The sequence below is a fragment of the Siniperca chuatsi genome, linkage group LG11 (genome assembly GCF_020085105.1).
Source record: "Siniperca chuatsi isolate FFG_IHB_CAS linkage group LG11, ASM2008510v1, whole genome shotgun sequence".
Taxonomy (NCBI): Eukaryota; Metazoa; Chordata; class Actinopteri; order Centrarchiformes; family Sinipercidae; genus Siniperca; species Siniperca chuatsi.
In genome coordinates this window covers 23,126,975-24,280,407 of record NC_058052.1, presented here as the reverse complement: position 1 = coordinate 24,280,407, position 1,153,433 = coordinate 23,126,975, and the positions used below count along the sequence as shown (strand labels likewise).

The window sequence follows — 1,153,433 nt, the reverse complement described above, 5'->3', positions numbered from 1 at the left end:
GTTAATAATTAGTTGACAGTGAGCTTACAGCCAATGACAGACTTACAATAAATGTTTCATCTAATAGGAACTTGAGTGTTAAGTTCCCTAAAACATGACTTGAAACATGAAAACCCTTTTTTACAATACATCACACATGTAATGTGCAGAGCAGGAAAGATGCTGGGTTTCTGTTCTGTTTTAATGCCACTAGGAAGTGGTGCTTTTGTTATACTTGTTAAAGCTGCACTCAGCAAAATGTTTATGTAAAAATACTCTGGACTTATTCAAAGAACTTACAATGAAGGGCCACAACAGAAAAGAATGTCCCATCCTACTTCTGTTCCCGTAGATTTATCTTGTTTGCAATAATTATTACCATTCTCATTAGTATTTTTGGTGCCACTGCCATGAAACTAATAGTGACAAGGAAAGAAATCAGTCTGATAAGAGTACAGTTTGTTGGTTGTTGTTATTACATTACTTTTTGGTGCTCAAGCTCAAAATCTACTTTCAAAACTGAGTGCGGCTTTACTGGCACATTCTATCAACCAGCCGACACAAGCCAGGAATACATTTCAGACAAGCTTAAAGAGTAACAGAACACAGCTGCATGAAAACTTCGACCCACAGAGAGCAATGCAGCAGCTGTTTTCTCATCAGATTATTTCTGTGTAGAATTTTAAACCAATATCTCATTCATCTTCTAATTGTATGAATGGCATTTGTTATTTGTTACAATATACAGCATGATTTTACATTGCTGTAAAACAGATTTTTCAAAGTGCAACTTAAGTTAAGCAACAAATGAGCTGGCAATACTGAAAAAGGATGTAGAAGAGAAACTTTTCAGGGTCTCTCCTGCAGACCAGCACTGCCGGCAGAAAATATAGCCAAATTATCTGCATACAAAAACCATCGATTATAAATAGTAAAAACGCAACCTGCATTTAACAGCCAAAAAACTTCATCACAACTTTACACAACTTAACCAGTCTGCCAAACTCCACTGACATGAGAACAGTCAGATACAGCACTTTCCCATCTAAACTGTATGGTCTGGTACACACAGCAAAACACAAGAATTCAGAGTGGATATTTAGGTACTTCTCTATAGGCTCTGACAGTCCAAACCGATGTCAAAGAACTAGCGGAAGCAAAAGCTGACTGTTGCGCCGCCTCACGTCACCTGTGTCTTGGCCAAAAAGTGACACTAGAACACACCACACTACAGCGAACGGCTAAGTAGTAATAGTAGTATCACCCATTTAGGTCCAAAGCTTTGACGACATCTAAGAAATACATGAACATGGTGGAATTGTGACTACTGTAACTGGCAAAGATGCATATATCATATCAACGATGCCATGCTTACTGTTAAAAAAATCTAAATCTTGATTCTCACCTTGGAAAGGACACTAGCTACAACTATAGGCCCATAGTCTCAGTTCTATAGCATTAATTAATTTAACCTGTTTCATCTTAAGTGACAAAAACTAAGAGCGCCGATTACAGACTCTCACTCCCACACATACACACATTCAAATTCACACCGAAATAAGCCTGCTTCCCCTCACACAAATACTCACACAGCTTGGCCTCTCACTTAATTTTAAGTCACACACACACACACACAGTCAAACCATCCTCGAGGGGCCTCTTGCTTCCTGTATGCTGCTGACAAACAGGAAGTCACCATGCGGCTCCAGCACCACAGCCATCCGGTTGCCAGGATGATACCTCTACATCTCAGCTACGCATCATTGACATTCTCCTCCTCCCTCTCACTTTCTCTCTCTCAACTGTGCATCACTCCCACACTGCATTTGTTTATCACCTTTCTTTCCCTTTTTCCTCCTTTTGCTTGCTCTCTCTCTGTTTGCACCATCTTGCCGTTCATCCTTGCATCTCCTATCAGCCTTCTTTTCTCAGTTACTGCCAGTTCCTGCATGGTTTGTCACCCTCAACGTCTTACACTGAAAACTGACTCAAACACAAGTAAGTTTCCACTGCTCACATCATGCTGCCGTCACCTCTTCTGGGGTACTCTGATTAAAGTGTATGCTGTACAAGAACGATAGAAAAAAGTGAACAGAAGAAACCTTGAATGTCTGGTAGCTTAAAGCAAGCACATGGATCCGATGAGCTCTGTTCTTCTTGCATGACCCCAAGGTGTGAGCAGTTAACGCAGGCCTGAACTTCAAAATCTAACACATTCCTTTGGTGGTGAAACACTGAACATTGATTACCTAAAAAGTATAATTCTAACAACAATATTACTAAAAGGGAACATGCAAATAGTGATTTTGAGGAATATTTCTGAGCGTTTTCTTGCAACATGTGTGTGAAAGCTGAAAATTTGTACAAATATTCATTGTGCCTTGAAGATGAATCATTATGACTTTGGTGATCCCCTGACTTTTCCTCTTGCGCACTATGAAGTTGACATTTGTGGTTCAGGATCAAATATCTTGAGAACTATTGGATGGATTGCCATGAAATTTGGTACAGATATTCATGTCCCCCTCAATAACTTTGGTGATCCCTTAACGTTTAATCTAGTGCCATCATCAGGTCAAATTTTTAATTTGTTCAATACTTTTATAACACCTGGGAGAATTATGGCATCCCCATCAGCCTCGACTGTACTGTTTGTTTATTGCTAATAAGCAAATGTTAGAACACTAACACACTAAACTAAGATGGTGAACATGGCAAACATTACACCTGCTAAACATCAGCATGTTAGCATTCTTATTGCAAGCATGGAAACATGCTTGCATTAGCATTTAGCTTAAAGCACCGCTGTGACCAAGTACAGCCTCACAGAGCCAGTAGCATACAGTAACAGCAGAGTCTGAGGTTGAAGAGCAAAGACAGGCTTCATTCTGACTACAAAAATCTTGATGTATAATATAATCTGCCCTAACTGGTAGAAATAAAATAAAAACAAAGACCCTCTGATTAAAAGCCTGACAGTAGTGAGAGACTTTACATCTGATATTATAATTTAAGTAAACATAAACACACTTTACTAATGTTGATTTTTGGTGTCTTTTTCATGATATACTGTTGAATTTCTACAGACTGTTAACATCTGAGGCTCTCAAAATATATGCTGAAAATATACTGTATGTGGAACGGCCACTGATACAAACCATTCATACTAATCTTGAATTCAAGCAAAGAAAAGTCACAACTTGCCAGGTAGTGCCACACACATTCTCACATCAAGATGTCCTATACATGTTAACAACATCTGTCACACATTGTAGATTACCTATTTAATCAAAACATCTCTTATCATGAATACAGAGCAGTAGAAGAGGTCTGGAGGTGACAGCCTGGAGCTACATACGGAGAGGAAAGAAAGAAAAGACTGTGCCACACAGTAAAATGTTGTGAAATCAGCACAAAATCTAAAACATAGACTTAGTGTTTTGAATATGAATGTGAGGATTACATTTCTCTACCATGAAATGATGTGCTCATAGCTTGTGATGGACACGCTATTTTTAACAGTTTGTCATGGTGATTACGCTCATTATCTTTTTTTTTTTGAGTAATCACTTATGTTAAATATCAAAATCAAGGTAAAAGCTCATCACAAGTCAACAGAACTTAAAATTTGTCTTTACGTATTGTGACCAACAGCCCAAAGTAATCATTTTATGATGATATAAACAGAGAAAAGTGTGAAACAGCAAATATTTGGCTTTTTAACTTAAGTAATAACAATGACTAAGACACAATAAATCAATATATGTTCATTTATATTTCAGTTAAGACAAATAAAACAACCATGGTTACGGTAAGGTTTTGACTAAATAAGAAACTTTAGCTAACAGGAAAATGTCAGTCACAGGAGCAAACTACTCCACAAGAGCTGGCTGTTGAAGCTGCACTAGCAGATTTAAAGATTTAAAGCCAAATGCACATGTGCATGTTTTCACTGTGTCAACAATTACAGATGCTTCTATTTGGCCTCCACCATGACTGAGATTTATTTTGATCAATTTGTGCTGAGGGCACTTCATTGCATTTTAAAATATGCTGATTTATCAAATTTAAGCAGACCACACTGAACTTACAGGGTAGGCTGGTCATCAGGAGAGGGCTGAAAGTGAACACTCTTACTTTGAGTCTATGACAACTTTCACAGTTTTGATCATGATATAGAGACTAATACATCGACTCATTTCCTGCAGCAGTGATGAAATGACACTGACACAACTGCAGATGTAAGAACAGCAGATGAAATCAGGCAGGAAGATTGAAGTCAATGAGACCGAGTTTCTTAGGTGATGCAAGGGAACGGAACTGTAATGGAAAACCCCTTCTTGGTTGCATGGCTGACAGTTGTTATTTTAACCCTAGTCACCCTTTGAAATGCAATTTGTACAATGTTCTTCAAAATACACCAAAAATATAAAGACAAGCAAACTAAGTCCATTCATGAGCTGACTGTCACTTGGTGCAAGATGTGCTGATGATACTGAAGCAGCTCTGAGTGACTGCAGAAAGACAACTTCTGCCACAGGAAACAGGCCTGTGTGTTGAAATTAAAAATGCACTACACACCTCTCTCTCTCTCACACTCACACTCACAGCCTAATATTAGCTAAGCATTTACAATGGTTTCTTTGAGAGAGAGAGAGAGAGAGAGAGAGAGAGAGAGAGAGAGAGAGAGAGAGAGAGAGAGAGAGAGAGAGAGAGAGAGACATATTGTGGATTCCAGGGTGTGATCCTTTGAAGAGACTCTGTCAAAAACACACACACACACACACACACACACACACACAGAATAAAGCTCACATATGTTTCAGTTTACAAATGTCCATAAAAAGGCTTCTTCATCCTGCCACTGAACCTCCTGTGATCCTGGACTTCATTACAGTTACTACAGACAAACACATACAGAGTATTAAACCTGTTCTTTTCCAAACATTACACATGGATACATTCAGATGTTGAATGTATTCTGATACTTGAGTACTTAGATATATGATTTATCTCTTTAAAATCAAATATCACATTTTTGATAGCTTGTTTAGTGATAACAACATAGACACTGTCCGTGTGTCTCCAGGTCATTGTTGGCTTATTGGAGGAAGGCAGATAGTAAATCAAAATAGGTGTGTTCACACTAGCAAAATGCTCAATTTATGACCAAAACCATATTTCACATTGGCTTCAACCGCTGCAGCGTGCACTGAATGTGGGCAAAAAAGAAGAGATTTTGGCAAAGCCTTGTTCACTCCCTCCACCAGGTTAGAGAACAGCTGGTTTACATTACTGTGCAAATTGGGGTAAAGAGATTTTTAAGACTGTCTGACTTTCACTCACAGGTAAAATAATGATAATGAAAAAAGAAAATCAGCAGCTGAAGCTTAACTGTTAAGCTTACTACAAGTAGTTTAAGTAATTCTTTTACAATAACTAAAAAAGATTGCGGTTCAATGTAGAAACCTGTAGTTTTCACAGGGGTGATGGTGGGTGGGAGGGGGTATATCATTGAGTGGAAACCTCCCATCACTTTTGACTCTACTCCGCCCAAGCTCTCAACAGCTCAAAAGTAAACGTTAAGGTTCCAGAAACAATGAGACAAATCAAACACACTTTGTGTAATTTAAAATATATGAATATATGTATGTGTCTGTCTTCACAGGAGATCATCGAGAAAACTTCAGCGTGCTGCTGGTCAGTAAAAAGTTCAAAATCGGAGTTGATTTTGAAAATGAGCTAGGGGAAAAGGTAATTCTAGACATTTTGAATGTAGCCCAGGGTAGTAATAAATGTGTCGGCTGTGCAGGAACAGTGCTGAGTGGCTTAGCTAACATCCTGTGGTGTGTTCACATGCACTTGCTCACACACACAAACACACACAGCAGCTGTATCTAGCAACAGATGTGGTTCTATTGCTGTTGTTTTAGACTTTGACTCAGCAGGTTAATTTTACCTCTTGAAGATTCATCAAATAAAGAAATTAATGCTGAATACATTTTGTGACAGAAAGGTTCACAGATGAACATCTTCTGTAGAAAGGCCCTTGTGTATTTGTCTTTTGGCTTCTGTGGGTGAGTGCGTTTCCTCTCTTGATATATGTGCTGTGTAACCAGATGTGACTTAAATACGTTTAAATATGGACACAGTTTTAAGAGACTAGAAGAGGTTCCTGCACACATTTATTATACAGATGCTATTTCTATATAAGTATTCTAAATGCCTGTCACCGGGTCCGATTCCCCGCAAAATCAAATGAAACGGGGCAGGATCAGCAAAGAGAAAAAGAATTGACCGAAGAACAAAAAAAAGCTAAAAAGGGACAGTGATAGAGCACAAGCGAAAACATGAGTCAACCATGGTCGGTTATTCAACAGATGAAGAGAATTGACCTCTCGCTAAACCCCTCCTCAGCAACAGCAACTGTGCAATCATGGCTTAATAACTGTAACAATGCACTGCAGGCCGGTCAGGCTGTGGATTTCTCTACATGTTTAAGCAGTGTGCATGGGGCTCTAAGAAGAGCGATACTCGGGTGGCGTCTTTTTTGCAGTCTTTCAAAAACCTCAAAAACACAACAGCAAACGTGTGAGGAATTGATTAAACTTTGTCGTAAACTGCAAATGTTAGCATGTCCGGCTAACTAGCTTACTGTCTACAGTACCTCCAGCCAAACTTGTGTTAGATATCACTGCATTTGCCAAACTCATGGCTTATTCCCAGGGGGTTAAATTGGGATTTGTTATGTGGGGGGTTTGAGGAGGAGAATGTGGGCTGGTGCATAATCAAAGTGAGCCGACAAGGCATCTCTCTCGCTTACTCTCTTAGGTCCAAGCTGGGTTAGCTTAGCTCTTATCCTGGCTCTCTTCCTGGGGCGAGCGCACCGCTTGCGGTGGCGTTTGGTCTGGCTGGATGGTTGGAAGACGCCATGGGTGGTGATCTTCTCAAGGTCCGCAGCACTTAATCTAATCCCTGCGCTTCCTTGAGTGTATTTCTGTCGTAGACCTATGAGCCTGGGATAGCCCCGGCCCAATTTAAACCCCCTTATTCCTCATATAATTTTCTCTTGTAAAAGTGAAGCAAACACTGTTTGAAAATACAAACAATAAAGCATAGCCCAAATTTAACCCCTGTATTGCTTGTCCAAGTACGTTTTTCTGTATCCCAACAATCCAAGGGTTATGTTAGAACAAATAACATTTTAATTCCATTTTATTATTTGTACATTTTATCTTTAATACCATTCTATGGGGTAACTAGCTCTACACAGAAATACACAAACAATGCTGTTCCCTTGTAACGTTATACAAGTCCTTTAAATGGATCAACAACTGGTGAGGATGCTGATGTTATGCCTGGGACATGTAGCTTACATTAGCTAGCTATACTTAAAAAAATCTGCTAGCGAGTGTCATCATTTTAGCTGACAAAATCCATGGTCGTTAGCTAGGAAGGAGAAGCCTGCTTTTGTTTACTTCTCTGTTGGAATCAAAGACCTAGTGTTCATAAATTACTGTGAATTTTAATGTTAAATCTGCCACCGTTATCACTGTAAATTGCATATGTGCAGTGTAAGAATGGAAAGCTTGGCAGGCATAGCAACAGTAACTAAGGACGGGCAGGACTATTGACAAAGGGTCAATAGTGGGATTTAAAAGGATTCAAAACCGATCCCAAAGGTGTATAATATGTCTATTTTATTTGGCTGTGTACAGTCCATGGAGGTATAGGTCATGGAGGACATTACTGTAATACAACTGGTTTATAACGTAACATTTGATGTTGGCCTTGCTACTGAGCGCTATCTTGCTGTTATATTTCTAGGGAATGTTGATAACTTTAGCTTTGTCAACAAAATGACTATTACCGAGCAACAGAATCTGTTAGTCGTTGGCTTACATGTAACCTAGGTGTATGAATGGTCCTAAAACAAAGTTTTCTTTCTCGTCATATTACAGTTATTACTCTTACACAGCCACAAACCGATACATTACCTTATCGCTATGCATCCTGCAAACAGCTGCTTAAAAAAGAAAAATGGTTTTAAAGATAAGTTGCTACGTTTCTTTCACTCGCTTCCAAAACAAATGCACACGCTAGCCAGATCAAGATCTTTACGACACGAGGCAGTGGAAACATTACCACTTTTATCCACAGGGGCCGCTAAAATCAACACAAAATGAAAGTTCCTTCTGGTTGCTTTAAGTCTGTGATTTTCCTGGTGATACTTTCAGCAATTCTGGGTAATCAAAATGCAATTAAAAAAGTCCAGTGTGTAGTATTTAGTGGCAGTCAGCGGTGAAACTGCACTTTGCAACCATCTGAATACCGCTCGCCTCACCCTCCCCTTCCAAGCGTGTAGGAGAAACTTCGGTGGCCGCGAAAAACGCTAATGGCCCTATCTAGAGCCAGTGTTTGATTTGTCCGTTCTGGGCTACTGTAGAAACATGGCGGTGCAACATGGCGACCTCCGTGGAAGGGGACCCCTCCCTCTATAGATAAAAAAGGTAATGAAAACACAACGATTCTTACTTTCAAGTGATTATACCCTAATTAAAAAATACTTATAAATATTCCATTCCATTTCTGCCAACAGCTCCTTCTAAATGTTACATACCTTTAATCCACAGACCTTGTTGTGAGCAGTTTCATGCAGGAACTATCAGTAGAAAGAAAATAGTTCTTACATGAAACTGCTCACAACAAATCTGTGGATCATCTTGAGTAACCGGGTCATGATTTCTGGAAAGACACATTGCTGTGGAGTTTTTCAAAAAGTATTTTTTTGGCGCTTTGAGCACCACAAGCCAAGTGCCATATAGTTCCATTATAGTCAAAAAATGCAGACGTCTCTAGGCCCGATTTCTCTAAAACTCTGCAACTCAAACCAAAACAATCTAGATGGATAAATAACACTACAGGTAAGAGGAAAAATATGTATTTTTGATTTTGGGGTGAATTGTCCCTTTAAATATCTCTGATGTATAAAGATGCAGTATATTTGTATTATTTTCTCTTAAGGCCCTTTCAGACACAACATGACAACGGCACCACTGCGCTCTGAAACCCATTTTTTCCAATAGCGCAAATCACGTTGTATCTGAAAGGGCCTTTACACAGTATATATCAACAGACTATTAAAGGCATCATAGATACAATAAAGAACATTCTAGTCTCTGTGTCTACTCTTACTGCTACCACAAACAATACTGGACAAATATACTGATGACAAAATGAAAGCTAAACTTTGATTTTGGAACTAAACAGTAGAATAGGCTACATTATTTTCTCAAGAGCGATACTTATCAGTCAGCTGCCCTGGACCGCTGACCTACCTGTGAAGTGAACTGTCCCCTTAAGGACTGATAATATATGATGTTATCATAATCACACTTACGAACAAGGAAACCCCGCTCTGTAATGAAAAGTAGATAGGCTTGACTCCCACTCCATACTCAAAATCAAACTTTTGTCATGTGGGTTAGCATTTACAAATACTGAATGCATTTTCGATGGAAAAATTACTTAAACAATTAACCGATCATCAAAATAGTTGCAGATTAATTTTTTGTCAATTGACTAAATGAGTAATCACCTAATCGTGTCAGCTTTACACACAGGAAACCAATTCACTTGGTTTTAAAACAGGACTGGGCTGGAGTCCTCTAATAAACGGCAGCAATATATATCAGCAGTCTTTTTAAAGATCAATTCTTCACAACTAAATCATAAAAGGCAAGAAATAACTGCAAAAAGTGGTCAGTAGACTAGACACAGGTTACAGGTTTTAGTTGTCACCTTTACTTTTGACTTTTGTAACCAAAAGAATAAAATAAATATTTTCTACTTCTACGACATGGTGAAAATCTACTTACTCAATCTGTGTCCATAGAAGAATCAGCAGTATGTTCAGAAGACAGTAGAAGAAACACCTTAGCTCATTCCTATAGCAAAAGTGCAAAATGTAACCTGCATCAACATACAGCCGAAATCAGAAAAAGCGGAAGATTAGCGGCATCTAAAATCTTAAAAAAAACATTGTGCACCAAGTAGAACTTCTTGATTCCTCTTCCTCTAAACTCACACATCACATTCAGAGAAGTCCCACTACAACACACACAAAGCTTATATACAGCACACACCACTTCCTCTTTTTCAGTTCCCCACCTGGGGGGGGGGGTTCCCACAGTGGCTTGGGATAAAAATGAAGTCTGCAACAAAGTTTTAAAAGCTGGCGAAATATAAATTCCCCACATTTCAGATATATGTGGAGATCATTCAGGTAACAGTCCAACAAAATATAAAACTAGAATGCATTCTAAGAGTGCATTAATCCACCAAGGCTGCACGATCCTCTAAATTATATCTGATAATAGAAAATCTTTACATTAATAAAAAATGCATTAGTTTAAAGAATTGCACTTAAACACAGTAATGCACCAGCATTTCCATGCCAATGCATGTTTTCATGTCAAATATATAATGACATTCTTCTCAAGTAAACATGTTATTTGTTTCAAAAGTCACAGACATCAACTGTACCAAACAGCAAAAAGATCCATGGTCGGTGTCTTCACCATTTCATTTTAATTTAAATCAGTTAGCAGTTTGGGGGAAAATTTGACATTTAATTACTGTACCACATTAGATAAATCAGTGTATTTCTTGTATCAGAGGACCACAATGTGAAAATACATCATCTACTCAAAACTCAGTGGTGTCTGGCTTCGTGACTTATAATTGATTACACAATGTAATTCCTCTGTATATCCTGGGAGGAGGAAACAAAAGGGGAGCCCACGATGTCAAAAGGATGAGACATCAGAGCAGAGGAGTGATTGCTCACTTGTTTTACACACAATTAGCATGAGAAACAGTGACCAGACTGCACACTGATGACCACAACGGAGAAGTAAAAGATACGAAGACGTAACTGCAACTATTGAAGGAGTGGAGAGAACAAATAAGGTGAGAAGATGGGGAGGAAATGAGGGGATAGATTAGAGGGATATCAGGCAAATCACAGAAGCAAATGGGTGTATGCTACTGGGCCTCCTTTACTTGGCATTCATTCACCTCAGGTAGTTTCTTTAAAATGCATTCTGAAATATATTAGACATGAGAAGGCTGTTACACATCACATGTATGAAAAACACAACTTTAAAAAGAAAGCCATCTTCTATGTTTTATTGTTAGAAAATGAAGAGCAGTTCTATTTAACTGAAAGTGAATTGATCCCAGCCCTTAGAGCTGCTGGACGAAAGGGTTAGCATAGCTCCACAGCAGACACTTCCTGTGCTCTCAGTGTCACACTTCCTGCCTCGAAACAGAGTCAGCGGCGGTCTGCCAACCCACCATTGGCTGCACTTCAATACTAGGACTCTTGTCTCCTCTTTTCAGCCAACTACAGCACCAGAGCTGCGTCTTAAAAGTCTTAAGTCTGCGTCTTAAGAGACACCTTGGCTTTCTCCCCCCGGTACTCAGCTGTTTTTCTTTACCAGGCTCCAGTCTCCAGTGAGGGGAAAAACGTGTCTGAGCTGGTAGTTCAGTTAACCATAAAAAATGCCAGTGTTCCCCACAGAGGCCACTGCAATTGGCTAATGCATCAAGAAAAGTTGATCACTCTGTCAAATCAGCACCTAGACGTTACACAAAACAAATGTGTGGTAACTTAATGTGACTCCACATGTAAAACTACACAAGCCCTTTCAATCATTGCAGGGACTGGAAATGATACTGTTAAAAATGACTGAAAATGAAACAAACATACACATCCCCCTAAAAGGAAGGAGGTTAAAATATTTCTCAGAAATCCTTAAATCACTTCATTAATGTGAAAAAGAGAACAAGACAGCCCAAATGTCAAAATCTTCAGATATTTTTCTAATCCTGTTTATTTTGTTGGTTGGAAAAAGTAAAAGGAAACTACAATACACTATATACAATATTACAATATTACAATACAATGCCATTCACTAAGTAGCAATTTAGTGAAATCAGAATGTTCTGTTTTTGTTGATTGAAGTTTTGAGATTGTGGATGCAGAGATGTGAAGCAATTATCCTATTCAGTGTCTGACTATTTTTCCTTTTTGCTGAAAGGCAGTTTTCATGTCTGAGATCCCCTTACCACATTACATCATATTGCAGTGTTTTGTAACTGCTGAATCAGCAATTCAGGCTGCAACTATATTATTAATCCCAAAAACATTTGAATGAACACTTATACACTTTGCTGAATACCAATTAATAAGTCAGCTTTAAAGGAATAGTGGGACATTTTGGGAAATACACATATTCACTTTCAGTTAGATGAGAAGATCAATTTTTACACTTTGGTTTTTGTATGGAGGTTTAGAGGTGCTGACCGTCGGCTTTTGTTACCTTTTGGCAGTCAGGCTACCTGTTACCCCGTTTCCAGTCTTTGTGCTAAGCTAAGCTAACCGGCTGCTGGCTGTAGCTTCATATTTAACTGACAAATATGAGCGTGGTATCGATCTTCTCATCTAATTCTATGCCACAAAGCGGAGAAGTGAATTTCCCAAAATGTCAAACTCTTTCTTTAACAAGAGTCTAACATCACAATGTATATTTTCAGGGCAACAAAAGGAAACTTGCAGAGGCACAAAGCGGCCAGAAGGTTGCTGCCCAAAATGCTAATGCATCAGTTGCAAACACTGAATCATTACGTATTGTGGCAAGGGGAAAAAGCAATCACGACAACATACACTAAATGCACAATCTACAGCTCTGACAATTTCAACTAAAAAGCTTCACCAAATTGGTATTTCAGGGCTGTTGTATTGTAGTGTGTCTGTAATGTTACACCTGCACATTCCTCAGAACCATATTATCATTGCATCTCAGGCCTCTTAATGTTTTACACAGTTTCATATCAAAACTACATCCTGGTGTGGCAACAGGAACCGGGTTGTGTCTCAATATTTTCAATATTTCCTCTTTGTTACCCATTGACATCAGCACCAGCCCTGTAGAGTCCCTGTGTTTCAACAGACTCTATGAAGTAATTTCATCAGGTTCAAGTGTTTCTTGATGTTTTCTCAACTCACCACAGAACCTGGAATGTGGTAGTCCACATTATTAACACAGATCTACAATAAAGGGCAAAGAGGCATTGCATTCATTAGCCTAAACTACGAAAGGAGACAGGAGAAGAGAATTGATATGCCTCCCATCCTGTATGTCACAGTCACATGAACATTAGTGCAGCTCGCCTGCAGGCTAGTCAGTCACTTCAGATGCTTTGTGATCACACATCACACCACATATGACTCATATACTTTAGGCCAGGCAGAGAAGCCACAAAATGTCATTCAAATGCTTCTACTGTGTAAAATCAAACTCCGAAGTGTACAACAAAGTTTGATTTAAATGCCAAGACACACAGTCATTTTACTGTCTTAATATTTGACAATTTCCTCTGGCTGCACTTGAAGCTTTTTAACTGATTCATTATACTATATTCATAATACTATATTTATTATACTCATTCTACTTGTATTCAAATCATATTTTTAGCTTAGCCTTTTTTCTTCTTTTGCAGAAACCCACATTTACCCATAGGGTTTCAAAATGTAGTGGTGGTAGAGGGAATAAAAATGTGTGGGAATAATTTGTGTTTAAATTATGGCTGTGGCTGTTGATGACTTTTGACCTGTTGCAATCAAAACACATGAGGCGCATGGTCATGAGTTTCAGTGGCGAGTAGACAGAGAGATGCCAGGATCACATGCTTAACACAGGAAACAGAGGTGAGCACAAAGAGACAGCACGATATTGCATTATGTTTCTACTACTAAACACACATAAATGCACATGCTATCCTCTGACTGCAGAACATGCTTAACAGTGTTGCAGTTGTTTGCACATCATATTTGGTCATCTCTGAATGCATAGTAGGAAATGATGAGAGGCTCTTTAGAAAATCTCTGAATTCATTTCAAGAGACATTTTAATAAATGGAAGACATGGCTGAGATTCACCCAGCCCCTCACTTCCTAACCAACGCTGGGTTCGTCCCACTGCGCTTCTGAGGAATGCCAAGAATTCAGAGCTACAATGAACTAAAACTAGTTCTGTGACAAAGCACATGAATGAGGACACAACCAGAGGCAACATGTAAACAAGGCTCTTCTCTGCTGTCCAATGATCAAAACACATTTTATTATGAAACCTGAACATAAACTGATGGGATCCAAGAGTTACTGAACAGCCTCTGCACAGAGCTGCTGGGTGACAGCCAGCACAGGAACCAGCTTAGTCCAAAATATTAAGAAACACATGCAGACCACAGGTCCATAGATGGGTTCCTTATTATTCCTCTAAAATAGCTTAATGAGGTCAACTCACAGTGTGTCATAGACCCATAGACTGTAGAGAAACACTAACATAGCATTAGTGATGTCACCCTTGTACTTTCTACAGGGACTTTGTTGTGGCCTGATATAAGGTTTAGGTTAATACCATCTTTGTTAGTGGAAAGTGGCAACCAGCATTTCTGTGTATGAGCTGAGACACCTATCTATCAAGGCAAACACACCCCAAAAGATGCCCATCTTTAGCTTTTAGATCCTCTTACAATAAGTTTCAAAATCGTCACAAAGAAATACATAAGATGAAGTGAAATTAGTTGATATGTCTGACTTCTTATGGAGAAAATAATGAAAATGCTGTTTTTAAATAGTAGTAGTTGGGGGTGGCAGTATCCCCCTCCTGGTTGCTCCAGTCCACATGGCAAAGTGACCTTGAGCAAGACACTGAACCCCAGGCCAGAGCCTAACATAGCAGTGTGTGTGTGTGTGTGTGTGTGTGTGTGTGTGTGTGTGTGTGTGTGGCATTGTGAAGTGCTTTGAACTGCTCTCAGGTAAAAGGCACAAGAAGCAATAAAACCTGAATCTTATAGTGGTCGTTGCTTGAACAACTCAGTGAGACCCTCTGAGGTTTTATGGCAGTGAGTCCAGTTTTGGCAGCATCTTTGTTCATTTTAAATGGATACATCTTTTTAATCAAAGAACCAAAATAGCATGTGTGAAACTGATCCAGAAACAAACACTGACTGTTGCTGGAACACATCACACAAAAGTCAATATAGTCACACCCTTGAGAGTCAGTATTCCACTTAAGTCCATACGCCTGTCAAACACTCAGAATTAACTTGTGTAAATCCATCTTAGTCATCATGATTACAGCTACTCCAGTTGCTCCAAATTTCTCTTGTTCGGGATAATCCTACTGTTCTATGGCCAAACTGCACTGCAGCTTGCTTCAAAATAAGTCTACTTTACTTAGATGAGATGTTTAAAGAAATTGGGGGACATTTTCTGGTTAGTAGATTCATTAATTTAGCAGATTTAATGAACACATTAATACAAATCTAACTTAATCTTGTGCACACAGGCACATGAAGACCCCAACTTCATATTCCTACATGTACTGTATATCTACACTTACACATGTAGCATTCAGTTACTGTGCAATAAGCAGTGTGATGCAGAGAACATCTTAGTACTGTGCTTCTTTGGGGAAAACTAGATTCAATTCAAGTTGCCTTCCCACCACTCTTAACAAAGTAGTGCTTAGTGAGTGTGTAAATTAATGACAATCAAACTATGCAATAATTCAGTACAACAGTTTATTTACTTTCAGTGTAATCTTGATGATATGATCACACCGCAAATCAAAGCAAACTGTAATAAAAACTAACACAATTAGTTCTTTTTGTGTTTTACATGTGTAATAATTTTCATCTGATGTAATGCATGCATGTATAGAAAATAATGTTAGGCACCCAACAATAGCTAGATTAAATATGGGATTTGCTTATGTTTGCCATATTGTGAAGTACAGGATATTGCTATCAAAACATTTTTTCTTATTTATACATGTGATTCTTATTTCAACCATATTGCCCAGCACTAGACTAGCATGTTGCATGATTGCATCTCCCCATCAGGCACCTACACAGCACCCATTCTGCAAAAAGACAACTATTCAAAACAAGTAAGAAATGTACTCTGGCACAATATCAACTAAAGTCACTCCGGCCACACAGGGACGCAGCAAGTTCTAACTTTAACAGTCCAACCAGGGCTAAGACAAGCCAGCTGCAGTATCTGCTCAACTGCTACGTAAGAAGGTAAGCTGACAGGCCCCTGAGCAGTGGAGACATATCGGCATGTGTTAACTCTGAATTCCTCCATTCAAAGCAAGCAGTTCTCTGTAAACTAAATGTTTACAGAACTAGCTCAGCCTTAGAGTATGTGTCTATGTAAGTGCATGTCAAACAGGTTGAGAACAAACACACACACACACACACACACAAATTCCTTTTCCTTAGCTTTCAGACTTCATGCCACTTAAATGTTGTGGATGATATGTCCAGCTGAAGTCAACAGCATTTCTTTGTGTGTGTGCATGTGTGTGTATGTGTGTGTGTGTGTGTGTTTGTACCCACCAGTGGTCCCTACTCCCTACAAAGCTCTTTGAAAATAAAACCCAAATATGTGAAAACACTGTGAACTCCATTCCCCCAGCTCTTTATCTCCTCTCTCTGCAGCTCTCTTGGCAAAAACATACGCCTTATGTTCAGCTTGACTACATGTGACAAGCTGCATCCTCACAGCAGACTAGCCTATGAAAACACAGGGAGTTTGAAAAGAAAAAACAGTCAATACAAGACTTACACCGACCATCATTTGTGGGTGGAAGAAAGGACAAACCTTGGCCTGTTGCCAAAACCCCTGCCAGAGCCCTGTACCAGTTTGCAAATTTGTGACCGAAAGGCTTCTTTAGACGGTGAAGTAAACAGTTCGTCTCAATTCATTCGCCATCCCTGCTGGAATCAGTCCCAGCTGCTTTCTGGAAGATGCCAACTTCTTTTGGCTTGTAAAACGAACTCGGGTCTCACGGTTTCCGCTTCACTGAAGCTATTTTCCACACACGCACACAAACACAAAACTTAAACCAGACTTAAGATAATGTTTCCTTAACCTACCTCCGTACGTATGAAATGCTGTGCACGGCTAATTATCTTCCATCGACCGTCAGTGTTGGTGTTTAGGACCTCTGCGCAGCCAATCCTGAAGTCTGCAGCGGACTGGCAGGCAGGCAGGCAGGCAGGCCAGCTAAACTGGCCTCATCCAGAGCCGTACATACACTGGGTTGAGCAAAGTCTCTCCTACGGAACACCATATGAGGAAATAATGTTACTTTCAGGAGGAAGAGGAGATGCACGATCATACTGACACAATGGGATATAGTGCTAAGCTAAATGAGACTATAAATAATACAAAGCTCACAGAAAAACTTTATTTTTTCATACAACAGACAACGTTAGCTAAAGTGGTTATGGTGTTAGTTGGGTAGCTAACAGAACATGCTAACAATTAGCTAGTTAAAAAGTAGGTAGTCTCCAAGCTTTGGTACTGTGGCTAACTTTATATAATATTATAACAAATGTACCAAATTAGTTTGGGTTTACTGTTTACAATAAATATATCTTTTTCTTCGCTAATGTTATATCCTAGTTTTTAGACTTAGGTTCTGATTGGCCTTGCTAAACTCATAACTCCTAATTTTACTAAGCGAAAATCGAAATTTTTATACATGTTGCTAAGCAACACTGTCATCTACTGTCATTGGCCCCCCGAAAGCAACTCAACGGGGGGCCTATACATTGTGCAGGTTCCTTGGCCCCCTGCAGCCCTGAATCATAAGTATCCTGTATTTTGTGTTTGTTTGTCAGCGGGCTAGGTTACAGATCTTTTTCTGTCCTGAGCTGCTGGCTCTTTGTTCCTCTTAATCCTCTGCAGAGCGTTTTGGTTGCCTAAACTCTGTGTATGCACGGCTCTGGCTTCGGCTAATGCAGCTGTGCCGGCTGAGTTTCTTATCCGGGGTTTTAGAGCAGTGATGCAATGTTTCCAGATGTGGAACAAGAGAAAAAAAAACTTTATTTGTCCAGCCTGAGGAACAACATTTATTTGTCTGTAATACTAATGTAGAGGCTCAGTGGTGTTTATATAGGCCTACTTATTATACCATTGTATGTTGAATATGTTTTATAATCCCCTCCGGTGTTACAGTAATCTTAAAATGTCTATTTGATCGGATTTACTGTTTTATACTTAAATATGATTTTACAATTTAACTTATAATTAATTAATGTATTTTATGTCAGTGCCTGCCCAGAATCACTAAATTGGTGTAATTGGATAAGAGTGCACCAAATAGCACACTGTTTGTCAACATAGGATTACATAACCATCCTTGCCAACGTTTGCATTTTATTTCCTACAATAAAGGTTACACAATAAATGTGTCAGTGTGTTTACTGTGAGCTTATCATACTGTATGAACTCCTGAAATGACATTAATTTGGCACTTTGACACTTTTGTCCAAAGATTACAATAAGTTAATTTAACCTCCATAGGAACAAGAGCTAGATATCAAAAATGTTTATCAATATAGTTTTTCTGTTATTTGTTTAGCGTACTAGGCTTCTGTGAGTCAACCATCTATCTGAATAAACTGTATGAAAGTGACAGATTAATCATTTTTACTCTCTCCTTATATTTGTATAACTTACATCAATTTGACAACATGCCATGCTATTCAGTTAAGAAATGTTTGTGGCAGTATTACTTTCCTTATTTGTTTAGATCTTAGCTTGTCTGGCTGAATAAGACTTAAAGGAAAGCCTAGCTGTTAAGTGAGCTCAGTGAGGTGGGAGTGGGTGGACGAGCATGTTGGGGCGACTCTGTGCTATGGTTTGTTCTGCCAGATATCCTCCTTAGATCTGATGGACAGATTTATCATTAGCCTCCACCACTGAATTTGCACAGATAAGATAAGGGCACCTCCTGCTGGATTAACACGGACATAAACATAAACCGTTTTACTCTGTGGATGGTGCAGACAGTCAGTCTTGCTTTCGCAATATTCACTTGTGCACTGAACCACTTAAATTGTTTTCATGTCTAAATGATTAAAATGATCTTTGGTGGGAATGTGGGTAGAATCATTTAACAAGGATCTGTGATTTGTGATTCCCCAGAGAAAAACTGTTTCCCTAAAAACAGCTCTGGGCCAGTGCATAGATTTAAAAAAAATATATATTACATTTATTTTGCCTGCATTTCAGATTTTCAAGTGTCATTCATAAATTGTTTCAATAACATACAGTCAAGACCAATTTTTTTGTATCCCTGAAGAAATAAATCTTGGGGGAAAAAACAACAACACACAAATATCTTTTTAATTACTGAGCTGTACATCTTTAATAAAATGTCAAAAGCATTAATATTATATACAGGTTAGGACTGTTGCTGCAGACTTAATATACTTAACAGATTTAATAATATAAAACAGGAATTGCAATGAATGGGTTCTCAACTTCTTCACACTGATGACCCTAAAATTCATAGATGGATGTATAATTTCTCTGCTTTGTCCAAACTATTCTGCATGATGAGTAAAAGTTTCTATTACTCTCTTTAGGTGGACGCATTCAAGGGTTCATTGGGTTTTCCTGTCCTTTACTCCAGGAAACACGAACAGGCTGTATGAACTCTGCATGATCTTGACTTTGCTGCATAATGTCCACCAGTTGCAGCTATTCACACAAAGATTGGTGATGAGTGGATAGAGAGCTTGGCAGACACATCTCAGCTGTCAAACAGTTCTGCTGTCAACCTGTAGCTGAAAGCAGGAAATGACAAAGCTGATTGGCTGCTCAGATGCTCCTGGTGGACAGGCACTGGTTGACCACCTCCAGCAGCGAGGAGTTCTCCAGAGCTGCAGCCACTCTCTCTTTGTCTGCCAGCTGTTTGTTCACTGCACATACAACAACATGAACATCATTTTTAAGAAAAAAACATTTACATAACAGACAATCATAACATTTTGAAAACAAAAGTCCTAACATTCAACAATAACTACAGTATTTTGACTAGCGGGAAATATGATCTAATATCCCATCACACCTGCTGTCTCTGTTTGATATGTTTTTACCTGCTTCCTCTGAGGCGTGAGTCCCAGGAGTGATGTGGACATCAATCTGAGTAGAAACAGAAAAACACACAGCGTTTAGACTGGAATTGAACAATGAAACACTATCACACAGAAATCCCATATTATATGACATATTGTTCATACTAGCTTACGCTCAATCTAAGGAGGCGATGTTAAATGTGCACCAACACCAACACACTTACTTTGAACCTGTCTGGCAGGGAGCGTAGCAGCTTGACTTTGATTGACAGACCAATGAGTGTTGCCATGCTGCAGTGAGGGATGGTGGGTGTGAACTCAACACCCACAATGCTCTCTGCATCATTAACCTGAGAAAAAGACAAACAGATAGCAAGGGACAACATATTGAATGCAATTAATGTCTGCAATTAAAAATGTTCTTTACTTGTTAAGCATGAAGAGTGTTTTTGCAGTGAGATAAATGTTTTCAGGACCACATCATTCATAAAGTACAATGAGATCAAGTAAATAATGCTTACTTTGCTAAAGAAGGCTGAAGTGTGAAAGTTAGTTTACTTGTTAAATGTGATTTTTTTTAAAGACAAATATCTTATTGTGTAAATGCAGTAAAAACTGTGAAATCAGGTCAATGAGAATCAGAATGATGGAGTAAAGCGATGAATGGTGGTCAAGTTCAACCCTGCTTTAACTTCTTCTTCACTAAATTAGAATATTACGGGGTATCTTGCTTTTCCCCATTCACCCAGTAGTAAACCTAAAATAACCCCACCAAAACTCACAATTAAAAAGGTACGTACCTTGACTCGGACTTGCTCCACGACATTAAGTTCCTCCAGAGACAGAGGATGCTCTGGGTCGTTGATGGATCTGATCAGATGTAACTTTAGTTAAAGAATTTAAGCCAAGATAATAAAAACAACACAGGTTCTGCCTCTGTGCTGCACTCTAATGCAGTCAGTGTGTTATTATTATTATGGGAAACACACATAATATTACAGTGCTTTTTTGTTAAAACCTAAGTTATGTAGTTGTACATTTACTGTATATAACCTAAAAACACAAAGTAATAAAGGGCACATGTGAATTAAGAAATGTTTGTCAGTTATATTACTGTAAACTATATTTGTTTAATAACTGATCTGTCTGCATATTTGTTACACATGTAGGCGATACAGTCTAGCACCTGCCTTTAATCAAGCACTAATTAAACATCCCATCAGGCAGGGCATTAAATGTCAGCATAAAACAAAGATAGGGCCAGGATGAAAGAAAGAATGTCTTACAGAAAAAATGCCAAACATCACTTAAATATTCTTAAGCAATGTGGCTTATCAACACACATGCTGACCAAAGAATGTAGTCTAGTACAAGGCACATACTTGTTTGGAGGCCATTTCCAGTTAAGTTTGACATTGCCAAAAGGATTGATGATTATTTTCATTGTCGATTAATCTGTAGATCATCTTCTCAATTACTCGAAGGTCATTTAGTCAATTAATTGTCACAAAATAGTAAAACATGCCCATCACAACTTCCCAGAGCCCAAGGTGATATCTTCAAACTGTTAACTTTGTCTGACAGTCCAAACCTCAAAGATGTTCAAATTACAAAAGATATGAAAACCAGAACATTTAAAGAGCTGGGACCAGTGAATGTTTGTGATTTTTGCTTGAATAACTTAAATGATTAACCATTTTCAAAATTGTTGATTAATTTTCTCATGGTCAACTAATCAATTAATCAACTACTCGTTTCAAATTGGTCCAACAAATTATATTTACAAGACATTTACAAAGATATTGCTTGAGAGATTAATAAAATATGCTGGAAAATATGGCTCTTATAAACTGGTAGTAATAATAACGTTACATATCCTGCAATATTTAATTAGCTATATTTTTACTCTCTATGTAAGTTGATCTCATTAGCCTGACATGCCTGCCTGTCAGGTATACAGTAACAGTGTTTTTCCAGATAATGTGCAGTGCAAAAAATGACCCCAAATTTAACAAAAACAAAAAAATGTACCGTAATCTGTACCTAAGTTAGTTAACGTCAACCGTTAACGTCACCTTAGAAATGATGCAACAACTAACGTTAGCTTAGCAATGTTATGTTATAGGTAGTACAAGAAACGTGGCTTGTGTAGTATCAGTTAAAATGCAGTTTAAGAAACACACATGTATCTGTCAGGTGTAAAACCAGTCTGTACTAACTTAGAAAAGTTAAAAACAGGATATCGAATATTTCTCTGTCGTCGATGGGGTCATGGACGTCTTCATCCTCTTCGTTCGCTGTCAGCAGCCTCTCCCCCGACCGCTGGAAAATCACAGGGTTTGCGTTCTCCAAACGGGTTCCCCCAGACATTTTTAGACCTTAATTTAATCCACGTTAAAGAATAAATATCTTTATGTGAACCAGTGGTGCTGCACTACTGCGCAATTGGTACCAACAGCACAAACACTTCCTGAAATAACGGAAAGCGATAGAGTCCAAAAGGGCAAATGAGGAAAGTCTTAAAGGGACAGTCCACCCAACAAGTACATCCTCTAAATAGATAATAAGTTTCAATGTATTGTAGCTTCCCGTTCTGGACCGCTGCGTTGAATAATCAGGAGAGATGGTTGTCTTGCAATACAGTGTATTTATTTGGCTAAAATTTTGGTTAGTGTCGGCCGTAACCACGCCGTTCAAGTTCTTCACACAAACTTGCTCGTCTTGTGTGTTTTGGGGTGAAATGGCCCTTTACTGGCTAGTTGTGACTCCCTGTTTGTCCTGCAGGTGGCAGAAGTTGCCCATTTTAGCCCTAAACAGCAACACCATTTAGTTTGTCAAGTCTAGCCTGCAATATACTAACAATATACGTGACAAAATTAGTTCTAGTTCAAAATCATCTGTCTATTCACAGGTAAAGGACACGCTGTAATTAATATAGCTGCATCAACATAATGGCAGTTTGCGATGAAAATGTTCAGTAAAAAAAGAGATCAAGAACTTAACCTGGAATAACTCTCTAATTGAAACCGTGCAAGTAGAAAATGATGACTTACTGTATGTGCCATTTATTCATTCAGCCATTCAATAGTTTGTTTAATTTTGTGCACACCAGCCATAATCAGACCTCTCAGATCTAACTTACAACTCCTTCTTTTGAACACATTCCCATTGTATATGCCTTAAGGGAAAGGGACCGTTTCTTCCACTTAAAGTATGATAGATGAAAACAGAGGAAAATTTATGCCGATGAAATTAGGGCCGGGCAACATATCGGGGCATCAGTAAGCAAAGACATAATCCACTATCACCTTGTAACAAAGAAACCAAGATACGGTTGCAATCAGAGCCTTCTGAGCAAGTCAACAGAGTAAAATAGAAATTGGGATAATACCTCTTGGCAAGAAAAGCATTACATTCTTATACGCTCTTTACTTGTGTATTACAGTGACGAGGTCATCACCAGCAGAGCCTGATTTCATCAAGACAGAATCTTATTGAGCTGCTGCAGTCAGTGGACTTGCAGGAGACCGGTTGGTATGAAATATTTAATTTCACCATGTTCACCTTTAGAAAAATACGCATACAATATAATGAGGCTGCGTGTGGCTGCTGACACCTACATCACACGTAATGTGTAATATAACTGACATGCAGAAAGGCAGCAGCTGAGGAAAAGGGCAGAAAATTTTCCTAATAATGACAATTTAGACTAACAACTTTAAGATTTTCAATTACAGCTTTTAGATGGCTGTTTTATGAAAGATGGCTTCTAGGAAATAAGATAACATTCTCTATAACAATTAATTTTGCTAACCATAGAAAAAATTCTGTGAGGAATAATGGTGCATGGTTCTTCTTTCTCTTGGTTACTTGACGGATTACAGTTATTAATAAAAATGTGTAGCTATTGGCAGCATTAAAATAACATTCTACTCCTGACAATCTCCTTACAGGGGTTCTTATCACCAAAAGCACAGGTGACCACCTTCATAGAAATTGTTATTTGACAAAGACAGAATCTTGATGAGCTGCTGAAGTCAGTGAAAAACCAGACAACTGATCAATAAAAAATCCAAACCACATCACATACATCTTTGAAACATCTTCAAGACCTTCATTTCTAAAGAAATCTATAAATCCACATAATGTGGTACTACAGAAATTATACTTGATCCTAAAACCTTAAGCATTCTGGGATGAAAACGTTTTCAAGCAATATGCCCCCATAATGCAGAAATGAGACACAAACAGGAGAGTTATGGATTATTGCTGATCAGATTAATGCTGTGCACAGCCAGAATGACAAATAAGAGTTTGCTGCTGCAGGCTGTCAAGATTCCTGGTGAGCTTTTCATAGTTTGACATTGCGTCTTGTGGAAAAACAATACTATATCCTGTTTGAAGTCAAATCATTTGTGGAAAATGAACAATGTTTGTGCCTAGTTACCAGTCAGAGTGGCATTACTTCTGTATTTAAACCAGTCTCTTTAAAATTCTTAATGGTAGCGATAAGTCAGTGGGGCTGACTACATTTGTCCTGCAGCTGTGCACTGTGTGTATTAGATGATTCATTCTGGTTTATTCTAAATGTTTCAGTACACAGTGGGTTCCATATTTATATAGAACCAGATCTTAATCTTCAACTAGCAGTGCTGCTGATGGGCCCAGAGCAGCACACCTGATGTGCATTTAATGAGACTGTGAAGCTGTTGACCAGAACACATCTTGTAATATAAATAGCATGCAAAAGGGCAGCAAAATACAGAAATAAGGGCAGAATATTTTCCTAACTGTGACAATTTGAATTAACATTATAAAAGATCTGAGTGGTCTATGGATTTAAACCAGTCTTAGATTTATTCTTAAGAGATCAGTATGCTTCAAATGAAAGTGCTTGTCGAATTGTTGAATGGCTATTAGAATTTTTGCCTTTAGATGTGGTCAGACACATTGGACAAAATAGTCCGTTTCAAACGTACCCTGGCCTTCAGACTTTTCTAATCCAAGTTGAAGATGTACATTCTCTTATAACTGCATGAATATAAAGACTGATTCAAAGCCAAACCCCTGGGGCTATTTCAAAAGGCTGCAGTCACACCAGAGCCCAAGCACTGGTGCTCAACATAGGCAGTGTATGTGGAGTTAGCTGCTAAAATAAAGTACAAAGAGCAACACACACTCAGGATTTGTTCCCCAAGTGTCCTCTGAATGCCCCTCGGATCAGTAAAAGGGCCTTTCTGGTTGGCCCAAATTCCCCTCTGGTCATTCCAGCTGACCTGGTCTTCAGAAGTACAGTCTGTAGTGAGGTGTTTTGGCCTCTTTAGCACATGTTTGCCTCTTCCTGTGCTGTGTAATGGGTAAAGCAAATAATTAATAGAACACACCATTGATTTTGTTGCCTGTCATAGCTCTGTAATATACATGTTCATAATCATGGTCCTTGAGAACTGCAGATTTTTGGACCTGGTGTAAAATATTTCCTGTTTAGACTATCAGAATGAAAGGCCTCTGGGTCCGCAGAAAACCACTGCTGCAATCTTCTACACACGTTTGAATCCTTGAAGGTCATTCAAGTCTGATGGTGCTTTAATGTAAGGAGGAGAGTCTTCAAGCTTTTTGTACATTTGAACAGAAACAAGACAAAGATAAAAACACACGCACATGCAGGAGTGTGTGCGTGTGTTTTTATCTGTATATACAGTATATCTTAGGCCATAAATTGGCAATAATGATTTTAGTAAAAATGCACCTTTACAGATTTTCAATGTTCTTATAAACCTGCAGGCTGACAGCTGTCTAATAATTTATGAAGTCACATATTTCAAACTAACAGGTTTGGATTGTTCAAGATTTGCTACCAGGTGTATAATTAAGTCCACAGAGACCACAACCTTTTATTCTATATAGTTTATGGCCAGTGGAGAAGTAGACTGAATGTATTATACATACTGTATTGTGTTAGATGGTTTGCTGTTCCATGGAGAGCTTCTTTGTTTTCTCAGAAAATGAGATGCTCTCCATCATTTATGATTTACTGAATTAAATACACAATTGCAAGGTCAGAGTGAAACTGATGGATGCGAAATACAGACTAGACCTTTTCTTTTCAAAGCAAGGAATACCAGCTGAACAATGACAATGAAGTTTAGAATATGTTGAATATAAACCAGTGTGGTCTGCATTCACTCACAGGAAGAGCTACTGTCCATCATTTGTGGTTCACTAAGTAAAACACGCATATTCAACTGCAAGGTCAGGTCAAATTCTGTCTCAGAAAACACAAAGAAAACTCCTCTCTTGAAAATACACAGGGACAGGTCACATGCTTCCCACTTGAATAGGAATGTATTAAAATATTAATTGCAGCAAACTTGCTGACTACGCATCATTCAGTCAGTAAAGATAATGTATTGTTGCAGTTTAAAAAGGTAATAATTGCAGCTTGTCAACCTTACATTTGAGGAATTTGTTCATTGTTTCATATAAATGTGCACATTCAGAAACACTGCAACAACCAAGAAGAGACAGCGGAGGATGACTTTCTTTTACAAACAGATTAGCTAGAGGAAGAGTTTCTAGTTCATCCAAATTTGAGAAGGAACACCAAATACTTTATTTGTCATGAAAACAGTAATGTTATGTTGCCAAATTTGACGGTAATGTTATGGTAGACATATTATCTCACTTGTGTCTAAGATGTCTATTTGGCAGTTGGTATGGCCTTGTGTAAACCTGATTTAAGTGTATCCATGTATGGGTTTGCTCAAAGAAACAAAACTATATATTTATATTAAATTATATGTGGAACAGTCCATGCGTGAAACTGTTGTGGAAGCATTCTCACATTTGTAATGTTGGTTTTAATTGGAATAACCTCAGGCATGTTTTCTCAAAAGAAATAATCAGTTGAATGATTATTCCTAACCATTAGTTGCCTAAAAATCTTTCAAGGGTATAAATTAGCTCCCAATTTGTAACTGCATTGTATCCAGCATTTTGAGTGCCTCATTTAACTTCATCCAGCGTTCATTTTGCTCAGAGACAAAATGCTTAAATGTTGCTGAGCTCTGCAGTGTGGGTTCAATGGGACTCTGCAGTGGGATGGGGTTTTTTTCCAGGAGAGGAGCAGCAGTGTCTGCAGGGAGACACAGAGTGAGAGAGAGAGTGGTGAGAACAGAGGGAGATGAAACAGGTTGTTCATTTGGGCTCTCCTCTCCTAATGGTTGGGGTTGTCATCACTCACTCTCCTGAGTGAGGCAGAGCTGAATGTCAAGAGAGCTGATGAGATCCACTTTAGTTCAGTCACTGAGAAAATCCGCTTCAATTCAGAAACACAGAGAAACACAGAGAAGAAGTAAACTCCTGTTCAGAAACACGGGAAGGAAATCACAATTTGGAAAGGAAGTCACATTTAGCTCAGTTTCACATAGAGGGGATTTATATTAGTTTAGCTCTGCAGTGTCCAGAAATACAATTGTAAATTCACTGAATGTCCTGGAATACATTCCCCGGACCTTGGTGAATGCAGGTCTTCCAGCTGATTGGTGGTCTCTCTCCTTACAGCTTCACTCTCAGTTTATTTAATGACACTCACATAGACTCTGGCCCCCAGCTACCTCCACGTCTGAGTTCCTATCGAGAAGAGTGTTTTCTGGCTATTTGTCGGCTCCTGGATGATGCTGAAGGGGAAATGAGCCTTCACAAATTGGTGAGCAACATGACAGCTTCCTGATAGCAACATGTAATAGTTTATTACCACAGATCTCCAGCTCTGACACAAGTCCCCATGGATAAGTGTGCATTCAAGTTAAAGTCCCCACCAGAATATAATATGAAAACACACACACACACACACACACACTTGTACTTCTATCTTTGTGAGGACCGTCATTGACATAATACATTCCTAGCCATTTACCCTAACCATCACAACTAACCCTAACCCTGACCCTAACTATAACCTAATTCTAACCTAACCCTTAAAACCAAGTCTTAATCTTCAAACAGCCCATTGAAGTTGTGAGGACCGACCAAAATGTCCTCTCTGAAGGTAAAAAACATACACACACACACACACACACACAAACTATTTTAAGTTTTGTAAAAATAGTATTTTTGCATCAAAACTCTACACACAAATATCAAATGAATGGCTCTTTCTACACACCAACTACACACTGATGTGATAAATGGAAAACACTACTAGTTTGTGTCTTTTGTATTTTCAGTGTGCAGGGCAAAGCAGTCTGCTGTAAACGTTTGTCATAGAACTCACACATACATGTATTTTCACAACTATGATATGCAAAATATATGCAAATTCAGTATATATACACACACACAATAAAACATAAATACAAGGGGAATGTACGTAAAACATGCTGTACACAGTAGTGGTACTATACAGTAGTACAGTAGTACAGTGCACAGTACAGTTCTGTGAGTTCAGTAGGATGGTATAGTTGATAGGTGTACTTACCTATTCTCATTCTCATCTCAGAAAAGTAATCAACAATTTTATCTGGGAAAAAAAGCCAAATATTCTGTGTTTCCAGCTCCTCAGATGTGAGGATTAGCTGCTTTTCTTTGTATTATACCGTATCATTGTAGACTGAATATCTTGTTATCTCTCTTGGTTGAACAAAACAAGACATTTTAAGATGTTACCTTCGAGATTTCACTATTCTCTGACATTTTATGGACTAAACGATTGAGAAATTGATTGAAAACTAAACAGACTGCTGATGAAAATATTCATTAGATGCAGCCCCTTAATCTATATCAGTACATCACATTTAATAAGCGTATTTAATGTAGTATGTGCTGTATGTAAAATCTGACTCTGCAAAATATCTAGTAACCACAGCTGGCAGTTGAATGTAGTGGAGTAAATAAGTAGATTTCCCGCTGAAATGTAATGGTTCGGAAGTTCAAAGTAACATCAAATGGAAATACTTAAGTAAAGAAAAACCGTCATGAAGAACAGTAGTTGTAAATTTATTTATTTATTTAAATTTATTTAAACAGGTCAGCAGAACAACCTTAAGAGAGGAGGAAATCTTTTTTTTTCTAACTATGTGTGGTCTGCCCAACAAAGTCCAGAATCTATGATAGCTCATTAAATTCCCAACACAAGTTGCAAAGCTTAGCTTGATCACAGTTTTGTAGTTTAGTGTGGGCTGAAGCCTTAGAGGTCATACATTTCCAGACAGCCGTATGAGTTAATGCCCAAATTCACGCTGGCAAGAGGAGGAGTTGGGTTTTTTTTTCCTGTGGAAATATTTCAGATGTTGGAGAGACATATCGATGCCTTGACTTTCCCCAGTTACTTTGTTCCCTTGTGTTTTCTGAGACTGACTGCTAAACATTCTGGCTGCTCTTGTGTGTGGGATTCACAAAACAGAAAATATCTTCTTTTGGAAGACTGCCAAAGGACGCTTTTTGATGTCTGTTATTCTTTCTACAGTAACATTTCAGAGCCTTTTGCTTTGACTGGACTTTTGATTTCCCCCTGCAGGGCATTTTGGTAAGTTTTATATTGCAAAACCTCTTAGAAAAGACCTCTAACACAGCCTTGGCCCTGAGGAATTATCTTTTAAAAGCCATAACTGTCGAACCTTTGAAAAGTCACCTCCTGTCAGATCTCCCTGTGTGAGGGCAGCGTGAAAAAAAAACAGATCGCATGGTGGTGAAAGAGACACATATTGAATTGTGAAGACATCAGTTCAAACCCTGATTCGAACAAACATTCAGACTGTGTAAAATTTGTGTGTGATTACAACATCTTTTAAATATCATCTTTCAAGTTCTTGTTTGTAGAAAAGGTAGACTGAAGAAAATCATTTACTTGTTTAAAGAAAAAAAACTAACAGCATGTGTATGTTGCCAGAAGTCTATTTTCTAAAAGCAGAAAAACAACAGAGACAGATAATAAAAACAGGCTGACAGGCAACCAGACAGACATGCCCGCTCACTCTGCACCCAGCCAGTGAACCTCAGGACAGCTTGATATGAGGGTTGTGGTTGTTTTTATCTCTTTTAATCAAATTTATGTAAGAAAGACTATGATGAATATACCTACTGTCTGTGGAGAGATGAGGGAGAAACAGAGAGAGAGGGTTTCAGAGGCAGAGCTCAGTATCAAAGGATCACAAGTCTGTGGTAGAGTAGGTGCAGACAGTGACACATGAGGGTGTAGAGGTAGAAAGGATTTATATTGATTCAACAACGTGCACAAACACAAAAATGGACACAAGCTCACCAAAATCAAACCTTGATGCGATTATTGTAAATCCACATTTGGGATTTTGTCATCTAATAGTGATTAACTCAGTTTTATAGTGACCTCACATCTGCATGAAAAAGTCACAGCCAAACAACCAACCTCTATTTTTATCCAATGTTAAGCTTTTTGACAAATGTCAGACAGGATTTTTATCTCTCCATTCCACACTGGCTGGTGTGACAAATGATCTTTTGGTTATTGATGACTCAGACCACTCCTCTGCCCTCCTACTGCTCCATCAATACTGTTGATCACAGCTTGTTATTACACTGTCTCCAGAACAATCCAGGGTTTGGCTTTAGCATGATTATACTTACAGGGAACTTCACAATACCAATTTTGAGACTGTCCTTTTATTAACAATCATCCTCCTGTGGCCGTGCAAATAATGCAGACATGAGTGTGGTATTAATCTTCTCATGTGACTCTCCAAGGCAAATAAGCGGATTTCCTAAAATGAACCAAAAAACAAATGATCCTAGAATTCACGCTTTTTAGTGGTTCATAGTATATCTCAATTTAGAGCAGAGCTCTTTGGAATGAAATGGTGTATTTCCTTTAAGGTTAAGTACTCTGTACTACCTCGTCTGTCTTATTAGGCATGTCAAGAAATACAAAAGCACACAAGCATTGTTCAAATGAATTTATTATGACAGCCTTACACCGAGACACAGCATCACTTTGTTGTTTAGAATCTGCCGGCTGTGTCATGGTACGGCTGTACCACTTCTGGTGTCTGTTTGTCCCCTGTTGGTTCCCCTCCTGTGTTTGTCTGTGTGTGTGTGTGTGTGTGTGTGTGTGTGTGTGTGTGTGCTGGTGGGGCATGGCCTCCTGAGAACCTCCATGCTGAATCTGTTGCTCACCTGATCTCCATCCACCAATGAAGACCATGCAGTATATCTACCCACTCTTTGCCCGATTGTCTTTTATTTATTTTTTTTAAACACTAGTGGTGCAACGGCTTGGCCGCTGAGCTTGCGTTATAGAAAGTTTTCCTGCATGTTTCCTGAATCCTTAACTAATCCTTTGATTCCTTGTGTTCAGGTTCACTCCTCAAACCGACACCTGCCTCCGATCTACTCACCATGGGGTTCACTTCTGCTCCACTTCAGCCTGCTGTCCTCGCTCCACCTGCCTGATCTCACCAGCTACACTCCAGCCAGCCGTCCTCGCCCAGTCTACCTGCTCACGGACTGTCTGCCTCAGCCTGGGAATCATCCTCGCTTCACGGAGCTTCCCTCCACACACCTGGTTACTCTTTCGACTTGTTCATACAATAAAGAGACTAACCAATCAAAGACTAACTCTGTTTGAGTTGTGCTTTTGGGTCCAGAATCTGTGCATTATAACAAGCTGAGGTTGGATTTCAACACGAGAAAACAACAGATGTGGCAAATAAAACATTGACACTGCATTGCACGTGTGTGTTTTTTGATGTGTATTGTGTGTACTGCATGTTTGTGCACATGTGCAGGTAGGCATCATGGTGTTAGCTCATGTATATATTATTATACCACCTTCACGGCCTAAAGCAGTGGTATCTCTGTCACATATTTTCATGAAGATGTTTTTATTGCTTATTCTCAGTTCTCATCAAAGTAATAATCATTAGTGTGTTCTCGGGATGTGATTTAACACAACAGGGATTCCACCTTTACCCAACTCATAAAAGTTTCACAAATACAGTTTCAAACCTCCCATTGTGTCTTCCCAGAGAAAAAGTGAATGCATTTTACTTTTCCTGCAGTAACAGTTTGGCATAAACAAGATGATTTAGATAGTTAGACAATAGAATGAACTGAAAGTGTGACATCTATGCAAAATGCAATAGAGTTACTATTCACAGTTGCAATAAATTACAAAATGGTGACAAGACATCTCCAGAAAAAAATAATTGGAAAATCATTTTGCATGTGTTTATTTTAATTGTGCCATTTCAAAGCCACAGTTTGATTTTGCGTCCTTTGGTGCACGTATTGCATCATTTCCTGTTAGTACACAACAGTAAAATACTTTAAAACCAGCATACCAAAAATTAGTATAGCGCATATTGTTTACTATTGGATTGTAGTGTGGAACTGGGACACAGCTGAGGAAAAGAGCTCTGCCAACAGAATCTCATTCATCAAAACAACCCATGTAGCACCAAAAATGATCAGCCAATAAAAAATGAAATTAAATCTACTTTAACAGTAGAGTATCAGTAGTGTTTGTAGTGCATCAACAGTGGTGTATTACAGCAACACAGGTTCAGCTGCTCTTCTGTAAAACAGGTTCTTAAGTGTAAACGTTCTGGTTTAAGCACCTTGGTCAACGATCTGCAGCTGCGTCTCTGTCTCTGCCAGTGTCTAACAGCTCGGCCAACATTTCCCATCCTGTCATCAGAGCAGATTGGGTCTCTGTTGACCTTTTACTGTAATTATGTTCTGTCACTGTGGCCTGTCTGCTGCTCTGAGTCTAATTCATATTTGGCTCTACAGAAGGAGCGGACTGACCGCTGAATTAAGTCTGCAGTGATGGGCGTTTTAATCAAGACAGCGAGAGCAATGATAGATGGCAAAGAACTCAGACAGTTATAAAAGTAACTTCACAAAGTAAGTAAAATCTATCTATCTATCTCATGGTTTTGATGTCAAACAAAAAGTACCTTTCTCGTGGCCCTCCAGTTTTCCAGGGCAGTGGAAACTTCTAGCTGAGCACTGACCTATTTTACTCTGAAATGAGACACTGTTAGGGAGAGGCTGTTTTTAAGGATAGCAGTGATGTCACTGTATGATCTATGAGGGTTTCAGGGTTTGGTGCCCTGATGCCTGGTAGAGGAGAGAAGTAACAGGGCAGCACACAAGGTTTTAGAGCAAAATAATCTGTTTGAAACATTACTTTGCTATTTCTCTAGCGGTAACTGAAGATTGTGCCTCTGAAATAAAATATCTGGCATTTCTCAGAATAAAAGCAAATCAAGTGATGAAAATTTTAAAAGATTAGTAGCTAGTTGGAAAGTAGTAGGAAAAAGGCCCAATGTATTTTAGATCAGCTTCTATATTTTAGTCATAGATATATTGTAGTGTAGAGTGAACTGTTCACTTCCAATGATTTTCTGATTTTCAGTCAGTTTACAGCCTGCCAGCATTTCAAAAAAGAGGAGACCTAAGCTGAAATATGTGATAGATTAAATATCACATTAATATTTCATGAACAGTGATCTGGGGAGTTTTTAGCTCAGATCCATCACTGTTAAAAATTACTAGTCATGTACAGGTCCTTGCACTTCTGGATCCCTTAATGGCTACAGGTAGGCTATTTGCTGTAATCAAGCAAAGGAACAGACCTTATACATTTTATAGCTGTGAGTGACATTATCAAGAATCAGCCATTAACACAGTGCACTGCAATCACATTATAGTAAACATTTTTTTATCTTAATTTAAATTCTCATAAAATTATATTAAAGTGAAAAACATGCTGCTATTGTTTGAACATTTTCCATATCATTGTCAATATATTAAAATATAGTCTAAACTAAAGTTTTCTGATTTACATACTGTAGATCAGAAAATATCTGACCAAAGAATCAAAGAAAGGATTGATGCCTCTGATGCCAACTCTGGATACTGGACACTTCTCAGTACTCGATACTACATAAAAAGGTATTAAGTTAGACACCCAGTCTTACTCAACATACATGAAAGTTGTAAGGTTTGGGTGTTGCTAGTACTGGCTGATGTTGCACAGACACACACACATGTTTGTACTTGATGTATGGTGCCTTCTCTTTTCCTTGCCCTCAAAGGTTGGGTATGCACTTTTAATCCAATACACGTCTTTTTGTCAAACTCCGCGAATATCTCCTCATGGTCCGCTAGCTGTCCATTCAGTGTGTGCGCTGAAAAAAAAAATCCAGTGTTTGTACACAGCCCTGCCTCTGTAAATGGGAAACAAAGTGGTTCAGACCAAGCCACACAACACTATTCCAGCCATGATTTGTGTGTCTCGTCCTATACTATACTATAGCGACAGTTTGCTAACCCACAACCTAGCTAATGTTAGTTACATTACTTGCTGTGTTGTTGTTCACTCTGTATCATGGTGTTTGTCATGGTATTGGATTTCTCCAGTATCGCATACCTCACCTTTAACTTTAGCCTACTCTAAAACAGTTGTTTGAAGAAGTGAGGAGCAGACAAAATGTACCCACTTTCCAAAAATGTCCTCAAGGTCTATTGGTCCTTACAAAGATAGAAGTACAATCTATCACTTAACCTCTTTGATGGATTGGATATTGAGGCTACACTGACCCAGACTGACTTTGACTATTTTGTATTGAAAATATTTAAATGTTGATGTGAATTAAAAAATAATGAAAATTGTAATGTAAATTCATTTGACTGAGGTTTCCAACTGACATCTCTGCTCTCCCTCACACACCAAATCTCTACAAATCATGATTATAAGGATTAGCCCCCCCCCCAATTTCACTCAGTGCTCTGTGTCCAATCAAGTTAATCTGATTAACTGTTCCAAAAGTCATTAATTCCTCAATTTAGTAAGAGCCTTGTTGGAGGACTGCAATACACCTGTGCCATTAATTTACTTTCAAATTACACTTGATGATACATCTGTTCTAGTCAATGACACTGAAAATCTGAGAGATGTTTGGAGTTTCACTTTCATTCTCATGAGCTTGATTCTCATATTTGAACTTTTAAACATAAATTGTCCAGGGAAATTTAAATAATCAAAAATCTTGAATTTCCTAGTTCAAATAATGAGTTTAAGAAAAACTTGATTCAAATGCAGCATGAAATCTATGAACCTTCAGTGTTGTAAAATGTAATCTTTATTTGTGCGTCAAACACTACATGACGTCCACCCTGATACTACAGGTATTAACGCTTAACCATCTTTTGTTTTCAGTGATGAGATTCAATAGACTGTTCAGTCTGAGAGGGAGATCTCTATTAAGATAGGCCTGAGTGACTGCAGGCTTTAAGAGCTGAGCAGCCTCGCTCCAGCCAGCAGTGGGAAACAATTCAAACCAGGCTGAAACAGGACTGGGAGGAAGACGAGCACCAGCTGAATAAAACCCCTGGGAAGCTGTTCTGCTTCACAGAGCACTGTTCTGTAGTTATGGACTCTTTTGTCCTATTTAGGGACTCCATTAGAACAAAGGGCCAAACATTTTGTTTTATATATTTCACCTGTGTTTACAGGGAAGGTTTGCTGTGCGTGCATCCCTCTCTTCAGCACCGCCTTGCTCCGCAGGCAGCTCAGCAGTTGGGAATCCCACAGCACAGATAAGGTAATGAGAAAGTAATAATCTTTTCTCATGTACATTTCCTGTGATTTTCATAAAAAACGTCTTGCACACAGGAAGTGATGCCTTGTATGTTTCAGGCAGCAGCAACAAAAGGCTGTTTGGAATAAGCAGACATAAACCTGGGTGTTTAGTGTGAACAGCAGCGGTAATCATCATGATTGTGAACAATCTGTGTTTCAAATCAACTTCAACACTACTTTTTTTTACTCCAGCTTAAGGTTAGTTTAGAACAAATAATACCTCTGTAGTGTATATAAATTCTGACACGGCTGAACATTATTCTTCCATTGGTTAAAAAAAAAGGGTTGGTTGAATTTGTTAATCGTCATCATCAGTTGCCTGAACAGTAATTAGCTTACCACTTCTCTCGCTAAATTTTATAATTGGCATTACTTTTCCAAATGGCTAAACCCAACCAGCCTGCAGGCATGCATTAACATAGCAAAAGTTCAATTTTTGTTACAGAATATCGAAGTGGAGTGCCGAAGGAAGCGGAATGCAACAGCAGGATTATAGCAGCAAAACACATCCAATGAGTCAGACATGCTTCGTCCTAGGTTCCTTCTCAGTTTCCTGAGCCATAAACTCATCGCAAATTTGTGCACAACTTGCATTTATTTCAGTACACTATGAGAAAACCTGACACAGAAAGAAAATGTCCTTTCTGTGATCTGAGTTTGCAATCACAGCCTTAATCAAACAGTGAAGAACTAGAAGATGATGATCATCTTTTCAACAGCCCGCCTGTAACACTTGTGATCCTAGCATATGGGGAACAAAATAGCTCTAAATGACTGATCAGGTCAGATTCATGGCCGCTGCAGTGAAAAAAGGGCTTTGCAGTTTATTCAGTATAGTACAAATCTTAGGCTTATTATTTAGAGCTGGCAATAAAACACGTTAAACCCGAGTATCTATTCATAATCCAGTCAGGGTAAAGGTATGGGAGGAAAACGAGGAAAAAGCTCTTAGTCGACAGTATCAATCCCAGGGCCTAGGAGTATATTTTCTCCCATTTCAGCTATTCCAAAATACTTTAAATTCCATAAACAGCTTGTAAAGAGTTTTCTTTCCATACATTTACTCATTGTGGGAGATGTCACAGGAGTCACATCATAGATTGTAGGGAATTAAATGGTCAATATTTCTCTGTGTGAGCTAAGTGTAACATGTGGTCAGTAATTATGTCAATGATTTCATTTGAACCACCTTCTGTTGATGCTGTTGGCAGTCAAGCTTTCTGATACTGGGATGCATCAAGAGAGCAAATCTAGTATAGGCCATAGAAATGACAATGTTGGAATTGTCATTTCTGTTTGAGCTGCCATATTTGCAGACCAAATAAAGCACAGCATCCAACTGTCTCTCTAATAATTCCCTGTTTTGAAGAAGACTCGTTTTCAAGCTTAAAAGCAAAAACACCCAGAGGAGCAACACAAAGCATCCTTACGCTCACTGTGTGTCAGCCAGTTATGCTTGCTTTTTTCTATTAAGTTTTTTTTTCCAAATATTGAATACAACAAACTGCAAAATAACCTACTGTCCTTTTTAGCCTCTACATTTTCTTCTGAAAGTGTTCTCAGCTGAGTTTCATCACTATCGGCATCTGTCAGATTATCAGGATGTGACCCCAGGTTATGAGTACACGTGCGAGACATGTTTGAGTATCATGGGTTGCCTTCTCCTTGGCACAGATATCTGGCTCTGTGGTTGGAGATTAAGGGATGCGGATCTGCTTTGGCTCTTCTAAATTTGCTTGAACACCTTTCAGCTGAACATGAAATCAGATCTGCTGCAATATTTTTTTGTATATAGCTTTAGGCAATATCCCACATATCTCCAATGTGTAACCCATTTTGTAGCTGTTAAGATGGAAAACATCAATGAAAAGTGTGTTTATTTGGAGGTTGCAACTTTTGTCAGCAGTTCACAACACAGAGCCAATTCACAAAGTTTGCTTGTGGTCAAGCAAGCTAGGCCAACAGTAATTTACTCAAGACACATTTCTGGCAGAGGCTGGACAGATGATTGATAAGTGCTTTCCTTCACTCACAAATCAGCCCGAACCCTTCTTACATCTGACTGGACAAACTCACAACTCATTTATTAAATTCAGACTCTGGATGAATTTGAGATGTGGATGGGTAACATTACATAGTAGCACTGTGTGTTGTTATTCACATATCTTGCACTGACACACATACTTTTGTCCTCACCAGTCACATAGAGAGGTATTAAGATTTTATGAAATATGTAGTTAAATAGCTGACCACAGACCTTTTGCATGACCTTGCTGCCTCCCACTGCAGCCAAACGTCTCTTCTTGAAAGATGAATGTCTTCCTCAAGTTTATCACAATACCTGTTGAGGAAAGTAAGCATTATGGATTCATCTTTCTCTGCTCAGATTCAGTCACTACTCCTTTATTGCAGCTCAAGGTTTAAATTAAGATAATTCAGAGTGTGCAATGCTAAAGATCATTTCTTATTTTTTTTCTTTTGCAGCAGTGTGTTATGGATTAAAGCCTTTCTGTAGTACTTGACCTCTCATCATGTGAAATGTGAGTTTACACACACACACACACACACACACACACAGTTATGGTATACCAGGGTTGGGCCCAAAACCAGGACAGCGAGTGTGCAGTAGTAGGTTTCATTTATTTAGAAGAACACACAATGAGGAACTAAGAGTGTAGAGGTAAGGCTGGAAGCCGGTAGACTGGAAGCAGACAGCAGACCGCCACGAGGCAGGAATGCGGTCCGAGACAAGGCAGGTGAAAGCTGTGGTGAAGTCCTCCTGGAAAGCCGGTGGGCAACGGGGAGGGAGGTGACACGAGCGAACCTGGGCACAGGGAGTTTAATAGGTTAATCAGTCGTTTTGATATCACGCAGGTAATTTCTTAGCAGGTTCACAAAGCACCAGTGCATTATACCACTGAGGTAAACAGACTATCTGGCAAAGACTAGTGAGAAGAGCCGGGTAGATATACTGTCAGGTGTGATTGTGGATGGAGAACAGGTGAGCAGCAGTAGATAGTTTGCAGGTGTGTCAGTTGCTGATTGGCAGTACCTCGGAGGCTCACAGCATACACACACACACACACACACACACATAAGGAGACCAACAGGGGACAGACAGACAGGAACACTAGGAATGGTACAGCCGTACCATGACACACACAACACATTTAATAGCTTAAATTTCTGTATTTTCACGTTCGCACTTTCATTAATGCATTTTCTCAAATACTCACAATGTACAAATTCTTTTATACCCTTCTTGTTCCAAGCTCTACCTGTTCTGTTCGTTAGGACCATGATGTGATATATTACGAGCTACCTCTCCTCTAGTGTTCAGATGAGAAAGTCATCCAGACCATCTTGCAGGACTAGATAAAGCTGAAATGAATGCAATGAAAATCAGATGTCCCAGCCATTTAAGGTGGTGAACAGGAGGTTTCTGGGTGCTGAACATTTCATAGGCTCATATGAATTCTCTCTGCACCCAGAGCAAAGGTGTCAATTTTCTGTGACCTTTTGGCTTGATGAGTGTCGGGGGAATGGCATGTTCCTGAGTTAATGAGATTTATCCAGAAAGGCCAATCTGCTGATCGAATGGCATTTCTTCCCCTTTTAGATTGATCATTTAGTGGCCAGAACAGCAGACTTTCCCCACAGGCTAAACAAGAGGACAAGACTCCAACTTCACACCATTAAATCCATTACTGGAACCCTTTAGGAACGAGGGTTATTCATTTCATAGCTACAGTAAAGAGATGGTTCCCTGCTGCAAACATGAGAGCTGACAACATGACAAGCTGCAAAGAGGCACATATGCATCCCATTACCTTAAGTGAGCACGACAAATGACACAGAAAACATCAGATAAAAGCAGGATTACTAATTATAGAGATCCAACATGTCTAAAAACCATCTGAAGAGGAAAACCAGGAAAAATCCACCAACTTCATGTTCTCTTTTGTCTTCAGAACGAGGTGTTTTGATTTGTAGGCAACTTGAAGGAACAAATAGGATGTTTGGCAGTAAATGTTTGTTTTAAAACAGTCCAGTAAGCATGGATTGATAGACATGCAGGTCAAATTCTATCTAGGATTAAAACCTGGCTAAATTTGGTTGACAAGTTAAAGTTTTGAAGACGTCTCCTGTTACATTGAACCACAATTTCAACAGTTTAAATAGCTATATTTCAATATGAAACAGATCCTTATACAGTCATTGAAGTCATGTTAAAATAACTGTGATATGTAACCTAGATGTCTAAAATCATTTCTCTTTTAAGCCATATTTAGCCTGGTTGTAACTTTGGTGTCAACACATCTTTTCACCTGTAATGAGACAAGGCAAAGTAGAAGTTACGTGGATGTAACATTAATAGCAGTATGTGCAAAATCCACTGTTGCTCAATATCACAGAGTAAATGAAAGTATGCAAACACATTTACAGTGGGGAATATAAATAAAACACAATCGTGTACGATACATCTATCTAGCTTTGCGGTGGTAATATCAGTGGGTGAAATCTGGCGCCAAACTATAAATCAAAACCTATGCCAAAGGTATCTACGACAGAACTGCAGTTAACCCCTTGCATCAAGTATAAATCACTGCTTTAGGAGTGTGGCTTCCATTGTTAAGGGGCTAGGGAATGGTTTACATAAATGAGGGTCCTCACAAGTATAGTATAGAAGTTCATCTGTGTGTGAGAGTGATTGTATGTGTGTATGAGATTTTGTGTGTGAGCTGTATTTGTGTGTTTTCTCTCTCTCTCTGTGGCAGACACTAATCCTTTCACTCTATAACCAACAGGCTTGAGGGTTCACTGGTCTCCACCAAGGACAAATGCTAATCAGATATTGGAGCAGATTAGCATACAAGCGTCTTCACACATTTTATATTTTCCAAAAAATAACACTGCTGGCTATATATTTATTTGGAATCCCTGAGCCTCACTACTTGTAGAAAGTCAGCAACTGAAGTTGCAGTGACTGTGGTCAGTTTTTCTTTCTTGCGGTTGTTGCCCCTAAAGGTGATTTAATTTAGGAAAGAAAACAAAAGCGAAAACAAGCTGCTAAACACAATCCATTACAAATACATTTATTGCATGAGATTTGACAAAAAATGTATCTACAGCACATCCTCATGATGAATTTCTTTAAAGTGTTGTTTTGCTTCCCAAGAAACTGGAGTTGTGATTTATTGTGTAGTAAAACCTGTTAAACCTACAACGCATGGGGCTGAATTAATATCACAAATCTCCAAAGCGTCTGCCATCTGTTACAGTGTGTGTGTGTGTCTAAGGTTGAGGATGCGTTGTGATTTTACACCCTCACAGAAGCTTGTTCCCATGTCAGCGCTAAGGTGATTATTTCGACAAGTTCCTCACCTCCAGTCATCGGTCTCAACAAAGTTCCACAGGAAGGAGCAGACATGTTTTCTCCATAATCATCTGCACGATCACCCCTCTCTCTCACTTTCCCTTTAAGTGTGTGTGTGTGCTCATAAGTACTGTATGTGTATGGTCCTGTAAAAATGTTGATTCTGAAGGTATCAGTAAAATGTTCACTGACAACATATTTCATTTGTTTCCCACCAAAATATCTGATATTGCAATACAATACAGTCAGTTTCAGGTGAAACTAGCTAATCAACAGATACTCAGGTAGACTCCTTCCTGAGGGCGGGGCTTATGTAACACAGAGTGGCTTATATTTCTGAGTTCCCGTTCCATTTTTTCACAATTGAGAATGACTTCCAGATGGGAGCCGAAACGTCTTGATTCTGTAAACAGTGTCCAGATGACTACGACTGAAACCTTTTCTACGATAATACAATATATTTATATATATCTGCCCGTAGTGACTACCATATTATTAAACCTTTATGGTTATGTTTAAAGCACTTGGTTAAAGTTAACGAAAGATGGTCTGGTTTAATACAAAGTCTGCAGTGACTTGAGACATAGCGTGTCCAGCTAGCGATTATGTTTGTGACCAAAATGTAATTGGGAAAACAATTTAGTAACACATAAATGGACTTTCTAGGAGACAGGCTTGGGAAGTTTATATACAGTGTGGAAGTCACGTACAGTTTTATTCTACATGTGTTTTTTTCTGTCAGTCCAATAGTCCAATCTTCCACCAGCCTCAGGCGGTTCACAGTCTTTTTGCTTTATAGAAAACTCCCCCCACAACAAACAAATGGAGGAGGGTTGTCTGTAGAGGAGAGTTTTCTGTAAATTGGAATTCAATCTGTTTTCTTTTCTTTGGAAGTAAAGACATGTATTATCCATGCTCCCCTTTACTAATCTAACACAACAGGCCCTGGCAATCACATCCACCAGAATCAGTCTGGGAAATCACTGAGCAGTCAATCAACAGCACCAATCACAGGCAAGGTGAGTTTAATCAGGCCGGAAAAATCAATTTGCTCCATGTAAGGCATGTTAACGGCTTCGAGGACAGGCAGCACCGCTTAAGTGAAGCTATTTTAGAGCAGATTAGTTTAGGACTGATTAGCTGGTTCTGCTTTACCACACTGCTGCTGCCAAGCATGAAGCTCCTGGCAGCCTGTGATGATTTAAATGCTGTATTTTAGGTAAAGCTCATTTCATTTTTGTTTTAGAATAATAAAATGGATGAAAATGGATTTTAAAAATTTGTAATGCAAAAATATGGGGGAAAGGCAAGTTATAAAAAAACGTTTGCAGTGCATGCTTTGACCATTTAGTCTTTTTACACTGATGAGCAGCATATTCTGCAAATCTTATTATTCTCATTCTCATCATTCTTTTATATTTCTCGATGCATGTTCTGAGTTGTTCCCACCATGAGAGGACCCCATTGTAAACAGAGTGGAACAGTGTCTTCTATCAGCAGGAACAACAGCAACAAAGCAACTTTTTGATGTGTGGGAACATAAAATACAACAAAATTCATAGAAAGCTGAATTCAGCTGAATTTTATCTGCCCCTTTTAACAATATTAGGGTATTTTTCCTTGAAAATAAGTAAAAAAAATGAAAAGCATGAGCCTCAGTTTCAGATTATGTTGTACTATGTATTATGTATGTACATTCAGTGAAGCTGAATGCTGATGAAACAATGCCAACAATATCCAAATCTAGAACTACTGTCAGTCCACCACTTTGATCCTGACTAAATATCTCAACAACTACTGGATGGATTGCCATTAAATTTTAAAACATTTGTGGCTCCCAGATGGCGTATCCTACTTTAGTGATCCCCTGACTTTTCCTCTAACAACACCATGAGGTTACATTTGTAGTTTGGAGTGAAATGTCAACTATTGGATGGATTGCTGTAAAATTTGTATCAGATGGTTTTTGTAAACATGTTGATCCCCTGACCTTTCATTTAGCACCATTATCAGGTCAAATTTTTAATTTGACCAAATTGTCATGGTTTTGAGTTTGTGTCTAATTGATTTCCTGTTTTTTGTTTAAATACTCTCCTTCCCTCATGTGTTTGGTAGTTTTGCTTCCTGTTGTTGATTGCTTTGATTGTTTTCACCAGTGTCAATTAGTTTCACCTGTGTCTCGTTGTCTCCCCTACCTGAGCGTATGTGTTCTTCCTTTGTTCTCTATCAGATTGTCGTTGTATTTATGTGGCAAGCTTTATAGCCTTTACCCTGTGTGCTCTTTGTTTTTCGTCAAGCATCCCGACCTTGGGTTCCTGTGTATTCTTTTGGACTTATATGCGGTTTCTTATGGACCTTGCATGGATGTTGGACTGAATCTGTATAAGCCTTCATTGATCTGCACCTACCCTGCCTACATGTCTGCATTTTGGGTTTTACTCCTGTTTTCCTGGTTCCCCTGCTTGACAAACTACAAAACAAAACCCCCAAAACTAGTTACATTCCCATCAGCTGTTCTGTGTGTTTAGTGCTAATTAGCATGCTAATATGCCAAACTAAGACATTAAACATGCTAATATCAGAGACTGGGCATGAGATGAGCACAGTGAAATAGGCATAAGACAGAGTCTAGAAGTGGACTCCTTGCTCATGACACATTTCAGAAGCACTTAAATGCATCATCTCTAGTATAACCTGGAGTTTCATCCTCATCCATCCTGTTCTGGGGCTTCGTCAGGTCAATATAGATTCTGATAAAGGAGATTGTAGTTTGTCCTGAGTCACCTACATTTGACCGCATGACGTTGATGTTATTTCAAATATTAACAATAAACTGAGTAATCTGAGTACTTTTTTGCTTTTCTCTCTAGTGAGTAGGAGTTGCAAAAACATCAATACAAATTAACTCCCAACAACAAAATAATTAAGCTTGTTAATGATAGTAAAGGAGCTAATGTATCACCTTACTAGATACTCTAATACAAACAGATTTTTCATTAGCCCTTTAATCCTGAGAACAAGTGCTGTCAGTCTTCTTCCTAAAATGGCTTAGAGCACTGGTTGTTCACAGCACCTCCATTAACCTAGTGAACCCCGCTCAGCCCACTGGCCAATCCATTATACAAAATCATGCTGTGCAGTCATCACTGTTCAAACCCAGAGAAATTCATTTTAAATTCTAGTGGAGATCCAAAATTTTCTAAATAGAATACATATGTCTATTTACAGGGATAACTGCCTAAAATGATGCACAAGACATCTACAATATATTTAAATATTTCTTGTCATATAGCCTTAATGAAAAGCTGGAAGAAGCTAAATCAGAATCACGGTCCGCTAGCTGTCTGTTCAGTGTGTGCCCTGAAAAAAACCTCTGGTGTTCGTACACAGCCCTAGCTCTGTAACTGGGAAATAAGCAAAGTGGCTCGGACCAAGCCACACAACACTATTCCAGGCATGATTTGTGTGTCAGGTAACGTTAAATGACTTGCCCACAGACATTCAGCTTACTTTCTAGTTTGCCAAGATATGCTGTTGTTGTGATGTTAGCTATAGTAGCAGGAGAGTTGTGAGTATTGCTGTTTGCTGATTTGCTGGCTCTGGGAAACGTCTCGTCCTCTCTGCCTGTTAGCTTCACATCCAGCAACTGTAGCGACAGTTTGCTAACCCACAACCTAGCTAACGTTAGTTACATTACTTGCTGTGTCGTTGGTATCATGGTATTTGTCATGGTAGTGGATTTCTCCAGAATCACATACCCCACCTTTTTAAAGAGTAACCTAAAGGGTAATTCCGGTATTTTTAAACCTATTTTACATATTTTAGGGTCTAAATGACTAATAGGTACAAAAAGTATTGGAAAAGTTCCAGTAGATCGCCTCAGCTGGCAGCCGTGAAATGGGCTGCAATGGCTGCAATGTAATCCTTGAGGGCAACTGCGCCCGTCAAAAGTATGTCCACTAAAAGTGCTTGTATTTGCCACTAACAGGCTCAGATTGTTATTCTAAGTGTCTGACAACATTATGGAAAGGATCCCTACAGAGACCGACCTTTTTGTTAAAGAGTAAGATCATTTTTGATTAACCAGAAACAGAAGTCTCGCTCTGAAATCTTGTGAGAGGTGAGTTGTTGCAGGAAGATGACGGTGGAAACGTGAGTCATTAAGTCATCTTACTCTTTAACAAATGTTTATGTTGAAGAAAGTAAGCCCCCGTTGTCACGTCATAAAAGGGATTTATTTTTCAACAGTAATTTGCAATGGCTTTGGAAGGCACAGACAAGTTATGTCATTCTGCTTATAGGGGCGTCAGATCAGAAAACACTTGTGTGTTGTTCTAAAGGTCAGTTAAAAACACCTTATTTTGTCCTTTAATTTGGAGGACATGTTCAGATTTCAAAAGCTGTCCACCTGTAGGCTCTGAGTCTACCTTCCCCTAGGTGAGGAGTTAGTATCATCGCTCCCCACTCCCTGCTGTACTGAGTTTGGTGTTTCCTTGGTGTGTGACGATGAGGTCAAAGTCTAGACAACAAACTTTAATGTTGTACATATTAACATTAATCTCTTCCAGGACTTGGCTGACTGAACTCTTTTGAAATCAAAGAATTTAAAATTATTCAACTGTCACACATTATGTGCCTTTTTAAAGTTGTTTCTTTCATTCTTTCATTTCTTTCAGATTTTTGGGTCATTTCTGGATAGATCAAAGTACTGTAGAGGTACAGACAGAAAACATAGGGAGATGAAGAGGTATAACATACAATATTGTGGTCATACAATATGCATCTTGAACCACTTGGCCACCAGTATGCCCCTACATGTTACCTTTTTTTTTTTCATAAAATGAATACCTTATTTTGAAATCGACATCCTTATTTCATAAACAGTCACTGAAAAACAATTCTCAAACACTTTACCACACAGAACCACAGTCTGAGTCCTCATGACCGCCTCTTCTGCTCCTTGTAGGCTTTAAATCCTTTTTTAATAAAATGCACTTTCATCAGTAGGATTTGAACGGAAACTGAATAGCTCTCATTCAGATTGTTCAGGCTTAGTGCAGAGGACAGAGCTGCGTCATGCCTTTGTGACTTTAAGCTGCTCAGAATAAAGAATTTGTGATTACTTCTAAGGGCCTTGTGAAAGGTTTTCAATGACCCGAAGCACAATAACCTTTTATAGAGTAACTGTTCAGGGTGAGGGCGAGATGATTAGATAAAACCTGGCAGTTCTGCAAAATACAGGGTGCAATAATGGAGGGCCTGTTATAACTATAATTAGGGAAATTAATGGCAGCTAATGAAGCCACAGTGGCACTTAAATGCTGAATAATATATACAGTGTTTTAAAGGTTCAGCGAACAGGAATTTGTGGAGTTCCCAGTGTGCTAGGTCCTCCATTAAATTTTAGCACCTTAGACAGCAACAGCTTCCTCAGAACAAAAATCCAACCGTTTATATTTAAGATTCAATAAAATGCATCTAAAATTCAGGTGGAGATGAATTATTTGAAGGTTATGTTGCTTCAGCCTGAAGTAGATAATATTGATTGTACACGCGGTCTTCCTCTTCCCATGAGTATCAGGTTGGGCAACATTTAGATTTTGATTCTGCTCACTGACGCCACTTCTTATCAAATTCTGATAAAAACTTTAAATTAAAAAATCTATATATTCTCTGTCTTGGCATGCACAAGTTGAACGTTTTCTGTTTTAAACTTGCTTTTACTTGTGTTGGATATTCTAGCATTAACTGGTTCTAGGACATCAAAAACAGCTTTTTTTTTCTCTAGAAACCTTCAAAAACTTTGTGGTCAGTTTACTTTGATCATGACAGTCTGTCACCGTCTGTATATAAGATGAAATATCAACATATGACACATTATGTTAGTAATTTACTTTTAAGTTGATGTGCTTTCACACCACCGTAATGCAAGCTTTTATTTATGGTGACTACTTGACAGCAGAGGATGCCAAAATGGGCTCATGCAGTACACGGCAGGCGGAGTGCTGTCATGCTGATATTTCTGTAAACAAACTCAGCACTGCTGCTCCATCCAGGTCAACTTTCCCTCAGTAACTTTATGCACACATTTTAAAAACTTCATTAAATAATGAGAAGATTTAGCAGAAATCAAGGTGTGCAGGGTCTTTATACACCAATCGTGACCTTATACTGGTTTTGACAGCGCATCATCATAATGAGGTAAGACTGGATAATTATTTTGCATATAAGCACCCTAATTCCTTCCTGAGCCTCAGAGATGGAGACTCTCCTGAGGAAAAAAATGGGGAAAATATTGGATATTGAACATCAAATTATTGCTAAATGTACCATTTTTAACACCAATATACAGACACATTGTCAAGTGAGTTATGATACATTGGTTTAATTATTGTAAACAAATAAATCTGTGGTTGGCACATTTGCATAAACATCACTTTTCCCTCCTGAGAAGAGGGTGTCACCTTTGGTTCGCTACTGCAGCTCTCTTTGTTGTTATGTGCTGTAAAACAGTACAACTGATTTTATGTGAATGAAGCAGGACACAGTGTACAGAAGCAGGATGCAGAGTAGAGGTCAATAGAAGCTCCTGTCTTGTTGTGGGTGGTCATATTTGTTATTGGTGTTTATTACAATGTCTTCAAGCAATAGTTTGACATTTTGGGAAATACACTTATTCGCTTTCTTGCTGAGAGTTAGAAGATTGATACCACTTTCACGTCTGTATGGTAACAGTATGTAGCTAGAGCCAGCAGCAGATTAGCTTAGCTTAGCATAAAGACTGAAAACAGAGGGAAACAGCGAGCCTGGCCGTATCCAAAGGTAACAAAATCCACCTACCAGCACCTCTAAAGCTAACCAATTAACACATCATATTTCATTTATTTAATCCGTACAAAAAACAAAGCGTAAAAATTATGATTTACTTTTTTTTTTTTTTTTTTTCCTTGGCTGGGAGCAGTTGCCAGGCAACTGGCAGAGACTGTAGGAAGTTACTGGTCCTGTGAGTCCAACTTTCATAGGAGACTGGACTTTGTGTCCAGTCATAGTGCAATTAATGTTTGCATTATTAACCATAACCACCTTCTTCCTCTAATCTTAACCACATTTAGTTGCCTTACCCTAACCATACCTTAACCATAGTTTATTTTCCAAAAACATGAATGAAATTAATTGTGGGTTTTGCATAATTTTCCAATATTTATGTTCCTGTCTGGTGATATTGTGCTTTCTTTACTTTCTTAGTAAATTGTTCATGTTATAATACAAGATAACCAACAAGAATGTCTCCAGATATCGTTAATGCCCCTAGTCAGGAGTTCTTAAATAAAAGCTCTGACCACATTATCTAGCCTGAACTCAAAACAGGAGCAATCAAAGGGGGCTGGGAATGCTATATTTCTAACAGCAAAGAGCCAGCCAAAGGATGAGCTCTCCTCCCAAACAGATGGCTGCTCTTCACTCACTGCCAGCCAAACACACAGAGGCAGGCCAAAGTGTCCAGCAACCAGGCTGACACTAGTGGGATTAGGATGTTTATGGTTTCAGGTTTATATGTGTGTGGAAGATTCTACAAGCGTGACATGTGTCTTCTTTTTGGTGACTAAACCTAACCAAGTAGTTTTGGTGCCTAAACCAAACCAAACTACGACCATTTCATAACGTTAACCATGTGTTTATTGTTACCATGACGGCAGAGGTCCTGTACGCCTGTTGCTGCTTATGTACGAAAAATGGTGCATTACTTTTCTTAAGATATCTACGAACCGTTGTATGAGGATACATTGTCTTAATCCATACTGTCTGAAATGTAAACTCAACACCTGGCTCAAAGCCACTGAAAAATGCTAATATGAATATGAAAATATTGAATATAATAAAGAAACCAAGCCAGCACTAAAAAGAGATGCTCTCTGTTGCTTAATTCAGGGATGAAGGGTGCAACTGTACAAGACGCAAATTCAAGAATTTAAATAACTTATAATTCTGCTTGTTAATTGAGCTCCAAAGTTATGTAGCTATATGTTAGTAATTTTGTCATCTAAAGTTTGCGAAGATCAACTTAAACGAACTATGTGTGGTGTTAGGCACAACATCTTCATGCTTCGGCCTCACACTATTAACACCTCCAACAGTGAATGCTACACATTCCTCCTCTTTAACAATCCACATCTGATAAGAGCCGATACACCAGATTCAGCCCCACAGTTGGTAATCATCTCTTACTCTGACTGTGCAGTGCTGTTTATTCATCCAAGTTGAATCACAGATAGTATCGCTGACACACTGTTGACACTGTGCTGATACAAGTAGAACCACTGCTGGTTTTTAATGAGACAAAATAACACACTCTTCTCCCCACATCCTTTTAACTCCTATGATAAAGTGTCTGCAAAGCTCTTAACACATTTCCTACGCATTTTCATGCTTCTTGGTGTGTGTGTGTGTGTGTGTGTGTGTGTGTGTGTGTGTGTGTGAGACAAAGCAAGGGAGCATGCGGTACACAGATGGAAAACAGAGAAAGCAGGACACAGACAGAGAGGGAAAACACAACAAGACACAGAACATATGGAGAACCAGGTGGAAAGAAATACTGCATACCTCTGCTTCAACTATTTCATGCCTGCGCTCCTCTTAACACCTCAACAGTTATCAAATCATTAATTAAACTGCATCAGATCTCCAGGGCTCTGTGAGGGAGAGAGGCAGTAGGCATCAAACACAGTCAGCCAGCTGCTGCCAACGTGCTCACACGTAAGGAAAATAATAATGCAGATACTGATATTCATGATAATACTGCTGCTAAAATACAAGTTATCCTAAAAGTCTTTAGCTTTCTTTTTAATCTTGTGTTATGTTCAACCCAATCACCAGAATAAAATGTATCAGTTGTATGTTTCTGCACAGATAGGTGCAATTTGCACGTTTCAAACGTTTAATCTGTCTTTAATCTCAAATGCTGTGGTTAGGTTTAGGCACAAAAACAACTTGGTTAGGATTACGAAAAGATCATGATTTGGGTTAAAATACACACTTTTGCCATAAAAATGGCTGGCTGAAAATGTCCCGACGCCTCGCTAAAAACACCCAGTTTTCTCACCATTAAAAAAACTGACTACTGATCTAGCCACCATCCAACCCCTCCTCCTCCAAGGAAGAAAATCAGCTCTTAAAGACGTCATCTTAACTACGTCTCTATGTACTGTACAAATGTTGATATGAAACATATCTGTGGTTTGCATGAACGTACAACTGATTAAAAAAAAAAAATTCAGGCGACTGGGCTGGTTATGTTGTTTTTTGTTGTTGTTTTGTTTAATGCCTTCTTGTAAAGTAATTTGTTTATTCTGTTTCTTACATAAGTGTCCTTAAATTATCATTTTATAACAGTAGCCAAACCACCAATCATTGCAGGTCTCTAGTGTTAAATACATGTACCAGTCAATTTAACTCTTCACACTTTATCTGTGAGCTAATGTGGCACATGAGAACAGGTGTGTGGGGAAAATGTACAGATTTCAGAGTTTTTAGCACAGTTATATATATACAGTGTCTTTACATTACAAATATATGTGGAAAAAAAGATTAACCTTAAAATGTGGAGATGAAGAGAAAAACATGTCAAAACAAACAAGACTTGACTGATTGCGAGGCCATATTGAGCTACCCTACAAACTGTATTAAAATTACTGTGATTTAACAAAGGTTAAATAAAAAACCCCCAAAGATGATCAAAGTATAATTGAATTGATAAGTTTGGAGCAGATCTCTCAGGTTGCTAAGAGATTTGCTCCACTCTGGAAGTGTGATTTTGACAGTTGCTTCTAAACATGACAAAAAAGTGTAGAACAATACTTATTGAGGTTAGCAACAGAGAAATATTTTGGTGATTAGACTCCATGGATGTGAAGCATCTTCATTAAACATAGGTCCATATGTAGATAAAAGAAAGGACAGGATCCCTCCGGAGTCCAGATGCTGGTGGTGGAGTTGCTGGTGGTTGATGGAAACTATGAGTCGAGTCTGCCTGCAGGTCATGGTGATAGATTTAAAAAGACAGAATGACAGAATTGCAATGATACTGCATTTAAAGAACAGCATCTAGGGACTGATTGACTTGAAGAATGGGGCAGAAGATGTAGGGATTTTGACAGCGTGGGAAAGCAAAAGTATTGGATAACAGGATGAAATAGCAGACATTCACCCATAGAGGAATAAAGGCAGAACATGAGGGAAAAGATCTTCCTTATTGAACTTTCACTAAAGTTTCATTACTAGTGGACCAACAATCAATCAAATCTCTGAAAAAAAGCTACGTTTCTGAGGGTTGAATGTACTTACTTCTGTCTTATTACTTAGCTGCCATGTCGCAGTTGAAACGTACTTACCAGCCAATGCTAACAAAATGACTCTGTGCTGGTTAAAATCCGTGTCACTCCGTGAGCCTTATTATTGACACACTGGCCACTGAATGTTAAATAATCACACCAGTGCAAACTTGAATATTAAAATGGCCAACAGAGTTGGCAGAGATGAATGATAAAGAGGTTTATCAAATCAAGCCTGTTTTTATTAAATGGGGGGTCGTTCTATCAACTCTGTCTCACTTTCATTCATGTCCTTATCAAATCAAGTTCAAGTTTGACAAATCTGTCACTTCAATTACACTTTGTGTCTATCACTTAATGTGCATGATTTCCACCACTCATGATGTAAACCTATTATGATAAAATGCATTTGCATTACAGTCCTAGAAGATGATGCAGATGTGCTAGTAAGCTTTAACACCTTTTTATCTTTATTCTGCACTCGATCTATGTGAAAGAGCTTTGAATATAGATCTAAAGGATGATGAAAGTTCTGCAATATGCACTGGAGGAAATCCAGTTATTTATTCAGCAGCAAGGAATCCAACCTTAAAGTCAGCCAGATTCGGCTGGAGTCCAGCAGAGGACTGTCGGGCAGCGCAGAGGTTTGGTGAGCAGGGTCTCTCGAGCTTTATACTTTTAAAAGTATACACACTACTGTAGTGTCTTTGAGCAAGAAACTAAATCTCTCGCAACTCCAGTGGTGCTGTTCTGCTGCTGACCATGACCTTTGAACATCCTGGAGGAGGACAAGTGTAAAGGAGAAGGAATAAAGTACATTATTATGATTAAAGCCACTTTATGCAACTCTTTGCCTTGAACCACTGAATGCTTTATTGCAGTCATACTTGACCTCAGTAGCTCACATCCCTCCTGTCACTCATGTTGATGAGCTGTCTGCCTTGAAACAGCATCAGGCCTGGAGCTGAAGTGACACACATCTGTTAAAGCACCAGAGGAGCTGAAGAAAGCAGGCAGCAAACACAGACTCTATAGTTTTAATAGAGGAGATATGACGCTAACAGCGTTTTTGAACAGCTCGTGACTCTAATGAACATATGCCAAATTATTTAAAACAGTTCCCCAGTCTGGCTTGACGGCCCTGCTGCTGCTGGTTCGTGATTCTGCTACTATTAAGTTATTCTTATTTCTATCACTGATTAAAATATGCACAACAGAAACGAGCAAATCATTGCAGATACAGAGCACATATGGGAGCCAGTCAGGTAAAGTTTTGACATAGTTCAGTTTGACTGAGTAGTTTTAGCAGCATTGTGATTCAGCACAGTCTTATCATAGTTGGCCTTTGCTAGCCATATTTCATGGTACGAATCTGTTAACTTCCATTTCATAGTCCACTAATGGAGCAGTGCAGGCGGCTGCTCCGACTACTGATTGGTTTGAAGTGTGTGTGTGTGTGTGTCAGAAGCTGATGACAGGTAAACTACCCAATCACAGATTCCTTTGAACAAACAAAAGAAGCTAAATCACGACGAGGCAGGCCAACTCCTCCGCCGGGTTGACAAAAACTGTTATTTTTGTTTTTAAAATGCAATCAAAGCTCTTGGATCTGCTTTGATTGTGCAGCGAAGCCAAAATGACACAGTTTCTGTTTCCACAGTCATAAACAGAATACCAAATGGCAGCGTGGAGCAGCTGCACTCTGAAAGTAACAAGGCTTTGAAGAACGTTTAGAGATTTCTTTTTTTCTGACTGCAAACCAGACGAAATCCCAAAAACATCCTCCAGATGCTTCACTCTCTGTGATGGTATGATAATACAAGAGTTCTGTAAGGAAACCTTCAAGAATACTTGAGCTTTGCTCCCTTTGAATAATTAAGGATCAGTTGTATGGTGGTTTGCTATTTTGCATTACTGCTGGTCATTTTCAAAATCGACCTGCACTTGAAGCTTGCTTGTCATGTAGGCAATCGAACAGAGTAAATATTTTCATTCTACTTTATATTTTGGACAAAGTTTGTTTTTTGTGACCTTTTGGGGAAATCTCCTTATAGTAGAAATAGTGTAAACCTAAATTCCTTTCATGACTTTCATGCATGTATATTAATTATCTTCTGAGTTTCAGTCACAGATGTGCCTTTCAAATTTCAAAGCAGGCCCCACTCAGAACTAACTAACTTTGCCAATAAAGTCAGGTGGCTAAATGGTCACTATGATGGATTAAAAATATTGTGTCAGGTTTCTGTAAAATAAATCTTATACTGAACCAAAATGAACAAAAACCAACAGCTGCCTGTGTAATTATCCAAAACACCAGTATGGTCCCTTTAAGAACCTCTGATGAAGCTCCACATTTTTAGAGTGTGTGAGACCTTCCAAAATGAAGGACGACAAGAGGGAAAAATCATTTTTAAAAACTTGGATGAGGTCCAAGCCTCCCTTTTCCATTTCCCTTATCAGTGTTTGCAAGCAACAAACTGAAATGCAATAAATGACAAATTTACAAAGGGACAGAATACATTAGACAGGCTGCTTGCTGCGTGGCCAGCCCGGACTGAATGCAGTCCTTTCATCTGCCCGCGCTTTGTCACAACTTCTTGATTATCATTAATTAGACATAAAGGACCCAATTTTAGATGTTTGCTGATAATTTCATATTTTCGATATTTAGATTTGAATGTCGACAATGTTTCGAGCCAATTTCCAGTTGTTTGTGCTTGTGTTTCAAGTACATGTTGGTTTTTGGCAGATCTGTTGAGAGATGGAATTAGTGTAAAGTCCTACTGCAGGAAAAAAATTGAAGGACATGGCTACACACACACACACACACACAAACTTAAAACCATTCATTCCTTGCTTCCAGGTGCAAAAGCAATAAGACTGGGAATAGACTGGGATAGGCTAATCCATTTTGAAGTATTCTGATCTAAAAAAGCTTCTCTGAGCGTTTATTCTATTTTTATAATGTGAAAATGACTTTAACATCTGAATCAAAATAAATAAACACATCAAAACATAGATTTAGCTTAAATATTTCACACAAATAGGATTCAGAGCCTCTCTGGAAAGTTTCTGGACTGAACATGGCCTCTACTAAGACTTCCTAAGTTTTAAAACCATAGACAGGATCCTGACACCAAAACCAATTAACAGAACAATCCAACAACTCAAACTCTTCCACAACACTTCAGTGTAGAGGTCACTGACGGTGGCACTGCAATAAAATGTATCACTGTCTCACTTCAGCAAAAATTAAGTGTTTATTCTGACTTCTTTTCTACAGACCTCTTTGCCCCCGAAGACAAAACGAAAAGTTAAGTTATCTGATTTATCGTCCTCTTCCTCCAAACAGACAGAGAGAGACAGAGATAGAGGCAGGCAGCTAAAATTAATTTCAGCACAGATGAAAAATTACCCATGCGACGACCTTCGGTGTAACTGTGAGCAGAAACACAACAGAAAGACAATGAGAAGTACAACACTGCCATACATGTGTATAAATTCAAGCCAAAGAACAAAAATATTGAGGATCACCTCTAATGAGAGGGAAGAGGTAGCTGAAGGTTTGAACACTGTGGAATTTTACGCAAATCTCATTAGAAATAAAATCTCATTAGTTAAGTTTGGCATGTGTTCACACACAAAAAAATGTGTGGAAAAAGCACTGCCTGGATGGCTTCAGTTCAAATTAACATCCATATATTTTTGTTGGGACTGGACAAAGGAACCACAGAACAGGTGTGAAATCAGTCTTGTGTGGCCTGTGACCTTCAGAACATATTAACCTGCCACTGCTAGTCTCAGTTTTTATTGTCACAGATGATATTTGCCAGTTAGCTAATCTCAGTTTGTCTGATTTATTTACGCACTTTGAAAAACTCTTATCCTTTAGCTGGTGTGTACTTTCCAACAAGTCCTCCAAATTAAAACGACAAAATACGTTGTTGGTCCATGCCCTCCAGAACAACACATTTAAGCATTTTCTGATCTGACACCAATATGGATAGATTTTGCGACTATAATTAGACCAAAACAAAGCTAAAAGGAGAATGAATATTAGACACATACTCGTCGTGTGAGCAGACCACGACTATGAATGCTAATATTGCTGCTGAACATGTAAATATGTAACTGTTTGCTAACACATTTACCATAAAAACTTAATGAGGTATTTGTCATGCTGCCCACATGTGGCTTACAAACTCTTTGTGTGGTTTACACACACAAAGAGTTTGTCTGATGTTATCTATAACAGCAGAACTCATTTTATTGCACTGGACACCAATTAGATTTTTTACTGTAATATCTGATTTAGGATGGATTTGTCACATCATATAGGATACATACCAGTATTGCTATCAGAAAAATATTGACCATAATTTAATAATTTAAGCCATATCACCTAGAACCTACTCCAGAACTTGGAGATGCTTGTGTAACTATAACAACAAGCTGCAATTTATGTAATAAGAGAGAGAGAGAGGGAGATCAACATATCATCATTCAACTATCTCCGAATTTGTTTTACAGTGGAGTTCTGTAAGTATTTTTATAATCTGACCAATGCAAACGCATAATTACCTCATCACCTTCAAGTACAGCAACAAAGCATCAACAGAATTAACAATAAGCAGTCAATGGCAATTAAACCCAAACATCAATGCTGCTAACAGCTCTGCCGATAGAGTCAGTGACGATTGGGATTATACACAAACTGTAATGCGTTCCTCCATGTGGCAGTGACAATATCATGAACCCAGTGTGACGCTGTCTGTGTGAAGCTCTCTGAGCAGTCAGCGGGAAAGCATAAGTGTATAACCAGTATATTAAAAATATTATTTACTTTTGGAATAATATATTTGACCCTAGTAAAATAGCACTTTTGTGTGTCATGTGTTTCAACTGATCCATTACCCCAATTAAGTAAGCCTACCAAATAAATATATAGTTTTGTAAAGTAGATGGGGAATAATAGCAGTCAAGAGAGAGATGGACAGAAGGAAGACGAAAAAGAGCGAAAAAGAGGAACAATAAAGACAAATATTGATGTCAGACCGTCTTGCTCCCTTCCTGTCTGGTTTGTGGTACATCCTCTCCTCTCCTCTCCTCCCCTAACCTCCATGCTCCACTCTTTCCTCTCTACATTGATCTCAGTCTTCTATAGCAGAGTACTTGCCATCACGGTTTTAGACGAGTAATACCCCATTAACCCTGTGAACCTGAAGCCACTGATGCACAAAGAGCCCCATTACCATCCTGTACAGTCGTTAGGCTCTCCATTAATTCGTCACCTCCATACTCTACTGGTTTACCACAATAAACTGCCAGCAGTAGGCATTTCAAACAGCCGAGTGATTAAATGTGCACATCTTCAGTGATTGAGATGGATCTCGTTGCAGAGGACAGGTTCAGAGTCCCATAAAGCTGGGCTCGGAGGCAGAGACGTGCTTCAAAAGCTGTGCAGCTTTTACAGGATCAAAAAGCTAAATTAACCACTGAGCTTGAAATTTGTTGACTGAGAGGAAGCAATTTGAAGTGTTTAATCTAATTTTGTGCTTCATTCAAAGAGTAGATAGCTGAGCATCAGTTTGACATGGGATTCATCTTAATTCATCTTACACGGGATTTACATTTTCAATGGGAATGTGATGAGAAAGAATGGGGAAAAAAATGTTTTGAATGGCCTGTTGTTCTTTTGCCAGGGGGTTTGAATACACCAGATTATAATTAGCTTCTTTATAGAGCTATTTGTGTTTTTGCTGACATGTTGATGCCGCTGTAAGTGATCGTTACTCATTCAAGGTTTTAATTTGTTAATAAAGTCTGAATTTCTCTTTTACAACCCATTTGGTTATTAACCAAATGACATTTACAAGATTTTATTAGATTTTAGGGCTGAAACAATTAGTCAATTAATCAACAGGTCAATTGACAAACAGCAATTTTGCTATTTAATTAATTGTTGAGGTCATACAGATTATCATGGAAAAATGCCATATATCTTCTGGTTCCAGCTTCTCAAATGTGATGTGCTGCTTTGCTCAGTTTTTTTCTCAGTAAGATGATTCTCTTTTTAATAAAGTTATTCAACGCATTAATCAAACGGTTGCAGGCTTACTAATTTTGTGTGTGTGTTTGTACTGGGTCTGGTCATTCCTGCAATTTTAACTAAAATTAACTATGAAATCAAAGAGAAAACAAATCAATGTCTTGTTAGTTGACTTGTGAGTTTAGTAGATAACTAGTACTGACCTTGAATATTCACTTTGTGCGCCACAAGACCCAGTTTATTCACACTTACCAGGGAATTACAGTTAATCATCACAACCTGAGAATTACAAAAAGAAAGCCCTGCTGTATTTTCTCTTTCATTCAAGAAGATAACAGTTTGCTGAGATTAACGCTGCTATTGTCAGCAGGAGATTGGATAAGAGGAAACAGATTTTAGCAGTGACAGACAAGAAGGACGTCAAGGAAACAACCAAGACACAGAGAGACACAGAGAGAGCAACAACAAGTGATAGAGGAAGACACAGAGAGAGAATCGCTAGCCTGGATATGGATGGTGAGTGGGTTGGAGAGTAGAGGTCTCTGTCTCAGTTATAAATTTGCCTGTTCCTGATCACAGCATCCTGTGCTGGGCAGCAGAGATATGTGCTGTGTGGAGAAATCTGCAGAGCAACAGCAGAGAGATTTTTACCACCTTCATAAATTTAGTGCAGCACTCACAGAGAAATGAAATAACAGCCAGAGATGTGGGATATTTATAGTGCTGCTGTATCAGACAATGAGAAAGAAAGGAAACGAAATCTGTGGGGTCAGATTCACCAAATGATTACACAGGACAAACCCACTGCAGAGGTCAAAGGTCACCACTGTGACTGATTTACTGACTGAATGTAATGCTGTTAACAGAGATACAGGTCAGACAGAGCGATATCAATCTTTAAACCAATTTCACTGAGCAGCATGGGGTTTGTGTTGGTGGGAAATTATCACATCGGTTTGACATGTATAGTGTAAAATGTTAACAAGAGCAGTTTGTTATTGTTCTTATTCTGAGCTGGACTGTTTGGTACAGCCATAGAAAGCAGTATATATTGATGTGAAGGAAGTTATATTATGAGTAAGGAGCATGAGAATAAGAGTGTTTGAAACTGCTGAAGGCAATCTGGGTTCCCCTGGCTCAAAAGCAGACTTCAGAATTGTTTTAAAATGCAAAGTAAATCCATCACTGCGCTTGTAAAACTGCCCTTTGATTACATTTTGTTTGCCTATTTTTCTCTAGGTTCTAATTTGTGAAAAAACAAAACAATAAAAAAATATATGAAAAGTAAAAGTAACACCAGTCTTGTTTTAACATCCTGTTCAGGCTTGAACGCAGAATGACAAATGGAACAATTGAAAAACGAATGCATTAAATTATAACTTTCTAACACACAAACATACAAACGAGTGTATCGAGTGGAAAATATTACTCTAAGAACTGACTGACTGTATTTTATGCAAGCTTGTGTGGTAGATTTTTAATCATGTTTTGTATATTTATATCATGTGCTGTGTGTATTTTTGTTCATGTCTGGGTGCATTTTATGTTTTGCCTGTCTGTAAATTTACCTTAAGAAATGGTAAAGGTAAAATTGAAGTTAGTACAAATGATATATTGTCAAAGTTATCTTTCATTCTCTTCCAGGAGGTTTGGACCTCAAAAACAATAAACCACTTAAACATTAAACCAAAGTGTTTCCTACCACCAAATTTTCTCAACCAACTCCTCATTATCTCAGCAGCAGATTTGGCTGTAAGACCCTCATCTGTCTGCATATCAACAGGTTAAATCAAAAGATGAATCTCGTTTAATTATTGAAACATACATGAAAGAAAATCTACAGGAGACAACCCAGATTAATCATATACTCAACAAAGCTTGAAACAGCATTTAAATCATCATGTGACACTAAATCTGTTAGGCAGGGTGACCCATGTCACTGTATTATTTAACAATAAGGGACACTGAGTTCTGTGTGTATGGTTGTGTATGTACTGAATGTCCCATGTTGTTCAGTAATCTGTGTTCTGACAGCAGTTTTACCCTCTGACTCTCCCCCTGTTGTCTAACTGAAAGTCCTGGCTCAAAGCGACGTTTTCTTCCAGCTGAGTGACTTCTGTCAGTCACTGCCAGGAGGTCATCGATGCTTCCAGATTGTTAAGGCTCTGAGGCGTCCCGGCGCGAAGACCTGCACCTAATATCACGCTTCACAACCCTGTCAATACCCTGCAGCACCGCGAAAAAGCCAGCTCAGCCTAAATGCTCCCAGAACACAAAAGGACACACATTCATTCACCCCACTGCTCACTGAGGTCAAAGCCACAGAGAAGAAGTCAGCTGTTGTCTGTCTGGAGGAAAATGTAAGAGCAGCATTCAGTCAGTAAGATAGCCTGTTAGCTAGACATGCAGCCAGTTAGTCAAAGAGTCAGAGCTTGTAGAATCAAGCCAAGAGTTTTAATTAAATTGATGTCACAAACTGTCACAATTCACTGTTGTTTATGACATTAGATAGTAGTGGTTAGCTGGTTCTACTTCTAGTTTCACCCAACTGAAAATCATGTTAAATGATATCTACATTTTAAGTGGCCACTGCATGAACCTACTTGCAAAAAGCTCATTTCAAACATAATGAAACTATACTGCACACAATACTTTTCTGTTAATCATGAAGGTAAGAGTGGTGTAATTAATCATAAACAACAAAAAATTACATTATTATATATATTATACATTACATTATCATATATATACAACACTATTCAAGTCAAGATTCAAATGTTTTTATATATAAAAAAACTTTTTTTTTTTTATATATAAAAAAAAATATATATAAAAAAATATATATATATATATATATATATATATATATATATATATATATATATATATATATATATATATATATGCAGACAATGAAATAAAAACACTGATAAAAGTTTAAATTTAACAATCACCACAAGAAACAAAATATTCACAAAATCTTTATTATAAAATAATGTTTTAAGTGATTTCAAAGAAGTTAAAGATGTTGCTGTCTGATTTCAATGACAGTTACAGAGTTTGTGAACTTAAATTGTAAAGGTCTGGTCACCTTCTGTCACCAGCTGAAACCAAGAACTAACCAGCAGAGCTCCATCCAAGGAGAAGCACATGGGGGAGTCAATAAATCAGTGATGTTTTTTGAGCAAAGCCATTTAATGTTTGAAAGCTATAGAGGTACAGAGATAGCAGCTTCTCCACTTGCAGCAGCTGAAAAAGACTTGAATGCAATGCAGCCACAGCCTCCATCTCTAGGGAACTCTTGTTGGCAAGAAATCCATCACCTGCTTCTACAACTTCATTGTGTTTTGATCAACTTGTTGTGGCCCAACCCACAACACTGCTACTGTCTGTTCTTGTAACCTAAATGCTTACATGCTATCCCTCTTTCAAGACAGGTAGAGGGGAAACTCCAACACATCATCATACACTAACTCCTGCAATACACTGAAATTCACAAATCGATGATTCTTACAGTAACAATTTGCAGAGTTTCCAGGCATGGATTTGTGTGTGGGAGACTGAATCACTCCCTTTCATTGATGTTTCTTAACATTATTCATGAGGAGATAGTATCCAAGGTAGCTGTTTGGAGGTCAGCTGTGGCATAAAGAAAACAAACATTTCTTGTGGTCAATAATGGAAAACAAACTGGAGTCGATAATGGAAACGAAGCAACTTCTGTGAAATAAGCAGCACCAGGCAAAGCTGCACATAAACTCAAAGTCCTTATGTTGAGGAGCTCTGTTGTTTGTCACACTGTTTCGGACAGAGTTGTGCAATTAATTGGAAAAGACAGTCCCGCAAACTGCAAGAGGATGCAGTTTTCTAGGTGGCCCAATAAACAAGACATGCCTGTGCTGTGCAAAGACAAGCCAGTCTGCATTCTGCAGGATAATCTTTCATTCATATTCAAGGTGACCAAGGACTGAGTATTAGCATCTCATTTTTTGTAACAGGGTGACAAAGAAATGTTGAAAAGTTTGTGTATCACCATTAAAAAAAGTAGTGGAAGAATGAAAAAAAAAAATAATGACACAAATTCAAATATAGTTTTTTTGCAAAAGCTAATGTCTTTTTTTTAGTATAACAATACTTTAAATTTCCCTTTAAATGTTTTTAACACTCTAAATTCCCATTTGAAAGTTGTTGACTTTGAAAGTCATGCCTCAAAAAAAAAAAAAAAAAATCCCACTGGAGTCTCCCAGATAATGTAACAATATCATAGGTTTATGTTATGACCATCACTTTTCATTATCTCAACTTTGTGTCTGAAAATTCATGGTTACATATTGTTTGGTATAAAGAATGGCTCTAAATAATTTGCTAATGCGACTCAGCTGTGGTGGCTATGGAGAAGAAGCTAATCAGACCTGTAGCAAATTCAGAACACTTCACCGTTATAAATGGGAACAAAAACGTGAAAATAGATGATGAATTCAGCTTCAGCTCAGTATTAGAGGTACATGCAGCATATTTTAATTGCAGTGGATGTTATTTTTATGGAAATTGTCATGTCTGCCTCAGTCCCGTTCTTGCTTCTTCTTGCTCTCTGCCCCTCCATTCAGTCACCTCTCTCTTCCCCAATGCAGATGCATTTCATTGCCATTCTCCTTCCATCCACTAGATGCCCTCAGACTTTTCATCCTTCATTCCAGTTCCTGCTACTCCCATCACCCCTGCAATCACCTCATTCTCCTCACCTGAGCTTCCACGCCCATTTCCCCACCTGCACCTCATTTCCTCATCAGCCACTCATATATATACTGGCCCAGGTCCATTGTTCTTCTGCCAGTTTGTTAAAGTTGTCATGTGTTCCATGCCTTTTCTGTCTAGCCTTTGTAAGGCTGTTATTGGCCTGTTGTTGTTTTTTTTAAACATTGCCTGATGTTTTTTACATGAGGTTTTTTTTTACGTTCTTTTTTTCTGCCTGTCCTCTTGGAATTGTTTGCCTGTTTAGACTGCCTTCTCTGGTTTTGATCCTTGCCTGTAAGCCATCACTTTTAAATAAATCATTGAACTGCTCCTGTCTTTCTGCTTCTGTTTGCATTTGGGTCCTAATGTACATTTCCTAATGTAATGCTCATCTTGTGTACTGATGATTAAATTAGGAGACTTTCATGTTTGTCTGGAAGAGCTCCAACTGTCATTCACCTAACATTGTCGATGCAAAACATAATAAATAACTCCTACTCAGCCCGTTCTCAATCTGCATACAAATAATGACTTTGCACTGTCAAACTGCATGCAGTGTGTACACCAAAGTCCAATTTTGCGTGCAGGTGATACGCCAATACCAGGCTGGACTTCTATTGTGCAGAGATGATGTGTAATTTTTTAAAATGTCGGGTGACATGGTAAAGAGTGACAAAGTCCGTATAAGGAGGTGGATGGAAGGGTCAAACAAACACAGGACTTTTGCCCAGGAGACTGCTGTTTGAGTGTGAAACCAAAAGTCAACGTATTTTAACTTAGGTTATGTAACCCTAACCAAGTACTTTTGGTACCTAAACCTAATTAACCTGAGACTCGCTGGCGACATCATGACTGTTTAAGGTGATGCGTGGTATTTGGAGACATCTGCTCTCCACAGAAGTTAATAGAAAGGAATGGCGTATCACCTGCATGCAAAATTGGCGTATGCACTGTACGCAAGTTTGACTGTGAAGTCGTTTTAGTTGTACGCAGATTGAAGAGACTGGGTGCTTTCACTACTCAGTTACCAGTACACCCATTTCATATTGGAGACCTGTGTTATGCCGAGCTCTATCAAAAGCGAAAAACCTGACCCCATAAATATGAGACTGCTGTCAGAGGTTGTCACTGATCAGAGACTATAGTTCCATACACATTTCTGCTAAAGTACAAATTTACATAGAATTAAATTACATGAAAGAAATACCCAGTAGTTTTTTTGAATAGTGAGGCAAATGTTTATAATTTTAATGTAATTCATTAAAAATTAATGAAATCAGTAAAATCTGATCTTCATTTGCTCTGACGAGAGATGTGTCTGTAGTCCAGATTGTGAGCTGATGTTAAAGGCAATTAACATCACTATCAGTATCACCTTTTCTCAAAAAATTAAGGACTAAGGATTTGTTCAAGCCCTCATCACCCACAAAATGCTGCTACATTTACTGTGGATAGAGGGCAAATTCTCTATATTTATTTGTTTCCCCTTTCATCAAGTTTAAAACATCCCTGCTCACCTCTTAAGCAAACTAAGTCTTCTCTGTTTTGGCTGACCAGCTTGCTGGCGAAAGCCAAAATCTGCATACAGCCTGCAGCAGGTGTTGTGAATATAAAGTACAGTGGGAGTGCATCAGTCATTGGCCGGCTTCATTTGGTATGCAAAATAAAAATGAGTTATACAAAACAAGGCCTGGCAGGAGGCTGCGGAGGGGCTCAAATACAGCTGCAAAGTCACAAAGTCGAAGCAAAGTAAGCAATTTACAAAAAAAAATACACAATGTCAAGTCAGTTATTAGACTTAAAACAAGCCAAACGAGCAGCTGTTTCAGTTGTCAGTCTAAGTCAATTCAAAATGAACACAATACAACCAAAGCAAGTTGTTCATTTACAATAAAAGTCAAATTATTAATGACATATCCAACTCTTGCAGAATTCTGTTGTGTACTTTTCTTTTGATTGTGACCATGACTGAATTTGCAGTGAATTTGAGCTAAAAGTTGTGTTTAATGCGGGATTGGTAGAAAGTGATATGTGTTATAGCAAAATTGGGAATTACAGGGGGATTTGTTATATACACTGTAGTTATTAGCCATTAGTCTGTCACTTGCTCTACATAAGAGCACCAGGCATAACTCCATCAAATGCATTTTTGAACAAGACTACCAGTCTACAGCCATGCTAGCGTCTCTGTGAGGCTGTACTTACGCACAGTGGTGCTTTGAACTAAATGCTAACATCAGCATGCTAATATGCTCACAATGACAATGCTAGCATACTGATGTTAATCAGGTATAATGTTTACCATGTTCAATGTCTTAGTTTAGTGTGTTAGAATGCAACATTTGCTAATTGGTACTAAACACGAAGTACAGCTGAGGCTCGTGTGAATGTCATTAGTTTTGCAGGTATTTGGTAATAAACCAAAGTATTGGAAAATCTGAAACTTTTACCTGATGATGGCACTAGAAGAGGGTCAGGGGTATTATAATTTATCCTCTGGGGACAATGAATGTTGGTACCACATTTTATGTCAATCCATCCAATAGTTGTTGAGATATTTTAATTAAAACCACAAATGAAAACCTCATGGTGGCGCTTGAGGAAAAGTCAGGATCAGCAACATCCTTAGTATTCATCCCCTGGAGACCATGAAAATAACCAAGTTATTTGCAAATGCTGAGTAAATGTTTTCACTCAGCATGGGAATTAATCTACAGTAGCACTGACAATCTTCTTATCACTAAACAAAGTTTTTCTGAGTAGAAATCTTTTTGAAATGTTAACAATCCATCCAAATGTAGGCACAAAATCCAGAAATAAAAGACATGATTAGCATACTGTATGCTTAGTGTCACTTTTTCTCTGTTTTGTCTCCACCTTCCAGACACACAAATGCACAAAACACACATTTTTCTATCTGCTTCTCTCTTTCTCGCTATCTAAAATATTTAAAAGAAAAACTCCTGTTCGACGCAGGCAGCATTAGTCGGTATCTCTGCTCCCTCTCCACACACAAGCCTGCCTCATTCCCATGCCGCCACCTCACCGCTCCTGAAAAGCCTCTCTAACATCCCTGTGTGGCTGCATGGTAAGTCATCGTGGCAGATAAAACAAGCACAGTGGTATGATCCAGGAATAGTAATATTAACTGTGATAATACTGATAAAGACTGCAGCATAATCTCTTTCTTCACTCCGCAGAACTGAGATATTTACACACTGTTGTGTGTGAAAACCCAATTTAGACAGTGAAATTACATCTCTCACCTTCCCATTGTGTGGTGGTTTTCAAATGACTGTGGAGTGATTGTGTAACATGTAAAAAAAAAAAGCATCTATATGTCGTATATGTCGTTTTAGGAATAACTGACAATAACCCTATTCTGCCGTTTAGGTATGAGGATGTGTTGATTCTTTCAACAGGAGACATATCATCAGTGCTCTTTTCCATGTCTTTGTGTTTAATCACAAAGGCTCAAAGATGGTGAAAAAAAACTTTCTGGAAGTTTCTCTAAAAATACAGGCTTCTGTTGATTTCTCAGTGATTTATATCATTTCAGTGTCATTAATAATTGGTTCTAGGCTTTTATTTTATATTTCTTACCATGTTTCTTATTTCATGCATTATTAAACTGTTAAATATTTGTATCCGTTTATATCCGATTGGGGGTTTAGATGTATGCTCCCATATACGACTATACCCATATCAATAAGAAATAACTGAAACTTTTAGACTTAAATGTCCATAAATGTTGAATTTAATCTAATTTCTTTAGTTATAATGACAATGCACATCAATTAATATTTCTGTAAATGTGCCAGTGCTAGCCATCAAGCTAAATTTCAAGACAATAAGCCGCCCACATGACCACAAAAGCAACAAAATCAGCATGCACAGGTCAGTGCACAAATCATGCAAAACAACAGGAAGAAGCAGTATAGAGCAACAGAACACAAATGAGCAATACTGTTACTAACCACACATTAGCCATGCAAAGCAATAAGACAAAGTAAAATATTAACAAGTAATAGTATTAATCCAAATAAGTTGTCACTAGAAATTGTTTAAATGGTCATGCAAAGCAGATCATCTGGCAACATGAGACAATGGGACAAGTTATCGGCAAGTCAGCAAAATAATCAGTAAGTAATGGATACCAAAGAATTTTGCATATTCTGTATTATCCTTTTTTTCTTTCCTATGAATGTTTTGAATAAACAAAAATTTTATGACAATATTCATAGAGTGGTATGGCAAAAACTATTCTATGCTATAAAGCCACTCAAAAAAGGAAGAAGCTGGGGTGCACCACTAAACACAAGATAAGAAAGTGTTCTTAAAAAGTCAGACTCAGCAAGCAAAGTTGCTCTTTAGAGTCAAGGTCCAATTATGAAGAAGGAAACAGTCCTGAGAATAATAAAAAGCCTTTCATATGGCATAACTGATACCAACTTGTTTCATTTGAAAGCCTTCATTAGGGTGTTGAAGTAAAATGCAAACACAGACACTTAAAGGCCACAGGGTGATGTCACAGATAAGTTAAAGGTGTGTGTATGGACTTAAAGAGGAAGGTGAGGCTACAGGAATCACACAGGAGATTAATTAGGAGGTATTTTGAAACCCAATACATTAAATCGCTATTCATTACAGACATCTCTTCCTGATCGTGTATAGATCAAATCATAAAAATAAGTCTTTTTGTGTTTTACTTTTACACCCTGACGAAGGCTTTTAGTCGAAACACGTTGGTGTCAGCCATGCAATATTAAAGGCTTCTTCAACATCCCACTTAATAACTTTAGTTATAAAGTTTGGTTGGACAGATGTATTGCTGTGTCCTTCCTCACCTGTGCACATTTATGTTTTGAAACCAAAACCAGAGAGAGTGCCTGCACTCTCATGATGTTCAGATGTTGGTAAGGATGGAGTTAAGTTACTTAACACCAGTGTTTCACTGCCCTTGAAAGTTCTCCAGATTAAATGACAAAATCTGTGGTTTGTTTGAGTGCTGGTTGGAAACGGGAAACAAACAACAGTCTCCCGTGTTAAAGTCTGACGTTTTGTTGGCCCGTCCATCCACGCCGGCTGCTAGAGAGCTTTGTCTCTTGAACATAAACATATGTCGTTTCAGGGCACTGGCTGAAATGACTGATGTTGTTGTTCATCATGAGAGGAAGAGAGTCTCTGAAAGTTTCAAATCCGTTTGACCTCTTAGAAGGGTGTAACCACCTGTAACCACACCCGACATCATATCTGATATAACAGGGTCCCGGAGTACACCTGTACATCACAGCAGCAATGTGAGACGATAAAGCACTGGATGTCAACAAAAATAAGAAATTTCAGGGGGTGTTAAGTTACTCTTTAAATACACTGCACTTTACACTTGGAACAAAGTGCAGAAGAAACTGTTAGGGGTTATTATTGAAGTCAATTTTAAAGTACTTGGAAAATAGCACTCTTGTGAATTTGGATGGTTTTTGAAAATTGAAATACTTGTATGCTCATCTTAACTGCACATTGTTTTTGTGCTTTGACTGTGTCTTAGCCTGTTTATGTTTTCTGTATTGTATTTAATGTCACAACAATGTTTCATTCTGCTTTTTGGCCAGGTCTTGGAAAAGAGATTGTAATCTCAGTTTTTCTTGTTTAAATAAAGGAAACAAAAAGGAAGACACATTTCAACAAGATAACAGCCAATTTCAATAGATTTATTTCCCAGGGTGGGTTTAAAATGTTGTTAATTTTGTTCTAAATTAATTCCTGTATCCTCTCTCAGTGGGATATTTTCAATTGATTTTACAGTGACTGAGTCACTGTGCTGGGGATCCCTTCCGTGACCACTGGACCTGAACTGCTACATTACATGATGACAAACAGACTGTGAACAGTAGCCCGGAGCCTAATGGGACCTGAGATGGATCTTTCTCAAACATTGTTGGAGCAGAATAGTGTAGCCTGCAGTGGGTTTTCTGCTGAAGGATTTTGGCAGAGCAAAGGGTCTTCAAGTCCTTTTAATGACTACCTTTCACTGGAGCAGTGACTGTAGTGCAAGCTCTCTCTCTCTCTCTCTCTCTCTCTCTCTCTCTCTCTCTCTCTCTCTCTCTCTCTCTGTCTCTCTCCCTGTGTTTCTCTCCCTCTCTCTCTTCCTTCCCTTCACTTCGCAGAGTGCAGCCGAACAGAAAGTAGCCTCTTGCCTCTCCTGTCTTCACTGTGGAGCCAGGCGGATGTTGGTGAGTGCTGTGGACGCAGAAGTGCGACGCAGAAGTGAGATCTGGAAAGTGTGAGAGTGTAGAGGAGGAGGAGAGGAGTGGAGTAAAGAGGAGAGGAGAGGAAGGCTATCTCCCTCCTTCACCCGGTGGGCTTTTCTGCAGCATCTTTCCTCTTCATCATGAATCTCTGGAGTAAAAAAGTCCAGGGAATTATTACACTGGTCGCCCTGATACTTTTCAGTTTGTACGGGGCAACAAGAGGAGGTGAGTAAAGTGAGATTTTTATTTTGGGTGACAATGGAGATGACATGTGGGGTTGTGGATCTATTGAGTTCTGATCAGTTTACACTCATCAAAAGTGTAGCTCTTTTGCCTTCTGCAGCAAGAAAGAGTGTAGGAGTTACTGAGCTCATACAGGTATTTTATCTCTTTGTTAAGAGAGGCATCTGAATTTTGAGATTTTTAACATGCACAGCAATGTATTTTCATTCATTTCTTTTCATACATTTTATGCCCAGATTTCCAGTCAGTGTAGGAAACATGTGGGAGGGGAAAGTGAATGAGAAACACTTTCCTCTCACTCAGACTATTAAACCGTTGCCCTTAAGCAAGGCACTCAAGCCTCACCTGCTCCAGTGGAGCTAAACAGAAAGTCTTTGGTTGCACTGAAGTAAGAATGCATGAATGTGAAGCAGGGCATCATTTTGTTTTCACGTTATCTTTTTGTCTGTCAACTTGATTTTTCTCCAAATTCTCTTTTGTGGTGGGATGTTTCAAAATCTCCCAGGAACTTTTTTTTGTCCTTTTTAAAAACATTTAATTTCTCTCTCCTTTTCCAGTGTTAAATTATTTCATATTTGTGTTCAATTTTTCTGCATATTAAACTTTACAGAGGGTTGGTGGGGATTTGGCATGGCATAGAATACAGGCTGTATCTGTAAAATCTGAGTTACCGGTTCATTGGTAAACTGCAATTTTAAAAAAAGAAAAGCATTACCAAAAGGCCTGAGTCACAAAATCCGATAACATAATTTATGCTCCATCTGGGATCCTGATCTGTGTTTATGGAAATGTCAACAGAAAGATCATTTTATGTAGGAGCTGTTTGCATGTGCCAAACGCTGGTATACCAGAGACAATACTGCTAACACAGCCTAATAAAGTGGCTGTCAGGGGGTAAATGTTTATCTATCATGAGGCTGATGTTGTATTAAAATGCATTCTGAGTCAACATGCCTGGACAAATAAGATTTATTAAACATTCGAGGAAATCAAATACCACTAAGGAAATCAGTGTGGGCAGAGTGGGGACGGACAGATAAATGGTAGATATTACCTAGTCAAGTTTATATTCTTCTTGACAGACAACAGCTGCTGGAGAGAGACACACTGACATTATGGGCTTTGAAAGAGTAAAATAAAGGAGATAAAGAGATTCATTTGCCCTGAAGGAAATGGTTTGGACTCAGTAACCATAACCAAAAAAAAACAAAAAAAAAATGCAGCTGTCTGTCTCAAATCAATAAGTAGTGCTTGAAACCTTTTTTTTGCCCTCTATAGAGAGCAAACATAAAGTACATCATCCACTTAATAATCTCTTATGCGCAGACCTGTCTCTACATTTTATTTGACTTTGTGTTAGTGCTGAGCCAGTGCCACAGGCGAGGTCTGACTCAAGCTATTTGTCAGAGTGAACAAAGAAGGTAAAACTGTCGTGAGAGGGCAGATGTTTGTGTTTCTGCAGCCGGTCACAGTGACCCTGCTCAGCACTGAAGCAGGAGGGCACTTATTTAGGGGAAGCAGTTGGGGGAGTGGATGGAGAGACCATTCTGTGACATGATGTTTGAGCCCTCTGATGGCTGACAAGTCTATCATGAGCATCCACAAGAAAGGAAAAGAAATAATAGGTACAACACTAATGAGCATGTAGCGCGTCTGCCATTTCATGCAGGAGCCTGGAGTTTGTGTCCCGTCACAGACATGCAATAAACTTTAGCCTTTTTATTAATCGTAACCACCGATCTTTCCCTAACCTTGTGTACCATTCTCAATTGGCCATGCAGAGATTTTGTAGGACGCAATAATTTGGAAAACATATCCATGCATAAAATGTATGAAAATAAATCAACGAAAATATATTGCTGGTCATTGAAAGTAAAAAACAACATTATGATTGAATGTATTCTCGAGTTTTCTGTCTTCGAGTTTTTTGTCCAATACTGATATTCTTGTTTGGGATCAATAGAGTTTGGGTATATTAGGACTTAGTGACTTAGAATCATGACCATTGCATTAAAGGTTGGGTATGCGATTCTAATCCAATACACGTCTTTTTGTAAAATTCAGCGAACATCTCCTCACGGTCCGCTAGCTGTCCTTTCTGTGTGTGCACTGAAAAAAACTCTGGTGTTTGTACACAGCCCTGGCTCTGTAAATAAATAAACAAAATGGCTTGGACCAACACCATTCCAGCCACGATTTGTGTGTCAGATAACGTCAAATCATGCCCACGGACATTCAGCTTACTTTCTAGTTTACAAAGATATGCTGTTGTTGTGATGTTAGCTACAGTAGCAGGAAAGTTGTGAGTATCGCTGTCTGGAGCTGGTTTGCTGGCTCTGGGAAACGTCTCGTCCTCTCTGCATCTTAACTTCGCAGCAGCAACTGTGGCGACAGTTTGCTAACCCACAACCTAGCTAACGTTAAATGACTTGTCGTTGTTTGCTCTATATCATGGTATTTGTCACGGTATTGGATTTCTCCAGAATCGCATACCCCACCTTCAAGGCCATTATAATTCATCGTGTTGCTACAGCTACACCTATAGCCGGAATGGCATCAAATTTTATAGGATGATGCAGAAAATGTGCAGGATTTGTCAACCAACTATATGTATTATGACAAATTTTTTTGACAAGGGTTTATCCATATAAGTACCAAGTTTGATGAAAATTAGATGGAGTGGTAAAACAATACATATATAAAATATAAAAATATACAAATATATATAGCAATAAAAATAAAAATCTATTTGCAAAATGGGCTGAGCCTTTGCTGATAACCTCATTATGAACCAAGGAATCACATTAGAGACACCTACACTAGATAATTAGAGCTGATATTCAACAGAAACATCTGGAGAGGAGGCAATATATCACAAAGCAAGTCATGTATTATTAATAATGAAGGTGTGGGGAGGGGCTGGGGATTGGGAGCATCCTGAAATCTCAAAAGGTGGGGAATTAGTCTTTCAAGCCAGAACTTTCAGCACTTGGCAACAGAAAAGCCTTACATATATTCTATGTTTAGAAAGTGTTTATGTTTGCACTAGATGCAGACCTGGAGAGTGGTAGAGTCAGAAAGCTAAGAGGCTAATTGGATGTGGATGCGAATGTCTGTAACCTTTCACTGCAGGTGTGAAGTAGAAACAGTTACTGCAACTCATTTTTTGAAACCTTTTCCTACAGATATAGTCTGCCTAGCACTTCGTTACTGAACTAAATGACACATTTCAGGAATTAATCCTCCTTATTCGATTATCAACAACAGCAGAACTATGTTGCATCTGTTGTATCTGTAAGATTGTCACCATTGCTTTTGTCATTTTTCATTCCTTCTCCATAAATTTCAAAAACCATTATGCTCATTTAGTTGTACATTAGTTAGTCAGGGCAGGTCTCTAAGTTAAATGCATGACTTGGACAGTAAATAACGTGTGCTTGGGTGTGTGCATATTTGTGTGTGAGTGTGTGTATCCTGAGATAAGGAGGAGCCACATGTGAACATGATGTGAGGAGAGCAAGGGAATGCTAAGCAGCACCACATTAGTGTGTGTGTGCGTGTGCGTGTGTGTGTGTGTGTGTGTGCACATAATGCCTACAAATGTGGTTAGTGTGCCTGTGTGTGCACATGTTGTGTTCAGATAACAAATGACTCACCACTCACAGTCACCAGTCTCCAAGGAATAAGGTTCTCAAGTTAAAACTAATGTGTCAGTGGGTGCTGCATCCAGAGAGAGAAGAGACAGAGGAAGTGTTGTTCAGTTTAGAGTCAGCTGGTTTGTCCCAAAGCTGTCTAAAGGTGGGAATTGTAGGCTTATGATGGATGTTGAGCTGTAGATTCTGGTGTGTTTGATTATTCAGCATATTTTTACTACATTTTTAAATGGCATAATATTGAAAAGCTGCCCATTATAAACACATTGTTGTGTGGTTAAAGTTATGATTATGGTTGGAGTCCTTCTATGGCAGCTAACACTTAAAATAAGATACACATTGATCGCATGCAGGGAAATTGAAGTGCCAGAGCAGCAGAAGTATGAGAATAGAAGCATAGTATAGATAAGTAACTTAAAGAAAATAGGATACTATATACATAATGTTTGCCAACTAAGCCAATTTCAGTGACAATAAAGGTTTTTGTCACATTAACAAAAGAAAAACTTTTGCTCTTTTTGTTCTTTTCATGAGATGAACATTGGTTGCAGGAGCTGAAGACAACGTAAAACTGCTGTCTGTCTCTGTTATCCTTTCATGAAGGGGGAGCGTATTTCACTCACTTTTCATGAATGGAGCACAGTGCATTTCAAGACATCAAGCTCTCATTTTATAAAATTTCATGACCAGCATTTTTGTGGCCTGGTCAGGAGCACCTTGGCAGAAATCACAGAGTGAGAAGAGATCTTATCTACGAGTAAGTGAGCAGAGAAATCCAGGCTCAAGCTTTTACCTGCTGAAGTGTTCTTGAACTCTGATTCCCCACCAGCTCCAGCTGCACTGTCCTGCAGCTGTGTGGTCTGTGCCCCTTGTAGGAAGGGACGAATCAATGATAATAATGGTATGATGGTAATGATGTGATGAGTTTAACTTGAACCTGCAGTCTTGCAGAAATCAGCCTGCATCAGATTTGGGAGACTCTGAGGGAATATTGGGAGTGTGTAATTATTAAATGCCAATAATCTAGATTCTATCTTTCTCTGGTGGTGTCTGCACACAGAAAGCAGAGCTCCAAATATCAGGGCTTGTTTCACTCCCTTCAGATTTGATGTCATTTATACTTGTCTAGTTTGTTCAGCCACAAAGAAAAATCCATCCCCATAATCATGAAGCTTTAATTTGGTTTAGTTGAAACTTTATTATGACATCTGAGTCTTCTTCTATAGGGCTTCAGGTTAATTTCAAGTTGGGCTTGACTTCACAGAATATGTATGTTTAAAATGCTGCCTGCGTTGTGCAATGAATAAGAGATGTAAAATAGATACAGACAGAATTGGTTTATTAATGACAGGATGTTCCTGCTGAACATGTGATAATCATGATGCAGGTTAATGTTTGGCTCATCAGACTGTGTTGGCTGTTTGTTGATGTGAAAGGTCAGTAAATGTGTCCTGTTTTTCCTCCAGACTCCAGATTTATTTAAATCACCATTACTAATTTTGGAAATGGAGCTGAAAGAAAATTTCTCTGTGCTGCCCCTTTCAACCAGAATGTCAGCATTTAAGCATTTAAGATTTTTCAAGGAGGATGTCTTGACAGGAACATAAACCTGTGAATCTAATCTAATTAGTGTGAATGTTATGTGCATTTCCCTGCAAGACCTCACTGTCCTTTATGATTCATGAGACACTGGAGTTTGTGAGAGTGGAGCTGAGAAAAGTGAGAGGAAGCTGAGGAGAAAGCCTGTCTCGTATTTCTTCTTTACTGTCATTTATGAAAATGTGTGTTCAGAGAAGGGGAGCCATGAATGCGATCTGATGAAGTCAAGGCTACATTATGGCAGTAGCAGCCGTCGGGGTAAACTTGTAACCGTCAGTCAGGAATCTAGATTTATTAACCCAGGTACAAGTAGCTAAGTGATAAAACTCAGGCCTGCAGTCCATCCATCTGAGTTTGTGACACATTGATATTTGCTGAAGGCCAGTCCCACTGGAGCTCTGACTCCCTAAACACTCACTCATTCATCACATGGCCCTGTCATCATCTCAGATGACTTGTAGTTGGTCCAAGAATCTGTCAGACTCTGCTAAGGTCATGGTACTCTGTCACTCTGCATCACAGTGGGTCCTGGTTTGGACTGAATAAAAGCAACACTGGCTGTAGGTGCAGTAGTGAGTAGAGAAACAGCACTTCAGCTTTAAGGATTCAAACCGTCATGGCGGAAAGCATCCTCCATGTTGAAGTTTTCTTGAGCACAGCATGAGAATCCCTACGAGCTACAGGAATGCTTATCTGATATTGGATCCAACCTCTGATCTCCCAAAGAATTGAAATGACATGATTCATTCAGTGATATCAAAGTGACATTAAAATGCTTAAAGTTATAGATAAATCATTACTGTAACTTCACCGACTGGCCTCTATTGGAAGGAGATGATGACAGTAATGATGAAGATGATGAAGACAAAGAAGAAGAGAAGAAGATGAAGATGATGTTAATGATGATAAAAAAGAAGTATAAGAAGAAGATGACAGTGATGATGAAGACGATGTTAATGATGATGATAAAGAAGTAGAAAAAGATGATGATGATGACAATGAAGATGAAGAAGAGGAAGTAGATGATTAAGAAGAATAGGATGAAAATGATGATGTTGATAAAGAAGATGATGAAGACGATGGAAAAGAGAATAAAGAGGAAGCAGATAAAGAATATGATGATGATGACAAAGAAGAAGTAGATGGAGTAGATGATAAAGAACAATATGATGATGAAGTTGATGATGAAGAAGAAAGAGGCGATGCAAATGAAGATTAACATGATGATTATGCGGATGAAGGCAATGAAGACGAGGATGATCAAGATGAAGAAAAAAGAGAAAAAAGAGGAAGATGAAGATTTTAATGATGATAAACATGATGATGATGAAGCACAACTGTTCCGTTGATGATGACATTAAGATGATGAAGAAAAAAGAAAAAGAAGATTAATATGGTGATGATGATGATTATGAAGAAGAAAAAAGAACATTAATATGATGATGATGATGATGATGGTAAAGAAGGAGACGATGATAAACAAAATGATGAAGAAAATAAGTTTATGATGATGATAATAAAGAAGATAATGTGATGGTAAAGAAGTAGAAGAAGATGATGACAGTGATGATGAAGAAGAAGACGAAGAGAAGAAGATGAAGATGATGTAACTTAGTGACGATGATAAAGAAAAAGAACAAGATGATGATGACGATGATGAGGAAGAGGAAGTAGATGATTAAGAAGAATAGGATGATAATGATGATGTTGATAAAGAAGATGTTGAAGATGATGGAAAAGAGGATAAAGAGAAAGCAGAAAAAGAATATGATGATGATGATGATGATAGTAATGATAACGATGAAAAAGAAGTAGATGGAGTAGATAATGAAGAAGAATATGATGATGATTATGAGCTGTGGCAAAGCCAAAACTTTAAGATGCAACAGAGATCAATTTAATGACTCAGTTAATGAAGAGAGAGCGCAGAATGAGGAGAGCACACCTGCAGTTCCTCCAGTAGTAGAGTATTTCTGAAACGTTCACCTCATCTTTACAGTACTTCAGGTCAGGGTCACTTACAGAACAGAAGCCCTGCAGCTGGCAGGGATTCAATGACAAATCTACAGGTCACAGTTGAGAAAACTTGTACCTGCTGTGGCCCCAATAGATTGATAATATTGGTTTTGTTAATCATGACTCATATCATTTAAATAGTTTTTTGTTGTGATTCTCATCCTTCTCTGTATCATAGGAGAAAACACCAGAGTTTGTAATGATCATAAAATCTGTTAAAGCACTGACAGCCATGGCTGCACATGCACTCGCTGAGATGATTACGCTTCAAAGGTTCCCCTCCCAGAATGCAATATTAAGAAATACAGTATACATGTAATTCTTCACATCATGCATGTCAGAAAAACCATGAAAACTATGATGACGAACCATACACAGTCTCAACTCATTCACAGTCTGATCGTCTGGGTTGTGTGGGACTATGGAACCTAATTTAGTTCATGTTAAATGCTTAAAGGATTTTTCAACAACTTCATACTGTAATACTTCTCCAAAAACTGAACTGTACTTCATAATTATTTCAAGAAAAGTGTCACTGCATCCATGTACATTTCTCTCTGCTCCACAGAGGGAGGTGTTGTTAAATATGCATAAGCAAAGCTTTGCATATTTACAAAAATGTTATGCTGAGCTCAAACAAACTGTAACACTAACTACAGCCAGAGTCTTACATAATAGCTTATACAGTAATTCAGATATAGGCTGTTTCTTGGAGTAGTGGCATGATTTCTAATAAATCACAAACTATGTGGTCATTGGTTTACTTTTTACATGCTGATCCACCAAAGAAAACATCCACATTCAGGGAATGTACCAGTTGTACAGTATTTTATTTAAAGTTGGACATCGGTGAAGCAGATTTTAATTTTTATTTATATTTATGTTCCCATGTTGGTGCAGGGGACGTTGAACCAAAAGACCAGCTCTGGGTGTAAATTAGAGGCAGCAGTGTGAAGTTTAGGAATCTGTACTTCAAACAGAAACTCTGGGTTCAGTCGCCTGTTTCAGCAGGTCTCTTCTGAAATGTGCTTGTGTGTGATGCTGAACGCCAGCCAACTCCAGAGGTGCTGATCAGTAGCTTAGTCTGCGCGCTGATCTAACTGTGAATTACTGCCTGGGGAATCAATCGAGTAACAGAAGAAGGAGGTGTTGATTATCAGTGCAGAACTGTTCAACAGGTGATTTTGTTGTAACGTTTCCTCGGGACAAAGGCTGTAACACGAAGCCATAATGTAGTATGACTGCAGCACCAGTGTGTGGCAGTGAAATGAGGTGGTCACGTGTCACTGACCTGCACCACAGACACACACACACACCTTCTGTCTTTGATGTTTATGTATAATTTAAGCCACTGCAGTGCCGGTGAAGGCTAAATGAGTGCTTGTGGCATGTTTTGTACAAAACCTGGATGGTACAAAGGCCAGCTGGCCTCAACAGCATGGGTAAAGAGGTGCAGTCCTCATCGTACTGTTGTTTTCACTTAAATATTGTGTAGTTCTAATGTTGGTGCAATGCAGTGTTGCAGTGTTTTTGAAATGTCTTTGCCTCCATGTGCCTGTTCAACTCTCACTTTTAAAATGCGATTTTTTTTCTCACTGATGGGTGAACATTAGTTTTTCCTGTGATTTGGCTAAATGGAAGAGCCTGAAGACTTTTTCTGTCGTTGCCCAAATGACAAAAAGTAATGAGAATAAGTCACCTGCTGTGACAAAAAATCATGTTCTTCATCATGTTCATATCATTAACTAGTAGCCACCAGCTACTAGTTAATGACATTCTAACTGGTAAGGCATTGGATTCAGTGTTTTAATTGTTTTCAATTATGAATATTGAACAGGGACCAACAACAAGTTCTTCCACCAATGCACTAATCCTGAAAATCCCTTGTTCAAGGGCACAATGTCATTAGTATTTTTCCTGCCAGGTCGGCGATTAGAGTCTGTAATTTTTTCTTCACGAGCCAGATTCTCTAACCTCTCCAACACTGCTGTGGGGCTTTCAGTTTTCTGCCTGTATAGATGGGATGAGAGTTAAACCTGGCAAATTCAGAGCAAAAAGGACTTGCAGCACTGCTCTTTTGGTAATCAAAAGAGTATAATCTGTAAAGTGTATGGGTTAATGTCGGAAAACAGCAGGAAAAAGTGTTTTTGAAGTGGCTTCAAGTATAATCTTGACATGCTGCCACAAACTTAGTGATTCTATAAACTAGTAAGGTGGTTAAACAGAAATCCCTCACTGCTTGTGCTTCCCAAGGTGCTACTTATGTTTTTCAATGTCCTTGTCCTAAATGATATGTGGGTGAGGCAGTGAGTACACTTAGGACATGCATCAGTGAACATAAGAGCAGCACCAACAGGAAAGACTTCTCACTCCGCTGTTGCTTACAATTTCCTGCATGAAACGCAGAGACTTTTACAGTGTTAAAATTCTCCCCCATACAGAGGGTCAGGCCACCCACCAGGGGAGGAAACTACAAACAGTTTCTGCTCAAGAGTAGAAACCTAGTGGATTTTTAATCTGTGTAGCACAGATCGAGGGGGAGATAATGAGGAATTTGAGCTTGTAATGTTTTTTTACTCTTGCTCTTGAGTGTTATTAGCTTTGCAATGTGTTCTTTTTGTGTGTTTGGATCCAGGGAAAGGAAATTGTCTCAAATCTGCATGTCAGATTATGGAAATTTTTAGATTTGTCTAATGTTCTCGATGCACTGTTGTTAAATAATGCAGTTTTAACTCAATAGTATTGTTTGTTTTTTTTAGCCGGATTAGCCGGTATTGTACATGTGTTCACCAACACTTATGTTCCACTGTTGCCATGCCTACACATTCACAATTTCTAGAAAAATACCAAATTGTATAATTAGCTTTTATATATATACCTTAATATACTTCCCAGTGTGTAAGTACTGTATACACACTGCTTATTTTACACAAACAGTATATTGAACTACTGACTGGCATTTTCTGACTGGATATGCTTCAGAAGGCTAGAGTCACAAAAAATACCAGCATGCCAGGCGTGTGGAAGATGAAGGGCTAGGAGCATTGTTTTTCAGCATCCAGGCCTTGGATGTGCTGATCCTCACAGCTCAGTAGCTGTTTGACAGACAGGCTCCTTTTTCCAGCCAGAAAGGCGTGCTGGGAGGAAGGCGGACAGGCCAGAGCAGAAAACTCACACCAGTCTGACGAAATACAACTCCACAGATCACACCAAGTCAAATTAGTGAACCCATCATTGTCAGCCAACTGATGTCTCAAGAATCAAGGTGGTGCAGAAAAGGTTTCTCTGACTAACAAGTTTTCAGTATTCTCTTCATCAATTCCAAATTAAATAATAATTAGTACTGTAATGTCAGGCTAAACAAGTCACTGCTCCTCTACCCTTCTATTTTCAAAAAAATGTGAAGAAATGAAATTTAACTGAACACAACACATCACAGCACAAGATGTGCATATTCTCCTGGGATTACAAAGGTCTTGAGGAGTGGGAGGAAATATTCACTGCTTAATTATATCAGTTATTGTTTTTCCACCCATGGCAATGCTTATACAGCTTTCATAATCTTAATTAAAGATCCTTGTATAATTATTACTATTATTTCTACAATAGATGACTGCAATATCTGGAAATTCTCCAGTATTTGTCTTTGAGCAAGGGAGGAGGGCTTTGTTCAGAGTGCTTTCAGGCACTCAGAATGTCACTCTGGATAAAAAAAGACATATAAATACCAAATATGTAAATTTAATGTAAATGTACATTGCATGCACTATTCATTCAGCTCCCTCGCTCTCTTTCTCATTTTATCCTTAAACTTTAATGCATTAGTGGCAGAGAAAAGGGCATAAGTTCGATTACTGTTTACATTTCTTCAGATTTAAAAGTTGAAACAGATTCAGAAGAAGTCCATTACTCACATTTTTAGACAAATATACAAATTTAAATAGAAGGAAAAGCAGCCTTGGCTCTTCTTGGTCAAACTGTAGATTGAGGTTGTGCAGGTTTGCAAAAAGAGGGCACAAGTAGGCCTTGGTGAGATTACTGTGCTCAGAGATGCAATGGCTTAATATAACATCAATGTGAGATATGCACACAGAGCAGCACTGACCTATGAGTGTCCAGGACCTTTAAAAACCTCTGAACCTGTAAATCTCCTGATTGCTGTTATTATTATTGAAGTAGAGGAAGATGCTCAACAGCTTGATTTAGTCATGAATGTTGTGGATACTGTGCTATTTCAGTGTGATGGTAAATAATGATGAAACACATGTCATAGATGTGCAGAGCACTGAGTGTCCTGAGAGGTTTCCAGTTTATAGTGCTCCCAAACTCACAGAGCTGTGAATGTGAGAGCTGACAGGGTGGGAAAGAATAATGATTCACAATATCTATGTTTAGGCCAAGGTCTGTCGCGCTAACAGTCCTTTAGCAGCCTTAACACTGAGTCCTCTGAAATGCTTCTACAGTGTGTTAAAAGTGTGCTAAAACTGTCCAACTGTGAATGTGAAAAACTGCTATGTTAGATGTACTTAAAAATAGCCTACCTAAAGTCAGAGCTAAATGGAGCCAACAGCTCTAACCAACAGCACAATGAATTTCACAACAGACTGTGTGGTTTGTTTTGGATTCTGTTTTGGGTGGAAGCAACAACAAGACCAGCAGCTATCGTTAAAGACAAACTATGAGACACAAGAGCAGAGCTACAGCAGTTGGCTACCTACTGAGTAAGTGTTTGTGTAACCAAACATGATTATAGGTTTAGGTGCCAAAGGTACTTGGTTAGGATTAGGAAAAGCTCACAGTTTCAGTTAAAATAAGTAAGTTAAATTAGTAACTCACAGTAAGTCACGTGACGTAAACATGTAAGTCACGTGAAGTCACTTACGTAGGTTACGTAACTTATGTACGTAACTTAAATTAAGTAAGAATAACTTAAAACGTTGACTTTTGGTTTCACGGGACACAAACCCTGGTCTTCCGGGTGAAAGTCCTGTGTCTGTGTCTCCCTTAATTTGCCATGGCCCTTCGAGCTGGTCATAACAAAGCAAATTTGCTTTTTGTGTTCCCGTGCTACAGGCAAAGATTAGTAAATTGCTTAAAATTCAAACCAAATGTTTCAGGTTTACTAGAACAAATTCTGTTTGTTTTTCAAAAATATACTGTATGTTCAAACCCTTTCAAGATCTCACACTGTGACAGATTTTGGTAAAAGTGTACTTTAATAAGCCACTATGAAAATGTTTACAAGAAGAGATGCTACTTGTGTTATGTTAAAACTTTTTTCAGTTCATTGGGTCCTTACTGTATGTGTTCTTGCATTCAGTGTCTGTGATGTCTAATATACAATTCTACAACCAAAGAATGCAAAGGATAGGAGGTGAATAAAAACCTGGATGTTTAGAGGCTGATGTATCAGATGGCACATTGGCTAATGAAAAAATGGGGACACCCAAAGATTTATTGTAAAACAACAGTTATAACAGGCACAGAGGCAGTAAATTGATCAGGTCTGAATCAAGCACACGCCTAAGCTTCAAACTTTAAAAGATGTTTTTCTGCATTCACTCGCTTTCATATTCTGTAGACAGCTATAGGGAAAACCTTTCAAGTATGGACTTGGCATTTTATAATCAAATATTCTCTTTAGTAGCCAGAGTTGTTCCCTTGCACCAACTGCCAACAATATGCATTTTTATTTGGAGATGAAGTGCACAGATGTTGACTTGGAGCTTTCAGAGCCATAGACTCAGAACTACATCTGTGTACTCAAGCTTTTACTAATTTTGGTTACTATGTCAGGTTTTCATAGACTCAATGAATAATGCTTTGACCATCTTAATGTTAGCATGCAAGTTATTGTAGCACTACCCAATTATATCATTGTGCAAACAACACACAACAATGAATAAAAAAGCCAGATAAAATCAAAGTCACATGAAAGAGAGAGCAAAGTCAAACTTTCTGGGTAAGTTCCCTTTACAGGCAGAAATTCAATATCAAAGCAGCGAGGCCAAGTCAGATTAAATCTCAACTAAACAAAGTTAAGACAGCTCAAGATCCTTCATTAATATAATCTCACCAAGAGATATCTCAGCTCTTGGAGATATTTGGCTCTCAGCGATAGAAGAAACATCCATTAACAAAGGGAGCTGATCCACTTCAGTGGCCAGTTTGTCTAATTAATGTGTCTGCTCCATCAGGCAGTGACACAATTAATTTTTTATCGAGCAGGGTGTCATTATAGTCAAAAAGCTATTTACAAAAGGCTGATATAAGGACTCATAATTAAGGATTAGGTTCTATAAATGTTAGACATTTAAATTTTCCGCGCTGAAATCGAAGAGGGCATTCTTATTGTGAGACGACTGAGGGTGAAAGGAAGAACCACAACAGTCCGCGGTCAGCGGTATCTTGTTTCCTGAGAATTATGTTGTGATTCTAAATTGTCTGTTCCTTCTGTTCTGTGATTCACAGAGGTTTGTCACAGTCCACTGGTATCCAATCTACTGCCATTGTCCTTCAGAAGCTCCTCACAGTTGTCTGGCAGCCATGGGCCAGGCTTTGCTAAGCTGAATCGGAGAGAAGGTGAGTACCAGTAACTGTTGCAAACCATCGTCGTGGCTGATATATGTTTTTTGGTTAAAAAATCTGTGTGATGGGGTATTGTACAACACAAACCAGCACATTCACTATGGTGGAGGACTCTCCCCGTACTGTTCAACTCAGAAATGTTGATCAGTTTGTTTGGTTGCAACTGTCCAAAGTCCACTAGGTAAAACTTACTCGTGTGGTGTGGCCAAAAGCAGGAGGGGGCAGGAAATAGCAAGGGCAGGATTGTAAACATAAACTGCAGGATCTAGCATGGCTAGCGGGCTAACAACAGCAGGCCACAAAGTTGTTAATTATACAACTTCTTATCCAACATTTTACTGTCATAAACGTCTGTCACTATCCTTGCACTAACTGCAGCCAAGCAGCATCTCCTCCTCTCTGCTGGTTTTATGACAACAAAAATGTTATAAAACAAAAATATAAACAAACAATATTTCTTGAATGAAAAGTCTTTCAAACTGGCAGGACATCGGAGAGCCTTGTGATGCAGCATGTCAAAGTTAAATCAGATTAAACTGCCCACACACACTCACTGCTCTCACCAACTTGTAACTGATGTAATGCTGTAGACTGTCGTTTCCAGCACAGGTGATAATCCAAATGAATATCAGGGTTGTGTTTCTCAAAAAGATCTGGGTGTTGATTTTTTTCATTTGCCTAACTTCGAGACTTTTCCAGTTTTACCCTAACCCTCTCCATATTTATAGAATATAGATGCACACATTCATACCTGCGCGCTACCCAAAACAACTATGGCCTTCCTCTGTAGACACTGGTGCAGATTGGAGTTGTGCACATGCATTGCCCAAACACACTTCAGTGGTAGCTGTTCTTCAATCAGGTTTTTCTGTTTCTAAACCCAGGATGCTGCCATGGCACACTGTGTTTAAAGAGAATATACTGAAGTTAAGGTTTTCTAGATTAAGGTAAATAAAAGATTATCATAATATTCTTGACTGATCATCAAGGGACTGGATGTTACTGTTCAAAAGTAGCATCCATTCCCTTAGGCCTGTGACATGTCAGCTAGGCTATTCCATCTCTCCCTCAGCTATACCCCCCAGTATTCATATATAAAATTTAGCAGTTTAACATCAATAATTTATCGCTGCGTTCGTATCCTCTTTTCTTCTCGCTCTTTTTATTTTAACCCCCAGTGTTTTAGCCAGTTGTGCAGATAAAATAAGCTGTGAAAGGAAGCTCCCCTTTGTTTCTGTTCTGATGTGTTGCAGCACCACTGCTCACCTCATGATTCACTTCCCTGCAGGACACACAGAACACAACATCAAAGACTAGTCTCAGTTGGATTCACACAAACTGACAGACACCTCAGGGTGAATAACGGATAAACAGACAGACAGAAGAGTACAGTGGTTATTGTCTCTTTTCTGCTCTGTTTTTAGGTACATATGTTGCAGGTGTTTTAGTTAAGTGCATCACACACTTCGCCAAAGGTTGGCTTGTCACCAGAAGAATTGACAAGTACGTTAGGAAAAAAAACATATGTGCTGATACAGGGGCTTTAAGAAAACATACCTCTGTTTTTGGCACATTCTGGCAGGAAGGGTTGGCTGGTTTACACTCGTACCTGAGACAACAATCAGATGGAAGCGCTGTGATGTCTTTATCTTCGACACAACAGAGGATCTGAATGATTTTCACCACCTGGGAGACTGTAGGAAGCACAGCCTGCAGGTTGCTGTTTCCTTGGTGTGTTTGACGGCAAAAGCTGTGAGCAAACACACCTGCTGTGTTCTTTCACTTCAGTCAACCTGCTCTGTCTGTTTACCAATCTGAGTTTGATCTGCGTTAAGGAGGATCAGATGCTTCTAAAGTACGTCCAGATGCATCTGAATGGCAAAACATGTTACTTATCTGCATGGAAGAAATAGACAGAAGCAAATAGTAGAAGAAGTAATGAAACAAGACGGAAACTAAAGGGAAGGGCAGTGAAGATGTGTTCTGGTTTTTGTACATTTCTTATCTGGCCCAAACAAAGAAAATAAAATGCTGTCAAATGGAAACACACATTTAATACTCTGCGAGCATCATTTCAGCATTAACCAGGTAGTTAGAAAAGTGTTATTGATTCATGCATATACAAGCCACTGTGTACACACCAGGAGCAGAAGAAGTGCTCAGATCTATTACTTAAGTAAAAGTAGCAGTATCACAGTGAAGAAATACTCACTTTTACATGTAAAAGTCCTGCATTTAAGATTTTACTTAAGTAAAAGTACAAAAGTATAGCATCAAAATATACTCAAAGTACTCATTAAGCAGAATGGCCCATTTTAGATTAATTTCTGTTATTTAATTGGATTATAACTATGGATGCATTCATATGTAATTGTAACTACTTTTTATACTGCTGGGTAGATCCATCTATAATAATACATCATAATTTACTGGTAGATTATATTTTGTATTAATAATTTGAATCGACAAAGTAACTAGTAACTTATGTTGTCAGATAAATGTAGTTGAGTGAAAAGTACAATATTTGCCTCCAAAGTAGTAGCTTTAGGGGCTTTGGGTGTTCCCTGATACAAAATTACAATATTGGTGAGGGTTTAGCTCATTAGCTTTTGTAATTCCTTGTCAGATTTCTTACTAACAATAATACCTCACAGGTTACTATGCCTTATTAATTCTCAACTCAAAATTTTAATTGAATTAGTTTAGAATTGAATTAGATGACCAATAAATCAAATTCATACACCTCAGAAGGAATCCACAATTTAACAAAATGAAGTGATGTAAAAAACTAAAACCGGTTTAATTCTCAAATCCCCAGCTATTCTCTGTGGAAATCACTGAATCAATTAAAAAACCCTGGTCGTTTTCGTCTCCTCCAGCTGCTGCTAAAGCTCCTCATCCTCTGTAGTCATTCTCTGAGGAGCCGCCTCATTCAGAGTTAATTTACCAGCAAAATGAGCAGGGACTCTCGGAAGCAACACATATCTGTTTAAGGGAAATACAGAGCTATTTTTGCTTCCTTCAAACACTCTGCAGTAGTCTTGTTGCACTATTAACCTGTGTTTTAATCCAGGAGAGACCATTGTTAAGGATGCAAATTTTACTAAAATTCCTTAACTGTTCGTCAGGCACATTCTTGATCAATTACTGATCACTGAAATACAAGATGCATGTTTTTCCCATTATGAAGGCTTTATTTAAACAATTGGTCTGCTATTTTTACAACTTGAGTAAATTATTTGAATCACAAATTAAAGCCCCTATGTGTAGGATTTAAAAATTTCTGACTTTTGTGCCTCCTAGTGAAAGTATGTGGAAGAAACTGTGGCACGGATCTCAGCAGACCCGGATTGGCCATCAGGAGCACCGGGAGAATTCCAATATTGTGCAGAAAAAAATGCGTGTGTGAAAAAGTGAGCAGAAAAAATGGACAGCACGGGAGAAAGCGAGAACGAGAGAAAGAGAAAAGGTAGAGCTGAGAAGGAGTTCATTAAAAGGAAAAAAAACACCTGGGAGGAAAGTGCCACTAAATGCTGTAAAATTACAGATATTTTCAGCCTGGGACACTGAGGGGCAAATTCACAAAAGGATTGCGGCCGCTAAACCTGCATAAATACAACAAAAAGGATCCGGATAATTCTCAAAGCACTCGCAAAGGGTGAACTGCACCCCTAACTGCGCTGCCAGGCAAATAGCGTCTCAGTGCTCTGGTGCTATTTGCAGGTATGTAAATTTGGTAATATGCATACATTTGGCGCAAAATTTGCACCGTAAAAGTCCAGCATTGCTGAGTAGGAGTGAAAACAGCTCTCATGCGCCCAGAGGCATGAGGGAGATCGCACAGTTGCGGCACCTCAGCTGCAAAACTTTATGAGCATATTTGCGCAATATCTTTTGTGAATCGGCCCTTGAGACGGCGCAGATAGTGGTTGCAAATGATGCACAATTCATGGTGCTATCAGCGGCCGCAATTCATTCTTTGTGAATGGGCTGAATGCAACACATAGACTGCACCAGGATTGCCTCGTTTTTTCCACAAAACCTACTGCCATCAGAATAATTTAAAAAATGCTGCAATCATGTATAAATTGTGAACATATATAGTGCCTTTGATGAAATTCCATTTGATCAAAATTGCTGCTTTTGCTCCAGCACTCCTGGCCATTATTTAATAAATGGCCAAACATTCAAAATATTAAATCTAGCAATTCTGTGCAAATTGCAGGCTTTTCAGTAGGACACACCCTAAATTAGATGAGACTAACTATTTAGAACACTGAAGCAAAGCCCAATCCTTTCTTGTACCAATGAAAAGTGTCACATGCCATGGACTACAAATGTCTACAAAGTAATTGAGTAGTCACATATATTGTCAAGTTTACTGTTGTGAATGTTGTTCTTATTGTCTGTGAATATATACATGATCAATCAAATCCTTAATGATTAACATTTGTACGCAAAATTACTCCATTTGTCCATTTTCTTGCCCTGTACAGTTTATAATGTGATACTGCACGGCTCTGTCTGTCTTTTGTCATCCATCCTGACTGTTTCAGTCTGTTTCTCTTCCTGTCTATCTGTCAGAATAACAGTGCATTATTGATGGCCAAAGGGACTTTTTGTTAGTTATCTGTTGCCTGTGGTGAAGCTGTCAGCTTGACCAGCACTGTGTAACAATATGGCTTTGTTCTGCCTCTCCTGCAACAGTTCCAGACATGATATCCAAGACATCTCAACTACCAGTTTCTATCTGTTAAAAAGTTGCAGTGGGCATTTCATCACATTTTATTCTGGGCAGACAGATATTTGGGTACAGTTTTGGCATTGGGTTCAAAACACTCATCTCTGGCAGTGCTGTAAGTTTGGAACCAAAGCTACACTCTCTGCCTTGGGAGGGGTGACTCCTCTAGTGACTATGAGATGCTCGTTTCATGAAATTTAGGCTGTGTGTAATAAGTACGAAAAAACACAGACATCTCTGCAAATGCAAAGTCAATCAAGTTTTTCCATGTGAAATTGTAGTCTGATTCCTCTAATGTGCTTCTTGGAGGAAATGTTGAAACTTCTTGCTCCTATGAGAAGATTCAAAGGCGTTCAAGTGATTTTCCTTTCATTTTCCCTGAAGGCTCTTGCTCAACCTCTAACTCTACTGATTCCAAGTGGCTCAACTGGCAGAGAGCCCAGACTCAAAACTTCTCTCTAAAAGAACTTTGTAACAGACATCAATATATTTCGACAATCTATGGCTGTCACTACAAGAGGAATTGTAGTGACAAAAGGGTGACACTGATATAGTCTGTGGTTGTCATTATAATTAGAGACTTGTCTTCAAAGTCACCCACAAGTTAGGAGTCATCTTTTTCAAATAAGGAGAAAAGTTTTGTTAAAACACATCTCAGCTTCTCTAATATCAGTGTGAATTATGGCCTGTTATACCTTAATGGTATTGTAACAATACAGAAATTTTATGGTGGACTTTTTCTTGTATGTCTATCTTTATGAGGACCATTTCTGGAAAGTGGGGTCATTTTGTCCAGCCCTTAAGACTGTTTGAGGGTTAAGACTTGGTTTTAGGGTTAGTTTATTGTTTCCCCCTGGCTATACCCTTGCTTTGCCCAAGGCTCTCTCCTCCATTTCAAACACAATGGAAAGGGGAGAATAATGGCAGCCCCAATGTTACACACCCAGGAAGAAATGGTGGAGGTGAGGGAAAATGGTTGTTATGGGGATAATATTCAGGGATAAGATGGTGGAGGTTAGGCATTCTAGTAGAAATGGTCAACAAAAGGGGAAAGGCTAATGATGAGCAAACTATTGGTCAATGGCATACAATGCTCAGAAGATGCTGCAGGGCTTGTTGAATCTTCAAAAAAGAGATTGTTAAAGGTGCCCTGTGGAGGTTTCTTAAAAAAACAAAAGTTATGTTTGCATTCAGTGTTTTTCACCAAAACAACTTGCTTGTATCCTTGAGGTCTAACAAACGTGTTGGGTGCATTTCTTCCCTCATAAAATATTTCAAATCCTGCGTTGTTTACATCCATGTTTACTTGCTAGAAGTCTTCTCCTTAACTGCCTTTAGTGGCGCCTTGCTAAGTTTGTTGGCGTCACCAACTGTCGATCAGCAAAATAGTGTGAAACCAAGTTTTTTGTGCACATGCATGTGTGTCCTTGTGTATGACACAAACAAAATGGCTACCCACTCGTAAAAACTTAGTCCCCAATCATGGTTGAAGTTAGGCACAGCCAATGATAAAAGAGACCAGGTAAAAGAATTAATGAAGAGAGACAAAAATACTGATCACCCTCAGGGAAAGGATTAGGGTTTAGGGTCTAGAGAATGCTTTACATTGTGAATGTCCTCACAAAAGTAGAAGTACAAATGCATGCATATAGTAAAATCTGTCCATATGATGTTCTCGCAGCAAAATGTCACTTTGATATAATTCAGCACTTTCACTTGTGCACACAAACACACACAGCTTTTGGCATTTGAATTATTCAATGTGTCTTCATATTATGGTCCTCTGCTATGAACTGGCCATTTAAATATTGTATAAGGCTTGCTGTGTTGACCATAAATGCCTCAGCTGCAGCTTGTATTATGCACAGAACAGTCCTTAAGCTACAGATTAAACTCTTTTGACTGTTCCAAATTAAACATCAAAGAAACAAGTTGATAAAGCATTTGCACTCAGGGCTTTTAAACTATGGAAAAGTTTGTGTCTGATGAAATAAGTTTAGTAAGATTTGTCTTCTTTTAAGAAACAACTGAAAAGTCTGCATGGATTTGCATTTTTCTGAAAACTTTTTTTTTCTTGTTAATGCAGAGATAGTATTTAAAGGATTCAGCAGTGTAGATCTTTCCACATAGCATGGTATTTGTTATGTTTTTATTCATTTTATTACCCTTTGATTTCCCAGCACTCTTAACTAACTTTCTTGAGAAAAGTGTCCTACAACAAATGTTATTATCAGTGTTTGTTCATTCTGTGTTTTTTAAAAGCTCCCAAATATGATTTTTATGTCGACAAATAAAAGTCAGCGCGTCTTTTATGAACTGGCGCTATATAAATAAAATTAAATTGAATTCTTTAGATGATACAAAGGTATTTCTCTCTTCCTCCTCTTTCTCTGTCCAGGAGCTGGAGGTTGGTCTCCTCTGAGCTCAGACAGATATCAGTGGTTGGAGGTCGACCTGGGTGGGCGGACACAAATCACTGCTGTTGCTACACAAGGCCGCTATGGCAGCTCTGATTGGCTGACAGCCTACCTGCTGATGTTCAGCGACACAGGACACAACTGGAAACAGCATCGACAGGAAGACAGTATAGGGGTGAGTGCATTGTACTAAAATTATTCCAACAGCTATAAATGTAATGTAATAAAATGTAGAAGTGACTTATCAGTGTTAGGAGGAAAGTGAGTCTGCAACTGTTAGGTCAAAACAGAACAGACACAATAAGCCTTTTTCACTGCAGACATTTTGACATGTGACAGTAGGAGAAGCACAGGTGTTACTAATAACATTAACAATGGCTGCCAGGTGTCCCAGTGAGCCATGACAGTGTGACAGCGATGCACAACACGAGGACCTTGAAACCGAAGCAGCTAAATGGAATTCAGACATCAGTGATTTTATGATTTACACCTGTTTTTCCTACTGTAACACGTGAAAATGCATAAAATGCCCCTATTACAACAATAATGTTCCTTTAAAAGTTGACATGAATCATTCTGCATGTAATTTGCTGATAATTTATGTTATATGCTGATGTTCAGCATCCTCAACCAATGCGTTGATCAATGTGTTTACAGTGAAAAAGCCTTTGAAACTGCATTTATTTCATCTTCAAAATACATTTGTTGGCACAACAATTTAAAGTGTCCAGGATAAAATGTCTTTGATGGACAATTTTTAATTAAAAGGCCAATACTGGCACACAACAGCAAGCAGAACAATACCAATGGGGAAAATATTCTGCTATAACAGTTGTTAAACTAACACTGATATAAACAGTACAAAAATGTTATTACCCATTACTGTAATTATCACTGTAAACTGTGATACCCATTAATGTAATTGCTGTTTCTTTACCTTTTCACTTACCTTAAAAAGTATAAGCTGACATTATAAAGTTACTTTATATTAAAATGTAGTCAGTGCTTTTTTCTGTCTGAAGTCGGTCTACCTAAATGTCAGACTGTCACAAAATGTCAAAAATGTATACTATAACACACCAACCAAAAAGAAAACCATTTGAAACGATACTGTTAGATGGACAGTACTGAGCAGTATTATTAGAGTGTAGTAAGTTGTAAGGCACGGCAAAGATTAAACCAGCTCCATTAAAAGGCCTGAAGAATCATCCTGCAGACAGCTTAACACCTTTTGCAGAGAACGAACAGCAAGAAAACTATACCAGCGCTGAACACCACCTTTCCAAGACTCTGCTGTTCTTTACCAGCCATCATTACTCTTTCAACCTTTATTGATGATGAGTTAGGTTTATCAGATGGGCTAACTAAACCCCATGAACTATGAAAAGATCATGGGCACAGCACGGCACTAGAGCAGCACGATTATTTGAAAAATCAGCTTTCACTTAGCATTCCAGACTAGCTCTGCCACAGTGCAGAGTGCCTGACCAAACATTCAAGCTGTATCTCAAGGAAAACCCTCCAATTTATTCAAAAATGTGTTTTCACCTAAGGGCTCTCTCACTCGCTGTGTTACCCACATTACACTTAGATAGTAGGTAGAGGCAGTCAAGCATTAACCTCACAGCTCCTGGTATAGACAGAAAATTCTCCTCCGATTACAGTGATGTTGTGGTGAACAGCTTCAATTGAAAGTTGATGAGAGGTAAGACTCTCACAGCGAGGGTAAAACTAATGTCAGAGAGAACAGAAAAGGGCTTCTCACAGCTTAAAAGCTTGTTGATTTCACACTTAGCATAAATCAGGATAAATCCACAGTGTGTCTCAAAAGTCCTTCTAAAGCGCCACACATTAGTCAGCCTAGTTTATTATGGCTTTCGGGGAACAGAGTTGACTGCTGAGTTGCTTCATCAGTCACAATTCCTCCAGGACCTCTCTTTCTTTTAAGCTTAGAGGCCAGAGTTTGCGAGGCTGAATAATGCGCTCTTGTTCTCTAATTTTCTCTCATCTTCTCTCCATGTTCTCTCTTCACATCCACTGTAAAAGTGTGAAAGAGCAGATGGTATTGGGAATGTATACTCTCCTAGTCAGGGAATATAGCATCCTTAAGTGTTAATGGAGGTAAAGGGATTGGAAGTACAATGTAATTTCCCTGTAGGACAAGTGAAGACACAGATTCTGTTAATGAGTGTCATCCTGAAATGCAAATATGGGCTCTCTGTGCCAAAAGTGAGAAAAGCTAGAAACGTGCAGTAGAACGTGAAGGTGTGGAGGCTGAGGTAGTGGATGTCGGATACATGTACCTGTATTGATTTAGTTGCATGAACCTTCACTGACTGATAAAAATGGATCATTTGTTTTCATTCCCTTTTTTTTTTCTCGTGGAAATGAGGGGTAAATGTTAACAGCACTGTCATTTTAATCATTTGACATTGGTTCAACTTAAAAAAGTTCCTTTGCTGCCTTAAAAATGTGAATTAACTTAGTTGAATTTACATTTTCAAAACTCATAAGATGACTTTGAAATGATTATTCATCCTGAACTTGAGAAAACAAGTTCAATAAAGCTATCAAGTCGAATCAACAACTGTCAGATCTGCTTTTCATTTATATTTTCTCTTCTAAGAGTCAATTCTTCCTTTTGATATGAGTAACTTCACAGCTGTTGCTCCTGTTAGATAGTTAGTCACTTGGTACAAGAGTTAGTACAAATACAACATGCAATGCCAAGTCCTGTGACTTTGTTCAATTGTAAGTGTACAGGGGGCTGAATTCAATACTAACCTTTATTTATCGTTGTTAGCATTGTTTTCATTCATCATGAGAAGAAACAACTAAGACTTATCATGTATTAAAGACACACAGCAAGTGTCTATCATGTCTTTTCTTCAAACTACAAAACAGAATGGTCCCTGGAGAGTTTTAACTCTCAAACAATGCATGCTGGGAATTCTGCTAAGTATGCTGATGATGTTTATTTAGAAACTTAATTTTATGAGTTGAGTGAAGTCTCAGCAACACCATGTTGAAGCTTCAAAGGCTTCAAGATTGAACAACTCATGTTCTAGAAGTCACTAGAAGTCATGTCACTAGAAGTTCTGACGTGAAGTTCTGAAAATAAAAACTAGAAATGATTTGTTTAATTAACTTGAAATTAATAAAACATATATATTTACATTGATTAGAGAAATGATTTGTTTATTCCACAAAATTTTTGTATGATATTTTACAGTGAAGAGAGATTTCTGTATTTCTGTTTTATCTGTCTGTTCTTTTTAATGGTTTGAAGTAGGCGGGGCTCAGATGGAACGTATTTCTGTGCACCAATCAGTTTAGCAACATTTAAATCAATGACATAGGCTTATGTTGCTAGTCCTGCCAATCAAATCTGACCAAGCCACACCCTGATAAAGAGTCCTGATAAAGCAGAGTAGCAGAGTAGCTTTGATTGATGCATATTCATTCAAGAATATTTAATGTCATGGATCTTTAATGTTCAAGAGACATATTAAAGATTTGAAATAAATATTCAGTGCCTTTAAATTTGAGTTGTTGCCACACATGGCAATTTTTCCATTAACAATCTTTAAAATGCATTTCCGTTTTTCTTATTTAACCACGACAAATCCATACAGTAACCAAATCATTTTACAAAAATTAAGTATTAACTAATACATTTGTAGCTAAAAAATAACACATGCTGCTTTAGTTGATGCTTGGAGGTTGAACAGCCATCAACAATGCATCTGAGGTTGTAGATGGTAGGGTGGATGAAGTACAGTTAGGTTAAAAATTATATTTGTCCTATTTTGGTGCTAGTTAATGAAAACTTCGTCATGTTAACTTTTGCTGTGATTCCCAGCTTTTTGTGGGAAATTCTCTCACTTCGCTCTCCCTTTCCCTAAAACCTGTTCCCTCTGTTTTACTTTCCTTCCCTCCGTCTGTAATCAGACACCCTTTGGAGGGGTTTTTTCCCCCTACTCGGGTCATATTTCAAAAGCCAATGCCTCAACTAAATGAGCTGCTGTTCTCCTCGGTCTCCTCAGCAGGAAACAGTCATTTGTGGAGGTTAGGACTCTGTTTTCTGACAGGCTCCACTGTTCAAAGTCGTGAGATCAGTGTAACACACACCTCCAGTATCTGGATCAGATGATGAGAATTTACTCAGACAGGTCAAGGAAATCAAATCTCATATGTTAAGTTTCAGCCTCATTTAAGATCTCAATATCACATAGAAATTTTAATGTCATAAGTATTGATTCAGAAATTCCCTTATCTTGCCCATCTCCATAGGGAGGTCAGAGGTCAGGATAAGCTACAGACCAGAAGCCTGGAGCTAGTAGGTATTCAATGGTTTCTTCAAGGACATTTCACCTCAGTAGATGTCCTCCATTTGAAGAAGGACATCTCTCACTAAGCCATCCTGCAGCCCCTTTACTTCCTATTACTGTTGAAATTTTGTAGGTTGAGTTAACAGGATTAGCATATAAATAAAAAACGAATAATGTCATCAGAGCTGGTATACAGAATGAAGTTTTTAGGTGAAACACTGAAATGAGAAGAACAGAGAAGAAAATCAAGACAAAAATCAGAAGCAGAGGTAATTTAAGAGGAACAGACACTTAGTCACAGGGGCACGATCTAAAAAAAAGTGTTTACTTACTTACTTCTATGTCATTTTAAAAAGACACAGACTTACCTGAAAAGAGAAAGGAAAGTAGACTAAAGGGAGACAAAATGTATATATTATAAGAAAGGTTGATAAAAGGGCTTAAGATCAAGTCAACTTGAAGCTTAAAGGTAAAAATAATCCAAAAAAGAATGTGCTCGGATTGCAGAGGTTAATAAATGTTATTCTCCATGGACCAAGTGTTTACCAAAGCGTCTAAAACATATAAAACTACAACTAGTGCTTCACAAATCTAATTTTCTACCTGATTGAGAAACCATTCACCAAGAACGTGGCTCTATCTCCACAATATTCCCTTCATTAAGAGGAAAATCAAACAAATCACTTCTCACATAAAGCCTTGGGGATTGCACTTCAACGTCAATAAAAAGATGGAAGAACATGTTTACTTATTTAGTAGCAAGTTTGACTACAATAAAGATCCAGGGGGAGCAATTTCACAGTCATCTTTGTGGATGGTTGGAAAGCCAGAAAACTAGCTAACTTGCTGCTTGTGTTTTTCCAGGCCTTTCCGGGTAACAGCAACGCAGACAGCGTGGTCCAGCACAGGCTCCAGCACCCAGTGATTGCTCGCTACATCCGCCTGATCCCCCTGGACTGGAATCCCAATGGTCGGATTGGACTCAGACTGGAGACCTATGGATGTCCTTACAGTCAGTTTGGGCTTTTTTTTAATCCTCCACCTAACAGGCATAAACTGAAAAGATGACAGTAGAGTGGACACCTGCACCAACACGTTTTACATCATTGCATGGGACATAAGATTCTCTATGTTTGTTCAAATTTTTGCCACTTTGTAGCATTTTTATCCAGTACCAATCAGCATTTTAGAAAAGCAACTATGTTTTTTTTTTCAGTGGCTGTTATGTATGAGCCTCTATAACTGAACCGTCAGACTACACAATATTTTTGTCTGTTAAGATGGTCACTGTGAAAGAGTCATAAATTCTTGCTGTGTCTTGGCTGAGAGACATGACAGACTACACCTTGGTCCCTGACCAGTCATAACTTGCCGTGATGTCATTGGGAAGGAGGTGCTAGAGACTGACCGAGCAAGAAAGTAAACAAACAATAGCATCTGAAGCGGCGTATATGATGCTGGTTGTCTTGTCTTCGGAAAAGCCTAAAAAAAGAAAGAAAGAAAAAATTACTTTGAGTTTTCCTCTGTTTCACAGTTCCTCTTCGCAGTACCAACATCATTCCTCTTTCACTTCGCCATGTTTACATTTATGTGCAACAGAGTGCTCTGTGCTCCTATTGGTCAACGTCTCAGTCGAGGAATTTGTCGTGGAAGGCAAAACAATTCTGACACGCTAGTCTTTTTGTCGGGACGCTGTGAGGTGTCAGAGATGCGGCGTTGGTTGTTGTCTACCATGATACACTACACAGGATAAAACAGTTGTCACGTTGTCATGCAAATTAAAAATGTGCACGTATAGATAAATGAAAACACACCTTATATGTATAGAATACACACACACACACACACACAAAACTTATTGAGGAGCAGATGGGAAGGAGGCAGCAGATCTGGGTTGATTAGGAATGAACCACAGGTATGACAAACAGCGGGGGCCCACCTGGCAGCTGCTGGACAGGTGAGGAATGGGCAGAAAAACCAGAAACAGCATGGGAAAAGAAGAAGTGAGGGCAGAGGAGGCAGGAGAGGACACAACAGTTGTGGCCATGACAGCAATAGAAGGTCTCTTATGTCTGCTCCTTGGCAGAGAAAGTTTCATTATGAATGCAGGAAGAAGTCATTTGTCAAGCCAGTGTGAAAAGTTAATCGGTTCTTCTTTGGCCCCGAACAGTATTTCCACAGACTTGTCATGCAAATCTATCTATGCAGTTAGATTTAAAATGAATAAACCAGGTCTACCTCTGTAGACAAACACAGTAAAAAATGAGAAAACTACACACTGCACAGGTAAAATGATGAAATTGTCTCAATAAAAGACATGAGTTATGACATTTCTAAACCAAGCAACAAAAATAAAATGACAGTGCCACATAAAAACACGAGAGACTAAAACAACTCGATGCATGAACCATTGTTGTGAAAATAAAAATTTTTTGTAACCCTGTTGCAAAAATGAATTATCTGTGAAAGAGTGTGGTTAAAAAAATAAAAAAAAAGCAAGTGTGTGAGCTTGTCTGTTGGTTCAGTTTGATTAAACGTTTGCTCTCAGCTGGAAGAAGTCAGCTTTAATTAGACTCTGAGGATGCTGGCAACACTTCCTCATTTCATCAAAAAGGTACAGAGGAAGTGAAAAAAAACTTCTAGGCTTTTACTTTTCAATAATTTAAATTTTGGGTTTGTACTTGCTGAATAAAAATTGTGCTTTCAGGTCAGCCTCTATTTTGGTGAATAAAAATACTCTCATTAGTCTCCTTTGTCTTAAAGTAGTAGGAGTAGGTAAAAGGCCAGGGTCAGTTAACTATTGACAATACAGAAATACATACATTGTATACTTAAAAATATTTTTTCTACCACAGTACTGTTTCCAGGATCACTGTCAGCAGTAAAGGCTCAAATGCACTGGATGCAATAACTGATGCATCTCAGCTGACATTTCTAATTTGATGCTTCAATAGCGACACTGTGGGCGTGAGATTTGTACCACAGCAGCACTCAGCACCGTGATAGGCAATGTTGGTGAATCCTTTTCTTTACAGTGACATGAAAGATGCTTCGTGGTCTATATTTTGCTTCACATATTCAGACACCAGCTAAAATTCTAGGTTCTACATTTTGTTTATACTTAATCGCTCACTTGGCCTACTTTCTTATGAGAAATCCTGCATTTGGTTCATGGCTCTGAGCAGAAATGAGATAAAAATCCAAACTGCACAGATGTTTTGCCATTCTTGATCCATAAGCTGAATAATAACATAGATGTGGACAAATCGAGGTAATAACATGAAAAAATATTTGTGAGACATTCAGTATATTAGATTACATGCTTTTAAAAAGGTTTTTACTTTGTTAAAAATGTGTTTATGTTGATTGTTATTATTGAATCATATATGTATTAAAACAGCATCATTTCACAGAGTAAAGCAAAGCAAAAATCCATGATCCACGAGTAAGAGTAGTCCCACCACCAAAAACCAAAATACAGGATTCTTGTTTTCTGTCACTGTAAAACTTTAGTTTACATCACTAATCTTCTTACACACAATAGAAAGACAGGCCTATATTGTTAATGATCACAAAAAAGGTTTTTCATATATCGGTCCATATAGTGGTATCCAGTATGTTTTCAGAATTTTTGTTTGTTTATCATCAGTTTATCAACAGTTGAAGGTGCAGAGAAATAATTTATGATGAAATCAGTTTGTTGGATCCCAGTCCTCTACGAACAATATGCTGTCAACTCCTCTAGAAAGAGACAGATGAGGAGAGAGATTTAAATAGATGTGTTTTGAGAAACAGCACTGCAGATCTTCAAGGACACAGGAGAATCTAAACTTTGGTGAAATACCTTTGCCACACCCTGCATGATGGTTGGCCTTCTGGTTTTAGCATTTCCATTATTCACATTTATCTTGTTTATCTAGTTTATGTAAATATGCACAGCAATTACAGTGAAGCAGTTGTTGGCAATGAAATTCTTGTTCTCAGGTTCCCTCCAACAATGCTCATACAAGGTAAAGTGTGGTGCAAGTAAAGTGACAGTAATGAGCTTGTGGGCTCAAAAGTTCAACAGTCTTATGACCTGAGGAATGAAGCTGTCCCTGAGCCTGGTGGCGCGGGACCGGATGCTGCGATACCGTCCGCCAGACGCCAGCAGGCAGAACAGTTTCTGGCTGGGGGGATTGGGGACTTTGATGATCCAGTTAGCCTTCTTACTGCACCGCTGAGTGTAGAGGTCCTCCATGGATGCCAGCTTTCTCCTGGTGATGTGCTGAGCAGTTTCCACCACCCTTTGTAATGCCTTACGGTTGAGGGCAGTATACCAGGCGGTGATGCAGCCAGTCAGGATACTCTCAATGGTGGACCTGTAGAAGTTGCACAGTATCCTGGAGTCCATGTTGAGCCTCCTCAGCCTGAGGAGGAAGAAGAGCCATTGTCTTGCTGTTTTTGTGATGGTGTCAGTGTGGTGGGTCCAGGTCAGGTCCTCACTGATGTGAACCCTGAGAAACCCTAAGCTGATGACTCTCTCCACTGTAGTCCTATTGATGGTGTTGGGGGCGTGTCCTTCTCCCTGTCACTTCCTGTAGTCCACAATCAGCTCCTTTGTTTTGCTGACATTGAGATGGTGGTTGCTGTCCTGGCACCAAGATATCAGGGCTCTGACCTCTTCTATGTAGGCTGTCTCATTGTTGCCAGTGATCAGGTCGGGTCGTCAGCACAAATTAATGTATATATGTGTTGGTAAAAATTCTGCCAAAGGCTAATATTGTACATATAAATCGGCGCTATTGGTACAGGTGGAAATTCTAAATGTGTATTATTCACAACAAAAATTTGACTGATGACTGTTTTAGGAGTCTCTATATCTTTAGTGCTGCAGTTTCTCAAAATCAAGACATTTCCCTTAGTCCCTGCTCAACTCTGTGTGTATGCACGCTTGCACCATTCTTTCCTCTGTGCCATAAAACCAATCTACCAACAATCTCGCATATTTCAAAATATATCCTGAAGGCACATAACATGAAATATAGTAAAGACAGACACCTGAGTAATGTGTGGTTTTGTTGTCTTTCAGACTCTGACGTGGTGAGCTTCGATGGCCGCAGCAGCCTTCTCTACAGGTTGAGTCCCAGGCTGAGGGAAATGACCAGAGAAAGCATCTCTCTGAAATTTAAAACCCTGAGGAATTCTGGGATACTGCTTCACATAGTGGGAAAGAGCGAGCACAGCCTCACCCTAGAGTTAGAGAAAGGAAAGCTTCTCCTGCTCCTCCGAAAAGGTACAGCTCTGAAATCCTCATGCACACAATGTCATGATGAGTTGAATTATAAAACAGGTACTTGTAGCCAGTTGGTTTCTTATCGTTCAGACACCAATGCTGCTATCTATTTATTAAATAGGTTAAGTGAACTTTATTTACTTTCAAATATTGTCAAGTGTGTTCTGCTTTAAAGAAAATTTTCCAGATGATGCAAATATCTTGGTAACTGTTGTATTGGAAGCCATAATACTTGTTCCCACAGACTAACTAACTCTTTAATGGTTTATTCTCCACTGAGATGCAAGGGATTATGTCACCACGCCAAGCATCTACTGCTTGTGATAACATGCATATCATGAATTTCTTTGCTCTGGTTAGTCTGTGGTTGTGTGTTTAGCAATATCAGTAAGCTATACCAAACTTCACTGGCTGTTTTTTTGCTCTCCCACAGATCTATTGGTTTGTTGACCACTAGTTTCTGTTCTTTTGCTGGTGGCATCTACTTATGTGCAGTATATGCTTTGGTATTGTGAATTAAAGGGGTGCTCCGCTGATTTTATATATGAAGTTCAGTTTACTCGTCATGAGCAGTACTACTCAGCCTGTGAAAACAGTAGTATAATGTCTTATTTAGCTTTGGAGGGAGTTTTCTAAAGCCTGAAAAAATAATAGCTTTGGGCTTCAGACTTTTTTAACAATAAGCCTCCATTACAAACTGAAGGTGAGGTGTAAGGTTTGAAAGAGAATAGCATTTAGGATTGTTGAATGAAAGACACTATGCAGGGAAAAGTAGGATCCAGGAAGTGTGTGCTTGACCTATACTAGATACTTAAAGCAAGATATCTCGGTATCTGCTGACCATTCTTTTTTTTATCTGTTTAAGTTCTCCAACTTTATGGAAGTGCAATATTAAATTGCTGGAGTGTTCATTTTTGTGGCTGAGCTCATCTTCTGTTGGTTGTTGTGTGACATGTATATTTTTTCACGCTCCTGATTTACGTAGTGGTGAAATACTTATTATTCAAACAAGCATTAGAGAAATATTTCCACTCACATGCATTCAATTCATGTGTCAACTTGCTTTACTATTCTTCATTTCAGTTGCATCTAAACTGCTGAGCTCATGTCCTATAGTTTATGCTGCTTCTACGCTCAGCTGCACGAAGTTCATATCATCAATCATCAAAGTCATCTGCTTAACAACGCCACAAACAATCACATTTCATAAGAGATTGTCCTCCTACCAGACTACTATATTACTTTTGTGATTTTAATATGCATAATTAATTAAAGGTCTTAGCCTGCTGCTGCTGTTGTTGGATTAGATTTATCCATCTCAATTCATCTCAAACAGTGTAGTCTCTTTGTGTGTAGCAGGAGAACACTGGTTTTGGCCTCTGCATCCTATGTGGTTTTAGGGGGGAAAGTTATTATTGTTGCTCCCCAATCTCTGCTATGCTTACTTGGTGTTCCTGGTTGTGAGGAATGATGAGGTGAGAGCCTAAACACCAAATATCAACACTGTACATATTCTGTTGGCTGACTGAATTGTATTTGACATCTACCTTTCTGGGGGGGTTTGCCATCCCAGTCCACCCAGTATGATGTATCACTTTACTTGAGAGGACAATAAAAGGTAGGTTATGGTCAGTTCATCTTGAAGTAATGAGGAGCTACTTAGTAACTACTCAATATGATGTATAACTTTACATGGGAGTGAACAAAAAAACAACCACTAATGATTAAGTAATTCATCAGAAATGAGTAGCTTGTTCAGAGCGTTAATCAGGAATGACTTATGAAGAAATTGGTTGTTATTCCGATTCATAGGTATTTATGAACTAATCATGATTTATTAATACCGTATTTCCCATCCTGTTCTCCAGTAACTCATCATTATCTAGTGTATATAGTCCTCGATTCTGAGTTATTGAGGAACAACTCATTAACAATTCATTAACTACAACAAAGTTAATTGTGTAGCATCATCATCTCTTTCTTCTTTGCTGCTACAGAAATTAGGCTATGTCATGGGTTTCTCAGGTCGGGGGAGTTGTTGTCAGAAGCAGCCGTCTGTGATTTTTTTCTGAACTGTGGCCAGAAGCAGACTTTGTTGATGCACATGTTTTCTCTCAGCCTGTAACTTGTTCTTTGCACACTGATAGATTTGGGGGTTTGTAAGTGCCAAGTTTATTTATTCAGATTTATCTGCCATATAGAGCATGCATGAATAAACATCAGAGTCCGTCCTACATTTGTAGGCTTGGTCCAAGATAACAATGTTAAATAGTGAATTTTGAAAAAAAAAATAGAGCAGGACTGTTTTTCATCAAGCTCTCTGAGAGGAGATGAACCATGAAACAGTCAACTATGATGAAGTTAGAAATGCTGACAAATACATGTTTTAAGGAACTAAGAGAAACTGTCATGCTCAAAACTGAACATGGATTTCACAGGTAAAGAGACGAAAGGACAACATAACTTTATTTTCAACATGCACAGATAATTGAAACGTGTTGTTTTTGGCTGTGCCTTCCTTCTTACACATACTCACAGCCTGACATACATTTCTTTAGAAGGGTCAACCACAGTGTAGCGTCCCATGAGCATTTTTGTCGGTTCAGTTCCTTGACCTGTGGCACTAGAGATGTAATACCAGCCTCTCTACTTCCAGGCCATTGCGTACCCATTTAAAACTTTAAAAATGTTTTACTTTGAAAACAGAGGTAATTAACTAATTTGCACCTATACCTGCATTACATTCTCATTAGTTTGTGCTGGTCTGGCCCCCGCTTTAACACCCCATTATGAGTGTTTTGTTCCCCTGTGTACCCTTAGCAGCCTTTAGCAGCACTTAACAGAAGACATTTAGTTCCACTCTGTTTGCCTGGAACCGTCCAAACTGTTTGAATAAATACACTGGCTTATTAAATTGTATGTGCTCTCTCCAAAAGCATCCCATTTCCTCGCTGCTATACATTCATCAAAATGTCAGTTTATAGTTCTATAGCTCACTGGCTCATAATTAAGCATATTAAGTAAATATACCAGGGACCAGTGTTCACTGATCTTCTGTCTTCTGGCTGAGCTTTTGTTAGGTAAAGACTGTTTGAGAAAGGAAGAAAAATAAGAAAAAACTTGCCACATAAAAATTATGTAGAATGAAATGAAGTCCCTGCACTGCAATTTGCTGAAGTACATGGTTGCATTGCTGACATTCATGCTTATGTTTCACTCTATTTAAGCTGAATTTCAAGATCAAGAACTAATTTGCTCTCAATTGGGAAAATTGTTTGCCCGAAGGCACAGAGTAGAGTTAATATACTGTATGTGTACTGTACCTGTATGCATACAAGACACATCGAAATGACAGAAAGAGCAGAGAAAACAGACCAAATAAGTGAGCTATTGGGATGGAGAGGTCATCGCTTTCATTTTGTTTGAGTTTGTGGCAGGCAGAGTAAATGTGAAAGTTGGATCTGTTGAGTTTATCCATGTGGTTAACTTATTACCTGAAGGAAAAGGCTCAAATTCTTACCAAAGGAGTTGACAGGAGATGCCTGTGAAGCTCAGAGTGTCAGGTAGAAGCTGTTGAAATAGAAAAGATTGATTTGTGGTCGTATTAAAACTGCTTGGGCTGGAGGTTCAATTGTTGTTGGAGCCTCTATCATAATAAGGGACTGATGGGACTGTAAAACAGAGCACCAGATATGTGTCAAAAGCGCTGTACTGGTCTTGCTCTATTTTATTTTATTTGGTTTTTGATTTATTCTTAATACAAAATTGAGAATCTTATATACATAATCAAATGTTACCTATGAAAATTATCAAATTTTTTTCACGTCATGTAGTTGTTGTCCCACTCTACAGTAGATAAAAAAAATGAGTGGATGCAGATGATGACTCATTCTGGATACAGTCTGTCAACTCAGCTGTCTCAGTGAATGGTGGTCTGTGTGTCGTGTTCAATACTGCAGTATTGATTTACCATGTTATTCTACTCTATCCATCGTGATTTATAGGAAGGTATCTCAGTTGTGTTCAGTCTTACAGTGTTGTAAATAAGCACCTTAGTATTCACCTGAGAAGCAATACACTCATGCCAGCTGTGCTTAATTTTACAGCCCACAGCTGACTCGTTCCAGCAACACAGAGGCGATGTTTGACTCATAATGACAAGCTGATTAGCTGCATAGTCTAAGAGGCTCAAATGGTCTCGTGTTTAGTCGCTTGTTCCATGTCTCAAACAAGTACAAGTGTTTGGAAACACGGCTTCTTCAAACACTTCTTTCTGGAGTTATTGCTGTGGATATGTTTAGAGATTGCTGATTGTTGCTGACGTTTAAAAATTGCTGATTGTGTTGATTGTGCCACATTGAAAAGAGAAAAAATGAAAGGAAAGAAACAATTATGATGTCTGCTTGATTCTAGCAGCACATAGGCAGTTTTTTTTTTAATGTACAACAATAGAAAGTTTAAACTTTGATATTTTTTATGCATCTTAAAAAGACATGTGAAATGAAGGACTAAAACAGCAGTGGAATATTAATGTATATTAACTTTTTTTCTTTATTTTAGCTTGGCCCCTTTAAAAGATTTCCAAAAATGTCTCCAGGAACACTTGTTGTGAGCAGGTTCAGAGGTTGCACATTATGCTTGTGCTGACAGATTGTGTGCACCGTCTCAGTCATTTAAGCTGAACAGAATAAAATTAAAATGCTGAAACAATTACAGCAGGCTGTCATCTGATGAGACCTGTCAGTGTCCTCCAACAAAATGAAATTTAGAGTTGCAGCGAAGAGCCTTAATGCAGAAGCAGACAGCAGATGATTAGGTGATATTGCCTTGGGGAGCTGTCTGGGATCATCTAACACAGAAACCTACACTGTAAAAAGTAAAAAGGCTTTGAGGAACTTTTAGCAGCTTCTCAGGTCATAAAAACAGGTGAAGTTCAGAGAGTTCCCTTTACAAATCCCTTAAAGAAGGCTACATGAATCCTGAGGAATACTCATTGAAAATTAAGATGACCTCAGTGAAGTGTTGGTGATTCTGGAGGGTCACACAGGGGAACTCCGGAAAGTTTCTTGAAGTACTGCAGGCATGGAGGACACTAGAACAAACATTATCGTTGTGAAGGATCTTCTACGCTGGTATGGCTAATTGGAATTTAAAACAAAAATATGCTTTCAACTTTTTCTATCTGTTGGGTATAAAAGAATGTCCTGCAATTATTTTTATAACCTTGTCCTTCCCTGTGGAGTTTCCTGGTAAACATATATGTATTCCTTGCAGAATTGGTGTTACTAGAGGTTTGGTGACATAGTGACGCCTTGAGTTTCATGCTGTGGCTAACCTTGGTTGTGATTAGTTTCATTAATGGCAAAATGGATATGAGTAGGAAAGATTGAATAAATTGTATGGCGAGACAAAGCTAATATGGTAGCTTTCTCCATTTTGGACTCTCTGGTTTTCTTGTTCCCTTAAACGTCAGCACTGTCAAAATGGTTTGCAAATTGGTCAACAGCGTGTCAAAGTTCATCAAAGTTGAATTAACGTCACCTCAGCAAGCAAATTCACTTCAATTCTATGTGATTCTGAAAAAGACTGTGGTTTTATGGTTTAAATGTTGATAAAGTAAACACATCCTTCAAGTAACTGTTGACTTTTTCAGTATTAACCAAGACCAAGATCTTTCCTGAACCTTAACCAAATGCTGTGAGTGCCTAAACATAAGCATAAGACAGTTTAATGATGCTTTAGTTGTTATGAGCAGATATGGAATTGCAAGAGCTGATATTGTATGAAAACAAATGAAATACAGTTGTACATTGTCAGAAAACAATTTGTATCAACATTTCGCGACTTGCAAATGCATTCATCAAAAACTTCTCCTCATTATGTTGATAAACAACGTAATCGGACCAGCATCACGTTTCTTTCAAAATGTATTTGCTGCTGCAAATTTATAGTATACAAGCATGATTTATAGGAGACAGGGTTGCAATGAAAGATCAGTATGTGTATCAGTAATGACTAAATACTCTTGACTTTGCCTTCATTTCACCGTCTCTCTCTCGCTCTCTCTCTGGCATGTGCCAACATCAGTCTTCTGATGATTAAGTACACTTCACTCTTTCCTTCTCTATCTCTGTCTGTCTCCTTCCCTCTCTCTAGTCTCTCTCTCTGCTATGCCAAGTATCTGTCTGACAGATCAATGATGATTGATGACTGTACACATTTGACTCTGTCAGCCTCTGTCTGTCTCCCTTTCTCTTTATTTCTTTTCCCACACAGACAACGATGTTTCCTTTCAAACAATATCTAATTCATATTTAATGACTGAGTGCATTTAGCTCCGTCTTCACCTCCTTCTCTCAGCAGAAACTCTGCGCTGTGCCAACACTTTATGGAGTGCAGAGAACCAGCCCCATGTCCTTTATTTCATTTATTTATGCCTTTCTAACTCTTTCTCTATTCCCTTTAGTGTTAGTGTTAGTGCTAATTATGTCGTATTACCTACCTTTTCTGGTTCTTTCTCAGTTGTAAATGTAGATTTGGTTCTGGTTCTTAGATATGATCCCCAAGAGAAAACTGTGACACTACCGTGCCAGTTAAGAGACATAGAAAACTGCTAGTTACTGCCAGTTCATGAGGAGTAAACTGGGATATGGTGCGCACTTTGTTCCCAGAGAGAGAAGGAAAGAAGAGAACGCTGAATGTCCTACTATGCTGCTGAAAATAAAAAGATATCATGATTATTTCCCTGAATAAAACATTAGGGGGGAAACATTTAAGAATTAACAAAAGACACAATTTCTAAACTTCATGAAATTCAGCAACATCAAATATTTGATATCAGTATCAGTTTTTAAGCATCTGCTCTAACTTATTTTATTTAAAAAGCAAATTCAAGATGAATATTTCTCCTTCAGATTCTCCTCATCCTCTCCTTTATCTACCATCACCACATGTTCATCTCACTCTTTGTCTTCCTCCTGCACTCCAGGCAGGAGTTTTTCTCCTGACAGCCAGCATCTTGTGTCTCTGGGCAGCCTGTTAGACGACCAACACTGGCACCACGTCACAGTGGAGCATCACAGCACTCACCTCAACCTCACCGTGGACAAAAGCACACTGTGGGTGCAGATCCCACCAAAATTCACCCACTGGGACCATGACCAGGTGTGTTTGTGTCTGTGTAGGTGTGGGATGCACACAGGAAAACACCTATTTACAGTCACACCTGCTTAAATTGTATTTTTTTATATTTATTTTTTTGTATGTGTTTGTCTGTATGCTCATGTTTTTCTCTGTGCAGATGAGTGTTGGAGCAGACCAGGGCCTCGGCTCTATGAGCTCAGTAGGCTCACACAGAAATTTCCACGGCTGTTTGGAAAACCTTCTTTACAACGCTGTGAACCTGGTAGACCTCGCTAAACAGAAAGACCAGCTGGTCACTGTGAAGGTATTCTGGCTCACAATGTGCTAATGAGTATTTGTGTGTTTGTATATTACCACATGTGCACTGTAGACACACTAGACATAATATACGCTATGTCATTTGGTGGATGCCACAGTATATCTGATCTATTTGAGGGACATAAATAATAAGTTAGTCTAAAGTTTAAAGTAGCAAAAAAATGGAATTACTCAAGTAAAGTACAAGTACTTCAAAATTGTAACTACAGTCCTCGAGTTAATGTACTTTGTTACTTTCCACAGCTGGAAAATACTCCATTTTTATTGGCTGGCAGGTGTCCATTAAAATCATATAACAAGACACCATCCAGTCAGCAGTTAAACCATAATTGCTGGTATGGTAACCATAGCAACAATACTTCTGCTTGATGCTGAATTACAAGATGAAAGATAATAATACAGCTGACCTAACCGTGTGTTAAACTGACGACAAACATACTTTGAAATGAATCATAAATGATTTATGATTTAAACACAGCCTGCCTTGTTTTACTTTGGTAAGTGGCCAGGGCAAAAGCACAGTGATACTTGTGAGGTGTCCTGATGTAGAGACTCCACTTTGTTTTGTGGTGTTCTTTGCCTCCTCCATGTCTGTTATTTTCATATATCAGGACACCTTAGAGAGTATTATTGCTTACACACCAGATATTTACTAAATTTATATTGTCCATTATGTATCAGTCACTGTCACTGTCATGCTCTCAAAAATTACTGTTGTTAAAATATACTCTGCACGTGTGTGTTTCGCTGAAAAGCTGTTGTTGAGCAGCATCATTATCAAAAGAAATAAAATTACAATAAAGGTGGAAATGCAAAAGATTACGATAAGTACGCAACATACATTTCTGAATCTTATTCTCTGAAAAAGTAAAAATGTTATCTTAAAGTGCATTTATTAAAAGTAAGAAAAAAATATCTCTTCAGCTTTCACTGTAAATGCATGTTCGTGAATCTCTGTGTTTGTGTGTATGATGCATGTGTGTGTGCTTGTGGATTGTGTCATGCAAATGCGCTGAACGCCGCTGAATCTCTACGGCATTCTCCTCTTCAGTCTGCATTACTGTATATCGCTTTAACTACCCCACAAAGAGCTTTTAGATTTGATCAGTTTTCTGTGTGTTGCATACCCCACTGAAAATAGAAACCCACCAGGGAACCTGGGAAGTAACATATTCCTGTTTGTGCCCTGGCAGCATACTTACTGCAATTGCCACTTCTCATAACTATGAGCCTGCATATAGAGATGACCAACTGCTCTCAATCCCTTAATCACAGTTTTATTTCTCGCTCTCTCTTCCTGTTTTTTTCTGTCTCTCACCCCTTCTGCTCCTCCATACTTCCTCTATGACCTTAGAAAGCTGTTGAGTGACATTGGCGTCTTCAGTTTGGTCTGCTGGTGCTTATTCTAAGCCTGGCTATTATCATTATGGTAATACGCTCATGCTCTTTAAGGAGACTTGCTGATGAGATCTCTGTGCATCAGGGCGCTGCCACGCAACCTCGGAAATTAATTCATATGCATGCATTAGTGTGTTTTCCCTCTTTTGCTGTAATAATTTCTCTCTCTCCATATATTTCCCCCTCTCCTCTTCTCCATCTATCTCAGGGTAATGTGACCTTTTCTTGTGCTGAACCCGTTTTTGTTGCCATGACGTTCACCAGCCCCCAGAGTTTTCTCTGGTTGCCAGGGGTGACAGAACCATCATCAATGGGCACATCAGTGGGGCTTCAGTTTCGGACGTGGAACAAGGCGGGGCTGCTGCTGACCTTTGATCTCCCAAAGCAAGGGGGTGCAGTCTGGCTGTACCTGAGCAAAGCCAGGCTCCATCTACAGATCCACAAGTCTGGCAGGGCGCCGCTGGAGCTCAATGCAGGTCAGTCTGACCGCAAACCTCCATCTTAATCCTTAATTTCCTCAAGTGTCTCTATTTGTGTGCAGTTAAATATCATCAAGGTGCAGATAACATTCAAAATTTCACAGCACAGATGCAACAGAGCAGGAACTGACTTATATTTTTAGTAATGTAACCCAACATGAGCAGACAAAGGTTACTTTATACATCCATTAAAAGACAGAGCTGACAGGACAGACAAAAACTAATTTGCACCAATTTCTAGTAACAGAAACTATGAAATAAAATGCCTCAATGTCAGTGCCAGCAAACCTGAAGACCAGAAAAATCCATCCATCCATTTTGCTGTAGAGTGTTTGAGCCAGATATTGAATCATTACTAGTTTCAACAGCATTCTTTTGTAGCTGAGCCTGACCTCTGACCTCCCTGTGTCACAAAGCAATCACAGAGAATTTCCCCACAGAGATCAATTAGTGAATGACTGAAATTCAAATCTTAACCTTCATGAAATTAAAATCAAGACAGTCAGTATCTTTGTGTACAGTATACTTTATCTTTTTGTATGTGTATGTGTGTGTCCTCAGGTTCAGCTCTGAATGACGGTCAGTGGCACTCTGTAGAGCTGATTTCCAGACGAGGACATCTGACTGTCTCCGTAGACGGAGAAGAAGGAGCCTCTGCTCACGCCAGTCCCTCATTTCTTGTTCCCACAGGAACACAACTTTTCTTTGGTGGTAAGAGAGGGATAAACAAAAGAACACATGCATAAACAAGCATTAGTCTGACAGGTTCAGGATGGACATCATGGTTTCCTCTGTGTTGTTTGATTGGCTGTCTGATGTTGTTTCCTCGCCTGTGCAGGTTGCCCTACTGAAGGGAGCAGCCAGGAGTGTATGAACCCCTTCACAGCTTTCCAGGGCTGCATGCGTCTGTTGACTATGGACAACCAACCGGTGGACTTGATCATGGTGCAGCAGAGGCTGATGGGAAACTACAATCACCTGCAGATTGACATGTGTGGCATCATCGACAGGTCAGACCTAAAAGCACCATTTGTTTGATAATATTTATCCAGGAGAGATTGACCTAAGCAAATGCTATGCTAAATGCTAAATTTGTTTGGCACATATTCTTCTATGTAATACCAAATTTAGAAGGCATTGTCAGAAAAAAGGAATGCAATAGTGTTCAAATATTTGATTTTGTTGTCACTACTCTTTTGTAACCCCTGTTAATCTCCCTCTGAAGACTCTGTGACTGGTTTCCTGTGAAATGGGGTTACACATGGATTATTAGACAGCAGTAGATTGGCTACAGAGGGAATTATGGCAACAGTGTTCCAGTCTCAATGTTTCCCAAAATATTTCCTCACTAAGAAAACAATCTAGTTATTGTTGTATCTATCTAGCATCATATGAGGTGCCGCTTCCTTTCTCTGAGCTGAAATGTGGTTTTGTTTTCTTTGTTTCTTCAAAATGTGATTTCTTTATGAGAAGCAGTGGTACAGTACTGTATGGACTGGTACAGAGAGAATACACTATCCAGGAGACACACACACACACACAACATTTAGAGTTGGTTGGCTCTGTGCCTCAGTGTGTGATTGAGTTTGGAAAAATTCAGGGATATTTTGTTCCAAAGTTGTGTCAGTGGACAGAGAGTATTGGAAGTTTTTCTTATTTGCCTGGTTTGCTTTCTGCTTCTGCTGTTCAAATCATCATTATTAACATCTTGCTTATGTTGATTGTTTTGTATGTTCTGGACTCCAATGCTCTTTTCAAGAGAGACAGACCATTCCCATTGGAAAAAACAAGTGTTATGAATAAAAGTTGTAGCACAATTTAAAGAGTATCTCCTGAACTCAAGTCAGAAACACCAAATGTCCTAATGTGGAAATTTAGATTAAAAACACCTCAACCTCAACTGAAGCTGCTGGTGATTAACTCGTACATTTTAGATGTACATAGCAATAAAAGGCAGTTCGATGGCAGTTGCAGCTCAAAGTAAAGTTAAACACAATTTACAAAAATCCTGGTGCCTTGTTTTTGATGGACAATATTACATTTTATAAGGATATTAGAGCCATATATACATACATGCTGGGGACTATGTTGAATCAGCATAGATATTGTACACTGAAAAATCCATTACCACTGTTGGAATCAATATTCTAGACATTTCCGTATCATTAAATACTGGATAAACTGTGGCATCTAACATGTCTCTTTTCTCTGTCTGTATTGTAGAAAATGTCAAGTCAAGCTCCACTGTGTCAGCTTAATGTTGGGTTGTGTGTGAGAAATAACACATTGCTCTCAGAACATGACCTTTTTCCAAATCATTACAGCTCACTGGTATATGACATACATATTATCCTCTGAGCAGCTTTTGTTTCAATAAAATGTCAACTTGAAAAATTGATTTGCACTTCTCCAACCCCTCATCGCCAACCTGCAGTGTATTTTCTTGAAATAAGTGCTGCTTGACTGGTCATATGTATACTGAATTTATCAGTGGACTCAGACACATGTTTTGCAAGATATGCACATTTGCAGATAAGCGAGGCAACAATGGAGTGACAGTTTATAATGCATATATTTAAAAGCACAAAGTAGTGGAGTAAATACAAAGTAGCACCTGCCTCCATCCCAACTTACTTTTAGATAAAAGGAAAGCAAAGAATTTGGTGCTAAAAAGCTAACTTTACCGTCTGACGAGCCTGCTGAGTAAGGCTTTTTCCAACAGTGAATTTCCCACTGAATGGAAGATTAAAAATACATGCTACGCTCCCTCTCTTTCCCTTTCAGTCTCTCTGCAGTCACAATTCGCTGACCTCATTTCCCCTTCCAAATATGTTTACCCAGTCGCCGCTGAGCTCCATTCATCCAACCTTCATCCCCTTTGTTGCTCCCTCCCTCCTTCCCCTCCTTCAATCTGTCTCTTAATTCCCCTTCCTGGATTTCTCTCTACCTCTTTCTCGACAGTATCTCCATCATTTTGTCGCTTTTTTCTCACAGTATCCCATGTCCTAATCCTTTTTTAATTTCCCACCTCCTCTCTTCCTTATTTTGCCTCCCACCCCCAGCTCAGTCCTGACACAGGGTTGACAATGAGAAGGAAAAAGTCTAAGTTAACAGCAGCAGAGTTTGCTCAAACGTGTTTTACTATGTACTGTGGATGCCACAGTCCATGATAAAAGTCATATGAAGTTGGATGACAAAATAATAACACCAGGATTATTTTCCAATCAGAGAAATCATTGCAGAGTTCCCACAAACACACTGCTGATCAACAGGAAAACAACTACAGTCATGTCCACAGAAGACAAGAAACAAGCATTTCTTACAGAACTTTGTTCTATTCAGTGTTGTCAGAAAGATGCTTCAGATGACAGGAACATGCCTTTGCCTGAGCTGTTATTGGTGTGGGGATACTTTTGTGAGCTCATACACACTGCTTCAAACACGTTGTTACACAAATTCACTCTTGGGGACTGCCTTGCTCCACCGCACCATGACTGCTGTTGTGAAAGGAAGGAATAGAATAACGAAAGGAAGAGTATTTCTGATTTACTCCTCCTGCATTTCAATCCTATATTCATGCAGTAAAATGTACCAAACATTTAGAAGTGTGAAGTGTTTAGGAGAGAGGCCTAAGAAGCCCTCAAAATTATGAAGACGCTGTTTAAAGTTTCATTATGACTACCCATCACGATTAACCATAAGAATTCTGTTATTTTATAATTTTATTATTATTAACAAAAAAAGTATAGTATAAATAAATTCCTTTGATCAAAGATCAAACCAATAATGAAAGAAAAGTTTGTCTAGCCAAAGCCTGATATTGCTTATGCCTTTGTGTCATATACTGTAACTCTGTCATCCAAAAACTATTAAAAACATATAAAAGAGCCATACCGTTGCAATGGGTGACATTACTTTTATTACGGTGATAAATGAGGCGGTACAACCAGAAACAAGCAGTAGTTAGATATTGAATGCAGTGAAAAATGAAGGTGTTTAGGTCAGGGCTGTGAATGAACAAGTACATTTACTTTTATCTTCAGTGATCTGGGTTCAGGTCCAAGTTAAAGCAGGAAACCTTTAGTGGAAGTTTTTGTTATTATATCATCAGGAAAACCTTACCCTTACTTTAATATTCAATTGTTTCACCTTACATTTCAATCTAAGTCTAACCTGAACCCTAATTTTAATCAGGTTAACCTTGGCATATACTTGACGATGGTGTGTCTAATTCGCAGTCTTTTCAACTAATTATATTTTTGTGATACTATTGTGAGAATTGTTGGGGTGTCTTGATCTCTGATTAACCCTAATGCTACATGCTGTTTTTTGTTCACCCTCCACATTCAAATTGTATGTGTTCAGTCCTCCCCCAAAACAGAAATTTGTCACCACCATACTTGCCAACAAGAGCCACAACACCTTTCGAATATCTCAAGAGGATGAACATTTTCTAGCATTAAACTATAAGCAATGCATATACAAGAAATATTAGAAAATTCAAGAAGATAATCATTCACAGTGCTGGAAGAAGTACTCAGATCTTTTACTAAAATAAAAGTAGCAATACCACACTGTACAAATACTCAAGTAAAAGTCATGCATTTGAAATTTTACCTAAGTAAAAGTACAGTATACAGTACAAGTATAAGCATGAAAATATATTTAAAGTACCAAAAGTAGAAGTTCACATTATGCAGAATGGCCCATTTCAGAATATTCCATATTATATTATTGGGTTATAATTATTGATGCATTAATGTGTACATCACTTTAACGTTGTTAATTAACATATATCATGCTGGATCGCTTTTGAATTTCCCCCCCAGGGATCAATAAAGTCTTATCTTAACCTATAATAATACATCATAATTTATTTGTTGATTACATTTTGTATTATCACTCTGAATCTGCATGTAGTGGAGTAGAAGTACAAAGTAGCAGAAAATGGACATTTCTGTTCCGTTGGCTTGTGAGAAAGTGTATAAGTCATGAGTAACACAGTGTAACTGAGGGTGTCTCTATAACAAGGCAAAAGATTGAGGGGATTATTGGTATAAAGTATAAATGTGTGCTTTTTTTCTGTGTCTTAGGTGTTCTCCGAGTCACTGTGAACATGGAGGCAGCTGCAGTCAATCATGGAACACCTTCCACTGTAACTGCTCCAGCACCGGCTACAGCGGAGCAACCTGTCAAAGCTGTAAGGGCATGAAGCTTTGCTGGTTATTGTTGTTTTCAGGTCGCACACACTGTACGGACTGTGTGTGTGTGTGTGTGTGTGTGTGTGTGTGTGTGTGTGTGTACACATGTATGTTTGCACTCGTGTTCACATCTTTCCTGTAATGAGACAACCTGCTGCTTTTAACTTGAGGTCCCTGCAGACATTGTTGTGGCAGAAGGTCAGGCTGAGATCAAACCTCTTTGCGGCAATCATCATAGTGTGAGCGTTGAGAGGTCTCAATCCAGAGGAAACCAGTCGACACAAGAGGGAGAGGAGAAGTAGAAACAAGGGAGGAAGATAAAGAGAGCTAGAAAGGTTAAAAAAGAGGGACAAATAAGAAAGAATGTTATACGGCTTATACGTCTTCATTAATAGTCCAATTTCACCCATGAAGCAGATTCTTTAGCGAAAGATGTTGTTAGTTTGTTGCCTCTTCACCATCCAATCCTTTTGAGCAAAATATGTGTGTTTGTTTGTGTACATGTTCTTTGGGAAAAAATTAAGGATTTTACTTTGCAAAAACAGTGCTCAAATAAAGTGATATTATTTTGTTATAAACACCCAGTAAAGTGCTTATTTAGTAATCATCTGCCAAAAGTAAAAATTACAGCCAAGATAGCAATAGCACACAAAAGGATAACATAAACATAAATGTGATGTTGTTATGACTATGATGATAAATCTGTGTCTCTCTCTCTCTCTCTTCAGCGATATACGAGCAGTCCTGTGAGGCATACAAACACAAAGGCAACACGTCAGGGTATTATTACATTGATGTGGATGGCAGCGGACCCATCAGACCACAGCTAATATACTGCAACATGACAGGTAGCTGACACACACATCAAAACACAACATGCATGTGTCTCCCTCTCTCTTTCATCCTGTCTCTATTTCTGTCCGTCAGTCCTGCTGAGTAAAACATCTTGAAAGGAGAAGTTCCCATACACATACAACAGAAATGAAAAATAAAAATACATGGTTTGTATTTTTCTCCTTATTTCTTCTGTTTCTCTGTCCACCAGAGGACAAAACGTGGATGGTGATCCAGCACAATAATACAGAACTGACCAGAGTCAGACCCTCACCGGGAAAGAATCAGCACTCAGCTCACTTTGAATACACATCTGAGGAGGAGCAGCTGGCAGCCATCATTAGCCAATCAGAGCACTGCGAACAGGAACTGACCTACCACTGCAGGAAGTCACGCCTCCTCAACACACCGGGTAAGACTTGTTGATATTCTGTGACACCACATCGAGATTATTTAAAACTTTCAACATGAAAAAGGACTTGTTGACTGTTTAGGCTGCATTAGTTTAAGCTGGATGTACCTAATATACTGCCGTATAAGTGTAAGTGTATATTGTGATTAGAAAGTCTGGTAACACAGTGCACAGTTAAAATGTTAAATTATTTTATTGTGGTTTTACATTTTACATTTAATAATAACAGAATTTGTCAAATGAACAATATTTGCATATTTGTAGATTCTACATTTTTCAAATAGACAGAACGAGTAGATGTGCTTTTAAGAATTGAAAAGGTAACTGAACTTTCCTGTGGAAAACCCATATTTTTATATTTCTTAAAACATGTCTGGTGGGGATCTTTAACTTAGATTAGGGTTTGTGAGATTAGGCATGTTGCAGTTATGGTTGAAGTTGGGGAAAGCCTTTAATGTAAGTCAATACAGTGTCCTGACAAGTGACAAAATGAGTGTATTTGTGTGTTGCAGACGGCCCTCCACTCAGCTGGTGGGTAGGGGGTCCAGGTGTAGGACAGGTGCAGGCTTATTGGGGCGGGGCTCCACCAGGCAGCCAGCAGTGTGCCTGCGGCCTGCGGGAGGACTGTGTGGACCCCAAACATCACTGCAACTGTGATGCTGACCGCACTGAATGGTATTGTATATTTACTTATGTCAACGAAAAACAAGATAACAAGACAAGTGAATTATGCTGCTTTAAAAAATGTCTTTATAAGAATTCTGTAGGCTACTAAATCAACTGGACTGGTAAGCAGGTAATGTATACTAATGGTCATGCTCAGTACCTTCAGTAAACATTTAAAATATTAGTTATCTTATGTTAGTTCATCATAATTGATCCCTCTGCTCTGTGTTTCACTTCCACTGCTCACTTCCACTGCTGGTGGAAATAGTGATGATGAATTTTTCTTTTTGCTCCCTGATCATCTCTCGTCTTCTTCCTGTTTTTTTTCTCTCCTGCCGATTTTCCGATGAAAATAACTTCTTATGCTCTGTCTTCTCTTCCTTATCTGTCTTCTTTGCTAGTTATATCTTTTCCCCCTCTAGTCTGTGTCTAGTTTCTACTTTCAATTCAGCTTCTTCCTCTTCTTCTTCTGTTTCGATCTCCCTAACTTCCAGGGCGAATGACTCAGGCCTGCTGACCCATAAAGAGACCCTCCCTGTCAGATCTCTGGTGCTGGGTGATATCCAAAGGCCTGGCTCAGAAAGCGCCTACAGGGTGGGGCATCTCCGTTGCCATGGAGACAGTAAGTCCAGTCCAGAGCCCTCAATGTCACCTTGTACATGTTTTTGAAATGACGCTTGTGTGTCATGTCTCAGTACAATACTGACCAAGCGTTAGCAACATTCGAACGGTAAAGAATTGTGATGTTGTAAAAGCTGAATTGCACACTACAATTGTAATTTTAAGACCATGATTAATGGGTTCTCATTTATTTGCAGAAAATGTCTGGAACGCTGCATTTTTTGACAAGGAGACGTCGTACCTCCACTTTCCCACATTCCACGGAGAGCTGAGCGCAGACATCTCCTTCCTATTTAAAACCACTTCATCCTCTGGTGTCTTCCTGGAAAACTTGGGCATCAAAGACTTCATTCGGATCGAACTCAGCTGTAAGTAAAACCTTTCAGGTTAGATGTCTAATCCGGACTTCACTTAGATGTGGGTACAATCTGAGCAAGAAGGATCATCCTGGGAATTAAAGTTTCCTCAGGATTGAACTCAGCTGGAGGTGACAATCCTGCCGGGAACTCCACGTCAGTCCTTCTCCACCCTAAAAAATACCAGCATTTGTTTTTCCTTCACTGGGAAATCACTGCAGTGGCATTGTTCTAGCCTGCTGCAATACATTTCCTTTATAACCACCAGAGTTTATAGTTCTCTGTATCATTGAAGTGTATAGGTGTTAGCATTACACTATAACACTATTTGGTAGTTGACATAGTGTGTGCTGTTGTAGCTGTCCTTTATGCACAGCCCTTGATAAAGTGTTGTCCTTGCCAAAGAAAACTAAACTACCATTGTAGTTGGTCTTGACAGAAGTACAGGTAACTCTTTATGATTACTATTTAATACTATATGATACATCCACAAAATAAGATAAATAGAAGAAGTTATGCAAGAAATCAGGTTTAAGGCTGCAGCTTATCTCTCCCCTTGAATCGTGAATCTTAAACAGTGCAACTGCAGTGAGAAAGTACAGTTTTCCCATATTCCATGGATATATCTGAATTTTTGACTTATTTATTGAAGTATCAGTTTCAGTTTCAGTCAGACTTTGGATGTAAATATACAAAGACACACAGCTAGGAGTAATAATCTTTCCTTTCATCCTGTCACACTGCTGAAACAGCAATACTTTCCCTTTCTCAAGTCTTTTTCTTGCATATGCACACATGGAAGAACCCAGTCAGAATCCCAATTAAATATATACATTGCAAAACAAATATTCTTCTTCATTTGGAGAGAAATAAATAAAACAAGATTTACAAATGCAATTTATAGTATGCATTGTCCAATCCACAAACAAATACCAGACAATTTGAACAAATGTAAGGCAATTTAACAAATTAATACAACTCAACTTGATTAATGTCAGTTTTATACATATACATATATATATGTGTGTGTCCAACTTCAAGTTCATTAATCTAATAACATTTGCTTTTGAAAGAAAAGCTTGCTGTGCATATTAAAGACTAAAAATATTTGTGAAGGTTTTTTTTGCATTTACACGTGTGGATTGAGTTACCTTTTTGTGTGGAGTTTTGAGACTCTTTTCCCAGCCTCTGATCCACAAATGCATGTTGTGTTTAAGTGCTGGTGGAAAACTCGGCTGACTTTTCAGTGCATTCATGTGGAATTTCAAAGCTGGAAAAGCGTCCTATTTGTGGATCATGAAACATGCATTTGTCACCAGAACTGAGACTAATTTCTCTCCATATAGCTAGCAGAAATGTAGCTATGAGAATTAAGAAGTCACGTTCCTGCAGGAAACCAACAGCATGTAAACACACCGAATGTAACTGGTCATTTTATCAAAGAGCTTTGCGTCCTTGTAGCTGGTTGTTGAAAAAACTAAAAGTAGTGCATTATCTTTGTAGCTGGTTGTCACAACTACAGCTGTTTAGTTTTCCTTGTCACTGTTATGACAACTTCTCTTTAGTGTGACATCCTTGTGAGCTGGTAGGTGTCAGTTTGTGTTTGCTCACTTTAGTGATACATTACTTCAGTCTGTACATATTTCTTATCAAAGTTTCAGTAGTGCTCATGTGTCAATGTGTCAACTGGCTCTGAAAAAATCACTTCATATTCTTACCTCCACAGATGGTGTAACTGTTGCAGGGAATAAGGGCTTCAGAGTGAGCCTGGTCCTTGGTAAAAGGGTAACAAGAGAAAACAAGTAACAAGAGAGGGTTTGAGAAGATAAAAGGGCCTTTATAGTCTTGCAATCAATGAGTAAACCACACAGGTTCAACGCTTTGTTGGTAACTATGTCTGACATGCAAATAGGGCAACATTGTCAATGATTTGACTTGGCTAGAAGGTACTTTATGTTGCATGTTTTTTCTTTCGTTCTTTTACTGTTTGAAAAATAAATACTGTAGGTTTTGCTTTACAAATATAGATGCACAAGATCAGCAATTAGGGGATGAAAAGAACAACAGCTACAACAATTGAACCATACCCTCAAAGAAATGGGACAGGAGCTTGTGCATACTGTATTTATGCCTTAGCACACCTGTGTGTGTGTGTGTTGATAGCAGAGCACTGGCCAACACCTGACCTGTTTACAGGTGGAACAAGTGAAGAACAAGCTGCAGGGAGATACAGAAGACTAGATGAATGGGTGCTCAGAAGGGACTTGAATGTGTACAGTAAGATTTTCTTCCTTCCCTGACACAGCCTCCACTGAGGTCCTCTTCTCCTTTGACGTGGGTAACGGTCCGTTGGAAGTTCGTGTGAAGGCTGGCTTCCCGCTGAACGACAACAGGTGGCATCGCATTCGAGCCGAGCGTAACGTTAAAGAGGCATCACTTCGCCTCGACGAGCTCCCTGCTGCCACGCAGGAGGCTCCTGCTGATGGGCACATCCACCTACAGCTGAACAGCCAGTTATTTATAGTGTGTCTCTGTGTGTGTGTGTGTGTGTGTGTGTGTGTGGCTGTGTGTTCCTATGACAGGGCTGCTGCACACACTTAAAATGCAATTAAAAGCCTTTTTAAGACCTCGACAAAGAAAAAACAATACAATATATATTAATTATATTAAATACAACCTCTTTGTCCATATATATGCCATGTGATATCTCTCATTATCACACAGTGTTGTTGTTAGTGGCTGTCAGGCTTTTTCTTCTTGTATACCTCAGGACCTCTTGAATTGTTACAATATTCTCTGTCTCATCCCTCTTCTCCCTTTCTTTCTTTTTCTCACTCTGTAGCCTTCTCCCTTTCACCCACATACCACACAAAAAATGACTCGTACGGTACATTTTCATTGACCCCAGGGAGGCTGGCGGTTTTACATCTTTGTCTCTTCTGCTCCTCCTGAAGAAAGCAGATAGTAACAGAAACTAAACCCTTCAGCAAAACTCCACACTAAAGCTCTGCTTCCCATCCTAGTTCACACTGCACAGGGAACATATTGCAGTGCTGTTCCTGGTTATTGATCCATGTTGAAACTGACAGATTTAAGCGAAATCAATCAGCCTATAACAATCCTTGTTCCTAAACCATATCAATGTAAGGTATACAGGCCGAGTTTATAGAAGTACCTTTATATACACTTAATGAACTGAGAAAATCCTCACAAATTGAATTGAATATCCTCAGGACGATGCAGTGAAAAGCTGCGTTTGTAGTGGTCAGTTTCCTTGCAGTAACCTTGGTACAGTGTTTGAACTCAGTCCCTTAGTTAAGGTAGTCCTTTCCTGACAGCTCGTGATAAAACTCTGCGCCCTGATATGAACCTCATCATCTCTGCAGTCCTGGAAAGTTGTTTATCTCATCATAACAGTCTTGAGGTTGCCAGTTTGGCACTCTATGACAATTATAATGTTGCAGAGCCTGAACTCTGAGGACAGTTGGAAGTTGTAATGCGAGAAGTCGGAAAACAATAACTTTTGGAGTTTAAATTCTGCCCTAGAAAGGGAAAAAATGTTTTCCTGTCACAGTCAGCCAGCCAGGCAGGACAAGCAGACTGTCAGACAGATTGACAGCTCGCCAACTTTCCAGATATCAACAATCAGCATGGTTCTGGCAAACAGACAGCCAGTAAAAAGTCAACTCCTTGAATTTCTCACCTGCCAGTTTGTGTTTCACTGTGTTTCATCACCTCGTCATTTAAAAAAAATCAGTATGAGGTTAGTGACAAATCTTTGTCTCTGGAGGTGCAGAGTATATTCGGCTGTTAATATTAAAATCAGGTATCAGTCAGTTTCGCTCCTCAACTTGATCATGGAGATGATATGATTTGCTTTCCATTCATTTCTGTATGGTATAAAAAGACTTTTAAAACATGCTTGGGTAGCATAATCCATTACAGAGAACATCATGTCTGCATTTTATTTGATAAAGTTATATCACTGTTATGAGGTTCAGCAGTGCAGACCTTTCAAATCAATCTGCACTTAAATTGCATTACCATGCAACATTAAAGGAACTTGGAAATAGAAAATAATAAAGACTTGATGTTCACTGTGGTGGATTACACAAGATGAGGAAGTTCTAAGATTGATTGTCATACTGTTCAGAAATGAATGGAAACGAATGGCTGCCAGGAAAGCAGGAAAATACATTTAAAAGCATGAAACCCTACACTATGATTTCTGCTATAAACCACACCATAAAGAACATTAGAATGGGTTTCACAATTATATTCAAATATCAAAATGTTTTTCCACAAGTTCATCAATTAAATTCTTGGGGGAACATAAAGTAATATCACTGAAAGTGGCCGTAAATTGTCAGAGTTAGACTGTTGAATAGAAATATTTGCTCAAAATATCAATTATTTGCACTAGCCTTGGTATCAGCCTTGAAAAACTGCACCTTTGTGCATGAGCAATGTGTGAGATCCTCTGCAGTCAAAACTGGGAAAAAGGGTCATTCAGACATACAGTACAGAATGTGTACTGCTGACATGATAGTCAATGAATCGATTAGTTTATCGAGAGAAAATTAATCTGCAAAAATTCCGATAATAGATTAATTGGTTCCAGCTTCTCAAATGTGTTTTATATCTTTGTCACTTGAATATCTTTGTGTTTTGGATTGTTGGTCAGACAAAACAAGCTATTTAATATATCCCCTTGGGCTTTGGGAAACTGTGAGGTGCATTTTTTATAGACTAAATGATTAACCAGGTAATCAAAAACCTATAGAGATTATATTTGTAGTCTACACAGAAATATAAGAGAAGAGAAAAAGAATAGGAGAAAATGAAAGGGAGAACAGACAAGATGCCTTCCAGCATGCTGAAGCTTATCCTTCGTGTGTGTCTTCAGGAGGCACGGCATCCAGACAGAAGGGCTTTCGGGGTTGTATTCGCTCTCTGCAGCTGAATGGCGTCACCCTGGACCTGGAGGAGAGAGCGAAGATCACCCCCGGGGTTCAGGCGGGATGTCCAGGCCACTGCAGCAGCTATGGCTCGCTCTGCCAGAACCAAGGTCACTGTGTGGAGAGATCCAACAGCTTTTCCTGCGACTGTGGTCCATCTGCTTACACTGGAGCCTTCTGCGACAGAGGTACACAGGCTTTGTCACCGATTTCGCAGCAGCACCTGGTGCCATCATGGAGATGCACTTCAGAATTAGCTATGTGCAAATAATTACTAAATAATAAGACAAGACAACTTAAGAAACAGCCTATGTGAAAAGATATGGTATTTGTGTAGGTAAAGAAGATTTGTCTTCAGCTCTTACCTGTCTTTGTATAGTCTAATAAAATTATAAAATATCATTTTAGAGCTCAGTTAACTCGGCCATATTTAGTTTTGTTAGTTAGCTAACAAACAAAGTGATATAGGTAAGCAATGTTGAAATGGAGCTATAGCTAAAATTTATCCTAGCTTCAGTTAGATTTTTGTCGTACACCTAAAACCTCCCAAAATCTGCACAGCTGAGTTTCAAAACTTCAACAGTAAGCTGGTGGGAAACGTTTTTACCAAATTCAAGGTACCTATGGGTAGGTAAATTGTTAATATCCAATATAGGAGAAACTATTTTCCCCTTAAGTAATTTAAGGTAAAAAAAAATCATCTTGTACCACCCTGTCTGACAGTATCATACAGTTTATGTACTGCATCAGTTCCAACTCTTCCAATTCTTGTGTATCATTTTATGAACATTTCTCCATCTTTGGAAAATCTTTGGAAACTTGAGGGTCTTCACTAAAATTAAAAATAAGGTTCTATGAGTTTGAACCCCGAGTGAGGCTTAGGCGATTAAGCTGATACCATGGTTAGCTACCTAACAAACTGGCATTATCTGAATGCAAATTCATTTACAGAAGGAGAGGTGGAGAGGTTAATAATCAGTTGATCAATAATCAACCATGAAGACTCACCTCCAACATGGCTGCCTGAATATGTGTTACAGTGCAGCACCTGAAAGTGGTTTATAAATAAAACACACACACACTTTGAGATACAAGAAAAGACTATACACACTGAAGAGGTCACACACACACACTGTGTACTGTGTATTCAACACATCACATCCTTATTATACACAGCTACTAATCATCTTGATCCTGTGTAAACTTGACATACAGAATATCTTGAGGCCATTTATAAAGTCTGTGGTTGGCTGATAATTTCTCTTCTACGTTTGGAGCATTCCTTGAATGTTTCAAAATCTTTCTAATTTATAATGTAGATACAAAATATTAGTCTGTACAATTACTTATTGAAATGTTTTCCAATACTGATGGCTAAGGTTAATATACAGCAATACAATTTTCTGAAATCCTCAGTACTTAAGTGACATCAGTGTCTGTTTAGTGCAGAAAACAACAGAGAATTTCTTCAATAATATTTTGGCCTTTTTAAATCATATCATCCTAAAACGGAAAGCAAGATTTTTGACTCAACATTTCCAACAAATGTTTCTCGTCTTGACTTAAAAAAAACGTCTGTAAAGTACCTCTGGTTGGGCATCCTGATGGAGACATTCTGTTAGATTGTTGCCTTCTAATGCATTGCATAAAGCTGTTTTAAGACTACACACCTAGACTTCCTGTTACTTAAGTTATCACAGGAACATTGAGTCATCACGTCAGCACAGTAACACAGCCTCATATGTATTCAATAATTAACAAGCCCAGCTGTGTTGCCCGGTGCTCTTCCACAGGTATATCTGTGATGGAAATCACAACTCTGATACACGACTGTGTTATAATTAGCAGCAAAAGTTTGTATTTCACCTGTCAGCTGGTTTTCTTTGGCTGCTTTTTCACAAGCTCACTAATTAGATGTTATCAGTGCTGCTCAGGCGCCGTACATACATTATATGAATCACTGATCTGGTCCCCCTGCAAGATTAGTTGTTACTTAGATTCAGTGTGATGTTTCCCCCGTTAAAGGGTTTTTTATGGGCGGGGAGTTTTTCCATATCTGAATCAAGGGTATAAGGATAGAGGGTGTTGTGTACTGTACAGACTGTAAAGCCCCTTAAGGCAAATTTGTGATACTGGGCTATATAAATAAAACTGACTTGATGTGAAGACATACAATATATACTCATTCAAATTTAAACACTAGACACACTGTCTCTTGGACTCAGTGTTGATGTAGCAAAGTGAAATGTTTGTGAGTGTATGCACAGGATAAAAAGTTATTGGGCCTAATCACCAAGCAAAATAAAGCTGGAAACCAAACTTTCACTTTAGTTAAACTCAGCTTTTAACAGCCAAATTCAAAAATGCACATCCCACATGTACAACATAACGGCTTACCATACAGCTACAAATGAGGTAACTGCTGTAACTCCAGTTTCTAATTTAACTTTCTGACATTATCTCCATCCATGCAGAGGTTTCAGCCAGTTTCAAGTCGGGAATTTCCGTCAGCTACACCTTTAAGGAGCCAGTGTTGAACGAACTGAACAGGAGCAGCAGTGCGCTGCCCTCATCCACCCACTCTGACATGACCCTGAGAGCAGAAAACATCTCCCTGAGCTTCAGGACCAGCCAGAGTCCAGCTCTGCTCCTCTTCGTCGGCTCCTACCACAGAGAGTACCTGGCTCTGCTTCTCAACAAGCATGGTGAGCACTCAGACCCCCTTACCTGTATTTTTTTTCTCTCTGTTCATGGTTACTTTGATGCATCTAATCATTTGGCTTGGCCTTTAGCATCATCACGAGGTTAATCTTCTCTGGTCTCTCCAATGAATGAAGGAAGCTTTTGTTTTTTCCTCTATTTTACCCTGTAAACAAGCTCCACAACCTTTGTAACTTGCCCTGTTATTTTTGCTCTTGTCTACTTCACTGGATTTCACTGGATGGCCCTGAATGCTCCAGTATAGCATCAGTATTGATGGGGCATGGTGCTGTCACACTTTCAATAATTTAATGTGTTAGTGGCTCTATAGATCCTTTGAATTAACATGAAAGAAGCATATTTTTGACATTTGAAAACAACCCAATTTGTTTTTATTTGAGTTTGTGTTGATTAGTTGTGATGCTTTGTAGAAAGGGATCATGTTAGTCCTCTTAACTGTTGGATAATGAAATTACATCAACACAAACATATGTAACAAAACATGCTAATGTAAAAAAAAAAAAAAAAGGTTAATAACTAATGTCACATGGAAGATTAACCAACAGTTCTGGCTTCATAAGGTGTTTGACACATTTTTAACATATTAATAACTTGACAACATAAAAACCAGAATGTAATAACTCCAGTTACCTCATTGTCAACATAATAACATAAGTTAAATGTACAGTATATGCACACTCCGTTGCCAGTTTACACCTAGATAAAATTATTGCTGTTTAATACTGACAGGTGTTTCTATTATTTTGTCCACCTCATTTATATCAATGAGAGTAGGCTAAATAACAGAAACAACTCTTTGTATAATGAAATACAGTTCAACAGCACCACAAACTACATCTACCACTACATCTTCCAAAATGATCCTATAAACACCTCTCTAAAACAGTTTCAACAAAAACTGAACATTATAACCTTCATGAAGGTTGGATTTACTGCAGGACTGTTGTATTAGACTGCAATATTTTGGTTGTACCTATTAAACTGGCAACTGAGTGTATACTTAATCACTAATTAATTAAATAACCTGACATCTTGTTATTCAGCACTTTGTTAAAATAGCAGGTTTTATTGTATTTTCAACGCAGTTAGAGGAATATTTTATTGCATTTTAATTGTATTATGCATCAGCTAGTACATTACATCCTAACTGATCAACAATACACTGAAGGCACTGCTATGTGCCGAGAGCCAAGACATTGTGGCTGTTTGAATCATCCATAACTCCCTCGTCTTCTCCCGAAGCAAACTTCCTGTCATCCTTCTCCTCTTCTGCTCCACCTTCTTTTTGCTCTCCTTATTATTCCTTTCATTTGGTTCTCCTTTTCTGTGCTGCCATTCACTTCAGTGTTTAATCAGCCAGAAGAGTGGCAAGCGGGGTCATTTGAATTGGAAAGGACAAAGAAGGCTGATGAACCTATTAAAAGCGGGATTCCACCTAGATTAACTGTAAATAGATTGTCAATAGGCTGTTTAAATAACCCAGACTGGAGGAAGCTGATGGCCAGCAGGTGACCATGATGATCAGGTAGTCAGCAGGTAGCTGCATTAAAACTGAAGCATCTCATCAAGACTCAGAAGCAGGTTTGTTTTGGTGAAAAAACTCTGTGCTAACACTGTGAGCAGCTTCGTTGATGTGCTGCTGAAAGAAGGTGTAACTGCACCTGTGTAGAAGTTTTAAATGGGCAAATTGTCATATAATATTTTCTTTCATAACTTTAAAGGATAAGTCTGGTGAATTCTATATTTGTCTTATTGTCAACAAATCCCATGAAAAGGCCAAAATTATCTTCCTAACAATTTTTGTCTGTGTATCCAAAGCCTGATATATCTTATTCCTCTGTGCAACACACTGTTGCACTGGATGAATCAATCCCACATACACCAGTAAAAAATATTGCCTGCCTTATCCTTTAAAGAGTCATTCTGATGGTTTTAGACCATCTGAATGTGGGTGAGACATGAAACTTGATTTACTAATCCATCATGGTGAACGATAACTTTTGTCCCTCTTATTCTTTTTTTAAAGTTGCATTACTGTTGTGTTGTAAAGGCAAGGCAAGTTTATTTGTATAGCACATTTCAACAGCAAGGCAAGTCAAAGAGCTTTGCATAAAACATAAAAGCAACATAGGGCAATATAAAAAGACATTTAAAAACACTTAAAAAGAGTTAAATAGAAAATAAAAACAGTAAAAGTAAAGCAGCTGTGAGCTGTTGTTGCCTTCCTCTGACATAAAAGATTACAGAGCTGAAAGCGATGCATTCAGAAGCTATGTTATTGAAAATCAAATCTAAAAGACAAACAAAACAATATAGGCAATATAAATAGATATCATAAAATATATTATTGTAACTACATTGTTTCTTGTATTAGCCGTGTGTATGCACAGTTTTGTGCTTCAACCATGCATAGGATCATTGCAAGGCATAGAATCGGAAATGTATCAATTTCTTCTTGTTCTTGAAAATGTGCTTGAATTTAGAACCACTCCTGACCAGGCACACCAACAATTCCAAGTGGAAGACAGATATAATCGCCGACAAATCAATTCCTAAATTACAGATACACAAACTCTACTGCCTACCATGTAATAATGGCATGCATTTCTGTTTTCTGGCTTAAACTGTTAAAAAGTGCAACAATTGAAAAACAAATTTGTAATCTGTGAAATGTATTGAAGTGGTTTGTGTCCAATGTCTATTTTGTGTACATTTTTATTCAATTGAAGTCAATCACCTGTCCTATAAATTATCCTATAAATCCTATAAACTTGATTCTGTATACCATTAGTGGCAGTACTTGGCCTAATTTTCTAAATATTTAATTCTTTCTGGTTTATAATTCAGCTGCTGTTACCCTGGAACATCCAGGTTTCTCTTGATACATTGATACATATTAGTACTTTCTAATATAAATTCTGTTTGTTAAAGTGGATGATGGGTACGAGGACAGATTTAGCAAAAAAAAATTGGTAATTGAAGTGGTTCTGTTTTTGCTTATGGCTTTTAGCAATTTATCAAACTGAAATGTTTATTTTAGAAGTAAAAATGTTGAATATTCAAAGTGATTGAATAAATTACCGTAGAACTGTAAATGGCTAGTGATATTCTGTTCATCATTGTTAGTACTGCTGTGTATCCAAAACCCTATAAAGCCCAAGAAGAACTTCCGATTTCTATATTCTTTATTATTTACCATAGAAACATTGTTTCTTCGTTTATGTATAGGCCATAGTACATTAGGTTTGTATTAGAAAGATTTAATTTTAAAGGCTTTATTTGTTCATTGGGAACTTTTTCTGTGTTTGAGTCACACAGAAATATACCAGTGTGTTGTTTTGTTGATTTGTGTGTGCAGACAAGCTGGAGGTGAGATACAGACTGGACAGCAGCAAAGATGCTGAGATCCTGAGGAGCAAAGTGAGGAACCTCGCCAACGGACAGCTACATGCAGTTACCATCAGCAGACTGGCAGACGCTGTCTCTGTGCAGGTAACACATACACAACAGACAATATTCCTCTCAGTCAGTACTAAACTCTGGTTTTCTCAGCATCCTCTCTGTCTGTCGACTTCAGCAACCAGCAGGAGAAGCTACCAGAAGACAGCAAGGAACACTCACTGATAATAAAGGCTGAGCTGCGGTGAAATAGTGGAAACAAACATGGGGTTGGCAGCTCTGAAACACCTCACAAAGTGCTTTTTCTCATACCTTCAAAATAAGACACTCTGCTAGCTTTGGGTACTAGATCCTCCTGCTTAAAATGCTCAGTTGGGTAACTTTGGCAGGTCCCTGTTTAATACATTATACTAACCTTGGGGCACCGGATTCAAAAACATAATCTTTGCTTAATTATAATGTTGCATGCCCTATGCTGATACACAGCTGTACCTTCAACTTTGTTTCCATGTATAAAAATCACAGATGGACCACTCCTTAACTGTTTTCATTGCCTTTGAATTCAAATATCAGTGCTCACTGTAACAACTAACTAATTCCAACAAGTTCAAATGACAATATATGTTGTTCATGCCCTCTAGAATGACACATAGAAGCATTTTCGGATGGGACGTGGGAACAGCAGTCTCCTGTATTAAAGTATGACATGTTGTTGACCCATCCATCCACCCACGACTGTCACTATAACAAAGTCCATTGAGTTCCTCATTTGCTCCCATCATAATGTCTACGGCCGCTAGAGGAATTTGTCACTTGAATTTAAACATATGCCGTTTTGGTGCACTGGCTGAAACCACCGATGACGTCGTTCTTCTTGGGGGGGGACAGTCTCACTAATGCTCATCTTAGGTCCTGGAAGTACAATAAGCAGAATTTCTACCCGTCTTGGTATATTGCATCCTTTTGCTTTGTGTCTTGGGCTCTACCAAGTTGTGTAATCATGAGGAAAATCACAAAAGCTAAAGCATTTTGATCTGCTAAAACATGTAAAGTTCTTTGCAACATTTTCAGTTGCATAATCAGTATTTACCTTCTAGTGATATTGAGGTGAATTTGAAGGGAAATCTTTCATTTTCTTTCAGATTGACCAGAACAACAAAGAGGACTTCAACCTGACATTTGATGTAGAATTTAATGCCATCAGGTCGTTGGTTCTTGGCAGAGTGCATGGTAAGTGAGACGACTACAGAAACCCAGACAATGCTTTTCAGGCTGCAGAGCACTGAGACAGACTAATTTCAAAGATGTTCTGCCTTATCAGACAATGAGGTATTGGAAACTTTCACCATGACAGTTGGATCCCCAGAACAGCTGTTGTCTAGAGGGTATAGCAGGTAAAGAACAAACATAGAAATAAATGTCGGGCACTCTCAATACTAAGATGGGACATTGTTCAAATCACCAAAATTTAAGAGGTGGTTGGTTAGACATGAGAGAAGTTAATCTAAATAGATATAACAAACAAAACATATAAATATATAACACACTCATTATGAAATTCACATGACTTTTCCTGGTATAAGACAAGGGTGGACCAGAAAGAAAGGTCATTATATATATGACTTTACATGAGAAAGATTGATAATTCAGATGCCAGCTACTCAGCAACAAGCCAAACTCACAATGTCAATACTAACATATTGATGTTCAGCGCGTTAGCATGCTAACATTTGCAAATTAGCACTAATTACAGCTGAGGCTGATGGGAATGTCATTAGTTTTGCAGTTATTTGGTCATAAACCAGAGTATTGGACAAATTGAATGATGAAAAATCAGGGGATGGGATTACAATTTATCCTGATGGGGACATGAATGTGTGCACCAAATTTCATGGCAACACATCCAATAGTTGTTGAGACATTTCACTCAAAACCCCAAATGTGATGGAAAGGCTCAAGAGGAAAAATCAGTAGGATGCATCCTGCGGGAACCATAGATATCTGCGGAAAGTTTCATATCAATCTATTTGATAATTGTTGAGATATTTAAGTCGGGACCAAAGTGGTGGTACCAACCAACAGGCCGACATTGCCGCCACAGAGCCATGCCACTAGCGTGGCAAAAGAAATGTGACAGAGATCACAATAATTTGTGAATGTTGTTTACGATATAATTGTCCATCTGGCTTACATCTTTCTGGCTTCAGTTTGCCCTCCAGTGTGGCTTTTAGAAGAATTCCTGTTGTGACCGTGTGACTCTTGTTGTGACGCCTTTTCACTTTGCGTCACTTTGTAACTCCAGCTAATGCAGGATTTAATGGTAAATGAATGGTAAGTGGACTGTATTTATATAGTGCTTTTCTACTCTACCAACCACTCAAAACGCTTTGCAACACATGCTAACGTTCACCCATTCACACAGACATTCATGATGGCAGAGATTTCAAGCTGTCATATCAAAAACAAATAGCTTAACAGAGCCCCTAACCTGCTCATCAGGAGCGGTTAGGGGTTCAGTGTCTTGTTCAAGGACACTTCGACACTCAATGGAGGAGCTGGGGATCAAACCAGGAACTTTCCGATTACTAGACGACCGCTTTACCTCCTGAGCCATGCAATAAAAGTGCTTTTGTTGCAAGTAGAGAAAACAGATTTTCTTTATTGCCAAAATGTATTGCCACATTACTCTGTATATGTCACAATTATGCCACCAGTGCCGAGCACAGAGCAATTTTAAGGCCAGTGCTCATTACGTACAGCATGTACTGTAGTTTTTACCAGATAATCTATTGGTCAACGATGCATTCAAAATGTGCTGATAATTCCCCTGCTGGTAACTCTGCAACTCAGATCAGCAAAAAGGCTTTTTCTTTCTTTTTTACTCCTGTGCTTGTATACAGTGTGTACACAACAACTTTTCAAATTGTCCAGACAGAGCATTCATACTGCTAGACGTATAAAAGCCATAACACCTTTGAAGATGTTCTCTTGTGAGGTTATGGGTGCTTCGATGATGCCATTGGGTCTTTCACATCATACATATTGCATCTTCTTTGGACCAATAATCTGGTACCTCTTGAGTATAAGTACAATGTACAATGTATGAGACGAGTACATTGCAGTATTATTTGTTCTTGAAAGCTGTAGCAGTACAGTGCTTTCATACTTCTATATACAGTAGGTTTATCGCAGTGTTAAACAATAAAGCTTTTGCCTCTGACTCTCACCGGTCAGACATGGACAAAAATACACATCAGGCTGTTCTGATAAAATGTTTGAAGACTGTTTGGAGGAGAAAAAAGCAGATACTGATGCTTTGGCCACTGCATTAACTGAAATCCAACTAAACCAGGGAGTCTGGAGCCTGAACAGTTTAACCTTTCTCAGCATGAAAGACTATTCTACCAAAATACCTCTGCTCTTGTTTTCTTTCTGCCTGTTGTGCCTGTTAAATAGATCTGACATGTAACAGACATAGCACCACTATAATTTACTTTGTCATGACCTAGTTCTGTTCTTTTTGAACAGCACCTTCAGAGACAGACTAAGAAATAGGTTGTTAATAAGATAAGAGGCTATGGGACTTCCCTGATCCAGGTGTAGTACTGCTACTGCAAACCCACTAATAAAAAGTAATACTTGTCTTTATCAACATGCTTTGATTCAGCCACTGTATTATAGCTGTTATATAGGTTAGGGTTTTTAGGTTAAATCAGACTTGTACAAAATGTTTCATGTGATACATGTTATATCCAGGGAAAGTCTATGTGATTGTTTCTCCATTGAAAATGTTTAAACGTACTAATAAACATCATACTCTGTCTCTCTCGCTCTTTCTCTCCAGACTCTGGTGAGTTGGACCCGGAGCTGTCTCGGCTTGCCTCTCTGGGTTTCACAGGCTGTCTGTCTGCTGTCCTCTTTAACTCCATCAGCCCTCTGAAAGCTGCTCTGCTCCACCCAGACACCAGCCCTGTTATCATTACTGGTCCGCTGATCCAGTCCATTTGTGGCTCCACTTCCGCCAATCCCCACGCAGCAGAAACAACGCATCACCTATCAGGTCGGAGAAAATTGTTGTTATTTTCTTTATTGGCATTGTCACCACCTTAGGCTCCATTTACACTTGTTATTTCAAGTGTTTCATATCTGGAAAAAATCCAGATGTGCCCAGAGGACAGTGGTAATTCACCTGAAGCTGTTTGGTTAGCTTTAGTAACAGCTAGCTGTTTACCTTTTTCTGAATGGATTGCAAACTTAACCGTATGGTGGGTATTCTGAATGTTGTAAAAGGACAGATGGCTTGAATTGCTAACGGTACATAACCAATGGTATGTTTGCTTGTTGGGAAAAAATTAGGCTACTTGTGTCAAAGTTCATAGTCTATATTACATGACGTGCTCCAGTTGCGCACCATGGAAGCAACGCCAGCTCACAAATGGCAGTCTGCTTTGGGAAAAGGTTTTATCCTCTTTTTTAAAGATGGGGAAATGATCGCACAGTAGCTGCAGTATCATCATAGGTTTATTTTTCCTTACACAAAAAAAGAGGAGGATTCGAACTTCAGTTCACCTTTAACACTAGTAAGACAAAAGTTTAAAGTTTTGCCTGTACAATGAATCGTTTAGGGCATCTCACACTCACCGTGTCAGCTTGTTAGAAGGACCATACTGGCCCATCAGCTAAATTGTTTTGATTTTCAATATCATCATGCATGCTGCGCTCACTTTTCCACTGCAGACTTCTACTGTGGCATACACAAAAAAAACTGTGGATGAATGAATGACACAGAAATCATGAATATCAATAACTCATTGCAAGATTGGAAATCAATCTAAAACGTGTCCATTGGAGAATGTTAATGTAATGAGACAATAATGTAAACATGCAGATTTGTAGTTTAAGAAGGGGTGTGTTTGGAGGTATGTTTCCAAAGGTCTCTATCAGCTGTGGTGGGTGCAGTTGCAAACATTTGGATTTTCTGATTTAATAAGGTAGAGGATAGTGGCCAGCAAGTAGCAAACCCAAACTCCAGGCTTTATAATGTTTCTTCAACATCCTGTGGGTGATCTCACAGACACTAAAGCCACATAATGAAGGTGTATGCCTACAATTAGAGCACCCACTTTCTCAAGGGGCTCAAATTAATAAATATTATTGAGGTTATCGTAGGCGGTACTATCCAGCTTTCTGTGTGGGTGCTGCCTCTCAAACTTTACAATGGGACCTTTGGGTCTCTAATAATGTAATGACTTTGGGTTAAAGGCCACTAGATGAGGCAATTAATTCAGACCAGGGAAGAGAGTTTCCTTTGCCATATCTTTCCCCTGTGGTCACTCATACAGAGAATTATATGGAGATGTGGCATCCAATATGCCTTATCTGTACTGATGGTGGGCATTTTCAAGTCATAAATGACCTCTTTGCTCCTTTCCTTTTTCTTCTATTCTCTTCTGTTCATCATCATTTCTTCTTGTTCTTTCTCATAACTCTTTTTATTCCCCTGTGATCCTTCCTCTGCATGTGTCCTCCCTTCTCTTTCCTTTCTCCCTTCACTTCTGCATCTCTGTCTCTTCTTTCTATTTCTTCTGTCTCTCTGTGCTGCAGGTCAGTCTGGATCAGTGGGAACAGGTCAGCCTTTAGTGAATGCCATCAGGAGTGACTCAGCTCTAATTGGAGGTACTGTAGCGGCAACGGTTTTCACTGTCACACGACACACCATTATCATCAAGCATGAGTCAGAAACTGTCTGCAGAGCATGCAGGGATGATGTGATGTACAAGTCAGCCCAGTTACAGTTTAAAACTTCTGCTCCTGCTCCTTCCAGATATTTTTACACCTCAGTACAGAAGAACTGAGAAGAACTTGAAATGATGTTTAAAATTGAAGAGTTATATTACAAAATGCAATGTATATATTTGAGTTTTGTGGAGACCCTTCCTTTGTGTTGAAATATTTATTGGTTGTCAGGCAGGAGCATTTTCATCAAATTTGCATGCTGTATAGCAGTTTAAATGAAAGCCCCGAGTTGTCATGGTACACAAAGGAACCCAAGTACAATGACTGTACATTTTTTTTATTGCCAACATCGGTGCAGAGATCTTCTAATAGCTTAAATTGCCTGGGGAGCCTGGAGAAAATGACCTGACTAATTATGACCTAATTATGGAGCGAAAGCAATCTAATGTTTTCTCGCTGCCTGTTGGTCCACTGACCAGTTGCTTTTATGTAGGAGTTTTATTTCCCAATGTAATGTTTCATCTCCAGTTTGGTTGTTCTGTTCAAATCTGTCCCATTTGAAAACAGGGTTTGTAAAGACACAGAGCATTCAATTATAATCAAGATTCAAAATTTAAAATCTGATTGTTTTCACAACTTTACAAACTCTCAGACACAGATATATTTCACACTGTTGCCTGACACTCCAATGGACATGTTTTTAAACTTACATCACACTAAGACTAAGGTATACAGTATGTTAGTATAAATGTCATTATGTGACTTCAGATAGACCTAATAGTAATCAAATGAGCCAGCTACTGAATGAAACACATTGCAAGTGTTTCATTTTAGCAGGGAATTTACAGCTACTATCTGGCTACTTTGTAAGGAAAGGTCTGTTTTTAAAATAAACACTACTTTTTATTCTTGCTTAAAATAGTTACGTTTCAATCAAACAGCATATGCTATCGTATTACAACTTCGACATAACCTTCATTGTATGAGGAGGCTTTTAAATTGAAGACATTGTCCTTTTACAGTTCACCTCACCATAATCATTAACTGCAGTAGTTACACTGATTTTCAACAAAGCTCTCTCTTTTTTTTACTTCTGTCTCTGTAAAACAATGAAGTGAAGTCATACAATTTAGGTTAACCACAAAATGTCAACAACTGATAACAATCGATATGGTGGGAATCTCAAAAATTTGCTCCATGACGTCATGTGAATTTGTGGTTGAAACCTTTTTAATCAGGGGGTATAAGGAATGCAGCAAAACAACAGTTAATGTCCTAGAAAGGACAAAACAGGAACAGACCTCAATCCAATCCAGGATTGCGAATTGCTGTTCATTCATGATCCTCAGGAAACTTGCCAGACCTTGAGCAGTTTTAAAAAGAAGAATTGGGGAAAACTTACAGATGTACAGATGTGTAAAGATGATATATAACTACCCACACAGGCCCATACAGAGTGATTCTACTAGATATTGACTTGAAGGGATAAATCCTTATGCAATCAGTTGTTTTGTATTTGTACCAGTTTTGTAGATTCGTTTTTCATTATGAGTTAAAGATGGAAAAAAATAAAACATGAAAAAGTCCAAATAAAAGTCACTACTTCTGTAGCGATAAATTTGAGTTGTGATATTTGTTTACTGGCCTGTGCTTGCTCTTTCAAATAGAGTTCCCTAAGTACAAAATGTGAGTAAAGAAGGCCCACATTCCCACTGCTGAGCCACTGTAACTTTAGCCATTTCTCTGCTTTGCAGGTGTGATAGCGGTGGTGATCTTTGTGATCGTGTCTGCATTAGCCATAATGGTCCGAGTCCTCTACAGGAGGAAAGGGATGTGTCAGAGCCAGGAAGTAAAAACAGTAAAACCTGAAGGCAGCCCGGAGCTGCCGTTCAGCAGCTCTCAGAACGGTCTGAGTGAGAACCAGAAAGAATATTTTATTTAGGTGAAGGTTCGGCCTGCTGCTGACCTGGCAGTGTTGGAGCTGAGGAGACGCACGGAGACAGAGATGCCTTGTCAAGCCTCAGTGCTTTACACTTCAAACTGAGCCCAGGCAGTGGCTCAACAAGACAGGAAGACACAAACAGAACTCTACACTCATGTTCTGTCATATTTTGTTTTGTTTCGTTTCGTTTTTGTTTCTGTGGTTGTATTTTTGTAAAGACTGTATATAAATACACAAGAACAAAGTGTTGAATTTATAATCTGTCAATACTGTCAGTAGAACAATTGTAAATATTTAATGATGTAAATCTTAAAATTATGACTTTATATCAATCAGTCCTTTCCCTGTCATATTGAAATGTTTGAAATGATTAAATGAGGAACTGTATTATTCATGGAATTGTTGGTATGAAAAATTACAACAGCTTCGTTGGGTTTGGGGTGATTTAAATACATTTTCCGACATGGTTAATGAATGTTTGCTGTTTTGAGTGAGTGAGCCTAGTTAATTCAATTTCCAGTTGTTTTCATGGTTTTAGTTTTTTGTTGATGTTTTATTTTTTTTGTACCTACTGCATGACGTGGGAAAGCAAAATGTATCCGTTCACATTGAACATTTCTCATTTTGTCAGAAAGTCTTTGCGTTTTATTCACCATGATTTTCTTTCATTACGTTACAGCTTGAAGCAAAGCTTAGCTCATATTTATTTTCCTTTTATATCCCTTTGCTTGATTTCTTCTTTCTGTGCCTTTCCTGCCTGTAGCTCTCAGTGTAGTTCTGAATAGTAAAGGGATAAAGACAGACACAGTTACTGTGGACTACAAAATATTCCAGCCTTTCTGTTCCCAACATCATTTCAACGAAAACGTTTTATTTCTATTCTTTTAAACACAAATGTCCATTTTTGAAAGGCAGATTCAGAGAAGCAAAACAAGTATGAAAGTGTGAAAATAAAAATCATGTTGGTGGAGAGCAAAGGATTTCATGGAAAGTGACTCATTGAGGTGTTATTCAGGTCTAACCAGTCGAGCAACAAAACCGACACAAAGTAAGAATAAAGTGTAAATGTATTTGATGTTTTTTTCCGTTCAACACTGCTGTGACCAGGCTGTAGTATGTTGTCATAATATGACCACTAATTCATCACACATTTCTGTGTCTGCAGAAACACTTTCATATTGAGTTAAAAAGCCTTCATAAAAATGCCCCCAAACAGCCAACGAACTGCCACTTGGACAAACCTGACTACTAAAAGTTAAAAGAAATAAGTTATGTGATAAATATCTATCTCATAATAGCATGGCATGCTTGGAAGGGAGACAGGGCATGCTGGGAAACAGGTGTAGCTTTCTACTACTCCACAACAGAAACATTCACTGAACATAAAAACCAGTAATATGATCAGCTTCAGCCTGGCGGTACAGCATGTTGTATGACAAAGCTACATTATCTGTAAAACTAATGAATACACAGACTGAGGACACTGGAGCTTTATACAGTGTCAACTGTTTACTGAATGTCACTTTAAATTGTTTAGAAGAATCAGTTTCTAGTTTGGATGTCAGAAGTTTGGTTTCTCTCCTGGCAGTACATCACTTTTGAACTATAACAACATAATGATCTTGACAGTATGGAGGATAATTGTAATTGAGTGACTTGCTGTAAGATTTGAATTTGTATAGACATTTTAGTAAGAAACACAATTCTGTTCAGTGAAAATAAAACGTTTGATCTTTTTCTGAGGCGGGCTTTTTCTTTCCTTTCAGCTGAATTACAATCCTACACTTGTATTGCTCCATTAACCTTTTTGTTCTATTTTGATCTTTTTCCATTAGCATCTATTGTAAATGCAGAGTCTTTGTGAAATGATACATCAATCAATGAACACAAACGTTTGAGATCGATCAATGAACACCTTTGAAACTCTTGCAAAAAGCAATATCATTTAAGGTTTAGAGACCTAATGTCTGAATCAGTTATTTCTCAGTTAAATGAAACTGAGACACAGAAAATTTCATTTACATCCGTGCATGTTTGGCCCTTTAAAAGTTGCTATTGGATGAATCTTTTCTTCACCATGTGACATTTCTGATGGATATTAATATTCATCTGTCTGTAGAGAGGAGATAACTTCACCGTCTGCGGCTTTGTGAAGCATTCAGGTGCTGGAGATGTCAGGCTAATTCTTGTCACAGGCCCACCTCGCCTCTCTCCATGCTGAAACAATAACACACGGACACACAGCTTTGAGATGTGATGGGGCCTCCCATCGCCTGCTGTGCTGCCCCTTTACACACACACACACACACACACACACACACACACACACACACACACACACACACACACACACACACAGGACTCTGATGATCCAGATGACTGGGTGGTTGTCAGCGGATATTATTTACAGAGAGGGATGCATCCATGCCTCCAATAACACCTCATTAGGGAGAACAAGAGGACGTGTTGTAATGACACATGCTGCAGCACCAAGAGGGGAAATAAAGTCAGATCAAATTCATCACCTCAGTTATTTGAAGTGAAGACAATTATATGAGTATTGTGTTCATAAAACAAAATCTGAATTATGTGACAATGTGCTGCCATAAATGTTGATTACTGAAATTAGATTACATTAGGAAAACTGACACCAAAAATGTTCATTTGTTATGAGAAACTGTCATGAAACAGACAGGAACAGATTCTCGGTTAGTCAGTTATGTTTAGGTTTAAGTTCTGCAACAAATTCAAGCTGAGTTAGGTTTGGGGATAAAATTAAATGATTAATATTACTATTAAACATTAAAACTGCAATGATACATTGATTACAATCCATACTATAATTTTGTCCTTGTCTCGCTTCATCACACATGCACCATTCTGCATCCTCTGCCCAACCCCAAGCCCTACATACAAACATATGTAAGTGTATTCATAGAATCAGATTGTGAAATTTCTGTTCGGGATTTTGCCTTTTGTCAAAGACTTTGAGAAGGTTTGATGCTTTTTGGCATCACAATAAACCAAAACTGGCATGCCACTTTGCCATGAAGTGAGTCAGTTATGTTTCTTTAAGCTGTGCTTGTTGTTGTTATGAGAAACTGTTTGCTGTATTATCGTAGAAGAGGTTTCAGTCGTAGTCATCTGGACACTGTTTTCAGAATCAAGACGTTTCGGCTCCCATCCGGAAGTCAATCTCAATTGGGAATGACTTCCGGATGGGAGCCGAAACATCTTGATTCTGAAAACAGTGTCCAGATGACTACGACTGAAACTTTTTCTACGATAGAACACTCCTGGACGAATGAGGGACTACACCGTCTTGTTTGCTGTATTGTTACGATTGTTTTGGGTTTTGCTGTATCAGTGGAGTGACGTATAAAGCCTTTGTTTGTGTGTGTGTGATGGTTGTTAAAGCAGCACTCACCAGAAATGTTGCTAATGGTCAGGCTCAGGCCTGAATGAATCGGGCTGCGGTGGAAATTTCAGGACTGTGTAGAACTCCAGGTTTAGGCTTAATTTTGTCCTAATGTCACAACAGAGAGGGACCTGAGCTAACCATAGGTACAGCTAGGGAGCACTTGAACTGATTAATGAAAGAGTCTTGTAAGTGTACAGGGATAACACTTAACACTTGGAAATATGCATTACATAGCCATCTACCAAACCACGACTGAATTTTACATTCTGTAATGCAGCTGCTAAATCACTTTTGAAGACTTATTTTTGTCGAAAGGCCTTCTTATAATTTTTTTTTTTTGGGGGGGGGTTGTTTTGATTCTTTGCGGTTGAGTTGCATTGTACTTTGTTCTTGATGCTTTAAGTCTTGCACTGCTTTATTTTAAGGTTTAATTCACCCATTTATTGTCCTTACATTTTATCCTTGGTATTTGTTTTAAATCATCCATTATTGCCTATGCCTGCTTGTTTATTCATACATTACTGTGTATTTTATTGTTGTGTTTTATGTGTAAAGCACTTTGTAACGCTTGTTTTAATAAGTGCTATACAAATAAACTTTATTATTAACTTTATTAAGCTTCGAAAATAAACAAAACTTGTGCATTTAATAAAGAAGTGATAACAGAAAAGAATAGAGCTTTTGTGATGGCATGTTCTCCCACAAACATCAGGTGGTCTGGATAATTAACAGCCACCTGCGATCTGATTAGCGATCCCATGGGACTCCAGCACAACAAACAGAAACAGCTCCAAAAACCACCTGATTATAAAAGATAGCACAGACCTCTGGCTCTGTTTTACCCGTGCATCCATCATAATCATGCAGGAAAATGCGTTGAGAATTTGAATGTGACATTTATTGATGTTAAAAGACTTCTCAGCTGTGTGCTGCTGCTGGCTGTGTCACAGTCAAGAGCCTGCTGTCCCTCGTGTCAGCTGGTCAGTGCTATTAAAAAGCCCTGCTGACAGCATGTAGACCGCCTCTGTGTGCACACTGACAGTGCAGTCGTCAGGGTTCAGCAGCACGCAGGCCACAGGTTGGACTGCTCAAGTGAAACTCCCACTGAGTCAAATTTGGCTCATGACAACTTAGTTTTTTTGGCGGGGGGGCTGCAATGTCAGTTGGGAAAGACACAGTCGCAGTTCGACTCACCACATGACACCAGAATCACAGGAACAGTTGCTCCTTTTCACAGTTTTAGCTGTCATCACTGGGGGCTTTGTTTTTATACAACTTGGTTCAAAGCAAGAGAGTGACACGGTGATAGTTACCCACCTACACCACATAGCATGGCTGTCAACCCTCTCTTCTTCCTCTTTCTTCTCATCTCGCTTCTCCCATGTTGTGATTGCAGCACACTAGCAGTGGGAGAAATCATATTTGGCACACATATTAACCTCATGTTGTGTTCATATTAATAATGGCAACAATAACGCCACCATGTGCCAGTTTAAAGGTGCTTTGCATTTTGGCGAATAGCGAAACATCAGTACAAGCCATGCCCATTTTCACCCGGCTACATTTTTCACCAAGTGATATCTTTTCACCAACTTTTAGCACAATAATTGGAGTTTCAGGAGCAGTACAGCACCTCAATCACGCCACTTCTGGCATTCCCATAAATACCCACCTAACCCATCTCCTCCTCTTTTTCCTCTTTTACGCTCGTATTCTGCACCAGAACCGACATCATGCAACATCGCCCCGAGCACATTCAGAAAAATGAGCTAAAGTTACGACTTGATCTTCTGTCTCCTGCAGCTCTCGTCAACTGGAGCCTTCTGCCCCAGGATGCCGGCACCCAGCGTTCCTACACAGCCCTCGCAGCACCATGTTCCTTCCATACTTAACTCTGGTCTTCCCTCTCAACCTATTCCAGCCCAGCTCTCCTTATCATGCCTTCCCTTTGTCAACCACCTACTGAGAGATTCCTCGAAGGACACCCGTTCCAGAGAACACCCACAGAGTTTGCTTATGCTTTTTATTTCTTCATAGACATATTTGGTTCACAATTTTGCAACCACTGGCAGGAAATGGATGATTACATGGCCATCATCCTTAATCTGGCCCTCCATTTTGGAGGCAATGGTTTCTACCATATCACATCCACTCTGCCTCCGAAGCCAGCCCGTCTTCAGCAGGCCAATGAGGACACATGACGGGGCACACTTGACAATTTAGCGCCGCATCCTCGCCACCTGTGCAGCTCTACCATGCTCCACATGTGGTGCTCCGTCGCACCCAGCCTCTTCCTGCTCTGTTCCCGCCCACACTAAGTCAATTTCCTCCTCGCCCAATGTTGCACCAAATGCAAATTTCTCTCCCTCCTAGGTCACCTCAACTTCACTTGTGTATCATTCTCCAAGGGCGAGCCTTTATCTCTCACTTACTATCTTGTACGTGTGGTCTATTTTAGAAAAAAATGCATTGTGTATTTCGAACCGAATTTAGCGAACACATGCACATAAACGCAATCCAACATGATTACAGCAACATGATGAATTGACGTTAATGGTAAAGAGTCTGAAATTGATGAGGGGCTGAAATTGTGCACAATTCATCCATAAAAATATTCTCCAAAAAAGGGGAAATATGTATTTTGATGCAAATCTAGATGCAGATTAAAAACTTAATGTATGTAACTAGTATGTAGGATTTAATGGGATCTAGCGGTGAAATTGCAGTTTGCAACCATTTGAATATCGCTCGTCTCACCTTCCTGTGGCCTTGTCTAAATGGTAACCCTGGATTTGAGAAACTACGGTGGCCGCGAAACTTGCAAAAGGCCCTATGTAGAGCCAATCATTGGTTTGTCTGGGCTACTGTACAAACATGGTGGTGCAACATGACAGCCTACGTAGTGGGGGACCCACTCCCTCTGTAGATAAAAATGTCTTATTCTAATGTAACAAAAACACAATTGTTATTTTTAGGTGATTATATACTAATGAAAACATACATGAATATTATATTATATTTCTGCCAATAGCTCGTCCTAAATGTTACATACTGGACCTTTAGCATGTTAACGTCCATATGACAAAAATATGACTATTACCTCTATATTCTTTGCAGTGTTCAGCAGATAATATACTTAAGTTAACAGAACTTGGTATATCTTGCAAGTTTAACATGTAGATTAGAAAATGTCTAGAAAACCACATGCACAAGCAGCTAAAAAAAAGTTTCTCAACAGAAATCCTGCATTTAGAAGCTGTTGGTTGGGACTCTGTGTCCTGTCTCACTTGGCTTTCTCATAATTATTTTCTCAAACCATGATGATTTTAAAATGAGAGCTCTTATTCAGGGTTAATTTAACAGGCCCCTCTGAAAGACCAACTATCTACTGTGAATTAAATGATCCCAAACTGCCACTGGTCTGTTGGGAATATTTATGAGATTATTGCAGTTTCACTCACAACATTGGGTGCTTAGTTTCCTATAACTGGGAAATTGAGATAATACTGAGTATGATGATGAAGAATGAACACACCCAGAGGATGTTGGGCTAATCTGCGATGCCATAATAACAATTCTAGAGGACAGCTTTTAATCACAGACTCTCTGAAGACAAAATGGAATTCATCTCTTCGTGTTTAAAAGGCCTCTTTTCTGTTTTCATCCAAAAAGTGGATTTAGAGTCTCTCATCTGTGCATACAAATATTAGTTTCTTACATTTAGTTTCACATTATTTCTCTTTTCTCTCTCTACTAAATTAGCATTATTAGTCTGGGGTCATAAAAATACTTTTGAAGTGTCATATCAGCTAGAGGACTCATTACTTTCCATCTACTGTTCATTATAAGCAAGTATATAACAGGATATTTGAGTTTTATTAAAATATTTCTCAAACGTAGAGCTGCTCTGGAAGCAGAAATAAATTCAGTGTTAGTGAGTTAAAATTCATTAGATTTTACTGGCATAATGTTAGAATAAAATGTTCAATTAAACAGTCAAGAGGTAGTTTTTATTTTGAACCCTAACCCTGAGGTAGCCTTACAAACTAGCCATAATTAAATTCTTCATTCAGGGAGGCCATCACCTCACCTGCCTCAGCTGACACACCTGACTTCCATCACCTAATTATCTAAATCCTAGAAATATACCTCTCTGTCAACATGGTCCTTCTTTCACAGTACCTCACTGCTTTGTGAAAGCTTTGAGAAAAATAGTAAAAGAGCTATTTTGATTTGTAAGAACACACAAAGCAGTTGCTCCTGACCCATGTTAACTTTTTAATTTGTAGTTGTTTAACAAAGCAGTGACAGTGTACCTTGAATTTTTGGTGTGGAATTAATTCCCTCTCGTGTGGACATATTTACTGTCACTGCAGTTTGTTGCTGTTCGATCCTCCTCCTTTCCACTATCATTTGTGTCAGTCCAAGCAGCCCTCAGCTTCAGCACCAAACCCAATGAGGCTACTCCCTACGCATGTCAGTCCTCAAGTGTTTTTCTTTTCCAATTGAACTGGCCCTGAGTAATATGTCCCAGCTAACTAGTCTGTCCTTCAAACCTCATGAATATTATGGAGCACTGGAAGTGTCAAAATAAATGACTCAAATAAATTTATATGCCATTAAATGCACCAAAAATAATATTAATTAATTAATTTATCCATTAAATAATTTATAAATTGATTGATTGATATTTCAATCAATATAACAATATAATATTTGACATTGATATTTCTGTTTTAATTTGCTTCTGTATTTTACATTTGTATTAATTCCCCTATTTATTTACTTTCCCATTTAAATTTCTATTTTATTTATTTATTTATTTATGTATGTCTTTTCTTTTTACATTTCATTATGCATTTCTGCTTCACCATGCAAATGAGGGGGGCTGTGTGTCATGGGGTTATGGGGTTGGAAAAACGATGCACGCCCCCCTGAGCGGAGTGTATCTAGGGACAGGGCCTCAATGAATACTGTACAGAAGCACAAAACTCTTATAACTTTATTAACTTTATAACTTTCTCATAACTTTATTCACTCATTTTGGTGAAACTGGATCATATCCAGCATTTTAACTGTGCTGCTAGCTGTCCCATTAGCTGGAGGGAATATTTTCTGGTCTTCCCTCTGATGTCCTCCAGCTGCTCTGCTTTAACTTTCAGTGATTTACGGAGTATGCTGATGGATGATTGCTTTAACTACTTGTTGTTAGCAGTTAGCTACTTTAGCTGTGCAGCTAGCTGTCCCATTAGCTGACTGCCCCGCCCGGAAGCTCGGAGCCGGGAGCACCGGGGAAGTATCATTTTTTACTCCTGTGGTGCGGGTGCTTTGAACTGCCGTTGCTCCAAGCTCCCACTCCGGGTAGAGTCAAGTAATCGGACCGCAGCTGCACAGCTAAATAGCTGAGGGCAGCTAACGTTACAGTTAGCAGCAAGTGAAGCTGTCTGTTCATCAGTAAACTCCGTAAATCACAGAGAGTTGAAGCAGAGAGGCCGGAGGACATCAGAGGGAAAACCAGAAAATATTTTCTCCATAAAATATGACATTGTGGCAGCAAGGCATGTATAGTCAATCTATACACGCTGATGTCGCTCAACCAATAGGTGAAAAACAAAGTCTGTGACACACAGCTCCCCTCATTTACATAATGAAGCAGAAATGCATACATAAATATAAAAAGAAATGACAGAAATAAATAAAGTTTGGGGAAATAAATGGGGAAAAATACAAAACAAAATGAATACATACATAAAGGCATTAAAAAATTTTAATGAATTAATAAATGGAAAAATAAATGGGAAAGTAAATAAATTAATACAAATGTAAATAAAAACAGAAGCAAATTAAAACAGAAATATCAATTTGTGTCACATTTTAATTTAATGGAATATTCATTTATTTGAGTAATTTATGATGAGTGATGAGTGAATTACAATAGAGGTCATCCATTGTCTTTGCATTTTTATTTCGATAGAGCCAGTAAAACGATGCCACTGATCAGATTTTTACCATCAGATGAAACTTTGATTACACATATTGATGCTTTCTTCTATTTTGTTTGACTGGCTCTACATATTATATTACTACCCATTTCCTCCTCATTCATCACAATCTGGTCAGGTTATCACACAACATAAGGGAATGACATTTCATTGCTCTGCTGTTTTAATTCAATGTATACAGCTTTATATAATTTGATCTGTAATACTCCATAGCACAAACTGACCATTAGTTTGTTGATCGAATGTATTGACTTACAGTTCTTTGCCAGGTTTCTCATTTTCCAAAGCCAGTACCAGAGGCAGTGTGGGAGGAGATCAGTTCTGACAATGCTGTTGTAAAGTCATAGTTTGCTTGGATTTACCAGAGTTCAGCTACATATGGTAAAATATGACCCCCGTTATGTAATATCTAATTTTAAAGCTTGGCATGCAAAGATCAAGAACTAAAACTTTTTAAACTAAACTTTTTAAACTAAAAAGATTTGTTGCATAATGTGTGATGTTTTACACAACAGCATCAGTCTGACATTTAAAACAGCCATATTTTCTCCTATATTGTTCAACCCTGAAAATGTATTTAAAGATGCAAAATCACTTCTTTAAATGACAGAGCGATATGTAAAGTGTCTATTACTGCTGACCTGCACTGCAGAACAACTGAGTACTCTGCAAAAGGACGATGTGTGCACCCAGTAAGAAGTATTTTCAAATAATGAATTAAAGATGGAGCTAGGTTTTTTTTTTTTTTTTTTTAATGTTTGTGGTTACCTGGGGAATATGAATAATGCAATTGCAAATGGATTTATTTAAGCCCAGATGAGTTTTCTACATGAACTTTTTTCGCTGCAGCCGAGCCAACTAAAAGGTTTGATAGCTGCAGTTTGATTTTCCCACCAGGCAGATTTAGTCATTTGGACATGTTGTAGTAATCACTACTGTCCCTGCAGGATACTGTGTGTGGGTGTTTACACTGCACACCACCACAGGTAAATCACATTTAGCTGATCAAACCAAAGCATTCTGATTATAATTCCTGTAACTTAAACATCATGCAAATTTCTGAGTTGTGACTGACCTTCTGCTGTGATTTATACTATAGTGATGTAACACATGAAGGAGCTAAACATTATACCTAACTGACTTCTCAGAGACTAAGTAGAAATATTTAAAACTGAAGACAAAAACACAAACTTATAATGTTGTTAAATTACTGTAGCCAGGAAAAATACTTCTGGAACCTTTATCTGTATTAATGTCCTCCAAATTAAACATGAAAATACTTTATGACCTTTAGAACAATACACAGAAAGCTTTTCTGATCTGATGCCTCTATCGACGACATTTGTCTGCCTTCTAACAGTTACAAATCACTGTTGAAAAATAAATCTGTTTTATGATGTGACAGTGCAATGATTAAGGTTTGGTTAGGTTTAGGGAAACATCATGGTTTGGGTTAGAATTACTACTTCATTATGGTTAGGGGAGCTTTGTCATCATGGTCACAATAATAAACATGTGGTTAAGGAATGATTGTGGTCATATTTTAGCAAAACCAACGTTGACTAGCCATTTAAACGATAAACTGACAGCTGTCTTATGTGTCACACTGTCACCTTCACATTGCTGCAAAGTTCTGCTGGAAGAAGCTTATTTAGCAATTTATTAGCAAATCAAGGATTGCTAAAGGAAGCTTTTCAGTGGTGTTTTCCTTTTAATGCACTCCTGAGTGATCAGGTGTTACTTTTCCAATCCTGTATTGTTGCTTAATGACATGAATTTCTTACCTCTTCACATTTAAAACTGTGAAAAACTACATGTTATGTCCATAAGACTTAACCCAGGTGAAACACCTCTGCCCAAGCCTAATTTACACATCTCAAAACGACTTTGCACATTGTTATATTGTAACACCATCATCACTATTTTTTTACATGACATTTGCAGCCATGTTCATATTCATTAAGCACAGATGGGGGGTTCAGTGTGACAGCTCTGCTTGGAAGCCACCTGAGTTGGTGGTCCAGCTCAATCACAATCACCACCCACACGGTGCGCTTCACTCCGCAAATAAGCTTTGCAGTGTTCAAATCACACCTCTCTATCCATATTTATAGTCATCCACGAGTGAGCCAGGCTGTGTGCTAAAGGTCCTCTCTTCTGTGTAATTATTCTGTCTCAGTTGCTGTAATACATCAGTAATGTTGTTTATGGCTCAAGGTCAGAGCCAAGTGTCCAAAGAACCAAGGCAGTGATGGATTACTGTTTTCCAGATCCTTGAACTCTGCAGGACAGTGACAGATTTCAGAAAATCAAGAAAAAGACCTTTTTTTCCCTCTGAGTCCTTATTGACACCTCAGAGCGCCTGAAGGATAAATAGCTTCAGAGTTTTCCTGCATGTGATGTTCTGATGTGGACCCTCATCATCATGTAGGATAAATGGAGTGTCTCCCTCTGAGGAAACTGTAATCTCCTCGCTGTTAAAAGGAAAACTTCGCCCTCCATGCCACAGTCAACCTCCCTCATCTTCCTCCTCCTCCGCTTCATCTAATGCGTTGTTGCTTTGCTGTAAACACATCTGCCTGTACTCAGCACTAATGTCTTTCCCTAGTGCTTCTCTATATTAACATATGACTAAATCGTTTGCTCTCATCCTTGATCTTCTTACTATAGATCTACACAGAGAGAAGCTGGTGTAAAGCATCGACTGTCATGCTATTACCAAAATTGTTGACCACAATGAGAGGGTTACACATAATCAGGAAATTCTAAGAGTAGCCTATGTGTAATATAAAACATGTCACTTACAGCTCTACAGAGGTTTTAGCCTCTTTTTATTCATTGTTTTGGTTCTGCAGCCCACAAATGTGGCTCTCATCAACCCAACCGCAGGCAGCTGCTTTTGGAAAACAAGTTGTGATAAACCCATCGTAGCTACCTGTCAGCACCAAACAGCAGACAGGCAAACAAAGTTTGATGTTTTTATCAGGAGTTGGTGGAGAGTAAAACAGAGCTGAAAGAATGAATGAAGAGTGAATATTGGACTGTGAATATTAACATTTGTCAGGTGGACAGATACACAACTCCCAATGAATGACAATGTTGCTATGTATAGCGATAATGTTTTTCAGGTTGTTCTGGTGTTCCTTTGCCCCCAAGTGGTAAAAAGAATTATGAATGCAGCTTGATAAGGTGAATAAAGTTTGTCAGTCATTAGAACACACTGAATGTGTTACTTCAACAACCACCATCCCACACAACCAGCCATGCTGTGGCTTGATTGTCTTTTTTTTTTTTTTTTTTTTTTTTTTTTTTTTTTTTACTCCAACCTCCAGGGGTTTTAACCAAGCACAGCTCAGAACTCCACAGGGCTTCAAAGACTGGTGGGCTTCCACAGAGGCAGCTTTTTTTAAATCAGCAAACAGGTTAGTTTTAAAATAACTCAGATACGATGCAGAAAAGTTGCACTCAGCAAATATTGTATAAGTCTGCTGCATCAGAAGAATTCTTACATTTTATTGGCTTCTTTGGAGAGGAAGTTCATTGTCCTTTCAGGGTGACAGATATTGTGCAACCATACCAGCACTGTCCTCTTTTTGATAAGTACCATATGGACATATTTCATATGCATGTATCATGTATTTCCCACTGAAATCACACCAACATCCTAATTAGAGAGAACATATTCACTCTCTGCTGAAAGATGGAACCTGCAGCTACAACAACATCTGAATCAGTTAAGCTGAGCATCATTTGGTTGTTTACGCCCATCCATCTCAGCCTGAGACTAGTGGGGATTTTCATTATGGTGAAAAAGTTATTTCATTACTTTGCTACATTGGAAAGGAAATGCACCAGTTTCATTTTTAGTCAGAAAGGAGTTTTTATGTTTGTTTATCAGTGTGTTAGGACACAGCAGGATAAAGGATAAACAATAACCTCCATTGGCTCAGTCAGCAAATCAACACATTTTCAGATATCCGCTGCTATTAGCTAGAAAGACAAAAAAAGAACAAATCCCATAAAGCCATTTTCTCAGTTTCACACAGAACACTTATTACTTTCTCCAAGGAGGTCATGTTTTCGGTCCCAAGCTCAGTCCCAATTGTTTCTGTTTGTTGGTTAGCAGGATATCTCTAAAGTGTGAACAGATTTTAATTAGATTTGTTGGAAAGTTCCTCTGTGGGTCAAACCAGTGAATTTCGCTTTTTCACTCTTTCATTTTTTAACAAGCTGTAACAAAGATAAAAGAGTACAGAAAGGAAAACCTGAATGTGACAAAGTCTGTAAGGTGATATGAGGCTAATTTCCTGGCAGAGACTCGTGTTGGTGTCAGGTGACAGACAGTAAGCAGAGTGTAACATCGCACATACTGATTTGAAAACTAATTATGGCCTCATGTTAGCTGTGATGGATTATTTTGCTCTGTGGAAGTTCACACTAAACAAAATGAATGGCAAGAAGCAAATGGCTTGTGTACAGACACCAGCTGGAGGAATGAAGGGTAGAGAGGCAAACTAGAGGATTAGCACAAATGTAAAGAAATTGTAAACCTTAAATGCACCATTTCTATTCAAAGGCTTATTTTCTATAGCTCAACAAAGTATGGATAGACAATCAGTTGTGTGTGTAAGTGGAGTAATGTACTGAATCACTACACTATGCATGCAGTCATCAGTGTGATGTGATGCTAACACACAAGCAGCTGTTCAGTCATCAGTGTTTGAAGTGTTGAGGTGTGTCTCAGTCATTGAAACCCGCTCAGCGTTCAGTCCTTCGAGGCATCCTGCTCCCTGCAGGAGGGCTTCCTACTTTGTCAAATCCACAAACACTGCATGCCATGGCCCAGTCCCAGAGTCTCATGGGTAATCTCCCATCCATTGACTCCATGCAAACAGAAGTGTCATGATCTGAATTTTGATTTGTCAGCCTCAGCAGCCAGCATCCCAAACTTTGTTCCTCTCCTGTCTCTGTAACACACCACCTCTATCACCGACATTAAGCAAAATATCTCCATCATAGCATATGATGACTGCTAAGATCGTAACTATATCAAGAACTACATGCCAAGCCTGAAGCATTCTAGGAATGTTCTGGGAGGAAATGATTTACCTAATTTTAAACTGCTAAATAGTAAAAAAAAATATCTATATACAAAAAAAAAACTCCACTGAAAATCACTTTCAAAGCGAAGAGAGTTGCTGAACATTAACAGCAGAGAAATGCATTATGGTCACATATATAATACGTAAATCAGTTATTTTAAAAGGCCAGTAGATTCGGTTCATGTGGTGCTTTCACATAGAGTTCAGCTTTGGTGAACCATGACTCACAAATTCAAGCTGTTTATACATTGTTTCCTGTGACTGCTTCACAATAAAAGCTGCCCAGTGTTTCACCAGTAGAATGCTTTTAGTGTGAAGCATTGGCAGTAGGAAATGTAACATTTCTGTTCGCTGTGTCGCATCATCCAAATACTACCCGAGCCTGCTGTGCTGTGTGAGAGGTAACATTAATAAAGCTTTGTTTCTATTTTGTCACAAATGAAAGTAGCCACAGCCAACAGCAGTAACTACATGAAGCTTCCAGCACCACCTATTTCACAAGGATGTGTGACTGAATATTGCGGTGCCACTTTCTGGTGTGAGCAGGCACTTAGGCTGTTGTTACACTTGGCATCTCCTGAGTATTAATGTGTGGAAATTAATCAGTGCAAAGTCATACTTTTCTGAAAAGATGCACATGGTCCCAATTAGATGATCTCAGAGGCTGGGACAGGACAACCACATAGCATATGGTGCTATAAGAGCCACGGTTTTGTTTTGGCATAACAATCTCCGTCCACATCTCTCACATATTAAAACTCGCATTCACAATTAGTGGGAGGATCGAATCAGCACTTTACATTTTCCCGAGCTTGTCTACGCCAGCTGCAGCAGCAGGGACTGTGACACTTTGCTGTCCTGATTGCAAATTAATCTGAGCAGCCTAACATGAACTAGTATTTTGGAGCAGAGTGCCGTTCATACAGAATTCTGCAATTAGCAACAGTTTAAAGCAGGTATGAGCAGATTTGAGCATAGTTAACTCCCTGAGTCAATGGCAATTAACTTGACAACACTAAAAAGCCCAGAGGAACTATAGCTGAAGAGTCACGGCTGATACGTTTGATAGTTTCTACAAAAGCTCCAGTGAGAGCCAATTAGTATTTTTAACATGCGGGGAGTAGAGTTTCTCAAGACATACTCAGAAGGATCCTCTAAAGGCTGCTGTTAGAGATGGTGTAAAGCCTGTGTGGCTCAGATCCGACTCTCAGAACTGATACATCGATTTGATCAATAGATTTGGCAGCTGAGGCCGTCTGTCAAAAGCGGGCAGTGCTTGAGCTGTTATCCTTTCCACACGCCTCGCTTCCCTCTGAGAGAACAGGGATCAAACACATTATGAATCCCTGATGGGAACACAAGCTTAGATCCACACACACACACACGCTCAGCAACACAGACACACACTTTTGAATGGTGCACTCAACGTGGGTACATGTACACACACTTGCACACACAGACTTTGGAAAAGCTCCTTAATTCTGCACAGCTGTTGTCACTTTGATATTTTTACGTGTGTGTGTGTGTGTGTGTGTGTGTGTGTGTGTGTGTGTGTACACGCTACATAGTGAGGACTGAAACACGTTTGAGGACATTTTTGGAAAGTGAGGACATTTTGGCCGGTCCTCACAACTTCAAAGGCCTGTTTGAAGGTTTAGACTTGGTTTTAAGGGTTAGGTTAGAATTAGACTATTGTTAGGGTGAGGGTTAGGCATTTAGTTGTGATGGTTAAGGTTAGGGTAGGGGGTTAGGGAAATTGCATTATATCAATAATCAGTCCTCACAAAGAAATAAATACAAGGGTTTTTGTGTGTGTCATGTTCTTATATCCCAGTGGGGACTTTAACATGAATGCATACTAACCAAAAAAACTAGTCAGAAATTGAGGTCCCCACAGGTAGAGACTGCTTTTTGAGGGTTAAGACTTGGTTTTAGGGTACAGGTTACAATTAGGTTAGGGTAAGGGTCAAGGTTAGGCATTTAGTGGTGATGGTTAAGGTTAGGGTAAGGGCCTAGGGAAAGCATTGTCAATGACTGTCCCCCTCATGAGAAAGAGAGACTCTTACTTTTTTTCCTGGGATCCAAAAGTTTTTCTCTCAAAGATTACAGAAGGATATCTTGTTTCATCCCATCTGAAACAAAAATTAAACACCCTTTTCCCTTCTTTAGTCTCTCTCATTCTTAAAATTAATATAGGGAGGTATGTTAATTTACATTGATGCTTGGGAGTGAAGGAAAACTAATATAAATGCTGGATTCCATAGATGTGTTACACAGCTGATTGCTCTGATCCCCTTTTTAATTACCTTTTAATTACCATGGTAAACTTCACTAAGCAGTAAAATTAACTTTAAGCAGGTGCATGTCTATTTATTTATCCAGTTTTGTGTGTGTGTGTGTGTGTGTGTGTGTGTGTCTCTGTCAGGAATTTCCAGCTGTGGTGGGTGAAAGAACAAAGAAAAGAAACCATGTTTCAACTTCTAACATCAGTCTAGTGGCTCATGAAGCTGCTGCTTAAATTACAGGTGGTGATTTTAAGAAGAAAGTGACTGAGTTGCTCTGAAAGCCTGGGAACATAATGTAGGTTTGTCAGTGCCATCCACAACTACATAGGCTATATTTGTCAAGTAGGCTAAATTCCATCTGGTGTCCCTGATTTGATTGTTTGAGAATCACAGTGTGTATAACACACAAAATATGAAAACAAGCATCTGTGATTTATAGCCACGATAGTAGCGTCAGTCTGTCGGTTGGTCAGTCCACCGCTTTGGTCTGGACTGAACTATCTCCCAACTACTAGACGTATTGTCATTCATGTCCCCCTCAGGATGAATTGTAATAACTTTGGTGAACTCTTTTCATATAGCACCACCACAAGGTCAAAATTAAAATGTCTCATTCTTTTGTTAATGACCAAACATCTCCAAAATTGATGACATGGTAAGGAAACCTGCTAAACATCAGCATGTTAGCATTGTCATTGTGAGCATGTTAGCATGCTGATATTAGCATTTAGCTCAAAGAAAGCTGTGCCTGAGCATAGTCTCACAGAGCTGCTGGCATGGCTATAGATTCTTTTTTGTTGCTTCAATTTCCTTCGCCAATCTTGAATGCATGTGGTCCTTGTCATTGCTAAAGGGGGATTTATAGTTATGTGGTAAGGGGCCATATGCTATGTCAATATGGGCTGCTTGTGTTTCTGATGCTGGCGGAGACTGTTGAAGACAACACTGAGGACCCTGAAACTCATCTAGTAAAGCCATTTCCACAAACCCTCTGCTTGCTGTGATTGCTGCTCTGTCACAATCGATAAAAGACAAACAGCGATTTCAGGACAGTAGTCTCTGTGACAAAGTGGTTGTGACCGCACATCATTTGTCCCATTCATGTATTTCTAACTTATTTGTTTCTTTAGCCAGCGTACCATCTTTAATCTGTAGCTTTGCAAACACTTACTATCCCAGGTTTGTTCCTCTTTAGCATTATGATTTATTGCAGTTACCGTCAACATTTTCTGGTTAAATCACAACTCAGAAGTTTTGATTAACTCTGTTATTGATTTTAATCTTTGAGTTTCTTGAGTTTTGTATTAGCTTTCTTTGTTCTCACTAACCCATACTCACCATGCTTTCTAGAAGTTAAAAGGTGGCGATAACACTGCTTTTATGCTTTTGCTGATGTAATTAATGTCATTGGATACACCCAGTTTGGGGGGATTATAGTGGGTTGAATGTTATGTTGATTCAAATTTGCTCATGAATATAGAGGGGTTTTTAGCAGTGTGGTGAGGAATATTGATGTTTGTACTGATGTTTACTGATACAAGTAACATTTTGTGATTTACCTGCTTTGGGTGAGGGAGACTGAGACAATCCTGAAGTATGGTTCTGCCTAAGATCATTGATCAGTAGAGTGACAGGCCTATATAATTAGTTGTTGGTTGTCAGTCAGCATTGAAGGATGTGCATGTAACTGTGTGCACGTGAGGGTACCTTAAATTGAACAAGCTGGATGTTCTGCTGCCAGGGATCACACCTATGTCTTTAATGTGTGTACAGATGTACATTTATAGTATTTATCTTCTCAAATTATTATTACAGATCTGATATTTTCACTACACAATTCCTGTCCTTCTCGGCTGAAGGTGAGCTGTTGGTCTCGCCTCCATAAATACTTTTTAACCTTCTCTCTATTATGAATTCTTGGCACTATAGGTGTTGGTTCCCATCAGTAAGTTATCGTGTTGATACACTGCTTCTATTTGGAAAGGAGGAGAATGGTTTTACTGACAAAAGAAGAAGAAAGAACACTGGCTGTGTCACTGTTATAGATAGTCAAGCCGGGAAACAGGGAATAGTACCCAAACGCAGACTAGTAGGCAGAGCTAGTGCAGATAACTTAACAAAAAAAGGCTTACACTGAATAAGGCAGGCAACAGTAGCTCACAGCAGGTAAGCAGTCTCAAACAGAGGAAACAAATCCAACGTTGGACAGGCAAAATCCAAAAAAAAAAAATCCACAAACAGGCAAGTCCAGGGGAACAAAGAATCCATGGGCGCTTGACAGAGGTACAACAACCTGACACTGAACAAAGGAAGAACACAGACTAAATACACTCTGGTAGGGGAGACAACGAGACATAGGTGCAACTAATTAGGGTGGGGCAAACAATCAAAACTGGAGGGAAAAGCAAACAAAGACAGGAAGTAAAACAACAAGACACACGAGGAGAGGAGAACACTTCAAAATAAAATAGGAAATAACAGGACAAAAACCCCAAACCATGACATTCACAGGTTCAAATAAAACAGCAGCCTTCATACTCCTCCTCCTTCTCCTCTCTGTGTTTATCATGAGACTCCTGCTGTTGTGTCTTGATTGTTGCCTGGTTTTATTTTTCCATCTCAGTGTGAAACCTGTTTCCATCTACCTTTTTCATATTCTGCTACCATTCAGATTATACTTATAGCTCAGCTTCTCATTTTAATTTACATCTGCAGCTAGAATGTGTCACACGGTTGTTCAGTCCAAAAATATCTTCTGCATGTAATGCATAGAGTCATGAGATATGGAGAAATAGTAGGCCTGTCCTACATTTTTTGCAGGCAAACAGAAACTGCACCTGTAGAAGATGAAAATTATGTGCTTTTTTGTTGCCTTTCTTGCTTAATTGCATTTAAGCAAGAATTAAGCATTTATTTTGTATGTTACAGTTTTTTCCAATTGCTAACACACAATTTTTCAAACTAGTCTGGTTTTATCAAAACACTTAACACAATTCACACAACCACACACCCAAACTGCAAAATACCTCATATATCCTGCAAAATGAAGCACTGCAACCAAAACTACACATAGCATTGTCAAAATCAAACTTTTGCATGAAATGACACACACTTCATTCATATTACCAGATTTTTGCCTAACCACCTACACACTGTTGGGCATAATGCAAAGCCCCCCCCATCTTTAGTATGCTTTGCCATAATACTAAAATATGTATCAGATTGTTCACATGCACAGAAATATTTGCAGATACACACACATGCTGTTGCAACGTTTTTATTTTTTTTCCTTCACTACAGTAAACAAGTCAGTGCAACATATACACAGCAGATATATTCACATGGGACTGAACAAAAATATTCTTACAAAAAACTCTGAAAAAAAATATTACAGTAAAAAAAAAGAGGCAAGAAAAATAATTAGGCAGCATCATGCCGCACAGCCGGGTCTGGCCACAACGCCTTGTCAACATCACAGGCAATATCTTCCCTTGCCAGACATCGAGGGAAGAAGCGCCTTGAGTGCCTTATCCATCCCTGAATTGCACACACATCAATCTCATCACATGCCTCTTCCATGGCCTGCACAAGAGGCATGCGCACAAAGGGCTGCCGGTCGTATACCTTCCACCGCCATGCCGAAAAGAATTCTTCTATGGGGTTCAGAAATGGTGAGTATGGTGGGAGGTATTGCACGAGAAATGTTGGGTGGTCAGCAAACCAGTTTTGGACTGGGGCTGCACGATGAAAGCTCACGTTGTCCCATACTACAACGTACCGGTTTCTTTGATGGTCTGCATCATTCATACGCTCTGGTGGTATGAGAATGTTGTGAAGTCTGTCCAGAAATGTGAGAATATGGGCTGTGTTGTAAGGTCCAAGGTTGGCATGACGGTGGAGGACACCATGCATATTGGAGATGGCAGCGCACATTGTGATGTTCCCACCACGTTGGCCAGGAACATCTATAATGGCTCTGTGGCCAATGAGGTTTCTCCCCCTTCTTCTGGTCTTTGCTAGGTTGAACCCAGCCTCATCTATCTAAGATGAACTCATGTGGGATTGCATGAGCATCCATTTCCAGTACTCCCTGAAAACAAAGAACAAAAATCAGTCAATATGGTGTTATCCAGTACACTGGGAAACAATGTTGCGTGTAGTGTACTGCAGTCAATATAGTACTTACATCCACATATGCTCGTCTGAACTCTTTGTTTCTTTGAGAGTTTCTCTCTAACGGCACCTTATAAAGTTGTTTCATTCTGATTTGGTTTCGCTTGAGAATGCGAGCCAATGTGAACAGACTAACTCGTTGAATGTTGTTGAATAAGGTGTTGTCTTGGATGATGTGGCTTTGAATTTCTCGTAATCTGATTTCATTATTTTCCAAAACCAAGTTTACAATGGCAGCTTCCTGTACACCGGTGAACATTTGGCCCCTTCCTCCACCATGGTGTCGTCTCTCAGTCCTTTAGAAAAAGTAAAATAAAAATATATATAGGGCTTGGACAATGCAGCCTAAATATTTTCCCCCACAGTAGAGTACATTGTACAGGAAACTTGTACAGTTCATGAATGGCTGATGTCATACACTAAGTAAACAGGTGTCACCCAACTGATACACTATGACATGGGGTATACTACATGTGTACTACATGAAATTTTGGTTACATACCTGTTCTCCAGTCTAAAGGTCCAGATGACAGAGGCGACAGTAAAACGGCTCAAGTTTGGCTGCACTCTCTGTCCAGCCTCACGCATTGTCAGCCCATGGTTGATGACATGATCTACTAAGGTTGCTCTGATTTCATTTGAAAGTGTTTGTCTTCTTTGGCCATGAACTCCTCTACCTGCTCTACCCCTACCTCTCACTCTTCCTCCCCCCCTTATTCTCAACATCCATCTTCCTCTTCCTCTCTCTGCAATGTCTTCCATTGTTGTTGTAAAAAAAAAAGGTTCTCACCTGTGGTCTTTTCATAGTGCTTACATCCTGATTGAAGTGTTAACAATTAACCATTGAGGTGTTTGGCCAGGTGGCACATGTAATTGGCCAATTACCTCATGTAGTGTCATTTTGAATGGCAGTGTTTTGAAATGGCAAACATGTGACTTTATGTCAGATTGTTGTGTCTTATGCAGAGAACTGTGTTCAGTGCATTTAAAAAGTGCCATTTTGAAATGCAAAATGTGTGTAAAGCAGAAAAGGGTTTTAGACTTTTGGAGACTTGAGAAGAAGTTTTGCTCTCTGTGTGTCAGTTTAAATAATTGTGCTGTGCATGTCATTTTAGTGTGTTAGCAATTGGAAAAAACTGTAATGTATTTCAATGTACACATTTTGCTCTAATTGTTTGTACCAGTGGTAATGAACTAAACACAGGCAGGTATGAAAGGCAAACTGAAAATAAATCAGTGTAATTGATGGTGATAAATCGATCCCTGGTCCCTTTTTCTCTTTGACTGATTTCCATCTGTTTCCATGTCGTCCTTTGTAAAGACATCACCAAGTTAAAACAGCAGCATCCCATTAATCCCATGAATCAGTTGAGCGCTGTTCCTCCAGTGGGAATATAAGTAAGGGAACAGTTGATTAGTTTTAAGTTAAGTGGTTTTAGGGAGGCTCTGGGGAAACAGATTGTTTCATCTCTTTGCTCGCAGCTATCATTAAGGCTTATGTCAGTTTGGACTGCACACACTGATGTACACAACTCAGACAAACATGTGATATGAACACACACAAGTAAAATTCTAAATAGACACAAACACATACAGATAACACTTAATTGTATCCTTTTATTAGGGTGTCTTTGAATATTTGGACATGGACAATGGATAAAAATAGCCTTCTAACAAATTTCCTGTTATTTTATGTATAAACAGTTACATAATCAGATTAAAAAAAAATACTGTATATACACACTCATGCCAATTTAAGATGGATAATAAGATTAAACTAATCCTCTTGAACAGAGTTCTAGTTATATAGCACACCAGAACATATGGATATTTCCTGGAAGCAGTACAGTGTGGACCCAGTACGACACAAAATACTATCCAGTGTAGCACAACATAACCATAAATGCACACAAAGGGGAAACAATTTCGGTCATGTAGATATAAGAGAGAGACAGTTACATTTACACACATAATTAAAGTCCTAGCTGATCAGAATAATGCAACACATATATAGCATGAAATGTATTTCCATTTATAGAGTCAAGGTCGCAGTTGTTGCTGAAGGAGTGATTTGGGATTAAACCTGGTGCTGTTTTAATTATAAACTTGATGCTCAAGGGTCAAGACAACTATCATCCTGCAGGCTAAAGAATGAATGAAAGTGTGAAGACAGACAGAGCTGCCAGAAGGGAGGAGAGCCAGTGGAAAAGAAGAACAAGAGAGGAGAAATGTGCTCATATCCCACTGACATGTGTTACAAACGAATCAAAACAAGGAAAATAAAATGATCCCACATAAAAATGTTTCATATTCTGACCCTTTTAGTCCTTTAGACATCAGACACTTAATGAAGCGCTCAGGTTGGAACGTAGAATAGCTGAATACATTTCTGGCACCTTTGAAGTTGGCGTTCTTCTTTTTCATGATTTCAGAAGAAAGGGAGCTGTGATGAGAAGGACAGAGACAGACAGTAAAGGTGAAAGAAGAAAAGTTTGTTTGTTCTTACTTCCCTTTGTCTACTGTGACAACTCTGATCTCCCTCTCTCTCTCTGTCGCCGTCTGTCTGCTTCTTTCTCTCTTCATCGTTACTTTCTCTTTGTTTTCATTTCACCACAGAGATATTCCCTGGTGGTGATTAAGCCTTCCGATTCTCTTTAAATTAACTGCCTTCTGTTTCACATGCTGCAAATTCTCGTTCACTTTGTCCTGTCCATTTACATTTGTGTGTGTGTGTGTGGTGTTTTTTGTCATGCAGTTTCCTTCTCATCATCTCTCTTTTCTACTACAAAATTCAATCTGTAATCTCATATAGCATTAAGCCTGTTTCCTTTTCTATCTTTCTTGGCTTCAGGCTGCTTTACTTTTGCATGATATAATTTGAACACAAAACAATGCAGAACACGGTTTACTGCATGATACACCAGAGGGGTGTTTCCTCGAGGTGGCTCAGAAAATTAGGGCCAACTGCTGGTTCATGACTTTGAAACATTGCCCTGAGACACTGAGCACAGATCACATTATTTTACAATAAAGAAAACATGTAAAGATGAAACTGTGATGTTCAGGGCCACAGAGCAGCATATATTACACATATAATATGGACAAATAAACAAAAATGAACAAAACCACAGCAGTTAACAAAAACCCTACATGTTGTAGACCAGCAGTGAGCTCAGACTTTGACACAAGTAGAGATGAACTCAGCTCCACTGAACTCTGTTAGCTCAGTTTGTTGCACCGTCATTGTTGGTTCAAGTCCCGATAATGTGAATTTTCTTTCTATCGTAAGTGCTGAAAATGTTTGATGATGGGGTCTGAGTTCATATTCAAAGTTGACGCCCAGAGTGGAGATTCAAAAGCTCTGTTTCCCAGTGTGAAGGGGACTTGGTGGCGGCTTCGTTCCTGACAAGTAATTGTGGCCTCCAGAGGTGCAGCAAGGCTGAAATTCCTATTCATTTAACAAGAATGCATGAAAAATAATCAATCTCAAGTAAAAGTTTTATGCTCATTGAATCAATTCAGGATAGTCTTCATTCTAACTTCATTTAGCCAAGTATTTACTTGCAAAAGCAGAAAACACTAGACACTCCTCCCAGACACAGGGTGGCACCATTAGATTATATAATTTGAAACCCCTCAAAACTTCATTGTACAGTGATAAGATTATCTGTAAAACAGGTATGTTATGGAGTGCATTGATTATACTGATTATTATGTATGATTCTATGTGACATAGCTACACCTTGTTAAGGTGCAAAATGCCTCTAGAGCTGTGTATTTAATGCAGCCATGGAACAGTTCAACCACAGACAAAAAGGCAGACAAAAGCAATTGAATCATGTTAGTGAGACTACTGGCAAATGTAGAACAGACACAATAATTAACATCCCACAATAATTAACATCCCTCTTACAGAGGGATGTTAATTATTGCAAACTATCTCATAAGTGTAGAGCGACAGTAGCAACTATGTAGCCAGCTGGTGATCCAAACTTGGTCTCTGTGTGTTGTTAAGGATTGTATTTTCTTCGGCACTGACACAAACAGCTTTCAATCAGTCTAATTAATACAGCGGCATAAGTTGAAATAGCCTTTTATCAAAAGTTGTCTCTTGTCATGTTCCAGTGGCTGCCAGACATTTCCTTGCAGAGATGATAACCCATAAACCGTGACAGGGCTTCCTTCGCCTTATGCAAGTCCTAAACCATCTTTAGGTCATTGTACTCTTCTCTGAAGGGAAACATAAAGAACCTGGCATATTTTCAGACACATACGTATGAGGTTCCGATTGTGGATTTGTCACAGCCTGAAAGAGTCATACATTTTGTTTATCTTTTCACCACATGCACAACTTGCTCTGCTATTTTGTCTGACCACTTCTGTTGACATCCCCGAGACAGCGCAGTGGAGCTCTTTGCTTGACGGAATTCAAACTGAACTGCCAAAACAACATGGAGGAAACGCTAGTCCTTGCTGTATCCAAGTATCCCTGCTTTTATGACCCAACAGCAGACAGTTACTATGACCAAAATGTGAAGCTTGTCATGATTAGTGAAATGGTGCAATAATGTCAAGTATTTATGTGATCATAAGCGGCAAAGCCGAGGGTCATTCAGTCACAAGTATAAACCATAATTAATTGAAGTTAAAATTGTTTTCTTTTGTCAAAATTTGTTTACAGCAGAGCTCCCATCATCCACTTCCTACTTCCGGTTGTACTGATGGTCCAGTTTCAACAGAGTTTAGGAAAATCCAACAGCTGCTGGGGAGCACTAGTTCGTTACTGTCTGTCATGGTCACCTGGAAATGTCTCCCTGTCCTTAGGTTTGTTTACAAACCTTCTGATTTATCCTTCAACCTGTTCAGAGCAGATGTTGGTGAACCAACACAAGTATCTGACCCGGGTTACAGTGTCATACAGTATGATATTGAATCGATTCAACTGCAGGGTCGCTGCTTGGTACCGAGCCTAACCTCTCACCTGCCTCACTAAATGATCACGACATTATCACAAACTATAACCATGAACCTTTCCTTACCACTCACAACCATGGAGCTGTCAAAACGATATAGATATCACAGAGTGTCCAAGCTGATATCATTTATTTACAGACACTCGGAATGACCTCCTTATCTCAGGGCAATGGCCGTCTATCTTCTCCTGAAGCCACTCAGCTGTGCAGTCTGTCAGTCAAATAGAAAGCGACGCAGAGGGAGTAAAAACAAAGTTACTGATGCAGGTGAAGAAAACTCCCACTTGGTTTTTTGAAATTGAAATGTTCCCACAAAACACTGAGATAGATTGGCCTTAATTACCAGCTTCTCTAACAATAAGAGGAGCATGAACTTTTGATGAGATGATTCAGACCTTAGAGACATTAGAGGATGATTTTGTTACTAACTATGTTGGGTTTTGTCCAATGGAAACAATGGCAGCAGCAGCTAATCTTGTTCTGTCAGCCATATGCAAAAACATACAGTGACTCATCGGGAAACAATGACATTGTTTCCCACACATTTTGAATGCAAATAAATGCTGATAAAGCAAGCAAACAGATTCACAAGGGCCATTATTATTTGGTTTCATCTCTATTTAGAGGGCTGGCAAAGTGTTTGTTATGTTAATATGTCCACGCCTGGAAAATGTAGTCAGTAAATATATGAAAATATTTCAATGTTAATTGCACAGAGGAATACAAACAGCATTTTAAAAACACGAACAAGGGCAGGCAGTTTATCTTTCACTTTCCATGAACAGTGAAGCCCAAAAACAATTATTGTATCTCAGAAAATCTCTCCACTTGACCTGCGACGCTGGGGGTCAATGGTGGAGATTGTTTTGTGGTCACAGAGAGAAGGAAATAAAAACAGAGCTCAGAAGTTTAGGGAGCGGGTCTCTGCTTTACTATCAGACACTAATTCGTTTTGCTGCCTGAGGCGAGGCGATGGGTAAACTGAGGCAGCATAGGGCCAGACAGCTGGAGCTGTGACCGAAGCTGGAGGTGATTGACAGGTAGAAGAGAGAAGATGGTGCAACGGGCGAGAGGTCTGCAGGACAGGACTGTGTCCAGGCGAGATGAGCAACGCTTTAAAGATGTACAGAGCAACAATGTGACTGCCAATCAGCAGCCATGTAGCACTGTTTATTACACTAATCTTCTCCTGTGCTGCCTGCTCTCTAGCACACAAACTCTTACAAAGGGGAAAGTACACAGGAAAATCCAGAGTTTGGATTTATCGCCTTTCTAGTCTTCCGACTACTCAAAGTGCTTCACACTACATATCACATTCACCCCATTCACACTCATTCATACACTGATGGCAGGTGCCAACTTCTCATCAGTTCAAACACACACTCACACACCGACATGTGGGCTGGGGGAAGCCGGGATCGAACCGGTGACCTTCCAGTTGGTGGACAACCCACTCTGTTGATAAAACACTCATCATGTGTAATGTCAGTGTGAAGAAAGATGAAGCTTTGCTGACATCTTGTGGCAGGTAAAATGTATGTTTTTTGATTTTTCAAATTGTCCCATCCCCCTACTGTTCTGTTTTTCTTTTGAGCTTTCAGTTGTTCTTATGCCAGTTAACTTTGTTTGTGTAGTGGTAGTTAACTGGTAACAGATGTATCAGTTTCACTACCATACTATGCAGTTAATAGGCAGTTTTGAGTTGCTGTGAACTGTAAAAGACTGTGAAGAATGTGAGGAGGCTACTTAAACAGGAGATAATTTAAGGAAACTTTGACCTGACTTGGTCCTGTAAAGGACAGGTTGTGTGTAGATATGAACGAGTCTCACACAGTGAAGGTTTGAATCAGTTGCTCTAGATTTCTAAAACTATTCTTTGCAGCACACTGATTGTTACTCACCATATCGTGGAACCTTCATGGCCTTAGTCAATGAATGAGCACAATCACAGTGTGAAATACAGCACCAGAAAAATAAGATAACATTTTATTGATCTGCAAGGGGGAATATTCAAATGTTACTAGAGCACAAGAAACAGACCATAGGGGGTAGTATAAAGTAACCTGTGATGAAATCGAAACTAAAAAGATTTATATAATACTTTAATACTTATGTACATAAATGTAATTATGTGTAGTTAAAGCAACTTTTGGATCAAAACTGTAGTTACACTTATCTGAGCATAGTGACTTGTGATTTAGTACACATGCAGCAGCGCCTTTCTAATACAGTACAGTCATTTAATAATCTTTTAAATGTGGAAATATAAAAATCTAAATATCATAGATACCATCCAAAATATAGGATATGAAATGTTATATGAAATATACAGCAGAAAACAATAAAATAGGCAGCAATCTTTATTTGACTTCTTATTTTCCAGGTCATATAGTGGCTGTTACTCAGGGTAGTTCTCATAACAGCTACTTCAGTGCTTTATTTGAGTTATTTTCAACACAAGCAATCTTATATCAACTTCAGTATTATTAAAGTCAAACCCGTACTTATACTTAAGCAGAAAATTTTAGCACTTTTTCTACCCCTGCAGGATTTAGGTGAGACATTGCTTGTCCTGAAGCCTTCCTTCTGAGACTCCACCTCCACCCATAATAAATTGTGTAAAGAACTACACAGCATGATGTCACCACTAGGTTCCAAGCCCTTGTGCTTTGCACACTAAATAATTATATTTTTGCTGTAGTGAATAGTTTTAGAAATCTAGAGTAACTGCTTCAAACCTTCACTGTGTGGAACTGATTCATAACTACACACAATCTGTCCATTGCAGGTCCAATTCAGGTCAAAGTTTCCTTGAATTGAGATTTCTCCTCTTTAAACAGCTTTGTCACATTCTTCATACATTCCTTTATCGTTTCCTCTTCCAAATAACAGGCCACACATAATCAACCAATCATCACACAGACTCATCATCAAACTCCAGATGAGTCATGTCACACTTCTATGCTGTGTGTTCAACAAAAAAGTCAGCAACATCAGTGACCGTACATTATGTTGTCACTAACATAACTTACAGGAACCCTAACAGAGAGACTTTTCATATGAAAGGACACCTCATTTTAGAAGTTTCTAAGTAAGAAAAAAAGAGTCTTTGACCACAACTGTTCTTAAAATCCCACTACCATGAAGAGTGTTTGTGAGGTGACATGTAACTGTGTCTTGGCAATAGATTATGAAACAGAGATAAGAACGTGTTTTGTCTGAAACACGTTGGTGGGAAGGAGATCACTTTACAGTGAAGTAAAAGAATAAGTGGAAAACATGTTCTTTGTGCAATTGCTGTTTACACAAATAGTGAGGCGCACATGACTGAAATGTCTTTGCTAATCCCACAATGAATACTGGTGACTTCAGCAACTTTTCCATCATGAGGATCACATTTCAGTTTTGAGTGAAATGTTTCAACAACTATCGGTTCTATTGTCTTGAAATTTGATATAGACATTCATTTGTCCCTCAGGATGAATCGCTTCATGATCCCCTGACTTTTAGGTAAAGAAATTATTCTATTTTTACTTAATTTATTTGTCCTTTTCTTTGGTTTGTGACCAAATACCTGCAAAACTAATGGCATTCCCTACTTTCTGTTTAGTGCAGCATTTAGCTCAAAACACCATTGTGCCTAAGGACACCATATTTCTTCTGTTTGTTTGTTTTTTGCGATGAAAGAGAAAATATCTGCCGCCATGATAACTTTCCAAAGTTTTAGAATCCTGTCAGTATTATAAATAGTGTAGTGTTGTGGCATCTGATAAGCCCTCAAACACACTAATCTGTTACTCAAACTGTGCTTCCTGGATCATATTTCATGCCTCACCAGCACCTGAAGCACCTGCATTGTTTTCATAGGGTTTTTTTTTTTTCAGTCTGAACATGCGCATATTGTTAATCGATTTGATTATAACAAAATCACTGCGACATTCACTGCAGCTGTATAGCTTTATCAAAACCCTTTTAAGTTCTTTGAAAACTCTTATCTTTGTCAATACAAAATGTGCAGTCACGGCCAGTTTCTGCTTATAATCTGGATAGCATTGTAATGTTTATGTTGTGTCTTTATAGTCAATTAAATACATGGATTATTATTTTATTAAACTTAATTTACAGACATTTTAGGTATTTTAAAGCTCTCCACTTTTTATCAGTATGGTGTTAAAGATAGGGCACAGGTGTCATGGTTATATTACAGTTTGTAGAGGAGCTGTAATGGGATAAGCAATTTCAGTTTTCTGCTTTATTATTTTTCAACACTTTCTATGCTGACATGCCAGAAATATGTCTATGTACAGTACTATCCTGTAAACATATGCAGTGCTTTGTCTCAAGTGCATGAGATACAGAGAGCTGCTCAACATAAATACCTCTGCATGACTCACTTCCTCCTCACGAGTATATCTGCTTTCACTGACTGAAAGAAATCATCAGCTAACAGAACATTGTTCTACAGCAATAAAAATAAAAACAGTTTAATCTTTCTTTGGCAACAAAAGCAAATCACAACAAAAGAGCTGAAACAGAGTCCTAATACAGTGACTGTTGGTGAAGTGTTATAAAATACAAATTTCACAAGGCAGTTAGAGAGATAATAATAATAAAATTAAAACTTTATTTATAGAGCACTTATCAAAACAAAGTACAACGTGCTTCACAACAAGAGAAATAAAATATCACAGTGAATGACAAAATATAAAGAAATAAAACACATAAAATACACAAAAGCAATAAAATAAACAGTAAAATAAACAACCAGTTCAGGTGAAATCAGGATATGCTTTCAGATAAAAATGTGTTTTGAGACGAGACTTAAACGAAGACACTGACTCAGACAACCTAATTTCTTCGGGCAAGTTGTTCCAGAGCCTCGGGGCCCCTTAGTTTTCATCCTGGACTCAGGAACAGACAGGAGACCCCTGCCCGAAGATCTCAAACTACGTGAAGGTTCATAAGGGATTACAAGGTCTAAAATATAATCTGGGGCCAGGCCATGAAGAGCCTTAAAAGTAATCAACAAGATCTTAAAATCAATCCTAAAACAAACAGGGAGCCAATGTAAAGAGACTAAAACAGGCGTTATGTGGTCATACTTCTTGGTCCTGGTTAACAGCCTAGCAGCTGAGTTCTGTACAGTCTGCAGTCGTGTCAAAGTTTTTTGATTAAGACAAGTGAACAGGCTGTTACAATAATCAAGGCGTGAGATAAAAGCATGCACAACAGTTTCTGCATCACTAAGATTTAAAATAGATTGTATTTTTGCAATATTTCTGAGTTGATAAAAACATGATTGGACAAGCTTAGTGATGTGTTGCTCAAAACATAAATTGCTATCAAACAGGACACCAAGAGTTCTTGCAACAGGCTTGATTTGTTGTGACATGGTTACCAGTGGATGGCAGTATTTGTTTAGTGATGTGTTGGAGCACAATAACAAGTATTTTAGTTTTATTTGAGTTGAGCTGAAGAAAATTTATCGACATCCAATTTTTTATGTCAGACAGGCAGTCCTGCAGAGAACTCAGCGTACTAAGGTCAGTGGGCTTGACAGGGAGATACCACTGTGTGTCATCCGCATAACAATGAAAAGAAATACCATGTCTGCGGATTACATTACCCAAGGGAAGCATGTATAAGGAGAACAATATTGGTCCCAGAATTGAACCTTGAGGCACACCATACTTGATATGGGAAAAGGATGACATGAAGTTATTAATGCTAACACAGAATTTCCAATTGGACAGATAAGATGCAAACCAGTCTAGTGCAGTGCCAGATATGCCCACCCAGTGCCTCAGTCTATCTAAAAGAATGCCATGATCAATTGTATCAAAGGCAGCACTTATGTCCAACAGCACAAGAATTGAACACATGCCTGTGTTTGCATTCATTAAAAGGTCATTAGTGACTTTGAGAAGGACTGTCTCAGTGCTGTGGTGTTGATGAAAGCCAGATTGGAACTTTTCAAAGGTATTATTGTTTTCCACAGCAGCAAGAATCTGCTTAGATACAAGTTTTTCGAGAATCTTCGAAATAAAAGGCAATTTGGATATTGGGCGGTAGTTATCCAGGAGGGTGGGATCAAGCCCAGGTTTTTTTTAGGACTGGCTGGACACAAGCTGTCTTAAAGAAATCAGGGACACAGCCAGTAGACAGCGAGCGGTTAAAAATAATTTGTAAATGGGGTGCAATACAATCCATAACTTCCAATAGAAACCTAGTTGGGATTTTGTCCAGAGGGCTGGAGGATACTCTCATAAGAGACATGATGTCTGCGAGTTCAGGCAGAGTAACAGCAGAAAAATTGCTCAAAGAATCCCTGAGCGGGTGATCCACATCTAAAAAGGCAAGGTTGGGGGTGATACCAAACCTTATTAATTCCACCTTTCCAGCAAAGTGCAAAAAAAACTTTTCACAATCAGCATCACAATCAGCAGAGACACAAGGAGAGGCTGGGTTAACTAACTGATCCACAGTCTTAAACAGGAATCTGGGGTTGTGCTGATGGGCAGAAATAAGTGCAGAGAAATGACATGTTCTTGCATCCTTCACCATCTTATTATAAAGGCGTAATAACTCTTTCATGGCAGAGATGTAATGATCAATGTCCAGTTTAGTGACCTAGGGTCATACAGACTAACCTTTAGAGGGAGGAGTTAAAGAGTTTGATGGCCACAGGCAGGAATGACTTCCTGTGGCGCTCTGTGGTGCTTTTTGGTGGGATGAGTCTTCCACTGAAGGTGCTCCTTTGCTTGACCAGCACGTCACGGAGCGGGTGGGAGACACTGTCCAAGATGGCGTGTAGTTTTGCGAGCATCCTCCTCTCTGACACCACCGCCAGAGAGTCCAGCTCCACCCCCACAATGTCACTGGCCTTACGGATCAGTTTATTGAGTCTGTTAGCGTCCGCTACCCTCAGCCTGCTGCCCCAGCATGCAACAGCATACAGGATAGCACTGGCCACCACAGACTCATAAAACATCTTCAGCATTGTCCGGCAGATGTTGAAGGACCTCAGCCTCCTCAGAAAATAGAGGCGTACTGCCCTTCCTGTAAACAGCTTGAGTGTTCTTGGTCCAGTCCAGTTTGTTATCCAAGTGTACTCCCAGGTACTTGTAGTCCTCTACAATGTCCACACTGACCCCCTGGATGGAAACCGGGGTCAGTGTGGACATTGATTGTAGGAACCTAATTAAAAACTAATTAGCTATGTTAATAGTTATTTTGCCACCTAAAACCCAATCCTTCATCACAGTAACATAACGTTAACTAACATGATTGTATAAGGCAAATCGGATAGGGATAATGTAGTAATGAATGTGCACTGCTACTAATAAAATGGGGGGGAACACTGTAAAAACACTCATTTTCAGCATGAATATACAATCATACAGAAGTTGCTTTGAGGGTCCTTCAGTTGTGTCTTGTGTCATGTTATATAATAGCATAATTAAAAAATATCTGCAAATATTATTTCTGAACTTTCAGAACAGGAAAAGCCCCACCAGGAGCAGGATGATGACAACAGGAACAGCAATCCAGTGGTTGTGGAAAATCCCTGTCAAGAGAACAGATTGTTTAGTTAATCCATCGACAGACAACTTTTTATTTTACCTCAAAAATCCAATAGTTCATTCAAATAATGTGATTAGGCATGTTTAGCTCACTGTAGTGAGTATTCTAGTCTAGTATTTATGAATGGAAAGTTATTTGATGTAAATGATCTGTGAGTCATAGTCACATTATGTCAACAGGAAGTAGACACTCACAGACTCACAGTCTCAGGTTTGATTGCCAAAATGAAAAAAAGTGAGACTGACAATTTCATTCACACTTTCATGTTTGTCCCTACCTCCTCCACTCTGAGGCCCAACATTTCCAATGCAGCTGGCTGTAAAAAGAAGATATTCTTTCATCAGAACACTGGGTAAATGAAAATAAACATTTCACTTCAAAATAGATGAAGGGGAAAAAATGCATTTTTACAATGTTAGTGGAAATATATATAATATAAAATACCCCTCACATATGAAGTAAAATCTGTAAAGTCTGACAGGTAATGATACTCACTGGTGCAGTTCGCCTCGCGTAGTGTCCCCTAAGCAGAAAGAACAGAGGAGGAAGGCAGTAAGATTATAATTGTCTGGAGCTCAGCAGAACAATAGTATTTTCAATGGATTTTCATTAGCTCTAAGTTTCAGTACTTAAAACTTCTAATCACACATAAGAATTATTATGACTGGAACAGTTTATCTCACATTATTCAGAGTATCTATCTCTATTTTGTATCTCGGCATAAAATCTTACATGTGTTGGTCATTGTGCAGTTAGTTTTTTCACATGTCAACAGTGTAATACCTCAGAGATGCAGTTTCGCTTGTAGCGGATCAGCTCGAAACACTCATTGGTAAGAAGAGTCCTGTTGCTCTTCATCACAACCAGCTCATCCTTTTTCCCGTTCTGATTTGCCAGCACATAGTCCTTAAGTCAACATATAAAAGACAATAAAATGATAACAGCTTTAGAAACTACTTCAAGATTGATGATTTATATAAACAGGCACATATCTCTACCAGCATCTTCATCAAAACAAGCTCATGTATCACAAGTGAAATCGTGTTTGCAAACCACATGACTATACTGCTGAAGATGTGCGTGATATTTTGTAATGCTTTAACAGTTCAGAGGCCCACCATTTTTTTCATGTCAAACACAGGTATAACTAATAACATTAATAATGGCTGCATTCCATTCAGGTGGGTCTGTGCCTGGGCCCTGCTATTGTGCATGCTGACCCACTGACATAGCTCACTGACACATTAAAATTGAACAGAGCCATTATCGTTACTTATTAGTTACACCTGTGCTTTTCAGGTCAGAATGTCTATCTTGAGAAAGGTCTATATAGGTGTCATAACGTCTGACTGAGTTTGATTTATTTTTCCTCTGTCCCTCCTTTCAGCCACCTCCTACTTCCCCCAGGCAGCAGAGGTGCTGCTCCTGGCCAGACCATCAATGTCGCTGTGTCCCTTTGCTTTCCAGCCACCTGAACCTGCCTGCACCTCTTCCCTGCCCCATTCCTGTTCACTTGTGGATTATCAGTTACTCCAGTAAGCTTATGTATCTTCACTTTTATATTAAATCATTTAGGCCTAACAGTTCCTGTCTGCCTCGTACTCACCTGCCTGACAATAGCATAGAGTTGTGCTCTACTTTTTTGTCTCTTTTTTTTACATAAAGAACAGGTGTCATGTCAGAAAAAAAGTTTGAAAACATTGAGCAGTTCTAGCTTGTCTAACTTACAGTGCTGTTGGTCCATTGGTAATCGCAGTTGGTTGCACTGATTTTTGGGATGCTGTAATTGTAAAGTGTCTGTGAAGCAACCTGAGTGACATTGCACGGAAGGTCCTGTCCAATGCAAAGCTGTAGAAATCCCACTAGAGAAAAAAAGACAGACATTACCAGAAGCATGATTTGGTCTTAGCCTTTATTCTAGATATAATATTACAATTATTTCAAGGACTGCGTTACTCCTAACACTGATTAAAACCATGTAAGCATTATTATACTACCGACACACCCTCTAGGTATCCCGGCTGCACGCACACAGACAGACAGACAGACACACACACACACACACACACACACACACGAGGAAACGGAGAATAGAGAGTAACAACCCCACATTGTTTGGAAACAACTGTCGAGGAAATCTAGGCTATAGTGAGGCTCAAAGAAACAACATGGCTCAACAATAAAAACATCCACTTTTCCAAATATTTATTTTATGAATGAACAACGGCTCGTTCTTTATTTCTGGTGGATACAATCCACCGTTATGTTTTTCCTCTAGACTAAACATGGACGTATCATTACACGTATCATGTATGTATCATTACAAAAGATAACTTATCGTTGTAAGTACTCAAAGAGTGTGTCATGCTAAAAAGTTTTGTCGCTTTGATATTTTAAATACCTTCCTGAAATTGCCATCCTATAAATTATCCCTCTGCGGGAAGGAAAGCCCTTGAGTAAAAATGTGTGTTGTGGTGGATTTCCCTGTGATGAGCAAGTTTAAGTCATCCGGGTGACGCAACAAACTCTAATGCAAGTTAGTGAAACTATTGTAGACATAATTTGACTCTAAATCCTAGGCAGCCTGCGGTATAGCCTTCACTGTTTCAGTTATTCAATAAAAGGTTACATTACTTACAGTAAACCACCTGCCAAACCAAACGCAGCATTCTTCCATGCGCCTCACAACTCCCAGCTGCCCTTTACAATAAACTGCAGGTTATCAGGCTAAGACACAAAGCTGTTCCTAAATCACGTTGACATGCTGACGTCAAAGTATTGTCTAATTTCCGGTCCTGGTTGTTTGTGTTTTACTAGTAGCGTATTTTTGCTGCTCTAGCTCATCACAGTTAATTTTGTTTCATTTCTTCATTATAGTGACAGACTATCTGCTATACATTTAAACGTACACTAGTTCTGCTCAAGCACTCATAGCTCTCTCCTTCTTTTAACGACTTTCTCGCTATTCATTTTTGCTAGCTACCGTTCTTTAGCTTAGCAGCTAGCAATGGCTTCTCTCTCTCTCTTGCTCGGTGTGTCAAATGTTTAGCTATTCTTCTGCCTCCTTTAGTGATAATGGTACGTGTAATAAATTTAGTTTATTTGTAGCATTGGAGGCGAGGCTTAGTGAATTGGAAACGCAGCTCCGCACCATGGGAACTCAATCATTAGCTGCTGTAGGTAGCCAGCCCCCAGTAGCCGGAGGTAGCTCCTGTTAGCCGCCCCCCTGCAGTCGGTGTATACATATGCAAAGACAATGTCGGACTCTGTAGTTTTTCTCTGTACCTCTGCCAAATAAATCGAAATGGTGTCCAGGAAATGATGTGGGCTTTGTAGATACTTGGCGGACTGTTGGGGGGAAACCTGGTCTAATTAGGAGTGACGGCATTCATCCCACTTTGGATGGAGCAGCTCTCATAGCCAGAAATCTGGCAGATTTTATTAGTGGACCTAAATCATGACACCTCAGAGTTGAGACCAGGAGCCACCCAAAACTCCTTAGAAACGGTGTCTGGCCCCCTGACCTCTTAAATTAATAAAACCAAAAGTTAACAGAAGAGGAGTTATACATAAAAATGCTGAAATAGCACAACAAAATAGGAGAATTAAATGTAGACTCTCAAACATCAGATCTTAGCCTTAGTACTGCGTTTATCTCATTATTAGATTCTACTGGCTTTTGTCAGAGTGTACATAAACCCACTCACTGTTTTAACCACACCCTCGACCTTGTTCTTGTATATGGCATTGAAATTGAACATTTGATAGTCTTTCCACAGAAGCCTTCTCTATCTTACTGGACTACACGCCATTAGGCAGAAACTCTTACTCTAGATGTCTATCTGATATTGCTCTAGCTAAATTTAAGGAAGCTATCCCATCTGCATTTAATTCAATGTTATGTCTCAATATAACAGAGGACTCCTATGCAAATCGCAGCCCCTCCCAAATTGACCATCTAGTTGATAGTGCTGCAGGCTCACTGCGAACCACACTCAATTCTATCGCTCCTCTAAAAAAGAAGATAATAAAACAAAGAAGGTTAGCTCCATTGTATAACCCCCAAACCCACAAATTAAAGCAAACATGGAAGAATCTCGTTTAGTCTGGCACGATAGTCTTAAAACATCCGTAATGCCAGAGCACCTTACTACTCATGATTAATAGAGGAAAATAAAAACAACCCCAGGTTTCTGTAGCACTGTAGCCAGGCTGACAGAGAGTCACAGCTCTATTGATCCATGTATTCCTATAACCCTCAGTAGTAACAACTTCATGAGTTTCTTCAATAATAAAATTTTAACTATTAGAGAAAAAATTCATCAAGTCCTGCCCTCAACCGGTACCAACTTATCTTCAAACACAGGAACCTTAGAAACAACTGTAAAACCTGATATAGGGATACAAGGGTTTTAGCCAACTATAGACCAATATCTAACCTTCGCTTTCTCTCTAAGACCCTTGAGAAAGCAGTCGCCAATCAGTTCTGTGACTTTCTAAATAACAATAGTTTATTTGAGGATTTTTAGTCAGGGTTTAGACTGCTAGCAACCAAACATAGATATAAACAATGTAGGTTTCCTTTACAAATGTTTTATGATGAAGGAAACACTTTAATTAGATACACACAAAATGTTTTGGTGAGAAGTAATCATTTTGTTTACAGAAATCTCCATTTAGCTGTGGCTAATTGTAGGGTTGGTGGTTCAATCCCCAGCTCCTCCTGTCCACATATTGAAGAGTCCTCCTTGGGCAAGACACTGAACCCCAAATTGCTCCCGATGGTAATGCATGGTAACTCGATGCCATCGGTGTGTGAATGGGTGAGTGAGAGTCAATTGTAAAGCACTTTGGATAAAAGTGTTATATAAATGCTGTCTGTTTACATTTAAGAGCTTGAAAAATAACCCAACAAATGAATTATGAAAACAACACATACCTTGCTACAGGATACACAATACCTAAACCATGTGTTATAAACCATGTTGGCCTACTGCTGTTTGATAAAGAATTACAAAATATCTGTTCGGGTGCAGAATTAAACTAATCTACAACAAAAGCAGTTTAGATGCAGCTAATGGATTCCTCCACTTTTTCCTGTCTTTCTTTGATTTATGAACACTGTCTCTCACACACTGACGTAGTCAGTCTTGTTAGAGAGCAGAGGCTCTGGGCCACCTGGCTGCAGAGGTGAGTAGATGTTGCAGGTGGTGGCTTTAAGCGGGTCAGTGTTGGACCACTGCCTCTCCTTCACCATCTCAATAGACAGCTCTATCTGCTTCTTGACTGGCTTGGAGGATGGACATCTCTGAGGCATACGAGAGGCAGGAGAGGTGTCTGACTTGGACTGGATCACGTCCGGCTCCAGGTCGGAGTTTGGATCACTTTGGCCCTCTGTGGCCTCCCTCTCCAGCAACCAGGTTAGAGACTGGGGCTGGCAGCATGTGATCTTGGTGTCTGCCCTGTGTCTGGTGCCGTACACCAAGCTGGGCATGGGCCTGGCCTTGAAGGTCTGTCGTTCCTCTTTGGGTCCCAGCTTCCCCAGCTCAGTCACAATCTTCGCCTCCCTCTTCCTCCTCTCTCTCTCCAGGAAATGGAAAGGCTGTGGTGAAGCAGCAGCAGAGGCCTGGTTACTTTTGGTGTCACGGTTACTGTTATTACTGCGACTTCTGTTTCGGTTGGATCGCTGACTGGAGCGACGGCTGATAATTTCGTAGAGAGGCAGGTGTATGTGCGCCGGTGCAGGTGATGCCCGGAACTTTTTCTGACATTCTTGGAGCTCTTCCAGCTCCCGTCTCAGCAACGTGTTCTCCAGCTCGATCTCCGAGCGAGTCCGCACCTTGTGCCTCTTCCTCTCCTCCTCTCTCAGCATCATCTGAAAGGGTTTGGGCACAGTGACCTTGGAGTTTGACCTGACCCTGACCCCAATTTGACGGGACAGTTTTCCCTGCGGTTTCGGACAGGAGGCCCTGGGCTGGAATCGAAACTGCTTCTGAGTTGCCATTTCTTTCAGGATGTCTCTGGGAGAAAATAGAGGAGAGTGAAATGTGACAGTACAGTGCAATTAATCTGAAGTGACAACATAGGATTGACCTCTGTCTCTTCTGAGCTTCCACTCCAAGAGTAGCTAGATTTAAGAACTTGTCTGATGCTACTTTACCAACCTCCCAAAGGTTCGGTCCTGGCAGGAAGACTTTCTTGGATTGTCCAGCTGCAGTTCCCCCATGCGGTCTGCTCCACAGAGCTCTGACTGGTCAGAACCACTTGATGTCTCATGGAAGTCCAGCTCCTCCTGGGAATTGATCCTCTGGAGTTTCTTGGCAGGGCCGCTACTGCAGGATGCCGAAATTAGATATCAGGGAGGAAAAATGTCCTGGCAAAATGAGCTAGATACATTACAACGTTTATTTATTTTGTACCAAATATAGCCTGTTTTTGACTTTGATGCAAATTTGTTGTCTTACTGAAAAATCACTAAAACAGTGGTTACTGGGGTAAGGGTAAAGCAGCTTGATATGAAAGTCTAAACATCTTGCATTTTGAGCATGTATGGCCCTTTCCCTGTTTATTAATGGATCATAGGACATATCCAACCTGATTGACAGTCTGGCCTCTCTGTTCTGTCCTCTTCCCAAACCTCCGTCATCATCCTCTCCGTGCCTCTCTCTGCCCTGGCTGATGTACATCATCTCCAGCTCGGCCATGTTCCTCAGGTGAGCGCTCTTCAGCTCCTCCAATCTCCTGTAGTACTCCTGGTTGGAGAAGTAAACATGCTGCTCCCTCTGCAGGCCGTAGATTTCCAGGGACAGAGACCTGCGAACGCTCCTGCCACATTTTCCCTCCTCGCTACACTCTGAATCCAGATCATACTCCTGAAAGGTTGGAAGTTGTAAACATTGTGCCGTTTGGCACTTGGTGCCATTTGGTGGATGCATCCAGTGTTATCAACATAGTAAACAATAATGTCAAAAAACACTTTTCTGTTTGTGATTGTTAGCAGTGTAATCATCCTGTGAGGGTAAATGTGCCTCATAATGTTTCTTTTTACTGTGGTAGAAATTTCATAGAGATTGTCAAGTTTAAAAAATGAATGATAATGATCTACAGTCTCACTGTATTTTAACTTTTCTCAAATTAGGTGTTGTAAAAAATGTCTAACATTTAAAAATATCAACCTATAATTAAATCTAACAATGTAATTCATACTTACCAGGGAATGATATAGCTTTACAATTAGGAAACCTTTTTCTTCAACAGGATTATTACACACCATACTTCTAAAATGTGTTCATACCTGAATGTTTTCTTACATTTATTTAAAGTCATTGTGTGGTTTTTACAACACCAACACTAGGTACAGAATGCACTGCATGCATTGCATCTACGTCATGTAACAACTGTGGCTGCATTTCAAACCTTGGCTACGGAGCTCAGGTGAGGATGTGGTATAACAGAATGAACTCATAGGGGATTTTCATCTTATTTCAAATACAATGTGGCAGACAAATCTTTTCTGTCTGTTTTTTTTTTAATAACTGTATCTATGACATGTGTGGTGTCTAGATAATAAATATAAAGATACTGATCTCTTTCAACCATTTACAATGTTAAAAAAGATACTGCAACTTATTTAAGTATAGTTCCAACTATAAAACTGTTTTGATTTGTGTAAATATATTGTAGCTCACTTATATATTAATTCTATCTCCTACTTTGCATGAAACTAATAAGCCCTCAATAACATACAAGACTCATTGAAGAATTTTGAAGATGTCTCACTTGCTTGGATTAATAGTTACAATCAAAGCGATCACCTACATTAACTTGAAATATGTACAAATCTTGCTAATATCTTGTAGAATTTTTCCATGAGGGATAGTAGGCTTTCCATATTTTAGCGGGCACTTGTAGTTTATTATCTGTAAAGCTTGAACTAAGGAATCTTGCATCTTTAAAGCCTCACCTCACTGGTACAGTCCTCATCTACAAAATAATGGTCTCTTTCCCCTCCATACAGAGCCATTAATTCCTCGTTTTCCAGAGAGGGTGATCGGTAGATCGTTGCCATCTTCCTCCTTATTCTCCAAAAAACGGGAACTTCTCAATCAGTCTGCAGCAGAGCAGAGCTTCTGAGGGGTTCTCTGTCGCCTCAGTCTGCACACTGACCTGCTAAGCAAATAGTATGTTAGAGCAAGGACACCAGCAAAGATTAACACACACCTTACTGACACACACAGACTGAAAGCTTTATCCTCTTATCATCAGGAGGAGTTGTGATTTTACAGTCGTCAGAGGTTGCCATTGGCCAGATGGTCCATATGGTCCAGTGGCTTTTCACTTGAAGACTATCAAAGTCAGATAGATGTCTGTGTGGATGCTCCCAATCTGATTTACAGATCAACGTACTTAAATACAACGCAAGTGCTGATTTACAGGACCCTGCACCTGTTGCAGTTTGCAAACGGGCTGCAGGAGTGAAGATGAAGACAAGAAAAGACAATATAGGGGTGACTTACAGTATCTGTGACATTATATGAATACCTACATAGCTTTATTGGTAGTTGGTCATGTAATATCAACTATTGCATTATATGAAATGTCTGGTACAAGTAAACTCACAGGAATCAGCATTCCTAAGAGAGAAATTGGATATTTTCATAGTTAGGGTTAGATATGTTGTTTTAAATCACATAGATGAATGTACCTTTGTATGTTCCTCCTCCTTTTGTAATTGATTTTATTTGTCAGAGTTGATGTACACAAACACTTATCTCAGGCAAAGGGAAGAGATGTGCTGTACCAGAAACAGCTACTAGTTTCCACACTATACAAGAAGCACCCTTCCCAATCCAACTCAAACCCACCTCCACCTATTAACAAAGTACAACACACCCACAAACAATTAGTGTCATAGTCACAGAGGAAAACATAGATGTTAAAGAGTCTCCTACAGAGGTACAAAATTGATACCTGAAATTCATTTTTAACATCAATAACTCCCACTAAGATGTATAGGATGTAAACAATAAAATGCTTTTTATGTTCTGTGGCTGAGTTTGAAGGGATCCAATCTAAAAGATGAGAGCTAAAAATTCTTTGTGAGTCTGACGCCACGTGGAAAAAGAGAATAACTACCCTAAAAGTTTGTAATGCTTTCTGTGAATACTGATGCATCCATTTTTCCAGAAAGCCTATAAATGGGGCTCAAAACCCAAATACACTAGCTCCTGTATGGGCTGTGGTAATATTATTATTATTTCTGGCATTAAGGGAAAGTTCCCAAACTTTTGCTTCTAATTTGCTTTGTCCGAGATAAAGTGAAGTGAAGGCTGGCCTCAATTCAGCTGCGAGATTTGGGAGATTAGACAGATGAAGCTGGAGATGGACGACACATACCAGAGCCAAATGTGTTAATCTGTTTACTTGGGTTTCTCATCACTGTCACTACAAGTCTTCAGGTCTTCACCTTGTGCTACAACACCTCTCCCCATCTGTCTCCTGTCTCCCTCTATTTCATCTCCTGTCCATCTACCTAAGAGCCTGAGTCGGCAGGAGACGGAGAGATGTGAAGAAGAGACAGGGTGATATTTCAGTGTCATTAAAGCAAAAAGTGATCTTTCCTTGTCAGATTGTTTGTTTGATTTGAAGGATTTTTAGTGACCCAAAAAGGGTGAAAGTATCCGGTAAGTGAAAATTAAAAAAAAATAAATAAATTCTCATTTTGCATTTTCTCTTTCTTATAAATGTTGTGACCCCTCCGATTTATCTTGGGATCCCATGGTAGGGCTTGATCCCCAAGTTGGGAACCACTGCTTTAAGGGAATCCTGTACAAATATTAGTATAATATATAATATGAGATCACTATAAAGTCACTACAGTATATAGTTATGTAGGAATGTTATGGGATACCACAGTAGAAGGAGGGGAAAGCTGCACACATAACTCAAGTAATCTCATTATTTATAACACACATATCACAATGTTTCTCTACTTTGAGATTTTTTTCCCTGTGTTTCTTTAGTTTTTTCTAGTTTGTATTTGCTGATTCCTGCAATGTCAATATTGGAGGCCTTTCTTCACTATTAATGACGTTTTATGGACTCTATTTCCATGTTAACACATTATGAAACATGTCCTTTATGTACAGTACGCCTGTCGTGCACATGCGCCCAACGTGCATGCTGCCTGTTGCGGTTGCTCCGTCTCGTCGTCTTGTTTCAGTTTAATATTCCCGTTTATTGATATTTATTAATACTTATATTACTGCTGTGCAATATCCACCGTCTATTAATCTGGTTAATCTGCTACACTTAACTTGACAGTACTCATTGTTGCACTATTACTCATTACTTTGTATTATACCGTACTATATTTATCAACCTGTAAATCCACTTTTGTACTTAATTTATCTTAGCTGTATTATAGTGTATTATATTTTGATTTGCACAGCTCTTATTTCTTACTAGAAATAATTGTCTCGTTGCAGACTTATTTTATTATTATTTCTATTTCTGTTCTATTAGTACTTCTATTGCTGTGTGCATTGACGTAATAGTGAGCAGCTTTAACGAAAGAGTTTCCCCTCGGGGATCAATAAAGTATTTCTGATTCTGATTCTGACATTATTACAGGCTTTTATCCTGAGGAAGATGTGTCAAAACTTAAAACTGAATACTTTCATTGTTTTTATTCTATGTGCTCCTGCTTGCTTGCTTTTATTATTGTTAGCATTTGTTTTTTGTGCTTTTGCTTGTGTTTTCTGTAAAGCACTTTAAGTTACCTTTAGGTATGAAATGTGCTATATAACTACATTTGCCTTGCCTTGCCTAAAAAGTAATGGATCAGAGTTATGAGTGTGCGGCTTTCCCTTCCTTTCTGTGATGAGAATAAAAATGCTTTTCTTCCTTCAGTTCTTCATTAAGAACGTAAAATTCACCATTTTGACCTGATATTTTTGGAATCTTGGTGCCACTAAGAATGATAAAATCATACAAATGTTAATATTTCAATCCCATAGAATTATTCTAGAAGGACCACCGACTTACTATCAGTCCCTACAGGAATAATAACATTGGATATGACCACTGGTCAGTTCTTCCTACAGCAGAAGAAGAATATTCTTCTGTGTTCGCAATCTGCATTGGCATCAAGGCCATGAGTTCAAAAAGATGCAGTTCAGACAAGACAACATTAGTCCACACGGTGGAGCTGTTGTACTTTTTGTGAAGAAGCTTTCAGTTTTTCTATTAAGTACACTTCCTTTACTTTCAAATGTAATATTATATGCACTTGCCTTACAGTCATCATGATCACATGCATGGAGTGTAATCGTCAGTTTTTAAATGAATATCGTCATTCAGAGCCATGATCATGAAGATTGATTTTAACTTCAAGTTAAGATATTTTAAAGTTGTGGTTTAGTGGTTTAGTGGTTTTACAGTAGTTTTTTTTTCTCGCGTTGTAGTTTCTGGTATTATAGTATTTTGTTTGTACTCCTGTAGTTCTCAGAACACCTTGCTCTGAAATTTCACAGAACTTTTCCTCCACACCGCCCAGGTACAGACTCCCCTGTGTGTGTGTGTGTGTGTGTGTGTGTGTGTGTGTGTGTGTGTGTGTGTGTGTGTGTGTGTGTGTGTGTGTGTGTGTGTGTGTTTCAGTGAGAAAAGAGAGAGAGACTAAAAGTCATTCCGTTCATTCTCTGCAACAAATTATACCTGTTGAGGGTCACTGGTAGGATGGAGCATATCCCAGCATGCATTGGGCAAAGAAGGGTAACACCTACCAGTCTATTGGAGGATTTAGTTAAGAATAGCCTATATGTTTAATACACACAAGTCAGTGACTCAAATCATATTCTGTACAATGGTAATAAAAAAGGTGTTTTTCTGGAAAAACAATGCTTGGTTTTTATGTATAAATATATTTCCACTGTGCATCAAGAGTCTGGTTGTTCAGTTGTTTGATGAACAAATATTAATATGATCTTCCTTTTTCCTTAAAAAGACCATATACACTACCATATACTGTGAACTTCATTTAGTATTTCTGTACGTCTGCTGTACGTGTGTGTCCAACTTTCCACTGGGCTCCTCAGTGTGTTGGCGTGTGATGAATAGTGGCAGTGTTCAGTCAGAGTGGGGCTGAGTAAACAGTCATCACAAGCTTGGCCGTCCTCCGCCACACAGAGCAGTGCGGCTGCACAAAGCCACAGTTCTGCTCTGCTGTTTGTGGGACAAACGGTGGTTTACTAAACTATCAAATATAGAATAGAATAGATTAAAAAATAAAATATACATACACATGCATACGCATGCATACGCATACACATACGCACGCATACGCATGCATACGCATACGCATACACATATGCATGCATACGCATACACATATGCATGCATACGCATACACATACGCATGCATATGCATACGCATGCATACACATATACATACATACATATATATATATCTATATATACACACACATATGTACATATATACATATATACACACACATGCACATATATATACATACATATACAAATACAGTAAATATATCCAACGAACTTTCAATAAACAACATAAATAAATATCTTAATGGTTATCATGAATATGTCATGGTACAGCTGTACCATTCCTAGTGTCTTTGTCTGTTTGTGCCCTGTTGGTTCACGTCCTGTGTATCTGTGTGTGTGTGTGTGTGTGTGTGTGTGTGTGTGTGTGTGTGTGTGTGTGTGTGTGTGTGTGTGCGTGTGTGCGTGTGTTGTAGGGCGCAGTCAGAGACTGACACACCTGCTACCCATCTGCTGCTGCTCACCTGCTCTCCATCCACAAGCAACACCTGGCAGTGTATCTACCCGGCTCCCTTCACCAGTCTTCGCCAGATCGTCTGTTTACCCAAGTGGTATTATGCCTCGGCCTCACCTTTTCTAGAAAATTACCTTCATGTTATCTGAAAGTCAGATTAACTCTCTGACTCCCTGTGTTCAGGTTTGTTCATTTCACCTGCCTCCAAGTTACTCATTGGCTTTGCTGGAGGACTTCACCTCGGATCTCCACTGCTCCACCTCAGCCCACTGTCCTCGCTCCACCTGCCTGCTCTCCCCAGACTCTTGTCAGCCCGCTGTCTTCACCCAGTCCACCGGCTCACAACGATTACCTCCAGACTCCTGGTTACTCATTGTATTTCCTAATAAACTGAAACTAACTACTTCAACTCCCTCTGTGCTAGTCGTGCTTTTGGGTCCAGCCATGGTGTACCACAACAGAATAGTCTAACTATCCACCCCAGTGTCCATCATACATAATTTAAATAACTGCCTTTATGTTCATCCTGTTTATACATAATCTCTTTGTTCATTCTCTTTATACATATATCTATATTCATACTCTTTATGTATACATAATCAATGTTTAGGTGCCCATCCGGTAAGTCCCAACACTCACAATTATCGGATATTTGTGATTTTCATTCTGAAACACGCTTTAAAGATCCCATAAGTTAAAATTTCGGTTTCTTGCTCAGTGGCATTTCAGAGCAAATGCATACTAATCTCTACAGCCAAACAGCTACTGTATCACTGTTCTTAGGACATCCAAAAAAACTCTCTTATTCATAATATATCTGCAAATCTGCTATAACAACATAGTTAAGCTTATGGTAAGCAATTCTGGTCAAGGTTAGAGTTAGTTAACATCAAAATATTGCCTGTTTGAGGTCATAAAGGGGTTTGTTTCAAAGTCAAGGAGATACAACATCAAATGCACAACCAGAAAACTTGAGAGGCCACATTTTTTAAAAAGCTTCTTAATAATACTTGTTTTCTTTGGCTTTTTCTATATCTATATCTTCTAACTTAATATTTTGCAGTTTTCTACTTAGTAGCAATATTTTTATACATTGTCTTTCTCTTCTATCTTCTGTAATACCCTTTGTAACTTCTGTTTTGAAAATGCTGAATATAGTATACTTACTTACTATTTACTCACTTTAGTACACATTTGATTTGTGCAATTTCATCCAGCTTAAGGTACCACAGACGGGCAATCAAGTTGGTGACTCATACTCAAGTACTGAAAAATAAAGCAACTTTAGACTTGACTTTCAACTAATCTTTACTTGAGTCGAACTTGACTTTGACTTGTTAATAATGTCTTTCACAGATTGTAAAGGCACTCTACACGATTCTACTGAAGTTTTGTTTTTTTAAAATCTCTATCTAATCTTCTAACATATTACATTGTGTTTACCTACAGTACAGTCTTTGTCAAGAGGCAGGTTTACTGAGTTATCTGGACAAAACTTGTGTGTGATGCACAAGACTCAAGACACAATAGCATCATCAAAAGTCTAGGTGTTGCCGCTTTAAAAAGGTTTGCTCTTTACTGTAAAGTGTCTCATGTAGCAAGATGAGTTCATACCCAAAGAAATAGCTGACATACAGTCAGCATGAGCAATGATATTTCATTTATACAGATTGTCATCTGTTTAAATGTGAATCCTTTCTCTTGCTAGATTATTGCCTTTTCACAACAGTTACCAATAACTGTAGACTGTAAACACTCTTGAATGTTTTTTTCAAAGTAATAAACGAATAAAAGACAAACAGAAAAAGCAGGAAAAAAAAGCAATACAATTTTGTGACTTCCCCCTTGGCTGCCTTGTTGCTGCTGTTGTGAACATTACATTAAGTAAGGCCTTCAACAAAAATTGCATTATCTTTCCTCAGAAAAGGCAGAGATGAGAATAAACTTGTGATCAGATTAGCCAACTTCATACACGCAATACTCCCATTAGTCTGTCTTCTTTTGATTAAACTATTTGTGAAATTCAAACTACTGATTTTATTGGGGCTCTTCTGAAAGAGCTCTAGAGGTCCTTCAGGAGTCATTTTTCTGTGCAAACTAAACTAGACTTTTTATCTGTCAGGACAGCCACATCGCGTTTACAGAGAAACACCACAACCTTTTCCGGGAGATCCCCCTTACCTCATCTCATCTAACCTCACATCCCATACACACATCATGGTATACCAAAGTGCATTTGATTACACAGAAACATACATAGGTGCACACACTCACTCGTAAAGTACCTGCCCTCAAAAACCATGTGGGCGCAGACAGACACATTTAGCCCTCCACAGGAACAAACACTGACGTGGACGTGGAGTGGAGTGGCTGCTAACCTCCCACTTCACAGTAGCATTTCACAACCTGTTTGTTTTTGAGAGGGATACTCCACCCTCTCGTCGACAAGCCCTGCTCATTAAGTTCCTCAAACCACCTCTGTTACACAGCCTGGGCTCTGAATGGGAGGCTGATTGCAGCCTAAATATAAGACACAGACAAACATTGCTACTGCCCTAAAGATACAATGGGATGCAATGATAGATAAAGTTAAATGAAGTTGGTGTTCTCTACTTGCTTTTTTAAAATATTATATTTCTGTGGACATACAAGGAATAAATAATTCAGTGTAGCATTTCAGACAAGGTACAAAACCCTTGAACATCTATATCTTTTACTCTTTAACTCATTAATAATGACTTGTAAAAATGTTTTTAACATTTGTAAAGTGTTAATGCTCTGCTCCAAAAAACAAATAAGTCAGAAACAGAGCACATTAACACTAATTTAGGCAGCAAGTAAATCAGAAGAAACATTTTCATTTGTGTAATGTGATCATGTTTATTTATAACATTTGTCTGTGTATTTTGAACAGGAAACAGAAATGCAGACTACAGAGTGATTTTTTTAAGGTGTTTGAGGGTAACTGATCATATGGTACACCCATTATCTGTCTTCTTAGCTATGATGGTAAATGCATTCCAGGAATTCTTTTTGACACAAAGTGTTTATAATTTATGGTTTATCTGCTTAATCTCTGCTTCGATGGCTGTTTCTGACATTTCCCAGAATGCCTTCAGATAGCTTTCTTAGAACAAATATAACCCTGTTGGAATGTTGGTTGGTGGTTACACATGACAGAGAGAGACAATGATAACAAAAGCAAAAAAAAAAGAGAGAGAGAGTTTCTGTTTGCACTGCGGCATGTCCTGTAGCTGCAGTGCATTCTGGTCTATTGAGGTTACTGTAACTGCAGTCTTTTGGAACTGCAGTGCTCCCTTTTCTGCAAAGGACTCCTACCTAAATAGTTCTTTCACACATACTGTACATTTCCTAACTTTAATGGGGGAAAACTGCACAAACGGTTACAGCCTTTTGGTCTACTTTATCCCAATTTTAGTCTTTTGTTTAGTTTTCTACTTCTTTATATCTTTTTTTCTTTCTCATTCTGATTCACGAAAGACTCAGTGGCACTAATACTGCAGGCCAGGAAACAGATTAATGCTACTGTGACATCAGCTCCCCAGTCACTCATCACCCCGCTTAGTGTTAAAATTGCATCATCGTAACGGTTAAAGCTGCATGTGTGAGAGCGCTTTCTGTTTAATATGTGTTTTTCCTCCTACAGGTCTCACAAAGTCAGACAGGGTTTATGCAAGTTTTACAGGCTGATTTGCTTTTTATTTGGGGGCCTATATTGGACATAATACTGTATCAGCAAAGATAGAGGTGTTAAATGTTATGTACATATATGAACAAATCTTCAAACTGAACTGACTATACTGAATCACCATTGTCACTGACTGGAGACTGAATGAACAGTTATCAGTTCAGCCATTATTACCTCCTGGTTCAAAGCTTACTGAAAGACTAACAGAGCTAAAATAATCATAAAGTGCTAACTCTGTTGCAAATAGTTGGCTGCTGAGCTATTAACCTTATAAACAGAGCGTGTACAGGCATTAGTTTTGTACTGAACTGAACTAACAGCTTGAACCAGCAACACACACTTTCGCTGAAAAGTCAGAATCAGCGTTGAACATCACAGCATTATGAATTATTGCTGTACGCACTGAAGTGCATTTGAACAGAGATGCAATCGCTTAGCTTAGATAAAAAGTGAACAAACTACAAAGTCAGTTTGGAAATGTTAAGAATGCACTGTAGCCGGCATGTAGCTGCACTCTGCAAAAGTTTTTTCTTTCCTGTTTGTGGGTTACCCGTTAACCTACATTTACAGCTTGACTTTGACCATTTCCAACACCAACATAAAATAAAATAAAAACCCAATCTAAAAGATTCAGTACAAAGGAAAGTAGACTGCTGTCTCTATGCAGTTTGTCATTGTGTGAAAGTCTTAAATTCAGCATGAAGCAGCTTCTTCAGATGACTTAAACATCGAATTTATGTCACGTGGGTTTATTTTCAGCTTTAAGCATGTGTGCTTCGGTTTATTTCTATATCTTGCTCTTAAACTTTTCTCACAGATCAAAAAAGGGGAAGCTATCTGATTATTTTTGAAAGTCAGACTGACAGAGCTCCATTCCCGGTGTTAAATTACTGTACATTTTAGCCCTGGCAGGAAAAGACAGAGGCAACACATTCACAGACCATTAGAGGGTAAACAAGGTGAAAATAGGGAAGTGAAAGAACAGTATAGCGACAGGCGTACCAGACCTTTGTCATCATGGTAACAGTAAGAAACACGTGGTTAATGTTGTGAAACGGTCACAGTTTGCTTAAGTTTAGGCACCAAAACCACTTGGTTAGGTTTAGGAAAAGATCTGGTTTGGGATCAAATAAGTACGTTAGTTACGTAAATTACATCACGTGACTTACTAACATAACTTTACTTACGTACGTAACTTAACTTAGGGGTTCAGCTAATGTCAAACCCAGAGCACTGAAGTGCATTTGAACAGAGATGCAATCGCTTAGCTTAGATAAAAAGTGAACAAACTACAAAGTCAGTTTGGAAATGTTAAGAATGCACTGTAGCCGGCATGTAGCTGCACTCTGCAAAAGTTTTTTCTTTCCTGTTTGTGGGTTACCCGTTAACCTACATTTACAGCTTGACTTTGACCATTTCCAACACCAACATAAAATAAAATAAAACCCAATCTAAAAGATTCAGTACAAAGGAAAGTAGACTGCTGGCTCTATGCAGTTTGTCATTGTGTGAAAGTCTTAAATTCAGCATGAAGCAGCTTCTTCAGATGACTTAAACATCGAATTTATGTCACGTGGGTTTATTTTCAGCTTTAAGCATGTGTGCTTCGGTTTATTTCTATATCTTGCTCTTAAACTTTTCTCACAGATCAAAAAAGGGGAAGCTATCTGATTATTTTTGAAAGTCAGACTGACAGAGCTCCATTCCCGGTGTTAAATTACTGTACATTTTAGCCCTGGCAGGAAAAGACAGAGGCAACACATTCACAGACCATTAGAGGGTAAACAAGGTGAAAATAGGGAAGTGAAAGAACAGTATAGCGACAGGCGTACCACACCTTTGTCTTCATGGTAACAGTAAGAAACACGTGGTTAATGTTGTGAAACGGTCACAGTTTGCTTAAGTTTAGGCACCAAAACCACTTGGTTAGGTTTAGGAAAAGATCTGGTTTGGGATCAAATAAGTACGTTAGTTACGTAAATTACATCACGTGACTTACTAACATAACTTTACTTACGTACGTAACTTAACTTAGGGGTTCAGCTAATGTCAAACCCAGAGCTGTTGAGACATGCAGACAGGCGGAGGAAAAGCATATATGTTGCGCAGGTGATTTTCTATCATATTTTACACATATTACTGGGTGCACTACATATTTCAAACACACAAATATTGACAATTTGTTTAATTTATTAGTAGTAGTAGTAGTAGTAGTAATGGGTTTTTGTGTGGCTCAAGGGCTCAAGGAGGGCAGCGCCCTCGCGCCCTCTATTGGCCAGCCGCCCCTGCAGGAAGGTTCACTTAATCTTAATCTTCATAGTTGCAAAGTAAACCAAGAAGCTTCCTTTGAGTTTGTATCTTATACTGTTAATAACACTTATAACACGTATTGCTCGTACTCTCAGCTCTGCAGTCTTCCCTTCTCTTTGGAGCTTTACAGCCTCTCTCAGCTCATTGTTTTGACTTTCAGCCCACAACTTTACTGTTTCGATTAACTCTCACCGCTCTAAACCAGCTGTTTTCACCGAAGCTCCTAAAACCCACTACCTGCCCAGCACCAAACAAAGATGGTGACAAGCTGATGAACACAGTAGCTGCATAGTAGCTACAGCTAGCTGATAAAGAGAAGGATTTTTCCCTCAGGCAGTGGTAGAGACCAAAAACAGACCATAAAAAGACTGAATATTGGAGTTTCATTCGCCATGTGAACACAAACATGACTCCAAATGAATTATGTTGCTCTGTAACTGCTGGATGTGTAAAGAAGCAGCTGTTTGCTAATAAGTTCGCCATATCAACTTAAAAGGTGAAGATATGTCAATGTTGTGTTCAAAACTTGTTTCTGCTGCCCCCAAGTGGCCAACAAATATTTTTGTTATTGCAGCTTTAAAGAGGCAGATCAGTTTGAACCGACTTACACCCCATACAGTTTATGTCCCCATATATCCAAAAACTTTAGTTTACAATTAATGAGGTCCTCGGTGTGAAAGCACAATTTTGGTAGTAGAAAATATAAATTAAAATTCAGAGAAAGCACAAATAAGTTGCTGATCATGTGTTAAGTTATTAAAAAACAGGAAATAGCTAAAGGGTATTTTGAGCTACAAATGGTATTTTCAAAATCTGATTTTCACCAAGCTTCGATTTACTGAATCAAAAAAAATTTTTAAAGAATGAGTCCTAAATGTTATTCAGCTAAATCAGAAGAAAAGCTGCCACTGCTCAGTGCTGTGTATTCAGCTGATGGGTCATTGTGATGTTGGTGAAGTGATTTTAGGGTCACACAAATTCATCAGTCAGAGTTTACCAGACCTGAAAGTCTGGTGTGGAGCAAAGAGATGAAGACAGATGCAGATGTTTTCGGCTGTTCTCCACATGTTTGAATCAAAGCAAATAGAATACAATACATGTAAAGTGACCGTGTCTTTGCGGTTTGTTCATTTTGAGCTATGAATGTGTTTACTTACACCACCATCAGTTTTAGATCTCTGTTTAGCCACTATCTCAAACAAATGAAAGAGTGTGACAAAGGCTTCTCTGTCACTGTAGTTGGTCTGTAGAGAGAGAGAGAGAGAGAGAGACTCTTTTTATCAGTGTTTGGCCTTTATAGAGAAGAAAGAGAGTGATTCCTGTTCCCTTTTATAGGCATCGCAGTAGCTCGTTCAAACAAGTGAGGGTCAGATATAAACGTATCAGGCAGCAGTACGGTTTATCCTCTGTTTGTGCTCATTCTCCTCTCCATATTTCATAAGAATGTTTGCTCTGCACAGCTTTTGTTTATATATCTTGAATTCGCCTCTATCCTCAAATGGCCCTCACAATGCAACGACAGAGAGCAGCAAAAGTTCAAAGGTGTACAGTATTCACCCTTTTCTTCCCCCTAGCCCAAAACCAGATCATGTGAAAGTTATGATGGTTCTTTTTAGTACTAATTATTCAGAAAACATTGATAATAATAACTCTGCAATAGAAATGATTTCTTCTGTTTACTCAAATACTTAAGAGGCTAAGTGCCGTGATACATATATATTTTACTTATTGTCAGCAAATCCCATGAAAAGACTAAAACCAGCAATGAATTGATGATACTGACAAGTAATGTCTGTGTATCCAAAGCCCGATAAAACTAATTTCTCTGTGCCATAGAGCTCCATTGTTGTCGAAAAACAAAAAAAATTTAAAACGCATCTATTATTCTCCAACAAATGTACTATTTACTCTTGTTTGAGTAACATTTGCTAAGAACTTGAGTGCCCTACTGTTGAAACTAAGCATTTGTGACCTGGCTCTGTCCAAAGGTAACAACAACATCCACCTATCAGCACCTCTAAATCTCACTAATTAACATGACATGTGTCTCTTTAATCCATACAGAAAATGCTGTGTAAAAATGACAAGTTGCAGTTTTACAAAGGATTGTGTCTGGCACTATTTCTTGGCCTGCAGCAGTGGCTTGCTGAGTCTCAGCTGACCAAGAAATAGTCCGGAATATACGAGAGTGATATCAACCTTCTCATCTGTCAGCAAAAAAGCAAATAAGCGAATTTCCCAAAAAGTCGAACTACTTCTTTAAAGCTAGGCTAGGTAATCGTAGAAAAGGTTTCAGTCGTAGTCATCTGGACACTGTTTTCAGAATCAAGACGTTTTGGCTCCTATCCGGAAGTCGTTCTCAATTGCCCTAGACTCCTCCCTGAGGACAGGGCCTGAGCAACACAGAGTAGCTTAAATTTCTGAGTTCTCAGACCATTTTCACAATTGAGAATGACTTCCGGATGGGAGCCGAAACTCCTGATTCTGAAAACAGTGTCCAAAGGACTACGACTGAAACCTTTTCTACGATAGAACACTCCTGGACGAATGACTGACCTGGACTACACCGTCAGTGTAGGTATTGTATTTCAGAAGCATTTTTGTTATATTTGTTGAAATTCTCTTTACATTACCATTTGTTTTTTAATCACTTTGATAAATATTTATTAAGTGTCATGAATGGAGAATGACTATTCTTGTGGTACTACCACCTTATAAGCCCCATATTGAGCAAAGCATATTAAGATCGTAATTCATGCACAACAACTTCCTTACTTACTATCAATAAGAAATAATTAGGAGGTTAGGAGGAAAACTCTTAGTTAATGGCCTAGTAGTTGTAGAATATGGTCATGCAGAATAAGGCATTAATAAGTGCTATATAATGACTAATAAAGAGCCAATATGCTACCAATATGCATGCTAATAAGCCACTTGTTAATGGTGAATATGTGTACCTTAATATAAAGTGTTACCAGAAATGGAAAAAAAATCCGATATCTGTTGTAGGCCTGTTATAAAGCCATCCAGTCGTTTCATTCGGCCCAAATGAAAGGATTGGCTGGCCTACCTCCCTTTCTATCTACGTACCTACCTGCCTACCTGAGTGCACTTATTGCACATGAAAATGTGTTTTGGGGGAGTGGCTTTGGAGGGAGACCTGAAGGGAGGGGGTGGGATTTTTTCGTTTGGATACTTTCTAGTTCTAGCTGTCTCTTGTTAGTTTCTCCAATGTTATCTACCCCAGCTTTAAGGTGTCCTGATACAATTTTTGAGGGCACCAATAGCCATTAAAAAATAAATGTTTTATGTGGCCAAGGTATACATTCTTTACCTTTTAAACTCAATTATTTTTGTAAAACATAAATAAAATTGAGCCATAGCTTCTTTGAAAAAAAGAAAACAATTGAATGGGTCTGTTTCAGCTATCATCTGCAATGACAGAAACATCTTCTCTTGATACTGAGCGTGATGTTCTGTGAGCTCTGATACTGTGAACATGAAGTTCTACAGTGTATCTCCCATAGACTGTATAAAACATGGAGATGGTGTCCCTGACGTCACCCATAGGTTTCTGAAGAGCCTTGTGAAGCTCACCCCCCTCATAGTTGTCCTGAAGGGGAAAATTAGCTATCGAGACCAAAACAGTTTTTTGTACCAGGCTGTAAACATGTTTATTTCTGCTGTAAAGTTGGGCATTTTAACATGGGACTCTATGGGGATTGACTCGCTTTTGGAGCCAGCCTCAAGTGGACATTTGAGGAACTGCAGTTTTGGCACTTCCGCGTTGGCTTCATTTTTCAGCCCCGGAGGTTGTCGCTTGGTATCTCCTCCTTTGATGTCCCTCCATAGATACTCACTCTGTTCAGAAACACCCACAAAAATGTTGATAACAGTCTGAGAGCAAGAGTGAGAGGGAGAGAGAGTGTCTTTGGTTTTACTGCAGAGGTAGTGGCCCATTAGAGGTGGTGGTTTGATTTGAAATGTACACAAATGTTTGGGAATGTGCGTGTGCACAGTTTTGTGTGTCTGTGTTGAAAATGTCAGAATGTTTGTGGCTCTTGTAAAAAAGGACCTTGATGTTGTTCCAGCGGTGTTTCACGCTGTGGTCCAGTCGTGCTGCTCCTCTCATCTCTACCTCTAATCTCTAAAACACAATCTGACTGCTCTGTTCCTGCTCTGGTTAGACTGCCTGGCTCCTTGCTGTGTGTTGCTGGCAGAGCCACAAAGTCTGGGCCGACGCACGACCCAACGGCACGCATATTAATCTGTTACATACAGTACGTCTATGTTGCCTGGCTTGTGTCATCTTGTGTTTACTGACTATCAGGAAGAACATTGGTGCTGTAGATGTATTAGACAAGCTGTGCAGTTGTTGCTCTGATTTTTTCCTGTCTGCTTATAAATGTTTTTTTTAATAGATTTATCCTTAATCATGTAGGTCCCATTAAAGGGTCAGTTCACCCAAATAACTGAAAACCATATTTTCTTACTCACAATTAGTGGTATTTAGCCATACAGATAGTTTTGATTCAAACGACAAAAAATATGTTTTCCCTATTGGCAGGACAACATTTGTTTTTCAACAGTGATTTGGAAGCACAGAGAAATTATGTTTTATGATGTGACAACGCTATGGTTAAGGTTTGGTTAGGTTTAGGCACAAAAGACTTGGTTAGGTTTAGGGAAAGATCATGGTGGTTGGGTGAAAATAAGTACATTGTTATGGTACCTTTGTTGTCACGGTTACAATAATAAACACATGGTTATGTTTCAGGAACGATCGTGATCGTGCTTAAAAGAAACCAACCCTGACTAGCGGTTTGAAATGAGATACGAACAACGTTTAGCTGAAACAGCTGACGCTGTCGTTCTTATGGGGTGGACAGTGTCTTTTGGTTTTATCTACTGGAGTTTGAGATGTACAGCTCTGAAAGTTGTCCCACCCAAACACAATGAAGGTGTATAGAATTAAATTTGTGCAACTAAAAGCTTTTGAGAGGTGTGCCCTACTGCAAAGTATTTTTGATCAACATTAGGTAGCAAACAAATATAATAACTGGAAAAGTAGGTGCAGATTTTATTCTATGAAATGATGTTTCAGCAACAGTGTGCCTGCCGCCTTCAGCTCATTTGTGTGGTTGTTTCAACCTAAGATTTGTGATTTTAATGTCACAATTGAGAGAAAGAAAAGGGACAAGAAAGAATTGAGGCAAAAATGAGTCAGTACCACCATTTGTGAAACCAAACCACAGTAAAAGGAAGTGAGCAAACAGTCTCAAGGCAACACACTCACAGATTTACTGTAACTTAAATTTCGTTTCTGAGTAAAAACAAGACTTAAGAAAAGGACAAGTTTCAAAAGTGAAAAGGGTTTTACTTTACTGCATCTCTTCCTGTGGTGTATAAACCTGTTGAATCAGAAATACTTTATTGATCCCCGAGGGGAAACTCTTTTCAACTCTTACTCCAGCATACAGTGGGGTTAATTGAGAAAATGCAAAATACTTATTATAGTGTTTGTTCCACTCAAGCAATTTAATCAAGAAAAGTTCAGGTCACTGTAATTGTATTCATAACGGACTGAAATAAATAGGAACCAGTGAGCTGCTGTTACGGACAGAGTAGGCCGTGGACACCAAGATGGAGACACAGATGGATTTATTTCAAATGATGCAAACAGACAGTGAGTAGATGAATGCATACTGGTCACTGATACCGCTAGCGAGGTTGGAGATCCAAGGTAGAAGACACACACACCGGAGACAGAAGAAACACAGGACAGGAGTCAGGAAAACACTCTTTTTCGTTGGGGAGGAGTCCGAGACGTTGCAGCACAGGATACAGCAAACTGTCCGTATTACAAACGAGACCACACACTGACTGAGATGAGTGGTGTGCTTTTGTACTGGGGCTGGAGTGTTGCAGATGGATATCAGGTGTGTGATTAGTGACAGGTGTTTCTGATTAGTATTCTGGTGAGGGGGGGCTTTGTGTTTGTGGGGTTGTGGAGCCTGGTGTGTCTGTGACAGTTGCATCTACTGAGACAGACAAAACCACATGACCAACGAAACTGAAGGTGCAGTGCAGTTTCTTAGTAATACAACCAAAACCATTTTATTATTTTTTTATGTGGGTTTTTTTTAGCTGCCAATCGAAGTAGTTGCTGCTCAAAAAGAACTTGCCCACGGCGTGTGATGCTTTTTTCTTTGATTGTTTATTCCCCTTAAAAAAAATCATTTCAGAACAATATACATCCCTGAAATACTGACAGTTCTCTCACATCTGAGGAATTTAGCAAAAACAACATTCATGCCATGCCAGCAGCTTGGTGAGGCAGGAACTTTGAGCTAAATCCGAACTTTGGCATGCTAAGATCCGTACAATGACAATGCTAGCATACTGATGCTAAGCAGGTATAATGTTTACCATGTTCATTTTAGCGTGTTAGCATGCTAATATTTGCTAATAAGCACTAAACACAAAGTAAATCTGAGGCTGATGGGGATGTCATTAATCCATCCAATAGTTGTTGAGACATCAACATTCATTCAAAAACACAAATGTGAACCTCGTTGTGGCACTAGAGGAAAAGTCGGGGACCACCAAAGTCATTATGATAAATTGTCTGGGAACCATGAATGTCTGTATCAATTTTGTGCCAATCTATTAGATGAGTTGAGATATTTCATAGAATAAGTGAAATTTTTGATCAGCTAATGGCACTAGAGGAAAAGACAGGGGATCTGGATTCAATCCTAAACACCAAGGATATCAGTCCCCAATTTCATTACAATCCATCCAATAGTTGTCAAGACATTTCACTAAAAGCAAAAAATGTCAACCTGCTGGTGGTGCTAGAGGAAAAGTCAGGAGATCACAAGTCAGTAGGATTTGTCCAAAATTTCATGGCAATCCATCCAATAGTTGTTGAGATATTTCAGTCTGGAGCAAAGTAGTGGACCGACCCACCAGTGGACTGCAACACCACTGCTATTATGACCTTTATCATGATGGTAACTGCTAATGTTACTCATTCACTCTCCTCCAGCCTTTCTTGGGATTCAACTGTCAACTTTCCAGGTACCTGGCCACCTGTCTGCCCTGCAGGCTACAGCCACTTCAGCCTCCATGACCTCCATGCCAGCATACCAGAGAAGATGGATTACAGTCGAGGATAGGCAGCACCTAACCAGCAGGATACATTAGCAAGTGAGTGTTTTACTACACCACATTATGGCAGGCAATGTCTCTAGCATTACCCATGTTCCCCAGAGTCAGCATTTCCTTGAAAAGCATGCAGCGCCTTTCTGCACCGTTATGCTTGGGTCGGATTCACATTTCTGATTTGGAGTCAGGCAGATATAGTTGCAAAAGATCACCAAGAGGGCATGTGGACAAGGTGATAACTACATGTGCCTTTGCTTTAATACTCATCTGTTTATTTCTTACTCTTTCCTTTGTCTTTTCCTTTTAAATAACGCATTCCTGTCTGGTAACCAAACTTTCCTCTCCCTCACTTTTTTTTCTGTTGCTCTTTCCATAAGTGTCTCTGCTTGACATCACATCTCTACCAACAGTAGTTTTACCATCTCTCTCACCTGTTCTGTATTTTATAAGCAGTATGTTGTCATGATTGCTATTTTTCATTAAAGCCAATGTTTGTCAGCACACATTTCTCTTTACCATTTGGAGCATCATGGCTTTTCCACTAATTAGCAGCATTAATCACATAACAGGAATATGCTGCCAGGAAATATATTACTAGGAAATATTTTAAAAGACTTTTGATCATGTTTCCATTGGTGACAATGTCAATTATCTACATTCCCCAAAAGAGTTTCCAAAAGTTGGGTCTTCCTGGGTTTGATGGCAGTTTCAGTAAGTCTTATGCAGAATAAGGAATAGTTCACCTTAGGAAAACAACTCTTTCCTTACTGACTGTGGCTGATTAGACAACAACGGTGATGTCATCACTGATTTCATCAGGATGATTATTTTGATGAAAAGTTATTCTTGTTTTATCACCCTGCAAATAAAAATAACAGCCTAGAAATCACATTCAAAACCTAATACGGCAGCGGCGGATGGCCGCCCACCATTGAGTCTGGTTCAGTCCAAGGTTTCTGCCTCTTAAAGGAAGTTTTTTGAAAGCCAAAGCTTGCTCACGGTGGAATTTGTTGGGTCTCTGTAAATAATATTAGAAAGAGTACGGTCTAGACCTGCTCTATAGGAAAAGTGCAATAAGATAACATCTGTTATGAATTGGCGCTATATAAATAAAATTGAATTAAATTGAATTTAAGAACAAAACTCTCTCTGATTGTGTTTTCCCAAGTAGCAAATGTACATGATGTGTATCTTTTAGTGGTTAAAATCAGATTAATTCAGCACTGATTTTAAGGTTTCACAGTATCTGGATATGAATACCCATCAGACCTGTAAAGAAAACACAGATACATGGCAGGTAGTAAATCACAGAATGGTTGGTCTGGTCCTCTCATTCAAACTTCTCAATGTGTATTCAAACCAGATTTATGTACAGAGCTACTGTGTGTGTTTCCCTGACAGCTTAAAGTACACAGATGATGCAGTATGATGTAATATGACCATAGATCTATACATGAGCTGTGTTGCATTACAATAACTCCGCTGTGTGCTTTGAGCTGTCAGGCAAACATACAGTCATACATGCATCAGATGAAATGGTAAATCAACTCTCTTTTTGCACTTTTTGAGTTGATGCACCCAAGTCTCACTAAAGATAGCCTTTATCTGAGTGCAGGAAGTTACTATAATGATTTTAGTACACAGAAGAGTACAGCAGCGGAAATGTTTGTTCTTGTGTTTCTGAAAGAGTGAAAGCAAAATTGCAAAATGAAACTGAATGACATTGGATGATTTATATTTTTGAGTCTTACACGTTTTCTACCCTGAGAGAGAAAAAAGACGTCTCTTCATGTTTGTGTTCTTGCATTTCTGCAAGAACACAAACATTGCATTGCAGTACTAGGCCCATAATATGAGGACCAAATGTTCTCACAAGGAAAGAAAGAATCCACCAAATGAAGAACATTTTATAGTTATTTATGGGGTTATTTTGGAGTTACAGTTGAATTTAGTTGAGGAATACTGGTGAGGAAAATGTTATCATAACCAATACAAGTGAAGGCCAGAACTACAAAAATAAGATCCAGGTTATAAAAAAATGAAACTGAATTGTGTTGGGTGTAAATGTGGTTTCAGTGGAACCCAGTCTCCCTCACCACCCACACACTCTTGTATTGAGATTTTATGCTGAAGTTAACTCCTCTCACACATACAGAGTCATCTTTCTCACACACTCACACGCATACACACACACAGGGGACACAGAGCAGTTGTGTGATGGGACGGCAGAGTCTCTAGTAGTTGCACCTGAGCTCAGGTGCCTTCGTAGCAGGGGGCGGAGCTGATTTGCTTTGTTATTCCCGTGTCAGTCTGTATCACAGACAACAGCAGGAACAAAGACACACATGAATACACTCTGTGCAACGTACCAGCCACTGGTACAAAACTGTCTCTTTATCTTCAAATAAAATATCCTGTTTTTGTTTGTGTGTATTAAATTCAGTCTTGATTCTCAAGGACCTGTTGACATTTTCTAACAAATCTGTTTAATCTTCCTGGAGCTTTTTTATTGACTGTGGATATATATTTGTGGTTATTAATCACAAGAGAAAATGAATGGAGATAGGACACACACAAACTAACACATAAAGCACACCCGAGCAACATAAATATGCTGCCTTAGGCACGATTACTCAGAGGCTATAAGCTTTATTAGTATTATAACTATAAGTATTATTCTTTTCATATGGAACCTCAAAGTATTCAATATTAAATAGATAAAGAAGACGTTATGACATGGATAATCATATGAATATAGTGTGTCAAATATATGCATGATGCAATAAATTGTGAAATAATTTAAGTAGTCATTAAAAAGCTTCATAATAGTGAAATGTTATTTCATCATTTTAATTTTCATATTGACAGAGTTTTATTTTCATTTAATTGTAGAAATTTTCACTTAAAAATGCCCATTTTCACAACTATATTTTAATTATGATACATTTATTTCTTGTTACATTTCACAATGTCCCTTTTTATTTCACAATGTCACTTTTTTATTTCACAATGTCACTTTTCATAATGTCACTTTTTATTTCATAATGTCATCTTTTACAGAGGTGTTGTCACCAGTTAGTTAGTTAGTTACTTAGACTCTATTTTTCTCTATTCTTTTTCACAGCACTGTACATTACAAGTAGCTAGAGCAACAACAATATAGGCCGGTTTGTGAGGTTGGATTATTACTCAGAATCAAAGTGAAGAGCCAGTGTTAGCATTGTTAGCTAGCTCCTTTTGATTAGAGTGACAGAGAAAGACTGTTGCCCCTCCTTGAACCGCCACGCCCCTCCTTGAACCGCCACCTTAACGTGGTGGAGGGGTTTGAGTACCCGAATGACCCTGGGAGCTATGTTGCCTGGGGCTGTATGCCCCTGGTAGGGTCACCCATGGCAAACAGGTCCAGGGTGACGGGTCAGACCAAGAGCGGTTCAGAAGACCCTTATGGATTATTTAAAATCAAGGCCAGTTACGTCGCCCGGATTGGCGCTACCGGGGCCCCACCCTGGAGCCAGGCCTGGGGTGGGTGCCCGACGGGCGGCAGCGCCTGGTGGCGGGCCTTTCCCACGGGCCCGGCCGGGCACAGCCCGAAGGAGCGGCGTGGGGCCGTCCTCCCGTGGACCCACCACCCGCGGGAGGATCCGTAAGGGGCGGTGCAGAGAGATCTGGGCGGCAGTCGAAGGCAGGGGCCGGCGACCAGATCTCCGGACACAGAAACTGGCTCTAGGGACATGGAATGTCACTTCGGCTGGGGGAAGGAGCCTGAGCATGCGGGAGGTTGAGCGTTACCGGCTAGATATAGTCGGCCTCGCCTCCACGCACAGCCTGGGCTCTGGAACCCGTCTCCTCGAGAGGGCTGGACGCTCCATTTCTCTGGCGTTGCCCGGCGGGGAGAGGCGGCGGGCTGGTGTGGGCCTGCTCATAGCCCCACAGCTCAGCCGTCACGTGTTGGAGTTTACCCCAGTGAGCGAGAGGGTCGCGTCCCTCCGCCTCCGGGTGGGGACAGGTCTCTCACTGTTGTGGCGGCCTCACGGGCCGAACAGCAGTGCAGAGTACCAGGCCTTCTTGGAGTCCCTGGGAGGGGTACTAGACAGTGCACCACCCGGGGACTCCGTTGTTCTACTGGGGACTTCAACGCCCACGTGGGCAACGACAGTGACACCTGGAGAGGGGTAATCGGAAGGAACGGCCCCTGATCTGAACCCGAGCGGTGTTCAGTTGTTGGACTTCTGTGCTAGTTACAGTTTGTCCATAACTAACACCATGTTCAAGCACAAGGGTGTCCATCAGTGCACGTGGCACCAGGACACCCTAGGCGGAGGTCGATGATCGACTTTGTTGTCGTATCATCTGACCTCCTCCGCCGCGTGTCTTGGACACTCGGGTGAAGAGAGGGGCGGAGCTGTCAACCGATCACCACCTGGTGGTGAGTTGGATCCGCTGGCGGGGAGGAAGCCGGACAGACTTGGCAGGCCCAAGCGTATCGTGAGGGTCTGCTGGGAGCGTCTGGCGGAGCCCTCTGTCAGCAGGGTCTACAACTCACACCTCCGGGAGAGCTTCTCCCAGATCCCGGGAGGTTGGGGACATTGAGTCCGAGTGGACCATGTTTTCCACCTCCATTGTTGTCGATCGCGGCTCGTAGCTGTGGTCGCAAGGTTTCTGGTGCCTGTCGCGGCGGCAATCCCCGAACACGGTGGTGGGCGCCGGAAGTAAGGGATGCCGTCAGGCTGAAGAAGGAGTCCTATCGGGCCTTGTTGGCTCGTGGGACTCCCGAGGCAGCTGACAGGTACCGGCAGGCTAAGCGTGCTGCAGCCCGTCGCGGTCACAGAGGCAAAAACTCAGGACTGGGAGAGGTTCGAGAGGCCATGGAGGAGGACTATCGGTCGGCCTCAAAGAAATTCTGGCAAACCGTCCGGACGGCTCAGGAGGGGGAAGCAGTGCTTCACCAACACCTTGTGCGGTGCGGGTGGAGAGCTGTTGACCTCGACTGGGGATGTTGTCGGACGGTGGAAGGAATACTTTGAGGATCTCCTCAATCCCGCTGTCACGTCTTCCGAAGAGGAAGCGGAGGCTGGGGACCGGAGGCGGACTCATCCATCACCCTGGCCGAAGTCACTGAGGTTGTTGGCAAGCTCCTTGGTGGCAAGGCTTGGGGGTGGATGAGATCCGTCCTGAGTATCTTAAGTCTCTGGATGTTGTGGGACTGTCTTGGCTGACACGTCTCTGCAACATCGCATGGCGGTCTGGGACAGTGCCTCTGGACTGGCAGACCGGGGTGGTGGTCCCTCTGTATAAGAAGGGGACCGGAGGGTGTGTTCAATCACAGAGGATCACACTTCTCAGCCTCCCGGTAAGGTCTATTCCAGGGTACTGGAGAGGAGAATTCGTCCGATAGTCGAACCTCGGATTCAGGAGGAGCAGAGTGGTTTTCGTCCCGGTCGTGGAACACTGGACCAGCTCTATACTCTCCATCGGGTGCTCGAGGGTTCATGGAGTTTGCCCAACCAGTCCACATGTGCTTTGTGGATCTGGAGAAGGCATTCGACCGTGTGCCCCGGGGCGCTTTGTGGGGAGTGCTCTGGGAGTATGGGGTCCGGGGCCCTTTGCTATGTGCTGTCTGGTCCCTGTATAACCGGAGCAGGAGCTGTGTTCGCATTGCCGGAAGTATGTCAGACCTGTTCCCGGTGCATGTTGGACTCCGCCAGGGCTGCCCTTTGTCACCGGTTCTGTTCATAATTTATATGGACAGAATTTCTAGGCGCAGTCAGGGGCCGGAGGGTGTCCGGTTTGGGAACCACAGGATCTCATCTCTGCTGTTTGCAGATGATGTCGTTCTGATGGCTTCTTCAAACCAGGACCTGCAGCATGCACTGGGACGGTTTGCAGCCGAGTGTGAAGCAGCTGGGATGAGAATCAGCTCTTCCAAATCTGAGGCCATGGTTCTTGACCGGAAAAGGTGGTTTGCTCTCTTCGGCGTGGGTGGGAGTCCTTGCCCCAAGTGGAGGAGTTTAAGTATCTCGGGGTCTTGTTCACGAGTGAGGGACGGATGGAGCGTGAGATTGACAGGCGGATCGGTGCAGCGTCTGCAGTGATGCGGGCGCTGTATCGGACCGTTGTGGTAAAGAAGGAGCTGAGTCGAAAGACAAAGCTCTCGATTTACCGGTCAATCTCACGCTCCTGCCCTCACCTATGGTCATGAGCTTTGGGTAGTGACCGAAAGGACAAGATCGCGGATACAAGCGGCCGAAATGGGCTTCCTCCGCCCGAGTGGCTGGGCGCTCCCTTAGAGATAGGGTGAGGAGCTCAGTCACACACGGGGAGCTCGGAGTAGAGCCGCTGCTCCTCCACGTCGAGAGGAGCCAGCTGAGGTGGCTAGGGCATCTGATCCGGATGCCTCCTGGACGCCCCTCGGGAGGTGTTCTGGGCATGTCCCACGGGAGGCGGCCCGGGAAGACCCAGGACACGCTGGAGGGACTATGTCTCTCGGCTGGCCTGGGAACGCCTCGGGATCCCCCCGGAGGAGCTGGAGGAAGTGTCTGGGGCGAAGGAAGTCTGGGAGTCCCTGCTTAGACTGCTGCCCCCGCGACCCGGCCCCGGATAAGCGGAAGAAGATGGATGGATGGATGGATGGATGGAGAAAGACTGTTGTTTTACTCTTTACACAGTTGTGTGTCTTTCTCTGAGAAACTTTAGAATCAAAATGCTGCAGACATGACAAGCTAACGTTAGCTGTCGCCATTAACAGCGACTCTTCACCAAGCTCACAACCCTGCCTAGCTAGTTAGCCAGCTAGGTAGGTAACATGAGAAGCCGTTTTCAGCCAAATAAAAGGAGAGGTTATTCATCTCTGTACTGTGTTTCTTTATTTACAGCAGCAGCCTCTAGTTTGTAGTTTCAGAATAACATTAATATTATTGGAACTCTAGCTAACATGAGCTAACAGGCTAAAATGTTGAGCTTGCTTAAGGGAAACGTGATTGGCTGAAAGGTGAGGGGACAGTGACTGCACTCCACTGTCTTGAAAACTGACATTAAATACATGAACATGAAATAAAATGTCACATGAAATAAGTGTCATTGGGGGGAAAAATAAATGTGAAAAAAAGAATGATGAAACAACATTTTACAATAATGAGTTTTAATCATTTCAGAAATTATTGGTTCATTTATATATTTTACACAATCAATTCATGTGATTCTTTATTTCATAATTACTTATACTGACCCTGACCTACCAGTGGGACAAGGATTAGAAACTTGTGTTAGTAACTAAGTTAAATTTTTAGTCCAGACCGCAACATATCGGTCCACCAATGGTGAGGTTGGCGGTTCAATCCTGGCTTCCCCCAGCCCACACGTCGAAGTGTCCTTGGGCAAGACACTGAACCCCAAATTGCTCTCGAGGGCTGTGCCTTCGGTGTGTGAGTGTGTGTGAATGATTAATTAGTTTCTTTGTACTGATGAGCAATTCTGCCATCAGTGTATGAATGGGGTGAATGCGATATGTACTGCATAAAGCACTTTGAGTGGTCGGAAGACTAGAAAGGCACTTTACAAGTACAGTCCATTTACTTTACTTCTGACTTTTTCACTAAATAAATGTGATAAATCAAGTCAAGTTTAAAATGGTTGATTGTTACCAAACACATTGATACACACTTAAAACTTCACATTTCTTAGGTCTAAGATATGAAAATCATCTGTCTCCATTTCCCTCCCTCTCCGTCTCCAAATTACATTCCAAAAACATATGCGATAACCACTGTGGAAGGCCCATCATGGATAATTGCATAGCTTTCAGGAGAGTGGGAAGACTGCAGATGCAAACAGTGATGTTCAGCGCAGTGGTTACAGTAGGTGGTGTCTGAGGCATTTCCTCCATGGGGAGGAATTCTAATGGCAGCAAAGGTTGAAATGTATGTGTTTGTTTACTTGTTTCTTTAAAGAAACAGTCAATACTTTTTAAAAAAAAACAGCTAGTGAGGATGTTTTTAGGCCCCCTATATCATGGATCCATGTTTAACCAAAGGGACAAGCATATTGAATCAGCTCCATTGTGATACTTTAATCCTATGCGAGTGCTGTGTTTAAATGTAATGTAGAAACAATAATTTGTATTTGCTTTCCCTTTTGTTACATGATTTTAATCTGAAAAGGGTACCTTTGTGATACCTGTAATATCAGTTGATGTGTTGTTGACATAGATCCTTTTAGACTAGAGTATATAATTACTGCATGTAATCATTGCCTTCAGCTGTAACAGTGGCTTCAGTCATATATTGTCTAATCCTTACAGAGAACTCATACTCATAAAGAAGGTCTGCAGGGACCGAAATGCTAGTTTGATGCACTGATTCAAAAATTGTAAGTCAGGTGTGCAAATGTTGTCATTCATGTTCATGTGCGTGACTGGATTAACCTGCTTGGGCAAAAACAAGCCACTGGGCCCCTCTTAACCCCAGTTCCTCCACTTCTCTGTGCATTGTGTACAATCATCCAGTGTTGAAATATCATACAGATCCAGGTTTCCTGTGGTAATTTGATTAAACACAAATTATTGTAGGAGTATGCAAAATGTATGCACTCCTTTGTGTTCCATTATTCCCTTGCAAAACTTACCACTGTCTTCTTTTTGTGGATGCATTTTTTGGTGAACAATCACAGTCAGCGCCAACTGCTGTGACCAACACATTGCCTTTCTTGTGGCTGGTTCACAAGAAAAGCCACTCTGTGTTTTGCCAGTTAAACGCTTTTAATGTGAAGGAGCGGCAGTAGGACATTTTCAGTTTGCATTGGCAGTAACTTAATAAAGGTCTGACACTGTGTAAAGAGGGTGAACAGTATGGGACGCCCCAGTAGCTCACCTGGTAGAGCATGTACCAAGGCTGAGTCCTTACTGCAGCTCCCCGGTTTCGAATCCAGCCTATCAGTGGATATAGTTAATCAAACCAATTGGCATAGAGGGGCCCTGGGGCAGTTGCTGGCTTTGCTCGGTAGGTAATCCAGCCTTGTCCATGACGAATAAAAAAACGAATAGGAGATTTTAGTGTGCTGGTACTTTTTTGTAATTTTTTTATGCTTTGTGGGGGGAATGTCTATTTTTATAGATAATGAGTTCCTCTTCAATACACCTGTAATACACGTCACAAGTCTTTTTTTCTAACTTACCAGATACACGCACCAAAATTTCATTTAGGCAAATAGAAAGAATCTACAGGGTCTTGGAAGGAAACTGTTCCTGTGTTTCTGTGTTTGATCGCTGTTACCGGCATGACTAAGATAAAGTGTAACTAATGTCTGTCTGCTGAGTGACAACAATTTGTCACCTGACACAGACACAGTAACACACACACACACACCCGCCGGCCCCCCTCGACGAATGACTAAATCACTATGGAAATTGTTTACTCTTCCCTACCAGTACACAAAACAGAAGGCATTGCAAACATGTAAACAGTCAAACCTACTAAAAAAAGAAGAAGCTGAAAGTGTTTGCATCTAATATGCATAATAATGTACTGTACACTCCTGGTTCAGATAGCTTTTGCAAATAAGTCATGGTGTTTATTTAACGTTCTTGATGTACCAGATGGGTGTTCTGTTAAAGGGACAGTTTACCCCAAAATCAAAAATACGTATTTTTCCTCTTACCTGTAGTGCTATTTATCCATCTAGATTGTTTTGGTGTGAGTTGCCGCGTTTTGGAGATATTGACCGTAGAGATGACTGCATTTCTCTTGGCTTGTGGTGCTCAAAGCACCAAAAAATACATTTGAAAAACTCCACAGCAATGTCTCTTTCCAGTGTCTCTATCAAATTCAAATTCTTTCAAATATTTAAGTTGCAAATATTTTGCTTTATTGTTTGCATATATCACAGTTTCATCCGGACTAATGCTTGTATATTATTTGCAATTTAAGTAAATACAGCTCTTATACAGTAAGTTGAAAGACTGATATCACAGCAGGCTAAAACAAACTGTAAAAGTATGAGCTGTTCAATGAGGCATTACGCATTGTGTTGTCTCCTCTAATCTCTCCATCTTTGTCTGTCTCTGTAATATGAGAACAGCCATCAATCACAGCATCAGATTCACTGAAGAATCTAATTTCAATGTTTCTCCCATATAGCCAGGATTAAACAGGATCTGAAAGGATGAGTCACTAATGACTGCAAGTTAAATTAGTGTTTTTGTCTTGGTTTTTCTTGTTTGTTTAGGGGGTTTTGTCAGCTGTATGGACAGACGCCTCAGTATTGAAACATACAGTGAGTCAGAGAGCATGTGTGCTGCATTAGAAATAGTACTTTTACATTTTCAATTTTCAGTTTTTTTTAACCCTTAACACAAGTATTTGTCAGTACCCATCCCTGTCTCCTCCTATGACTTGAATTTTACATTTTTAGTGTTAAGCATGAAAGAGTCCAACAGGAAGAAAACCTCCATTTAATTTAAATCTCTTTTTTTATCAGGGGTTTTACGAACATTATTTTAATTGTGATTTTATTTATATTTCAGTGCTGTTTTACTTTATTGATTTGTTTTATTAATGTTTGTTTTGTTTTCACCTCTTAATTATAATGAGCACTTGACCTTATTTTGAAATGTGCTGCATAAATATAAGGTTAATATCATAATAACTACAAAGCTAACATGATTAATGCCTTGCCCTTTTTTTTGGACAACACAAATACACACTGTATGAATACTATACTCTGTGGCTACATTTATATAATACATTATATAACTTTTATCCAAAGTGCTTTACAAGGTTTTTGCCACTCATTCACCCATTTACGTACACACTCACACACCAATGGCAGCAAGGTACTATGCAGGGTAACCAACCAGGGCAACCATCGGGAGCAATTTGGGGTTCAGTGTCTTGCCCAAGGACACTTCAAACCGCCAACCCTGTGATCAGCCGACCCGCTCTACCTCCTAACCAAAGCCGCCCCCAATGTATAATACATTCAAACACATCTCTGTTTCTTTAGGGGAAAATTTAACTCTTCAAACATTGTTAATTGCAAAATAGAGTTTACTAACTTGTGAAATGAACAGAAATGTAGAGTCATATCTTTTTTTTTTTAATTTAATAAATGATCTAATTTTGGAATAAAACTCATCTAATATCATATGTGCAGTATCATTATTATTTGAAAACTTAATGCCAGTGTTGCTCAAAGTTTTTCATCCATGTTTCATGTAAAAGTTATCCTCTCTGACATCATGAGCCACTGTTGTGCACTGCGTGTCACTGTGTTCCTCAGGTCAACCAAATTACTCGTTGCAGTCACACTGTTTGGCAGAGTCCATGTTACAGCAAAGTTAATCAGAGCTTTTAACCCTATATAACAGAGCAAGATAAGAGATGACTGACTGTACACAGTCAAATAAATATTTTCCCTAAGATAGTACTCAATTTACCCAATTTAGCATTGCACTTCTATAAGATTGTCAGACTCACAATGAACTTAATCAAAATCAATGCAGATACAGATATTGTCTTTTTTATTCCATGCATTCTTCTTCCTTGTCAAAATTTGGCACCTACATTACCCACAATACAACTCAACCACCGACAGTTCAGTCGGAAATTCAGGTGTGTTATGCTAGTAGCAGCTAATGTAGCCTCAAGTTGCTGGCCTCAAACAGAGATGAGGAGTGGGCTACAGAGGTCTGGTAAGCTCACTTCTTTCAATTTCCATACCCTCAGTTTTTCTTCATTTTCAAACTTAGTCTTCAGTCCCAACTGACATTTATCAGATTTTGCGCTGCTCCCTCAGAGCCACAGTTGCCCTTTTCTTAATACATTTGTTTAAAACTAATACAGTGGGTCAGATGTTGGGACAGACATCTGCATGTTGTGAGGTGTTCACGTGATTCGTCAATCGGTCTGAATGAAAATAAAAACTCCTCGGCATGAGGACTTGACTTTCATTTCTGCCTTCTCTGTGCTGCATCCTGCCTGACAAAATCCTGTGGTTTCCACAAAGAGGATGCACGCAACAATCTGGGGGAAGACAGATACACACACTTAGACATGCACTTGAAAACTAAAGTCATGAGAAGTTCCACACATCGTGGCATCTGATCGTGTCCCATGACCCTTTGGGTCAAATGTTAAAATCAGAGTTTTTCACTCTCAGGGTTATATTATTCTCAGCGTTTAAAGAGATCTGAAACTAGCATCAAAAACTATTTGGGCACAGCTTTGTTCTCTCTTGGTCTGTGGTGAAAACACATGATGATAAAAATATCAACAATCAACAGAGGAAACCAAACATCCCCATGAGATGTTCTGGATGAGATTGTGTATTAAATATGATACTGATGTGATAGCTTCTATATTCTTTAACCAGCAAGGCAGAACAACCTGTGCAGACCCACAGTGCTGTAACTAGCTACTGTAGCTGCTGTCATAGCCAATGATTAACAATTTAACCAGCTCTGAGAACTTGCTTTTGCTGCACATATTAGCCTTGGGTAATAATCTCCTCATACACAGTCCAGCTGAGCAACATGTTTTTATATATATAACAGCATGTCGATTGATAGATACTGAATTCCTATCTGTTCAGTTACTGAATAGGCCATCATCCAAATGCTTAAATTATTACATTATTACTATGATGCACGTTAGATGTTGTCCTGACACAGACATGATTCACTGAGGTAAGAAATGATGAAACAGCAATTTTGTCATCATTATTTAAACTTGACTTGTCATAGTAGGAAAAGCACAGGTGTTGTTAATAACATTAATGATGTCTCTGTTCTATTCAAGTGTGTGAGTAAGCCATGACAGTGTGACAGTGAGCCAACACACACAATACCAGGACCTTGAAACTGAAGCAGTTAAATGGAATTCAGCAACCATTAATTTATCCACCTGTGCTTTTCCCACAGTGACGTCAAAATGTCTTCCATGAAAAAGGCCTATAGCTCCACCCATCTTCAACCTAAGTGGAGTTCTTTTTAGCCAGAATAATTGAAAACCTGTATGTGCATAGAGCTTTTACAGGTATCGGCCCATATTGAAAGACTTTATGGTGTATTATCAGACAGCCGATGCAGTTCATGTTTACATTTACTTTCCAATTGACCAGTCTGATCAGTGATATGTTTTATCAGAAGTCTATGGTCAGACAGCCTTCTGATCTGCCCGCACCAATCGTAGCGAAAGAGGGCTTGGATTGTGTAAGAGCAACGAACAGAAGGCAACCCGGGACCCAAAGTCACAGGACCCAAGGACATCGCTGCCAGGATCTGGGCAAAGAGCTACAAAGCTGCTATTGTTGCTCCAAGAGGAACCTCGAGCAGACAAATGACAAAGAATTTCAACCACCCTTCCCCTTACATCCAACTGGAGTTACTGTAGAAGAAAAATAAAACAAGGATTGGCTTTTTAAGGTTTAGCATGTTTATCATTTAAACCATAACTTTTCCCTTGGAGGGTTTAATTAGTTTGCATGTGTTCTTTTTCTGCAACACTATGTTTCACGTGTACAATCCCAGCAACATTTTTAGGTTGTTGATGCAGCAGCCAGAGATGTTAACAGTTTATTTTTATGCAGTTTGTTTTAATGTATTCCAATTTAATAGCCCTGCAATAAATCCTATATTTGACACAGTCTCAAAAATCTAGAAATTACAAGCTTCACAGAGAGGTGTCAACTGGGACAGTTTAAAGCTTTACATGGTGACTGAGTTGCAGCACCTCTTCTAGAGTCCAAAACTCACTTGTCTCAGCTTAAAAACTTCAGTAATAATCTACACATCTTCACAGATAAATCAATTAGGGATACTGGTTTCTTAACTGGACTGCAGAAATGTTTCAGGCTTTGGATGTTACAGAATCTGAGTAGGTCGGGTCTGCCTATTTAATTTTTCTTAAGGATGGTTTTGTGTTAATTGTGTCTGAGTTTTACTGTGTTGTATGTCTGACTGTTGTTACTGTTTCTGTTTGTCACTGTTGATTTTAACTGATGTGTCTGATATGACTGAAATTTCCTGGAACTGACTTGCCTGGAATCACCTCATCAGTGCAATTATTTGTCAAGACCAGAGTCTGGCATCAGAATAAAAACATCTGGTGGCCCATACTCAGTTGGCCGTAGCTGCATTGTTTTCTGAAAGTGAGACCTGCATGTCACATAAGATATCACTTGAAAAACTGTCTAAACCAGTTCTATAGGGCAACAGCAGTGACTTTGTGCTCATCTTGTTGAACCTGTATGGCATCAAGGCCAGCGCCACTATCTAGCCAGGATTTTAGAAATACTGAAGATTTTAACCAGACACCACAAATAGTCAGTAAAGGCGCCAGCGGTTCCAACAGAGCCCCAGTCTCCCAGCAAGCTTCAGAAATATCATCCTGACTTTCTGTAATATGGATTTACATGCATAGCCAAAAACAACGTGGAATATCCACAGTGTTTTATTTGTTCAGAAGTGCTTGCACATGAAAGCTTAAAACCAGTTCAACTTAAGAGACATTTGGAAACGAAACACACCTCTCGCATCAACAAACACTTAAAGTAAGAAGACAGTGGTGAGTGAGTATGCTACAGTCCCTGCTAAGGCCCTGGCAGCTTCATGTGTAGTGGCATATCTAGTGGCTCAGTCAAAAAGCCCCACACTATTCGCCTAGCAACCATTGCAAAAGAGACAGAGCGCAATTAAGTCCTTCCCCCACCGGAGTGGAAAACAATTCATCACTCTCCATTGACTTTGTATTGCATGAAGGTGCCTCCTTGTCACTTAGGTCTGCAAGCAAACAACAGAAAAATGCCTAAAATGAAAGGAGTCATTGCCACTCCCCTCAGAAGCCTGCTTGACAGTTTCAATCAATCAATCAATCAATCAAACTTTATTTCTATAGCACCTTCCAACAACTGAAACTGAACCAAGTGCTGTTTCAACAGATACTTCCCAAACAATGACACACCCGAGAGATACGATGAATACACCAGCCTTTCAGCACCTCCAGTGCACACCTGTCGTCAGAACTGGAGGATGCTGTTGGACCTCTCTTCTTACTGCAGATTACAGACTGCTTTCGCATCATGCACACTGGAAGAATTCTGGCAGTCAGTGGCTGCAGAACCACCTTGCAAAACCAAGAATACAGTTGCTTTGTTCAAACAAGCAGGCCCAGCCATCCCACTAAAATGTGTGAGAGTAAGTGAATGATGTCCCTGCTACATAACGAAAAGAAAAGAATGAACTGATTGATATTAGGCAACAAGACTGTAAATGGAAGTCTGTCAAAAACTGAGTGGACAGAATCTCTATTATTACAGGAAAATGTACTGAATGAACTGATACCACCAGCACAACAGGCGTAAACAGATATAAAAACAGTTCTTAAACTAAGGCCTGTAAGACCATAAGGCTATATCAAATTAAATAAGCTTTATTGCCGTGACAGATCAGAAACCTATATTGCCATGCAGTACAGAAAAGTATTAACATTGACTGGTGATCAGCAATAAATATACAATATACTATATATACTCTGTTTTTATACATGTTAACAGACCCAGTTACCTCAGTAATATGAGAACATATTTATTATTGTTCTTTTAGGCCTAAAGCAGATATGTTGCAGTTATTTCCATAAATCTAAAAACACAAATTAAAGCCAAAATCAAATTAGTTGTTCTGTCTGTGAGCAAAGCAATGGTCTTCCTGTGTGATTTTGGTAGCTTTCATGTGTTATATATACTATATTACTGAACAGTCTTGGGCAGACAGTTTATGAGCAATCAGTGTGTTTGCATCAGGGTGTTGTGAGTTAAATGTCCCAGCACTACTGGGGGGTCACAAACACCAACCTGATTATTCCGGGGGGTCGCAACTGGAAAAGGTTGAGAACCACTGGTTTAGATGACCTCTGTCGCCCTGTGCAATGCATTGGCTTCTTGTGTTTACAGATCATATTTAGGCTTCCTTGTTAACAATAAAACCCAGGCACATATCTATGGAATCCCAAAGTATTTAATATTAGAGTGGCTATAATGTATATACTTATAACAGTGTTTCAAATGGAAAACAATGTGAAAATGTGAAAGGGGTCGCTCGTAGTGATGAACCTACACAGAATTATCACCTGAATCTGCAGCTCCCCTCAGCTTTCTGGAGCTTTATAACGAGTTTCAGTTCAGTGTTTAGCTGTCCGGCTGCAACTTTACTATTTTGGTTCACTTTCACTGATCTCATAGTGTCATTTTCGGACGCAGCAGGCAGCTGTTTTTAAATTTAAAAAAAGCTCTAAAACACCCACAGTACACTACCTGCTTAGAACCAAAAGGCTGACCAACACAGTTAGCTGGTGAACATAGTGGAGCATTTAGCAGCTAAAGAGCCAGATATTTCCCTCAGGAGTTGGTAGAGACCAAAAACAAAGCTAAAAGGAGAGTGAATATTAGACTTGCATTCATCAGGTGGCCAGAAACACAACTCCAAATGAATGATAATGTTGCTCTGTAACTGCTGGATGTGTAAATATGCATCTGTTTGCTAACAAGTTTTCCATATCAACTTAAAAGGTGATGATATGTCAATGTTGTGTTCACAACTTGCTCCCGCTGCCCCCTACTGGGAAAATGTTAATATTGAACACTTTGGGCTCCGTATGTATCTTCTAAAGATGAAAAAACTTCATTTAATCACCAGAGGGAATTTAATGCAATAGAACTTCTATGTGGGACGAGATATGTTTCAAGTATCTTTGTTGTGCTATTTGAGTTTAGGACACAGTTTACAAAGATTAGCTTATGCTTAGCATGTATCTGTGCAGCCTAAAATAGCTACATGTTTGTAAGAGTTTCATTTCTTAACAACTGCATCTTGGTTTCCTCCTCAGGAAGTGCATACATACTGTTGATAACTGTTAATAACTGCTGATATATTATTACCATATATTTATTACCCTATAGACACTGATACAGAACAGGTACACATGTCCTCAGACAGAGCAGGTAGACACACAGTGTGTCTAGTTCAAGGCAGTTCAACACGGCCAAACTCACAGTGACGGTAAAAGTTAAACTCATCATATTCCATAAATTGTGTTCATATTTCATATATATATTTGAACATGGGTCTGTTTCAACCGTTAAAGCACAATAAAAATTACAACATGTAGTAGTTGTAATTAGTAGTTGAGTGTTATAACAGTTAATCTTTCATAACTTCCACTTACAAAATCAGTGTGTGTGTGTGTGTGTGTGTGTGTGTGTACTTGTACTTGCTACATAGTGAGGACTGAAGCACTACTTTTATCTACAAGGTGAGGACATTTTGGCCGGTATTTAGTTTTGATGGTTAAGGTTAGGGTAAGGGGCTAGGGAATGCATTATGTCAATGGCCGTCCTAACAAAGATAGAAGTACATGGATGCGTGCATGTGGAGGGATGCACCCCTGGCTGCTAGCTGGACTGTGGAAACATGCATTGTGTTGGGTCTTGGCTCAGTTACCCTGGAGGCTGTAATCACCGACACCATCTAGAACTGAGCAGCATCATTCTCATTAAATATAGCAAAAGTCGATACACCTTAAAGATGAAGGCAGTTTAGTCTGACAAAACATTTCTTGTTTGAATCAGCTGTTTCATCAGGGCTTCTTGTGTGCAGCGATTCTTTTATTCCTCACTCTCTTCTCCTGCGCCTCATTAATAGCAGAGTGTGTTGGTCCTACTTTGATTAAACCTGATACACGAGCAGCTGGGTGGCAGCAGTGGCAGTAGTGCCAGCATGTGCTCTGCAGACACCCTTGGGTGATCACATGCACAGCAAACAACACCTCACTGACCACCTGAGACTCTGGGAGGTGGACAGAAGAGACACCTGAGTCCTGGCTGTCTGTTGGCTCCTTCACACTAGCTGCTCCGTGGTCATCCTATCCTATTCAAGTTCATGTACTTAGCCGGGATTAGCACCCTGCCCTCTGTTCTGATGACACAGTGATTGGTGGAGAGCTCTAATGTACGTGAAGCAATTCACCCTAGCCCACAGCAGGGTGTGGACCATATGCATGCATGTATTCACGTGTATGACAGTAATCTGTGAGAAAAATTAGGCAATTACCTCTCAGAGGTAATTACATTCAGGACAACTGTGAGTTAATGCTGGTAACTGGAATCATTTTCCATTGAGGAGAACGTCATTTGATGTAATGGTAATCCATCATATCATTATTAATCCTTAAAATATTAATACAGTATATAGTGATTAATTTTGCCAGCAGATAAGCATATAGGAGGAAATGTATGATATATAAATGGGACAAATACATTAACCTGCTTCTTTAGGCATTAAAGAATAAGCCTACCGTTATTTTATATTTTTATTGTTTTTAAAACATTAAATGAGAAGACCAAAACTAACCATGCATTAGTCCTTCTCACAATACTTTCTGACTTAACTATTCTGTGGCACGCAGCCCAAAGCCCGTTGGTTCTTGCTGACGACTAGTTTAAGTTTTTAAAAAGCATTTGTTAGGGACTATTTTCAACCGCAAATTGCTACACATTTGGTGCGCTGGAGAGCATTTACAGCAGCAGGACAGTGTATGTGGGATAAAGTCAAAAGAAAGTTTGACTTTAGTGTCTGTGTTCCTTGTAATAAAAGAACATGTCACCGAGTGACACATCAATAAGCCATAACAGTGTGGCTTATTGATATGGTTTTAATAGATTTCAGACTACAAAGGAGCTCTGTGGCACAGAGCAACAAGCTACTCTATATCAGACTTTGGCTACACAGGCAATACTAGGGTCAATTAATTGTTGGTTTGCATCTTTTCATGGAATTTGTTGACAATAAGAAAAATGTATAATGTCACCAGCCTTACCCTTCAGTAAACTCCAAATGAAACCAATTGTTTTTTACAGTACTGTTAGATACAGCACTTTGTGCAAATGGCTGTATTTGTACTTATTGCAGCTGGAGGATTAATGAAGAGGAGATGCCCGAAGAAGCCTGTGAGGCAAAATGGGAACAGACTGTGTGTTTCCATCTTGGCTCAACTTCATTTCAGCTATATCTATATAGTTCTTGAAAACTCTCATCTGCTCCTTTACACAAGAACTGTAGTCAATTAAGGAGCAGATGTAAGAAGTTAGTGTAAAAACACAACCAAGGTATACCAATCTCCAATTGTAGGCAAGGATGTATTGTGTAACAGTTAATAACCTGGCTTTATGAAGATTTCAATAAGTTGCTTTGTCTTGGCCGCAATTTCAGATCATTTTGGCTGCAAAGAAGCCCTACTTTTGGCTTCCCTCGCCACAGTTTGCACAGGTTAACTAGCAGTCCTTTTATTTCACTTTACTTCCATAGAGATTGTATAACTCTATTTGTTGTTTTGGGAAACTTTTTTGTCATATTTGTACCATCAAGAGAACAGGAGTCTGAAAAGGAGTCTCCTCTGTTTTGTTGAGCAGTTTGGGGAGAACAGAGAAAGTAAATGGCCTCACAGAGAGAGACAAAATATCACAACAATGAAAACATAAGTTTGTGCATGCACGGTATAATCATATGTGAACCTCAAGATTATTATTTATGAGCACAGGCTGGGTGTCCATTGTTTCCATGGGGTGACCAGCTGTGGGTCTGTTACACAGAAGGATGTAGAGCCTCCAGCCTCCTTCACACAGCAGACCCCCTTTGTCCTGGCCTGGGTCATTAAGAGAGGACAGCCTTGGGACTGGCCCCCTGCTGTTTGGAGACCCCCACACCCAACACACATACACAACCACACACACAACACATACCTCCAGCTTCCAACTGCCATCTGGGTGCCTCTTGTTTGGACCCTTCAGCAATGATCAACGCAAACTCTGCTGTTGACGTTTCAAAGTGTGAATGAAGTCAAACCAGAAAAACCAGAGAAAACGAATAGGCATATTAGTCGGGGTGGAGTGTGATCTGGGTTTACATATTAAGCAATTCTCAGTTTATGGATTAAACAAGCTTAACCAGTAATTTGGTAAACAAAGAGATAATGGGCATGTCAGCCTGATCACTGTTATGACAAATAATCTGAGATGACTGGAAGGAAACTCCTTTCCTGTCTTAATTGCCTCCCAGCTATTAGCTCCATAGTTAATGCACAGACATGAGAGTGCTATCGATTTTCTCATCTAACTCTTGGCAGGCAAAGTGCTTTAAGTATATTTCCTAAAATGTCAAACTATTCCTCCAAGAGAACATAGTTCATGTTTGCCCAAGAAGTCACTAGATTTGTGGCCGGTCTAAAAAGCACAACCAGCATAACATGCTCTTCCCTAAAATCTCTCTCTTGCAGTCATGCACAAATACACACAAACATGTCATTTTAACACGCACCAAAAAGACACACATACTGTTCTGTATTGGGCTACTTGTATCACAAGCTACTAAACAGTCTCAGAGAAATTAAGCTGCCAAAGGGGTATTAAAAATTGCCAAATTTAGTTACACAGTTGCTAATGTTTCCTTCAAAGGGAACTTGTGAGGTTGCATTTTTGACATAAGAGGTCAAAATGATTTAGTGGTATATTGCCATGTTCATGTCATATGAGATGGGTGGTAGAGATGGGAAAGATTACCTTGTTTACGACTGCTGAGCGTTCACGTCACTCAATGTTTATTTGGGTTTCAGGCACTTCCATGTTTAGTTTGGCATTTTGAGAAATATGCTTACTCCCTTTATTAGCTGGAGTTAGATAAGAAGATTACTCTCGTGTCTGTATGCGGCTCGACCCAGCAGTGGTTTAGCTTAGTTTAGCATTAAGACTAGAAGACTAGACTGCAGCCTTAGCTCTGTCCAAAGGTAACACACGTTGTCTAAACCAGCACCTCTAAAGCTCAAGAGTTAACGTGTTATATTATGTTTGTTTAATCCGTACAAAAAGCAAAGTGTAAAAACAGCAATCGGTTTCTCAGGGGGTTATGGCCCTATTGACTAGACATGCTAAAGCCTTATAGGGTCACCTTGACACTGTTGTAGGCTACATGTAAGGTGTGTCAGTCAGTCAGTTAATTAGAGACAGTTGCACTGGAATCAGACAAATTAGTCCAGTCATTAAGGAAATGTTTTAATCAAACTAGTTTAGTAATCTGGTTATTCCATAGACTGTATAAAATAGGGGTTATTCACAATGACAGACTCACCTTTAGGAAGTGAGGCCACCTGAACCGGTTTCTGCTCAGGTGACTGTGAAAGGGAGCACCTGGGAGATGTTTGCCCTCAGGGATTTCTGCCAGAAAGACTTTTCTGCTAGAAAGTCGCACTAGTTGGTTAGGTTCAGGCACCAAAAGTACTTGGTTAGTTTTAAGAAAAAACAAAGGCTTTCTGCCTTTCTGCTAGAAAGCCCACAAGGCAAACTTCTCCCACGTGCTAAAAGGGAGGATAGGCATACAGGAGTCACCCAAACAAACGCACATTGACAAAATATAATATTTCAATGGCGCACTAGTATTTATAAATGTGTGTGTGTGTGTGTGTGTGTGTGGGGGGAGCGTGCGAGCGCCTTGCTCCGCCCAGGGTAACAGCGCGCAGCGTCACCAGTGTTGAAATCACTGAAACAAGTCGGTGCTCTTAGCCAGGAGTCTCCAGTCGTCTGCGAAGTGAGTCCAGTCACGGCGAAAAAGACGACTTTTAGCCACCGAAAAGGACGCATGGATTTATTAACTTCTCCGCGGCTGTTGGGGGTGACTTTGGGCTGACGAGGACGGCTGGAAACAAGTGAGTTCACTGTCAGGACGTCACAGGAGTAAACAGCTCACATCAAGTGCGACCATCTAAATTAACCGTTCACGCAGACGTAAGCTAACCTACCCAGTGAGATAGCTACCTTATAGTTGACTTACTGCGTGGATGTGCGTGAGACTACATTAAGTAATAGGCTACATATCGTATATGTTTAAGGGATATGTGGCCATAACGTACTCGCTTGGGTAGCGTTACTCTCATTAGGAAGATTACAAAGAGAAGTGAATAAGAAGTAACGTTAACAACATGAAACGCCTATGGGGAAAACACATATGCTATAGCAATATAAATGTAGTAACATTGAAGATACATCATTGTCCTAACCTATGGCGAGGCCTGAAACGAGTGGTGGAAATTGATTAGTGGATCGATGGAAAGTTAATCAACAATTCTGATTGAATAATCCTTTTTAAAGGCATCCATCAAGCCAAAATAGCAAACATTCACTGCTTCTTATTTGAAGGTTGGCTAGTCAAATTAAAAGTAAATTGAATATTTGGGACAAAACAGGGAGTTTGAAGTCATCACCTCGGGCATTTTCCACAGTTATCAGATATTTGTTTAGGCAATTGATCAATTTATGGTAAAAGAAAATAACCAAAAGATGAATCTGTAATGAAAATAATCATTAGTCGCTGCCCTGGTCAGTGTAACACACAAAGTTGACCACACTATCTGCCAAGTGTCCCCGAAACCTTAAAGAGACAAAAACAAATAAATGTTTGTGTCAGGAAAGCAGGTTAAGGTTAATCCAATATTTGAAGGAGATAACGGAGAGAATAAATTCTGAATGGCTCTTTTGTCTGCCTTTTTATTTCTGGTAACCTGCATTTTTAACCTGAACAGACCTGGATAACTTCCTAGTCTAGATCTAGTAGTCTGCTCTCCTCTTCCTCTGCCTGTCCTCTCTCTCTGGTGCCATATGTGCTCTCCAAGATATAAGTTTTTAATCACATGAGCAACATTTTCCACAGCTGCACAGATGTGTGTGTCAGCTCTGTAGCCCTGCTATGTTTAGATGGGAAAAGTCCAAACCACACTTTGGATGAGTAGCCCTCATCCAGTAAAGGGCGAATTTCTGTATCTGCTGGTAAATAAAATTTGGGCTAAATTATGACCAGACAGTGGACATTATTAAATAAATGGCAATAAAATTAAGAAATGAATAAGCTTTACTTTCAGAAAGCAGTCACATAAGCTGTTTTTCTCTTATGCCAAATCTTTTCCTGATTGATCATGATCTAACTAGAGAGTTTATTTAGAAAATACCAATTTTTGGAACAAAATTATTCACTTGCTTGGTAGTTTGGCTGTATTTTTCCATCACAAATCTCAAACCATGTATATATTATCTTGGATTCATATGTTGTTGCCTTTTATAGCTTTCTGTTCTGTACTCCAGGTTGTAGTCATGATAATGACTACAACCTGGAGTACTGGAGTACAGAAATGATTTTCTCTACCCACTCATGTTTTCATCTCTAGTTGTGATACAACTAGCCCAATACAGAACAGTATGCGTGTCTTTTTGGTGCGTGTTAAAATGACATGTTTGTGTGTATTTGTGCGTGACTGCAAGAGAGAGATTTTAGGGAAGAGCATGTTATGCTGGTTGTGCTTTTTAGAAATCCAATTTGGTGCTCATTTGCAGTATCAAGTAGCTATGATAAATATTGAGGTGTTGGTAGAAAGGTTTTTCTTCCATTTTAAATACAGAAAAGGTTTCTTTACGTTGGTCAAATGGTTTAACACTCTCTTTGGTCATCTCAAAGCCATTCTGCAATTCAGATACAGCCAGCACTCACACAGCATAAATAGTCAATCATTTCTCCACACCATGTGTAGAGTTGTTATTGTAAGACATTTGCTGCTGATTTCTTCCAGCTCAGCAACACTCAGTGAGCAGGCACGAGCTCCAGATTTCTGCTCAGACACTTTCACGGGACGTGCATTCACCTGTTGATTGAATCAAACATGTGACCTTTTTTTACATAACAGGGTATTTTCTCTACCCACTCATGTTTTCATCTCGCCTAATCTGTGCCACCTAATGCACCCCTAACTGAGTTACTAACAGTTTCTGGGGTTGTGGAGATGAACAGGGATGAGTAATAAGTTTCTTCCTAGAACATGTGTTCAAAAACACAAATGCCAAAGGCAGATTGACTATTCATTGTTGGATGGACTTTGTTGAATAGCAGAAAACAGGCTGCTTTAGTTGCAGACTGTTTGTTTTAAGCTAAAGGGCTAAATAATTTCTGGTGTACCACACTGTAGAGAGACTTCAAAGTCAGTACAGTTTCAAAAAACATAATTTTTGGGGAGCATTCAAAGGCGTTACTTGTAAATAAATGTGGCTTGTTGAATGAAGTACTGAATTTTGGCTAGAAGGGTGCAGCGATTCCCTCTGATTTAAAGATCTGGCCCTTCACCAGTCTTCCTCTCATTTCAAGGTCAGTAATTTTAGCACATCCCAAATGGGAGACCTGGAAATAGCCAGGGGTGCTGCTAATTATGGGGACATCCAATCAGGTCTGTACTATAACCACATTGTCGTCATTCATGTTGACACAGAAATCTGCACTGTCCTGTTTAGAGAGACAGTCCCTAATAGTACTAGTTTGCAATGCATCCAATGTTTTCTCCGGTGACACCTCAGACCAGACCAGAGTGAATGTGTTCACTGGCTGTTAGCCTGAGCTTCTTATCACATCCAACTTTAAGTAAGCTCACCTAAACAATCTGCAAACAAGCAGGCATTGTCTATATGTTTAGTTGATCAAATGGAAGTGCTACAATAAAGTAATGATCCCCTTATTAACTCCCCTCTGCAGATATTTTGTTACATTTAGCTATAACACGAGTGAATAGTGCAAAAACACTGTTGTCAACCAGCTCCCGTGTCCCTCTTGGTATTGGCTGTTTCCTTTTGGTTAATCTTTGAAGGAGTTTTCATGTCCTGTGTTGCCACCAACACGGTCACTATCTGTCTGTTGATGAAACAATAAAACTCAGCATAACAACAGAGTTTCTGCTAACTTCAGCTGGCCGCTAACCAGGAGGTAACACAACCAACGGCATTCTGAGCCCCTGATTTTCTTTTTGTAATTTTTTAGCAGTGGGTTCTGGCTCACCAAACGTCCCTTTTGACTTACATGACTGTTTTAAAAAAAGTGAAGTAAAACATTTCAGGAAATTCTCTTTTAGGTGTCTTACTCATAGTAAGCCAGATGAGTGTAGCCTAGCTTAGCACAGACTGAAATCAGACAAAAACAACTAACCTCCTTCAACGATTAAAAAAACATTCCCCCCCAATAAATGAAAATATTTGTCATTTAGATATATCACATTAAGCCGCAAATTAGTCACCAATTTGCCCAAGAGTCACCTGACTTTTGTTAAGGAACAACAGAGTACGAACCGGCTGCTTGACTATGAAGAGAGCACTACTAGTGCATGCAGTCTCTGAGCGCAGCTTTCGTTTGTAAACCACAATGACCAATTTTAGTTTCTACACGTGGTCAATACAGGATGTAACTTAAGATCCCTTTGGATGCACATTTGACAGAACTAGGCTCAAAGTTTTCCCCTTGCTCAAAGCTTTTGTGCTCCTGGACATATCACCGGATGCACAAAAAAGAAACTGATATGGATCTCTTCTTCTGAATACATTTAAGACAACAAACAAGCATACAGTATTTCCCAGAATTTCAGAGTTTTAATATAGCATGTGGCCCTAATTGTCACTTTCCAAGCATCAATGTTTGAGATTACACATAGGCCTGCAGTTTACATGACATGTGGCTTATTTATAATTTCACTCACACTCTCCTCTTCTTAACCCATCCATTAACTTCTCTTCTGGCTTAAGTGTTTTTTTTTTGTTTTTTTGTTGTTGTTGTTGTTGTTTTTACCCATGAAGGATAGAGAAGTCAGGCGTGTGTACTCTGATAGATGTCAATTTGGCCACTGTGTTGCAACTTACTGCATCAGTTCTCTGATGAGACACTCTAGTTAAACCACAGAAGCAAAGTTACAAAGTTCTTTAGTGACTTATACATCCACATTTCACCTTTTTTATTTTTTTATTTTTAATCACTAATAATGCCTATAAGGAGTCTAAACCCAAACTTTATTATCCTAAGTCAGCAGCAGCTGCTGCTATTAAAGTGCTTGGCTGCCAGTGTTTTCTGAGATCCATTAAAACCAACTTAGGGATATACTGCTGCATGGATGCAATTAGTCCATAATGTTAGTCATTTTGCTGACAGCAAATGGCAAATACATCATTGGGTTTAAATTCTTTTATAGGCATTAATGGCAAGCGGGAAAAATAACCTGACACCAGTTTTGCTTATAATGGCCAACGCACTCACAGAGCCTTTATGTAAGTGGTACTTTGCATATCTTCAGCAAAGTCTTAAATAATTGTAAGTAGGTGCATTCGGACAGTATTAGGACAGTGACACATATTTGTTGTGTTGGCTCTGTAGTCCAGCACACTATGAGGATAAAGTGGTGACTCTCTGCTTTAAATTTAAAGTGTAACACTGTCTGTTGGTAGACATCTTCGCTTCATTGCCTGTTTCGGTTTTCAGTTTCGTCCAAAACAATTTGGCCATTTAAAAAAAACTAATTGGTTGCCTTGATTATATGTTTGAGATCATTGTCCTGCTACATTCTCATAAATCATCAATCATCATTTGGGCACTGTGTAAGAAACTGGCTAAAAGTCCTTCACTATTAACTCAATTTGTATGTGAACACCATTAAAGTTAAAGGTCAGCGCTTAAACCTCATAGTCATTAAATTACAATGCCAGTGTGTTGAAAGAGACTCAAAACGCTGCTCCAACTCATATTTTTTGCGTCACGAGTATGTAGCTGTTATGTTCCCTCTAACTTGGAGTGTCAGTGATTTATCGATTAGTTGATCGAAAGAAAATTAATTTGCAGCCATTTTGATAGTAGATTAATTGTCTTTTTTTTTTTTTTTTTAAGCATAAATGCCAAAAACACTGTTTTTTGCGTTGTCGTATGTGAATATTTGCTGGTTTTCTTAGTCTTCTATGATTTTAAACTAAATATTTTGGGCTCCAGGTTTTGGGTCGTTAAATTCCCGTAGTGGAAACAACCAAAATTTGGCACCTGTTTGTTTGGAGGCTGGTGGTTTTGTCCCTCCTGTCTGTTAACTGTTTGGCAGAGATAACAACGTTGCGTTAATGAGGCAACCTTCAGTTCTTGGGCTGTTTGAAGTTAGGCTACGCACAAGGATACAATACAGTCACAGAGTAATTAGTTTGCCACCGAACAATTTCACAAGCACCGTACCTCACTGAAACTTTGCAATGAAATAACGCATCAAAGACCTGTTGAGCCTTTTATAGTGAAATTGCTGATAGTTAGTAGAAATCAAGGTTAAACTGTTACACTATTATCTTTTGCCACACAGAAATAAGCTCTTATTGCTTATGTCAGAAAGTAGGACACATCAGTTCTGTTAGTAGACTGAAACCTTTTTTGCACCATTGCCTGTGCTCTTCGTCTCTCTCTGGCCCATACCCTCTTCCTGCCCTCAGTTCCTGAGGATGTGTAGCATACTAATCTGTTTATAGTTCAGAAACCAGATATACCTTCTCTGATGTTTGCACAGGAACTACATCCTTAACTTGTTCCCAAATGACTCTTCATTTATAGCATTTGCAGGCTGTTTGAAGTCATTATCTTTTATTTCTAATAAGAGTTGTACAAAAGAGGCTTGAATATTGTAAGGTTATCCAAGGCTGCAGCTTCATTGTATGTGAATTATGGTGACTCTCTCCTTTACTTAATTACACATGCATGCACGCACGCACGCACTCACTTAAAGCACATGAAAAATTAGAATCTAATTATTTTAATGTGATTTTGATCTTAGCTGAGATTAAGTACAGTTGCACAATGGGACCATAGATTGTATATAAAGGACGACATGACAGCTCCCCAAAAGAGAAGCCAAAACGTCTCAATCGCCCCCTGGTGGCTGGCTGCAGTGTAGGTCATAAACCACTCCTCCATGTTAGCAGATGGAACATGGGCCAAACTATAAACTCCAATTACACGTAAAATACATTTTTCCCAAAGATGGTTTCTGTCATTTTAGGTAGTTCTTATCACACTCATGTATGTTCAAGTGTTCGTTTTTCTGATATATTTTGGTTGTAATTAGTTATTTGATGTTATAAAAAGGGGGTTTCGTGTCATGTTTGACAGCCGAGGCCGCCTCGCGATTGATTCGACTAGGTGTATGGGCGGAACCTCAATACCGCGGCTCCAACCCCGATCACTACTGCGCAGACTCTGGCTCCAATTGACGTCACCAGTGCAAGATGGCAGCTCGCGTATCTGGGATATTTTGGCTTAATTTTTGTACAGTGAGTGGGAGGAAGTGGGACGTCATCCATCTTTATATTCAGTCTATGAATGGGACAGACACTAGCTGCACCATGTAGACATTTCAGTATCCTCTTTTTGAAAAGCAGTCATGTGTACAGCTCATTGTTTCATGGAAGAAGAAGGGAAGTGTACTGGGTGAGGTGGGTGTGGCTGAGTCACACCCACCTCACCCCTACACTTTGCTTTTCAGCCCTGCAGTACATGTTGTGTATGCAGGGCTGAAAAGCAAAACTCAACCAGGGGTCTTAACCTCACTTTGACTTTCAAAATAAAATAATTTTATGCAACTGTGAAATGATACATTTTTATCTTACTCTCTGTTCACTTGTAGTAAGTGCTTCATTTATGTTTATGTGGTTTAACTGTCAAAATACTCCATCACTTAAACAGTTTAATAAGTCTGTTGCCATCCTCACTACATTAGCATTAGTTGCATTATTGCTGTCATTAGTTGCAATTTGCCATTTTACACTGAAAGGCTCAACAATTAAATCCACCAGAGCTGCAGTGAGGCTTTTTGTCAGTCCATCTTTAATGCAGAAATTCAGCATCAGCCAGATATCTTTCTTTTTCACTCTTGGTAGTTGCTTTATCATCCCGAAAAGCACACAGTAAGGCCGCATATACTTTAAACGTTAGAATTTTGACTTCAGATTAGATTGCTTTTTTTTTTTTTTTAACCACAATTGCGCCTTTTATCAAATTAGTTTCATCAGTAAATGTCTTAAAGCAGCACTAATCAATATTTTTATAATATCAGTGTGCCACCATAATCTGCATCTCCCTTCAGCTCTCCAGACCATTTATACCGTCATTCAGCTTGTTATTTTGGTTTCTGGCCTACAAGTTTACTGTTTTGGTTCGTTCTCACCACTCTCATCAACCCCATCTCCAGCCACATCAAGCTTCTTTTGTCAGCAAAAAAGCTCTGATATACCCAATATACACTACCTGCCCAGCACCAGACGGCAGGTAGACAAAGTTAGCTACCAGCTGGTGAATATAATGGCGCATTTAGCAGCTAAATAGCCAAATATTTTTCACATGAGCTGTTGGAGGTCAGAGCAGAGCTAGAAGAAGAGTGAATATTGGACTGACTTACATTCGCCAGGTGACCAGAAACACGACTCCAAATGATTTCTAATGTTGCTCCATATTTGCTGGATGTGTAAGTAGGCAACTGCTTGCTAACAAGTTTTAAAAGGTGATTATATGTCAGTGATGTGTTCACAACTTGTTGCTCTGCCCCCAAATGGCTAAAATGTCATCAGTATATGCAGGTTTAAAAGTAACTTCACCCAAAAATTACAAAAAAATCTACCCAACACACTGGAGGTGAGTAGAGTTTGGTTGTTAGTGACGTTGCCTATTGAAACGATCACTGTTGTTTTTACCTGGGCCGTACTTGTAAAATATCCACCATCTCTCTCTGTTTCTCTGCAGATTGTGTGCGATTGTCAGTAGACCGCACGGGAGGAGGTAGAGCGAGGGGAGATCATCCACTAGTTAGTCGCGGATGGCGTCGTTCTCTCTGACAGATTAAAAAAATGTAAAATTCTAAAATGGGTCGCCAATTATACCTGGGCGGCCCACCAAAGTAAAGTGGGGAACACTGAGCTTTCTGTGGACACTTTTTCACTATTTTCAACAATCACTGGAAAATAGTTCCTAATGAGGTGGCGCCTGATGGCCGTAAGGGCTGTTGATTATTCTAAGCAGCTACATTGGGACAACCTGTTATATCATGACCCATAGAAGTTGGTTGTACATGATAAACTGATGGGATTGTGCTGTAGGTTATTTAATACTGTCAAAAGCTGGATATTTAATTTTTTATGGGGGGGGAAAAAGAGATTTTTACTCAATAATGCCACTGCATTCATGGACGCTGCTTTTTAATCTTGGAAACTATAATCATGACAGTATATAGTACAAGATTATTTTTGCAGCCGGAGAAATGTATGCACTTTTGCTCATCAGGTCAAACTGTGAGTCATGTGTCAGAATTAAACTTGGCATGTTTGTGCAATGCATTAACTGAGTATTGACATAAACAGACACATACACGCGCATCTTTAAATTTAGATTACGTTGAGTGTGAGTGAATGAGTCACACCATAGAGAGAGGTGACCTTTAACATGCAGAGTCGGAGTGACAAGTATTTGTTGATAATTAGAAATTCCATTCTCTTTTTAAGTGTGTGTGTGGCAGGAATATTGTCATCTGATACAAGTTTCTCGTTATTCCACCACCTTTTTGTGAAACATCCTTTTATGCTTTAAAGGCCCGCAGATTATTTAGATTAGATTAGCACTTTAACAAGATATTGAGAGAGAGAAAAGAACAATTCAGCAGTCTGGCCCGGGTTGTTTTGGCTATACCATCCTTCAGCCGGTTCAAGCGATCATGTCGTTATTTATTTATTAAAGTGCTGAATGCTGCTGAAGTATCACTGAGCAAGACACAATCAGCTGCACACACACTGAGTCATCGCTAACCTGACCTCCACAATCAGTCAATGCGCTGTCAAAGCAACTGAATATTTTATTTTTCAAAGAGACATATCCATCGTACAGAAAAAAGAGACCATTGTGGTAATGTTTAGAAGGTTATTGAACAAATTATCTTGATAAAAGATACTGTACACTCAGACCCTCTGCCACACCCTGTTGTGTGCATGTGTAGTAGCTCGCTGGTAAAACCACCAGAACCAGTTTTAAAAGCCAAAGAACTCATCAGTCAAGCCCACGTGTCTGTGACTAACTGTAAAGTGGGACCTTTAGCCCTTTGTGAATACTGGTGTCGACTGTCGATATTTAGTGGGCAGACTCCAGCTCAGACAGCACCTCTCTCGGTTGCAGCCCTCAGACTATTTATGACTCTCTCTCTTCTTGGTGCGAATAAGACGTACAGCAATTTAAAAAGTTACAACAGAGATAAATATAATTGACTTCTAGATGTAACATGCTCTTCGAAACAAAGTGTTGGTGAACCAGAATAGTAAAACGTCTCATGTATTCCTGATCGGGGTGACAGGCAATAATCGTCTTTCATGAAAAATATGAATAATGATTCTGCTTTGTTTGTGTAACCAAAGATTCCTTTGTATATATTCATAGGCCATTTGTAGGACATATTTATGCTGACAGTATTTTAAGCCGATGCATTTTTAGCATGGCATGGGTGGCTGGTGGTGTTTCTTTCTTTCTATTTCTCCCTGAGGACGTCACATCGAACTCCACTGTGGAATTTAAGAAGTGGAACATGAGAGAAGCAGATCAAATAAAATATGGCTGAAAAATACCTTCCCTCATTTTATTATAGTGTCCAATAGCTGAGAGGAAAATGAAATTGGAACATGTTACAATTCAGAGCCAGGTCTTGATACCCAAACTGTACTTAAGACTTTTTGTCAGATAGAAGCGCCCACAGAAAAATGCTTTTTCCTTTTTATGTTAAGCACTCAACTGAAATATTTCATTTGAACCGTGGACTTGACTTTTAGCATTTGTCCCTCTTTTCTTGTGCTCGTCTGGTTAGTCTGAGACTTGATACGGCAGTATCAGTATATCAGTGGTGGACATTTGTCTGCTGTGTTGTATCTTGCTGTCTTATCTGCTATCTCACACACACACACACACACACACACACACACACACACACACACACACACACACACACACACACACACACACACACACACACACACACACATACTGTACATACATACATACAGAGCACTCAGCTACATGAGCCTGTGTTGGCTTGCTCTGTCCTGGTGACCTCTTTCACACTAGTTACTTTGGGAAGGTTTATTGCAGCAGTGAGTGTGTGTGCTCATGAGCTAACCTGAGCTCTCACATATTAATTGGTTAGTGCAGATAATACACCTCTATACTCTTATAGCTTCTTTGCATACAGTGTTTGGAAATGACTGAAACACTAATTCTGGAGTTGTGGCTAACAGAAAAGCAGGTTGTACTAATTTGTGCAGCTTCATTAGTTAGCAGTTAACATGACCTTGAACCTGAATGTTAATTCCAGTTAAGAATTGCTGTGTGCACCTGTTGCTTTTATGCACAGCAGTTCTAAATGCCCTGTGGCAGTGAGACAACCCAGAAATCATGTGAGATGTCAGGAAACCTCACACTCCTTTGACATTTCTTTTTAATTGTTTGTGGCAGGTAGTGATGGATGTGGTGGAGAAAGATTGCAGCATGTTTAGTCGTTATTAGTGAGTTTTAGAGAGAATTACAGGCCAACCGATGCTGGATTTTTGAGGCTGATATCAATATTTGGGAGTTTAAAAAATCTGATACATATAAGCAGTCATTTTATAACAAACAATAATCTTTATGGATCACTTGGATGAATGAAGTGAATACAAGTTAGCAGTAGCAATCCGGCAGTGTGCAGGATTATTTGGTCTCTTTGAACACTAACGTTAAAAGGTATTAAAAGGCGGGGTTAGTGCTACAACAGCTAGCCTATGTAAGAAAGATCCCTGTGACATTTAATTGTCATTTAAAATTCAGAAATGGAAGCCAGGAATTGAAGGTGGAAAGTTTCTGAACAAGTCAAACAGACTGAGTTAAGTCTGAGAAGTACTTTTCTTTTGTAAAGAAAGAAGCACAGAGTGAAATCTAGAGTACACAGGTCATATTTGGATTAGAGTGAGTGCATTCAGAAACTATAGAGACATTCCATTGTTGATTAGGCTAACCTTCTGCTCATACTTTCTTTAACAGTTTGGCTTTTGGATAATCTTTAAGTGAATATTTCAGGCAGTTTGTATATTAATGCTGCGCAGTGAAAGGTGATATGTCCTCTTTACCTGCTGACCCCTCATATCTAACCAGCAGAACCAGTGGTTTAATGATTAGCAAATCCCAGTTGTGTGTGTATAAAGGCAGCTTTCCACATCAGTGTCTCTGGCAAAAGCTAAAGATTATAGTTGTTATTTTTTAATTTATCAGTGTGTTGCCAGTGTTTCACCCTCACTGATTTATCCACCAAAGACAAATTGTACAGTTATTTGGTGATTGTCTGGTGTTGATTTTAGATCCTGCTTGTTTCACAAACCTCCTGTTGGTGTTATTAATCAATACTGTTTTACAGTCTGTTAGCAGCAGTCAGTAGTGTGGCCAAATATACAAAAGGGATATTTATACTTGGTTTTCAGTCATGCATAAAAAACATGCTTTACATCAGAGTTTACCAGCATGGTGTGTACCCTGCTAATGTTTTTTTTTTCTGTCTGCATTTGGCTTCAACCTGTTTACACTGAGCATTAAAATACATCTTGTTTTTATTTGATCAGAAGTGGGCAGTTTAGAAAAATAGTTGGCTTTCCAAACAACTCGAACAAGGTGTCCAAGTCTGTACTCGAGTAGAGCCGCCAAAAAGCCCCTGGAGTCCTCCTGTCTAGCAGTGTGGCTGAGTGGAAATGTCTTAATTTTCTGTTTTCCCCACCCATTAAATTAAATGTGAGAAAATGAGAAATGTTCCCACAAATGGCCATTTGAATTTGAGAGATATTTTTGCTGTGCAAACAACTCCTACGTGGATATAGACAGATAGATCTGGATACCAGATAAAATGTCTGAACGGGAACTTCATAACTTCAGAATTACCCTGTCTTTCAAAGGGAATTTTGGAGTTATCAGCTATTCACACACTTTAAAGTAATAGGGGAGGTGTTCTGGACATGCTTCACAGAAAATGGCAGAGGACCATGATGCCCTGTCGAACATTGAGACCCCTCAACTCCCTGATACATGTGGAGCACAGCAGAGGTGTATGCAGCAGCATGCCTACATGAGTAAGAGAAGCTCAAACATGAAAAAACTCTAAGCCTGAGGAGGGAAAATGGCATATGCAAGTACAAATGTCTGTAAACTATTGAAAATCCCTGAAAATTACTATTGGTATCTGTGGTGGGAAGAACATCTGTGACTCTGTCTGGCTCTTCTGGTAAATACAGCAATTCCTCATGTTTTTCCACTAGTGAGGCAGTGAGTGACTGAACTGTATACTGTATGTAGGGTCAGTGTCTGTTTCATATCTTAAATGTTACCCTTGTGCAAAACATGAGGTCTTGTTGTCTTTATTCCACCTTTCCCTGTATATGCTTAGCTGTCAGTCAGGATATTTACAAGCACTTAACCAGGCTCCAGTCAGGTTTCTGCAGTAATCTTGATTTATTTGACATCATATAAATGAGAAACCCGGTTTTCTGCAATTGGGATGGGGGATTAGAGAAACCCTGATTTCCCCAGCCACAATCCCCTTCATTTATTTATTTTATTTATTTATTTATTGGGCAGTGTGCCAAAATGTATTTATACATATTTTTTAAGTGTGTAAAAATCAGTCTGCTGTGGTAATCCATTAATAAATTCCTAAATATGCCTATATGTGTTTTACATTTTGTACTTGAGTATGATATGAAACACTCAGCTCTGCTTCCTCCACTGTATTTTCGGTACCTTTGGACATCTGACATCTGCTCGCTTCTCTACAAAGTGTAGTGAAGTCATGTTTCGGGAGGTGGATGGCTAACCAGCACTGTTAATCAGTGCGCGCTGCTCCACTTGTTGATTTTGTTTTAATTCCGGTGGAGACAAATGCGTTAAATGTGATCTGATATAAACAGACTTTTTATTTCCTGACTTGCACTTCCTCTCTGTTCTTCAGTGCTACTTTCTTTCTCTATTTGTTCACATTTGTCAGCTTTAAAAAGAAAAGGTAATGGAGCAGCAGCTTTTCAGCATGTGTTTAATAACAGACAGTTTTTTGGATTTTTCTAGTTATTTTCTTCAGGCTAAACTCCTCACAGCTGTTGACACACCGGTTCTTTCATATGTTTTCAGGTTCAACGCTCCCCTCCTTCTCACCTTCCTCCCTTCCTGATCCTTTTCCACCATTGGCTGCTGTTCCTCAGAAGGTGGAGCTAAGTATGGGGTAAGAGAGCTGAGAGGAGACACAAAGACGACACAAGCTGAGGAGGCTCCCTAACCTGCACAAGTAAGATAACACAATGTGCACTCACATCTTCAGAAACATATGGGCATATGATTAGGTGGCACATTCCTTTTTCAAAGAGTGAGTTGAAGTGACACACACACACACACACAGGCTATATACATAGAGGTCACATTATATTTAAAAACACCTTTTTAGTTTTTGGAATTAATATCAATAAGTTTTGCATTTTAACTGAAATTCAATTTATGTGAAGATGATTACATTTGGAACAGTGTATTCAAAGAAATGTCCAAATTTCAAACAATGCCTGACTCCACAATGGGGTATTTAAATTTGTCCAGACAGAACCTTGAAACTCATTTAGATCGGCTTAATCTCAGCAACACACACACCATTTTAACCTGCTCCTGCCATTGTTTTCTGCAGTCTCACACCCATCCCCCATACAGGTGAAACTCCTCACCTCACTGAACCTTTTTATCAGGTGGAAACCTCAATGGTCAAACATAGCCTGGCATTGTCCAGTAGATTAGTGCCGGGTATAAGCAGTGTGCCACAGACCTGCTTTCTGTGCTGATAATGAAACTGAAAACAGCATCAAAGTCCATCTGGCCTACTGTTGTTGCCAGGATCTAACCTGCACTGTCCATAAATTGTAAAAATTGTTAATCATGTTTTAAGGGCCCAAACAGATAGCTACAAACACCAGCCAGGTTAGGGGTTAAGGGTTTATTATTATTTTAGTACTGTTCGATATTAACGTCAAAATATCATCTCCAGGTTAATTTTTAAGATCAGTTTATTGGTTGTAAAAAATAAGACATCCACAGTTGAAATTGGTAATTGGTTTGTTGCTCTATGCTTCTTCTTTTTTTTTTTTTTCCCCTTTGCGATTTGCCACAAAATGTTGAGTATTAACTCATGATGCAAAGACACAACCCCAACCAAAAGATTCACTTTAAATTACTACAGAAACCTACTTTACACAGAACTGTACCGATGCTTTTTATTCCTACAGCTTCCATCTACATGGTCAACATCAACTGTTGCTGTAGCTGAAGTTACAGTCCTGGAATAATCAGGATAATCACACTAAATGTGTGCTTATTGTAGCCTAGCCCATATTAGACTGACTAACAGTTAAATCATCTAATGGTTAAGCCCATTCCTTTATTTTCTTATATCTGATCCCCTTTCTCATACATTATCATTATCATGCATTACCAAATACGTATCAAACGATTAGAGTCTCCATATAGTCAAAAGTCAGTAATCCAGCCTAAGATGTTCCCCTGACCAGACGCACCACTCTCTCCCTCTTCCACTGTTTTGTCATTTACGAGCGTCTGTGCTATTATTAAGTACAACCATGTTTCCTGTGGGGCCGCTTTTTGACTCTTTTTTTTATTCTCTGCATCTTAATCTGTTCTTATGTATATTCGTATAAAGAACGTCTTGATGTAACGTTTTGGTTTTTGCAGAATTTGCACAAAGGCAACCAAAGACAAGTGTAAACCACAGCAGCAACAAAATGGAAAGATGGATTTGCATTTGAATATTGGAGTGAAAACACTACAGGCTAATGCAGGTAGGTGTGTGTTTAGTCTCACACTACCTATGGTGAATTAGATGTCCGGAAGCTGTGGTCTTGTCAACATGTTGTTTAACTTCCTTCTTTAGATTCCCCCCCTTCCCCCACCCACTCATTTCCCAGAGGTGTCCTTGTTTGTATGGAGATGGCAGAGGACAGGAAAACTTAATTATCCATGAGAAAAAGAGAAAGAAAGGAGGGGGTCTGAAGCGAAAAGGCTATGTCTGTGTTTGTCTTTGTTAGTAATATAAAACTGATATATCTTCAGGATTATGTATCGTCATCCTTTGGTAATATGACTTCTATCTCTCTGTTTTCCCATAAATATGAGCAAAAGTCAAGAAAAAGGAGGAAAGAGAACAAGAAGGAGGACAGAAGAAGACAGGCAGAGGAGGCGAGGGGGGGAAAGGGGGTAAACAAGGGATAGGGAGTAGGAAAGAGAGCAAACAGGGGCGCAGCAGTGCAGAGTTGTTGCTAGGAGGCAGAGAGAGCAACATGATACAGAGACAGGAAGGATACAGGCAGTGGTGCAGAGGAAGAGAAACCCACCGAAGTTACTACCAGTTATCCATTTTAACCTGTCGGGTAGAGTTCGCTCACCGTTTAAACTGTTTAAGTTACCAATTTAGCGTTATTCATATTTATAACAAGTATCAGTTGGTCCACCTCCATAACGTTTTGTCGATTTTTATTTGATTGAAAGATAATTAATCAACCAACTATTTTCATAATGGATTAATCATTTGCCATTTTTCAAGCAAAAATGCCAAAAATATAAATAAATCAAATAGGAGGATTTGCTGCTTGTTTTTATTATATATGATAATAAATGAAATATTTTTTGGTTTTAAACTGTTGGTTTGATAAAACAAGCCATTTAAGGACTCGCTTTGAGCTCTGGGAAGTTGTGATGGTCGTTTTTTCAGTACTTTTTTGATGTATTATATTAGACGATTAATTGATTAACCAAGAAAATAATTGGCAGACTAATCGATAATGAAAATAATCGTTAGTTGCAGCCCTATACCAAACTGAAATAAATAAGGTATTGGATGGATTGACGTGAAATTTTGTACAGACATTCAAGGTTGACATTTGTGGTTTTAAGTGAAATTTGGTTCACACATGTCCCCTTCAGGATGAATTGTAAAAACCTTTTGATCTGACACCATCATCACCTGCAAAACTAATGACATTTCCATCAGCCTCAGTTGTTCTTTGTGTTTAGTGCTAATTAGCAAATGCTGAGAACTGTAAGAACTTTTATGATCCTGAAATTCTTGAAATACCAGCAAAACCAAAGAAATTCCCATTTGTCTCAGCTGTGCTTTGTCTTTAGTGCCAATTGTGAAAGTGTTGGTATGTTAACACGCTAAACTAAGATCGCTAAGGTGGTAAACATTATACCTGCTAAACATCAGCATGTTAGCATTGTCATTGTGAGTATGTTAGCATGGCTGTAGTTTTTTTCCTTATTCAGAATTTGACTGAAGGGGTCAAGAAGTAAAACTTTTTCTTTTTCTTTTTTTTTAAATGTACTGTCCTCAAATGACCATAATATCTCCCAGATGCTGAGACTCAGAGCTCACCCTTTGGCCTGTTGGCTCAGTTTTTGGAGCTGCACGCAGTTTTTGGAGCTGCCATTTATTATATATTTATCGCCATCCATTCATCAGTTTGTTTTATTGGTTTCAGCGTGCTGTTTATATAGGATACGTGTAGTCTGAAGTTTACAGCCTCAGAATTAAGATTTAAGTTCAAATGGGGTGTCCTGGTAGCCTACGGGTTTAAGATGTTGACCATGTAGTCACCAGTTTGGCTAGGGATCTTTGTTGCATGTCATCCCTCCTCTCTCTCCCCTCATTTCCTGTCACCTCTCTACTGCCAGCTATCTAAATAAAGGCAAAAAATGTAATTAATTTTATTAATTGTCGATAATTTTGGTCATTCAGTGTATTCTGATCATCTGGCCTATAAAAGTTAGTACCACAATAATTTCATCATCCATAACTTAATGAAAACCCTACAGTGGCTCAATCAGATGTACAGTGCATGTGGCTGCCTGGCTGGCAAGTATAAACAGGAGGAAGTTACAGGGAATGAGAGGCCCAGAAAGTGAGGGGAAGAAGGCAGAATACAGACATTTTCAGTAAGAAGGGAAAAGAAAGCGAGACATGGCAGCGAGAATGTTATCAGCGAGGCTGTGTGAGCCTGCAAGAGCAGAAACCTGAGGCAGACTCAAACCTCCTGAAAGGCTGCATTGTCTGTTCGAACCCACTACTCCCATGTTGTCCTCATTTCTTTTCTTTTTTTTTTTTTTTTTTTTTGTTTAATTGACGCTGGCCAAACAGGCCCAAATCCAAAAGGGGGAAATACATCCTCAGTTATCTATTAAATTATCCTCTGCCATTATATTGCTTAAACTAAGTAAACAACATGTTATCATCAGGAAACAATAGACACATAGCAGTATGCTGCAGTTGTAGTGCAAATGACTACCATAATGGCTGTGATTCCAGGTTAACTGGCTTTGTTCCAGGATAATCTTACAGTATGAACTCAGGTGAACCTTTTTTATGGTGGATAATTGTCTAATTGTTTTATTATATATAGTTTGGCCCTGTAGCCCAAACTCCCAGGTTATGTGCGCATGCAGCTTAATGATTGCGATAACTGCCTGACTTGTCAGTGCACACACGCCTGTGTGTGAACACACACACCCTGCAGGGTAACCTATGACATCTGTTGGTTGCTCATTTGCAGAATGATTTTCTGTTACACAATGCGTGAAAACAATCACAGGGCCATAAGATGTGATTTCTATCAGCAATAGCTGATAGAAACGGATTAGTGATTTTGACGTGTAGTTAACGGGTTAGAGCCCTGTTGGCAAGCACCACCCTTCTGAAGTGTATTTGAGAGAGATACTAGTTCTTGTTTTACGTAATATCTGAGTGCTAACCACCGATACGATTGCAGAACAAACGTACACATGGATGGATGACAGACATCCTAAAGGCAAACATCAGATAGGGACTTAACTAATTACAGTTAATAGAAAGACCCAAGAATCATAACGAGGATGAGGCATTACATCCAAACATAGTGTCATGTTGGCATTCTTGGTTTTGATCACTACCCACTGAATCACTTTCAGTTCCTGGGATGCAGTTTGGTAGCCGAGTCTCTGACTTCTCTGTTCAGAAAATGCATGCACCCTGTACATCCATTAAACGTCTACGGCAGAAAGCTACTACACGGTTAACTATGGTGGAAATGTGGAATTTGGATTTCCAGATATTTTATCTCTTCTGAAGTTTTCCCCCAGCAGCTTCAAATGAAATGTTTGGGCATCTTCATGTGACTTTGTTTCACCGTAATCTTGTGGTTCCGTAATCTTCTCTTCCTTTTCCACCAGTTCCTTCTTTGACAAGGAGAGAAGTGGTAAAACTACACACTTCACCATTGTGCCACCCATAACTGGCCATTACAAACAGTGATTACGATCTTTTTTCCCGTGAAATGGAAAGCGCATGATCATTACCCTGAAAGATCAATAGGTTTTTCCATCAGGACTTCCTGTCGAGACTGACCAAGCTTTTAAAAGGCTTAGTTGCATGAAAGATCCTACAGTTTTCTACAGTAGTTAATTTAATTGTAATCCATTACTGTGGCTGACAGGGTTGATGTCCCAATACATAATCACCAGACTTTGAATACAGTATTAACACCTTCTGTCCAATATATATAGTCCATATTGTCCACCAGAAACTAGATATAAGTCCTTCCAGGTTATCAGTCTGCTCTGATATGGTATTCAAATGCAGCTAGTGAACAAAAGTGTTTTTCTATCCCAAACATCTTGATTTTTTTTTTTTTTTTTCTCTGTGTGTGTCTGATCAGGTGGTGACGGGTGCAGGACGCTGTCATGGCCCTGCTGCGGAGGAAGCTGAAGGTTTTGGTGACAGTGATGATAGTCAACCTCTTCATCTTCCTCCTCATCTCCCTAAACAGTAGCCAAGACAAAGACGGGAGTCACAAGATCCACATCCCCTCCAAAATCTTCTGGAAGAAACTGGTTCCCAGCTCACCTTACTGGAACCGCCAGCAGCAGATTTTGGACCTTCAGAACAATCCCGTTCTGATGGCTAACTACAGCGCCACAGACATGCCTGATTGGCTCAACAACACCAGTTTGACCTCTGACCCTTGCCAGCCTAACTTGAAGGTTACCACTCAGGTGAAAGACTACAACTCCCTACCACAACGCTTCAAGGACTTCCTGCTTTACATGCACTGCCGCTCCTACCCGATCATGGTGGACCAGCCTGATATCTGTAAAAAGCCTCCGTTCCTGCTCCTGGCTGTCAAATCCCTGGCATCGCACTTCGACCGCCGCCAGGCCATCCGTCAGTCCTGGGGACGGGCGGGTGTTATAGCCAATCAGACGGTGGTTACTGTCTTCCTTCTCGGTAACACCATAGCTGGGGACCACCAACCGGATCTGTCCAGGATGCTGCACTATGAGAACGACTTCCATAAAGACATCATCCAGTGGGATTACCGGGATTCATTCTTCAACTTGACTGTCAAGGAAGTTCTGTTCCTGGAATGGATCCAGACTCGTTGCCCCGGTGCTCACTTCATCTTCAAAGGCGACGACGACGTCTTTGTCAACACCCACCGCATCCTGGACTTCCTCGAGGGCCTCTCGGAGCCCAAAGCCAGGGACCTGTTTGTGGGTGACGTGATCACCAATGCGGGGCCACACCGTGACAAGAAGGTCAAATACTTCATCCCAGAGAGCATGTACATTGGGATGTACCCTAAATATGCAGGAGGGGGTGGGTATCTTTACTCTGGTGATATTGCTGCTCGTCTGCACAGTGTGTCACAATATGTAGCGCTCTACCCGATAGATGACGTCTACACGGGTATGTGTCTTAAGAAGCTAGGGCTGGCCCCTGAGAAGCACAAAGGCTTCAGGACCTTTAACATAGAGGAGAAGTACAGGTCAAACCCCTGCGCCTACAAGAGTTTAATGCTTGTTCACCCGAGGACCCCGCAGGAGATGATCGAGATCTGGAACTGGCTCAGCAGTCCTGACCTGAACTGCCAGTGACTGTTCCCAGCAGGCAGTTTGGGACTGACTGAAACGGCCACAGAGAAGAAGACATTTTGAGGTTGTTCCCAAAAGGTCAAAGTGACAAATATTTTATTTTGAACAGGGTCATGACTTATAAGTTGGCAGCTTTAAGTTAAGATATTATGATATTATGGTCAATTGGAGCCTCAGCTTGGAACAATTGATGCATTGTACCATTTTAAAATGAGGAAGGATGCGTTGTTAACGCTGTTTTTCAAAATGGCCACCATAGTATTTTGACTGGATGTCAGACTTCCATAGACAAAGCTAACTCTGCTTTACTGTTGAATGAGTTTTATCCAAAGTGTCATATCTTTCTTTGTGTGCACATATTTATATCACAACTATTTATATATGGCCTTTGTAATGCTTTAACACTGTGTGTCAGCTCCATGATGGAGCAATGCTGTATTTAATTTATTCAAGGGAAAAGATGAAAAAACGATCATGTTTTTGAGCACTCTTGGGTGTCTAAACATTTCAAACGTAAATAAGAGTGAAGCTCTTGAACTTCACTTCTTAGTAACAACCAGTGGTTCCCACATGCAGCAGTTTGTTAGCTTTAAAAGTGCTTCCTGGTGAACACTTCCTAGTAATTGTTGCTGGAGGCTTAGATTGTGCTGCTATTCCCATCCACGCTCCCTTTAGCTTGTATTTACTTGTGATTCGCTCCAACTCAACCAGTCTCTCCTCATAAAGACTCGGGGGAACTCGTGTTTTGTTTGTTTTTCCATTTGTGTTTGTTAATTTATGAACCATCTTGAAAAGGACTTTGTTTTACTAATGATAGTTTCTCTGTTTCCCATCATTTGTGCTGTGTATCATTTCTTTAACTGGTAGATATATCATGTTACAACAAAACTTCAAATCATTGTAGAGCTTTGAAATGGGTTGTTTGGTTGAGTGAAAACACTTTGATTTCAGGAAACAGGAGGAATGTGAGTCTAGCTCTGTACAGCTCAGCAGGTTTTGACATGGATGGAGAAATCCAAATGCTGTCTGATTGTCCTTCAGGTTCTCACTTTACACAAAATGAAAAACTGCTCATATAAACCCTAAGTGCTTTTTCAGAGATATTTGTAATGTCAAGTGGCCAAAGTAGAGCTTCTGTCTGAAATACTCGCTATAACTTGCCTCATGAGTGTCTGCAGCTGTTGTGTTGAATGCTGTTAAATATTGCTTTACTGTGATGTCAGTGAATCAGAGTCAAAAATGTTTTTAAACACAGGTGGAACATGGTGGAACATCATGTCTAAGCTACCTAAGTGTTCGTTACTTGACGAATTGGCTCTGCAATGTTCACTGATCCATTTGAAGGCTTAATTTCAAAATGTTACAAATCCATGGAGGAAATTATTAATTATTGACATGTTTAACTCGCTGTTTTAGGATGATTCAGCGGCTTAAAATGGTGGATAACTTTGGAATGAAAGTCTTTAGCACAAATGCTGTGTCTTTTACTCGCTATGAAAGTACCACACATATTTACTTTGCATCTATGTTACATAAAGTTACATAATGTTTCTTTTCAGCTGTACGTGAGACACAGTCAGACACTTGAAACATATTGAGAGTTTTCAAATGCACCTTTGTGATATTATATGACTCATGACTACAGAGAAGGAGATGTTCTTTGTTACTCTCACACCCCGATAGAAAAGGTCAGAGAAGTGTGTTACATGAATGTATATGTGTACCTGGGGTTTCATTGATTTCAGTTCAAGAAGTGGATTTTTCTTAAGTATTCATATTCAGAATGTCACTGGACCCAGTCCATGAAGTCAACACTGAAAATAAGTTGCTTGAATGTTGGTTTCAGTCAGATTGACCCTGAACCAGGTCGTTACACGTTTTGATCTGAGAGAAGAGCAATGTTCCTACGTCTCTGTTAGAGCTCCCCCTGCTGGTCAGGATGGTGATGTTTTAACCATCTGTTTATTATCTTGATTTTTGACTCTTTAGATACTTCAAATCATAATTTTTGGCAACTTTTCTCTCCGTTTTACTGTTTGTGTCACTGTAATGTGACATTTATACGTACTTTTTCTGGTTACTGTTAGCCTACATTGGTGTCAGGTAGTTGGGATTCGCCACACAGTTTAGACAATCAGTGACGTTCTTGAGGGTTAATTTAGTAATTTTTTGTTCTGGGATTACCAATTTACTGGACACTATTTTAATTACCCTCATGCGGTAGAATCTGTTTATCTCCATGTAGGATAAAACAAACACTAAAAAAGAGAGAAAGTAGGGGCCATGGACCGAGTGGAGGGTATTTCATCCTTCTGAAATATTTAAGTCGAAGACTCACCTATTCTCTTTTTGTTCTTTGGGTCATGCATCCTCAACATTTGCTCACATACCATAATAGGTTACATTCTGTCCTTGCTGCACACCGTTTGTAGCAACTTGAAATGTTTACACACTTTAAAAAGTCATCACTTATTTTTATCATTGTTACTTCTGTCTGATGACAGGCTGATAAGCAACTTTGTCTTTCTTTGTTTTACTGTCTGAAGTTTCTGTCCTCTTGCCTTGTATGTTGGAATTTAACCTTTAGCCATCACAGAGCTTTATTTTATAATTTTGCTTCACAGTTTTCCTTTGAAGGACTTTTCCTGTTTCTTTTAGATGCACAACTTAGCTGTGTGTTTGGGCAGTCACTGTTTAACTGGTCTCAGTAGCCAAGATGTCATTGTCTGAGCTTCTGTAGATGCTGGTGTTGTTTTTCAAGGCAAAACAGTAAGCCAGTGGGTATAGAAAAACATCATATTACTTTCCATATGCAGTGAAATGTCACTGTAGCTCCAGGATTGTAATACACAGATCAATGTATTGGTCAGCATGACTGGGAAACATTTCTAGAAAAATTAATCGACATGATTGCCAACCAGGGGGAAAATATCCAATGAAATCAAGAGCAAGTAGTTATCATGTGATAAATGCACACGTGTTTGGGGCAAACAAAATATTCTTATATCCTCAAGTTGCCCAACAAACAACCGAGTGTTGTTTCATCATTATTGTGTCTTGTGCATATACTCAATCAGGATTTTAGATCAAATATCAGTGTTTTGTTACCCAGAGAGAGAATTTTAGATGTTTTTACTGTACCTTGCTGCATTAACTCCTTGTTAACATGTATTTCAGAAACCTGTCATTACTGTGTTATACAACACCTGCACTAGTCAGATGATTTCCAAATCTGTGCCTAATGAAGATTATCCTTCAACCACGTTAAAGGTGATCGCTTTTTTAATACCAAGAATGTTTTGATTCTTTCAATAAAGTTATATTTTGCTGTTTTTGTATATCTGTTCTATGCATTTTTGTTGTAATAAAAACAAATAAATTATGTGATGTAAATATAAAGTAAATTTGTTCATCTTTTTGCATCAGGAGTAGTCATTTGTTTTTATCAGAAAGCTATTTCTAAACATGTCCGAAATCTGAATGCTGGTGACTTTTTTTCAGTTTTTCTTATTATACTTTTTTATAATAGTCATCTACCAAGTTGTAATTTCTGTGCTGAAATGCAGCTTCGAACTGTCCACTTACTCTGCTGTCGCATGTATTTTATAAGGAAAAGCTTCAGGCAGGTGAGAGCGTTCTTTTTAAGATGAACATCATTTTAAAAACAACCAACTAAAATTGAAGCACGCACATCATGTTGGACTAATAGGATAGGGTACTTTGTTGGTACAGTTAGTTAGTGTCAAACATTGCCATCAAGTCACTCAGTAGCTACTGAACCAGTTATTTTCCAACCTTTTTGGCTTGTGACCCCTTAAAATAAATGAATTGCTACTTGTGATCCCACATCACAGATTATGGCCTTCATGTGAACATGAATTGTGAGCAGTCCAACCAAAAAGGGGATTTTTTGTTTCCTATTGTTTACTTTGAAGGATTTTTTAGAGAAATTTAGTTTTTTACAAGAACAAAAGTGTAAATATTGTGTATCTGGTGACCCCTCAAATTTTTCTCTATGGAAACCATTGTACTAAACCAGTCCAGCAAACGTAAACCTAGAGATTAATTGCTGGGGAGGAATCGGATTGTTACTGCAGTACATAGAACAGGTTACAGATGTAATTCAGAAAAAAATAATTTAAAAACAATGTATTTGATACACAATCCCAAGTAAAGTGAGCTCTCTAAAATCTCAATCATATTGGCTCATGCAGTGGAAGTACCTCACCAGCAGAGGGCAGCGGTGTATAAACTGCTTTGGGACTGATGCACACGTTGTGTCCCAATTCAATATACTGATTCTAAGCATGTTCACGCTAGAAGTGACCAAATAAAGTATATGCAAAGCAGACAGCATGCATACTAAACATGATCGATTGTGTGTGTGCTATTGATGCACACTGTTCTCCCACAATGCAATGCACAAAGGAAATGAAGGAGCTGCTCACACCTGGAAAAAAGTTAAAGAAAAATTGTGGGCGGTGGTGAGAAGTATAAAATCTTAGGAAAAACATTTTGACTTCTCTTAGTGAAGTTTAATTGGCAGCAGCTTTCCAAAGTCGCAGTTTGACTGACAGCCAATGTCACATACAGTATTGTATTATTTAAAGCTTGAAGCCAAGATTGCGTGTTAACCACTTTATTTTGAAAATATAATAATTCTTTCAGTTTTCCATAACAGGCTGCAGAACTATTGGATTATTAGTTTCTATTGAACAAGTAAAAAATGTGACTCATTCCTGGGTCTATTCAGCTGTTAAACTAGAATATGAGCTCACACTGGGCCAAAGACAATGTGCACTTAGCCAGGAAATGCAGTGTAATAGTACATTTGGGACTGCAGTGATGGGCAGCTCTGTATATAAGACAATGAACTGTTAGCAATGAATCTGTATATATCAGTGTGTATCTATTTGAAAGTCTGATTTAGTGCTTTATATGATTTAGTATGTTTTATTTTGTATTGAACATTCGTGTTTGATATAATTAAAGCCCTTAATTATTCTCAGACTTCCAATCACACATACAGTAACACGTACCATGTTGGTACCCGGAGTCCATTGTCATAATGTGTTCTTTAATCATCTTTGACCTCCACAGGGAGGTTGGAGCTACAGAGCCGCTTTGTTGAGATTCAGTGCATTACTCAACGTCACTTCCGCAGAGCAGATACTGGAGTTTGAACCAGCCCCCCTTCCCTTCACCTTCAACAACACTTGGCTCTATGAGGCTGTATTTAGACACAGCGGTGCTTTGAGCTAAATAAGTCTGAAATGCTAACATGTTCACAATGGCAATGCTACATACATAGTGATGTTTACACACTTGTATGCATGCACGTGCTTAAAATGGCATACTTTTTAACTTGTGTTTAACATTTGTTTTTGCACTATTCTTTGTAGATGTGGTTCGTTTGTGTGAATAAAGTATCTATCTATCTATCTGTCTATATAATGTTTACCATGTTCACCATCTTAATTTAGCATGTTAGCATGCTAACATTTGCTAATTAGCACTAAACACAAAGTGAGGCTGATGGGAATTAGTTGTACAGGAAGTCATAAACCAAATGTTAAGTGATCACCAAAGCTATTACAATTCATCCTGAGTGGGACATGAATGTCTGCACTAAATTTCATAGCAATTCATCCGGTAGTTGTTGAGACATTTCACATAAAACCACAAAAGTCAGCAAGCTGGTGGCGCCAGAGGAAAAGTCAGGAGATCCTCAAAGTCATTAGGATACATCGTCTGGGGACCAACAATGTCTGTAAAAAACTGCATGCTGATCCATCCAACAGTTGTTGAGATATTTCAGTCTGACCAAAGTGGTGGACCGACTGAGATTGCCATCCATAGAGCCACAAAGCTTGTGTGGATAAAAAAATTAGGCAATCCCGATGTAGATGGACAGTTTATGTGTTGCTTTCAACCCACTCATATCACCGTGTCTTTTTTGTTACTGCCACTGGCGTTTAAATATTCTACATATGGTGGCTTTAAAGAAATGTTGGCATTAGTACGCACACACAGCTCACAATCTACTACAGGAAACTACTGACACACACACACAGAAGTTAAAATGTTTTTAATAAGGTGAGACTGAGCCAAAGAAATACGAGATCAGAAACAAACGGGATGTCAGGTGTCGAGCAGCTTAATTTTTCCAGAGACAAACTCATTGCCCTTTCCTCTCCAGGGTGTTTACTCTCCACTTCTTCACAAGGGGATAAGGGAAAGATGGGACACGGTTGTCATGACGACCGTATTCCTAAGGCGGTGGCAGTCGTCATCTGGTGCAGATGTGGGAGAGCAAAAGGGGACAAGAGGGATATACTGTGTGTGTGTTTTCAATGCGTACTATTATCTTATACTGATAATGATCCAAAGACCTTTTAAGGAAAAGACCATTTTAAATGACAAATGGTTTTTGTTTTAACAGATCCTGTTCTTTGCCAGAAGAGATACAGAGTCCACTTTGTCAAACTGTCTCGGCCAAAAGAAACATAGTTTCTGTACCTTCGGAGACACTGCGTTTCACAGAAGCAAGATAACATCAAGCCAGTGTTTTCTAAAGTCAATTTATTTTATAACTGTAGAACTATTTAACAATAAATAACAAAATCCTGTTAGCATATTTTACTGATTATTTCACGATGAGCCAGTAGGTGAACATACAACTGAAACATCTGTGCCTCGATCTGCTTAAGTGTTTTAAAACATAATGAGGTGACTGCATGTTAGTCATCTCTGAGTGCACATCATCTCTTTAGCCTCACACTGAAGTGTGCACAGTAAAGCATCCATGTCCTAGATATTACATAGAAATTACAACCAGTAACACCACCACAGAAACCTAAAAACCTGAATCTTCACAGCTATCACAGTGACTCGAGTGACATCATGGTATTTTTGTGTATTTTTAGGTCTCCACCCTTGAAAACTGCTTCCTTTTCCTTTTAGACACCAGTGTTGCATCCTTGTGTCATGTCCTGCCATGATATCCTGTTTCAACTCAGAAATACATTGAATTACAGAAAAGCAGAAATCCTTTGAGATTTTGAATCAAGCATCAGGAATCAAACAGAGTCATCAGCTTGTTTGTGGCAGGTGACAATAAGTGCTGCGTTTTTAATCTATAAATAATAATTAAGAAGTTGTTACTCTGATTACGATGAAAGTGATACAAAAAGAACACCAAAAGGATAAGTCTGGGGATGTTTCATGTTTTTCATAACAAATTCCATGAAAAGACCAAAACCAACAATGCATTGATTAAAAAGTATTGTCTGTGTAGCCAGACCCTGATAGATCTTATACCTGTGGATAGACCATTGTTGTCCAAAAACTATTAAAAACACATAAATGAGCCACACCTTTGCACTGGGTGGTATCCTTCATTATCATGAACATGTAGCACTGTAGTTTAATTTGAGTCAATTCCACTGCTGGAAATACTCACTAGAGCACCAAATGTGGATTCATCTGCCTCTGAAAATAGTCCCCAACAAATGTGCTACTTACTTCTGATTGAGTAATGTTTGCTAAAAGCTACAGTGCCCAGCGAATTTAGGAAATAATTTAGTTTTTATTAAAAATGAAACTATAATAATAAATATATTTGTCACCCATTTTTAAAAACGTTTCCGGTACGGATGAATGGAGCCACAGACAGGGTGGGGGCGTCGGAGAATATTGAGAGATGGACTAATGCATTGTTAGATTTGGTCTTTTCAGTAACAAAAATATAGAATATCAGTAGCCTTCCTTTAAACATCACAGTAATGGCCTCTGCATCATAGTTTTTTGTTTGTTTTTTACAGCAGCAACCAATGAATATGCAGTTAGGAAAATTGTATTTGAAAAAGTGTGCAAGAGAGAAAGATAAGAACAGGACAAACCCAGTGATTGCTAACTATAAGTTACAATAAGAGTTTGGACAAGCTGTCTTTTGGTGTGATCCAAGTCAAGCCACATATCTTTCAGGTCTCTGATCATTAAAATGACACAACATTGGAGCATATTTTTTTTTGAAGCTGCATTAATAGGGTTTTTGAGACCACATTCTTTCAATGCTTAGGCCTGATGATTATATTTTGAAGTTGTGTGGCCATGCGGCATCTGTCTCTGTCAGTGTTCTGGGATTTTAACAGGTCAAAACAGGAGGGTTTAATGCTTTCAAGTCCTCATTTTTGTGACTTAAGCCTAACTTGAGGGGGGGTCTGCAGTGCTATGAGCATTATCATCATGGTTCAAATACATATTTGCTAAATCAGACTCCTTGTATGAAACTTCAGGTTGTATTTCGATTGGATCACAAGCAGAGACCAAAGTAGTAGTAATGAAAATTTAGACACCCTTGAAAAAATAATTCACACTGTGGTGAAGTAAAACATACAGTAAGTGCAGATTTACTTTCACTGCTGACGATGATATTCAGACGTCCTGATGTGCTTAAATCGGCCAAGAAGGTCCATTCTTGTTCTTCATATCCTTGCTGGAAACAGCAGGAGTGTTGGATGTTCCAGATGAGACCAGAGCTGGAAAAAAACACCACACAGGACACGTATACGACACACAGCCTCTGCCAGAAAGCTCTGATTGTCAAAAGAAAGCAGACGAAGGTTTATTGATTCTCTGCCTCTGATACTGATAGCACCTGAAGCTTTTGGATGCAGAACAAACCCCACCCACCTGGTTCTCTCTGCAGGATAAAAACAAACGCCAGGAATCATTTGTAACTGCTTTCTGATCCAGGTCTGGGTGAGACTGAATCAGAGAGCGACAAGTGAGTCATTCTGACCACTGAGCTGTTTTCCACTTTCTTTTCCAACGTTTAACTTTGGCACTTTTTACTAGAAGCTTGGAATTTAATGTTGAGATCAGTCCAGTTACACTTTGTCAAGGACTTGAAAGACTTCTCTCTCTGTTCTTGTTTAGTTTTCTCTCTTCTCTCTTTATTTTTTTTGCCTTAATTTGATTTACTCATCAGTTTAAACTGTACTCTTATACTTAATGTGAAATAATCACTTATTTCATCGAAAAAAAGAATTGATCTGTATTAAATTTGTTGTTGCTGATTGATTAATGCAGACAACATAATATAAACTTCACAATCAGTGTTTCATTTTAAGAGATTATTTGCATCTCACTTCATCAGCCTGAGTAATTAGTGTACTCATTGTTCAAAAAAGGGATACAGGGAAGCAGCAAGATTGCAAGCCAAAATTTTGGACCAGCTGAGCATAGACAGCGTATCTGATCAGGGACAAAATCTGAGTCCAAAATCTAACATAATTGCAATCTTTATTTTATTGAGGTAAAGAAAAGAAAATTATAAATATAAAATCCTCGAAAGTATAATAAACCAGATTCGATTGGATAACAATCTGAAGGTGATTAACAAGTCTAGATGGAGGACAGCTGACCACATCCTGACTCACGGGGGACATCATCAGCACACTGCCAGGAAGCCAGGATGATAAACCAGAGCTTAAGTTCTTGGAAATTGATGGGAGCAGCGATTCTCCCTCACACACACTGATGAGCTGATCTGTAATTCAGGGTCCCAGGAGGCTTCACTTCCTCATCTGTCACCGAAATGAATGTAATCTCTCTGGGACTAAAGAAGCAGCACCTATCGCTTATTGTTGAACACACACACAGACACCTTTTCTCCCTCTCTTTCTCACCTACTTTCTGACACACACACGCAAACACACGCAAACACAGCATACATTTTTAAAGCTTGTAGAGGCTATAGAAAGCCTCTGGCAACAACTGGTGCCTGCAGATAAAAAGAAGAAGAAAAGTTATCAGACATCTCACTGAATCCTTCAGGCTGAATGGTTCTGTAGCACGTTGTTGAAGGAAGTGGAGCCGACATTTATCACACTTCAGACTCCTGGATCAGTCCAGCAGCACTTAGAAGAAATAAAAGGAGAAGAAAAGCACAGAAAAGCACATTTTCATGCCTGACTTTACATACTTTGTGAAACCAAAATAGGAGTGTGAAATTATATTACCAGTGCACACATTTTTCTGTCTTGCATCTTTATATACTTGCATATATCATGTACTGTATGTCACATTTAGTAGCAACGCTTTAAAGCAAAAGTTTGACATTTTGGGAATACACTTTTATTTAAGAAACTTCCTCTAATGGACAAACTGAGCCTCATTACTGGATTCCTACGACCAAAGACTTTGCAACATTTTTTTTCTTTTTCCAAACTGGACAAGCAAAGTGGAGGAAACAGTCGGTCACAGTGAGTGTGGAGGTTTGCTTGGTGAAGAAATGTGACATGGAGGGAGTGAGTCACCCCTCTTATCCAAATCTCCACTTTCTAGCTAAATCACCAAAATGCGGGAAATGTCTCCTTGTTGATGTTAAAATGCCACCATACGACAGGTAGTGGCTCAGCCAAGAGATACTGTGTTTGAGATTAGTTATCTGAGATTTCTTCCATCATCTCAACACAATTGTAAATGGAATTTCGTCTGTGGTGCTCACAGCAATGAAAAATAGCATTTAAAAAATCCAACAGCAACTTGGTTCAGTGTCCCCGTGACTCTGGATTAACCGAAGACCTCACTGTGAAAAGTTTTCATTGGAACTACTTTTTAACAAAGAAATATGAAAACGTTAGTTTTCCTATGAGGTCTGTTACATTTTTTGTTCATGCAATGGAAATTTTAGCTTTCTTATATTCCTGTATTTAGTTTGTTTATATATACAAACTGTCAGGTTACAATCAAACCAGGCCTTGTAAACAAAAGTGACATGGACTCAAAATGCTGTTGCTGTTTTGCAATTTTAAATTGCAGACACATGCACAAGAGATTCACAGGAAACAATGCATGCACATACCTGACATGATGCCGGAGAACATTACATTCCCCCACATTACATTCCCCCACAGGTGAATGTGTTACTGATGAAATGTGTTAAAATAGGCTGTGTTGCTCTGTGGCCATCAGCTCTAGTTCCTCCTCCTCCCTTGTGCTATTGGCCGGTGAATCTGGGGACCTGCAGCCAATCATGGTTCATCTGGTGGTATAAAAAGGCTGAGAAGTTGCTCTTCTAGGACTCTTGGCCACTTGTGCTGTCTGCTTAGGCCTGTATGTTGTTGTCAGGTTGATGTCAGAAAGGTAGTGATTTTGCTGTTAGATTTCAGTTAATCAGTTCATTATTTTTGCTGTTACCTGTTTCTTTTTGTATCTTAACAACTACCTTTAACTCCAGGAAGCCCCGTAGGGAAAAGCTGCCATTTTTGTTACATTCCCTTTTCTCCTGGGAGTTTAGAATTATACCTTTTCTTTTTGGGTAGTTTATTTAGTATTGTGACTTTATTTCTACTCAGGGCTGGTTGGTTTATTGTTTTGGCTGAGGCTCTACAGTAATAAAAATAATGATCCTGCTTAAACACAAACCCTTGAGATGCAGTGTTTACCCAAATGGTACCTGGCTCTGAACATCAACATGAAGCACTCTGCTCACAGGAGGGCACAGAGGGAAAGCAGGGCAATTTACTGCATCACAATGCTGAAACAGTGTCCTGAAGGTGGAGGGAGTTATGATGGATGATCCACCTCCTGGTTTTAATGAATATAATATAGCTTACAGCTCTTCCAGTCTGTGTTTCTGAGGGAGGAAGTCATGCTCTAATTCTGTGCATCCTTTTGAGAGAAGAGAAATGATGAGGGAAGGAAATAACAAGGGAGGCAATACAGAAGAAACAGAAGCAGCAGTGAAGAAGAAGAAATGATGGAGCCTTGGAAATATGGTGTGAGAAAGAAAGAAAGGCAGAGGAGAGAAAAGAGTAAAAGGCTGGAGAAAAAAAGGACATGGAGACAAAAACGAAGAAAAGGAAAGGGAGTAACAATCAGAAATGTCATTACAGGGAGACAGAGAGTGGAGGAAAAGTAAGAGAAGGTGAGAAGTGTGAGGAGGGAAATGAGGGTACAAGCAGAGCACCCCTGGAGAGTTGTAGCTGAGCATATCATTACCCTGATTCATGGAAGAAAAGAATATCAAAATTCGAAGATTGCAATTCAGAGTGTCGCTGCAACAATGTGCTTTTGACACGACTCCACCCTGCTGCTGCACACAGGAGGGTAAAATCTTTACCTACATTTAAACACTGCAGAAGATTGGTGTTTACTATACTATACTGCATGTCAGACCCGTTTCTTTCATTAATACCAAAGTTAATAACGCAAGAACTCTGGGATCATGCACTCATGATCCAGGATCTATGATGTTCTCTAGAGACAAAACACAGGTGACATGTTAAAGTGTCTGTGACCTCTAAAGGACCTCAACAGCATGATGAAGTGCCTGGTGCAGCTGCCCCCACTCCTCCCGTCCTCTTGAATAATGGTGGCTTAAGACTCAAATACCACAAATTCTGCTTCATTATTTTTTTCCTGGCAAGGTTGAGCTAGCCTTTGTATGTTCGGGAATTGTCCACTTTCTCCTAAAGTATCGACCAGAATTGGTTTCTGAATAAATTAGAGGTGTGAAATGGGTAATCCAGTGTTTAGCAAAGTCATGCTTTGGCACAACATAAATAGACACAAATCTGGACAAGAATCAGCAGCTTTCCAGGCTCATTTGATTTTCAGTGGATGTTTTCCAAACCAAAACCTTGCAGGGAAAATTCTAGAAATCTCTGCTGGCTTTGCTTGGTGAAGGTGTTTTTTGTTGAAATATTTCTTGTTGTTACTATAGTACTAATTTGTTTCCCCTCAGTGGTAAGAAACACAATAGCTGTCTGGATTATGTTCACAGGCAACATTTTTTTTACATGAAGGAATTGCTACATTAATGTGTCACAGATTGCACAGTTGTGTCTCATGCTTCAAGTCACTGCAGACTTTCTCTGTATTAAACCATGATCATTCCCTAACCATAACAGTGTGAGTGCCTAAACATAACCATAAGTTTAACAATGCTGTGTGAGCAGATGTTGTATAGCAATAGTGGATATTGTCGGAAAACAAATTAAATATGTTGTCAGTGAACATTTTACTGATACATTCAGTGTCAACATTTTGCGACTTGCCAGATACATTCAACATTAGCAATGTCTCCTCATTATTTTGGTATATAACGTCATCAGGGCAGCATTACTTTTCCTCCAAAATGCAAATTAGTAGTATATAAACATAATTTCTAGGAGACAGAGTTGACTCAAAGCACCATTTTTCATCAACGAGCAGCTGAAAATTCCAGATTGATGCAAATGTGAAAGACATTTCTGCACCTGGCTGATCAGTGGTTGATTAACTGGCACAGATCAACACCTATCAATATCCTTACGTGCAATATTTCGGTCCCTTTGTTGTTTGGCAAAACAAAAAAAAATATCATTTATTCCCTTTCAATGATTTTGGGGGAAGTTGAGAAAACTTTTCATGAACTCGGATCTGAAGTGTTTGCTTATCACAGCGTCTTTAATTTCCTTTCTACACTGTCATAATTCTTGATGATTAGACACACGTCAGTGAGAAAAATACCTTTAAAAATACAATTTCATCTTAATTCATCTCTCACTATCAGTACAGCTTCCTCCATCTCTCTGTCTTGTTTTCTGCCAACGTGACCCCTCTCCTCCTCTTTGTTTTCCTCTTCTAACCTCTTATCTCGTGCGCTCCTTCGCTTTTAAATCAAGTGAAGTTCTTTAAACCACTTAAACCATCCTCTGTTTATTTTCACCCTGAGCTTCTCCCTTCTTCCCTTTCCTCTCTTTCCCTCAGATGATCTGACATGTGTGTGAGGACTGTTTGTCATACCATTGCTCTCTCACCAGCCTTCTCACTATAGCAAACCAAACAAACACAGTAAAGTGAACTGTATCTTAATCTCCCTCAGTAAAAACAGATGTGGTTTTTAGCCTGTCATGAAGGAAAGTGGTGGTACAGTATCCCAAATGGAAAAACTGATTTCAACCCGAACCTTCACTGCTGTGTCTCTTCTTCTTCCACTCCCTGCTCATCCTCGAGGATCCTCTCCGAGGATCATGTTTGGCCTACCTGAGGTGTTGCATTTCAGTTTTAAACACTCAAAACTGGTCCTCTGAGCTCCTAACATTAGCTAGCTACAGAGTTGTGAGAGAACAGATTATATCTGGCTAACGTTAGCTAACATCAGCCCTCACAGACACCGATCTGAATGCATCTTCAAATGACAAACAAAGTTTAATGTTGTAGTGTGGCTGTCCGAAATCTTTGATGAATCCGAAAGTGAGGACTCTTGGCACAGGCATGATGATGATGATCTGATCTGATCCACAGATCATCAGGTAGGTCATCCAATCATGACAATGCTGTTCCCAGTGTGCGTGCACATACCAAGTATCGTTACACAGACACTTGTAATGTCGACATTGACAACGTTGGACATTTTTTATATTTAATATTTAAACTGAAAACATAAAAGGAACACAGACAAGTCATTCAAGTCCTCATGTCTGTGTGCTTCCCTTGTCTCTTTGTCAGATCGTCATTGTCTCCTTGTCGGCCTTTGTTTCCCCCGGTGTATTGTATTATTGTTTCTCTTATGAAACTCTCTCTTATGATGTCGCTTTTGACATTTTTGATGTTTGATTTTCGCTTACCCTCCTTGGACTTATTTGCTTCTGTTGGACTACCTCCCTGATTTTGACCACTGCCTGCATGACAATCCGTGTAAGCCACAACATAATCAAAAACAAATGAGCTTCACCACGAGCCCACAGCCTGTTTATTTATTTTAATTTTTTTTAACATTCAATATTCAGTTTGTTGTATTTCTATTTCTTTTGTGTAATATTACCTGCTGCTGAGTGACACTGAGACAGCTTTGTCTAACTTGTGTCAGCTGTCTGTTAGGTATGCTGCATAAACTGTCTAAATTAATTTAGAGTAGTCTGTTTGGAGAAGTAATGAATTGAATTATTCTGACTGAGTTACCCAGGAGGCCTCTGTTTGCTGAACATAATTGTGTTAGTTTGTTGTTTGCAGCACTTCAAATGCTTGATTCTCAAAGCAACACAAGGTGAGTTGGTGAGGTCAGCAGCTCACTAAGTGCTGGTTTAAAGGATTTATGTCTGTTACGGACAGAAGGGCAGGAGACACAGAGGTGGAGACAGATGTAGATTTACTGAACACAGCAATGAGTACCAGAATGCAGGTAGGTGAGGGGTGATGGAGCAGTATGGAGAACCGAGTGGAATACTGATGCCGTCTCTGTAGATTGGGGTTGGAGATTGGGAGCTGAAGCAACACTCTCTGGAGACAGGACAACTCACGACAGGTAGAAGGAACACTGGAGTGGAAGTACAAGCTGGTGTAAGGAACGGGAAGGAAACCAAAAGGCGTTTTTCATTGACAGGCCGAGTCCTTTGCATTAACGAGACCAGACAACTGGCTGAGCTGAGTAGGGTGCCTTTATACTGGTGGTGATGACGTGCTGATGGGGAGCATGTGTATGGTTAGTACTCTGGTGAGGGAGTGCGCTGTGATTGGGTGATCGTGGAGCCTGGCGTGTCCATGACAATGTCGTAGGACAATGTTAACAATACTACCTACAAACATACACATACAAACACACACACAAGGGAAAGAAGAGAAGCACTGTGTCATCGCTCCTTAGCCTCACTTTGGAGTCTCTTTGTTGAAACCAAAGCCTGGAGCAATTCAGCCACCCTGAACTAATGATCCATGACAGAGTGACCATCTTTCCCAAATAGAAAGTCCTATCATTTTTGTGATGATATTTGCTCAATATCTGTAGTAAATCTGTTAAACTCTCTGAAACTTGTGTTTAGCCATCATCTTGTAGCAAGAATAAGTGTGAATTATACTGTGATTATGGATCATTGCACACAATCCCTGCAGTCCTGCTGGGCTGCACAGTGTGCTGTGTGACTCTGTGGGCACATTATGCTGCATAATGAGCCAAACAAGTCAAATAAATATTTTTACCAGATAGTAGTAGAAACTAATTTTACATCATAGAACCATGTGCCTTATTGTACAGAAGTAGGTTGATCATGGAGCTTATTTGCCAAAAACATCACTATAGCACTATATTAACTCATAACATCTGTCCTTCTTTGGCCTGGGAACCCAGATGTGAAGTGAGTGCCACAGTGACCCAGAGTCAACCACCATCTGGTTTCAATCTCTACAGTTCAGTTTACACCAGTTATCTGATTATTTTTATTCCCCGTGCCTGACTAACTTTGACTACACAGTATTTAAATCTGAGATTTTCAGAAATTATGCTACACATTTTTACCTCTTTGCTAACTGTAGATTTCGTCTTGTGTTGTTGTTACTGTAGATAATAATTGACTGGGGAAGGTACACAGAGTACTGAACCTCACATGCAGTGAAAGACAGTGGGGAACATTGTAGCTGCAATTCATTACTGGACATATTACTCAACAAATTGGGATTCAAATGGGAAAGCATTTATGCAGCTGAAATGTTTCAAAACAAGACACCGAACCCCTAAAGCTGACCTGAGAATTCCCCTCCAGACCTCAAAATATTATCAATAATGTCCTCGTATCTGCAGCTTGAACACAATAACTGTGGATCTAAAACTTCCACTCTACTAATATTAGATTCTGAAATGTTTTTTTAAAAGATGGCCCATCATCGTGCCTCAATAGATCATGTACTTGCAATTTTGTGGCTTCAGGACACTGAACATAATTTAATTCAGCAGAAAAGCCATAAAAGCGATAATAAAACAGGCCTGGAATGGAGGCTGTATATCGGCTCCTAATGGCTGATGTCTGTGTCTTTATAGTGGCAGAAAGACATAGAGATATGAGACATTTTACTAGCTGAACTGCCTGGAATGACTTACATATACTGCAGACCACAGCTGAGCTGCTGTTATCCAGAGGAGAGGGGTGTAGAAATATCTCCTCTGTGAGCTGCTGAACCCCCCCAACCCCGCACTGGATCAGTCTGTGTTATTACACCTGCAAGCAATGAGTGGGCCAGCAAGCTCTGCTGCACACTGGAGATCAACCAAGGAGCATATTATGCTATTAGGCTTCCCAATGCTGCACTTTCTCTCTTTATCCTCCTCTTTTTTTCCCTTCTCATGCAGCTACTTTTCTTCCTGCCTGTTTCATTCTTCTACTTTTTTTTTTTTAGTTTCAACCTCATCAAAGGAAGTTTGAGCATGGATTCTCTGTTTCTGGGTTGAGTGGCTCGCTCGAGGGCAGTTTGACAGCAAATGGGACCCCACACTCAGTGCTCCCCGATCCATTTTTTTTCTGCTTTTATTTTTGCCCTTCATTTCCGTAATGAAAAGCTTTTTTTCTCAAACACGATCTCAGGTTTGATATTTGTTGCATCCTGCTTTTTTCCTCTCAATCTCTCTATTCTTCCCCATCGTTAAGTTATTTGCTTTTAGTCCATGTGGAAAAGCTACCAAGACTATTAAGTCTTCCACCCCTCGCTCCTGCCTTCAATATGTTTGGACAGCCAGGAAGAAAAACTCCCAATAATAAACGCCAGAACAAATCAATTATCCTTGTGCCAATCTCAGTGTGTGAGAGGGAAAAGAATGAGCTTTCCACAGAAGATCAGCAACTTTTCAGATTTTGCAGACCTGTGCATAACAGAAGCAGTGTTTCATGAGCTGCATTAGCGAGTCAGCCAGGTGTGATGAAATATCTTCTGAAAGTTTATTTACTATCAGCAATCATCAGCATGACTGCTGAATCATTGTATCTTTAAACTCAGTATTTGAGCTTTGTTTTACGGGTTGAAGCCTGTGTCAGTAATTATGTCTTTTATACAACAAGGAGTTTATGTATGACTAAAACATTAAACATGAATTAACACAAGTGCTCAAACTAGAAAATCAGCAACTATTTTGATAATAAATTCATTGTTTCAGTAATTTTTCAAGTAAAAATGCAAAACCTTCTCCAGTTCAAGCTTCTCAACTGTGAGGATTTGCTACTTTTCTTTGTCTTATGAGATATTTAATTAGGAATTCGTAATGCATTTTTCTTTATTTTCTCACATTTTATAGATCAAATGGTTGATCAATTAATCAAGAAAATAATCAGCAACTTGTTCAATAATGAGAATAAACCTAAATTGCAGCCAACATAATAATAAAAAAAGAAACAAAAAGACTAAAACTAATTAACTTTGACACCTAAAAACTCTTGGTTGACATTAGAGTTTCCATAGCAACCAATATGGGAGTAATCAGCACAGTTTCCTCACAGACTGATTTTTCCCAGATTATACTTTTATAACAATATAAACAAAGGCAAACTGCACCGGCTAAATCAGAATCAGCTTTATTGGCCAACTATGTGTACACATACAAGGAATTTGACAAGGAGTTTTTTTTCATTGCTGTCAATGTACTTACAAAGAAATAGACTTCATAGCTAAGAACAAGGACAACACAGCAGAACAAATAAAAGGTAAAGAATAGACAGGACTATTATGTACACGTGTGTATGACACACAATGTCATAAATTGTTATTTGTTATCATCATATTTAGATGAGTTGACATGAGGAAAAATGTGAATACAATGTTTTAATATCTATACTGAGGTATGAAATGAAACTGTCAGATGTATTTTTCATAGTGAACTTATGACCTTACAAAGACCCTGCACCACCTGAAGCTGACATATTTCAGGACGGTTGTGAAATGAGGGAACAGGGGATTTGCTCAGATCTGTTGGTTCATATCATTTTGCTTTGATTTGACTTGTATTTGCAGCTCAAACACAATTTGGTTTCCTCACTCCCTCAGCTAAACATTATAAATCACTGTCTCCTGGAATAATGCTTTACAGCTAGTACTATACAGACAGGAACTGCTCTTTATCTCCTTGTTGACAACGGGGAGAAAATGTCTTCTCTGACAAACCAGCCAGGGGGAGAAGAAACATTAAACAAGAGTCTAATATTCAGCTTGATTCAAGAAGAGAAACGGGAATTCGCAGCCACATGCTCCGAGCCTGACATCCAAGCAAGCACAATCGACATCTGATTCTTGTGTTTCTCACCTCTGTTGCTCTGTTTTGAACTGAAGAGACTCTCACTGGGTATTTAACGAAAACTCTGTTTCACCTCCAGCAGCACTTGACTTCTGTGTCGGCAAGCTGCTGCTGCAAACTCTCACTTCGCAGTGTTGGAGCTAAATGATAAATGGACACAAGAGGATAATTACATGACTACTGCTGACTCGAGGTGTTGAGCCTTTGTATACATTGAGGGGAAAAAAGAGAAGTGGCCTCGTGACTGGAAACAGGCCAGTTCAAATCAGCAGAATATCTGCAGAAATCATGGAAGTGAGATGGGCAACACTTCCTCTTGAATAACACACTCTCCCTCCCAAAACAATTACTATCAAGGGCCCCCAGGTGCTGGTATATAAATGCATGTGACCGCCCATCCTCCTCCAACAGAAGAATGTGTTCTCAGTCAGTATTTAAGACAAAAAGCCATTAACAAGCATTGAAAGCCTTGTAGTGTCAACCAAAGTCTTCACATCTGGATGCATTTTCAGATTAGCCCATAATAGCTGATGTTAATGCAAGATATTTGTCAAAGTGTCAAGTGTTTCCGCCCTAAAATGTCATTTTATTTTCTGCTTTAAAAGGTTGACCTGACCTGCCACAAGGGAACAGGCTCATTAAAGTGGAAGAGGACTAGAACAAACTGCCCTCACTGTGAAAACATGACTTTAAATAAGGAAGAATGATGAGTGAAGAACCACAAAGACACAGACCCTCACATGACCACATGTGTTGTTATGTAGCATCTCACATTAGCATGAACAACAATTTGTCTGACCAACTTTGGACACATGTTCTGTGAATGTATTGTGATTCAAGTTTAGTTCACTCCAACACACCTTTGGACACTATTACTGAATGTAGAGTAATTGTCATATCAGTCAATTTTCAAAACCTTATATTATTAAATATTCTGCTTCTTTGGATCGTGCTCGTCTTCTGTTTATTCTAAACAAACTGCTGTTCCTGCTGCTGCAAAGATATCAAATTTTTCCATGTTCGTACCAGCTCTGATAGCTTTCATCAAAATCCATATAACAGTTGGCTTAATAAGTCCTAGGGACCATGAATGTCTGTACAAAATTTAATGGCAATCCATCCAATTATTGAGATATTTCAGTCTGGACCAAAGTGGTGGACTGCCACACTGCTAGTGTGGCTGAAAAAACACTGAAAATGATCACTAAACAACACAGTCCTGGATCCTGAACGTGCGCCTCAAATACTGTAGCAGATCACCTCCTGTTCAACAAGAAGCAAAACCAATGAGGAACACCAAAGAGAAGCAAAGGCTATATTGATTTCAGCATATTAAACAAGCTCTGTGGTGTTGATTAATTACTTACCGCACTGAACCCTTTAATGACTTCATCCAGCCACCCTGCGGCTAATTAACAAGCTATTTAAAAAGGCAGGCGGAAGTGTCTAATCTAGGTTGGTGGTGGTAGAGCTCACAAGGAAGTCATTCTGCACTCAACTCGCCTGACTGGGTACCCAAAAAGCCCCAAGACAGCCATCCAGAGACTAATTTAGCCTTTGTTCGGGTTGTATGAATGGAAGTGGAGAGCTCTCTCTTGGGGAGAGTAACTGGAGAGTGACTTGTCTTCTGGACTTCACTGTTCATTCAGTGATTTGATACTGGCTGACGCTTGTTCGCTAATGATCTCGCAGTAGTGTGCTTATCTAGTGACATCTCTCTGGGTTGTTCACTTTCTGTCTCTTTCTTCTTTTTGAACCAGGGGAGGTTAACAGGCCATGCATGTTCTTTTCCACCATCATACTGCTGTGCATCCACACATTTACATTTACATTTTAGGCATTTCTCTCTCCTTCACTTCCATGATTCCCAGAGGAAAGTGTGGATGGCTTTCACTTCATTTAATGCCAGAAACACCTCTGGCTGGTTTGTAATTTTTCAGTCTGAAAATTGAGAATAACTTTATTTTCAAAATTGTGAACGCTTCAACCCAAATAATCTCAATATACCTCTGTATGCTGTATATCTTCAAGCTAGATGAAACATGTTTTTACCCTGTTTGAGCCCACAAGTTTATCCTGTATTTTGCATTGTGCTTCTACATTAAATATCCTGATTAATGTTGATGAAAACAAATGCATGATGCTTTAAACTTTTTTGAAGACTCATTGCACAGAATGTGTTGCCCCTTAATAGATTTTTGTCAGTTCTAGTTTAAAAGAAAAATAAACACCTTGAACTCCTCACTACAGGTCAGTCAAATAATTCAGATCCACTGCACTCAGCAGATGATGGGATTTCAAACCATGACAGCTTGAGTAAACATTTATTTTGTAATCATTGTGAAGCAATACTGGCCACTGCATATCTGTACCGCTCTCACAGTCAGCATAAAATGGGAATGTGATGTATTGGCTTTCACTATCAGCAGCTAGCAGGCCATATGTAATCACCACCATGTTTCTCCAGAGGAAAAGTGATTCTTCAAACTAGGGATCATTGCGCAGTTTGTGCACAGTCCAGGCTCTCCCTGGTTGAATGTGGGTTTAATTTCACACAGACGTGGATCTGATAACTGCCCAGATGAGTGTAAATGGGTAATTTGCTCTCCCTGAAAAGGCATTGTCTAAACATCTTTATAGACATTCTAAACATGAAAATGTTACGTCCACCCTCTGATCCCCTTTTACACTGTTTAATATCCATTTCAAATGTTCATTGCAGGAGTTACTTAGTTATGAAGTGGTTTGTAATAATTAACATTTTGTTGTACTCTATTTCCCTCCACCTGACTTGTCTAACTCTGCTTCAGTTGAGAAATTACCTTTGTTTCCCAGAACGCATTTTTGGCAGCCCCTGGAGAGCAGGTGTGAGCTTGTTACGTTTCGTAAACGGTGGGCGTATTGGCATATTTTTGTGATTGCACCTGTGTCCCTTACTCAAATGTAACATGTCTTGTGGCTGCATTGCATTCTGGTCTGTTGTTGATAGAGAAATTCATCTCTCTGCCTCATCTCTGATGGATTTCTGAATTTATTCATGTTTGTCAATGTGAAAGGACTAGAAAGAACCATTTGCTCTTTGATTCTAAGAGACTGACACCAAAAATATCTGATGTTTGGATCTCTGAAACATTTTCTTTACTGTTTGGCCATGTATACCACCAAAGACCAAAATGGACCCCCGAAATTCAAAGTACATTGCTGAGCTGGGTTTTTTTTTTTTTTGCTTGTTATTTTCTTTTCAGTACCAACAATGAATATTATTTTAGCACAGGAGGCCTTAACTGGAATTAGGGCTGCAACTAACAATTCTTTTCATCCTCAATTAACCTGCTGATAATTTTCTCAATTAATCAATTAATAATTTGGTATATAAAAAGAAAACAATGAAAAATGCCCAGAACAATTTCATAAAGCCCAGCGAAACATCTTCAAGTGTCTTGTTTTGCCCAACTAACAGTCCAAAACCCAAAAATATGCAATTTACTATAAGACCAAGAAATGTATTCTTGGTCTTACATTAAAAAATAATTCTTACATTTAAGAACGTGGAACCATCAAACATTTGGCATTTTTGCTTGAAACATTAACATTAACATCCACTTAAAGAATTAAAGGTGGGGTATGCGATTCTGACAAACACCATGATACAGAGCGAACAACGACACAGTAAGTCATGTAACTAACGTTAGCTAGGTTGTGGGTTAGCAAACTGTCGCTACAGTTGCTGCTGCGAAGCTAACAGGCAGAGAGGACGAGACGTTTCCCAAAGCCAGCAAATCAGCAAACAGCGATACTCACAGCTCTCCTGCTGCTGTAGCTAACATCACAACAACAGCGTATCTTGGTAAGCTGAATGTCCGTGGGCAAGTCATTTAATGTTACCTGACACACAAATCATGGCTGAAATGGCTGGAATAGTGATGTGCGGCTCGGTCCGAGCCACTATGTTTGTTTCCCATTCACAGAGGCAGGGCTGAGTTTTTTTTCAGCGCACACACTGAACAAACAGCTAGCGGACGGCAAGGAGATATTTGCTGAATTTGACAAAAAGACACGTATTGGATTAGAATCGCATACCCCACCTTTAAAATAGTCAAAATCAATATAGTTGTTGATTGATTTTCTATCATTTGACTAATCGAATAATTGACTAATCATTGCAGCTCTAACTGGAATCAAATCTAAATCTAAATATGGATGGGCAACAGATCATAAAAGGCCAACCTAGCAAACAGGTGATGGAGGAGGGAGGAAATAGCTGCTGTGACTACATTTGTATAGTGAAATTTGGAACGCAGTTGTGGCTTTTATGGCAGGGCTACAAGAGGAAATTACCACGCCCTTTATTCATCTGTAAATCCACTCATCCACTCGGAAACACAGAGGCTTCCTGTAACTGAGCAGTGAGCAACAGATACCACCAGACACTCTGCCATGAGTCAGGATGGTACAATTCAAAGCAGAAGATGCTTATCTGGCACTGCAAGCATGGCATTCACATTTCCACAGGGAGACAAGCACAAATAGGAATCTGGCATCATGTCCAGCTATCAGAGACTGGCAGTCCTTGAGACAGTATGTGTTAAAGGACAAGGCTAAGGAGTTATTCTAGATTTTTCTTATTGCCAACAAATCCCATAAATCAGACCAAAACCAACAGTGTGTTAGTCTGTCTGTCAATACTTTCTGATTTCCCTACTATACCTTCATTTAAAAAAAAGGCAAAATAATTTCCAAATATAGCTGGGCACTCTAGTTTTAGTAAAACGCTTCTTTGTTGGGGACTATTTTCAGCTGGATGAATATACATTTAGTGCTCTAGTAAACTACAGTGCACCTGTTCATCCTAAAGTAGGAACATGTCACCCAGTGCAACAGCGTGGCTAATAGTTTTTGGACAACAATGAAGCTCTATGGCACAGAGGAATAAGATAAAGATATATCAGGCTTTGGCCCCACAGATGATACAGTAGGATCAATTCTTTGTTTTTGGTCTTTTCAAGGGATTTGTTGACAGTAAAATACAGGATGTCACCACACTTATCCTTTAAGCAATTTGCCATAAAGCAATAAGTTTGGCCAAGTAGCTTTTTCATTTACCTGCATGGATTTTTTACTTGGTCTGTTAAACTCTCTGTTTAATAGCCAACTAGCTTTGTTTGACCTCTTAAACAGCAACACACACTAAATATTGTACATAAGCCGATCTTCTGTGCAACTGCACATGTATTAAACATTAAGGTGTATTTCTTGAGATCAATAACTGTATTGAATGTAAGCCAGTGACACACTGGGACAGCTAAAGGAGGTACAAAGATGTTCTTAAAGAGTGTGTTGATCACAACACAAGAAGACTGAAAGTGGTAAAGTTAGAAGGCTTTTGTTTTTCTGTTCGTCCCAAAACATTGTCAGCAGTGATACTTTTGGCTATCTGTGCGCCACTGAAGTGGTTCAGACTCACTTGGCTTATATCTAAAGGAGTCTGCTTTGTTAACAGGTCTTATCAAGTGGTTTAACACCAAATGCCAGAGTCTCTGTGCTGGCTTAGATCCTAGAGGACGTGTTTTTGTTGGCTCTCCACAGAGCGAAACAGAGAGAGAAGTTAGGTGTGAAACTTCCACTCTCCATTCGCAGTGAGTTGGAGACAATATCACGATCAATATAAAGCCCTCAATAAAAACCACTGTGCTACTAATGATAAATTCCATCTGTGCAATAGGCCTACAAAGGCAAAGCTGCAATGTGCTTCATAGACTTTGGGAATTAAAAAGCATTTTGTGTTGAGAAGTGTAGTAGCAGGAGAAGTGGCTCTCATCACATGGATTGGGACCTCTGGGGAGGAATGAAATTGTGTAACCAGACAAAACATGCAAAACAAACACAAATAAAGAGTCAACATTTTAGCAGACAAGCAGCAGAGATTACCTGTTCTTATCTCTAATAAATCAGGTAATCATTAATCGTGTTTGTGATCCTGACGTTCTTTGGACAGAGTGTTCATTTACTGCTGACCGTCTGTATGTTTAGTTTGGATTCATCATTTCCTCTGGCTGGAGAAGTGACAGTATCTAGAAACAGGATATATTTTGGCCAAATAGGGCAAATCTCAGTTGGGGGGATGGCACTCTTCTCTATTGATGCCCCACTTTGTGTTTTAGGCTGAGAAGAATGTATTTGCACATTAAACGATTCCCTTGTGTAGCATTAAAGTTGTTATAGTGATTAAAGGATGAAATGGCTTTTGCTGTGAGATTATGAATATCTGCTTTCTCTGGGGTTTTTTTCCCCAATAATCAAGCCATTAAAGCAGCATAAAAATGGAAAATAAAAATTATCATTTGGCAACAAGAGATGCAAACTATCGTTCCTTTGTTTTCAGGAATCAGGCACGAAAAAGGAAGGTGGTGTCTGGAGTTGGGAGGGTTACGCATACAGGACTCCACTTGACCTTTGCCACTCTCTCTCACTGTCTTTATATAATACACTCTTTCTTTCACACAGAAACACACCGGCAGGCCCGTCCTTCCCCTATGTTATGTATGAAATGAGGCCTTTGCTGACATGTGGGCAGACACACAAAGCGTCATTTAGCAGCGGCTCATTTGTCACATCAAAGCATTCCTTGACGCATGGAGGGAGGCTCCCTGTAATCTGTCAGAGTAAAATGTAAACAGGCGATATAGCAGGATCAGCAGGCCCCCCTGCTGTCAAATCGGCTCTGACCCTAAACCCCGAAATGTTCTCAGTTAACAAATACGTATCTGAATGAAAGCTGATCTGAAATACTGCTTTGTGTTGCGATGGTAAGACAGACATGAAGAGTTCAATCTCAAATCACCCAATCTGTAATTTATCTATGATACATTTTAAGAAGACATTACTCTGCAACCCGATTTAGAGGTGAATATATTTCCACTTTTGTGAAGTTGCTAAATTTTTCAAGCATGCAATTTATGATATAATCAGAAATATTACTGTTTTGTAAACAAATGTCTGAAGGTGACCAGCAACTTCTGTGGAAGTCCTTATAGCGTTTCATTAACAGCAGCATTATGTTGTCAAAGTAGATGTTATTTGACATCAGAGCTAAAAAAAAAAAAATGTAATACTTTTACTGTGATTTTTAGGTCGACCCAAATTCTGATTTTGCATCGTTCAGTGTTCTCGGGTGAATGTTTAAAACTATCAAAATTTCTCAACAGAAACACTGGCACTGTGTTATTTTATATTCTGCTGGATCTCTCTGATGATTTGAATTTGACTGGGCTTTTACGGTATATATAAATATATAAAAAGAGAAAAGAAAAATAAATCCACCATCCCTCTTGCAGCATATAACCCTGAACAACATATAAAAGGATAAAATATCAATTTCCTGTTATTACATCCATATCTTTTTTGAGATTAAATTAATCTGCCTCATATTGTCTTTCCCTCTGCAGTGTTGGCCTCCTTCCTCCTGCTTCCCCTGCTATGCATTTACAAGACTGTGGTTACAATGAGGGAGTGTGAAAGATGTGTGACGGTGTGTGTGTGTGTGTGTGTGTGTGTATATGTGTGTGAGGAGGGGGTATTGATTTCTGATGGGTGGTAGGTGTTTTATTTCCTCTCAACATGTGAAAAAGACCCCCCTGGCATGCGGGGCTACAAGGTTAACACTCACTTATTAATGTGACAGGACCAGGAAATGGAAGTCTCATCCTCATTAGCACTAACCTGAGGGATGAGCTTTGATACTATAGTGTCCTGGATGAACTAAATGTATTGTTTTCATCCCAAATCTTTGAATGAGTTTGCTTGTTAGGCTGCTGTTTGATTTAAGTAAGTCGTTCCTTACCCAAACACTTTTACACGCAGGGCTATATTAAGAATATTTAGCTTAAAACGTTGTGCTTTGGGGACTTCATACACAACCAATAGATATTTGAATCATTAGACCCTGTACAGTTGGCTAGTGAATATGGAGTGTTTAGGACAACAGCAATCAATCCAAGGAAAAACTAGAGACAAAAAGTATCTTATCTACACTCAAAGTCAAGGAATAAATGTCTTTGGTGGATGTTGGACTTGACCAATTTGATAACAACTACCCAGAAATGCCTCATCAACCAGTAAACAATCTGTAAATGGCACAAGAATCCCACCAATGGCTGAAGCCCGGGGGCGAAATGATGGAGAGGCGCTGCTGAGTCAAGCTCGCCAGGTAAACCTAGAACAAGACCGGAAGTAAGACGATTAGCCTTCAAAATAAAACCAACTTGTCACATAACGAAAGAGGCATATGGAAACGTTTCGAATATGTCGTTTTAGAAAAGAAAACAAAAAACTGCAATTAGATCTCCAAAAGATTTATGATAAAATAGCCCACATGTGTCCACATTTCTATTAGCCAGTTTAGTTCAGCTATTCAGTAACGATTTTATTTTAAATACCCCGGACGGGAATATTTTTAAATGTAAGCTAACTTTACGCAATCCAGAGGAACTGAGCGGTCAAACTATCAGTAACAATTGGACTACTTTACTGTGGGAATTCCTGCCTGGGGTTGGAAATACTTTTTTTGTTTAAGTTACTTTTGGGACAAGCTCAAATAACTGTCCTTTCGGACTCAGCCGTGAGTCCCGGAGCTTGCGCTTACCTGTGGAGCAAATGTGTCAAGTGCCAAAAGCAACGGTTTCCGCTCGTGCCGTGTTGTGATCATGGATGTATGGTTGTGATGGCTAGCCGTCGTCGCTAGCAGGGTAGCTAGCTGTATGGCTGGTGTCGGTACTGCTGCAAAGAAGGGGATAATTAGCTTGCAAGCGGGCTACGCTCACTCGGCTGCTAGTTTGTTATAGACAGTTTGCCATCTCTTAACACTGCTGACAAGGCCGTTTAACGGATAACGCGTTGGATATTACAGTGAGGTGAGTGTCATACAGGCACAGTTAACCTAGTTTCACATGTTAAGTCGTTAGCCTAGCAGCTGAATCATTCCGGTTAGCGGAGCGCAACGGCTCAGACTATTCCCTGGATTCAGGATATTCCACCAAATATCCTATGTTTACAAAATGTTTATTTGAGTCTCAGTTTCGGGTGGTGTCTCGCCGTGCAGTTTTTGTAGATTGGGTGGCTAACGACTTGTTTTAATGTAATGCCATTGCTGTTCTGTCACTGTTTCAATACATACATTCACATTTTTATTATCAAACATCCCAAGTTAGCTTGCCACACCAGTAAATAGCCCCCCGGCACGCCGTGCTGGCAGCAGAAGTGCTGGTACGGGAGTCCTCAACACATTCTTACACATTAACAAAGTGTTACGTTGGCGATGTAGATAAACTGGGCTGCTTTAACATCTACGGTGCTACAGCCGACGATAACGGAAAAGCTGTTAAACGGTCAAAGCATCCCTGTGTCGGGGAGCTTTAATGTTTAGTGGAGTTACTTGGCGTTTAACGTTAGAAATCAGCGAGGATACTCCTGAATGCCGGTGCTTTGCAGTCTGGCTGTTGCTCTACTGACTGTCTTTTTTTCTTTCTTTTGCAGGACGATCACCAGATGGAAATATGATGTTTATACCCAGTGGATTACTTATTATTCCCTTCGATATAATGGAGTAATTTTCTTCACAACATCATGCGCGCCGTCAAATCAGACCTCCACCACTGCTGCAGAGATTCCTTACATTTTGATTTATCAAGCGGTTTTTAAAGACCAGCAGCCACGACTGGGTGTGCAGTTTTATCTTCTTTTCTTTTGTCAATGTGCTTCCGGTAAAACATTAACTATGTATCTACGTGGGTTGGATGTGCTCAGATACCTATAAACATTAGCGTGAATTCGTGCGAAGGAAGCCCAAAGAAGGAAGTCCAGGGCGGGATAGGTACACAGAAACTACCCGTTCCCAAAGAAACATGGCCTCGGTTTGGAAGAGACTGCAACGTGTGGGGAAGCATGCGTCCAAATTTCAGTTCGTGGCTTCCTATCAGGAACTGATGGTGGAATGCACTAAGAAATGGTGAGTTTTTGGGAATAACAGTCGACCACAGTGCTGTCATTTAAGTCCCATGAAAACTGTGTGTCTCTGTCTGTGCTGGAATGCTGAGCTCGTTCCTGGTGGCCATAAGTCACACACACACACTTACACACTCAGTCTCCTTGGTGTGCAGGCATGTCTGCATGCTGGGAGGGGCCGGCTGCCTTGTAAAATTACTATGTTTCTTTTTTTTTCTTGTGCACCAATGTTTAATTTGTTTGGTTTGAGTCTTGGGTAAAGAGGGTGGCAGGCAGAAAGATTTCCCTTCAACCTGAAGGGCTGGGTCCAAGCTGTCCTCGCTAGACTGATATGTCCTTGAGCAAACCACTAAACACCTACCATCTCTAGGGATGCTGTTGGGAATCTGATCTGACCTCTGGCCTCACTGGAAGAGGGAGACTGTGACAGAATTGTGGAACTATTATTCTTTTAAATTAGGATCTTGCCGTACTATATCAGCAAACAGATAATGTGTAGAAAGTAAAAATGTTAAAGGAGCTTAGTTGCATAGACATTCATAGTATATCCATTGAAAATACGAGCTGCTGACTGGGAAAAGTCACTCTTGTCAGCTTTCTTGTAGCACAATTTTATCTGTCTTTCTCCCATTTGTCATATTTTTTTGTCCAATGCTATTTGCAAAATATCCAGTTCTGGGCTGTCTAAAGTAAAAAGAATTGAAGGGATGATTTTATTGACACTAAGCCAATGGCCCTGACTTATAAGTTAAAAGCTGTAAACAGCCAATGTCGTTCCATTCCTTCCACTTATAATAAGATGTGAGCGCTGTGTTAGGAATAATGAGAGATAATGTCTGCACACTGACATAATCTATAATAATAGCATACCTGTTATGTTTTAAATAGTTACTTTATTTTGCTTTAGTGTAGCAGCTTTTCCCATGGCTTCAACCTCTACAGTATGTATAAAAGTACAACCCAAAGATATTCCTGTTGTAAAGAATGAATGAATGATATACACTGCAAGGAGATGGACGAGCTATTTGGTGTGTTTTCAGAGATGAAGATGAAGCGGAGAGATAGGTGGAGATAGCCTAATGCTACACTTGAGCCTGCAGGTATGTGTCCTGTAATGAGTGAAAAGCGGGGGAGGCAAAGATGTACCCTGCAGATATGGATTCTCTAGCGGCTTGCCGTAGGCGTGCCTAACCCAGCCCCACAGAGCTTAGACCAGGGACAGATGTTAACGTGTTGGAGAATGGAATGAGAAAAATGTACATCTCTTCCCAGAGCAAAGGGTGGGTGGGCTCAGTATGCGTTGTTTTGCAATCTGAGCAGGGCTCTTTTATGTTATTCAATGGAAGAAATACTGTATGTATACACTGCCATTTGTTGTTACAAAATTTAGTTCTATAGTAGTTTGTGAAAACAGTGATTAGACATCAAATCTAAATTTAGCAACCCTTGGCTGGATTACAAAGTGCTCAGATTTTGTTCAAATACTACTTGGCTGTAGACTGCTTCATGTACAAAGTCTGTCATGTCAGTTAGATCATGCCCATTTCATGTTGCTATTTGTGAGCCACTAGTCAGTGTGTGATGCCACCACTCATCTTAAATGTCAGCTTTACCTCATAAAATACTATTTAAATAACTTCTGTACATCCTATGTGTGGCTGAGAGTGTTGTTTCAGGGTCTCTGCTTGTTTTCGAGTGAATGTTTGTGTGTATGTGTGCACGCCTGGCTCAAAGTGTGCGAGAAATTGGCGCACAGTTTCTGCCTTCCTTGGACTTCATCAGTACGGTATGTTATTGTTGCAGTGGAAACTTTCCATCTACGCAGACTGGAAACAGTCCCCAGAGCTCAAATGGATCTCAAATCCTGAAGCCTTTTAGAAGTGATTTTTGAAAACCTGCAGCCCTGTCATTTCTGGAATCAGTAGCAGGAAGAAAGGCTGAACTATATATTTTTTCAGTGTTCTAATGCATGTGTGCCCATACATAAAGATGTGGGTGTTTTGAATGTACATTGTGTGTAAAAGTATTTTGCACACTTTGCTGACACTCAAACTATCAGTAGGTATGAAGTTCAAGGGTCTGTTCTGCTCTGTGTGATTCTTCTTGTGTGAAGGGCGAGATGCAATATTGTTTAAATAAGGGGATAAAGGCGCACATTTTCAGACAGTCTCTCCTGAAGGACATTCATAGTGTTGGACTCGGTTGTTCACATGAAAAGTGACAGGAGTAGCTGTATAACGAATGAAAAAAGACAGCTAGAGAGAGTTTGGCTATGTCAGAGTATGTAAATTAGGTGCTCAATGCAACATACTAACAGAGCTACAGATTCATGAGAGGCCAGAGACTGCTTACTAATGCATTTTATTTATTTATTTTTTTTTTTTTACATCTTAACCGTAGCTAAGATGCCAATGGCAAACACCAACACAAGACAGAGCACTGACCTGCAAGATTACATGATGCATAATAGTAGATATGGTTTTTTTGTGCCCCCAAAAAAAAAAAAAAAGCACAATATGTTGTAGATGTGCCTTTTTGAAGAAGAGTCAAAAGGTAGGGAATCTTGTAGTTTTTTTTTTTTTTTTTTTATATATATATTACTGGTAGCATTTGCACTGACTAGTCAGCCTTCAATGGTGGCTATTCAGCTAAAAGAGCTTGTTGAATTGGTGACAGAAGCACCAGCTTATTTTTCCCCTCTACATTTTCATATTCTACAATCTTTTTTTCTTTGGGCAGTTGGCTCAACATTATTATTTTCCTCCTTGCGATGGAAGGAAAGTGGTGACAGACGAGGAGCCTAGGATTGGAGGAGGTTGTAAAGTCATTTTTGGACTTTATCTGTTGCCCTAGTTGCTGTAACGTTAGTCGACTCCTCTGTGGAGCAGAGGGAGTTGGCATTCCACTCACACACCCATTTCAGACCCCAGAATCAATTCAGACTAACCATTAAAACATTAATGAGTTCAGTGTTTGTTTGCCAGTGAAATGAAGCACCACTCACACAGTGTTGCAGCACTGCCCCTTTGAAACTTGATGTTTAACATCTTTGATGAAAAAATGAACAGTATTTTCTGTTGCCTTTCATCTGTAGCAGGTAATTATGATCACTCAGGTCAGGGTTGGATATCAAACCTCCTTGGCACACGATAAGAAGCAATTTATAAACTTATAGTTTGACCTCTATATAAATTGACTATTTATAATTTTAGTGTTTATAATATTGCTTTTCTTACACACATGCATGTTTCTGTACTGTATTTCACTGCTTTTGTGATTGTATGTCTGTATAATTAACTAATCTGGTAACTTTCTGGTGTTTACGCCTCAATTAGATGCTGATGCTTGCATCACATGTTTCTCTGATATTTGTGAATCTGTAATTCTGTTATCTTGTAACATCACTGTCTGGCTCTACTTATGCCATCTGGCTGGCTGTGCAGGTGATTGGTTGACTGACTCCATTAATCTAATTATCTAATCAAACATTTAGATTTGACAATCAATCAATGAGAGGAAAGTTCAGTATCATACTACAACAAATGATTGAAAGGTCAAGTTGTTAAGTCATAATGTCACATATATGTCACATATAGCCTACAAGTTGTAATATATATATATATATATATATATATATATATATATATATATATATATATATATATATATATATATATATATATATATATATATATATATATATATATATATATATATATATATATAGATATATATATAGATATATATATAGATATATATATATATATATATATATATATATAGATAGATAGATAGATAGATAGATAGATATAGGTAGGTTCATTACACTCTTATCCTGCTTGTCTTACATTAAGTCTGTTTTATCATAAACGTAGGTGAGTGGACTAGTCTAAACAACCCAAATATACGGTGAGCATTATTTTTTTCCACTCATAACTGCTGTCCAGGCTCAGAGACACACATCATTTGTTTTTTTTATTAAGGCTTAAGCAAATATTTTACATACATACTGGTGTGATGGAGTAGTGCAAGGTCCGCCTGCTTTAATTGTTTAATATCTTACTCCTCCTGCTGCTGCTAAGCACTTGGCTACAGAGTGGACAATTCATTGTTCCCCTCATTCTCTCTTGCATCTTTTATAATGGTGTCCAAGGATCATATCTGTTTTGTTTTTTTAGCCTGTTTAACCCATTTGTTACTTGATTTGAGTTTTCCTAGACATTGTTGTGTGGAAACTATTTTATTTTGTTTTTCTTGTTTGTCTTGCTGGGGTTTTTTCTAAAAACATAGCTTGGCAACGCATAATGTCAAGCAAAGTTCATTAGCAGCCAAGTTTCACCAGTGAGCGTGTGAGTGCTGGTGTCAAACCCTGCACATTGTTATATCATACCCCCTGTGCATCAACTTGTCAGCGGAAAGGATTGTATCCTGTGTGAAACCTTCTCTGTTCTGTGCTGGTTCATGTTTTTATTTAGTTGGTGTGTCCTCAAACAATTTTGATGCGCTTATACATGACTGTGTTAGGTAATTATTGTGCAGTGCTTTGCTATATTATGTTTACTATGTTTTAGACTGGGCTGTATCATAATGTCTACAAATATAAGCTTGAGCGGACCAGAGAGTTGTTGGTTCAAACCCTCAGATACATAGCAATACTTGGAGGAGTGCAGTAAGTGAAGCACACTTTTCTGTCCCTTATTCAAGAGGGTGCAATCCCAACAGCTAAAGGCAACTCATTGTGAACTTTAAGCATGAATGCAACCCTCACTCACTCTTAGTATTTCCCTGGGGCTGGTGCTTTTGAGCAAGAATGTGTTTTTAGCCAGCCTGTCCTGTAAAATATAATTTGAAAACGTCAAAAGCCAAGAGTGGCATTGCCGCTGACAGACGTGTTGACACGTGCGGCAAGGATATAAGAGTTATACACTGGAAATAACACAGAGACGCTATTGATTACATGGTAATTCTATCTGGCTACATGCAACTGTGGCTAATCAAGACTGCTTCCCTCACTGCCACATGACAAGACAGGGAAGGTTCAAGAGTTCTGAGGAAGAAGTCTTTATATCAGTCAAGGGCTGTGGAGAAACCCTGAAGAGACACACACACACACACACACACACACACACACACACACACACACACACACACACACACACACACACACCAGTCATTTCATAGGGATTTAGAAACTCTGAACACAAACACTTACTGTCACCAGACTGAAGTGGATTTACACTTCTCCTTTGGGGTGTTCGGTGGTCCCGCTGTGGATTCCTGTGGCGCAGGAATTGATTTATTTTTCAGCATTTAACCTGTGGATTTTCATAGCACCACTGCTTAATAGATGTGTTGTACATTTTCAGCCCAAGTTGTTTATTCATTATACATCCAAAGTAACCATGCTTTCATTCTTTTAATTTTCCACTTGCACTGGAAATGGCATTGCTAGATAGAGCTCCAAATATAAATGTCTCGCTGCTGAAATTATTATTTCTGAGATGTGTAATTATTATATACTTAGTTATTATGTTTACATTCCTTGTTTATTCACAGTGCATTACCTTGAAAGGTAAACCCCTGAAGGGTTTGATTAACTGCCAGTAGTTGTGCATTAACCAGCATGATCCCATCAATGTGTTCTTGAGCAAAACCCTGATTCTCTACTTGCTCACTCATTGTATTATCACTGCATAAAAGTGTTGCTGAATGCCAAAAGTGCAAAAGTGTGTAAATGAATGTCAATCCTGGACACCGCAGTCCAAGCATCAGACTGTCAGTTGAGTAATGGCTCACTCTCAGTGGAAGTGACCAGTGTGTGTCAGGCTGTGACATGTAGTCTTCTGTTGAACATGTGTGCTTTATGGCAAGCGTCCACCATGTCTCTGCCAGAGAAACATCTTCCTGCCAACTTGTCTGACGTGGCTCTCCATTCTATTCAAATTCGAAGGCCATGACACATTCACACAATATAACTTTGGCACCAGGAGATAGTTTCATTGCTAGGTGATATTATGGTGCAGTTGTTTCTGTTGTGCAAAAATTCTGGATGAAACCATACAATTTGGGTTATCATTGGTTATGTGGTTTTAGAGAAAATAATGCTCTTCCTCTGAGATTAATAATTTAATTGTTTACATCTTCTTTGGTCTCTCAAAGTGTTTCAGTGTAGTCTGAATTTAAGACTTCAGTCACTAATTTGCCTTGATATGCTTGATCATGTGTCTTTTTTTTTAATGTATTTGGGAATTTGAACTGAACTGGTGCCAGTAAAATGCCAAAACTGCAGTGAACACAAACCAGTGTTTTTATAGTTGATACTTGAGTTGTTCTAATTTGTGTGCTTGCTTATCACTTCCTTAATTATAGTATTTGGTGTTGATTTAACTCTGCCGATTGTTTTGTCCTCTCAGTACAGCTTGCAGCTCTTCATCTCTTCCTCCCGTGAGTCTGTAATTGTTTTCATGCACCAAACCCACTGCTGCATCTGGGGCAGCTCTCACACTATCATTAATGCCCCTCTTTCCATTTTCTTCTTTCCCTATACCCCTCTTATCTCCTCTCCTTCTCTTCCTTTGTTACTTGATCTCTCGTATCTCTGCCTCCCCTTCTTTCTCTCTTTCTGCTTTCCGATAATGTCATTTTAACAGCTTTGCAGTGAAATCCACCCAAGTGTAGTTGTTCTGTGCTGCAATTATGGACACAAACAGCAATTTACACACCCCCTCCCACACACACACACCAAGAGACATGAAACATTGCAGGGTTGTGAAGCAGTCAATGGGGTGTTAAATGTGATGAAAACTCTGCTGGTGTGTCTGTCTCTGCTGCTGTCAGGCAGAAAAACACATGGCCTTGGAGACTGCTCATCATTTATCAGCCTGCAGAGCGGTGCTGCAGCATCTGCAGGCTGATAAATGCGTACTGTATGTGTGTCAGGATGGCAAAGCAAAACACCACAAGCCACGAGTGTACTGGAGTTACATTTTGGAAACCCTGTTCTTAAAAAATATAGTTGGTGCAGGTGGAATGTAGGATGTGCAACCTGCTGCAGCTAATGGCTAAAAATGTTGTTTCCTTCTCCATTAGTAAAAAAGGTTTTCTCCCGTACTCTCCTAGCCTGGGAACGAGATAAACGCATCTGCCAGAACAAATAAAACATGAGCTTGCAGATTTGTCTGGCCCTCGTCCCATTTCAGACAGATTTCCACCTGTCCCGGATCTGATCGGGCCAATCACAATCATTTATCTAATAAAGGGCTGGTTTGATGCGGTGACTGTTCAGAGGAGCGCAACCTTATTGGCTGTTAAGGCATTTTCGTAAACAACCAAGATGGCTGCCGCTGATGTGGAACTGTTTCTGTTGAATCCGCTATCACGTCATTATTAAAAAATGAACTGGACGGTATATTTTCTCTAAAAGAAGAACAGACAGAAGAACTGCACTTAAAGCTTTTGTTGATAAGAAAGATGTGTTTGCCGTACTTCAGACAGGATTTGGTAAGTTTAATTTACCAACTACGCTACATCACACGTTTCGTTCCTCTGTAGGTCTATCCAATTGCGTCCAGAGGCATTTTGGTCTGCGCCTGTTGATAATGCCCCTTGGAAATTGAAAATGAACTGAGAGGTTCCAGACTAATACCCATTTGCAAATTAGTCTGGCAATGCCAGACTAGTACTCTCCTAATCTGTGAAGCAAATATATGGTCTCTGCAGGCCAGTAAATTCCCTGTCTTTAATGTACTCACCCTTTTGTTAGGAGCTCCTCGTTCATCACTTTGTGGTCATGGTGGTAATTTATCACACCCACTTTGGTAGAACAGTAGTATAATCCTTCTGCAGACCAATCTATACCCTAGATTCTTTACCCCAGTTAGATGTTGCTGCTGACTCAATGATAAAATTAAAGAAACAAACACAGGAAAAGAAATAACATAACCTAATGAAGAAAGCAGTTTCATTTACCAGCAACCATGACCAGCATTCAGAACTGTTTTTCCATTCAGTTTGTCAGGCAAAATAACTTAAGTAAGTAATATCACTACTGAATCTATGGCCGCCTGACTGCTCATGTATCATTGCCTTAAGAAATGGACGTTGCTGTCGTCACCAGGGCTCCTTGTTCCTGTGCTTTTGGTGCTCTTAGGCACATGATAGTTGTGATTCCTACTGTCAGTCCCTCCCTAGGGCTGTTAGCAAGCTGGCATGAGGAGGAGAGATTTGTATTATCTAATTTACCCTACTGAAAAGCAGCTTCCTATCATTCCCTTCTTTGTTTTGGAGATGCTCCCAAACACATGATCTAAGTGAGTCCTGATCTCTCCCTGAGGCTTTCATTGTGCTATCATGTTGTGTGGAAGTAAGGTGTATGTTGACTACTGTTTGTACTCATTTTGCTGTCCTGTATCAAATTGCTTTCTGAATCCCTCTTTTCTTCTGTTCCTTCTAATTTGTATTTTTACATTATTTTAGTCAGGGATGCTTCGTTGAGTAAACGTTCATTATTGTCTTGCTTCATACTTGATGTTGATGGATGTTCATCACCCCGTGTTTGCCTGCCTATATAGAAGCCAAAGTTTGCATGAGAGTTTCACTTGTGATTAGCTGCCTTGTTTATTTCTCATGAGAGTTAGAACAGTCGAAAGACTCAGTTAGTTTGCATAGAAAATATGTTGCTTTGAGCTTGCCCTCTCAGAGACTTTTTTTCTGACATGTTAATGGGGACTCCACCGCCACTACAGAAATCTAGTGATAAGGGAGGAATGACAGCGCATTGGTGATGGGCCAGTAAACTAAAGCAACAAGGCGAAAAGATGCATAACGTTCCCAATGTGTACACTTCTCTTGTAGCATCTAACACATGGACTAAATTGTGGGGTCTATCAGTTATTTTTGTCACAAACTGTAGACAAGTCCCATTAGTTTCATTTGATATCATTTCATAATTTGGTCAACTTCACACTATCAGCACAGACCTTTTTCACATTGTATTTCCCAAAATCTTTCTGTGGAGAGAGTTTTACCCTTCACCAGTCATGTCAGCAAAGAAACATTTCATTTTCCTCTCCTGCCTGTCATTCATCTTTTTTTGACAGTTCCCTCTTCTCTGCTTCCCATATGGTTTCTCAGTGAGTAAGATTTATATAACTCTTACCTGACCTCCATCCCTCAGGGCAGGTGGAGCTTCTGATCTTCACTTTCATCCATCCAACCTACCTGCTTTATTGCTTGTAACTTGCTCTTACCAGATCTCTCTCTCCTCAGCCATGACAGATCCGTAATTGGCCACGCTTGACCTCCACTTGGTTTATCCTTGCAGTTAAGCTCTCAGCTACGATTGTCTCAATGCAACTATCCTTTTAAGCAGACTTTGTAAATTTCTCAAAAATAACATGCAGCCGACTTGAGACAAACCAGGCTGCTTACTGAATGTGAAATGCAGCTGCTTCAAAAAGACTCTTCATGCTTGATGTCTTCAGGCTCTCACTGGGAATAATGAAGGCTGTAAATGTCTGGAAAGATATTGTGCAGTCCCAATTCACACCACACTGTGTAGCTTTTGTAGTTGTAGCTCATTTGTCGCCTCAGATACTGTTTTGATGTTAACAATAGTCTTCATATGTGTCATATCACATCAAAAGAGTGATATGACACCGCTAAATCCAGCTGGACAATGGGATTGGTGCAATGTGTTAATCAGCAGTGCAAATCTGGTCATAAAGCATAGAAGAAATGTAAATGGTCAAATTTTGAAAAATAATGGTAGATCTCTTTTTCAGACTCTCATCTAATAAAGGTCATGTTTGTGACATGCTTGGTGCTAGTCTTAATCAAGTCTAAATCTTAAATGATGTTGTTTACAATGAATTCCAAAGGTGAGAAGTTTTTAATGGCAGACAAAAAGTTTCGAAATGCCCATTGAAACTTCTCAAACTACTTCCACAGCATAATCCACTTCTTCTTTATGCTTAGTGCACAGTGTTGCAATAAAATATGGCTAAAGACAAAGCTTCCACCAGAGTTTTGGAGCTTAAACGAGAGTGAAAAATATTAAAAGCGATGAAACAGAGACAAAACAATAGATGAGATTTTTGCTGGTGAGATGGATAGGAACTCCAGAACCTCATTTAAAAAGAAAAAACCCAGAAGCTGACAAATATTAAGACAGATGCAAATCTATTGAACAAATAAACTAAAACAAAGTCAGTTTCCTTGGAGGAAAAATGATAAAATGCGAGGCAGCATGCAAAGAGGAAGTTCAGTTGCAGAAAAAGAATTCATGGGTATAGTGGATAGGATCGTTTCTTTCTGCATTTTTGGTAAAAAGCGATGGCTGTGGTCTTCTAGCACTGCAGATCTCAGATTTTTGCTGGCGAAGTTAAAATTTCTGTAGGTGGCACTCTTTTTCTTCCATTCAGTTCTGGTAAATATTAAAGCTTATGCAGATCTTTTAAGTGTATTTTAATGTATATAGTCCTTTTTAAACAGCCCTATATCACAAGCAAGTCTAGAAAGGATTTTTGACATGAAAAAAACAGAGCACAGCAATGACAGAACAATATGAAACAGCGTTTTGTAAAGACATACACACAACATAGTGAAGTTTACCTGACGCTATCAATCTTAGACCCTCTATCTATACAAGAAACAGAAAACATCTCTAGCAGTACTTACTGGGGGAACCCCAGGCTATCCAAGAGAGATCCCCCAACTTGACAGCAGAGTTTGCAGTATATGCAGGGGTTGTGTCCTGCTGTTTAATTTAATTTAAGCTTTTGCCATTGCTGGTGTTGGTAACATAAAACTCACTATTTTCTGTATGCGAGACAGAATACATGTGGTGTTTAGAACAGCAAATGTAAAAGCTTTCATAACACTTGATATAACAAAATAGTGACTAAGCTAATGTCAGTTTAGGGTAGAGAGAAGCAACACAGGCCTTTTTTATACACACATGTATAGATTGTTACATCCCTGTTGCATAAAGACAGTATTAAGATAAATATTCATGGTAAAGTATGAAGTGAGGGAGCAGTATTGGAGTGAATGGATAATGTATTGCAACTAAATAAATCATAATACATTACATTGACTATTTATTTATTTCACCTCTTATAGCCCAGCAGTCTACATTCGACAACCTGTTTGTGTGTATTACACTGCAGTCTTTAGTCCCATTGTATACTGCAAGATAATAACCTTTCATGCATTACAGTGACGCAGTCTGGTATTAGTCTGAGAGATTACATATCAGTGTGCTTGTGTGTATTGGAGTGTCTGTTTTAGTATGCAGCGCTGTAGTCTGATGTTTCATCTTTTGCAACTGCTGTATTACAGCATGAACAAATTTACATTTTCCTCTCCTAATGTCTGTGATTGACAGGCAGACAGGGAGTCTGTCGGCAGACGTCAAAGCTCTTCCTCCTCTGAGTAATGTCAACATTTAATTGATGATACAGTATCCGCCTTTAGTTGCCTGTCTCTCTAAAGCACACACATTCACTAATCACGCCTCTTCCCTTCCCTCTTACTCTGACTGTCCTCCTAATTTCTTTAGACCATTATGATCACTCTTTACAACTCATATCTCTCCCTCAGACAAACACACAGACCCCTCATACATAGAAAGTTGAGTAGTGAGACTGACAATTCTTATTAGAGTGAGATCATACGCCCCACACGACCTTGAGTGCTATGTAACTAAAAGGGAAGGAGTCTCTGTCTGTATGTATGGATTTATGTATGACTGTCTGTCCTATGATTTTCTCAACAACCGTTCGTCCGACTGACTTTTTGGCGGGTGTGTTGCTGACGACCCAAGGAGCCAGGACCCAATGTCAAGTGCAAGCTCTACATGGACATATTTATTAGTATTGCGTTACTACCAGAAGTACACACTGTGTAGTTTATAGAGAGGGGACCCCTTTAACCTGTTACACCACCAAAAGGCATGCTGGGTACAGCTCGTTCTCTGTTACATTCAAGAACAGATGAAGAAAGAGAGATCAGAGATGTAGGTAGATAGGTAGGTTTGCAGGCAGGTGGGCAGGTAGGTAGGTAGGTAGGTAGTCTTGACAACCGATCATCCGATCAACTTCACACTTGGGTGGATTGCTGAAGACCCAAGGAAGCGCAGTGTGAAGTTGTTTGGACGAGTGATTCCCAAGAAAGCTGCAAGCAGCAATACCAGAGAGACAGAGCACCAATTGGGCCGAAATTTGAATACTGACTCCTGCTACTTGAAACCTACCAAAGCCTGCTTTTTAATACACCTATGACAGTTGTTTTCCCTTTCTGTTGGAGAAATACTGGCGTGTATTCTCTCATTGTTTTTTCGAAGTGCCTAAACTCAATATTACGTTACCATCCAGATACATTTTTTTTTTTTTTTGTGTGTCACAAGCCTGTTTTGTGCTAAGGGACTCTACACAGTATGAACACAGACATGAAGCAATAGAAGACTGGATGTGCAGGGCAGCTGCTAGGTGGAATAATGGTAGAAATATGACGGCTATGTAGAGTTATTTTCTTTCAGCTGACTCAGGGATAAAAATGAAAATCAATGTTGACAAGTGGACAACTTTTCCTCTTGGAATTTGGAAGTTGCCAAAGTCGCTATTGTGTTTTTTAAAAATACATCATAGTTTATCACTGTGTTCATCACTTGGCTATGTTTTATCGCTGTGCCACTGAGTTAACTGAGCCCTTCCCTGCTATGTGTTTGGGTTTGTAACACTCTATGTGTATGTGTGTAGTTGGTGTGTGTGGGGGGGCTGCCATATCAAATGTGAAGTGGTTCCTTCCTCCTGCCTACAGGAAAGATAGGGCAGCCGCAACATCCTGACACGCCCTTCACTTCCAACAATGCAGGCAGACAGACTTGCGGACGGAGCCTTGAGTGTTTTACCACAAGCCCATTTAAGCTGATAAACTATTTTCTTGATGAGCAAGCTTTACTTTTATGTCTGTGTTTTAAGTGGCAGATATTGTCCTAAGAACTAAAAATCACAGTACGATTTAATTTTTGTGAATCCACCCATCTGTTCCCTTGAGCTCTGTAAAGACTAAATAGTTAACTGTGCAGACACATTTCAGCCGAGTCCTTCTGTCTTCCATCTCATGGAACAGATTTGCTTTGTTTATATCCAGAGCAGCTCTGCTGTCCATACCTGAGCTTTGTGCATTGCTGCAGCCCAAAGTGTCTTTTTTTATACTTGTGCCCATAAGCACATTCATTTGTATTGAGATGTGAGTGCTGTCATAATGCTTCAGAATGCTTAGCAGTACTGTAGCTGAGCTGATACAGTGTAGACACTGATGAAGAACTGTAGCCGCTGCTGAGATACTGCCTCCACTGCACAGCTAGAGTAGACGAGGTGAAATACACACTCTCAAAAATACATTCAAGTGCTATGGAGCAGACTGTAGAATTTATATTGTAGAAAATAATTCTTTAGAAAGTAAATTGTCTCTATAAAATGGCACAAAAGCCAAAGTGTGGGGTTATTAATAAGACAATCACATTCAAAAGAATATGCAGCCAGTTGCCAATTTAAAAAGATCTGCCTGGAAAAGAGTCTGTAACTGGTAATGTAGCTGGCAGGTTGTTTATGAAAATGAATGAACATAAAACATGTCCTCTACAGTAACTGCAGGGTGATGTCTTCTTGTAACAGTTATTTCTTACCTGCTGTGATGCTAAAGTGTCTTTGAGGAAAACATTGAATACCTACATCCTCACTAATTGCAGGTTTCTCTGGATGAGAGCTGCGGCTAAATGCCTTAAATGTAAATATAAGAGGGTTTATCTGTGTTTCGTGTCAATGTCGGAGTGCTCTCATCTCAGCTCCTGCTGAGCTGGCTGACCCATTTTCACTCTTATCTGCCCTGTCTCTCCAGCCCCCCCCCACACACTATCACAAATTATTTGTTCATCTTTCTATCTCTTTTTCTTCTTCTGAAAACCTTGTGTTGATCATTTTTATCGTACTGTATTTTTAATTTTAATCATACAGCTGTAAACCAAAGGCTGTTTTTTGGCAAGTCAGACTCTTGTAGGACTGCAGAGAGTCAAATAAGTTTCTTTTGTGCAGACATCAGCATCATACAGAGGTAGCCGGGTATTCATGACGTTTGATAAATGCAAGAGGAGCTCATACTCATTAGTGGAAGACTGAAATACAAAAAGACTTTTGTGTTATCTACATCCAGTAAAATGATGGGAAACACTCAGAGCCTTTCAGGGTACTCAACAGTGCAAAAAAATTATCACAAATTATCACAGTATTACAAACAAACACGTGTATAGCCATACAGTATGGTAAATAAACCTCCATTACCTCTTTTCCTAATATCCTTATAGCCAACCCTTACCCAAACTAAATCTCAAATCCAGTGTAAACTGAAGGCATTAATGTTAAAATAGCTTTTTGTTTGAGTGGGGGCTGCTGAACACACGTCATGATGAAAGCATCTTCAGGGCTCTCTGTGGCCATCTTCATCACATTTGTTTCTTCAGTTGTGGTATTCCTCTCTGGCTCCTGTTAAACACAGAAGGAACATGCAGCCCTGAGGTTGAAGCTGAACATGAGAGAGAACGACACCAAAAAGTGTGAAGAAGTCACTTAGCCTGCAGGCGAATGGTTTAAATTTTTGTCATAGCACAGCGAGTACTGTACAGTGAAAAAAACAAGGGGATGGTATTTTCTGTGTGTCTGCATGCTCTCTGATATGGCCTGTGTTGTTGGACAATAGCTTCTCTATGTAAGGCCTCTCTCCAAAGTTGGAATTGTTGCCTGTCATTCTCCCTCTCTTTTCCCTTTCACTCCTCCTCTTTCCTTCCCTCTCGGCCCCTCTGTTTTATTCTTCTTTTCCTCCTCTGTGTCTTCTCTCTCTCTGTCACACAGTCAGTCATTCTTATCCTAGAATGGCTGCTTTGCTGTTGTTCTTCAAGAGTCTTTGACATAAGAGCTCATGCACACACAAACCCAGTGTTATGCTTGCGTTGCTTAACTCTGGTGTATGTGCACACAAGCCACAAACCGCTAAATCACAAACCCATTGATACAGGAATATTGCCACAGATATAGAGGTTCAACATCACCTCCTACATGTTGACTTTTACAGTAGTAAAACTTGGCAAAAACAGTATTGTCTGACCAATACTGGATTTTTGAGGCAGACACCAATATTTATGTTTGAGAGCTTGATAACAATATCTGCCAATATTCTTTTTTTTTTTTCATCAATTATTTATTATATTTTTCACACAACAGGCAAAACAGTAAGACTATAAGGAGGCAGTACAAGGGGGAGCCTCAATGTATACAAATATGTACAGCACTTAAATTTGGTTATTGAAGAACTGTTACCAAGATACTCAGCGGTTCATTTCACTGTTGAAAAATAAATGTGTCAGTGATCTCTGGTGCACAATCTATGTGATGGATAGAGACACGTTCTAAATTACCTGAATCATATCTTTGGCATTTCTGTATTTCAGTTTCTTGTAACTATGCTGATAACGATATATCTGTGATAAGCTAATATCGACCTGGACGATTTATCAGTCAGGCTTTAACAGAGCCTGATAGAATAGAATAAAGTGATTTTAATTGATCCCATTGAGGTCAGGTTCAGTTAGAGAGCATCAGCTTGGGAGCTGGAGCTGGAGAGCTTCAGAGCATGGGGTGGATACTTGCCAATACAGGGACTTAAACCTGGACCCTCCTATTGACAGACAATCTTGTTGATTGGCATCTGCTAACTGCGCCACTCTGTTGTCTTTGACCAAAAGCCAAAGCATGGTTTGACCTATATACTAGGATTTGCACTTTATTAAAGTAAGTCGGGGTCTGGTCCTGACAGTCTGGTTCAGGTTTGGCCTAACATATAGGGCTGCACTTATCCAGCTTTTTCTTTCCAGATACTGATTCCAATATCTCTTCTCAGGGTATCTGCCGAGTACCAATATGGGTGCTCTCTTTTCCCAAATCTGTATGCCTTTTTCAACTCTCTGAAATACTTTTTTTTTTTTTTAAAGGTAACATGAGCCCAGGGATTGCTGTGGCGGAAACACGGAGTTGGTGGCCCGAAGTGAATGGCAATATTGTCTTTATTTCACTCATGCCAATAACTTAATCGGAATGCTGCTTTGTCACTTTGTCAGGACCCACCAGTTGTGGGTCGACCCACGCATCACTACCGGTTACACTGTGTCTCCTGTCAGTTGTCAGTGCAGTGTGACTCTGACCTGGATTGGGTCAGGTTGTCGATGTGTGTGTCCTGTTGTGTATGTTGCAGTCCACATGAGGCCAGGGATTGCTGTGGCGCTAAAAACGGAGTTGGTGGCCCGAAGTGAATGAATTAATGTAATATATGGCGGAAATACAGGATTTGTCTGACATTGACAAAGAAAACCATATTTAATGTGGATCGGTCATGTCCTGGCCGATGCCCGATCCACTTAATAAGGTCAGTATCGGGCTGATACTGATTCAGGGCATCCCTACTAAAATATAAATATTAGTATTAAAGATGATTAAATGTTACTATTAAGTGGTACTTTTAATATGAAAATTAAACATTTCAGCTTCTGAACTGTTCTGTCCTCCTCAACCACACACGCTCTTTTATAATATACACATGCACCAGGAGTGACAGGCAAGCAGGTCCAGACTTGCCAACTTGCCAGCTAGCTAATTATAGTAGCACAATTGTTAGGACTGATCGCTGCGGTGCTCTCTAAGGTGCTGATCCTGCTGCTGGGATCAGCTGGGAGCTGTCCAGAATGCCCTCTTTCTCCCCCGCCCTCAGGAGTGTGAAGGTCTAGGCTAAATAAACAGACAAATTGTTCCAAACGGTGTTCTTTAGCAGCAAAACAAGTAGCTAACCCTTCAGTAAAGACATGACTGTCTTTACACATGCGCACACACACACACAAACAAACGATGTATCCTTCACATCTTAACAGTGAATCTCAAAACAGTAGCCTCCATGTGTAGGTCTATAGCCTACTGTTTTTTTTTTTTTTTTTAGCCTAGTGTTTGGCTGCACTGTGCAAAAAAAGAATGGTTAGCCACGTTTTATATATATATATTATAATTCTGTAAATACTTTTAATTATTTGATAATTTTAAATAATTCCTTGGGAATTATGACTGATGACTGACTGATACTGACTCTGATACTCACTATGTGATGGAGTGTCTAATGTAGGCGCTAAATACACAACCACCCAGACCCTCCACTGTCCAGATACTGACACACACACACACTCCCTAACAACATCAACACACACTTCCACAGTCTTTCACAAGCACAGACACAGCAAGTGTTCATTGTTTTGTTTTGTTTTTGCTTTGTTTCTGCTATTTTCCTGATTTTATGAATTGTACTTTTTTTCTTTGTCTTTCAATCTCATTGTTACTTGACGCTTTGGCAATATTGTCTTTGTTTCACTCATGCCAATAACTTACTCGGAATGCTGCTTTGTCACTTTTTGTCAGGACCCACACAAAGTCAGGCTTTAGCTGTGTCTCATGATTTATTCATACCAGTGGCTGTGCAGGTGTGTGTATGCGTGGTTGGTTTGTGTGTGTGTGTGTGTGTGTACAGCAGCAGCCTTATCAGGGTTTTGAAACTTCAGGCATTAAGATACAAGCTCTGATCATTTGGGCTGACGGTCTTAACATGTTGACATGTAGGTAGATGGAGGAACAGAGATAGGTGGATTGGTGAACAAATACCTTTTGCCTTTCTCATTCATTTGTCTTTTCTTTCCTTCCTCACAGGCAACCAGACAAATTGGTGGTGGTTTGGACACGCAGGAGTCGGCGGAAATCCTCCAAGGTTTGTATTTGATGAGTGGAAATTGAAACAAAATAAAGAAACAATAAAACAAAAAAAGGTTCTCACTTGCAAATATAATGTTTTGTTCTTTTGTCCCTCTGTCCTGCAGTCCCACAGCTGGCAGCCTGGCATCAAAAATCCCTACAGAGGAGTGGTGGTGTGGCCTGTACCAGAGAACGTTGAGATCACTGTCACTCTTTTTAAGGTAGGCTGGTTAATTAGCACTGAGACAAGCATTTCTATGTTTAAGGTGGACTAGGGTTGTTAATGAACATGAGGGTCTTTATTCTAGTGAATAGCAGTAACCGTAACCTACAAAAGTGATTCCCACTCTTTCCTCACCTCAAAATCGGGAGATGTAGCCCCAAATGTTGATTTTTATTTTCAAGATTTGTTTAATTTCAGCAAATAGGCGACACCCAAAAGCAGCACAATGTCTTTTTTTACTACATGAAAGGCATTTATCATAAGTATTAGATGAATGATATTATGTGTGTTGATTAGAATTTTTGGAGAGGAGAAATTATATTAATAACAGCAAATGACTTGTGTTGAGCAGTTTCACTGATTGAAAATGTATGTTATGACCAGAAGGTCTGTATGCATATAGTAATACAGTTGTGTCTGTAAATGACAGACTTGTGCAGACAGTATCTGTCGCCGTACCTGGCTTACTTAAACATGCTTAGGCCTCTGTGCTGACAGACTAGCTCAGAGCTCAGTGTCTTGTTACCCTCCTGCCACAAATACCTACGTACCTGCCTCTGCTTTGTGAGGGCATTAGTAGCTTTTTACTTTTCAGTCATGGGTATATACATTACCAACTGCATAACAACACTGTAGTGAATCCCAATAAGGCACTTGACAAAGAAGGTCCATACAATGCTTCATGTGGACTCACACACAATGAAAGACAGGAGTCATAGTAACAAAAATTGGAGACTTTATCTCCATACCTTTGTAAAAACATATAAGGCACACTGTGATGTCTGCCAGTTATAAGTGGACTTTCATGTGTACTGGCTCAGTTTTCTAGGTCTATGCTTGTTTAGCTTTGCTGTACATGTCAGTGTCTCTGTATTCTGGGCCCACTTCCACTTCCTGTCCCAGAGGAAATAATAAAGCTGTTTTTCTAATGAGACACAAAGCAACGCCACTGAAGGCACAGTTCACCAACATTTGCAGGATATAGCCACAAATCAAATTCCTCTGCAATCTAAAAGCTTGTTGTTTTTGTTAGAACAGTTTTCTTCCACTATAGCCGTTACAGTGAAAATTAAGTAATTTTTGACTGCTAGGAGACAAACACAGCCCTGATAAACCACCAGCTTATCAAGTTGTTATACCTAAGGTGTTACTACTTACATAAACACAAAACAACAAGAGCATGCCATAGCAATGGTATATTAGGCCACCTGACGAATATAAGTCTAATATCCACGGCCTTTCACCTCTGGTTTGGGTTCCGCAAACTCTCTCAAAAACATGTGGGTGCTTAGCTTACTAGATGCTTGACCTTTTTCACCAATCACTATTTTTTGTCTCTTTGCCGTTTTGTGCTGGCCGGGTAGCGTAGAGTCAGCTTGCCTGAGCTTGTTTACTGGAAAAGGCAGTCTACAGTTTTATATGGTGGGGTTGAGAGCGGTGAGACTCAACCATGCAGGCTATGAGCGGGGGGGGTATAGAATTGCAAAGTCATTTTTCAGTGGGTTTGGTACTAAAGAGACTCTTCACATTACTTTGAGTCATACGATTCATTTTTAAAGGGAAACTCCACCAGTTTTACAAATAGACCTACTAAAATAGCTGTATAATGGTATACTACAAACTTTTGACAAAAGGCCTACACGACAAACTGAGGACATGGATTTTGAAAAATGTGGACATTTACCAGACAGGGATGGTCTAACAAAAAGATTCTGTTGGTTGCATTATGGTAAAGGTAGGATCCAGAGTTTTCGGAGCTTGAGCCATATTAGAGACTAAAGGTGAGGATATCGCAAACTCTGCTGCAATGATTTTGACTATCTGTCTCTCAAGTCCCTCAACTTAATGGACGTGTAATACTAAATTGCTGCAGTACCCCTTTAATATCAAAATATTACTTAATGCCAGTCTAAATCTGTAAAAATACCTAATAACTTACAATTTAGATATTTCTACAGTGTGTTGAATGAAGGTTACAGTGCTTTGGAGATGCTCTCATACCCCTTTCTGGCCTGAAGCTCTGCAGTGAAATCAGCTGAGCTCAGCAGTATTGCAGCCTGTACTTCAGGGACATGTACACCTGCAGGCAACCTTAGCTGAACTTTGTAGACGGCAAGAAAATACTGAAATTAATAAGTAATTTAACTGGGCAGCGTTCTGACTATTCATTCTGTAGACAGAATCAATCTTAACAGAGACAATGTGCTGAAAGCAGAGTGGGTACCAGCCAGTCCTTAGTGAAACATTTGGCACTTGGCTTGTGAATTTTTATAGCACATCTGCATTTTCCAAACCTGTAGAAGAGCTAAATGTTTGCTTGCACAGGGACAGATGTTTTAAATATTTTATCCATGAAGATCCTTGTTAATGTTAAAACATGTTAACAACAAAAAAAGGTTGTATACTATCACTGACCTGCAGTTGATGTTTACCAGCAGCTCTAAAACACTGCAGACAACACCATAAACTGAGAATAAACTGAGATGGCTTATAATGTCTCTGTTGGCATTTAGAAGCAGTTTATGTAATAATGAAGGATTTAAAATTTAGAGGGATGAGGCATCTGTATGACTTGCTGTGTCACATGGGCAACAACCACATGGGCACAAGCCCATGTGGGTGTTGTGTTTGACTGTTGTGCCAGACTGCAGGAATATTGATTTCCTAGGGTGTGTCACAGGCGCAGTCAGACAGAAAGGCCATCAGTGCACGTGTTTACTTATGTGTTCATGTAGTACTGGGGCTGCAACAATCGCTTCTACTCTATTGATTTAATAATTTTGTCCGTAAAAGGCAAAAAGTAATAGCAACAGTATGAGCAATAATAACAGCAATGCCCATCTTATATTGCCAGAGTCCAAAGTGATGTATTAAAATAGCTCATTTTGATTATTAACCCCGAGGTATTTAATTTCTGATTAATGAGTCAGAGAAATGCAGTGTGTATGTGTTAGCGGGTGTGTGTGAAAGGAGGGGTTGATTAGGTTAGATTAGCATGTCTTTGTGTGTCCAGCAGTGATTTGTGGTTGTGTGTATGTGCTTCTGCATGTACTCCTGGAGGGCAGTGAAGATCATCTTTGCCAGCACAGTAAGACAGGGCTGCATGTTGTCTTGCTGCCTCCATTACTGTCTCCTCTCATCACCTCACAGCTAAACAGGCAGGAAGAGAGACAAGACAGAGACAGTATATCAGAGAGGCAAACTGGAGTAGAAAGACAGAGAGAAAAACATCTATAGTTTTGTATTTTTCTGTGTTCTCATGTCATGATTCATGGATGTTTGGTGTTCTAGTGCTCTGTTTTTCCTTTCTGTTCAGTTTAAAGGTTGTTTTGTTCATTAAGAGAAGTCTACTTTACAATTAAAACACATGGTTAAAACACAGATGCACACACAAAATTCATTTCAGATCAGCCCAGCATATACAGAAATACACTCAGTTGCCAGTTTATTAGGTACACCTAGCTAAAAGTAATGCAGTCTAATACAACAGTCCTGCAATAAATCCAACCTTCATGAAGGTTATGAAGTTCAGTTTTTGTTGAAACCGTTTTAGAGTGGTGTTGATTCAACTGTAGGATCATTTTGAAGGATGTAATTGTAGATGTAGTTTGTGGTGCTGTTGAACTGTGTTGCATTATACAGAGAGGTGTTTCTGTTATTTAGCCTACCCTCATTGATTAAAAAAAATGGGGACAAAATAATAGGAACACCTGTCAGTATAACGCTATACAATTATTGCATTTATCATGTGATTAAAAGTTACCTCATTATTTCAAAACGTTCTACACATGTATGAGAAAGGAAGGAGGACAGACAAACCAGGTCAGTGGGTGAATACAGCGAGAATAGAGAGTGTGTTGGCCGAGCAGATGAGCTGTCACTCATAAACTGAGTTTTCTGTGTCGCAGGTTTTCATAAATCTACTGGCAGTTATTATGACCAAGATGAAAATCTTCAGTTAATGAAATGACTTGTTTCAAGGTTGCTATCGGAATTATTGAGTGTCGCTTAAGATGGGTTAGCGTGATAATTCATAATTACTTCTGAAGTGTAGTTTTGATTCTGTGTCAAATGACCATACTGTGATTGCAGTCTGCTCTAATGTACTGTATATTGTGTACTTAAGCATTTCTTTTCACATTGCCCTTGCAGGACCCCCATGCAGAGGAGTTTGAAGACAAAGAGTGGACGTTTGTCATTGAAAATGTGAGTATTAAATTATGTCTTTGTCCTTATGTCCCTTCAATCTTTTTATCTTTGTGAGCTTTGACACTCTCTTATTGTGTGTGTTGGTGCACTGAATATTTATTTTTTTAACCTTATGGGGGAGAAAGGGTATCGTATGATTGGATGCCTTGCTCAAAGGCACAAGGACTGTCATTTACAATGACTGGTGATTACAACTTTTAAGTAAAACAAGAAATAAAATCCTTATTCTCAGCTATTTTCTAAGTCAGAGGTTTTCAAAGTGGGAGGTGGGCCTCCCCAGGGGGGCTCCAAACAGTTTCAGGGGAGGCTCAGTGAATGGAAGTGAAAAAATAATAATACATTAGTTATCAAAAGGAGATCACATAGAATAGCCTAAATGTGTGTGATTTGGTTAAAGAGATAGTTCAGAGATTCATTAGTTTTGGGGAATTTTGCTGTTTTCCCACCTGTTTACAATTTCTGATAAAGTATTTCTGATTCCCAGAGTCAGAAACTATTAAATGCCTTAGGATAGACCTTTTGTTTATGTATTTGGTGTAGCCTGAAGTTATTTCAACTAATTAAAATGAGGGGAACCCTTGTTCTAGGTAAATCATCTTTGCATTACATATGCAAGTTCTGCCACCATGTGGTTAGGCTGTGCTATTACATGCTTCTGGGAAGAATGACTGTTTGCAAGGCAAGGACTATTGCATGCCATGCAGATGAAAACTAAGGCTCACGGTGAATAACCAAACACAGGGAAGGTGGAGAAGAGAGAGGAATTGATTAGGCAATTTGGAAAAGTGGGAGGGATGGATTGAGGGAAGAGGAAGGGGAATAGAGGAAAAGAGAGATAAAAGGGGAGACTATTTTGACATGTACCAGTGGTCTGCCAGGAAATTGGAAACTTGTTGTTCAAAAGTGATTTGCCGTGTTCCATACATCTGCTGGAGCCAGTTCTGTGACATGGTGTACCTAAGTAATACAGACATGCTGGACAAATGGGGCCTTTGTACTTACACATTGGCCTTTCTTGATTTAGCCTATGACTAATGCTTCTGTGGCAGTGCTGTGATGTTACGTCTCTTAAACTCTTAAAGAAATATTGTCTGTGTTAAAATTAGTTTATAGTCCGTGACATTGGAAAAGAATATAACAGCACATCTCAGTATCATTCTAACAATTGTCATGGTGATAAAATTGATCATTTCTTTTGCTATATGATTCTGTAAGATCAGATCTGGTAGGGAAGGGATTCACTTCAACAGCGTAAAGGAGGAACCACCCTGCTGGATATACACCAGCACATATCACAGGGACGGCCTGACCTCCCTTTCAGTGCAAGCTCTTGAAGTGTTCAAGTATCTCTGTCTGGTGCTCACATTTGTTTATGTTGGTGGTTTTGAGGTGCTCAGTTTTAAAGATCATTAATGAAGGCTCCAGGGAGTTTCATTCGAAGGAACTGTCGCACACTATGCCAGTTTCGAGTTTCTGATAAATGCAAGCCTTGACACGTGTTGCCAAAACTGCTGTAATAGTAAGAAGTGAAGAATGTCATTCACCATTTGATACTTGCTCTGACATTGTTTTTTGCTGGCATAGAAGCTTTTTACAGAGTGCTTATAAAGTTATAGCTGTCTTACACATTTTAGTAACAGATTTACTGAATTTTAAGGAGCTGTTATGTCAAAGAGATAGCATTTTGGCAGGAATTCATCTTTAAACTTTAGCAATGTCTAAGAGATTCTGAAGTTACATTTCTGAGAGTGACCAAGATGAGCAAATAAATCTTTAATGAATACTTAGTCAAAGCTGATGCCAACTTCCAAAGGCTTTGATGTGTAAACTTTTTGACTGTCAAGAGAGGGGGGCATCACTAGTAATCAACAAGGATAGACCTCAGAGACTCCTCAACCCTCTTTTTTTTTTTTTTTAAGAGAGGGCTGGCTGGGTGCTTTGCAACTGTCACTTGCTGTACACGTCAAGCTCAAAGGAACGACAGCAGAAACTGCTCTACCTTTCTCTCTTTGATAGAGAGCTGAGAAGACAAGCAGGTCAGCCGGTGTTCTCTGGCCAGAGCGTGGGAGAGAGCAGAAAGAGAGCAAGAAAGGGAGAGAAAAAGACAAGTTTGTGGGTTTGCCTGTGTTTCTGCATACCTGACTAATGACAGAAAGATCAAAGCCACACCAGTCCCCTGACAGCAGGAATGGAGAGCATAGAGAAGAGAGGAAAGAAGGGAGGGAGGAGAAGGAGAAGGCAACCTTATACCCTCACACACTCAGATGTAGGGGGGGACAATGATGAAATGATGGCAAAAGCAAAATGAGAGAAAGACTAATGGTGTGATTTTTTTTTTTATGGTTGAAGGTTTGTTATGTATTTGTTTATTTAGAAAATTGTTTTTAGGGTGTTGTAAAATTATAGTGCTATGTGTGGCTCCTTTTATTTATATATAAATATATATTAGTTTCCTTTTTACCCTGTTTGATACGTTTTTATAAATAATAAACAGGAAGCAAACAGGTGTACATTATGCCTGGTTTGGGAGTTTTTTGTCTTTGTTTTGTTTTTTTAACGAATGTCACTCTGTAAAATTAAAAGACTTAAATTTGTCCTTCCCAGCCCTGTGGATCTTAATAAAAATCCACATATCTCTAGCTTTTTTAACTTAACATTCTAGTGTCACAGTTATCGGGACTGTGGTTCAGTCTTGACCATGATTTTATGTTGAAATCTAGTGGTTTAAGCTCAAAGTTTGTTTGATTACAGTCTACAGAAGTTTCTCTGTGTATGCTAAATTCCTAAAAAATGTAGAGTAATAACAAAACCCTTGTAAGCATGAGACAGATAACTAATGGAAGATAGCAGCTTGTGAAAAAAAGTTAGACTCTATTTTTCTTTAACACATCATTACACTTCAAGACAATATGTACTGTAGCTTCATTCTCGTGGACTAATTCATCTGGGACACGTCCTGATATTGCTGTAGTGTGTCGGTTTTTAGTGTTGTATTTGCATGCTACTTTAAATCTTCACAGGAAGTACACATGCATTGGCAGTTCTTACATAAAAGCCACAAAACGTTTGAGACATTTGTTTCCTTGTTTATTTGGTACTTAAATGCTATTGATTGGTGCTCTGCTGTGACTTACACCTGTTCAATCTCACTCTACTATCACCGTTACTTCTAATGTCTGACTCTGAGTGACAGAGATGGACAGAGAGAAATACATATGAAGGTAGGTTTGCAAAGGAACAGCATCCTGCTCAAGTAATCATTCTTAACTTCACATATAGTGATGTAATCTATAACAGTAAAGCTACTATTCATATTATTTACTAAACTGAATAAGTTATGTTTCGAAACTTGCAGTAAGCCTCAACAGAGTCCAATCTGCCTTTTATTTAAAATATTTATATTATATTTGAATTGCGCTGCTGTTTCCTGGTTTCTCACCATTAACAGAGCAAATGAGCAGAAATTAAAGAACTATATATATTGACCACAAGAGGGCAGTCTACCCAAAGATCAGTGAAAACCCTTTTTCAAACACTCAACATAAATTCTGTGGGCTCCCCCCTCATATCACCTGTGTGTTTGTCTGTGTATGTGTGTTAATAGGAAATGTATCTCTGCAGCTGCACTTGCCTGCATGTCTGTGTTGATGTATGTGTGACAAAAGGTATAACGTTATCCAAACATACTAAATGTTTGTATATGTCTGATCATATTTTCTACTGACTTTGCATGTGTGTGCATGAGTGTATAGAGAGCTCAGATCCCCTTGCTCACACACCACCCCCACCTTTTAGGTAAATAAGCTAATATAAAGTCAGGAGGGATGAATGAATGCGTCAGTGAGTGCTGCTCTGAGGAGAAGGAACAGAGGAAGAGGAGAGGTGAGTTCTCCTGACCCCTCATCAGGCGGCAGAGGAGAAAGGGGAAGAATACGCCATTGTGCCCGAGCGCCGGAGATGATGAAATTCAAGATCCCTGCGCTGTGGCTTCGTCTTAATCTGGGGGCCCAACCTCGCACTAGGCTAATCCCTCCCCGTCGAATTACTGGCCCTGGTTAGATTGTATTTTGTCATTGAAAATGGCAGTGTCAAACACTACCTTTTTCTCTCCTCTATTTGTTCGTCTGCCTAGGCGAATCGCATAATCAAAAGCTAGAGAGAGAGAAGAAGAGAAAGCGATGGAGAGAGAGAGTTGGCAGGCTGAAAATGGCTACATAGTAGTATCTCTAAATTGCATGCTACCCTTGCCTTTCACCCTTTTTCAAATAGGTGCGTATTATCAAAAAGGTGGGCAAATTGAGAGTCAAAAGATTGGACGGCTATATTTGAAGGCATTGTGCTGACAGGCTCTTTTGTGTGTGCATGTGCATGAGGGGGGTTAATGTGTATATGTATGTCTGTGTGTATTCTCTCTGCGTTTGCATATCAACCAAAGCTGGAGATGACCAACTTCCCTCATCTTCAAAGCTTTGTGAGAGGATTTAAATAACACACACACACACACACACACACAGGGCTGTTGTATTTAAAGCAAGAAGCTATCATGTCTGAATACATTGAATATACAGTGATACACACTCCAAGGCCCACTCTCCCTCCTCCTCCCCCATCTCGCTTCCTCCAAGTCATACTTCACCTCTTTCCCTCACATTACATCAATGTCACTCAGAAAAGAAGGAATTTCCAAATCTATTGCTGCTCTGCCAAATCACCGCTTACACTGTTTGACAGCCTGTCTGCTGCATGTTTCCACATTTTAAATATCGATTTTGAAATTGCCACTCGCAGCTTTTAACCGCCTCTTTTAATACTTTAAACCTACACAATCACTGCATTAAGGGTGACTGTGTTTTTCTGCTGCATAAAGGGAAAAAGGTTTGTCCCACACCCATACAAAAATGTTTAAAAAAACCTGGTGAATACTGATCCTTTCTAGAACGTTTGCTTAGTTTTACTTACATGTAATGTTTTGACATCCAAAGGAAGGGTCTTTGGAGAATTTTTAATTCATTACACTTGTAAAAGCAACTGTCAGCTTTAATGCAGCGTATATACACTAATATTTGACTATGTACTGTATATTGAGCGATTTTTCATCATGGATTATGATAATGTTTCTGCCACCCCTTCGGCCATGTTGTTACTGCTCTCTTCTCCCTTCTATCTCTTTTCCTCTCTGTCTCTTTCTCTCTTTCAGTCCTCTCTCTGAGGTGATGTCCTGTCTATTGTGGACCACATCCAACTCCATTAAGGCCATTTCCACGCCACATACCTCCCACTTACGCACACTCATACAGTCACACACTGTCACATACTGACACACACTCATCTCACTGCGCACACAGTGAAAAACCATGACACCCAACCACTCACACACATACACACACACAGGCCCACCTACCTCCATCACCTTTACACACACTCCCTCTCTCTGTATTGTACCCATAGCCATGGTGCGTATACTGCCCCCCCCCCGTCTGGAACACATTACGTAGGCCAGTGGTTTGTGAGCACTGACTGGGCCTCGGGGAAGAAAAACACAATTATTTCAGCCCTCGGCTATTCACGCAAAGGTGACAAAAGCTGGTATGAAGTATGAAATCCCAAAAGTTTCTCCCGTGCCGAGGCCGACAAATTGGGATTAATTTGCGCTCGTGTGCACGCGTGTGTCTCCAAAGTTTTCACCTTTGCTTGTTTCCCATTTCTTAAATAGTTTGAGAACTCAAAAGGCCTAATTTATTGTGTCAGAAGAAATAAGAGCATGTGTGTTCGCTTGTATTGTTTGTGTGTGCTAACAGTACTAATTTTAAATATTTGCTTTATAGTTAAAAGCTGGAAGGATGTAAATTTGTGTGTGTGTGTGTATCTGTGTCACTGTAGGGGGGGGGGGGTGTGATCACACATTCACACACGCTTTCCAAATTAATTTAATCTAATTAATCGCCCTGAGGAGAGGCAACAGATGCTGGTGATTACCCCCAATGCCTGGACCCCTCCCTATGCGGGCACATACACACAACCACTAACACACAGTGAGTTCGCACTAAAGGCGCACACACATAACTATTACAACTCTAAATGCTGCCGTTTTCTGCCACTATGCAGCTAACGTATTATTTTTGTTCACTGAAGCACATACAGTATTGCAGGCTGAATAAGAAAATGAAGACACACGCACATTTTGCAACAATATAAAGCAAATTACTCCTCACAGTTAAGCTCAGAAAAAAAACAACAAAAATGTGAATGGTGTGTGTATCTGTATCTTGCTGTGTGTGTATGTGTGTTGGTATCTTTGGTGCCCCTGTGTCTGGAGAACTATGTATTTGGGTGTCAGTTATGTGTGAGTGTGTGTGTGTTAGTGGGTTGTAGGTGGCTGTGGAGGCCGGGTGGTCCCTTCTGTCGCCCTAATAGGCTTACTGGCCCCTAATCCACACCACACCACCCCATCACATGGCTGGTCTGCTGACTAACTGCTACCACCACCACCACTACCATGAGGTGTGTGTGTGTGTGTCTAACTACGTCTCTGTGTGGGTGTCGTATTTGTGCGTGACCGTATCTGTGTCTGAATGTGTGTGGGATGGTGGCCATTTGGGAGTTTGTGTATTTGTATAATTTAACAGACTCGATTAATCTATTAGTTGATAATCCAGCTTCTCAAATGTGAGAATCTGCTGATTTTCTCTGTTTTATATCATTGTAAATTAAATATCTTTGGGATTTGGACTATTGTCCAGACAAAACAAAAAACATAGGACGTTACCTGAGCTCTAGAAACTTGTGTTGGGGCTTTTTAATTATTTACTAATGTTTTATAGATTGAAAGATTAATTGGCTAAATGAAAAAATAATCTACATATATATCGATATTGAAAAGCATCCCCTTTTCGCAGCTGTACCTTTTTTAATAAATCTATTCATATGTCTCTTCAAGCACACACATGCATACACTCATATACACGCAGGTACACCTGCCCTGTACACCTTTTGGCACACTATCGCTTGGCACACACCTTATCTTCTATCTGTGTGTGTGTGTTTTTGCTTACATGCATGTGTTTATTAATTAAACTGATTAAACTGTTGCCCCTGATGATGTGGGGCTTTGCTTCTGTGCTTGCGTCATCTTTTTTTTTTTACTGTTTTTTCTGTTTCTCTCTCTTTGTGTAGCTTTGTATTTAGTCTCTTTTCGTATTGTTTTGTCTGCTTAACTATTTTATCTTTGCCCTGTTTATTCTTTAGTCTCTCGTCCTTGTGTTCTTGTATCCCCCCCACATGCTGTGTGTGTGAGAGACATATGTTTGCAGTGTGTGTGCCATGTGCATGCAGTCTGTGTGTATGTCCTTATGTTTGCATGTGTGACTTTGTATTTGTGTGTTGTGTGAGCGAGTGTGTCTTGTCCCACTGGTCCAGGTTGTGACCTCGGCTTTCATCTCCTTAGTCTGAGGCTCCTGCAGCCCACTGTGCTCCGCTCCCAGCCAACAACGCAGCAGATGTCACCAGACACTGCAGCAAGCACACACACACACACACACACACACACATGCATACACACAGTGATATGTACACTATCTCATACACACGGTGTCTCTCTTTCATATATACATGCACACACACATACACACACAGACATATAGATACATCTCTAGCCCATACACACCCATGCAGAGTCTAAGCTGGCCCAAACAGGTTTTTGTTTAGCCTTATACAGTGTGAAGTTTGGCCCCAAAATAAACATCAAAACATAAGTGTCACCTGGGAAACATCCGTATTCCCAGCTGTGCGGCCTTCCAACGACAGACCTAACAGCCTAAGTCAGTTTGTTTTGACTTGAGATGTTGATGTTACAAACTGCGGATCATACCATGTGTTTAAATATTATGGCAAAACTTAAATGGATGATGATGCATCTCACCACTGTGAAACTCTTGACGCACAAAAGGGGAGTGCTACTGCAAGAGGCCAAAATGAGGTGAGATATTGCGATTGGTTGGTCAAAAGAGGGGATGCACCATGCTTAAGTGGAGCTAAAGCCCTTTTAGGCTGTCAACTGCTCACTTAATATGATTTGTTGTGTTATTAGCTTGCAGAGCAGTATTCAACAACATAGACTGCTCTGCAAGCTAATACCGATATACTCACTGTACATCCAGATCTGTTTGTGTAATTGCATCCCTGCCAGTGAAGGAACTTGAGAACCACAGTCTAAGCAGACACGACTTACATGTTCCTCAAAATAAGAGGCAAATAAAGTTATATAAAACTAACCATGGTACTGTTTTAATGAAGTTTGTCTGTAGGTGTCCCCCTTTTCATTGTCTGTTTAGCTGTGGGTGTTGTCGCTACTCATGCTAACCGACGAGTTGTTTTGCGTACCAAATGGGGAAAACAAATCACCATCTGCGTGCCATAGCATTTTGTTTTTCAGGTAAGACCTACCTGATACTGGGTGTTTAAAACAGCAAATCTTGGACATCCTGGTATCCAAGAGGTTTATGACACATGCCACATAATCTCAATGTCTGTGGTTCGAGTCTAGCTGGCAACCTTTGTTGCAAGCAATCCCCCTCAATTTCCTGAAGTATACTGTCTGTCACTATGGTCAACTATCAGTAGAATGACAAAAAAGAAATGTATTTCAATGATAATGTCAGGGAAGCTCATTTCTGTTACAGTAGGATGGTGGCTGTTGTCCCAGGCCAAGCCTGTCCGGGCCCTGCAGGGGCTGCCAGCTCACTGTGTACAGGCTTGTGAGAGTCTAGAAAACAGGCTGTACCTCCTCCTCCTGTTACTGCCTCCTGTCCCCAAGCTGACCCATAAGACACACACTGACTCACACACACACACACCTAAGCGCTCAAAAACCCACACACATTCATCTACAAAATACATGCTGGCAAGGTTCAGCAGAGGTGTCTGCTGTATCAGGTTTTTTTAAGGGTTCAGTGAAGTTGATAGGTTTTCAATGTAGTTAGTCCCCAGGACCCACAGGTGGTCATTTGAGTGGGTCCCAGGGACATTGAGTGGGTCCCTAATAATAAAATGTGTGTCTTTTGACAAATTTTAGTTTTAAACTTGTGTTTAATGTTATATGGTTATTAATATGGTTATTCATGTATGTTAAAAATGTATCTTAAAATTATACAAATCAAATCCCAAATCTGTAAATACACTGCAGACACACAGCAGCTGACAGAAAGAGGTCATATTATACAGAGAAATATTAGCTTTTTCTGGGTGAATAAATGTTAAAAGGGGGAAGCTAAAGGGCAACGAGAATGCTGAGCTTTCAAATTTCATCAGGAGTCATAACACCATCAAGCACATCATGTTTAATTAGTAAAGTATTTTAAAAACACGCACACAAAGGGCAACCATTTACTGCATACTGCCGTTAGTACAATTAGCTAATTAGTCTGATCTGCCCGCGTCAGTAATCAATACAAACACACATTATTAGACTGCAAACCATCAAATTAATAACTAACTGCAGTCAACGTCAGACAACCTTATCATACTTTTGCAGTTATCTAGTGTTTCTGAAGTGGTGACAAAACATTCAAAAATATAGGCTACATACAGTATTAGCAGTTTGAATTAAACTGAAGCTCCCTGCGCGCTCCAGGGAAAATATTACGCCAAACTCCCTTTAAGAAATATGACAAATTAACAATTCCTTACGTGTCAGCAAAAACACAAAACTCTAGAAACACAAGATAAAAGGTGTCACATGTCAGCAGTAGTGTTGTCAATTTGGCATCAATATAATCCATAAAGATAAACTGTATTTCCGTGCTTACATACTTTCTGTACTTCACATTTTGGACATTTTGACGCCTCAACTCAGTACCAGCCTCCGTTGTTTAGCTGCGCTATTTTAGTGGGAGAAGACCGTGGGAATGAGAGGTGAACATTTCAAAAATTAAGATGTGTGTGTGTGTGTGTGATAGTATTTGAGGAGTTTTTTTTGGTCATTACCAAAGTAACCACCCGGTTTGCCGCTTCCCGTTTGGTGCTGGAGAGATACAGTATATGTGCAGACGGTAAGAAACAGATTTTTTGACAGCAAGGTTTCTTTTGTTTATTTGATGATTTCAACATGAATTTGTTGTTCTCAGTGTAGCATTATCAGGGAAAAAATATGGTGCGTACCCTGGACACGTCAACAGTGAGTTGACTGCGTCCTTTCAGATTTTAAGGTGTCAGAGACGCAGGACGTGTGTCTAGCAATATCACTGAGGGTTGGTGTAAAATGAGCCTTGAACCAGCAACAGTGAAGTGAACGGGGGAGGAGAGGCTAGGAGATAGGAAGTGAGGGAGACTGAGATGCTATTTGTTCAAGGGGTGTTACTTGTTGACTTGTCTTTGTAAACGCCGTGACACTCATTGACTCTCTCTTCTTTAAATTGCTCTGTGTGTTCAACACCTGATGTGCAACTACACATCCTGCAGCCTCTCAAGTTGCAGAACATTAATAATAAAAAATGAGGTCTTGAGCTTAAATTATTTGTGGAATTTGTTTAAATTTTGACGAATGTTGACATAAAAGCTCCAGTTGTCATCATTAAATCATTTATTTAACCATTGTTTCTTTCCTATTAGACTGCCATTTTCCACTGTCCATGTCTCTCTGTCTTCCATTTTTTTTTAATAATTTCTGAGAAGTGCAGTCCTGATAGCTCATAGGAGGCTCTTAGTCATACGCTATTGGTTGCCACACCCTCTGTTATCAGTCATCTCTGAGGTCGTCCTCTATCACTTCATGGCTTCACATTCTGTCACCTGCCCTCCTCCTCGGTCGACTCTAAACAGACTCTTCCTCACAGTCTTCATCCTCATCTCACCTTGTTTTTGGTGTCATGTCTTACATGGCGATGATGGGTATTCAGACAGTTCTGATGCAATGTGAGATGCGATTGGACAACAACAGTGGAACAGTTATAATCTCCATCTCTCGGTTATTTATTTTTCCTCTGTACGACTTAAGATGGCTGCTTGCGATGGAGACAGGCCCTGTGTGGCCCGCAAAACACTGCCCTCTGCAAATCCCCCTGTTTATCCACAAGCTTGACCCGCTGGGCCTGTGTGGGCGGGTCGTTCGCTCGGTAGACATGTGTGATGTGTGTGTGCACGCACAGAGAGGTTTATGATGAACTTAGGTTAAACTTGTGTGTAGGGTGACTCGTTTGACATTATCTCCTTAAAATCCGCTCACAGTGAATATGTGTGAGTGTGTGTTTGTGTATGAGCATTTTAGGGAGTGAACACGCACGCACGCACACACACACACACACACACACACACACGCACACACACACACGCACAGTTACTGGCAAACTGAGGCAACTGTTCTGCTAAGTGGCAATGAATAGGGTCTTGTGATATGCTCTGATGCCAGTGCTAAGCCAGCCACTGACAGTTAGACTGATCCCCAAACATGACTCTGTCTCTGTTTGGGATATAAATCTGTACTTGGAGTACCGCACCCAGAGAGGAATGGGTCAGGAATTCGAGGTGACTTGCGGTAAAGGCGTAGTACACCCATGGCTGTTGAGGACATGGCAAAGGACACATTCTCGCCATGTGAGAGGTGTGTCACTTGTCATAATTTACTAAGAAATTTTCTTTAAGCAAAGGTGAAACGATAAAGTTATTACAGAGAAACACAAAATCTTTACATTGTATTTAGCTTCTGTTTTTTTAAATGTCTTAAGCAACTCTGTTATCAGTTGACAGGAATACAATGCCTGTGGAGGCAGCATGGCGACCCTTGCCCCCCTTTAATGCTTATTGGTTATGAGTCATCTATGAACCTGAAAATTAAAAGTTATTCTCTGTTTCACCATTTAAAAGATCATAGACTTAATGGCTCATCCACAATGTACACATTATATTTGAGAGGGAGCTGTCTGTTTTTATGAGTGTGTCTCACATGTATATGCACATAAACAGAATTGGGGAACCCTATTGTTCTTTCGTGGAAAAGGAATTTCAAAGAACAAGCGCTCATCCATGCACACACACATGCACACACACTAAGGCACACCAGCTCCTTATCCAATCCCTCCACTAATTCCCCCTTGGTAGAAGGTGTTCATTGTTTCTCTTTCATTCTAATCTCTCCCTCCTCTTTTTAAAATCCATATTAGATTCTCTTTGAGTTGGCCACAATCAGAGGCACTGAAGCAGAGCATCACCCTGCTAATGCTCTTTGTCTCCCCAGATTTGTCACTTAGCATGGAGAGTACACCTTTTGTCATGGAGTAGGGTGGGAGAGAGGCAGACTCTCACTTGGGGCAATTGTTTCTTGTCACAGGCCATCTTAACCCCCCTCCCCCTTACGCAAATCAGCTTTGCTCTGGATTAGGGCACTATCATAGCTCTGTCAGATCTCAGCAGCCTGCCTAAAACTGCTAAAACAAACAGATTCTTAAAGTGAGAATTGAGTGGCTGTGGAGATTCTGATTCCCAATAAAATCCTTGTGTTGTCTTAACCTGGAAATCATATTTTGATATCTCTGAAATATAGAGGTTCCAGTCTGAGATCTTGCTGGGAGTTTTATCAACCAAACCCTTGAGCTTCTTAGCATCCTCTTCTCTGTTATCTGGTAGTGATGCTAAAACAAGATGGGAGGAGTATCACCATACAGTCAGTTAGGAATGGGATAATATTGCAATTTCATAGAAATGTATCATTATTTTAGTTGTATGTCATAGTGTCTAGAGGTTTTATCCTACCTTGAAATGAAAACAGATGCTTAAATAAGAGTTTAGTGGGTAAAGTGAGTGTAAATGGTCAGAAGAGAGGACTCAGTTATTGTTTTCCCCGCTATTTAGCACATAAAGCACTTTCAAACACTGTTTCATAACAGTCCTATGACTAAAAGCCAGTGTTGTTATTAGTTTGTACCTGCCAGAGGTTATTTTCTTGCTTTCAGCATTGTATTAGTTCTGCCTTATTCGTTAAGTTTTCTGCTATAGATGTGTGTCTTTTGTGTCAGTGTGTGTACTGTAAAATGAAGTAAAAGCTCACAAGAACTGTGAACCGGTGGTCGACCATCATCGTTCATTCTGTCACACACACACGGCCTCTCCAACTTCTTTCATGCACTCAAATCTGTCCCAACTTTATATGTACACACATGGACAGATTTAGCTGGACACACCTCCACCGATGTCCGCCACCGTGGTGAATCTGCCGTGCTGATATCTGAACGGCTGCTTCATGCAGGAGGAGTAATCAATCCCAGATACAGTAGCTGTGGGTATTGGCTCAGTGGCTGTGTGTGTGTGTGTGATTATGTTATTGTCATTTTAGGCCTCTACGATGGCAAGAGATGGTGAAATGGTGGGAAAAGTGATGAGCAGGCACTTCATAGACCAGGGATGAACTCCTACTATAATCCTGTCGACCTATCTCTCTTTCTCCCTCCCTCCCCCTGTTGGCTCTGTCTTTCTTTCTCCATCACCCCCTCTCCGTCATTTTCTCCATCTTTTCCCTTCTCTCTACTTTTCTTTCCACCTCTCTGTCTTTCATTTTCATCTTCTCTACCCTTCTCTCTTTCCATTTCTTGACCACCCCCCTTCTTTCTAACCCCCCCGTGTCCCTTTCTCTCTCTCCACGAGAAGTGCAGAGCCAGGGCTTTTGCCTGCTGGTAATTTATTTTCCCATTAGCCCCCTGTCTGAAGTGCATGCTCTGGGTCTGAGTGTGTGTGTGGGGGGCACTGAGGGCCACCCAAAAGAAAGACCCGGAGAGCGGAAGAGAGGAGGGCACCCTGGACACACTGATAAGACGAGAGGGGGGGTTGAGGCAGTCTGGGAGGGACGGAAGTGAAGGGAGAAAGAGACGGTATGAGATACTGGCTTGGTGTCCATCTAAGCATTTTTGCTGGCTATGAATTATGATGCAGACTAATTAGAAAAGCTAAATCAAAGTGGCAGATTTAAGTGGAACGATTACTGTTGTTGAAATGATTAGCTGTTTAGTCGAACCACAGGACATTAACTGACAACACTTGTGATAATCAACGATTATTGTGATAACAACATTTGCTCATTCCAGCTTCTCGATATTGAGATTTTGCAGCTTTTCTCATTTTTATATAACTGTAAATTTAATATTTTTGGGTTTTGGACTGCCGGTCGAACAAAACAAGACATCACCTTGGGCTCTTCATTTTCACCATTTTCTGACATTTTATTCACTAAATGACTAATCCAAAAATAAACCAACAAATTAATAAAATTGTTAGCTGCAGTGATTACACAGGTTACTGTTCTCATCATAGCTTAGATCTCATCCTAAAGAGGTTTTATAATGTAAATTTGCTTCATGTCCATGCTGCAAAATTGCTTTTAAGGGTCTCCTGTTAATATATTAATTTAATGTGTCCCGTTAAATCTGTCTTGCTTTTCCTACACTCCCTGTCCCAGTCTTAACATTGCTTGTGTGTGGATTTAATGTAAATGTCCAGCGTAGCTGCAGCGGTGCAGTCAGTATCAAGTGTGTGTCAGGTGCGTCTCTACACAAATATATGCTAAAACAGAGCGCATAGTAATTGATATAAACATACACTCAAGTGTGACCTCGTTGGGAAGGTCAGGGAGTATGAAGGAAGCCAGGTGATTTTTTTGTGTGTGGTTAGAGCTAATATCCTTCAGCCTGCTGACTTGTGCTCAGGCTGTTTGGTGATAGCTTTTATATCTGGAGGTTTCATTAATGTTTTTAACAGTCTGGAATATTGCTGTTGTTTAGTGTATTTCTGTGGGCGCTTGGCTTGGTGTTACAAGCTAGCAAGAGATTAGTCCCTAATAAAACAGTCTCCTCTCCCAGTTAGGATTAGACCTTTTAAGGGATGGTTGGTTTGTGACTCTCCTCCTTTCATCTGCTGCCATCAGAGGCAACCCTGCATTAAAGGCATTCCTCTCTCTCTCTCTCTCTCTCTCTCTCTCTCTCTCTCTCTCTCTCTCTCTCTCTCTCTCTCTCTCTCTCTCTCTCTCTCTCTGTCTTTCCCTTCCTCTCTCTCTTTAAACCCCATCTCTCTCTTTTACTCACAAACACTCACTTGGTTATGTTTTTTCCAGTGACTGATTATCAATATGTGTGATAACATGAGTCTCCTACCTGGCAAACACCGAATATTGGTTTAAGAAGCAAGAGATATCATCTGTTACTGTAAGAAATGAGTTGAAATGAATTAAATTAACGTGTTTTACAATGTAATGCCATTAAGCATAATAGCAGGGATTGTCATTGCCCACTTGCTTTTTTCAGGTGTTTATGAATGCATTTTAGGAAATAACTATCCTCCCTGTTGCAAGGTGGCAATGTTACAGTGTTCATTTAGTACAAAACATGTATTATTATATCCAGCAAAAAATTAAGGAGACATACTGGTTTCAGGTGTAAATGTACCTTTTTAATGAAAGTATACAACTCCCTTGGATCAAAGAAAAACTCAATGTTTTTATGTGGCCTTCTCCACATTTAGGTCAGAGGTCAGGCTCAGCTACAAAATGGTTACTCTTTAGCTAGTATACTGGTAGTTCTTTTTCAAGGACACCAAGCATGACAAATCCTGTCTTTAGATCTTCATTAAGCCTTCATTAGATTTGGAGTCTGCACCCAGTTGTGAGTTTTTGTTTTCAGCTGTTGGTGCACAGTGGTTGTTTGTGACAGTGTATGTTTACCCCACTATCACCAATTAGTCTGCTTCTCTTGTTTCGTGAGTGTAGTCCTGGACTGAGTGTTCCTGTACCTGGCAGTCTGTCCCATATCCAGTTTCTTAGTGTTATACAAAAAGGACTTCATGTCTGGAGCTCAGTGTCATTCTAAACTATATTCAGCCAAAAATGGCACACACTGTGCTGTAATCTGCTGTCTTTTCCTTTAAAACAAACTTATCCTACTGTTGTTGTGACTAATCGCTCTTCACTTGCTCTCTTCACTCACTTCCCTCTCCCACGTTGCCTCGACTGTTTGTCAACCTTGTCGTTTTTTGTTGTTCACTCCCCCCGGGGACGAGGTGGTGGTCAACGAAAGATGTTTCCAATTTGGGGGGTTTAAGTTAAATCTGATCCACAAGGTGGTTCTAGTGAAGAGAAATCCTGTGGTCTATTTGTGTGTCAGTGTGTGAGAGTGACTGTGTGTGTATGTGTGTCCATGTGACAATACATATGAAAGCCATTTGCACAGTTCATTCCATTATTAAGACCATTGTTATTGTAATTCACATAACTGCAGTGATAGTATTGCATGCCTTTTATGTCCATTGTTGCCTTTAAAAATACACACACACACACACACTGCTTAGGGAAAAAAATAAATCCTCACATATAATAGTAGCAGATGAATAAATTGGTCTTAATCTGAGTGTGTGTGTGTGTGTGTGTGTGTGTGTCTATAACGCCTATAGTGCGGTATTCATAGGTGGTATGTAAAAAGGCCTGCTTTATCAGTTATCAGGGGAGGCCAAATTGACACAGAGGAATCACTCCATTGTGTGCGGATTCAAAGAGAGATGTGAGCACATTGGATGTCTCCATTTCCAATAACTGTGACCTTGAGGCGAGAGGAATAGCACTGCCCCACCCCCACCCCCCACCCCACCTCCAATCTGCTGACTGCTGAATTCAACCAGAGCCAGCTGATTTTGGGTGTTGGGGCGGAGGGCTAATCGGTGCTACCTCAGGGTTATTCTATAGGGTAAATTGAGTTTGGGTTTTATTTTTTCTGAATCGTGCTAATACAAATTACAAAGGCCTGTGTACAGTTTTATGTGGGGTGGAATATCTGGAGCTGCTTTGTCCATTTTAACCGCTTTGAGGTTGAGGTTTTGTTTCACATAAATTTACAATAAACACATTTTATAACTTGAGTGGGAGAAGAGAGAGAGGGAAAGAAAAACAGTGGAATGTGGCTTGATCCAGAAACTCAAGAACAAACATTGTTTCTGATCCATTTTCCGTAGTCCTACTGATTACCATAAACCATGCCATGGTGTAACAATAATTTGCAAAACACAACATCTTGTGCAGTGTTAATGTAGTCTGTAGTCTGAGTGTAAGTGACCTCAGGTTGTGCCTTTCCTTCAGTTTAGTATTGTTTAGTTTTGTGGCAACAGGCTTAAGTCAGATAATCATCTGCTTGATGTGGAACCAGTGATTCATCACTTATCGTCATCGTTGTGATACCAGAGCCATGTTTTTATCTTCTGTCTTCCTCAACAACATACTAAACATTGCCACACTCACTTCAGGTATTGACAAATCGCCATATGGCCAACAATGGTAGGAGCATAACAGAACAAGAAAGTTGTCACAAACTGTCAAAATTAAAAGGAATATATTATAATTTGGTCTCTCCAATTACACTAGAAGTTTGGGAACATGGTCAGTCTAAGAATACAGTAGATAATGGTGATATGCAGTAGTTAGTTAGTCAAAGTGGTAGTATATGGATCAATATGGAACATCGACCATGTTCGTTAAAATTAGAAACCAATTGACTGGTGACCTGTGTTAAAAAGCCATTAGCTGATTGGTGTGTGTGTGTTTTGTGCACTTTTTCTTTTTGTTCATCATGTGCTAACACTGCCTAACTGTCAGTGTGTGTGTGTGTGTGTGTGTGTGTGTGTGTGTGTGTGTGTGTGTGTGTGTGTGTGTGTGTGTCAGAGTCAGACCAGGTCTATACAAAGAAGCCAGGTTCTTTTAGCACTCAGCCTAATTAATCCATCTCTCAGTGACAAAAGGATCCCTACCCCTCCTTCCTCCGGCCCGTCCCATTGGCATTTTGGGGCAGAGGGATTCAGCAGGACCCCCGGGCACCCCTCCTGCCCTGACCCCTGCCCCCCCACCAGGGGAGCATCTGTGGATCGATCCAGGGCCAGCTGGCACCAGGGGAGAGGGGCAGGACTGGTACTCTAACACACGCTTTACCACAAACACACCCTTCTTGGAGAAAGTCATTCATCAGTTATGAAATTAATAAGGCAGTGCAGAGTAACTGTAGGCAGGTCTCAGGCTTGATCGCTCTTATTTTTTATTGCTTTCCATGTGTTTTGTCACATGTGGCCTGGTTTGTGTGGGTGTAACACAAAGCTGTAAGTCAGAGCTAACTGTTGGTCTTAAATAATACTTTGCAGTTGTGCAGAGATGCAGCTAGGGGGCAGCAAACAGCCATCACCCCTCCCTCCTTCTTTCTATCCTCTCTCTTTCCCTGTCCGTCTTTCTCTCTCCCCCGCTGTGCCACCTCTATACACGCACGCACACACACACGCGCGCGCGTATTTAGCCATTCCCTGGGCTCAGAAAGAGAGAGCTTATTGATAATCGTATACTCTTTGTAATAAATTAAACTTCTGTATTGTCCTTCCATTTCATTTTACACAATGTCACAACCTCCCAGTTGCCCTAATCCCAACTTCTCTGAAACACACACACACACTCACATGCGCACACATTGATTGACAAGCAGCATCCGGGGAATTGGGGCAGATTTCCATTGTTTGCTGTCCCTACTCAAATCTGTTGAAACGGTTATTCCATTCTTGTGCTGCGGTATTTGCATATCCTTAAGTATTTCCTATTTTTCAAGATCCCTCTCCCCCTTTTCCTCCTCATCTTCCCTTTTGCTAAATCCCTTCTTCTTAAGTGTTTGGTGCATTTGGCAAATTCATTCATAACACATCTACATGCGCTATTAGCTTAGTATAATAGCCAGGGTGTAATCTGCAGAGAGATAAGAGGTGGAGAGGGAGAGTTCTTTTCCCCATCTTCCTCTTCTCCTGATGGGCTGTTCTTTGGACAAGCTGGAGTTGGTGGTGGGGCGATGATATGTCATTATGTTCCCCAGCCAAAGCGACAAGGCTCAAATGTCAGCACGAAATGTCAAGTGGCCTCGCTAGTCAGTCGGTTGGTTTTCTTCTGTAGTTTTTTTTATTTAATTATTGGTCTGAGCACGGAGTGAGGAGGCAAAGATGGAGGAGAGATGGAAGGATAGGAGGGTCAGATGAGATGTATGGTGGGAAATCTGAAGGAGATAGAAGGATGGAGAGGCAGGACAGAAACAGAGAGATAGAGGTTAGAGAAGCAGATTCTGATCATTTGTGCCAGAGCAATTTTAGGTTTTATGCCTTGTCCAAATGCACTTGGAAAGTAGCTCTTTAGTAAGGGAAGACATGTGTTGCCTAACAGAAGTTTCCTCAGTGGGCCTGGGATTCACATTATCAGCCTTTCATTGAAAAGACTGCTTTTGACCCTATTTCTCCCACAGGCCAACTGCTTGAGCTCTTCAGTCTGTGACGCTCATTAAAAAGAATAAAAGTCAGCACTGAATAGATACTTTGAATGAGTTATAAATCATATTTCAATCAGTTAATCTACTGGTTGTTTCATATTGAAAGTGTGGTGCTAACTGCTGTCATTTTTTACTCCTTACTTGATTTGATTATTATGGTGGAGAAAACAGCCCAACAAGTAAGCAAGTTAAGAAAAAATATTCTGCAATACATATGCAGTATTTAAAAAAGACAAAAACAGAAAACATTAGCAAACATAGACATGCTGCTATATGTGTTCAACACAACAAAACTCAGCTATGGGAGGTAATGGGAAATGGGAGTTTTGGGTTCTGTCAGATTCTGGCTTTTTGTTTTGCACTGAGACGTAACTATGAATACACATTGATTGGCAATCAATAATCCAAATTTGTTATGTTTTGATCATGATACATGTCGTGGTCTCAGTTATTTAAGGAACAGAACTGGCTACTTGCACTGTTCGTTGTGTCCCATCTTGACTATTTTCAACCACAGTAAGTTAAATGTATTCTTAGTTTGAATTTAGCACACATGCCAGTAATGTTTAATGGTTATGAATAGTGAGAACTGAAGTCACTATACACATTTACATGCTATGTTGGTCTGTGTTGGCTGGCCCACAGATTACTAGTCCCTATTTGAAGCTTACATAGTTTCTCACTATATTACCAAGCTTTAACACTCTGTACTGATACCAACTGTGTGTGTGTGTGTGTGTGTGTGTGTGAATGAATACCCTGTGGTCCTCGACGATAAGGCTGAGATTGAGTTTTCCCCACAGAGCCAAAGCCTCTGAGATGTGTGTGTGTGTATGTGTGTGTGTTTTTTGTGTGTGAAGACATCAGGAAACAGGCAATGTAAAGAGCTTGTATCGCTTTATCTGCCGTACATGCCAGAGTGTATGTGTATATGTATATGTGCTCTCAAACTGGTGTTGTGTGAAAGAGAGCTAGCTGCTCTGCTTTGTTGGGCATTGTGCGCATGAGAGGATGAATCCTCGGGGCTCGATTCACAGCTGAGACAAGAAGGTATTTTTCTGTGGTATAATAACACGTGTGTGTGTGTGTGTGTGCGTGTAGGTGTGTGTACAGTTATATGTGCTGTTTTTAGACATCCATGCAGTGAAATAGAGATGAAAAAAGGAGAGCACCCGAAATCAGACAGATTTAAAGAGAGAGCATATGTGTTACCACTGCCTGCTGCTTTCATTCCTCATGTGTGCACCAGTGTCCAATGTTAGAACCAAATCCAATGCAAGGATCAGTCTCTCATCATGCAAATGAACACATATCAGTTAACCAGGAAAATATAGCAGTGAAAAAAGAGGAGGCAAAACAGAAAAGAGGGACACGGTATGTCAGTGGTATCAACACAGCAAGGAGGTGAACCTGTCTGCTGTTCACTGACAGCGTGATGCTTCCATAGCCCGACTTGCAGCAGACAAAACCCATCAGTTTTTGTTGTAGGGAGGGGGGCAGACAAAAGGATAGAACGTCCCCAACTGTTAAGTTTCCATATCTAGCAGTCAGTGACAAGGCTTTCCGGCAGTTCTTATTTTTCACACACTGTCCTCTGGTGAGCGGCTTGCATGCGTGTACACACACACACACACACATAGGCCCCTGTCACTGATTCTATAACTCTTATCACCTGGTCTGTGGCATATTCCCAAATTCCAATTTCACTGCTAGCCCCTGGCCCAGAGCACATCTCTGAAAAGAAGTACAGCATGGACCTTTGATAGGAAATACCAGGAAGGATTTCACAACCGAATTCACAATAAGGAACGCAGGAGGGCACAGATTTGAGCTTGTTCTGGATTTTACCAACCAACAGTAACCAAATACACCTTTATTTATCTGGATGTTGCAATCACCAGTCATTAGTAATGATAAAAAGAATTGTTCTGCTTCACCTTTTGTGTACCTTGTGTTAAAATTAATTGTACAACCTGCTCTTAACTGAACCTTAAATACTTGTTCCCCAAAGGAGGATGTAAAACAGTCAACAAAAATGCCTCTTTCCTGCCTTTTCTCTTCATTTTCCATTTGATCCCTGCAGTGTCAATGCTATGCACTGTCAGTTGAGTAATATTGGTCTATATACACCTGAAAGTTACATTTTTCTCTCCCTCTCCAGGAATCTCCATCAGGGCGGAGGAAGGCCTTGGCCACCAGCAGTATAAACATGAAACAGTACGCGAGTCCAATGCCCACACAGACAGATGTCAAACTCAAGTTTAAGCCCCTGTCAAAGAAAGTGGTGTCGGCCACGCTGCAGTTCTCCCTCTCCTGTATCTTCCTCCGTGAGGGAAAGGCCACGTAAGTCTTGGTTTTCTCTTTCCTAAGTCGAGTTGGGGTATAGTTTAGATTTTAACAATATGAATTCTGAATCCTACCCTGTTTATTGATTAAGGTTCTTAAAGGGAATATTCGGCATCTTTTTATGTGGATGTCCACTAAGTGTTGATGGTAAATGTAGTCAATTGAAGCAATAAATTCCTCAGTGCGTGCTATACTGACTGAGAAAGCAGAGTTCTCCTGCTCGCGGAGCCATGCCGGCAGTGCCTACATGCCCAGGATGCATTGAGCACGAGCTCCTGATGCCCACGCCCACCCAACATTGCCAAGCAAATGAATTCCTGCATTTCTTTTTCACACGTAGCTATATTGTTACCTTCAGGGCATGTCTATAAAGTAATTTTACATGGCATCAGCAACACACATACTGGCTGAATGGGCTTACATATAACAACAAAGCTAACCCTAGCTGAGCTAACGCTGCAGTATAAAGTTCCACAAAAAGCAACATGAAAATACAGTTACCAGACAGCAGCCCTTTGCTGCATGTCATCCCCTCACTGTCTTCCTATCAAATAAAGGCAAAAGCCCCCCAAAAGTAAGGAAATACCGGCATCCAACCTACTACTCTCGTTATTTAGTTGGCTTCAAATAAGGCTTAAAGGGACAGTTAACCCCATCTAGATTGTTTTGGTGTGAGTTGCCGAGTTTTGGAGATATCAGCTGTAGAGATGTCTGCCTTCTCTCGAATATAATGGAACTATATGGAACTCGGCTTGGGGTGCTCAAAGCACCAAAAAAAAAAAAAAAAAGCCATTTGCAAAACTCAACAACAATGTCTCTTTCCAGAAATCATGACCCGGTTACTCCGTTACATGTAGGAACTGTTTTCTTTCTACCGAACTACACCTGCCGACCATATCACCGCGCAGAAGGAAGCGTGCAACAACAGCAAATAGCAACAATAATATTCTAACTAATAATTCGATACTGCTAGACAATACATACAAAATATATCAAGTAATATATAGAAGTTGAAGCTTGTCTAGATGGCCTTTTTTTGATCACTACTCTTTTATGTCATTTAGTGTTCTTTAGTCGGTGTTGGTGAGAGTCTACTTGTAACCAGTCTTTTTCTTTGCTAATGCAGTTAATCTGTTTTTGGAATTTTTTGGATTTGAAAGTTCGGTTCAGCCAAATTCTCTCACCAAATAGGCAAGACTCTGAGGTCTGTTTCATACGTTGACCCCCTAACTGTGGTAGCAGCTGCTGCGGCAAGTCTAAATAGCAGAACACTGGATAACCGTAGCCCCAGTTTTTTGCCCCTTACTCATAGCTGATGGTAGCATTTGCAAGCCTGATAAGTGCCGAAAAACGACGTTGTACATGGAAGAGATTTATTCCCCTGCAGTGGCAGTGAACAGAACACATAGGCCCACCGATAACTGCTATATCAGCGTGTAACAAGATATTTAGGACTGACTAACAGTAACATTAATCGCAGCAAACTATGTACTGACACGCTCTACAGACACACACACTGGAGAGCCCCTCGTAGTAGCAGAGGCTCTCAGAAGAGTCTGACAGAAACTGCTCACAGCTGGTTAGCTTTGACTACCAGCTCTACGTCGCTGTCCATGCTACACTGTGCGGTGGTCAGTCAGTCTCCCCCGTGTCTCCCAACCCACCACTTCACACACTACGTAGCCACGAGGCCACGCCCCCTACAGTCGTTGCTTCCTCACTTCTCTTGGAGTTTTTAAACATGTTGGGAGGGAGGGTTCTGGCAGAGTTTGAGAGTGTAGTTACCCTTTAAAGATCTAACAGTTCTAACCAGTGACATTTTAAAAATACTAGTATTGAAGTTTTGATTGCAAGTCATTTAGAATTATACCAGACATGTCCTCAGCTCTGTAAGGGATCGCATCAAGCTAATATGTTTTTGTATTTGTATTGTTCTACTGAATGTGTACCCTTTATAATAAAAATGTATAAGAATATACACACACAATGTATGTACACAAAAATGTACACACATTTGTTATGCAGTCTTACAGTCTTTGATTGCACAAAGTTTAATTTACAGACACACACACTCACTGCCACTCAGTCTTTGCAGCTTCTCATTCATTCTCACATATTCCTCTTTGATACCACCAACTTTCATCACACACTCAACTACGGTGTTTGCCGTTTGTTATTCATTCTAATTTGATAGCAGCAACTTTCATTTAAAGACGGGCGCACACACACACATAGTGAGCGAGAGCAGAGCAACGAGGCCTTTGTTGTGGCGCGGACGGCGGGTCGATGGTGCGTAACCCTTGTTAACCCTTCGGGGAATGATGTCAACCACACAAACAAACTCAATCACACCAGTTCAAATGAGCCTCTGGGCCTGGGAAACACCAAACACAAAGAACAGAGAGGAGAATACATTGATTATGATGGAGCGGTGGTATCGAGGGACTAACTGGGGATACGCAAGACTACATAAAATACAAGGAATACTGTAGAAGTTGATGCATCTGTGAATAAAGTGGTGGTGGGGGAAAATAAGAGACAATGGGTGGATGGGACAGAGTGAGAGAGGAGTGGTTGAGTAAGGATGTGAGACAAAAGCTTAAAATGTGAGGAGTGAAATTGAAGTCTTAGGTGATTATGACAGTAAAGTGTAGAGATGGAGGTCTGAAGTGAAGAAATAAATGAGTGGTGAAAGAGGTAGAGATGAAGAAAGAGAAGGATGCAGAGCTATGATAATCCCTATGTGTGATCTAGCTATTGGCAGCTGTGTTGGTGAGAGCTGTGGGTAGAATTGTTGTAGAAGTGTTCTTCCGTCTTCTAGCAGGCACATTGAAAATACAATGCTGATGCATTTTCATTTATTCATTCATCCATTTACGCATTATGTCTTTTCTCTCTCCTTTTTATGTCTGGTAGTTGTAAATCTATTTAGGATGTGTCATCATCATAAAAATGTACAGGCCTGTGTGCTTTATTCTTTTAAGAGTGGTCTTGTTTTTTAACCATTATATATATGTCTATCATGTGTATGTTCTATCTGTTTTTAGTGCTGTTTCTACCTATGAACATGAGTTTCTGTCTGTGTTGGCTGTGTGTGAATTGTGTGTGTTTTTTATGGTCCAGTGATGAGGACATGCAAAGCCTGGCCAGCCTGATGAGCATGAAGCAAGCTGACATCGGCAACCTGGACGACTTTGAGGAGGAGAATGAGGAGGACGAGGAGAACAGGGTTAACCAGGAGGAGAAGGCTGCCAAGATCACAGGTGAAAACTGGCACAAAGCATTTTTTATTTCTTTGACAGGCGACAAATGTATGGTTTTGTAAGTCAAAAAACAGTCACCCTGATTACTGCTTTGCTGGAATCTGTCATTAGACCAGGGCTCGACAGTAACAGTTCTGAGGAATTGGCAACCAATTCTTGGCCCTTGGTTGCCATCAATGGCAACCACTTTTCGATTTTGAAATCAAAAGCAGGATAGGCAATTTTCCCAGTATTTTTTTTTCTCTCTCGACCGCTGCCTACTTGTGTGCGTGTCCAAAGAAAAAACACTTCAAAGAGACATAGCGTAGCTTACCGGTAGCCTGCTGCTGCACTTTTCGAGACACCCAGGGACACACACAGGGAAGTGGTCAGACCGTCTGAGAGTGTCCGTCACTAGCTTGCCAACGCCTGGAAGCGCATCACACCATTTACCCACTAACCATCCGTTCATCATCCAGGCCGTCCATTCTCGGCCTGCCACCTCGTCTGGACCGGAGTACAGGAGGTAACGCCGGACTTTCTGGGGCAAATTACAAAGCTGCAACTCTGAAGAGAGGTTTCACTCTATAAATTATGGGAACTCCAATTCTAATTAAGTAATTGTGGAAACCATGAAAGTCTCGACTAAGCAGAGATATTTTGTACATACTGACAATGGCATAGCTGTCAAATCATGAATTTGCAGAATTGACACCCTTACTTTTTAACATATATAAAAATAGGGACGGCAAAACGTACACCCCAAAATAAATCAATTTTTAATATTTATTGCATTAGTGATATTAAAATATGGGAACCAGACAACGCTGCACTGCACTGGTGTGTTTACTCGTGTGCGTGCACAGGCATCTGTTTTAGAGACAATGGCGAGGCAAATTGTTGTTTGACTGTGGGGTGAAAAGTTCGACTAACTCGTCAACATAACAAATGAATGCTGGTATTTTGTATACCAGGAATTGAGGGTGGACACGTTAACTGATAACAATTCAAATTCTATAAAGTATCAGATAAAACACAAACTACAAAGAATTTTGTTCAGTTCCAGCTTTTAAACATTCTTTTATGTCACATTTTCATTATTATGCTGACGTGCTGTAGTATCTTAATTACTCAAAATAAAGGTGACTAAAAATGGCAACCATATTTTCAGTTTATGCAACCAAAAGCTGATGCCAATCTTTTAAAAGTTAGTGTTGAGCCCTGCATTAGACATTGGCACAGTAATATGCTTACTGCTGGTCAGCAGCCACACTTTTCAGTGATCACTTTTTCCTGTGCTGTCAGTCAAAGCTCCATTAATGGTAAGTCGGCCTGTTATAGCAGCTATTTTGGCAGCTAGCAAATCAACTTGGCCAGTAAAATGCTCAAAAAGTTTGCCAACTTACTACTTCTCCAACCCTGCTGAATAATCATCCAGACCAGAATCTAACCAGGACCAAGGCTTCAGTGGGGCATCAACTTTGCTTCTTTCTTGATTTCTTTTGTTTTTCTAAGTTTATGCTTCTGTGAATATGGGCGTGTGTGCATGCTTGCAAACATAAGAAGTGAGAATTTGTAAATTCACAAGTTTCATTTACAGTGTTTTGTCGGCTATCTTCTATTGCTTAGGCTTTATCTACCCCCTTTCTCCATTACCCCTTATTCTTAGCTTTCTTCATGTGTTGTTGGACTAGTCGGCTGATGGTGGCTTGCCTCCTTCCATATATACATGTTGAGGATTCATTCTATGGTCTAATGTATGGGCCCTGCTGCTTCCTGCTTTGCTTAATCCAACTTTTCAAAGCGCCATCTCTGCTTCATGCTTTCTCTCCTTTCTTTTCCCTTCCTTGCTCTTTGTCTCATTTATATGTATATGCATTGAGCGCCTACAGCGATTCTTCACTAGCCTGTGTCTCTGAATGAAAGGCCTGGCGAAGCTGCCAAAACTCCCCACTATCATACTCCTCCCTTGGATGCTACCTATCCAACAAACCAGCATAATAACACTAGGCTAACCAGCGCATACCCTGCAAAACATATCTTCTCTTTTTACCTTTTACATACAGTATGTAAATAATGAAAAGAGAATATATTACACCTAAAAAGGATGTATTGTACATCTTTATGAATATATATTTTGTGTGTGTAATTTATGTGTATTTGAGTATGTATGTGTTTGTCAGTTGTGTGTTAGGTTTAGATGTTCTACCTACCAAGGTGACTAGCTAGAAACCTCAGCTATGAAAGCTTAGCAAAATGGCGCCCCCCTGTGTGCGACATCGCAGAGCTCTCCGAGTCTAAAGTTGACTTTGAAAGATGTGCACAAGAATTCCAGTGTAACTGTACTGTCCTGTACCTGTGCAAATGGCAACACATGTCTATTATTAAAAAAAAAATGTAAAAGTAAAGATATACTTTTTAGTTAGTGTGTACACACCATCAAGTTAGTACAGCTTTTTAAGAGAGCAGGATAGCTGTTCTGTCAGTGCTATTACACAGTTAACCAAAGCATGCAGTTTGAAATACAGCATTACAGCATTTACATACTTGTCGCTGTAACTACTGTACTACCTTGCAAGCTAGTTGGCTAGCTAGTTTAACAATCGCAATAACACCACATAAACCAAGGTCTACACAAATATATGCACTCTATACATGTTTATCTATATGTTATTAAATGGAGTTTGTGTGTGTGAGCATGTGTGGATACTCTCGATGGGTTGTTGTTTTGCTTTGTTCACTGCTATTCTTCCTTACTCCCTTCCTGTATGGCCCTGTCGTTTACAGAGATAGTAAACCAGTTGAATGCCCTCAGCTGCTTACATGGGGATGATGATGATGATGGTGGTGTCCTTAAGCGAGCAAGCAAAGCAACCGCTAAGCCTGCCGCTTCCTCCCAAGGTCTTTTTTCACCTTTCTTTCACCTCTCTCACCCTGTGTTCCTGACTCTTCTTTCATCGTCTTGTGAACATTGTGTCACCTCTACACTACCATTCCTTATCACAGTTTCTTTCCGTATATTTATATTTATTAATCCTTCCTTTTCCAGCTTTCCTCTCTTTTTGTTTCTCTCTCTCTCTGACTCTACCCCCGCCCCCCAATCCTTCTTTAGATTGGTATTGTAATCATGTAATAGTCATGTGGTCTTATAATTTATCTTGGTCCATGTAGTGATGTGCTGTACAAGGTGTTGTGAACACATCAGTTGGTGTTCATCCTTTTGGTTTCTATCCTTTGTTTTTTGACAGTGTGGCCTTCCCTATTCTTTTACTGCAATTGGCAGTGAACCAAACTAGATAAATGGTATCCAAACAAACTCTTCTTACACAAAACAACATCTTTTCAGGAAGACAAAGGTTTTATTGTTTTGTTTTCAAATTGGAATTAAGTGTATTTGTTTTCAATTGAACTTTGTATTGGATCTGTGTGTGATTTTCATGGGACCTCAAGCTGGTGAGATGCTTCAGAGATGCAGGCAGGTTGGGGTAATGTAATATCAGCATTACATTAGGGGTCTCAAACTATGTGCTTTGAAAGGCCTAGAGTAAAAGTTCCTTATCAGTAGTTAAAGGGACAGTTCACCCCAAAAAATATATTTTTTTCCTCTTACCTGTAGTGCTGTTTATCATCTAAAATTGTTTTGGTGTGAGTTGCCAAGTTTTGGAGATACTGGCCGTAGAGATGTCTGCCTTTTTTGAATATAATCAGATTACATGGCACTCGGCTTGTGGTGCTCAAAACAGCAAAAACATACATTTGAAAAACTCAAAAGCAATGTCTCTTTCCAGAATTCATGACCCGGTTACTCCACTAAGATAATCCACAGATTTGTTGTGAGCTGTTTCATGTAGGAACTTTCTTTCTACTGATAGTTCCTACATGAAACGGCTCATAACAAGGTCTTTAATAATCTTGAGTGATCTGGAAAGAGACATTTCTGTTGAGTTTTTCAAATGTATTTTTTTTTTTGCTGCTTTGAGCACCACAAGCCAAGTGCCATATAGTTCTATTATAGTCAAAAAACGCAGACGTCTCTACGGCCAACATCTCCAAAACTTGGCAAATCACACTAAAACAATCTAAATGGATAAATAGCACTACAGGTAAGAGGGAAAATGTGCATTTTTGATTTTGGGGTGAACTGTCCCTTTAAGGGTTAAGTCTTAAGTGAATAAATAACTAATCATTGCTTATAATAAAATCTGAATTATCTTGGCTTTCTGTAATACATGATAAACCTAAAACTTAATTTAGGTCCCTCACATTTTACACAAAGGTTTTCCACAAACACAAGTGAGCTTATTTGGGTTTCTTGGATTCTCAAGTTACTATACTTGTAACCCCCCTGGTTCTTCTGCTTGGTCACAAACCATGATACACACTGGCGCACACACACACAGATGTAAATACACACCGATGCAGATGTGCACTTGCCATGGCCTAAAAATGGGCCATGAATGTTGTCAGTAAGAGGCAAGGAAAAGTGCTGCACCTCTTAACAGCTACCACCACTTCACATAGCCACCCTACATACAGACCAAGGGACTCACACTCACATATACACAGCACTTTTTCTCTTTGCTCCGTTTCTCTCACAGCGCTCAGCAGCACTTCTTGGCATCTACTTCACACACATTTACACTCTTTTCAAACTGACCCACATCCTGGCAGCATGTGATTGAGCTACAGTGAGGATGATGAAGATAAAGTGGACAATTCTCAGCCTTTCCAGCTAGGATCTCCATAGCAACTCTATACTGCCTTCACTGTCTCCCACAGTAACCCTCTATACCACACAAAGTTTCCCAGAATGCCACTGTTGCACATACATAGAAGTGGGCTGAGGTGGCAGAGGAGCACAGAGAAGTTTAGGCAGCGCTCTCCAGCAAGAGGGATTACTTATACAAGACTGAATGGTCTTTATGCGCATGGTTCACTCCAAAGTGCAGATATTGGTATATTTGGGTTTGTGAATGTTTGTATTCATTTTATTTTGGGAAATGTATTGTTCTGTAGCTGTTATTTTTGACCCTGTAGTTGTCACTCTTCTTCATCATTGTTGTTCGTGTAAATGACTTTGTGTTGGACTGTGTGGCAACAGAGCTGATCAGCAAGCTGAACTTCCTGGAAGACGAGGATCAGGAAGCGCCTCCTGCCATGAGCAACAATCCCTTTGATGACCCTGATGATGACCTTCATCCTAACCACCTCAACCCATTTGATGATCCTGACGAGGAAGGTATGTTCAACTCTGTCAGCATGTGACAAAAACACATTCAATCAGATTTTATTGCGGTGGATGGATATTGTCCGTAATTTTGGCTGGTTATAGGCTTTGATCTTATTATTAAATAATACAAGTTAAGGTGTTTATTTTGGGGAGAGTCAGTAGAATGAAAGGTGATGCAAGTTGAAGGTTTGGATGTGCACATACCTTGAATGTGTGGAGTCATGTGTAACTATAGCAGGTAGGCTTCATTGCTTTCAGTCAGACAGCTAAACCAAAATTTTTGTCTGACCACCTGAGTAGCCAGGTATATTAGTATGGATTATTTGTTTTTGAGTGGTATGCTCCCACACACATAAAGCTTAATCTTGTTTGCTTGTTTAAGTTGTCTTTAATCTGAACCTTATTGTCTGTATGAGTCTGCTTTCTTGTGCGCATGTTTTGTATATATTCATACGGATCTTTTGTGTGACATCCTAATCGTATTAAACCAGTATTGAAACTTAACATAGGTTTACTGTTTTTATTTGTTTTGGGCATGGTACTGTTACTATTTTTTATTAAGTAGCAGCTGTGTGCATGTGTGTCTGATACTGTCGATTCCTGAGGATCTGAGCACACATAAAGCATGTTTGAATTGTTAAATTAAGCAAAATTGTTTTTTTTTCTTTTTTTGTCCACTTGAAAACTATAATAGAACTATTGTATTAAAACGGAGGCTCCAACAAATAACCATTCTGCATGTGCCTGAAAATGCAAGTCTTTGTTGTCTTCCAGGTGAACTAATGTAAACCAAATATGTCTAAACAAACAGCAAAATGCAAAAGTTAATGGATATAAGGAGATACAGTATGAGAAAACCTACTTACATTAGCATAATAAAACAATCCAGGGGGAATCCACTGATTGACTTATGGCTCAGCCATTTATTTATATGGTATTTTAACACAATATGAGAAGGCACAGAGGCAGGTATGTCTATAATTACTGGTAACTAGTTACCAGGACTACAGTCACATTTATTTGGACACCCCTCTGCTGCCCGGCTCTCTAACCCAGTGGGGTGATAAGCTACCAAAGCTCTTGTCAAATAAAGAACATACTATTGAGTCACTATGACTATGTTTTACAAGTCTAGTCTAGTATGTATTGCATATGTAGTCAGAGCTTTCTCCTCTCTGTCAAACAGAGCCCCCTGCCCAGCCGGTCTTAAGGCAGCGGGTTGATGATGATTCCTTTTATGACCACGACTCCTCGAATCCGTTCGATGAGCCAGATGAACCCGAGATACAAACATCCCCAGGGAACCCCTTCGATGAGCCCGACCAGGACACGGACCTCCAGCCAGACCCAGAACCCCCCAAGCCCAGACAGAGAAAAGGAGTACGGCCTGTTGACATGAGCAAGTACTTGTATGCCGACACCTCTCACAATGAGGAGGAGGAGCTTGACGAGTAAGACTTTATTTCTTCATCATGTCCTATTTCTTAATCTTCTAATCTTTCCAATCAGCTGACACAGGTGACAACTGGTGAAATATGTGAACCCTGACATGGCAAATATCAAGACTATTTAGTCCTTGGTTACTGCTAGGTTGACATTTTGGAGGTGCAATATTTTCAGATGACAATAGCAGACTTGTATTTGAAATTATGAGGTTTGGATGACAGTGTGCCTTTAAGCAAAGGGTGTGCATCTTGCATGTTTTGTCCTGTTCTGTTCTGTTCTGTTTAATTTACATTACTTACACTTTCACTTGCATTAGTACAATATAGGGAGACCTGAAGCCCCTTTCTTTATGTATGCAGCGCATTTAACCTTACGTGTCAGAGTAGAGGAGTCTGTTATATTGTTTGCTAGAGGGATTTTTGTAAGCACACATTCCTAAACTCTCGGCAAAATAGCCTACTGACATGGTTTCTGTGAGTAGCTCATACTAGAAGCAGTCTGGGAGGATCCCGGCTGCCCAGCTTGGTTACTGTTGGCAGGCCAAGTCGTGTAAGACCCCTCCTTATAGAGTGGTACTTGTATCCCCCCCCCCCAAATCAGGGCAGAGTGACGAGGCACCTCTTTCAACGGGAACAAGGGCCCTGTTGTTTCACTGCATTCTTTAACCTTGTCTCCCTCCTTTCCCTCCTCCGTCGTTCCTTCCCTCCCCCCCTCAACTTGTTGCCCCATACTTTCCCTCCTTGCCATCCTCCTTAACTTCCTTCCCAGACTCTGCTCATTTTTATTTCACCTTCCTGCTCTTTCATCCTGGCTTCCTTCTTCCTCCTCTCTTTCCTTTTCTCATTTTACATCATTTCAGTGTATGAACACTGCCAGTTAGGTTCAGTGACACATTCTCAGTTACTTCATAAGCAAGAACATTTTAAGTCATTAAATAATCCATTAGTACACGACAATATGCATCTCCTATCCAAAAAACAAAACAGGTGTGTGAATGTTTTACTCCTATAAAGGTACTATAATTTTTATATACTTTCTTTTACTTTTTATAAGGATGTATGTATGTTGAATATTAATTACTATTTCTATTTTTTGCACATTTGAGCCCATTCACAACCCATCCTCACCTTCTCACCCGGTCTTTCTTTACTTTTCCTCCCTATAGCCTGTTTTTGTAAGAGTAGCATGGCTCCTTTAAGCAATAAGGCAGTGCGTAGTGAGTGTGTGGTTGAGCGAGCGAGCGAGAGAGAGTGAAGGTGGCTGCACTCAGAGTAGACAGGTGTTGGCAATCAGAGCAGAGGGAAAGGCAGTGAAGTTGTCTAGTGGCAGTAAATGTACAGTGTAGGTTACAGTTTACCTTGCGAGGCAGCTGATCACGCAAGAATCCATGCGCTTGTGGCCGAACCACAGTGGTTTGGACCAATCGGCGTCATATGAAGAACTACTGACAGCTACGGGTGTGGTTTAGGTGTGACGACAGCGAGAAGCAACTGTTTGTTCGAAAACAACAATGGCATCTCCTAAAGAGGTTAGCGAGGATGCTGCATCAGGTTAGGTTACAGTTTGCACATGAATAAACGCTGCAGCTCCTCAATACCCAAGAAATTCCCATGATTTGCCTCCCATCTGCTGGGTAAAAGTGAAGAGGGTTAGCCCCGAAGTCTGCATCAACTTCGGCCCTGAAGGAAAACAAAGTCTACCCTGTGCTTCCCGACCACTGTCTGAAAGCTGCAGTAGGAACGGTTAACGTGATATACTACTCTTATTAGCTTTTTTACTCGCAACGCTTTTATTGGACTTTCAGTATCAAGATTTTACTCACCAAAGGGGGGGTAAATCACGATGTTACGATGGTAGAGGGCTCAACCCTGTCTGTCAATGACTAAGAGCTAGAACAAAAATTCATTCTGTGGGATCCTTCTGTCATACTCTGCACAGTCGAATGTCTCACTGATTGTGTGTGACCTCTGCAGACGAGCTAGCCGTGCCTAAATTGTAAATGTAAACTTTGGCTGTTGTAACAGGTTTTGGCTGTTGAACGAAGCTGTCACACAGATAGCCATATGTTTTAGTCCTCTCGGCTGTCTAAAGACGGACAGGTTATTGACTGGCATGTTTCTTTTGCTCTGTCTCTTACACCGGGAGCAGTTCTTTGCAGAATAGAAAGTTCAAGAGGGCAGCGCAGTGTTTTGACTGGAGCCCTTTCACATGTCTTTTAGCCAGTGCTGGTCTGTTAAAGCTGCTCTATAGGCCTGCCTGCTTTTCTTTTCTTCAGTTCCCTTCTTTTTTTCCCCCTCTCTGTATCGCTCTGCAGTTAGATAGACACCGAGTAGCTCTAACCTTCTCTTTCAAACAGATACCCAGTCAATCAGCTTTTTTCTTTCTCACTCTCGCTCTCACCCCCACCCTCTCCATCCAATTCACTTGTTTGTTTAGGATTGCTTGTTGCATGTTGAGTGAATGTCTCAAGGCCGTGCCCCTGCTTTCAGTGCCACAAGCATGCCTGTATATTGATAACACTCTGGTATGTGTGTAAGAGTGCCTGTGTGTGTGTTTCAGTGCATGCTTGCATGTGTGTGTGTGTGTATGCCTTCGTGCTCCTGCCTGTCTGTCTGTCAGTAGTCCACCTTGGGCAGTAAGGATATGAGGTCACGCAGATCTGACCTCAGTGCACCTGCATCTTCTATTACCTTACCACTTGTGTGTGTTGTTCATTGTGTTGCACCAAACTCTCATTTCCATGTAGCAATTTCCTTATATTTAACTAAACAATGAGCAGTTGGAGCCAAAGATGGGTTTAAATAGTGCTAATAATCTCAATAATTCATGTCTAGATTTTTAAATGTTCGGTACGCAGACATTTCACCAAATAGGGATCTATCTTGTGTGCTCTTATATATATACTGCCACTGAATCACATTGCTGTAATATCCATAGCCATATAAAATAATGTCTAATTATGTGTTGTACTTATTGTTTTTTTTTTTATGTAACTTGTTTTTTGTAAATCCACGACAGTTTTTGTTATTTCTTGCAATGTTGACAGTTTTAGTTTGGTGACTTGTTAACAAACACAGTTGAAAAAAAATTGGACGGTTTCACCTGGAACTAGCTATTAACAGATACTCAGGCAGATTCCCTGAGGGCAGGGCTTATGTAACTCAGATTAGCTTAAATTTCCAGTTCCCGTCCAATTTTTTCACAATTGAGAATGACTTCCGGATGGGAGCCGAAACGTCTTGATTCTGAAAACAGTGTCCAGATGATTACGACTGAAACCTTTTCTACGTTCACACTCCTCTATCTGTGCACATTACTATAACTTATTTAAAAGAAAAATTGCAGTCTGTGTAAGATCCATGCACTTTCTAAAAGATGTCATATCTTTTTGTCTTGCTCTCGTCTGTCACCTCTCTTTTCTCTTCATTCTCAGATCCAACCCGTTCTACGAGCCAAGGACATCGAGCCCTACGCGGCCCCCGGTTGGCGACCCCTCCCTCGATGTGGGCAACAGCCAGAAGAGGAGGGCTCCCCCGGCCCCAAGTTCCAGCCCTGGCCTCGGCCCTAGTCCGCCAGCTCCTAAACCAAGCTCTGGCCCAGACAGGGAGAAAGCCCAGCCAGTCGGGCCCAGCCCAGTTGCAGCGGTGATGGGGAGAGAGCTGGCCTCCTCATCCCCCAAGGTAACCAGGCTTCACTTGACCGATATTATACAGTATATAAATAACAGTCAGAGTTTAATGCCTTAAACGTAAAATGTATGGAATGGGCACATCAGAAATAATTAATTATGAGAATGTAACATGTTGCTTCTTGGCAGTTTTTAGATTGTGGGGGGATCCAGGGGGGCTTAGCTTCTCTAAAAGAGATCCCCCAAAATCCACAGTCGAATTTGAACCCTGCTTCTTAGTGAATCCACTATCACATAGACATACAATGAAGGATTTATAAAAAAAATATATAAAAAATGATTGATTTCATTAACTCCTCAGGAATGTTTGTCTGAAGACCAAAGTTTCAATTAGTTTGGCAAATACAATAAATGTAATGTAATTTTATTTAGATACTAACACAGACAGAACATCTTTAACATAAACTGAACCCTAAAATCCCAGAACTCCACAGCTCTAGGCAACAGTCTACTTACTATTCTTCATTCTGACTGATTCTTTGTAGCATGTGTTATTATAAGTGAGTGACTTATTTTGTGTGTGTGTGTGTGTGTGTGTGTGTGTGTGTGTGTGTGTGTGTGTGTGTGTGTGTGTGTGTTCGCGCTTGTGTCCACATCCAGTGGTCCTTACATTAGCTTTTTTTCCGCCTGCACAATCCCATCTTCTGGCCCATTCTTTATGCTCATGAAACTCCCTAGCTCCTCATTTGAATATAGGTATTTGTTTATTGGGGTGTTTTCGTATGTTTATTTATTTATTTAAATTAGGTAAATCGTGGCTGGGTCTAATTAAATGGCTGATGGTCACACACACTCACGGCAGGAGTCAGACCACTGGTGGGGAATGATTGGCTGGGGGGTGGGGGTTAAAAATGTGTGTGTGTGTGTGTGTGTAGGGGGGGCTCAATGAGCCTATGTGGGGCTTAAACACAGGGGGCTTAACTACAGCAGAGCGATCACAAGGGGGTGTTGACCCCCTGTGCATACACACACACACACACACACACATGCACACACTCTATACAGTTACTTATACACACAGAGACACACACAGGTCCCTCCTCCCCATGCAGCTGGCTAGCTGACTGTTTTAGTGTAGCTGGGCGGTGATGCTGGCTGTCCATGTAATTATGGCACAGTGCCTTTATCACCCAGCTGCAGTTGCCTGTGACCATGGGTGAGGGGGCCTAAACCACTTTAATTACCCAAAGCCAGTGGCCTGTGGTGGGCCACACTTCGCCAAGAGATGCCCCTGCTTCTGGAGCTTGTGACGGAAGGAGGGAGGGAGGGAGGGATGCAAAGAATGAATTGTGGGTGAGGAGTGAAGAGGAGGGGGTGCAATGAAGGAGAATAGGTGGAAGATAGTGAAGGGTAGGGGAAAGGAGAACAGTGGGAGGAAGAGAAGGAAGATGGCCAGGGAATAGTAGAAAGAGAGATAGGATGTTCACAGTAAACAAGGATAGGCCTACAGGGTTTGTTGATATATACAGCTAGTGTGAATAGGTTTCTCTTTCTTACTCACACCAAGCACTATGACACACACACACACACACATGCCTCCGCCATGTGTAGGCTGTGAGATGACCTTTGAATGTATGAAGTCAGAGAGGATTAAGAGGAGACATTCCCACTATGAGAGGCCAAGACGAAACCAACACATCATCACACTATGAACGTGTACAGAGTATAGATATGTGCTTGTGCTCGCATGCTGTATGTATCTGTTCTTATAGTTTCCTGTATGCCTTAGGTTCAGTTCAGTGAGTATGTACTGGGGCAGTTATAACCATCCCCCAAAACACAGTTAACCTCTACCTCTCTCATATAAGAGGTTTCAAGGTGTGTATTCTCCATTTATATTTATTTCTACCAACTATTCATTTGGGCAATTGGTGTGTCAGACCAAGATAAACACACACATACATGCAGACAACATGCAGGTATAATCTCAGAATGTGAATAGAAACTGATACATTGAAAGCTGCCATACTCAGTTATTCATTTACAGTCTGCCCTGAAGGGTATGAAATGTCTCATACGCATTTTGTTAAACGGAATCTTGTCTTTGCTAACCAAAAGGGATTAGCATGTCTCGTATCCCATTTACATTTTACACATTTATTCAGTGCAAAGGTAACATAAGTGCAACCATTGAACAAGCTTTAACTGCTTGATCACCATAGTTATACCCAACAAATAGTTAAGAGTGTAAGGGTCAGAGAGTTAGTGCTCAAATAATATTCCTGTGATCATGGACTGATATTTAAAAGATAGGATTTTTTTTTTTTAAATGGCTCAAGCAAGAAAGGTGCCAAGAGTTTTCTCTTAAGAAAAGACAAGGTACAGCAGTGGAGAAGAACGTTGTGGGAAAGGGAATATCATGGAGAATCATTGAGAAATTATGATGTGAGCCACTAAAATACCTATTTATTATAAACTAAAAATGAATAGCATCATATTTTGGTTTAGCTAATCTCTCTTGTCCTTGTCATGCATTAATTCATGTGGGAAGATTTAGCATTAAACTTTGTTGTAGTTTTATCCTCCTTGTCATTGCATTAAAACCACCCACTTCAATGCCAGCCTGTGAAAAATCGGGACATCTACAGGACATATGGTGTGCACCCACTTACTCTATACACAGGTATTACACATATGGATTGGATTTACATTAAGCTCTAACATGAGCTCAAAGCTCTGGATTTTTGCCAGTGGAACACATGTTCAGCACTGGCAATTTACAGACAGCATAAGACAACTCAAATGCATGTATTGAAACATGTGGGTTACCAGTTGTTGGGTTTTTTCCATCTTGAGACCATCCATGGGGACCTGTGAAAGCAGTGCTTAGCAAATTTACATTTAACATGCAGGGACAGTGGATAGATATGTAAATGTAGACAAATAACCAACATCATCGATGGACGTTTCAAAAGCATTTTGTTGTCTTCTCCATGATGCCTAGCAGACTGTAGGTCCTTGCAAAACCCAGCCAATGTTGTAGAGCACATACAATTAATGTAATCTCTGCCTGAAATGTTTGTGTACCTGTTTCTTCTATTTGGGTTCTCTCCTTGTTGGCTTCCATGTGACAATACTAAGTGACAGTCAATCCCAGCATGAGCTCATATCCTCATGTTTCACACAGCAGTGTCTGGCTTAAATGAGGGCTTTTGCAATGAATAAGGCTGAGCATCTGTACTCCTTTTTTTATTATTGCCATAAAACACACTCAAAATACTAGGCTCAGGGTTCCCCCGTAAAACTGCAACATTTCACAGTTGACCAGTTAGCAACTCGACCAAAGGAAGTGAAGGTTAAGTGTTTACCTTGACTCACAAGCGCGCTTCTTTAACTATTGTCAGCATTGAGCATTCACAAATGCGACTTTCATCTTTGAATATACAAACAGTATGCTAGCTACTTTAGTTATTTATGTTAGTATCTGAAATCTGTCTTCAGGTTGGGGAAAGTGGCACTAGGTCTCTCATTAGATGCTTCATTTCTCTCACACCAATGTATCTGTCCAGTGTCCTGTCAGGGAGATATAGATCCTCAAAGGCGTCGAGTTTTAAGTTTAGCATCTGTGAAGGAGCTGGAAGGATGGAAACGTCTGTGGGATTAATGTAAATGAACAGAGGGAGTTCCTGTTGGGCGGGTTGTGAGCTCTGTCTGGTCTGATTCAGTCCATCTCTTTTCCTTGGGGCTGATTTCACCCCTCCCTGTAATTCAGTGATCCCCTGCTCCTCCTTTTTGTTTTATCTCCATCTCTATTCCATAGTCAGACCGCTCTACACTTAGATGCTCTGATCTTTGGATTTTCATCAAGTTTCCGCTTCATGAATTATTTGCCTTATTTTCATATAAAGAAAAGTTTGAAGCTGGCATATATCTGTGGGCAAAAGTTTGAACAAAAAACTTCTATATTATCTTAATATTTACTCAAAGAATCTTGGATTAAGTGTAAGACGTCTTCAACTTTAAGTTGCTGGAACTTACTGGATCTGACAATACATGCACATCCTAGAACTGTTGATTACTATATAAAATAAAGGTTACTACAAAATAGCTAAATATATTTTGGGTTTGCAAGACTTTATTACATATTTTGGTGTCCTGCCCCATGGGTTTTGCAAGCTTTTCTTTGGCTACTACTTTACTGTACCCTTTGTTAATATCACCTAATTCCATGTGTGTCTTATAGTACAAACTATAATAATAAGGTAAAAAATTACAGTCTTAACTATAATCTAACATGGTGTCTGTACCGCTTTTCCCTCTATTTCCCTTTCCTTTTTACACACACTCATTCTTTCCAGAGGTGAGAAAGTGAACCAACACTAGAGGTATGTTTTCTTTCTCCCCTTCAGTTGAAGGGCTTGTGTGATTACTTATGTTAATCAAAGGGTTCAAATTAAATAGAGTTTTGTAGGTTGTGAGAGCTCCTGTGCCGGGGGGAGGCAGAGGCCAGAGCTCTCTTTCCTCTCCCAGACTTTGTTTTCACAGCCCCTCCTTCAGTTCAGACTACCTCCAAATTGAAATTAGAATAAATTAACATTATTTAATTGAGTTCGCAGAAGGCTGCGATATTTCTTAATTAGCTTTCACCGGGGTTCGCGGCAGGAGAGGACCACATCCGCACAGTGAAGTGTTACTGAGGTTGACGTGACGACTGAGATGTTTTTGGAGGACAGAGTGGAGCCCAAGAGACAAGGACAGTCATCTCTGGTCTTCTGATCTTTGCCCCTTCCAAGGTCTCTCGTCTTGTTATCATTATATCCGTTCCAAAGTTATTCTATCGTCTCTGATAACTTTGACATACCTTTTAACAAAGAGTTTCAGATGTAGGATGTAAAGAAAGTATAGCTTATGGCATAATGTTTTTAAATAATGGTTAAATACAGTTTATATGTAACTTTCTGATACTAAATATTTTTCAGTATCTGAAATTTGAAAATGATGCGTCCAGGACTTCTCAGTTTTCACCAACACTGCAAGCCTTATTTGCTTGCATTAAAAGAAAGAATGTAGCATTAATTCATCTTATATTCTCCTGTATTTGCCATCACTTTTGTCAAGGCACTATGGGCTTTACCAAGAGCGTTAGTATTTGATTTGTTGCTTGAGATGATGTTTTTATAAAGTAAATTCAAATTTAAAATAGGGCCTGTATTACTAAATTTACTTGATTATCGTTGCTTTTTCCTCATAGTTCAGTGGAGTTGAGAAAACACTCAGCATCTTTCTTGATCAAGGTTAAATGTTCTGGATAAAAGGTTTAAGTTTAAAGTAAATATAAAATTTCGCCATTTTCAGTGCAGACATGTCTTAATCATGTTGTGCAATTTGTATAGTACTGTAGTTACTTAGAAGAGAGCTGTCTCTCAAATTTCAGAACCTGGAATTAATATTAGCAGGGAAACAGTCATAGCGGTCCATTTCTAAGACCGAGGCATTGAAGACTGAGTAGCTCCCCTTGGTCACATTGGGCTTTCCATAAGCTGTGTAATATTAGAATAATCCTTAAGAGGAGTAAGGCTAAGTCAGTACCTCTCAATGTCTGCCTTTTCCCAGTGTGGACCCCTCCCCAACTCTTGAGTGGTCTGTCATTGGATCTTGTGGGAGAGAGGAGACCCAGTTTCTTCTGTCATGCAGTTTAGGTCCGATCATTTGGCTTCCTGTTGTCGTTTCGTGCTGCAGGGCATCGCTGTCATCAAGTTAGGTAGAAAGGTATAAGACACTACAGACTTCTGAACAATCTCAGCTGTTTAATCTCTTCTCAAAAGTTGAAAAAGTTTAAGGGAATGTTTAGATAAGGTATTGTTCTGCGTCAAGTTGTGTAAGGGTCAGTTTTAGGTTTGCCTGTTTTGTGGATACCTAAGTCTTTGAATAAACTAACTAAAATTTAGAGCCATGTTTAAAAGACTTTTCAAGAATTTGTGCCTGCTCAAGGAGGAGCTGATCTCCTCACAAGACTAATATAGGAAGTCTGACTTGATACACAATAATGATCCTGAAGTCTCACAGGGCTGACGTTGGTATGTTTAATCATCTTAAGTGAATAGATAAAAATCTAATGTTAATATGTATTCAGTGACTATTCTATTCAATTAACAGAACGGTTGCCATGAAAGAACAAGCATGTGTGTTGTGTGTACTAATGTGCGATCTTGTGTGTGTTGTGAGGGATATATTTTGATGCAGTTACTGTAATGCAGCTATCATTTTTCCACCTCTTCCTCTGTTGGGTGCATGTCGAGTTCACAAGTTAAGCACTGCGAAGAGCTCACTCTCCTCAATACCCGCGCCGACTGGTGTAAAAGGGCCTTCCGCAAAGCGCCGCTTGTAATCTGCCTTTGGTAAGTCCTCCTTAGTTTTATCTGCCAAGGATTACCTCACAAGCTGCAAGCAGGAGAGAACGGGGGAGACGCAGAGCAAGAGAGAGAGAAATGAAAAGCAAGTCAAACAGAAAACGATGAAGATGGAACAAAATGAAAACAAATCGCTGTGTAATCTCTGAAAGAGAGAGACATGCTTTAGAGTTGAAGGGAAGTTTCCCTCGCCACTCATTTAGAGAGGGAATTGACTAATCCCTCCATGATTGATGTCTGCTATGAGAGGCTCTATGGCAGACTAATAGGGCTTATGAGGATGACCAGAAAGTCCTTTGTGTGTGCATGCCTGTGTGTGTGTGTGTGTGTGTGTGTATGTGAATGAACCAAACCTTTTTGTCTTGTGTGTGCTTCTATCCAGTGGTCATAGAGGCCAGGGGTTTGAATGACATAGCGGCCGAAGAAGGGGTAACTTTATCTTAATCTGGTTTTAATCTGCCCCAGTCCTCCAGGTGTGTGTGGGCTTAAACCCAAAAGGATCCAGGGTTTTGGGGTGAGGTTTAAGGGGGCTTCGGGTGAGGAGATAGAAGTCCATGCACTTGAAAACTCCTTCAACCCCCAGAAAGTCTAGGACCTCCTGCACATTCTTGAAAACCATGCTCACTTAGTCATGCCATATCTTACTCCCGTCATCCTTAAGTGGCCCCTGCTACATTTTAATTGAATTAAACCAACCGTTCGCCATAATTTAAAAAGGACCGTAGAAGTACCTTATGAATTAGTCTGAGTGATTTGTCTTTCAAATCGTGTGTGCGCATGTGTTCGTGCACACACATGTGCACTCGTGTCTGTGTTTGAGGAAAGGAGAGCGAGTGTGGAAATGATAAGGCTTTAATTGCCTCTGTATAAAGCCCTCCAGTACCCCCTCTTTTGGACTGTTACGGTATGCAGGTGTGTGCTCTTATGTGCTATAGGAAATACTAAGTGGCATTTTCAGTGGGATCATTCCCTTAGCTTTTAATTTAGCACTCGAGTGGGAGCTCAGTTGACCTCAACAAGATTTGATCATGCAGTTCTGTCTTGATCATAATGCAATCGGAACAAACATACTTACATACATACAGTGGGTTTGCACACTCAAAAATGTCTTTATCGTCTTTGTTGGAATGCAGCAAATTTGACCACAGGTAATTGCTACTACTTGGAGTTGAAGGCTATTTTGCTGTAACACCCATTTCTATTCATCTTAACAGCAAAAAAACAGACCCAAACAAATACATTCATAAGTATGTTTTGGTGTTTAAATGTTTAGCTAAGATTGTGGATTGGTTGACTAAAATCTGATGACTGAATTAACCTTAGCTAACTGCCAGCTAATGTTAGCATGATAACATGGCAAAAAAGAGAAATTGCTTGAAGCAACATGGTGTAGCAATGGCTTTAGATGACTTGCAAATTAGGATTTGTTGGTACATGCGCCAGTAATTCCAGCAGCACCCACAATGTATCAAAAGTGGTAAACCCATCATACATGTTAACGACAGTGTGAACACCTGGGTACCCTTTTCTGCTAAATGTTAGAACCTACTTTAATGTCAGTGATGTACCATAAACTGCTGCCTCACTGTTGTTCACATGTTCTTTTCCCTCTCTTTGTCTCTTTACTTTCTTGATCCTTTCTATACCTCCTCCTACCCATTCTGGATGTTCTTCTCATACTCTTCCCTCTTTTTCTCTGCCTGTGTGTAGCATTTCCCCCACCACACCCTTCCTCCATCAGTATGTGTGTGTTGATGCATGTGTATTCTGATCAGGAGTCAAAGGGGTGACTTTGTAATTATGTTCATTTTAATTGGCTGTGCTATCACCCCTCTCATCACTTTGGAGCCCATACTGCGCTGGACAATGGCAGTCTGTAGTGGGGGGGGGGTTGCACAACTTCTGTGTCAAGACACCCCCACACACACAGTCAGCCTCTTTACCTGCAGAACTTAATTCCTAAAGTGGCCTCCTTAATGAGTTTTCCCTGCCCAGGCTTAGATTAATTGATAAATGGCGGTGTTATCAGCAGAGCTGATCTCTGAATCCGTTGCACCACTAATTTGTTTGTTGAACATGGCAGTTAAAGGAGATTAATACGTTATAGATTTATAAGAGACCCCCCCTTCCTCCTTCTCTTCTGTCTCCTAAAGCTTATTTATTAATCTGAGGAAGATGAGGAGGTGGAGGAAGAACGAAGAGATGTGTGGCCTTTGGATTCTTTTTCTGGATTCTTTAAAATCTGGGTTTTAAAATATACATATTAAACATGCATATTCATTATTTCAAAGGAAGTTCTTTCGCCAGGCCAATAGTATATAACATTACAACATACAGCAGATTCATTAGTTAACGCCATCTGTCACTCTGGTCAGTCTATTAATGACCAGCACAGTCGATATTTTTAGAAGGTATCGTGCTTTACCGACAGACACAGATATTGATATTTGAAAGTTTAAATCATCCGATAATGATATACCAGCTGATTGTGACCATAATATATACTGAGTGGGACATTTTCCAGTTGAAACATAAACTTGTCAGTGCTCTCTGTCAGTGCTCTCTGGTGTAATAGTGACTGGTTTCTAAATTACTTCAAACATATCTTTATCTGCATTATTGTACAGCAATCTCTTCTTATTTATTGGTTTGTACTTTACACTTATTTTAGCTTTATACTTTCTATCCACTTTTGTACTTAATTTATCTTAGCTGTATTATAGTGTATTATATTTTGATTTGCACATCTCTTATATCTTACTAGAAACAATTGTCTCGTTGCGGACTTATTTATTCTTATTTCTTTTCTATTAGTACTTCTATTCCTGTGTGCATCGACGTGACAGTGAGCAGCTGAAACGAAAGTTTCCCTTCGGGGATCAATAAAGTATTTCTGATTCTGATTCTGATCTGATGTAAACACCTATAACAATATGTGCGTAAAAGCCCATATTAGCTGATTTATTGGTCTAGCTCTAAGCACAATCACTGACAAATACGCTGCATTCAAGTCACATCAGATTTACTATGGATCGAAGCTGCCAACATGGGTGGCAAACATGGCAGCAAGTTCTCCAGTGTTTGAAGTGTGAAGTATCAATTGGACCTCATGACAACACCAAAGAGCACCACAACAGTTGACCTGACAGTCACTGTTTTTCATGTGTGTAACATAAAGTAAATGCATACAAACTTCATAGTTGGAGCAGCACTGAATTTTGGTTATTTCTGCATGTCATGAATGCAAGTTAGTTAGAGTGTGACACAACAACAAAGACTGACTGGTGGTGTTGCCATAAAAACGAGGGTACAGGAAGAGGCAAGAGGACAAAACAGGCTTTGAACTCTCACTCTGAAATGGTGATAAGAGGTGGTTGAGACCTCATGTTGTGAGTAGTGGATGAGGAGGAGAAGGGATGTACTCAAAAGGAGTTTGTAATCTATTCTGCTGTATCTGTGTAACCCATAGGAGGGAAAAGACTCACCATTAGTGATGTTGTCTTTTTTTGTCCCTAACTGGATCTTAGCTTCCATACCATCGACCCTCACCACCCCACCCCCCCTACCGCACACACAGATACACACACTCAATCCCAAACCTACCCACCCTGCGTGTCTTTTTTTTCCCCAGCCAAAGCTAATTTGCAGAGGCGTGAGTGTGGGTAATGCTACTGCCGTTTCCATGACAAGCTAAAGCCAGCGCTTACACCACATTATGCCCCTGTGTTACACGTTAGGCGAACACGCGGGCGGGTGGGCACACTGCAAGCTGGCACAGTCACTCGTTTGTCTGCCTGCCTCTTCCAAACTGTTATTTCATGATGGGTTTTTTATTTTTTTCAGTGAATGGTTTTTATTTCAATTTCAAAGCATTGCCTGTCCTCTCCTGTTCTGCTTCCCTTTTTTTTTTTTTTTTTTTTTGCTGCTTTGCATGGTTATGCCTTTGGAGCAGAATAGGCCTTGGAAGCAAAATGGTCCTGGAAAAGGAAACCGCTTTTCCTGTTTTTTGCATTTTACATCTCAGTAGCCAACTGCCGAAAGGCCCTCTGTCTTAGCCTGCAGGTTCACTGCTAGATGGGAAGCATATCTGCTTCTGAGCGAATCACTAGCAACCCCCCATCACCATCATGATTAAAGTATTTACATATTTTCCTGGTTTGTGATATTACACAAAGCCGAGGCATAAAGATTTGTTTAAAAAATTGTGGAACAAACAGTCCAATATTGTCTGGCATAGCAGCTTGAGTGCCTTGCCCAAAAGTAGCAGGTTCAGGTTCATATATTCAACCTCCCTGCGAGCTCTCTGGTGCAAAGGGTTGTTATTCTCTCTCCACCCGTTCACACACACAAAATGAAGCCTGACTTAACTAAACAGTGTCTACATGCACTGTCACACATACGTGCACACACACTTTCTCTCACGGCTCTCTTTGCAAGGAGCCCCTCCTCGGTGTGATTACAACAGTAATGTGATATTTCCTTTGTATGTTAATGTGTATTATTTTTCACGCTACATTCGCTCCCCTCTCCTGCCCCAGCCTTTTGTCCTCCCCCCCTTTCCCTATTGTTCCATCCACTCCACATCTCCATTTACATAATTGAACTTTTGATTGGACTTTGCTCCTTCCACTCTGTTCTCATGCAGGCAACGTTTGAAATCCGAAGCATAATTTCATGGGTAAGATGACGCGAGGCGATCATTCTTTTTTTCGCTCTGCCTTTTCCTAATGTGAAGACGTCGGACATAGAAAGCCCAGATTAAACAAATTGCTTGTTTTGATTGAATGTGCAATTAAATAATTGAGCATGTTGGTAGTTGGAGCCCAGCCAATCAGATGGGCGCTTTCAGTAGCAGGATGGACAGGCCACTTAAGTGCACTAACCTTTATCCTCTTAAAAGTGAACAGGTATTAATGTTTTTCAAGTGTGTGTGTACATCTTGGATAAGAGCTGTGTTACTGTGTGTTTGCCTACCTTTTCTAAACTGTCTATCCATACTGTATGTCTATAAGTTTTTGCCTGTCTTGTATGCTTTCAATTAGAATTTGATTGTGTATGCATATACAGTATGTGTGCCTTTATACTGTAGAGCCTGCTGTCATTTGAAGTGAGTCTGTGAGTTTATGTGTGCTTCGCAATGTGTGTGTATGTGCATGGACTTTTTTTTTTTTTGCCGTTGGCTCCTTGAGCGGATTACAAGTTTTAAAGAGTATGAGATTCAACACCTCCTCAAATCTGACACTCTCTGACACTGCTTTGAAGCCATGAAAGTGAGATTGGAAAGACACGGAAGCTCTTTTCTTTCGACAGAGTCGTGGGTTTATGTCATTGGGTTGAGGCCAGTTAAGTTTTCATTGAAGCGTTATGCCCCAGAGGGGGAGACAAAGCTGCCACTTAAAGCGTTTCACTTGTATCTTTTTTATGATGCTGAAAGGCCAGTTTTTAATGGCCTCCATACTCTTTTAGAGTCATTTAATTGTGTATAATGCAATGTGACTTTGTTTACATTTGTCCGTCTTCATTTAGGCCAACAGGGTGACCCAGTAGTAGACCACGTAGTAGTAGCAAGTAGTAGCGTCTATCTTACAACTCCAGGAGTACTGTTGCAATGATCAATATCACGTCATTAGTTTTTAATAACTTTGGGATTAAAAATAATCAAGAGTTTTGATATGAGATATACAAAAAACAAGCACCGAAACTTTTTTCCAGGAAATCATTAAGATAATAATTGCTAGTATTGTAATTGGTAAAGTAATTTTAGCCAGGAGTGTGAAACCATCTTTAAATGTTTTCAACTTAACCTATGTCCCCTTCCCCATCCTCGCCATGTATACCATTGGTGAAAAGGGGTTTACTGTTAGTATAGTACTGTTCAGCTAACAGAAAGTCAGTGGATGTTTGCAAAGTTGCTCTAAAAGGTATTTTTAAATTACTTCTGCAGTTGATATTGGCATATTGCCCAAATCTAAACCAACAGTTTCCAACCTCGCTACAAAATTGTTCTTTTGCTTAAGACCTAAGATCAACCTGGGACAATTTTCTAATTTTCCCATATCATGGTTCATCTGCTTTACCCATGATTCCAGATCTCGAATCACATCGCACCCACGCAAAAAAAAAAACAAAACAAACATTGCTGACACCAAAAATCCTCCTCCTGACACCAGCCCCAACAGGAACCTGGATGCTTCCCTTCCAATTTTTCTCCTATCTTGTCATTCAGGCATTGTAATGAGCTTAACCCCCCTTCTTTCTCTCTCACATCCTTTTCCCTTCTTCCATTTTTTTTTTCTTTTTTGCCCCGTCGGATGCATGTTGTTGACACTGAGGCATCAGTAATAATGGAATCTCTTTGTCAGTGGCTTGTATTTTTCGCCCGGGCTGTTAGGGCTGTGTATAATAGTAGCAGAGGAGGAGGAAGAGGGGAGGTTATGTGCCACTGATAGTAATGAAGGTTGCCTTTTCATTTTTTAATATGGAATGTTTGTGGGCCGAGGCAGTGCTCTCTGCTAATCCTACCCTCGAGCCGAGCTAGCTACATGGCTGTGTCAGTGTTGCACACACACATCCAGTGACATTCGCAGAGACAGATAAAAGACAAACACACACACAATACATATATGTGCACACCTTCCTTTAGGCAAGACAGCAAACTGTTTGATAAGTCAGGGTGCATTTCTGCTCCTCATAAAAATTTCACTCCGTCCGTGTTTGTGTCTTAAGGAAATGCAGCCAGTTCCTGTAGAAGAAGATATGGTATTTGTTCAATATTTGTTGGATATGAAAGCTTGAGTGCGTAGATACATTTGTAAACCTTTATCTGGAGAAGGCGTAATGGAACAGTCTGGGCTGCCGATTGAGAAAATTACATCCGTGTGGGTTGTGATGAACGTGGGGTCACCGCTAGTCACATGCCGCTGTCGTTGGATGAACACCATGTCGCTTCTAAAAACTGGTTTGCCAGGAATAAAGAAAAGAATCACTCTCATTGATGCACATGTATTTTTGAATTGACTCATTCGATTGGTTTAACAGGTTTTTAAAGCACCCAAAGTTGAGTAAATTGACTATTCAGATTTCAGTAACGCCCTATCCTCGACTTCTCTTCCATATGTTATTAATTGAAGTTAGTAATGTGTGTGTGAGAGAGAGTTTTGTTTTTCCTTTTTAAAGAGCAAAATATGGTGCATGTTTGTTTGTTTTCTGTTGGCGCAGACACCTGTATGCCGATAGGTGGGTGAGTGTGTGTGTATAAGTGAGCCTGAAAGCCTGTGTCCCACTGGCTAATGTATGTTTTTTTCCTGGCAATGTTACACAGGTGTGTATTTTTCTGTGTGTGTGTCTGTGTGTGTGTGTGTTTTCCGTCGGCAAGGGTGCAGGGTCTGCGGCACTGGAGTGTGCTGTGTGTCTAATTGCTTTAATAGCACCTGGTCTCTAATCCAGGGTAATTAGAGCGCTGAAATTAGACAGCTACTTTCAACCATCACTTGAAAAAGCAGAGAGGGAAGGCCTGGAGGAAGACCTCTCCGCACTGAAACTCTACAAACACACACACACACACTCTTTTACTGACACACACAAAAAAACGGTGGCAAAAGCAGAGGACAACTGGAGAAACAAATTTAGTTCAAACGGCCAAGAGGAGTATGTGCTTGTGTACAGAAAATGTAGAGAAATGTATATCTTACCCACATTACGTGATGATTAGTCAGTGATATGTTAAGTATATTAAAATGATTTGATGGGGTTGGTTATAAAACAATTTCTTGTTTACATTGACCTCTGTCCTTATCCACGTACAGTAATTGCGGCCGTGTTATAATCGGTATTGACTTTCTGACTTTTTAATCTCTTTCTCTTCTCTTTTTTTTCTTCCATTTGTTTGAGTGGCACGCAGGCATTGTCGAGGCCGCCTAAAACGTGTCTAGAGAAGCTGTGGGGAAAGGTTAAGGCCCTCTTTTAAACCTGGAAATGTCAAGTGTCCGCCCCTCAGGCTCCCGCTACCGTCTCCCTGTACTGAGACTGCCTTAGGGGCCTGCATGACTCTCTCTCTCACACACATGCATGCATGCACGTACGCACGCACACACACAAAGGTTAGGAGTTGCTATTAGAGATGTCCTCCAGTCTCTTTCATCTGATTTGGCCCTTGTGGCATCTCAGCAGGCTCCAGGCTCGCGGTCACAGGTTAAACTACAACAATAGAAGAGTAAGAGACATCCAGGCGCTTATAAACTACTGCTAATGGACTAATATTGCTGTGGTATCACTCTTTTGTTTATTCCTGTTGACATTACAAACCAGTTATTTTTTTGTGTCTTAAAATCTATCAACAGCAAGGACAAAGAAATATCTCAAAGGGTGACAGGCTTAATCTTGTCACAGGCTTAAAAGCATTCAAAGTCGATGTTGAGTTTTGGTTCAGACAATCTTAAAATTAAATTAGGATGGGAATTTAAAAGTGTGGTTGTACACTTCTAGGTCTTAGCATTAAGCTTAGGCACATCTCTGTCTTTGGATCAACGTCATCAAGCCAATCTTTTCCATAACTTTTTAACTTCTAAATGAAACAATCTCTTTTTCTTTTCTTTCCTACACCCCTGAATAACCTTCTGCAAGTTGTCATGGGTTCTGCAAGAGGCTTAAACATGCTCAAGTCAGCACACCATCACCCAATAATACTGCTTCTCAAAATTTGTAATGACAAATTTATCTTGGCACTAATCAGTTCTGTGGCTGTCCTGTTCTTGCAGTAGCAGAAAGGCACCAACAGAGGGGGTTGGTTGGCCACCACAAGTCTGTTACAGGGCTGAGACTCGGGCAGTCATGTTGTAGTGAGCTCTGTTTTCTCCAGACCTTCACTGTCTGTCTTTTAAAAACTGGGTTAACTCATTATGATCAATATCAGGTTGTGTAAAACTCTTTTCTTTTCATTCACTTTTCACTACTAAAGGTTAAGTAAAGGTTTGACTTGTGTAACCATCTTGTGAATTGAGATTAAACATCACCTGGCTCTGAGAGCAGCATCATGGCGAAATTTGCATATTGCTGTTGCCATCGAAGCCAGTGTTGTACAAGAAAGTATACCATATAGTAGACATGACGAATTTATTCGTCTGGAGTCTGGTAGTGTCGTATTAACTAAACAGAAAGCCTTAAAACTCTTTTTAGTATGAAAAGAATAGAAAGCAGATTATGTCTTAGATGCTTTTTAACAAATTACACTATTTTCCTACATTTTCACATTTACTAGTATTGAAAATGTAATCTTATTTTGTGTCTTGATATTAAGGCCTTTAAAAGTCAAATTAAGCTTAATGAAACATCCTGCTTAAACATGTTGTGTCATGTAATTAAGGAAATCTGTCTTACTAGCCCTATGTTAATGTCATTGTCTTGCATACAATAGTAATATGCACATGGATTTTGAACACATTTCATAGTCTATTTGATCACTGGCCTCTAATGAATTTAATCAAATCTCATTGACATTTTTGCCATTTCTCTCCAAAATGATCTGAGAGAATTAGCCCATATCTGTCGCTCCATAACTAGATTAGTGAATAGCCAGCTGAATAATCAGAATAGCATTGGTTCTGCTGGCTGTCAGAGGAAGACCAGTGTCTCCACGCCACCAAGGATTTGTGGGATTTGGAGTCTGGGAGAGGAAAGGCTCCTAATGGTGAAAGCTTTCGACCCAGATAAGACTTCAAAGGCGCAGCTAATTAATAAGATGTTTACATTATCCACGGTCATACACTGCTTTGTGCATGACTCTTCATTATGGTGTGTCTGCGTGTGTGTGTCTGCACGTACGTGCATTTGTGGGCTCATTGTATGTCAGTAAAGCAAGCTAATTGGATGGGTGGAGGTTGCTAAGTAAAACATTTCATTGAGAAATAAATAATGAAAGGAGCTCAGATGTGGAGGAAAGGGAGGTGGCAATGTGGGCAATGTTAAAATATAACCATTACTAAAAACCCAGATGTTAAGTGCAAATTACCTAGGGTTTGGAGAATAGGTGTAGTATTCTCTGATACCAGTTGAAAAACACAATAAAGTCATTTATGTTTTATGTTAGATTGCCTCAGGAAATGAAGTACCTTTCCAATGTGCATTATTCATTTTTAACATTTAGTATTAATGTTCATTGTCCTTCATAAAATCTGCAGTGATTGAACTTGTGTGACCCAAAAACAGCCCTAATATATGAAATGGATATCAAAATAGTGCATTGATGCACTTCAAATTGTGAAAGTGTAATATTTCAAAAGATTAAATTCAAAATCTTTTTCTCTTTCTTCCTCCTCTCTGCCTGCAGCCCAGCCCCATCCCGAGCCCAGTTCTGGGAGGGAAGCCCAACGCCAGCCAGTCTCTCTTGGCCTGGTGCCGCGAGGTCACCAAAAACTACCGCGGGGTGAAGATCACCAACTTCACCACCTCCTGGAGGAATGGGCTGGCCTTCTGCGCCCTGCTGCACCACTTCAGACCTGACACAATGTATGAAACACACACACTCACACTAATAGAATGTGTCTTTCACAATATTAGGGCTAGAATTCGCAAATTTGGGTGGAAACCAGAGTGTTGACCTCTTGAGAAAAGAACAAAATAATGAAGACATAAAAGTTTTAGATCACAGAAGGTCCTTTGCCTCTTTTAGTAACTTGGTATCATATTTTTACAGTTAACCTGTCATCACGCTGTGTCCTCGTATCCATCATTCCCGTCAGTGCATTTGATTAAGACGGCAGTTGTGTACATACTAATGCACACAGACTCCACCATCACTTATCTCGTTGTTCTTGTGTGTGAGATTCCTTAAGTGTTTAGTATTTAACATGAATACTTACCACTCAAAAGTACAACATACGGAAAACCTGCAGCCCCATCAAGAGAGCAGACGTGAAGATAATTTATCAAAACCGTGCTCTGTGTACACGTCTGTATGTGTGTGTGTGTGTTTATGCTTGTGTGCCTTTGCACTCCAGCGTGTTATTTTTACATATTTTCCACTCTATTAGTTCTGTTGATTGCACTGCTATGAAATTGCATGTTACAGTTCTAATGCCATTACATGTGATGCATATTTAAACAACTCTTTCTCCTCTATCTCTCTCTGTCTCTCATTCTCTCTCTCTCTCTCTCTCTCTTTTTTCTCTTCCTGCCTCCTCTCCGACCCTCCCCACTGTTCTTCCAGAGACTACAAGTCGCTCAATCCTCAGGATATTAAAGAAAACAACAAAAAGGTAAGAGGCAGCCACCGCTGGGCCCTTCACACCACTTAGCTCCCTCCCATCCACATCTCCATTTGGCCTTATTTAGAGATCTGCCATTAATCCCTGGATATAGTGTGTGTGTGTGTGTGTTTTTCATAGTTTGATGGGGGAGGGTGGAAACACATGAAGGCAGGCAAATGCATGTACTCACAATCACACATATACACTACAGCCACAATGACAGTGTTCCCCCCTGCTGTGGTGTGTGTATGTGGCCATGTGTGCCCAAAGCATAACTTAGTCACCTGGCAGAGGTGAGATTTTATCTTAACTCAGCTGCCTGCTGGGAGCTTACTAAACTGCCTCTGCTGTGTGTGTGTTGATGCCGGTGTGTATATAATAAGAACATATTCTGTTTTGTGTGTGTGTGTGAGAGAGAATGAGTGTAAAAGAGTGTCCAGGAAAGGAAGTATGCATGTATTTATTGGTGTGTACCAACAGATATCCATGTTTGCTTGAGTATTACTCTTTGGTTTCATTCCTCTCCTGTCCTAACAAATTACAACCCACACATATGCACTCACTCCTAAAGCTCAACTGAATAACCCATTCACACCTATTTTCCTCCTTGCCCTATGTCATCATATCTGCACATATCACCATTTTCCTTCTGTCCCTCTGGCTCTTGGCGTGCACATTTACTTTTTCCATCCACACTTGCAAAACACACAAATACACACTGCTGTTATTCCCCTTTCACTCTGTTACTACACACTCACACACGTATATACACACAGACGCCCTGTTCCCTCTTTGGCCCCTGAGGGCTACACAGAACGATATGTGTCGGGTTCCTCCAGCTTGATTTCCTCTTCTCATACACACTCTGGCTCAGCGATAACCTCTGGTGGCCCTGTTAGGCATGACTGCTACCCTATTGACAATAACCACAGTGGAGGGAGAGACCCAATCCCATATCTGCTAACTGCCCCTCACCCCCCTCCAGGTGCTCAAGTAGCCCTGAAGAAATTGGTTAGATATAAGTAATATGGGAATATGCTGTAGAAGGTGATACCTGGTGAATAGCTGCAGCACTGTACCCAGTGCGCTGCGACCAGCTTCTCTTTAAAGATCTACAGCTGCTGATGTACATGTGGCCAAGCAAGCTGTTCCTTTGCAGTGCACAGAGGTGACACAGGTAAATATCAGCTAACTGCCACCTCCTGCCAAAACGCTCACGGTAGCCCTCAAGAATCTGGGTATATAGGTATATTAGCAACATTGGGGATATGCCAAACAAGGTATTAGCTAGTAAATGTCTAGTCTAATTCTTGTTAAATGTGGCCAAGTTGAATTGTGGAGTGCCAGATTTTTTTTCCTTTTTCCAGTTGAATGTAAATTTTTCAGTGTGTAAAATGTGTCTTTGTACTACATTTACAATAGCTTTAATGCATTACAAAAATAATGAAATATATCTTTGTTGACCAACGAACACAATTCATAGAAACATTTGATCCTACCACTTTTCAATGTTTCATCAATCGAACAATACATTTTGTGAAATGATAAATACGGAGAACATCAAAAAGCTGCTCATGTCATGTGTCCTTTTTATTGATCTAACACCTGAAATGAATGTGCGCTGTATTGGCCAATCCGGGTCCTGTTTCATGTCTGCTCTTTTCCTTAATTGGCTTACAGAGCGTGTACAGCAGGGTCGACATTTGAGAACAGGTAAAGAACAAGGACTTGAGATAAGCAAATCTTATAGGTTTGTAAAGTTAGCAACCAGTGAAGTGGCTGATTATTATTCATTTATCAACCAAAAACAAAAATTTCCAGCATTTTGTGCTAGACAAGTGTGTGTTTTTCCAGGTTGTAATGAGTCAGACATTTACAGTGTGTGCCACTTTATGTTGGTTCTTAGACTAATTTCCATGTACAGTGAGTTCAGGGGAAAAGATGCATTGTGTGGTTTCATGTAGCACCCTGAAGGCGTTGAACAAGAGAAGGGTGCTTGTGATATTGCCTGCAAGAAAAGAGAAACCACTCACACCAGGCAGAGGCTAGGACAGCAGCACTTTTTAGCAATTTAAGGACCCCAAAAAGCAAGCAAGAAAAAAGGACTGAAGAAAGAAAAATGAGAGAAAGAGGAGTAAAGAAAGAAATTGAATGTTTTAAGAGGAAATCAAAATGTGTGAAGAACAGAATGAAAGACGGTGATGAAAAGAGACTTCTTCCCCATCCACAATGTTGCTTCATAAGGAGTTATTAGAATGTATAGAATTTATTGAATGGACAGCAGAAATGGAAATGTGTAGAAACGACAACTATCTCTGCTTTTCATGGCTAGTTGATAGACATGCCCCCTCCTCCGTTCACAGTCTATCTGTGAAGAGTGATTGCAATGAGCTCAGACTGTGCTGAATTATGACAGATAAGGACAATCAATATTGGGGCTGGGTAGAAAAAAAGAGAGAGAAGTGAATATTTAGAACATTTACAGCCTTTGAAATGATCCATTATCAGTGTGTATGTGTGCTAGTCTGTGAATGATCGTGTTTGTGTCCACATGTTCTGTCCATTTGAGGAGTTTGCATGTTGGGATCACCCGTGTGTTTGAACCGCTTGCTCCTCCGTCTTGTCTGTTTTGTCAGCGTGCTTTTGGGTGTGTGTGTGTGTGTGTGTGTGTGTGTGTGTGTGTGTGTGTGTGTGTGTGTGTGTGTGTGTGTGTGTGTGTGTGTGTGTGTGTGTGTGTGTGTGTGTGTGTGTGTGTAATGAGGCCAAGGAGAAGTCATTTGTCATGCCATCTGATAGTGTAGCACCAAGCACCAGGCTAAAGCTCCTGAGCACAACCGTGAGGGGTTGAACTGAGGGGAGGGGGTGTTGATGATTGACAACGATAGATAGCTGTCAGTCACTAAGGGGAGGGGGGGGGGGGGGGGGGGGGGGGGAGCAGCGGCCTGGGGCAGGCGACCGTGACATTTAGTCCAGACCAAAAGCTTTGTCAGTTGGATGATGGAAAGTGAGAAAACTAGATATTTTCTAGAATACATGATATTTGTATTGGACAAAAATGGTGCAGTCCATGTTGAGAAATACAGAAGATTAATTCTATTGACAGGCTCGTTTCAAATGTTATTAACCAAGCATTAGGGCTGGCTGATATGATTGAAATCATGGAATGTTTGCAAAATCACAAGTAAAACAACAAATAGATTGCAATAAGCTGTGCTACACTCTAATGCATTACAACAGACAAAACTACATACATGTAAAACAAAACTTCAAAAACCCATATAATACTGTTTGAATATAATTTGCATGGAATCATTAATTTATGTAACAAACTTGAAGAAGAAACTAAATTATGACATGACTCCATGAAAATGCCATAAACAATAATACTGAATTTTTGCCCAGCTGAACAGTGTATGCTTTCCTCTTTTCTTTTTTTTTTAGATAACTTTTTTTGATACCATAGGAAAAGTGCAATGAGATAACTTGAATTCAATTGAATAACATTTCAAGTGATAAAGTAAATTTTCCTGTTAATGGGGGAAAAATGGCTAATTAGCCCTTGTGTTTTACTTGATGAAAATAGATACAAGAATTTCAATAACTTGAGCTTAAAGGCATAAATCTGATGATATTCTATATTTGTCTTTTTGTCATCAAATCCCACTAAAAGACCAAAACCAACAATGAATTTATCCTACTAAAAAGTATTGTCTGTGTAGCCAAAGCCTTATTATATCGTTCCAGAGCTCCATAGTTGTTCTTTTTAATGATTTACATTTTTAGTCAGAGCCACGGGCATGGGGCCACAGAGTGCCACAGACAGGGTACGGAAGTGAGATATTGCCAGCCTGATCCTTTAACTGCAGTAGGCACATACTGTAGGCTACCACCACAGAAAACAATTCACCAAAAAGCAACCGGTCTTCCCTCAGTGTAGTCATCAGTGTCTCAGTATGACATGATCCGCGCTCGTCAAGCTATAAGAGAAGATATAGGAAGAATAAATCATGACACTGAGGTCAAAAAGACTGTAGCGTATGTCAAGACTAACATCGACCCCGAAACAAAACCCAGCTCGAGAGCCTCCCTCCCTTCTTCCTCCTCATACAGCTCTCACGTTCTCCCACTCTCGCTCTTTTCTCTTTCATTCTTTCATTCTGTCCCTATTGAGCAGCAAAGTTGTCGCTCTCTTTCACAGCCTACCCTGGGCGAGAGGGGAACAATGTAAGCACACTTTGCTCCCCTGAATACTTGTTAGAAACCCAATCAGGCCCTCTTATTCCCCATATTCTTTTTCTTTCTTTTCTCTCTTTCTTTTTTCTTTCACACTCCCTTTCTGCCAGGAGAAGGAGGGGGGAACTTAAACAGGCTCGCTGTAAAGGCAAACTCCTCTCTGTTCTCCCCTTTTCTTTTTTCCCGCCGTCAGTTCTTTCTTCCTGCCTTGTCTCTGCAAGCACAAACACATACTTTGCATCAATAGAAAGGGACAAAAGAGGTGAGATTGAAAGAGACTCCTCCCAACAAAAGACATCATAATTGATTGTAAATTGAGAAACATCTCTGAGTTAAACCACCTTCTTATACTCCATTTATCTCCTTCTATTCTCGCGTCACCAGTTCTCTCTGTTTGTCACAGAAACAAATACAGTTGGAGAAATAAGATTTACTACATTAAAAAGGTTTTTCTGAGCTGTGTCCAAAATCACTTCCTTGTTCACTTTCCACAGGTCAATAGATAACTCTGTATTGAGTGGTAAGTTGAGATTGATGATCATGATTTTGTGCCATCACTAGCAGGTGTAATGTTGCATAAAGCTTGATTTATCAAGGGGTTGTGTCAATCCTGCCATAGATGCATACGGTGTAGGTTTTGACTAAGAACAATGGCCATGTTTACTTTCTTTCATTCACTGTGATAGAGAGCGGCCTTCGTGGTAAGCAGACGGTTTGCAGTGGAAGTGGCCTTGTGTAAATGTATGTTACTGAAAAGCAGAAGACTACTGAGTCTTCATCTAACTAATATTGTCTTCACTCTTGTATCAGGAACTTGTAGAAACAAACACAAGCAACCCATGCTGACCAGTCAGTTATTGTGGTTCCCACGTGGTATCTCTGTAGCTGCTGTGCCCCGAGTTACATTTTCGAGGAGGCGCATGTCAGCTATCGCAGTAATGTGCGTAGGCACTATAGCTATGCTGCAACCCCTTAACGCAGAACTATCAATCCATCTTAACTGTAATTTTCACATACATCAGAGGCAAAGCATTGCATTGTGGGATTTTTATCAAAAGATTGTCTACATGCTGCGGACATTACAGTGTTTGTTCCATTGTGGGAACTTTTAGGGCACTATTTAGTGCATACATTTTGCACTTAGAGTTCAGACACTCAAATAAAATGGCGGCGCGGGGGGGGGAAGAGGACTTAAATTGAGGCAGGACAGGGCTGAAAAAGAGTAAGCATGCTCTTCAAACCAATCCCTGGGGTAAATAAAGGTTAAAAAAACACTGAGAATGGTTTGGAAGTGAGGGAGATGGAGAGAACGAGGGAGAGATTGATAGACTGGGGAGATCTACGGAGGCAGTGAAACAAACGAGCGCTGCAACAGGTTGGAATTAGATCAACACTATCAAGCAGGCCAGATACAAGCTGTGATACCTGGGAGAGATGGATATGAGGATATGTGTGTGCGCACAGGAATGGAGGTGGTGTCTGTGTGTGTGCTGTTAATCTATTTATTTACCTGTCATTGGCTGCGATAATGGTTTTCATCCCGTCTCTTTCTCTGTCTCAGTCTATCTAGTGATGGGGGATTGGGTTTCGTGTGTCGCTTGATAATCAAACCTGTATTTTCTCATCAGACTCTAATCAGACCAATTACACGCGTGACGGAGAGCGTGGGCAGGTTGATGTAGGGAAGCGATACGGACACACACGCACGCACACACACACACACACACACCTTAGGATTAAGCGCTCTGTCTTGGGGTATCTTCGTCTCTTATCGGGGACAACCATCCCTGACATGACCTGTCAGCAGTCATGCCAAAGGTGTCCCTCACGCACAAACACACATTAGCACATACACACATGGATCATGCATGCAATGCACCATGCACCAAATACCAATTTTGCTGGCAGACACTACTGTAGTTGTAACATGACAAGTGGTTCTGTGGTGCTGTATGAATCTAACTGAAAGTTTGTTCACTTATGTGTCTTTTTTTGGCAGGCATATGATGGCTTTGCGAGCCTGGGTATCTCCCGTCTCCTGGAACCATCAGACATGGTGCTGCTGGCCATTCCTGACAAGCTAACAGTAATGACCTACCTGTACCAGATCCGGGCCCACTTCTCCGGTGAGGAACTGAACGTGGTGCAGATAGAGGCCAACAGCAATCGCAGCACCTACAAGGTGGGTGACTTTGAAACCGATACAAACGCCTCCATAGACCAGGACAAGTTCTATGCTGAACTCAACGACGTGCAGCACCACCAGGCTAACTCTGAGCCTGTTGCATCTGCTGATGGTGAATCTAATGGCACTAAAGCCGTTGAGGAAGAGGCGATGGAGCCGGGTTGGAAGGCTGATGTAGGAGCGGTCAGCTTGCCAGCAGCAGGGCCTTTACAGTCCTCCCCTCCTGTCCCATCACCACGCACAGCATTAGCCGCCTCAACAACAGACTCGACTCATTTGACACCATCAACCTCTGAGGACAGGGGGAGTCTGCTCAAAGCCAACACTTTAGACCTTAGCGAGTTACCACAGAGAGTGGAGAGAGAGATGGAGAAGGAAAGACAGCAGAAGGATGAGGTGGAAGAGGAAAGAAGGGAGGGAAGTACAGAACCAGGGTCCCCCACCAGGAGAGGGGCCTCCTCCTCCCCACCCCACCAGAAACTGGGCTTCTCCTATAACAGGGATGCTGACCTCATCAAGAAGAAGAGGGCCAACCTGCGTCACTCGGAGTCTGAGCCCGGCTCAGACACCAGCTCCCCTCCAGTCAACCACACAGACACGCCTCCCAAACAGGTAAACACCCAGACGAATAACGGCATTAAGGTAAACACACACTGAGCATGTAAATATGCATGAGAAGAATCCAGAGTGCTATATAAAGAGCTACAATATTTAAATTTAAAAATATATTTTTATGGATATTCCTAAAATAGAGAATTTCCTCTCTGTCAAAGTGCAATGATTTTGTCAAAGAGGAACTCAGATTTCCTACTGTCTCTGTGCCACAATTTTTTTCACTTTGTACTATACATTTGTAAGAGCTGACATCACTTTTTTAACATGCTGAATAATGTTTATTTCTTATGTTTGATGAAACACAAAGCGCCACAGCCCCACTAATTGCAGGAATGCAGAAACAGGAATATTTTCAGTGTTCATCCAGTGTTAAACATGTCCTTTAAGGGTCAGTAAGAGATACATTAAACTATCTCACAGCTAATTATAAATCATGCACCTTAAACAACCTCTGGATCAGTCTGCATGATGTAGATTAATTCATTTTGCTACTTAAGTCAGGTATTAAGATTCTGACAGCGTTTACCTGCAGGTACCTGCCTGGCCCCTAAATGGATTGTTCAGGTTTTTATCCTTGCACCCTGGCTTTGATTGAAACTTTCACAGCTACATCAGTCGTAAGACAGAGGATGCGGTGAACATTCATTCCCTCCTGGCACTCGCTAAGCTTCAAATCCCGACCTCATTGATGCCATTGCAGAGATGACCGTACCGAAATTCTCCTGTTCTGCATTAGATGTTGTCGTCGGCTGTCTCGTTGCTGAGAGCCAGACACATCGAGGCCGGGCCCTTAACATGTGGCAACTATAGAAGGCACCCAGGAGAACCCCCTGCTTTGACATTTCATTATATTTTTCATTATATTTCTCATCCCTTCAGTTGATGGCTGTTGGCACCGTGACTGCTCAGGCGTGGCAACGCTTTGCGCAGAGCACACCTCATCTCGTCTCACACACGCAGTGTCACGCACCTGTATGCGTGTGCGCACACATTCACACACAAACACGCACTGAATACATTGCTGCCTGCATTGGTTAACCCCAGATTACCGCTTCCTGTTTACAAGTCGAAAGGTCACGGGGCAGGCGGGGGGCAGCAGGGGGGTTATGACAGCTATGACACCCCATTTTGATCTGCTGTTATCTAGTTAGCGGGATGCATCCTCGCCTGCACCCAGGCCAGATTTGACTTGTTGAAAGGATAAACATTTCAGTGTTATAAACAGCTTGGTTGTAATGTTCTCTGTCTAAGCCAAATGCAAAGGCTCTGTTTGCCCTGTTTGCACCCCCTTATAATACAGCCAGGATTACCTTGCAGATAAAATTCTAAGGTAGGTGTGTGTTTTGCTTTCTTGTCAAAGCCGTCATGCTCTCTACACCACTGGACCCAGACAGGGCTGTGAGCCCAGCTTGTAGGCTGGCCCCATAATGCCAAAGTCCAGGCCCTGTATATATATCGTGGGGGATATACCCTGCTCCTTCTGTTGGGTCTGCTTGTCTTAATTCTTTTCTACCTCCACCTGCTTACTGTACAAGGCAAGCTGCTTCTGTGAAACCTTGCTACTCTAGGTAAAAAAAATGTCACTTATTCAGGCATTAGGGCTGCCCAATTAATTGAAATATTATCAAAATTGCAATATGGCTAAGTGCAATATCCAAATCACAGAAGATGCAATTTTTTGATAAAGGTAAAATGTGACAAAACAGAATTATAAGTAATTATAAGTACTGTAGTGCTGCAGAGATGTCCAAATCTTGTCATCCAGATGTAAGAAAACATGTTTGTTTGGAACAGACCCCAACAAATGTCATGTAATCATGATATTCAGTGAAAATGAAAATTGTGATACAAAAATGGTCATTCCCACTAATCATGAATTATATCTGAATCAAAATATCTGTCAATATAATCGCAATATGATTGTTTTACCATATCATGCCAGCCTATTAGGCATCATATTTTAACTAAATTGCACAAAGTCAGTTAATTAATTTGTTAAGAATCATATTTTAGGGAAAACATTACCAGTCCAAATAATATTATTTGTTACGTTGTGTTGACAAAATACTTTTAGAACCTGTATAACTGCAAATCCAGAGGTATTTTTGGTATGTGGCTACACACCTGTAGCTAATGTTGTGTTGTGTTCTCTTTCAAAGGAGCCAACACCTGCCCCTGTATCAAGTCCCCCTGCTGAGAAGGTGAGTAAAACTTTGAAGAGAGTATAAGACTACACATGTGAAAAAAATATACTTGTATTCTCATATTTGTACAGTCCAACAGCCATTTCCCACCAAGAGTGTCTGAGAGTCTACAGACACTAATTTCTGATATCCAACATGTGTGCTTGCAGGATATGGTTAACTGAGGAAAAGGACACCTTATTTATGACACAGTTTTATTGGAAATGAACTGTACCCTGTCCTTGTTATAGTCATAAGCATTGTTTTAGGTCATCACACTCACTCTCTGTTGTTGCACACACAGAGGGTGCTGTCTCGTCAGGAGGAGCTGAAAGAGAGAGCCAGACTCCTCCTGGAGCAGGCCCGCAGAGATGCTGCAATGAAGGCCGGCAACAAGAATGTCCCCAACTCAGCCGCCACTGCACCAAACAGGGCCACAAACGTCTGCGATGTAAGTCAAAAAAGTGTGTGTGTGTAGACTTTTCTGAGACTGAAACTGTTGACATTGCTCCCTCTGATACTGTCAGGGCAGTCAATTCTGTGGTAATTTTAAGACAAGACGTGGAAATAGAATCAGACCGGAATCACAGTTGAGGAAGACTTAAATGTCTCTTCCCTAGGCTCACTTCTGGTCAGCCTGGGTCTTCAGGTTTCTGAACAGGGGGCAGGTCTATCTGACCTCTTCTGTGTGTAGTAAGTAAAGGCTGTCCTGAGTTTGAGTTGTCTGTCCCTGCCTCCAGTGCTCTGTGCACTGGAGTGTTGTACAGCATCACTTCAGGATGCCGGAACAGCTAATAGAGTGTCCACCAGCCTCTTCAACACCCTCATGTCACTTCCACAGTTCTCTATTCGCCGCTCACTACACTTGCAACATGCTGGAAAAGCCTGTCCAAACTGTCTCATCCTCTGGCAGTCCACTTTGTTGAACACTTTATGAAAAGGCTTTGAGAAGGAGAGAAGACTTTTCCTTATTAACTTCTGCTCAGACTCTCTTATGGACTGCTGAACGTCACAACCTGAACGTGTCAGTAAGAAAAACCGAAATGTGGATGGACTCCCTTGCTCCCTCTTCTCTCTTTAAACATTTCTCCCTCTCTTTCAGTCTCTCCCCTTGGTCATCTTGACTCTGCACAATTTTTATGACATCCCGACCAAATTTGCTGCCCCCTCAATTTCCCCCGAGCACTGAGTAAATGTAGTACACAAACACCTGTCAGCAAAAGTACATTTGTGGTAAAGGGGGGTGAGAATTGCTGTACCGAAGCAAACTAGACTAAAGAAGACGTGAGAGAAATTGCCGGCTCTGAAACGAACACGCTCCACTGAACATAATATACTGGGGGGGGGCACGCACACACGCTCGCTGATGGACCAGGAGTTACCCCGGGAAAGCACTGTGGTCAAATCCTCAGTGACGTTTCCAAATGTTTCAGAGAAAGGAAAGGGGGGGATTGGTCTTGTGAGAATTGTGACAACGGATGTGAGGGTAAAATGAAATCAATACCCTTTGGTAATGAAATATCTAAAAGGCAGCAGCCGCATGCCCCTGCAATTGCTGCCTGAATCCTTAAAGAGATATATGCCCTTGAATTAGATGGTTTTTAAAGAGTGTGTTTGTGTGTGTGCATATACAAGTGTGTTGTCAGTATTTGTCTGTGTGGAGGCATGCAAATGTGTGTGTTCATGTCTGTGTGCAGGTCACAGGAATAACCATTTCGGCATAATCTGAGAAAATAAATGAGGAACTTCCAAGGACTGGTGGCGTTAAAAGTCTTCAGAGGAAGAAAGCAAATTAAAAGAGTTTTTCAAAGCTGTTTCAGTGCCGATATATTTCCTTAGCGACAAAAAAAAGTCCTCTTCTGTCCCTTGTTGTGCGGCAAGATGGCTGACTTCACTTAGATTAGCTCCTTAAAGTAGCCAGACCCAACCTTCTGCTCTTTCTCTCTCCTCCTGATTTCCTTACTCATTTCCAAGGACAATTGGTTAATAACCTCCTCACACTCACACAAGCACACACACTGCTCCTATGAAGGAGGGAAAGGAGGAGGGGCGAGAGGGAGATATTGAATTGTTTACACTTTTTTAAATAGAAAACATTGATCAAAGGAATACGACTGGCCTTGAGGCCAATGTGCTGATAATTGTTAGTGATTCAGATTAGATTACTGATGTCTTGTTTTGATTAGCGTGTGTGTGTGTGTGTGTGTGTCCATGTTATCAGCTGGAGAGGCCCAAGCCTTTCCCATTTAACTCTCCATCCCTTGCGGTTTAGCATGCATAAGGTATAATTTAATTCAATTAAAGCAGGCTTCATTCTTCCAGGGAAGTGGCTAATGTGAGGGCAACAGAATGATTTGGGCAGAGGAAGAGGAGGGGGCTACATTAGCTGTTTTGGGGGTTAAGCATTCAAAGCACAAATGGCAAATCAGTTAGTTTGAGATACTTATATCTGTTAACTAAAATCATGTCTTACACAAAGCTGTCAAAGTCATGATTTTTAGGCGACAGTACAATTCTCTGTAGTGCTGAAATGATTCATCGATAAGTCAAAAAAATATCAAAATATTCATTTATAATCAACAGAATGAGAGCATATTTTCTAATTGAGATGAGTTAGGTTGGGACTGTATCACTTTTTGGGTCAGGTATGATCACGGGTGGGAAATCTTTGCCCACAGGGCAAAACGTGAATCAGAAGCCCAAATCAAATACAAAACTTTTCCAAACTCTTCTGAAAACTCTCCTCATATAGCAGTAAGTGAGCAATCTGTCCAGAGGAAGCTGGACTCACCAACAAAGTCTGGTCCTGGATTATTTTCATCCTCGTTTCCCCCGTCACTAAAAATAAGAAACTTAGTTCAGAGCAGTGAGTTCGTAAGTACTTCATATAACTGTCACCAATCAAACAATATGCCCTATCTCACATCATACACTTGTGCTAGTTCTCATCAGTAGCAGCTCCCTCAAATCGTTTTCCATAGCATATACTATATCTCGTAATATAAACTCTCTTGTCATTCATCTATAGTGTGCCATATCTAAGGAAATAATACACTTTGCAGTTGTGTTTCAGCTTAAAGCATCTTCATAGTTACAGGAATAACATCAGGTTTTTGTGTAATATTGGCGATTCAAGAAGTGAAGCTTTTTTCTACTGTTGCAGTCATTGCAGCTCACTCTAAATGCTCACGCTAAATGTGATAAATAAACATAAACAAATTGACGTATGACTATATTAGTAGTACCACACTATACTGACATCAGTTCTAGGTCTGTACAAGGTGAGTGACAATGAAATGTAAATGTGAACGAGTAAATTTACTATGCATAAATACCTACACATCCACAGCTACAGTGACTGCCATCAACATGGATGTAGCTCGATGCAGAACAATATGTTGGATACTTGTTTGGTGTGTGTGTCTGTAGCCCTGTTCTCTTGACCTATGCTCTCCCTCCTGCCATCCCTAATTGTAGCCCACAGTGACTAGTTCTTTCATCTAAGGTCACAGGTTCAGTTTTCTCTTTTTCTCTCCCTCCCTGTCTTCTCAGTCACTTTCTCTCTCTCACTCTGTCCCTCTTTTTGTGTTAGTCTATTTCCCCCCCATTTTTCTTTTTTCACCCACTGTCTTTTTCTGCGTGTCATTCTTTCTGCATGTCCTTTGTGTTTCTCTGCCACATCTCTTCTTCCTGTTCTCTCCATCTTGTCTTGCTGTCTGTCTAGTCTGTCCTATTCTCTGTGATCTTTGAGGGACAAGCAGTACTGCTAATAGTTTTGAGCCCACCACCTCCTCCTCATAGGTGGCCTTCACAACATATCAGTAGTCACAGTGCAGATGTCTTCTAATGTTGTAATGCCACCACCCCCTACTAACACATCAGCCACATGGGTAATTAATGAGCTTTCCTAAAAATATCTAGGGCAAGGGCTTTATTCTGTCATTTTATCCTTATTGCAGACATCCCAATTTTTGTTTGTATTTCTTTTTCTCTTTTAGTCTTTCCCACTATTGTTATTTTAATGGAGAAGTGCTTGTGTGTCTGTGTCTATTCGCTTCAGGTCTTCTCATCCATTAGCAGATGAGAACAGTAATTTCACACTGGCCTGGCCAGGCTAATTATCAGGATCCACACTAGGTTTAGGAGAAGTGTATGTATGTGTGTTTATGTGCATGTGGTCACAGAAGCATATGCTCCTGTGTGTGTGTTTTTGCAAAACTGTAAAGCAAAAATATGTGTGTGCAATTATACAGCACCTATGCACTTTTGCATTCTTTTGAGAGTGTGTGTGTGTGTGTGTGTGTGTGTGTGTGTGTGTGTGTGTGTGTGTGTGTGTGTGCGCACGCGCTTGTGGTATGCGTTCAAGAGTGCACGCAAATGCCTTGGTGTTTTCCAGGTAAGAGAGTTCCCCTGCTCACTGACTCGTTGTGATTCCTATAATTGGGTCCCGTTTGATTTTTGCCGACCAGCACCCCAACCACCTCCTCCTTCCCCTTCTCCGCCTCTCCCTCTCCTCCTCTCAGGACTGGAGGGGACTCCTGGGTCTCTGCTGTTGTGACCTGTGGGTGTTGTCATCTACTCCCATCTGCTGTCTGCCCTCTGATCCTGACTTGACTGTATTCATGTCCTCATTTTCTCCTCTATGCTCCCTCTTTTTCTTTCTTTTTTTCTTTAATTTGTGTCACTGGTGGCCAAAACAAAGCCCTCTGGCTGAACCTTGGCATTCCTAAAGGTTCCAAAAAATGAGAGAGACATTGTGTCTGAGTTACTCTGATTGTACTGTATTTCATCCAAGTGATTATAAAAAATATGTTTGGCTACCTGTTACCTGGTTGTTGGCCCTAATTGCCAAACACTGGACAAGTGGAACTTTGTGAACTTTTAAAAGGTCTGGCACATTTAGGCAGCCAACTTATCACACAAATCCAAAAGCTCACATTATTAGCTCAAATTGCAACTGAGAAGGCATTTTGTCTTCAACAAATACCAGAACATTGGGAGTATACTTACTCCCCTATCCGTATACTTACAATAGATGCATCTAATCCTACATAACCCTGTATTAATTTGATAATCTTACAACTCTAGAATACAAATACTCTAATTGCAGAATATTTGTGTATAAAATATATTTTACTCTCTGAGGTTTTGCATTGAAAAGGCCACCAGTAAAGGGCTGTCTTTGCAGCAAATGTAGAAAAAAATTCTATTTTGAAAATGTAAATATGGCCTTGTGCACTCTCCTTTTTTGTCCACACTTTGTCCTTTACTCCCCTCCTCCCCCTCCGTCTGTCCTCTCTCCTTTTCAACTTTCTCCCAGCAGTAATAGTTTTTCTCCAGGTCTAATTTTAATGTGGCTGCTGTTCCTTTCTTCTCCCAGCTCTCCCTTTTTTCCCTTTTTTCTCCTCTCTTCTTCCTCTTCCTTCAAACCTCAACCCCCCCGCTCTCGCTCTTCTTTTTGAAGAATCTGCCCCTAATGAAACTAAATAGTTTTGTGGGCAGTTTCTTTGGACTGTGTGTGTGTGCTTGTGTTGGAGTGTGAGGGTATGTGTCGTGGCTGAATTGGCTGGAGTGGAGATCAAAGGCAGTCTCTAAATTGAGTGTGTGTGTGTGTGTGTGTGTGTGTGTGTGTGTGTGTGTTAACGAGCAAGAGAAAGACAGCTTTCTCAATTGCATCACAAGAGCTGATCAAGCCATCAGAGAGGAAAGCTGTAATACACACACACTTACATACCTCTTCTGAACACATGTACCTCTCTTTCTTTCTTTCTTTGTCAAGTTATCACATGCCCCATGTTCACGTTTGACCAAGTGGAAGTGCCAAATGTTTTTCACATCCACTCTGTAGTCCTGATCTCTCTCTCTTTTTCTTAAAGCCGCTTTGTGCAGATAAATTATGAAGGATGAAGTCAAACGAGAGAATATTTAATGTTCATTGCATATGAAATTACTGTAATCCCACCACTTTATTAAGTGCCTAAAGAATTTGTTTTAGCTTGAATGGAGAGTCTAAATTACTCTATCCATGTGTGTGCCTTTTATGATATAAAATAGTCACCGAACTTCCAGGAAGTCAGAAACTAAATGTCCCTGTTGTGCGTTTATATTTGCGTTCCTACTGCATCTGAAGAACTGTGAACATCAGGAAAATTAGACAAATAGCAAATAAAAGAGACACCGTTTTTGTGCTTTAATACATAACCATATTTATACAATAAGCAAATGGAGTTAAAGTTCCCATGAAATCAAAATGGATGTATAAGTGTTTTTATCATGTATGTCTTGAGCTATATGGCACTTATACGCCAGTATCTGGCCCAACATTGACAAAAAAGTCATTTTGGATATTCTTAATGGTATTTTAGAGTTTGTTATTAACTGGAAAACGATAAAAACAATGTTGACATCCTGCACTCGGGGGCGTATACAAATTTTGCGTCCAATGAAACGCTTTTTTGCTTTCTGTCTCATGTCTGAAATGAGTGTTTCTGGCAGCCAGCCCTCATGGATTACTGTACAAAAACACAACTTTATAACTTTATTCACTGATTTAGGTGAAACTGGATCATATTATATGGAAAAAGTATTTTATTGTTTTCCCTCTTATGTCCTCCAGCTGTTTAGCTTCAACAGGTGTTTTACAGAGCTTCCTTTTACTGTTGCTCAAGTAGCTAACCGCTAATTTTTGTTAACTGTATCTGCCGTTAGCGGGCAACAGAACTGGGCTCAGCAGCCTCCCAGTTAACATGGCCTGACCGGGATTGAACACAGCCTCTGAGACCAACAAGGAATACAGTACCGATGTCATTTACGGAGTTTCCTGATGGAAGGATATCTTTACTTGTTTCCAAAGCAGCTAACCCCTAACTTTTGTTAGCTCAGTTTACCCCTGCGGCTAGCTGACTCAGCTCCGGGGTGCCAGGAGCCAAACCCGGCAAGAAAACCACCTCGGTACTGCATTCCCTGTCGTCAAATTGGCCTCCATCAATTTCGGAGGGTGTGTTCGGTCCTGGTCTGGCTGTGTTCAGTAGGAGCTCCCAATCCAGGAATAGTCAGCTATTGACCGCTATTGCTGTATGGCGGGGGAGTAGGTGTAACGCACATTCAGCGCTATTGGCTACTGTAAACGCCAGTCAACATCCGCTACAAGTCCCTCCCTAGCTGCCTGTTTTTACAGGAAACACGTAAATATGCAGAAGCAAATATCACTCCGCTAGCCATTTCATGGGGACATTAAGTTTCTCTTGCTTTCTCATTCTCATTTTGAGTTTCCCCTCGGGGATCAATAAAGTATTTCTGATTCTATCTCTTATCGGCCATTTAAACGTCAATATTGTTAAAAGAGTTTTCAATCCCGAGTCCTGTTGACACTTGTGACTACCACAACTTGCCTGCAGTCTGAATGAATGCTATTCACACATTGTAGTGGTCTTGAGGTTTGTGTTTGACCAGTCAACACTGTTGAGTGCTGCAAACTCCACCCTGATAATTCCTGGGCCATCAGAAAGTTGGGGGCAGGAACTTTTTCCCATGAACCACAACTGGTACTAGGTTCTTGCGGCTGAGATGTGAAGTTCCTGATTTCTTGAAAAGGTTCCTGGAAAACTTCCTGTGGTCAAAAGTCTGGAAATTTGTTTCATCTTCAATGAAAGGTTAAATTACACTCTGCAAATACATGAACAAATTCAAAATGACACAAATGCCCAAACATATGGAAATGTTACCTATGAATCATATTTACTTTAAATTCATCTGTTACTACTTTCAAAACAGGTGGATCTGTCTTCAAAAGTAGCGAGTCTTGTGTGAGAAAGTTCTCTGGATTGTTCTGATCTAGCTATCAACAATGCTAGAATCTGCTTTTTCAAAAGGGGGCAAACTTACTTTGGAGTGAAGCCCTTCAAACACACTGACTGCCCCTTTTTGCTTGTAAAGGATCTTGTGCAGTTACAGGTTACATGTGTTTTTCTGTCACCCACCGTCACAGAGTTCAGCTCATGTGCTCCGTCTCTTTATTTCTACCCATCTCCTTTTCACTCTCCCTCTCTTCCTCTCTCTGTCTTTCTCTCACCAGTAATTATCCTGTCTCTTTAAAGGGCAAAACCTTCCCATGTTACTCGCCTGTCAAAGTGACAAGCTCCTCTGAGTTTTGTGTGTTTGTGTTGAGTAGTCTCCATGCAACACTCTACCTGTTCTACCTGTCCTACTGTACAAGTGCCTTTGTTAAGCATACACACTCACACACACCTCTGTTTTGAGAATTTGTGACACACATCAGTATTTGTTTTATTCTTACAAATAATACAAACAATATTCTCTGTAAAATACACACTATTTAAAGTGTTTTGCACTGTGCTTTTTTATATGTGCACCCATGTGCTGCAGCAGCAGTGTCAAAATATTATTTTTTCATGTTTATTTTTATCAGTACATACCTATAAATAGCACATTTATAGCCATAGCTAGTTTGATGGGCCTTTATTCAAATACACACAGAATACTAAACAGGAAAACACATACAATACATTACAAAACAATGACAAAATAAAAATACAATAAAACAACTTAATGAAAACCAACTAATTATTTATGACCATATGACTGATACTGATATGACCTTTTTTAAAATTTTGAATAATCCCAGTCATTTAACACATAGACATCACAAACATATACAGGCACACAAACACACAGTCATAAAAATGTACACATATAGTGTATAAACTACAAAAACCACAAACCACAGCAACCTCTGCCCGAAAAACACACACACAGTCGACCATTCAGGCACACTAACACACACACATATATACACTAATATTTAAACCCTCACACTTACACACACACACATGCATACATGTATACACTGACTCACAGGTACACAGCCCACACTTCCACACCACTTCCATGTTGACATCTCACAGATTTATATTTATGTACATATAACACAAAAACACACACACACACAGACCCCTATCATGGGCACGCACCCGTCGAATCATAATTAGGCCGTGTCCTGGTTCTTTGATAGCCATGTACAGTGGCTCTTCTTTAATTCTTTATCAAATGCATTGATCGCTGTGGGCCTCGCATGCTCATTGATCCGTGCACTCCGTCTGGAGCCAGCCGATAAGCTCTCTCTCTCTGTCTCTCTCTCTCTCTCTCTGTCTCTCTCTCTAACCAAATTTGAGCAGTAGAGGGTTTTGAAAGTAATAGATTTCTAAATTTGGTACATGTAATATTTTTAAATATGTTTATATTGTTATTGAATTAATTAATTAATACTTTGTGGTGTAATTACAGTGCACAAATAATCAAGCCAATTGGAAACATGCAGTGGTTTTCACACTGAAGACCACATTTCCCATAAACCCCATTGCTTCCTGAAGCAGAAGAATATGTTGCTGTTTGTTCATCTCCCCAACCTTGCCATCAATCCTTTACAATGATAACTGTAACAATGATCTTCCAAAGATAATCTTTCATAATTAATGTTGTTAATGTTCAACTCACCTGTTGACTTATTTAGAATATAAATAGTAGGGATTATTTGGCCTAAATACTAAAAATTGCTTGTTCACTGCTTTGACTCTCACATGTGGTACCCACCTCAACACCTGAACAACTGATAATCAGTACAGTGCAGTGTAATGGAAATGCGGTCAGCTACAACATCCATTTGAAGTCCTATAGCAATAGAAACTTTTTAATTGGCCAAAAATGTCTAAATGTAGTTATAAGCCTCTGTGCTAACTGCTATGGTAACCAGGAAGCTAGTTTGGGATTTTAGTCTTATATATTTATAAGATTTATTTATAGAGCACAATTTAAAAATAAGAAATACGCATAAAGCAGGTAGTGTAGCTGTTTACTGTGTTTGTTGTTGTGTTAGGATTGCTTTGAATGAAGTAACAACAGTTTAACTGACTGAGTTCTACCTGCATCTGCATCGTGTCTGGATCATCATTCTGGCATTTGAAACAATGTTTTCGAGTGTGTGATTACACAGCTATGTGACTGGTTTTGTGTGTGGGTTCTGTAGCTCTTTAGCGTGTGTGTGTGTGTGTGTGTGTGTGTGTGTGTGTGTGTGTGTGTGTGCGCTTGCGTGCCTGGACAAGATAGAGACCTAAAGCACCTCTTGACTGTGAATTAGCCTGTCATGACAAATGTCTGGAACTGCATGACTGGCTGCCAGACTGGCTGGCTATCTGGGCGGTTGGCAAACCCTTTTAGATAGTGATTGTGTGTGCATCCCTGTGTGTATGTGTTTGTGTGGCATCACTCTGTGCCCACGCCAGGTCTCTGTACATGACCAGTGGTGTGTGTCCTCCCTCCCTCTTTCTCCTTGCCCAGAAAAGAGCAACCAAGGCGACAACCTGCTCCCCCTGCTCAAAAAGAGCTTCCAGAGCGGAGAGGGGTCCTCACCCCGACGCCAAGCCCACAGAGGAGCCTTCTGTCTCAGCCTTGCACTCAACCGTTTAGCCTCTCTTCCCCTGGAGGTTCCCAGCAGTCTATGGAAAACACAGTACATGATTGTTCTTGCTGTCGCCATTTAAAAAAGAAAAGTCTCTTCACCTCCTGAGTCTCCATTCTTGAAGCTGTGCTACCCACCGACCACCAGTTGACATGCTTTCTCTCCTCCTTTTTTCTACTTCTTTTTTCATCCCGGCTTTGATCATGTAACGACGTGACTGGTTGGGATTGTGCGTTCTGCTTTTTCTTTTAGAGTTGCGTCCCCATGGCTTTTACATTCACTGGTTGTTAGTGCCCTGTGTTGCCAAATAAAATGGCTGTGTGTGTTTATTTTCCCTGTTACTCATGATATCCAGCGCCACTTTCCAAGTTGGAATTAGCAAGTGTGATCATCACTTTGCTTTAGCATAATGTCCACTAGATGGCATTTCATCACCACTTGGTTAACAAGTCTCCCCTATGAATGAAAAAAGTTCTGGCATATCGTGTTCCTATAGAATAATCAGTTGTAATTGGGATGTCATTGTTGGTAACAGTTGGGTGACAGACTTCAAATCTCAATAGGTCCAACAAAGAGGTGGAATTTTAAAGTACCCAAAATGACGTATGGAAGTAATGCCCTTGTGGGCGCTGTCTCTGCATTGTGTCCAACTCCTTTTATACATGATTTTTCTAAATAGCTGTTTGAGTTTCTTGTGCACTTGAAAAGTGTATAAGAAGCTTTTCTTGCACACTTTAATCATGGATGTGTTTTTTGCTTGATAATGAAAACCAAAACATTTGTTCTGCCTCAAGTTGTCGTTTCAGTTCCTATAGTTGAATCTTGGATTCCTTAGTGATACATGTAGATCATCTAGATAATGTCACACATTGTCCTTCACACAAAAAACATCTCCTCTTCTCGTCTCTCTTCTCCTCTCCATCTAAACACATTCTCATATTTTCTAATCATTGGCTCTGTAGCTGACCGAGCTAGGCTCTAGTCCGATGCATTTTTCTATAGCGTTAATCCTAGCCTCTGGATAGGCAAAGTCAATTTCCCATTTCCTGTCCCCAAAATGGCCGACAACAATAATGCAGTGGGATGTTTTGGAGTGTGTTGGGGCCGAGCCGTGTATGTGTGTATATTTATGTGTGTGTATATGTATATATATATATATATATAATATACAACACATACACACACTTAAATTGGTAGTTGTATCCATATCTGTAAAGGCCAGATGGGCTATCAGAACCAGTCCATAGCCAGAAGGCCATCAATGACATTACTGGTTATCATATTACATTTATAAAAGCAGGAAGACACCTGCATAGAAAACACAGTAAGAAAGAAGGAAGTGTGGATGGAAAGAAGAAAATATTGGACGAAAACAACATATGTCATGACAAATTGCAGCCATCCAGCGATACTATTGCAGGCATTTGACTGATTGACTTGATTATTACCCCACCCTGGTCAGCTTTTAGAAACCTGAACAGAAAGTTCAAAACTAGTATTCATTTAATAGAAGAAACAAATTGACCCCAGAGACCTCAGCACCTATTTTTGTTTAACACTGGCCTTTATCCTAACCCATTTTGAGATTGTCTTACAATTGACCACGGAATCCACTGTCTCCCAAATGAAATGCTCCACCTACTCATTTGAGATCATTCCTACGAGGTTCTTCAAAGAGGTATTTCAGGCAGTCCTTCCTAGCATGCTTTTTGTCGTGAACTGCCTCCCGTTCTCTTGCTCATTTCTCTCAACTTTAAAACATGCAATAGTTGCTGAAGAAACCCACTCTGATCCTGTTGTTTCTATCAAATTTTGACCTAATTCTAAGCTTCCATTTATATTTAAGATTTCAGAAAATACTGTTTTTATCCCCTTCAATTCTTTTATGAATTGAATAGTATTACAAGAAGTGTCTCAGTCTATTGTTTTCCATTTACATCATGTTCTCAGGTCACATAAATGTAAACACAAGTTGAATTTCCACTGTTCCACTGATAATAATTAGCTATATTATTGGTTGTAACCTTGTAATCCTGGTTTCATATTTTAGCCTGTTTATTGGAAGTGATGGATGTCACAGAATGTCCCACAGTGAAATTAATCAAAGTTCTGTCAGCCGCCTAAAATTTACCCTTGGAGCTGTCTCTGTCGCGGTCAAACATGCTACATGTAATCTAGTTGTGATGCTTGACCTTACCTTTGAGTGTCAGTCAGTGTCTGTTTGTGTAAGCTTGTTTTCAACAATTGAAAAAATAGCCAAGATTTAGTTATCAGATGTCTTTTTTTCTTTTTTACTGGTGTATTTTGTTTTGTCTTGTAAATCGCTTTGTAACTTGGTTTTTGAAAAGTGCTTAACAACTAAAGTTTCCAGGTTTAAGGATACCAACTCCCATTTTCTTTCAAATTAGAAATCATAATTCCCAGCCTTGTTGCCTGGAACTGTGCTGAATGAGAACTGGTAAAGAAGTGTTGTTATGCTTGACACTCAGTACTTTTCTACAAGCATTATCAACACCTGTTTCTTCTCTCGCTCCCCTCCTCTCTCTTTATCTGTCTCTCTCTCTCTGTCTTTCCCTCTGCCACTGTCTCTCTCTTTCTCTTTATCAGTCTCTGTCTAAGGTGTGTTCCCTTCTCCCTGTGGGCATCCCCTTGGGCTCTCTCTCTCTCACACACACACATACACAGAGTGCATTAGGGTTGCTGTCATTTACAATACAGCCCCATTGTCCCAACATAACAATGGCTACAAACAAACAATTGACATGGAAATGGGGAGATGTAGCTCATTAGCGGGCGCTGCTTGTTTTGTTAATGGTTAAATGGGCGGCTTCAATAGGCCAGCCCTAAAACCCCTGCCTCAATATGGAGAAGCCTGATTAACAGGAAACCACAGGGAGGGAGAACAGTGACAGAGAAATGCAGCTTCACTCTCCCTTGGGTCATATGTGGTTGTGTATGTTTGGGAGAGGGGAGGTGCAAGGTGGAGTTTTAGAGTGTGTAGATGTTGTGTGTGTTTGTGCTTAGGTTGAGTTGTGTAAGACGAGTTTGTGCGCGTGAGTGCAAGGTGGAGTTTGTGTTAGTGTGCCTCTTCTGTTTTTTTTGTCACAGAGGCTTAAATCATGCAGGCAGGATTCAAAACATTTTTCACCGTAGTCTCATCCAGAATTGACTTCAGCAGTGAATTACTCTTCGGCTGCCACGACTCCAGTCTTAAACATATCACGACTCAACAGCCTCAACACCTTTTGAATCAGTATGCTCTCTCATAACTTTGCCCCATCTGTTTTCAGAGCAGCTTTGAATTACTTATACGTTTCTTTCTGTTGCTTTTATCTTTTTTGTGACTTATTTTCTGGAAATCACATTGTGACAGTCTGTAAACTTCATTTTGGATATTTGTGTATTTCTTCCTGGTTACCGTATGTAATTACGACCTGTGCGTTGAGTGTGTGCTTGGTTAGGTTGTCAGTTGACATCATCAAGGTTTTCCTGTTTGCTCTGTAAGTGTGTGTGTGTGTGTGTGTGTGTGTGTGTGTGTGTGTGTGTGTGTGTGTGTGTGTGTGTGTATGTGTGGTGGCCTGTGCTATCAGTAGGATCAGATTGGATCGGCCTGAAAATGGCAATTCTGCTATTACTCTGATGGTGACGGCTCAATACTGTATGTCTAGTGCCAAGACGATGTCTGTGTGTCTGTCTGTACTCTCCTAACTCCATAATGCACTAAGATGTATACATCCATTCTGATAACAAACCTTCTTATTATGTATTTTGTAGTAGTTGGTGTGTCTGTGAAGGTTTTATTGTGTTGTATGTGAGTAAATTAATGAATATAGTGTCTTATCTATCTGCAGTGTGCATTTTTTAAGTAGTCATAATGTAATACTATGAAATTGTATAATCGTTAGAGATGTTCCGAGTCGATCCAAATTATCTGGGACGATCTGGGCATATTTTAATGGATCGGTATCAGCTAAAATAAAGCCAGTCAAAATCAGATCCTTTTTTTAACTGAACTTAACTGTGTTTTGTCCACCTCAGCCTGCTAGTGTTGCAGCACTGCTCTCCTTTACACTGCGAGCATTTCACTCCATATGCGAATGAAAATTACAGTGTCTGAATGAGAAAAATGATTTGGTCACACTGGTGAGTGACTCTGTTCTGACACTTGCGTTGGCAAAATACGGTGATTCTGTACTCTTTGTACTCTGCACGATTGTTTATGAGGACATCTTCTCTGTATCGGATCACGTCAGTTTCAAGAGTCACAGTCTTCCAGTTAAATTCATATAATATCAATAATTTAAGCTTATCAACTTTGTAGTTTTGGTTCAGGACCTTCAGTATTTGTATCAAATAGCTTGTGAAAAATAAGGTGGGTGGAATTTAGAAGGCTACATCTGTTATTTCAAATATTTTTTTGTAACACTTCATCTAAGCTTTCATTCTTCATGATTTTTTTTCTCTGGATCTCATAATATTTACCTGTACACTGAAATTGTTTTTGTGCATATTTGTGTGTGCAGGAGCGGGATGCAGAGCGGCGGAGACAGCTGAGAGAGCGAGCCAGGCAGCTGATAGCTGAGGCTCGATCCGGAGTCAAGATGTCTGACATGAGCCTGCTGGACGCATCCGGCACTGAGAGAGGCAAGGGCAGCAAGGCTAGCCCTGCTGGAGGTCAGCATACACCTAAACACACACACGCATCAGCAGAAGCAAACATACCACGTACCATTTATGGATAGACAGTGTTTTATTGACACAATTTATTTATCCTCATGAACATACTTTCAGAGTTTTATTAAAAGGCCTTATATTAACACACACACACTTGCTAATACTCATTAACTATAATACAAAAGAAAAGTCACACTAGCATGCTTTTGACATACACTCACTTTCTTTATCCACACATGCTATGACTCACACATTTCCATTATGCTCTCTAAAGGGGTTCTGCCTAATCCTCAGAGAAAAACAAAATGCCATTTGACAACGGCCGCGGGTCTAAAATGCACCACCCTCATATTCAGAACAGCAATTTACCCTGCGACTCCTCCCTCCTCTCATTCACCCAGTAATTGTTAATCAACACAACACATAGTGCGGCCAAATTATGCTCAAAATACCAAACACTTCTAATAATGGCTTGCAGGGGAAGCAAATGCTGCCATGCGCATTTCCCACTGCTTTCCATTTCCTTGAAATTGGGGTTATTATGATAATGACCATTATTAGGCCTCTCTAGTCATTTGTTTCAGATTCCTCCACATTTCACCCCTCTTTTGGTTGTACTGTTCAGGTAGATCGGGTGCATTGCATGCAAATGAAAGGTGAGAGTGTAGACAGGTGAGGATGAAGAATGTGAGAAGTTGAGAAAGCAATATGAGTATTGTAATTGTGATCAAGGAGAAGGAGCGAACAAGCTTTTGATATTTTAAAAGTAGGGATGAAGGAAGGGATGACTGAATGAATGTGGGTTCAACTAATAAATACAAAGAAAAGGAGAGACTGCCGAACATTGAGACATGGCCTCTTTTTGGCTGAGAGAGGAGAGAAAGAGGTGATGAGAGTAGGGCTGCATCAATTACTTTTCATTATTAAATTTTAGGGCTGGCCTATTGAAGCCACCCATTTAACCATCAAATTCAAATCAATTTTTCTCGATTAATCGTTTGGTCTATTAAAATGTTAAAAGAAAAAAGTGAAAAATGCCCCCCCCCCAAAAAAAATCTCAATTTGCTGAAGCCCAGGGTGACATCTTACAATGTCTTGTTTTGTTCAACCAACACTCTAAAAACCCAAAATACTCAGTTTATTATGATATAAAACAGAGAAAAGCAGAAAATCCTCACAATTCAGAAGCTAGACGCAGAGAATGTTTGGCATTTTTGCTTGAAAAATGACTCAAAGGATTAAGTGTTGCCAATTATTTTTCTGTCAATCAACTAATTGATTAATCAACTAATCGTTGCAGCTCTGGTGACAAGATTACATGTAGAAAGAAAGGAAGGTAAGTCAGAAGAAACAGTAGCCGAGGAGTGGTGGTGGGTTGAGGGATGAGCAAACAAATCGAAAACTAATAAACCCTAAACAAGAAGTGAGATCAGCGACTTGTTAGGTAAAACGACAGAAGAAAGACAGTGAGGCAGAGGGAGGATAGCACTTGATTTATTTGCTCTTTCAGCTTTTCTGAATTGGACTAATTGTTGATCTCATTAAAAATGGAGTTGTGAGGAAAGAACGGAACAAGAGAGGAGGAGGAGGAGGTGAGGAGAAGAGAGAAAAGCTGTTGGCTGTGAGACACAAGGCCTGCCGAGCAGAACGGCTAATCCTAGCCCCCACACTCTCTTCCTCTCTCTCTCTGTCTTTCTCCCTCTCTCCCCTCAACACCATTCACGGTCCTTAAATGCAGCTCGGGCTGCCCCCTCCAAGTGTCTGCCCGCAAAGAAACTTTCCAAACTCCATCACCATGGCCTCCCATTAATTAGGCCCTAGCCAGCCACACAGGAACGGCGCTTGCGAGCACCCTCCGCATCGTAGCTAGCAAATTAGGGGGGGAAAAAACAGGAAATGCTGTTATTTTGATTTTCTCTCCTTCTCTCTTTGTTCTCAGTCTCTCTACCCACCAAGTTGTAAATAGCAGAGGAGGGAGCTTGCAATGTCAGACACTGCTGACTGATTGTTTTGTTTTAATCCATGGTGGGTTATCCATGCAGCTAGAGCTGCTCAGGTCTCCATTTGAGTTTCTTCTAACATGCTTTTTCTTTTGTTCCTAATGTGGAGACACTGTTGTTTCTATTGAGCTCCTTAGTAGACTTAATGGAATATGTGCTTTCATGTTTTTGTGTTTTTTGTTTGTCCCTACCTCTTTTCTCTGGAACAAGAAAGGCAGGGAGCAGATCTTTCAATGAGGGGAAATAAACAGAGTTCTCAGTTTCACTTTGTGTGTCAGATATTTGTGTGTCGATGCGCATGAACCCAAACAGATATACAGACACCAATCAATCAAAGTCCCTCCTTGTCACTCAGGTGGAGTCTGCTGCCTTTTCATACCATGAATTTGGTTAGATATTAGATTTATTAAGTAGTTGCACACACTCAAATGCAACAATCCTCTAGTCCCCTAGTTCTAGTGAGTGCACTAAATATTAGGGTGACTATCTGTTTGCATAGAGAAAGTGTGTCATAAGGGGAGATGCAGACAGAGGGGAGAAGACATGTTATGGTGGATTATATGTTTTGAGACGTTTAAAACACAGATTATTTATCTTATGAAGCTCTTACCACAGACTACTGTTAACACAAACTAACCAAGATTTTTTTTTCTGCACTCCTCCCTGTGTCGTCATTTTATTCCTTTAACACCTGCCCTTTTACTTCCCTTAAATTCACCCTTCTCTCCTTACATCCTCATTTCCTCTCTTTCCTCTCCTTTCTTCTTCCTTGCCTCCCTGACTTACTCCCTTTCATATTTCCTTCCCTCTGTCCCACTCTGTACCCACAGATGTTTTGGATGGAGTGAGAGGTCATCATGAGTATGATGCTGTTGATGGTGAAAGGGGTGAGGATGAGGAAGAGGGGAGGGCTGAGGAAGAGCAGCTCCATTTTGGTGGTGGTGATGATGATACTGTTGCTGCTGCCACATCTGCATCTGTGATGGTTACTAACCCACTGCCACTGGAGGCCCCACTTCCAGCCACCTTCAGCACCCAGGGGCCCCTGGAGCTTACTAACCCCAGCTCTGAGCTAACTTCTCTGGGTAAAATCACTGGCTGAGGCTGTGTGGTGCTACATGATTCACTGTCTTGTTTGCCTTTTACTAACAAACTCATTTATCTGCTTGGACCTTTTTTCATGCAAATTCTCTGATTCTCTTTCTCAATCACTCACTCATTTACTCAAATGTGAATGTTCGAAATCACTCACACACTCACTCATGGTCTCCTTTTAATGACAAAATATCTAATGGACAAAAAAACATCAAGCATTATACCAGATAGCAATAAAGCAAACTTGAACTAAAAGGAATCCTGAAGACATGTTGTGATAATGATATATCACATCTAAGTGATAATGTTTTTGGGAGTTTTTTCCCTTGTGTCTTTGTGATACCCCACCTCATCTACTCGACCCAGTAAGCACACCTTTTCAAAGCAGTGCATGCATTTACTCAAGACCAATCATGTAGTCTAAACTGCCCTCATCAAAATCTGATCAGGCTGGCAGTCTGATCTAAGCTTTACTCGCTGACTTATTCACTTTCTTACTCACTTACACTCACATTCTGCCTTGTTTCGCCATTCAGTCACTCACCTAAGTGCATGCTGTCAATCTTTCACATCATCATCATGAGCGATCCTCTATTTACTTGCCCCTCTGACCACTGCATCCTATTGGCTCCGTACTCATTGGAGGAACTAATTTACAGTATACATTTGTTGAGTGCTGCCATATTGTTGTTGGTGGGTTTTTTTTTTCTATTTTCTTTTATTAGAAACTTCTTTGAGTAGAAATTAATAAACTCTGAAAAGTGCTCCTCAGACAAATAAAAAGTAATATCTTCAGGAAAGCATTTGCTCAAATCTTCAGAGGTAAACTAATTATTTTGTTTTTTATTTTATTTATTTTATTTGTTTCCTCAATTTCCTGCCAATGTGAGATAGGTGAGAGTACAGTGAGGTACCAGAGAAAAAAAACATGAAAAAAGGACAAATGCTTCCTCCGGCTTTGAAGTGCAGTATCTCTGCATTATTTTTTATTTTTTAACCGTTTGTGTGTTTCTCTTTTTTGTTCTTTGTTGGTGGTAATTTTTATGTAGTCTTGAAAAGAATTGGATAGTGGTGATTGTAACACTGAAGTAGCTGATACCACATTTCATTCTGTAAATATTTTCTCCCTAAATGTTCAGTTTTTGCCATCACTTTCATGCAGCCCAGTTCATTCAACCCACCACCTCCACTCTATATATGGTGCATTTTGGCGTATCTTGTATATGAGTCTGTTCATGTGTTTCTTTGTATGTCCTAGTGTGTGTGTGTGTTTGTAACAAAGTTCAAGAGAGTGTGTCTATGTTTGGCATCTGTATGTATGCATCATGGGATGTGTGTGTGTGTGTGTGTGTCACACAGAGGGAGGTGACACATGAAACGGTTGCCCTCCTGTTCTTTCATCTTCTTCAGTGCATTGGTCTGTCCTGGCAGGGGAGCTGTGGTTACCAGTCCCTGGAAAATAAAGCTGTACGCAGCTACTGGAAGGCAGCGAGAGAGAGACTGAGGGGAGCAGTGAGGAAAGGACATGGTAGAAGAAAGAATAGAACAAACAAATTAGGGATGGATGAAGGTAAAGGGAGGGAGGAGGTTAGGTTTGACAGATGGAATGAGAAGAGAAAGTTAGCAAGTGAATTGCAAGATAGTTTTAGAGAAATGAATGTGAAAGATGCTAAAAGCAGTAAAGGTTTTAGTAAGGAGAACAGACCATTAATTCAGCATGAATTTGAAAATATTTTGGCTCCTAAAAATGGATCATCAGCTGTCATTTGGAGATACTTAAGTTTTCAACCCAAAAACAACAACAAAAAATAAAGATTTTGTGCAAAGTTAGTTACGGTTCTCACACAAAAAGGTAAAGACGTAGTAAATGATGATGATTTGAATACAGAAAATAAAGACATCAGTAAGAGCAAGATTTAGTGATTTTGTTTTTTTAATCTGTGTGTCGGTGTAACTTAAAAAGTGAAAATACACTCACGTGCCAGTTTATTAGGTACACCTAAAACTAACTCAGTCTCATATAACCTCCCTGCAATAAATTCTACTTTAATGAAGGTTGTAACGTTCAAGGTCATTTCGGAGACTGTAGTTTTTGGGGCTGTCGAACTGTGTTTTCACCCAATTTTTATCAATGGGGATAGACTAAATATTGTAAAAGAAATGAGCCATTTTCTCTTTCCCTCCATCTTGCCCAGTGGTTACCATGGTGATAGTCCCTGCAATGTGCACTCACCTCAGCAGCTCTCTGCCGTACAAACAGGACTTAAGGCTTCCTAGTCTGTCCAGATCTCTATCTGTCTCACACATCATATATATACAGTATACTTTATATCTCTTCCCACTCATGTGTTTGTGTGTATATGTTCCTTATCAATGGCTTTGCTCGAGTGTGTGTTTACATGAATGCAAACTAAGTTGTCTCCCCTTTCTCGTCTTTTTAACTTTCTAAGTGTGTCGTTCTGTGTGTGTGTGTGTGTGTGTGTGTGTGTGTGTGTGTGTGTGTGTGTGTACTGTATTTGGTGCTTTTGTTCAATTCAAATGTCTGTAATTTCGTTCAACACTTTTATGTTTTGTTTATGGTTCATTGTATTTTTGATATACGTGAATATACACTGTACTCATTATCCTCTTATTCTCTCTCTCCAGGTACAAACAGTAAGAATGTGGATCTGAAGCTGAAGAAGCTGGTGGAGGTCAGCCCAAGAAGAGTCCCCTCCCCTTCATCTCCATCCTCCACCTCGTCTTCATCATCACCCACTACCTCCTCCACCTCCCCACTCAGCCCTGCAGAAGGATTGGAGGTACGCACATACTCACCTCAAAACATCCCCTGGGTATCTTTATTTTCTTTCTATCTTTTTTCTCTCGACCTCTCTTTCCTTTTATCTCCGTCTCTCTTTGTCTTTTACTGTCGTCCCCCCCTCTCCCCACACCATCAAAGGGTCAGTCCAATCAATCAGCTCCGATTGACCCTGGTTGTCAGCCGGTTGACCCTGAGTACACATCAGTCAGTTGGAGCACTTCATGTAAGACCGTAGTTTATCCCTCTTCTGTCCATATGAGTCCGTCTAAAGCCATAAGACACACACGCTGACATCATAATGCTCTACATAACATGTAGCAGTCCCCCTCTATTGACTATGACCTTTTCAGACAGATGTTGTGTGTGTGGCTAGGTGGGGAAGGGGGGTTGTCGCTGCTGCATGTGCCTATATCTTCTGATGTGAATATTGAATCAACAACAAGTAGTTGGCCATTCTTAACATATGTTTAATTGATTTTGAATGTCAAGTGGAATAAGGTGAGTGTGTGTGTGTGGCTGTCAGTATAAGTGAAACCCTCTGTGCTTAAGGCGACACAGGGTGTCTTTGATCATCGATTCACATAAACACCCTCTTGTGTTCAAAGCCTAAAAGGCTTAGTCCTTTATGGCCAAAGGAGTGCGTATGTGTGCATGTGTTACCACTTAACCCTCACAGAAGTAGAATCACCGTTTGGTTGACACCTGACCCTATCCAAAACACCTCACCCGAAAGTGCGTGCATTCAGTGCCTCGCTCTGCCTGATATTTGATTTTTGATTCCCAACAGTGAAATACAAACTTCTCCTGAGTCAGCGGTCAGCACCTTTGCCATCACAGTATGAATGTGTGTGGGTATGTCTGGGTGAACATGAGTTATTATATGCTCTCAAAATAAAGGCCCTTTATAAATGCATTACATTTAATATTTTTGAACACACTACCTGGCCATCCCAACAGAATTTAATATAATTTCTAAACAATTCTCAAATACAATTCTCGAATAAGTAGAGATTTTGTTACTGGTGTGTTCATTTTGGTCTCTGTTTAGAATAATATCAAAATATTAGCTGATTGAACTACAGTGTCATCTAATCAACAAATTATCACCGTCTTGTTATGAATATGTATGTTTTGCACAGGAGCTAAAAATCATGATTAGCCGTTGCATTTTAGGATTGAAGGCGCAACAGGAAAGATTTGATGTCATGTAGTAATAGTGTAATAGTCATAATATATGTGCAGGTGTTTGATTGGGTTGTTGAACAATACCAACAACTCAAAGATGACTTGATCAGGTGCAGAGATTTCTGGCATTCACAAAGTTCTGTTAAACTATATCTTGTGTAACTTGCTTTGAAATTGAAGATATCATGAAAAGGTAAAAAGGTACTGTTTGCTGTCACAGTAGCCTGAACTACACTTCTTCTACTGTAGACTTTAATTTTAGGTATAACTCTATTGCAGCATCCACACAAGGACTACTTTTTCTCAGAAGTATTTTTAATTTTGTCACTCTTTTGTTATATGCAATATTTAGCCATTATTTGTTCTCAACTGCTTCTCTAATGTACCTCCATTTTGGTGCCATTTATTGTCACCAATAGGATATAAACGTGAAGCTGCGCAAAATGTATTTACTAAACACAAAACTACTAAAACAAATCAGTTATGTCTTCATCAAAGCTTTTTACAATTATTGTGTGCACGTGCAGTTGTAAGAGTTTACTTCTTCTGTCCTTTTAAAAAGGATAAACTGACTTGTCCCAAGAGGATTGAGCGTCCCAAAAGTCCTTCAGGCGGGTGGAACGACCTGCAGGAACATCACACACACACACACTCATTAGTGATTGTGTATATGCGCAGCCTTGGTAGTGCACGATAAGGGCATGCGACGCTCAGCAGACTGCAGCGTTAGTCACGCAGCCCCCTGCATGCACATTCACAGAATCACACACACCAAAAGCACTGACTCACCGCTGCCACAGCGATGATAGCAGCGATAAGAGGGAGAGTGAAAGAAAGAGAGTAAAAAGAAGGGAGGGAGGGGACACCCCAATATCTGCTTGTCCCAGAGTGTAAAAGGGAGACAGAGGGGTAGCCAAGTGGGCAGGTGATCTCTGTGTGTGTGTGTGTGTGTGTGTGTGTGTGTGTGATTGAGAGAGAAAGACATTGTATAGTTAGTTTTTAAGCAGGTGTTGTCTTTGGTCATTATCATATTGGTGTGCCCATGTGTGGTATTCATAGAGGTGTGGTTGTAATTTTTTTTTTATAAAATTTTTTTCACAACAGTTAAACAATAAGTAATAATTGGACTGACAGTCTCAGTGTCCTAATCAGTCTCCCTAGGGATTTACTCTTTTGCTAAATCTACAGTTCCCTGTAGATATTGCAGGGGCTTGCAGTTTTTACCAGTCGATTCACTAAAATGTGGGCGGGGGGTCCTTCTCCTGAAAATATGACAAGGATAGCAACATTAACCCAATAAATCCTTTGACATCCAGTTATCAGTGATTGTTACATTTTTCGTGCAAACATATGAAATATTCATAAAATCAGTCACTTAATGGACTCCTGACCATAGCAACGTATGGGACCGTGAGTACTTTGTTGAGTGTGGGTTGCTGAAATGGGAATAAAACCCAAACAGTGTTTTTGTTGCTCTACCTTTGTGACTTACAGTACACACCCTACACTCCAGATGGTACTTTTGTATTCCTTTAATGAAAGGTGTCTATGTATATGATTTGTCATTTTGAATTAATACAATGCCAGTTACCTGTGAATCATTAGTCACTATTAAAGGAGGATTAAACAATCCTTGTGGTTCTCTGATAAAGGCTTGTTTGCTTAAGCCCATCAGCCTAAGAATTAAAATGGCAAACTGAGGACAGAGAGATTTTTTGTGCTTTTTGAGTTCTGCTATCCCAGTTTAAATCCTGTAACAAGTTAAGTTGAATATCACAATTCCTTAGAAGAGACATTTAAGTGTAAGAAGTGTTTCTTTTTTGCCACCTCTGCCCCAGCAATCTCTGAGAGGCTTGGGCGTAAAACAGTGCGCTGAGAAGCCCGTGGTTGAGGAAATGTAGTGCCAAAGGAAAGGGCTGTCTGACAGGACGGTAATGCGCTGACATTTATAGCGTACAATTAGACTGATATTGATTTATTTTAAAAAAAAATTTAGGTGGAACTTTTTTTGGTGGTTAAAATACGTATTACTGTTGATCCCCATTCACAACAATACAGCAGCTGTCTGCTTCTCCAAACCAGCTGTGCGCAGACCCCCATCTACTGTAGATAATACACTGACCATCGATAAGTACCTCATACAACCCCACTTCAAAAAAACAAAAAAAAACTATCCCTTTCAGGTTTACATGCACACATGCAAACAGTAGCGCTTTCACACAGCCAAGCTCTGGCCTTTAAAATGTTTAATTGGGCATTTTGTATATAGCAACTTGACAGAGGCTGGTAGAAGCTGACAGACTAATTGACAAAACAAAGTGAGAACAGACTAATTGCTGACATTGTTTTAGAAAGTCAATAATCTGAAGCTAAACTAACAACTCCCCATCTATAGCTTGTTCCCCGCCCACACTGTCTCTATTAGCTTTCCTCGCTCTGCACACCCTGCTTGACTATCTCCCTCCGTCTCAAGCAGTGGAACATGTTTACCCTAATTGTCGACTTTATTACACGTTTCGCCATCTTATTAACGTTGCCACAACATCAGTCTTAGCCCAAGTCAGTTTCTTTTCCACTCGGCTTGGCCTATTTGGAGGCCTGGTAATAAAGCATTTCTGCATGCTGTTTTTAATAGTGGGAGAAGCGAGCGTGTAGCTTTTTAACACATGTTCACTTTGAAAACAATAGCGTTTTTTCATTTTGCATAATCTGAATATATTTTCTGGCTCGGGGTTTTGTTGAAAGTCAAGTTAATTGCCTCCTTTTTGTCTCTCTCATGAGTGAGGGGGAGAATGAGTGTGTGTGTGTGTGTGTGTGTGTGTGTGTGTGTGTGTGTTCACGAAAACAAGCAAACCACAAAGTAGCTAACATATCAACATCTACCAGATTCATCTCATGGCCTGTCAGTAGGTGTGTTTGCGTGCACATGTTTGCATGTGGTGTGTGTGTGTGTGTGTTTGTATGTGTGTTTTTGATCACAATAATCACAGAGCAGCTGTGAAATCCTGAACCAGCTGCCTAATAAAAGCCAGAGAGCAGATCTAAGTGGCTGGTAGAGGCTGACAGAATAATACACGAGATGTGTGAGAAGCAGCAGACTAATCGCTGACATTGTTTTTTAAAGTCAATAATTTGAAGTTTAACTAAATACTCAATTTGTGTGTGTAGGTTCACTTATACCTTTTTTTCAACACCCATTGTAGGCATTGAATTCTCTCCGTGTATGTGTTCATCAGTTGCTTTCACACTTCTCTCCATATCCATAAGTTTTACATGTTGAGAAAAAACACATCAGCTGTGGCAGGAGAACTGAAATGTCATGGCAGATTTATTTATGGCACAATTTGTGATTTGACTTCATTATTTGATGGTGTGCTGTGGTTGGTTAAGACTCAGAATATTTACCATTTTCCACACCTAACCATCTTATGTGTTCCAAGGTATTAGCGCAACACCAGAAATACTGTTGCCTCTTCTTCTTGGTCAATATAATTGCAAATAACCACTGTTGAATGCACTCTATTATATTCCTGTGACATATAGCAGCAACAGTAAGCAATACTTGTCCAAGCTGAATGCACATTTTCTCTGCGTTTGACAGAATAACGCTGAGGAGTTGCGAGCAGAGCGGCTGCGCAGAGCGACAGAGAGGTTGCGTAGCCCGGTGGTCTTCAGCAAGGATTCTGCAGTCAGGAAAACACAGCTGAAGTCCTTCAGCCAGTATGTGGAGAGCAGACCAGGTGGGGGACAAGGCAACACAAACACACACACACAATGCATACCGTATTTACCCAGGGAGGTATGTTTGCATGCAGCAACACTTGACACACATACATCCAATTCACACCTGAGAACAGGTATCTAGTAGGACGTGCACAGACATTGGCTCAATTCTAAACAAATGTCATATTGATTCACCTGTTCACTGTCTGCTGTTTAAAACCAGCTTTGTGAAGGCAGTCTTCCTTTGTGTCTGTTTCTTCTAACCAAAGTCAATAATTCAACTCCAATATATCAAGCGTCACATAAAACATACTGTGAAATTTTCCTCAGTTTTTAATACATATTTCAAGATTTCAAGCCAAACATGTAAACCATCTATAACTGCTGAATAAATCACCAATAAATAAAGAACACTGTACATCCATAAAGAAAGTAGGAAAAGTTTTATATGGAAAAAGTGTAGCTACCCCTCAGCTCAAGTCACTGAAAGAACTCAAGGCTGGCACTAAAAATGATGACGTCATTGCTTTTTTAACAGGAGAATATCAGGCTTTTCTCAATAATAGTCACAAGAGTAATAGCAGCAGTTTTAACAACAATAATAAAACTAGTAATACTTCTTGTGATAACAATTCTTCATGTTTTTGGTTTAGAAGAGCACTTCAGCCTCACCAACTCCACTAACCACTTGACACTCTAAGCATGTTGAACAACATTTATATGCTATGATAGATCAATAATACAACTGTAATAAATCTCTCAACTTCTATGTGTGTCTCACTGTGAATGTCTGCACATCATTTCTTTTCCCCCTTCCTGGTCTTCATCCCACCAGAGGTGAAGAGACAGAAGTCTGTTCCTGAGGATCTGAGGAGGGCTGAGGAGGATAGCGGTTCACCGACAGAGCTCGATATTCGCAGACCATTTGAAGAGGAGGTTTGTCATTTTCTTTCTCCTAAATCATACTTCTGTTTGCAGAGGGGTTTCAGTGCATACCTTAAACTTAATCCCACCTGCAACAACTAACAGGAAAAAAATACAAACAGCCTAAAAAGCAAGATATGAGTTAGTACTGTGATAGCTCTGAGTAACAACTCTTGACTCTTGTTTCTGCTCGGCCGTGGTCACCACTTTCCTTTTGGTGTACTTTGCCTGCAGCTTTAGCTTTATGAAGCCTTTGTGGTGAGCTTGGCAAGGTGAAATGGGGGAGTTAGGGATTGGGAGTGAGGTCGGAGGTCGTATCCCTTAATTACTCCTACTTGGCCTTATTTTTTATTTCCTGTTAGCTTTCCTTCTGTCTCTCCTGACCTATCTTAGATAAATTTATCACTGAGCTCTTCTCTATGCTTAAATTTCCCCCCTCCTCTTCACCTTGTCCATCTCTCATCCTCTCACACACACACACTCTCACACTTTCCCTCTCTCTCTACTGTCCTCTCCTCTCCACAGAGACACAAGTATTGATCTAACAGACTGCCATTTTAATTATAACAATGGTAGAAATCAGCTGCTCTGCCATTTAGAGATGTGTGTGTGTGTCTGTGCAAATAAGTTGTGTGCCTACGTGTCTTTCAAGTGTATACACACACTCACACTCTCTTCTCAGCCTGTGTTTGAACTTGTGCATACAAGAGTGTGTCCATAAGAATGCTATTATTTCAGTGAGTGTGTATGCGAGTGTGTGTGCCACTGGAGACCATGGGGTGAATCTCTCTTCGCAAGAAAACGTCTCCTACTCTCGACCCTGCACCCTCCACCCCAGTCCCATGCACGCGTGTGCGCGCGCACACACACACACACACACACGTACACACCCTCCTCCTCCTAGTGCCTGGGCCCCAGGGTTAATGGGTGTTCAACCTTTCCATTATCCCGATCAGCCAAGAATTACCTGCTGAATGATGTTTGCATTAATATAATATATATGGTAATTTCCCTCCTCTTAATTACGGCTGGGCCGAGCGCGGCAAGGGGAGTGGGCTGATCATGTGTAAAATTGATTTGCCAAGGAAAAATATGGTGATAGAGCGAGAGCGCGCAAGGAGGAGGAGGGAGAGGGGAAGAGAGGCTGCTGGGAATCAACACACACAAACACAAATCACACGTGCACAGAGCCACACAGAGGCACACACTCACATGCTGGAAAGAGTACAGGGAAAAGTGCTGGCCTTGGTGGAATGAAAAAAACTTTCTCTCTCTCTCTCTGCTGCTCACTAGTTCTCCTTCCCATTAAGAAAAATGAAGTGCATCAGCAATAAAATGGAGATATTTTTTCGGATGCATCCTCAGTTGTGAATTTGAATAAACATTTTCCTCACTCAGAGGAGTTTCTCTGGAGAATAGCAAGCAGTCAGGAGACAGAGGTGAAGAGGGGTCAGAAATGCAGTGTGTATTAAGTGCATATGGTTATAGAGTGATGTGTGTGTGTGTGTGTGTGTCTAAGTATGTATAGTTGTGGAGTGGCTGGTGTTTGTGTGTATGAGAAGTTGGAAGAAAGACTTATCTAAAATGGCAGTGTATGTATGTGTGGGTAAGGAGAGCTGAATGTAAGGTTTAGTTTATTAGTTTAATAATATATATATATATATATAATTAAAGCTTCTCCTACTGATGTTGATGTCTCTCTAAATCTCTCTCTCTCCCTTAATGTTTTCCTCTACCTCTCTTCATTTAAATATTCAGAACAGGAAACCATTTAATGCGAGTCCGACCCAGAGGTTTTAAATATTTGATTTTAATTTATTTTAAATACATTTTGTGTTTCTAATTAAAGTGCACAGGGACACTAGGTAATTACCAAATTATGTATGTCCACTGTTGAAAAGTTAACAGTTAAGCATGAAAGGCCAAAGCTCAGTGAGTGATGACTACTGCGTCACTCACTGAGCTGCGTCACCATGAATATTAGTATTGATTGTGGATTGAGCATTGGATGTCAACAGTTTGAGATATATAACTGGACATTATACTCCAGTTTAAAGTGCTATTAGGGATGTGAATGAATAATCGATCATCTATTAATCAACATAGTCGGATTATCTGCATCAGTGTAGTGTTTAAACAACCATGATCATCCTTTAATGCAGCACCAGCAGGAGTGGTTTTCTATACAACAGTAACAAAACAGTGAAGGTGATGCTTACCTTTAATGTAGGAGGTTTGAGTCAACGCCTGTAGCCAGCAGCTTTTCATCTAACCTGTTCATTGTGGCTACAGCTTCTTTTACCAATCCTACCTTTGATTATGATCTTTTCATTCACCATATTTCTATCAGCGAGGAGTTCAAATGAACAGATCACACATACGACTAATGCCTAAACACATAGACACTACTATCCGTAAATAAAAACCAGTAATATTTAAGGAGATGCGGCCCATTCACTTGATTTAGCCATTTGCAGGCTACACTACAACCCTTTAAGTTTTGTCCCATCTAATTAATGCTGAATTGTTATGTTTAATCTTTTTCGGTTCTGTTTGACCATTTGTTGTGCAGCGAGTGACAACATTTCGTGCTATTTACTTTGTGATTTGAATAATTTGCATGTGTGCATTTTATTTATGATTCAGATATCTACTTGGGTTGAGCTGTGAAAAGAGCAAGTCATTATTTGGAAAACAACTACTTTGTATTTTATTTGATTTACTTCAATGTGTCTTCATTCACAGTACTCTGATTAGGTATTTAAAGCTCTTTTTGCTATAAAGTGGTTCTGAAGATGTGAGAGGAATTCAGAAATGCCAAACAAAGCTCAGACGAAACAAGAGGCAGCAACAGTTAGTCATTAGCTCTTATTGTGAAACAAAACTCTTCTCTGGCGAAATTCTTTGTTTTGTTTTATATGTGGAAGATTTGTGGACACACTGCACATCTATTCATACATTTTCACTCTCCTCTTCCCTCTGCTTTATATCTTCTCTTTTCATTCTTCTCCTTTCTTTATTTTCTCTCCCTGTTACCTTTTTGCTTCATTCCATCTCTGTATTTCTCTATTCTCCCTCATTCTGTCTCATCTCTCTATCCCTTTTTTCTCTGTCTCTGTTTAATGCTATATCGCACTACTCTTCCTTTTCTCTCATAACCATTCTCTCTCTTTCTCTCTCTCACTCTCTCTCTCTGGTTGACAGAAGGCGTTCAAAGACACCAGTCAGTATGTGGTTGGGGAGCTGTCTGCACTGGAGAGCGAGCAGAGGCACATAGACGCCCGAGCAGCTCGCGTGGAGAAGAGGCTGCGCTATCTCATGGACACAGGTACCCCAAGCCCAATTACACTGGAAAAACTGTTTTGGCAAATTGAGCATACGCACACACATACACATGCATGTACACTCAGGGAGTTTGTGTGTGTGCGTATTTATGTGTGCGTTTGTGTGAGAGAGAATCTTTGAAGCCCCCCCTCTCCCTCCCTCTCGGTTGAATGTTGCACGACGGAGCGCTGGGTGGATATGAAAGGAGGGGATGGGGGTGTGAGGGAGGAGGAGGTGGAGAAGGGAGGGGAAGGGTGGGTGGGGAGGGAGAGAGAGGGGGAGTGTGTCTCGGGGATGGGAGAAGAAGGGAGACCTCTCTGGGCTGGGGTGATAAGGGAGCCCTTCATGGGGGAAACGATAACTGGGTGCGATAGCGGAGCCCCAGCCGAAGTCTCCGCTGCAGCCGTTTGCCAGCCGCGGCCCCAGCCAGCCAGCCTCCACACTATTGAACAGTGCGCTCAGCCATGCACGGCTACACACACATACACCCTCCTTCCCCTAGTACATATCTGGCCTTCATTGATATGCTGTATAAGGAAAGACGGGGGTGAGTTAAAGGGAGGAGAGAGGGAGAGGCAAAGAAATGTTTGTTTGTTTTTTTTTAAAACTTGGAGAAAAAAAAAGAGGCAACACAACATGAGCACTGACACAGTTCACAAATCCACGACAGACACACACAAATGCTTACACACCCGTGCATAAAAAGTGCAGTCTGGTTTGGCGTATGGAGCCAGATTCGGAAGGTTTTTATTTAAGATTTGGCCGGGGGTAAAGCCTTGTTAAGACATGAGACAGTGTGCCGAGCCAAAAGAGGGGCCTTGGCTCCGTTAAGTCCCTAACTGAAATTGGAGAATAGCATCCCATTTGTGATACTAAACCATCCCATTCCTCACCCAAGAATGCTGTTGGTAGGGAAAAAAACATGGTTCCAGAAAGTGTAAATTTTTAATGTTTGCAAATGTTCTGAAAGTGTAGCTACAGTATTTGCTGTAGTAATTTAGTAACAGCTCTCGCGCCTTTTCTGATATGTCAGAGCACACCTTGGTGGATTTAGCCCCCAAAGTCCTAAAAAAGGAACACAGGGAAGGATAGAAGAGGTTTTTAGAAAAGCAAACTGGGGTGGTGGGATTTGCGCTCACCTTCCCCATGCCATTTGGGTCCTGATATCGAGACTATCTCTCCTCTGTGTGTTGTGTTTGCTTTCCTCCTTTTTCGCCTCTCTCCCTGCCTCTGTGCCCTCTTCCCCTGTCAGAGCGCATGCCATTGTGTCAATCTGAAGGGCTGTTTTTCCTTCTTCTTCTTCACCCACTGATAAACCAGCCGCTAGCCAGCAAGACGCCAGGTTATTTACTTCCAAACACCTTCAGCCATAAAGATTTCTCTTTATATAGTTATATAAATATATATATATACCTGCGGTCCCCTCCTGAAAAATATGATTCACTAGAAAAGGAAGAGGGTGACAACAGGGAAGGCGAGGACAAAATAATAAAAGGATATCACGAACAGAAATTCACCTTGGTTGCTTTTCACCCCCTTATAACATCAGTGGGAATGAGAGAAAATGTGGTTTCCACAAGTCAACACATGGACTACTGGGGGGTAGAGTACTATATATATGAGTGATACAGCATGTATGATACTATAAACCTCCTACATTTTTCAAATGCCACATTTGTTCATTGCTGTTTCTAGTTATCATCAACAACAATGAAACATGTACAGTTAGCCTATTAAGTCCTAACATGTTTATGCAGGAAGGCCATGCTTAACTGTGAGGCATCTGCCAATTTTTATGGCTCATTACAAAATAAGAAAAGCATGCACCCTCAAATTGGTGCTGATTCCACACTGGCATTGCGTTGCACACATGATGTCGAGCACCTTGCTCACTTCCTGAAAGTGCATTTCTGTTTCCATATCTCATTTTGCAGCACTTATCCCAGAGACTCATCCAATAGGTTATGGATTGTGCCTTTAGGCCAAGGTCTGGAGGCATCAGAGCGAGATGCGCCAGTGACAGGTGGTAACTAAAGTAACCTTTATCACCTCAGCAACTGAGGTCACCTTTCTATAGGCTGTCATAGATGATAGATATTTTTCTCTGGACCCAGAATGTCCGATTGAAGTTGCGGCTGATTAGCTGTAAGCAAAACATCCGGTATTGATCCATCACATCTGACTGGTGCCTACCACCACAGAAAATGTTTATATTTTTTGCTCTGCCAACCACACTTTTGAAGGCAAGCCAATGTCCAGAGGTCCTTTTAATTTCCCCAATATCTAATTAATATCTAATATCCAAGTGCCTGGTTAAATTTTGGGACTTACAAAGTCACATTGCAATTAAAGTAATTTCACAGAATTTTACTTTCTTCAAATCTTGATCAGCTCTGTCCTTGAATGCCAATAAAAGTTGTGAAACAGTCTCCCTATCATGATGAATTGGCTATAAATCAGCCAGATTAAAGTTCAACAGAGCCAATCACCAATTTGCCATAAAAGCCTGCTGTTGGGTCCTTTTTGGCACAGTTCACAGGCTTATTCATTGCAAGTTATTGGCAGGATAAGTGCACACAACATGTGCATTAGTATGCATGTTGGACAAAACATTTTGTCTCCTACCATTCGCCAATTATTCACCTGTGTGAACTGATACCTGGTTGTGTAATTCTCCAACAGTCTTTATCAACTGCCTCCGCTAGTCTTGTTTCTCTGCCCAAAGTAAACCAGGACTAAAACCTCAATATTATTACCTCTTAATAATGCAATCCCCACGTGCTTAACCACAGGTCCAGCACAAACTGAAGCCCCTTCTCTCTCTGCTTGCCTGTACTGGCATTGACATTGCAAGTTGACTGACAATGAAGGCTTAATTTTAATGACACCCTGCCTCACACATAAGCACACAATTTGGCATCCATTAGCACATGGTTGCAGCCCTAATGTATCCTCTTAGAAACACAAAGATCAACCTCTCACTCATTCTACTGTCATCTTTAATTTTAATCTCTCTTATCCAAATTAACCACGTGTTTATGAAACACCAAACATCTACAACCTTGAGACAGCAGTTGAGTTTTTGAGAGCAGGCCTTTTCTGGAGAAAATCTTGGACAGAAATATAATTTGACACCACTTTCCACTATTTTAATTGAGCTGGAGTCCAGATGTGATTTCAACAAAAGATTAGATAATGAGGAAATCAATCAAAATTTGAGACTTAAAGGGAACGTGGGTCAACACTAAGAAGTAGAGCTGCAATGAAAAAAAGTGGAGAGGAAGTCATAGCTACTATTCATGTGTTGAGAGATTCTTCTTAAAACAGTTTCTACTTGGTTAGCAGTGCTTTTGAATTCTGAAGAATTGTATAAATGTGCTTCATTGACTATTCCCATATTAACAGTTTCACATTTAGCCATCTGTTTAATAATGTGTGTACGTGTAGATTTATACCCACAACTATGTGCAGTTTGTTCATAGACCCAGAGCAGACTTTCTGAGCAGGGTGGATGTCATAGCAGTGCATATGATCATATGATTCAGACCTCTTGAGGTAAGTTTGGGTGAGCTCAGTGTGCAGTGGTGCTGTGGTAGCGCACAGCGCTGCAGGACTGATGGGCAGATGTGAACAGACAGACCGACTGACCCATGACTGATTGTTCATCTCTCTGCTCCACCAGCAGAAAGCCTGGGAAGATCCACTGTGCTCTGCTGCTCCTCAATATTCCCTCCTTTGATATCACATGCTTTTGCTTTGTCATTCCCTCATCCTTTTTCCCCTCTCTTCTCTAAGTAAAGAGTTTGTCGTTCTGCTTATATATGCATGTATAATATAAATATATATTCATAATCTTAATTTTTTTATTTTTCCTGTTTTAAGTAACTTATCCTGTTACTTCCTCAACCCTCTCCACTTCTCTACATCACTTTTTTATTTGCTTCTGTTCTTTTTTATCCCTGCAAATCTTTATTTCTCTCTCCTTTCTCTCACCCCTGCTCTCCCTCCTTTTCCACACATCTCCTCCCCCCCTCTCTCCCCTGGTTTGGGCACAATGCAGCTTTCTGCTGCATTTTCTATTACGCAGCGGCCCTCCCCAGATGAATCCCAAGTAATTGGGGTGGTTAATTTATTTACTCAGAGGCAGTTCACAGCACATTAAATAATAGAGATAATTGAACAAGAATTGTCAAGTGTCTTCTGATATCAGACACATTACAGGAGGGAGTGTGCATAAAACTCCATTTCTATGCCCCCATTGTTTATGGTAATTAAGTACACAGATTTATTCCTTGGTTGCCTTCCAAGCTTATGGCAAGCACCATTGTTGTCTTCTATTAATATGTAATCAGTAAATAGTTTAATTTTCTAATCTGCGGTTGGAGAATTCACTTTCTAACAACTCTTAATTACTGCTGGGCTCTAATGAGTCTCGCCATGCCGACGTAGTCAGCCAATCAGAGGCCAGGCCCGGGCCGGGGGGGAATTTGAATTCCTGCGGCGCCCCCCCTCAACTAATGAACTTGTTATTCTTGCACCACTGGGAGCACTGTCCTTCACACATGCAACATTAGGAGAACGTTCACCTCCTGCAACAGACCAAATATTTAGAAGAGTTTATTGATTATACGAGAAGTGCGTTTCAACAGAAGCTGTGTCTTCATTACATATACAGTATTCATTTTGACTAGAATATTATGATTGTCTTTAAAGTATATTATAAAACTTTTGTGTAAATATCATACAACCTTTATACATAGTGCTCTACGGGAAAAAAATCATTAATATGTGTTCTATTATGTTCACTTTCATCAGAATTAAGACACCATTCATTGTTAGTGTGTTTCTACCGATTCATGTAATGCTTCTGACCTTGGCATTGTTAGTTTTCTGAAGGTATTGTTACACAGAAAAATAGACAGACCTTATTGAAAATTCAGCTTGAGGTATGAAGAAGCATTCAAATGCGTCATGTAGCCTTTGCAGAAAATTCCCTGGCTCCTGTTTGAATATATCTCAACCACCCCCTACCTGGCCCCTGCTCCTATTTACACACACCTCACATTTCAAATAGCTATATAACCTGCAACAATGGACGCAATTATTCAAATAATGGCACTTAGCCGCACCGCAAATCTGCCTCTCACCTACTGCGCATTTGATGAGAGATAAACAAGCAGAGAGAAGAGAGAATGAGTTTTAGCTCTCCCAGATTAACATATGTTTAAAATTTGCACTCGAAGCCGATAAGATTGACACAGGGTTTTTATGGCGCGCGCTCCTTTAATCTGCCTTTATGTCTGCGAATCGACGAGAGGAGAATGGCACAAGGAGGGATCCAGCAAGAGCTTAGTACTTTACACATGCAGCCTATCCCCCTCAGTATCTGAGAAAGGGACAGACCGGACTGTCAATGCCTTCCCGTTGGAAAGGGCTTGACTTTGTGTGATTGCGTGGAGGATTGCAGAATGTGAACGGCTTAAACGTCAACCTGTGGCTCTAAATCCCAGCCATCCAAACTAAGGCCTTCAGGCAAATTTTGATTCATCTAGTTGTATTGTTTTTGTTTCTGTTTTATTTGCCATTAACAGGGATTAAGTGATTTAAGATCACTACTGTACGCACACATGCACACTGAAGAAATATTACTCTCATATTTTGAAATTTGAATCTACAGACGTTTGCTTTTGAATTTCTTTTCCTTCTTTTAAAGCTATATTCCAGGCTGGTAATGTGTTCGCGTTTCACCCAGATCCTCTACTTGTAGTCCTAACACTAATAGCAATGGGGTGCAGGCTTCACCTAGAGTGCGTGTGTTACATTTAGATTTCCTTAGCATCAAGTGAGCTGGCCTCTCACTCTTTTTCCCATGCCTGTCGTCTAATCCAGCATTGTGGCAGCTTCAGCTTATAGTTTGACTAAAGATTTAAGCTGGGCTACGTGAGTGGCATAGGGACTCACATGCACACACACACTCACATATACGCATGCACATCAAGCCCTGCCTTGTCTTGTTGCGGCAACACAAACAGCGTGTGCAGCTTTAAGTATATTATCAGGGCTGGTTCTTTTACAAACGTATTGCTGAAGAAGCTTAACATTAATTATTGTAACTTTGGGCAGATTACATCCGTGCACGCCTTGTAAGAGCAGGCAGACTCATCTTGACCTCCTATACGAGAGCTTAAAGACACAAGAATGGCATTTTACCAACATTAATGGGATAACCAGTCTAATCTTTCAGGACTGACAGAAGAAAAAGTGTTTGGACTATAATACTCTCCCCAGATCACAGACTGAAAGATGGAGGGAGAAAGGTTTTGGTGTTGGCTTTAATCAGTGTACGCTTTGTTTTTCAGGTGCTACATTGTACAACTCCCCGTTTCCTCTGTTGTGTTTTGTTGGTGTAAAAAAAATGTTCTCCAGTAAACTTTTGAAAACAAATCAAGTAACATTAAGCTTCAAATACGGCTCTCCTCCTGAATCTTCCAATAAAGGTAGACTTGAAAATAAACACAGGCTATGCCGAGGGCTTGTCCGGTGTGTGAATTGTGATTGAAATTGTTGAGCAGAGAGATTGTGACTCTGGCTTATCCATAATCACAGACCCAATTTGTAAGCTAAGCTCATGGCAACTGAGATAGACACAGCCAAGAGAAGATGCCTTCCTTTTTGAAGCCTTTGGTCATTTTCTTGTTGTTGTTGTTGTCAGGGTTACGAAAAGAGCACTCACTTTCAATCGAATGGTTTTGTATCAGACCCCAGTGGAATGTGTTTGTGGTCATCTTGAATTCACTTCAGGAGCAAATGCACCGTTCTTCCCTATGGGGAAGAAAAGAAATCTAGGGATCACTCCTTTAAAACCCATTGCCTTTTTCTTGCCTTTGAGGGGACAAAACAAAGGATTTGAGGTTTTTGTTTTGTGTGAAAATGTGTGTGTGACTTCAAGGTTCAACTGGGTCAGAACACAGATTAACACCCCCACACACACACATACACTATATACACTCCCATTCCCACTCATGTCCTTAATCTCCTCGGCCATTTGAATGTTTGAGCAGCAAAACAATTTAATTAGTCAACTTGCAAGGACTCTGCACAAGCAACCAATGGCGAGCCCCCCCCCCGTCCAGCACAGTGACACCACCCTCTTTCCCAGATGTGCACTGCTTCTTTTTTTTTTTTCCTCTCCCCTTCTTTTCTCCAGCTCAGTGTCAGCCTTTCATACATTCTTTAACAGTGGGGATGAAAGGGGGATTTTTAGGAAGATTAGGGAACGGGATCCTCTAGGCATTGTCTGAGAATCTTCAGATAAAACGAGCTGGGTGTATGGAGTCAACTGGAGGGAGAGAGGGAGGGATGGAGTTTGTTGGGATGGAGCGGAAGGGGGTGTAGCTACTCAGCACGTCCCAGAGATGCACAAGTTATATTTGTTTGTAAACTAGAGCAGGAATTATTACGGGCTACTACTCATTTTCCTTTATTTTTGTCCCATATATTTCTGTCTTTCTTTCACTTTCTCCCTGATGATTTTGACACTGCTTTTATTTTTAGTTACTCTTAATGTTTTTCTAAATCAGTTAAAGTTGTACTGACTGTGCCAGACACTCCTCCCTTCCTCAGCCTGCCAGTGATAGGGCCGATTAACATTTTCAGCAGAGGGGTGAGTAAGAGGAGGTGGGGGGGGGCGACAATGGCCGCTTATGATAATCTGCTCTTTATTGGAGCATCCTGCCAATGCTTTCATCAGCCGCCTCTCTGCCTGAGACCCCATGCAGCAGCCAGTCCAACAAAACATGCTGCAAGCTGCCAAACACATCGTCACAGACACACACATACAAACACAGAATATACACAAGCACTGAATACACAAGTTACACATTACAAAAACACTGAATATGTTCATACACACACCCATAGAGGGCATGTACTGCACACTCAGCTACACACACTCTTAAGCAGCACAGTGATGCACACAATCAAATAAACCACAGCCACAGTGTTTTATTTTTGTTTGATTGTCTTGTTTTTGTGCTGTAGCTGAAAACCGTCTTTCATTTTAATTCATCAAGAGGGTTAATTTATTGGTTTGAAGTGAAGCTGTCACATTTTAATCCTCCTATTTTGCTGCTTATATTTTCTTGTTTGTTGGTTAATGTAAACTCTATCTTTCTTCCATCTCTTAGGAGTTAAAATGAAAAAGAAAAATATTCGTACGTAGCTCAGATTCACTAGAGATATTTCTTTTTTTTGTTGTTTTTTCTTTTTTATGTGGTTAATTATTATTTAGTTAACAAACTGTGGCCCAACGATATAATTGCATTTCAACTTTGCAGTCAATTAATCAAGGCTTTCTTATGGTAACGGATGTGGTGGCACTCGACAATGCAGGTTAATGACAGAGGTTTGGCCAGTAATTACACCATTCACTTGCTAACACAGCTGCTCGCCATGCTACCGTTGTCGTCACCCCCCCATACACACTCCTCCCCATTTCCCATTGTAATGAGCACTCCAGGCTACAAATACCAACAGCTGTCTTTCCCAATACATTTCCATTTAAATATCTATTTAAACACAGCAATTTTGCATTTGTGTATTGAATCAAAGCTTGAGCCAGTGGCAGTAACAGCCTGGTGTTGGTGTCAGTTGTAATGTAACGCTGTGGGGGGATTTATTTGACACATTTACAAACACATTAGGGACAATGTAAATTAGGGAGTATATTAAACAAGCCAAAGACTCCATTCTTCTTTACCTTTAAAGATTTGAACACTGCAGAATGTTTTTTACCAAAATATATATTTTTTTATTGATATAGTAAAGAGAGAGGACTGAGCTGTTGCCCTTAAGCAAAGAAGGAGAGACAGACAGGGAGTAAAGATGAAGAAGGAAAGGATGCAATGATTGTATAACAGAGAGAGACGAGGAAAGAAACTGCTGAATCGCAGCACAGACATGTAAGAAGGATGACTAATTTTGTTAGCAGAGCCATTACTGGTCCACAGATTAATTCATCAGGTAAATTCATCGTTCATTTCCCCTCTGCCTCTTGTCACAGGGCGTGTAATATGACACCCCTCAAATTTGTTCAAACATCTACCCCAGGGGGGGTCGAGCTCTCCCCTCCACACACACACACACACACACACACCCTCCTCCTTCTCTTTGCTAATGGAGCAGGCGGAGCCATTTATGCTAAAAAGATTGCAGCTGTCTGTCAGCAGTTTGGGGGGTTATCACCGCTCTCTCACTCACATACTCACACTTTTTCATTCAGAAATTTCTCTACCCCTTTCTCTCTAACTCCTTTACAAATAAATATAACTGCCTTAAAAGTGCCGTGACCTGTGTGTGGGCCTGTGTGTTTAAAAAAATCTCATTTATAAACCGTTGTAAACTAAGGCTTAGTATCGTTTTGAGGGGTTTTTTATATTAGTGCTGACACAATACCTGAGTTTCTGTACCAATGCCAAAGAAATATAAACTGATTTTTCTACAAAAGCCTTTTTTCATTTAACAAAGTAAACCAGAGTTCTCAAATGTTAAACGTTGTCTAAACAGAAGAAGCCATACAAGATGTATGCCTACTTAGAATAAGCTAAAATCAACATTGTGATTTAAATCGTGAAATATCTTATTAAAGAATAAGTTAACAAGACTAGGAATCTGACTAGACATTTGATGCCTGCTCTCGGTACTTGACAGTTTTCAGTAAATATTGGTCTTTACCAAAAAAAAGTATTGCGATTTGATAAAGCATGTTAAATTTGACTCTCGCCTGCATCAGAAACCCTATAGGTGTATGCTGATGTTTGTTAAACTGTCCCAATTAACACCATCTACAGGTACTGAGGTTTACACTAGCACTAAATCAACTCATGTTTCTCCGCCCCACTAAGCTCCCCAAATGGTTCACACCTCAGTGTGTGTGTAAACACATACTCAGGGAGCTAAACCACCTGGCTTAACCTTAGCTTAGCCTCACAGAGCCCCGGCTTATCTGCACATTTCAACAGTGATTCCATAACACTGCTTTTAGCTCTGTAGCTGCATGTGGCAGTAAGGAAGATCTTAGTGTTTAGCTTGTTTTTTATAGATATTAGTTGATAGTAGAAGACACAATCTGGAAATAAAGAAAGGCAAAATGTTTTCTTTTTAAGACAGACTTTTTTCTCTCTTTGTCTATACCAGATGCTTGCTTTCGGGTTAGAACTGGGCTAGTATGTGACATTTTCTTTAATGTGCTGACTTTCTTTGCTTGTTTGTCTGAATTAATTACAGTATGTCCAGGGCTGATTTTTTTTTTCTCAGTTCATTGATTGTAGCTATTCTCAGTTTAATTGCGTGGTATTAACACTCTTTTTATTGATAACGGTGATGAGATTAAATTTAGGTCAGTAAGAGATTCACAATGTCGATACCTCTGTAAATTCAGTGTATCGTCCAGCCCTGTTTCAGGTTGTTTTATTTCAAGTAGTTTTATACATTTCATTTGACTTATGGTGCATGAAAATATCAAGAAACAAGTCATGTTGTTTTTCCTGGTCTGTATGTACGACTGCATTCACTATTGTAGTACTAATTCAAACAGTTATAAATAAATGCGATATATTTTTGTTGAGTTTGGCTAAATTAATCAGAGCAAGTAAAATGTATTGTGTTGCAGCTTTTCAGAATCAGAAATACTTTATTGATCCCCGAGGGGAAACTCTTTGTTACAGCAGCTCGCCTTTACGTCAGTGCACACAGGAGAAAGTACTAGCAAAAAATATAATACAATACACTATAAAAACAGGTCAGAAAATAAATTAAGTACCAGGTGGGTATAAGATAAAATAAGTGTGAAGTACCAAACTTTTAACTTCTGTAAAGACTTGTCTTGTTTTTGCAGCAATCAAAACAAACGAGGTTACACATTTCAGCCCAGTCTTTAAGATATTTAACGTTCTGAGCAGAATCCAGCTAGATGGCATTGTAGGACTCCCTCTTCATGTGTCTCCTACTAGCTGTACTGATTATGTAAAAAAAAAAAAAAAATACTCCCCCCAGCCTGGCCACACTCAAGCAGAGCAGTCAGAAGAGAAAACGAACCCAGGGCCTAACAAATACATGAAGGTTTGGTTTAACTAAATCCCACAGATAATGGCTACTGTGTCAAAGACTAAAGATTGCGGGAGGGGTGGTGGCGGTAGTGGTGGATGGAGGGGGGGATTACTCTGTCGTTTTGCATCAGTTGCTTTCTGCTGGGTGGCCCTGCTTGTCAAAAAAAAGAAGGGAGAGACGGAGGGAAAGAGAGAAGGAGAGAAAAGCATTTAACGCGGCACATTGAGAAGAAGAGGGCTCTTAATGCCATCAAAGCAAGGGGAGAAATCAGCCATTAATTTATTCTGGCCCTCACATACACACACGCACACACACATGCACACAGGCAGCCACACACATGAACACACGCACACGAACCACGTACACCCCTTCTGTTGTTTCCTCCAATTGTTGATAATTTCAGTAACATCTGGTCCACGCCAGCCTTGGAAACCCAGCAGGACCAAGGTTGACAAAATGTTACTACTGATCCCCTTTCCTCTGTGTGTGTGTGTGTGTGTGTGTGTGTGTGCGTGTGTGCGTGCGCACACCTTTTAAATGATTTGTGTGTGGATTGAATTATAGCCCTGACGTGAGGAGAAATTTTTCACCCTTAGATTCAGGAGGAGGGGCAGATGACTGGGCTATTCATTGGCTGATAAGAACTGATGGGGAGGTTAATAAGCTACACACCCAGGTCATCACAGGCTTTTTACTGGGCTACAGAGGAGAATGGAGGACGATGATGATGATGAGAGGAGGTGTGTGTGTGTGTGTGTGTGTGTGTGTGTGTGTGTGTGTGTGTAGCAGGTTGTAAGCCGGTGGACTTGGAAGGAGTGCATCTCCTCAGTATCTGTACTTTGACATACCTATAAAGTTCCCTCAAAGTTCTCTCTATCACACAAAATTAGCTAAATTCTGACTTTTATGCAGGTGAGTGAGTGTGTGTGCTTTGCAGTTTCTTTTATCCATAAATGTCCTAAAAGCATCTTGAATCTCTGAAGCATGTGACATCAATGTTTAATTGTTAATTAAAGTGTACACCTGTAGGAGCAGTGGGTGTGTTTGCAGGGCAGACCTGTGCACACATATACTGTATAAACATACTCCAGTTGGATTCAGAAACTGAACTTTAAAAGAGAGGAAAATGGAAAATTATCTTTAGTATTACGTTTAAACAGAGTAAGGAAGAAAGTCTACTGTGGTATAGTTATAGTAGTAGTATAGTACTGTATAGTGGTTGGTCAGTCCACTAGTTGAACTCTGTTGGTTGCTATGTTACCTTTTGTGGTAACCAGGATGCTACTTAGCCATCTCTTTTGTTGTCCTGGTTTTTATTGTTAATTCCTAGTGTATGATATGAAGAAACCTTTCACATGTTACATATGCATTGATAAATATTACAGAAAGACCACCTCACTTCTTAGCTTTGCCCAGTACCTCTTACCTGACAAACACACTCATAATCACAGTAATGGACGTCTTCGGTTTTGTTCAAGAATACTGTATTACTGTATTTTAATGTTTTTTTTTAGTATTTAAATGATTTACATTAGTATGTCTGTTTAAATGTTTGGGAAGGCAAAGCCCAAACTATTTTACACTGTATGTAAATAATATCAAGAAAGGAGTTTTTTAGTTTGACCGGATAGCTGATTTGACCATCCCAAACTAGTTTTCAGAATCTGCACATTGGTAGCATCACTATGAAGACTTGTTGCTCCTCCTGCTGTATGCCTTAATTTAATTTCCCTCCTTCTGAGACGTCCCGATCATTAGCAGACTTGCTTGAAATTTCATCAGTGGTAAATTGTAATTTGGTGATTTGGTCTTGCACTCAAAACTGAGCAGGATATCTATGTATACGTGTTTGTATATTTACTGATAAAGCACTTAAAATAAGTGCAACTGTAGCATAAGCTTCAATCTCTGTTACCAACATCACACATTTCTAAATCAGCTACAGGCAACCAGTCAAAGGACAAATTCATCCAACAATTTTCCAGTGACTATAAAAATATTGTGTAAGATACTGTACACTAACAAAAGAAGCAAAACGTGTGGGAGTTTCTGTTTTCTCACAGAAGAAGCAATTTTAGTTATTTCTGAATGAGGTGGAATTCAGTGTGAGGAGGAAATATTTTCTATCATATGTGTGTATTTGAAGTCAGCAGCTTCACCTCTTCAGCACATTTTAACACCAAGCCTCCTGGCATTGCTGTCATTCACCAACACAGCCCAGACTCCTTTTTTTCCCACAATTCTCCTGTGTAACCTGAGGCTAGAAGCAAGCACCCCCACTGAGCAGAAGACAAAACACTCAAACAGAAAAACAGACTAATCTCTCTTCCTCTCACTAGTCTCTGTCCCCCCTCTCTCTCTCTCTCACACACATACTGACTATTTTAGCAATGCTGCTGTTGGATACCCGGCTTAATACAAAAATTCCTCTTCACCCCACCCTTTTAAATACTTCACTTTAACGCTTGTTGAAGAGATGCAAATACTGACACATGTAATCGCTTCTGTAAAATTTCATTTAACGTCCTGGTAGCACAGAGACAACATGTTGTGGTATCTTCACAGATTCAGCAGAGAAATGTAAGTGAATTTATCAACATGCATATTCAGTATATTTATGTGATCATACAGCTGAGATCAAACAAACTACAGTACTGCCAGGAACTTGTGCTGTATACAGAGCTGTATATGCTTTTTGGAGCATCAGTCAAAATGTACAGGACTTTATAAGTTGATACACCAGAAATCAACAAATATCAACTTAATTGCTCATTCCTTAAGAACACAACATAATTATTAATGTGCACACCCGCCATCGAGAATTGAATCTCGACTATTTTTGCGCTTGAATTGAGCAGGTAATGCTGCAGCTCTCACAACATTTAAAGTCATTCCCTTGGTGACCGATCTCTGACATGTTAATGGCTGTAGTGCTGCTGAGGAGTAATGTGAATCGGCTCAAAATTTGTTATAACAGTTGGAGCTGAAGATGTTTTCCCAGTGAGCATCACCACTGGTGTTGAGCTGGTTGCTAGAAGAATCTCTCCCACTTTGTGTTGTATCACTGGAGCCTAATAGAAGCCAGCCCCCAAAGGTCCAAGCAAAGGCTCTCATTCTGAAGAATAGAAAAAGGCACCAAGCAGGACCTTAGAATGGGGTCTCTCCTCTCTTCTCTCCCCCTCCATACCTACTCTGGTCCCAGGGCTAATAGGGAGGTGCCGGGTGCCTTTCGTGTTCCCTATCACCCACTCACCTTAATAATAAAAGAGAGCCCCCTGTGGAAAGGAGCTAGCATGAGCTGGTGAAGATCACGCTGTTAATAGGATGATGCCTTTTTGCCTTTTGTCATGAGATTATGAACGGGTATAGCCTCTCCTCGCCTCTCCTCTCTGCTCCTCCACTCTTCTTTACTCTTCCCACACGCAGCTACAGGCGTCCTGGAGGGCCCTGTTGAGTTGGAGGGGAGACAGGCGTAACCGAGGCTTTGTTCCTCTGCTTGTATGGTAAAAGGCTCGCTAATGAAATACCTTTTAGGGGGTATCGGCAGGTGAGCTCCCCAATCAGGCATTTCAGCAAAAACACACACAGGCATACATACACTCACATATTCTCCGTCTCCTCTCATCTGCCCCCTCTTGCTATATTAATTACCTGAAGTGCTCTGGCCTTACAAAAAGCTCTCGATTCTGCCGCTCTCCTCCTTCTCTTCATCCAACATGACACCCACAACGGCCTAAGCTAGCCTAAAGTGGGGGTGTGCAACAGAAAAGGGAGGATGATAATAGTAGTAACGAACACAGGTGACAATAATGAGAAAGGTAATTGCGAAATGGTGTATGGCAGGCCCCCTGATTTTCCTTTTCCAGCCCCAAGCTAAGTGGGGACAGGTTGAAAATCATCTTATTTAGAGCTCAGTTAAATGGTTCTTGTAGAGCGTTGAAGAGAGCTGGGATTTCTGACGCTAAAGCTAAAGCGAGCTGACAAGCATAGAGTGGTGATACAGCGGCCTAATGGGTTAGGGAGTGTTTAAAGTCATTTTTTTCTTTTAATTTCTCATTGATGTTGAGTGGCATGGTCAAAACAGCCTGTGCTGTACTGTTAGGATTATTGTTAAACACCGTAATGCTTCACTGCTGTTCTTTTCTTTTCCACTCTGCCCGCTTTGATTGTTTTCCACTGTCTGCTTCTGTATGTATGGACTGTACATGCATCAAAGACTTGCTGTTTGATCATCGACCATAAATATGTGTATTTGTGGTTCTGTCTGTATGTATTCTGCTTCCATCTTGTGTTTACTATAAGTCCCTGTTACATGTATTTTTGTGTTTGTGTGTGTGTTTTTGGACTCATGTTGTCTAGCTTTCTTGTATATGTGTGTGTCTTTCTGTTTCCTTCTGGCCTTCTTGCCCAGGTTGTGATAGAGACAGGTCTGGGCTTTAACAGACAGAGGCTGCCTCCACCAGCCCATAGTCTGCCACTCTCTGATAATGTTTATTGATTTGTAGCAAAAACACAATTTGATGGAGTGGGGTGAGGGAGGGAGGGAGGAGATGTGGGGGTTGATTTGAGGAGGGGGAGGATTGTATTTGTGTGATTGTCACAGCTTGGCTGGTTCTGCTGGAAAAATAGAAAAATAGTCCAGAAATTGCCTTTGTTTTGTTCTAATCTGACTTTATTTTAGTCCCTTTTATTTAATAGTCAATTAAAGAATCGAATACTTAAGTTTAACTCATCAACACACATTTAACTTAAATAGTTAAAATGCAGAGAAAGTTGAAAGAGGAGAAGAGCTAAAGAGAGGGAGAGAAAGCTGCATAAATGATTTCTGTTACGCAAATACACTCTTCACTCCTCTGTACAAGCAACAGAAAGTGTGTGTGTGTGTGTGTGTGTGTGTGTACAAAGTGAAGACCCCAAATATGAACATTTCATCTTCAGAGTGAGTCTATTATGTGAACTCTGTTTGCCCGAGCCCCCACCTCTTCTTAACCTCTAAGGTGGAGGAATGAGAGGTGTCTGGAGGTTGGTCTACTGTTAGCTCTGAGGTCAATCATGTTTGCCCAAGGGTGTGTGGGTGTGTGTGTTTCTGTATACATAGGAGGGTTGGCAGAGGAGAGCAAGGAGGCGTGTGTGTTTAAGAGAGAGGAGGATGAGAGGAGGAAACATATTAGCAGGACAAACCTATCGTCTGTGTTTAACATGGTCTCTGAGCACAAATGTTCAAACAGGGACTTGATAGGCGCTGCATATGTACACTCTCCTCCTCATTAAAAAAGGCTTTTTGGCAAACCTACTTACTACCTTCCATAGTTCATCTCCCCATGAAACAGAGCTGATTATCAGGGCTGCATGATAACAGCAAAAATTGTAAAGGAACTTACATTTGCAAGATATTACAAGCACCAATAATACGTGTAGTCCCTCATTCATCCAGGAGTGTTCTATCGTAGAATCAAGACTTGATTCTGAAAACAGTGTCCAGATGACTACGACTGAAACCTTTTCTACGAAAGCACCAATAATGATCATGATTATCGGTCACTGTCTGAAATTAACTTTTGGCTGAACTAAAAAGAAGAAAATACAGGTCTTTTGTCCAACCCTGTCTCTTAGAAAATAAGTCTATATGCTACTTATGTACAATAGCCAATACCTTTTGAGAGAAACGCGTAATGCTGCCCCAATTACGATTTTATTAACATAACGAGGAAACGTTTTTAATGAATGTATCTGCAAAGTCGCAAATATTCATACTGACCATATCTGCAAAACATTCAGTAACGTTTCATTGGTTTTCCTACAATACCTGCTCGTAGCAATTAAAGCTTTAGCTTGTTTACGGTTAGGGACAGATTGTGGTCTTGGTTAAATATGAAAAGTCAACAATGACTAGAACCACAAGACAGGACATGTTTGGGGTTGTTTAAAATGTAACCAAAACCACAGTCTTTCCCTTCCCTTAACCAAAGTGCGTTTGATGCCTAAACCTAACCAGAAGCAGGACTCAGAATGTGAACCTCAGTCTTAGGTGGCTACACGTTTTGACAAATAAACACAGGTCTCAATTACACTCCGGGTCTGGTTTTTATAGAAGTTCTTTGGATGTATATAACCTCTTAAAGCCCACCGGGTCGCCCACTTGAGCTAGTTCTAAGCTGCTTAGATCGCGCATATAAACTTTTGTCAATATGGAGATGCTTCACATCATTAGATCGGTTAGATTCTCCACAATTCAATCGTTCAGTTCATTTTACGGAAACCATGAGCACCAGTTTAATTCATTCAGATTTACTGGCATGGTAAAGAAGACAAGACAAGAAAAATAAAAGTGGTGACTCCCTACCTTTTGAAGTGGTCATAAAGTCCGAATATGTGTCCAATCCTCGATTATTTACTGTATTTCCCATCTTTGCTGAGCAAGAGTTTTGTGCAAAAGGAATTAAAGGCCTGTCCCAAATATAGGCAGGTTGAGTTCAGTGATTGAAGCAAATTAAAAGCCCACGCTATTAATTGAAGTTTTACGGTAGTAATGTTTATGTTGTATCGTCCGTACCAGCATTAGGCTAGACAGAAGGACAACAGATATTGAGGCTCAGCAGTGCTTTGCTTTTACTGACTCATGATCAATTTACAGTAGCCAGCCTTGACTGAATTTTAGAACAAGCAACAGCCTAACTGGTACCAAGTCATAGTTAATTACCATTGTGGCAGCTGAGCCTTTTTTATCCCAGGACAAATGTTACACTTATTTGATTAACCAGTTACACCTTATCAGGTGTTAATTTCAAACCATTATCGGTCTCTGATTTTGGACTTTATTTTATATCAGCATTCTACTTGAATATTTTAACATTCGACACATGCTGATTTCCTGTGATTATTGATTATGGAAACCAGAATCATTGCACATAATTAATTCAGCAGCTCTGCATGTTGGACATGTTTCTTTTCCAACATCGCCATACTGACTGAAAGATGGACCTCCACCGTTAATACACTTTATAATTAGAAACAAATAATTATGCACCCGCTCTTATGATTATGGAAAAGACCCAATTCATCCCTCTGCCCCCAAAACTCTGTCACATCCCACTCCTGCTTCTGTTGCTCTCTCCCCGACCTCTGCCTCTTTTGTAAGTTGTAAAGCAAGCAGTGGTTGACAAATGACACCGGTGGAAAAGGCAGTCATTGTGCCTCAGTGTGAGAGGAGGGGTCTTTTTCTCTTTTCTCTTTCTTTTTTTTTTCTTATTTTACTTTTCTCCTTTTTCTATCCGGGGTGGGGGGTGAGCGTGAATCGGTTAATGTGTTCCATTCACCAGACATTATACACAGGTTCAATAAAGCAGGAATCTGCTCTATATGCTGGGACCCATTGAGCCATTGAGGGTGGCTAAAAAGGCCTCGTACAAGCCTCCCTGGAAAAAATAGCCCTCAGCACCACTCCAGAAGAGAATAGGAGAGAGCAGGAGAAATCATGTGCAATGTAGAGAAGATTGGGGGGGGGTTGATTCTTACACATATCACAAGTGCTGTAATGTTGCTGATTTGGGAATTGCAGCAACTGTTGCACTCACTGTACATTTATGATTATGTTTACTTAAAATTGGTTACGCCATAACTGAAAATCACCTCCAGCATGAAAGAAACACCACTACTGCAGGCTTTCTTGCTTACAAGCTACACTCTCAGTCTCTCTGTGTCTCATTCCTAACAAGACACTCCTCTACTCACATTAATTAAATCAAGCCTTCAGTAGGCTACTTACCACAATCCCCCCCCTCCGGTTCTCGCCACAGACCTCTCTGATTAGGCCGTCCCCTGTCATGCATATTCACATCGCTGCAGTGACAGCCTTTTAACAAGCTCTTACCTAATCACAGGAAACAATGTTCATCCTGTTCTTTTTATTCCTTCTCTTCTCATTTCCTTTCTTGTGTCTTTGGCTTTCATCTTTCCTGATCCCCGCTGATATCAGACGGGCTTGACGGTCGGATGGAGAGAACGATGGGAGAGGCACAAGTGCAGCTCGTCCCTAAATAAACCGCAATTCAGAAAGTGACTTGGACAGAGAAGAGAAGTTCGGCTCTATCTCCTCCCTTTCCCTCCTCCTCCTCCTCTCCTTCTTTCTCCTCCTCCCGGCCTTTTTACATGTCCAATAGACAAATTGGATTAGCAGCTATTGGATTAAATGGCAAAATGGTGGGATAAGAAATGAGATGAACGTGCTGTGATCACAGCTTTTAATGTTTTTCTCTTTCTGTCTCATTCATTTTCCCCTTCTCATCCAAGCTCCCTCCTTCAAGGCACAGAGAGAAGACTTTTCTCTAGAGAAGACGAATGTAGGATTTCCTGCTTATCCAGTTACTGTATTTCATAATGTTTAACAAATACATGTAGTTAGTAAGGGGCCTGATGGTCTAATGGTTGAAAGGCTGTCCCGTAACTGCAAGGTCAAAGTATTGACCCCTGAAACTTGGCGCTGAAGCAATTTGTCAATTTATTGATTAGTTGAGCGACAGAAAATGAATTCACAACTATTTTGGTAATCAGTTAAATTGATTACCTTTGGGCTTTGGACTGTTGCTCGGACAAAACAACCAATTTGAAGATATCACGTTCGCCTCTGGGAAATGTCACCACTTTCTGACATTTCATAGATGAAAAGATTAATTAAACAAATAATTGTCAGCAAATTGCTAATGAAAATAATCATTACTACACTGCACCTTTTGGTGGCTGCTTTAGTCAGCAAGTGACAATGAGGTGTGTACGCTTTGAGGACAGATGAACCAAGAGACAGTTGTAGGTTTGGGATCAAACTTTGTCTATAAACAGAGGCTCTCTACCTGCTCTATAGATTCCCAAGTACCTTACACGCTCTTGTGAAATATGACAAATGAATTCTACCAAATTATACAAATAAAACTATCTTATTGCTGGTTGTATGCCTGGCAGCTTTGGGCATCTTAGCAAATTAAAACAGTTCATTGAAAATACAGTCAAATCAATCAGTAATTTACTCACTAAAACTACTCATTGCATGCATTTAGTGAGACCTAGCATAGTAGCATTACACACTTAATTAAAAACCAGCGCAGGCCACCAGCAGCAGCAGCAGTTTGACCACCTCGGGGTGGGTTTCATTATTCCTATCTACACTGAATGGAACAGTGGCCAAGATAGCTATCTTAATCTTATTTGGCTATAGAGGCTCACTCTGTCTTTTCACCCCCTCTTTCCCTCTCTCGCTTTCTTTTATTTCTCTCTCTCTGTCTCTCATATGGATGCATACAAACACACAAAGACACCTGTCTAGCCAGACTTTCTTCATACCTGAAGGTCTTCCTCCACACACGGCAGTTTGTGTCATTGTATCCCCGTTTGTGTTTGTATGTGTGTGAGACAGAGAGAGTGAAACAAGAGAGGAGGGAGATAGGCAATCAGATAGAGGGGTTGTCGGGATGTGTGTATCAGTTGTATCTTGGCTGTGTGTGTATATGTGTGTCTGAGTTGATTGTATCTTGTGTGTTTCTCACAATCACAGCCACATTGATAGCTGAGGTAACACCAGACATGATATTAATGACGATAAAGTTTACTGTAGGTAGGGAAACCCTGTGTATCTCCATCAGACATATTTCACTAATCCTTTGATGTCCTGATCAAACATTGTACCGATGCCAAATTTACTGCTTCAGTCTCAGTAGATTTTGGCCTGTTTCTGCTCTGCCCTGCTCTGTGTTGAGCACTGAGAAATGGTGTGTAAGGCAAGCAGCAAGACCCAGAATGCAACTCTGCCAAACCGCCAGATGCTTTGATCCAAGATGGCCCCCTGAGAGCCAGCATGGATCCACAGCTTGTCAGAGCCAAGGCTGGATTCACAGACACAGTGTCAGTGGTGCTTGCCAGGGATATTTACACCATTTGTCTTCATACAACACAACGTTCACTATTTTTTTTCTCTGTTGTTGTCACTCTTAACATATGCCATTTGGTGGGCGCGCTCATTACAGTACAGCTAGTGGATACATTTTTAGAAAAAAGGGTTGTCCCAATGCGAATCAAACCCCCAACCCTGCAGCAGAGCCTTAATTTATGCACTGAGCAACAGAGTACAGCGCTTCAGTAATCTTCTACATCTGTAAAACTGAAACAGCCATTGCTTTTAACTAATTTTACTGTATGTTGCCTAATTTTTGTGGTCACTTTCAGTAACATAATGCAGTTAAGCTAATGAGCTGATTAAATGATGTAAACATTAGTGCTAAAATGATTAGTCCATTGATGGATTAGTTAAGACAGAAAACAACTGTGATAATCTACAAATCGTTTAAACAATTTATCAAACAAAAATGACAAACGTTCTCTGGTTCCAGCCTCACAATTGTGAGGATTTTCTGCTTGTAATTTGAATATCTTTGGGTTTTGGTCAAAAACAAGCTATTTGATAATGCACCCTTGTACTCTGGGAAATTGAGATGGCCATTTCTCACTATGTTCTTACATTTTACAGACTAAATAAAAAACAAATAAGCAATTAATCAAAACAATAAATGACATTATAATCAATTATGAAAATAATTGTTTGTTGCAGTCCTAGTAAACATAGCAGTCAGTCTCATGATTAAATACAACAGGGACTAACTTAAATTCTTTTTTACTATACCAATATGTATTTTGTTATGTCACTTCCCCAATAAAGCACAATAAAAAATGAATTGTGAAGTTCTCCACCATCTAATGAGCAGGTTCTCATCTTTGCAGTTGTCCACTGTTAAATGTGTCTTATATTTAGAGTAGACCCAGTAAATGTGAGACGATTTAGTCGTAAAAAAAAAAAAAAAAAACTGCAGACACACCTCCCTCTCTTTTAGAGTCAGGTAGTATCTGGAGGTCAGAGTTCAACTCTGGAGAGGTTAAGTGAAGGGAGGAGGATTCTGAGCAGCTGTCAAGCCTCCTGCGCCACTCGTCCTCCCTCTATCCCCTCCTTTCTTTCTCTGCTTAGAAATCGCTCACCTGCTTGCCCTTATTCCCTCCTTCACTCCCTCCCTCCTCCAGTCTTCCCATTTCGCTTCCACATTCATCATTTTCCCCTCTGTCCATCCCTCTCTCATCTCTCCCTTTCTCCTTCCTTTTACCTTTTCTTCCATCCTTTTCTCCTCCCTCCTCTCCTTTATCCTACATCCCCTACCTTTCCTCTGACCTCCCTGCCTTTCTCGCTTTCCTCTCCTCCTTTCCTTTCTCTCCCTTCCTTCTCCTCCCCTCCCTCCTTTTATAAAATGCGGCTGGTGGTTGGCTGTTAGCTGCTGGCTGGGTAGCGGTGGGGGATATAGCTTTATAATCCCTCCTCGTCTTCCAGCCCGCCTTGCCACAATGTCACAGGAGCTTAATATTTGCCATTATTATTTGCTTGTTTTATTTGACTTCGAGGCAGCACAATGACCTGTCAGCGCCGGCTTTATCCTCCCTCCGAGTGTCGTCCGTTTCAAAGTTGACTACAGTAATCCACGAGCCCCCGATTCCGCTAAATCCTGAAGCTTTCTTTCATTCGCTCGTTCTTTTTTTCTGTCTCTCGCTCCCCCCTCCCCGCTCCAACCTCCTAAATGAAATTACATACATCTGCTGGCTCAGAGTATCACAAATGTCCACACACTCACCGGTGTCCGCGCACACATCCATGCGCCTGCCTTTTGTTGTCAATGACGCAGCGGCCCAATACTCCCTCTCCTCTGCAATGAGCGGTGGTGTGTGTGTTTGACTGAAGACGACACATGTCTTCTTCTATCCTGAGCAGCTGTCATCTATGCACAGATTGGGATCATATTCAGGTGCCCATAAAGTGCCAAACCTATTATTTTTAAGTTTATATTGTATTGAAGGTGTTTGGCTGAAACTCTTATCCAGGAAGTCTTACAATAAAAGCATGAGTATAATGAGCTTAAAGCACTATATCACTGATGTTTGAATCCATCAAAAAGAAGGGACGCAAAGCCACATTTTCCAGACAAAAAATGAAATAAATTTTCTCTCGGGAATGCGTTCTATATAGAAAAGCATGAAAAAATCAAAAACCTCAAAACTTGGCACACGTTTTTCTTCCACTGTACAGTGCTCCAATGCCTTTCTTATTATTCAGAGGGCCCCCAATTAATGAATAAGTGGTATGAAATGTCTTCTTAGTGTTAATTCTGTTATGATGCCTGTCGTAGCTTCCCAGCTATTAAACCTCCCACTTGAAAAAGGGAGAAAAAAACAGCGAGAGATAATAACATAAGCCCTAAGACGATCTTTCATCTCGCGTCCTCTGTTTTCATCCATTTCTTCTCTTCACAGACGTACTAAGTGTCAGATTAATGCTGCTGTCACTGTTTAAATGGCTTCCAGTGCAGTCCAAAGCTTATATCCCAATTCCAGACATAAACGGCGCTGAGTGAACTGACCACAGCAGAGTTTATTTACACAGAAAGAAAGAAAAACTCAGTCATAAAAAATAAATACCAAAGCAAAAGCAAGCTGAATTTGAATTTGATCGTATTTTATAACAATCTACATGTCAACTTTAACACACATTTAACCGTACTGAACCCAAAACACTGACATGTGTAATCCTGTAATTTCCTCCACCAATTACGTACAATCACATATGTCAGGTTTAGATTATATAATTTGTTGTAGAAAATATTGGTCTTTGGGCAATAATGAAGCATGTTAATATATTTAAAGGCCCAATCCTGTCACTTTGATGTAAATTCATATATGTAATTGAAGGTTTTGTCTTAATGATACCAAACCAGCATTTTTGTGTTTGTCAACGCATCATAATTGATAATAAGCCTATTTTATACCTATTTTACTGCTTTTGAACAAGCTTATTAATGTAAACATTTTGGTGGGGAATCACTGAAACTACAATTTAAATTATTATTTTGAATCATCTGAATGATCGTCTGATTTCAGTAGACTAAGGCAGCCAACAGATGCCCAGTTGAACACACAGGTCCTCCTTCAGTCTTTATTCCAGGTCAAACATGTCCAATGGAGGCTGTTCTTGTTGCTGTTATGTGGCTAACATTTGAAGGTTTCCATTCAATGTGCTTTGTCCGTATCAGTTGTGCGCATCCCCATTGTACCCTGTAAGTAAGTTACAGCATAGAGCTTTAGCCCCAGGCGTGGGCGAAGCTTACATTAGCCATGCATCTGAGCCTTGCTAGCTCTCCGTGTGTTGAACAGGTATTACACTAAGCGTCAGTTTTTTTTGAAGGCCCACTGAGTGATTGGTGGGATATGTATTGCCCTACAGTGAGAGGCTCCACTCTGTAAAGGCGCTCGACGGTAATCACTGAGTTAATCCCGCCCCGGTTGAAGCCGTATTGACGTTGTGAAGACATGGTGTGAAGTATGTGAATGTTTACACACGGAACATAAGCAAGCAATGGTATTTACACACACACACACATAAATATCAGGTGGACATACTGACTCTGCAGTGGCAAAAAGACTTAACTGAGTCGTTTATCTGCATCATCTCTTTCATGTATGTATGCCGGTATGCTTGTATACACTATATGCTCTAATTTTGTTATTTACAGACACAGACAATATTAGAAAATGACTTTTATCTATCAGGCTCACTCTACTGTAACTAATGTTTTTATACTCTATTTTAGCTTTGTAACACCTGTCTTTATGGCTTTAAAAGGGTGCGAGGAAACTATTTAGGAATACATATTAACAGCTTGTGATATTATTGAAATGGTGTCATGTGTGTAACTCTGTTTGTGTGTTCATTTTCCAGGCAACAACAAGGAGGAGGAGGAGGCCATGATGCAGGAGTGGTTCATGTTGGTCAACAAGAAGAACGCACTTATCAGAAGACAGAACCAGCTCTCTCTGCTGTATGTATCTTAGAGACTAACTGTTTCTCATCTTTTTGTTTAGTGACCAGGTCATTATTTCATTTTATGCAAAATTAACACTACATCCACAATATTCCTTGAATTTTTTTACAGGATTTTTGTTAGATTTTTTTAAATTTAAATGGCTACCTCCTATGTAGACGCCATTAGCATTAGCACGTGTTTGTTTTCCTATATTTTTTTCGTGCGCTGCGAAACATTAAAAACCTGGAAACATCACACTTCTATTCAAGCATTAGATCAAACCCGTTGAAGTCACACGCGGTGGGAGTGTACTTTCCACTCCATTCACCCCTTCTGTCTATCCGCTCATTGATTTACATGTGGATGGGATATGAAATCAATAGAAATACGGCGATCATCACTCTATCGCTAGTCTCTTTGTATGTGGTCAGCTGCGACAGGTGGAGACACACACATATACATGCTGCCTTTTTTCTTCATTTGCGGCTGTTGGGATTTCAAAGTGTGCAAGTGGCGGAGAGATTGAAGTATTCATAATCACATTATATCGTGGGAAAGGGGAGGCTTTTAAAGTGGCCAATTGACAGAAGGGCTGATTATTAGCCCTTTCTGTTCTCTCTTTGTGGAGGCGAAGAGAAAAGGCGCCTGTGAAGGACAAATTCTATTAGGGACTGAATAAGCTCATTTTTTAATATGGCTGAAAGAGGAAAGAATTCAATTTGTGCTGCACACACACACACCACATATACCCATACATACACACATGAAGACCACACAAATTCATGGCATGTCCGCACATTTATTTCTTTGTCTTTTTCATTTTCCTTCTCCTTTATCCGTCACGTTATTCTGTTTTCTATGCATTTTCACCACCTCTCTTCTCTCTTTATGTTTTCCCTTTTCTTTCCTCACACACAAACACACACATTCACCCAGGGCTGTGTGAGCGCAGTATGTGTATCAGTTATGTGCAGTAGATTAATGCGAAGCCGGAGAAGGTTCAGGCGAGTAGCTGAATCGATGTTTATTGCAGGTTTCTTTAAGTGCTTAATGATTAGTCATTAACATATTGATGAACTTTGTTGTGTGGGTGTGTGGTTTTTTTTCTCTCTTTCTAACTTGCCACAGGGAGAAAGAGCACGATCTGGAGAGACGCTTCGAACTGCTGAACAGAGAGCTGAGAGCCATGCTGGCCATCGAGGGTAAGACACACACACTCACAAATACACACTCGTGAGGTCCTGGCATTTAATATGGTGTCTGCAGGTATCAGGCAGTAGAGATGTGTCATTAAAAGCATTTTGACAACCAAGTAGTTCCACTTAAATGAATCAATAATCGCTACTGAGTTAGAATAATCTACTAGATTATGCTTCTGATTACAAATCTGAAGCAAAATAACCAACAATCTGTCAAGGAGTCACTTTTCATAATGTAGTTGGATTTTGCTCTATCAGTGCCTGGCTGATACCTAAATCTTCCCCAATATTTTCACTTATTTACCAGTCAGATCTAATTTTTCAGAGTAGAACCTGACAAAATGGCTACTGGAGAAGACAAACGGCAGCAGTTGAAGTTTTGTTTTTCCATTTCCTGGTGATAAAGAGAAGGTAAAGCTACTGTCAGGGTTGTTTGAGTTCCAGTAAAGTGATTCATCTTTCTGTTTTCATGAGTCTTTCTTGCGTTTTGTTCATCTGTTGACCAGCCTTCGAGAGAATAAAGCAGGATGATTTGAATTCTGCGTCGGTTTCTTGATGAGGATTAAGATGCGAGCTTGCGAGGGATTTCGCTCCCTGATACTTGATCAATGCTATCTGTTTCCTAGCTGGACCCCGACTACCTGATGCCTGATTTGAAATCTAGTTATATTATTGAAAGCTTGTTAACTATACCACAGCCAGAAAAGCAGCCATTGTGTCGTATCAAAGTTGTCAGGGGGCCAGGGAAGTTTAATCCCCTTCGACTGCGTCCTCTTTGGCAAAATGAACCTTTTGCCAATCAATGCTAATTGATTTTGCCATTCGACATTGACCACCACCACCCCTTCCCCAACCCCCCTCTTTCTCCTCACAGCCTTCGGACACCCATTGTAATTTCACCGGGCACCTGATAAGCTACCTGGTCCATAATAAATCAATTGTAATTAGCACGACAGGAGGGGGCTGAGGGGCAAGCAGACATGCGTAGCCAAGCAGGAGCTGCAGACGGTGTCACGCTGCCTCCGTCCAGGTTGATTTCCTCTGTGTTCGCCCGGCCATTTTATTTATTTATATTTATCGAGCTGCAGCGTGTCCCCTTTTCTGGTTCATATGCTATATGTGTGTTTGTATCAGTGAGTTTGCTGTGACTTTGTGTGTGTTTTATTTGTTTGTATGTTTATTGTGCAAGTCTGCTTTTGTCTTTTTTTCACATGTGTTGGCGCCTGTGTGTGTGTTTCCCACGTGTTTCTTTGAGTGCATATTTCTTTATATATTGGATGTGTATCGTGTGTCTGCCTGCTCGCCTGTTTGTGTGTGTGTGTGTGGAAGTGAGAGAGCAGAGATAGTGTGTGAGACGAGGTGGAGAGGTGGTGTGTGTCGTGTCGCCGCGCTCCTCTCTGCCTTCATGTGGACTTGTTGGATTTGCAGCTGACTAACTTATCAGCCGGCCTTATTTTCCTCCCTAAGGGAGGCACTTAACATTCACAGGCTCTACCTTTCTGTAGCAGCCACAGATAGTTCTGAGCTGCTGGGAAGAGAGCTGCGTGTGTGTGTGTGTGTGTTTGTGTGTTTACATCTCACAGGTGTGTTTGAGTATCCACCTGTGTGTCTTTCTTTTTCTATGTGTATATTTGTGTGTGTGTGTGTGTGTGTGTGTGTGTGTGTGTGTGTGTGTGTGTGTGTGTGTGTGTGCGTGTTTGGCGGCCATCTCCCCAGCTCTTATTTGGTGCTTGGGCAGGTCCATTGAGCGATGGTCGGGCGTCCGAGTAATTGCTGATTTGGTTGGCCAGTCGATGACACAGAGAGAGAGAGAGATGCACTGTGAGTCCGAGCAGAGAGAAAAAAACACACATCACTAAGATACACCTTCCCTCACACACATACACAGACACACACACACATCCTGCTGAGAAAAATATATACCTGCAATGATACACGCACACACGCCACTCTCCCTCTATCTCTTCCTCTCAGTCGGCCCACATAGTTACATATTGGACCTCGGTCTTCATCATGTACACACCCACAGTCTGTCCAGGTCAGTGTGTGCCACTGCTAACTGGCTAACAATGCTAACAGATCCTATTTATGCCTATTAGCATAAAACGTTATTAAAATATTGGTTGTCCAGTTGCGGCAGGCATAGATAATTTTGTTAACACTGACATAGATATAAATCTTAAGAATAGCCTGTATAATAATGTAAACATTTTAGATTTTGATGCGAGTCAAAAGCAGGAGGTAATAAGTTAACTGCTTGCTGGCTTTAGCTGCTTGGCCCAGTCTCTGTTGATGCTGCAGACCAGAGCAGAGAGAGAAAAACATGTGACTCATGACGTTTTATTCTACGTTTGTATTGCTGACTTGAGCTGCATGACACTCAGACACAAGAGAGGGAGGATGTGAGGAAGAAAGAGGAAAGTGTTTTGAGCTGGAGTCAGTATTCTGCTAAAGAACACATTCTTCTAAACTTTTCGTAGATTTTCTTTTTTTATGTGCTAGAAGATCTTAGCAGTCATTTTGGTGTAGTGATAAAACACACATTTCAAACACATGTAGACGTCACAGAGAAGGAGAGGAAATCTAAATACTTCAGAGGTGGAGATACTGGAGCAGAGAGGAAGTGTGAGCCTGCATGTTTACAGCTGCAGTTATAATCTTAATTTTATTGCTGTATCATGATTATTAAATGACAGTAATACTCTTTATAATTTGGGGAACTAAGTTATTTTGCTGTATACAGAGATGCATTGACTACAGAGGCCCGTGTAGTCAGCAAGATCAAAAAATAAGAGTACAGGCCCAGAAATAGGTACAATCCCACTAATAGAGAACAAATAATAATAGAAATACACTAATGGGCAACATATCACATTAACACCAGAGAGGTCACGACTCCAGGTGGCCCTATTTCCTGTCCTACATAATTACACAGGATAAAAGGAAAACAAGTATATATGACCTACATTTAATAATTGTGTAACCTCAAATCTTGATACAGTGTTTAGCCGATGTTTCTCCAACTTCACGATGCTTAAAAAAGTTTTTGATTAAATGTGCAGCTGAATAAAACAGTTGTGGGACGGGTGGGGGCTGTCAGGCCCAGCGTTGATGTTGTTTATGAGCATGCTCAGTGATAACCACCTCTATGGACCTTCTTGGTGTGATGCCAGGCCGGAAAATGCCATCTGTATGCCACACTCTCATCTCCCTGCCACAAAATTGATCCACTATGCCCTCTTTATCTGCTTACCGATTCACACCTATGTATGCACACACGCAAAACTGTGTCTTGGCTCCCTTCAAGAGCCTGTGTGTGTGCGTGTGTGCATGTTTTATAGTGGACGCCCTCTCGCCATCTAAAAGGGATTTATGCATAGCCGGGTCCCAGAGTTTTTCCTGTTACGGTTTGATATGATAAGCTTTTTTATATGTTTAAAATCAATATGTAATCCTATGCAGGAGCTTATCCCTCTCCACACCCCCGATACACACACAAACACACACACACACACTTCCCATTTGTAAATCTATTTGGGCTTTGTAACACATCGGGGCGGCGTGCCACAGACCCTGATTGATTAGGTGCACTGTGGAATCCTATCACATGGGCGACTTTTGATGATGTCGCCAACTCTTTCAGGGTTGCTAGTTGACTGGAACCGCCGATAACAAGTAGCTTCGTTCCACGAGTTGTCGAGCTTGAGTTTTGGGGAATTTAGGAACATTATTTATTAGCTTGTGCTTTTTAGGCTGTTTTTTTAATTCAGGTTACACAAAGACTGAAGATAAAGTGTGTCCTTACTTTAAATATACATATTCTCATCACTACCCAGACGATGTGACTTTATGTGTTTTCCAGGATGTTGGAACAGGATGTAGTGTAGCTAACATGATGTTATATGCTGGTTATTGTAACATATGGTGGAACAGGTGTTAAAAATTTTTGTATTTGAGTTTAGATTCATGCTTCAGTTTCCGTTCAGATCGTTGATCTGCCCGTTTTAAAAAGTTAGAAGTCGGTTTTCTTGCTCACTCAGTGTCCCATAAACTAACTTTCATGGCTGTCTCATAAAAGTTCTCATATGAATCAGTTTGTGAGTCAGGAGGGTGGATAACCAAGATTCCTGCATTTTCCAAAAAATTAAAGTTTTGACTGTAAACTTTATTAAACGATAAAGCTGGCGATATTCTATATTTTTCTTATTGTCAACAAATCCCAAGACAAACAATGCCTTAGTGCGTCTCTGTTTCTAAGCCTGTCTGTGGCTCTCAGCACCAAGCTCATTGGTTCCTACTGAAGACGTAAATCTTTAAAATCACACGTGTGTGTGTGTGTGTGTGTGTGTGTGTGTGTGTATATATATATATATATATATATACATACACACACAGATATATTATTTCATGTTTTAAAAATGGTCAGTAATTTCCTAAAACAGTGGGGCACTGTAGTTGGTAGCAAACATTACTCAAACTCAAAATAAACTACTGTGTGTGTGTGTGTGTGTGTGTGTGTGTGTGTGTGTGTGTGTGTTCACCCAGTGCAACAGCATGATTGTTTTTGGACAATAATGGAGGTCAGTGGCACAGAGGAATAAGATATATCAAGCTTTGGCTACACAGACACTTGTTAAAAGGATCAATAAATTGTTGGTTTTGGTATTTTCCCACGATTTGTGGGCAATAAGAAAAATATAGAATATCACCAGACGTATCCTTTAAATGTTAGCTGTTGAAACATACTCAGTCTTATTTGGAGGGAAATAATAATTTGGTCAGTATGGGGTTAAATTTGCTGTTTTTTTCAGTTTTGAACACTTTTGCCTTAAGTCAAGAATTAAATCACCAAACCTTTGTGTTTCAGTTTCAACTTTTCCAAGAATCTCCTGGTTGCTGTTGAGCTTTGAGAGTTTGTATTTATCAGCCATTGGTGACACTTTTTGTCTCTTGACTCCACTTGGATCTCGGCCAAAACCAGCTTTTGGAGGCCTTTTACACAAGAACAAGAGGTAGAGAGAGCAGAGCAGAGAGGACGAGAAAAACAAAACAAAGAAATGAAGGGGAATAAGTTTATAGATCGTGTTTGTTGACGTAAATGTCTGAAGACTCTGGAGAACGTCGTCTCACAACATATGAAGCTGTGGATCAAATCCTTTTCACGTCGTCGTGTTGTGTCTGTGAGAGACAGAAAACGAGAGAGAGACAGATAGGTAGATGCATGTAGGACAGTCTCTCTTTGCTTTGAGAGAACGGGGCTTTGGACCAGTTTGCTCTCTTGAATAAATTTAGCGTCGGAGAGACCGGGCGGGGAGGGGTTCATGGGGATTTGAACCAGCGCATTCTTGTGTGCCTTGTGCAGACTCACATGGTTACCGTTGGCGTGCACGGCGAGGGTTATCTGAATACGTACCCACCATGTGAGTTGTTCACACTCCTTCAAGTCTTTAACCTCTCTCTCTCTCTCTCTCTCATGGGGGAGGCGGGGCTTACGGGGGAGGGGGGGGGGATTTTGCTGAGTGGCTGCAGGGTGTTTTGTTTGTTCCTGGGTGTCTGGTTACCCAGCCTGCCCTGCTCTGGTGTTGCCTGGTCACGTCTCTCATCGACTCTCTTTATTGTTTACCTTCCTAATGAGGGGGGCGGGACTCTGCGACATGTGATTGACAGCAGTGTGCTTGCCCCCCCGTAACCCCCCACCCCTCCCCGGGTCAACCAGGACTTTGGCTTTTTGGCTGAGATGTGCTCTGAAGGAGAAGAAGGATCGAAAGATGTCTTATTATTTTTTTATTTTTTTTTACATACCTCTGTGTTTTTGTGGGAAGTTTTTTTTTTTGGTTTTTTTTTGCCTCTTGTTTGCCGGCCTCGTTGAGAGAGGATTGTGGGAGTTATGGCGCATGTGAATACACACATTCCTGTCTCATAATTATCTAAAGATGATGATTCACATGATGACTCATCTGCTTTGCTTTTTCTACACTTGACACAATTTGTCTTGATTCGTCAGTATCCTGAACTACCTCCTGTTAAAAGAAAAGGAAACAAAAACACTCTTCAGATAAAGGTTTGAACATATTTGGCAGTTGTGAAGTATTTGTCGACGCCCCTACAAAGCCTGAGGAGAGTATATTTGCTTCCCTGAGAAGAAGAAAAAAGAACGAAGGAGGTAAAGAGAGAGAAAGGAAGACGAGAACGTAGAGAGCCAAATATTGGGACTGTGTTCATTTCGCTCTGTGGTCGACTTCAAAGGGACGAGCGGGGCCAATGAAGAGAGCGCAGACCTTTCAGGACAAACACACTGGGCCCAGCGTGACTCACACACTCACACACACACACACACACAGCCGCAATTTGACTCAATGAGGGGTGGGGGGGGAATATTTATTTTTAATAAAGCCACACTTATTTTGGGATTGACATTTTACAACATTCCTTTTATTCTCGAATCAATAGGCGGTTAAATATTGATAGAGGGGTGAAGTTGCCTACGCGCACAGAAGTTGCACACGTCTCAGCTGTGTTTGAATTCTGTCTGAGATGGAGCGGATTTCTTTTTTTTTTTAATATGAAATGATGGAGGGTTTTTGAGGGGGACACGTTCCCACACTGAGCTGAGGAGTAGCTGCAGATTTCCTGCCTGCCTTTAGCTGTTGGACAGCGTGGAAAATCTGCAGAGATGTTTCTGTGTCTGAACATGTTTCAGTGCAGATGGATTGAACATGATGCTAAACTCTGTGCAGTAACGATAAAGTTAAATCTAATTTATGTACAGCACAAGTTGTCCTGTGTTTACATGATAAGTAGATGCTGGATTGTTTAAAATGTACAAAAAGGAGGTTAAAAAGACAAATAGTTGTAATAAAATCATTCTTTAAGCACTGTTCAGGGTTTGGGGGTGAGTTTTGAGGGTGAGGGAGGGAGGAGTGCTGCCCCGGTGTTGGGTGAATGTGGAGCCAAGGGCGCCAGGCGGATATTTGAGCCCCAGGGGGAGTGAGAGCTCTCCTGTGGGCATTCCCCCTCCCCTCCAGGGAGAGGCTGAGGGGATTTGGATCAGGGTCCCACCTGGACCCTGTGGGGCCCTGTGGGGCCCCTTCCTGCAAAGACCCTGGAGAACTGAGAGACGAGAGTCAGGGGCTCACCTGTTTTGTTTGTTTATTTAGCTGAGGTGACTTTTTCATGTTTGTATTTATTGGACCATGAAGACTCAACCAGGACGTTTTTTAATCTTAAACTAAGTGGAAACACTTCACTCTTCATAATTTCACACTTTACCCTCAAAAATACACCCAGAACTTTAATAGTTTCACACTTTTTTGGTGAAAATACAAAATAATAGAAATGCTACGTAGAACAGGGCTGTCACTTTTAACAGGTGATGAAATTGTGTGCTTTTTTTAGGAAATCATATCAACCATCAAGACAAAACTTACATACGGAGTTCTACTTTTCAAAATGAGATTTACTCCCTTTCCTAAGAAATGATTTCCAGTGCTACAGGAATTACCTTCAAGTTATGAGTCCCAGAAATTCTTTTTAAACATACAACACAATCATCTGTGTTTTTGAAGTTATGATTGAGGACTTTATATGAGCAGCATGTTCCTGTGGGAGTGGGATTCTTCACAGATCTCTGTGTGCATCATAAGGCTGCAGATTAACATGACAGTATCCTTCAAGTGTGTTTACACATATCTACACACTCGTCCATACATGGAACTGGTCTGGTGTCCATCGCTTCACAGTCCAGCAGGTTAATAGAACTTTTACCAAACTGAGACAACCTGTCCGCCATGTTGAAGCTCTGTGGTCCTCAGAGGACCTGATCGTCCTTTAATGTGACGCAGTTACCTGATAAAGAGCTGAAAACAAGTGAAGCCGTGTCCAAAGTGTTTGAAAAGCAGTTTTTAAAAAACATTTCATTGGAAGTTTCTTTTCCAGGAGGATCCGAGTTAACTCTTTGTAGAAATGTTGTTTTACATTCATCTTGACGTGACTGTGAGGTAGTTCATCAGTGTGTCGTATCCTGCAGCCACAAGTTCCTGGCAGGACAAAAGAAATAAAACTTTTCATCCATGGGACCAAGTGTCTCGAGGTTTTTAGAATAAAAATAGATTGTCCTCAGTGTCTCCTGCCCTGAAGGAGTGTGTTCCTCTGGTGTCGTTGCAGACTGGCAGAAGACGGAGGCCCAGAAGAGACGAGAGCAGCTGCTGCTGGATGAGTTGGTCATACTGGTCAACAAACGCGACGCGCTGGTCAGGGACCTGGATGCCCAGGAGAAACAGTAAGTTACCCACAATCCTCCAACACCAGACACAGAGCAAGTCACAGTCTAGAACGTAAATGTAAAATAAAAAGTTCTGTTGGAGTTCGTCAGTCAGGGAATATCCAACGCGCTTTGGTGAGTTTGTGCGCGAGCATCTGCGGCGTTGCTTTAAATTTCCAGAGGTCCCCCAGAAACCGTAGACGTAGTGAAAACACATCGCAGGGCATGTTGCGTTCCAGCCAGCCTGCAGTCATCCTGCATGCAGCAGCAGTAGCACACCTGCGCGGGCGGGATCCCGTCCAGATTGGCGGCGCCGTCCGCCAACAGGGTGCCAGGCGGGTGAAAGGTCGGAGCTCGGCCCCTGGCGCTTGGCCCCACTCCACAGGCGGCATGGCGACGGTTGCCGTGGCACCAACTGTGTGTTACCTGTGTGTGTACCTCCACCTTCCCCACCCCCACCCCACCCATCACATCTGACCTTTTGACCTTTGCCCTCCGCAGGGCCGAGGAGGAGGACGAGCACCTGGAGAGGACGCTGGAGCAGAACAAAGGAAAGATGGCCAAGAAAGAGGAGAAGTGTGTGCTTCAATGATGGTCATTTCAGAAAAACACAACCAACAAATGTAGCCGATAAAAGAAATGTATCATTATTATTATTAATATTATTATTATTATTTGATAGTGGCTTTCCTAGACATTTCTATCAGTTATTGGAATCCTGATGTGGTTGTTGATGTACAGGGCCTCGGCTGAATTAAGAGGCCTTTGCACCAACTTTATACTGACTCAAACTGTCCCACTTATATACAATGTTTGTTATTTTAATTCTCCTTTGCTTTACCAAGACCGGTACATGTATGTAATTTAAATGTGTATGAGACAAGAGACCCTGTCAGCCGGTGTGATATTTGCAGCCTTCTCTGTCTGAATGTGGAGACCAGTCGGTTTGAGGTACAGCACAACTGGGTTTGATGGGGGGGATTTTGTTTTTTTGTTTTTTTATTTTTTATTTTTTGCATCTTGTCGAGAAGATGTTGATGTTTCAGTTGGACTTTTAAAAGAAAAAAAAAAGAGTCGTTATAATATCAGTCTTTTCAAGCTACTTCATTACTTGACTGTGTGTCTTTTAATTATTTCACTTTAAAGTTTGTACTTGTAAAATATCTTAAAGGGGGGAACGCATTACCGTTCATAAATCTTGCATAAATCTTAACTTTCCTATTGCTTTTTTTTATTGTCTTGGCTTGAAAGCAGTTTACCAAAAGAAAAGATCGTGTTTAAGAAAAAAATAAATCTCATGTTGTATATTTTCATCACTGCTCTGACTATAGCTTCCAAAATCCTCTTTTTTTTTTGTCAGGATTCATGCAGTCAAAAACAAAATATATATATATATATATTATTTATTGCCGTTTGTCCGTTTAAGCTGCTTGTAAGTGAATCTACCATCACAGTTCATGTGCATTTTGCTCAACAACTTTTGGTTTCTATTTATTGTATTCTGAAGAAGAGAAATATGCTTCCACGTGCAACACTTAGAGCTCCACACCTGGTGCAGTTGTCCTTTACGTGTTGAACATTTATCTGTTTATTTATTCCAGTGTCATAACCCAAGTCTTCAATAATAAAGTCCTTATGATTTCATACTCCACAAAGGCAGCGTGTGGCGTATTTTTAACCCTCTAGAAAATAACGCAGATTTTTAAAGCTGCAGGTTTTTAAGCTTTTAAACACGGTTTTGTAATTGTTTTAATATTCTAATGATGAATTTGAATGCAATCGGTGGTTTTAAAGTCTGTATTTTTAAATATTGCCTATTTTTAGAATTGCTAAAACTTGTAATCCCAATACTTTCCTTCTTTTCTCTATCAGTTCGTCAATTTTACCTCCAATCCTACATGATCCAGACCATATTCCTGATTTTTCTTTTCACATAAAAAGTTATTGAAATGCATGCACGCCTTTGGCTGCAGCGCTGCACGTAAGTGGCCCCTATCACTGCATTCACCAGCAAGCATTGCGTTTAGCAATGCTTATTATTCTGCGCTCTGTTCAAATCCCCTGCGACTTGTGCGTGTTTATAAATTAAAATCGGCGTTCGGGGTTTTTTGTTTGAGGTCGGTGCTGAGCAGGTTCCTCCGAGGAAGATTAGAGAAATCTCTTTGTACCGAGCAGATGCTTTTTTTCCTCTCTCTCTCTCTCCCTCTCTCTCTCTGGGCCGCTTCTGTGCGCGCTGGAGACGGGGGGCAGAGCTGGAGAGGCTCGGTCACCCGCAGCCAGGGATGGAGACGGAAATGAAAACTGGAAGGTCTGAAAAACTATTTAACAATATTAATTTTCAGATCTAGAAAAAATTATTTCACCACCTTAAATTGCCCTTTTTGTTAACTTTAACTTCAAGTTTTCTGAATGCAGACTGATGTCAAACTAAAATAAAGAGAGAAAAATGTCCCTGCAATAAAGATGAGAATGAACAGAGTGTCTGTGGTTCAAACCTCCACACCAGCCCTGCAGGCAGCCTCCCATCCCCGATTAAAGCAGGAAAATAGGTTGTGACAGCAGACGTCCTCCCCGGCCTTTCTAATACTTTCAAATTAATTTGCTGATTCGTTTCTTCTCTGCTTGGGACAGACTGTACGCGCACATTACGCGCTTTACGTCCCCCGAGGCGCTTTGTTTTAGTATTATTATCGCGTTTATCACGGCTGTCTGTAATCTGGAGAATAAAGCAAAGAGCCAAAGCGGTGAAGGACGTCTCTCTCGCTGCCGTCAGAGGGCTGCATGTGGCTGTGAGTGTGTGTACACAACCTTAAAAAATATTCACAAAACCTGTCACTTCCACATAGATTTGTTATATAAATAGTTAAAATATTTTCTGTGTTCTTGTAAAAGCTGGTTGATGTTATTCGGACAGAAATGTTCATGCACAAAACTTAACTTTTACTCATGAATTTGACTAAAAGTTTAGATGTTTCTTCCTGTTGATAGCAGTTTTAAATTATTTCCCTCATCTTAAATCAGTCCAGGTTCAGTGAAAATTACTAATGAAAGAAATAATTTCAGGTGATGCATCTAATATTTTAACATTTTTTCGGCATGTTTTTTAGAATAAAGAAAGAATAAAATGACAGAAACAGTCCTGCCTTACCTCTGCAGCGTCACTCGGGTTTCCTTCAGGTTCCTGTTGAAGCAGAAGGAGTGAAAAACATTTGGAGACAGTTTCCTATTTTTCTGTGAATAAGAGCGACGCGCTGCGTAAAAGGCGGCGGTGCCTCGACGCTGCTGTGCAGCTGAGGATCCTTCAGCTGAATGGATTATCTCCTGAGCTTTGATGTCTCCTGGCCTCACCTCACAGGTGCTGAGCGCCGCTCGGCCTCTGCAATGCTTCTTTTCCCCGCCGCCGTCCAAAAACCGGCACCTGAGGGAGCCTGGGTCTCTGCGTGCAGCGCCGGGGCTCCAACAGCACTGTGTTTTATGCATCATCGTTTTAATAAGCACCGACAACATCCCCGCAGATCCCCGCTTCCAATCCTGCCGGCTGAAGGGACAAAACTTTTCCCCCTCCTCTCCTCGCCGCCTAATCCCAGGCTTTACCAGCTCAGCATTAAGAAAATTCAACTGCAATTTGGGATTAGACAAAATACTCTTATTACAAAAGGTTGGTGCAACTTGATAACTTGATACTTGTTCAGGGGTTTATCTCGGGGTCTTACTCACATCTAGAGAGGAGGGAAAAAACAAGAAATGTAGGGGAAATGTCAGAATAACCCGACTCTTTTGTGTTGTGAGGGCCATATTTGTTGAATGGCCTTTTTGCATAATTTAACAGAGCCTCTGTGTGTGTGTGTGTGTGTGTGTGTGTGTGTGCGTGTGTGCGTGTGCGCGCGTGCAGAGAGGAGAGGAGGAGAGGAGAGGAGAGGAGAGGAGGGGTGATGGTATTTCGGTCAGACCCTCCACGAGCCCTCTGACTGCTCGGACTTCGGATGTGGTGGAAATAAAAAAGGTGCGTAAAAGTGTTTGACCTCCAGTCAGCAGCCAGGCAACACAAACAGAAATCAGTTAACCCAAAAAGTGGTCAGATGAGCGTCACTTTACGACGCATCTCTCTACACCACCTCTCTTCATTCATATATTTAGCCACACTCGCTGTCACCATCAGTCTCATTTGTACGTTTGATTTTGGCCTCTGTGCGTAAAAACATGGATAGACTTCATATTAAGGTGCGTTCAGGTGCCCTTATCCGCCACTGTGTTCCTGCCTGTAACAAGCAGCATCACTAAAGGCCTCCAACATTACTTTGTTCCCTTTTTTTTTTTTTGTCCGCTGACTATTGATGTCTAAGTTTCTCTGTCAAAGTGCTCTCGTGGATGACTTTTAAGTCCCATCAGCCTCCACTTTGATACTCCCCCTCCTCACACACACACACGTAAAAATGTAATTTCCATCCCTGCAGCTTCTCTCTCTGAACATTAGCTCGCTTTCAGCTCAGGCCTCATTTAAAGAGGTTGATGTTTTTGCAGAGATCCACAATGGAGAGCCGAGCCGAGCCGGGCCGAGCTGCATCTCCGCGACCCTCACTGACACACTGGCCAAACAAAAAGAAAAGAAAATACAGTTTGTTTTGTGTGTGATGGGTTAAAAACACATTAAAAACATCGACATATAAAGTGCAGGATTTGATTCAGTGACCGCAGCTTCTGCTGCTGCTTTTTCTTCTTCTGTGGATTCTTTTTCATCCGCAGTGAGTTTGAGGTCTATCCCTATTAAACTTTACGTCAGCCATCCTCAAATGTAATTCTAAATGGGGATTAGACCTCATTAATATTCATGAGACTGGTGTGTGTGTGTGTGTGTGTGTGTGTGGAGAGAGAGAGGAGGGGTGTATCACAATAAAATCAAAATGGATGAATTTAACTTCACTTTAACTCCTTTTTTTTAATTTCTCACGTTCACTTTTTTTGGGGGGGGCGACACATATAATAACAGAGGAATTAACAGCAATAATGAGAGTATTAATAAAAAGCTGGCGAGGCTTCCCGGCCTTTCACAAAATGTGTTATTGTGGTGTTGATGAACTAATATGCAGCTTTCTCACAAACTAAACACCCTTTGAAACATTTTAAGCCTCAAAGGAACCATTTTCCTTCATTTTCTGCATTTTATTTCTCTGCAAACATCCTGATTTTTATTTCGCTGAACAACTGATTTGATGTTTTTGAGAAAAGAAGACGACTCTTTTAGGCGTTCAGCGAGAAAATAAGTTTTAGAAGGAAGAAAAGTCCGCAGATTTAGGTTTTTTGACAAGACTCGTTCTCTTGTTGGTCGCTCCAAAGATGCTTCCAGGACCTCGTCTTCTTGTGAGCTGCATACAAATAATAAAATGAGAAACTCATCCTACAAAATGTGAATATCTTCTAAATGCAGTTTCTTCTTTTACGCACTTTGGCGCACAGCAGAGCCTGATACTCTGCACTTCCTCCTGCAGGCCTGTGAAACATTTCCATCTTTTTTAAAACCCCTCTTTGGTTCGTCCGGTCTCGGGACCGGGACCGAGAGGAGGGGGCAAGTGGGAGTGGGCGCTCCCCCGGCTGCCTCCGCGCGCCTATAGGCCGCCCCCGCCGTCCGTCAGCCCGGAGACGCGCGCCGATTGGCTGCAGGAGGCGGATCCGCAGGTGTCCTCCGCTCATAGAGGCGCGGGGCGGAGAGAAGGTGATCAATCTCCATCCGTCTCCATTAGAAATCACCTTAACACTCTGACAGACAACGACAAGCCCCCTGAAAGCAAATGAGTTTGATTTATTTGGCTGTAAAAACTCCCGGAACCGCACCGAGGACGCGGTGACGCCCGTGTGCTGATAGCTGCGTGTTTCTCCGTGATGCCGCTCGGTTTGCACACCGGTGTTTGTTTTTGAACAAGTCTGCTGCTGTTTGAGTTTTGTGCCCTGCAGACTTCCTACTGCTGGATAATTTTACTGCTGCTCGGCTCTTGTGGCCCGAGAGCTCGGGAGAAGGGACGGAGAAAAACAAGGTAACGTCTCTTCGGTTTTTCCTTCTCACTAATTTAATATCGATTTGCGAGCGTTTTTACTCCGAGCGTCAAAATGTTTAACATGAGCAGCTGAAGTGTAAAAGCGACAGAAAAGTCACTTTTTTCAGACGTTTAGAGTCTGACGTGCGGTCTTGTGCGTGGTTTCAATTTGCACCGCTGCACGTTTGTGGGAAGTTTTTGAGGAGATATCAATTAATCGGCACCGTGGAGGACTCCGACTTGAACTGGATAAAGTGAGTCAACTTCCTCCAGAGTAGATAATTTTCATATTTCTATTCCAATTCATTCCTGCGAGTTTTTTATTTTTATTTTTATTTTTTTTTAGAGCAACTGGCCATTAAAACGTTTGAACCACTTAGTAGATAATTGGAGCGGCGTGTTTTTGGTTTTTGTTAATTTATTTTGCTGATAAGAGCCCTTCTGAAACGCTCTCTCTCCCCGGAGGTCTAATCTAAATTCTAATTGAGTTCATTTGCACCGAGATCTCGCCTCTTCAGCCCGGCCTGGCTCACAGGGCTGGAGCTGCGGTTTAAAAAGCCGCTGGAATACACGTTTGGTTAGCTGAGGTTTGGTTTGGTCAGTTAGGGGCTCATTGTTAAAATAATCTCCCCCCTTCAGAGACACTAATTTAATTCACACGCTTTAAACTCCAGGGTTGTATTTATTTTATTTTATTTTTTAAATTTAGATAATTCTTCACTTTCAGGGGGAAGAATCAAACTTCATGATCAGTTTATAAAATAAAGATTTCACGGTGTCAGACCTCCATCAGTGTTTTCTGAATGTAAATGCAGGTTAGTTTCATGAAAAGTAAAGTAGGCTAGTTGATTGTTGAATTAGTGGTTTAAGATAAACTTGTTTTATTTTCTGCTTTAAGTGGGGTTTTTTTATTTTTTTAGAGGAGATGTGTCTTCATTTCCCCCCAAATTGAATCTTTAATTCAGTCGTGTTTACTGAGAGAAACAAACAAAAAAAAGTGTATGATCTATCCAATAATTTAACAGGCTGCATAGCATGTTTAAACCCACGGAAATGCATGAAAATTATAGTTGTGCTTTACAGAAAATATATGTTTAACATTCGTCTTTTTAATCAGGTGAAAATCAGTGAACTGAAGAAATAATTTGACTTTTTTTTCAATGAAGTTTGGTTCTTTCCCCCTGAAAGTAAAAGAAAACTGGTGCTAAGATGATACGTTCTTGAAAAATAAGTTAATGTATCTTTAGAAACGAGTAAAATTGATTGTCTTAAGAGAATAATATCAGTTGAGTTTCAGGCAAAATGGTTTATTTAGTGGATTTTTCTTCTATTGTGGATTCAGTTCATTTCAGCCGAGGACTGAGGCTCCACAGGAGTCTGGCTGTGGTCAAAATACACACAAAGTCTGACGACCCGAAACAAACAGAATGACCGAGTTACAGAAAGACTTCAGACAACCACAACTGTGATTTTTATAGATTATCAAACCACATCCATAATCCATCTTTTTATGTGTGTGCGTGTGTGTGTGTGTGTGTGTGTGTAGGCCTGGCCACACACACACACACACACACACACACACACACATTTTACTCAGGAGGCTACGAGTTTCAGCTTATTTATTTTTTACCATGAAATAAAATCAACACAATTGCAGGAAAACATTAACAGTAAACAGCAAAAATCCTGCGTTTTTTAATAGAAAAATAGAAATGTAAATTAGATTTCTCAGTTAAACACGTCTTGCAGCTTTTTGACTTTAAAAGTGAACAAAGTTTGAGATAAAAAATATATAATTTTACAAGCAGCACACTGAATATTTAGATCTTTAAAATGTTGCATTAGCCCACATAATAGTGGTCAAAAGATACGTTTGATTGAATTATTAATTACTGTTTGAGAAAACAAGTTATTCTGATCTAAAAATAGTAAAGTTGCCTAGTGTTTCAGTTTATAGCATGGGGGGAAAATGGATGTTTTTAAAGAAAAATGCTGTAAATATTCTGCAGGTGGGGAGTGATGAAGGCTACAAAAAATAAGTGTAGATCAGCATCCAGTGTGTGCTCAGACCAATACACACCAGTGCAAACAAACACATAAAGAAAAGCAACGATTTATTGGAAATAAAAAGATTACAAATAACTTGTAACTGTCAGTTTCATTAGTTGTGGAGATCTGTCAGCTTGAAATAAAATCTGGTTAGTAAATGAAAAGCTGTCGTTTCGAGTTGGAGCCGTTTGACCCCGTTTATCTCACCAAAAACAATATTCCTGAAGGGATTTAATGTGCGTCTCTGCTTCTGAATTATGAGTTTATATTCTACTGCCACTAAATAATTACAGCATGATTCCTTAGGAACTCCATGTAATGATGCTCATTTATTATTAGTGTTTTCCTGCGTAAAGTCCCAGTTTGAATAAATCTGTAGAAATTGGCTGGGAAGCGAGATTTCCACCCGTTGAATATATATATATTTAAAAAAAAAAGAGACACAAGCTCATTATTTTTACACACTGAAGAGTTTCTTAAACTTTTTATGACAAAAGTCTAAAGATCCCCAGGTGTAGGCCTGTTTCTGGTGACACTTCTAAAACGCAAACTTTGATTTTATTTCTTAAATGTTTATAATATTTTTCTCCTCCGTGTGCGCGCGCAGTAACTTGGATCGGCCCCCTGTCCCGTCAAGCTGCAGCATCGGGGGAAACCGAACCACTGGCCTGAGCTGGGTGGAGCAGTGACCGCCTGTAGCATGATGTCCTACCTCAAACAGCCCCCCTACGGCGTCAACGGCCTGGGGCTCAGCGGCGCTGCCATGGACCTGCTGCACCCTTCAGTGGGCTACCCAGGTATGAGCCCGACACACACACACACACACACACACACACACACACACACACCTTTTCATGCACCAGGGAAGAGCCAGCTGCACCCAGTTTGGACCAGTAAACTCTAAGAGCCCCAGTCATCATTAAGAAAATTAGGCTTTTAAGATGTTTTGGCTGATAGTTAATTAAGTGTGTTTTGGGCCTTCGTGGGGGGAAAAGTAGGCCTGAGAGTTTACAACAAGACGACAAACAAAATTATATATCATGTAAAAATAAAATAGTAGGCAATAATAGGCATTTTTGTAGCCTAAAATGTACCATGAATTGGCATTAGAAAGTAAATAATATACATGACAGATGGTATAAAGTGGGTTTACTCTGTCAGCAAGGAGCAGCACGTTTTTTAGTCTGATTTAAAATAAATAAATACATTTAAAAAAAGGAAAAGGCCTTTTTAGTTAATTTACATTGATAAAGAACACCAGTGTTTAAGTCAACAGTTCGGCGTTTTTATAAACAGTGAAAGTATTTTTTTACATAACTTTCAACAATATGTGTGTGAGCTAATTTAGATTAGCCTAAAGATCATCAGTGAGGTCGTTTAATTGGTCCGTTATTTTCCACCTGTGTGACATTTCACCAGACTTGTCTGAGCAGAAACGTGTCAGTGAAAACAATGGCTGAATTATAAGCATTATTATCTCTTTTTAATACATTAATGTGGTGAACGGTTTTACTAACGGTCCTCCGGTGTTGTCTCTTCTGCAGCGACTCCCAGGAAGCAGCGGCGGGAGCGGACAACCTTCACCCGCTCTCAGCTCGACGTCCTGGAGTCTCTGTTCGCCAAAACCCGGTACCCGGATATTTTCATGCGGGAGGAGGTCGCACTGAAAATCAACCTGCCGGAGTCCAGAGTCCAGGTGAAAAATGAAGCATTTAACTCTGGACCTCCGTGTGTTCAATAAAGTACAAACCTGCCTGGGCCAACGGTCAACTCGGGTTAGATGTGAACTTACGGCGATAAATTATGCTATTAGCTAACATTAAAGAGGTCGTATATTTACACGTAAACACTTTCAAAAGGCATGATTTCCCTGCTCAATTTTGGCTGCCATTTTAATACTAAAAACTTTAATATCAGCTACTTAAAGGCCTGAAAATGTCACAAATGGTCAAACGATAAATTGCTCAACTCACATTAAGCTAGCGTTTTTTTGTTTGTTTTTTTGCTAACAGCCTGCGTTGCACTCCTTTCTCAAAAGTAGCCTAATTACATAATATTTATTTTAAAAGTAGTACGTTTGTTACTTGTTAATCTTTTGAGAGGTGGAATTTGATTTTAAATAATGATTTTCATTTAACAATTATCGAAATTGACAGTTGACGTATTAATTTGTGTTTGTTTTTTTTAATAAAATTAACGGCTAGTTAGCTAGCTGGCTATAGGCCTAAATGACTTCGATGTCCAATACAATCGACAAATCCGCTTAGGTTCAGTATTTTTGTAGTATTTATACCAGTAAATATTACTAAAACCCCACTTTATCATGTACTCTAACAGGAGGGTCATAATTAACCTGTAAGGAAAATAATAGTGGTAGGGTGGGGGGCATTTTACACCTTGTAGCTCGGTGATTTCAGTGTTTTTAAGCCATTTAGAGGATAAGAACGAACGTGTGTGGATCGATTTTGAATCGATAGTTGTGAGATTATGACTGGAATTAAAATTATACAGGCTGGTTTGTTAATTAGTAACTGGGAAAGTAACTAAACCTGCGAGAAGGCAGCTGAAGGTGGATGGTTGAGTTCAAGTGTTGTGGTTATTTGTATTATCTCCTCTTTCCCACCTCTGATTTCTGCTTTAGCTCACTTCACTGGTTAATTTGGCCTTCTTCCATCACTCAGACCTCACTGGTTCACCACTTTTATTTCCTGCAGGGATGCAACAGACAAAACAGTTTTGTACATGTTTATGTAAACAAAACTACATCTCAGATTAGAAGATCTTATTTCTCAGCTGAATCAGTTGGCTATTTCATTATTATTTGACGCAACCTAACTGAAGGCTGTGTAATTTGATCTGAAATATGGGATCTATAATGGAAGAGGCCAGCAAATACTCCACAAACAACTCACTAATGCACCACAATGTTGAACAAATAACTACTCTTAAAGGCATTCGGGGGGGAAAAACCAAGGTTGGTCTCTCACACACAATTTGAGTTATTCTCAGAATGTGTGTGAGGGAAAGAAAATGCTCTACATGATCCTACCCTCTCTGTGCTCTAGAGTTACCCTACTGTGTGGTGAAACCCAATAGCCTGTTATCTTAGAGCCGTCTACCAGGTATGAAATTAGACCCCTGGCTGGTCCGAGCCAAGGGGCCGGGGTAGAAATGAACCTTGATGGCTAATAACCCCCAATTTTCCTCCATAATGTACTCCCAGCATGGCCTGGGAGTATTTTTTTTGTTTGTTTTTTTTGAATGACGTGCTGAGGTTTGTGTGCACGGTTGCTAACTCCTGGCTGGTGTTCTCGGTTGTAGGTGTGGTTCAAGAACCGGAGGGCCAAGTGTCGCCAGCAGCAGCAGAGCGGCAGCAGTGCCAAAGCCAGGCCGCCCAAGAAGAAGTCCTCTCCGGCCCGGGAGAGCACCGGCTCCGAGAGCAGCGGCCAGTTCACGCCTCCTGCCGTCTCCAGCACGGGCTCGTCCTCGTCTTCATCCTCCTCCACCAATCACACGGGCCCGGCGGCGCTCAGCAGCACCTCTACCTCCATCAGCACCGTATCCTCCATCTGGAGCCCCGCTATCTCTCCCGGAAATGCTCCTGCTCCCGCCGTGGCCCCGCTCCCTGAGCCCGGACCCCCTTCTAACGCCTCCTGTATGCAGCGTTCAATGTCAGGCTCCGCCGCCACCGCCACCTCCTACCCCATGTCCTACAACCAGACGCCGGGCTACGGCCAGGGCTACCCCGCCCCGTCCAGCTCTTACTTCAGCGGCGTGGACTGCGGCTCCTACCTGGCCCCCATGCACTCCCACCACCACCCCCACCAGCTCAGCCCCATGACGGCCTCCTCCATGTCCGGCCACCCGCACCACCACATCAGCCAGTCGTCAGGCCACCACCACCATCACCACCACCACCAGGCCTACGGCGGCTCCAGCCTGGCCTTCAACTCCTCCGACTGCCTGGATTACAAAGAGCAGACTGCAGCCTCCTCGTGGAAGCTCAACTTTAACACCACAGACTGCTTGGACTACAAAGACCAGGCCTCCTGGAGGTTCCAAGTCTTGTGATCAGGCTTCTTCCTCCTCCTTCCCTCCCCGCTCGTCTGCTCCCTCTTCTTCTTTTTATTTTCCAGATTAGCATATTGCTTGTTTTTAAAGACAAAAAAAGAGTTTATGAACAGTAAGATAACAAGATAGCAGCAGGAACGCTCAGCAATCGGACTTTGTTTTTCCTCCCTCTCGTCCTCCACGTCTTTTAAAAATTAAAAAATTAAAAAAAAGAAGAGTCCCCTCAAGTCCTGTGAAGAGAAAACATCAAGGGTGGTTTCCTGACGATGAAGAGTGGGTTTATAAGACGCCCCTTCTTGGATGACCTTAATAAAATCAAACTGTTTTTCAAAATAAAACAAAAAAAAAAGTCATTTCAACCAAACTCCTTTGACCACCAGCTCTCTGGATGGGAGGAATATTTTCCCCTCTGGTGCACCGACAGGAACTGCCTGCAGTGCCCCTCTTTACCTCCGACCCAATCAAATCCTGTATAGTTTTTATTTCTGAAAATTTGTTATTTTAGGATGACAGAGATTTTTAGTCAGCTACGTCGAGGAGCTGAAATATGTAAATATGTATTTGGGTCAGTTGCAGTGACCATGTTTTAGTTGGTGGGGTTGTTTTTTTTTGTTTTTTTTCGAATTTTAAATTGTTTATTACCACTTTGGGAGGAAAAAAAAAAAGATAAAACCTGTATGTAAATCTTTCCAAATATTCCAAAGAGAACAAATTGGCCATAAAGTTCAGCTTTTATATACATTGTTTTACTCCAGGAAAAAAAAATGTTTTGGCAATTTGAAATGGTAAATCTAAAATATAGATGCAGAACTATTCTGGGCGTTTGTCCAGCTTACAGTTTGTTTTTCGGATATTATTATTATTATTAATTATTATAATTATTATTCTAGCCTCTACATTTTAAAAGCAGAGCTCCTCTCTTGGGCATTGTCGTGATATTGGACATGTTTGAACCGCAGCACTTGGCTTGATATTGGAGTCAGAGCATTTTTATTTTTGGAGAGGAAATGTGGATTTATAGCTCCAAAATGACAGTAAGATGTTGAATGTATCTTTAAGGCGACCACCCTTACATACATGTTCATCCAATAAAGATCCGTAAAGTCATATACTTATTTTCCACAGTGGATTCTGTCTCAGTTTGATTCCCAACAGGGAGTCACGTTGTTGTTGTTTGTTTGTTTTTTTTAGATGCATGTACACCAGGAAATTACAAACTCGTTTTCTCATTTGAATTAGTCATAGTTTTATTCAAAAGCTTGTTGAGTTTGTTTTTTCCTAATTATAACGGGGTAAATGCAAATGAGTCCCATAATTAATACCAGCCGTGTAGGCCCGCATTTCCATTTTAGAGAGCAGCCAGTTTTAATCCTCTCTGTCCCCGTCTTTAAATTGAAACACTAACATCTCCCCTCGCTTTAGGGAGACCAAGTGTCTTTTTAAACTGCGGCGTTAAAAAGCCCTAAATATTGAGCCTGGAGACATTTGATCGAGGCGTAATTGAATGCAGCGCTGTAATGGCGTGATAATTACTCGTGCGCCCTGAGTTGGTTTCTCCAAAATAACCTGCAGGAATTTCGCTGCCTCTGATGCGGTAATTACGTAGGTGGGGCCAGGTTAGGGGGTCAGATCTAAGTGTGTGTGTGTGTGTGTTATGCCTGCGAGCATAAACGCATTATAAAAAAGGAGGGGGGAGAAAAAAAAAAAAAAAAATATATATATATATATATATATCGCGTCAGTTCTCTGGCAAGGTTGTTTTGGACGAGCATGTTTTTACCAGTGAAGGCCGCACTGAGAGGAGAGGAGGCGATGAAACAGATTTCATGCAAATTAATTGCCCCAATAAAACAACCGTCCTTGTGCAAAGAAATTACCCCCCAAAGGAGCAGGTTGTGCGCCCTTTCCTGCCTTTTTATTTACGAGGTTCTTCAAATAATTTCCGATAAGAAAATAAAGCAGAAACTAACAGTTTTTCTTGAGGCTTTTGCAGTGTCCAGCCATTGAATGTGCTCTAATGAGAGCTGCAACTAACGATTATTTTCATTAAGTGAATCTGCTGATTATTTTCTCGATTAATAGATTGCTTGTTTTGTCTATAAAATGTGCCCAATGTGACCTCTTCGTATTGTTGTTTTATTTTTTTAGTCCAAAACCCAAAAGATATTCAGTGTTATCACATAAGACAAAGGCAATCCTTACATTTGAGAAGCAAAAACCAGAAAATACGTGGCATTTTTGATTGAAAAAAAGTAATTATTTAAAAAATGCTTTGGTTGCAATAGTTTCAACTAAGTCATAAGATGACTAACAAGAAGAAAAACACATTTCTGCTACATAAAACTATATTTCTCATATCTTTGCGTTTGACTTGTCAAATATTAGGTCGTTTTACATCTCAATATTGAGATGAATAATCTGACGGTAAAGATCACTCTCTACAGCTCATCATACAAATATGTAAACTTTTGACGAGGGGTCGCGGGTTTAAAGGGTCACACGAGCCAAAAAGTTTTGGAGGCGCAGGCGTCACAGGACGATCAGCAAGAAATCAAGTTTATTTTTGTCTGATTTTTGCTATTTTTCCAGTGATATTGTAGTTTTACCTCCTCAGTCCTCTAAAAATCATCCCTTGTGAAGTCTTTCTACAGCCTGTGATGAGGGGTCACAGCTGGCTTTGTTTCTTTTTAAAGCCTTAAATGTTGAGAACCGCTGTCCTAGAAAGCCATCGATAATCCCTCCCAGCAGCCTGATCATATTATCAACCTGATCGATACATATTGCCTGTGCAGAGCATGTTTCAGCTGCAGCCAGCCGTGTGTTGTCTCTCTCTCCCTCTTTATGTAAATGAAGCTCGCAGCAGCTGAATAAATATCTGCCGACCGGGACATTAAACATGTTTGCGCCAAGACGCACAAACAGCGCAGCGAGTGTCCACGAACAGCGGCGGATTTGTTCGGATTTGCATCAAACAAACATTTGCGACCAATCTTGTGGGATTGTTTAAGGAGTCTGAGCGAGACCAACAGGTCTCACACGGGACAGCTGCTCACCTTCAAACACCCGCAGAAATGAAAAGAGCTGCGTAAAAGGGGGGATCCGCTATTTAATGTTTCCTCTGAGGATGTGAAGCTGCAGCCAACATGACACACATGCAGGAGACATATCAGGACACAAGTTGACTAATTAAACAGCTGCACAATGTGAATAAAAGTAGAAAACACGAGGAAACTTACATCCTTTGGAATAAAATAAAGAGAACGAATAAAACAGGGAGGAAAATCTGGGGATGAGAGAAGTTGTGGGCTTCATATTAACGAAACTTAAAGGCTAAAATACTGAAAATATACTTCATCCTGCACACTGAGATCTAATGTGAGAGGTTTGGTTGGAGGTTTTGTTTCCCAGCATGCAGAAAGAATCAAAATGGCAAACGTGTTATTGTGGAAAACAATAGGACAAAATATAACATTTACGATCCGTAGATTGTTATATAAACTTCTGGGTTTGTTTACAGCTGCAGAATTAAGCCGCAGGTGAAACAACATCACGTTTTGTTTAAAAGCGAAGAAAAGATCCTGTGATGCAAATAGTTTGAACCGCCAGAGCAACTTATTTAACAGGCAAGTTAGCATCGCACTTTGTGGAGCAAACATCTTGTTAGTCATATTCAAATATTTTCAAACATTGTCTAAAGAATATTTAATATATTTCTCTGTGTTTTGGAGCCTCACTCTAATTTGCTTTTGTTACAGCCTTCAGCTGCTGGTAGTTTTATTTTCGTGGTTAAATTTAGGAATCTACCGTTTTAGGACAAAATACAAGAATAATTAAGAGAATATTTCCCCCAAAACTCCCACTGAGATGCCATAAACATGCAGAAATGTTTGGTAAACAATGTCATTTGATTAGATTGATTTGAGTTTGATGAAGGAGATGAAGCATATAATATTTAAATTAAGCAAACAAAAAAAAAAAAAAAAATCTGAAATTCATGTTACAATAAAGAATAACATCTAAACTATTAAAATTGATTATTCACATAATACTTGATGTATTTTGTTCATTTCCGTTGTGATTTATGCCAATATGTAGATATCAGACTGACTTAGAGACGATGGTTTTTAAATCATTTTCAAGACATTCACAATCAAACACAAACATCAGCTTAATTTACTTTTAGGAACTTCTTTTAAAGCACCATCAAGTCGCTCTACACTATTTAAACACACCATGAATCAACAGGTATTTTAAAATGATATCTGAAACAAATCCGGACAGATAAACCCTCATGAACATACTGTATAGAAATAATTATCAACCTTCTGTCAAGATGGAAATGATTAGAAAAACAAGGACAGAGTTAATGGATGCAATGCACTAAACATTTTATAACGTACAAAAGCACAAATCCAAACTAGTTCCTCAGACTCTCCTTCTAACCTTCATTTAAATCTATGGACTGAATATTCATCAGGTTTTTTGTTTTTCCTCATCAGAACAACAACATGTTGAGAACAAAAGTAAATATGTTGATGCCAAAGCGTTTGGCCTCGTCTGAACTGCAGCGAGAGGTTTGGCTTCTTCAGCGAGGGAGGAACCAAAAAAGTCCACCTTTACCTTAGAAAAGGTTTATGAGTGATTAAGTTGATGATATAATCTAACAGTCAAACAGTTAATCTCTTTGTTTAACACACCTTTCTTTTAAAGATCCAAATACTTGGAGTGCTTTGAGAAGATGTTTCGGGTTAACAAAGGGTTCAATGGTTCGAGCAGCACAAGGTTTTTAAAGCAGAGTGACTGATAACCAATATTGAAAATCTTCCAATTTGACCATTTTCTTACCAAAAACTACAAGTAATCAGTTCTTTCATCAGCATTTCATTATTTCCAGGGTGAAGAAGCCTCTAAAATGTTGTTAGAGCCTTAAAATTAGGAGCCAAGGTTGGAAAATGAAACAGATAAATATAAAATCTAAGAAAATAAATGTCAAAGGATTTACGACAGTTTTCCATTCAAGGAAAATCCGTCACGACTGACTGATATCTGATGCTTCATAAAAAAAAATGTTATTGGACCAGTTCATCACTTTAACGCTTGTGTGTGTGTGTGTTGAGTGTTGTTTTAACCTGAGCTGAGGGTCTGACGCCTTCATACTCTGTTCAATAGGACGATCGATTGCACCACGTCGCCTGTTGTCATCCGTCGACCTTTTGGCCTCTCGCCCGCTCCAGTGAAGGTGTCTGAATGTGGGTGGACTGGAAACTGTTGACATTTTGTTCACACTTGTCCAGGAGCTGAACTGGAACCGAGCTGGACAGTTTTTGCATGAGTGGTTGTGATTTGTATCTATGAAAGAGACACAACAGAGACAGACAGAAAGATAAAGACAGCGCGAGACAGAAACTGGACTGTATTTTTAGATTTGTGAGACCTTACAGGCCTCAAAATAAATCAAAGTGTGTGTGTGTGTGTGTGTGTGTGTGAGAGAGAGAAAGCGAGTCGAAGGACCAGGAGATGCACTGATAGCAGCCTGCATGCTGGGACTGTTTTCTTCCATTTCCATGCAGGACAGGAAAAAAAAAAAAAACAACACTCACACTTGTCTTTCATTGGCTGTTGACTGTCGCCAGACGTTGGCATCCCGATGTGTTCATAGGCCGGTATGAGGAGTGAGAGGTGATACAGAGGAGGATTATATTTACCTGGGAGGTTAATCTAGGGTCAGCTGTACACAGACATGGGTGGAGTCCAGGCCACCGTCTCCGGTTTCTCTGCTTTGTCAGATAAGGCCTTCGTTGTTTTTTTTCTCCTGTTTTTCTTGCATCTTGTTTAATATCAAGTCCGGGCACATAAAACTGGTAGTTGCAGTGGATTTGAATGTCTTTTTTTTGTAATTTCCTTGTGTGAAATATACAGGTTTGTCTTAAAAGAAACCAAATAAAGGCACCAACAACCTCTTGACTCCGTCATCCAAACTCAAATAAGGTGAGAGTACCGTTGGTTCCTATGAGGGGATTTCACAGTTGAGTCCAGGCGGCCAACACAGCAGAGCTGGTGGAGTGAAAGCAGCTTAGTCTCCCCTCTGACACAAGGCACAGAGAGCATTCATGAAATTCCTCATGGGTTTATATACTGTAGATTTAAGTTGAGCAGAGGACACAGTCAGGACGACACACCGACTTCTCTGTTGGGTTGAGTTTCTTTCTTTCATTTTCTTCTGATTGATTCCAGCTGTGACAGGAATTAAAGGAGAACACTGACTTTATGGGAATTTGGCCCTTTGGTCACCTGACCTGAGGTGTATTGGGCGGTTCGGTCGCCTCTCTACATGTCAAACACACAGATCTGGTCAGATCTGTGTTGTGTCCGTATGGCTGTGATCGTAGATGATTAACATTTTCCTAAAAGTGAGACAATAAGACTTCCATGGGCAGAAAACAATACATTTTAATGGAAAATTTGAGGCAGCAACATAGCAGATGTTTTTACTTACTACTGATTTATAAATTACTTTAATTGAAGGCTGAGGTTCACTTGTTACAACTAATGAAGCTACATGTAGAAATAAAACAGACTAAGAGTCTGCAGCCATGCTAGCCGCTCTTTGAGGAAGGTAAATGCAAACGTAAATGCTAACATTAGCAGCTAAAGTGCTTACATAACAGAAAAAACCTGCAACTAATCAATTAGTTGAGCTACAAAAAAATGAATCAGCAACTATTTTGATAATTTAATCATTTAAGTTATTTTTAAAGTAAAAAAATCTCAACATTCTCTCGTTTAAGCTTCTGAAAATATGCTGCTTTTCCTCGTCTTAACTTTATAGTAAATTTAATATTTTTGGGTTTTGGCCTTTCTGTCGGACAAACAAAGATATTTGATGACATCACGATGGGCATTTTAAACTGTTTTGTGATGTTATAAATGCCTATTGATTAATTAAGAAAATAATCGGTAGTTGCGACCCTAATGACAACGTTAAAATGCTGATGTTTAGCTCGTGCGTCGATCACCATGTTCGCCATCTTAGTTTAGCGTGTTAGCATGCTAACATTCACTGATTAGCACTAAACACAAAGTACAGGTGAGGCTGATGAGAATATTATTAGTGTCGCAGGTATTTGGTCATAAATCGTAGTATTGGACAAATTAAAATTGTGACCTGATGGTGGCGCTAGAGGAAAAGTTATTCTGTGAATCTTCTTCATGAATATCTGAACCAAATTCCACGGCAATCCATGCAATAGTTGTCGTGACATTTCACTCAAAACCACAAATGTGAACCTCATGGTGTCGCTAGAGGAAAAGTCAGGCGATCACCAAAATCATTAGGATTCATCCTCCGGGGATCATGAATGTCTCTACAAACTTTGTGGTGATCTATCCAATAGAGATGAGATATTTCAGTCTGAACCAAAGTGGTGAACCGACAGACCAACGTCCCTGGAGACGTGCCGCTAGCATGGCTAAAAAATAATACAAACATAAGAATACTAAAATGTTTGTGTCCATATTTTGTGTTATGCTAATCACTAACATTACATGCTGAAGTGTAAGCGTGCACACTAAACAGAGCCATCTACCGGAGACGGTTTTGGCATCAATCCTCTCATGAGATACTGAACAAAATGTGGGCCAAACTCCCAAAGCTTAATGACGTTCTTTAACAGCATATCGGTAAATTAAAGGATGTGAGCAGCAGAGAAAGCTGTTCTGAGGTCAGTGGAGCAGTCAAACACTTCCTTCCTTCTTTGAAGTAGCTGATGGGAAATCTGACAAGCCTGGACTGGTGAAAGCAGCTCAGGGTTTTTCTGGACAGAACAACTCCCCTCATATCTGACTGTAGATGCTTTTTTTGTCGGCCTTCCTGAAGACGTCCTCACTTCCCCGTTCTTTGTGAATCAGTGGTTAGGAGGGATGGAGCAGAAAGATATTTGAAGAGGGCTTGTATTATCTCATCTGGAAAGGATGCAGCAGACCCTCGTCCCAAGTCACAACTTGTCTTTTCCCTTAAGCCCTGCAGACATGGGAAAGCTTAATGGAGGCTTGTTGGCCTGCAGGCTTTAGTGTTTCCCACCGAGGATGTCGTCTCTGTGTTCCGACAGATTGCCGTCTGACGCGTTGACCACATTTCCTCGATCGTTTAGTTTGTTCTTCACTGACCAATTTCTCTCCGCATACGGAGGGCAGCAACTCTAAGTCTGCATCTGTCCTCTGAGAAGTTGACTGATGTGTAACATGTTAGGAGAATATGCAGTGTGGTTGGTCTAAAACCTTACTCGTGACCTTTGACCTCTCTCTTAACAAAAGGTAATTTAAAAATATTATTTTTGGTAAATTAGTTTTACAGAAGATAAATCATTATGTATTATGTTTAACTGCTGTATGTGTAAAAATAATTAAAATAAATGCAAACTGAACTTTTTTCCCCCTTTAGGTACTTGTTTTGCTTTTCTTATAACCTTATTAAAACCCAAGATGTAAAAAAGTATTAAAGTGGTGACCCTTACCTTAACGGGGCTTACATATTTGCTGAAGGTGACAAAACACGGAAATGACCGTAAAGCATCTCTAAATAAGGAAAAATGTCATGTTTTATAAGTTTTATGGGCTACGCACGAACAAATATAAATTTCTATTGTTTGTTTAAGTTATTTAAAGACAAAGAAATGTACAGTGTGTTATCCTACGTAGTGATGTTACTTATTTTGGGGGTCAGTTTGTTATAAAAATCCAATAACAGAAGTCCTCATAGACTTTTTGGGGTGAAAAGTATTGTCAACACCAATCACAGACATGAAAATCCATTGTATTTAACCATGTTTTACAGCCGGGGTCTCAGTTCAAAATCACGTTCATAACAAATTCTCATAAAATTAGTCAAAGTCAGGAAGCATCAGTCTGATAAAACAATGTTAAGTGTGTTTTTTAAGCTGTTAAAATGGGTCCCGGGGTCTCCTGGACTCCCAACAGAACATTAGTGTTGAGGATATTTGACAAAAAAAGTTGACCACGAATAAAACGTTTATCTTAACTTTAGTCTCAGCAGAGTCCTTATGTTTCTCTCTGACCTCAATTTGAGGCTGTTTTAATCATAGAGTATTAAATTCTAATACATTTTGGTCTTTGAGGCTTTTTCAGAAAGCAAAAACAGATATTTAATACAGATATGTTGCACCGTAATTAAGTACTTGTAGTATGATCCTTATGCAAAGTACGTCTCATTCACTGACTTGAGATCATTCCAATTACCCTCAGTTGTAAGTAATTTAGCCTCTTTGATGTCTTTAATGGTCCTGACATATTTGTCTATAATATTTTGGGGATCTGGCTTGTGGAGATCAGTGAAACAAACCTATAAAACATACAACATGCCCCTGAGGGGAAACAGTATCAGTCCAATCACAGCCATCATTAGATGTGATAAGGCCTCTGCAGAAACACTGCACAGCTGTTGCACAGAGGAGAGAAAGGAAAAAAAAAAAAAGATAACCTGGATAATAGCAAGTGCCGGAGGCTTGATTCATTTCCAAATGTTAACAAGGCCGCTTCACAGCTCCAGCATGCTGCACAGTATGTTAATACCACTAATAAGCCTATCTCTGCGAGTCATCTCGGATGGCAAAGATTTGAGCGTCAGGCTGTTTTATACAATAAAGCTGCTGGCCACATTTTAAATGAAGCATAACTATTTATGATTTTACAAAGCTGACATAATTGCTTAAAGGGTAACTAAGGAGAGCATTTGGCCTCATACTTTGTTTTCTGTATCATGAAAGAAGAGATTTCACTGTTTGCATGTCAAAAAGGCTACTGTGTAGGCCATCAGAGAGATGGGAGGAACTCCTGCTTGCCTGTTAAGCAATTTTGCAGCTTTTATTCAAGCTGTCAAGTCAAACAATCAGGAGATAATGCAGCCTTGGTTTGTAAATTATAAACGTGTCAAGAGATGCACTAAAGGCATCGACAGATGTCACTTATCTCCAACAGCCTCTGCAGTGTGACTGTATCATCAGAAGGGAAATATAACATTTTGATGTTTACATAAGAGAAGTATTAGTATCAGTCAGAGATGTAATTCCTTTCACCCATCCCTCTCGCAGGGGATTGACTCCCCAAAAAACATACAATGATTTTTTTTTAAAGCTAACAAAACAAAACAAAAAAAGGAGCAGAAAAGCATCCTCGCTGATCTTCTGTCCATTTCCAACATCGCTTCTTGTATATTTTTTGGTGGAAATCCTCTTAGAATGCAAAGTAAATAGATTACGATACAGTGAGGGATTAGGGCTCGCGCGGCGCTGTCAGATTAGTCGGTGAGCGCAGCGCGTCGACAGCTCTGACACGGCTATGGCTGCTGTTCAGGAAAGGGGCTCCGCGCGATGCTTTAAAGACGCTGGTTGGCTCCTATTCATGAATAAAACTGTGGCCCGTAATCTCGGCCAACACACACACACACACACACACACACACACACACACACACACACACAGAGAGGAAACCTGGAACATTCAATATCAGTGGTGATGGAAGTATAATAGAAGTCTTTATTTTTTCAGGCTGATTAATGGCAAGGTTTAAAACAGTTTCTGTCGTGTTTTTAAAGGCAGAACTCGGTGTAACTGTTTTCTTTTAAGGTTAATTTAGTTTAGACAGAAAATAACCTGAATTCACATCCATGGAGCTGCTCAGTGTTTTTGATTTGGCTGAAATTTCACAGATATACTATGACAGGGTTAGCAAACACTGTTTTTCTGTTTAAAATGTACAACTTACTAACAAAACTGGTAATGTATTTATGTATAATACACGTATTATTCCGCTTTTATCAGACATCTATATAGTCATCTACAGTTCTGTACAATGATAAGCATTTGCGTCCCTATCCAGGTAATATTGCAGGTATTTTGCATATACAAATAGACAAAGAGAGCCTGTTATTGGTGAGATGTTGTTGTGTCTCTCCAATTTCCCACTGGGATTAATAAAGTGCTCTTATCGTATCTTAGTTTGTTTTTTCAAACCATTCCTAAATGGACCACGTGAAGCATCCCGAGGTCGTCATCGTCCTGAGAGAGAAAAAAACAGAAATGTTACATTTTATAAACCTGACCAGTGTGTAAATATAAAGACAGCTGGTTAATAGCACATGGAGCTTTTAGAGGCTTCCTATTCAGAATGTGAACTACGCTGCACTGCGCCACATCCTTTTTATCCTGCATTCACGCCTGAAAGCTGCACTGAACAACACAGGAAAGACAAAATGTTAACTTAGATTTATACTGATTTGATATCTGAAAAAAGACAAATATATATCAGTTAATTGTAAAGTCTTGAAGCCTTCAGCTCCATTTATTTTTTTTTTACATAACATGAGGCTGAGGACAGTAAACTGCATTAGGGCTGCAATAATGATTGTTTTCATTATCGATTAATTTGACGATTATTTTCTCGCTTAATCGTTTAGTCTATAAAACATCAAAAAGTAGTGAAAAACACCTGTTACAAGTTCCCAGAGCCAAAACTGATGTCTTTATACTGCTCGTTTTATCCATCAAAACCAAAAAATATTTCATTTATTATCATATATAATAAAAAGAAGCAGCTCATCTTCATATTTGAGAAGCAAATATTTTGGCATTTTTGCTTGAAAAATGGCTGAAACGATGAATCCATTATCAAAATAGTGGTGATAATTTTCTTTCGATCAACTAATTGATTGACTGACTGACTAATCGTTGCATCTCTAAACTGCAAACTGTAGTACACTATTATATCCTAACATTGTCTAACTATAGTAGAGTGTAGCAGTGGTTCCCAAGCAATGTCTACTTATTATCCCTTCATCCCAGTTTGAGCTGTGAGCAGTTCAGCGTCAGTTAATTTAAAAGGTAAAATAAGAGGTAAAAATATACAGCTGTAAGAAAAACAACACTATTAGAGTCAGCACTTTACTTTAACCCCACAATTTAGCGTTTATAAGCAGTATATAAACATTTAATAAATGTTTATAACACACTATAATGTAATTGTAAGCAGAAATAAGTGTTTATTAACGTATTTGTCAACTACTATAATTCCTCCTGTGGGCACTCATAAGTGGAGGCTGGTGATTAAACAGATAATGAATGACAATATACACTCAGTGTCCCCTTTATTAGGTACACATGTACAATCTAATACAATCCAATACAACAGTTCTGCCATAAAGTCGACTTTTACGATGCCTCTAATGTTCAGGTGTTGTTGACACTGTCATGGAGGTGTTACTTAAATTGTATGTTTTAGCACAGTTAGTGGTGGTGTTGTACTGCATTATACTGAGAGGTGTTTCTAATATTCTGCCCCGCTCATGCATGTAAATAGGGAGGACAAAAAATTAGAAACACCTCTCAGCACAACACCACCTTTAACTAGGACCTCAATAATAAACATATAACTGAATTGACGCATTTCTGACTATGTCAACAAAAACTGAACATTATAAACTTTGTGAAGGTAATATTTATGGCAGAGCTGCTGTAGATCGTACAGGCGTACCTAATAAAGTGGCCACTGAGAATAGTAAAACACAGCTTTTGTTGACAAATACTGTATTAAGATATAAGTACATTGTAGTGTGTTTTTAACCATTAATACATGTTTATAAAGTGATTATAAACACTAAATAGGGAGGTGGGGCTGTTAAAGTAAAGTGTTACCATATAAACATAACTTTGTGTAGCAGAAATGTGTTTCCTCAGGTTGGAAACCACTGTACTGCAGTATACTGCTCTAACTACACTACTACAATATTACATAACATTACTGTATACACTATGGCTAGTAATTTATAATATGATTTTAGTCAGTCAACTTACATCCCCGTTGTCTCTGCCACCGTCACTGCTTCCTGCAGAACAAAATGAAACGACATGTTGAAGATGTTGGAAGATGTTAGACGTTCCTGCAAACCGGCCGTGACACTTTAAACAAGTACAACAACCAAACATTAGACATGCATAATCACACACGGCAGCCCTACAGCACATAAACACACACACACACACACACACACACACACACACAGCTGAATGCCTGAACAGGTTACATGCTCACTCAGTGGGTCGGACATGTCGCCTTTTCTGGCTTTTAACGAATGTAAACCGGTGTCACTCATGGCGATCTCTCTCGCTCTGAGCTCTGTGTTAATAAGGTTATGATTGACATTAAAACCCCGGCGTGCCTTATACTGATATTTAAAAAGCTGATGCAAATTCCCTCCAATAGCCTACAGTCCGGATTATCAAATGACAGAGCGATTTGATAGCGAGACAATTGCTAATCACCCGAAAAATGGAATTATTAAAATGGAGAGAGCAGGAAGGAGGAGAGGAGGAAGTGAAGAAGAAGAAGTGATGTTTTCTTAATGGGTGTTTTTCCTAAATGACCAGTTAGTCATCTCAGACATCTGAGACTGGGAGAGGAGAGCACTCAGGCTACGTTTAGAGAATAAAACTGAATGTCGCCAGAGAATTGTTGCAGGGCTTAAAACGTGACCTGAAACCGACATGTTGAACATGGTGAGGTTTAATATAAGGGGCTGATTCTCTCTCTCTCTGTCAGCTGTTGCTGATAAATAGGCTTGTTGTAGGTAGTTTGGGGAGAAATAAGAGCAACATGTAGGGTGATTTTTGTCAAGTCAAAAGGAAACAAAGTATAGATGTTTCCGTAATTAAATCTTCCAGTTGGGGTGAGTATGACTGTTAAAAGTTGGGTTGGATGCAGCATTTTGGTCCTAAATTCTGGATTTTTGAAAGGAAATTAACTCCAGTCAGAACGAAGAACCATTGATTTAGTTAATCAAAAATCTGCAAGGATATGATTGGTCAGAAATGTTCGTCTATTGGTACGCTGTGAGGTTACCACCAAAGATACATTATTTCTCACCAAGTCTTAGTGTATAAATACATTAAGACTGTAATGCTCTATAACACTTGAATACACAATGACAATAATCATGTAACAAGGTGGAAAAGACATTTTTTCATGTCAAAGTGACACACACATTTTTAACTCATCCACTTTAGCATCGCACTTCTATAACATTGTGACTCATGATGGACAGTTTTAAAAAAAGGACTCGATGCAGCAGAACCACAGATATCGTCTTTTTTATTTCATTATTAATGTAGCCACGAGCCTGAAGCAGAGATGAGGAGCGAACTACAGAGGTCTGTTAAACTCACTTCTTTCTAATTCCGCACCCCCAGATTTTTTAGTTTACTAACTTTCAAACTTCTTCAGACCCAAGAGACGCTGACTCAAGTGACATCACTTGAGGACATTTATCAGATTTTACACAGCTCCCTTTGGAGCCACGAATGGATTTATACAACTTTTTTCACATATGCGGTAGTACTCCCTAACACCTGTGAACAGACTTTGAGCTGTAAAATCGGTGGAGTTCCCCTTTCATCATCTGCAGCTCAAAAATCAGCATGACAGCTGAAAAAACACCTGATGTTTTGGCTCGTTTTTTTTTTACTTCAAGGATACATGAAGCTTCACGAACAAACCTCTACATTTCTCTTTTTTTATCAGATTGCTCTAAAGATCTGTCTGAAGCAGCGGCCATTAATCTTCAGGTTAAATGCCGCTTATCTATATTCTTGTGATTCTTTAACCTAGAAAGGTTAAACTCCAGCATTAGAACTCTTCACAGGTACAGAGATACAGGTGCTTAAAGTATGACAGACAGACAGACACACACACCTGTTTGTCTCAGTGTCCTGAACACATCTGGGCTCACGGTCACACGTATGCTCTCTGCCTGTGGTCTCTTCTGATTGGCTCTTCCACCAGCACTGAGGAACAACAAAAAAAAACATCTGTTGCATTTTGCTTAAAGATTAAAATACAGCCAAGAAACACAGCACAGAATATAATATATATACTTTGCAGAGGGGCAACTGCACATGAACCAACTTCTCTAACAAAGAATAAAGACTTTACAGTTTTATATATCATCAGAATCAGAAATACTTTATTGATCCCAGAGGGGAAACTCTTTCGTTACAGCTGCTCACTGTCACGTCAATGCACACTTGAGAATAGAAGGAATATAGTACTAAGCAAATCAAAATATAATACACTATAATACAGCTAAGATAAATTAAGTACAAAGTGGATATAAGTATAAAAGCTAAAATAAGTAAGTACCAAAGTGGATTTAGAGTGGATCGATTTGTATATCCAGTGCCATCCAGGAGTAATTTTGTTTGGAAATGTTGTAATCTACCTTTTTGATGTACTAACAATCTACCTTGTCTAGTTTCTACTTTGATTTTCTGTTTTGACAAACCTGAGATAACGTGGGTGTGAATTTCTTGAATTTAGCTGAGCTATACACTGTACGCTGTGACAAAGAGAAACAGGAATAACAAATTACTTTCAATTTAAATAAAAGTGAGCGGTAAACCTGTCAGTCAAACCTCAAAATGCATCACCTTCTGGTTTACTGGAGCTGCTGTGAGTGGAGAATTTGGTATGGCTAACTCTTCTTCTTCTATCACCGATTTAGACGGATACAGTTTATGTTTGTACACTGTATAATATATGTATGGTCCACTGTCTATGGTGCATCCTGTACTGCCCTTTTCTAATGAACAAATGCTAAACTGTTGCCTCTCCGTACCAGTATCATGAACACAAATGTGTGGATGTTTGTTTTACATTGTTTCTGGTCCGTCAGATTCAAAAGCGCTGGGCTGCAGGATTAGATTCTTCTCTCTTCACCTCCTCCCAAAAAGATAAAACTGCTTCCATTACAATTGTGTTTTTGACAGGATGCAGAAGCTACAGAAACTAAACACTTCAGAGAACCCATTCAGGCCAATCTTTGGGACACCAAGGACTGTGTTCAACAAGGCACTAATTAACCGGGTCGATACCTGAGCCACATGAGCGTGTATCAGGTGAAACACAAGTTGCTGAAAGCCAAAGATCACACTGATAGTGATCTATCAGTGTGATCTTTATTTTATCAAGCAGTCATACATATCATCATTCTGATTAATAATATATCCAGTGGTGGAAGAAGTATTCAGATCCTTTACTGAAGTAAAAGTATCAATACCACACTGTGAAAATACTAGTAAAAGTCCTGCATTCAAACCCTTAAGTATTATCAGCTAAATTTACTATCAAAAGTAAAAGTACTCATTCTGCAGTAAAATGGTCCCTGTCAGTGTTTTACTATATATGATGTTTCTGGATTGATATTACTGCTGCATTAATGTGTATGTTGCATTTTACTGCTGTAAATGTTAAGGTTAAGTTAATTTTAACTACTTTATATGCTGTTGGGTAGTTTAATCTACAGCAATGCATCATGGTCTATAAAGATCATCTTGTGTTTGTAGCATTGCTGTCCTGTGAGAACCACGTATCTCTAAAAAGTCAACTTTTCATGAGCTCAGAAAAACAGCCTGTTTTCAGCTTTGTGACGATGTATTTTCCAGCTAATCCAAGGAGGTTTAAATAGTTTATTTAGCTTAAGAAGAAGTTAAGAAGAAGGAGAATTTCCTCAACCCATAAAGGAACATTAAATCAGAATCACCAAATTTGGAGATACATGGTTTTCACTGGATACGTTATGAAAAACTGTAATCTGAAAAGTAACTAAAGCTGTCAGACGAATGTAGTGGAGTAAAAAGTACAATATTTGCCTCTGAGATGTCGTAGAGTAGAAGTATAAAGATGCATAAAATAGAAATACTTCGAATTTGTACCGTACTTGAGTAAATGTACTTCGTTACATTCCACCACTGAATACATATGACTAAATGCATTAGTGTTATTCTCTGCCACTTGAAAGAGAGTAATTCTCAAATGGACAACTCTCTTGAAGTCTTCATCTTCTGTTTCTCATGTCTTTGAACAACAGAACAATAATCTCTCCGGCCAGAATCTGCCACTACATACACTTAACAGACAACTCGATTAAAAACGATACCATGAAACTCAATACTCATTACTTATTAGGTTATTCTTGGTCGTGTGAGGCAGATTTCTTTGGCACATTCTCACCTCCATCATATGGCAGTGGACATCACACTGACAGGCATATATCTGATTTTAATTGATCGGAACTCATGACTTTGATATACTGGCAAACCGGTACAGAGGTGTAACCTTAGTTTGGGGCTCTGTCGTCTCACCAGCAAATGCAGCAAGATACTGAACTTCCTGGACATGAATATCAAATAAATATATAAACATTTTAAATTAATTTGTCAAATATAATGGCTCGGGTCTCTGTCGGTCTTTAGCATCACATTAACACTCGCCTCCACTAAGCAAAACTAAAAATAACCTTCATTCTCCTTACTCCACTGACAGAGGAGTACGTGATGAGTGAGAGGCCAGCAGCCATCAAAGGAACGTTGGGATGCTTCCCAGATTCCCGTCTCGTTCTCTCTCTCACTTCTCCGAGCACAGAGTCGGATTTGGGGAATGCGGGAATCGGCAAAGAGCCCCCAAACTGCCATTGTGCTCGCCTCCCTCTCTTTCTCTGCTCTTTTCTCAGCGAGCCAAACGGGAGAACGCCCGCGCTACAATGCCTCCCCTACTCCATCTCAGCTAAGCTGTCATTGGCTTCACATGAGAAACAATGAAACTTCATCGGAGACCAGATTACAAAAAAGGGGGGGTTCAATATAAAAAAATTGTTTTAAAGGAGGGGGGAATTGTGGAATAAAAAAGGCAGAGGCTTTTGTCTCTTTCTCTCTGTGGCCACTATCTTTTGGGAGGTTTGGGGATCTGCTTTCTTAGCCTCTGTCAGTGGTGCAGGGGAAGACCTGGGGTAGTACAACCGGGCTTTTGGCTGCCAAATTGCCCTAACCCTCTTTACCACTCTTTTTTCTCCTCTTGTTCCTTTTACTGTTTTTAAAAAGAGCTTAGGACAGAGAATCTCGCTCTGTCTCTTCCCCCTCTCTCTCTCTCTGGACCCAGCTTGTTTAAATTGGCTGATAGGAAGGGATTTGGGATGGATGGAGGGGGCTTAGAGAAACGCAGAGTGGATGGGGTTGGAGGTGGGTGGGGAGGGGGTGCAGAGAGTCATCAGTGTTACAGTCAAACAGCCATGAAAAGCCTATGAGGATGAAAAGAACAAGAGCGCTTTTTTATCTAATGCACACAAATCCCATATAAATACTCCAATATGTTAGTTGGGGTATGACAAGGAATGCCCCTCCATCACTTCCCCCCACCACCACCCATCCCACAATAATAGAGACGTGGATGGGTATATTTGTATGTATCTGTTTGTGCGTGTGTGAGACACGCAGAGACAAAGAGAGGGATGCTTTCAGTGTGTCTTTAGTCACACTGTTTCAACATGTCATTCATGTAGACGAGTGTATTAAACAATCACTCTGAAACAGGGACTTTCGTCTGCACTCCGGAGACTGAACCATGGTGAAAATGGACTCCGGTGGAGTTTTAAATGTGGCTCCGGGTTCAGCGTTGGGATCGCTAAGCGTAAGACCCGGAACTGATGTGGCTTTGACATTTGAAATGTCACTGAGAGTGAAGGCTTTTAGGCTGCAGCTGGGTCATTTGGCCACTGACGCTCTCATGCAATTCATATATAGACAATGGCAAATCACTGTGGGAGAGGAGATGACATGTATGACTAAAAGTAAAACAGCGAATTCACTGCACACAAAATCTGTCTGGGGATAGCAAGTTGAACTAAATACTTAGTTTTTATTGAATGCGGCTATAATCAATACTTTTATAAAGACAATGTACCAAACGACAATGTGAAAACAATGTGAAAGGGGCCTTATTGTGAGTTTCAGCTCATTGTTTGGCTGTCTGGCCCGCAACTTTACTGTTTTGATTCACTCTCACCACTCTCATAGCGTCGTTTTTGCCCACAGCAGGCAGCTGTTTTTAGCAAAAAAGCTCTAAAAACCCACTGTACACTACCTGCTCAGCACCAAACAGCCGGCCGACACAGTTAGAGGCTAGCTGGCGAACTTAGTGGAGCATTTAGCAGCTAAAGTGCCAGATAGTTCCCTCAGGAGTTGGTGGAGACCAAAAACAGAGCTAAAAGAGAGTTAATATTCAACAAAACAAATGAATGATAATGTTGCTCCGTAACTGCTGGATGTGTAAATAAAAAGCTGATGACTAACAAGTTCACCATATCAACTTAAAAAGTGATGATATGTCAATGTTAGTGGCCAAAAATCAGAGCCTGCAGGTTTAAAGAAATAGAAGTAACACAATTACATAAATAGTAATAATAAAAACATGAAAACAGAGACACTGATCTGTCGCAAACTTAAACACACACACGGACAGTCAAACCACTTGATGAATGTGCAGTCACATGCATGTACACACACAAACAGTACACATAACTCACTGTGTTATGGGAGTGCCTGGGTATGAAGGTCCTGTTGCACTCTGGTTCCTCTCTGTCTGTCTGTCCCCGAGGCTGGAACCACACAACACACTGCTTCTCAGGGGATCTGACACACACACACACACACACACACACACACACACACACACACACACACACACAGACACACACAGACACACACACACACACACACACAGAGAGGGGGATAAGGATGAGCAACAGTTTTCATTTACCTGAGAATGGAATAAAAGGACGACCCAGTTTGTATTATTATCACTAGTTCCATCTTTTTCTTATCCATCATTTTCCTTTACGGTGCCGATAAAAGTATTCATCCCCCTCTCTTGGAAGTATTCACGTTTTAATGTTTTACAACACCAGCCAGGTGATCTCCATTTGACTAACTATGTGACTTCTAAAACTAATCGGCTGCACATGATGATTTAGGTGTGTCCTATTAAAGAGATATATAATTCTTAAGTCAAATGGGTGTGTTTCCCCCCTACTTGTACATGACTGGTACGACAGACCAGTACCACTTGCAAATTTTGTTCGTGTCTAAGAGAAAATTCTAAGTACGAGAAAGTTGGTGCCACAAATTCTTTGCATTTGCATTCGTTATGTTTCATAACTCATTTATTCAGGTTTTTCCTTTAATCTGTCATCTGTCATTGCATTTTCTACTTTGTTTACCAGACAAAGCCTGAAGATCTCTGTGAGATCAAAACGTTGGCCTATTTATCATTTATTGGCACTAATTTGCACCTTGTGCGGATATTTTGTCGGATTTCTGTCCATAGTATGTTTTCCAGCCCTGTAATCTACCATCTCTACATGGTTTGTGTAAACGGCTACATGTACGTGAGTGTAGGCTTTTGCTAATTTGGATGTCACGCCTTGGCAGCCTTGTTTCTGACAAACACGTCATGCCAGTAAAGTTTCTGAATTGAGACGAGAAGTCAAACAGTGATGGAGGTTGCGTGAACAGAGCAACCGACAGAGCTGAGAGGGGAAAAGAAACGCTGCTTTCCTTCAACATACACACCGGAGCTAACAGGCTTTCACCATAACGACCAAGAAAGGAGAGGAGGTGGAGAAGTGGATCTTCAGATAAAGCTCTTGTCTCTTTGCTCATTGAAAGGCCCTGCAGTCACATCAGCCTTTGTGAGGGAGGGAGACAGAATGATCAGGCAACCAACTTGGCTTCTCCTCTTGGCAAAACGCTACTCCAAAGAAAAAGAGATAGAGAGGAAGAGAAAGAGGCCTTCCCTCGCACTTGTTCGCTACTCTGCCTCTAACAATGCCGTATCTATCCAAATCAACACACTTGTCAGCCAGACAGCTATAAGCGATTTCCAATGCTGTTATAAAAGGGACCATTTCTAAGCTGAGATGTGTGTCCTCTATTGTGTGTTTATGTGTACGGCAGAATCTCTGTTCACCAGCGTTTACAATGGATGCACATAAATATGAAAAGAGGTGCATAGAAATATGGTGTCTGCCCAATCTGATTCCAAGTCCAAGACTGATGCTGGTGCATCGCAAAAGACATCCACCTTAAAGGAACCATTAGATCTGGTATTGAGTCATTTTTTAGAAAACAAGTGAAAAATCATCCAAACAATGGCATAAGATACGCTCTTCTTTCCAATGTTTCTTCTTTCCACTGCAAATCAACTCGTTTCTATGATTTTCTTGAATTGAAATTAAATAATCCAGGGTGGCGATGGCCTAGATCAGCTGATTGCACTCCTGCTCCTCAAGAAATGCACAGCTGGTTGGTTTTCTGTGCTACCAGGCAGTTAACTGCAGTTAATTCCAGGTGTAAAACAGCATCAGATTAAAAGGCTCACATGAAAACCAGCAGAACTCGGAGTTCTGAGGACCAGAACTAAAACCCACTGACCTTGAGTTAAAGGAAAAATTCTTAACTCTACTACGCTTATTCGCTTTCTTGGTGAGAGAAGATTGATACCACTCTCATATCTGTCTGTACGCTAAATATAAAGCTACAGCCAGCAGCCGGCTTACTTAGCTTAGCATAAAGACTGGGAACAGGGGGAGACAGCTAGCCTGGCTCTGTCCAAAGGTAGCAAAATCCACCTACCAGCATCTCTAAAGCACACTAATTAACACGTTATATCCCGTTTGTTTATTCTGTGCAAGTGTAAAAACAATTTGCCATTTGTGGTCGCTGCCTCACTTTGCTGACTGACTGGTAAACTGTAGGTTGGGTAAATCTTCTTCTTCTTTTCCTTTCGGCTGTTCCCTTTCAGGGGTCGCCACAGCGAGTAATGTGCCTCCATCTAACCCTGTCCTCTGCATCTTCTTCACTCACACCAATTAACTTCATGTCCTCTCTCACTACATCCATAAATCTCCTCTTTGGTCTTCCTCTAGACCTCCTGCCCTGCAGCTCCAACCTCAGCATCCTTCTACCAATATATTCACAGTCTCTCCTCTGAACATGTCCAAACCACCTCAATCTGGCCTCTCTGACTTTATCTCCGAAACATCTAACATGAGCTGTCCCTCTGATGTACTCATTCCTGATCTTGTCCGTCCTCGTCACTCCCAAAGAGAACCTCAACATCTTAAGCTCTGCTACCTCCAGCTCAGGTGAGGAATGCTTTCCTCTCTGGCAACTACTACTGTCAAGTTGCTCTTGAGCAAGGCATTAAACCCCATACTGCTTCACTTGGGGCTACATTGGGCTGAGTGCTGGCGAATAACCAAATGCGACATGAACAAAGACAGCTCATTCCACAATGACTGTCTGAGAAAGATCTGTTGTATATTCTGGCCCAATAAGACATCAAATAAGGAACTCTACATAAATACTGGCTGTCAAAGCGTGATATCAGAAATTAAACACTGTCATCTAAGATGGCTTGGACAGATACTATGAATACCCCCAGAGCGGATCTCCAAAGTGGCTCTCAAATGGACACCACCAGGAAAAAGGAAACAAGGCCGACCAAAGATCATCTGGCGGAGAACAGTGGAAGCTAAGCTGCTGGAGATAAGTCTCTCATGGAGCGAGGCACAACTAGCTGCTAAAAGACAGATAGATAGGTGGAGGAACATTATTGATGCTTTATGCCCAAAAGGGAGTGAAGAGCATACATAAGTAAGTAATGGAGTAGCATGATCCCCACTGGCAGAATTATAAGACTAATTATAAAACTAAACACTCTTAGAAACAACAATTTCTCCTGTTTTTTTTTACTGTTTGTATAAAACAAAAGAAAGGTTTTCAGTAATTACACAAGGGTTGTTTAAAAAAAACACCTAATACCCTAGAGGACATTCCTGTCTGTGATTATGGGATATTCACTTAAGTGTAGTACCTGTTGCCTCACCTTTGCACCCACGAAATAAAACACAATATTAAACTAAACCGCAAAACAGGATTATTATGTACTTAGAATGATTTTCTGGTATAAATGCAGGTTTAAAAGGAGTTAGGTTAAATTCCAATGTCTTAAAGTTGGATCTGTAAGGATACAGCTGTTATGTGGCAGTGTGGATGAGAGATTAACTAATCAGATCAGCAAGATCAAACAAGTATCAATATTATTGTCATTTTTAGGTAATTACTATGCATTCTAAATAAGCTCTGGTGCTGTTGAGGTCTTGTAGTACGAAGCTGCAAACAAATCCAGCTTAATGCAGTGGTGAAATACATCTTTACATCTATTTTTTATCTATTTTATAAAACATGTGGGAGAGTAAAAACATGTAAAAAAAAAAACAAACAACAACAACAAAAACCCCCCAGCATGTTTGAGTTTGTGTGTGTGCAAGAAGTTGACCTGGTACAGGTCATTCACTGTTTGTTCAGAAAAATAGCAGGATGTGTCGGATCTCTGAGTTCACCGTAGGGAACACCTGCTTTACACGAACAAAACAGGCTGCTTTCAAATTTCTGTTGGTTGGTTCATGCAGGATTCAGTATGACCTGCCTCCCATGTCACACCCAACTGCACACATACAGTACACATATTTACACAAACACATATGTCTCCGAGGGCAATTCTGAATTTGATCTGTTGTGTGTGACTACGGCTGAGAACAAACAAATTTCAGTCTCGTGTGTGTTTAACAGAAAATTTGTCAGTGCGGGCCAAAGGTTACTGTAGCTGCACCGTGGGAACTTGTGTTTGAAATACTATGTTCAGTCAGTTTGGAAAGACTCTGACTTTGTGTTATAGATGTGATATAACTAAATAGGGGCTGCCATTTCTCAAAATACAGTTATGAGTTGTAAATACATTTTAAAATGCATCATGTGATGATATGACAACAAAACATGCCTATAGATGAGGTAACATCCTGATTAATTTGCAAAGCATGCAGTAATAACTGTAGGTTAGGACTGAATTCTCTACTGAGTAATGCTGATACTTACTTTGCTAGATACACGTTCAAAAAAAAAGAGAACAAATATTTATCAGAGAACAAATATTAGTTTTTTTAAAAATATCATAATTTTATCATTGTGGAACAAAACCTACCTTATCAAAACACAACTAAACTAAACTTCACATTAGTGAACAGAGGTGGAAGAAATATTCACATCCTTTACTTAAGGATTTTGAATGCAAGAGTTTTACTTTTTACCCTGTAGTATTGGTACTTTTACTTAAGATCAAAATCCTCCTGCTTAAGTAAAAGTACAATCGTACTTTCAGCAAAATGTACGTAAAGTATCCAAAGTACTGGTTCTGCAGTAAAATGTCACCTGTAAGTGATGTATTATTATATATGACATTAATAGATTGTTCATACTGATGCATGGTGGAGCTTATTTTAAAAACTTTATATACAGTTTGGTAGTTTAGTCCAGTGGTTCCCAAACTAGGGGTCTGTATATACAAGTTTGTAATTTTTTTGACTTTTCTCTAATCTTTGCTTTTATGTTACATTTTGGATAATTTTACCTCTTTGGACCTCAAACTGTTATTTACATGAAACCATGTGAGAAGCTAAGAGGGGAAATGTCTCTTTGGTGGAACTGCTGATAACTCATCTGAAACCTGACAAGAGCCCTCAACTGCTTTTTTATTAGGGGTCACAAGCCAAAGAGGTTAAATCCTGAACCATGAATTTTATAACCTTATCATCTGTGTTTTTATGTAAATTCGTAATCTGAAAAGTAACAAGTAACTACTGCTGGTAGATAAGTAAAAAGCACAATATTTCCATCTAAAATACAGTAAAGTAGAAGTAGTGTGTTCTTGGGAAGCTGAGCCTGGTGGTGTGTAACGGCCATGCCAGAGGCTGTGTATACGTGTGTGTGTGTGTGCGGGTGTGTGTACGTGTAAAGACACCTGTTTACTGGAGCCCTCTGCTTGAAGCGAGTCACTCATTATTGATGACTTGGCTTTTCTGCTCTGTTAATATGCTCTGTCTGCTTGTCTGCTCTGTCTAACGTTGACACACAATTGTACAGCATGCGCGAACACACACACACACACACACACACACACATACACACACACACACACACACACACACACTCTTAGAGAGGCATCAGTTTAACCATCATCTATACTGACTGTGACAGTGTCAGTATCCTCCTCTTGAGTGTATTCGTGTTTCCAAACACACTTTCAGACAAATCATCTATGTAACATGCTGATGGCTAATGTGCACGTGTGTGTGTGTGAGAAAGGGAGCTACCTACATATCTTGTCATTTTTCTTTTTTTTCCCTTCAAGCTTTTTATTAATTAGTTTTTTCTTACTTTATGTTAGACATGTTAGCATCTCAGCAACAAGGATGTGCAGTTGTTTTGTCTTTTGACTTCCTGTCTACACCAGAAGTGGGAATGTGTTGCGTTGAGTAGGTGGACATCTGCTGCTTGTGATCACCTTGCACCTACATTTTAGCAAATATCTGACCAGTTTTATAATATATAATATCAGCGTTAAAGACTGCCAGAGCCAGAAGAAAACACTTTCTTCTGTATTCTTCTTTCATTTTTCCTTTTCTTCATTTATTTATTTTTCTTTCCTTCACCTTCTTCCTTTACAAATTGTAATTTTATCCTTTTCTTTCTTCCCTCTTCCTTCCTTTATTTCTTATTTGCTATTCTTCCTGCTGTAATCCCTCCTTCTTTCTCGCTTCTGTCCCTTCCTCCCTCAAAGTCTTTTCTCTGCAGTGCTGTTGTCCAAGGATAGGACATGCTGCAGGTGATGGAGGTAAATCATCGAGGACATAATTAAGAGGCTTATGAGGAGGAGTGTGTGTGTTATGAATCACATTAGAAAAAAGAAAGAAAAAGAAACTGCATGCAAACAGGCCTCATAGTTACACAAACGCTCATTTTCATTCACCGACAAACACGCAGACACTCAGCCTTAGGGGTTTGACCTTATACAGCGGAGTTAAATACCTCTCTCGCCTCATTTGGTTGTGAGTACACATAAACACACACACACACACACACACAAACACATACACTCAAGCGCATTGCCTTCTGGTGTGTTTTAAGCACCAATGAAGGACTCATCAGACATGTTCATCTAGTTCCCTCACAAATTTGAATGTTTTCTGCTCATCTGTTGGCCCTTGAAGCCTCTGTGAGGAATTGCATGTGTGCGTGCGCGTGTGTGTAATCAGGAACTCGGCTTGATCCCCTCTGGTATGTGCTTTCGGGAGTGTTTGTCAAAGGGCAGCAGCACAGCCTGAAGTAACGACAAAAAAATGGGCCTTCGCTGGTTTTCCTCCCCCTTGCTGATTACTCCAAAAAACTTGTGTGTAATGTATTTTATTTTGTTTTTCAACACTTTACATTTTATTCAATTTGAGGGCAAAAAATCTTTATCTAGAACCACCTACATCCAAAAACATAAGGAACCATATGGTAGAACCGCAAGTTACCACCAATCTTGAAAAATAAGTATCGATTTTGTTCTGGTGGTGACTATTTAAAGCTTTCTTTTTACGCTTTCTATTTAATTTTACAAACATGCAATAAAACTTTTTTCAGTATCTCACTTTTAATCATTACTATAGATATCGTCTTTAAAAAAAAAAGCCAACAGGTTGTGTAAATTTTACATGAATATCACTGTCAAACATGATCTGATTTAATTCTGCTTTGTGCTATTAAACGAGGGTGAGAGCCTGAGAAAATACCTGGTGTTAGATGTCAGAAAAGTGTGTCGGAGTGGGTGAGTTACTGAGGTTATCAGGAGTCCACCTCAGATGTAAGGAGAAATAACGAGTCACATTTGGCGTCTTTTTGGTTAGACATTATGATTATTTTCTTACCATTGCCTGTGATGGCCTGGGCCTCGATTTCATTAGCTTTCCTCTTGGCCACATCTGCTAGCACCACCTCGCCCTTATCGCTGGCAACATAATGGAGGTCCTTTGAAGGTAATGCAAGAAAGAAAGAAACCTGAACGTTAATCTAAAATGAATCTCCGCTCCGATGACAATAGAGAGGTTTTTTTTTTCCTGGGGGGGGGGGGGATGTGGCGGGAGAAGGAAGAAACAGATGAAATGACAGAAAAAAATGAGGTGTTTGAAGCACAACATCAGAAAGAGCACCGGTTGGATGAAATGCCGGTTCCTCCAAAAAACTTTGAAATCAGCCCCCCCCCTCACATACACACACCCTCGTCTCTCTGGTTTTGAACTAGGGAGGATGTTATCTGTCACATTTCAAAAGTGGGAAAGGAGGCGAGGGACTGTTCACCTTTCAGAAACGCTGGTATTCTCTCTTTGCGGAGAAACATATCCAGCCGAGCACATTACTATATCAGCCTGCGACAATATTGGAAACAGCATGTATCCTCTGTATCTCTCTGTTTGAGTCTTGCAGGGCCATAAAGAGAGATAATATTGCTAAATGATGTCTGAGGGTGGCTGATGTAAAGCTCAACGCTACCATACTATTCATTAATAACCACACTGCATCAGACAGCTGTTCCTGTTTTAAGGTGCTCTGGGCTACACGCAAGGCTGAGGTCAATTCACCTATTTAAATACCTGAAAAATATAAATAAATTCTCAAACTGTAGTCTTAATTCCGTCAATCTATTCAATTCACATCTTAATTGTCCTGTGAGGGACATGTACTCTGTCCCTAATCCATACTATGTGCTAATTCTAAGCAGGTTTTGAGTATGTACTGTGTTCACACTGGAAAAGTGAAAAGAATTGAATCTACTGAAAATAAGTATGCATACTAAAACATTTTTTTGAGTACTACTACACTACTGTATTGTATATTTTGGATGGTGGTGGAGTTTGTTTGGCAGTGAAGTTTAGTATGTTGATTTGTTATATATTAACTGCAAGAACAGTATAGTGTTTAGTATATAGTACATACTGTATACAGTTATAGTAGGTTTGATTAGAGTCAATACATTTAACACTATCAATAATGTGTGGATGTGGAGCACAGTCAGCTTTGCCATATATACATGCAAACCAGATAGAAAGGAGAATTCTTAAAAAAATTGAACAAAATAATACTGTTTTATGATGTAAAATTGGTTTAGTTAAAAAAAAAGAAAAAACAACATATCCTGATATGAAAATGTATACTGTATGACAACAGCTGAATCAGAGGACCTAAAAAAATTTCAGGACTAAATGATGATCTAAACAAGACCAATGATCACCTATAGTTACAAATTTCTCTGTCTAAGAAGCAAACAGGTGCAGCAGCATGATGGTATAAAACTTCTCGTGCAGAAAGGTCCCCGATTTAAATCCCCCAGAACAGCTGTGAAGTAAATGAAAAACACACCCTTAACAACAATCAACATGTTGCCCCAGTTGCTCCAGTGGAGCCCGTCAATAACCAGCAGTAAAGGCTGAACATGTATTGGTCAGCTCCCAGTGTGAATGTGTCGCTCTGAGTGGAAAGCAGGAGAGTGCTGAAGGAACAAAATATCGATAATATGTATATAATGCATAAATATAAGTGAGAAAATTTTCAACCAGACATTGTAAAACTGAGACACCATTACACATTTGAAAAAGAAGGGAAAAACCCCTCATCCTTGCAACCAACGAGAGGCTACTCAGGGTCGCAGGGTTTCCTCAGGCCGAGTGCAGGGCCTGAGGGCCCATCAAAGGGTACAGCATGTTAAGGAAAGTCTTCCGCCTCAGCAACATCACAGGACATCAGTGCTGTGACTCAGGGCTCGCCATGGATAACCCTCAGCTGGCTAAAGCCAGCCCCCAGCTGAGCCTGCACCCGGCCCTAATACCCCCATATTGTAACCCAGCTTTTGTAACCCTAGAGCAAAAAAGAGGGGGGTGCTGGTTTCCAAAAGAGGTGGGGAGCAGAGAGGGATTGAGGCAGGGAAAGAGGGGGAGTAAAAGAGAATGAGAGAGAGAGAGCTGCTGAAATTGAAGTGTATGAATGGGAACAGATTGGGTAATTATAGTGTGGTGCCTGCCCTCTGTGGTGAGGAGTTAGGAGGAAATGTGAAAATGGCCGACAACAAAATGGCCTCAAAAGAACCTAAATCGGCTCCCAGGACTGAGGTGGCTAATTCAGCCACTGTGAACGAGGACATGGCCCCTCAATTAGATATGAGTGAGGCTTCCTAATTGATAACAAACAGAGCAGCAGAAGATTAAAACAGGCGAGGAGGAGAGGAGGCATTACGTTGAAATGACAGTGAGGTGTGAGAGAGAGAGAGACAGAGAGAGAGACGTGAACAAGACATAAAAGACTTGAAGAAGGCAAAATTCACAACAAGGGTTTTCATGTGAGAGAGAAAGAGAGAGAGCAACATGGAGAGATAGATTGTATGACAGACAGAACAGAACAATATGAACATTTGATGCCGGGCCGCTTTATTCCAGCTTAGCTCCTCATAATACTGTCTGAATCTGGAGAGAGGGACCCAGAGAAAGAATAAACGAATGAACAAACGTGAAATGAGAGAGCGAGAGACAAACTGAGAACTAAGAGAGAGAGGAGTATCAGCCCGACTAAGAAGGGATAACAATAATACTGCATATAAAACCATCAGATATTACACCTCTTATTCCCTGACGCTCAAACGCGACACTAATCTTATTTATATAAGAGCTTTAGGGGTTGCGGCGCCTGATAAAGAGGGGCGTTTTAGTGGGCCATTTTTGGGGAGTAGAGGGGAAGGGAGGGGGTGGTAATGGTGGACGCTAAGAGCCCGATATTGACTGATATTTGGGTTACATCCAAATAAATGAGGGATTAGGTTAACTGGCACACAGCAGCGCTTACGACACATTAAGAGACAGGCTCATGTCTGCATGTTTGCAGTCTGTCGGTTACTGTCAAACAGGATCGATGAGAAGTACATAAGTGAATGTTCAGTGTGGATTTGCTATTTTTTAGGTATTATGTCAGAGAAACTTATTATTGAGTGATATAAGTACAAGCTCAAACTGCAGCATGTGGACTATCTGCAGAGAAAAAATTCTTCCTTTAAAAAATTGCAGACAGTAATACTTAATGTTTACAGCATCCCTGGAGCTATTTTGTGACTATTATGTGATTTTGATGTATACGCATGCTCATACATTTCCGACAATGCCTTTCAACATCTCACAGAGAATGGATACAACTTGTTGCATTCGGTGTAAAGAGTAATAAGTATAGTGTTACGGCAGTAACAGCAAAACATTCCAGTCTGACTCAAATTTCTTGCTTAAAAAATGACACATCTTGTGGTTATACTGCAATCTTATCCAATACGTCGAATTCTTCGTGTAGAGATTCATCCTGTATCTGAAATCACTTTATATTTGCAAATTAATTCACTATATGTATATATATATACACACACACACACACAGTCAATGTTTCCAGTATTTTTGCATATTTTTCCATCGTAGTCTCAGTTTCTCCAAACAGTTTATTTCATTGACAACTGCAATCCTTTGGTAGAGGATTTGCCTGCAGACATTTACACGTGAAGGCTTTCTTGCCAAAAGTACATTTATCTGGGATTTTGCTCAGGTATAATGTAACAAAAGTGCAATCAACTTCAATTCCAAATCTTTTTATCATCTCTTTGGCAATCGTGTATGAATTCTAAGTAATAAATGTATGCACTATATAGTGCCCTCAAAAATACCCCCGGTTGAACAAATAGTACAAATATTAAAGCAATAACACAGTACTTTTTGTTTAAAATGCCACAATGCAATGTTATGTGACACTACACCTGTCAGTGACGGCTCAAAATGATGATAATTTATAAATGTCTGAAAACTGAATTATGTAGGGAATAGTGAATGAGTGAACGAGGGAGTGATTTTGGACACAGTCTTAGTCTCTGTGTTTCTTCTAAGATGCATTTCTCCCTGTACGATTGTAAAATATCGACATCAAAAGGCGGCTCTAGAGAGAAGCCTTTGCTCTTTGATTCGGAGGGACGGACATCAAATCCTGATGATTACTTTTGAAGTTCTCAGACTCCATTGCAACCCCTGGAAATAGCTCAGGCAAATGTCACATCATCTGTATTTAGCCATACCATTATACCCAGGAATAAGAAAATTACAATTAGTCCCAGAAATTCAAAGCAGATGAGACACTTCTGGGTTGTTGTTTTTTTAGGTACTAAAATGTTTTAGGGTGGAATTTTCCTTTGCCAAAAACATAGAGTCAAATCAAATATTGACAAGGAGACTGGACGCAAATCCACATAGGCACAAGCATGCAAACATGAAAATACATATTCACTAATTAACATAGGCATAATCCCTGGACATGAGCACATTTACCAAACCTGCACAAAGGCATGCAAACACACACTCACACACACACACACACTTGTTTAATGACACACCTGTTATCCAGGAGCCTTGTGTTTGACTAACACTTCTATCAGATAGGTGTTAAGGACTTAATGTTTTAATAACGCTAATTACTCATCTGAGCGACAACAATGAGCTTATTGCCGAAGATGTGCGATACCTCCTCCTCCTCCTCCACCGCCTCCATGCCAGGCGTCAGATAGGGGAGGAAGATAGGGGGTGAACCCAACAGACGCAGCTTGCCTTACTGCTAGCGTATCTAACAAGAAACAGTACAAGCCCTCATTGGGGAACAAAAGAGCCGGCATCAGATTCAGCTATCACACAATTTGATTTAATTAACAAGCTACATCAAGAGCCAAAGACCCAGGAAGAAGAAGAAGAAAAAGGGGAGGGAGGTGGAGAAAAAAAAACTTGTTGTCGGCTTGACTTGGCTGATGAATGATCTAATTGGTTACATTATCAACTCATTATCAAAGGCTAATTAAGGAGCTACAGAATAGCGCCAATTATGAAAAAAATGCAAACGACTTAGTAACCCCCTACTACTACCTCTATATACACCCCCCAACCTCCACCTCCGCCAAAACACCCCCCTACCACCAATTCCTCCTCCCCCTCAATTTACCCCAACACTAAAGTGTTTCATTTTAACAAAAGGTTTCTTTTTTTGGGAAAAAAGGCTTGGCGGGCCTCTATTGTTAGCTGGGAAACAATGGGGCTTGAAGCGGTGGGGGTCTGGAGGTTATATCATGCTGGGCATTCCTAGAAGAGGTGAGGGTGTGCATCTTATCAAGTCGATGGTGCGTTACTGAGTTCTGTGGGCAAGTTTGGAAGTTAGAAAGAGTTCGGTGAAGGTGGGGGTTGCCCTCATTAACCCCCTCCACCTCAACTCAATCAGCCGACCAGCAGGTTAATGCAACAACACAACCTAATTAGAGCGAAGGCCAGAGTGAGGGGTGAAATGTCAACGTCCTCTTTTTCCTTTCTCTCTGTCGCTCTTTTCAGAAGATGAGTTGCTGCTCTCTTGGTCGCTGAGGCAAAAAAAAGTGCTTGAAAACGCTCGTTGTGAGTGAGCATTAACTTTGTTACAGATCTAGGATGAGAAGTGCTTGCAATTATCTCTTGTGTTTTGTGAGCCAGACATATGGAAACCACAATTGGTTCACAAAGGCCTTTTAAGCCTGTCTCTTAAATTTGTTTGTATAAAATGTACGAGTAAAATAAAAATCAATCATATGTTTCATTTGATCTTAAATTGTGTTGCGTTCCAGCCAATTCATCTTCAAACATAATAATACTAATAATAATAATAATATTTTTACGTGTGAGAAGACCTTAGAAAGATGTCACTTGTATGGTATTAAAACTACACATGTGGTTTGATTTAAAACATTAAATCAAAAAACATCGGCTGGCTGTCAGGTGTAGTATGGGAGCCACAGGAGGCGGAAACACAGTTCTCAAACAATTGAAATGGACGAGTGAACTGGCTCCATATTTGGAGAGGTTTTGTAGTTTTGGTCACGCCGTCTGAAGAACCACTGGACAGTGACACCAGTTCTGGATAACATTACACCAACTTCACACAATCATGCTTCAAGATCAAGCACTTTAGGTTGTAGTGATCCAAATTATTTCTGTGATTCCTTGTGAGGTTGCCTACTTTAGTTTACTGTGCCTAAAATAAGTGGCTTATTTACATCACACACCACTGAATATCACACAGGGTAATTGTCCTGTTGTGCCACACAAAACAACTTGATCAAAACATGATGAAAACTGTGAACATTAATAATTATATTGGAATGTTTTATGTTTTTTATATTTTAAAACTTGGTCAATAACTTGGTACAAAAAATGGAAAACATTTGAGGGGTATCAGTTCCTGAACTGTAGATTTTATTCTTTTCCTATGAATATTTCTGAAAAATAAAAGAACAAAAGTCCTTATGTGTATACATTTATCTAGATGAACAAACAATTCTTGACTAAGGTTTAGGAAGTGTTAATTATTTACATGAAGACATGGATTTTGTCAAGGTAGCATACATACAGTACATGCATATGAATGTATGTGTAGTTTTATGGGAATAATCACCATAACTGGAACATTTTTTGGACCAAACTGCTTTGTTGACAGATCAGGTTTGTTCGACCCAGGCTGAATTGTCCTGATGTGACTGACTCCACCCGTCAAAGTCAGTTTAAACCCAACGCAGAGATTTATTTTTCTTGTCTCTCTAGCCTTTTCTCTTTTTTTTGCATTTGTCATATAGCTTTCCACCTACACCTACACCCCCCCTTCATTCTTCCTTTGCACTCTTTCAAGGTCCACAGGCTCGACTCCACCTTTTCAATTCGGCTTCCCAGCAGCACTACTTAGTGGGGAGGTAATTGGAACCAGTGCTATCAGTGTGATTGAGGGAGCAAAAGGAGTGTGTGTGTGTGTATGGGGGTCTGTATTAATGTCTAGGGTGTTGGTGAAGCATGGAGCAAAGGGGGCCCCATGAAAAAGGGGGTCAAACACATAGAAGAGCATTTCAGCGTGGAGTGGAAGAAAGAGCGAGTTAGACGGAAGATGAGAGGAGAGGAAAAGGCCGAGCTGAGGCCATGGAGGTTGTGAAAAGATAGGGGCCCATACTGAGATCACACCTGCTCTCTGACATGCAACACACACACACACACACACACACACACACTTGAATGGGTTACAAGTCATGTGTAAATAAAAGTAACAAGAGTACAACAGAATAAAACAATAAAAATAGGCTGTATAGTTTTAGAGAAGCTGCAGTACACTCACATACAAATGTTATGCTCCTTATAATCCATGACTCAATATCTAAAATTTAGGTGCGTCCATTCTTAACAATATCACTGGGTGTTGGAAAAATGTTGTAAGACATGTTACATGTCATTTAACAGGCCACAACTATCATAAACTGCGATATTCTCTTGGGACTGTTTGGTGAAAAAATATTAATCAGCTTCAACAAAATTGCAAGGATAAATTTGTGTCCCAGCCTATAAGAGGAGTTTCCATGTTTCTCTTCCCTTACCTGCCTGTAGTCACAGAGCACCTGTGCTGAGTGTTGAAGATGTGTAAATATTGGGCTTCTGCAGGTTCACCAAATTAAATTTAAGACCTTTTGAATTCCACATAGAATAGCAGTATATAACAAAAACTCAGAATTATATAATTAATTAAATTAATGCGACTTGGACCCGGATAAGCGGTGTAAAATAGATAGATAGATTAATCAATTAGAAATGACCAATTATTGTAAGTTAATTTAAGTTATTTGCTAAAATAGACACTTGCCCATTATGAGACAATGAGCTTCTTAGCTACTGTAGCTAGCAGTAGTGACAGTGTTTGCTACAGGTGAGATGGTGCAGACTGAAACTCCTCAAAAAAGGACTGAACAATCCACTGTCACAACAATCCCACTTTTAGTTCATAGGTGCATAACGTCTCATGACATTCAGTAATCGGATACAAAAACATTTGATAATTTTTGATAATAAAGACTTTTGTAAATTAAATTGAAGACTTTTTAATACCTTTTAAGGCCTTTTTTTTTTGAGGAAAGTTAATTCACTGCTTTTTAATAAAGACCTGCAGATACCCTGCCATTTAGTGTTATATCTAATAAAGGTTGCAAGACTGAAATGTCATGCTTTTGTAATTTGAGCAAATTTTCAATATTTGGAGCATTTTTCTTTCATTATATTAACTGTTTGTTATGTTGTTTGTGTTCACGAGATTATAAATTCCTGCATGGACGGACTTAAAAAGATATATTGGATTTACTATGTCAGCAACCTTTTTGTCAAAGTATGTGTCATATTTTTTCAAGAAGGCAATTTAACAGAAATTTACTTTCCACTCACCATGAATAAATCTCTGGCTTCTAAATCTACAGCGAGGAGGAAGGCCTTCTCAAAGCGCTGGTGTCTGCAGAGAAAGTGGAGACAGTTAAAAAGGAAGCACGATAACATCCTGACAAAAAAGAAAAACAATCATGAATCTAAAAATACATAATGAAAATGTATAGATGGATAGGTCAGTAGCACATATTTCCTCCTTCCTTCGGTCTACACACAAGACACACACCTCGATCCACACACATCCACTTCTGCATACAAAACTGTCAATAATTGAACTGAGAGTAGCGAGTCCTCTTCCTATTATCCGGAATTAAAGCTGGGAGAGAGAGAGCTGTATCTCACAGTACAAAACATCTCAACTTTCCCTGTATAGAGCAAACATGAAACAAACAAACACAAGCAGAGAGAGGAGGTGTGGGGGGCTTCCTTCATTTGATGTTGATGGAGAGAAAAAGAATGCAGGTAGGTGATAAGAGAGGAGAGGAGGAGGGATGCCAAACAACAGCTCTGCTACAGAGGAGGGGAAAGAAAGAGAGGAAACGGGAGGTAATTGCAGGATGGAGATGGATGCAGTAAGCAGCAGTGTGTGGGAACAACAGGGTCTATTTCAGTCAAACAGGCATTTCAAAAGGCTCTCATGGCAGAAGGGAAAATGAAACAACAGTCTAAACAGGTGTATGTGAGGTGCTTTGCCTTATGAATGACTCAAAGCTGCATCAGTGTGTGTGTGTGTGAGGAAATTCAAAAGGTATTTCCTTTTTAGAATTTTTAAAATAGCAATAGTGAGCGGCAAATAAGCAGTATTAAATTGTATCTTCAATGGATGTCATTTTCTGAAAGACCTTTTTTGGGCAGTATTTCTTATTCTGATTCTGCACCCTATGATGACAAACTAAATCAAATTTTCTGCTAATGCCTTAAAAATAATCTGTATATTTGTGTAAGTAGCATTACATGACCACAGGCAACAGCTTTCAATCATTGATCAGATGTTAGTTTAATTTAAGGGTAATTTATATTTCAATTACTGATCTGTAGTCTGATGGAGGAACATACTGTTTATGTATTTAAATGCACTTAGCTATACTTAGTATAATATAGATGACCTTGACCCCCCCTGAAGGGTTATGTAAAACAAATTTCTCCCTCAGAAGATCAAATTAGGACCACAGCAACAGCACAGAGTAGGTGGTGTTACCTGAGGAGGTGGTGAAAAAAGCGGCGGGCATACTTGCTGATTGGCTCCCTGTACTCAAGTATCACCATATCAGAGAGAGGGGCAGGTGGGGCATAAAACACACCCAGAGCTGCTTCTAGCTGGGCTACAAACAGAACAGAAACACACACAATAGTAAATAAAAATTTAAATCATAGAGTTTTAGTAGATGTGTGTCAGGAAGCAATTTTGCCAACCAGTGAAAGACAGAAATCTAAAAACATGTTTTTACAAGTTTTCTGTTTTTATTTTTGAAGATAATGTAGCTAGCACAGTTAAACCTGTTGGTTCTCTGCACATTAGTGAACTTCTTGTTTTACAGTATATTAACTTTTAAAAAAGAGACAGAGTCCATCCAGAAAAGAAAGTCTAATTCACAAAGAGCTAATTAACAGAAACATTAACTGAAAATTAAATGTAAATGAAAATCAAAGTGGAGTGACTTTGTATTATGTATTTTTTCATTTACTTGACGTAAATGGCTCTGGAAGGTCACCGGGCTAGTTTACAAAACTTCAGGCTAATATGACTCATGAAATTTGAAGACTGCTTAGCTAACATAATAACTTCTCTTAGCAGCAACTGCGATAAGCTTTAAAATATTAGCTCTGGGATTCAGTCTAATGTCACATAGCCAGAAAACATAAAATAAAACTGCTGTCCTTTAGATTTGACTACTGAGGTTTCATTCATACATAGTGAGATTTTTCCCACCTAAAGAGCAGTTCTAAATGTACAGAAATATCTGTAAAACTACAACCTATCTAACCTGAAGTGTTTGACTCAGAGACCCACCCTCTCTCTCTGCATTCAGCTCCAGCCTCAGCAGGTGGTTGGTGACTGAGCTCAGGCCTCGGTAGCACTCGTCTCCCATGATGCTCCAGTCCATGGCCTCCAGGATCCCCAGTGCCTCTCTGACCTGGCCACAACGCAGCCACTGCTGTAGCAGCTCCGTAGGACCCATCTGGCCCCCAGTCAGAGCCCCTGTCACATCGAGTCAGAGTTTGGTTTTAGTTTATTATACCATGTAATAAAGCAACAGCAAAGAAAGAGTATAATAAGAGTTCAATGCAGCAGGATCTCATTAATCTCTGAGACAGGTAGAATGTATAGTTTGATAACCAAATAACAAAAAACAGTACACAGCACAAACAGAGGAACTTAGACAAATCTACCCTCAGCGAAGGAAAGTGAGAAATGGGTAAAATTTGTAACAGCTGTGTTATGAGATTAAAATGTAAGATCCAACTTAACAACAAATCTGGCAAAAATCATTTAGGCTTTGTCCGTCCATCCATGTCAGACCCTCTGATCATCATAAGGAAATGTGTTTATTCTATTTGTTGTTATTTATCTTCTTTATTTAATTTAATTGTATCTTATTTTTACACTGGTTTATCTTGGAAAATTTAGCTCAGTATGAGTTTATATTTCAAAATGTTTACACACTTTTTTATTTTTATGCTTTTTGGATATATTTACGCACTGTACACCACTGATGTTAAAGTATATCCCTATTTACTAATATGTTGGTTTAAATGTGCAAAAATGCTGAAACAGCAAAATAAAATTTTCTAATTTTTCCTGATTTTCCAAAAGCTTTAATACAGTAGGGTGCAATGGTCCTTACTGTGTGTGACCAAGCAGAATATCCTGGAGCACTTACTTAAGCTAAGTAAGTGTCCAGTGGATTGGTCTAAACTCTGAAGCAGCACTATATTGATTAGACTGGCATTGACTTGTCAATCAATTAGCTGGGAAGCCTGTGTGTATCTGTATCTGTGTGTAAGTGCACAATAAGGTTCTCCTCATCACCAGCTATTTAAATACATCTGAAAAATATTAAGCATACAATGTGTTCACCTATGTTCAAATAATTTGCCTAAATCTTATTCAAATGTGTATGTGTGTGTGTGTGTGTGTGTGTGTGTGTGTGCTTGTGTGCGAGATCTTTAACTTGTCTGTTGAGAAGATGAGGACTGCTAAAACTGATTAGGCAGTTACTAGAGGTAATTGATTATGCTTTTGTTTGTTTGTGTGCGCGCGCGTGTGTGTGTGAGCACATTAGGACTCTGCTGAATAATGGAAGGACAAGGTTTTGTACCCTTCCAGGTAGTAGAGGTGTCTCGTTCTGTGTGTAAAAGGGCAAAGGTGCACGTCAGTTTTTGACTTTATAGAGTACACATAAGGGAAGTGAAGGTGTTGAATGCCAGGGGTGATTATTGTCCATTGTGACTTGATCATGATGGTGCATTGTTCAACAGTTAAAGGAATCACTAACTTGTTTTGGGAAAAGCTGAGGAGAAGGAGGAAGAGAACTCAAATGCATGTTGCCATAAATGACGCGTATGTTGACGAGTCTGTCCTGACTGAAACTGGCCTCACTGTAGTTTTGCTTCTCTGTAAATTCAAACTTGAATTTTGAAAGCGGCAAATAAAATGCTGACATTTCTCACATACATGTTACACGTTTACATGTTTAAGTTAAGTTATATATTCACAAAACAAAATTTGGACATTGCTAGTGGCATGGTTATGGACAGTGTAGGTGATCACTGACAGCTGTACTGTCAATGGGCCAGGCTACAGGCAGGCAAAGTCACCGCTGACTCTTGTCTAATTAATTGAAGAAGTTGTGTGTGTGTGTGTGTGTGTGTGAGGGGGTGTACAGGCAATTAAAATGACAAGCTGGCAATTAGCAAGCCCCCAAATCCCCTAAAGAGTAGGCTAATGTGGCTAATACATCAGCTGAGCGTAGTGCGGTTTGTGTGTGTCTATGTTTATGTGTGTGTGTGTGTGTGTGTGTGTGTGTGATTGTGTGTGTGTAGGGGTGCTTGAGTTGAGCGTTAACATCTGCTCTAAGCATTGTGGTGGCAAGGACAAGTCAATTCTGTCCAACACCTGTCTACTCTAACTTATTTGACCAGCTCAGTTCAGCGTCACTGTGTCCGACACAAAACACTGAGCAGGACGAGATCAGCAGCAGCACGAACAAACAGCAACAAAGAATGAATACTCATACTGTGCACCATCGACACGACAAGCAGACTTCTGAGACAAAACTACTGACAAAGAGTTCAACTCAAAGGATAATAATGATAGCTGAGCATTAAAATATTCTAAAATATAAAAGAAATAGCTTTTAAAGCTGTTATATTGTGGACAATCATTCAGTAAATCAGTCCCCATTTCAGTCCCCAAAAAATTAGGGATGAGACTAGTCGATAATTTTGATAAATTGATATAAGCTGCCAAATTAGCTGATTAAACGCTGGTTGGTTTAAACTCAAATAGTTGCCCTGGACAGACTTGACTTAATAAAAGTGCTTCACAAATTAGCAAGAACTAGCTTGTGCAGTGGAGGAGAGAACACACCTTTATGTTACCTTGAGTACAGTTACCTGCTGAGTACATTTTTTTCTGCTTTATTATGTAACCAAAATAAAAATCAAATAAAGATACATCAACTTGGGCTCTCACGCTCTCTCTCGTTGTATGCCTAGTTACATAATTCTCCTTTACACGTCAACAATATTTCACTAAATTCCCATCCCTACAAAAAAATGACTATTTTTTTGTGTCGTGCAGCACGTTCCCTGGTCTGCCTTTCCACAGCCTGTACCGGTGCAGGCCCAGCCGTGGCCAACGTGTGCCCAGATGAGATAACTCGGTGCAGGCGGGAGGGTGGGGGTGGGGGGGCACCAGGGAGGGCTGCCTCCTATGGAAAAAAGAGAACTTGGAGCTTGGCCAAGTCTTTCTTCCTCACCGCCTCCCGACTCACTCCTTCTGTCATGTAGCGGGCCTTATGAAACAAGTCAATACAGAGAAGGAAGCGCAAGCAAACAAACAAATGAGTTGGAGTGTGTGTGTGTGTGTGTGTGCGCATAGAAGCACAGAAATAGAAGAATACACATGTGTGTGTGGGGGGAAGAATTATCATGAAGAAAAGACGTGCAGTGACTTTCTTCATCAAAACCTTGGCAGACGATCAGAGGAGGGGAAGCTATTGTTGGAAGACACCCTCCCTTTCCCTGTGCACACAGGCAGTTGAATAGACACAGTCAAACACACACCCTCAAACACACACAAACTCAAAAGTACACAATCTTCTACCTTCCTCCATCCACCCCCACACTCCTGCTTTCAAACTTCAGCAGAGAGCTGCGTGCCACTGTCACATCTTCTTTCCAAAGTCACAATTAAAGATGCTGAATGTGTGTATGTGTGAGTGCGTATGAGACTGTACAAGTGTGTTTGTGTGTATGTTTGTATATGCGTGTGTTAGAGGGTGAGGTGGCTGCTTCGGAGAAATTTTGATTGGCAAACTTTATCTGGGGGCCCCGAGGGACCGCGCAGCCACTGTAAACGATTTATCGGAAAAATGCATCCCAGAATTCAACCTGGGGGGCTCTTGCCCCGGGGCGATTATTGAATGACCTCTGAGAGCGTGACTCCTGCTAACCTTCCCGCCCGCCAACAAATTAACTTCCCTCAGCAGTGAAGAGGTCGACCCGTTCAGCAGCCATATTTACACAGTGGGGTTCAGATACAGTGTCAGATCCAAAATAGAGAAAGAGTCTCTGAAGGGAGGAGGGCACCTTCATTAGGAAGAGAGGACTATGATGGTGTGGAGGGTTTGTAAATTATTTTCTATTTAGAATCAAGTTATGCAATGCAAAGCAATGTAAAGTAAAACTCTAGTTACTCCTAAGAATAAGAAATATTTATCCTGTTTAGCCTGTTTTGTTTCTATATATTTCCTGAGAAAGACAATATATCACTTTTATATATGTGCTTGTTCCTATACAAGGTTGTGGGGTTTGGGAGTGCAGCCTGTCCCCGGATGCACCTGTTCATTCTTTAAGAAAGCATTATTAAAGGCTAGTTTAAGTAGTTTCACAGTTTCTTTTACAGAGATTCATACATTTCACAACAGCTTATAGTGCTGTAGTGACTTATGTGTGAAATAGTGCTCAACACTTCTAGCGCTTTGTGCAAAAATTGCTAGCCTGAAAGGATCAGGCCATTAATCAATCAGTCGATAAACAGAAAATTACTCACCAACAATTTTGATAATTGATTTAGTTACCAAACATTTGCTTTAAGCTTCTCAAATGTAAGGATTTTCTGCTTTTCTCTATTCTACTGTATGTCATTGCAAATTAAATATCTTTGGGTTTTGAACTGATGGTTAGACAAAGCAAACAAACAATCTTAAGACGTCACCTTACTATAGGATATGGGAACTTGTTATGGGCAGTTTTCTGGCATATTATAGACTAAACAATGAATCAGTTAATTGAAAACTAATCAACAGATAAATTAAAAAAGGAAATAATTGTTAGTTGCAGCTCTAATGTTGAGTTTTGGTTTCTATTTCACAAATATTCCAACTCCCATATTGTTTGCTATCAGTCAGTTTGTAAGAGTGCAGTCATGCATTCTTCAAATGGTATTTCTTATTTTACCTACCTAGTCTGAATCTCAAGGCTGCTAGTGGTCCCCCATGAAAGGCTAACATCAGGATATCTGTCCCATCTGGGCCTCCTTCCAGGCCTGTCCCCCACTGCAGTCCCTCCAGGCCTTCACAGCAGCGCACGTGCTGAGCTAGTCTTAGTGTGGCAGCTGAAGCTACTTCTTCTGCTACCAGTGCCATGCTTACAGGTGCCAAGCCCACATCAAAGCACATCAGTTCCCCCTGCCCTCCTCCTACCATGACCACAGCCCCAGCAGGGTGCCAGGCCAGAAGGGTGGGTGACACAGGGCAGGAGGCCAGGAGAGAGACCCCCCGTCGCTGGTCATACAGAACCAGGGAGGAGTCACTTAAGCCCAGGAGAAGTGTGGTCTCAGAGGGGTGACGTGAGCAGGAGACGGGAAGGGATGGTAGCGGGATGCGGGTAACAGACAGGTGGTGCAGGCGCTCTCGTGCACATTCGTACACACAGGTGTCAGCCCAGGACCCCTCTCTGAATCCTTGGGGTCCTGCAGGTAGCTCTACTGTTAGCAGCTGGTAGGGCTGGAGCAGGCTGAAGCGGCAGTCCAGGGGATTGCCTTCTGTCCGGACAGAGCTAAGGACCTTTCAGAGGGAGTAAATGTAGAGAAGAGAGAACAATGTGAGTGTTCAACTGATGCACACTTGAACATCTGATCCAACAATGCACAGTAACATATCCTGTATAAACTGTTTTTTCTTCTCTGTAGGACAGGAGGACAATAACTGCTAACATTTGTTCTGGCACACTCACACCAAAGATGTTTCAAGCAATGCATTTTAACTCTGGAGCATTTACTCATTTAGTTTTAAAAACATCCTCTGACTGAGTTTAAAATCATGTTGACTGCGCCACTAATTGCAGGCTGAAGTTAGAGGCTGTAAAATTTGCTAATCTGAATCTGAGAAGTTATATATTCCCATAGCTAAGAGGCACTTCTTAGCCATGCCATCCACGGTGCCCAGAGGATGAATCCACAATGAGGGTGATATTTGTGTTTTTAAGTGAAATATCTCGACAAATATTGGATGGATGGCCATGAATAATCATCATAATTTTAATTTGTTGAATACTTTGGTTTATGACTAAATAAGCCCAGACATTCGCATCTGCCTCAGCTGTACTTTGTGTTTAGTGTTAATTATCAAATGTTAACATGCGAACACGCAAAACTAACATGGTAAATATGGTAAACAGTATAACCTGCATCAGCATGTTAGCATTACCATTGTGAGCATGTTTGCATGCTAACATTACGTGCTCACAGAGGCTGCAAGGACTCTTGATTTGAGGGCTGATGTCTTCTTTCAGTATTTTGGTTAGAATCTTTACAATCAATAAGCATAAAATAGACCTATAGCACTGTTAAACTATCCAGGAGATTCCCAAGGTTACTGTAAACTTTCAATTGTGAATTTACAGTGGGGAAAAATATTTCACACCTCACTACAAGTCTACCAAGCTCAGAGGGAGTCCATGGACAGAACAGGATTTGTTTTGACGGTTCTATATCTTCTGTTTTTATTTCTGCCTGTATCTGTCTTTGGACCTGGAGTGACCAAATATCCCTGTCGATACTGGAGTGGTTAGAGGCAGGATTCAGCCAGTATCCCCTCACTAGTTAAGCATCACTAAACATTGTATAAGCAACACAACTGGAACTTGATCTAGTAATTTTGTTGTGGTTTTAACATGTTCTTCTATTTAGGAATTCGAAGATGCTGACTTGTGCCAGTACTGTTACTGAACTAACCTGTTTTTAAATAAAAATAAGGATAAGGAAGGATAGAGCGAGAGAGAACATGTGAGAAAAAGACAGAGACAGAGAAATGAGTCATACCATGGCAGCAGCCCCAAACCCCCTGGAGATGGAAGAAATGGAGCCTTCTACTTTGCTCATAAACACACGGCTGTCAATCAAGACAGCTAATGATAAGAGCTCCATTTTAACTCAAGGTCAACAACATCTTCTCCCTGAGCATGCCACGGCTTGGCACCCAGCACCCAGTGATAAACAACCCTCTCTGTTTACCTGTGCGAGGAGCCAAGAGCTCAGCACTAGACATGGTGAATGACAAAAAACAAGCCCTTTTCAATATTAAGAGGATGATACATGAAGAAAGCTTGGAATTATCTGACCAGTGGTCAAATCCAAAATTTTGATTATTCGCTCCTGAACCACAACCAGTTGGTAGGAGTGGGCACAATGGCCCTGCTAAGCAAGCAAGCATTGACACTGACAGAGATAGGCCGTATCACGGGTGGCACTGTCGATAAAACACCCACAAGGAATCAGGAACAGTAGGTGGATGACAGGTGACAGCAGCCTGTACTAAACAGCAGTCCAATAGTTCCACAGTCACTAACACAGCTTTTTAGGAGGGATTTCACCTTACCAAAGCCTCTATCAGAGCCCTGCATTGACCGTGGCAGCTTTGGCTAAATGAGCCCATTTCTTTTCGCCGTGCAGACAGAAAGAGGGATCTGCTGCCTGCCTGCCTTCCTTTCCTTTCACAAAGCTGCCCGGCCCAGTTTTTTGGCAGGCATTGCCAAAAAGGGACTTAGAGGGAGGAAGAGAGGAGTTTTTTTGCCTGCCCATGGTCTACAGCAGGAGAGAAGCAGATGACTGTCCTCCTGAAAGCTTTTTTTCCCCCTCTCCATAATCCCTCAGAGCTAGCTCCTGCTGCTCCCCAGGGGGTGGGTGCTATGTGTGTGTGTGTGTGTGTGTGCGTGAGTGTGCGTGTTTATTTGAGGCAGCAGGCAAGAGGGGCTCAATCCATGTAAGGGGTGGGGTATCCTTGGGAGGGTGCGGTTCTCTGGATAGCTACATTTCTGCAGGGACAAAGTAACACATGCATTAAATAAACTTGCACACAAATGCATAGCAGGCGAGGGTCCATCGAGTCCATCCCACAGAATGCTGTCACAGGAATCCCAAGCCCTGCTTCAATTCCACAAACCCTGACCCCCCCAACCACATCTCATCCTCTCAGCTTTTTATCCCATGCCCGGCTTGCTAGTGCCCGCTGTGCCAGCATGCCACCGTGGCACCATCAGGGATGAGGTGCAGCTGATTCAGCTCTGCCTCCCCTGATAGGTGACCCTTCAAGGAAAGGAGAAGGGGGAGAGGGTCAGCTACAGCTCAGAGGCAACGAGTAAATACCGCATGGCCTGGTTCAACCTGCAACGGCCAATATTTCAAAGAGTTCAATACCAATTTGTTTTTGGTCTTGTTTTTATTTTGACACATACACAAAACCAAGTATGATGTGCACACATAAGACCCATATCCACAACTGCAGTTCAATTCACTGCTAAATCATGCCACGGTCTTGACCACAATTGGGTATTTACTCAATCTTACAGTAACAATTGGATAAAGTTAATGATATTTGGGTTATTTTCACACCAGCACTACAATCAATAAAAGCATTTCCTTGATGGACAGCTCCATGCAGAAAGTAATGGGTTTCCAAGGATTTATCATTTCCTCGATGTTTGAAGATACAGTATATTATACAGCTGATTTATTGCTAGACTGACATTTTATCAATGTATAAGAAACTCCTTAATCATTAAATCATTTTTCATAAACATGAGTATTAAATGTAGAGAGTCTAGTAGTCATGGTGTGGCCTCACTACACTGGCTTCAAAGACATTTTAGGGTTCAGTTCATAATCCTTTCAATCATATTTTAAGGCCTTCAGATTTAGATATTCATATATTTATACTGAATATTCAGCACCTAAAATTCAGCTACATGATTTGTGTCCTGAGTTTTCCAAGTGGCCTGAGCTCAACTGGTTCTGGACTCTGAATGTCTAGTAGCAGTGCCTTTTGAGTGTTTCACAAAAGTGCAGTGTATAAATCTCAATACTGCTATAGTAGAACACACAGAAAACGCACAGCAAAAACTGCATATTCTCACACTCAGTCACACATTTACAGACACAACATTTATTACAGTCAGCACAGCAGCACTTTGACTCTGGGTCATTTTTAAGGCCATGCTGTGCGTCCTTTTATATTCCATGTGGACTGAGCAAATGCAAGCAAAAGGCCCCTGAAGGCAACACAGCTGATTAGGAGATTAGAGCATGGCACTCAAGACTTTCAGGGTTATGGGGTTTGAATCTTTCAAAACATCAACTCTTACGCAAACACTCATGCTACCGTAAGCATGACGAGACATGTATATGTCATCATTCAGACATGATGACATATACATTTATCTGCAGCTTATTAATGTATGTAATATAATATACTATACTATACTAATATATAATTAACTCTCATACCCAATTGTTTAGCTAACCAGACATCATCTGAAGATAGATCAGTCTAAAACTAATGCTCAATCGGCTGTGTACATTTTTGGCTGAACTAACCCTGGACATTAAGGACAGTTTTCTGGGCTTTGATCTTAAAACACAGACTGTTCAGTACATCTCAACAATTTGTACCCTTGTTTTGCAAACTGCTACATGAATAAAGTCTAATAAAAATACATTTTGGAACTCAAAACAACAGCCACACTTTAAAAAGTGTAGAGAAAGGACTTCTGAAATACAGTATGCATGTGTCATTTTAATATATTTATAAAAGCACAGCTTTGTTTGCCTGTGAACTCCAGAGTATATTGTGGCATGTGAACGTGCTGTATTCCCTGGTTCTGAGAGCATAAAATAGAAAAATGATGAATAAGGTCAAGAGAGGGAGTAAGCAAGTGAGTGAAAGGATGTGCAAGAGAGACTGAAAGAGGGGGATACAGACAGAAAGAAATATGCACAAAGGATGATGAGAAAGAGTGGGAATGGAAGTGAGTAAGTGACAGAGAGCAGAGGAAGATGAGGGGAAGAGAGAGAGAGAGAGAGAGAGAGAGAGAGAGAGACCTCTAGTAAGTAGCTTTCTCCTGGTTATTGGTTTCAGTGACTGGTCAAAACTATTCTTCTCCATTCTTCTTGTCTCTCTCTTGCCAGCACCCTTTTTTCCCCTCCATGGCGTGAAAGATAAAGCGGACGGGCCCAACTGTGTGGCTGGCCCTTGTTCACAGCAGTGGCCTTTTGAAGCCAATTTTCCAGCTCACGGAGCAGAGAAAGACAGGGAGAGACGGGTAGAGAGAGAGACGGAGGGACTCGGAGGAGAGTCGAGGGATGAAGGGATGATGGGTGTTGGGGGGGGCTGGGAAGTTTTAGGTGTGTGAATTAGGGTTAGTGTTGAGGTACTGATGTGAGAAAATGCACAGGCACAGTGGGATTACCAACCAAAATATTCCTCACACCTTAACTGTCATAATTGGTACCACTGAGCATAATTGTAGTACGGAGGGAACATTATTCACTAGACCCGAAACTGTAGCAGCAGTGCTTCCTGTGTGATTTTTACAAAGCAGTGGAGCTTGGGTGTAATTCTGCACTTTGAATTCCCCACACGACCCTTTCATGGTCCAAATTATGATTGCTGTGCATTGCTGAAAATGTGCTTTCTACTGTACATGCTTTAATGCACATTAAGACTGCAGCTTTTTTATGTTTTAGAGGCAGAATTTGCTATTTTACACTGTTAATTTAGATTCTAATACACTCTGAATCTTAATCATTGTGGAGTAGATGAAGTACAGATTGAATTATTTAATTTCTATGCAATGATATATTCTTTCTATACAAATTATTTTGTTGTCAATTATTGTCAATAACAATTAAAAGACAACAGAAGTCACATAAATGCAGATCAAACAACTGCAGAGAAACTGTTTGGTGACAGATAACAGGATAGTCATACACTTAAAAAAAAAAAAAAGTATGTTCACAAACAGACACACATACAACCAAAAATAATCAAATATGACTAAAAAAAGCAAGAAAACATTCATCTGGTGTTTTCATTAAGATTATTAAATTCCAGGAAATGGTTAGTGTGTGTGTCCGTGTGTGTGTTTGTGGGGGGGTTAAGGGAGGGAAGCATGAAGGAAGGATAATTAAAAATGTTAACTGGCTGCATAAAAACATACTATGTATGTGTTTTTCTCTCCTTCCCAGCCTCCCCCCGCGTGCCGTGGCTCCACTTATCAGCATGAGGAGGGGGGGGCATACGAATTAAGACCACATAGGGAAAGAAATCAGACTTTTTTAAATGCCGAGAGACTGGCTAGAAAATTGGCTTAGTGCGGCAGATAACGAACTGAACAAAAGGAACATATATATGAGCTTGAAGTGATTGAAGTAGCTGGCGTCTCCCGATGTGTGCCCGGCGTTTGATTCCCGCCACGGCTCTTACATAAACTGCTCGCTTAATTTCACACCGCGCATCTGAAAAATGACAACAAACGCTTTCATTAGAGCGCGATGCCGCAGCCCCACGAAGAGACTTTAATGTTCTTGAAGCGTGGAGGAAGGAAGGAGGAGAAGGAGGAGAGGAGGACGGGGGGGTTGACGGAGACAGACAGAATAAACTAGGTGAAGGAGTGTGATAAATGTGGAGAGTGTTCCAAAAACAAGAAGCGGAAAAAGCAGCAAACAACATCTGCTTTGCTTATTTCAATATTCAAGTTCCCCCCTAGCTCCCATCCCTGCCTCATTCTCTCCTGCATGATTTTGTTTTCCTAGCATGCAATTGGTAACGCTCATCTTTCCTCCCTCTCGCAGACTTTCTCCCTTCTCTCTCTGGTGTGGTGAATATTTTGCATATGCTTTCAGAGGTACGCGGTATGAGGAGTAGAGTTAAGCCCGGTTTGGTAATTTGTGATCTTTCATCTGCTTTCGGCAGAGGTCCAATCCTACGTTGACATAGAATCGGGTCACGGGTAGGGTTTTGCCAGAGGCCATGAGGATGTGCATCTAAGAATGTGTGTGTGAGTGTGTGTAGGCGTTTTCCTTCACGCTGTACCACAGCTTAGCTCTTCTGCTTATTTCATATGGTGATGCATGGAGGTGCAACACAGAGGTGCCACCCTTGAGGTGACTAACACACCATCCCCAATCCCATCCACGACAACACAGGTCTCCACTCAAAACAGCAGCTTTGTTGCATTTTTCACTGTGTGTCCTCACTCTGTGTGTGTGCATGTGTACGTGTGAGTACCTGAGTGTGTGTACAAAATATAAAAATAAATAGCTGGAGTTACGATTTGTGTACTGGCTTTAAGGCTTCAAACAGCACTGAAAGGTATTAAAAAGCCTTTAAAGTTAAGAATTTTTGTCATGGGCAATTTTATGCTTTGTTCTGTCTCATTTCTTTAATTATTTTGTTCACTGTATTTAATCATTTTTAGATTTAGTTAGATTTAACTGAGCTTGTTCTCTCTACGGTCTTGTGAGACATGCTTCTAATGAGAGCTGATGTAAAAAAAAAAGCTTGATTTAATTCGAAAGAGCCAGTAAGCAGGATTTTCAGTGTCTCATACAAAAAGACAAAACAACCCCCCCACGGCCTTCACATTATCAACTGCTTAAGGTGGCAGAAAGTGCAACAAGCACGTGAATGGTGTTCTTAAGTATACATCACTTCAACTGCCCTTTTTTTGTTGGATATGTCCAAAAATGTTCCACAATGCAAGCATTGTTTTTACATTTATGTCCATTACATGCAACCGTAAACTGCATCGGCGACTTGTGTACATTCTTTAAATTCCTAAATTAGCCGAAATGAATAAGAAATTTGGAAGAAAAGGCTCTGCTTCCTGTTTGGAACACAGGATTTTCCTTCAGCGAACAAGACTGTGTGTGAAAGTGATGGGTCAAAGGTCACAACATGGCAAGTCAAGACATCATCATATTTCATCGATCCCTAGTTAATTCTACATTCAACCATCAATCTGGTTTCTGTCACTTATCCAGGTCTGTGTTGCTGTGGCAGCAGGCTTAACAGCCATGTCCTGATCGGGCCTGGTGGGATATGTAAATCTTACAGCGTGTTCTGGGTCTGCCCTGGGGTCTCCTTGCAGGTGTAAGTGCCCGAAATATGTCCATAAGAGGTGTCTAAGATGATCAGATGACTCTGAATGTGAAGAAGCAATGGTTCTAGATCGAGCTCCTTCTGAATGTCCGAGCTCCTACTGCTTTAAATATGTCGACTGCTAAATTGAGAGCTTTACCTTCAGCCTCAGCTTCCTCTAAACTATGACAGCTTGGTACAACACCTACATCACTGCTAACACACCACCAATCCACCTGGTGATTTCACACTCCATCTTACATTGAACAATACCTGAATTCCTTCATTTTGGGCAGCAACTCGCTCCCAAACGAAGGAAGGTAAGGAAGCAATCCACCATTTTCCATAAATTGGTGGATTGCTGGTGGTAATCCTGAAGTCACCAAACAGGACAACTTTCACTCCTAGTCTGTGGCTAGAGAATCACAAGTAGAATGTGTGACAAGTCAACACTCACCAAGAACATACTCGAGTTATTGCCAGGAATATCGACACAAGTCTCGCTCCAGTTGTACAAGATCCCGACAGCTCATTGCAACGACACCCCGCCGTCTGATATTGCCACTGCAACCCCACAAGTCTCCACAGGGTTTTTTGAGAATGAAGAATTATATTTATTTTACATGGACAATAATGACCCCTGGGATATGATAACAAAAGTCCTGATCGTATTGTTGAAGTTGGTGAAGGATAAAAGATGGGTGTAGTCAATAGAGATGAACTGTATTCCAAGTGTTATATATGACGTATGTTTATGTTTATTTATACTTTATGTATTTAATTTGATCAGATATGAAGATACTGAAGTTGAGCTTGTTTGTTTTATATGTGGGTAAATGTGTGTTGTTGTAGGTTTTGTTTCTGTTTTGTTGCTGTGAGAAGTGCATATGATGTAGATTGTATATATTGAGAAATCAAAATTGTTCTTGCATGAATAGCCTTTACTCTCAAATGAAGTAGCAACGTTATAGTGACTAATGTCCTGGTGATTGATTGGTGTCATTCACCAACTGATTTGTTGTGTTTTGCTACACTTTCATGACAGGTGTTGTAATGGCTTTTACTGTGGTGCTTAAGATGAATTTTTAGTGTGTGACTGCCCTGTCAAAAGAAACAAACACATGTCGGACTTTTCTGATATGCAAGATAGAGTGCATGTGAGTGTGTGTGTGTACCTTGAGGCCTTCGGTTGGTGAGCAGCTGAGTAGGACCAGGTTGTTCCTTTGTGTGTTTGTGGGAGTCCAGGGCCACAGCTCCTCACCGGGTTCGTCCAGGTTCCACCAGCACAGGGCCACATCCTGGAGACAGTTGAGACCCACATATCTGTGGAGCCTACGAGCCCGCCCACTCACGTCCACACACACCACCTTGACATGGAAAAAACACACACACACACACACACACACACACACACACACACAGTATGCACTGATGATGTCAAAATGGGCAGTATAGTGAGAAGACAGAAAAACAGACAGTATCAACACTGGCAGACCCACAGAGTTAAAACATGTCTTATGAAGAAGGGGAAGTTACCAGAGTATCTTAGTGATTCACCCATTTCGATTCACCTGCCTGGCCTGTGTTAACACCTGAGGGCTCTGAAACTTCCACATCTGTAGCTCCAAATATCACTCTCCTGTCCTTCGCCCATCCTGTTTTTGTTGATGTCTTAGGTTGTTTTTTTATCTTCCATTATTAATGTGTGTGTGTGTTTTGTTCTGTCGGGCTTCTTGTTTTAGTGATGTGCATATTTTTGGGAAGGTCTGCCACGCTCTACGGGCCACAACAAAGAGACGCACAGTAATGAGCTCTCGTGGCGCTTGGGGGGGGGGGGGCACACACACTCATGCAGAAACACACACACACACACATACATGAATGCATGCATTTATGCACACAAATACACATGTACATACATGTAAAGGCACTGGTGTAGAAAGCATATATAAACACATACTTTTATAGACACACAAAGTGTAGATACACACACCATTAAACAAACAGTGTTCTATCCAGAAGCACTTTTAAAGCAGGTGAAATTGCAGGTCTTACACTGTGACCCTGCCTTTTATGTACACCACAGCTCATTCCTTCTTCACACACACACACACAATCACACTCTGCCTTTTGTACACTCTATATCTCCGGTCACACTCACTAACACAATGAACCAGCTACCAGAGTCGATGGCTAACACTCAGACATTAGCGCGCGCACACACACACACACACACACACACACACACACACACACACACACACACACACACACACACACACACACACACACACACGTCCATGACCTCTGTCAGTGCAGAGTAGTGGCTAGGACTTGACAGAAAGGCAGGTTGTAAAAGCAGGAATACAGGAATGTCTCTTTAGAAATGTATAATAAACATAAATACGTATAAAAGCACGGACACATGCAGAAATCGACAAGCTGTAATGTGTGAGTAGAGCAGATTTGAGGTTCAGTGGTCCATGACTGCCCTTCTTGCCCCCTTGGGGGGATATTTGCTTTGGACAAAAAATACAGAGACAAATTAAAATGATGGAAGTACATCTGATGATAAAGGGAACAAAGAGTTGCCCCAAACAGCTGAACGGGAGATCACTAACCGATTAGAAATGGAAAAGAAGAAAAAAAAAAAAATCAGAAAATCACTGGGGTTAATAACACACTCTATCTCTACCCCCCACATGCCCCCTCCATCCCTCCATCCCTCCATCCCTACCCATCTCTTCCCTCTTCTAGTCTTTTTTTTTTTCTGCTGGCGTTTGCTGGTCAGCAATAATCAAAAACCACTTTCTGTGTGCCGGATTAGTTTAGCCCCCCCTCAACGCCCCCCCACTCTCCCTTCTCCAGCTTAGCCCACTGGACCAGGTCGATGTGTATGTGGTTGTGCATGGGTGTGTTTGTTGTGGGGGATGGGTAGTTGGGCGTGCATGTGTATGTTGCAGGTTGCATGTACATGCATTGACAGAGGTGTGGGGTGTACAATATGGGGTGGTGGTAGTGGTGGGGGGTGTCTTATCAGGACTCTGCTTCTGGAGACAGACGCAAGGCAGGAACGATTGCTTTTATACACACCAACATGCACGCGCACACACACACACCCACACACACCTTAACAAAAGGGCCTGGCAGTAATGTGATAATGCCAGGGTTAGCGGTTAGCCAGCTAGTGAAGGAGGACACAGTGTAGTTTTGTTTTGGGGGAGGGAAGACCGGGACAGCACATAATCAGACCTGTTACAAACACCTACAAAAACACCTCCAGATCAGACTGCCTCGCAATGCACACCTTTATGAGAGATTAATGGACAGAAACGGTAAAGGTGTAGAGAGTTAGAGGCGACCTGGGCACTTTTAAATCAGAGGGCTGTATTCCCATGGTGATTACATTGAAACTATTCAGACAAACTTTACAGATTGTATTAGGCCAAATGGATAGGTATCAAAAATCCAACTAGCCAACTAGGTTAATTACTGAACTGACCAGTAACATCCTCGCTGATTTCAAGCAGTTTTTGTAGTTGTTCCCAAGATTACTAGCGAATAAGATAAATGTTAAATAAGAGATGTATCTGAAGTCCTCATTTGAATGTATGTACAAGTAATGCTAGTTTATATAACAGCCAATATTCTGAGTAGACTTTCCAACCTACTCTGGGTTGCAGGTCAATAATGTAGCAAAGATCCAACAAATGTCTCTGCCTGCTAAACCTTGATTCAAACAGACTGGGTTTCAAAGGTTTAGTACGTTTGGGATTTTGTAGATATTTTTATTGAAGGCAACCATAGCGTCTTTTATAGCAAAAAGTGTTTTTATAAAAGGCAATTCCAGTGTGTGACTGAATTGTACTCTTTATTTTTTGTTTCCAGCTTTCACTGGATCTCAATCAGAAAAAGTACCTGATTAAACTTGAAACAGATACAAGAGAAACGTTTTGGAAATGTTGACCATCAGGTAGGATGAAGAAAGGAGATGGACAGTGATATGAGATGACATGTTAATACCTTTCTTTTTTGTCTCTGCTTTGTCTTGGTCTATTTCTATGTTTCTTTCTCTTACAAACACCAACCTAAATGCACACACACACTCAAGCACACACATATTACTCATGCACACTCCATCAATGCCTTCTACTGTACCTTGATTTCAGAGGGTGAGAGTTTGTCTGTTCGCCTGCCAGTCTCTGGGGAGTCCTGGTTCTTTTGGTTGAGGTAGACTGCAGCCACTTGGCTCTGCTCCAGGAAGGACAGCAGAAACAGCCTATCGCTCAGCACCGCTGGGAATGACATCACCACACTTGATTCAAAACAAAAAACTGTATATTGTTGAGGTGACACTTACTGTAAAGAGTTCACTGTCTCCTTACACGGTCATAAATTGTGACAAAATTATCCACACATACACTGATTACTACACATTTGGGTTTCTATCTGTCTGACATTTTTTTTTTTATATAAAACATGATGTCTTGAATTAGGTATACTACTACTAGATACTTGGAAATAGAAATTAGGATACATGGAAAAATGTGACTGAAATTAGTTATTAATCAAGAACAATAACTATTCACATGTTTTCTGATGCATTGTTTTATTCTGAGAGGCTTTTAACTTCCTGGAGCACAGGAACACAGGAGCTCCATCAAAAGGGGAGACATAACACACCAAGTAGCCAGACACTTTTCGTAGGCCAAACATTCACCGCTTTATTGGTATTGAAAAGGCCAATTTGGGACCCAGAGGGGGTGACACTTTCTGAGGAAACTTTAGAGACTTTCTGAATTTACAATCTCAGAAGCTTGCATTCAAGGGAAATGAATGAAGATTTTAGAGAGTTATAGTTGCTTTTACAGTTATTTATCAAAGGTTTTGTAGTTTTCCACTGCATTACAGAAGCAGTTTTAAATAATCACCCCGGTTTTAAATTATGTCCTCATGCAGCATCCTTTGGGGGCTGGCCATCTATGTGTCTAGCTCTCATTGGATAACTGATAGAGATTCAGCCTTCTTGTAGAGTAAATATATAGGCGGTGTTTTAAAGGCCCCTGTACGGAAACACGTCGGTGAAATAAAGATTCTTCCAGTTAGTCAGCTACTGTCGCAAAGATGTTTATTTCATTTAGCGTCCATTAACATCCACACAGTTGATGGAAACAATTAATATTCACTTAATGGTTTGACAGGAGCATAGTGGAAGAAATGTGTTGCCAATTTGAAGTCTTACGCCCTTACATCCTCTGCTGCATTAAGTCCTGTAGTTTCTGAGTCTATATTTTGCTGGGAAACCACATCAACAAACTATTTCCTCAGACATTTCTGCACTTGACAGTTAAATTCTGATTCTGATAATGTTTTCTTCTATGTTTTCACTTTCATTATACTGCAGTACCATGTATCATTGTCCCTGTTATAATGTATAATTGAGGTCCGATTAGTTTGGAGGGGGATGACAGAAGTTTCAGTCTTTTTGCGTCTGCCTCCCATTTTCTCTTCTTCTCTTACTTCTATTTTCCCCACTTTCCCCACCTTTCATCTAATTTTCTCTCCACCTTCCCGCATCCTCTCCTCTCCTTTCCACTGCCTCCTGTATTCTTTATATCTCTTTCCTCCCCTGTTCTCTTCTCTCTTCGCCTGTCAGTGTACTGCAGGCTCTAAGGCCTTTTTGTGGTAGAAGAACACACTTGATCCTGTTCAACTCTTCAGGAGCTGCATGGAAACGCTGATTAGCAATTAAGCCCCCCTCTCCTTCAAATTAATCTGTTTATGAAACCAATTAAATGGAAAGGGGGTTGTTACACATGTCTCTCAGATATCCTGCTTTGAGTTGAACGAGTAAGGCTGCACCCCGAGATTTAGAAATCTAATCGCCAATTAACCATGGCATGTGTGTATTTATAAACGTGCGGGTACTGGTATGATTACACTTCAAATCATCTTGTTGTGTGAAAATTTCAAATTAATATGCAAATATTTACGAGGGAAGTGAAACATCGCTTGAAAATACAGAAAAACTAGCATCTTAAATCAGGTCAATTGAGTCAGTCTGTCCCTCTGTTGAAGTTGGATTATAACCATTTGTAATGAAAACTGGTTCAAGGCTTAAACCATTACAAAATACAGCCATTAACGATGCCTTGGCTTTCAGAAACAACGTTTAATGCAATAGTAAGCGTCTTTGTAATAGATTACAAACGAATCAAGTTAAATGCAGTTTAGTATTGATCTCTATGGGTGTCTATAAACGGGATTAGGTTTAATCCCATTCATTCCCAAATGAAGGAGGGGATATGAAACCAGGCTGTGGCCCAATCTGGGACCAGGTGGCTGATTTGGCATTAAGGGCCAGACCTTCATGACCCACCCCAATACACTCCCCAGACACACACACACACACACACATACATAGCGTATACATGTATACATTCATACTTAGCCTCTAGACACATACACACATGCACAGATACAGTAGCTACATATACATTCATACATGCAAGCCTGCAACCACGCTTTATGCATTCTCAGTTACACACACCAACACACACACATGCATTCACACTCACAAGCATAAAACAAACCAACCACACGTTAAAACATGCACAGTCTCCTTCACATAAATACACACACACACACACACACACAAAGTCCTCTAAATCCATTTAATGCCATCTCCTCAGCAGCATGTTGACATAAGAGGCCAATGGGCTTAACCAAAGCACATTTAAACATGGGTAAATGAAACCAGCTATGAAAAATCACTTAAAGATGCTTAATCGTGGAGCATATGTGCAGCTTGGCCCAGCCATCGGCCAAAGGAAGCCAGTAATACTTTGATGGTGTAAAATATGTGTAATCTACTGCTCTGTATGATGCAATCAGAGCTCATGGTAGAAAAAGGAAGGTGACTGGCATTGAAGATGCAAAGTTTAAGAGAGGACAGTAAGCCTGCTTTGTCACATCGTGAAACAAAAAAAGACCTGGCAGTCGTTGGTTGTTGTCTCAGAGAGGCAAATATACATATACCAGGCCTCACATTCAGTTAAATCCATGCAAATCAAAAAGGGGATTTTCTTCAGCATTCAAATACTGAGAACCTTTTTGTTTTAGAAAGTTGTCACATTCTCTGTCATGAACCGAATAGTCGATTGAAAGAAAATTCATCTGTAACTATTTCAGTCATTTTTCAAGCAAAAATAAAAATATTTGCTGGTTTCAGCTTCTCAAATATGAGGATTTATAAAATGATAATAAATTAAATATTTTTTTTAGTTTTGAACTGTTGGTCAGATAAAACAAGCAATTTAAGGACATCACTTTAGGCTCTGTAAAGTTGTGATGTGCATTTGCTTTTTGACATTTCTTAGACTTAATGATTAATTGAGAAAATAATTGACAGATTAATCAATAATAAAAATAATCTATATATCTATATAATATATTTGACCTATTAAAAATGTATCTGACATTGCAGTGATTGAATATACAAATGTATACAGACACTTCTACTTAGCATATGTCACAGCACCACACACACACTCACATCAGACACAACTTGGTTGTAATTTTAAACTGTTTCAGTAATTGTACATTGTAAATGTGTTCGACGGTGTGATCTGGTCTGGCTCTCTACTCTAATTGTCTCAGGCTAATTTAACAAGTGACAGATGTGAGAACAGCCTCTAACCTACTACACCCCCCTCCACCCCGACAATCCCCGGAACCCACCCTCTCACAACCATTACTCTAATAATTAGTGCCTCTGAGGCTTTGAATGGAGCGCAGCGGGAGGTGAGTGGGTGTATGTGTACCTGGGTGTGTGGGTGTGTATGTGTGTGCCTCAGTTTGTGCCATTGTGTACGTGGGCGTGTGCATGTGTGTTCCAGTCTCTGTGTGCCTGTAAATGTGATTGGACATACAGTAAGTGCTTGTTGGTCTATATAAAAAAAAGTCTGTGCCTCTGTAATTACATATGTACGCATGTGAGAATGAGTGTGTGTATGCCTGTTTGTGTGTATGTGTGTGTGCACTACGGGGGCTTTATCAGGTGTCTGGAGACCCCGAACGGAAGCAGGGAGGGCGGTGTTATGAACAAATAATTGATACAGAAAGAAAGAAATAATTAGCAGATTTGGGCCGGTGTCCACGGCCCCTTATTCTCTCCTGCCAGGTCCGCAGAGCGAGGGAGCACAGTGTGAGCGGGGCGGTACTCCCTGGAGGAACGCGCGATGGAGGAAAAACACTGATGGATGCTCTTAAGGGAAGGCCCCTGGACACACACAGCACAAAAGGATTTGCCCGCAATTAGCTAGCAGAGTCGCCTCGCTCACCTGTGGCACCTGTTATGTGTGTGAGGTGGCACGTGTGTGAGAGAGTGTTTGCGTGACAAAGTGGCGAGGAGAGTGGGGAGTGTGTGTGTGTGGTAGATGTCAAGCTGCATGTGTGGTGAGCAGGTGTAAGCACACAGTCGGTGCTGACAGTGTGAGACAAAGTGCGTGGTAGATGGTTTTGTGGTTATAAAATACTGAACATTTGAATGCAAATGTGTTTGTGTGTTTGTGTGTGTGTGTGTGTGTGGCTGTGGGCCGAGATAGGCAGCCCGGCCATGTGGTGGAAACAATGATGTTTGTGTCCTTAAATCTGCTTAAACCACAGTGAACCTGTGGAATATTTAAGTCACATAAAAACCATAATTTCATTCAGTGAATGCAAAAATCACAACAATACAGGAGAAAACATTCTTTACTGCAATAATAGGCGTGATGGTTATGCAACAGCTCTAATTAGCATCAGCAGCACCGAAGTAACCAAAACCACAGTCAAAAATGTCTGAAGGCTTTAATGCACTGGGCACCAATGCTGGATTAAAGAGTGAAAAACATTTTATTATAAAAAATAAACATGTGTAGTGTATATTGCATTCCAAAGGCAAAAAAACAAGCTCCCTAAAGCTTAATGTTAAATAAACACTGACGGTCAATAGGTCCTGGACCAACCAGAGTGATTTAGAGTGGAACTTGGTCAATGGTATTTACATTTTGTGTGTGTGCGCATGTGTGTGTCTCTGTAACTAACCATCAGTCACGGTGTTGGCTGGTAGTCGGCTTACTAATGTGCGGTCAACATACACTTGTTCCAGCTGAAGTCCATTTAGGGTCAGAGTCACCAGTACTCCACTGCTCAGCATCACCTGTAAGGTACAACACATGCACAGACACAAACACACACACACACGAAACAAAAATCTCACCCTACAGTTAACACAGATTACAGCTGACAGAGATTCAGTAGTAAAAGCTCAAACCTGGAAAGAAAGAAAAACCATATCAAACTATTGAGACGGTCACTTTAACAGAAATGAAATGAAACTGTATGAGAGTTTATCAAGTTGGCATCTTCCATTGAACTTGAATTAAGCAAATTAACTCCTCAATGAGGGTTAACAGTCAACTCTGACAAATTTCTTCAAAGTCAAAATTTGTCAAAGCTATAAGTTCCCAGTGCTTCAAACTGCATTCAGAAACACAAAATGGCATCTGTGGATTCATATGACACCGTGATCTGACGGATGAGCAGAAAGTGGTTACTTTTTCATTTTGTAATTTCACTATTTCACTAATAATAAAATAAAAAAAAAACTGACAACTTGATTTTGATACAAAAACAAAGTTTAATATAAAAAAAAAAATTATCAGGGTTCTCAGACTGGGCATGCTCTGGGATAAGACATAAGACAAATTTATACATTTCAATTATTATACACATCCAAAAAGGAAGGCTTGTTTTTACCTGGGCAAGCAACGTGAGATTTAGCCTTAAGGAATCAAAACTGTCACTTTTTAATTATGATGACATTGTTGAGATATTAGTTTGAAATGACCTGGTAACTGGTATTACAGTCCAGTGAAGCTCTTTATCTGAGGCCTGGTCTGGGTGGACCATGGGAGGTTCGTTCAGCTTCTGCCTCTATCTGAACCTGAAAAGGAGGTGTGTGTGTGTGTGTGTGTGCGTGCGTGTGCGTGTGTGTGTGTGTGTGCAGTAGGTGGTGGACTGAGGAGCGCGTGTACCTGGCAGCAATGCTTGTTCCTCCATCTGGTGTGAACGCAGGTGTTGGTCTGCAACAGTTCCTGAATGAGCATGAAAGATAAACAGAGAGAGAAAGGCAGAGAGAAAAATAGAACAAACAGAGGTGAACTGGGGTCCAAGCAACCAATGGAACTAGTAACCACAGGAACACAGACCTGATGCTGTTCTGACGCTGAGAACAACATAGAATTGGGTTAAACAGGTAGTTTAAATGTGTCATTTTTGACAACAGAATGAAAATGTATATATAACATGTTCTGTGGCGACTGCTTGCCTCTATGAAAGTTGTGAAACAGTTAACTTTGGTGTAACAAATCAGTAAGTTTCCATCTTTTTCTAATGCGAGTGCTGCTCATACTTGCATTAATTGGTGGTACACAGTACCGGACACTTGCCACCACAGGTGGCCACTGCAGCAGTTCCTGCTCACGGAGGGGTGGGAGAGAGTTGAAAGAGGATGCAGGTAAGGACTGCTTGTGTGCATGTCAGTGTGTGTGTCTTTGTGTGTGTGTGTGTGTGTGTGTGTGTCCTGCCACATTCCAAACCCAGCTGGGGTGATTGGATGGGAGGAGAGAGGGACGGAGAAGGAGGAGGAGGGTGGGGTGTGGAGGTGAGCTGGGGTGTTTCTAGTTTCAGACAATGGTTACGGGTGAGAGGAAGGAGGTGGATGAGTGGGGAGTGTGTGTGCGTGTGTGTGTGTGTGTGTGTGTAACAGCCACAGACAGGTTCAAGCAAACAAAGCTAGGTCTGTACTGCCACAAGTACAGAGGGGGAGAGGAAGAGAAGGAGGAGGAAGAGAAAGAGGGAGAGAAGGAGGGAGGAAGAGAAGGGATGAGGGGGCAGCCTGCAGCCCCCTGATCCCCTCAAATATCCCCCTCGATGACAGAGCTCGGCCGAAAGAGAGGTGATGAGAGAGGAGAGGGAGAGAGGAGAACAAATGGGAACGACAGGGAGAGGGAGAAAAGAGAGAGAATGCCCCTATTTGTTAATCAATCGGCCGTTTCGGAAAGGGAAAACTCCGAAAATCCCCAGAGGGAGGAAGAAGACGGGGGGAGGCCAGGAAGGGTGGTGGTGGAAGGTTTAACAGAGGAGGCGGGTACCTCCAACTCCTTCAGCAAATCGCGTAGCTTCTCTGGTCGGCGGTTCCTGGGGGTCCACGAATGACCTCGAGCTACGGGAGGAAAAACACAAGAAGAATCTAAAGATCATGTGAGAAAGGAGAAATTTTTTCCTTTTAAAAAAGGCCCTCATGGGAATTCAGAAGAATGTGGCACCAAAAACCGGAAAGGGTAAAAGGGTTGAAATTTATATCTGGGTTGAGATCTAAGTATGAAAAGGGGTGACATGAGGAATAAAGGGTGGTGACAAGACGGTCAGGTGGAATAAAGAGATGCAGGTACATGACGCAGGCGCTCCTAAATGCAATGTTAAATCTATTCTTGAGTGTGAGTAATAGTCACACTCATGAACTTAAGCTCCATTTTGACCACAGGGACAAATCCTGATTCCCAATTAGTGCTGAAACGATTTGCTGACAAATCAATTAGTCGATTAACAGAACATTTTTTGACAACTATTTTGATAACTGATAGTTCAAGTCATTTATCAAAAAGGCCAAACATCCAACTTCCCAAATGTGATGATTTGCTGGTTTTCTCTGTTTTCATATTGATGTAAATTGATTACTTTTTGGTTTTGGACTGTTAATCGGACAAAACAAGCAACTTGAAGATGTCACCTTGAGCACTGGAAAATTGCAATTACTGTTTTTTCACTAATTTCTGCCACTTTATAGACAAAAAAATTAATTGAAAGATAATCAACAGGTTAATCATTTATAAAATATTGCAGAACTAGTATCGGTTCTATTTTACATATTCATATTCTTCCACTGTTAGAGAAATGAGAAGCTACAGTGAAACAACTTCAATTCTGAAGAGTGTCTAAAAGTATTTATTTATTTAATGCTTATTTTTTATAGGTACAAGTATATAGCATGAATCAATGCTACATAGCAGTTTTATAGGCTAGACTAGTTTGCAATGCCTGTCCCTAGACGGGCACCTTAAGGTTCCCCATAGATGCACCCTGTGTCACTGAGCCAGAAACCCTAAGAGGAACCAACAATCCACTAAGGAACCTGGTTATTTAGGCATTTATGGATGAATTTAATATTAGCACATTTAATGAAATGACAAATCTAATTTGGTAAGTATATGGCAGTGATGATCCTCCCGATGAGTTTGTGAACATCTGACACCAGCATTGCTTACTCTTAGTAACAGCAGCTATGTCACTCATTTACTTTTATGTTTAAAGCCCATTACTACTTATTAGTAAACCATTACTTACTTTGTAGAAACTACACTGATGTAGTTACAAGTTTTATATTTCTGACTACCATATCCCCAAAGCAGCAAAAGTCTGAAGTCTGCTGCTTACAGATTGATGTAGCTGCACTTAAAGGAGTGAAAATATTCTACTGAAAGCAAAATGTCCCTTCAAAACACACACACTGGTCCTTAAGGAGAAGCAAATATTTAATCGTGAGGACTTTTGGCGCTCTTGAGTTATCTCCCAAATGCAACCTCACAGTTAGCCGCGCATATCTCAACACGTACCACACCAAGGCCCCTTCATTTTAATTTCCCAGCCCTCCCTTTCCCCCTCCTTCTCTAGTGGTTAAACAGAGGGAGGAAAGGATATGGGGGAAAAAACCCAGCTAATTGAATTTGTGCATCTGCTTCTGCCCACGCACATACATGAAGTTCAGTGGGATAAAAAATAGGAAAGGAAGGACTGCTGTTTTCAATATGGAGCAATCACTCGCCTATCTGTTTATTTTACAGTCTCCCTTTTCATCCTTACTGAAACGAACCATTAGGGAGTGGGATTCTCTATTAAGAATGAGTGGGAAGAGGAGGTAAACAGATGCATGCAAATGAGGGTGTGGAGGGTGGGGGGGTCACGGGAGAGAGAAGGGAGGGGAGGGCAGGGGGATGAGTGTTCGTCTCCTGATAAGGGTGTTTGTATTCCACTACTGGGTGAAAAGCAGAGTGAGTGAAGGGAAGAGAGGGAGGGAGAGAGAGAACAGAGGAAGTAGGACAGTTGACTGACTAGGACAGCGATTTCTGGAAGATGGTCATCCACTGGTAAGATGATTAGGGCCCACAAACAAACACACACACACACAGGTGGACATGAAGTACAATTGTTTCAATCACTCTTTGAGTTTCTCTGTTGGGAACTTACCCTCACAGAAATGGAGTTTCTCATTGTAGTAGTGATGCTCCAGGGGATTGGCTAGAAAAAAATCAAAAGGCCACTTGAAGGGTTTGATTTGGAATATATACAGAATATGAAAATAGCATGGTGTACAGGATAAATGATTCTAGTCTATCTATATGATGTGGATAATGAGGAACAGAAAACTAAGCTGGAGCTCAAAACAACCCCCCTTAGTTCCAAGAGACCTTGTTGGCAAAGTGTAACCCGTAACCGTGCCTCATGGCCCCGTCACTGTGAGCAAGAAAGTGGCCAGTCTGGTGGCCGGCCTCTTTGGCAGGCAGGAACACCTCCAGGATTAGTAGTATTAATCAGATAAGGGGGTGAGGGGCCAGACAGGCCCAGACATGGGCACCTGCTCTGGGGAGAGGTGGGGAGGGCTGGGGGGTTTTTGGCTGCAGGGGACCCCCGGAGCTGCTCCAATGAGCCTGGGTCTACCTCTAGTGGGGAGATGTGGAACTACACTTACCTTCATAGCTATTTCAATGATACTGATATCCAGAGTGACAAGACCAATCCATGGACCAATCAATGTAGTCTCACTGATATGCACAGAATGTTGTCTGTGTTTTGACATATTACCAATGCTCATGTGAATGTCATCTAAATGTCAAAGTAAGAGCAACATCACACACAAAGTAGAAAACACTGCCTTCAGTTTAAAGGCCCTGGAAACATATTTTCTCAATCAGCATCTTACATGAATGTGTGCCAAAGCTGGAACTGCTTTTGTTACTTCACATGATAGATTTCTGTATTTCTTGTCTTGCAGGTTTTCTAAGTGGGCATGGCTCATTTCGAAAAAGGTGATATTATGTACTTCCGGGCACCAATGAGAGTTTAGCAACATTTGAATCAGAATCTGATGACAGCTGGTGGGTTGTTTGATCACTGTTAATCAAATTTGATCAAACCACACCCAAACAGTTCTGATGAAGCAGAATAGCTAATGTAGCTAATTTTTTGAGAGTAAAACTCTTAATAAATAATAAAGATGGTTTTTTTTTGGTTGTTTATTTAATCACGAATATTTAATGTTATAAAAAGATCTGAAGCCAAGTTCTCAGGGGCTTTAAATGCCATATTGGCTGTAGGGACCTTTACGTAATAATAGCCAAAATATTGAGGCGGCATATTGTTTTGAAATATAATTTTTTTCACAGTCTGGCTGCGCATACACACTTTTTTCTTCATTTGGTCAAGCTCAATGCCATAGTCTCCAACCAAAAATATCGAACGAACAAATTTTAATCTAATCTATATGCAATCGTATCATGATCTGAGCTGTTGTTACACCACTGTGTGAAAATGTTGTGATACTTTTGGATAGTGATTCTGCTCCCGTGCTCGGTCTCTCCCCTGCTCCGCCTCCTCCTCCCCTTGTCCTCCCTCCACTCTGATATCAAGCCACACTTTAGTAATCCTCCAAATGAAAGGATTTGGAGCGAGAGCATCGTCTCTCCACTGAAGATTGGAATGAAAGAGAAGGCAGAGAACCCCATGATGAGAGGCAGAGAGGAAGAGACGGGGAGACATACTGTACACAAAATGAGAAAGAACTAAATATACATGGTGAGAGCAAAAACTGAGACAAAGAGAAGGAAATCAATGAAAGAAAGGCAGAAACATCTGAGAAAGGCACAGTAACAAAAGGAAAAACATGCAGATGGAGAGAAAGAGACACTAAAAAATATGCAGAATTGATGGAGTAAAGCAGAGAAATGAAAAGAAAGAGATATTAATTCTATGTCTTTAAGAAGAGAGAAAGAAAGACAAGAGAGTGTTTATGCACTATGGTGAATGCATTATACTACAAATAACTCAAAGAAATTAATGATATAACTTAAAGCTGCTCTAATAAATATTTTATATTAACAATGGATCAATCGCTCATAGTGACAAACCCACAGAGAATTATCACCTGACTCTGCTTCTCCTCTCAGCTCCACAGAGCGTTTTAGCATCTTTGAGCTCATTGTTTTGGTTTTACGGCCCACAACTTCACTGTTTTGGTTCACTCTCACCTCTTTCATCAACTCTGTTCCAGCAGCAGCCAGACAAAGTTAGCAAATAGCTGATGAACATAGTGGAGCATTTAGCCGCTAAACAGCCAGATATTTCCCTATGTAGTTGTAGAGACCAAAGACAGAGCTAAAAAAAAGAATGAATATTGGACTTAAATTTGCCAGGTAGACACAAAAAACTCCAAATGAATGCTAATGTTTCTCTGTGTCTGCTGGACGTGTAAATAAGCAACTGTTTGCTAACATGTTGGTCATATTAACTTAATAAGGTGATGTGAAGATGCTGTGTTTAGATTTAATTAATGCAGGTTTAAATAAATGTTAAATAAAGCAAGGGATTTTTACAAACACCTAATCAATATTCAAAGAGGACATATTCTTCCTCTGGTGTTGCAAAAGGTTAGTTCTCCTTACATGTGAAAGTTCAATCGTACTAGTCTGTGGAACATACTGCACTCTGCATACTGAACAGTGCGCACTGGTAGTGTAAAATATTCGTTACATACTTTTTACATTTGTATAATGTACTAACATTTTCGACAAAGATCACATCACCTTATTTTGAGCTGTAATTGTGGAGCACCCCCTTGGTTGACTTTCTGGAAATTCTTACAAACCTATTCAGTCAAATTTTTAAGGTGTGGCACATAAATGAAGATAAACTATGTAGCAACCCTTCTCAGGCCACTCAGTGTAAATTTTAAAAAAGCTTGCAAGATGCATCATTTATATAAAAGAATGAATATACACACAAAAAAGAGAAGGAGGAGACATAGCTCGTCCCTACACTGCTAGGACTGTGCAGGAGCGATTTGAGCACTTCCTGATGGTAAGGGAAGCCTCCTGGCCTGAGGCAATATGAGGCTGGACTACATGGAGCCTTTTGCTATGTGATCTAGGAGAAAGTCAACAGTTTAGTTTTCCTATCGCTGTGTGGCAGGACCCCGGGTCAACAGGAACACGGGGAGTGTAAGAGATAGAAGCACGGAGGCCTAATAACCTGTGTGTATGTGTGTGTGTGTGGTATGTGCATGTGTATATAAGGTTTTAGGGTGTAAATCCTACATACTAATAGCCTCTGTGTGGACAAGTGCATGTGTGGCTAACGGGTGTTAGACACTGAAATACACAGGACTAATGATGTGTGTTTTTACAGCTTATGTGAATGTGGTAGGCAGCAAAAAGCCCTTCTTCATATATAAGGAAATCACACACATTCCAAAAACAAGACAAATGCAACTTATCTTAAACACAAACAGACATCCAATATAAACACTATTTACCTGGCTCTCCTTTATCGTAGTACTGATAGGTGCCAATATCTGTATCTGTGGGGTGAGAGAGAGAGAGAGAGAGAGAGAGAGAGAGAGAGATGAACATCTAGCTGTCAGGGAAAAGCAGAAGACAGATCAGCAATTTCGCACTGTGGGATAAACAATCACTATCAGCCAGTGGCCTGTCCCGTCTGCCAGCACCAGGGTTTCAGCTGAGATAAGGCCCTGTGAGGGAGGAGGAGGTGTGAGGGTGGGCTAGGGGGTCCGAGCCAGAATGGAGGGGGGGAGAGGGGTATTAATAAAGACAGAAGTGTGCCTTAACCCATCCTGCCTGAGGGACAGACTCTGATTTACACACATGCAACATATACATTTAAAAGTAGACACACAGACTCAGCAGACAGCTACAAAAACATATGACCAACATACACATAGCAGGCAGCAAGTGCACACACACACACACACACACACACGCAAACTGCTGAGCTGAGCCTTTTTTGTCAGTATTATTCCTGCAGGCCCAAAACCGTAAGCAGCCAGACTCGGATTCACACAACACATCGTTTCTTTATCGCTCCACTACTGTTGCGGCCGCTGCTGCTGCTCCTGAGGCCAGGTCACACAAATACAACAGGAGAGCTGATGGCAGACACACAAACACACAACTATTAGTAATGGCTTGATGTCACTTTTTCATTTCTGACAGTGATAGTGATACTAAAACCTTGAGCATCTGCCAAAACCAACCTGATACTTTTTTCTATTAAACAATAGCTAAGGTGTTCTTAAACCACTTTAACCTGCATAAACCTGCATTAACACTGAAGCAACTTTTAGCTCATTGTTTTGGTTGTCCAGCCCACATCCCCCCATAACCATTTGTAGCTGTTGTATCAGATACTGTATGCTGCCTGCTATACCTTCCCAGCATGAAATAGAGGAGTTAAGGTAACAAGAGGCAGCTGAAGACAGCCAAGCATCTAATAAGCTAAAGATTCATGTATTTCTCAAGAGTTTGTGGACCAAACCCAGACCTAAATTCATCAGCAGGCCAGAAACACGACTACAATGGGATGATCAAGTTGCTCTGTATCTGCTGGATGTGTAGGCAACCGCAGCACCTAGCAAATTTTATTTACAGCATGTTGCTCAAAGCATGGCTACAAGCATGTTTGCATGATGTTTCAGTTTGTGTGGTATTAGATCAAACTATATTTGTGGGACTTATGGACTGAAATCCTCTCTTAAAGATCCCCTCCAGACATATAAAAATAATCTGCTTTGAATAATAATTTGTGTCTGATATGGTTTTTCCTCAAAATGTTCAATTACATAGTTAGAAATTCTTAAAATGATATTGACTCCTCCCTAGTTAAAAAATTCTGAATCTATGAATATGCAATTTTTTTAATGCAGAAATTCAACTAGAATCTACATAATCTCCTACAAGTCTCCCACTTCACTAAAAAGTCCATTCAATGTGTATGTGCAAAGGAGGTTTCATCACACTTGTGTAAGTTGAATACTGAACCGTGATTGGTTTCCAGACTAGTTGTGATGTCATAAAATCATGCTCGTACATACACGTCTTAAACTCTATAACTTCCGTCCTTCAGCAGATTAATGTGAAAACAGCCTTCTAGTGTCAAACTCTGCACACACATCATTCATCAACATCACTTTTAAACAGTTAGCTAGTCTGGTCTGTACTAAATCCTAAACCTAAAACTAGTCTCTTCTGGAAGTAAGGACAAACTAAATATTTTTACTTCGGAGGATTTCATTCATCTTTTTAAAAAAAATGTGTCCACATAAGAACACAGGAACCCGCATAATAAAAAAAAAAAAGGACTAGGTTTCATAACGTCACAGTTAGGCAACAGAAAAGTACAGGTTAGAGAAGTAGAACGAATAAGTCACCAGGTCAGATCTGAATAATTTAAAAGTCAGTATAATGAATGAATAACTCTTTTCCCTACCGCAATGATTTCTGTTCATAAAGCAATGAACTCAAAAACTGTTATGCTGCTCAGTGGCCAGCGGTACAAGGCTGTGGGAGATGTCTGCTGTGGCGTGCGGCTATACAAACATGATTAACACATGTAGAACATATACACAAACCACATAGAAAATATTTGTTTCATAGCATTATACAGTAGATGCTGCTTTTATGAATGTATATTTTCGTTTTTGAGGCGGATGTATATGATGGGAGCGACACACCTCAGCGACCAGGCCTCTCTGCTCAGATGTATCCATCCACATTTTCCCGAGATAGCAGAAGACATACAGCAGGAAAAAACAAACAAATAAGGATATGTCACCATCACCCAGGATATACACCCTGTCGTACTTTTGTGTATACATACACACAAAAACACATACACACACACAAAGTCAGATTCCGAGAGACACTATCTTCGTCTAAAGCTCAGCAGACTGTGAAAGACTTTGAAAGGAGGAGAAAACAAGAAAATGGAGAAACAGAGCATTTCCGTCTAACAGAAGAGATAGACTGATAGGTGGCGAGCAGGAAAAGCACAAAAACTGCCAGAAAAGTTACACCACACCCACTCGGCCTCACAAGGAAGCATCGGACACAAGTTAATGTTTCTCAATGTATGCATCATGATGGTGCAGGTGGTGCGATGTGCAGCTGACTTAACATAGCTGATCCATGTGCACTTACTGAAAGTTTTTCTCACAGTATTGCACATATAACACTGTACATGTACGAAGAAAACAAAAAAGATCATTAGATAGCTGTGCTTCTGGGAAATTATCATAAAACATGAAATGTGTCCACCACCCTTAAAGGGGAACTCCACCTGTTTTACACATCAACATCTGTTTACAGGTCTCTGCATATGTGAAAAAAAGTTGTCTAAGGCCTTTTGAGGCCCCAGGGGGAGCTGGGTGAAATCTGACAAATTACCACAAGTGATGTGTGTTTGTAAGCATCGGTTGGGGCTGAAGACTACAAGTTTGAAAATGAGAAACATCTGGGGGTGTGGAGTTAGAAAGAAGTGAGCTTACCAGACTTCTGTAGCCCACTCCTCATCTCTGCTTGAGGCTAGCGGCTCGAGGTTACATTAGCAGCTAACATAACACACCTGAATCTCTGTGGGTAATGTAGGTGCTGATGATATCTGATGACATCACTGGTTCTGCTGCATCGATATTGATACATGTTTAAACTATCCATCGTGGACTAGTCTTTTAAGATTCAGTGTAATTGAAAAATATCAGTTCTAGGATGTAAAAAACATTGCAGGTAGAACAATGAGCTAACTGCCTGTGTGTTGTAACAGAAATCTCACAGTATAAGTAAAGCTTCTCAGCTTCGACCTGCCTGAAATTAACTTCAGTGAATTAAGACAAAATGAATAAAAAACAGTTAATTAGATAGAGTTATAGGTTTCTTTGGTTGTTGTAGATTTTAGCTTGTGCAGAGGACTAAGACTGACATTCTTTGATTTGAACTATTTACACACCTTGTATGGATCATAATTCAATTTCAGTGTGTAGTACCACTGAGTAGGTTTTACTCCCGTTTTATTCATTTTACATTGAACTGCACCACTCTACTCATTCTGATAACACACGAGTGCCCATGGACAATCTTTCTGTAAAGATAGACATTCACATATTGACATCACAAGCTACTTAGAAACCAGCTGCATTAAGTGTTATAACTGGTTCCCACCTACTCTTCTTACAACTAGAAGACTTTCTTTAGTTTGTTTTTGTTTAATTTTCTTCTATGACAGTCTGATTTATACTTGATTCAAACATGGCACCCTCAATGGCAAACTTGTGAACTTGTAGTTTGAAAAGGCATTTCAGTAAAAGGTTAGACATGTAAAAAAAAATTCTCCTTGTCAACAAATGTGTAATGGTGGCATCCCTTTGTTAACATTAGTCAACGTGTGTGGTCTCAGAAAACATACAGAGGTTTCACTGGTTTCTTGAGTTGCTTGTGGTTATGCTAACCAATACTTTGAACAACAGACAAATACAGTTTAATGTTAATTAAAATAATATAAAGAATGTCATGTATAACGCAATAAACAGACATCGATAGCATGAGGATTTGAAGAGAGCAAAGAGAAAGTGTAAATAGACAGGGTGAGAACTGGTGTTGACTGAGAGTCAGATTGTTAAAGTAGATATAGGTAAGGTGGGGAGACGGTGTGAAAAGAAAGTGAGTGGTGACAGAAAGAGCCAGAGCAAGACGGAGTGAGAGGAAAAAGAGAAAGGAGATGGGGAGAGAATTATTGAGAGAGGGGGAGATTGAACATGGTGATAAGTGCTACCTTTGACTTGGAGTGAGCTCTTGGTGGACCACAAGTGCAGCTCAGCCAGGCAGAACGCCATCTGACGGAGGAGTGTAACCCGAGTCTGCAGAGAGGGACAAGTGAGAGAAGGAACAAATGAAAGAAGGAGAAGGAGACGGGGCAGAGCAAATACAACCACAGATGTATATCTTGACAAGACAACATAATAGATTGACATAAATAGGCCTAAGGATCAAACAAAGCATGCATGTAGGCACACATGCTCATATATACACAAACTTCTGACCGCCAGTTACTACCTGACCATGTACCTAGACTGGAAAAATCCGTAAATAATGTTGAAAGTACAGCACAGATGACAAAGCACAACAAGGCGTCCTTTGGGGAGTGTTAATGGTGTACAGTGAAAATGCCATCAAATGATCAGGTAATGTGAACAAAAAGATATGTACAATAATGACATCAGACAGCATTGGCAATGCAACCTAATCTGATCAACATTCATCAATAGAACAGAAAAACTTTTTCCTGTTTTATTTTTGTATTTTTTTTCTAGTTCCCTGATAAATTCTTTTTTTAACTCAGTGTTGAATTTATATTTTCAGTCTTTTTCCCATAGTGGAGCAGTAGCAATTGAGTCGTATTAGTAGTAATAGTAACAGTAGTAGTAATTGTATTTGTTGTAGTTAGTAGTCGTAGTAGCCGCATATTTTCCATTAAAAAAATGTGACAATGGTGCTGCAACATAATATATAATATAGTTCCTGTACCTGTTATACCTGTATTACTAGTAAGTTGGAATAATAGTAGTGGGGTTACTCCACAGGTATGAATGCACATTTTAAACAAAAAACTAATTAAAAAACAATGTAAAGAAAAACAAAGAGAGACAGACATGCACATGAACTCTGAGTCAAGGTCACGGACGGCGATGCTTGCTCATTCACACATCACAGGTGAGCAGGGACGGACACACACTTTGGAGCTGACAGCTAAGACAAAGCAGGCAGCATTCCACACATCAGCCAGTGAACACAGGACAGGTTTATGACAGGCGCTGGCTATCCCTCCGTCTTTATTACAGACTTTATTCTCCAGTCGGTTAACATCTGTTCCTGGAGGGTTAAGCTGCTTCCTCTGCTCCTCTCTGTGGGGTTTCCCCTCTAGTATTGATTGTTTGTTATTGTATGTTGCTGGCATATTTTGTTCTGTCTGTGTGAACTGCGTAGTGAACCACTTATGATGTTTCAGTGATAAAAATAATTTCCTACTGTGAAATCAATAAATCATCAATTACAACTGCTATCACTACTAAGACGGTGTAGTCCCTCATTCGTCCAGGAGTGTTCTATCATAGAAAAGGTTTCAGTCGTAGTCATCTGGACACTGTAACAGTGTCCAGATGACTATGACTGAAACCTTTTCTATGATGCTATCACTACTGTTACTTTTACTACTATTATCACTGCTACTAACTATTAACCTATACTACAACTATTGCCAGCATTACCACAAATGCAACTGTTATTAAAACTAGAGCACCACCACTACTGCCACTAGTAATCCTACTACTTTAACTACAACTACTTCTAGTGTTAACACTAGAAGCAGTACACATTTCAACACATCTGTATGTCCTCTTCAGTAGAACACATAGACAATATTGTTTTTAATCGATACTTGTATTGAAAAATAGTTTGTGTTGTCAAAAATGATAAGAAAGATCTGTAAAAATGATATGGCTTTCTAATACAAGTTAGAAAATTGAGAAACATCTGGGGGTGTGGAGTTAGAAAGAAGTGAGCTTACCAGACTTCTGTAGCCCACTCCTCATCTCTGCTTGAGGCTAGCGGCTCGAGGCTACATTAGCAGCTAACATAACACACCTGAATCTCTGTGGGTAATGTAGATGCTGATGATATCTGATGACATCAGTGGTTCTGCTGCATCGATATTGATACATGTTTAAACTGTCCATTGTGACAGTTGCATGCTGAATTGATGGACTAGTCTTTTAAGATTCAGTGTAACTGAAAAAATATCAGTTCTTTAATGTAAAAAACATTGCCAGTAGAACAATGAGCTAACTGCCTGTGTAATCTAACAGAAATCTCACAGTGTAAGTAAATACACTGTAGTAGTAGTAGTATTAATAATACACCACTACTGTTGAACTACAGCTGCAACTGACATTGCTGATCGTAGTATTACTAATAATGTGACTAATATTTATGGTAGCCTACTATTATTGCTACTACTCCATATGCAAATGTCTATTTGTATGTCAACCCTGCAAAAAAGGCTGGCCAAGGCCAGTTTTCCAAAGTTCAATGTTTATAGTCATCATAAGTATCACTCCCTACATGCAATCTCATCGACAGTGAAGATTAGCCTAGTATGTCTTAGATCACATATTTCATCCCATATATTTCAGGAACTGAATTAGATTAGGCTAATTTCACCTTCAACATATCTTTTAACCACATACACAAAGAAGGTTTTTGAGTTTGTCCGATTCTGGGAAAACTGGATGGAAGTATATTTCCCAAAAACCAAACTAATCTTTAACCAATGTTTCTTCATTGTCTGAAGCATAGTGTCTGCCACGTTGAACAAAGTATGCAAATACCTGATTCTTGTATATTCCAGTGTATAAGACTCATAAGGTGTAAATTACAGGCCAGTGCAGACTCACTGTATAGTGTAGCAGTATTGCAGTATCTGTGCAGCTAATGCTCTGCGTCTCTCCATCCTCTCCCTCTCTCTTATTTTCTCTTGTTAACGCTGAGAGGGGACTCTCTCTTATCTTTCCCCTCTTGCACCTCCTGGTGTGGGGGGAGAAAAAAAATCTCATTTTGCCACTCAGCCCCCAAAACTACAAGTCCCAACAAAAATACACATAGATAACACTGGGTGCCATGGAAACGCTGGGGCTAGCATGGCATGGCAGCAACAGCATAACGAGTTTACTGACATAAGAGGATTCTTTTATCCTTTCCTAACCAGCTTTTTTTTAGAGGAAGTCAGCCCTTTTGGAGGGAAAACCTCATTTCAGACAGCTTTCATTTAGTTATTGCCAGTCTGGCTAACCTAAAAGTTCTTGAGACCTTGTTCTGCACAGCTCTCGGGGTCTCAGGGAATATAAGGCAGAATAGACGAAACAACGGGGTCGACATAGATACAGAAAATGCAGGAGCAAATCGGGTACGTGTGTGTTGGACAAGAATGATAAGTGTGTCCATGAGCCCTGTGGCCACATACGGTATATGTATCAGGGCAGGCAACACACACAGAGAGAGAGAGAGAGACATTAACAAAGGACAGAGAGGGTTTGTTCAGGACGAGGTGCTCTTGATGTGTACTGAGGTAAAGGGTAACTGAAGATCAGTCCATGTAAAGTGGCTGTCATTCTTCTATGCTGTCACATCCTTTGTTTAATGACTTCCCATTCCAGTCTCTTCACACAAACACGCAAAACCAAACGTATCACTCCAGTACTTGTATAAATGTCACTGGTACAATAAAGAATTAACTTAAAAATTCTCAAAATGCTCACTAACTAAAATCCAATAAGATCTCTAAGGTCATCATATGGTGGTTTTTTAAGTGTACCAAGAATAAAATCTAGATCTGATGAGGCTGCCTGATGACAGGAGATCTGTCACATCTGTGTCCACATTTAAAAGTCATTTCATAGCTTGTCTCAACAGAAACATGTTTTCTAGGTTCTTGTAGTCTCAATAGGAAATGCATTTGCAGCTATGAAATTAAACAGTGACTCCATCTGCATTCTAAACCACTGACGTGTATTCTACACAGCTGGAAACTGACGTGAGAGTCCACAGCAAAAAGTAAACATGATAGATATGATACTAGATTTGAGCAATATACCCGCGTGTGCCGCTTGTAATAAGTACAAACTGTGACGGGTAAATAATAAGCTATCCAAATTGAAAATGTTTAAGAAAGAGATTTAAAAAGTGTCATAATCAACCAGACGCCCTCGTCGCCTTCCACAGCATGATATCAGTCATTTCTGTTTCAGCGAGACTTAAATCCGATGAAAAAACCTGTAAGCTGTAAGTTGAACAAAGAGAGACAGACATGCACATGAAATTGTACTGGATAAAATACCTGAACCTGAGTCATGTGCTTGTAACTGGTTTGAAAAAGGGACAAATTATGGTCACTGCATTTAATAAACACGAGTTCACTTTCAGAAAGAACTGTTTATTCAAATACAGAACTTTCTTGATTGAAACACAACTTTAACACTTATCAAACTCCACAATGGCTGATGATATCATCCCCGATGTTGTCATAAATGAAGTTATGCAAATACAAATCACTTGCTTCTGGGTTAAGAGTCACACGTGCACACGCAGGGTTGTACTAATTACACACAGACGTACATGCGTGTGCACGTGTGAGACTTTTTGCAAATAATCACAAGAGAGTACATACATACATACATCTCGTCCTCCGTGGCACTATCCACCCGCCAAAGACACACACACACACACACGCACATACACAACCAGACAGTCCCTCAGTCATATCCTACACTATCAAACTTACAATACCAGAAGTATCAACCAGACAAGCATGAGTATCACCTCAATGATTTGCTTTTTATAGACGAACCAATTTCTTGCTCTTCACGTTCATATGGCCACATGCAACTATAATTTGAGGACAGTATTATGTATAAAATATATAACTGGTACTTACTGAAGTGAGCAGTATGTTTAAAATAGTGAAATTCTTGTGAATAGGATAATCTGTGATTTTGAAATACTGATGACTAAATGTATGAAGCATTAAAAAAAATGGGTGTCAAATTTTTTTGAAATATTTTGTTGAAAGCTACAAGACTGGTACAGTGACGAAAAAAGGTTACATGCACACACACTTGCATGTACACAGACATATAGTACACACACTCGGGCACAGAGGCATATATATATTTACACACACACACACACACACACACACAGCATGCTGCACAGGTCCTGGACAGCTGCCACACTCATTCTGACTTCTGGTTGGGGTTGCCGTGGGTTACCTGTCCCCCCCCGCAGAGCTTTGTGGGGGTGTACAGCCAGTGTACAGAGGACTATGTGAGGGGTGGATGGGGGTCTAGGTTATTGTACCCTGTCTTTACACTAGTAAAGAGCCTGCTTTAACATCAAAGGAGGGGAGGGAAAATATACGACTCCTCTTTCAAAGACAGTCCGCAGGAACTACGACCTTGTCTGCTCCCGGCATCTCTTTCTCTGCTCTTCTTTCACTGTACCCTCTGGGTGGTTACTGAGAGTGAGAGTATGTGTGTGCAAAGAGGAACAAGAGCAACAGAAAGTGTCTTTGTATGAGTGTGCTTGGATATATGTGTGTGGGTGTGTGTGTGTGCACGCCAGAGATAGAAAGAGAAAGCCAAAAATAAATATTAGTAGTATAAGTAGTAAATATTTATTTGAGACTGGTTCTCTCAGAGTGAGAGAGAGAAACAATGGAAGCCTTTCTAAGATATCTGGATTGCAGTCCTGTCCCATCTCTCACTCTTTCTTGCTCTCAACAGCCACAACTCAAACAGACATTTATTTAAGCTAACAGAATCAAACATTGAGCTACTGTTCTATACATGCTCTGAGTGTATACATGGTAAGAACGTATCCGGCTACAGTGGCTATCCAGGTGAATATACAGCACAAATGTCGTACTTGGTTTTAATCTGACTGATGGCCTTTCTAACATGCCGTTACTCCACATCCTGTCCCTGGTGAAGGAATGACATGTCCTGACCTTTCTACCATATAGTATAATAACACCACTAATAACACTAGAACGCACCCAGCATGTGCATAGCTCCGCCAAAGCTGCACATTACTCTAAATTAGTTATTTTAAATCCTCAGAATGATTTACTGTGCATCTGGATCCATTTTAAAATACACACATTTTTGATTTTCCAGATTGAAAGTAAGAGCAGTATTTCCTGGGAAAATAGAAAAACTGAACCAATGTTAAGAAATCCACAAACAATCACTTTTTGACTCAAAAAGAGAAGCTAACACTACCAAAAACAAACAGGAGGCAACAAGCATGTCTGCTCCAACATCAAAACTGTCTTTTTGGAAAATGGCATCATCAGAACTACATGATTTATGCTGATGTATTGAATATGGACATTTTCAGGAAAATATTTTTAATGTACTTTTAGAACAAAGCTATACACTCAAAAAAATTATTTATTTGGTTGCACTATGCACTTATTGTGGAATTTTGATGTTCATTAGTAGAAAAGGAGGCTTTGAAAAGAGCCAAAATGTTGACAAATATGGATGAAAAGTTTGTTCCTCATAGTCATATTTTAAATCATGTGTGATTTTAGTCTGACTTGCGCAGCCCTGTAGGCATCAATGACACAAATAGGTTTTGGGATGGCATGTAGCTGTGTGCCTCCTAAAAGTCACTACACGTCAGGTTAACAGTGGCTACGGAGATATCACGTGGGGGCCGCAAGAATTGTGATTGACTGCTTGTGTTTTCTCCTATAAGTTTCTGATGCCGGTGGAGATTGTTGATAATGAGGGCAACGTACGTCTGCTTCCCGCCGTTCTATATCACAAAGTGAGAGAAAGAATGTAAACAACGTAAGATTATAACTAAAGCACAAAACGGCTCAATCACGTACGATACACCCGTCTTGTGTCGTGGGGGTGAAATGCGACACTAGTTAAGGCCTATGCCATAGGTATCTACAACGGGACTCCCGTTAATCCCTTGCGTCGAGCATAAATATGGCTTTGGTGTTTGTTTGTTTTTTTGGTGTTGTTCTGGATCAAATAATATTGAGAGGAGTTCCTCCTATTCTGTAGCCTTTTGTGTAGGTAAATGGGGGTGGGCTAAACATTATAAAACCCATAACCTATAACCTTTTTCTGGATGGGTGAAGACCCTGAAGAGCAGCATCTTGCATGCTCAGCTCTACCTACTACAATCTTAAATGGCCACATAACACATTTTCTTTCTTGATGTCTTTAAATACAAAACACATCACTTCTTGTGTGCCATAAAAGGTATCGAGGCTGGCACCAGTGGCTGGTGACTGCAATTAACAACTGATTTATTGAAAAGGTTACTCTTTAACTGAGATAACTTTGGGGTACTTACAATAGTGTTTATGTTGCAGCGGATGTGAGGTCATAAACAAATGAGTTCAAATGTGCCGACCACCCCAGGGTTTATTAGGGCCTTGGTCCAGATCTGGAGCTCCACTGCAACAAGAGAGAGACAGGCCCGAAATGAAGGCAGGCTAACAGACATTTAGTTTGACATCTCAAGAATCCTTTCTCACAGGTATACACTTTTTGTCACACACACACACGCCAGAGGCAGTGCTGTCAAGCTGGTGCAGTGGTCTCATCACCGTGAGAAGAGTGATGTGGTAAATTACAGGGTTAAAGAGCTGCCATAGAGTGAATGACACAAGGCCATCACAGCTCATTCCCCCGCCCCCAATACACACACACACACGCACACACACACCTCCCTTCTCTCCTCACCTGGCTCTGTGTACGTTTGTCTGTCAGTTTTTCCTTCCCTTTTCCTTTGCTTTTTTTTCTCCTCATGTACCTTCACTTATCATCCTTTTGCCAACTTGTCCCTTACCTTTTATCTTCCCCCCCTCTTCTTGTCTCCCATGTTTTTCTGAGGTACCTCCTATTAGAAATGCATTAAGCTTTCTGACCCTGTCTGCAAGCTTTCACTCCGTCTTTCTGGCAATTTTTACTTTGTCTTGTCTCTCTCAAAGGACAGTATTTCAGTGTGTCTGATTTTCTCTTTCTCTCTTGCAGTTTTTACTCTACTCTTTGTCTCATCACTCTCAAAGGACAAAGTTTCAAATTTTAACCTTTATCTCTCGCAGACGCTCTCTCTCAGCTACTGCCTGGTCTTGTTTTGGCTCTCGGAGAGAAACTTGGCAAACATGAAGAACATACAAAGAGCAACTAGAAAGTATATTCACAGAGAGAGATAGGTAGGGTAACAGTGTGTAATTGTGAGTGTATGAGTGCATATTTTCCAATCTGAGTTGCCTTGGAGTCCCAAAGTCTTGGTCACAGACTACATGAACACATACACTCATGTATTCAGTAAACACACTCAGTGCTACATCGCATACACTCCAATCTCTCAAACTTCTGATATGTGAATGGCACACAAGCACATACGTATTCATGGAAAGGCATAAACAGTATGATGCATACTCTCCTATCGTTTAACCTTGTGATACCTGAGGAAATGTACACATGCACACATTTACATACATATGAAACCATGTACACAGACTCCCACAAGCTCTTATCTCCAATATATTCTTGAGGGAGAAGTCCTCAAGCTTCCAGTGTCATATCAGAGCAAAGCAAGGTGGACAAAATCTGAAAACAACATGCCTGTAAGTGAGATAATGAAGTAAAAAAAAGAGATAAAACAAAGAATCCAAGCCCTGAAAGGAGTCTAATGTACATCATGGGAGGACTGTGACCACTGAGACAACAGATAACAGACACACGTCTGTGTGGTAGAGATTTGTGCAAACTCTCAGGACACCCTAAACATAATGGTCTAATATACTGCAAACCTCATAAGCGTGCTTCATTAATTTAAGGAGCCTTAATAATGGCAAAAAATATTGATATATATATATATATATATAATACACATACACACACACACATATATACACACACAATACACCCCTCACATTTTTGTAAATATTTTATTATATCTTTTCATGTGACAACACTGAAGAAATGACACTTTGCTACAATATAAAGTAGTGAGTGTACAGCTTGTATAACAGTGTAAATTTGCAGTCCCCTCAAAATAACTCAACACACAGCCATTAATGTCTAAACTGTTGGCCACAAAAGTGAGTACACCCCAAGGTCTCAGGTGCGAATGGGGAGCAGGTGTGTTAAATTTGGTGTTATCGCTCTCACTCTTTCATAATGGTCACTGGAAGTTCAACATGGCACCTCATGGCAAAGATCTGAAAAAAATAACTGTTGCTCTACATAAAGATGGCGTAGGCTATAAGAAGATTGCCAAGACCCTGAAACTGAGCTGCAGCACAGTGGCCAAGACCATACAGCGGTTTAACAGGACAGCTTCCACTAAGAACAGGCCTCGCCATGGTCGACCGAAGAAGTTGAGTGCACATGCTCAGCGCCATATCCAGAGGTTGTGTTTGGGAAATAGACGTATGAGTGCTGCCAGAGGTTAAAGGGGTGGGGGGTCAGCCTGTCAGTGCTCAGACCAGACGCTGCACACTGCATCAAATTGGTCTGCATGGCTGTCGTCCCAGAAGGAAGCCTCTTCTAAAGATGATGCACAAGAAAGCCCGCAAACAGTTTACTGAAGACAAGCAGACTAAGGACATGGATTACTGGAACTATGTCCTGTGGTCTGATGACACCAAGATAAACTTATTTGGTTCAGATGTTGTCAAGCATGTGTGGCAACCAGTTGAGGAGTACAAAGACAAGTGTGTCTTGCCTACAGTCAAGCATGGTGGTGGGAGTGTCATGGTCTGGGGCTGCATGAGTGCTGCTGGCACTGGGGAGCTACAGTTCATTGAGGGAACCATGAATGCCAACATGTACTGTGACATACTGAAGCAGAGCATGACACCCTCCCTTCGGAGACTGGGCTGCAGGGCAGTATTCCAACATGATAACGACCCGAATGAGGGTAAAAGGTGATGGACTGGCCAAGCATGTCTCCAAACCTAAACCCTATTGAGCATCTGTGGGGCATCGTCAAACCGAAGGTGGAGGAGCGCGATGTCTCTAACATCCACCAGCTCCGTGATGTCATCATGGAGGAGTGGAAGAGGACTCCAGTGGCAACCGGTGAAGCTCTGATGAACTCCATGCCCAAGAGGGTAAAGGAAGTGCTGGAAAATAATGGTGGCCACGCAAAATATTGACACTTTGGGCCCAATTTGGACATTTTCACTTAGGGGTGTACTCACTTTTGTGGCCAGCGGTTTAGACATTAATGGCTGTGTGTTGAGTCATTTTGAGGGGACTGCAAATTTACATTGTTATACAAGCTGTACACTCACTACTTTACATTGTAGCAAAGTGTCATTTCTTCAGTGTTGTCACATGAAATGATAAATTTACAAAAATGTGAGGGGTGTACTCACTTCTGTGAGATACTGTGTGTGTGTGTGTGTATATATATATTAGTTTGCCGAATAAGCTATTAGCAGTTCCTGTTTGCAATACATCCATGAATGTTCAAACAGCTATCACTGGATTACTTTGATACTGAAGAAACTTAAAAACGTGATAATTCTCAGACAAGTTCGGGAGTTACAAGGAATTTCTAAGCTTTCTTAGCAGATATATGGATGTTTATTCAAAATGAGATCAGAGAAAGATATCCGTGAAGAGTGTACGTCACAGTGAATCTAAAAATGTGTATCATGTCTATGTGTTCAGATTTGACTGATTTATGACTCAAACAAGAAGTAGTGCGAAATTGCAGCCATTGGGCACTAAAAGGTACCTCGATTGCCTCAATGAATGGTTTGTCACAGCCACTGCTGCAACTGTTAGCCATGCTGGTAAGCAAGCAAAAATTACAATAACTAACTTCCCGTTGTCTTCAGATCAGCATGTACTCGTCCAATTGTTTCTCCAACCGGGGGAAACATCCGTCATTGGGAAGCAAAACAAGCCCTACTACATTGTTCTGTGGTGTATTGTGGGGTGTAATAAACCTTGTAGCCTCTAGGGGTCACTAGGGGAGCTTAGGGGTTCTAGTCTAGCTCTATACTTCTCCATCCTCTCTCCTTCACTGTCTGTCTCTCAGTCACTCTATTTCAGTGGTTTTGTTGAGGACCTAAGGCGTAATAAAACCTGACCCGCTGAGAAAAGAAAAAAAGGGGACGAACTGAAAACTATTTTCTTCAGAGTGAAAGTGCTGTGAGGCCTGGCGGCAGTGTATGAACTTAGCCCCCCCCCCCCCACACACACAGTACAGTATATCTTCTTATTAACTGTCCCATTACAAGACAGAGGGTTTGGTGGAGGACAGTAGAGGGTGGGCAAAGTGGCGCCAGGCAGCAGGCCGAAATCTCTCACACACACACACACACACACACACACACACACACACACACACACACACGAGCCCATCCAAATGTCAGCAGAAGAAGAATAGAGGTGATGGACAGGCAGAACAAAATGAGGTAAAGGTAATACTATTCAAGAGAGGTGACAGGTACAGTCACTCAGTATGCATGTGCATATGTGTGCGTGTCTGAGCGTTTTACAGGACATGTCAGTCGGCAGGAAGGAGTGACATGGCCACTGGGCAAGTCTCTCTATGGAGTGAGGTATGGGAGTATGTGTGTGTCTCGAATATGTGTGTGTATGTGTGTACTGGTGGATGCAAATGTGTGTGTGTGTGTGTGTAGATCACTTGAAGTACCATTCCAGGTTTGAAAGGCATGTGGAGGTGAAAAGTTGAAGTTGAGTTCAGGTGTTCAGGAGATTCTCTCCCATAATAAAGCAAACCAAAAACACTAAATAAAAAAATTAAAAAAACTTGTTTCAAAAAAAGTTTGACCGCAGTAAACTTACAAGTGATCAGACAAGAAAACAATGGGAGTGAGGATAACTATTGCTATACACAGAATCAACTTTTCTAGGCCATACGAGTCCGTAGGGTTGCGACTTCACCCTCTTAAAAGTTAAAACAAAAATTATTACAATGACTTTTTGCACAAGTGGCCGCAATAAAGCAGTTCCTACAAATGGAAGACATCTAATTTTGGAACCATAGAGAACATGTACTGACATCTTTTTTGTACTCTCTATGAACCTCCCTCTCATATACCTCCCACTCTGTCTCCTTTCATAGGTGTGTGAATATCTTTGTTTTGTCCTCAGAAGTGTGAATTCAATTTAGATTTTTATTGGCCTCTTAGGGAGTGAGTGTGCTTCTGAATTGCACTAGTTCGTTGAAATTAGGATATCAATACAGTAGCCAAATAATGCAATTCTTAAAAATAATCATGCAGCCTCAGTGTGTCCATGTGTGCATATGCAACAAAGGTAGAGAGAGACGGACACAGGGTGACAGAGAGATGAGTGGAGGCTCTTCTAAGCAGATGTGTAAACGTCATTAGAAGAGGTAATGGATGGAGGAAGGTGGGAAGTGGGGGGGGAAACCTACTCCAGCAGAGGTATTTACCCAACGCCTGGAGCAGAAACACAAACACAGCATCAGTAATGACTGAGACAGAGGGGCAGAGAAAGACGGAGAAAAAGAGATGTTTGGTGGAGAATGTCTTTTCCATCACATTTTCTTCCTAATCAAGACCTGATTGCACAAACAGCAAGAGAGAGGCAGACCTCTGGTTTAATCATGACTACTAAATGTTTTAACAATCCAAAATTTCCACATTCAGACCGGATTTCACTAAACCAGTGATAGTTTTCTTTCACTCCTGTTCAGCTAACAGGCCTAATCCTGGCAAGTGTTTCACTAAAAGCCGAGTGCATCTGCCCTACAGCAACGCCCAAGGGCAGGAAAGACAATACTTCCAGACCAGCGCCACAATTGCTGGCCGACTTCAAAGAGATTCTCTGCGACTATGTGCCTCTCCGGTGTCTGTCCCCTGTCACAGCGAAGGTGACGTGTGTCACACTGACTGTGGTTTTGTTTATGTTGTTGGATTTTCTTCTTTTAAAGCTGTTTGGTGCCCTGTTGTTCACCCCTCACCTCCTCACCACAAACACACGTATCAACGGTAATCACGCATATGGACTCACGAACAAACACAAAATGATGATATATGTCTATTTGTGTGCAGACACATGCATAAAAAACAAAAACCAAGGCCATACAAATGCTTACTACATTCATAAAGTATATACACAATTAGGCACATATACAACTCATTTAAATTCTGTGGGTATTGTTTTCTTCTTTTACACTGTTTAATCTTTTTCTTCATATCTTTTAACTGTTATTTTTTTCTCCAAGGACAAAGTCTGAAATGAAAAACACACATTCTCAGAAAGGGGTAGAGCAAAGTATACCTATATTAGGACAACATCTTTGGCAGTACCCTATACAGGTACACTAAAGTACCATTTATTGCAAGGAAAATTTTGTACACCAAATATTTGTACCTTCAAAAGTACAATTTTATACTCCAAGTGGCCAAAATGAACGTTTAAAAGGACAAGGGTGTCAATATTTTATAGTTTTGTTATTGTCAACAAATCCCATGACAAAACAAAACTCAATACTTTCTGACTTCCGAACCGGGTCTATGACTCTCAGCCACAAGCCCATTTGTTCCTACTGAAATTAAATCTTTAAAAAAAAGTCACCAATATATGTTTTGTCATTTAAAAAAATAAAAGGCTTGGTGTTAGCTGTTGAGTTTTTCAAATGTATTTTTTGGTGCTTTGAGCACCACAAGCAGATAAGCCATATTGTCCCATTATATTAAAAAAGGCAGACATCTCTTATGGCTCATATCTGAGCCATTTTATATCTGTATAAAACTTGGCAACTCACACCAAAACAATCTAGATGAATAAATAACACTACAGGTAAGGAAAAATATGTAGTTTAGATTTTGGGGTGAATTGTCCCTTTAACAACTGTACTATTAATTCAGGATAAATTGATACAAAATTGTTTATCAGAAACAATTTTTTTTATCTTTATGGTAGATCAAAAGGAATACAGCTGAGGCACATTACATGTCTGCATCTCCGCAAAGTTTTTATTTTAGGACAAAGAAAATGTCCTGTAGCTCTATTTTTGAGTGTGCACACACATACGGAAACAAACAGCATAGTTAAAGTTTCCACAATTGGCGTACATAACCACATATGCACTTTCAGGTACATACACACACACACACACACACACCTGTCAAGGGCTCAGGAAAACAAGGTCCTTTAAAGTTGTTGTCAGATGCACAGAGCGAGATGGACGCTGGCAAAACGAAAGGTCACGATGAACGTCCCCTAGACTTCTCAGCGGTCTTATTTCCCCGTCACACACTCACACACACGCTGTCTGTCACCTCCCAGACGAGGCCATGACACCTTGGACACCTCTCAGCAGGCAGTGCCTCCTTCTTCCTCTCTCTCTCTCTCTCTCTCTCTGACAGGTTGACATGGCACAGAGTGGTCGGATGTCGATGGCACTCGGACCAAGAAGTTTGTTCTCTTTGCTGTGACCTCAGAGATGGACGCTGATGTCATATCTCCCTTCTCGCCCCTGCTGCAGTACGCTCCTGTCTAGAAGTAGGAATAAAATCCTTTCTAGCGTCTATTTTCAGATCTTCTTTCCTTTATCTGTCAGTTGTCTATCACAGTTTATCACTGTAGTATGGGCAGTGGGGTTTTCATACTTGCATTGTTTTCTATTTGGGGATTGCAATGACCTTAATCTAGAGATTTAAACAAATTCCACGACAGCAGCGAACAATTTTCATTATCCATTAACAAATGTCTTAAAATGGCTTTGTTTGTTTGACCAATAGTTAAAAATCAAAAATGATTGACAATGGTCTTAAATGAAGAAAAGCAAGCAAACAACCAAATTTGAGAAGCTGTAATCTGAAAATGGTATTTTACTTAATTAAATGACAACAAATCACTTATAAGAATTGTCATTTATTTTCCTTCAATCAACTAATTAAGTAATTATTTCAGTACCAGCCAATTACACTAATTCGCTCTGGATAAAGCATTCACTTTAACGCCATCTTTGCCAAATAACAGCCCCAAATTGCAGTGATGGGTTACTTACCGGATGGATTTGGACCTCAATATCTATAAATCAATAAATGACATTTGTAAACTCACTGAGCACGGAGCTTTAATGATTACAGGTTTGGACACTATGTGTGATCACTTTATTATAGTGTTTTTTGGACAAAATTGTTCTTGCTGCTGTTTAAGGACAAGTTTTGGATTTAACATGTTAGTAGACAGCCAGTTGACTAGTTAGAGCACAGAGTCAACAGCTTTCATAAAGGACTATTTCTATGGTAGAAAGTAGTTCGAATGAAAACTGTTCACAGGAGGGATTGGTACTATGTTTCTGTAAAGACATGTTGCTGTTGAAGCACCACAAACAAAATTCCATTCACTTCCACCTCATGCTCACGTACATTTACTGTTTTAGATTCGTAGGCATTTCGATGACACGGTTTTCCACAGTCAGTCACAATAAGAGACCAAGTAAGGGTTTGGTGTCTTTCTCAGCCAGGGTACAGGATTCTGATGAACATATTGGCTGTTGTGAGGACTAAACTGGAGACCTTTCCATTCAGTTGTCATCTCTCTACACTATTACATGCTGAAACAAATGCCATAACAGTACACACACACACACTGTAAAAAGAAAACAAGGATGATTGCCAGCTCTTTGTTATAGAGAGTTGGCATGACAAAGTTTGCCTTTGTACTTCTACAATGTCAGGAGACACATTGGGGAAAAGTTCTTCCAATCATGGTGGAGTCTGGTTATTTGTCGCCTGCAGTAAGGGGTCAGCCAAGCTGCTGCTGAGGTTTGAAATCAGCAGAATGGAAGCACGAAATAAGACAATTGTGCACACGCACATGCATGCACACACACATCTCGCTATACTCCATCTGTCAGAAAGCCCAAACACCCAGCCATGTGTGAAAACACACACACACACGCACGCATGAAGGGGAAATTCTACAACACTGATTTCTGCTGTTTATTCAGGACAATAGCGGGACTCTGCCTCTACTGCTGGGTCAAGTCATGTCTTGTCAGACCCTGTATCCTCTTTCCATTGAGCCTGATGGTTTCGAGTACCACAGGGGCCTGCACTGGGCCCCATGTTAAACACATTCACCCTGCGGTTAGACCTGTCTGACGTGAAGAGAACAGGCTCATCTTTCACATCAAACGACCATACAACCTTACAGTACCCCGTGCCAATTCAAACACTGCATTTAGGTAAATGGTTAGTTGACTGTAGGAAATAAGAACAAAATGCAAAACTGGGGCTAAAAATTACTATTCAAAATGGACATATTCAAGATTTGTTATTATCCAACGCATTTCTCTTCCTTTCTTGTATTTATTCTCACCCATCATTGTACATCTGTATTAATAAGGAATATTTTATTACATCTACTGTCCAGCTGCTGTGACTGACAAACAGATGTCTTACTATTGTTTCTTGTAATTCTGCCCATTTCACTTTGTATACAAATTTAAAAAGTGAAATCAATACTTTAAATACAACAGAATCGTACCCAAAGGCTGGTGCCATATTTACAGTGTCCCGTGATTTTTCTTTCACTTGCCATCTGTACATTTAGTAGTCGTCATTAGAGGCTCTGTGTGACAAGCACTTGAGAGCTTAGCAGTTAAAACAACACATCACATTAAATCACCATCTGGGAGGGGAAAAGTCATTGCTCACACAGGCGAAGTGATTTTGACAGATGATGTGCAACTGTTGGCTTAAAAGCGTACATGTGTTGATATTGTAAAACTCACACCTTACAGGCTGCCCTGAAGCCCGTCCGACCACACGAGTATATGTTTTTAATGTGCGTATTGTACCTAATGTAGTCTGCATATGTCAAGAAACAATGCTAATCAGATATAATAAAGATATTTTAGTAATAATGACCACCCACCAAGCAGATACTGAGGGGTCTGGGCCTAAACAACTCTTGCATACATCATGTCCTAATGTCACACAATCTCAATCTGACCCACAAGCGTGTGAAAACACTTAAAACACAAACCAGCAAGAGACTAGCCGTGTAAAGCTCATCAGCCTTCCATGTATGAGTGCATGTGTGTGTGATGACGATCAGAGACAGTGTAGATGAATTAGTGTGTGACCACTGTGACAAATTTCCCACCGCTGTCATTTTTAATGTGTGACAGGCCCTTCACTGGCTCACCCCCCCCCCAAACCTCTCCCATACATGTACATAGGCTTAACGTCGTCTGGGCGGGCCGATCCCTCCGGCTCACTGTCGGCACGGCAACGCGCGCTATCCTGGCTAACATCTGCTGCACGACCCGGGGCCACTCAGAATGGGTCTTAATCCCCACACAGCCATGTTGTGGGGGAAAACATTCTTTCCTTTTAGTGACTGCAGACAAACAACAAGCGGTGTTGCTGGTGACCTGCAGGCAACCGGCCTCTTGGAAGGACCCGGGAATGTTGTTGGTTACGTGGCCCCCAATTGTGCCACGGCCCATTATGGCTGTGCAGAGGGGTGTGACCGCCAGCATCGGCAGAGTTGCCGTCACTGGTCCAGTTGGATGGATTTGGGTTTTGAGGTTAATGAAAGGTGGTGTGAGTGGGTTAGGTGGGGTGGGTCAGGAAGGGTTTGTTAGCCAGCGTTGTTATGCTAAAACAACAGTTGCATTGATAAAAAACATGAACCACCTTCCACCCTCTCCTGATGTGAGTTTGCTGCCACATCAACTGGCTGTGGAACCAGGACACTGTTGCTGCCACATTTTTGGTCATCCTTCGGTGAGTTTTTAAAAAGTCTGTTTGTTGCTGTCAACAGCAGAGGGAATGGAGAGTGAGCTTTCAGTTAGGACAGAGGCAGAACATCAACATGTGGCAGTATGGTGACCCCTTGTGGCCACTATCAAGATAAGCACACAAGGCCATTCTCACACACTTTCATTATTTACACATAAAGACACTCACACCAAGAATCATTCAAAGTCTTAACACGACAAGCGAACAACTCCACTCTCCTCTCTGAAACAAGCCGAGCCATGATCCTTCATATTACTGTTTCTGATAAAGATCTTCTTCGGCGGTGACGCACAGAGGAAATGAAGACACGGCCCCATCAATCATTACATCAACTGCTATGAAATATGTATTTGTCTTAATATGGAGTTTGATTCCATCAAACCTATTTCACGGACCATTTCCCTATGCAAACACCTCAGGGAGAAAGAGGGAGAGAGAGAGTGGCAGAGTGTGGTTGAGGCTCGCTCAAAGGTGGAAACATACCTCCGAGGATGGCCCGGTGTGTGTATATAATGAGATTTAATTGAATAGTTCTGCATCAGTGCCAAGAAGTTAGTTGGTGTGTTTGCAGAGGTCTGTGTTATTTCTGATTAAGGGCTTGGTTGTCTTTTTCTCCACAGCAAGTCAATACTTGGCTAGAAACAAAGTCCTTCTCCGGTTTCAATCACAGACAGTGAGAGAGAAACTCAGAGGTAGTAGGTACATCAAAGCAGATTGGAAACATTCGTACGCCTCCAGGCCTTGTCCTAAAAGTGCCAAAGCCACACAATAACAACAGCTCAAATGGATCTGCAGGCTATTTCTGGAAGCAACCAATTCATGATATTTCAGCTCAGCAAAGGGTTATTTGGAAAATGTGCTCTGCTTAATGTAAAACATAAATGGGGCTTGGAAAGATATCTTTCAGTATACAATGAAAATTATTAAAAAAGGTACGTCATATATGTTGAATGATTAGATGTAACTCATACAGGAATTAAATAGCAATGAATAAAGACCACACCATTCATCTATCTGGGTAAGAATTTGGTTTATACATACAGTAGGTCTGCTAGGGATAGACGTTTTGTGTGAAGTCTGTTTCCACATGACATGACAGTTCCAGATAGATTAGGCTTTCAATGAGTGGTAGCACACAAATTCTCACAAAAGCTGCGTTAATAATGGGCTCAAAGACAGATGAACTTCTTGAAAGCAAGAAGAACATTTTTTGCTGATAACTATTTCCCCAGCTGGACTGCTGTCATGTTAAGCATCTCAGAAATACCTTCAAAAGGGAGGCACGAAGGTTTACATGTGCCAGGTGATTTCTTTCTTTCCCTATGATTTTCAATAGCACAAACACACTCCATTGTTGCACTTATCTTTTTCACTTTATTGTCTCTTCCTCTGCCCTTTTTCCATTTCCTTTTTCCTGTAGAGCACTTTGTAACTTCTGCTTTGAAAAGTGTTTCTGCTTAAATTGTTACACCACACACACACACACACACACAGGTTCACTTTAGTGGCTATCATCATAGATAGAGAACACTGCTACTTATGTTCCCACTGAAGCCTTGGATGAGATTTCTACATTATATATAATATGTTTAGGACGTGAGCAAGCAAATTTACAGAGATTAGAACTGTTCCCATATCTGAGGAAAAGGTGCTTTAGGTTTTAAGTCAATATGACAGTAGTGAGTTTAGCCTTGCAAAAAGCTTAGGAGCCCACTCAATATGTACTGTACCATTAACATTTTTGTTGAACAAAGCAAAAGGGTGTCAAAATCACTCGGTTTCATATAGTTACCAAATTTCAGTGAGAGAATTTGAACTGACAACCTTCCAGTCATAAGCCCTGTCGTTAAAGGCAAGACTACTGCTGCAGCAACAAGTGTTTTTGGAGACTCTTCACTACAAATCCAAGTACTACGTAAGGTGACATCCAAGAAAGACTATGGTTAACTACAGCCATACACTGACACCTAGTGTATTATTATGGTTACTGCAAATAATCGCAAGTGACAGGACAGGGCCACGCAGGTTCATTTTAAACACAGCTACTGTCTGTATTACAGCGTAGGTAAAAAAAAAAAAAAAAAAAAAAAAAGGAAGAAAAATCATCTGCTCCATCTGATCTAAAGCTTCATCAACTAATCTAAGACAGGAACATGACACTGCTGAGACACAGATATGCCACAAAGTAAACAGGGAGATGGCACAGGGATATAGAAGTTGAATATGATGGGAGATAGCCGTGACAATGATATAATTATCTGCTGTGTTCGTGTGTTGATTATGTATTTATGTGGGTACGCTCATGTGAATGCAACCTGCTATCTCCCAGTGTCTGCTGGTACACTGTGAGGGTTATTTGGTCTAGCAAGGCAGATAAGAGGGCGATATTGAGGCTGGTGGGTGTGCTGACTATCTGCCTTCCAGCTGCCAACGTAACAGGGTCACTCAGGTGCACTCTGCGGAGACAAGTGGAGGAGCAGAATAGGAGGAGATAAAGTAGAAGAGGGGAGAAAGGGTGGAGATGAGGGAGGTGAAATGACGAGGGAACAAAAGATGAGGAGGAGATGGAGTGGACAATGGACAGAGTGAGGGGTCAGCAGAGGAGACAGACACTGTGCAGAGAGAGAGACGTGCTGCTGTTCATGCTGTCATGCACTTATCAAGATTTTCACAGCTATGAGCGTGACAGTGTACTCTGTATGTGTGCACGTGTATGTGTATTCGTAAAATCCAGGCATTGCTGAGCTTTGAGCATATTCACACTCCATCTGTATAAGTGTATGCATGTGTGTATCTTAGGATTTGTCCATGTGTAAACGCTCCCCTCGCTTCTGTGGGGCTCCAGGTTTCGCCTGGTGGGTGGGACAAAACACCCACAATGCCGATTGTTTTCACAGCACACACACAGAGGATCAGGCCGGCATGGCACACTGGCACCAGATATTATCATGTGTGCCGCGGCTGTTTTTGGTTTCATTCTGATTTCCTTTATACCAAGACGAAGTATGCCTAATCCCCTCGTCAACCTGTCTGTGGAGACTGCCAGAAAAGAAAATAAACACTGGAGTCTAACTTGTCAAATAACAGTTACAACAACAACAGACTCTTTCAAATGTGCGCTTATGTAAAGTCATAACTGTCACAAGTCCTTTTATTAAAAACTTTAGGGGATTTTAGGTGATTTTAACAGATATGATCGTTCATGGCTACACCTGATGCAGAGCGCACTGAAAGGCTAATGAATATTTCAAAGACAAACAATATTCCGACAGAGCAAGCATTGCCCTAAATCAGCAGATCCAATCCCAGATATGAAGCTCAGTTTGGGCTCTCAAAAATATGGCATCGCCTTCAACTAATGCAGCTAGAACCAGATGCATCAATACAGCTGATAAGTTGATAAAATAGGCAAAATTTGGAGGATGATTGGTGCTTTCATAAAATATTAATGCACAAGAGGTTTTTGAGAGAGAATCCCATTGTTCATTTCCCTCAGCTAGGACATTTGAATAAGTTTAGATATGAATAAGTGCATTAGGGACTCAATCAGCACAGAGATGGAGAGAAATAAAGACAATTATTTACCATGAACTTAACCAGGTACAGCATTAGCAATGCTTTAATTTCTATAAATCTAAAATAAGCGGCAGGAGTCTGACCTCTGTGTGTTCTGTTTGTAGTGGATCTCTGTGCTTTTAAGGTGGTCTAAAACAAGTTTATTGACAATTTGCTTAAGTGTTAGAATGCACTGAAGCAAGCACAGTAAATTCTGAGAACACAAAGGTGGGGCTGTTTCTAGTTGCGCAACAACCAGAAGCACAAACTCCGTAATCATGCAATAGAGTAAATGCGCGGAATTTATCTTAATAACAAATTGATCTACTGATAACTTCAAGAACTTCACCAACATGTGAAAGCACCCCAACATAAGTAAAATGGCACCACAGAAATATAAGTACAGTGAGCAACATATAACTATCTATATAAAGATTAAGTGCCCTACAGTTGTTTGTCTTGTAATGTCATAGCAGCTATAAAGAGAAGTACTAAGAGTGATCAACTGGTCCCACACATCATAAGAAATTAAAACAGGATAAAATGTGATGCACTCAAATTACTTTAACAAAAGATTAACCTCAAAGTCGCAGTGTTCTTTTAATCTTCCCTCACTCGTAGGTGTTTCTCTTCCTGATATCTCACTTCTGACAGGTGGCATCAGTTCTACATTTTGTGACAGAAAACTTCTGCTCCTCTAGACCGACCTTTTGAGGGGTTCCCACATTTACTTTGCAATTTAATTCCAGCATTTAAATCTAAAACTTTTCCATAACCATAAACTTGAGATTAGAATTTTCCAGCGGCACAGTGAAATACATAATACAATCAATACATGAGCTGAATATTTTGTTTTCAGTCTTACAATAGCATTCTTAGTTTTGTCCAAACTATTCCAGAAATGTTCCTCCATATTCCCTATACCTATAGTTGTTATCATAGTATGGATCCTCATTTAAAATAAAATTTTATTAATTAAATTTTAAGCAGCATTAAAAATTCTTTTGGCCACTTTGACATATTATCACCTTATAAAGTTGTTGTCGCAAACGTGTTAGCAAAGAGCCTATTTAAACATCCAGCAGACATGGAGCAACATTATCATTCATTTGGAGCTATGTTTCTGACCACCTGATGAAGTCCAATTTTCACTCTTCTTATAGTTCTGTATTGGTCTCCACCAGCTTCTGAGGGAAATATCCGGCTCCTAAGATGCTAAATGCTCCACTATTTTCACCAGCTGGAAACAAGGTTGATGAGAGTGAACCAAACAGGAAAGTTGCAGGCCGTAAAACCAAAATAATAAGTTAAAAGACACTAAAACACTCCATAGAGCTGAGGGGAACTGCAGAGTTGATAATTCTCTGTGGGCTCGTCACTAGGAGGAACACTGTCATTTGAAATTTTTAATGTAAGAATATTGATTAGTGTAGCTTTAAAAAGCCTGGTAAGCATTTAAATCCATTTAATCCATTACTTTATCAGGATTTCATTGACATGGCAACCTTCATTGAGTAACTTGGTTGCATGGAGAAAAAGCACCACATACAAGCAAAACACAGGTAATGTTTAACTGATACTACCTTAGATTAGCATTTTACTAGCTAACTGCTAGCTATAAACAAGCATTGTTGTTAAACAAAAAACTGGATCATCAATAGTAGACCACAGCATATTTCAAGGCCCTTCCGATCAATATAATATACCCACAGTGTGATCATACCGCACTATGCCAGCCAGCAGACAGCTGTGAGCACCTGTTTGCCCCAGATTGACACCCATGACAGACACAAGCACATACCACACAGAGGGGTAAAAATGTAACTGGAGCTGAGAGGAACACTGCCAGGCTGTGGCAGCTGCTTCAAACAGCTCTGAATCAGGCTTTTACACGCAGACGCTTTTGAGAAGGGAAGCATCCGTGTCAGCCCCTGTCACTGGCAGGTGGAGACACGAAGAGCAAGGACAATTTTGGGCTTTGGATGGAGAACTGGTGCTGACACTGCTTCATTTTGTGTCATTAGTATGAGAGACACAACAGCGGGATGTTGGACAAAAAGGAAAATATTATTATTATTATTCTTATAGATCTTTCACATAGCAGAAAATAAGAAAACAACTGATCCTGACCAGTCCAGCACTCTACCAACATGGTTTTCACCGCAACACTGTCATTGAAAACCAAATTCAACTTATTACCTTGTAAGGCTAAACATTTACTTTTTAACTGTGTTCCATCAAACTGCATGCTATCAAACTTTTTGCAGTATAGAAAAAAAAAAGAAGAAAAACAGTAAACTGTTCACTTTTAAATAATGTCTTACAGTCGCCTGTGTTTCAAGAAATTGATTAAATTAAGGATGGAAACTGTATATGTTGTTTTATTTGGACTTCAATGTGACAATACGATAATGTTTTAGGTATGACTATTGGTGCCATCAGACATTGCTTAATATAAACTATGGGTATGTTGTGTGAGATTTAAAAAATTAAACTCTTAATGAAGTAGTCTATTGAAGACAGGGTGAAAAGCCTGCCGTCATAGAAGGGGGCAATTGGGAATAAAGGCGAACAGTTTAGAGATTGAGTACAACCAGCTAATCGTTGCATGGAGTGGGCATGCTTGTCAGATTGTGGGTTTTGGAAAGTTACAGAAATTGTTGGACACAACTCAAAACGTCTAACAACTCTAGACTCCAGATTTGTGCAACTATTATTGTTTTATTTGTCAATCTGACTACACAGCCTTGTTGTCTACAAATACCCTCAAATATTGTCGCTACACAGACAACACAAAAGTCAAAAATGGAACCAATATAGAAAATGATGCCATGCCACAACCACCAACACTTAATAACAATAACAATAATAATAATATAATTTGGTAGTTTTCTAACCCTGCAGACAGTCAGCCAAGCTAGCCTACAGTGAGACCACAGTCTGATGCCAGCCAGGTGTAACACCATCTCCTCTCCTTTTGTTCAAGTCGTGTAATGAGCCTGTAATGAGGCCATGAAATATTGATAACCATGCTCACCTAACACTGGGCCTCTATAGGGGTCCTCTCAACTCAAAACAAGATAGTAGAAAGAAACACTTTACGCCTCCCTTGCTGTAGGAACCAAAGATGAGGAGACTGCTTTGAAAACAACAGATCAAAATCTTGATTATCTTGCTGTGCAAACTGATTTTGTGATGCATGCAGTGGATTCATTACATATCCAAGGTAAAAGCACAATTTAACAGTGATGGAACAATAACGAAATACTGGAAGTCTTTCACTTAGTAAGGCTATTATAAAATGCTTCATATAGTCATTCTGTATCTGAAGACCCGATGCCTCTGGTTATTTGTTCACCTTTTAAAAAAAGATCACCAGCTTTAGAGCCAAACATAAAACGTTCAAGCAAGAAGCATTTAAATTAAATCAAGACGGGTATCCTATGTTTGACTGATAAACACCACGCAGTCTCACACACACAGATACAAAGCGTGGGAGAAGACAGAAAGAGAGGGGGAGAAGATGATGGGACAGCTTACTATCATCAATTTACCTTGATTGCTTCAGTGACGAAAACTGCAAAGGTTTTCGTGCTCGCTCCTAGGCTGCTCAGCTTCAGTTGTTTTTAAACTTAACATTAACGGTGATTACAAAACTCAAAACATGACTTTCACTGCAAACATTTATAATTAGCCATTGTCGTTTAATTAGGTTGACACGTGAACGCCAGTCGCTGTTCGCTCCGGGTAGTTAGCATTATCCAAACTTAACTACAACCTACTTTGCGCTGAAAACGTTTACACTCAACCAGTTTAATTTCATATTGATAACTTATGTTATTAACGCCATTTGTCGCTGTGCGGCCCACCTAAATACACCCGTTGGTCTCCTGTCTATCTCCCTAATGAGTAGCTAAGCTAAAGTAACTAACAAACTGTACTCTCGATGCTAGCTGGCTCTTTGCTGCCGCTGGATACAGGTCGCTAAGCAACAACAAGCGGTACTTTACAGGCTATGCTAACCAGCTAGCTCATTAGCGATCCTTTAATGCAACCAGCTTGCTCAAAAAATAGCAATATCCTGTAGAAGCCTGTTTGTACAGTCTAGGTAAAAGTAGTATTACCGATAGCGACGTTTCTTTTAACTATCCACGGTATAACTTGTTGACTAGTTCGTTCTTTTAGTAAAGGACTACATTAACCATCAAAAAACTAGTTTCCTGGATCTTCAATCTGCCGTCAGACTGTTACAAGTGTCGTGATCAACTGACGACTTAAATAGGAGTGACCTCCGGGTTGAGCTGAAAGTGGGGAGAGAGATCAGTCCAAGCTAACGTGTGAATATGGTGAGTAGAGCCAGCAAATGTATCGGTTATTCGTTTTTCAAGAATAAATTTTAACGCAGATAAAACCGCGGTTATTCCAAGTGATCCAATAAGCAGTTCACAAAGTTTTGCTAAGTTCGTCAACGTTAGCTATGCAAACTGAATTTAACGATTCTTGTACAGTAACGTTAGTCTGGCTCGCGGCATGACGTGACCAACCACTTAGGACTCATACGTTTATTTTCTTTAAAAATTAAGTCAGTCCTTATGTCATATTCATGTGATGCTTTTGTAATCTGCAACTTGGCTAGTTTTTGGTAATTTTGTGGGATTGAATGAATGCTGTTGAGTGAATGGTAAAGATGGCGATGAACTTGATAAGTATAGCCTGACTTTGTTATGTAACAGTGAGTCCTGTATGGAAGGCACATAGTCTATTTTTGAACTGACCCCCCTTGCTTAAGTAAATCCTGTTGACAAGAATAGACACCCAGCCCACTTGCACTGGACAATTAAAATGTCACTTTCATACCTGTCCTCTTTGTGAAATCAATGCTAATGGTACTAACAGCAGTGTTGTTTGCCTTGTGTCTTGCAGTCTGAGCCTATTAGAGTTCTGGTGACTGGCGCTGCTGGGCAAATTGCCTATTCCCTGTTGTTCAGCATTGCCAAGGGAGATGTCTTTGGCAAAGATCAGGTAAAGAACGGCTTTGTCTTGCTCGCATAACACACTCAATTCCCTTATCTCATTAGGCAGTGTAAGGGCAGTGTCTCAAGACATACTAGGACACTGACAACCCCCAGTAAACAGCTGTGAATAATAAGTTTTCCAGGTCATATCTGGGGGTGACATTGAACACATGTTGTCCATGTGGGAATTGATCAGATTGCACTTGCTCGTGCATGTGCCCTGGGACGAGCCAGGATTGTCCTTGAAGTCGGTGAAATGGATCTTGTGCCAACAGTCTTAGCCCAACTTTTAAACCGCTTGATCCATTTGGCACATGACAGTCAGTGAGCCACATGGCTGGGGCCTTCACACTCTGTTCCAGAGACAGCTAAGTCCCCCACGGTCATGTCATTATACATGGGAATTGTGATTTTTTTTTTTTTTTTTTTTTTTTTTTTTTTTATAAGTGCATTTAAATTCAGTTCAGCATGTTTTATTCATTTCATACCACTGCCTACTTCCTTCCCTCCTCCTTCTGTCAGCCAGTCATCTTGCTCCTTTTGGACATTACGCCCATGTTGCCAGTCCTGGAGGGTGTTGTCATGGAGCTGCAGGACTGTGCTCTCCCACTTCTGAGAGGTAACTATTTAAGGGTGGGACAAATAATTGACACTATAAAATAACATGATATATTGTCTGTATACATTATTGATACACTGTTATCGAATATCACAGTTTATCTTTAACACGAAGACTATGGACTTTACAATTTTCTGTTTTTGTAGAAGCCATTTGGAGTTAAACTGAATTATTATAAATTTGAAAATATTTGATTTGCTCGGAGGACATCTGCCTTTTGCCAGTTTATACTGTAGCTTCCTTTTTTCATTTTAATGATAGCACATGTGCACATGTTGCTGTTTGTTTTTGAAAAGGTAGTGTCTACAGACGATGACACTGTTACTAAAATCGATTCATAATATAGTGTATATTATATTGCTGTTTTAGGGTTCTGATTTCCTGTTCATTTACACAATATTAATGTATTGTAGATGATTGTCCTTCTTTTGATACATATCACAGTGTCATAGATTATGGGGTAAAGATGTAGTGGACTCTTGTATTTAAAGTGCTTTACATACAAAATGCAGAAGTTGTATGAACGCATACAACTTCTGCATGGTGGGCCCCAGGGAAGAATAAATCTCCAAAAGGTTTAATGTAATGTTCTGCTTATTGCTACCGAGCAAACACACTTTGAATGGAAGAAGCCAGGGCTGATCTCAATCACTCTTTTTACACAAATTGCGCCATTTGGCCACAACATCAAGGATTGTACATGCATAACAACATCTGTTTAAAATTACTGAATATGCACAGTATTGGATGGACAAACACTATTATATTTGCTGCCTCCCAAACAATACATCTTGCAGCTGTACTATATCTCCTTGTTTTCAATTAAGTGTAAATTGAAAGAGCTTGTTTTTTGCAGCGCAGGCGCAGTTTTGTAGGTGATGCGGTTATCACAGACAAAATGAGCCACAAGATTTTTGAATCAGTTGAGGTCATTGAAGAAGCCTGTTGTTATTTTAAATCAGCACAATATATTTCTACACATCCCAGAATGTCATTCACCAACAGCTTCGGACAGCTATGCAGCTCCCCTAAATGTTGGAGAAGACGGATACATTTTCCTTGGTTTGGAAATTTGATCAAATGCTTTTACTCTGAGGACCAAATATGCATCACTGTAAGATTTTTAAGACCATTAGGACTTTCCATTATGTTTATCGGCGTGATCACTGTAACCTCTGTCATGACATCAGTCGTGAGGCGCCATTATGTGTCATCTCCATTGTGACCTGGAATTTTTCCTTTGAATTGGTGCTGTCCTTTGCTTTGTTTGGAGTGAGGGGCCCTGTATTAACCAACTGTGCTGCAAAGACAACGCTTCATGCACTGAGATGGGCCCAGCCATACAGTACAATACTGGTCACACATGTGATGTGTCCAACATAAACTTCTCAAAATTGTATGCGTGTATGATTTAGAAAGGATGAAAAACCTTTCATTACGTTTGGTTTCAAACTATTTAAGATGGGAATTGTCATTGTGGTGATAGACCACGTGGACAAACAAGACTAGCTGTGTACATTGTGTGTATAGTTGTGTGTGTGTGTGTGTAATTGTTGTAGGAAGTGTATGAACAAGTTTATTGTTCAGTTAACCTTCATTAGGAATTCCAACTGATAACATGTTTCTGTATTACAGTGGAGACCTAGCCAAGAGACAGCACTAATATGAGCTCTCCAGTTACACAAAGGATCCTTATTAACATACACTACCTACTTGGTTCCAGTCAAGTGGGAACCTGCCCAAAAATGTATTTTTAGGGCTTGGAGATTGTAGAATGACGTTAGATTTTGTAATGTTATTTTCCTCTGAAAAATAAACATTGAAGAACAAAAACCGTGTCAGTTAGTAAAATCACTAAATTGCAGCCAAAACTTTGAGACCTTGAGCATCAAATCCTAAAGTTTCTTTTTGGCAAGGAGTAAATCGTGACCTATGAATCTGTTGAGGTCTGGCAAAGCACTGTTTTTAGATGGAAAATGTCAAGGGATCATAAATAGTTTATAAACATATTCAACCAGCCACAGTAATTAACTTTATCTTTCCACAGATATTGTCCCCACTGACAAGGAAGAAGTAGCCTTCAAGGACCTGGACGCAGCCATCTTGGTTGGCTCCATGCCCAGGAAGGAGGGCATGGAGAGGAAGGACCTGCTCAAAGCCAACGTGGCCATCTTCAAGAGCCAGGGATCAGCCCTAGAGAAGTACGCCAAGAAGACTGTCAAGGTAATGACACAGGACATGTCCACTCCCCTCCTTTTCTACTTGTGTCGAAGGCTGTTGAGTGAAACTATTCTGCTTCTAAGTTGCTTGTGTTACACTGTTATCAAGAATGTAGAAATGTTCCCTATATTTATAACATTTTTTGTTACCGTGCTTTTGCTAGGTTGATTCCCATTGTTCAGAGCCCTCATGTTGGCAGACATGGCAACATACTACAATTTATTTTCTAATGCTTAACCATATTTTTTTTTTTTGTCCCTTTTTATGATATTAAGCATATTACAAGTTTGCTTTTTTAACAATAGTGGCTCCACTCTGGTAAGAATAAGATATAAAACCTACAGCAGCTTTTAAATCAAGCAAATCTATCCCAAGGAAGAACATAGGACCAATAGTGAGCTGTTATAATAATGAGTTCTGTTCCTGTGTTTGCATTGAGTTAGATCAGAGTCACTCGGGTTGTATTTCAAAGTGTGTGTGCTTGGCGTCTGTGTGTGTGTTTTCAGGTGCTGGTTGTGGGAAACCCTGCGAATACCAACTGTCTAATTGCAGCCAAGTCTGCTCCCTCCATCCCCAAAGAGAACTTCTCCTGCCTCACCCGTCTGGACCACAACAGGGCTCGCTCTCAGGTGCGTTCCTTTAGACTCTCTTTTGTACTTGCAGTTCTATTCACACTTTGTCCGAGATGATCGTGAAACCTGAATTTTGCTTTCTGTCCTTCATGCGCTGTTCCTGTAGGTGGCGATGCGCTGTGGCGTTCCTGCCACCCACGTGAAGAATGTGATCATCTGGGGCAACCACTCGTCCACCCAGTACCCAGACGTGCATCACTGCATGGTCAACGTGTCTGGTAGCGAGCTCGCCTGCTTTGATGCAGTCAAGGATGATGCCTGGCTTAAAGGAGATTTCATCACTGTGAGTTTAATGTAATCTATTGGCCTGAGAGATACATTTTGCATTTAGACACGGTTCCTGTGTCATTAAAAAATGCACAATATGTGAAAATCATACTTTACAGGTCTGCTGAAGTGTATAAGAAAATGTTTTCACATTTTACAGAAAATTCTTGATGGATTTTCTAAAATCAAATGCAGGAGGTATATTTGACAAGAGAATTGAAGAAAAAAATTAAACCTGGTCAGTTCAACAAATGCACATTGACTCAAACATTGGTCACAAAACATCTGCAGAGTTTATCAGTGATAAGCTGTTGAATCAGATTGTTATTCATGTGTTTTTGAACACTTGTCATAGGACTGAAAAAGACAAAGACATTGTTTCAGAAACACAAATTGCTGTTAGTTTGTAACTTTTTGATGCTTTTAGCACCACTGACAAAATTCCAGAGATAACTGCTGCAGACAATTCAGACTTCAGCCTTTATCTCAAAACCTTGGCAAATAAAATCGAAACTAGCTGCTCACCTCAATAACACAAGCCAACCTTATATGCTCAGCTCTTCAGCTCACATTCCCATTAACTGCCATTGCAAGCAACGGTTCATGTTCTATTATTGCAGACAGTGCAGCAGAGAGGTGCTGCTGTCATCAAAGCCAGGAAGCTGTCCAGTGCCATGTCTGCAGCCAAGGCCATCTGTGACCACATGAGAGACATCTGGTCAGGCACCCCTGAGGTAAACACCATATTTATACTGTAGTTATGATGTGGGAATGTCTGCCTGTTGCTGCATTCTGCCAAGAAGTGGCAGAATCAACAATAGAAAAGACTATACTTGCAAAACCCTCCATTTTTTTGAGATATGGCAAGGTGAAAATGAAAAATAAGAGAATCTAATATGCAACACTATTTTTTTTTTTTTTTTTTTAGGTTAGTCAGTTTCACTGAGTGCGTAGAATTGTTTGTAGTCAACACACCTAGCAATTAAAATTATAGTTGTATAAGCTTATTATAAGTGTATTCCAATGATTAATATCTCTTGCACTGTTAGGAAACCTCGACAATGTGGTGAATTAGCTGAAATTAAGGGTGTGCCTACATCTTCTTGTGGCCAACTTTGGAAGTTAAAATCAAGTTTGCCTGCTTCATAAATCACATATTTACAGGTACCTCACGAAACTGTGGCAATATGTGGGGATATGATAATATCACTGGCGATATTGAATATATTGGAAAAAATTTCATCGATATATAAATCTGATGGGGGAAAAAGTATATATGCATATTTTGCATTTAACTCACACAAGAGTTTTGGTCATTATATGTAAACACTGTACATCTAGACAGATAAAAGTGCATGAACATTACAACAACAACATGAACATTAACATGTGTAAACCATAATACTGAAACGTCAGTAGTAAGTTACTGTAAACGTCAGTGGACACATCAAGGCATATTCTTCTTGAGGAAAACTAACTGATCAGCATGCTCAGATGTAAGAGCACACCTCTGAGCAGAGATTATGTCACCGGTGGTAGAAAAGATTCTCTCTCTGATGGCACGCTAGTCCCTGGCACACACAGGTACCTCTGGGCCAGCTTGGCAAGGTGTTGGGTACTTGCATGCCTCAGATTTCCACCAACCCAACGGCTCATCTGACAGTGGTAGAGGTGAGGATTCTTGATATTGCTGAACCTCCTTTTTAGCCTGGAGTTAGGTGATGATGATGGGGTCAGGTAAGATCTGGCATGCTGGAATGTTTGTCCAAGGAGGTTTGCAAGTGCGGATCTCCTTTTTTTTTGGTGTGTGTGGGTCGGTCCTCATCACTGGTGTCATCAGCAGGACCACTCTCTTCAGTGCTTCCTCCTCCTCTACATTACCATCAGACTGCATTCCCACATCTGCATTCCCTATAAGACAAAAAAGCATTTGGCACATCTTCATTGTTATTTTTGTTATTAATGAAATAACATGTTCATCACAACAAGAAATCCTCAGCCCCTAATCATTTTAAAATTTAACACATCTTTGCACATGGTTAGATGTGTGGATGACATTTTTCTACCAGCAGTGCAAGAGTTGAAAGTTTAAAAGGTACAAATACAATGAGAATTTCAATGACCCAAGTAACTGCTGTTCAGTTTTTACAAGTTGTAATTACCATCAGGGCAGCAGCCTTGGACACAACCATGGCATACGTCTCCTGCACTTCTGAAGGCGACAAAGAAGAGCATCGACTTAAACCTGGGGTCTAAGGCGGCGGAGGCAACGTAGAGGAAGTTTTTCTCCTCTGCAGACATGTAGCGCTTTGATAGGTCTCCATGGATGGCACACTTTATGTCCTTGACGAGAGGGGCATCCTCAATTGTGCTGAGTGTGTTGCTCAGAAGTTGGGCGTGAAGAGGAGCAATGATGGAAACAGTTGGACTTTTCTCCTCACACATGCTCTTTGTTGCTACCAGCATTGGATGGAGGGCTTTCACAACCTCTTCTGCATTCTTGATGTCTCCATCAGTCAGGGTAGAGATGTCAGTGGTATTCTTTCTGACCTTTAAAGAAGGAAGGAAAAGAACAGAATGAAGTCAAAAGTTTAAACTTTATAATGCACATATTCCTTATTAATCCAGACCAAGAAGTCAGGAAAAAGCACTTTACACTAAGGAACAAAATATATATCATGTTAACAATAATATTTTATAACACATTACAGTTATCATATGCAATTAAGTAACAAAACAATAAACGCCTTACCTCTGGAGATAAGAGGGCAGCAGTAACAGCTGGCTGTTGCTCAAGAAACCGGCTGATCATCTCATAGGCACTGTTCCAGCGGACAACAACATCAGTTATCAGCTTGTGGTGCGGAAGGCCTAACATCTTCTGGTTCCTCTTCAGTGCCTCAGCTGCTGAGGTGCTCCTGTGGAAGAATGTGCAAATTCTCCTAATTCTCCGAGCAGTCGGCGACATTTGGCAGTTTATCGCGAGATTCAAAACATGAGCGAAACAGCGAGCGTGTGGATATCCAGCAATCTCAACAGCTACGGACATATTCGCTGCGTTGTCAGTCACCACTGCTGGCTCTTTCTCGGTGAGCTTCCACTCGTCTACAGCCGTCTTAAGCACCTCTGCCATGTGAGCGCCAGTATGACTGTCATTCATAGCCCGAGTCTGAAGGACGTAGCTTTGGGCATCCCAGTTGTCGCGTCTATGAAGTGGGCAGTAATAGTTTACGAAGGACTCGGTGGCCCTTGACGCCCAACCATCACAGGTTAGTGCAACTCGTTTAGCAGACCGGAGCGCACCCTCCACTTTGGCTCTGGTATCTGCATACAATGCAGGGATGACTTTGTCTGTAAAGTGCCGCGACTACGGTATCTCGTATCTCGGTTCCAGTGTTGTCAACATTCTGCAAAATCCATCATTCTCGACCACGCTGTAAGGGCGAAGGTCCTGCAACAAATAAATTCGGCGATGGACTTAGTGATACTCTGTGCCCTCGGCGACCCAAAGGGAGCTTTGCTTTGAACGCAGTAGTGATTGTCGGCTGACTTGGTTTACCCTCATTATCACCTGAGAGTAGTTCACCGTGATAGCGAACGAGGTGCATTTGCAGATTCGTAGTGTTGCAGTTATATTTTATCTTTGCAAAGCAGTTCTTGCAGATTGCATAGTTTTTATCCAGTGCCTTTCCGTCGACTGTCTCGTAAAACCCGAAGTGTCTCCACACTTTAGAGTGGAAACTAGCGGGTGGGTCTTTGATTAGTTTTTATTGTTTTCCGCCATTCTTCTCGCTTCTCTTTTTCTGCAATTCTCTGTTGTTTAGTTAACTTGTGTTCTTCACCGGCCGCTGTTTGTGCCACTTTACCCCTATTTACTCGAACAGCGCCCCCGCAAACAGAATGGTAGATATTGGGTAGTGACAGTGACAATGACAACGGGTAAATTAATCATTTTGTGTTGTAATAAAATATCGATATTGGGCGTTAGTGTATCGATTATTTATTGCGACAGAGAGCACAACAATATATTGCAATATCGATTTTTTTTCCCACCCCTAATATTTGTGCATTTGTGCTCACACAAGAGTTTTGGTCATTAATATACACAGACTTTAATGTATCTGGACCCAGGAGGTTAACAAGTGAGATACAGTCCTTGTTTGTACTTCTGATGCTCTTTGTGGTGGAAGAAGGGAAAGTCAAGTCTTGTTACTTTAATTTCCGACAGGTTACATATGGCTCTGTGAAATTTAGAGTTTAGTGTTGTATTTTTGAATATCCATTGTAACATTGGTGATATCTTGAATAAGCAACATTGTATTTGAAATGCAGTTTTATCCTGTTTCTCCTCTCTTATTTATTTTTTTTTATTTATTTTTTTTCAGGGTGAATTCATCTCCATGGGTGTTTACTCCTCTGGCAACTCCTATGGAGTCCCAGATGACCTCATCTACTCATTCCCTGTCCAGATCAAGGTGAGACTGATCTAACCTTACTGTACCATACCTACAGTATGTTTTGAATTCAGCTAATAGCTTGCAATAAACTACATTGAGTTTGTCCTCAAAATGTGAAACAATGAACAGCTTTGGTTTTAGAAGAGATGTACCGTCATCAGTGGACATTTGTAAATGAAGGTTTGTAAGCATATGTTACAAAATACAAAACTTATGAAAGTATGCTGTTTCCCCAGGACAAGACCTGGAAGATTGTGGAGGGATTGCCCATCAACACCTTTTCCCAATCAAAGATGGACGCCACAGCAGCAGAGCTGATGGAGGAGAGAGACACAGCTGTGGCTTTCCTGGGAGTATGACTAGACCCTGCAAAGCCACCCAACCGGCACTTAGACCGCCCCAAAACTCCAGATGCACGCCTGTGATAAAGCACTCCACCAACCCCTGCATTACTTTGTGTGTCTGTGTGTTTGAGAGAGAGTGAGTCAGTGTTTGAGTGTAAAGTTGGATTTATACTTGTGCATTGGGAAGCTACAGTGTAGAAATTAGCCTATGCACATAGCCACCATAGCTTTAGCTATGCTAAGGTGCACACTTTCAAAAATGTACAGCAGCTAAGGAGATCCTAAATGGAGATAGTGATTGGCTGTTACAGTTTGGGGGGATAAGGTAACCAGGTCTACTTTGGCTATAAATGATTGCACTGCATTAGTCCCCTTTTCAGTAGCCACCAGACACCCACAGCAGGGCCGCTGTACACTGTGACACAGTATAACTCCATCTTGACTATACAGTATATACTGAAAGTCCACCAGCTTTTTTTCCAATAACTTTTCTCTGGGGGTAAATGAAACATGGATGGTTGTTACATGTAGTCAATGATGCATTAAGTCGTCAAACACGGGAAAGGATAACCTTTTTAAAGCTGAAACAATAAAAAAATTAAACAATGTAGTTGTGTTTTTTTTTTTATGTTTTTACATTTGTTTTCCAAGTGTGTTTGTCATCTTACAGACAAACAAATAGGCACAATGTAGTTGCCATACTTCTAGGTTTAGGGGCTGAGTGGTTAGTATTGTCACCTCATAGCAAGAAGGTCCAGGTTTCAAGTTTGCCAGCCAGTTGGACACTGTGTGGATGTTCTCCGTGTTCTCCCGGTGTCTGGGTTTCCTCCCACAGTCCCACAAAGGCATGCATGTTAGGTGAATTAGTGACTCTAAAATTTGGCTGTAGGTATGAATGTTAATGTTTTTCTGTATCAGTCCTGTGATAGAAGAATAGAATATACTTTATTGTCCCTGTAGGAAAATTTGTCTTGGATTTTGCAATGCAGTTACAAATACAACCAATACAATGTACAAGGCTGACGACCTGTCGAGGGTTTACCCCACTTTTCACCAACCTGCATCAGATTAGTAGGGATCGATAAACTTCCAGGTTTTCTTAATGTTAAGACCAGGAAGTATGCAGTACCAGTAGTCTTCCAGTACCAGTATACTGTATATCACAATTAATCCTATAGTTATAGAAAATAATATCAGGTTGTTGATGCTTATGACACTGACCTGCAAGGTAATGAGAAGTAAGGTACAAGATACATTCCGTCATTTATTTAAACAACAAAATTGTGTATCACGATGCCCAATATTTTAAACAAACCCAGGATTTGATTACACAGAATTATACCTGACAGAAATAGTGTTACCTGTATTGTCCAGCCCTGGTGAAAGGTATTTGCAGACAGTTAATATGAGTAAAATACTGTACAGAGCAATGTCACAGTTTCACCATGCAGGGGCAGTATTTCCTAGTTGTTTTTCCCCCTTCCCAGCAGCATGATTGAATAATTATGTAATATTTGTAATTAGTTAACCTCACAATGTGTCATTGTTGATTAAAAAGGTTCAGTCATTAAAGGGGACATATCTACCAATATCATTCACTATTCCAACGTTAATGGGTTAAATCTGGTGTATCTAGTGGAATGTTGACTGCTGCCCAGCCAGTTTGATACTACTCATTATATTATTTGGATGTACTTCAAAAGATCAACTGGTATTTTAAACCTCAAATACAAAGTTAAGTACGAATATGGGGGCTTTTTGGGTATTTTCTATTTCCAGAATTTCGAGCATTCTTTAACCCGGAATTGTCAGAAACCATATCGCACGTCGCAGAAATCTATTGGCTGTCAAATCTGCGTCACATGCAAACAGCTTTTTTTATTGGCTGCCATCCTCCTGCAATGTTCCCATTCGCCGCTGCCCGGAAAGCCACTGTAGTGTAAAATATCTTCAAACTAATCGCATTTATTAAGTTGTTAAATTTTTACCCTTTTGTGATTTTTATTCAGCGATGTCGAAAGGAAACAGATGTCCTTTGTTTTAACGTGAAAACCTGTTGAAAAAAACCCCCACATATTGTGTGTACGTACCCCGCTGTTTCCTCTGCGAGATTCCTGTGGTCCTTCAGACCCGCAGGACCAGGCCGACCCCAGCGACTTTTCTTCCGCCAGCATCCTACAGTCCCACAGTAAGAAAATAGCTTTAAATCTAAGAACATTTGATCATCACTTTGGCTCTGGACAGTATCCCGTTTTCCCAAGCGAGTGGCCGTGATGGTTGTATCTTCAAGTTAGCTTACTGCGTAGCCCAACGGTTTTTCTTTTACACGTTTGTCTAAAACGGTCGTTTTTTTTTCTCGTGTGGTGTTCACGTACCACCGTTGACTTGAGTTGTCTTCATGTCTGTCAAGGGTGTACGCTGTAGGCAGCATTAATATTTATTGTTTCTTGAGTACACACCGTCCCCCTCTGTCCAGCCATCCATCAGTCATTCATTTCCACAGCCTCTAGCCTCTGAAGCCCCCCCCCGTTAGGCATGGCATGCGGATGGACTCACTAGTGTGCATTTCACCGGTTAATAATTGACGGGATGTTTGTTTGCAGTGTAAGCGGACTCCGGTGTAAAAAAAATAAATAAATAAATAAACAGGCTGAAAATCACGATTTTGTGCCAATAAGGTAATTAAAACGAAGACAGGGGGCGAGGCGAAAGAAAAACATGACTAGAGGTTGGGACTCGTAGCCAGGGTTTGTGACGTGGTTTACAGTTTTGGGGCTGGAAAACGAGAGAGGCAGACACCGAAAGCAATAAAAGATCCTGCGATTCGTCGCAGGTTTTGTGTTCATGGACGACGGTTGGCTTCTGTCCAGAGAGATAAGTGTGGTCGGATGAACGTGTCCTTGTTTTTGCTCATTTTTATACGAGTACGTGAGGTAGACAGGACGTCTCATCCTCCAGAGCCTCAGTTGTGAATGGACTTAAAGGGCTGTACACCTCTGAATTAATGCTCAGTTGGCTTCTAGGATACCTCATGGAAACTTTTGTATTCATTTACGGGATATGTATTCAATGACACTTCGGTTTTCACTGTGAATGCTCTCTGGAATATTTAATTTGAAGCGTTTCCGTTTGCTTTGTTTTGGATTTATCTTATTATTTAACGCTACTTGGCAGCTGAAACATGGCACTTTATGTAGAAGGTAAGTAGTGTTGTGGAGGGTATATTGACTTCTTAACTTTAGATGTACAGGTGAATAAATTAGTGGATTTAAAGGACCATACATGTGTTTCTTTTTCTTCCACATTAATGGCAAACATTTCCCAAAGCCAACCACATTTTCTAATCTGTTTTTCCTACCTTCTAGGCATTTGAAAAATGTATTTTTACTGCCTTCATAGCAAGTACTGGTTTTCAGCTGGCTTGATGTGTGCCACACATATTGACTGATCCATCACATGTGACTACCATGCTCTGGGTTTATTTCTGTCAAAGTTTAAAACGCTGATTGATGACTTAATGTGAAGGATGAAAGCTCTGCTATCTGAGACTCAAGAGTTATTGAAAGCACATTATATTCGTTTTCTCTACATTATCCTTTGTATCACCACGTGACCATCATCCTTGAAAATTTCATACTGTATCTCTTGAATACAGTGGAAATGGGTGGTAAACTTTAAATTCTTACATGGTGCAGCTTCCCATCTGTACACAAACACACCATGCTAGACCTGACAAATTAAATTAAAATTGATTGATTCAAATCAGCCCACAACTGATTGAAGTAGCCTATTGGGTGAACCTTTACAAAGGCAGTCAGGCGGAGTTCAGGTCAAAGTTCTCCAGTTTACTCACTGGTTTTATTTCACCCCTTCAAGCTTATAATTCCTCAGCTACCATTTTCTATTTTTGTCTCTGTTCCTTTTTCTGTTACATGCCCTGTCTACTCTGTCTAATAAGCAGCCAGCCTGCTATTAACTTACACGTTACTGCCATCAATACAGTATTCAGCCCTCTAGGCAAACCTAATGTACAGCTTTCACAATCTAGGAAATCGTGATGGCCATTTGTCATTACTTTGATGTTATATACTAAACAATGAATAGATTAATTAAAGCATTCTCCATTAAGCAATAGATTAGTGGATACAGCTTCTAAAATTCTATCATTAATCTATTGATTATGGCTAATCTAGACTTACCACAGCCACATTGTACTGATTTCCTTCTGCTGCCGTTGTCAATCTGTGGCGACATGGGATTCATCTTGTCACATTTTACCAGATAGGTTAGTTTCCTGTTTTTCTGTCTGTGTGCCAGAAGCAGTGAATTTTTCTGTAGTAAGGTTATTACGGTTCACTCACTGTGCTACTCTGCTAAACAATGAGAAGCTTGCTGAAAGACAGACTGACAAGAATTCTTAAGGTATCAAATACCACGCACCATACTGAGTCATGTGGTGACTCTCAAGGTCTCTCACACTCTCCCTCTCATACCTTTACTTTCTAAAATAATTCAGATAAATGGTCCTATTAAGCTACTCAGTCATAAATAGTATAGTATGTGTTTTTGTTCATATCCTCCAGCATCATCCTGTATGTCTTAAGATCAGTTCTGTTAGTATTTTCATAGCATGAGAGTCAACATTTGACTCATTTGCTGGAACATACCTGTATGTTGTGACTGTATAATTTTTGATAATATGCAAATAGGTCTCATCAAAACATTAATCTGACACACCGCAGAAAACCGAACAGGCTCAACAGGTTAATTTGGTCACATTTTTGCGTTCTTTTATCACACCCAAACTGTCTCATGTGCTTCTGAACTTGATTAGCACTCTCAGATGAATGTGTCACATTTTACTTTGTAATCAATGAACCTGTTTGGACAAAACTACTCCTGCTAGTTCATAATAAAATTATTAGGCTCAGAATTTCTTTGTTTACAGGTGTAATTACACTGTTTTAGTCATTTCGTCAAAGCCTTCTGTCAAATGTTTTTCTTTCACTTTCTCTATTTTTTTACCATAGTCTGAATGATGCTGGATCAATATTTGAGGTTTTTAAAAATCTGCTAACTATTTACAAACATAAACAATCATTTTAAAAATAATGATGCCTTAAGTTAAATTATTAAAGAATTGTGACCAAGATATGCACTGAGGTGGACATTTTAATGTTGAAAAATAAACGTGTGGACAAACTATGCAATGGCGACACTGTCTCTTAACTACCTTAAAAATATCTTTGCCATTTCTGTACTGCAATGATATAATATTGACCCTATATATTGTGATGAGCTAACAGCTATCATTTTTACATATGTAACTATACTAAAACTCCTCGTAAGAAACTTATATGTGCCTCTGAGATGCACATCCATAATCAATGTCACAAATAGCTATTTGGGGTTTTATTTTTCCTGTTTTCTCCCGTTTTTAAGCTTATCTATGTTTTAAAACTTGACACTTGCAATATTTATGTGTTACGCACACGCCATAATAATCTTGAGGTCCTTGTTTTGCTTGTGATAACCGGTACTAGATTGATTACACGCGTATACATCAGACCTGTTACATCAGCATTGATTATAAGAATGAGAACCACCCTCTCAGATTGCTTTATTTCCTGCACTGTAGTTATATGCATACTGACACAAATACTACTGTATACTTATAAAACTACAATGGCACGAGAACATACATTCTACATTTACATCTTCACTAAGGTTAGATGATAAATCGGGTAGATGTTTCCTCCTTGATCAGGGCAGTTGAAAACTATTTAAGATTTTTTTCCCTTCATTTCGTAAAGGTGGTAGTGCAGTTAGAGTTGTGACTAACTTCATTATTCATTAATCTGTTGATTATTTTCTCAATTAATTGACCAATTGTTTGGTCCATGGTTCAGGAAGCAATTAAAAGTGAAGATCAGTATATCCTAGAGCGCAAGCTGACGTCATCCATTGTCTTGTTTTGTCCGACCAACAGTCCAAAACCCAAAAATATAAAATTTACAATGTAAGACCAAGAAAAGCAGCAAATTCTAGGAGCAAACGATGAATCGATTATCAAAATAGTTGGCAAGAATTTTCTGTTGATGTACTAATCGATTTAATTGATTAATCTTTGCAGCTCTAGATTCAGTTTTCTGTACTGTTACAGTTTAGGACTCTGATTTGAATACCTTCTGTGATGTGAAATCAGTCTAACCTTCAGTAATCCATCATACAAAAATTCTCTTTTAGCTTTGTTCAGTGGCAGACTAAAACAGATGGTTTGAGTTAATAAAATGAGGAAAGGTGGAGGTAAGAATCATTGTGAGGATCCAGAATATATTAGAATTCAAGTATGTTGCAGCAGTGTAAAACCTTGTCCCCCATCGTCCACTATCTTGCCTGTCCAGGTCTGAGTAAAGGAGTGGCCAAAGGAGAGATGGCTCAGTTCCAGGAAATGATGCGGCAGCAGCTGGAGAGCTCCATGCACACCGAGCTGGAGAAACTGCTGGACACCACCACAGGCGCAGAGAGAGAGGTACACTAATACACTCTCTGTGTCTCCCTCCCTCTGCTTCTCTCCAGCCATCTGGTTGTGATTTATAACGTGGTTGGGTCACACACAAACACAGGGAAAACACAAAAGTGACACATACTGTAGCACAGTGCCAATGAGGGTTCCACCTACATGCTTACAGACGCACACACATACATAAAGTACATGTCATAAAATTGCTGTAGGCGAGGCTTTTAAGCAAACATTCATTAATTTTCTGAACCTACATCATAATATAATGCGTCATTAAAGACATCCAGCCCAACTGAGACCCTGTAGATTTGTACTGTTGGCCCAAAAGGAATTCTGGCGTTGGGAGTGGACACTTCTCAGACCACAGCTGCAAATTCATCAAAACCAAAACTGTCTCTTAAATAGCAGCAAGAAAGCTAAACTGACCATCATTTCATCTGTTGTCTTTGAGTTTCCTTTGGTATAAAACAATCATAGACCTTGAGACAAAGCTGTCACTAAAAATTGCTTGACAGAACACACACACATACAAACACACAGGGTTTTGCAGTTGCTTCTTTCAGATATTAACGAGGCACTCGCAGCCAAGGGGACTGTCAGTCACACACAGGCGTGCCCGATACTTCATATGCAGTTTCAAACTTTTGTACTTTCACTTATGAAAGCACAAAAACCATGTTTGCATACACAGCTGTAGAGTACAAACACACATTCTTAGTTACAAATTGAATTGGGAAAGTCTCCAGTGTAAATAGATACAAATGTGAATGTGAAGCAGACCAGTGACAGACTACTTACATGGTTATTTATTTTGTTTATCCTCCAGGAATAGATTCTTTTTTTGTTTTCTTAGACCTTAAATGGCATTTTAAATGTATTTTTGTTATCATTACCTTTTATCTATTTTCTTGTCCTTTTTGTCTTATTTTGTGTAAGCATATTAAAAGCTAATAGCATACAACCCCAGAGCAAAAAGCAATCCAGGATGCAAGTTGCTAATTATGGAGATAAGATTTTATAAATAAATCATTGAAGTGGTTTATAAATTCATCTAATCTCAAAAAACATAAAATCACACAAAACATTGTAAGGAAGATTGCAGGGTTGCATGGAAAGCCATAACTTGACTTAATAACACAAGTCTTGATGATCACCATGTTTAAAATGACCAAATGTCTCAGTAACATTCACAATGTCCTACATCACATCCTGATGATGTTTTATCTGTAATTTGTCACATACATTACTTACATCTTGTTAAAAACATCCGTTAAATACATATACATAAAGTGAATGAGTATCAGTGTATACATCATATAGCATAGAGATCAAATATGGTTAAGATTTTATTGCATGGTGATCTGGTAACTACAGTGTATGTCTCATAAAGGAATCAGTATCGCATAAGCCAGTACTTGGAATACCAATACTTGGAAATTATTGTATTTACAGGTGAACAAGGTAGCTCTATAATTATTGATGGCATGCTGGTCATACTCAAATATGCAAGATGTGTAGTAGAGCTTGTTTAGCAGCTTCACATATTACTTAGTGCTTTCATTTCATTGTGTAACTTCTGAGTCAGTAAGCATATATTTCACTGCAGTGAGTGCTTCAGCAAGCAGAGGTTAAACCTCATGTCTCACTGTGTAATTCCCGATAATCAAACCTACATTTTACATTTTAGGCTTTCAGCTGACTGTTTTATATATTTATATATGCAATAGAAGTTTCACTTCCTAGATTACCAGCTCCATTATAAGAAACTTTGGGTGAGAAGTTATAAAGTACAGTAAAAGAAATATATAAAATAAGCTAGGAAGGAGAAGTCAGAGTTTTCCTGACTTTGTGATTGAAAACCACATTGGGAATCACTGATGGCAAAATGTTATCAATTTATCCAAATGTTTAAAAAGAAAAGTAAAAGACGCCACTTTGTAAGCTGTGCAGCTTTTCTAGTGGTTTGCTCAACTGTCCTTAATTAGAGGAGGTAATCGCTGCACTTTGAGAAGCATTTAGTTCCTTTTTTAATCTTTCTGGATAAGTGACTGGACTGTAATTGGACAGAACTGCATTAGGGACTTGACAAATCTCAGTCCGACTTTTTAAGGATGAATAAATGTTAAAAAAAAATCCTTATGTTTTTCAGGTATCGAGGAAAGACTTTGAGGGCTTCAAGAATCTTTTCCACAGGTTTCTGCAGGTGAAGGGGCCATCGGTAGAGTGGATAAAGATACAAAGACCTCCTGAGGACTCTGTAAGTCTAGTTTTGTGTGTATCTGAGAACATTTTGTATTTATGGTGAGAGAGAAAATTAAAAACTCTCGATTTGCATCCCTTATATCCCATATAAGAACTTGTCATTGTTTGCATAAAGCTCTTAATGTTTCTGCATCTTACAAGTGACTAGTGTTTAAAATATACACACTGTTTTTTTTGTTTTTTGTTTTTACAAGTAATCTCTAACCAATGGGCTGCTTTAGTGGAGGTGTGTTGCTACAGATACAGGTGAGATGATGACATACGATCTAGTCTGAGCAATACATCCACGATTGCTCATCAGATTCCAAAACACTGCACCAATACTATGAGGCAAACTTTTACTCTGAAAAGTTCTCAGTGTGACGATCATTTTATCCCCAACGATTGCAAGACAAACAGCTAGAATGACGCTGCTCAGATCACAAGGTACCTGTAAAGTGCACTTGTATGTATTTGATTGCTCGGCCCAGTGTGTTTTGCTGGATGACAAGTTGTGCCAGCTTAAATAGTTTTGTGGGGTGACACTACATTTTTTTTGCCCGGAGCCCACTGCATCTCAACTCACATTGTAGTGAATGTGAAAGCTGCATTATTTTTTCATGCAGTGCATCTAATCTAATGTAGGTCTGAACACAGATGAATTCATTATATTAGTTTTAGAGCCACAGAGAATCACAGTCTGCTCCATTTCAGACTTCAACGTTGCTCAATGAATGTACAAATGTTACCGTTATGACACTTCTTGTCTTGTCTTTGGTGGCTACAGATGTGGTGCGCCGAGCAGGTTACAATTCAAAATGAAAGCAACCATATGCAGCTTTTCACCTTGAGTCAGTGGTGTGTTTCTAGTCTTAGGTTCAGATGATCAAACTCCCATCCCAGCACCTGTCGCTTATCATGATGAGCTGTCATGAAAAAGCGCCCAGCCTCAAGCTAAAGCTGAGGCATCAGAAGCATCAAACAAGATGACGCCAAACACTGTTCAAGTTTGAAAAACGAAATTATGCTTAGCCATACTTTTTTTTTTTGTACCACTGTTCTTCACTTTTTTCCCCATTGTGGGTGTTGCTTCACTTAATATGTAGCGCTCATCTTACATCCTGCTGCACCCACAGCAATAAACATACAGTATGAATGAAAATATCCTGGACAACACTGATTACAGGCAAATGGGATTTGAGCTTGTACCTTATATATTATTAAGATTTAAAACAGACATATACAGTAATATCCTATTTATTTAATAATGTTTCAGTCAAAAATAGATGTATTAAACACATTGCACCAACTGGAAATACAACTTAAAACAGGGCTGGGTTTCACAGAAGGAAGTATGTGCCAATATTAGTGTAAGTGCAACTCCCTTTATGACCAGTTTCCATGACCTGAAAAGGTGGCTCACTGATTAGATCACCTGACATCAAAGTCAACAGGTTACATTGTCCTGTGGTTCATAATTCCCAGTTGCCTCTCCTACTTTTAACCTCAAATGTTGATCTCTGTGTATATATAGAGTTTGAATAGTACAAGCCCAGAAATTCCTGACTGAAGTCCATGTGGAGTTATTAGAGGCAGGTGTCTGTATTACATAAACTAGTAGATGTCACTTTTTTTAAATGAAGCTTCCTTACTTTTCACATAAAAAGTAACCTTTTTCTCTTTATGGCCTGTCGATTATTTGACTCTTGTTTCTGGGTTTTACTCGCCAAACAAAACTGTAAGTCATTAATCTGTTTTACTGATGTACTAGGCATCACTCATTCGGTTCATGGTAAATTCTTTCATTACATAATAACGTGGTTAATTTTCACAATCAAAGAGTCTTTTTGGGACATTGTAAACCAAAAAGTCTTCAATAACGTGGATGGAAGAATTTAAAGTTTTTATTATGTTTGTGACAGGTTAATTTAAGTGCAGTAAACTATATCCGTGTGTCCTTTAAGATATCTGATGCTGTGAGTTTCAAGCAGACAGACTAGTTTCATTTCAAGTTTGCCAAATATTTTCATATTTTCCCAGAGTTTGGAAAAAAAAAATCCACTTGAGTTGACTGAATTGGCCATAAATTGACCACAAGAACTCTGATTGGTCAGCTTAGGCTGTTTGTGTTTTTTCCTACAAGTTTCTCATGCCATTGCAGATTCTTTATAATTAAGACAATATTAAGGAAGTTGAAGAAAGACCTCTCCCTTTCAGTAACACACATCTAGTAAAGCAATTGCTGCTCTCTACCAGTGAATGAAAGAACATAAACACGGGGATTGCATGGGAGTTGTGTCCTATTCACTAATGAGACACGGTGAAATAGAATAGTTACTTGAAAGTAACTGGAGTTATATAAGTGTGTGTAGCTCACAGTCACTGTATATCACAAAGTGAATGAAATAGTGTGAACACAGTTAGTGTGAGGAATATAGTTAAAGCAAGATACAGCCTGATCATGCTTTTAATTGGTGGCGTCCCATTCTGAACTATAAATCAAAACCTACGGACTCCCATTAGCCCCTTGCTTCGATCATAAATCTGGCTAAATGCCGGGATCAGACTACAAGATATCAGCCCAATAATGGCCCAACGGAACGAACGAAAATGAGCACTGAGCACGAATGTCATCGTGGAAACCAACCAACTATGTACAATGACGTACATAGGTGATCAGCAAGTCGTGAAAGACTATTATTGGCAGTGGTGGAAGAAGTATTCAGATGTATTCAGTAGCAATAATGCTATATAATTATACAGCATTCAAAATGTGAAAGTAAAAGCACAGAAGTATTTTCAGCAAAATGTAGTTCAAGCATTAAAGGTAAACGTACATATAATGCAGATTGTGCCCTTTCAGAGTGTTTTTTTTACATTATTATTATTATTACTGATATAAACAGCATTTTAATGTTGTAGCTGGTCAGGGTGGAATTAAGTTGAATTATTCCATATAGTGTATGGATGTTTCAGAATTACATCTATAAGGATCTAACATACTTTATAATCATATCTTACATCATTTTTTGTACTGATCATATGTTTGTATGTAAAAATGCAAAGAAAACATAGCTATAAAATAAATGGAGTAAAAAGTATAATATAAAATGTAAATGTAGACACAGTGACCATCTTGAAAGGCAAAAATATAGTGTAGTCTGCTCCCACCATAAGACAGCTTGAATAACATTTTCTTCTTTAATTTATTAATTATTTAAATACATCTTCTTTGACATAGTAAGCTAATTGTAATGTGATGGCGTGGGCCATCGTCCAGATTCAGAGATCAGATTGTGTCATGTATGTTTCCTACGCTGAAAAGTAAACCAACTTTGAAATGCCCCACTTAAATGTTCCAGCAGTCATTACTTACAGTAGACCTCTGTAGACTGTACATTGACTACTCACTATCCTCCTGGCAGTAAACTAGACAAACTACAGGAGTCTAAGTCTCCTTTTAATGGTGCTGTGGGTCAGTCACTTAGAAAGTCAGTCAAAGTGCCAAGTCATCATTGTTTCTCTGAGCTGGTTTTGCAGGATTTCCTTGTTGTCTTTCACTGAAAAAGCACATTTAATAGGTTGTCCTTAGTTTTTTAGTCACAAGGGATGGTTTCAGTTTCCTGAACACTGGGTTTCCATGTTTTGTGTTAACTTCAAAGTGCAAGATTTAAAGGTTTAACAGAGTAAAAAAGCGCAAACTTATCCGATTCAGTTTGATCTCAAGGGAGGATCTTTGAAGACTGAACGCAGTGTTTTGTGTCTGTCAAAATGTTGAGCAGTCAGAGGCAGCTCTCAAGAGTAGCCAGTTTATAAAGTAAATGGAGCAGCAGAAGTACAAAAGTCTGAGTGTTGGTTTGCAGGCTGCATTTCAAACCCTGAGAAAGTTCTTGCTTTTTCTTCTACTGTGACTTTGTGTTGAACTCAGCTAAACATATCAGTGTATATAATGTGAATTAAATGTTTTTCAAATTTCTTACTTGAAAGAAAAATGGTCACATCTACAGAGATAGTCCAAAATGTATATGTCTGACATGATCATTTATTTTTAATTCACTGTGAAGTAAATCAGTTCTTGATCCTTGTTTACTGTCTCACTGCAGTGGTTTGGTTTTTTTTTTTTTTTTTTAGAAGAAGAAGAATGGGTTTATCCTTATGTATTCTTTATTTTGCTGTGATGGTAGAAAGTATGACTCACAAGATAACTGAAAACACTGCAGCTGTGACTTATTAAGGGGTAAGATCAGTTTATAGACATGCTGAGGCAAAACACAAGATCATGTTACAGTAAAGGAAAAAGTGACAAAGTATGGATTTTAACTGTAACAGCATAATAGTGATCTACTGATCTATAAAGCACTAGTAAATGATTAATTAACCATTAAAAAGCTGTTAGTTACAACTAATGAACACCTTTAAAAAGGGTGCCTGATCGGAAGGCACTCCTCAATGATCTGCTCTGCCAACTAAAACAAACAAGATTTGTTGCCCAATAGGACATTCCTACATCCTGCTGGGAAGTACAACTTTTATTCTCACATGTTCAGCTGGTTTGATGGTTGATGGCAGAGATGGTTACGGTCTGACATTTGGTATCCATGTTTACTCATGTCTCACTGAACACTGACAAAACGTCCTCAATTGCTCTCCTGGCACTGGACTCTTTAATCAAACACACACAAACACAAAGCCTGGTCTGTCTTTTCCTCTTCTTGTAGCAAGTGAGGAGTAACTGCATCACTCCCCTATTCTGAGCTGCCTCATTTATTTTTACGAACTCCAGAGGGAGAGACAAGGAGAGACAGGGAGAGAGAGAGAGAGACAGTGATAGTGAGACAGAGAGAGAGAGATACGGGGAGACTGAGATAGAGAGTGAGACGGAGAGAGAGAGACAGAGAGAGAGAGTGAGACGGAGAGAGAGAGATACGGGGAGACTGAGACTGAGAGAGTGAGACAGAGAGAGAGTGAGACGGGGAGAGAGAGAGATACGGGGAGACGGAGAGAGTGAGACAGACAGAGAGAGACGGAGAGAGACAGAGACGGAGAGAGAGAGATACGGGGAGACTGAGACTGAGAGAGTGAGACAGAGAGATAGTGAGACGGGGAGAGAGAGAGATACGGGGAGACGGAGAGAGTGAGACGGAGAGAGACAGAGACGGAGAGAGAGAGAGACAGGGACAGGGAGACAGAGAGAGAGACAAGGAGAGAGAGAGAGAGAGAGAGAGAGAGAGAGAGACAGGGAGAGAGACAGAGAGAGAGTGAGACAGACAGAGAGAGACAGAGATGGAGAGAAAGGGAGAGAGAGACAGGGAGACAGTGACAGAGAGACAGGGACAGAGAGACAGGGACAGAGAGACAGGGGGAGAGAGAGAGAGAGAGAGAGACAGGGAGAGAGGGGCAGGAAAAGGTGGATGAAGTGCGAAAAGCGGAGGCTTCACAGTGAAATTGAGAGTTACATAAAAGAGACGGAGGCAGAGAGAAGATTAGCGCTTTGGTGAGGAAAGTGGCAAGACAAGTATTGAAACAGGGAACATTAAGTGAAATAGAAATTGACAGTGACACACAGTAGAGTTGGGGAAACAGGCCGAGTGTGTGTGTGTGTGTGTGTGTGTGTGTGTGTGGGTGAGATGAGGGGAGGAGGGTAAAGAGGGGTCATGAGATGGGAACATCCTATCCCAGTGAGAGAGTAAAGGAAATAAGTATATTTAAAAAGACGAATGAAATGAAAGAAGAGTGGCGAAGTAGACACAGGCAGAAGATGGAGCTGTTTTTATGGGCACTTCTTCCCTAATCACTGGATGATATAGTATTCTTTGTAAACACAATAACAGACAGTGCCAAACGTAAGCCTGATTATGTCCTTAGTATATACAAGTCAAGTCATTTAAACCATTTACAAAAATGTTTTTACCAGAAACAACACGTGTAGAAAAACACATACAGTCATCACATGCTGATGACTCTAGGTCCTGTAGTTTCACCATCGTGTGGTGCGGTAATATTTCAGTTCAGCACTGAGATCAAGTGTCTGAAATTAACTGTTTAACTCACCGGCCAATGGGACTGGTAGGTGAAAAAAATCCACTGGCCAAAATAATAAATTGCCCTTTTGTGTCACATATACATTGGTTTAAGTACATTTCATTGAGATAATAAGGTATTATGTTGAATACAAACTTGAAGAAGAGGCCAGAGCAAAATTTGAAGCAAAATTATTCTAATATATTGATCAAAGGTTAATAAATTCAAGCTTGAATACAACTCAAGAAGTCTTGATCTCAAAATTCTACTAAAGTATTTGCTATTAGCTATATAGCTCTTCTGCATACAAAATAAGAACTTAATGTGAAATTGGTTTTTGATTATGCCTGTTATACATGTATTTCTGTGTGAGCATTAGTTCACTTAGTTTACCATTTCAAGCCCTGCATAATTTTCCTATAATATCCCTGTCAGGACTTATCTGGTAGGTTTAGTGACTTTACATTGAGCTTAAAATACTTCTTTCTAAGGTCCCTATAATATTCCTACAGTAACTTATATTTCTCTGTTTAATTTATTCCTTGTGGCTTATCCAATAGTATCGTCGTAACATATCACACAGTGTAGTAACATATGTTGTCCCATTGGACCAGTGGTTTCACAATAAGTATCAAAAATCATTGATCAAAATCAAACTGACACTTTGCAAAATATTTTGTAATGTAAAGATCTTAACTCTTCCACCACTTCATAGTAGAGTAAGTAGCATGGTAGTAGGTAATTAAGGAACTAAGGTGTTTGTGTGTGACAGGTATTTTAAAGATTTGGATCTGACTCAGCCAGTTAGGAGGAGCACTGGATTTACAGTGAAGACTGTTGCATTTCTGTAATAACATGAGAGATCTTCATACTGTTGTAAATGTATGCCTGCCTTAAATACTGTTTACATTGTTGACAGTAAAACTCCTGCAGCCACTAAAATGTGCATCATACTGTCATGGCACTTAATGCTGTAACCTTTTTGTAAGCAAAGGTGAAGCAGGTGTTGGTGAAACAACAGCCTTCTGCTCAGCCTGGTGTTTAATCACAAACTTCTTCCAGCATTTGGGGAGTTGGTTTGAAAATGATTCAAGAAAAAAATCAGCTTTTTGTTGGTATTTGCGAGACTGTATTCAGTTTTGAGAGATACTGACATCATTGAGTCAAAGCCTTCAGATAAAAGCCAGATGCTACTGAGACTAGACAAGTGTGGTTTCTCAGACTGCAGATTTGTTTTCAAGGTGTTGGACCCTGAACCAAATGGAAAGATATGAAATATCTATAAAAAACAACTTTAACTCCTCTTGTGAAGCATCCATAACTGGATGCTGGTATATAAACAGATAATGAATGACAATATGATGAATGAATTATATAATATTATTCACAGGGGACGTTATAATTGTTGAAATACTTTACACATTAATAAACACTTTGAAATATATATCTGCTTATAACTACATTATAATGTGTTATAAACAGTTTATCTTCTGTTTATATACTGCTTATAAATGATAAATGGGAGAGCAAGTAAAGTCTCTTTACAGCCAGAAAGCAAAATATAATAAATATCATTTGCTTGTGTGTGTGTGTGTGTATGTGTGTTAGGATGTATGTGGTAAGTAAGACATGAGATGAGGTTGAGACAATTTCCTGCATTGTCGTGATGCTGCAGCTTTGTGTGCCCAAGGAAAGGTCTGTGGTTTGCCACATCTTGAATATCTTTAGACAGAGACAATAGTGGTGGGTTTTTAACAAGTGGCAACCTCCTGGGCTGAAAAATGAAACCAACCACTGTAGAAAATGAACTTTTTAAAACGTGAACATCTACCAGCCACTGACAGATAAATGTCCTAATTCACCAGTAATTTCCCACCCTGAAGCCAATGCGGAAGTGCCAAAAACTGCAGTTCCTCGAATGGCCACTTGTGGCTGTCTCCAAAAGTGAGTCAATCTCCATAGAGCCCCCATGTTAAAATGCCCAACTTTATAGCAGAAATAAACATGTTTACAGCCTGGTTTTGGTCTCTATAGCTAATTTTCCCATTCATGACAACTGAACGGGGGTGAATTCTTTTATAACTCACCCGTTTAAATTATATTAAGGCTTAAAGTTATGCATAATTAAGGACGTGGCTGCTTTGAGTGACAGATGGGTGCCGTCACAGATGGCTGGTTTCAGCAACCAGGCTTCATTCGGCCCGCCTCAGCTCCACATACGCTCCACGTCTTTGCCCATTTTTGGAATAGCCGGGAGCTGGCGGAGTCAGGCACTACCAAGATGGCATCGGCCGGAGCCACCACACTGGCTCTTAACATATGGGTGACGTCACGGAGACTACTGCTGCTACACCAGACAACTCGGAACTCAAAAATTTCCAACCTCCACTTAAAGTCGAAGTTCCTACTCATGAACTCGGGGGTAATCCATCTACCCCGACTTCATGAGGAAGCAGTTGTCTGACGTCGCACAACAATGGCAGCACCCATGGAAGCTCACATTAGGCTACATTCAGTCAATAGGGGAGGGGGATAGGATGCATTTGTAGACTACAGTATTGTATTAGGCTAGTGAATGGAATACTAAGATCTGTTTCCGAGTATAAAAGTGCCGTAAAATAATGTGTATAATGGCGTTTGTTCATGCGTCGCCATTTCCTCCTCTGTATCGTTTATATATGCAAGGAGGCTGCTCTGCGGAGAGTTTAAAATTGTGTGTACGCTTGCCAAAGAAACGTCACAGTCACAGTCACGTTTATCACAGTCAGCCGTGTTTTTTGTTTACGTTTGACGTCGTGCACCTGGAACGCTTGGAGGTCGGAAGTCGGAAATTTCAACTGGGAAATTCTGACCTCTGACATTGTCTGGACCGCAGCATTAGTCCACATGAGGGAGAGAATGGAAAAATACAAATGTGGAAAAATGCACCAACCTCTCTGTGTCAGCTATTCAGCACAGTGTAATCTAAATGGGACTGGCCCTTAATGAGGATGTTTGTATCCTCTTCTCTGAACTTTTTAAAAATGAAGATGAGCATTTTCCATAAATGTGGATTTGTGCTCGTTACAGTAGATATTTAGACATCAAAGCAAAAATCCTCAGTTATACATTTCATTGTTTGTGAAATCATTCTCATCAGATACTTATCCATAAGTCAGTTAAAGTGTCTCACACCATATATACAGTAATGTAACCACCACCACAGCGTGGCAGATTCCAAGCTGTCTTGGACGTTAATCATTCAATCTCATATGCATAACCTTTATTTAATCAGATCGCTTTTGCAAAATAGACCTAAAAACTGCAGCTATCTCTAAAAAGGTAAAAAAAAAAAGTTCAGTATTTACTTTTGGGGTATCAAGAGTTAGCCAGTCCTGGGATCTGGTTTAATGAATGACAGTTTTAAATTTGAGAGGAGATATGATATACTGAGGCAGCCTGTGCAGGGAACCATTATTATAAATAAAAATGATGGAATGTAGTTCTCTTCTTGTTGCTAGTGACAAGACTGGACTACTTTTTCCATATAGTACACAGTGACTAGTACTGAATGATATTAATCTCAAAGCACATTAAGTTTTTTTTAACATGAGTGCAGGATATCTCCATATTCAAGTACAGACATGATTGTTCGATTGCACAATGGTTTTCCTGTCCTCAATGAGAGAAAAAAGCTTTCTACTGATATATGAAACCCATTTTTATTTTCAGATTCTGTGCCAGTTGTTCCACATGAGGTTTAAAAGTGAGACTTCTATCTAACCAGATTCCCAGATATTTACAAGATTGAACAACTTCAATTTCAGTACCAATATGTGTAATGATTGCAGGAAGAGAAATCTGGGTTTTCAAGAATAAAACACATTTTGTCTCATCAGCCTTCAGTACAAGTCTGAGGTTTTTGCTGAGATGTCTGAAGAATGTTAAAGGCAAACTGTAATTTAGATAAGATTGTATCATCTGGATAAAATGGATATTATAAGTCTGTGTTGGAGTACTAATATCGTTTATGTAGACTGTAAATAATAATGACCCAAGCTCAGAAACTTGTGGTGCCCTGTTTGTAATTAAAAGGGAGGAAACCATCAGTACAGATCGCTTGTATTCTATTGTGTGAGGGTTGTTGAATTAACTGTAGGTATTTGTTTAACAGTTGCATGTTTTCTTGTGTATTTTGTGTCTCTGTTAGAGCCAGGCTCTTTGTGTAACGTATCACATCCAGGAAGCAGTGTACTAACTTTCTAACCCCTGTAGCTAAGTCAACAACAAATTAAGCATGGTGTGCAGTTCTCTTAGTTACATCAAGTCTGTTCTCCCACTGCACACCATGTAGTTTGACTCCAGTCACGCAGATATCTTCCCTCCTCCACTGATGCTGATTAACATGTTGTGCAAACCATATTTTAGTTGTATAACATTTTGAATCCCTCTGGCATGTATCTGTGTCAATCCAAAACTATAATCCATCGCTGGGTTGTGTTTGCTGTAGATAAAATGTCCAGTGGGTTTCTTCCAGGTTCTCACTCCTACAGCTGACAGCAGCTTGTCAGTCAAAGTGAAAAGTTTGTACAGTATTACAGCAGTTTGCACAAGAACCGATGGCTTAAGAATTTAAAATTATTCAGAAGTCGTTTTGTCCAGCAGTCTGGTAAAGGAAGTGTTCCCTGCAGGCCACTGAGGGTTGTGTTAACTTGGCTGGAGTAGCTGGGAACACACACACACACACACACACACACACACACACACACACAGGAGGAAAGAAAAAGCAGTCCCCATCTGTATTGCCCAGAAAGGGAAATGAGTATCTGTGAGTGGAAGTCGTTTAACTCCGGGGGTGCAGGGGTAGGATGGGGATCCCAGCTGAAAAATATTTCGCTCAGTGTAACAACACACAGACCAACAGCCTTCTCTCTTTATATTTTTCAATGATTTGTACCAGTCAACACTTTAATGTACGATAACAGTGAATGTTTATCACCTATCTGCGTTCCTTCCATGGAAGTCACTTAACACATTTTTGCAATTTTTGGCCATGAAACATCTTTTGTCCTCCATGATGATCACTTTGCGTCTCTGTGAAGGACAGAGAGTGAGTGGCAGCTGTGTCGAGGTTGTCTGTCCGTGTGGTGTGATGGGGGGGGGGGCACCAGAGGAGAGACCGTCTGTTTTCATCAGGAGGTCTGCTGTTTGTCCGCTGTCACCGATTGGTGACTCTGTGCTTTAAGCAGGAAAGGACACAGGATAACGCCTGGCCTTTTCATTTCCACACACACACACACACACACACACACACACACACACACATATCTAAGAATCACTGACACATTTGTTTTATTTTAAGAATGCAGGAAAACTCACACATAGCTAGACTTCAACACTGACACACTCACTCACTTCCTAACAACAAAAAGCTGTTGTAACTGGTTAGAGTTCGCTGTCCCTCGATGCTCCTGCACATTGCTCGCAGTTTTTAACTTGATTTTAAAACAAAATGAATTCAAGCTGAATGAAACTTGAGGAGAAACAGAACAACAGTGGGAAAGCATTGAGGTTTTTGTTGAAAACTGGACCTGCTGCTGTGTCGCTTTTAGTTTCAACATGACATTCCTGTGAAGGTGTACCACCCAGTCTCCCTGGTTCACAAAATGCTAAGTTTAGTTATGTGGCTTTAGACAGTCACTCTTTCATATCCTCCTTTCACTCCTTCTTGCTCTGTGGGAGAGAATGAAAGAAGTCAATAGATGATGTGTGAATACGCTAATGTAAGAGTAGTATCGACCCAGTAATGTGGCTTAACACAAACACACACCATACTCCAATGATTTTTGCTGCCTCGCCAACAGAAGTGCTGAAAACTACATTTGAAACCAGCTGTGTTGTGCATTAAGTCATCGTAATTACTATTATCTGCACCATTCACACAAAAACATGCCACAAAATGTGTGATGTGTCTTTTGTATTTTACGCATGTAGCATTTCCTTTCTTGTTTCAAAAAAGCACTTTGCAGCAGAACAAATTAACAATTTGTGACATTTTCACATTTCCACGATTCCATTCAGCCCATTACATTGCTCAGCTGGTAGTTAATCAGCCAATACTCAAAGCTGTTCCAGCCTCTGTGCTGCATTTCCTGTGTAAAAGCTTACCAGTTTGTTTGCAATAAGCCGTAAAATCCAAGAAAAATAGACATCATATTACCGCAAACACTGTTGATTCACAGGAGGTCTCTTGGAAGTGCAGAAACACCAGCGATAAAAACTCTTTGTACCCAAAGACAAATTGGAGTAAAAAATAACAAGAACAGTAAAGTTGTTAATTTTAAAAGCACTTTATAGGTACACCTGCTGTTTCCCTGACCCTCCGGCTGCCTCTCTCTCCCTCTCTCCCAGATCCAGCCCTACGATAAGATCGCTGCTCGAGGTCTGCCGGACAACGTGGCTGACAGCCTTAACAAGCTGGTGGTGGTGAAGCTGAACGGAGGCCTGGGCACCAGCATGGGATGTAAGGGCCCCAAGAGCCTGATCAGTGTCCGCAACGAGAACACCTTCCTGGACCTCACTGTGCAGCAGATAGAGGTACAGAAACCTATCAAGACTTGACTTTAAAGCCTTGGAGAATGGAGATTAGAAGAATTTTCTTTTTGTAACCTTGAAGGTTCATTGTTCAATAGCTCTAAAATAGAGACTTTAGTCAGTAAAATGCTGTAAAAGACTTAAATAGGCAAAGACTAATGTGACCTGCTGCCGAAAGAACCATAACTTTGCAATCATCGTAGAAAAGGTTTAAGTCGTAGTCATCTGGACACTGTTTTCAGAATCAAGACGTTTCGGCTCATAAGGGATTACAAGGTCTAAAATATAGTCTGGAGCCAGGCCATGAAGAGCCTTAAAAGTAATCAACAAGATCTTAAAATCAATCCTAAAACAAACAGGGAGCCAATGTAAACAGGCTAAGACAGGTGTTATGTGATCGTACTTCTTGGTCCTGGTTAAAAGCCTAGCAGCTTAGTTCTGTACAGTCAGCTGACAGCCCTCCTTTACAAATCACATTGTTACTGTCGCCGATATTTGACAGCAAGATCGACAGTTAGGTGTTGCCTAACTCAGAGGAGCAGTGTACACAGTGGAAAAGTGGTCAGTTGCCACACTAGCACACATGATGTGGCTGTGATGTCAGAATGTGTCGGGCAGGGGAGCAGGAAGTGATGTACTGTCTGATGTAATACAAACATCTGCTCCGTGTAATGTTGTGTGCTCTGATGTAGTGATGTTTGAAAAGTGTGTGTGTCTCATTCTGCTTTTCAAGAGAGGAGCTTTTCTTTATTACCCCAAGCTAGAAAATAACAGAAAAAATGTGTTTATCAGGGGATTCAGGAGAAAAAACACAGCCAACCTCTCCTTTTCTATTTTAAACAGAAAATTACATGCACGTCTTTTCCTCTGCCTTTCTCTCCATGATGCTGCATGCGTATCATCCTCCAGGCACAAGCCTTTATTACTTTATGTATCTGAGGTGCTGGGGGAGACGTGTTTTTTGTTAGTTTTTTTTTTTGGTAAAGAGCTGAAGGTCTTTTGAAAGGAGTTCAGTGTGATATCTGGGGGGAGTTGTAGAGAAAGAGGATCTGTTGGTGTGCAGGCGGGCAGGTCTGCGGGGCTGGCAGGGAAACAGAGAAGGCTGTGTGCTGGAGGAGGGGAGTGCGTGTGAAAATGTGTGTGGTTATTTGTGCCTGACATGACATGTACAATAAAAAAACCTTGTTCCCTACATCAGCCATACAACTGATCCCTTAATTCATGTTCCACACATAAGTAAATAATAATAAGCATTACATTCAAGCAGCTTTTGGGGAGATGTTTTGGAGAGTTTAAGTTTTGAGACAGCCTCAATAAAAAGTAATCTATCATCAGCTTTTCAGAGATGATGATGCCAGAGCTTTGGTGTGTACAGCGTTGTGTAATTGAGTTTATATAGGAAATATGTGGCTTCGTAGTATTTGTGTGTGTGTTTCATAACAGCCTCATGGGACGCTTCTCTCCTCAAAGCACACTGCTCTCCATTTTCTGCTCAGGTCTGGTCAGATTACCTCCTGACTGAATCAGCTTATTGAGAAAGAGAGAAAATGGATCCCATACACACATACCGACCCATAACTATGTCTCCTGTGTGAGAACGCCCCTCTCAGCCACCACGCTGCCTCAATGCATATTTATTTTGGTCCATTTCAGTGCAGAGACCTGTACACTTTCACTTACTGTCGAGCAGACGTGGAAGATTGGACAAAGCTCAAGCTTACTGGAATGGCGCCTCCTGGCTGCTGAAGATTTACTGCTTTCACCTGAGTGACTGTCTTGTACTACATCTGTTAAGCAAGTTGAGTTAAGCAAGTATAAAAGTGCAGTTCAAAGGTGGCTGTTTCAGTCTTATATGCAAGTCTTTGGTGAGGATATCTTAAAAGGACAGTTCACCCCCAAATCAAAAATACATATTTTCCTCTTACGTGTAGTGCTATTTATCCATCTCGACTGTTTTGCTGTGAGTTGCTGAGTTTTGGAGATATCAGCCGTAGAGATGAAAAATACTTTTGAAAAACTCAACAGCAATGTCTCTTTCCAGAAATCATAACCCGGTTACTCAAGATGATCCACAGACCTTTTGTTGTGAGCAGTTTCATCATCCAGTTTCACCAAAATCAGTGAATAAAGCTATAAAAGTTGTGTGTTTTTGTACAGTAATCTGTGAGGCTCGGCCCCCAGAAACGCTGCGGCATCTATCGTTTTTCAAACAAAATTTTTGTCTCGTGTGGTCTGATCAAAAGGAAATTCATCAAATTCAGTGCCCCGTATCACTAGTTTCACCAAAATCCGTGAATACAGTTATAAAGTTGTGTTTTTGTACAGTTATCCAGTAGTCAGTGAGGCCCTGCTGCCTTCTCGCTTTTCTGCCACAAGCGGACAACACACATGAGCAAAGCAGCAGATGTTCAAGCAAGTGTGTCCTATAAGAGCGTGGTGACACAGCATGGGCGCGCTGTTGTGCTTATTGCATTTCAATATTGTGCACTGTACAGCAGTACACATACATATGTGAAAAATTATAATGCTATTGTGGAATTACATTTTCATGTTTACATTATCATTTGAATATAGTCCCGTATACGCTTCCATAGTTTTCTGTCACAGGCTGAAACTATAAACTCTTTAACAACTTGCTCACGTCAACTACTCCCCACTGATTCATATCCTGTTTCTCATCTTCCTCCTCTATTCACTTTAATTTTCTCTTATCTTGGTAAACCCACCTCTGTATTCATTCTAATCACACAATCAAGATACAGAAATGTTGTCAGGACACTCTCTTGGGCTGTTGTTCTCCTTAGTAGTCATTAAGTGTTACATTGATCCAGGAATTCAAATGTATTTGGTTGTAGTGTCAGCCAATGTCACTCCTTTTACAAAACAAGTCCAACTGCTATAACTGTCACTTGAATTTGTATTTAAAGACTCTCAAACACAACAATTCTGCGATATAAACAAATACAAAAATAATCTCTAATGTATACATGAAAAGAAAGGGCGGGGGAAAAAAAGAAAAGACATACTTACACTAGCACATATACTGTGCATACATCTGCACGTACATATAGATACAAACATATCTGCATACACAAGTATTTACTGTCCTGCTTTCCACAGACTCCTGTCTTCTAATGTTATATAGTAATTCAATTTAATTTATCTTCAATGTAATATATACAAAGTCCTACTTGTCCTATGTTGCATAGCATTAATGTACGTGGAAAGACCACCCCATCTGTTCAGCCCTAACTCTGAATTACATTTTTGCAAACGAGGCAACAATGCCAAGCTGAATAATCCATTCATGAAAAGATGGTTCACTTGGAGTCTTCCAGCCTCTTAACAAAGCCTGCCTGCCCACCATTATTAGCTCTACAGTCCACTTTAATTAGTGGGTCAACTTAGACATATAGTGTAGGACTGAAATCAGAATTATAACTTGAAAAATCACAAATATATTTATGGACCGTCCACCAAAACAGCCGAACTAAAAGACATTCCCTAAACATATGCACAAATGTTCATTCAGATCAAAAACTCAATACCTACTGCTGCCTTAGCACTGCTCACTGGCCAACAAGAGAAGACTGTGCAAGATGCTGCTGCTACAGTCTTCCCTGGATAAATGATGCTAAAGGTTGCTGACATTTATATAGTTTGTGTTTGTTTGTCTCACAGCACCTGAACAAGACTTACAACACAGACGTGCCCCTGGTCCTCATGAACTCCTTCAACACTGATGAAGACACGAAGAAGATCCTGCAGAAGTACACACACCACCGTGTCAAGATACACACCTTTAACCAGAGCAGGTGAGAGAACGTGCTAATAAAACGTCAATTACAAGCCGTGTTAAGTAACAGTGGAAACACTCCTGACAAGCACTGTGCTGATACACAGTTACATCAGCCAATACGACGCGGATGCTGAGGTTATTTTTGTGTCATACCAGACATTAAACTGGGAAGAAGACTTGGAAATAAAATCCAAGAGCCAAGAAAACGTGTGTGCTAGAGTACACAAAAATCAGTGTCAGTATTGGCTGATCTATCACACACTTACACTACCAGTTAGCAGTATTGAACCCAAACATACTGACTGAACTCAGCTTCCTATAATAATGAACTGGCTATATTCAGTATCTGAATAGCCAGTGAACAGTCCCCCTGCTGGGTGATGCTTCTGATTCTGTACTGAACCGCAGCATCCGGACAGGAAATGTCATGTAATGTATGGAGGAAGCCATTAATATTTAATGCCTTGGTGTCTCCAATTCGTCAAGTGGAACTTGCTTTTTACTATTTCCCTTGAATTATTTAGAGCACTTGTATGTTCTGTGTGCAGTACAAAGCAGTTTTGGACAGCAGCAGCGTTGGCGGGGGAGGTAATGCAGCGCTAGGATTTAATGTCAGCACAGACAAAGTGGTTGAAATGTCAATCAATAGGAGAACAAAGAGAAGTCTGTGGTCGAGGTAGCGAGAGTAATTCATAAAAGGCAAATTAAATTCACTGCTCATCGCACTATCTGGTGTTCCAGCTGATGAGGGGAAGCAATTTTCTTTATCCACCAGACAAATCCCCAAATTGTCTCGTCACTTACATTATTTTTTTAGCCAAACAAAACTCCCTGGTTACCTGCCAAAGTGATGAGCAGAATAAATAAACTTAACAGCCCCATTCAAAGGTCTAACACTGTTTTTTTAAATTCTTTTTAAAACGTTTTTTCAACCCAATTCCTGCAAAGATCCCAAAAAATCCAGCTAAATATATCTAATAAAACTAGCTGTTTCCTTGTATTAACTAATAAAAAGTAAATAAAATGAAATAGCTAGAAATGGATGAAAAAGATTGTTTCTTTTTGTTTCTGATACTGATGTAAAAGAATTCAAGTGTTTCTTTGATAAGACGTGTGATCATTTTCCTGTGTACCCTGGAAAGAATAAGTGTTCCTTCTGATGCAGAAATATTGCATCCAAGAAAGGAAAAATACTTTTGTGGACGTAACAAAATGTTCTAAGACTTGGATCTGAGATGACATGAAACCTTTGAAGTCTATGAGCTCATATCAGAACCATTCATCTGAAACATCTTCCCAGAACAGTCGGCTGGAGTGAAACCTCCATTAAAAAGGCTTCCGTGCCTCCACTGTGCAGCTCCTTTCACCTGACCAGCTCATCTGCTCTCTGAAATATCCTCAAACTGCCAAAAACACATCCAGCTCCCACTCACCCACGGAAGTTTGTTAACTCAACCTGACGCAGATCCTTCTTAGAAACCCTTTGATCAGTTTAATGCACACAGTGATGATGGCTTGGACTCTTTGGCTTGTTGCCTCCCTCATCTGCCTTCTTGGAAAAACTTAAAAAGTTTAACTCCTGACGGCGTGGTTTGAAGTCCTGCAGTGATATGAAAAGAAGGAATTTACGTGGCACCTGGCATGCCACTTTGTTGCAAAGTTTCCGTGGCTTTACCTCAGATGTGGAGCAAAGAAGATTTCACTTTGTCTGTTTTCTCTTTGTGCTGTTTATCTACTTAACATGTGCAGTCTGAGACGCACAGCTCTGCAGTGGGTGACTGAATTAAGTGTTAATTAATCTGTTTTTGGTTGTAGAACTACGTACTTATACTACGTCACATATAAGAGATACAGACCTTGTACGTACTAACAGAAGGGGAGAAAACCGTTCATAGAGCTCTACCAGGTGAGCTACCGGGGCGAATCAATTTAATCCAAGTGTAAAGTTGCGATAGTAAAATATAACATCCAAGTGTCATTTTTGTTTTTGAAGACAGTGACTCAGGTTTGAATCCAACCCGGGGCCCTTGGCTGCACTTTAAACTTGGATCAAATTATATTTGATCCCACAATTATTTTGCGCCAAACGAAACTGGTTTAATGTTGGTTTAAAGCTGCTGTAGCCAATATTTTTATATTAACAACAGATCAAATAATTACATTAAATGTGAAAGGTGTCACTTGCAGTGGAAAACTCACAGCTCATTATTTTGGTTTTACAGCCCTCAACTTTACTGCTTTGGTTCAGACTCAACGCTCTCATTGCCATTATTTGTCAAAAAATCTCTGAAAAACCCACTGCACACTTCCTGTTCAGCACCAAACGACAGATATTAGCGACTAACTGTTGAACATTGAAGTGAAGCATTTCAGCAGCTTAAGCAGCCTAAGACAAACAAAAACATGATGGCTGATTTTACTGTGGACTTTCCCCCCCCCTGTCCAGGTATCCTCGCATCAACAAAGAGTCCCTCCTCCCTGTGGCCACAAACTTGAGCATGAATGGGCAAAGCGCAGAAGGCTGGTACCCTCCGGGGCACGGCGACATTTACGCCAGCTTCTACAACTCGGGCCTGTTGGACCAGCTGATTGCGCAGGGCAAGGAGTACATCTTTGTGTCCAACATCGACAACCTGGGAGCCACCGTCGACCTCCACATCCTGCACCACCTGGTCAGCCAGCCCAACGGCAAGCGCTGCGAGTTCATCATGGAAGTGACGGATAAGACGCGCGCCGACGTCAAGGTATGTGGAGGAGGAGGACTGGGTTTATATACACTGTACAGTAAATGGATGTGATGTTCTGTCCTTGTTTCATGTGTCAGTTTATATGTGTCATTATTTTGCATTGTTTCTTTGTAGACATAAGACATCTTTGTACTAATGCAACCAAAACAAATCAGTATAGTAGTGCATTTATTACATCCAGTAAGCAAAGACATTCACAATTTAACAGAAGCAGTCTTTTTGTATGGAATAAATGGAGATTAATCTCATTGTAACATTGCTGCGGGAGAAAATGATCACTGTTGTTGGTTGTTGTTTTCATATTTTTGGCATATTTTCTCACTTTCTGATATTAGTACACAGATAGTTTTGGTTTTATTACAGTACCTTTAATAATGTAAATAAAACCTTTTGGAAAACATTCTTAATGTAGTGGCATTATAAAAAAAATATTTCTCAGGGAAAGGAGCAGTGTTTGTGTTGAGTTTTGAAGTCAATCATTCACACATCGAATGTGTTGTAAAATAGATGACTATGATTTTCAGGGTGGCACGCTGATCCAGTATGAAGGAAAACTGCGCCTGCTGGAGATTGCCCAGGTCCCCAAGGCCCATGTGGACGAATTCAAATCAGTTTCAAAGTTCAAGATCTTCAACACCAACAACCTGTGGCTGTCTCTGGCTGCTATCAAGAGGCTGCAGGAACAGAAGGCAATGGATTTGGAGATTATAGTCAATCCCAAGGTGAGTGAAGCAGGGACCGAAAAATACAGTCATTAGAAAGACAGAGTATCTGAAGTGTAGCAAGGTTTACCGTTGATTCAGATGAGCCAAGGATGATTAGTAAAGGATTTGGTCCTAGATTTGAGGTAAATACCTTAGAAATATTGTCAAAAAAGCCATACCAAATGGGTTAAATTTCAGAACATAAAGAAAAACTATGGCTTAAAGTTACTTCTGAGGACTAGCATCTATCACATATGGCCATCATTACGTTACTCACTGCTACGTTACAAAGATTTTGGTGACTAAGCCTGATTAACACAGCTTTCCAACAGTGTCTCATGAGGACAAGTAACATGAGTCTTAACCCTGTTATGTCAGCTACAAAGAGAGGTTTTCAAACTGTGAGGCACATCTCCCCAGGGGTTGTGGGAGAGACATGAGGCATAGACGCTGCTCTCTAAAAACAACGGGAAGTTAGTCATTGTAGTTTGGCGCTGTGATGTGGCCCGCTCACCAACACGGTCAGCAGTTGCAGCAGCAGTGGCTGCAGCTCATGGACGCAATTAAGGTACTTAAGCCCGATTGTCGCAATTTGTGTGAAAATTTGTACTCCTTACTTTGACACATAACTCAGTCAAATCTGAACACGCAGATATGATACGCGTATTTTTAAATTCAGTGGGACTTTTACTTCCCGAGGATGTCATTATGTCCAATGTCCATTATGAATAAACGTTCCTAAATTTGCTTAGAAATCATAGAAAAAAGATGCTCCAGAACTTGCCTGAGAATCGTCACGTTTTTAAGTTTTCTTCAGCATCAAAGTAATGCAGTGATAGTTGTCTGTACGTCCATGGATACATTGCTAATAGTGAATTCTGCATACTTTTAATGGTGCCAATGTGCGCAAATGTAAACAAATATAGGCTAAAAAAGCTCCATGGCAACATTGTTTACATCCCCCAAAGCCCCCATATTGTAGGAATTGTAGTTCCAAAATTTAGAGCAAACTCGGGGTGTTGGGTGGTCGCAGTTGTTTCAATTTTGTCTGTCTCTAGTACCTCATGTCATCTACATTTCTATTCTGTATGACAACACAAGCTCTTCTCCTCAGTCAACTCAGTCAGAGGAATACTATCAGTCTTCTGAGTTGTGCTGCTCTACTCTTTATGTTTCTTCCTCTTCATTCCTTTTTAATAAATGATGGACCCCATCAGAGTGAAATGACTCATAAATGTCCGCTGTTGGATCATCCATGTATGAGCCTGAAGCCTTGAGGGGGCCAATTCAAAGAAGGACCACGTCACGATATCTGATTGTGCAATAGATGCTCAGATGAAACAATTCACTTTCAATAACTAGCCAATCTCCCAGAATATTATCATCTGTTCTGTTTTACCACGTCCGTCCCGTGGCGGTAGGAAACATAGCTGTGAATAGTAGAGCAGAGAGATATCTGCACCACTCTCCTCTACTAAGACCACCACTTTTGAATAAATCATATCTCGCTCAAACGAATCCAAGCTTTCCGAGGAAACCCATATTTTAAAGCCTCTCTGTGTTTCTGCCGCCCTGCACGGCTCGATTTTCTGAGCCGTTTGTTGTGAGATTTTTGCATACAAAGGAGAGAAAAGGAGCTTCAAACCAATCCAGTTTTCCGGTCACCTCTCTGGTGGCTCATCTGCCCTACTTGGACTCCAGTTTAAGCTGCGTTTGTGTTTAGAGGGAGAGTGTATGTTTGTGTGTGGGATGGCATAAGAGAGACAAAGCCGAATATTAAAGTTTCATTTCCCTCACAAATATTTTACTTCAAAGGTCACGGCGCCGACTTAACATTTAAAGCTGCCTCTCGTTCTACTTTGCTTACTGAGCTTGTTTGTCCAGCTCTCATGCTCATTTGCATGTAGTTAATTTCTTTAAAGTCTTTTTAATGAGGCAGAGGCGTGTTTAAAGAAATGAAAAGAAAAATGGGGAAGCAAAAATTGTTTGAATTAACATGAAGGAAATGTAAGCATAATTTTAAGGCTCCACGTCTTCCCTGCACATGTTTATCCTTTATTGCCCTCCGAAGCTCTTGGTGACAGTGCGGCCCTGTTAAAAACAGTGCGGCAAACAAATTTGACATGATGTGACTTGATGTTATTGGTGGAAAAGCACTGCCTCAGGGTATGCAAATCTGCAACCAGCAAATTCACTGCTGAACCCCAGCCTCATTCCTGGTTGTTGCTTTCTTGGCCTGTAGATGTCATTTTCCAGCCCTTGGCTACAGAATCGCACACCGTGACATAGCGAGTGTTATGTAACTGGTGATAAGTGTGCAGAGCTGTGTGGCTTTACATAAGTGTGTGGTCCCATCTAGGTAAGAGTGCAGCACTAAAACTGCAGGGCCCCTTTTATGTCATACAGTACTGTAGCCCCATATATGTTAATACAGTGTGCACTCGTGGTACTGAGAGGCACTTAAGATAAAAGCCACCATGAAGTGGTGAATGTTACATAACTCCTTCTGATAGTTATACCTGAGACCCAGATCATTATATTATTACATTTATACAGTTATATCACTGTTGTCCTGTGAAACCTTTCAGTCTAATTACTTACTTACTAAGACACTTTGTCATATTCACTTCTGTGGTTTCAGGAAACATTATCACCTCTTAAAGTATCTACAGCCATGCCAGCAGCTCTGTGAGGCTCTACAGAGGTGCTTTATGCTAAATGCTAACATGTTCACAATGACAATGCTAATATGCTGATGTTTAGCAGGTATAATGTTTACCATGTTCACCATCTTAGTTTGGCGTGTTAGCATGTTAACATTTGCTAATTAGTGCTGAACACAAAGAACAGTTGAGGCTGACGGGAATGTTGTTAGTTAATATTGGACAAATACAAAATTTTGACCTGATGATGGCGTTGGAGGAAAAGTTAAGGGATCACCAGAGTTATTAGGATTCATCTTCTGGGGACCACGAATCTACAAAATGTCATGATAATCCATCCAATGGTAGTGGTGGCCCGACAGACAGACATTGCCATCTGTACAGCCATGCAGCAGCGCTGAAACTCCCTGCTGCTGTAACTGAAAACTACCAGAACCTGGATGTTCGATATTTTTGGAGAAACAAGGTTTTAACCAAATGAGATGACAGTTCTTTTTGTTCACAGTGAATCACAGATGTTTTAGATAAAGCGTCTGTGCTTCTGCTGCACAACAACTTCCAATTCAAATTAGTTTTATTGGCATGACTGTTCAGTAAAGTGATAACTAAAGAAGAAGAACATGAGCTGTGTAACATGATTCAGCTTTTTTTTTAAATGTAAAATGATTTAAATGTTTAATTTGGAAATCAGTTGGCTTTCTGTAGAAGTATGGTTTGTGTTTGTTTTGGTGTGGTTCCTTGTGGTTCATTAATGCAGTAACTTCTTCTTGACGATATGAATGAGAGCACTAATTAAACACTTCTTGTTCTTCGTGTTGCTGGAAACGAGCAGGCAAAAACATTTTAAAGAATCAAGTAACTATTCCACAACAACCAACATGTCTCCTCTCCTCCTTTGGGTTATCAGACGCTTGACGGCGGGCTGAACGTCGTCCAGCTGGAGACGGCGGTCGGCGCCGCCATCAAATGCTTCGACAACGCCCTGGGCATCAACGTACCTCGCAGCCGCTTCCTGCCAGTCAAGACCACGTCGGACCTGCTGCTGGTCATGTCCAACCTGTACAGCCTGGAGGCCGGCTCTCTCACCATGAGCCCCAAGAGAGAGTTCCCAACAACGCCGCACGTCAAACTGGGCAGCTCCTTCACCAAGGTGATTATAATAAAAGTGGAAAAACCATGCAACAAAAAGACACAGAAAACCAGTTTAGTTACTGTATTCATAGTCTGCTGTCCTTATTTTGGACTGTATGGGAGGTGCTGTGATGATTTAAGGTGCTATGTGGACCTTTTTCAAAACTGTCATTGGCTCAATAGTAAAACTAAACAGCATACATTAAAAGTTTAGTTCACCCAAATCACAAAAAATAAAGTGTAAAAGAAATGTACCACTTTCCCCTTCTCCTGTCTAGCCATGTTTTATCTAATGGAGGTGAATAGCATTTTATTTGCTCAAAGCATCCAGAAACTGTGTACAAAAAATTGAAAGCAATGTGCCTTTTTGAACACAGTGCCTTGAAAGAGTGTTGTTTAAAAAAAATTTGAAAAAGTAATTTTTTAAAAAAGTACTGTTTTATGCTTTAACTGACCCAAAAGTGATAACAGGAAATAAATACATAAGATAATTGTTGAAATAAAAAATTGTTTAATACAGAAGTAAATAGATAAACAAATCATAGATCCAGAAAAATATTAAATGATTTCTTTATTTATTCCTCTTTGGAAAAATTCATCATTCTCATTTATTTACTGTATTCATTCATGTATTATTTCATATGTCACTTTCGGGCCCCAATTCGATCTGCAGCTTTAGTTTTTTTTTTTTCTTTGGCTTTACTGAAGAGGATAAAGATCTCGGCCTCACTCTTTCCATCATTTGCTTTTGAAATAAAGTCTCGACATTACAACATTTCCCTCTAAATACAACTGATTTCCCATCCAGTCCAATCTGGTGGCACACAATTAAGAAAATAATGTTTAGAGGATTCCAGTTCTGATTGTATATGTTGTCGTAAATGTTTACATGATACTAAAAGATTAAACTTCTGGGGCCTCAAAATTAAATTTTCTAGATGTCAATATGATGTTTTTTGGTATCATTGGAATAATTGAGATCTTGACTAGAATTTAAAATATGATTCAGTAGGTTTAAATGTTTTGCCAAAGGATCCATGGGGCTGAAATGATTTGAATAGATTCTAAGACTCACACACATACAGTAGGTTTTTTTACGAATTTCTTCTTATGTCCGTCTGCGTTCAGGTTCAGGAGTACGCTACCCGCTTCGAGAGCATCCCCGACATGCTGGAGCTCGACCACCTGACGGTGTCTGGAGACGTCACCTTTGGGAAGAACGTTTCACTCAAGGTAAACATCTTCACTCAAATTAAGTTTTACTACAAATAAGATGAAAACCAAACATCACTGTAAGCTTTCGTGTGAAAGAAAATCGTGTTTTAAAAGGTTTCAAGGGCATAAATGGCAACTACCCATAAAATGTAATTAGTATTTGCTCTAAATGTGCAGAAGTCTCTTCAGTTGAGCGCGATAACCCAGAAAAACCATTGCATTATTTATTCTGGTGCCCACACTGAGGGTGCAAGATGCTAGAGATACACTGTGGGTATTAAAGAAGACCACGATGTCTGACTTTTTTAATTTCAATATTTATTCATGTGGCAGAGATGAAATGCGAAGAGACACTTGGAGCAGCTCGAGGTGCCGAGTTGCAGAGATCAATCTTTAATTTTTACTGACCTTTCTCTGTAGCAAGTGTAATCCTGAGAGACTATAATCTGGTTTCAACTCTCAGGTCATGTACATCTTAACCAGGGATGGAGAAATCAACTAAAGTTACTTTAAAGAAATTCTACTCAAGTAAAAGTAAAATTACTTGTGTAAAAATGTACTGACATAAAAGTAAAACATAAGTCAGTTAAAATGTTCTCAGAGTAAACGTTAGGGGGAGTAGAGAAAAACATTATATGATAGAACCATTAAACTGAAGAACACCTTAAGGCTAGAAAATGAAGTGCATTAACATGTCAATGTCTACAGACTAGTGGAACAACAAAACTCAGACTATTAAACAAAAATTAATAATAAATAAAAAGCTATTAAGTGAGGGCCATTATTAAGATACACAAATGAAATAACCTGCCACTTTAACAGCAGAATAGATCACCAGGGCAGCAACACAGAGATGTATATACAGTATAAACTCTACAGCAGCTGCAGCCACAAACTCGAAAAGAGAGACTGCGCAGTTTTTACACACAGTGTAGGGCACGCACACACACACACACACACACACACACACACACACACACACAAACTGAGTTAAATCCATGAGTTTGTTCTACTCACCTGTCTCACCGTCATTCTGCAAGTCTGCGAGGCACCAGCCCCTCTGTCCCACTAGAACCGGTCCACTCGGCCCCTCTCTCCCACTATAGCCAGTCCACTCGGCCCCTCTGTCCCTCTGTCCCACTATAACCAGTCCGCTCGGCCCCTCTGTCCCACTATAGCTGGTCCGCTCGGCCCCTCTGTCCCACTATAGCTGAACCGCTCGGCCCCTCTGTCCCACTATAGCTGAACCGCTCGGCCCCTCTGTCCCACTATAACCGCTCGGCCCCTCTGTCCCACTATAACCGGTCTGCTCAGCCCCTCCGTCCTACTATAACCGGTCCGCTCGGCCCCTCTGTCCCACTATAGCTGGTCCGCTCGGCCCCTCTGTCCCACTATAGCTGAACCGCTCGGCCCCTCTGTCCCACTATAGCTGGTCCGCTCGGCCCCTCTGTCCCACTATAACCGGTCCGCTCGGCCCCTCCGTCCCACTATAGCTGGGCCGCTCGGCCCCTCTGTCCCACTATAACCGCTCGGCCCCTCTGTCCCACTATAGCTGGTCCGCTCGGCCCCTCTGTCCCACTATAACCGGTCTGCTCAGCCCCTCCGTCCTACTATAACCGGTCCGCTCGGCCCCTCTGTCCCACTATAGCTGGGCCGCTCGGCCCCTCTGTCCCACTATAGCTGAACCGCTCGGCCCCTCTGTCCCACTATAACCGGTCCACTCGGCCCCACTGTCCCACTATAGCTGAACCGCTCGGCCCCTCTGTCCCGCTTATAACCGGTCCACTCGGCCCCACTGTCCCACTATAGCTGAACCGCTCGGCCCCTCTGTCTCACTAAAGCTGGTCCGCTCGGCCCCTCTGTCCCACTATAACCGCTCGGCCCCTCTGTCCCACTATAACCGGTCCACTCAGCCCCTCTGTCCCACTATAGCTGGCCCGCTCGGCCCCTCCGTCCCACTAGAACCAGTCCGCTCAGCCCCTCTGTCCCACTATAGCTGGTCCGCTCGGCCCCTCTGTCCCACTATAACCGGTCCGCTCAGCCCCTCTGTCCCACTATAACCGGTCCGCTCAGTCCCTCTGTCCCACTGCACTCCACTCCTTTTCAAACACTGAGCTAAATGAGCCCTCGGCAGTGACTGACAGGGAGTATTGTCACAAACCGCAGAAAGGCCTCACACACCTCACTGAAGGTAGAAGTTCTTACGTGAACGTAGAAATCACCTCTGGGGGATCCACCGTGAGCATTTTAGCATTTGGCATGTTAGCTAGACCCAGCATGCACCTGTTGGTCACGCAACATCGTGGGTGTGTTTTGATTTCGGTCACTTAGCGTTCTCGCACCATAACCCACAATGTTGCGATCCTTTTGTACTGTTCACAAACTGGACATGACCGCTCCTCCCGACCGTCTGCAAGTGGACGTTTACATTTAGAAGATGTCCGTTTTCCTGAGTCACCTCTCTGGACATGGAGCTCTTCTCTCCTGCGGCTGCAGACTCACCAGCAGCTTCTTCTCAGCTGCTGATTTGACTCCTGAAATGAAGCGAAGTACAATACTGAAGTACCCTGAAAACGACTTTGTTAAAGAGTAAATGTGATTCGTTTCTTCCACCCCTGATTTTAACAAGGACGTAACAGAAGCTTTCAGTGTCAAAGTCTTTGAAAGTAACTGGCCCTGCTGGTGATTTATTGCTTTAATTAGGTCCTGGTTTGAAAGTGTCTTCCTGCCGTCCTTTCTGTCTCTGACAAACAAAACCTAAACTCATCGCTCTTCCTCCTTACAGGGCACCGTCATCATCATCGCCAACCATGGAGATCGGATTGATATTCCAGCCGGCTCCATGCTGGAAAACAAAATCGTATCTGGCAACCTCCGCATCATGGACCACTAACGCCTTTTTCAGCCCCCTCCACACACACACACACACACACACACACACACACACACACACACCCTTATCATGTGACCCAATTGGCTTTATCCCAGTCATGTGACCTGTTTGTCATGTTTACCGGACACCAACAGATTGTGAGAGGAAGTGGTTTTGCCCTTAAGGCTGTGTGTGTTTTCATGTGCAGTGCTACTCTGCAGTTTAAACATTAGAAAGTAGTTTACATGGTTGATGGTTGGGAGTGCTTGTAGCTGGGACATACTGCCCTCTACAGGCTGTGTATTATATCATATAAACATTTAATAGTATTAATAATGAGCTACTCGCAGCTGCCACTTTAAACAATGACCTATATCCATGAGAGAGAAAAACAACAGCAGATTATATTTTTTATTCTTCTTTAACTGTATTGAAGTTGACTGTTTCTTGGCAAGATAGTAGATAATAATACTATATAATAATAATAATAATAATAATAATAATTATTATTATTATTATTATTATTATTATTAATGGGGATACTAATGGGACTACACATCAAAGAGCAAACCAGATGAATTTATCATCTTCATCGTCAGTGTGCTCTTACAGCACTGCTAATGCAGTCACATAGTGTACTTACATAGAGAGGTAAAGTCATGGTTTCTGAAGTTACTGAAGCGTTTTGACGCACACAGACGTCACTCTGGGACTCAGCATGGTTCCACAATTCAGCTGTGCAGTTACGTTTTGGTAATCTATCCATTATCTATACCTGGGCCGTGAATTTGTCTCACCAAAAATGTTCTAACAATGTTCTTGGCTATTGCACATTTATGAGTGTAGCCAGACGGGTTTGGGAAGGTGTCATTAGGAATCCTTTTATTTAAACCTGCATTCATTTATTTGTTTTGGCCACCTGGGGGCAGCACAACAAGCATACATTGACATCATCAACTTTTCAGTTTATATGGCAAATGTGTTCGCAAAAAGTTGGCTATTTACACATCTAGCAGACGCAGAGCAACATTATTATTCATCAGGAGTCGTGTTTCTGGCCAATATTCACTTTTTGGTCTCCACCAACTCCTGATCGAAATATCTGACTCTTTAGCTGCTAAATGCTCCACTAAAGTATGTTCGCCAGCTCGTCGCTAACTTTAGGTGCGTTTCCATCCACCACTGCATTTTTAATTTGCGCATAAAAAAAAAGTAAAACTAAAGTTGAAATATGGCAAAAAGTTTTTACGATTGGCCAAGGTGTAAAAGTTGGTGTATCGATAAAAGCAAAGTGCAACAAAGTGCAGTGGAAACAGACTTAACGAATAAATCATGATGTACATGACGGCTGTGACTTAAGCTTCTACTGAAGAGACGTTCCTAAAATTAATACACGAATCAAACGTAAATGCCATATTTCCACATTTTAATTATGTAATCTCATTGTGCCCTCTTCTGTAAAGTTTTACGGCAGCCTACTGGAGAATTGACGCCAGTAGTGGATGGAAACGTGCATTAATTCACATTTTCTTTGCGAAACTTTTGCCGGCCTGTTGTTTGGTAGGTAGCACAGAGTGAGCTCAGCTGCTTTCTGCATCTGAACATTACGCTGACGAGAGCGGTGAGACTGAACCAAAACAGTAAAGTTGCAGAAAACCAAAAGAATGAGCTGAAAGACACTAAAAAGCTCCGTAGAGCTGAGGGGAACTGCACAGTCTGGTGATAATAATCTAAAAATATTAATTAGAGCAGCTTTAAGTTAAAACATCAAAATCACAGTTTTTACAGGATGACAACAACACGTGATGGATTTGTGGAAACATGCAGAAACCAAGTCTGAAGTGAAGCTTGTGCTAAGAAATAAATGGGAAATAACTGTGACTTCCACATAATGTAGAACATACTTCCACTGGATAAATTCACACCTCCAGTCGAACCTCCCAGGAGTTTGTGCCATAGAAGAGAACATGTTACAACTGATGTGATGCCTGAACAACCTCCGTTTCTGCCTGTTTGGTGCCATTGCGCTTTGACATGATATTCCTGGATGAAGACTGTAATGATCCATATCAAGGCAAGATCACAATGCCATGAAATTATATGTAATAAGTGAAATTATATCATTTTAAAGTGGACCTTTATTTGTGATGTAGATGATGAAAAATATCAACAATGTTGTGCATTATTTTTGTTTTTATCCAGTATGTTTGCTCACATTTTGACCTTAATGTTTGAAACCTCATGCCTCCATTACAGTGTCAAATCTCTCCTGCCGCCTCTGTCCATCCCATCATTCAGCATTAACACAAAGCAAGACAGGCGGTGCAGTGATTTCTGCAGTGTTGGTTTACACACACACTCACAGATTCAGACTGTAGACATTTTTAAAACGTGTACACAAAGTTTCAGTGTGAGAATACTTGGGTCCGACACGTTCGGACCAGAAGCCCGAAAGCAATAAGTGTTGATCTGTGACGGTGACGAGGTCTCAGCCCAGCCCTCAGAGCTGAATAAAGTGCAATATGAAATAATGAGCATATGTCATCTGTTGTATCTGTACACCCACAATCACTTCATTCATCATATGACCTAATCCAGAACAGGGATTCAGACTTATATGTGAATAAATAAAAAGTTGAGGGAATAAAATTATCATTAGTGTGATGGTTTCAAAAAACAGTAAAAACACAACTGTGAGGCAAAAACACATCTGGTTAATTCTGTAACTTTTCTAGTGCTGCGTCTTCTTCGCCTCATTGTGGTGCGACAAGCCGCAGTGAGCTCATTACTGCCCAACGATGAGCCCATTCCACACTCACTCTGTTAAAGAGCAACACACAGCCCATCACAATATCTTAGTCCAAGGTGACGTCATTAAATGTCATGTTTTGTCCAACCAACAGTCCAAAACCCAAAATATTTACATCACTATAATGTAAGACCAAGAAAAGCAGCAAATTCTCACATCTGAGAACCTGTTTGGCATTTTTGCATTATTATAAGCATAAGTCAGAGTTCATAGGTATTAAGAGCAAAACTCCCTAAAGTATCAAAAATAAAAGTACTTATTATGCAGAATCCCTTTCAGAGTGTTATATTATTGTAGACATTATATAATATGGGTTATTATTACTGATGCATCAACCTGAAAGCAGCATTTTAATGTTGTTATGGCCTCAGATTTATCCGGTGACCCTTTGGAGGGGCCCAAACCTTAGGTTTGGAACCACTGGATTAAACTACCAAACTGTATATAAAAGTAGTTAGGAATTAGCTCCACCTCAAACAGTACACATTAATGCATCAGTGACCAGTAACAATCGAATAATGTCATATATGCTAATCAGTCACAGGGGCTATTTTACTGCAGAATGAGTGTTTTCTTTTGATGAGAAATATGACTTTTAAAAAAGCAGGATTCTGAATGCAGGACTTTTACTTATAAGTATTTTAAACTGTTGTATTGTTACTTTTACTTGAGTAAAGGATCTGAATACTTCTTCCACCACTGAGTATTTCCCACTGAAATGCAGTGGAGTAGAAAAGTACAAATACCCCAAAACTGTAATACATTACTTAAGTAAATGTACTTATATGCTTATCTTTGAGGCTGAAGTTTGTGGTGATGTCGTATTAGATTGTATTATTTATATTATATTGTAAGGGCATGAAAACTTATAATGCAATGTAACATCACTACAGACCATGGCCTCAATCTGAACAAAACGTCCTCTTCTGTAACATTTAAGGTCTCACAAATGTGCAGAATTTAATTTCCTTCCTTTTAAAATATACAAAGCACTGAAACTTCATGGCTGTCATTATTATTGTGCACTATTCACCTCTCTGTTTCCTGTTTCTGAGCTGCAAAACAAAGAGACTTTGTTAGTTTTTGTAATCATATCAGGCTGCTGATGCAAATGAAACCCAGCACACGGTGAAATGTGTCACTTTTACACTTTATTCTTTAAAGTTGTTACAAAAAAAAAAGTGTTTGCTGGAAACATTCTTTGCTTTCGCCTTTACAAGCACAAGGAGACTCTGGACTGGAGAAGAAGAGCGAGTGGAGGGAGGTGGGGCGGACTGACGGACATGTGTTTGTGTTAAAAACAGGGTTGAGATAACAGAACAGAGACAGAGTGAAGCCCTTACTCACACACTTAATCCACAGAGAAAGACACGGCGCCTCAGCGTCCATGAAACAAAACTGGGTGAAGGAGAGGCAAGACACAAAACCTTAAATCCAGAATAGACTTTTTTTTTTTTACTTAGAGGTATCCTCAGAAGACCTTAGCAGTGTGTGTGTGTGTGTGTGTGTGTGTGTGTGTGTGTACATGTGACACAGGTCATTGTTTTTCTCCCTGAGGTGAGTTAGTGTGAGTTTGCAGTCCGAGCACTGGGGTGATGAAAATGAAAACTACTGTGTGGACAGATGGACACACGCAAACTGAAAACTGCACACATACAATCATCATGAACACATAAATTACAGTCTCTCTCTCTCTCTCTCTCTCTCTCTCTCTCTCTCTCACACACACACACACACACACACACTACTGATACCTGCAGAAGCTCTTGTGTGCACTGAAGAACGTGTTGTGGACAGTTTGGAAGTGACTGATCAGTGAAGCTGCTTCACCGTTGGGACGTTTCTACAGTTCGAGTGTCTCGTTCTTACGTAGCTGTGTGAGTGAACTGGACGAAGCCACAGTGTCGTTGCAGGGTGTGTTGCGTGTACGCAGCAGCAGTCTGGGAGAATTAGTGCTGTCACAAAATATCAGGACTGTGTTGTCTGCGCTCGTTGTTTAGTCTCAGTCTGTGTGTGTTATTGAAGAGGTAGTGTCATGACTACTTTACAGTTTGGGTTATTTTTTGCATTCGTATATATGGTGCCTGTAGTCATTTTTGATCTTTCAAACAGTAGCTGACATAATCTAACCACAAGGTCCATTTAGTAGCTTTTTTCAAGCTTTCGATCACATCACATGATCTTCCTCAGCAGATGGGAGTTTGCCCAGTTTGTCCCGAGCACTTTAAGGACTTCTGGAGATGTTTTTTATTTTTATTTTAAATGTATTATTATCTATATTTTTATTTCTGTCTTTTTACTTATAGCATGTCAAATCTAATATTTTTTGTGCATTCAAGAAATGCTGTACGACCTAAGTAAGTTTGATAACATTCACAATATTCATGTAATTATTTGGAGATCTTATGGCGAGTATTGGGATGGTTTGGTCACCACTGGGAGCGGTGGGACATGGTGCTTTTTGTAGATCAATACAAAATTGATCACAAAAACATTATACTTCAATTATACTTCGTCGTATGTGTGTATTTTGTTTGTCTGTTTTTGTCTTCTAAAAACAAAATACGTGGATTTTGAAGGCGAGAGCTGAGCAATTTGGGGAAAATATCTTGTACCGAGCATTATCACAGTATTTATCTTGTTTGTACATTAGTGGAAAAAGATAAAGTAATGCAGTTGCTTGTTATTTAGGTCCTCTAATGTTAACTAACTACAGCTGAGTACATTTGTTGGTGTCAGCTGTCATTATAGCAGGAAAAATCTTACATAATTATTTAAGTTATAAATAAAATCCCTCCCTGTTGGCCTTGGGGTTGAGGCAACGACCATGAACTGCATCGTCTCATCTTTCTAATGACTATCTAATAAAGGCATAAAATGCCCCAAAAATATATATTAAAAAATAAACAAATAAAATCATAGCTCTTGTGATTAAAAAACATCTCTCTTTCAAATCGTGATTTTGATATAAAAACAATTAATATTTAGCGCTAATGTGGGCTAAACTGGTCAATTTTCTATAGAAAATTAGAAATTTATGTAGAAGTTGACTTTTCTCCGACTACCTGGTTTGGGAGAATCTAAATAACAAGCAACTGCATGCAGAGACCTTATTAACCAGACGACAGCCAAGAGTTTCTTTTTGTTGTTTGGCCACCTCACAGAATTAATGTTTAATAATTAAATTGCAGGCCTTAATTGTGGTCTACTTAGTTTTTAACAAGACACGCTTGTACAAAATTTATCACAAATTGATCTGTTGGCAACAACGCCTCAATATAGCTGCTGGTGAAGTTAACAGTCACCAATTAAACCGCCCTTACAGCTTGTTAAGACACTGTTAATTGCACTAAAATTGCGGTTGTGATATAAATACAGCCGTTTAGCCTCAGTGACCGTTATTAGAAAGCTATTAGAATATATAAACATAACAGCTCTCATCCTAGTTTCCAGTCTACAAAAAATAAAAGAAAGAACAGGCAGTCCTGATATTTTGTACTCACATTGTCGAGCTCGTCACCCCTAAAATGCTCCATGGGGACCACTTCAACACACTGAAAACAAAACAGGAAGTGAGTACACACACATCCATAGAGAGAATTTTGTAGCTTGAAGCCATGCATGTGTTTGTGTGCATCAAACCTGAGTCAAACAGCTACAGTTGTCTTTTTTTTAAAATGTGTGATGGGACTTCCTGCACCGTTACAAAATGACTTCCCTTCAACTGCAAGTCCCCCTTCTCACTCACACATTATGGCTCAACAAATCACCACTAGTATTTAAAATCATGCCCGAAATGGTGCAGGAAATCAGCGTTTCTCAAAATAAAATCAGCCTCTAATAGGACGCACGATCACTCATGACAGCAGCATCTTACAATACTGGCTGGAGTGAAAGTTTTCATTTCATTTAGATGTCCGTTAAGAGTTGAACAGTCAAGATGTTGTTGCAAGATGCCAAAAGTGATTATTATTTATTTCTCAGCTCAATGCTAAATTTAATACTGATCGGAATACTGTATCTGGAAAAATATTGATTATCATTCTTGCTGTAACTGTGCAGGTAAGCCCCAAACCAGACACTGTCATTTTAACATCTGTATTCTTATTTTTGTACCATGAGTTTCTGTTTCCACTTTTAATTTAATAAAAAGTATCTGACCAGATCTGGTTTGTGTGTGTGTGTGTGTTTGTGTGTGTGTGTCTGCTTACTCTGCTACATAGCTGCAGTATCATGGCTAACCTGTGAAAAGATTCACTCACCCACAGAAAACGTTTCACTCTGACTTTAAAGGGAGGGAGCAGTCATTCAGGCTGTCTGAGCATTACACAGACGCCTAGAAGACTCAGTTTCCCATAATGCTTTAGGAGGTTTCCGTTCCAAATCTATTGCTTTGAATGTGAAAAGGCCTTGAAGGGTGAGGTGATGCCTAATGAGACAGAAGTATAACTGAAGGGTTAACACACAAAGTGAGGGCACGCCAGAGGACGGGGTGTATAAATACAGCAAACAGATCTGAGAGGTGAACATGGGGGAAAGACACAGAACGAAACCCTCAGAACACACCCAGAACTTCATATCTGATTAACAATATTTTCAAATTAAAATGCTAAATAGTATTGAAGTTAGACATATCTGACAGATAAAGGATGAAGCGATGGTTCCTGGGCCATAAATAAACATCTTTGTTCAAATTAGCTCTAAGAGATGTACACAGATGTATATTGCAACAATAAACATGAATAAAAACCGCATGTTTGCACTACGGTATGTTAGTAATTTAGAAAATACTGTTGTTGAAAGTTCTTTCCGAGAAACAAACAAAACGTTTACCCAGCAGTGTTCTTTGTTTGGTTTTTGTGTCTCTGGTTTCACATGAAAATATAGAAATCTTTGTTGTCATTCATGAAAAAGCAATACAAAGGTCACTTAAATATGAGAAAGAGAAAAAAGTCCAGAAAAAAGTTTTTATCTTAACTGCAGAGGAAAGAAAACAAATCTGGGTTGCTCCCCGTTTTCAATGCAGGGTCAGCGTCCAAACAAAAAGCTCCCCGCTCCGCCTCACCCAAAGGATGGTGCGAAGTGTCCCCCTGCTAGTCGAGGGGTCCCTGGAAGATGAGTCTGACGTAGCCCTGCTCACCAGTCAGCTGTTGGGCACAGAAGGGGCAGGCGGCGTGGAAGGTGTGTGTGCCGTGCGGCAGCGGGATCTGACTCCAGAAGCCTGCCGTCTTCTCTGAACAAACATGGCCGCAGGGGTTAAAGGCGTGAGTGGGCGGGGCGGCGTCTACGTAAAACCCCGCCTCGCAGCCCAACCACAGCGGCACGTACGGCCCTTTAGCTCGGCACATGGGACACTCCCTGTGCCGGCCCTCTCGGCCCTCCCTCTCCTCGCGGTGGTTGCCCCAGTTGTGGTAGCCGTGCACATGGCCGCACTGGAGGTAGACCCAGGGCTGCTTCTCGTCCGGCGTGTCCTTCCGACGCATGGAGGGGAAGGCCAGGGTGTTGAAGCCCACGGGACACTGAGGGCGGGCTGCGTTGATCTCCTGCCGCAGCGCCTCCAGGTGTTTGAGGGTGGGAGTGCGCGCCAGGCCTTCAGCAGTGCGCCACAGCAGAGTCGCACCGCAAAGGTCGATGAGAGAGCCGTCGACCAGCTCCTGACTCTCAGACTCCACCTGGAACAGAGAGAGGTTATAGAGACGGGCTGCTACAGACAACAGTCGTAGAAAAATACAAAACACAGCAGGTGTCACTAAACATCAAACAAGATGAAGAGCCACATTCTGAACTTATGATGGCGCCAAATGTTATTCCAAGCAGCCCCTCCACCCCCAGATAATATTAAAGAGGCCTGAAATCTGGATACTTTCCTATCCCTAATTCATTCATCTGCTCTATTACTATACTATTGTGAAGCTTTGTATCATTTAAGTTTCTCTACACGACAGTCTAAAAGCTCATTTTCATGAATTTCCTCTACTCCACCAAGAAAATTGTTGTATTTATTCATTTATGTATTTCTTACTTTTTCTTGTCCTAAACATTGTTACATTTTTAGGTCACTGCATCTAAAAAAAAAAAGAAAAAAAAAACCCACTATGAGTTACTTTAAATGATAAAATGTAAACTGCACTTCAGGTCAGATTCCCAGAAATAATACTGAAGACATGACCTTTGTTTCTCCAATGGCTGCCACGGCCCTGATTACAACTCATCATGACTCAACATGAAGGTCTGTATGTCACACAAAACCAGAAAAAAGTAAATGTCATGATGGTGTTAGATAAAAAGTCAGGAGATCACCAGAGTTAGTACGATGTCATGTCAATCCATCTACAGTAATAGCTGTTGAGACCGACCCACGCTGGGGCCCCTGCAGCCCCGCTGCTGGCTTGGCTAAAAATAACCATAATACATTCACTGACTTTTCAGTTTATTAGTTTGTTCCAGCCTTACTTCTGTCAAAATACTACAAATGGGAACTCACCTATTAGGGTGAACGTAGCCTTGTAAAATGACAATATTAGGGATGCAACTATTTATTAAACGGTTATTTTAGATTATCTAACAGATTTTTAACTAACATATTATTATCGATGAATCTACTGATTATTATTTTGATTTATCATTTAGTTCATGAAAAGTCCACAAAATAATGAAAAATGTCCATCAAAGGTCTTGTTTTGTCCAAAAAACAGTACAAAACCCTAAAAATGTTCACTTCAGAATGATATAAAACACACAAAAGCAGGTTATATTTCATTTCTTTCAGGGTTTTCAAAATATTCCTACTTGTATTTATTTATTTTTTTACTTTTTACTTTTTTACTTTTTTTTTACTTATATTGTAGTCCAGTCTCTGTGATGGACTAGCAGTCACCGCCACACCTTTCACCCAATGCATGCTGGGATAGGCTCCAGCCCCCTACAATGACACCGAATAAGCTGTTTAGAGAATGGATGGATGGATATATGATGATATGATGAGCACTGAGGTTTATAGTACTCATCTGAGCACAGTAGGTGGCAGTGTAACGCAGACATTTCCATTTCTCCCTCAGACAAACATGTGATTCAGGGAGGAGGCAGGGGACTGACAGCCGGAGGCAAAATGACATGAGGAAATTGAAAAAACAACGACAGGGGGTGGAGGGGGCAGGACAGAAAGCTGCTGGAAAATTTAGTAAAGTACAGTCTTGAGGCTCGGACAGATCAGACAATTTAAACGTTTAGATAACCAGAGGACAACAGGGAGGGACAAAAATAGAGGACGGAGAAGAGAGAAAGAGTGAGCAGGATGACAGAGAGGGAGAAAACACGATAAACTATTTTTAAAAAGTGATACACAGATGAGGGGAGGAGCAGCTCCCAGGGTCTCTGGTGATATCACTCGTACTAACACTGGTGTTGAGGTCACTGTGTGTCTCGGGGCAAACGCATTCCTGGTGACAGTTTTTAACCTTCATTTATCCCAGGAAGGTTCGCTGAGCTCATGTGTGCTCTGTATGTCAGCGATGCCCTGTCTCACACTGACGCAATAACACACATGTTCACATCTACCCAGTGAAACCACAGTCTGGCCAACAAGCTGCTCAACTGGAACAGGTAAGAATTCAGTGTCTCGCTCGAGGGAAGCAGTTGCTGTTGTTTTTTCCCCCCCGCTCAGATTTTCCCAGCCGATTTCAAAACCAGCAACTTTTGATGTTGCTGTTGATGACAAAAATATGAAATTATGAAAGACCGTTTGTCTAATCAATAAATAACCACACTCAATATAAATGATCTATGAGTGCTCTAGGTCGATTCAATCCCTGTAAACATCCACACACCCTCACACTCAACACATAATTTAATTACACAGAAGCGAATCATTTATCAGCACAAAAGCTTTTATTAAACACGGCAGGAGCTCAGACACTGTGCTCTGCTCATTTATTATACTTCACAACAGCCCCCGCAGCAGGCTCACTGAAAGCCACTGTGTGTGTGTGTGTGTGTGTGTGCGTGTGTGTGTGTTAACTGCACTGTAAGATATTCCTAATTACGCTGGCTTCAACCTTGCGTCCAACTGCAGAAGGGCAACCAGCTGCCCTGCTGGCAAGGCCAAGTGAGTCTGTCCAAAAACTGAAACGAACCTGCACATGATTCATTTTTACCTCACGAAATATAACCTGCCACTTACTGCATTAGAATAAATAAAAACTCTAAAAACAGAAATGTTATTTTTCTGTTATTTTTTGCCTAAATTGTTTTCTCTCAGTAGGTGTCATGTTTGTCTAATGATGGATATTTTTTAAAAACAATCTACAATCTTACAAACAAGGGATTTTAAAACCCCAAATTCATTCATCAGCACACCTCAGGTACCTATTAACACACACACACACACACACACACACACACACACACACAAGTTAGCCCAGATAGATTTTTGGCAAACTTGCTGAGACAACTCCCCCCCCGTATTCAATCAGAAAGTCCTTCAGCTGTAAACCTTCACTAACACAGGGCAGGTATCCCATTAAAGAGCTGTGTGCTCGCAAAGGCATTGAGGGGAGGGTGCAATATACTAGATTAAAAAGCTGAAAGAGGTTTATATTAAATGACTGTATATTGTTAAAGTCCAACTGAAATCATACCTAGTCATCCCTTTTTGCAGTGACAATGCCAACATGTTTTTTAAATGAACCGTTAATAGTTTTTATTATTAAAAGGAAGGAAAAGGGAAATATCAGAAATGCTCCTTTTCGTCTCAGCGGCTGGAGGGGCGGATCTGTGTTTGATTGACAGCAGCTGGCAGGCTGAGCTCCGGCATGGAACGAGAGACTAAGTGACTTGCGCTGTAGCTACATGACATGGGCAGACAGCGTGTTGTTAACAGTGATTTTGAAGAGACCACGCCAGCATCTAAACACACCAAAGTGAAATTTGCAGGAAAGTTAACATGCTGTTTAATGTGCTGCAGCTGAGCAGCTAATTAGCTATCTAGCCTGCAAATTTTACGTTAGCGGTGCACTTTTCCCCGATGAATGTTTGTTTGGTTGCTGGTCCACCAAGCTAAGGTGCAGGACAAGACGTGTTCATGTTTGTAAGTTAGATAATAAGGAGACTTTACCAGGAAAGCTAATGAGGGTTGTTTTTCAAAGTCTGTGGCTGACTGTCTCAAAGGAGAACACAGGACATTTGATTTACAGAGCAGAAACATAAGCTGTAGCAGACAAAAAAATGTTATTTAATTTCAGTTGGACTTTAAGTGTGAACTCCCAAAGACTGTGTTTGTAAGTCATTAAGTGTCAATTTGATTCTAGTTTGTCTTTTTACACATGCATAATAGTACCTACAATAAACATAATCCTTCAAAATGTATCTAAAAATCTCTAAAATGATCTCTATGAAGGCATCACCATCAACCAGAATGACACAAGGCTCTCCACTCCTGTGTGCGTTCAGCATGATAATTAAACCCCATCATGTTCCACCACCGTACATAATGAAAATGGGTGCTTTCCTATAGCCGACTATCTAAATTGTCAATCATCTGTGAAATAATGAGTGGTTTCTATAGTGGTGGATAATGCACCCGCGGTTAACTCTCTGAATGGTAAAGGGCAGGTGGAGATAAGAGAGCTGTTAATTTGTGCTGCGCTGGAGAGACTTGAAAACAGGTGGGACACCAGATAAAGAGAATGATTAATGTTCGAACTGCGGACATGCTGACTGTGTGCTCGCGATTGATGATGTGTACGTTGTGGGAGGCAAGATGGAGAGGAGAGGAAGAGAGGAGAAAAAGCAAAGACCTAATTAAACACACCACCAACAACCTAAATCCAAATGCCACAGGTGGCCACGCTGACAAGACAGCGGGAGTGTTGTGACTGGCTGAGAGGCTCTGGCGTCAGCTAGAGGATCCCCTTACAAGGTCCTGTTACACACAGCTTTGACAGCCGGACCTGTTGCCAAGGAGATGGCATCCCGGTAACCTCCTGGTGATGTTAAGCTGTGACTGACCTCCCACTGCCTGAGTGACCGGCTTGGTAGAGAGTGCGAGTTGGCGTGAGGGAATGGATGAGAAAGAAAGAAGCTTTTTTTGTAGAAAAAGCAGTGGCCAAACCACTTTTTTTTTGGTGAAAATTTTGAAAAATCAGGTCATCCAGTGGACACTTTGTCTGTGATGACAAGCTGCTTCTATCAGCAGTCTGTACGGATGTCCAACTCTCACTAACAGCCAGTTTGCTCTAATGTATCAAATGACGTCATGTGAAAACAATGTGAAGGGGGTCGCTTGTAGTGATGAACCAACAGAAAATTATCACCTGAATCTGTAGCTCCCCTTCGGGTTTACGGAGCTTTAGAGTGAGTTTCAGCTCATTGTTTAGCTGTCATGTTGTCATTGTTTTCAGCAAAAAGGCTCTAAAAACCCACTGTGCACTACCTGCTCAGCAGCAAACAGCAAACAGACACAGTTAGCAACTAGCTGGGGAACATAGTGGAGCATTTAGCAGCTCAGGAGTTGGTGAAGACCAAAAACAGAGCTAAAAAGAGAGTGAATACTGTTCTTAGATTAATGAGGTGGACACAAACACAACTCTAAATGAATGATAATGTTGCTCCGTAACTGCTGGATGAGCAGCTGTTTGGTAACAGGGTCACCATTTAAACTTAAAAGGTGATGATGATATATCAATGTTGTGTTCACAACTTGTTTCTGCTGCCCTCAAGTGGCCAAAGGTTATTGCAGGTTTAATGGTAGATAGTTGCCAAAACGTCCCGCCTCGTTTTTGTTATGGTTAGTAAGGTCATTATCATCATGTAGTCTTCCTAAAAAAATGTTCTAACCTTTAGAAAACCCAAAAGCACAGTTCCTTTCCAAAGCAGCAAGGCTAATCTCAACACACCCTGGGTGTGAAAGACAAAGCTCTTCAGTAGTTGAATCTCTGAACACACCATGTTCAGTGAATGTGGCGCTACATGTTTTGCATTTTTTCCTCACCATCTTCCCCCGCTGCTGCGCTGAGCGCGTCTCCCGCAGGGTGAAGACGTTGCCGCAGACTGAGATCTCCCTCCAGACGCCTGGTTTGGAGTCCTGGGTGAAGCCGTTTCGAGGGTGCATCACCAGCACGCCGTTGGTGGTCAGCCCGTCCATTTGACCATCAGCAGTCTTCCACTTAGCAGCCTTCTCCTGAGGACAGATAAAGACAATTGAAATGTTCAATATGCAGCCCTGTTTTAAACATCTGTAATGCCTATATCATGTATTATTTGTCACTCAGTTGTCTGAGAAGTTTTATTGTTGAATATTGTTATTTATATTGAGACTTGGCCCAATTCTTGCAGCACTCAAGCCCAAACATCTGAACACAACAGGGTGTGAAGCATGATATAGGAAAGGGAATAGTCAAAAATCCACTATTGACTCTCTCTCGACTTGTTTAGCAGCAGCGTTTTGTTGTACGCCCTGAAGTATGAAAATTATAAAGAGTCAGTTCCTCTTTTTTAAATACTGAGCATGTGTAAGTTCAGTGTTGTAGCCAAGGACACTTTGACAGGACATTAGCTGTCGTCCTTTCATTCAAGAAGAATGATGTTTGCTTCTGATGTTAAATGAAAAATAGATGAGAAAGTAAAAGCAAACATGACTTGGAAGAGAAAACAGGTTAAAGGTTGTAAAGGAAGACTTTTAACTTTCATATTACCAGACAAGCTGAATAACTCTTCTTTGCTCTCTTATTTTCCTCTATTTTTCTGTCACATTTCCTTGTGGTTCTTTGGTGCTTTCTCCTTTCATCTTTATGCCTTTTACTCTCTCACACTCGCCTACATGTGTCTGAAGCACCAGACGAAACACATCTCACCCCTAGGAAGATGTTCTTGGAGGAGTCGAAGCCTGCGGCGTAGATGCGTGCGGTGTAAGGCGGCGTGCGCTGGCACTTGATGCGGCAGGCGAAGCGGGAGATGGTGCTCTGGACCGACTGGGTGTCTGCGTTACTCTGGCTGCCCGCCACCGTGTCCGTCACAACAAAGTCTATGGGACTCTCTGTTGATCGACCGATCTGGTGAAGAGAGATGGAAATGTGTTATAACAAGTTTCAGACAAGATATCAAGATTAGTCAACAGCACATTCCAGCTATGAGATAATATAATAATCTATTCCCTCTGGGGAAGCTAGCTGGAAAAGAGAATAACAACAGAAAAATAGAGACAAGAGTCATTAAAAATAATGAATGCAGAATATGTACAACATGGAATTCATTAAAAAGTTGAAATATATCAAGAATGAAATAGGTAGATAATGTCAAAAAATGCATGGTACAACATCGTGAACATTTGCTATTTTTATCAAACATTTTATGCTTTTTTCTTAAACTACATGTAGGCAGATGACCTTGGAGTTTTTCATTTGGTTCATATGCATTGCTAACTTGCATAAAACCCATAATAACCTTGAGGACATTCTGTACTATGATGATGGGTACTTTGCTGCCCCTGACAGCTACCTGCATCACCACTGTACCATAATCACTGTACAGGACGGCCTCTCAGAGTGATAATGCTATAATCAAGCATCAAGAACAGGACGACTTTGGCGAAACATTTTGAAAAATGCTCAGGTAATAACGTTTATCATGTGATCTGATCAAAGGCTCCAGGACAACTATGCTGTTTCCAAGGTCAAATATGAACTTTGACCCTCAGGTATTAAATGTTCAGAAAGATGGAAATTTGAACATTTACAATTCTGCTGATGAAGATCATGTGATATGAAGGAAAGCTCAGAAACAGCCACTAAATGGACACTATGGTGGTTTTCTCAACTTTATGCCGAATTAGCTACTACCAGTTCGCACAGCTATCACTGGATTACTTTGATGCTGAAGAAAACTTAAAAACGTGATGATTCTCAGCCAAGTTCTCCAGTTATAAGGGCCGTCGTTTTCCTCTGATTTCTAAGTGGATTTAAGGATGTTTATTCGCGATGGACATCGATGATAACGATGATATCATATCTGTTTGACTGAATTATGACAGAGGAGTACGAATTTTGACACAAATTGCGGCAATCTGTGTAAGGGTTTTGAATATCTGAACTGCCTCCATGAGCTGTGTTTCACAGTAAATCAGTGGCCTAGACTACAATAACTAACTTCCTGTTGTTCTTAGATAAAAACAACTCATTCAGGCGATTATACACAAATTAAAACATACTTAAATATTATATTCCATTTCTGCAAATAGCTCCTCCTCAATGTTACACACTGGACCTTTAAGCTGTATGGGTAAGTGCAGCAGCGAAGGGGAAAAAATAAGGACTGTAACTGGTTATAAAACTCCAGTCCTGGTGATAAAAACTGAGGCTTGTTACCTGGAACATGTCTGTAGTGCTGTCATAGGTGTACTCCACCACCACCGTCTGGACTCGAGACAGAGTGTAAGAGATGCTGTGCTGGTCTTTGTTGCTTATGGCCTGATGTGACAGAAAGAAGAAAGGATAGATGAATACAGAGAAGATAAAGAGAGGGAGAAAGAGACAAAAGTAAAGAGCTTTAGATGTTCTCAAATCAAACCCTTCGCTTAAAATGTACACAAGGATTGAACCTGAACATGCTTTACAGCAAAAACACCTCAGACATCTGCTCACTGATCCTTACAGAGAACAATAGATTCACATAGGAAAAGTGGGGGTGGGAGAAGAATTCGGTTATGTAGTCACTAGCTGGACTTAACACAGCCTCAACATGTTTTCGGTCAGTCAGGACCACCCAAAGGACAGAAAAGGACAATCACTCTTCCAGACTCTAAATTACTGCAGCTAAATGCCTGGCCTGTGTGTGTGAGCAAGTGAGAGTACAAACGTTTGTGTCCACAGAGAGTCCATTAAGTGCAGATGTTAAACCAAAAAAGCAAAGGCACACACACACGCCTTATAATCCCCTGTTCATTTAACAGACTTTCAGATTTCTGGGCGGCCTTATGACTGACAATGGAAACACACGGACATGTGCTTAGAAAACGCTCAGTTACCTTCCACTGCACCGTTCACATTTGTTTCTCTTATAAACCTTCAGCGAGTTCCAGTTAAACGCTGTGTAAAAACCATTGTTCAAATACCTTTTAAACTTCAACAGAGCCTTGTACCTAATCGTTTTCCCCTTTCTGCTAACTCAGGGAAGCTTTGCTGAACTTTGCTGTCCCTTTCCTGCCGTGTCGATGGCGTGTGTGTGTGTGTGTGATACTTTAATATCACAGAACAAAAAGCAAACAGAATTTCTCAAAAGCCTTTGGTGGAGCAGCGCAGGTCAAATCCACTGAACTGGGTGTGTTTTATTTGATGTTGTCAGAGAAAAACAAAATCATACACCTACAAAGGCGACCCTTTTTAAGAGGAGAAAAGGCTATTTTCGAACTCACGCATTTGTATTTTCTTTATCATTCTGTATGTTTGTAATATGTTTCATGAAGACTACAGCCATGAAACTCACTTAAAACATAAATCACCACGTAAACTTTCAGTTAAAGAAGAAAAGGACTGAAACTGCTGATGTGTAAGGTTTCCATGACTGCAGTTTTGTGATCCCTGGGATGACTAAATGATGTGTTTGTGTGTGTGTGTGTGTGTGTGTGTGTGTGTGTGTGTGTGTGTGTGTGTGTGTGTGTGTGCGTTTCACCTTGGCTGCCTGTGGAGAGCAGGCGACGTGAACTGTGCTGGGTTTCACCCCGTTTGCCTTCGGCCTCTTACAAAGTGCAAAACGGCTTTTACGTCGGCCTCGGTCTCCGTTGGGCAGAGAGCCATTGTACCTGCACATACATACACACATACACACAAAAACATAAACACACACACACATACATACACAAAACAATAGGCCATTATTGTCTGAGCAGCAGCTGTATAATACACTGGAAAATTGGGGAAAATGCTTGAGGCATTTTGGTGCACTCCCTCCATGCAAACACACACACACACACACACACACACACACACACATAAATAGCAGCCTATACTTTTCATACATGCTTTTTTACAAAAGCACATTATGTCCCATAAACAACAAAGCCCTCCAAACATAACTCCAAAAAGGCTGAGAAAATAAACACACAAAGAGACTCATTTAGCCTGATACATGGCTGAGGAAAGGAGAATAAACAGAGGCGTTCCCTACAACAGAATGGAGTCTCTGTGACTCCCGACAACACTGTGACTGTGCTGTTGTGTCTCTGTGTGTGTGTGTGTGTGTGTGTGTGTGTCTGAGTGTGTCTTGCTTGATGTCCTAAAATAAGAAAACGTCTAGAAAACATTAATCATTTCCATCTACCTTTCAGTATATCAACAGCGTGTTTGTGTGTTTCTGAGAACTATCCCGTCTGCAGCTGATGATATTATTATAGTGCTTTGATACCGAGGTAACATGGAAGAAAAGGGGTCTGTCTCTCCCAAAAGAGTAGCATTCATAAAAATCAAGATATCGCCTTAAAAAAATAGCAGAAGGCACTAACAAAAGCTAAATTTGTGGATAGGTATGGGAATGAAATTTAAAAAAAAACTTAATGGAGAATTAAAGTGCACATAAAGTGCCAATGATTTAAACACTGTACCTGTACTTTGGGTTTAAATGTTTGTGTATGAAGCACATCGGTTGCTGTGAAACAGCAAGCATACCCAGCTGACGTCCTCTGAATATACAGAGGTTACACAAGGTTTTATTCTTTATTGCACACATGTTTTAGATAAGACAGTACCAGTGTGAAGTGATATTCCTGTTAACAGAACCACAGCTTTATAAACATTACCACATGCATAAACACAGCTCGCTACTTTAACATTGTTATGACATCTAGAAGCCACAGAAGTTATAGACTCCTCTGGCTTTGCTGATACTATACTCAACTGCAATAAATGCAACGTAATAACTCAGAAAAACAGCACAGACACGATCAGAAATTTAATTGCTTCCTATAGCTTTTTGCATGGCTATGAATTTCACAGTTTTCAGCTCATGTTTATTATTAATTTGCTATTTTTTTAAAAGCCAGTAATTCTACCTGTGGTAGTCATCCAAGTTTGGGATCTTGTTCTTTTGAAAAGTGTCTAAATATTAACAAACGTGATATGAGGCTTTTCACTCTACCAGATTTTTCAGAGCATGTATCATTACCATAAACTTTTCAAAACCAACTTTTAAGGTTTCAGAACATTTCAGAAGATTTCCACAAAAGCAGGAATCCAGTGATAAACTTTAATAAGTCACAGTCGCAGGTAAGCACGTACAGAAATCACAGGTTCATTGTTTTAAACCAGGACTGCAGACGCACTTGTAATAAATTTAAATGTTTTCTTTAAAGTAGTAAACATGAATAAGAAAAAGAGAAAATGCTGTGACTACAATGGTACAGCAGAACTAGACATGTTGTATAGGACCTCAGCACAGTTGGAACGTGTCTTTGACCAATCAGACTCTTGAAATGAAACCACCCCTTGTACTGAGTCCAGGGAAGACGGCACAGACAGGTTGTAAGGACGCCCAGCCTACAGGCAAAATGTTTCTCTGAGAGAGCTGGGATCAAACGACGCTGGGAGGGTTTATGAGTAACCATGGTGAGCGAACAGAGCCACAGCAACGTTTGGGAAGAGTAACCATGGCAAGAGCGTAACCATGGTGAAGTTTAGCCCGTATCCAGAGAGAGGGCAGGGCAGTCTGCTGGATAAAGTTCAAAGTGTTGCTGGCAGTTCAAACCCAGGTTCCCATGGGTAGCAGTAATGTGTGTGTGTGTGTGTGTGTGTGTGTGTGTGTGTGTACATGTGTTCAAATATTCTCAAAACAAGTTACCGTGTGTTAATGTGCATTTACAGGTTGTTCACACAGTGAGGCTGGAAGGACCAGAGTTAGGAAAAAGTTAGTCCGTGTGTGCAGACACATACTATATTCTTCAATTCCCGCAATTATCAACAAGTGTGTGTGTGTGTGTGTGTGTGTGTGTGTGTGTGTGTGTGTGTGTGAGAGAGTTCCCTTCAAACACTAGTAAACTAAAGCTCAGTGGGCAGCAACAAGCTACCACTTATACAGTAAACCTATAAAAACATAAAGACAGGTTGTGTGGGTAATTACTGCCTATGGCTGAGTCACTCTCTGTGTCTCTGTTTACATGTGTTAATATTACAATGTTATTAGACTAAAGGTAGAGGCTGCCAAATATGCCAAACATTTATTTTTTTAAACATACAGTGCCTAAAAACATAGAAGCTAAAAAGTAGATATTAAACTACAAAATAGATGTTAAAATTTGTATTAGTGCCAAACTAAATATACACAGTGTGGAAGTGAGCTCCATCTCCACGTCTGCATGTATACTGTCTAACAAATTAACAATATTCTACCAATGAAACACAGCTGCATTTGAGGTTTGTGGCATATGTGAAAATGCATTTACATTGACATGCATGTGAACACACAATTACTATGTTAATACAGAATCACACACATATAACGACGAATTTTACTTGAATTTTAATTTTCTTTAAACTGACTTTTCTTGTTTTTTTATCTGTTTTCTTTGAAAACCACGTGGTTTTATGACTTGTGTGTTTTATTTTGCTGCCTTTGTGAAGCACTTTGTAACATGGATTTTGAAAAGTGCTCTATAAATAAAGATTATTATCATTATTATTATCATCATTATTATTATTATTAAGACAGACAGAGATAGATTTGGAGGGACTGCAATGTATCCAGTGATGTCACAGTTGTTTAAAAAGTCACATGGATGTCCAGTGCGCATGTAAACAGACCGTCCCCAGAGACGCTGCAGCATTCCTCCAGATTAGGCCATTAGCATCACTGGGCTTCAAACATGGTAATGTTGGACTGGGGTTAGCGAGGAGGTCAGACTGTGCTATGTGTTGATGGGGTTCTCTATTAGTATTTTCATGTGCGAGCCTGTTCTTGGTCACACAGGAGTCTCAGTTAAATCCAAGCACTTGTTTCAGCCTGCTGGGAGAACCAGATGGGTGGGGAGATTACCACAGATGAGCCGTTTAGTTAGCAACATCATGAAAAACTTCTGTACTGGCTTGCAAGTAATTTACAGCAATTGTTCTTTACCTAGTAAACCAAAACCAACCAAATAAGTATAATTACTGCACACAGAAAACAGATTTCAATGACAAACATAAAGAATTATTACTAACATCATCAGTATTAGGATAACAGGTTTTTTTGTCTACTACTACTACTACTACTACACTGGTTTACAGTTTAGCTCGTACTCTTATCCAGGGTTAGCTCATGAATCGTCCATATCTATATATCAGCAACTGAAGTGGAAATCAGTTTGATTATCAGGGTGGAATGTATTTTTAAACTCCTTTTGAGTTTTAGTGTTTTTCTGGATTGTAGCCATGCCACGACTTAAAGGTCCCTGCGGAGTTTTTGAGCGCTATTGATCAATGTTTTTATTAGTGGGTCCCCGATTTGTTTGTACTGTGCATGTGCACTGTACATTCCTGCACATGGTTTGACGTTATTCCGCTGATCATCAGCCGCGATAACGTGCAAAGAAGAATGCAAGCTGGCGAAAACGGATACAAATGATGCACGATTTAAAATATTAAAAAAAATTGGCTTTGCAAATACTTTATTAGGAGGGAAATACACCTAAGACGTTTGTCAGGCCTCAAGGATACACACATGCATTTTGGTGAGAAACACTGAATGTAAACACAAGTTTATGTCTGTTTACAAGAAAACTTCACAGAGCAAGTCGGTGTCAGTAAAATTTAGCTGCACCTGGAGGGAAGTAAGCAGCCTTTTACCATTTAGCAGTGAGTTTTCTCAACTTTAGGGGCAACCTCATTCACAACAGGGTCCTGAGCAGCCTGGTGATAATATAATGGGTTAATTGCAACAAATATCACCGACTGTACCCTTTTTAAGATTCTGCTCTCAATGTTAGTAGCTACATTAAAGCTGTGTTTGAATGGGCAAAAAGAGCATCCTGTGCTGTCATGGCCTTATGTGGCTTTTATATTGCATAAATCACAGGTTACATTATTATTGATAATAAACAGTTTGTCCTGCTGAGTGTCACAGTGATAGATTCACGTCCCTGGAGTAGGTCAGACGATAGAGCATGGTGCTAATGTCCGAGTTAGGGGCTCAACTCCCACTGAGGCCACACACAAAACATACTGTAATGCGTATTAAAGAGTTCACTACACTTAGAGCAGCCTTACTTGCAGACACAGAGTGCGACAGATCATGTCATCCAGCAAAAAAATGCCCCTATTGACCTTTTAAAACGGGTGGCCTGACCTAGAATCAAAAAGCGGAAAAAGCTGAGCAGAACGGAAAACTGGGGTTCTCCCTTGTAAAGGCATGGAACTGCGTTTACTGCTCACTGTGTTTTTCCACTAGGGAAAATGTCCACGGTCATCTCCCTGACAATAACGCTCCAGCACAACCCAGAACAACAAACTGTGAGTCAGCTGTGAAACCAACTGTGTGTGTCTGAGTGAGACATAAAAATGTATGTGTATATGTGAGTGTCTGTGCTGTACGTGCACAAGAAAGTGTGTGTGTGTGTGTGTGTGTACGTGCGTGTAAGGAGTCTTTCCGACATCTGCATTCCTCTGTGGAGTGGGCTGGGACGGGGAGTGGAGTGGAATAGCCCTTTGGGGAATAAACAGGAGACAGACAGATAAAGGAAGTCCTTCACCGTCAGTTGTTATTGGAGAAAGTATGTGTGAGTGTGTGTATGTGTGCAGTTATATGTCTTCTACGCTGAAGATGCAGGGTGAGGTGGAGGGTTTTTCCTACAGCTGAGTATGTGGACTTGAGTCAAAACAAATCTCTGGAGGGAGAGACAGCCAAGGTGTTTGTGATGAGTATGCTCCTGGCCAAAATTGATCTCATCTTGTAATATATCGAGTAATGTGGTTCATCTCATGTTCCAAAAAATACTAAATCCTAACTCTGTGCGTACTCTCAGTATATGAGTGCAACCGGACAATAATATCAAAACTGTTTATATTGTTTTCTGGAAAATCATTTCCGTTTGATTTCCTGTACCACTGCATTAGTTCACATCCTGTGGTCAATTTTTCAACTCTGTTGAGCTTGTTAGATGATATCCGCAAGTTAATTGACCAATCAAAGTGCTTCTGAATCCTTACTGTTTATTCCCTGGGGACACCACAGCAATAGCTCTGTTTCTCTTTGTAACCACTATTTCCATTGTTCTTAAGTTATGGTTATCTCTATCTCTACCACTAATTATAGTGTGCCATCATTGGCATATAGAGTAAACAAAAGAACAACACGAAGCCACATCAAATATATACAAAATTGTGTGCCACGCTGTGTTCAGACTGTGCGTCTGTATTGAGGTAATTTAGGGTTTACTGTTAGTATCCTGGTGCCTTAAAGGGGGAGTTTTCTTGTAAACGAACACAAATTATGTTTACATTTAATGTTCCTCACCAAAACGCATCGTGTGTATCCTTGAGGTCTAACAAACGTGCCAAAATGCATTTCCCTCTACATAAAACATCTTTAAATCACAACTTTACATCCATGTTTACTTGCTAGCAGTCTTTTTTCCTGCCTTTGTTGGCACATTACGTCCATCGTCAATCAGTATAATACGCTGAAACCGGCAACAGGAATGTGTATCACATTTTGAGTGTGAGTCTTAATACAGATTAAGAGGTTGAAAACTGTCAAATTTCACATTGTCAAAATTATGACTAAGAGGTGAGTTTGGTTTTTAAAAGGAAGGTTTCAGTAACTGGGTAGGTCACATTTTCAGGTCCATGTGCAGAGTGAATTCATGTGGTTTAAAACTAGCACTCAGATACTGGGAGTGTTGGAAACACTTGGACTGAACTACAACAGCCAACAACTGTGACCAACATGTCCAACCATTATCAGCCATGACTCATAGATCCAACAATGACCAATACAGCCAATCGTGGCCAATACACACAGCTCATGTTCAAGCTACTCAACATAAAGTACATAAGAAAAGAGATCTTAAAAAAATCTTAAACCTGCAATAACTGACTTGTGAGCAGCGGAAATAAGATGTGAACACAACACAGTTTCTTATTTACACATCCAGCAGTTATGGAGCAACAGTATCATTCATTAGGAGTCGTGTTTCTGTCCAACTGGTGAATGTAAGTCCAATATTCACTCTCTTTTAGCTCTGTTTTTTGTCTCCACCAGCTCCTGAGAGAAATATCTGGCTCTTTAGCTGCTAAATGCTCCACTATGTTCCCCAGCTAGTCTCTAACTGTGTCTGTCTGCTGTTTGGTGCTGAGCAGGTAGTGTACAGCAGATTTTTAGAGCTTTTTAATCTGAAAACAGCTGCCTGCTGCAGCCAAAAATGACACTATGTGAGCGGTGAGAGTGAATCAAAACAGTAAAGTTGCAGCCGGACAGCTAAACAATGAGCTGAAACTCCCTAAAAGGCTCTGAAAGGCTGAGATTCAGGTGATAATTCTCTGTAGGTTCATCACTGGTGACCGCTTTCACATTATCATTTGGTACATTGTTATTCTAAAAATATTGATTATAGCCGCCTTAATATCACGGTCTTAGGATTGTTTTTTTATAAGAACTGTTGGAAGAAATGTCAGCTAAAAAACAACTAAATATCCTTATTTTCATCTTGACCACAATGTATTTTTGACATTAGTGTTTGTTTGTTGTCATTAATTTAACCAGTAGAATTGTGTAACACAATAACACCAAATTGTTACTTCATCACAAAATGATTTGATTTGTGTTTAAGCATCTCACCTACAGTACCTTCAACTTACTTCTTATTCAGACCATAATTTTAGTGTCAGAGGAACATTATCAGCCACAGATCTGACTGCTGCACTCCTGACCTTGGACTACTTGTAATTTAAGTTAAACTTTTATCAAGCCATATTTAAGCTTATTTGATTGATGCAAGTCAGTCTGAATAAAAACAGCAGTTATGTTGGAAAAAAATTAAAAAAGGAAAATTAAGATCCAATCACAGAGGTGTGTTCTGGATGTAGTGATGGGTATCTGTGACTTGTTGCTTACCCCAGCACAATGAGCTCTCCATACTTCACTGGCACTTTGGTGGAGGCGGTGGTGGAGATGTTTTCCTGCTCCGGGGAGTACATTGGGCACGGCTGATTGAGGCTTGGAGGAGGAGGAGGGGAGGCAAGATCCAACAGAGCGAGGGAGACAGGAAGGGGACAGGAGGGGAAGGGAGGGAGGAGGTGCTGATCGAATGGAGCACGGGGGAAAGGAGGAGAAGGAAGGGGAAGGGTCAGCTGAGCCTCAGCTCCACCCTCTCATGCTTCATGTGTCCGTCTCTCGCAGTGCCACTTGTCCTGCCCTGCAGAGTGACAAAGAAAGGATTAACACAAAGATTAAAGTATTTACTCAAGTTGGCCTAAGTGGAAGAAGCAGGATTCAAATGCAATTTCTATCTTAAAATTTTACGTGTTTTCTAGATTTCTAGAGATTTCAGTTGATGTTTAGTTTTATGCATGTGGCCAGCGCTCACAGTTTCTCATGACAACAAAAAATCCTGCTAGCTTTTCTACCTCCTGAAAACCTTCCACTGAATACTAGATGTGAGCAACAACGCCCCCTTATTCATTTGAATGAGGGGGTGCGTTGGTTCTGCAGGGATGCAAACACAGAGGGCTCTAGCAAAAAAACAAACAAACAAAAAACAGGGTTGTCTGGAAAAAAACTTGAACCTGGCTCAACGTTTTCCACAATGCAATGCAACATCATCCGCCAATGAGCTGCGTTGGCCAATCAAATAAGAGCAAGCACGTAGTCCTGGTAGATTACTTCGTAACATGAACTGTCCTCATGACTGTCGTGGGGAAAGATAAAATGATTGCGATAGCTTTCCAAAATTGTAAAATCCCATCTCATAGCATTTGAAGCCGCTTTGCAGAGTTTTGGCGTCTGACAATCCTTCAAACTCGTGGATCTGTTACTCAAGATAGACTTCCTGGATCGCACAACAGGTCCCCATCAATGCGACCCCTTTCATTTTTTAAACGAAATTTTTTTTCTGTCTGAATGCCTGCTAACGACGGGAATTGTTAACCAATTAGTTGTTCAAATGCAAGTGTTGTGCTTGTCCATGGGTGGGAAGCCAGTGAGGGATAACATTTTTGTCACTGTACTAGCAACTACTACTGGTTGGTCAGGGGGCTTTCATGGGGAGGGATGGGACCTCCAGGACATCATGAACCCCCCTCGCACTTCACCATCCCAGTGAAGCTCCTCACTGACGGGTAAACAGATGCAGGAGGCACATGTCTGTCTACTTCTTCCAGGTCAACTGTGGAGTTTGCAGTGACAAGGACCACAACACAAAGGGTAAGGGGCATTTCAAATAATGAGAATAGAAAATCAGGAAAACTATCTCTTTAAGCCATACATAGCCTAATTTTAACCAAGATATTTAGAGCCACTTTAAATGGCTAAAATTGCTTTGTAGGTACAAATGCAAAATATACTCCCACACACTTCAACCTCTCAAGATTTTATTGCAAAGGTTCAAATAAAAAGGCCTTCATCAGAACATCAGGGATATGACTAAGGTCAGGAGTACACATGACTTATTCCTCTTACTGAGTGAGGTGGGTGTCTGTTAATGCTGACTTCAAAGAATGACTCAAAAACACACACTGCTTTATAAATACACAGGAAATCACAGCGAGGAGCAGAGAAAAAAAGAAGACATGAGAAAATGGAGAGGATGAACTTCCTGTTACAACAGCTAAGGAAGATTTTGTGCATTCTCGACATCACAGGTTTACTCATGACCTTTATTGTATGTCCTCCCCTTTCTCCCACTCATTTGACAAAAAACGCTGAATAGCTATCTTTCAAAACAAGAGTGGAATAGAAACAATAACATCACTTCACTTCCAGGCAGTCCTCCTCATATGAAGCTGAATATTTCTCCTACAATTCCCAGAGTGTCTTTCTGCTAAGAGAATGCAAAATCACACATGAATAAAGCATAGGAAGTAAAGTGTTTTGATGATGAGTATGGATGGGGGATTTCCTAAACACTCTCACTGAGCACTGAAGAGCACGAAGGCTGATACAGTCCCATCAGACCAAGTGGTAGAAGTTCATACAGAGGCCCTTCAAGTAAGCATTATTCAGCATGGACGAAGGCGATGTTCATATGAGCATCTGAGGAATCAAAAATGGACAATATACCCTGTATTTCAATAAGACCTATGAGTTAAGTGATTGACGTAGTTCATGAAAATACAGCAACATAATTCATGAAATCTAGCTGAACGTTTGAGTGCATCACCAACATCATGTAACATCATCCACTTCGACTCTGTGAGTTTCATAGATGCTAAATGTCCCATGTGAAAACTACCTAACATGTATTAAGATGCCTGTGTTCAGCGTGCATTTCAAAACTTTACCAGATGTCTTCCCCCTAACAAACGGAAATCATTTTATCACCCATGACAGATTTAGCTTAGCATAGAGACTGAAAACAGAGGGAACCTGCTAGCCTGGCTCTGTCCAATGGTTACAAAATCTGCCTACCAGCACGATCACTAATTAGTGGACTAAAGCTCACAAATTAACATGTTATATCTTGTTTGTAATTGTTGAAGTGTAAATCAATAATTCATAATTTCATGGGCAAAGCTTAGCTAACTGGCTGCTGGCTAGTTATAGCCTTATATTTAATAGAGAGCTGAAGTCTCTGTTCCTTCTGTAACTCATACAATCTCTCATTCGGAATTTCTTTCAGTGCGGAAGTGCGTTCCTGGGGTTTAACGTTACTTTTCATATTCTAAGACAAATTGGCATCCATTAAAGCATTTGCTATAAGAAGTTGAAACCCTCCTGAATTAGCTAAACAAAGATTACTTTGTGTGCATGCAAAAAAGTATAGCTCCCATGAAAATCTATACTCTCTTTAAATGTAATTTTTTTTTTACTTTTAAGCTGTAATCGCTGTTGTATAAAAACTTTGCTGCTCTCTGTCCTGCTGTTATAACAGACATGTCTGCTAGCTAGCTGCGGCTCCTCGACTCACCCACCTTTTTTATCGAGCAGAGATGTTTAGCCTGCGAATGTCTAAGGCGTATGGGAAATGGTGCTTGTTAAAGTCCGCTAAAAAACTGAATAAATTTAATAAACAATGATATTAGATTGTTTTTTAAAAACTACTGTCCTTCTCTAAACAGATTGAGTGAACCACACCACAGTACAGTATGTTCACGCCTGGTATAAATCTTCTCATCTAACTCTCTGCCACAAAAAGGAAAAATAAATATTTCCTAAAATGCTAAACTATAACAACTACAACTGTTGTTTTTATTTTCTTTGATCTAACCTGCATGAAACAGTATGCACACTGCAAAGTTGGACTGGAACCGAATATTCGACTATTCAGATATGCGTTCGTTGGGTAGGTATTTGATTTTCAATTTTGGGATTTGGATATTTGCTGCTCCACTATCACCAGCTTAGCTTAAGAGTTTAAAAGTTTTAAAATTCATTGAAAAAAAAAGATAGATGTAATCATCCAAAATTCACAGCATGTTTTTATCTAATGAAATATTCTACTTCAATCCATATTTGTTGGCACTTAGCCTTTCACAAACATTTAAGCCAGGGTGCGATTATTTTTTCATCATTATTTTATGCCTTGATTGGATTGGCCTGCTGCCTACATGTATTTATTTTGACAAAACTGACGAGTGATATTCATTAAAGTTGATTTAATAAAAAAACTAACTCATTTAATCCACTTTCACTTTATTTAAATTGAGGATTTTTTTTAGGGTTATGACATAACCAAAATATGAATGTCTGTCATCAAAATTTGATGACAGACATTGGAAACATCATTCGAAAACCTCAACAGAAGCTTTGAATGTAAAAAAAAAAAAGACATTCTGTGCAGCCCTAACAGTTTATTTACATAATTTTCATAGTTGGCAAAGAAAGGCTTCCCTAAGTTCAGCTTTGGTCAACGTTTATTGGGCCACAAGCATAATTGGCTGCTGGAGAAAGACTGGTGAATTGTTGTTCATGTTGACATGTTGCCTGAGCACACAAGAGAAACAAAACATTTGTATGGAGAGTCCTTGAAAGGTCAATATGTCAATATATGAGTAAGTGAGGAGAAGGGGATAACACATTTATCCACCAACCACAGAGAATACTGCATCTCCAACTACAATCACTGTCAAACATATTTGAAATGATACTTAACCAACAAGACAAGTTACTTAAATGAACATATACTAAAAAAATCAGAAGAACTGAATCCTGTAACAAAAACACTCTTTAGAGAATCAATCTGTTTGCATATCTTATAGGTGAAAGGTCACATGTTCACACTCCAAACAGCTCGACTGGCGTGTTTTAAGAGTGCCCTACCTGCTAACTGAAAACCTACCTGCTCATGCATCCTAACAATCATACAAACTGTTTCACAGCCTCGTACTTGAAGAAGTAACACATCCTGATTTCTCGCTCCCAAAGTGTTCACATCATGTTAACGATCTATTTTCAGTGTATCATACCACAACATCAGTATATCTGTGAACTATAAACAGCTTCATCACACACAGTGAGAGGGAGAAAAGAGGGTGGAGGTGAAACAGTGGTGGCACAGACAGAAATCACATCAGGGTTCAACACATTTAAGTTAACACAAGCGTTTCATTTAGTTCATCCAGCAACCTCTTACAGACATTTTTTTTAACAGTTAAGCAGTTAGTACGAATGGTTGTGAATCTTTTCAGGTTTGTCCGACAGAGGACAGTGATGTCGGGGTGGAGGGAAGGATGTTGTATTCTGGATGGAGGCAATAAAAGCAAAATGGAGGACCTGGAAGAGAGTGCAGGAAGAAGGGTGGAGGTGAAGACGGGTGTGTTCGAACTGCAAAACTGGATGTAAGCCAGAGCCCCACCTGCTCCCCTGACAGAAGGGGTTAATCCCTCATACTCACACACACATGCAGCATTGTCAGTGCATACTAAAACACTATGCTCCAAACTGTGTGCATGTAAAATCCTCTCTGTACACACTAACATGTGCACACAGTCAGCAGTGTCGAGGGAGCTGTTGGCTGACTTGCCAGGAATTGATTTTTACCTATGGATCCAGACACTGAAGACCAAAAGAAAAATAGGTCTGAGTGTGGAGGGTCCTGTTATTGAATGTGCTGAATTATCTTTCTGTCTCAACTCTACTATTATCAAGAACTCAACAAAAACCGCTGGTGCCTCTGCAGAGCCCACGTCTCCCTTATTCTTTGATCACAAACAGTCTTCCTTCTTGCTTTCTCATGTGTAGCTCAAGGACATCAACTCACCCAGCCCAGTCTCCCTGGAAATAGTGTTCATACTGGACCATTATTCGGTACAGCATCGTATATGCAAAGCAGCCAAAAGTATGGTGAAGAGTTTGGGAAATGCTTAACATTAGACTTAAACATCAGAGACTAGGATTTCCATCAGTGGCTATTTTAATATTTAAAGCCCCTCTAATGGACATTTTATATTAACAATAATAACCGATGGAAGGGGAGCAAAGTGAAAGCTATATTTGCTTTAATTCAAACTATTTTGATCGATTACTTAATTCACTTGAATTATGCTGTGAAATAATAATGTCAAATGTTTAAATGAGGCTTTCATTGAGGAAAAACATGCATTTTATCTTTCAAATTATTGATCATTAAAATGGTTGAGGAATTTGCTTAAAATTGGCATTCCTAGTACACATGTGTTATATGTATGGATGTGCATACGCAGCGCCGCCGCTCCCACCACGCGCATCACGCACTGTGCGTAGGGCACCAAGTGCTGAGGGGGCACCAAAAATAGCCTAATGAATTTTTTTTTAAATGCCGGTATTATTTCATTAGCCTATAGAAATATTAGGCACATTTTAGCCATGTATATGTAACAAAAAAGGGGGAACAAGAAAGATATTTAACAATTGCTCTAGTCTAGTCCCCCCGCCCGTGCCGGATGGTCCGTTCGGTTGTTCGCGCGGGCGCCTGCCTGACGCAGTTTGACAGATTTGAGCATGGCTCCGAAAAGACAGCAGGAGTCGGGTGCTGAGAAACGAAAGAAGAAGAAACTGCGAGATGATGCCCGTGCATCACTTTCAGGTAAGTCCATGTTTAATCATTCATAAAAACGGGAAATGTGCTGCATGTGCGTGCTGCTGCTAATCGTAATGCGCCTCGAACTTGCTGACGGTAATGTTAGCATTAGCAAACTATGTTATTATAACTTACAACTTCGGTGCAAGCTAAATTGAGATTTTACTGTTAAACATTACCTATTTTAAAAATAACTGACCTGACGCCAACTAGCTGTTACTTTTTTTTTTACTATCTTTCTTTAGATATTGAGCAGTAGTTTATGGTTTATTTTGACGTGACGGTGGTTAATACTTTCTCAGTAACGTTAACAGTTAGCAGTCAGTGCAGTGCACATGGTAGGCTAAAAATTCCTGTTATATATATACTGTATATATATATATATATATAAAATATAAAATGTCATTATGAATGATATAAAGCAAACATTACTGTTGATTTGTGTGCATTATTGCACCTCATTCTATTATGCTTTATATTAGAGTAGATTTAGATTTACATTTATTTATTCATTTAGCAGATGCTTTTATCTAAAGCGACTTACAAATGAGAACAATAGAAGCAGTTAAACTAACAGTAGGACAACAATATGCAAGTGCTATGCCTATGAGCCTTCTCAGTTTAATCTAACGCAGAATTTTTTTATTTTTTTTATTTTTAATAATAGATAAATAAGGAATAAAGGGGGAGAACTGCTTGGCTGCCATGCTTTCAGTTATAAATGTTTATTATATTTTTCTGGTATAAGATTCTTTGTTTGAATATTTTGTCTCTTTCTATACTGATCCTTTTTCTTCGTATTTCTAAATTATTGCAGGGGCAATGCTGAGATACGTACGAGGAGGAGCAGACTGAAGACAAGAAGACTGACTATTCTTGTTTGTACTTATTGATGATTATTTAATTTAATTTATTCAAAGTGACATTGAATTTGCAAAAAAAAAAGTCTGGATTATTTTGATATTTTTTTATTTTGCTATTCTGTTTACTGTTTACAAAGTCAGCAAAGCTGTGAAGATTTTACTTTCTCTTTTTAGTGTTCTTAAGTTTTATACTGTGATGCTGCTATTGTGTGTTATTGGTATTGAGTTATGTTTGGTAATAAAAAGTTAAACTGGCAAAAACAAACGTTTTTTTTTCTCGGGGTCGGGGTGGGGGCATCATAAAGGAATTATGCTTAGGGCACCAAAATGGCTAGCAGCGGCACTGTGCATACGTGTGTGTGTGTGTGTGTGTGTGTGTGTGTGTGTGTGTGTGTGTGTGTGTGACTAAGCTCTCGGCCTCTGCAACTCAGAGCTGGGTGTGGCTGCTTGCCAACTGCTGCTTAGCTACCGAGACACACAGTCCTACAACAATAGATCTAGAGCTGGGGGAGACTGACTTTGCTGGCCGGGGTCAGGGATTGTAACACCATGCTGCTGACAGCAGGAACAGCAACCTCACACTTACAAAAGCCCTCATAAAACTTAACTGCAAGGTGGCACGGACGACACCTGCCATTCCCACTGGCTCGCAACAGAGCACAACACATGTACAAACAAATGTACATGCACACATACACAGCCAACATACACACAAATGTCTTCATGTTAACACAGAAGCAGGGTAACAGCTGCACTTCTCCTTTTGAATGAATCGCCAGCTGAGCCACAGTGCAACATGTCAAACTGTCCTATTTAGCAAACATGTATACCAAAGGGCAACACACAGCCATGCCCGGTGAAACAGAGTCCAAAGTGCTTTCATACTGAGTTAAAAGGTGGGTAATGCTTGAAAAGGCTAGGTGCTATGGTAAATCAAAGGGTGACACTTTCAGGATCACAAAGCATGGCTCTGTGGAAACAAACAACTTAACCAGAGGCAGTGTTTCCCGGCTGCTAGGTCAGGAACCAAAAATGGGTCAGAAGATATATACTCTAACAGGGTCACAGACAAAGAGGAACTCAAAGACTGAACTACAGTATGTTGTTAACTAATCTGCTAAGTCTACTGCATGGCCGAGGTAAAAGGTAAGTCCTGATTCATAAACAGCCAAGAACCACTGGCACTAAGGCCTTAAGGCTTAAGCTGTTGGCTCATGTAACAACACTTCCCATACCTGACAGCTACATACAGTAAGACAGATAATATTTGCCAATGATATATGATACTTAAACATGATATTTTCCTAGTTTTTGTACCTGCAATGCTTTCAACTAAGTTGCCTTACTGTAATTAAAAACCTCAATATCAAACACAGAAATGGCCAGGGAAGGAGCTTCAATGACATACATTTAAATTGTTCATAACATTAAAAAAATAAAAGCTCACAAATAAAATAAGTGCAAAAAGAGGGAAGTGTTATTTTCATTATCAATTTCTCGATTTCTCAAATAATTGTAAAAGTATTCTAGTTCCTTGTTTTGCCCAACCAATGGTCTAACCCAATCCCACCTAAACCCATCATATATGAGTAGCAGTAAATTTCACATTTGAGAAGCTGGGAATATCTGACATTTCAGCTTGAAAAATGACTGAAACAATTAATAATTTACCAAAATAGTTGCCGATTAATTTTCTGTCGATCGACTAATCACTAACAAAAACAAAATGTATTGGCAGTGAGCTTTTGCTATAAACTGGATTGTCAAAACTGAACCTTTACTGGCAACAGATGTAAAATAGGGTATAAAATAACAACAGCAGGAGATAAAAAATAAAGAAAGAAAGAAAACGTTGAATCAAAAACTTTAGCAAACAGGGCCAAACTGTGAAAGAAGAAATCAGGCACCAGGTCAGGGACGGACACTAAAGTTTGATTAGATAGAAAAGAAAACCAGGACCTCCTACACAGTGTAACATCTTCATTACTGGAAAGTGGTAATGATAGCCACCTGGTAAAGTGGGTCATCAGATCAATAAATAATAACAGATGCCTGGCATAGACTCAGAGAGGATGACATGTTTCTGGCCTGCTGGACATGTGGAGCTACTTAATATGAAGCACACAGGTACTGCTATGTGAAAAGACAACAAACTGGACTTAACTTTCAAAGTATATAATAAATCTATAATAATATATTCTTTCCTCTGTATTCTATTGCCAAGATCTTCCTTGGGATTTCCTTTCCTGAAAGGGATGGCATACTCACGTGTCTGCAAACTGACCATCTGTCTCCAGAATGTGTTAGGAAACCTGCGGGTTGTGTATTCACTTATTCTGTGTTTTGTTACGGCACTCACAGAGCTACTGATATTCTGCCTGCTGGGCTAAAACTAGGTATTAATACAATGTAGGCTGAAAGTGGATGACAGTTGTTGTGTTAGTGTGGGTTTGTGTCTAAGGGATGGGGAAAAATTAGCTCATCTTACCTGTGGCTGTTGCAATCTTTGTCAAAGCCCTTCTTCAAGAAGGCCATCAGATACCTAATCATCGCAGTATTACTGGCTCTCACCACATCCTCAAACACTGAGGCTTTTAAGCATTTCGCACCTTTCATGTTTCAACTTGGTGTTATGTATACTAGGTATGGGATGATATGAAGATTTCATGTCACGATTATCCCGGCCAAAATAATTGCGATTCAAGATATCATCCCCATGATCATCAAAATATGCTGAAAACTCTTAAAATGGCACTAAAACATACTGGAATCACTGTACATTTTGTTACGAAACAAACATTTTCATTGCATCACAGATAGGAACACATCTTTTTAGTCAACATCCTTTTTAGAGAAAAACAAATAATCTTAAATAAGGTAATCATAAATCATAAGGTCCCCCTGCGTAAATAAATGATGAATAAATAATAGCAACATTGTGTGAGTCTGTTGTTACATGATAATTCCTGTATTTATTTATTTTTTTAAATCAGGCTGTATTTTTCACTTCTCTACCATGATGTCAAATGGTACAGGCAACAATTTCATCAATTGCTTCAGTATATTTACCCCTGATGTAAGAAATACAGGAATTATCCTTTAGCAAAAATAAAGTCCAACTGGCATTGTGCCATTGAGTCAAACTGTCCCACTTTGGACCTGTTTTAGTAAAAAAAGAACCTGAATGCTTTGGCACTTTTCTGTCATCAAACTCTGCTAGCCTTGTGGCCTAGAGAGTGAGACACGACAAAACCGTGGCAATTCAAAATAAATCAGGAAATCAATATAGGACTGTACGTTAGCGAGCTAGACAGCTTCTTTCAAGTCACTCGTGAGGATATTTACGATTTCCCGATAATGGAAATTCACCACGATCAACTTATTGAGTGTGTTTTATCCCGAGCCGCGATAAAATTGTATATTGTCCCATCCCTAATGTATACAAAAAACCAGCACATTTATATTGCACCATTGTAGTATGAATGTCATTTTCCTGTCTCGTGCCCACAGCTCACTTTACATGGAGGTGCTCAGCTCTGGGTAACAGTCCAGCTCAGATAAAGTTACAGAAGTGCCAAAGCCAAGTCTGCAACCAAAGAGACAGAACATTTTCAAAGAACACTGAGTAATGTCTGCTGTCAAATAAAAATGGACAGAGCAGGACTTAAAATTTACTGCTGACATTCAACTGGCACAGATAAACTAAAACAGAGGTTTTCAAACTGTAAGGCATGTCTCCCCAGGGGGGTGCGAGAGAGTTGGAGGGGAGGCACGGAGGGTGAGATGTGAGGCTGTGAAGATATAGTATGAGAAGAAAGGGGCAGGTGTTAGTTATTGTAGTTTGGCTCACTTAATCAACAGTTGCAGCCGCAGCAGCAGTGGCTGTGACACACAGCTCATGGAGGCAATTAAGGTACTTAAAAAGCCTCAGCACCCGATTGCTCCAATTTGTATCAAAATTCAGAGTCATACTGTAACTCAGTCAAATCTGAACACACTGACACATTGCTAGATCCAGCGTGACTTACACTTTTCGGGGATAATAATAATTATTATTATCTCCAATGTCAAACAAACGTTTAGAAATCATAGGAAAATTACGCTCCTCCTAACTCCAGAACTTGCCTGAGAAATAGCGTGTTTTTAAGTTTGTTCAGTATCAAAGTAAACCAGTGACAGCTGTCTGCACATTCATTGGTACAATGCAAACAGGAACTGCTGATAGCTAATTCAGCATACTTTTAATGGTGGAGCAGTATGGTGTAGAGTGATAAAAAGACATTCAGCTGGAAGGCTGAGGTTCATGAAGGTTCCTTGAGAGCAAACATCTGCTTTACTAAGGTGTGCTTGGGCAAGACTGAAGTAAAAAATACACCTTCAGTCATAATTCTTGTTCATTTCAGTGCTGAAAAGCTTAGTCAGTTAATCGATTAGTAGACCGACAGAAAAATAATCAGCAGCAATTTCAATAACCAAGTAGTTGTTTAAGTCGTTTGTAAAGCAAAAATGCCAAACATTCACTAATGCCAGCTTCTCAAATGTGAGATTTTGCAGCTTTTGCTGTTTAATATCATTGTAAATTGGATACCTTTGGATTTTGGACTATTGTGGACAAGTCACCACCTTGAGCTCTGGGAAATTGTGACAGGAATTTTCCATTGTTTCCTGATATTTTGTAGATTAAACTATTAATCAAAAAGATATAGGGCTGCATGATATGGTAAATCATATTGCGGTTATTTTGACAGATATTACGACTGCGATACAATCCGCGATCATTTTTTGCAGCACAATTTTTATTGTCAATAAAAAAACTATTAAAATCACGATGATGTGATATTTGTCTGTACCAAATAAACATGCTTTTTTACATCTCTAGAACAAGATTTGTAGGCCAGGGCATCTCTGCAGCACTACACTACTTCATCATAATGCTGTTTTGTCACACATTTTACCTGCGATTTGGATATTGCACTTGGCCATATTGCGATTTCGATAATATTTCAATGAATTGTGCAGCCACAAAAATAATCAACAGCTCAATCATGAAAATCATTAGTTGCCGTCTTAGTTCATTTAGTAGAAGCAGAACTCTCTGAGTGTAAGAAACATGATATTACTTCGCAACTTCAGAGCGACAGTGGGTGTTAGCATACTTTCCAGTAGAACTGACACTGGCTTTAATAGGTAAAGGTAGTGTTTTATGGTGATGTCAGCGACATACCTGCTCCCACCCACCTTTACTTCCTGTGACACCCAGGTCAGGTTGCTGTCTGTCAAACGATAAACAATAACACAACCTACCAGTAAGCTAAGAGAGAGCCTGCAGGCACAAATTCAACAGTAGATGACAGCATGATAGAGCAAAATAGACAACTGCGCTCTGATTTCATTTTTGTTTTTATTTTTATCTCCCTTGTCACTTTATTAATCTCACTCTTATTTTTTTGTTTCAACTGCTTTTTAGATTATGTTGCCAGTGCAGATGTGTCTTTTCTTATCTGAAGATGTGTTTTGTATTTTTGTAAATCTCTTGAAGTTTTTATTTTGTTTTACCTGCACCAGTAATTTTCTTCAACAGTGATTTATAGATGGCATCAAGCTAGGACACATATTTGACAATATCATATGCTCCTAAAAGAAAATATCAGCCATGCTTCTTGTTAATTAAATCAAATATTTTAGTAGTTAGTGGTTGGGTAGATGCTGAAGAGGTTAGATTAGATTAAATTATTGTCCCAGAGGCAGATTTGTTTTCACAGCCAGTACAACATAGAAGCACACAACTATACACACAACAACATAGAGATATAGACAATACATACACTCTTCATGTCTACATGAAGCTATCTACTAAATGTGAAGTTCAAAGTAAACAAGACATGGTAGGAGTGAGCAGGCTCAGCTGATCTACCTCAAAAGCTTTCTTTGTAAGAGGAACTCCAACCCACTTAACCTGCATCCTGTTCGGAAAGCAGTCTGAGTCTTTCAGCTCAGTGGAAAAGAGAAGAGGCATATCCATGTGCTTAAAACTCATGGCCTTGAGGAACAAGCCCTCAAGGAAAAGAGGAGATTGCTGCTATAGTCAAACAGCAGCGGCAGTGAAAAGGTCTCTTGGGAGGCATAACTGCAAGCTTAATTTTTGTCTAGCCAAAGTACAACAGCACATTTCCGTTATAATATTCAATCCACTGAAACACAACTGTTTATTTTCAATTTTAACTACAATGACAATATGTTGTTGTTATGTGCCTCCGAGCAACCAGAACCATTCAGTACTCAGTAAATCTTATTAACTGATGGAAAAAGTACAAAAACATCTATAAAACACGACCCACACAAACACATACTTCTCCAGTGTGCATAGGATCTGCTCATTTTATTTGAAAAACATACCGAACTTGTTTGAGAAAAGTGTCTTTCTTTAACACAATAAGTTGGTATGTCCTAATAATGAGAAAAACATGACATAACATGAAAATATTCAATTGTTTTAATAAGAAAACAAGACATTTTTTTTTGACACGGTGGCAGCAATAGTCTTATCCAAGCCACTAAGGGAGTGTTACAGAGTAAAATTAACTTTTGTCAGACTTTAACAGCCATGAACTCCACCTTTTAAGACCTTTAATCAGTGAGGGGTGAGAGTATAGCCCTCTACAAGCTACAGCTTATTTTAACATCATAAAAAGGTCTCCTGAACTTCTACAAAACAACCTCAGTTAGAGGCTCCGCCATTAACTTAAAGGGTGGAGTTAAACATCTACAATTAGCCTCACATTTCTCCAATCATCATACAGAGCAAAATAAAAAATAAAATAGCATTCAGCTTGATGAAAACAGAGTTGGTCTCCTAGAGGACGTCCATGCGAGGGTAGAAAGAGCCGTGTCAATGCCTCAGATCAGAAACCTCAACTTCCTGTGACAAACACCAGCTGCTTGGTGGGAGAGTCAACTACCCAGCAAGACCTCAGCCAGCCAGCTCACAGACAAAGACCACATGATCCTCAGCTCAAAATGATAGCTCTCTCCCAGATAATGATTTCTCATTCAGAAAGGAGTAAAGTGTGTGCCAACTTTCAATGAGTGGATGGGACTAATTACTAACTTCTCCACCTCTGAGTAGAGCTGACATGATGTTTGTCTAAGTGAGAACTCTAAAGCTCTGCAAAAAACAGAGGGTAAATTGTTTCATATGGATATATTCTGAAAACTTTTCAGTTCCACAGACCGAACCATGCCAACCAAGGCAGCAGGTGGTTGCAGATGGCAGGGTAAAAAAAAAAGAAATATAACAGAATAAAAAAGCCTTCTGGATCTGGACATCAGTCATCCGTTTATGGGCTCAAAAGAAGGAAAGAGCTTGAGATTAAAGGTTTCCTACATTTTCTTGGAATGTCTTTTATTGTTTTTCCAAATGGTGACTAAACTGGAGCGTTATGCAGCACATCATGCAGGAGGTTTTACAGTTGTAGGAAAAGGGAGGATTACTAGGTCTGACCATAAACATCATCCTTGTAAGTGGTGCTTGTCTAAAAAACAGCTTCATCTTAACAACACTCAACAACAAGTCAAAGCACATGTTAACCCTACAAATTATGGCTGTGTTAAATGTTTTTGAGTGTGGGAGGCTGTGTGTGTGTACATCAGTGGGGATTTAATTTGTAATCCAACTACAATGCATTTGTGCGAGCATATGTGAGCATTTGTGTGGGCGCAAGCTTGTTTTCAGATGCCCTGGGTCTGGTCTCCAGTGTGTAGAGTTGCATGGTCGGGTCAGTGGAGAGGGATTGGCTTGCACACTGTGAAGATTAGACGCTTGATGACTTGGAAACTGATCTGTGGGGTGGAGGGGGAGCTGGCAAACCTGACGCCAGATTCTCTTTTCTCTCCCTATCTTCCATTCTGTCTCTTATTCTTGGTAAAACTTGTCCGATCGATGAACAAGAACAGACAGTATCGGCATTGCAGAACATGAAAAAGAAAGAGGAAGGACGGGAGGCATTGTATCACAGTCATCTGGGACATGGGTGGATTTCTTTTTTTTCCCAGTATTTTTGCAAAATGTATTGAAGTGTGTAAGCACATTTGCATTTGTCCTGGACAGAGGGGTTCCTCTCAGCTTAGGCTTGTTGCATTGACAAGTGTCTTGATAATTACAGTAGTGATCAAGACCTCTACATCATTACTTTCGAGTCTTGAAACATCACACTGTACCTGCAGCAGGTGGCAAAGTTTCTTGCCTGGATCTTAACACTTGAGTTCAAGAGTTATATTTTCCTACATAATGCAGCTACACAGTGCACTCTGAGACTAAATTGAGCCTACATTAATAAAACTAGCAGAGCAATCCAATTTTAAAATTGTTCAATGCAGTTAAGTGCAGAAGCATAACACACACTAAAACTCAACACATTTGTACCTATAGGTCAATTTAAAACCATGATTACAAACTAAACCGCACTTGAATGTAATTGTTTCTAATTGTGTCATGTTGCTGTCTGTTACTTTGTTTTCTCATGAATTCATTTTTGTGTGTATTTATTCTGTTTTGTACTCTCAACATTATTGAAAATGAGGGCATGCCCTCAATGATTCCTCAAGATTTAAATAAAGGTTGAATGAATGAATGTTGCACCTGCAAAATGTTGCTGAGATACAGGGAAAGTGTTTTACACCCAAAGCATCCTTTATTTACATCACTGGCTGACCCCTGGTGTTGGTGTGGAACGAGACTAATTATAACTGCTGGCTGCTGTTTTATATTTGTTTGTGCCACTCTGCAGATCACATGCTTGCAACACTGTGCTTTAGAAACAGGATCCAGTGTTTTCACGAAGTTCATCTTTTTGACATCTGGAGGGCAATTAAAATAAAGAAAATATTTTAAGTTGACCAGGCTTTGTTTAGCTGAAAAAACTTTCTTTATTGGCCCCTATCCAGAACTTGCAGGTTGGCTCCATTGTCAGGACATCTCGTCTATCATCTCACATCTCATCTAGATAGCTGTAGGTCTTTTATTATGTAAATAGTCGTCCTGATGGTAATGTCAGTCTTGTGGTTGGCTGAAGACTGCTGCTCACACAGAAACTGAATCACGGACAGAACGTAGAGGAGGAAACCACACAGTTCAACAAGGGACGATCATCCTCACGATGATTAGGAACTAAATTTTTCTTTTAACAGAATAGAGAGACTTTCCAGAGCACTGTTCGTTACCTGCCAAACTAAATGGATGACAGCAAACACTAAAATCTGCCAGCATTTGACAAATTGCTAGTGTTAATTTTTCCTTCTTGTCCTTATTTTCTTTCAATGAATGTAAAGATTTGTGTTTGATTGGATGTGTGCTGCCATGTAACTGTAACTAGCTCATTATCTCTCCATCTCTCTGTAGCTGGCGACTGTTCTTCCTGACTCCAATGGGAAATGATCAGACTCATTTCCACTCACACACCAGATCACACACTCAAAAAAATTCTCCAATCTACTGTCTCAAATAAACCCACAATGTGTACTGGCACACGTAAACCATTTCCATCCAGAGGAACTATAAAACCAACAGAGGTTTAAGGGGGAAAATCACTGCTGATGCAACGTTAAAGAAAATTTATGTAGTGTGAATTACATCTCCTGAAGCTCAGCTGGGTGTACACAGACAGATAAGACTGCATTATCAATACAAACCAGAGTGTGAATTCCTGACATGAGTTACTGAGCGGTAGCTTAGACAATAGAAATAGAATAATATAGTGTTGCATGTGTGTGAGGGCATGCATGGTTTAAATACATCGTCATTTTGATATTTTACCGATTACTCTAAAGCTAAACACGTACTGGACCAGGAACACAGGAACATTTCTGTCTAGCCGTAGACATGCCTGTAGCCGGTCTGCTCCAAAGTGATTTATACAGAGTCAGCGTGTCGATGCACACACCAAGTCTCAATTCCCTGCCCACTCTAGACAGGCGCACACTTCTCATGTTCAGTGGTCCCTGGAGGTGTTCTCCAGTGTGTGTGGTCCGATATTTATACCAAGGTGGATGGACACATACTGTACGCAAGAATCACATGAGCCCCATGCGACATTGCTTGAGAGGAAGGAAGAAATAACGCATGACAGATGGACAGCTGCATCCAGGTTAGAGAACACTGGAGACAAAAGGTGGTAGTTCAGTGTAACCTCTAGATTTAACTTGTGCTACTGAACCTGCTGTGAGATGACCCCTCAAAACATTCACACCGGTGAGCACACACAAAACTCCTTTGTCGGACAACCGGTAACAGAACAATAATTTTCTCAATCGCTTAATCCTTTGCTCTACAGAATGTCGGCAAATACCAATAAATGCCCGTCACAAGTTCCCAGAGCATATGGTGACGTCTTAAAATGTCTTGTTTAGTCAGTCTACACAGTCTAAAACCTGCAGATATTCAGTTTTCTATCACAGAAGAGTAATAAAACCAGAAAAACATTCACATTTGAGAAGCTGGAACCAGTGAATTGTTGCCATTTTTGCTTAAATAATGACTTAAACGATTAATCGATTAGTCGGCAGACAGAAAATTAATCGGTAACTATTTTGATAAGCAATTAGTCGTTTCAGTCGTTTTTTAAGCAAAAATACCAAACGCCGTCTGGTTCCAGCTTCTTCGATATAAGGATTTGATGCTTTTCTTTGTTTTATATCACTGTAAACTGAAAATCTCTGGGTTTGGGAGTGTTGGCCGGACAAAACAAGACATGTGATGACATTACCTAGGACTCTGAGGAAATGTGATGGATACTTTCTATACATTAATATTTAATACTAATAGACAAAACAATTAATCGTTAAACAAAAAAAAATGATCATCGATAATGAAAATAATCCTTAGTTGCAGCCCTATGTACTAATTGTTTCATCTCCAATTCAGAATAATAAGCACCTAACATGTAGTCTTGTGTTTTCTATAGAAAGGAAACCTTCTTGTGAAGTAAACTATAGAGAATGATTTGAAGCTAGTCAGTCTAGTCATCATATTTACTCCCTGCTGCACCTTTTGGCCGCCCAATCACAAGGATGATTTGATTGCCACCGAATATATCTGTCTTCACCGAGTCTGATTTTGTTTTGTTTGTCTGAATCATAAAAGTTGAGCCGCACTGTAATTCGCTCTGGATGACAGAGTCTGCCAAATGCCATAATTGTAAATGTGAATAAACAGTAGACTTACTGTGTGATGACCAACCTTACTCAGGATGGTGCACATATGCTCTCTAACATGGCAAATAAAAAATTTATTAGCTTCAGCCCATCTGTCTTTTTTTTTTAAAATCACCCTTTTTACGGAAACAAATTACAAGACATCCACACTCTGTGGTGTCTGGGCTCTCTGGAGTAACCATTAGCCTCCACCAGAGAGCTTATAAACTGGTACACAAAACAGACCACTTCCCCATGTGCTGTTACCAACACATTGAGTCTACACAGACACTGAAGTGGGCAATATTAAGCCATGCTGAGCTACTTTTGTACCTGTGACTATGACGGAAAAAAAGGAGCAGTCGGTAACAAGGCAGATTAGAATAATCCACTTGGGCCTGATGCCAAGCACTTGACCTGAGGAAGTGTTGCCACAACAATACTCACACTCATCAGCTATAAACAGCAAGGCATGAAATATGTGGAGTGGGTCAGGAAAAGGACTTGAACATTAGAAACAAGGTGAGGAATGTAAACCCGAGCTGTGTCGTTGAAAGCAGGTGTGAACATAGTGAAGATGGCATCAAAAGCCATTGGGCCTCATACTTAACAAAACCAACACGAGGACACATGCTGAAATGTCCTGTAAACCTTTTCTAGGCTGCTGAAAAGCCAACACATATTACACCTCTCTGACCAATTTCAAACATGAACATCACACGTCAACCGAGGCACCAATCCCCTTAAGAAAAATACACACTCTTAACTTCAAAAGTATGCTAAGTGCATGCAGGAGCAGATCTTTCCTAGTGCACGACAGCACCATTCGCACCTCCACCATCCACTCCTTAAAAAAAAGCAGACTGGAGTCAGACCCTTCGGCGCCAAACTCCTGCTGAGAATTAAATTAACTCGTCAAAACAAACTGCCAGTTGCTCTGGAGGCTTCAAGAGACTGGCATCTCCAAAGAATCCAGGATGCAGGACCGCTCCCACCAAAACAGGGTCCTCAGTATGAGCCAGAGGTGCTGAATGGCTGGACTTGTGTCCAGGGTCAGCCCGTTTGGAGGCTCGGTGGACTAGAATACATCTCAGGTACTCACTTCACTGTGGAAAGAGGTGAATCTGACTCACAAGGTCCAGTTCATCTACCTAATCTGGCATCATCCATGTCCCTTATAAGACCAGTCCCAGTCTGGGACTACAACTGGCCTGTAGACACATAACCATATACCCAACCCACCTTTGTAGGTGCCCCATTGGCTGATATATGTGTGGATGTATATGATTGGTTGTCTTTCATACCTGTTTACCCTTTTGAATTGTTTTTTTTCTATCCTATTTAAATGTTGTTTGTAATGTGTTCGATGATGACCCTGATGAAGGCCACAAGCCGAAATGTGTTGGTCTAACATAAAAATTGTTCTATATACTACAAGTATTGCTGGAGTTTTGACCTCTAGTATATATTTCCCTTCTCCATGCACCTTGGAAGTAGGTGAATTTGTGCCAGAAACTACTTATGCTTCTACAGACTCTGACTCACAACCAATGTGTCATGTCATCCTAAAGTTTCCTTCTTTCTGCTGTTCGCTTCACTGTCTAATAAAAGCAGCTTAGGAAGAGTATTAAAAACAGTGGTGGTTTTGTTTTTTTCCCCTGAATAACTTTTTAAATGTGTGTGAATCAGACTTCCCAAAATCTTACTTAGGCAGTCTTAAACTAAGAGAATTAGAATAAGCCTCCATTCCCCAAAAAAGTGGCTAAAACAGTAAAGCTAATTTTGTGTGAGGAGTGGAAGAAATGCATTCAACATAAGGGCCTCTAATCTGTAGAAAAACACTAACATAATCTTCAGACATTTCCAGAAAAGAGTCATCCTGTCATGTAATTTATATAATGTTGCTATAATTTTAAACTATTCAAGCTAAAGCTGGGACCACTGTTCTTTCAGGTGTGTTAAAATACTGTATAAATGTAAAATGTTACTGTGCCCTGTGTTTTATTCCTATATTTTCTCCCTAATTTGAAAAGTATGAACCAGTGGGATTCAATAAAGGAGTGAAAGTCAGTTTTTAGGGCTGAGACTAACAACAATTATTTTCCAGGTTAATTGATTAATCATTTGATTTGTAAAGTGTCAGAAAATAGTGGAAAATTATTCAAATTGTTTGTTTGTTTTCTGACCAACAGTCCATATCATGTAAGACTAAGAAAACAACTACACATTAAAATGATTGTCAAGTTTCTCTCGATCAACTAATCGATTAATCAGCTTTCAGCTCTACCATTTTTACTGGACAGGAAGAGTACGTTTTTTTTATTGGGTAAATTTAGTTTTATGCCTACAAGCAAACAATGACAGAAATAGAATGACGTACTGATCTTCAAAGAGTAAAACTAATAATAATAAAATGTGTGGACAGGAAAGATGAGTAACCGTTTCTTTCATCACAGTTCAATCATTCAAAATATAGTGCTAAAATATAACTGGAAAAGTTACTGCGACTGTTTCTTTCTGTGGTGCTCAGTCCATTTTGTAACTAATGGTTGCTTTTTTCAGTTTCCAGGGCAGGTCTGCTGCCTGTGCTTTGTCACAGCAGCATACTGGTTTTCCTGTAAGCGGCGCTGGGAGGAGGCTAACTGATGACAGAAGGTAGGGGAAGAAATAGGAGGGCCAGCGTTCGAATTACAGTCTCATCAATAATTCAGTGGGAAGAACACAGACCGGCGTACGCACACAAACAACGAACAGCCCTGCTGGTGGACGTGCAACAAGACACAAACCCATGCAAAGTCTTGCACACACAAACATCCACAGAGATGCAAACGTATACGCACGTGAAAGCCTGTGTGGCATAAACTGATGCATATACTGGTACACATGTGTGCAGTCATGCACACAAGGACGTACTGTGCACAGACTGGACATCTAAACACACATGGGTGTATAATCACATGGACACGCAATCAAACACACACCAACTGCTTCTACAGCAAGGTGCCATGTCCTGATTGTACAAAGCATACAATGTGACCTTCCTAGACGCCTGGTACAGCAGAACAGAGTGTGTAGGGATCAGTGTGGGTACGTGTGTGGGCGGGTATTACTAATGTTGTGGGGACATAAATCTGTTTACACAGTCACGTTGTGGGACTCGCCTTCCTTATGGGGATAAAATGCAAGTCCCCATAACGGAAATCATTAAATTTTAGGGTGAAGACTTGGGTTAAGGTTAGGGTTAGGTTTAGGCAAGTGGTGGTTATGGTTAGGGTACGTCTACAGGGAATGAATGCAAGTCAATGTTATGTCCCCATGTGTGTGGGTGTGTGTTAGAGAGAGTGTGTGTGAATTGTTATTCAACCGCAGTAGGGGAAATTACCCATCCTATTCAAATTGCTGTCATTGACTTGAATACATATTTAGGGAATTTGTAAACAGGTTTGTAGCACTGTATAATTTAATGAACTGACAAAAGTGCTCAACGAAACCTCATTACTGCAAGGTGTTATTGAGGTCAACCTATGTCATTCTTTAGGCATACAATCTACAGTAGCCATATCATGGCTGTACAATACACCATGTATTAGTGCACACTATGGCAGGACAGGATACAAACATTGAGTTGGAATACTGAGGCAGCAATGCTTCGTTTCTTCACAGCAGATATTCTCTCTCTGAACTGCTGTTTTCTGTCACGTCAGCCTTTTGACGGTTTATGTCTGTTTGACAAATGGACGACGACACGTGTTGCTTTGTTTTAAAAAAAAAAAGCTCATACACACTGTTTAATCTAAGCTGTCTGTAAAACTATGTCAAAATAAAAGCTCTTTATAATCCAGAGAATAATTGCATTCTATGACTGATTCCATCTTTTTGAATTATTTTGCCTTTTAGGGAGTTGTTGTCCTCTTATCAGGAATTTATCATAATGTTTTATGGACAATTTTCAGAATTGCCTTTATGGTTATATCATTGTTTTGCATCACTTCACATAGAGGCCAGCTGTAGTTCGAAACAGTCAGGATGGAGGTGAAATGCCCATGTATCCAAAACTACAAGTCATTATTACAGTACCTAGAAAACATCAGGGGGGAAAAGGTTTCTACAGTTGCATTGAGATTGATTCATATTTCTTTTCACCATCCGTTCCTGTTTGGGTCCTCGCAGTGTTAGTGACGGTTGCATTTCTCTGGGGATCGAAAAGGGAACGGTCTATGCAGGTTTAATTGTGCTGCACCTGTTTGTAATCATTAGCCTCTTGTTGTCCAGCCGAATGAGCCAGTGCTTAGTGCTGCTAGCGTTCAGGCTTCAGTGGGGTTACTTTGGGTTTTGGCATTGCTTCCACCTCAGACTTCTGGCTCTATCTCCTGGACTTTTTAAAATAAAACAGACTTAAGATTTCTGGAAATAAGTGGGACTTAAAGTTTATCTTTGGTCTAAACAACATTTTCACATGTTACGTAACCAATTCTACTTGTATTTCACATCTCAGCAACTGCCTGCTGTTGCTGTGTTAAGTACAAGGACCCTCAGACTTTAATTATTTAATGGATTTTCAGCAACTACTACCCAGTCTTTCTGTGCAGTCGCAGAAATGGCAGTGCTCCCTGGGGAAGCCACCGCCTCAACAAGTTACGCACTCAGCCGTTTGTGTGTATGTGAGGATGTACACACCAGCTCATTTGAGACAGGAAGGTTGAAAAGTGAAGCAGGAAATGGCAATCATGCATGATCAGAGGGGAGTTGATAATTACAGGTTTGTGTGTACATGTGAATATGTGTCTGCAAGTGTGTGTGTGTGTGTGTGTGTGTGGAAAGAGAAGGTGCCAAATCATATCAGTAGTTTCAGCTGCATTTGCCTATGAACTACACAGCAAGGAAACCACAGATTTGGCATCTTGAGAATCACACAAACACATACACACACACTCAAACGTTCTTTCTTCCATGCTTTATGTATAACCTCAACAGGGATTTCGGGTTCCTGCTTGTAAAAGTGAAGGTGATTCTGATGATATAAAAGGAAATTAAGGACCTCGCAGCAACAGGCTGTGGTTTGAGTTTGGGAAGAGGTGTTGAACGCACCCAAAACAAAAAGATGAAAAATTAAGAAAGCAGTTTGTCTTTCTCAGGTGCGGAACAGCCATCATTCAAAGTAGTAAATGAACAGCATCAAACACTTGATAGCGTTTGTATACATCTGGGACGTTTCAGCGCTCAACCAGCCACTTTGGTACATATTGTCAGGAGGTCTGGCTCTACTATAAATCTAGTTGGATTGTAAAACAGGAAACAGGGTGAATTTTGGGGTGTAGAGGTCCTGTTTTAGTGTTAGGGCTGAACAATACATCCATTCTGCATCTACATCACTATGTATGCATGTGCAATTGTCACACTGCAAAGGATGCAATGTAATAAGGCAAAGGAGGCCCACCATGATACACTATATAAATCATTACTGTATACTGCATGATGGAAAATTATGTGACCAGCAAATGGTTGGAATTTTTGCTTTAAAAAAAGAGGAAGACTTAAACGATTAATTGATTACCAAAATAGTTACAAAAACAAGAATTGTTAATGAAAAAGGCTGATATTTGGAAGTATTTTGGTTTGGTTTTAAAAAAAAAAAAGAGAGAGAGGTTTCTCTTTCTTTCACTCTTTCCCAGCAGCGCTACGGAGCTTAAAAACTGGTGAAATTGTGTCATTTATTTAATGTTTATTGCAAAAAAATATATATATTGCAATGTTATTAGTTTTTCCCCCCAAAACTGTTTCAGCTCTTCTTGTGTCAGCACATCCCTGACATTAACAGACACTTTTTCCCTGAACTCCACCAACATTTACAAATAAGGATTCTATTCATGAATTCAGCTGACTTACCGTTAAAGTAAAAAAGCTGCCAAACAGGACTGTGACCTCCCCAACAGCTTTCTTTTAAAGGATCTGAACAGCCTCACTATGTTCCAGTTTTCCTCCTCCCTTACTTTTCTGACTCAGGTATTGGCAGCGGGGGAGAGGCCTTGGTGTTACTTTCAGTGACTGAGAAGCAAAGGGAGGAACAAGATAAATACAAACTGGGTGTAAGTGTGAAAGATAAACACGAGAGGCAGTGAGGGAAATTAGAAATGTATTCTTCATTTTTTATAGGACAAAACAGGTGACCATACTCACCCCTGTGCACAAACATACTGCTAAAATAGCTCCTTAATAAATAAATAATAAAGAGTCTCCTCAGAAGAGCGAGATGAAGACAGATGGTGTGATGAAAAAGGCAGGCACTCACAGAAAGAGAAAGGACCACACATCACTGTACAATCTGCATTCGGCTATTGTGCAGGTATACTTTCTCTCCTTCTATCGTCCTCTTTCACTATGCATTTCTTACATGTGTGTTAATGTTATTACTCTGAAGAGACGAGATTTAAATAATTTATAGTGTTTATAATATACAGATTTCTCCACAACCTGAGTTTACATAATTCATATGATAGTGTGAATATGTAGTGGCCTACAGGAAGCATATTATTATTATTACCACAAAAAAATGGAGGGACTTGGTTGGTGTTTGTTTTTCCCATTGATGAATTCACACAGTCACTGTCACCCCACAAAATGAAATGATGCTGCAGTTTGTGTTGCATCCCTTCAACCAAGAACAAAATCTTTACCATTCATTCAGACTGCAAGTAACATGATCAACAAGCAAATGGGCCTCCATACATCTCCTACTGAGCTGAATAGCCAGAGACAAATTCTTGCCTCCCATTTGCATTCGCCATACAGATGAGCTAAGCTAACCTAACTAGCCTTTTTAGCTAACAGACTACAACCAACACACTGCCAAAGTTTTCCAGGTGGAACTTGCACTATTGAATTCATGTTTCGCACGTTGACTGTAATGTGCAGACTGTATTAAGGTGTCTTCATACAGAACGCAAGGTGAATTTTAGGCCACGCGATTGCATGTAGGGGTTAATGCAAAGACACGAGTGGACAAGAAAAGCCCGGGGCAGTGCGAATTGGAGCAAAGAAGTGTCCAACCTAGTTGAAAATGTTATAACTTGAGCAACAAATAGGCACTTATCCCAAAGCTTTAAGATTCAAATTCATGAACGTGTGGAGACATGAGGAAAAAGGAGAGAGACTGGAACAAGATAAGAGAAAGAACTGGAGTTTGGGAATAACTAAAGTCTGCTATAAACTGTCAAGTGATCAAATTCATACGGGTAAAGAAAGGCAAAAATTCGCTTTATAAACTAAAGATTAGAGACTATAATATCTGGTTCATAGGATAAACTGAAAATATGTATCCTTCAACCCGGGAGCCAATCACCTAAGTTGTTTGCAGTATGAATGCCTTGTTAGCAGAGGTATGGGAAACTGATTGATACTGATTCTGACAAGAGGGAGAGTATAAGAGAATTGTACCGAGCACAAGCTGCCTCCAGCACACTATGGAAAAACGCTGGTGGTTTAATGCCCTCCCCTCCATTCTCTTTCCTTCCTTACCTTGCAGAAACAAGGCCATAAAAACGTGCCCACTGTCTGACCCACTTTCCATGACAGACGTAATCTCCCTCCACAAACTTCAGCCTGTTTACCAGCCCAGCAGAGAGTAAGCTGGACCGGGAGGAGAATGCCAAGCTCTTCACACGCAGTGGGGGGAAAGCTGCTGCTCAGCTGTGCTCGAAGATTACACCCGCGGATCCCCGCTGAGCTAAGCGGCCCTCCCTGATGAAACTACACACCACAGGCCCGTGGACGCAAAAAGATACATGCAAATACTTACCAAAACGAACTTTACTATCATGACGAACATGCTGTACACACCATTAAAGGTGCAAAAGGTGCAAACACACACAGCAGTTTGGTATGTTGTTGATTTGTTGGGTTGAATCTCACACATCCTTACTCAACGCCAAGGTGTTAACCACCAATTGCTGGCATGATTGTTACAGCTTTCATCTATTTCCATTGAGTGAATATGCCATAAAAGTAGGTTTCCACGCAGTTCACACTGTTTATTTTAACTATTAGTTTTTGCTCACCAGTTAGTCAGTTGTTGTCTGAAATTAATTCCTACCCTCAAAAAACATGAAGGCTAAATTTGTATATTAAGGGCATTAAATGGTGGAATGAGGTGGTGTGGGTGTTAAGCGGTGTGCTGTCATTGACTTTTGTCACTGTCTTTTGATCTTACAACTAAGGTTTTGGAAAGGAAGTCTTGAAGACCTTCAGAAGCTTGTGCATATTATGCAATCTGTATTGCAATTTGCAAGAAATTTTGTATTTTTCCATCCTGAAAATGAATAGAAATGCAATAATTATGATACTGAATCAAATCTTAAAACAGTAAACTCTTCAAAAATTCAAATATTGAAAGCCATATTTATTAGACTGACAGGAAGCACTTTTGTATTTCTGTTACAGTATTTTAAATGAGTTTCAAAACTTGCTGAGCCTATACAAGACCACACAAAAATAATTGATGAAATTGGGGTTATGAGGTTTTTTTGTTCCTGGACAGTAATGATACAGCACCGAGCCCAGTCCGAGACTGGGAGGCCTCTGTGTCCCCACAGACCAGGTTACTAAGGATACGGGCAGCACCGAGCCTCCATTAAGACATCAGAGCTCTCTCTGCGCTCCCGTCTGACACCATCGGCTCCGGTTTCCTCCCTGAAATTGAGACTCTAAACCGGGCTAGAGAACACACACACACACACACACACACTCAGGCCTGCAGGCAACACACCCAATACAAATGCACACTTAAACTCTCCCCTGCCCTGTTACACACCAAACACTGTGTCCCAAGAACTTCATGCTCTAAGTTATCACCATTTATAGGACTGCGAGAAAGCAGACTTTAAATAGTCTGTACAAAAATATAATAGATTCTTCAGCCTGCCTTATAACAGGGCAGCACTGTTTTAGCAGTTATCAGTGTTGCAACTTGATTCTTGTCTTTACACCAGATCCAGCTCACTGTTATAGATGTGATAATGACCCAAACAGTTCACTGTAGGAGCAACAGCGCGTTTACATACACATGGCTTTGCTGCACGATGTATGTTTTGAACCTTTTCAAACAAACACTATAATTTCCTTCATCCATTTTTCTCCTGTGTTAAAAGGTTGTTGTATTGTCTTTCTCTTACTCTCAACCAGCTGCATTACTTATGGAGCAGGTGTAGAACTTTAAAGGCAGACGCAATTAGTACATATATGCAAAGTTTCAGTATTAAGTGTAGCTCTCCTGCTAGCATTGATACTTTGTACTCCCTGCTGGTAACTTCAGCATAGTCCTAATACAAATCAAATCAGTCTTGTAGGGTTGGTTAATGGGTAAAGTCACTGAAAGACTGGAATGCGCTGGCCGCTATCATGTTGGCCAACATTTCAAAAAAGGTTTCCTGATTAATCATAACATTGACAAGCAGATGATGGAAATAGGGCCTGGGGCATCCTGGTGAAGCAGATGGAGTTAATGCATGTCTGTCTTTAACGTGACATTTCCAAAACGGGGAAGGGAAGTCAGTGAGATCCCTATCAGCAACATCATGGCTCACCAGTAGAGAGTGAACGAGAGAGAAAGACAGCAATGAGGGTGGGAGAGGAAAAGAAAGAGAGGGGGAGGAAAGGGGGTAAGAGACGCAGAGGCAGAATGAGATGGGAGATAGAGAAAGAGGCGAGGGGAGTCATTAACTGGCAATCATGCTTTAGTAATGGCAAGAGTCTGTGCATTTGCTTAATTCCTTAACAGGCAATGTTCCCTTTCTCACTACCCCCGTGACAGGTCAGCATGCAGCTGGAAGTGATGTAAACTACTGAAATCTACACAGACACACACACACACAAAGATACACTCGCTGCCCACCAGAAGCTTTATCCTTATAGAGCTTCTGATTTCCGCTGAGATAAAAGACAAAACAGGTGCATGAGTATATGTGACTCTCTGTGTGTGTGTGTGTGTGTGTGTGTGTGTGTGCAGACAGCTTGACAAAGATCAGCACTTTGCAGCTGCAGCACTCACAAATAACAGCACTGTGATGACATACCTTACTAAATGAGGTAGCGTTAATAATGATCAGTTCATGGTCTCGGAGCCGTTGGCAGGACAAAGCAGGTGACGGTTCATAACAACGGACACTGAATAGGCTGGCTAGCGCTGAATTAGCCTTCTAACGTTAGTGTTTAACAACCATTGTTGCACTATTATCGTTATTAAGCAAAGTCAGGTGTCTTGTAAACATGTACTCACTGCGATATAAATGATGAAGTCCTTTTATTGTCTCCGGTGTGGCTGATTGAGCTGCTAGCTTCTCCACCAGCTTTCTCAACTTGCGGAGGCTAGCGAGCTAGCTAAAGCTCCACCGGCATTTAAAAAAAAATAAAGAAGGAAATTTCGTCTTAATTTCTCCCCTCTATGCTGGTTTACCAAAAGAAGAAAAGTAAACCCGTACCACGCAAAAAAAAAAAAGAGCCAATGAGAGCTTGTGTTATAATTTCTCCTCTTCCCGGAGTTACGAGTTACAAACGCTCACCGTGAGAAAAAACATCCACGGTGTTTTATTTTAAATGACAGGCTCTCCGCGGAGCGCTGTCCTTTGTTGTGAGCATCTCAACGTAAACACAGAGCTGATCTGTTGTGCCCGTTCTGTGGCTGAGAGCGTACGCTGCAGGAGGGTGACGGACGTCGCCGCAAAGGACTCTGGGACTTGTCGTTTTAATCGCTGCTAGCCGTAGGGGCTCAAATACAGGTATTTTTTTTTTAAATATTCAGATCTTTTGCTTAAGGAAAAGTTGCAATAACCAGTGGTGGAATGTAACTAAGTACATTTACTCAAGTACTGAGTACAAATGTGAGGATCTTGAGTGTTTTCTTTTCATGCCACTTTATACTTCTGCTCCACTACATTTCAGAAGCAAGTTTTTACTACTATTATTTGACAGCTTTAGCTACTAGTTACTTTACAAATTAAGATTTTTATATACAAAACATATGAGGAGCTTGTAAAACATGTTTTGTTTGTAAAATAAACGACCCAACGGTACAGCTGAAACATTAGGCTAGTCTATTAGCCTAATTAATTAATTGACAGAAAATTAATTGGCAACTATTATAAATAAAAGCAGCTCCACAAATGTGAGGATTATTTTAATTATAATTCTAATTATTTAATTATAATTATTTTAATTTATATTTTTTTAGAATTTTGAGGTTGGGGGCTATTGGTTGGACAAAATAAGCATTGTGAAGGTGTAACTTTGTGCTCTGGGTAATTTAAGAATTTTTACAAACCAAACAATCATGAATGTGGAGTAGAAAAATCCTATATAGGAAAGAAAGAAAGAAATATTAAAGGTAAGTGGATGTACATGAAAATTGTACTTGAGTACAGTGCTTGAATAAATGTACTTAGTTACTTTCCACCACTGCTGCTGTATAGTACTTGGTCCAACAGTTAACTGCAAATTGAGGAAGCAATAAATGATATCTGTCGTCCTGTTTTTTTGCAAAGTAAATGTAGTAATACTACAATGTATTAATAGTATAAAAAGTAAACATCCTGCATTAAAAATGTACTTGAGTGAAAGTAAAGAAGTAGCCGAGCAGTAATTCAGCAGTAATTTTTTGTGTTATGTTATGGTGTATCACTCTGTCAGGAGTAGCTTATACTGTTGGCCTGTATGAATCAGGTGGTTGTACATACTGTATTGAACTTCACTGTGGATCAGTTTATACTCTATCAAAGCTGTCAGATAAATGTAGTAATCTGAAAAGTACAGTAGAGTAAATAAAGACTAAAACTGTAACGTCTCACAAAACGTTACTTATCAATGGTGACATATGTCAACCACAAAGTGTTTTGATCTTGACGTACAGCAGACGGCAACATGAACTCACCTTGAACACCAGTGAGACCTTCAGCAGCTCCTCCGCTCCATTGCCTCCACGTTGAACTTTAATGTGAATCTGTGAGATTCAGGCTCCACAGACAAGCGTGACTCTCTCTCCTCCACGTGCCCTTTCATGCTTGCTTTCATTCAAAACACCTGACATACCATGGGTGCTTACAGCCTCGGTGGACCTAACTGGAATGAAACAGGGCTTGTAGAGTTGTTTCTGTCTGTGTTGCCGCCACCTCCATCTTTATCTTCATCTCCAGAATGCTGCATGCCTTCTTTCTGCTGTGAATCTTTGGGTGTGTGGGCGCTGGTATTTTCTAGAAATGATAATTTAGTTTGTTTTAGAAACCACCTTTACATTATTCAGGGTGATACCGTATCCCGTATCTGCTTTATGTTGCCCTCTATATAGTACACCACCTCCAGCATAGATAATAAATAGACATACATACAGTATGTGGATCTGGATGAAACTGCAACAAACTACTCTAAAAGATGCAGCGATGCCAGCATGTTTGTATTAAAATCTTATTGCAAATTTCAGCAACCCAGCGGTCTGTGTAAGGAAGGAAATCTGAGATCGTTTTCTGGACTGTTTGTGTGACTGTTCTAGTTTTATTTGGTATAAATGATAACACTAGAAAGTCATCAGGGTCTGCATATCAACACAACTCAATCCTCTAATTTTGCTATTTTTGTAAAAGAAATGTTGTTTAATCTGCATCAAGATAAAGATTTGCATAAAAACACGTGAAAAACAATAATGGTGTAGATGTGGCTGAGTTTTCTGTCAAAATATCCAGTCTCTCAATGTTAAGAAATCCTTAAAAATGTCCTTAATCCACACCTGGATCCAGATCCATACCAAAAACTAACCACATGTTCTTGACCCAGGGCCCTAATTTCATTTAAATCTGTTTTCTAGTTCTTGAAAAAGCATTGAGAGTAGTAGAAACCACAAACCACTAGAGCTTCAGTCTTCAAGTCCAACAATCAGATTCTCGATTCTTGCACTTGCTTGCTTCACAGGTGGAACACACAAACAAAAAGTGCAACAAACTATTGAAACCCCTATTGCTATTAGAAATACTGCCCTGTGGGGCGCCTGGTAGCCTGGTGGTTAAGGCACATGCAGTAACCATAACGTTCTTGGTTTGATTATAGCCGGGGACCTTTGTTGCATGTTTCCTGTCTGTCTCTCACACTGTCACTGTCCAATAAAAGATAGACAGATTTTGCCATCACACTGTATATTAAAATTACTACATCAGTTATGCATTCAGTAATTTGAATGTAGTGAATGTACACTGCTTAAAGGTTGTTCAGGGCCAAAGTTAGATCACATTAGATAGCTTAATTAATTCACAGAGGGGAAACTAGTTTGGTGGCTAGTGCACAGTGAGTCAGACAGGTTAGAGCAGACAACATGTGAAAGACATACTGCCACAACAGTAGTAACAGTAACACACGCATGTCTTCCAAGACGACATTTGTGTAACTCAGAAGCCCACATAGCCACTAGATAAAAAAGTAATGTACAGTATTCGATACAGTTGATCAATTAATAACTAAAAGGCTGGCCATAAGTGATGCACCTGATAATGGGACCAATAAAAGAGGTAGTAAACATAAAATGAAACAAAACCTTAAAAATTGTGTCAAAAGTACAAATAATTTCTCAGGAAAAAAAACAAGTATTAAATGTCATTAAGTTTCACAGCTGTGGGCACAAACAAGCTTCTAAATCATTCGTATAAATTGACCTTTTCTCCTCCAAAGACTTGAATCTGTCCCAGATGTGGAGCAAACAACATCATTGTAATACAGCTCTAGCTGTGCGTATATGAATCCTGCAAGATCAGTTTCACCAGAAGGCCTCCAGTTTGTGTGTGTGTGTGTGTGTGTGTGTGTGTGTGTGTGTGTGTGTGTGTGTGTGTGTGTGTGTATACTTGGTTTGAGTGGGAGACAACTCAATGTGAGAATGAGTGGAAAACTCAGGTGAGGCCAAGAACAGATTAAATAGAACTTAACTTCCCTCGTGGTAATCACACATGCTCGCTCACACACACACATACATATGCTCATAGAGACAGACTTATTTTTATATTGCTGAGACGCTGTAAAACACACACTTACGTTTGCTAATAAAATACACGCCTGCTGCTGTACTGAACGCCAGAAGTGAGTATAGTGGGTGTTGCAAGTTGAAGTGTTTTTCAACGAACTGCAGACATTGAAAGAAGACTCTGCCTTTAAGACTTTGCCTTGAGAAACCATGTGCACACACACACACACACACACACACACACACACTTCCATGCACACACCTTACATAATCTTTGCACACATTTTAATCTGTGTTTGAACCCTCCTGTTTACGTCGCTATGGTTACAACACCAACTCCTCTCCTGGACGTTTCCAGGGCTGGAAGCAGCAGACACACCTTCCTTTGATTCCACGGGTGAAGGCGTTGCAGCTAGTTCACTTCATTCCTGATGGATGTTTTGACAAGTGCTTCTCTATCCAAGAGCCAACTGGCTGCACTTCTGTATGAAGCGTCAGGAAATGATAAAAATGTAGAGAGACACACACAGTGCATGTGGTCTGATTACAACCCTCAGGTATACAATGGATCCTGCCAACACTTTTCACACTGTGCGAATCCTTGTTGGAGTGCAAACCCATGTTATTCTTTGAAGTTTAGGGCATATTGTCTGTTGCACGTTGATTTAACTTCCACCTTTACGGTACTTGCAAGCACTTACCTAAAAGTTGAGTAAATAAAGTGCTATAAGAAGACATAAAAACAGAAAATAGTAAAATACAAAATAAAGCAGTTAGAGATGAAGAATTTGATTTGAATTAGGCCTAAATGATTTGAAATTAATTAAAAACATGTGAAAAACATAAAACACAAGATTACAAACAAGGAAAGTAAAATATAAGGATTAAATATCTTAAATATTTTAAGGAAGGAAGGAAATTTTATATTTTCCTAATAATTTGATATGCCTGCAAAAAAACTGTGTGTAATGAACATAATATCAACATTTTTTGATGTTCTTAGTTTCTCTTTTTCAGCTATTATAAAATGTATTTCAAGGTTCTTAATAGAAAAATGTTAAAACAAGAATTGGTAAATAAGTTAAATGTGAGATGCATGTGAAGATACGTTACGGCAAAAGTGAATAACAGTAGTTAACACTAGAATGCAAGTGGGGACATTTTTAAATGACATTCAACCGAGTTTTAAAAAGTGAATTGTAAACTATTTAGGATTTCATGTCAAACAATATTGCAAGACAATCTCAAGGACCTGAAGAGGAGTGTAGGCTGCAGTGCAGCTGGCTGAAGAAGTCTGCAATGAAACTAAATATGATCATTAAAATATTCAGTCTAAATTGTAACCATAGATGTAGAAATATAGGCTCTTGGTCTGTGTTCAAGTTAAAACTTCTGCTGCTGCATTCTGATTGAACTGGAGATGAAAAGTTGCTTCTGCCTGCAGAGGATAAAAAAAGTTTGGTTTTGATGTGTCTTAGCTGCAGCAGAGTTTCATCCCAAAAATACCATACCATAATAGATTTTCATAGCTTTAGCATCATCACTAAGTGAGCAGGTAATTGCAGTTTATGTGTTTGACAGGATGCAGGTCTGCTACTGAATGTTTTGACAGATTGAACTATGACAGTTTGTTCAGCGAACACATCGAAGTGCTTAAAAAAGACATTTTTCAAGCTCTAAAATGCTGCTATTTTGAAAATAATGAGGATCAAAATAGCTCATATTCTCATGTTTGTCTTATTTTGTCATCAAACTCCATAAACAGATCTGTTTTTGTCCTGACTTACTTAACTTGATACATTTCCTTAATATGATGTAAGTGCCCTAAATCACAAACAAAAGCATCTGCTCCCGTCCCATGTGATGCTAACACTGGTCAAAGTGTGTGGGATTGCACTGAGGGCAGACTGTTCTCAGCGAGCATTTTATCCTTTGTTGTTGTTGTGTGATAAGACCAAAACATAGCAACAGCTGGGCTGTTCAACCGCACAAGGGAGTCAGGAGGGCTGCGCGGAGAAGTCTTCTCTGGTGTGACAGGATTATGTGATAGAAACATGCTGTGCTCATGCGTAGCCAAATATTAAATAACACTACCGTCCCGTGTTTGAGGGACCGAGCGGAGTGCTGTTGTCATGCTGCCATGGTGACAGTAACCATGCACAGGATAATGTTTACAGAATGTTTAGCATGTCACAAAGCAGGCACATAGGGTGACTGGACCAGATTAATCAAGTGTGTGTGTGTGTGTGTGTGTGTGTGTGTGTGTGTGTGTGTGTGCTGGCATTGCAAAACTGAATACATTTTTAACTGACAGACTTTGGTATTGTTTTGTTTGTGTCCTACATTCTGTATTTGATTAGCAAACTAAAGCCAATTGCTCATATTGTGAATGGCTGTACTGTGGGACTGGCTTAACATGGCTACGTTTTCCCACTGAAATACCAAGTATTATAACTATACAGTAACATTTCTGTGTGTGAGTGAGAACGTTTAAAGTTCTGTATCATGTGATCTGTACATATGTACTGCACTGTAATATACTCCAGATGCAGTGGTGGAAGAAGTACTCAGATCCTAGTAAAAGTAGAAATACCATGGTCTAGAAATATTCCAATACAAGTAAAAGTCCTGAATTCAAAATGTTACTTAAGTAAAAGTACAGAAGTATTATCAGCAAAATGTTCTAAAAGTGTTGTAGTTCATCAATGTGGCTCCACAGTATTAGATACTTTGTATACTAATGGGTAGATTAGTAGTATAGAACTGCATCATATCATATAAGCATATTATATATTTTTTATATATATAAGTATCAAATAAATGTAGTGAAGTAAAAAGTACAATATTTCCATCTGAAATGGAGTGGAGTAGAAGTATAATGTAGCATAGAATGGAAATATTCAAATAAAGTACAAGTATATCAAAATTGTACTTAAGTACTGTACTTGTATCTTGGACACTGTCCAGATGTTGTTTTGTAGTAAACAAAACAGAAGGAAACTCCTCACATGGTAACAGCATTTCAAAATACCAGCACCTGCCTGCACGCATCAGAAGAAATACAAATAAAGGCTACAGTGGACATTTGGCAACCCCGGATACATCTAGATTGTAAACTGGTTATGAGCGGTTTGAGAAGATAAACATGCCAAGACAAGAGGCAGACAACTGGCAAGATGTTTTTTCCATCTCTCATCAGCTGTTGGTAGCTCAGCTGGCTGTGCAGCTAAGACGAAACTGAATGAACTCAAAAACTGTCCCAAAGCTGCTGAATTAAGGAATTTAAACTGCGCTTTTGCAAAATTAGACAATGGACATTTTTATATACAAAATGCAATGCCTTATTTTCAGCTGTATGAACAATTGTGGAGCATTGATTCTGTCATGGCAGTTATCAACTGGACATTAGTTTTTTTTTGCAAAAATGTAAATTTGTAGTTGTTCAGAAAAGTTGGGATACAAGATGTGGGTTGCTTTTTTTTTTTTTTGCTTTTTAGCCATGCTAGTTGCTCGGCTCTATGGAGGCAATGTCAGTCTGTCAGTTTGTCCACCACTTTGGTCAGACTCAAATATCTCCATAGCTGTTGGATGGATTGCCATAACATTGTGTACAGACATTCATGGTCCCCAGAGGATGAATCCTTCTGATTTTGGTAGCCTGAATTTTCCTCTAGTGCCACGTGCAGGTCAAGATTTTTACTTTTTCAGTGAAATTTGTCCACATCTACTTGATGGTCTGGCACCAAATTTTGTAGACAGTCATTGTTCCTAGACGGTGTATTCTAATGACTTTTCCTCTAGCGCCACCATATGGTTGACATTTGTTTTGAGCAAAATGTCTCAACAAATATTTGATGGATTGCCATGAAATTTGGTAAATTTGGTACGCACGTTCATGTTCCCTTCAGGATGAATTGTAATAACTTTTGTTGATCTCTGGACTTCTCCTGTCGTGCCATCATCAGGTCAAGCTTTTAATTTGTCCAGTACTTTGGTTTATGACTAAATACCCATGAAATGACATTCCCATCAGCCTCAGCTGCACTTTGTGTTTATTGCTAATAAGCAAATGTTAGCATTCTAATATGCTAAACTAAGATGGTGAATATGGTAAACATTATAACTGCTAAACCTCAGCATGTTAGCATTGTCTTTGTGAGCATGTTAGCATGCTAATGCTAGCATTTAGCTAACACCGCTGTGCAGTGCAGTACAGCCTCACAGAGCAGCTAGCATGGCTGACTCTTAGTCTTGTTGTAGGAATGTACAAAGTGATAAACATAACAAATAAATCAGAATACCAAGCTATGTAGCCATAAGGAAATTAGCATTCCCAGTTAAATTTAGAGGTTTTGACCAGAGTCCCACCTTGTACCCTAAAGCCTCCAGTGCAGTTCTGCCTTTTACCACATTTGCATTTGATCCTGTGGTGTTGTCCATGTACCCCATGCACCATGCGACTATATGGTAAAACTTCCCTCTTAGCTGGTAACACAGCTTTACTTTGTTACTCGCAAACTCTGCACCACATTTCACAAATTGAATCAACTCTGTTTTCTCTAAATCCCTCAGATAATTTAAACAGATGGAAACATGCACACCGACAGTCACCATCAGCAGTTCAGTCTCCTTTACAGTACGGTGATAATGACATTTTAGATCTGGCATCCTGCTGGTCACACAGAGATCAAACACCATCAGCTGGACCTTTAGGGAGCTGTCTCGGTAATGATGATAGTGATGTAGTGGCAAATTGAAAAAGGTGGCTAAGCTATAATAGACTGCAGTTGAGGAGCAGCACAAAGCAGATGCAGCAGTGGCATCGGCTGTAGCCAGTAGGTAACAGAAGAAGCTCTGGAAATGGACAAGGTGCTGGTTAAAATCCTAGTTTATATTGGCAAGGAAAGTGAATGATGAACAATTATCCTTTCTTTAAAAAACTGCCTCTGTTTATATGTCCTTGAGCAAGGTATTTAGTGCCAAATTGCCCAAATGTAACTGCAAATGTTCAGCAAGAGAGGAATGAATGTCCTGAGCAAAAATTAAATACAGGACAGGTGAGTACCAGTGTAGATCCCCAGATAAAGCCTATAATCAATAATATCATAGCCACTGTAAACCAATACTTTATTGTACATTAAATGATAATACTCATGTGACATTTTTACAGTTACTCATGTCTACTGTGTGTCTGCTCTTGTACGTTTGCTTCTGTGACACTTCAAGTTCCCTGCATGGGATCAAAAAGTTAATCTTATCCTGTTTTTTAGGCTTGTACTGAGGATCATCCATGTTGCTCTTCTTCTCTTCATTCTTAATGCTGGTATTTGCAAGTAGACATTTCCTCCTTTAACAGAGGAAGACGTCATTTGTTGCCTCTAATAACTGTTCAGTGCACAAAACAACCTCTAAAGTTTGATGTAATCCATCACAGTAAATGTAAAGCGTTCATTTGGTTCATTTGGTCAGGGTTTGTTTGTTGTTCCCCGAAAAACATCATAACCTTTATTGTTAGCTGGGACAGCAGTTCATTTGAAGCCAGGTTTGAATTTAATCTAAGGTCAGCATGTTTTTAACAACAATAAAGACTGGAAAATTTTGTAAATATAATCACATGACGTACTGCAAAATGATTAGAGGAAATGTAAACCAGATGTAGACAGCTATAAATTGGGTTTAATGTTTCTGGAATTCTCCTTTAATTAAAGTTTGACAAAACATTGCAACATCTGGATCAGTTTCATCAATTACCTAGAATGCTCCTCAACCATGTTTGATTAATCATTTTGCCTTTTGACTCTAATAATTACAATTTAATGGAACATTTTGTACATTCTGTGCATACTGTGATTGAGTTGCAGGAGCATAGAGTATAGTCCTACGAGACTTTGGGTGTCATTGCATGTAATTACAGAGTCACTGACTGTAATTAGATAGAGTGTCGTCACTAAGCTCACCAACCACTGTAATTGGCTGTGGATAGACAACCAGACTCTCATTTCACACTGAACTAAATGAGCATTTTAATAAAAGCCTGTCAGTAAGGCCATTATCTATTTTCCAGTGGTTGCATTATGAGGTGTACTATGGCTTTAATGAAACGTTAGACTTTGAGCAGCATGACAATATACAGAAGATGATCAACGGTTAACACACACGAAAGAAAATTGCTTGGGGATTTACACAACCGTAACTGTACTCACATGAGCCCAAGGACACGCATGCATGCGTTGTTTGTTGGAAATAGGTTGTTTCTTGTAGAGTTTCTCTTGACGTGCACGTTTCAGGTCAGATGACTCCAGGAAACGTAATCAAGCTCGACAACTGAGTGTCTTGTTTTTGAAGAGTTTCCTGATTGAAATGCTAATAGTGGGGAGTGCACATTAGGAGAACAAGTCCGGAGGGAGTTCAGATACCTGTTGGAAACCAGCCAGCCATGTGTGATCTCTTCAAGCTTTGCCGTCCCCAGGGGAAGTCATCTGAGACACTTACTGTAAGAGCATGTATGTGCGTGTTCATGCACTGACTCCAGCACACACACCACGACTCTGCACAGATATTCAAGAATTCAAACAACCTTTGGGGTAATATTGTGTCTTTACAGGTTAAGGCTGATTATTTTTTTATTTTTATATATGTTATACATATATATATATATATATACACACACACGTATGTACTGCATATATTTTTTCTTCTAACAAATCATGGAAATCCCATGAAAATCCCAATAAGCCACAGCCACTGGGCGACATGTTCCTTCAATACATGAACATGGGCACTGTGGTTTATTTTTTGTGTCTTGCTGTTGTAAATACTCCCTAGAGTGCCAAATGTGTATGAATCCCCATCTTAAAATGTACTATTTACTCCTGTTTGAGTAACATTTGCTAAAACTACAGTGCCCAGCTGTTTTAGGAAATACTGAGCCTTTTTGAAAATGTAGCTATAAATCTGTGAGTGCCAAAGACAGGGTCAGAAAGTAATGAGACACAGACACAGTGTTTGGTTGGTTTTGGTCTTCTCATGAGATTTGTTGACAAAAACAACAATGCCAGCCTTGTCCTTTAAAGTGCAGTCAAATACAATGAACTTGACAGCAAGCCTAAAATAGTTTAGGAACCTAAAATGGGGAACATGCATGAAAAAGAAAAACAATGTTGAGTTTCAAAGTTCATGTGACCTTGGAAAGAACATTTGACAAATACAGTCTCAGTTGTCATGGATATGCAGATGTCATGTCACATTAAGGACTTCTTGTCCATGTTGTCTTAAATTGGCCAAAAAATGTTGTAAGTAAATGTTTTTCTTTGTACTGCAAAAGGTTCATTTCAATCTCTTTATATTTGACCTCAAAACTTTTGCCATGAAATTCAAATAATTTAACTTTTAGCAAATAAAATTTTGCTCCAGTTAGATATAGTATTTGATCTCAAAACAATTTTTTGCTTTTGATGAAATATGTTTTGATTGCAGTGCCAAAGGTTTGCTATTTGATTTCAATTTACAGACACAATTTTACCGCCTCACAAATGCATTCTATACATACACACAAGTTCAAACAGTCAACCAGTGAGGTGAAGAGCTAGATTTCTACTGAAGGTAGTGGGGTCATCATCATCACCATGGTAACAAGCAACACAGTGATGCAAGCAGGCATGATGTCATTGAATAAATCTGTCATCCATGGCCTGCGGGTGTTTTTGTAACCACAGGAATTGTGGGGGATTTTGTACTTTTGGTATTGAGTAAAATCTGGCACGGCTCTGAAATGCATAACAATGAGACAAAGGGAGGATTTCTCAACAAACTTTATTGTTTCAAAATACATGAACAGAACTTCATCGAAGCATGTCTGCCATCACAGTGCACACATGTCACAACACAGGAGTGTAAATGTTTTACATGTCCTTTGGGGAGAGACAGCGGAGGTAGTCGACTGAAGTTTGGAGCAGAGTGGAATTCCTGGCAACACAAACTTTCATAACATTATTACATACAGCATGTTTACGTGAACTGTAATATTCAAATATTAACCAGATAAAGTAAAAAATCAGATTGAGAAGTGGCTAAATATACAGTTTTGATTACCTTAATCTGAATAAGGTCATAGTGGAAGAAAATATTAAAGAAGGACATAGTAAGTATTCAGATTTTAATTGCTTAATTAATTGCCATTTTAGACTTAAAGTCCCAAACGATTGGAAAAACATCCATAGTTATTATTTATTAAGAGAAAAAAAACTCAGATAATCTGCTTTGGAGGACTGTGTGGCTGTGGTTGGATCAGATTTGATTGCTTATATTGCCTGGGCTAGCTTTCCATCCAGATATTTCTAAAAGTCCGATTGGTGCACAGATACATGTGACAACGCCTTTTTCCATGAGTCCCTTGCACTTCAAACCACAGACAAAGCAACACAGACATAACTCACACAGAGAGGGCATCTTCAGTCGTTTATGAGACTCTGCTTTTTAGCATTATAGGAGCAGGAGTGGAATATTTTAATATGTAATCAGCATATTTGAAATAGTGTCTTCAGTACTATAATTGCAGTTCATGAAAATCTTATAAAATGCTCTTTACATGAGGAGATTTGCTCCAAGATGCTTGCTTTTACATAATGGATAGTTGGTTTTATAGGTAACTGGAGCACAAGTATTTTAAAGTTAATAGTTATGTTAAATAACATAATGTTAATAACATAAGGTTATTCCTCGAAAATGGATATAGAGCACTTTAGAACAAAAATCACCATATGACAATCTTACACAGATTTAACACAGTTTTAGCAATAATATCCCAATTATCCAGAAATTGTCCAAACAAAGTAAAAGAGTGTACTCACAATATAACAGAATAATGTCCATACTTTCACGTAAGCGGTACCAATTTTACCAGAGATTGCCGACCATTTTAAACTTATTTTATAAAAAGGTACATTATTGTGTGATGGGAGTCGAGTGAGGCACAGAGGTAATCCCACCAGGATGTGGGATTCATCATCAGCTTTCTGTTAAGGTACGAATATAAACAGAGCAACAGTATGTATCCTCACAGTTTGGCAAAACACAGTTGAGTCAATTTAGGAGCGTGTTGTGCCATCTGAACATGATAGAAAGCTGTTTCTATAAGAGCAAGAGGCTACCTCTCCCCTATTCCTACCAAACAAGAACACAATGTCCCTTAAAATGTGCGACAGGAACATTGATGAATGTACAGCAGAGCAACAAGAACAACAGCAGATTTATAGTGCAGGGAACTCTCTCCTAAAGATTCAACATCTAATACACAACATACTGTACACACATCTTTATCATTAGACCATGATGTAATCCAACGGAAACCAATCAGGGGGATTTACAGTCATTAAGATTCATTATTTATCCTGTTAATGGACACATACATTTTTCATTACATTAATATAACTGGCATTACCAGCACTGCAACACACAGCATAATGGCTTCAACACCTCTAATCTTCTACACATGCTGGATGATGTGTTTAGTCCTACAGCTGAACTGGGTAAAACATCTGCTATTAAAAAATACTCTGATTTATTAGGCATGCATCCAGATTAATGTAAACATTTCATTGGCACAACATGTGATGCTGGACTGAGATTGGGGGGGACGACTATTTCTTGGTCGAGACTACTGACTTCTGGGATTCTCCGCAACAAGACTCCAGGAAGTCACTGCACCTGGACACAAAATAGTGAGTTTTAGAGGTGCTTCAAGACAGAGCCAGGCTAGCTGTTTCCCCCTGTTTCCAGACTTTATGCTAAGCTAAGCTAACTGTCTGCAGCTTCATATTAAGTGTACAGACTTGAGTGGTATTGATCTCCTCATCTAACTCCTGGCAAGAAAGCAAATATGTGTACTTTCCAAAATTGTGGAACTATTCCTTTAAAGGCAGAATGCATGTGGTCAAGACAGAGAGCTCATTGATTTATAGATCAATATGTCCTGTCTTCATAGAGATTAGTAAAATGCAAAGAAATTAACTGGATATCGTTTATTAACAGAGTATCTTCTCCTAATAATTTGGTTACTTTTTTCCCCCCTATCCTTTCATCCATTATTTTAACATGTTTCATTTTTTTTTTTTATACAAAATGTATATATTTTTTAAATCTCACTTATAACTGGAAAAATATCCCACAATGTAAAGACTGGCTTTCTGTTTTAAAAACAAAATAATGTGCTTGTGTTGTATCTTAAAATATCCAATAATACAAAGTCAAAGTATGTAGCTGTCTTCAATACTGATTATTTGTACACAGAAAGGAAGGAAAATCAAGCTTTTTGACTCAAACTCTTTCCTTTGCTTCCCACTGGTTCTGCACTGACAGTGAACTGACTCTGAACTACAATCCAACTACATGGTGATCTAGATTTCATAGTTATTCCTCATTTCTGGATTTTGCTTGGATTTGTCTTCCCTTTTTCCCCCCATAGTGCAGACACCACAGCACCCTAAAGGCACATCTCCATGACATGTTGAATCCAAAACAGCATTACTCCTGTGTGCTTTTATTCTGTGTTATTGTTGGTGGAAGATTCATAAACAAAGGATAAAGTATGAGCAGTACCAAACAGCCTCCACTCTGTCCAGCAAAGTGGAGAGTAATAAAAAAACAAAAAACAAACAAACAAAGGAGTACCAATATTTTCCCATAATCAACATCTAACCGCACTTCTTTCTCCCACCGGAGATGCAGGCACAAAACACAAGTTATGGAGGACACCATCAACCTGAACTGACAACAATGACGATGCACGTCTAGGCGATGGTTTACAGCTGAGCACCAAGATGAGACACAGTTACCACTTCCTGTCACACACCAGATAGAACGTAAATCTGCAGGCATAACAAACAAGCACCTGTAGAAGATACTGTTGCTGTGGGAAGCCTGAATGGGTGAGAATTTCCTGAACAATATGAAGCGATCAGCACTTTAAAACCTATTCTGGGTTCCCACGACATAATGCAACAACAATCCTCTCCTCTGCTTGTAAAGCAACCAGAATTGTCTTGTTGTTCTGACTCCTTTTCTGACAATTTCATAATTTTAAAAGTTACATACAATTTCTCAATTTAATGGTAGAGAACAAGTACTGTACGGACATAACCGTTGTCCTACAGTTATAGTCACCACCAAATCTCTCTATTAGCATTAAGACCAAGGGCAAACAAATAATAATAAAAAAAAAAAAAAGACCCTGAGTTGGTACATGGACCATTCTGGGCGTGAAAAGTTTCAACAAGCTGCACATTAAGTGAAACAAAGTACAAGACTACACACTATCCTCATTTCATTAATAAACAAATATTCTCATATTGTGCACATGCATATTCTGTCTTGTGTACTTCTATGTGCAGCATTTTGAATTTTCACGCTTGACCAGGCCAAAACAACTGTTGCAGGATCAGGCAGCTGACTCTGTGTGTGTGTGTGTGTGTGTGACAGATAATTTGGAGAAAGAAGAATGATGATCAACCCATCAGTCATATTAAACCACAGTGACCCCTCTCTCCTCCTGCTCTCTGCTGCCCCAAGTCCGTCCACAGACAGGAGGCCCCCAGGTGATTCGTTGGCTCCTGGGCTTCACCTGACAGCTCTGTCCCCACACTGAAGGAGGTTCTCTGGGGTGAGGCTGTCACGTCCTCAGCTTTAAGATGATCGTGGCCAGGATGAGGAAGAAAGTGTTCCAGCCCATGGTGACCGCGAAGCCTCGCCACACCATCATCCGAGACAGACCCCAACCTGTTGGAAAGATTTGTGTTTATATTCACTATTTACATATAGGAGGCCAAAGGTGGACGCGTTTTGTTAGCTGTTTAACATGCCCTCGTTGACTTCCCCTCTGCATTTGCCCTCATGGGAAATCCCTGCCGCCATGACAAGTGTCATTCTATTTCTCTGGAAAACTCAAGTGAATTTCGTGTGATCGACCCTTCGATGGCTGAGGGAAGTCAACGATGGTCACTCAGCGTTGCAGATCAGTTTCTCGTCATTTCTGCTTTGACGTCAACAAGCTATGTAGTTTTTCCCAGTATAACTACTTATTCCCAGTATTGTAGGCTACAGAATTTATGCAGCTTTTCTAAGCTCACAAGAGACATTTCTGAAATTGCAAGCCTACTAACCAAATGCCGACGTAATGCAGTCGTCCAAAGGAAATGCCTTTGCCTCATTGAAAAGGCATCGGTAGTTATTGTAAAGTACCTGCAAGGCATAAAGCACTGCACACATAACTGGCTGACTACAAGGGCAAGTGCATTCCATTTAAATCCCCTGCCCACTTTCCCTCTGCTCTCCAAGTGGCCTCCGTGCGATGTATGCTGTTACGCAATACGAAGGACTGAGGGGAAGTGAATGAGGAGAAGTGGATGAGGGGAAGTGGAACTACTAATGAAACGCAGCTATTGTACTGTATGTCAGGAGTCAGCCCAGTGTGTAAACAATGGTGGCCTCGAGAGTTCAACACACTGCAACTTAAGAAAAACACTAAAAATTGATGAACACACCCGAACACAGCTGGGACACACTTGTTGTCCCACCGAAAAGCTCTTTTTCCAACACCACTTATGGATAGCCAACGTCAATAACTTCCTGAGACACAAACCATGGCAACAACAAGCATGTCCCCCACTTTTTAGTGTCCTCTGGAAACAGTTTCTGTTGTTGTCTGTGCTACTTGCAGCGCATTTGTATATTTGGTTGTGTTTTCTGTATTTGCAGCTTGTTTTCTAAATGCTTTGCATGTGTTGTCAAATTGGTGAAGTTTCCTTAATTTGCTTGTGTTTTCTTAAGGTGCAGTACGTTGAGCTTTTAGGGCCACCGTTGGAAACAGTTGGCTATTGGTGCTTGTTAAATTGTGTCTAAACACAAGCAGACATACAAGAACTTTGGTCAAATAAAATACAGTCTTAAAGCAGCACTTTGGAAAATAAGTTAGTTTACTGTAGCTTAGCATAGAGACTGGAAACAAAGGGAAACAGCTAGCCTGGCTCGGTCCAAAAACCCTCCCAGCTAATATGTCTCACATGCATACATGAAGCAAAACATGAACATATAGGGTGGGAGACTAAGGTTCAAGTGAACCCAATCAATGAATGTGGCAAGATGCAATTGCAAAGAAAAAAAAAAGTTTCAGTTCATCCCCCAAATTGAATTCTGACACTGTCGACTTCTGCCTGTGTCTCCTCTTCCACTGCACGATAAGGTTTTCAAACAGGAAATGGCTCCTCTGACTTCCTGTGCTTGGCGTGTATCGTGTAACATGGAGGGAGCTAGGGCTGTCATCAGGTCTTATTGTTGCAGAGACGATGACGTCAAGAGAAGGAGAAAGATTGGGAGGCAGAGCAAAACCATGATATCTTACATTCCAGGAAGTTGAGGTACACAGGATCCAGAGCTGATTAATGATTTAGACGACGACTATGTGGTATATAACAATCTGAGCCGTGTGCATGCAACTGACCCTAACACACGCTAACTACACACCAGACAAGCTACAGCAGCTTGTAACATTATGAAACTGATGAGTGTTGTGTAACATGTGCGCGTACATTACCTCTGTACATGATACAGCGAAGGGCTTCTGAGGCGTAGGTCTGAGGAAGAGCCAGGCTGATGTAGCGGAGAGGATACGGGATACACTCCACAGGCCAGATGATACCTACAGTCCAGTACAGAGAGGATACTGTGTAAGATGTAATTTACACCTGCTGTTAAAATACTGTTTGTATCTGGATGTTCTGTCCTAATAATGAACCCCATAAAGCATCTGGTTTCTCTTGTTTTTATCCTGTTGTAATGTTTCATCCAAAGCAGGCGAGGAAGTGAGGAAGTGGCAAAAAAAAAAAAAAAAACAAGATATGGAGGTTCAAAGTTCAATCTTTTGATACTTAAAAAACAACTGCCTGGAAACAGCAGTTGAGAAAATAATCTCACCACAAGGTCCATTTAGTAGCTAGGGAATTCAATCATGTCACATGATTTTCATCGGCAGATGGAGTTTGCCTGGTTGCCATGGAATTGTAGATGTGCACTTTAAGGGACTTCTTACTTAAAAGCTGAGGTTCAGAACTTATGGTATGATTGTTGGAAGAAGTGACGCTGATGTTTTTACACACAGCGGTGAAATATAAATAAATAAAGTTTTCAAGTGTAAAACAACCAACAGAGGGCACGTCACAGTGTCAGTAAAATGGTAATCGATGGTGGTGGAAGTAATTTGGGGTTCAGTGTTTTGCTAAAGGACACTTTAAAATGTGAGGCCGGGGATCGAGCGAACCAACCCTTTGATTATTGGACGACCCGCTCTACCACCTGAAGCAGTCCACAATCTCATTGGCATTGTTTTGTACTCAACCTGCAATACATACAGCCTTATAGCTACAATCAGTGTCCACTCTGGAAGCATACAGCTACTACTACAAGTGAGGAGATCAATAAGAACATTTTTCTGATATTGATATATATCCTGATATGGCAAATGCATGCATGCATGATAACATAGAAAATAGTTAAACTGATCCTCATTGCCACAAACTGTGTTCCACTGTAATGCAAAATGTGATGAGACAAAACTGTTCAGAAGTGTAAAACAAAATGAAAAACAACTCCTTTTGTCAGTTTCTTGAGTAATTTGCTTGGAATCATTCATTTGGGCAACAACATTTTGTAAAACACAAAATAATCCTATCATTATCATAAGTATAACAGATGTCAAGTCAAGTATAAGCACATGTCATGGTTGTGTCCACAAAATAATGAAAAGTGTTCTCGGTAGAGCTTCTTCTGCCTGGAAATATACCTTCCACCAACATAAGACAAATCAAAAGTTAATTTTCCTCAAAAAAAGTCACTGAAACAAAAATCTGTGAATCTCACAAAGATGTTATTTTTGCTTTAGTTATTGCTGTTTGGAACTTTTAGATTTTTATTAAAACTTATTCTCCGATCTTTATGTTTGACTTATTCTACCTTTCTTGTTTCTTTGATACTCTGATTTTTAATAGTTGTTTGTTTTTGTGTGTGGACCTGAGGAAGACTACCACCTCTTTGTGGAAACTAATAGGGATCCCAATAAAGAATCACAAATCATTTCATATGATAATATTCAGTTATCATCCGTCCCGATTTGAGACAGAGACAAAGAAGCTGAAATTAAAGAAACTTTGCCTTCATTACAAAACATATACAACCAATAAGTTAGGCACTGTAAGGTAATCTGTGTAAGACCTCTGTGTATCAGCAACACAAGCCAAAGTTAAAAAAACGTCTTAACTTTGCTTAATCGTTAGACCCACAGGTCCTCCTGAAGCCTCTAAAGTTTTGAACGCAAACAAATATTCATCTACACCTACCTACACACATGCTTACACTCAGTTCACAACATCAAAGTATTTATAATCAACTTTCCTGCTTAAATAATGGTGCAGCAATCAGACACCTACTGTACCTTTTATATTCACGCAGATTTCTTTATAACTTTCGGAGAGAATAGGCTGCATGAGCTGCTGGTTTCACTGAAGGATGAACATTTTAATGGTCAAACTCTACACTGGTTACCACAACGCCTACCGCTGATTATGAGGTTGGGGTAGAAGATGCCCAGGGAGGCCTGGTTGGCACTCTGCTCGTCGTCGATTGCGGCTGAGATGACGAGGCCAAACGAGATGCCGGTGATGCCCTGCAGCACGATCAGAATTATGACCAGCACCAAGGAGCCTTCATTAGGTATCTGCAGAAAGAGAAAGATGGGCGTAGAAGAGTGAGAAAGCATAACAGGCAAAGGCAAGTTAGTCAAGTTTAGCCTGTTTCACCCACAAAGCTGCAGTGGACGTAAAAGTGGAATAAAATGGTTAAAAAGAGTGAGATAAGGAGAGTTAAAGGCATTTGCAGAGTCATATACATTATTTTTACATGCACAAAATATAAATGATCATAAATACAAAACATACAAAATTACAACCAACTTTTTAGAATATTCTTTAGCAAATACAATCTTTCCTCTTAATCCATTCATGGGTGAAAAGGGCATATCTCCATTTTTCATGCAGCAAATTCTGCACTCTACAATTTATGAATAACTCATTTTATGTATTTTATTTCAAAGTCAGTCTATGCTTGACTTTAAAGGACCAGTGTGTAGGATTTAGTGATATCTAGTGGTGAAGTTGCAGACTTCAACCAAGTGAATAACGCTCGCATCATCCAAGCATGTAGGAGAAACTACGGCGGCCACGAAACTCGCGGAAAACGTGAAAGGACAGTGTTTGGTTTGTCTGTTCTGGGCTACTGTAGAAAGATGGCAGTGCAACATGACAGACTCCGTGGAAGAGGACCCGCTCCCTTTGTAGATATAAAGGGCTTATTCTAAGGTTATGAAAACACAACAATTCTTATTTTCCAGGTGATTATAAACTAACATACTAACATACTTATGAATATTATATTATATTTCTGCCAATAGCTCCTCCTCAATGTTACACACTGCTCCTTTAACATGTTCCTCCTTTAAATATATACGTATTATTAATATTGTGTTTGTAAAAAATATTTTAAAAAGATAATGGTAATGTTATCACTTGGTGATCTACGTATGCCTCAGATACCACCCTGATGAAGGCAAGAGAGATGAAAACATAAAGAAAAATAGAATAGTTGTACGACATGTTACTGTTAATTTTGATGGAGTTGAATTGAAGCTCACACAGGTCGGCACCTCGTTGTGTGTGCGCGTTCTCAAAATTGGAAATTAATGCAGAATGCAAAACGCTCACATTTGATTCTTAAGGGGGAACTCCACTGATTTTACACAACAAAGTCTGTTTACAGGTCTTGGGGAGTTCTACTGCATATGTGGAAAAACTGTTGTGTAAAGTCTTTAGTATCTCCAGAGGGTGCTGTATGAAGTCTGATAAAGCGCCTCAAGTGATGTCATGTGAGTCAGCATCGATATGGGCTGAAGACGACAAGTTCGAAAATGTAAATAATCTGGGGTGTGGAGTTTAAAGAAAGAAGGGAGCTTACCAGACCTCTGTAGCCGACCCCTCATCTCTGCTTGAGGTTAGCGGCTCCAGGCTACATTAGCTGCTACTAGCACCTGAATTCCCAACTGAACTGTTGGCAGCTGAGTTGCATTGTGGGAAATGTAGGCGCCAGGTTTTAACAAGGAAGAAGTATGCATGGAATATAAAGGATGATATTTCTGGTTCTTGTTTGTGGGAAGCAACATTATTGCTTCCCACAAACACGTAACTACAGCAAGGGTTGGCGTGGTGGAGGGGGGAGTAACGTTAGAAGAAAACATTAGGAGAAAAAGCGTGACTTTGTTCATTCATTTAGTCTATAATGGAGACATGAAAGCAGATAGAAATTTTTTTGTATGTATTGAGTAAAATGAACTGGGTTAGCAACCGTAGCTAATGGGAAGAGAAGCCCTCTAGAAATCAAAAGACCAGTTTATTCAGGTAGTATACAATGCAACTAAAATATAGCATATGCAGATATAAGTAATGTGTCATCAAATTTGCCTGTGCATATTCATTTTTCCGCGAAAAATCGTGCCAGGTGGCAGACAGAAATGCATAGTGATAGCGAGGCTTATAGGGAACCAATCTACTCACGGATGGTGTCATTATTCTATAGCCATTACACTGTGCAATCAATATTTACTTCATAATGATAAGTTAAAGCAAAAACGTTGTCTATTTCCACTTTAAGGAACATGAGAACAGATGAGAAGATAAAGAAAAAAGGTCAGAATAAAGAAAGAGATAAAGGGAACGAGGGGGAGACCTACAGAGACAGAAACACTCTCTGATGTTCTGCACTGATCGTCAGCCAAAAATACTACAAGAAATGAAAAGAAATGTCACTGCTGATTAAATCTGGTTGTAAATCACACAGAGAGGGGAGTGTAAACAGAGCAGAGGCGCTGCACGAGACGTGAAACTATTCAAAATCAAATAAAAACAGAGGAAAGAAGTCTCAGCTCAGAAGGTTCAAGGTGATAACTCTCTTGACTTGAGTAGAATCTGCAGGCATTTGTAAGAGTCCTGGTGTGTGTGTTGGTGCACTTGTCGTCAGTGTGTGAAGACACTATCTGTCTCCCCTGACAACGTGCAAAAATAGACCTGCACCGAGAGGCCACATGACTACTCGGTTGCCACAGCAATCAAGGGCTGTTTCTGTGGCGATCCCACAGTGATCCCTGGAAATGGCCAATGCAGAAAGTGATTTATGCAGTGGTGGTCTCTTTGGACTTCATCACCTTAATTAACACACACGAATGCTCACACACACACACACACAGACAGAAAGAGACGAGAGCACACACCCATAAAAGCATGTGCCTGCAAAGCACACGCACACACACACAAATGATATCTATCCTCGCTTGTCTGAGTGCCTTTTCCCTCTATTGATTTCATACACATGCTTATTGACAATCAATGATGAACAGAATGCCCGTGTTCCCACTAGTTGTTTGCTCCCACAGTAAACCTGACCTTGCTGACCTTCATAGTCTGCTCTGGACTCACACAAGAAGATTTATTTCCTCTTCTGTACACTGTCACATGTACATTTTACAGAAAAGAAATGAATGATACAACATGATCTTGGAAAATAAAAGGTCTGTTTGATGGTTAAAATCAATTATTATTAACATAATTATGGTTCTAATGTACAGTAGGTAAAGTCAGATTTTTGACGATGTAGTAAAAATGTAAATGAGCAAGGCAATAGACCCGCCAGAACCTTCAGCATGTCAAACTCCCCACAAACCAAATCATGTTAGAAATGCAGCGACCTTTAAGGCTCTTTTAATGAGCCTTCCAGACTCAGGAAACTGGCTTAAACAGCAACTTTGGTAGTTAAATAGTACAGGAAATATTATCATGTGTGTCTACTTCAAGACTTCAGCCTCTTTTTAACATTAACTGACAGTGTTGTTGTCTCAGTAGGATTGACACTGTGGTCAGGTATTGGCATTACAATGAAGAGCAAACGATTAGAGAAACAAACAGAGAGGTGAATGAGCATAAATGGTTATAAATCTTCAGGTTATAAAAACAGTCAGCTTTGTTTATACAATCAAACATTTCTTTAGGCCTTTATTTCATTTATCAGTTGTTTTTATTACTTATTCTGCTGCAGATCTTATTTATTACTTATTTACTCCTGCAAACACCCATTCCCCAATTAATAAAGTCCGTCTTATCTAAAGAGAGTGTGTGTTTGTCAGTGTAGCTGTCTGTTTTATTGCCCGCGACAGGAGGACGAACCTTGAAGACGAGCAGTATGAAGAGGAGCAGCAGGATGATCTGAACGCTGATGACAAACAGCTGAGAGAAGAGGTGAGCCAGCATCGTCTCCAGAGAGCTCACACCTGGTGGAGAGACAAAGACACACAGAGAGAGAAATAATACATTATTATTCAGTTATAAGCTCTGTCCAAAATCTCTTAAGATATCAGAAGTAAATCATCACTAACCCAGGTTCATTCAAGTCATGGTTTTGGGGTTTTTGTTCTTGTTTTATTTTGTAACATTCTCCCTCCCTCTTTTGTCTGGTAGTTTTGCTTCCTGTCATTGATTGCTTCGAGTGTTTTCACCTGTGTCATTGGTTTCACCTGTATCTCGTTGTCTCCCTCACAAGTCTGTGTCCTTCCTTTGTTTTTGTCAGTTCGTCCCAGCTGCTGTGTTGGTTTTGGTTTCTCTGATGTTTGAACTTATAGCTGCCTGACTGCTGATCTGCCTACCTGTACCTGCCAGTAAGCTCTATTAAATCACTTAAATCATCGTGCTGCCTCCTCTGTCTGCATGTGGGTCCTTTTCTGTTCCCTGTTTGCCAGCATCGTAACAATTCAAGAATCTGAATCTAAATGGCTTCAACAAAGAACTTAAATAATAAAAATACAGTTTACAGCTTCCTGTTAAGTTATTAATCCTTTTGAAGCTATAAAATCAGTAATTCTTAATGAGTACAAAAACAAAACAACTCCCTCAGTGTGTCTGTTTGCTGGTAAACATCATCTTCACATTCTGCTCTGATAATATTACTCCCCCTACTGGTCATATCACAAATTACACTTAAATGATGCACATTTTTCAGATTCAAGACAATATTAAATAAAGTCTACCACAAACGCTTTGTTGTCTACAGTTGAACGATAGAAATGAATCTACAGATTCAGAGCAAATATCTTATGCATTATCTCTCAAAAAAAGGTCCAACAAACTTCCAAAACAACCTGAATAGTGTCATAAAATATGCACTTTTAGAGGATATCTACTCTATAATCTTAAATATTCAGTAAAGATGTCATCGTTTATATAGCTAAAATGTGCATTTGAACAGGAATAAGTGACATAAGTATTTATTTCGGGCTTGATATAACTAAAAGATCATGGTTCGTATTTACTAGCCATACTACTCACTACTGTGTCACATGTTTAGTATGTATATATGTTACCGTCCATAACACACAGATTTAACACGTTTCCTCCTACAAATATTTAGGCATCTATGTGGACGCTGCTTTATCTTGGCGTGCACGTAGATTATATCCGTAGCAAGGTACAACAACACATTTACTTTCTTAGGAGACTGAGGTCACTGGGAGCAAACAAACAGATCCTGTTATTGTTTTTCCAGTTATGCAGTGTGGAATCAGTGCACAGTAGAGTCTCTCTGTTCAGCTAAAAACTAGACTGGCAGGCCCGCTACGTATCTGCGCAAAGATTGTGGGTCAAACGCTTGAGTCAAGTTTTCAAACTGCGAACACTAAAAGGATGTTGTCTCTGGCTGGTAATATTACATCAGACCCCTCGCATATTTTATTTGAAGAATATCAGCTTTGCCATCAAACAGAAGATTTAGCGTTCTCGACTGAAAAGACTGGAACTCTTTTGTTCCTCTGTCAAATCAGAGTTTGGGTTCTAAGTAGGCCTCAGTGTACCTTTGTAAACCGAGCACTGAATGTAAAAGGGAGCAGCCACTTCTTCGTAATGTCTGATGTAATATGTTCGGTATTTGTTTTGTTGTTTTATGTGAAACAGTGTACGTCTTGGGACGCAAGACAAATTAAAAGGGAAATAATCTGATAAAGTAAAATACACGTCAAACTGCTTCGAAATGCTACTGCCAGTCAAATAGAATGAAAGCTTAATGTTTTTTCAAAGATTTAATACTTTTTTCGGTTTGTTTTCGAACATATTCCTGTAGCTGTTTCACTCATATCCACTGTTATTTAGATTTTTTGGCAGCTGAGAAGCTCCCCCATTTCCTTTTTACACTGTAGTGTAGGAAAAAGTGTGTTTTAATATGCATACTGGATTCCTTGAGTATACTTAATTTTCTCACTCTTAACAGTGTGGACGCATTACAACCTCAAAACCTGCATAGAATTAATATGTACAGTAGTAGTAATGGAAATGGGACGCAGCTTTTGTGTGGCACTGTAGGAGCAGTGTGAACTTTGACCTGCGACCCAGCATCTGTCCAAAAGCCCCTCCTTCCTCTCCAGGACAAAGGAGAGTGCTGTTAGACCCACGGCCAGGTAGAAGGTGATACTGGAGGGCAAGAGAGGAGAAAATACTGGATGTTAAATGGCAGGTTGTCGTGTACCTAAAGAAGACTGCTTTCCTAGAAAGGATTGCTGGTTCAATTCCCCAGGGTTACTGAGCAAAGACACCTGATAATCACAAGTATTTAGATGCTTTACTTAAAAGTAGTAATACCTCATTGTAAAAATACTCTGTTACAAGTATAGTCCTGCATTAAAAATATTACTTTAGTAAAAGTATCAGAAAAATGTACATACATTATCAAAAGTGTGCATTATGCACAATGGACCCTGTCAGTGTTATTATTTTATATATTACTGATTGATGCATGGAGCTAATGCCACTACTTATTATACTGTTTGGTAATTTAATAAACAGTGATGCATCATATTTTATTAAGCTATCGTATCGTTTGTATGTATGATCTTAAAGGCTCTGCACACCCATAGTCCTGTTACGGCCTGTGCCATAACCTTAGCGTTTCTCTGTCTCTCTGTGTTGTGGTTTCACTTATGTCGTCTAATTAGTGCTGAGCTTGATTGACAGCTCCCACGCACTTGATGTTGATTTTGTTGTACCTGTTTGGGAGGTGCAATTTACTCAGTTATCATTCTTAGTGCACAGAATTCGGTGACATCACATTATTCCCAGCACAGCTCCACCCAACTTGCACCTGACTAGAGGTGTGCAGAACCTTTAATTTGCAAAGTAACTAGTAATTTAAGCTGTCAAATGTAGTGGAGTAAAAAGTACAATATTTCCCTCTGAAATGTAGTAGAGTAGAAGTACATAGTAGCATAAAATGGAAATACTCAAGAAAATACGAGTACCTCAAAATTGCACTTGCCTATTTACATTCCACCGCTGACTATTTACCATTAGCATGTGTTGTAATACAATCTCAAACATTTCCTCTTAAAAACAAACTGTACATGAATTAACAAAAGGAGGGTGAAAAATCAATAAAAACTTTTGTTCAACTCTAATTCTGGTAGCTACTGTATTGATCGATAGCAGCTGTCCAACCGCTACATCACACTGACCTGAGCACAGCTCCGGGTGTCACAAACGTAGTGAAGTCTGTGTTTTGGCTGCCGTAGATGGGCTCTTCAAACTGCAACAAAGGATTAAAATGAACTTTATTAAACGGCATGTAGCATCAGCAGAAACACACTAACAATTAAAGCTACACATACAGCATTTATGTATTGTCAACTTGTTTGTAAAGTAGTGTCCCTTTTAAGATTGCAATACAAACATTTCTATGTTGTTATTACACTCTTATTTATTCTTTTATTATGCCATAAACTGTGATTTTACCTTTATTGGCAGGTCGACCAGGTACGACATACTGCCCAACTTATTCTCCACAAAAGCCTGCGAATAGAGGACAGAGAGACTATCTTAACAATTTTAACAATACTGGTCAAACATATTTAGTGTGTCATGGCAGATTGTAACTTATTATATATTAGGGCTAGGCGATGATTCAGTATTATTTTTTATCAACTTTTAGCGTAATCATGATGTGATTACAAAGCTGTAATTAAAAACCAACTAAATTTGTTATTGAAGTTTTTTTTTGGTTTTGTGTAATGCATAATAGTAGAAAGTGCCAAATCAATATGCAATATCTATGGGAAATATAATGCTGCCCTAAAGCAAGGACACTCAGCCAAGTATGTTATGTTACGTTGGAGTGTTTTTGGTCTCCTGTACACAGCACATGTGTCAGTTTATACTGTAACGACTTGTATGTTGACGGACGGGTTTGTGTTTTCAGGATGTGTTGAATGATTTCTGCTTGTATCTCCCATCTGAATATTTGCACAAGGCTCCAGTTGACAAAACAAACAGCAGAAAACAAATCTGTTTATACCTGAAAGGCCTCATGTAGTTTCTTCTGCAGCATAAAGGCAATTTGTCGATCTACACAAAACATAAACAGCAAAAATTAACAACTTCAGCCTCTCAGATTCACAGTAGATGATGTAGTGTGTTATGTTAATGACAATATTTCCACTGGGATTCTGTATATTTTTTGTATATTTTAGTACATGCACAGTACACGTTAATGCTCACAATTTAATGAAACAGTATGTTTGATATTTCCAAAATATGCTAATAGTATAATATGATTTCCGGCAAGAAATCAAACAAAACCCATACTAGAATATTACTAATATTACTATAAATAATACTTTAAATTGCACCAAGGAGTTGTTTGCCACGCATTGAAATGACAGTTATTCAATGCAATGAAATTGACCCATTTCAGCAAAAAGACCACAAACTATGAGAAGGGTTTGCTTCTTACTTGTCAGGTCCAGCCAGACGTGTACTGATCCTCCATCAACCACCTCTCTAGAAACCTGCCGCTGCATCATCCTGTAAAATCAGGGACATGGTCATAATCAATTTGCAAATCAATTTATTGTTCAGCAACAATCAATAAAACTGGAATGCAAATGTTGCAATAGGAGCAAAAATAAGAGAGACAAGACAGATTACAAGATAACTAGACAGAGATGTAGCAGAGTAGATTTATGTGATGATAAACGGGCAAAATACTACACTTGTGAAAGTTTTACTCTAAAAATGTGAAAACATATCTTTATGTAGGCAAAACACATGTAACAATTGAATATTCAGGTTTTGTGTTTTGAACTATGTCACAAATACTCCTCACAGGGTGGAGATAAGAAATAAGTTGTTTTCAGAAGCATGTAGCATAACCCACACATTTTAACAACTCTAAAGCTCTCCCTTTTATTTTGAACATACATGACTCTACTAATTCAACCTTGTTTAGCAGCCAGGCCTTGAGTTTCTTCCTGCTTTAGTGGAGATGGATTTTAATTGTTTCTTGCCTTGCTCCCCTAATTTGTAACAAACCCTTAAATATCTTTGCAATAACCACCATGTCCCGCTCCAGTGTTTGTAAGAAGTCTAAAAGAAAGACAGACGAACTTGCAGGCAAATGGCATTTAGCCATGAAAGCTGTGGTTCTTTGTCTCAGCTTCTTTTTTTAACCAATAAGAATAATTCCACCTGTAGAACAGCAATTTCATTATCAACTAATCTGCTGATTATCTGCCCTAAAGTGATGTCTTCAAGTTGCTTGTTTTTTTTTTCAACCAGTAGTCTAAAACTTAAAGTTTATAATCACATCAGACAAAGAAAAGCTGCAAATCGTCACATCTGAGAAGCACCTATACTATTTATATACAGTGAATTTTCCCTTAATAACAGTTACATTTTCCTCAATGTATCACAAGGTAGGTTTGCATTAACTCCTTACCCATCATGCCTTGTCCACACAATAATTAAGACAATGAATAAACCTTTCACCTTATGAAATCACATCTAGTTTATTAGAGTATCAGCCATAATATAACCCTAATTGAACAGTTAAGATCATTTCCACATGACCAGGAGACGTAGGAGAAGACACGTTTTGTTTTCCTCAGGCAGGTCTGTCACATGAACGGCACATGACTCAGTAAGAATGAGCGTTTGATTGGTCGGTGCTAAGTTGTGACCTGCCCAGGTAAGTCAGGGACAGGAAGGACCAGACTGTCTACCCAGGTATCACACACACACAGTATACACAGAACTGTGATTCACACCTTAAACAACAACAACAACTCGTGCCCTTTATCCTCTAGGACTCACATGATGGCAATTATGAGGTGTGAGTTTGATTTCGGTGTGTGTTTATGTTTGTGTGTCAAAGTCAGAGAGAGAGAGAGAGAGAAAAATTGTAGACAAACAAACTGAATCCTTCACCCAGAAAAGAGGTGTTCGTCAGGGCTGCAACTTAAGCCCGACTTTATTTAATGTATATATAAATGAACTTGCTGTACAGTTGGATCATTGTGCTGCTCCTGGCCTCTCCCTCCTAGATAAAGAGGTGAAGTCTCTAGTTAGTCATCAGCGTAAAACAATGTCATGATTTTTCAAAAACGCCCTAGATGTCAGGAGAATAAATACCAGTTTACCATTAATAATCATATCATTGAACACAGTATGAGTTATACCAGCATCAGGGAGTTTCAACATGGCAGTGAATGCACTAAAAGAAAAAGCTCAAAGAGCTCTAAATGCAATTAAGAGAACATTTTATAATTTTCTAATTCCAATTAAAATTTTGCTTAAAATATTTGACAGAGTCATCCAGCCCATTGTGCTGTATGGTAGTGAAGTATGGGGTCCACTCAGTCATTATAGCTCTACCCATTGGGACAAACATCCAACAGAATTCTGCAGATACATTTTTCACGTACACAGCAAAACACCAACAAATGCATGTAGAGCAGGATTAGGCAGATACCTGCTGATAATTAACATTCAAAAGAGAGCGCTCACATTTATAGCGCCCTAGACACCCTCCAAACCCAAAAGCTGAGCCCAGAAAAGAGTCCCCTATGTCAGTTGGTGATGAGACTAACTGTCCCCCCTCAGACACACTCTGACGAGTCTCACAACAACACAGCTTTCCAAACACCAATCAGAGGAAACCAAATTACAAGGCAATGTAAAGAAACCTACTTGGAACATGGGAAAGAAGAAACTAAAAGCCAAAGTAGATCAGTATGATATCTGGCCCTAAAAAGAGATTATGAGTTGGCAGAATATCTCTCTACTGTAAGCGATAGAAAGCAGAGACAGATCCTAACCAAGTACAGGCTCAGTGACGACAAACTGGCAATCAAAAAAGGAAGACAAAAAATCCTGGCAACCAAAAGAAAACAGAATATGTGGTCACTGTTCGACAGGTGAGGTTGAGACGGAGATGCACTTCCTCCTACAATGTACAACATTCAATGAAATAAGAAACGTTTACTTTAATAAGTTCAACTCTTTAATCTCAGATTCCAAAGAGCTAAATGAGCTCTTAAAATTAAAAATACTCCTAGGAGAAGGAGACAGGGCATATCTTTCTGCCACAAAATGCCACAACCTGAGGGACAGTGAATGACCTACACACACATTCATTAAAATAAAATAAAAAAATTCAAAATCTTGTTTATGTAGTTTTCACTTACTTGTATTTATATTTTTAACTGCAAGTTAAAATGTATTACTATATACTTATATATAGATATATCTCTCCATCTCATTATATATATATATATATATATATATTTTTTATTTTTATTTTTTTCTAATAGCCCTTTTTTGTCTTTATTTTACACATGCTTTGGCATGTTTCCCATGCCAATAAAGCCCAACGTAGTTGAATTGAGAGAAAGTAACAGAAAAGGGGGTGAAAAAAATAAGTTCTACATCTGCATCAAAATATATTAAAGTTCCTCATTTTTCTTTTACTTTTAGCTTCAGTCAGCTTTCAGAGAGCATGGTAAACTCCTTCACCCAGTGTTATTAGTAAAGCTGGGAAACAGGGACTACCAGGGAAGAAGACCCAAATGCAGACTAGCAGGCAGAGGTGGTGCAGATCACTATTTAGTAACAAAAATGCTTGCACTGGAGAAGGCAAGCAACAGTAGCTCACAGCAGATAATCAGTCTCAAACAGAAGAAACAAAATCCAACGGTGGACAGTCACGGTACAGGGAAACAACAAACCAGAGCGCATGACAGAGGTGTAACAACAAACTAACAACTGAACAAAGGACACATACTTAAATACACTGGTTAGGGAGACAACGAGACACAGGTGAAACTGATCACAGCAATCATGACAGGAAGCAAAACTAAAAGACACTTGAGGGAAGGAGACTATTTCAAAATAAAACAGGAAATAACAGAACACAAACCCCAAAACCACGACACCCAAAAACCAAAGTTCGTTATGCTTGTAGGAAAAAGAAGGGTAATACTTAACCCCCCTCTATTTAGCATTTATAAGCAGTAAAACAAATGTTGTTGGTTTTTTTTATCATAATAAAATGTAGTTGTAAGCAAATATATTTATCATGTTTCTTTGTGTGATGAGTTTGTCTCTGCTCTGGCTGGTCTGTTTTTCTGTAAAAATCCCTTTGACGCACATAAACACAGCCTTCTGGAATCAGCATTGCCTTGCAGGTGCATAACATCATAAGTATCAGCTATGACATGTATAAAAAGAAATGATCAAAGGTAAGGCAAATGAGGAAGGAAAAGCAAGATCAGGGACAAAAACAATGCTGTGTGTTAATTGTGACCTGAGGGGAGAGCAGAGGAAATGTTAAGACATGTCAAGTCACCAACATGTCAGACTAAAGCTCCTGGCACTTCATTTTTGAAGTTTTTTACATTCACGTGCGGACTTGCTGGAAAATCCAAGTTGTGCATTTTCTGTGACAGTGTTTAGCACGGTGGCCCTGAGAGCTCAACGCACTGCATCTTAAGAAAACACATGCAAATAGACAAAACACAAGCAAATCAAGGAAACATCTTCACCAATCTGACAACACATGCACAGCATTTAGAAAAAATCTGAAAATTGGTGAAGATGTTTTCTTAATTTGCTTGTGTTTTGTCTATTTGCATGTGTTGCAGTACTTTTAGCTCTCAGGGCCACCGTAGTTTACTTAAACCTATGCTCGCAGTTTGTTTTTCGACACACATCGAGTATCTCTTTACATCTCTGCTTTGAACAGTGTGTCTAAACGCTGTGACATAAATTATGTGTTTCGCTAAAAATGTCCAATATGTGAGTATGTGAACACAAACACTATATAAGTGGATTTGTGTCAACTGAAAGTTACAGCAAAGGGCGCTACAGCAGGCAGCAACATAATTATGCGTCTTCTTTGATTTGTCCTTCCATTAAGTGTTTTACAAGTCCCAGTGATGACTCTCTTGTTGTATCAATCACTTGAGGACCTTTTTATCTCCGCAAGGACATATGTATGTGCAAATCAGAGAGCACAATGCAGGGGTTCTTATTTGCATTTTTGCATTTATATGTTGCTGATGTTGGCAGACATCTACAGTATGTGAAGGGGGGGCTGACCACCTCTACATGAAGCTTATAGTGTCAGCTGGACTCTATCAGCAACCTGACATGATGTAACCTTGTTTGGCATTTAGTGATTAATAATTTAATGATGACTGTGGCACAGAAAATAACCTGTTTCTCTCACCTTTTTGTCAGGTAGCTGGTGAAGTTCTTGCCAAAGCCGATGACACCCCAGTACTCTCCGTTATAGATGCCATCGAAAGCATCCGAATAGGACAAGGGAACCTATGGATATATAAAGAACAGACATCATTTATATATTATACACTATATTTTAAATCAAGTGAATGCTGACTGACCAGACTGAAATTGTGCTGCACATCTGTATCCAGTAAAACACATTCAAAGCTTCTAATGTTTGTTATTGTGCGGCTTCACTAGAGCTGTTGGGGTTGCTTTGCTCAAGAACATTTTAGTGACAGAGAAGGGAAATATTTCTCATTTACTTAGATAATTGATCTCCACTTTACAGTATCTGTGTGTGTTTTATACAGTATATTGAAAGGTTGTGGTTCAGTGTCACACAGAGAAACAACCTTTCCCTTTTGCTGATTTCCTAGAAAATAAAAGTCTTAGTGTTTGTTCTGCTGTGAACAGAAGTGAAACTTGTTTGCTTAAAGCCACATTAAATATAACAACTGGGTGAGAGGCTGGTTACTTCCTTTCTGAAGCACTGAACCATTTCAGATACACAAAACACACTTCCTGTTTGGTCGTGACACTTAATATGAGAACAGAGGGTGTGATCATGCCTGATGTGTATTAATATTAACGTCTCCCGAGGCCAAATAAATACCTGGTGCACGCTAGAGTTGTCCAGGAAGGAGAGCAGTGAATGGCTGTAAGCAGAGGGGGCGGTCTCGTTGTTAACCACCGCAACCTGGATCCCCTTTGGGTCTCCTCCAATACACAAACATATCAGAGAGACCTGGATGACGGGTAGCAAGAACTGGAAACACAACGAGCTACGAGCACAGGGGAGAGGGTAACAGTCATAAACTCTGCACCAACATGTCGAGCATCATAACTTCTGCTATTTATTACTATTAAATATTAACTACATCATACCCTGGCATTCTCTTCATCCGCACCATTGTTTTGATCATCAGGGCAGCGATGTTTCTCCACTTTGGCAGCACGTGTCTGGCTCGCACCTTCCAGTCCGCTGAACACACACAACAAGTACACACTCTAAAAGGTTGCAAGCAAATAGTAACTCGAGTGGCGAAATGTAACTAAGTACATTTTCTCAAGTACTGTACTACAAATTTTAGGTACTTGTACTTTACGTTTTTCTTTTTATGTCACTTTCTACTTATTGTACTTTTTACTTCACTACAATTATTTTACAGCTTTAGTTACTCGTTACTTTACAAATTAAGATTTAAAGAGTTTACAAAGAGTTTATAAAATATGAGGTTTTAAAGATCCTAGGTAGTTTTTACTGGGGCTGCCATCGAAAGCAGGAGACTCTTGTAGATCTAAGTTGCTAACTTCTTTTCCTAGCTAGAAAATGCATACTATTTAACTGGATCCAAGAAAAAACCTCTCTGTAACGCAATGGTAAAGATAAATCTTCCCATGCAAAGACTCCAAAATAAAAGGAAATGAGAGCAGCTTCATTAATATATGGCAGCCACTGATAACTCACTTGCGCAATGATCTTAATTCAAAGAGGAAGTGACAACATGGACTGGAAAGCTCCAGAGGCCCTTCTGCAATTCACTCTATGAATGATTTGTATGTAAGCAATAGTGTGTTAGGAACAGTGTGTACATGTACACTACCACTCAAAAGTTTGGAGTCGCCTGCCACAAAAGCCTGATTCGTTACAGTCAGATGGCTGAGAAGAATACTCTGTATTTTACAATGGTCTTTAATGCTTTTAGGTTGTAGAAAGTCTTCTTCACAAATAGATGTTATTTTGAATGAAGGGTTTGCAAAAAACAGTAATGTTTTGTACATGGAGAACAAAACACTGTACAATGGTTCAATCAGACTGACAACTGAAAGGGCAGAAAGAGACAAAGATAACTCTGAGCAACATTTCAATAAGATTATAAGAAATCAGCAGTTATTGGTAAATTAAATTGGAAGCTTAGCATTAAAATCTGTGCAGATTTAAATAGGAACAGGTTCCTGTTTCAGTGTCAAGTGCACAATAATGCCAATAACAAGCTGGAATTAACAGGCGTGTTGCTTTAGCAAAGCTATTCTTAAAACTTCAAAATAGAAATAGTAGGTTAGTCTGGGGTTAGCACTGTTGGAATTGGATCAGGAATAGCAGCTGAACATACTATGGACTGAAATCACAGTTTAAACCTATTTAAACCTATCTAACCACTGAGTAGACTGCAGAGGGCCCAAAGAAAAACGGGTTCCCAAAATATTTAGAGCCCAATTGCACAGTTGTGGTTCAAAAATGATCTCGGGTCGCTTTTCTGGACTGAAAAACAAATTAAAAATCAAAGAGTATTTGGGGTAAAAAACAGTATTCTCCCCTGTTACACTGTGGGTCATCAACTAAACGAAAGTTTTAATCATTTAATTATTTTAAAACATTTTTAAAATTTTTAATTTTAAGAGACATTTTCTGCATGGAGCACTTTTACTTTCAATACTTTAAGTACATTTTCCTGATTATACTTACTTATATTTAAGTAAAATATTCAATGCAGGACTTTTACTTGTAACAGAGTATTTTTTACAGTGTGGTTTTAGTACTTTTACTTCTAAAGGATCTGAATACTTCCTCCACCATTGAGTAACTCAACAGTATTTCACATTGCTCAATATTTACACGCCACAAATATATATTTGCCAATGTAAAAATGAAGACCCCACTGTTAATCAGCCAAAGACGCCTACTTTGTGTTGTTGCCATTATCATTTTTAAAATGCAAATGTTAAAGAAGACAGAGTTTGTATTTTTTCCCTTTTATCACACATCTGAGGACATTGCAGTCATGTGGTATGCCATCTTGGACCCCTAGACCACTGTGATACCCTCACAAACATTTCTAAGCAGCCATTTCACAGTTAGAGGAATCTAAACCAGTCATACAGACTGGATCCTATATGTTTTGAAGAGATTTATTGATAATTAACACTGCAATAAGGATTTCAGATAATGGTCATATTTGTTTTGGAATCTAATAAACTGAAATAAGACCTGTACTTCGTGTTTCAAAATGATACCTGAATATTTGGGAACTTCCTCTGCAGCTCCTGGTCCGACCCCGAGAATTGGCCGACTCTCGTCCCGCCCGCTCTCGAATGACTGGCTGTTCGCCAGCGGCCCACCCTGCGGACTGGACTCCCGTTTAGAGACGACCTGGTCCGACGTCTCACACAGCTGCAGGAAGGCGTGCTCCAGGGTCTGCAGCAGAAGATAATGTGGGTCAACAGGGACCAGGGACCTCACTTTTTTATAAACATGTATCTTATCATTAATATAATACTGAATATAAAGCACCTTGAATTGCCATTGTTTACAAGATGTGCTACAGAGTATAAAAGTGTTTTGCTTTGTGGTCCCATCATCAACCTCCCAGCCCTGACTACCCGCACCCCTGGGTGTCCATACCTCCCATGAGGGTATTAGTACTCACTGTTGCACTGTGCTGCTTCATGACTGCGTCTGGAGGACCTTCAGCCAACAAACAGCCATTCCTCATGAGGCCGACCTGGAGAAATGACAGGAGTGTTGAGCCTGGTTTGGAGAGAATATTTGTTCACTAAAAGTGTTATTTATGGGTGATGTTCTTGTCTTTTTAAAGCAACAATGTGGGCAGAACTATGCAACGAGTTTATTTATGGACAGGACATATTTCATCCTGTGTATGTGAAGAGACACAACATCAAAAATCTAAATCAAACAACAGATCATGGCACCTGCACATAAATCAAAACTTCAATTCCAATCCATAACTACCCCCCTCAAAACAATAACTAAAAAAACGTACAAAAAAAGGACACCACAGTTCTCGAGTTTAAGAAACAACATCTAGTCAACATTTCCATAAAGTTCCTGAATAGTCCAACAACACACTCAACTTCCTTTTCCTCAATAAAGAAAAAGAAAATACTACAAATAACAACAAATAAAGGATTGATATATTAGATTGTTCAATGAAGAGTACAAAACTTTAAAAGAAAAAAATATTTTGTACACTAGAACACAATCTGCCAATCAATTCAGCACCCCTCCACATTCGAACAAATCTACAAGTTCTCACAGCTGAAAATTTTCCAAAAGATTTTCAAAACTACACCCACAGTTTAGACTCTCTATGGTTAATTTCTCTATTGGTAAAACTGTGATAACTGATCGTGGGAATAACTTACAAATAAATAAATATTAGAGTGTTTTATGTCTCTCATGCTAATTGTACAGTTCTTATTTATTCCAAAATACAGATTACATAATTCATTTTTATCCCTGTTGGTGTTAAACTCTTTGGAGAACGAGTATCATTTTATCATATCAAGACTTTCCAGATATAAGCAAGAAGCCAGTTACAGAGCAGTAAACTGGTTTTCAAAAGTGTCTCCTGTGATTTAATTAATTTCTGTCCTACTTATCCTGTCAAACTCTTTAGTGGGTAAAACAAAATTTGCAGTTGCTAAGTGATCAAAATCGACCTATTGTATTGGCAGTGCAGTGATGTACTGTGTGCTACTTCATCTGACATAGTTCTTTTAACAGTCACAGAGACTGAAATAAATCAGCAAATCCACCTCATTCTCCCTCAGTCTGTGTGATCTTCTTCCACCCTTCAATCATTTAACCCTGAATGGAGACATTACTGAGCTAGCTGAGCGGTATTCACATACAATGGAGATTACTGGTGAAACAATGATTGAATTCATGGAATAACTGGATTTATGCTGAGTCAAGCATTAGTTTGAGCAGCAGTGAAGGTGACATGGGTGTTAAATGTACTGTAAAAATGCGGGGCTATAGATTTACTGTATGTATAGAGCCCACATACTTTGTACTGTTGTTCTTGTGTGTGACCATTTACCATAAATCTACTAGTTGTCAGTAGTATTTTGACATGATTCTGCCTGAAATTTGTGACTTTATGTGCACAAATGAAACCAAAAAAAGTCTGTAACAGCTCTCTGGTGACTGAATTTTTAAATGTGTGTCTGCATTACTTCCTGTTCTCCTTCTGTTTCTGTCTGTCACAATATATTCGCTGGGTGGGGTTCAGACAGTTTTGAGCACAGATTTGAGTCACCAGCTGCAAAGGTCCAATGTCCAGACCAATCATCTAATCTATTGCACCATGATCAGATGATACAAATTATGTAGTCATAGCCAATAAACTTCTTTCAGGTAATTACTTCTAGTACTTTCTAGTAATTCATATTTTTCTGTGTATAAAAGCATGACCATTACTTATCTGTGTAAATAAAAAAAAACTATAAGTATCAGTGTCATTAAAACATATCCTTTTACACAGACTGCACTTAATGGATAAAGCTGGCATTATTTTACATTTTCCTTACTTTAAACAATCACATGAAAAGACCAAAACCGTAAATGTATTAGTCCATCTATCCTGTCTGCGGCACTTTGTTGCTGTTTGGGTCACAAACATTATTGTTTTGTTAAAATAAAAAAAAAAGGCTGAATAATTTCAGTTGTAAATCGTTCATTTGTTGGGGACTATTTTCAGTGGCGGATAAATACATATTAGGTGCCCTAGTGAATATACAGCAGCAGGACGATGTATGTGGGTTTGACCTGAAACTAAACTAGAGTGCCAATGTTCATCATAATGAAGGAAAATGTCATCCAGTGCAACAGTGTGGCTCACTGATGTGTTTTTAATAGTTTTTAGACAATAAAGAAGCTCTATGACACAGAGGAATAAGATATATTAGGCTTTGGATACACAGACAAAACTTGTTAGTCGGATCAATTTATTGTTGTTGGGTTTTTTCATAGGATTTGTTGACAATAAGAAAAATATAGAAGATCACCAGGCTTATCTTTCAAACTTATTCATGAACAAAAAGAAGAAATTCTGAACAAAACGAAATGAACAAGAAACTTAAAATGTAAGCAAACTTTTTGTTTTGTCAGTAAAACGTAAAATAAAGACACAAGAGAGCTTCTCTATAGGAAGTCTCTCATTCAATGCGAACTTTTGTTCCTCCTGTCAAAGCTAATAAAGAACAAACTTCATCTAACATGTTGACACAGTGCAGATATCAATGGACTCATTGTTTTTCTACGAAGGGGCGAAACATGAGGACTAGTGTGGATGTGGTGCTTTCTTCTATTGATTTTGCAGCTGAATCCCTGATTCTTGTTTGTGAGTGTGTATTTATGCTTAATTTGTCCTTGTGTGATTATGTGCATGCATGTGGGTTCTGTGTGTGTGTCCCCATGCATGTATGAATTATCTCACCACATCGGCTTGCCTCGCTTCCTCTATGTAGTGTGTGGTGATGATGACAGAGACTTTCCCCGTCTTCACAATCTCCACCAGATGCTGCCAGATCCTCGAAGAAAGAGACCGAAGAAACCAAATTAATTACATAACACTTGACCCGCTTGTTAATGGATTTTTCCTAAAATCGTAGTCTGAAAAAGCTCACAGCTTCGCCAGCAGCAGTTTGCCTGCCAGCCGTCTGATCTGATGAGGCTTTGTGGTGCTATTATACAATGAGACTGGAACAACACACTGAGGGAGGGCAGTATGCTTTCAAAAAGGTTGCTTGAACATATGCCTAAATGGTTGTGTAGAGTTTGTCCATACAAATTATTTCCCAGTTGCCAAGCTGTAATATTGAAGCCGCAATGTTTCCAAGATAGAAACGTGGACATTGTTAGATGCTATTTTCACCTGCATGCCATGTGACAAGGCTAGATTAATTTTAGGTCACAAAAAAACAGCTTTGGGGAAAGTTAAGATCAAAGCAATTCTCAAGCAACAACAGCAAAACTTATCAAACAAGCTAACAAGCTCTTGAAGAGCAATTACAGCCAAGTGAGTTACCAGGAAAGTAATCTTGATTCCCATAGCTAGTACAGCCAGGCAATATATTGATATGACATCATTAATATTACATACATACAATACAATACATCAATATTGTGATATCAAAGATTTCCTCTAGCATTTTGGCTATTGATTAATCACGTTACAGTCTAAATGTTGTCTTTTCCTTGTGTTTAAGGATACATTACAGTTTACTGATGCTATTTTGCGAACTCATTCAACTGTTCCTGCTGAATAAAATGTCTTATTTCTCTACTCATGATTTTTTTTACCAGGCACCATATCACTGACTCCTACAGTAGTTACTACCATGTAACTGCAATGTCACTGCTTCTAATCCTGCTGATTACCTTTGGTCACGTGTCATCTTTGTCTCTCAAAAAGTTTTCTGTTACTCTCTACTGTCAGCCATCACGGCTGTAAGTCACAAATGCTATGAAAATGAAAGATACAAAGAATTGGAAGGTCCACTACTAAATACTTCTACTAATCACTAGGGATATTGAGATTTTCATATCTTATTTTGCCAGGATTATACAGGTCTTCTGTTGAGTTCACTACTAGTGGGATATATTCTGGAAATGTATGTAAATCTAGTGTCTCCCTTTAGTTTCTTATGTTTTTATGAGTGAAATGACGTGAATTGTTCATCTTTCATCTTGGTAAACAACAGGGCTGTATTTTTCAGAGAATGACAAAAATTGGATAACAGCCACCGTGGGAAGAAACAGTTATGAGTGTGTGTGTGTGTGTGTGTGTGTGTGTTACATACTTGGCCCTGAGCACAGGGTCCACTCCGACTGTCGGTTCGTCCAGGATGAGCAGCTCTGGGTTCTGAAGCAGAGCCGCTCCGAGAGACACCCTGCGCCTCTGACCCCCGCTGTAACACACACAGGAAACGAAGTGAGAAAACAAAAAGAGCCACAGGATGACAACAGTGAATTTTCTCCCACGTTCCTAATTGTTTCGTAACTGATGATCCACCTCGCCTCTATGCATGCCAATCACTTCCGAGGGAGGTGGTGGCAGCCGAAAGTAGCAGAGACAAAACCTGCAGGACGAACCTGCCTGACAACACGGAGGAAAACAACAAGACCTGAGCGACGGATATTGGGAGGAAGAGGCATTTTGATAAACTGACCTTATTTTATTAGTATTATCTTTTTTTTTTTTTTTACATTTTTAATGTATCACGCATTAGCTGACTGATCCCACATTGTATTTAAGACAAAAGAAAGAATGATTTGAAACAGAAACAGACGATGTGCACACGTGCTAAAAGGTGTGTTTATTCATACCAGGAATGTCTTTCATATTATGTATCGTGAACAGTTTCAACAACCTGTGTGTCATGTAATGCTGCAGAACAACTCACTTGTTGTTCTGCAGCGTGTTGCAAAATCATTAACACAACAGATGACGCCAAGGTCTGAAATATAACACAAATAATTTTTACAGCGATTCCTCTTTAAAAATTGCCAGTAGGAGTTTTATCCAGAAGTTGCAGCTCAGTAACATGACAGGCTGCTACATCACACATGACATAAATATTACATGAAATGCTAATTAAAGCTGGTTGGAGGGGCTCCTTTGGAACAGAAGGGTCTTTGTAATGAATCAGGGATCTGAATCAAGAGCTGTTATTATTCTTCCTCCAATAACTGCAGAATGTAAAAAGGGCAATAAAGTAATCTATCACTTTCACTGATCTCTATCAGTGCCTGAGAGATCACAACAACATTGTCAGTTTTCTCTCACATCTTACAGTTGTCTGGATTCCACATAAAGAATGAAGTCACATTTTCAACTTAATGATTAAAGCAGAGCTCCAACAGAAATATCTGGTGAAATGCCAAATACTCTATTTTTAATTTGTATTGCTCGATCGTTTCCTTTTATGGCTTGAGAACAAGACTTTCTTTACAGCTTCTTCCTCTGTGGAAAAGATTAAAATGTGAATTGCTGACAGTAGAAGTTCAGTTGAGTGGAAAGTTTTTCTTCCAAAACAGAGTAGTTACAAGCAGAAAGTTAGTGAGAGAACTGATCAATCAAGGCTCTGCAGATATGATCATTTGCTCAATGGGACCATAAACATGTTGCATATTGCAAACTGAGCTGCCGATCAGGTTGGTTAAAGCTCAGACTTTGGATGGTGATGCAAGCCGGGGTGAGGCTGAATGTAGAGTGGCAGCCTCGGAGGACTTGCATGCTTTACTTTGACAGCACAAAGAGAAACTTCTTTACAGCATATAAACTGCACGACATACAGCAATGTACTAATACATGATGTTTCCTGAAACTTTTACCTTGATGGCTACACAAAAGCATGCAAACCAGCGTTGCCAAATTGGATAGTTTTCTGAAATTGTTCTTGTGAAAATTTGGGCTACTTTTTTTACTATTTGGGAAGTTTTCCCCTAATGAAGAGTTAGAGATACAGCAGTGAATCGGTCACTTCTATTCTCCAGTTATTATGACTGAGACTGAGTTCAGTACGCACAGTAACTTATAACTGATGACCGACAAAACCAAATGTAATTTTAGTTGATTAGCCTACTAACTACTTTCATATTCAAATTATTAATCGGTTACAAAGTCATAGCTCTGTAAAAGCCTTGTAAAAATCTGTTCTTATGACTTAAGTGATGACTTTTTACATTTAATGTAACGTTATTCAAAAGACTTAGCTTTTAATTACTGTAACCATGGTTTTGGATTTGCATAATTAAACTAATAAAACAGAAGACCGGTGGAGCATTTAGGCCCAACACTTTATTTTTCATCTTGCACTCCTGACACGGATGATCTAACCAATTTCCTACCCAGCACCACAGGACAAATCCAATAATGTTATTGAGGTAAAATGTTTGCTGTTGTATTTGCGACCAAGCTCTGTGTGTGTTATTTTAAAGGGACAGTTCACCCCCAAATCAAAATTCCATATTTTTCCTCTTACCTGTAGTGCTATTTATCCATCTATATTGTTTTGGTGTGAGCTGCAGAGTTTTGGAGATATCGGCCGTAGAGATGTCTGCCTTTTTTTTTAATATAATGGGACTATATGGCACTCGGCTTGTGGTGCTCAAAGTAGCAAACAAATACATTTGAAAAACTCAACAGCAATGTCTCTTTCCAGAAATCATGACCCGGTTACTCAAGATAATCCACATATTTGTTGTGAGCAGTTTCATGTAGGAACCATTTTCTTTTTAGTTCCTACATGAAACGGCTCACAACAGGTCTGTGGTCTGTAGCCATATACTATAGTCCCATTATATTAAAAAAAGGCAGACATCTCTACGGCTGATATCTCCAAAACTTGGCAACTCACACCTAAACAATCTAGATGGATAGATAGCCCTACAGGTAAGATATTGCAGTATATATTCATATTGTACTGACATAAAAACCCTCTCCTAAATGAACATTTTAAATTTTGGGCAACTTTTATGACAATTGGGCAGGTTTGAAACTCTGATTGGGCTACTTGGAAACACTGATGCAAACATAACAGTGATTGTATGGTGAGAATATTCAGCAAAGCTATTATTACGATAAATAGGATGCTGTCTCTTTATTTGTCTCCTTACTAGACAAAGTCATATTGTTTTATGCTCATTGGGTTTACAACCTGTAGAGGAGAAAGGGCTTATCTTTGTCTGTGTGTGCACATTAATTCAGGTAATTCAGGCATCAAAGTCCACAGGCAACTGTAGACAGCTGTAAAAACACATTTACCTCACTTCATAAACTGGCTGTATCTAGGGATATACCGCATTTGGCTTCAGCTCACCACACCTGAATCTAACATCTATAAATCATATCACTCTGTGTTTCACTAAGCACGAAAAGTCTAAAATTATCTACTGCAAAGAACTGCACAAAAAAGATAAATGTTTTTTCAGTGTGCAGTTATTTTCTCAATAAGGGACCTCATTGCATCATTCAAAGGATAGTAGTTATATTTGTATCGTATCACCAAGGTTAGCTGGTTGCTGAAAATCTAACAGTACTGTTGTCCAATTGGCTACTGACTGATAATGTTGTCCAAAATTCCCCTGCAGCAAATTACAGCAAATTACAGAACTTTAGGTGAGTGGTTCCACAAACAGCTTCTGGTGTAAACACAGTGATATGATGCACAATAAAATGGACCTACAATCAGTCCTGCATACAGTATTATGTTCCCGAAAACACTCACCTCTCTGGAGAAGCTCAGTTCTAAATCACTGCATATTAAACTCATTCTGTCACCTACTACATGTAGTTTTACCTGAAATTTCGGACCAGACTGTGCTTCTGAGGTAGATCCAGGAAGTCAATGAGGAAATCCATGCGTGCCTGGGTTTCCTTTGACGTCAGGCCGTGGATTCGGCCGAAGAAGGTCAGGGTGTCACTAATGGTGAACTCGTTGTACAACGCCAGCTCCTGTGCAACAGTTTTAAAAGGTTGTGTGTAAAGAGAGGTATTGCTTGAAACTCATATTTGATAGCAGCAGGTTACTGCAACTTTTCGATCCCCCCGTGGACCTTCATCATGTACCTGACTTCACCCCACAAAGATACTTGTGTGGATGGAAATGTAGTGACTAAAGAACTTAAGTAATAAGATGATAAAAGCATCAAATAAGTTGCAAACACTCCCTCTCTTCATTGATACATCTGTGGCTTCCACACTCCACATCTCAAGACATCACTGTCTTGTGAATGGCTGGTTGTAGTTTGAACATTTTCCATACTCGTACCAATACAAAAACAATACTCTTTCGGATACCTTACTTTGAGCGATATCAACATGTGCTTCTCAGAAAACCCTTTTTTCACCTAAGGAAAGAAGCCAAACTTATCAAATGTTAAATAAATGTTGTCTAAACACAAGTTCTGTACAAAAACTTTTCCTAAATGTAATCCAAAACTGTTTGATCACAGAATAAGTAAAGAAGAGTACGAATCTGAGCAAGTATTTGATGCCAGCTTTCGGTACTTGATAGTTTCCGATACGCTGAGTTACGGACACATTTCAATTGGTACCAAAAAAGCATTCAAATTAAGACCCCTATTCTTATGACATCTCTCCCATTATTTGTCATGGTTTTGGGTTTTTGTCCTGTTATTTCCTGTTTTATTTTGAAGTGTCCTCCTCTCCTTGTGTGTCTTGTTGTTTTACTTCCTGTCTTTGTTTGCTTTTCCATCCAGTTTTGATTGTTTGCCCCACCCTAATTAGTTGCACCTACCTAAGTGTATTTAGTCTGAGTTTTTCCTTTGTTCATTGTATGTTGCACCGCTGTCAAGCGGCCTGGTTTGTCGGTTCCCTGCACTTTGCCTGTTTGTGGATTTTGCCTGTCCACTGTTGGATTTAGTTTCTTTTGTTCGAGCCTGCTTACCTGCTCCCTGTCTGAATTGTTTTGCCTCTGTTGGACTGCCTGAAATAGGTGTAAGCCTTTTTTGTGTTTCTTATCATTAAATGGTTGATCTGCCTACTTGTCTGCATTTGGGTCATTTCCCTCCTACCCTGCTTGAAAAACTACATTATTCCTTTGTTGATACATTGATTTGAAAAATCTAAACTTCTAATGTTGTATCACTAAATAAATAAATACAGTAAGTAAATGTAACCCATAGCACAATACTGTTCCATCACAAAAACATTTTACAGCACAGCTCGAGACAACTACACTATTTCAACTGAAAATAAATACAGTAGATTTACTGAGTATCTGTTTTACTTGCAGATCTATATCTGCACTGTTGCCTTCTTAGCACTTGTGCAGAGATCTTTGATGTTGCATTGTCTTAGAGTACCTCCATCACTTAAAGGATTACTGCTGGCATTTCTTGAGGAAAATATTTAATCTTGAAAGATTAAGGGTTTAAATAATGGTCCATATACACATTTTTCTGTAACAACAAATGAATAGGATATATTATATATTGCTAGCCTCTCTGTTTGACTCAAAAGTTTCGAGTCAATGAATTTCTCTGCATCAGAAAACACAAGCCATGTTCTCCACAGCGGTACTATAGTTGCACGCTGGGGAACAGACGAGGTGTCACATTTCTTCCCCTCTGGGACACAGATCACTTCCTACAGTGACAAATGTGATGCTAAGAGTTACACACAGGAGGGCACGTTCCATGTGTGTTATCAGCCTCATCAGATATTCACTCTGACGGTAATGAGAAACACTCAGGTACAGGACACTGGCTGCAACAGAGGCTAAATGAAAGAAGTCCCTGAGCAAGGCACTTCATCTGCTACTTATGGCTGTAATGAGCAGCTCCCTGATGTGAGGTAGGCATTTTCCAACAGAAGTGCTTACAAACCTTTGCTGGACAATAAATGTGGAACTGACTGACAGAGTAATTGGACTTAATGCTAACAGAGAGCTGTGAGAAATTTGACTGGTAACCTGCAGGTTTAAAAAAAGGAAAAATTAAGGCTCTTTAACACCTTTTCAACTCTACTTAAACCTGAATTGAATTTAATATCAGTTTAGGAACCAAAATAGAGAAAGAAAGCTTTCGGACTGAACATACAGCTAAGAATAAGGACAACAGGAAAATAAAAATAAATTGACCTCATGTCATGTACTTATACACACAAATATACCTTTTAAGGTGTGAAAGATAAACATTAAGATGTGGTGTTTACCTGCGGCATGTATCCGACCATCTTCCCTGGCACGTCATGACCAGGGAACGCAGGTGGCTTCCCCAACACAGTGATGTGACCCCGCGAGATCTTCAGAGTTCCCAAGATGCATTTCAGAAGAGTGGTCTTCCCACATCCACTGGGCCCCAAAAGGCCATAACTGCAACACAGAATCAAGAGCATTTTAGATAAAACTAGAGGGCTCTCAGAACAATTTTACTGCTAGTAAAGTTTTGAGAGTTTATGTTTGTTTATCATCTGTTTTTATAGTTAACAGCATGTTGCAGATGCTGGACTTTCCTTCTGGACACAAACACACCGTCACAGGTCTAACTAGCATGTTCAGTCATTATGAATGAGCTGAATGGAAACTAGTGGACCACGCTAGATAAACTGTCAGACATACAGTCAGGCGTGGAAGGAGCTCAAAGAGTTCTTCATAAGTATTTTCAACAAAGGAAATACATACTGTCTGTATCTGTCACCTAAAGAGAACCAGATGACTATATTAGATAAAACCCAACAGTGATTGCAGGAAGTGTAACACCAGTGCTTTTAAGAGGCCCTATAATTAGATTGTGTGAATTTCTAGTTCGACATTTTCCTCTCTAGCCGAAATGATACCACTCTCATGTCTGTGTGTTAAAGCGACCATAATCAATATATTTATAATAACAACGGATCAAATGACTTCTTGTATGTGAAAGGTGTCGCTTGTAGTGACGAACTCACAGAGAATTATCACTAGACTCTGCAGTTCCCCTCAGGTCTACGTGGCGTTTTAGCGTCTTTCACCTAATTGTTTTGGTTTTCTGGCCTGAAAAGTTACTGTTTTCTTTCACTTTCACTGCCCTCATCAGTCGTTTCCAACCACACTGCAAGTGGCTGGGTAACATGAACAAAACTCATTTGAAGCTGAGTTTAGTTTTGACAAATAGATAAAGAGATAAATGTCTTATCAATCGAGGAAAGCAGTCTGAAATCACAGCCCTGATGACAGATTTGAGTCAGTACACTCCACTCACATTTGTCCCTGTGGTACAGTCAGGTTGAGGTTGCTGAGGACCTTCAGTTTGCCGTACGACCGGCACACATCTCTGCACCGGATTGCGAATTCCTCCTGTCCAGCAGGCAGAGAAGCCTCCAAATCAGCCTTCATATTACCGTCCTTCAGCTGGAAGAGAGGACAGTACTTTGTTAAACATCAATAACAATCTTCGTGACTGTGTGTCTGCAGACATATACTTTTATTATTTTCAGATTTCACCAAATAAACTGAGCAAATGTGACACAAGGGCAACAAGACCTCACAAGGCTGATGAGAGAAATTACTCTCTATCATATCACAGCACAGGACTACAATAATAACTCATGAGATGATGCACTTGTCCTTCATTATTTACTGTACGTCCCTATAAATAGTATTTTTTTCGTCACTGTGGGACGAGCTCTACTTCAGCAGGAGCTCTTGTCTGTTGAGCTGATTTTAGGACCTGATGCTGGGCTGTTTAACATGTATCTTTAGAGCAAAAGAAAGTGCAAGTTTTCTGGCACGGAACATGAAATATTGTTGCAGGAACAAATTAATGTATTTCAGTGTTGCAATCATACACTTTTCCTCCAAGAAGGTCGGTCTTATATGAAGAAATATCAGCTCAATAATGTTGTCAGCTTGACAAAAATGTCACTGATTGAATTAAAAAGGCTTCCTGGAACTGTAAAAGATCAATCTGGGGGATTTTTAGTGTTTCTTTTTAAACACTTTTTAAGATGTGGAGTAAAGTGGAGTGGTGTAAAATACCATTGACAACATTGCTGCAGGAAACCGATCAAAACACTATACGACATCATAATATACTATATACTCAGCTGACCGTCTGTAATATATTAAATATACAAATTTAAACCAAAGGCAACTGAGGGACAGCAGCAAGATAATACTGTTGCATCTTCTCATCTTCTGCTTTCTAGTGAGATTTTGTAGTGCTGAACAGAAAGCTGCACCTAAAATGCATCTTTTTACTGCAGTTTGTTTTAGTCACTGCAGTGGTTTCATTGTAATACAGCCAAAATATGAAGAACAAGGGCAAAAGTTGTCTAGTCTTTGTTTTTCAGTTTCTCTCACTCAGTAGTGCCACATATGTTTCTCCCAGATTACAAATCACAGATACATTTCCCCCAACTTTTTGTAAAGATCATGTGGTTTTATGGTGCTGAACAGAAAGCGTTCCTGAAGTGCACTACACTTTACTGGCATATTTTGCTTTATGTTTGTTTTTGTCTAAGTGGTTTCATTGTAATACACACATTACTTATTAATGATAAGAAGGGCCAACGTGGTCAAGTCTCCCTCTTTGTTTTTCAACAAATTTTACACCTGCTTTTTCCAGACGTTATATCGCAAACATTTACATCAGTCGGAGGCAGAATCAGCTTTATTGGCCAAGTATTTTTACGCATAGAAGAAATTTTCCCTCCTTCTTTATTTTGTAATCCCACATAGGAACAACAAACCCTACATATTCAATTAACTGCGAAAATGCAAAGTGAAAGAACCTCTCAGACAAGAATGTGCTTTTTTTCTAACTATAACATGTTGCAGTGATCATCCCCAAAACACCAGACAAATGTATTGTATCATATCATATTATATCATATGTATTGTATGGTTTAATACAAGGCTCTCAACTTGATGATTCCTCCTGTTTATGTCACCACATCTGGCTGGTTTGGTCATACTGTGGAGCATTGATTTTCATGTGTTATCCTGCTGATAAACCACCCTAAATGGGTGAGATAAAAACATTTTCATTACAAAATCTTCAATCCTAAATAAAACTTTCATAAAAATTAATGTTGAAAATGGAAATAGTAATGGCACATTCACATTCTCAGGAACTCTAACTATTTTTGCTGTACTGGACATGTATCAAAGAGGGATGTAAAGTAACATATCAAATCAAAAATGTTAGGTGCATTTAAGCAGTGTAACGCTTCATCAGATGGAGGGTGACAACACATCAGCAAACACTTGACTCTTCGCAACACAACATTTGCTGCTTGGTACTGCTAACTACAATAAAAATTTGGGTGAAAATCTTTCTGAGAAACAATAAATTAAACTACAATTCAACAACATTTGCCTCCCGGCTAAGTTTTATTTCTGTGCAGAAGTTTGTAGCTCCATCAGTAAGAGTGGTGGTGCTTTAAAAAGGCTTTACTGCAAACAGCTGAAAAAAAAATGCAAACAATTCTTCTAAGCAAGCCAGTCACCAATCCACTGCAGGAGGAAACCAAATTAGGCTTTTTTCAAGATTGCAGAATGTTTGCTTTTTAACCCAAAAATCCAAGATTAACCTCACTTCTGGCACAACAGCATACCGAAAAAGCTCTCGCATACTCTGATATTCCTGGTGGTTTCTTTGCATCTTGTCAAGCTTCAGCAGACAAAGTATTTGGGTCGTAAAACAATCCTTTGCCCAGTAATCTCTAATAACGGCCTTCTTTCACGGGTTTCCCCCGGTCTCCAACTAACTCCCTCCTTTAATCCAGCATCTCTCATTTTCCAGTGAGGAGATTAGGGCGATTGCATTGCGTAATCTGACGCATTTAGTTGCCCTTACCTTTGGCACTATAGCCTACATCTGCAAAATATACACCAAGACGGATCTCACCCTCATTCTGTTGTGATCATTTTAGACCTCAAGATGATTTTAAACCCAGTTAAGATCCATCAGCGACATCTGAGATAACACTTAGATAACACAAAAGATCAAGTCTAAACACACTTACAGAAAAATGTAAACTTGATGGCGTATGAAGCAGACAACACTCACCCAGAGAGAAGATGGACACAAATAAGGGGAAGTGAAAAGGATGAAGAGCGGCTGATGAGTGAGTCCGCAGACTGCAGACAACTAGGCCTACTAAAGAGCAGCAAGCACAAACATATCAGTCGAGTAAGTGCAAAGTGGAAGAACGAGTTCAGCTTCGCTGGCCGGCAGGTGGAGAACGGATGCTTTCCTCAGAAGAATGCCCATCTATCACACACACATGCATGCACAGACACCCATCTCCACAGCCTGTAACAGGTGGCTTTACTCAGAACTCAGAAGAAAATGTATTGTGTTTTTTTTTTAATCAAAATAACAAAAACAAATAATTTTTGTAGCCTTTTTGCACAAAAACAACAAATATTTGATGGTTACAGCTTCACAAGTTGTCAGATTAACTTGATACACTGTTTCCTGTCATAAAATGAATAATGTGGGGTTTTATTGCCTGCCATTCTTAATGAACCCTGCTCACTTTGGGCTCTGGTAACTTGTGATTTTAACATTTTAAGAGCTTGATTATTTTATCCAAATATAGAATTGTTAGAAAATCAATAATATAAAGAGCATTTAGTAGCAGTCCCATTGATGAACAGGTCTATAATTAGAGAAAACACCTCATTGCGCTTCTGCAGGCTCTTCTGCTCGACACTCTCCTCTGATAATAACCTTAATGAGCCCAACAAAGCCTCTCTTTTCATTCATACTCGGCTCTGTTGATCAGGAAAAAACTTACCTTTCCTGCCAAGTTGTTGCCAACTTGCGTCACCGCCAAGTGGAAGAAAACGGGCTTGACAGGCGCGCTCAAATCTCTCTCGGCAGAAAACGAGGCGAGTGAGACACAAACTGTTGAAGAATGGCTACTGTCGGGCTATTTATAAGCTGAGCCTCGGTAGCCAACACAGCCTACCGACCAGCTGCTGCACTTTCGCTTCTCCCTTTTACATCAGCGCGTCACACAGGATGTGAGCTCTGCAGCAGCAGTACGGTGCGTGCACGGCGCTCCCTCGCTTCCCCCCTTATCTCCCAGTTGCTTAAACGATAAAGCTCATCCTCCCTCAAAACCTAATTGTCTAGCAGAATATTGTGCCAAAACCAAATAACAGAAATCGTCGCGGTCGCTGCGGCGGTGTGCATCCTTCAGAGTCTCTCTCCATCTTGCTGCAGCAGCGCGTCAGGGACTGGAAAGGCCTGCTGTCAAGGCACTCAATCCTGATCGTTTTCGCAAAGAGAGCATCCTAAATGATCCAAAAGCATCTTACCCTCTCCTCCATCTCGGTGCAGTCTGCAAGACCGGCCTTTGCATCATCGAGACCGGCAGCCTCCGCGGCCATGGCAGCAGGAAGAAGGGCGGACCGGAGAGCCGGCTGGGTCTCTGCAATGAGAGACAGCGAGAGAGAGGGGGAGAGCGATGGATGCGCTATGGGACTTTTTATACTGAAGTTGGACCAACTGTTTTAAATACTGACTGTCAAGAGCAACGACTGACTTAAAAATATTGGAATTTGGAGGTTTTTCTGATCTGTATAATTTACAGCAGCTCTGTGGCCATTTCTGGGCTGTATGTGGGCTGCAGACCACATGAACTAACCTGCGGCTGTACGGGCTGATGCTCAATTTGACATGCAGCTTGATGTGAAGTTTGGCCGTATTTTTCCTTTAATTCAAATAAATGATTTGCCTAATTGGGCATGTGAGTTTAGTTGGTGTAATGTTAATGTTTTGTGGAGTCATCTGCCTTTGTCTGTTTCATTTTGACTTTTTTTTTATTACACTGAAACTAATCTGGAAACAAAAGGAACTATCTTAATTTATCATTACATACATATTTTATGAGATTTAAAAAACACACTCTCTGATTGATATTTCTTTTGCAGTGTAATCAACCTGCCTGCAGGAGTGACTGATAGCCTGCAGTCATCTCATCTAGCAAAGGGCCTTCAGTATTGTGTGTCTGCTGCCAGGGGTTTTGTTCGGTTGCATTTCTCCTTTATTTCCTCAGGGTGTGAAGATTTATCAGGCTGGTTCATCTTGAGAGAGGTAAAACGTTCCCACTCTTACATCCCAGGCATGTTTGACATTTCTCCTCTCATCCAAACCCTGCAAAGATGAGGACATTATTTTCCAAATATGGTTTCAGATCATGTCGTAGTTCCCAAAGAAACCACAAGATGGAAGCACAAAACAAGAGACTTATCACTGCATAACAGACAAGACTGCACAAGGACTTTAATCACTGATGATTAATGTTTAAAGGAGGAAAGCAACTAATTTACTCGAGTACTGTACCTTAACTGTTACTTTCTTTAGTTCAGGCTGAAATGATACAAACATGAACCTTAAACTAGCAGAAACACCTTTATGGTGGATCATAATGGAAAGCATTTGGCAAAAAGTTATTTCTCCTGTGCCTCTATGTTTGAATTTGTGCACTTCGTAATCCTCTTGGTTCGTCTCCATCAGAGCATTGTAAATGGACAAATGAATGAGTCTCCTTTTCCCTCCCAGCTGTTTTTTTAAAACTTTTTTTTTTTACAGATAACTAAAGGTTAAAAAGTGCTGCTCACAATAAGCACACATGTAGCAGTCCCTCAACGTGGATTAATCATATACAACCAGATCAGTTGAGTACCTGAAATCAATCTGAACAAAATAACACGTTGTTGTCAGCTTCACTGGAATTCTTCCTTCTGCTCCATGAGGGTTTACAGCATAGAAATCCTCTATGAACTAGATTTAGAAACACTCGACACAGGTAAACACCACAGGTAGACTCAGTAAGGTCCTGAGAGATCCAGACCAAACAGAGAGAGGATACTTCTGGCCCCTGTACATGTGGGCTATGACATGTCAAGTTTATTTGTATAGCACAATATCACATATTGTTTAAATAGGCTTTACAGGCCTAAAAAAGCTAATTGCTCCCAACCCAGCGAACCCAAAAGCTCTCTAAGAAGACAAGAAGAATTCCACAAAGAGAGATCGCCCCTTCTCGGGCCACTAGGGTGTGATAGGAGACACAGGCTTGGAAATGGCAACTACAAAAACTGAACAGAAAGTTGTACGAGTAACGAAAGGCTCACAATCGATTAAGCATGTTATTTTGATTTTATAAAATACTTATGTGTAGAGATACAATTAAGTGTTTTGTCTGCATCAGTGATGTCCATTGTTGTAATTAAGTCAAAAATAAGCAGGATGTTTCTGTCTGCTGCTGCTGTTGCACCCATAAAGATTAATGAGGGAAATGTACATAATTGGACTGTTAACTGTCTTTTAATAGCTTTTTATTGAGTCACTGTGTACTGTACTGCACATTTGGGGTAATTCAATTTTTTTATGTTTCTTTGCTGTAAAAAGATTTGCTCACTGGGAAAATTTTTATTTGACATTTATATTCAGCCAATAATGTTTTTAAATCTAAGTTTAAGACTAATCTCTTTAGTCAATCTTTTTATTACAGTAGTTCTTTTACTTGTTGTCTTTATGTAAAGTCTGCGGGTTATGTGAAAGGGGCTTTAAATTAAATGTATTATTAGAAAAAAAGACTTCTTGATGGGTTTTCTTTGGCAGAAAAAAAAACTGAGAAGGGATGAAAAAACCTTATGGATGTCTCTGTCTCCTATGGATGTGTCAGTGCTCCAACATACAGCTTTTTTTTTAAACATTAATTTGACCTGTTTGAGTGTAGAGCATGGTACTGTGGCCACACGTTAAAAATGTATGTTTTCTCGCCTCAAATGTCAAATCCTGATGTCAAACGTTAAAAGAGTCCAGAGGGATAAAAGAAGATTTCCTAATGGGACTGTGTAATGCAAATGAATGTATTAAACCCCTGATATAAACGGCTTTAAGAGCTTTTAACTGGCTGATGCATCAACCATCTATGGAAAAGGACTCTGACATGATGCTTCAGCTTGTAATGCCTTTAAATGTCCACAGAGGGGCAGGATGAACCGGTTAAACTAAACGAGGCACCAGCCTGAAAGACACACACACACACACACAATGAGAGAGAGATAGGGGAGGGGTTTGCATGCAGAGGAATGGACAGATAGAGGGAGAAAGGCAGAAAGGCAGGGGGTTGTTTGTGCAATAATCAATGAAAGGGAGACAATATGAATGTCTCCTTCACTGACTGAAAAGCAATTCATGTTCCAGGCTCACAACTGAGCAGAACCTGGTCTAATTAAAACTCGCTGTGGCCTCAGAGGCCTACAGTATTGTTTAATCATTCAAAAGTATTGAGCGTGCATACTTTGGCCAATTAGGCCAGAGCCACACTGTGTCACACATGAACTGAATAGACCACACATGAGTGCAGCGGTCTGGCGCTCACACACAAACCAGTTATTCAATCTGAATTATAAACTGGATTGCTGTTGAAATCTAGAAATAAAAAGCCCAAAGAGCACGTTGCCTAATTGGGTGAAGGGTTGAGGAAAATCTGTCTGATTAGCCTTCTCCAACAGACGGGGATTAAGCTTTTAGTCTGTAATTATTATAAAGCATACGTCAGCAGATATCCACCCATTTCAGACAGGCAGTGGAGCGGAGGGATGTCCTGCTAGGCGGCTGAGCTCGCTGTCAGGCCAGTTTCAGACGTGGAGACCCAGGAATAGGAGCAGGAGCAGGAACAGGAATATCCTCCTGAGTCAGTGCCACGACGCTGACACACCAGACTCCCCGGCAGGGCTGCCTCTGCTCCGATAATAACCTTCCTATGCTATTCTGCTCAAGATGGCGGTGCAAGCAGCGGAAAAGGACGGAATAGTGAGTATTTTGGAGCTTCACGGGAACCGGGGCCTGGGTTAATTGTGTTTGTATTTATTTTCGGTGCGTAACGGCTATGGATTTAATTTAAGCGCACCGTTATGTCGATTATCCGGCGCTTATTGTAAATACGGAGCGCCTTGCGCAGCGCATTCAGAGCGCAGGGCGACTCCTCTTTCACCTGGCCGGGAAGCTGATACGAAATCCAATACGTTCTTGGTGAAATGTATCGGCGGTGTGTGTTCACCGAGGCCGCTCAACCGGTCCTCTGAATGTGCGCATTGGCACCGCAGTTGCAAGTTTATGAGGGCTAATTTATAATCTCACATGGCTCACGACAGGATCCCTGATAACAACATGACAGGTCTGCTGCCACCTCGTCATTGTTGGGAACAGCCGCATGCAAGGCCACACTATGTGCATTTATTGATAAACAGGCCTGCAGCCTCATGTTGGGTGTTTAACCTCAGCCAGGCCAGGTTATATCCTACCTGATAGAGCGATAAATGACAGTTTGCATCCTGTGTCTTTTGTCACTGGTGTTGAAGAATGTGGAAGATGACCACCTGAACGACTCGCTGGGGAACCCCGGCCTCATCTCACCTGACAAGGAGGATTTGTCACGTCTCCTGGTATGAAATATTCCTTAAAGGTCTCCTAAGTAACCTTGTTTGACGCTCGCTCCGGGCTGTGCATAATAAATTCACTGTACTTTGCATAGACGGTGCCATTCAGCGGGCGCATCCGGGGAGGCATGCGGCCAGGGAAGAAGATCATAGTGATGGGCATTGTCGACCTGGAGCCAGACAGGTAAGATAACACTTAACAATGCATGCACACACTCCTTATCTGGAACCTTGCTTTATCTCACCATAGTTAAACCTATAATATGTCATCCATATGCATGCTGGGTGATTTTAGAGATGGGCTTATTGTTTTTAGGCCAGTCAGACTTGCACAGCCACTCTAGGACACAATGAGTAATGCGTGGGCAGCCAGTGAGGATGGTGGCTTCTTAAGTATGCAGAGACAGGGCGTTCCCCAACCAGCAGGGAGAAAAAATGGGGGGGGGGATTGTAGCAAAAAGAAGACCTAGTGAAGCAGACTTGTTTGGGTGTGTCCTTATCCTACATGGAAACTTGTGTCAAACTTGGAAGAAACATTCCCATGACCTCATCATGTTCAGTGGCTGCTGCTGGCACAGTTTTCACGGCAAAGTTCATGTGAATGTCCTGGCCGGCAGAGCTGCTCCGAGGCTCCAAATGCACAACTGTTTCCTTTTTGTTGCAAGTTTGTTACTTTAATCATGTCTTCTACACACTCACACAAAGAGGGTTGTGTGTAAACAGCACAGCTGCAGGGGGTAAACCAAAACTAGCAGCAGGGATTATGCATAATTAACACACAATTGGTTTGGTCTTACACAGCAGCAGCAGAATTATCCATTTGACTTATCCCAGATTAGTTATTGGACTCATATGTTTCCTGTCTGACTCCTCTGTTTCCTTCCCCCCTCAGCTTTGATGTGAGCCTGACCTGCGGCCGTGACTCAGAGAAGGAGGAACCTCCGTACGACGTGGCCCTGAAACTCACCGCCCGCTTCACTGACCGCCAGTTTATGCGCAGCGCCTGCGTCTCTGGGAAATGGATGGGAGAGGAGGCGTCCACCGCCTACTTTCCCTTCATCCCCGATCAGCCTTTTAGGGTAAACATCCTCTTTGTATTCATGACAAATTCACATGCCAGATGATTATGGTGCTCCCTGTTTGCAAACATGTTCAGGTTGAGAGTTTTTGTTGGTTCTTGTTGAACACTTGCTTTTGAGAATTGTGGGATGATGTCTTTTCTTCGGTCATCCTCCTCCTTCAGACCTGTTCTTCATTATCATGGTTACAGTTGAGACCTATTCTTTTACAACCTGGATCTTGTTTCCTTTTGATCTTATTTGGTGATTTATTTCTATAATTTCATTGCTGTGATTTGGCTCTACAGACACAGCCTTACAACTAACAGTAACAGAAGTGGTCAGACGATCAGACAAGTTGTCAATAGATCCCCAGTGAAACTATATTATCTGAACCGGCTCATTTCAAAGTGAAAACAAAGGTGAATCTACTCAGCTGTTGCGTTTATATTCGTTTGGTACATTGTAGAAGTGCTTGCACTTTCTCCTTATCCGAATAAAGGGTCTATAGAGGGTGTCATATGCTGTACAGATTGTAAAGCCCCTTGAGGCAAATTTGTGATATTGGGCTATATAAATAAAATTGACTTGACAAAAGGACTGATGGCCCAAACTGTGAAAATGAGACCCATTGATTTACATCGAACAGAATAAATTTTAAATGGGAAATCCACCCTCAAATACTTAGTCGGCCAAAGTGTTTTAATAGCTGCTTTGGGGCCAGTGGTGCTACATTTAACATGTAAGCAGTATAAACAAGGCAGTCTACATAAGGTGCAAAAGACAAAAACAGAACAAGATGAAAAAACGGTGCAAGAGAATAGTGTAAAGATTCAGTGCAAGAATGTTTAAAAAAATAAATAAGCGGGGCGAATTGTGATAATCGTTCAAAGTGGGATAGTGCAGGCTTCTTTGAAATCTTTCCTCAAAGCCATTCATAGTGTTGCACTTGTGTGCATGCAGAAAGGAAACCATGCTTACTGTCGCACCTCAGGGCACCTGGCCAATCTCTCTGTGAAGTAGGCGTGATTCTCAGATTGTTGGTTTTTAGATGCTGTTTCACAATCCAACAACCGCTTAAGAAGATGAGCAGCTGTAATTAGTGCAGAAACATTTAGTCGAGTAGTTGATTGACAGAAATATTATCTACAGCAATCTTGGTAATTAATTGTTTTAAGTATTTCCAAGTAAGAATGCTCAAACGCACCAGTCCCAACTTGTTTTACAATTTTTAAAATTTCATTTTCCTGTGTAGTTTGTTAGGGCACAGGTACATAACATAAAGATGTTAAAGCATTGATACAGATAATGTACACTCTACAATTGGATACATATTTACAAGAAAATGTGAAAATCTCACAGATCCAGTACCCACCCACGTACTTTTCTCTGTTTTTATATTATATCACTGTAACTTAAATATCTTGGGATTTTAGACTGTTAGAATCGGTTGAAACTAACAATTTGAAGACGTCACGTTTGGCTCTGGAAACAGATAAAGCAATTGGTCAAAAATAAATTTGACAGATTAATCAATAATGAAAATAATTGTCAGTTAACCCTAGCAGTAATGTGATGTGTATATGTAATTCATAGTAAATGGGCTAAACATGCAAAAAAAAAAAGGTGGAATATTTTAGTTTTAAAGTTGCTTCCTATTCCTATTTTTCTCGTAAAATCCTATCGTGAGCATCACAAGCAATCCACAGTAATAGAGATAATCACATGTTACAACAGAGATAGAGCAAATGTCCTTTGCAGTATAGGAATGCTACATCATGTCCATCTAATGTATACAATACAGGCTGTGTCCTGTGTCGTGGTCTGTTAACTGTATTAGGGGCAGCATCAGCTGTTTGTGTTGGATGAGGTGGGGGGTTGAGCAGCAGCACATATGCATAATGATTAATTCTCATAAGACCTGAGGACTTGTCCGCTCTGATAATTCTGAATATGCACATGGTGTTCGACTAAAAATACATAATGACGTGTTTCAATTTAAAGATAACTAACCAGCCTTTTAACAAGAGAATTTTACTCTTAAACTTATCATTTGCACTACAAGAAAGAAGGTTCAGTCCTAAATGTCTTTTTAAAGAATACTGAAGATACAGCTACCATGTTTGAGTTATTTTTAGAGGTGATCCCTGCGTCTGGTTATGTAATATCAGCTCCCTGATAAAGTGTCATTGTTTGTGGTCGGAGCGTGACCAAGCAGGTCAGCACAGTCATGACTGTCAAGAGCTGCGGGCTGGAGATTAAGCCTGTCGTGCAGATTGCTTCCAACAAACTGCCTGATGAATTCGGAGGCATGTGGACAGACTCATGAGACGTTGTGGTTTCAGAGTGGGACAGCTGGTTTCTGTTATCGAAACAATCCGCTTCAGGAAGTGGGCTCACATTTACAAGTTAGTTTTCTTCTGTCCAAACCATACGGAGAGATGTTTTACACTGTTGCATTTTTGCACTGGGTTTGTTGAGGTTCACAGTGTGTAGATACAAACGAGCCAGGGCTTGTAAGCAAAAGTGACATGGACTCACTTTTAGCTTCTTTATCAGACAGTGTTTTGGTGGCTTGGAACATGTTAAATATATAACAATAAACCTTTAGATTCTACAAGAAGGATTACCATATGGCTATAAAACATGAACACCTTTCTCATTAAACCCATAACTTTATTTAGTAATTGTTTCCTGTATTTAGTTAAAGCTGCACCAATCAATATTTTTGTATTTACAGTGGAAATACAATGTGAAAGGCGTCTGAACTCTGCGGTCCCTATACGGAGCTTTTTAGCTTGTTTCAGCTTATCATTTTGGTTTTGTGGCACGCAACTTTACTTTTTTGGTTTAGTCTCCACTCTCATCAGCGTAGTTTCCAGCTGCAGCACACAGCTGTTTTCAGTGAAAACTCACTGTATATTGCCCTCTCAGCCTCTGTAGACAAAGTTAGTGACTAGCTGGTGAACATAGTGGAGCATTTAGCCACCAGATATTTCCCTCAGGAGTTGGTAGAGACCAAAAACAGACGTTAGCCAGCCAAAAGAGCTGCTTGAGTACTTGAACATTAAGTCAAATAACAGTTCTTCAATTCAAACTGCAGAGTTTTAATAAAATGCCCGGTGTGAATTCACTTTTTTATTTTTGAGACAGTTAGCTCACCGTAAATGTAACAGCTGAATAGGTTTGCGTCCCTGAATCATCACCATCACATAATAGTAAATGTAAAGGAGTGCGTTGGACACACAGTGGATGACAACAGTTGGCTAAATAGTGTTATGAGTTAGAATTTCTTTTTACAAAGTGGAGATATGTGCTTGAGAAGAAAATAAGACCTAAGGTGAAAAATATTGTTAAAGGAACAGTTGAACATTTTGGGAAATACGTATATTTGTTTTCTTGGCAAGAGTTAAACCAGTATCAATCTCATGTCTGTCTGTTTTAAAAATGAAGCTACAGCCAGCCTATTAGCTTAGCACAAAGAGGGAAACTGAACTGTACGGATTAACAAAACAACATATAACCTGTTAGTGAGCTTTAGAGGTGCTGATAGGTGGATTTTGTTACTGTTGGACAGAGCCAGGTTAGATGTTTCTCTCTTTCCAGTCTTTGTGCTAAGCTACCCGTCTCCTGGCTGTAGCTTCATATTTGTTCTTCTCATCTAACTCTCTGCAAGAAAGCGAATAAGCTTATTGTCATGTCATTGCTTCTTTAAGGACTGATTTATGAATTGTAAGAACTTAATCTCAACTTGCATTGTAGATGATTTGTCATCTGGTCTTCTCTCTTCCTCCCTCTTTCTGTTCCCCTCCCCCCCGCAGATTGAGATCCACTGCGAGCACCAGAGGTTCCGGATATTCGTGGACGGACACCAGCTCTTTGACTTTTATCACAAAGTAAAATCTTTGTCCTCTATTGACACAGTACGGATACAAGGAGACCTACAGATCACCAAGCTCGGTTAACTTCCCACTCTTCCTGCTCTGCAAGTCGTGTGTGTGAAGCAAGGACTTGACCACAGATGACCACACGCACATATACGCCTTCATCCATAACCCATCATGCAACACTGCAGCTGCATAGCAACTGGAAAAAGGCTTCGGTGGTGACAAGTTAGAGTTATTTTGCTACATTTCATTCACTTCTTTCCATTCCTTTCTGATGCTGTTTTGAGGGTGAATGTGTTTGCTCCATTTTCATGTTTCTCCTCTTTGTAGCCCCAGTTTTGTCAGATCAGGGATCTCACAGCTTATTCATAGCACATTCATTTTTTATGTTGAATCCTTTCGGGATGCCGAGGTAGAGGCAGGTGTGGAGTACTTTTCAAGGATGGAAAAATTACTCAGATGTCGCAGAAACCAGTTACTTACTCAGGAAAAAATATCTGGCATTTAACAGCTAATATGAAAGCAAACTGTTGCTTATGTGTCAAAATCTTGCAAAACCTTTTGGATAAACTGGAAACATGCTTGTGGCTCAATCTAAAAAGAGACAATGAGCATAGTTTGTGAAAAATGTACCAAGATTTTCAACTAATATGCTGTATAATTCTGCAGTATTGGACCTGAGCAGTGTTAAGATGTTCAATCTGAGCCTTGACTAATTTCCCACGAGGGCAGAAACATGATTTTTCATATCAGATAAAACTGGTTGAAAGCAGAATGTTACAAGTTGTTTAACGCTTTCAGATTTGATTTCACTCAACCCAGCCGGATGGGTATTTATTGTTGCACTTATTCTCTAAAACTCCATCTTCTGACCACAATAGAGTGCAGTGTTACACCCTGTTTTCTCTGTGCTGATGTATCTCCAACTCCGTAGGCTCTCCCCTGCCCTCCCTTGGGTTTATCCCAGTTGTCATGGTAACACGCTGCAGTCTCACCGACCTAAATACCCAAAAACGAGGATTATATCATGACAAGATGTATCAGAGAGCGTCCCATGCTGTACGCTGCGTGTGTCACTTCAGCCATTCTCCTGTTGATAGAAAGTCCTGTGGTGAACAGGAAGTAGAATTGTGACTGACTCTGGTGAGCAAGGAGAGTGGGGAAATGGCTTTTTAATGAGTTTGAAAATTGGTCTCTGCTCTCTGCTGTCACACTGACAGAAAACATGCAACCTTTGAATTGTACACTAAACCGATATGCAACTTATTCACATAAAAAAAACACTCACTTCAGTCCATATTTAGAAGAAACAATGCTGTCAAAGTGTGCAGGTGTTCGCTGTCTTCAGTCACATTCGACGGTCAGTTGGTTGTTTGGAAGCAGGATCGGATCCTGATGCTATTTTGAATGTATAGTATTCATGTTTCTGTAGTAGCATAGAAGATATAGTGATGCACAAAATTATTACTTAATGTCACGGTTATTTGATGGTATGGCTGGTGCTGTTTATAGTCCATTTTCAGTCCTGCAGTATGTGTTTTTTATGGCTTTTTTTGTGTTTCCTGAATCATTCCACATCAGCGTCTTGTCCACACTGAGGCAGATAGATCTTACAAAGCATCCTTGTTTATTGCAGCCGGCAGGATTTTACAACTCTAACAAATACAATTGTGTCTTAAATGCATTACAATAGTTTTGTCTCTATAACCATTCCAATCGACACAGGACGTATTTTCCTTAACTGAAGCAGAAAGGAAGTTACAAGTAATAGCAGAAGTTATCTTCAAAGCAGAACTCACAGTATTAAAAGTATTATGTTTTTAAGGTGCTCTGTTTACACCTCCTACAGTATCAATACTCATTATGCTCTGTAAAGTTGAACACATACAGTAGATTATAGTAGATACATTTATAACCTATAAACCCTTATACAGGGGACTTATTAGAAAGTGGTACAGATTTCTGCTGGTTCTATATAGATGCCAGTAAAACTTGAACCAGGTTGGAGAAGCTTTGATCATCTCTGGAGACACATGATGTAGTTCACAGAAAATTGAACGTGTCATGCTTTGTATCTACTTTTTGAGCAGCTCAACGCAGTGAAGAAGCAAAGAGTAGTTGTTGGTAGACCGTTTCACAAGGCTGCACAGAAGTACCATTAAGATTTTGACATTTTTACACTTGATCTTAACAAGCTAATGAAGGTTTTCCCATCACCTTTTGCTGCTGTGAATTTGGAGTAAGCCATGACTTCACTGCAGGGCTCTCTGTAATTGTTGCGTAGCATTGCTCACACTAATGAAGCTTCCTTTAGATTTCTGAGGCATCTTTGAGGAAACCTCTTTGTTTTAACATCTCATTATTGTCTGCGCACAGTGGGCTGCAGCTGTGTGCAGCATCCATCAAAATACAGAGAAGTTGCTTTCCATACATGCATGCACTGAGTACTTATTAGCTCCTTTCACGAAGCAATAAGGTCGCTGCTCCAAGACTGACTGCTCTGGAGCAGAACTTTTTTTCTCCTGGTTGGTCAGACTGAGTCTTCCTCAGTTCCTCGTTTTCTCTTGGCAAGCTCTGGTATATTTCGGACACAAACAGGAAATGAGTACAGTTTAGTATGAGAGGGCAGTGAGAAGGGCAGTTTTGAAAGGATGTGAGCTGGTGCGCTGCGTCATTACTCCAGTATTACAACAGAACAAATGTGTATAAATACTGTGTAATTGTGTTGGCTGGGTGTGTTATTGGATACTGTTTTTGTGTTCTTTCCATTAACTGATGACCATCCATTTGTAACGCTACAGTTTCCTGTAATAACATGTTAATATACACCATGTAAAGAATATGACCATAACTCAGCCGTATGTTTCATGGATGTGGAAACAAGATGTGTGTTAAAGTGTAATACAGGTTCACGTTTTTGGCACCTCAGCTGTAGCACATGGAGCACAGCTGGCAGCGGTAGTTCTGTTGCTAGGAATTATGGGGGAGGGAGATGAACAATTCAAGACTTCCTGAATTAAAGGGCTCGAACCAGGGGGTGTTTTGTATGTGTGTGTGTGTTTTGCTCAACATAGCACAGTTTAACTCTGTATTAGCTAATTGTTTATGAGACTATTGTGGGTTTTCCAGTTGTGTACGAGCGCAGTATGTTTTCCCCATTAGGTTTTCTGCACAGTTGGGTGCAGTGCAGGTACATGATAAGCTGATGGTACTTGAGCTTACTTATGTTGTACTGTTGCACTTTATAAAGCACTTCAAAAACAGTCTTGGTGTCCCCTTAAGGGACTCACAACTGCTTCCAGTAAAAAAACATTTTCGGTACATACATGTGCGTAGAAAACCTCCAACATATATTGTGTTTATGGTGTTAGATACAACACGTCCCAGTTCCTGATCTCCTAATGATCCCGTGTCTTTTGAAGAACAATCCTGGGACATAATGAGTCTTGTTCTTAACTATTATATTAATTGTTCTTCAACCCTTTTTAAAAATGCAACTGAAAAACTGAATGTTATTCTCTTCCTGATTGTAATCTGATGATAAATACCCAGGTAACTAAATACTTCAGTTGTAAAGGGTGAAATAGACCATCCTTCCTACTCAGTTAAAAATTGTGGGCGTCTGACGCAAAAGAAACTATTGATTTGACCCAGGTCTGTATGTTACCCTGCTTTTGGACTTTGGATGTACATATTTATGAACGCGGCCTCACAGGCTTCGTTTTTTCGTGAGGAATACCAAGCTGAGATACTGTTGTGCATGTAAGCTAGTACCTGGCATTTTGTATACATGGAAGATTGAGGTATTGCCAGTTTTTGCTCCAGTCAAGCATGCTCTTTCTTTTTTTCCACCTACTGTATCAGGCGTGTTTCGAGGGCAGATTTCCCCTCGTGGTTGCGTTTTATTTTCCTTTGACCTGTTTACCTTTTTATAGCCTAGGATTCCAGTTTAGTACTTACCAAATTACAGTCTTTGAACACTGTTGGCATTAACATTAGGATGCACAAAGCAAGAATATGGACATAAGTATCTAAATCGAGCTTTTTTCCCCCAGAACCTTTTTAACAAGTAGAACAACACAATGACTTTATAAAAAGTACTAAAACCTACATGACTGTTGTAAGAACGGCTACAACATGATGTCCATTTAAGAAGTGTCCTCTGAGTAGAAGTAGGCTGATCTGTTGCTAATGTATTGTGTGGTTGTACAATCATGTTATTGTTTCTATTTATTACAGTGTAACCAGCAGGGTCGTGTGTGGTAACGTCATACCTACTGTATTGGTAACAAACAATTTTTTGCTGTTTATATGAAGGCAACTTAAAAAGTTGAGATTTTTTTATAATGGTTAAAGTGTTTCTTTACATATTGTACTTTCCTGTATGACACAAGGAAAAGTGTGAAAACGAGGATTGGGTAAAATATTTTCTTTTAACCACAAAACAAGGTTAACCATCATTTTGACTGTTTTTTTTTTTTCTTTCCCCGAGATGTACCAAGTCTGAGGATCACCAGGGTGTTGTTACTGTTGTGACTATGATCTTCTGAAAGTCTTTCATGTTACCAAGCGTCATGTTGGCTGTTTTTCCAGCTGAGCAGCTTTCTGTTTGCCACAAAAAACTGCTCCGCAAAAAAACAGGAGGAGCACTCTTGTTTACAACACGATGCAACATGACGCTGAATTTGTGTCTCATTGAGGATGTGCACTGGACCAGTGTTTAGATGAAGACAGTACATTCTACCATTGTGTTAGACCTCTCCAAATGTTTTTTCCCCTCCTCATGCTTTTGTAAAAACAGCTACTTTGCAATCCAATAAACTTCTCATCTGAATGTGCTTGTGCTCAGTGTCTCTGTCTGAAAATCCTCAGATGCTCAACACTGAATAGTCACCCAGATAAACAACATAAAACCGGTAGCTACATCACTGGGACATTACAGTACTTGTAAGGAAAAAGTGAAAATTACTGCAGATTTTAGTGCACTCATAAAATGTCTACTACAATATTTATACACTTGTAAAGTCAAAGCTTCAGGGTTCCACATATACTCCAATAATAATTAAATTAAATGGGGGGGTGATGATGATTGTGGTGGTGGACTTTTTGTACGCTTCATTTTCAGCAATTCAGCTTAATTTATTTAGCTTCTTCCGCCGGGCCTTGAACGCAACACAGAATTTCTGCTTTGTGGGTTCTCGCATCTGCTCAACATCCCTCCGTTTCACCTAACTGCCTTTACCTCCTCAGCATAGATACATACACGTGCAAATATCTATGCCTCCTCAGCATAAATCCCATCTTTCTCCCTCTGACTTCCGGTCTAAACTGGCATATTTATAGACTGCAACACACCTGACTGTCCCTTCTCCTCCTCACATCCTCCAGCATGTCTGAGATGCTCAGGGTGTTTGTCTCAGGCACCTTTTACTTGAGTATTTCCATTTGATGCTACTTTATACTTCTGCTCCACTACAATTTTGAGGCAAATATTCCTACTTTTTACTACTTGTTAATTTAGAGATTTAGAATAATAATACAAAATATGAATGAATTAATAAATAATTATAGGTAGGTAGAGTATAGGTTAAGAACACAACACCCAATCAAAAGGGAGCCAAATCACAAACATCTGTGAAAATTACAACATCATTCAAGGATAAAAACATCCTTAAAATGAGACAAACAATACGTCAAACACAGAAAATAGGGGGGAAAGTGATTTTATCAACAAGAAACATTCAAACAGGACTCTGGAGGAAGCAGATCAGACAATAACCAGTACGAGTCTCATATCCTAACTGGAAATATCTTCATAACCTTAAAGAAAAACAAATCATTCAAAACATTCAATGTTTCAGAAGTCAAAAGTTTAACTTTTGATAAATATAATTTAAGTGTTTCAAACCAAAGGAAGAACACGTTCTCTCCTGGAAATTGTTCAAGTTGTTGTTCAAGCTTTATTTCACCAATAGGCTTTTCTACTGTAAGCCTCCCAATAAAAACAGAGAGTCAGAAAATGAAGAATGACTGACAGAAAGAGAGGACAAACATACCTATTTTTATTCCAGAGCTTGAGTAAAAAAAACTAAATCTGAATGAGTAAATGTTCTTTGTTTAGTTTTCTTTTTAGTTTATGTTTAACAGATGTCTCTGAAGTCTCAGAAGAGATGTTTCCCCCTCAGCAGGAGTGGGATCCCAACATGGAGCCGCAGCAGAGCCAAGATCAGTTATTCCAGCAGATCAAAGAGGAAGAAATGGAGCTGACAGCGACGCCGGAGGCCGCTCCCTCCAACTTTGTGGAACAAAGTGCTGCTCTGCTGCTGCTCATGTAAATAAAGAAGAAAAAGAGTGGCAGCTAAACATGAGCTGCTGTTCCCCAGAGTACCTCAGCTCACAGAGCCTGTGGTAGTATTTGCTGTGGAAACATATTTGAGACCAGAGAAGGTTTATCTGATCATTTACAATCTCACACTGAGGTCACATTTGCTGTGCTTGCTTTATAAAGGATGTTGACCTTGTAAGACACGTGGATGAGAGGCCTTTTAAGTGCAACGACTGCAGCAAGGTGTTCCTGCTTAGAGACCACCTCCTGGTGCACCTGCGAACCCACACCGGAGGGAGACCTTGTCGGCAAATCTTTCACCCAGAGCCACCTACCTGTGTGTCCGTAAGAGAATCCACACAGGAGAGAAACCGTAGTCTTCAGTCCACATGACGAGAAATCACGTCCTCAGCTCTGTCCACTGCTCTTTTTCAGGCTAGATCAGGAGTTTGAGTCATTCATGTTGCTGTTGAAAATGATGTCTTCTCTGCTGTGCTTGAAAGTATCCAGGAAAGGCAGGAGGGAGAGACTTCAAGCTGAGGGTAAAACAATCATTAAGAGACAAATGAAAAAAGTATGGCAAGAATGCTGGGACATAAACAATACAGGAAGACATATTTATAATATTCAGAAACAGGTTGGGTTCGGGAAGAAGGCTGGGCAGGAACCGAAAGGAAGAAGCAGTCATTACCGTCTAAGGATAGGACATACTGGACTTAATAAGACACTTCATAAAATAGGTAAACACCCAACTGGTAGATGCACCCACTGGAAATCCTGAATCTGTCCAGCATGCGCTGCTAGAGTACAAGAAAGGAAGGAACTGACATCAGCACTAAAGAAAGCTAAGTTTCACTGTAGGGAACATACTTGGAGATGCGGCACTAGGAATATACAATCACCTAATTAAATACCTGAAGGAAAGAGGGTTAATAGAAAGAATGTAAGTGCTTTCTTTATTTTTTTGTCTTTTTATTTTATTTAGTTTTTCTTTTTTTGTGTGTGTCTTATTTGTCTGCCAATCTATTGTTCCACACTTCGGTCCGGTAGGTGGCGGTAATGTACATACAAGATGGTTGCCAACCGCCAATCAAAATAGAAGAAGAAGAAAAAGAAGAAGACGAAGAAGAAGTACTAATGCTAAGCTAAGCTAAGCTAGAAAGCTAACGTTAGCATACATACAATATTAAGATGAGGCAGTTAGTTATACTATGCCTCACTCCTGCGCTGTGAAGAAATGCAGAAATAAAGCAAAGACTGGCACTGCTTTGTCGTTTCACCGCCTTCCACTAAGGGAACCTGAGCGGCTGAAACTATGGCTGTTTGCCTTGAACATCGATGTAAATACGCCCCTGGACGAGCTGAAGAAATATATTGTATGCTCAGAGCATTTTGTTCCGGAGCATTACACAGTTAACGTACAGCCGAGGACCGACACGATGCACCGTTTTCTGACCTCGTGCAAGCTACAACCAAGTGTAACGGAGTCTAAGGTTGATATTGATCATATTTTGTCCTTGTGTTTATTTTGTAAGAAACCTTACATGTTATGAAGAGATTAGATTAGCTACATTACAAAACTCAACCGCTGGACGATTATTTTCGTAAATAGCGTTAATGATAATGACAGAATTGTCAGCTGTAAATTATTGTCATAACATCTTGAAACAGTCTCCAAAGACGTCAAATCTGCTCCCAAATGTCAGGTGCATCGAAGTTATTTTATAAGTCAAAGAGAAGAGCAGTCTTAAAATTTACGACAGATTTGCACAGTAAGGTGGTTGAAATAATGCATCTTATCTTAATTGTCATTCAAACTATATTAGAGCTGAAACGATTAATCAGTAAGTCGATTAGCAGATAAGTGATTAATCATTTATTTTTCAAGCAAAAACACTGAATACTACCTAGTTCGAGCTTCTAAATTGTGAGGATTTGCTGCTTTTCTTTGACTTATGTGTTATGTGATAGTAAACTGAATATCTTTGGACTGTTGGTCGGAAAAAAAAACAAGACATCTGAAGAGAATTTTTCACCATTTTCTTACATTTTAGAGGCCAGCCATTAAATAATTAATCAATAATAATAATAATAATCTGCAAATTAATTTACAATGAAAGTAATTGTTAGTTGAAGCCCTAAACTAGATCAACCACATTTATAGCACTGTTTTGTAATAGTTATGTACTTAAATCAGAGATAAAAGTGTTCATTTTGTCTTCCCTATAATAACAGGATTCAGAAAACGACAGGACCAAGGATTCTCATTCCTCTCAAGGTAAGACGTGAGGAGTAAGGACTGCTATTTTTATTTTTTTTCCCACTGCAAGCCCAGAGAGAAAGTACCAGAAAGTAGTCAGAAAGAAAGTGCTGGCATTTTTTTACTGGACGGTTGAAAGTATAGAGACAGACAGGAAACATGGAGGGAGAGAGGTAGAAAAGGGTATGACATGCATCAAAGGTTGAACCGGGGACGTTGCAGTTATATGGCCTGCAGCTTAACAATTCGGTCACCAGAATACCAAATACACTTATTTTTTAATGAATGACTTTGTCTTTGTCCCAGTTTAAACACAAGCTGCCACATCTAAGTCTATGAATGAGAAACTCTGTTAATAAACCAAACCAAGGTAGATACCAATGTCATCTGGTGATATGTTTTTACATAAATGCTGGAGACCTGACATAACAAAAGGTTACACATATCAAGCTAAAGTACGGTAGATAATAGTTACTTAAAGATCTCCTCCAGACATGTTTTGAGACATAAAATACTCTGCTTTGAATAATAATTTGTGTCTGATCTGGATTTTTTTTCCACAAGAAAGTTTAATGAACTGGTTCTACTCCTTCTCCCTCTTTAAAAAAATCCAGAATCTATGTATATGCAAATATCTTTAGTTGAGCCTGACCGGTCATTGCAGATATATCAATATCGGTGAAAATGTCAGCTGATTAATGACAAGAAACTGAAGCACAGAAAAAGATATGTTTTGAAACATTTAGTTTGTCCACCAGAGAGTAGTGACAAGTTTATTCTGCAACTGTAAAATGTACTCCGTAGTACATTTCTTGGTTGCAAAAATTTAAGGGAACCATATTAATATTTTAAATTTATGTTATGGGTTGTGTAAAGAACATTAATATCAGCCAATATGTGGTTATCATATTTTTAAAACTATCAATAGCCTCAAAAATCCTGTATATGGCTATATCCTCTCTGTCCTTTAGACGCCCAGCCGGTCTCTGAGGAACTTCATCCTTCACTGCAGCAATGTGACATTAAGGTGGAAGAGATTCCCGTTCTGGAGGAAACAGAGATCCAACAGCACCCGCAGGTCAAAGAGGAGCAGGTGGATCAGTGTATCAGTGCGGACATGGAGGCTGATACTTCCAACGATGCTGAAGTCAGACTTCTTAAATCAGAACCAACCACTAACTGTGAGCTGTTCCCGTCTTCCACTGCTGTAACCGTGAGTGTAAACGAAAGCGTGGACGACAAACAGAATGAAAGTGATGGGTCATCGTCGCCTCGTCAAAGCGTTGAAGTTGTTGTGCAACTGGAACAGCCTCCGAGGGAAGAAAAGTCTTGCAGTTTTTGTGGTAAAAGTTTTAAGAGGGACTCTTTTCTTATAAGGCATGTAGACAAGAGTCACAAAGGGCACAAAGCCTTTAAATGCCTGGAGTGCAACAAGGAGTTTGAACAAAGGTACCAGCTAGTTCTGCATTCAAGAATTCACACAGGTGAAAAGCCCTTCAGATGTGATTACTGTGACAAAACCTTTACTCAGAACTCAAGTCGTCTTGCTCACATGAGGGTGCATACTGGAGAGAAACCGTATTTTTGTAAGAAATGTGGGAAAAGTTTTGCCACGAGCAATCACTTCAGATTTTGCAAAATGCAGAATGAGTGCAAAATCGCACCAGAAACAGAGAATGTAGATGAGAATCACAAAGAGGAGAAGGCCTTTAAATGCCTTGAATGCAACAAGGACTTTAATCAAAAGCACCAGCTTGTTCTGCATGCGAGAGTTCACACCGGTGAAAGACCCTTCAGTTGTGATTTCTGTGGCAAAACGTTCACTCAGAACTCTAATCGTATTGTTCACATGAGACAGCATACTGGAGAGAAACCATATTTTTGTAAGAAATGTTGCAAGAGGTTTGCCAGTAGCCATCATCTTAAACTGTGCACAGGGACACAACATAAAAGCACAAATAAGTCCTTTCGCTGCTTAACATGTGGCAGAACGTTTCACACAGATTCAGACCTGAAGGTGCACATGGAGGTTCACGAGTCATGGAAACGACACATCAGTGAGAAACTGCAAGGACAGGAGTTAGAAGAGGAAAGTTAAAGCTGTATGAGAGAACGTCAGAGTCTTTGTGACACCAAATGTGTTTTTCAAAAATGAATCAGTAAACGTGCATCCAGAGTCATCAAAAATGTTATCAAATGTTATTTTTTTCATTTATGGTGGAGAAGCAAATAAACTGTCCCAAATGACCTATGGATTCCAAGCCATATGTTTTTGCTTGTTGTATCGTACACAAGCATAATAAACAAGTGTTGCCATCAAGGAGGAGGGATCTCTCTCTCTCTATAGTTCCTCTCCCCAAGATACTTCCACTTTTTCCCCCTTTGCCCTAAAGGTTTTTCCTTGTCTTTAGAGAGTTTGGGCTGGGTCAGGAACCGTTGCTGATGTGTACAAATAACCACATCGTCACACAGTGCAAGTAAAACATTTGGAAAGAAACAAAGTGGTAATCCCACTGTGCTCATTAAGTTTCTCAAACTTCTTCTGAGGGTTTGCAGTTTCACACTTTGTTCATAAAATAACAACCAATTCTTGTAAAGAAGGAAAATAAAATGTACAAGTTGTTTTTTCATACTTTGTCTGTATAAAATAAAGGTAACTCATTTTTGGTTTGTACAGTAGCTACATATGTTAATGTTTTAGTAAACCCTCTGGATATTTGTAATACATACATGTACTTTGTTTCTCTAATTGACAGTCATTCATTTGAAACAGAGAGCCATCCACGGCAGCAGGGGGCGCTGGTGAGAATTAATCCTGTGCGTCATGACGTTGAAATTGAAGCATTAACTTCCTGTTACTGAACTGTGCGGCTTTCGGTTCCCGAATAGTTTATTTCCTTATTTTAAAGTCCGCGTGCCACCCTCCACATTTACCGGTAACGTTAGTCGGTGCTCCATCATGTCGGGGACGCAGCTGCTCAGACTGCTTGTCAACGAGCGACTGGCAGCGGCTGCCGAGGAAATCTTTGGACTTGTTGAAAAGACGATAGCAGAGTATCAGGATGAAGCTGCCCGCTCCAAGAGAGAAGTCAACCAGCTGAAAAAGCAGCTCGAGCAGCTGACCGTTTTAAACCCTAAAGTGATATTATTCAGAGCAGGTTTGTGTCGTCTTTAATGTAGCCTCTGGCTGGTTGCTAAGAAGCCGTAAATCGTTGCTAGGCAACAGATTGGCTACAGCTAGTGACATTAGCAAACACAGCAGCTAAAGTTGTCAGCTAGTAGATAATTAGCATCCTACAACTCCATAAAGATATTTTTGATGGATCAGCCCATATCGTACTTCCCAACTTTATGTGACATTTTAGCTAAGTCGCTGGAGGAAATCAAGGCAACTTCATGAACACAGATTAAACTGTAATGGCTGTAAAAATTAAGTTGATCTTCCCACATTTGGCGCTTTGAAAACATCTGACTAAAACACGTCTTACTTGCACTTGTACAAATATATTTGTGTTGGATATAACTGGGTTATTTAACAGGTTATATCATGTGTCCTCTCTGCCCTTTAGACGCCCAGCCGGTCTCTGAGGAACTTCATCCTTCACTGCAGCAATGTGACATTAAGGTGGAAGAGATTCCCGTTCTGGAGGAAACAGAGATCCAACAGCACCCGCAGGTCAAAGAGGAGCAGGTGGATCAGTGTATCAGTGCGGACATGGAGGCTGATACTTCCAACGATGCTGAAGTCAGACTTCTTAAATCAGAACCAACCACTAACTGTGAGCTGTTCCTGTCTTCCACTGCTGTAACCGTGAGTGTAAACGAAAGCGTGGACGACAAACAGAAAGAAAGTGATGGGTCATCGTCGCCTCGTCAGAGTCAAAGCTTTGAAGTTGTTGTGCAACTGGAACAGCCTCCGAGGGAAGAAAAGTCTTGCAGTTTTTGTGGTAAAAGTTTTAAGAGGGACTCTTTTCTTATAAGGCATGTAGACAAGAGTCACAAAGGGCAAAAAGGCTTTAAATGCCTGGAGTGCAACAAGAAGTTTGAACAAAGGTACCAGCTAGTTCTGCATTCAAGAATTCATGCAGGTGAAAAGCCCTTCAGATGTGATTACTGTGACAAAACCTTTGTTGAGAACGCAAGTCGACTTGTTCACATGAGACAGCATACTGGGGAAAAACCATATTTTTGTGCTAAATGTGACAAGAGGTTTGCCAGTAGCAAGCATGCTAAACACTGCACAGGGACACAACATAAAAGCACAAATAAGTCCTTTCGCTGCTTAACGTGTGGCAGAACTTTTCACACAGATTCAGACCTGAAGATGCATATGGAGGTTCACGAGTCATGGAAACGATACATCAGGAAGAAACTGCAAGGACAGGAGTTAGAAGAGAAAAGTTAAATCTGTATGAGAGAACGTCAGAGTCTTTGTGACACCAAATGTGTTTTTCAAAAATGAATAAATAAAACTTACATCCAGTATTTAGGAATGGCCTGTTTCAGCTACAATCTCTCACAAAAGCAATATATTTGTAAATATGTTGAAATTTATCTGCGTAAGAAATTGTTTCATTGTTTCTGTGGATATAATAAAAATATTTGGCTGTGTCAGTTATGAGTTGACTGCTACATCTGGAACTAATGTTTTTTTTTCATTTATGGTGGAGCCTGAAAAACTGTCCCACGAGACGAACACCTCCACCCTCACTCCATCCTCCCCTCCACTTTGTACTTCTGTTATCTGCTCAGAATTATTTTCTTTAGGAGAAAGAGAGCTCATGAGGGAAATGGATGGGAAGAGGAGCAGTGAAGCAGCTTTGCCATGATCCACTTATGTGTGTCCACATTTTGTCATTCAGTGTCTCAAACTTGTTCTCAAACTTCTTCTGAGGGTTTGCAGTTTCACACTTTGTTCATAAAATAACCAATTCTTTTAAAGAAGACAAATAAAATGTAAAAGTTGTTTTTTCATACTTTGTCTTTATAAAATAAAACAAACTCATTTTTGGTTTGTACAGTAGCTACATATGTTTTTATTATTATACATTTTTTAGCAAGCCCTCTCAAAATTTGTAATGCAAACATGTATCTTTTTTCTCTAATTAATTTTTCAGTATTTGTTATAACTTGTTTTATACATGGTGTATGGTTATAACTCGCACATTTGGAAACAGAAAGCCATCCACGGCAGCAGGGGGCGCTGGTGAGAATTAATCCTGTACGTCATGACGTTGTACTGGAAATATTCAACTCACGTTGCCCCATTGGTTAGTTGGTGTTATTATACATCCGTGGTTAGTTTATTTAACTGTGCGGCTTTCGGTTCCCGAATAGTTTATTTCCTTATTTTAAAGTCCGCGTGCCACCCTCCACATTTACCGGTAACGTTAGTCGGTGCTCCATCATGTCGGGGACGCAGCTGCTCAGACTGCTGGTCAACGAGCGACTGGCAGCGGCTGCCGAGGAAATCTTTGGACTTGTTGAAAAGACGATAGCAGAGTATCAGGATGAAGCTGCCCGCTCCAAGAGAGAAGTCAACCAGCTGAAAAAGCAGCTCGAGCAGCTGACCGTTTTAAACCCTAAAGTGATATTATTCAGAGCAGGTTTGTGTCGTCTTTAATGTAGCCTCTGGCTGGTTGCTAAGAAGCCGTAAATCGTTGCTAGGCAACAGATTGGCTACAGCTAGTGACATTAGCAAACACAGCAGCTAAAGTTGTCAGCTAGTAGATAATTAGCATCCTACAACTCCATAAAGATATTTTTGATGGATCAGCCCATATCGTACTTCCCAACTTTATGTGACATTTTAGCTAAGTCGCTGGAGGAAATCAAGGCAACTTCATGAACACAGATTAAACTGTAATGGCTGTAAAAATTAAGTTGATCCTCCCACATTTGGCGCTTTGAAAACATCTGACTAAAACACGTCTTACTTGCACTTGTACAAATACAGCATCTTTGTCTTAAATATAACCAGTGGTGAAGGTAGTATTCAGATCCATTACTTAAGTACTAACACAACACTGTAAAATACTCCATTACAAGTAAACGTCGTGAAAATGTTACTCAAGTAGACGTTTGTTATTATAATCCGGAAAAATGGCCCCTGTGACTGATATATTATTATGTATTATATCAGTAGATTATTTATTACTCATGTATTAATATAAAAACGGTATGTAACTGTTGTAGTTGTTTGAGGTGGAGCTAATTTTAACCATTTTAAATAGGACTGCAACTGATGATTATTTTCATTATAGATTATTGTGCTTATTATTGTTTCGATTAATCGATTGATTGTTTGGTTTGTAAAAAATCAGTGGGAAGTGCTCATCACAAGCTCATCATCAGAACCAAAAGAGACATCTTCACAATGCTTGTTATGTCCAACCAATAGTCTAAACCTAAACATTTTTTAACAATACATTTAAATAATTTAGGGATGTGATTCTTCTGGATTAATCAGCAGTTCTGGGTTTTCTAACCTGAAAATGTGACCCACGTGAATCATGCAAATCCGGGGTCTGTATATTCTCCTGCTTTTTGGTCCTTTGCCACATGCCTAATAATTAAAATGAAAAGCAGGAAATCCACACATTTGTGAAGCTGGAACCATGAAATGTTTTTGCATGAAAAATGATTATCATAATAGTTGCCAATTAATTTGTCATTCAACTAATTGTTTCAGCTCTACTTTTACATTTTCATGTGTTTTGTATGTAAAAATGTTAATTTGTAAAATCACTTATAACTAAAGCTGTAAAATACATGTTGTGGAGTAAAAAGTATAGTATTTCCCTTTGAATTAGAGTGGAGTAGAAGTAGAAAGTGGCATTAGATTAAAATACTCAGGTAAAGTAAACTTAGTTATATTCCACCGCTGTAACTGGGTTATTTAACAGGTTATAGCATGTGCCTTCTCTGTCTTATAGACACCCAGTCGGTCTCTGAGGAGGTTTTGCCTTCACAGCAGCCTGACCAGCTTCCTATTGTGGAGGAAAATGAGACCCGTGACTCCCATCAGGTGAAAGAAGAGAAGGTGGATCTCTGTATTATTCCACACCTGGAGGATGATTCTTCTGAGGATGTCAAAGTCAGACTCACTCAATCAGAAACAACTAGTCAGACAGACTGCCAGCTGTTCCCAACTTTCAGCGCTATAACTGTGACATTGAATGAAGATGATGAATGGCATGGGAGCGATGGCTCACCCTCTTGTGGTCCGAGGCTCGGTGACACTGCTTTTACGAAGCAGGAACAAGCCCAGAAGGATGAAAAGGCTTGCCGTTTCTGTGGCAAGCAGTTTCACAGGGACTCTGATCTGATCAGGCACGTGGATGAGATTCACATGGGAGAAAAGGCCTTTAAATGCTCCGAATGTGACAAGAAGTTTGCCCGTCGGGACCATCTGGCTGTGCATTTAAGAATTCACACAGGTGAAAGGCCACACACATGTTCTTTTTGTAGGAAATCATTTGCTCAAAATTCAAATCTCAATGTACACTTGAGGACGCACACAGGGGAAAAGCCATATTTTTGCAAATCGTGTGGGAAAATGGTCGCCCATAGCTACCATCTCAAAACCTGTGGTACGACGGCGCCCAAAGAGAAGAAGTCATTTTGCTGTTTGGTTTGTGGTAAAAAATTTCACACAGCTTCAAACCTGCGTGTCCATAAGAAGATCCATGAAGCCAGGAAACCCTACACTATTGTGTAACCTTTTGTCTGACCATCAGACTAAATTGACATTTGTTTCACTATATTCATTATTTGTTATTCATTATCTGAATCTGAACAAATCAAAAATGTAAACGGTGATTCACAGGTCTGGAACCAGGCTCGCTCACACTGTCCGAAAACCAACATGGAGACCGTTCAGAGGAAAAAGAAAAACAATCACAGCTGTCTGAGAAAATGTCTCCTGTTTCAGACCACAACCTTTTGAATCCAGTGATCAGGGGTGCAACAAAGTTTTGTTTGGTGTTTTAAAGCAGTGTGTGTGAAGGAGTGTGACTAGTCCAATTAAAGCTTTCTTTATTGAGACTGTAAGTAGGACATGAATAATTGAAGACTGATGAAATGATTGTCGCTTGAGGAAATGTTAGGACATCCAGCAACTCTGCTGACAGCTGAAGCCTAGCCTAATTTGGATCTTGGCAGTTTGAGTAATGAATACATTTCACAGCAGCACTTGTGTGTGTGTGTGTGTGTGTGTGTGTGAGAGAGAGAGAGAGAGAGATTTGTTCTCGATAATATCAATGTGGTGACCAAGTTATCTTGATTACTTCAAAACTTCAGTTTTCTTTGTTGAAGTTTTGTTGGTTTGGTGCATTGCAGATCTCTGCACTTCAAGCCTGACCTGTTTTAATGGTTATCTAGCACTACTTTGTTAACAAAATACATTTTTTTTTCCTATTTTGTAATGATAAAGAGCTTTTTGTGATACTTGTAGACTGTTACAATGAAAAGCATGGATCCAACATTAGAAGCCAAAAATGATTCAGTGTTAAACAGTAATTACAGTACAACTATCTTTTAGCATAATCTCTTTAATTCTAATACCTTAATTTTGGATCCATGTGTATCGGGTGGTACATTGATTACTGCTCCATCTTACCCTAAAATGAACCAGAGCTGTCTATCACTGGTATTGATCGCAGCACAGAGACAGGAACACACTGTATGTCTAGATTCCCAAATGTCACATTACATTTCTTTATTTGACTAAATAAAATGTACTACTACTATACTGAGGCTACTTATTATAACTATGAAAAAACATAACCATAACCGTAAAGAAGCAGAATAAACTGTTGAAGGCTTAAAAAAAGAGAGAGGTGTAGGACGAAGTCTCCCCAGTAGGAGGTGCTATTGTCCGCACACAGATCGTCTATTTTTAAAAGGAGTCACTTTCTGGTCTGTAAAATGGACCCCGGGTATTTTCCCAACTGCCGTTCGCGATGAGTAATTACAGCACCTGGAAACGGGACACAGTGAGAGCTCCTCACTCTTTACGCGTCCCATTTAACACTTGGGGAGAATGATGTTGGCAGATGATGGAGAGCAATGCTGCGGCACTGAGAGACAAGAAGTGACGAGAAGGCTAAGTGAATGAGTGTCGGTAAATACACATCTGGCACTTTGTATTTTTAGCTAGCTGTTAGCCTCATTTAAATAGCACGTCAACGTTTGGTTGCTTTTGACGGATAGCTAACGTTAAGCTAGATACCGGCTACACTAGCTAGCTGGTGGTAATGTAAGCTAATCAGTTGCTGTGTTGTAACAAGGTAGCGGAATGCGATTTGGGTTTTTCACCTTATTTTAAACCTAAACAGTTAATTAAACACAAATATCTAGCTTTACATTTCACTAACAACTTGTGTTTACATGGCTTCACATTCATGTCCATGTCATGACATGACATGTCACCTGTCTGTCCAGGAATAAGAGACTGGATAAAATGACAGGACGTCAGTAATTGTTTTACGGATTATTCACAAAGCCAGAGATTTATGTTAATCTGTTGTGTAAAAATAGCTATTAGGGATGTTGAATTCAGCCAGCGTGTTATTTTCCTTTACACACAAGGGAGCAGTCCTTGTGTGTTTATGTTGAAGGTTTAATACAGGCACTAATCCATGATCCTGAAGTGGCTGCTGTAGGCGTAGGAATTGGTTTGAACTGTTCAGCTAAGTAGCACAAAGCTGCGGATAATGTTTCCTGTATCAGTTTACTGACTGCGGCCAGTACTGGCCACTTTTTCCACTCCAGGATCAGCACCAGAAGGGGAGTCATAGAGCTGGTAATATCTCAGTTAGATGTAAACATTTGACAAATGATTTTTAAGAGACACAAAAAGAGGATGTGTGAACAGATGAGATGGTGCAATAGATTTATAAAGTTCAGATTTGTTTTTTCTAATATGCGGAACAATCATTTGTGCAGGTTCCTCTATTTTTAACAGTCTGCTGAAAGTCTGAACTGAACCAAAACCAGTAGTGCCTCACCTATAAACCAGGAAATTATCAATATGTAACAAATTTATACTTCCAAAAAAAGCAAGCATGAAACTGATAGTTACATATTCTAGTATTGTCTCCGATATATGGGGTTTAACACTTTGATATATGATGATGATTAAGTTTGTATAGCAACCATCAAAACCAACAAAAGTGCTTCACATGAAAAAGGAATAAAAAGAGAAAAACAATATCATTAAAACTAATCATAAAATCCAAGATTGCATAGCATGTAAAACAGTTAAAAAGATGATAGTAATTGGGCAAGCATGAGATCCTCTGGGCCGCAGTGAACCATGTGCCACTTTTTGTTTTCAATGTAGTGCTCTCCAATCCAAGCTATTTTGGCCATCAGTTTCCAACCTAGATTACATACATTAATTTAGCCTTAATAGTAATCAGTAAGATTCCCAAATCAAACCCAAAACCAATGTAAGGATGCTAAAACTAGAGTAATGCTGTCAGTGTGTAATATGATGTCAATTGAGGCAGTCTTGAAGGTCTATACAGGCGTCAGCTAGCAATGATAAGCTGCTTACACTCATTCTGCATGCATGTCAAGGGGATGCCATCTCATCATAGTACAACTGCTCTGACAGACTAGCCAAAAGACAAGGCTACACCACCTACCCTAACTTTCATAGTTTGCTCAATCCAGGCAAATTTTCCCAACAGTCTACACAAAAAGAAAAATTCATTCTGACAATATTTCACCAGTATTTCTCTCCTAACACACTCAGAGTGCTAGAAAAGACCGACAATCTTGTGCTGAGTAATTACCATCATCAACACACTGAAACATTTTCTCTGATTCCCAAAAAGCTGTTGTTCTTTAGGCTCCTCTTCCTGTCCACTTTCCTCTCCCAGGTGCATGAGGCCTTCAGGTCCTGCTAGGAGAACCCATGGAGCCAGACATCATGCCATTGCACTCCTCCTCCCCCCCTCCACTGGATGATGATAGTGATGGGGAGACGGGATCAGAGGAGGACGAGTTTGGGGACTATGGGGGATTCTCTGTTGGGGGGTCCTGCTTGCCTCCTGGCTTTGCTGATTCTTCTGATTCACCATCAAGCCTCAGATATCCTTCTCCTACCATAAAGCCAGCCACCCATCAACCCAACTGCAGCTTTAATCCCCCAGCTGAACAATTCCAACCCACTTCCACTTTGAACTCAGGGTCCGGCAGGGGCCAGATACACGTGGAAGGGCAGGATTGTAATGCTGAATCACGTGTGCACCTCACAAATCGGTACTCTGAGAGAGACCACAACTCTGGGACCCACATAGCCTCTGCAGTGGGTGCATGCTCTCCCAGGGAAGAAACAGGGTTTGCTGATTTCACTGTGTTTACAGAGCAGGCAGCACATCCCTGGTGCTGTGGCTTCACTCCCTTGGGCAGCACAGAGCAATGGGATGGCAGAGCAAATGGGACAAACAGCTTGGGTGAAGAAATCTGTGATCCAGGACAGGAGGTTATTATGGACTCTGAGCCCAGATCTCGTTGTGCATATAAGGCAAAAGAAAATGTTTGCACTGAGGTCAAGCACTGTGAGAAAAGAGATGCAGCACTCGTGCAACCATCTCAGGACCACCATCAGCCTCAGGAAGCTGCAGCCGCTTTGGATTTTCCATCTGAAGAGCCTCATTCTGGAGAGGAGGAGTTAGGCAACCCTGGGGACGGTCAGAGGGAAAGGAGGCGTAGTTTTAATTCTTTACAAACCACAGAGGTGCAGGAGGATGGAGAGTCAGAAGAAGACAGAGAAGATCGAGAAAAGAGCATTTCTTCTGTCCCCCAAACATTCAGTGTGTATGAGTCTGCTTCAGAGGACCTGGCATCCTTCTGTGATGATTTGTCATTTGAGGGTCCCTTTGCGGACTTGGAACCAAATATTTCATCTCTTGCTTCACAACAGGATCAGACTGACTGGGACCAGACTGATGATGAGGAAGAAGAACTGGGAAACTACAGGCGTTCTGACTCTATTGTCAACAACAGCATGACAAATCTCAGACAGGCAGAGAAGGGTTTTCATTATTGCGACCAATCTGTGACTCAGGAAACTTCTTCTACCTCCAACAAATCACAATCTGGAACACATACAGAAGACAAATTTGCAGACTTCAAAGACTGTAGTTTTGAGCATCACAAGGACCAAGGACATGTCCAAACAGCTGATTCAGAGGTGCAGAGTCTAGGAAACCTCCCACAGAGTGACAGCTTTGCAGATTTCTGCTCAGCGCCCACACAGGAGGATGGAGAGGGGTCGTGGGCGGAGTTTAAGGACCAGAGGGCTGAGGAGGAAGGGAAAACTTGGACACAGTTCACAGAGCAAGTCAGCAGCCTGCAGACTGATGGGAGCACTGAGGAGGAGCAGGACAGGGCAGGGCAATATGGGGTTTCCAGGAGGAACAGTTGTCAGGTGGGAGATGTTTCGCTAAAAACTGGCTTTATTGTTTTTTTTCAGGGCTTGTTTATGTATTCCTTTTCTTGTCAATATTTTATTTACTTGTTTGTCACATGCCTGACAGACATTTCTAAGTGCTTCACAGGCAATAAAATGACAACAGTAAAAGCTTAAAATTATGCAAAATGAACCCTCTCTCTTTATTTTCTGGCTAGGCGTCATTTTCCTGCCGTGTGCAACAGCTTCTCCTGGCCAGTTTTCCCGAGGTAGAGGTCCTAGCTGTGGAGGGTGAGGAGGAGGTGCTCAGCCTCGGCGCTCTGCTTCATGCCCAACACCTCCCTGAGAGGGACGAGGAGGAGATACCAGAACTATGTCCCCAATCTCAGTGGTGAGGATGACTTCATGGCAGTGGTGGTGGTGATGATGATGATGGATATAAAATATTAAAAAAAAATCTGCTTTATAACTCTGTTTCAAATGATTACAACACAAATCGTGATCAAAGCTATATCCAGCTCATCAAATCTTGATATCTGGAAGGGCTTTCCTGGAAAAAAAATAGCCAACACAATACAGAAGTGCTGTATGAACTGGGGAGTTAGTGGGAGAGGTATTTGGCCCCATGACTGAGTCTCTGAGGGAAAAGTGCACCACCTACTAAAGTTTTTAATTTATCACAGAAAATCCAAGCAAAAACATGTTACAGTACAGATGAACTGATGGTTTGATTTGCCTCCAGTAGTAGAAATGACAAACAAAATGGGCAATAAACACTTTGATATGAACCAGTGCACTGACACAAAACAATCTTTATGCATTTTTTCAGCACAGAAAACAAAAGTCTGAATGGAAAATTAGGTCAATAAATAACGTGCCATTTTTAACTGGGTTTTTTTTCTTCGTTTTTTTGCATCTTTTTGGTTTGTTAATTCAGATCAGTTGTGAACGTGGACTGCTCATTATCATAGTTATCAGTAGCAACTCTTTAATGGCCAAGAAGAATCTAGATTTTCAAATGAAGTGATGTGAAAATAGTTTTGTCAATGTAAATGTTGCCGTCCTTAACATTTCAGATTTACAGCAGTTATTCTAAACTAGCAGTTTTCCCTATCCCCTTTTTAATTAATATTGTCTCTGAATACACCAAAATGTTACTTTGTTATTTTGTCACCATTTCTCAGGATTCAGCAGGGGGTGTGGTGGCCGCACCAGGACCTCCACAGTGCAGTTGGCCTCCAGTTTCAGTGGGGAGGTTCTCATACAAACAGGACTCTGCTCAGGTGCCTTGGTATGGACACAAGGAACATTGTGAGTTTGGCAAAACATAAAAACTACTGTATATTAGTGATCCAAACAGCATCTTCTCCAGTAACTGAGTTAACAAGCTATTACTACAACATTAAGTCAAGGCAATGTCCCCCATAGTGAGTCTAAGGCCTGCTCAATCTACTTGACTTGTTAAAATATGACAAAAATTCTGTAATGGCAGAATTACAAGCTGTTACACTCCTGTTGGCTGCTTGTAACATTGAGCGTATCATCATTATACTGTTGCACTAATTATAAGTTGTTTTTGTGTGTCTTTACCTTTTTGAAAGGTGTTCATTGGCATGAAGAAGCAGCCAGTGGCTGTGCCTGCTTTTGCATCCAGCCTGGTGAGTCAACTGCAGGACATGTGAACTAAATTTATTTGGCCTTATTGGGAAGAAGAAGCATAAGATGAGCAGTTTCAGTTGTCATACTTTTTTTTTCTTGCTGTTACCATTGACAGTCCCTGTTCCAAACCTTGTTTTTGAATTTCCATCCCATCCTTTGTTTACTCACTCATCAGGGAATGCTAGAGCCCACCAAAGACTCTGTGCCAGCTGTCTGTTCTCCAGGACACACGGCAGTCACAGCACAATCACCTCCAGGGCCCCAGGACATACTAGACCCCTCACCAGATTCCATGCAGGTAAATTGGTCTTTTTGATTTTATTTGACTTATTACAGCTGTATTAGACTAGAGGATAAGACATGCAGCTACTGTGTGGGAAATGGCCCGTTACTAAAGACATGTATTTTACTGATGACACCATAAAACTTGCTCTGCTGTTGCATTCTGATAAGTGACAGTTTTAAATGCTGTTTCCTTCTCTCTGTATAGGAGGCACTCCCCTCCAGCCAGCTGGACTGGAGCAGCCGTGGCCTTAGCAGCTCTCAGGACGGTACGTCCCCTCGCCGAGCCCCTCACTTCTGGGGCCGGAAGTAGACTACAGTATCAGCCATCCCCTGCGTGGCTTCTTCTAATGAGCCAAAACTTTTTTACTCTGGGCTCCTCTGGACTCCTCCTCACTTCCTCCAGGGCATGGTCTGCTTCTTTTAGTTTACACTGTGTTTCCCCTCTATTTATTCAGCAGTAGTGGGTGACCACAGCATTTTGTGAAAATAAGACATTGTGATTTAAATGAATTTCCTCTCATGAATAACACATGAAGTAGACCCAGTGTTCAGAAATCATGTTGTTGGCATTATAATTTGTCCAAACAAGAACACTTTCAGAGATATAACATCTAACAGACCCAAAACTGGGTCTCAAAGTAAGACAGATGTGCAACCAAACAGAAAAATTACCCATCAATCACAATTGTTCCAGAACAATTACAGGGGAAACACTGTACTGACTTCCCTTTTCTCCCTCCTTCAGCTACTCTGGTGTCTCACCTTTATCTGCTGCCACTTTTTACAAAGAATTTATCTCAGTATTTATCAGTACCAGTTGTTATGGGGAAACATTGTGGTGTCCATCCTGATATGGGTAAAGGCTACTGAAAACAAGATGTGCATACTGTTATTGTGCTACTTGATGATTCTGAAGTTTCTTTTTAAAACTACAACACAAAAAATGTGAAGGTAATGCTAAATTAATGTCACATTTGCAGAGCACTGCATGTTCATTTAATGGATGTGTAAAGGACCATTTTATTTTTATTTATTGGTGGCCACTGTGAAGGTTGAACTCCTAACTCTTCCAGTGTTAATAATAGTCTGACTTTTGCCCAATGCATGACTATATTAAGCACTTAGATTTAGCCTATAAATATCACAGCATCATCCAAAATTTTGCTTTTATTTCACACTTAAGTGTGTGAAACTATTTATTTGTTCATATTTGCTTTTAAATGGTTTCATGGTCCCCTCAGTTATGTTAGACACCTTTTGGTAAAGAAAACATTTTAAAAAGAAAACTACACAGATAATCAGAGTCATTATTTGCTCAGGAAAAATGTACTAATTTGATTTAATAAGATCATTGTAAAACTTGAATTCTGAAAATTATTGTTATAATGATATCGTGAAATTACTGTATATGGAGTGTGTTAAATATAATTCACGGAGGTAATAAAGCTTCATATATGGATTTGTCAGTTAATGACAGATGATCAAGGAGCCTACCAAGATCTAACAAATGGGATAAAAAAAATCTAACAAAATCACAAAAAAAGACCAGAAAAAGCATGCACAATTTAGCTTGTTTTTGGTGTCCTCACGATTTTCTTATGGAAAATCTTTAAAAATAGTTTGTTGTTGCAGATAAAATGCTGCTAGTAAAAAAAAAAAGGTTAAATATTAATTGGCCCTGAGGTGACCTTTTCAGGACAGTCACTTACAACAGACTTTGCAGCACAGCACATTTTTGCGGCTTCATGTTTTTGAAGTGGGTGACACAAAAGTATAAAGAATTTCTTTTAATTAAGAAAAACTTTGTAGCATAAATACTGCTCATAAAGATAATTCACTAACTTAAAAAATAGAAAGAATTGGTAAAAGTAACTTTTTTTACTCAAGGCTATAGGAACTGTTTGCCTGATTGTCAGTTCCACATTTAGTATTGCACTGTTGATTTGTCAGCATGCTGACATGTTTGATTTTTAGCTCTGGTTTGTAGCATGCAAGCTGACACATTGTCGTTAGATGGAGATGAACAGCTGATAAATCTATTTCATTAACTTACTGGTAATTTCCTAGAAGACATCTAGATGAGTTGAGTCCACAGATATAAACAACATTAACATTTAGATTCAACAGTAGCACCCTCCTGAGTTAAAAAAAATCTTCTTTCCGTGTTTGACAAAATCGTTTATGTTCAGTTCAACAACCCAAAGAAGACAAATGTTCAGTGATTAGATGACATCAAGTCAATAAATACCAAATATTGCCAACAGAACAGTGTTGTAATAGTAAAGTATGCACAGCAGAGGGCAGCGTATTCTCTGTAGGTGGTGCTGAGTGCAGCAAAAAGGTCAAAACACATTTACTGTAGGAACACATCAAAATAATTTAAGTAATTTTAAACTGTGCAACCAGCCACTAGTACAAAAGGATATGTACTTCATATATTTAAAAGCCTGTATTATTTATTTCTTAATGTCATTATTTTTTCATATGGTTGGTTATATGAAATCTGTCTTTGGGGTTTTGATTTATTCTGTGATTAGGTTAACATGTTTGGGGCATTTTTGTCATAAAAGAAAGAAATTATCTATCTTAGACATCATTTCACAATTAAAACAGGAGCCAAACATAAGGCTGCAGTCCTGATTACTGCTGTCACTTTATGCTGCTTTTATTGTTTGTCTTTTTTTACTCCCTGTGCACTGACTCATATACTGTATGAGCATGCAGAATAGGATATAGGAGTGTTTATTTCCAAAAAAATCATACCTGAAATCCACATGTCAGTATTTTATTAGCAATCAAAAGTGTTTCTACAACTGTAACTGCAGTTACAGTTTTTCATAATGAGTTGTGCCTTTATGCCAGCAATTATTTTCTTAAAAAGTGGTGAAATTATCTTTATAGTTTGTTGACAAAAAGCTGTTTTTATTATTTCTTCAGATTTACTGCACTACAATAAGGACTTGTGGGAAATCCTTGTAAATACTGAAATAAATCAGTTGATCCTTTCTGCTTGGTTTCGCCTCTCTTCCCTCAACTTTTCTCTCTTATCGGAAGCTGTATCACTTTTCTCTGTGGTTGAATGCAAAGTTGGAGTATTCAAACAACTACACAGCTTGCAGGGATTTGGTGTCACTTTGCTGTTTTTATAAGACAAAGGATACAAAACCGTTTAGATTTCCTAGACACCTCTAAGTCCACCCTTTTTTAAACTGGTGCACTTTGGGACAGCAAACATTTATTATGACAGGTAACTTCTAGATTATTGAAAGTGTTAAGGAAGAGTATATAAAATGATCTATTGAGACTTGAGACCATCTTTCACAACAACAAAATCAAACTCAAGTGTCTGATTTTTTCTATTTTTGCATAGAATCAAGGTGGAAGTCATACTTCAGCTGACAAACTACATACTGAGGCTGTTTGGACCACCTGTCACCTGAGTCATGTTATTTCCATGTGCAGATTGTTTCAGTGACCTCATGCTAAGTGGTGGCTTGGATATTTTATGGTTAAGGGCCCCCTGAATCTGAATCTAAAAAGATGCTGGATAACAAAAGCTTTGCATTGCTTTCTTGAGCTTTGTTTGCTGTGTCTGTCACTCTTTCGGTCTTCCTGCTGTCTCAGGAAAAGGAGAAAACATCAATCACAAGTAGATGCTCATTCTCCTTTTATGAATAAGAAATCAAGCTCCCCCGTCCCTCCTCACCCCACAACAATCCTCAGCCACTGTCTCCTCTTGTTAGCACAGGCTGCTCTGCTCTCAACCTGGATTATTTTGGTCCTGAGGAGGAGAGCAGATCCTGCAGCAGCAGCAGCAGTCCTCCTCCAGGTCAGCATGTGAAACTGCAGAAATGTAGATTTTATTGTCATTTATGAGGTTTATATTATAAGAAACAGCCACAGAGCAGCCACCGATATCAAGCAATTCAGTATACTGTTGCTAAATTTAGCGTGTGGTGTGGGTGTGTAAGTCCTCTTGACACTCATTGAGTGCTTTGTCCCTTTTATGACATGTTTTATGTGTGTTTGTTATACACACTCACATGTAAAGGAGTTGACCGTGAGCTGTATGAGTTGACCATCAGCAAACTGGAAACGGGAGCTAACAGTAGCCACATGGAGGACACTTTGAATCGCCTGATGTCCACTGTAGAGAAAACCAGCACTTCAGTCAGGTCAGCTCAGTTGTAACATCCATGTACTTTGCATATTTTATTTTCATTTTAAAGCATTCATACAGTGAAACAAAAATCAGAATCACACACAAGCTTCTCTCACTGTATTAATAATGCAACATCTATGTGTATCTTAATCTTTAAATACTCACTCTGTGTGTCTTCTTTATCAGGAAACCTCAGCGGGATGAAGCGCTGAGTGCAGAGGCTGGCCAGGTGATCTCTGGCCTGCCTAACCTGTCTTTCATGCAGGCCAAGGTCCTCATGTTCCCAAGCATCCTTGTACCCAAAGAATGCAGTTCCCCTAAACGACAGTGATGTGTGATCTCTGCACACATTTACACTTAATGCTTAATCTACCACCTATTGCAGTTAATGCAGGATTCAAATACTCCATAAGTGTGAAGGACTATAAGGAAACAAGAGACATTGTCGACTCTATAACAGTGAGTTGATCTTCCAGCTTTGGTAAAAATACTCCACCTGCTGGCTATCTTCAGTTTTAAGCCTAAAAAAATTCAGCTCTGTCAGTAGAGAGGCAGCATACCCTCATATGTATCAGCTCATGCATTCAATGTACAGTAATCTGCAAAGTGCAAAGAAGCAGGTCTGCAGTTTTAATCTTGTTTGTTTTACACCAAGTATTACTCTTCTTTAAGTCGAGTGTTGTGGTGGTGAACTATTTATAACTGACCCACACACACATTTGACTCTAGATACTGTTACAGCAAACTCACCAACTTAAATTATATTTGATTATGTATTTATTTATATTATAAAACATGTCATCTTATTTTTTATGTAAAATTATTATAGATAAATGTTATACTTAAGTGATATGGGAGATGGAAAGAATGTACTTAGATAAGGCCTGAGTAAGTAAAGTGGCCTTTGTGAGGGTATTTTCTTTCTATGGAAATTTTTAAAAGTTGAAATTTCTTCTCTTTTTATCTTATGGTTGTAGACTGTCAGCCAGTAAAGCTGGTTATTTGGCTTTTGATTCCAGTTGAAAATAAAACAACTGAAACTGCTTCAGGATGTCTCTTACATTTATTGTTATTTAGGCCAGTCATTATTTATTTTAAACTCTAAAAATTATTCCTGCAACAAAACACATCTGTCTACAGATTACATGCCTTCATACATTTATTCATTTACTGATCAATTACTTTACACTCAGCTAATCCTGGAGTTTTAGCATTTACACCATTAACCACCTGCAAAAATCTAACTTTCACCTATAGCGTCCTGTTTAAAGGGAGGAAAAACTATTTATTTTTAGTTTGCATGTTGCACCTGGTAACAATGTTCACATATGGTCTATTTTAATGGTACAAATCTTTTTCATCATGCATAGACATGACATATCTATATTAAAATTGACAGAAATTCTTTATGTGATGCTCTATAAGACTCACTTTAAAATGCTGTAGACAATTGGGGCTTTTTTCAGTTTCCTACCAGCTTTATTAAGTTATTTGTCCATTAACTGCTTAATAGTGATTTGTTTTGAGATTTGTCCATTAGTTATTAAATGTTCTGAAGATCATTAGCTTTACACTTGTCTCTACCCAAGACACTTCTTCTTACATGCTGCATGTGGAACTCAGATAAAAACAGGATCTTAGATAACTTTGTTTTCAGCAATGCAATCAGTCAATGCATTTGCTGTGATTGTAAAATGTGCATTTGATGTATGGATTTTGAAGTTGAACGCATATCTAGGGGCGTGACTGTCATTTGAACGGCCGGATAAACACCCTTCCCTTCCTCCTCTCGGCCGGGTTGGTGTGTCTTCCTTCCGGCTTGCCGAAGAAAGTTGAGGGAGGTTCAGCGGCAACTGGGCTTTTACATAATGGACAGCCAGGGAAGGAAAGTGGTGGTCTGTGACAATGGGACTGGGGTATGTGTACCGCTTTGGTTTGACACGCTATCAATCCATGGCTTGCTTTAAACGGTGCCGTTATGTCGAACGATTTGCTGAAACAGGAAGTGGGGCTGTCAGCGTTTAAGCTAGCTAGCGTTAACTGGGTGGTTAGCTAGCTAGCCTGTTAGCCAGCTAATTTTCATTCATCCAGACACGACACGGAAACAGCACATAGAATGCGTGTAAATGTCAAGATAAAAGCTTAATACACAGCTCTGGCTATAGCTCTCACAGCGACATAAACCCCAAAATCAAGGCTGACGAGTAACTGTTCATTTGCTACCAACGGTTACTAAGCTAGCTAGGTAGCTAGCCAGTCTGCTAGTTTACTACTAGCATTTAACAGCTGGCTGTCTGGTTTATACTGTCTGGCAGCTGCGTCGGTCATTTCAGTGATTTGTTTTGCAAACGATGCAAATTTGCAGATTCATTGTTTCTGTTGTACATCTGGTTTAATTATCAAGGACAGTAGCTAGGTTTTTGTACTGATACCGGCAGCTAGCCGTAACGTTAAGCTAGGCCGTGTCAGGTTAATTGAGAAACCACCTTTATGTTTTCCTGTACAGCAGCTAGCACCAACTTCCTGCATCGAAATGTCACTTAACTAACGTTAGTAAGGTCTTTGGGCCTTAGAAAGGCCACATCGCATACTTTTCCCACTTATGCATTCGTCTTTAATCAGCTTTGTTTTTAGCTACATATAGTCACTGGACAGATTAGGGCTTTTAATAGGTTGACAGATATTTTAGAAAATTGTAGGTGTGTAATCACGAAACAGTCATAACGGTACTGTACTTATACTGTTCATAACTGCACTATTGAGGAAACATGTTGGTAGTCCTTTTGTCACAACCTACCTGGCTGGGTAAATAGTCCTTGAAGTTGGTGAATTTGGAGTTTTTCAAGCTGCTGTGGTTTGTAGACAAAATTAGCAGTTTCTACCCCATTCAGCTTATAACATACAGTTTGCTAATCTGTGTTTATGTTTAGGAGTTACCCATCGCACACAGTTAACACTGCTTCTTTCAGATTGTAGGGACTTCCTTCCTAGACCTTGTCAAGAGTCAAAGAGGATGTTGGCTTAGCATGTTACTGACTAATGGAGCTTTTTTTGAGATGTGACTCTTTCAAGAGCATTGTGCAAAGCCAGAAAAAAAAAACTACCCTGTGTCAGGTTGAAGTCAAGAGGAAGTGTCTGAACCACAGCCACATATGTCACCAATACACATTTGCAGAGCCCTGATACATGCTGTTTCAGATCATAGTCCACTATAAAATGTTAAAGTAGAACTGCTTTGTGTATCTACAAGCACATGCAGCTGCAAAACAAGAGGGAAGGCAACTCTGAATTGTTTGGTTTACTGGTAAATTTCACAATCAAACTAAAATTCATAATGGAAGGTGAACTGGTTCTGTAAGATGATTAATAAAGCAGCAGCCCAATTCCTTTGTGGGGGCAGGGCAGTAGTGAGCTGTGTGCACTGATTCCAAAAGTTTACTTTAATTAGTTAAACGCTGCTTGGTGGATCATCTTTGAATTTACCCATTGACACTGACAGTTTTCGGGGAAAAAGTCACATTCTTTCATTTGCATGTAGTTTGAGGTTGTGACACAAATAGTACAAATGCAGAAGAATGTGACATGCAAGTATAAACACTACACAGACCACTATACACTTTAACATTGAGCAAAATGTTGACCTGATATCAGTATTTTAATCTGAGGCAAGAAGTTGTCAGGGACTTTAGTTATTTCCATACCATGGTACAGCTTAGATGCTATCTTATCCTGGTCTTAAAGATCTTACAGTTCAGTTATTCAATTCTCTGAGCTCATGTAACTGTTGTAGCTGTGTGCAATGAACAGTAAGTGCCTCGACCTGCTTGGCCTTGATGTCCACGCAGTACTAATGATTGTCGCCATGGCTATATATTTTCTGAAAAATACTGTCACATTATTGATATACATATATCATAGTACTTAATTACCTATCAGTAATTTTTATCAGTATTGCCCAGCCCTATCATAATAACATCTTATTAGGGATTTTGAACATTATAAACATTTTCAAGATTTGAGGTATTAATTAATTAACCAAAAAAGATGTTTAATAATTTTAATGACTGGATAAGATAAAATTAATTATTAATAATTTTTATTATTAAAAGCTGTAGATTGTTGCCTTGAAAAGATAATTCAACTATTTACTTGGATGTACAGTGTGCGGACCTTTCTCCTTCATGTCATGCAGTTATATATATTTTTTGTCTTGCACCTGAATATTCTTGCCTGGATGTGTGCACACTTGGCCCCTCTTCAAAGGCCGTAGATCAACCTTTAAAAACATGAAATACAATTAAGGTTTTCTATCATTGTGCTGGACGCTAAAGCAGGTGCTGGCCAGATACATATACACATACACACACACAAACACATTCTGACATTGTAGCGTTGGCCATTACATTTCTCTCAGTCTAAATGCTAATTTAACCCACTGATCTCTGCAGGATGACAGTGTCGTTGTCTTGCTGTATTGCACAGTTTATCTCATCAGTAGTTAAATGTATTTCCTCATCACTTCCTCTGTGCTCTGGTTTTCTTGTCTCTCTCTCTCTCTTTCTTTCAGTTTGTCAAGTGCGGCTATGCAGGCTCCAACTTCCCAGAGCACATCTTCCCTGCGCTTGTTGGGAGGCCCATCATTCGCTCGACAGCCAAAGTTGGAAACATTGAGATTAAGGTACGAACTGGTCCACCTGATTTTCCTGGAATGATTGTTTCGTTTGACCAGAAAGTTTCGATTTCAAGGGGCGAACCTGGTCGGGAAACCAGTGATAAAACAAAAATATATAATCTGGACACGAGTGAAAAAGCAAGATATGAAATCACACATAACAGAGCAAAGTCAGTTCTAATATAAGCAAAATGTCAAAGCTACAAGCTGTCTAAATTCACTCTAAAATATTATTGTTTTTTAGTGAGCCAGCAAGAATTAGCAGCCCAGTTCAGTTCTGAAATCTGCTGGATAACAAAATCAATCCTCTAACCACAAGCTCTATTAGCTTGTTTTAGATATCCTCCCAATTCAAACAAGAGTGTCTCCAGTGCGTTCCTGCACATATGAAATCTTAGAATAGATGCTGTAATTTGGGTAAAGATCAGTTGATTCGGCAGCAGAGGTTTAAATGTCTTATTATTTGAGCATGAAGCCTATCTCTATCTGTCTACTGTTCTTTCCAGTTCTTTTGTTTATTCATCTTTTATTTTTAATATCTACCTTCCTCTTCCTCCATGTTTTGTTCCCCCATGATGAAGTAGAATGGCCAGAAGATGGTAAGTTCAGGTTGGTGTGTGCCTCCTGTTCTTGCCTGCTCCGGAGAGTTGTCATGTTTTGATCTCAACCAAAAAATAAGCTCTTTCTTTTGTATTTTTTATTTTTTTTGTCCAGTGTCTTCTCTTTATTTGTTTTCTTTTTTCTTCTTTTACTCACACATTGATCCCATTATTCTACATCCAGACTAATTTGGTGATTTTTGGCGTTGAGTTTGAGTGTTGTTGGCCAAATAAGTGTCAGAGAGTCAGATAGATATACAGCCCTTACGTTAATGCACTCCTCTCTCCAGGCTGAAAGTGTTGCACAAATGGCTGTGATGAATCATAGGCCAGCTGTTATCGATGGAGTGCTAAAAGAGATTTTGGACCGATTCCATTTTTAGTGTCTCTGATCTACTGGTGCATCCTGACAGCCTCACCCCCCCCTCAATCCTGCTGCTATTTAAGGACTGAAATAATCACAACATTTTTCAGCTAAAAAGAACATAAAATGTCAGCTGCAGCTAGAACGCTTGGTGTCAAATGATAAATGTTTCTATAAGCATCACAGATATATTTACCTTACTGTAATGACCCAAGAACATATTTTACTAAAGGAATGTCCAGTTCAGAGCATTTGCCTTGGTATTTGTGAGTCTTTCACCTTTACAAGTGCAGAGGAAGTGTCCAAACTCGAGCATGCATGCTAGACAGCTGAAAGTTGGATACTGAAGCACATCTGTTTTTCTTTTTGCTTTTTTTTTTATTGAGACCACATGGGGGCAATGCCTGTGACTGGTACTTTTGTTAATGCCAAAGCACACAGGATGAACCCATAAAATGGCTGCCTTGAGTAGGCTTTTGATGTTTCCAAGTGGAACGTGAGATGCTTGACTGTGTGGCTAACACTGAGCTCTAACCCAGCGGTTGTTTACATTGCCAGGTTGCCTTGCATGCAGCTAGTTGAATGGTGCTAAAAGAAGTGGTTTACTGTTGCTAGAGGGAAACAGAAGTGTTTCCAGGTGTAGATCATAGACTGTATATATAGATGGATGACGCGTCTCCACTTCCTCCCACTGTACAAAAATGAAGCCAAAATATCTCAGATACAGGAGCTGCCATCTTGTGTTTTTGACGTCATTTGGAGCCAGAGTCTGCGCAGTAGTGATCGGGGTAGGAGCTGCGGTATCGAGGACCCGCCCATACACCCGGCCGAGTCAATCGCGAACCGGCCTCAGCTGTCAATCATGACGTGTAACCCCTTTTTTATAGCATCAAATAACTAATTACGAACACTTGAACACACATCAGCCTGATAAGAACTACCTAAAATGACAGAAACCATCTTTGGGAAAAATTTATTTTGACGTGTACTTTGATTTTTTTTATTTATTTTTTTTATTTTGGCTCATGTCCCATCCGCTAACATAGAGGGGGCGGGGTTTATGACATACTGCAGCCAGCCACCAGGGGGCGATGGAGGTGTTTTGCTTAACTTTTGGGGAGCTGATGTCATCCACCTTTTTATACAGTCTATGGTGCCGATGCATGGAAAATAATGGCTTTTTGTGCATGCTGGGTAAACTACTTTGGACGTGGACATGAATACATAGGACAGATGACTTGCCTCGAGTTGAGTGAAAGCTTGATGATCCAGTTAATCAGATTTTTTTATTTTTTTTTATTATGAGACCAGCAGGCCACAGGGGCAAATTGAAATAACTAATTTTAACTAATATAATATTGGTATTAAACTAATACTCAGTGCTCATCCCTACTTCCAGTGACTCTGAATGATTCAAACTGGGTTTCAGAAGTGGAGGGCTACGCTGCAGAGCTTCTGAATATTTGTGTTGACCTTTGACCTCTCCTGCCAGGACCTGATGGTGGGGGACGAGGCCAGCGAGCTGCGCTCCATGCTGGAGGTCAACTACCCCATGGAGAACGGCATTGTCAGGAACTGGGATGACATGAAGCACCTGTGGGACTACACCTTCGGCCCAGAGAAGCTCAACATCGACTCGCGCAACTGCAAGATCCTGCTGACCGAGCCGCCCATGAACCCCACCAAGAACCGTGAAAAAATCATTGAGGTATGTTGACATTTATTTCCGTGTGTGCAGCTTGAAGGTATTTTTGTTGTTGTGTGAGGGGAAAAGAAAAGAGGAAATTGGCAAATTTATGCATTTCTTACTGTGGGTTTCTACTCTGTATCACTGATGGGTATTACACTATACTCATTTGCTCTATATCCACTTAATCAAAGTATTGACATTATCAGTTGTAAATGTCCACTGTCAGGTCTGTCAACATAATTATAATGGGCCACTATAGGTCGACAATGTAAAGGTGCTTGCTCGGTGGAGCAATAGTCGGCTGTGTGTGTGTGATGGCCTGGCCCCTTAAGCTCTTTCTAAATATTAACATCCCCTTAATGGAACAGTCGTTTTTCAAAACTGCTACCATGACATACATTAGAAGAAACACAGCCGTTGAGACCCTAAACTTTGTGAGGAAAAAATATATAGAGTTTAAAAAAAAAAAAAAATTGAGCCAACAGTCTTTACAGGAAATGTATTTTATTTTAAGGCATTGCAGAAGTTCCACTGTGGTTGATCCTCTGTGAAATGATTTCATTATTTGTTACTACCGCGTTGTGCTACCGAGATAATGTTTGTGCATGTTTTTTATTTGTTTTCTTCAACAAACAATTGTACTTATTGTCTGATGTTTTCTGCCTTCTCCTGCAGGTGATGTTTGAGACCTACCAGTTTACAGGAGTCTACATTGCTATTCAAGCTGTCCTGACACTGTATGCCCAAGGTAAGAACACACACGTTTGTGCTGCAAGTTTAATCACAAGACTCATTAACATTTTGCTATTGACTTCTACAGTTTCCATATCAAAAACCTCTTCCAAACCTCTCACCTACAAATTAGATTTACCCTGATACCAGATGCCAGAATTATGAGGTAAATTATGAGTAGTTCAGTAGCTCAGAGACAGAAGGCTTTTCATTTTAATTGTGGAAATATTCTTGTGTGGCAATATTTAACTACCACACCTTTGTCAAATAGTTTGTGCAAAGATTTGTTTTATGCGATTACTTAGATACCAGATGTGATATTCTTTGTGCCAGGAAGTCTAGACAGACACGAACAACACTTTGCAATGTTCCAGTGACAGACACGATATCCTGACATTATCTGAAGTGTCTTGATGTGTTCAAGCAGGATCAGATGAACTCTGAAACCATTTGCACCTGCAGTGAGACTCTGAGTATGTTTTGAACACAGCCTTGCACGAGGTCTGTGAACTTTTCTGCCATTTTGTCTCTGAGTTTATTACCAACTAGTGAGCAGTTATTAGCAGTTAATTGTTACATTAGATCTTTCCAGGTTTTGTGTGTTTACCCATCCAACAAGGCTAACAATCAGTAGCCCAAAGCACACACTGGATAAAACTAGGTTGGTATAATTGTAGATTATTAACGTGTGTGTGTGTGTGTGTGTGTGTTTTAGGCCTTCTAACCGGTGTGGTGGTGGACTCAGGTGACGGTGTGACACACATCTGTCCAGTGTATGAGGGTTTCAGCCTGCCACACCTGACAAGACGCCTGGACATTGCAGGCAGGGACATCACCCGCTACCTCATCAAGGTATCCAATCAGTCATGACAGTCTCTCAGTGTGAGACAGACTAACAAAGAACACAACAAAAACTAGCAGTGCAAACAAGAGATGGTAGATTCTTGATAATAACACTTACCATCATTGTACACCATTGTCAGTTCATATTTTTATTTTTAATGTAACAAATATGTTGGAGTTCAGTCTCTATAAATGGGTTATAATTATAATCCAGAATTGTTTGGTAGAGTCTTGTTGAAGTGGAAACTGGCATCATCTTCTTTGTAAAAGAAAAGTAAGAGTCTTAGTTTGAGAAGACGTAGCTCTAGCATTACCACTAGTTCTTGTTTAAATAAACATATCAAGGGATCTCAGTAAGTAGCTCAAAAGAATAATGCTTTCTGACCTTCTTCGTCTTATTCCTGCTTTTCTCCCTCTGTGGCTGCAGTTGTTGTTGTTGAGGGGTTACGCCTTCAACCACTCTGCAGACTTTGAGACGGTGCGGATGATGAAGGAGAAGCTGTGCTACGTGGGCTACAACATCGAGCAGGAACAGAAGCTGGCGCTTGAGACCACCGTGCTGGTGGAATCATACACGGTAGATACTCACGCTTTCATTTTACGCATAATAAAACATTGATAAATCTACTTAGATTTTTACATATAAGTCAGATTTAATATAACATTATTTTAGCAAAAACTGACAGAAGTGAGCCACATGCATGATATCCGTGTACTGGTTGTTGGTACAGTCACTCTTATTAATACCTAGGAAGTGGCCTTTTGTACCTGTTTGTGAGAGTCGTTTCAGAAAGCTGTTCAACTGCTGCTGAACTAATTATGTAACCTGGTGTTTGTGGTTGTCATTTCTTGAGGTGTGCAGACACAGTAGCAGTGTGAAGTCACCCTTAAAAAATAGTGCTGCCCTCACATGGACATTTTGTGCATTATTCAGTTGGCAACAAATAGGGGAAAAGGGAATTTGGGGGGGGGGGGGCATATCAGTAATAATAGATAACACAAACACTTAAAGATCCAAAAAGAGAAGATATAAAAGATAATTTCTGCAGTTTTAATAAACTCTAAAATGTCTCCCTTTGGACGATCGTGGTGGCCCAGCATTCCTAGATACATGCCATCTTATCCCACTCACTGACCCCATGTTTTCCTCCTTTCACCTATCTAAAAAATATGCCACAAAACAATAATAAAAAAAGAACACTTCCTATTAAAGAAATTGAGGAATGAACTAAGTCAGAGTCATGAGCTCAAGAAAACCAGTCAGGACACAGTGAGACTGAATATGAGGACAAAGAAATGTGTAGTAACTGCTAAAAACAAGCAAACAGTGACACCATATTTTGTTTGACACATTAAGCAGATGTTTTTTTTTTTTTAGGTTGGCTATTTTTTACCTATTATTTTTTTATTTTTAAATGTAAAATTAGTTCTTTTTATGCACACAAGTTTCACATTTCTGCTTAAAATAGCATTGTAGAAAGAATCCCTCCCAAAGGATTTGTTATTCAAAAATGCCATTATTTTGAAATAATCCAAACTAATGGGGTAACTAAATCTGTTTCTGCACTGAGCTAAGTAGTCTACCACATGCCCGTTGTTGGTTCTGTTGGCTGCTTCAGGACAGGGCAGTGCTGCTGACTAACTGTTTTCTCTGGGACTCAAACATATGGGGGTGCAGTGCTCCTCCACAAGGCTTGCTTTTCTTTCCAGGGCCCTTTTCCCTGCAGAGGGAACCACAGAATCTAAACGCAGGTCCTGAAGTCTGTGTTACTGCACGCCTTACCGAGCACATGTTGTGTCTCAGAGCTCACTGACCATGAGTGTTTGGGTTAGTGTAGGCGACTCTGTGTGTGTAGGTGTGTGAACATGTATGCGTAAGTATCGTTTTGTGTGCACGAGTGTGCTGAAACAAGGAGGGCAATGTAACTGTGGCCGAAGGGCCCTGAACTGTGCGTTACATCATTTCCTGTGCAGCCACTTTGCGGCGGTGGCTGGGCTCCGCTTCCTCCCACTGCCCTCGGCTGAATGAAGCCTTTTTATAGTCACTCAGTTTGGAGCCTACACTCTCTGTGCTTTAACTTGCTGTACAATATTATCAGTCTTGTAGGAAAACAAACTGCAGTAAACGCACTTAGTAGAAGTTATGACTTCCTTTCGTACATCCAAACAATCATTGAGCAGTATCATTCTTGATTCTTACATTCAATATTTATGACTCTCTGTTGAGTCACACATTAAATCCTACCTCTTCAGCGGTGTCATATTTTCTTTTTTCCTTCTCTTTTCATCTCATCCCTCCCACACATCTCCAGCTGCCAGATGGTCGTGTGATCAAGGTGGGAGGAGAGCGGTTTGAGGCCCCGGAGGCTCTGTTCCAGCCCCACCTCATCAACGTGGAGGGTGTCGGAGTGGCTGAGCTCCTCTTCAACACCATCCAGGCAGCCGATATAGACACCAGGTGAGGCCAGCAAAAGTGTACAGATACACTCCACTGTCGATAAAGACAGGCAAATGCATCAATATATACTTCACTGAGAGTGTTTCCGCTCTAGCACACATTAATGCACAACATTAACAAGTCACAGCAGACACAGACAGAGATATGCAAAATGGTGGTGTCTGCCCAGCAAAGCTCCCACTGACGCAATAGTCAGCAGAGTTCTGTATGGAAAGTATGAAAAATGATCTTTGGGTATGTAAAAGAGTGGAAATTAACAAGAAAATGTACACTTGGAAACCCAATACGTTATTATTTGAATTATCTATTTTGTAGAATTCACGTTAAGTCACTATGGGACTTAAATCTGCAATGTCTTGAAAGTACATTTTCAACTTTGTGGACTTAAATTGGAAAAATATGCCTGTTCGGAAGGAAACTAGCGACATTACTTGTGTGATTTTCAGATGCTGCTTCTCTTCCTGTCTGCATGTTGTTGGGTCTCTTCCTGTTCTCACCTTCTTTCTGTCTTCCCATCATCAGGGCTGAGTTCTACAAACACATCGTCTTATCAGGAGGATCCACCATGTACCCGGGCCTGCCTTCTCGACTGGAGAGGGAACTCAAACAGCTGTACCTGGAGCGTGTGCTCAAGGGAGATGTGGACAAACTTTCGGTGAGATATCGACCCTTAACGCCTCATTTATATTTATACTGTTGACTATGTGAAGAGCATTACGGAAGGACTCTGAACTAAAACTGCTCAGATGTGGTTTACAGTATGACTGTGACTTTGAAAACAGGTTATACAACATTAATTTTAGCTCAAATTAGAACTTTATTAGTGTCGGTTGCACTGCGACCAATGAAATCTAAACATTCAGATGAGCCAAAGTCTGGCTTTACTGCACCAGGCCTCTCAGTTGGTGTGAATTAGTATTTCCAGCTGATTCTCTGGGTTTGTTTTTAGTTGGCCTGGGTGGGGTTTCCCACATGTGAGAGAGCAGTAAAGGTATAACAACCACAGGGAACATATTTCGTGTCTAAACGGTGACTGACACCTGACAGTATCTCCTTTGTCCGGATGAGGTTAAATCCCACACACTGGGAGTTCACAGTGGAATAAATGAAACGCCTTGAATTATGTGCAGTTACTATTTGAAACGTGTCTGTCTCGAACACATCTGCAAGGTTTAGGAGCAAAGTTTATCATCATGTGATGTCTCGGACTGGTGCAGTGTACGCAGACCACCACCAGGTGGTGCCAGAGGTCAACAGACGTTCATTGAACTTGAACGGAGCACATTAATAACAACATATGTGGGGTTCACTTCCCAATGATAAATATTTGTTTTGGAAAAATATTACATTTCCACGCCAGTATCCCAAAAACACAGATGATTTTACACAGAAGTATTTTATAAACAAAGGTCTACAGATGACTCACAAGTTTAAAGTTTCTTTACTTTTCTGCCCGCAACTGCAGCCGGCTTCAGACTCTTTTTCTCATTTTGGAATGGAAGTCTTTATAAGTAGTGATAGTGTTTTTCACATATATCTTTATTCAAATGTGTGCAATCTGGAACAAGACAGTTTGTAGTGTAGTGTTTGTAGCTTGCATATTTAGCTGTTTGTTTGTTGCTTGCAACTACGTTTAGAGAGCTAGCCACGTGAGCAACAAACAGAAGCCGTGTCTTTCGCCCTATTTGGTGAAAATATGGGTGTTTGGAGCAAGCTGAGCACACAGACAGATAGTAGAGAAGTGGTTTGAAAGGTTTAAGAAGTTTGTATTGTTTTGTTTTTTTTGGTTCTAATTCCGACTTGTCAGTATTGGAGTATGATGTATCTGACATGAATTGAAGCCACTTTTCAAGCTGATTTTGAGTGGAGTATCACTTTGAAGCTGCACTAATCAATATTTTTAGATTAACAAAGGTTCAAATGGCTGTTTAATGTGTAATGTGTTGCTCGTATTGATTAACCCACATAGAAACCCACACCTGACTCAGCAGTTCCTCTTTAGCTTTTTGGAGCATTTCAGCATCTTTAAGTTCATTGTTTTGTTTTTACAACCCAAAACTATACTGTTTTGGTTCACTCTAACCACTCTCGTTTGTGTCGATTTCACGCGCAGCAGGCAGCTGTTGTCACATATTTCCTTCAGGAGTGAACTTAGATTCATCAAGTCACCAAAGTGACCCGGATGTTCAAATTGGCAACTGTTTGCTCACGTGCACTATATCAACTGCAGAAGGTGATAATACTTTACGTCAATATTGTGTTTACAGCTTGTTGCTGTCTATTAATGCGGGTGGTAGCAAAGTTCACATTGCATGTCCGTAATATTTAATGTTTTCAAACGCATTTCAGTTATGATGCCATCTTTCAAGTTTTGAGTATTATGTATTTCTCCAAATATTAGTCCCTCCAGCTGTTTTATTTTACTGCTCTGTATTGTTGGTTGAGCCAAGCTGCTTTGGGCAATGAAATTCTGATAGCAATTACAAATTTTGATTTGAATGTACAAACACTTGCAGCGTGTCTGCAGGTCTTGAAAAGCATTTAATTCAGTTTCCCAAAAAAAAAAAAAAAAAAAAAAGGTTTTAAGAGGTAGTAAAGTCTTACAATTTATTTTCAGAGGTCTTAAATATTTTTTTCTTGCTTGCCAAAGGCAGTTATGTTAGTTGGTAGATCTTTTTGTAAACGATTGCAGGCTGTTGGGAGACGTTATACACCTATAAACTAAGAGTGTTTCGACAGTGTGGATTGTGCTGCAGGAGGCTGTTAAATCCTTTTTTTTTTTTTTTTTGTGGAATTTCAGAACCATCAAACCTGAAGCAAACACTGTCACTACTGCTTGCTATAGCAGCTAGTGTTGAAAGCAAAAAATTAACCAATTAAAAATAAATTAATTTAATCCATCCATCCATTTTCTGCCACTTATCCGGGTCCAGGTTGCATCATATTAATTACATCATTAGGAGGTTATATAATGGGAAGTACTGAAAGAATGTGAGTTTTCCTACTTCATATTTTGGCTGGTATGGTCGTGAAACATGTATTAATTGCATTTAATGTGGTATTTAAAAAAAGTCTTTAAAAGTCTTAAATTTGACTTGATGAACCCTGCAGAAACCCTGACTAGGTTTAGGCTTAGATTTTGATATAAATCTCCATGTAGTCCAGACTGAAACTGTGCAAAATAAAGTTCACACTGATTAGAAAAACATTAAGATCTTTATCATATCCGAGTTGAGGAAAAACAAAACACTGAGCGACACTTTGAGCTGCAGCCTTGAGAACACAGCCTTAAGCTGCAGGACATTTCTTTGTTACATAGAGCCGTCTCATATGTCTCTCTGTGTCCCCTTGTCTTGTAGAAATTTAAGATCCGGATTGAGGATCCTCCCAGGCGAAAGCACATGGTGTTCCTGGGCGGAGCTGTGCTGGCCGACATCATGAAGGACAAGGACAACTTCTGGCTGACCCGGGAGGAGTACCAGGAGAAAGGAGTCCGCGTGCTGGAAAAACTCGGAGTCACAGTCAGATAAAGCACTGGACAGACAGACCACACACACACACACACACACACACATACATGACATACACACATTTCCCCCCTCGCCCACATCGCAGAGTATATATCTATTTATCCCTCTTCTTCTCTCTTTCGGCTCTTGATACTCTTCAAACATCGGAGGGAGTCGAGCCGCCACCTCCCTTTTCTCTCCCTGCTCTCTGCCTCTCTTCTCTCCTGGTTTTGGGATTGGCTCACACTTTTCCTTGCAAGCCCTCGAGAACCAATTCCATCTTTGCAGATTTACACTGAAACCCCTCCTCCTTCACTTAAACTATGAATTGAAGGATTAATGTTGCCCTGCTGGTGTATTTTGGAGTCTGGTGCAGAAGGTTAAAACCAGGGCCTGAAATATTAACTCTGCATGTTTACCTGCAAATAGGTTAGTTGTAAATTAAATTCGGCAGGTAAGCCCACCAGCCACTCCACAGTGAGTGTTTCAGAAAGTTTAGTTTCCGCCCTCGATTAAACCTCCAGGGGGGATAAATTGATGCAAAGTTTCATAAGCGTCTGTAATATCACAATCAGGGTCCACCACAAACAGCCACGGGCCGCTTTAAGCATCTGTTCCACGTGAGCGAGAACTGATCACATTTTTACGTCGGCTTTTATAAATGATATCATGATGTTTCTTTTCTGGGAGAGGGATTACTTTTTGTTCTGCTTTTCCTTGTTGTTGGATGTATGAGTTCAGTTTATATCTTTTTTTTTTTTTTTTTTTTTTTTTTCATTGACATATTTTGTTGCTGTGCACTACTACCATTGTAAATGGAGTGTATTGTAGTAACAGAAGTTCCTCCATGTTTTTATGAAGAATTGATGGTTGATTTATATAGAGACAAGTACACAAAGGAAAGCCCCTGAGCTTGACATCGGGTGTGACTGTACTTTGGGGTTTGTGGGTGGTGAGATAATGATGGGATGTGTGTGGGAGAGGGGGGGGAGTCATACTATTTGTTCCTCATCCGACAGCCTCGCTTCTGCCTCCTCTCAAGCTGAATGAATGGGTGTGAGCAGTTGTAGCAATATTACAAACTGTGACGACACCATAGCACCTCACCTGTCGTATTCCTTCAGATCCACCAAAGCACGGAGGCAGTCGCAGGTTAACGATGAGATCGATTTGAATCTGGGCGCAGAGCACCGACCGTATTTAGGTTCTCCAGTCTTTCAGTCAACTTAATGACTATTGGAGGCACTTCTATTTTGAGTATGACAAACGTGTAGAATTTTTTTCCCCCCTCTTTCCATGAACGTCTATCCAGTGCCAAGAGCAGTTAACGTTAACTGGATCTCTCAATGTCTTTCTTTTTGTCACTGTTTTTGTTTTTATTTTCCTGTGTTCATAGCATAACTGCCTAACACTGATTTAAATAAAGAAAAGTGATTTATAAGGATGTTTGTGTGGCAGGTTGTTTTTTGTTTTTTTTACCCAGCTGGGGCCTTTTGGTCAAAGTTAATTGAATAACCCCGAGTAAAATCTGGAAGCACTGTAAATCTTGAACATAGTGATTTTAAAAGACTGAATAGATAATTTAGTAAACCTGCTCCATGTGTCAGACATTTTAAAGTGTGCAGTTCACAGTAGAGCTGCAGCCAACAATTCTTTTCATGATTCATAATTTCATAGACTTATTTATCGACTAATTTACTGCAAAAAGTGTAAAAATGCTCATCACAATTCTTCAGAACACAAGGCGATGTTTTTAAATGTTCGACCCAAACAACCTAAACAGTTTACAGTGATATAAAACAGAAAAGCAGTAAACTCACATTTGAGAAACTGGAGCCAGTGAATATTTGACATTTTTGCTTGAAAAATTAGTAAAACTGTTGACAATCAAAATAGTGGCAGATTAATCATTTTAGTTTACAGTTCACAAGTGTTTTTGTAGTTTGTAACGTAAACAATCATTTCCAGTCCCCTTGAAAAGATTAGAAAAAATCCTTTGCACATGCTGTATCACTACACTTTCAGTTAATGAGTCTTGTTGCCCAGCAACCATCAGCATATCTGACACCAATCAAACAGAACTGAAGCATGAAAATTCATAATTCTTGACTTTGGAAATCGTTTCACAAAACAATCCAAACTCAAAGTCACTTGCAAGCTTTTCCCTCAGCTTTCAACTGCATCATATGGTCTTCATCAGAGGATGTTGTTGAATGTTTGCTCAGTAGCCGTTATGATTTCATCTATAGCACCCGTAGGACTTCTTATCCATTTTATCTTAAAAGACAAGCATCAAAAGGTAATTCTTGACCTTGGTAACAGTTTAACAAAACAACCCCCAACTGAGATATCTACTGATGTCAACAGATCCATCTCCATGACAACTGAACAAACCCCTTCCGCTGCTGAAGACCATGTGATACAGTTGAAAGCTCTAGAAAAAGGTAGTTAGTAGACCTAAGTACGTTGGGATTGTTTTGTCAGTCAGAAAGTGTTGAGATACAAAATATCATACAAAGCCTGTAATGACATGCTGTACTTGTTGACATGCAGCCAGTCAACTCAAGTTGTGAGTCATCTTCGGGCTGAGTGGAACAAATTGATTTTATAAAAAAAATAAATAAAAAAAACGGGAAAGGAAAGGTTCACTGATAAACATCAGCAAAATCACAAACCAAGCTGCCACGCAGAACTGATTTCTGTCCACTGCTGCTTCTGTTCTCTGCTCCGGGTGCTGGTTTCATGTTGGAGCAGATCTTAAAAAAACAAAAAAAAAATGTTCCTGCTTCTCTTTAAGTTTTAATGAGAGTCTGCTTAACTTTTAAAAGAAGAAATAACACATTCTTTCTCTGACAAACAAATAGTTGCATTCATAAACAATAAAAAGCACACTTGTTGATACAGCCTTACTTGGTCTGGTATGACCAGTAGTTTATGGTGACAAATGTTAGCAAACCTAAGATAGATCTTGCTATTTAACTGACAATACAGAGTTAGGTTGCTGACTTGATGACTCTTCTCAACTGTGCTAATGTTACACTACGTTTTAACGTTTACTATTGTCCCTTAATTGTCATATGTGGCTATAGCGGCTGTTATTTGTTATATAAAGTTATATAACCACGCTTTAATTTAGCTTCAACTTGTTGCCTGAGTGGCTGAAATACATATATACCACTGTGTAATACTAAAATACGTGCAGCAGCATGTTTTCTTACAGCTCTGCAACATGGAAACAACTTTGTTTTTCGGGTTTGTTGTTCCTGTTTACATCTCTTTTAATGAAGCAGAGGTTTTAATATCTATACAGGTTTTTACTCTTGCTATCAAACTCGAGCAATCAGCAAATAATAAATAAATCTGCAACTGACATATCAATATCTTGATGATTTAGGGAATGTTTGAGAATTTGGTTGATGTGAAGCAGATTTTAAGTTTTGCGACTTTAAAGTTAAAGAAATTACAATCTGTTTTTGTTTAACCATGTCTCCTTAAAATACTAAATGTTTATGTCTTTTGTAGGGCTGCAACTAACAATTATTATCTATTAATCTGCCAATAATTTTCTCGATTAACTGACTAAACATTTAGGTCACAAAACATCAGAAAGCCATGAAAAATATCACAATTTCCTTGAGCTCAATGTGGCATCATCAAATGTCTCTTTTTGTCCGACCAACAATCCAAAACTCAAATATACAAAGTTTACTAGAAGGTAAGACAAGGAAAAGCAGAACATTTTCACATTTGACAACCTGGAACCATCAAATGTTTGACATTTTCGCTTGAAAAATGTTGTTGAGTTTTCTATCTCTGTTTTCTACTAGTCAGTTAATCGACTAATGGTTGCAACTCCAGTCTTTTGCAGAGAGCTGGAGGTGAGATCAGATGTGTTCGGTTTTAAACTGCCAGAGGAGAGGATGGAGATATGAAGGTGAGTGAGGCTCTGCACACAGACCAGAAGGAGGAAGAGGAAATGGAACAGTGGCAGGACTGGCGCCACCAGAGGAAGAGGCTCTCTTTCCGTGCCTGAAATAAAGATCTCACCCACTCTTCCAGCCTTGTTCCATTTTAATCCCTCAGCTCTTGCCACTTCCCTCTTAACCCTGAACTGTTTCCTCTGAAGCACCGTTTGAAGTTTCCTCTCCGCCAGAGCACAAACAGAGGCATCACCGGGTTTCAACCACGTGGGAAGTAACTAAGGACATTTACTAAAATACTATACTTGGTGCAGTTTTAAAGGACTGGTGCTTCTACCTCTCAAAATAAATATTGTAGTTTTTACTCCACTACATTTAATTTGTCTGACAGCTTTAGATGCTGGTGACTCTGCAAATTCAGATTATACATTCAACATCAAATAAGTTAGATACATTTTGATCTTGTCAGGTAAACTTTTCTCTCAACAATCCCCACCAAATGTCAACTTTTCAGATGCACTTTAGTCGTGAATGAACTTTGAAGTGCTCAGGAAAAAAATGGCAATTTGAACATCTTCAATTCTGACAACTGGGCAAACTCCTGATTGTGTGATATGATCAAAAGCCTAAGAACAGCTACTAAATGGACATTGTGGTGAGACTGATTTCCCAGTTATGTAAAGAGTTTTAGAGAATTGTTTTAACCTTTAAAGGAGCATATAATCTTCCAACTAATATTAAAATGAACGTCTTGTTTCAGATCAAAAAAGCCTTCTCCATCTTTCCAATTATTTTCATTTTTGTTTCACTTTACATCTCAAGTTTTGGGTTTTTTTATTACCAATATATTACCATGTAACGTGTGTTAATACATCAGTAATTTGACACAAGAACCATTCTTCACTATTATAATAATACTTTTACTTTTGGTGCTTGAGTACATTTCACTGATAAAACATTTACTTGTAATTAACTTTTTGGAGGACTTTTATGACAAAAATGACTTTTAAAAGGACTTTATTTGTATACTTTTCTATACTGGTATCACCTAGATAAACACCACTGGTTTTTAAGTTGCTTTTACACAAACCCTTACCAGATAAAACATTTTCCACAGGGTGGGAGTAGAGAGATGTTTTCCTCAGCAGTCTTACACGGTTTATCTTAGGTGCAGGGCTGGAACTCAGTCAGGCAATGCTTAAACAATTATCTGGCTCCTTGTAAGCTTTACTTCTGCAACATCTCTGCTCAGTGTAGGTTTATCAGGCAACTTAGACCTGACAGAGATTTTGTTCTGCATTTGCACCCAGTATGCATTACTGCTGCAAAATCTCAGGAGGAAAACAACAAAATCTGGTCTATCTTGGGACATGAGGCCACAGCACTGGTCACCCATTCTTGTAAACTTCACTGGGAAGTGAGCGCCGGTGCTCTGTGCGCCCAGAGAGGGGCCACACTGACCCCATTACACGAGCAGATATCTTAAATGTTTGCACATGTGGACTGTGATGCTGTTTGCAGCCGTTGAGCTGCTTAGCAGGCCCCCAAAAGCCTTCAGGGACCTTCTTTTTCTTCTTTTCTCCCTCCTCCTCCCCTCTCTCGCGCTCCATCATTATCGCCCACATGCTTTTCCAGAGACATCCTGAGTGAAACAGCTCGACGTCCTCGATGGCTATCACATGTTCCTGCTGAGGAGAGAGGCAGCAGGGGAAGGACATCTTGAAGAGAATATAACAGGGTGTACAAGGCTGAGGTTATTGTCTTTGTGCTTTCTTTCATTGAATGCTTTACAAAGAGTGTGGTAGAGATCGTAACTGTGTTGTGCATCAAACTATAGACGTTTTTCAAACATAACAAGAAACGTCTTGCCTTGACTGACATTTCTTATCCTGCAGTTGTCCTCATGAAGTCATGGGTAACATCCTTTCTCCCTGGCAATTTTATTACTCTGTCAAGATTCTGTATTTGTTTAAAAAAAACCTGTTTAGGGATTTTATATATAGCTTCAAACTATTTGTACAGTGTTTATGAGTCTGTTGTTCAAAATATACTTTCAATAAACCATTTTAGATACTGAATAAGGGACTTTAAGTAATGACCTGATGAATCTTTGTCCCCCAAAAATGCAATTCATGATACTTATCTTTTTAGATTTGCTTTACCACAGGAATTTTTATGAATTTTAGGTTTTAGCCATGTGAAAATGCAAAAATTGCATGAAATTTTGTACAAACATTCATGTTCCCTGAGGATAAATCCTACTGACTTGGTGACTCAACATCTGACTTTTTCCCAATTCTTTGGTTCATGACCTGCAAAACTAGTGACATTCCCATCAGCTGCACTTTGTGTTTAGTGCAAAATTGCAAATGTCAGCATGCTAACATGCTAAACTTAGATGTTGAACATGGTAAACTGCTAAATATCAGCATGTTAGCATTTTCATCGTGAGCATATTAGCATGCTGACAGTAGCATTTAGCTCAAAGCACAGCTGTTCCTAAGTTCATCCTCACAGAGTGGCTAGAATGAGTGTAAACTCTTGGTCTTTTTTTTCAGTTTTCCCACAATTTGTCTCCCATAAATTCCTTTTTTATGATTTTATTTTAATGTTTTTATTATTAGTGTTTGTTCCTTGTAATGCTTGTGGCGCATTTTGTTCCTTTAATGAGCTGAAATTTGATTTGATGCACTGACAGAATACATTACTAAAATGGGAGCAACATGAAGGTAAATGATAATGCATGCAGCAGAAAAGCTAAAAAAAAAAAAAAAATGCATGGGCCTTTTTTGTTTTACACCAGATATTTATGGGGAAGTACCTTCAGTTTGTGTAAGTGAAATTAGACAGCAGACTTGCATGTGGTTTCACTGTTTTCTCATTTTAATGGAGGCGGAAGGTAAGACACACATTTCACTTTAGTTTTCTTACAGACCTGGCCACCCTTCAGTATCTACAAAGTACTTCTTGTTCCTTCTCAAAAGCAAGAGCTACATCCATCGTACATGTTAGAAACAGTTATTTAAAAAAACAAAATAGAAATAAAAATGTACAACATACACTTGATATATATAATATAATTTTTGCTCTTTTTTTTTTTACAGAGGTAAAAATACTAAGCGTAAAAAATGGGTCTAATTCATTACAGGGAGTCGTTTCTTTAATTTTTCAATTTAAATACACACGGAGATAAAGAGGATGCGTTCAGGCACTTGTAAATTGCTCTGACATGTGAGAACACACTCAAACACCAGATGAGAGAGAAAAAAGATTAAATGCTGATGCACGCACACACACAAACACTCTTTCCAATCTGATTGGCCCCGTCCCTGATACATCACATCATCGAAGGATCCGATTATACTGGATAGGTGTTAGTATGTGATAGCATATTCAGCTGATCCCAGTAGCTTTTGATCAAGGAGCAGGAGAGGGAGAAGGGATGTGGGATAAACACACACCAAGGACGTACATACTGTACACGGGACAGGATGTATGAAACAGACACAAACAGGGAAGGAAAAAGGACATCCTCAGGCATTTCAACTACAGTAAGTGACATTTCCTTGGCAAAACAATCAGGGATGGATGTTTGTTACCAGGATTTCAGCTGTTTTCGGGCTCCTGTTCTTTTCCAATGGGACCCTACTGATGTCCTGCTTTTTTTTTATTTTTTAAAGCTTATTGTGTTCCCAGTCACATCCCCAATGCTGTCATCAACCAGGCTTAGACAAAGCATAAAGCACCCAAGCGGTTGTCGGTTTAGTGTGTGAAGGGCGTGATTGGCCAGCTGCAGTGTCACTCAAACAGCAGGTGACACAGGCAGGTAAGGACAGCGTTTTTGTTTTCTCCCAGTGCATGAGTTTGCACAGTTCGACACACCCACTATGACACCAAATAAACAGACATTAACTGTTTCTTTCTTAATTCAGTCGAGTTACTGTCCAACATCTGATGTTACTCTTTGTGGGCATGATGATGTACCAAATCTGGCATGGAGGAAAAATAATAAAATAGCGCACACCAGTCACATGTAACTGTGGTTTCAACGAGTTGTTAATCTCCCATTTACAAAAGAATATCTTGGCCTTGAAGGGGTAGTTTGACATTTTGGGAAATACTCTTATTTCCTTTCTTGCTGGAAACCAGCTACCCTGGTATAAAAGAAAGGAAAGGAACCACAATTTCTAAGAGATTCCAGGAAGTCACTGCACCCAATCCAAGAAATAGTCCGGCACATAACCCCTCATAAAACCACAACTTGTCGTTTTTACACTTCCATTTTTGTATGGATTAAACAAACAAGATATAATGTGTTAGTTAGTGAGCTTTACAGGTGCTGGTAGGTGGATGTTGTTACCTTTGGACAGAGCCAAGCTAGATTTCCCCCTGTTTCCAGTGTTTGCTAAGCTAAGTTAACTGCCTCCCGGCTCTAGGTATCGATCTTCTCACCTAACTCTTGGCAACAAGAGAAGAGGCATATTTCCCAAAATGTGAGATTATTTCAAGAATGACATGTAGGCTTACTTTTTATAAATAAGTGTGAAATAAGACTCACTACTGTGGTGACATTGTACATGTCAAAGGTCATTCATAATTATATGTTTTTTGGGGGAAAAAAAGGTTTTATACTAGTTTTCACTAGTAAGAAGGTTTTAATACCTATAATTGTTTTTAAAATGTAAGTTTTTGTGGGGCGACTGGATGTTTTAAATAATTTTGAACACAGTTTTCAACAAATTTCATTCATTGAACCATTCAGATAACCATCAGTTAGGACTTTGCTGTTCCAAACATGTGACTGGTGGGCTCCATTGGAGGGTGGGGCTTAAAGAGGGGAGCTGATTGTACATAGCAAGCAAACTGGAGTTAGTTTACACCATAAAAACATTTTAAGAGTTCCTTTAATTACAAAAATAGTTTAAACCAAGTTTAAAAGAGTATGTGGTGAGGCTGATTGCTTGGAGAAATAAGCACGCTCACGCTTTTTATTATAGCAGACATCTTCAGAGGGACAGGGGTAAAGTTTGGAGCAAGACTCTACATTTTAAGGCATAACGGGCACCAACTTTAACGGTACTTCCGATTGATTGGTTAGTCCTTGACATGACACGGACTGCTGACTGAGGTTCTGCAGAGAATGAGGAAATCAGAGCCTTAAAATCTCACACTGCTTCTAGTGCATGTTAAGTAAAATAAGCCAAAAAACTGACTGGATGGGTTCCTGGTTTAGGTGATACTTTAGGCACTGTTTGAAATAACGTGAAAGGAGCAGGGAGACGAATGCTAGCATGACTTGAAGCACCGTCTCATTCAGTGAGTAAATCACACCCCAGCAACCTTTTGCTGGGATCAATTTAGTGAAGAAATAAATAGGATAAAAACACAAATCTTTGGGATATTAGAAGATGATTAAGATGAGTACCACGTTTCTTTCAGTGAACAAAGAAGATGTCGATGTTGGAGAGCTATGCGGACTATATACATGAGCTTTACTTTAAGCTGCAGTACAGACAACAAAGGCCTTGGCGCACATTGTAAGCATGCACATATACCATCCATACAATCACACACACACACACACAAACACTTGCACACACACATAAGAGGTGTAGTGTCTGATTTCTCTTGTAGCTGGAGTTGAGCTGAGTGGGCCTGATATTGGAATAGAATATAAACAAAATGGCCACGCATACATCAAAGGAGAGAAAAAAATTTGAACAAAGAAACAATTCAAGTTCTTTGACGCCGAGTCAGTGTACAAAGTATAAAGTACCTGCATATGTGATACATGACATATAGGTCAGCTATAAAAAAGGCCCCCTGAAAAAGAGTGCTCTCTCACTAGAAACAGAGCATGAAATGGCCACGTGGAGAGCTGAGAGAACTGTCTGCCGTAAGGGGGAGCTTATCTTCCCAGGCCGTTCAGAAAATGCACCAACTGTTTTTTTTTGGCTTATTTCAGTGTCTGGAATTTGTAGAGAAACCCAGAGAAACCAAGGCAAGAGAGCGAGCAGCCATGACCACTCGTCCTCTCTGTGTATTTCCCCATCCTTCCCTTTCCCTGTGCTTGCGTTGGGTTTAGGTTTATGTTATTTCCTCCGAGAGGTTTCCAAGCGCAGCTGCTCAGCTCAGGGCCTTGTGTCGGCCTCCGCAGCAGCCGCACCTGAGCCCCGCTCGGTGGCAAGCGTGGAGAGGCGGGTAGAGGCAGAGGCAGGGCGCCACCAGAGACAAGCCGAGCAGCGCTAACCAGCGTGAGCCGAGTCGGCCGCCCCCACTGCCCTCGGCACCGTCACAGGAGCAGGGGTCTGAGTAGTCCCCCTCTGGGTCGGACATGCAGTGGTAGAGCATGGTGTCTGCCAGCCACATGCAGCTGACCCGCCGGATGCACACCCGCACGGGGTCTGGCGCATCCTGGCACCGCCCTCTCTGGTTGTCGGAGATGTAAAAGGACTCGCCGCAGTGCTCACACTGAGCTCGCTCCACCCCGTCCTCTTTCCGCCCCTTCCCACCATTGGTGGACGGGGAGGAGCTCGGGAGGAAGGAGCGGGGCTGGGTGGACACCACAGAGGAGAAGCCTTGGTGATATGAGCCACCGTGGCCCTTGTTGACCAAGGGTCCGAGGGCAGGGTCAGAGTCAGAGGGCGACAAGGCTGGTGCAAGCGGATATGTGTAGTCATGCTTCTGCGCCTCCGTCTTGGCAAAGTGGACATAGGACTCCGAGTCGTCCATTTGGATGAACTTGTCACGCACAGTGGCGTGACGGTAGTCCTCGTAGCCCGTGAGCCAGGGGCGATCCGACTGGCGTCCATGGTGACGCTCGGTTGTTCGCTCCCAGCTGCGCTCCCGAGGGTTGATACGGACGATTTCCTCGTCCTCCTGGAAGGTGACATGACGGGGAAGCCGAGACAACGGCTGAGGAGAAAGAGAATGAAACTTAAACACTGCTAGCTGTAATCAACCCATAGTGTTCAAGTGAACAGTAAACAACGACAATGAATTTCATTTAAAAAAAAAAAATGTTTTTTTAAGATGATTTTTTGTGTGAACTTTTGCCTTTATTGGATAATGACAGCTGCAGAGATGGAGAGAGACAGGGGATGACATGTGGTAAGGACTCAGCCATGTTGGTACACGCTCTACCAGGTGAGCTACCAGGGTGCTCCAAATAAGAATATCTTAAATCATGACAACTGTTTCCGTGTAACTAAATAGCTAAACAAAAATAATTTTTCACGATAAATATAACAGTCTGCATTGGTTTCGTCAGAGGTTTTGTCCATTTTTAGAATCAGAATTTGTCATTTTGGAAGGTGCGCTTGGTCCTCCACTCTCTCAGCATGGCTGTGTGATATAACCAGACATTCTTTGTCTCACCTGGTCCAAGAAGTAGTGGTCTGAGAGCCGGTAGGGGTCGTGGAGGTCGTGGCGATGTCCCAGCATGCACTTGTGTCTCTGCGGAAGGGGCGAGGACTCGAGCGGCTGCATAGAGCTCTCCAGTTTCTGGGAGGAGTTGGATGAGCTGTCTGTGGTGTTCTGAGGGGACAAACAAACACAGGATGCGGGCTCAACGCTGCACTCTGATTGGATACACCAAACAAATAGAGAGGACGCAATGATTGGACAAACAAAAACAGGAAGCCTCGGCGCAGCTCTGATTGGGAAAACAGGAAGCGTTAGCGCTGTTTTTCAAGCCACTTGATCCACATTTGGATCACTGTGTTGAGTTAAACTTTTATTAACAACGTCTGTCATAAAAAACAAAAACAAAATAAAAACAGCAACAGTCACTAAGAAAAACATTGTGGTAATCATCAAACTTAAAATTTAAATTAAATATGTTGCCTATCATGATCCCATTTATTTATAACTTTTCTGGTTAATAAGGTTACCATGGTGACATAAAAGTTAAGTGATGTTAATGCATTTGGCCAAGGATTTTTCATGCTTGAGATAAAGATGGTGGTGTGACTTGATATAAGGAAGCCAGGATTCTGAACAGATCGCAGTATCACCTTTTTTGGCCTCTCCCCTGAGTCCCCCACTCCCCCAAAAACATCAACCTGTCCTCCTTCCCTCAATTTCACTTTCTTCATATTTCCTTCTCTCTTTTTCCGCCACTCTGTGCATGTGTGTGTGTGTGAACAGTATCCTGTCCCCTTTCCGCTAAAGGCTGTCAGGGCTCCACTCCAACTCAAACCTTGGCCAGACACTAGACAGTCGGGCCGCTGCCATGTAGCACTCAGACAGACAAATTTCAGACAGGCACACAGGGGGCCAGCGTCTGTGGGGCGTCGCAGTGCACCAGCTGATAGGCAGGTCGTGAGGACTCCTGTCTCATCATGTCATCCTGGTTATGTGTGTGCATATGGACCAAGATATCCAAGATGTGTCTGACCCAGTGAAAAGCGTATAGGTGTGAGGTTTGAAGTTGGTGCTGAGTAGATTTTATTTATGAATCAAGAGATATGCTGTGCTCACAAGGTCTTTTTTTAACGCAATGATGGCTTGTTTTGTTAAAAAATAAAAGTTTGTTTGAAAATCACTCTCTATTTGTTTAATCTTGCTTTGAGTACCACATGGCTAGTTACCAGAAGTAAACAGAGCTTGAGAAACCTGTATCAAAGGTCAACAAGCTTGTCCGCCAAAGAAATGTTTGGCCATGGCTGAATTTTACATGGTCATCCTCTGCCAGAAGCTCAAAGCAGCTATGAGATGTCTGTGCTTCCTATTTTCTGTGGTTATGTGATTTCATTCCATGAAAAAACAATTCCACCCGACAAGCACAAAGTAGATGAGACGTTTGAATCCAGCTCTTGAAATGTTCCCAGTTTTCTTCAACGTTAAGTGGAAAGACAAAAAGAAACAAATGCCTCAGAAAGAGAGGTAGAGTAGGTTGGCTATTAATGGTAGAGTTGGTGGTTCAAACCCCTGTTCTCCTGCACATGTATTAAAGTGTCCTTGAGCAAGACACTGAGCCCCAGACTGCTGGCAATGTACAGTATGCGTATGATGAAACAAGACTCCACAGACATGCTAGTGGCTCTGGGAGGCTGTGCTTAGGCAGAGTGCTTTGAGCTAAATGCTAACACTAGCATGCTCAAAATGACATTGCTAACATGCTGATGTTTAGCAGGTAATGTTTACCATTTTCACCAACTTAGTTGAGCCTGTTAGCATGCTAACATTTGCTAAATAGCACTAAACACAAAGTACAGCTGAGGGGAATGTCATTAGTTTGGCAAGTATTTGGTCATAAACCAAAGTATTGGACAAACTTAAATTTTCACCTGATGATGGCACCATATAAAAAGTAAAGGGTTCACCAAAGTGATTACAATTCATCCTGAGGGGAACGTGAATCTGTGTACCAAATTTCAGGGCAATTCAGCTAACAGTTGTTGAGACATTCCCTCAAAACCACAAATATGAACCTCATGGTGGCTCTACATGAAAAGTCAGAGGATCCCCAAAGTTATTAGGATCCATTCCTATGGTTCCTTCTGGGAACCATGAATGTCTGTATAGAATTTTGTAACAATCCATCTAGTAGATGTTGAGATATTTCCCTGGATAAGTGAAGATTTTTGACCTGCTGGTGGTGCTTGATGATCTGCTGACTTTTCATCTAAGTCAGTAGGATTCATCCTCTGGGGACTATGAATGTCTACACAAAATTCCAAGGCAATCCATCCAATAGTTGTTGAGAAAGTTCAGTCTTGTCCAAAGTGGTGGACTGACTGACCAAACTAACAGTGCTAAGTCACTTTGAACAAAATGCATCTGCCAAAATGAATGTAACCTAACAAAACAATGCCCCAAAATGGTTGCATCCAACATTGGGGTCAGTGAGAAGCTTTGAATTTTATATTTTGAAATGATTTCCAAATGATTCGACATCTTTGTCACTTGCTGGTTGTCTAATAAATGCTGAGCGTTTCTTCCCCCCACTAAACTGCTCTACGTAAGTCCAACCTACAAAAAAACAGAACTATATTTCTAGCAGATGGGTTACTGTAAGGTAACATATCACCCCTGGAAATCCAACAACCAACATTTTGAAATTGACAAAAAATTCACCCCATGTGTCAAAATCTGGCACTCCAACAAGCCTAAAACCAAAGCTATGAATTATTTGCCAGAGTTATATGATCCAGATCTGGTGTGTGTCTGTCTGTCTGTCTGCTGAAGCTATCCCTATTATATCCTGCTCCCCACATGGATACCGCCATGCTGAGAATTTCCCCCAGCTTTCTTACAAAGCCCTCAGAGCAGCCGGCCAAAAATAACATAACATGCTGCCTCCGCTCCAGGCCCCGCCCCCCTGGAGAAGACATTACTGGGGGAGGAGCTGATATGGTTTAAAACCAGTCCGACTCTGGCCTCCACGGCTGCAACTAATTCAAAACACAGACCAGACTTTCTGCTGCTGCACAACTGCACAAGAGGACAGAGAGGAGTTGAGGGGGAGAGTTTATATTTCTGGACATCCTCCCTCTATATATTCTGGCCCAAGGCTGGACAGAGGGCATTTCGAGTTATTTTCTGACACAAAACATGTCCCGACTCAAAGCTCTGGAGGATTCATCCTTCAACGGGCCCGTCTCACTCTCCTGGGATGAGCCCAGAATTGCTTCAATAGTTTTCACTCCCCCTGTTGTGAATGGGCCAAAATAGAGACAGAGAGAGGAGACGTGCTGAAGGGAGGGACAGAGGAAGGGTTGGGTTAAGTTTAGGTTTGGCGAACGAGGAATCATTTAGGGAAGTATGTCCATCCTAGCTCTCCCCCCTCTGCTACCCCTCCACCATCCTCCCCCGTCCCCTCAAAGGCTGTAAATCTGCTGCAGCATTTCCCCCTGTCCACGACTGCCTGCCTCGCAAACTCTGCCGCCACCGCTAACTTTAGGAAAGGTCATTAGCACAGGCTAAGTGGAACACAGGCAGTACCAAATCCATCAATGTATCCCATAGTTATTACCTTGTGATTTTAGTGTCATTGTAAATGTTAAATTTGACAGTCTGATGGTTGTTCACAAGACAAGATGAGGCTATTTGAAGTCCCATTAAGAAAAGGAGTGAAATACATGAGCCTTGTATTGACGTTGCATTGTTTGGTCTCAATATGTTTTGTCATATCAAGACCTCATATGGTCTATACACATTACTCAGTGGTCTGTGGGGGAGAGACTATGACCACCACCAGATAGAGGACAGCAGTAATTACTCATACCCATATTCAGTCAGAACTCCAGTAGGGTTCTGACACACCAAGCCGACCAAAGCCCACACTTTTCCCAGTGTTTCTGGCACAGTTTGTGCAAGTTGGGGGTTTAGCATGTTTTAACAGTGGTGGAGGCAGTTGGTGTAGAGCGGAGTTCTGTACGGGCCTAAAACTGAGACCTAAACCTGGCGCATTCCCGTGTCTTTAAGACTAGACCGGACACGAGTGGTACTGCCCAATTGGAGACCTGATCTCAACCTGAGACATAAAGCTACAATTTTGCTTTATCTAATTACCGACCGCGTTGCAAAGGTTTGTCTGCACTCTTTCGTTCTTCCCACTGGACATTGTGAATCTAGTGCAACACATGAGAAATTTATTGATAAATTCTAATTGAAAATAAACAAACCCCGAACCCAAACCCAATACTTTTTTGGGACCAGTTGGGTTTCGTCTCGAATAGCAGATCTATAGTGAAGAGAGCTTGCTGGCTGGCTATTCAACCTTGCGGATCAGTGATTTCAGACTACAGGCTAATAATTTCCTCTCATGCAGGAGGAGAATGTATGTGCAGGTGTGCTGGCTGTTAGCTGTAATCTTTGTGGTGTGTTCAAGTACAAATTTTAAAAAGTAGTCATGATGATTCAATGCAAAATATTTCTTCAGTTAGCTTTTGTTGGTACTAGTTCTTGGTGTGCCATAATTGTTTTATTATATTGTTTTATTATTTATCTATCTTTAACTGAAATAGACATGAGCCTCTGAGTCTTATTTTGGGTGAATATGGCAGCTTTTTAAGCAACAATAACAAGGAATTGTCTTGGATTTGTTGCACTGAAAGCTTCCACTTTCCTGAAAACCCGATGCTCCATTTCAGGGATTGCTCCACCCTTTGACAGCGCTGTAGCCTCCCTCCACCCCTCCTCGTGTGTTTGTATGCTTCTCTGTGGTGGCTGTACACTCCCAGCAGAGCACCTATTAGTCTTGGCCCTTACAGACAGCTTGAGTCAAAGATGAACCACGAGGCACTTCCTCTCGTAAATCAGCGGCTCGGCACTAAGCTGGGAAACAGCTGCTAGCTGCTAGTTCGGTGGCGGCTCTCTTTTTCAACTGGGAGGGTGGAGAGGGGGGTTCACCAGGAGAGAGCGAGGTGGTGGGATACAGGAAGTGACCTTGTGACCCTGCCTGCTGCTCCTGGTGTCAGGTTACAGAGTGGGGGGAGGGGGTCCTTGCTAACTTAAGGTAGAGAGACCCTAATAACACACACTCATGTACTGTGGCAGGTAAACGTGACAGGGAGGGGATCCTGAGAGAAGTCCTGAGTTCAAATACTTTCTGCTACATGCACGAAACAGAGTCTTGAAATTTTTTGGATGCAGAAGACTCCTTTGGGGTTTTGGCTGAATAGTTGATCAGTGTGTACTGGAACCATGGTTTACCCCAGTGTCTGCTAGTAGTACTTCCATTTCAATGATGAATCCTAAGAGTGTTTAGATGCAGATTTGAGATGTTGAACAAGTACCGGTAAAAACTGAGCCACAGTCTGACTACTAGGAGCGGACTGCAGTCAAGATAACATCCACTGGAGTCTATACATGGAGTCATTTAGACCAAAAACACCCCCCCTGTGCAGGGGGCTGTGTTTGTCGGGGCATGTTGTTTAAGGTGGACATGAAATCTGATCCAGGAAGTCCAGTTTGAGTGTGTTTAAAGGTTTACAATACTCACAAACAGGATTTTACAACTCTGGAAAGTTACCAAGGCGACAACTATTTTATCTTTCGTCACGACAATCGCAAGGTAAACGGTAGAAATACAGTCTACTTCAGTTCACGTTACAAAGTAATCTTGACAGAAGATACATTTCCAGAGCAGTAAAATCCTTATTGCCAGTGTGTTGTTGCCATGAATAGCCTTCATATTGGATGGATGGATCTGCCTTCCTGGATCGTATTAATTGTCTCACCTGTAACTGAAGCAATCCCACCGACGCAGCCCCTTACATTTTTGTAACGCAGGGCTGTATTTTGTCTGAACGCCCACAAACACTGGAGGTACAGCAGAATGCCAGTCTTTGCGAACTGAACCTTGAAATAACATCCTGGTGCTGCCCACTGCGACTCAAGACTAAAAAATGGGGCGAAAAGAGTTCAGCTTTATGCAAATGTCCTCTGACGCACAGGAGCGACAACCTGGAGACAACCAATCACTTATTTTGATTCCCTTGGGAAATGGAAGCTGTTGAGTTGTTTTCTGCTTCAACTCAAATACGTGAAAGTGCTTCAAACTAAATGAAAGAAAAGTCGCCATCAGTTAGCCTACAAATAGACACTTAGTTATTGTACCTTGGTGCCTTCATCTATGTGCTATCACGCGATAGGCAGTTACAATAGGCAAGTGGTTGTTGAAACAAAAATAGATGGACCTCTATAACCCATAATTCCAACTTGGATACTACATGAATGTAGGAAACATGCTTACAGTAAAGACGTCGTCGTCACCCAGCTCGCCCTCATTCTGGAGTGCTGTAGAGGAGGTTGTGGAGCCTACAGAGAAGAAAACAGGAACATCCTTTCACTCAAGGGTCCAGCACTTTACTCGATGATGCGTTCAAAAGGGTAACCCTGGAGCTCATCCACTGACAGGGAATGGGAGGTAGATATTGTGGGTAAATTAATAGAAGCCAGGGAGATATTACATAGATATTGGAACATCTGGGTGTCCAATCGGTCATCACTCAAGTGAAATAAACCTGAGTGGAGTTTAAACTACAAATTATCACTTCATGCATCTATAAAGTCCAATTACTTTTCAGTGAAGCTGGTGAAGAGTTCACTCACTTCTCTTTCTACATTTGAAAGTTGTTGCTTTCAATCAGAAGCCAAGTTGTACCCCTGATGCTTTAAACCTCTCTGCACCTCTCTGATTAGTGAACATCTTAAATCATTAATTAGCTGAGTGTTCTCATCTTTATGTGCGACATCTCTCTTCATATTAAACTCCTTCAACATTGATTTGGAAAGATATGAACAATGTTTTAGTCATAACTAGGACCTCATGACATTGTCTTACCTTCAGCCAGGTCCTCAATGGCTTTGCGTACCCCCCTGTCAAACGCTCTGGCGTCAGCTGGACTCTGGAAGGACAGGCCACACTTCCTGTCCTCCACCTTCCAATGGTGAAATGTGGGCGTTGCTATGGTGTACACAAGGTCCTTCCTCAGCGGACAGTCCAGGATCACCTGTTTACCCGACACATATCAGCCAATCACAACAAGGAGAAATTTTTCATATCTTATCCTTAAATTAACTTTGACTGACTTTTGTTGATGCTTGTGTGTGTGTTTTACCTGTTTGTCCCGCAGCCGCTCACCACGGATGAGGAACTGGGAAAAGCTGGTGGCCGGCACGGGTGCCAGCTCTGGCAGCAGGAGGCGGCACACCCCAACCCTGCTCAGCGCTCCCCCGTCCTGGGCCAGCCAGCCACCGCTCGAGTCGTCCCGCGTCATCACCACCGCTTTCACACGCACGATGTAGCTGTCACTGGATAGAGAGAGAGAGAGAGGACGAATTATTATTATGATAACTGAGATGTATATGTTTTATATAGTATACAGCAGGGTTGGATTGAAACCTGTATCACAATGGTTTCAAATGATATGGTTTTAATAAGACCAATTTCAAGACATGACCAGGATTTAACAATTTGTATGACAAAACACTACTAAGGATGTGTGTTTTATTATTGCAGAAGGTCAGTCAACCTCAAAACTCTTTAATTTCAACTTTTCATATGCTCATTATATGGAGAAGAAAACGTTTTGGGGATAGAGAACATCTTTAGGGCAATGCTCCCTCTCCATTAAGTAAATGATGTGGATTTTGGATAACAAACCACCAGGTCTAAAAGCAGTGACTCACATGCGTGTATAAGTTCATATTTTTGGGGGCAGAAAATACCTCTGAGGCTTTAAAGTGGGACATTTCAACTCTTCACTGAAGTGCAGGCTAATTAAATAATTTCAGGGCTAGCAGCTCTTTAAGGTATTTTATGGCAGGAAAAAAAGAAAGTTCACTAGTTCGCTTTCTGTATCTGTGGCCAGAGAGGAACCTCAGTCACATTACAGGTGAAACCAGCTAAATGACTTCCAATATTAAATATAATTCTTGATGCTCGTGATATGCTCAGATGCTCAGATGCTGCTGTTATCACTATGTTCATTAGTATGTTCGATTAAATTTCAATCAATCAACATTTGGGAGCATAACCACCTCAGAAAACATGTTTGGTTGCAGAAAATTTCTGCTACGCACCTTCTGCCTTCTGACTGCATGTCAACGTGGGGTAGATATCAAAATCTTACACATCATTGCATAATCAGAGTTAAATAAACAGCTACATTGATATAAAAAAATAATCCAGTCCAAGTCATTATGAGATTCCTTTTGTGTTACAGAATGTCCCCGTTTGACTTGTATCAGGTAACACATCAATTGCAGAGAAACAACCACTTCCTACCATTGTGAAACCACAGAAAACATACAGAAATGTACAGCTACCAGATAATATCAACATGTGGTGTGCAAGTTCTTTGTACTAATACAAAGAATTTGTAATGGTAGGTGTGTAAAATCCACAGGAACAAACAAAAAGCAAACAAAAAACAAAGAAAGGCAAATGCTTTTATCTCAAAAACAGCACTCAGCAAAGCTACCAGGTGGGAAGCTGAAAATGTGTATTTAAGCCTTAAAACAAATATTTTCCATGCAACACAAAAACTCTTAAGGCAACAAAAATTCTTCCTCAGGCAGCAACTACCACTTCATCCTGGCCTTAACTTGTAAAAAATTGACAATCCTGTAAACTCAAACTTGACTTAATTTTTCTGGCAAGTGTCTAAGAGTGTGTTAATGCCACAACAGTTTATTATAGAGCTGCATTCACACAGTGGCAGAATGTTTGAGGGTGTCTCAATTCACGACTTTGTCTGGTCCTCGCTGTGCTGAGGTGGGAGGTGTTGCACCGGGACAAGTCAGTACGAAAACACACACACACACACACACACACACACACACGTATATATTTTATTAATGTGGCTGTTGTTTAGGCAGTCATCTACTAACTAACTTGATCATGAGACAAGATGAATCACAATCTGCATGGCTTACTACCTCGGCTAAACATTTTCCTGGGGTAACCCTGTGATTATTTGTAAAAATGTCCAGTGGCCTAGTGGTTGCATATACAGTAAATCGCAACGTCCCTGGTTCATTTCCTGCCAGGGACCTTTGTTGAATGTCATACCATTCTCTCACACCCTGCATTTCCTGTCTGTATCTCTGCTGTCAAAATAATAAAGTCCGTTATCAAGGAAAATTACAAAAAAAAAAAGAAGATTTGTGAAGAAGTTCTCCACTTCAAATCATCAAATGAACTATGAATAAATAGTAGAAATAAGCAATTTGGGCCATTATGTGTCATTCATTTCAGAGATTTTCTAAATGCAACCTAGAGGTTATCCAAAGACAATGCCAGATGTTTCCTGGTTGCAGCTTCAGAAATGTGAGGATTTGCTTCTTTTCTCTGTTTTATATTGTTGTAAATATCTTTGGGTGATATGACTGCTGGTCAGACAAAACAAGCAATTTGAATTTGTGACCTTGGGCTCTGGGTGGCATTTTTCACTATTTTATGACATTTTTTAGACTACTAAAAAACTACTTCGTTTAATCACGAATGAACTGATTAGTTCATTAGTTGCAGCCCTCTTAGCTGTACTACTGATGTTACTACACACCAGTTAGTGTACAGTGGATTGGAGTCGTAATCAGACACAAATCATACAAACTGACAGATAATACAGCTGCAGTTTAGTCTATATAGCAGTACAAAACAATACATGACAAAAACTCCCTCTGCAGTCAACAGAGTCATCAGTGCTTATAACAAGAGACAATACAATGGAGGTTGAATGGTAAAATACAAGACATTCTCAAGCATTATCATGACTGCCACCGCCCTCACAGGGACACAATGAACATGCTCACAATACACATGAATGATCTGACAATAACAGGATGTACCTCTGTGTATTCCATCGATGCTGCACTGTGTGTGTGTGTGTGTGTGTGTGTGTGTGTGTGTGTGTGTGTGTGTGTGTGTTTGTGTGTGGGCGGGTGAGGGAGGGAGGCAGAAAGAGAGGCAGAGTGGGAGTGAATGAGGGAGGTGTTGTTATATAATTAGCTTTCAGACAGTCCCAGGGATTTGATGTACACACACACACACACACACACACACACACACGTGTGCAGGTGGCAAAACTGGTTCACCAGCTCCCACCCACACACATTCATAAAACAGTGAATGACAGACTGACTGGGCGACAGCAGACAAACAGCTCATACAGAAAAGCTACTACACTCTCCTACACACCAGGTTTGTGCTTTCGTGTAAACAAATGCACACACTTAAAATAAATGCATCCTCTCAATCCACTTCATTAAATTAGACTTTTCCATTAAGATATTAAAGTTTTGTTGTATTGGGGCAAAGGTGGGACATACCTTTGTAAGAATATTTTTACTTAGTTACTGGCAGACTGGAGCTTTAGTGATACAGTTTCATTTGCCATGTCAAACCACAAAGGGCGGAGGCAAATAGTCATTCAGGTTCTACATAACCACGTGGGAAACTTAAATGGCAACAAAGGAAATAATATAATTAAAAATAGAAATATCAATTTCTATTGTTTCTTTCTGGGTAGCAGTGGGCCGCCTTTCTGGATAACAATGCATTTGTGCTATTTTTGTTTCATATTGGTTCAAAAGCCTTTGCATGATGGAAACAACTAAAGAAATAAAAGAGATTTAAAGAGTAGGTTTGGACAGGTTATGAACTGACTAATAGAGTCTGGAGCTAGCTATTCATCTTGAAATAAACTCGCTAGTCGTGTGTTTATATATATATACACACATATACACACACACACACATATATATATATACACACACACACTGACACTGAAAAATGTTTAGTGTGAAAATCCACACTGCTGCTTTTATATGAAAGTACGTTCAACATGACTCAAACAAATGAATGACACATTCACATACAGAACCACACATCTAGTCCACCCACATACAGAAATAACACCAAATTCTGTGCTATATAAGCACATGTGCTTTAAGATACACGATACTGGCTATCAGCTCTCTGAGATGAACTTGTCACATTTTGGGCTGTCTTGTGACCCATGTTCAGAGCCCCGTCTGCCGACAGGCCCTGTAATCTGTGGTTGGAAGTGGAACACACAGACAGCCACAACCAGCAGCAACGCGCTACTTTAATACACTTGGGAGTGACCACACATTCTGGCACAAATACACACGCATACATTTGGGAACTGTGAATCTAATTCTGTCCAACCGAATGCGGCACAAGGTGCCGATGCTGAAAAAGGACTGTGACGCCCACTTTTAGAAAATGGGATTTATACAGTATTTATAATCACCTCTTTGTGCAGAATTAACATTCACACAATCATTAACTTTATAGACACTTTATCCAAACATTATTATGGCTGCCTAATTTTTGAACAAAAACGTGTGCTCCTGGTGATTTACAATTATCCAGTGCTCAGACTGTGTTATGTTTTAGGACTGCAAGCACTTTTCAAAGTCCCTTTTAGGTGGGATGAGGATGTACAGTGTTGCGTCAAAAAGTTGAGTGATGACTCAGTTCAGAAGGAAGATGGGGGGGGGGGGGAGTCAACACCTCGCGGATAAGGAAAGAGCAGGCAATTCATGCATCACATCCTCTTCTAATTTAATATGAGGTGTTGCCATCAGGTCAAAGGTCTTTAGGGTGCAAAGACTGGTGATTTACAGCCAGACGACTTCCTCTCACAGTGACTCACAACCTCCTCCAGCTAGTGTAGGTGCCATTCAGTATAATAACATAAAGTTTGAACTACAGTACAGTGAGTATCGTGGCAGTCACTCACAGCACCAAATTCAACGGCTGGTATGCAAACACAGTTTCATCCAGCACACTGAAGCCATTATCTTCGCCTCACCCACAGATGTACAATAGGTTGTAGGTGCCCTACTTCCATGTTCACTTTTCATAGCCATTTGTATACTTTTTCTGGTGGAATGAATGATGCTGCTTACTATGGGTACAATTCAGCACTATTACTTATGCATCATATGCTAGTTAGAGCTGCAATAATAGAGGTTTTTGGTCACTTTAGGGTAGTGGAAACAAGCTGTAAACAGAACACTGATATATTACCATCTTGTTAAGTTGAGATGGCTAATGTCTTAGCAAACTGTTGAAAGATTTACACATCCAGCAGACACAGAGCAACATTAGCATTCATGTTGAGTTGTGTCTAACGCCACTTGGCGAATGCAAGTCCAATATTCACTCTCCTTTTAGCTCTGTGTTGGTCTCTACCTACTCCTGAGGAAAATATCTTGCTACTTTGTTAACCAGCTAGTTGCTAACTTTGTCAATCAGTTCTTTGCTGCTGGGCAGGCAGCATACAGTTTGATTTCAGAGCTTCTGAAAACAACTGCCGTCTGCAGCTGAAAACAATGTTGATAAGAGCGGTGAGACTGGAAAACCAAAACAATGAGCTGAAAAACATTATGAAGCTCCGTAGAGCTGAGGAGAGGCCAGATGATAATACAATGTGGGTTCATCATGTCAAACATTGTTAATCAAACATTTTGATTATAGCTGCTTTTAACAAAAAGCTAGCCAGAATTTAAGAGAGGGGAGTATTTTTCAGTGGCATTTCTTCATCTTGGCTGTAAAGTGAAAACAACATAAGCAAACAGCTACTGTACAGCGGAATTAAACTTGCATCTGCCGCGTTAGCTAAAATTAGACAATTGATTGTCTCCCTGCGCTCTGTAAATGAAGTACAAACAATTCTATATCACACAAACTTGTAACTGAGGTCTCCTTGGTTTCTGTGTTTCATAGTTATTGGTCCACTGCTGTGTTTGAAGCGTCCACTCCATAGTTTTTGTTTCTATGCCTGGTCCACACCTTGCAAACAAGTCTGTCTCATAATTAGGAAATGACCTGTGGGAGGAGTACACACCTGTAGACTCCTTGCCAAGCCACAATAGTGCACCAACAATGAATTCTTAAGTTCCAATATGGTACATTTATTTGCCTGTAAGCCATGTTAGCAGCCACCTTTTGTCTGTATTTTACAATCAAAACACCACGAAATTATAGCTGTAACGAATTGTAAATATACTTTTAGAGCACATACTATTAGGAGTGCTACTTACTGAGCTGGACCCTGGTTATCAGGTCTGGAATCCAGCTCATGTGTGACAGATAAAAAGGCCAGTGAGGGCAGCCCAGCCATGTGTGATAAGGGCGGCTATACTTCCTCTGATAAGGAATGACTGGCCGCGCCTCTGCATGATCAACAGAACCACACACACACGCACACACACACACCCCCGCACAGGGTCTGCCTCTCTCTGTGGAACTCCACACACACACACACACACACACACACACACACACACACACACACACACACACACACAGCACATGCCCTGTTTGCAGCAATCAGGAAGTGACTCCATAATCAGGATTATTTCATTATTGGTTTGTACTTTCGATGCACTGAATGCTGACAGTGTTTCACAGCACGGGCTGACACTCCCGGTACGGGGACAACGGCAGTGCCACATAAACATAAACATATAGTTGATTAAATGTTGTTTATCAAGTGAAAATAGCAACCATGTGCTAGTGACAGCTACTTAAATGTGAAGATTTTTCAGATTTTCTCAGTTTCATACCATCAGTATTTCTGGTTTTGTTGACTATAGTTCAAACTCTATTAGCATGTGTAAGGCCTTACTTTGAGCTCAGCTAACTTGATCTTTTTGACCTTTTATTGACTACATAATCAAAAAATTATTAAATAGTCTCCCTTTTATTTCTATGTCCTGCTGAAAAGTTCCAGCGCTAGTTATAAACTGTGTAGCTCAAAGAAATGTAAAAAACAAAAAAACGCATATGGATTTGAGGTTGAGAATACACATTTTCTTCACATACAGTATGTACTATATATATGCACAAGAATTATTTATTATTCCGGATTTATTAGCGTTGGTACTGGACAACTTAAATACTGCAATTCAATGGAGTTTTGTGAAGGTATTTAAATATATTTATGATATAAATGGGGTGCTAGGAAGGAACAAAAAGGAGGAACTGATCAAAAGTGAGGACAAAAATGTGTGATGGGATAATCAATTTTTTATAGTAAACAAAGAACTACAAATAAGCAGTTTTAGACAAAATTGGGTGAATTATGTAAAAGTGATCCATTTTTGTGACATTTTAGCTACATACAACACGAGGAATTAGCCAACAACTTTGTTAAGATCATTCTAATTTTGGCTTTCATTTATATTTTCATTTCAATGTGAGAATGTAAAGGAAATAAACAGAGAGAGAGAGAGAGGGGCTAAGCAAGTTAATTCACAACTATTGACACTGGAGGTTACTGAGGGGAAGTTTGATCGGTTTTCTGTCAATCAGCTGATGTTATATGGAACGCTCACATGTCTGGGCAGCACAAGACTCATGCTGCTGGTGTGAGTGAGTGTGAGTGTGTCAGTTGACATGACAGAGAGGTCTCTAATATGCAGAGGAACGCCAATGGATAACATCCCATACCCAACCCACCGATCACAATTGTGTTGCAGCTCCAACATGTTATCCAACAGCCTGTAACTGCACTCCAAGAGGAAGCCGTCGTCCCTAAGGTGATTCTGCAGCCCTGTCATCTCTATCGAGGTGTAAACCATACTGAAAATAAGCTGATTGGTTCTAAACCTCTTAAAAGCGACTGAAAAGCTAACCAAGACCCTCTATAATGCCTCATATCCTCTTGTGCTGTGTTAGGCTTACAGATTTGGGTCAAATTTAAGTGATGAGGGGCTTTCTAATGTTCTCTGCAATTATGATTGACATCCGTTACAATGTCAACCCTGGTGTGTTTGATCAGGCAGTCTTCATTTACATAAACTGTCAGATATCAGTGGTTTATCTTGTAATTTCGACGGCCTGTGGTCCCGCTCCAGGGCACCAAACCAACTGAAAATGATTTGCATAATGAACACTAGGAAGTCTGTTCTCTTAGGGCTTCCCTAGTCTAAATATGCTGGTATATTTACCACTATACATGATGGGCTGCAATGTTTCCTGATGCTATTTGTGGTTAGTTTTAAATAGCCTGTAGTCTTTCTCTATTATGTGTTGAAGGAATACTTTAAATTTTATGCTAACATGAAAACATCCAGTTTCCAAGAAGCATAAAATTACTGTGAATCATTGCATTTTAACTAAATATGAGAGTACTGTTTGAAAGTGGGGCAATTTTTTCACAACAATAAACCCTTTAGTGTAGGTGAGCTCACCGAAGATCTGAAGCTGTATAAGAGTGACTAAACATAAATCAGGACAGGGGAGGACTGAGACTGACTTGTATGTTGCAGGAATAAACTCTTTAGCCTACACAGAAAAATAGTTTCACATACCGTTAGCCAAGTCATCAGTCACAAAACCAAACTAGACAAACATTCAAATGTATCTCCTTTCCTTAAAATGTCATATGTGGAGAAACATTGTCATTGGTGGAAGATAAGCTAAATTATAAAAGCAACTGGCCTCACTGTCTCATGTCTTTTTAGACAGATCAGAAAGGATAAATCAGCCAGAACGACAGAGCACATAACGTACAGTAGCATTAGTCTATACATAAGCACAAACATTACATGCATGCAAAGTGTACTGTATTCTTTGATTTAAGTCAATCATCCAGGTACTACGATGTCAAACTAAAGAGTATAAACCTGAACTGGTTACTGAAGACGTGAAAGTTCACAGAGTTCATTCACCAAAGAGCTGAAAGGAATTTGAGGCTTCAATACCCAGCACGGTGGATGGTCGTATACTTGGTGTGACAAGGGAAAAACACACTGAGTGAAGTGAATGAAAACTCAAGCTATTATAATCTTGGTCATCCAGTCAGCTGATGAGCAGAGATTGGTAAAAAAACAAAAAAAACAAAAACAGGCAAACAATCCGGGTCCATTGTTTGGTCTCTAGATATAAACAGCTCAGGCCATTATATAAAGGCTTCGGATAGCAACCAGTGATGAGCTGCTCTGTAAAAACACAGGAAATACTGTGAACAAGGATCTGTTCCACATGATGCGTGTGTGTGTGTCTCCATGTGTTTGTGTGTGTGTTGGGGTGGGGGGGAGGACAGAGAGAGAAAAAAATGCAAAGGGTCTGCAAAGGACATGGAGTGTGTGTCGATATTCTCCCTGTTTGTGTGTGCATTATATGTTTGTACGCTTGAGTGTGACCTATATGTTACTAACATCATATGTTATGCTATTTATCTGTGGCTTCATATACAACAACATCATATGGACTTGTAGACTGTTGCTGTAATTAAGATAATACCAGCAAAGTACTGTGCCTGAGTTTTGTAGCTTGCCTGTTATTTATTTCTTATTTCTGTGGAGTTTCATGTTTTCTTTTGTTCTTTCTCCATGCTGTTTTCTCCTCAGTTTTGGAAATTATGTGATCATCTGGCCTAAAACAGTAATAAAAGAGAGTGTAAGCTGCTAAATAAGCCCCTCTGAGTCTCTCTTCCCACACTTTCTCAACCACCAGGACTATCTACACAATGACGCCAGCTGTAATGACTTCAGTCTCACCAACTTAGTGGTTTCTGAGTCCTTGCATGATGGTCACCCCTCATGGAGTGGACGTAATGACTATACATGCGGACACTATTTGCACTGTATTTAAATATGTTTACATATACATATTTTTCTTCTTTTTATTGTATTCCTTATCTATTCATTATTTATTATTCATTTTCTATTCCCTACATATCTCTGCTGTTGTGAGACTGCAATTTCCCCTCAGGACAAATAAAGAGCTACCCTACCTGACCCTATCCCTCTCTTTCCACACTGTCTTGGGAATAGTTACATTTATGTACTCTTTTTACAGTATATGCAAATACTAGATACATAAAACACATTTTATAGCCACAACTAAAGTTTGACAATAGGAAATATTCAGCAGTCTAAAACAGCAACAGAAAATGTCAGGTTTCATGGCCAATCCCTCAGTCAGAAAGACCATTTTCTACACTACTATAAGCCTCAATAGACCAGAATGCAATGCAGTTCCAGCACATGTTGCACTCGAAGTCAGGGGGTGCAAGTCTCACTTTTTAAGTACAAAAAACACCCTCTTTTGCCGTTATTGCGATCAATCTTTCTACATACTTGTACAATTAACACATCCAGGTCCTCTGGCTCGTTGTATTGTATTGTGGGAAATGTAGGAAATCACTTAAGCAAAATAAGAGACATGGCAGGCTGAGGGACAAGTGGGTAGAACAGGACAAGAAAATTACTTTCAATACACACCTAGTTTTATAAAAGTGTCAGAGGTATCTAAGGCTGGATTATTATTTTACCAAAATGTGCAGTTGTTACATAATTGAGTGATGCTCCAATGTAGCTGCAGCTCTATGTTAGAAAATGATACATTATCTGCAGGACCAAGAGTGGTGATGAATTTACACTACTAACAACTGCTGGTAGAGAAACCTCTTCTATAGTAACTATAATTTATTATAAATTGTTCTGCCAATTATGCATCGTTTTGGTGATGAACTTTTCCACTGTCCCGAAATTCCACACGTGTTAAGTTTATTATAGTCTCAATATCAAATGCTGCTAACGTAGAAAAATATGTGCGTGAGGAACAGAACAGTCCTGCTGAGGGAACATGCAGACCTGCTAACTCCTCGCTGCTGTGTTTGCCAGTTGATGAGTGCATATTGTTCAGGGATGGATTATATTTCGTTGCTACGTTGACCTTAGCTGAATGTCACCGGGCATCTCCTGTCCAATACTGACTGTGCACATGCTGACCCTGCAGCAGCAGACACCAGATCAATACATCCTCTGTTCGTGTTGTGACTCCACAGGGTGTGTGTGTGTAAGAGAGACCTTGCACTTCTATATAAAAAAAAAGGTAATAAATGTCCTCATAAGGACAGAGCAAAGAGGCACATCCTCCAAATTGAGGACATGATGGCTATGGTTATAGTTTAGTTTAGGACATTTAGTCAACAAAAGGCCCTCACAAACAGAACGTATGTGTGTCTGTCTGTAATCACATTGCCTGCCGATAGCAAAACTGACACATCAAATCTGACTGCTCCATTAAGCAGGTGAGGCATTCAAATGTGTGCATGTAACTCAATCTCCACAGCATGCATCAGCAGAAAGAAAAGTCCACTACTGTTAAACTACAGACATACGATTAACCCCTCAAAAAGTAAGAGAGGTAGTGAAATATCTAACCTGTGACACAGGCTACATAATCAGAAGAAAGGCTACACTGCTTTTAACATGACACAAAAAGGTATAAAAAGGTGTGTCTTTTATTTCCTGGCCCTGCCTTAATCCCATAACAGACTTTTATTTCTGATAAGAAAACAGCAACACCCTGAGTAGCAGATAACCGCACACTGATTCACTTCCTTCCAGCAAAAAGACAATAAACGCTTTTGTATGAAGCAGCAGTACCAAAAGGTTGCTATCAACATTTTACAGAGGCTAGCTTACATTTGTAGAGAAATGTTGTTGAAATTTACTGTACAATGCAAAATTAATAGCAATAAAATAACCTGAACTGACCATTGTGTACCGCTGCAACTAAAATAAATTTAAAACATATGTCAAGTGTTCTTTTACCATTCTGAAAATACAGTAACTCATCAATGTTTTAAAACAACACAGTTCAATAAGCCTTTAAATACTCCTCCACTATGCAGTCCATAGGCTTTTAACTGTTAGCTAGCCTAAGTGACATGAGACAGATGGTAGCAGGCCAATGATAGATGATTGTGTTAAATGCATTCATATTTAGATATGAATACAGACTGCGGCCACAGGACTGCAGCTGTTGAGAGGTTTTAGGGACAACCCAGTCTGGATATTAGTCAGTCAATGAGAATCAAGAGATAAATAGACATCTGTCAGTCAAGAGTTATATATATCAGCATCAATGCTAATTTAAAATTTATATATACTGTAGATAATAGCATTGGCATTTATTAAACTTCATGTTGTAAATGTTAAATAAAAGTTTGTTTCAAGTTTAGGTTTAACAGTAAATAACTGTTGGCTAATAAAAAAAAAAATGAAAAGAAACCGAGTACATGAATGAGATTGGTGAAATCTCAATAAAATTATTTTCAAAAAGCTTCGGGAGATAAGACTGGGTCAGGGTTCGATGATAGGTTACATATTTTCCCATCACTCTTATATAACTGTAACACAATGAATCTTTATTTCCATTTTCAACTGAAATTCATTGCTAGCAAATAAGAGGCTGAGGTTGTGTTAGCATAATGTGATTTATATAATTTTAGTGGTGACAAAATTGTTTGACGGATATATGGGAAGATTTTTTTTAAATAATTTCTTGAAAAATATAGTATCATAGGACAAAAAATCTTTAGTTTTGCTAACCGAAAGTCAATAAAATGGCCCAATTTGCACATCACGCCATGAGAAAAGAACTACATATCATCACCATAGAAACGCTTCCTCGCCCGGAAGTGAAGGGCAGTTTAGAACTCAGGGTTAACGCAACTGTTTATTTAGAAATTTACGACTAAGAAAAGGCCATAAAGATATATACCTAATGTCAGGGAGGAACATGGGGGACGTTTAAACACTTTCCGAAGGTACAAGACACCTAAGAGTGAATTCAGGTTAGTTCTAACACGTTTCCTACATGGTTGCAGCTAGCCTCAGTGTGTGCCTCTCATGTATTAGCATTACATTTTGCTAATACAGGCTGGGTTTCAGCACCTTTCTCCTCCTGGCCCTGTCTGACAGAGTCTCTGTACGCTGGCTTCGTGAAGCCGAGTACGGCCACCAGGCATGAATGGGGACGCGCTGGAGGTTAGAGGGCTTTTATGAATGAGCCGGCGTCACGCCACAACAGCGCAAACATCCCTTACGGTGCCCTTCGCCCTTCCACCCCCGCAGAGAGATCTGCAAAGCAGGCATTCCTACCGAGCACAGCCCCGTGTAGTCTGGCAGAGACAGACAAGTTGTCGATATAGGCTAATGGAGTTGTAAAAAGGCAAAATGAGAGACAATAATTTAAATGACTTGCCTGCTCATTTGTGTCTTAAAAAGAGATAGATTTTTGGTGAAGGCTTGTCTGCATACCTACATTGAAAAACACGATTATAATCTCCCCGTGTTTAAACATAGTGGTCTATTCGTGTTTATTTTACCAGTAACATTCACACGAGGGCTGTACCCGCTCTGCCACATGCCCAGTGTTAAATGTAATTCAGATTAAGCTTCCAGTTCCTTCTCGGCAAAAGCTAATTTTAAGCTTCAAGCGCTTCCATATGGGCCTATGGGTGCCGTATAAACAGGTCTGTGGGCCTACACATTGTACGGCTCTATACTTGCTACATTTCGCAAGACGCAACAGCACGATCTACGGGTCTGTCCGTCGGACAGACACGAGCTTATGAGGCTCGACACAAAGAGAAACAGACGCTTATTTTTCAGGGCAAGTCGTTTACAATCGGTAGCTATTTTTTATGAATGGAGCGCGGTAGGCTATGCAAATGAGGGCGATTGAGAAAGAGATGGCGGATGAGGCATATCGGATATCTCATATCCTGTGAGACCTCCCCCTTCGGTTGAGAAGCAAACATACAGATGTGGCCAAATAACGAAGGCAAATCGCTTCTGTAAACGCCGTCGGGTTTTTATTATTTTTTTTACTGAACAGTGCACAAACAAGAGGAGCGTGAGCTCGCTGCTGTTTGTGTATTTATAAAAGGTGTAACTTCGGGGCGTGTTTGAGTTTCTAAGTTACGCTGCAACAGGGCCTGCTCTCTCGCTTCAGATCCTTTCAGAAAATGTTTCCGATCCACCCACGCTTATTCCCCTCCTCCTCCTCCTACTCCTCTTCTTCTTTCTCTCTTGCCATCTGAACACTAGTCTACACCAAGGTGGGGGACCTAAAAAAAACCTCTTCTCTACAGCACTGTCAATGCATTGCTTTACAGAAGCATCAAGCACCAAATCTCATCGAGTGAATAAAATAAAATATAATGCAAAACATACATGAAGCGTTGTAGAGGGGAGTTTTATGCTGCACATTCCACCAAGTTGCCCTAATCATCTCCAACTTGTAGACACTGGCAGAAGCTAAAAAGACATACAGATAGAGATATCTTTGAGCCACAGTACTTACTCGTTTGGGTGTGTTTCTTCTATCATTTTCTCGTTTCACCTCAGGTAATGTACCACGGCGGTTGCATACTTTTCGCTCGTCATTCTTTCACCGCGGCTCCTCCGATTCCGTCTCCAATTCCGCATAAATCCCCCCAGCGCCTTTGTGCGAGTGTCGGCTCTTTGGCTTGCCTTCGACTGGCTGTGCCTCCGTCTTCTTTTCCTCACTTTCCCCCTCTTTCTCTCCCGAAGCCACCCCGTTTCTTCTGGATCGCAAATGCCCCTTTCCTATAACTTTAATACCCCATCGCCTTCAGTAGGTAACGTAGCCTATACAGACAGTTTAGTAGCCGAATCCAGCTCTTCTCTTCTCCCCCCCCTCCCCAAACACACACACGCGCACACACACACACACACTCACAAGGCACTCTCTCCGTTTTTAAATCCTAAGGCGCATGTTTTCACCGACGACTCCGGTTCCAGTTGTGCGTAAAAAGCGCGTCGTCGCTGTTGTTACCGAGGGGTGGCCCCGCTAGAGCCCCATCTCTCTCTACTCCATGTTGGATTGCAGGCAGCAGAGCTGCTCCAACTACGCCGGTGGAGGGGAGGAGGGATGGGGAGGGAGAGGAGGGGGGGGGGGGTGGGGGGGTGGTGGGGGGGGCGGAAGCGTTGACGTCACTACATTTTGGTGGAGGGCCCACGATGGCTGCAAGCCGTGGGGGCCCTTGATAAATGACCCCCCCTCCCTCTTTTCCCTTCTCCGGATCCTTGATCTCAAATCCGGACATGTCACCTTTGTTCTCAAATGAAAATCCTATAAGTTCCTGTTGGGATATTATAGATAGGCTATTCCATAGGAAATTAAAAATACCACGGTAAAGCGGTCACTGTAAACTCGCCAATCAGCTCGTTAGGCAGATTATAAATTAGGTTACTGTAGGTATATAGCACAGAAAATGCCAGAGGCACACAGTTGCAATGCTCGTCACTTGGAGTTGGTTATCATAAAATAGTGGGCCTATAGACTGAATGATCATTTTAGTCTTCATAAAGTCCAAATGCATGTATGAAGAAACAAAAAAACCCCAAAACATTATTTAAGGGGTTTTCTGGTTAATCTTGTTAACTTTTTACCCCCACATCTCTGAGAGGCTCTCAGGTAATCCATTGTGTAGTCGCTTATTGCCTTTGTGAAGTGAACTAGTCTGCGGATTGAGCTTTTTAAACACCTATTGATCTCCTAAAGTGTGGGGAAGTTAGATGATTAGCCACTTTTGTTTTCGTTGAGTGCTGCCAGATTTGTGTTCCTGCCCTAAACAGTTGCCAGCATTGTTTTCAGGTTCATGCCTGGGCAAAAAAAGCAACACATCTTAATTTAAAACTGTGGTCGTGTAGCGCCCTCAACTGGTGATTCCTACATCCTACATGTTTGGAGTAAAGGTTTTGACCAAAGGATTGCAGTAAACGATAGTACTTTAACTCCTTTTTAAAAAGTAAAATATAAATTCTGCTTTTTAAAATATGTCTTAATACTTTTTTGATGACATAATCCTCATAATAAGTAGACATAAACTCAAAGTTAAGTAATAATAATACACATTGACGAGCTGTCAGAGCTTATAGTTTACACGATGTTACCACAACATTGTTGATTAAGCATTAAACTAAAAGAAGATAAGGGAGATTCAGGAGAAGCTCAGCACATTGTGATTGTGGCCTCTCAATCAAAGGAGCAACTGAGTGGATCATAGGCTCAGTAGCAAACAGCTATTCTTTCCTTTCATAGTTACATTAGATATTTATATCATTAAAGCAGTTCTAGAGAACAATTTCTACATGAAAATCCAGTTTATCAGCAGTCTTATCAACATAAACTGCAAAATGGGCTGCAACATTCTCAACTAACTGCTGAAGATTCACTTGATTTATTACAATGAAATTCTGTTGTTTGTTCATTTGTGTCCGCAATAGATTAACTGAATCTTGGAAGTAGAAACTGGATCCTCCAATGTGTGTTTCCCCCCTCTGTTTTCACTGTTTGTTTTTGTTTGGTAGAAAAAAAAAAGCTTGCATTTGCATAATGTGTGTGCTATGTGTAGTTTACTGGAGTTGCATAATGAGGATGTTTGGGTATTTAAGTTTTTTAAACAATACTCACTCCCACATGGAGCTGCCAACATATAAACTTGCCTATCAACTGTATTTTTTAACAGGGGATATTCCAGTGAGTATTTTCCCTCAAAACAACAGTTTTTGTGTCCTACACAATTACACATTTAACAGCAGATGGCTTACACCATTTGATTTTCACCCTCAAACATTTGGAGAATGCCTGGTCCTGTCTGAGGATCTGGATGTTGGAGTTATCATTCAACTCTGAAGCAGGCGATAATGCCCACACTTGTTTTACATGTTATAACCTTTAATGTAACATCACTGTTAAAACAGCAACCTTGCTAAGTTAAAGTTCACTTTAATAGAAACCCTAAAGTGTAATAATCTCACAATACCTATAACAGTTTCATGAAGTAACATGTTTACATTATCAACCCTAGTAGATGGACATTTTAGTGTCATTTGGGGTCTTCACTGCCACTGTGTGGTTTAAATGTGATAATTCAGACTAAAGTCTTAACAGCTGAAGAACCATTTAAAGGAAAATGTTTTCTCACGCTGCCAACCTGTATTGTCTTATTCTCAGAAACAGAAAAATATTAATATGCATGTACACCATCAGTTGTATTAATGTACCAATAGTAAAACCAGACTTTTTAGCAGTGAAATCTCCAATTTCACTACATCCCATATCGTGTGAACCTTCAGCTGCAAACTGTAAACTTATTATCATTTTGACAGTTTATAAAATAAGTTATAAAGATATTAAGAGAAGGTCCATCAGCTTACTGCATTTCAAAAACATTCCGAGTTGTGTAGCTAAACCTGTTTTTCACTTTGGCAAGTGAACTAAAAAACATGGTAAATGTTATTAAATTATCAAAGAGCAATTCATCAAGTTGTATTTACTGTTTGAGAGCTCTCTTTGTTACCGTAACAAGTACAGCTAAGTGGGTATAGTGTTTTTTTTAATTAAGTCTGGTTTCTGTCAGTGTGTGTGTTGTTTTTGTATCCTTATGCTGTCCTAATATTTGCTTTATATTCTGTATGTACTTCATACAACAGAAATTTTCCCTCAGGGTATTGAAGGGTCATTCATCCAAAGCTCCCTTGTGTATATAAACAGTCCACACACACAAAGTCACCCTCCCATTCATCATCTTTGGAGTAAACACTACAAATTCAGTCTCATTTCTCTGTTTCCCAGCTCTGGTAGACAGATATTCATAATATCCTAGTTTCACAGTAATATCACATAACATAATTGCTGCAGGGTCTTACTCTTAAATGAAGGCCACCAGTGGTGGAAGAAGTACTCAGATCTTTTACTTAAGTAGAAGCAGCAATGCCACACTGTAAAATTACTCTAAGTAAAAGTCCCGCATTCAAAATATTACTAGTGTTAGCAAGTATTAGCCTCAAAGTACCACCTTAAACCTGAGTTTAGCACGTGTATGTATGAGCAGGATTTTGTCACATAACAACTTGTTTGGAAGCCAGTCAAATTCCAATATGCAACTTGCACATGTCATGTGAACATTGATTTTTTTTTAGTGAAGCAGGAGACATATTGCACCATAGCAGTTCAACTGTTGAAGCTAAAGATATTTGCATATTCATACATCCTGGATGTTTTAGTGAGGGAGAAGGAGTGGGTGTGCTTTCAACACTGGATTCGACTTTGTTTTGTGGAAAAACCATATCGGACACAAATTATTAGGCTATCAAAAATGTTTATATGTCTTAAAACAGGTCTGGAGGGGATCATTATTGAGATAAGATATAACTCTATTTATCCTGAGGGAAACTGTTGTGCAGCAGCTGCAGTACAAAGTAAGAAAGAGTGCAAATATAAAATATCAAGATATCCAAAATCCAAATATACACAATGCCAAAAATATAAACAAAGTTAAAGGGTAAGGTTGCTTCTAGGTGAGTTGCATATAGATAGGCCATGTATGAAAAGTGGCATATAGTATGTACAATATCAAATCTCAGTCTTTAAGTTGTGGAAAATAAATTCCCATGGGATGTTAATTTCTCTGTAACTCCAGACAGAACAGACTTCTTCATTTCAGATGACCTTTTATACCCACAAGTCCCTCCCTCAGGCTAATGTGTTAGAGGAAATACTGTAAATACAAGCAGATAAATTGTTAAGAAGTGTTGTCACCAACTATTTCCAACCTCCATTAGTACAGTACTTTACAGACATTAAAAAACGAATTCATGGTCAGGTGACCAAGCTGATATTGGGTCCGTTCAATACCCACACTTGCAGTATTTGCAGTATTAAAGTGTGACGTATTTCCGGTAATTGCCACAGTGCCCAAGTGCCCATTAATAAGTACATCCTGTCACTCACCCAAATACAAATACTGTACATGGCTCAGTCCAGCTCGGAATAAGATCAAGCACACTGTATTGCAGTTACAGTCAGATGACGCACATTCATGAGCTGAGAGGAGGAATACAATTAATAAAGACATTATATCAGTTATCTAGAAGCAAGGGCCTACTTACTGTACATACATAAAAGAGACATTATTTTATGCGTTATGTTATTTATAATGGCTTCTGTTTTATGGAACGGATATGAACGGATATTTCTCAAAGTATTTGATAAAACGATACGATGACTGTCAGATATGCTATATTAATCTTATCAGTCCCATGAAGAAGAATATTACCAGATAACCATCTGTGGAGGTTCTGCCATAACTTTGTTGTGTTTGAATATGAATATTAATATTTACACCCAACTCAGCACGTCACAAACTTAAACTTCTTCATGTCTGTTGATTATTATTGATCCTAAAACCAGTACAGGCGCATTACCACCAATAACTGGACTGGTGTGGTGCAGTAGACCCTGGTGAATTGTGGGATAGCTCTGAATACTGCCTCGAAGCGTATTAGAAGTGTGTATCAAGTGTGTACTGTGTGTTGGCATATTTCAGACATGGGATACACTTGTGTACTACTACACTTGTGTGTTCCAAGTGCTCAAGACCGCAAGTGTGAGTATTGGGACAGACCCATTGTGTGCACGCGCGCCTACACATCCTTATAATCGGTAGAAATGTTGTGTCATGGTTTCTTCAACAGCATTCAGACACGAAACGTGACATTTTAACAGAAAGTGAGTCTAATGTTTGTTAATGTATATTTGTGGCGTTGACGGTGTATGAAGGTATAAACAGGCATTATACAAACAAGCCGTTTATAATAAAAATTGCTCAATGGCAGGTTATAATATAGGGTACACTTAAATATTGTCTCTCCCCTTCCCCATTTTTACTGGTGTATTTTGGCTGTGGTAATACCTGCAAGTACTTGAGGTAATTTAGGAAGGAGCTTGAATTTTGGTTTATGCATTAACGATCAAAATGTTTCTGCTAGCCTATCGCTCGCACTCAAGATTCGGGGGCGATTTTCATCATATAGCCTAACTAAAGTTATCTTTTCAAGTGTCCCATTTAAAAGAAATTCAGGAGAATAAGTGACAGGCTGCTGATTTATTTTCCGATTTCCATTTCCCAGACAAAGAACCGAGTTTAATCCAGCGCTTGCTAAGATTTAATTCTTCAGTGAGGTAGCTAACCGGCAGTTAGCCGGCTAACTAGCTAGTTAGCCGGCTAACTGAGTTTGCTAGGAGGGTTGAATGCTAAATGAGCTAACGCTAGCTAGCTGTAAGTGAGCTAGACTAGCTTCAGCTGAAGTCTACATATGGAGTAACGTTACTAAGTTCAGGTAAGATGGTTGTATTTTTAATTAGTCACAGTGCAGTGTTCACTTCACAAGGCCATATTTACATTTGAAACAACTAATCGATTAATTGATGAACAGAAAGTAAATCATCAACAATTTCAACAAATAGAATATCTTACTGCTGTTGGACCTTTTGTTGGGACAAAACAAGCAAATTGAAGACATAGCCTACTGTAACTTTGGGCTCTGGGAAATTGTGATGGGTGTTTTTCAATATTTTATAGACTTAAAGATGAATCAATGAATAGTACAACTAATTAACAGATAAACCAATAAGGAACATAATTGCTAGCTGCAACCTTATGTAGGTCACAGTATGTTTTTTTTTTTTTATCAAGATTGGCTGACTTTGTTGTAGGTCTTTATTATAACACAGTCAACTGTGTTAAAAGTTTATTCTCATTGCACTGCATTTTTATGAACTATTTGTTGGTTTGGTGTTGGTTATTATTAAGTTTTTTTTGCCTGTCACCTATGTGGAAACTGGACTATCATTGCTCTCTCTGTCTCCAGTAATGTGTTCTTCAGTACAGTGTTACTGACTTGTGTAACTGCTTTGGCTGCTTTGAAATATATGAAGTGTACAGTCTACATAAGATAAGACTGATCAAGGTTTTTATTACTGACTTGGTTCTATGTCTTTATTATAACATAGACCCAAGGTGTGGTTGCTCTAAGAATAATATTAGGATTGTATTCTCTTCTGCACTAACTATTGTAACCTTGGTTGGTTTAGGTCAGTCTAGGCCTAGCAGTCTAGCACAGGTGTTACCACCAATATTAACAATGGTACTGTTTTATTCACAGTAAGCCATGACAGTGAGCAAGCATGCACAATGGAATTCAGCCTTCATTAATTTTATTATTTAGACCTGTGCATTTCCTACTGTGACATGTCAAAATTTGTGAAAAAGGCCTATTAGTTGTCGCTTTGCCTGTCACTTCTGTGGAAGGTGAGATATGATAGAACGTCTCTCTCACTCTGTCGTACTCACTTTCTCCCCCATTTTTCACTCTTCAGTATAGTGTTTTTGCTGTGTGTAATTGCTGTGGCTGCGTTCATATGTGTTTTGTACAGGTTAGCATTATTATGTCCTGGTGTGTGAAACAATCTGTAAAGGGTAAATAAAGATAAATTAAATAACTACAAACCTTGCGTAGCATCTGGCGCCTCTGTGAATAGTACAGCCTTGAAAACTTAAGTGAAACGGGAGTGTGGCGTGTTTGTGTGTACTCATGTCAGTATGTAGTCTTTTTCACTCAGAAGTAATTCAACCAAAATTTGTTGGCGTTTTCTTGAGATTTTGCTGTTATGTTGTGCCTCAAAAACTCCATATTAGATCTAGTGTTGAGAAAAAGCAATGCTGCTCTGACCTCTGTGGGTTGAAACATTCAAGCCTGTTGCACTTTAAACTACCTCCCCTTGTGTTGACGGGTTCACTTAAATATCTGCTACTGCCAAAATCTTTGGCAACGCAGTGCATGGGTGATGCAAGGTTGGCAGTGACATGGATGCAGTGCATAGAAAAATGGGCCTTCCAAACAATTGGCAAAAATAAACAGAAATAAAATAAAAATTGTTGGCGTCCTTAACTCAAATAACAGACCTTTTTGGTTATAAGCTTGGCTCTTCCTACATCCTTTACATCATTTTCTCTGCTCATTTCAGGAGCAGCCCCAGTCACAACAGTAAATACATAGAAGTTTTTAAGGAGGTCTATTTGTCTCTAATTCAAAACACACCACACTGCGCTCCCCCCTCATAGAGACCTCTCCTGAGTATCACAAAACATTCATCAGCCCTAACTCCCTGACCTCTCTGCACCCCCCAACCCCCCCCGGCCAATCAGAATCAAAGCAGACAGCGTCTCTCTGTCTGTAACTTTTGTACATGTACATAAAAGCCTCCTTTCCCTTCAAGAGTGCTTACACCCTCAAAGCCCCTCTTCCTCCCTCCACCCCCCTATCACAACACTCCACATCCAGGTGATAAATGAGGTTGCCCCAGTGTGTGGTATCGGGTCAAAGGTCCATCTAACAGTTCTTGTGGGGTTTTGAGGGCAAATTGAAGTCACTGGGATGTGGGTTACCAGTCTGGTTGAACTGCTGCCTTGCTTCCTGGCATCACCACAACTTTGTGCCTGTCTGTTCCAGCAGAGGGAGACAGACACTCACATAAAATGCTAATCACAGATAGTATAAAGATAGTATGATGGAGTTCTTTGTATTTCTATTAAGAAAAATTCCTAATTTTGTTAAATTGCAGATTTTGCAAATAACGCATTTCATCTCATAAGCCCCTTCGCTTGAACTATGTCGATTCAAGAAAAAAAAAGACATTTTAAAAACGTATTTAACTAACTTTTAAAATGAACGTTTTTTTTTTACTTCCTGGGAAATGGCATACTTTTAAGAGCTATAGATACATATAATAAACATAAAGAAACATTCCAACAAATACTAGTAGATTGTTGTATTGTATCAGTCGTCCTATTAGAGCTGAAAGGATTGGCTGATTCGTCGACTGACAGAAAATTCTATATGAATAAACATTTTTCAAGCAAAAATACCAGAAATTCCCAAATACTCAGATGTGAGGATTGGCTTCTTAGTCTTAAGTGATAGTAAATTGGTAATTTTTGGGTTTTAGACTGTTGATCGAATAAAACGTGCTATTTGAAGACATCGTCTTGGTTTTTAGGGAATTGTAAAGTGCATTTTTCACCATTTTACACATTTTATAGAGCAGACAATTGATTAATTGAGAAAATAATTGATTAACCGATAATGAAAATAATCATTGCAGCCCTACTTCCCATAATATAAAACTTGGACTTTCACAATTTAATAATAGTAATCAACGGCAACATGGTGTATTTTTTGGTGCTTACCTCAGAATATCCTGAAAATTTAATTACTAACGGCTTAATATAATATGCTTACCTCTCACTCTGGCTTGCTTCATCAGCTAAACCAAAAAGTAATAATATGCAGTGGTCTTTTTCTGCATTTAAACAGTCCCTTCCTGTGTCATTTCACACCCCATCTGAAGCACAACAACCTACAAAACAGAGTGGTTGTATCTCTTATCCGTGAATGTGCTGTGAAGAGGTGGACGGTTTCACAGCAAAATGAATACGTTAAGTAAATGTACTCTTTTTGGAAAATGTTTTGGACCATTGGACACCTCAGGCTACAGGAAATTGTGATGGCCATTTTTTCTTTACTATTTTCTCCCGTTTTATTGAACAAATGATTAATCGATACTGAAAATAAGTGTTAGTTGCAGCCCTATAGCTCTGTGTATGCACCAGTTTTCCCCCTCTTCTTGCTGTACCATTACCCAAGAAATTGTTGCTTAAACCTTGGGACATTGGGACAATGCTGATGCAGGGTGTGTGTGTGTGTGTGTGTGTGTGTGTGTGTGTGTGTGTGTGTGTGTGTGTGTGTGTGTGTGTGCGTGTGTGCAAGGTCAGCACTGGGGTCATCAGTGTTTAGTCTGTGTTTTTCTCCAGAATGGCGACTCCAGCTTTCTGTTCGCATTGCCGAGATTTATAGCTGTAAGTATACCTTCTCAACAAGGACCTTCTTGGTGATGTGACATGAAAAAGACCTACATACATATATATACACATGCATGTACAGTACATACACCCCCATGTTAAATATTAACCCATCTTGTCTAATCAAAATACAGTTGTTCTGACAAAAGATGCAGCTATAATAACATTAAATCTTCTTAAGCGCAAATACAATACTAACACAAGTATTTACACCCTCACTTACATATCCAACTCATGTCCAGCTTGGCCCCCAAAAGCTTGCAGTACTATCAAAATACACAGTCACTCTCGCACACAGCTTGGCCTCTGTGGCTCCAGCAGGCGTTGTAATGGTTCTGGGAGCCAGACTCAGTCTCCGTCGCCAGGCCCCGGCTCCAGCCCCTGTGTGTGTGCGACAGCAATTTCCTAAAGAATCCAGAGCAAGCGCAACACTTCTCATTTTATTTATACAAAAACACCACTGACCCCCCCCACCGCCACCACACACACACCACTTCTGAGAAACACAGAACAGTCACTTGCAATTACAACTCATCCAAGAGTATGATATACAGTCCTGTCAAAAAGCCAGCAGGCCCACAAGGGAAGCAGAGGGTCATTTTTTCTCGTAGAACATACTCAGTCTGTCTATCTCTGCCTTGTTCGTAGACATACTTAGTGTATATGTACTCTGAGATAGACACAAAAACACACCAATACTCAATTTTTTTAATGAAATTCGAGAGCACAATTAATTGATCTTACCTGAAACATGGATTTTATTGTTTTGTTGTTGTTCACTACTTTAAATGGGTTGTGTCCAGTTTAACCAATACACGATTCCCTTCTCAGATTGTTTTATTTGAATAATTTTTAGAGGCCTGTAGAGGTAAAATTGTCCACTAATTCACAAGAAAAAAAAGCAACAATTAGAAGAAAGCCGTTGGTGTAGCAAAAATATATATTTTTTACTTTCCTATCCTGATAATCCTCTCGAGTTCTGACCCCAAGTTGCAAACCATTGCCCTAAATCAAGCACTTTTGGAGATCTGGGGGTTAATTCATTTTCTTTCCCACATTTGTTAATAGGCTGAATTGGAATCAGCCACAAGGTTGAAATATGTCTTTAGTCATATTTGCATCACAACAAATACTAACACTCTAGGTGCCTGATATTGAAATTAATTATTTGATTGATGTTGATGATGCATGTTGCTGTACTGTTAATTTTAAGGGTGCAAATGGTATTAAAAGTAATTTTCAAAAATGATATACAATTGCTGATTGCTTATCTACACAGATGTAGAGCCCCATCACATGTAGGCTATCATGTTACACACATCAGAAGGCCCAAACATTTCCAATTATTCATGACAGATCTGACATAAACAGCTTATCATCTCTGTCTAAAGCCTGCTGTAAACAAATCCACTGGTGATCAACCAACCTGACTTAATCTCCCACTTAGATTTCCAAACAAACCCACACAGACCTGCAGATGTGCACACATACACACACACAACGCTTCACAGATCTTGAGTCTTCAGTCCGTCAGCAGAGAACAAGCAGAAGTTTATGAGATTAGACGTTTGGCATCAACTATCAAAGAGAGCAACAGCAGAAACAGTGTTCTTTAAAAAGGGATCTGTGTGTTGTGTTTGTGTGTATGTTGTGTGTGAGAGGGTGGGGAGATGTGTGGCCCCAACTAAACAAGCCCCAACAGCCCCTTTGTTGGCGAGTTGCTCCAGGAGAGCGTGTTGATGGAACCACATCGATGTTCGGATTAGGGCACGCCTCTGTGATCAAGTGCTCAAGCACTAGATAAGAGCGGCAGAAACACCCTTTAATCCTGGCTAACCCTTTTCTAAATAGGATGGGATCCTACCAGGCTCACTGGAGGGGAGGAGGGCTTTAAAGAACAGCTCAAAGTTTAGCTTCAGTCTGGTATGGATACTATGATTTATTTTATTATAAATAGCAGAGAGAAGGTTGTGTAGATATAGAAATGTAAATTACTGAGTACTGAGATATGAAAAGTACAGTAAAATTAATCTCAATTGATGCTCTCATTAAAGAAGTAGTTTGAGATTTTCTGAAATACTCATTCTTGCTGAGAGTTAGATGAGACGATTGATACCACTCTCGTGTGTGTGTGGTGTGTGGTGTGTGTGTGTGTGTGTGTGTGTGTGTGTGTGTGTGTGTGTGTGGGGGGGGTTATATCTTGTTTGTTTAATACGTACACAAACTGAAATTTAAAAACGACAATTCGTAGTTTTACGATGGGTGACTATTTCTTGGCTAGTGAGCTTTAGAGGTGCTCATAGGTGGATTTTGCTACCTTTGGACAGAGCCAGGTTAGCTTTTTTCCCCTGTTTCCTGTTTTTATGCTAAGCTACGGGACTGCCATCTCCAGCTACATATGTACTGAAAAATGTAGCTAAACATTCAACAGGGGCTCATTGACCATAATTCTTACTGTAACAGTTAAGGCACTCAAATCCATGACATATAATAATGAAAATAAATAACAAAAATGTCAGTAATGCTCCATTGTAAGACTGACCTGTTAATTCCTGAACAACTGCAGCTTGAGGTCGTTTATACAGGGCAGGCACAACGGACTGACTAAAATGCATACATGAAGGCACATTGTAGCGGGGCTCAAGCACTTTGAAATTCTGTATTCGCTACGACCGAGTACGGTTGGATATCTGCAGCGTTAAACACTATAGCAATATAGTAATAACTATAGCATTAGTTAATACTTTGGCACAGTCTGAATCTGCAGTGAGAGGCTGCCTGAACGCTCTGGGGAGAAGGACTCGACTTCCAGTCTGTTTTTGTCTTGTTCCCCTAATCGACACATTCAGGTGATGCCGTCGTAAAGTACATGTTTTAAGTGTATCCATAGACATACCTGACTTCAGTTGAACAAGAACAATTCAATACTGATTTGTTGCTCATTTTCTCTATAACTATCCGGGAAACCGTAATGCTCCCATACAGTAGATAGACTGTTATTCGGGTTTTAGTGGTCCACAACCTAGCCAAATGATCCTCCAACTAGCAACAGTCACCCCTGTCTCTTATTGATGTACTTTGGCGTCAGATGTGAATGTCCTCCTTGATCTTTCTTCGGCAGTCCAGTGACTTCTGATGTAGTGTTCCCCACAGGTGTGTGTTGTCGTACACTACTCCAGATTTCCTTTGGGGGTGGGGTTCTTGTCTGTAGGGTGTACCAGAAGAGATCTTAAGCTGTTGAATGTTTTGAGGCAAGTGCTGACTGTTAGACTTAAAGACTCTAGATAGGTATTTTGACATCTACCATCTCTGACATGTCATTTGACAGATTTTGATTGTGGTTAAAGCAAACCAGTGTTGAACGTTGAACCCCACCCTCTTGTCTCGCAGTCAAACACCTTCATGTCCATCCAAAAGTCTGACCTCCACACCCTTTTTCTGAATGTCACACTGTTTCCTACTTTGGCACAGAATGTAAACAAGTTGTTTGAACAAACAACCAACGCTGTTGTTTTCCTTGAAAGGACTGGATTAACATTGTAAGATGTATTCTGTCCAAGCTGGGCAGTTTCACATCAGGGTACATCAGCTAAATGCAGCTCCAAAAAGGTTTTCTGGTGCTGTCTTTCTCGTGTTGTGACTTGCCATCATGTATCGCAAATCTCTTGCACCAATACCATCCACCACTTTTCCTTTTCTGTATAGGTGAGAAATGACAGTAGGGAGACGCTCACCCGATTATAGGTATTGGTGTGTGTCAGGTATTTTTTTCCTCCTTTACGGGATAAAAGAAATGACAAAAAAGAGCCTCCATCCATTCCCAAGTTTAGGCCCCTCTTTCTCTCTCTTTCTCCATTTTCATTTTCACCCTTAGTTTCGCAGGTTTGTGCCACAAAACTGTTGAAATTGGATGTTAAAATACCTTTGCTTTAGCAACCTGTCAGTTTCAGGCTGACGTGTGAAAAGGTAATACAAGCTAGGCTTTCTCTCACTGAGTAACACCCCCCCCACTCCTTTCCTTACTGCTTCAATAACTGGACCAAAATCACACATCTTTCTCCAAACCATCCTAAACCATTGAAGACCACAACCCAAGTGTTTTCACACCTCATTAGAGAAAAACAATCCTGCTTTTTATTGGTAACACTCAAGTAAGGTGATTTGCCGTATTTGTCTGGTTGCCAGAATGACAGAATATCCAAAGAACAGGGAGTAAAAAAAATTAAATGTGATAAATTTATTTCCCACTGGCATCACGTCTGCTAAAAGGAATCAACAGGGACGGACCATGAACAGTAATACCTTACAATGTTATTCAGTACAATAACCCTGCAATAAATATTTATATATAAAAGTAGTCGATTAATTTTCTGTCAATCTTTTCTATCAACAATGGATTCATCCTTCCACCTTATCCAGTGTAAGAATCTCCTGATTGTATATTGAATATTTTTGGCTTTTGGACAGATTAATCGATAATGAAAATACTCATTAGTTGCGGCCCTAAATATTTTTGCGATTCTTGTGATGCTGTTTTTATTTTAGGAGCCTTTCTAACTGTGGAAGCAACAAGTTAGACAGCTAGGCCGAGGCACAGGTGGGGAGATATGGTTGCAGCTCTTGTGAACGAACATAGACTTTCACATTTTCTGTTGCTTCTGAGGTTTAGCCATGTCAAATTTTTGACACAGAGCAGACTGATGTGCTAACTACTGTGTGGTTCTGGGGAGAGCTTTACTATACTGTACCTGCCCAGCTGCTGCAGTTGTCTCGTTCCGGTCTGAAAGGGGCTTAAAGGTGTGTTCAGACTAAATGCAAAGCAAAGTTTAGAGATGGTACGATTGGATACAAAGTCAGTGGAAAGACATGCAAACAGACAAGAGGTAAAAACAGGTTTTCCGTTTGAAAAACTTTGGTGCCGGTCCACTTGTCCTGGAAGATTTCAATATCCCGGACAAATGGGGAAAATTCCAGTCAAATATAATCTGTGTTTATTGAGCATAAAGCAACATTATGCAAGAGTTGGTATTTTTTGCGATTTGGCCCCCCACAGTTTAAGAGTGCAATTCAAGTAAATTTGGACAGCTGTAAACGTGCATTTGTTATGATTACATTACTTAGGATCAAAAACTAGTGAGTTGACAACCAAATACTTAGTGATCCAACAGCAAGAAGGCCAGCTTGGCGTCGGTCTTGCAACTTTTTATTTTGTGAAGCTCTCACCAATGACTAAAATCCAGTCCGAGATTTACTCTGTTATTGTCTTTGTCACTCTCTTTTTTTCTCTTTTTAGCTTCCTCCAGCAACGTCATCTTCGGTCTCTTCGCCTCTGCCATGATATCCGTAGAGGCTGCTGAGCCCGGTTATGTTGCTTGCTCTCCCGGATTCTGGCACGACACCGGCTCTGCTCCCCATCAGCATTCTCCGCTGGCTCCCCCTTGCCCCGGTCCTGAAAACCTCCTCCTTCGGTGGTCCAAAGCTCCTGTGCTCGCGGTTTAAACACCAACACTCCTCCGGTGCTCCGTGCTGCTAACTGAGCTAACTAGCTGACAGCAGTTAGTAGCAGTTAGAGATGAACTTACTTTAGCAACAAGTAAAGCTTTCTGTCCATCAGGAAACTCTGTAAATCCCCGAGAGTCAAGGCAGAGCAGCCGGAGGACTCAGAGGGAAAACCAGAAAAGATTTTATCCATAAAATATGATCCAGTTTGGCCCACTCGGGATAGATGTCGCTGAAATCCCTGATAAGGACTTTGCAGGCCGTTAAGAAATTCAAGCCTCCATAACCGCAGAGCATTGTCATCACAGCGATGGCATCTCTCTTCGCCGTCCAGGGAGATTTAAATATGTCAGACTTCAACAGATTTTGCCGGTAAAAAAAAACGGTTACCGGATAACAGAAACCCTTGGTAAAAAGAGAGGATCTGTAGGAAAACAAGCTCAAGTTTTGCTGCAACGTAATGTGAGGTTGTCCAGCAAGGCACTGCGTTGGCCAATCAAATACATGCAGCACACATTCCTGGTAGATGACTTTTTAATGTGAATGCCGTATTTCTGCTTTTTACCTCATGATTATCGCGACGAAAGATAAAATAGTTGCCGCTATGATAACTTTCCAGTTGTAAAATCCTATCTGAGTATTACAAACCGTTGTGCAGTGTTTTGGGCGATAAGTCTTTAAACGCACAAATCTGTTACTCCAACTGGACTTCTGGGTCGTATTTCATTGTCTACTTTAAAACAACACACCCTCACCAACGCAGCCCCCTATGAATCCTCGCTAACCTCCTATCAGTCTGTGGTTGCACTTGCAGATGTGACTGTGTGTAACTATTTGAGTGTGAACAGTTTACCAACTTTAGTAGGGCTGTATTAAAATTTATTGACACAAATTCATAGTGAACATCCTAATTAACACTAAGGGTGGGAATGTCCACCAGAAGCAACGCTTACAAAGCATTTTTTGTAGATACACCTTGACCTTTTTAAACTCATCGACTTGAAACACTCAATTAGGATGGCATGAGCTGTTGACAAGAAAAACGGCAAGTCATTACATCTCAAACATGACAACCCCTGAGCGCACTTACAAACAAGGATTGTTAATTCCTGTGTCTAGATTAAAAACACCTGTTGGTAAACAAGACAATTATTCATTTCAGTCCAATGGGGAGCGGTGCGTTAATCATACATGCATCCTCCCCTGTTAAAAGGCAACCTGATATTCCCCCACAGAATTCTCACTGATTAACTCGATACTCCTGACTGTTTAAAATTCATCCCACCAATGAGCACGAAACTGATCTCCTCTGTGTTCGTTTGTATATATATGTGTGTGTGTGTGTGTGTGCGTGCGTGTGTGTATACAATTGTGTTCTTTCCCCAAGATCCTGCAAAGTGTATGCATAAAATATCCCAGTCCCTGGCGTCAGCACAATTAGCTGTTAAATAAAATACCTACTCATTGACGCTTTTGCAGCATTTTAATTAGACAAACCAGCTGAAGTGAGGGCCCGTTTTAGTAAAATAAACAGCCCTGTTTGCCAAGAAAAAGCTCCCTGGAGGGAAAGGCACTAAGTGAGGTTGCTTGGGGCAGAAAATGGAGAGATAGCATCAGTTTACCCGAGGAGCTAAAAGATGTTTGTTTCTTGGAAAACGAGAACATGTTTGAACACTTCCTTAAGCCACCTGTGTTTCGAAGTACCTTTTTCATCTTTGTACTACAATGTGTCAGTAGATTCTTTATGCATCTGCCTCAGTGTTATATCTGAAATAATGTCAATCTGGTTCATGACTGTTAAGGTCCTTGTGTACTTTTTGATACTTAGATTACATTACAAGGTTCTGAGGAATAATGAGGTCTCTCAGTGTTAACAAATATCTAAAAAATCTAACAAATGTATGAGAAAGCTGAGTTGTGTGTAACAATATTTATATATTATAATATACTATTTAATATACTTGAAGACTTGAAGGAAGGCCCAGAAAGTGAAATAGTTTTTTCTTTAATCCAAGGAAGGGGTTCTAATTATATGGTCAGCTAATTGCTTTTTAATTTACTATGTATTGTTTTTACTGTGTTTATATTAATTGTTTACATGCAGGCAGCTACACAGACGTCCTTCTTGACACTGAAGCTGAATTTGGGTTTAATTGCGGAAGTCAGTTTGAAATGCCTGCATGTTTGAAGCCAAAAGAAGTTTAATAGTTTAATGTGGAGAGAATTAATCATGTAGATTTTGAAAGAAAGTGTTGCACTCAACTTTTTTGCAAAAGAAAAAAGGTTACTAATCTAATCTAATAGTCTAATCTAGTCTAATCAGGGGGATTTTGAATACAAGTTTGTGAGAAAGCTAAACCAAACATGGCCACTGCTTTAGAGAGCATCACTGAATTGAGCTATTAATAGAAGGGATGAATTAAATAAATGATAATATACAAGTTACAGTCAAGATGCCAAATTGGCCCTCTCACAGTGACAATATGTAATTACATTATTTATGGTGTCTTCAGAAATGCTGCTTTTTTACTCGAGAAGTTGTCATCACATGTAATCTTACGTGCACTTGAGTAATATTTAAATCAAACATTTGTGTAGGATATTCTAGTACTCTGTCCACCCCTGTCACCGCCTCCACCTAACAGAATATCATGTTAATGCTGTGTAACTCTGCTGAGCTGAATTGAACTGAAATGCACCGAATTAGAGGAAGTCTAATGTCTAGTAGATATTTTGAGAGATTTGCTTGCTCTGCCGTAACAGCTCAGGTTGATATTCCTAAAACAGTTGCCATAACATTTTGTCTCCACCAGGAGCCATGTGCCATATTCCAGGTTACATTTCCTGTCCCAACATCTGTTTTTTCACCAGTGTCTTGAGAGGTACCAGAGGCAAAAGACTGGAAAACTGACATTAAACCCCTACAAATGCTGGGTCTTCCAAACATTTCTTTTCTTCTACTGTTCAGATGCATTTAAAACATCTGTGGTGTAAAATGTGTGCTCAGGTAGAGTAGTAGTAGCAGTAGTAGTGGTGCATCACACAGTTTGTGTTCTCATTGATAAGACATAAAGGTTTTCTTTCACACATCAGGGAGTGGCTCTGCATTGTGATTTACTGTCATGGTGCTTCTGAATGAGATTTCTCCTGCACTTACCCTCATTACTCTTCTTCCTTCCTGCCCCTCGTCATCTCGTCGTCCAACTGTGTCTCTGTGGCAAAGAATGAATAAAATCCCCATGTCTCTCTTTGCCTTTGTTGTACGCTTGTATTTTAGCCAGTTAATTATACCATTTATACCTCTCTTGTTACTCTTCTCATCCTTTATCTTCTCCCACTCTTGCACTTCAATTTAAAGCATGTCATATCACTGTTCTCTATCTCTTGTCAACTATTCTCACTCCTTTGCCCCATGGAGAATGTCATTCTCAACATTTTTTTCCGATGACTTTCAGTCTCTCTCTGGCATTCCCATTTCTCTTTTTTTCCAGACTTTCCCTTGAAGTGACAACTGGCATACTGTCATATCTGTAATCACGTTGTCAGGGCCATTTTCAAACATTGTCATTTGTTTAGTTCCGTAGAGGCTCTAAGGCGGGAAATATGTTAGAGCTCCATGAATCAAACAAGAGTACTGCCAACACATGTATAAGAGAATAACTTACAGTATCATGGGCATTTTTTAATGAGGTGCGTGTATGTGTGTGTGCAAGTGGGTTGCTGAAATACAGTGTATTTCTTTCAATATTTGTAATTTGCTGCATTAGGGATATCCAGTGTGACCAATTCCGTGTTCCCTCTGACAAAGTGTGTTTGTATATGAGTGTTTGTGCTTGTGTGTTTACATGCAAACAAAACTGAATAGGAAACAGGTAATTCCTGCATTTTCACCTATAACCTGAACTGATGAATGCTTAGGTTCAGTACATCCAGCCAAAATATGTGTTCGACAAACTCTGTGACCTGCACATATTGTGGAACGATAATTCAGGCTCAGTGGACTTTACATTTTAGCTTCATGATGAGGACATGGTCTCGGGTCTCCTTTGGAAACACCCAGCTGGCTACTTGATGCTGAAGCGTCCTTGAGCAAGACACGGAACCTGCTCCATGGTTAGCACACCACACTCCTCTGATCACACAACTTGTAACATGAGATTGAATACTCTCTTAACTTATGCATGCTATGATGCTGATTGTCTTTCACTCTCCATTGCAGAGAATTGTATTCACATTATGTCCACTGGGGGGCAGTATCACCCCAGTAGTAAGCCACTAGTGGGCCAACAAGAACTCCCCCTGGATGTCCTCAAGTTTAGTGTTAGCCTCTGAGGGACAGAGTGGAGGGGAAAGTCACCCTACCATGTATGCCAACTTTTTTATTTGTGAAATTAAGATTCCTCACCAACTATAAATGAAGGCAGTATTTTCCAAATAGGTCAATAAGTGAGCATAATATCAGACCTGTAAGTTACATTAATTCTGCAAAATAAAACAAATTATTGTAGTTCTATGGAATGGAGAGAATTGACACAACCTGGTCTGGTCTGTGTTGTTCACAGTAGATTAGTTCAGTCCAGTTTTTTTTATTTCAGAAGATGGTTCTTATGGCCTGTTAGATGTTATTTGTTAGTCGACAGTGGAGGGAGAGAGAAAAGATGAGAAAGCCAGATAGATTGTGATACTGGTCACAACTTATATTAACTTCTAACTCAGAGAAACCAGAAGATCAGACTTGGTTTGCGGCAAAGATGCAAAACTCTTGTACCACCAAAAACAAAAGATACATTTTTACTATTAATTGTAAAAAAAAAAAAAAAAAAAAAAAAGAAAAAGCGGTTATTTTGTTTGTTGATTTTTGTATCTTTTTAAGGAATGCATTGTCTGTTTTTAAGCTCCTGAGGTAGCCAGGACTTTCCATTCTTTAATTATTTTCTTTCTTTCCTTACTTCCTCCCTCTCCACTTCTACTTTCTCAGTGCTCAGTGAGTGTGTCTCGTGTCTTTGCTGCAGCTATTTACAGCCACATAATACTAGCTAGATAAACTCTTTTGATGTTCCGCAATCTCAGATCTCTTCTCTCTGTCTTTGATGGGAATAGGTTTAGACATGGCAATCAAGACATATTCACGTGAACGGCATTGATTGATTCTTAGATTATCTTTCAATGCAAAGTTTAGATTTATTTCTTTGAAAGGGTTTATTTTGAACATGGTCACAATCAGCTGTGTTTTCAGCCAAAATAGTTTCCATGATGGGAATTAGCTACACAGACAAAGTCGTAGTAAAAAGAATTCAATCTTGTAGTTCAGGGTTGCCCAAAGAAGGTTTGTGGCCTTCTGAGAAATTATTTTTGGCCCTCTGAGGGCCTCTAAAGTGTAATAAGATATTCCATTTTGTTGGTTTTTATTCAGCTTAATCATTTTTGAGGGATTTAGTGATTTTGAGAGTACTTGCGGAATTACCAGGCAGCTTTAAGATACGTTTTGACACTGTAATATTGATACAAGATGGAAAATTGGTTCAGGAACCACCCAAGAACAGCAATTGTGCAGAAATTTCTCTCGGTGGCAGCGATGCAGAGACAGAGCACAATCTACGCTCATATACGCTATATTGACTATTCGTATAGGGACAACAGAACTGCAGGCCAAGAGGCAAGACATATAACAGACAATACAATAGGCATATCAAGCTGCAAGTGTAGGTTCAGCATCCAGTGACAGATATTGTTTTTCAATACTGTGTTCCTGAGAAAGAGTGAGCGAGAGATAGAGGTGTGTGATAGTTCGTCAGTCCAAACAGAGTCATAAAGCGCTGCATGGTTAAGCCTGATGAATTAATAACAGGGAGGCAGATGGGTCCCAGGGGCACTGTGGGAGCAGAGCAGCATGGAGAGCAGAGAGAACACACGTTGATATCTCTCACACACACACACACACACACTTTTCTATGTCTGTATACATCCATATAAACAGTCAGATACTAATTTGCATCCATATAAAGTGTAGGACAGAGAGAGACACACATGCATGTACTGAATACAGACAGACACGCACACACACGTACTACTGTAGTCTTCTGTAATCATTCAAGGTTAACATTTAATTCATGACTTTCTTATGAAAATGTGACCCTCTACTTTGTTTACTTGACAGGTAATTGCAATGACAGCTATTCTTACATTGATGAAATGCATGTTGAACGTTATCTGTTGGTGCTTGGTGCAGACCTAATGAAGGCCAGCAGAGGTCAAAACATTGATGAATAAACCCATCAAAGAGCGTCAATGTAGCATGGAGTTGTATTTTTCACGTTAGCCTAATTGTTTTGTCTTTGGCATCAAGCTCAGCATTTCGTTTGTATTGTGAGTACTTATATGCTTTGTAACTGTACCTGCAAGCCCTTTATGTTTGAGAATGAGTGAGTGTAGCTGGTACTCAGGTCTAATGATCAGCATCTGAATCACTTTAATTGCCAAGTTCAATTAAAGCTGCTTGGGGTTACAATTTATTGTTGCAAAGATGCACCAGTCTTATCAGGCTAAATCATAAAGTGGAGCTCCCATTAGACTCTTATTTTCTCATTATCTCCTCCTTTCCTTCATGACCTGGAAACTGTTGTTTTCCATCTTGCTGACTATCCCAGTACTGTATGAACAAGTAACTGTTGAAAACCAGCAGCATGCTTTATTTTTACTTGCCACACTCCCAAACACATACAGCATTTTTTTAAGGTGACATCAGTTACAATGAAGACATGGTGGCTGTGATTTATTGAAAGTTACAAATCAAACTCAAACAAACTAGAGGAAACTTATAAACAGCAGCATACGAGCACTAGATTTAGCAAAATCTGGACACACAGGCTTTAAATCCTGTTCCTCTTTTTAACATTTCTGTTGTCTGCAGTTAATTTAGATCATGTAATAGGATTTCTGTTGAATAAAGTTACAGTTTTATTATTTTTTTTAATAAAATCAGGCATCACTTGCTGCCATTTCATCCTGTGCATATGCAGAATCGCCCCGGGCAGCTTTAACATAAGTCACTAAGTACAGAACTATACCCCAGCTGCAAATACAACAGGAGCTCACTTACATTTCAAAACATGGTGTAATACATACAATGGACTCACTAAGGCTCTGATGTAGTGTAATGGTGGTTGTGGGCGCAAGCTGATGACACACCAGAATGAGGTGCCAGCAGAGGCTGTGTGGTAATTTACGATGGGCAGACAGGTCAAGGTTGCCATGTAATCTTCTGTCTGATGGAAAGCAATAAGTGTGTATGTGTGGTAAGAGGGGATGTAGGTATATATACGTGTGTGTATACAAGGGAAAGAAATTAACTTTTGGGGGACTGGTGTTATTTCTAGGGGCGTTTGTTTTATCTTTTCAGGGGAATTGTATTGAAATATAAGCGTTTCTGTTTTAGTGGTTTGAGTTAGTCTGCATTCTCTTTTACTGCTGGCTGATGAAATTCCCCATTGCTTCAGGCTGTGTAATCTCTTGGTTTCTTGCTTTGTACTTTACACTTATTTGAATTTTATACTTATATCCACTTTGTACTTAATTTATCTTACCTGTATTATAGTGTATTATATTTTGATTTGCTTAGAACTTCTATTCCTGTGTACACTGACGTGATGGTGAGCAGCTGTAACAAAAGAGTTTCCCCTCGGGGATCAATAAAGTATTTCTGATTCTGTTTCTGACTTAAAAACTACTAATTCTTTCATCAAAACACATTCCCTGGGAATAGACTACAATAACTCTTATAGGGTGAGGAAACATGGGGCATTACGGTTTATTTTACATGCTCAATGGCATGTAGGCAAATCCCAAAGTGTTTAGTTCAGGTTTAGTTCACGTCAAATCCCCTGATATTTAGGCAGGCATTTTTGTGACCTTTCAAGTAAATGTTTTGGTCAAGACCCCTTAATTTCTGACCCTGGCATTGACCGTACAGTTACATTGATTGACTATTTAATAAAAGGCCAGTTACTGTTGTTGTTATGATGGATGCGAGGATCTGATTTTACTAAGTACCCTCACAATTGGCAGTTTAAAAAAACATGTAATGAAACTTGGTTCACCCTGACTTTAAGAGTCATCACCCTGCCTGGTATAAATGGCATTTTGGAGGCTACTCATCACCAAAATTGGATAAATCTCAGTGCAAAACTTTATCCTTTTTAATTACATTTTACAGGGCATGAAAATGTTGGTGTCAAAAAGGCCAATAGAATCAATACAAAACTTCACTGCAAAAATATTGATATAGGTCTTAAAATTCACTCCTTGTGTTTTCCTGGACTGTTTCCCTGAGCTGCAGTAGAGGAATAGTAACAAAAAGAGAATTTTGTACTAAATACATACAAATTGACTACTGGATTTTGTCCCCCATCATTACGTTAGTGCATTAGGATGGAATCTTTTAATGGCCAGTATGAACATTAGGAATGATTACAGCAGCAATGAATAAGACAGACTTGAACATTTTTGAACCTATCCTGTAAAAACCCACATCAATCAAACCCAAATGCACAGTGTGTGTTTTTGTATGTTTATTGCCTTCCTTCCATGTTTCCTGTTTCATCAGATTATATCTAGAGATTTGCTACCTCTCACTCACCAACTCTCCTCAACCTCCTTGTTCTCACTTGCCTCTTGCCATTTAACAGGAGCCGATCTCTGCCTTCGCCAAAGCAGCAACTTGGCAATGACAAATTAATCCTTTTGGAAACAAAACAAAATATCTATATTTCATCAGGCAGTGGTGAGGGTCGTTTAGCGTTGTCACAACAAGTTATATGTTAAAAGGCCTTTGCTCTGTCTTTGGCTTCTCAATCCGCCAAGTTGAATAATTGAAAATATTTTCACTGACTGTCAGGCCAGGAGATGTGGAGCCGAGGCACCATCTCTGTGAGTCTCGCAGCTTCTTGTCTCTTGTTTTCTTAAGCTCTGACATGGCGTTGCCGCATGCCTGTACGTTGGCATGTGGGTGATTTCTCAGTTGGGTTATACATGGCATGATTGTGGGAATGTACTGAGGCTGCCCGGCTTTGGCTTAGCCAGCCAAATGTCTCCACACAGCCTTGGATAAATATGGGTGGGCAAATAAAATGCATACTGTTCAACAGTATGAAGTAGGCAAAGCAGGGAATATGCTCAGGCACACGGACAGCTGGATGTAAAGAACGCCACCAGCACAGGTGGTGTTCTTTACATCTACAGGCACACACACAATTGCAGAGACTCTGCTGCACAAAACCTGCATGTTTGTGAGTCTGTATTTGAGCTGTCAGGCCGATGGCAATCATGCATGTATGCATTTGTGTGCATTGTTTATTTGAATGTGCCAGTTTCTGAATGTGCATGCATATGCATGTGTGTGTGTGTGTGTTAGCTGCCAGACTTGGAGAGCAGGCAGAGGAAGAGGCTACATGGTTGGAGGGGGTGTTTGTTTATTCATTACCCAGTGGCCTCGGTGGTTTCAGGGGGACATGGCAACACTTGTCCTGGGCCCTTTAGCACTGGTCTGTTTGTGGCCTGCTTTGGCCCTGCCCAAAGCCTTCAACTCTCACCTCCTCTGCTCTCTGTTCTCTTGTATTCCTTCTGCTTTTCATTCTTTTTCTTTTGGATCCTGCTTAGGATCTTATTTTTGGAAAGACTAGACTGTGTGTTTCAGAGATGCATGCACATTATTAGACAGCATGCTTTATCACGCTCATTTACCTGCGAAACAGTGCCTGTACTGTTACGTGTCAGTGTATGAACTTGTAGTTAAATGGTACAGAGATTTTTATTTGTCCTCAGGGAATGTGAGTGTGTGTGTCTGCTAATAGTCTCACCTTCCAGCAAAGCCAATCACTGTCTCAGGGATGCATACCTCTTCAAGAAAAGGTCACACAAACAAATGCATGCACACTTTTACTTCAACCATTAAGGCGCCAGTATACTCCATCAGAACTGGATGCGACCTCTAGTGGTCGTGGTAATTATGACAGGAGCAAACCAGGAAGTCAGGTGACGTAGTATAAATAGCTAAAAAGTCCACTTATGGAAGTGGTGCGGTGGATGGATGGCACAAACAAATAAAGGACTTTCACCCAGGAGAATGGGGTTTGTGTCCCGTGTGAAACCAAACGTTAACTTATTTCAAATTTTTAAGTTACATAACATTACATACGTGACTTACGTAACTTACATTAGTTGCGTAATTTACGTAACGTACGTATTTTAACCCAAACCATGATCTTTTCCTAAGCCTAACCACGTAGTTTTTTTGCCTAACCACTTATGTCACGTGATTTACGTTACGTCTGCTTGCAGCCCGTCCTCTCCTTACAGCCCGCGCTCAGCTGCCACCGGTAGGGGTGCTAATTTAGGAAATGCTCCTGTGGGTCGTATTAGAGGGTAGGAAAAAACAACCTATGTGGTCGTATGTGTTGGAGGACTTGTTGCGTGATTGGCCAGCTGTTTGGAGGCGAGAAAGGAGCCAGGATTTGAACTTCTCTCTCAAGCTCTCTTTCTGTCATTCTTTACACAATTTCTGTCATTGTGTATTTAAACAATATTGCATGTCTCCCCTCTCTACTACGGACGGCTTTTCACTCTTCCTTCAAGTGTAGCCTTTCGGAACAGGTATAAACCATAGACTGTATATAAAGATGGACGACATGACAGCTCCCTAAAGTGAAGCCAAAACACGAAACATCTCGATCGCCTCGTGGTGACTGGCTGCAGTATAGGTCATAAACCCCACCCCCGCCAACCGAGCTCTGCCTGCAATTGAATCGGCCGGGTGTATGGGCGGGGCCTCGATACTGCGGTTCCAACTCCGATCACTACTGCGACGTCAAAAGCCCAAGATGGCTGCTCCCATATCTGAGATATTTTGGCTTCATTACAGTCTATGGGGAGGAAGTGGAGACGTGTCGTCCATCTATAGATACAGCCTATGGTATAAACACAATTGACTCCCGACGTGGTCATACAACAAGACCTGTACAAGGAAAATTTTTACAATGTTGCTCTCACTCTAAAGGTCTAATTTTTGCTCTCATAAGAACTGCAAAGCAAGAACACACACAAATAAGTTAGATTAACATAAAAGACAAAGAATAAAATATTGGGGACAGACACATATACAAACACGTAACAGAAGTTCATGCTGCGCTCTGCATGACCTGACTGGGCTAATCTCCCCCATGGTGGGAGATCATCGATTCCCGTAACAAAAGAACTGAGCCAGGCACACATCTTGCTCCTGACCCTTCCCTCCATGCTCGTCCCGAGTGCGTGTTCAAGCCCCAACCCGATCAATGGCCATACTGGGGGATCAATTTCTCAGGCTTTGGGGTGTCAAATGTGATATGGCATTACTTTGGCTGTGTGGCGTAAAGGAGCCAGGCCAGACAGATGCTTCAAAGCTTTTGGTTCTCCTCATCAGTCGAACCATTCAAATCAAGATTCAGATTGGTGTGAGGTGATGAGAGGGAAAGAGATGACAGGGGTTGATCCTGCCTGCCCTCAGCCAGTCATGTTTGATTGATTGATTGTTGCTTATAGAGTTAGGCGAGGTGATAATTTGTGAAGTATGTTTGTGATTCATGTGCTTTTTATTTTGTCTCCATGTTTGTTGTCACTGTGGACTGTTCTATGATGTTCCCTTTCCTGGATTTAGAGAAAGTTTGAGTCTGCATCTTTAATCTATTCAGCTATAGTGGCTATCAGTGTTTATAATAACTGCTTGAAAGAAACCACTGTTGCTGCTGCAGGAAACATAAAACACTTTCTGTGTGCAAACAGTAAACAGTGTCTTTATTATTGTGATTGGGGAGCATCAATCACCAACACATTTATGATTGTGCTGGGGTCTGGGACTGATCAAAGATGAAACAAGACTCTTGCAGCCATGCTAGCTGCTCTGTGATGCTATACGTAGACATAGTGGTGCTTTGTGCTAAATGCAAACAGCATGCTAACATACTCAAAATGACAAAGCTAACATGCTGCCGTTTTAGCAGGTATAACGTTTACCGCGTTATCGATCTTAGTTTAGCGTGGTAACATCCTAACACTTTCCCAATTAGCACGAAACACAAAGCACAGCTGAGGCTAATGAGAATTTCTTTGGTTTTGCTGGTATTTCAAGAATTTCAGGATAATCAAAGTTCTTACAATTCTCCTGAGGGGAACATGAATCTCTGTACCCGACTGAATTCATTCACAGTTGTCACTAAAAACCACAAATGTCAAGCTCATGGTGGCGCTAGAGGAAAGGTCAGGAGATCACCAAAGTCAGTAGGATTCATCGTCTGGGAAACATAAATGTCTGTACAAACTTTTGTGTCAATCCATCCAGTAGATAGTGAAACATTTCACTGGATAAGTGATAACTTTGACCTACTGGTGGTGCTAGATGAAAAGTCAGGGGTTCACGAAAGTCATTACAATTCATCCTCTGGGCACCATGGATTCCTGTGCCAAATGTCATCGCAATCTATCTTCACTTGGTGAGACGTTTCACAAAAAAAAAGTCAACCTCATGGTGGCGCTAGAGGAAAAGTCAGATGATCAGCAGGCTTCATCCTTTAGGGACCATGAATGTCTGTACAAAATTTCAACTGTCTAATTGTTGAGATATTTCAGTCTGACCAAAGTGATGGACGGATGGACTGACATTGCCATCACTAGAGTCACGTGGCTAGCATGGCTAAAAATCTCTTACTGAAACCAAGGCCTTATTGAATCTTATCAGTTTCTCCATCGTGACGCTTTAAACTGCAAGTATAGTGACACAATTTTATTGTGTGGTGGTAACTGTAGATGTTGCACATATGAACTTGGTTAACCAGGTCCCCCGCCTGCAGTGATGGGAGGGAAGGGTGTATAGGTCTTGCCCAGGAGGACTGTGGTCTCACCTACTTTCCCCTGGAGCTGCACAGACACACACACACACACACACACACACACACACACACACACATTACATACACCTGAAAAGGCAACAGGGTCAATCTTTAACACACACAGTCCAGAATAGTTTTCTCACTATTAATTTAAGTTCTTCTTCTTTAACTTCTACTTCTGCTAATGTAATACTTGATAAATACGTGTTGTATTAATGTGAAATTTTACTCTATAGAGGTTGGGGAGAATAGTAATGCACTTGTAGGAATAATTACATCATGATTCATGAATGTGTTCTGTGTTTGGGCTGGGCAGCTATTGTTTATGGCACTGAAAAACAATAGATCAAAATAAATCAATGATTCAATATTTCAGTCAGTGGTGGAAAATGTATTGAAATACTCAAACAAATGTAGCAGTACCACAATGAAAAAACATGCTGAACTCCAATTTGAACTAAAAATGAAGGAAGAAAGTACTGGCAGTAAAAGGCACTCAAGTGTCAAAGAGATCCTTCTTTGTAGTGAAGAAAGTGTTAAATTATTGATAAATTATGAATGTGATAAGTTATCTCCCAGCTCACTGTTGATGTTTTGAAGCTCAAGTGTGAACTTAAATGATTTCTAACATCAGTGAGCTGAGAGGAAATTTTGGGATCTGGAGGTGTCATATGGAACCAATCGCGGTAGTGTACCTTTATGTACAAGCAGTTTTTCCAGGTTGTCCAGGTGATTCTATCTCAAAGTACATCCACATTTATATACTGTGCATACTGCATACATAGTTTTAACAGAACCATTATTAACCACCAAAGACTTGTTGGGTTGTTTAAACTACAGCAGTGTATCATATTTTAAGAGCTTATCATTAAAAAAAAACTAAGTAACCTCAGCTTCAGATAAAAGTAGTTAAACCATATTTAAAATGTAGTTGATTGCTATATTTTCTCTGATTAGATGTAACAGTATCTCAAAATTGTACTTGTACGTCCTCCTGTGATAACTGGTGAAACACAGCTACCACAATTTTAGTGCAAAATGAAGAAATGATTTATTTTGCATAACAAGGACAGTTACGCCCATAACAATGCTTCAAACTCTGGCATTAGATTAGTATTAGAATAGTATTATTGCTGTAAAATGTATAATAGAATTTGTACTTTTCACAGTAAAAAAGTAGTCAATCAATACAAATTAAATGTTGTATTGATTCCTTCTTTCACTCTCATCTTCTTTTGGCAGTTAAACCAAGGGTTTCAGTTTGGGACCAAAACAGAGCTAGCAACCAGCATTTTTTTTCAAGACATAGAGAACAAAGAGGAGAAAACAGCACATAAGGAAACTGGATGAGGAAAAATAGCAACCCTTAAAAGAAGAAAACACAAAAGTATAAAAATTTAATTGAAAAATAAAAACGATGTTATCCCATAAAAACATTCCAAATGGGCTTGGTGGGGCTGTGTATGGCGGGAAGCCGCACAATGTACCTAAGGCACTGTGAAGTGTTAACATGAAAAACACATCAGGAAAGAGGAAGGAGGGAGGGGCAGGCGGCCTGTGGGGGTGTACATGCATGGAAATGCAGACATGTTGCCAGTATGTCCCACTTTGCAATTAGTGTGCATGATATGACTGCATGTACAAATGAGAAAGTAAAGAAACAGAAATGATTTAAGAGGCGCTGGATTATTTACACAATATATTATCATATGTGTATTATTAACATGATATCAGTATTTCATTTTTAATACCGGTACATCACCCCTAGTGTCGGGTATGGTCATTTCTTGGCCCAGAGGAGGTGAGGAATCAAAGCTACATTTTACTGCCATTTAGAGCTGCCAATGTACAACGTTTTCTTGAGCTGTACATCTATCATTTTTTAATTGTTTAAAATATTTGCACGGGTTTATTAAACCAATCAAACTAACATAGATTCCATGAGAACTTATAATACTTCTAACCCATCTGCATTACTACTATTTAATCTATTCTTAAAAACAAAATCAGGTATAGGTGTAGATGTATTTGCAAATCATTTGTCGTGTCAAATGGGTTACAGCATCAGTGCCAAACAAACCTGGTAAGATGTTATTAATATAAAATAAATTTAAATGTACTTTCAAATACTGTAAGTTATGGCACTCACTGTTTTGTCCAATATACAGTAGCAAACCTCCCTCATTTGGCACCTTGGGCTTAAACAAATTATACAATATTATATAAGATGATTGATGTTTGGCAGGTTGAAGGTTTAAATCCTAAACTGCAAAAGTCAGCAGTCAATTACATTTTCAGTATGAATTATGATAAAAACTGTTTCTGTGCCAAACAGCAGTTATGCTGATGTTTTTTTTTCCCTTTTTGGTTTTGTTGGAAGACAACAGTTTCAAATACAAGTTTTAATTTCCTGTCTGGTGGAGCGAACAAAGTTGAGACTTGTCAGGCCCTTGACAAGTGTAATTGGAGAAATAAAATGCCTTGAGCAAAGTTTTAACAAAAAGGTGTCTTTGTTTGTGAGGTGGAGGTGTGTGCGTGTGTATGTGTATGTGTGTGCTTGCATGCCTGCTTGTCTGTAGCACACACGCACACACACACACACACACATATTTATTTTATTTTTTGATAAAGAAGGAAAAGGGCATGTTTGCTTTGCATATGCCGGATTCCCAGATTCTTCCGCCACAGTGGAATGATTGAGGCAAAGTAAAGAAAGAGATGAGCGAAGAGAAAGAAAAGCCGGTGGAGGAATTAGTCAGTTAAATATCTCAGGGACTTCCCCATCTTTGTCTCCTCTGAGTGTTTACATCAAACCATCTAAGCATTAGAAGTTTGCAGGAAGCCACACAGGACCCGCAATCATACAGCAACACTGACAGGAATGCCCTAAAACTATTAGGTTTTTGTCTCTCTTACACCATCACACTTGCACACACACACTTTCTCACTCTGTTTCCCTCTTCCATCTCTCTCTTGTACATACATTTAAACAGAATAATATAACAGCAGTAAACAGGCAGATGTGTGCACAAACACATATACTGTGGGTACATACAGAAACACTTACAACCTTTTTAAAAGAACATTTCATAGATCGTGCATGCTGTGGTCTGTTCCTTAAGAGTAACTAGTGGGCTGTTCCACATTCGCTACAGTCAATACATCCATTTTAAGTAACATATGTCAAACCAGTATGAACTCCCAAGACCTCTCTTTAAAAGCTCTCACCGCGGCTGTTTAGTCACCACTGAGGTCATATGAACCCTTAACCCTGCATCTAAACTCAGATTACACCACCTCTTTCAACCCATCACTGTTCCAAGATCAAATAATATCTGAGGATCTAATCCAGAACCTGTAGCTAATAGCCACCTTGGCCCGCTCGGCTCCGGGACTCATAATGGAATGAACAGAGCTGTGGACTTACTGCCGTTTTGGTTGAGGCTGTAATCAATTTCCCCTTGTGAGGGGCCAGGCCAAGGAGTTCACTGTTTGCAGGGTTTGATAAGAGGAAACCGAGCAGGGACCTTTGGTTTGGCCTAATGTCAGGTTCACCATCAGATAAACAGACTGATTTGATCTCACTGCTGTAGGGAGGAGATGCCTGCTGCTGCACTCAGTGGAATTTTTACTATGTGAGTGTGTGTGTGTGTGTGTCATGAACTAACAGTTGGCTTGTGTGTTTGTGTTTGTGTGTCACAGTGCACAAATGTGTGTATTTGTATAAATGTGAATGCGTTAGATTGTGTGTATAATATGCACACGGGAATGGAAATTAAGCCCTATGTGTAGCATTTGTAAACCAAGATCTATCTGAAAATATCTGCAACAGTACAAAAATGACACCTTGAATGGCGACGGTTGGTAGTATCTGTGTGTTATTGTTACACAACATTTACCCAAAACTAGTGCTGGAATGATTAGTCGATTAATTGTGAAATCCATCAACAGCAGCATTAATCGACAACTATTTTGATAATTGTTTATCATTTATCAAGCATAACGGTCAAAATGTCAGGATTTTCGGCTTTTCCATGTTTTTATGTCATTGTTAATTAAATATCTTTGAGTTTTAGACTGTCATTTGACCAAACAAACAGTTTGACTACAATTACAAACACTGCTACAAAAGTTGAGAAATTGATTTGAACGCCAAAAGAGAGGATCTACCAGTTGGCACTTTGATATGTGAGTTTCAAAGCAACGAGAAACAACTGAAGGAGCTCCAAAGAGGACATATTATCTGCGCCCAAAGTGCTGTTGTATTGGTCAAAACAAGGGCAAAATGTGTTAATATGTCAAGGGTAGCAGTCTGGAAAATCATGTACAACATACCAAATGCAGACAAACTGAATCAACAAGGAGAAAGAGCAATATGCTGAAACTATCCAGCAGGAACATGAACAACATACACACGGTGAGGGGTCGCAACTCCTGCTAACGGGCAATACATGGCACAAAACCTCAATGGCCCAACTGTTCAACAGTTGTCGTTATGCTGATTTTGTTACTTCAAAGTTAGTTATTTTTTTATTGTTTACATATTTTTTCTTGGCCTTTTATGTTTCAAGTAATTTTCCACCAGCCTGTTGCCAGAAGAACAACTCCCTCCTCATATTTTGTGCTGTACTGCAAAATCTACCCCGATGGCACACACTGTAAAATGCATCACAAAGATTGTCGATCTTTTCACGAGATTACCTGTTTGGTTATGATAATAATACCTACTTGTTAAATTGATGTAGTCATTATTTGTAGATGTTAACATGCAACACATAACATGTTCAGCTTTTAGAGCAAATTAGAGATTGAAAGTTCAATACCTACTCTACAGTCTTGCGTTCCATCATTGCTGCTGAAACATGGTGGGAATTGTTGAGTGATGGATTATATTAGCTCTTGGTTACAATGCATTCAGAACACCTCTAATATGTTTAAACAGTTACATCACATACATGAATGCTGATTCAATCAAATAATTTTCCTTTTTAGCAAGTGCCTTTCTTTATAATCTGAATACCATGTTTTGGGTTCTATGATGGAAATTATCTGTTTATAATAGCATTTTGCATTACTCATCTTCCCATAAGCGCTTCTTATTATGAGACTTTTACCACAGTGCCATGAATGTCTTCAAGTATAAAGTATGGATCATGTAAACTTTTACTGTTTTGTCTAATGTTCTCATCCATCTATCCCAACATTACTTTCCCCTTTTAATTGCCTAAAACACTTCAACTACTAAACCCTCAACCTGTTCACATTAGATGAGCTCTGTTTGTGCTCTGATAACCTCTCTCAGGTGGCTTCTCAACAGGAAGGCTGATGAGAGGGTATATTAAGGCTGTTAAACAGTTGAGGAGGGCTGGGGGCTTCTGGGAGACCAAAGAGACAAGAACCTTTATTGGAAATGTAATTTTTGTTTGTCTGCAATTACCTCCCCGCTCATTTGTTTTACAGACGCTGTTGTTATAGTGAGGAGTGAGTACGGTGGATTCTCCCTAGGATTGCTCTTCTGAGAGGCTGCAGTTTATTACAAATGGGAAAGCTTTCATTGCAGATTGCCCCAGCGCTGCATAGAGGTACGTGACCCATCTCAGGCACATTGGGGTCGGCTCTATAGGGTTGAATGTACTCACAAAGTGCACAGACAAGAGGTTGATTGTGTGTGTGTTTGAAATTATTGTCAGTAAAGTCTGTTTGTACAGCACACCAGGAAAAATGAGTTCATGGTTTTGCAGTTTGTTGCACTACCGCTAAGTGGCCAAAAAAAGGGTTAAATGTGAATAATAAATCTCTTTATAAAATGTTTTTATATGTAAGAATTCATGAATAATTAATAACTATTCTATCTTTATGTTGGCCCACTAGACTCCCAACAGACACTTGACCTCCTTACATTTGAGAAGAATTGTATTCCCATCCCATTTAGGACATTTTAAAAACAAATAAAGGGATAAAAAGCTGACTTCAAAAAAGGGTCTAGACATAAATTAAGACATAAAAAAGGAATTGAAAAACCAAGTACATGGTTCAGTTTTCTCATTTTGTGCCACTATATACATGTTATCCAGCTAGTAATAGCTAATCACTGTATCATCAGTGAAATTTTCCTTTATAAGGTCACGGCCCCCTGACCTCTGCCCTTATAAAAGAACAGGCCAGTTGTAGTTATTAGTCTGCCTCACAATGGGAGGCACCATTATCGCTCAGAAGATGACAGTGGGTTGGGGGAGCTGGAGGTCGGGGAGGGGTCTGGGGAGTAGGTAATTTGATTGGTGCAAAATTAGGGACTCCTCTGCCGAGGCATTATGGGAGAGTTCCTGGTGGGTCATTTTAGCTTCACTTCCTCCATATTTCTCAGCTTGATTAAAAATTGATCGGCAACGGCAATGTGAATATATTATTGGGGCCATTATTCACCCCTGACAGATAATTGGATGGTACACACAACTCTATTTTCTTTTGGGGGCAATGCCATCACTTGTATGGCTCTGGTCTCTCTCTCTCTGTATGTGTGTGTGTGTGTGTGTGCATCTGTATGAGTGTTTGTGTGTGAGGGAGAGAAAAGAAGATGGAAGCAGAGTAAAGAAGAGAGTGAATAAGTACTGGGTGGATAGATGGTTTAGCTGAAGCCTTTTTTTCCTTTTTTTATTGTAAATCAATAAATCACTCCTTCTCCTCTTCTTTCAAGCCATCCCTCCATCCCATTCCAACCCTACTGTCACTGTCTATGGCCGTATATGATGGATATGTTATTGAAACATCATGCAAAGCATATAATCATTTTTCTGGTAATCATTCATAACCTATTCTCATAGGAGTTTGGAATACGGCCATGAAATACATTGTTAGATAAAACCAACATGGATTTGGATTTGCTTTTTAGTTTCGTGCTTATGCTCCATCTCAAATTCACTTATTACCAAAGATTGTATTTTGCTCTAAAAAGCACTAGAGCTGTGGAAAATGTGTGTGAATAAGCCAGTCTGATAGCAGTTAGCTAGCATAGCTGCAGGCACAGATGGATATTGGAATGAGCAAAATGCAATGTATGCTTGGTGGCTAATGCTATTTGCTATTCGCCCAAGGCTTAGCTTGCTGCCATTTTCACGCCTTCTTAATGTCTTAAACTGCATGAAGAAAGAGATGGCTTGCACAACATGGTATGAACAAATGCACAGTTGCCTGTTGGTCTGCAAATAATGTAGGGTATGTTGTCAGCAGTGTGTTGCCCTTAAGAGCTACTTTGACATTTTGCATTGTTGTTATTTTCTTTGCAAGCCAAATTTAGTTGTGCGAGAAACAAATTGTACATTTTGTCCCTCAGCTCACTAAAATAGTGTTTAAGAATTGTTCTGTTGTATTTCTGTTAATTGTCTGCTCAGCCATCATAGCTATCATTGTTTGTGCTAATTACGCAGCTCTTCTCATTTTTACCCTAAACTAACGCTGGATATGTAAAACATATAGAAGGATCTTTCCAAGGAATGTGCTCCATAACAGGGAGCTTAGAACTGCAAAAATGGAAATTGTTGAATTAGGAGCTAGGTATAAGCTAAATCATTTTTGTGTTACATCAGTGTGCAATAGACATGAGCAAAATGGACAGATATTTTTATGAAAATGTTACAAAAATATTTCTCCTGTTGAAAGCTAAAGATGCTTTACCAGTTTGTGAGAAATGCTAACAATGCTAAAAATGTTTTTTAGTTATTGTACATTTTCCATTTATTAACATGAAAGTCTTATAAATAATAACAAAAGTTAATTGGATATTGGCAATCTCCAGTAAAGCTTTATTCGAGCAGATCTGGGTCATTTGCTTTAGGAGCAGGGCAGAAAAAGCAGGGCCTGTTTTGACATCATGGTATTTAATTGGTGGAATATACAAATTCCTGTGTGGCCGGGTTTCTGATGCCAAGAAGAAAAATAATAGCAGAGCAATCAAGAGCGAGATAGAAAGAAAGGTTCCTGTAGATAAGTTTGCAGTGTTGATTGTTTCACATGTTTGACACCACAGACGTCTGGCAGCTCTAGCCATTTATCCTAAGTAAACCTTTTGCTACAGAGGCAGTTATACCAACCCCCTCCCCTTGTACAAATCAAATTAGTAGCTATGATCTCACTGATGGAAAGGCCTCTCAGGAAATGACATGTGTCTGTAACATTATTTGCAGCCATGCCAGCTCCCACATTATCCATCCAGTGCTGTTCAGTTAACTTCCCATTCTCTCTCTTTTACCTTCTCACTCTGACTTTCTTTTTGTTCTTTTCCTTACTTTCCCTCTCTTTGTCCCTCTTTATCGCTCTTTCTCTCTCTCTTCTTCTACATGGTTCATTCCTTTCTCCTCCCCTCTCCTCTCATAACTTTAATGTAATGGCACTTCTCCAGCATCACTCCCTAATTCTCCTTCACTCTCTCCATTTTTCCCACTTTCTCTTTCTCTCCTTGTGGGGGGAACAAAACACTGCTTTCCCCTCACAAAGACGCTTCTCCTGAGTGGAAATTACCAGCGGAGATTAATAACGACATTAGGCAGTAATGATGCTGCACCGAATGAAATATTTATTAAAGATCCCTCTGCTAGCAATTAGCGTGGCATGTAATCGTTCAGCACAAGAAATCAAGATGATTGTGCTGCAGTCCCCCATCCCCTTATCGCTCTCTTCTCAGACCCCCCTTCCCACACAGTTGAAAACAACCCCCTGTACAGCCTCGACTCTGGCAACATCTCCCCCCCCTCATCCCTGGCTACCATCACTGCAAACATTTGCAGCCTCTTCCTCTGATGTCTTCTCTCAACTGTTGTCACATGACAACTGTGGCATTGGGAGGTCGTGGAGTCCTTATGTGTGTGTTGAGGGGTGCTAGCGATGGTGGTCCTGGGCATCCAATCTTAATTACAGGCACTCTGCCTTAAGCTGGGGAGAACACTCCACCAGGCAATTACATTGTAAGGGATGTAGACTTCAGGAATTGCTGTTGATCGGCTCAGGAGGATGGTGAAGTCAGACCGCAGGCACGTCAAAGAGTGCTGGTGTTTCATCTTCGTTCCAAATTCCTGCCAAGTTGTGCAGGGCAGGAGCGAAGAGAAAACCTTATTATTGGATGCCTGTCTTGTGTCTAGGCGTCCACTCACTTCCAATGCCTAAAGGGACAGGTTATCACAAGTTACATAGAAGTTTTCCAACCCAGAGCTTTCATTCGCATAACTTCTTGAAAAACTTTTTGAAGATGTACAGTGTACGCCCTATCTATGCAGCAAGGATAGACCAGTTATTGTTACCATGCTAAATGCTCATTTTGATATTTGGATGAGAATGTGTCATGTAATCAGTGACATGAAAAAAAATCATTCCTTCTACATTTTGTACTTCCCAGAGGCAGTAAAATCCTGCACCAAATAATTTTAAGGACGGACTGCCCTTGAGGATGCGCACCCTTGTTTGTGCTCACACAAGCATGACCTCATTTTCAAGTCGTCACCTGAGAAGGACAATGGAGAGAAGGAGGCGTGAAGGGTATGATGAGGAGGAAGAGGAAAGGCGGTAGGGTTGGGGGAACGTTGTTGTTACAGAAAAGGTCACAGGTCAGATAATCAAAAGTGTCCATTTATTGGCTACATCATCAAACCTCAAGGAGCTCATCAATGCAGCCAGTCAGGCGTGTGGCTCTGCTAATCAGCTCTCAAACCAGTGTTTAGCCATGCTGATGCCATCCTCAGAATGACAAGAAAGAGACAGAATGAGTGAAAGAAAGACTCAGAGGGGGAAAAGGAGAGGGGTGGGGGCACAAATCGGAGAGTGGGCTAATGTAATAGTAGTTCACTTCACAAACCCTGACAAAGGGCGGCGGGGAGAGACGGATCAATTTGCAATATCGTGGGCTGCGGCCCTGGCAACAAAGGCCGGACATGAAAGCAAGCACATTAAGTGATGCTCTTGTATGAACTCTGGCAATCAATAAACATCAGGGGCGGGGGGTAGAGTGTGTGTGAGGGAAAGAGAGGGAAGTAAAGGAGAACAGAAGGAAGGAACGACGAGGGAAAGAGGAGATGAGAGAACAATAGATGGGAAAGATTGATGGTTGATGATAACACTGATATATAATGACAGAGTTCTTTGTTTGACAAACTTTGTCGCTGTTCTTCACTCATATTGTTAATTAGATAGTTATCTTTAGCCCTTTGATAGATTAGATAAGCCTTTAATTAATCTTTGAATCTAATTAACTGTCTTGCTATTAATAGGTTTGGCCACATTATTGTACCTTTGACTGTCAAAGCACTGAAATGAGGATTCACAGTTCAGATGTGAGGAGTAAAGCGCCTTGGTTTCGATGGCCGTTGATGGTTTTAAAAAGTTTGGTATAAAATCATATTCCTGTCAATCATGAATCAAGTAAATGACTGGCAGAGTAATAATTGGTTGATATTCCATAGTGTGCATTGTCTACATGTAATTTCGCTATAGTGTTTTGTAAAAATCATAATAATCAGTTAATCTGAATCTGTGAATGCTTTGTCTTTATGCCTTCATTGCAAGTCAGGCTGGCTTTCTGATGTTGATATATAACAATAAATATAGTATATAACAGTATAACAGTAAATTCACTAATTGCACAACAGTGAATTAACATACCATAGTGAATACCATATTTTAAAAAGTATGTAGTATTTAACCTCAACAAAGGGTAAAGGAATATCCACGCCGTCAATCGTCCTCCCAACATAATTTACTGCAATGTTTCAGCCGAATGCACATCTCTGTCTGGAAAGATCCAGTGTATTTATTTCCTTTTTCCTTTGTTCAGTATTGACTTTAGCTTGTACCCTTAAGATATATTTCTAGTTGCCATGTGGAGACAGTATTTCCCATAACCTCTCTACAGAAGTAATTTCCCTTTGGGACAATAAAATTTACCTTGACCTTAAGAATGTGAACGATACGTGGGGAGCTGAAGGACACGAGGACAAGGAGTTAAGTGAGAAAGGAAAACGGAACATTTTTATACTCTTTTCAAAAGAAAAGTCCTCAGTCTTTTATTCAGATGAATCCTGCTGAGATCAAGGGTCACTTTAACAAGGGAACATTGAAAGCTTTATTTATAGAGAGGTCTTATTATCATATTTAATTTTACCTGATGACATATTCAGAAAATGATGACATGGTATCTTTATAAAACCTCTGTTTAACAGGGAGATGACTGTACCTCTGTGTGCTTACATTTATAGTAAATATAGTACATGACCATTTATTTAGGAAAATAGGTGGTATCGGCTTAACGTTTTGGGTGGTCTGTGTATATATTGCAATTTTTTTATATCTTAACTAACACATAGTTTTGACAACCAATATTAATAACATAACTATCTTTAGCTTAAGAGAAAATTGTCTGGCTTTATGAAAATTTACATTATAATTTCACTAAAGACAGGATGATATGCAGTATCTCACGGCTACTGTAATCATTCTTACTGTATATTTGTAATATTATAAGAACTGGGCCATGTTCAAAAGACAGTGTAATGACATTTAAAGTTAAAAGTGAAGTTAATTTGTGATTTATGTAAAAGTGCAAAAGACCAGTGCTGTAAGAGTGCACACAGCACACAGCTTTACTCAGTCTCACTTTTTTTAACATCTATGTACAATGTAAAACAACATGTTACTTCAAGTGTTACTTCTAGTGTTACTTGAGTAAGGTTACCTGTGTAAATTAAGTTTCTGCCTAAGACAGCAACAGTATGTTTAGATATAGGTAAATTCATTGCCAAAAAAAAAAAGAAGCTATAATTACATGTAACGTGTGCTTTCAGACCTGCGGAAGAAGACGAAGTGAGAAAAAGGAAAAGGGCTGTATTAGTAAGTTAACTTGTTACTGTACGCATTTGACGTTTTAAAATAATACTCCTTAATATGAAAGGTTTTAGGCCTCTATTTTTACTTGAGTGTTTACTCATTTATTTTGCTCTGAGTGGAAACAAGCTTGTTTTATTGTTTCATTCAGTGCCTTTGCAGAGGCATTTAACGAGGAGAGAGAAATAAACGGTCACTGTCATTTCCCAACTTTACCTGCAGACTGTCAAATCTCAGTCTTCTCTAATGGACCTCTTTGTGTGTGTGTGTGTGTGTGTGTGTGTGTGTGTGTGTGTGTGTGTGTGTGTGTGTGTGTGTGTAACTGGACCTGGTCCTGAGCCATTGTGTTAGTGTGACAGAAGCCTTTGCCCACTCATTGATGCCCCCTCCAGAGCTTTCCAGCATTCTCTGTCAAGGGCCTGGCTATTCCACACACACACACACACACACACACACACACACACACACACACACACAGTATCTCCCCGCTGGGACCAGGGAGCTTCATTTGCATTATGATGGCAGGCAGATTAAGTACATTCCACTGCACACTAAAGGGACTCAGAACAACACTCACTCACACAATACACACACACATGCACACACTTGTCTTTGGGCCAGTAAGGCAGGCTTCGAACAAAATTGGTGCCCAGTACAGGGTACCAATCCCATTACTTGCCCCGTCCTCTGTTGCCCCCTCCCTCTCAAGAGAACAAAGGACAGAGACATCGAAAGGATCTAAACCTCACCGAATCAGGGCGGGCTGAGGAAGAGAGGAGCTGAGAGATGGGAGGAGAGAGGAAAAAGATGAGAAGAAGGGAGGGTGTCAGGGTGGGGCTGGTGTTGGAGAAATAATTCTGACAGGCAGCTAGAGGGACTAAGCTCATTTAGATAAATCGACATCCCCAGCTGAGATAAAACCAATGATGATTTGTACTGTATCTTCAGGGTATAAAAGCCATTCTATTGGATTTCATAGGACCCCGGCGTCCTGGGATTTCACAGGCCCCGGCGCAGAGTGATTGTGTTGGTCTCAGCATGGAGGGACAGGCCGCTGGAGAGGGGAGGAAGGGTGACTCCTGCTAGGAGAGGGGAGAAAATTCTCATAATTACTGGGAAATGTCTAACACAACACATGAGGAGGTGGAGGAGGGACTGTGAGAGGTGATGCTAGGGTCTTTCTGTCTCTCCCTCACCGTATTCTGTCTTTTCCTCTTTCTGCCTATTTCAGGGCAAAAAGACTCATAGAAGTCAGTGAATAATCTGCTGTAGAAGTGGTGTTGAGGGTTCAACATACAGCCATCTTTAGGTCGTAAGTAGGAATAAGTACTTTAAGCATTCGCGTCTCCGTCAAAACAGTGTATATCGAGGCAAACTTCATAAAGCTTCCTAAAGCTTTCCAAATAATCTTAAAGTCTGAAAATGTGGTTTCAAATCTTCTTCAACTTGTTATTTATTAAAAGAGTGCTCCACTGATCTATAATATTGTTGGACCCAAGAGGGACAGTAAAAACAGTTCAGTTGGAATTTCAGGTGTGTTATGCTAATAGCAGCTAACGTAGCCTTGAGCCACTAGCCTCAAGCGGAGATGAGGAGCGGGTACAGAGGTCTGGTAACCTCACCTCTTTCTAAGTCCACTCCCCCAGATTGTTTTCATTTTCAAACTTGTAGTCTTCAGTCCCAAACGATGTTGACTCAAGTGAAATCACTTGATGACTTTTGATTATCAGACTTTGTGCAGCTCCCTCTGGAGCCACAAAAGACTGTAAACAACTTTTTTCACATATGCAGTAGTAGTCCCCAAGACCTCTAAACTGACTTTGATGTGTAGTTTAACACTTCAAAACTCAGCTAATCTGCTTCATCAGAACTGTAGAGGTGTGGTTTGATCAGATTTGATTGACAGTGTCCTGGTAAAATTAGCAAACAACCACACAACTGTCAACACGTTTTGATTCAAATGTTGCCAAAATCCTAATTGGTGCACAGAAAAATGCCTCTTCCAAATGAGCCCCGTCCACTTCAAACCAGTATGAAAAGCTCAGAAAAAACACAAAATACAGAAACTCTTTCTTGTAAAATAACCAAAATTGTTGTAACTTTTACATTTTTGTGTTCATGTGGGACTCCATCGCTCAGAAGAAGGTGATGACTGAGAAAATAGGTTTCAGAGCCTTTAAATTTTACATAAATAATTTCAAATGCTTGTCTCTGAGTCCAAACAAAAGAAAACACAGAAAGTAGGTCCCAAGTTAGCTATTGTAGATTAAATGAACAAATCTTTGATCATCCCTAAACCTCCATATAATTTAATATGTTAGTGCAATCCAGGTTTAGCATCAAGTACCAGCAGGTGCATACTGTAACAGCACACACAGATGTAATTAGCAGGTTATAAGCTAACATTAGAGCAACGTGTACTTTGTTTTCCATCTACAATTAGTTATTTATGAGGTAATTAAATAGTTGGTGTTTGGCTATGGCTGAAAACAATTCTTTGTAGATTAGAGATATTAGAAGATGTAAGTATATGCCTAATTTTACAAATTTGGGCTGCAATTGAGTAAAGTAAAAAAAATAACTGGCATATTCAAGTCAAAATAAGTAAAATTAGTTGTTGAAATAAACTATTTTTGAAGTAACAAATCGATATTACAATTCTTTGCATATTAAATAAAAAGAAAATAAATGGGACTGGTAATCAGTTTTTTTTTGCCTTCATTCAACCTTATGATACACGTTATACTCTGAAAAGTTCCTCTGGGTCTATTTGGTTTTGATGGCAGAAGTGCTTTACTCATTAATAATAAAGGCAGCGTCATCATTCTCTACATAAAAAAACTTCTACATTTAGATTAAAATCTTCCCTCTCCACCATTCGTAGGCTTAGGTAAAGAGCTCTGGGTCTGAAAAATTTAAGAGTCTGTAAAACCCCCCCTACAAATTAAAAAGTAATTAATGTTTCTACCTTGAATGTACTGTACCAACCTCACTCCATCCTTACTGAAAATATGGTTGTGCTGTAAAGTGGTCCCTTCACAATCCTGCATTTAAGTAGAGGTCTGGAAACTAGCAGACTCCACCTTGCTCGAAAAAAAATCAACTCCATTGCATTAGGGCAATTAGACCATCTTGGCCTAAATAATAAACTTAAACCCCACAGTCTATGTTCAATATTTCATCTTTTATTCAGGTGCTGGGAGTGCTTCTATAGTGAATACACTTTCTCCCCAGCATGGCTTTGTAATGCAGGTATTTTTCTTGGGAGGCTTTTAGGGGGGTAGTTAGGTAAAAGCCATTGGAACGGCCCTCCTCTGCCCATTCCTGGGGCTGAATAATGAATCTTTTACCTGCGTCCTGCGCAAAAGTTTCTTAAGCATATCCGGGTGGCCAAATGGATAGGAAAGTTAATAGTAAAGGTCAGTTTCTCTACGCAGCAGACTGAAAACTGCAGGAGTGCTGTGAACAAACCAGTGAACTATTACAAAATATAAATGATGTATGCATTAATTATTGCAAGAAACCAACTTAAAGATAAAAGTAAAACAGGTTAGCTAGTTTATCTAACCTTGAAGCAGACTGGAGTGTGACCAAAGTAATGAATGACGCCTAAAGAAACTCAAAACTTCTTCAGCAGGAAATCAAGGGAGGAGGAGTTGTTCATACAGTTTTAATGACAATTGATCCCTGGAAGTGCAGTACAGAAACACTACTAACAACCGCAATGACTGCTTCGTACCAAAGATGTCATAGCAACACCACAATCAAAGTCAAAAGAAGTAATGTTCTATCCCTTTGCACCAGGTCCGCATGCCCACCGAATTTTGAATTGGTGGAGGTTTGCAGGTGCTTGTGACTTATGAAGAGGAATTTGTGCTAGGTATTTTAAAATGCAAGAAGTTAACAGCAAAATTGAGATACACCTCACTGGGTAAACCCACCCAACAACACCCAACAAAAAATCAACCAGCAGGCCAAAAGGCGAAGGAAAAGCGATTCAACACAGAAATCTTTTTACAGGGACAGTGACCAAACTAACATGGAGCAGCAAGTGGGGTTAGCAGTAATTAGCACTGGTGGGTGCCCCGTTAAATTGAATTTAATGACAACACAGCAGTCTTACTGAGTGCGAACTAATCCTGGACTCTGGAGCATTATGGTTAATGGGCCCGAAAGAAAATGATGGCCTTTCAAAAGCAAAACCAATTAACACAGAGTGGAGATGTCTATTGCTGAGCTTTCCAAATCTCATAAGAACTTCTGCCCTTGTATTATATAACTGGATTTCTCTTCATTTTGAATAATGAAGGAGGTAGGGAAGCGTGACATAATATAGCTATCATAACTCTGAGTCCAATGAAAGAAAAGTGGAATATGTTTCACACAGCGGCAGTGGAAGCCAGACAGTAATGTTTTACTCCTGCAGACGTGCCACTGCTTCACTTAAGTCTGAGTGAGTTTACCCAAAAAATTACTTAAAAAGAATCAGGGACCCTATAAAGCTTTTATATCACTTGAAAGAAGCCAGTCAGAACTAAGATGAAGTATTTGAAATAACCTTTAAAAACACTTTGCACTGGGCAAATAAGGGTACCAAATAAACAACAAACAAAAGTTATGTTTACATTCAGTGTTACTCACCAAAATGCGTTGTGTGTATCCTTGAGCTCTAACGAATGTGTTGGATGAATTTCATTCCTCATAAAACATTTGCAAAGCCGGTTTTTAAAGTATTTTAAATCCAGAATCGTTTATAACCATGTTTACTAGCTTGTAGTCTTCTTCTTCCCTGTATTTGTTGGCATATTGCAGCATATCTTGGCGCATTACTGCTGCCTGTAGATAAAAAAACGGGGAAAAACAGCTCCATAGCGCTAGTAGAGGTCAAAAACTCCACAGAGAACATTTAAGTAAGGGACAGATGGCACATCTTACCTTAATGTATTCAGGTTTTTGGCCTGTTTGGTACTCCATGCAGACATGGTATTATTTCCTGTTACTATTTAACTCTAAACTCTGATGTTTTGCTTATTCTGAAACCCCTCAAGGCCCTTTTGAAGGTCCTTCTCCACTACTCAGTTGGAGAATACGTTTTGAAGTAAACTCATGAATAGTAATGAAACACAACAGTACCTTTTTCAAGTCTGTTGTCACCCAGTCAAGTTGCTTTTCCGATCTCACCAAGACTTGGCCACAATTCCCTATCTGTCCTGAGGTCCTCTCTCCCACCTGCTGTGCGGAGAAGCATGCTGGGATTAAAAACACTACCCACACTTCCAGTGGAGAGTTTTAGTGTCTAATGATGGTCTAAATGTTGTCTCAGAGGCGTTTTCACCCTGACAAGAAGGGAGTCTGGTACAAATACTTGTAGGTTTTGATTCTAAAACAGTCAAATCTACAATACATGTGATGGAAATTTAAATGTAATATTAGAACACATTGGCTATCAACAGTTTCAGCACGAAAGAGCTGGTATTGCCTCATGAGTGTCTCTGAGTCTTACCTAGTACACTGTACTCTTGTACACTGAGGACATGTACTTAGTCCAGTAAGACTTGGTGAATTTCTGTAGTGTTGAGGCCCGTCCCAGCCATATATCAACGTAATTAAAGGCTGGTGTAATGATGCAGGGCCTCAGCAGCATGATTTCTGTCTGATCGCCACGCTGCTTCATTAAGACCACTCAAGCTAACGAGCTGTGGCTGTAATAAAGTCCTCCCCCCGGTCTGCCATAGTGATGAAGGAGCTACCCAAAGCAAGCTGAGCCAAGGCCCTAGATAGAATTAGTACTGGAAAGGCTTCAGCTGAACTTACTGTGTGACTGCTGGTGCCCTGGTGATAGGGTCAAGGTGCTTTTAGACTATTCTGTTTTACTTTTTAACGAAAGTGGACAGAGCAACTCCCAAACTGCAATTGGTTGGAAGCTATTTGAACTATTTTGTCCTTCTGGGTATGATAGAAGCGTACTGGTAAGGCGTCTAAGCATATTTGGCATCAGATATCAAAAACACTTCGGTCACTGATGTAATCTGAAAGCCAATCTTCAAATCATGCCCATGCCTTATTTCTGAGAATTATTGACATTGAATAAAGCTGTGTATTCTCATCTAACGTAGTGTATCTATGTGTTGTGCAACTACAGCGTAAATTGCAAATTAGCATGAGTGTAAATTGCACTTAGTGTACCTCATGAATGAGATCAAACAGTTATCATCGCAAAAAGTCAATTCAGCATTGATCAAAAGATAATTGTTGTGATGTGATGATTCAAAGGTGGGATTGCTTATGTTTACTGTAAAGTGCCTTGGGGTTTATAATAAATCTGGCAGTCTTTACTTCCCTTAGTTTAAAAGTTTGTCCATACCACCAATAAATCTATCCACCCATCTATCCATTTTTAGATGCTTACCTGGTTCGGTTTGCGGTGGCAGCACACTAAGCACAATAGCCCAGGCATCCTTTTTCCCAGCCACATCCAGCTGCTCCTGGGGGATCCCGAGGCATTCCCACGCTGGCCGGAATATGTCAACCCCTTCAGCATGTTCTGGGTCTGCTCTAGGGTGTCCTTCCTGTTGGACGTGCACGGACTACCTCCGCAGTCTGGCAAGCATCTACTGGCAGCTAATGTAGTGTGATTTTCTGTGTATGTTACTGGATAAGACTAAAGATGAGTAGGGAACCTTTCTATAAATGAGGCCTACTTTGGTGTGCAACTGTTGTTAGATGTTACAGGTACAGGGTGGTACAGAATCAATGGAAACATTGCAAGAAAGTGCCTGTTGAGTAGAAAAATGTTGTGGTGATGGTATATTTAACTGTTTGTTTCAGTAATTTGATTGCAAAGACGGCCACAATGAAAATATAGCAATCACATAACAGACACTTATTGTAAAGTAAGTTGTAACAGGTTTGATTACGCTGGGATATTTTTAGGAGCAACAGAGTAAATACTGGTACAGTTTCACACATCACTGCTGGAAGGTGGTAACTGCAGCACAATACTTCTAAGTGACTTTTATACTTCTAATTGAATAAAGTAATCACATTTTGCTTAGCCTGCTTTGCTTTAATCTGCTCTTGATATTAGCTTTGAATGCATACTATAGGTAAGATCCCCTGTGAACATCAAAACACCATTTTTACTCAACACAATATATTTTCACCAGGAACGACTACAACCAGCTTTTCCAATTTGTTGCAGCAGCCTCTGATTTCCCCGATTTTCTACTGGTTCATTGAAACGGTTGGCTGTGATTAGTCACACAATACGACATTAACCTGTAAATTAAAATTCTTCCATGCAATTTGATGGGTGATTTAATTCCAGCATCGTGCCACCCATCCTTGCCTTCATCCTCCTACCCGCCCTCCCTCTGCCCATTTCCCCCTGTCCTCATCCTCCAGACATCTACCCACACACCCTCTTGTCTCTTTCTCCATTCGCCGTGGGCTAATCCCATTATGAATTCTTTATATAGCCTTTTCCCTTAATGATCAGTGGGGCCTACTCCAATCCTGATTACTATTGTACACTTAGCACTACATAAAGCAGGGGATTAATATGCCCCGCTAGGATCGTTGCTATGGATCCACTCGCTGCCTTCTGAGGGATGTTGCTGCCGCTTCAATTGGCCATAAATCGCTCTCCCCAGTGGCTTCCCACGTTCCAGACAGGGCATAGAAGAATAAGGGGTGAATCTCTCTCTCTTGTGGTCTCTCCCTCGCTCCCTAGACCCAGACGAAAGTGATCTGCTCTATAATTCATGACCCAGCATTTTCTCTTTATTCTCCTCTCAAATTGTTCTCTCTTTCCCAATGACGCTCTAGTAACCCTCTTCTTCAGTAGCCTTTACCCTGTGAAAAGGTACTGTATGAGTGCGTGGGCTTCATACATGGAGACACATTGTGAAAGAGGGGTTTTGAAAATGCAATGTATTCAGAAAAGAGCTGTATGATGTCAAACATGGGCAGAGAGGATGGAGGGTGTTAATGGGCTCAGCTGTGTTCCTTGGTTTCAATGAGGAATTCTGTGAGTTCTAACAAGCCGTTGTAAAGCAACTGCAGGAAAAAATGTACAGTAAGAACTTTTCCCCATGAGTTTCTACTGAAGAAACATTAAAATGCCTTCAATTTGGGCATGAAGATGTATATGTTAGACCTACAGATGACGTGACACAAGTCATTCCAAAAAGCTACCCTAGCCCTGTTTAAAATGTATGAGTATTTCAAAAATGCAGGTGGTTCGATCTTGAAAAATGTGTTTTTTAGATAAAGGTTGCGAATGTTGACTCATACTCCTTAGAGTTTCACTTTCATGTCGGCAGTTACAGTATTTTGTAAATCTATTTTTACCTTTCTCAGATGGAGAATGAGTCATCCCGCAGTGAAACTCTTTATAGGGGAAAAACGGAAAAAAATAACATTGGAAGGAGGCAAAATACAAATGGGGAAAACTGAGAAGACTCCTCAAGCCTTTATGGTGTTCTGTTGGCTCCTGTTGTGGTTGAGGAAGATTTCTCTTTTTCATTTGGCGCGAACACATCCCTACTCTTTCTTCTCTGGTTTAAAGCACTGGAACAAGTCAAACAGCGTAGTTTGAGGCAAGGCTCAGCGAGCTCTGGGGACACCTGCCGAGAAACAGCGAGAAACACCTCTTTTTGATTCTTGTTTCTTTGTAGTTACAGTCTACCCTGTGAGTATCTTCATCACAGGCTGACTGCATCCTGCTGTTCTCTCCTTTCCTGTACTTTCCTGTGAACCTGAGAGGTAGCAATTTGCAAAGACCGTATTGCACAGCATTGAGCTTGATTATTGTTCTGTGAAAAAGGATTGTGATTGCATAATCTTTTTCCATTGTGATCCCACCTTCATTATGTACTTCCATGGCTATATGACACAGTGAGAGTACAAAGGTATAAAGGTGTTGTAAATACTGTAATAGGCATCTCTTTTGTAAAATAAATCCTGAAAGACAAATGATAAGCCGATATGAATAATGTGAATTTTATAGTTGGTTTGCTGTTAAAGAGTAACTTGAGTTTCTCACTCTCAAATCTTACATGTCTGAGCTTCACACACATACCTAAATTAACCAAGAAGGAAAATGTTCAAAACGCTGCCTGCTCTCAAGTGCTTTACCATGTGCTGATAACATACTGTAAAGCTAGGTTTATACTTGACGCAAGGAGGTAACTGGCTGCAGACATAAAGCTGGAGTTAATTCCAGGTAACTTCTATTTCACCTTGTCTTATTTTACTAGTATTCGCACTACTGAATAGGTGACTACTGCTGTGCAATTGCCACATCTCCATTTTGTAATTCACTATGCTAGAGAGTGGCGGTCATGGTGAGCAGAAGATTTGCCGTGGAGATGGCTTTGCTAGATGTGTCTTACTGAAAATGAGCAGACAACTAAGCCTTTCTTCACCTCAATGTTACCTTCACTATCAACAATCTCCATTCCACTGGAAACTTGTAGGAGAGAACACAAGCAGCCCAAGCTGACCAGTCACAGTTCTTGCGGTTAACAAATCTCTGTAGCTGTTCTGGACCCGACATGTAGTTACATGTTTGAGGCAGCGCACAGTCCATCTTAACATGGACCAAAAACATACATTTTATTGCAACTTCAAGTGTTTGCAAGTTGATTCTCATACTGTGCTGATGTAAAGTTAACAATTTAGAGTGGTAAAAGCATGTGCTTTGAACTCCAGTGACCTGGGCTTTGCTGCCAAGTTATGAAAAGTGAGGTTGTTATTTTCTGTTGTTTCAGTTGCTGAAAGCGGCCCCTAATGTTAGCTTTAGTCAGTGTTGTAAAAAGCTCCCCAGTAGCGTAACCTTTCACATAAAACTGGCTTCATCCATTATCTCTATTCAATTTGGTGAATTTACTGTGTTTTCACATTCATGTCCACAACATTTGATACGTGGACCAGTTCCTCCTCAGATCACTTGAGACTTTTGTATGCTTCATACAACCTTAGGTTCTTCTTTGCTCAACACCCTTCTTGCTTCCTCATACCCTCGTTTTCCTTCTCCCAGTGGCGAGATTGGCTTTCTTGGTGTGTAGTGGAATCACCCAAGGTACATTGGCTTTTGAGCGATGGCCAAAGCAGCAGCTGCGTGCGACCGTCTGGCTGCCTCTCTCTGACACGCCAGGTCACATGTTTGAAGAAGATGGATGCCCAAGATGAAGTGAATGAGCGTGAATACGAAAGCCACATGTGCTGTGTTATATTTGGTCTACTGTATTAAGTTTCATACTGTACGGGATTACTGTAACTGGTTGATCCGGTGAATTCTGATGCATGCATGAAAATAAGTCATGTTACAGATCATTAGTGCTTCGTGCTCATTGCTTTGGTGTTTTGGTACTGCACCTCCCAGAGATTGCCTGTCAATCAAGCAATGTGGGTAGCACTATGATATACTGGATTTCCCTTGAAATTTCTGTCAAAGATAGACTTTCTGCAGGTGGCTTTTTAGTCATTAGCTTGTGTTAACCACCCATTTCTTCTCTTCATTCCAAAGCAAACTGGTTTTTAAATGCTATGAAATGTAAAACATCCCCATTCCTGTACATCAGACTTTTCCCCTGGAAAGTGTTTAGAAAATGTGTAAAAGCTTTATTGAATTCAATTGAATGTAGCCAAATTGATACTATTTCATATGAAAATGTCGTGGATTATGACTTTATTACTTTTAAACAGATATCTCTGTAAAGCACAAAAACTCAACATTCACTCAGTTTGCCCTCCCATCCCTCCAGCTTCCCTGCCTCCACCCACTCCTCCATCCTTCCATCCTTGAACCCCTATAGCATCTCTGTACCTCACAACCTGACAATGTCAAGCCCCATTGCCCTCTGTCAGTGTGACATAGTGTGGTGACTCCAGTGTAAGACTGTTAGACCCTAGAGTTGGGGTTATACAGTATGTGTAACACCCCATAACACACACACATACACACACACACACACACACACACACACACACACACACACACACACACACACACACACAAACACACTTTCACACACTGTCATCCCGGCCAGGTCCACCACCTGCCCTGGCCTGCGCTGTCTTTCCCCCAGCCAAAGAAGCTCATGCCTGGGCACTCTGGGCTGTAGCCCAGCCTTTCACATCCAGGTCCAGGGCCAAGAGACAGGGGCCAACAGCTGGCGGTATGCAGAAGGAGCCTGGAGGCTTCCACAGCAGATGAATCACCACAGATTAATATTTAACTCCAGACTCCCGCTTCCCTCTAGCATCTCTCCTTCCTCCTCTCTCTTCTTACCACCTTCCTTCTCCCTCTATCCATCACTCCATACCCCAGTCCTGCAGGTAAGTTGGCGTATGCTCAACAGACTTATACTGTAAATATGTGATGGGGATGATCTTTTTCTGATATAAAAGCAGTTTGGTTGCAGAATGTTCCCAACTTGTTTTGGAATTTTTACAATTTAGCCACTTAGAGCACATACTTACTATATGCACAACAGTATAACATGCTTCAGGAATTCACAGGCTTTAACAAACGCAACAAGCCAGTACAATGAGGTTTACAATGAGCAACAAAGCATTAATGAAACAAACCATCATGTGATTTGTGCAGTATAAACTAACTAAAATGTCTATAATTTGAAATGTCTGCGTTTCAGTGTTTTTTCTGAATGAAAGTGTTCATGTGAGGTGAGCAAAAGGCAAAATTTCACATGCTGTTTTAAGGCAGCAGTTTTATTTGCAGTACTACACCATCGCAGCCTGGGACTCGATGAATGCTCTGATATTAAGCAGGCACAGTTCTTTAGCAGGTACTAAAGGCAGGTCATGGCTGAAGTAGAAAGCCTCAGTGCTGGTGCTGTAAGCCCAGTAGCGTTAGCCGCAACCAAAGCCAGGCCTGTAATAGCATTCTCAGATGGGATCCGTTATGATGACTGCATGCCTGCCTCGCTCCTTCAGCTCTGATTTTGCGATTAAAGCAGCAGACTGCATTTCTTCCAGTTTTTTTCCTCCAGACTGTCTCTCTCCCTCTGTCTCTTCCTCTCTCCATCATAACCTTCTTTCAACCCTCACTTTTCCATTCTGCATCTTTCCCTTTTCCTTCTTGCTTACTTTCTTGTCTCTATCTCTGTCTTTGGATCTTTCCCTCTTCTTTTTTCTTACCCTCCTTCTGCCTTCCTCTCTTTCTCTCTCTCTATGTGCATATATGTTTGTAAAGATATATCAGTCCCCTGTGGTTCCCTCTCCTTCGCATGCATGTTCTGTGAGCCTCAGCCATTCGAGTGTACATAAAATCTGCTCTTTATGGCCAGACATAAAAGAGAAAGGAGGGAAAGAGAAAAGAGATAGATTTTCTTCTGTTACTTAAAGAAGGGACGCTCTGATCTTGCTTGTAACGGATTAACCTTTGAAGCACCCCCTTTTCGTTTGGCTTTTTGTTTAACTTTCGCTCTTGTAACTTCGGACACAAAAGCAATTTTGTCCTGACTAAAAAGTCAATCTACTGTTATCTGGGTCATGTTGTGACGGTGAATGAAATATGATTTTTTTTCTCTCCCCCCTCTTGTCCCTTTATGACTGCGTTCAAGGGGAGCACGGTGGCGCATCGCTGAATAAGTAACCAACCAACGGGCCAGTGGAATTGTGGGAATTCATGGGAATCGCCGTGGGGACGGGGGTTCTCGCAGGACCACTTCCTGTCTGTCTGATTCAGGGACACTCAGGGGTGCTTGAGCCTCCCTCCACGCCATCTCTGACAAGGCCTCAGCGGAAAATTTGTGTCTTTGTATGGGACGGGGCTGAATACACTCAGAGGGGCCAGCAAACTTCAGAGTCCCCATTGTCTTTCACACCGACCAGGGTCCAAATATGAATATGCATATTCATAAGCGAGAGTTCAGTTTTCATGGCCCCTGCAACCCCTCCTCACCCCTCTTTATTCATCTTTTTATAATGTCCTTCTATCTCATTTTCAATTCCAAATGAGGCGTTCGGCATATGAAAGGTTATTGTGTCACACCCCTAAAGGTTTTACAATGGTAGAAAAAGAAAAAAATTATAATTATATCCTTTGCCTATGTGATTCTGTGATTAGTATTGGATGATTATTTCTGGAGATTGAACATGTGTGGGTTGATACCACGAGGTAAGTCTCTGTGGGCTTTGGAGAGACAAAAGTACTTAACTGCTCAGTTTTTCATGAGGTCAGTATGATATTATTTCCTCTGAACTCATCTCTGTAGTTAAATTGTTAGAGACCAAATCCCACGCTGTCTGGCACACGGAGCCCTCACTTTCTTGTCAGCACTCATACTCGATGCAATCACGAACGCCCTAATAGAGCCTGATCTCTCTCGCTGAATGTGAAATGTGCACTTAAAAAAAAGAAAGGCAGTGCTTTAATATCTCTGACATGTTTTAGGAGGATTGGAGCAAGCATATGCTACTCAGTGAAAATCAATGGTGCTATTACTAATCATAGTTAGCGCCTTCTCCACCGAGTGATGAGAAGCTGCTGGGTAGGCCCTCATCGCGTTAAGGGATACAGTTACATGTGAAGACAAGGCATGTCAAACTTACACAGGGCAGACAACTGTGGGGAGTCGTTAGATCTTTTCCCCTGTGGAGAGCATGTAGATGGATACGAGAGGACTTGGGGAAACATCTTGTTGAATTTCATTTTAACACTCAAAGTTACTTCGAAACACTTCCTTAAAGATGATTTTAAAGGGTTCCTGCTTCATAAAATAGTGTAGAATGACAGGAAAGCAGAGAGATAGAGGAGGAGGGACAGAATTTATAGTCTGGACTCAAAACCACAACATGCGCGAGAACATGGTACCGTATGTACCTTTTCTGTTGATTCACATGAACTCAGTATTGCTTACTGAGTTTACTCTGATGTAGATATGTAGTTGTGTTTCATCTGCTTATGTGTACTGAATACATTCATGGATGATTGTATAGGGGACAACTGTGCTTGAGAGAGTGCTTGTAGAGATCAGATTACTGTATTATTGTGATATTAATTATAATAATTAAGTTTCCCTTGCACCTTGTATCAAACTCTCCTCTACATCTGCGGGAATCTGTGGGAATCATATAAACAGGGCAACTTTTCTTTGGTTGTTTTTTTTTTATTATACTAATCAACACCATCTACAGTATCGATACATCAAGGACATATGCATATTTATGGGATGTAGCAAACTTGTCACCAGTCTCTCCCTGCCTATAGCTTTCCAAAATGATCAACTGCTACTATTTAATGCTCAGTTGACAGCAGAGACAAAAAGCATAAAACCACATCCTGCCAAAGAAACACAAAACCAAAAATAAATACAAATTCATAATCTGTGACACTTTTAAACATAGTTTTGCTTCCCTTTGTTGATCCAACACAATAGTCTCCCTATAAACAGTTCATAGTAGCCTTTAAATTTGCAATTCTCGTAAGCTTGTGTCCTTCCCTGGCAAAATACTCTGGCACTATCAATAGCCATGGCTCAAGAGGTCAAGAATGCCATAGGTCTTGATCTATAGACACTCGAACTTCAGCAGCAGAAAATCCAACTAAAAAGACATCCTCCTTGAGGAAACTGTTTGACTGGTAAGTTATCTCTGGGAAGTGCAGTTCAGAAACTCCGCAGCATTGAGTGCTGAAAGGTCAAAGGTCAGGTCCCGCTGCAGAGCAGTGGTCGTGGAGCGTGTAAGGGAATCTTTTTCCTTTTTTTAAAAACTGGAGTTGCTTATAGCAGTTATTTGGCACTGATATTCAAAATTGTTTTTCCAATTTTCATGCCAAAAAAGGGAATGTCAGCGACAGAGTTGAAAACCTTTTGAAACAGCATTTTGACCGTCATGTGATACTAAAAATCTGTGTCGCAGGTAAAGGAATGCTACAGTTTTCCTTCTGCTAATGAACTATTCAGGAAATACAGATTCAAAATAAAGATAAGATGGCATGCTGCTTGCAGTAATTGAAACAAGTCAAATCCAGCCAGAAAGTATCTGTTACCACATCTTTTATCAATGAGTTGCAAACGTATTCAAAATGCTTGTTAAAAACAAAAAATGTCAGCAAAACAACTTTTTTTTAAAACAATATTTTTATTATGCTTTTCAACACAAACACAGACAGATCCAAAAATACCAACAATACACAGTGGCCACCATAACTAAACATCTGACTTAGATCCACGATATGTAGCAAAACAACTTGTAAACAATCTTGGAAGTATGGCTGCAGAAAAATAGACTCCGTTTCTGAAACACTTCCAGTGGACATTGGAACCACAATGGAGATGTGATGGAACGGTGACATGCTGGACCTTCAGTATATGATTGGCATTGAGTGACAAATTAACTTCAATTAAATTTTACTGACCAATAAAAAAAAAAAACCCAAAACTGTTTTTATGTCCAGTAGCTGTGAGGGAGGAATCTCCATCATGTCAGAGGTGGACGGCATGACTGGCTGATATCTGGTGTTCAACAAAAAGACAAAATCAGTTCAATATATTGACAAAACTATATATTGACAACACTATACTATATATTGGTCTATTTTTACTTAACTTCCCCAGTTTTGAATTGGAATTGCGAGCATGGGATCGAGTGTGTGAGGTCGTACCCTGCGTCTCTGTCTGATTCACACACAGTGACAACAGCCTTCTTTTGTGGGTGGGGTCTGACATCAGTGTGTGACACTGGAAATCTGGACGTGATCATTACCGAGGCCTGGAGTCAAGGCCATTAGCTCCACTCCCCCTCCAGTGAATTATTGGTCGTCTGTCACAGGGGCCCAGTGTCCGCGACCTGTCATGGTGAAAGATGAAGGGGTTCTTGCACTCTCCAATGAGCCGTCCGTGGAGATGCCCGCGACAAACGACCCATGAGCAGAGACACACCTTTCATCAGTGAGAGCGATGGGAGCAATGGGACGACTGTGTGTGTCTGTGTGTATAGAGGCAGTGTGTATTTTTGACCTGACCCTTTAAATATCCTTCCCCCTTCTCCTGCGATCCATATTTTTCCTTTTTCTTCAAGGCAGAAAGACCTTGAGATTGCTCAAAAAATTTTCTCGCTCCCTGCTGACAAAAATGTAATCAGGCACCTCTATCTAGTTTAAGAGCGCAGTATCAGTGATTCATACAGTGTCCCGCCACAGACCTGTTAACATTTTTGAGACCATAGTTTGTGGTGGTATTGTATTGGATTGCAATCTACTGGTATTCCAGTACTTTTGTCCACCCCCTGTATACAGTAAGTACTGTATGTAGGAGCATTTGTTCCACGGTGGGAGATATGTTTTTTGAAGATGCCAAAAGTTACGCAAGTTACATTTAAGCCTTTTTTATCTTGGCGTTCAGTAACAAAAAGGCCCAGCTGATGTTTGGTGACTGCTGTTTTACAGTTTGGATTTGGAATCCAATACTTTTTTTGTTCAATTGTTTTCCCTTCTGTATAAACCAGGAAACAGAATAGTTAACTAACTATAGTAAAGTTATAATTAATGTAATGCATGTCTTTTGCTTGCACTGTTTGGTCTGGTGGGTGTAAAGAGCAGCATAGCTTTATGACTTTTTTAAATTGTCACCAATTAGTTTCTTTTCTTAATTAATTTAATTTAAATTTAATAAATATTTTTTTCCCTCCAGAATAGATGTGTGACATTTCAGAATGATATCATTTACCATAAGTTTTCTGTCCCTGTTTGTCCTCCCTGTTCATTTCATAAAACATTTCATTGCCTGTAATAACATGCTACTTTCCATGGCAACTAATTTGGATTCAGGAAACTACTGACCACAGATGTATGGAAACATGATTCATAAAATTATTTTGTACAGTTTCTGGATACACACACTAATTACACCTTGAGTCAAAGCAAACAACAACTATGAAACGTGTACCCCCTGAAGGGAATGATTGAATCACCAGAATGCCTGAATATATAAATTATCAGTTTATTTACAAACACACAGTATATCCTGCATGCGTATAAATAAACACGACCGTTTTATTATTTTCTGTCTTAATACATGTTCTGAGCTAATAAATAAAAGGCATGTATGTGTTCATGGCGGCCGTGTGTGATGTAATCATTTATTTACATATTCCAGGTATCATTTTTCATCCTGTCAATGGAAGCAGAGTAAAAATATTCCCCGGTGCGGTTTGGGGCTTCTCAGAATATGCAGCAGGAACTCCCGGCAAGAGGAAGTGGCACTAAGTAATGCGCTTATTTGGAAAAGAGCAGCCAGCGACCCCCCCCCTCGTTTGGCAGGAGACTCTGGTGTTGCACTGGTTTCTATTAGGATTTACTGACTCTCTCCAACCCTGTTTCTGTTGGTCTCTCTCATTCCTTCTATCTCCTTTTCTCATTTTCCCCTCTTTGTTTCATACAGCATGATTTCCTTCCCTCTCACATCCCTCCATTTCTTGTACTTTCACTCATTATCTCATCATCTTTAATTGCGCCCCCCTAAACTGATATTGAGACATTCCTCCTTCCCTGGTCATCCTTTTCCTTTCCAGCACTCTTTCCAATTTTTAACTACTCCCTCCATCTTCCTTCACCCCTCCACCCTCTTCCTAACTTCCCCTCCATCTCCTCTCATTCTTCATCCACCCCTCATGCACCTCCTTTCCCTCCTCTGTACCATTAGTGTGTAGACAGTGCTGCAGTACGCTCCGGGCAGAAAAGTAGGCCAGGATTACTCTTGCTGGCTTGTCCCCAGTGAAGCGTGTGTTGTGTGTGTGTGTGTGTGTCTGTCTGTCTGTGTATTTGTGTGTGTAGGTGTGTGTTCAGGCCTGGGAGAGAGTGGGCATACAGGCTGGCCAGCCAGCAGTCAGCCAGCAGTCAGGGTAGAGCTGGGCATATGGAGCTTGAGTATTGGGGCCAGCAGGTATTTTTCAGCGTCTGCTCTCTCCTCCTTTGTTTAATATTTCCCTGCTTCTTTACGTCTTGGCTGCAGAATCCTCTTTGTGCTGCCAGCACAGACCTACAGTAAGATATAAGCTCAGATGGAATATCACTTCTGTCAGATGGACATCATGTACACTCAAACTACAAAAAAGCCACCTTTTCAGCATGGGTTTACAATAGCTTTGAATTGTTTTGACACAACCCTACGGTAGATTCATTGAAAAGTTCCCTAAACTAGAAAGGACCTTGCAAACTCTCAGTTTGAGACACAATATGAAAACCACCAGAACTTGAAGTTATGAGTATTTTATTCGTGGTATCAGTAGCAATATGATGGCAGAAATTAGGAAAGTATTAGAAAGCTGTTTGAATGTGGCAGAATGTGCAAAGCAATGCCTTGTTTTTTAATAATTGCTTATTTATTTGTACAATTTGTGACTATTTACACAGGTATTGACCCTGTAGATTTTTGGTTACAGGACATTACCTCGTTCAAATATGTCACAATCATTCTAAGGTATTAGCACATATTTCTGAGGTGTCTTGCACGTTTGATGGTGGCAAGGCAAGTTTATATGTATAGCATCTTTCATGAACAAGGTAATTCAAAGTACTTTACATGATCTATACAGTAAAAGCATTAAGACAAAATATAAAAGAAACACAAGATTATATAAATACACAAGAGTTAAAAAGAGTAAAATATAAAAGAAAATAAACTAAATAAATAAAAATTACAGTGCAGTTACAGTGCTGTGCAAGATAGGAGTGAATAGTCCCAAATTTAATTTCATAAAATGCAGTGGCAAACAAAGTATTTAAAAAAAAAACAAAAAAAACAAGAGTTGGAGCAGGCTAGGGTAAGGGGCCAATTGCCTGACATTCTGGCAACAGGCCTTATTCTTTAGTCAGATACTATATGATCTTGATTGCACACTTCCAAATGCACGCACACACACACACACACACTCACACACACACACACACACACACACAAAGAGGCCCTCATTTTCAATCCTCATTGCCTCAGACTTAATTGTTCTCTTAATTAGGTTGCAGAGCAGTGCTTATGGCTGGAGGGAACACGTTTCTGTACAGTAAGTGTGTGAGCATTTGTATGCATATGTAAGTTTGTGTATCTATGTATGGATACAACCATATGAATGTGTGCATAGGTCTGTATACTTGTATTTCTATCACCTCTGTGTATTGCATGGTGTGCCTAGAGGAAGTGGGGCTCTGATGTGTGAGCACCAGTAGCTCCACAGAGAGTGATGCATGCCAAAACCCAAATTCCCCTGTACAGTCTGACACTCACCACCTTCCCCCCTCCTGAACATTATCTTCCCTGGAAATTGTGAGACCATCTGTAATACACTGCTTTTCATTTTCAGCATTTTAGCATATAATTTTGGCATATTTAATTAGCCTTTTCTCTCATCTTGTTACATTCCTCCTTTTTGCATCATGAGCCACACTGGATGCTAGATTGTTGACTTTTTAAAGCTGCAAACATTTTTCCAACATTCTGTGTCAGTTTCTGTCTGTGCCTCTGTGTGTACAAGCCTAAAGCCCTGATTGGCCAGACACCGGTTTTTCCATTATGTGTAGGATATTTTGGGTTTGGGCTTGGAGGTATAACTAATGGCCACAGGAAAGGTAACTCACAACAACAATGGAGGAAAAGAAAAGACAACATCAAAACTAAATGTGGCAGAAAAATTGTGAAAATCAATTTTTTTTTTCAGGAAAAATGTCCACACTGTATGAGGATTTCCCACTTTGACAATTGCCATCCCCTTCTGAGACTCACCATAATAGCTATCTGAGAATTGCCATCATACCACTCCAAAAATCCCTAGCTTACTGGGGTGGATATGTTTGCATGCCCCTCTTCCTGGTGGTTGTGTTGTCTGGGGCAGCAGCTTCTGTTAGGGTTACCCAAGGCAAATTTGGTCCCAGGTGAGGGGGCCAGACTAAGAGCCAAAGCCAAATCTATGGAACAGTGCATGTGGGAAAGAGGAACCTCACCTGTACACTGAGGGAGACCGGAGCCATCTGTAGCCAGGCCGGAGGGGAGCTCATTTGACAGAGCCTAGTGTCTGTGCCTGTACACATCAGACTCTGCCTGACCAAGGTTAATGTGGGGCTACTGTCATTTGGACTCATCACCAGCAAGGTTATGCGCAGTGGTCTGGTGCATTGCAAGTTGGGCGGCAGGTAAAGCCGGGGTCTTGGGATACTGACTCTTGGCTACGGAAACTTGGGATGTGGATTAACAACTCTCACCCGGACAGGAAAGGAGCTGGTACATGAGGTAGGTGAAAGGATACCTAGATGCAGTTGGGCCTAACTCTACGCACAGCACCAGGCCTGTAACCAAACTCCTAGATAGGGGCTGGAGAGAAGGACATCAAGACCACCTTGCTTAGCATGCTACCACCTTGACCCTGGTTGGATTTTGTGAGGATGAGTGACAGTTGTCAATGCAGGAACATGGCCAACTGAGAGAGATGAAAGCAATACACATCTTGCCTCAAGGTGAGAAGCTTGTAACCTTATATTTCATCCGGTGTTGTACTGCTGGTAACACTGTAAAATACCTATTAAGGTTTAATGAAGCATACAAGAGTCAGTATGTGGCCTTAAAATACGTACATGATTTTTCTTCCTCTGCCAGCAAGGAGCCCTGAAGACCAGTATGCTATGGTGTGGATATTCATTGATCACAGCGGATGGATCCCCATAACCATTTTCAGGTCAGTATTTCCCTTTACCAACACTATTTCTTCCATGAATTTACAGATATTCTGAGTCTGCTGTGGATGTTCATAGCTCCCAGGGGATGAATCCTAATATTTTTGTTACCTGAACTTTCCTCTTCTGTCATTATTAACCCACAATTTCCACTTCCACAAGAAATATCAAAATCTGACATGAAAATTGCCATGAAATGTATTGAGAACATTAAGGCTCCCCAGGGGATAAACCCTCTTAATTTTAACAACCCCGTGGCCTTTCCTCTACTGCCACCCTCCAGACAAATTACATTTTTAGCCCCAGAATTAGCAAAGTTGTTTTAGTTAAATAAACCAATGAAATGAAGAGGTTTATTGCTACAGTTAGTTGCCATGTTAGCTGCCCTGGAGAGGGCCAGTACTATGCTAATAAATTGGCTAAGTGCATGCAAATGTCATTCTGCTGCTCTGCAAATGAGTGTGGTCAAGCCTGGAGAGGTTTGGTAGGGGCCTAAGCCTTGGTGAAATAGAACATGTCAATTCCAAACAGGTCTTTTGTTAACAAATACATGCTGCTCTGCGTTGCAAGTCGAATGGGCAACAGTGTTCAAGTTGCACTGGGATTGTTGCTTTTGCCATGTAAGACAAAATTGTTGCCAGAGAGCAGTTAAAACTGATTATAGAACCAATAGCTATGTCTGTTGCTCTTTGAGAATTGCCCCTCAACATTACCCCCAAATTGTCTTTCATACCACCATTGTAAGTCTTCTACAAAGTCATTTCTACACAGTAATTCAGCTCCCTGGTTGAAATATGATTAAAACTTGAAAACGTGGCTCCTGCCAGGTGAAAGTGTTTAACGCTGGGTAGCATAGCTGCGCAGGTGAAAGTGTTTAGTGCTGGGTAATGCAACCTATCTTGGCCCCCCGCTTTTGCAGCTGCGCATAATTATAGTCTCTCTCTCCCTCTCTCTCTCCCTCTCTTTTGATTGCTTCCCTATGTGTGTGCAGATTATCCAGGAAAAAGACATGTTATACAGTATAAAGTACAGTGTGCCCTATTAATCCCTTCACTCTAATAACCTGACTGCAGCCATCATTGTTTTTTTGCAATAGCTAATCAAAGAATAGCTATTATTATAAGTCATTATCATTTATAACAATCCTGTATGACAGTAGTTTGTTATTCAAGAGTGCTGGATCGGACTTGTTCCACTCTGACAATAGTGCAGAAGATAAAGTTAATAAAACCCAGTGAAACCTCTCATGCGTCTCAAAAATTCAGTAAAAGCTTAGAAAACAACACAATAAATTATATAATCAACTCTTTTCCACCTATGTCTCTTCATCCTACAGTGTTTGAATTAGTTCTGCTTCCTAACTGGTCTCTGTGTATGCAGAATACACAGATCTGTGTGTATAACAGAGGGTGGAAGGTTGGGAAGGGGGTGGTTCTATCAACCTCCAGCCTGTGGCTTTCTACTGGCTAATTAACCATCATTTTACCCAGAGCCTGAGCTGCACTGATGGGGGATAAGCTAGCCTTTGACGGGGTAAGGGAAGCGTGGCGGTTCCTAATCAGGGGGCCTGCAAGTGGGGCGGAAAACACCTGTTCTGGGTACAGGTGTACACCCCAGCACATGGCTGCACTCTTGCCCTGTCTCCCCCTCCCTCCCCCCAGCTCTTTCTCTCACTCTCCTTCTCCTTTTACACGATTGCTGACTCACATTCCTGCACTGTGTTTGGCTCGTTTTTCCTTTGTGTTCATTTTTCAACATAGTTTCTGGTATATGCACCGAATAACCCCTCCCTAAAATAGTGTAACACTGTTATAAAATGGCTACTGATGAAAAGCGTCTGGATTTTTGTAACCATTTTGTAGTGTTTTTCTTATTTTCGTTGAGAACAGGCTAAACTTACACAAAGTGACCTCATGTTGCGATATTTACAGTAGGTTGAAAAGCAGAAAAATCTGAAGCAATGTGAAAAATCAACTGTAGTCATTATGTTTTGGAAGTCACACAATAAGAGATACCAATTTCTGCACCCAGTGTAATCTCATTAAACCATAACATAATGCAGTCAAAAAGGTCACGGCTGTAGTCACACTGATTTCCTCAAATATTCACAAACGAGCAGGTGTGCTAGTTACATTTCTGCCAATCCAAAAACCTTGAAAGCTGTAAGATGGGTGTAATATGAAAGTAAGACAGTCGTCCTAAGCATTCTTAACATTGCAATTTCAACCTGTTGTAGTATTTCTAACCTTTTCATCATACAATTGTAACATTCACATTAAGGCAGTGGTTCCCAACATTTTTGGCTTGTGACCACTTAAAATGGACCAAGGTCTATTTATGGCCCCTTATCCTTAATGTGGACATGAGTTGTGAGCAGTTCAGCTAAAGTGATTTTTTTGCAGATATATTGGTGTCTGTGTATGTGTTAGCCAATAAGTAACAAGAAGTTGCAGTACAGAAATGCCAAAATATGTTTATGGTCATTTAGAAACAGTGTCACTATAAAATAGTTTGTTCGCCAAAGAGCACCGGCAAATTTATTTTTCAACTGTAAAATGTCCCCCTTGGTATAGCAGTCATAATTCTTAAAAAAAAAGAAAGAAAAACTAATTTAAGGGATCTTTATAAAGAAATGTCTATGCTACGATTAATATAATTAATTATTATTATATTGTGACTCCTCATATTTAACTTGGGACCCCTCGGGGGCCTGACTCCCAGGTTAAGAACCACTGCATTAAGTAATTGTATTATGCTCTTATCCAGAGCAGGTGAAATGGTAAAATTCATGTCTAGCAATAACCTTAGGATAATAAACACTTTTATTTGTATAGCGCTTTTGTGAAGGCATAAAACAAGATTAGCAAAATACATTAAAGGGAGATAAAAGCAGGAATTAAAATATAGAGAAAATGGGTTAAATAGGGACCACAACAAATCTGACTTTTTATGTGCCTGTGGTCAGGGACAATACTCCATCAAACTGTTTGTTGACAAGATTAATGGCCAATATTGATCCAGTATATCAGCAAATTGATGTGTTGGTCTCGCTGTAATGATCAAAATGATAAAAAGAAAGAGAGAGACGTTTTTGTTCATCATTTAAACTTAAGCCTTGTACCAGCAAGGTATATTGCATTTTAGAATGTGGTAATGTTGAGTTTATAACTTACATACAACTTGTATAATACTGTTTTTCTTGAAAAAGTATTTGAAATGAGTAAGTAATGTAAGTAGTAATGGTACTGATGTTTTCAGGGTCCTGATGACAATAGTATTCTCAGAGAAGGCGTATATTTGCACATCTACACAGTCTCTTCCATCCTGAATTTCCTTCCGGTCCTCTTTTGTCTTCATTGGAAACAGCCTGCATCTTCCTTTTCACTGAAGGAAGCAGTCCATGGATAATATGGTTACGCTGTTACTGATGCATAAAGCTGCGTGTCTGGTTCTTGTCAAGACCTTGCCACCAAAGTCAATTTGCCCATGCCCTGGCAGAATGTAATATTTCTTTAATCAGATCAACACGGAAATTACGTCGGTGGACTGTATTGATACGAGAGGAAATAATTAAACTCGGGGCTCCAGGAATAATTTCACCCTCTGAGCATTACTGTAAACCCCATAAAAAACAAATCCACCCTCTCCTCCCTTCTTTGCAGGATGAGATAAAGAGGAAACCAGTAGATAGACGGATGAGATTTCATTTACTCAGCCTCTGTTTTCCTTCCAGCCTTTCAGCAGGTTCCTCCCGCCCAGTCTCCCACTACAGCATCACCATCATCCAGCATGATGTCCAAAACTGCTGTGAGTTTCGGCAGCAAGAGGTGCAGTTTGAGGTAACACTAACACACACTGAATACACTTAAACATTAGTGAAGCAAGTCTATAAATTTAGTAATTCTTTTATCTGCCAGAGGACACAGAAATCTAATGGAGAAGCTGTGTCTCTGTGTAATGAATGAATAAGCCTGTTGCTCTGTGCTGCTAAATTTGTCGCTCCTTGTATACTGTCCCACCCTGTGTAAGGTTGTTAACTGTGACGCTCAAATGAACCAAACCAGACCTCTCTAATGGCTCTTATTGGATCTCGCTGGGAGGGAAGATTGGCCCCACCTGGGTTACCACCACCGCATCCCTTACCCATCATGCCTTCCTCCCTGGATAATATCAGGAGGGCGGCATCAATGACACAAAACCATCTTCATGCCTTCACCAAGGTCATCAATAAACAAAAATGGTTGCATAGAGAAATAACTGCCTATTTGTAACTGAAAAGAAAAAGTTCTGGCAACAATATAAATTCATTGTAGAAAGATTATATCAGTGGCTTTGTATGTTGTTGTAGCCTATTAAATAGAAATTGCATACGCCTTAAAATTCACAAAAGACGTTTATTGTTCTCAATGATGAAAGTTGTTTTAAAATAATAAACAGGTGAAGCCTGGCAAAGCCACCCTACAGTTTTTGCTTCACTTGTGGCAGTGCCATGGATAAATTAGCTTGAAATAGATGTAATTTAAAGTAGATTGTATCTCCGTCTGTCAGACATCAATGATAACCCTTCCTACACCTGAATAGATGATAAAATTACTTGCTGGACTGTCTTTGATCTTTAAGTATGATTTTAGTAAAGTTAAACATGGCAGCTGTTAAGGAAACAGTGTCACAGCAGTCCTAAATTATCTACCAATATAATTTGTTTCAGAATATTGAGCAGATGAGCAGTTGGCCAGGTGTCGAATGCTTCATTTTGTACTGTACCTACAATGCCAAGTTTAAAAATCTGGTTATTGAGGATATGTAACCATGAGATATGGGTCACGTAATCTAAATGCTTTTACTGATGAGTTGGTACATATCAGATTTGGCTCAGATGTAGTCTGTCTGTGTGAGACTCCTATAGGTCAACACAACAGCAATGTATCAAAACTTAACACCCTCTGAAAATCTTATTTTTGATGACATCCAGTGGTTTAACTTCTCACCTTGCTTCAGTGAAGTACAGGTTTACTCCAGGAGTCTAGGACATCACTTTTAGATATAGTCACAGGTTGAAACAGGCTTTAAACTTTCAACCAGTAAGGGCAGGGAAAAACTGCTTTTCAGCCTAGTGTTTAGTTACTCTTTAAGGAGTCTAGAAACCATAATTGAACCATGAACTATGCATTTCCTTTATTAGCAACACAATGATCACACACACACACACACACACACACACTCTGGCTGTTAAAACCTTAGTGTTTTATATTTGGCCTTACTCAAGGGGCTCTTGATGGTATTTGTTAAAATAGAAGAAAGCATTATTCATTCAGTCTCCCCACAGCACCTAATGGGTTTGGTTACGACCTGTCTGCGTTGTGTCAAGGTGACTGCGGCTACAGTGATGCTCAGCTGCACTTGATAACAAACACAATACACCTTGATCAGGCTCTCAAATGGAAGATTAATTTACTGTTCTCTTGAATGAGCAATCCTCGCGGTCCGTAATTATTTAAGTTCCATTTTGGGTTAATTATGGTCATTAGCATTATGTGTTCTAAGTGAGGGGCTAATTTTGAGAGAAGTGGCTTGAGATTTAACGGAAAAAAAAGACTAAAAACCCACACGAGGCTCTGAAATGAACAGATCATTTGGTTTTGAGGGGCGGAAATTGATAGAAAACAGCAGGGAAACAGCTGAGGAGGGAACAATTATTCTAATGGTGTGACAAACGCAGATGCTGCAAATTAGATTTAGTTTAGCATAGGTGCTCCCCTACCGGTTACTATTGGGAGGCGGAAATTGGTGGTGGTGTGGTGTGTGCATGTCTGTGTGTGTATAAGAGTAAATCTTGTTCTTTAAGACAGAAAATTCAGTGCACCTGCGCTGAAAAGGCTGCCCAAGATATTTTTTAACAAAATCAGGACGTTTAAAGAGTAAGACACATAACTATAAGTTTGAATGAGTAGAAAATTATGGCAGTTTTGATCACAAGCTTTGTTCTTCCCGTTTTCTCCCAACTTGTAGTATAACATAGAGACAGTAATGCAGACTTTCTATACCAAACCTGAGGCAAACTAAAATCAAATGTGCATCCATTGCTCAGTGTTGATCTATTTGGGGTTGCCTGATATGAAAGGTGTGGGAAACCTTGTGCTAACAGAAGATGAAATAGAGCATGTGGTGTGCAGTGAAAGGAAGGTTGCAAGGGACAGAATGATGAAGGCTTGTTTGGTTCTCCTTGTTTCTGCTCAGTAGAGCAGCCCAGCGTGAGGAAAAGCTTGTTAAAACCCTAATAGTAGCTATCAAAGGATATTGATTATCTTTCCCGCCCTGTTTGGGTGACAAAGTGAGCATTAGCTGGAGCCATAGAGCTTTTTAAGACACGTTTCCTCAGGGGCTGCCCAGTCCCCTGGGCTGTCCACTGCTGAGATCACATGCACGTACACACACATGCACACACATGCACTCACACATACGCACTCACTTGTGTCTCTTTTTTCAGAGCTAACACACTGCTATCCTTTCACCCTCCTGCCACAAGATAATCCATTTTACAACCAGGGATCAAACACTGAGCCCTCTGGCTGTGTGCTGCACTGACTACTGTAATACACACACACACACACACACACACACACACACACACACACACACACACACACACAATCAACCTTGCAAACACACAGTACTAAGTTCTCATAAAACTCGGTTAGGGAAGTTTCTTGCCCCATGCAGTTCATTTGCTGTTTTAGTAGGTTTTGGCCATGATGCATAAAGAATGTTGTCCTTGGAGAACTCAAAAAGGAACATTGCACTAATACAGAGAACAATGAGCACTCTCTTTTGTATCCTGACCAATGATGTACAGACCAAGCTGCATAGCCAATGAACTCCTCCTCCCATTCTTCCTGTTTAAGTGCATTTCTCCTCCACTGGTGTCAGAATACTCAAGGAAATGCAGTAAAGTATGGTAGAAACAGGAGAAGAGGTTATGTGAGGCAAGTTATACATAAGGCATTATAACAACCAAATTAATGGATGTCTGTTAAAATATTCATGCGATTAACCCCCAGATTTAGGGTGGCCTACATGGAAATTCAGACACTTTAAAATGGTGTGTTTGTGTCTTTTTCGCTCGGCTGATCGGCATCTAGTTTGCTGACCTGGAGATGAACACACTTCCTGTGCTTGACTTTATGTATGAAGGACTTTGACATTCTAAAATAGGCAAATTCTCTACTGTAGTGTATATTGAAGGCTGAATATTTTAGCGCAAGGCTTCATTTGTTGCTGCGGTACAGGAGAAATATTTTATGTACCTTGTTTAGTGTCAAAACCCTGCTTCAGTGGCTCGGATTCATTGTCTGGGTTATATTGTGTTTGATAAATAATATTGGGCTTTGTTTTAACCTGCTCAGAATGTCATTTACTTTGAGAGCTTGATACAGGTGGTTAACTGTGTTGTCAGTAACAAAATAGTGTGCTAAACTGACTTTCAGATCCCTCTCATATGGACTGAAGTTTAGAAATGTGTGTTTAGAGACTAATGCAATTCGCTGAATTTGACAAAGACATGTATTGAATTAGAATCGCATGCCCCACCTTTAACAACCTCGCTGCTGCATTTTGCACTAATTGAAGACAGGCTAGAGAGGACTGAGTAATGCAAGTAAAGAGGGAGTTACAGTAGTCTAAAGGTATGCACTAGAAGTTCCATGATTTTGGCTGATAATATAGGTTTGATTTTTGCAATATTTCTCAAGTGAAAGGAGGAGACTGAATGAGCTTAGTGATATGGGGTTCAAAGTTCAAATGTTGGTCAAAAAGAATACCAAGATTCTTGGAGGCAGTCCTGATGTTGCTAGCGAGGGAGCCAATATAGTGACTGACCTCCTTAGTAAAACAATCAGGGCCGATCACAAGAACCTCAGTTTTGTCAGATGATGGAAATTTTGAGACATCCATTGTGTAACAGAAGCTAGGCAGTCATGAAAGGTAGTAAGGTTATTGCGGTTATTAGGTTTAACTGAGAAGTAAAGCTGCATGTCATCGGCATAGCATTGGTAAGAGATGTCACTGGAGGAGTTAAGCAGATGGCCCAGAGGTAGCTTATACAATGAAAACAGAATAGATCCATGGATCAACCCTTGTAGGATCCTACATAAGGTATATAATTGTTAATGTGAACACTGAAGTGTCTGTCAGACAAGTATGAGGAGAACCATTTGAATGCAGTACCAGAGATACCAAACCACCAGAGATAAAAAAAAAATGTTTACACCATATATAGTAACTTTTTGATTTTATTACATTGAACTCCGACTGCGTCTCTCCTCGCTGTACATGCACTGAATTTACTTAAAAACACATGGGCCTTCCAATCCATAAAGCCTGTGCATCTTGGTAACATCACATGACCCAAATGTTTATATTCTTACTGTATGTGTTGGTGGGAAGCAACGATCTGTATAGAACAGGCATCACCCAACCCACTGTAGCGTGACACTGCAGATGTACTTAGTAGCTTAGTAAGAGGATATTCAATTTATTCATGATGCAAACCACAGGGTTGATGTGTGTGTGTGTGTGTGTGTGTGTGTTTGTGTGTGTGTGCGCAAGCGCATGGTGAGTGTGGAGTGAACCATGAAATGAAAACACCCTATAACCATTTCACTGCATCTCTCAATTAGGACATCATCTATGCAGAGGGAGCATTCATGAGTGGCTTCTTCTTTATTTACAATTACACACCGCAGTGCAGACAAATGGGGTGCTGAGGGGGGAAATCTTGTGGGATCCACTCTGCAAAAGATCCAGGGAATAGAAAAACAGACATATACTGTATAACTTGCTGCAATATCCTCTGCAATTTGTGGGCTTGGTACTTGTCATGCTTAATAGTTAATGTCAACTGCCAAGAAGTCTGGACATGCTGTATATACTGAACAAATCCCTTACAAAGACAGACCCTCTGAAACTTTTTCAGCTCAACTGAGTTGATGCAGCATCACTATAGGACTCATGCCTTACTGAACACTAGTTTTCCATTTTGGGTCCCTGTCCATAGTTTAACTGGCAATCTTCAATACTTTTCAATGTAAGGACACTTAAGTCTCAATAAGTAATTCTTAAAAAGAATAATGTTCTGGGAACTCGGTGTTCCTTTTTATCGTCCACATAGTTAGTATGCTATAGTTAGTATAGAGATAGACACACAGCTGTGCTTGTGGGACACAAAACAGACAGGGTTACGTGGATGCAGTGGTTTTCAGAAAGTTTACAGTATTCTTGTCAGCAGGACAAACATGGACTATAACTACTAGACTTTATAGATTAATTGAGACTGAGACTGACTTGCCAGAAGGGTATGGTAAGGTAGGGTAAGGTAAGCTAACTGAAGGTTAAGGCGAAAAGATGAGTTTTAAGTTTGGATTTTAAGGCCTCAACTGAGTCAGACTGTCTAATACCAACAGGGAGGTTATTCCAAAGGAAGGGGGCACGATAGGAAAAGGCCCTGCAGCCAATCTTTTTAACTCTTGGGACAGAAAGGAGGCCTGTATCCTGAGAGTGAAGAGCACAGGATGAGAGGTTTTTAAGGAGGTCAGACAAGTATGAAGGGGCGAGCCCATTTACAGTTTTGTCATTAGAAGTCATTAGAAGCACCTTAAAGTCCGATCTGACATGGATAGACAGCCAATGAAGGGAAGCTAAAATTAATGTGACATGATAAAAGTTATAGTTTTAGTTAAGATTATAGCTACAGCATTCTGAAGCATTTGAAACCTTTTAGTACTAGCACGCAGTAGACCTGACAACAAGATGTTACAATAATCAAGTCTGGATGAAACAAAAGTGTGAATTATCTCTGCATCAGCCATGGACAGAAAAGATCTAATTTTAGCTGGTGAAAAAAGGCAGCCTTGGTGATTTCTTTAATGTGCTGATCAAAAGAGAGAGTAGGATCAAAAGTAACACCAAGATTCTTGGCTGTCGAACTTTGAGAAGTTTACAAAAAACAGTTCTGGAATGACACATTTCAAAGTTTAGACCTTGACTTTTTTAATAGAAATTGTGCTTAAATACCATTGATTTGTATTGCCAAATACATCTTGAGGGAAAAGGCAAGTGCTGATCAAGTTCTGTGGCAATGTTTTTTTCAACTGAGAGAAGTGCTACCTTACCTTAGTTAACCACACAGAATATGTAAGGGAATGGGCTTATGTGGGTTTATGAAGCGCAGGACAATGACACTGGAGACTGGGGTTTGCATTGTGAGTCTTAAATGTGGTTAGATTTAGGCAACAAAAGCCCTTGAAAAAAACACTAAATCAAAACCACGGTCTTTCCCTAACCATAACCAAATGCTTTCAGTGCCTAAACATACAGTAACCATAAAGAAAGAATAATAATGCTGTAGTTGCTACAAGCAGGTAGTGTATTCTAAGAGTGGATATTGTCGGAAAACAAACGAAATACGTTGTCGGTGAACATTTCCTAATTATGTTGATAAGAAAAGTAATCCGGATGGCATTACGTTTCTCCCAAAATGTATTTGCTGTTGCAAATTAGTACTTCCAGGAGACAGAGTTGTACTACATTGCCAGCAGCTTTTCAAACTTCATTAATCAGTAACAGTGTTCAGTAGCATCTATGCAAAAAACTTCACATTCTGTTTGGCAAATTGTCAGTACTGAGATATTGATGACAGAAATATTGGAGACTTGTATCCAGCATCCTGTGTACCCTAATTTAGAACTTTATTACCTATAAAGTAAGCATAGCACTGGCTCCTGCACATAACAACTATTTGCAACCTAATTGTGTCTGCTAGAGGATCTGGTTAAAATACTCTGTGAACAGCCTTGTATACAGAGAAGCAGAAAGACTCCCAAAAGACAGTTTTAAAGTCAGAACTGTCCAGGGATCAACAAAAGAACTGGTCCATACTGGCCCTTCATCATCCATTAGGCCCTGTGGGAGTGGCGCTGTAAACATCGCCAAGTCCAGGTGTTGACGTGCTCCATAAATTCCAGCTAAGAATGTAGCGGTCCATTCAAACCTCTTTAGAAATGCAGGGCCACTCTATTCCTCTGATATTTTATACATGAAGTGAGCCATTTACAGTCTGATGAGCAAGTCTGGCTTATTAATGATATGGCCGTGCTCTTAGGGTGTCGGGCGCCAAGCAAATACTCATGTAAAATTAAACGCGATTTGTTTACATAGCCGGGCAAATCAGACCACTCTGGGGCTTTGTTGCAAATCCTGATCAGGGCTGCAAGCACCGATTTCAGTTAGCTGTGAGACACTTTCTGGAGCTCACACACGGTTTTAGGAAACAGCCGTTTGAAACTCCATTTAAAAACATTCAAATGTTCTGGGAATGTGATTCCAGTTTGAGTAGTTTTTGGCTCACACATCTGCTAAAGGATATTCAGCTTGAATGATGTCATAAGTCTAACAAAGTCCTGACAAGACTAGAAGGCTGAATTATTCAATGATGGCTCCACTTTTGTGGAATTATTTTAAGTATTATAATTGCAGTTGGGTTCGCCTTGGCCTGCTGAAGGAGAGAGAGTGGGGCCCTGTGGGGAGCGATCAGCATCAGTCAATGGTATCAGGTTACCATGAGCACACCAAAATACTCCCTTAATGATGGCCAAATTGAAGGAAAAGCATTGACTGGAGCTGAGACCAAACATAAGACAATATTTCTTTACATGGTGTGGGCTGCTTAGATGGCCCTCACATGGCCTTGTAAGCTGCAGACATAGAAAAACACAAAGCCAGACACCTTTGTCACTGACATAATAGCATTCAGTTTTCTTCCTAACCACGTGTTTACTCACGAGTAACTTCACATATAAATATTCAAATATAATTTGTTTTGTTTTATAATTTTGTTTTGCACAAGGAATCAAGTAATCTTTATTTTAAGAGACGTGACATTAATCTGTGTCATATTTACTGTTACTCTTTAAGAATATATAATAATCAGAATTCTTAAGGTTGAAAAGTGAACTAAGTGATTCTGTATGTCTGTGTACTTTGACTTTGGTGTGTTAAAAGGAGAGATGGATGCTTTCATTGAAAGTTGTGAAAGAGACGGTAGTGTTATTTTCACATCTGATGCGGGTCCAGCAAAGTGTCAGAGTATGACAACCTGGTGCTTTATGTTTCCGACAGGGACAATCTTGACAAGAGATTATTTTGTCATCAGGTGCAATAAAGAGCAGCTGGGCCATTCCTGGCTCTTGCTGCTACATGTGAATACCCTCACATTTTTTTTTTTGTAATGCAAAAAAAATCTTGCATGGCACTGCAATCCCAACTCGATTAACCAAACCTGGCTGTGAATCGAGACAAAAACATTCAGAGTATTGTTGAAACCGAGGCTGAAACCACCATGTTGACTCTGCAGAAGTCCCCCCTTTTCTGGCCTGATGAGAACAAATTATTTTTTCAACCAGGCAAAGTTCATTAGAGACATGTAGAGGTGAATGTGTTTTTGTTCCCCTGGAGACAAAAATTGAAATGGCAGCTGTAGGGAAAACATGCAAGTTTGTGCTTCGAAGGTTACCAGTTCCTCCTCCAGCTCCTTTAGTCGGTGAAAGTGGATCAGGGATCCTCGAGCAAGGCTTTAAACGCCTGCTGGCCTTAAGTGCTGTATAGACAACTGTACTCTGGGCAAACTTTGAAGTGTGACTGTGTGGATGGATGCAGCTCTTTCCTCCCCCCTGCAGCAACTGCTCTCCCCCAGGCTGCATTTGTAAATAAGAAACTGACCTACCTGGTTACAAAAGGTTTAAAAATAGATTCTCCTTGATTCAGAAATGGAGCCTACTTGGTTGAAGTGAAACCACTTGTTTCTCAAACTTCTGTGATGAGTTTGTCATCCTACTCAAAGATAATTATGCAGTCTGGGGAAATTATGCCTACATTGTGCTCTTGAGGAGATAATTGCAGTGCTGAGGCCTATGTATCACATGAGGATCGAGCCTCATTCCACAAATTAAATGCATGAATGTCACTAACAGCCTATGTATATTTTCGGTACTGCTTGTATTACACTGTGTAAGTTTCTGTGTTATGGCATATTTCCCCTGATGATAACAAACGAAAAACAGAATTATTGTGTTAATTGAGCTGTTGTCAAGAGATGAATAATCATGCATGTCAAATTCCTCACGGGAAAACAACAGTCAGAATTAACTTTGAGAGAAAATGTAATTTCCATAATTTTCACTTTTCAATTTTCAATTTTTCTCTTCATTGTGCTGCATGTTTCATTAAATTTTAGACCTAAGAATTACTGGAATAGACTTGTTAAACAGATAAATAAGCCACTCAACTTTAATGAATTCCTCAACTATGAAATCACACTCCCATCACAGGTGTGAAAGCAGGTTGTGATTTAGGTTGACGGACGACTAATCAGAAAATCAATTAGGCCTTGACCCAGAAACTGAGACAAAAGGGGAGAATTATTTTCTTCATTTCTTTCCTCTGGCTCTTTCATCTCTTGACTTGGACCCTCTGGTGTCTCTGATTGGACAAGGAAAATCCTCTGGGCTTTCAGAGGTTTCTCTTAACAATACAAGAAGAGTACATCTTGTTTTTTTTATAACTATAATGGTTTTATAACTATAAATTGATCTATTTATCAAATGTGACCTGTAGCAAGAATAATATGATCAAATATAATTCTGATAGATGAGTTTGCCCATTCAGATTGCCATTTGATTACCATATATCTAACATAACTGATATTTTTCTTTGATTCAGCAAATAGTTTCCACTCTGCAGGTAGTTAACAAATTGCTATTCATGCAATAATGGAGGAAAAGAAATCTAAGTTTTATAAGATATTATCTTGGGACCCGAGACCTTCCTTGTTCTTCTCTGTTCTTCTATGATTAACTCCTGCAAATGTCACATTGAATGCATCAAATTATTCCTGATAATTTTAATTAGTCAGCAGGCAGTTAATACCTATATTATAGGATTTTCCTGCGTTATCTGGTGGGGTAGACAACAAGATAAACAGCCATGTCTCCAGGTTGCTAGGTACCTCAGGCTGTGGAAAAACAGCTGGGTGGGGTGCAGTGATGGAGACACCCCTACACACACACACACACACACACACACACACACACACACACACACACAGAATCTCATATCAGTCTGACCTCTTGGGGTCAGACATAAAGGCTCGCCTTTTCAGCAGCATCCACTTAGTGCAGAGAAGGAAGACAGACGTATTATCCATGTACCTTTGCCCATCATATTCACTTTGTATTGACTGAGTCAAACAGAACAACTGCGTCTTTATGTGGGCGGAGGTGAAAGACTCACTGAGGTTTCTCTGAAGATTGATAAAAGATGTTTCAGCCATGGAATATGATTGGTCAAAGATGTAGTTCAATTATTCTGACTTTCCAGAGTTTAGTTTATATCATAGCTTGACTGATACTGGGCCGATTATGCTGATACTGATAGAGTTTAAAAAATAAACTAACAATATATTTTTTACAAAAACAAATCCTACAAGTTACTAGTATTAGTATTAGTAGTACTAGTAACAGTAACTTACTTATCGACCGACATGTAATCTGATACTGATTTATTTGTCATAAACTAAAATCAGCTGATGTATCGGTCAGGCTCTATTGCTATGGTAATGTTTGTGATAATTTTTGTTTCACTACACTTTGATGTGTGAACACTACTTTGATACACTGACGGTGTATTTAGCCCTCTGTTTTTGTACCAAGCTGGCGGTAACGCTAACGCAGTCGCAATGCAATTTTTGTTGGGTGACTTTGTGTCTGTCTTCCAAAATCGTTTAAAAAGATTCATATGAGTCCTATCTTTCACCTCTGTGGTTAATGTTTGGTTATGTTTAAGCATCTAAAACTCTTGGATAGGATTACAGAAACATCTGCTCCATGCCGAAAAGATGATAACTACAGTCTGCAGATGCGTTTTGAGTAGTCAGAAAGGTTACACACACTTTAGAAGTGTTAGGTTGTGTGTTGTCAAAACTCTTTGTGAGGGAATTGGCAGTCAGTGCGTTTGCACTGTTGGATTCCTCCATCTTCAGCTGGAGATATGTGTGGCGTGCCCACTGAGCTGTTATGTGTTTATGTGTTGTAAATTAATGAGTGAACATCTGGAACTTCTGGAAAAGAATTATGGTCTATCACATTTGTGTGTTCGTTTTTGGGGATAGAAACATTAAACTGACAATTGGTGAGGTACAGTTTGACACTTGTACTGGTTAAAGTCATAGCTGTAGCTTGGAAAACTTGCTAAATTGCTCAAATCACTCAGCCTTTGCACGTGCAAAAAAGTGCATTTGATTAGACTTACTGAAAATGTTACACTGTTGAGGGTGATTGTGGCTTACTCCTGAGAAACAACATGTTCATCCCTCATTGCATTTTGTCAAAGACACTTCAGATATATTATTACTTCCAAACGAGAATTCCCTCGGTCCCTGTAAGTAAACCTTCCAAATCCCCAGCTCTCATCCCTATTTTCCTCCCAAAAACGAGCATTAGAAGGATTGCCCTGCTATTGTTGCTCCCCTTGGGAGCAAATCTATTTCTGCAGAGATGGAAATTGTCGGTCCCCACAAAGCTGCTGACACACTCTCAATGGAGGTGTCAATTCTCGAGGCCTCGCCATTGTGGACTGGATAATTTAATTGGAGAGGCACGACGGTGTGTCCCCGGTCGGGGCATTCAAATGTTGTATCACTGCCTGTCCCAGTGCTGGCTCCTCTCCTGCTGCAGAGATTCAAGACCCCCCCCCCCAGTTCTGGGGGTTGTGTCCCCCCCAACCCTATGCACGCAACACAGGCCCAGGCCCCTGAGAGAGCCTTTTGTTGGGGGGGGGGGGCACAGCCTTGTGGCCTCAAAGTCTCAGAGCGGCTGTTCTGGAGAGGTGCAGGGGAGGAGGGTGAACCTGCACTGCCATTACCTGGGAGGTGTCTTGGGGGCAGGCACAAAATTAGTCAGCAGATAATGAAGCTGTCTTTGATTGCAGGAGCGAGCAAGGGTTGGGGGGGGGGGGGGGTCTCCTGTACAGGGGGCCTCCACAGGCATGAGAAGCATGTCTTTGGAGGAGCGCCTGCTGTCAACGGATGCTCTGTTTCTCCGAGATCCTGGCATAGTTTAGGGTTGAAAGATGCACAAGGGTTGGAGAGGAGCGCAGCTGAACACATTCCTTTGTGTGGCTGCTCCAGGTGAATGGGGTTCAGAGACGAGTGGTTAGACAGACATAGGTAGACAAATGCACACAAATCTATGTGAACACACATAAAGACCTACATCAATACACATTGTGCTGACTGCTTTTTTCTGGAGACACGCCATGTTCGACAACCTCCATAATATCTTTATATCTTTTACTTCTCTTGTATTACCACTTTTTTCCTCTGAAATATGGCAGCACATGATCCACCACAAATGGTTCAAACATTTAGCATTTTTGTAAGACATGCTAGTGCTTTTTTGAGATGCAACATGAACTGTGATTACCAATTTTCATCTTTATCTTTGTGAGTGTGTGTGTGTCATTGTGTCTGTTTGTCTCATTGCACAGTTGTCACGACAACCTGCGCGCCTGGGTCATGGCTGCCCTCCAAGCGCAGACAAAGCTGTTGCCGAATGAACCAGGCGTGTGTCCACCGGACCTGAGGGGTGCCGCCACCGCTAACAAAACACACAAAGACCCTCGCCCCTGGCACTGGCCCTCACCCCGTCTACCCGCTATCCTGCCCCTCCCACACACCGCTGCCTGCAGCTTTGTGCCTGCTCCAAGAAGAGGAAGTTCCTCTCATCTCCCTTTCAAGGTAGCCCTGCCACCCATGCCCCTCTTTCACACAGGCAGAGTCGAATGGGCACACACACACATACACATAAATTGGAAAAACGTGGACAAGACAGACAAGGTGACATAGTTAATATGTTTTGTTTTTTTCCGTGTGTCTTTTCTAAATTAGTTTTGATTTTGAAAGACACAGATATTTTTGGTGACACAGAGGGTCAAATAGGCTCACACTTTTCTGTTATCTTCCTGACATTAGTGAGACATGTAAAATTTTTTTGACAAGAGGGTCATAAGTGTATCCCTCTTAAGTGAGTTTTCATCTCATCTTAAACACACAGACACAAAGACATTCTGTGCTTTTCTCAATCTATATTTCTCTTGAAACTCAAAAAAATCACGCAAACTGACCCATGCTGTCTTTGATCTGCTGAGGAAAAACATATCCTTAAAAGAATGACTCCGGCGATTTAGTGTTGTACTTCCAAAAAGTTGGGGGACTCACAAGGAACAGATAGAAAGAATGGTCAAAATAGAGGCAGAGGCCCAGATATCCTTAATTTTAGTCCCTAGTATGGGTCAAGCTCCAAAAACACTAGATCCTTCATTTCCCATAATGCAGCTTGTTAGCATATTTTTCTTAGTCCCTCCATGCTCTGCAAATGTCCATGTCTTTCCAACTCCACGCCCCCTGTTTGTAATGCAGGCTTTCTGTTAATAATTGATTTTGTAGTCTCTTTGCCCAAGATAATCCTGATGACATCACCAGGGTTGTTTTTTAGACTTGCGAAAGCTCCTCCAGACATTTAACAACTGTTTTCACATGCTGAGTAATACTCATGATTATTGAACTGATCTTGATGTGTAAAATCGGTGAAGTTTCTCTTTAATTTTTAGCAAAGTGCAGATTCCTTTCTCACATCAATAGGACTTACAAGTGAAGAAACTGTTCCACATCCCAGGACACATTAGATGTGTCAAGTCCACTGCATTTGAAATGTAAAGTGTGTAGACAGGCTGTGTCAAGTGGTGAGTGTATGTTCTTTGTTATGTCAGTCACTCTATAGTATGAGATGTGACACTGAGCTCACGCGTTTGTCACAACAGTGCCATGTCAACTCATAAGCATACCTGTATTTAACTCAGAATGACAGATCATTCAGGACTCTGTGTTGAGCCAACTTCTGTTGTGACCACTCAGGCAGAACAAAACCAAAGAAACGTGTTGAATCTCAAGTGAGGTTTTCTTTTTTCAAAACAGCTTCCTCTTTCTTCTCATTAAACAGCCTGTTTCACTTTTACTAGATTTTTCATTGACCTTTTACTAATTTTGAAATGTATTCAGTCTATAGTTATAGTTGCTGTCGTCTTTGATTTAAGCATGGTTTGCCTGGTAAATTAAATACCTTAAAAGCATGCACAATTGGTTTTAAAGCATAAATATTGACTGATTTAAAGGAAAATGCACCTCTTAGTGCAGGAGCTATTTTGTGATAAAGCATTATAAATTATGTTTTTGTTGCACAACTACTAACTAATCCCCATCTACTAACCCTAGGGTGTGGCCATACTTATCTATAGTGTCTCCCTGTCTCTGTCAGATTGCCAGGTCTTACCCTGTCAATTCCACCCAAGTATCTCCCCGAACACTTCTGATACCATATGGTATACAGTATACTGGTTACAGAACAAAGAACCTTACTGTGATTGGATGTAAACCTAAAGATAATGCTTTACATCCAATGGAAGGAGGCCAAGTCTTTCTGATAACGTAATGTCCAGTGGCTCACGTGGCCTATCAGTATTTTACTATAAGCGATATCCTACATGGACATTCAGCCAAAATTAGAACAGTTTTTGTTATTTCACAAGAGAGAATTCTGTATGTCTGTTTTTCTCTGAGCTTGTCTCACTGGTCTTAGGTGGGCGGGACTTGGAAAAATGTGATGTAACATACCTGTGTGCACCAATCAGGATTTAGCAACATTTGAATCAAAATGTGATGAGGTGGAGTGTTTGGTCACTGTCTATCAAATCTGATCAAACCACCCCCGCACAGTCCTGATGAAGCACATTAGCTGAAGTTTTGAGTGTTAAACTCTCAATAAATAGTTTAAGGTGTTTTTTTACTTTGATTGTTTCTTAGTCATGAATATTTAATATAGAGAAACACTTTTATGAAACCAAGTTTTAGTGGCTTTAAAGGTTGCAGGATATGTGCTGTAATTCAGAAAATAAATTGTTAATCAACTTTGGTGGCCAAAAACAACCCCCAAAAATTCAGAAGTGACCTCCAACTTCTCAGTGAAGTCCATTCCCTTCCTTTGAAGCAGCAGTAAAGTTTATACAACATCAGCAGCATAAGAATAGACTTCATCTTAAACCAAGATCTCTGAAATGAAGGTTATCCAATAAGTATCTCACCAATGATGTCATGAAGGTGGATGAAAGGGAATGAAATACAGTTTGGACTCAGAAGAGGGCCTCCAACCTCTTAATGAATATGACCTCTGAGTTCTTCCCACAATTCCCTGGGCTCTCATTCTCCCTCTCCAAAAAAACCTACAGTGTTTAATGATTCCAAGGACTCTGGGGTGAGCTCCAACTCTAATCAATGAACCCCATCTACGGGGAGCCAGTATCCCTGGTGACGCGGTTGCCAAGACAGTCGTGCTTGGCAACCCGGGTTCACCATGGTGATGAGTTCCCGTTAGAATAGTTTTTTTCCCCCCTCGATGTGGAGCGTCTGTCTGAACTGGCAAGACAGAGTCATTATGTAAAGTTTTTTCTCCTCATTCACCATGTTGACTCTTTTTCTAGTGAGACAACAACAAAAGTTTAAATATGTAACTTGTTTGTTTGGAGATTTCATATTTTGTTTACTGCTTTGATAATAATATACACAGTCATGCCAATAAAGTAACAATCTAAAAATTGAGAGATAGAGTTGAAAGTAATAACAAAGAGGGAGAAGGGGCAGGATGAGGTGGGATGACCATAAAGGAAAGTGATAGTCATCATTTTATCTTTATATGTTAAAACACTGAAAATAAGTAAGAGAGAATGTAGTAAGAGAGCTGCATTTTGTTTAGGAAAAATGAGTAGTGATCCTATCTGCTAAAGCAGTATCAGAGGTAAGGAAGAAAGTTACTTTTGAAATGGAGATGTCTTTCACAGTCTGAGTAGCAGTGGCATTTCACAATGGTGTCTGGGAAAATGTGCAACTGGATTCTGGTTTACTTTTAGTTTCCTCTGTCTCACATGACAGTCCTTCCTTTTTTTGTTTTGGCATGATTGCTAAATATGTTTTGTGGTTTTATAACTCCCCCCACGCCCATGATTTTGAAAGCTTTGTTGCAAGCATTTGTTTAAATATTTGCTTTTCAAAGACAATTTTATGTACTTGCATATTTGCCTTTTTCAGTGGAGTTCCCTTCAGCTTTGTCATTTTTAAAAGACTAGAAGAGCCCCCTAAGAAAGGTTTAAAAATGGAGGGAAGAGCATTTTCCACTGCTCTTCTCATTGATGAAATGTTTCCTCTTCCTCTTCAATTATTTAGACCGTTTTCATTGGAGAACTCCCAGTGGCACCCGGTGAGATTTGCATCCTGATTTATTTGTCATATATCCTTTATATCTCTAAATTCTTTATACCTCTCCAGTGGCCCCATGCATCTTTCATGGGCTCCTCAGCAGTGTTTGCAGGCCAGATCCAAACACATTTTACATGTCACGCTGCAGCTGCAGCTCGCCTATTTCACCTTGGGTGTGTAAGCTGAATGAAAAATGTATTGTCTTGTATTGTTAATTTTTTTCTCCTCACACCACCAAGTTTTTGCCGTTGTCAGTGTCAAGAGTCGCCACCTCACAGGCTGCTTTTCCCTATTTTCTCTCTCGCTCCTTCTTCTGGTTTGTGTTGAACTTTGCAAACCAAAATTGCAAGAAAAGCATCTCTCTGACCTGGAAAAGGCTGTTTTGTTGAGGATGAGTGACTGACACAATTAGGTGAATATGGAAATGATGTGTTGATGCTACCCACAGGGCAAGTCAAGTCAAGACAAATTTATTTATGAAGCGCTTTTAACAAAACAAGTTAATCACGGGGAAAGTTTCGAGAAAGTAAAAACTTAATTCACAATTTTTTTTTTTACAGTCATATTGCAAGTTGTTTGACTTGTTGTGACCTTTGACACGCTGTTATTCACTTAAACTAGACAAGAGACCTTACATACCCTTTTCCTTTGTTTTGGCCAGACTATTTCCTTGTTTATTTATGCCATTGACAGAAAATGTCAAAAAACAACAACAAAAACTCAGAGGGAGATAAGTTTGTGACATGGTTAAATGTGACAATACTTTGAACTGGTGTCACACAGACTTTACCCCCACACCACAGAGCATAGGGATAAAGATAAACATGTTTGTAATGGTGTAAATTTAATTCTCCATTTGGCCTGCATTGCGGTTACTCTCACCCACGCAGGATGGCATAAGGGAAAAGCATTCCCAACTGCTTAATTCCCTAACAGTTATTCCCCTATCTCCCTCTGTCTGTCTCTGTTGACATGCTGCCACTCCAAGCCGTTCCGCTGATTTTTATTTCCCTAACACTGGCACAAGCAAAAGCGCTGCATATATGGTGTGCAATGTGGGAAATACTCTGGCCTTTTCCCCTGGATTGGAGCGCAGCACACAGAGACAGATTGTGATGCTGGAATGCGCCACCGAGCCTTTCAATCCCCATCTGCTTGGGCAAGCCGTGGATGAGCGGGGGAATGACGGAGGGATGGTGAGACAGAGAGAGAGGAAAGGAGGCAGAATGATGGAGTAGCTATTAAATATACAGCAGGCAGTGAAGAGCATGCAGGGTGTTCTTGGGAGGCTCCTGCATTATGGTGGCGCATCAGTGCTCCATCTCTTCATTTCTTCTTTTCCTTCTATTTTAGTACTACAGCTTCTGAGCAGTGTCTTGTATTTTTTCCGTCACTCCTTTCTTGACATTCCTTCATTTTTCCAACAAACTCTTTCCCTCTTCATCCTCCCTTTTCTTGCCCTGCTTCTTTTTCCCTCCCTTTGTATGTCATCTTCTTTTTCTTCCTGCTCTCACTTTTAATTCCTGTATTCATGCCATCTTTCCCTACCCTTTCTTTCTTTCTTTCTTTCTTTCTTTCTTTCTTTCTTTCTTTCTTTCTTTCTTTCTTTCTTTCTTTCTTTCTTTCTTTCCTGACATGCTGCTCATTGGAATGTAAGGTCACCTATGTAACATATGAATCCAGCCACAAGGTTTAAATGGAGATGTTTTATTAGAACAAGTCCTTGAGTCCTTGGTGGAGGGAAACCAGCTGATGTGAATTGAGTTGAGGCTAACCTCGATGTTAATTCAACCTTTTATGGAACGGCTCTGGCAGCGGTGAGTATGGGCACCGTCTCAGACTTTGTGACAGCTCGCTAACGCAGTGCTGCTGAGGTGTCTCTGCCACATTTTCTCCCCGTTTGCCATCTAATTCACACATCCCTGAAGTACACTCCAAAAAAATTGGATGGTAAAACATTGTGAAAACATCCTTAGATGACAGTCGTACCATGGCGGGGGATGGGTGGGGCATTAGAGAGGGTATGCGGGTCATGTATCTGTGTCCAGATCAGTTGGCAGATTTTTTTTCTTCTCTTTCTTTCTCTTTCTTTTTCATTCCGGCAGATTTCTTCATCAGTTTATAGGGAAGGCGGCCTTCTGTCACGAAATACTGTGTGTGCTGTGTAGGGTGGGGGGTGGAGATAAGTTGGGGTGGGGGGGGGGTGGGTGGGTTTGAGGGGCAGTGAAGCAGCCTGACTGGAAAACTGTGTTCGGCTATTTTTAATTCATGGGATACCACCTGGCTAATGGTGTTTTTGGATGCGCCGACTCCCCGCAAGCCCAGAACAGGACTTATTTCAAATAATCAGGCCTCCACCAAATGCACTGAAATTATTCATGCAGTCTGCATTACGAGCCGTTGATCATAATATTGGAATATTAAAACAGTTCGGAAATGTCAGGTAGCATTAGGATGCATTGATGGCAACCCAAACAGCTCATGTAATTTATAAGGGAAAAGTATAAAGCAGATTTTAAAGAGGGTTTTTTTTCTTCTTTTAATATTTCGTAAAATAACCTATACTACACTATGTACACACAAGTTACTCACATAGAGGCAGTATAAAAATATAAATAATTTTTTTACAATAATATAAAGACATTAAAACTGAAAAATAATAATAATAACTGCAAATGACTTGACGTAAACTTTTCTTTTGTCAAACATTAAGAGGCTCTATGGTCTCATGGGTAGCGTTAAAAACATTTTGCTGTATCTAAAACTCTGCCTTAGTGGGTCATAACAACATTGTGATGTCAACATTACAGGAAACGTTAACATAGTCATGCTGAACTTACAGTAACCAGCAGGCCACTGATGTTATCCTGCCCATTGATTTCCTCTGTGGCCCTAAGTACTGACGGCTTCAGCTTAAGATAGCATGAGACCATAAAAGGCAGATTGCCCAAACACAACATCATATGATTATATGAAATATTGATAAGAGTGGTCTCCTCTCCCATCAGGCCTTATGGACAAATAAATGGACAACTGACCAGCCCTGGCTGGACTCAAGCAACTTGTATAATGAACCGAGGAGCGTAAGAGCTCAACAAAGTGGAAAATACAACTGAGTCTTAAGGCTTGTCTGGCGCAGATGTTTCTTATATATTTTCTTTTATTATCTAAAATTAAAGATAATAATACATTTTATTTAACTGCTGTGCACACTGGGCTAAGAGCCAACATGGGCTGACAATGTTTATTCTATCACACAACACTTATGATTATATGAAGTTTGTTTTTCCCAGTTTCCCAGTGTGTTAAAATGAAATTTACCGCAATTAGTTCTTAAATATAGAATATAACAAGTATTAAATGTCTGTTTTAGAGTAAATCAAATATAAACTGATGGATTTACTTGCCAGAACAAGCTGACATTTTCTCCAGTGGACTTAATTGAAATAAATAACTAAATAATTTTATAAAAACAGGTTGATGGGTAGATAGACAGATAGGCAAATTAAAGATAACATTTTCAAATATCACTTTTCTCTAAGCAATTGTTGTTGTGCCACACAAATCAAAACAAGCAGCAACAGAATTCAATGACACTGAACATAACTCATGTTTCAGCTGGATGAGGGAGATGAGAGATACTAGCGTCTATAATTATCAGGGGAAAATTACATAGATTTGTGATTAAAGGCGACCTGCACATTAAAATTTCTGCAAGCACAAACATAAACATAAAGTGGTGGACGCTCACTTTAATGGCCCCTTTTTGGTATTTTGTCCAAACCTTCTTTTAATATTTTTGTTCAATTAAGAGACACTGATAAACACTACTCAACAAAGATGTCTTATCAGAGATGTTTATCTTGATTTATGCTGCAAAGAGTGTAAAATCTGAGTAATGAAAGATAAAGTTATCTGTCTAAGCGATGTTATGTCTGTCAAAGCGATTATCACAGCTGTTATCTACAGTTTATCAGAAGCTCCAGCAGTTGTGCAAAAAAAACTGTGACTGTTTTGGGTGAACGGCACAATGGGAGATACAAAATGTCAGGTTTTCAGTTACAAAGAAAAACAATAGTAATTTCAGATTGAAAACCATTCATTACAAAATGTTTGGATGGATTTTGAACAGCTTTCCAAAACCTATAAGGACATGGAACTTGCTCAACTGAGAAAGGACCATGTCAGGCTGAAGTTCAAGTAAAAACAACTACATTTTCTTTCTTTGACATCAACAGCAAAGACTATTTTAACTTCCCAAAGGGCATGATTCATTAGCTACACACATATTTCAAACAACAGATAGGGGGAAAGCAGTTTTTAACAAGCCTTTAGTTGTTGAGGGGAATAAGTGTAAGCAGTCTTCCATCAGCTGCACACATTCCTCTGATGAGACGATAGCGGCTAAGATGTTTATGCAAAGATGCAACCTCACGCTTTCAACTTTCCCAGTCACATGGACGACAACTTTGATGCCATATTAGATGTGAAGCAACAAACTTGATACGGGTATTTACCAACAAAGCCTTATTCTCACTTGTGGGTTGTGCAGAGTAAGAGGATTAGTTTGTCTTTCTTTTGCTGTCAGGGTTTAGGGAAACCACAACTTTTGAATTTAATTGTTGTTCCGTTGACTTAAAAACAAGAATCTGACTTCATGCTGTATGGCCTGAATATTAGGCCAATATTAGTAAAGAGTAACTTTGATGGTGTATATAAAGCATATAGGGCACCCATTCATTTTTAAAGGAATTTGGGGTTACTATGCATTGGATGTTGGCACATAAACACTCCTTGGCACATAAACACTCCTTGGCACCTTTTTTACTCAATTACTCACCATATTGGCTGATTTATATTTTATTGCTGCATTGGTGTGTGTGATGATGGCTGACTTTTGCCGCTGTTCTATGTTATATACTCTACTATACTATATACTTGTTTTTGGACCAGTCAATTTTTCTCAGACAAGAAAATAATAGGCTCTAACGAACAACCTACAGTACGGAGGCCTGCAGGAGACAGTTGTATTAAGTGTTCCAGAAATACACCTCAGTGAAATTTGGGAATAGAAGAAATTGACTCATTACTGATGGCATTTTAGCCCCTGCAATATTAAATTTCACAGGTATTTTATTAATTTTTAAGCCTCCTATTTGATTTCTGATCCTCATGAAAGTCATTTTCCAATACAATTCCACAATTTGGGTTAGAAAGTATGATCTCAAGTTCAATGTTTGATATGTTCAATATTTATTAGAGATTTAATAAAGCAAATTAAACCAAATTTAAGAGACTCAAAAATGTATTATCATTCTCTTAACTGCCCCTGTAAAAAGTTTTTGGTCCTCATTTCCCATTTGGCTTCAGCATCTAACATTTGAAAACTCTTGGACAACCGCTAACAAAGCAGAGGGAAGAGAAAGATGGAGGAGGATGAAGATGAAGAGGAGCGAGGGGGAAGAGAAGAGGGGTTGGGGAGGGTGAGGAAGGGAGAGAGAGGGGTTGTGGCAGATTTTTTACCTGAAGGCAAAAGCAGGGAGAGGAACCCGTAGGTTCAGCAGGGAACAGTCGTGCCCGCCCCAGTTCCAGGAAGGCCCTCTTCGCTGTGATCCATTATTCAGCAGCGAGCACAATTAGCCTCTGTCAAGCTATTTTTACACGCTCCGATAAGATAGATTCAATGTACAAAAGAATGTGCAACGTCTCCCCCTCCTGCTCCCCCTCCCGCACATCACCACTTATTTATTTATTTGGCACGTTAATGCGTTAGAATGGTATCGATGTAGCTTTTATCCCTTCACTTATTCATCAGGGCTTTGAGAGAGTTTGTTTAGAGCTGTTTAGTGAGGCATCATTGTCAAAGCTAGAGAGATGAGATATGTTAAGTTGACTCATCTATCTCGATGTTATGATATGTGGGTGTAATTTCTGTGTTTGAATGCAGATGGTTGGCATTTGAAAATGAATTGACCTCAAGGACCTTAACGAGCACTTAACATCAAATGCAGAACGTTAATATTTAGCCACTCTAAGTGCAGGTGCCCATTTACAGAAGAGGCTGACTTAAGCCAGGTTCGAGATGAGCTCAAGTCAGATAGTTAGGATGCACATTTGGTTGTTTCTGGATGCTGCAACGGCATCTTGAGCAAGTCCTATTCGTATCAAACTTGCTTCATAGTTGTGATGTTTTGCTGTATGTTTCACTCTGGCCAATTAAAGTTTATCAGTGCACTGTTTGTATGCAGTGTGACGACACTTTAATCTAAATAGATTTCAGTTTGCGTTAGTTTAGCTGTCACCATCTCTTTCTTTTGTGCACTCTCATTCTATCACTTTATCAATACACTCCTTCCCCTAGTTACAGCCACAGAGCAAATGCATATTTGTGTGTGGGAAGAGATTATACCTGAACCAAAACATCTATGAAGAACCACGTGAACCCCCAAACCAACAGCATCTTTGAATGTGCTTCTGCCTGCCCCTAACTGCTCTTAAAGGAACAGTTTGACATTTTGGGGAATACACTTTTTTTTTCTGGAGGAGAGTTAGATGAGAAGATTGATATCATCCATATCATATCCATCTGCAGCTGGTTAGCTTAACTTAACTTAGCATAAATAAAGGAAACTGGGGGAAACAGCTAACATGGCTCTGTCCAAACGGTTATCAAATCTGCCTACCAGCATCTCTAAAGCTCTGTAATTAACCGTATTTCTCATCTAGTTCTCCACCAGGAATCGAATAAGCATAATTTAATTTTTCTGTGTAAAATATGTTCAAGAACTAGAGCTTTTCCTCAGATGAGGTGTTTCCTAGTGTGATGATAATCTCTCTCATCAGCATAATTTAAGTAGTTAGTATAGATTACTGCACTGTATCATTATTCATGAGACTGTATTGTAATAGAGCATAAATGTATGATAAGGTTAGGCCGAAGAGCAGAAAGTGCCTGAGCTCTCTCCACATTTTAGAACTTTATGTGCAAATTCCAGACTTATATGTACAACATAATTCAGTCCAAATTGGCTCACCTGCCATTTCATACAGGGAAAGTGAAATATTTTGGCTGCAATACTCTTTTACCAAATGACACTTGCTCCTTGTCTCCCCCAGCCCCAATTTTCTCCAATTTACTTCATCACTTCCTCTGAAAACTTTGTATTTGGTCACGGCTTTGGGCCTCAGGCAGTTTTGCTTTTCTTCCTTGAAATGAGATGAGGATTTTCTTTGGTCTTGTCATACACTCCCATTTTTATCGGAGAATCATTTTATCTTACTAAACGTTAATTTGATGAGATAGCAGTTTGGGGGCTCCTCTATCTATGATCTGCTTTGGTAGCCTGGATGTCTGGGAATAGATTTCCTGCATATATACTGTACATTTACTGTATAAGAAAGCTGCTTTATGATCTTCCGTATGGAGAGGCATTAGTTTCAATTAATGACACAGTTAAATATACAGGTAAGGAACTCAAAGCAGGGTCTTGAATGAGGAAATCCAAAGGCCTGGACCTAACACTCTTACTTTCTAGGGAAATGAGACTTGAGTCGTTCGAACCATTGAATTATTAGAGCTCAGAGTTTTTCCTGTGAGTTAGTAAAAATCATGCATGTCTTCACGTATCCACATTTTGCCAATGCAGATGAGCCTTATGCAGTACTTCTAGCATGTCAAATACTGATTAGAATTGCTGTGCACGAATGCATGTGATATACATTCAGTTGTGTAAGATTAATGCCTACGACTTGGCTTGTGAAGCCAGCATCCAGTGCAGCACTACTTTCAAGATGAAAAGATATTGCCTGGTCTATGTGTTACTAGTGATCTTTAAGATCACATGCTGCCCTATTAGCATGAAACTCAATATGCAACATGATTAGCTCTCATTAACATGAAGTATTCCTTAAGAAGTTGTTAGCACATCCCAACTGCATGCTTTGACCCCTCATTGCAGGTGCTGTCATTGCACCAGATCAGGCAGGTAATTAGGCTACTTAAGTATATGTGTGTGTGTGTGGAGGGGATATTAGTGGGGTTCATTAGCCCACCCTCCCACTTATCCACCCCTTTACCCTACCCCAGTTGATCTTTACAAGACCTCCCTCCCCTTTCATTCTTTGCCTCCTCTCTCTTATCTCCAGCAGCATTACCCCTGACCCCCTTCAACCCTCTTATTCCCCCCAGTGGTAGGGTGGGTGGGGTTAGGGCTGTGTGGGGAGGTGGACGGGTGCATCCATCAGGGGCGGCTGATCAAAGCCCCAGGGATCCCCAGGGAGGACATTTTCAGAGGCAGGAGGGAATTTAAACAGCAGTCTAAGCCAGGAAACCAGAGCTGAGGTGAGAGGCGAGGGGGTTATTGTGGCTGTTTCTAACCCAGGAGAAGGGCAGCCCCGTCTTTAATCCCCCTAATGAGGGAGGGGATCTCACCAAGACTGCTTTCACCTGTAAAGGGTCCTAATGTGGTTTGCATGGTGATAACCCTTGAAAGCCATTGGTTTTTTAAAAAGGACATAAGAAGTGTAAGATGTGAGAAATCTCTGGATTTGTAAGAGCAGCGTGAAGCGTATTGAGGATGACAGAAGCATCAGAAACAACAAAGTGGTCTCTAGAGGCCGGCAATATCCTGTGTGTGTGCGCAGCAGTGTGTGTTGATGCATGTGTGCCTGTCTTCTGAGCTGAGCCTCTTTTTGAAAGTGTTTGTGCACATTTCAGACCATGGTGCAGCTCTGTGTGTGCGCCTGTACAGTCTATATATGTGTGTGTGGGGGGGTGTTTTTGGCCTGTTGTGCGTCTGTGTGCATGTCCGTGTGTGTTCCATCATGTCAAAGACATGACAGGCGCGAACGCTGATTCAGTCTGGCGGTGGTAGTGTCTGAAAGCGCCAGGGAACCTACCGGGAGCAAATGATATTCATTGGTCTTAAATGCTCTGGTTGGCCGGCCGGCCTTGTTGCAACCGCTGGTGTCATGTTATATTATGACCTGAAGATGACAGGGGACGACACTGCTCCAAAAAGAGGAGAGAGAGAGAAGAGGAGGAGGAGGAGATGAAAGCAGGGAGGGATGAAGAGTGATGGCTGCTCGGCTGAGGTCATTTAACACCCTAATCCACAGTTTGGTTAGCTATGTGCATTTTTAGTGGACTGACACAGATTTTCGCAGAGTGTAACTTCTGCATTCAGACATATATTTTAATAATATATATAATAATATTATTTTATATTTTTCCACGTATTCCATATATTATATTTATTTAGCAATTCTTTATGTTTTAGTATTTATCTGTCAGTTTAGTTGTGTTTATTTTCCACAATTTACTATAACATAGTTTAAATCCTTTTTTCTTAGTTGTGTCCATATTTGCTGTATGTGATGTAATCTAAAAATCTCTGAGGTATGTTTTACTTTATAGTGGGAACATTACAATGTACACAGTGCTATTTTGGACTATTAAACTGAACTCAGACAGTAATTTTAACACTGACTCTTCAACATGGCTTTGATTCAATTGACTGAAGATAAAATAATGCATAAAAAAAGCCAGTGTGGGGAAATATTGCGTCAACAGGGGGTGCTGCACAGCAGTTCAGTGGATTTTATGCTTCAGCTTTTGAGAAAATTTCAACACAGCAAAGTATTTATTTAACACATGGAAGCGTTTTACGGTTAATCTATTTTTAGATTGTCTTTGTATCTGTTGTGTGTAGCTTTTTTCACGGGTGTGTCTCTCTCTTTCTTCCGTGTGTTCGTGCCGAACTAAAACATGGTTTTGAGGTCAGTTTGAAGTGTCTGGTATCTTCTGCATCTCTTTCAGAGCCTAACCTTGGCTTTTACACCAAAAGATGAAACAGATTACATTTTCAGATATGATTACCCATTTATTAGGCTGCTGACAGCAGGGTGTGCACAATGTCAACAAAGACACTGCCAACATCTGTTTGAAAGGACTCAATCTTAGAATTCCTGTGTTGTCTCTGTTTCGTGAATATGAGCTGCTCTCTCTCAAAGCCACTTACATGAGAAGACAGTTGTGATGCCACTGGGTATAATATATATATATATAGCTGCTCCACAGAGACTGAACTTTTAGACCCAGGGGGTGTTTGTTTTGAATTTTTATACCTTAATGAGATTATTAGTTTAGTTTAGTTAGTTAGTAGTTTTAATTTCAGCATTGGTTTGTACTGTACACTTTGTACTGTACTGTACTGTACTGCTTTCCATTTTGTGAGGATACATGTGGATCAGGGTGACTGCACGAGGAAAAGGAGAAAAAAAAATCAAATATGAGTGAGCATCATTGTTATACAAAAAAAGAGGAAAACTACGCAGCTTGGTTGGAAACAAAACAAAAAAGCATCTGTGCCAAAGAAAAGAAATCTTCATGAAGACAAAACAATGGTGTCAAGCTAAAACAAAGGCAGCGTTTATTGGTTTATGGCACTGAATGGTAGAGGTTTGATTGTGTACAGAGGGGAGGGGGAACAGCTGTGTGGCTTTATAAAGACGAGACACTGAGATCCTCCATTGTCAGTCCATACCATGGGCATGGATCAGTTTTGACAAAGCACCATTATTCGCCGTCACCTTGTGTGTGTGGTCAGATAATGAGGATGTTTTCAGAGGCTAACAGAGAAACAGACTGAAAGAGTCATCAAATAAAACAATGTCATTGTGGAGCCAGTGTTTGGAGTTGCTGTTGTAGGAAGGCAGAATGAATGGATTTGTCTCCACATTTTGTGTGGTGATACAGTTTTTCTGTGGGTTGTTTGTGCCTTAGCCAATGTTGACAGGCTCAGTTTCAATTCCGGCCTTGGCTCGATTTTCTGCCAAAGCTTCTGCTGGAGTCTATTAAAGTGTTGCACTGCAGGACCTGTTGCCCACGACCATCAGCTGTACGGTAGTAATCTCTGGATTTAATGGAATATTGAAAACAAAGTGGGATTTCTGAGAGAATGGAGGAAGTATACAGTATGTTATTTCAAGAAAACAAAAGTTATAATCTACACAGAAAAAAAATGACTTCAGCCTTAAAATGTTTTGTGAGTAGATAGTAATAGCTATCATTCAGTTTTTTAGCTGCACTGGACAACTTCACATTTTTGCAGCTCCAAATGGCAATAGGAGAGAGTTCAAGAAAAATCCCAGAAATCCTATAATGTGCTGCCCTGACTTCACACAACACCCACTGATACCAAAGTATACCAAAGGGAAGAAGGAGGCAAAACATCTAGTAGATTAGTTTCGCTGTTTGTAGACAAGATGCTAATGCTCAAATAATTATTTGCTTTTAAGTTTTGATTTGTCAATTCCTGTTGGAGAGGTACTGTATATAACAGTCACTAGAACTGTATCTAAGAAAACGGGGCAAGGCCTCTCATTTTGAGTGATATTCTTCCTGCATTTGCCTCTGTACTTAGCTTCTTTACTTCCTATTCTTTTGCTTTTTTCTACATATCTGTCTTGTCGTTTCCTTCACTCCGGCAGATTTGACCTCTGCTTTGACTTCCAAATCAGTCAGTTGGATGAGCTAGCTCTACAGCTAGCACCCCAGTATCCCTCTCACACAGTCTGTGCACGTCTAGCGCTAGCAGTTAACCCGGGCATCTCCTCGGCGCTGCAGCTGCGCAAACATCTGTGCTCTGTGTCTTCTTCATCCGCCCCATTCCCTCCAATAACCTGCCATCCCTCTGATGGGTATGAATAAAGGAGGGAACAATCTGGATACTCTGTTGCACAACATTCTGCCAGTACTGAACACATATCAATAATAGATTTACCAGGATTCACCTTCTCCTTAGTTTTCTTTTGCATTGTATTGTGTCAGTGGGGACAAAGCATATATAAAAATATATACACACATATATATATATATATATATATATATATATATATATATATATAAATCCTTTTGTGAGCTTTTTTTGCTGTGCAAAGTCAGATGACCTCAAGATTGCCTCAAGTGACGTAACTTGAGGCATTTTAAAATGGCCTTACCAGACCTCTGTAGCCCTGCTTGAGGCTAGCGGCTCAAGGCTACTTTAGCTGCTACTAGCATAACACACCTGAATCTCTGACTTAACTGCTGGTGGTTGAGTTACATTGAGGGTAATACAGGTACCAGGTTTTGACAAGGAAGAAGACTGCACGGAAACATTTTGAGCAAAGAATACTGTCGGTGGAGTACTCTTTTAAGGAAAAGTGCTAAATCTTTTAACAGGAGTCATTCTTCTGGATTGTTTTTCATCCAACTTAAAATTTCACTCACTGCAAGTACTCTGCAATCAGCAGTTGGTTTCATTTGGATGTTCTGTTGATAGTAGCACCTCTACTGGCACAGTTCCATAGCAGTTTAACTGATATTGTTACATCCACCATTTTGTTAGATCTCTGACCAAGCCAATCTTTTATCTACTCTTCAAATTCCTTTCTTGAAGCCTAGGTACTCTTTTACTATAACTATTTTGTGATTGTTAATTTAGTTTTCCTGTGATCAATTTAGTGCTAATCAAGCCAGCCATTGGCTGTGAAGTTTATACCCTATATAATGCCCACAATAGACCAAAAAAAGTAGTGTCCATGGTATGGACTGTCTGCTAACAATCCCAGAACGCATTTATGTAGAATTAGCATTCTGTGACTTACACGTGTCAGTGATGATTTATAAGTGTCCAAACTGCACTTACTGCTCACTGTAGAGTAAACTACTGAGTGTCTATTATACTTTTATACAGGGAGTTGTGACACAACCATTATACTAGCTGTCTGAGCCTAATGTGTTGCTAATAGAACATTCTAAGTAGCTGTCAGTTTACTGTTGGGCCAAATGTTATGTATTTTACTATGTTTACTTTTTACTCTTGTGGACTCTATGTGTATGTTTGTTAGATAAATTACTGTGTTGTACATCCTACGTGGACTTAATGTTTATCTTTCTTTGCTGATTTTTCTACTTGCTGCTTTCTTTTTGACAAGAGGCATATTGTAACTAATTTGACAGCTACTTTATATTATTGGTTTTGCACTGTGCACATAATCAACAATTGTTGCCGTATGATAATACAAGTGATTTTATCCAACATTTCACATATTGTGTAAAAACTGCTTTTTCTCCTTAAAAGTAGCTTGTATGTGTCTGCTTAGATTTGAAAGTTTAGTTCAGCCGAATTCTCTCGCCCATCCCCAACCGCTTTTGAAGAACAGTAACGTTAACTGTGACAAACAGCAGGGCTAAGGCTATATACTGACACTCCCCTACAGGGACACACACCGGAGACGCTAGCTAAGCTACAACACTGGTACTCACACAGTAACTCTCTCAAAGGGTCATAAATATGCTTCTAGTGACTGTCAAAAGCTCTGCCCGACTCCCTATCTTTCCAGAGTCTGACAGAAGCTGCTCACGGCTGGTTAGCTCTGACTACCAGCTCTACATCGCTGTCCATGCCACACTGAGCGGTGGTCAGTCTCCCCCCGCATCCCCTGACCCTCTGCTTCACACACTACGTAGCCAAGAGGCCACGCCTCCTTCAGTCGTTGCTCCCCCTTCCACTGTTGCATTTTTTAAATATGCTGTGAGGCAGAGTTCTAGCAGAATTTTTGGGTGTAGTTACCCTTTAAAGGCATGTGAATTAACTGCTGAGCTTTTATTGTGAAATGAAAAAAACCTGCAGCTGCTGGTAAATCCTGTTTGGAAATCTATTATTTGTTTGTTAAGGGCCAAGAAAAGCGCAGTCTTACCCTGCATAATACTGCGCTTGGTAAGGTTACATGCTGAAAAATCCCCTCCAGTTGCATCTTGGCACTGCACAAATTGGCATGTAGGCGGGACCATGTTAATATGGTGTGAGACTGCTAATGGCTTTATGATTGGATAATTAGAGGAAGGTGGGTAATTAGGAGAGTAGTCTGTGCTTGGCTTCCCTGTTGGAGTGAGCAGGAACAGGAAGACTCCCTGCTGGCTGTTGAAGGGTGTTTATGTGTGTGAGCGGGTAAGTGTGTGTTTTTGGATGTCATTGCTACCGGCTAATAGTATAAATCCTCGCTGTGCCAGTTTAAGATTCCAGACTTTTAAATAGGGTGGTAGTGAGTTGAAGAAAACTAGGACCTGTGGCTCATACTGGATGTGTAGCTAATGCTGTGTGATGCAAAAGCAAAAGCCTTTGGGGAGTGAATGTACGACTGAAAGCCGTTATGTTCATATAGTACTGTATGTGCAAATTTTGTTCATTTATAAGGAAAATCTTCAGGGTTTTTGCTTTGACACAAGCTCCTGCATTGAACTTTTGTATTTTACATGCGTTTTATTGTTTGATTTTTTTCATACATATTTATTTTATTCATTTCCAAAAAGGGTTTTGTGACAGTTTTAAGGCTTCCCTCTGTGGAGATGACTAATGTTGCACATTTTAGTTGTTATTTGCAGTGATATTCAACAAGGTCAAACCATGGGAATAGAGAAAAACAAGAGGGAAACTAAAAAAAATGAAATAATAATAATTAAAGATGTGGTGTCAAATGTGGCCCTTGTGGTGCCAAAAACATATTCAGTGGGGAGGCTTTTTTCCTTATGTTTTGTTCAATAATAATAATACAAACGGTCACATGATGACATCACTCAAATCAAGAACTACTTTTCAGAATAAAATGATCTCATACTGTACTCCTCCTGATGAGAGTATGAGGCAGGAAAATCTCCAAATTTTGCAGAATTTTACATTTTCACTCCTTTTGGTGCCTCTCAGTTCACCGGTCCACCCTGCTGCTTTAACAGCGTGTTTTTAATCCTTGTGAAAATGACTGTGAAGCTAACGACTTCTCCCTCCGCCCGTCCACCATCTCCAGACATCATTAAAGCCAGGCTATAGCCCAGGGCTGCTCATGAACCCGTTCTTTAAACTGTACACTTTATCCATAATTCAGCTATCTTCCTTGAATTATTCAAGCAAATAGTGGGGAAAATAATGGAGTTCACCGAATCTTACTTACACAGAAAACTATTTTAATGTTGATTTGAATTTTTGAGGCTTTCTGATGTGGTGAGGGAGGGTAGCACATGTGGCCTCCTTTGCCTCAGTCCTGATCAGGAGGATGGGTTGGCTAATAAACACATTAGCACAGTCTGAGGGTGGTAAATACATTAATTTTGGAATATACACATATGTGCATAAGCATGGAAATACTGTACACAGTTTTACACATGCAGAAATATCAAAAACATACAGGTTTGAAAGCAAACAGTAGGTATCACAATAGAGTTTTAACATGCTCTCTTTGTAAAGTTTAAGATCAACATTTTCGAAATTCTACATTTTCTGACTGAACATATAGCTTGTGATAAATGTTGACTTATAAAATAGAAGAATAAAACATTATTATCATTATATGTTGTCTTTCCTCATTGCTACATAAGCTGACACAACTTTCTCCCTAATTATTTACTGCATGATGACATGTTGCGTGACACAGCAGGGCTCCCTCTCTCTGCCCCCGTATAGCCTCTTCACATATTAAAAGGGGATAGGAGGGTAAATGTAGCAAAGCCCCCTACTTGACACCCTATCAGAAAAAGGCTGAATTAACATTAGTTGCTTACTTACCATACCGTAAGCCTCTGTGTTAAATCATTTACCCCTTTGGAGTGGGTAAGGCCATGCAACTTTTATTGCGGGAAAAGAATCATAATTCCACGGATAGGAGAAGGGTGGCTCATGCATAAATAAAGCATACAGTACATGTTAGCACTATAACCTTGCTCAGGAATTTCGCTGGAAGCATAGAGCGCATTACTGAGAGGTTTTATACGGTATCATATAAAGGCTGTAAGCCCATGCTTTATAACAGGGCCTTCGGTGGAGTGAGGCTGAATGCATCAGAGGCAAACTCAGGAACTTGGGAGGACACACAGGAGAATGTCCTTGGGTCATACCCACCAACACACTTCTGCGTATTACCACTTGTGTTTACCCTCACTCATGGTCTTGACTATCCTTTTTTATTTACCTTCATAACACACATGTATGCACACATACAGACACACACTGTGGGCTACCCATACCACTGAGAGCATCTGGTATAATTTGATTTCAGCACTTGTTCCAGTGCAAAATGGAAAAAGTATTTTCATGTTAATGAGCCACAATCACTAATATAATAATAATGTTCCTATTCAACTAATTTGCAAATATATTTTGTTGGAAATGTAATGCCACCTGGCTTACGTTGTTTATTAACATAAGAAGTAAATGTTTATATTGACCCTATCTGCAAACTGTTCACTGCCTACTCCAAATGTTCATACTGAATGAATCTCCAAAACTTTCACTGTCAACATTTTTCATTGTTTTCCTCCAGTATTCACTCATGGCAACTTAATGATTAACATTTTTTGTGGTCATGTTTAGGCAACTCAAACCATTTGGTTAGTGTTGGGGAAAGATTGTGGTCTTTGTTCGATATTGAAAAAATCAATGCTGATTTGAAGCATGAGATGGGATGTGTTGTCTTTTTCTATATTTAACGGAAACCACAATCTTTCACCAACCTTAAAGGTAGGTTGTAAACAAATAAAGTTACCAAAATGCATTGTGTGTATCCTTGAGTGCATTTTCTTCCTCATAAAACACTTGTAAAGCAGAGTTTTCCTAAAGGTTTGAAACATGCATCGTTTGCTTGCTAGCAGTCATCTTCTTCCCTGCCTTTGTTGGCCCATTGGGTTTCTTGGCACTTTACTGCTGCCTGTAGATCAGGATAGTGTGAAACCATTAGCAGGAATATGTATTGCATCTCCTGTGTGCTTTTGCGCATGCATGAGACAAACAAAACGGGGACCCACTCATTAAAACATTGCTCCATAATTTGCAAAAAGAGATATATGACAATACACCTGCTGTGTTTGACCTGCTGCCTATAAACATCCGTAGGCATCGGCCCTCATGTTATTTCTAGGGTTAGCTAAACTGCTGCCAATGTTACTACTCTCCGTGCTTCCTGGCAATACAAAACTAAGTTCTTTTCATTCACCACTCTTTGGCAGTCGTGGAGACACACAAATATGGGAAACTGAACATGAGTAGCATCATAAAAAATCAAACAAACACACAAAAGAGTTGTTCAGATTTAGTTCAACTGTAATCCAAAAACGGCTCTTGTGGTTTTCATGGGGATCTATGAACAAGGGATGTACCTTTTTTCATGATTTTTACCATTTAACCCCATCTCTCTCTCCCTGTGTGTGGATGTAGAGGAGGAAAGAGAAACAAGGGACAGGGTCACAGGAGGAATGGAGCGGTGGACGTGGGAAGAGTGAGGGATAGAATGACTGGGGTGTAAAGAGCAGCGGAGAGAAGGTAGCAAAAGATCACAGCAAGGTGGAGAGGAATGAGACCCAGACGTGAGAACTAATTTGACACATTTGCCCAGAATTCCAGCACCGTCTGCCACTATCAACACATTTACCCTCTTTGTCTTGTTATCAAGGGAGATGAGGCCTCTGAGGTCTAGCATAGGTCAAAAAAGGCAGATCAAAGAAGGTGCTTTTCCAATAGAGGCAGTCATCCAAATGCACAATCTCTCTCTCGCTCCATTCATATGAAGGAGAAAGAGAGATAAGGCTAAAGAAAAGTGAGCCTGACAGTCATTTTCCTGTAGGGGGTAAAATGTGAGTACATTGTATTTCACCATATTGGAAGCATATGAGGATTTGCTTGGTTTCTGCCTGCTGTCTGTTTAGATCACACCATGTCTTTATTTCTCTGATTTTTTTCCCTTCCCTGTCTGAATGTCTGTATTTTACACTGTTCAAAAAACATCCAAACTTCATTTAAAGAAGACGTAATGATGTTCTCTCATTTCTTGTATATTATTTATAGTTTTAAGGTAAAGTGCAGTAATGATGAAGTCCATTTAGAGGCCCTCTTAAGAAAGATAATCACTGATAATGTTCAACACACACTGACTTGTGTCCTGTCTGGTAGGAATCCAGATGTGGATATGTTTTTGATTGAAAGCTCCCATATCCAGCTTCTTGCTTTTGAGTCAAGAGTCTCCTTGTACTGCCCTCTTCCCCCTCATATGGTCAGGTTCCTGCCACAACATTTGCCATACACCCTGAAGAGCTGTCTGCCTTGAAATGACATCTAATCTTAAACCAAGGTGACCAGTATTCATGAGGCCACCACACATCAGCAGATGGTGAATTCATTCACTTTGCGTTGGCATTTGTTTATTTTTGCTTTTGTGTAAAGCTGGAATTATGCTTCAGCGAAGATACTGTGGTCCTGCGCGCCAAGCAATCAGATTGGTTGATTCAACTTCTGAGGGTGTGTTCGAAATGGAAAAGAAAAAACACATAAACGTGCACTCAATCTGTACAAGTACAAAAGAAATAGCCACTCAAATGTCTCTAAACGACCTCTGTGCACTTGGAGGAGTATGTTCCAGCCTTTAGTTGTTCTTTAGTCCACTGCAGCCATGCCCACAGCAAATGACATCTCAAAATGTCAGAAACACCAATAATGGATGTACAAAAGTTCCTGGACAGACACTAATGCGTTGTAAATTTTCTTTTTTATAATTTTATCCATGGAAATTGCAATTAAGAAAGAGAGTTGGGATGTAACTGTAGATATTTAGCTCTGGTGTTTTCTTTTAAAATCAAAACTATGTTATAGTACATGTTGGCCAGAAATTAAACTTATTTTCATTCTCATTTTTAACTCACTGATAAAGGTCCCTTTTACCCTGGATCTTAACCATACCCTAACCCAACCAAGATTTCAAATTAGCAAATGATTACTAAATTAGTGAGCGGAAATACAGCATCTTGTATAGGAAGAATATATATTTTTATTTAAGGGTTAACAAGCCTCCTCTTTGGGACCGGTTTAACTTACTTTGAGAGTGATCCTTAAACAACAGTAAGCCAGGGCTAAGTGATAACCCAAGGTTAGAAGCCATGCCAGCAGATCTCTGAGGCTGTAATGTTCACTGATGGACAAACTGAAATTTTGACCTGATGATGGTGCTAGATGAAAATTCATGGGACATTACACTGTTACATTATTAAGGAACTTAAGCAGAGAACAGTGCTACCCAGTCCTGAAATATCTGAGCTGCTGGCAAATTCCATGACTACATCCAGACTAAAACTGGAGGGCCTTTGTCGCAGCAGCTACATGTTCTCACTAGCCGAGCCTCCTATTAGCAACCTTTGTCTCCCGTAATGAGATATTCACTGTGAAATGTTAATTACTAAACACAGGGCCGAGTGGCTTCCAGTACTGACCCCATTCTGATTGAACTTAATAACAATTACTGTAGTTCTCTGCAAAAGTGGGTTATGAGAAAATTAGGTTTTACAGTGGCAAGCAACTCAACTATTGAAACAAAGGAAAACCCATTGTCCAAGTTTGAGAAATGAATCACAGTTTTTTTTTATTTTATTTTTTTTTACCAGTTTAGAGTTAATATATATATAACAAAATCATGACAATGTGTCAATCATGATGACACAGGTTGTGTTATTTTGTAATGCTGTCACTTAGGTGCAAACAATGTAATTAATTTGTTTATACAAGACTGACAGGATTTTGTTGTTGGTGTAATTGCTTGAGTAGGTGCACAAACATATATACATTATTGTATGTGTGTGAGAGATGGAGATAGAGGATGTGTGTTTGCTTACAGCATGTGTAGGTCTGATTGAGTGTGTGAATTTACTACCAGTGGAAGATCGACAGCTATTTTCTGCTGTTTGTATGCCTCCAAATCCACACATATCTGCATGAATCTGGCCCTGTGTGCTTCTTAATAGCAGAGACCTTCTCTGTTGGCTCAGCTATGAATAACAGTAATTGTTCAACCCACTCCCCGTCTATTCCCTTTGTGCCCCTGCCAGCTGGCATCTGGTGCCCGTCGACAGTAATATTCACCCTCCGCCCCTGCCATCATGTCCCCTCCCTCCACACACAGACACACACACACACACACACACATAGGAACACAGTAACGCACACTGCTATACGTCTCTGGTCACATGACCCTCCAGCTGTGTCCACACGATTCCTCAGTCACAGCGTAAGCTTAGATGACGTTTAGCTCATGCATATACGCACATATACAAAGACATTCACACACATACAGTACATATAACATAAAGTGTGTACACCCATGCATGCATACACATACACACACACACTGATTTGTGTAGCCACAGACAACTTTTTACACAATTCACTCATGCATGCATGCACACACACACACAGACACACACATACACATACACACAGAGCTCCCCTCCCGTCCTCTCAACCCTCAGTTCAACATTTTCCAAATGATCTCATCAGATTAGCCCCAGATTGCTACCTATTACAGCCTCGCTACTTATTTAGCAATTTAGCTAGGGGGAAAATTGCCCCCGCTTGATGGCTAATTTTCAGAGGTGACATTTTGCCACATTGGGCTGCAGTGCTAAGGGGCCTGTTGTTGGATAGACAGGGGGTCCAGTTGTAGTAGAGCCATTAGGACTTAATGATCCCCTCTGACTTGATTTACTGACAGGAGTCTTCACATTGTAACCAGTGTGGACAGAGCAGTGTGCAAGATGAGAGAGCTGAATGGTGCTGCTGTAGTTGCTGAGACCAAATCTGCTTCAAGCTCTGCAGTTTCTGGCTTAACGTACCTCACTCTTGTCTTGGTCATGTGACATGGGTGCTGTTATGGCCACAAGTCTAAACATTTTTCCCTTGGGCTTTCTTATTCAGCACAGCAGTATGAGTATCAATGTGTGCTACTGTATTTGTCAACACTCCAATCTAAAAGAAACATGACATTTATCATATTTTAAAAGCTCATGGTTCTTCTTTTTTTTTATAGTGGTCATATTATCCTTTTTGGCTTTTTCCCTTTCCTTTATTGTGTTATTATTATTGTTCCTTTATTGCATTATTGTGTTATATATCTTTTTTGTGCATGTAATATGTTTGCAAAGTGAAAAAGCCCACCCCAAAGGGAGTTACCCTCACCCACAAAACACTGCGCCTGAACTGCCTGAAAACAGCTCGATTGTAGTCCAGCCTTTACTTCCGTAACGTATCTACCTCACTATGTCACACGCGTCATAATGCACTGTATTTAATGTGGATTGGTCACGTCTGGCCTGATCCGCTTAATGAGGAGAGTATTGGCGGCGATGCCAGTTGGATAAGAAATGGGCGTCAAAATGGGCCTTTCAAAAACAAATTCAAATGTTTATTTAAAGAAAAGTTTTAAAATGTAAGTAAAGGTGCTATGTGTGAATCCACACATGATTAAGCAGTACATTAACCTCAAATATTAAAGGGATACAAATAATCATGTAAAACACATAACGGAAAACACCTAAACTTTGATGCACTTAAATCTGTGACTGCTACAAAGATGGGTCACATTAGGTTAAAAGCCAGAAAATAGCATTTGTTGGGCAATTGTGTGATATACAGTATGAACTTTCAAAGCAAGGTAAGAATAAAACAGAGCTCAAAACAAGCCTAGTCATATGTGCCCAAATTGCAGGTGCATCAGTCAACTGCAAAAATTATTTTATATGGCATGGAGAACAGTTTGGAAAATCATAGGTACTATATAAAGATGTTGCACAAATGCTGCTAATCGACATGGGACCTAATTTGACTCACCTGTATGTTTTCATTGGTGATTTAGTCAGTTAAAGTCTTAGAGTCTTAGAGTCTTAGAGTCTTAAAGTCTTTTTTTGAGAAGTACTTACATTACCTATCTTGGGCTAGCAGCAATTTGTCCTGACTAGAATAAATTTCACTTTTACTGGCCTGAACGTCTAGTGCCCCAAATCTTTAACTTTTATCCCTAACAGTGGTTGAAGTGGTAGCACCAACACTGCCAGTTTTAGTGCTTTGATTGCCTTTGCAGCTACCCACACTCAGAATATATTTACCCCTGATACTGTAAGGTGCATTGGCTAATGGCATCTGCTGCACCAAATGGCATATGTTATGCTGATGTGCATCAATAATCCCTGGTGAGTTATGAACTGACCATGATTATGGCCCTGCAACTGCAGGAAATCCGTTTGAGGCTGTAAACTATAAAACCATGACATTATAAATATGCAGGCCATTAAAAACAGCCAGCTGACATTGCCAAAAATAACCCTGACACACTGTCCAAGGCAGAAATATGGATTATCGCCTAATGCAGTACAATTCTCTTTATATCTTTCATGATCTGGAAAACTCCCTCTGCTCTCATTTATAATGAATGGAAAAACTTTATGTACAGTGTGTGTTATGCTATCCTGATGATGTCCATTGAGGGTAGCTTTATTGCTGTGTGTGTTTGTGTGTGTGTTGGTGTAGACAACAAATATTATCACATGGAACTAGTATTATCCCATTTGACATGTCCATAGTTGACACAACACAGGACATCACAGAACTGAATATCGGTAATTTAAACCCTGCGTGAGTCAGCCGTAACTCTTATTTGTGATGTAAATATCATTGTGCAAATTGAAAATCCTGTGCAAGTTATGATGTTCTTACAGAAAATATCTTGTTCCTGTCTTCATCTATAAAAATGTTGGCAGCAGTTGAACCTATAAAAGAGTATAAAAAGTATTTTTTAAAGCACAAATGTCAAGTTTTGCTATGTTAAATCAGGATATCACAAATCTAAAAGCCAGAAAATATCTTTCTATTTCTAATTCATTCAAATGCAGGCAGAAGTGAAACATTATGAAAGACACTGACTAACAGTCTCCCCACAAGGTCCATTTAGTAGCTGTTCTGGAGCTGTTCACTGTCCTCTCTGTGTCAAGTCTCTTTCACCTCTGACCACACCCAACAGCTATGGGTGGGATATCCTTAAAAGTTAAACCTTTACACGCCCTGAAAATCTTGTTTTTGCTAACCTCCGGTGGTTTAAAGTCTCACCTAGCTGCAGTGATGTAGAAGTGTACTCCAGGACAGAATAACATCACTGTTGGAGATAGTATTTTGCACCTGTGACCACACCCAACAGTGATGTCATGGCATCCTGGAGTACACTTCTACATTACTACAGCAAGGTGAAAATTTAAACTGTTGGCGGGCAGCAAAAACAAGTTTTTCAGGGCGTGTTAAATTACTGTTTAAGGACTTCTTATCCATGTTATCTTAAAAATTGTCAGTTCATTCTTGACCTTGGAAACAGTAGCAGATAGGTCTTTTAAATGCATTTTTAGCACAAACATCAAGTTTACCTTTACTAAATCAGAAAATGTAAAATGTAACCCCACCCAAAAAATCTTTATCTGATGCTGTTGTATGCAGGGCTTCAGTGATAACCAGCAAATTTAATCAGGCTTTGTAAATGAGTTTTACAGAGTGCAGACGTTGGAGGGTAATTCCTTAATTATCTGAGGTCCTCACACACTACTTGTCCCTTGTGAATGAGACTCAAGACAGATGAAAGACAGAAAAACAGAGATAGTAGCATCCTTTATGCACACTGATTATCTGGACTGAGGCATTAGTAGAAGCAAAACAACAGGATTATGGCCCTAATGATGACCAATTTGAGGACCCCCGAAGACCCCAGCTGTGTCCAGGGCCAGACATATTGGCCCATGATGGGCTAAACCAAGCCTATTTACCCATGCTCTTTTTCCCTAGCCTGTAACAGCCAGCCACACACAAACACATATGCATAATGGAGAAATAATAGAATCTTCTAATAATTTGTTTTGGCCAGAGAGGAAAGCAGAGGCATGGAGAGGCGGAGGCTGGCTTTCTAAATGACATGCCCCTGTGGCCTAACAAGATTAGAATTTAAACTATGAGACCGTCGAGCCCTTCTTCAGGGGTCGAGATGAAATATTGAGATTGCCGCCATGGCTTTTACTCTCTTCCCAGCTTCCCGTGACATTCCCTCACTCTGACACTTGTCTGCCAATCAAAGTGATGGACAGCTAACACGGAGAGAACAAAGACGAGGTCCGCAGAGCCAGTTTGTTTTAGTCGGTTTGGTGGTGAAGGAGGTTGAGTGACACCTCGACGCTTGGAGACACAGTGCCTTACCGAAGTGATGTTCTGCAGTTTATTTAGTGGTAAAATCATGTGGAGGAAACGTCAGACTCTGAGAGTTCATGTGCAGGAGCTGCTGATATTTACTACCAGAGAGCAATAAAATATCACTTTTATTCTTTTCTATTATGTTTTGTTCTGTTCTGTTCTATCATTTTCCAACAACAAAGACTGCCTACTACATATTACAGACAAACGCAGTATGTACTATATACGGCATACTGCTTTTCATAGTAGTATGCAGTATGAAACTGTTCAATCGATTTATCTTGCTGTATGCTGGAAAGCGGAAGTAAACAATGGGAGGAATATAAATGTAAATACCACTTCTAACATTTTTTTCGAATTTAATCTTGTGTAACAACAATTCACAATTGTGACTAGGATAGAGCCTATCTGTAACGAACGCATCGCTACATTTGTCCTACTAACGTTACCCATAACAAAGCCATCTTTTCTATTCTAGCCTTGTGTTTTCTATTTTATTCTGTTCTATTCTATTCTCTTCCATTCCATAGACAAAGGTCTTCTCAACATACACAATCATGTTGTCATTTAATATAATTTTAACAAAACTTTGTCTGGTAAAACTGGTGTGTAACACCATAGAGGAGGAGGATGTGTGTCGGTGGTTAGAATCTCTCTCTCTCTCATGTAGGAATATGAACCACAGAAACAGTGTTTGCCACAGAAGCAGAAGTTCATAACGATTTGAATATTTTCTCCCTCATGAATAATACAAAATATTGCTTGCTGTACTGGCCGCTCTGTGTGTGTGTGAAAGAGAGTGTGTGTGTTCCTGTGTGACTGTACTGAGTGTTTGTGTGGTCTGTGTACATACATGTACACCTCTGCTTAAGCATGAACAAGAAACCAAGAGTGTGTTTGTGCATGCATATTGATCTCTCCATTTCTTTTGCCCATGTGTGCCTATTTTGTGCACATGTGTAAGTTTTATTGTATACATGTGTGTGAGTAAGTGTGTAGAGGTTAAAAGGTTGCCAGTCACCATCCTCCAGGGTTCCAGGCTGCCAGGGAACATATGTTTGTCTCTGTGATCTCTTGGCCCACCAGCCATACAGACCCGCATTGTGTGTCCCCTCAGACCCTGCCACTGCCAGGAGAGCAAACATGTTGATGTGGAGTCTGAGTGAAGACGAGAGAGGAGCTGCAGCAACTTGGTGGATAGATGCTTGAGGTTTAAAGCCTCAGTCTGCTGTTGCTGTACAACACCCCTTCCACCCACAAAGAGTGGTCTGCCTTAAAATTGTGGTGTGTATGATCAAGATTTGATTATGGATCATGTCTAGTACATGGGCTGAAATTGGAATATAGACAATGTGGACTCTGTGGAAGCTGGTTTACACCATTTATGGATCGGGCTTTAACAAGTCATCATCATGGCAGTTAACCCCACTAGTAATGTCTTCATTTAAAGAAAGAAGAGTCAGCTCCCATACATACTGTATAGCATACTATGTATATAAAACTTCCATGTCTTCACCACAGCTGGTTGGATTTTGGCATCTGTATTATTGGGGCCAGTGTAAAACCGACTCCGACAGTGTCAGGCTTTTCTGACTCTACTTATACTGACAGTCAAACAGGAATGGATATGAAAAAAGAGAAACCCAACCCATCAAAAAAAGTTTCACTTTTAGAACTTTTGACAGAGGGGAAATTTGCCAAAGTACTTATTTAGCCTCTGAAATTGTAGACAGCCTCAATTCCAAACACAGTAGAGCATTGGTAGTTTCAGTGGAGATTTCTCTTTTGTTGTTTTACGGCACACAACTTCACTGTTTTGGTTCACTCTCACTTCTCTCATCAGTGTCATTTCCAGATGCAGCACACAGCTGTTTTCAGCAAAAAAGCCCTGATAAATCAATTGTACGCCACTTCGCCAGCACCAAACGGCAGACCAACATAGTTTGCGACTAGCTGGTAAACATAGCGGAGCATTTAGCTTCTAAAGAGCCAGATATTTCCCTCAGGAGTTGGTGAAGATGAAACCAGAGCTAAAAAGGAGAGTGAATATGGTGTGATCAGCAGTGTGTAAGGTTTGGCTGCTAAGGTGATGCTAGCAGCAATGTTGCAAGGTAGACTGAAAAAAGGAAACTGCAAAGCTAAATATTAGCAGTGGGCGATGGATGTTCACGATTTACTTTCTGCGCTGGCTTCTTCATTGCAATTGTTGCCTCAAGGCAGACAGCTGAGATGAGTGACCACGTTTTGTGTGGGTCTTTGACCAAAAGAGGGGGGCGAAGGATGCTCAAAAGTTGTATATTGTAGCTTTGTATAAATTGGGAAGTACCAAGAGGGTGGGAAATATGTTTGAACCACTGACAGTACTTGAATAATTATAAAGTCACAATTCACTTTCCACTGTAGCCACAAGCTGATAATCATCATGAGTTTGATTTTACATGTTGGAAGATCCTTCTTGACAGACATACAGCTGATTTTCTGACCATCACACTGCTCCCTTTACTCTGTAAAAACAGAGAGAGAATAACTGCTGATCAACGGTTACTTTCACATAAGTTGATAGTTCTGTAGTTGTAGATATCATTAAGGTTATTTTAACATGGCCAGCAATACTTCATCATATTAATATTATATTAATAATCATATTTTAAACCCCTTGTGAATATTTTGCCACAAGAGGGGGCTAGGATAGTTGCAGTTGTTCATGACTTATTGAAAGGTGGTCAAAAAACAATCCCAAACCTGCTTAAAAAGGAAATAAAACTCCAGAGACATCCTATACTTTAGCTCAAATTATTATTTTCTTTTCAGTATGACTCAGTTTTGTGTGCAGTTTATTTTTCAGTTTAATCGGCATAGTTATTGTACTTGAGTTTATTGGTCTCATAGGAACTCTGATGTGAGTCACATAAACGTTTTCTTCTCCCCAAAACTCGTTACAAACTGAGGCACTTGCCCACTTCAGAGAGCTGTTTTGATAGAGACATCCAGCCCGTTTTCAGTGAAGATCATGTCACATTTGTGCTAACTTGGCTTCAATACGGTCAGAGAGGAAGAGAGGGGGGAAACTGGAGGGCTAGAAGAAGAGAGGAAGAGAATGACAGAGGGATGGCCAGAAGACAAGAAAAGAGCCGTTCCTTATTCATCTGATTCTAATTTGGATGTAAATTGCAGGCTGATGTCACGGCGGAGCGGCATGTTGCTGGGTAATCACAGTGGAATCCAGGAGAATGAAGCCAGAAAAAAATACTGCTAGACAGGTGCACAACAGAGCTGCTCAATAGAGCTGTCGTTTTATCTGCGCTATCTATCTTGCACACGACAGAACATGAGCGGTGGTGCATACAGCGGCACTCATACACGCTGTCATACAGTACAAGCCTCAAGTTCAATCTGAAACTTCAGCATTGAGGCCAGAGCAGCTGTTACTGCCAACAGCTAACTCACTTCTCTTTCGTCTTCTTCTCGGTTTCCTTCTCTCTTGCACACACTCCCATACAAATGCATCCCCACCCTCATTCTCATTCTACTCTTTTTCACTTGTTTCTTTTTCTCCCCGCTCCATTTATTTTTCTTTTTACTGCACTGCCACCCCTCCGCCCACATAGGCCCACTTCTGGGCGGCGTGCCACCGTCCCGGCCTCCGCCATCACATCTGCTGATGATAAGTTTACTTTCACTCAATTGTCGTTCATTAACGAATAATGATCAGCAGCCCTTTTATTTGCAGTGCCAAGGCAAAAAATTTGACGTCTAATTGTTTACCTCTTGTAAATGAATGTGATGTTGCTTTCCCGTCGACACACACACACATTCCTCCGCCCTGTCCCCATTTGATGATGTCAGCGGTGGATTGTGGGTTTTTGGTTGGGGGCAGCGTATGGCTAAGTGACTGCGAAAGCCCACAGTAATCCCTCTGTTCAGGATGGGGCCCGCTGGGGCCCAATGAAAGATGTAATAGGATCCCTCTGTATGCCTGCTTCCCCTGCAGGGTTAGAGATTAACACTACTGTCATATTCGGCTCTGTCTGCCAGAGCTGGACCTCTCTGTCACACTCCCTAACAAGCCTGAACATTTCACAGGCTTGAGACCAAATATCTACATAGATTATTGCAGTGTTTGTTCAAGATTATAATTTTCTTATGGTAACATTTCAAGGGACAAGCCTTTTTTTAAACAAGAGTATCTTAATTTATGTTTACTACTTTATGCAAGGATTTAACAATAGTTGACAGGTTCCAAATATATATTTTCATTAATTATTCATATTTAAATTTGGAGTAATTGGCATCAATATCACTGTCAGTATCCTGCACGGATGTACTGAAAAATGTGTTGGGGCTTTAACTGTATTTCATGTATTGATATAAGCAAGCAGCCAAAACAGCAACCGTCATAACCAAAAGCTTCCCTCCTGTCTTACTTATTTTTCCAGGTCTGCCTTCTCTGCCAGAGAGCAGAGGGCCTACAGCATCATTTCCTTTAGGCTGATGACGTCTGTGGAAAACAGAACAACAGGAGAAGAAAAGGCAGTGGTTGACGGCAGCTGATGCTGTGTCAAACCCCCGGAGAGAAACAGTGACTTACCCCAATGTCACATCACAAGGTGAATACACAGGATGGATTAGTGTGATGTTCAAAGTGTCAGTCAGCCAGGGTTTGTGTGAGGTCTTGCAGTTCCATATTTTACATGCGATTCACTTGTTTGACTGACTAAAACACACACTGACTTACAGACGCACGCATGAAGAGAAATAAAAAATAAGGAGATACAAGGCTGCCAACACTCGCTGCCAACAGTTCTGGAGCCACTAAAACAGCCAGCTTTGACCAGTTTCAGTGGCAGCAGAGACAGAGAGAGGGAGAGCTGTGGCTTCTGAGTAGAAACCCAGTCTGCTGCAGTTTGGCAAACCCCTGGACCTTTACAGTGTGAGTGTGTGTGTGTGCTCGCTTGTGTGTGTACGCAGAGTCTCCAGTGCTGGAGAGGCTTCAGAGAAAAGAGAGTGTGTGTGTGTGTGTGTGTGTGTGTGTGTGTGTGTGTGTGTGTGTGTGTGTGTGTGTGTGTGTGTGTGTGTGTGTGTGTCAGTGCATGGCCACAGTAGTCTGGCAAACCAAACATGCATACGTGCACACAGGGACTTAGTGGTGGGAAAACTCCTTTAACACGTGTGCACGCACGCACACATACACACATAGGCATGCACACACAGTCAGGAGTCAGCTGTCTACCCTTGCTTTTCAGCTCATTAAACCAAATCCCAAGGACTGGACTGAAGAATTTAAATGAGAACCCCCCCCCCCCTTGAAGTTTTGCCCCTTTCAGCTCACCGCAGCCGTAGTTGCACTTCTAGCCTCTAACAGGTACAACACACCCACTTTGTCAATGCTCCGTGCCCCTTCATTCAGTGCTGCGTGTGGCCTCTACTGTACCTTTGGGCGTCACACCGGCAGCTCGAGCCGACGCTGGCGACACAGACGGCCCCTTTTGACTGGGCTTTGACCTTGGAGAGGGGGAATTTAGTTTTAAACCCTTAAATCGTATATATGTGTAAATCCGACAAAAATCCCCCACCCAACACTCCTGACCCAGCCCACGTTTGTCTGTGCTTTGTAGCTCCAGGTCCCCACGGAAACTGGATAATAGCGGTGTTTAGAGGACCTTGGGATTCATTTGGCATAACAGGGCTTGCCTGACAGGCCGAGGGACCGTCCACGATCTTTTGCAACCGTAACCAGAGAGACTGGGGTGAAAGAGAGAGCAGATTAGAGACTTTCAATGGAATGACTTGAGGTAACTGTTTTGCAAGAGAGGCTGATCCTCTTGTTTACCTCACTGCCACTAACCCTAACACTAAAAAACACACAACTGCAGTGCTTGTGTGCAGAGTGAATTTCATGAACTTTGGGTAACAGAAACCTCTTCACACCCCATTGTCCAAGCTCAGAAATTCACGAGAGTCAACAGAAAATTCTGTATCCTAAACTTTACTCTGGGAAGCAATTAGCTTTTCACTTGTTTTATTTGCATTATACTGCTATGTGGATTGTGTTAAAGAGAAGATGCGGAAATAGGTCAAAAGTGTTTATCTGTGGGTTTCTGTCAATGAAAAGACTTCCTTGAAGTTTTCAATGTGCTTACCAATAGTTTTGACAGCTGTAAAAGTCATCGAAGAAGACACATGTGAGCAGTTGTCTCCAGCAGAAATGTAAAAATCTTCTCTGTCAATGTAATTTTTGGATTTAGCCGTCATACCTTGACGTTTGTCATGAAGGCCTTTTTCTTCAGTTAACGCTTTTCATTGTTTCTTGATTTACACAGAAATACTGTAAAACCTCTCTGGATAAACATTGAGAACAGTCTCACAAGAACCCACAGAAGCAGCTGTCTATGTCAGCGAGTAAAGAATCTGCATCTCTATTTAATTTTTTTCCACCTTCTCATTTTCCTTTGCCATGAACTTCACAAGACAGCCCTTCCCCCTCCCTCACATGTGACCTCCGACCCAACCTTGATTCTTCCTTTTTCACCATTTGCCAAAAAATTTTTGGAAGAGGCCATCCCTGGCTGTTTCTCTATGGAATATCCTACCCCCCACTCAACCCCCCTCAGCCAGGCATCATCCAGCGGCCCTCGCTCTCTGTATCAGCTTTTTGTCAGGGATTTGCCTCCTCAATCCCACAAATCAACAGAGGATAGATGCCTATTGTGCCTAATCAAAGCACTTCCTCCTGGGGTAATCCCTCAATTTGAGCAGGAAGAAAAGCCCAGTGAAGGGGGGAATGTTCTGGATCAATCCTATGAAGGGCCCATATTATACACTCTCATTTAGATTTCACCAAAGAGACACAGCCAGCCAGCGTTCTTAACCCCCCTACCCTCCGCTCCAACCATCTCCAACTGCTCTCCTTTTCTGTTTGTGTTTATCTTTATTTTACTCCCTTTTCTCCCCTTATTAATCTGTTTTTCCTTTGGTGTTATTGTCAGCGAGTGTCCTGGCGTGCTGGCTGGTTAGCACGTGGCAGCTCTTTCAGCGCTGCTTGTTTACCAGAGGAAGGTTGAGGATGATTGACTTGTCACTGGCGAAAGCTTGTTCGTACAGTGGATGTGGGAGCATCAACCTAGATGTTTCAGTCTGCCTGTAAACAAAGGCCTAGCCAGCTTTCGTTTAGGAGGTGGAGATGTAAAGACATTTGTCAGGTTAGCTTCATTAGGAACTTAGCGTATGTCATTTTGGTCATTCATGCTCAGATAAGTAGGGAATATTGTTGGATTGCTTCCATTTTTGGTGCATGTTTACTCCCTTTCTCAACCTATGAAAGATTGAGAATCACCTGAAGGATTTTTTCCATTCATTATAAACCCAATATAACGAAAATGTTGGGACCTGAAATCCTTCAATCAATAATTAAAAACCTTAGATGATTCTTTTCCCAGTAGCACAATCAACAAGATGCAACAGTCTCAAGATGACTCAAACAGTGACATTGATAGAGGATTTGCAGTTAACCAGATCTGTCAATCAAGGCTGGCGCCATCATTGGCATCCAGTAGAAAGCTTGTCGTAACAATTGCTACATACACAAGTCTAGAGAAAGGAAACATATCTGAAAAAGATGCATGTGGTGTGGATTTATAGATCAATTCTGTGATGGTATTTGTAAGTATCACAGTAAACTGTCTTTAAAGGTTGGGTTTTCAGGAAGGACTGTCCTCATTCAGATGAATGAGAGGCCTGCGTTTCTTCACACAGAGCTAAAGTCAGTATGAACATGGCCTGCCCTAGTCCCTGTTCCAGAAAACTCTGACCTTTAGCTTGAGAAGAGTCAGGTCAGTTAACCTCAGTTAACTGCCATTGTTGAGTAGCTAACAAGGCAATTTTGGCAGTAAACAACAAACATCAACATTGATGAGAGTTGGTGTGAGAGCTGAATTTGTCATTTTAATTTTTGTCAATAAACTGGTAACTGGTCAAATAAATGGACACTTTCTTAAGTGGGAAATTTTTTCAGAAAATTACTTTTTTTACTGGAATGAAGCCGTTCATACTGTACCATATCACTGGTTGGAAGTGCTGCCAACACTTCAATAATAAAGCACATAAAAATATAGTTATTTTCATTCTCAGAGTAGGCGCTGCAACCTTGTCAGGCTCTCAGGCTTTCTTAATAAGTTGCTATGTCTAGACACCAACAGATGTTTCTGTTGTGTCTGTTAGATCTTTAAGTAGTTGTTGTGTTAAGTGTTAAGGACAGCTGCCGTTGGTTTTTGTGCCATGTCTGTCTTGAGAAAAGATCCCTGCACTCAGTTGGACTAACCAGGATAAATAAAGACACAAAAAAGTTACAAAAAAATTATCCTAACACCCCACCTCTTCCTTCTACTCCTTGGCTTATTACTACCACTAATGCTTATTTAATCACAAATTTCTCTCTATTTTGACGTCTTTGATGTTGAAGTATTGTTCCCGTGGAATGTCTCTTTTCTCCACTGATTGATTGATGCTGTGTAACCCAAACTCAGGGTTTTGTACATGAGAGCTGCATCAATAGATGTCATTGAACAAAGCTGACAGAACATGACCTTTACCGGAGTTCTGAGGTTACTGTTCTCAAGCGGAGGAAGTCAAAATAGATGAGTGGATTAAGTGAGAGCCGGCGTCCCTAGAGACTCATTAGAATGGGAGAGGAATAAGGAGAGAGAGAAAAGGACCGATCCCAGCTGGACCGACTTCCCTTCGCATCTGACCTCATCACCAGAAAAGACTTCACGGATGTCCATCTGGTCAGGTACCCAGACCAGACAGGAGAAGACGCTGTGCTCCGTACAGCAAAAGTGTGAAAGGAACACTGTGGGCAGGTTTATACAAGTTTACATCAGAGTTAATTTAACACTTGATCTAGTTTAGAACAGTCTCTGAGTTGTTAAATAATTCTCCAATCAACACATTTGGTGTAAAGTATTCTGACAATGAAAGTAATGGCAAATTACAACTAACAAATATTTAAATTATTAATTTTCCGTTGATTTTTTTGTTAATTTGTTTAGTTTTGCTTACAATGGCAGAATGTGATCTTTTTAAATTTCTTGTTTTGTCCAACCAACAGTCTAACCTAAAGATATTTAATTTACAATTATATAAAACAAAGAAAATCCACTAATCCTAACATTTGTGAAGCTGGAACCGAGCACGTTTGCCTCATGAACAACTTAAGCAATTAATTGCTTATCAAAATTGTTGCTGATTCATTTTCTGTTGTTCGATCATTTAATTTGGCAAAAAATTTAGGCTGTAAGGCAGCTGTTCTGAAAATCTTATTTTAACAAATTTCTTTTCAATTGTTTCTGAACATGCTTGGTATTCACACATTTACTGTATACTGTAAAACCACAAACCTCTACTTTTGGCTATTGAGCAACTCTACTATTGGAGGCCTTGCTCGAGGGCACTTCAGCAATGACTTTGCTTTCTATACATTCAAAGTATAGAGACAACACTTCTCACAGACATGTATCTGAAGTCCTACTTCATCCATCTTCAGCGTGTAGCAGTGGTCCAGTGTAAGATGGCAGCCATGTGTGGCCCAGATTGTGATGATGTGATGGATGATGTGAGTAATTCTCATTAACTGGGAAATGGCACATTAACATTTATTACTTTTGAAAGAGGCATGATTACCTGCGTTTGCATTGGTTGAACACAGCCCTGTGTGCAGGCACTTTAATTCCCAGATTACGCTATCCTCATATATATGCCTTGTGAAACAGAACACACGGCTGCTTTATTTTCCTGCTTGCTGGCACTTCCAGTAACTGCTGTAAATTTTTAGTCCAACTCCTCTGCAACTGCAACTGCAACTTCCTCCATTTAGAAGTGTTTTTCCTGCACCGGCAACAGAATAAGTTCTGATCCACCATCTGCCTCTACACGCTCTCCTCTAGTGAATATTTCTCTCTCTGCTCTCTGGGGCCCACAAGTGTCCCAATCCCTTCCTCTGGCCTTGGTTTCTAACCTAGATCAAATGTTAGGCTTTAAAAAGCTAAAGTTTGATGTGGATGAGCAACTGCCTATGAAACACTTTAATCCGCAATGCTGTAATGTATTTAATTTCACACCCTCTGATGGTGTTGCCCCTTCTTAGGATTACCCAAGGGAAGAAGGGGGTAGGGGTGGGGGCACGAGGGCATGGCGGGAGAGGAGGGGGGCAGTCACTGTAGCCATTCGTAGGAGAGAACAAGACTTAAGAAAACAGAGAGAGAGCGAGGCAATCAAGAGCTGCACAAGGAAAGGTGGGGTGTGAGAGTAAACAACAGTAAAAAGATGCAAGAAAGAATATACAGAAACAAAAAAGTGATATGTAGGCAGAGAAAAGAATGAGAGCCAGGAAGAAAAGAGTGATAAGTGAGGGGAAAAAGCATTTCTAAAACCGGGGAGAAATCTTGCCACGGAGCTGGCTTCACAGAGAAAAAGAAGAATGCCACTTTACAATTTGGAATGCTTGTATTCAAATAGGAGGTCGGAGCTTTGGAGCCCAAAGAATGCAGCTATATCTGCATTGTCACCCCCGCCCCCCCGGTTGGATGAGGGGAAAAGACACCCTGGCAAATCCCATTGTAGAGCTTGGGAGCTTCATAAAAGTTAAGGAGCGATGGATATAGTCTTGGCCCCCTTATGAGATGAGGATCTATCTGGCCTGGCTTCGGAAGCCCTAGACGCATACGCAGGGATATTGGAGGCAATAATTCCCCGGGACGGGAGCACACACAGGCTCCTTTATATCGCCCCCTAATATCCAATTTATGGGCTCAGGCCCTCCGCCAGAGCAGCCCCCGAGAACTTAGAATGCACAAACGCCAGCGTGAGATGGAATTAGGGCCAAGTTCTCTTTTCTTCTGTTTGCCAAAAGTTTGAGGCTTACAGAAATATGAAACTGTTTTTCTCCCCCCCCTCCTTCCCTTCCTCCCTTCCCTCCCATCCCCTCTCCTCCCCCCTCTTTTCTGTCCGTTAACCCAATTCATCCATTAAATAGACAAGGAACTGAAAGCAATAAATAATTTGGGCCTGGGATGGAAAATGACTTGATGTAGTATGGTTTTGGTTAATATACGGCAAGCTTTTCCAACACAGTGAGTACGAAATGTTGTAAACAAGCATCTCTGATTGGAAATAAGACGTAGTTGTTACATATATTTGGTTTTCTTTGAAATGTGTCAGACTGAAGGTATTATGGCCTTTATTGGCCCATAAAGTCTGTAAATAAGGGAGGTTTGATTATTTAGAGGAAAACTACAGAGGGTTGAGGGGAGTCTATCATGCTTAGATGAGTGAGGATTTATTTCGTTTTTGGGTGAAAAAGTAAAAGTTAGAAAGTGTATACATGCTTAAGAGGCGTGATATTCCCCCTCTGCTGATCTCCTTATCCTCTCCTTAGCCTTCTTAAGCGGTATGTGGTGCACACACACACACACACACACACACACACACACACACACACACACACACACACACACACACACACACTCACGCACACACACAGTGACTTTCCCTCCGCTATTGCTGGATGAATCTCCCATGAACCTTGCCAGCCTTCCTTGCTTGTGGATGTATTTACTCATAACAAGGGCTTAGGCCAATAAGAATATATGGTGATTTATACTGTGACCAGCACGGGATTGTGTTGCCCTGATGCTGTAAGTATTTTACACTTTGCTAAACTCTCTGACACCTCCGTGGATAAAATCCCCCATTTGTACCAGCCCCTTCTCCGCCTGCTCACAAAGCAACAACAAAACAAAACTGTGATTGAACCACAAAGCAACAGGGAGGCAAGAGATGGCTGACAAAATGATTACGCCTCTTTTGAGTCAGATATACAGGAAATAATGATGCATCTGCCCCATTAGATCCCTAGATATTAAACAGCAAAACTAGTGTATGATAGAACAGCATAACATACTGAGAGACTGTCCTCCCACGAAAAACGTGGGACCAAGACCGCAGAGAGAGGAGGTCGAGATGGATGGAAACGAAACATTGGACTTTAACACGGGAGACCGTGGTTTGTTCCCCATTTCCTACCGACAGTCTACAGTACAGTATTGTAACCATGATGACGAAGATCCCCTAATCTTAACAAAGTAGTAATATCAACCCAAACCACAAACTTTTCCGAAAACCTAACCAAAATCTTAACCAAGGACTTTCACATCAGAAAACTGTTTTGTTTTTGAAACAACAATGTTGTCCTGCTGTCAGATCTGAAAAAGCTTATATATGTCGTTCTGGAGGGCATGGACCGACAACATATTTTGTAGTTTAATTTGGATAGTTGTGTAATAAGACAGTGTAGTCCCTCATTCGTCCAGAAGTGTTCTATCGCAGAAAAGGTTTCAGTCGTAGTCATCTGGACACTGTCTGGAAACAGTGTCCAGATGACTACGACTGAAACCTTTTCTGCGATGGTTGTGCAATTGTAAATAGAAGAACACTGGAGTTGTGTTATATGAACTTCTACAGATGCAGTGATAAAAAGTCATTAAAGGTGTTAGTTCATTTATCAATCACAAATTCACTGCTTTTCTCAATTTTACATTGTAATAAATTAAATATCTTTGGGCTTTTGACTGTTGCGCAATGAAACAAGCAAAGTAAAAACGTTATTTTGGACATTTTTAACCATTTAATGTTATTTTGTTGACCAAACGATTGATCAGTTAATCGAAAAAAATAAGACAGATTAATCAATGATTAAAATAATCATTTGTTGCCACCAAATATAAAGGTATTGCCCTTACATCTTTGCTGCTAAGCTACTATATAGGCTGTGTTTCATCAAATATAACAATAATTTAGTGGAATGACACAAGCCCATTTTAAAAATATCACCTGAAATTCATCATCTTATACCTTTGACAAGATTCTAAATAATTATTTTACGCTTATCGGTTTGTCAACTGACGACAAGACTGATCACAGTTTTTTCATTTTCTCTTTTCATTTTGTCATTCATTTAATAAGACAAAGCCTTAGACAAGTTTCCACAAGGCTAATAATTAATTTTGTAACAAACTATTCATGTTTGATCTCTGACTTGAAACCGAGAAGTAACTTCAGGCAACCTCTCATGCTCAGGCTATTCATCTCCATTGAAATCCGTCTCTGTCTTAATTTACCAGGTCATTCTGGCCAAACTCTCCAAATGGCATTGCATTTGAGAAGCCGATGCTGATATCATTCATCTACTTTCCCTGAAAGGTCAAGCAGAGTGTGCCCGAGTCATAAAAATCCCCCATCTCATTATTTGAGCATTTCTCCGGCCGGTGGCAGGGGTGCAGTGCAGTGGAAATGGAATGATGTATCGGACCTGGTCAATAGTCGATCTATAATGACTGTGTTGTTGGGCTTTCACTTTAGAATAATTTATATCCTCGCTGATCAATAACTAATCTTGGGCATAGTCAGCACTGAAATAAAGAGGAGAATGATGATGGCAGGGGGAGAGGCTCTGCTGGAATGTGTGGGAAACTGATGCCCCCCACCTCCCATCACACACACACACACACACACACACACACACACCGGCACGTATGCAGGTCTCTGCTCCACCCAGGCATAAAGTAGATCATCATAAAGCCTAAAAAGTTTGGGCTGGAAGTGTACTTTTTGGAGGGAAATTATTGATTTTGTGTAATACTATAATAGTTCAGATTGAATTAATTTAATAAAATTGGGCTTCTTATTATCTTTGTGTGCTCTTTTACATTTTACACCTGTTTGTGTGTGTGTGTGTGTGTGTGTGTGTGTGTGTGTGTGTGTTGGCCTGTGGAGCTGGGGGGGCTGAACCCTCTGCCCTCAGATTAGCCCCTGGTTGATAGGATTAGGCTCTAATGACTGGGACTTGGAAGACAAAGGGAGTTTCTGCAAAGAGGCTTAGATATGGAAGAATTAGCAGCAACCTTCCATTGCTCTTTCTTTCTCTCTTTCTTGCTTTTCTCCTGCCTTTTTCACCCCTTCTCTCTCCTCTCCTCTTTTCTTTATGTCCTTTCCTCTCATTGTCTCTTGCACACACATTGTCTCTGGATCTCTTGTAACACTAATGCTTTCTTCTAACTGTTTCCCTCTGGTCATCTGACAAGTTTGTGAACTTATGCACCTGTCAAAGTGTTATACAGTGGTGCTCACCATTTTTTTTTTACATAAGCAGTCATTCCCTTGTTAGATTTCAGAAAATAGCTGACCCTGTACCACATTACTGTGTCTGTTAGCAGTCTTGGTTTTGCTGGCATTTTTTCAATATGCACACCAGAGTCTCCTAAACGACTCTGTAAATTTAATATTAATGTCCAACTTTATTACATGACAGAGCAGTCTTATGTCCTTATGTAGCATTTATTTCTACAGCTGGTTCTGTAACTGTCTCTTCTAAAAATTCCTCTGCACCCGACAAAGAGCCAATTTGGGTTAAAAACATTGTACTTTTTAATATGTATTTAAGAAAAACGTTGAATGGGAGCACATGAGTGTTACAAGTCCTAGGAGATAGAATTCCTCACATTAACTCCAGAAAAACTATCCAAATGTGAGCTCTCACTGGGAGAATCAAACATCTTGAAGCTCTTCGATACGATTCAGTGCCGTCAAATCACCTTCAATACCGAACAGAGCCGCAGTGCTAATAGGTCTTGGTTTTTCGATAGCCAGCCTTATTAGCCTCTATGCTAAATGGTCTGATGCCCAAAGGCCCTGCTCAGGTTCTAATTGCCCTGGTCTCAGATGCTCTTCGAGAGCGAGCACCAGCCGAGACACAACACAACAACGGCAAAAGAGAGGGATTTAGGAGATTTTCTGCCAGCTTACGTAAAAAGAGAGGAGAGCAGCTCCCTTTGGTTGGAGCTGAGAGGTGCATGTGTGTTTGTGTGTGCAAAGATAAAACCATTGGTGGATGAAACCATTAGAAGAGTATTGCTCAATAAGCCTTGGTATTTTAATTTGGAGCAGAGCATGTGTGTGTTGTGTGTGAGTTGCAGTGCAAGGCCGTGTTAGCGATGCCTGTGAAGAGGAAAAACAGTGAGGGGAGAACGATGGAGGAGCCCAAAATAAAGGAGGGCGGGGTGGACGTCGAGATTTGTTTGGGAAGTCATGTATGGTGGTGTGAGTCCGAGGGCCGAGTGTTGGTTTACTGAGCCCCAGCTGGGCTCTAATCCGGCTGACTTTCATAAACCTGACTGGGTAGAGCAGGCAAAGGCACTGGCAATAGCACGAAGGAAGCACTGTGAGGTTGTCCACAAGCCAATCTCCTGTCAGTCTTAATCCAGTTATTGAGCTGTTTATTTAGTTCTTTGCCAAAGTCATCGCCTTAAGTTCATAATTTAGAAAATGTAAAGGGCCCTATCTGTATTAGTGTTAGTGTTGTATAAGCCAAGAATGTACGTGACCTACTATCCTTTACAAACCACTGGAGGATGTTTAATTTTGCACTTTTGGTTACTCTGTTGTAGCCTTTTCTTATCTCATTTTGGAGTAAAACTGTCCAAATTATTCCTGGAAAAGTAATAAAACACACATAATAAGTGACTAATTAGGGCTCTAATTTGTCCTGATGTGTTAATACTTCACTTTGATTCTCAGTAAAAAGTTCAAAGCCTGGATGTGGAGGTGGGATCTGTGAACCAGCCTCAGCGCACATGTCTGAGGCTGCCGCATGCAGAAATCCTCAAAGCCAAATCAACTGTGCTTACAGTGTAATAATGGTGACATCATGCACTTTTCCTAACTATCCCCTGAGTTATGTTGAGTCCAATTTGCCCTAAAATGCTTACATACATACACACAAGCACACACACACAAAAGTCAAGTATATGAACATGCGCACGCACACACACACACATACACTTCTCCCCTGCGTTGTATACTCGCAGCCTGTTGGCTTTTATCTTACGCTGGGCACTAGATGAGGACCATATGCAGTTTCAGTGCAATTATAGTGTGGTGAATTGGTAGAACAACAAGAGGGCATTTTAACGGAGCAGTAAATGCAGGTAAGGGCCTTTATTAAACCAGATCAGGTTGCACTGATGTTGTCATACGGAGACTGTCTTTCAGACAGGCCGCGAGTATGTTTGTAAGTGTGTGTGTGTTTGCATGCTGGCATATTTCATGTGCATTTCACAATAAATATGTAGCCGTCGGAAAATCAGAGGAGACATTTACCTGTGTTACTTTGAGGAGCTTTTGGGTTCACGGGGACCGACAATGTGACTTAATGCAAGAGAATGTGTTACGCATGCACACAATTTACCTGTCTGAATGTCTGAGGGAAATTGCATGTGATCTGTAATGGTTTTGGACATGTCACCCCACCAGACTCTTTTTTTTTTTTTAGTGCCTGATAGGTGAAAGGTCAATCTCTAGAATGTTTATTCGCAGCCCTTTGACGTTGACTCCCTCGGGAGACTCAGATTAACCCACATTGCTCCTAAATCATTGGTTTTGGTTTTGTATTTCCACGGGTAGGAACAATAAGACATTACAGGCACAGGTCAAGAAATATTTGCAAATAATTCTAGCACTTTAACTAGATTCATGTCACAGATGGGCAGTGGCAGAGAAATACTCCGATCATTGACTTATTTAAAAGTAGCAATACCACAGTGGAAGAATACTCCGTTGCATGTAAAAGTCCTGCATGCAAAAATGCATTAAGAAAAGTACAGAATTCATATCATCAAAGTATACTTCAAGAACCAGAAGTAAAACTGCTCATTATGCAGAAAGGACCCTTTCAGAGTGTTTTATTCTTATATATATTATATTGTTGGATTGCTGTTATTGATGCATTTACTTGTAAGCGGCATTTTCATGTTGTAGCTGGTCGAGGTGAGGCTAATTTTAGCTACTTTATATGCTGTTGGGTAATTTAATCTATAAAAATGCATCATATTTTATTTGTTGATCATATGACACATATTTGTATCTAAAATCTGAACCTGCAAAGTAACTTGGAAACTAAAGCTGTAAATGTGGTGGAGTAAAAAGTGCAATATTTCCCTCTGGAGTAGTATAAAATGGAGATACTTAAGTAAAGTACAACTACCAAAAAATTGTACTTAAGTACAGTACATGACTAAATGTGCTAAGTTACTTCCAACCACTGCAGATGGTTGGAGTTAACTACGTGAAGTGAGTCTGATTTATTTCTTATGTTGTCTTATTTCACTTGTAATACTTGTATGTGACTGAGCAACCGTGTGAGTTGTTCTGATGTAGAAAACCCACTCATCTGATACTTAAACTAAAACAAACGCCAATAATTATTTGTCAATACTGCACTGTAGCCACAGGTTTATGCACTATTACCTGCCAAATTCTATATCAGTCTGTGGGTTCTATGCTGTGAGATTATGACACTTTATATGTAGAGTAAATGAGATTTTAGGTTATATTCCAGGATTTGGTGAAAATAACAGGAACTGGGAACTTAAACCCCTGCTGCAGTGGAAGCTCTGGTGGTTTGGTGGTGAGGAGCAAATCCAGGCACAATGTAATCACTGCTAACATGTCAATCCAAACTGATTAACTCTGTCACTGTTTCTGGATGGAAATCATGTTTTTTCCCATTCGGAAAGCACAAGTGGTCAGCCGCAGCTGCTCTGTTTCTCTCTTTGTTGAATTACACCACTATTTATAATCTGTTTTCCAGTTCAGTTATGTTTATTCAAAAATTACTAATCTAAACTAAATTGATGTTATATAACTTGAGCTGAGTGATTACCTCATATCACCAAAAGTTTTCAGGGACGGAGAAAAACCACCTGTTTTGGTACTTATGTGATGACTGTATTTTTGAGTTTACAGTATCTAATATTTATTTGAAAAATATTTAAAAATCTAGGAGTTGCAGAATTTTCTTAACCTTGACGTCAAATCATAAAAGTCACCAAAGGTAGAGCTACAAGGTTTTTAGTGACAGTGTGCAAAATACAAAAGCTTTTTCCAAAACAATCCCAGCTTTTGCACCTCCTAGAAGATTTTTGGAAATTAGGTTTTGTTGTTGGAAAACAGTATTTATGTAGGTATATATAACACCATTACACCATGTTGTGTGTATGTATGTAAGTAATAAAAATAAATCACTATACGGAGAAAAGATCCCAGGCATTGATGTTTTTTAAAACTGCTTGTAATGAGAGTGTTACAGTGCAGGTAACATTAAAGCTACAACTCCTCCGATTTCAACAGTTTCGCCCTCATAAAAGACCGAACTTTTCCATTCTTTTGAAAACATAACACATGCTTTGACTGTCTCAGATGAGACATTTCATTTCTAAATGAAATTATCAACATATAAAGAAAAGTACACCCACTCTTGCAAAAAGGATTTATAAAAAACAAAACAATTTATGGTTAAGATTGCAGGTACAGATCCTTTGGAATTTAATGACAATGTAATGACTTTTTATTTCCCCACAGAGTCGATGCAGTATACGGCTCTCTGGAATAGAAATCTTCAAATTTACAGGTTCTGTCTGCATTTAGAAATTCAAGGGCGAAGCAAAAAAGTGAGAGGGAGGAATAATTATCTGAGGCAGGTGTGGTATAATGTGTGATAAACACAGGAGGAAAGAAAGAGCGACAGAACAAAGGGTATAAAGATAGAAGTGTCAAACATTAGCGCGTGCCAAGTCGTCTGTTGTTGTCTTTTGATGGTTATGACACTTGTGATAATTAACAAAAGCTAAGTGGAATAAATTTACAACAAATCACGCTACCTTGATTCAGACAGTTTGCATGTGGGTTTAGAAGAACTTTTCACAGAAAACAAGTTTGTGTCTCATTCTTTGAAAAGCCTTGGTGGAGAATAATTGCTTCCATTTATTGCAGCAAAGCCACAGTTAGTGCACAGCAGCACCAGTCTTCTGTACTGCACCGTACCTCTGACATTTGCTGTTATGACAGGAATTTATGCTTCGAATGCTTCTTTATTAGGATCCTGCAGGGTCGTACAGTATGCGAGGGATCTTAGATGAGATGATGTGACCACTGACCTCTTCATGAACTTCGGTAGAGATAACTTTGTTTAGGAGAGATGGCTGTAGGTTTACTAGCAACCGCTGCAGTCAATCAGTATGTTTGGTAATCTGATTCACTGCTGCCAGGATGGACGGGTGCCCCTTTGCTGAACTGGTGTTCAAGTATCTGACCTGATATGTATACATATATATAATTTATTTTGAAGTCCACATTGTAACTATCACCAAATGTGCCTTTTATCTTAGGTATTTTGTCAGGGTGTCTTATTTCTCTCAGAGACAGATACTAAAAGACAAACCCTAACCTTAGACATGATGAACTGCAGATCATTCAAACTGCTGACCAACACCTGAAGAACAGCACATTTTAAAGTCCTTTCACTGGTTGTGTGGTTGTTTTAGAATAGATTTTAAGATTCTGCTATTGGTTTTCAAGTCAGTAGCAGACTCGTGCCTGGCTACATGTGTTACCGATGTCCTCTGGCAGTAGACTTTTAGTTACTCCCCAAGCAGCGTTAGTGCACAGTCCTCGCTTCTGCAACAGTCCACCAATGCACCTGAAGGCACCTGAATCTGAAAATGTTTTCAAATGAAACCACATCTTTTTAGCTTGGCATTCATATAGATTACAGACCTTTTTGTAAACTGATATTTTAGCTAGTTCATTTCTAATCTCTTACAATGCTGCATTAGTGTCTTTTTTAGTTTAGTTTATTTGACATTATGAGAAGGAGGAGATCAAATCACACACAGCCACAAAAATGTCAAGGATGACGAGATAAAGTCTGAGACTTAGTTCCATTGTGATCCCAAATTATGCTCTACCTTTTATTACCTGGTATCTAATATATTTGACTTGATTTTATCACTATTATTTTGGATATCGTTTCAGTTATTGAATTTATATTATTGCTTCATTCCTATTTCCATTTTTGTGTTGTATTTACTGTATTCATTTGTTGTTTTTGACATTTATAAGTGGAAAAACCTCATATTACAGTCTTTTACAAAAAGTGTGATTTGATAACTGGAATAGACTAATTAACAAAGCCTGTCAAAGTTTAATCTGAAACAGTTTAATTAATTGTACTGCTTAATTAATAGTACTGCACAGTGGTTTTGTGATGTGTGTGTGTGTGTGTTACAACTGTACTTTCATGTGACCATGTGTTTATTGCAGGCTGGGAGATACGGATCAGCCACAAGCCAAATGCTGGTCGTGGTTAAGACTTTTATACTCTACCAGCTGCTTGGGCAAGAAACTTTTACTCTGAAAATCAAAAAAGCATCAGTGTGGCACAGTTTAGCTGTAAAGCCTGAGGAAAACATGAGCATCTTTGCTTTTATTTGTATTTTCTTCTGAAATGATATATCTATACTTTAATTAAAGAAACTTAAAAAAAAAAAACAACAACACAAAAACACCATGTAGGAGGTTCTTTAAATTCTTGGTTCTCAAAATTAAAGTCCTCCTACTAACCAAACGTAGACATCCTCTGCATTACATTGAACACCCAACTTTAAGTAACAGTTACTTTATTATATTGTGGACAGTGTGTTAAAAGCCTACATACATGATACAATTGTTACCTCCATACATTATTAATTTAGACCTTGCCCTCGTTGTTTTATGGAACATTAATTCAGCTGTTTAATACATTAAGTTTTTGTAGACAGTTTTTTGTTTACAGACTGAATAGTATATTTTGAATCATATGGTTCCCTTGTAGCTGCTGTTGGCTGTTTCTCTACCGGGGTTTGCTGGTTTATTACCACTAGGCTATGCTGTGCTCCCAGGCCACTCTCCACTCCAGCCTAAACTCACACCCATCCAGGAAAAGATGAGTCTTCACACCTCCTCTGCAGCCTTCCCTCACTGCTCCCTTCCTCTATCGCTCTGTTTTTCCCCCTCCTGGTTTTATAGCTCGGATCCAACACCCAGCTTTTTCCACTTGTTCTCTCCTCATCGTCATCCTTCATCTCTCTTGCTTTGCCGCTCTTCTTTTTTCTCACTTTCCCTCCCTCCCTCTCTAAGGTGCTGATCAATTCACAGTCTCCCTGGGAGGTGTGAGAAACCCCCTCCATCCTCACCAATCCACCCACTGCCAACCAGACCCCTCCACCTTGAACGGTGTGACTGGCCGACACGTGACGCCCCTTACCCTTCCCTCACCCAAATCCTTCACCCCTGGATTTTTGGAGGAGAGACGAGTTCATGGGATGATGATGATGATGACAACACTTTCTTTCTGTTCTTCCTTTTCTCCTTCCACCCTCCTCTTTTCACTCCTTCCTCTCCATTCCTCTCTCAGCAAAATTGTCTGCGACACCATTAGCACACCTGAAATAATAGCGACGTGGCAAATGCTGCTGGAAGGGGAGGGCGAGAGACATTGAGAGAGAAGGAAAGAGAGAGAGAGGGAGGGAGGTGTGTGTGATAGAGTGATGAGCTCTCTATCTATCTGTGGGGTTAATTCAGACTCAGCAGCCTTTCAGAGTAAAAGTGGAGCTGCTGACCCGGTGGCCAGTGGCACAATGTGAAAATTGACTGGCAGCATTCAGCACAGCTATAATTACAGACCTCTGCTGTGTGTGTGTGTGTGTGCTTCAGTGTACACGTTTATGGTTCTATATAAGTGTGCATCTAATTTCACACAGTTCTCACCATATAGAAAAGCAGCTGTTCATCACATATGTATCTATAGGTGTGATGCAGGGATGTCAGTTTGACTGTCACATCCAAGCAGCTCTTGTATCTGTTCAGCTTCAGTTGTTTGCGGTTCTTTATCATGAATCCACATGTTCACATTGATGCAACACCTACGTATGAACTGTATTCCTAGTTTTAGGCTGAAACAGAACTAAATTAAACTTTAAATGACTGTTTTTATATTTAAAACCTATAGATACCAGTTATAGTTTTACACATAGTGACATCTAAAAAGATGTTCTTTAAGAAGCTGCTGAGTGTAGTTTAATTTGTGCATCAAACTTGGTCTAAGGTTTGAGTCCTTAATACTTCCATTTTTTGAGTTTATGACTTTATTTTGAATTTGTTTTTATGACTGGAGCTCAAAGGTCATTCCCAGCTAAAATGTTACTTAAATGTAGCAATAGAAATGAGCAGTTCTCCTTATGCTTCATGTAGTGTAGCTTCAAATACAACAAACATAAATAGACACACTGGACAATAAAAGACAACTAGCACTATTATATATTTTATTAGCATGTTAAATTATTTACATGAACAAAGATCATGAGAAATATATCAATAAATGTCTTTACAGATTCGAACAGTATATTCTGCATTTAGTGCAGCATGCTGAAGAAGATATAAAATGCTCACGATGCAACAGAATTACACACAAAAAAAAGTGGATTTATTTTGCAGGGGTTTTACTTGCTTTTTATCTTAATTTGTCTTGAGCAAGACTCTTCCTCTGCCTTTCATGTAATTTCCAACACCTCCGGTAGAAGGCGCAAATGATTAAGCATTAATGTGTGTGAGAGGCGAGAGCAGCTCAGATTATCATTTGGGCCAAACTGCAGGATCCAGCAGAAGTGAAAACTCCCAGAGGAAAGAGTTGATAAAAAACAAACTGTAACTGATTTCATGGTTTCAAATTAATATTGCGATGCATTATATTATTGCCATTATACCAAAGCTGTGATTTTACACATTTAACCACACGCCATAGTATTTACCATGTTTTCGGTGCCATTTAATTATACTCCCGAGATATTAGTTGCATTATTTTAAAGAACCATTCGTAAAAATCACACCCCGTCATCCTGTTACAATAATTTGAGGCAAACTGTAATAATTTCAACCTTTACTCCACTTTCATGAATTAGTAACAATTTGTGAACGATGATGGAGATTCAGGGTATAACACATGGCTTTCTCATATGACACTGGATGCTCCCTCGCGTTATAGCTCATTACACTAACTTTAAAAATAAATCTCCGAGGCAAGAGAAATCATTTACTTGTACAAAGCCGAGCGCCTTTTTTTCTGACTGAATAATTTCAGACCGGAGCTCACAGCGCCTACATGCACCCTAATGAATCCGGCTGGGTATTCTGACAGGCGATAATATACTAGTAGTTTCATATAATTAGATGAGCTGTGAAAACTTTGCAGCAGGTCTATCTGTGTGCCTGTGTGCTGCAGCAGTGACACAGAGCAGAGAGACTCAGTGGCCTTTGCAGATCCCAACACGTTTGGGCGCAGAGCTGCGGGGCTGCAAAAAGTTTGACCTCAGTTTGACTCCTCAGGCTGCCAGTTGCTCCTTCTTTCTTCAAACAGCCAAGAAGACAAACAGAGATACAGACGGCTCTGACAGCGATTCTCTGACCTGGAGTTCTAGTTTTTATTCATTTTTTTACTCAAAACTGCACGTATTAAAATTAATATTCAAATGTGCATTATTTATTGCAACATTCTCTGAGCTAAAAATAACTAGTAGGCCTTGTGACTTAAAATAGTAATATGTTACACAGTGAGGGATACACATCTTGGACATTGTATTTCTGCATGATGCGTGTGTTTTATAAACTAATATAAAGGCTGCAACTTATCTTTGTCTTCAAACAGCACAACTCCCGGCGCACAGGCCGTCTCATAACACTTCCATTAGTTTCGGCGGTCAAACATGCTGTCAATTTACATTCAGCAGTTTGAAAGAAATACTTCCTGATTTTATTGAAACGACTCACAGCATTACCGTCATCGCAAAGCGGATTAAACAGAAATGACAGTATTTGCCCCCCTGCTCTCTTTGAGGATGCCAAAATGCGCTGACCCTCGCGGAAGAGCAACTTCAAGAGAGAAAGTGGAGCTCCAGTTTGCTTTTATAGACGCTAATTGAAGTAGCTTAATTGCTTTATAATGCATTGTGGTTATTTTACAGTGGTCAGGCGATGATGTGGTCTCCTTTCGTGTTAATTTAGCTTCACTTTCTCTCAATGACCCTCTAAAATGTATTGTGCCTTGTGGTGTAGTGAGCTATATAATCCTGTTTGCGTTTCACTAAACCCACAAATTTAGCTGAAAGTGGATTTAAACAACAGCTTCTCCTTTAATTAAAAATAACTTTCCTTCAAGAAAATATCACTGTGACAATAATGTTTTTAATTATTTAATGTGCCGTAAAAATAAAAAAGGAATGAGAGAAGGAGAGCTTCTACTCACCAATAAATAACTGAATTAACAAACTTGATGACCACAAGGCAACCCAGTTTATTATTTGATCCGGTATCTCTATGCGTAAAAGTCCGTGCGTCCTGCGCGGCTTCGTGGCTTCTCTGCTGTCCGCGCCCCGGAGCCTCGCCGGACGGAGTGCAGGAGGGTTTGATAATCATTTCATGCCTGGAAATGTGTCCCATCGGATCCAACCGCTCGGGTTTTACCACAGGAATCACCGCCGAATGTGTGAAGCCGCATTATCATGTTATGACACCGTTTCTGGCACCGGGGGCAGATGATCGATGACTGGACGCGCTGCGCGGGGGGAAAACTTCAAGTAGGCTGTCACCCATCAGCAACACCTTATGAGCATAATCAGAAGATAATGTGGCTCTTTTACACACTCTCCGTTCACGTGTGATGGGCTGAGAAATAAATAAAAAGTTGGGTAAACCTCTAGTCGGTGATCATCATGTGGAAAAAATATTGGAATTTCTAGAAATCCTTTACGCATGTGTCTTCCTTTAAAACTAATCCTGTCCCTGAAACTTATCCCGTTTTTATATTACTTCATATGCCATGAAATATATCAGAAATATTTTATGCAGATTTATGCAGAGGTGGTTAAACGCTTTTCTTAATTAAAAAAAACTTTGATAGACTAAATGAAATAAGATTTGTAGCCCTTTATATCCCAGCGAGGAATCATATATAACGAGATGACGTAGTAAATTCAAACTATTTTGTTAATTTACATTCACACATTAATCAATGATATCATTGCTTTTCTTCAAATTACTTGAGAATCTGAGTTTCCCCTCCATAAATTAAAGCTCATCAATATTTGACCAAACTTTTACAATCTCTGCACTGCAAACTGTGAAACTCAAGTGAACGCTTCATTATAAAGAGACAAAAGTTGAATTTAATAACTTCTTTGAGAGAGGAAAGCTGACAGTGTCTTAATCTGAGTCTGTCTGTTTAGTTTTGTGAAGCTTAGTCAAAGTGTGAGTGCATTTAGAAGTAAGTAATTAAGTCAGAGATGTGAAGATTGGTGTATGTGTGTGTGTGTGTGTGTGAGAGAGAGAGAGAGAGAGAGAGAGAAAGAGAGAGAAAATATTCTGTGTTTTGGTAAATTGACAGCCTGTAGGAGCTGACAGAACACACAAAGTGTGGGTTTTCTATTCGCGGACGATGTTTTGTTTTGCGCCTCCTAACAAATGTGGCCTAAAACCGATCAATCAGCCCCGGATCGATCATGTGGGGAGCCAATAGGGGCTCCCATCCCTGAGCCTCTCTGCCATTGGACAGTCAGGGCATACTGGAGCGACCCATTCAGCGCGGCTGTGGGGGAGAGGGACGGACGACATGTGAACTGCTATTTAGGCATAAAAAGACGCGTTGAAAAGCTACTGTACAGTTTCAGTGATTTAGTTCAGAATTCAGTATGTAGACGACAACGCAGCGTAAAGATTTGGACTAATAACGCTGCTTTTGCATAGAAAACAACCTATTCTTCATATTAAATATGAACAGCGCTCCCAAATAACTTGAAGAAAGTTGTATTTATTGCCAAGCTTTTTCAAGGCTGTGCATTTTGGTTATTTTATCTTTTGTGCATGAATACAAACGTGTGAAGCAAATAGGCTGTATAGAAGTTGATAGTGAGCTACAAGAAGCGCAAAACCTGCGTGACTGGACGTTTGGTTACAAGCTGCACTGTGGATATCATGCATGATGTTGACAGCCTATCAGAAGCTTAACCTGACTATAAAACTATTTTAATGAACCTATAACTTATTTTTTTTTATGATAGAAGTGAATGCTTATAAAGTTATATCCAGTCCAAACTTAATCTGCAATTCAGACTATATAGACTGTTGATAACATACCTGACAATATCTCACATCAGAGTTGAAAGATGGTTCAATAAGCCTTAAACTGTTTACAAGCAGAGAAGTGGCTGCTGGATGCGTCAATCCCGAAAATACGTTTCGGTATTTACAAAATGACTGAAAAATGAAGTCAGTTTATGAGAATGAGACATGAAGCTGGAGTCATAGGTGGATAGTCTGTGTTTATGCCTCTGTTGTTCCAGCTCGCGGTGCGGCTTGCTGGGCTCGCAGGGTCCTCCCACCCCCCCTCCTCTCCGCACGACTTGCTGCAGCCCGGTGCGTTGTGTAAGACGCGACCTGTTATGGCCACCACTACTTCCGGGTTTCAGCAGTCTGGTCCAGATCCTCCGCTCCTCCTCAGCTCAACACACACATCCATTGTACACAAACGGGCAGGCGGCTCATGCATACACGCGCACTCACACACATACAGGCACATACACACACACACATATACCCACACACGCTCAGCATCGATCGTGGCTCCTTTAAGAAAGCCTAAGCCAGAATTATCACCCCACCTCCTCTTGATCTCATCTAGACGCTTTTGCATAAGAAAATCAAGCCGGGAGCCGAGAGTGATCAAAGAAAACGAGAGGAGAGCTGCTTCATTTTTTAACTGTGATTGTGACCATTAACATTTAGGTGGTGCCGATCCCGTGGAGACGCGCGTCGGACCATCATTCATCCGGTACTTTTGACAAGCCCTTGCGTTTTGACTGACAGTCGGAGTGGCAAAAAGCCATGAGAGGCGCCAGTTTTGTTTGAGGGGCTATTTTATTTTCATCCTGGTTTTGGAAAAGGAGCCTGGCGCCGCTGCCCCGAGGATAGCCGAGGACCTATTCGCCGCGCCTGGGCTAAACTTGCGCAGAAAGCGGGGGCTGGCTTCACCGTTCCGTGGAAAAAAAGGCATACGGGATTTTGGCTGAAACATCTTCCCATTTATTTGGATTTTCTTTCTTCATTTCGTCTCCACCCTGGCCTCAGAGGGGATTTATCTAAACTGAAAGGACGACCAGGGAGTCAGGAGGGTTATGGCGCAACGGGTACGTAGGGCAATCCCCCCTAAAAAGTTTCTCTAAGTCTGCTGTGCTTGAATGCAATCCTGCACTGTAACGTGGCTTAATGACACACATACCCGCACGGACACACACTCGCGGCGAAAGTTTCTGTCTTCTATCTGACACATGGAGACACAATTTCATTTTTGGCGTCTTTTGGCACGGTATTACGCACGGTCGCACTCGTTTGCTCCACAAACCGGCCCACTGAGGGACATTGGAAGCGCGATCATATCTCACATCGGTTATGTTTTTTAGATTAGTTATGACAGGCCAGTTACTGGAAGCGAAATGGGGGAGGGCATAGAGGCAAAACAAATCTCCACATTTCTCCTCAGACCGTCAAGATTTCACATTGAGTGGAGCATTTATGAACAAACCAAAAATCCTTATTTCACCGTCAGTTCTCTTCACCACTCGGCTTTACACCGCAAAATGTGCTAAAACATGCAATATTAGCATAATGCCAGTGAGGCAGTTTTTAGTAATGAGGTGATGACAAACGCTTTGATTCATACTCTACAGGACTGCTTCAGAACAGCGGCTGGGATCTTCACACGGATGGTACACAGTGTAAAAGCAGAGATGTTAGGGACACACTGGACACATTTAGCTGCTTAGTTTGGCACTGGAGCTGCACCACGCTGGGGTTTGCACCTCTTTGCCTATAAGGTCGAAATGCTCAGCTTTAAGTGATAATGCTTTTTACTCTTTCCCCGGTTTGTCACTTCTAGAGAGCACTATCAATAATTCAAGCCTCTTTTTTTTTAATCCGTTGAAGGAGCAAACCTCGAATAAAGATTTTATTTTAGGCTTTTGCATAACAGAACCAACATATCTGCTTTTGAACACATTAGCAGAGTGTTTAATAACCACCAAACAACAATGTAAAGACGGGACTACGTTATTTAACTCAAAAACTGACACGTGGAAAAGTTTGAATATTCAGCTGCAGTTTAACATCGTCTGAAAAACACAACACGCGTTGACTTGCGTTTGTTTTACACTAATCACAGTGTGCTTGATGGATAATAACGTGCAGCACAATTATGAGCCTTTCAAATGAGAAAACACTTCAAGTAACAAGTTTAAGACATTTGTTGTTGTACACAGTGGAAACACAGGACAGCCTGGTTAATGATAATAATAAGAACTGAGCCATGTTGCAATAGGTTTACTTTTTGTACTCACAGTGTTTTTCAACATATTGAATAATTCATATTTATATTATTTATATCTGAGCTGCAAGGGTCACTGTGAATAAGTTGAGAACAAAACTAGTTTTCACTTCAGAATAGATGCTGTAGTTTTGAAGTCGCTTCGACTTCAGCGTCTTTAAAACTTGTTTTCTTGAAAACAAAGTAAGAGAACAGAAATTAAACGAGTGGGGAGAATTTATTTCTCTTTTGCATGTGTTACTAGTGTCAGTATTATGACAGAAAGCAGAAAAAGGCAGCTCAGTGCACCAGTGTCAGGAAACCACTTTGAATTAAGAAAAATGTTGAAACATGTCGACTTGTTTTGGAAATTAATGAAACTATTTCGCCCTGTTGGCAGATTTTTACTTTACTTTTTTATAAGAAAAAAAAAAACAAAACAAGACTCACTTTTAGCTTTTATAATATATTCCTGATGTGTGGTTTTATAGTAAAGTTATAACCAGAGTTTGACATATTCTTGTGCATTTATATTCACTGTGGCCCCGCGTGTTTGTTGTGTGCAGTACGAAGACTTGCCCCACTACGGGATGGACGGGGTGGGCATCCCGACCACCATGTACGGAGACCCGCACGGCGCCCGGTCCATGCAGGCGGTGCACCTCAACCATGGGCCCCAGCTGCACTCCCACCAGTACCCGCACACCGCCCACACCAACACCATGCCTCCCAGTATGGGCTCCTCCGTTAACGACGCTCTCAAGAGAGATAAAGACGCTATATACGGGTAGGTGCAAGCCTCCGGTCCGCGGGGAAACTCGCTCTCTGGCGGGCAGGCGTGCACCCAGGCCTGGAGGGGGCAGTCGGGGTGGGCTAGTGGGTGCAAAGTCAGTGCAAAGTCAGTCCCATAGCAGGAAAAACACCGGCACAATGCCCGGGACGGCCGTGCGTCTCGGTGAAGAGATTCAGAAAAACACTGGAGTCCAAACTGCTGCAGGGGCGCTGGTGAAGAGAATGGCTGCAGCCGTTATTTTTGCACAGTTCTGAATTTTATGCTTTTAAAGTCAATCATGTTATCACGTGTTTCTGCTGGGTAAACAACTGAGCAAATACTGGAGGAGTAAAAAGAAATATATAGTTTACTTATGGAGGCCGCCTCACGAATGTCCTGTTGTTAAGTATTTCACTGAAAAATGTATTTTGACTCTTAAAAATAATTATGAGACAAAGTCCACTTTAGTTAGAACTTCTAATATTTCCTTTTTAATTTAACTTGCTTAGTTTTTAAGTTTCATCGTTTATTATGAAGAAAATAATTAGCTACCTTCTCTCTTTTAACCATTTTAATTAATTGAATGTAATGTGCCAGGCTTCAGCAAATTAAAAATATATCATGTTTAAAGGAAGTCCTACATATGCATGCCATTTATCCATTTAGGAGTTAATTAAAAATTCTAAGCATGATGTTTTCACGGTGGCTAAACATGCCAGCAGTTTCACCATCTTACGCCATACTGACACAACTTTCAACACATTGCCCGCCTGCACACATCTCCTCTGATGACTTAAACAATAAATAATCAACAAATGCACGCACATTTAGTCGCCTGCAGCTTCAGAGGTTTTCACCAAACACACACACGCCTGGGATCCAAACGGAGACCTGTGCAAGAAATAGTTTGACTGACTCTAAAGCTTTTATGCTATTAGGCGCACCTAGATTTAATCACAGAAGTCTGCCCGCTGTTTGCAGCCTTTCTCCGAGCCTCCGCATAATATAATAGCATGGGCTGCAGCAGCATTCCCCATGGGCGAGTTGTTGAAGAGTAGCATGGCTGGCTAAATCTAGCCTGGAGTAGTCTTGACCCCGGCGCTGTTCTCTCTGGTGACATTTGCTATTGTGTGTGTTCCCAGGCACCCCCTGTTCCCCTTGCTTGCACTGATTTTTGAGAAATGTGAATTAGCGACTTGCACCCCCAGAGAGCCCGGGGTGGCAGGAGGAGACGTCTGTTCATCGGAATCTTTCAATGAAGACATAGCAGTGTTTGCAAAACAGGTCAGGAAAGTTTGACTTTTTTTAAATCTGCATGCTCGGGCTGGTTGAGCTTTTACCTGCATGAATTAGCCTTAGAAAGTGTGGAGCTCTGACTTTAGTGCGTAAAGTTAAAGAAAATAAAATGGCGTTCACTAATAAAAAAAAAGTGATTAAAAAACGTTTTAATGTCAGAGCGAGTGCGTAAGGTAGGAATTAATACACCATTATACACATTATGTCAACATTTGCATGTTACATTTAATCTTACATTATATATGCTGCAATTTATAATTGTATAATATTTTATATTCGCATGTTTTATAAAAATGTTTTTGCTTTTAGATTCGGGCAGAAAAGCCTTTATTTTCATCGAATCCAGAATTGGATAATCTGGTAAGATACATTATATTTTTTTACATGATTGCATTACCTATATGTTTTTGAATATGCCAGCTGTTGTTTGCATGTTTATTGGCGGGCTGTACATACATGTATGTGTCAGAGAGCCATGTGGTGCTGAAAAGTTAAAGCAGGATTGGAAGTGATGTTCCTCTTTTTGGGCTGCTTTGATATCATGATGGACCCTGGTTGTATCTGTAGATGAAGGGCCGCTGTAAGACAGCTGTCACAAACCTTTGAACTCTGCCTGGAAAGTTATTCTATTCATGCTTTTCACTTTGTACAGTTTGGTACTTTGAATGTGATGTGAGAGTAACGTTTTCCTCACGACTAGTTGGTGGCTAATAGATCTCTGACTCTGTGGCTTATTGCAGCGTCAGTCTGTACTGTATGCCTGCTCTCCATATTGCAATAACATCCAAGTTTAATATCAGTTCTACATCAAATCCATTCACATGAATATTTTCCTCGTCTGCAGATACTTGTATTGAGAAAAACGTGCCTGTTTAATATCAAGAGATGTGAGCAGCTCATTTTTTTATTGTTATTTTAATTTTTCAGATGATTCAAGCCATTCAAGTTTTACGATTTCATCTTCTGGAGCTGGAGAAGGTAATATTCTCTCGCCATTTCTGTCCAGTGTGCCGCTTCAGACCTATGGGCTGTATTTGCAAAAATGTAGTATATTTTTGCTAGTCGGTTATAATTAGCGTCAAAATCAATCATGGGGCCATTTCTCTTCCGCGTTTAATCACGACGCAAGCTGTTACAACTGGAACGGATATCTCTGTGCCCAAATCTCCCCGCATGTTTTAATGAAGTTTAATGCTGGCAGAAATTGCATGCAAGGTGAAACATATAGGCGAACTTTGGGGTTTTAGAAATGATTCTTTGTGGAGGGCAAAAGGCCCCAGGCAGCCATCTGTGGAGAGAGGGAGTAGTGGGTGTAAAACTCTGATTTGTCTTCGTATCAGATGGACTACAGTAGCATGTGCTGTCAACTCTGACCTAAACTTTAACGTTCTGAAACATTATCAAAGCTGTTAAAAGTTTTAGTTTTTAAAACTTGCTTCTCGTGCATCACCTTTTCTCAGATCATGCAGCCTGTAACGCATAAGAGGTTGTAAACTGTAAACAGGCTACTGTGCAACTGTGAAGACAATTTAGTAAATTAAGTTTAAGGTGGTTTGCAGTCCTCTGTATTTCACTGCCCAACTGACATTTTTGTTTCTCGGGCGATGGGCTACGCTGCATTGGCAGTGATAATGTAATAAGTAGACGAAATTAAACAGTTTACCTTAAATGTCAGTCAAGCGGGTCACCCTGCTCTAATGGCCACTACCCGGGGCACTGATGATGAATTTAACACGGGTGTTGAGTGCGTTGTAGCCCCTGAGCCCTCTTGTCACTGTCAATTTTCGACGATATCTCTATTTTGAGAGGAGAAAAAATTGTTATTATCACAGTCCGGAGCGCACTGCCACCACGGCACGGCACGGCACGGGAACTGAACACACATTTGCCGGAAGGAGGTCTTATTTCAGTTTTTATAATTTCAGAGCAAAGCTGAAGCAATATAAAAACTTTTTTGGGAGGCAGAATAAATAAAACAAATGAGGTTTTGACCATATTTAGCCTGATAATGTATCATAATGCCAAAACAATAACATGTTGTCAATGAGCAGTCATGTTTCATGTTAACTCTTTTAAAATATTTAAATAGTTTATATGCAACAACTGTGCCGTGAACGTCGGGTGTGCCAAATTTCCTAAAATCTCTTCGGGGATGTTTTGCATGTCACAGCCTGTCGTGTGTGTGTGTGTGTGTGTGTGTGTGTGTGTGTGTGTGTGTGTGTGTGTGTGTGTGTGAGTGTCAGCTGGGGCAGTGTTGTGGTTGCACATGTCACTGTTGTGTGATGATGTCCCTTTTGAGGTGAGTGTGTGATGCCTCTGCCTCGTCTCTCTGAAGGTACACGAGCTGTGTGATAATTTCTGTCACCGGTACATCAGCTGCTTGAAAGGCAAGATGCCCATCGACTTGGTCATAGACGACAGAGAGGGCGGGTCCAAATCAGACAGCGAGGAAATCACAAGATCATCGGTGGCCCTTGATCAGGTACATCTCTCTCTCTCTTTCTCCCTGTGTGTGTGTGTATGTAGCTATGTGTATGTGTGTGTGTTCTCCCTGCTGGCTATTCAGCTATTCTGGGTCACTACTCCGCTGCGCTGTTATTTGCATATGATTAAGGCCGTTTTACATTCCATCCATCGGAATGAAAAATTTTCTGAATAATGTTGCTATTATTGGCCCATTAAGACTTGAACCCGGAACCGACCTGGGAAGATTAGCTCGAAAAAGCATCGCCATAAACTTGACCTGTTTCATGTCGATTTTAATTTAGTGCCTCTCTCCATTTTTTCTCTCCTCTCTGTCTCTTTTTGAACCAAAACGAAACGTTATCAGCTCCTCTCTGTTGTGTAGCCCAGGAGAGCAGCAGCAGCAGGATGGGCTGCAGACTGTGGTTTAGGTGCCTTGGTTTCTCCACTGTGGAGTTCACGGTTCATTACGCATCTTGTCAGTATTTTTCCTTAGACATGAGTGCACATTGCTTATCGAGACCCCTCCTCTCCTCCTCCTTTATTTCGCTCGCAGCGCACAGATTCAGCACCAATACGAAGGTTTATTTTCGAAAGCTACAGAAGCAAGCGGGTATTAAAGGTAGATTAGGGAGTGTTTTCCTTTTGTGCCGATATCAGAGATAACCACAGCCTTCATTATGTGCTCCACTGACTGTTGGCACTCCGGGGACATTGTAGTCTGCGCACAGGCATGACCCTAATGGTCCATACACTGCCGTTAAATAATGATAACAGCAACCGATGATTAGAATTATGCAAATCTGGATTTTCGGCCATTAATAGCTCGAGTCATTTGTGCAGGAGACAGGGTTGCAGGCTATGAGACGATGTTTCAATAAGTTAAAGTATCCCAAGTTTTAAGGAATGGCTTAGGAGAGTAGCGGATAGAACCTATGGATGCCGATGAGGGGGGGAAAAAATCAAGTGTCCAAATTAAAGGGATTAGTTGGATATTCCGACATAAAAAGTAATGAAGCGATTAGGCTAAATAATTTAAATCCGCGGTCTTCCATATGGTTGAGTGGCTGGTCTGAGGAGAGAGAGAGACAGCCATCGGCTTTAATGTTCTGGGCTGAATGGCAGGACTGGGAGCGGACTGATGCCCGACTGGAAAGACCCCCACCCCGCCGCGCATGCACTCCCCCATCCCCGGCCCTTATGTCTGATTATGGAAATGAGAAAGATCACGCGGAAGATAATACTTCATTTAATCCAGGAACAGAATTAAATAACACAGACGCCACTTGTGCATTTAAGTGTCTCTTTGAACAGCTTGTTGTATTCTCTCGGGGATTCAGTTGTCAAAAGTTTTTTTTTTTATAGATAGGTCAGGACATGGAATGAAACCTTATTGTATATAGATAGGGAAATAGAGTAAACCCCTTGGGTTTCTAGGTATATGAAGAAAATTATGTTGTGCTTGGGGCACTGATGCAGATCTTTAATTGACTGTAAGATGAAGACATGGCCTATTTTAATATAATGATGGTCCCTACATGTAGCCAATTCAGGGCAAAACCACATAAGCTTATGTTTACACTGATATGCCAGAATAATATAAATGACCTACAGGCATAGTCTGCGTTAAAACACAGGGAAAACTTTTTGACAGATGTGTAATATTGAGGGATGGGCTGATGTTCCTGTGGGATAACATGGAGACTGTCCACAGCAGCAGGCTGTGTGTAAATGGGCATATCCAAACAGGCACAGGGTGCATGCCTCTCACTGCTGAATACTTATATTGTCAATCTAATGGCACTGCACTTCATAACTTACTTGCGGCTGAATATATATTTTTTTAGTTTTGTGGGCTATTTTTGTGTGACATCTTATCTGCAGTTGTTAGGCAGTGACATCCTTAACGAATTTGCGTTGTGTGTGCATTATCTCTTTCCATATGTATTTTTAATATATGCCCTCGGGCATAAAGTTGAAGTGGACTGGAAAAAAATGCTGAGAATTTGCACAAAAGAACAATGTTAACAAGATGGAGAAAGCAGGCTCATTTATTCATAAACCAATTTATTCCAGTAAGGCGACTGTAGCAGAGGAGAAAAAAAATGTCAGAGGAAAAAAATACTTTGAATTGATTAAACTCCACAATCCAACAATACTGACTTTTTTTGCTGTATTATGCACCCTTGCATCATAAGCGTAATTTTCTGAATATTCTTTACATGTCTTTGCATTGTTTTGTTAGCCTGCCTATGCAGGCGCGTATGGAGGGACTCTGAGCGCCCCTTTCAAAAGAAAGCAGAGCATAACTGAGAGGTGAAAAAGTCAGAGAGGCTCTGCGCTGGCTTGTGAATGCAGCCCAGCCAGTTTGGGCTCACCCTCCTGTGTTTGTGTGTGTCTTTTTGTGCAGGTGTGTGTATATAAATGTGCACGAGCTGTGTGCATGCATCTGTCTACAAGTGTATGCATATCTGTGTGTGTTTGTGTGTACGCTGCTGTGTGCATGTGTGTGTTCAGACTGGCCTGATAAATGCAGCACCCCCCTCAGGTGCTATGTGAGTGGAGTGACTGGTTAGCACCAGTTGGACTTTCTTAACCCTTTCCCTGCCGCTCCCTGGAGAGCTTCCCACCACATTTTCCTAATTTCTTCACTTGAGCAGCACATTTCCCCGTTAGACATATGCATCCTGCTTTGAGCTCGGCTGTATATAAACATAAAAGACACAATAAAAGTCCATTATTCTGAGTGAATTTTGCAGAGGCCTTTAATGTGGAAAGGCTTGTGTCCACACTGAATATGGCTGCGTCTGTCTCCGTCTTCTTGTTGTGGAAATGTGGCAGCAGTCGCTCTGCTGATTGCGTCCCTATTTGCCTGGCACACATGTTCACCTCAGTCTAAATAAGCAGGGAGGTATTTCCATGCCGCTGTACGTCATTTGCACAGTTGCCTTTAATTGCGCAGAGAGCACGGGGAGGGGCGTAGCAATTTGCTAATGAACTCAGAGGGCCCGGGCTCTCCGCTGTAGAGCAGAACACTACTAATAGTGCTGAGGACTCACTCCAAGTCTCAAGAGCTCCTCTACTTGATTGAGCCATGCAGGGTGAAGTGGGGCTGGAAATAATTGAAATTTCCCTTAAAAATATTCTCCGCTTGGCTTTTTGTGGATGTGAAAGAGTCTTAAATGATTATGAATACTCAGCAGTTGATCTGTTGAGATAATTCAGTGGAGAGATATATTTACATTAGAGAGGCTTTGTGGTACTGACATTTTCAATGTGATTTTTTTTTTTTTTTGGCTGTTGAAATCATGTAAAAAGAATGTGAAATAGCCTTCAATCTGAAATAACATCTATACATTTGGGATCCGTTGCTGTTTTTCTTATGTCCTGCACAATCTTTCCTAAACAAACCCTGCTTGTGTGAGCTTAGTGTTGTGGTCACTGTGTAAGAATTTACTCTTGATAGCACTATCGTGGTATCTTTCCCCAACAATTGGCACTGTTATGCCATACAAGTGCTGGTTTCCAGGTCAGTTAGACCCAGCAGAGTTGGTTTAGGTAACTCTGGCGGTCAAAGAGTGACCCCCCCTCCAACTCAATGGAAACCCTGACCGCTGGGGTCAGCCACTATTTTCCTAATCAGTACACCACTATCGCTAATCTATCCGCTTCTCGTTGAAGTATGGATCGAGTTACACCCGATTTAACAGAAGCACACACTCTCTTTTTTTCATTCCCTCTCTCTCCTACAGTGGCACACTGCTGATCTTAATACAAACTTTTGAATCATCGTGGTGATTGTTGGTAATAGCAGCTTTTGTAGTTGAATAGAGGAGAGGTTTGACCCCCACTCTGCCCCTACCTCCTCTACACCCCCTCCTTCTTCCTCTCCCCTGAACTCCCCCTTTTTTCCATTGGGGAGTGAATGCAGGGCGGCTGTTAAGGATTCAACAAGTGATACAAAGAGCCGACCACGTGACTTGTGTGTTTCTTAGCCTCTTCATTATTGTGGTGGAATAGCAAGTAGGGGTGATTCTGATTAAGCAAATCAAGGCCAGAGTGACTTCAAAGAACAGGAACGTCAGGAGCTTCTTATATACTTTCGTGTATTTTCAGACATCCACAGTGCATTTGTTTTGTTTTTTTGTGCTAAGTTGTGGATTTTTTCGGTTGATTTATTAGTTGTTTTTAAATCATGCAGTATTGCTGCATACTAGTGCTTAGTGGAGCCGCACTGTGTCACAGATACTCTGTTGTGATAGCCACAAAATCCCAATTGCAAATAAAGTTCTTGGCTTGTGTCTCGTGTTACTTATGATGGGCGGCCATGTCTGTCCCCGAGGCCTGCTGTGGTTTCTTTGGCTAAGTAAACAATAACCTGGCTTAACACATGTGTACTTAGCTAATGGAAAGTTCCTCTCCCCCTTAACCCCCTGCGAGCCTCTGACAATGGCCACCATCACAAACAGCCTGTCTCCAAGGGATCCACCAAGAACATCCCAGCGCAGCAGCTTTGAGTCAAGCTAGGCTAGGCTAACGAAGAAACCACAGCAAAACATGTCATTAAGAAATTACGCATGCCTTTTCATTCACAACTGGAAAAAAAGAAATAAGCTTTGTTTGGGGTTAGATAGCATTGAGGGGAGAGCACTCGAGTTAATGTTTTTGTTTGGATTTCAGCTCACAGAGAGTAAACAAGGAGTCTGTAGCGAGAGCTGGAGTGGAAGAGGCCACAGAGAAAGAAAATCAGTTTGTCAGTTTCCGCGAGTGTCATCTAAACGGACTTTGAAAGCTCTGGTAATTATCTCAAACATGTAATTATCTTTGGTTGTCTCTATGAGGTTAACCCACCAGTTTTAAAAAGCCGACTGAAGAGTACCTGACGGCTATTCAATGTAGCATACTTTACTTACTCAAGAGACCAAATCCAGTTTTCTCCCTCACCCCCTTCAGCAATTATAAGGTTATTCCTTCTTTCTTTGTCTATTGTGAAGAGTTAGGGAGGAAGGGGAGTGCAGAACAGAATGGGAGGGGGGGGGGTCTTTTGCTCTCTTACTCCTTTTTTTTTTGTACCACGCATACCATTATCAGCCCCTCTTTTCATTTTGGAAGCACTGATATTGCAGCGAGGGTAGGAGAGGGGTGGAGAGAGCAGAGAAAGCGAAGCTAGTTGGGCAAGCACTTGCCTGGCCGGTTATCAGAGAGGCAGATCCTGCTTTATCTAGTCACAGTGGAAAGCAAAGTAAACAAGAGTTTACAATAGCTGGCCTTTCAGCCCCTTTCACTAACAGCTTCCCCACCAGCATTCAGCGGAGTGGGAGAATGTGTCCGGAGTTATTGCAGGCCATCTCGCTGCTGCAACACATGGCATTCTCGCAGATTTCAACTTGAGGAAGCAGTGCTGTTGCAAAGGTCAAAAATGATGTTAAAGAAAACAACCGCAGAGAACAGATGCACCAAAGCATTCTGGGGGATGGAGTAGCCCAACTGTCATCTTTGATTCAGATGTACCACCACAGAAGAGTGTATGTGTGGGGGGTTATTTGGATATTTATGTCTGTGCCGTTAAGTATGCACATATGATTATTCCCGCACGCTTGCTGGCACAGAGTGAAAAGTAAATATCCATATCATCACAAAAGATATTTCAGAGTGAGGAAAGAGGGGAGGGTGGGGGCAAAGCACAACAACCTTAACCATTTTCTTTATTATTGCAAATGAATTGGCAAGGCAACATTTCTTGCATGAGCGCTTGTATGATATGGGGCCTGGCACAGCGAGAAAGGGAAGCCCCCCTCGCATCTTAAGACGCGGCACAATGAGAATGCATTGGATTGGAATGCCTCACCGATCATAGCGGAATCAGAATTTCCAGCAAGGAAAATCTTTTCATGGCGAATTAGGGTGGTGGAGGGAAGAGAAATGGTAATGAAAAAAAAGAAAAAGAGGAAAAAAAGGTATGCATGGCTCACAAACAGGGTTCCCTCGGCTTGGCGCGGCAGATTTAAGAACTTTAGCTAAAGCTAGGCAGAATAGAATGTGGAAAATTGAATTTACTAAACAATTAAGCATTGAATTAATCTACATCCTGCACAGGGGAGAGCGAGAGAGAAAGAGTTAAAGAGAGAGAGAGAGAGAGAGAGAGAGGGCGAGAGAGAGAGAGAGAGGGCGAGAGACCATGGCGGCTCATTAAGGGGACAGAATAAATCAAGCGTGAAGCCATGTGTGCAGAGGGACAGCTCTCTCTTTCTCTCAGTTTCCTCGAGCTTTCTGTTTATGCATCTATTCATCTTTTGAATTTACATATCCCATATTGTGAAGGTGGACCTCTACATTGTGTGCTGTAGTCTTGTTGGCCCAGGGTGTGTGTTTTTTTTAGTCGCTGTGTGTCTTATGGTCCAGGTGTGTGCGTTTGTTAAATAGGGACTGTGAGTATGGCGGTTCTGTGATGTGTTTGCATAAGGTAGATGAAACGTATTTGTGTGTGTGTGTGTGTGTGTGTGTGTGTACAAGCTAAGTGACCAAAAATGTGTTTTAGTGTATTTGTGTATGGGTGTGTGCACACATGCTGTGCGACCTGTGTGTACTGGTATGTGTGTGTGGGTTGTGTGATCTCAGCCGTGTGTGTATTAATTGCGTGTTAGATCAGTGCCGGGCCTGTTCCGTCCAAGGGCGGCCTGTGATTATAAATAAACTCCCCGTCCCTTCGGAGATGCCACCAGGTCCTGTCTCAGCCCCGCCCCCTTTCCCATGGGGCCTCAGCTGCCACCTCCCAGCAGGCAAAGCGCTCTTTTGTTCAATTACAGCTAATGCAGTAGTTTGCCATTTCCCCCCTCCACTTTCTAATTATATTTTCCTGTGGAATTTGTTACAGAATTAAAACAAAAAGAAAATGAAAAAACATATCCTTTTTGCGAGCTGAGGCTCTTGGTTTTTTTCAATACTTGCCGTTCGACGTCCCCGGGGTACTGTGCTATTCTTTTTCACAGAGCTCTGAATAAACAAGTTCTGCTCATTTTTAAAAGCTGCACTTTCGGAGGAGCTGGCAAAAGCCAGTGTTAACTGTTTGCGTGCTGAGCATGTGGTCTGGATTACCTCACTTCTGATGTTCTCTGGAGTTACTCGGTCATGCACGGGTGTTTCATTTTTCAGTGTTCTACAGTCAGCAAAAAAAGAATTTGTAAGAGGTGGAAAAAAAACCCTGCTTGGTATCTTATCCTCGTTAAAATCAACGTTTATCTACCCAATCACCATCCTAGTCATGCCTTTGTGCATTGACTTTCCTCTTTATTGCAAAGCCTCAAAGCCTAATTTGGAAAACAACGATTATATCGTCCATGTAAGCACTGGATTATAATTTCATAGCCCAGGAACATCAAACGGGCTCTAATAGACCCCAAATGTGTTGAATTTGCTGACTTGTATATTCTTTTCTGCTATTTTATTCCATCTACATTTTCTTTAAAACAAACCCTGTGTCATGAATTAATGTCTACTTTTTTGTCATAATTCTAAATTCGGCTCCAAATCCTCCTCGCAGAGGCAGCGCTGCTTGTAGTATCCCAATTGAAACCAGTTGTTCCCCAGTGTGTTTCTCTCCCTCCTCTCTTCCTCTGTGTTTCTATCACTCATTTCGTCACGTAGCCCTAAAAGCGTGATGCAAACACCACATTGCCCCTTGATATCTGCTTCATTTGATTTGACAGAGCAAAGATAGGCTCACGCGGGTGGCAGAGTAGGCTCGAGTAAGTGTTTGTGTGTGTGTGTGTGTTTTGTTTGTTGCGTGTTTGTGATAGCTAGCTGCGTGTGATAAGACATTAGATCCCATTTCCTTCTATTTTGAAGTCTCTTTTCTCTCCTGTCCTCAGTGCTAATGTTGCTTTTCAGAGGCACTGGGAGATAAGAGGTTACATCTGGTTTAGTTTCAACAATATGTAGCAGCTTCGTATAGGGCATAGTGTGATTTGAGTGTGTGTGTTTGTTTTATCCAATGTCTATGTATATGTGCATGTGTGTAAGCACCAAATCTCTAAATGTGTATGTGTGTGAGGGAACTTAATATGTCTGTATCTGACTGTGTGTTTTTGTATTTGATGTTCGCTTACTTGTGTGTGTCTTCCCTTCATCCTTCTGTCTGGATAATTTTCTCCACCGTCCAGTGTGCAGCTGACACTCATCTGGCCTAAGACTGTCCTTTACCCTTACACCCACACACACACACACACACACACACACACACACACACACACAGCTTACTATATATAAACTCAGGTCTCCCGAGTCTCTCCCTTATGTCTAGTCAGCTGCTTGTGCTCATGTGTTATTTTTCTTGAAGTCATAGAGAAAGGAATGGACTTGCACTTTGTGGTAATACTTCAACTTTTTCATTTGTCTATATAAAGTTTTAAGTCAGCTTCAGTTTGGTTGGTCATGCAATATTTTTGTTTAATTTTTTGTTTGAGAAAAGACTGTGGGAAAACTTCAGCTTATTTGGTTATGTCTCTGTTCTGGCTCTGCTTCCCAAAATGAAATTTAAATCTACATTAGTGGGATTGGTCATCCATTTTCATTTTTGGACAAAACAGAGGATTTATACTTATGTAGCAATACTTTGAGTTATTTACCTCTCTCTCCGTCTCTCTCTGGTCTGCTCTGCTTGGATGACATCACTCCCTGGCGCTCGCTGCGGCCTATCTTAAGTTGTAGCTGTTTTGTATTTTCATCTGCTAGTGGTTTGAGCCAAATGGAGGCAGCCGTGGATTGCATGCCTCAGAAAGCTGGGAACTAATACAACATGTTCACTCACTCTTCGTCTGGGCCTTTCTCTTCATCGAGCCCCAATAATCCTCATTCCATAAGATCGTTGCAGGGGCTCACACACACTGCGTGACTGGGCTGAGAGTTAGCAAATTATGTTCATTTATGAGTTTTGTTGAGTGTAAGTTTGTGTTTTTTGTACGTGTTTGGGCTTCCTTCCACATATTGTGCAGTATACTGTATGTAGACAGAACTTTTCAAAAGGAGATAATAGAATATGCACGCGTAAAAAAAAATCACAATTACACGTAAAATTGACTAACTAATGATGGAAGATAAACACAAGACGTTAGACCTTAGATTAACTGACTGATCTCTCTGTCTCTCTCTCTCTCTCTCTCTCTCTCTCTCTCTCTCTCTCTCTTTTCTCTCTCTACAACAGACGTCCTGGAACAGAGATCATGATGACACAGCGTCCACGCGCTCTGGAGGAACGCCGGGGCCGTCCAGCGGCGGACACACATCACACAGCGGCGACAACAGCAGCGAACAGGGTAAGTGACTGAGTTTCTTTGTCTGCATCTTTTTCTTATTAATTAGGTGGTGGAGAAGGGGAGGACAGGGACATAGTTTACATGTACAGCAACTGCTAGATTATATCATATACATCAAGTACATGATAGAAAACTTTATTATGTGTTCAGACGAGGTTTGACAGGCTTATTCAGGCTGTTTGAAGAGGGATTAAGTTTTTGCAACAGCTCACAGTTGCTGCTACTAAAGAGAGGAGAGGTCAGGGTCAGCTATAAGAGCTTACTTCTGGACCTGGTAGGCATTCGCTGTCTTGCTCAGGGACACAGTGGCAGAGCAGACTTGTAGTGGTAGATGGCTCGTACCCGAGTCTAGAGAATGGTTTCTGTCTTCCTGGTTCCACCCTGGCAATTGTTTCACACTACAGTCCTCTAGCATGCAGTTCGCTTTACATCTGAGCATATTTGCTTGTGTTTGTGTGCTCTTGCTTTTATTATTTCCCAGACTATGCAGTTCATATTGTATGTACTGTTTGACTACTTAGCTTGCAGAACCCCCTACCAAGTAGGTGGCCCTTTCTGCTCTCTTTCTCGTCTCAGTTTTCTGAAGATTCAGGAATTCTTTTCTGTTGTCATATAAACCCCTTGTCATAAGCTGTTGATTTTCATGTTTTAGTGTTGTTTGAAGGATTGCATGCACCTGTTTGAGGAAATTCTCTTTTATGAGGCCCATAAAACCATTTCAAGTTTCCTCAGTGGATGTCACTGAATATATAGCTAAAAACAAGGCAGTTTTTAATTTTTTTTTTTTTTTTTTTTTTTTTTTACAGAAAATGTAAAGCTGACATGTTTGAGAGATTTTTCTGACATTAATGTTTAGTCATCTCTTATCAAGAAGAAATGGCTTCGAAGCTTGCAACTGTTACTACAGGTTGCTTGCATCTGTGACAGTTTCTATAAATTTGAACTTAGACCAAAAAAATCTCTGGGTAGGAATTGTTTACTAAATGTGCAAAATGCAAAATGTATATTGTATGTATATGTAGAATATTGATTTTTTTGTTTTCATTGATATTATGTTTAGCCTCAAATTTAAAGGGTCCAGTCTCCCTCTTGAACAGCCTCTGCTGAGGCTGGATGTGTATGCATTCTTTGAATGTGTGTGTGTTTGTGTGTGTGTGTTTGTGTGTGTGTGTGTGAGAGAGAGAGAGAGAGAGAGAGAGAGAGAGAGAGAGAGAGAGAGAGAGAGAGAGAGAGAGAGAGAGGCAGCAGTGGGAGAATGGGTTGGTGGTGGTGGGGCGGCGTTGCAAACAAACTGTAGGCAAAAAAGCAACTTCATATATTATTGAAGGCGATGTCAAGGCGAGCAGTTTGCAGGGTTGCCAGTGCCAGGAGGCAGAGCCTGGGTGGGAGCAGAGAGCGCCGCCATGCCTTCCACTCCAGTGAGCAGCCATTTATATAGTCAACACATACATGCTCTCTGTCTCTCTTTGTGTCTCTGTCTGTCTCATTCTCTCTCTCTTTCTGTGTCTTTCACACACAATCTCTTTCTCTCTCTCACATACTGTTTGTCTTTCTTTCTCACTCGTCATTAATGCTAGACAGTAGAGCTGAGGGACTGAGAGGTGAGACACGAGTTGAGATAAAAATAAAAGATAGACAGATGATGTGGAAGAGAGCGAAAGAAAAGAGTGAAATTACAGTGAAACAGGGGAAGACAAAGCAATATTGTGTGTGTGTGTATGTGCATGCCTCTTCCTCTGATGACTAATGGTCTGGGGCAGCCAGGCAAGATTTGATTGGTCGCTCTAATGAGCGTGCTCTGTGCCGAGTTTGGGTTCCTGCTTCTGTGACCTTTGCCCTCTATTGACCAAACTGACACTTCATTTTTCACATCTTTCCAATTATAGGCCCACTCCTTATGTTGACCCGCCTCCTCTCACTCTCTGTCTCTCTCTCTATATCTCCTCATATCTCTCTCCTACCCCGGCTATTGTAGGTTTTTGTTTGTTGTTGAAGTTCATTAGAGGGTAAAAAGTGGGGTAGTGTGTGTATACATGTGCAGATTCTGTATGTGTATGTATGTCGGTGTGTGTCAGTTTAATGAATGAGGTGCTTTGAAGTGTTAAACATGATGAATGTATGTAGGTATCAAGATGTCTGCAGGTCCTGAAACATGTTTGCTAAATTAGTATAAATTTAAGATGGTACAAAGTAGTAACATTGCCTAAAATCTGTTTTTTTCAGCCATATTTCTTTTTCAGTTTCATTACCATAAGCGTCAAATTAATACAGAGACTGTGTAACATTATAATATGTAAAACAGGGTGCCCTGGTAGCTCACCTGGTAGAGCGCCTACCGTGTATCAAGGCTTACCGCAGTGGCCTGGGTTTGAATCTGGCCTGGGCCCTTTGCTGCATGTCATCCCCTCTCTCTCTCCCCCCTACCTTTCCTGTCTCTCTTCTCTGTGACTATCTAATAAAGCAGAAATGCCCCCCAAAAAACTAAAAAAAAATATGTAAAACACTTTTTCATCTGCAAAGACAGATGGATTTATCGTCCCTTTATTAATTTCCTATTGTTATCATTTGTTTTTACACTTTCATTAACTATTTTCAACAATAATAATATAATAATAATATCAAATTTCCACTTACACTATGTGGCCAAAATATATATGGACTCTTGCTCCCTGCAGCCAGGTTCCTTCTTCTTCCTTCGTTTTGGAATGAGACCTTCAAAAATGGGTATAATGATCAGGTGTCCACATACTTTTGGCCACGTAGTGTATTTCTCTTAATTTAGGTATTTAAACCCAGGTAGCATTAAACAGCTCTTTCAACATGTTTCTGAAACCTGCAGACACCCTAATTTCTGCTTGTATGTGTGTGATTGCTTTGTTTATATGGTGTTTATGTGGACACACAGAATGTAGAGCATCAGGGCGCAGTGACAACAGTAAATTCCGGAGGACATCTTGGACTGGTTTCAGGTTTATATGGGTTAAGAGCTATCACTGCCACGTCATATTGGCTCTGGCAAATTGTGTGTCAGTCACTTGGTAATCCCAGTAAGCTGGTTATTTATCTGTTTGGCACTTTGCTCACTCTCTCCCCGACAGTTTCATCCCACTGTCTCTCCTCCCTTTTTCTCGCTCTTTCATCTTCGCATCCTCCCTCTCTTCTCCAGTTTTCCCTTGTCTCCCACCTACTCTCGCATCTCCCTCTTTCATTTTGCTCTCAGTCGGTTTCTCTCTCCTTGTGAACCCCATGCTTTTCTCTCTCTCCTCCCCATTTTTTTTCTATGCCTCCCACTCACTCTAAAACACTACCTTTGTTTATCCTTCTTCTTTCCCTTTCTCTCACCTCTCTTTGTTCCTTTCGCTCTCTTTTTCTTCCCCATCTTTCTCTCTTCCATTTTTCACATCTCTGTTTTTTCTCTTTGTTTCCATCTAGTCATCTTTTTCTCTCATCTTTCTTCTTCGTGCTGTTTCTTTCTGACCTGTTTATCTTTCACACTGTCCCTTTCTCATCTAATTTTTCTCTTCTTCTCATCTTTCTTTCTCAGTTTCACTTCCTTGCTTCTCTTCTCTATCGTCACTCCTCTTCTTGCACTCTTTTTCTCTTACCTCTTTCCTTATTTCCTCCTCCCATTTCTTCATGTTTCATTCTTGTATTTTCCCCCACCCTCGTTCTCTCTCTGTTACAGATTGCTTTCTCACTGACCTTTCCCTCTGTCTTTCTCTTCCACTTTCTTCATTTTCTTCCTCTCTGCCTGTAGAGCTGCACAGCTAATGGCCATCTTTCTCTCCGTTACTCATTCTCTCTTTTTTCTCTCATCTATCCGTCAATCTGCCCCCTTCACTCCTTCTACTCAGTCTATCAAGCCACCCTCTTACTCTCTCTTCTCCTTCTACCTCTCCTTCTCCCTATTTATCTATATCTTTTGCCCCCTTCTTCCTTCCATCCTCCCCCTCCAGCAGAGTGAAACAGCTCAGAGGAAGGATGCTGGATGGTCAAGGGCCTTTAACTAGTGAACTCCAGTCTCCTCTCTCCGCCTTTTTTCTGAGGCTATTCCTGAGACAAACACATGCTCCGCTCTGCCCTCTGCTCTGAACGCTCCACTACCCGCTGGTATAAAAATCCCCATCTCCTCCCAGAAACGTAACATTCAGTCTCTCAAATCCAAGAACTGCAGGAATTCTGAGGAGGTCTCCGCATTATGTAAGATCAGAGGTCTCCATGCGCATGTTGTTGAACTTGAATGCAGGAGAAGATACTCGTTCTAATGCAAAGTAATCGATAACGTGATAATGTGATGTTTAATGATAAGTCTTAGACCTTTTATTCATCAGCAGGTGTTTTGCAGTGATTTCTCAGTGTCACAGTAAGAATGTGAGCAATTAAAAAAAGATACTTTTTTATTTTTGCATGTGGTGACAATGCTCACATGCTGAGTTCTTATGGGTGTTTATGCTTTGACCACAATACCGGGGGTATTTTCTAGCACTGAATTCCATTGGCAATCAGAAAAAAATGGAGGGAGGATCACATTTGCTTCACACATGTCATTAAAATCAGTCCTGGGTGTCTCCTCTCTCACTAAAAGAGCAGACAAAGACAAAAGCCTCTTATTTTTCTCCTCCCTTTCTCTGGGAGGTCTTTGTAAACATCCACAAGCTTCGACAGGGAGAGTCGGAGAGCGGCCCTGTAGTTAATTAGTCCCACTCTATTAGCCCAGCGGTTTGCTAGCTAGTTCCTACCAACAGGCCCCTTTGTTTAATACCCAGAAGCCCTCTGGAGAAGCCTCATTTTAGCTGTTGTTGCCTTGGATCATGCTTTTCTGTGAAGAGTAATGCTCGAAGGGCAGAGGAAAAGCCAACAGATCATATATGCCTGCGATGGAGGGGGGGTCCCTCACGGACATGAGTGGGCCCTCTTTTTCTCCCAGTATAAAGTACTCCTCTTTGCCTGTGTGAATTTGTAAGGACACCCCTTGGCTTCTCCGAGGGCCTGGCGCGCGAGGGAAACAGAATAACATTCAGGCACTGAATCGGGCAGCTGCAGCGATGTGGATGCGAGTTGAGCAGAGGAGCGGAGCAGAGTGTTTGCTCTGTTTTTGAAAGCAACAGGGTTTCCCTCTCCGCTTGTCAGAAACATCCAGGGAGTGAGGCGATGACTGGCGATATTAGATATGTATCACCAATTACCCAGACCGTTTGTAAAAAGTACAGTGTGCCGCGCCAAGGCAAATAGCTCCCTGTGTTAGTGTCTGCATAAACTTCTAGTGTCTGAGTAGTGGCCTGAGATTTCTGGTTGTTGGTCTTATATTTAGCTCAGGTTTTTTTTCTTTGGCTGGTGTAGTTGGAGGAATGCAAAATGTAAAATATTATATTTGCTTTTAAAGCCTAATGTGTAGTTCATAGTCTAATGTTGTAGTTAATATCTGCTGCTCGAGGTCCTGTTGTCCTTGAACTAATTGCTCCAGTCTGTTTTATGAAATTCCTTCATATTCATTGTACCGATGATTAGAGTGAATTCAACTTTGATGTGTGAATGAATGAAGGAATTAATAGAACCCTGTAACATATGTGAGAAAACAAATAAGCTCAGGAATATACTGTAAAGTATCACTTAAAGGAAAAGACCTGTGGTGCCCTAATGGATGAAGAATTTCAATTCAGTAAAATTTTATTTATATAGCTCCAATTCATAGCAGAAGTTATCTCATTGCACTTTTCCTATAGAGCAGTTCTAGACTATACTCTTTATAATATTATTTACAGAGACCCAACATTTACAGAGACCCAGGAAACTTTTACCCGATCAGTTGCCAGTTCGAATCCCAGCTGGGATCATCTTGGGGGAGGATGCGGCACTTGGCCTGCCTTTTCTTCAGGATGTGGCTCTTAAAACATTTGGATAGCTTTCCTGTTTTGATATATATGTGAATATTGTGTCCTAACACAGCTTCACCCCATTCATTCTGAATCACTGTATATAACCTCCGCTGGCTGTGAATCCCCATCGATCAGGCTGGAATATTCCTGATGTTGTCATCCATCCATCTATCCTTCCACCCATCCACCCATTCATCCACCCTCCGACCTCTGTGCCCTCCAACAAGGTCAGGCCACAGCGGAGCTGTTGCTTTCTGTCTCCTCATTGGCTAGTCTCCAGGGCCGGGGCGAGCAAACGGGGACATCAACAGGGATGCCAGGCAATCAGCAGCCAGATTCAGCTCATCCAATCACTCGGCTTCACGTGGCCCCCTCAAAGTCACCGATTAATTGGTCCGATTGTCCAGTAGACTGGAAGAGAGAATTGTGAGTGTCTGTGTGGTGTGTGAGTGTGTATTCCCCTCCCTGAATAGCTTTTCTCTCCCAGTAGCCTTTAGCTGCTCTTGAAATTTTTCTGTTGCAATAATGAGTTAAAGACTCATTATTAAGAGAATTAGATGCACTTTTATAAGTAAGTAAGTACTGTAAAGACATAGGAATGTGTATTGGTTGCATTAGCACACATACAGTGACAACTTTGAGAGTATAAATTTGATATCTTGCAGTTTCAAAATTCTTACATACATACAACACAGCAGTGTTGTAATGTTGAATTTATGAAAAGCATTCATTTGTGCACATATCAAAACTCAAAGAAAAAAACTCAAAGTGTTAATTATTTTTGACCAAACATTAAAAATGCATAAATCTGCAAGTGGAAATATGGAACCTAAAAGAAACAGTACTTTTTTGTACAGTACAGTTTTGTGTGTAGGTTGTCTAGACGTTGTGTAGACATTATCGAGGAAGATCCTCAGTCCGGTAATTGTCTTTCTGGTGTCCAACTTTCCTGGTAATCTGTTTATATGTGAGGCTCTGTGGGTAGATAAAAGGTATGTGGTTCACTTGATTAGTCTGCAGTCTCTATTACTGGAGGTGTGTGTGTGTAAGTACAGTAGCTGGCAGAGACAAATCTCTCTTTGATTTCCTCAGTTTGAACACAAGGAAAAAAGAGAGGAAGAAGACGAAAGTGAAACAAAAGGACAGAAAGAAAAATGAGAGAGTAAGATAAGGAGGAAGGAAGAGAATCTGAGTGAATGCTGTGAAGACATTTTGATGCTGACTAGAGCAGTGTGTGTGTGTGTGTGTGTGTGTGTGTGTGTGTGTGAAAATCCTATAGTGATTGAGGAAAAGAGAGAGAGACAGGGCAGTTATCCCTGATGAGTGTGTTAAGTGCTGCTGAGTGTTGTTTGGGAGTCTATTGAGGCGTATGAACCGCTGCTAGCAAACAGCAATATCTTCTCTGCCAGTTCAGATGTGAAAGAGTTGTGGCCAGGTTTGTTGTGAGCTGTTTCATGTAGGAATTATTTCCTTTCTACATGAAACTGCTCACAACAAGGTATGTAGATTATCTTGAGTAACCAAGTAACCAAGTCATGATTTCTGGAAAGAGACATTGCTGTTGAGTTTTTCAAATGTATTTTTTGGTGCTTTGAGCACCACAAGCCGAGTGCCATGTAGTTCCATTATATTCAAAAAATGCAGACATCTCTACAGCCGATATCTCTAAAACTCGACAACTCACTCCAAAATAATTTAGATGGATAAATAGCACTACAGGTAAGAGGTAAAAAACTGTCCCTTTAAACTAGTGAAGTGTGTGTGAACATGTGTCCATGTGTTAAAAAAGGGTCACAAGAGCACTTTCAGTTCACATGCTGTTTATGAAAATCAATATTTGAAAGGCATAAAGGTAAATGCACCTCAAAACACCTTGAGAAAACATCCCTTGACGACTCAGCATTGCTGATAGGAATGTTTATTCAGCCTCAGCTGGATTTACTGCATCTCAAACATTATTATCTGTAGTTACCTGGTAAAAGAGATGTTTGGCCTTTCAGTGTCCAATCACGACCTCTATCTCTCAGATTCACTGAGATCTTTATGACTGTGCTCTATTGCGGTGGCTGACGCGTCAACCAACATGTAGTGACTCGCCTTGCAGAAAACGATAGCCCTCAATGACTTTTTATTGCCTTGTAGGCAATAAGCAAACTCGGAGTGGCCTGAGTTTGCCCCTCTTGGAAAAGAGGAAATTGTATCAGGTTCCCACAGCGAGGGGCCAGTTTGCTTTTAGGATTATGGCTGGTGTCACTGGGCTGCTGGGGTCGTGTGGAAGAAAGAGTCAGAAATACAAGTAAACAAAGTGACTTCCTCCACCCTCTCCAGTTAACTCCTCTCCTCTCCTCTCCTCTCCTCTCCTCTCCTCTCCTCTCCTCTCCTCTGCCTCCTTTCACACATGAAACGAGCTTCTGCTTTGTCAGTCAGCGTCACTAACTTGTGTTTTATTGGCTTGTGTGAATGTCTCGGCTGTGAGAAGGTAATAGTCATAAAACAGTTTGATAAGGTGTCAGGAGTTATTTGACTGTTTGACTTTGAGATTTATTTGCTGTTTGTTGCTGAGCATCTGTACACATCATCATGTGAGCCTTATATTTATACATATTGGCTCTATGTTTTTAATTTCTCTCATAGCCTCTGTCTCCTTCTCTTTTCTCTCTATATGCCTTTTGCTCTCACTAAGTCCTTGTTTTTTTTACTTTCTGTAATAACATTCAGAGGAATGTGTGCTGTGCACATTTTGGAGGTGAATAAAATGTTTCCCCCTGTCTCTCTGTTACTTTAAATCCCCCCTGCATTCGTTCAGTCTGTCTCTCTCCGTCTGTTGCTTACATGTGGGCATGTTTGCATGACTGAAGAAATGCAAAGTCTAGCCCAGACTATTACAATATGCCTTGTGTGCACAATTTACATGAAATACATATTCATTCATGACATGCATGCGCACAAAATAGCTTCTCTCTCCTTCTTCCCCTGTCTCTCTCATGCCTTCACTCAGTCGTTGTGCTTGCTCAGGATGTGTTCTGTTCAGAAAGTCTTTCAAATAAAAACATTGATATCATTAATGTCTCTCATTTCTTACAATGAGATGTGACGCCTTTTATCTTCCTTATTTTACCCATAAAAGCACTTGGATCACACCATGTAGTTTGCTGCTGCTCCAAGATAGAGTACAACAGCCGTTCATTTGAGGAAGAAAAAAGAAAAGAGGTTCTACTTCATTTGCTTCAGTGAGGGAGAGCAAGCAGGAGGGAAATGTATCTTTAGCTCCCATGTTATAATTGTGGCATGCTAATGATGTAGACACATTCTCACTGTCTGTTTACAGGAAGCGCTCTTCTTTAATTTGCGACTGGCGTGAATGCCAAATGCCTATATCTAATTACTGGTGTTTGCTAAAAGATACTATTTACACACACTTTTTGCCTTGTAGAGGTCTCTTGTGTGTTAGGGTGGAGAGATTATGTCAAGAAAAGTTAAATGTGTAAACGTGGTAAAGACTAGTTTTCTTTTTTCAATTTTATCTCCAACATTTTACTGTCTGTGTGCAGGAAGTCGAAATTAGGATAAGAAGAGTTTTTTTCCACATATGATTTTTACATTTAAACATGAAGATGTTTTCATTCAGTGCTTCTAAATTCAAGATCTTGTTTGAAAAGTGTCAACTGAGGACTCCATTCAGGTTTATTTCTGTATGAAGCACCATAATTTGCACCATTCTAGTGTAATCAGGTCCTGAAAGAAGATGCCACTTTTCTCAAATTACTGGATATCTCCTTTTGGAAGGAAATTCTTTAGCTTTGATTTGCAAATGTAAACAAGTTGAAATGTGGTAATGCACTTGTCATGCAAATGACAAAGGACAGAAAGTTGAAGCATGCTCATTCACTTTATTTAAATTATTTGTGTGGAGGGTCTTGTGTTCTTGCCATGCGAAACTTGTCATAGCGCAGAATGGTGACAAATTTGGAATATGTCCCCAGTTTGTGTTCCTTATTTTGTCTGTTTTCAATTCAGCCACAAATTGCCTGGAATCACACAGGGACACACATGCACGATACCCACAGACACACAAGCTCTCACAGGCAGAAAATGCCCTGGTTCTCAATCATGGCCAGAACAGGTTCATAGGGAATCACAGCGACTCATCACTGACGTGTCACAACACATTACATCTGGCCGATAAAACAACCTTAAACTCTCTCTCCTCTTTCTGTCTTTCCATTTCCCTTGCCCCTGATTGTGCCTCCCTCCTCTTTCTCCCTTGAAGAGGAGCTGAGCTCAGGGCCCAGGAGGCCTCTGATCAGATAGATGTTAACTTTTCAGGAAAAACCCTGATAGCAGGCTGGAGAATTCAGACAATCACCTCTAACAGTGGATGACAGAAGTGACCAAATGAGCTTTCTCATGAGCTTTCCTACTGTACAGAAAAAAGCTACAATTAATACATTTTTTCAGAGTTATGATTATTTGATGGATATGAAATAGACCTACTGTAGTTAGGGCATTCACTTATATGGAAGGAGAATAAGAGAGAGAAGGAATTGAGGAGGGAGGGGGAGAGCAAAGAGACAGGGTATTAGCACTTTGTTCAGTGGAGAAGCATTGTTTGGCCCCTTGGCACACACAAGAACACACATACAAATAAGCAACTCACACACACACACACACACACGCACAGAGCACCGTTTATTTAAGCTTTTGATAAAGAGATTAGCCCCATCATCCTACGCTCTTAAGCTAGCCAAGGGGGTCCGTGTTCAGGAAATCCTGGCTTTCCTGACACATGGGCTTATAGGGGGAACCTGGCTCAAGCAACACTTATATGATATTAATACAGTTCCTAATGGTCAGATTAACATGATTTGGTCTTAAAAATGGAGGGCAGTTTGGTCCAATTGGTATATTTCACTGGAGAGTTTCAAAGCAGTAAAGGGAAAAGAGACAAAGAGAGGTCAATAGAAAGTTAGTAAGAGAGAGAAAAGGATGGAAACAGAACAAGGAGTTGAAGTAGTTGTGCCAGCTGGGCTGTTTCTTTTCTTTATTATTAGCCCGATCACAGTGGTTGGAGTCCAGCTTATAGCTACAAACAGCGAAGTGCTAATTTTAGCCTCCAAAGAGGATAAGGATAAATAGCTTGCTGCCAGTTTGCCATATGGTCCCCTGCCGATTATATTGTGTCAGGAATATTTTCACCCCACCCCCATCCCTACCCCAACACACAAACATACACTGATACACACTCACATATCTCTTGTTTCAGCATTCATGGTGCAAGAGATGGCTTTATCTCAACATGTGGATATGATTGAGGGGTACATTTGCAAAAGGCAGAGTTTTAGAAAGAATATTATCAAACACATTTCATTATTAAACATATTTATAACACATTGTCAAGCCTGTGAAGGTGTACTATCCCTAAAAAGTCACAGAATTAGTTTTTATTTAGTACAATTAATCTCTTTTTAAGAATAGAAATATACAGTACATCATGCTGAAACTGTAATTTTCAGACAGGAAGTTGTTGTTGTGGTGATGGTGGTCTCAACCAGCAGTTTTTTTTGTCCACTATAGCTTCCAGCTGAAGGTAACATTTGGCCTCTTCTGTAATCTCCTGCAACTTGGTTTATATTCTCACTTGTAAATGTGAGCCCTGTAGAAGAATAAAAATGAGTCTCTCTCCGTCAACACACACATGCATATGTTCACATGTAAATGCAACACACACTCACACAGCCACTCTCCATTATTCTCTCACTCTCTCACTCTCTCTCCCTCAAATTGAAATAATTCAATTTATGGACACAGTTCCAGACCTCCCTGGCTAAGACCATTATGCATGGAGCCCCCCCTTTCTAACAAAAGAACGAGAGAATTTACCAGCCGGCTCTCCAAACGACACCCACACAAAGCCAATTTCATGCCAGGAAAACACCAGCAGAAGCGCCATTTTTGGTCAAAACCAGCATCCCTGTGGATTTATTTTATCATTGAATATGGGTACTTTAATTGTTTTAGGGCTTATTTTATAACCCTGATATGACACAAACAACTCCCTTTGCTTCTAACATTCAAACCTGACTTCTACACAGGTGCTCACTCATTTAAAAGTGAAAGTGCGAATAACATCAGATCTTGTGCATTGGTAACCATTTGCCTGTATGAATTAGTCACAGATTTGATCCCTGCAGTAAATAATGGGACCATTTACAACCATTTATGGTCTTCAAGTGACGCTGAAGACCTACTTGTTCAAATATTTTGTTTCAGTTTAGGTGATAATGAGCTAAAAGCGTAACAATGTACAATACCACATTTTAAATGACTGGGTGTGTTTTGAGCCCAAGTAACCTAGGATGCAGGAGGTTGGTGGATTTAATGTCTGTCAACTGGGCCAAAGCTTGACCCAGGGCTGACCCAGACCAAACATGCTGCCCCCTGAGGCCCACCACCTCTTGGTCCTTTTGACATGGATACCTGTTATAGGGATTTTACTGAGAGATAAAGACCTCAGCAAGCTTTTCTAAGAGTTTAGAGAGAAAGAGGAAAGAGAGGGCCAGATAACAAATACCTGTAAGTAAACACAAGAGCATCAGGGTGGGCTGGAGGGCAGCATTGGCGTTTACTTTGTGTGTTTGCAGAGACACACAAGGCATGCCACTTGCCTACACACACTCATGAACATACTCATTTGGATGTAACCCGATCATCCCTTCTCGCTCCGAGCCAGTGAAACTCAAAGAGATGAGCAGGGACTGGGGGCTGAGATTCTCACAAGTGATAACCTTTCGAGTAAAGACCTGAGTGGCGTGCATGCACGCACAAACACACACACACACACACACACACACACACACACACACATATATATATATATATATATATATATATATATTAGTACACACTAGCTCCTATAGGCAGTCCCAGGTCTTTGTTCCACTGAGATTCTCTTTAGCGGCAGAGAGGTCATACTATTACAGGAAGTCACCCCCCGAGAGGGCTGCCTCTTTCAGGAAGTGACTTGGGGGGACTGTGTGGCGAGAGCACCGGCATCCATGGGCGGCATATCACTCCCGTCCATATGGACCCATGTTCCACAGGAAGTAGGCCTGCTGTAAACCCACTCACTTCCTCTTCCTCTGCCCCTGTCCCAAAAGCCTTATCAGGGCTGCGTATGGGGAGGCTGATAGGACTACAAATCCCCCACATCCCCACAACACCACATCCTGTGCCTATCAAGGACACATTGACAAGGAGGAGGAAGTGGAGACGCAGCATTACTTTGGTGGGAGAATCTATAAGGTTAATTTAATACTTGTGAAACAGAGGAGTTTTGTTGATATCAGAAGTGTGGATATTCTCGATCCAGGCTTGAAGGAGTTTCTAAGAGGACATCCTATCATAAAAATGCCACACACAACTAAATCAGCTAAAACCCTCTTATGTAAATGTAACAACCAAAAATATTTCAATAGAGTAGGTTGTTGCTCTGATAATGACTTATCCTGTTTTCCTAACCACCCCTTCAGTAACCTGAGCTTGTGGGTGCAGACTATATTATACTCCTTCATAGTACTAAAACCTTCTGTTATTCCAAAAAACTCAGTGGAAGCTAATGCGCTATTATTAGCCTGTGCCACCGCAGGGTTAGCGTGCCTGTATTATCTAACTACATACTGCAGTTTGGCTGGCGCTGATAGGTTAGCATGAGTGGGAAAATCCTTGTGTATTAAAAGTGTTTATCAGAGGCTGTGTCATTCAGATAGTTACCACGTGGAAAAAATGCACACACAGGCCAGAGCTGTACACGCTAGCTCTGAAAGATAAACTAGGAAATTTTAGTTTGGTTAATGGAACTACACCCCAAACATGAAGGCATGATTACAGACAGAACAGACTGAGTGTTGGTACTGAAATGATACATTTCCACTTAATTTTAGTTCATTAAACTGGTGGCAACAAGGTTATGCTGAAAGATATAATTTCACAAAATTTAGCTCATCAGAAAAGAGATCATTTGAAAGGATTTATTTTCAGTAAATTCATGTTGGCTAAAAATTATACCTTGATACTTTATACCTTAAGCAAGTACCTTTGTGCTAAGAAAGAGAGTTTATTGAAAAGGATATTTTGGTTTATTAAAGGACTTTCATGAGTAAGTCTAGTTTTCTTGTGCTGAAAATATTCATTTTTACTGAATGCTAGTTGTTAGAATGTGTTGTTACTCCACAACAAAGTTTAAATTGGATGTTTTTCCTTTGGTTTAGCTAAAGACTCCCTCTCTTTGTCCCATGTCTACATTGAAGGACTTCTCAACGCCCTTCAGCACATCAGCTGACTTTTGGAAAGGACCGCCGTGCCATTGTGCTGTTAAGTGCTCTTAGCTTTTGTTATAGTCCTTGTCCTCTCTACCATCCCCCTCCATAGTCCATTTGACTGAGTTTGACTGAAGCTTGGTGAGTTGAAGGTGTCAAAAGCCATCTGAGAGGCAGTGAAACAATTGAGAGAGTGAGATTTAAGAGTGAGAAAGCAGCAAAAGAGGCACGATTTCAGGAATCTTACCATTTTGTGTGTATGTGTGTATCTGAGGACTTCCCTTCACTGAGGCAAAGAATCTGTGGGCCCCCCTCACAAGTGCTCCCATTTGAACCGAGTATGGCCTTCTATCTTCAGGTTAGAAAAAAGACCCTGCAACACAAAGGCAAGAGGGGAAAAATCAATAGTTACACAGCAAAAGTGCTCAACATGAAAGGGTGAATTCATCGCCCTACACTTTCATTTTAGCTTGTACCGTCTGTCTCTTTCTCCCTCATTCTTTCTCTCTCGACTGATCTGGAAGTGGGAATAAAAGGCAGTCGCTGTGTATGTGTTTCTGTGCGTGGAGGCATACTGCAGTTTAATGTCGTGTCGGTGCCCCGCGCTTGAGGTAGTTTCTGGCGTGTCAGGCAGCCTGTGGTGATGACCCTTTACGGGAAAATGGCACAGAGAGAGCAGTCACATTTACACTGACATTTTTGCCATCACCTATGGCTATGTCAACAGGCCTGATCCCCCTCCCCCCCTCTCTCTCACAGCCAACGGTGGATGGGCCACAGCCATAACACACAGAAGCACAGGAACACTTTCACAGAGACAATGACCATTTACACAGGTCTAATATTCAATACTTTATAAAAAAGTTAATCATTTGATCCATAAAATGTAAATAAATAAAATTATACCCAAAACAAAAACCCAACACAATTTCCCAGAGCCAAATGTGATTTCTTCAAATTGCTTGTTGCTTGTCCACAACTGAAAGAGATTCAATTTACAACCATATAAAACTGAGCAGCACATTTGAGTAGCTTGAGACAGTGAATGTTGTCGGTTTGTTTTTTGTAGATTGACTAATTGATTTATCGATTTCAGCACTAAAATCAGAAAATCAATATATCTGACTAACTCTTAAATATGTGTCTGTACACGTGTACATTGTCACCTGCACATATGTTAATATGAAACGCATGGAAAAGCATACACAAATATCCACTTACATTCAATATGAATACTAACAACAATGCACTCAAACCACTACAGCAAAAGCAATATAAATCTCATAGACCTGAGGCTTTGACAAATGCTTTTAATTAACTCATAAGTATGATAACTGGCCTTTGCTTCTTTCTTCTTTTGTTGTTGGTTCAACATATTCCCTGTCTCTGGCTTCCTGATCTCCTCCTCATCAGATCACCATAAATTAAATAATTGCTCCAAACTTTGCTCGGATTCTCACTACAAGAAGTCTCCAGTGTGCTTTAATTACAAATAACCCTTGTAAATGAGTCACCAGTTACTGTCATTATTGAATCTGTCAGCACTGATCCACAAAACTGTCATCATTCAAAGTAACTGGCTTTGTTATTGCAAAGCACCCGTTATTTACTGTAATTACTTGAATGGAATTGTCTTTGATTACAGGAAGCAATTACTTAGCTCTCCCCTGATTGTTTACCTGGCAAGCCCCATTTTTTTCTTTTGTAATAATGACAACTTTCTCTGTCTACCTAATCTATTTATTCATTCATATTGTATCCAGTGTATGTTCAACAAAGATTAATCTATTCTTCAGAGTGATATGATCCAAATATGTTGGCAAGTTTTGAGCAAAGATCTGTCTCTCTGGCAAAGGCAGGAAGGGAAGTCTAGACTAGCCATACTGTTGTGTCGACAGCGCATGTTATTATTCGCAGAATAGTCGAGGGGATTTCTCTCTGTCTCTCCTCCTCCTCGGGAATAAAAGGGAGGCGAAACAGCATTGGTCACAGAGAGTGTTTTGTATTGAAGTAAGTGTGTGTGTGTTGGTTTAGAATACTTTGGTAGTCATTATTGGAAAGTTGCCTTGTGGATGATCCTAAGAAATGGGTGCATGTGAGTATGTTCAAGTGTGTGTCTGTTTTTGATGCAGTAAAAGGAGAAACGCTTTTGAAAATGTGCCCCTAGTTGGGAATTGTGTTGCAAGGAATTCCTGCATGTTCAGAATATTTGGAGGTGGGAGGGGCGTCCAGAGCCATGCAAAGGGAACCCCCCACTGCCTGCAACCCCCCTGTACTACCCCTCCCCAAGTCTAGAGCTTATGAATGGCCTGAATACAATAAACGCCACTTTTTTCTTTTCTCCCTCCCTCTTGCGAGCCCTTCTTTACCTCTCTGAGGATTTCTGGGAATGTAATGTATGTGTATGTGTGTGAAGAGTGAGTGGGTTTGAGTCAGAGAGAGTGACAAGGAGAGCACTTTAGTGATGTACATCGGCATGCGTGTGCAGGCTTTATGTATCATGTTTTGGGTGTGTGTGTATGTATGAATTTCTCGCCTGCCAATATGAGATGTGTGTATCCCATGTGGAACAGGATAGCAAGTCCCTGAGGCCTGGGCCTTGCCTGGGCAGCCAACCCAGGGTCATGTGAGCTTTCTGGGGTGTGAAACTCTAGGAGTGGCCCATGAGAGATCAGCTCCAGGTCACTCGCACTCACAGTTAAAGACACACTCTCTCTCTCTCTCGCAACAAATAGTCCATGAAAATAAATGCACTGTCATAAACTCAAAAGACCTGTCTCCATTCCTTCTCCCTCTCAGTCCATCCATGGCCTATAAAACCTTCACAGTATCCTCCAAAAACGTTTAGCCATCTGTGAATGATTCCTCACACAGGATCCCACTCATGACATCTGGCACAAAGCTAATATTCATAACCCTTATTCCTCAACTCAGCAGTGCTTCTATGAAGAAATTATTAGAAAGCTAAATGTCATTATTCTTTTGCGTCGCGCTAGAAGCAACGTGTCTGACAAGATTGCTGTTCGCAGATGACTGACTGGTGAATCCACGGCTGTTAATTTGCCAGGCAGCAGAAAAATGGCTGACACCTCGAAATGGCATGTGTGCCCGCACAGAGGGGGCAGGTAGTACCAATATCTCTGTCTTACGCTGAGAGATGGTTCATAATCAGATCATAACAGATTAGCCTAGATACTGCTTGATAATGTCAGGGTATGCCTTGAGACAAAGCGATGTAGAGAAGTGATAAAGACACAGGAGAGGGAGACGAATAGACAGAAGAGAGGAAGCATCGTTAGTACTCACTAGTTGAAGAGGTAGACTGAAAACATCAAGACTGAGGGTATCGAACAATGTTAACCCACTTTACCTAAATTTTTAACCACATCTAATTAGTGAAATATTACATTTACCACTGTCTGTTGGATTTACAAAGAAAGAAAACTTCAAACCTACAGTGAAGAAAGATAACAATGCCTCATCTTACATCCCCAACACTGTGCAAATATCCTCCACTCCAACCTCACACTACAGCAGACAGAGCGAGAGAGAGAGAAAAGTAATGAAGTAGGAAGGAGGGGAAGGCAGGAATGAAACATGAAGTGGCAGAAAGGATTGAATTAAAGCTATCGAAGCTGAATGAGCATAGAAGTGTCTGTTTAGCTATTGCTAACGAAGCTAGTGAAAATGCATGAAGAAGCTAACCTAGTTTTTACGTCATTATCTGTTTGCTTGCAGTGTGTGTGTGTGTGTGTGTTTGTGTGCGAGTGTGTATTTGTGTATACAGCGTGTGAGGGGACTGATAAAATATTCCTTCCCTTGGTTGGCCCCGGGGCATTTCAACTGCCCCTGGCTCCTTCCAGTCACTGGCCTGCTCCCTAATTGCCACACGCACGCAGACGTGCACACACACACACACACACACACACACACACACACACACACACACACACACACACACACACACACACGACATTCAGAGCTTCTGTGGCTGGAAACACACATGCATAAAGAAAGACAGAGATAGACACACACGTACAGACGAATGCACATCCGTGCATGCGTGCATTCTTCACACATGAACATGCACCCCCACTGTCCTGCATTGATTCACCCCTCTCCCCCTCCCAGCCCCTCCTCTAACTAGTTGCAAAGATGTTGTCATGGCCGATCAGTGGGCCAGGCCCAGAGTTGTGCCTATGGCTTTTCCTCGTTGGGAGACTGGAGCTTGCTAGTCTAGCTGCCCCACGCTGTATGTATGCAGCCCAGGGTTACAGCCTGCTGATGCTCTTAATGAGCCTGGCAGCCTCTGTATGGAGGGTGACTGATTGGTTCATTGGCTGACTGGTTTACTACCTGCCTGGCTAGCTTCTTGACTGACTGAGTGAATGGCTGACTGACTGACTGGCTAACTGGCTGACTGACAAGGTTGCTTTATGACTGGCTTACTTACTGGCTGACTGACTTGGTGGCTTTATACACTGGCTAGCTTACTGGCTGACTAGATAGTTTACTTGTTGACTGAGTGGAGAACCGAGTGGACAACTGACTGACTGACTAAAGGGCTTATTGGCTGAATGACGAACTGACTGATGTCATGTGTGAGGCCATTTTTACACTTGTGCAGATACATTTGAAATCGCTGCTTACATGTCAGAGGGTTTCTTCCCATTCAAGCATACTAGCGATCCACACAAAAGAGTACAAAAATGTTTAAATCTGGTCTATTGAGTATGTCCAAGATGCTTGAGCCATCAGCTTTAAGGGCAAAACACATCAGTGGTGTATGCACACATCAAAACACCTGCACCCATTGTTTTTTATGTAGGCCACACACCGGTGGCGTCTTGGTGGTGCCAATCAACTCTCCAGAAAAGATTTTAAAAGTAAATTATAAAAGTTTTATAATATTTACTCCCCAGATTGTTACATCTCAACTACTTGACTACTTCTTCTGTTTGTATGGTGCATCCAGTGCGTGCTACAGGCATCAGTTGAGAAGCGTAAAATAATGCAATGCTATGTGAGCTGCTGGTGTGTGTTGCACGTTATTCCTTTTTCCAAAGATCTCTTTGACTACAGAGCAAACTTGGAGAACAGAGTGCGTTGGTAAATCAAGATTCCCTTGTTCTCTTGACAATGAGGTTTAAAAAAACATAGACAACAGGATTGTCTAATTTCTCTACTAACTGAAAGATGCTCCAATGTATATAAATGTTACACATAGCATGTTTTCAGTCAAAGGCCAAAATAGAGAAAATAATTATATGCATTACAGTGGACATGGCCTGACTGACTGTCCTGTCTGTTTTATTTCAATTGATTAACTCCAGTGTGTCACACAGCATCTCTTCCCTCTCCTATCCATTATTTTCTCCTCCTTCATTGCCCCCTTCAGTGGCTTTTCGTTCTCCTCTCACTGAATGTTCCACATCCGTTCCTCCTCTGCCTCTCTTCTTACCCTCCTTCATCTCTAATTTTCTTTCTTTCCCTGTTTTACCCTACTTCTCTCTCTCTCTCTCTCTCTCTCTCTCTCTCTCTCTCTCTCTCTCTCTCTCAAAAGCTGAGGCAACACCATTGACATTTCCCCAACATGGCTGCCAGATACAGCTTCAACACCTTTCCTGCTTCAGTCCCACAGTCTCTCTCTTTTCTCTCCTCCCACCTCGCACCTCCCGCTCTTCCCTCTCTTGCTGGGGCTAAAGGAAAGCAGAAATTAGCCCCAGACCTTGCAGAGGTGATTGGTATCAAATTGCAGTGAAAATGGAAATGCCAATAAAATTGACAGCCCTTCTCCAGTCCTCCTCCTTCCTTTCCCCCCTCTAGGTAAAGTAAGTGTCTATAGGTCAGACTTACTTAGAAGTGTTGGGAAGGGAGAGGAAAGAAAGGAATAATGGGAGGGGTTAGGGTTTCCCTCTTAGCCTTAGGCTTGGGTTGTGGGTGACAAAAATGGTCAAACCTTGTCTACAATCTGTAAAATAGGGGTCAATTAAATTTATTTTTCCTCATCATTCATTTTGTTTTTTTTGAAGAGATCTTGTGTACATTAGACATGAACACAAGTAGTGTAGTGTGTTCTTTTGACATGGTTCAGTGATATGAGATAGATATAATATGGGTGGAGATGTAATGCAGCCTACTTCTCTCACATTATGCATCATTTTGGTATGTGATGAATTATTGATTAGCTAGAGGTCTTTGGGTTATTTTATATTCTGTAGGGTCATGATTAAGAGTCTTAAAGATTGTAGTTGCTGCTTGCATACCATTTTATTCACCATATATCAACAGATACGATGTAGTACTGTAAAATATGACTAATATAGTTCAGTATGATATTGTACTATTTGAGGCAGTGGCAGCATAAAGGTTAGAGAGCAGGATTGTAACCCGAAGGTTACCGGTTCAATCCCCGGACTGGAAAGAGCACCTGAAAAAGAGAGCATTGTACTCAGTAATCCCTGTTAAATAAAGGTTAAAAATAAAACCATATAACATATACATTAGTATAAAATAAAGCACTACATGATACAATATTAAGAAGAAACCTTATGGTCAAAGAGGGTTCAGTTTAGATGGGATTATGTAATAAAACAGTAGCAATACAGGCAACACACCCAGAATCTTGCAATTTTTTGTGACAGTTTTCTCTGAGCATCTACACTTTTATTACTTATTCTGTGCTTTCTCTGTCCCCTTTGTGTTTCCTCTCTCCCTTGTTTCCCCTTCTCTCTTTCCCCAACTCTCCATGCTTCTCACGATTTCTCACCTCTTCCTGAGCCTGCCTGCTCGCCCACTCTCTCCCACTTTCTAACTTGCATGCATACTCACTCACTCACTCACTCACTAACTCATGCTCTGAGCTGGTACTCCAGCCGTTTGCTTCTGTTTTCCCAACTCGCATGGGACATCCCCTAGGTTTGTTATTGTAAGCTTTGCTGAACATGAGCTGGTCTTTACAACGGATTGAAAGCATTTGCTTCCAATGAAAATCTGGTCTTAGATTACAGGGCCTCGGCTCGGCTCACCCCTCTTTTACACCAGGCAGAGAGATGTAGAGAGGAAAAGAGAGAGACAGAGTGGTGGGTGTATTTTAGTCCTGAAACAGTAGGCAGAAAAAACTCACTTATTAAGCTCAGGCTGCGTTTGTCCCGGGCTAATGATGTAACTGAAGCTTGCAATGTGAGTGTGTTTTTAGACAGAGAGCGGTCTTGGAGCTGGGTGTAAGGGGTACACTGTCTGAGTGTGGGGGTTTGTATGAGCATCATGCTGAAACAGTTAGTCGATTAGTCAATTAATGGATTAGTAAGTCGACAACAATAATTAATTAATTGTTTAAGTTGGTTATCAAAGATTCACTAGATCCCGCTCTCAGGTGTAAGGATTTAGCTTTTTCCTCTGTTCTCTGTCGGCTCTGGCAGTGTAATGGGTATTTTTCAAAATATTCTGACATTTTAAAAGACTAATCAGTTGATTGATTAATGAGAAAAATATGAGTGCATAGTTGAATGTGGAAGACTGAAAGTGCGTGTCTGCATGTACTGCATATATACATTTACATTTCAAGCATTATCCAGTTACTTACACTAAACGGGCAGAAGTTTCTGACTTGCTCAAAGGCACTTCAACCTGCCACGTGGCTATAGCCTGAATCCAACTTTTGACCTTTTGGTGGTGTTACAGTAGCCCAACCCTACCACTAGCTGTACATTATTAATATGCAGTGGGTGGCGTTTGCATCAGTATCGCACCATGAAAAGTAAGCTCTTGTTATATCCCTCCCCCACCCTCCATAGCGTCACCTCCACTTCCACACGAGGTTCATTAGAAAGCCTTCAATATGTGTGCATATGTATCTCCTTCTGCCAGAACTGTTGGAAAGAGAGAGTGAGAGCTAGCCAAGAGTGTTGTTTCGTATGGATCACTGAGAGCCTCTCTCTCCTAATGGTGTATATAATTCAGGTGCCCTCCAGGCATGCTTTCAGGAATTCTTTTGCCTGAGGTAATGGGGAGCAAAGGCCTGGGTTTTAGGCCCTTGATTATTCCATTGATGTGGCAGGCTGGAAAAAAGTCATCTCCAACCGGATTAGCGCCAACATCCCCATTAATTATCGATGAATCAGGGGCTTAGGGTTTAGCTAGGTGCTGGGTGTCGCCCTCTGCAAGTTAGCGGAGTGCAGGCCCGCTCGAATGCAGTTATCTACTCCCGCCACAGTGAATAGACCTAGAAGCTTTAGAAGTGCTTTGTGTGTAATCAATAAATAACTGGATCCAATTCTTTGCACTGCTTCAGCGTTTTTTAATTTTTTCTTCTCTCCTTCCCCTCACTTCCAGTCAAGAGAGGCGGTATGGGACAAAAGTCAGTTTTTAGCCGCTGAAATTTCTAGCAGTGTGGGTGCCACTTGTTTACCTCGCCTCATGTTTCTTTTATGATTATCGTCTTCATTGAGGGTGGCTCGCATTTTTGAATAATGATAATAACAATTAGGCTTTCATAGATGGGAAGAGTCTCTTTTTCTCAGCTGGAGCTGTATAGAATGCTTACAGTAATTGGGTAGTTTTGAATATGTGCAGTGTGTGTGTGTGTGTGTGTGTGTGTGTTTGTGTGTGTATGGGTTCATGTTGTTGAGTCTGAATGCAGAGAAAAGGCCCATGGAGCGCCTTCCTTTCACTTTTCCTCTCAGTGCTCAAATACTCTAAGCTGTCTCAGCGTTCCCCATAGGTGAGGTTAACTGGCCTTAATAGTGCCTTATCGAAGCCCTACAGGTTGCTGTAAGCAGCCATGACGCCATTGTTATGAAAAGCAGCTAGCTTTGTTAGTGCTGTTTGTGCCTCTGACTTCCTTTTTTCCACCTATTTTCCTTTTATTTTCTGCCTTCCCCCTCCTTGCAACCTCCCCTTTTGTAGTGCCGTGTTACTCTTTCCACCTCAGGTAAAATGGCAGAATGCGCCGGGGCGACGCTTCAATAACTATTTTCCCCTCAGGATAATAAAGACTAAATCTCTCTGTCATTTTCAATTCTGCGCAGGCTTGGATGGGAGAGTGGGGAAATGCGACCTTACAAGTCCTTTGTGCTCCCCTTCTCCCTCTCTTTCTCGCAGAAAGATGCGAGCGCTTGCTATGTTTTCAAGTGGCAGGGGGAGAAAAATGAAAGGCATGGTTATTTATAAATGTATTAAAAATGAATGCATTTATGAGGTGCTGTTTTCCAGCCATTCTCTGCTTGCCATTGTTGTGTCTCTATACCCCTCCGTCTGTGCATACAAAGCCCTCCAGAATTCCTTCGAAATCGTATTATTCCCTTTGAACGCAGAGGCGCAGCGAATGCAGGAAGTAAACAAACTGTGTGTCTGATCTCCACTGTCTCTTCCTGTTTGTTGTCATGTGACAGGTGATGGCCTGGACAACAGCGTGGCTTCACCGAGCACAGGGGATGATGATGACCCGGATAAAGAAAAGAAACGCAACAAGAAGAGAGGAATCTTCCCTAAGGTGGCCACCAACATTATGAGAGCATGGCTCTTCCAGCACCTAACAGTGAGTTGAATGAAACAGCATTTGTTCTCAGTCGCTCTCAGTTTCATATCACGTGTGCACAGTGAACTTCACTTCACAGCCACAGGCTTTCTTAACTCTTATATACACACACAGACACATGCATTTTCAGTATTTCTAGCTCTGCTCCAGTCTTATTTGATACCAATACACTTGCACACAAAGGAACACACATATGCACACATGCTCAGACACTTACACACTCATTGACACTCACATACACACCACCAGAGCCCCCCTCTTCTCCACAATGTATCCCAGTTCGCACGGTGAACACTTCAAAGACACAGGCCTGTGTAATCTGCCGGCGATCTCAGCAGCCTGTGCTCTCACTCCTCATCTGCTGAAACTGAATAAGGTTGAAGCCAAGGAGAGACGCCCCTGGCCATAACTGCAGATACATAGATGAACCTTATTAAGAACAAATCTGTCATTATTTAACAGATGCCTGGGATGCTGCAAAGGCCTGTGGTTTGGCTTTATTTTTACTCAATTATAGCAGGGAATACCAATGCAGTTAGCACCAGCTGACAGCGTCACAAATTGTTTGGGGGGAAATAGTGTGGGAAAAAATTTATTTTGACACTGGAATATACCAATGTGACCAAACGGAGCCAACAGTAAATACAATGCTGTCTTATTTAACACTTTTCTATCAAGTCAAACACAATCAATTCACCAGACACAGTTAGCATTGCTAGACATTATGCCACCATCTCTTAATACTTACCAAAGGAAAGAAGGAAACGAATAAATAAAAACTTGTTCTCCTGTTAGTTAAATAACAAGTATACTGTGGTTTATAGGGCCTCCTTATAAGATCGAAGCAAACTTAAGTGTCATTGAATACAGAATTTGCACCAGTGGCTCAATTAAGGCTCCATTGTGCCCTGTTTCAGCTTACTGACTCAGAGTGGGGATTTTCTCCTTAGTTCATCACTGAAGTTAGTTTGGTAATCTGCACCTGAGAAAATGATAAGTATGTTATTGCCCATGTTCAACCTTCTAAAGTTTTATAGCATGTTCTGTGCTAACATATGTAACAATAACAATAATGTTACATTTCAATAACAATAATGTTACATTTTATTGATCTCTCAAATTGTCTGGTTTATAATCATCATCGAGGATGATAATAACACTATTCAAATCAAAAGTTTTAAAGGTGGATAATATAGCCTCTTTAACAACCTAGATGTTAAAAAATAATTTAGAAATGACCAAAGTGACTGAAAGGTTTTGCTGTGTTTAGTTAGTGAAATTGGCTTTGAATAGCATTAAAACATATTCCAGAAACTTGAAAAGTGCCTGACATGTTTCAAACTACAACAAATTTCACACCTCTGAATCACTGCTCACATCTCTGATTTTTTTGCTGAACATCAGGCTATTTTGATGTCAAAATGTTTACATTTTAAACAGACATAAAAACAAGACATTAACAGGACTTTAAAGGTCCAGTGTGTAACATTTAGGAGGAGCTATTGGCAGAAATGGAATATAATATTTATAAGTATGTTTTAATTAGTGTATAATTACCTGAAAATAAGAATCGTTGTGTTTTCATTACCTTAAAATAAGCCATTTTTATCTACAGAGGTAGCGGGTCCCCTTCCATGGAGGTTGCCATGTTGCACCGCCATGTTTCTACAGTAGCCCAGAATGGACAAATCAAACACTGGCTCTAGATAAGAGTTTTGCGGCCACCGTAGTTTCTCCTTCATGTTTGGAAGGGGAGGGTGATACTAGCGGTATTCAAATGGTTGCAAACTTAGATTTTACCGCTAAATAAAAAAAGAAGAAGCTGGAAATAGTGACATCTTTACTGTTTTTTATTGTTGCACTGAGACAATTTCCTGATTACAATTTGAATATAGTGCCATGTTAAAGAAATATCTTACAAAACTAACTTCAGCCAGCCTTGCGTCACACACATTCTGCCTATGTCAGGAGTTTGTGGAGAACACGATACAGTTTGGCTGAGTGGGTGTTGGTTTGAATTGCACAAGTCAACAGGGAGGATGGTGGGGAAAGTAATTTTGTTGTTGGATTATGGGTATTGCATTGGCTCCACTTTTTATTTATTTATTTGTAGCCTGTTGTTGATGTTGATGGTATGCATTGTACAGTGTCGTTTTCTGTTTCCAACAGTGTCAATGGCAAATCGGAGGAACTTCTTTCATTGCCCACTGTAGTGTGGAATTTATGCAGAGATAAATTGTGTATCTGTACACCGAATATATACACACACATTTCACAAGGCTTCTTATACTTTTTGTTTTCCTTTGTGTTCTCCCTTTTCCATCTGACCCTCCCCACCTCCTTCACAAACCACCAGCTCTCCATCACCCTGCATACACACACACACACACACACCATCACACATACACACTAACCTCTTCTCTAACTCCCTGACCTCAACCCATACACCCCCTGAAACCTTTTGGCTACAGAGGAAAGGTGTTCGAAACATACACACATCCTGTCTGTGGAAATACAGTTCAGCAAGCACTCGCCTAGTGAAGCACACACAGCAACACACCTACTGTGTCATATTACACCATGAGTTGGGCTTATGGGAGGCTTCTGCACTGTTAGATCTCAAACAGTGGGAAGGGTATAAGTGAGTGTCAAGGGAGCACGGAAGAAGAGGGGAGAAGGTGGAGGTGAAGAGGGGGATAAGGAGGATCCATCACCCTTTTCCTTCTCCCAGGCAAAAGAGGAACTAAAACATGCACACATACAGGCACACAATGGCACATAGGGTATATTGCTTTATGGCACAAAACAGGAAGAAGCTGCTGTTCTTGCAGTGCAAACAGAGCTAAAGCATTCAGAACTGTGAAGTAAACTGAAAAGTTGATGGAAAAATCACTTCCAATATGTTTATCCTCTTCAGTAAACCCAAATAGAAATGAAACCCAGGCGGAGAGGAGCAACATCTTCTTTGTTTATGGGAAATGTGGTCTTAATTTTGAGAAACACTGGCATTAACAATACCGCTGGTGTCAGATAAATGCTCGCAGTGGTCTTATTTGTTTACGCTAATCATTCTTCAGTGTCACCATTAATTTAATCACAATATGTCCGTGTTTATAAATGCTACACATAGCACCTCTAATGGAAAAACATTTACAGTATCTCTTACACTGACAGTATGTCTCTCATAAACATGGAGAGCTGATCCAGGCTCATCCACAGCATCATCAGCTGGTCTGCCTTTGTTTCACAGAGAGATGGGGGACGTGAGTCTGGCCTCTTAGAGATAGACACAATGCCAATTAGGCATACGCAAATGCATGCATCCACACACGTATACATACACATATTCACGGCTGTGGCCCTACACAAACCTGAATAAGGGAGTCAGGATCTGTTATTTATAGTATAACAAATATGCAGGAATTTGACAATGGAGAGACAATGGGACTGAATAGAACAGAATAGAGTGGAACAGAATAGGGTAGATGTTTGGATACCCACCTTGGTATATTTTCTGTTATTCGCCCTCACACTTGGACCCTCAGGGGAGTTCCTATTGTACCGAAGCAGAAGGGGAAGGTGGGTGGCAAACTGAGGCTGTGAGTGCACCGGCAGGGTAGGTGGTAGGTGGCATTCATATGGCTGTTTTCTTAGGGTTGTTTTGAAGACATTTCTGCTTCTCTGCTCACTTTTCCATCAAGGATGCTTATTTCCATATTCTTGTTCTAGCAAGTAAAGGGAAAGATTTTAAAGCAGAGAGTGCCATGTTCATTATAAGCATGGACACAAACTGTAGAAAAAGTTGTAATTCCCTAAATTGTGGTATTATTAGTGCCAGTGTCAAAGCCACAGTGCTTTGGGTGTAATGGATATTCTCCTGTGCAGGATATAAAATCAGGAAGTAACAGGTAAAGAAATGGGAATATGGGAAGAAAATATGCTTCTATCTGTTGTGTGATGGGTAGAGTGACATAGAGCAGTGATAATGAATTTGCGATGATGACGACAGTTGCAGCTCGCTGAGTTCTCTTCAACACGCCCAATGAGCTCATATGTTGTCGAATGCGCTTGTGGGACACGTTCATCGGAAGAATTTGTCTGCCCTGACTTGGAGCGACTACAAAACATTAGCTCATTTTGATGTTTGTTTTCCATTGCCATCCTTAATCAAACCTATGTTGTGACTACTAGCAGTCATTTGGTTTTACTGACTAACTGAATGGGACATTTGATAAGAGAAATCTGCAAAAATGCTTTTGTCCAATTGACAAACTCACCTTTATATCTGCTTAACATCAATGTGTTTAAACTATGTTTAACTAAATTAACTTGTAGAATCAATTCTAAACTGATCGCATAACTGGCTGAGCTACCTCATTGCTTTGTTACAACCAAAGAGACAAGCCTTGAGATGAAAAAATAGTAACCAATCTGTGTTTCCTTTATCCCTCCTATTGTGCACTTGGAATCCACCTACCACCCACCCAACCACGCACCCCCGTCCCCTGCGCCCCTCCGTCCTCACAAATGGTATTTTCTTGTTTAATTTAACAAGAAATGAGTAGTAAATGAAAGCTCAGGCCTCAAATCCCCAACGCGCCCTGTGCTCTGCTCTCCACTCCCCTATGAAAAGGCAATTTGTGAAATTATGTGATAGAGTAATTAGATGGAATTCACCCCCGCCTCCCCACTACACACACCACCCGTATCCCCCTTTAGATTGTTGCCTTGCTAAACTGAAGTAGGTGTGTGTGTGTGTGTGTGTGTGTGTGTGTGTGTGTGTGTGTGTGTGTGGAAAGAAAGGGCAGGGGGGTTTGGCATTCAGACGGTTAGCATCGGTATATTAGCCTGGCAGACTGGGACACACACTCTCATACGCATTATCACTAACACTCTCTCATTCTGGCTCTCCTCCCTTCCTATTTGTACACAGACTCAGTGTAACGAGGGGCAGCCGTGATCGCAGCTCATAAAAGAAGCCAACCCGCAAACCCTCAATGAGCTGCTTTCCCCCCCCTCCTCCTTTCTCCCCTTAAAATGTGTAAAATGCACAGAGAGAGAGTATAAAAAAATCCAACTGGAAGGCATAATCCCCCGTTAATACAATTAGAGTCTAATTTAACCGCTCGTGTACGCAGATGTAGCCGAGCTGGGGGAGCGTTGTTACCCCCCTTGGAAATGTTTTTTTTTTCTCAACACAGCAGCGTACAGCAGGGTTTTGAGCAGAAACAGGTGTGAAAAGCAATATAATTCATTTCTGCGCTGGCAGAGGAGGCCAGGAGCCTCACTGTTGTTGGCCCTGGGTGGTGGAGGAATCCAGACTGGGTGTGCAGGACGGGAGGGGTATGAGAGGAGGTGATGGATGGATGGATGGATAGGTGAATTAATCATTAAAGGCAAGATATTTTCCTTTGTATTTTAATGTCTTAGGTTGGGATTGAACAGAACAGAGAACAACTGGGCAGAAGACACTCAACTTTATTGTCAAGCCGGTTCGGAAAATTGCTTTCACTTGGAGGATGGTCTGTGATGAACAATATTACATGTTTTCTGGTTAAGTCAAGTGTTCTTTTGATGGCTGTGTGACTCACTATTGTGTTTTATCTGTTCCTGAGAGACAGTATATAATCAACATGAAAATTCAGCAGATTGTTACAGCAGTGTGGTGTAAACTGAAGATTTATCAGTTTCTGAACTTCTCAGCTAAGACAACCCAAACCAGATATGTAAAGCCTGTTCTCCACAACAGAAGGGAGGGAAAAAAAACTTTTGAGGTCAGAGTTCGCCATTTCCTCAGATGCCATTAGTCTTGGCTGTTTATTGCTGGAGCCTGGACATGTCAGCACCCTGGTCACCCGCGGCAACCCTGACCTGCCACGGCAACCCCAGGCCTGGAAAGGTGTTATCCTACTGGTCCAAACAATTTTGCACACGCAAAATTGTCCCTAGTCTTCATTCTTAAAACAGTTCATGTTTTTTTTAAGTTTATTCTTGGCCATTTTCCCCTTTATTATGCAGTTATGGTGATAGGAAGAAAATGGGGGAGAGAAAGGTGGATTACATACAGTATGACAAAGATACAATGCCTGAATTGATTCCAGAACACAGAGACGTTACATGTATTCTTTTCATGTTTATGACAACGGTTGTCCTGTGATTGTTGTTAGGCCTGTTTGTCTTAGTTATCCACTGCACAAATTAAGTTTCTCATGAAAAATTATTTCAGTTGACCATGCAAGCCGCCAGGACGCCTTGTTAATAACTTTGAAGAGACATCAGGAAGCGAGCTTAATAGGAAAACATCTGCAGACTTTCCTATGTGTTTTCATTCATTTATTCATAAACGACAACAAAGGCACGGTGTCCATCCTGATACTGTAAGTAATATAGTGGCCTATGTGGCCTGGTGTCTACAATTAGATCTTAATTCAATCTAAGTGGCAGTCAGAATCTTAGGCGCCACTGCATTAGGATTTCAAAGAGGTCCAGACGACAGACAGACAGACAGATCTGCCAAAGGCCTGGCGTGACACTGTGATGAGACAGAGCGGCAGAGGAAAACAAGAGAACAAGTTAGTCTTATTCTCAGCATTTTTATTCGGTTTCAGATAGTTTATCTCTGGGAATGGATTTGGCTCTGGGCTATGTGTTTGTGAGTGTGTGTGCATCTGTCTTTGAGGGATAGTCTTTGTGTAAATGTGTATGGGATTGCTTTTGCATGTGCGTGGCTAAGAGTGTGTGTCGTGCGTGTGTGTTTGTATGAGGGCATTTGGAAGCAAAGAGTTGTCCGTACCAATTGCAGGAGTGCTTGGTGTCAAAGAGGAGGCAGCTGAGTCAACCTGCCAACCCCCACAACACACACACATGCACACACACTCAATACTGTGCCCCAACCCCCACATTACCCCATACCTTGTAATGAAAACATCATCAATTATCCCTCTTGACAGGCCCCAGGGACCAAAGGCAGACAGCTCTCTTTGGGGGTTTCTCTTTGTGGACTGACCCTCACAGATACAGACTCGCTACTCACGCACTTAGTCTCTGCAACCATTTCATGAGGGCATGTATGTTTTTTTTTGTGTGTGTATTAAAAGCTGATAGGCAGATGACCCGTCTTTTCTAGGAGGGTAGATAGTGGTCCATGGGGGTGGATAGTAGATAGTAAGACTGGCCCATGTGGTGGAGGTGTAAGGGGCAGGAGGTGTGTCTGTATGTGTAAAGGTGTATATGTGTGTGTGTTATGTGGGGTTCTGGGGGAGTTGTTGGTGGAGGGGGGTAATGGTACGGCTGGGGCAGAGGGAAGCCATCAGTCCTGACACAGACTCCTGAAAGGCCATCTGTTTCATGATTGATTGATGAGTAGATGAATAGATGGATATAGGGATACAGTAGATGGGTAGAAAGACTGACACATGGCAGATGTTGGAAGTTCAGAAGGTTTTCAGAAATATCGGGGTGACATTGACATTTTATTGTCATATATGTTCTACAATTCTACCTTGGCTATTGCTGTTTAGAAAAACAACCCTCTTGCGATTTATTTTCTTCATTTGAAATCAGTATCCCAGAGGTCCCCCTACCTTGATGCAGATGTAGTTTATGTACCCCACTTTAGACCTGCCAGCCCACCTTAATGCATTTCATTCAAGTTTGGGTTTCTGAGGAGAGTTTAGGTGTTCAATGACTATTTCAGAGAAGTTTCCCTCCTGCCAAGAAGCTGAGTTTGGCAAAAACACTGCATATTTTACACTTTTTAAAGTAACTTTTGTATAAATATCAAATTCTAATATATTGAGTATTGGAACTTTTCCATCCAAAGCTCAGTCTATAAGGAAGTCATATTGGTTGCATCTTGGTTACATGCTACACGGAAATAATTCTTGTAACTTGTTTGACATTTCAGTTCGTTGGGTTTTATCATGAGGTCAATTCAGAGCGTTCCCTTGCTTGGAGGTAACGTAACGTGAACATTTTATACAAAAGAGGAAAACAGTCCACCCAGATACCTTACGGCATGTGTGTACTTAGTTGGTGATTTTCTTTTCTTTTCAAATGTATTGTCATGAGGATATTTCCACTAATCTCATAGTCAAAGCAGGCTGAACAATTAGTTGCAAATATTTATATACATACCTTGTATAAGGCCAGGTCAGGTCTTTTACAAAATCCCTCTACATTTCTCTCAACCCTTTATTTCAGCTTTTTCTCCCCTTTCTCCTCTCTGCTTCTTGTATCGTTTTACCCCTCTTTTTAAAAGCCCTCAAGGGCAGTTAACTTTTAATTCATGTCACCTCTGAACTTTTACAAAATGTCTGCCATAGATCTAGACCAAAAGCAAGCATGTGCGTGTGTGTGTGTGTGTGCTGATCTGGCCTTAGTCAAGGGGCGGGTTGGTGTGTTTCCTTGAGAACGTGAGAACTTTACAGACCCTCAAGGTCGGTCAGTAGCACTGGAGAGGATCACCAGTCGCAAGAGATCTAACATGACTCCGAAGAATACAAACATGTGAACGTGTGTGTGCTATAGTTTGAACATGAAGTGTTCTTTTTAGTTACTGTTTTTACAACTTATATTTTTACAAATTGTTCTTAGACATTACTAGCCCAGTGAGAACATGTTGTATACATGATCTTATTTTGTTTATTTAATGCGGTTTAATGTTTTAAAAAATAACATGTTTAAATGATTAAACATCAAGGTGAGAGAATATTTAATCCCACTCTTAATTTCTCAATTAACTTGTCACCATCATTACCATCTTCCTCTTCTTTTCGCTTTGCCATTCTTCTTCTGTCCTTCTCCCCTCCCCCCAACCCTCATACAATTTCATAGTTGGGAAAGTATGAAACAGTTCAGTGTGTGGTTTCATTGTTGTACGTCTGAGTGATTGATAGCATCATGGTGAAGCTGTGTTTCACACTAGTTCTATTTTTCATTATCAGCTGTATGTGATAAGTGTGTGCGTGAATGTGTGTGTCTTCAGAGTGGACAAAGGTCCAATAACGTGGAAGTGTGAAATCATCCTTGGTTTGGTACCCACTAATCATTTTAAGATGATTTGCAAATCCGAATGAGAGGCCCACTCTCAGCTCTCAGACACACACAAACATACTCAGATGCAAACATACATACACGCACGCAGACACACACACACACACACACACACACACACACACTTTTTTGCATAGGCACACAGCAGTGACGTTAGTGCCTGGGTGGGGTGTGGAGTTCCCCACCATCACTGTGGTATTTATTGGAGAGTGAGTGGCAAGTTGACGTGTGGAAGAGTCAGGGAAAAATATTGTCATAAGTCTGTGGTTAGGTTGATGGAATGATTCTATTCAAACTTTTAGGGATGAGCAATGCGTTTTAGTCTCTTAATCTCACTGTAAGTAAATACATTGACTTCCTTTTTTGTTTAAAACTCCTTAAATAAAACTTTGACAGTAACCTTTCAAGAAACAGAGTTTAGCATAGCTTCTGTGTGTAGCATGATTTTGTTCAGCCAGTGATATATTAAATCTGCTAAGTGTGAAATCACATTAGCACTAGCTGTTACCCATTATCCATTAGGCTGTGTTTGGTGATCCAGAGGATTGTGGGATCTTTTCTGGCTGGAGTCAGCAGCTCAATACCTTTTACTTACAGAAACTGCAGCAGCCTGCCCTAGATACATTTGGTGTGTGGGTATGTGTGTGTGTGTGTGTGTGTGTATGATTGCATATGCAGTTGTGCTATTATTTGTATGTGTCAGCTTCATGTCTCTTTTGTAAGTGCTGTGTATGAGTGTGTGGATGTCTTTGTGTCTCATTCCATGCGTGTGCTCGATGGATCCTGTGGCTTTGCCGTCGTGGTAATCAGTTTGTGCGTTGGCTGAACTAATTTATCAATTCAGTTCCTCCCACTTGTATTCTCTCCCATGCGTGAACCCTCTCTCTTTCCCCTACACTCTGTCTCAGTCTCCCTCTCAGACAAAAAACTTCTTTCTGACAAACCATAAGGCTTTCCTATCTTTTATGCATGTCTTCTGCCTCTCCGACTTCTATCTCCCGCTCCTCTTTTCTTCCATGACTCCCTCTCACTCGTTTTTTCTATAATGCACAGCTGTGTTGCCTTACATGTTAATGGCCTTGAACCATGATATCATAGCAATATTGGTGCACTTGCGCTGCTTCAAAGGCATTGGGGAGAGAGCTATGATTTATAAATGAGATATCTTGTGATATCTATCCGTAACTCATAATTTTACACCTACTTGTCACGTAATGTTATAATTGAAGTTTTCTGCATAAAACACTGAGGCTCATGGTACACTAGAGGCAGGTGGCATGGAAGGTATGGCCGTGGGCTGGTAGTGTGTTTACACTTGGCCAGCTGACCCAAGGTGCCCCTGTGGAGAGGGGTGGTCAGGTGTGCGTTTTTGTGCATGGCAATGTAAGTGCATCTGTGACACACACACACACACACACACACACACACACACACACACACGAGTATGCATGTGGACATGTGTGTGTGTTTGTCTGTGGTGTGTATATTAGTGTGTCAGGATGTGTGTGTGTCCAGTGAAGTGAGAGAAATGATAGCTAGTGAACCAGGTGGTGAATGCAGACAGGCAATAACTCATGGTGGAAGAGTCGGAGAGAGCTGAGGGCTTGGAGAGGAGATATGGTGGAAAACCCACGCCAACGCACACATACTTTCAATTTCTTATTTTTCACTATCCTGTCTTCCTTTTACTTCTCCTCCTCTTTCAAACATGTTTGCATTCCTCTTATCCTCATGCCTGTCCTTTTCTTAATTCCTCCTGTCTTCCAGGACATTCTCTCTACTATATATATTTCACATTGCATTTTTGTCAGCTTTCTTCCCTTTTCTCTCCTTCCACTCTCTCTGAAGCGCGCTGTTGCAGTGTTAGCAGTTGTGGGGGGAAGTGAACAGGGCTGAGGGTGCTGCTCACTTGTTTGTTACGACAGATTAAGTCATTGATTTGTAAAAGCGGTGCACTGATGGAGAAGGCCCTCCGCTTCTGAAGAAGAGGAAGGAGAGAGAAAGCAGAAAAGGGATGCATTTGGCTGAGGAGAAAGCGGCGAGGATAGTAAAATCGAAGGGAAAGATGAGAGGTAATGGTAAAGAGAGGAGTTAAGTGGAGGTGGAAGAAAAGAGGGGAGAAAAGGACGCAGCATGAGATAGTTAAGCAAAATGCTAAATATAGAACAGAGGGATGGAGGGGGCGGAGACAGGTGAGAAAGATATGTAGATAGAGGAATGAGAGGAAGGAGGGAGGGGTGAAGCTGTACTTTGAATGACAGAGATGTCAGAGAAAGACAGAGGAGGTAGAGTGAGAAAGCTTCATCTTTCAAAAGCATTGGCTGCGTACTTCTATCCTCATACTTGCCGCTCCAAAGAGCATAAGGGAGCAATTGTGAAATACCCTTACCTAGTTTCAGCATTCCCCCAACCCAGGTTCTTTTCACCCCCCTAGGGGCCAACGGTGAGTTTCTAATTAAAACGTTGGGGGCAAAAGGGTAATTATGATAATAACATAATAATATCGCCAGGGTTATTAGAATGTTCTGTGGTCCCCAAATTGCTTCCTCAGAGAGATCAGATTTCAGTGGCATTACGTAAAGTCAAATTTCCTTGAAAGTCAGGTGAAATGAAATGGATTCCCCCATGGTCGAGGTGCAATCTGAGAGTCTGATTCCCTCTTGTATGACAGTCTATAAAAAGCCCTTTACCATAATGACATATCCAATCCCCCTCTTCGCTTACTTCTAAGCTCAATTTAGTCAGAAGAGTTTATGTGGTTAGGAAGTGTACTCGTTTGTTTAATAGTTTTTGTTTTGTTGCTTCTCTCTCATAATACTGTTTTGTTTCTTTGCAGCCCTGTGTAACAAGCTCCATATTGTAGCTGTGTGTAACAAGAGAACATTTGTTTTTAAACTTAGAGATCACTGCTAGAATGCTAGCTCCAAGCTACAGTGCTTGGAGCTAGCATGCTGGTGCTCGGAGGGGTATCCCGCTGTTTGCTCTCAGCTTTCTGTGGTACCTGACTGGGAGGAGGCTTTGTGGATCCCTCCTACTCCCCATTTACACACCCCTCCATCCCAGGCAGCCCTGAGGCAGCCCACCTCCAGCTGTGGCTGCCGTTCACTGTGCCGCTTGGTGCAAGTACCGATTGCTTTGGAGTACCTCCCCTCGCTCAAATAGGCAGTAATTAGGGGCTTAAAGAGGTTTAGTGGTCCAGCAAACTACATAATCACCCCCTGAATTAGCCCCAGCTCATCAGCCTCAGTCCAACGAGCAGCGCTTACCACTAGTACGAGCTAGCATGCTGCACCCCCTTCCCTTTATTGCACAGAGGGAAGCACAGCAGCAGGTGTTGTGCAACATCCGGCCCCCTTAATAAATTTAGCCTCCCCTGAGCTGGAATAGGGAGGACTAACGAAGCACACCCTCGCTCTTAGTGAACGCATTCAGAGAGGACAGACACCACACATACAGCACACAATATAAGATGCTTTCCTTCAGAATCAACAGACCTCACCCTTTACATTCTATGTTAAACACAACAATACAGCACTTTGTTAAGACCTGAGACTTGGTCATGTGCATACATGCCATAAGCTTCAGTATACACATAGGCTAGAGACCCACCCAACTGTAAAGCACACGGATCATTCTTCATATCCTGAAGCACAGCAGGACCAGCTACAGCAGTTGCTGCCACCCTGCATTATTTTATGTGCCCTTAGAGTTTTAGAAAAGCGATGAATGATGCTAATCATCAATTATCATAGTGGAGAAGCTGGTAATGCTGTACATTGTCTAATCCACTTTGTACTAGAGCTTTAATGACATACTTTTCACCCTTTGCCTCACCAGCTAACTAGATTTATCTCATTCCCATAGGCAAAAGCACTGTGAGAATTCCCTAAATCAACAAAAGATGTTTTTGGAGAGGGGAAATGCTCATTAATGAATGAAAAGCCCAAGAACATCTGTTTTTTTCTCCGTTTTCTTTATCTCCAGAAGAGATGGAGAGATTTGATGACAAAAACAGTTTGAAAGGGGGTTTCTTTGCCATATCTGGTGCATATATTGAGGTTTCCCCCCTAAAAAAGCGGTGAATTATTCATACTACAAGCTTTGAGTTGGTTTACTGTAGTTTCTGCTTTTTTGCGCTTTACAGCACTGAGATGGGGGACGTTTATTTTGCGCAGACCTTACAGAGGGCGCTCAACTCTTATCCTTTAGTTGGTTCACTTTGAGTCTCTTAAAAGATCTGTTTTTGCTCTGTTTTGTTATTTTTCATTGGAGCAGCCCGAATCAGAGGAAATTAGGTTAGGGGTGCTTTGTTTTTTTCTGTTGTTGTTTTGTTCGCTCTCACTCTTTTCTTTTTTTCTTTAATCCCCTCTTTCTCCCAGAGCCAGCTTTGTTGCTGGGTCCCTGCTCCCTAATGAAGTCAAAGGGATGTCAGTCGATGCCACCTACACAGAAAGGAATTTGAAATGGCATAGCTTTCACAGCACAGCGTGAGCACGCACACTGAGGATGAAACTTCCACTGAATGAGCAAGACATTTTTGAAATTGGAAGCTTGTTGTATGAGATACAGCAGGCTTACAGTTTGGAGCACTTGTTTTAAAGTCTGCTTGTGCTCAGGGTTCTGGGCATTTGTTGTTAGCATAACAATGTGCTTGCCTCCCCAAATATTTAAGGTAATCTCATACACGTCTGGCAGCAGCAAGGCTACACTTCCAGTAAACTGTGTGTGTGTATGTGTGTGTAAAAGACAGTTTGGTATGATACTCTGATGCCCTTCTAGCCAAAAAGGCCCCCGGATTAGCCGTCAGGCATTCCTGATGGGCAGCTCGGTTTCCATGGAGATTTGACCTGGGAACAGTGAGGGGAACCGACCTGGCCTAGTCAAGGCTTTTCACTTTTCACTCAACTGGCACATACAAGTCAATAACCATGCATAATGTTGCTGTAACCTGCTTGGTGTTTCAGGTCATTGGGGTTTGTGTCAGGACTGTTAAAGTGACAGTTCACCCCAAAATCAAAAATACATATTTTTACCTGCTATTTATCCATCTAGATGTAGGAACTATTTTCTTTCTACATAACCCCAACCGTATCACCACGCAGAAGGAAGCTTACATCTACGACTGTACAAGATGCTTAGCAACAATAATATTCTAAGTAATAGTTTGATACTGCTAGCTCACCTAGCACCACTAAGCTAGCCAACGTTACAGCTCAGCCGAGGAGGACCCCATTAATGTTTACATCCTGCGCTGTCATGAGCACAAGCCTCTTGTCCATAAGTGGATGCACGTTTCCTTCTGCGTGGTGATACGGTTGGCAGGTGTAGTTTGGTAGAAAGAAAACTGTGTCTGTGGATTATCTTGAGTAACCGGATCATGATTTATGGAAAGAGACATTGCTGTTGAGTTTTTCAAATGTATTTTTTGGTGCTTTGAGCACCACAAGCTCAGTGCCATGTAGTTCCATTATATTCGAGATAAGGCAGACATCTCTACGGCTAATATCTCCAAAACTCGGCAACTCACACCAAAACAATCTAGATGGATAAATAGCACTACAGGCAAGAGGCGCGCAAGAGAAAAAAAAAACGTAGTTTTGATTTTGGGGTGAATTGTCCCTTTAAGCTTCTTTTATAAGTGTGCAGAAAAAATAACTAAAATTATCTTATTGATAATAGAAAAGTACACTAAAATATATTGTTGCACATTAACATGTTGTTTACTGTGATTCATTGCATTTTCTGGCATCCTTGTGCCTTGTGGCCAACCCCAACCATCTGGTGGTAAGCTAACTCAAAATACCATTGACCCATCCACTATCCTATCCTATCCACAGATTGTGCAGTGTTAGTGCCTCTTTGTGAGGGACATCACATGACTGTGACAACATATGATTTTCCTCTCTCTTATTCCTCCCTCCATCCTGTTTCGTGGTTGCAGTTTTATAAAGCTAATGTGGCGTGTCAAGCCTTTTTAATAGGATGCACAGAGGCTTGGGAAGTATGGCTTTAAATAGAAATATATGTAATGATAACACCATTACGCTAATGGCTAAAAAAGGACTGTGGCTGCAGTGAATTGGTTAACAAGGATGGAATCACGAACGTTAGGATGGAATCACGAACGTTAGGATGGAGATGTAATAGTTAAATGGCTTTCATGTAAAATGCAGTACATATGTTTTTAGATGTATGTATTTAAATATGTACCCAAAGTTATTTGATATTTATTACTTAGTTTAAAAATCTGGCATGTGTATTCAGAAGCCAAGACAGAAAAATGTGGAAAGGTTGAATGTAATCATAGTTCATATTCATAGTGTTGTTCTGTCAATGTTTAAAAGGTGGATAGGTTATTTTTGAGCCCAAGCCAAATTAAAAGTAAAAAGTCAAAGTATTTGGAGCAGTGAGGGGAAGAGATAGCCAGAGATAGAGAGAGAATAGGAAAGAGAACTGGTTTTGCTGAGGAGGCAAGATGAAGAGAAGGGAGAACAGCAGCAAGATAAAAGACATTTCTGAAATAGCCCTCCCCTCGTGGTGATGTGGAGCATCCCTAACAAAAGAGTGACTCAGACTCCTGTTCTTTTTTCCTTTTCTTTCCTCCTTATTGCTACTGAGCGTCTAAGGTGAGCCATTATACAGTTTACAAGTTGCAAAAATAAGAATTAGGGAGCCATGACCTTTAGGAAGTTGGCACTTTTTCATGTCTGTAAAAGTTTTGGTGAGTTATTGCTCTTGCAGATGAGATTAAGATTTTGCTTGTACAGTTTGTTCTGTAAAGGTCAAAGGTTCAGGCTACACAATAGCCACGTGTCTTGTCAAAGTGACCTTGAACATGGCACCAAGCAAAGAGCTGCTCCCATATTGTAAGCCATTCCAGCTTAAGGTTTCTCAAACATAAATGGAAAAGCAGAACAGGACATCTGAATCATAACAGTGCAGCTAGTGTGAGGCTAAGGTCAGGTAACTTCCAAAATGTAAGACTTTTAAAGTAAGATTTTCATTACTTTCTCAATATTATTAATAATGTAATATAACTATTTTAAGTCACTTTTGGATTTTTTCCCCTACCAAAGTCCATGCAAGATGAGATCAGATAGAAATTTAGCTTGAATAGAGCAGAACCTTATTGTCATCTGAAGCTTTATTTCAAGCAAATTAAAAATGATTTTATTGAGTATATTGATTACTTTTGTAGCACTGGTAACTGTAATGGTTGACTTTTATTTCTACTGCCCTGGCTAGAATAGCTTTCTCCTGGGTTGAGAAAGGGACAAGGGGAATGCAGAATATTTATTCTCTTATCTCTTTTTTAAACCCCTGGGGCTCCAGATATCCATTTCCATGTCTCCTCCCCTGCCTCCTTCTTCCCTCTTCCTCTCTTTCCTTCTTCTCTCCATCTATCTATCCTTCTCCTGTTCTTGTCTGAGGGGGTCAGAGAGGAAGGCGGTCAGACAGGGAGGGGATGTTACTGATGCTCTGTTTCTCACCCCCACACACATCTGCACGCAAACACACACACACACACTCATACACATGCACACATATGACCACGCACAGCTGAACTTACTTGTACGCCCAGCAAGCTCAGTGGCTCAAATGAGAACAGACACACACACTCTGCGCAGAGATGAACTTGCTAATACGAACACACTCAAACACACACAACGCAACAGACAAGCATGCACACACCCACGCATGCACACTCACACACTCGGATTGATAAGAAACACAGAAGAGAAAACCGAAAACACACACCCCTCCTGGCACACACATGCTCAGAGCCCAGCAGAGAGCAGCGAGCAGGGTGGAAATTCTCATGAAAGGAGTTGTATATTTGGAGAAGACATATCATTAAGATAGGCGGAGGGAAGGGAGGGAAGGATGCGCAGAAACTTTCCATCTGCTCTTTTAAAGGACATGTTATTGCTTTTCTCACTAAAGGCTTCTCTCGCTTGCTCTCTCTCTCTCTCCTAACCCACTGAACCACAGCCAAAAGCCGTTAAGACACCAGAATCACTCACAGACAATATTAAAACTGGGCGACTTGTTGCTGAGCGAGAAACTAAATCACAGTGTTTTGACAGATAGGAGCTAATTTGGCGGTTTAGAAAAAAAAGGAGGACAAAAACAGTTTTGATGTACTGGCTTTCTGGCCATCTCTTCCTGGTAACTCTTCCATTGAGTGTGTGCTATTTCATACATGAAAACTCTGGCACATGTAGCACTTTGGAGGTTTAATTTGGGGCAGGATGTAGTGGTGGAAGAAGTTTTCAGATCCTTAGGTACTACTTAGGTAAAGTTAGCAATACTACAATGTAAAAACACCCAATTGCAAGTCCTGCATTCACAATTTTACCTAAGTAAAAGTTGTGTTATCAGCTAAATGTAATTAAAGTATTAAAAGTATTAAAGTATTACATATACTTGGTTACATTCCACCACTGGCAGGATGTGCGTCGAACAGAGCACACTCATGCTACCAAGCACATTTTTCTCCCAGTGCTGCTGTCTGAGATTGAGATTGCGTGCATGTCTGTCTGCGTGTGATTAGTTGTGTATATCTGTCTGTCTGCGTGTGTGTTCTGGGAAGCTAGAGGGAGGGAAGCACTGAAACAGGGTGTATTTGTGCCTTATTGTGGCCCCTGGCATGGCCGCAGCCCCCCGATATCACGAGGCAGACACTCCTGCTTCCACAGATTTACAACACGTAGAATGGACACAGTGATCTTTTCATGTTCAAACAGCTTTGTTTGTTGAAAAGAAAGACTTAAAAGAAACATTGATGACAGGATTAGCTTTAATATGTCAGCAGTGAGTGTGTATGGTCTCTATATGTAATGTGCTCATCAGATGACACAAGCCCTAAAGAATAACGTTTTCTCACTTTCTACACACAAGGGCAGGCAACTGCCGCCACAGACTTGCAGCTATTTTAATTCTCATAGTATCTGATCAGTCTACAGCATGGAAGATACTTGTGCACACACACACATACACATATTATGTAGATGGACGGACAGTTCACATGCATATATGCACGCACGCACACAAAAGAAGTGGACACAAATTTGGCCAGAGGCGACAATGCAATTATAACTTAGCGCATGAAATTAGCCTCCTTGTGTTCCCATTCTCCACAACCAATCACATGGACAAGGGAAGGTTGGGAAAAATCAGTCTCCTCTCTCTCTCTGCTGGATCGTCCCAGAATTAAACACAATCCTGTTCATTATGCGCTGAAAAAACTGTAATGAAAAAATGAAAACGCTGGCGCCTCACTGATTTTGCACGTCTGATTGACTATTTAGTGTGTGTGTTCTTGTTAGACATATTCTGTATATTTTACAGTAGTCATAAGTGTGGCGCCTATTGTTGGTCACCATAACAAGGGAGAATAACTGAATAAATGTCAGGGTTCTGTCAGGGTGGCCTGTTCCTGTCATTCAAACAAATTCTAGTCACCGAAAAATGACAGATTTTGTGTTTGTGCCCAACAGCCAAAACACACATGCAGCCGCTCCCTTATTTTGTTGAGGATTTGCAAGTTCTATGCTGTAAAAAAAGACATAGGAGAAGTTTTGGTATTAATAGTATTACTGGTTTAAATGTCTGCTACACCATAAGTATCCTTAACTAGCTGTAAGTGGTGCTCTTTGCCTATTGTCAGTAAAAGTAACCTAAAATATATGTTTTCCTTTGCCATTTATTGTTTGAATTGATACAGAGAACATGGAGAAATTAGCTAACAAAGTATTTTTTTATTTCACTGTAATGTTACAGAAATCACAGGGCTAGTACCCAGTAATTCACACCCCTCGTTGGCAAAATGAAAACACTTTTGCAGAATGGATCATTCAGTGATTTTTAATGATCCTCTTTAGTTATTTATGTATCTTTCCTTTCTTTCCTAAATGTATACATAGCATTTTGGAATATATATAGTTTTCAGTTAGTGCTTTCAACAATCTATTCTCCCTCGCTCGCCTGCTCTTCCCTCCTCTCCTCCCTTTTTATGGCCTGCCTATGGTGTTCAGCACAGTCCATGTCTTGTCTCAGTCATGAACAGCACATTGTCCTCCATGAACAAGGCTCCGTGCCACTGTGATACCCCCAACTCTAATATAAATCAACACACTCCCTGAGTTCACATTTATCCAATTTATTCATTCTATATTTTTAAACAGGTGGCTCGACTTTAACTGTTCTCAGCTGGCTTCTCAAGGAGGGGGTGCAGTCAGTAGTTTATGTTTAAACACCGGGCTTGAAGTCCATTTGGGTTGTCTTTCTCATAAGTGAACTATTGTTTATCGCGCATTCATGTGTCACATTTGACACATATAATGGGTCTTCAAATAAATATAAAATAATCTCAGAGTAAATTAAAGTAATTGATCTTGTATCAGTGCAAATTGTCTTGTTTGGACAAATTCCCCCCAAAAGCGACAGCCTCTAATGTCAAGGTGATGAGCCTTGATTTAAAAATGAGAGTTAAGTTAAGACAAGATAAAAACAAACGTTTAATTATCTCTGTATGAAAATTGATTTACATTAGAGAAATGTAACATTGTTCCACCCTCCCACTGGCAGGTAGTTTGATCTTTAAGTTTCAAAAGACAAAAGATTAAATGCCTTGCTGAGGTGGCAATGTGTGATTTGGAGGAAATACCCATTCCTGTGTTAAGCTGGAAGGCAACATGATGAAACTTGAAGGCTTTCTGTAACTACAGTTTCTTACAACATGTGTAGGTAAACTGCAAAAGATTATTACAGCAAAGTGGCAAACTTAACAGTCATGTTATTGTAGCAACTGCAATAAGGATAAAAGCAAACAGCAGCAATAAAGACAAGCAATTTTACATTCTCTTGTCTGTATTCCATCGGGTTAACGTTACATATTCCTCACTCACTGATTACATATGCAGCAGGGGTGAAAGGGGGGCCGTCGACGCGAATATATTTGTGTAAGAGGCTGCCTAATTACCAGAGCTGGTTCTCCACTTCACTTAACTTTCTAATTGGCTTGCCTTTTTGGCTGCCATTAATTACAAGATTTCATATTCCATTAATGATCGGGGGGAGAGAGGCACGTTAGCGTGCACACACTCACACATACTTACAGTATACATCCAGATAGACATACACACAGGCCCATACTGACACCTATGTACCAGTGAGCATGAGCACACGTCTCATTTTCTACCTCTCATTTCGCAGTATGGTTGGGTGTGTCTGTGTGTGTATAACCTGTGCCCTACAACAACTCTTTCTTTGCTAAAAGGCACATCAAACCCTTTTTTCAACAACAAGAGGCTTCATTAAACAATTTGTGGTCAGCCTTTTCTCATAGATGTTGTCTTCCTCTCCTACAGCATCCCTACCCGTCAGAAGAACAGAAGAAACAGTTGGCGCAAGACACAGGCCTCACCATCCTACAAGTGAACAACTGGTAAGTCATTTCAGAGTTTACATGCAGTCGATTACAGGGGTTTGTACCCCCAGGCTATCCAAGTTCTTAATGATTGGAATTAATGCCTTCACTCCACCCCTATTTTCATCCTACACACACAGAAACACACACACCACTTACCGAATCATCCTCACCTAGATCAATCCATCTAAAGAGATATGGCCTGGAGTGATTTTCCAAACCAACAGCCTAACTCAGCCCAAACATGAGCATCCATGTTAATTAAGAGTCAAACTACCATCTGAAAACATCCAATAAAATCATCCAACATGCAAGTTGGATGATTTTATTGGATGTTTTCCCAGTTATACAAGAATGATTACTGAAAAAGTGGTAGCTCTGAGACTAATTATGGGGTTTTACTTTGACAGACTTATTTTGGGGTTTGTGGCTTTTTGTAGCACCTTTTACCATGATTAACATTTGTTTTAATCAGTCAGTGAACATCTCATTTAACATTTATTCTCTCTTGGTAAAACTTTAACTTTTATTCCCAGTTTATGCACCATATTGTCCTTAAAGCTATCTTAAAGTTTATTTGACCTTTTTCAGAGATAGTTAGACATGCACTTTAGGTACTTCCACAGATGACAATGACAGATTTGCACTCCAAATGACATTTGAAAAAAACAGAAAAATTGCAACACTGTAAACTTAAATTAAGAAACAAGAAAAATTATCCCAAAAGTGCAGTTATTTTTGATCCTTACTTAATAGCAGCAGTTGCTCATTATCCTCTGATCATTATTCTGTTAAAAATATATTGGTTTGGTGTCCACTGACCATATATCCTTTTATACATTATTATTTAGTACTTTTTCATAATGCATCTAGCATTTTAAGTTGTCCCTTTTAGCAAGGAGCCTAGCTTAGAAGTGCACAGCCTGACTGCTATCCTGCCTTTGCAAATTAATGCTCCGTAAGTGCCAACTAGCCTGTTAATTGGGCACAAGCGTGACTGGTCCATGCCATAAAATAAGGTTGCTAACTAGACTTTTAACCCTGTAGCCCTGTAAAAGGTAGAAAGGGGCCCTATGTCCTTGTGCTGCTAGTCTTATCAGAGAGATGGCTATCAGCACATGCTTAGTGTTATTAGCCATGTCTAATTAAAGGGGCTGGAGTCTGGGTAACTGAGGCAGGGTCCAGGCAAAGGGTGTTTGATCTGAGCGGCCCTTAAAATAATCCTTGAAAGTATCAGTCATTTGCTAGGTATGGGCATGAAAGTGGAGACTGCAGAAAGCAGCAGCAGGAGAGAGAGAGTTAAAGAGCCAGACGGAGTGAAAAATAGATGAAGAGAAAGAGAGAAAGATAAGGAGAGAGGGAGAGAAAGAGATGAGACATGATAAATCCCCATTACCAGCAGTCTAATGATGTTAACATTATTCCCAGCCATTGTTCAATCTCAGACCTCAGAGACAGACAGACGTTAGATTAGGGTATGGTGTATCAGTCTATGGAGAATTCATTTTATACCAGGCCAAAAATAATGCGTGCACACACACACACACACACACACACACACAGAAACAAACATACTCTGGCAGAAAAAGGCCTCCTGACCAGAGGGAATCCTGTAGAGGTTATCAAATCACGTGACCCCTCTGAAATCCATGGGGGAGCAATTCTTACAGCTGAGATAAAGCCAAGCTGGGGGTGTGTGTGTGTGTGTGTGTATGTGTGTGTGAGTCATTCAGACAGTCACATGAACAGTAGCTTGGTCACTTAAGGCTGACTGTGTGCTCTCATTCTGTTTGTTGTTTTTATTGGTAGGGGGATAGCAACACACCCTGAAGGTGTGTGTGCGTGTGTGTATTTGTGCATGACCAACACACACTGTGTAAATCGTGGGAGGTTAATCTTGGTTTGTGGAAGATGTTGTGTGTGCGTGTGTGTGTGTGTGTGTGTGTGAGAGAGGGGAACCGGGGGTGGTTAATCTAAGGGGTATTAGCTGTTAAACCCTGCATGCTGGGATCCCGCTGCCCCCTCACATTTCGTTGTATACAAGTGTGTGTGTGTGTGTGTACTTGTGTGTGTGTGTGTGTGTGTGTGTGTGTGTGTGTGTGTGTGTGTGTGTGTGTGTGTGTGTGTGTGTGTGTGTGTGTGTGTGTGTGTGTGTGTGTGCGTGCGCGCGCACACGCTTGTCCAGAGGCATATTTCCATGCATGGTTGTTTGAGCGAGCGAGCAGTACATTGTAGCATGGAAGGGTGATTGAGAAGGAAAACAATGAAGTGAAAAGATGGGCTGACGGAGAGATAAAGACAAAGAAATGGAAAGAAAGAGAGATTAAAGAGACGTAGAAGCGAGAGAGGTGGAGATAAAGAAAACAGAAAAAAAGACAACATAGAAGAAAGAAAGATAGATGGAGAGACAATCACTGAGAGAGAGAAAGAGAGAGAGAGGTTACGTGAGGGGAACTGCCATTTCGCAGGCGTGTTGTTGTGCTGGTTGGGAAGCCCCGTCATTGGGTGTCTCCATAGCAACCCCCGGTGATGTTACCTCCTGACCCACTGATTTGGTGAAGTCAATTTCCCTAGCTGTGATTCTGTTTGTCAGTGCTGTTCATGAACACACACTCACTCACACACAAATGCATGCATGTCTAAATTCTCTCAGAGTTACACACACATTTTCTCATGCGTTCACTTACACCAAATCAGGTCTACAGCTGTGACATCAAGCCAAAGAGAACTTCAGGAAACCTAGAACACTTAGTGGGAGTGTGTTTCACAGTCATACCCCGGCCATCGGCATTGGATTCATGTCAAATGGCCGCAGATGAACTGTGGGTCATCCATGTTTGTTGTCCCAACAGGGGAAGACCTAACGATGACAAACATGTACAACTGACAAATAAAATGCGCACACACACTCTCCCTTCCTCTCTTTGTCTAATACACACAGAGAAACACACACAATCTCTTCCGTCACATATATACTCACACACTATCTCTCATACACACACATTCTGTCTCTCTCTCGCTCTCTCTCTCTCACACACTCACATGCACCATAGATGTGTTAACACACATGTCGGTGTGTATTATTGATGAGCGAGCACGCGGTTGGGCTCAGCAGATTAAATAAAAATGCTAAAGGCCGGCAAGGGGCGCAGATCACTCATGAATTATTGGCAGAAATACGCTGCACCAGGGAATCTCAATTTGAATGGAGAATGTGTGTGAGTGTGTGTGTGTGTGTGGTAATGCATGTGCACATTCACACAGCAGAATCATATATTGAGAATGTACACAGATACTGTATACACCCAAATGCAAATACTTGGACACATCCCTACATAGTAGCCTATACAGTATACACACACACGCAGACTTCCTAGACAGGTAAGGTATGTAAACACAGTGTATGAGTGTATTGTTTCCACACACCCATACAGCAGACACACACAGTCAAGTCACCACATAACACAAACGAACACACACTTACTCAAAAACTTATACTCACACAGTTAAATGCTTAACAATGTTTATTTATTGAATACACACATACAGTTACACATACAACAAACATGCCAAAGCTATCTTGATGGATTGATGTTCATTAAAAATAAAATATAATATAAAATCCTAAGTAATAAATTAAATACACAAAGAAAAGCCAGTATATTACTTCTCCTGCATTTTGTGTGCATTTTGAAGACATGAAGGATTGTATCATGCAATAGATTCAATTCTGTCAGGTTCTTAGAGGCTGAGAAGCCTCAGAAAGATTGTGAGATATGACAATTTTGTCTCAGAAAATATACAGTAGCTTGTTCTCACAAACCAGTGACAGTTTAGTTTGTTCTACGGACAGTTTATTTTATTTAACTTCACTGAGCTGTGAAACTTTCACACATGAGCTGCTGTCCCTTATAGACCACTGAGGAGCGGTGTCTGATGACAGAAGTACACAGCCAGAAGCAAAAGATATCATCTTTGCTTAAAATCAAACAAATCTTAGAGACATTTATTTGCAGTGCAGTTATGTTACTTAAAAATTCTAAAGAATTTCCCCCAAAAGAATCTTTTAAAAAGTAAGTTTGTTACCCTAAATTAATGTACTTCTGGACCAGAAGTACATCTTTCTGGCTAAAAAAGAGCTGTCCAACCTGTTGATGGATATTCTCTTACTTTTTGTATGAGTAGATAATGACTACGCGTTCATTATTTCTGATCAATTCAGTGACAGAGACATTGTCACCTGACATGTCCTGAAAAAAAACAATACTTTTGATTTGAGCATCTCTGACAGCTAATGATATCTGAGGTTAACTGGCTCTCTGCCTCCATTGTTGTTTTACCTGGCGCCACAATGGATTACATGATCACATGTTGGAGAAGTGAACCAGACATCAGTGGAATCTGATCTCACCAGAAATTCATATTTATTTGTATGAGAAGGATGTCTGTTCTCAACTGGGGACATTTTTGACACCATACAAAGTGAAACCATAAAAGCCTTACCCTAAAATACTTTACCCCTACTGTAACCATAATAACTTACCCAGACCTTAACAAAAAAAGCTAGCCCAAAGCTTAAGAAAATGTTTCACAGCAATTTTGAAATGATGTAACAAATATTCAAATTAGTAGATGAGAGACAAAACCATTATTGACCATTTCAAAATGTGAGATATGAATATAGGATATATATGCATCAGTAAAGAAAGAAGTCAAGCAGTATTCATATCAGATTTAGGTATTTCAACAGACACAGTATCTGTGTGTCCTTGATCAATACAACCCTTTACCTGCTCACACCTTGTAAACCACCACTCTGAATCAGGCATCAGCTAAAGCTCAAAGCATAACATATAAAATATCTTTCTCTCTCTACTTTCTCTTTCTCTGGCTACAGTCAGTATCTCTCTACTAAGTTCTCCTAACGCTCCTGTGATGTAAAAATCGATGGCGAGGTCATCAGGTTTCTCTTGTTGGCTGCCCCTCCCCTTCCTGCCTGCAATTTAATAATGCCCCTTTAAAGGCAGTGTTTAAGCCTCGCCGAGCGATTGTTTTGTCAATAAGGCCTCCTTTTACGAACGTCTTAAAAGCATAGAGGGAGAGAGCGAGGGAGAGAGAAAGAGAGAGAGGTAGTATTTAAGAGGCCAGAGTGGACGGACGTTGAGGCTACTTAGGAAGAAGCGGCGTGACACGTACATATATGTCACTTATCAGGTTTCTGAAAGGACGAGCAGAGGGACAACAGAGGAGAGGAAGAGGTGAGGGAAGGGGAAGGAGAGCAAGTGAGTGGGGGAGGAAAGAGAAGTGGGGTGGGGTGGGGTGGGGTGAGAGAAAAAAGAACATGGAAACTTGGACAGAAAAGAAGCTGTTACTGGGATTTATTTAATTTTCTTTTTTCTTTTTAGTAACAAATTGCGGTATAGTTTAGACAGTTTCTTTAATCGAAATTATTGGATAATTCCGGTTTATTACAACTGGGGTGTTATTTTCTTAGGTTTAGCCTGTTTTTAGGCAGTTATGCTAACATTGTATTGTTCTGGGAACACTGTGACAAAGCTATAAAGTGGTCAGGCAGGACAAGGAACACAGTCAGATGATCAGACAGGTTTTAAACAAACTCCCAGGTTAGCCAAACGTATCAAAGAGAAAATTAATCCAAATAGTAAAATCGTTACCCAGTTTGTGTGTTGTAAACATTCCTTACAGTTTATAGACCAAGACCAATGAGAAATTATTACCAACATTTTGTGTGTACTCAATTTCGGTTTTACCATCAGTTAAAGTCATTTTTAGAAAAAATGGCTAAACTGTTAGCTTATTTACAACCAAATCAATTTTCTGATTGCATCTGACAACGCTGTAAAATGTTGCCATCAATTAATCCCATGTCTCAGAAATTACTTTGGTGAGAATAGAAGTGACGGCCAAAACTATATAAGTAAGACCCAAGTTGAAATAAACCAGAATTATCCTTTAAAAGATATGTGAGCGAGACAAACAGGTAGAGTGGGACGAGTTGCGTGGTTCAGTATGTTGACAGGCTAGAGAGAGAGATGCTGGAACTTGTTCGCAGAAAGCGTTCTGAGGTGTGTGTGTGTTTTGGAATTAGCAGGCCCAGTTTCAGTCCATGCCCTAGAGCCTGTTTCATACACTGCAGCTCTGTCAAGTTGCTTCAGCCTGAAACTCCCTGACATTACCACACACACACACACACACACACACCCACACACACGCACACGTACACACACACAAAGACACACGTTTCACTAGATATGACCTCACCCTCAGATTTCAAAACTTTTAGAGTTAAAATGTGAAAATCATTTCAAAAACAATATTTTCTTCTCTCAGTTTGAAGTCTGTTGCTACCAATAGCCTTTTACAGGAATCTTTAGCCTGTGCAGACACGACCCTGTCTTTACTGTATTATGTCAACAGAAATGTGTGTAGACGTGTGTGTGTATGTGTGTGCTTATACACAAATAGGTGTCCATGTGCAAAGACACACTGTGAACCGAACACCATCCCTCCTCCCCCCTACCTTCCTCTTTCTTCCCCTCACTCTATCTGTTTCTCTTACATCACGGCACGCCGCCTGAGGCCAAACCTGCATTTCTCTTCATTCGCCTCTCTCTCTGTCTTTTTTATTCCCTCCTCTTTTCACCCCACTCCTCCCCCTTGCTTTTCAACCTTCTTTTGTAGTACTGGAGGGGGGTCCAAAACATGAAAGGCGGCAGAACGTGAATGCCAGGGTCTGTGTTGAAGCACACATGGTCGCTGTCGTACTCGCTGCCATCAGTCAGTTGTTGTTCTCATGCTGATGTTTTCTTGTGTTGATCAAATGCTGCTGTGAAGTGAATCAGTGGGGACACGGAGCAAGTGTTTTGTGCCAAAATTAAATATCTAGAAGAAATAGGACACATACACTACAATAACAGGCAGAAGACTGACATTGATTTCATGCAGTTAAGATACGTGATGGTTCTATGTAAAGGACTTTTGTAGACAAAGCATAACATGATGAGGCTCACAGACTGTTTCTGCTGGTGCTGACGCACATGTGGCGACTGTCAGCCACCATTGATGGGATTAACTAAATCAGGGATTGTTCTGAAGTCCTGCAGACATATTCACTATCATAAAATGTCTGACTCATATCAATTTAAATTGATAACCTTACTTTGTATTGTAGAGATTTTCCCCCTTCAAATATATGGTTATATGGATATACTTAGGTGATTTTGAGCAGATCAGCTCTAATTATAACAGGCTAATATTTAAATGTCAGCAGGTAAAAAAAAAGTTCCCATCCCATCATCCCATCACTTTTTTTCTCAAAATGTTACCCTTTTCCCCTCACTTTCACTCCTTTGGTGTTTGCTGACTGTAGATGTCGACTGCCTAAAACTGTAAAACTGCCTTCACTAGTTTCTGGGTAGTCAGAGAGATCCCCGTAGCGATGGCTGCTGTGAGCCAGCGGGGGGAAGTGACACACGCAGGGACAGGATATGACACGGGCAGTATGGGGGGATTTAGGTCAACTGCTGTGTGTTTGCAGCAGTCCCCACTGCAAGCCCTGTCAGCAATACTGGCTCTGTGTGACACTGGTCATCTGTGTGTGTGTGTGTGTGTGTGTGTGTGTGTGTGTAAACTGAGATTTTTGTTTTTGGTGGCTAAGTGTATTTATTTGTGTATATGGTGAACGGAAACACAAATTTACATGCAAATACATAAGCAAACCCCCTCCAAAAAAAAAAAACAAACACACACAAGGAGAGTACTGCTAACAGAGCATCTTCATGAGCACATACACATAGAGCAACACATAGATACATATACGCACATACATTTTGATCCAAGCCCAAAGGCTAAAGGCCACAGACTCTGTCCATGTTTGTGTTTGTGGAGTGAGCAGCACAGGACTGCCATGTTGTTTCTTGGTAAAGCCAGGCTTCAAGCCATACCCTCTCTCTGGCATTGATGGATGACTGGCTAACTGAGTCCAAGACTGTCTGAATGTGTGTGAAGGGAAGCAGGAACAGAGATAAAGAGAGTGACAGAGGTCACATGTGACAGCTACATGCTCCCCTCTGATGTCTTATTCTTATTCTCTGCCTTTATGTCTTTGTTTTTTCTTCTCCTTTGTCCCTTGTATTCTAAACCTTTTTTCTCTCTCTTTCTTGCCCCTTTCTCACCCTCTCTCTCCCACCCTCTGTTTATATTTTGCCTTTTGGCAAGTCCTATTTAGAAGCCAGTGAGTGTTGCAAAGCCAGCCCAGTCAGAGCCAATGAGTTCATGTATGTTTTTCAAGTGGCCAACATTTCCTTTCTATAACTCTGAGAGGCACCTGGTTGTCATGGGGACACACACACACACACACACACACACACACACACACACACACACACACACACACACACACACACACACACACACACACACACACACACACACACACACACTAAACACACATACACAGTGAGCTCTTCTCCAGTTTGTGTGTGTGTGAGAGTGTGTGTGGTTACCCAGCCTGTCGCTCCACTCTGTAAAACCAGCTTTAGTGGTAGATTCATGGTTCTCTTAATGGACACTGGGCTCTTGGGTAGTGGAGCAACAGAGAGTGTGTGTGTGTGTGCTTACATACTTGTATTTTATGTGTGTGCAGTAATGGGGATTAAGTGACCCCATGGCTGCTCTCAGTCTAAAGCTCCTTTTAAATTTCACACTGTTTTCTTATGTTTCCCTCCATATGTGGCACTGGATCCAACTAATCCACCTCATGTTATTAGGAGCTGGATCAGCAGACCAGCATGTACTGAATGTGTATGTGTGTCTGTGCATAGCTATGCATGCATTTGGAGATGCTTGAGGAACTATTTGCCTGCCAATAAAGACTTATATGTATTGCTCAAAACACAGGCAAATAACTGTCAAATAACAGCCTAGCTGCAGGACTCAGATTTGGTCATGTGACTCATACATGACCTCACTTCAGCCTTACTTGTCCAATGTGTGTGTGTGTGTGTGTGTGTGTGTGTGTGTGTGTGTCACAGTGCCACAGCTAACCCAAAGGTAATATGTAAGGTACCACACCTTTTCCACAGACCTAATGCACACAGCTTTTTCTATAGAAGGAGGTTGAGAAGCAGAGAGGATCATGGGATTGAGCAGGGTGTGTGTGTGTTTGTGTAGGAGTTTGGGAGTGTAACAGACCTACGATATGTAGCTATTTGTAGCAGTTTGATCGGTCTGAGCAGCTTTGGGGAAAACAGCGAGAAGGATGCTACTCGTTGACAAGTGAGCACATGTAGCAGAATGAGCGGCTTGAGTACATTTGTAACTATGTGTTACCCATGAAGGTGTTTGTACGTGCTGAACGCTGCATAGATAAATTAAGAACAATACAGTCTATTTGCACAATATCAGGTATGGCTTACATATAGATAGTTGCAGCCTTTTATGCACCATCCATCCCCCATGTCCCTATCTCTTAACTGTTTGTGGATTTGTGTGTATGCCTGTTGTAAATAGAGTACTGCAAGCAGCTGCATTAGTTTATTTAAACTAATCTGAAGCATCTCATCTAAGCATCTGACCTGAGAACGACACTCAGGAGGAGGGAGGGAGGGAGGGAGATATGTGGGGAAAAGAAAAGGAGGTGATTTATGAGTTAACTTGTCAACTGAGGAGAACAAGGGGAGAAACTCATAACTGTAATTCCCTCACACACCCACATGCAGTACGCTCACATACATATACACACATACAGTATGCAGGTACATGCGCACAAATGCACTGCCACCCCCCTGCTGCGCATTAGAGAATACGTGAGCTCTATAATAAAATAACTACTTACTTAAGAAGATGGAGATGTGCTGGGACACGGGACTGGATAATAAAGTTCTGCAGGGATATATAAGGTGTGACATAAGAATTAGAATGGGGTGTATAGTGTGTGTGTTAGCTCCAACATGCTGTGTGAATGCTTATCTTGTGATTTATGACTGGTAACTGTATTTGTGTGGGTGCACAAGTGCAAACCAACTGCTTCTGTGTAGTTTTTGTTTTTTAATAACTATGTTATGTAGGACTAACTTGTGTAGAAATCACTTTTATAGAAACAGGACTGGTTAAAAAGTTCTTTCCAAAGAAACTATTCCGATAAAAGAATTGATTAACAGAATGAATTCAGATAAAATAACAATGTTTTAGTTTGCGTGTGTGTGTGTGTTCACCAGTGAGTAGGAAGGATATATGGGCTAGGCGTTAATTGTGGTTGAGCAGCAGACAATCGATGCTAGCCGCGCAGTGACAACCTGATGATAAGCTACATGATTCTACCCGTTAGAGCTCGCTTTCTTTTTAGTGCTTTTAAATCACATTGATTGGCAGCCAGGAGGAGTGTGTGGTTACACAGTTATTTTAAGCGGCTCTCAGATTTGAATATGCATGTAAACCCCTGTTGGCGTGTGCCGAAATCCACCGCCGGGTCCTGATGAGGGTGTGCGATGCTGGAATATCCAGCTGTGTATAAATGTGAGGTGTGTGCAGGCCTGTGCAGATTCTCTCAGATTACTAATGTAATATTGGTAGTGAGTGCAGAGGACGTGTGTATATACGTGTATGTGCACATTTGTGTGTTTCAGTGTGTCTCATATTACTAATATAATATTGGTAGCAGGCTCAGGAGATGTGCATGTGTGTGAGTATGTGTGCTACAAAAATTGAGAACTCCACATGAATTTAAATCAACGAGCTCGCAGAGTAACCTTTTGTATATCCAATCTGCATCTTTCCACTGCTCGTTATTAAATTATCCCCTAATTGGTCACGCAACAAAGGCAGCTGATGAAAAAGACAATTTCTTGCTTTTAATTGGGCATTTCACGTGTGCTTCGTGTACACCTGTGTGCGGCTGCCTCGGCTCAGTGTGTCTGTGTATGTGTGTGTGTGTGTCTCGGGTGTAATGAGAATAGGACATTAGCAAGGGCTTGGCAGACGCCGTCGCAATCAGTTCCACTCTTTCCAGAGAAGGAGGGAGAGGGGCGGGAGGATTAATCCAGACATTAGTAATCTCAGAAGGAGAAATAGATTGGCGGCAGAACAACAAAGAATACATTTCTTCCAGTTTCCTTGTATGACTTTTAAGTCTTCAGTTGTGGCATAACATATGGCCAACATGTTTTTTGATCCACTGTATGTCAAGCATGTGTGCCCGTGCTGGGAATCAAACTCATACCCCTTGCAGTGTTCGCACCATGCTGGATTCCCTGAACTACACAAGGCCAAATTTTATTTCAAGTCATTTTCCTTCCTCCTGCTTGTCTTTTGGTGTTTTTTTGCCCAACTTTAGGCGTACCACCAGTGGTGTGTCACGCCAAAATAGCCCAGCTATTGTTGCACTGAGCGGAGCTGAATAGTGCAGCTCATTGTGTTGTGATGGGAGGCAGGGGAATGAACAGGCCATAAACACTGGCCCTATAGCACCCAGGGGTCGTGCAAAGGTGAAGCCTCACTCCCCTTAACAGAGGAGCTCCACTTTTCTCTTCTCTCCCTTTCTCTCTTTCCTCTCTGTCTCTCCGTCACTCTTTATCTCTTTCTCAGTCTTTCCCTTTCTTATTTCCTATCTCTCCTTTTTCTCTCGCTCACCCCTACCTCTCCCTCTCTCACAGTCTTTCTCTCTGTCAGCTTATTAACGGTCACAGCAAGAGTGTCTGGTTTGCAGACCAGAGCCCCTTGCCTTTTTTCCCCCCACTCTCTCACTCCTCCTTCCCTCCCATTCTCCCGCTCTCCATCGCTCCGTTCCCCTGGCTGCTATTATGAGAGGCATTTTATCCTTTGTTCCAGCCCCCATGGTGCATCTGGCCTCAGATATGGGGACGACAGGGACAGGAAACCGGCGAGAGTTTTTTTGCGAGGAGGAGGGGTTTGGTGGGTTAGAGTGTGGGTTTGTTGCTGGGAGGTGGAGGCCAGTTTCCACCATACAGGGAAGGAATGATAAGGAGGGAGTGAGCAGAAGAACGAAACAGATATAGAGAGGGACAGAGAGGGAGGTATGAGAGGCAGAGTCACTGTAGTTGTTCTTGTCGTAATAGTAGCAGCACTTGTAGGTCTAGTAGCAACACTAGCAGTGAGAGTAGGATTATTACTTCACTGATACATAGTCTGTTTAATCCTTAGCATAAATAAGCACTGGTGCCATATTTCTGGGAGGTCACATCAAGTTACAAGTCCATTACATTCATCCCTGAGCCCCATTGTACCAGGAACAATTGCCTGACTTTCTAAGAAGTGCACACCTATTGCCAAAACAACCTCCTTTGTTGCATCAGTGTATTTTTGAGGGAGGTAGAAGGAACCACATTTTGCAGGAGAGATTTGAAGAGGAAGGAAAGCAAAGCGAGAGAGAGAGGAAGAACAGAGGCGAGGAGACTGCAATAAAAGACAAGAGGAAAGAGGTGAAGAGAAGGAGAGGTCAACAGTTAGCCAGCGCTGGCCTCAAGTTGACCTCATCGTTCTATAAAGGGCCTGAAGAGGAGAGGAGAGGAGAGGAGAGGAGAGGAGAGTTAAAGGAATGCTCAGGCCTCCTCACCCCTCCTTGCCCTCTCTCCCTCACTCCTCCTCCCATATCTCCCCCAGCAAAACAGGGTAGCGAGGGAGGAAGGGAGGGAGGGGTGTTGGTGATAAAACTCCAGACGTTCCCTCATTTGATGGTGCTCTGCCATGTCGGTGCATTCCTCCCTGGCTCTTTCTGTTTCTGTCTCCCCCCAAATTCCAATTCAACATACTTTATTGTAACAAATGGAGAACTAAATTGCCAAAGCATTGAGCTCAAAGGCTGACAAGATCCCCGTCACTTTTTTTCTTTCTTTTTCTCAGATCATTTCACCTCACAGAAAGCTCCACTGGCAACCCTGTCAAAAATTAACAATTTTTCTAAAGTGGCTTACTTTAACAGAGCAATTATATGAAAACAATGCAGGGAAACAATCAGGCTGCTAATCGTTCTCCCTTTCTCTTGCTATCTGTCTCTGCCGCTCTCTGTCTCCTCATTTCCCTGCAGCTCTGTCTTTAGAAGGTGATACAGGATAGATAGCGGGCAGAAAAATAGGAGGGGCACCACAAAGCAGTTAGAGAAGGAATATTAAAGAGATATAAAGCAAGGGGGTTTCATTCACTAATTAAGGGTCAAATAGATGCAGAAACAAAAGGTCCCTTTGTTTCTGTTCCTCCTCTTCTGCTTTCTTAGACTTCTTAAATGCATCTTTTTCCAGCTTCAGAAGTGTTGCATGACTATTGTTTCCTTAAAGTTTGGCTAATGCTCCCTCTTTTAGAGATGAAATAGAAGTGTCTGGTGGGGCAACAGCAGGAACACATAAATCAAGTCAGAAGCCCCAAGAGCCCGCTCTCCTTGGGGTCATTACAGGTCAAAGGGTCATTTCACAAGGGGTTAGGCTGAGCAAGGCCAGAGCGCTGCCTGTGTGAGTGTGTGCGAGGGTGTGAATATGTGTGAATTGACGTAGGAGAGGGAGAGAGATTAAGAGTGTGTGTGTGTGTGCAGTTGAAAACGAGTGAGTAGCAGATTTAAATATGAATATAGGTGTGTGTGTATGTGTGTGTGTGTGTGTGCAATAAATGGTCTGACCGTGTGCTTTATTGGAGGTCACAGGGTAAAGGGGTTTGTTCAAGGCTATATGTACCAAATCCTGCTCCTGTGAAAACACACATGCACACTAAAAACAGCTCCTGCTGTCACAGAGTAACACATGGTCACCTGTCTTAACAGAGTATCACCCAAAACAATGCCTCTCACCAGTGGCAACATGGTATGTTTCTGTCAGCAACACTTCCCACTCTGCAGCGCTCAAAGCCAAGTGTGTTAAACAGTCAGCAATCTCAGCTCGTTGTGAGGTGGAACGTCTCCAATAAAGCGAGATGGGTCGACATGTTTCAAACAGGCAGAGAGAAAATCCCGGTTAAGCCTCACCCCACAAAGACCCCAGTGTTCAGGCTGATGTTACTGTGTATAAGCTGAGACTGTGCAAGTTTGTACAAGTCGTGGACTTCTGCATTTGAGAGACAACTGCCTCGGTTGTTAAGGCTGTTAAGATGTTACTTTTGCCGTGGCTCTATTGGGGCTTTACCGCGGCTCAGAATTGCTTAGGGGAGAATAATTTCTCCATATCACTATTATGGTTAGCTAAGAGAAAGAGGCTAGTTTGGCAATGTGTTTGTTTTCGTGCTGTGTGCCAAGATTTTCAAGGTCTTTGTCAGCAATTTTTGCCTCATCTTGTTTTGAGAAATACACTGACTGTGTTTCCATGTCTTTGCCCCCCCCGCTCTTTTCATCCATCCTCTTCCTCCTTCTCTTCATCTTCTTCAGGTTCATTAATGCCAGGAGGAGAATAGTCCAGCCCATGATCGACCAGTCAAACCGTGCAGGCAAGTCTCCTGTAGTTACTGTATTCAAGTCGCGCAGGCGAAAGCCGTCCACACTCCATGCACCTGGAGGCCCCTCAGCTGGTAAATACAGGACTGATACCCCCATCCTGGAATGTCCAAAACCTCCAGGGGCTTTCCCCTTTACTGTCGTGACTGACCACTAAAATTAAGAACCAAAACATTACAACATTAACAACTACCATTAATCAACTTTGACGTGCCATTTGGGATGATAAACTATTTATTAATTATAAAATATAATAATTTGGCTGAAAATGAGTTAACGATGAGTGGATTTATTTTTCTCAGCCCGTAAACAAAACTAGCTGTGTTCTCAGTAAAGTTTGCTCTTAACCCCTTCCTCCCCCCTTTGCCAACCAGGCCAAGGAAAAAAAAACACTCAACCCTTCCTCCCTGGCTCAAACCAAAACATAAAGAGAACTACACCCGTTTCTTTTTTTGGGTGACCGTTGTTTGGCTTTTTGGCTCCAGACCTGTTTTTACCCACCCCACCTCACTCCTTTAAACTCCCCCCTCAACCCTATTTGCGGCTGTTTCAGGGAGCGAGGGAAGTGAATGAGCGGTCCCCCTGGTGCATGGCTTGGTTTGGACTGCCGTAAACTTTATTACCTGTAATAGGGGTCAGAGGTCAGGGTGGCATTAGGGGCGCAGTAAAGTTCAAAGGCATTCAGTGGGGCTGAGTTCTTGCTTTTGCTTGACTGACCCCCAAACAGCCTGAATCGAAGGTAAGTGGATTTCTATGAGAGAGGAACAATGGAGGTGAGCGAAAAATAGGAACCCTATCAGGTTTCACTTATCGTTGCTGCAGTATTTATTAGATAAAGCATTTAGGTAGGAGCAGATTCTGAGGCCACTCAGCAAGAATTACTTATTGTTGACAAATGATCAGCGCTTTAGCCTGGAGCTCATTTTGTTCTTTTGATCATGTGTATAATCATACATTGATAGGAGCAGAAATTATGTTAAAAGTCATAAACATATAAGTGTCAAGTTCCAAAGTGCAATTTTTTTCTACATGACAAGTCATGATAAGTTATTTAAGTAGCAAAAGTTTGGTTTCAGACTTTTATATTTACCTTTGCATTACATAGCAACAAAGTTTTGGATTGAAATGTATATATTCTTAAGATTACGGGAAATATTTCAGTTTATTTTCAAAATGCTAACTGTCTTCTTTGGGTGAGAAAAAAATCCTTACGATAAATGCTTCACCACTTACCTCACCACTTGGTGTGCCAGTCTTGTTGTGTAGCCAAACGTTGATCAAACCCACAGAACTTTATTTTAAATTCTAGTGGAGATCCCAGAGTTTCTAAAGATACCAAATATGCCAGGTTGATTTTTTGGGGAAATGTGTGAAATGATGCACAAGACATTTGATTGAATGGTGTTACCATAAAAAAATGGAGTCTCTTTTTTGAATATTTCACTCAGTGTAAACATCAAATAGCTTTGATGAAGAGCTGAAACAAGCTGATACACAACATATATAATGCTGTCAGACAGTTGAATAAGATGATATTAACAACCTTAAAGCCACTTAAAAAGAGAAAAAACTGTATAAAATTAAAATATTTTTATCCACACGAGGTCCCTAGTCATGCTAACATATTTTATTTATCATTCTGTGAAAACAGTTGTCACCTCTTCCAGATGGCTCAAATCTCATTTTAAAACAAAAGTCTGTGAGTGTACCATAGTGTGTGTTGAACTCTCTCAGTCCAATCCCTATTAGAGCATTTGAACGCATTAAAGTCTACCAGGGGCTTACAGCGGGGAGCCGGCTGGACAGACACGGAGCAGAATGACGTTGAAAGACAACAGCGGCTCCCTGTGCGTGCACTGGCCAACAGATGATCCTGCTTCGGCCACTGAGCCTTAATTAAAAGCACTAATTGACCACTCCGTCCCCTCCCTCCAATCCCTCTATCCCTCCCTCCCTCTGTCTCCTCCTCCATCCACAGTAAGTCAAGGAGCTCCCTACAATCCAGATGGCCAGCCGATGGGGGGCTTCGTCATGGACGGCCAGCAGCACATGGGAATCAGACCACCTGGTAAGGCTTTCTCTGCGTGTCTGTCCCTTTCTTTCTTCTCTTACTCTTCCCATCTTTCTTCTTTCTTTCCTTGCTGCTGTTAGCTCATTTTCATGCCTTTCCCCTTCTTCTTTTCCCCTCTTCTTGAGTCTTACCTCATCAGTCCTTCCTTATATATTTTCACTCCTTTCATCTCTTCTTTCTTGCCCTTTTTGATCTCCTTTCTCATCATCTAACAGTATCTCTAGGTGTCAGTGTGATTCATACAGTATCTGCCATGTTGGTGGTTTATTCTACCAGCATGCTCCTCGTCTTTTCTCACACACAAGCACTTAGTGGAAGCTATATGGTCGCTGTGTGGTGTTTTAAGTGTAAGCTGGGCAGTATGTGCACCAGAACAGGTGTGGTCAATCACATTACACAACCATCTCCTTCCTCACTCCCACTCCCTCGCTCTCAGTCCCTCTCTCTCACGCCATCAGGTCTAATCCCAGAGTTTGTCCTTAAGCCCCTCTCCTCCTCCTCTATCCCCTGTTTTCTGGGATTCTCTCAAGTCTCTAACCCTATCTCACCCTCCACTCAAAGTCAGCAGGTTTGGATAAACTGCCAGGCTACTTAACCCCCCCCCCCTTCACCACACCTCGCCCTGCCAGATTTAAGCCAGTACGCTCCTCTGCTATGTTGTCTGTCAAGTTAGTTTCACAGAGGAACCATCTGGTATTTACCTCAGTGTTTTCCCTTTCAGTTTGCAAACATTTTCCTGGATACACTTGGTTGCAGTAACTTAAGAAAAGTATAAGCATTTGTGGACTCTTTGAATAAACTGTAACTTAAAGAACTTTAGTTAAATTGCACTGAAATATTTCACCTTTTTACCAATTTTTTGTATTTAAAATCACTTTCCCAATGTTTCTCAGGACCAATGGGTGGAATGGGCATGAACATGGGCATGGAAGGTCAGTGGCACTACATGTAGCCCCGCCCCAGTCCGACCAATCGCAACACAAAGGGGGATGTAAGTACACGTTGAAACACACTGACTTACACTTACTGTATATATTTCTCAGACTCAGATATGCAGTACATTATTCATGTACATGTTTACTGCAGATCAGAAGGTGTGGATCTGCTTTTAGGGTGCAATTTAAAGTGTTCATAAAAATGGGACCTGTGACATTTTGTACCAATGTGCTACAAAATAATTATAAAAAATGAAAAGTTATGGGAGTTTTAGATAGTGTAAGTCCTCATTTTGCAAATAGCTATTCTCCAAACTGATATATTAGGGAATAATTAATTTTGAACATTTTTTCTGTTTGTTACAAACACGCTCTTGTTCTTCCCAGACTGATTTTTTTCTGTTACACTCTCTCTCAGTGTCCCACCCTCGGTCTGGTGATAAGAGCCTTTGATCACAACCTTGTAGCTCTTTGTGTATGTAATGTGTGTGTGTGCGTGTGCATGTGTGTAGCTATTTCGCTCTCTCACATATCCAATAGCTACAGGACCAAACATCCTTCATATCAGGGAGGAGAGGAAAGAAGAGAAGGTTTTCAGGATAAAAAAACAAGAGAAATAGAGGAACAAAAACAGAGCCGACTTAGAAAAACAGACAGTTTGAACTCATGTATGTCTATACATACTCCTATACAATATACAAGTATCAATTATTGATGATAATGATACAAACATGTTTTGAATGTTTGAGTACTTATAAACAGAAAATCTTCAAAAATTGAAATTATTGAAAATCATTCATCATCATCAACATTTTGTGTACTGGTTTGGTAAACATATTTCTATTAAACAACCATGCTTTGTTTGTGTGTGTGAGAGTGTGTGCACGTGTGTGTGTGTGTGTGTGTGCCAAACAGAAAGAAGGCGAATGGGGCAAAGAGGGGAGAGAGGGGTGATGAGAAGGAGAGAAGGCGGGGATGGGTTGGGACAGGGGGTGGGTGGTGAGATGGGATGGGGTGGGAGACTGGGGGGCAGGTAGGACGTTGCCATGGCAACAGACTGATTGGCAAAAATGTAAGCAGTCGTCACTGGTGCAAGGAGAGGGAGAGAGAGAGGGAAGTGAGCGCCCCTTAAGTGTCATAAATCTGCCGGGTTGCTGTTGATGCATGAGCCACATTAATACACACACTAACCAGCTAGAGGAGCCCCCCCCCCCCTTCTCGTTGTCTGTCTAATGCTCGCTCTGTCTCACCCCCTCTTTGTGGTTTTTCTCACTGTCAATTTTCCTCCTCTATCTCTATCACACAAACACCTTTTTCTGTTTCTCTTTAATTCACTGCCTCTCCCTCTTTCTCTCACCTCCTCTCCCTCTCTCTCCCTCCCTCCCTCTCTCTCGCCCCAGGGCCAAATAGACTCCCACATAATTCTGGATGTATACAGGCTTGGTGTTGTCACAGTGCACAGTGTGTATAAAATGGCTATGGGTCCAAACGTTGTGAAACATCATTGTTTTGTGTACGTGTGTGTGTGTGTGTGTGTGTACACCATATGTGTGTGAACCTGTGTGTATACCTGTGTGGGTGCATGTATACCATACACAAACACGCATATGTGAAATACATGCATTTGCCCATGTGTGGGTGTGTGCATGCGTACAAACATGTGTGTCTGTATAACTGTGCATGTATGTGCATGTGTGTGTATGGTAATAGGATTACTCCTGGCACAGGGAGGGGACACAAACTAGTGCAAAATGGAGGAGGTAGCCAGCAGGGTATGGAGCTTAGCTGGGCCTAATTGACTAGATCCAAATTAAATATGCCATCACCAGAGGTGTGACCAATGGATTTGACTTATTCAGTTTACGAAAATAGAGACCATTAACCCTCCACAGAATGCGTGTGCATGTGTGTTCGTGCCATGATGAAAATATGCCTCCCTTGTTTCTGTCACAAATGTCCACGACCAAAGCAAAGACAGAAAATCTCACAGTGAATGGCATCTTTCAGGTTTGAAATGCAGGGAGACATGGTAAGAGAAAGGCTGTACTTTCAGAATGAGACTATATATGTGTGTGTGTGTGTGTGTGTGTGTCTGTGTTTATGTGTGCGAGTGTGTAAACATGAGGGCTGGTTCGCCGTGTCCAAGCTGCCTCTTTCCAGCAGCTGCTAGCCTTCCCAGCAGACCTTGCTTTAAACAGCCTCAATTTGCCTGCTGAATCTCGTAATTGGGCCACCAGAGGAATCCTCTGCTAGACGGGCAAAGCACAGGGAAGACGAGTAGACAGCGGAAGAAAAAAGAGAGAGAGGGGTAGACAGAAAGAGGGAGGGGTGGATGAAGAGATGGCGAGCGAGAGAAGCGTAAACGACAAGAGGGAGGGGTTGAGGGAGTAAAAGGAGGAAGGAAGGAAGGAAGGAGGAGGAGGGAGGGAAGAAAGAAGACAGAAGCTGGGAGAAAGATGGACAGAAATATGTCTACTCTTTACAGCTTCATTAGCTAGCCGTTGCTAGCTGCTAGCGTGTCTCCGTCAAATATACTATGCTACTTTACTTTCTAGGTCAATTAAATGTAAGTGATGTTATATTCTTTCATGACCAATTAAATTAATAGGTTATTACGTGGGGGGGCGGTTATCTTATTTGATTAAGAGAGCACAGGTTCATTATATTTTATAAGCAATTTTCATTAGCAGAGTTGAGGTTTTTTACCGCAGGGCTAAATTGAGCGGTTATTGTGCTAAGGACTGCTGAGCCTTGATACAGAAGGTGTGCCTAGCAGTCACACTGCAACATTAGTTAAAACTAAAGCCAATTAGTCCTGCTTAGTGAAAAGCGTTATGCTTTCCACCCAATGATGATTACAGAGCTTATATCCCCTTGCAAAACAATACACCTGTCAGCAGAGATGAAACCCAGCAAGTGAAGCAGAAGCAAGCTGAGCCTTTGATAGCAACAAGAATGACTCTCGGATGACCCTTACCCCCTTTCCCTTCTTCCCCTCCCCTGCTTTCACTCTTCCACGAAATTAGCCAGGGGTGGCCCCTGAAAACTGTAATTTTCAGTTTCAGGACAATAGTTATCACAGGGTGGAAGAATTAATTATGGCGCAGAGCGTATGGAATTTTTTTTTACCCTCCCCGCTCTCAGGTTTTCCCAAAATGTCGGGTAGAACGCTTGAGTGACCGCTGCCTGTAACCCCTTTGCTGCCAGTCTCGGCTGGAGACCCTTTGTCCCAGGATTCACTGCTCCAATCATTAAGCACAAATTTATTAACCTTCTGCTGTGGGGTCAAGATCCCCCCCCCTCCCCACTTCTTTTTCTGGTGGATGAACTTTTACTATTAACGAACACTTGAAAAAAAACAGGTCCCGATGGGGATTTGTGCCCCTTCGTATTGTCCATGTGAATGTGTGTCCCTGTTGATTTGGCTCCTCTGGAATCCCCCTTGGAGTCTCAGAACAATGTATTGATTGGCTTATTAAGTGAAAAACCTTATCAGCAATGTGTGCTCTTTAAACCATGCATAGCGTTTATTAGAACCTTGACATGGATTTACATGGATGCTGTCCTTAACCAGGGATACATATGGAAGAACCACAAACAACTTAAAGTAGCAATCCAATATATACTTGATTGTACAATTTTCAGAAATTTGCTAAACAGATATTTAATTGTAATAGAAATTAATTGGATCATTACTTTAAGCGCGAACATGGTCTGCACTGCATTTAAGCTAGCATCACTAATGGTTTAGTTTGTTGTAGTGCCACAGGTTATGTCCCACAATAGAAAGGTCACAGGCTTGATGCCATTAGGTCCAGAAAGATATGTAACCCCTACCACCTCGCTCATTGAAAGGAAGCTAATTGAAGCTTGCACAGCTCACATAATTGCTCGCCCGTCTCTTACGCAAGTCGCACCTATTCTCTTCAGTAGCCCAGGTGAAAACTGATGGATGAGGGGAATAACAAATGAGGGCCCTTGCTCCTCTGTTGTCCTCCTCCCGCTGCACCTCATTGTCCTTTTCCCTGCCTGCCTTTGTGTCGTCTGTAGTGGCCCTCTTGTGTGTGTGGTGAACGCGTGGATGGGCCCCCGGCGCTCTCAGGTGACGGGCGGCCGTGAGCCTCACCTCTCCTCTTTGGTTTTGACAACAATAGTCGTGGTTCCTCAGCGGTGGCTTTCCACCTGCAGAGATGGATGGCGGCTATTGTTGGCTTTAAAGAGAGGAGTGTAGGGAGAGAAGAGGGTGAAGATGGATTTCTTTACTTCATTTTTCATTGTATGAGGAGGTTTGATGGCATGCAGCAGTTTGCATCAGCTTAAGGGGTTCTGGTTGATATGTAACATAAATAAGGTAATTGCAATACTTTTAGATTTTGTGTCAAGCCTTGTTCATCAGTATGACACTTTAAAACAAGATTGAATTGTATGTCACGTTAATACTAACCTGAAATAGTCAAATGCTGACTGTAAACAATCAAAAGATACATCAAAGGCTAAGTTTAAGTTTCCTTGCAGTCCAGTTAAACAGATTATCCAGGAAATGTTAAGTACTGGACCTCAGTATCACTTCAAGTTGATCATGTGTATTTGGTCTCTAAGTCCTCTCCTACTGTTAAAGTAGCATTACTGAGGGTGTAGGATTAACTCACTAAACCCTCAAATGTTCTCTCTCTCTCATACATCCACACAGTCTTAGTGAAGGGCAGGCTTGGGTCTGTATTCTGACCCAAATTAGCACTATGTTGGGTTTGCAGCAGTTGCCACATACCATACTCCTCCTCCAGGGTCTTATCTGCAGGTCCTACCATGTTCAAGTGCTATCGGCCTGAAAATGTAACATGAGAGTCTGCTTTCTAAAGTCTAGTGTGATCTATTGTCGTATTTAATGAATGATTAATGACATCTAACTCATTCAACAGTTTTCCTTTGTAGTTAAATGCTTTCTGCCCCTGTGCTGGAGACAATATGCTAACTTGCTTAGAGTTTAATAATATTTGCATGACTTTGCACATACACTGGAGTTTTTAATTTGTTAAACTTTATATGTTGACCAAATTTACATATCGCTGCCACCAGTTGAAACCTTGTTATCTATACAACATCAGCACTGATCTCTTGAATTGAAATGGGCTTCAACCCATAGAGGACTGTTCCTATTCCTAGATTGAAATTAAAGGCTTTCACATAATAACAGTGATACTGTCTGACTCGAAACTTTAAAATGAATCCTCTCTCCGATCAGCCATTCACAGAAGTAAAGAAGTTCCAAATTAAAACTCTCTCATTTACCATCATCATTTGTGCAAAACTGATAATTTATTAATTATTTTGATCTCCTCTTTCCTCAGAACTGCAGGGAAAACCAGGGGATCACCTGTCTCACAGAGGCCTACGGAGCATGGGAACTGCACTCCTTGACTTCCTGATGACAACAACCAACAGCAACTCCTCTGTCCACCTCCAAGACCCAACAACATTTTATTCGGCTGATATCTGCAACATGGAAGCCTTCCATGACTACCTGCAATCCTTGTCTATGTATCCAGTGACAGTGATGCACAGAAGATCAAACCTCGTCCAAACCAGATGACCCCCTGTCCCGACAGACCCCTGCTTCTTCTCTGGTGGGCACTAGACTTTGCCCCCCTTGCCACTGCCCACTAGGTTCACATGGATTCCTCCATTAAAAGTGATTGCAATTGCGAGCATAGATGACACACGAGAGACACACTGTGTCCTTTGCCTGTACCTTTGGCGAATGCAGCACCTGGTGATATATTCTAGACTCTTTGGCAAACAAAAGAGACTTCCTGTGAAGAGCACCCCACTCTATAGGACGATGGAATTGGACCACGGAGAAGCCAATGTCTGTATCTGACAGGACACTAACAAAGCAAAAGAGGTGCCCTTTAAAAAATATAGTGGATTGAAACATGGAAAGAGGGAAAGCAAGAGAAAAGAAATTAAAAGTATAACTATATCAACCCCTAATTTGGGAAGCGAGTGGAAAAAGAAAATATACTGTATACTGTTGTAAAATTACGCTGGACTCTCACAAGAACTGGGAATTTAAGTATTGTAAATGCTATTGTATTGTTCTGCATATTATGTTGTTTCTAATAGATTTTTTAAAAAAATGATGTGAACTTTTTTCTCTTTTTTTCTGATTTCTTTCCACACTGTGTGTGTGCTGTCTCTCCATCAAATTTGACCTCCTGCCCCCTCCCTCCATTGAATCACAATACATTTTTAAAAGAAAAAAAAGTGAATAAGCAGATAATTCGATCAGTCTGTCATTTCTCGCAGGAGAGAGTGTGATGGCGATTCAGATGTCCTGTTTTGTTTTTTTCCATTTTCATATCAGTTGATTATATGTTCCTCTACTGGTGGAAAGTTTTATTAGGGTCATGAAACTCTCTCATAACTCAGTGGATTAACTCCAAACATAATGATATCAAGCTAAACTCAGTTTCTGAAGCTAACATTTTGGATGTACAAGGTTTTTAATCCAACTGCCATTGTCCAAAATTTCACTTTATCCATTTTTTACTCTGTTCACATGAGGACAGACACATAATGTAGGTGTCAACATGGCTAACATCATGACAGGCTAACAAACACGATACAGAGCATCAGGTAATGCTCACAGTCAGTCTAAAAAAAAAATCACTGTGGATGGGAAACTACAAGTGTGTGTCCCACAAACATGTTGTTTCCTGTTTTTCTCCATGTGTGTCTGTGATTGAGGGCCTCTGAAAGTCTATTCCAGTGTCCTATTGATATGTTTTATGTCACAAGGCCGAGCACTCGCATGGCCAATGGATTCTCTTCCCCTCAGTGTTCATGCGGCCTGATAACAGGGAGAGGCAGAGGCTATGGGAAAACACCATTTATACCACAGTCCATTCATTTTGATTTAACCAGATGATGTAATGCTGATCAAGACAGGAGAGAATGTAAAAGCCACTGTGTGTGTGGCAGTATGCATGTGAGGGGGAACATGTGTGTGTGTGTTGTGCGTGCGTGTGCATACGTGCTTGTGTGGGTTATCAATGCATCCATTATCCATTGCTTCAAACATGTATTACGCACATCTTTAAGATTCCTTTGAAGACAAGTCATGTTTCTTATGCTCTTACTTTGAAGGGTATATATGTACATCTGTGTTGTAAATAAATACTTTTTGTTCAAATAACAGAACTCATAACTAGTCTCACATTACCTTCCTACATGCATATATGAAATATAAAAACATACATATTACTAACTGTTAAATGATTTTAACAAAAAGTAAATAACCCTACAATTGATATTGTGAAGTTAAATTAGGCACAAATATTTTTTTCATTTTATGTCGACAAATGCCCATTGAAGAAAGTAGAGGTCCATTTATTCTTAAAGAAACATGCACTTAAGTCAACCTTCCTCCCATTGCTGTAGATAATGTGCAGCTAATGCATGCGTTATGCTGTAATTTTCTCACACGGAGAAGGGAGGCGAGGAAAGAGGGGCTCGGCAAGAACGCGAATTATCCTTCATTTAGCATTAAAATTCATTTAGGTAAAATTGCTACAAACATGTAAATGGGAAGATTAGTTCTCCCTCACGCCTTGTTGCCCGCAGTCAAAGGGCTCCGCTTGAAGCCCAGCGCTCTGCAGCCGACGTTGTCTCCGGGATACACTGCACTTCAGCAGGCAGAGACTGAGCAGACTGAAGAGACAAGAGGAGAAGAGCCGAGCGAGTTCTGTCTAATTGATACATTTCGGAGAGCAGCCCTGAATCCCAAAGTCAGTGTCTTGTTTTTTCAAACCAGCGAACAAGAGAGAGTCTGTTTTATCCATAACAATATGCGCGTGTAAATCAATACTCTCCCCTTCTCCCTCTCTATCTCTCCTCCGCGCAACTATTGTGTTTTTACTGCCTTTGCCGAAGTGAATGCTATTTACACTAAAGAAGAAGACGACGGAAAAAAGACACGCTCTTAAAAAACCCAGGCGACGTTTTAATTGCTTCGCCTCTCCACCATGGCTGGAAAATCCGAGGCTGTGAAATGTGAATTCCTGAGCCTGTGGCCGTTGGGAGCTGTGGAGACAGAGGAGAAAGCCCATGCTTGACTGCCCTCTTTAGGGAGGCCTGGTAACTGTCCGGGGCAGGGACGTTTGGAGATGGCGCACAGCACCACCTCTCCTTTTACGCACGGACGTAAACCGCACAAAAACGCGTTTGGAAGTTTGATAAAAGTGGAAGAGCTAAGACGAGATATAAAGAGAGTGTAGCTGCAACAAAAGAGTGCACTGCAAAAATAAATTCAAAACAAAACATCTCCTTTGGTCTTATATTTCATATGAAAACCAGATTTTTCAACAACATTCAAAACATTTAAGTAATGTACCAGTCAGATGAAATGCTTGTTGTTTTCACTGCATTTTCATTTCAGGAATTTAGTTTAAACAAGGGCCAATGTCTTAAAACAAGACACAAGTCACGTCTGACCACTAGAATCAAGAAAGACATTTGATTCAATTGATTTGCCTCACTCCAGTGACATTTTAAACATTTTTTTTAAAGATACATATTTTTAAGACTCAATTCCTGGTTAAATAATAATGACTGATTATTTAAACGTATTCATACTGTATATAAAGACGGTCTTTCATTATGAGCACTGGTGCAACTTGTCTTCTATTTTATCAGATGTAAAAACTTTCACATGATCGTGATTTTGCATGTTAAGAGACATTTTTGTCACAGCTGACCTATATTTCTGCAGAGATGAATGTAAGTTGCCTTTTGACAGTTTGTGTCTTCTGCAGTTTGAAACAGTTTTTATACACGAAACAATATGAAGTTTGACTTGTGCTAATTTCACAAGCTGAAAGTCAAAACGTACTTTGAAGTGAGTTAATGATGGTGGTAGGCCTACCACCCTTCTCTGTCTTACACACACTGACCGCGGAGTGAACTGTCAGAGTAATGAATGGAGGAGAAATGTGTTCCAGAGCAGTGGAGGTGCCCGGACAGGCCTGTCTTCCTCTCACAACAACGCAGATATAGATGCGCCTTCATGGTTGAAACAAGTAACCGTGCGCCTCATGTTCTCTACTACACTACAAGCCATGACAAATCTCGGCGGCCATAATGTGTGTGGGCTTATTAATTAAAATCACCGGTTTGTCACTGGTTGCTGAACGCCGGGGCCTATTAGTTAAACTGTTCCTCTCAATGAGTGTTGAGTGGAAATTTGAGTTGAAACTGATTTGAGCTTTATTTTTTGCAAAAGTGTTGCCCCTTGAGACGTGTAGCAGAGCATTTTGCCTCGAATATTTTAATCTTTTGTAACCAGTTGTTCATGCTGCATTTTATGTTATTGGTGTGTTTTCACAACAACTGCAACACTGGAGGTTTTAGCTGAGAGTTTATTAGGTTTTTAACAAATTAAATCAAATTAAGATCGCAGTTTAGGCCTTAATTTCATATGACTAACACTGACTGAACACACATCGAAGCGCTTTATATTTTTTATTTCTCCATATTCTCCTCCAGAGAGCCAGGAGTTAAACGTTCGTCATAAGGGAAAAAAAGGTGCAAGGAATAGTACAGATTCAAGCCGAGCGCGCAACAAAACAATACTCAAACAATCAATTCCCCACAGTTTTCAAAGATCATTATACAGGAAATACACATATGGCCGAGATGACTTGTCAATATCTGAGCTACTTTATGAAATCAATATGGACACAAACAAATTAAACAGTAGCCCCCAAACGCCTCGTGGGACAAACTTTCCAACCCCCCCCCAAAAAAAAAACTCCACCTTCAAAGGTCGCGCGGCAGCTGGTTTCGAAACAAAAGAAGGAGCAAAAAAGGAGAGAGAGAAAAACAAAAAACTGTTGGTGGGGAGAAAGAGAGATAGAAAGAGAAGAGAGGACGACTGTTGAGCGGGGGCCATTTTGGATGTCATCTGTCTCCTTGGTGACGGGGCCCTCAAAAGCCCCTTGGGCGCACGGATTGTTTGAGAGGAGCCCGCTATTTTCTGCAGCATCATTTATCACTGTCACCACATAATGATTCCCCTCGCAGCTCCTTATTGATGTTTGTAATTGCATTATCTCATAAGGGGGGATGATCAATGGAGCCGAGAGGAGCATCAAGGGGTCAGGAGAAGTCGGATTGCTGTTTGTCCATTTAATGCAACCAGGCTCTCATTATCTGCAGCCTCTCTGCGTTCAGGCTAAGTAACGTTTGGTCTGCTCTCCTCTGAGGTTTCACAGAGAGGAGAGGAAGAAGAAGAGGAGGAGGAGGAGGGGAACAGCTCGTTTCATTTGTTTAACCCAAAGCCACTGCAGATAAAAAAAATTAGAAATGCAAAGGAGAGAGAGAGAGAGTGAAAGTAACGTGATTAAGTGTTATGTTATTAGTTCCTTTAAGTCTGAAAAACGAGATTCTGAATTAAAGCGCACAGCTTTAGACTCTTGGGCATCCGTCTTGTAGTGGTCATATAACTTGATAACGTGATGATTAAACATATTTATAACAATATGCCCTCGTGCTTAAAGCGTTCAAATTGATCTAATCCATATGAAGTGAAAAAGACAACAGGAGAATCTGGCGAGAAGATATTTCAAACTATATGATTCAGGTAATTTGTTGTTTGCTCCATGGACAAAAGTAGGGAGTTAGGGATTATAAAGTTTTGAGTTCTGAGATATGGAGCAAATGGGTCAGACGATGCTGTTTGCAGAGGCTCGTGTTGGGGGGATGAAGTCATGAGATCCAGTTTCAGAGCCAGACTGAGGCCCCCGCGTCAAACAAAATGCGATACTCTCCCTTTCCAAACGACCATAAGGAATACCGACGTAATTACTGTGACGTGAGTAACTTCAAGCCCCCCCACACACACACACCTTCACACACACACCAAGTAAATCTTGTATCACAAGCATTTCTCTGTCATACCTAATAAAAAGGACACGACGGACAAATTCAGAAAAAGGCAAAAAAAAAAAAAAAAAAAAAAAAGGCATTTTCATTTTTGAAATAAACTCTTCGAGCAAAAGTTTTTTTTATTCAACCCAACAGACCAAATTTAAAGGTTTTAGCCTGAAAGAGTCATATGCTCAGAAAGAAATGGTGGATGAAGGACATGCAAAAAAAAGAAAGAAAAAAAGCATGTAAACAACTGTTTTCCGTTAAAATTAAGGGTGACTCGTCAATGGTTCTTAAAGATTTCCATATTTTCTCCTGCTTTTGCAAAAGTTAAATAAAGTTATCTGGATAAAATTAAAAATGACTCAAACATGAACTTAAATGTTTGCTACTTTGGAATATTTCAAAAACTTATTTACAGCACTAAAAAAGCCTTTTCTGGCTCGGTGTATACCTTCTTATTTAGTTTCTGTGGGAGAGGCGAAGGCTGCGGCTGCTGGGTGACGTTCCGCAATCTTGCAGTGAACGTGCTGCGCGTCATGGCGGACAAGGGGGGCCTGTCAGCAGGTATGAGTGAGGATATGAGGGCCCGGGATTGGAGACATGCGTACTAGTATGTGCCAGACACAGGCAGTGACAGAGAGCCTGGCTCAGAGAGATACAAGCGGGTACCAGGTAAACACCTTGGCGAGTGGTTTGTAGAGAAATTACGCACAGCTCATTCAGAGCAGGAATCTTGAGCTTGGGATGTTTTGTGGGCGCGTGGGGTGTTTCTCACTCTCCAGTTACGACCAGAGACATCCGGTGCTTGGCATAACATGTTTTTGGCCTCGGTGTTTTCCCTACTAGCTGCTCCTGCTGCGGGGAGGGAGACACCTTTCCAGAGGAGAGAGGCAAACCGCGGCTGGTTCATAACCAGAGATGTTTCTGTCAGCACCTTCCTCTCTCTCTCTCTCTCGCTCTCTCTCTACCTCTCTCTGCCACTCTGGAAGGTCACCTTGGCAGCTCCAGGCAGGGCAGGAGAGCCAGAGGAGCAGGGGGGGATGTCGGCTCCTCAGCTCACCTGGTGAGGCCGGATCCAATAATAGCGACCTCCACCTCCTCCTCCTCCTCCTCCCAAACACACACTCACCACAGCCTATACCCCCCTTACCTACTCGTCCCCCACCTGCTAGTGGATATAATAATAATAACGACAGCTTTACAGATTAGAATAATCGTGCAGCTCCTCCACATTTTGCTCATGAAGTGTTAACGTTTAGAGTAAACACTTATTTACAATCACCATTCCCTTCCTTCTCCAATAACTGAATCGCGTATTTCACAATTTCTCTCAGAGCTTTGATGCACTCAAGTTTGAAACAGTGACTCAGCTGTTCAACCAATTGGTTCGAGTCCCAGAAGACGAGCTCTGGATGCAGTAATAACCTTCAGCCTCGCTGCCAGGATATGAGACTGGGGTGGCTGGGGGAGTAGAATGGCGCTATTGTTTGCGTGTAAAAAGGACGTCACCAAAACCAAGCATTTAATTTGAAAATCTGAAAAATATTGAGATTAATAGGGCTATATCTCTATTTTCTCGATGTTTTTAGGACGTTTAAGAAATTATTCTGTCGCTGGCTTGACAGTAAAAAAAAAAATCAACATTTGAGCATTACAGTATATTAACATTATTGTAATTCTGATTATTACAATAATTCTGATTATAATGAAGAATCATGCTTGGAGATGTCAACCTGTGCGTCAAACCAGTTTGCGTCTTGATGCAGAGCCGCCCTCATTAATTAGCTCGTGCATAACTGCATGGCTGAGTTTTAATTCTGCTGTCTCGCGGCTTGACTCAAAGTGCCGCCTTCACTCTCGGCACAGTCGCGCCTTTGAGCGGCTGCGGGGAACCGATTGCTTGGCCTCCAAAGGTAAACAGTGAGGAAGCAAGTCAAGACAGGACAGAGGGGCTGAATTCCAGCTGCAGCACAATACTGATAAAGCATTGGCCCCGAGCCACGTAGTTCATTAGTTTATTTATATGTTGAGGCTACTTCACCATTCATCATACAGTCCATATGCTCTAATCTTTTGGGTGGTGGTGATAGGGATTGGGAGTGTTCTTTTGGGAGTGTAAAAAAGTAAGTCAAATAGTAAGCTTTATTATTTACAAAAAGGGATGGTCAATTTAGGGTTGAAGTTTTTGTAACAGCTGCTTGAAAGTGTAATACAATATACAGGAGGAGATAAATGTAACATTTCTTACTATAATTTCACAAGATAACATGTTAAAGGGACTATTAAGAGACAGAAATATTTGACATTTTTGAAATGTTTCTACCTCAGTCAGAGCTGGCCAAGTCCCCTCATAACGTGCATATTTGTCACAATTCCAAAAGAGGGACAAGAGGTGCTTTTCATATAAAAATAATCCCTTATCTTTACATTGGAGTATTCTTATAGACAGAACTACATTTGCATTTGGAATTTAGTCTAAACAAAGATGGAAAGTGAAATAGTTTGTGAAAAATCTCTCTTCCACACTGTCACTGTAGTAATTGATGGAACCAAGGCTGTGAATGTGCTAGCCATCTCGCATATTCATCAGTCTCACATCAGTAGAGACACATGTCAGCTCCATGCGCTCTCACCCTGTCATTCAGTTTCCACCCTCCAACTGTGACAAAGTGCGTCTTCATCTCTGCTGTTGTTTAGTCTCTGTTTCTCTACGGCTGTTAGAAATGTGGCCTCAAATGTGTGTGTGTGTGTGTGTGTGTGTGTGTGTGTGTGTGTGTGTGTGTGTGTGTGTCAGGGGCAACTGTAACAATGAAAGCAGCTTTGACCTTGTCATTTTAGATTAGATTAGATTAGATTCAACTTTATTGTCATTACACATGTACAAGTACAAGGCAACGAAATGCAGTTGAGGTCTAACCAGAAGTGCAGGATATAAAGTGTGTGCATAAATGCAGGATAGAGAAGTATTATGAAAATATTTTACAAGTGGTACTATGGAGTATCATTACACATTTAAGTGTAACCTTAGTTCAGATTTAATTTATGGAGGGAGACAAAGTAATAGGACTGACCAATATATTCAGTAAAAACACACAGTGTTCTCCAGCAGGCTATTTTCTGTCTATCCCTTGTGATTCAACTTTCTTTACACTTTTCTCTAATTAAGTAAAAGTTTGATTACTGTGAGAGTTTCAGCAAATTCAGACTCTTGCGCTCCAGTTTACAAAAATAAGTTGCACTCTGAGTAGAGTTTCTTATTTCTATAGTTGTTTTTTATTTAGTTAGTGTCTCTCAAACAAACGTTTTCTTTCCGCTCTTCTTCTGTATAGTTTTAGTTTTGTATGTAATTGTTGATTTGGTTGTGATTAATCTCTGTCCACTCGGCTCTCTTTTCTACCACACATTTAAACCCAGTTTTGCCAGCTCTGTCTGCATGTTAATCTTTGTAGATCAGTTTAACACTGATGTTACATTTGGTATCAGATTTGTTGTTTATTTTGCATTGCATGCATCCTGTTTTTCTCTTTTAAAGGGACTTTTGGTCATAAATCTTCCTAGTGGTCATTAGTGGTACTACATTATTAAAGTGCTATAATAATTCCTCTCCTAGATAAATTTTATTTCTTGCCAATTGTACCCAAAGTTATGCTTCCAAAAAACATTTGGGGGAAGTGTGTTTCATACCATAAGAATTCACCAAAGTTAAAAATATTTAAATCCTACATGTAGAGGCTTTAACTAGTCATTTAATGTATTTTATTCCATAGTGTCACAGGATGTGAATGAGCAAATTCCCTGATTGGCGATACCGTGGCCATGTTGCATCTCAGCAATTGAATATTTATATAATAAACTGATTATGTATAAGTGAAAACTATAAATATGCATTTATATTATTTATATTAAAAATGAGGAGTTGCACACCTGAAACATAGTTTGATTTAAGGCTTGTAAGTAATGCATTTAACTAAAGTACTATAAAGCTCAAAAACTACTGCACACTAGTGGTAAGGCATGGGCTAAGGCTTACACTGTCTACATGGTTTGAACTGCCTTATCTTTTCCCGTCTTTACCAACATCTTATTTGATAAATATTTCTCATACAGAAAGTGAATAAATGTCACATCTGTAGAGTAGTATGATAAGCACACTCACTCACTCACAGAGAAATGTTTAAAACGTTTCTCCTTGCCAATTCTTCCCTGTCTTTTCTCTAAACCCGGGGATCTCATCGCACAATTTACTAAGCAAATCTCAGCCAAGGCAGAGAGAGAAGAGGCGGGGGCCCTGAACGTGCATGTCCCTGCAGGCCAACACTGTGTAGTGTTATGCTCGGTGCTGCAGAATTTATGGACCATGGACAGTTTATAAGAAGCAATGTAGTCTATCAGAGAGGCAGGCGAACTGAGGACAGGGGGGATCGTTTCCATGCAAGAAGCTGTTTTGGAATAATATATGCTGTGATAAAGATGTTTCCCCTGTGACGTAAAACAGCAGGCAGCACCAACGGCCACTTACTATTCCAACCAAATATGAAGAAGAGTCTTTGAGCTGCCATACTTTTTTTCTCTTGTGAGCCTTGTGTGAAATGTTGAGATGTTGAAACTGTGGTGCTTATGGCTGCTTTATACCTCAGTTCAGTTTCCAAAAGCAATTTTTGGTGGCATTTGAGCATGAAAGCATGGCATAGATAATATAGTTATCATGCTGTAGTCGCTGTGTGTGGACGTATGTCTAATGCCAATTTAGCCACACAAGGGGGGAAAAAAATCTTCCAGTACTGCTACCAGCCATTATTAAATACCACTGCTGCCACATCTACAGGTTTTACTTTTATCGTAACAACTGCAACATTTACCACAATATAGTAGAAGTTAATTGAGTCCCTTTTGTCTGTAATTGAGTCCATGAAACAGTTTCAACGCAAATCAACTTGTATGTTCTAAAATTAAGTTGAACTACTTTTCTAGTGGAGCAATCTGTCTCATTAGTTCTTGTTTCAAGATTAAGACACTGATTTCTCTACAATTCTTAAATAAGTTGATTTCCACCAAAAACAGGTTAGAAATTTGTACTGAACCAGCAGATTTTTGTCAGAAATTACTTGCTAAGATGGAGACTGTCAGCATTGTACTCATAATGATAGTTTAAGAACAAGCTTTACCTAGATAACACTTAGAGTTACAGTGAGCTTTACAGACGGTAAAAGGAAAATAGTTATTACAGTTCACCTCATATATAATTTATAATACCCCCACTGACTTGTTAGCTGAAACCAAAATAAAAGATTTCCTTCATTCCAATAAAATCTAGTAAGAAACTTTATATGTTCCCCCTGAAAAATGATCCACTTTTATTGTCCTCATATGATTTTTATCAAGTGACTCCTCAAACACAGTGACGACTCCAGCAAGGCCTTGATGAGACGTGACTTACCTAAAAATAATGTTTACTGCAAAAGCGGAGAAAGAGCCAGAATAAAAAGTGAAAGAAGCTTAGAAATGATGGAAGGACATGACCAAACTCCCTCACAAGGCTGGCATCTGTCGAGGCATTGGTGTCATGAGGACGCCTTGTTATGCAAATGGATGATTCAGCCCCATGAAACACTGACAGGCCAAAGTGCTAGCTACCTTGACATCAATGAAGACGTCACTCGTGTAGCTGGGCGGCGCATCACTGCTCACGCACTCCTTCATTTAACTGTCATGTATGTGGCGTTTTAAATAAACCAGCGTTGGTGTCAGTGACAGAGAAAAATTGAATATGAGGCCATTTTTCGTCAACTGAGTTTATGTTGTTTAATGTAGCTTAGGGGAAAGACTGAACTGGAAAGTGGGTGACATAAGAGCACTGAAACAGAACTCCTAAACATGTAAGAGTTTCAACGATGTGCCTCTGTCAGTGCAACCTGCCAGCAGTTCAGGGGTTGTTTATGTACAGTATATGTGGGAAATCCTTGGCAGCGGGTATATCAAACACATTCATCTGATAAGAGGCTTGAGAGAGAGCTGCAGGCCCCAGGACATACACAAACACAAACTGCACACATACTCTTAAGCCTCAACATACATATACATGAACACACACATGCACACCTACCAACACACAACCAGCAGGTCTGCAGGTTTCACATGAAAAGCTTTTAGCAGTGCAGAAGCAGCAGAAGACATGGCTATTGTTAAGCTCCATGATGGATGAAGTAGAGGTATGTTAGTGTTAGCTGACTAAAACACAGCTGAATTTATTAGGCTCCAGATAAGCAGGGTCATCACCTCCAAATGGAATGGCAATGAACCAAATACAATTTCAAGGTAAATAAGAAGCACTTGTGTGAGAAGGTAACCTGAGAGGCAACCTGACAGTGTGTATTTACATGTGTTGGAGTGTGAGCACCCAGGTGAAGCTAAAGATTGAAGTTTTCAAATATGATGTCTACTTTTTTTTTTCTTTTTTTTTTTCTTTTTTTAAATGGCACCCACTCTTATATATTGATTGCTGGCTACTGTGAAGTGAGGGGTAATCTTGTTTGCCTGTAAAATAACACAATTATTGAGAACAAAATCATTCAAGACTTGATGAATATCGCAGGATTTTTAATAAAACCTGTCATTTCAACCATTGATAAACACAACACATCTCCTGTTTATTATCAATGAAATAAGTGGATAGTGTGTCATTTGTATTGCTTTGTGAAGAAGGGATCTGTCTATGGTAATACTGTAGAAGCACTGGCGCGTCGTACAATGACTAGAATTTGAAGTACAATAATGATGAAATAAACTGTACATAATAGTGAAATATAAAACACATAATAAATAAAAAAAGTATGAGGCTGAAATGCTGCAGTTTCCTTTTGATGATTGATTGTCCATACTGTAATTTTATTATGATGGTATATTCTGTACACACGACATCTATTGCATGTCTGTCCGTCCTGGGAGAGGGATCCCTCCTCTGTTGCTCTTTCTGAGGTTTCTTCCATTTTTCCCCGTTAAAAGGGTCTTTTTTGGGGGGGAGTTTTGTCATATCTAAATCGAGAGGGTCAGGTAAGGACAAAGGGTGTTGTATGCTGTACAGATTGGAAAGCCCCTTGAGGCAAGTTTGTGTTGTGCTATATAAATAAAATGGACTTGACTTGATACATGCACTATGTTGTGGTTATGCATAACAAACTAATTCATATTACAAATAAACAAAGTAGGCATACATTTTGCCCTGTCTTTGTGGAGAAAACTCAACTTGTCTGAAAGGTGTTTCCAGATAGTCTAAAAACTAAAAGAAACTAGCACACGTGGAAGTAATTTATATTTATCATATATTTTTCAGTTGCAGTATTCTTATTAGAATAAGACATCCAATATTTGCAGCTAGACAAACACAAAACAGATTGGTGAAAGTTTGTCCCTGTACTGGGCAAAACATCATATTTGCTCACTAAGGAGACCACCTGGACTGATGGTACCAGTGCCAGTGTAACTACTTTTATCAAGCTGAAGAAATCCCAACACACAAGATTTTGTGAACAATATTCTAAACATATCCTGACAGCTCCTCACATCTGGTTACATACTTACCATCACAGGGTGGTTACTCTAATACAAGTGAGGAGTTAAATTACAAAATGCTACATACTATCACGATTCAGTAATCCTCTGACTGGTACACTAAAGAACAAAATCGACTATCTTATAATCACCATATTCTAAAGAAGCCCAAGCTGAAAAAAATCAGCCAACACTTAGCAAAGAAATTAGTAAAAGTATTAACATGCAATTACCAGCCACCACTAACTGTAGCTTCATATTATCTTGTGTTCGCTAGTTTGTATCTACGAGACATGAATAGGTATAGGTACCAAATACTATTATTTGATATATATATTATTACACTAGATGGATCCAGTGTATTAGTGACAAAATTATCAATTCCCATTTGTATGTTCAAAAACACAATCTATTATTAACTGGTGCAATTGCCCATTAACTGAAGGCCACCAATATGAGTGCCCTAGGTTGAGTTAAGGGCAACACACACCAGCAGCATATGACAATATCAAAACACCAGCACCCATTGTTTTCTATGTAAGCCTGCATATCGATAGAGTCGTGATGCATGTCTACTTGACAGAAAAGCAGCAATATTATCACGAGCCTAACCTGAAGGCCCTCTATACTTTCTTGTCCTGTATCGCGTCCCAGTCTACCCATCTATTTATCCATCTATCTTTAAAAAGCAGGTGTCATTTTTTTCCCCACATCCTTTCCCCAGCATTCTTCTCCTCTCTCTTCTTCCTCTGTGACCTTGAGCACGTGGGGCAGCGGTCGACCTTGGCTTCCCTCCGTTATGGCAGCAAGCCCGTTAACAGCGGCCATGAGTTGTGGCCTGGCGTTAAACTGTGCTCCAGCCACAGTCAATGTTTATGTCTACCAATCAAACGCAATGTGTTTATGTTATATGGCATTATGGACAAGGAGGCTCTCTAAAACACACAGGCTGGAGGAGTGCGGTCCAAGACGAGGGGTTTATGGTCTGTTGAGCATCTGAGAAAAATGAAGCATCAGTTGGAGACAAAAGAGTTGAACAGAAGCTGGTGTGATTTTGTGTTTGACAATCTGGACGCAACTTAAAGCCGTAAATAAGATGCGAAGAGGGCAAAATAAAGGAGATGAGAGGCCGTTTGTTAAATATTTCCAAATCAATCTGGCAGGAGATTGTCTCGTAGAGCACTTTGTGACAGATCTATTTTGTTTAGAGTGTTTTATAGATAAATTCTATGTGTATAGCTCAGGTTCCCTATGTTGATTTCATGTAAAATTATAGCTGCAGAATCCACAAAGTCTGGGCCCTACACTTGGGCTGTCATAAAGAAGGGAAATCATAGGCTCAAATTGAGGGAGAGTCCTTTTAGTGTCCACATTAAAATACCCTTTTGTGATCACCTGAGTGTACACTTCTGATTAGTTTGTTCTTTTATCTCATCTGATAAAATCTACAAAACTTCTTAACAAGCAAAACTTGTTAAAGAGAAAGATACAACTTAAACATAAAAAGCATCTCTTAGTGGTCAAAATAACACTAATGGGGTAGTACCTCAAACTCATCATTTTATTTAATTTGTGTCCAATATTTAAAGACTAAATTAATATGTGGAGGTGAGTTTGGTTGGGTTGAGATACGGAGATGTTTGTTTTACAGCATACGAAACTATATTGTTGTTAAGGGGCGGGAGGAGAATGGAAGGGGACCAGAAGTCGCATAATCTGTAGCTATGCCGTTATGCTGATTTATAACGCTGTTGTGGTTAATGTACTGACATTTAACGGCAAATCAAATATTGTGCTGAGCAGAGGGTGGATGAAATGACCAGCAAATGTTCTAATATCAGTATGCAGGTTCAATCACTTCTACGATGCTTCAAATGTTTCCCATTTGACTGTTGTGATCATAAAAAACTGTCATTGTATTTAACTGCAGTTTGAGGTAGCTATGGCTTTAGTTCATTTAAATGTCCAAGAACACTGTGTGCGTTTGCGTGTATACACAGATTAGGTGAAAAGATTAGCCATCTCTTCCCTGTTCGGGCTTAAACATTAGTGTCTTTGTGAGCTGTGAGGATGTGTGGGGACTCAAGCTGTTTTGTCCTCAGCACCACGTGTAAAAGCAAAGCAAACACACACTTAATCCTCCTGGATACAGAGACTTGACACCAATTTGTCCATGTAGGGGAGGGGCCCCAGGGCAAGTTCCCTAAACCCTCACTCCTCTCTCTGTTTTCTGGGCAAAATGTCCTTCTTTCTCTGTCTTTTTCAACTCAAAACATCTGGATGGAATCCTCTTCCTTCAGAACTATCTTTGTGGTGTCCTTGAGCAAGGCACTTAACACCCCAAATTGCTGCTGAGTGGTAAGTAGAAGACTGTAATTGCACTGGGCAGCTTTCCATGAATCAGCATCCGCCTACTCTGGAAATATCTCTGTCACACTGTTACTGTAAATGAGACTGTGTTTCCTCTTTAATTGCCTGGTGAATTGCCTTGTGATAATCTGAGAGATTGTTGTCTTTTTATTTTGCTGAGATCCATGGTGATAAGGGGTCATGGTAGTTTTTGCACTCCTCCCAGTTATATGGAAGTTCATTAATGACAAAACATTTGACTGACAATAAAACAGATTCAAGCTGTAAGTAATCTGCATGTCAAGATGTGAGAGCTTGTGCTTACTTTAAGCACAATAAACGTTTTGCCCTTAAACCTTGTTTTCTTCCAAATCAGCTCTCATCATTTCCTCCAGCTGTTTTATCAGATTCTCAACACTTTAGATAATAAGAGGCCACTTACCAGCAAGTTTTGGAAAACATCTGGATGCTATGGGTCACATCTTCTTTCATAGTCTAAGTTTGTGGAGACGTGAAAAAGATGAAAAAATGGATGCCAGTGGCCTGATGTTACTTAGAAGAATGGGTCTAACAGTATGACACTTTACTTACAGTTTAAATGCAGTGGAATTTGTTCTGCTCTAAGTTAGAGTGCTACTTAGAGCAGAACAACTGTAGAACTACAGTTCTGGTAACTCTTGTCAAAATGCAGGAAAAGTTCCTGAGTTCCTAAAAAGGTTGTAGGATTCCTATAAACTTCATGCCCCAAAGGCTGTTCCTTCTTTGAATTTTTTGTTGATGAAGTTTCTGAAGATAGTGCTCTTTGCTTTCTATCTTGCTATCATGGCTCAAACTAAATAAACAATCCTTTTGTCTATCCCAATCATTTGTTATTGCAGAAATCTAAAATGCCTCTCTTCCTGTTTGCCAGAGAATTTTTCCCAGAAAAGAACTACCAAGCATCTGGAGGTTGGAACAGCAGATGTAGAAACTCACATGAATCATTTGGCTAAATCACGTTTGTTTTGCATCAGCTGGTTGTGGAAAGTAGCAAAAGCGACAAATAATATAAAGGATGAGGGGACTTTTTCTGCCTGATTCTTCTTTCTCTCATCATTCTCTCTCCACCATCTGTAAAATGGAAGCGGTAAAACAAAACCAATGACTTTTCCATTGCTCCCTCCTAAACATCTCCCATTTATCAAAAACATTTGAAAACATCTGTTTCAGAAAAAATCCCAAAGTTCTTTAGTAAATCTATCTAAAAGATAGAGGTTGATGCCATTAAGGTTTTATCATTTTGTCAATCACAGACATCCAGTTATTTATTATCCTTTTGGAACAAAACCATATTTGTCCATTTTTTTCTTTACCACAATCCTGCTTCTGTCCTTTATCCAAATGCTTCTGTCTCAACCCAAAGCAAAATGGATCAGTTTTTCTGCTTTTCCCCTTTTCTCCTCAATTCTTTCCCCTCATCCAAATATTCCTCCATTCAGAGTTGTATGCCACAGTAATAAGTCCTCACAAGGTGGTTTCAGACAGAGTGCCGTAACTCATGTCACCACTGGAGCTAAATCTGAGCACAGCAGACAACGTGATGCAAGCATGCTGGAGATATACGCAGGGGGATTTATTGTGGTGTATTTCATCTGAGGCAATGCTGGGCCTGTTCTGATGTCTGTTTTGCACTTGTGAACTGGGATGTCTTGCAGAGAGGCACATGGACAATACTGTTTACTGTCAGTGTAATGAAAAACAGTATGAACAAGGTGTAGAGTAAGAATATCCCCTCACTTTCTAGCTTTCTCTCATTTCATTTGCTGTAATATTATCATTATTGTTTCTATATATTCTATTTCAAAAGAATATTATTTCAGCACTATCTGAAAATTGTGATGTTTTGTTCTGCTGTTGCATATTTGTGTCTGTGTGCCAGAGGAAAATGAAAACTAAGGTCTCAGGTACACTGCATTATATGGTAAATGAAAAGCTCTGTAAGTCATAAAACATGAGAAAAATCAAAATACACCCACACAGTGAATTTTGCTTTGAGCATTCTTTATACTCAAGGACTCATATTAGCTTGAAAGCTCAACTAAAGCTTGCTTGGAGTCACAGTTGTAGCATTTTTCCTTTGTTTATAATTTACAGTTTTTATATCTTTCACTTGAAAGACAGTTATCTTTGGGATGTTATCTGTTATTCATGTTAGGCGATGTTATTCTGTGTTTAGAGTGATAAATCTGTAAACCATTACTGGAAGGCAGAAAGCTGTTTTCTTTATATTATCATCTTTGTACTCAGAGGTTTGAATTATATTATATAAGGACAATAAATAAGCTTTTCATTAAATATAAAGTGTATTTTGATCCTATTATTTCCTCAGATGGCGCTCTTTTCAAGTTAAATGAGCTTGAGTTCATGCCGTTTGGTCACATATGCTGATGAAATTTAAAAATCTGTTGCATGAAAGATGAATCAGAGCTTTATGCTGTAACTGGTCACTGAAACACATGTGCATGATGTTGAGGAGATGGAGGGAGAGAAAGAGAGAAAGAGGTCATGGGGAGGCTAAGAACACATACAGATGGGAAAGCAAAATAGTTATAGAGAAAACTCAAAGTTAAAACAGCAACCAACATGTGAGCTACTCATTTCCCCACTAGCATGTTGATTGCTGTTTAGACATGCATGCTGATTTCTAGTTTTTGATGGTAGATAAATGTAAGTGCCCTTTTTTATATTTTTATCCCCTTGTCATGATGATAAGCATGTTATTTATTTGCCTGTCTCTCTGCTGTCTGCATGGTGTAAAATCATTAGCATTGCTACATTTGAAAGGCTAACAGGTGAAAAAGGACAACTGTATTATTGCTACTAATTAAGTATACCCCACAAGGATTCAGGTGGAACATGTGGATCCTTGGAAAAACATGCAGAAAAATCCTTCTCTGGCTAACTTTTCCCCAGCATTTATGCTTTTGACTTTCCTTCCCTTCATCCTTTAGAAGACTAAAGAAAAAACTCTCTAATAATGAACCCGAGGGGTGAGGCAGAGGACACGGTGTCTTGTAAAACATATGCACTTAATATTATGGCCATAAAACTTGTAAAATTAAAAGCTATTTTGGAAAATAGAAAGAGAAATATTTATGCGTCTGGCTCTGGATAGAGGTCGTTTTATCTTGGGGCAGCGAGGGCCTGCAGGGGCACAGGTAACGACTGTCAACAGGCAAGGGGGGGTGGGGGGGTGGGGGGGTAGAATGCTGTGGGGCTGCATGCTCTCTGTGTCCAACCAGATGTCCACATGTGTGACTGGGTTTCCCCCTTTCAGTGGGCCAGAGTGGCCAATGTCGGGGTTTTGAAAGAGTGAGCGAAATAGAGGGAGAGAAAGAAATGTCTGCTCCTAATTACGAAAAGAGGAGGAAAAAAAGGAAAGAATCTTGGAGTTTTAGACTTTTGCTTACGTTTAGACTGGAGTCACAGCTACGCAAGGGTAGCTACTGACACACAGAGCAGTGTCCCTGATGACAAGGGGGAAAAATGAGAGGCAAAAAAAATACAAAAACAATGTCCACCAAGTCAGGTTGATTGAAAAGCTGCAAAAAGCAATTATGATTGTGAGAATGTGCAGACCCCTCGTCTTAGCAGCTAGCAAACATCGTAAATCGTGTGACGGTCTCTGTTTACATTGTGTTGACCTCTCTATGCCCTCTGGTCCTGGCTGGGCTCTCCATGCCCTCAGCACTGTTGACATACATACACATGGAGACTAGTTCAGATTATACATGAACTGTATATATGAGTTTTTTAAAGTTCCATGACTTTTGTTATGTCTGCATTTGACGGATTTTATACATTTTAACTTTCCATTCAGCTTTTGTTGCCATTGGGTTTTGTTGTCTAATTGTCCTTGCAATGTGGATTTTTTACATTTATTTCAGTCTTTTATCCCTTGGATTTTGTTTTCTTTAAGTCAGTTAAGAACGTGTCATATCTGTGACATACAGTATATAAAAAGGTATGTTCCAATCTCTCCCAGGCTTTGCCATGGGGCTTTTGATCAACTTGGTGTGTCTGTGCGCTGAACTTTTGCATGTGCTCAACAAATCAGGGTTAGCCCATGCTTGTTCCATAAAAGGGCTGTGCTCTTCATACTTCTCATCTTCATGTTTTCACTGATAACCATGACAGATGGGTTTGTCCTTGGTCTCTGCCAGACTCTGCTCCTCTCTCTTGCGTGATCGCATCATTCACCAGCATTTAAGAACACTACTCATGGTCTTGTTTTGGTCTGGGTTGGACCAGGTCGTTGCCTGGATCTGAGGCAGCAAGAAGAACCTGTAACCTGCAGACTTTGGCTTGTGGACCAGTGGTCCACATTGCATTGTTTTAGTGTCCACCCTGGATCTCAGCAGCTGGGATAGGTGCGATGTGGCAGCTATGTTCCGACCAATGGATGATCAGCTTAGTTTTTCCGCAAATCCCCAGGTTTTTGTCTGGCACCTGCAGGAGAGCTGAAATGGAACACTTACAGCATTGGTATGATTCTGTCATGGTACAGCTGTACCTCTCCAGGTCTCCCTGTTTGTCTGTCTGTCCTCTCTTTGTTCCCCTCCTGTATTTGTTTGTGTGTGGGAGTGCGAGTGCTGGCTGGGTGTGGACTCCGGTGAACCTCCACTGAGAATCTGACACACCGGCTCTCCAAGACGATTCCCTGTTATGGATCCACTCCAGCCAGCTGTCCTCGCTCTGCCTGCCTGCTCTCCCGAACTGCCTATCCAGCTTCGGAACCATCCTTGCTTCTTGGATCACTCCAGTTCTCCTGGTTACCCACGTTACTTTGTTTATACAAATAAACTAAAGACTTTACCACATAAACTCTGTTGGGTCATGCTCTTGGGTCCAGAATCTCTGTCACATAACAGATTCATACTGAGTGCTGGTAGGATTGCTGAACAGCATCTGGCAAATTGTGTAACTTTCTGAAAACGGCAATCCGATGAGCATGCCCATTTCATTCAGTAACTGGCCAGGTTGAGGAGGTGAGGAAGTATGCTATCAAACTGTATTTTTTGATTTTGCACACATCTACTTCTGTCACTTTTCATGCCAGACACTCATGAAGAAAATGGGTCAAGGTTAACACTCCAAGACAAACATTTCTTGCATTACATTTATATTCATGGAAACCGGTGCAAACTGGACTTGTCTGCTGTGAGCATCTTAGCTAACAAGCTATTTCTGTACTGAGAGGCTAATGGCTGTCCGTGATGTTTCATTTACAAACATTTACAAACAAAAGCACACAAAATAGCAACTGAATTAAACTACACAGGGCTGAATGAAAATACTACTGTCTTTGTTTTTTTTGTTTTTACAAAGACTGAAATCTAGAGTTTATTTAAATTTTACCCCAAATTCACACCTTGAATACCACTGTTGTTCAAGACCTGAATCTGAAGTACAGTTGACTGCAAAGTCATCATTTTGAGTGTTTTAGGGTTAGTTCCAGCCAGACACAGATTTTGAGAAATCATTTCAAACAGCTTCATGAACACAAGATTATTGAGTGTATAAAAACTTTTGCCAGCCACAGAATGTTTGAAAGAGTTGGAGTCGCATGTGAGCAGCAGTCACAAAGACAGATTCGCGTGAAAGACACTCATTACCACCATTCACTCCAGAAACAAAAAGGAAAATGTTTTGAACTGTAAAAAGAAAGAAGCTCTTTTAAAAAAATATATAAAGCAAAGTAACATTCAGATTGTTATACATGTAGAGGTTTGTGGCAGTAACAGCACTATTTTACTGGATATACAGTTAAGAGGCACAGAATTAACAAAATATCACATTGTGGAAATAAACTTCACAAAAAAGTGATGTGTGTACAATATTGGACATTAAGTATATCTGTTCTCCTGTCCTCTGAGATTTGAAGGCATCTCCTGTGGCTTCACATTTGAAAGTGATGGTAAATTAAAAAAAAAAAAGAGAATATATGTTTTACTTTAGCTGGAATATTTTAGCAATGTCAGGTATGTGTGCACGCCTTTTTCAGAGCTTCACTAAGCAGCTCTGCTTTTGTCTTAAGAAATGTACTCCTTTGATGTAAACCACTGAAGATGTAGAGAAGCACAATTTATAGTCTATTTGGTCAGTGAGTGGGAATGTGTAGTATAATTTGTAGGTATGTGTGCTCGAATGCTTATGTGTGTGTGCATGTACGTCTACATGGCCGTGGCTGTGGGTGCATACATAATGTACTAGCGTTTGTGTCTTGCCACCTCGACACAACTCTGGAAGACCATTATGTTTTGAAATAATAAATACACATATACACAGCCTTTCTCTGTGACTCTCAGACACACATACACACCAGTGGACATGCTCTTAACATACACCTCTGCACACCTCAGCACGGCCAAAATGCACTAAAAATTTACGACCTTAACATTCCTGCAGGGTCAAGCAATTTATCAAATCCTGCACATTCTGGTTTCAATTACACAGCCGATTGTGGAGAGCGGTTATTTTAGCAGGTTCATTTGGCCCAGTAGGGAAGGTCGAGTCTTTTTGCTTAACACCCCATCCCCTGAACACAACTGGGCATTACTTTCTGGACAGATGCTGGCCTTTCTACATGCTACAGATGGCAAGAGAGAAATTGTCAGGCCGATGAGCCGCGGGTGTCATCACACAACTGTCTCTCTCAATTTCTGTTCTCCTCTTGTCTTTAGGCTTTGTCCTCCGTCCAGGCCTTTTTCAGCGGCAAACTCAGTCCATCATCCTGCATGTTCCTTCCTTCAACCTCCCTCATCTGTCTGAAGCTTTATGATGATGAAAAGTCTTCTATCAGATTTCCCCCCTCTCTGTTTAACCCTCTGCAGGTTTCTCTTTTTCCCCCATCTCTATTCTTTTCTCTCCCATGTCACCCTTCTCTATCTGACTTTCTTGATCTCTTCGTCCTTTTCTCTGCCTCACACCCTCTCCCTCCATCTCTCTCCTCTCTCTCTGTGGTAGAGTGGTGATAAATCCCTATTTTATTGCTGAAGAATTCCTCTCTCCCTGCAGGGCTGACAGCTCCCCACGTTCTAAGACACTGCTAGGACCAAACCCAATCCTCCCTCCCTCCATCACTCCATCTCTGCCTCCATCTGGCCCTGATTACTGAGAGAGTGGAAGGATGGCGGGGTGGGGGGGATGTTGGAGGGAGGCATCACACCATTACACCATAGGAGAGGAAAGGGAAAAAAGGAAGGAGGGATGGTGGGAATGGATGATGCATAACATGTTGGTATAGAGGAGAAGAAGGAAGATGAAGAGGAGGAGGAGAAGGAAGAACACCAGAGGGGGAAAAGGAGAGAATAAACATGTAAAAACAAAAAAAGGACACGAGGAAGACAAGTGAGGTCTTGTTGGTCTGGATGAAGAGGAGTAGGAAGGAAAAGCACAGCAGAAGAATTCAAAGGAAACCAAAAAAATTTTATTGACTACATCCAGTAGTGCTTTAAATGAGAGCTATCTTTGCTCTGATTCAAGTAAATTCTAGCTCAAAGGACTAGATATTTAGTAGACAAGATTTAGTAGCAACCAGTTAAAAAACACTGAAAGAAATATGCTGCTTTTGTTTTCACAGGTCTCCAAATATATGGAATAGGAATAGTGGCATAGGTGGGAGCAGAAGCTGGAGTAACAAAGTATGCAAAATGATAAAAAAAAAATACTGTCATCTTCTTACTGTAACTTTAAAGCAAGGCTAGAACCAAGACGATAGAATCGTTCCTTCACAATAGACAAGAAATAAAAGAGGAAGAGAAAAATACAGAGAACAAGGAACAACGGCAAACAGCCACAGGCAACAAGCACCAAGACCAGGGTTAAATAAATGTCCAAGCAGGGCCAACACCCTCAACGTTTATGGTGTGTAATATCCAATATACTACATACAGCCCACAAGAGATGCAATATAGGATGATATGCATGCTGTGGGGCCTTTTTAATGCATTTGTTGCATTAATCATTTGCATTCAAAACTGCAAACTGGTTTGTTAGAAACACAAATAAAAAATTGTATTATTGTATTATAAAAATGATTGATTAAACCTTTCCAGATGTATATTGTGATAATGTGAGTTTAAAAGAAATAATGTTGGGTTCATAGTGTTTAGTTGCATATTTTAGAGTTTCAAAAAAAAAGTAACGAACACCACTGAAACAGCAGCAGTCCTGCAAATATAATTGAAAAGTGATAATGGCCATCATTTGGGTGGAAAGTGGCTAAATGAAGAAGAGATTTTGGAAGACTGTGTGTGTGTGTGTGTGTGTGTGTGTGTGTGTGTGTCCTGGCAGGCTGACTCAATGCAGCAGGTGCCAGAGGAGTGTGTAATAAACACAACTGCTTTGGACAAGCTGGCCTCTCACATCAAATAATGTGTTTTGGGGATGTCCACCTCAGCTGTTCACATGATCAACACTCAGCAGCAGTGAATGCTCTCAAGAAATCACAACTAATTAATATTACAGTTTCTCACAGTGAGGCAGGGCCACACAAGAAAACACAAGTCTAGTTTTGTTTAGTTATGGTTGTGTTGGTTCCGTATAGTGCCTGTAAACAAGAGTATCCACTCTGATAAGTGAAGACTTTTATTTCAAAATGAGATTTCCACCATTTGATAATATGACAATTGTACAAAATGCAAAAAATAATTTCAATACTTTATAGTCTACCTTCTTTACGTATATTCTAACATTTTGAAACTGAAGATAATAAAGTTTATGAAGTATAAGGGCAAAGATCTCTAAATACACATTTACTGTAAATACAGTGTCAGATTAATTACATAATTAAAGTTTTTACCTACTCTTGTGTGAAAACATCAAAAAGTTGGTGATGGTCTCTGGTTGGCTGATTAAACCCTTTTAAAATCACAACGGATAAACACAAACGCAGTCTTTAAGTCAGAATGAAGAAAAATCTCATTGTTAAATATCTTTGAGGCTTCCATCTACCTTCATTTACCTAGGAAGATGCAAATCATGCATTTTGCTTTTAAAATATTGAGCAATGAATATGAATGTTGATTAAAAAAATAATATAAGCAGCATTTTAAAGCTGTACCCTACCTATTTTCCCCTACAAAGGAAGTCGCCAAACATTAAAGGAAAGCCACAAGACACTGTTGACTAAGCTTTAAGCTTCATGTTAGATTATGAATCACCCCCCTTCTTCACTTGCTCTCCCGTCACCTCCACCAAAATAATCAGGATAATTTCTATTCATTATTACACCTCCATTTATCTGCGAGACGAGACGTTGGGAGGACGGGGTATAACTCTGAGGAATAACAATACCATTAAAAAGCCTGTGCGGCAAATATCAATCATTGTTGCCGTTAATGTCCCTCCAGCCTATTCAGATGGCCTCTCTCTTTTTCTAATGTCCACCCATCTGTGTGTGTGTGTAAGCATGTGTGTAAGTGTGCAAGTGTGTGTGGCTGTTATATTCAGAGCCCTTTAATCAACAATCGCTGCATCTGGGCCAGATAATGAATGGCATTGTTTATAACCTCACTCCTGTATCGGGTGATAAATGCATACCGACTAATGCTATCATTTGAATAAGAAATGAGATTGTGCTTTATTTTAATATCGAGGAGAGATTGTCTTAATATAAATTTCTTGGTTGTGATGATGATGGTGATGATGATGATGATGTTCCATTTTGTCAACCAGCCAAAGGATTAAGCCATGGCAATAAAACTGTGAAGATACAAAATGAAGTTATGAAGCAATTGTTTTTGATTCATGGCCTGTGACAATAAGAACTAAACATGAGTGGTTAAAAACAAAGGGAATTGCAAGTGTGCAAGTGCAAGTGGAAAGTAGATTTATTGAGTCACAAATTTCCAAAAAAAAAAAAAAAAAAAAGGAGCTTTGTGAGCATTACTCACTCTGTGAAACAGGTTTCTGTAAATCCACTGAAAAGAATTCCTCTATCACGAGCACTGATGTATGTGCAAAAGCTCTTGTCGTGTTTATTTTCCATTCTGACACATTCAGCAAAACTGCCTTGCCATGTAACACAGGATCCTCTGTGCGCTTTATAGTTATAAAGTGGTGGAGGGAAAGCAAGTTTAGCTTAAACATCATCAAAATTACACAGGAGGTGTTATGAAAATAATATCACATTTGGTCTAGATGAAATATTTTCTGTGTTGATTGCTAAATGGACTACAAAAGTTCAGTGTCACTCACTTTGAAATCTGTTTTTTTAAATATAACCTCCCATAAGAATTACCCATTGGACTACATAATAACTTGATATTTCAGTAAAGTTGAACAGCTAGTCATAAGATGAAATATTATTTCTATAATTCTTAACAAAATTTGTGAAAACACCCAAAATGTGTTAATATTCACAATGTTTGAGGCGTTTGACAAGATAATATAACGTATAATTTATTAAATTTTGCTTTCATGACTAGAGATATAGAACAGTGTGGACAGCAGTTTTAGCTGAGGTAGAAACAGTGCAACAGGCTTTTCACACTGCAGCAGTATTCAGTACCCACAAACTTCTCAGTCATTTCTTTAGATTTTGAAAGGTGAAAAAAACTATTTGTGCATTTTCACAATTTTTTTTTTTACATGGTAAACTCAAAAATAGGAACCAAAAAATCCCCAAACACTGCACAACAGATCCCATATCCTGAAGAAAAAAAATCCAGTGCAGACAATTTTCTGGCACTATTTCCTCAGTGACATTATCCCACTGGAATAGCAGTGGCGCAGTGTTACAACCCTGCGTGTTACCACAGTGGAATACAGATAGAGAACAGCTCGGCGTTCGCCACCCAGGGACTTTAGCTGTCCAAATCTTTGACAGTTTCTTAGCAGCTACCGGCCCTTAAACTGTGAAAGATTCCAGCGACAGATAGGGAACCCCCCACACCCCCACCCCTACATATCAGGCGGAATCATTGATAAAGACAGCCATTCAGGGATGACACTGATAGCTGCTCCAAAACCATTCGAAAAGTGATTTGCCTGCCATTTTAGCTGCTGCTGCCCTCTTTATGATGCACACGTGTCCAGGAAGACAACGAGATTGCTTATACAGAATTAATTTGATAGGACCTTAAACAGCCACAAATAGGTATTCAAATTTTCTTCTCTTTATGTACATGAACTATTAAAAGCAATTAAAATGTACATTATTAAACTAAGAATTTTTTGAGTGGATCAATTTAAAGTAACTGCATTTTCAAAAATGTCATGTCATGTTTAGATGCATGTGGCTATCTCAAGAATTACTGCGATCCTTCTAGTTGGTCCTGTTTGAAGACATCCTTCACTCAACATTTAGATCATTTGACATAGAGGAGCTGCTGCACATTGTTAGCCAATCAGGGCCCAATATTGTGAGGACTCAAGTCTGTAAATTAATTCAATAAATACTCTTGCATTGATATTGATATTGAATTCTTGATCTTGGAATTAGAATTGTTAACATGACATATCATGAAATGATATCACAATTTACACGCATAATTTAAGTAGAGGTTGAAGATACAGAAACACACTCTATTGCTATAAAAAATACCTGCTAGAGTGTCTGATATCAGCATCTTCAAATATTTACTACAGAAAGATTTAAACTGCTAATCAATGAAAGCTGAAATTAAAGCAGGAAAAGTCAGTGCATTTTAGGCTTAAAAGGGAGACATAAAACAGGGGCAAATCCTCATGATTTTCTCGTCCAATGCTGAAAATCTAACAGCAGTGGTTTGTAAAGAAACTGGGTCTGGACAGACATTTTGAAAGCTGAGATATTTCTCCTCTAAACTGCAAAATGTTTCATGATGCCTTTAATTTACTGCATTTAAAGTCCAACTCAGACATGAGATGGAGACACTGTCTCTACTACTCTGTCTCCTTCTGCTCCTGCATCCCTTCACCCCTCCTCTCGCCTCCATCCCCATCTTCAGTCCAAATGTATGACGCCAGCTGGGGTCGGCTGGCTGATGCTGGGCCCTGCTAGGTGGCATTGACAGCTGAATTATCCCACAGGCCGTGGTGGCTGATTATCAGCGGAGAAGTCATCAGGGTGTCCCAGCCTCCCCCCAACTCTCTAATCCCCAATCTCTCTAACCCCCCCCCGTCCTATTCCCCGTCCCCCTGTCACCCCTTGTCAAGAGAGGGACGCCTTCTCCAAGCTCGCCAACCGGGTCCTCTTGACAGGCAATCTCAACAATAACAATTACCGCCATTACTGGTGTCATAAACAAGTGACCGACCCCAAGCCAGGGCAATAACAAAGGCTTTATAATTCACTATGCAAGGCCATATAAATACATGCCAACAGGTAACAAGTAATCTGGCAGAGAGGATGAGGGCCGGTGCTGCCAGACACTGGACTGAATCAGTGTGTGTGTGTGTGTGTGTGTGTGTGTGTGTGTTTGCTGCAAGGAGCTGTGGGGGTAAAGGGTGAGGATGCAGGAGCAGATTGACGTAGAGGCTGCAGACACACATTTGAATATAATCACATAAGGAAAAGGATTTTAGTGTGTGAATATATTTGATTGGGTGCATGTCACATTTGCTTGATGTTTAAATGCAGCTGCATGCATTGAAGCAGTTTTGTTAGGTTATTGATGAGACCATTTTATCTGAGAATATTATTGATTTTGAGCATGTTATTGATTTAGCAAAAGAGGCAATCCTTCACTGTAAATCTTTGATTATGAGAGAGAAAGAGACGACACTTAAATGCATCAAATAAATATCTTACTGTCTTGAATATTGACAGAGGAGCAAAAATCCTAATTGGAAACGAAACAACTTATAATTTATTATTAATAAAACTAATTTGATTTAAGAAAGAAATGCTGTAAAATGAAGAGAAACATTGATGTTTTTCAAAATTTCACTGCATCATAGATATATTTTATCAAAATAAACAAATATTTCTTATTTCCAACTTTTTTTTATTTTTGTATTAATTGCAATATATTTGAAATAATGCATGGTTCTTAATAATTTCACGCACTTATTTATTATAATAATTTACACCAAATAATTCTGCCCTAATGCGTTGTGCCTTACCATTTGAAGTTTGGGCCAGATTGCTTCCTCTCCTCAGCAAAGCAAACAAGGCGTTGTGGCCTGGAGCGTTAAAATAATTTGAGACTCCCTAATGAGGAGAGCTGAGCAGCAATTAACACGTGTCAAAGTCGACATCATCAGGTGCCACTCTCATTTTCTTCCCAAGACCCAATGGATGCTTTTTTCTTCTCCTCCCGTTTCCTCTTGTTTATTCCCACCCGAAGGCGACGGTGGAAAAAGAGGTTTCCATTTCTGATGCGGCTGGACTGTGGCGCATTTAACGATCACTAGTTAACGCCATCGAAATTGTCACGCCGACGTCTCGCCTTTATTCGTTTTCTTTCTTTCCTTTTTTTTTTTTTTGCAGCGGCAGTCAGATCAGACAGGCCAGTTAACGGTGCATAATTCCTGCAGGAGCGATGCTCCGAGCAAAGAGAGGCGAGGAGGGGAGAGGAGAGCAGGAGCTGCGGCGAAAACGTTGATGCTGATGTGAATTCTGTATGGTTGTTTAAAAAAAAATCCCGACAGATTAAATTATTATTTCAGACTAGCAACAAGTAAACTAGATCATTTTAGATAAATTCAAATAAAAGCGATTTATTTTTTAAAAGTTGTGCAACAGGAGTGATATTTATTTTCACTGCGCCCTGTTTAAAAGTATAATTTTGTACAAAAACTGTGATTAAAAACAGCAATTATGTTGACTAAAGTAAAACAAATAAAGCTAAAAAATAATTTAGCAAATATAAATTAGGATTTTTTTTATATTTTTAAAAGAGTAATGTAAGTTAAAATGTATTTTTATTTAGATTACTTTTAAAAACAGGTTACTTGTGATAAAGAAATTGTTGTATTTCATTTAACATAAGGATACATAAAATGAGAAGCATTTCACATACTTAAGAATACAAAAATAAGTATGCTTATGTACAAGACAATATTACAAGCACACTTGAAAATACTAAAATAAAGACTATATTTAGCATTAAATGTGCAAATAACCTCCAATCACAGCTGTCTTTTATAATTGTAGACAAATGTTTTTTATTACAGAATTAAAACAGGTCACTTCACTGACATCTTGGCCTATTACATTCACTACACTCTGATGATTAAATAGCCATGTTGTGAGTCTAAATTTCCAAATGAAGTGTCAAAAGAAGTTACTGTCAAATTACTGTATTAACAAAAATGACTTCCATAAGCACAGTCGGAGGGCACAATGTGAGTTCTCTGCTGAGCTCAATTTTTTATTTTTATTTTCACAGTAATAATTTATGACAATTAAAAGTCTGGAGCGTCTCGATGTAAAACACAGATGTGTTTAATCTCCAGATAATTTCCCCTACAAAATGTCAGTGTGCTTACAAAGATGAATAACAGAAAAAAAAATCTACCTAGCAACAGCAGTCCAGAAACTAACACACATCAACAACATTATGTAGTAATACTACAAACTCATCTCTCAGTTTATGTGTTCACCAGTTTTCATAATTCTCTGCTCTCCTAGATGCAGGATGAAGAAAGAGAAGAAGAAAAGGAGGAGGAGGAGTTTTGTTGTCATTCTTCTGACCTGAGCCGCTCATCTTCCTCAGAGCTCAGCGGGAGCTCGGCCGGCACTCGCCTCGCCTACCCAGGGTCCTTTTGGTGTGTGCATGTCATTTGCATACATTTCTCGCTGGCTGACGTGGCCTCTCTCTCATTAAAGCCTCGTCTCACAAATTCCCTCCCAGAATCCTGCTGGTTCTCGCTGCCATGAATCCGTACCTGTGGTGGTGGCTGCTGATGATGGCATGCTGTTGTCCAAAAGCAACCAGACAAGGGTGAGAAGATGGGGGGGGCGAAAGAGAGGAGATGTATAGAAAGAAAGGGCAACAGTTTCTGTGCAGTGAAAACAAAAGAGAAAGCAAAGAAGAGGACGAAAAAAAACTGCAGTCAAGAGAGAGAGGATAAATGACTCCTCTGTGTGTGGTGGAGCTCTCTCGCTCTCTCTCCTCCCCCTCTCTCTCTCTCTCTCTCCCCACTATGTGCATGTCTCAGTCTCCCTTTCTGACTCTTGAACCAGGCTCCATTTTGTGTTAAGCAGCTCCCTCTCATGACAGATCTGTGGTGGGGTCAGGGGTCAAAGTTGAGGATAAGGTCAGCTGTAACACAACATGCAAGGGAACTCTGCAAACTCTCTCTCTCTCCCCGTCCCAAATTTGTCTTCTATCACTCTGTCCCCCTCAGCCAAAAAGTGCTTCACAAGCTTCAGGGTGGTGAACTAGTGCATCTTTAAAGTATGAAGATAAGCTTATTGTCAACAAATCCCATGAAAAGACCAGAACAGTGCATTACTGGACACGCAGGCTGAAAGAGGACTGTGTTAAAACAAGAAAAGGGGCTGCAGTGATCGGGCGTGTTGCTTCAGGTACGATCCAGGAAGGCTACTTTGATTAATAGATCCAAAAGTTAGAAGGTTTATCAGATGCCAAAGCACTTCACTTCAGTGCTTGCACGGCACCTTGATCTATTTTATTGTCGATCTCACTGAAATGAATAACAGGACTGCATTTTTCACACTGTGCTACAGTAGGTCTGAAGACAGCCTCTGGCGTCTCACAATACTTTCCAACTTTCACACCTAATTCAGCCTCAAGCCCATTCGTTCCAACTAAGGATGTACAGTACATCTTTAAAACAGGTCACATATATTTTGTTTCATTTTAAAAAAAGGATGTATAATTTCTTAAAACAGCTGAGCACTGTGGTTTTTAGCAAACCTTACTCAAACAGGACTAAGTAGTACATTTGTTATAGACTATTTTCAACGGCGGATTAATACACATTTGGTGAGTATTCACGGCAGCAGGACAGTGTTAATGGAATTGGCTCAAAATAAACTACAGTGGCCGTGTTCATGATAATTAAGGAAACATGTCACCCAGTGCAACAGTGTGGCTCACTGATGTGTTTTTAATAGTTTCTGGACAACAATGGAGGTCTATGGCACAGAGGAATAAGATATATCAGGCTTTGGCTATACAGACAAATACTTGTTACTAGATCAACTTATTGTTGGTTTTGGTATTTTCATGGGATTTGTTGGAAGAAAAAAAAGAATATCTACAGCCTTATCCTTTAAATGTTTGGTATGCACCCATGAAACAGTAGAGCAGAGGGAAGAGTTGATGAAGTCTAAAGCACGACACGCCAAAGGAATTTCTAGACATACTGCATATATGTAGGCAGGGATTCACACACACACACACACACACACACACACACACAAAATGAATCAACACGTAGTACAAACATGCGGACAAACCACATCACTCAAACCTCCACACCACTGAACACAAGTGCAGAGTAAAAAACAGAGAGAGAGCAAGAGAGGGAAAAAAATGATGAAGTCGGACTTTGGAACATCAAACAATAAACAGTCCATTAAGTGTGTGGGTGGAAGGGGTTTGGGGGTGGGAAGGCAGATATTGGGGAGGAGGGGGTAGAGGAATGATGAGAGTTTATTTAAAGCATGGTGACCCCATGGCCGAAGGCTGCCTCGGTGCAGGGATGAATAAAACTTTAATGGCTCATAAAACACAGCAACCCCTTCTCCAAGCCCAGCTTCACAGCGTTTATTCCTACTGGGTCGGCCAATCAGATTGCCTGTATCTCCAAACAGAGAGGGAGAGAGAGAGAAAAAGAGACAGGAGAAACAAAGGAGAGTTAAAAGAATAGTGTTGCTTATTTGCTTTCTTTCCAAGAGTGAGATCAGAAGATCGATATCAATCTCACATCTGTGCGTTACGTGTAGAGCTGAAGTCAGGACTAATTAACGCATGTGTTTAGCCTGTACATTAACATAAATGTAAAAACCACAATTTGAGATTTGCAATTCTGTGCAGCATCTCTGGCTGCAGCGTTGGTTGCCAAAAATCTTCAGTGAGCACAACTTTCGGTTCAGATCTCTGTACAGGCTCGAAGGCAGAAAACCTGGCATCCTCACTGTGAAGACGAGACTTCAGGATACTTTCGCCAAGAAATAGTTCCAACACTAACTTCCACTAAAACCACAAGTTACCGTATTTTCATTTCTGTTTGTGTTGAGGTTACACAAATAAGATACAGCGTGTCAATTAGTGAGCTGTTAAGCATACTTTTATACCTTGGACAGAGCCAGGCTAGCAGCTTTCCCTTACCGCCAGTCCTTACAGTATGCTAGGCCAGTCTAACCACTTCCTGACTCCAGCTAGGCAATTAATCCACAGAAATTAGATTGATAACGATCTTCTGATATCACTCTCGGAAAGAAAGCTAATCAGCATATTTCCAAAAACTTTGAACTATTCATTTATTGTAAAAGGTGTAAGAGAAAAGAGGTAAGTAAAAGAGAGGAGGAACAAACTTAGAGACATGAGGAGAAAAGGGGATATAAGCCATTGATAAAAGAGGAGGATTTAAGTTGAGGCAGTGGAGGTAGAGAAAGAGAGAGAAAAAGGGAGAGCAGGGTGAGAAACGATAGAGAGACAGATGAGGCCGTGCTTTTTATCCTGGTAGAGTTTCACACAGATGTGTATATCACACACACACACATTGCCCCTCAACCTTTTTAGCACAACACTGCAAAGGTACAAACTATCACCAGCGGTTTAATCAAACCCATGTGAACTGTACTTTTTGCCAAGCACCATTTGCCTCTCTGGAAACGAGCCTGTGACAATTTGATGCTGGAGTGTCAATCCACGCTGCCATCACCCCGGGGTGCTGGGATCTGTAAACAAGCAGCTGTCACCTTTTTTAACACTCAGCCATTTTCTTACCCACCACTTCACTCAATCTGTGATGTTCGCCGAATTCCAGGAGTTACAATGATGTGTTTAAGTGTTGTAATTTGCATTTTTAGTAGCCAGTTTTCCCAGGATTGCTTGATCTAATTCTACTTCAGTTAGTGAAAGCCTACATTTCCCAGAATACTTTTAGTCAAATCACAAAAAAGAGGTCTAACTTAATCACAGTAAATAATAATCATGGTAACTTTACGTGCATATGACAGCACTAGATGCATCATCATTTCCTCTAGTTTAAACATGTAAATTGTTACAGATTGCAGCTTTAACAAGATAATTTCCTAATAAAGTGACTTGGAAACATTTGTGCACATGTTTTTTTTTTCTTGGTGTCCATGTTTGGGAAGTAAGAGGAAAAGTCAAATAATTTAGACATCCAAAACAGATAACTAATGCTTAAATAGGCAGAAGATGGCATATACATGACAAAAAAGTGGAAAAACAACATGTGATTGCATGTTTTTAAGCTCATGCCAAATTCTTTTATTGTGTCAACATCTTTGTTGTCAAAGTCAATGTGTATTCCCCTTTGTGACTGTATCAGACTAAACATTTAATGTATGTATGTATGTATGTGTGTGTGTGTGTGTGTGTGTGTGTGTGCGCTACAGTCCGTGACCCTCCCTACCCCTCTCTCCCCTCCTTGTTCAGCCCAGTGGGTGTCATTCTCAGGTCATGAGACTGTAAATATACACAGTTAGACCCCAGAGTCATAAATCAGAGTGAACAGCCTGAACTCCTACATGGACAAATAACATGAGACAGACATGATACACCTGCTGGAATAAATAATAATAGCACATATTCACAGCTTACATTAAGATAGTAACAAAGATCATATTAACACAACTAACACTACTACTACTCTTACACATTATAAGTATAGAACTACAAGAAACAGTGTTACTACCACTGTGACATACTGTACACTATTGGTTACAACTATAACATACTTTATTTTTTAATAGCCACTTTTTTCCCCCAGAAAAGCCATGGTAAAAGTGGAAAAACATTCACTATTAATACTACAAATATTAATATAACTGCAACAAACACTGCAACTACCACTGTTATTGCTAATACAATTAAAACAAACGCTAATATAAATTCAATCTCAGTTAATTTAAATATATTCAATATAATCAATGTGCATTATTCAAATGAAAGCTACAGAATATACGCCAAATGTGTGACAAACTAACTTAACATCTTCATTAGCAAATGGAATGTTGAAGACCGTAAAATGCAGTTGAAAGCACCAAAAAAGCTAGTGAGTGGACCTTGGCTTGAATTGAGATTATTTTGTCATACATGCTGAGCTATCATTACTACCACTACTTGTACAACTACAACAAATGCTATGACCTCCACCACCGTTACACCTGCCATCACTGCCTCTACTACTGATTAACTCTACTTCTGTTGATATTACGTCTTCTATTTATATTACAATTACTGGTGTTCTTGCTGGTACTGCTGGTGATTTGAACGTGTCCAAGCAATAAATTAAAATAACTCTAGGCTGGGCTACGTGATCGACAGTACATCTTCATTTTAAGCTATATAATTAAAACACAGTCCAACAGGACTGATAAGCATGCCAAAGCTCATGAACATATCAGTGTGATGGAGAAAAAGAGTTTATGGAGTTTCTGATAATGCAGGAAGAAAGCTCTACAGCTGGACAGCAGTTGTGCTGATTGTCATCAGTTCATTGGTTATGTTATTATTAGAAAAATCCACAATACATATTGATTTATGCTATGGCAGTGTGGGTAAGTCTTGTTATCTTTGTGCTATCAATACTGTGAAGTCAAGTTGCCTTTACTGTCACCAATATAAGTTCCAATATATCAACTCTCTTTGGCATTTGTGAATATATCCATACCATCTTAGTCATTATATTTATTCAGAGAGGGTGTGATCGAAAACATAGATCAAATAAAGTGACAGGACATTTCCACAAAAGATAACAAATACACCCGATGGATGAATATTAATGATCATACACACAGTGGCTAAATATTGATGACCATGTTCATGGAAAGTCCTAAAGTAAAAGTTAGCTGCCAAAGCTAGTCATTAATGCCAGGTGTCAAGCAACATAAAAGATAACTGTTAAGTTTTAAGCTTAAAATTACGCATCTCTCATTCTCATACTTTTCAAAGATGTTTTACGATCCAGAAGGTATTCCTACTTCGCTTCAAGGCAACCTGCCTCTTTAAAAATACTTTTTTTCCCCTACTTGTAAAAGACAGAGCCGTCACTTTTTTTCTGCATGTCTCTCAAGGGCAAATTGCAGAAACATGAGGAGAAGAAGAATGCTTTGTCATAATCATCAATAAAAAAGGTTTATTGAATAGACTCAGAAAATATGAATAATCAAGGTAAAGTCACTGTACACACAAGTAGACAAATGGGAAAATATGCTTTATTGTTCAACTAAGAAGAAATATTGGAAAGAATAGTATTACAGTTTTAGTTTTAATGATCCCGTGTAAAAGTCAGAATGGTTGAATTCCAATCTGTACGTAAGTCTCATTATCTGGAGATATCTAAATAAAACAGAACTTAGGTTAGAAATAGATGTATGTTATGTTGAGACAGACACTTTAAAAGGCAGTGGTACATCACTGTTTTTGGAAGGTAAGCATTTTTCTAATGAATTCGATCATATTCATTTGTAATTGCACATCCAGTGCTAACATAGTCATGCATGCAGCCATTGTAAATAATTGAAAAGATCAACCAATGCATTGAGGGTATAGCGGTCCAAAATCATTATTACCCCTTCAAAATAATCCACATTTCTTAACTCAAATGAATGAATTTTTGTTTTCACAAAGTTAGCAAGACAGAGTTTAGTGTCTTGGAAGCTACATACAGTCTCTAATGCAGCTCTGTGCAGTTTCAAGAGTGCAGAACTTTGTGAGGCATGCACCACTATAGCGGCCAGCTGCCTGGTGTGAACATGTGCAACTGCTAAAAAATAGCATGTGTGCGCCAACAAATTTCACCAATAAATAAAAGTTAAATAAATCTCCATGGCTAAAACATGCTCAATTTAATCTGCTATTACTGTTACATTAATGTCAACTCCTGTCTAGAAAATCAGCTAAAGGCTCCAGTCATCCAGCCTTTAATGATAATAACTGTGGACTTCACCAAAGTTAGTCACTATACACTGCAGTTCCCATTACTAAATTACACAAAATAATATCATTCATTATGTAATATCTAATGGCGACTCTCTGGATCAAAGGAGTGAAAGTGGAATACAATATGAATGTATTTTATATTCAACACCCTGGCAACAGTTAAAGCAAAATATCTCGAAAACTAAATCTAAACTTTACATCATCTCCTGATATCAGGGGGAAGTTAACTTGAACTGCATTACATTTACATCATTCCATCTGTGATCCCTGAGGCGGTAAATGTTTTTGGAGGCATTAACGCGTCATCAAAGTGTCCGAAATCCTAGAGGGTTTGATCCTCCAGATCTCTGGAGGGTCTGTGGACACACAGTCTACAATTATCTCTCTGTTATGTCAAGTGCGCTTGAGCCAAAAATTGCTCGCCTTGGATTGTTCAGAGCTATCAGGTTCCCATGTGAAAACACAAGGACTATGACATCACTGCGTCACTTAGCTAGCTAGCTACCTCACACACACATATACACGCTAATCCCTGGTCTTAAGCATGTGCGGCCTACACAGACCGTTTGTCTGCCTGTCTCTCCACTGACTTCCATTATTGAACTAACCAGGGGGGTTTGGGAAATGCAGTACCCTTGAAATGTGTCACCATAATGGCGCCAGAACAATCAAAATGTGTCATGAGAAAATACTTTCATGAGTTTTTCATGAGAGAAAGATTTTGATGTTCTTTAATGAAAACAGGGATCAATCAATATACTGTAGCATTTGTTTGAGACTGAGTTTCATAACAGTTAGGGGACCTTTGTACAACTCTGGTCTCTTCTACTATACAGTACATGCCTACAAAATACACTACAGAAAAAAAGATACTCCATAGAAGGTTTGCTTTGACACACACTAAAAACTGTTATCTGTGCCTGTTAATATATGTTAAATGTCACTAAAATGAATAAGCTTAGGAGTTTTAACTGAGCAGCAAATATAACCTTTGCAAGGTACACATGCCTGTGGACGTATAAGTGACATTAAATCTCTCCAGTGAAATTAAAAATGATAAAAACTGAAACCGTAACCACTACTTATACAGCAACAAAAATTTCCACGGCCAACACAGCTACTATTAATTTGTTTTTAATTAAGCAGTAATGCAAAAGAACTCTAGGTGAAAGAGAGCAGACGGTTTAAACAGATTTCACTGAAATTTTATGTAGCCATACACCTAAAAGTAGCATTTCTTGCTAGGAAGGCAGCATTAAAACCATCCATCAATTATCTATACCTGTTTATCGTTTGTAGGGTTGCTGATAGCTGGAATCTATTCCAGCTGTCAAAACCACAGTAAATGTGTACAGTAAAGGTGAGAATAACTACTTCCAGCGATAGAGAGTAAACAAAGAAATATAGAGAAAATGTAAATTTGCTGCTGATACTTTTTTTAAATGTGACTTTTACCTGGATTTTTGTATTTTTACAAAAACTAAAATAAGGAACCCAAGGTATACATTAGCCGTATACACTGCTTCAAATAAGGGATTCATTAGCTTTATCATGGCAAACTTACCCAATATCTTTTAAAGCATAATATCAGCCTAGCATGTCAGTCTCACCCAAAACTACACATTTCTCAACCACAGCAAAACAGCAGCGGACAAAATAACTGAAACACCCCGCAGTAACTGAACTGAATGTAGTGAAAATTCTTTATTTCATTTTGTCTGTTTAATACATTAAAGAGTGTGTATTTGGTGAAGCATCAAACATCATTTAACTTTTATGGCATCCTGACTGAATAAACAATAGGGATTATTCACTGAATTATAATTGGGATGTTTTTATCACAAAACAGCTCTCTGAAGGTCTCACCTATCGGTCTGCTGTTACAAGTGTCAGCTACATTCATGAGTTTCCATACTACTGAGGCAATTAACAAGGCTGCCACTTATGAACTCATCACAGGTGAAAACAGGAAAGAGTTTGGAGAGGTGAGAATGACAGAGAGATAGTTAAACAAAGTCATCATGTCAGGGAGAAACCTGACTGTAAGCGTAAGAGATGGTAGTCGGCATGGTTGTTTTTGCTGCATTATCTGGAATCAGCTGACACATTTTCATTAAATTCATAATTTATTTATGTAAACATTTTTCTCATGCACTCTTTTATACATAGCAGTACTCAAAGTGAAATAATACTGTCTTGGTTAAAGTTTTACCACTTGTTTACAATCATCAAGGCATGATTTTTACTAAATTCTGATGTATCAACAATGTGTGAGATGCAACAGCAAATAGAGTCCTTAAATTAGTAATCTATTGTGTTTCTTTGTCTATAAAAAGGTTTAATAGAAAAAGAAAATGGATCCTGCACACTCATTAAGATGATGCCAGTATATTTAGCTTTTATTTATTTTTTTTCGCACATCTCAACAACAGCGGCCCATTTCTAGAAGCGTCATATATATTTAAAATAATACTGACATGACCTTGTGTAAAACTAAAGAGGAAGCTAAACCAATGTTGTAGCAAACCATAATTCATAATCTTACAGAGGTCATTATTCATTCCCTCTCCATCTTAACACTGACAGTTTCCCCACTCTTTAACTGCCACCATCAACCGCAGAGTAATAACACACACTTTCATAAAAGCGCACACACACACAGTAATAAATTACTGAGCAAATGCAAATATCACATCAAACTATACAGCATGAACTTTTCCACTCTCACTGGAAATTTGTCCTCTCACTGCTGTAGAAACACAGAAACTGCAGGGTATAGACAAGCCAGCGTTTGTATCTTGCTTTGAACATGACGCCAACCCCGGACCTGCTCACTCATCGTCAGTCCCATGGATAGATACATCAATGTGAAATGCCTAAAAAACTTAACATGCAGATGTGATGATGGGACTCAACCCAGATGCATGTCAAGCTTGGTCAAGTTTACCATCATGTGTATCCTGCTGAATTAGACTTTCACATATCTGTGTTCATAATCAGCTTGAGAATAAGCCACTTAAAGTCACTGAGACTTATTTAGATGCTGGTTTAAATGGAAGAGATTAAAGAAGAAACTGGAAAAGTCACTTTTTTCACAAACAGAACTTCTACTGTGTAGTGATCTACATAATAATACATAATACATAATATAAGGCATGAAGCCGACCAGTCATTTTTTTCTAAACTGTCCTTGTGTAGCAGAATTTTAAAAGTCATGGCTTATTTTAATACATTATCATGTCACTTCTCCTAAGGAAAGCGGCTAGAACTACGGTACTATTGTTTGCCCCTTGTGCATGCTCAGAAGTGAATTATGGCTTATTAATAGTTGTATCTTTTTACATTTTTTGTTTTTACAAATTGTATGAAATGTAAAGAAAGAGGAACATTTCTTAAGCCCCTTGACTGATTATGACAGGCACATCAATATGCACAAAATTAGATTTTCATTTTAAAAGTATATGCTTTATACTGTACTATTTTAGAGTGACATATACTTTAATTAAGTACTCCAAGTTGAGTTGAGAGGAACTTTAAATAAGCTAAGCTGACAAACTGAAGGTTGGCCGTGGTCTATGCTCACATTAGAGATTCAGTAGTGGGCACTGAGCTGGTCATAGCTCTTTCTCGCCTCGTAGTTCAGCAACTTGAAACTCTGAATGTGATCTTTGACTGGCTTACACTCGCTCACACATGCTCCTTGTCTTTGTATTGGCTTTGATAAAAGGGCTGGGAGGTGGGGAAGGGAGTAGCGGAGTGTGTCAGCTCCTGGAGTAGGCTTACTGTGCTGGGAGATGCACCCCAGCAGGCACCCTGAGGTGAAATGACGTGGGCCTGGTTTTACTCAGCTGGAACGAGGGAGAGGAGGGAGGCACAGGGTGACTGTGTGTGTGTTGCTAGTAGTTGTGTATATGCATATGTGTTTACGTGTGTTCATACATGCACTGATGTGTGATTAGTGTTCACGCATCCCACCCTTTATAAAATAGACACACCACCAGCCCAGTCCCAGGCACACTGAGAGCTGCAGGCCTGTCCTGTGGCTATGCAAATGTGACGGGGGGGGGGGTGTAAAATATGAATTTTAATCACAACCACCTCCCTCCGATTACCAGCCAGTGACCCTGATGAGGATCTGTCTGCAATTGGGATTGGGGAATGACATCGTACATATACAAAAAGTACGTTGGCTTTCTTTCATGCATTACATAAATGCATACAATGTAACAGAATATAAAAAAATCGGTTTAGGTTTAGTGGATGTTTTTGTGCAGTGATTTGCAGAATCATGAGTGCTGTGTACATTTTAATATAATAACCTCAGTCTCAGAAATTTTAGGACTGTCACAGTTAAGCTATTGGCAATGTAGTTGTTTATTTTGATGTTTAGTGGTGGGCGTTTTCCTATATTCCCATGGATAACTTGCCAAATGTGCACGTCACGTTGAAATATTTCCAGGAGCTACAGTACAATGGAGTTTAATTGCAGCTATGTAGATCATCAAGAGTAAGCATTGGCTTTTGCTGTCAGTCTCTCAGAATGAAAGAGGCCTCCAAGACTAACGCAACTAACACAACACTTAATATTAGGGATTCTTAATTAGCGAGGTGTGTCTCCATCCTCTGAGTCTACATGCCAGTCACCCACGGTTGTGACGAGTCTGTCCGCATTAGCCTGTCCCTCCTCCTCACTGTCCACTCCACTGCTCAACACACAACCACTCAAGCATGGACACCCGGCTAATTATGGCTTAATGTGTGAGTGTGTGTGTGCACACCAATCAAAAGATACATGACTTGATGGTTGACACTAACAGTCTGCTAAGAAAAGAGAAAAAAACGTGTAAATGTTCTCAATTCATTACCATTTGCCGATTTGTTCTTGGCAGGAGTTAAGGACAAAGGATTATAAAGCAATGCCTGTGCTGTCTATTTAACTTTTTGTATATCTTTATTTAAAACTAGATAAAGTCAAAATTTCAGACTTTTTGCTGGTCTTTTTGGTCAAATATTTAAAAAATCATTTTGACATCCATTTGCCTTTATTTGAGTATGCATTCGACAACTTAATTATTTATTATGTGTTGACAGAATTGTATTGTATATGGAATATTGTTTCATGTTAAGTTATTTTATGCTTTATTATATGTTTGTATTGTGATATTTAACTCTAACTAACTAGTCGGGTTATTTTCTGATACATTTTTAATAGTTTCATTTAAATCAAGTAAATTATAGTATATTAGTCTTAACATCAGCTTACATTTTGAATTCAATTATTTCTATACCTCAAAATTTAAATGATAAAACAAAACATATGGGAAATTTAAGTGAATTTCTTGGATCTGAGCTTTCTAAGGTAAAACCTCCCAAATCAAGAATCAAAATTTAAACAATGCTTAATTAGTTAGTAAACACTACTGATTACTGTAATCGCCAACATAATAAATCAGAAATCTGGCAGGTTTTGGGCTATTTGGGCTGCAAAGTGGTCATAAATCACCTTGTATACCTCAGTAGCCACATCTATTGTCCTTCAAACACATCAGCAGGTTCACAAGATAAAAACAATACATTTAGTGAGGAAAAATAATCAGCCTCTTAATCGTCAGTAATCTATATCTACTGATTGCAACAAAAACATCTTTTGTCAACAGAGGAAGTATTGGCTCAAAAAATACATTTCAACCGCTTCCTTGCGATTTAATAAACCTAAAAAGTTCACTCACCAACACTCATTACCCACTCACACACACACACACACACACACACACACACGTGCATGCACACACATTTATAAATCTACACACTCATCATATCACTGTTGAAAGCTGTACATAGGAGTTACAAAATAGGTGTTGACATTCATATGTAAATATGAACCAGGGCAAGCCTGCATCTGCAGGCACTAACACACTCCTTTGTTCGTCTCCAGTCAGACACACTCACCCAGAAACAATGAGGGGGAGAGGAGGAGAGGGGGTCAGGGGTATGTGACCAATGCCAACCCACCCTCCTGCCAATGGGGGGGTCACACAGGGAGGGTCAGAAGACAGTGAAGAGGGTGAAAGGTCAGCAGCACAAGAGTGTGTTTGTGTGTATGTGGTTCTAACTATTGTTTCCCACCAGTGTGTGTGCATGTGTGTGTGTCTTATTTCCCAGTGCTTACATCACTCCGTAAGAGATCCCATTAGTGCTCCATTAACCAAAATGCCAATAAAATTACCAACAATCAAAACTAAATTAAATAGTTATGCCCCAACTTAACTCTTAAATGTGTATACTGAGGGAATTATACACTCAGGAAAATCTAAGGGGAAATAGCGAGAGGATTACGGATTTGAAACTAAATGCAACATACAATAGCTTTTCTGTCTAATTCAATCGATGTAAAGGCGGATTTAAATGAGTAGGAATTTTCTCACATGGTGTAAATGGCCACGTTACCGCACAATTATGAAAGTCATTAGGAGAGGCTCTAAACATCTCCGAGCAATTTAGAAAATACTCAAGGACACATGAGGTAATCGCTTCAGGGTGCCAACTGGCTTCAACATGACAGTTGCGATTAAAAAGATTTCCACATACCACATGTCCATGCACACAAAAAATATACACTTCCTGCACATGTACACGTATAGATTCATGCAAATAAACACACATGTGCATATGACACATATATACACACACAACTTCCAACTTCTCTCAAATCACAGATCTGATCTGACCTCCCCTCCTCTGCGCACAAACACATACACCCACACTCGAGCAGACTCCTCTCACACACCCACACAGCCATTATAACCAGCATAAACAAGAATGACAAGTTGAGATTAATGAAGGGCCCAGCAGTGACAGACCAATTTAATTGTCAACCATGATGGCTGTTGAACTCCACCAGTGTATTTATACAAGGTTACCGTAGTGCCTTAAAATGTTGCTAATTGATCATGACCAATAAGTAATTAGAAAAACTGATAGCGTGTCCTTCCTCCACACGTGTCAAAGGCACACACTGTCACAGGGGCACTGAGGAGGGGCGAACAAGCCAGAGAATAATGAGTGAGAAGAGAGAGATTTGAGATAATGTGTGACATTTTATTGCTAGAGTCATGTCAGTGGAGAGGCTTTATACTGTAGTTGTATAGGCAGCAGATAACACAGTGGTGGATAATTTGCTCCATTTTCTATTTTGTTTTCAGTCAGTTTTATTCTTGTCTCAATGGAAGACAAGTGATATGATTTTATACATATTTGAAAGGCCTGAAGTTAAATTTCATATCCGTGTCTGAGTTGGATTTTGAAAAGAATGTCTAGTAATAGCCCCAATACATAACTCTCTGTATAGTATATACAGTCCATCCATGCAATATGTTTAGATTTAGAATTCTAACTGAAGAAATACTGTTTGCAGCAGGCCATGCGCAAAATATTTGGGTAAAGTGGAATATAATTCTGAGGGTGTGGTGATGAACCATTATCCTTTCAGCCAGACACATTACTCGCCTATCACAGTGGGACATGACAGACATGGCTCACCAAATGGAGAGTAAAGTCCAGACCGGCTTTTCGTAGGAAAATTATATTGTTGTCCAGAAGGTCGAAAGTGGCAACATGTGGCATGTAACATTAGTATACCATTATGCTGCTGCGCAAAAAGCATTTTGAAGTTTAAATATAGCCGCGAGTGGCAATGATCAGGTCCAAGCAGATTGCAAGCATTTGGATGCTTTTTTCTTATTTAATTGACAAGAAGCAAAACGTCATTGTGGTCATCATTATATACTGATGCTCTGTTGAGGTATATAAATCTACTTTTAGAAGCATTTGATGTTGCTTGTGAACTTCAGTAAAGACGTGTTTCACTTCAATTGAATTTTATTTATATAGCGCCAATTCATAACAGAAGTTATCTCATTGCACTTTTCCTATAGAGCAGGTCTAGACCGTACTCTTTATAATATTATTTACAGAGACCCAACAAATCCCACCATGAGCAAGGGAGGCACAATGCAAATACCACCTAGAATTTTTAAAATAGTAGTAATGTAAAGTCGCAAAATTTGACATTTTTAGAGCAGAAGACCAGTGGAGCCAAGATGCAGATGAATTGAGAGATTTAAATGATCAAAGAATTTTGACTCTAAGCCAAGCCGTTTTTCAGATAATTTGAAAAACTTGCTTGTTACAGCGCCACTTTGAGGTCAAATGAGTGTCATTTTATGTGCCTGAGTAGTGGGTGGAATTTGCAATACAACCTGCCAAATTTGGTGACTTTTGGTCTTACAGTTTTTGCCTCAACACTTTTAGCGGAGAAAAATAAGAAAGAATAATGAGAAGAAAAACAATAGGGCTCCAACAGAGAGCTTCACTGCTTGGAAAAACTGAAATTCCTTTCATGTTTTGCTTTTTGTTCTCTTTTCAAAGATTGAAATCTGTGTCTTCTTTTTGTCAGGGGACAAAATTATATCCAAACACTAAAATACATAAAAATTTTAAATACAGCTGGCTATAGTGTGTTTATAGTCAAAAATTAAATGTTGAGAAAATGAAGAATAATACAAAACAATACATATATGTAAATCATAAAGTCCAAGAAATGGGGCCATAGTTTGTGTATGTGTGGTAACGCACGAGGACTTATGCAAATGAAATAATGCAAATCCAACAGGTGAATTCGACTGTCTTCCTCACCAACAATCGTGGTCTGACGAACGATGGATTAATGCAACGTAATGTAAAATGCCACAGGATTCTTAATTGATTTATATTCAAAAATAACAACTACAAGCCTAAAAAAAATGTAATCTAAGTTTATGAAGTACTAATACAGGTTGCAAGAATGGAAAATGAACATGTTATGTTAGACGTTACCAAAACAGTAAAACAATTCTGCTCAGTACTGAAACCAAGAAAATGAAAGACAAACTGCAGGGACATTATCAAAGAGAAGAAAATGGTAAATGGAGTGGTATGGGCTTTGAATCTTAAATGCTGATCCACTGTTTCTTACATATTACACACAGTAAAAGAATAAATTCTGTTATGAACTTAGTTTCACTCAGTGATACTCATGAATAGAGTGTGTAATACCAACTTATATCAAACCCCTACAGATCTTTGATTGTCACGGTTGCTTTTTTCTTCACATATTCAACGAAGGTTCAGCTACTCCTTCAACTTCTTTGAAAACCAAAAAAAAAAAAAAAAATCTCCATCTACCATCTTACCTCTCACTTGTTCACCCTGCCAGCACTGGTCCGATCCCAGCCCGGTTCCCAGGAGGTTTGACTGGGTTATTCTAACCACTGAGAGCTGACAGTGGCCTTGGCTCCCTGGCTTGACTTCACGTCCTCCGCTGGCAGCCCAAGGCCTGGCTCACTGGGAAGGAATGTGTGAGGGAAAGATAGTGTAAATAAATACTGTCGGGTCGAACAGTGACACCACAGCCAGAGGAGACCCCAGTGTTAGAAAGGGAATTTAAAAACATGATCTTGCTGGCTTGAGAGTAAGCTGAAAACCATTTTAGCCACGTTTTATTTGGAAAATTGATATTACGCACAATTTGTTCCTGATATAAATATCTGAAATAAATTCACTCTCTTTTTGTCACACACATGAAGACACACATACATACATACATACATACATACATACATACATACACAGCCTAGTTATATCAGATCAATGGACAATGTGGATTAAATTAATAAAGTTGAAAGTTAAATATACATCTACACATGTGTGCATGGCATTCACAGAAAATAATATCAAACATGCTGGTGATCAGAGTCTCTCTTACTTCAAACTGATTTGTCAGACTAAGAGTTTTCTGATGAGAAATATTTTCCTAACTCATACGTTACAGAGATGGACTCACATATGGGCCTTCTCCAATATACAGTATGAGATATTTTATGAGAACTAAGTCCCAGGAACTAAACTCAGCAACTAAATAAGTAAGTTCTTCGTGCATTTGTTTTTTCATGTGCAACACATCTGAAGAACTGTGAAGGTTAGACAAATTAGACTGATCACAGGTTAAAAAAGTAATGGCTTGGTTTGAGACGTAATTTCTGCACACAAGACAACAAGCTGTTGTGTGAATGTGATGTTTGAATGTTGGAAAGGAGACGTGCAGAGGTGGAAAGCAAGACAGATTACATCAGAATGGCAAGACATCGGTTTCCAAATTATATGCTTAGCGTTTCAGGTTTCTAATTTAGAACATATCCACATAGAACAAATTAGAACAATTTGCAAACGAAGTTGAGTTTCATTTTTGTTTCTCTTGTTTGCTTTCTCTCTTGCCCACTCTTTGCCTTTATCTAGTCATTTTGAGTCATTGGAAGTTTGCCACATCACTGTTGACATAATGGCAATAAATTAAATTTCCCATCCCTAGACCTAATATCGATAATAGCAACAACTAGTGCCTTCCTGCAGTCTGAATGAATGTTCACAAGTTGTAGTAGTCGAGGCTTTTGTTTGACCACTTAGTGACGTTCAGCACTGCACGCAAAGCAAGGCACACAAGAAATGTAAACAGTTTGCAAAATGGTTCAAATCCACTAAAAACAATAAAAGAAAGCAAACTCTCAGTGCCAAAAAGGCGTCCAGTGTAATCACCACACTACTTAGTAACCCATTTTGAGATGACACAAGTAAACATCATAAGCGGAACAGAATAATCTATTTAGAGAGGTACTATGTCATTTATGGAAAATTGTAACAAAACATCCAGCATTTCCACATAGCACAGCTCAGCATTTCCACAATCACATGCGTATGCAAGCACAAAGAGCCAATTAAATCCAATCAAAATGTAAATTAAGGGGTAATAAATGACAAACATAAGTTATGATGCTTTGTTGTTTGCTTCCCTTTTGAACCTGATATTTGAGGGGAAACAAGATTACACAATGTGAAGTCCTAATGACAAGAACTTCTGGTGTGCAAGGATATTACTCTTTGAGTACGTCAAAAAAAAGGACAGGATTTGTTTCCGAAACAGCATGTTATAGGCTGTAAGATATTGATTCACTGCCTACAAACACACACAGAGTAGCATTTTGTGATCTGGGACAGTAAGATCTTACTTAAGGCATCTGTACGTTCTGAGAATATAATAAACATATCCTTGCTCCAATACTGAACAGGTTACAGTGACATTGAAACGTCTTTGCACTGGTGGTCAAATCCTGCACACTTTATTGCTGGTGGACCGCTCTATCTTCAGACAGGGTGTTTCTGTTAAGTGGCTTACTCATGGCAGCAGGGCTATTCAGTCCCGGGGTATCAGTGGTGTGTGTATTAAAGCTTAAACTGAATGAGACCTAAATCAGGATATGGATACTTGAACTGGACATGGCAGTTTGAATGCCAGCCCCTTATGTCTATATTAGGTCATGAATGATGCAGCAGCCATGTGCATGGAGTTCAATGGGAACTCATTCAAAAAGACCTCTCTTTCGCTCTGACTGTTTATAATGTAAATGACAACTTTTAGTGTAAATCATATTCTGCATAGAGTGTGATTTCTGTGACACACTTTAAATGTCATTGCCAAATCCAGTGTTTTGTTTGGGCTTTACACATATCACCTGCTCAGTGAAGCTGCCGCTGAGTTTATATTAAGAAAAGAGAGAAGGTGTTACAACTGGGATGTGTGTAAGAGTAGATCACAACAGATGAGTAAAAATGCCTAGGTATTATTGTAGCACCTTTTTGGGACATTAGAAAAGAAATGGGGTCAAATATGAGAGAACCAGATGTTCAGCATCCTTAGAGCTGTTGGAGCAGAAGCGAATAGTTTGATTTGAGCCAAATAGCTGCACTGAGATAAATAATAATGTACAGTTGTTCTCTTCCAAGAGAACTGTGGTGAGGTGCACATAAGGCTTTACGACTGTATGGACGTTGGTTTAACCATCTGACAGCCATCAGCTCCTCACACTTCAAAAGGCAAGCTACAGTCTGAACTGATGCGCGCATGTCTTCATGTTTTCAGGTGTAAAGGCCTGAGTCCCAGATAAATCCAAAAATGAGAGCACCTTGGATATTCTTTTCTTGTTTGCACTCAATGAGCGTGAATTTTGAAATGACTTTTTACTTAATGTCTGTAAAGCAAGACACACACACCAGTTTTCTCTTTTTGAGTTATCAAAATCGCATACCTTGGAGAATGAAAACTTTGCACAAAAAGGTACTTCTGAGTTCATATCACTTTTGTTTGCAAGATTTGTTCACCTAGAACTACACAGAGTGAAGTAAAATAAAACTTTTCTACTACAGTCACTCAGAACCACAAAAACACACTAAAGGTGTGATTGCACCTTTAGCTGTTATGAATGCTGATTAATTAAAGTGGTGACATATTCAATTTTAAGCAGCTAATACACATCACCTAAATGTATCACTCTGTAAACATCTTTGCCAATAGGAGTAATCTCCGTTGGCATTTAAACCTCTGTGACATTAATAATATCCCAGCAGCAAATGCACAACGCTTACATTTGTATGCATCGCTAAAACATGTGCTCAAGAATTGCTGATGACCCTCCCCATTTTCCCAAGTTGTCTTGGGGCCTGCTGTTAGCGTAAAGGCTAATGATATCTAGGGGGCTGGGTGTGTGTACGTCTGTTGGTACAGGTGTGTGTGGAGGGGTAAAAGGTGTTCACCCTATCGCTTGCTGAGTTGATACGAACCTCTGCAGACACCTAGACTGAGGAGGGATGGTGTGACCTCACCCCTGACATAGGAGTCGGCACCTGTCACACACATTAACACTTGCACATGCAAACACACAAAGACATGCATGTATAAATGAGTAGTGTACAAAGGCACCATTCAAAACGCTTTAAATCTACACACTTGCACAAATACACACAAACACATCCTCCCCAACACCGTCTGCCACCTCCAGCTCTCCTGTTGGCAGCCGGCTGGCGAGCACAGTAGGCAGTGTCAGATGAGAGGGTATACACAGGCTATGTTTCAAGGTAAGGTGTGTAACAGCGAAGGAAATCAGGGAGTTGATTAAAGTCTCATCAAGTAAATAAAACATTAGGACATCCATTATGAGAGACCCAGGTAATTAGTGCATGTTTTAGGATAGAGCAGAGGAACGTACAGTAACAAGAGCTGCAAAGGAATCCTTTAAAGACTTAACGCACACTGAAGGAAAGTGTAAGTAATGTAATGTAATGTAATGTAAGTAATGGACAGGGATGCAAAATTGCAAAGCGACAAAAAAGATGAACTGAGAATCATCCATCAAACCTCTGCAAGTCTCGATAATCCAAAGTAAACGTTTTGGAAATTGCTGAATTTTACAAAACATTCATCAAGACAAGAGACGTTAGTATGCGTCTAAGGTTTGCACAATTGAATGTGACTTTAACGCATAAAATTGTCCATAGAGCATATCTAGGCATTGATAAATTGCCCAGACTTTAATGACATAGCAATGTTCTGTACTGAGGACACATCTCAATACATTTTTAAAAATCTGTTTCACATTGTTGCTCATTGCTATTAGTGTTTCCTTACCATGTTGCCAGTATAAATTGGTTGTATCACCAGCCTCATATAGCCGAGGAAAAGTAACAGAGACTGAGAGGTGAAAAGTGAAAAAGATAAGATGAGCCAAAACCAATTCAGTCTCTGTAGCTCTCTTGATGATCCAAAATAAGCACTTGACCAAAGCTAACATCATAGACTGGAGCTATATTTATGATGCAGATAAAATATTTATATAGTGACTCATAAAGTCTGGTCCTGGAAAACAGCTGCAGGGGTATTCGACACTGCAAGATTTTGGCAATTAAAATACTTCATTTCTCTAGCAGGATATGCTGTTACTCATGGTTTACTATTTAGGTTTACAGAATGAAAAAACAGCTTCATGCAGTATCCAAACTATCATCTCTCTTTGACTTTCATAGGGTCCTTTTTTTGTTGTCATATGTTTTTATATTTGTTTTTTTCTTTTTTGTGTGTACTCAATTCCTCTCTAACATATGAATTGACTTGGTTTATTTGTATTTCTTTAGCATTTTGGTGGTCAAATATTTATTAATTGATAAGAAAGGAAAATGCAAATTACAAACAAGCAGAGGGAAAAAAGGTAGGAAAATAAGTGAGTGAAAGGATACGTATTCAGAGTCACACATAAACAAAGTCAAATATAAATACCAAAAAATAGCAAAAAGCATGTTGAACAACTATTTTCTGTAAATGCGTGGAAAAAGGGGAGTCTACTGGCAGACATTTGAGCATGAAACGAGAAAGAGAGCAGTAGGTACTGGAAATAAAGATGGTAGTGGTCCTTAAAAAGTGACAAGGGATGAACATGCTATTGCATATTGTGAGCCAATTCCAAAGAATGTAACAACATTGAGTATTAAGTATTTTTTTTATTCCTGAGATTAGTTTGAACTCACATGAGGAGAGCTACTCAGATATAATCACTGTAGGCAGATTTTGGGGGGTTGGAACTATGAAGAGCCTGGAAGGGAATACGACTCCTTTATCACCTAACATTTAAATCCCTCTACAGACAACTATGGTCGAAACTGAAATATTATATTATAGTAACCAATCCTGTGTCCTGGTTGGAAAGGATAAACCGCATTGTAAAGAGTGCCATGCTACATACAAGGAAGGGATTACTTGGTCTTTTTGGTGGAAACACCAAATCACTTTTTGTTGAGGGGCCTGCCGAATAGGATGAGTAAGAGAAAAAAAGATGCTTCTGAGATGCACATAAGAAACTCCTTAAAACCATTTGTCAGACTGGCTGAAAGAGATAGCATGAAAAAAATCTCTTATCGGGAAATCTTTGTCTTCCCTGGCTCACTAAAACTGCACAACAGCCCTGCTTTAAAACTTGATCTTTAGTGAATAATGCATTGTGGCACTATCAAATACAGAGAGGTGAATTCAACCTTGGTATCCCAGACTAAACATTGGCCTAGTTGCAGGGATGAGTTATGTCTATTCCAGTCTATAGTTTCATGATTTTGAATGAAAAGCAGTTAATTAGAGATAAATAAATCATGGCGGGCTATCGGTGGCCGTAGGGCCGGTGTTTGGTGTCGGATGGTAGATCCAAGACACAGCAAGGTCCAAATTAAAGTTAATAATGGAAACCTACTGGTTTGCGTGCTCATAGTACACACAGCAGATATCCAGCTATATTGCTAACAACACATCTAGTCTTTGTTAATGCTCATACTGTTGCTGATATACTTTACTTACTCTATATGGCCAAAAGTATGTGGACACCCATATTTTTACTTTTACATGGTTATGTGGCTAGGCCCCTTACTTCCAATTAAGGGAAATCTCAACGATACTGATGCAATGCAATGATATTTTAGACAACTTCCAACTTTGTCACAACAGTTTGGGGAAAGCCCTTTGCGGTTTCAACATGTTTACACCACTGTAAGCAAAGTCAGGTCCATAAAGAAAAAGCTTTCCTATTTTAGTATGAAAGAACTTGACTGGCCTGCATAGAGTCCTGACCTCAACACCATACAATACCTTTGGAAAGAACTGGAACAACTTTGAGCCAGGCCTTATTACCCAACATCAGTGGCTGACCTCACTAATGCTCTTGTGGCTAAATGACCAAATCCCTGAAGCCAGGTTCCAAAATTGTGCGTCCATATACATTTGGCCATGTAGTGTAGTAGCTGGCATGGGGGACATTATCGTTATTGCCATCATTTTAAACATTACGTTAGGGGGAAAAAAAAGACATTTAGACTGGGTTTGCAAAGCATAAAAACAAGTTTTTTTTAGAAGGAAATCAACAAGTTTTAGCTGTGGACAAGATCTAAAATGTATTTACATTACTGCCTTTTAGAGTGGCATGCTATGAAGTCTGCATTAAAAGCATCTTTGAAGGACATCTCTGCATTGTATCCCTAGTTTTCTGTAGCAATGATTCATAGACAGACCTCATTGCCCCGTGCTTTCAAATGCAGCACAAAATGAGACAAAATACCACCAAGATCCAGAGGGGTGTTATGGAAATGGAGGAAGAATCAGGTCATGTTTGATATTATGCACAATATGTACAGAGGGATGAGGGACAAAAAAGAGCATTAATGCAACTATTAAGAGACTCTTTCCGCAGTCTTATTCATTAAACATATTAAGTTCTCACTCTCGCAGTGAATCCCCCCCTTCAGATGAAATTCTAATGTGATATTAAGAGAACTGGGACAATGGCAGCTTATTACCATGAAGCCAAGGCAGGCAGGCAGGCCATGTCCTCCATATGTAAACACGAACGGAGCAGAACACATTACAAGATACAAACTCTGATGTCTCACAGCAAGCACTGAGAGTACAGCTCTCAAGAGTGCAGCAATTTTTTGGATCTGTATTCACATAGCTTGTAAGTTTGTTTGTATGAGCAGAGGCTGAAATTGCAGCTTTAGTCTTGAGTGAGGATCAGCTCTCAAGAAGCATTCACACTATATTAAGCAGAGACAGAGAGGTGAGGGCATCCAGCTGGTTACACAGTTCACCTCACCTCACATTGTATGTCTATAAATGTAAATTATATACAACATATTTTTGTTTTTATGCAGGTATGACTCTGTTCAACCAGCAAATACTGTGGCAAAGTACAGTAGTTATATTTTTCAAATATTTCTCATTTACTATGGGTCTAGTAAAAATTACTGTGTCTAAATGTGGATATGAACTTACACAAAGCAGTGTGAGCCACTGTAACAATTTCCCAACCACTAATCACCTTTGGAGTGAAATGCTTATCACCTTGGAAACACATCCACAAGCAACACGTCTCACGCTATTCTCCCAACTCTACCAAGAAAAGGACCAATTAGATAAAAAACAAACACATGCTCTTTGTGAATTCAAAACAGCATACAAATCTCACAAAGTATCACCATTGTCAAGCCCTTTCAGTTTAACTTAATTTACCAAACAGCTGTTGTTATCACGGCATTTCATGAGAATACCAGTGCAGTGCAAAGAGACCAAAGTCAGCAGATTTTTTAATACAGCCGAATATTAAACTTAAAGCTGCACTAACCAATATTTTTATATCAACATTGGATCAAATATTTAAATGTAATGCGAAAGGTGTCACTCGTAGTGAGAAACCCACAAAGAATTATCACCTGACTCAGCAGTTCCCCTCAGCTCTATGGAGCATTTTAGAATCTTTTAACTTGTTTTGATTTCCATCAACTTTATAAAGTTAACAATATGTCAATGTGTTTAGAACTTGCACTGCCCGCATGTGTGTGTGTGAAAAAAAAGCAGGTTTAAATCAAAATGTAAAAAGATGAAAGTCAGATTTGTCTTATTTTCACACAAAAATTCTGTTGACTCAAATATTGTTTTTGTTTTAGAATTACTGTCTGAATTAGTCACACTATGAGTTCACCTGGTTTGAAAATGGAAGGCCTTCAATGCTAAGAGCATTGTTTTGTTTTTTACTTGTTAGCACAGGAGCACTTGGTTTCAACATAAACTTGCAGTCTAACATTACTTTATCAGGCAGACTAAAATTGTTTTTAGCTCCCTGTTTAGGTTGAACAATCAATTCATTTCTGCCTCTGAGAAATGTTTGTACATGGAACTGTTCAAAAGTTCCATATGTGATTTGGTCTCATCCAAGCTTGTTTGGGATCCTTGTTTGCCAACTGCCCTGACACTCCTGCTCTCTCATGATGGATGCCGTCCTGAAATCCAGACTTTCTCCTCCATTGATAGTGTCTGTGTCCTCACCACTGCTATACCTGTTTTTTTCACCTCATGTTGTGTTTACAAGTTAAGCTTGGTGGCTCACAAAAACCTCCTCACAAGGTTAGACCATGTGACAGACACGCTACATATCTAACTGCACATTTATTGAATTCCTTTTGGGGGTGCACTTGTTTGTTTCGGCAGGATAGCCCAACCTCACTTATCTATACTGTAGACAAAACACTGACCCAGATACAGATGTAAGGGCCAAACATCACCTTCTCTCCTGGTACTCTGTCTACCAGTCTGCATCTTGGAGGCTGGTAGTGGAATCAATGACCATCTCCAAGTGTGATATTGACAGCCAAATGTCAGCTAGTTCTACTGCAAACCCTTCTTCCACTGCTTAATTTATTACGTTTAGATTAAATCTGGTGAAATTCAATATTTTAAATGAATGTTTAGAGCCTGAGTGTTCAGTGATAAATTTCCATTGGCACCCTGTGCTCCACTATCATGTTTCTCGGCCTAATTACATTTGCATAAATGATGTTCGTTATTATTATCACGGGTTGGGTAGGCACTAGAGCTGTGCAGTGTGAAGGGGCAAGGGCATGCTGAAAGGACACTGGCATCAATGATCTTTTTTCTTTTCTTGTGATGACCCACAAAAGTGCTGAGGATACATGTCTCTCCAGTGTGGAGAGAGTGAGAGTGGTAGTGTTCCATCCCAATGCAGTTTCCAAGAAGCAAGCACTGGCAATATCAAGTCTCAGTCCCTGAACAACCACTGACATGAATGACTAAACGGCAACAGTTCGCCTCAGACAGAACAGAGCCTGTTGAGGCAAATTATCAGTCTGTGACCTATTGTCTGAGATCAATGAAAAATAAATGTATCTCATCTTGATAATGTCAGGCAAACCTAATATAAAGACAGTACAGTTTATTATGTGTTGACCTTTACCTGCTGTACATTTATCACGGTTACATACAGGAGAGCTCAAGGGATGCTACACATTATTACTTGAGGGGTAAGGCACAAAATTGCAAAACTTAAATCTGCATTAAATCAATATTTTTGATATTGACTCTTAATGTGTCAATATCTCATAGTGTCTGATTATACAAGGATTACCACCAAACTCTGTTGCTGTACAGGCTTTTAAGCCTCTTTTAGCACATTATTTTAGCTTTATAGCCTGTAGATTCACTGTGTAGTTGAGTCACATCAATATAGGAAGCAGCTTCCAGCAATAAAATTCTGATAAACATACCGTGTAAACAACTTGCCCAGCACCAAAGGCAGACAGACAAAGTTAGCAGCTAGCTGGTGAACACAGTCAAGCATTTAGCAACTAAAGAGCAATATAATTTCTTGTAGTTGGTGGGGACAAAAACACAGCTAAAAGGTGAATAAATACTGGACTTACATTTGTCATGTGGGCAGAAAAATGACTCCAAATGAACGCTAATGTTACTCCATGTCTGCATGATGTGTAACCAGCCAATTGTTTGCTAACATATTGTCCCTGGGCCTTTTTGTATGATTGTGATCAGCAACAACAACCAACACCTCCCACAACCACCCCTTATATACCTTCCCAGTAAATAATTGAAGTGGACTAAACCACCAGTGGGGGAGCTCACTATATACATTCATACAACCTTGTCCAAATAGATATTTAAATAGATATTCAAAAACAAAAAAATCCATCACAAATGACCATGCAATTACAGAACCAAGCATCTATGTAATCACCAACTTCAGGAAAACACATTTCATCAAAAACACAAACAATTCCTGTCCCACCTCTCTTCAAACATGGTGCAACCAGGAAGTATAAACAGCACAGCAGACTGTTCAGTCAAACTGACTTCCCAAGACTGTCACAAACTGCAGACGGATGAATCCTCCTATGTCGCACAAAGACAAACATGGCAGCAAATACAACACCATGAGATGAAAAAGACTCTCCACCACACGTTAACACATCTTTAAATAAAGCTCTGACAGAAATAATGTAAGCATGTTTTCTTTCTAGGAAACTTTTCATCTATGCAACAGAAATCCTATATCAAGACAGGGCAGACAGTTATGAGGGTGATGTATATACAGTACCCCCCCCATTAACCCACACTGGATCTCTGTCAGACTTATAACTGATGGCAGTGGGTAAGGTGATCCCTGGTAACAGTAACACCACTTGTGGTCATATGTACACAGTGCTTCAGAGCTCTAAAGTGGGTGTCAACCACTGATGCCAGCAGGGTGTGGGAACAATATGTTCCTAAGGAGGAGAGTGGGATGGGAAGAGATGAGCCTAGAGATGAGAGACATAGGTGTTGGCAAGGGTGGCTGCTATTCCAACTTCACTTGAGGTTACTTGAGGTTTTAAACATATAAGTGGTTGGTTGCCCGCACAGCAGGCCTGAAGTACACTCATTCATATTTTAAGAGATCTACTCTATTCCACTCCTTCTCAACTCTGCAAAAACTCTTGCCGACCTCATCTCCTAGAATTTTCTTAAATAAGCACATTGTTTTAAAATCCAGATGTTATAACCAAAACATCTTCCCACCATGAACGGAATTAATGTGTTGTGGGTTACAGTGGATGAGTCTGACAAAGAGCTGAAGAAAACAAACAGACTGGTGAAGTCGAACATCAGGCAAACCAGCAAAAAGCCAGATATTTTCCCCAGGAGACAGCAGACCAAATCCAATCTTGTCTCCTAGAAATTGCGTTTATGTACTACTATTTGCAACAGCAAATACATTTTGAAAGAAACTTTATGCAGAAAATGTTGTTATTGAATGTTTCTGCCAAGTCACAGCATGTTGATACTGAATGCATCTGCAAAACGTTTACTGCCAACGTATTTCATTTGTTTTCCTTACAATCAGCTTGTAGCAATTAAAGCATGATTAAACTTCTTTATGGTTATGTTTAGGGACTCACAGCACTTGGTTAAGGTTAGGAAAAGATTGTGGTCTTGGTTAAATATTGAAAAAGTCACAAGTGGCTTGACAGGACAGGTTTACTTTATTAACATTTACTCGAAACCACAATCTTTCCCTAACCTTAACCAACATGCTTTTATTTCCTAAACCTAACCACGCAGGACCATGCAGTAGAAAAAATATTACTTTCTACAGTGGAAAAAACATTGTCAGTTAACATAGTCCAGGCAGCAATTATATGTTTACTCATAAACCTTAATTGGTAAAACATATTAGTAAAAGTAATTTCTAAGCCACAGGGTTGACCAAACCAGAAATAAAAAAGGTGAATTAGGGACTTACATTGTCAGATGGTGAGAAAGACACCTTCAATGCAGACATAACAGTATCTGGTGAATGTATAAATAGGCAACTGTTTGCTAACACAATAGCCTGGAGCATAACTTGTGTTGGCTTGGTTTGGTGTCTCTGCATGCAAGAAAGATCAGTGCTAAGATGGTGCTGGCAGCTTCATAATGGTTAGACTTGTGATGCAATTGTAAGGCCTCAGTGTGATATTTTGCAGACATGCTCTATTATAAAACAGTATGATTAAAGTTATTTTGTGTCTAGTTTGGGAAAAAAAACTTTGAGTGGCACAAATGGGTAAATTCAGATTTGTAAGCTATATTTTGTGTGAGATATGATCTGTAATTTACACTGCAGAAAAAACACTTAATGTAAATAATGGAGTAGAGGCCTGAGTTTTAAGGGGACAGATTTTTCAGGATGACATCAGCACAGGCTCTTGTTTGTATAATGTCCGCCGCTTCTTGATTAAAAGCCTGCTCAGATTTTCACCCGGAGGACTTCTCAAGAGGAGTAGCTTGGCTTCAACTTCGGTGACCAGATCCTATTAAGAACTGTGAAGACGTTTTCTCCTCTTCGCTGCGGAAATAACTGCCGTAATGTCTCCCCTTCTTCACCACTTTGGAATGCTTTTCTCTGCCTTCCCCCAGCCCCTCTCACTTTCCCTCTTTCTTCCCTCCTTTCTTTCTCTTTGCTCCCATGCTGGGAAGAGTAAGTGAGAAAAATGATTAAATCATATTTTGTGTGGGTGGGGGCTGGGCAGGACAGATGGGGGCTCTTAAAACAACACTAGGTACATTGTCAAAAGGCAATTTTGGCGCTTAGGTTACAGCCACTGACGGGCCGTTACACAGCGCCCCATGGTGTGGGGCTGGTGGTTAAAATATGAGTGGGGCTGAGAGGACCTCCTTATAGTGATTGAGGAGGATTCCCCACTGTTCGAGGCAAGCTGGAGGTTAGAGCCCAGAAAGATTCACTGCACACTGCTCTGCTGGACAGGATAAACCTGTCTTCTAGATTCCCTCCAAAACAATATACAGTATTATGTGCTTGGATTAAAATAAACACAATGGATCAAAGTTGATTTAAATATTCATGAGAGAACAAATGTGCTCGCAAATTCAGGTCAGCTTTGATTTGATTGACTCCAAACACATTTCCAGATGGAGAACTTCTCTTCCAGTTTAAGAGAACCCAGACGTTCTCATTCCCCATCAAGAGCGGGGAAACTGATAGCATAATTTGTCCGCTTAGGGAAGCTCCTGTCGCCACTAAACCTTTGTTGGAATTAAAGCACATAAAGGGTGGAGATGCCCAGGGGACCCTGGTGTTGTCTGAAAAGTCAGGAGTAGAGTTACTAGAAAATCCCATCCCTTGAGTCCGACCCCCACCGTGACCCCATCCCACCCCAGGGATGGTCCAATGTAGGCCCATACAGGTAAGGAATGAACACAGTGCTTCATGACAGCGAGACGGTAAGTGGTGCCATTGTCAAAAGGGCCATCCAGCAGGTTATCAGGAGGTTAAGTGTCCTGCAAAGAGATCCTATTCTTCCTTCTAAAATGTCGTCCCACCACTTAATAGATTTGCAGCCCTCCTTCAGACTCCTTCCCTCTATAGATCCACCACACACACAGAAACCATACCACCTTCTGTCAGATGCTGCTTTGACATGACCTCTTAATTTGATTGGATTACATTTTTTTCTTCCTTTTTCATCACTGCTGACTTCAAAGCAGGGGCTTGTGACGGGCGGTTACAGTGAGAGGCCGACTTCAAACGCTGCCACATAATGCCACATTGTCATAACTAGCTACCTGGGCCCCCCCGTTATGATGTGAAGATGATATGCCCTCACTGACCTCAAAGTGCTCCATTATAGCAAGCATTCTTTTTTTTGTTTTCCAGCCTTTCCATGCAGGTCGAATGCTTGCTTGAATTAGCTGGATATCTAAGTTCTGTAGGTACTGTATAAAGTATTCTACAATAGCTGTATGTGAATAAGCCCGTGTAGTGGGAGATTACATACATGATCTTTTCTTTAATAAATAAATAAATAAAGAAGGAGTTGCATTCACATTTTACATTCTTTAACTTTATCACTGGCTTCATCTCACAAGAAGAAAAAAGCATGACAACTTATTTTGAGTTTTTGAACTGATGAATTTAGTCTTATCCTTTCTGTCAGCTTTAATAATGTTGCAATAATGTTGCATATGTCACATATCGTATGTATGCAAACACATGATTTGCTTCAAGGTTTTGCAACATAAAAAAGATGGAAAACTGACTGCAATAGCTGTGTTGCTGTTCTTTATTCACCAAACATTTTCAGCTATCTTGCCATCTGTGACATATAAATTGCCATAGATACCAAGTATGCAAAACAACCATGATCATCCTTTATTTTTTTTTTACATCAATATTACACATTTCATTTTATTTTGGGGATTGGTCAAACAACAATCATCTGTTCATCTGGGCCAAACTTTTAACAGGCTTTGTGGTTTGTTTTAGCTTGCTCAGATAATCAGCGGGTTCACTGCCTTTTAAGTAAGTGAAACAATACTTCATTACTCTTTCAGTAGTTGTCAGTCACTTTACTTTTTCTGAATAACTCTTATGCAGTAAACTGTAGTACTCCAGAAAAGTTACTATTCACCACAAAATATTCTGCGGGTATGTGTTATTTGGCTAAAACAGCTCCTCTGGTAATTAAATGAAATTGTTTTGGGATGTCACTCTCTTCTTTCAGCAATAAGAATTATTCAAAATTGCCTATCTCTGATCATTGCATTTTGCAGGTCATTCATATCACTCAAGTCACTTAGGGTCCAACGAAGACGCACATGTGGACATTTCTCACAACTATTCCTTCCATATTTGTAACCATCGCTGCCTTTCCCTCACCCTCTCTCTCTCTCTCTCTCTATCTCCTTCCGCCTCAACAAAACTTTCCCCTGTCATGGCATATTAAAAGTGGTTTACATGTGCATGTCCAATGCGATGAATATGGATGTGACCTCTTTCTTTCTTTGGCGCCTGGCCGCCCGCCTGCCCCCCCCCGGCACAAGACACCACCACTTCTCAATGAGCACAGCGTGTATAGGAGACACAGCTTCACCCCCGCTGAAAACACACACACTTACACACACACACACACACACACACACACACACCAAGGAATGACACTCATCACAGCCACACGTGCACGCATATATATACATACATGCATGCATGCATATATACACAGAAACAGACACCCAACTCTCTCATGCTCTCGCTTTTTCTCTGCTGCCTCTCTCCACTGACCTTTCACAATGTGTTTTACATAAAAATAAAAGAAGGGGGTAGTAAAAGCCTGAAGACTGAGGTGAAGGAGAATTCTGATTTATAATTCGTGTTTGTGACACCTCTAATGAAACAGTGGCCTCTGGTCTATGTCTTAGGAGTTCAGGGCTTATATGTATACATCTATTTGTGAACATGTTAGCAGGTATCTGTGCATATAATATTGAAAATGTTAATATCTTTAAACATAAACTATACTATACTTTATTTATTTTATCATGTTTTATCCACCGACTTCAAGTTAACGAACACATTTTTACAACCAAGCAATAAATGAGATTCTTCTGATTTTAGGTAACTTCGTAACACAGAAAAAAACAGATCTGTGCACAGGTGACATCACTAAGAAAGTTTCCTCTTTGGTATTTTAACCACACAGCAGAGAACAATCTCTTAATATGTTTTTTTTTTATCAAAGCCCTGATTCGGTCACTTGGTGTTCGGTTATGTTATTAAGACTAATAAGACAACAGCGAAGGTGATGCTGGGTTTGGCAATTAGCACACAAGAGACAAGCCCAGGCTAATCATCTCATGCTCCTTGGTGGCACATAAGATGTAATGCTGGCACATAGTGGTACACCCACAGCACTGGGGGTGGGGGTTAAAACATTTGTTTTATGAGACAAACCTTGTGTGTTGAACTGAGACCATAGGGTGTGTACAAGCTATTACTGTATCTCTCTTCTTTCTTACACTTAGGCTCACATGAAACATACATACCTGCACACACAGATACCAGACAGACAGCTTGTTTGGGAAACAACTTCCATCTGTTTCTTCTTTTTCAGCACACAAAGAGAAGGAGACGTTATAGTCGCCTGCAATCTCTCTATCAAACTTAAAATGTGGATGTTAGGGGTTTGCCAAAGTGACAAAAAAGTCTAAAAAAAATCCAGGTGAGGAACATTTCAAATAAAGTCAAATGTAGTAAAATGTAAAATGAACATGTTTATTTACATGTTATTTATGTACATGATTGTGTCAGTCTTGCTAAACTGTATACATGTAAATTATTTCAAATAAAAACATGCTACATAAAACAGTAATTGTAAGGTAGCCACCTTAAATTCATCATAAGCAATGTTTTCTTTAATTCTTTCAGGCCTATTCATTTCACATTTAAGTTATGGATTTTTAAGAGATGAAGTTGCAGAAATACAAACCTTGGTTTCAATAATTTAGTAGTTTTAACAGAAGTAATTTACTAGTCGCTTTTCAGCAGTACAGTCAAGTTTTGTCAATGGTACTTTCCCAGATGAAATATCCCCATTTCCAAAACACAAATTTCCTAAAAACCGAATGAGTAGGGTGTGGAGCAGGAGGGAGGGGGAGGGAAATTACACATTGTAGCTATTAATGTCCTTGAACTCCGGTCTTTCCCAAGCCTGATGAACAATATACCCTCTATGTGGGTTCGTGACACGGCAGGGACAGAGCGAGGATGCTCCAAGTGCTGTGGCACCACTAGACCTACACAGTGGTACTGGCGAACGTCTGGGGTTGAGTCATGAGTCAAGCACGTCTTGCCAATCTATGAATGTGTGTATACATAGCAGTACTACTGTACGATTACTCATGTGAGGATGGGGTTAATATTGGGGGCAGGATGTGGTTCAAATGCACAAGGGCAAATGAGGCCCTCATAATTTCTCTCTCTCACACACAAATAAATGTGAATACACACACTATATAAATGTGCTAGACACACATATCTGGTAGGGTTCAAGACTAACAATGCGACCAGATAGATGGATGCCGAAAACGCACACAGACATTGAGTACATACACAAAAGCACAAATATATTCCATGCTCATGTATGCATGGATAGATGGATGCATGATGCATGTATACACACACACACACACACACACACACACACACACACACACACACACACACAATTCATCTATATCAACTATAGTTTGTCAAATGCTGGTTTCTCTCCCTGGCACTGTTTCTGAGTTATGAACAGAGTGGGGAAAGTTCAAAACCCAAATTCCTTTGGCCACGATTTGTTTTCATTCCCATTGATCACCAAGCAGCTGCTGACTGATTCTCAGCATAGCCAACATAGCCACAATGTTTTCTTAGCATTTCAGACATGCAGACAGACAGGGTGAGAAAAGAGAGGAGGTGAGAAGTGGGAAAGAGAAGGCAAAATGGAAAGGAAAGGGCAGGGGAAGAGTGAGTGGGAGGGGGAGAATGTCTCTCTGTAGTTTGCTATACAGAAACATGGGGACAGCTAGAGTTTGATAGTTTGGGGGGCAGATATTTGACTAAAAGGTCAGGAATCTCTGAACCAAATAGGAAATTCAGGGCAGTGAAAATGAATGTGTTCAGCGTTGCAATGGCATCACTAATCTCCAAGCAGCCATTATGGTCTTTATAAGTCTTCAAAAAAATTACTAAATAGGTCATTTTGCCTTGCCTTACAAATATAACAGTTTCAAAAATGACTCAGTTGAGTGTTTTCTGATATTTCAAGTCTATGGTTAAGGCTTACATTTTGGCAACTCAAACTATTTTCTTAAGGTTAGGATGTTGGCTGTTGTGTAGGAGATGGGATGCATAACACGTTCTCTGGTGTTTGTATGCCCACAAATGATTTGTATGCCCAACTATCCACCCCAACCTTCTTGCTAAGAGATTTTTGGCAGAATAACCCCATCACGCTGCTTCCATCTTTAAGCAGAGAGCACACCGCATGACTGCATGAGGTCGCTTATCACTGTTGGCTGTGTTTGAACGAGCTGTGCATTTTTTCTGGTAAGTACTGTCTCATTACGGAACTTCAGTGGAGAATTGATATTGTTTTTGTAGGTCAATAAGTAAGTAAAATGGGGCTATGCTTGCCTGGTAGCTACCATGTCTCATGTCCTCTTCCCTCCCTAAATCAGCTCAATAAACCTCAAAACTACTGTGCGTCTGGCTAACTTGCCAGGGGGCTAATTTAACAAAGCCTCCATTGTTGATGTTAACATGGGACTGCTTGCAACTACTAGTGCTAATTAATGGTTCTACTTGATCTGTTAGCTTCTGTACTAATGTTGCTAATATGTTTATAACAAGACATTGATGGATAGCTGTTAGCTAACAAGCTAAATGAGCTAAACTCATAATCGATCAGATGTATCAACAACAACAGCACATAAATCAACCACACCTTTCCAGTTCTTTTTGAAAAACACAGCCACTGTTTCCCAACAAGGCCTCATGTCTCTGTGTTGAAAGACCTAAAACATACATTTGGGTGTGGATGTACTATTCAGTAAATGATATGGAATAAATGTAGAATTTCCTGTATTTGTTCCCTCTGTCATTTCCTCTCCCATTTATCCTCTGTTTCCTCGACACCAGAGCTACCATCCTCCTTCCTCCATTTCTCCATCCCCTCTTTAATAAACGAGCGCTGGTGGTAATTGCCCAGTCTGGGACGACATCATTACTCATTCAGATGTCCAATAACGCTGCAGCACCCCCAACACACACATGCAAACACACATACACACACAGGATGGAGGCTCAGTCTGCACATGCAGATCCATATCATTGATCTCTCTGCCACCCTCCCCTCTCCCTCCCATACTCCATTTTTCATATTCAATGAGTGACTTGTAGATTTGGCTGCTCGATACAGATATGTCTCAATTAAGTGCAGGCAAGGGTCTATACTGACATGTACGTGGACTGGCTGAGTAGCCGAGCAGCACTGAAGGCAACGGTCAAAAAGTACAACCTGACATTCAAAAGGAATGTCTGGTTTAAGATTTAAAATAGTTTATTTCTAAGTATAACATAGCATGCAATATATCATTTAATAGCTCAAAAACTCTCTTTTAAACTGGTATGTAGCTAATTTTGGAACAAAATGTCACATTTTTCAGTAGTTTAACAAAGAACACTTAGAAAGTATATTTATGCTGCATCCCATTTTTTCCCTCACTCTCAACTGCAACCCTCCACCTTCTGATTGCATGTTCATGTGAAATGTAGTGGTGCCCTAATTCAAGTGACTATTTAATGCCCTTTCTTCCCCTCCCAGTACAGTAATAGAATGCATTTCCTTTATCAACATCAACATATATGAGGGAAATAAAGGCACACGCAACACCATCCTGACAAAACTCAATATGGGTCCATATTTAACTGGACTTGGGGGTTTGTGGTTGTATTCAAACATAATAATTTAATGCCATTTCTCCAGAGGCTCCTTTAGAGACACTCTTGAGGGAAACGTCCTAGATTAGCAACCTCACTAGCACCGAGTGGTGAGGAGTTCAAGGGTCAAAGCCACAACTTCCAGACAAAAATAGACTTGAATAACCTGAATCTGGAATCTGAAGGGGGCACAGCTAGAAGTGTGTCCCAGTGCAGCCCACTGAATCCAAGCAGCTGATGAGATGTGGTTTCCTCAGTCTCTGCTGTCAAACTCCCCACAGCACCTGAGGGAAAACAGAGCAGCCTGGGAAAAGAGAAAGTGGGCCAGTGATTGTGTGTTCGAAGGAGGGGTACACTACAGTGAGTGTGAATGGGATACTGTTTAGCGTGGCTGTACAAGTTTGTTTTCAAGACATTCTTTGGCAATTATTTTTTTTAAATGCAATGCTACATTTTTACTCAGAAGTCTAACATCAGAAGGATAACACCAGTGTCATTCTAATCTTTTGATTTATCATTCATACAGATGAAAATCCAACACAAACTGAAGTATTTGCTGTAGTCAGAAGCTCCTATCAGTGCAGGTTTTGAAAGATTAACATAAACCACCATTTTAAACAAAGTGTGCACTGTACATTAATTAAATAAGCAGAGCTCCAATTCAGTTCTATGCAACTTTTTTGTTATTAGACTTGTGTACAATGAATCATAGGCTGTATCCGAAATCACTCACTACTCACTATTTAGTCCACAGTTCACAATTTTGTAGTGCTGTCTGAATGTATAGTGAGAATTATTATACCCTATATAGTGGACTCAAAGTATCCCAGAATGCATCGTGAAAAGTAGCATACAACCGATGGTCACTAACCAGTGCTGAAATTTTTCCATTTTGCCAGTGAGCTCACTATATAGTCTTCTACATTCAACTCCCTAGATAGTGAGTAGGGAGTAGTGAATGAGTGATGATTTTGGACACAGCCATAGTCTTTTCATTTCAAGACAGTAGCTAGTTTTTACATTTATCAACTACTTTATTTATTCAGTATAATCCACAAATGTGAACATCTTGAGTAAGTTAGCTAAAGAATTTGAATTATTATTACCTCTGTGTCATGAAATTGATCATGAATGAAGTTGTATCATATCAACACAAACAAAAGTGGACAAAACTCAGAAAGTTGGTAGGTTATGACGCACTGGAGTATTTTGAAGTGTATTATAGAGCAACGCAAACAAGACAGAACACACACCAATGCATCATTTGAGTCTTTTGTACATCTACCTGGTACTACCAGTTTTTCTGTGTTGTACTTGGACACAGAAGTCAGACCGGGTTGGAGAGGAACAAAGAAAAGAGGAGTCGGTCTTCATCCAAACCCTCCAGCCAAACATAAAGGGACCGCAGGTTGAGTAAAATCTAGGAATGTGCCATCTTTTACGAGGGGGAATGAAGAGAGTAAAAGCACTCTGCTTCATAAAAAGCACGTATATACATATATTGGATAACTGTACATCTCACTGTGACTCGTAAATCTCTGAGCTGGGACTGAAAAAGGGCCAGGATAAAAGACCTGATTGGCTTATTTTGACTGATCTTCGGTAGAAGAGTTATTCTTGCCTGTGGACAGACGTTTCTGGCAGACGCTGGGGAATTCACCGTCAGCCAAGTGTTAATATTAACTGTCCATAACAAAAGAGTGTTAGTCTGAGGAGAAAGGTGGTGTAGCTTGACACTGTGCAGACACCTGTATGATATCACGGCTGAAGGAGTGTACATTGTGTATGTCTATGATTATAGGTTACACAGTAAAACATGTGTTGTGTCTTTCACTTAGACTATATCGGCCCTGTGCTGGACTTTATAGTTCATTTACACTCATATATGGTCTGACTGGGCTCAAATGTGATTGTACAAAATCAAACTTCATACCACTGTGCACATTAACATCTCTGTACAGTTTTATTATGATAAAACAAAGCCAGCATATGTTTTGTTTAAACAGCAGAATGAAGTTATATCTGACTGCATTTCATGCAACATTATGAAAGAGAATGATCGAGCCTGACTGACTTTTTATCTACAGGTTTTTATAAAAGTAACATAAGAATTGAGAGAGGCTTCATACACACAGGAAACCAAACTAAATAATCATCTGACTCTGGAACCAACAACAAAGTTTTTGAACTTTCCCAAAAATATTCATCATCACATTCATCATAATTCAGAATATGAAACAATGAGACATGACGTTGACTGCAGCTCCTCATTCTGACCACTCTTCACTCTTCACACATCTTCACTTCAGTCCCCCATGTTCTTCCTCTCTTTCCAAGCTTCCTCTCCTCTCTCTTTTTTTAAAGGCTTCAGGAATGTGAGGTCTCCTTAGTGATTTATAAACATACACATAATAAATGGGCGGCTGTAGTTTAAGCAGTGATGAAGCATTCTCTCTCTGGGACACTGCGCTGGCCTGTGTGTGATTTAAAGGGCTGACATTTATGGCTTGCAGGCCTATTATTCAGAGTGACTGTCTGTGTACAGACCAACGTTTTACAGTGGCTACGCAGAGGTGAACCCAAAACTAAGCTAGTATCTGACACAGGCTGAACATCCAGTAAGAATACTACAGTAACATATCACATAGTGCTAAAGTGTTGGATGCCTGACAAGAATATGTGGCCATAGCTTCAATTAATGTTTCAGCAGCCAAATCATGGCACTAGACAGGGATTTCTATGTCAGATTTCACACAATTCTGAATTCTGTTTTCTACTTGCTTGAAATAATACCAAATTATCCCAGCTACAATGATGTGCACGTTTGCCATAACGGAGAATATGGTTTAATGTACTATATAACAGTATGCTTACAGTAGTTTAACATCAGCTGGTTATTTAATCATGAGCTGGAAGCTCTGTTGTGCTGTTCTGGTATATTGTCTCGCATCCTGCATTAATTATGAATGTTTTCTATTTGATTGCGACGCAAAGTAGGCCCAAATTATCTCTTTCACAGTTAACTGTGCTACTTTGTTTTCACATAACCCATAATCTGTCTGGCTGCCACCAATGTGCAGTGGACTGCAATCGACGACTCAGTGGCCGACATCACTATCTGTCCAAGATAATAGATGACAATAATGGAAAACTGTCCCTAAGCACTCGTTTGGAGTCTTCCTGCCCATTTACTGATACCCTTCATATTTAATTCCCCTCCTATAGCCAGGAAAACAGACACTTTAAGTCCATCTAGAGGGAGCACATTTACAATAAAAGGCCAGCTGAATCCTCGGCTCACGTTTCCTCCTAACTGTGGCAGGACATAAACCTTCGAGCTGGACCTCATTTTCTCGGCGCCATCTCCCGGACACTGCTACAAAAAAAAATCAATAAGGCTGCACACAATCCTCTTAACTTTGGAAGCCATTGTGAAAATGTCTTTGTTGAAAGAATATGGGGAATATTTTTCTTCTTCTTGGCTTGTTTTTTTGTGTCACTCTGATTTCCTTCTAATAGTCAGAAGGAGTGTAGGCCCTCACTTGTTGCTAAATTAGCATCTAGCTATGTGTTCTGCTCTTATTTTCTTGACACAGGTCTATGACACAAGCAGTCTGTTGTTGTGCATTATGGTCACTGTAACTCAATTCCTCCTGCTGAGCAAGGAGAAATAATTCAATCGTGTTGCAAAGATAAAGATCCCTGGAGCAGGGTGGAGAGATCTGCTCTGCCTGTATCAAGTTATACTCTGGAGATTAGCGCGTAGCATGTAGCGTTTAGCTGGTAGCTACACTGAATCAAGGCTTACTGTGATTCACATAGTCAATAAAGCAGGTTGGCTTATTGCATCACACTGTTCACATAGGTTAAATTGTCGCAACATAAATGCTTTCATAAAGAATGCCTTCCAGGCTGGGATGGCTTACTGTGTCTGTGTGATAAAGTCTGACACATCCACACGGCCCAGGGCTTCAGTGTTTCTTTGGGAAAGGTGACAGAAATTGGCCTCTTCTGTTCGGTGATTACTCGCAAGCATCACACCCAACAATAATGCATGAACAGACATGCCCAGAGTTAGGTAAGATAAGATAAGATAAGATAAGATAAACAACTTATATACTACAGAATGCATTAAGCACAAAGGATGTTCTGTAAATAAATTTGATAATAATATGTGAGAATTTCACGTGAATAAAGTTCATTTTTGCTACTGTCTATGGCCATGTAGTATTTGAATATAACTATCATGACTGAACAGATAAAGAAACACCACCTCCATAAAATCATATTTTATCAACAGAAAATTTAAGCCACGGTATGAGCACTAACAAGCAATTTCACCGAATTCACAATCCCTTTGGAAGCTGCTCCCTCTGAGATCCAAATTTAAACATGTCATCAATATGATCAGTCAGAGACACTTGACCATTTATACAAGACGGTTATACAGTTAGATTTAGCGGTAAAGGCTCTGCTCGTTGCGGGAACAACAAGAATTCTGCTGGGAGAACTAATCACGTTAATAAACATGTTCATTAACATTTAATCTTACTTCAATCAGCAATGACAAAAGTTTAGAACATAAGGAGCAGGTTGGGTTGGTGGAGGGAGCTGCGGCACTAAACCGTATTGGCATGATAATGGCTGCACTGTACTCCTGCATATGATTGGATGTTACTATGCAGCTGGTAGCTGAGAATGAGCCACTGATGGTGAAGCATGAATGAAGCAGCTGCTACCAGCTTTAGTGCTCTGCATTAACTATGCTTTGCTCTATTCAACCTTTGTCAATACTTTTATAATATAGTATAATATAGTTTTTATAGTAACAATCAAGGTAAACTAGTTGTAGGAACATTGCAAATGTATAGACGATATGTCTCCATAGTGACTGCAAAAAAGCAATGGGATAGGCCGTTTTCATAGCAGACATTCTAGAGTAGGGAAACCACTGGTGTACTTAATAATATAATAAATGGCTGGAACAGAGCCATCATTAATGGTTACACCTGTGCATTTATTGTTCCGAGAAGTCAAAATGTCTACTCCAAATGTTATTTAAAAAAAATATTTATATATATTACTGACCAACAAAGTGACATCAGGACTTTTTAAACTGCTGTCTGTTGATTGGGATCATTAAATCCTATTTCTTAGATTTTGTAAGTGATGAAAAAGTAATTAAAATCAAGTTCAGTGCTAAAACAGCTAAAGCGGACTTATCTAATGGCTTATATATTTTTAGCAGCCAATGACATACATTTTGAAAATAACCTTGCAAACCTTGCGTGTGTGTAAGATCTTGAAAGGGGAGAAAGAGAAATATATGTGTGTGAGCATGTGCATCTTTGTGTGTGTACGTGTGTGGACATATTTCCCCAACAGACTCCCTTCAATCTCTTGCACTCTCAGCATCTATTGCCTTCTGCTGTACATCACTCTGACAGCAGAGACTCGGGCAGAGGCTCCAGCTGGAAGAGGTCTTCTAGGTTGCCTTATGTGATGGACAGGAATAGGCTGGAATCCCCAAACGGAAGTAACCTCACATTGACCTCATCCAGTCATGACTTGCATGACCCCTCAACTTATAACCCTTGACCTCTGATGCCTGATTCTGCAACACAGACACAGAAGTGGGTCAAAATTCTTATGAAACATCATGTAGCTTCTATCTGATTGTAGGTGTTTATTTCCAGAATAAGCTACCTATATTACAGTATCTGTAGTATGAGATCTTTTTGTTTCAACTAATCTATAAAAGACTTACTGGAAGTTATTGGCTCTTATAAATCTTGTTTACATACTAGATACTTGTGTCTTTGGAAATGAAATAAAAAAATATTTGAAGTAACCAGGAATAATCCCAACTTTTGTTTGATTTTAGAATAAACAACTTAATTTTTGACATTGACTTTTGACATTTATGAGTAAGCCTGTGCATTGTTTCATAAGCATGTCTATGTAATTTGTTGCTTTACTTTTCAGCCAGTACAGTAAATCTCTCTTAGCCCATAAAGGGTTAAAAAGCAATATGTATGCTACAAACAGAAACCACACTTCTCAGCAGAGCTGAGAATGGTGATATTCTTCCCCCCCCCAAAAAAACGACAATGCAACCAGAAGTGGCACATAAATTAAACTGGCAGCGTGATTGATGACTCCAAGAACAGCAGAAAGGGTGTTTTGCTATTTTTTTAGATAGGGAATATGCAGCAAACACACACATACAGTATATGTTCCCATGCACATGTATACACACATAAATACACAGATGTTATACACAAACACACACACACAGAAGTTCAGACACCGTTGCCATGTGTAACCACATCAATCCAAAACCCTCTGCAGCGTCCGAAAATACACCCTTGAGAGCTGGTGAGAGGGAAAATTACAACGGAGAAAGTGTGTTTGCATGCTTTTATGTATCCGTGTGTGTGTACTGTACCCCAACCCCACATCCTCTAAATGAGCAGCATGCAATATTAAAGGATGCAAAATTAGTCTTTGAGGGAGGACACGCTTGGAGCACCATTGGTGACTGACCTACCAAGGGCACCATGGGAAATAAGCAGACTGGGCATGCAATTGCAACACGCAGACCAGTGGATATTGTTTCCCCTAACCAACCTATCCATCACTTACTCCACAACATGTTAATTCTCCTCTAGACCATGAGCTATCCACAGGGGATACCTATACAACCAGAGGGGACGGTGGACATATTGACCATATTACCATGGCAACCATTTATAATCTACAATCTCGTCTAACTCTGGGTGTGTATTACAGTAAATGGTCACTACTTCAGTGTAGTGAACCAATAGCCTACATAGGGATTTGGATTTGGGGCACTAATTAGCAATTCAATAAACACCAATGAGCAAAGTGCAGCACAATTCTGAAGCAGAACATCAGCAAAAGTGCTGGATCTCGTATCCCAAGTATTCAGCATTTGTTCTCATTAGCAATCCTTCCATATTTGTTGCCCACCCCAAATGTGATTCACATTCAAAATGGCAATCATGGGACTCATTTCTTAAATAAAGGTACAAATATTCTTAGACATGGATCTCAGTGTTCATGTTGCAACAGTGGAGAGGCTCATGAAAAAGTCTCACGAGTGAGTGCTTGTAACGGCATGCATGTGAAACAAGCTAGCTATCAGAGCTGGTTTCAAGTCTTTAGGGGCAAGTCCAAGTCAAGTCTCCAATCTGTGAGAGCCAGTCTCACGTCAAGTATGTTAATAGTGTTTTACACAGTTGCATGAGCCCACATTCTTTCAGTGCATAGGTCATATAATTAAATATCCAAGGTGTGTTGCCATGCAAGGTTATATTGTTTAAGGAATCAAGTCTTAAGTAAGTCCCATAGCAAATCAAATCTCAGTCTCAAATCCATTAAGTCTGAAGTCTCCAGTTCTGGTAGCAACAGAAAAGAGAATAAACATTTGGATTTTTTTCCCCTTAATAAATAAATATTACAACAAATACAACAAAGTGCTAGAAAAGATTAGACTTGGATGGCATCAACACAAATAAAGTATTGGAAGTCTACAGGCTGAGGTCAGAGGAGCACTTAACACTGCAGGAGAATGTTCCAGGTTGTGGGGGTGTGTAGTGTTAACGAAGGGGGCAAGTCAGTATGAGATCAGCCCTCACCTTGGAACATGACGGGGTCTGGTTTTACTGCAGCTCTTAGTGCCACTGAGATGGTGGGGGGAGGGACAGACAGACAGACAGACAGATAGATAGAAAGAATACTCATGAGACTGTGTACATGTGTACAGCATGGTGGAAGAAGGCAGGAAGAATGAGCAGTGAGAAAGAGTGGTGAAGAAGACGAAGAGGTGGAGGGCGAGTCTACAGTCCAGCGCTGTCTTTTATAGCCCCATTCCAGCAGATGAGCAGCATCAATCTTTACCTCGCCACTGGGATAAGGCCCGGCTGTTCGGCAGGGGCAGGAGAGCGGATATAAAACACATACTGACACACACACACATACATACTGTACATGCATGCCTGCAGAGAGACAGCAAAACACACAAGCTCACAGTTTCTCTGTAACACACAGGTACTATCTCTCTCCAACCCGGTCTCCAAGAAATTATGTTTATATACTATTACTTTGTTATGCAAAATATCTTTTAGGGAAACGGAATTCCTCCCAGGAATTGGTTCAGTGGTAACGTTTTTCCAATCATGGAAGTGCAATGTTCTTGTACTACACATAAGCGCAGGATTTGGACACCGGAGACTAGAGTTTGCATCCTGAGTCCTGCATGTTGTTAGGTTTAGGCAACAAAAGCACTTTGCTTAAGGAAAGATTATGGTTAAATGTTAATAAAAATAAACATGTCGTGTCTTGTGTTTCAAGTCTCTGTTGACTTTGTCAAGATTGAACCAAGACAGCAATCTTTTGCTAACCTTAACCAAGTGCTGGGAGTACCTAAAGACAAAATGAAAAATGTTAATCATGCTTGAGTTGTGGATATTGTATTGCAAGAGAAATTTTTGGGAAAACTAATGAAACATGTGAACGTTTGGAAGTTACATTTTGCAACTTGGCAGATATGTTCATTAAAAATGTTTTTTACTTATGTCAATAAAAAATGTAATTCAGGCGGCATTACGTTTCTCTCTAAATGTATTTGCTGTTGCAAATTTGTAGAATATAAACAGAATTTCTAGGCGACAGGGATGCTCTTTCTCACACAGACACACACATATAAGCATGAACAGACATGTGTCCCTGTAAATGGACATGCAAACAAGAAGACACGTGTATAAGCATGCAGCTCATTAACGCACACTAACATTGTGAGGCAACATTTCAGTAATAGACAAATTAACTTCACAACACACAGGAAGCGAAATATTACATATCAGTGTAATTTTCCAGCACAACATGTCTTTAGTCAAGAACATACATTTTTCATTTTCCATTTTTGCCTTTTGTGTACATGTAGCAAATTAATAAAACAAGAAAGATGCTGGTGTTTGTGTGTGTGTGCGCGCATGTGTGTGGTGGTAGTGGTGGTGGGGTGTTAGGGTGTGGGGGAGGGAGGGAACCAACACACAGCAAAATAGAAAATGTTTTGAATTATACATTCCTGCCATCAGTGACAAATTGAGAGAAGGATTCGTCATAAATCATAAGCATGCTGCGCTGCCTACCAAGAGAATTGCTTGGTGGGCAGCAGCCTGAGATTTAGGAGTGTGTTGTTGCCTAGTCCTAAGCCCCAGCCTGCAGCCACACCTCAACCAGCTACTCTCCTATGAGGTATATGTTATTTTCAACACATATCAGCTGACAGTGTAAGGGGAAAAGTCTTTGTTCTAGCTTCTTTCTTTTGTCACCAAAGCACTTTATATAGTGCATTGAATTATTTTTTTTGCATTGAAAACATGTATGGTTTCCTGTATTCTTTTAAAACATTGTGCATTGCTCGCAAATCATGTGGCAAGCAGTTACTTATATTCTAGACTTATTTCTGAAATGTGTCGGAACATTTTTTATTTTTACAACAGATTGCCTTTGCTGCTGCATTTTGAGAAAATTATTTTTGTGGTACTCTCCAAAAAGCATATTTTAATTACTGTCATGTTGTTGCTCTATTTAGGATTACAGCTGTCGACACAATTAGCTTACAGCCAGCTGTAAACTGCGATAAATTAGTCATGGGCTAATGTAACCTTTTCCAAAAAACCCAAATTTCTGCATTTTGGTGTACTGCTGCAAAACTTTTCCAGAGGAAGAGACCATAAAACAAGGAATTTATTTCTTTATCATCATCAGAAAGGCACAAAAGGTGGTTTGGCAAAGTATTTAAAGAATCTCAGTTTTGTCTTTTTTCAAGCTACAATGACAGTGTGCATGTGTGGTCAACTAATGCTAATTGATTTTTTAAATAATCATGTTATAGAACACAAAGACAGAATTTCCCAAGAGATAGTAAAATTTTCAGAGGGTGTGAATAATGACTTAATGTAATAATGACACACTTACACACATACATATGGTAGTATTTTAAGTCTTTAAAAATTATAACACAATAAAAAGGATGATTTAGTATTTTCTCAGAGTATTGTAACCTGAAAAGTGACACTTCCTCTCTTTACACATATACAACATTTAGCCCACAGGACAAAACAACATCAGCCACAAATCCTGAAACCTACATCTGCACATTTACCACAGCACCCCACAGCATTCATTCTGTTTAGGCTTACGTACAGTGGTGTCTTTTTCCCAGCGGTATTCCCACTGCTCGTGCTTTGGGAACGGTGGAGACACTCTGGACAGTGTCTCATGTCTGGAGCATATTCTATAGGCCAGACAGACCTTTAGACAAAAAGCTGGTAAAGCTCACAAAGAGGTGGCCAAAAACATAAGCAGAGGAAGACAGACTCCATCCATCATGGCAACTAAACAAACATAGGCAGGGTGAAGGAACGGGGCACAGCACAAAGAGCAGAGATGACCATTGTGTTGTATGGTTTGTGCGTCTGATGGACACATCTGCTGGGAATGTGAATTCTATGGTAAGATGACCATCAAGTTATACTGTATGTTTTAATACGTGTGGGAATGTAATGGTCAAAGCGGGATCTGATTGGGTTTCAGAAAGTTAAAAATGTGTGTGAGGGGTAACACATTCTGTTCTGTGCCAGGCTGTGGTGTTAAATGTTGTAAGTTTGTATGATTAAAATCAAAGGTCATTTTGCATTTTTGCTTACGTGTGTATGACTACATCTGCATATACCAACCAAAATGCAAATAACATAAAACAGAGAAATATATTTTTGTGATATGAAAATGTAGAGGCGACATGACCATAAAAAGGCAATTGTTTAAGGCTGAAATAGTACAGCAGACCAGCTTTTGACTAAGAAAGAAGTTTTAATTTTCACTCAAGGTTTTCCTGTTAAACATTACCATTACCATTATCAGTCTGCACACTGAAAAAATGCATTAATAAATGTATTTATCACCACAAATGACAGAGTGACATTGTAAGCTGTATTCTCTTCATCAATTGGATTTCACAAGATTTACGTACTGTATTTCAGGTTCACAAATTGTGTCAACTCTATTCTGCAGATAAAAAGGTACATAAACTAAGCTGAGGTGAGTTTACCCCCCACTGCATCCATGGTCAGTCAAAAACAAGGAATCCATGATGACACACACACACTAGAGTTTGAATGTTGGAGTGACTGAGGATCTCTGGTTCCCAGCACCCAGTGGTCCACACTGAACGTCTGTTGTCAATAAATAAATCACAGATGAAGTCAGACTCCCATATTTACACAGTGATTAAAACTCATGAGCCGAGGCGCTTAAACGAACCTAAACAAAACAAATGAGTGCAAAGGTTTCCCACACACATGTGTACTTGCAAGGTACACACGTGTACGTGGCCAAACGCTGAGCTAATCTTAGAAAACACACATGCACAGGCATTCAGAGAGAGCTGAGGAGCATAAACACACATAGAGAACTCAAATATGTCTCCTAGAAACTCAACTTTCTCTCTTTTTTCATCATTGGACTAAACTGTAGAACATTACAGCAAAAACAAACCAACATTAGGTGCTCACAAGACTTTTTTTTTTCAACAATCTAAGAAAATGATCACAAAATCACTCAAAGCTTTGATAAAGGTGTGATGACTTTACACTGTCCAATAAAAGTTCCAGGAATTAAATAACTGTCTTCTTCTAAGATCACACACTCTGGATCAATAGTGTGCACACCAGGGTTGGTGGACCATGGGGGAATCCTGCTTTCTAGGCTATAAAAATGCCATTTTCAAATAAAGCAAAGCTTTCATTTTTCTTACAGACATTTTATCTATAATTCTGCTGATAAGACCAGAGAGTCTGGCACTCTCTGGTCTTATCAGCTTAAAGGTAGTTTTAGGGTTAGGATTTGCATTTCTTGTCTCCAGTCCCTGAATGCGCACACGACTGTTGATATGGTCCAAGTCATAGCAGCCTCAAGGTTTACTATCTATCAAAATTAGATTATTAACTATCATTAGCAACCTGTAGCTGTTTTCCTGATTCATCCAGGCAAAGCCAAATCTCAAGCAGCTGCGGTAGTGGCAGCCTTAAAATTGCAAACCCCAGAAATCATGTAACATGACAGGATGCCAGAGAGGGAGTGGATTTGACATTAGTGAGTCCAGCTGTCCCACTGCTATTGAGGAGATCGTTTGTACTTTTCTCTTTAGTTCTGATTTATACTAAATTCCAACACACGTGTGTAGGGGTACATTTCACATTGGGGAGATGGTAAACTCTTCCCTGTGACGGCTCCACTGTACTATACCAAGCCTGGGTTGGGCGTTTGATTTCCACTCGGGTACGCATATGCACTCATGAGGCTCTTTGGAAGTTTTCAGAAAAAAATCTGTGATCAGATGACACTTCAGATTATTACTTGCAGTAAAGAACTTCTACTGATCACTAGTAAAGATGAAAATATTGAGCCACTGCACAAAGTTGTATCCAAGACTTTAAACAAACATATTGCTCAAAAATGTATTGTTGTATATATTGAATAACTGTTGCTAAACGTCTCAACTTCCAACCAGAATGCCACCTCCTGAGACTGAATTTGATGAGAAATGCACAGAGCTTCGAATAAACGTCTCTGGGTAAATAACTGACTGCAACACACAACACGCCTCCAAACCACCCAACCCTGGTTCCCCCTGAGTCAATCTCCACTTGAAGCCTCATTCAAGAGTGCTGTCTCGCTAACTATCAGAGGGAAAATCAAATATTTTGTTTTGAGCTTCACTAATATCAGCGTATTTTACTCCACCCCTAATGGCATTTTTATTGATCGGCTTCTTAATGGCGGGCTCCATATATTTGACGGTGCTCATTTAAAGTAGTATTGAGTAATAGCTGTCTGAGGGAAGGCCGTAAAGCTGCGTGTGTGTGTGTATGTGTGTTTTTATCGTAGTCCGTCATTGGGCGAATGGAAGGAAGGGAAGAGATGAAGGGGAAAGAGAGGAAGGAGAAGAAGGGAAGAGATGGAGTTTTTAATTTACTGAGCACAGGAGAGCAAGGGGAAAAAGGAGAGGAAGTGCGAGCGAGGTCGAGTAGGAGAAAAGGGAGACTTTAGGAAAGAAGGTGAAGGATAAGCAGTAAAAAGACATTTTCCATACCTAACAAAATTTGTACTAAAGCATTTCTGCAAACGCAACCCGTTTCACCTACACACACTCATACATCACCTCTATGCTTTCGCAAACAAACCTCACAGCCCCCTTTCTGTCCCCTCCTTCATCTCTCTCTCTCTTTCTTCATCCCTCCATCTCTCTCAGGTCATCAGCGAGCGAAACCACAACAAAGGGGGGCCGTTGCCGCGGTGACCTTGGCTGTGACATCATGTGGCGGCAGAAAGAAATGAAGCCATTAGGCCGAGGCAGCGCTTGCCCATAAATCAGACTGTTTCCAATAAGCTGCCTTAATGGTCATCCATCACCCCGCCAGCCAGCGCCCTCCGCACCCAACTGCCTGGGGAACGGCCACAGGGAGGTAGGGGAGGGGGGGGAGTAATAATGGGGGAGAGAGAGGAGAAACAGCCTGGGTAAAATCTGGGGGATATGAGAGGAGAGGAAAGAGAGGAGTAGTAGGGATGTGGGAACGACAGGAAGGTGAGAAACCAAGCAGAGATGAGGGAGAACAAAGATGAGAGAGAGATGGGGTAATGACAGACTAAAGAGGGCAGTTGAAGAAAAGAGAGGGAGAGACAAAGGGAACAGAGGAGGGAGAATGAAGGTAGAGAGAGGAGGAAAGATGTAAGTAGAAGAAGGAAGAGGTTTAAGGAAAGGGGACAGAAATGGGGAGCAGGGGGGACATTTGGAGAAGGGATAGAAATTGGGAGAAGAAAGGGGAGAGACAGAAGCACCCCATATCAACTGAGGACAACAGGGAGAGGAGGAGACAGGAAAGACAGCAAAGTGAGAGAAGGTAGTGGTGGGGGATCTGAGGAAAGACAAGGGGAAAGAGGACAAGAAAGGAAGTATCAGAAGAACAGAGGGACACATATGGCTGAGAGAGGACAGGTCCGGAAGAGATAAAATAGGAGAGCTGAGAGATACAAGGGAAAAGGAGAAGATTAAAGTTGAGGAGAGATGAGGGTGGGATAGCAGGAGAGAATTCAAGAGTGCAAATCCAGTGGAAAAAGGAGAGGATTCAAATAAGAAGAAAGCCCAGAGAAAGCCTTGGTAATGAAGGGAGTGAGGAGAGAAGGGAGAAGATAAAGGGAAAGACATTTGCTGTGTTTCCATCTAGATGTGTTATACAAAATTTGATGTATTAAATTAGATGTCCAGATGCTTCACAGTCCCACAGTGCCACGCTAGGTGTAGAGCATTAACTGCTGCTGTGCACCTATGATAACCACATCATTCACTCAGTGTATTGTCAATAATAATAGATCAACTATATGCATTTTCTACTGTATCTTTCCAACACTATCACCAGACAAGAATGTCGATTCTGCAAAACCCTGGAATACGTTCCAGTTTTAACATTTTTACAATATCTCCATATGGATAAGGGAAAACAGTATTGTTAAGGTTAGGTAAAGATCATGGTTATGGAAAATACTGGAAAATAGTGGTTACGGTATGGTTAGGGTTAGGCAACTAAGACAACTGGTAACGTGCACGTTAATTGCAAGCCTGTGACGCGAACTCCGGTCTCCTGCATGAAAATCAGCCCATCCACCACCCCAACTTCCACATCCTTTCTTCTGCCTCGATACATAAAAGGCACACTACCTCCCACGATGGCACTGAACTTTGGAACTGGACATCAATCATTAGGTACAAAATCATCCAACGTGGATGTAAACTCCTAGGATACTGGGTTGGTCTTTCAGTATAATTTAGTTGGCTGTTAGGTAGCATCAGGGAAAATATTAGCTGACCTTAAAGCCCCTATGTGTAGACTTTTTATATAATCATAGTATCGATCATGTTCTAATGGCATGAGTTTTTGTTTATAGAAAAATGATACAGTCCTGATGGAAACCGGTGCAAAATTACTGTGTTTTTTTTTTTTTTACACTATCAGTGAGGGACACCAAAGTCGGAAATTTTCTAAAATTCTACACATACTGGTTTTAATCACTCCCGGGCAACATATCGTACAAGTTCTGTTCGAGCATAACTTGACCGTTAGTCACCAGCCAAAAAGATGTGGAAGCCAAGAGCCACATTCAGGTCTGTCAGACAAAAAGATAAGATTTCATCGCTTTTTTAAAATTATTTATTCATGAGTTGCAGTTATGCCTCAGTTGTAAAACTGAATCAACAATACCTAGCAGAAATGTAATTTATGAATGTCACTCCAGGTAAGCATGGTTTAATGGCCTTTAGGTGGTGCATTCAATATTTATTTTTTCTGTTGAATAGTTCTAAAATGTGTCTAATACTACCTCAAAACCAATATGAACTTCCCTAGTACTAACTGATAGTTGGAGTTTTTCCACTATTCTTGTCATCTGTCATACTTGAATTCGTTTGCTACGTATAGCAATTTCTTTCCTCTGGGTGCATTTTTTACTCATGTAGCTACATGTTCCTTTCATTAACATATACATTTTTTTCCAACCCAGCTGACAGCATTTCATAAACTGCAACATCTAAAACATTAGGTAATATGGATGGAAAACTACAGCAGTTAGACAAAATACATAAATATACAGTATATATATAAAAACCCACACAGTGAACAGAAGTATATCACATGAAAACATCCTTGTGCTGTGGAAACATCCACGTGTGCCAAACCCCAAACCCCTGGTAGCTAACCATGGCAGCAGGAATTACTCCACACTCCCAGTAGTCATGTCATCAGGAACCTGGTGTAACCGGTACTGTTTGTAGCCCACACCACACCAGCCTAATGCTGAAAGGTTCAATGTAAGTTATGACGCCTGGAGTCTGCAATTGTGGTTTAGCATCCTTACTTTCTCTCATTGGTTTGTTTTCCTTCCTTTCTTGCTATCTTTGCTCAAGGTCTGTTCCTGATCCTGGCTTTATTTTCGAAATATTCTGACTTTCTCTTGTTCACTTCTCTTCTCTTCACTTCATATCTTATCATTTTATTTCCCTTCTCCACCGCTCTCTCCACTCTATCGTTCTTTTCTCTTCTCCCTCTCTGTGAGTGTGTGTATGTGAGTGTTTGACCATATTCTCAAGGAAAACGAGAGCCCATTTTGGCCAAAATCAACTCACCCAGAAGTCACTTTACAACCCGTGCTCTTATGAGTCCTGTAAATGCAAGCTGAAAAATGATGTGTGTGGCGCGGCTCTCCTCTTAGGTTTCCCCAAGTACAGCGGCCAAATTGTTTTCACTAGGCACTACGAGAGGCATTATCCATCATTTTGAATGAGCTCTGTAATTGGGATTATAGGAGCAAAAGTGCAAAAACTGACTTTGAGAGTGATAGCATTACAAGTGGGCCTTTCAGATGAAATAAGAGTGTGAGTGTGTACTGTATGCTAGTGTTTTGGCACATATTTGGTTAACACTGTGTAGCTCCGTATGTGTGTGTACAGTATATGCACACTTTGAGTACCATGTCATTGTATATACATACATTAATGTGCATGTGTCTGAAAATATATGGATTTATGTCTATATGTTTGTATTGTGCAAGCATATGCAGGCCCTCTGGATGTTTGTGCATTTATTCAGCGTTGTGTCTGCATACACTGTATTTATACTGAATATAAGTGTGTATATTTGTATTTCTATCATATGGCTGCCTCTACTAAGTGTGTTACTTAAGGTTTAATACTCATTGAGGTGTAGATTTACTTTGGGTGATTATTTGCATCCATTTCAATCGTGGTACACACATCTTTGAGAGTATTACTGCGCTTAAACCATGGCCACCTGCCAAAAAACTACCATATGTATTCAGAATAAAAAAAATTGTAATTTTTAAATTGTTCATTCAATTATATCACAATTCTTTTTTTGTTATCATAATGCTACATTGGAGCTATGTTGACAAAGTGGGAACAAGAAAATCTATTGTTATTCCAAGTTGGGATCATTTGGGAGCAAATCTGATCATGTTTCATATTTGAAGAGTTTGTTAACAAGTGAAACCACATACAAACCAAGAGTGTATAGCTCCTCTGTAGCTACATTGATAGCGTTAATATTGGACTTTATTCCTTCTCTGTGTGTATTTTTTGTCTGCAAGTCTATGTAGCTTAAGTGTGCCTGAACCCTGTTTTTGTGTATGTGTTTTACTGTGAGTGCTCTGCTGTGGAGTGTGTGTACAGAGCAGGCAGGCAGGCAAACACCAGCCCAGCGGGTAGTATTTTATTCATGGTGGGTAATCCTTGCTCTGCACCTCCTTAATCTGCTGCCATAGAGTGTTTGCCCAGAGTTCAGACCCACTCCACCTCCTCTTACCTGCTCACAATTTCTCTGACTTTCACTTTGTCCCTCAGGCTGTTTAGTCCAATTCTGATTTCTCCCCTCCTATGCGACCGACATCTGATGGTTTCTAATAAGCATAGCTTCATATTTTCAGTTTGTAGACAGGTTGCACACAGTGAAAAATGACCTGCTGCATATGAAACTTAGGTTTGAACATTCAAATCAGAATGTCACCATTACTATCCTTCGGTCAGCATTCCCAGCTGGGGCAAACTTTATGTGCTCAGAAAGCCTGAATAGCCTGAAGTGTTACAGATCATTTCTAGAGACCAACAGATCAAATTTAATCAAGCATTAGTCAGAAAAGCCTTCAGTGCGTCATTAAGGTCTATAGTATGGAGACAGACCTGCAGTTTGAGTGCAAATGTTGCCAAACCACTAGTCAGTTTGTCTTTGGAGGGTGAGCTTGATCTGGTGATTAATTTTACTGATTAATCAATTAAATTGTTTAGTCTATAAAATGTCAGAACATACTTTGCAATTTGCAATGACGTAAAACAGAAATATGCAGCAAATGCTCAAAGTTGAGAACCTGGAGCCAGCAAATGCTTGGCATGGCTAAGATTAATCAATTGTTAAATCTTTGTCAAATAATTTTCTGTTGACCCCACTAATCGATTATTTGACAAATCATTTTTGCACTAGTTATTAGTCAGCATTAGCATGAATAAGGACGAGTCACAAGAGTGAAAAGAAAGACTAAAAGCCAACATGATGCCTGAATTCAGTCAAAACTGGAAGGAACAAACCGTTTGAAATGTGTTCAAAATAAGCAAAGAGCTCTAGGAACAAAAACAGATGATGTCTTTACTTAATCTGCATACATGTCTTTTCAACATTGGTGTCAGTTTATATTACTATTGGATGTGGCTTCCATGCTAAAATACATTTGAACAGTGATCCAAAACTATCAGATGTGGAGAACACCTTAGAAAAGAGCATTAAGGCTTGAGGCCTGCAGTGCTTTTATTCTCCCTTTTACCACACTTTTTCCTTTCTCTCATCTCTCTAAGTAACAGTCTTCAGTTATTATCCCTCTCTCTTTCACACACACACACACACACACACACACACACACACACACACACACACTGGGGACCTTGGAGGACCTTCTCAGCTGGTACAGAGCCCCATATGCTCTAACTCCTGTTGTTATTGTTGTTGTTTGGCTCCCCGGCTCATTTGACGTGTGGACCCATGACAGTGTCCAGGACCCCTTCCAAGTCCTGCCTGGTGCCCCTTTGTGTGTGTGTGTGTGTGTGTGTGTGTGTGTGTGTGTGTGTGTGTGTGTGTGTGTGTGTGTGTGTATGTGTGTGTATATTAATGAGTATGTTTGCCTGTGTGATACAGTACAATGATATGATGTGGTATGTATTGCATGTTGTTGTATTTGCATATGTGTTTGTGTATTTTTTAGGATGTGTGCGCATGTGTGTGTGTGAGTATGTGTGTGCTGTTGAACTTCTATCTTTCTGAGGACCTTGTGTTAGACCTTCAGTGTGAGGACATTTTTGGAAAGTAAACATATTTCGGTCCTCACCTCTTCAAAGGGCTGTTTGAGGGTTAAGACTTGGTTTTAGGGTTAAGGTTGGAATTAGGTTTAGGTTAGGGTTAGGGCTGGGGAATGCAATATATCAGCAAGGGTTCTCACAACTGTGTGTCTATGTGAGAAATCAACTCAACAAAAAGTATTCACACAGCCCGATTTGGATGGGAAGCCACCCACGTTGCCAGCACTCTCTCTCTCATGCACACACACAAAACACACACACACATAGAGTACATTATATAAAAAGCAATATACTTTTACATTCACATTGATATTTTCCAAAACACTGAAACATTGATTAATGTTTTGGCATGTTGGTAAACACCGTATGCTACTTACAATAGCTGGGATGAAATGAATGCGAAACCAGAATATGACACACACAATGTGATTTGAGTGAAGGCATGCAAAATCTTATCTTCCTTACCTTTTTTCAGTTAAGTTCAGTTTCCACAGTAATATCCTTATGAATCTACATGGGAACAAAGTATAAAGAGACATAAATAGGCTGAAGGGTGTCACCAAAATATGACCTTACAAATAATTTGTGCTACTGTTTGGAATTCTCCTGGATGTAAACACAGGGAGGGAGGGTCTGTACTGTGTTACATGTGATTTTTGGCCATCTGTCCACTAAGCACGCTGCCCACATTACCTCTCCACATTCTGATGAGCTACAAGGACACATTATCTCCACTTAGCCCTTCGCCACTTGGCATCTGCAAGAACCATAACAACCAGTCTTTATAAAAACCCACTTTAAGCCACAGCTCTTATTGCCTTTGGAACATGAGGCAACACACTCAGGGCTTTCCAGACCTTCCTCCCTTTCTGGTTGTGCCGAGCTGCGCCCTTTCCAAGACCTCCTCCTCTAAAAGTCTTTGGTTTTCATCGCTGTAGAAATGTATTCAGGGAGACATTTATCAGCGAGCTGCCTGCCACTGGAGACCGCATTGGTGGCCATTTTACTGGCCTGGTCAGGGAGAACAGGAAACGGGAACTTCACTGTAAGAAAATGACATTTACATGTATATTAACATTTATTCACAGCTGTTGTCGAACGGAAGCAACCCCAAGCGGCTGAGCTGGAAGACTAGAAAGGTCACAGCCTGATGCATGCATTAAGGCTTTATTAGCTTAACTTTAGTGCTAGCATCTACAGTCAGGCAGGTTCTAGCTTCTACAATTAGTTTTGGAAATGGGAAACGTTTCTGTGACTCTGACACCTTGCTTCTTTAAATACAATCTTTCTCCCGCTGTTAACTCTATGGTAGAACAATGGCATTCCATTACACTCAAATTAAATATATTCATTTCCATATCTTAGAGATTAGTCCAAGTGGAGACTGTTTGAAAAGCAGTTATTTGAGAGCCATACTTAATGATCTGCTCAATAATTTTCTGAATTTGGGTAGACTTCTTTGATACACATCATAGAGCAAACAAAGGAAAAGTATTTCTGGGGAAAGTGGGGGTGCAGAAAACTTGTTTTGAAAAATATTAATACAAACTGGTTTAAAAAATGTCAGGACTCTAACAGTTGTTTATCTTATTTTTATGCTATCAAGTACTAAATATAAATATAGTATATGTAGGAAGATACAGCACAGAGATTTGTTTTACTTTAGTGTCGTCTATTTTTTTTTTGCTGCTTCTCTCCTCACATTAAATGACATCTTTGTGACAGATGCAAACATTCAGTGGAATCTCAAAAGACTAAAGTGACGTTTCATAGTCTTATCTCAATATACAGCGATAGAAACTGACTGTTGAGCTAAATGAATGCAAAACGCCTGCTGTGTGAGATGTTCATTTCCCTCATTTAATGTGTTTGAATGATTGTGATTAAATAGTTATTTCTTTCCTACAAAGAACTGCAGCTGTGATAGTTCCCTGTTAATTATATTAGCTAACATATTTTTCTACATTTAATAGTTCTCACAAATAACATATCTTATCTCCAGAGATGCACATGGCAATGATTCAATTACAGTAGAGATTAAGAAAAAAAAACAGCGCTAGATAATGCAGTTGGCAAACTCTTGCTTCACCTTTTATATTTGAAAACTCTACACCCCAGTTTTCTATTTATTTCTTTTTCTCATTGTACATAATTGTCTCTGGTCACTGGAGGCTGAAGATACAATTTTATTCAGTCTAATCCTGAGCTTTTAATGTCGATATGCCTGCACACCGCTTCCAACAACAGACACTGTCAATATCTGTGCAGAAAAACTCCTGACAAAATGATAAATGACACCTATTCATAACACACACATATATCCATGCACATAAATACTGTACACACAAACACAAATCGGCTTTTACACCCACACACATATGCATATAAAACACACCTCCACCAGGTTCCCTTCAAAATGATGTTGGCCAAGTGCAGACGCTGGACTTAGAAATCACAGCCTCCTCCCCCTCACCTCCAAACTCCCTTTCATGTCCCTCTCAGGAGCCAAAATGGCATCCATAAATCAAGGAGCTAGATGTAATCTGCAGTGTCCAGAATGCAAGGGGCGAGGCTGCAGAGCATAATGCAACTGGTTCTCCATTGTCATTCAGACGCAGGCAGCAGCACAGAGAGCCTTGCCTGCACCTGATAAGGGTCGGCTCAGAGTGAGCCATAAATCACAGACAGTGCCAACGGTTACTCTGCTGATTTCACACACTGAAGGAGAGACGGAGTGTGTGAGAGAGGCAGAGAGAGGGGAGGAATCAAGCACAAAGAGTATGGAGAAGGTGGCCAAAGATGAGGATGAAACTGTGAGCAGAAAGCAGAAAGAGAACACTTTAGAGAGGAAGAGGAGAAGAGAATGCCAGGAATGAGAGATGGAGTGGGAAGGAGGGAATATGACGGAAGAGAGAAAAGGAGGGAGGGAGGGAGGGAGGGGATGATAGATCTGCAATTTACTCCCTATCTCATCTGGCAAGAAGTTTCTCCACACAAAAGGCCTGACCTTCAGGAAATAAACACCTCGCTCTCCCAGAGAGCTCTGTTGATGTCTGTGCTGCATGTCAATTCCATCACCAGGTCTCAGGGCAGAACTAAAACGAACACACAGAGTTTTCATAAAATAAACTCTTTTATCCAAAATAGTCCATGAAAAATTCAACAATTCCATGGTTTTGGTGAGTTGCCTCATACTTCTTGTAAAACTTTTCAGCTGTTTTGACCAGGTTTAGAATAACTTATTGGTTTGGTGATATGTCAGGTTATTTAATATCAGCTGGTCAATGCTGTCATACTGACAATATGATGAAGGTTCCCCCCTGACCACAATCCAAAAAGTCCTCTAAATAAAAAGATAAAAGTGTTTTCTGATCTAGCACTGCTTATTGTTAAGGTTTTGTTCAAGAATGATCGTGGTCATGGTTAAAAGAAACCAATGTTGAACGTTGGTAGAAAATGGGGAACGAGCTACGGTCTCCTGGTCATAATTCCTATAGCCGTTAGAGGGCTTTGTCACTTGAACGTAAACGTATGTTTTTATTGGCCGTTTATTGAAACAACTGATGCTGTTGTTTTTCTTGGGAGGACAGTCTGTAAAAGAGCGCTTGGCAGCGCCAACTAATGCATTTTCCACACAGCTAATACACACATACACTACAATATATGGTATAGTCTGCACGGATAAGTGATAAATATCAAGTATAGGCTGTGCTTTAACCCGTTCTATAAAAAAAGCCCCGATGTAGGCACAAAGCAAAATAGTGTATGTTGAATAAAGTGCCGACTTTTCCGGTAAATCAGTTGCTGAGCAGTTTTGCACATTTGGTTTTCTTACCACTTGAACACCTAGTTGATTAATGAAGTAGCAGCACACTCTCTCCACAAATAGTCTATGAAAACTGCCACGACATTGCGTTTTTTCACAAATTCTGTGAAAAAAAAATCCAGGTAAACTAATTTATTTTACATACATTTGTTATTCCATACTTTTGAGTAAAATTATAAGTAAAGTTAGTTAATGATTCACTTTCTATTGAATACATTCTAAAATGCTTTATAAGAGCCCTTCTTAATGAATTTTATTAGATTAAGTTTCATAGGGGAGCTCTAGCATCCTATCATAGCCAAGATGCTGAATCCTAAATTCATTAATCCAATTGAATTCTTCAGTTTTAGGTATATTTTATTATTTTATTGTACATTTTATCACTTAGTCAAAATCTTTAAATGATAAGCAACATATTTACAGTGTGCCTTCTGTTAACTCTAAAGTCAAAACCAAATGTCAAAGTTAACATCCAGGCCACGTGAGCAAGCTTAAAAATCCACCTTTCACGAACAATCATAAAATCTGCCTTCCAAACTGAAATCCTGGAATCAAATCAGAGAAATTCAGCTCAGCGATCTTTCTTCCAGCTCTTCCATCTCAACAAGAGATTTCAGTCTTTGTGTCTCATCCTAATCACTCTACCCCCATCGCTCCACCTCGAGTGGCAGCTCTCACTCTCACCATAGCCTCTATTCAATCATCCCCTTATTCCTTATTCATATGCTAAACCCCTATAGCAGAGCCCCTTTGGCCAAGCACACTGAGATAGATGTTAACATGTGTAATCCCCCATTAACGCATACGAGACAACGTATCCTCGGCGGACGCCCACTCTCCCCCTGGGATTAGCCCTCTGAGAGTGGAGGGGCTGATGGGTTCAGAGAAGCTCCTCTCAGTTTCAAAAGACATCCTCCCTCCCGCCTCCTTCCCCTCCACCACTAGAGTTTGAGTTGAGATCACTGAGGGTAAGTATGTTTGCCTAAAGGATTTAACTGATTGTGAAGAGTGATGGTATTTAAAAGACATTCACTCATTTCTATCCAAAGCCCTACAGGAGCTGTTTGGATTTGTACTGTAACAACAAAAACAAATAACAAATAAATTCTCCAGGTTAAAGAAAGTAGTTAATGTAGCTTTGTAGCAAATGTGACTCTCATACTGGTAAAGCTACACAGTGTATGTGAAACATCTCTTTTACGTCATCTATTTGCAGTTTAACTGCCCTAGCTAAAAAATTATGTGAAACGTGCAAGAGTTATAAATTATTATATGCTGAGATGACCAGATTTCAAAACTACTTCCCACTATTTAGTCTATTTCAGAATCAATATTGCAATACATTTATTTCTCGAGCCAAGAAAAACAATGACACAAAATTATTGAAGCCTTCAATAGAGAGTTCCAGGGTCCACAGCAAAAGCTCTGTACCAAATATCCCTTTAAAACTGCTTTTCTAACATGCTATTCATAGGTGGTACCATCAGCTCCCTACTATGGACTGCATGCATTGTATGTCTTCTTACAGCTAACACCATGGCAATGACACATGTATGCGATTGCTGTAAAGCGAAACAAAGGAAACAAAGGTGTTTCTTTTACTGTGTCCACCCCATTTATATCAATTTGGATAGGCTAAATTACAGAAACACCTCTCTGTGTAATGCAATTTATTATATAGGACACTGTTTATTAGACTGCACTAGTTAGCTGTAATAAACTGGCAACTGAGTTTACTGTTTACAAGGGTCCTTTACAGGAAACACACACCAGCAGTGTGTGACATGCATCAAAAACTATGCCCATTGTTTTCTGTAGAAGCCCGCACATTGTCAGCATCAAGATGTGGGTCACTATGTGACAGATACACCACTCTCCTATTTCCCAGCGTCAACCCTCTGGAAACAGCTCTGTATCCTAGGAATTGCATCCATATTTGACTTTATTACCTCCTTTATTAGCATCCCGTCACAGACCAGCAATTAACATTTGTCTTTTTATTAACCAGAATCTTTCTCAAACCGTAACCAAGTGTTTTAGCTGCCTAACCCTAACCATGCCTTAACCATATAAGTATATTTGCTATAGCCATGCACAGATATTGCAGACATAATCCAGGGTTTTGCAGAATCGTTCAATATCGACCTTCTTGTCTGACGATAGGGATCCTAGAAAATAAGGAATTGTATCACATTCGCTTTCTGGATTGGTACATCCAGGCTACTTTGAGTACTTCTTCTGTCTGCATGGCGGGTCTGTGTGTGCTATGGGCATCAAATCAATTTATTGTGAGGCAACAAGGAACATTTTTTTCATGATGACTATACCTGTTACGTCTATGAAAACTAATCAGGATCCTGATAAACTAAACTCTACTCAAATAAAATAAAATAACATAAAATAAGAAATTAGATGTACCTGCTTGTTAACTGCATTAAGAGAGCAAACTTTAATTATGTAGTACTCAGCAATAATGTTAAATTACAATACCCACATGGGGATCATTAGCAAACCAAAATATTCGCAATGTGGGGATGAAGTTACTGTACATGACATCACCAAAGTAGTGGTGTCCAAAAACCCGTTAATTGCAGTTGCCATTTCATTGCAAGCCACATTCTTAACACATGAAAGACTGCACATCATCTACACTCAGGAAGAGTTCAGCTCAGATGACGGTTACATCATATCTGTGCATTAAGACACTGTTTTAGGTTGGCCTGTCTGCGAATGGGACCTGCAAGCACACCTCATTGGGTTTCACATTATGTACCCTAACTATCAAAGAGACTATCAAAGGAAACATTAGATGGAAGACCTTGAAAAGTTTTGCAACATTGTAGTGCCTGCTCCTCTTGGACTAGCTTCAAAGCGCAGGCATGTTTCAGAGAGGAGGTGCTGATTTTCTTGGGTCACTTTTGTCCTGCAGAGAGGGACTGGATTATCTGGCAGACTAAAAAATTATATTCTGAAGAAAAAACAAATCCATGTTAAGGACAGTATGACAGTATTAATTATTGTAAAATTAGCTTTGGTTTGGATTAGTTTAGTTGAAGAATTATCCATTCAATCCATACAATAACACATATTTTTAAAAAGTGGTTAAAAAAATGCATGAAACCCCAGAGGTTTTGTGGTGGAACCGCCCCTAAATGCTCCCAAATCCATTCAAAATGACATCAACAAAAATATGAAAGTCTGAGGGTGTTACTCCCTCAAACTGCCAAATTCATTTCCTCCCTCCCTTTATCCTTCGCTTACTCTCTCTGGAAATGTGAAATTAGCTGAAACATGAGGACAATTACAAGAAGGCCTAGCATAAAGACTGGGGGAATGGGAAAATAAACTGATCACAGACCCCTGAACAAATCTGGTTTACTTTACAAAGACTCCTCTGAACTCCTGCCAACGTTTCCCCTGTCTAGATAATTCCTCCCTGAGCAGTTTCATGTTTACACCTTGAAAATCACTGGATGATCAAGAGGGAAGATTCCCTTCCCTTCCTTTGTTCTGCCAGAGGACGCTCGGCTGAGCATCACACCTCAAAAGTAACATTAGAAATATCTAATTGGGTAAAAATATGCAGGTCATCCTTTTGAAGTTTTTTTTTTCTCTTTGTGGTTTGTGCCCTCCCTCCCATTTACAGTAAATCTGTGGGAAAAAAACACCCAGTAAGCTATCTTCTTTGGTGTCTTTTATTTAAGACTGGGTCCAGGTTTTTCTTTTTTTTCAGCAGCAAAGACCGTTGAGGCATTTTATAGCTTTTCTCATTACAGCATTTTCCAAACAGTGTGCAATGGGCAGTGGTGCATGGTTGAATTATTCAGGGGTACTGGGGATAACGGCGCTAGGCTGATATGTTATACTGCACTGCTGTAAGGGGTCCTGCGAGGGACATCAGAGGACTGCCATGTTAGAATGTAAACCGGCTTTTATAACATACTGAGAGATGGAAAAGAAACAATAAAGAGCTCCAGATGAAAGCTTTATTTAGTAAAACAGAAGCTAGAGAAAGCAACTCGGGTCTCTTAATCTGTTCAATCTGGTTCTCAGTAAAGACCCAATCTGTTCCTTGTGAATGATTTTACAAAGCAATAGATTGAAATATTTTGTCTAACTGAGCTTTTCATAATACAGATGAAAGTAAGTAACACGTAAATAAGACTTTTATATGAGTTCCGGGACAGTTAATAGTTTATATAAGAGATCAATGAATGTTAGAAGGCTAATGTCATTATTGCTACATTTGCCCAATCTGTCAAACACTTTCAGAGCAGGATAAATCAACTCAATCTTTCGTGTAGCACCGGCATTAGACCAGAATTCCCATGGGCACAAAAAGAAAAATATCAAAATCTAATTGGCAAATTGCTATGAAATTCAGTGAGCACATTCATACTCCCAAGAGGACAAACCCTCTTTATTTTGAACATTACATGAGCTTTCCTGTTCCATCCTCAGGCCAAATTGTCACCTTTGCACACAAGATATCTCATACCATAATAGTCAGGTTTGCTATAAACCGCATTCATGCTCCTAAGGCAGCCCTGACGCCTACGCGTTATGTTCATATGCAAAAACAAACGCTTAAAGGTCAAAATGTTGTTTTTGGCTTGTCCCACAAGCCTGCAGACACACGGTGCTTTGAGGTGTGTGAGTTGGGGTGGCAGCATATGGCTTAGTGCATGACAGTCGTGCACAAAACCTACAGTGTATGCCATATGTGAGTGTATTTTGTATGCTCAGTGTATACAGCCTCAGAGTTTAATGGCTATAACAATTATACATACCTCCTCTGATCTTGTATCAGAAGACTTGGTTTCACTCCAGAATGATTCAATCAGCTGCAGCGTGTCTGCCGTCTCTGAAAAGATGAATTATGCCATTAACTCTCTGAACTGGAGCATTGTGCGCTTAGAAAACAGTAAAGCTACATTGGACTTTAAAGGAAATGTCACTAATTACCCACTTTTTGTTTAGGATAATATTGTTAACTCATTCATAATTGCAAAGGGTGCCACTGCAGCTGAAGAATTATGAATAGCCATGTTTGTTTTGCCTCATGGCACTATATATCCAGGATATTTTGGCCTCTGTTAAATTCCTCAAACTGAGGTTTTATTCTACAATGAGATATGCACCATCTGCAAAATTCAACAGCTACACTGACAAAATGCTATAATAGGAAATCTAAGCCACCATATAATATTATTGCATCTAGTGAGTGTTTTAACCTACATTTACTTTCAACATAGCAACATTTTATAGGCAGCTGTTCAATCACTCATTCCTTTAATAAGATACACTATCTGTTCCAGATAACATGTTATTTTGACATGGGTGTATGGGATTTTGTAATGACTGTTACAAACTATTACAACTTAACAGTGCACCCCCACTGAACTCGTTCATAAATACTTCAAATCACTTTACATAGCTGTAAAACTTGCATTGCAACATTTTACTTCCCCTCAGTGGCTATGGAAATCTCCCCTGATTTTTTTTTTCACACCCCTACTCATTTCATTTTGATGCTAGCATGTGATGGAGGCACAGCATGACAGCGCTCACATTTCCAATAAGGTTGGCACAATGTGGCTCTGGACTATTAATATCCAACAATGCCATGGCCACAGTGGTGGCATCTGTCTTCTTGGGCCTCCCCCTTTCCTCCACTTCTCCCCCCACCGCCTCCTGTCTCATCTTCCTCACCTCTTCTCATCCCCCACTCTTCTCCTCTCTCTTCCTCCTTCTTCATTCCGCTCAGATGGGTTGTGCCACATGCTGCTCTGGCTATTTCCATCTCTGAAGAGTAAATGAACAGAAATTGCAGAGTATGCATTAACTTCCTTCAAAATCAGGGCAGCTGGGAACCTTAAAACTTTAACAGAAGGGACAATGCCAAAATGCAAAAACTAAACATCATGTCAGCTAAATATATTCATTTTTGTTTTCCAAATCTGCATGATACTTCTTTTCGTTTTGCATCTCTCTAGGTCAAGGCACTCTTTTTTATGTCTCAGCCATTGCTATTACTGCTCAGAGTTTTATCTCTTTTTTGCAAAAAAATGCTTTTGCTGGAGTGTTATTCATGAAATCATTATTGTGTTATATCAGCTTGAGAGAGGAGCAAAATGGACATTATTTATATGTGAATGTTTCAGATTATATCTGTAATATGAATCTGGAATACATTGGCTTGGACATCAAACAAATATTCCTTTACAAAGGCTATCAACACCAGTGTTTTATGTTCGAGCCAGCACTTCATACTAATGCTGTCTTACTCAGTTTGCATTTATTATGAGAAACATTTTGGACAACTGTCCGGCTGCTCATGGCGCTCGCATTTCATTAGTTTCACTTGAGCTTTAATTGATCTTTATTTCCCTTGATTATCATCATAATTAAACACCAGAAAGCTGTTCAAGCTACCAGCCATCTGCCAGGTTGGATGATGGGCACCATCAGTGTGGGTATATGGGTATGAGGCCACCATGGTGCACTCTACCAAGACCTGCGCCTGAAAATGCACCCCTGTTTGTGTCAGCTGGATTCTTACTCTTTATGTTAACAGCAGTGCATTATATTTTTGTGCAGAGGATCATTGGTTGTCCTCTAAGAAGATTTTTGAGAGTTTGAATATGTTGATTTTAGTGAGGTATTTCTGCTTTAATTAAGAGTACAGGGAATGACAGATGAAAGTAGAGAGGACAATTGTATTGAGACAGATTTGTCATGTATATGCACCTTTGAATGAAGTACAGGTAAGTGCGCCATGTGATTACGGCTGTGAGTGCAGTGTCACTTATCAATAAAATGACTGAGCAAAGCATGTTTTTAAATACAGAATATAAGTGGCTGACAGGTTCTTTAGGCCTTCACAATGCTTAATAATTACCATTATTTCTTGTCTTTGAACAAACTCTGTTTTATGTTCTTATGTTGTAAACCAATATCTTCGTTCTTTATGCTCCTAAGTTCCTGTCTGCTTATGTGATTACTCTGGTTATGTTTAAAGACCTTGCAACATGGACTTAAGCATATTTATCTGAAATCCCCAAAGAAGACTTCAGTACTGGACAGAATTAGCACCATCAACTCTTGACCTCTTTAATTGAATGAGTTGAGGTAGTCGGAGCCCAAGGTTAGGTGAGCCTAATTTCGAGAATGGGGCCACACTGCCAACATGTGGCTTGGATAGAGTAGATTTGGTTAATTTTACCCCCCTGAAAGCATAAACAACCTATCCTAACTGATAACTGGAATTCTCTGCAATGTAGATGAATATAGAAAGGATCTGATAAGAGCATGTGATAAGATGAGGTCATGTGACCTACACTAACAGGATGTAAAACTGTACCACCAATTTAAACTCCTCGCTTCAACCATCCAGTGCAACTGATGAAAAAGGCTTGGTTGTGGATCAAAGATATCAATAGTCATCCAGTCAAAAGGCCATATTCTCATAATGAAAAAAGATGCCATTAAAAACATCTACTTTACATTTTGATTTTCTTCAGATTATGTCCTCACATTAGATTTATAATCATACAGATTTTTATTGTCCGGGATCCACGCAGCTCAAATCGAATTATGAACTTAATCAATCTGTGCTCTCCTGCATTGACTGTTTTATGATTCGCCGAGGTCGCCAGGTTTTATTGACCCGATAACCTTAGATGAAAATGGCTGTGCATATTTGACTAGGAGTGGGAGAAATGAGCAGGGCAGAAAAATTGAGATGCACAAATCCGTCTTGGTAGCGCCTAGTTAAACGCATCATAAATGAGAACTGACGTGAACTAATTTCTTCCGGTGCGTTCTCTGATCCCTTCACTATCGTTGGCTGACGGTGAAGAGCAGTCCATAAAGAGTCATATAGGATAGCTGGTGTGTATATCTGGGCTGGGGTGAAGAGGCAGACCCTGCATGAAGAGTGATGGATGAGGTAGGAATCCTGCCCTTTCTCTCTCTCTTACTCCCGATCTCTGCGGCCTATTCCATCTCCTTCCACTGGGATAAGGAGAGACATGCCTGCATTCCTGACCTCCATAAGGAAACAAGGCGCTGTTGCTACAGCTGCATGCTGAGCAGGCCCTCACCCTTTGGGAGCAGGCATGGCTCTGCAGCAGGTTTGGGGAGTTTCTGTCTCGACCAACAGATCATTGAGCAGCCACTGCATTTGGTGAATTGTAGAGGTGAAGCGGTGAAGGTTAGGAAAGGTTTCAGCATCTGCAAGGTACAACAAATTAGTAAATGGAGAGAAACAGATGAATTAATGCATGAATAGGGTTTGGATACAGTTATCTAAACAGATAGAATGGAACTCTAGACTTTAAACTTCCTAACTTACAGAAAAGACATCACTTCAGTAACATTTAATCAGTGCTAACCCTTTTGCTGTCTAATCAATTTGGGAATTAGTTTGTCTTGTTTTATCTGTATCATGACTTCTTTCTCTACTCTCTATACCAGGTCTTCAGGTCAAGATTTATTCATTGTATGGTTGGGAAATAATACATTATTTTGCATTTGCAAGAGACAGTAAATAGTGAAAAGTCAAAATACCTATGATAAAATAGGTCGACCTCCACAACGTGATTTTTCGCTGTACTATAAAGACCTAAAACTAATTCCTTCTTGGGAAATAAATTTAAACACAGATCGCTAGGTTTCAAACATCCCATGAAATAGGCATTTGAACTTCTTGGAAAAATGCTTCTTCCTGGGAAACCAGCCCAGTATTCCTAGGAGTTATGTCCATGTTGGACAAGTCTACACCTCACGTATGGAGGTCCCCAACCCTAACCCAGCTTTCATGCAGGAGACTGGAGTTTGCGTCCAGTCACAGACCTGCAATCAACATTAGCCATTACAATAACCAAGTGTTTTGTTGCATAAACTTAACCTTACCATAACCATATTTAATTAGCTATAATCACAATCACAGTTTTAGAACAATCCTATTTTTCTGGCCATCCTATCAAATCAAACTGCCTTTCTCTCCATAAACAATAGACCACTGGTATACACTTACAATATTTATCACTCACTGTTCAATGGCATGCCACACAGCGTGTTTTAATAGGAATTACATCACATAAAAGAAGGAATGATACAATTTCATGAGACCTTTAAACTACCAATGCTGCAGTTTTTGGTCAATATAGACTAAGGTTGAATATTTAGATTTGGCACTGTTACTAGCCACCATGCTGTATGAGGACAGTGAACCCATCATATAGTATTCTGCTGCACCACTGTCACCGCTGTGGCCCCTTCAGCATTAACACATATGGCTTTCCTTAGATCATTACTTCCATTAAGTCATTAAGCCTCGGCGTAAGCGAGGCCTGTTAGTTAGTCACATTAAAGAGTTAACACTTTCTGTCTCCACAACCCGATGGGCTGACACGTCTGCCGTGGCAACTGACACAATGCTCCATCCCCATAATTACGAAAATTGCTCTTAACAGGTCCACCGTTTAGTAATGGTCTCATTTCTTCCATCTCGCTCTGACGAAAGCAAACTGCAAGAAGATGTCCCCATTAACTCTTTGCACTGAGGCTAAACCCCTCCTGTGTCCATTCAACGTGGTCTGATCAGTCACCCACCCCCCACCACACACACACACACACCCACACACACTTCTTTCTAATGGTCTTAATGAGGCGACCCATGGTCTGTTCCCTTACAGATCTTTAACATATTTTTGGAGACCTTTGATCGAATAGCTATCATTTTAGACTTTTTTGGGGGAGTTAATGCTATATGTGAGGAGGGGAGAGGGCAATTTGGGAAGAATGAAGGATGGTGAGACAATTCGGCAGAGAATAACACGCCAAGCTTTCATCTTGTCCCCCACCCCCCTCCAACAAGCACCCAGTCCTCCATCCCTTCATCTCGACCCCCCATCACCATCACCACACTCCCCCCCACTTCTCTGACCAAATTAAATTGAAACCAGATGGAGCAGGGCCTGGACTGTGCGTTGTGTCAGATTGTCATGGCGCATTAACCATGATTTCACATTGAGGCGGACTGCCTGGCCAGAAAAAAAAGTGACGAGAGACAGAAAGAGGGAGAAAGACAGAGGGATAGAGACGAAGAGAAGAGGAGCTTAAACGATAGAGAGAGAAGAGAAGAGGAGAGAGAGAGGTTTTCAGAAAGAAAGAGAGAGGGAGAGAGAGGGGACTGATGAATATGGTCCTGCTGCCAACAGATCAATCCCACTGATCGCACAGCTGGCACAGCCTGATGATATGAACGCCATATGACATGGAGACAGGCCTGCAACAGGGAGGCTCAGGATGGTGCCATACCTTTACAGATAGGATTTAACATAAATCTGAATCCAAATCCAATAATCATTTCATTAACATCTGCATATTGCCCTGAAAGTAAATCCCCTTGGGACTAAAGTTTTTCTTTACTTACTCACCTTTGGCTGAGATTGTCTTAGAAATGTAGCTGTGTCATGGTTGTCAGGACTAGTGGTCTTATTTGTTTTAAATAAAACAGTGGCAGCAGACTTTAAACCAAGATCAGATTTACAGTATAACAGTGCAAATGAAAAGCCAGGAAAACAGAGGACAATCTGAGTTCAGAGTTTTTCTAATACTATGTATGCAGATTATACAAAATACTGAAAAAAAAACAACATAAATGTTAAATAATTTAATTTCAGCTATATACTTACCTATATGTACCTGTACAGTGCATCAGATAAATGAATACTTTTCAATGTGAATGTCACCTAGAAGTCATTAGGAAACATGTAGCCCAGACCTCTGGTATCACGTGTGTCCAATTTAGCATCTTTTTGCTGTCCAACTGAAAGCATGTATCTCGAACATGTCAAGTTAAACTTTGTGAAACTTTCTTAGATAATTCAGTGGGTTTTTAGCTGCATCAGTAGGACAATTTTCTCAACCCACAAAGGAGAATTTAATCTTACAGTTTCCAAAATATCGAGATACACAACTTTCACTAATAATGTCGTTGGAGGTAAGCGGTTTAGTATTGCACTTCCATAAAGTTGAGGGACTCACAAGAGACAGATTAGAAAAACAAATCATCAAAATCAAAGCAGCAGAGGCCGAGATATCCTAATGTTAAGTCCCTAGCATGGGTCAAGCCCCAAAAATGCTGGGTCCTACATTTCCCATAATGCAACTCAAAAGCCTCTTTCGCCGGACTCTCCCTGCCTGGTAAATGTCCACATCCACAAACGGTTGTGTGAAGAATTATCAATTATGCTCGCTCTCTTTTAAAAACTTATCTCAAGCCCAAGCCGAGATAACCCTGATGACATCACTATGACATCACTAGGGTAATTTCCTGTGACTTGACAAAGCTCCTCCAGGCACTGAAAACATTATACAACTGATCTTCATGTGTACAATTGGTGGAGTATCTCTTCAAGTAAATACCTGTACCATACACATATACATATTCCAAAAATTCCTTGGACCTCCATCCTTCACCCTTTGTTGAAACATTTCCCTATATTACTTGAAACTTCACTTTCATTTTCTTCTAACTTTACCCAACTATTACATGAGTGTAATATGCTCAACCATAGTGAAACATTCATCTTCAATTCACCACCCAAGGATCAACACTCTACTTAACCTCTCAGGGGATGGAATTACAAGTTTGACTTCAACCAGCGATATCATCTCATTGCAGGTGTCATTACCCCAGCTTATAATTGACAGAAACATTAACATGTCATTAACACATAAGCTTAGACTTAAATTTGAACCTTTTAATGAGGCCATCATTCAACATTAATAGATTAGTTATCATGGGTAATGACTGAGGTGTCTTTGCCTGTCCCCACAGGTCAGCGTACAGAAAACTCAGCATAATGTTTTTGGTGCGGGGGCTCCCTCAGGAAATGAGAGGGGAGGTCGTTCAGGGCAAACGTAGGGAGACAAGAGTGGGTACTGTCGTCCATACTGAGGTCTTAGGTGAGGGAGATAATGAATGAGAAAGACCATTCCTGTGCACAGTAGGCTAAAGAAGGTTTCATAAAAAAAGTCAGACAGAGACTATAAGTTTTGTCCTTGTGCTGCTCACGATATAATCTAACGTGACACCTGCTCTAACAAAGTGGTTGCTGGCATGATAGTAAGACCAGCTGTCAATTATTCTAAGCTTTCCTGAGCCTTTTACTTACTAAAAAAGCGGCCATTTTGAATTTATACCACATTTGGGATGGGAGGCTCTACCCAAAAGCTGACCTTGTGCCCGGCTATGTACTGTACCAAAATGAAAAATAAGTTGGAATATGTAGAGATGCCAAGACACAGGCTCATATTTTTTGGTAAAATATTTACTAAAAAAAATCAAGCTGCTTTCTTGACAAAAGTACTGAAGTATGATATCCAAGTCCTTACGTGCATATGTTGAGGAAACAGTAGCTATCTAAAACCTCCCAAGTTTCCCACTCAGAGCTTAAATTTCAAAATGGCCACCATGGGAATAAAATACATTTCAGAAGATGCGTCATACACTTTTCATAATATTTTAAGCAACTACCTACAGAGTAGATTTTATTTTCTCAAATGGATTTTCTAATGAAATCCTCCTTACACAGACCTTGACTGTGCAGCAACCTCAGCAGTGGGTTACATTATTTCTTAAATTACAAACACCTAAATAGGTGTGATTCCTCTGTACAGGATAAAATGTCAGTTTTTTTCATGTAATAAATAAATAATAACAGGGGCAGTTTAACAGTGTCTTTTGAAAGATATCGCCTAGATTTTATTTTCTCCCATTCTGGATTAAAATCACTCTCATGTGGCCTGTGAATGTTGTGTGAAAGTTTCCAGCTATTAGCTAATCTGCTCTCTAACCCTCAAACTACAAAAACACCCACAACCCCCATGCCACATACTAATCACACTAGAGCTAGAGCCCTTCATTGTTTACATCAGGCCTTGAATTTAAGACTACAATTAATCTCCCAGAATGCCTCCTCTCACCTCAGCCACAGCCGATGATTGATTAAAGCTGGCTCTGACGTGGCGCTGGCTGAACCTGGCTAGAGTTTCACCAACAGGAGAAGCTGTGTGAATGGCTTGGTCCTTTCACTGCCGGACTCGTGGCTCGTGGGCCTTTGAGACGCCCTCCAACCCCCGAAACTTCTCTAATGTGAAAACCAGGTAGCCCCATAACCCCCCACCCGACTCTCCGGCCTCCTGTCTTTCCTCCTTTGCTCCCATTTCTCGGTCCTAACGGACTTGGTGATGGATTGTATTTTGCTCCTCAGAAACACATTGTTTTCTTTAGCACAGCAGGGTATTCTATTTGCAAAGTTCTGGCCAGTGAAGTATTGTGGATATCTATCACTGCAGAGGTGCCTCTGGTAAGCATGTTCCTTCCTTTAAGAGGAGAAGTAGTTGTGAGCAATGGATAGCTGGAGCTGTCTGGACCCTGCAGTGGTCCATATTGATACAAGGCTAAAAAAAAAACTACTACTAATACAAGTATACTAAAGCTGTCTGTATGAAGAGAAACCTGGGTCAAATAGTATAGAAAATACTTTTCAGAGTTTGTTGTAACCTGGTACCAGGTGGATGGGATTTACAAAATCAGTTATCAATCAAATGACACTGGGGTTGTTGGAAATAATGGAAAGAAGACAAATGTGCTAAAAAAGAAAAAGTTTATCCAAAGTAGTTGAACCATGGAGGCAGAAACCACAAACTCAAACTAGCTGAATACATTTTCTTCAGCTTACAGAAAAACCAGTGGACCAGAGTAGCTTATTGTTCATAGGAGAAAACTTGCAATTACTTTGTCCAGTCGTGCATTTCACAGTATTGTAAGACAAGGCTACAAGTTGGAATCAATCATTATCAGTTAATCAAGAGGCAACAGAGAGAAACTCATAACCTCATTCAGTGTTTTAGCATCAGAATGCCCCCTGTAACGCCAGCTCCTTTGTGTTTCTCTCAAGTTACGATATCACAATTACCCAAATGGATGCTTTCCAAAGAGGGATTACCCTCTCTAAATCTCCTTTTAGCACCTCCATGTGAAAGTCAAACAGCGACGGTGGAGGAGATGGCGACAGATGACAACCTTGAACCCATAAGCGTTCATCAAGCAGTCCATGCCTCATGGCATTTCCACCACTGCGTTCACCTCAGGAGAGACTGAATACATATACAGAGGTCCTGATATGTTTTACATGCTGTCCTCTGAGGGGAACCAGGGGGTATTTGTAACGCAGCTATTTCAACAGAGCGATGATGTACACACCCCAGCTATGTTGAAATAGATTGGAGATGATGTGAAACGCAAACAGGACCAGAGACTCTGAGACTTGAGGCAAGTGATTTGAAATTAATTTAAAAATAAAAATAAAAATTGTACATCATAGATTCGTGTCTTTAATCATGTGTAAAAAAAAGTATTGTGTTAATCCAATATATGCCCGGTTGTTGGGATCAAATATCTCTAATTTTTGCTTTATTGCTACTTAGTCACACACACACCCTCTTTAGCACACACATACACACAAAGGGGAGGCCCGGGGTTCCTGTGTGACCAGCAGACGAGGGAGTTGAACTTGTGACCCCTCCCTGGGGCATGAGGCCCCCCGGGGTTGCAGTATCACAGAGCTGATCCACTCCAGCCTGCCTGGCTTGGTTTGGCACAAGCTCCGTCCGCCCACCCACTCCCACAGCTGGCACGTAACACACAGCACTCGCTGTACAGCCCAGTGCCTTACAGCAGAGCTCATGCTATGATGCAGCATTAAAACACCACTGTGCAAATTTTACTCAGAGGATTTGATATTATCCTCAAAATAGGAAACTACATGAAAAAAAAATTGTTGGTCTAAAAAAAGACAAAAATACACAAACCTTGGCACACAAAAGCATAATAAAACGTAATCGTAGTCATTAAATGGTACTAGGAGCTGTAAATGAAAGCGCATATTTAACTTTGTACTCGCTTTCTTTTTTACACTAAAAAACATCAAAATCTGTTGAGCACAACCAACTTAATTTATAATCATGACTGGCAAAAAGTACAGAATGAAGCTCAGAAATGAACCTGCAATAATTATAAGCAGCAATAAGGGTGCAGCTAAAGCAAACATGTCCTCTTCATTTTGTTCATCTGCTGCTGATTTGCAATAATTGCATTAAGATTCATTTTTATATATTTTTTCCTCATATGCTTTATTAGTCATATAACACAGCTCTCATTGCAGAAGCTAATGCGCTTCAATAGGCCTCAGATGAGCTCACCGATACAATATCACCATAATGCAGCTGAAAGTATGACTATATATATATCACTGTGGAGTTTACATCTTTAAATGAGCCCAAATTAACATATAACTGTAATACTGCGATAATACACCACTTAATACAAATGCACAAGAGTTCCAACCATACAGCTAAATATTACAACATGAGCTCACAAATATAAAATGATCACATTTCCATTCATACTCATTTGGAAGGTTCGCCCTTTAAAATACTGAAACGACTCACAGATGAAAGCTTATTGATATTAATATATTATGAGAGGCATATGTATAGCAGTGTACAGGAATTATTAGCGTGGTTGTTTAAATGTAACATGCATCTATCACCAAAACCTGTCAACAATAAAATAGTCAATACAGTGTATCTCCACTTATATATGCAATGCCGAAAGTTTAGATTTACTGTAGAAAGAAAAAAGACGATTCATACCACTACCTCAGCAACAGGGATAATTTAAAACAAAGATTAAAACAACTAAATGTGTATTATACTTCTGCTTTATGAATTATATAGGGGACAATGTACTTTTGATAATTTATCTGTAAATTTCTTTCATTTTTTCTGTAATAATCAAAACAGTATAAGTGATTTTTATCATAATCTGTATGTCCATAATTATTTGGCTTCAAATATTATTTATCCATTTCTATAGTTTTGATATACTACAACAGTTTCAATAATCAACTACATTAATCTTGTATTATATCTTATTAAATCTCATGAAGACTCCCTGATTAAAATAATTCAGACTGCAGATGTGTTTTAGTATCAAAAGCCTCGTGAATGATAATTATAATATTAATTAGGAAATTATTGGTGAAACAGCAATACTATTTTAATAATTAGGGCATTTCAGATTAATAATTATTATATCATAATTAATGAAACGTTTTAGTAGTGAATATGTGACCTGCTATTTCAACCTTGTACCATATATGGTATGTACAATACAGGAAACATCCTTCATTATTATATTATAATCTCTGATAAAACAATTACCAATTCTATCATGAATAGAGGATAGTGTGAGACATGACAATTAACAAATTATTGAGATAAACATGAACTCACATCTTTTCTGCCAAATTTAAAAGAGAAAATCACACAGAAATCACATGGCAACTTAATTAAATGAGAATTTGCAAGATCTGATCCTCTACTTCCTAATTCCAATTTGAATTAGTACATGTAGAAAACAATTTATCAGAAGTGAAACAGTAAAAGAAAAATGAAGTGCAGTGTTGTTTTACCTTTCCCTACATTTTAAATTGTGCACCATTTAGCAATATGCTCTGTGTCAATACTAAACACACTGCTGTCAGTTTACACTCTGACTATCTAACAAGCTTGAATATCCACAGATTCCCAGAGTCAGAAGAGAAGCTGTGGACCACAAACCACATTCAGAGAGGCAGGGGAGTTAGCACATGGTTATCATGGTGTCAGCACCCCTGCTGGCTTTGGCTGCATTACCCCCAGATCTCCTCAGGACAAGTTAACTGATAAAAGAAAAACATGCAGTGTTATTAGACACAAATCAACACACTGATGCAAATACATAAGGTCTCTGTTGCAAGTCCAGTTGGATAGTTTTTCATTGTAACTGCAAAACCTGATTGGAAAAACTCACAAATGCCTGAATATACAATGTTTTCACCATTTGCAGTCATAATACACAGTCATCATCAAACCAAAACAATATCTACATTTGGACCCACTGACCACTTAACATGTTCAAATGCTTTGTGAAAGCACTGAGTTACTTTAAGGAAATGATTTCATAAACAAACAGCTTTTACGCACACATGTATGAATTATGGGCTGAACGAGCGGCTTCTTTTTACCAAATTGAACCTTTTGCTCATTAATTTTGATCTACATTGTGCCTGTGTCCCCTGTTTGATGACCAGATGCTGACTGATGTCGATAATTAATTAAAGTACATGTGTCCTTGTAAGTTAGAGACAAGTGTTTGTGTATATGTGCACATTAGTTCAATAACACAAGTGTAATCATTCCTATGTTAATGTCAGACATTACAGACCTTGCAGTAGAAAATTATATGTTTGCTCCCATATATCACACTACATTTCTCAATAAGGGTATATGTGATGAGTAACCAGGATGCTGGTTCATGTTCAAGATAAGATACATTAAGTCACTTTTACACAGATGCCGTTCAGCATTAGTAAACAGAAAATAGTGAATACAACCCAGATAATAAAAAACAACAGAATATGAGATATGGGGTTATATATATCAATATCCCACTAAAATTGTCATATTCTAGCTTTCATTTTACTATTTCTCATAATTGGGATATGAGTTTAGCAATACCGTCATAAACAACAACATAATGTCTGCATTTATCTACTGTCCGAGAGAAACTAAAATTGGAATACTAAACAACTATTTTATTATATTATTATTAAAGTTCTACTTGTGACTCAAGTTCATGCCAATCATTTAGGTTTCCCCCAGACTGGTTTTATAAAAATGTGTTAGGACTGGTTTAAAAGGTTAAGCCAGTCTTTGTTTTGCTCTTAGACTTTATTAATGCGTTTAGACAATTACACAAAAACAAGGACAGCTAAAAAATGAACCACCCTTGCCGCAGGTGAACTAACAACTACAGAAAAGTGTTTTCATTGTGACAATAAATAACACCTGCTGACAACTGACAAAAAGAGGTAAACATACTTTGGTCTACTAGCAATGCTGTGGAGGGGGCAATGAGAAGGCACACAGTTATTTAGAGACAGTGGTAACCACTTGGAAAATTATGTGATGTGAAGCCATAACTGACCAAAACAAAAATCTAACTAAACTGTTAAAATTTTCCACAAGTAGCACAAGTTTCCACTGCAGCTTTTCGGCTGCTGTGAATGAGAGAGGCAGACAATCTGTCACAGTGAAGGGGAATCATTAAAAGCTCTGTACACAAACACAGGTGTTTTAAGTTACACTAGCTGATTAAACCTTTTCTCAGAACTGTCTCTGAACATACTATATAGGCTGTGATTGACTTCTGCTTGACTCTCCTGTATTATTTTTGTTCACATATTAGAACAAGACAAGTAACACCTTTATGATCCTTTCAAGTACATAGTGTTCGATAACCTCAGCTAATTTGAAACATAGCTCGGCCCAAATTTAACAAAAGAAAGGGTCTACTTGATTTGATTTTTTTTAGTTAAGGCCTTAGTTCAGTTATTTTCGCAGTTGAGTTGTTTCATACCACTGTGTACATTACATAATGATGTGCCGCCTGTTAATCATGTGACACCCAAAGAAAGAAATGGAAAAAATCATCAAAAACTTAAAGCTTTTTGAGAAATGAAGATTAGCTTCAACATTTGACATTGTAAAGTCTGAATTGATAAAACTTGACCAAAGTGTTAATGTTAAACAAAAATCTAATTGCTTATGGCATGCATTGCAAATCACCTGGGGGAAATGGTATCTAGATTCAGACAAAAGAAAATGAGCTACAGCTCAAAATGACACTGGTGTTCTCCTTTAATTTGCATATTAACACTCTCACTTCCTAACTGTCCACTGACTCGTCCTCCTCAATGGGAAGATTTACAAACCACAGGAATATCAAGGTCTCAAATCAAAGGAAGGAATGTGAAAATGGAGACGGGAACAGCACATTACCATGACACCGCCATCTCCCATGTGGACATACGGAAGAAGGGTGACACTACAGGGGGCTCTGGGTCTTGTCGTTAGCCAGGAACGAGCTGCTCTCTCTGGGTTATCAGGCTTCTCCTGTGACCCCCCAGTGGAGCAGCAGGGCTGTTCTGTTGTTTCATTATCACAGAGGTTCACGTAGCATGGAGAGGCGCCATCATTATCCATCAGGCTTAATGAGACTATCTCGCTGCCGTAAAAGGTCAGGCAATTACTGCTGGTGCAGTTTTCAGCCTGGAGATGCGAAGAGGTTGGAGAGGAATGGAGGCGAAATAGATAGCACACACAGTCGCCCACACACACAGACAAACAAGCACACACACAAAAAGGCTGCTTGCATGTTCGGTATGCACGTATCATTACTATTTGATGAAAATTTTACATCTCCATGTGAACTTAGAACATAAAACAAAGAGCATTGTTTTTAGATTTCCACGTATTTGTAAGTTTATTCAACATTTTTTTATGTATATGATTAATAACTTTATTTGGTAAAATTTAGTTTGGTACGGTTTTAATTTTTACCAAAAAATAAATGTTTTTAGTTTTAGTTTTGTTTCTAATACAGCTGCGTTTACTTGACTGATATGTGGAAGAGTCTTAGAGCAAGAGCAGGTGACTTTCCAGTCATCTGGATCATGTGCAGTTTATGACAAGCCTGTAATCGGATCAGGCATTCGACCTTTGACCTGTGGCATATGCCATCACCTAGAGGCTGTGTATGTGTCTCTCTCACAGTTCAAACCATAAGCAGCCATAGCTTCAAACAACAAGGTCTCAAAATATACAGGACTATACCAACAGAAACCTTCCTTCGTTTACAACCATAATAGTTAAATGGAAACCAAATTACACATTGAAGGCAAGAGGTGGTTATTGTGGTCGCTTCAATAACTTACTGCATAAATAATAATGACAAAATAACCTTAATTCAACATCCATTTACTAGCTTTTTTCCAGAGCTTTCAACTGCATCTCTGAATTAGCAGATGGAGTTTGCTCAGTTGACATTCAGTTGTCAACTTCGGTCACACAATAGCAGGTGGTCGTCTAGGGAGATCGTAACCTCTGTCTCTGTTCAAGGACTGTCGTTGGCGACCATGACCTCCTCTAGATGTGGTTGAATGTCTGGGGAAAGCTTGTATATGGACCTTGAGTTAAATTGTTCCCAAAGTCAAGAATGAACATTCATGCTCAAATACTTTTAATTTGTTAAACACATTTTTGCTGTTGGTTAGAGGCTGAGCAACTATCATAATGGATCTGTTTACACTGCTGGGGTTGCAGTTCATCTGTACTTCACAGTGAGACCCAGTTCATTATGTTTTGAAATATTTTGTGATAAAAAACCCAGCCTGCTCTACATTATCCCTCACTCAATATACAATGCACATGCATAACCTTGTTGCCACCCTCACAGATTAGCAATGAGGAATGATGATAACTTCTCCAGTGCCATGACAACAGTAGAAATGTAGAATCCTTTTCTATATTGCCTCTATTTCAATGTACAATAACTTAACTTTAACTCCAACTGATGTCTTTGCAATGGCAAGATACCTGCAGAAAAATGTTTAAGAAAAATAGCACCCCTCCTTCCTCTGTCAGAGCACTATCTTGCCTCCGGAGCCACAGGCGATACTGGGACAGGTTTATGCTCCTCTCGCAGAGAGTTTGAGCCACTGGTTACAGTGTTTTAACGGCTGGATTAATGGGGTGGCAAGAGGGGCCATAAATTGATAATATAACCGCTGAACATACTTGCCAAGACAATTAAGATAATACAACTGGAAATAGCGGCCCCATGAATCGCCATGGTAAAGAGCAATAGCTGCCTTACAATGATGCGCGCCCTTGAGGCCTTTAGCTGGAAATTGTCGTCTGTGTTCTTCCACATGTGAGCAGCAATGAACTCCTAACAATCACACCTAACTACTGGAAAGTAAAAAAAGACATTTTGAAAATATGGAAGATGGTTTAGGCAATTTGTTGCACATGCAGAGCTTACAGGTGAGTATGTAAGACAGCATTTCACTGTTTTTAATGTAAACTTAGTGATAATGTCATACCAGTTATTATAGTACTTACACGCTTTACATGTCAAAAAAATTAAATAGCTTCAGAGAAAATGTCTCTTTTACATTCCCTGCAGTAATTTGTCCTGTCAAAACACCATCTACAGGCATATCCATAGTTTATTATATGGGGGCTTGACATTTCAAATACTATTACAGTGAGTAGAGTGTCCAAAGGTCAATGGTCTTGTCTGTCATTAACTATGTCGCTGTGTCGTTGAGATGGAGAGCTTATGTGCTGAATGATCTGAACACAATTTGCTTAATACCTCTCTCATCTCTATCAGGCTTTTTTGAGCCTGGAAATACACAACAGGTTTTGTCAATCCATGTGATGCAGAGTAAAGAGCTGAGTTCATTCACTGCCCTCTCTGAATAAAATAATGAGTAGTTTCAATGGCGTCATTATCAATATTTATTCACATTAAACTTGAAAAACGTTGAATCTGCTGCACCTTAATCACAGAAAGTGACACTCCTCGTGAAGATTAGGGGGCCGATTCGAGAGCGTCCTTCCAGGATCGTTACTCAATATCTGTAAAATGTGGCCATGTTTTTCCTCCTGCCCCTGTCGCCGTCAACCACCATCCCACTGCATAACGAGCATGCGGCGACAAGCGGGTAACAAAAACAAAGGCGTAAAAAGAGAGTGAAAAATTATGCGGAGCGGTTGTAATGAAGATGAAAAGACTTGCTCTGATGCCTAATGACGATACATGCCCGTAATTCTCTGACACAGTACTAATTACAAGCTGGGTTTCCATTAATAGCTCATGAAATATTAAGTTCCATTAGCTAATAAAAGCAGACTGCAAAAAACTGACACAGGCTCACTGGAGCATTCTGAGGCAGGTAAAGAGATACAGTATAAGGTCTTGGTTTTATTGCTGGGAGCAGAAATGATGAAATGTGCCTCTTCATTATTACAACTTAACACTTATCAAGACTGAGGCAGAACTGCTCTTTTCCCTGGTTATTACAAAAACATAAATTTGTCAAATAATTTGTTTGAGGTGTTAATAATGTTTTACCGTAAGGATTCTTACTGTACTTGCTGAATCAGGATTGTTTTACATTTATCCTAGTTAATACCACCCTTTTTTCTCCCTGTGCTGCTCACTGGTAATTCACTTACAATGAGAAATTGAACGCATCATACAAAATAACACGAGTAGCTTGAATATATTGAAATACACCCACTTTTGCACAATGTGTCTCAATTATTTCACATCTTCAAAATCCTTCTTTAGCCTTATACTTACCTAATAAATTGGATTTAATAGATTAAATCAACTATAAACCATAGCATTTAGCTATTAGCTTCATGTAGCCACACTGAAAAAGCATGGCAACGCCTCTCATTCTCTGCTCAAACAATATCTTTATTAAGTCAGCTCATTTAACCAAAGATAATACAGATATGCCCTCTACTCCTACTCCTCTGGACCTGAATCTAAAAAGAAATTTAGGGAGAATTAGGGAATTAATCATTAATGGTTGGCCATTAATGATCCTCAGACTTGGCGTTACTGGTAAATTATAATGAATGATGATAAAGGCTGGCCCCACTCAGGCCCCTTCAGCTCCAAGGCCCCTACAAATGAGAACGGAAAAGACCCACCGTCTGTGAGTATGGGCAGCCCTGCCAAGCGCCCGATTGATTTTCTTATTTTCGTGCCGGCAGCCTGGCTCTGAGGAATGAGTTTTAATTCTGGCAGTGCATGATTAAGTCAGCTTGTGCTTAAAGCTGGCCTGCTCAACTGGAAAAGTGCATGCGGTAGGAAAAGGAGGAAAGAGAATGAGGGTTGTGATAGTGAGGAATGTGTGTAGGTTTGCTTTATGTTTGTGTCTTAATGGGTGTTTGTGTGTGTGTGCTCTTAAGTGTGTGTGTGTGTGTGTGTGTGTGTGTGTGGGTGGTGGGAGCTGCGGTTGTTCAGAGGGCCTGAATGGCACCTGTCAGGCTCTTGATTAACGAGGCCCTCTGCCCTTCAATTCCCCAGCCTGTCACTCAGAGAGGATGCATTAATCTTCATCGCCCGCTTGTCAGGTCAGGACCGGTCCAAGACACCCACCAGTGTGTGTCCGTATGTTTGTGCATTTAATGCTTGTCTATGCGTGTTTGCACGTTGGTTGCACATGTTTCAGTGCGTGTAAGTGCATGTATGTGTCCTTGCTCATGTGTGAGATTAAACGCATGTGTGTGTTTGAGTGCATGTGCTTTGCTTGGGTGGAGGAGGCAAAGCAGGAGGGGGAGGTGTTTGTAGTGAGGGAGCTGAGTCAAGTAACATAAGGCTGGACAAAAGTACAACGACACGACCACCAAGTGTCAGCAATCAGAAAACACTAAAATACCAAAAATGCTTATAATTAATATTTGGCCCATCAAAAGTAGGTATTTGCACAATTTTTTTTTAATTCACAAGAGCATGTGCACTATGTAACACCCACATCATTCCCTTGTGTGAGAGGTGAGAAGAAAGGGTAGGGTGATGGGGGGTAGGTTGCTCATCGCTAGTAAGAGTGTGTGTGTGTATGTGTGTGTGTGTATGTGTGTGAGACAGATGGAGAGCAGGGCTGCCACTCCTGCCAGCCGCAACTTGCACTCAGCCAACCAGCACCCCACCCCTGAACCCTCAACACGATCCAACCAATCAGACGAACCCATCCGCACAAGCGTCAGCCAATCAAAGAGCCGGTAGTTCAATTAGTGCATATTAAAGGGACATTCATCATTCAATTAGGCATCTGTCACCGAGCCACAAAAGGGGGAAAACTTGGGAGATGCAAAGAGAGAGAGAAAGGGTGGAATAGAAATGAAGACAGGAGAGGGGGAGAAAAGCTGAGAAAGGAAAATGGAAAGGATGTAGAAAAAGAGATGCAGGCAATAAATAAACAGAGAGAAAGGGGGGGATAGAAAGAAAGAGAGACACTGACTGAGAGAAAGTATGGGGGAGATTAGGTGGAGATGGAGATAACATAAAGAGAAAGACAGTGAAAAATGTAAAGGGTGTAGAGAAAGAAAACAAGACAGGGATGCAAAAAATTCATGATGTTAATTACAGTGCCATCACAGTGACATTGTTATGACTAACAGTGTAACTGGTGTAATGAGGAGCAGAAAAAAAACAGGACAGAAAATCAGGACATCAGAGACACATCAGGGAGATTATCTGCTGCTGTGCATGTTATCATAAAAACTTTTGCCATCAACAATTTTAGGAAAGTTCTTCTGTAATAAGACTTTTCCATTTTCATCATTTTCAAATAAATGTGGAAATACAGACATAGATGATGCTTACAACATAGCACATTGCACAGTAAAGTACAGTTTCTGTCAGTGATAGCCATCACTAGTAATTTTTTAAACATATACTGCATTGGGATCATCATATAGAACAAACAGACAAGACCAAAACAACTAGATGCCTCTATAACACACCAGTGGTATTGTTTATGTTTTTCAAAATGAAGACCATTTCCTAGTTGAAAGGAGGATGTCTCCACTCATTGGAGTTGTGGTTGTATTTGTTTGTTTTTCTTTAATCACACAGAAGACATTGAAAGAGACTCTGAAACCCTTGGCTCTGTTTACTCTGGACTCGCCCTCAACCTGATTTTGTTGTAAAGTAACCCAGCAGATTTGCTTCCAGATCAAACCCAGTGGCCCAGTGTTTTTTTTAGTGACAGTCTTGGAGGTTCTTGGTAATTAAACTGATGTCAAAATGAATGTGGTAATAAATTATTGATATTAAATATTAAACACAGCACCATTAATATCAATCTTATTTATATTGCATTGACATTGTGTACAAGCTGTACGGGACAGTGCACCTTAAAAGTGTTAATAATGATCAATCAAAGCATGTTGAACTAGCCAGTCACATTCTTTTCTCTACATCTCTTATCACACATATTTCAGATGTCATATGCTCCATATACTGATTAGATGTTGGCTAGGTTATGTCAATAAGCAGTTAACTGATTGGTTAGAGCTCTAAACAATAAGATTATTATCACACAGTATCCATCGCTTTATGATAAAGTCTTAGTATACGGTAAGCAGAAAATTATGTGATTAGCCAATAAGTCATTGCTTTGTACATAATGAATCCAGTTTTCCCTGGATGGAGTGCTCACTTTCTCCTATTTAGGAGGCAGTTTTGTGTTTGGATCTTTGCTTTCCTACCAGTAACCAAGAAATTAAGGAGTGTGGGACTCTCTTTTCTGCTGTAGCCACACTTTGTGATTTAGGCTGATATTTCTATACAAAATCATGCCTGGTGCAGCCTTGAATAAATACTTATGATCCTCATCATTTCAAACACGATCATCACATTGTCTCTCTCTTGTCTTCCATCTCTCCTTCTCCCTGTCTCTTTCTATCTCCGTCTGCCTCTCTCATGCCAGCTGTCTCCAAACCCCTGTGGTCCTCCCTCCCTCACCCCCCCTCCTCTCATTCCTCCTCCCCTCATTCCTCCTCCCCTCCGTCTCCCTCACCCTAGTCCCCAACCAAGCAAGAAAATGATCCCTAGTAAATAATATATCAAGATAAATGATAATTGCTCCGATTTTTTGTGTGTTCCCCGTCACTTAATGAGCGCCATAAATTAGCAATGAATACGGCTGACAGCATTTGTCAGAACACAGTCAATGTAAATGCGCCTTGGCATCCCGATGGTTAAAACTTCTTCTCCGTGTTTCTTCAGCCTTGAGACGCATCCTTTAATTCAAATTATAAAAAAGATCAAAGTTCATATAAGAGTTCAATAAAGAGTTCACTTACTTCTTGTATTTTGCAGGAGAAATGAATCCGCTGTTATCTGCTGTGCTGGATCCTCTGAGGATGCAGACAAGGAAGAACTGTGAGAGTTGAAAAGGAAAAACTGTTTGTATTAAAAAGTTCAAAATGAGAAAGATACTTTGTCTTCTATGATTGTGATTTGAAAGGCAATACAAAGCTCAAATTCGGCCTAAAATTCACTTGCTTGCATACAGACATCATATAGTATTTCCCTGAGAACTTTCTTCAGAAAATAGTTACCATTTTTGAGGAAAGAATCATCAATTGTTTGTTTCATGATAAGTATTACAGCTCATTATTCCTCAATACATTTATAAATAACTGAAAATACCCTACAATATTACGTCATTGTAAAAAAACAACCTGAACGCCAGCAGTAAAAGCATACGCACATCCTGTACAGTAATTGTGGACTGCCTGTGGGTGAGCACCCCTGCTTAAGCCCTGTCCCTCCATCGCTGTCAGACATCAAACGGGGGGCCCTTGGCCACAGATCGCACATGCGGGCATCCCCAGAGACCGCCTGATTGAAACCTGGCAACAGGACCAAACAGCTGCTTCAAACAAAAGACATCTGCATATTTCAGATTTGTTTTTCATAAATTAACACCGCAACCTGCCAAAAACCTGGGCGAGGGAGTCTATCGACTTGTGTATAATTAGATAAAGTTTACAAGCTTTGAAAGTTGGAAATTAGCATGAGGTAAAGGGGTGCTCACCGGGGAGAAGGGGGACCCGGCTTACGGGCATGTTTCTGCCTTCTTTTGTAATGACGGGTAGGTGGCGGGGGTAGCTGGGGTAGCTGTTCAAGCTAAGGGAAAACATACAAACACAACTCTGGTGTCTGTTGAAGCCACAGCACTAGCTCTGTTTTGTTGTTCTCTTCAGAGAGGTTCAGGGTGAGGTTTTAGCGTATCAGCAGCGTGCTGACATTAGGTGATGCTGCTGGCTGCAGCCAATTAAAAACTGTCTGGCTTTTTTAGGTTCTGCCTTTGACCTAATGACACCTACTGTGCATTTGTGTGCACATGCTTGTGTGTTTCTCTGTTAAGCTCTGATAGGGCCCCCGTGTGTAGCCTTCATAGGGTCAGATAGCGAGCTGTTTCACTTGTAAAAACCCCTTCAATTATTCAGTGAAGTCAAGTCTCCCCTTTATCTCCAGCTTGTCTCCTGGTGTGTTTGGGGACAGCAGGGAGACAGTGAGAGCATGGGCAAAGAGTGGGATGGAGAGAAGAAGGAAGGGAAGGAGGGAGGGAGGGAGGGAGGGAGGGATGGAGGGATGGATGGATGGATGGATGGATGGATGGATGGACGGGAAGGAGTGCATGTCTCCTCAAAAGCATTGTTGCCTAATTACTAGCTCATTTAGATCAGCAACCATAGTTATAAATAACCCAACAGCTGGCGCGATGGAACCAGACAACACCAAACACGGAAACACAGCACAATATCACAGTCTGCTGAAATAAGCGTTGGAATGATAATGGTGTCTGTGGTGCACGGAGTCTAATGTGTCTCAACATGGTTGTGCTGTTTACAATCTAAAAACCCTCAAATGGGCCTGGGGTAAGGGTGAGGTTAAGTTATAAGAATAGATTTTACATTCAAGTTTCATTCCAAAACTCTGTGTTGATTTTGAAAAATATTTGTTGCCTGAACATCATATCTCGAATGTGAATATATTAAAATCTGAAATACTCAAATTTTCTAACCAAAGATTTTGAGATAACCCATCACAGTGGCAGTAAGCCACAGTAGATATAATTAAATAGATGAATAAAAACATGAAACAATTAAAAACTAATCACTGATTAGATTAGATATTGGATGACTTGGAGAAAATGCGGTAGTTTGCCATGTGAAGTTTTTGGTCATGGTCATTTTAAACGTAAGTTATAAATTGAAACAGAGTTGAAGGTAAACATCCTCACAACTACTCTCTGTAAACTATTGCCTGTTTCTGCATGTCTCCTCCATGCAATCCTTTGGTTGTGGTCAAGTGTGTTTCTTTCTTATTTTGTTTATGGAGCATGTCAAAAACTTCTTCAGACCAGGCTGAGAAAAGGGATCAATGCAAGATGCCCAGACAACGACTCACACATTCCTGTGAATTTCAAATATTGTCATCTGTGTATCCCCCAGGCTAAAAGAAAGATTTTAAACATTTCTCTGTTTGTGTCAAAGCTCCCACAAATGCAGGGCTGCTTCTTCTGTTAAGTGATTATACAGACAACTTGGGAGTGATATAATTACCTCAAACATGGCAACCCTAGTGGTGGAGCTTGTGGAGGTGATAATATATGGTAATTACCAGTTTCTAGGGCTGAACAATCTGGAAAGAATGTATTTAAGATAAAAGCATGAAAACAACCCCGGCAGCGCTTTTACATGTACAGCATGGTGTTTGCACTGTAAAGGAAGACAATGGCAGTAAACATTTAAGAAATGGTAATGAGATAAATGCTGTATCCCTTCCGGAGTACTCATGTATTTTTGTTCATAGATGTACAGTGTAACAACCCTCACAAGGAAATAATTTAACAATGGAAAGATTAAAATCTTTATCCCCAGAAACCAAGTTAATAAAAGTTTATTGTTATTTCACTAGTTTATTCTTTTCACTTGAGGAGAATGTAAAATCATTTGTTTATTTCAGCCCCAAAAGTGTCTAAAGCATTTATAAATTCTTACCAAGAAACCCGTAGATATACGAAATAATCTTTAACTTCTTTGCGATATCTCCGAATGAATATGACTTTTCCCTGACATTAATTAAAGGTGAATGAAAGCCCTGGAATTTCATAAACTGATTTGTGGCAAGTGGTGACTGTCAAATGTTTGTCCCATTTACACAAACCTTCACAGGGGAAACACAACTCACAGACTGAACTCTCTGCGAGCATCAGGGGAAAGTTGGTTTTCAAAAGGTATTCATTCAGTCGGAGCTCTTTGAGGAAAAGCCTGTGATACAGTGGACCTGCTTTGGTCGTTGTCTCTTGACGGACATTTTGGCAGCAGATGACGGCTCCTCAGTTCGAGAAGAGGAGACTAAGACTGTAGTTCTCTGTTAGCAAACAATGGGCAGGTTTCTGTTTCAGCAAAGTGAAAGAACAGAGCGAGAAAGGTGATCTTCATGTCCCAGAACACACTCGCAGAAATGAAAAATCTGATGAGCAAATCCAGTTTTTCACTTTAATTTTAAAGATATTTAATATTGCAATATATAATATTTAAACTCATGTGTTATCTGGAGGTTCACTTGGATGACCACCTACATAGACCCACGTTCAGAAGAAAGGAGAGCAGGTGGGAGAGATCAAGATATCAATTTACCACATTTATCTTTATGTTGCTCATTTTTCAGGTTTGCTGACACTCTGCTATTTAAAAGCCTCTTGAGTCTATTAAAAATAAAACTTTGCCTCGTAAGCATCGCTGTCATAGCTACACCAGTGTAACAAATTTCCAACATCTCTAAACCCAGAGTGATGGAAGGACTCTGGGAATAGGAGATGTTAAGAGTGGGCGGTCCCTGCTGTTGTAGGAAACTCCGGTGAGGGGTGTTTGCCATATGCTCGCCGGGTTCCGAGGGAAAAGGGCTCAGAGGATAAAAGTGAGTGCGGCAGCAACGGCCCTCCATCAGTGTGTTCAAAGCCTCCATATGAAAATGACTGTGTACAAGACTTCTACTGAGGCCAAATTTAGATCAAAGGCAACCCCGGGCACGAGGGGAACAGAGGGAGGGGGAATGGGGTTGGTTTGGGGCAGACAGGGAGTTGTGCATGAAATGAAAGTTTGTGTAATGTGATGAGCAAATCTGTGTGTGCATGGGAATGTTAATAATAATAAGTGGGGAAATTTGTCAATTTATTTTTCCCCTTTACACAGAGGATGTCAATACCAAATTGGAGCTGTTAACTTGTGATGTGACTTCCAGCTGAGTGAAATGAAGTTGTGTCTTTTCCAGGTCACCAAACTGGCAGTTCTACTGTACAGACTCTGTACAGGATTGAATTGAGAGAACGGGACATGTATCAGGAGATACAAATTAGCTTTTGATGTTTTGAGTTACATTATGTTTGTTTCCTAAATTTCTCTCTTGCACTAGAAACTGAAAGAAATCTACCCATCTGTGTTAGCTGATGTAGTGTAAATAATTATTTAAAAAGCATTATACCCCTTCTGTTGAATAAATGATCACACTCAAGTTCTTTTATTGTTTAAAATGTATCTTTTTTCCCCTCCAACATCTACTGTACATGCAGTCACAATTGAAATTTTGTCTTTTTTGTCTTTTTAAAAACTATATATTTAACACTCCCTGTATCTACATTTCTGCTATACACTTCCCAGAGATCACACATTAATTAAACAGTGTGGGTGTCTCTAAAATGTATCGTTTTAGAGGATAAGGTTGCTGCTGTTCTATATTTTTCTTACTGTCAGCAAATCCCATGATAAGCCCAAAACGAAGAACGTGCAAGTCCATCTCTGATTACTTTTCCGAGTTCCCTAGCCTATCTTTGGCACTGAGCCATAATCCCACTGGTTCTTACTGAAGATGTAAATATTTAAAAACTAGTCCCAAATATATTGTTTTGTTTTAAGAAAAGGCTAAATAATTTCCTAAAACTGCTGGGCACTGTTTTTTTTTTTTTTTTAGAAAATGTTTTGGTGTAACATATTTGGTGTGCTACTGAGCATTTACAGCACCAGGACAGTGTATGACAGATTGAACAGAACAGTCAATGTAAACACTTTCATGAACTGGCTACATGCTGAATCACTGTAATATCATTCAGAGATATAAAGCAGAACAGTGCTAATTTATTCACATAAAAATCTTATTGACTTCTGCTTTGAAACAATATATACATTAGCATAAATCACAATCTTAAAGCTCCTGGTCTTACTGGTGGAACAAACGTTAACACTGATATATGAGAGGCTCAGTCAGCTCCACTCCTCACATCTTTCTTCCATCTCTTCACCTCCTTTCCTTAATCTCACCCCCCCTCCTCCTCCTCTTTGCTCCTCCCTCCTCTCCTCCTTGCTTCCTGCCTCTCCAGAGAGGAGGTCACATGCTGCAGACCTGCTCTGTGCCATCTGGCTGACTTCCTGTCATCCTTACCCCAGGAGAGAATGGCTCTGAAGGGTGTACCACTGGAGAACCCCCACCTCCCCTCTTCCTCCTCCTCCAGGCCCCCACACACCTGAGCAGAGAGGGTGAGAAAAACACACAGGGAGAAAAACAGAGAAGAGTGGGAGATAGCAAAACAAAGAATACAGTGGGAAAGAAAGAGATAAGGACAGAAAATACAGCAGGAGAAAGGGAGGAAAATTAGAACAATCTGCAAGCAAATAAAAGCAGTGCAAAAGAAATATCAGTGGTGCAATGAGGAAAACTGATTAATCAAGAAGTATTTTAACCATGTGGTTTGGGAAGAAAAAAATATAGGTCTGATGCCATGATAATGACAAATCAAATTTCACCACAACCAAAATGCTGAGGGGCAGTTTTTATGTTATTACATATGTTTGAAAATCTAAATGAAGTGAAAGAGTAGTCCCACACTTTTCCTTTAATCAGAGGATCATGCATTTTAAGTTTAAGTTTAAGGATTTTATTATAGTTTGACATTAACCATGAAAATTCAGAAACATCATTAGAGAGGTCCTTCATGTATGCATAGCCCACTCTGTTTCGCACCTTCTCACCTTCCTCTCACACATCTCCTTCTAACTCAAGAGCATTAGAATTGGTTAAAAGCGCATATATGCCAGATTAATCTTAATGTCACACTCATGGTCTTGCATATTCATATAAATATAACACGACTGCCGCTCACATCTGAATTTATTGGTTTTCCTCCTCCGCAAATTAGGGGGCCTCCAATTGATGAATATTTTAGCACATGTGCACTCTACGGGACATTTATCATCGGCTTTGCTATTATAAACAGAATAAATGAGCAGTCAAAGTAGGCTGCTGCTACAGTGTGCTGTTCGCAGACACACCGTCCCTCTGCGCTCTCTTGCTTTAGCCTTCCTCCACGACTGCTGCTGCATCTTCATTCTGCAAAATGGCTTCCTCTTTGGCATCTCCTTTACATGTTACATGACGTCGCCCAACACATACGGATAAGGGTTTACCATAATGCCATATCTTGCAGGTTTGCCCATAAATGGTGACTATGGAGATCATGACAGAAAGGTCTTGCACCTAATCTGTAACACCTAAAGCAGAGCTGCACTCAAGACAACCTTAGTTGAATCTATGTTAAGTGAAGCCCTAAGGGGGTCGAGACAGAGGTTAATTGGATATACTAAAATTATGTTATTTCATTACAGACATTAAGTTTTGGAGGTTAGCCTAATAAAAAGTATGAAATTTTTAAAATAAAGGTATTGCTTAACTTGGAGATTATTTTTCCCCAGCCTTGTTGCTAAGCTAATCATTGCCTTTTGCATGCCGTTCTCTTGAGATCATCCGTCAATCAAATAGTTTGGATGGTAGTGCTGATTTTTTTCCAGTGGAAAAAAATGAAGTTTGAGTTTTCCACAGGAGTTAGCCTTAAAAAGGCATTCCTGCTGGGTAGAGCAGCAAATATTAAGCAATATCTGATGTCATCATTATTCTACTGTGACAAATCAAGCCTATTTCATAATTTTTACACCGATCTTAAAACCCCTTAATGTGTTCCCTTTTTCCTGATGGCACATTCAAAACAACTGAGAACTAGAAAACGTGTTCAGTAAATGTTTGACTTGTTCAGAATCCTGAAATCATACCAGTTGTGTTGGCAAGCAAAATAATAGAACAGAAAGCCAAATCAAAATGAGACCACAACTGTCCTGCTTTGATGTTCTCTTCTCATCTTCCTCCTCTTCATCTTAACCATACACTGCCAGTTGAGAGTGCAGTTGGACGCCCTTTAGCACTTTATTTTTGCCCCATGTGACCAAAAGGGCTGCTGGGATTCTTTCAGATGGACGCCAAACCACCTTAGGCTGCATCTAACCACTGCTGAAGCCCACTGATCTGACACTGCAGAACCAGGCATTGTTTCAAATGCTTTCATTCACAGTCCCAGCCATTGGCAGACACTATGAAATGGGTGAAATCCCAGCTTGGTGAAGCTGGCACAGAAAACCAGCATCCTGGATCCCTTCCACTTCAGAGAGCTCTGCCACATGCTAACTGTCATCCATGAGGCACTGCTAGCCCAAAGGGGGGTCTGGCAGAATGGGTGTGGGGGTGAGGGAGAATAGGGGAGTAGACAGGGGGTGGTGTAAACATTGGGATATACCCTTCACATACAAACAGACGTCATGGACTCCTTGGAGATACAGCACTAGAGGCCATCAGAGGTGATAATTATTTATGCAGACACTATTTTGAGTTGAGCTTCATATTCTCCAGCTTGTCTCACTCACCTGGCATCTGCCCAGTGTGAACCATCCCTGGGATCCACAGCAATGATGATTCCCCCCCTACATCACACACACATATACACACACACAAACCACCTCGTCTTCATTGCTGTCTACGCCTGGTAGATCCCCTGGCATGTTCGCTCCTCCTTCATAAACACTAGCAGCTGCTTGGGCAATTAGCCATTAGCTCTTTACTTTTTTACTTTAATACCCAGTCCTCAGAAATCGCCACAATTAGCTCCTTAATTGCTTCTAAACAACCCAGGCGTAACCAATAAATGGAAGAAGGCAGTAGGTGAAGAGAGCATCTGGGAAAGAATCAAGCTATCTTGGAGAATTTGGGCTAAACTGTTCTTCCTCTCTCCTCCCTGTGCAGCCTTTGGCAATTTTTTTCTGCCATGACATGGCTTGGAAAGGCTTGTAGAGGAGGAGGGAAGACAGAGCGGGTAAAAACACAAGGCAGCGGAGGGCTGATGGCTCATATTCCAATTGAAACTGACACATCCATGCCCTTTATTCTGTGGTCCAACTATCACTTCTCAGAAATGCTAACATTCAGTGTGACAGAGAGTGTTACGGTGACTTTTAGACAGGCAGGAAACGGCGCCCCCCGGGCGTGGATTTGTGTGGCAGCGTGATATGACACAGCTCGCTTGACAGAGCAATGGGGATACCCTCAAGATTAGCTGAATGCATTAAAGGGAGGCATGAAATGTAGCTAACTGTTGATTAAATTGCTGTTATAGCCATACTGGCAGTTCCAGTTAACCTGTTTAACACTGACAACAGCTATGCCGCTAACATGACGATGGCCTATAGGCCTAAATGTGGTGTTTGTTGTGCATGTCATCACAAAAGACATGTTTATCTAAGGAAATAAATGGATGAATAGATTAAAAAATTTTTTTAAATATGACAGTGCTTAAATGATTAGTCAATTAATTGATTAGTCAAAAGACAGAGTTAACTGACAAAAAAAATTATAATAAAAATGATAATTGTTTAAGTCATTCATCAAGCAAAAATGCAAATATTCACAGCTTCTAGCTTCTCAAATGTAAGGAATTGCTGCTTTTCTCTGTTTTATATTCCTGTAATTTCAATACCTTTGAAAGAGAAGATGTTACTTTGGGCTTTTGGGACTCATGATAGCCATTTATAATATATTTTTTGACATTTTATAGATTGAACAATTAATTGATTAATTTAAAAAAAAGTATAGAAAAATTTTAATTCAACTGTGGTCATGGTGAGAAATGAATGATGAAACAGCATTTAAACTACTATGGCACACTAAAACTGTACATTTTTGTATCACTATTACAACACTCTTGTTGAGATAATTTCTAGTTTTGTGTTTTTGTCTGTGCAATATGCTGCTGGTTGTTTGGCTGTATGGTGAACGTCTGACCTTCTTTAATGATCGCCACAAAAACATTCGCACATTTATATCAACTTGGAGGATCTGGGGCACCTGAATGTTATTCTTAATTTTTCTTCCCTGCAACAAACATGCTTTTGATTCACTAAATGAGAATGGGTTTGCCCAAAACATGACACATGTTGCAGTTGCCGTCGACTCCCATGCATTTGTCGTTAGCGGTGGCTAAATATCTGCTGATGTTTTGATGAAACAAGGATTATGCTTTAACCAGGGAAGTGAAGGCTCCAGCTACAGGTCGTCAGTTCATAACAGTTTCTGGCGTTCAATCAAAGAAACACAGTTGATTGGCTTCCCCAATTCTCTACATTGATAAACTGCTTCCAAATGAAAACAATCACAGCAGAATCAAGTATAATCAAGCATAGTAATTCACTGCAGCTTGTGTGTGTGTGTGTGTGTGTGTGTGTGTATGTTGTCTATTACAAAATACTATTCCAGCAGTACAGCACCTCAGTAAAACATTTCTACACAAATCTCTCTGCATCCAGTCTACACTGACTTTACTGACTGTATCCACACACACACACACACACACACACACACACACACACACACACACTACCAAGGAGGTATACAAGCACCATCTAGTGCTTTATTCTGGAAATTGCTCTGCAGAATGTCAGAAATGTGTTGAAGCATCAGAATCAGTTCAGTTCTTTTCAGTTTAGGATATTTGCTCGTAATTGATTTGATGTTAACATCCCAAAATTCTCAGTGCAAAACATGGTAAATACAATCTAACCCATTGATTCAATTTCACATCCTTACTTGTTCCTCCTGACTAACCTGACCTCTGACCTCTCTGGTGAAATACATGCATGTGTTTCACAAGGTAAAGAGAACAAACACATTTTGCCTAAAATGCCTAACAGCACTATCCACAAGTGACTTAAAAATCATTAGACCGCCACCAATCTCTTGTCAAAAGTTTGGTTTCCTTTCAGAAATAAGAGGGTAAAGTGTCAGTGTTTTCAGTGGAAACTCTGAATACTGTTTCTTTGTGTGTGTGTGTGTGTGTGTGTGTGTGTGTGTGTGTGTGTGTGTGTGCGTGCATGACATAGTTAAATAAATAATAGCAACATTTGTTTCCTCAGCTTTGCAGATAAGAGGATGATGATGGTGGAAACATGGACTAGTTTCAACAACACAAGGACTGATCGGGAATCATCAACTCACACGTCACTAACCTGTTACCACTGAAGCAATTATTCACTTGTATACATGCAAGAAGCCAAATTTTTGAATGTTCACTCAGCGAAAGGCCAAATATAGTTTAAAGGAATGATATTACTAAGGTTTAGCTAAGTCCCAAACATATTCCAAGACCTGACTGACTCTTTTGATTCTGACTAAAGACCAAAATAGGCAATAAAAACAGTTTAGAGTTTTTTCCAGAGCAAAACTAACCTATAAGAACTTTCTTAAGCATATATGTATATCTATCTGCACCAGCTCTGAATTAAACTCTTTAATATTCAACTACTCAAAACACAGATGTTTAAACAAATACAAAAGTAATACCTAACATTTTCTTTAGTACTGGGGAGAAAACAAAGGTGGACTGAAAAAATGTAGAAGATTTTTCTATAGGCTAGAAAAGTCATGATAACTACCAACAGCAGCCAAAATCAAGACAAATCCAAGTTGAATTAAAAAAAATCTGAGACAAGTCTAAAAGGTCAGAAAAATAGTCTGGAGACAGTGGAGACAAACACGTTTGACAAATGTGTTTTAATTAGAAGTGTAAATTTATATGAGACTAAGATTTCGACACTGAAGTTTACTCCCTAAACACACTAAAACAAAAGATAAGCCGCTGACCCATCAGCCACCTTGGCTCAAAAAAGCCTTGCTGACATACTTACCATAAGTGCACAGTATTAATAGTTTCTTTGACCTTTGATCTTAAGGCTCTAAAGCTGTTATCACTTTAGATTGGCCGTGAAAATATTCTTGCCTTAATGTACCTCAGTGAGCTGCAGTCAAAACTTTGACATTTGATTGTTACCACTGAGAGCGTTTCTGGTGACTGAGGTTTAAAATATTATGTGTGTTTTGCTTATACTTCACTTGGATGTTTGACCTTCACTATGCAGAATGATGTCTGTGCAGAGTTTGACACTAGAAGGCAGTTTTCACATTCATCTGCTGAAGGGGGAAACTTTCTCTGTGCTCACCTTAAATAGGTATGTGCAAGAATTATTTTGTCGTCATAACATTTTGCATATTTGACCAATCATGGTCATAAGTGTGATGTGGAAACGTAAAGCCTCCACCACACATACAGTGAAAATGGACTTTTCAGTGAAGCAGGAGCATTTTCTTATGTCTACAATCATGTCTCAAGGGGGTCTTTAAAAGACAAATACTTTTTGAAGGCGGATTGAAGAATGCCAATAGCTGATATTATGTGCCAGTATTCTGCATATTTCACTGACTGAGAACAAGATGGGACACTAAATTGTATTAAAACCAATGCAAATGAAATTCTTATGCTAGCAACTGTGAAGCAGATGAAGATAGTTTCATCCAGATTTTCCATTCCGACTCCCATTATCTTTTTGTTTTTCTCCTTGGTTTGTTGACAACATTCCTATTTACAAAAACACAACACGTCAGACTTTGTCGGGGAAAGAATGATAAAGTCGTGGACTTATTACCATTGTTTTTGTTGCAGGTGTTTAGTCCACCAACCTTTATCAAGGCATAAACAGATACTCCAATGTGATGATAATGATATTAAGAGAAAAGAAGAGCTAAAGAACTACTGGTATATTATACTGTTGAGTAAACTCATATCCTCACATTGACTCTATTAGAAGTTGCATAATCTGACCTGCTGATATCTAATTGTTATTGAAAGAACAATACTGACTGTTGACAAAGGTACAGTGAAGGCTGATCCTCACCACTCTGATATTCATAAAGGGAAACTGGTTGCAGACCCAGTTACAGCCTTAGTACCGTGGTAACCTCAACAGACTTATTTGGCATTTTTGCCAAACACCATGTAATATGAATTGTGCTTACAAATATGTTTGAATCACATAATAAACATTTGTGAAAAGTAGCCATGCAGTCCACACAAACAACAATCTTCACAACAAGGCTTCTACAAACAAACAAGCTTCAGGCCCAATGAAGCCTGCACAATTATTGGCCAAACATATGGGTAGACCTATTTGGTAGTACCAGGCTGTCTACCAACATATTTACTGTACTGCTTGCAACTGACCAAGAATACAAGCTCAGATTTAATGTATTTCCTGAAGTTTCCACATAAAGCACAGTTTGGGAGCATAAATGTGGATTTGCTGCCCCCATTTTGTTGAAACTAACTTTGAAACGGAAAAATTGTTGTGATAATTCTTTCTTCAGAGCAATGGTAATGTTGCCAGGGGCTCTGTAGTGTGAAGCACCAGTGCACAACTAAAGACCAGGGACTGTCAGGGGTCCTTGAAGAGGTTTTAGGGGGTGCCAGCATTATCACTTTTATTTCTTTTCTAAAGGTAAACATCCCACTGACATCACATGTGTGAGGATGCCTACTTCATGGTTTTCTCATTTAATTTTCTTTACATAAGTAAAAGTAGCAATACCACATCTTAAAAATAGTCCATTACTCTGCATTAGTAAAAGTATGTAAGTGCTAACAGCAAAATGTACTTAAAGTATCAAAGTACTCACTGAGGAGGTAAAATGGGCTCTGTCTGTGTTAAATTATTTAATGCATTACTGGGTTATTAGTACTGATGCGTTTACATGTAAGACATATTAGTATCAGTGATGTAACGGGCTGCAGTCAAGCTAATTCTACCCATTTTATGTAATGTTTTTTAAATATACTGTTTGTTTAATTTAGTGTAACAATGCATTGTATTTTACATGCATTATTATAGTTTTTTTATCTGCAGAGTAACTAGTAACTATAGCTACCAAATAAATGTAGTGGGGTAAAATGTAGGCCTATAGTACTTGCCTCTGAAATGTAGTGAAGAAGAGGCATGAAGTAGCATAAAATTTAAATACTCGAGTGAAGTACCTCAAAATTGTACATAAGTACAGAACTCATGTAGGCTACTTAGCCAGTTATTTTCCACCACTGCTAATATTTCCTCATGTTGTATTTGTCTGAACAAAATGTTTTATTTGTTTTTTCGCAAAATAGTTTAAGCCACGCTCCATGAAATTGAAATACTGACACTCCTATTTTCGTACATGCCTTGCTGCAGATCAGTTTTGCCTTCCTCTCTTGAAAACGGTTGTGGCGCCGTCGAACGAACTGCGACAAAACCTGCCCAGCATCCGTAGTTTGATGACGTCACGGCCAAACATGGCGGCTTGCTCCGAATGAATGAGCTAAAGGCAAAACCACAACAAACGTGTTTGCGAAAACGAACTTTAAATATAAAGTATCGGCCGCGCGGCTGTAAGACACTGAGCATCCACGAAGCAGTTAATACAATAATGTTCAGCAGAGATTGCGTCGCTATTGCTGTTTTAGTGAACTATGTCAGAACCTGCTGCTGGCACTCCTGAGTTCACTGACCTGTGGAGGAGTGTTTCCAAACTTTGTCACAGCAAAATACAAGACAAGAAAACAGGAAAGCAGATGCCTGGCACAACGACATCACCCATGTGTAAAGGTGAGGCTGCGGAACGATTAAAATAGACAACGATCTGTTGCTCAGCACTGAATGGCGGAATAAACTGATGGCTTGAAAACATTTAACCCTATCTGCATACTTGGAGGAGGGGTGGCGGCCATTAGGCGATCAAACCGAATATGTGATAGGGACAACATGCTAACTGACTTTATTACTTCTTACTTTCACTAGTTTCACAATACACACACCACTAACCAGAAACCAAAGGCATTCATAAGTTATTGACGATGTTGTTCACCATGACGTGAGGAAGACGAAAATAAGATTATATGTTGAGGAAAAACAGCTTCTTAGTGAGATTGCATTTGGATTCCTAGAGTGCTTAAATGTATAGCATTGTTACACTAGAAGGACACATGTATACCAGGCTAGTCATGTATAATGTTAAGTTAAATGCACTAGAATAACTGTGACCATTGCAAATGGACGGTGGATGTTTTCATTTAGCTGATATTATATAACACTTGATATCTGTTTGACACACAGATTTGCAGAGTCCTAAACGCAGAGGCTGCAGCAGATACCCCGGCCTGAATAATGGGGATTCTCCAGGTGATGTGGAAACATCACAAGACATTTTCTGGGATCCCACATCTCCCACTCCAACTAATACTGGTAAACAACACTGATCTGCAACACATTAATCACATCTGAATGGCAGGTTCTACATGAATGACAACATGCACACCTGCTGAACATGCTTCTTGCTTTTTTACTTAATGACCATATGGTGGTGGGGATTGAAAACTTAACTAAAACTAATTGTTACATGACCATGCATATGAAAGAACCTGTAAAATTTAAAAATTACGAATGCTTTTCAAACATAAATTAAAAAACAAGATTCTACTGTGCATTTGAGTTAAAATTAATAATGATATTACAACTTGGGTGATATTTATCATGTGTAATTTACATTGTTTTTAGTGCTGTTAGTAGTATAACAAGTATTTGTTTTTATCTGTTTTCTGGCTCAGGGCTCAGGAACACCAGAGTTGTGGAAATATCAGATATCGTCAACCGAATTGCTCCAAAGGTCAGTTGTTTCTTCAGAAACATTAGACTAACCACTGAACATGTCCAAATGCCATGGTGGAAATTGGTAGTTTTGTCACTCAGATCTGTGTGCTATAATAAGGTTTTAGGTTCGTTCGATTCATATTTTGAAAGAAATTCTTAAACTTTTTGCTTGTGTCTTACACAGGATGTGAAACAGAAGGGGACTGAATCTCCTCTACTGCAGTGGATAGGTGACAGTGCCGTCCCTTGCACACCGGTCATCCCAAAACCAAGAGTCAGGAAGAAGTCCTCTCGGTGCGTAATTAAATTCCCCAGTCAGATACTCACTGACTGGGGACCTGCTGTTTTCTTTCCTACATTAACAAACACTATATGCAGGTATTATAAATAATTTTTGCCTGTAGCTCTTAATTATTTTTAGTTAGTAGTAGTTTTCCTGTTTTTGGATCGTTGATTATTTTTCTTATCTATTGTTTCCTCTCTACAGGCAGAGCAGTGTGGAGGACCTCATGAAACTGGCCAGGCAGTTTGACGAGAACATGCAACAAGACAGGGAGACTTCAGAACAGCTTAACACTGTCAACAATAACCTCAATGAATGTTTGAAGACTTCCAAAACAAAACTGACAGAGACATCATTCCCTAGCAATGTGAAGAACCGAAAGTGTCCATCCCCATCGGATCAGATGGAGGCAGAGCTGCACGCTCTGTTTGACTGCTCCACTCAGAGAGTCAGTGGCCGGCTAAGCCAGGGCTCCTCAGCATCAGCCTATTCACAGGAAATAAAAGATCAATCTGTGACTTTAACTTTAGCTGAAACCCGACAATTAGAGCTCAAGTCAGCTGACAAGTCTGGCCCAGCTGCACATCCTGCTGAAGAAAAAGGATCTTGTGGTTTCAGTGCAAACAAGTGTGATGACTTTGATGACGACTGGGAGAATGATGACCTACTTAATGACTCTTTTGTGCTGGCGATGACCCAGGATCCTGACCAGCAACATGACACCAACCCTAAAACCACCTTGCAGTCTAACACTAAGACAAACACTACTCCGTTCATCTCTGTTTGCAAGCCTACTGCAAATACAAACTCTGCACATCAGCCTTTAAACTTGCACTCCAAGCCAAGCTGCAGTACACTCCAGGAACTGTGTCCCAAACCAAAGACTACCAACCGAAGCACTTTCAAGTTAGAGCCCAACCCTCACTTCCAGCCCAAGACGGCTGCCAAAGAAGTTTCCAAGTCCAGCTTCACTGTTATACAACCTAAATCAGAGATGTCTGTCCAGAAATCTGCTCCGACAAAGACACTGTCTACTCCTCAACCTGACAAGATCACTAATAATCAGAAGGAGACTAGGGTAGCTGCAGACTCTGTTAAAGACATTTCAGACAGTTTATGGGATGATGGGGATGAAGACGCGCTGCTCTACCAGGTATGTGACAGCGTGGAGAGGATCTCCAACAGTCAGCCACTGCAAGTGAGCCCCAGCAACTGCCAAGAAAAACAAGATATTGCTGTAGACAGACAGCGAAAAACCACAGTGCCTCTGCCAATCGACACGGCCTGGTCCATGAAGGCCGGTGCCAGTGCTAATAGACAGTCGCCATGTGCTTTTGTTCGTTCTAACTCATTACCAGGGACTAGCTGTGAAAGTGTGAACTACCAAGGATGGGACATTCCCATGAAAGGTGCCAACAACAAATCACAGATGTCTCAGAGCCTCCCAGGAAGCCGCATGAGTCTGGGCACATTTAGCCAGTATAGAGATTCCTCTGGAACTTTCCAGGCTGGGAATGCTAATGTGGATATGAAGCCACATACAGTGACAGCCAGGGCAACACAGAACTCCACGTCCCATCACACAGCCTTTAAGAGAAATGTATCTGACTCAGCAGTTATAAGCAACAAAGGTGAGCTGTCTGAATTTTGATATTTGCACCTGGGCTGCTTTAAAGCATGATAGAGATTAGAGATAAATTAAAATGTTTTTTAGTTTGAATGTTAAATAATGATATCACACAGGAGTGCCTGTTTGTTAAAGAAGCCACCAGCAGAGATAATTGTCTAAAATTGCATTTGATAAACCATGGTCAGTAAAATATGTAATAACTAAAAGGTATTTCCATTAAGACAAAGTTCAGTGCTTTTACTCTTCTTGGTAAATGGTTATTTTGGTTAACTCAGTGCATCTTTGCAGTTTGTCTATTCCATCTACTGTCCTCAGTAATTTGCTATAAGACTAGATATTGAAGTGAAAACTCACAAGTAAAACAGATGTCACATGTTGTTCTTATAATCACTGACAGTTCAGTGCTTGTGCACATGAACAATTCTCCCCCAAAGCAAGTAAACATAACGCCATGGCTTTAATTTGTGATGCTGTCAAGAGTCCAAACCTCAGGAAGCTTCACTGCCAATGAATTGCAGACTGATTTTCTTCTGGACATAGAGGGATGTTTTGTTTTTTTTTTTACTTGCAAATGAGCTTCACCATGGGTATCCACTGATCCTAGTTATGGTAGCAACATTTTTATGTTAAATTAAAACTTAGTTGTTCAAGCAACAAAAAAACAAATTCTGATTTAGGGCCGATTTCCCTTTTTCTCTTCAGGTCTTTGCAAGTGTTTTAATTTTCAGCATTTCCTAGCAAACCATCTTTAGTGTTTCCATAAATTTTTCTCACTTTCCTTCCTCCTTTCCAGTTTTTGTCACAAGCCAGATGACAGGGAAGTGCTCTGCAGCCGAGATCGAGAGGAAAAAACAGGAAGCCTTGGCCAGGAGGCGACTGCGAATGCAGAACGCCCCAAAACCATAGAGGAGCTCCATCCTGTCTGAAGGGATATTATTATACTGCAATAAGCCTTTGCAAACCTCATCATTCCATACCAGTGATTCAGCCACCTCCTTATCAGGATGTTACCCATAATGAAATCTAAGATGATATCATGTTAGTGTTAAAAGTTCAGTATTAGATCACCAGGTTTTGGATGATTTGCTTGACTCTCTGCACAGAACGGACCTAGTGTCTATTAAAAACAAGTGAATGCTTCTTGTAAGAGCTGCAGGATGTTTTTGCTGCTAATGTAAAAGCATGTTTATGAGAAGCAAGTTTGATGCAAGTCTCAGATTTGGTGCTGGAATAACATAAAAAGAGATTTTCCTGAGCTTTTTCACAGTTTGACTTTGAAAAATAGTTTACATCCACTTGAGCTTGAAATAATTCCAAATGCTGACTAACACATTTTTCTGTTGTTTCCCAGCATCATAACCTCAGAAATTGTTTTTTGCAGATTTTTTTGTTTTTAGTCCCATCTCAGTTTTACTTCTCAAACTACAATACCAAGGGCTGACATAAATTAAAACACAGTGTTGTTGATGTTATCCATCAGAAATTAATGTCTACAGTTTACACTGCTGTATTCTCTACTGTATGTGTTTGATAAGTTAGGTTATGTGCCTGCAACGTTTGATGTTTACTTGGCATATTGTGTATATATATATATATTTGGCAATTTTCATAACCTTGTGATCAAAAGAACATTGCTTTAGTTGAAATGAATTAAGACAATATTGTAACACAATCTAAAACTTTTCTTTGGGTCCAAATTACAAATTTAATAGAATTTGAGTCTGTTTTATAGATGAAAATAAGCATTCCATGATTCAGCAGATTTTGTTTTGTTAATATTTCTTGTTTGTTTTGCCCTGCATTTTGTTTGTGCATGCCACATGTTTTATCCATTTTTTTTTTTTTTTTTTTATTTTTATTTTTTTTTTTAGCACAAGTCAGAATCAACAGTGTTATGGCCCTCCTCTGCAGGCACAATTTATTGTAATAGCTATGCACCTTTTTAAAAAACACAACCATGGAAATGCATTTTTTTTATTCCCACGGGACTGAAGACTGAAAGGAAGGAGACGGCCTCCCTACAATTCCTAGAAGTTTTGATCAGCTGTGTTATAAGGGTAGACAGGTGAGACAACAATCAGATAAATATGTTGGTGAGCTCTTTGTTTCTATCTTAGTGCCTTAGTATGTCATAAGGAATCTGACTCCAGCCCCTGTTACTTCACAGCAACATGATGGACTTGGCTGTACACATTCTCCTAATTTATCTTTCATGATGTTTATGCTTGTTATGAATACAAAGAAATAGCTGAACACATTTGGCTGCTGAAATACACTTAATGGTTTATAGCTGTTTCATTTAACTGTAGTTTCAGTTGTCTAAAATATAATACATAAATAACAAATAAACTGCGCCAATCGTATTTGCTGTGGACGCCCCTTAAAATTCATAAAATGCACCTTAAACATATTAACAGACACTGCATTGTTAACTCACTACATGTTTTAATCTACCTCTGCACAGCCAGAACCTCATATCACAGCATAGTCTCAGTTGAGACTACAGTTTTAACCATCATCTGTAAAATATCAGTAACACTTAAACAAACTTGCTACAGCTAATAATGGATGTTTTGACAGCAGCCATGTATCAAATTGGACCGTGGACCTGCTCAAACTGCCGACCAAAATTTCTGACATGCCAGAAATCCAACTGAATGTCTGAGAGCCAGATTGTTGATTATTAAGGCAATTAAGTGTCGTGACCCCCTCAAACTGAACATCAATGACAACTGATCTGTCAGAAATTTGGCCCAACAATTAGTTGGGAGTGACCAATTCTGGGCTAAAATCAGGCTTAATCCGAACAATGCCTACCGGGCTTTAAAGCTGTACTCCGGTTATTTAGTATTGCACTTTCATAGCTTTAAAAAAGATCGAAGCAGTAGAGGCAGAGATATCCTGACTTTTAGTATCTAGTATGAATCAAGCTAAAAAAAACACTGGATCCTACATTTCCCATAATACAACCGGGTAACTGACGTCCAGATGACCTCTCCTACATCCCGAATGCCCCCTTCTTTCAAAACCCAAACCTAACGCAGGCTTTGTGTAAAAACAAGCTGAGATAACACTGATGACATCATTCAAACTTTGAAATACCCCCTTTAGAGCCACTGAAGACATTGTACACCTGTTTTCACAGGCGGAGTAGTACTCCCAACTGGACCTCGTGAAAAATTGGTGGAGTTCCCCTTTTAAAGACACATGTCTTTTTGCTGCATCATTGGCTCTACTTTTGTATCAAGCAGCTGGTCAGGATTATGAGTGTACACAGACTGCCTTCTTACTGCAGTTATTGGCATCCATTACTCTAACCTCTGTGTATTTCAGGACTGTTGACAGGTCCAGCAGATATGATGGGCCCATTTCGCAAACACTCAAATCTGTTTTCAACAAGTTGCTGCCTGAAAAGGAAGACCATTGTGAACGTGCAATAGCCTCAGTGTGGAGCATATTATTGTTATTAGACATGAGGGATTATTTTAATATGAGGGCTAATTTGTCCTCTGGCCCCTTATCACTCTACTCACCTGCTATACTGTGTGTGAGGGTAGTACAATGTTCCTCTTTGTAATCCCAAGAGAATTCCTCTGTGTTCTTCCCTCAAGCCCATCCCCAGCCATTATATGCCTGTAAGTTCCTGTGTGTGTGTGTGTGTGTGTGTGTGTGTGTGTGTGTGTGTGTGAGTGTGAGTGTGTGTGAGTGAGAGAGAGAGAGAGAGAGACGGGTGGTCTGTAGGTGTGTATATTTGAGTATTTATCCCATTCCAAGCACGTAATAGGCCCCATCCTCCTCTCTGCCCTATCTGTTTCCCCTCCCCACCCAGTCCAACTGTAAATCAGATGGCAGGGCAATTTGGCAACAGCATAAAGGCCCATGGTTTTTATGACTATGATTATGGTTATGATGATGACTAGTATTTATTTCAACTATCTGATGAAACCCTTGGCTAAAGCTAACAGGTGTCGAGCAGGTACAATATCGTGCCTGCTGAAGGATCCCTGTAATGTCACCATAGAGAGCGAAATATCGTCCGCCAAACAGAAGAATAGGCTGTTTCAGTGCCCACTCGTCACGCCGTACATGGAGCAATTTCTGATTATTGGATGGGAGTGGAGCGCCACAACGTCCTCTTTGTAGAGAAAGAATGATTTATGGCTGTTAGTCAGGCATAAGTCAGTAATTGCCACAGTGACGATTATGTTACCATGGCACCTGTTTAAACTGTCTATTCTTATGTGAATGTTTTCGTTTTTGGAAGAGGGGAATTTGCAGCTTGAAAGTGATGTGTGGAGACATTAATTGAAGTTGGGAAAGGATCTGAGATGGTGTGGTAACAATTTAGGGGAAAAGGAAAGTATGTGATGGACAGATTCGTGTTGTGTTATCTGATATATTAGGGAAAGTTTGTTAAAAACCAAAATAACCTAGAATATTTTCTTAAACATGTGAGACAGAAGCAAGTATGATAAATGTGTACTGATGATATTGTTAAACAGACATGTTGATAATAACTTGGAAATGTATCTTTAAAAACAACATACTGTACTGATACACAAGCTAGAAAGACGACATAAGCTCACATACAATTCAAAATAGTAGTTCAAGCTTTATGATACACTTTAGTCCATACATGTTAGTCTTGACATACACATTTAGTACTCAGTAATAATGATTAGGGATGGCACACTCAAGGCGTGACAGCTTAGAGGCTGTTGTTCTGGGCTGAGCCTGACCTTTGACCTCCCCTGTGTAGGTGTTTAAGTGAAAAGAGGATCAAAACAATATCTTTGTTGAAACCCTGTTGTGTCACAGGTTCAGCACTGATGAAGGATACGGAAAAGAAAAAGAAATGATCTCAAGGATGAATCAACGTTTCTTCTGGAAGGGTAAATTGAATGAGTTATGGTCTTCCCTCCCTAAAAAACTGCTGTGAAGGTGCCTTTTAGCAAGACGCGTACCTTCAGGGATGTGTCAGCAGGTAAACCTACCTGAATACCTACCATTAAAGGCATAATCTATTTGAGGCCAAGTCATAGCCTAAATCATACTAAATAGTAATAGTAGTTTGTTTGTTTTTTAACAAGGATAGGGGCATTTAAAGATTTAAAAGCATGAATGAACATTTCCCTTAAATGTGTTTGATTTTAGTTTTTATTATTATCTCAGCCAAGGAGGTTTGTTTGTTTGTCAGCAGGATTACGGAAAAACTACTGGTCGGATCTTCATGAAACTGGGTGGAAGGGTGTAGCATGGGCCAAGGAAGAACCCAATTTGTTGCGCATGTGCGAACCTGTTGTAATTAAAGTGAATGTTGTGCCGCGACTGAACATATAACAAAACATAACAGCCACCTCAAACATCACTGTACAAACAAATGCAGCAGGTATGTAAGAAATAAGCAATCAGGGATGTGATTTTTCCAGATTAATATCATAATATAATAAATATTCAATAACCAAATAAAGTTTTAAAAAACTTGACACATGCTGAACAGAGACATTGAAAGGTATAACCTAACCCAGATTCCAAATACAAAAAACCCTGAAACAACAAGAAACAAATGACAACAGAGCAACTGTATCTGCTAGGGAAGGCCACAAGATGTTGTCAAAAGCTTCAGAAACAACAAGTAAGTTGGACCTTGTGTTGGAAATGATTTTGTCAAGCTGCTGTTTCCAAGGTCATAAGTGAACCTTTAAGCTCAACATTACAAATACGTGTTGAATTGTGTGTTTGTGTGAATTGTGTAGTGTGTTGTTTTTATTTTATTTTATTTTTTTTTTTACAATTTTACAATAATAATAATGTGATACTTCATTTCATTCCCAGTGTGAATTCTTTTGTTTTTTCCTCAATCACTCATTAAAATCTTGTAATTTTGGCAATCTACTGTAGAAATCGATGGTGATACTGTCCTCAATTCTTTTGTTTGATTATTTGTGTAGAAGGTTGCCATATTAATGACTATGCCAAACTAAGCAAAGAACAAATTAAAAGTCTACTATAAAATCCCCTGACAACAAGAGCGCTCCAGTACTGACTTGTGATAATCCACTAACCATCAATGCAGGAGAAAAAAAGGCAAAATCATACTAGGTTCTATCTTGCTTGCATTCTGTATCTCAAATATCATTTGGATGAATGACTACAATAATCCAAGCAAGTCAAGTTTAATTTCACAGTGTTAACACGATGTCTTCTTGCCTTGTGAGTGCAGCTGGTCCTGAAGGAAAAGCCTGTTTCACTAAACTGCTAAGGGATAAGCATCGTGACAAGAATTCTGTTCAAGTATCCAGTTATATCACACTCATTAAAATCTTGTAATTTTGGCAATCTACTGTAGAAATCGAAGGTGATACTGTTTTTGGAACCAGAGCTGGAAGACTAGCATTTATTCCCCTTTTGTTACCTCTCCTCGCCTTCTGTCCACACTCATCCCAGTCTGGGGTTGAAGTGGCGGAAGTGAGTAATGATACCAGGAGGCATACTAGTGTGCTGGATTACCGATGCATTTGCAGCAGATTAATATGAGCCAAAATTTTCCAAGGGCATCCACTGATCCGCAAAACAGACTCCAAGAACAGCAAACATAAATTTAACGTCTTTAGAAATACGACCTGAGGTAGCTATTGCCTCCTTAACCCAAGTGCAGAGCAGCCATTGGAGATAGTATCTCTAATCGCTTTCCCATGCTGTGAGGCCATGCTGCAGAAGGCTAAACACTGTTTTCATAGCTCACAGATTACCTCCCATTGAATGACTAATACATATCACATATACATCAGCTTCTTTTTTCCATTCTTTCTTACTCTCTAACTCTGGCTATCTCTCTCTCTTCTGTTTGTATATCTATGTCCCTCTCCATGTCTGTCTCATACACACACATACACACACAGACACATGAAGAGGAGGAGGTGTGCAGCGTTGTGGCAGCAGCCTGTCAGCAGCATAAATGACCTGTGAAGAGTTTCACGGTGCGTGTCATTAGGCAGCTTTAGATTTGTTTCAACAGCGCTTTACCTGAGGGCTCCATTCATGGGCCCCCAGGTATGACTGCCCTTCCCACTGGGGGGAAGTCGAGGAGGGAGTTGCCAAATTCCCCCACTCCCTCCATGGAGGACAGTGATGGAAAGCCCATGAGTATGATGGGGCCATGCTGAAGTGTAGAGTTCAGGGTGTTTGGGGAGTCTAGTACTGTAAGTTTAGATCGTTGTTTTTCGACACATTCTTTGCACATTTTTGCTCACGTTGTGTCTTTGGAACTATTTTACTGTTATTGGCTTTTATTTATTGGTTAAACATGTTCTTCTCTCAAGAAACAGAATTTCTTAGGAACCTAGAAAGAAGAGAGAATCATGGGATTGTAAGACATTAAAGCTGAATAAACATTTAGGTGAGAGCCTGTGTTTCAACAGTTCCTAATATTGCTTTTAGTGTGAAAACAACATACCTCCAATTTTGGTGATTTTGAGAGTTTTCCACCCACCTGTTGTTTAGTTGACACTCTTATCCAAGCAATTTACAACTCAGTAGAATATCTTTTCTAGGAAAATAAGTCATGTAAAGGTCAAAATCACCCAGACGTAATAGTGATAAGGAGTAAGGGGTTGTCTACCAAAGTCTTGTTATTACAATCTAAATCATTGCTTTGGAATGGAAGGAGTAACAGAAAAAACACCTCCTGTGAAGGATTTATTAGCCCACTGAAAGCTCTGCAATCAACTCAACTTTCTAAAATTCCATGTCTTGTAGCCTACACTGTTCAACCCTGGATTATCACTATGTTTTTTTAAATCTTCTCCATCCAAACTGATCCCGTATTGATATCCCGGCATCACCACGCTTTATTAAGCATGCTGATAAGGGTCTGCAGACTTAACCGTGTTTTGAGAAACAAGACTCTCTTGCACACAGCCAACAAATATCCCTGTTGCCACATTCCTCCGGCCTATATCTGCCAACACCTTTGCGCTACAATGGCTTTGGCCCTTTTTTTTTCCAGCCCGTAATAGTCAGCGTGGGCTGTAATGGTCTGTTGACAGGTTTAGGCTGAGGTAATTCTGTTGCTGGGCTTTATAGTGAGGTGCCAAATCTTCCCCTGAGGAAAAAAGGAGCAGCAGATGCAGGGAAGCTGGTTATTAGCTTACTAATACGCATTTTGTTATTGGCCGGTTGTTATTATAAAAGTTTGAAGAGAAAGAGCCTGCAAATCATTTTTATATCAAGGCTCTCACATAATGTCGGTTCATCTTTAAGGACTCGGAGGTAATTGCAGGGTTAGTTGTTGCTTTGTTGTACAGTAAGAGACTCAATATGTTAGCTGGGTGCTAAAATGTTAAGTGGTGCTAGCTTCTGGGAGTTGTGTGCTCTTGAGTTAAAATGTCCCCCGCTGTGCAGAGACACAGTTCATTATTTGAAGCAGGACTGCATAAAGAGACGCCAGCTGAGTAGAACTCCAGCTGCAGGACTAACACACACACACACACACACACACACACAGATGCAATGTAGAAAGACACCATGGAAAATGCAAGGGAAAGCAAGACTGTTGAGGGGTTCCCTTAGCAATGCGCAAAGCAGATTAACCGTACACACACACAAAAATCCACAAGCACCTGCCAGATGACCGTCTCCTGTGGGATGGAGGTCCCAGGGTTCCCCAGTGCTCCAAACCCACACAAGCACTATACACACACACACACACACAGGTTGTTGTGACCTTTTCAGGGTCATACTGGGTCCTGCCTGTGCCTGCATGCTGATGGTGAGTAGCTAATGATGGTTGTTCTTTGTACTGTTAGATCATCTGGCTTTCATTGAAGACTGGTGTCAGGAGGAGAGAGTGAGGCCACATAACACAGTATTCAGTGCCTGGATGTGTTTTCTTGGGTTTGTATAGTAAAGGTTAACCAAAACTATTTTGTAATACTACATAGCCTGCAATGAATATAATATTTGTTGCTGTAAAGTGACAATCTGCAAATTGTTACTGTTTTAGACTTCAGACTTTTTTCTGTTTATTTCTTATGCTAGCTGTCTACCCAGTCTTTCAAAACTAAATTCTGTTATTGCCACACTCATCCAAGAGATTTTTCCAAACAAAACGCTACCCAGCACAAAGTGTGTCAAACAACAAATGTAAAAGCCCTCATGACCTGGATACACTGAAGCACTGTTGTAGAGGGGTAGAATACATGTAGAAAATATTATTAATATAACATCAAACTTCATGACAAGGTTGGTTACTGACTGTGTAAACATCCTGTGCAAAACATACACAAAATCTACAACCTTAACCTTTACTCCAGTCCAGTCCTAATCCTAATTCCAATCTCGACCCTAAAAATCACTTCTGAATTTAACATAGCCTCTTAAAGACGTGAGAACAGGCAGAATTCTTAACTTTGAGATATATTCCTTTCCCTTGTATCCTTGTGAGATATTTTTCTCTTTGTAAAAATAGAAATACAAGAACACACACAAACCCCTGTTTAGAGTCTGAGGTTGGTCCAGGTCCAGCGCTCAGCGTTGTCTGCTCATTGTCATTAATTCCATTTCCTGAATCTGTTAATGACAGATAGAAGAGGTGTAAAGAGGCTCATATGGACAGAAGATCCGCCCTATCTCACACATTTATTAAACGATAATTCTTTGTTATGTTCCCTAATATACACCCTTTTTCTATCTCACACTCAAAAACACAATGTATGCCAAGTAGAAAGCAAAGGAAAGGAATGCCAGCACACCACAAAGCAATGTTTGCAGTACAATCTTCTCCTCAAAGGCAAATTGGGAGTCCCCAGTCAAATTACTCGAGCTGTTTCCAAATGCAAAAATGTGTTATCAAATCAACAAAGCAACTAAAGATGCAAATCGAGAGATTCGTGCTGCTCGTTTAGCATCTGTTGGGAGGAAAAGAAATGAAACATTTCCATCAAGGCTTAGCCCCGTGTTTTCTCCGCTGAGAGTGGAGAGAACAGATTTGTATGTTTTTGTTTGAAGATTCGGTTTTGAAAGTCTTCACAAAGAACCAGGGCCCTCATGGCAGCGTGGGAATTCACCATGCGTTTAATTTCTGAAACAGTCCCATTTTTGTTGGGTTAGCTCGTCGCCAAGTTTGCAGTATGTAAAGAGAGGTTGGAAACAGGGGAGAGATCTGAGCCAAAATGGAGGGTTCATCCCTGCAGCTAATATACACTCTGCCCCAGAATGGAGGTTGATATTAAATGTCCAGGGTGAGTAAGCTTCAAACTTTGCATTTGGCGGTTGTTGAAGAAATGTATCATTCCCTTGCAAACACACTCTGCTCATCTGCATGTGTGAACTGTTTCCTTTTATGTATAAAGAGTGATACATGATTTATTAACCATTTCAACTAGGAGGGAAGGTACATTACAAATACGGTAAAATACCATTCACTGTAGTAATGGGTTATTACTTCAGGACCTCAAAATACAAAATGTCAAAAGTGAGTGCAATGAGTTTGTATTCTGGAGTTCTTTAATGTTATGACAATGTAGGAGAGGTTATACTGGTGTCACTGGGTTATTTTTTAGGTACTTCTTCTTTAACAGTCTGCACAGTGTGGGGGGTTGATGGGGAAGACAGTGCGTGCAACAAATCCAACAAAGTCATGAATCAGTTGTGACCCTACAGCATTGCAGACAAATGAAGAGAGCCTTATGACAAGTCCAGATTATTTATAGAGTGCTTTCAAAGGGATAATCTATAAAATTTGTATTTTTATTCTGGCCACATCTTTGCCGCTAAACATCACAGCTGTGATGTTTCTCCACTGAACATCTTGTCCTAAGATTTGATGCTAAAAACATGTTTAGACGGTGCTTTTTCTTTTGTCTGTTCAACATAACTGTTACGGATACTAACTTCCCACTTCTTTTGTTTACTCCAAACAAACTGCTGTTGCTGCTGCTGGCAACATCAAGGGCATCATTTCGCGTGCACCAGAAACATTTTCCCAGGAAAGACCACAAACTGAACGTTTAGTGCATTGAATGTGAAAGCCAGTGGTGGAAGAAAAACTCAGATCTTTCTTAAGTAAAAGTAGCAATACCACAATGTAAAAATACTCTGTTACAAGTAAAAGTCATGCATTCAAAATTTTACTTACGTAAAAGTACAAACGTATAAGCATCAAAATATACTTAAACTACCAAAAATAAAAAGTATTCATTATGCAGAATGACCCATTTAAGAATAATGTATATTATATTATTGGATTATAAAGGTTGATGCACTAATATGTACAATATTTTACTTTTTACTTACTATATGTTATATTACTTTATATACTGCTGAGTAGCTTGTGAATTTCCCCCTGGGGATCAAGAAAGTATTATCTTACCTAGAATAATACATCTTTTTTTGTTGATTATATTTTGTATATTACGTAATAAAATACACAATAGCTATGCAAGACATAGTTAAAATACACAATAAATATATAGTATGTAGTAAAAAATACACAATAAATACATAAGATGCAAGCCTGGTGCATACAGGTTACCCAAACGCCTGTCTAAAAAGGTAAGTTTTTAGCTGCCTTTAAAAAGAGTCCACAGAATCAGCAGACTATAAGGGTGCAGACAGAGCATTCCATAGTTTAGGTGCTACAGCCTCAAAAGCTTGATCACCACGGGTCTTAAGGCGAGTGTGTGGGACAGACAGCAAATTTTGATTATTAGACTTAAGAGGGCAAGCTGATGAGTAAGGGCACCTCTGAATTATAGTGGAGTAGAAGTATAAAGTTGCAGAAACTTGAAATACTCAAGTAAAGTAGAAGTATCTCAAAACTGTACTTAAGTACAATACTTACTTAGTTACTTTCCACCACTGGTGAAGGCTTTCATGAAGAGGATATTATTTATGTTTTATTGTATTACTTTAACAGATCACATTGTGGAAACAATAATGAGTACATCACAAAGTCCAAGAAATTGAGCTAGTGTAATGTATGTGTTTTCGGGTGTGTGTGAGTGGATTTAGAAGCACCAGGGAATCCCAGGACAGTTAGAAGAGAATTTAGCAAAAGACACTTACCAAGATATATCTATTGTTGTTGATTGTGATAGTAGCAGTTACACATGCTGAGGCCAAGTCATTGCTCGTCTGAATATATTGTCACCACAAGATGTGACCAACTCACCCCAACATAGGTTTTGTCTATCAATAGTGTCGAAACATGCCTGTCCCGTGTCACACATGCCACCTTGACATATAAGGCCTGTTTACATGCTACTAACCCCCCCCCCCCAACACACACACACACCGCCACCCAACCACCCACGCACAATCCACACTAAAGGTTACCGTGCCAAGATTTTAATCTACATGTGAAATGTGCTCTCCTACGCTTCTTCTTCTGTCCTGTCAGCAATCTGGCTATTGCCCTGTGATTCAGAGAGCCTCACTTTATTGATTGAATAGGTTTTAGTCTGGAACACACACACTGGAAAACATCCATCCATTCACGTACACACACACTGGTGACTTTGTTGCAAATGGAGGGAGGGAGAAGGATGAGTGTCAGGCCTAGCGTGATGGGCGAACATCAATCATTGCTTGTCAACCTCGCCTTTTTTCTCCACCCCCCTCTGCCGCCTCCTCTCACTTTTCTTCTTCCCCACTGATCAGCCTTTGTTTTGAATGGTGGTGTGTGTGTGGAGAATCCAGTCCGACCAAATGGACAAGACAAGCCGCTGGCTGTTCGCAGGTGTTATCGTTCTCAGCTGCCAATTAAGTCTTGTCGTTTACTCTCATACCTCCAGGTCATGACAAATGCGATGCATTTTAATAAGTGTTACATGTGATAGGCATTAGGGACCTGTTCTGCCCTAAAAAGGCAAAAAGGAGTTATTTGGTCAAAATAACCTGTATCTGACTTTTTGACATCTGTTTTACTATATAAAAAAAAATGTTATTCCACTGAAATTTGTAGCTTCCATGAAAACAGATTTTTAAATTCGCAGAACTACAAAACGGACCTAAAAACCAAGCCTCTGAAAATGTTCTGAGCATGCCCTTATCCAAAGGCATCTGCATTTTTTAGGTATTGTGTGGGTTCTATGGCGGCAATGATTTTTGGGTAAAACAATCAGCCTAAAAAGACATCAAATTAAAGCATTACAACTTTTCTATCTGTTTTACAGTTTGCCGCTTGAAAAGTTTCAACCCTTTTTTCTCAACTTCACTGCTTCTGTAGTCACTGCTCTATGCCTTTATAAGGCAATGTTGTGCACTGTATGTGCACCTGCACGAGTGAATGGATTACAGTTTGTATGTGCACGTGTACAAGTGATGCATCAACCTATTTCTGCCCCTGTGTGTTCAGATCATTTGCAGTATGTTTGTGAGTGGCGGTATTTCAAGGAACAACAAAGATTAATGAAGGTTTTTATGAACACTACTTGGCCTTCAGAAGCTGTTTTTCCTTTTCTTCTTTGGTGAAAGGTGATGGTGCACTGCAAAAATCTCAATTTTATCAAGTCAATCAAGGGGGAGTGTGCCAACGTTACACATCAATGTCTTGTCGGTTTGGGCTGAAATTTGAAAATTAAATAATCTGGCGTGTGGAGTTAGAAAGAAGTGAGTTTACCAGACCTCTGTAGTCCGCTCCTCATCTCTGCTTGTGGCTAGCGGCTCAAGGCCACATTAGCCACTCCTAGCATAACACATGCAAATCTCGGAACTGTCGGCGGGTGAGTTGCATTGTGAAAAATGTAGACGCCAGGTTTTGACAAGGAAGAAGAATGCATGGAATAAAAAAGACGATATTCTCTGGTTCTGCTGCGTCGATTTTAATACTTTTTTTTAAAAACTGTCCATCATGAGTCCGACAATGTTATAGAAGTGCAATGCTAAACTGGTGGAGTAATCTTAAGGCCTTTTCACACCGGGGACGAAAGCAAAAAACGAAATGAAAATGAAGAATATCCGCTGATCAATTTTCACATTCAAACCTTTCACACCAAGTCCGACATGAATATTCGTGTTCCGTGCATTCCACTGAAAATTAAAGCTTTGCTTCATCGATTCATCCTTGTCATGGAGTCTTTCAAGTAGTGACAATGAATTTCTAATGTATCTTTTGGTTCAAAAAAAGAGGAAACATTGGGTACATCCACTATTACAAGAGAGAAAGCAGAAGGGAGAGTTGAAAATGAATGGTTTTCTATGCATTACCTTGACAACGAAGTTGTAGGCTACTCATCATCACAAGCCAGTTTAACCGCTATACTTTCCCTGATGTTGTCTTTGAGTCCTTTGTCTTTGTTGTCTTTATGTTTTTTGTCAAACAGAGCACTATGCTGTGAGACCAAATGGAGCAGCCGATCAATATCTATCTTGATGAGTGTGAATGGAATTATGACATTAACGTCCGAATCTATTGATCGTGTGAGCAAAAATCATGATTTTACCGGTTGGCTCATTTTTGTCGGCAAAACCATACAGCGAAGTATGTACGTTTTGGACTCGGTGTGGATAGGCTCATAGAGATAGATGGTCTCGTTGACATGCGATTTATTCGCATTTGGTCTGAAAAGGCCTTTAATCAATTAATGAGTACTAGTTATTTCCTTAAAACAAGTTTTAAAAAAAGACAAATCAGAGTTCAGCAATCTGCCTTATTCTGTCCTTTCAGATAGAAAGGTAGATTCATTTCTTAAAAACAAAATCCAGAAACATCTTGATCCCAAACAGTTTGATAATGTTACTGCACTGGCCTTCACTTAAAAAAAAGAAGACATTTATGGCTCAGTAATAGAAAAAATTACATGATGAGATGGAGTTTTTTTGCAGTGTCTGCAAAATGTAAGTATGTGTATCTATGGTTGTATCTTTCCATTTTCCTGTCTCTGTGTCCATCTGACCTTCTATTTGCTTCATGCTTAAAATTTCAGAGAAACCGGAGGATAAGAAGACATCCGGAACTAATAGACTTTCCAAAGACTTGAGCTTAGAAATGACGATTTATGAATCGGCCCGGGACAAGTGCTATGTCTGTTTGTCAGGGAAACATATATTTCTTCTTTTCCCTTTTTGAAAATATGGATTTGGCCCTCCACCAATCACTGGGAGCATGTTCTCTTCATGTTGTGCCAAAAACTACAGCATGCTTCTCTTTCTCTGTTGGTCGTTCTGACTCTATTTGTTATTATGCTTTGTTTTGTGTGGAGAAAGCCCCAGTGTGTCTTATTTGTAATGGGTGCCAGGGGCTGGGGGAGATGTGTTTTCAATTACCACTTGGTAGAATGACTGATGGTAAGACAATCAAGCACAGAACTGCAGCTCTGTGTGTGTGTGTGTGTGTGTCCATTTGTGACTATGGTTGTATGCAAGCTTGCATGTGCATGCCTGCATCTGTGTTTTTATGTGATTTGTGCTCTGATTTTTCCCATATTCTACTTTCATTCAGCATTGTTACATCAGCAAGGAAATTGCCATTACTGTTACAGAAATAATGGAATACAACAACCAAACCCAGTGATTCAATCAGCCAAAACACAAAGCGAGAAGAAAGACCAATGCTTAGAATGATCACTTTTACCTATTAAATTCTCAAATGATCCTCAGGGATTCTCCCAAATCATTTGTTCCAAAATCTCCTCTAAAACCAAAATCAGACCAAAACCCAATGAAGGATATGAAACCAAAACCAAAACAAATCTGCCGTAATGAAAAAATACAGGGAAGCACTGGTGGTCTAATACTGATGGATTGTCCTCACAAAACCTGAACTGGAGAGACACATGATTCCACAGCTTGCCTTGATAATCTGACTTGTGCCGAACAGTATAAAATAACAACCATTGTGGAACATTGACTTAAATTGGCTCAACCATTATATCCACACAAGCTATACGACTTTAAATGTCAGAATTCTTATAAAAATCTTGTTGTCTGTATCCACAATGACTTTCGTGAGTGTAATAAAATAAACAATGCGAGTCTCATGAGGTTTTTAAACAATATGCGAGGCATATTTTCTTGTGTCCATCCTATATGTCCCTTATTTATAGTGATGAAAAGTGTGTCCCTCAGTCCCTGTTTCCCGCTGTATTATAGAGCCCTGGAGTCTGCTGTTGCCTGAAATGTCCAGGACACAGATGGAGCCTATGAATGATTAATCACAGGTGATGTAGTTCACATCCAACCAGTCACAACTCCAAGGTGTATAATATGTGAATAATGAATTATCTTTATATCTATGATTTTTTTTTTTACTTTGAGTGTAAATGTGTAAGAATTTTTGAGGCAGAGTTATGGGATGCTGGAGTTTCTACTGGTTGTTGAACAGTATGTTGCTTTCCTGTGTTTTAATGAGAATTACCCCAGCATGGTTAAATGCATCATATGAAATGTAACACAACATTTTTGACTTAAAACAAAACACACACAGACACACTCACATAAACACACACTGTCATAGAGAAAAGACATATTAGAGCAGTGTATTGTATATTTATGAGGCCACGTAATGCATCGCATTTACTCCACATTTATTTAAAATATTAAAGACCTTTCTCTCCCTCTCTGACAAGAAATGACACAATGTAAGAGCACAAGTTTTTGGGAGTGAAAATGGAAAAAAATAAAATGCATGTTGTAGAAAAGCATCACATAAGAAAAGATCATTTGTTAGAAAAAGTTCTGTAAGAATTAGGACATGTAGAGTAAATAATGGGTTTACTCAGTAGTAAGATTGTCTGTGTGTGTCCAAACCAGGTGTCTCTGTGGGTGCCCATCGTCATTAAAAATCACAAAAAACAGCCACATCAAAGGCATACAGTGTATTTGATATACATGTGTCACGCAGACAAATATTACCTGACATAAACAATTTATAAAATAAAACTATTTAGCAGGAAAAAGTTAATTTATGGTTCACATCCTCCATTCACCGCTCCCTGTCTTTCCTCTGGAACTACAACAGTGACCTCTAGTGTGGCTGCTTCCCTGAAGAGCCGAAAGCAAGGCTCATTCTGCAGCAACGCAAGCCTACAATTCAGTGAAGATTATAGCTAAGTGAGTCACGTGTACCTCAGTGAGAGAAAATGTATTTCACTCTTGACTCTTTATTCCATTCTGCTTCGTTTAATGAACACATTGCACCGTTTGAGTGATGGCAGAGAAACATGTTTAAACCTGCTGCCTTCTTCAGTAGCTGCAGGCGATTCTGTTACAGCCTCACATGAGTCAGAATAGGATTTCCAAATAATTTCTCATGTTTGTTTCACTCAGCTTGCAAAACCAGATGGGTGGAGTTCAACACAGGCAACGAATACCAGGAAGTTTAGATGATCTTTGGAATGTATTTTAAAAAAATACAGCAAACTATTCAGTGATTGAAAACTTACCAGACAGCATCGGAGCTGCCCTTGTGCAGTAAATGTTATCTGGTACCTCTGGAAACCTAATTATTCACAAAAACCACAACATAGCCATTATATATTTAAATACTTTGAGAGTGAATACTAAATAGAATATAGTGATATTTTTCAACTCGAAAAAGATGCGATGGAAGTCTGCATCCCTGAGGTTCCCCAAAAAACTGTGAAACTTGAATAACATTTTATCTTCCAGAAAATGTCATATGGCATTGCACACACAGACAGACACATAGTACACACACACTGCCTAACCCTGCAGTCTGTAATATAAGAACTGGTATATCATCTCCTAGAAAGTGCTTTGTGTATGGTGGGCAGTGTTCATTGCTATCTTGAAAACTGAATTTCCTTCTTGGCAATAAATGGCATCAAGCTAAATCATAAATCTTGTGGCCTGGCTTTATACACATGCATACATAGATACTGCAGGCACCTGCACACATATGCAGACGTACCAACAACACCCTTGTGACAACAAACCCCCCACCACTACAAATGTCAACCAACCCCAAATCACTGCATCTCAGAAACTCCTTTCTCTCTCTCACACACACACACACACACACACACACACACACACAGACACACTTGTTCACCACCAGCTAGGCCCTTTAGCCTCAGGCTCTCCACAATGAAATTTTCATGCAGCCATATGGAGGAGTATTGGTGATAGAGATTTACTGTCAGGGCTACACGTCCCGCTGGAGAAAACAAGGAAGCCTGAACATATTGGCTTCTGTAAATCAGAGGGAGAGGAGAGGAGAGGAGGATTTCCATAGAGCTACTGGATCTCACCATTGCTACTGTTGACAGTAGAAGTCTTAGCAAGAAAAGAAGACTCTTTGTGCATGTATGAGTATTATGTGTCTGTGTTGTGCATGCATGTGCACTCATACTTATTCAGTATTTGTGTCAAAGTTCAGCTAAGCAGGTAGAGGAGCAAAACAGTGCAAGTGTTGACCCCTATTCTTTGTTGTGGTATTATGAAGGAAATAGAGGAAATGGAGCTCAGAGGCTTTAAATTGACCGTGAACTTTAGAAAAACAACCCACTGTGAGATGAAAGGTCACTGTTATTGGAAGACAAAGAACGCTGACTGATACCATGTTTGCAGTGATGCAATGCCTTCTCTATGGCTATGTGTGTGTGTGTGTGTGTGTGTGTGTGTGTGTGTGTGTGTGTGTGTGTTTGTGTGTTTGTGTGTGTGTGTATTTATGTGTATTTGTGTACATTTTGTATAACAGGCATAACTGCTTCTGTGCAGTAACAGTAATAGCATTGAGTGACAGGAGCTAGAGACAAGAAAACACATACAGGTTGTTGTCAGATTCACTGTCAAGTTTCACTTAAAGGAATGTTTCAACATTTTAAGAAATGTGCTTCGCTTTCTTGCCTAGAGTTAGATGATCGATATCAATCTCATGTCTGTGTGTTAAGTGTGGAGCTGGAGATGATTAGTTTAGCTTAGCAAAAAGACTGGGAGCAGGGGGAAACAACTAGCCTTACTCTGTCCAAAGTTACAAAATCAGCTTACCAGCACCTCTAAAGCTCACTAATTAACATGTTATATCTCATTTGTTTAATCTGTACACAAACAGAAATGTAAAAACATCAATTTGTAATTTCATTAGAAGTTACATGCTGTAACTATTTCTTGGTGAACTTGAATTTAGATTTAAAAAGTCCCAATAACACAGAAGTTACTGTACAACCAATACAGAGACGAGATACATCAGGCAATACAGAAGGTGAGTGGAAGAAAAGCAGTGTAGAAGTTAGAAGTAGAAGAGAGGAATAAGATAGCTGAATTCTTTGGTTGGTTGTTAAAATGACACTTACACAGCACATTATATTTTATATATAATAATAAATGTCAGCCTGCAACTCGGCTCACTGAGTACAATTTTGAGTAATAAACTCTTTGTTGTGCTTTAAATACTGTTTTCATTGATAAGATACACCACAAAATACCAACTTAATTTTAGGATTGTTCCTTTGATCTCAGAACCCTCTCCTTCCTCCCAGTTTGAACCCTAACGCTCCAAGACATATCAGCGAGCAGCACAAATGTGAAACAGATTCCCAGTGTTTCGGAGTGGGAATGCTGAGGGGGATTATGGCACTTTCTGATAGCCCTGTTAGCATGCATACATGCTAATGACTGGGTTTACGATGCATGGATGATTAGGGAAAGACAAGGTAGGCTGACTGTTGACACTGTAATGAGTCTGAGGGCTGAGAAAGGAGATTTAGAGATTGGAAGTTGTTTGGAGTAAAGGAAAAGCCTATAGGCTTAGTAGTTTCATTACAAGGGAAGCAAACACACCTTCTGCTATCATAAAGACTCGGCCTGGGCACAAATGGTCTAAAATTTGCCAAAACTGTATATACTGCACTGTGCATAGCATTTAGCAATATTGCACTTGGTCTTGAATTTAAATATTGTTGAGTTTGTGTGTTAAATGGTACTATTTTTCATAATCAATTAATGTATATTAATGTTGTTGTACTTCAAAGCAAAGATTGTAGTTTATGAGAGATGGCACAAACTTGTGGTTAGCTAGCTAACAAATCAGGTCATCAGCTGTTCCAACGAAAATATTTTGTTCAGAAGCAACCATCTATCAGGCAAAAATGGTGGCCAGGTGACTTGGAATTTAGTGAGTGGCTGTGTGTTTTTTCTCATATCTGTCTGTTAAATATGAAGCTTAGCACAAAGACTGGAAACAGCTTGCATGGTATTGCTCTGGTTGCTGGCTGTAGCTTCATCTTTATCAAGCTTCTCATCTAACTCTTGGCAAGAAAGCAAATTAGTCATAAAAATGTCAAACTGTTCCTTTGAGAAGTTTGCACACGTATGAATGTTCAGATACATCTTTTTAAAATGTGTCATTCAAAAAAGTTGTTACATACAGAAACCATGCACACTGAGCCCGATGCTTTTTGTTTGTTTGTTTGTTTGTTGTTGTTTTTTTCCTTGCCAAAGTACTGTTGAATCAGACCAAGTACAATCTTGTTGATGCTGATCAGTACATTACTCCTGCATGTGCAAAGTGTATTCAAAAATACAGAGCTTATCTTTTTTAAGCATTTGGTTGGATGAGAAAGACAGGCAACAGTTTTGGGTGCACAATCACAAAAATACTGAACCCCAAATTGCTCCCGATGGTCAGGCCAGCACCTTGCATGGTAGCTCGCTGCCATTGTTGTGTGAGTGTGTGTGTGAATAGGTGAATGAGAAGCAAAAATTGTAAAGTGCTTTGAATAAATGCGCTATATAAATGTAGCCATTTACCATTTACAGACATAAACAACTAAACATAAGGTCATATTTATTTTTTAACACTGACAGTGAAGTCTCTCTCTCTCTCTCTCTCTCTCTCAGTGCCAGTGTCAGGAGAGCAGTGTAAACATCCAGGTCTCAGCTCAGGGCCTGCCAGTCCAAACTGCACAAAGCCCCCAGCCTCAACTTCAGCCAGCACATTCCCCCTGCGACACACAAAGACCACAACAATCCTGTCTTTGTCGGCCAGTGATTGATGACACACAGGAATTTCATTCACAACCGCCCCGTGTTTTGGGGTTACCGTGACGACCAGGTGAAAACAGAGCACATCGGGGGTATTGAGTTTCCCAACCTTGATCACAGGGGAAGAGGTAAGGGAAAAAAAGGAGAAGCAACAACGAAGGGGTCACTGTAGAAGTTAAACAAACAGCCATAGTTGTTATCTTAGAAGATAAGCGCTGGGAATTATCTTGTTGATTGTTCACAGGTCCAGTCGATGCTGAGCTCACTGTGTGACGCTCCACACAGGTGACGTGAAATGGAACATTTCCCCCTCAGGTTTCTCCCCCCCGTTTATAGTTTCACTGAAGTCAATAGACACCATTAAGTTTTTTTAAGATCATTTGTTTAAGGTTTAACAATTTGCTATTGGATCACTTTTGGACAGTTTGCATCAGTTTAATACAAGCAAAGTACACAAATGTGTTCATAGACTCATACACAGGGAAAGCCTAGTACACATCACTTACACCCCCCCCCACACACACACACACACACACGCACATACACACATGCACATACACACACTATATCTCATGCACACACATGCACATACATTCACATTAAGCACACTCATTTAATGGATAAAGCTAGTTGGTAAAGTGCACCATTAAGAGAGACGAGAGCCTGAGCATAACAAAGCTCTGATGCAATATTCATGCCTTCTCATTCTGGGATAATGCTGTTTTCCTCCATTCCAAAGCAATGGATTTGCACATAACATGTCTCTATAAAGAGTCTTAAAGTGTATGTGGAGGAGATTTTCTTAGAGCACTCGATCACCTTGTTCCACAGAGGGTAATTAGAAATTTGTTTGTTCACATACCCATCTGATAGACATGAACACATTAAACTAGAGAGGTCAGAGCTGCAGAGAGTAAGTTAAGAGTTCAGTTGTCTTTCTCAAGGGCATTTTGCCAGAGATGGACACGATGGGAATCAAACTTAAAAATTCATCTTTAGTGCTTGCTGGTAGGTATGGATTTACTTAAGTTAAGCAGTCAAAGCAACTATATCACTATAATGACCAAATCAGAAAGCCATGGAGTTGACTGACTGTGGACAGCAAGCATGCCTAATAGCCATTGTGTGTCTTTCATCCAAAATGTAGTTTATGTATCAGTCTCATCAGTATGTTTACATACTACATTTAGTTCTGGGTGAGCCCATGCAAATAAAAAACAAACCCCAAACTCAAATCAGTAGCATTTGCGGAATAACTTGATTTGCATAAACATCTTGGCAAATAAGATAAAAACTGCACTCTTAACTCAAACAATCTAGGCACACAAATGCACAATTTGTCACTACAATGCAATCTTACTGAATGTAACACACAGTGTCTTGCTCTCCTTAAGCAAGACACTGTGCCTTCATTTTGGAGGCTGATCAAACAACCAGAAACCTTCTGCTATCTTACACCATCATAATTTTCTGCAGCCTATAGCCATGCATCTTTATGTATTGCTCCATTGTAGACTTTCACCCCAAAACCTCAGCCAGGTGTTGTATATATAATAATGAGTGATCCAAGAACATTTGGGCCATTATCATATTTTTTCATGTCGGCATGTCACTTTTATCATATATACTCTATCTGATACAGCTGTCCAAATTTGCCTGCAGTGGGCACAACAATAATAAAAACTTATACTCCTAGAATGGCAACATTACAGTCATCCAAAAGTAAAGTGTTTAAGTAAAAAGTTAAAGTCACGTGTTTTAAAAAATTCATGTTTATAATAGATCATAAACAACCATTCTCATCATACTTTACACAGTCATTCCCAGCATGACAGTGTACGATAAAGGGGTGCGAGGTATAAGACAAATAAATGCCAGATATACATATATAGAGATTTTTTCTTTCATTTTATAGAGGAAGAGAAAAAAAGAGATGACATGATGAGATGATAATAAAGAGGAATAATCTTGAAATTCATACCTGACAAAAAAGAAAAATGCCAGTAACCTACCAAACTCTCCTGTAACCTCACGGAAACAAAGGCCTTTTATTGACATAGATTTGCAGCTAATAAAGCACTCTAGCATATTTTACCCTTCATCTGCCATGCAATAAATTAATATATTAAAAAATGTTGGATATCCTCATCTGAGCTCCCAACCAGATATGAATTATTCACCTCAGCATGGCTACTCCATTATGTGGCTACATTAGGCCTCTCTCTCTCTCTAACACACATACACGCACATACACAATCACATACAGTGCATGTGCACAGCCACAGGCATGCATCATTGACATCTGCATGCACATAATAAACTTTATTTATATTTATATAGCACATAAATACAAACATGCCATATAAATACAGTAAACACATGCATGCACACAAGACATCAATGCATGCCAAGTGATTCAGGCATTCAATAAAAAAAACTTACCACAAGTATGGAGACATTTCTCACACACAGAGAAACCAAACAGTGTCCTCTTTATCTCCTGACTTGTAATCAGTGCCATGTAGAGATAATCTCTGCTCCCAACAGTGTACACACTGTAACCTATCATTCTACAAACCAGTGTCATTATCAACTTCCCTCTCAGTTTAGAACACCACTCCTTTATCTGGAGTTAGTTGTTATCAGTTGTTTGTTTTGCACACAAACCACAGGCAGTGCAGAGGGAGAAGTGAAGAAGCGACCTCTGGCAGCCCAGACTGATGATGACAGTTTTACGGCCCCTGATTGGAATACAACCATCAATTATGGCACACTGCACGTAAAAGTAGACAGTATCAAACTCGCTTGGTATCTGATCAAACTGCCAACTAGCCACACTGGCAAACAGCTGAACATAATAGCTTGTGTATAATTTTTACTTTCATCTACAGTGAGATTTCTGTGAACTTACATTGTATCAATTGTAAGGTTACATAAAAAAGTATACATAAAGCAAACAGCTGAGTCTATACGGGATTGTTTTTTATTACTGTGCAAGACACTTAGTATCTTTATTAAGTAAGTACTGAAAATACAAACTCACACTTGCCCTCTTTGATACAAATGAAGCATTACATTTGTAAATACAGATACAATTTAACATGGATATGAGATTTGAGAGTATACCTACTTTTACAAAACTATTGCTGGTACGAAAATAAAACTCTCAGTTGACTATTACTGAAGATATGCGCTATGTGGAGCACTTTACTGATATAACAACAAAATACAAAGTGATATTACAAAAACAAATAACAGGGGAACCATCTGGTTTTTAAATATGGAGCTACAGTATAAACATAAGGGTAACTGTTCTTCAAAAACTGAAAAACTCACTCAGACAGTAAAAAACATTGCCTTTGGCTCTCAGTTTGCATGCAGTTTCAATTTATTACAGTAACATACTCATTGAACAGTCAATATCAGAATTTGTTTTGGGCAAACAGGCTAAATTATCAGGACGTCTCTGTCACAGAGCCATGTAAAGATTTAGACTGATCATTTCGTCCATAAAAACCTTTCCAGCCACAGCGAAAAAATGTTTCACCACTATCAAGTTTTCCTCCATTTATGAGGACAAAAACTTTTGAGAATAGCCCTTAAGTCAGTGATTAACTTTCTTCCCGTCTGCTGCAAGCCCAGCATGCCTCTGGTTCCAATAGCGCCGGCAGTGTGATACATTACACTGCGTTCTCATTATGGCCACCAAGGGTTTTCTAACAGCTTGTACGGTCCGTGGTGAGTCTGCTCTCCCATAGCGCTCAGAGGGTTGGGCACTGCTGCTAGCTAGCACCAGGTGTGAGGAGAAACTGGAGCTCCCTTTCCCCCTTCCTGTACCACCATATGGATCTCAGAGCCAGAATCACTTTATTTTCATCAGGTACAAATGCACAAGGAGTTAAACTGGGCTTCTTCACTTGCACCTGTGTAGGTTATGAGAACAAAAACTTCTCTAGCTTCACCCCTGTCTCTTACCACTGTAAAAAGTGCGGTAAGAGACAGGGGATGAAGTATCATATGGCATCGCTACTGTCGTACATGGCCATTAAAGAAAGAAGGGAACTTTTGACACTCCAAAGGGAGCTGTGATTTTGATGACTGCATTCCTTGGCCACTCGTAATGCAGTGTTGATAACAGAGGAACTGATTTTTCTTTTAGTTTGTAGTTCATTTTGTACAACGGCGCACGTTAAGTAGCCAAAAGATAAATACGAATGTCTAAAAGTAGAAAATTTTGTCAAGAAGAGAATAGAGACAATATTGGTGGGGAAAGATCATGTCACCATTTTATACATGATTCTGAGAATTAGCATAACAAAATTGCATTTATTGTAATCAAAAGCTTTGTCTTGAATTCATGGGTTAATCTATAAATGAATGAAGTGCCGTGTTGATCCTGTGTTATGTGTATTTGTGTGTACTGTGTATGCTGTAAGTGTCAGTGAGAATTACTGCATATTTATTATACTTGGCAATTAAAGCAGTTTTGATTGTATCAGGGAATGAGAGGAAGCCTGGAGAGGACACTGTAGGTTTTGGGTGAGAGGGGAGCTGTAGCCTCAATCCACAGCAACACCCCATGAAACATGCATGCAATCAACAAGGTCAGAGCTCCACCAACAGTTTCCAGCCAAACTCATCCATCACGGGGGAAACTGGATCTGCGGGGGCCTCCATTCTGGCTCTGCGCTGACCAACCCACCCGCACAGAACGGTCCATCAGCAGCATGCTAACACTAACAGGACTACAGAGCAGCAATATGATACATGATAAGCTTTCTCCTAACAGCTCTTGGACTGGTTTCAATACTTTTTCATTGTTTTCACTCTTTTTCTGCGACCCCTGGTTCCAAACCAAAAGGCATTACCTCAGCTGCGATGAGGTGATGACTGAAATGTCAGTGGCTATAACATTAACGTGACATGGCGTAAAAATTTCTAAATGAAAACCAAGGAATGGCACTCCGCGGGCTGTAATGTTTCAACATGAAACCCGGCTCCCATTAATGTGGTATGCGTTTTGAAACGAAGAGAGCGGCTCATTTGATGTCCAGCTCGCTCGCTCATTCACTTTAAATGGGTGGAAATCAATTTTAACGCAGACAAGTTGGTTTAGCCTTTGGATGTTTTTGATTGCGCCATTTCCCTGCAATTCCATGTTTCCTACATGTAATGAGCACAGCTTTTTAAATTATACTTAATAAGTGTTTCTTATGACTTAGAAAATGCAGTCAAAATGTGAGTTTCAATGCAAATGTAAGACTGTTCATTCTATCTATCTATCTATCTTTGTGTTGCCCAGAACCAAAACTCAGTTTAATTACATTCTCTTCTCTGATGCAGTGTGCATATCAATCTCCCCTTTTTCCTCTCTGTCACTCTCCCTTCGACAGCTTTATTCGCGTTGTCGACGACCACACATAATAAATTTGTGCCATCTACGCTTAATGTTTATTCTTTGTAAGAGAGCTCCCTGAGACGAACCAATAAAAAACTAGATTTACTACTCGCTGAAAGCCACACGAAGGGTTATCTCAAAATTCCAGCACCCCTTCCTTTGCTTTCGCTTGTCTATCCATATGCAACGGAAGCACATGTTGATGGTGCACACGCTCACTCGGCTAAGGCAATACATTTCAATACGCCAGTTAATCCTCTTTTCCCCAGCATGGGAAATGGCCAACCCCTTAAATCAGCCACGACACCGGACTCAGTGCGGCAGGAAGAGGAGCTGCTGTATTCAATGCCCCTGACTGACCCTCTTTAAATAGGATGTCTGGATGTGTTATGGGGGCTATTGTTTCCTATAAACATCTAGCACTGGGGCAATAACAATCGCATCAGGCCAAATGAAGTTATCTGAGAATGGAATTAAACTCGGTGTGACCCCGCTGTCTGCTCGGCTCACAGGCCCTCCATTAATAATGCCTAATCTAATCAAGGAGCTAAGATGGATGGATGGGAGGCCTGTATGTGTGTGTGTGTGTGTGTGTGTGTGTGTGTGTGTGTGTGTGTGTGTGTGTGTGTGTGACTGTGTGTAAGGGGTTTGATGTCTGCACATATGTGTCTGTGTCTGTACTTACATGCATGTTTGTCTTTCTGAGCGCTTGTGTTTCTTCCATATGTACGTGCTGGGGTGTCTACAGCTTTTTGTATGATCTGTGTGTGCGTGCATGAATGTCTTGTGCATATGTGTGCATGCCTGTATGTATATATGTATGTGTGTGTGTGTGTGTTACAGAGGATCAGGGCCAATGCCAGGCTCCATGCCAGACCAGTGTTCTTCTATTCAGCCCCAACCAGACCCTCGCCTGCTGCACTGGGCTAATAAACACAAACAGGGGAGATTATGAATGTGTGTGTGTGTGTGTGTGTGTGTGTGTGCATGCCCTTGCAAACAGGGAGAAAGAGGGGAAAAATGAAGACAGAGGAAATGGGGGCAGATAAGGAGGGCTGAAGGAGGGAGAATGGACAAAGGAGAGGGGAAGACAGACAGAGAGAGTATGAGAGAAAGAGGACCACCATATGGTTTCATCCTCTGTTCTCACTCTTGGCAAAGACATGCCCTTGTAACTGATAGACAAATAACCCTACTGTGACTGATAAAGCCTGGTTACAGATGGGGAGGGGAGGGGGTAAAAAAGAGAAAGAAGAGAGGAAATGAAAGGAAGGAAGGGAGAGAGAAAGGGCGCACAGGAACAGACAAGGAAAGAAAAAAGAAAAGATAAAGGTGTGATGAGGGGATGAGATGAGGAGGGGAAGAAGGTGATAGAGAAAAGGAAGGAGGGAGAGAAAGATGGAAGGAATGACAGTATACACAGACAGAACTATATAGAGACAGACATTACTCAATGAGTGTAAGGATTACTGGAAGAACAAGACCTCGTCTGTCTATGAATAGTTGTTTTTGCTTGCAAATCCAAGAGAAGCAAATGCTCAGTAAATGCAATATACAAACACAAAAGCACATAATGGTATGCACATGAAAATACAATTACATGCATCTGCAATTCCCCAATGAAATTAATAAAGTAGTTAATCTATCTATATGGCCGAAAGCATGTGGACACCCCGTTCACATCAAATGTGGTCTAAGGTTTGGGCTAGGCCCCTTAGCTCCATTTAAGGAAGATCTTGCAGTAATACTACAGCATATGATGATACTTTGTACTTAATTTATTTTACCTGTATTATAGTGTATTATATTTTGATTTGCTTAATACTTCTATTCCTGTTTGCATTGACGTGATAGTGAGCAGCTGTAACAAAGTTACTAAGAGTTTCCCCTCTGGGATCAATAAAGTATTTCTGATTCTGATACAAAATATAATATAATCAAAAAAATAGGGCGCTTCCAACTTTGTGTCAAGCGTTTGGTGAAGGCCCTTGCCTGTTTCAACATGACAATGTCCCAGTACATAAAAGCCAGGTCCATAAAGAAATTGTGAAATTGAGAGTTTGGTGTGGAAGAACTTGACTGGCCTGCACAGAGCCCTGACCTCAACCCCATCCAACACCTCCAGGATTAATGCCGACTGAGAGCCAGACCTCATCACCCGACATCAGTGGCTGACCTCACTAAGGCACTTTCGACTGAATGGGAGCAAATCCCTGCAGCTAGGTTCCAAAATTGTGGAAAAGCCCTAGCAGCCTATTAATACCCATGGTTTTGGAATGGACCTTCAAAAATCAATAATGTTTGGGTGTCCACATAATTGTGGCCATGTATTGTACATGCTAGCTTCCTGTATTGCCATGCATAACTTTTGCAGTACCAAATTTTCTGATATTTATGGTCCCACTAAATGAACAAATATTAAAACATGATGAGGAAGAATTTACTAACTGAATTTAAAACTACTGAATTGTTTGCTGTACTGTATAACTTAAAGAAGCTGTTTAACCTTTAACAGTGAAAAAGTACAAACTATGTTCCTGTAAAGATTACAAGATGATGAATTGTCTCATAATGTTTATGTAAAGAAGTCCAGATACTTAAGCAGATACACCATTCCACAAAGTTGGCACTATAGTTACAATACACACAATGGAGAACAATGGCTGACCAGCTTGTTTTTGACTGTTTGATGTGATATTTTCATTGAAACATCTAGCCATCAAATGAGTAGGCGTGTGTACAAGACTGAAAAAAAAAAAAAACAGAGGAGGAGTGGGACTGGGGGTTTTCAAAGATGAATAAATTATGATGTCAATGTAAAGAGAAAAAAAGAGGAGGGGATGATTTAAAGGAATAGTGAAGAAAATATAAACAGGAAGTCTGGGGAAGGACAGAGAAAGTGCATTTGTTTAAAGACAGACAGCGAGACAGATGGAGAAGAGAAAGGAGGGAAGCAGAGAAGGGTTCAAAAGCTCTTGGAAAATTGTGTTATAATAATAATCTCCTTCCTGCTCTGTTGATCGAGAGAAAGATGACGTTTCCTGACATCTGGAAGATCCAGACATGGGAATTTTTAAATAAGAGCCAGACCTGGTTCAAATAGTATTTGCAAACACTATTGATGGTTTGTTTTAACTCCCTGTGAGTGCCAGATGGTGAGATTTGCCACATAAGACAATGAAAAAAGTATCATGCTTGTATCAACATGCTTGTAGATTGACATATATGGATTTCTGAAGTCAGTGTGTGATCAGCCCTCAGAATTACAGGGATTTCTAGGAAAATTAATAACCACAATTTTATAATTTAGAAACTGCAGTAACCTGGGCCTACTGTACATATACTGTACATGGTGGATATGGTTCATGAAGTTCAGCTTTCATAACAATTAAAGGTATACCGTGAAGTTTTCTTGTAAACGGATGAATCTTTAAAACACTGATATGTTTACATTCAGTGTTTTACAATGTGTATCCTTGGGGTCTAACAAATGTGTTGAATGCATTTCTTTCCTCATACAACATTTACAATGACATTTTTTTGAATATTGAAACTTGCATTGTTTACATCAGTGTTACACTAGCTAGAAGTCTTCTTATTCCCTGCATTTTGCTGGTGCATTGCAATGTGCGCCCAGTAGAGCATGAGATACAAACAAAATGGGAACCTACTCATCAAAATGTTGCTCCTTAGCGCCACTAGTGGTCAAAACTCAACAGGGTACCTTTAATGTTGCCAGATATGAGACCAAAGCTCCTTTTTGTTTTTTCATTCTTACACAGTATACATTTGGATATATTATGTGCCAGGCTAAATCTGGATCAACAACAGGTTTAGTCTTCTTTTACTACTACTTTCTGTCTATTAATTTGTCCAGTGATAGTACCATTTTATGTAATATGAGACATGTGGTAACTGGACACACTATCCTGAGAAATGTGTTTTCTTGTTACTATAGGGCCAAATTAATGTGAGTATGATGTCACTGAATTGTGGTCATTGTGCGGAAGCCTCTATATCACTGAGAGCCAAATGTGCAACCATCCAAACTATCTCTGAAGGTGGTGGCAGACACGTTCGTTCAAGTTAATACAATGCGGGTACAGGTGGATCAGCATGTTTCAACAACAAGTCCACATGCTTACATGATTATGTGTCATGCATCATGATTATGTGATCATGATGCATGTGGGTTGAATATTGTTTGAGGAAGTGATGGTATAACTGCAGTATCTGTGTTTTGGAGAGGGAAACAAAATCATGTGTCAGTGTATATGCTAAAATGCCAGGTGTAAATATAATCCACCCAGAGCACATCAGATCCAGACACAATCTGGATACAAGATTTATATTAATTTCAGGTGGAAAGGAGCCTCCGTCTTTTAGCCTGTTCATCTGTCTGTCTGACATGTTTGTCAGTCTGTACACCTCCCTCCATCCTATTTATCTCTGTCGCTCTCTCTTTATCAGCCCCTTGGCCCGTTTATATTCATGAGGCCTTATCTTTATATCACCGCTCTTCTTTTTTTATTAGATGTTGTTTCAACTGTGAACTGTTGGGAGTCCTGGACGATGGACATTTCTCTTTTTCATGAGAACATAGCTTTCGACTGAAAAAAACTCACATTGTATAGGCAATTATAAACTTATTGTGCATATGTGTGTTCATGTGAGTGTGTTCATCTGCACTTACACATGCGTTATCAGCAATCACCATTAGTCTGCAAGTTTAGCAGTTATTCACTTGTATGTGGATTTTGTAGTTTTAATATGCTGATATTTGATATTCTTATTATTAGGTCACTAAAGGTATTTTAATACTATGCACTTGCAAACACTTTATACCATTTAGAATGGCCACATTACAAAAAAATTAACAAACCAGAATTGTAAGACGGTGTAGTCCCTCATTCGTCCAGGAATGTTCCATCGTAGAAAAGGTTTCAGTCGTAGTCATCTGGACACTGTTTGACACTGTTTTCACAATTGAGAATGACTTCCGGATGGGAGCTGAAACGTCTTGATTCTGAAAACAGTGTCCAGATGACTACGATGGAAACCTTTTCTACGCAAAACCAGAATTGTGTTTTAAACTAATTCATGAATTCATCCATTCATTTTTTTGCTTTTTAAAATTTTGTTTTGCCATGGTCCGTAAAATATTGAGAATATTCACATACAATATACTGACATGAGGTTGTGGAGATACACAACCTCCTGTGCCTCCTTACAGCAAGTTTGAGATGTGTATGTCGAAGCTGATTTAATGAAGAGTCCCTTTGTCCACTTATTTGTAGGTTCATTCAATTAGTGTCTCATTTTAACATTTATTCAGCTATCAGCAACGTTTGCTAATTTCAGTAACTCCCTTTTTTTTGCTCCACTGAAGCAGTCGTTTCCATCCACATTAGTTTATTTGTTTTTCTTGTTCATTCCTAAGGTTGCCTCTGACAAAAAGGGTTTTAACATCCAAAATGAAATGAACCGGGATAAGAAAGTGTATGCTGCACTACTTACAATATGAAAGATGGTCTGTGTTGCTGAAAAAGGCATTCCAGCACGGCTAACTACTCGGGGCAAGTATTGGTCATGACATAAAGAATCAGATAAGCTTACCAACTAGCTTACCTTGCTGTTCCGTGTTCTGCACTCAGTGTCTTCCTCCTCTCTCCTCCTTCCCCTTTCTGACATAAACAACCCCCTAATTTACGACCAATAATATCCTGATTCAATCACCTGATTGATTTTGGACTTGTCTCCCACTAATAAATCTCAGCTCTTCTTCTCTTATTGAGTCCTTCATCGGATCTCCACACTCCCCCACCCAAACACAAGCAATCATGCACACACACACACACATATATATATATATATATATAGTCTAATGATATTAGAAAATCAAAGTCTCTTATTTTGTCTCAGTATATCTGCAGGGCCTGGTAATAGATCTGGCTGTACTTATATCCGGAGAAGGGAGGAGGAGGAGGAGTATAAAAAGGAGGAGAGGAGGAGGACTACAAGCAGGGGAAGAAGTGGAATTAAGGGGACGAAGATGACGAGGGTATAAAGAAGAGTAAAATGGAGAGCATAAGAGCAGCAGATATAGAAAGTTAATCAGGGTGTGTGGGGTTCAGTGTGTGTGGACTGAGGCTGAATTTACGAAATAAGGACATCTTTATCTGGTTGGCAGCAGAGTGACAGGAATAGTAATCCACAGCAGGCGTTGGTCATAAAATTTTCTGCTCTAAAATGGGCTTTAATCTGCTGTGACTCTCACTGCAAATCACTGCGGATAGAAGCATCATCTAAATACCTCAAACAGGAATGAAAATGTTTGATTGTGCATTATGTGGCCAAATGTACCATGTGAATTTTGCTAAACACTCCTCTGTCCACAAACAGTTCCTCCCAAGATGATTCCTCCCAATTCCTCCCAGATGTCCTTGTTTGTGAGGGTAGAGATCATCAGCAATTCTGAGTACTTTTCATGTTGTTTAACTTAAGAAATATCAGTTATCATAATTTATCTTCAACAACATTATACTTTATATAATGGCCATTTTATATTTTAGGATAAATAAAGTCTTACTCAGTGGTCCTTTAAAGACTATATCCTGAAAGACACGTACCACAGCTTGACATTTGTCTAAAGAGTGTTGTGTGTACATAAATACATGCATGAACACAGGCAGTCACATTTGTGGCCACACACACATGCACACACCGTGACCAGTGTAATCACATCCGAGTTTGCATCCGTGCACTCGTTTGCAAATCCTCTTGCTATGCACCTTGTGGCCTCCCCCCATTTATATAATTAAATTCTACTACAAACTTTCCCTTTGAAACAAATTAATTAAGATGCTATTATTTAGCCATTGAGAGGTTAATGACCACCATTAGCAACAAAGGCTACATCCACCATCATCAGCCAAACTTGGTTATTTGGTCCATTTTGGTTATTTACTGAGCCTAAGATTGATGGCTCCTGATACTGCTAGTGACGCTAATTAGCTTTTAAAACATAACACACTCCATCACTGCTCAGGACCGGTACAGCAACTAGAGAACAATCCCATCATCCTTAGCTCTGAACATAGAGGACAGTGAAGCAAATGGGATTTAGAAAGGACATTCTGTACTATTTGTTGTATGTATATATTGTATATACATTTAATTCCAAAACATTATGCTATACTTCTAAGATGAGTACCCATAAAATATTCTAAAAAGTGTTTTACCATGCTTTTAGCTACAGATTAAGGTTGTCTGTTAAAATCCAATATGTTGCTATCACTATGTCGTAGTAGATATTTTTTCCACTCATGGAAAGGGTTATGATATTAAAGATAGAAGCTACTGTCACCATCCAGTGGAAATCTTCCAATTTTACAGTACTGGATAGAAGCAGAAAATTTAAGATGACCTCCTACACTAATTTGTAATTAGTAACTGTATTTAAAAAAAAAAATAATAATAATAATAAAAGAAAGTGTGTGAATGTTCATGGCGTGAAGTACAGTATTCCACTCAAAATAAAAGAGGCTCTTTTGTACATCACATTTCTACCAGTCCCACACAGTGAATATTGTTGATGCTGAGGCCTTATGCATAGATCCAGCATCATACCAAGCAAAGCAACTCATCTACAGCGGTGACAACAATAATCCCTGTTCTACAAACACACAAACATCCCACCCACAACACTGACATATTTAAGAGACGATAACATTTCCCTTCCCCTTCGTTTCACACTTCAGAGTTAAATTAATAGCCAGGCGTCATGATGTCATTGAGACGAGAGCCGGGGTCTGGTGGATGTTACACCCAGCCCCATCGGGTCACCTGATTGGAGGACCCAGGAGCCGTGGCCAATGGGAGCACTGGTTGAAATCACAGAGGGGGCCGGATGAGTAATGGCCTCACCAGTAAAGGGCACTCAAATGACATTGTGGGGATAACAGAACTTATTGTCAAGCGTTTACACTGCAGGCGATTTACGGTCGCTCCATAAATGTTTATTAGCTTTTCCTCTATTTATAACTTCTGAAAATCATGATGGGCCTGACTACGCCCTTGTGTCTCTGCACTTTTATGATCTGGGTGAACATACCCTGACGAGCAGCACTGAGGGATCTTTGTGTGCATACTGTATGTGTGTGTTTGTGTGTGTGAGTGTGTATATACACAAGTAAAAACACCTAGAGTATGTTTGGATGTATGTATTTTTACAGGAATCCCATGTATATGCTTTTATATCTGAAACACACACTCATGGCCTCTCTCTCTCCTCCTCTCACACACGCAGCTGTTCTGTACAGGCATGTGATTTAGGATGGGTGGCTACGACAGGTTTTTATCTGTAAGTGTGTAAATCAGCACAACTTAACATCAGGAGGAAGTAGACACTCTAAAACAACCTGAAAGTGCCAAATGGGCTCAGATTCAGTCAAAAAAAAGAAGACTGAGAAGAGAAAATACTCACTCACACATGTCTATGAGAATGCTTGAAGATGGTTAATGTTTCCATTAAATTATTTCTATTCAGTATCACTGACATGTGATTTTTAAACTCTTGCTGAAAATATTTTAGAATATCAGTTTAAGGAATTTTTTTTTTTTTAAATTATAGAAAACCTGGACAGATGCACTATTACTATAACATTTTAAAGCTAAAACACAACATGCAACTTCATAACTTTCACTGTGAAACTATAGTGCCAACAGTGATTCATTATTGGGTGTTCAACCCCAAGGCACTGTTAATTTTTCAGGCACCACGGTTGCATGCTGGTGGGATTACTCAATTTGAAGAATCTGAAATTAAAGTAAGATAAATATGCTTGAGGTGATTATTTTTTAACAGTACCTCCCACGGTTATCTCATCCTAACATACATCCATTACAGAAGCAAGACACCATAAAAGTTATGCCCTCAATTATGTTTAAGTTTAACGACAGTATGTGTTATGTACCACCACTTATGTTACCATTGTAACATGAGTGGTGTAGCCTTTGGCCCAACATGTCAAAAAGTGTTGTTGTAGATGAACTTTCACCATAATTAATCAGTGCGAGAGAGATGATATGATGATATGAACAACCAGAGTGATATACCTGTTCCCTGAAGGCATGAAAACTGGACAGTGGCGAGAAAAACTATATATTATGTATGCTTAGTAGCCACTAGTAGTCAGTGTCAGTAGACAGACACAAAAAAAGATTAGAGAAAGTTATTATGCCACATACCACACATTTTTGTGGTATTTCCAAAATGTATTTATTTTTGTTTTTTCCCCCCAAGTTAGTAGTGAACTGAATATAACATATTCCAATATATAAATGAAACAGGTGTGGTGGCACAATATACAGAAAAAAAGTTGAATGTTATGGTCAAAACAAGTGGGAACTTGAACTTGAACATTATTGTGTTTTATACGTTGACAATAGTAAGTAGCAATTTATTTACAGAAGAGTAGATTATCACTGCTGTAGTTTCAGGCCAGGGTGAAGGTTGTAATGTTAAGAGCAGCACTGACTTCTACAACCTCTTGGGTCTCAAAAGTCTACCAGTCCAAAATGAAAAAACATCTTCACTGTTTGCTATTACTTCAGTATGTTGAGAGGCTGATTCATGCACATGCAAATGAAAACGCATCAAATTTCAACCTCAGATGTACATAACTTGTAAAAATTTCCTTGTATGAAAGGAATAATAATTAATTTGGCAGGGGAGGGTCAAATGTTTCTGCATCTGATGCCCTCAGTCCCCCCGCCATCTTCTTGCCTTGCAGAAGGTACTTCTACAAATTGAGGTTGCTGTGCTATTCTCTCTGGCCACCTGCCAAAAAACGTTAATCATTGGCTCAGGCTTTTAAGTGTGAGCCAACTGTGGTCATCTGTGACAGCAGAGGTGTAACTTTATGAAATAATTACTTCACAGGCCTTCGAAGTATGTTGAGGGCTGAAAATAAACAGCACTAGGGGACAGGTGGGGGAGGGAAGCAGGAGGAAAGGCAGAATGGAGAGACGAATGAAGCAAGCGAATGAAATGCAAACGCTAGCTGCTCTCTCTCTCTCCGGGACAGAGATTTATGGGAGATGTACATGTCATGGCAGTAGCTCAGAAGACACCCCTCTCTCGCTCTTCTCTCATCTATCTCTCTTTATCTCTCTCCCCCTCCCTTGATCCCATCGCAGCTGTTCCAGTCCTGGCCCACTTGCTGCACCTGCCCAAAAAGGCCCTCGATCAAGGCTAGCACGAACAAATCTAACAACTCTTAAAGGGACACTGCTACTCTTGAATGCACAGATTCACTAAGATAAACAAAGATTTGAAAATTCAGGATCAGACATTGTGTTTTTCTTGCATTTGAGCCCTAAACTACTGTGAAATCGAGCAGCCTGAGCATGCATGCTGTCCATGATTAAAACTCTCTTCCTTGCTGTTAACTCCCTTCTGTCTTTCCCCAAACATCCCCAAATTTACAGCATCATCCTTTAACCCCAAGTCACATGATTTTTCTGTGCTGTAACCACTCCTGGCGCTGTCCGGACAGAGGTTGTCTAGTGCTAGTCCCAGTGTCTAGGCTTCCTGGTTGATTTATATGACTGAGAGGCCGGTGAAAATCATCACTGACTCCTTGTCAGACAGGAAATCAAAGAGAGGGAGACAGCATAATAAGTGGAGCAGCCTGACCTGGATTCAAAGCACTCAGAACCATCATGGCAGACAACTGCTATCAACACAGGCCTGGCTGGACTTTGAGATCACAATTTACAGATGTGAAATACAAGAACATGTTTGTGAATTTTTTTCAAGGAATATAGATGATAACGTCTGCATACACATAGCATAGGAGGGAGAGACTTAAAGAATACAATTAGTGGCTGTGTCTGTTTTAGCCCATTTTCTAAAAATCTGAAGAAATCTAAGAACCATTTTGCAGACCATGCCATTTTGATGCATTTTTCCTATACTTTAATTGCAGATTGGTTTTAAAAGGCTACACTGCCTTACCACAAATCAAAAATGTATCTTGAATGTAACAAAAAAATATATAAAGTATAATAAAAATATAAAGTATGACTTGAGGTTAATGCCGATGATCACATAACAAAGTTTCAAGAGTTTTCTAGTTGATTTTCATACCATACAGAAATGATTGGAAATGAACGGCTGCCTGAAATGGTTGAAGAAAATAATAATCTAAAACTGTACAGCACGCATTTGAAAATGGTCAACAAAAATGTACACAAAAAAGTACAGGTGAATCACAGTTTTATTAACTAAAACTTGTGAAAGAAATTGGTATGGTCCTTCTAATTTTTTAAAATATTGGTAACCACCACCTGTATCTGCACTGCACATTGCTCCAGTGGCCCTCTTATTCACTTGGCCAGATGCTCTTGTGTATCTGGCTTTTTCTGTACACATAAGTTTAAGCATTCAGTAAAGGTCTCTGTGGTGTCCTTGTAATGGATACACAACTACCATTATTATTAGTGCAAGAAAGAAACTAGTAATTATAGAAACTAGTATTTTGCTGAAAAATTAAGGTAATGGTGATTGCATGGTTGCATTAGATAAGAGTGATTAATGTATGTTTCATGAGCGTGTCATTGTTTATGTATGTTTGTATGTCTATGAGTGCACACAAGTATGTGTGAAATAGTCAACGTGTGTTTGTCCATGCAAATGTGCGTGTGTGCTCATGTATCTTAGTGAAGAATGTGCCTCTAATTCTCGTTAGAGCCCTAATGCAGCCATGAGCTGACAGACCGCCTCAGCCAACCGCAAAGTGCATAAAACTGACTGAGGGAAGATAAATGCACAGTACCCAGATTAAAGTGACAAATAGACTCTGCATGCAAAGTGGCAAAGGTAAATTGCATTGCTAAATGCAAGTGGAGACAGTTTCTGTGACTGCAGCACCCGGACTATCTGTGATAAACGAGGGATAAGTGCTAAAGCACCCATGTCGAAACCACTAAATTTAACACTGCCCTCTGACCACTTATTTCCATCCAAAAACATCAGAGGCAAAGCAAGGCATCGGTTGTAAATCAAGCAAATGCACTGATATGCAAAAATGCAATCTTGCTTTAAATTAACCTCTGATTTTTTTTTCTTAGCTGAGTGAGAACACATCTGTTGTGTGGACCCTTTTAGAGTGCGTGCTGCACACTGACATTTGAAGGGAGCAATAGTGATACATCAGGACCAGCAGCATTTACTTCAACTCTCTGGATAGAGAAAAAGGAAACACTGTCAATACCTTATAGGCTTAAGAAATGATATCATGAACACAAGTTTTATGCTAATTTCAAATAATGACATCATCAACATTACTAGCCTCAATATGGGATCATCTTAAATTATTTTGTATCCTCTCTCTGTATTAGAGGACATCAGTTTGCTGTATCACTGACACTTTTGCCACTCAGTAAAATAAAATGAAGTCCATACATGTTGTCTTCATATCCACACATTAGTGTATGCCAGGTATGTTGTAGCCTACGTGATGCATGTTTCAGTAGCCCAGTGCAGACCATACACTCAAATCATGTCAGCATGTCTTCCCACTCACATTACAGGTCATGAAACCACACGGACATCACATTTGACACTCGTGCTGTAGCAGCAGTAGCAGCAGTGTTAACAGAAGTAGTACAGTGGCAGCAGTAATGGTAAGTTTTGAAATCAGTCTGAACTGTCACCAAAGACATGGAGTTAGTGGCTGTTGTCAGTTACCTTCAGCAGTTAATCGTAGTAGCTGTAACAGTGAAAGTAGTCAACCAAATCTCCCACAAAGTAGACACAAGAATGTTTAAAAACAAAGCCGTGGAAGGCAAGATATCCTGACTGGCTCCAAAAATGCTGGATCCTACACTTCCCATAATGAATGATAAAACACCCGCCCTGCCTGGTAAAGGCCCACATCTTTCAAAATCCATACCCTCAATTTGCAACTCAAGCTTGCAGATACAAGTTTCTAGTACTCCCCATGACTAGTAGAGTTCCCCTTTAATGTTACTATGCAACTTTAACCACTTTGTTAAGGTTTGGGAAAGATCAGTTCAGAAATAATAAAAATGATATGTGACGGGACACAAAGCTGGGATGCTGACTTTTCTATATGAAAGTCACACTACTTCATTGGCTCTGAATGACATCCATAAATGTACATCGCAGGACACAGGACTTTCACCCAGCAGACCGCTGTTTTAACCCAAACCATGATCTTTTATTGAACCTAACCAAGTAGTTTTGGTGCCAAAACTTAACCAAACCGCAACCGTTTTAAGTTAACCACGTGTTTATTGTTACCATGACGACGAAGGTGTGGTACGCCAATGTCTGTCGCTGGCACTGTCGTTTTGGGAGTAATTGGCAAATGACCTATTTCGTCGTTTAGGTATGAGGACTTGTTGCTTGTAGCAGTAGTGCAAAAGTGTAAGTTTGTTTTTGTCAGTGAAAGAGAAAGACAGGTGGCTGATCACAGATAAAGGCACCGCAGGAAATGTTGATTTATTGCTTCATTTGCATCTTTGACTGTGTTGAAATACAACTCCATTCCACTGCCTGTGGGTCACCACATCACACTGTACTCTTCAACTGCACCTGTGCCTCACTAATTCACTCTCACACACAGAGAGAGAGAGAGAGAGAGAGAGAGAGAGAGAGAGAGAGAGAGAGAGAGAGAGAGAGAGAGAGAGAGAGAGAGAGAGAGAGAGAGAGAGAGAGAGAGAGAGAGAGAGAGAGAGAGAGAGAGAGAGAGAGAGAGAGAGAGAGAGAGAGAGAGAGACTAGTTTGACAATAAAAATGTATACAAAGTTTTAGATATGACAACATGAGGTAAGAAGAACTGTTCTGGTTTCCAGGCTGACGTTACATGGAGCTGGAGGAATTATTACTAATGAATTGTCTGGCAGTTTGGTGTAGGCAACGGTTTCCAAAGTAACAAAAGATGTTATGTTGGAAGTTGAACCAAGTGTCAAGTTGGAGATGTTTGAGCCACAGAAATTAGCACTGAAATGACACAGTTTGGTAGAATACAGGCAGCAGAAAAAGCTCTTATAAACTGTCCTGAGGTGCTGCTTTGTGAATAAAGGCTCAATATTTTGCATAAAAAGAGCTGTTGAATTAATAATTTAAGGCATTGTGAAACAGCATTTTGAAGGTTTCTTTTACTTTCATAATATTATGTATTTCCTTTTGAAACACAATGTCGGGGTAGAACATAATTTTATGAATGGAGGAAAAGTGATAAACTTCTGTATGGACTTTTTGACAGTTATTTGCATTGTTTTATTATTTTAACTGGAGGAATCCTTAAAATCTCAGTGTGTGGGGATGAGACAGTGTCTCTGCTGCAGCTCTACTGTGTGATTTGGGTTGGGCTGTGTGGTTGGTATTTTTACATAAAAACCACATCAAACAAAAACTAACTACATTTATATTAATGCGCATATTTATTTCCTTACCCACACTGCACCCAGTCAGAAGAGACTATCATGAGCAAGATTCACAATGTGCAGTAAGAGCAAATAAAGATGCAGAGCCACTGGAACATCAGCCATCAGCACAGTTGTTTGCACAAATTCAGTAATGCTATTCTCACCTGGGAATGCATTGACAGACAGTAAAAACACTCATTTACGTATTACTCTGGCATCATTAATTAGAGACTTACTCTGATGACATGACCCACAGTGGTCAGTGTGTGTCCATCTATGTCAATGTGGATGAGTGTGTGTGTGTGTGTGTGTACAAGGGCATTTGGTTCCGTGCATGTCCTTCTGTGTTTGTGTTTGAAGATGTGCACTCCTCCATGTTGTGTGTCGGCATGTGAGTGTTTATATGTTTCGACACAGACCCGCCACTTTGGCCTTCGGGGCTGAAACATGAACCAACAGAGCAGAGTTTACGTCAGTACGCAGCAATCACAGGAGCCAGCTTCCCAAAAGACTCGGCTCTGACCACATCAGTGTGGCCTTCGAAACATAAACACAGTTGATTTAAGCACTGATATAGACATATAAAAAGGTGGATGAACTACATTTTACATTTGCCCTTTAGACATGTAGCTGGCAATCTCATCCAGAGTGACATTTGTTTTGAATTTCTCTTATTGATCACCAGAAGGCAAAAGCCATTATGTTTTTATACTTTTTGCTTTAATTTGCACTAAGCAACTTTGTACTCTGATGGCTCTAAATGGAAGCAGGAAATAACACTTTGAACTGTTGTGTGTTTAAAGCAATTTATTACTTTTAAATAATAACATGCAATCCATGCAGTAAACTAGGCTCTGCTTGGATCTAAATTTACAGTGTCTCGTGGGGATTTTTCTTTTCTTTCTGTGGACAGGTTTGAGTTTTGATTTTCTAGCAGTGACTCTTCATTACACTGACATCTCTTTTAGAGGGAAGGAGAAGCTCTTATCTGTTGCAACCTTTTAGTGATTTAGACCAGCGTATTTTTACATGAAAATGTAGCTTTTTTTCAGCTAAAGCTTAAATCACTCTCATATCTACATCATATATTATTATACTGCAAAGTTATGTAATCAAAATGTATTGTTGCTTTAAAATCAAGTTGACGCTGTCTCCCACTTTTGAACAAAGTGGACAACCAAGCTGCGTCCTGTGCTCAAGCTTTGGTACTGAATAACTTCAGAATGATATATAAACTGAAGGACAGTACAGCTCCATAAAAAATTGCATCTGAGCAGAAAAGATGTTTTAGGATCTTTTAACTGTGATTGAAGGCGTCTTATGGTGGAATCTAGAGCTGTAGACTTTGGGCTGCTGCATTTGTTGTCACTTGAAAGAGTAAAAGCGACAAAAACAACAATCCCTCCAGCCGCTGCCGATCTAATCTGTTGTTGGGAGATTTACAGCACAAACTAATGGAAGTTTTGAAGCAGGGAGAAATGATTTCCCTCCATCAGAAAAGGGGAGGGGATTTAATCTGCAGTATTTTTAGTGAAACTATGTAATTTTTCCACTACTTCTAGTTCAGGCAAAGAGGAGGATGATATAAATCAAATGAAGGGCCTCCATCCTCCGGGCCTGGAGAACTGAAACCTAAACCAAGCCAAGGTTAATGGAAGTTCAGCTCAAGATTTATTTTAATTGTTCCATTGTAATTTCTTTAACTTAAACAAAATGTCTCCTTTGTTGAAGTCATTCGCTAAATTATACCACATCTGAAGTGGAAAATGTAAAGTGTCACAAAACTCTCTCGGTTAAATCAATAGAGTGATACAGCGTTAAACTCAGTGATTAAAAGCTCCAGTCAAGAAGCAGAGTGGGAATACTGGAATTCTCAAAAGGAAATGAGAAAATATGACAACAGAGGGGAAGGACATTTTCTTTTACTTTTAGCTTGAATGAAAGGAAGCAGCAAATTTAGACAACAGATTTTATTTATTCCTTCCTTTAATAATTCATCAATGTATTTTCAAAGTAATAGTCTGCAAAGGCTTACATTTTAGTTTGTAGCTAGAAGGACAAAGATTTCTATAACGTCTTTCAAAGGTTAAAAATACACATGATTTCATATTATGTCAAGTGAGAAATAATAAGTACTCACCCGTTATCATATCTACATAGTTAAACTACAGTGAGCACTGCCTCCCAGTGGGACCCTCGTTTAAGGGCCAGTCTCACATCTTTCATTAGACGACAAGCAAATTAATTACTCAGCAAGAGTTACTCTGGAGTTTCAGTAACTAACAATAGCACATGTAGATCAAAGGGAGAGTCTGTACATAAACATTAGACAGGTGCAACATTGTCAAGCACACAATGAAGGCTTCCGCCCTTGATCAGTGAGCCAATGTCTGTCCTTGATCACTGCCAGGGACCTCAAAGTGCGGTTCTGCATGAATCAGTCCAGGAAGACACCACATGGAGCATGACAACCGCACCAGCCAGCTTCGGTATGAGTGTTTGCAAACAGGAACTAGCTGGTAGTCTGTTTCTCCCTCCATTCCTGCAGCCCCAGCTGTGCAGGGGCCTATTTTAAACATCCAAACTGCATGCTGGGATATACTGACAGCCCATAAGCTGTGATCAGCATGTGTTGCTTGTGTGTATGTGTTGGGGGGTGGGGGGTTGATATTATTACTAATTACTGAAATAACTTCCTGACACCTGCCCTGCTGTTGCCTCGTGCCAAAGTACAACACATAATGGTGAAACTGTTGAAGGAGCTTCTACAAAACTGACAGCTGATGTGGCGAACTGATGCGCTAAGCTCTACCTCTACTAATGCTTTCGATATTTAATGTGATTTGCAATATTTTTATATTAAGTAAACATTCATTTCAGTAATTAATTGCTGTAAAGTAGTGTAGTGATTCAATCTGTAACTAGGTTGGGAGAGTTTTGACATGGCTGTAGCTGTAGCCGGTATCTGGTGAGTCTTAATGAAAAATCCTCTGTTGCACATAGCTGATGTCTGGCAGCAGTGCTTTACTGAATAATCAGAAGATTAAGATGAACTTGGTAGCTTGCATGATCAGAAAATAGAAAGGAGCGCCACCTCCATCTAAAGTCATCTAAAGACATTTGTTAACAATAATTTAATTTAAAATCAAACAGTATGATCTGATAAAAACAAATAATTACTCATTCCTAAAAAGGAAAAAGGCAAGTGTTGCTAACTTTTAGGTCTTGTTCCCAAAAGTAGTTGGAATCCTAAACTAACACCTGGAGGATGTACATAAACTATTTTCTGTGTCACAAATCCATCTTGAGTCATCACCCTTGCCCTGGATAATTCTGCTCCTACTTACATCCAAATCCTCAGCCGCACTAAGTACCAGAGCTCATGTAACTCACACCAGCACAGATCTGCCTTGCCTCTTTAACACCTCTTCTGACCAGTCAAAGTGCTGAACCAGCAGGGCTACGCCGAAATGAAGCCACTTTTAATGTTACAGGGTTTTAAATCTGTCAAACTGTGTGGACAGGTTGATGAATCATGACATTATGGACTTTGATAGTTTTTGTATCCTTCCTCACCACAGATACTTCTCAATGTACACATTATTTACACATTTATGTTCACAAGTGGAGTTCACAAAGTATCAATTCCTTATTTAAAAATGTCATGCATTAAGTCTGCTCCACCACTGAATAGATACTATGTTACATCCTGCTTGGGGGACCTAAAAGAAATTTAAATGTTTCAGTTTCAGAGGAAGATGTTATTGTCTCAAGAAGCTCTAATCTCGAGGACTTGTCTCAGTGACAAAAATAAAAGTAAAATTCAAGTAAAAATGCAAATACTTTAAATTTTTGAAACAAAAAATGTAAAGCAATTTAAAGATATTGCAGCAACTCTTATTTCCACCAAGTGTCTAAAGTTGTAATTTCTTTATTTTTTATTTTTATATGCCTTGCATATTCAATACTTTATTGACTTTCAATAATGGCCACATACAGCCTGACACCTGGGCTATAAAACACACAGATATGTGTAGATTTCATTTATATTACATTTGTCTCTCCTTCCAAACCATCTTAAACCATCTTGTAATGGTTACTAGCATTTCTATGCTTTCCTCTGATGGTCATATATTCAGTGTTGGAATGTAACTAAGTAAGTACAATTATGAGGTACATGTACTTTACTATTATTTATAAAGAGTATTTCCATTTTATGCGACTTTGTACTTCTACTCCACTACATTTTGGAGGCCAGTATTGTACTTTTACTCCACTACATTTATTTGAAAACATTAGTTACTAGCTACTTTGTAGATTCAGATTATTAATGCAAAACATAAATCGACTAATAAGTTATAATGTATTATTATGGATTAATGGCAGTATATAAAGCAGTTGAAATTAGCCCCACCTTTACCATCTGAATCAATCATATTAATCCAATAATATAATATGCATCATTCTTGAATGGGCCATTCTGTGTACTTCAAGTACTTTTACTTTTGATACTTAATGCATATTTTGATGCTAATACTTGTGTACTTTTACTTAAGTAAAATATCTGAGTACTTCTTCCACCTCTGCATATACTTGTATATTTTCAATCACTTTCACTAACATAAAAACACTGACCAGAAAACTTAGCAGTTGCTCAAGTGCCCATCATCAGCTAGTCAAGGAAAATGTTTCTTGACCAGCCTGAGCAGTGTTTGTGTCATGTGGTGCACCTTATCGTATTCTAATCATAAATTAGCTATTAAAGAGCTAAGGATAATTTTTTGAGCACATGCTTGCCTTGGGTGGTCTACCAGAATAATTGACAAGCTCACTTCAGATGATCAAAAGAGCAGCGACCAGTTTTAGCTGGTCTAGGCAGGTTTGGACCTCTGTAACAGCATCAGGCATGGTTAATATAAGATTTGTGACACGCATGTTTCTGTTACATGATTACAATTCCTGTTATTCTCCTTTCCTGTTTTAGAGGTGTGCTCTGTAAAGTTGCATTAATATTATTACTCCATTACTCATCACTTCTTCCATCCATTTTTCCAGCTACAGCTCTGACCCTGCAGACCCTATGTGACGTCTGTCACTATGTCGCCTTTACAGCTCCATGTGTTGGAGGACAAATGGGTAGAAGTATACCCGCTACACTCCCTGGCATGATGGGACACAGTGCCAGGCATACCCGCCTGAGCCACAACTAGATCACCTCCCACTAAAGTACAAGATGGTGGTGTTTAAACCCACTGCTATATGTGAGCAGAGACTGAGACGCTGCTATTTCACACTGTCTTGATTTCCTCCCAGGCTATACGATGCCGGGCTGGCAGCCATGTTGGAGCTGTAACTGCAGAGGGAGATAAGTGTCGTGACTCCGAGGTTTCATTACCTCCTGCACAGTTTAGCACTGGATAGCATTAGTTGTTAATGGCCCTTCTAACTAAAAGGGGTGATTCAGACAGACAGCATTCAGCCCATAAAGCCACCACAGAAAGCATCTTACTAAATAAGGATACACTCTTAAAACACAAGGTGTCGTTTTCAACGGTCCATGTGTCTACTTTCAGATAGCGCATTTGTGTCACTTTTCAAGAAGACTATTATGTGTGTAATAACACATACTAATACAAGTTATTAATGTCTTGTTGAAAAGTAACACATGCAAGTTAAGTCTTGAATTAGGCTCTGACATGCTCATGGTAGAGCTCAAAAATAATGTCTGCTAACAAGAAATGACTTGATGACTTTAGGCTAATGTTCAAATTAAGGGATTTGTAAATCTTTTGTCTGTCTTGATGAATAAACATCTGTATAATTGTATCAAAACTATGTAATTTTTAATCTTATTTCAAGTGTTAAATGATGATTTTAAGCCATCAAACTAACAGCTTCATTTGTTGTCCTATAGCCAGAAGGAAGCCATCAACACAAATAAACTAATATTAGCTTTAAGAGTTGTCTTGGTGGTCATAAGATGAAAGCTGTACCTCGGCTCATCTACAAGTATGTAACAAGGTTAGCAAGATTTGATTACAAGGAATCTAAATTTAGCTAGGCAACTTATCAAATCAAATAGAAAAAAAGATGTACAATCAGAGTTTGGGGCTGCTAAGATCTATTATTTAATAAGAGAGCCCCGACATAATCTAAAGTGTATCCAAGAAATTTGCTGCTGTGTGCACTGATGTTCTTGAAATTAGATCTGTCTTATTTGTTCATATTTATTCATATGCCTAACGTGCATGTGTGTGAATAAATATATGACATAATTTCATTGTTCTGCTTGACTCTGCTCAATTTGTGCCTGTAAAATGAAATGAAGATTGCGCGTGTGCTTGACTGTGTGCGACTGTAATAGATTCTCAGCAGGGAATATGTCCAGTTCCACAGCGCTAATGCACCCTTTTCCATTTGTTTTAACAACATACAGCATGTCAATGTGTAAATGTGTGGTTGTGCATTACAGAGAGGAAGAAAGAAGACATTTAATGTCCTCACTGCACCAATATACAGTATATCTTATATTATGGCTGTATTGTAAGGTATATGCATTGGTGTAATCTTAAACAAATTTTGATCTCATGTGTGCTCATGTTTAAGCATTTTCTACGTACAACACAAAATATATTCAAGCAGTACAGACAGTTACAAAAGTTCAGTGAAGTGCACACATATGATCTCTTGACTATGTTCACCAAACACCTTTTTACTCTGGCTCTGTTAAAAGGCCTGAATCTTAAATTGAGATGTTTAACAGGACCCCAGACTGGCCTTTGACAAGGCATACATTTATTATATTCCAAGTTATGGGCTACTGTATACTGCCTGTGTGTGGGCTGTATGGCTCGGTTTTCCATGCTGTAAACTCATGTATAAAAGGTCAAGGGCCATTTGGGCATGTCGAGTGGATTTGGCAGCACATAACAGGCATCTTGTCTCTCTGATAGGTAATAAAAGCTAACAAATTAAAAGCCCTGTGCAGCTCCCAAGACTGGTGACATTTACACACTGATCACCCTGTTTATGGCGACGGCGTTTTCCCAAACCCCGGCTGTTGTCTCGACAAGTGTCATTGACCTATTTTTCTCCCAAATATAGTCAGTTATGTTGGCGTCTTTGCACTTGCGAGAGGGCTGGTGCAACAGTTGCAGTGTTCACATCAGGAAAGGTCAGATGTATACTTGAAGTAATCTCCATGGATATACACTGTACTGATGGCTAATGGAGTTTATTGCAATCAGTTTATTGCAATAAGGTGAAAAGTAATTAAGCAGATATTACACATATTCAAAATATGATTTCTTAAAAAAATTCAAAACAATAGCTGTCCAGTGGAACTGTGAGCTTCCAACAGCCCATCTTCCATTAAAACAAGCATATGGTCATGCCCCATTTGCTTCATATGCCTAACTGACTGTGCGTCACACAGGAGGCTTCTGACAAGGCCTGATATCACCCATTCCATGCCTCTTTGATACGGTGATATATGGTATACGCACAGTGTAGGAACATAATGTTAAAACATAGCATGTTGTCGGCAGGGGATACAGACTCAAAGACTGTTTGTACGAGTTCACAATGTTCGGCGGCCTTATCATTCCTAGACTAATCCTGCTTGTTCGTCCCTGGACTCACAAACAGCAGAGTCGGGTTTCTATCCCTCCTCAGTCCACTCTGGGACTGTGATGACAGGGGACAATCCTGTAATAGAGTTCAGCTCTTATTATCAGCATGCTGTAAAACTGTATGAAGGTGATTTTCATGGACTAACATGGAATGTTAGCCTATTTATCGCACCTGATCTATGGATTGATCTGCATATGCTATGTAAACTGTTGCTTTAGTGGATGCTTTACTGACTAAAGTACTGCTTTTTTTCTAACTGTAAAAGCTGTAAATCAAAAACTGAAGTGTACTATTAGTAGTCATTATAACTGATTTCAATGAATAATGAATATTGACTGCCATTCACAAACATGACTTTTGTTTCTGTCTCAGGCCAGCTTCACATGACTTGTGACTAGACTTCCACTCTATCACACAGATTGAATTAATTTCTATTTTTTAAATCAATAAATTCTCACAAATGCTTCATCATAGGCAGATATGATTGGCTACCCCGGATCATTAGCATCTGCCCCCCCCCCTGCAGGGTTGTTCTTACAGCCGTCTTTGCATGGATATATCAAAGCTGGTAGAAAAATCAAGATGCAATAAAAAAAAGTGTGTGCCATGTGCACCGCTCACCAAAATAGGTTGCCATCCTCATACAACACTTAGCCCCACTGCAAAAATCCTGTAGCTGCAACTCTTCCTACATGGTCTCTTGCTGCCCTCTAGAGTACTATTATACCTCTCATTTACACGCGCATGCATACACACACACACACACACACACTCACTCACACCAACACACACACACACACGCACTCACTCACACCAACACACACATACAGTATATTCCCAGGCACAGTGGGGTTCCAGAGCACTCCCCTCTAAGAACGGTGGAACAAGGACAGTCCAAAGAAGTCATGACTTTCAACTTGTGAAGGACATGCAGCACTTTGACATTTCCACAGATGGTGATGATTCACCTGGACTACAAAAATGTCAGGAGTGATATTAGTGTCTGTAATAGTAGTAGTAGCCTTGTAAAGGTGGTATTAGTAGAGACAGTAGCAGCAGTGGTAGTACAGTCATACAAGTGGTAGTAGAAGTATCACTACTGGTAGTGTACTCAACAGTGTACCAGAGGAGTTAACTACAGTCCATGAGTGCCTCTTCAGTTCACTGTTGTAATAGTTAAAACAACTCTTTAAACATGACGGTGCCTGCGGTCTGGGGATTCATCTCTCCCTTTGCATAGCTTTGTGGTGATGTCTTCATCAGCGAGGCATGTAGCAAGCTGCTTCCGTGATCCGTTTAGTGTCGGCAGAAGTCCTGCACGTCCCCTCAGGTAAGCCTCTGTCAGGCTCCAGACAGATAAAGCAATATGAACAATAACAAAGCAGAGAATGTGTTCCTGACTTCCTCCTCGAGGCAGTCGGGCAGTTTGTTTTTGCCCAAGACCTGTCAAATTCTGAAGAAAGGCTTAAACAAGGGAATAGCCCCAAGAGATGAGCGAATAGTGTAAGACAAAAAGCAGACATTCAGCCTTACAACTTTTCAGTGGAAATATGCACAATATGTTCTATCCCAAAGCCCTGACAAGTGTTAATCATCAGAGTGATATGTAAGCAGTTGAACTGAAATATTAGAAATCTATCTATCTATCTATCTACTAATCTGGCAAATCACTTATCAGATGGGAACTTTTTCAATGATAATGACCGTGTTTCAAGTGGGATGGTGTTGACGGGTTTTTTTTAGGTTTTTTTTTTTTGACTGGCTGCTGAGTGGCCATCCAGGGCATGCAAGGTGTCAGACGGCCTCTTGGGTCCTCAGGCCATCTGTTTGGGGTCCTACTTTAGCAGGGGAGATGTGTGGCCGTTTTCTGCTTAATTAGGTCCAGTAAACAGGCACTCATCAAAAAGCAGCTGCTAACGTCCCCATTAAGACATAAACACACACACAGATACACGTACACAAGGACACAAAAACAGACGTGTCGTAGAAATAAAATGACACAAACACATCAGTAATGGCTGTGGTGATGATTAAGGTCAGTTCAGAGGGTGAACTCTCTCACCTTGACCACTTGACCCACACAGACACCTAAGAGCCTCCCACTGTATACATGTCTTGTTACAAAGTTGAGACATAAGAGACGTTTGGCAATCCTGTGTGTCTTAATGTGTGTTGTTTACCAATGCAGTGAATGTGTGTTGCACATGTTTTTAAAGACAGAATAGTTGTCACATTATCACCTCAGAAAAATTACAGGGAGCATGAGAGTGCAAACAATCAAATGCCTAATAGCGCAATTATGGAGCTGTGTGGATCGCCTCTGCAGTAAAACAAAACAAGCCAAGAGGAGAAGCAGAAGCCGCATTGCCACATCTCACACCCAGCCTCCTTGTTTGTGATTTCACACAACAAAGTTGTAAACTGGAGGGAAATATACTTAACCACACTGGACGTTTGCCAAATTTCCATAGGGCATTAGCAACCAACTGGTGCAAACTCATTAAAGAGCAGAGAAACCTATAACCATTAAAAGACCATTAGGCAGCATGTAATTTTGTGGAACTAAATGGCGGAGAGTAATCAAAAGCACATGAAGCCCAGCTGGGCGACTGGGCAAACTGTTTCGATTAGGGAGGAATCCATCATCGACAATGGTAGCTTTTTGGGGGGTCAATTTTCCTGTGCACTCGCTTCTTTCCCTCTGTCGCTTTCACTCTCTCTCTCTTTCTATGTTTACAGTTCTCATGCTCTTTGTCATTAGGATCATTATTACAGTTACAGTTAAAGCTGCAATAGACAACATTTCTATGTAAAAATACACCCTGTATTACCACACTCAATCACAAAATGAGGCTAAAATCCCACCTGCCTCTGACATAGAGGTAATACATAACATTAGCCATATTTGCCCACATTAAATCCTTCTGTCAGATATGGACACCACCTCAGTGTCGATTGGAATTTAGGAGCAAAGTACAAACATTATTTTTCAATATAGATACAAAAAACAAACTGGCCAATAAAGTTATAAAATAAACAACTTATACAGTGCTTCATTCAAATTCAGGTATTATTTGATATAAAACAATCTCAGGTAAGCCATTTTAATAAAAATGTGAGTTCAGCTTAGTCACGTTACCTTGCATGTATTTTCAGTTTTCCAAAAAGTTGCAATTTTTGCATTGCGCAATTAGCTATTTCCTTCATTGTTTTTCAGAGATAAACTTTGTATTTCATTATAGATACTGATACTTGCTGTGCATCTCTCCACATATTGTCAGATATGCAATGCTCAACATGAACAATGCAATTAGAGCTAAAACTGGTCAAATCAAAAATCTAATCAAAAATGGGGAATTTTAGTATTTCACTCCCAGAGTGCTCACAGAGGATCTACAATTCATAAAACAGCATACAGTATTGTATCATATCCTATTTCTTCATCAGTAACTACCCATCAGTAGTACGCACTGCACTGACAATTCACATGCACAAAGGTTTAATCACCAACTTCAGCATAATTTTCACCCAGCGAAAGCTGTTTGGAGAAAGGTAACTACCCTGGGCCTTGTAAAAGTCGTGTCAAATTCTCAGACCGGCTCCCTGTAGTGGTAAATGGTGTCCAAGGGTAAGTTTATTACGTGTAAAATGTCATTAGGCCAGTCAAGGCACATATTTCTCAGGCTGTTCTGGCTTTGGAGGCCATTGTGACAGGCCAGACTCTGATTAGTCAAATTAGGGGATAATTTGAACTCACACGCCTTTTAGGGGGTTAAATCAAGTGCTTGCCACCTTGTTTCAATCA

The 1,153,433-nt window shown here is 40.1% G+C and overlaps 18 protein-coding genes and 8 long non-coding RNA genes across 65 annotated transcripts in view; 15 read left to right on the top strand and 11 right to left on the bottom strand.

The window, feature by feature from the left end:
- The window catches only part of wipf1b (WAS/WASL interacting protein family, member 1b), a 24,430-nt gene extending 7,280 nt beyond the window's left edge, over positions 1-17,150 (bottom strand). Inside the window, exon 1 of one of the 2 annotated variants that reach the window (XM_044214785.1) lies at positions 16,996-17,150. The gene's annotated coding sequence lies outside the window, so the exon portion shown is untranslated. Of the gene's footprint in view, positions 1-9,857; positions 10,085-16,995 lie in introns of those variants that run through there. The other variant, XM_044214784.1, reaches the window with a different exon arrangement.
- Positions 17,151-19,249: 2,099 nt separating this feature from the next.
- On the bottom strand, positions 19,250-22,477 carry ciao2b (cytosolic iron-sulfur assembly component 2B). The gene is made up of 5 exons (XM_044214989.1): positions 22,233-22,477; positions 20,790-20,869; positions 20,214-20,339; positions 20,011-20,056; positions 19,250-19,833 (listed from the first exon to the last, which is right to left on the bottom strand). Exons 1-5 carry the CDS (start codon positions 22,357-22,359, stop codon positions 19,733-19,735), a joined length of 480 nt encoding a protein of 159 aa, XP_044070924.1. The 5' UTR covers positions 22,360-22,477; the 3' UTR covers positions 19,250-19,732.
- Positions 22,478-68,278: 45,801 nt separating this feature from the next.
- On the top strand, positions 68,279-137,133 carry LOC122884714 (contactin-associated protein-like 4). The gene is made up of 24 exons (XM_044214988.1): positions 68,279-68,575; positions 82,333-82,443; positions 89,589-89,782; positions 94,803-94,950; positions 99,010-99,213; positions 106,202-106,377; positions 106,514-106,660; positions 108,281-108,548; positions 109,113-109,262; positions 109,390-109,561; positions 113,645-113,751; positions 114,481-114,600; positions 114,798-114,998; positions 115,511-115,673; positions 116,159-116,286; positions 116,483-116,653; positions 118,947-119,165; positions 121,548-121,787; positions 124,074-124,304; positions 127,679-127,812; positions 128,862-128,949; positions 131,564-131,779; positions 133,324-133,395; positions 135,210-137,133. The coding sequence occupies exons 1-24, from the start codon at positions 68,491-68,493 to the stop codon at positions 135,395-135,397; spliced, it is 3,933 nt and encodes a 1,310-aa protein (XP_044070923.1). The 5' UTR covers positions 68,279-68,490; the 3' UTR covers positions 135,398-137,133.
- A 36,292-nt stretch (positions 137,134-173,425) lies between these two features.
- LOC122884895 (protein FAM161A-like) lies at positions 173,426-181,938 on the bottom strand. Of its 4 annotated transcripts, none has more exons than XM_044215374.1 (5): positions 181,753-181,938; positions 176,901-177,106; positions 175,532-175,809; positions 175,102-175,269; positions 173,426-174,957 (listed from the first exon to the last, which is right to left on the bottom strand). In XM_044215374.1, the coding sequence occupies exons 2-5, from the start codon at positions 177,003-177,005 to the stop codon at positions 174,066-174,068; spliced, it is 1,443 nt and encodes a 480-aa protein (XP_044071309.1). In that variant the 5' UTR covers positions 177,006-177,106; positions 181,753-181,938; the 3' UTR covers positions 173,426-174,065. The 4 variants fall into 4 exon arrangements, with proteins under 4 accessions (XP_044071309.1, XP_044071308.1, XP_044071310.1 ...); XM_044215373.1 differs by having other exon boundaries at positions 176,901-177,103; XM_044215375.1 differs by lacking the exon at positions 181,753-181,938 and having other exon boundaries at positions 175,102-175,266; positions 176,901-177,158.
- Positions 181,939-193,374: 11,436 nt separating this feature from the next.
- On the top strand, positions 193,375-208,940 carry LOC122884499. Its single transcript, XR_006379904.1, has 3 exons — positions 193,375-193,700; positions 194,813-194,973; positions 207,842-208,940. It is a non-coding gene; the product is annotated as an uncharacterized LOC122884499 (long non-coding RNA).
- A 7,531-nt stretch (positions 208,941-216,471) lies between these two features.
- LOC122884166 (N-acetyllactosaminide beta-1,3-N-acetylglucosaminyltransferase 2-like) lies at positions 216,472-416,497 on the top strand. 10 transcript variants are annotated; one of them, XM_044213628.1, is made up of 27 exons: positions 216,472-216,668; positions 230,003-230,156; positions 265,401-265,872; positions 283,664-283,721; positions 283,831-283,926; positions 288,081-288,134; positions 309,600-309,781; positions 312,908-313,047; positions 315,814-315,927; positions 318,128-318,265; positions 319,443-319,707; positions 323,136-323,382; positions 340,065-340,243; positions 340,944-340,992; positions 347,216-348,013; positions 350,176-350,217; positions 350,504-350,650; positions 365,197-365,347; positions 368,178-368,234; positions 371,089-371,243; positions 376,032-376,170; positions 376,989-377,089; positions 380,285-380,405; positions 405,303-405,402; positions 406,516-406,589; positions 414,750-414,864; positions 415,348-416,497. In XM_044213628.1, exons 3-27 carry the CDS (start codon positions 265,769-265,771, stop codon positions 415,436-415,438), a joined length of 3,717 nt encoding a protein of 1,238 aa, XP_044069563.1. In that variant the 5' UTR covers positions 216,472-216,668; positions 230,003-230,156; positions 265,401-265,768; the 3' UTR covers positions 415,439-416,497. The 10 variants fall into 10 exon arrangements, with proteins under 10 accessions (XP_044069563.1, XP_044069562.1, XP_044069560.1 ...); XM_044213627.1 differs by having other exon boundaries at positions 380,282-380,405; XM_044213625.1 differs by having other exon boundaries at positions 368,178-368,432; positions 380,282-380,405.
- Positions 412,951-415,456, bottom strand: LOC122884169. The gene is made up of 2 exons (XR_006379834.1): positions 415,325-415,456; positions 412,951-414,844 (listed from the first exon to the last, which is right to left on the bottom strand). It is a non-coding gene; the product is annotated as an uncharacterized LOC122884169 (long non-coding RNA).
- A 2,328-nt stretch (positions 416,498-418,825) lies between the features above and the next one.
- otx1 (orthodenticle homeobox 1) lies at positions 418,826-428,106 on the top strand. 3 transcript variants are annotated; one of them, XM_044213638.1, is made up of 4 exons: positions 418,826-418,849; positions 423,532-423,721; positions 424,469-424,620; positions 426,246-428,106. In XM_044213638.1, exons 2-4 carry the CDS (start codon positions 423,625-423,627, stop codon positions 426,993-426,995), a joined length of 999 nt encoding a protein of 332 aa, XP_044069573.1. In that variant the 5' UTR covers positions 418,826-418,849; positions 423,532-423,624; the 3' UTR covers positions 426,996-428,106. The 3 variants fall into 3 exon arrangements, with proteins under 3 accessions (XP_044069573.1, XP_044069571.1, XP_044069572.1); XM_044213636.1 differs by lacking the exon at positions 418,826-418,849 and adding an exon at positions 420,503-420,875; XM_044213637.1 differs by lacking the exon at positions 418,826-418,849 and adding an exon at positions 420,921-421,129.
- Positions 427,039-434,096, bottom strand: LOC122884170. The gene is made up of 2 exons (XR_006379835.1): positions 432,701-434,096; positions 427,039-432,344 (listed from the first exon to the last, which is right to left on the bottom strand). It is a non-coding gene; the product is annotated as an uncharacterized LOC122884170 (long non-coding RNA).
- Positions 434,097-437,515: 3,419 nt separating this feature from the next.
- Positions 437,516-534,650, bottom strand: LOC122884160 (WD repeat containing planar cell polarity effector). 8 transcript variants are annotated; one of them, XM_044213618.1, is made up of 20 exons: positions 522,428-522,566; positions 504,887-504,990; positions 497,733-497,817; positions 495,640-495,657; positions 493,426-493,470; positions 490,086-490,136; positions 487,934-488,004; positions 486,815-486,874; positions 485,823-485,937; positions 480,894-481,030; positions 477,911-478,102; positions 468,782-469,385; positions 464,105-464,293; positions 463,292-463,415; positions 462,097-462,160; positions 453,697-453,796; positions 446,416-446,521; positions 441,753-441,844; positions 439,859-439,890; positions 437,516-438,067 (listed from the first exon to the last, which is right to left on the bottom strand). In XM_044213618.1, exons 9-20 carry the CDS (start codon positions 485,932-485,934, stop codon positions 438,017-438,019), a joined length of 1,803 nt encoding a protein of 600 aa, XP_044069553.1. In that variant the 5' UTR covers positions 485,935-485,937; positions 486,815-486,874; positions 487,934-488,004; positions 490,086-490,136; positions 493,426-493,470; positions 495,640-495,657; positions 497,733-497,817; positions 504,887-504,990; positions 522,428-522,566; the 3' UTR covers positions 437,516-438,016. The 8 variants fall into 8 exon arrangements, 7 of the variants coding, with proteins under 7 accessions (XP_044069553.1, XP_044069551.1, XP_044069550.1 ...); XM_044213616.1 differs by lacking the exons at positions 495,640-495,657; positions 522,428-522,566 and adding an exon at positions 534,518-534,650; XM_044213615.1 differs by lacking the exons at positions 495,640-495,657; positions 522,428-522,566 and adding an exon at positions 522,998-523,112.
- mdh1ab (malate dehydrogenase 1Ab, NAD (soluble)) lies at positions 523,168-533,035 on the top strand. Its single transcript, XM_044213624.1, has 9 exons — positions 523,168-523,219; positions 523,797-523,895; positions 524,411-524,507; positions 526,555-526,730; positions 527,234-527,356; positions 527,466-527,642; positions 528,247-528,360; positions 532,012-532,101; positions 532,320-533,035. The coding sequence occupies exons 1-9, from the start codon at positions 523,217-523,219 to the stop codon at positions 532,440-532,442; spliced, it is 1,002 nt and encodes a 333-aa protein (XP_044069559.1). The 5' UTR covers positions 523,168-523,216; the 3' UTR covers positions 532,443-533,035.
- Positions 534,484-571,450, top strand: ugp2b (UDP-glucose pyrophosphorylase 2b). Of its 2 annotated transcripts, none has more exons than XM_044213620.1 (10): positions 534,484-534,615; positions 538,832-538,959; positions 541,100-541,207; positions 553,603-553,788; positions 557,467-557,600; positions 560,031-560,328; positions 560,856-561,053; positions 564,606-564,848; positions 565,958-566,062; positions 568,830-571,450. In XM_044213620.1, exons 2-10 carry the CDS (start codon positions 538,861-538,863, stop codon positions 568,935-568,937), a joined length of 1,479 nt encoding a protein of 492 aa, XP_044069555.1. In that variant the 5' UTR covers positions 534,484-534,615; positions 538,832-538,860; the 3' UTR covers positions 568,938-571,450. The 2 variants fall into 2 exon arrangements, with proteins under 2 accessions (XP_044069555.1, XP_044069554.1); XM_044213619.1 differs by lacking the exon at positions 534,484-534,615 and adding an exon at positions 535,040-535,627.
- Positions 571,451-572,863: 1,413 nt separating this feature from the next.
- On the bottom strand, positions 572,864-622,610 carry peli1b (pellino E3 ubiquitin protein ligase 1b). 3 transcript variants are annotated; one of them, XM_044213622.1, is made up of 9 exons: positions 622,214-622,610; positions 617,830-617,988; positions 593,794-594,094; positions 591,313-591,384; positions 586,387-586,516; positions 585,084-585,185; positions 583,575-583,772; positions 582,713-582,901; positions 572,864-577,397 (listed from the first exon to the last, which is right to left on the bottom strand). In XM_044213622.1, the coding sequence occupies exons 3-9, from the start codon at positions 593,874-593,876 to the stop codon at positions 576,819-576,821; spliced, it is 1,353 nt and encodes a 450-aa protein (XP_044069557.1). In that variant the 5' UTR covers positions 593,877-594,094; positions 617,830-617,988; positions 622,214-622,610; the 3' UTR covers positions 572,864-576,818. The 3 variants fall into 3 exon arrangements, with proteins under 3 accessions (XP_044069557.1, XP_044069556.1, XP_044069558.1); XM_044213621.1 differs by lacking the exon at positions 617,830-617,988; XM_044213623.1 differs by lacking the exons at positions 591,313-591,384; positions 617,830-617,988 and having other exon boundaries at positions 622,214-622,608.
- On the top strand, positions 599,759-601,017 carry LOC122884165. The gene is made up of 2 exons (XR_006379833.1): positions 599,759-599,899; positions 600,711-601,017. It is a non-coding gene; the product is annotated as an uncharacterized LOC122884165 (long non-coding RNA).
- An 11,112-nt stretch (positions 622,611-633,722) lies between the features above and the next one.
- On the bottom strand, positions 633,723-675,262 carry abch1 (ATP-binding cassette, sub-family H, member 1). 3 transcript variants are annotated; one of them, XM_044213607.1, is made up of 21 exons: positions 673,881-675,262; positions 673,252-673,364; positions 669,182-669,330; positions 668,157-668,316; positions 665,779-665,933; positions 662,278-662,385; positions 660,912-661,005; positions 658,098-658,172; positions 657,685-657,865; positions 655,555-655,651; positions 655,283-655,451; positions 654,611-654,711; positions 649,838-649,908; positions 649,400-649,449; positions 648,841-648,897; positions 648,564-648,634; positions 647,438-647,526; positions 645,238-645,341; positions 641,528-641,687; positions 639,513-639,617; positions 633,723-637,699 (listed from the first exon to the last, which is right to left on the bottom strand). In XM_044213607.1, exons 2-21 carry the CDS (start codon positions 673,321-673,323, stop codon positions 637,593-637,595), a joined length of 2,175 nt encoding a protein of 724 aa, XP_044069542.1. In that variant the 5' UTR covers positions 673,324-673,364; positions 673,881-675,262; the 3' UTR covers positions 633,723-637,592. The 3 variants fall into 3 exon arrangements, with proteins under 3 accessions (XP_044069542.1, XP_044069541.1, XP_044069543.1); XM_044213606.1 differs by lacking the exon at positions 673,881-675,262 and having other exon boundaries at positions 673,252-673,822; XM_044213608.1 differs by lacking the exon at positions 673,881-675,262 and having other exon boundaries at positions 672,726-673,821.
- Positions 675,263-676,108: 846 nt separating this feature from the next.
- LOC122884159 (galectin-related protein-like) lies at positions 676,109-687,167 on the top strand. 2 transcript variants are annotated; one of them, XM_044213610.1, is made up of 5 exons: positions 676,109-676,762; positions 677,311-677,394; positions 677,484-677,572; positions 678,281-678,467; positions 682,268-687,167. In XM_044213610.1, exons 1-5 carry the CDS (start codon positions 676,730-676,732, stop codon positions 682,409-682,411), a joined length of 537 nt encoding a protein of 178 aa, XP_044069545.1. In that variant the 5' UTR covers positions 676,109-676,729; the 3' UTR covers positions 682,412-687,167. The 2 variants fall into 2 exon arrangements, with proteins under 2 accessions (XP_044069545.1, XP_044069544.1); XM_044213609.1 differs by having other exon boundaries at positions 676,116-676,762; positions 677,302-677,394.
- Positions 687,168-688,040: 873 nt separating this feature from the next.
- Positions 688,041-689,978, bottom strand: LOC122884156. 2 transcript variants are annotated; one of them, XR_006379829.1, is made up of 3 exons: positions 689,841-689,978; positions 688,994-689,194; positions 688,041-688,656 (listed from the first exon to the last, which is right to left on the bottom strand). It is a non-coding gene; the product is annotated as an uncharacterized LOC122884156 (long non-coding RNA). The 2 variants fall into 2 exon arrangements; XR_006379828.1 differs by having other exon boundaries at positions 688,041-689,194.
- Positions 689,751-699,670, top strand: LOC122884154 (zinc finger protein 37-like). 3 transcript variants are annotated; one of them, XR_006379826.1, is made up of 5 exons: positions 689,751-690,151; positions 690,894-690,936; positions 691,890-694,076; positions 694,488-696,524; positions 697,854-699,670. XR_006379826.1 is itself a non-coding variant. In XM_044213603.1 (4 exons), exons 2-4 carry the CDS (start codon positions 696,326-696,328, stop codon positions 698,908-698,910), a joined length of 867 nt encoding a protein of 288 aa, XP_044069538.1. In that variant the 5' UTR covers positions 693,019-694,076; positions 694,488-696,325; the 3' UTR covers positions 698,911-699,670. The 3 variants fall into 3 exon arrangements, 2 of the variants coding, with proteins under 2 accessions (XP_044069538.1, XP_044069537.1); XM_044213603.1 differs by lacking the exons at positions 689,751-690,151; positions 690,894-690,936 and having other exon boundaries at positions 693,019-694,076; positions 697,854-698,357; positions 698,747-699,670; XM_044213602.1 differs by lacking the exons at positions 689,751-690,151; positions 690,894-690,936 and having other exon boundaries at positions 693,019-693,807; positions 696,256-696,524.
- A 156-nt stretch (positions 699,671-699,826) lies between these two features.
- Positions 699,827-710,511, top strand: aftphb (aftiphilin b). 4 transcript variants are annotated; one of them, XM_044213598.1, is made up of 10 exons: positions 699,827-700,042; positions 701,808-703,360; positions 703,561-703,733; positions 704,527-704,653; positions 704,944-705,000; positions 705,177-705,299; positions 705,492-705,552; positions 709,035-709,115; positions 709,338-709,461; positions 709,635-710,511. In XM_044213598.1, exons 2-10 carry the CDS (start codon positions 701,843-701,845, stop codon positions 709,777-709,779), a joined length of 2,409 nt encoding a protein of 802 aa, XP_044069533.1. In that variant the 5' UTR covers positions 699,827-700,042; positions 701,808-701,842; the 3' UTR covers positions 709,780-710,511. The 4 variants fall into 4 exon arrangements, with proteins under 4 accessions (XP_044069533.1, XP_044069535.1, XP_044069536.1 ...); XM_044213599.1 differs by lacking the exon at positions 699,827-700,042 and adding an exon at positions 700,065-700,723; XM_044213600.1 differs by lacking the exon at positions 709,035-709,115 and having other exon boundaries at positions 699,828-700,042; positions 709,635-710,510.
- Positions 710,512-711,206: 695 nt separating this feature from the next.
- On the top strand, positions 711,207-725,759 carry LOC122884155 (actin-related protein 2-B). 2 transcript variants are annotated; one of them, XM_044213604.1, is made up of 10 exons: positions 711,207-711,364; positions 714,016-714,126; positions 714,705-714,719; positions 716,576-716,791; positions 717,449-717,521; positions 718,221-718,357; positions 718,776-718,925; positions 720,661-720,806; positions 721,329-721,461; positions 724,166-725,759. In XM_044213604.1, the coding sequence occupies exons 1-10, from the start codon at positions 711,317-711,319 to the stop codon at positions 724,334-724,336; spliced, it is 1,200 nt and encodes a 399-aa protein (XP_044069539.1). In that variant the 5' UTR covers positions 711,207-711,316; the 3' UTR covers positions 724,337-725,759. The 2 variants fall into 2 exon arrangements, with proteins under 2 accessions (XP_044069539.1, XP_044069540.1); XM_044213605.1 differs by lacking the exon at positions 714,705-714,719.
- Positions 725,760-731,095: 5,336 nt separating this feature from the next.
- Positions 731,096-757,416, bottom strand: LOC122884147 (sprouty-related, EVH1 domain-containing protein 2-like). The gene is made up of 6 exons (XM_044213594.1): positions 756,833-757,416; positions 742,806-742,998; positions 742,529-742,697; positions 741,938-742,002; positions 735,613-735,771; positions 731,096-735,150 (listed from the first exon to the last, which is right to left on the bottom strand). The coding sequence occupies exons 1-6, from the start codon at positions 756,856-756,858 to the stop codon at positions 734,362-734,364; spliced, it is 1,401 nt and encodes a 466-aa protein (XP_044069529.1). The 5' UTR covers positions 756,859-757,416; the 3' UTR covers positions 731,096-734,361.
- On the top strand, positions 746,413-868,074 carry LOC122884150. 2 transcript variants are annotated; one of them, XR_006379822.1, is made up of 9 exons: positions 746,413-755,318; positions 790,136-790,257; positions 796,498-796,543; positions 816,218-817,010; positions 817,150-817,228; positions 820,960-821,065; positions 833,820-834,069; positions 866,141-866,311; positions 866,442-867,291. It is a non-coding gene; the product is annotated as an uncharacterized LOC122884150 (long non-coding RNA). The 2 variants fall into 2 exon arrangements; XR_006379821.1 differs by lacking the exons at positions 796,498-796,543; positions 866,442-867,291 and adding an exon at positions 867,320-868,074 and having other exon boundaries at positions 746,415-755,318.
- On the top strand, positions 770,681-775,010 carry LOC122884152. The gene is made up of 2 exons (XR_006379825.1): positions 770,681-771,056; positions 771,553-775,010. It is a non-coding gene; the product is annotated as an uncharacterized LOC122884152 (long non-coding RNA).
- A 15,863-nt stretch (positions 868,075-883,937) lies between the features above and the next one.
- LOC122884151 lies at positions 883,938-887,989 on the bottom strand. 2 transcript variants are annotated; one of them, XR_006379824.1, is made up of 2 exons: positions 887,814-887,989; positions 883,938-886,346 (listed from the first exon to the last, which is right to left on the bottom strand). It is a non-coding gene; the product is annotated as an uncharacterized LOC122884151 (long non-coding RNA). The 2 variants fall into 2 exon arrangements; XR_006379823.1 differs by having other exon boundaries at positions 883,938-886,283.
- Positions 887,990-888,151: 162 nt separating this feature from the next.
- meis1b (Meis homeobox 1 b) lies at positions 888,152-972,745 on the top strand. Of its 3 annotated transcripts, none has more exons than XM_044213596.1 (13): positions 888,152-888,862; positions 890,601-890,821; positions 891,949-892,090; positions 892,412-892,462; positions 893,030-893,080; positions 894,438-894,584; positions 903,765-903,876; positions 927,460-927,605; positions 948,032-948,108; positions 962,474-962,532; positions 964,518-964,607; positions 965,504-965,601; positions 970,894-972,745. In XM_044213596.1, exons 1-12 carry the CDS (start codon positions 888,851-888,853, stop codon positions 965,560-965,562), a joined length of 1,167 nt encoding a protein of 388 aa, XP_044069531.1. In that variant the 5' UTR covers positions 888,152-888,850; the 3' UTR covers positions 965,563-965,601; positions 970,894-972,745. The 3 variants fall into 3 exon arrangements, 2 of the variants coding, with proteins under 2 accessions (XP_044069531.1, XP_044069530.1); XM_044213595.1 differs by lacking the exon at positions 888,152-888,862 and adding an exon at positions 888,971-889,441; XR_006379820.1 differs by lacking the exons at positions 888,152-888,862; positions 965,504-965,601; positions 970,894-972,745 and adding exons at positions 888,971-889,441; positions 933,036-933,127 and having other exon boundaries at positions 964,518-964,599.
- Positions 972,746-1,097,876: 125,131 nt separating this feature from the next.
- Positions 1,097,877-1,103,555, top strand: etaa1b (ETAA1 activator of ATR kinase b). The gene is made up of 6 exons (XM_044213593.1): positions 1,097,877-1,098,238; positions 1,098,746-1,098,874; positions 1,099,237-1,099,295; positions 1,099,464-1,099,573; positions 1,099,767-1,101,193; positions 1,101,986-1,103,555. The coding sequence occupies exons 1-6, from the start codon at positions 1,098,103-1,098,105 to the stop codon at positions 1,102,096-1,102,098; spliced, it is 1,974 nt and encodes a 657-aa protein (XP_044069528.1). The 5' UTR covers positions 1,097,877-1,098,102; the 3' UTR covers positions 1,102,099-1,103,555.
- The last annotated feature ends 49,878 nt before the right edge of the window (positions 1,103,556-1,153,433 follow it).

What these genes read in the sequence shown, in the direction of transcription:
- LOC122884895 (XM_044215374.1), bottom strand. Translation starts at nt 177,005, where the DNA reads ATGGCAACGATCTACCGATCACCCTCTCTGGAAAACGAGGAATTAATG. An exon ending in GAGGCCAGACTGTCAATCAG is followed by an intron (nt 175,270 to 175,531) that starts GTTGGATATGTC and finishes GGCATCCTGCAG; the next exon opens with TAGCGGCCCTGCCAAGAAAC. An exon ending in CAGGACCGAACCTTTGGGAG is followed by an intron (nt 174,958 to 175,101) that starts GTTGGTAAAGTA and finishes ATTTTCTCCCAG; the next exon opens with AGACATCCTGAAAGAAATGG.
- otx1 (XM_044213638.1), top strand. Translation starts at nt 423,625, where the DNA reads ATGATGTCCTACCTCAAACAGCCCCCCTACGGCGTCAACGGCCTGGGG. An exon ending in CCCTTCAGTGGGCTACCCAG is followed by an intron (nt 423,722 to 424,468) that starts GTATGAGCCCGA and finishes TCTCTTCTGCAG; the next exon opens with CGACTCCCAGGAAGCAGCGG. An exon ending in TGCCGGAGTCCAGAGTCCAG is followed by an intron (nt 424,621 to 426,245) that starts GTGAAAAATGAA and finishes TCTCGGTTGTAG; the next exon opens with GTGTGGTTCAAGAACCGGAG.
- ciao2b (XM_044214989.1), bottom strand. Translation starts at nt 22,359, where the DNA reads ATGTCTGGGGGAACCCGTTTGGAGAACGCAAACCCTGTGATTTTCCAG. An exon ending in TGGAGCAAGTCCGAGTCAAG is followed by an intron (nt 20,340 to 20,789) that starts GTACGTACCTTT and finishes TCTTTTTCTCAG; the next exon opens with GTTAATGATGCAGAGAGCAT. An exon ending in CCCTGCCAGACAGGTTCAAA is followed by an intron (nt 20,057 to 20,213) that starts GTAAGTGTGTTG and finishes GTTTCTACTCAG; the next exon opens with ATTGATGTCCACATCACTCC.
- mdh1ab (XM_044213624.1), top strand. An exon ending in TGCTCTCCCACTTCTGAGAG is followed by an intron (nt 524,508 to 526,554) that starts GTAACTATTTAA and finishes ATCTTTCCACAG; the next exon opens with ATATTGTCCCCACTGACAAG. An exon ending in CATTCCCTGTCCAGATCAAG is followed by an intron (nt 532,102 to 532,319) that starts GTGAGACTGATC and finishes CTGTTTCCCCAG; the next exon opens with GACAAGACCTGGAAGATTGT.
- ugp2b (XM_044213619.1), top strand. An exon ending in TCACTGTGCAGCAGATAGAG is followed by an intron (nt 553,789 to 557,466) that starts GTACAGAAACCT and finishes TTTGTCTCACAG; the next exon opens with CACCTGAACAAGACTTACAA. An exon ending in AGACGCGCGCCGACGTCAAG is followed by an intron (nt 560,329 to 560,855) that starts GTATGTGGAGGA and finishes TATGATTTTCAG; the next exon opens with GGTGGCACGCTGATCCAGTA.
- LOC122884166 (XM_044213625.1), top strand. Translation starts at nt 265,769, where the DNA reads ATGGCCTCGGTTTGGAAGAGACTGCAACGTGTGGGGAAGCATGCGTCC. An exon ending in GTGGAATGCACTAAGAAATG is followed by an intron (nt 265,873 to 283,663) that starts GTGAGTTTTTGG and finishes CCTTCCTCACAG; the next exon opens with GCAACCAGACAAATTGGTGG. An exon ending in AGCCATGCTGGCCATCGAGG is followed by an intron (nt 406,590 to 414,749) that starts GTAAGACACACA and finishes GTGTCGTTGCAG; the next exon opens with ACTGGCAGAAGACGGAGGCC.
- LOC122884714 (XM_044214988.1), top strand. Translation starts at nt 68,491, where the DNA reads ATGAATCTCTGGAGTAAAAAAGTCCAGGGAATTATTACACTGGTCGCC. An exon ending in ACCAGCTGGTCACTGTGAAG is followed by an intron (nt 106,661 to 108,280) that starts GTATTCTGGCTC and finishes CATCTATCTCAG; the next exon opens with GGTAATGTGACCTTTTCTTG. An exon ending in AATATACTGCAACATGACAG is followed by an intron (nt 114,601 to 114,797) that starts GTAGCTGACACA and finishes TCTGTCCACCAG; the next exon opens with AGGACAAAACGTGGATGGTG.
- LOC122884155 (XM_044213604.1), top strand. Translation starts at nt 711,317, where the DNA reads ATGGACAGCCAGGGAAGGAAAGTGGTGGTCTGTGACAATGGGACTGGG. An exon ending in TCACCCGCTACCTCATCAAG is followed by an intron (nt 718,358 to 718,775) that starts GTATCCAATCAG and finishes CTGTGGCTGCAG; the next exon opens with TTGTTGTTGTTGAGGGGTTA. An exon ending in TGCTGGTGGAATCATACACG is followed by an intron (nt 718,926 to 720,660) that starts GTAGATACTCAC and finishes ACACATCTCCAG; the next exon opens with CTGCCAGATGGTCGTGTGAT.
- LOC122884159 (XM_044213609.1), top strand. Translation starts at nt 676,730, where the DNA reads ATGGCGGTGCAAGCAGCGGAAAAGGACGGAATA. An exon ending in GTCGACCTGGAGCCAGACAG is followed by an intron (nt 677,573 to 678,280) that starts GTAAGATAACAC and finishes TTCCCCCCTCAG; the next exon opens with CTTTGATGTGAGCCTGACCT. An exon ending in TCCCCGATCAGCCTTTTAGG is followed by an intron (nt 678,468 to 682,267) that starts GTAAACATCCTC and finishes TCCCCCCCGCAG; the next exon opens with ATTGAGATCCACTGCGAGCA.
- LOC122884160 (XM_044213612.1), bottom strand. Translation starts at nt 534,601, where the DNA reads ATGCTGGCGGAAGAAAAGTCGCTGGGGTCGGCCTGGTCCTGCGGGTCT. An exon ending in CTACGATAAAGGAGAGCCAG is followed by an intron (nt 490,137 to 493,425) that starts GTAAATAGTGTT and finishes ATTTTTTTCTAG; the next exon opens with CCAATCCCCTGGAGCATCAC. An exon ending in AGCCTTGAGATTCAGACTAG is followed by an intron (nt 464,294 to 468,781) that starts GTAGGTAAAATA and finishes TCGATGTGACAG; the next exon opens with GGGCTCTGACTGGGGGCCAG.
- abch1 (XM_044213607.1), bottom strand. Translation starts at nt 673,323, where the DNA reads ATGGCCGCGGAGGCTGCCGGTCTCGATGATGCAAAGGCCGGTCTTGCA. An exon ending in TGGTCGGATACATGCCGCAG is followed by an intron (nt 665,934 to 668,156) that starts GTAAACACCACA and finishes ACTGTTGCACAG; the next exon opens with GAGCTGGCGTTGTACAACGA. An exon ending in ACCAGCTACCTGACAAAAAG is followed by an intron (nt 649,909 to 654,610) that starts GTGAGAGAAACA and finishes CTGATTTTACAG; the next exon opens with GATGATGCAGCGGCAGGTTT.
- LOC122884154 (XM_044213602.1), top strand. Translation starts at nt 696,326, where the DNA reads ATGTCGGGGACGCAGCTGCTCAGACTGCTGGTCAACGAGCGACTGGCA. An exon ending in AGTGATATTATTCAGAGCAG is followed by an intron (nt 696,525 to 697,853) that starts GTTTGTGTCGTC and finishes TCTGTCTTATAG; the next exon opens with ACACCCAGTCGGTCTCTGAG.
- peli1b (XM_044213622.1), bottom strand. Translation starts at nt 593,876, where the DNA reads ATGTACTCCCCGGAGCAGGAAAACATCTCCACCACCGCCTCCACCAAA. An exon ending in GCACTACAGACATGTTCCAG is followed by an intron (nt 583,773 to 585,083) that starts GTAACAAGCCTC and finishes TCTCTTCACCAG; the next exon opens with ATCGGTCGATCAACAGAGAG. An exon ending in CCAAGAACATCTTCCTAGGG is followed by an intron (nt 582,902 to 583,574) that starts GTGAGATGTGTT and finishes ATCTGTCCTCAG; the next exon opens with GAGAAGGCTGCTAAGTGGAA.
- LOC122884147 (XM_044213594.1), bottom strand. Translation starts at nt 756,858, where the DNA reads ATGATAGAAGAAACACACCCAAACGA. An exon ending in AGCGGCTGCGGGACAAACAG is followed by an intron (nt 742,698 to 742,805) that starts GTAAAACACACA and finishes TCGGGTAAACAG; the next exon opens with GTGATCCTGGACTGTCCGCT. An exon ending in CATTGAGGACCTGGCTGAAG is followed by an intron (nt 742,003 to 742,528) that starts GTAAGACAATGT and finishes TCTTCTCTGTAG; the next exon opens with GCTCCACAACCTCCTCTACA.
- meis1b (XM_044213595.1), top strand. Translation starts at nt 889,373, where the DNA reads ATGACAAACGCTTTGATTCATACTCTACAGGACTGCTTCAGAACAGCG. An exon ending in ATCCAGAATTGGATAATCTG is followed by an intron (nt 892,463 to 893,029) that starts GTAAGATACATT and finishes TTAATTTTTCAG; the next exon opens with ATGATTCAAGCCATTCAAGT. An exon ending in CATCGGTGGCCCTTGATCAG is followed by an intron (nt 894,585 to 903,764) that starts GTACATCTCTCT and finishes TCTCTACAACAG; the next exon opens with ACGTCCTGGAACAGAGATCA.
- aftphb (XM_044213598.1), top strand. Translation starts at nt 701,843, where the DNA reads ATGGAGCCAGACATCATGCCATTGCACTCCTCCTCCCCCCCTCCACTG. An exon ending in CTATGTCCCCAATCTCAGTG is followed by an intron (nt 703,734 to 704,526) that starts GTGAGGATGACT and finishes ACCATTTCTCAG; the next exon opens with GATTCAGCAGGGGGTGTGGT. An exon ending in CTGCTTTTGCATCCAGCCTG is followed by an intron (nt 705,001 to 705,176) that starts GTGAGTCAACTG and finishes CTCACTCATCAG; the next exon opens with GGAATGCTAGAGCCCACCAA.
- etaa1b (XM_044213593.1), top strand. Translation starts at nt 1,098,103, where the DNA reads ATGTCAGAACCTGCTGCTGGCACTCCTGAGTTCACTGACCTGTGGAGG. An exon ending in TCCCACTCCAACTAATACTG is followed by an intron (nt 1,098,875 to 1,099,236) that starts GTAAACAACACT and finishes TTTCTGGCTCAG; the next exon opens with GGCTCAGGAACACCAGAGTT. An exon ending in TCAACCGAATTGCTCCAAAG is followed by an intron (nt 1,099,296 to 1,099,463) that starts GTCAGTTGTTTC and finishes TGTCTTACACAG; the next exon opens with GATGTGAAACAGAAGGGGAC.